The 1,119,009-nt window shown below is 39.9% G+C and overlaps 7 protein-coding genes across 19 annotated transcripts; 2 read left to right on the top strand and 5 right to left on the bottom strand.

Moving 5' to 3' along the window:
- Window positions 1–1,095: 1,095 nt before the first annotated feature.
- On the bottom strand, window positions 1,096–15,285 carry SEC61A2 (SEC61 translocon subunit alpha 2). Its single transcript, XM_036401655.2, has 12 exons — window positions 15,083–15,285; window positions 13,500–13,567; window positions 9,687–9,752; window positions 8,139–8,217; window positions 6,375–6,506; window positions 6,127–6,236; window positions 5,341–5,494; window positions 4,257–4,417; window positions 3,072–3,269; window positions 2,666–2,857; window positions 2,448–2,524; window positions 1,096–2,154 (listed from the first exon to the last, which is right to left on the bottom strand). Exons 1-12 carry the CDS (start codon window positions 15,087–15,089, stop codon window positions 1,968–1,970), a joined length of 1,431 nt encoding a protein of 476 aa, XP_036257548.1. The 5' UTR covers window positions 15,090–15,285; the 3' UTR covers window positions 1,096–1,967.
- Window positions 15,286–20,034: 4,749 nt separating this feature from the next.
- DHTKD1 (dehydrogenase E1 and transketolase domain containing 1) lies at window positions 20,035–39,604 on the bottom strand. The gene is made up of 17 exons (XM_036401446.1): window positions 39,445–39,604; window positions 37,591–37,746; window positions 36,939–37,150; window positions 35,109–35,303; window positions 33,873–34,142; window positions 30,544–30,715; window positions 28,811–29,009; window positions 27,632–27,944; window positions 26,500–26,584; window positions 25,773–25,912; window positions 25,251–25,401; window positions 24,234–24,340; window positions 23,799–23,963; window positions 23,335–23,417; window positions 21,624–21,793; window positions 21,030–21,115; window positions 20,035–20,575 (listed from the first exon to the last, which is right to left on the bottom strand). The coding sequence occupies exons 1-17, from the start codon at window positions 39,602–39,604 to the stop codon at window positions 20,474–20,476; spliced, it is 2,766 nt and encodes a 921-aa protein (XP_036257339.1). The 3' UTR covers window positions 20,035–20,473.
- Window positions 39,605–45,586: 5,982 nt separating this feature from the next.
- UPF2 (UPF2 regulator of nonsense mediated mRNA decay) lies at window positions 45,587–99,401 on the top strand. Its single transcript, XM_036401014.2, has 22 exons — window positions 45,587–45,851; window positions 50,587–50,966; window positions 52,541–53,320; window positions 57,151–57,311; window positions 58,317–58,514; window positions 59,756–59,905; window positions 60,312–60,415; window positions 60,736–60,821; window positions 67,080–67,188; window positions 68,392–68,505; window positions 69,772–69,888; window positions 74,789–74,974; window positions 75,511–75,714; window positions 76,325–76,600; window positions 77,985–78,168; window positions 80,233–80,372; window positions 81,362–81,466; window positions 82,382–82,480; window positions 83,168–83,335; window positions 87,767–87,908; window positions 91,489–91,609; window positions 98,178–99,401. The coding sequence occupies exons 2-22, from the start codon at window positions 50,605–50,607 to the stop codon at window positions 98,185–98,187; spliced, it is 3,816 nt and encodes a 1,271-aa protein (XP_036256907.1). The 5' UTR covers window positions 45,587–45,851; window positions 50,587–50,604; the 3' UTR covers window positions 98,188–99,401.
- Window positions 99,402–108,357: 8,956 nt separating this feature from the next.
- PROSER2 (proline and serine rich 2) lies at window positions 108,358–133,010 on the bottom strand. Its single transcript, XM_036401597.1, has 4 exons — window positions 132,922–133,010; window positions 123,015–123,230; window positions 112,965–113,217; window positions 108,358–112,100 (listed from the first exon to the last, which is right to left on the bottom strand). Exons 2-4 carry the CDS (start codon window positions 123,192–123,194, stop codon window positions 111,109–111,111), a joined length of 1,425 nt encoding a protein of 474 aa, XP_036257490.1. The 5' UTR covers window positions 123,195–123,230; window positions 132,922–133,010; the 3' UTR covers window positions 108,358–111,108.
- An 18,613-nt stretch (window positions 133,011–151,623) lies between these two features.
- On the bottom strand, window positions 151,624–157,191 carry ECHDC3 (enoyl-CoA hydratase domain containing 3). The gene is given in 6 exon segments (XM_036401621.1): window positions 151,624–152,118; window positions 153,588–153,788; window positions 154,631–154,728; window positions 156,861–156,982; window positions 157,069–157,169; window positions 157,171–157,191. Coding segments are annotated over 6 exon segments (873 nt in total). The 3' UTR covers window positions 151,624–151,788.
- A 19,655-nt stretch (window positions 157,192–176,846) lies between these two features.
- USP6NL (USP6 N-terminal like) lies at window positions 176,847–291,236 on the top strand. 3 transcript variants are annotated; one of them, XM_036401067.2, is made up of 15 exons: window positions 176,847–176,931; window positions 182,085–182,174; window positions 229,887–229,960; window positions 232,388–232,470; window positions 249,759–249,798; window positions 254,566–254,646; window positions 263,280–263,387; window positions 265,295–265,404; window positions 267,612–267,660; window positions 269,313–269,433; window positions 272,503–272,597; window positions 274,264–274,329; window positions 274,417–274,516; window positions 276,646–276,798; window positions 287,641–291,236. In XM_036401067.2, the coding sequence occupies exons 2-15, from the start codon at window positions 182,171–182,173 to the stop codon at window positions 289,107–289,109; spliced, it is 2,553 nt and encodes an 850-aa protein (XP_036256960.1). In that variant the 5' UTR covers window positions 176,847–176,931; window positions 182,085–182,170; the 3' UTR covers window positions 289,110–291,236. The 3 variants fall into 3 exon arrangements, with proteins under 3 accessions (XP_036256960.1, XP_036256958.1, XP_036256959.1); XM_036401065.2 differs by lacking the exons at window positions 176,847–176,931; window positions 182,085–182,174 and adding an exon at window positions 199,581–200,244; XM_036401066.2 differs by lacking the exons at window positions 176,847–176,931; window positions 182,085–182,174 and adding an exon at window positions 223,157–223,254.
- A 55,365-nt stretch (window positions 291,237–346,601) lies between these two features.
- CELF2 (CUGBP Elav-like family member 2) lies at window positions 346,602–895,465 on the bottom strand. 11 transcript variants are annotated; one of them, XM_054515016.1, is made up of 15 exons: window positions 895,336–895,465; window positions 798,933–798,968; window positions 654,865–654,900; window positions 479,245–479,441; window positions 448,463–448,545; window positions 425,579–425,627; window positions 416,930–417,064; window positions 406,419–406,498; window positions 401,346–401,504; window positions 399,152–399,215; window positions 389,172–389,306; window positions 370,519–370,650; window positions 363,475–363,672; window positions 359,943–360,086; window positions 346,602–355,112 (listed from the first exon to the last, which is right to left on the bottom strand). In XM_054515016.1, the coding sequence occupies exons 4-15, from the start codon at window positions 479,420–479,422 to the stop codon at window positions 354,985–354,987; spliced, it is 1,485 nt and encodes a 494-aa protein (XP_054370991.1). In that variant the 5' UTR covers window positions 479,423–479,441; window positions 654,865–654,900; window positions 798,933–798,968; window positions 895,336–895,465; the 3' UTR covers window positions 346,602–354,984. The 11 variants fall into 11 exon arrangements, with proteins under 11 accessions (XP_054370991.1, XP_054370987.1, XP_054370986.1 ...); XM_054515012.1 differs by lacking the exons at window positions 798,933–798,968; window positions 895,336–895,465 and adding an exon at window positions 723,009–723,190; XM_054515011.1 differs by lacking the exons at window positions 654,865–654,900; window positions 798,933–798,968; window positions 895,336–895,465 and adding an exon at window positions 604,889–605,199.
- Between the last annotated feature and the right edge of the window lie 223,544 nt (window positions 895,466–1,119,009).

Raw genomic sequence — 1,119,009 nt, 5'->3', positions numbered from 1 at the left:
GCTGCACCTTCATTCAGTCAAATCACTTCTTGGTACATCTTATCCCAAATAAACCTTCAGCATCTGCACACAGTGGGCTGCTACTAATTATGTAAACAGCCACCACAGCTGAAAGGTCAGGATCTCAGAGTAATAAACACACATCAAAATTAGTCCTGCCTCTGAAATAGATGAGAATGAGTGTGTATAATTAGGGAAACTTTCTGAAACAGAAAATTGCTTAAGAGTTTCTTACGTTCACAAACAACACAAAGTTTCTTTCAAACTAAGAGTGAGAGAAGACAGAAGAAATGTGACATCAAAGGGAAAAAGTGATTACAGCAGAGCAGATAAACTCAATGACTTTAAGGGGAGGAATCTTGGGATTTTTTTAAATTGTGGCTGCTAAAAATTAATCAGAATTATGTTCTAGAAAGAAAAAAATAAACAGGAAGAAAGGGAGCCTTCTAGACCTATCTCCCTGTGGAAACCCAGAGCACTGGGAATATTTCTCTGTCTGCTCTGGGGTGCCCTGACCCCCAGGGGAGCACTGGCTTTGACCCTCATCCATGGAGAAAGTTTCCTAGACTTCAAGATAGACTGGAATCCACAGAAGTTTGAAATAGATTATAGAGAGTAGTGTAGGTGTATCACTTGGTGAGAAACTTAGGTTTTGGGATTTTTAGTCTGTTGTGGATGGAAGCAAGATGGAGGGCACAGGGTGTCATCCTGGGTTTCTTCTTCATGCTTCTTCTTCCTCCTCCTTCATGGGTTTGGGTGGCATTTTGTAATTGGGCAGGAAAGTCAGCACTGCAGCTCTTTGGGATCAGTTATTGGGTTAAAAGGGAAAATAATCCAGGTGTCAGTTCTTAATTGGAGAGTTTAGTCTTAAAAGACCTTGGAACAAGATTGTTGGCCATTTTGTGCCTTCTAATGAAAAGCTGCCAAACTCACAGTAGTGAGACTTTTACTGATAAGAAACAATAAACAGCTGAGTCCCAACATGAACTGCCATCTCAAGTGCCTTCAATCCAGACCCAGAGAAACCCACCACTGGAACTGCCACACCTCCCTATCAAGACATTGTAGAAATCACCAAAGACTGCACAAGAAGGAGAGAGTTTAATTAAATAAGTTTATTGTCTAACGCTTACATTTGTTACATCGCCGCTGTAAAGTGCGACAAATTTTCAGCAGGAACTCCCCATTCCCCCTTTTCCCTCCTATGAACTGCTTCAGGAACCAGGCCTCGTTCTTTAGACTCACAAAAGCGAAGTGGACATGAAGTTTCAGTGGCACAGTTTTCACAAGTACATGGTTGAACAGAACTGCTGGGCAGGGCTGTGGCTGCCAGGCTGCCCCACAGCAGATCAGCCCTGGGCACAGCAGATGCCCACAGCCAGAGCCAGCTCACAGGTGAGACAGTATCAGCCGCCAGGAAAGGTTTGCTTGCCACCCTCAGAGCTCAGAGCAAGGTGCCTGGGTGGAGGCACGGCAAAGGAATAAGGAGTGCTGAGTTCAGTGGTGGGGAAATGCGGTTTAAAAAAGTATAAAAAATTAATGTAAAATACAGATACAAATAAATTTTGTCAGGAATACTGGCACGTGGCACTCTGAACTCAGGGGTTTGGTTTTTTTCTGTTAGGGACAGGGGAATTAATTTAACACTTTACTGCTCTGTGCAAAGACTTTTACCGGCTCTCAAACTGATACATTTTACAATCTCACTGTAGTGTCTGAACAGCAAGGTAGATGAATTGTTTCCAGCATTACAGGCAACACTAGATAATACTTAAACAAGATAATGTAAACTTTATTCTTAAGGCAGCTGGTACTAATGCTGCACACAGGCATTGCTCAATGCCCATTACAGTAATGGGACACGTAGCACTTGAAAACAAGTAAAAAGAAAATAGCATTATTGGACTAAATGACGCATGTTGTCAAAATACCTTCCCTTTCACACAAACCATGAAATATTTGGACATCTAGAAAAATAATGCACCTACTCCTCCAACTTCAGCTTGTTCTTTTACAAATATTTCAAAATACTGATAAATAATAGTGACTGCAAGCAGAATGCCAGTGCCAGAGCCAATGGCTCCTAGAAAGTCAGCCAGTACTGAAAGGGCACCGATGCACAAACCACCAAATGCAGCTGCTGTAGGGATGTATCTGTAAGAAAGGAAAAAATCAGAGAAGAAGGAGGTAATAACCAAGGTATCTTTCTTTGACAAACATGGAAGAGATTCAGAATCCCTTATTATGTCACTTAAAAAAAAAAGTACAGGTTAATCTCTAATTGCTGCTGTAACTTCTTTTACATAACTAAGAAAGGCAACAGCTGAATGGGAAGAATCTTCCCTTCTGCAGTGGAAACAGGTAGGAGATTTTTCCAGCAATCCCTGCTCTAGTTGACACTTCCCCAGCACTCTTCACCACCCAGCTGGAAGTCAGCACTTCCTTACCTGTTAAGCTCATGAACCATTGATGTATCCCTGTGGCCTCTCATCACCATTTGCTGTTCTTTGAGTTGCTTGGCAACCTGCAGAAAACATTATTTTATGAAACTACTGCAGTGTTTCACAGTTACTTGATGTTTACTGGGATAAACTGATCAGTCAGTAGCTGGGGTCAGTTCTAAACCAGAAGCACTGTTTGAAAACCATTAAGGTAGAACACCTACATCTTTTGCTGATGAGCCAGACACCTCGATCCAAGTCTTGGAGAAGAATGCACAGGATCCCAACATAAATATTATATAAACTATTACATGGACAGGATCCTCAAATATTGCACCCATGGATTCTGGAGGAGACAAGTAGTAGCACAGGCCACCAACAGGGTAAGAGCGAGCAGGGCCACCTCCACTGACATCCTGAGAGGGGAAGAAAAAGGCAATAAATTATTTTTCACAGACTTCCCACATTTGTATGCTGTAATAGTAGAGGAATTCCTCTTTGATGTTTGAAACAGCTTCTATATACAAATGTAAAAAAAAGTAAGTATTCCAGTTGGTTAAATACCAAGGATTCACATCAAAGTAAAAATGCAAATAATTCTACACAGCTAAAATGTGATCAAATACTCACTGCCCACTGTCCCAGTAAGTTCACCAAGAAGTTGCCACTGAAACGAACAGACAACATCTGGGAAATGACATAGAGGTTTGACACCAAGGCAGACTGCAGAATGATGGGAATGTTGGAGGTGTAGAACAGCTTGATGGGATAGCTGCTGTACTGCCCACGGTACCGTGCAGACTTGATGGGCAAATCCACTCGGAACCCCTGGGAAAAGAACACAAATGCACCAGGGCTCACCTCTGAGACACAAGGTACTCCCACAATGCCCCAAAGCTATTCCTGACCATGCAGCTCTTAGTAGATAAACAAGGACTGCAAGGTCTGAGACAGTAAAGCCCAAAGGCTTTCTGCTACAGTCTGGATTACAGATTTTAAGGATTTAAAAGTGTTACTGCTTGGTTGTATTACATTCTTTTCACATAAACATGGTTTCTCATCTGCTAACTGGTACTCCTGTAAAATACATTTTATAGCTTAGGGGTTGATAAAAGCCTGTCACGCTTCCAACTGAACTAGCCAGTTACCAGCAGGCTCTTGGGTAGTTTTTTGGGGCAGGACCTTTTCTGAGTAGACCCAAGAAAAGCCACATGAACTTGAAAACCTGGTTTTGGGGGTTTTTTTTGGTTGGTTTTTTTTCCCCCCAAAACTCAAACTCAACAACTTAAAAAAAAAAAAAATCTTAAAAATTACATTTTAGCTGCCCTCGTCCCCATTATCTCCACACTGATCCTCCTTTAGTGTCCACTTTGGCAGATACTTAGATTTAAAAAGAAACACTAATTAAATGTTTCAAGAAAATTACGGAAAATGTGATAAACTACACACCCCAAAGAAGCAAAATTCTCCAGCTCTGTCCAAAAGTATCCTTTTCAGTCAATGATGAATATTAAGAATATTATTAGTGTGATGCAACTACTGTACTGCAGTACCAGAATCCATTTTATTAAAAATATTCCCATAGTGTGTATGGCATTTAATGGAATGTGAGGTTACACTGAGTGCAACTAGGCCTGGGTGTAGAATTTTACAGCTTTACTGTCACAGAGGTAATTGTTAATGAAATAAAAAGAGTTCATTTCTCAAAGCTAAGATACTTCAGTTACTCTGGCTTAAACCTTCCCATCTTTTCCCAATGACTGCAGTGTCCAGGGTGCACTTCCACCTGTGCAGAGCTGCTGTGAGGAGTTTTACCTGGAAATAGATGACTACAGCAAACACAAACACTGTAGCAATCAGGTTCATGAGATTGGGCAGATTCTGTCGGTAAAAAGCCTCCCGCAAAGCCCGGACCTTGTCAGTTCGTGTGGCCAGGAGATGGAACAAGGCAATCACAGCACCCTCAAACTCTGTTCCTGCATGAGGCAAGAAAGGGAAAGAAAGGTTAATCTGCAAATTAAAAACTTTTTTTTTAAGTACCTTTCTTTTTGAAATACTAATTATGGCACACAGAAAATCTGATACAATAGGACATGGATCCTGTCATAACAAATATGTCACAACATAGGACTCTTTTCTAGGTTATGAAATGTGGAATGATCTAAAAAACCATTATTCTTGGTTAGAAAAACAAAACAAAATGAAACAAAATGATCAAAGACACACTTGAAAGAATACTCTCTTCCCTTCTTTTCTGGGAGTAGGAGGATGTTCAGAAGGAGGAAATAATATACAAGGTGAAAAATAGCTTTTAGAACTAGTAAAACAGAACTACTAAAATCATGGCTCAGGATTTCAAATGAATGCAGTAAATGAGTTAATTTCCTGATGCTGTGTCTTAAGGTGCTATTTCAGGGGTCTCAGAACAACCAGATGTTGTCAAAGACTGGCTGTGGAATGAAGAGACTGCAGCCTCTGAAGAATCAAACCAGCTTAAAGGAATTCAGAGGCACCAACTACAAAAGCATCCTATAGCCACAAACAACAGCTGGATCACAAACAGCTCCTCTGAGTGTACAGCATTTCCTATCTTCTCTATTTCCATGGACTAAGTGATGCTAAAACAAGATGACTTCAGTTTGGAAATCCAAAAATTTTCCTTCAAGGGGCCTGAAGTCCCATTTCAATTGCTGCACTTCAAATCAGCAAAGGCAAACTTGTATTAATCTCCATGTAAATTAGACATTTTCATCTTCAGTGTTAATTGGACAACTGACTTCAGAAGCCAATCACCCCACATGAGAACTTTTTAAAAATGCCATCCAATAAAAATCTGATAGTTTATATGTAGTATACACCCACTGAAGCATGTTGTGACTGACTGTAACAGCACACATACCTCTGCCAGTGTTGATGGTAGTGGGACTGAAAGCTTTCCAGACAATGGTTTCACAGATGTTGGTAGCAATAAACAGGGAAATACCAGACCCCAATCCATAACCTTTCTGTAGCAACTCATCTAGCAGCAACACAATCAAACCAGCCACAAACAGCTGTGAGAAAAGAAACAAAACTGAGCAGAAAGAAGAATAAATCAAGTCAAGAGTTGTGTACTAATTCCCTGCTTCAGTATTTTCATCATGTTGGAGAGTGATCATTAAGTCTTTTATCTAAATGTCCTTCATGCACTGTTTCTAACCAATGCCTGCACATCTCACCTGGCAATGACCTCTGTGCCTTTTTTCAAGGCAGACACAGCAAACAGATTACTCAGTAATAACTTTTTTTCTAAAAAAAGTTAAAGTTTGTGCCTTTACTGTTCTGTTCTGCAGGAGAATGTCTCAAAGCTGCAGCTGTGCCATTTAGTCAGAATTCCTCCACAGCACTGAAGAGCAGCCACTGGAATTCCTGTAGTTTTTATAGCCACCAATTCCTGTATTTTCAATTAAGCACCACTCCTACCTGAAATACATCTGATACTTACTATCCCAGCATTCTCCTCCTTTATGGAATATTTAGAATTTCTCATATATTATTTTCTCATATCTCTCACAGATACAAGTAATGATGCTTTGCAGCATTAAAAATGAATAAACTGAAGTCACCCAGACACAGAAAGATTTTTCCTTCCAGCTATACTGTCTCTAACCAGTCTCAGTTACACACAAAATAGCTCTTTACAAACCTGAATTATAATAAGAAGACAAATTCCAGCACCCATTTCAGCAGGATCTCCATACATTCCAGTCATAACATACACAATGGCTTGCCCAATGGTAATAATCATCCCAAATACTAAAACAGAGAGAAAGCAAATCCTTTAAAAAAATCTGAAGTCACCTACCAAAGAAATCTCATATCTATTATCATTTAGGCAGGCTGCTTTCCCAAGATTAAAATACACTCAGTAATTTCAGTTGGAACAGTGCTTACATTTCTGAGCTCCATTGAACAAGGCTCTGTCTTTTGGAGTATCACCAACTTCAATGATCTTTGCTCCTGCCAGCAGCTGCATGATCAAACCTGATGTCACAATGGGTGAGATACCCAGTTCCATCAAAGTACCTAGAAAAGAAGAAAAATGAAAACATCTGCCATTCCAGCACCTCTCCTGAAGCATTAGGCCTCTTCAAAGGTTCCTGACCTATAACAAATATTTCTAATAATGCTTCCAATATGTATGTTCCTGTACAGGTATGACAAAACAAAGACAGTTATGGCCTCACAAAGGCCGCTGTGTTAGAACCTGTAATTTTGAAGGCAGCATGGAAAACCCAGGTAGTTTTTAATTACAAATATTTTTGTGAAACTGTGCTAACACTGAAGGCCAATGCACACTGAAGCTCAGCTTTGTTGGCACATCCTCAAGGAACCTTTCCCTGGACAGCATCTTGTCCCTGGTTGGTTACTCTGTCAGTGCTTCAATGTCACATTTTCCAACAGTTTAATTTTGCAGACCACAAAAATATGCTGCAGATCCACAGTTTCTGAGAACACTGCCCTTTGAATCACTGGCTCCAGCTGAGAGTTTAGGATTAGTTCTTAACAAAACAAAGACCATCATTAAGCTGCTCTTAACTCTGCCAACTCACTGGCACTGTGCCACTGAGGTACCAACTCCCAAATGTATACAATTCAAAGAGGGAAAGCATTAAATTAATATGATAATTTGGTTCTTTCATACTTGTATCCTGGAGTTTCCGTGTAAAATATTACATCATCTGTCATGGAAATCTCTATTCCTCCAGCAGCCAGAAAATTAGATGTCAAAAACTTTAAGATTCACCTCCCATCCTCCAATGACTTCTAGTCAGTTGACTGAAGTGAAAACTCCATTTCCCACTCCTGTTTTTTATTGCTTTCAATCTCTCTAGCCTTTTCTTGGCCGCTGTTCCCATTCTGTTTGGGTAGTAGACAGCATATTTAGTATCACACACTGCTAGGGACACACAAATTCTGCAAACTCTGCAGGAGAATTTGAAGTAGAGAATTTCTTTACCTTACTATCCTCACTGGTAACAAAATTTACTATTCCTAAGTAAGCACTACCTTCACATTAGAGGGTTCCAGTGATTTTCTTCCTTCCAGCCAATTTTCCAAGCTACAGATGAGATCAGTGTCCTCATTTAGAGTCAGGCATGACTGGTCACCCATCTTAAGTTTCAGACTTCTAGCATTGGTTTGAATCTTATACATTTGGTTGTGTTCCACTTTACTCTTCCTAAAGGTGTTAGTTTAGTTTTGCTAAAGTTTATGCCTGATCATCTCTGCCTTCAGCTTTCCCATCTAGAAAACTACTCACCCATAATACTGCCAAACTATTAGGAAGTGTAACTGACTTGCAAAGGTGAGGCAGTTCCTAAACAACACTCCTGCACTGCACATTAGTGCAGCTCCTAACTGGTAAGTCAGGAGATTGATTCCCAGTCCCACATATTAGTTAGAAAGAGAAAGCTCTAAAATCCTGAATGGAATCATCCCAAAACTTGTGAATCAATATTAATCTCATCTGCATCAAAAAGAAATCCCATTCCTAACAAGAAGCGCTGCTCAAGTACCAATTTTGATTCTATCTGTGTTAAGAACTTTACAAAGTGTTCCAACCTGACATCTGGGTGCTGTGGAATTTAACAGCCAGCTGTTTTCCTCCTGGGCTGTTTATCCCAACAGAAAACAGAGAAAGGAGTGAGTACCAACCTCTGTTTGATGCAAGAATGACTCTCATCCAATAGAAGGGGTCTGCAGAATCTGATGACATGATTCCAAACAAAGGGATCTATCAAAGTGCACAACAGCATTAAACAGATACACACAATTAGCATGCATTCATACAAAACCTTAACATGTAATGATTCAACTGTTACATTGGTTAATTTTTTTTTTAATTAAACCAGAAGTATTGACACCATCTCTTTTAATCCTCCAACTGGGGCATAACTCAGAGGACTAAACTAAGACCCTTCCACAGGAAAAAGCAGAAACCCCTAAAAGGAAGAAGTTTAGATATGTTTTGAAATATCCTACATGGAACTGTCAATACTAAACATGTTCATACAAATCTTCCAATATTCTGTATGTCAATACTGAGGGATTTTGAGCTCTTTAAAACTCTTGCTAATCACCAAACAGTAGAGTAACAACCAGGCAATCTTAGGGATCATTTTCTGAAAACTCTAGTCTGAACTATCTGTTTTCCTTATTCAACTACTGTGAATATACTTCTCTCACACAGATGCAAAACTCTAGTTATGCATACATCCAGCTGCTAGTAAACCCAGAAAAACTACAGGTTGTTCTAGCTCTGCTATCTCCCCACTTCCTCCCAAAAACCAGATAGGTACAAGAGCTGGGTTTTAGCCTTTAAACAGTCCTTCAGAGCTGAAAACAAAAACTATTAAACTACTGCTCTGTAGTCTGGAATGGCTGCATTAATAAACACAAGCTAATTCTGAAATGTACAGTTTGTTTTGAATCTTCCAAGACATAGATCTGTAAGTCCCTAAAAATGTATATCAAGTAATGCATGGATTCTCATTTTCTTCATTATCCAGGTTTTTTTAAAAAAAACATTTTTAAAGAACAACAACAAAAGCCTCCCCTGTTTACAAGCCAAGCACGGGTTTTAGGAATGCCAACAACTAAAAAAGATCACATAAATGTTTACAAAGACAGGCTTTAGCTCACAACTTTACTTTAGCTCACATTTTGAAAGGGCTTTAGCTCACAACTTTACCAGGATATTCACAAAAAACAAGTTTTACGTTTCAACTTCAAACACTTCACAAAAACATTTTCCTCCAGTCTTTACAATCCATCAGCTTGTTGAAGAGGAATTTGGTAAAAAGTCACTTTGATTTAGTTTTCACCTTTGTGAGTGCTAGAATTTAAATGAACAGAGGGCAAACAATGCATTGAATTGCTTGGCTTGTTTAGGCTGCTCAATAAATAATTACCTTGACTCTTTACCCTGCAGCCACTATCATCATTTGATAGGACTTCGTAACAAGAAAAAAACATTATGTATTTCTGACTAAATATAAAGCTTTAGTTTCTAAAAACATCTATGATCAACACTAAACACTATTTCAGAGAAACAGGTTTTTTGAACTGAACTTTAAATACTTTAATATAAAAACAAAAGCTGAAACTGGTAGGTCAACATAAAACAAGAACATCTCATGCTTTCAGGGTACTTTTTATGTACAGAACACACATTTTCTGACCACAGATGGTATCAATACCTACCTGGCAGCACACTAGGAAAATGAAGAGTGTGATGGCTGTCCATAGTACCTTCTCTCTGAACTGGATCTACAGGACAGAGTGGAGACACAAACATGTTCACTGTAGGCAGAACTTCCACTGCACTCTCACAACAGTACTAAATGCTGTCATCACTCAGAATTCAATGCAAAGATTTTGAACCAGAAAGTATCACCCCTCATTGGAATGTATTTTTAATATGATTTCAGATTTTAGAGAGAGAGACAAAGGTAACTTATGTGGGACTGGCAGGCATTCAGTCACTAGAATATATTTAATCTACAGTATTCTAATATAGTGGGTATTTACAGAAGAGCAACAGCATGGCAGAAATCATGGACTTACCAGAGCAAACATGAAAGATTAATGCAAAAAACTTATCTTCAGTACCTAGTGCTCTAGGCTTCAACAGAAGTTTTGTAAGGCTGGGAATTATTAAACTAAAGCAATATGAAGTTTATAGAGGGGTTGAACTGTTGTGAAGACATAGGATTGAAACCAGAAGAACTGTGAGTTTTCAACAGCAATTCAAAATATTTAGAATTAAGTTTTTCAAAGGCTGTTAAAGAAAGCTTTAAATTCATCATTATGTTCATGGACATACACCAGAAAATGATTTTTAAATATTCTTTGTTTTCCTCCAAAATCTTTTTATTGATGTACTTTAAAAAGAATGCCAGATCAATGATCACTAGTGATTAATTCACTGAAGAGTATCTCAGAGTCACAACATTTGAGGTGCCTGTAATTAGTGGCAGGTGCAAGAAGAGAAGAACCACAAGATTTAGGTTTGAGTCAGAGGATTACTCAAAGCATGAGGCAGAAAGAAATGCACTTGAGAGCAGAGGGAGCTGGGATGCAGGGTTGTGTTCAAGTTCCCACCTCTCCTCCAGGGAGTGCAAACCTGAGGGTTAGGTGTGTTCACTGTAGACAAGTGCAGAGCAGCTACTAAAACATGACATGAACTAACACATAAGAGAGATACAGCAGAAATGGTTGGAGCTCTCTGCCTCCAACCACCGAATCTGCCTGTGAAGTAACAAGAAAAAGGATTAGTGCCTGGTTTAATGGCTACAGAACACCCACAAATGAGAAACCACAAACCAGTGCAGCAGCAGCACAGGTCATCAAGCAAAGAAAACCCAGAATGTAGTCTACATCTTTATGAGTGAAACCATGCACTTGGAAGCAAAATAATCAGGTAATTTAATTTATTTCCTGCTACTGCCTCACTCTTAAAAGAGGACAGATGCTAAAAATACTTACAGCACAGAGTTATAAAAAGAAAAATAGTGACAGCAGCAAATAAATCCAAACAATACCTTGTGTTACCCTATGCAGTGCTGACCCATTTTACCAAGTCTGAACTCCACAATCCAGACTTTAAGCACAGACTTCTAGAACCAAAAATGCTCAGCCAAATTATCCCTACAGCCTCACAGTTAAACTTGGCTTCAGAGGCATCAGTGAAGGTCTAGAACTGCTCTGGTTCTGTCTCTTAAGTGTGGTGAATATGAGCATTAGAGGAATTCTGCATCACCCAAATCGCAGTTATTCACAAGGAAAACAGTCTCTGTGAGTCAAGATGACAAAAAGAAAAAGGAGTCATCCAAACCCATATGTCAGGAATGGCAAAATACAGAGTGGTACCAAAATATTCCAGCCACAAATGCTAACAAGCACAGGGACAGTAAATTTTTCACCATCTGATCTGATTCAATTGGACATTTTCTTCCTCTGACATTTTTCTTAAATCATGTGAAAATGAAGGGACTTGAGCATTATCATCTTGGTGCTCTGAACAGTGTGTTCTACTTAGCAAATCTGTGCATGAGGGAAATACGAGCCCATTCTACTAACTACAACAGCAGCAATCACTTTTGTTAATCAAGTTGGCCAAAACACAAAAGCAACACTCCCTAGAGACAGAAGAAACCACTTTCCTCATCAACAAGAACAGCAAAGTGATTCAGTGAGAGCCCAACTGAATCAAAACATCATCTTCATTTAACAATCAATACATGTTTAATGAAAATTAATCTCTTTTTCTATTTATCTGAATTTCTTGTCCTGGCCTTAAACCACTCCACTAAAACCATTACTGGTCATATCTGCCTGTGACAGCTTGCAAGAAAACACTGAATTACAGAGAACTAGAGTTACATGGAATGACCTAAATCTGTTGATAAACTACACAGAATCAAGGAACACGACTGAAATGTTCCCAATTACATTTTCACTTTAAATTTGTACAAAGCTGGCAACTGGCAGCCATTGTCTAGACAGTGACCAAAATAGCAGTAAAGACAAAGTGACCCAAATAGACAGGACAGCAATCTTGGCACCTCTCTGGCCATCCTTCATCTGATGATGGGCAACAAGGAGAGATCAAGCCCCTCTGCCTCTCTGGCAAATAACATCTGCCAGTGAGCTTTACAGAAACATCAGTGCCTGTAGGTTTGTGTCAGCCTTCTCTTCTCACTCATCTCACAAGACAAAAATGGGATGGCTGTGACCAACTAATCACAGATGTGCCATAAATCAGCACCAAAGATTGCACCAAGGTTCCCCACCGCAGAAACAAAGATGGGCACCAGCTAAGCAGACCTGGTGTATCCAAACCTGAGCATGGGGGGTCTGGCTCTGGAGACTCCTGCTCTGAAAAAGCCTTTGTCTGGCCTAAATAATTTGTTTAGAAACCTGCCCCAAAGCTGAAGGATGCTGGAAAGCAACTAGATGGAGCAAAGACTCAGGGGGTAAATCCCAGTTTTTTGAAAAAATCAATTCCAGAGGGCCATAATCATAATTTTTTACTGTATCTTCTCCATTCAACTCAGCAGGCTCAGCTGTAGTCACTGGCACAAACACCTCTACATCCAGGTCCAACCTTTGGGAACCTCTCATTAACCAAAGAGGATTCTCTGAGATGGTGCCATGTTCCCAGTTAAGCTTTCCCTTTTAAGAATATAAACCCCAACATTTAGCTCTTAAGGAATTTTCATGGAAGTCATGACAATAGCCATGACAAGTCAATTTGTTACTTTAATTAGATTGTCACGTGGGCAATATGTGCTTGCTTGTTTTGAAAGCAAAAATGGTGTTTGGTTGGGTTTTTTTTTTTTTTTTGGACAAGGCAGGTCTCTTTCTGATCTGTAGAAATTACCTATTTTTAATCTAGAAAATGTGTCAAGAAGTGGGAGGGGTTTCAAGGGCTAGAGGATGAGAGAGATCAGCTGTAAATGAGTGGAGTTCATTGACGTCAGATCAAAGAGAAATGTCACATCCAGAAGGTGAACAGGGCAATTACCTGAACTGTACCACAGATCACTCTCCCACCTCAGCAAGGTCAATCACAGCTATGGCTGTAAGAAATACTTTGTGGGAAGGGGAGAATTAAATTTGTGCTTCCTGATCTACAGAACAATCCTTTTACAAGTAATATACAGCCCAGCTCAAAGCCAACAGTGGGATCCACAGGAAAACAGAGCTTGAAGACTCTGTCCTTGTATGTTAAAATAGATCACATGAAGCTGAAACTAAATAAACTTAGTCTAGAATTGAGATATTTTTAAAAAATGAGTTAGCATCATTACCAAAGGGAACTACTTACCAGAAAGGTGGTCAGAATTCATCATCACAGTAATGTTTTACCTCACTATGTGTCTCCCCCTGCTCCAAAGAATATGTTCTACTTTGGGGCCCCCTGTCTGTATCTATATTGGAGCCTGGACTAAAATATCATAATATTCCCTCCCCTGTGAACTAATAAAAGTAAGAACATAATGTGGCACTCACTTTTCTTTCCGGTTTCTGGATTTCAGGTAACACTGCACAGAATGGCTTAATGACTTCTAAAAATTTTACTGTTCAGAAAAACAAACACACGCACAAAAGAAGACAGAAAAATATATTAATGAACACTTAATGAACTTATAAAACTTCACAGAACTTTATTTAGCTTCCAAAACTGTCTGAAAACTAATACCCTCTTCTTAAAACAGCTGAAAACAGGGCAAAAATGTGAAACAGAATTCGTGTTCTAACCAGATCTGGCTCATTCTTTTTTCCAAAGCTGGAATAATTTTAGAGGATTGGTGTTGTATGTATCACCAGAAGTGAACTGAATTGTATTCCATCTAAAAATAAATGACCTAGTATCAGCCTGTGCTAGTTAAACACAGAAAGAGACTGACATCAAAAGGTATCCATGCAGAGATTAGAATTTTGGATTTATTCAAGTATTTAGCTGAAAAAATAGTTCAATCATTAAAAAATATTTAGAAATTGTAATTTAAATAAGTGCAACACTTTTTCTGATTGGAACTTCTGGAGGTTTTATTTTAGTTTTAGTACATCTCTCTTCACAGTTTCCCCTTCAGAAACACAGAAAAGCTCAACAGTTTGAGCTCTTTTTCTGGGCAAAAAATGAAGTCAATTTAGGGGCAGAAAAAATCAAATATGTGCTTGGTAGGGAATTTGCCTTCAAAACTTGAACATTATTTCCAGCCCCAACACACTGGGGCAGACATAAAAAAACCACCATTGGCTCCTTTTCAAAGAGGATGCATTTATTACATTGCAGAATGCATTTATGACGCTGTAAGTAACATTTTGGCTGTAGGGCCACGTTTACATGTACACTCTGATGTGACATATGTCTCCTCTATGTATCCCAAGCCTCACACAGCTGGTTGGAAGGTGCACCTCAGTCCACAGAGGGTGGCAAAGCTCCACCATGAAGAAGCTATCAGAGCATCATGGAATGGGTCAGGCAGGAAGGGAGCACAGGGCTCATCTGCTCTGACCTCGCTGCTCAGGCAGGGCCATGCCAGAGCACAGGGCACAGGGATGTGCTCAGACACTTCTGGAGTATCTCCGGTGAGGGAGACTCCACAGCCTCTCTGCACAATCTGCTCCAGTGCTTGGGCACTGCAAAGGACAGAAATTCCTCCTCGTGTTCAGGTGGAACTTCCTGGGCATCACTTTGTGCCCTTTGCCTCTTGTCTTACTGGGTGGCATCACTGAGCAGAGCCTGATCCATCCTCTTGACACCCGCCCTTTAGACACTTATACACACATATGCATGTGTACATAGGGTATATATGCTCTATAGTGTATATAGTGCATATATATACATATATATATAGCAGGGCTAGAGTGGAACACGTCACCCCACCACGAAGCAGTGCCCGGCCTCACGCCGTGCCCAGCAGCACCGACCCTGTGCGGGGAGCGGCTGCTCGGCACCGCCGGCCCTGCCTGCGGCGGCGCCCGGAGCATGGGGCCGCATCACCGGCCACGTCCTCCCCGCGCTGCCCGGGGCCGCTGTTCCCCGCCCCGGTCCCGGCCCGCTCCCTCCCGGCTCTGTCCGCACTCACTGCCCATGGCGGTGGCGGCCCGGCCGCGGTCCCAGCGCTGTCACCGTCGCTGTCGCCGCCGTCACGTGACGCGCGCTGCGGACGGGCCGTCCCTCCCCGCCCGGGGGGGGACACGGCGGTACCGCCCTCACGGAGCGCCCCCCGCGCCCTTCCCCAGGCGAGGGGAGCCGGAGCGGCGGGACGGGCGCGGAGCGGGGGCCGCCGCGGCGGGATCAGGCTGAGGGCGGGCAGCCGCGGCGGCGAAGGACCGACCGCGCTCCCGGAGTGCTCCGCGCGGCGCGGGGGGCGGGCGCGGCCCCTCAGGCACGGCTCAGCCCTGCCGGGCGCGGGAACCTGCCCGCACCTCACTCGGGGCTTCGGCGTTTCTGAGGCGGTGTTGGTACAGCAGTAGCAGGTTGTGAAAAATGAGTATTTTATGATTGGCTTTTCGCAAATGTCAGGACCCAGGACATCCCTCTGGCTGTCCTGAGCAGCTAAGACCCCTGTCAGGGGTCTCAGAGACACTGACACAGAGCCCAAGATGCCTGTGGTTTTGATTATGACCCGTGGAGCAAGTTACCAACCTTAGATGAAGATCTGCAAGCCATGACAAATTAAGTAGAATGATAGTGAATTTATCACAAGGTGAAAAAGTAGATTTTGGGGTTTTTAGAATGGGGATTCAGGGGGACAAGATAGAGGAATCTGGGCATGTCCAGCCTTTCTCCTTCTTCTTCTTCTTGGCCTCCATCTTCTGCTGCGATGTTGGCACTTCTTGATTGGTTTAGAGTAGAAGCTCACTGTCTAACATAGGTGATAGGTATTGGAAAGTAATTGTAAACATTGTACACGTAGTTTTAGTATAAAGACATAACACTGCCCCGGGGGCAGGCAGAGTGCCTGGAACTGTCCTGCTGGACGGACCTCGGCAGGGCAGGAGAAAAATTTTTATAGATAAGATGCATTAAACAACCTTGACACCAAGAAATGAACAGCACTGACTCCTTCAAGCACCGGGCTGGGAAAAGAGACTTTCTAACTTTTCTTGGGGTCACTCTGACAAGCTAAAGATCCCGACAGCAAATATTAAAATGAATATTATATGTGCTGTGTTAGAAAGTTATGCTGTATTCATTCTCTTAAGTAGTGTGTTAAATATAGTTTTAGGTTATAACAAAATGTTAAAATAGAAACTATTATATGTAGGATACTTTTTTTAAGAAAGGACTCGCAGTGAGATAGCAGCCACAGGACACCTCAATCTTTCAGAGAAAAAGAATTTATTGCCTCATTATCAGAAGAAACGACTTCTTCCCGCCTCGAAGCTGCTGTTAGGATTCAGAGGAAGAAGCTGACACTGACCAGACAGAATCCTGTGTTTCAATGGAATTTATGCATCATGTATGAAGTGTATGAATACTCAACAGGTTATTGTTTTTAAGGGTTAATCCTTTGTAACGTGTGTCCTTTTTCGGGCTGGTGCTGCCCAGAAAAAGGTACCCTGACATCCGTAACTCTTTGTCTCTATTGTCTCATATTGTCCTAATTCAAATTGTCCAAATTATTATTACTCTAATTGTATTCCTATTTTTATAACCATTTTATTACTATTAAACTTTTAAAATTAAAAAAAAAAAAAAGTGATTGGCGTTTTTCACACAGGTGGAAAGCACAGGCTGAGCAGTTTGGTGCCACAGTGTTTGGTTAACAGCTCAATCCACCCATATTGAAAGAGGGATGTGATAATTTCACGGGGTGAAAGGACATAGGGACATTGGAGCATGTCCAAAGAAGGGCAACAGAGCTGGGAAAGGGTCTGAAGCACAAGTCCCCTGAGGATCAGCTGAGGGAGTTGGGATTGTTCATCCTGGAGAAAAGGAGGCTTGAGCTGCCTTATCAATACTGTCTGCAGCTGCCTGACAGGAGTGTGCAGCCATGTGTGGGTCAGGCTCTGCTCCTGGCTAACCTGCCACAGGGTGAGAGGACATGGCTTCAGGGTGCACCAGGGGAGGTTTAGGTCAGGCATTGGTAGGACTTTCTCCACAGAAGGGGTGATTAGACCCTAGATTAGATTAGAATGGGCTGCCCAGGGAGCTGGTGGAGTCACTGTCCTTGTGGGTGTTTAAGGAAAGCCTGGATGTGGCACTCAGTGCCATGCTCTGGTTGACATGGTGCTGATCAGTCATAGGTTGGACTCAATGTTTTGAAGGTCTTTTCCAATCTAATTGATTTTGTGATTCTGTGATTCTCTGAAGTGAACCTGAAAACCTATTCCAATACCATCCCACAATCACCAAAACAGGTATAACACCTACAGAGCTCTCAGTTACAACAGCCAGTGGCATATAAAATTAGGATCATCAGAATTTACTGCAAGATTTAAATATGACCATTAAAAATAGTATTTATTCTTTCTGAATAACTGATCTGACCCACAAGCTTGAATTCTTCCTGTATTAGGCTAAGTTACCAAAAGAGAACACAAACTGTGTGAAGCATTAGGGCTCCTCCAAAACTTTGAGTCTGTATTTTGGATTGCATTCTGCATTCCTTAAGAAATCCTCTTAACTAAGACCTTGCTACAATACCTAAACAACTTTGTTCAAGAGCTTCCCTCATCTGAAATCACTTAGAAAAGTTTTTTCTTCCAGTTTTATATATTCATAACAAATACTAATGAGCAACTCCATAGAAATTACTTTCACCTAGTTCTTGTACAGTGTGACAAATGCCCATGATTAACATGCCTGGCAGTGAACTTGTAGATCATAATCTCCAAATAATAGCTGGGTTAGTAGCTAAGCTTCAGGAAGTTTCTTGTAATCACCCTTCATTCAGATTTTTAGCCATACTTATTTGAGAAGTTCATTAAATTACAGGTTTTGTTAGCAAACCTTCTTCACTCTAAGTCACTGGCCACTGTTTTGGTGATTGATAAAAGGTCCAGGAGGTTTCCTCAGTCCATACTGACACAGATACACCACTTCAGGTGAGCTGAACAAATGTTTCTATGTCACCTTCTTCACTGACAGAAGCAAAAAAATAAAAAAGCAGTATTGTTTTCTTGGCTTATTCAAAATACCACTGTGTTCAGAACTTTTCATCTTCAAAGTTCAGACTGTATTTTTTAAATCTAACATCACTGGTACTAAAATACTTGTTTTAATATGTTTTCCTGGTGTGTTTTCTTTCTGAGAGCTTTTCCTGCCTATAATGAACTGCTCAACAGCTCATTCCTTCCATGTCTTTACTTTTTTCCTTCTAGTCTTGCACTTCTCTCTGAAAATCCTGACACACCACATGAACAAATGCTGTAACTCTCTCTCTCTAGTTAGCTCCTTGCTCTCCAACAGCAGATAAAGGCTCACTTCACCTTGTGTTAATGACCCACAGAACTTCCTGACAAAGGCCTGGGAGCTGCTCTGTTACCCACTCACTCAGCCTGTGCAGCAGCTCAGGCACAGGCTGTGACTCTTGGGGTGTCCTGTGCAGGGCCAGGAGCTGGACTCAATCCTTGTGAGTCCCTTCTATTCTAATTTCTGCTTCTCTTTTCCCCAAAGCACAAGCAATCCAGCAGTGTGCAGGATGTTCCCAGCCAGCATGCAGAGAGGAGCAAGGCACACAGATGGAATGTGTGCATCCAGAATTGCTGGGAGAAACAGTGTCAGCCCTCAGGCAGCTTTGCTGTGCTCCTGGGAGCTGTTATCCATCACACAGGAGCAGTGCTCTGCAGGCAGTGTGTGTCAGCTGACTGAGGAAATGCTCAAGCTCTCCCTTCCTGCCCCAGGATCCCTGGGGAGCTCCGTGGCACACCGATGGGGCTGGGGGCATGGAGAAGCACTACAGAAATAGCTTTGTGTCCCACCAGGAGGATCAAACAGGGTCAGAACACTTGAGCATCCTTTACTTGGTTGGATAACCAGACCTGAACAGCCTGTGAGGGAATAGTGTGTAACAAGGTCAGGTTTGGGCATCGTGAAACTCACAACTGAAAAAAAAAATCTGTTCTTCCCTTGTGTGCACTAAAACTGTGGCTTTGTGTAATCATCAGTGTGCAGTCAAGGCTGGTGATTGGGCTCTACAACTTCCTTGGCTACAGCTGCAGCAAAGCAATGCTACTCTTCAGCCTCCTTTTCCTAGTTATCAGCAGAAATTTAAAGCAGAATATGCCTTGATTAGATAAAGCTGCTCAGGATGTGCAGGAGGTTGTGTAGTTTGCTAGAGCAAAGCAGGATGTGATGTGATGGATGTGCTAAAGCAGTGATGTGAAACATCACAGAACAGAGGTAACTTCTGGGTCGTATGGAGTTAATGAATGAATATGTCAATTCACTAGGATGAAATACTAAAGCAGGCTTCAGAGATGAATTTGGGAGCTGTCTCCCCAAGTGAATGCACACCCTACCTGGGATCTGTTTTTTCTCACCTACCATGACTTTCCATCTGCAAGTGCTGGGTCTGGTTAAAGCCCACTTGTTTCTTTTCAGAAATGTCTCTGGCTCACAGGGAGCTTGGATTACTTAAGCATTGCTTGCACAGGTAACTGAGAAGAGCAAGGAGGTGCCAACTGCACCCTGAAACCAGGAAAGGAAAAATGCTGGGAGAAATCCTGTGGTGGCAGGAATGCTGCTGTGGGGCAGTCAACACTGGGGTCAGCCTGGGATGCCTGTCTTCCGTTTGGTTTCATTAGTCTCCCACTTAACCTCAATGTTTTGGTCCTTTATCCTTTGTTTCTCAATAAAGACTGATTTCTTTCCTTTCTCCAGATGACAGCTGAGCTGAAACCATTCCTTGGGATTTCTCACCCTCTGGGTGAGAAAAACAGTGGTGCCTGAAGCCTTCAGGAGCCATCCTGCATGGTCCCTCCAATGGAAATCCTGCTTTAACAACTCATACACTGAGAACACCAACAGCCAGAACAGATTGCATTCCTGGTCCTCAAGGAAAGAAAAAAGAGATAATCCACAACACTCTGCTATGGAAATGGCTCATTCCCAGGCATGGGGAAGCATTTATTTGATCAAGCAGTACTAACATTTCTGTAGAAAGAGAAGAAACAGAACCTGTTTCCACACACGCACCATCCCAGGAAAATGTCAAGTGCAAATAAGCAACATGATTGAAGGTATTCCACAGTCACCTCACCAATCTGTCCTCTGGACTGGATTTTTAACTTTATAAAGACATTTTGTAGAAAATTGTATAAGAGAAAAAGAAGTATCAAGAGTAACAGGCACTTCTCGTTGTTAGGTATTCCCCAACATGAAAAAATTGCTTCATCATTACCAAACTTATTCCACCTTCTTTTTTTCCATTTTGGAGAACTAAGACTCTTCAGGGTCTGGCGTTTGTTCTTCACAGGAGGAGGCACTAAACATGACTGACATCAGGAGCAGTGCATCCATTGAAAACTTAGCTAAATGTGTGGGTCAGAACATCTTCCTGCTGCTTGTTGTGGAGGGTTCCAATGCCAACTGCTGGGGCTGGTAGAGGAGGTCTGCTCACGAGACGGAGCTGAAATTTGAGTTGTGGGGAAATGATTAATGGAGGACAGACTCACATCTCCAGGTCCTGATGCCACAGTGATTTCTGCTGTCAGATAACTGGGCAGTCCCAGCTGGAAGGAATGCAGGAAGTTATCCCCCCTCTCCTAAAGACCAAGGCTCCAAGGACTTTATAGTGCAGCATCTGCCAGAGCAAATGGCACCTTTGCATTCTCCTTCTACTCCCCTACTTGGGATTTTTCATTATCCTGTCTACTTTGACTGAACACCATCTAAAATAAAGCTCCAGTCCTGCTCTTCACCAATGGTGCTATAAAGAGCAGAAGTAGCTGAAATTAGAAGACACATTTGGTTTAGCAATCAAGATTAGGTTTTTTGTTAAGCACCATAAAATTTTGCATTCAAGGAGAATTTCAAACTTCATTTTAAAGACTAAAACCGGGGACACGGTGGGGACATCTTACCTTAAGCCCCAGCTGCTTTTCAAACCGTGGAGACACAAAGGACCATGGACCCATGTTCTGTGGTTCTTCCTGACTCCAGATGAAGACTAAAGGAAGGATAAGGGTACATAACAAACATATACATATTGATATTTTCAGCAGAGAAAGAAAAACAGTTTTTTTGGTTTTGTAGTACCTCTAGTTTTTTTTGTCTTGGTGCTGCCTTTGAAATGCCAGTCTTAATTCCCTTGCAGCTCAGAATTGAATTCAAACCCAAAATATGTCCACCATTAGGGTATACTGTGTGTATATTCTGCTTTTCTACTGCTGTTTTCAAAAGCTACTAAAAGGACTGGACTGCAAACACCAATGCAAAAAATATCTCAAATGGTTTGCTCTGATTTTCAGTGCTGCTTCTTGGAAGCTAACAATAGCAGAGAGTTCTTTTAACACAAGTGATGAACATTTCTGAAACATCCCCCTCCAGAAACACTTGGATGTATGAGGGGGAGAACAAAGAAGAAAAAGCCACTACAGCTCTTCATCTTAAAAGGCAACAGATTTAGTTCAGTACTTCAAAGAGACTAGAAACATGAAGGTAGAAGCTTGGCTGACCTTTTGCATGGCTGTACTTGCTCAGCTCTTGCTGTAGAGCTTCCAGGGGGAAAGGACAGAGCTCTTCAAGTCTCAGAATAGCTGTGCTGTGCTGCTTCTCTCCCAGTGTTTCTCTTTGCTTCACCAGAGCATAGTAATGCTTTCCAGAACACAGCACCACTTGGGTGGCACTAAAAAAAAATAAAAAAGAATGTTTCCAAGTTTAGTGTTTTACAGAAACTTGATGCAGAACAGCTTGGAAGAACACTTCCAACCAAAAAAACCAGTCAAACTTCAAAGACAACTTCATAGAGCTAAATTGCTTCCCTAGACCATCTTTTCTCTTCCTTGCCTTCCTTTCCCTCCCACTCCCTCCAACAGTTGGCAAACTAACCTTTGAGCACAGTATGCCAGAGGTCCTGTTTCTTCAGTAATTCTGGGAAAGTTACCTTACAATGGGATTGATCACTCTTAGCTCTGACTACTAAAAATTAAACACCCAGTCAAAGCTGGTCATCTCTGCACTCTCTGTAGAAAATAAACCAGAGGGAGAGAAGTCCCTGCAGAGGACAATTCTCTGCCATGCCAAAGCAGGACTGCCTGCTGGGAGACACCACACCCTCCTGCAGTCACAGAGGTCCTGGCTGCCTAATCTTACTGGAAAAAGAACAAGATAAACTACATCCTTTGGGCCTCACCATCCCACTGAAAAAACCCAGATGCTAAGGTACTTCCAGCCTTTTGACTGGGGGCCAGGAAGCAAAGAGGAAGGAGGCTCAGACTTGGGTACTGCTGGGGCAAGCAGCAGATCAGGGGAAAAAATATTAAGGCTGAATTGGTTGTTGTGAATAGGATTCACTGTAACATCTGAAAGTGGAGAGATGTACACACACTTTGTTATTGCTCCACCTCATCAGCTCAGGCATCCCAGCCCCAGAACAAAAATTCTGGATTCAGTTTTGGGCCAATCATGACAAGAAAGACATTGAGGAGCTGGAGCCCATCCAGAGAAGGGAACAGAGATGGTGAAGGGTCTGGAGCACAAACCCTGTGAGAAGCAGCTGAGGGGCCTCAGCCTGGGGAAAAGGACGCTTAGGAGGTGACTTTTCATTCTCTGCAACTCCCTGACAGGTCATAGCCAGGTGGAGTTTGTCTCTTCTCTCAGGTAACACACAAGTTGCATCAGAGGAGGTTTAGATTGGATGTCAGGAAAAATTTCTTCACTGAAAGGGTCAAGCACTCGAACAGGCCTCCCACAGCAGTGGTGGAGTCACCATCTTGGAAGTATTTAAATGTCCAGATGTGACACTTGGGACATGGTTTAGTGGTGGACTTGGCAGTGTTGGGCTAAGATTGGACTTGATGATCTAAAGGGTCTTTTCCAGCTTAACAAATGTATGATTCTATGACTCATGTCACAACTGCTCCAGTGACTGTCAGCTAATGGACATGGTGCAGAGTAGGCCCCATCAGGTTGGTAACTACAGTCACAAACTCCCTGTGAGGCCAAGGGGTGACAGCCTAAACATTTCACTGTTTTGCAGACAGATGTGGTAACTACCAACAGTTACCAGAGGAAAAGAAGAGGAAGTAAAACTAACCACAGGCGCCTACCATAAAACATTTTCCTCTCAAAGTCAGCTCTTTCATACCAACTCAAATTTAAGCTGTTGGGTAGGAGAAAGGGAGAGGACTTCTCTTTTGAGCTTCTCCTCTAAGAAAGCAGAGCTACCTTTTAGGATCTACTGAGGAGTCACCAATGACAGGCTTGAATGTTGTCCCTGGGGCCATTTCTTCAAAACTTGATACAGCAGCCTACATGGGGGAAGAGTTGGAAGTTACCAAATCTTGCTGCTTTTCCCTCAGGCCAGAGTCAGAAAGAATACTGAGACAGGGTTTGGTAAGTACAAAATACACAGTCTTCCCTCTCCCTCATATTCCTTTTCCCAGTGCAAGTGGGATAATAAGCTTCCCAAGAACACCATCAGGCCAGGAATGAACCCTTGAACCCTACTTCTAGTTCACCTCCACCCAGCTTTAATCCTCAATCTGTGTGGCCCCAAACAGGAAAAATTCCATTGATTTGACCCCAAAACAGCAATCAGAGAACACAGAAAGGGAAAGAAAAAAAAAAAAAAGGAAGAGAACACAAAAGAGGATAAAGAGAAAAAAAAAAAAGGACATTTTTCAGCTTACTGGAAGCCTGAGTAACACTTTGGGAGAAGCAACAATGAGAGGTTTCCTGAAGTTTCGGACCATTTGCCTCCGGAGTAAATGGAAATACTGTGCTGGGGTGGTGGGGTGCACAACTGACATGTTGACCTGGTCACCATCAACACCCTCTTCTGAGCTGTCACACATCTGTACAGGGGGAACACAGCAATACCTTGTCAAATGCCAGCAGTGAGGCTATAATGCAAGAAAGAATCCAGGCACATGAAGCACACTGATCTGTACAGGAACAGATTAGTAAATATCCAAATTCAAGAGAGGAACAACTTCAGAGAAGAAAGGAGTTTAGCATTGAACTGGTAAGATTGTGCCTCCTTGGAGCACACTGCAGCCCAGCTCCCAGGGCTCTGACTGCCAGTGCTGTGCTGGGATGGGTGACCCTGGGGGCTGTGGTGGTACCTGTAGGAACCGTTCCATCCGGCAGGATGAGTGCTCAGGGCCTGCACCATCATAGCCATGGGGAAGAAGAATTACTATACCACTCTGCAGAAGCCATTTAGCCTCACCTAGAAACACAGAATGAGGAGGAAGGAAAGGATGATTTCCACAGAACATAAAGCCACAGAACACATTACTTTGCACAAACTGCTCAGGAAAAAGAATAACCAATTTCTATGCCATTAAATACAAGCCTGAAACATGCTGCTGGCACTTTGCCCTGAGGTTCCTTACAGTGAAATAACACATGTTACTGATCTGAAATTTCTGAAATCATCAGGTAGCTCTGGGCTCCCAGAACATTTAAGTCTCCACATAGAACAAATGACTCAGTGAAATTTTAAAACTTCATCTCTGCAGGTGTGATCCCAGCAGCATCCTATGAGCCAGTCCTGGTTAACACAGCAGTGCTCGTTCCCCTGAGCTCTGCCAAACCTCCTGCACTATACAAGAGATTACAATCAAATCCAGAATTTGGGTGGAATTAGAGGGCCTCTGAATTTCCATCTATGACTACTGAGGTTTTATATCTGAGCACTCAGAAAACATGTTAGAGTCAAACTTAGTAAGGTGTTGTGGGGTTTTTTGTTTGTTTGTTTCAAATAATCACTATTTTCCTTCTCTATTGCTTCAAGAATTTTTCAGATGCTTCACAAAGGAAAGGTACAGCCTATAAAGCTACCAACCATATATACACACAGTAAAATACATGTGGGGGAAGAAAGGCTATTAATATAATTAATTGTCCTTTTGTAATGACTGTACTCTGGCCAAGGAATCCTTCATTTTAGATGTGCTGTCTTTAGAGAACAGCTGCACAAAAGTCAGGACCTCACAGGCAAGCTCATAGGACTCCTTGAGAAAACAGAATTCTTTGCACAACATGTTGTCCTTTTACTTGAAAGAGGAAGGATTTTCTAAAAATGTGTATAATACAAATGATTAATTCTTAAATATATTAGTTCCTTGTACACTCACCTCCAGAGATGAAAGTGTCAAATATTATCTGGGCTCCATTAAAGAAGTCTCCAAATTGAGCTTCCCAAATTGGCAGTAACTTAGGGCTCTCAATACTCATTCCATATTCAAAACCAAGCACAGCTTCTTCAGACAAGGGACTGTTACTCACCTAACAAAATGAAATTGTTGGGAGAGGTGGATGAGGAAGAAGACAACCAAGGGTTAAGAAGCATTGGAACCAGACAGAGAGTGCTGACAACACACACTCCTAAAGGCAATTGATAGGCAGTGATTTTTCACTCTTGAATGAAGGCACTGAGAGGAAAAGAATAACATTTGATCTCTCAAGAAAAAGCAAACCCCCTTATAAAAGTTGCAATTTGTAGTGACAAAGAATAGGGATGACCTGACAGTTTTTATGTCCCTGTATCTGGGTTTTGCCAGAACATACACTAGGCCTACATATGTCTCAGCAGCTTTTGAAAATGCATTGTTTCAGCACAATTTGAAGAAGGTTGTCTTGTGGGCTACAGAACCTACCTCTAGGAAACCTTTCTGGTCTGGGGACATGTGATTCAGAGGAATGTAGGTATCATCTGTCTCTTGGCAAACCAACATCGCGTGTCGCTGGCTGAAGGTTCCTCTGCCAACATCTTGTCCACTTAGTCTGATATTGAACCCTTGCCAAGCAATAAACACAACACCAGATCAGCAAGTTATGTAAAAAGAAAACATGCAGGACATAATTCTATCTCTTGTTATCTATCTTTTTGGATTTCCCCTCATCAGCAACATCAAATCTGAGAGCAACAGCTCCAACTGTCAAGCATACAGATGCTCTGACATTATTTTGGGTAAATTGGTTCAATTTACTGAAGCAAACTGCAAAAAAAATGTGCATTCTGTATCATATGTAAATGGAGATTTGAATTCAGGCTAGAGAGGAGGGAGAAGAAATAGTAGCATAAAGCACACAAAGTACTTGGGAGCCACACTGATGTCAGCTGCACTGCTTGTGCTCAGCTCTATGCACAAATGGTTTTGGGGAGTGAGAGAGAGCCACAGTTCTTTGAAGATATTTAAGACTCAGTCTACAAATATTAGTGACACGTAGGATTCAAATTAACGTTCTCTTACACCATGCAAATTGTCAAATTTATAAACCATAGCAATCTTTTTACTTAGAAACACCTAAGAAATCTAATGTTATCCTTTACTGACATTAAAGCAAAAATATTTTACTGTCTCCTGTCTAGTTGCCTCTTACCTTGGCTCAGCAGAGAACCAAATGCTAAAGTTTCAGCTGTTGCCCAGTCCAGCTTTTTTCCTTCCTCCATTTTTTGAATTCTTGACTAAGCAAATAAAGAAGAAGAAAAAATTACTGTTTTGTCCTCTTCCATCTGTAGCTTTTTTGGTGGCACAGACTAATATTAGAAGCTAGGAAAAAAGCAACACACTATGGAGAGAAATGCTATATTCCTGCAGCCAGCTTAAGCTGCATTAGAATACAGAGTCTTATTTCAGCACATCCTAAAGAAGGTTGCCTGAGGACCACAGAACCATAGGTGATCCATGTGTTCACCTCCCAATCAACAAACTGTGGACTGATTAAGTAGTCCTAGTCAGAAAATATTTAAAATCTTAGCACAGCACAGAGTGTAGTCTTGACAGACTTCTGGTCTGTCTGGTCAGCAGTGATGAAAGATACCAGGTGTGAGTATTTCACCCTCCAGAACTCTTCCCTGTTCTGGCCTGCAGAACAAATGATCAAACTGAGCTGTGGAGCTCTTGCCCTGGGCTGTGAAGACAAAAACATCAGTCTTTTGAAATACTCACAGCCTCTCTCTGGCTGCCAAGCAGACACCTGCACACACTCATCATCCATCAAAGGGAAACATTCACAAACCCCAAACTGATCCAAACCAAACACCAACTTAGGAGCTATCAACCCAGACTGTCAAACTAGGCTACAGGTTGTGTAGTGTTTATATATATAAGTTATAAAACACTCACTACTGGCTTTAGAAACTGTGTACACTATTGCCAGGTTCCTGAATCATTCCTTTACAAAGCACTCATTCTAATTACCAGCTATATAAATGTTAGCAACTTATCATAATAGTTTCTTTCTATTTGTAAGAATAATAAACTGTGTTTTCTATAAGCTTTTTCCTTCATTGCAATAAAATATTGTTGAAATAACAAACTAAAGTACATTGGGGAAAAATCTTTCTTCAAAACTGGAGGAAAAATGGCATCATGTCAGACTTGAACCAGAGTGAGCTGTTTTTCCTAGAGAATACCGTGCTATTCTCTAACTGGCAACTCTGCTGTGTTTAGACTTTTTCCTGTAACAGGTCTGAGCCATGGGATCAGAAGTATCATGATGCTCTACTCACCTGAGCATAGGTCTTCAGGAGATGGCTGTGCATCTGGAGCTCCTCAGGCACCTCCACAGACTTGGCGCCAATGAACTGCAGCAGAGGCACAGGCATGCCCGTGTCCCAGGTGGTGATTGAGGCAGAAGGCTCCACAAAGCCTTCCCAGTGAGCCTGCAGGTTGGTAGGGGGTGGGCTGTAGGAAGTCATGTTGGCAAGGTGATCATTCAGCTTGGAGTAGCACGAGGTCTTTATCTCAGCCACTTCGGCCTCAGTCATGAGCCCAGCAGCTGTGAGCTGTTCTGCATATGTGTCTGGGATACTCTTACGGGACCTGCCAGGGAGGGAATCAAACCAAATGGTTTTATTTGGTTTTTATTTGGTTTTTATTTATTTTTTCAAATCACATATTAAGCCTAAAACCGGTGTCACAGGAGAACAAGGAAATACCACCTTACTACAGTCAGGTACCATGGAAAACTCATATAAATGGTGTCCTGGTGCATTATATTTATTTGCATGAAGTTCAATTTCCTGGCATTTTCAAAAAGAGAATAGTTCTCTTAGAGATATGTTTTATAGCCCTTTATTAAAAAAGTGAAAGGGCTATAGTTGGCAGTTACAGGTAAAAACAAGTCAAAACCCCCTCTGTGCTACCATGCATATTTTCTTCAGAGAAATTCAGAGTAGGATTTCTGCATTGGAGAGAATCAAAGCAACCATTCCATAAACTCTTCACCTAAAATATCAGAATTCACTGGCAAGTGAATTTTTGTGTGTTTTTCTTTGGGGATAAGGATGGAATCTGTATACATTTAAATGCTGATAAAGATGATCAGGCAAAGACAAGACAAGCATCACACTGGCTTCCTGCCCATTCTCTCACAACATGCACGCTTCCCCTTGAAACACAGAAGGCAACTTTGCCCTCCGATTACCAGTGAGCACAAATTTGAAATCCAAGACCTACGTCCAAGATTGTTCTCCAAAAAGCACCAAGCCACACATTCAAGAGCCAACAGTAATGATTGCTCATCAACATCTTATTGTCAGACTCACACTGCAGTCAAGGGCTGCTGACAGTCCAGCTGCACCTTACATAAAGACCCGTGGCTATGTCAAAGAATCTCCCACAGACACTTCTGTTGCAGCAGCAAGATTTGAGGTGGTGCAGACATATTTTGGTGGTGCAACCCTTACCTGATGATTTTGTACATGCTGGGGTTGGTGAAGAAGGGCTCATCAAGCTCATTGTGGCCCCACTGCCTGTAGCACAGCAAGTCCACGATGACGTCCCTGCGGAAGTGGCGCTGATACTCCACAGCCAGTCGTGTGGCACGGACAACTTCCTCAGGATCATCCCCGTTCACATGGATAACTGCACATCCCACGATTTTACCTGCCCAGGGATTCAAAACACAGCAGCAATCACACTCAATCTCTTCCAAAGAAAGCACACACTCACCTGCTCTGCCGAAACTACAGACAACTCATGGGAAGGAAGAATATTAAAAACAAATTAAAAAAATATGTTCTTTGTGATGAGAGCTGAGGTAAGGAGAGGAGTCTTGCCTGAGAGAACATGCAATTAGCCCAACCTGTTATATTTGTCAGTTTGAGCACAACTTCTTTACGAGCACTTTGTTCCCAGAGGAGTTTCTATGCACAGTTCCTGCATCATATTAATCTGGTTGTGTACAGGAACTGGGAGAGAACTACTTGATTGCTTCTCTTTCAAACAAAAATTGAGTTTTATTTCCTTCTTATCCTAAGCTGTCTCTACTATGAATTCATACAAGCCAAAAAGCAACTTTCTCCCTTATTAGTAGGGAGTAGCATTCTGTCCACTGCTCCTCCAGGCAGAAAAATCTCTTCATTAAAGAGAACACTGTAAAATTTCAGTATCTTAACACCCTCTCCTGTCTGACAATTTGGCTGCAAGCAACAGTGCTCCTTTTGTACTTTATCTGTCCAAATTCTGGAAACTAAGGTACTTCAGCTATTCCTGGCTCATGCCAAGATTTCCTCTCTAGCAAAATACTAAAGCTCAGCTACATATCAGCCCCTCTTCACTGACAGGTAAGAAGAAAGGAAAACTAAGGATGGAGACAAAAAACAAACTCAAACAAAACCAATCCCTAACACAAAACCTGCCCAGAGAAAACAGTAATAACATATGCTATCTACCTTATCAGATTTAATGAATCTACTTGTCTGGTTTGATGAAACCATAAGACAAACACTTGATATTAAGTCATAAGCATACAAAAGTATATTTTTATTTATAGGAGACCTATACAAGATAACTAACTACTATGTCTCTGATCTTACTGGTAATACCTCTGTTTATCACTAAGAAAGATTCAGTCCAAAACAAAGCTTCTACTTCAGGCATAGAAAGGTCTTGAGTTTCATCTTTAAATTGAAAGCTCAACAGGCTCACATGACAACAAACAAAACAGAAAAAATGGAGGAGTATCTGACATAAAAATCTTGCTCAGAAAACACACAGATGATTTTTATGAAATTTAACAAGAACTATTTAAAGTAGATCTGTTATATACTCCGTTGTAAAACCTTTTCAAAAGCTGCCAATAATATGACAGAAACTGAGTTATAAAGACTTCACAGAAATCCTGCAATTATTTTATCACATCCTGTAAAAATGTGACAAGATTTTCCCTTGATATTTAGTCTTTGCCATAAAGCAGATAGGGGAGGGCATATTTTTAGCATCTGATTTGTTGCTAGTAGGAGAGAATAATAATAATAATAATTTTAATTCCTACTCTACCATGAAACTGGAGTTACAATAATCTCTCCCAAGAGCTGACAGGCAGTTGCTATAAAAAGTCCACTGCACAGCTTACACTGCAGTTAACAATCCTTTCTGACACAACAGGCAATCTTCCTTGTGATTCAACCCTACCTACCAATGTCACTGCAGTACAGAGATGACCTTCCTCGCTCTGGAGGAGTGGTATAGCCCAGCTGGTTATTAACAATCAAGTGGATGCTCCCACCAACTCTGAAATGTGGCAGATTAGAGAGGGTCAGTGTTTCAGGAACAATCCCTTGCCCAGAGAAAGCAGCATCGCCATGAACCTACATCAGGGAAAAAAATGGAAAAGTCTCATTAGGAAACACTGGAGGAACAGCAAAATCAGCACCATAACTCATTAAGTAAGAACTCCTAAATGGGGTACAGGGAACAGACACAGTTCTAGCTGGACCCACTTCTTAATCCCTCTCAGAATACTGTTTCCATGACTGGAGAGTTTATGCAGCCTTATCACTAACACAAGGTCATAGCAGCCACCATATGTACATGAATACCTGATGTAATCCCTACCTGGAACTGACCCATAATCTCTTAAAACTGACCCACCAGTGTCCAGGTGACTGCAAGCTTCCTGGCTATGGCAAAGGTGCAGCAAAACCACTGACCCCTGAACAAAGGGAGCCACTCACCACAGCATTCACTACACTTTTGCTGAAGTTGAATGTTGGTAAACTGGGACTTAGGCCCATTTCCACCTTACCAAACAGACAAGAATAGAAAAACAAGTGGAAAATGAACTGAATGGATGTCACCATCATATTTTCTGGAAAAATCCCCTCACCAGGATTTCTCTCCTGGGAAGCTGAGAAGCCTCAAAGAAAAAGGAAAACAATATTATCTCATTTGCTTCTCCTGTGTTTTGCTGCTTTGGAATGTGGCTGGAGATTGTTTTTCCAACATATGAATTGTTTTGACTTAATGACCAATCATGGTCAGGCTGTGTCAGGACTCTGGAAGAAGTCACAAGTTTTTCATTATTATCTTTTAGCCTTCTGTCTGAATCCTTTCTGTATTCTTTAGTATAGCATAGTATAGCATTCTTTAATATAATACAGATTATAAAATAATAAATTAGCCTTCTGAGAACTTGGAGTCAGATTCATCATTTCCTCCCAGCGATGGGGGACTCAGGAAATACCACAAATGGAAGCACTCAAACCCAAAAACTTTCAAAAGGAAATAAAACCTAAGTTCTTAGTTACATTTCTAAATAGCAATAGCAAATAAATGCTGCAAATAAGAAAATTAGTTCAGAAGGGGAAGGGAATACTGTCATAGCCAAGCCAGGTTTCCAACAAAGGCTAGAGGTACTGGAGTGAGTGTCATCTAACATTTCAATGTTTTGAAATTGGAGACAGTTCTCCTTTGATGAATATGATGGCAGTTTCCTCAGAATGCAGACTCAGCCATTTGCAGATTTAAGTCCCTATGCAGATTGATGTACTTCCTTATTGAAACCAGATGACAGTTCTGCTTTCTAGCTATGGAATAGTGGTTTCAATCCTTAAGAGACATCTGCAAGGACACCAAGATAACAGAGGTGCAATCAACCAGTTATCTGGCAGCACTGGGTTTTTTATACCATTCCAATACAGAATTTTAAGAGGTATAACAGTAAAACAAAGCTAACTACTGCAAGAGAGACAAACCAGCTTCCCCATTCTATCCCTTACTATGCTACACTTGCTCCTGAAGTGCTGGGTTTTCACCTTTCCCTCCTGGTTTGCTGCCTAAGAAGGCTACATATCTCAGTGATAGCATTTGAGTGAAGACCCTAAAACATCTGAGAAAACTTTATGGCCTTTAGCATGTCCCAAAGCATTAAAGCCTAAAGACAGTGTGACTATCTAACTACACAAGACTGTTCATATTCATCTCAAACCCCAGAGGATTCAATTCCTGTGATGCAGGTAGGATTTTACTCATTCTACCGAAAAAAATGGAAACGGTTTTTGCTAGGGCACATTTTTCTCTGGGCTGCATTAGCAAAAAGCTAAAGAAGACCTTCAGACCCTGGACAATGAAGCTCACCACTGACAATGGCACCTTAACTGATCTTTAGGCATTCTCTCCTCAAGCTCTGGTACTGAGGCTTGTGGAAGAAGAGAAAAAATGCTCAATTCAGAGTTCAGAGTGTCTACACTCACATTTCTCAAGAGACAGCACTGTAAAACCAGAAAGTTCAAAGTCAAACTCCCAAACCAAGCTTCTGAAACACAAGGTGCCTGCTTTCATCTCTTTCTTCTCAATTAGCTGAATGAAAGCACTTAAGATCTGGAACTAAAAATTTGCCTGCTTTCAATCTCACTTGTGTACCTCTTAAAGACACTATCACAAGTGATCATGATACATTTTCTTCCTTTTAGGAATACTTTGAATCAGGTGACTAATATGGAGGTGTTTAGCACAGAATCAAATGTCTCTCTTCTCTGCTATGCAATCCTCCCTGTCACTTACCCCCAAAAATCCTAAGTGAAATTTTTCTTAGATAGGGAGGGTCCATTTATCCTGAAGAATTGTTGTTTACAGAGTCATAGTACTTTCATTACTATATGGTGAAGATCTACTATTATGAGAAAGAAACAATAGTATCTTCCCAAAATTGCACTGAAAGATGGAGACATCTTTTTTTTGCTGCACATTGGGCAGCAAAAGTTTGGTACACTTGCAAGCTCCAAAGACTTTTTTAAAATAAAAAACTAAGAGCCCCAATTTATATGCCCTGAATATTTTGTATTCTCATGTCTGCTTTTTCACAATATCCCATCCTTCCAGAAAAAAGCAAAATATTTTTTTTAACTGAAATATGTTTTCACTTCCTCATGTTTGTTATACTTTACAGAACATTTCTGCCCAACTTGTTTTTAACCCTGGCTTTAAAATGTTAAAGAGTTCAATTCACTTGTTTTTCCTAGTTGAAGTCAATGCAAGAGAAGAAAATTTATTAAGGAACTACTTGGGATTGCTTCTACAGCTACACAAGTCAGTTCAAGGAGCAAAAACTAATTCCAGCAGAATCTTCAACAGTACCATGACAAAAATCTAAATCCTCCTGAACATTTTGCAGCCTTGTTGACAGCTCTTCTCCAAACCCATTAATTTGAAAGAAGGCTTCCAGTGGCAGTTTAAATGCAAAAGTGAGAAAGGCACACATGGCTCTCAATACAGAATATTATTAAAATAAAGGGAGGTATCAGAATCAGTATTCAGAAATCTTAGAAGTGCAATTATTTAAATGTCAGCATCATCACAAATGCCACCTGGAAATCTTCCTTGCCCTCCTCCTTCCCCATAAAGAAGATCCCAGATTTTGACATCATACATTAACTCAGTTTTGTTTGATATTTCTATGTACCCTCCTGTTCACATTCTAGTCCAGCAAGTCTTACAAATATAAATTACAATATGTGAGCAAAATACCTGCAGACAAATAACTTTGTCCCCAGGCTGTGCAGAACTCTCTGGGGAGTAATCACCATCGAGCAGAGTCTGCTGCCTGGCTCGTGTCTTGCCCACAGCCACTGGGTTGATGGCTTCTAAGTGTGAGGGGTTGGGGAGCAAGGTGACATGCACAGGTCTGTGGGAGCCAAAGTCCAGATCCACAGAAGATGTCAGGTGGGAGAGAACGTCCCCAATGGCTGCTGAATTCTCTGGAAACTCGCTCAAACCGCGCATCTTGCGGAACATCAGCTGCAGGGAAACAAATTTGGTTCAAATCCTTTTTTGATTCACTGACAGGTTGAAAGAAAAACTCTCTCCTACTCCTGAAATTGCAAGGATGCTTCTAAGCAGCAGCACACAAAACCCTTCATTAGAGTTCTTTTAACAGTCTCCTGCAGACAGTTCACACTGAAGTGTTGATAGGAAGGGAGAACACTCTCACACAGGTAACATTCTATTGCTCCAGCACTTACAACATGGCAAACTTTTGGGGGTTTATTTTACTGCAAATAAACCAGGCAGCTGCCTGTGAGATTATAAATCTCTTACTGTCTTAGGTTGCAAGATGTAGCTGGAGGTGCCTATTCTATTGCCACCTGTTAGAGGTAGGGCAGTTATCTTCTGTTAATTGGGCAGTTTTACCTCTTCCACAACCAATCCTCCCTCCAGGGAGAAATCTTCTGTTAATGGGTTACTGAGTGTCCCTGCATGACTGAATAAATGACATCATCCCACTGGGATGTTCCAGATGCTCCACCCAGGGAGAGGAGCCAAGAGTTCCTACCTGGATATAATCTGGGATTTGGAACACCACAGCAGCCTTTTACCACTGTATTCACAGAGGAAGACTAGGCCCATCTACACCACCACTGGACCTTCAGAGGAAAACTCCACCCTTGTACAGGATCCCGGCTCCAACAGAACCACAGCTGTCACTGTAGGAGGGCTGAGCCACCTTTGAATGGGACTGCTGCCACCACCCTGACCCACAGAGTGCCAGGGCCTATTCTCTCTCAGTGTTGTTTTGTATTACTGCATTTTTATTTTTAATTTTTCTAATAAAAGAACTGTTATTCCTGCTCCCATATCTTTCCCTGAGAGTCCCTTAATTTCAAAATTATAATAATTCCGAGGGAGAGGGTTTACATTTTCCATTTCAAGAGAGGCTCCTGCTTTCCTTAGCAAACAGCTGTGTTTTCAAAGCAAGGCACCCACCTCAGGAGGGAGCTGCAGTAAGCCAGCGAGCAGGTTAAGCCTCCCTCGATGGGGCATTCCAATGATGATATCCGTGACCCCGCTGTACGCGCACAGCTTGAACAGCTCGTGGAAGAAACCCATCATGCTCTCTGCTCCTTCACCACCGTAGCGCTTCACTGTGGCAAACTTGGTGGCCAAGAAGTGATCAAACTCCTGGTAAAAACAGGACAACTTCAGTATTAGGCTGTTTGAAGCAGCAGCCTTTTGTTTATAAAATTGAAATATAATTTATGTTTATAGCCTTGAGGCATATAAATCTAAACATACCCCTGGAAAGTCTCAGCTCACTCTCCACCCACACAGTCTGAGACCAGAAGCTATGATGACTATAAAAAATCAACTCTAAGCAGAAAAATGTTGCATTGAGGACCAAACTTTCTCTGTCTCACATGGAAGGTGCTCCAAGAATTCTAACACCATATTAATTTACAAATTCCTTGGTAGTTTACCTGTTTTAGGTGGAAATTTAGGAATGGTGTTCTTTTACAGTATAAACCATAATGATCTTGAGATACAAAGTTCTAGCAAAGCAGTGTTTCCTTTTGATTTATATTAGGCACAGTCTTTATTACATAGGTAGAATGCTTGGGAGAAGGAAAAGACATTAATCTGTATTTACTTCATTTTCTTCTCACTTCACTCCATTCACCTCCTAGAAAGCTCAAATAAGTGACCAAGTTTTGGAAGCACTGGAAATTTCTTTAGTTTTTGCAACGGAAGACAGAAACTAAATGAAGTCTGTAACTGAGAAGGGAAGACTAAGCCACACCCAAATATCTGAGCCAACTGCTAGTTGAGCAATATTCAGTTCTAAGGAATAATGTGTACAAAACTGGTCACATATAAAAGTTTTTTTCTGTCAGGGTTAAATAATATTATCTTAGTATAGCTCTGGTCATACTGAAGTTAAAGTAGAGCACATCAGGGTCCCAATATCACCCTCCTGTGTCACCATCAAATTCCTCTAACTGCCAAAGAGGACTACAAAAAATACAAAGTGGGCCATATACTTCCGTTCAGTCATTGGTAAATATTACATTTAACACTCCTTCCACTTGGAAAACTGGAAACAGGGACACTTTCACAGATCCTGCTCTTCTACCTTTCCAACCTTCACAGATCCTGCTCTTCTACCTTTCAATCATTCTGGATAACATGGGAAGAAAAGGGGAAAAAATTAAAACTTTTCACAGTACAGAAGTATTGGAATAAATTTTCTCTATACATTTCAAAAGTGCATAAATATTTCACTTCCTTATAGAAGGCATTGAACAAAGGTTCCTTGCTGAAAAGCACCATGTCTGCCAGTGCTATATGATAGAACCTCAGTCCAACTCTGATTTGTTCTTCCAAAACCTTGAGGGGCAGCATACTTTAAGGACAGTAAAACAGATCAGCATGAGGGTGAGAGAAAAACACAGAACAGCTAGCCAGAGCACAAGATTTCACAGAGCTCTGCTCAACCTTGCCTTGTGGTCCCATCAGTAACATTTAATATGATCTGTCAGATCATTAACCTAAGAGTATCTCACTTTTGCAGACTGACTATTCATGGGTTTACAGCATCATTATTTCAGTAATGGCTGGTAAGTTAATTCAGCAATAAACTCCAATGAGATTGCTGCATTGCACTGCTTCAGACAAAGCCTTGTACTTCTTCCTCCTGCACACTGTCAAAGCTTTTCAGGACAGTGATTGTTCTTTTTCTGCATGAATCATGCCCAGAATAGTAATGGGTCCACGGGAGACTCCATGACCATTACAATCCAGTAATAGGGAACAAAGTACCTGGGACTCAAGCATCAGTTTGCACAAGTGCTTTTTCTCTTCAGGTGTAAATGCTTCTTGCTTTAGCTCTTCAAACCTTTTAGCAAACCATTCTCTCTCCTCCAAAGTTGGAAGCTGGCTTGTTTCTATGGAAATATGCCCGCAGTATATATGGTCAAGATAAGCCATCACATCCTCTACAGAAGCCTCCTCTTTTCCCATGTTTATAAGTCCTGGTGGGAAATAAATGCTATTAGTCACTCTGGGGGAGGAGGGGAAGCACTAAGGCCCGTTTTGGAGAAAATAAAGCAATAAGAGAGAGTGACCTTCTTTGTTTAAAGCTGCAGCAAGGCTCTAAAAGAGACAAGAAAAGACAATTCTTGACTTCTGCCCCTGTATTTTCAAACCTTCACTACAGTGTTAAGTATTGTGGTAAATCACAGAATGTTACAGTAACACAAGAAATTAATGTTTAACCTCAGCAGTTTTAAGAACAAGCACAAATTTTCATGATTTCTGAAGATGCTAGAAGGCAGCCTCTCACTGCACTATGATTTTTGCAACAGACATATGGATGCTGAAGTTGACAATTTTCTGACTCTTCCACAGAGGCCACAGCCCCTCAATAAATCCCCCATGAACAGAATTTTCTGTGATGAGGCTGTGGACTCACCTGTAGTAATGAGAGGACCCTGAAGAACTTCAGCCAGCTCTTGGATTTCAGGTACCATGTTCATAACAGCTCGGCCAGCAAACAGTGGGTTTATTTTGGCTGCTTTGTGGCCATGTTCAGCATAGGCAGTTATTAAACGAGCAAGAGCATGGTCAACTAGAACCAAAAAGAAAGCAGAACAGCATCACACACATGCTTAGATGAAATCCACTTACAGCATCAACACAGGAGTATTTTGTCTGCTGGCAACCATCAAGGCTCTGGCTGGAAAGAGAGCTTTTCTATGCAGTTATTTCTACCTTATTATCTCACAACAGCTCCCATCAGCAAACTGCTAAATCTGCTCCCCAAAGCAATTTTCAACCAAGTACACTCTAGATTTCCCCCACAGTTCCCCTCATAGGTTAGGCTCCTGTAAACATATGCAAAGCTACTTCATTTTGCTTTTCTATCTCTCTACAGCAGTAGTGAACCAAAAGCACTACAAACAGGTATGTCCAAGTCAAGATCAGGACATTACCAGTGTATAGTCTTATTTCCTAAGCCAACTCAATCCTATCACTTATGCTTCCTTGTTCCTTGCTGGAATGGCAGGAGGATTAGGGTCTTAACAATAATGCAGGTCCCATGACTTAAAAAAAACCAACAAAGTCTGTAGTAGCCAAGAGCATGTGCTGAGCCAAATGTGGTAAAAATTATTGACATGGGCAGAATTTGACCAGCTGAGAGGTCACACATGTTACTGTCACTGAGCATAGCCAGAGACCAGGCTGATGAACTGCAAACAATAAAACACACTGCAAGCACAACCTGCTACAAATTTATGACATGAACCTGCTTATAAAGTGTGGAGGGGTTTTTCATCCTGGTAAAAACGCAGCACTGACAGTAGTCAGGTCTGAAGGGTTTTGTTTTCCAAAACAATGGAATTCTCAGACCATAGCACAAGGTTATTTCTCTGACACGTGTCAGCCCATTCAAAATAGCCCCTTTTCTCTACTGGGTTCTACAACAGAGGGACAGAACCCAGACATAAGGCTAACAGTGCCCACAATGCTCTCAGCAAGGAGGCCGTTTAAACATATTTTTTAAAATGTTACATAAAAGTATGTTAATCATTAACAAGGAGGCTACTTTGTGACGGGCCTCGCTGTCCAGGAGCTACAAACTGGTTTCACTCCTGCCCCTGGGCAAAGGGTTTAATTCCTACCAGTCGCCAGAGTAAAGTTAATGCAAGGACCACACTCCTACCTAGAAGAGTTTTCTGCTTGACATCACCTTTCTGCACTGTAAAATGGAGCTAAAAGCAGCACAGGATTGCTAGAGGAGAGAGTTACCTTAGTTAATCATGGAATCTTAGAAAGTTAACGGGTTGGAAGGGACCTTACAGACCATCCCGTCCCAACCCCGCTGCCGTGGGCAGGGACATCTCCCGCTACACCAGGCTCCTCAAATCCCATCTGGCTTTGAACACAGTCAGGGCTGGCACATCCGCAACCTCCCTGGACAACCTGTTCAGTGTCTCACCACCCTCAGTTCGGCTGGTTCAAGCCCCATGATACAAAAGGAAAATGACAGGCGCGTAGTAGAGGTATTCTACGAGCAGCAGAACTCTCCGAGAGCCCATCGCTGAGCGAACTTCAGCACTCGGTGCTCTCACAGCCGCTTCAGCCCCTGGAGCGGAGCCAGGCACCGCAGGCTCGCAGAAAGCACAGCCAAGAGCTCTCGGAGCGGGTCCGCCCCGCCGGGAACGGCACACGCCGCGCCTCAGAGCGCCCGCTCCGCGCCCGGGCCCCGCTCCGGGGCAGCCCCCGCCGCGCTCCCTCTGCCCGCCCGGCCCCGGCCGTGTCCGACCTGCTCTGCCGGCGCCGCGCTGCTCCTCCGCCCGCCCGCCCGCCGTCTTCCGCGGTTTGTAGCCGTAGACGCCGCGCTCGGTGCGGTACCAGCGCCTGGGGCCGGCCCGGCAGAGCGCGCAGCACACGGCCCGAGCCCCCGCCGCGGCCGCCATGGCCATGGCCGCGCTGCCCCCGCCGCCGCCACCGCCCCCGGACCCGCCCCGAGCCCCGGGGGCGGCGCCCGCAGCGGGGCCCTCAGGGGCTCCTGCGGTGCCGAACGGAACGAGGGGACACACGGTGTTCTGGGCTCCAGAGAGCCAATCCGGAGTGAGGTGCCCGGTTCTGGGCTCCTCAGCGCAAGAGAGACAAGGAGCCGCTCAGAGGGTCCAGCGCAGCCACAGGGATGAGGAGGCCTCTGGAGCATCTCTCCTGTGAGGAGAGACTGCGGGAGCTGGGCCTGGCCAGTCTGGAGAAGACTGGGAGGAGATTTCATGAAGGCATATAAATGTCTCAAAGGTGGATGCCGAGAAGTTAGTGCCAGACTCTGTGCAGTAGTGCCCAGCAACAGGATAGGAGCAATGGCTATAAAATAAAACAAAAAAAGTTCCACCGTGTTATAAATAAGAAGCTTGACTAGGCCAATATTCAAGCAGCAATCAATTTATTAATTTATGTGCTAAAGTATGAGCAATACAGCGCTGAGTACAGTGGGGGAAGTTTTCTCTCCAACTGCACACCGATAGCTGAGGCTTACAGGTATTTACAGGGGTACTCATAAGCTTTCTCTGCAGTTTCTATTCCAATTTTTACTCATCAGCAGTTTCTATTCCAAATTTTTACATCACAATTCTATACACTATTGTTATTTATTTTTTCTCAGGATGTATCCCAAAAAGGAGTATCCCAGATGGTGCTGGTCCGGTTTCCAAAAGAAGAAAGACGAATCCCATCTGGTGAAGTCCAGCTCTCCAGATGTGGGTCCACCTTTTAATTGCAAAGACTATAAATCTCATAACAGTGATGTCCAGCTTCACTTGGTCAAAACTATAAATCCTTGAGTTGATGTTCATCTTCCTTTCTCAAGCTGCTTTTCTCTGTTTTGTTAAGGCATGAGATAAGCATGTTTCCTTTATATATATTCCAAAGCTATAGTTTCAAGGATACAAGCAATATTCTAAAATTATACTTCAAAAGGTTATTATTGCAGAACTCTTTAAGGCTTAACTACAAGCAAAGAGCAACATCCTAAATGCTTTAATTCAAATGCTCCTAAATCAACTAAGGTTAATTGTGAACAAAAGATAGGTTCAAAGGCCTTCTTCCATGCTTTACTTTCCTCAGTTATTATTAGAATTCGTCTTTACAACTGTCCCATTGTCGGTCTCCACACATACCATGGTCACAAATACACACATTGCCTGTGTGTACCTGACAGAAAACACAGCTTTGTATTTCACAACTGCAACATGAGGGAGAACTTTTCATTGGGGGTGGCAGAGCACTGGGACAGGCTGCTCAGGGATGTTGTGGAGGCTCCCTCTGTGGAGACACCAACAACTCACCTGGATGTGTTCCTGCATCACCTGCTCCAGGTGACCCTGCCTTGGCAAGGGCGTTGGGCTGGATGTCTCCAGGGGTCCCTTCCAACTCTACACAGGTGAGACCCCACCTGCAGGGCTGCATCCAGCTCTGGGGTCCTCAGCACAGGAGGGACACGGCCCTGTTGGAGCGAATCCAGAGGAGGCCACCAAGATGATTAGAGAGGTGGAGCACCATTCCTATGAAGAAAGGCTGAGGGAATTGGGATTATTCAGCCCGCAGAAGAGAAGGCTTCCAGGTGACTTAATTGTACCCTTCTAGTACCTGCAAGAAAAGATGGAGACAGATTTTTTTACAAGAGAATGTAGTGACAGGACAAGGAGGAATGGCTTCAGACCAAGAGAGTTTAGGTTTAGGTTAGGTATTTAGGAGAATGTTCTTTGCTGTGAGCATGGTAAAATACCAGGTTGAGCAGGGAAGTTGTGGATGCCTCACCTGTGGATGTGTCCAAGGACAGGTTGGATGGAGCTCTGATCAACCTGAAATAGTGGAAGGTGTCCCTGCCTGTGGCAGGGGGGTTGCACCAGTTGATCTTTAAATGTCCCTTCCAATCTCAACCTTTCTGTGATTCTGCAAACTTTGTGTGAATGCAGGTCTGAGGTACTGGCAATTGCCTGTCCATTGGCTTGGTTGTGCTCCTGTAGCCTTCACAATGAGGAAATCAAAGAGCATTTTTTGTCCAGATCAAACCATGGTATTTGCCTTGGGAACAAGTGGAACTGGATTTCAGAACTGAATCAGTTCCAGTTGGTCTGGGATTTTATAATAGTCACAGTTCTCGCAGAGGGGCCACTTGTGTTCCTTGAGCCCTGCATGATTGGGTTTATGCATATTTAAATGCATATTTAAAAAAAATGACCTTTAATGCTGCAAGGAGGGCAAAAGGATACAGTGACAGAAGGACAGAGGACATGGGGTCCATACAGTGAAGTGTAGTAGAAATGTGGCTGTGAATATTCATTTTTTTTCAATTAGAATGAAGGAACCTTAAAAATAATGCTGCGAGATTACGTGATTTTTTTGAAGCTGACAGTGGAGAGGGAGAAAACATTGATGTAGTTAAATATTTCCATTCTGTGCTTGGGGAAAAAGACAAATGTTGCAGGCAGATTGCAGGATGATGAAATACTTTTCCACAGTTCTTAAACAAATACCAGTCAAACAGCAGATATCACTGTGGTTTTGCTTTGAATCATATAGGCAGTTAGTTGAATATTTCCCATTTAGCATTGATAGGAATAGGTTTCAACATGAAAAATTTTCCAGTTTCTCCAATGAGATGTTTCAGACACACAATGTGGATCTCAGGGAACTAACTGAATATTTGTATATATAAGTTCACTTAATAGAAGTTTAATAAAGTCTAAGCAGGTGGTTTTGAAATATATATCTCATCAAGTCAACTTGTTAGGGTTTTTATGTGAATCAAAATCCAGTTAATAAAGATTTAAAGTACTTTACAGATTTGCCAACATAGTCATCTTGTGTAGGACATGATTACACGTGACAAAAGCATTGCTGTAGCTTTATCTAGGTCAAGGAAAGGTTTTGTTGACTTTGATTCATGTCTAAATGTGAGAAGGTGGTACCTGTGCCAGCAGAAACACCACTGCTGAGGGCGTGGGCAAAGTGACTCTCCCAGCCTGGCTCTTCTGGCACAAAGCCTGTCCTAGAGAAGGCTCCTGTGAGAGGTTCATTCAGTACTACATGATGCTCTCACTAAAAATCCTAGAAATGCCCAAAACCAAGGCTGTGCATACTAAATAGTAAGAGTCTGGCTACCTGGCAGCATAGAAAATCAGCAGCACTGTGAATATTTCTAAAGGAATTATGCCCCTTGCCACTTCAGTAGTTAGATCAACCCAAAAAAGCTGCCCACACCTTGAGAGCTGATGAAGTTTGTCAGCTGAGGTAAGTGGTGAGGAGAGGTTACCTCGAATCTGAGAGTCAAGACGGAGATAAGCAAACATGATTTATTTTAACAGGATGAAGATGGAGATAAGCAAACATGATTTGTTTTAACAGGATGAGGTGAAAGCTTGCACACATTGAAAGAGTATGTGCACTAAAATGTAGCTCCTTTCCAGGAAACAGTGGCTATAAATAATCTCCAAAAATCGTGAGAAAAAATCAGGTGGGTCTAAAAGAATTATGTGAATATCCACTCACTCAGAAAAGAAGATACTTTGCTGGATTTGGCTGCAAGGAAATCTACAGGACACCTACAGATTCTACATTAGGCCAGTATTTGGCACAATTTGAATACTGTGTGCATGTTTGGTGCCAGTAATTGAGGAAACATATAAAAAAAAAAATTGGAAAGAAGAGCTTCAGGAATAATAATAAAAAAAAGACATGCATTATGTCTGAGATTTAGGAAACATCTACCTGGTTTTGGTTTTGGTAAATCAGTACCAAAGCTGGATTAGTATGTGCACAAATGAAACAGGTACTTTAGAAGGAAAAGTTTTCTGAAGTTTGCTTGCATGGCCTTTACAAGAGAGAGCTCCAACATAATTGTAGATGTGGGAGTGTGGTATAAACACAAAAGGAGATTTTGCTTTCCTTTCAAAACTGTAGTGATTGTGCTTTTTATTCATTTTGGAAAGGGCAGCAGCATTGTGCTTCAGAAGAAAATAAGCCAACATCTCTTGATGTAATGCCAGTGCCACTGACACTTAACCCAAGTATAACCCAATTCTCCCTAAAAAGAGAAATCCAAAGGCACCCCCTGACAGACCAAAGGATTGGTGCCTTTGGAAAATAAAGTGCCAACACTAACATGGATTTTCTCTCCGTTTTTTTAGTATGTTCTGCCATGGATCTTCTCCACTCCATTGATTCAGTTGAATCAACTTAGTAGTTTAAGATATTTTGGCAAGCAAATGAGATCTTTCTGAGCTGGGACATGTGCATGATCTATGCCAGTAACAATCATGACTCCATCCTTTCAAACTTGTCCAGAAAGAGATTTTTAGATATGTCTGCAAAATGAGCAATGAAGTTAAACAGCAGGGAGGAGAGCTCTTCCCTGGGGAAAAAAAAAACCCAAAACAACCTGTCTAGTCCTGTACCAGCTGGCAGAACACACCTAAAGCTCTGCATCAGTAAACAGCATCTTCTGTTGGGGCTGACTCTTGCCTCTGAGTAAAAAGCAACTTTAACAGTTTAATAACCTCATTATGTACACCCAGGCCTGTGCCTGCTGTCGAAGTCCAGTATTGCTGAAGGCTTGATCTAAGCCCAGAGGGGTGCAAAGGCTTTCCCAACCTAAAAGCTTCTGTCAGAACCTGGATTCAAAATCTAAAATAAACACCAGATTCCCACTCTGCAACTCTGGGCCGTGCCAGCTTTTTCCAGCTTAGGCAGCTTTAGAGTTGCCCAAGAGGTGATGGTGTGCCCAGAACTGCAGGCAGAGAGCCTTTCCAACAAATCTGGGAGTTGCACTAAATTCACCACTGTAAAATATCCTCAGATGTCCAGAGGAGACAGTGACAGGGCTAGAGGGCAGAGAGACCAAATTTAGACTAGAAAAGACACCCAATGACAGAACCACAGAATGGGTGTGTGGTGGTGTTCACAGGGCTCCCAGGACCAGGGAAGAGATGAGAATGTTGACTCCATGTTTCAGAAGGCTGGTTTATTATTTCATTATATATATATCATACTAAAACTATACTAAAAGAATAGAGAAGCAATTCATTGGAAGGCTTGAAAGGAAAGGTAGGAATGGAATGATAACAAAAGCTCATGACTCTCCAGACAGTCTGAAACAGCTGGACTGTGATTGGCCATTAATTAGGAACAATCAACATGGACCAAGCACAGATCCACCTGTTGCATTCTACAGCAGCAAATAATCATTATTTACATTTTGTTACTGAGGCCTTTCAGCTTCTCAGGAGAAAAAATCCTAAGGAAAGGATTTTTCATAAAATATCATGGCTACAAGTGTTTTTCTGTCACTTAGCACCACTGAGATGAGCCAGGCACCAGGCTCTTGGCACCTGCCTTGGAGAATTTATGGCATTAATGAAATGCCCTCTCAGTCTTCTCTTCTCCAGACTGGCCAGGGCCCAGCTCCCGCAGTCTCTCCTCACAGAGAGATGCTCCAGAGGCCTCCTCATCCCTGTGGCTCCGCCGGACCCTCTGCAGCGTCTCCCTTGTGCTGAGGAGCCCAGAGCTGGGCGCACTAACGCGCGCCCCCCCCCGTGAAGCCACCCTGAGGCAGTAATTTGGTGTTCGGACACTGTCACCTCAATGTTTTATCACGGTGACACCGGAGGGAGGGAGGGCCCCCCCCCACCCGCCACATGACGGCACAGACGCGTCACCGCCGTGACGTCACGCGGCTCCACAAGCCGAGCCGTGCGCTGAGGCCACCAAGGAAGCGACGTTCAGAGGCTATTTCCCCCTTCCCCGCCGCTGTGAGGGACGCGGGGCCGAACCCTTTCCCTCTTCCCTTCCCATTCCCGTTCCCGTTCCTCTTCCCTTTCCGCCTCCGCACTCCCGGTAACCCGTCCGCCGGCAGGACCCCGCGCGGGGCTGCCCTCCGCGCTGCCTAACCCCCGTCCCTCGGGGAGCGCCGCTCCGCGCCGCCCGCAGCCGCGGCTCCGCCGCCCTGAAGCGGCGCCGCTCCTCCCTTCGCGCCCGGGCGTGGCGGGGCGGGCGCGGAGGGCTCGGTCGGGGCAGCGCCGTGGGTCAGGCAGCGCGGCGGCGGCCCGGTCGCCGTGAGGGGAGAAGCGCTCGGGGGCCTCGGAGGGGCGGAGGAGAAGGAGGAGGCGGCGGCGGCGGCGCCGGGCGGGCCCATGTCGGCACCGGGCACAGGTACCGCGGGCACCGACGGGACGGGAGGGCGGTGCCGGGGCGTGTGTGGGGAAGGGGTCTCGGGGACGGGGGGAGGAGGGCACAGGGGCCTGGCGGGGCTATGGGGAGGGGGGTTCCGGAGGCGGAGGGGCCGTGGGGCTCGGAGTAGGGAAGGCTCGGGTGGCGGTGCCTGGGAGCGCTGGGAGAGGGAGGCCGGGAGAGAAGCGGAAGCTGCTGGTGCCGAGCTGCTGGTGCCATCCGGGAAAGGGCCCGGGCTGCGGGAGAGCTGCGAGCGGGCATTGGGGTGGTAGCCAAGGAGTCTTTCTGTACTTAGTGCCTTGTCTCTAGGCCTCTGTTTCATGGTGGAAAGAGCGTTCCTGCGAGTTTGGCAGCAAAACATTCTCCCCGAGAGGTATAGAAGCGAAAGTAAAAGTGCCCGGCTGTTCGGCAGGCCGGCCAGAAGATGTGTCAGTGGCCTGAAGTTGTGTCAGGGGAGGTTTAGGTGGGATATCAGGAAAAGATTTTTCACCCAGAGGGTGGCTGGGCACTGGAACAGGCTCCCCAGGGAAGAGGTCACAGCACCAAGCATGGCAGAACTCCAGAAGTGTTTGGACAATGTGCTCAGGTACACGGTGTGACTCTTGGGGATGTCCTGTGCAGTGACAGTAGTTGGACTGCGATGATCCTTGTGGGGCCTTTCCGAGTCAGGATATTCTGTGATTCTGTGAACCTTCCCTGCCACCTATGTGGGGACTCCTCTCTCTCTGCACTACGGGTTTTGGGATTTTTTTTTTGTGCTGTGTCTCATTTTCCAAAACCTGTAAGTTTATTTTCTCCTCACCGACCTGGGTATTTTTCTTATGCACCTTCCCTTGCATTAAGAGAACCTTAATTGAATTTCAGTTTTTGAAATTTACAACCTTCTAGTAGTGTGATAACTAGTGATGGAGGAGTTTGTTGCTCTTTGAGATTTTTCAGCCAGAGGTGAGACACCTTGCCTATATTCATTATCTCCCACATCTCTTTTGTAATAAGAGTAGCTGCAGAAAGGACGATTTATGTAATCCATTTAATTTCTAGTGAAAAATTTCATTGTGTTTAGTTTAATAGAGCTGTATTTCCTTCTCTCAGACTTGTGGTTGCAAGGATAGAGATTCTGGATCATATTACTTCAGGGTTTGAGAGTAGACTGTTTTTATTGACCTGAGAGTATTGCTTTGAGGGCCAAGGTGTTGCTGTTAATTTTTTTATTCTGAATTGTGAGTAGATTAATGATGCTGAATACCTTACATTACTCTCTGCTTTCCTCACGAGTAAATAACATAGATGGTTTTTCTTAAATGTTACTTCTATATTTTCAAAACTATTTCCTAAGTCTCTGAGCTCAAGAGTATCAGGAACCCAGTCCCATTCTTTAAAATTTGAAGATTATTGTTTAAAAGATAGAAACTTAAGTATAGTAAAAATTGACTTAACTGTAAATAAGTCACTGTACATCAAATATTGAAAAACTAAGATAAATAGTTCCCTCTACAAACATGTTGTCTGTAGGTGCTGGAACTGAGAAGAAGGAGTGTTAAAGGATGTAAGTGTCACTATGGAAATGGGCTGCCAGGAGTCCAAAGGCACAGGGATGTTTGTCTTGTCTCTGTTTTCTCTGTCCTTCCCAGTTTTCTGGTGTGAGTGCTGGTTTGTCCTGTCTGTTTGCTTATGGAGTTCACATCATTATTATGCCTTTTCATCAGTGCATGAATGTAAATGTGAGATATTAAATAGAATAAATGTTTCCATGCCATCTTCAGCCTTGTTTCCCATGGAGATGAGGCCCAGGTGAGCCAGCCGTTCCCGTTTTTCCCTGCTTCTCACAGCTTTTGGGAGAGTTCCTTGTGGGACAGTCCTAGCCCTGCCAGGGGGGCTCTGTGCCGCTGGGAGCTCCGCCTGGCTGGAGCTGCGCGCTGCCTCAGCCCGGCTGTAGCTGGAGGCAGCGGCAGCACCGCCTCCTGTGCCCTCGGGCCTTTGGTGTCGGCGCGAACGAGCTGGCAGAGCCATCGGAAAGGTTGGGGAGATAAGGAGCTGTACACGTAGTGGGTAGTGAGAAGGATTGCAGCATACCTGTTCTGGGATACAGAACAGAATGCTTCTGTAAAACGAGATTTTTGGGGGTTTTTTTGGACTCCATTGTTCATTGGGAAAAAGTGGACAATACTGCCTTGTGGTTAAAACCATAACGTGCCAAATTATTCTCCCTCCCTTTTCTTTTTATCCCATCTTATCAGGTTTGCTTTTATACAAGGAAGCATCAGATACATCTTTAAAACAGAATTCTGAGTTCCTAAATTTAGTAGGAGTATGAATGACCCTGTTGGTAAATGACCCTGCTGTTAAAAGTTACTTGTGTAGCTGGATATTTTGTTCAGAGTATTGGGATTGTGACATGCTGTTCCAGCATTTCTTTAAACACAGGCAACCCCTTTCCTCTTTGGTTAAGTACTGATTTCATAATAATACTGTTTTAAGATCAGTGTTTTTGGAATTCAAATAGTTCTGAAATTTGAGAGTTGTAGACATGCATTAAGGAGCCAAGTGTGCTTGTTTAAGCAATGCTGATTTGATTTCCATAAGTCCCTGTCAGAGACATTTTCCTGCTGGTGCTGTTGCCAGCTGCTGCCAGAGGCCAAGTCATGAATAGGCTCCCCATTGCTAGGTTGTCACTGCCCAGGTGTGAGTACTCATACTGTAAATTTTTGCACACCGTTTTTCTTCAGAAAAATGGATGAGCACCTTAAATATTCTAATACAGTTTCATCTGGGTGGGATAGGCAGTATATAAATATCTCATTTTATTGTTTGGGAGATGGCAGGGGGAATGTCCAATGCTTATTAAGAAACATCTTTATTGTGAAGATTTATTTATAAATGTATTTATTTATTTATAAACATATTGCAAAATAGTTAACATTAATACCAGAAGCACTCTACATGAGATTGGAATGCAGGTGTCTCATTATCCACTCTGAGTAGATGCAGGGAATTGGTAAATCTAGGATGTTTTCATAATCCAGAGTAAAATGTTAGGCAAAAGTAGGGGTGGCCATTGGGAATCAAACTGGTGTTACTAAGAAAAACAAAGTGATGGCTCTTCAAAGGCATCACATGCAGTGGTGTCCTATCAGTCCCACCTAGGCATGCATTTAACTTGAAGCATGTAAGTATGTGAAAATTATTTTTGGTGTTAAGAAATTAATTTAGCCTGAAGTAAAAGCCTAGGTGGTTGTAATTGCCTCTCATGGTCCTGCCTGGCCCCCCTGCCCCTGGCAGGAGTCAGCAGAATGCCCTTGCATTCCAGGCTGTGGGACAGGAGTTGACAGTAAGGCTGAAGGTGAGTCTCCCCCCTCTGCTCAGCATTTACCACATCCAGGTGTGGGTTCTCTGTTCCCAACAATGGCATTGACACACTGAATAAGATCACCAAGACCATGGGGAGGCTGGAGGACATGATATCTGAAGAGAAACACAGAGAACTGGGTTCTTGATCTGTAAGAAAAGTGGGGGAAATCTTATTCCTGTCTTAAAACAACCTAATGGGAGAGCATAGTGAAGATGAAGCTGGCTTCTCCCCCAAGCTGTGCAGGGATAGGATGAAAAGAAGCAAACACGGTATGGGGCATGGCAATTTCCAGGCTGGTATCAGGAAAAGCTTTTTCTCTGTGAGCCCAGAAGGGACCATTGCTTCTCTATTCCTGGGGATACTAAAGCCTTAGCCAAGCCTCTGATCTGCTTGGATCTGCTTGGAGCAGAGGCCTGAAGTAGGTTCTTGTCTCGCTTTCCTCCTAATCAAAATTGTCCTGTGATTTTACCCTTTTGTGTTCAATATGTATTACCTTTTGTGTCCTTATCCAAATGAAACCAAAGCTTGGAGGACTGGAAACCCCAAAGAGGCTAAAGCTCCTACAAAAATGTTGGTTGAGTAGAAGGAGAGAGAAATTGTAGCCTTTGCTAAGTCTTGATAATCACAGCCTTTGTGCTATTATTTCCGTTTGCTCTGCTGGCAGGGAGGTTGTGCATCCAGCTTAGTCAGCACTGTGCTCTTCAGCTGCTGCTTGTGCTGAGTGCTGGAGATGCTGGGGACATCTGGGAGGGGTGAGGAAACAAGGAAGCAAGTTGATGCCTTTTCACAGTGAGGATAATCCAGCACTGGGGCAGGTTGGCCCGAGGAGTTTCTTTCCTTGATACTTTTCAGGACTGGAACAGTCTTGTCTGATCTCATTACTGACCCTGCTTTGAGCAGGAGGATGAATCACTTAAGGTCCCATCTAACCTGCATTATCCTATGTGTCCTAAGTTGTGGTAGTGGAAGGGGGAGTGTTCTTGGGAGATGTGTAGAAAGGTCAGTGATGAGCAGATGCAAGCTGATGTATCGAGCATGTACTTATTTTTAAGTTTGGGGTACTTTGTTTTCATCAGTCTTGAATTATTTGCTTTCAGATGGACTTGTTTATGTTCAAGATCTTAAATTCCATGGGTTGTAGAAACTTCAAGATGCTTCTATTTCACAATTCATCCTGAAGACAACTTTGCAGAACAACATGCTTACAAAATGATTTGTTTTTACTTGTCAGGTCTATTCTTTAGTGCAAGAAAACCTTTATTTTGATGAGTCACGCATTTGTGAGTTAAGTGAATATGGGTGGGCTGTGAAAAATGACTTAAATATCAACAGCAATTTAAAAGTACTTGTTTTCCTGTGCTTCTGCAGGTTTGCCTGGGTAACACAATGCCAGCTGAGCGCAAAAAGCCAGCAAATATGGAAGAAAAAGAATCTCAGTTAAATAATAAAGAAAAAGAATTTAGTGAAAGGCGACCAGTGAGCACCAGGGAGAAGCCAAAAGAAGATGTGAAGGTTGGTATGAAGAGAGAGACTTTAAAGGTTCCTGAAGATAAAAAGAAAAAAATGGAAGAGGATAAAAGAAAGAAGGAAGACAAGGAGCGGAAGAAAAAAGAGGAGGATAAAGTAAAGGCAGAAGAGGAGCAAAAGAAGAAAGAGGAAGAAGAAAAAAAGAAACTCGAAGAAGAGGAGAAAAAGAAACAAGAGGAGGAAGAAAAAAAGAAACAAGAAGAAGAAGCTGCTCAACTGAAGTAAGTTATCTTTTAAAGGTTTAATTGGGCCAAATGCTGGAGTTCTGTTATCAGGATTGTGGTCAGAGTTAGAAAAGATGAAGTGTTGGAGTTACTTTGAATAAGTTGCATGTAGTGTTATAAATTTTACATGCCTGTCTGATTGGGCTTTGTGCCTTCTAAGAGGTTTTGAGTGTTCACTTGTAACCTCTGTTACTTTGGTCTCTGTTATGGGGGTTTGATAATGTTCTGCATGTGATGACCACGGAGAGCACAATTGTACTTGAGTAAATGTTGTGATTTAACCCCAGCTAGCATCAGCCCCACACAGCCACTCCCTCCCCTCAACAGGATGGGGAAGAGAATCAGAAAAGTGAGAAATCTCGTGGGTTGACATAAAGACAGTTCAATGGGTAAAGCAGGAGCTGTGCAGGCAAGCAAGCCAAAACAAGGAATTCATTCCCCACTTCCCCAGCACTCCCCAGGACAGCAGGGCTCCATCAAATGTTAACAGTGACTTGGGAAGACAAACACCATCACTCCTATCATCCCTCTCCTTCCTTCTTGCCCCAGCTTTATGTATTGGCCATGGTGTCATAGGGACTGGGACATCCCTTGGCTTAGTTGGGGTCAGCTGCTCTGGCTGTGTTCCCTCCCAGCTCCTTGTGCAGTGCCAGACTCCTCCTTGGTAGGGTGGGGTGGGGTGTGGAGCAGAAAAGGCCTTGACCACGTGTAAGCCCATCCCAGAAACAGTGAAAACACCCCTGTGTTATCAGCACTGATTCCAGCACAAATCCAAAGCACAGCCCCATACAGGATACTCTGAAGAAAATTAATTCTGTCCCAGCCCAAACCAGGCAATAAAGAAGCACAGATGCATTTAAGGTGAAGTGTTACTGTCCAAAACTTAACAGGTCTTCAGATCTTACATAACAGGAGCAAATTTGATGTGAGAAATGACTTTTAATCAATCATAGACAACTGATACCTGGATGGCAAACTCAGAATGTAGCCTGGCAGTTTAATGTGTGATATTACCAAGACCATGTTTCTTAGTATGTTATCCAGCCATAGTACAGTGCTGAAGGTGGCATCTTTATAGGTCCGAAATACTTCCCTTTTAAGATTGAGGCAATGTCATAGCCAAATTCTAGCTGGGACACATATATTTCACCTATTCCAAACTTTCTGTGTAATTTCAGTAGTCTGGCAATAAAAGATTTTCCTTGAATGTCTAATACAGTAACCTTTTGAAAGGCTGTTTCCTCTTCTGTGGGAACTTCATCAGTAGTAAATGAAGTTTCTTGTTTATATTTTCCAAGTCTGTTGGGATTAATATGTTCTGCATAGAAATATTTGAGAAATTTTGTTTTGTAACCAGTAGTACTTGCCCTTTGCAACACAAAAATTAAACAGAGTTTCTGAAGCAGATGCTTTAGCTTTCTAGGATTAGCTTAGTAGATATTAAAGAAGAGAGTAAGGTGAAATTGTGTTAGAACTCCTGAAGGTTTTCCAACTGTGACCTTTTTTCCTTTGTACTGATACTCTGAGATGAGGGCTCCATAACAAAAATGACTAATTTTTATGTCTCACAGGGAGAAGGAGGAAGCACATCAGCTCCATCAGGAGGCTTGGGAGCGCCATCAGGCAAGAAAAGAGCTGCGCAGCAAAAACCAGAACGCACCGGAGAGTCGTCCGGAGGAAAACTTCTTCAGCAGACTGGACTCCAGTCTGAAGAAGAACACAGCTTTTGTTAAGAAGCTAAAAACCATTACAGAGCAACAAAGGGACTCCTTGTCCCATGACTTTAATAGCCTGAATTTAAGCAAATACATTGCAGAAGCAGTGGCTTCTATTGTGGAGGCCAAACTGAAAATATCAGACGTGAACTGCGCTGTGCACTTGTGTTCCCTCTTTCACCAGCGATACGCTGATTTTGCTCCTTCGTTACTTCAGGCTTGGAAAAAACATTTTGAAGCGAGGAAAGAAGAGAAGACTCCCAACATTACCAAGTTAAGAACTGATTTGCGTTTCATTGCAGAATTGACAATAGTTGGGATTTTCACTGACAAGGAAGGTTTGTCTTTAATCTATGAGCAGCTTAAAAATATTATTAACGCTGACCGAGAATCCCACACTCACGTTTCTGTGGTTATCAGCTTTTGTCGACACTGTGGAGATGACATTGCTGGTTTGGTACCAAGGAAGGTAAAAACTGTTGCAGAGAAGTTTAACTTGAGCTTTCCTCCTAGTGAGATAATTAGCCCAGAGAAACAGCAGCCCTTCCAGAATTTGTTGAAGGAATACTTTACATCTTTGACCAAACACCTGAAAAGGGACCACAGGGAGCTACAAAATATTGAAAGACAAAACAGGTGACAATTGAATGTTGCTTTTTACTTATGAATAAAAATTAGTTTATTTATGAAATGCCTAGATTTGTTGCAGTATTTATGAACAAAGTCTGTTAGCAGTGTGTAGAAGATAAGTGTGTTCTGCAGTGCTTCTAAAAAAAAGTTCTAAATTTGTTCTGAATACTTAAAAAGCAGAGACCAAACAGACTCTTTGAATATCTTTTAAAGGAAAGGGAGGTTGACCTTTAGCTGTAATTCTCTTTCCTCTGTTTGGTGCTGTTTCCTTATCAGCATGAGAGCAGTGCTGCTTTCCCAGCTGGCACTGTCCTTTTGCAGTTGGCACAATCTGATTTCTCCCTTTCCACCCACATGTATCAAACGAAGCATATGCCACAATTGCTTTGGCTTGTCTACTTATTTTAGTATACTAGGATGAAGGAAAAAATAGGTTAAGTTAAGAAGGTATCTGTTACACTCCAAGGTGGACAAATATATATTAAATAAATGTATTAAAGTGTTGGAGGGCATAGACAATTTAATAAAAGTCCTCCTAAATATTTGTATGTAGTACTAATATTGCAGGGTATGAATATGCAGACTTTGAGATCTTAATAATTTTATTTCTGCCATGTTCACATTTTTTAATAACTGTTTGCTTTAAAACATCCTGAATTCTCATTATTGGAGCCAGCCTAAACCCAAATGCTATTCTTAAAACTGTCATTCTTAATTTCTTCTGGAAGCATTCCAGTCAGATAGAAATGAAAATGTTACTGTTTATAGACACATATTTCAGCTAAAAGGTTGGACATCCATCCAGCACCAAATGTATGCTTGGAATGCATTAAATTTTTATGTTTCCAAAGCAAGACTCCTTTGTGCTGATGGGTTTTGTGCTGCAGTCCTATCTGGTCTCAGCCAAGTGTTGAATTTCACAGGATCATAAACTGACTTTTGAGGTACCATTATTTCTGCAAGTACCTTACTAATTCAAAGTACATTACTGGCTAAGGTGTAATTTTTTCAAAGTGAATGCATATGAACCTTTATGCTTTCACAATTACCATTAGTTCTGGGCACGCTGGTTCTGGCTGGTGTTTCAATAAGTGTGTGTTACAAAGTCTGTGTGATAGAAACTTTTTTCACTTTATTTTCTGAGAGGTATTAAATATGTTAAGAAAGCAAGAAGCATAAAGAATGTAAATGATCTGGGATGTAGAAATATACTTTAATATTTACTTGTACAACTGCATAAAAATGACTGGACAGAGCCTGAGCAGCCTGGTCTGACCTCATCACTGAGCCTGCTTTGGGTGGATCAGACAAGGGCACATGAGGGACCTATTTGAGCACCTTGTCACTGAATTATCCCTCCTTGTCAGCTTGGGTGCAAGGCTTGGTTTTGGGGAAGGCATGTGAAGAGCTGTCCTTTATCACTGCATTAAGAGAACTCCTTTATTTCTCTCTCTGAAGCTTGAGGTGTCTATTTTAACTCCTTAATAAGGAGGAATAAGTTTTGTTAAATAAGGCATAAATAAGGCATCCAAATCTTTCCTTCCAGATTTTATTTGTTTACAAAATCTGTAACAGATTTGTGGCATTTGCTTGCTAGGGAAGTAGAAGGCATCAGGAGGGCAAGACAGAGATGTGCCAAGTAAGAAGTCTATGAGTGTTACAGAAATCTTCCTGAACTGTAGATTCTGGGAAAGTGATAGTGCACTTGATTCTTTGCTTGCTTTGAAATTTGGATTTTTGTGGGTGGTGGTTTTTTGGGGTGTTTTTGTTTGGTTAGGTTAGTTTAGTTTGGTTTTTAAAAAAAAAAAAACAAACAGTAAAAACCCTATTGGATAAAGCAATTCTCTGTGTATTGAAAATCTGATCCATTTTGCTGTAGTTTTTATTCACAGTGTTATTCCACAATCAATGAAGTGAATAGGGAGTGAAGTGTTCCCTTTTGTGCATTAACTGTGTTGTTCCCTTTTGTGCATTAACTGTGTCACATGTTAAGGTTATGATATTTTGTCAGGTAAATAACTCATCAATTTATCTCTGTCAGGAGAATGACTGTGAAATAATTTAAGCTGTACAATTTGGTTGAATTAATTGAAAATTACTATGCTAAATTAAGAGTGCTTTAGTGTTGTGTTACCTGTGGAATCATTTAGGTAAAATTGAAGCAGACTCAAGTGGATGGTTAGGAAAAGTACCTTGAGCTACTCCTTGATTTTAATATAGACATAACCATAGAACCTGGTGGTTGTTTGGTTACACAGCTGAGGGCACAACAAAACTTGTCAGGCTGTGTCATTGGAAGGAAACACCTTGATTATTCCCATATTCTGAAGAGAGTTTTCCAAAAAAAGTGTTAGCTATGGAAGAAACTTCTTTTGTCTAAATTAAGGATGTTTTTAAGATGTGCTGAACTTGCCTTGTGCTTTGAAGAGACATGAAGTGAGACAAGTACTATGTGCTGTATTTGTAATTGTATTCACAGGTGAACCGTGCTTTTAGTTTGCTTCATTTGCTTTAACTGCTTTGAATTTGTTAACACTTGTCTTCTTGAAACTGAAATTGAGAACTGAAATTACAGCACTTTGCTTTTTTTGTTTTTGAATAATAGCAGAGAGCTTCAATGCTGGTGTTTATAAAGCTGCTGGTTTAAAATATGTATGCAATGGACAGCAGTCTCCATGGAAAAGCTGTGAATAGATACTTACTGTGTTTCCTGAATCCAGACTGAACTACTGCACTTCACAAATACTCAGGGGTTATTTAATTTGTTAATTTTTCTTTGCAGGAGCAGGCAATACACGTTAAATAAGTGTGTTTTGTCAGAGAAATAGAACTTTTGCCAGCATTAATGCTTCTTGCTCTCTTGCCAGACACCTGTGTCCACTTGAGGTTCTGAGCAGGGATAGGTGATTTTATTGCTCACCCTGTGAATGTGTACAAAAAGACTTTTGTTTTACAATTAATCTGGAACAAGAGGACTGATAACCCTCAACTTACATTGCCTTAACTATTTCAGAATTCTTCTGCCACAAGATGCTTTGGCAAGGCTGTGCCTGTTTGCCTATTGCATATTAAAAGCCTAATGGTCATGGAGTCCTACAGTGATAATGCAATGATACAACCTGCTTTGGGAATTGTGGCATTTGCACTTTTTTTCAGATTTCTGATGCTTTCATCTCAGTGCAGGGTGCCTGGTCAGTGATGCCAGTAATCACTTGTAAGCAGTGATTAGGTTCCTTCAAGTGCAAGTTACTTTTGACAACAGACTTCAATGTTGAAAATTATTATTTGAAGCAAGTATGCATAGTTTTGTAAAAAAAAATAAAGAGCACCTGAAGAAACAAATATAGCTGCTCATAATTTGGCCTGATAGCCTTGAAATAACTTGTTTTGTTGGAAAGTCAGTGGGCTGCTTGCAAATTTTTTGACCCTCCTGGTGACAGTAGTTCATGTAATCATTTAAACATTGTGGAAATGGATTGTTACAGGTGCAAAGCAACTTTTATCTAGTTTATTGATAAAGTTGAATATTTTATTTTACTATGTAAGTATTTTTAGGACTTTTACAGCCTAATTGTGGCAGAGTAAGTGGGTCTTTGACATGGAACCTGGAGCTTCTGTGACTGGACTGTCTTAAGTAGGATTGAAGTTGGAAGTTCAGTGTGATTTGGAACAATAATAGTGTCACTTAACTGTTTGCTATTTCAGTCTAAGCTAGAATTGTTCCAGTTCCCTCAAGGAGGGCAGGTTGGCTTTGCTCAGAGGAAGTGCTAATGGTTCAGCATAGCTCAGAGGTATTTGAGGGATGGCTGGTCTTACTGGAGGTTTGGTTTTTGTAGACGCATTCTCCACTCCAAAGGAGAGCTGAGTGAAGATCGACACAAGCAGTATGAGGAATTTGCAATGTCCTATCAGAAGCTGTTGGCAAGTTCTCAGTCTCTGGCTGATCTTTTGGATGAGAACATGCCTGACCTCCCCCAAGAGAAGCCAACACCTGAGGGTAAGCCAGATTCTAAAGCAGGTCAGCAGAATCCTGGGACTCTGCTTGGGTGTGGTGGAAAAACTAACCAAACCCTCTTAGCAGTGTGTTCTTTCTGCTGGTTTCATTTCATTCAGCCTTTCCCCCTAAGGGATATCAGCTAGTGAATAATACATTTATTTTTTGAAATTAAAGTAATTATGCCTAATATGTAACCATAACTATTGTATATTGTGTGTATGGAAACCTAAGTAATATCGCTTTAGGTTTGTTTCTGGGGATAGAGTAAGTAATAAATGGAAAATTTAGAAATGTTTTTAACCTGATCCTTTCCTTTAATATTATGCAGATTTTAGTATTTAAAAACTGTGTCAGAGTTTTAAAAGCTGATACTGTTAAAAAATACATTTGAAGTCTATTTTGGGGCATGATGTTGTGGGCAGGAACATATTGATAAGGCAGATAAGTCACTAGGTGTGGCTGTCTGGCCTCCTGAGCAGGAGTGCAGCTTTCAATGCCATTAGATTTAAACTTTGAGATTCGTTGAGATGTTGTTGAAATCAAGAGTATCTTTTGCTTTAAATCATCTTGAACTTTAAAAAGCTGTGTTTTTTTAAATGCCTTTAAGTATTAAATTGTTCTTTTTAAACTTCATTCTTAAAACTCAGTGGGGTTCATACAATTCATCATACTCCAAGTGATTACTTTTAATGCTAATGTTGTTAAAGTCTGGTACAACTTTCTAATACCACATAATGTGCTGCTTAGTTTTTCTTGATTTGACTTCCTCTGATTCTGTCTGAGTTTTTAATCAAAATGAAATTTATGATCTTAAGATAATTTCTTGGTATGTCGAATACTAAGATTGAATTGTTAAAAACACTTTTAAGTATGCATTGAATTATTCAGGTGAAAACAGAAGTAGTAATAAATAGTTTAACACTTTCCTAAAAGGAAAAGATTGTAGAAGAAGAAGATTGTAAATTTTGTGTAAATAACTTTCTTATGATTTCACTACTTTTGCAGAACATGGACCTGGTATTGATATTTTCACACCAGGGAAGCCTGGAGAATATGACCTGGAGGGGGGTATCTGGGAAGATGAAGATGCTAGAAACTTCTATGAGAATCTCATTGACTTGAAGGCTTTTGTGCCAGCAATTTTGTTTAAAGATAATGAAAAATATTCCCAGAACAAGGATTCCAGCAAAGATGAATCAAGAGGTAGGATGCTTAGATAAGTTATTTTCTTCAACATATCTTGTCTAACAGATAAAAAAACTTGATTGATAGAAGTAATTGAGTCTCTAATAAAATAATTTGTGTTATCAGGACACTACACCTGTTTGGATGAATTTTTAGGGAATAAACTAGGTGGGATAGGGATTACATCTGGTTATTAAGGAAGAAGAAAAGTCAATTGATTTTATGTTGTTAGAATTGTAAATTTCTAGAAATTGGAGGTTAACCAGTGTGAGTAAACACCAACTTTTCTGTGAGAAATGGGAAGAGTTTTCCCTTCTTTGCAGATGTTAGTGTTTGGGGGTTTTTTTCACTGTTATTTTCTTATTAAATTATTAATGGTAGGTGTCATTGTCAGGATAAAATTTCACTAGATTAGAAGGCCTGGGTGGTTCCTCACTTGTGACACAGCTCTCAGTTCACAACCAGGCATGTGCAGACTTCAGGTGCAATGGGATAAAAAGTCACCATCCCTGGCTCAGTGTGTAACACAAGATGCATGATTGGAGAATTCTGACATTTCCCTGTAAGGATCTTTAGATATTGGAGCAGCTTGCCCAGGGAGACTGGAATCTCTGTCTTACTATTTTAAAACAACTGGAAAAATACCTGAGAAATGTGGTGTTACTAGTGTTCATCCACCTTGACCAAAAGGTTGAACTGGAGATACCACCAAAGTCCATTTCAGACTCATTTTGTCTGTGATTCTGAACATGTTACTTGTTTGTGAGTCTGTATTTCCATACGGTGTGTGCACTGTTTACAAGTTGTCACATTGGCTTTGAAAAATTTTAGAATTTTAATAAGGTTATCTGCCTTGAAATTTATTTTTTTTTTAATGAAGCAAATGCAATTGGAAGGAGGCCTGGAAAAGCAGTAAAATTCTGTAGATTGCAATCTCTTGGAAAAATGCTCAGTGTTGGACCAGTGTTGTGGTCCAGGAAAAATATTAACTGCTCTTTTCTGAATATTTCTGATTCAGATATTGTGTTCAAGGAAACTAATAATCTTTATTTGACCTTTTCTATAGTATGTTATTTCATCAACACCTTCCTCCTGTTCTGTGTTTTCCTTTTTTTTCCTTCATCTGTGTTAAAGATTTTGCATTAAGACAGTAGAGATGTAGGTTTAACAGCATTAATCTTCCTGTATTCTAATTATAACTGTGTGTATTTAACAGTTTGTTAGTATTTATTTGGTATTTCTACTTAACTTGAAAATAGATTCAAAAGATGCCAAAGATAATAAGGAAGCAGCTGGGAATGAGGATCTGGAATTGGAGCTGGAGAACCTGGATATTAATGATGATGCACTGGAGTTGGACTGTGGAGATGAGGCAGAAGATCTTACAAAGAAGCTTCTTGATGAGCAAGGTAAAAAAGAATTGGTTGTAAGAATTCTTTTTCTTTGTGGTTTGTTTTTTTTTTTTTAACTTGGTTGTTTTGGTTTGTGGATTTGTAGAGTGCATTCAGGGCAATTTATTTATTTATGAAACTAGCAGCTAGAAACTGCTAGGATTGTGATAAATGATTTTGTAGCAAGTCATTCAGATAAAAGTGAGAATTATTTTAAAGATGTTTATGTAGTGAAAGTTACCAGTTCCTTCCCACAACTTTTAAAATAAGCAAATGTAAAGGCAGTTGTCTGAAGAGTGACTACAAAGAGGAATGAACACTTTACAACTAAACATTACAAATGCACCTTTTGGGGAATGTGTTGGTATATGATTATATTTCATAGCTTTAAGATGTCTGCTGCTTGTTTATTTTCCTCTGTTAGAACAAGAAGATGAAGAAGCCAGTACTGGATCTCATTTAAAACTCATAGTAGATGCTTTTCTTCAGCAGCTTCCAAACTGTGTCAACAGAGATCTCATAGACAAGGTACAGTCATAGTTTCAGTTTTTCACACTCTTAAAAGCCTTAATGCTAGATCAGGTAGATAGGAAATAAAGATTTCAATCTTTGGAGTCTGACAGTAGCTGAATTAATTTTTAATCAGTCTGTATTCCTCTCAGTGGACATGTTTTCTGCCTATGCCAGTTCTAGCCAAAACTGAAGATTTGTCTTTATGGTTATTTTTAAAGCAGTTGTATGTAGTAGGAATAACTCTGTAAAAGCTGTGTGTAAACACCATTTTCTGTTGCTTTCTTGAAAACCCACTGCATTAAAGTGAAGCATTGCATTAACTTTGTTCTTTATAGGCAGCAATGGATTTTTGCATGAATATGAATACAAAAGCCAACAGAAGAAAACTGGTACGAGCACTTTTCATAGTTCCTAGACAAAGGTAAGAGCAGAAGGGGGACCAAGCTGGATCCACCCATTTATTATTTAATTTAGCATGTGCATGTATTTTCTAAAACCAGTGTATATTCCATTTGTTTGTTCCTGATCTGCACTTTTGGAGGGGCTTATGCTGAAGCACCAAAGAAATATTTAGAATCAATGATCCACACTATGATAAATTGTAAAAAATTAAGGTTTTTAATAAGGTTTTTTTTTTCCTAATACTTGGTGTTTACAGCAGATCTCTTTTCATTACTTTTTAAAAATTACTTTATTTTTTTGTGAAAATAACAGTAAAGCCTACCTGATACCAAAAAGGGAGGTTTCATGTCATTCAGGACAACTTACACTTTTTTGTGTTAGAGCCTGTGGGCACTTAGAGCACAGTATAGTCTGGAAGGAGGGTTTCCTGTGATGTGTTAATTCTGATGCTGTACATGGCCATTGTTACAGCCTTGTGCCTTCTGGCAGCTCTAGGCCAGGCACTTGGAGCCTGGCCTCTTCTGGCTGTGTACATGTGCCTGTGTAAAGCTCTTGCTGTTTCTCCTTGTCTCTGTGTAAGCAGACTTCCTGCACTTACAGGAAGAGCCCTGCTTCCAAAAATGTTTGCAAATAATCAATTAAAAACACTGAATTCGTTTGAGGAATAATATTTCTCTGTTCTCTGGTAAATTTGAGCCTTAAATAGGTGAAATTATGAAGAAGTGGCTTTTCTTGCTTCATCTTGCTCTGTTTCTCATCATGAGCTGTTTTGATGCTGAATTTAACATAAAGTGAACATGATCATCCTGGAATTCTTGTTAAGAGTTTTAATTCCATTACCTTTTAACACTGGGGGAAAACATAGCTTGAGTATCTGTCTTTTCTAAACACATGTGTAGACTTTGAACAAGCAGAGTTGGTACTTTGTTTTCCTTAAGTTTATTCACTGCTTGTGCTGTGTTTTCAACCCTAATTCAGCCTATTTCTACATCTCATCTGAAATAACCATCTGCTGTGCTAATAACCCTGTTCTCTTGCTGTGTGCAAACCAATGGTTTGTTTGCTGACTGAGGCATTAACCTGACTCCACGGTGAAGCAGTGCACATAATCTTTCATTCTCTTGTGTGTTCTTGCCTCTAAAATTTACAGGTTTGACCTCATTGTTTGGAGATTTTGATAGAGGCCTGATTGTGCCCAACATATTAATTAATGACAGAGGAGGCAGATGTAACAAGTGCTCTTTAGCCCAAATGTAGGTAGCAGGGGAAGTAACATTTCTGTTTATCAGCCTGCTGGTAATCATGAAATGCATCAAAACACAATGTGAGCAGAATTTCTTTTTCACAGCTTAGGACATTTACAGTAAAGAAAATCAGCAGCAGCACTTAGACTTTTGCCTTCAGCTCTGCCATAGTAGAGAATTTTCCATTCTTGTAAAATGGAAGTGGCTTTTTGGCTGGTCTGTGACAAACATTACATTAATGTTTGTACCACTGTCCTGTATTATTTCCTGGTGCTGTAGGTTCCACATTGCTGAATTTGATTATTAACTCTTGGAACCTCTTTGAAAATTCTTTATTTGCTTTGCATAATCTGCTAAATTGTGCTAGGTGACAGTGATTTGGAGGAACTTGTGCATGTGCACAGTGAAAGGAGATACTTTCAAACAGGAACAGCATGATAAGGCTGTTATTCAGCAGTGTGATTTCACAGATGGCATGAAAGCAAAAGTTAAATTCCTGATATATTGCACTGTTAAAAGATGTGTCTGTGATCAGGCTGTACTGTGAGCAGAGTTAATAAACTCCTGGAAGCATACATAGTTTCTTATTGCCATTGATTTGTCATCTTCCCAGTGGTAATTCCATTGCCCTGCAGATTTGTATTAAAAGTAATAATAATTTTTAAAATATTAGCTTTTCTCATAGCCTCAACAGAGCAGGATAGATGGTGGGATAGCCTCAAGGAGCTGCTGCTGTTGTGATGGTTCTGGTCTCCAGTGGTTGGAGCCAACACTGAAATGAATGGCTCAGCTGATCTTCTCACTGCTGGTCTTTGATTATAATTATGAATTATTCCTAATATTAAGATGTACTAACATTTGATGTACCATTCTTTTTTTAATTCCTTTTCCTGCTGTCTCCTCTGGGACCTACTTGACTAATAAATACTCAAGCTACCTTGATTCTTTCAAGACCTTAAGTTCAGTATGTGCCTGCATTGGTGAGCCCATCTCTGGGCTACTCCGCTGAAAAAACAGGATGTTGACTGAGCTGCTTGTTCTGAACACAAGCAGCTGGATTGTAAATACCAGCTGAGCTGCCCATAGATGCAGACAATTTGAAAGGGCAACCTACCCCAATATTTAAGTAAGCTGTATTGCTGCAGTTGGTAAAAGAGCAGTTTTGCTGTGTGTCTTCAAATCAATGTTCATAATCCTTTCTGATGTAGAAATGATAGATATTCTGTTGCACACTGCTTTCAGGCTTTGTGTACTGTGCATTAATGGTGATTTTGCTCAGGGTATCTCTAGTGATATGGCTTTACCTTCCATTATTGTTGTTCCATACTTGTTTTTACAGTCCGAGAATTTTTGCAATATCTCTCTGGGATACTGTGGGAGAGGAGTGCTTGTTATGCTGATGTTTTTGAGGAGGGTTTTTTGTGAAAGCTTCAGAGGAGCAGTGTCCTTGAGGATGCAGATAAAGCAGTATGTTTTCAAAAAGCATTTAGTTTCCAAGCATATCAGTTAATGTTGTTTAAGTTTAGCTGCTTTATTTGCAGCCATAATGAGGTATTTCAATGACAGAATAAGTTCTCTTTCTTCTCCTGAGATCACTTTTGGGAAATGTGAGGCACAACAGTTTCATCAAGAAAGTGTAAAACTGGCTTTTTGTTTGATGTGTAAAACAGACACTGTGAAATCAAAGTCATTATGTAGTGTTGCCAGGGAGCTTTCTTGCTACCACTAGGGTTGGATAGATTGGGACAAATCAGGATTCTTCAGGACAGAAAACTTAATTTGACAAAAGAGGCCATTTCCTCCTCAACTCACTGTAAATCAGTGTTAGAATGCATCTTTGCCCTGCTCTCTTGAATACTGATGAAAGGATCACATTTACATTTTCAGCTGTGATTTGAACCTCCAACCCAACAGAACAGAAGGCCTTTTAAAAAGATTTTTCAATGCCAGTATACGAGTGGCTTTCACATTTGCATTGGAGGATTGATTTAAAACTAAATATTAGCCTGTTAATCCAGGGCTGCAGGCAGTGATTTAACCCATACTGCTCACAGCTTTAGGACCTTTTTGTGTGGTTCTTTGTTGAATTATCTTCCTGTACACAGAATTATTTAGATTTTCCAGAATACTGCAATTCTGTAAATATTTTTCCTTTACTTCAATATGAGAAGTCTGAAATCTTTTCTTAGGCTTTAAGTTCTAAACAATTCCAGATAAATGTTAAGCAGTATATAGGTGCTGTTGTGGCTTATGGTATTTTTTGATGTTCCCATCTATGGAGATCTGTGTTGCAAGTTTACCTGCAGTAAGAGATCTGTTCTCCACATGGAAGTTTTTAGTGTTATTATTGGTTGTTCTTCATTCAGAAGTTAGCTGCTTCTCAAGTGTTAAATTTTAGTTCAAAAGCTGCAAGCCTCCTGTGTATTTCCTGTCAGCTTTTCATCCTGAGACTTCTCTGTATCAAGGTTCTTTTTGTTCAGTTGAACTTGACTTATCAGTGTTTGCATGGCCTGTTTCAGTTGAGGATGAAATTGAGGGATGTGCTCTAGATCAAGGAGTTTTATGTCCTGGCAAAGAAATAAAAGCCAAAAGTGCTTCCCTGGTAACATTCCAATTCCACATCATCCTTCTCTTGCCACTGAGCAGTGTGGGTGGCACTGAGTACCTGTTCAGGCCCTGTGAATGCTCTGCTTTTTCCATTAGCATTGTGCTTGTGACACAGGAGTTCTGGCTCCATTGCTTCGTTCTTTAAGCTGTCCTGTAGAATCACAGAAATTAGGAAATGTACAAAATGCCCCCTTCACTCTTCCTGGGCATAAAATTTTGGATGTATTCATTTTAGAAAGATTGCAGTTAGGATTGAGATAAGTTTTTCTGTAAGTTGGTTTAGGATTGGTTTTGTTTGTTTGGGCTTTTAAAAATAAACTGACACTTGAAATGGTGGAAAAAAGATGTGCTCTTAAATATTTTACTGATGTGTAGCTCATGTGAGCCTGAGATCCAGAGCTGACTGGATTTCAGTCCATGGTATGGGGTCTAAATGACAATGGTCACAAGTGGTGCTTTTTACTGTGGTGCTGAATATTCAGGGGACTTCAGAGAGTGACTGCCCCATCCCTGATGCCAGATCTTGCTTCATAGCCAGAAGAGCAGGAAGAGAAAGCAGTGTGGGGTTTGTGGGGGTTTAGTTAAGTTCTTCCCCCTCTTCTGAAGAAAACGAAATGCTTTTGGAGGGAACAAAGCACTGCATGTACCAGTAGATGGTGCCACTGATACTGGAATGTCTCCACTGCTGAACATGAAATTTTGTCTCTCCTGAGAGGGAACAAATTCCATCTCTGGTTGCCAATTTCAGCATAATTAACCCAAGGCTATTCCTTATTATATTTCACCTATTTAGAAATACCCAGTCTTAGTATGCTTCCTCATGAAGAAACCTTTTGTGTCCTGCAAGGGAATAACAACAATGTGCTCTAAGACTTTAATTTTCCCCTAGGTATACTCAGTTTACAGAGATGAAATTATTGGCTCTCAGCAGGCAGGTACTTGTTGAGACCAGAATAAAACTTTCTGATATTTGTTTTAAAAGAGTTGCCATACAGAAATCCCCTCAGTTAAATGCACCCTCTTAGCTCAGCCACAATCCTCTCTCAGTTTAGCTTTTGTGGGTGTGTGTGAAGTAGTGAGACTTTCACTTCTCTCAAAGTTAATGCCTAAATGCTTAATAACATGGTAGTAATTTGCTGTGGGTAGTCAGCCTTGACTGTGTGTTCCAACAAGCTTGAAAAATGTAAATACTGCTTCAGTTATTGATTAACAGAAGAGATAAAACCTGTTAAATAGGTAACTGAGATACCCACAATGTTTCACCAGGAGTCTTGTGTGTTACCAGGAGGCTGCCTGGTTATGCTTTTTGGGGGGAGTATATTCTGATCCTTCTAACCCACAATTGAAACACATAATTGTCTCTTTTTCTGTAAGTGGGTATTAAATGTCTTGGAAAAGGAGAAAGGAGGCAGTTGTGATGGTTTTGTTTTGGAGTTTTTGTCTTGATTCTTTGTGCCAGGACAAGCTCTGTGTATCAGCTGTGCTTTTGGATTTTTTTTTTTTTTTGTTAGCATATTTTTTCCTTTTGTTTTCCTTTCCTGAGCACTAGGGAAAACCTTAATCCTTCCTAAAGTGCAAACTCAAGATGCATTTTTCCCTTACAGGCAATTTCTCAGTAGAAGCATGCAAATTTAGGATGTTCCTCTCCACTTACTTTGGCTTGTTCTAGAGTTCATCTGTTTACTGCATTAACTTAACATTCTGAAGATAAACTGAAAATACTTCCCTCAGCTTGTTCAATGATATTATGAGGCCTCAGAGTGCAGTTGGTTTCTCTGCATTTAAAACTGATATATACACAGCTGGTTTGCATAAATGTGCAAAGGAAATGTGTGTGAAGGCATGTAATTAAGGCAAGAGAGAAGGAAATAAGGAAATTCTACAGAAACCTTGAAAATATTACCATTTGTGGGAGTTTTTGGGAAAAGAGTGGCCACATCACATCTGCTCAGCTTTGTTTTATGTAATAACTGCTATTCATTTAAGAGTTTTCCACCTTAAAAGTAAAGATATTCTCTACCTTCCTAGTTATGTCTGCTGCTTTTCAGAAAAAAATATTAATACCTTGCCATAACCCATGGTCTTGTCTGTAAGAACCTTTTGTTGCATGTTGAGATGGATCTGAATTTTCTTTCTGTTTGGTAATTGATTGAAGGTCAGATTCTGTATTTGATGGTATTCAGCATTTTACCTATGGCAGGAGTTAAAAAGGAAATGAACTCTGAAATATTCCAACAGGATATGGGGGTTTGCTTTCTTGGATTGTTTTTAAATGATACTGCATTCTGAAGTGAGCCAAAAAAATTGCGTGTATGTAGTTCTGCCAGTGCATTGATTCTTTTCACAAGTAAAATGGTACCATATTTGTACACATAAATACATTTTTGTCTCTAAATTGTCTGTTTTATCCTCTCCTTTGTTTGCAGATTGGATTTGCTACCATTTTATGCAAGACTAGTTGCTACATTGCATCCCTGTATGTCTGATGTAGCAGAGGATCTCTGTTCCATGCTGAAAGGGGATTTCAGGTTCCATGTATGTTTTGGTGATTTATATTTGTATTAAAACCATCAATTAATCTCATAAGTCAACCTTTGGGGAAAAAAAACCCACTTTGTGTTGTGTAAATATTACTTCTAAAATTCAGTGACTATTTTTCTGTCATCTCAGCAGTTCTAGAAAAAAGAAGAGAAAGTTTTGTAACTTTGTCTTTCTAAAATAGAAATTTGTTCAACTTTCCATATATGCTTACATATTTATATAAATGAACTGTACAACAGTTACAACAAAAGTTACAAAAATTAGATACTCTGCTCCATCTGTGTTAAGAGTTTTCTGTAAATAAGTAACTTGCTTTTAAAATGAGACCTGACCTATTCTAACATTTCCCACTACAAAGCTACTATTGGAGGGATCAGTATTACCATAAAATATTTAATTAAAATTAGATTTTGCAATTTTCATCTCTCAAAATTTTCCACACAAATGTATTTTTCAGTCTTGTTTCCATCACTTTCTTTTTAAATATTATAACCAAATGTGTTATGGTGCACAGTGATGATTCCTTCACCATTTTCTGAGCTCTGTGGCACAGATTTCAATTTTTTTTCTAATATTGACATTAAAAATGTGTATAAATTGCTCAGACTTACTTGAATCTTAACAATGTTAACTTTCTCAGAAAAACTTCTTTTTGTTGGGGAAATGCAATTTTCTATTTTATGGGTTATGTTTAGACATAGATATATTTTTGTTTGGTTCCTAAATTTATGCTGAATGTTAGTTATTTTAAAAGTCTGTACATTACTTAATCTGACTTAAAAAAACCATCAATATTTAATGTTTCCTTGAGGACAGTACAAGTGGCCCTATTCACATAGAGACTTCTTATTGATTCTGAAAATGTAGAATGTAGAAAATTCTGAATGTAGAATCTAGAATTCTTTAGCACTGTTTCACTGGGCCAAGGAGGGGAATCTTAGAGTAATTAGGAGTAGGCATGCCTGAGGAATTAATTGTTTTGGGGGGGTAAGGAGATGGGGAAAAGAATTGAGAATGTTCTGAAGAAACAAGGTTGTAGGGAGGGTTTTAGGAAACCCAATGAGAGGTGGAGCTTGAGGACCCAAAGTGATGCCAAACTCTGCTGAATTCCCAAGTGTGTTTTGTGCATGTTGAGATCAAAGTAATTTAGAAGTGGGTATTTTGAGGGCCTACAATCAATTTTTGCTTGTTTTTTAGGTAAGAAAAAAGGACCAGATCAACATTGAAACAAAGAATAAAACTGTGAGGTTTATTGGTGAGCTCACCAAGTTTAAGATGTTCTCCAAAAACGACACTCTGCACTGTTTAAAGGTTGGTGCTGTGGTAGCCCTGTACTCCTGTGTGTGCTGACAGTGTGGCCCCATCCTATTCCCCTTCACTTACCTGCTGCTGATGTTACCTGAATTCATGACATGGGGTGTTTTAAACCCTGCTGTCTGTGCTGCTGTGTATGAGGAGACTTTTATAGCTGCTGTAGAAGTTAGAGGTATAGAATTCCTTCCTCTTCGAATGGGAGGAATATATTAAAATAAACTTCTACATTTGGATATAACCAAACTGCTCATCATTTCCTTTGGAAGTATGGCAGCTATTGCTACTTATTAATCTGCTGTGTACATTGTAAAACTTCCATAATGTTGATTTTAATGAATGTTTTTGTGGAGAAAATAACAATAAGGGAGAGGGACAGGAGGCAAAAAGGATTTCAGTGATGCAAGGAGAGGCTTTTATGCCATTTAGCAGGAGCTTTTGTTTGTTGAGGAGCAAAACACCTCTGGAAAGCATTCATCTCTAGGCACATCATCTCACTTTGCATGCTGATAAACATTCAAACCTTGATGTCAATTCCCAAATTAAAAATAGGTTTTAAAAAATAAAAGTGCCTGTAATAAAAGATGCTTGAGACTCACAGCTTAAAATCACTTTCTATATGAATAGTTTCTATTCATTGACTTGCTAGATAACAAAGCTGTATTCCTAAAGAAATCATAATCACTCATGATTTCACCTCTCTTGTCTATAAAATGCTGTAAAATGCAAAGTTGTGTTAATTATAGTTACTGCTTAACTGAAAACAGTGCAGGTAGGTGTGCTCTGAGGTTACTGTGCCCCTGTGCAGTGTTATTGGGTAGACTGGGGGGAGTTTTTATGCTGGTCTTTCAAAACATCTTGTTCTTCTGAAGCCTAAATTTGGGGTCCATAACCTGTTCTTATAAGAATTTTAAAATGAGATTAATCTTTTGAATATTCATAGAATGGTTTGGGTTGGATGAGACCCTAAAGATCATCTGGTTCCAGCCCCTGTCTTGGACAGGGACTCCTTCCTCCTAGACTTGTTTTCTTCAATTCCATCCAGGTGACCTTGAACACTCCAGGGAGGGGGCATCTACAACTTCTTTGGGCAACCTGTGCCAGGACCTTGCCAATCCTAACATCTGATCAATGAAATCCATTGGCATTTATTCCATACTGAATTTAGTACCCCAGCATAGTGTCCAGTCTGGTAGGCATAACTTCATGTTTTGTGCAGCTGAAAAAGATGTTTAACAAGCTGTGATTTATCTAAATACATTGCAGATGCTTCTGTCAGACTTCTCTCATCACCACATTGAAATGGCATGTACCTTGCTGGAAACCTGTGGAAGATTCCTCTTCAGATCGCCAGAATCTCACCTAAGAACCAGTGTTCTTTTGGTAAGAGAAAACTTGTCTCACGGGAGAGGGTGTCATGTTCTGACTTAAGCAATTAATTTTGAAACTATTCTCAAGAACTCCAGTTGACCTGAAGACAAAAAATTGAAGAAAAGGAATTCAATTTCTGAAGTAAAAAGCTATTGCTGTTGAACTTCTAGTAATTCAGAGACAGAGAAACCCAGAGGATGAGGTTGAAAGAATATTGTAGCTATGCCTGAAATAGTGAAATAGTGTTTGAGGGGAAAAATAGTGGTGAATAGAACCAGACATGATTTCAACTGGAAGTGAAGACATGATTTCAACTGGAAGTGAAGACATTTGTGCAAGAGGTGGTTTCTATGCCCTGTATAATGATTTGGGGTTCTAAATGTAAAATAGTTTATGAAGACACTAAGAGAAGCAGTCCTGGAAATAGAGATTGGGAATTAAGATTAGAATTGGCATCTCTAAGTCTGAAGAAGTACTGACAAAGACTTAAAAATAACAAGAACTGAATAAATAGTAATAACAAGAACTGAAAAATATATTTACTGACTTGGGAGACAATCCTAAAAGTCTCTGTCCAGGGCAAGACACCAAGTCAGACATGGTTGAAGAAGATCTTCAAAGATAGATCCACTTTCCCTTAAACCAGCAGTCTCTCTTCTTGTGCTCTAGTTAATGGAGAAGCTACTGCATACTTGGGTGTATTTGTTGTACAGTTTCTTTTCCACAAAATACTGTTTTTTTCTGAACCTCTTTGAATGTCAGAACATCTGTTGAGGTGGTACAGTCATGAGAGGAAAGAGATGGACAAATTAACTGCCAGTTCCTTGGCTCTTGCTTTTTGTAGCAAGTGTACTTTGTATCTTGAAAGGTTTGAATCTCAATTTTCTAAAGGTTTGCCAGCTGATGTGTTGTATTGTGAAATACATTCCTTTCCATAATCAAGAATTTTTCCCTTGAAAACTGAGTTTCATTATCTTTAAAAGACATTTTACTCATTGCTATCACTTTATGGCAGTTAATAGAAGTTTTAGAAGTCAGGAAAAGCTAAATACTTATACCAGAGCTGGTTTTTGTAACTGACTGCTTTTATTGTTATGCACTATAAAAATGCTGGCTGTTAGCTGGATTGCTGGAATCTGCTGGATGAATGCTAAACATGGCTTAACTGTGAAGTGCAAGACAAACCACAAACACTGTTTGAATTCCTGAGGCTTAAAGCCTCACAAGGTCTTGGATAAGTGGTCTTTTCTTATTCATTGAGGAGCCAGGAGAAGGTGAAAGATGGCAAATAAGTTTGGACTATCTATTTATTAAGATGTAAAATAGGCTAAATAGAATTATATTCTGCATCCATCCTAATAGCTGCATTTTCTAACATTCCCCTAAAAAACCTACAGAGAATAATTGTGACTTAAATAGTCTTAAACAAATTGGATCATAGTCTTATGGCATAAGTTAGGGTGAACTGTGGAAAAGATTTCTCTCAAAGCAAGCTGATAACAATCTTGTGGTAAAAATCTAAGCAATTGTAAAGCTGATCTACTCTTATGGGTGGAATTAAGGCCTGTTGATCCTCTAAATAATTATTGGTCCTAATCTTTACTGCTGATGATGTATTTTGTAATAAGATTCCAAACAGGCTGCATGTCAATGTTGCTTTGTCCTGGTGTAGAAGAAAGTCATAGTTAAGAATGGATTTTAAAAGTAATTAAGGAAAAATTACTTATTGAGAAGTAAAGTGTTCTGTAAGGGCATTGCAAATGTAGTGGCACTAAGTAACTTATTCTAGTGATCCTATCCTGGTTTTGTGGAACTACTTCATGTTTTGCAGATGATTTAGAGATTCTTCTTTTATTAGGACAATGTTTATTTCTCATAATGGTATTCTTGGCAAATCTTTCAAATTCAGTGTCCTTTATGTAATTTCAAATACTAATGTAAAACTAGATTGGCTTTGGGATTGATCAGTTGATAAATGAATTACTTGAATTGGATTATTTGAATTGGAGCTTCAAAAGGAAGATCAGCTTCATCTTGATCTATGTTTCTGTAACATAATTGAGTTTAAATGTCAAATTCTTGTATTATACTGTTGTGGTCTTGCTGAAAGAATATTTGAAATTCTGGTATTAAAAGCTTCCTGATGCATTTTTAATCATTCACCTTAGACAATTGTCTTAAGCTTTAGGGCCAGATCATGCCTTAATAAATACACAGAACTTAAGGTACATGGTGGCTTCCTTCTTGGTGTGGCTGCTTTTACTGGTGCTGTTCAAACTGGGAGATGTTGTTTGTAGAGGAGGAGGCTGTGGCAAAGTAAATGCAGTGCATGGAGAACTGTGTTAATTCACTGTAACAATAACATGCTTCCAGGAAATTAAACATTTCCATTTTGAACTGTCAGAACGAGTAGCAGGGCAGAGCAGTGCAGGTATTAAAGAGAAGCAGGAGCTAAACACTTTCAGTATCTTGCTGTAATCTGATGTTTAAATGTCAGTTATGCTGAAATGCTTTCCAAAATTGGAATTCTCATGATGCTTAGGTTTTGATTAGTTACTTCTTTCTTTTTTTTTTTCCTTAATGATCACCAGATTTTCTTTCGAAATGCTTCTGCAGTATATGCCACATGCAGAAAGATTGTGGTACTCACCAATAAGAAAAACTCAAACAGTTTTAACATTTTAACATGGATACTTTAATGTTGTTTGTGGTCTGTTTTTATCAAAGGAAAAGGAGAAACCTAATTTTCAAATGTAGTGCTTTACCTATGCAATTCTTAATTTTAGCCTAGAAGAATGAGGACCCAAAATAGCTGATGGGCTTAAAGCACTTCGGACCACAGGTCTTGCTTTTTTGCTCTGAATTGCATCAAGGTTTTTATCACTACAAACAGTGTAGTGTTATGATTTCTCTTTCCTGCCTGTCCATCTGATGCCTTAGCTGAAAAAGGACTGAAACATGAAATTGAAATGCTGAAGATTTTTAATAAGTAGAGATTAAGACTAATACAATCCACTCACAGTTAGAACACACACTCAGGACTGCTCAAACCCAATAAATGACAGTGGTGTTGAGACTTCAGGTAGTGCATATTGTCTCTTCTGGGAAGAAACATTTTAATTATAAACTATTATTTACAGTATAATGTACAACTTCTTATAACAGGAAAATACACAACTTGTGCAGGTTTAGGGGGTTTTAAATGTTATTTACAAGCCCTTTTGCCATTTTCTCTGTTCTGCTTCACTTTGACCCACTTCATTTTTCAGTTTATAATACAGCATGATAAATACTTTTAAGGCAGCAAAGGTGTATTTTCTCTTGATCTATCCAGAAAAGGTGAAACATTTTCAAAGGTAACATTAACATGTATGACATGATAAAGTTTGGGAATTTTCTACTCTAAGTGTTTTTCCCCACATAAAACAATTTATGTACTCAGGTTTTAAGTACTGTGCATCTGTTAGGTGCTTGTAGGAAAATGTGCTGCTACTGACAGAAATTTCCCATTTGGAAAGGAACAGTCTCACAGGGAATCAAAGGAAAGACCATTTGTGTTGTGGAAAAGGTTAAGAATGAAATGCCTTAGGGTTGGTGTCAGATGGAGACGTTCCCGGTGATAGATGACTAAATCCAGGAAGAAACTTACATTATTTGTTGGGTTACTATGTTACACAAAGCTACTGTTCCTCATTGAATTAGCAGCTGAAACTCAGGGTTATGGAGCTGTTTGAGTGCATTGACATTTCATTTGAACTGAAATGTCTGCCTTATAAAAGAAATTTTAAATTGTTCAGGTTTAGTGGAAAGGCCACCAGCATGAAAAATAGTGCTTTCTCACCAATAATCAAAGGAGGGTTAAACTCTTGGTTGGTTTATTGGACTGCATGAATGGATGTACTCATATTTGTGTGTGGGAAAGAGCACTTACATGTTAATTTTGTTTATCTATTAGGAGTTATAAATTACTGTGTAGCCAGCCTCTAGCAGCTAATAAAGTTTACACAGGTCCAGTTTCCTGGTGAACCACCACAACCAGAGTGACTTAGAATATATAGAATCACTTACAGAAGTACACCTATATATATATATATAATTACACAGGTACATACTAAAAAGTATTTAATAATGGAATTAAGCTCATCCTCAGCTGTAAAAATCAGAACTGCTTTTTTTGTTCTTTTACAGAATTTTTAGATAAATTTTTAAACCCCACAAAATGAACCTTAACTTACATATCTAATGTGAAGTATGGAGAAAAGATTTTATTAAGTGAGGAAAACAGGACAATCACGACAATTAAGCACAGTAATTAGTACTAAGTCTTACTTGTCTGATTTTTCCTGAAACATTACTTTATGGTAGATACTGGTTTCCTTGCAGTCAATTCTGCTTGGGTAAACAGCAGTAATGGAGCATGGAATAAGGAAAATTCTATTGTCTAAATCTTTGGAAATTAGTATGAAACCATCAGAAATTCTCTGATGCTGATGTAAAAAGTAGATTGCCAGTCTTATGATAATTCACTGTGTTTGTGTCAAGACATCAATATTTCAGCTACTTTAGTTAAATAAAATCTAGTTAAATAATGTTTTAAACAGAGTTCCTAGTAGTCTTATGAGCCATTTATCTGAACAGCAGCATTAAGATTTTCAATTAAGTACTTTTCTGAAACCCTTTTTACCACAGGTGAGCCATTATAAAAATAGGGATCATAAAGAAAAATGACCATGGAAAGAGCAACACAGAACCATATATATGTACTTTGTCTTTTTTTCTCTCTACCCAAGCTTTTAACTTACTTTTCTGCAACCCTTCATATTTACTGTATCCCAAATGTAACTCTAAAAGCCTTTGGCTTGAAAATGTGGCATGTCAGCATCTCTAACAGGCCATTTGCATTTGTTTCCAGGAACAAATGATGAGGAAAAAACAAGCAATGCATCTTGATGCACGCTATGTTACAATGGTAGAAAATGCCTATTACTACTGTAATCCCCCTCCAGCTGAAAAAACTGTGAAGAAAAAGCGTCCTCCTTTGCAGGAATATATCCGTAAGCTTCTTTACAAGGATCTCTCCAAGGTCACCACAGAGAAGGTAAATCCTTTCAAAACCTTTAATACAGTTTTTACTGAAAGTGGTGTGTAGTAGTTACTTTGGAAAAGATTTGGGGAGGGCTATGGTTTTTCAGTTGTAAGGAAGAGGCATAAAATGGTTAAATTTTAATAAATTAATAAAAGGGTTTAATTTCTTTTATTGGAATATGTTGAAGCTCCAGTTGTGGACCTGTGTTCTCAACAGTGTCACATGCTGAACAAAGGGAGAGGGAGATGAGAATCATTGTGTTCTGTGCATTGTGATGGGAGAGTAAGGGACAAAGGGCTTCAGTTAAATCCAGACTGTAAGAGCAAGGAAATTATGGAACAGACTTGGACAGCTTGATCAGTAGCTGGGTCATGTACATAAAGTCTTCCATAGCCACTGCAGGCCTGGAGGATGCCTGGAAGGGAGAAGGAGGTTGTTTGCAGGTGCTTACAGGGATTTCATTCCAGCCAGGAGAGAGGGGGGATGGCAGGGAGCATCTTGATATTTTACCTGCTAAAATGTGAAGCTTGTCTTCAAATTTGGTTTAGGTCCTGAGACAGATGCGCAAGCTGCCTTGGCAGGATGCAGAAGTTAAGGACTATGTTATATGCTGTATGATCAACATCTGGAATGTGAAATATAATAGTATTCACTGTGTAGCCAACCTCTTAGCAGGGTTGGTCCTTTACCAGGAAGATGTGGGAATTCATGTTGTGGATGGAGTGCTGGAGGATATTCGACTAGGAATGGAGGTAAACAATCAGTATCCTTGCTAAGCTGCACTCATCTACTTATGTTGAAAGGAAAACTGAAATAATTGTGCCTAAAGAAAGGAATCCTTGGATTCTCTTTTTTTTTTTTTTGATGACTCTTCTGCCTCAGTTACTTGCTTTGTATAGGTTTATTTAAATTAATAGAATAACTGTACCAAAAAAACCCAGCAAAACCAAACTAACATTACTTGAGACAGTTGTTTTGCCTCCCTTATCAGAGTAAGGCATAAAATTTATTTTTTGACAGTGTAGACAGATTTACACAACTTCCAGTAACTTTTGAGGCAAGTCCATATTTTAAAAGCTCTTATAATGACAAGATTTCTCTGACTGAAAAGTCATCATAGATTTAAGATGGAGTGTATGCTAAATGTATTGGAACTTACTAGCTGACCAGCTTTCATAACTGCATTTTAATGTTTACTTTCATGTAATGTATGTAGCCACAAGTAACCATCTTTTATTATAAGAAATTCTGTCAATGTTTTTATACACTTTATTGCTTTGTAAAAGGTTGGTTGGGTTTGGGTTTTTTAATTTTCTGCTGTGTCTTCATGATAGTGAATTTTCTTGTTCTTTTTTGATAAAGGTTAATCAACCAAAGTTCAACCAACGGCGGATCAGCAGTGCCAAGTTTTTGGGGGAGCTTTACAATTATCGAATGGTGGAGTCAGCTGTAATATTTAGAACTCTGTATTCCTTCACCTCTTTTGGTGTGAATCCTGATGGCAGTCCTAGTCCACTGGACCCTCCAGAACATCTTTTCAGAATCAGACTTGTCTGTACTATCCTCGATACCTGTGGGCAATATTTTGACAGAGGATCCAGCAAGCGGAAACTTGATTGCTTCCTTGTATATTTTCAGGTATTCTAAATTTTATGCAGATCTGTAAAGTTCTTTAACAAGCTAAAATAAGTCAGTGCTAGGGAACAATGAGATAGATAAGTACCAGACTGTAATTTGTAGAATCTTGTCTATCTGGTAGCAGTTTTAGTTTCAAGTGATATCTTATGTTGAGTTATGCCAAAATAATCCGGCGGCACTCAGTGCTCTCATTGGGGTTTGCTGAACTTGAAGAAGAGATTATTTAGGGTGCTGTCCTCAGCTAATGGTTTTGTTGAGAAAGAGGAGTCAGATACTTCTCAGGCATGCACGGTGAAAGGATGAGATGTAATGGGCACAAGTTGCAGCAAAGAAAGTTCTGACTCAATAAATTTAATGAAGTGGGGAAAATATTTCATAATGAATGTTTAAACACTGAAATGAGGAATTCCAGACCATGGAATTCATGCTAAAACTTGCTGGATTTAATTTCTTTTTATTTCTGCTTTTCTCTATAATTTATACTAAAACAAGGGTATTAAAATTAAGGTGATAACTTATTTCAAAGGATACCAATCCATCTGCATGCTAGGTGTAAAATGGTGTTTTGAAGTATAGAACCTCAGAATGGTTTGGGTTGGAAGAGACCTCAAGGATCACCTTGTTCAAACCCCCTGCCATGGGCAGGGACACCTCCCACTGGACCAGGCTGTTCACAGTATGATGTGGTCTAATTTTTAAATGCAAAAATAAATAGTTTGGGGAAGACATCATTATATTCCTGTTACATCTAAAAATTTCAGTTCCTCTTGAGCATGTCATCTTTTAAGTAAGATTCTGTTATTCATACTTCATTTTCACATGCAGTTTTTGCAGCACCTTGGTTCTTAAGTTCTACTGTTAGGTTCATTTAAAATCAGCATTAATTTTTTACAGTGTCACTGTAAGAGGTTTATGTGAATTAATTGAAAAGCAAACTGGATAAGGCAGTTGAAGCTGGCAGCTGGCTGCAGTCTTAAGATTTTTTTTTTATGATGTTTTCTCCCTTTTCCCCATAATATGCCTTTGGGGAAGTTCATTTTCTTGAAAATATTTGGGGGAAGGAATCGAAAGCTGGCTGGTTGTTAAATGGCCATCTCTTGCAGAAAGAGTTTACTGCCATGGGAAGGCACTTTCTTGTCAGGGCCTTTTTGTTCAGTCTTCATACTTATAACAGTAATTACAATTCTTAATGTTTGTGATATGCAGTGTTATCAAACAAGTTTTAGTGCTGTCAAAATATCTAATAGTTGTATGAAACAGGAGAGTTGTGACATGAAAGCTTTTGCATTTTTTACTGTACAAACATAACATTTTAAACTTCATAACTTAAATGATTTATAAACATCAGTGTGCATATAATTGATTTCAATATTTGGTATTCCAGCGCTATGTGTGGTGGAAAAAAAGTTTGGATGTTTGGACAAAAGACCACCCTTTTCCTATAGACATAGACTATATGATCAGTGATACACTGGAACTGCTGAGACCAAAGATAAAGCTCTGCAATTCTCTGGAAGAAGCTGTCAGACAGGTGCAAGACTTGGAACGAGAATTCTTAATAAAATTGGGTAAGAAAATGTGCAAGGGAAGTTAGGTATTTTTGACAATTCCTGTAGTTCTTAAAATTGTCTGTTTATGTTGGTAATAGGTAACTTGTTATTGTTATGATCATTTATTCTCATGCTAGAAACATTTTTGTAGCTTTTTTGCATGTTTCTTTCTAATCATACCATACAGAATCTCCATAACTGTAAAGTAATAGATGTTGTAAAAAATAGTATGAATACTCTTAATATAATAGTATTTGGAGAGCAGAAGTATGTGTATATGTATTTATGGAGTCACATGGTGCAAGATATGAGGAAGAAAATCATTAATTTAATCAGAAGAATGTAGTAATCACACTAATTTCAGGAGAAAACAGTTGGGCTGGCAGCACTGCTCAGTTGAAAATACACTGATTAGTGAGTATTTAAACAGTTATCAACATATTAACCTTTACACCTCCTGTACACATCCCTTCTTAGAAAATGTTGGACACTGCTGTGCTCATTGCTAAATGGAGTTGTTTTCTAATCTTCCATTTTTCTTTGAAAACAAACTTGTTCATTAAAAGATTTTATATGCAAATTTTACACTACACAAGTGTTAATTAGAGCATTTCACCTACTTGGACACATTCTAAGAATAATCCTTTCATTCAGTGAGATGAGTATGTCTAATAGCCACATAAAAGGTTGCAACTTCTGTTTTAGGAGGAACTTTTTTTAAAATAATGCTGTTTATTTAATTGACATGCCTTGAAATTCCCTATGTAGTAACTGAAAAGCAGATTAGAATTCCTCTATGGTGAAATCTAAACTCATGGTTTTCATGCTCTTAAAATGATAACCAAGAAGAAATATCTGAGTTATATGAACTGTAATATTCTTTTGAAAGGCACTCAGCACTTCCTTCCTACAAATACCAGGAGCTTCACAAAACTTTACTCTGATGGCTGGCCCTAAGTGCAGTTGGTCTAATGTCAAAAAAGGAATGACAGCCTGAATAATGACTGTGTTGACTCCTCAGTCAATTCCTAGAGAAACTAGCAGTGTAGAAGTCTGACATGAGCAGTCCTCTGGAGGATTAAGTGGCTTTGTAAATTAGAAAAGAAAAAAAAAAAAAAGAATGTATGAGAACAGTAGTGTATGCTGGAAGTTTGGGGATTTTGCACTGGATAGCTTAAACATTGCAGCAGTCATTCTCTAAAAACAGGTCTTAATTTTTTTCCTGAATCAGAACCGTGCTCAATTCTTAAATACATTCTGATTGAAATTTATATCTAATACTAAACTGGACACTGAAGCAGTGGAAAAAGCTAAGACTAATTTTTTACTTCTGTGGAAATGATACAGATAATGGTATTAGATTGAAGGATACCTTACTGAAAGAAAAGAGATATTTATGTTTGATATTTTACACTCAGAGTAAACTAAAACATCTTGAGGGACAGAAGGCGAGCAGGTCAGCAAGAGAAACTGCAAGATGAACTAAACACACAGTGTAAGAATGTCAGAGCTGTCTGCAAGGAGGATGAGCACACCAGACTGTACTTGTGGAAGAGACTTTGCTGTGCCAGAGATTTCATATAGGCACCCACATCCTCATGGCTTCAAGTACAGCCTCAGAGCATTAGGAGAGGGTCATAAAGGTTTATTATAGGCTGAGAAAATTGTTGTTTCAAAACTGTTAATTAACAGTAGAGGGAAGTACTGCAGCAAAGACTGCAGGGGCTCCATGTCTCTGGTTCTGCTGATTCTGTGCAGTCTCTGTAGTTTGGTGCTCAGATTTTGTTGCGTGTGTCAGTAGGGTCCACATTTAGTTTGAGGATGTATTGAGGCAACTTGCACAGCTTCTTCTGCTCTCTGGGAGATTTTAAACATTCTTTCTAAGATTTTCCTCCTTTTCTGACAGGACATTATTACCCTTTATGTCTAAGCTAAGTATATAGGAAATGTTTCATTCAGAACTCAAATATTTTAAGTTTTAGTGCTCAGTAACAATGGACTTTTGATATGAGTTTCCATATATAATTTGAGTGGTTATATGTGTTCTAATGTTCTAAGTCTTCCTCTTTTACCAAATTTCAGGAATTGTGAATGACAAAGATTCCAAGGATTCCATTACAGAAGGAGAGAATCTGGAAGAGGATGAAGAAGAGGAGGAAGGTGGAGCAGAGACAGAGGAACAATCTGGAAATGAAAGTGAAGTAAATGAACCTGAAGAAGAGGTGAGCTTAATTATTACCTTGCCTCATGTAAAAAGAAGTGATTTTGTTTGCTTGTCACTTTCTGAAGCCCTTCTAAGTCAGAGTTAGGTGAAATCTGGGTGTGCACAGCCCAGTTATTCCCATCCCAGGATATTCCCATTCCAGTTCCATGTTTGTGGAAAACTGAGTGTCTGAGGCTTATTTTGGCAGAAACTTGAACCTGACAGCTTTGCTCAGGGTATGTGCTGCTTCTCAGCAAGAAGATACCTTCAGCTTTTGGCATGAAAAACTCACTTTCACATGACTTTTTTTATCTGTTTTAGAAGCAAATGTATTGACTAAATGTCAAAGCAGTCATTAGGAAAAAATAACAGGTGTTCAGAGTATGTCTATGCAATATGAATAAATAAAAGATTTATGAAGCATAAAGCTTCCTTGTTTACTGTGCTAATAATATTTTCAATCCAAAGTGGTGGAGCCAATAAAAAAACCACAAGTACGTAGAGATTCTGATTTGTCACTATGACACAGCAAAGCTGACGTGATAATGGTATTGTTACAAGAAAATGAGTTCATCAAGGAAATACAGAACAGTTTTTCTCCATATGCTTGGGCTGGTTGATTTGTTAATAAGCTTTCTTTCAATAGATGTCTCTCAGCACTGAAGGTCCTGAAGTTTGTGCCTTCACCCATAAATTAGTATTAATTTGAGGAAGGCACCTCTGGAGAGCTTTGTATTTCCCTTCTTTGAGCTTGATGAGTTCTTGCCAGTCCATTCCTCCAGCTTGTGCAGTTCCCTGAGTGGCAGCATGTATCAGCCACCAGTCCCAGTTTTCTGCTGTGCATTTGTGAAATTAGTAATAAAGCTGAGTTCAGATTGAAACATTGAATAAAAACCAAACAAATTTACAAAGACTAACTGAGCAACATGAAGAGTTTAGGAAAATGTTTGAGGAGCCTAGCTGTCCTTCTTGTTTAAAATAGTCAGCTGTTAACTTTGAATATTTCAGGAGGGCTCTGACAATGAGGAAGAGGAGGGTGAAGAAGAGGAGGAAGAGAACACTGATTATCTTACAGACTCCAATAAGGAAAATGAAACTGATGAGGAGAATACAGTATGTATTGAGCTGGAGATAAGTGAATTGAATTTGCATCTTTGGTTTTCTTTACTCAGTGTTTTTTGCCAGTGCTGCTCATGACATATCTGGAAAAATACAGCAAGGTCACTTCCTGCTGTTCTTTCAAATACATTTTATAGCTTATTTTCATGTATGCATACTTTGGTTATTACCTTTTGAATATTTTTATGCTGTCAAATTTTCTACAACTTGTTTTCTTAAGACTGTGAGCTTTCATAGGTAGCTAGACTGGAAAATATTGTGTAAATGATGGTTTTGCAATGCCAGCAACAGTAGCAAACTGGTAGGATACAACAAGGTAACCAGTTACACTCCACTAGATCTCAAAATAGAAAAGGAGATAAGCCAAGAAGTGTGAAATTCCTACGGTACAAATTTGGGATTGACAGATTATAATATTTGCAGCTAAAGAATCCAATGGTTGAGCCTGAATTGCAGTTACATAGTAAGGAAATAATGAACATTAGAGAACAATGTGTTACAGTACTGACTTCTGACATTTTTGTTGTCATGTGTGCTTTCCAAATAATTGAAGGGTAGGCTTTGTCCTGAAAATATCATCTAACTTCATGGGCTTAGTGGAAAATGGAATTGAAATAGGTGTGTTAAGGACACAGACTTTTTTTATTGTTGCCACATCTTGAATGTGTCCCTGTACCTGCAGACACACACACAGGTCTGTCAGAACGTTATGAGTGACCATAAATCAGCAAATATGCCTTTCAAGAAAATCATCAAGGCTGAAAACTTCTTTCTTGAACAATTTGGTTCTATAAACCTTTGGATTGTGGATGATACAGAAGCAATAAGGATATTTTTCACTTACTTCTAGACTGAATATTCATATTTCTGAAACTAATGTGATGGATGATTTTATTCCCATTGCAATAGGAAGTAATGATTAAAGGAGGGGGACTGAAGCACGTCCCTTGTGCAGAGGATGAGGATTTCATTCAGGCCTTGGATAAAATGATGCTGGAAAATCTTCAGGTATAAATGGTTATTTCCTTAATTTGATGTACAGCTAATTGTAGTTGATTTTTTTCTTAAAGTAAATAAGTGATTAATGCTTATGTTACTATACTAAAGGAATGAAGACCCTTTTTCTTTGTTTTGGCCTCTTCTCTGCAGTTGACTTGTTTGGCTTTTAGTAAAATAGCTGTTACTTGTATTGTTTGCCCAGTGAATACATGATACACTGATACATATTTTACAGAATGAGTAATGAATGCATCAGATACTGTGCAAAACTTCTGACTTAATCTTAGGTTTTAATAGGTTTAAAATGCAGATACATTTAAATTTGCATAAGCTTTTTAGTACTTTGTTTTCTTAGTCACATCTGGTAAATATTTCAGTACTGAGTAAAGCAATCCCTGTATTATAAATGTATTAATAAGATGTACAAAAAAAATAATCTTGACTTAAGAATATATGTTCTGCAGTGTGTCTCATCAGGTCTCTAGATTTCTTTCCCTAAGAGATTGCCCTGTAATTTTCTTCTTCACAAACAAGGAAAACAAAAGGAAAATATAGTAAGCCTAATAAATGTACTAATATATAGCTTAATTTTCCTGGAAGGTTAAACCTTTTCTTAGTTGTGAAAATATGAATGTTACCAGCCTGACTGACTGTGTCAGCATCTGATCATTTATAGAATTCACTTTTTTTCCATAGCAAAGGAGTGGTGAATCTGTTAAAGTGCATCAGTTGGATGTTGCTATTCCTCTGCATCTCAAAAGTCAGCTGAAGAAGGGCCCCCCACTTGGTGGTGGGGAAGGAGAGTCAGAGTCTGGGGACACAATGCCATTTGTCATGTTAACAAGAAAAGGCAACAAACAGCAGGTAAGGTATAGATACTGTTTAAATAAATAAAGACCCTTCACTTCAAAAAAAGTAACACAGAATTTTTTATTTCTCTTTCATTTCTCAAAATCCGATTTTGAGACAGACAACTTCATTTTGACACATGAAAAATACCATATATAATTTCTTGGAATTCTTGGTTGTTAATAGAAATGATGTAGAAAAATTCTGTGGTCAGATTACACCATTGCTATTTACATTTGGTGATTCTACCAGTAGGTCAGTGGTATGTCTTACATGTATTTTAGATATAGTTGTGGAAGATGAAGAGATGTGGTTGGTGGACTGCCCCTGAACATTGAAAGGACTAGGAAAAAAAAAAAAGGATATTCCAGAATCTTTAAGATTCTGCAGCTTTTCCTGAAAACATTTTCAGCTTCAAATCAAGATATATTGTCATTGCTCAATTCAATTTCCTAAGTAACTGCCACTTGGCTGAATTTATTCAAGTTGCAAAAAGAAAAAAAGTCATCCCTCAAGACACTTTTAGGGGATTATTCCAGAATGCATGGAGTGAATCTCTTGGAGAAACTTAAAGGAAAATCAGGTTGATAAAACAAACTAACTCCTTGCTTCATGCAGCTAAGCTGTATGTTAGTCTTGGCTCTTTTCTCCAGTGTATGTTTGAATTTTCCTAGCTCAGCAAATGCACAGTACACAAGTCTCTACCTAACACCTTCCACATGTATTTCTTGTCATGGTTTAGGGCTTTTAAAGAATCTTTTCATTTTGGTTGTATAATTTGATGAAAATAAATTTATTATCTGAATTTATATGGAAAGCATACCTAAGAATTGTTTCATACCATCTATCTGAGCCTTTCAAGTGTTTAGATCCATGTAATTACTTGGTCTTTACATTTGTTAACTAAATTGGGACAGTAGTGTAGCTGTTGGGGTGTATAAACCTGGAGTAGGCTCCATCTCTCCATTCATATGAAACACATTTCAAAAGTCCATGTAGGAAGTGGTTATTCTGTTTTCCTGGAACTTCAATGTGGCATACAAAGTTCTACAAAAGCTCTGAGTGGGAGATGTTTAATTGTGGTCATTGGTCTGAGAAGAGGTTTAAGAGAATTCCATTTTTAAAAAAATGTTGGTTAGCTTTTTCAGGATAATTTATTAGGAGTATCTCTAGTTATAAGGGATTTTTGAATCTTCATATTCCATGTAAAGGGGAAAGTATTGCAGAAATGTGACTTAGAAAAGAAAGCAGAACTTGTTCAGGAGTTTTCCCTGTTCCTCCCCCAATATTTGGTTTTTGGAGTAGGCTCTTCCTGCCAAAACTCCTCTCAGTGTTTCTAGAAATGTAGAAAACAGTTGCTTTATAGACTACTTCAGCTCTTGAATTAATGAAAGCCTTCTTTGTCCATAGTTCTGTATTCAGGAAAAAAATGCGTTTTAGTACAGAGTTTTAATAGAAAAATAAGCAGGAAAGAAGAGGTGGAGTTGAAAAGAAAATAATTATTCCTTCTTACGGTGCTCCATTTTAAATCTGCATGAGCAGAATGTGCAGTGAGTTTTAAAGTGATTCACTGTTAAGTTATAGCTGTAAACTTTCAGATTTTTAAAACAGTCAAAAGGAGTTTGCAGCAGCCTGGGCAGCTGTAAGTAACTTCATCTGCACAGTCACCAGAGTGATAAATGACATCAGCCTACTTGCTTGCTCTGCTAGTCATGATTTCAGTCTCTGTGTTCTTTGTCAGTGGTGCTCCTGAAACAAGAAATGTTAAAAGAATGGAATGTGCTGTGCTTCCTTCCCTAGGGTAATGTTTGCTAGTGGAGGTCCCGTTGCCAAATGCTCAGCTGACATGTCAGTGTCCACCCAGATTTTAGTGCAGCATTGACAAGTAGTTCTTTGGAAGCAATACAAGAGCAACTGATTGGTATTTACCAGCTGCATGTATCCAAACCAATGGTCATTGCAGGCTGATAGTGACAAGACACTGTATTTTATCTTCAGAACTTAGAAAACTAGTGGCAGTAGAACCTAACATGGTTGTTTGAAATTAGGATGATGGCATTGGAATTTATCCATAAGTCATGAGAGAGCAAGGGGAAATTAAGTTGGCATCATAAGGGATCAGAGCTGAGCTGTATCTAATACCATTTGGTGTTTCTGAACCAGAAGTTTTATGCCAGGTAGATATGAACTGAAATGAGATATAGACAGTAAAAAGAAAGTCAAGAAATTTGGTTACTGCCTAAGACAAAAGATTACCTCCCCTTTGAAAGATTTTTAGCAAGGCTTCATAAAAGAATGATAATATCAATGGAATGGTCAAATCTCTCCCTGAATGTGAAATTTTTTATATCATTTATATCTTCATCTTTATTTCATGGCATTTTTATAAAATTTGTGGTCTATTTTCTGAATAATCATTTTTGATCTTCTTTCAGTCCTTCAGTTTGACATCCTTAAAGTGAAATCCTCTGATTTGATGTGAATGCCCCCATGTCACAGGTTTTAGAAGAGATTTTTGATAGGCCTTTTCACTATTTGCAAATTGGAAATGTTTCAGTTGTTCAGTAATCATCATATCCTGTAGTAATTGTCATCAGTGACTGGATTTCAGGTGGCAGCTGATTGCCTTGAGATGGTGACTCAGTGGTGTTTTGTTAATTGCCAGGCTGTTGTTTTTCGGTATCTGTTTCTCTCATTTACACCCTTCTATAGTTCAGTTTTCTTTTTCTACTTTAGGCTTCCCATAGAACAGAGAAAATATAAAGGACACATTAAAATGGATGAGGAGCTTAATGGTGAAGCTGAGGAATGATTTTTATCCTGAAATGCTGCTAATGGATTAGTTATTGGTGTAGTTTACCTAAAGTTCATTTGATGATATCTGGGAACCTGCACAGCCTGCTCAGCAATAAGTAACCAGAGTTTACTCTGCTCTTGGGATTTCAACTTCCATTTCTGTTCTTCCCTGCACACCTTAATAACAAGCTCATATTTATATTCAATATAATATGCTATTACCCTCATCCCAACCCCCAGAAAATCTCATCTAAATACATCTTGTAGTTGGTAGGGTTTAGGGATTTACTGTACCCAAGTTTTTCTCAGATCTTTGCAAAAGTCTGTCTTTACTGTTTCAAAGACAGTTTATTTTCCAGTGCTTCATCTGAGTCTTCTCACACTCATCACTGCTGCTAGTGGGATATTGCTCTCTGAGATACCTCAAGACTGTTTAGTGATTATTGCATTAAATGCTAACTCCAGGTGGTGAGGATTTTGCTTTTACTCTAAACCTTCTCAGCAGAGGTTTTGATAATTTATATCTCTCTGCAGCTTTTGACAGTGTAACAGAAAAGAACACTTAGGAATTTACTTCTGTTTCTTTGGAAGTAGATCTCCCATGATGAGTAACAAGGAGCAGGATTCAGAGTAGTTCATGGAATATTGAGAGTGATTATCCTTCAGTGCATTACCCTTCTTATGGCATAGAAATACTTATTTCTAATGGATGTGAAGTTGAAGGAGGAAGAGAGATTCTTCTATATGTTTGCAAACTTTAGCATTAAGGATTTTCTTAGAACTGTTGTTTCACTTGTGGTTAAGATTAAGAATTATTTCTCTGTTCTGGAACAATTGTAAAAAAAATAGATATGTAGAAGTTACAAAATGGATTTTCTGAGTCTGGGGAAAAAGAAATCACCTTCCCTACACCTTCCTGAAAATATCAGCTGGATTTCCAGAGAGAGGAACTTCTGTGGGAGTGCAAGCTTACCTGGTGTGCCTTATGGCAAATCAGATAATGGGTTTAAATCAGAATGTGTGGTGGGCACATTTGGGTATGGGGGAGGAGGAAGAGATCAGTCTGACACCGTGGCTGTCTCTAGGCTAAGCAGTGGGGAGCCAGAATTACTGTTAAAAAGAAAAGTACTGGCCAGGAAATTCCAGGGAATATCTGAAATGTTTTTCCTCTGTTATCACAAGGGGTAGTGGTAGATACTCAGCTCAGGGGGCTTCATCTCTTTGGAAGGAAGAGACCCAAAGAGGGAGATGCAGCTTTCTGAACCAGCTGTGGTGCTTTTACCTCAAGACCAGGGCAGTTCCCTCTGGGCAAAGCAGCTGGTATGAGAACAAGAAATAAAGCACATGGCTGTGCCTTCCTAGGGAAAGACAGTCAGTTTTGTTCACATGAACACTGTGTGTAATAGGTTTTGAACTTGGCCTTTTTTGTGTGTTCTCTGTCTTTAGCAGGGCTTGCATTTTCTCATGTTCCTTTATATGAAATAGAGGTTCAAAACAAACCAACAACTCACTTCACAGGAGGAACTTGTGTAGAAAGTACCTCATTGAAATAACCTAGAAATAACCATACCATTTCTGTATTTTGGCTTGTTTTCTATTGGTTGGGTTTTTTTCTCTGATGGGTACTTAAAAACTTCTTTTCATTTGCAGTTTAAGATCCTAAATGTACCAATGTCTTCCCAACTTGCTGCAAACCATTGGAACCAGCAGCAAGCAGAACAGGAGGAGAGAATGAGGATGAAAAAGCTCACTTTGGATATCAATGAACGGCAGGAACAAGAGGACTACCAGGGTAAGAAAATCACCAAAGATTTAGTTTTTATTCTCAGGAGAGCCTCTGTGCATCTGCAGAAAGCATTATTTGTGATGACTGGGAGCTGAAGTTCTGAATATTGATTTGCAGTCCTTATGGGAAACCTGTATTTTGGTTTTAGTCATTTCTTGTTTCCTCCCTGGTCTTTATACTTGAAGAAGTTTTTGTAGCTGTTCCATGAATAAGAATTTTCAAGTGGGTCTCAAATTTCAGCATTTTCATTTATTCTGGGAAAGGGGAAGAACTGAGCTTGTTCTTTAAAATTAAGGTAATACAAAATCAATGTGATGTTTACTGCAAGGCAGCTGAGTTGGATCCAAGATGAACGCTGTGCAATTTAAGCTCTGCTTATAAACTATTAATAGGTGTTCTAGATATTACTAATATTTAGGCTCCTTAGTCTTGCAAGTCCTGAGGTAACCTTCACCAGAGAAATCTAAAATATCACCTCAGCTTTGTATTGTAAAGGTTCTAGGAGTCCTCAAATCTGGAGTGTAAGCCTGTATTAACAAAGTGAGAGTTTTGTGCAGATTACATGATTAATTTGTGCTTTGAAGACGTGCAAGTCAGGCCCTTTGGAAGCTGGGCAGATGGAAGCAAACAGTTAATCCAGCAGATCATACAGTCCCCAAACAGGTGCACCTCATGTGTTCAGTTGTTGGGTGGTTTGTTTTGGGTTGTGCTTTTATTCAGATTCAGCTTCCCTCGGCTTACTCAGAGAGTAAACAAAGCCAGACCCATGAAGCTGATGTCTTATGTTACTGTTTCCATTGAACATCTCAGAAGTTTTTGCTCTGCTTCTTTTTGTAAAGGTGTTGTAGTCTGGTGGTAATCACAGTGTAAGTAGTTAATTAGCAGGAAATCTCATTTAAGGCATTTAGTGAAAGGTCATTGTTCATCAAGAAGTGGGAAATTAAAGCAGTTTTAATTTTAAAACACTGTGCAATCCAGTACTTCTTGCAGATCTTCTATAGTACCAGAATTAAACTTGTAATTGTAGAAAGGAGTATCTTCCAAAGTGAGTGTCTGCAGAGCTCTGAAGCGGTAACACAAGATATTCCTAGTGTTAAACATGGTAATTAGCAGAAACTTTCCTGAGACACTGCTCTTATAAAGCCCACTTGTTAAAAAGGTGGAGAGAGACTCTAGAACTAGACATTTTAGTGCTTCTCAGACTTGTTCTGGGTTTTTCCTCATTAGATACTTCTAATATTTCTACTGGTCAAGGCATTTGGGTTTTATACTGTTGTATGACTTTGTTGATATCTAAAATGAACCTGTTTAATCTAGGACTTTATTGTGAGCAATTGTGCTTTATAGCCAAAAAAGGATCACATTGATTTATTTCTGTTGGACAAAATCAGAAAACTGATAAATTGATATCTGAAATAGGCTTTTTTAAAATTTTCTCATAGATTTTTATTTAGCTGCTGTGTATAAAACAATACAGGAAGGAAGTCAACACAAAAGCAAAAGATTTTTCCGTAATTGATATCCCTTTTTAAAACAGCTGTTGATGCATCTTAACCTGGGTAAAATACAGAGTAAAACCAAACTAAGAAGGACCTTTTAATCAGGCTAAATTAAACAGACCAAATTACATTCACCTTTGGAACAATATTTTATTTAGATTTAGTGCAGTTGATTGTTCCTTTTGAAGAATCATCCTGTCTGTGACAAGTTGGTAGCTACTCATTGAATGAAAGTGTTGGGTTTAAATTTCTGTTTCAAGCTTTGAAGTTACTGAGTGAGAAAGAATTCTCAATTTCTGGAAGGATGCCTCAGGGCTGTCCCATTGTTTGCACATGTACTTGTTGTTCTTTTCATCTGCACAGGGTAGCTAATAGATGGAAATTCACCAATGTACTTCAAAGTAGTGTCAGATAAAGATTTAATGTTTCAGCAAGGCTTAGTATATTACAAAGATTTTTTAATTTAAGGAACTATTAGGAATTTGGGTGGTTCTCTGGTTTAAGCTGGTACTTTTCTGTACAGATTATTTTTTTTCTTCACTAAAGAACCAAGGAGCTTTGGTGATGTGCCTTCAGCTTGGAAAACACCCTGTACTCCCCTGCCATCTCTGCCTTCTGTTACATTCTCCAGTTCTGAACTTCCCAGTCCCGTATTTCCTTTCCCCTGCTGTGTGGCAGACAGAAGAGGCAGATGTGCCTGTGCTTGTTCATTCAGTGCTTGCTGCTCCCCCCTGCCTGGCAGGGTGCCCTCATTGCTTTTCCTCCTGAGTCTCCTCAGTGCCCCCAGAGCTCTCTGGGCTGTGTGGAAGGTGATGTTCCACGTTTACCACCATGGGCTGTCAGTGCTCAGTGGCTGCCTTTGCCAGGTGCTGAATTCAGTGTACAGAACATGCATCCAGGGCTCGTTGACTGTTGGCACAGATACTGCATCAGTCACAGTTTCCCAATTTCTCCAGGACTGGGGGGATAACTTCACTGAACATTTCACCTGCATTCTGTAAATGGTGAGGGAACCTCATTAGAGTCTCTGGTTTGGCCCCACTGAGAGCAGTGAGTGTGCAGCAGGTGATGGGTGTGTGTCTCCAATGAGATTACCAGAGACTAGAGAGCCAGACAGAGCAGACTTTCAAACATAATCTGTTTAACAGCTTATTCCACTTTTCCCCTTCATTTATCCCATCTGTTTGCTGAGTAATGTAGATCCCTGCTCAGGTGGACTGTAGGAATACTTTCCATTAGATGTATTAACAGATTGGCAGAGGTTACCTCCTATGATGTATCTGTAATTATATTGGCTACTTAATAAGCATTAACTTTACCCAGTAAAGAAACTTTTTTTTATCATTAAAAAATGAAATAAAGTTTTAGAAATTAAGTTTTACCAAATGTCAAAATACAATACCATCCTGGTTTCAAATGCCCATAAGTTGGCTGTCCAGGCCTAAACTGAGTAGTGTGAGCTGCACTTCTGCACTTTTTTTTTTTATTCCCACTGATGATAAAGTGAAAAACTCCATCCGTGGGACAGCTGGTGCAATGTAGGTCAGCTGAGTCACCTTCTTCAGGTGCCTGTCTTCCCTGGAAAATGATCCAATTATGCCAAGCTTAGGCTTAAATACCTGACTGGCAATGCCTAATTTTAGGACAGGTTTCTTGCTGAGTCTTTAATTGGCAGCAGCATTGTCCAGTTGTTACTATTCCAGGGAGGTTTAATGTGGAGGCCACTCGTGCCTCTGTGAGCCTTTGTTCCCAATCCCTGGTGAGGAAAGTGGTGCCTGATGTGTTTAGAAAGAAAAGGTTGCAGGTCTTTTCTCGAGCATCTGTGATGAAAACCACTGCTGGCAGTTCCTTCTGCAGGAACATCTGGAAGTGCAAGTTCATATTGTGGGGTAGCTTGGGTTTATCAAAGCTGTGCATGCAGTTTGTAACTTTTTGTAATTAACTTATGGGGAATAATTTGAGCGTTAACTCTACAGCAAAGTGTAAACGGCAGTGAGATGTGCATGTGTAAATTCCTATGTAAAAATGATCCATAGAAAATGTATTGAACTTTCTTCTCTTTCCTTTTCTTCTGCCTGAAATCCCAGAAATGTTGCAGTCTCTGGCACAGCGTCCAGCTCCAGCAAATACTAATCGTGAGCGGCGGCCTCGTTACCAGCATCCGAAGGGAGCACCTAATGCAGATCTAATCTTTAAAACTGGTGGGAGGTAGGACAATCTTCTTTAAATGTGGTAATTCTGGTTCTAGGCAAGTAATTATCTTCATAATTGAAAGAGATAATGATCTCTGTAGTGAGTGCTTGGACAGTCGTTTCCATTCTAAAGCATTCTCTTAAAATGCCAAGCAGTGTTTTGTGTTTCTAGCACAGTGTCCTGTACCTCTGTCACAGTTTGGAAGCCAAAAGATTATTTTCCAGTTGTGAAATGACCGCTAGAATGTGAGCCTCTATTTGTAGGGCAAAAGATGCATGTCTGCTTTCTCCATGAGAGGGGGGGAGAGGATTGGTTATTTTTTAGTGTCTGCAGAAATTCTCATGCTCTTTCTGTGGGGTGAATTTGACAGCTATTCCTCTGTATTTGATGCCCTGAATGGAAAGTAAATATAGTAAAGGTGGGGAAGACAATTTATGGCTATTAATCTGTTATCTTCAAGAGCTTGCCAAAACCAGCATTAACATGAAAAGAGTCATTCCCCATTGCTTAATAGTTGTTCTGAGGCTTTAGTGTGTGTCTTTTCTCACTCAGAGTAAGCTGGCAAATAAACATTAAATTAGCCCTGCAGCACACATTTGAATGGACAGAGCTTCGGTGAAATGCAGACTTGCTTTCAAGTTTCTCTTTTCTTTGCAAGTTCATTTTGAAGGTGGATTGATAGGAGCAGCAGCTTTGAAGGGACAGTTTACTTCCTAATGGGTCTGTCTTTGTAAACTGCAAATAAGTTAATGTAATGTACTATTTCTGTGTTCCAGTAGCATTTTCAACTTCTTCATGGTACATATTTATGATCATTTGATAATGTCCTGATGATCACTCCCTCCATTGGGACCTCATACAGACACTGCTTGTACAAAAAAAATTGAAAAAGATTGCAGTTTAAAAGAACTGTTTTTTTTTAAATGAACCAGATGAAACTCAATAAAATGAGCAGTGCTTTCCATTTAGCTTTTTCATATCACTGTGACCTAATGCTGTTGTAGGAATACAAAGTGTTCAGGTACACTGAATTGCCACAATATTTGCAGGTGTTTCATTAACAGCTGCAGCATTCTGCTCTTTCAGGCATGAGCTGCATGCTGCAGTTCTTCTTTAAATACAACAGCCAGACCAGTAGATTTGATATCTGTAGATTTCTTTTAAATTATTTTCTTTAGAAAACTTTTTATATTGTGATGTTGTAGGGAAAATATAATTTAGGACTTGACTCAAGTAGGTCAGATGTTATCCAGCAAACAGTTGGAGCAGTGTTTGCTTATTCAAGTGCCATGCACCTGCAGGTCTGATGTAGTTTTCTATTATGGAATTTCCTCTTAATTGTTCCTTTTAATCCATAAGCTGCTTGGAACAGAGACCAGGAAGTTTGTTTGAGCAGGTATATTTTATTTGTTGAGCAGGTATATTTTATTTGTTGAGCAGGTATATTTTAATTGTTTGTACTGCAGTGCTCTGCCTGGCAGTCATGCATCAGTTGAGCCATCTCAGCCTGCAGTAAGGAACGAGGACTTTTCCTGAGTCCATTTATTTCTTGGAGGCTGTGGGTCCATCAATGGCTTCCCACTGGCACAGGTTGTCTGTTGCCTGCATTCTTAGAGCCTCTGATTTTTAGGATATATTGAAAATTGTCCTCTGACTTTACAGTTGCACTACAGTCTCTGCCCAGACCCCCCTCAAGCTTTGTTAAAAAGTTACCCTGTGATTTCTGAGGGTACTGGAGGGTCTCACTGAGCAGATAGGAGCTGTAAATTTAATATCTGTGTAGAGAGGGTTTCACATTCCTGCCTGGTGGAACCAATGGTGTAACACAGATGTTGTCATTTCCATGAGGACACTGTGTTGTGTTGTTGCTGCTTCTTTGTACATGAACACAACTGAAATGTTATTTTTCTTGCAAAATAACTCAATCTTACTGGCAATAATAGTTTGCTGCTTTCTTTAAGGTATACAACTTATTATTTTAAAATCCTTGAGTTAGGGGTAATCTAAGCAAATAAATCTCCTGGCTGATTCCACTGTAATGTACAATGTGACAGGTTCTGATAGCTGGGGTAGGAATGAGGCCTTTATGGCATTTCAGGGAGTGCTGAGAGTAGGAAAATTGATTTGTTGTTCTTACCTTTGCTTTTGTGTTGTTGAGCATGCCCTAAGCACTGTGTTTCAAACACCTTCTAGGAAGTTAAATCCAAATCTATGTATTGTAGCAGTTCATTTCAGAAATTAATGAAGGGAGCATTGGGTTCTTTCATGTTTTTGGCCTTGAACAACTGGATCTCACTAAGCAATTAGCCCTCTATATGTTTTTTAAAAAAGAGAAATCTTCTGCAGTTTTTACTTCATTTCTCCTCTGTTCATGTCCTTGTTCTGTACTAAAGTAAATGCAGTGAGATTTGCAAGCTTTGTCAGATTTATTATTATTTAGCATGTGCAAAATGCTGGATCAAAAATAGGAGTTTGTTTCTGTTTGTTTGGAATTGCCTGCTTGTATTGCCTCAGGTTTTGAGACTGCTGGTCCTGTAAGGAGGAGATTCTTTCTGGGACTTGTACATTTAAGGCTGACTGGCCTTAAAGATAATTTACTGTGACTCCATTAAAAGTAGTGCTCCTTGATTTGCTTCAGCAGCACTGGGAAGAAAACAATTTTCTCTCTTGCCTCTGGTTCTGTAGCACTTGTGTGGTGAGAGAGGCCTTTGGCTCTCAGGCTACAAAACTACTACCTTCAAGAAACACAAAATTTACTAAAGTAATTTTTTTTGGTGATGGGATTATCATAAAAATTGACTGGTACCATTAGGAGCAGCTTCTACAAACATAAAGTAGTTTTCCTTTGTTTAAGAGGATTGAGATCCATTAAATGGCTTGGTTTTAACAGTGAAATGAAAATAACCACATTATATAAAATAATTTTAAAAACATTGATTACCAAGAAAATCAAATTTCTCCCTGTAATTTTTCTGTTGAGAAGCAGGGCCTTACCAAGGATTTTATCTTGTTAAACCTCTCCTTATTAAAAGAAGTAGCCTCAAAATTTGTTCCTGCTTTAAAAGTATAGTATAGGGGCCTGCCTGTGTCCAAAGTTCCCCATGGGATGCAGGTACATGGTGGCAAACCAAATCATATTCAAGTTAAATGGTGATCTCAGGTCTCCTGTTTACATCTGACTCTTATTTCTCTTTAATCCATTTAATAAAGAAAAATGAAGCATAACAGTAATAACAGGATGCTGGGATTTTATTAGCTAAATATTCTCATCATAAAGAATATTGCATTAATGCTGAAAAATCAGAGTTCAGATAATAAGGAGAAATGTGAATTTAACCTGATTTCCTGTTTCAGCTGCTGGACCAACACAATTCATACATCACCTGTCATGAAGTTGATGCATTGACAATTCTGCTTTATGAAGCTTTGAATTTTCTTCTTACTGAGATGAGCCTTTCAAACACAGCTAAGAAATTCCAAACCCCAAATTTTCAGCTGTTGCATGGGAGGGAAGCAAAGGGAGGAATATGGGAGGGGGGCTCCAAATCCTTCTGGTGGACTGCACTGGGGCTGAGCAAATGAGAATAGAATAGAAAAGCCTCAGGGGCCTGCCTGGGCAGGATGGTGCTTGTTGAGCTCTGCAGGCAGGGTGAGAGTCTAACCCAGACAGCAAAGCTGGAGAGACACCTGATCACAGTTCATTTCAGAGAGATTAGAAGGCAAAATTGTATTTATAAGCCATGCTCGGTTAGAAAGACTCCTATGTTTGAAAAGGTTCTTTCAATATAAATAATAACAACTACCTACCAAAAATCCCTGCAGCTTTATGGCCCTCTGGAAATCAGCTACCAATCCCCAAAAAATGCCCAACCCACTGTGCACACTGACCTTGATTTCACTTTGTCAGAGCATTTTATTTTTGAGGGATAGATAAGAATATAAAATAACTCCCAGAAGTTAAGATTCTCTTACTTAGGGGAGTCCAGCTTGTGTGGTTTATTTGAATTTTGATGTTCACAGTATGGAATGGGATAAGTCAGATGTGATTGGTTTTTAATGGGCACCTTGGTGTTTTCTGTTTCTTGTTTGTGGCTTTGGGTGATTAGGGGAGAGAGAGAACAAAGAGCATGGAAGCTGAGATTAGCTGAGAAAAGCAAAGCAGGGAGAGAACTGGGAGAGGAGGTGTTTGGAGCTGGGAGTTTGTGAGATTTGTGCAGAAATGCAGCACTGCAGAAATGCAGAGTGTTGTGGATTGGAGGACATGAGGGGATTAGGGATCAGTGTGAAATCCAGCTTCAGAGGTCTCACGTGTCAAGAAATAAAGAGATTTTTGTGATCTTGTGATGTCAGCAATGTGCAGAAAGGAGTTGATTATTGATATTCTCCTGGGCACTCCTCAGTTTAAGCTGTAAAGTTGTCCTGCTGACTGAGCTCTCCCAGCTTCACCCATGCCGTGGCTTTGGGATTATTCCATAGCCTGTGGTGTGATGTTTGTGTGTTTTCATGGCTTCCAGCTTTCTGCCCCAGCCGTGGTTGGTGGCAGAGGTTCTGGGTGTTTCCCTGTCACAGCAGGCAGTGCTAATGCTCAGCAGTGGTGTCAGAAGCTGACTGTGAATTTCATACAAATTAACAATGTGGCAGTGGCAGGAAGGGAGAGTGGGAGGAGACTGCCACGGATTGATTCCTTTTACACATGGAGCTCAAGATGGTTTTAATTACATCTGTGTACTGAGTTTGGCCTTGCCAAATACAAGTTTGGATCAAGTTTACTAGGTTGGACACAAATGTGAAATACCTGGTTTGGGAGAAACTCCTACTGCTATTTTTGGCAGCAGCAGGTTGCTGTGATCCCCTGACACAGGGATCTGCCCCCAGCAGATGTGCACTGGTAGCTGCTGGTTTGGGTGAGAGTCATTTTGACCAAGCTGGAGACATGCAGCCAGTCCCAGCCTTTTTCCTTCCCTCCCCATCAGCAATAGAGTTATTTTTTAATTAATAAAATTTAATAAATTTTAAGAGGAGATGGAGAGTTAAAAGCATGATCCTGCAATTCAGTGATGTCTGCCCTCAGTTGTGACCTTCTGCAAGTGAGATGTCAGTCTACTAAATAAATAAAAATTAAAGTTTTCTTCTACTGAAAGCACATAGCCAGTGTTCTGATGTTGGGTGTGCCACAAAGAATTGGAATATTATGTTATGTAACACTAACAGGTGGTTAAAACCAAATAATAGAAGCAGTGCTGTTCTAATGATGCATCAGCTCAGGACTTCCTGGCAAAAACACACAGCATTTTTATAGAAACAAATACTGGATAGTAGAACAAAGCAATGCATGCAAATACAGAATTTGTGTGAAAGCTTCATCTGGTACGAGAGGTGCAGAAGTTGCTATGTCCAGATAAACATTTTTCTTGCAAGATCTTCAGTAAAAACTAGGTTTAGATCAAATGACTGTTCAACAAACACTGGAAGATTATGCACTGATGTAAAGAAACATGAATTGTTGTGGTTACATGGTAAAAATTCTGGGTGTGTAGCCCTGGACCTTTCTTGGAATTGTAAATGTTGAAGTTTTATTTTGATGTCTATTATTAATTTTAATTTGCAACCTAAAATCAGCTAAAAAGGAGCCCAGATGGAATAACTGCATTGTGCTGAAGTGAGTGACACTGGGGTGGCCTTACTGCTGCATTGCCCTGGTCTTGTTGAATCCCCTGCCTACAAACTGGTGTCATTCTTCAATGTCATTCTTGTATTTGTCTGTTCTTAAGAAAATGAAATGTGACTTTTGGTCACGTTTTGGGATGTGTTTCATGAACAAGAGATGGTGGAAGATTTAAATGCACCAATTGACTCTAAGAAAGGTTCTAACCAATTATTTGCCTCTAGAAAGCCCTTTGTAACATTTCTGCAGAACTTCTAAGCATTAAGAAACTGCACAGAAAGATGAAAACTATTTACAATAACTTGTTTTTTCAGCAAATTCACAGCTGTGCTTCAGTAGTTCAACATCTCATCTGCGATGATAAGGTGCATGTGAGAAACAGCTCCTCACTTTTCATAGTTCAGGAAGGTTTAATAAACCTTATCAAAAATACAACAGAAGACTGAAGAGAGAAAAAAAGGAGCAAAAGATTTTCCCTGCCATGTGCTCAGCCCCCTTACAATGGAGGTTTTCCATTTTTAACCCTTTAGCCCCTCCCAAAGTTTTGTCCATCAACCCCTTCTTCGCTGTCCAGTGCTGGAGATCTCTTCCTCAAACCCTGATTGGAGGTCAGGTGTCACCACAGTGACAAGCCAGGTGACCCTTGGTAACCATGTGAGGGGGCACAACATAACTATAAATCTATAAAACTTTTCTTAACCTGTGTCCATGATATTTGTCTATTAATTGTGAGAGTCAATCATTGCATTCCTCATCTGTCACATGCAGATTATCCCCCTGCTTTTGTCTGGTGAAATGGTTGTGCAGAAAAGAGCAATATGTGACTTTGAGGGTAAAAAAGTATCAGAATGAGTGGCAGCTGCTCTTGGGGCCCCTCAGATCAGGCTGATGTGATTCCTCTCTGTGCTCTTCCCTCAGGAGACGCTGATCCAGCCGCCAGTGTCATTTCATTAGGTCCTGTATCTCTGGTGTTGTGGAGTCCTCCAGCGATTAAACGAGAGCAGTGGACACATCTCAGCATGTCAGCCTAGAGCGTTCAGAACCGAAACCTGGGACAGGCTGGGGCCGTGGGGCACGAAGAGCAGCCTCCCCTCTCCCCCCCCACCCCCCCCAAAAAAAGCTTTTTGTTATGGGAACCGCCTTGAGGGTTAATTCTTCTCCCAGGAGCAGAAGCAAACGAGCGAGATGGGGAACTTGACCCGCGAGCAGCTCGGCGAGAGCCGGGAGCAGCTGGGAGTTCGGCCGCTGGCACTGGAAGGGGAAAGGCCTTGGGCAGCTCAGCCTGCAGGGAAATAAAGCTCTGAACTCGCCACAAGTTACGTTGTCTCCGACTCGAGCGCTTGGTGTTGGAAGGATGTTCTTGGGGGGCTGCAAATCTGCGCTAGAAACGCATAGAGCAAACAGCAAAATGCAGAAGAAAACCCTGCCGAGTAGGATAACTTCTCAAACACTCCTCAGCCAGAATGTTCTTGCTTAAGGAAGAGCCTTTTGCTGCCAGATGTGCCAGAAAGGGGGTGGGGAGGGGTGAAAAACTGAAGAGCCAAGGAGGTAAAAATGTCTGTTAAGGTTTAAAATAGCAAGTGAAGTTGATGAACACGGGGTGTTGACTCGTACTGCTTGGAACAGCCTGACACCAGCCTAAGGACAGGGATATAGTTGAGCCCATTGTATGTATCATTGAAAACCAAAACGTGCCAGTCAGCATAACAGGAGGATGTCAAGGAGTGGATCCAAATATTTTGTTGATCTTCATGGGTTGATAAGCCTCTGTGTCTATTGAAACAAACAAAAAGTTAAAAAAAAAAAGATTTAAGTCTGGAAACAAGTAGAATTTTTATTTTTTTCTAAGTAGAAATGAGGTTTCTTGGTCTGTTTCTGACAATCTGTTATTTATTAGCATAGGGTTTCGTTTGCTTTCAGGTAGAGGTAGTTCATTGAGTTCAAGAGCCCATCTGTATGTAACTACTAATTCTTTTTTCTAGCTCTTTTAAAATCCTTTTTACCACTGGTTTTGGTTTCTGCATGTAGGAAGAGAGACTTGTAAAATTGTAACATTTCATACAGAAATGCCGCCCGATCTTCACCAGCTTCAGAAATCTGACCTTTGCCAATGCTGCAATAAAGTGTTGTAATTTAGAGTCAGTGTCTGCCTCTTGACATCCACTTTGTTCTTTGGAAATGATGTTTTGAAGGGTTTGTGGTCTATTGTGGGCTGTAGTTTGGACAGGAATTCCAGGTCTCTGATTCAAGTCTTACGTGATTTTTTCATGTAGTTTTCTTTCCACATGAAATTCATGGGTATGTTCATTAATTAGGTTTGGAACTCTGAGCTCCTGCAGGAACATCTCCTAGCCCAGTATGACCATATCCCCAGTCAGTTTCCACTTCCTCAAACAGCAATGCCTACCAGTTCCTAACACCAAATTAAGCATCTAATTGTGCTTCAGACTAGGGTCAGCTTCCTTTTCTCAACATGTTGCTTACTTTCAAAAGTATTTAATTTATCCAGATTGAGTAACTGCATAAAAATAAAATATTAGCTCTGTTTTCTATGTGTCAATCCAATGCCTTGGATGGCATTGGGATCAATGGAAATGTCTTTATAAAATTGTTTACTAAAGGTAGTTTAGGGTCAGCTGGTGATTTTCCTGACTGCAGACTGAAATTGAAAAACAGTTCAGTGAAACCTTCTGAAGTTTAATTTTAAAATTAATTATTCTAGTGTTGTGCCAAATAAGAACCTTAAAGACCATTGTGAGTGAAATAATCAGGGTTGAATGTACAGGGCCAAACCTTTTAGGAGGGCCTGTTGCAGTAGGACAAGGAGTGATGGTTGCAAACTAAAAGAGGGTTGACCTAAATTAGATATAAAGAAGAAAATTTTTACAGTGAGAGTGATGAGACACTGGCACAGATTTCCCAGAGAGGTGGTGGATCCATCCCTGGAAACAGGCAAGATTTCAACCTGATGTATTTGAAGCTCTCCCTGCTCATGAACTGGGTGACTTTTAGAAGTCCCTTCCCTTCCAACCCAAACCATTCCATGATACACAGAAAATACCCCTTTGCATCCCCTTTATTCTCACCTTCCCTTGTGCTGACCCCACATCTCATGCTGTGGCTGGGTGCTGGTACCACCTGATCCTCGTGCAGTTCTTCCTGCAGGGATTGCATGGCTCCCTCTCGTGTCTTCAGAAAACTTTGCCTTCCTTTGGAGGGTGTTTGATTAAAATTGTTGGGTAAGCAGCCTGGGATTGATACAGAATGGGGAGTTTTGTTTTGCCTCTGTTTTGATCAGTGTCTGTCACCTAGGAATATTGCTGCTTTACCCAGATTACAAGATGTTTATTTGAATTAATGAAATTATGTTTGATGTCATTGCTTCTCTTTCCCTGCAGTGCAGTGACCCACAGGTGTATCTGGTCACTGGGGAAGTCATCCCAAATCCAGACAGTGGCACTGTTGGATGTTCCCTGGGAGCCTTTCTCACAGGATGCTGGTTGAAGGTGCCCTTGCAAAGAGCATTTCTGCAGCAGTGCTCCTGACCCTGCAAGTAAGGAGTTAAGTCTGGGAGAACATATGTAGATGAAGGAGAAACTGTCTCATGGCTTTGATTACGTAAAGATTTCTGTTATCTTATCATTCTGTGGAAGGAATTTGGGTGAAAGTCAGGCCCTGGCATTGGAGTTGTCTTCACTGATGTGAGGCTCCTTGAGCTGACAAAGTGTGCTGTGCAAAGGTTTGTACAAAGTGTGCTTTTGTTTGTGTAGGTTTGTACTCAACAATTGTGCCTCAGTTTTTGATGGTAACTTCTCCTCCCACATTTCCCAAGCCTCCAAAGCTCAAGGCAGGGACTTGGGGGAGTGAAATCCTTCCTGTCACAGGGGACAGGTTTGTGACCACCTGAGGAACCTGAATGTGTCTGAGTCCACGGGACCTGCCAGGGTCTGAGGCCATCCCAGGCTCCTGCGAGGGGGCTCTGAGCAGCCTGGCCTGGTGGAAGGGGTCCCTGCCCATGGCAGGGGCGTGGAACTGGATGAGCTTTAGGGTCCCTTCCAAGCCAAACCATTCCATGATTTATGGTGCATCACTTGGAAGCCTGTTGGAGCAGAGGTGCTGTGTTGGTCCTTGCTCTAGGATGGAGCCAGGATGTCTGGGAAGCCCTGAAACTGGAATTTGACCCAGGAATGCCAGTACTCACAGGCAGCACCTTGAACTCCAGTCGATGGTAGGGGGTATCTTTCTCTACCCACAATGATGTAATGAGTTTAAAAAGCTATAAATCTTTTTTCATGAATTGCTGAGTTTGCAGACTTGCTGTAATCTCAACTTCCCAGGCCTTCAGCATAGAAAGCTCTTGGGCTGTTTCTGTTATGGAGATACAAATATAAAGCACATCCATGCAGTGGGCTGCAGCACACACAATTTTATGTAAATTTAGCTTAGAAGACCACCTCTATTGTGGAGTCTGCCTGCTTTCCTCAAGCTCTCAGCATTTTTCCTTTGGCTGTTCCAGCAGGGCAGGCAGGATGGGCTGTGAGGAGCTCAGGTGCTGTGTATCCTCACCAGGCTGAGTGGATGTTTTCAAAATCAATCCATCCATAATGATGCCACGAGCCAGCTGTTGCCCCCTGATAAATACATCCATTTGTTCCCCAGTTTTTCCTTTCTTTGAACTTCATCACTAATTTGCTCCACACTGAGGTTTTCCTCAGCCATGCACTCTTGTGCCCTGTGGAAAGTGCCCCTCTGAGGTGACACTTCGCTGTCTCTTCTCAGAGGTCCACTATAAATAGGGTTTTTTCCAGCTACTCCTAAGGAAATCCCAGTCTACTGGGAACAGGAAACTATTTGAGCAGGAATCAAACAAATGAGCAAATGTCAAAATATTTACTTGCATTGTTTGAACTATAAACTTTGCTTTTAAGTTATTATTGTTGGGGTGTGATTGTGCCCTTAAAACACTTTGTGTTTATGATCCCTGTTAGAAGAGCAAACAGTGTTCTGCAAAAAGCCTCTCTCCCTCCCTCCTTCCTTCCCTCCATTACCTGGATCCAGGCAAATAAAAAAATGATTGGGACACTTAAAAAGGAGGAAGACATTTAGCTATTGCTAATGTTTATTTGTTCCTTGACATTTACCTGCAGGAAGAAAGTTTCTGTTGTGCAGGGGATAAAGGGGGGTGACGTTTGCTGCTGAGAATGAGTCACTCAACAGCCCAAGAGCTTGAAAACTTTGCTGTATTTACCCCTTAACTGTTTTGGGAGATGGTTTTTTTCCATTTTTAAATTATTTACACTGTATATATTATATACATATGCACACACATCTATCTGTTCATGGTTAACTAAAAATCAGAAGCTCTCCTGGGAAGCAAGACTTGAATGTGTCAGTGAGGCTTGGAGAACCCACCTGGAGGGAGCTCTGGGCTCGCTGCTGTATTCACCCCAAATTGAATTGCTGGGAGTTGCCTCCCTGGGGTGATGGAAGTGAAGATAACCAAGTCATGAGAGGGAGCTCAGAGGCAGCTTTGGCTGTGCTTGTCTCTGCTCTGAGCAGCTTTTCAAGTGGTGGTGGGAGCTTGGCTTCCTCCTTGGGCTCAGGGCAGGAAGAGCCTTTTCCTGGAGGAAGACACAGCTTCAGTCCACTGCTCTCTGGGAATCCAGCTGAGCTGTTCCCAGCAGACACCATTGCTCACCCCTCCTGGGGCAGATCTTCTTTTCCAGTAGGAAGATGGACACAGCAGCAGAACTTCCACAGTCTAACCCTCCCTTTCCTACTGAAATTCCTGAGAGTGGTAAATAAACCAAGTTTATTTTTCAGGTTGGACCCAAATCCCACACCCATGAAAACCAGGAGTTTCTTACTGGCTGTGAGTCTTACCTAATATAAAATCAGACCAGATTTTGGTCCTCACTGTTGCTGCAGGGTGACAAGCTGCAGGGAAAAGTTGGCACTGAGCTGAGGGTTTTGTTACAGGATGCACCAGGAATTGCACACAGTGCCCATTTCCTGGGCTCGAGCTCACTGGCAAACTCATGCCATAAATAAAAATTAAACCTGACCAGGCAAACTAAAATCCATTTAGGAGGCAGGAAATGTTCCACAGTAATGAAGTTTGTGTCGTGAAGCCTGAAGACCCTGTGGATCCTCTGCTCTTGTGCAGGGCTGGATATTGGAAATAGAAATGTGCTGACAACTGTTTCCTAATAGATCTTTAAGTATGAAGAAATAGTCTCCCCTCCTGCCACACCAGCTTGTAGGGATGCTGTTTTCCTTCTGGTGTCATTCCACCCTCTGAGCATCAGTACAATGGGTGACTTATCTTCATTAATCAGAGTATGAACAACTCCTGGCACATGTGAGTCTGAGCTTCCAGGCTGCTGGATTTTCTCCTGGGCTGCCAAGGGAATGCTACCTGCCAAAGGGGCAGGTGTGGTGGTGGGAGAGGAAGGGTGATTCAGGATTACTCCATAAGCCTGGAAACCTGAAGGTCAGGCTGATCTCTGCTCTTTTTCCTTGGCTTTACCTCACTGCCCTTGTTTCCCAGCTGGGAAATGCAGCCCTTGCCCTTCCTTGTGGGAATGGATAAGCATGCAAAGAACAGATAAAAATCTTACACCATATTCTGGTGCTGGCAATAACAGAATCTCAGGCACTTAAGAGCTTCCTTTGAAATTATGGGAAAAAACCCATCATGAACATTTGAGGTGAAGTTGACCTCCCCAGCCCTGTGAGGAAATGAGCAATCCTGTCCTGACAGAGAGCTCTGAGGCTGAATCAGGCAGGGAAGGGACTTGCACGGCAGCCCCAGCCAGCAGTGAGAGGGGGGACTGTGACAGCTGCACGAGTTGGGCTGTGCCCAGCAAGGGCTGGGGCTCCAGGCTCTGGGAGGATGCTCAGGGATGCTGCCACAGCTCCACTGAGCTCCTGAATCCCTCCTGGGCTGAACAAGGACATGGGACCTCCCAAGGGTCTGTGTGGGGACACTGGGAGGGGGGTGTGCATCACTGGGGGAGCAGGGACCTGGTTCTGGGCATCACCTCAGAAGGAGAAATGTGATCAGCAGTCACCACTGGAGCAGCCATGCCCCAGCTCTGGCTGGTGTCTGCATGAAACTTCCCTTGGCTGCCCCAGCCCTGGGCCCAGATGCTTTTCCAGTAACTCCTGTGATCTTCCATTTGCAAAGCAGGAAGGGAGAGGAAGGAAGGATGTCCTGTCCTGCTGGAGTCACTGTTCAGTGTGAGGAAAGGCACTGCTGAGCTGCACTTCCCAGCCCCACCTGCTCCAGGTGCCTCTGAGCTCCAAAGGGGCTGACAGCAAATAAAGCAGGAGGACTCTGCAACAGATAAGGTGAGAGAACCCTTTCCTTGTTCCCAGTACAGGTTCCATGCTCAGGTGGCTGCTGGGGCACAGGGCAGGGGCTGGGTGAGGTTGGAGTGGGACAGGGTGACACTGCTGTGGGATCTCTGACAGACCTGGGGCAGCAGCTCAGCAGAGGCCCTGGCTGGCTGTAGCACAGGATTTTATGTATTTATTTTCTTTTAAATTCAAGCCTTCAACATAGTTTTTGTTGTTGTTGTTGTTGTTTGGTGTGGTTTTTTTTTTTTAATGACGGGGAAAAGCCCCCAAACCCCAAAGAACATTGCCCTTCAGGTGAGGATACTGTAGCAGCTGCATTTCCTTATGATTCAGAGACACCTCTGAGAAGAAAATAATGGTCCTGGGTAAGAGTGCCTCAGCAGCTTTGGGAACCACTCAGAATTAGTTTGTGGTTCCTGGGGCTGTGTGAAACATTCATTAAAGCTCAGGGGCAGGTGCAAAGACCCATGAACAAAGGAGAAAATGAAGTTGAGTCGCTCCTTCAAGCCTGCCAGCTGGTTTATCTACCACTCCTTGTGCCTGCTCAGTTTAATCCCAAACTTACTGAAGCCTCTCCTGGTGTTCTTTTTTTGGCCAGTTGGAAGCAGCAGCAGGTAATTATGGCCCAGTGGAAAATAATCTTTCCTGGCAATTCCCTTGAGGTAAGAACACATCTGAACATTTGGTGATGTAGTCAGGGATGCACCGAGCACTTTTCAGGGAAGGCATTTCCTCATCTGGGAGGAGTCACCTAACATGGGAAGAGAAGCCCCGTTCTGGGGAAGAAAAAAGAGCAAATAAAAACAAAACACACAAGACAAGGGTGTGTTCCCTTGGAAGGTTTGGCTCCATCCAGTCTAAGGACCCTCCTTACTACATAGGAAAAGATATTTATAGTTTGGAAATCAGCACTGGGATGAAGACTTGTCTCCCTTTGCCTCTATGGGATGCAGGAATTAGCTGAAAGCAAGAGCAGGTGGAGGAGGGCTGATGAATTAAAGGCCTCCTCTCATTGAAAAGGTTGTCAGAGTCTCTTGGGAGGCAACACTGGAAGGCCAAGGAGTTCGGGAAGGCTGCATGTGCTTCGAAGAAGGAAATTTTAAAGGCACAGCAGCAGATCCCACATGCTGAAAAAAGGGCCAGCAAGGAAGGAGAGGAGCCTGGCTGAACAGGGAGCTTTGGCTGGAGCTCAGGGGGAAAAGCAGAGCATGACCTTTGGAAGAAGGGGCAGGTAACTCAGAAGGAATCCAAGGGTACCAGGCTTATGCAGGGCTAAAGCTTAACTGGAATTTAATCTGGCTCCTGCTGTAAAAGCCAAAAAAAAAAAGTTTCTATAAATACATCAGCAACAACAGGATGGATGAGAAGGATGCAGGAGGAAGCACAGTGACAAAGGATGAGGAGAAGGCTGAGGCACTTCCTGCCCTCTTTGCCTCTGTAAATGGCAAGGCCAGTTTCTCTGGGTACACAGCTCCTGAGACAGGCATGGGGAGCAGAAAGAAAGCCTCATCACCCAAGGGGAAATGGTCAGCAAGCTGCTACAGCCCTTGGATACACAGCAGTCCATGGGGCAGGTGGGATCCACCACCCACTGCTGTTGTGGGAGCCAGTGAAGTGCTCCCCAAGCCCCCTTCCATCATCCTCTACTCCACCAGTCCTGGCAAGGTCAGGATTGTAAACTGGCAAATGTGACAGCCCTCCACAAGGAGAGCTGGAAGCAAAATCCATGGAAGCACAGGCTGGTCAGTGCCTGTGCCTCAGTGCCAGGGAAGGTCACAGAGCACATCAGCCCCAGTGCCACACACAGCACATGCAGGACAGCCACAGGATCAGGCCCAGCCAGCAGGGCCTTGTGAAGGGCAGGTGCTGCCTGACCAACCTGATCCCTTTCTGTGGCTCACCTGGGGATGAGGGCAAGGCTGTGGACGTGGCTCCCTGCACTCCAGCAAAGCCTTTGCCACCATTTGCACTCTGCTGGAAAAGCTGCCAGCCCAGGGCTTGGGCAGTGGCTCTTGTGGCTGGGTTAATCCTGGCTGGGCAGGGCCCAGGGAGGGGTGGGGAATGCTGCTGCACCCAGCTGGCATCTGGTCACTGTGCTGTCCCCAGGGCTCAGTGCTGGGGCCAGCCCTGCTTAACATCATTACTGATGAACTGGACAGGGGGATCAGGGAGCCTGCTGGGGCCATGGAGTTGGAGTGTTCTTCAGCAGGAGGGCAGGAAGGCTCTGCACAGGGATTGGGACAGGCTGGATCCATAGGGGAATGAGGTTCAACACCACCAAGTGCCAGGTCCTGCCCTTGGGTCACAACAAGCCCATGGATCCCTCCAGGCTGGGGGATGGGTGGCTGGGAAAGTGGCCAGAGGAAAGGGAGCTGGGGGTGCCTGGGGTGGGCCCTGAGCAGTCCCAGCACTGCCTCTCTGCTCCAAGGCCCTCCCTTTGTAGCTGCTCCAGAACAATCCCCCTGGAGCAGGGGCTGCTGTGCCTCAGCTGTGCTTCCCTGGCTCCCTCTCTGCAAGGACACGAGCAGCCAGCTAAGGGAGGGTTGGGATTTTTACCTTGGTGGGTTCAGCTACACAACACTGAGCTCGTTCAGCAGAGCTGGAAGTTGCTCTCTGCTGAGGCACAAACAAGACTGAAAACCTGCCCAAGCTGCTGGGTTAAAACCATCAGCTCCCCTCAGCCTCCTGCCTCCCCTGATCCCTCTGTGGATAACACTTTCTGAAGATGTCTGTTCTAAAGGGAGAAACTAAATTCCATATGTGTGTGTATAAAACAGGAGTCAAAACATCAAAAGCTTCTTCCCCAAGCTGAAGCCACTTGAAAGGCTGCAGGTGCTGGGGCAGCTGAGAGGCTTCACCTCCAGCACAGGTGAGGCACTGGAACCTCCTTTAAGTTTCATGACAGATCCAGCCAAGTTAAATTCTCTGCCTCTGCCTCCAGGCTGGAGCTGGACACAATTACAAAAGGGCACCTGCCCTGCCATGGCTGAGACATGAACTGAGCCCTGAGGCAGCCCTGCAGAGCTTGGAGACAAGGCTGCTGCACCTGCTGCTGCTTTTTGGCTACTACCACCACAACCAGCCTCAGGGATGAAAAAGTAGCTCAAGCAAATGGAAGTATTTATTTTTTCTAGAGTGATTTCTAGCCTCTCTTTTATGACACACAATGTTTGGACAAATGCTCAACAACACCTGAATACTTACATAGAAATCCTCCTTCAAAAGACAGAAAAGCAGCAAACAGATGTAGAAGGGATGGGTAGGACAGGGAACTGTTCTCTGACAGGGAACTTTGACCTGTGCAACAAGGAAGACTTCCACACTCAGCAGGACCACACTCACTCATGGTAACAGCCTTAGAAACAAAGATGTTATTCTTCTTTCCCATATAAAATTTTCCTCTTGGAAAGGTCATTTTAATAATGCAAAACATTGTGAGAGAGAGGCTTTTGTCTAATTCCAGCACTGTTCAGGATGAACTTCATTCTGGCAAGGACACTGATCACAGCTGCTGAAGCCCAGCAGTGAGAATATGCATCTCTTGTCAGACACAGCCTTTTTTTTTTGGTCCCTCCTCCAGCACCTGCCATGACAGGGTTGGGCTCTGGCTCACACACATCCACAGTTGCAAAATGAAAGGTTATTAAATCAGTATTAGCCATTAAGAAAAAGTCACCTCCCTCCTCCAAGAAAGAGTCATGCTACTGGGTGGCAAAGAACACAATGGCACCTCCCATCAGCCATCATTTCATTGGGTTTATTCTAGTTTAATAGATGATTTATCAGATTTGTGCAAGACAGTTACCTCTAGCACAAAGGGAAAGAAAGTAAAATCACAGCAACATATACACACAAAACAAGATACACAAAATAGAGCTAAATTTATATACAGGTTATTAGCAGCTAGACTTAACTTCATTTAGTACATGGCTTTACTCACTACAGTTTTAGGCACAGAGAAGAATTTATCTGCTATGATGAAGGGCCACAATGAATACCTCGTTCCAAGTCCTCCCTGGGCAGAAACTGCTTTACCTAATGAAGAATTTAACTCTCACTTCCCACCAGCTGAGGACAAAGCCCTGCACAAAGGATGAGAGAACATGATCCAGCTAATTCAGCATACAGCAACTTTAGACATTAAATATCTGGGGTATTCTTAAGTAGGGTGACATTACAGAGTTATTGAACTAGACTGAATTTCAATGAAACAGTGTCAGGGTTTTTCCCCCCTCGTTTGCTTAGCAAGGACTCTCAGCTGTAAACAACTCAAAGAAGAGCTGGCAGAAATGATTAGATGTGGAGATTGCTTCGTACGCACTTCACATTCCTAATGAAGAATTTGCTTTACCAGGATTTAAAAGCACAAAGGCCATGAAACATTTAAATTTACTTATCAGGTTATGTTAATAAATTATGATGCATTATCCACATTCCAGCCTGCACTGCAGCACATGCTTGGGTGTATTTTCTGTGCTCCCAGTCTCTCTGATTTAGGACTGCAGACTCAGAGCCCAGCAGAACAAGCCTGTGCTTTACTTGCAGCACACAAGCAGCCTTTTTTTGCTTCAGCAGCACCTCTCACGTTGGATTATGCATGCCCAAGTGCTCTGCCAGCCCAGGAACGGCCACATATTTTAATTACTGATTGCTGATGTATAGCAAGCCTGTCACAATGAGGAACATGATCACTTACCCAGTGAAAACGCTGAAAAGAGTAACTACATAACAGAACCAGCCAGATACCGTAACAGCACAATTAAAAATTTAAGCGGCAAGCAGATAATTTAAAAAAAAAAAAACCAACAAAAAAAACCCCCCAAAAAATCCCTTAACTTATGAGGCAGGTTGAGAATGACACAAAGGTTTTTCCTTCACGACAGCTTCATTTACAGGTACAGCTCAGCAAGTTTGAAATACTTTATCACAAGAACTACAAACTTGTTTATCACAGTTATGTCAGAGCTCCTCGCCAAAGGGTGTGTCAGTTTCTGCTGTAGCCACCCCTCCTCTTCTCCAAGGTTTATTGCTCAGCTACTCTGGAGAAGGAGTGCCTTGGTCGAGGCTTCAGAAAGTGCAGAGAGTAAGTCAGTTTTTCCCTTTAGAAAAAAATCCAAAACACTGAGAAATCAAACATGAAGGAATGACAACAACAAAAAAAAAAGGAGTTTGGCATTTGATTTTAAAGTGGCTATTCTTGATGTTTTCAGGTAATACAAAAAGGGAAGGAATTGCAATGTGGAAGGGCAGCTTTGCCATATCAAAAAAAACCCAAAAACATAATAACACACAAAATATATTTTGGGACCATCTTTACTGGCTTGTCTATTGAACAAAGGCAAAATACCAGCAACTGGACCATTCAGGAAAGATGTGCAGCTCTCCTGAAGCTCCACATAGCCTGCAAGAATTTTGGCTGTAATTTCTGTTATGCATTGGCAGGGCAGAATCAAATAAGGCTGTGAACAGAGGATTATTAGGGCTGTCAAACTACAGGAAGACCAAATGACAGTTTTAGAAGTAACAGAACTTATAATTTGTGTGGTACAGCTACTGCTCAAGAAGTAGCATCTCCTTCCCAGGAACCTCAATGTGAAAGAGAAGACTTTTAACATACAGGTGTTGCTTTTGGTACAAAGTTAACTTGTTCCTATGGCTTCTCTGCTGTGAGATGCTCCCTGGGACAGAGCAGCTGGGGTCACAGATTGTCAGGAGACTCTTTGGCTGTCAGTGCATATCCTTGAGGCTCTCCAGGTGCCTTTCCCTGGACACGCTGGGGCGTGACAGAGGAGCAGGTGGTGGGAGGGGAGGGCAGACTCCAGGTGCAGCAGCAGCAGAGTGAGGCAGTCACCCAGCAAAGCTTGGGCTGCTCTGCCCAGGAGAAGGTCGAGGCAGAAGCCATCCTGGGCACAGTTTTGAGTCAAGGGGAGAGTGAGGGAGGGAGAAGACTCCACTACAGGCAGGGAAAGAAGCCAAGCCAGATAACACAGACAACAAAAAGTCACAGAAGGGTGTCACACTGTCAGAAATTTCAGCTGTGACATTATCTCCGGCTCCCATGGACAGACAGACATGTGGGCAGGACAGACAGAGCTCTTTGTTTTGGCTTCAGAAAGAGCAAAAGCAAGATTTGCCGTTCAGTTTGCTATGTACAACAATACTGCACTGTACACTTCATTAACGAGATGCTGCCTGCTACAGTCCAGCATTAATTAAATAAAATTCCTCTTAGTCACAGAGAGCAACAGATGAGTTTCTCTGTAGGAAGGAGAGCCAAACCCCACTGCTGCACATGGCCCTACGTGGTGCCAGTCCTGGGATAAACACAAGTGGCCATTCCACAGTGTCTAATACCTTCCTGGCTGGTCTGAAGCAGAGAACTTTCCCTTTTCTCTTCCAATCCACTTGATCCCAATCCTGTTGGGACTGTTCCAGCACAAAGCCATGCTACGACTTTCCCCCTACTGCCACAACATTGCCATCCAAGTTAGGCAGTCTCTTTCAGCAGTCCCAATTTCCGGAGTGCCTCTCTCCTCGCTTCTTCAGTGGAGCCACGGCCGGAAAACTTCACCGTTATCCCTTGGGACCGAAACCCTGAAGGTCTGGGCAGAGAACCCGACCTCCTCCTCATGTCCAGGCTTACACCAGCTTGTTTATAATCATTGCAACTTTTTTCTGTGCTCTGCTGTGGGCTGCTCACTTTGTTAGTGGCAAGAGCCACCTCTGGTCTGATTGTTACAGTTTTGCCCATAGGAAGGAAAGGGCTGGGCTCGCTTTTTAAAATCTCATTGATGTTTTGGTATCCATTGGTAACAGCCTCTGACTGCTTGGGCTGCACATCAGGCTGCTGAGTGCTTGGGGCATGGTCCACTTGGTCCCGAGCTGGCTTTCCCTTAACTAGGCCGAGTTTTGTCAGGGCTTCATAGCGAGTTTGCTCAGAGGAGAGATCCCGTAGGGAAGAACTTCTGTTACGTGACAAGAAATCGTTTTTGTGCAGCTTCTCCTCCAGTTCAGCTGCCAGAAGAGCTCCCCCATTGATGTTGGCCAGCACCTGAGCCCGCCGCTCCTGGACGTTCACCGCTGCTTTGGAAATGGTCTCGCTGAATTCCTTGCCACTGACATTTGTTATGTTGATGTTGCTTGGGAACCGGTGCAGTTTGGGGGCGGGGGCAGGAGGGTGCTTGGGTGCTATGGAATAATCACCGTTGGCTACCGGGCCTTTCCTCCTATCGGAATTCCCTTCCTTCAGGGCGCCGGGGAAGCGCGCCCGGCTCTCCCCCTGCTGCTCCGAGATCTTCTGGGCCATGATGAGAGGAGTGGGGACAGAACGGAGCAACTTTGGATGCTGCACTGGAGCAGGGGGTGGAGGAGGAAGAGGAAGGGTCTCAGACACCGTTGGTGGTGGGGCAGGGGGGTGTGGGGGAAGGTCAGCAGGTACAGCTGGCTGAGGGCTCTCGGCTCTCCCAGGGGCATCCAACACTAAAAGGCAAAGCAGCAGAGATGTCATTAACTCTTGACACAGCAGAATGCAAGCAGCATTTCTCCCCTCTCTCTACCTTTCTAACTCAACCTCAGCCCACATAGCCAGAAGAAACCATAAGAAGTCCCAGCAATGGCATCTCTGAGGCAATGCTCTAGCTCAAATCACCACGTTTACAACGTGTCACTATCCCAGCCCTCTCTCTGCCCTTCACTCACAGTCTGCCTGTTGCTTCACTGTGCTTCAATGGCTGCTCTTTCATAAGAGTTTTGCAGTTCTTATTTTTTATTAAAGCAGCCAGGAGAGGACAAATTATGTCCCACTGATAGATTCATTGTCCAAACACAGAGAGAACACACTCTAGGGGTGACAAAAACAACATGCCATATGCTATCTTGTCACAAACTCACTGATAGGATCATATGCCTTTCAGTGCCACACAGAGTAACACTGAAAACAATCTGCTATCTTAAAACTCCTGGGAAAAATCTTAAAAAGTCTTGGGGAAGAGCAGAGCATGAACAGGTTGGTGAATACAGTCTGCTTTGTTGCAATGACTGTGCACAACAGTGACAACTCAGTCTGCAGGCAGAGGATTGAGACAGCAAACCAACAACTTCATCAGATGCACGACACCCGTGAGGGAAAAGGAAAAATTATTAAAAAAAAGTTACAGCAACAGCAAGAATTTCAATAACCCCAAGACAAATGAAAATCACAGTCTTTAGAGCTCCTTATGAGTAACAAATTTATCTTGAGGTAGTAAGGGAGGTACAGAATTTCTTAAACACTTTCTACAGAGAACTGGAATAGGTCAGGGCTGGATCAAAGAGAAAACCCACACTCACAAGAAACCCAACTACCTGGTTCTGTATCTCTGCTGGAAGGGCCTTCATGGTCACTGCTCTCAGGTGTTGACTGCACTAAGTCAATGATATCTTCAGTCTCTGAATGACTGGACACATTTTCTTCTGTTGACCTTGGGGACTGACAGTGGATGCCACTGTCACGTAGGGCCATCTCCTCCAGGTCATCTTCTAAGGCATCTATGGTTTCCTCAAAGAACATGAGAACATCCTGTTCTTCATGAGTTAAGTATTTCAAACTTTCATCATCCTATGGGGAAAAAAAAGAAAAAAAACCTAAAGATTGACACCTTCCCAAAGAGACATTTAGACATTACAATGCTAGAGGACAAAAAAAAATTAAAAACCAAACCAGCAGCAACTGGTATTACATCCTTTAGTTTAGCAAAGAAGTCTTCATTTGAGTTGTACAGAGCAAATTACTGAAGATCATAAAAGCCATAAGAGCAACTAAAAAAAAAAAAAGCACCAAAATAAAAAGCCCTACACACACCTGCACACCTGTGCCTTGGCAGGGGTTAGGATGGCTTCTTCTGATTTCCAAACTGGGGCAAACTGTGTTCTGTATCAAATTCAGGGATGAGGCTTGGGGAACAACATGAGAGGGAAAGGGTGCACTCAGGAGAGCCCCAGAAATGGGTTGATTCCCTTTTTGCTCAAGTCCAAAGGGTGACTGAACTTCTAGAAGCAATGCTGGAGCTGAGAAGTGTCTCTGGCACTACAAACCATAAATTATCCAGAGGTACATAAGAGATTACAAAGAGGTAACAGTAAGGAGGGAGAGGATTTTTAAAGATTTTACCTTTGAGTTACAGAAAGGAAAACCCAAGAACAAATATGAAGACCTGTTCCCTAGCAGTATAGTATTCCCTAGTATTCCCTAGTAGTGCCTTGGGCTATTTTCTTCAGCAGGAAATAATCCTGTAGACCACAGGAGTGATAAATAATCGTTGGATTATCCAATCTTCATTTTCTCTGAGTCACTGCTATTAATTAACTTGATTACCACATTATCACTATGTGAAGCTGGGCAGCAATGCTCTCTTTTCCCTCCACCCTGGGAAACACTCACTTTTCCAGAAGCTTGGAGATGACAAAGAGTGATTAAGAAAGGCACTGCATTAGGACAATGGATACAGGAAAGACATTTCCCAAGAGGCCTGTGTGAGTTCTGGAATGCAAGTATATATTGTTGAAAATCAAGTGAGGTTTTCCCTTTTCTGGATTGAATTTCTCCCCTGCCAAGCATATACTGGAAACTTTGCTGTCAGTAACTCAACAAGAAGTGCCAAGGACACCTCATTGCACGTGCAGACAGGGTAAAAAGGCTACTTCTCAGTGGAGGGCTGGGAGAATTTAGGTAAATACATAAAGGTATGCAGTACAAATATTCAAGAGGTAGCACGTTCTTGCTAGGGCAGCACAACTTGCTTCAAACTCACCGTGCCTGTTCAGATCCTCTTACATTAGATTAGACTAAAAAAACCTGTGTGCAGCTCTACCTGTTAACTCCTTGCACAAACAAAGCTTTTATCCCCATTCTCAGCACTAAAAATAAGAATGACATGGCTCTGTACCAAAATAATGCCTATAGATTAAGAAATATAATGTGCTGCATTGTACCCAGGGGCAGTTGATCTCCAAGCACTCAGAATGTTACAGATGAGAAAATAAATGGTTTGAGGCTCTTAGCCTGTGTGGCCAATAGAACATTTGGTAGGAGGGAAAGATGTACAGAGGTGTGCTTATTTCTAATTTAGTCTTAATATCCACAGTGCACTGTCAGAATAAGTAACTTATTCCAGCTTGCAGCAAAACTGCTAGAAAAGCTAAAATTTGGATGCCATTTGCCAGTGCTGGTTTAAAAGATGAACTTCAAAGGCTGACGTAGTCCACAGCTCACACCCACCACATGTCAGTTTTCAAAGGCCAAGGAAAGTTTTACAGCTGCACTTGAAAAGCAAGAGACAGACAAGCCTTCCTTTTTTTTTTTTTTTTTTTTTTTGTTTTTTTTGTTTTTTTTTGTGTGTGTGGTTTTTTTTTCCTTAATGGATGTTGCAATCTCCTTCCTTCCCCACCCAAATACTCATAGGGCTGCTATGTCTAGTAGGCGAGAGAATGACAGGAAAGGAGCCCTTGTTGGGCAGCCCTGAGCTGGGGCTGAGCAGGACTCCAGGAGCCTTTGTTGAGGGTGAGCTCATTGCAAAAGCCAGACTTACAGGGCAAAGGAGAAGAAGAGGGGGTTGTGTTTAAGAAGTTCATAGTGGCAACAGATCCAGAGTGTGGTACAGGAATTACTGTGTGCACCTAAAAAACTGCTCCCACATGAGCTTCATTTGTTTGATCAAGAGCTGAGCAAGGAATAAAGCAAGGAAGCAAAGACTTCCAAAAGCCCTTCCTTGCATCCTTTTCTGTGCTGCAAGACTGAACATTTTTCCATGACAGGTTAGACTTGCAGGAGAGTTTTGCCTGATTTAACCATCTCTCATGGATCTTGTGGTGTCCCTTTAGGTAAAGGATCTAAATTGAGTAACCATCCCTTTGCAAACACATTTGTAATAAGTAGCATACCAAGATGTGAAAGGCCAATTTCATCTCTGTTAGCACTTCAATCTGTTTCCTCACGCAGTCTCCCTTCAAGATGATCAATGTCACATTCCATCAGAAAAAACAAAACAAAACAAACAACAAAACCAAAGCCAACAGCTCTGGAGAATAGGCAGTGTTAGGTCAGGGCACTGCACTGAGATGCAAGGCATCCAGTCTGGATAGAAACTCCCTCAGGCCAGATACGTTTCAGTTTGCCAGCCAAGGAAACAATCCCATTTCAGACACAAAATCACAGTGGAAAAAAACAAACCTACTCAGGCTGGTCAAACCAAAGGAGCTCAGAGATGTAAAGCAAGCAGTGACTTGCTTTATTCCCACCTGTATTACTTGTATTATAGCAAAGCCTTCAGAAAGATGGGAGGAATTTCTGTAACTTAAAGGGGCCAGTTTTAACTAAGGCTACCAAGTCTATTTGCAATTTTCCATATATTCCAAGTACTGGAACAGTTAATATTCTTTCCAGGCTGGTTTTCCAGGCCTCCTTTTTTCTTAATGAAACTGTGCTTTTTAATAGATGAAAAGTCTTTTCAGCTTCTTGAGTTATTCACCTCATAGTTTCCATCTACTCCTTACTCTTGATACACAAACACACCTCCCTAAACTAAATCTCACATACACCTAACACTGCAACCTTTAAAACTACTGTCAAAAGACAGCCTGAATTTGAAACTTGAATATTGTGCTTCAGCTTTAAATTACATTAAATTAGGAGGATTAAAAAGACTGCTCAGACAGAAGAAATTTGGGATGAAAACAGCTGAAATAGCTGAGTATACTCAGCTGGCATTAATATTTTAGATCTCTCTGCAGCCAAACATTTCCTGCTTACGCCAAACAGGAAAGAGTCTGTTAAAACACTGTTTGGTATAAAAGAGGAAAAATAAAGAAATAAGAGAAAGAAAAGAAGAATAGAATCTATTTCATAGGAAAGATTAATTGATTCCTTTCCTACCTGTTAAATACAATGACTTAATATCCAGAGGCCCACAATTTTTCATACACATCTGAAGAAATGCTGAACATCACAGCCTGATCTAAAACCCTAAGACCAGCACAGCTTTGACAGAAACAGAACACCACAGGAAATCCCAAGACATCTGCAGTGCTTAAAAAAAATCTTCTAAAACCTGCTAAGGAACCACACTTCAATTAGCAAAATACCAGGAGAATGCCAGATTCAACTGATTTATCAATCACTTGACAGCACTGAGGAATTAATAGGCACAATTCCATGAGAAAGAAGTGACTGGGTGCTTCTCAAAAGAACCATGAAGGGAGCAAACTATTCTAAGGTGTAGCACAAAGGCCACTGCAGCACCTCTTGGGCCACAGTCTGTTAGCAACAAGGCAGTTCTACTTTAGAAGGGGTGAAAAGGAAAGCACTGCGTGCAGGACCTGTATCAGAACACACAGAAAAGCTTTAGCACAGAAGAAGTCAAGTACCTCTGACTAGATTTACAGGAAAGGGAAATGGAATGGATTGTACAGCTGCTGCTGAGGCTGGAAGCATGTGAATTACAGCTAAGAACATGAACTGCTACACAGGATCAGACCAAAAGCCCTTTTAGCTCAGTAGCCTCCAGCAGCTATGAAGACACAGGAGTATAGAGGCTGTGGGAGGTGTTGCTGTATATTGGATGGGTGTATTTTTTCCTCCTCCAAATCCTTCCAGTTTCCAGCAACACATGGCTTAAAGATTTCCCAGATGCAGAGGCATCTGTGTGTTTAACAGCCCTTAATGAGCTTTTCTAGCATGAATTTGTCTTATTGTTTGAGCCATGGAAATGACTGGCATGCACAGCATTCTGTGGCAGGGAGTTCCAGAGTGTAATTGTGTGCTGTGTCAAAAAGTGCTTCCTCTACAACCCACTATCTGATGGTTTTGATAATACCATTTCATTTGGTGAAGAAGACTATAATATTGAGTGTTGTTTTCTTCAGTTTACGAGCATAATTGTACTGTGTGCTTCATAAGAGGCAGCAAAGCATATAATCAAAAGGTCCTAAGTGAGGAAACAAATTATCTACAAGTACTTAAAAGATAAATAAGATGAGCTAAAGTCATAAACTGACTAAATTACTCCTAACCTAGTTTTAAAGAAAGCAAGCTGAATATCTACTTAAACTCTGAAGACATCTCTTTGATAAACAAAATTAGGCTGATCAGCCTGTAGAAATTAAAGGGAAAAAGAAATCGTGAGAACAACATTGAGAAAAACAGGGAGACATTTCAGGCAAAAGCCACTAAATAATTTTTATAAAAACATCAGGTAATTTCACACCAAGCTCATTTCTCATGAGAGGGTTCTTGACTTGACCAACAGCTGCAAGCCCAAGATGTCACATACCTTGATTTGAAATCTTTATGACACGGCCCCCAAAAATGAACTCCCAGATGAACAAAAAAATGATGCTGAGATGAAGTTACTGCAAGGTACCTGTGCAATCTGTGATTCTGTCAGTTTAAGTGCCATAAAGAGGGAAAAAAATCTGCTGTTCAGGGATGCAGATCTCATTCTGAGATATATTAACCAGGGTGATGACATGACAGCACATCCTCATTCGGAACACAGAGTTCAGATTCAGTTGCTGAACTTTGGAAAGGATGCAGCCAAGCTGGACAGAGTCCAGAACAAAGCATGAAGTGCTGTGAGTGCAACTGCACAGGAAGGCTCAAATAATGGGGGGGCATGTTACATTCAGAACAGGGGAGAATGGATGGGGGGTGGGCAGATGCAGCCCTGTGTCCCTGAGAGTATTTTAATATATAAAAAGTTGACCACCCATATAACTGCAACAAATCTTCTTTACATTCACTGAAGGTGGGACAAGTAGAAGTCAACTTTCACATTACAGAAACTTTAATCCAAGTATTCTGTAAAGAGTAGCAGAATATACGAAGAAAACACTCTGGAAGTCTAAGAATGTCTATCAGCAAGGTTTAAAAAGCAGATTTGCCCACCTGCTGGAATAATGTCTATCTACCAGATCCTGCTTTGAAGCACAATGATACAGTTTGTGAACAGAGCCCAAACTGCCTTCAGGATCTGTATTCTCCCTGGCACATTTTACAGCAAGATCATTTCTTGCTAGGAGTCAGGCTCTTATTTTCCCAAGACACACTGCTTCCAGGTCATACTAACATCAGCTTAAAGTGGATGAAACACAGCATAGCTCTCTCCACACCCTGTAAGGAATGGCTTCCACCTGCCCCAAGGCAGCCGTAGCCATACAAAGCAAACAGTCAAAAATTCTTCTCATTTTTCATGTGTTGTTATTTGGCAAAGCCCTTGGACACGGTGAAAGGTGTTGTAGTACAGTAAATCCTGTGGAGTATCAATGTCAAGGGGGAAAAACACAATTTTACAACAGGAGTCTTTGTCAGGACTTTCCCTTGAACGTACCCGAAGCGCAGCTCAGCATCACGAGACTCATTCAAATTATGAGGAAAAAAGGTTGGCAGTGGGATAAAGACACATGATCTGTCCTTTTCCAGAACCCCTAAATCCACACTGGATTCCCAGTGGATTCTCTTCAGGAAGGCTGAGATAAAGAGATACAAACATGGTGCACCAGAATGCCAAGTCTGTTGCATCTGGACTATCTGTACCGATCTAAAAAAGGAGAAGGATCATAAAGAATTTTTAGGCTACAAGAGACACCATAACTACAAAACAACCAGGTCAGCCCTGAGTTAAATGGCTGAGTGTGTGAAACAGAACACTGAGCCAGCTCAGACTGCTCACAGCATAGCTGCTCTTCATGCCTAAGTAACCAATGTTCAGAATGTCACCTGTACTATACAAGGGATCCAGGGGGGACAAACCATCTCCAGTGACTGGCTATGAAGTCCTGTTAGAGCCAGAGAGGAAGCTTGTTTGAAGAAATAACAATCAGAACAAGCAAAATCTCTTCAGAAGTCATGGCCTCTCCCAGTTTAAGCCATTTGATTAGTGATCAAATGAAACAGTCACTTGAACAAATTCTAGAGGCCACCACTGCCCCAAAAAGAGTGGTGGTGAACTCTGGCATTAACCAAGGATCTGTCTGATCCAAAGGCAAAAAAAAAAAAAAAAAATAGAACACAGTGTGATCCACCAAGAATAACAAGAACTCACTATTCCTCAAAGCTGTCACTCAGTAAAACATGTTCAATACAGAAGGTGAAGTACTGAAGTTGTAGCAACAGATCTGAGGCATTGACACAGCTTCTTCTTAGTGCAGTTCCAATTAGCACAGCCCACTTCAGGTACAACCAGCACCTCTGCCATGGTTTTCACAGGTAGCACAATTGTCCTAGCACATTATTCACACTTGGAAATTAAAGCAGTTACTCATGGAGAATAGATACCCAGTCCAATTACCAGAGATAAGCACTGAAAGAAGGATTGGCTTTAAGAAGCTGGTCTGTGCCTATTCAGTCAATGGAACAAGGCAAATTGCTTCCAAAAAACCCCAAGACCTAGTTTTATCTTTGAATTAAGTGTCCTTAAATTGCTGCAACTGTATTTCATGGCAAGTTAATTCTTATACCACATGTCTGGCAGTGTCATTACAGACCGGGTTTTGGAAGCTAGAATTGCCAAGAACAGAGTGTTTTGTTTGCCCTCACCCTTGGGTAAGTGCAACTGATTCCATGCACTGAGAGAATACACTTCTCTCAAGCAGGTGTATGGATACCTTTTATAACAAAGAAACCAAAATATGTGTGCAAATTAGTCCTCATATAGAACAGTTTTTTATGGCTACTAAAGTTCATGTGAGATGAAGATATCAAGGCATACATTTCTCCCATCTCAACTCAACCTGCTGTGACAGATTTGGCAGAATAAGTCCAGACCTGAACATCTATAATTTCTGTGGAAATACTCGTGAAATCAAGGCAGCATCTTGCTTTCCATTTAAAAAAATTAATTTGGCTTAGAGGCAATTGTCAAAGATAACTGGAAGCATCACTATATAGGTAAGAGAAGCTGAGAAACCTGGCAAAATGAAACTGAAGTGACAACAGCTGACTGGGAAGGATCCCACATACAGAATTTTAAGACCTTTTTAGCACATGGCAATTGATGTCCATCTCCAAGTCACTCCTAAACTGACAACCAGCTCCCAGCAAGCAGTGCCAGCACAGACACACAGGATGCAGGACCAGCCAGGAGTCAGCCAAACCAGCTGTGAGCAGTCAGCAAAGGCTAAAGCCAGTCCAAGTATTTGTCCCTATTATCACATCCCTGGGTTTATTTGAATTCCACAGATGCAATACAAAGGTTATATTCAGTAACTAATGCAGTCTGACACTGAGAAGATTCAGAGCCTGTTTTTTTTACAATCAAGTAGGAAGAAACCTGCAGCACTATGGGCCTGTCATAGGAAGCACGGTCACTTCTCTCCTTTGCAATGCCATTACAAAAATCCAAAATATCAAAGCCAATCCTGACCTTTCTTGCCATGTCTCTAGGTGAACAGACCCAGGAAAGTGATAAATGAAGAGGCAGTTAGGTATTTAGTTGCTTCTGTTTCAGGATCCAGGGAAGGCCTAGTGTGCCTGAAAATACTTCCCCACTTTTCTCAGAACTGGCATAATAGAAATTCTTTGTCTACACAAAGTTATCTACCCCTTTCTTCTCATTAAGCCATCTTCTAAACTTTCATAGCAAAACTACTGAAGCAAGATAATTTCTCTAGGAGCATGTTCCAGCAATTAAGCAGAATTTCCTTCATGTTCAGTTTAACACAGACCCCTTCTCAAATTCAGAAACTGAAATTATGCCTGTATTGAAGAATTCACATTGTCCAGCCTGTTACTCCACACATGCAAGCTGCCAGCCTTATTGGACACGTCACCTACTTACACTGCTGGAAGAAAAATCAGGAAGAGCATCTGTGGCATCCCAATCAAATTTGTTGGTGCACAATTCACTGTCTTCATGCACAAACTCAAGACAAATGAAAGGCTCTGTGAACTGCTAATTCACAGGTCTGATGGGAATTGCCCAAGCCTACAGGTAACTTTTACTCCATCTATAAATTACTGCATTACAGAGTAGGAAGGGATTCCAATTCTAGCTGATGCATCATCATATGGGTTATCACATGGCAGGATCTAGTTGGACTAAGGGAATTTATGTCATTTTCTGACACAGCAGACCTGCAATGAGACTGTACAGACTGATTTATACATGGCACGATTGACTATTACTTGTAAACCTGAAACTAGAGGTAGAGTAATAAGCAAAATTAACTTGCAATTCTGTGTAAGATTAAGTTGTAATTCTCTAGCAAAGTACTACTTCCACTGTAATTCTCTAAAATTCAACCAGCTTTTATAAAACAAACAACATACACTAACTTCCTGAGTCCAAATGATGTTCTTAACCTCTTCCACCCTGACCCTTCACAACTTTTTTCTAGAACAGATCAGAAACAGTTAAGGAACTAAATTTCATCATACTTGTTTTGTGTTTTAACTAGCAACACAACTGAAGGATACAGTGTCATATTAACAGTAAGTATTTTCAGTAGAAACAAGAAAAAAAGGACCTGCATTTGAATTGCCTCCAGGTGCCAGAAAGCTCACAACGTAGCACAAAACCATGAGTGTGTCTGAGGTATACAGATAAATACAGATTTTGCCACTTTTTCACAGAAAACTATCACATTCAAAGGAAATTATCAGGGAGGGCAGAGGAAAGGAGACAGAAAGCCTAATTCCATATTTAAGGCAAGACAGAGATTTAGATTTCCAAGCAAGCGTGTTTACACATGTGCTCTTTCCTCAATTAAAAATGAATGTTTTTCAAATGGTTGGGATGATAAAAAAATATGGAAGGAACCATACCTGCACTTTCTAGGCTTAGGCTGCCACAGTACGAAGTGTACTGCTGAGTTCACTGCCTGATTCACCCTGCTAATTGGGAAGAATGCAGAAGTGCATCCTACTCCCTCAGTTACTCACTCACAATTGAAATGGCCACACACTCATACTCACTAATGCAAGCACAGCTTTGTTTATGGTGACATATTTGTTACTCATCTAATTAAGGTGGAATGAGCTGAGACCTTTATTCAGGAGTGTCAACAAAGAGATTAAGCAAAGGCAGTGTGTAGAACCAGCACTATCCTTAAGTTTCTTTATGAGCTATTTAAGAAAGCAAGGGCAGAGCAGCCCTTACTGCCATTCCTGGTTCTCTGGGAGGAAGGACTGGAGAGAAGCACTCTCCAAGCTCCCAGAGACAATCAGACCAGAATAACAAGCTGTGATACCAAAGCTGAGAAGTTATTTCTGGCCTTTGAGTTTAAACAACCAAGACAACACCAGCAACCACTTAGGATTAGAAATGGCAGAAATCAATCTTAATAAAACAAAAATCACATGATGTGGGACAGAGCTATTAATGCAATCTCTATCACTAAGCACAAGGCTCATTAAACACTTACCAAGGCAAGATTCCTGCACCTAGCTTGGCTGCCATGGTTCTCCACACTGCCAGCCCTTTCCATGCTCCCATGTGTGTGCTCTGGAGAGATTTCAGATGCCATTTCAGGAGGATCCACCAGGAGATTCCTAGGCATCACACCTTCTTGACCTATTGATCCCGACGCAGCACAGAATGCCATCGGCGTGTTACGTGGGGCTGCTCGCTTTATTCATGTCTGGAAACAAAGAACAACGTGGTATGGGGTTAAACCTGCTGGTTGAAACACTTGAAAAGGAATGGAAAATAAATGTCAAAAAAAGATCCCACACAAGTTCATAAAGGGCATATCTTTAAGTCCTGAAACACATCTACTGCTTTATGGGCACATCTTAAAACACTGGTTTTGTTCAAAAAGATGACTAAAATTCAACATAGAAAGGTTCTGTACTCCATCTCTTGTGCTTCCAAACCAGATGTCTATGGACAGTTGGAAGCAAGGATCCTGCATATATCCTTGTCCTACAAATTCAGTTTGTGTTTTCCATTATGGCACATCATTAACAGTAATAAAATCCCACTGACTGAGATACCAACTGGCACAGCTCGAGTACTTTTATCTTTATTTGGTTTTAAACAAGAATTCTATTTATGGGATCACATGAGGGAGACAGAACTCCATTCTTTTCCTAACACTGCTGCAGTTAACTCGTGCTACTGAAGCAGCTCTATGCCACCTGCTTCTGGTGAAAGATCCAGGAGCAGAACTTGGTGCCATTTTTGCATCAAAGCATTACAAATTGCGTTTTAAAGCTTCAAGAGCTTTTATTTCACTCAGCCATGAAGAAACAGTACTTGTACATTTGGAAGACACTTACTGAAACAGACATATGCACCAGCACTCACTAGAGGAAAAGTCTCCAGTTTTTTAAGCTTTCTCAGTGCCCAGTTCTGTAAAACCTCTGAATTGTTATCATCACCCAAAACACTCTGGCAGAACTTTTTCTTTGATTCTCAAGGACACAAACACAAAAATCATCTTAGTGCACTAACAGCATGAGCAGGGGGGTAGGCAAAACATAGAACCTGGCTCATTTCTCACTGTGATACATTAAAGCAGCCTTTGCAATGAGAAATTGCCTTGCTTGCTAACAGTCCATCTTTGCACCCAGCCTGCCTGTGACCCGTGGCCAGCAGTGCCACATTCCTCAAAACAGCTGGTTCTGAGGTGCCAGGTTAGATGCAGCCAGCTGGGAAATGGACACCATTCCCCTGACACTGCACCAATTAAATGAGATGCTCCTGCTTCCCAAGTGCTTCTCCCTTTATTATGGCTCAAGAGGCGACACGAGAAGCAAAGTCAAGCCTGCATTTCCAATTCAATCGGATTACTTCTCCTTGCTCCCCACAGCTGTGGGCTGAGGGCTGAGAAACCAGAGCCTTCTGGTAAGCTGATTAGTGTTTCATAGCAGTGAGATAACATCTGCCAATAGTGAGCAACAATTCCATCCCGCTGATCCCTCCTCCCAGGAGAGGGCTATGACATTACCAGAGGTGCCTCGCCTGTGCCGCAGCACCAACGTGTCCTGTGGGAAAGCTCCCACACAATGCAGCTAGGCTGGACTCCAGCAAGTCTTGGAAGCACATCCACAATCCACAGCACTGGGCTGCCACAACAAAAACATCTCACAGCCCTTCCTATGAGCATTAGGTCTAACCATCAAATTTAGCCTTACTTCTACACAAAAAGAACGTTCTTTGTGACAGTGGTCACAGGGGCTCTTGGATGAGGCAAGAGATGAGAATGTTGACTCCATGCTCAGAAGGCTTGATTTATTATTTTATGATATATATATTACATTATAACTATTCTAAAAAGAAATAGAAGGAAAGGTTTAGTCTCTCAGAAGGCTAGCTAAGAATAGAATAGCAAAGAATGATACCAAAGGCAGCTGGCTCAGACAGAGTCCAAGCTATCTGGTCTGTGGTTGGCCATTAATTGTAAACATTCAAAATGGCCCGATCACAGACACACCTGATGCATTCCACAGCAGCAGATAACCATTGTTTACATTTTGTCTCTGAGGCCTCAGCTTCTCAGAAGAGAGAAAATCCTAAGAAAAGATTTCACAAAAAGATGTCTGCAACAGTTCTTTTTTTTTTTTTTATTAAGAACTTTAGCTATCAGTGCTACAATGCATCCTCAGGATAATGGGCTTTAAGTGGTGCCCAGAGAGGTAGAAGCATGCTCATGGTCCTGGTTCTCAAACTCTCAGGATAGGCAGGCACAGGAGCACTGAAGCAGCTGCTGCACCTTTGGCTGCTGCAGAAAGCTAAACAGGAAAACAGCAGCAGCTCCATCTACAACAAACCCCGTGGTGCTGAAAAGCCACACACAAACACATCCACACAAGAAAATATATGGAATTTTTGGAAGCCAACATTATCAGTGAAAATCTTGACTCCTCTGAAATCCTACACTTGAACAAACACACACAAACACATATATCATTTTTAGAAGGCAAGACTATCAGAGCATCTTGACACCTCTGAAATTCACAGAAAATTCCCACTGATTTCAGATTCCATCCTATGACTGTCAAGGTGATGTTCAGATGGAAAAGAGAGACCAGCAAGAGGTGACTGCTTCTACTGACATTCAACATATGGCAAATGTTATTCCTCTTCAGCAATTTTAAATGGCAGCATTGAATTTTTTATCCAGGTGTCCCCAATATAAACTGAATATGCCATGTTTGTTCAGTCCCTCAACTGTGAGATTTCTAGAACTACACTCAAAACTATGAGCATCTAATGGACTGTATTATGAGAAGTCACTGCTGCAGATTACAACAGCTATCAAATTACAATTACAGATGACAATAGATATCACAAATAAAACCCACATTTAAAGACTAACCAGGAGAAGATATTAATTGATGTTACCAAGAAACAAATCAAGAGGCCCAGATTTTGAGGGAGAAGTACTTAAGAGTATTTTTCTGCTTTCTGCAACAGCAATACCTCAGTTTAACCAGGACTAAGTTCATGGTAGGCTATCTGCATTCAGGACAGCGGGAACACCCAGATTCAGCAGCAATAAACATTAAAGCCACGAATTATAAATAACAACAAATACCTCTGCTCCCAGCAAGCTCCCATTACTCATTCTGGAGCTGCAGTTCAGAGGTTTCACAAAGCTCCTGAACAATAACTAAAGGCAGTGAGTGCAACTGGTTCAGAGAGCCGCCCACACAAGAGCCAGTATCAAACATTACAGCACTGGTCCTGCTTTTGTGTTAGAAGCTCTGGCTTCTTTGGGAGTTTTACTCATTTCAGAGAAGCTTGAGAGCTGTGCAATGGTCTGTGAGCCTGCAGAAAAGGTGTGGGGGAAGATTTTTTCCCCCTTCTACCTTTTACATCACCTTTACCACATCAAAGGTACATGTCAATAAAATCATAACCACTCATATACGTTATTTCTTCTCCCCTTTGCTGTGTTCTTCATGCTTTGAGAAACTCCTACACCTTTGTAAAGTGTCTAGAGCAGCTAGAGCTGACATGAGGCTGCCCAGCACTGCTGCAATACATACAGCATGTTTTACAGACAAATTCCTCTCCTAACCATGCTTAACACTAAAGTCCCTTCACCCTCTGTATGTCATCTCTATTAAGGGAAAGACTTTATAAGTTTAAGATAGAAATAGTCAAGGATCTAGTGAATTTCCAGACCCACTGTTTCAGTAGGATTGCCAAGGTAACAAGCAGGGTTCAAAATTAAGGTAGGCTTGCTCAGAGAGAAGGAACAGCAGGACCACAGGCAGCTGTTCCTCGTGACCTTCAGAGATGCATTAAATATGAAAGTTGCTCACAATGGGATTTGTTGTTCAGTCATTGTAGCTGAGTATTTTTTAGCTTGGCTTAAGAGATGTGTGCCTGTACCATTAGGGATTAATAATAAAAAATTACCAGATCGTGACACAGGAGCACAGAAGTGTGACAGAAACTGTGCTATTTGGAGAGAGGATCCCAGATAATAAACCAGAAATGCATCTTAGGGCAGATGTGATTCTATCATCTGAAGTGATCACTTCTTGGTTACACTAGAGATAGCTTTCATGAGCTATTTAAAACAATACAAGTTACATATCATGCACATTTTTCAGAGAGTAGAAGGAAGAAATTGAAAGATTCTGAAGTTAGCACTGAATTTCACCTCCAAAGATTTAATTTTGCTTTGACAGAGGCAAATAATTCAGAGAGAATCTATTAAGTTGCCATCAAAGATAAGGTGTGGTCTGTCCTTTCAAAAAGGATATTTTTACAGTTTTGCTGACTAAGGTTACTTCACTGAAGCTCAATGTTAGCATTTACAAGGGACTGTTTCTATAGTAGCAGGAGATTGAAAGAATTTTTTATTAACAATCCTGTTTGAAGACTAGCTTAATAGGCAAAAAGATCAATCCCACAAAAGTGCAAGACATTTAAATGCTAAAAATCAACTGCTACGTAAGCCAGGAGCCAAAAGTCAGCAGACAGCACCAGGCCATTAACTGCACAATATACTTAAGGTGAGTTGACAATTTTTAGAAAATCATCATGCATTTTTAAAAGGGCACAAGATCAGTCTGTCCCTTTCACTATACATACAATTTCTAGAACACTCTCTGCATGAAACATTTCTGGAGATAGATTTCTAAGCCTCATTGCACCCTGAGCATCACACAGACTTTGCCTTTGTTCTTAACCAACTCTTTCTCAGTGATTCAACCGAAACAGAAGAAGTGGCCAGTGAACTTCAAGGCTGGTTTATTCTGTCAGCTGTACACAGACACAGCAATGCACACACTGGCAGTCACCCTGCACTCCATGGTGGCGGTTGAGTTTGGAGAGTTAAGCATCTGGAAAAAAACATCTGCAAACACTCTGTGGTCATTAGAAGTGTTACCATGGGATGGGTTTTATAAAAATGATGGTACAGGAGCAGACTGGAGATCTTCATCAGCCTCTGACAGTTGGCAGCAGAGCAGTAAAACAAGGCAAAGGAGAGCAGGAATTCATTCAGATTCCTGCGTGCTGTGGTCAGGAGACCACAGGGCTTCCCAAAACAGGTCAGGTATTTGTGTCTAATAACCTCATGAATTTTGCCTTGTGTTAAGTGCTCCTGCAACATACCTGTGAACCAGCTGCACCAGACCAGAGCTGAACAAAACCAGCTGGCCCATGACATGTCTTCACTGAGCCACTGCTGTTCCAAACTCCTCCAAACTAACTGATGGTTAGTTATGGTGGGCACATTTCCTCCTTCTGAACAGGGCTATCAGCAACTGAATTCTTCTCACCTCCTTCAGGATGTGAAATACTGAGTAAATCCTTGAGCTTTAGGGGTAACCCCACTCTTGTGACATACAGTAAGAGTGAAGCTTTCTGGTAAAAGAATAGACTATGTAACAGTACTGCCTACAGAGGGCAAACCTCACAGGCAAGTTGACTGATTCCAGGAGCACACAGGATAAACTGATGAGGTTTTGCTGAACACATAAAAATCCCATAGAATCAGACAGTAAATTTATAAGTTGCTCTTACAGAAAGAAACAAAACAAAACTGAAGTAACAACAAACAACAGCTGATGTTTAGGAACCAAGGTAAACCAAAACTGGCCAACATGGTTAAATTCTGACTTTTCTTCTCCATATCATAAGTGTAAAAGCTTGTGATAATACTGAGTATGATTCACAGTCTTGATCTGCTCATGAAAAATCCCATGTGTTCAAAACAGTCATGGCTATTTAACATCCACTAACCTGGAAACATTCCTGCCCTTGTTTAGAGGGGGACTGTCACCACAGTATGGCCAAATAGAAATGCTGACCATTCATGGAAAAAGAACAACAACAACAAAAATACACAGACAGAGAATCCATGATAGCAATGATAGTAATATCTACTAAATGAGAGCCAGGCCAACAGCATTTTTATAGACAATTCCTTGGACATCAATATTGATTTGCAGAACAGGTGACAAGTAGGACTGAACAATATTTAGCCAAGTGTGAACTCAGGGGGCTCTCATGGCAGCCCATGACAGATATGCAACTACATCAAAGTAATTACAGAGTGACAACAACCATGCAAGTCTCCCAGAATCCAATGTATGTAACCCCAATATTTTGTTTTAAACTTCCTGGCTTCTGTGGCACACTTGTGACAATTCAAACTTTCCTTTACAGGCTGGGGAGCTACAAAATCCGTTAGTTTTGGAGCTAAAAACAAAGATTCTCTCAGTCCTCTAAAACTGGAAGTTGAAGCCTCAAGAAACACACTGAATGTCATTCATACAACTCACACCAGAATTTGTGAGAGCTGCCAACAGTGAAATAACTAATCCTGTGTACATACATTTTTGAAAGAACTAGATGGGCAAGGCACCAATTCAGTAAAACTTAAATCTGTCTGACTTCACTAGGACATTCCATCACACGCTGAAATGGTTCAGCGAATTGGATCTCAAATTAAATGTAGCAACCACTTAAAAAAGAAAGGAAACAATCACAAACCAACATTTTCATCACCCAAGTAGTAATTCAATTACTACACTGAATTCTCCAAATCATGCTTTGCTCAGAAACAATGCCTAAGGTCACACCTTTGACCACATTAATCCAAGCCTGATGATACCAGAAAACGTGGAATCCATACTGTGCTTCATTCTTAACTGGTCCTTCTAGATTTTCAAGAGCATCCTTTTTACTGCTTTGAGACCCTACAGTTCAGAGACTTTGTTACACAAAACCAAGCCAGCACAAGAGCACAGCTCATCACTACCTCATACTGCTCTCTGCAGTGTTTGGGAAATGCTCCTTCTTTCAAGGCAGTGGAATACCAGGGCAGGATTTGATGATGCTCAGCACATTGGCCCACCCTCAAGACAGGAAAAGAAGTGCCCACACATCTTTGCTTTTTCCCTTGCAAATAAACTCTGTTCCCAGGTCACTACATCAGCAACAGCATCAGCTGAGTCTTGTTGCCTGAAATGAAGGCCAGTGGCAAAGGCTCCTACACAACATTGTGGATTAAACCACCAAAGATCCCTGAAGTGCTCACATTTCCCACTCATTTAGAGGGAGAGCACTGCTTCCTGCCCCAACTAAAAATAAAGCTACAGCCAGTGACAAGCAGTTACTTTTCTGTAGATTAAGGTCTTACCTAAGGGCAATGATAAGGCTCTCACTGGGACTCTCCAGGTGAGATTTGATGACAAGCAGCTGCTCAGTGGGAGCACTTCATGTGATACCCAGAGCTGCCTCTCCAGCCCTACATGGGGCTTTAAACACATCCAGGTGATGGCTGAGCTCTCCTCTGACTTCAATTTGCCTTATGCAAATGTCAACAAGGAAAGAGTCCCATTCTTTTTAAGTTACTCTTTTTAAATCTCCCCTGTTAACATCAGGGTGGTGCTATCTGTGACAGCCAACACTTTAGAACCATGAAGTGTACATAAACAATTTCAGGCACAGACGCCTCTGTAATTAGTCAACTTCTGTCTTGTTACAGGTGCAGCATTGCTGGGGTTTAGGGTTTCATTATGTAACTGCTGCTACAGTCATAGCAATGGTGAGCCAAATCCTGTTTTACACAGTATTTAGGATAGCAAGACAATTTTCAGCCCCAGTTCAGCTGTGTCACAGTCTCACAACTAGATTTTAGGCTGCTCTCCTATGTTTCTTTTTGTGACTGCCGTGCTGGTGTGGGGAAAAAAGCAGAGGACGTCTGAAGCACAAAGCATGGGTGTTTACTTTAAAAATTAACTAATTTTGGACATTTCATTCCTATGTAAGTACATAAAGGTCTGCCTGCCCAAGGTAAACAAAGCTGAAAACAGCACTGGCAAAAAAAGAGCAGTAGAGTCTTGGCCCTGGACTCTACTTGGTACAAGGATCATCTATACACACCCAATTGAAAAGAATACATTTAAGCAGTTAGTTATACTGGAAATTAAAATCACTTGCTTTTATTATTTAATTAAAAAAAAAAGGAGGAGGGAGGATTTGGTAACAGTAACAGCCTGTCTGGCTGGCTTTGAAAGCCACATTCATATGCTCATTTATTTTCATGCTCCAGTATTTCAGAAGGTCAGTCAGCCTGAGACTTGTCAACTGCTCAGGAGTTAAGTTGTTCCAGTTACTATATCCAACCAGCAATCCGTCTGCCAACATTCTTGGTTAATATTTCTCTCAGAGGCATACAGAGAAAAAGGAGCTATAACTAACACGATGAGAGGACTTTTACTACTGACAAAACAGAGATGCAATATAGAAATCCCCCTGCTCCTTTCTAATGCCAGGTATTACTTGCACTTCTAGTCAGTAAAACTTCATTCTACTCGTTCACTCCCTATAGTAAAACCCCCAAACAAATCCTTGATAAGAAGGACACTGCTGGGAAAATCTACTCCATTTCTGAGAAATAAGTAATATCTTCATTTCTTAGAGACCCAAGTAAGCAACGTTTTTCCTCCCTTTTATTGTTTAAACATCAGCTTCCCTCTTATACAACAGTAATTCCTGCAAAGGAAGGAGAAAAGCCAAATAATAATTTTTTTAAAGTAGTGCCTGTACAAGGAAGGCCATCTACAATGCTGCATTAGTCAAGGATCTGTATCAAAGTCTTAAAATAATACCTTTTTATTAGCATAAGCCAGAAATTGAAAAAGCTTTTAACGCTAAGACTTAGGCTTTAGGGTTTAGAAAGAAGTCTTTTATAAAAAGGGAGGGGAAAGGAAGTAACTGTTACATTTCTGGTACTTGCTACAGCTTAAAATCCTTGGAAAATGTTTAGAAAAATTCGGAAGAGGCTGTCTTAACTCCTTCCTATTTCACCTGCATGCTTGTTACCACAGGATCGTCTCTTGCTACACCCATGCACAGGACCAAGCACAAGAGAGCTCCACTTCCAGCAACCTCCTCTCGCTGCCACTCTAAAACAAAAACTATTCAGGAAACATGCCCTTGAGATCCTGCATTACTGGAAATCCCAAGAGTGTTTTTAAGGCTGTGCTTTCTTTTTACACGCACTAAACCTCACCCGAACCACCTCAGATTAAGATCTTAAGAAGCACCAGCCTTCTCATGCTTACCACCTCGAGAAGGAAAAGGCACCTGACAGGAGGAAGGGGAAAAAAGTGCCCTGAACTAGAATCTGCCAGTATTTGCACAAACAGCTTTTCTAATGGAAACCCTAAATTGCAGACACTCGGAAAGCAAACAGGAGGCACAAGGCAGCTGTTCCTCATCACCCTTTAGTCAGGCAGGAGCAGCACACATCAAAGGTATGAAACCTTTCCTTAACCGTATTTTCTTAAAGTTGCCGATAAGCAGAAGGAAATTTTACGTCATGCTAGGGAAGAACAAGAAACCCAGAGGGATGAAAAAAATTCTTAACAGCTCAGTAGTGGGAAGCCAAGCCTCACACACGGCAGGGCAGCAGTTTGCTGATAGTTTTTCTCCTCTCCGCCCGTGTACCAAAACTAACAACCCAAGCCCAAAGCCGCTCTGCGGGGCTGTCCCCGGTCCCTGTCCCCGGTCCCGCCCGCCGCGCAGAGCCCGCGCAGCGCACGGAGCACCCGGCCGCCGCTGCTCTTGGAACAGGAGGGAAGAATAATTAAAAATCCATTAGTGAGTAATAAGAGCAACGCCGAACCATTGCCGTGGCGGGCTGGCAAGGGCGAGCAGCTCCGCCGCCTCTCCCCGCAGCGAGACCGAGCGGGGGCAGGCGGGCAGGCAGAGCAGAGCGGAGCGGAGCGGGGCGAGCTCGCCCCCTCACGCCAGCGACCCGAGAGCCGGCGGGGACGAGCCCAGGGGAGCGAAGACCCCTCAGCCAGGCGCCCGCACAGGGCCAGGGGAGCCCCCCGAGCAGGGGCGGCACTCACCGGCTCTGGGGTCCGCGCCTCTCCCTGCCCAGGGCGGAACGAGCCCCGGCGGAGGACGGGCAGGTGGTCGGAGCAGCGCCGCGGGCTCCACTGAGCTGCCGCCCCGAACTCATGCGCACTGCGCCGGCCGCCACCCACGGCGGGCGGATAAAGCGGCCGGGCGGTGGCTCAGCCCGGCCCGGCTCCGCCTCGCCCGGGCGGGACCGCCGCCTTTGTCCCGGCGCTCGGGGCAGGCCGTGAGGGAGGGAGCGAGTCTGCCCTGCCGAAAGGCGGCCGCGGTGCGGTCGGGGCTGAGGGGCTGCGCTGTCCCTGGAGCGGAGCCCAGTGTGTTGGAGCTAAAGTTCATCAAGGGTCTGGACAATCTCACTTGTGAGGAAAGAGGGAGATGGGCCTGATCAGCCTCGGGAGAGGTGATTCAGATGGGACCTCATCAATATCTATTAGTATCTAAAGGGAGGCTGTCAGATCAGGCTATGCTCGGTAGTGTTCAGTAGGATAAGAGCACAAAGAGCAGAAACTGATTCCCAGAAACTTCCACCTGAACGTGAGGAAGAATTTCTGTCCTGTGCAGTGGCTGAGCACTGGAACAGGGTGCCCAGAGAGGGTGCAGAGTCTCCCTCACCGGAGATGTTCCAGAACAGTCTGGACAAAATCCTGTGCTTCATCCCTTCTGACCTGACCAGTTCTGTGATTCTGTGTCCCTCCACTGTGTGTGGGGGACATGGGTCTCCACAGCCACCCTGTGAGGGCAGAGAGCCATGGTGGGCACACTGGGAGAGGGGACAGTGACACCTTTGGCTGCCTCAGGGAGCCCTGAGGTGAAACCTGCCCTGATCGTGCCCAGGGAAGTTGTGGATGGCCCATCCCTGGAAGTGTTCAAGGACAGGCTGGATGGGGCTCTGAGCAACCTGGTCTAGTTGAAGGTGTCCCTGCCTGTTGCAGGGAGTTGGAACTGGATGACCTTCAAGGTTTCCTTCCAACCCATTCTATGATTCTGTGAGGCATAAATTGTGTTGGATCCGGTGTATGAGGGGCTTGTCCTTCCACTAAACTACTGGGAAATGGTGAAGGTAAAAGAGAAAATTACTGTCACAACTCCCTGAGTCTGCCTCCTCAGTGGGAAAAGGTTTACATGCCTTGTTAATCTGTGCCACCCATATACTTAAGAGCTCAAGAACCTATTTGTATTCTTATTTATTACTAATATATTGTCACAGTCACAGGTATTTATCAGGTGATTGTGTCCTCTCCCTTCTTCATTGTGCAAGGCCACGGCAGCCAGCAAATTACCAGTTTGACTTATATTACACTGTAAAAATTTCAAGCTGCTTTCAGAAATCATTATTTTTCACCCATGCTGTGGTGGCTGGAATATTCCTAACTCAAGAAGTACCTCAAAGTGTGGAAGATGGAAAGATTTCAAAAAGATGTGGCCCTACCCAAACAAATGGAGTTAGAGAACAGGGAAGGGGGAGCTGTACAATGTGGGTCAGTGAGGGCTGACAAGGTAAGACCATTCCCAGTTGGTAACTTATTTTTTCAAGTGTTCTCCAGGGAGTTCTTCAAGTGTTCTCCCCAGGAGAAGTGTCCAGGAGGAAAGCAAATGATTAAGACTCTAGTGATGTAATTTTTGGTTATGTTAAAGCTGGTGCCTAATCTAAGCTTTTTGGTCATTCTACAGCCGAGAGAGATGGACTTTCCACCAGTTGAAGAGAGGCTGGACAAATCACATTGTGAGGAACGCTGTGTCTAGGGGTTGTAGTGGTGAAGCCTGACCAGAGTCCTGTGTGTCTCTCTTGACTGGAGGCCCAGTTTAGAGCTTGCTGATGTTAGGCTAAATGAATCCTATCTTTCTCTTTTATTCTTGGCTCTGGCAACAGCTTGGTGCAGGATCATATGCCTGTCCTGTGTAACAACTGTTACACAACAGCACAGGAGAGGAAAGCTCCTTATTTCATCAAGGAGCAAAGTGGGAGTGGTGTCTATTGCATACAGCATGGACTCCCCAGCTAAGGAGAGCATCTCTGTTCTGGGAACATTTAATTCAAGAATATACTTAAAGGCAAGCATGTACTTTACAGATTTCCAGTGTGGGAACATCAATACACAGAGGGAGAGTGCTTTGAGAATGTTAGATAACTTCAGTGTATTATTTTTGCAATGTATTATATGCTAATTCAACCTGCCTGAGCTAAAGTTCTCCTTACTAAGTAGGACATTAGTCTGAGGAAGATTTTACAGTTACAGGGCTTTATCAGCTCCACATTGCTATTTTCTTTATTTCTTGTTTTACTCTCATCACCCTGTAATATCAGGTGTAGTCTCACATTAAAAATGTGCCCTGTCAACATTTTTCTACCCCAGGTGAGTCCAAAAGAGTTTTTTTGTTCTTTTGATCATCATTTGTATGCTTTTTTCTCTCTTTCCTCATTCTTCAGCATTACTGATTACTAGTCCTGGCACTGAGTTTATTCTAGGAGACCAGCTGTGTGTTGACACATTCTGTCCTGAAGGTGGGGAAATTTATGGAGCACAGTTCCAAGTACACAGCCCATTACTGTGTATTATAGAGAACTTCCCTCCTCTGCTCGGTTGAAAACTCGTTATACCAGTTCAAAAATATGTCAGGTATGCATCTCCTTCTTCCAGCATTAATCATTAATTAACATGTGATACTGACATTTCTGGTTGCTACTTAATGTAGCAAAACAATATTTTATGTGCGTTTCTAATTTCTTCTATCATCCCGCAGCCTCACTGGAGGGTGACACATGCAGCTGTCAGTGTCACTGCGCTGGTAATGCTGCCCAAAACAGAGCCACAAGAACAAGCCCATGCTCATAAAACTCCTCTTGCCAATCTGACTCCTTTGCCTTGTATTACAGGCCAAAATTCTTGTTTCTTCTCACAGAATGTGCTTATTGTATTTGCTACTGCAAATAAGTGAGAGCAGACACACTGAACTAAGCAACTCTGATCAAAGAGGATCTTATTCACCTGGTTTGGACTTTTTTCACAAACAGTTTTCATTTTGGGTCTGTCTTTTCTTTTTCTCTGTATGTGTCCTGGATTTGATAAGAATTGGTAGAATGGAGCAGTCAGAAAGAAAACATAGACTGATGGGAAGCTATCTGGTTTTTACTTGAATTTCAGTAGGCTTAGAAAGCCCCATGGTTAAAGTTCAGAGCCTCTTGTGTGAGGCAGTGTATGTAAAGTAAAAGAACAGGCAACAGATAGACAAAATAGGGAAATAAATATGTACAGAGATATGAGATAACCATGAAAGAAACAGAGTTTAGCCAAAGTGAAGGTCAGGTTACATTTACAGTCATTATGGTTGACTTCGTGTTGTGATAAACATGGTATTATCATGACTTGTTATTTGCATAAGAGTGGCCATAGGAAACCTCCAGACAAGAGCATGGTTTGTTGTACAAAGTCCTGTACCAACAGCAGGTCACTATTATTGTTTACAATCAGTAATCCCACATGAAATGTGCTCCAGGACTGATTCATACAACTTTTCCCCTCGACTGACCGCTTCCTTTTTTTGGCTTGGCACTTACAGCCAGAGCCAAAGGAAAGCTTCAGTGTCCCAGCAGTGCTTGCTTTGCAGTGCCCAGCTGGCAGAATGCATTTCCAAGCAATGAGATAAACTTACAGTAACCAAAACTTGGGGCTTTGCCTGTGACTCAGTAGCAGTCAAATATCCCAGCCCCGATGTCACTGCTGCCTCCCTCTTGCCAACTCTGTGGCTTTTGTTTTGTGGTCAGGCAGGTTCGTGTAGTGAAACAGCTTAAACCAAACAAGACGAGATTGAAAGCTCCCTCCCCAAGTTTGCTGATGACACTAAACTGGGTAGTGAGATGGAGATGTGAGAAGTGACAGCAGTCTAGCAGAGACACCTGGAAGGGCTGGAAGAGGGGACTAGCAAGAACTGTATGAGGTTTGTTTAACAAGACAGGAGGCAAGGTCCTGCAGCTGGGACAACATAACCCAAGAACCCATTAGAGGCCAGGCCACACCTGGAGTACTGTGTTTGGTCCTGGTCTAGTCAGATTGGAGAGGGTCCAAAGAAGAGACACCAAGATGATCAAAAGGCTGGAGAGCCTGCCCTGTGAAGAAAGACTGAACCGGTTGGGTCTTTTCTGCCTGGAGAAGTCTTTGGGGAGACCTTGTCAGAGTATTCCAGCACTTAAAGGGTGACTACAAAGAGAGTGGAGGCTCTCTCTTCTTAAGGAGCCACATGGAGAAGACAAGTGGCAATAAGTACAAATTGCTCAAGGAGAGGTTTCATCTTTATATGAAAAATATTTTTTATAGTGAGAACAGTCACTGGAACAAACTCCCCAAGGAACCAGGTAGAGCTGGAGGTTTTCAAGATGTGAGTGGACAGGGTGCTGCATAATCTCATCAAGGCTCCCTTCTCCATGAAAGACGGGGCTTGATGATGTTTCAAGGTCACTTGCAGCCTGGGCTGTTCTATGATTCAGTGATTATTTGTACCCAGATGTTTTTGCATTTGTTTGGACTGACTGCTGTGGAACAAAAACTTTAGGATGAGAGAGACAGATCTGAAACCAGATCCACTGCTGTAGGGACAGGAATATCTTTGAGCTGCACAGAGCAACTTCCATCCCTCCCCTGGATGATCAGGGTACATGTGTGGAGAGTGAGAGATGAGTTTGAACAGTCTGGTGGTTCAGAAGAACAGAGTCTTCAGAAGAAAGAGGGCACTTCCTAGACAAGTACTTGAGATACCATCACTTGCTGTGAAAAACAGTCAAGATAGGATCTATGGAGATCAGATACAGTCAGGATTTATTTGGTACTCTTTAGGAACGCCTTTAAGTTTAGCCCTTTAGTTTGTGATTAAGCCAGAAGAATATCTAATTTCCAGGTTATGTTATAAGTTAATTGAGAAATGGCCCTGAGGCAGCTGTGGTTCTTTGCCTGTACAGAAGCAGAGCTGGAGGCATTGTGAGCTGTATTTATTAACATCTCTTCAGCCAAACTTCACAGTCTTCCTTCTGCCCTCTGGATATGCAGATTCCCTGCTGTCCCTTCCCTTTTCAGTACCTGATCTCCTCCCTGCACTGCAGTGGTCAGCTCAGTGTCCCCAGTCCCCTCTGCCTCCTCTGCCAGCACCCCCATCCCACCCATGCCTCAGGACCTACCCTCGTTCCCCATTCTCTATTGCCACTGTGGTTTCTTAGTGCTTCTCTCTCTCCATGAAGCCACGTCCCTCTTCCTTGCCTGATCTCACAGGCATACCAGTGAGTTGTCTAGAAACTCAGTCCTAATTTCTCTCCTCTCCTTGCTTCTGGTGTTAGTGCACCTCACCGGTGAGACAAGATTTGCAGGTACGAGGAGGAGAAGGCTGCAGAGGAAGAGGAAGTTCCCTAATGAGTAGTGCTGCCTTCAGGCTTTGTCTGCAGTTCACCTGGGGGGAGAGAAAGGAGAGCTGGGGTGAATTTTTGGGACTTAGGGTCCCAAACTTTCATTTAAATTCTGGTTGTGGCTCCTAAATCTTCTATTAGATCTAATCTATCATCTTTCCCTTCAGCAGATCCTACTCTGAGAGCAAATACTTCCCTTTTCCTGTGTTTTGTTTAGAGGGGGATGGGACAGCTTTCTCCTGGTGTTGCAGTATCTGGTTAAAGGTGGCCTGATTTTAATAGCTGTTCCTTGGCTTCTGCCATTTAAAACATATGTTTTCTGACATTTAATGATGTTTGTTCTCCCATACATCCCAACAACTATAAACAACTGGTTATTTTCCAGTGTCAGCGAGTTTGAAATTAATGTAACTTATTTTCCTGTGGAGAACAGGGACATATGCCACTGAATTGAATTAAATATTAATTGTATTATTTCCAAAGGGGAGAAGTGCAACTAGAATCAAAGAAATACAGAAAACTCTTTATTCAAGAGAGCACAAAATACATATACTTGGAAATAAACCTGTATTTTTTTAATTGCTGTGGGGTTTTGAGGTTTGTGCTTTTTTCTTTTATTTACCCTTTGTTTTTCCTTTTTTTTTTTAATTTCTGATTTGATTTCTTTTAGAACTGAAAGTTAATTCTTCTAATGGTATTCCATTGGCCCATGCTATGTGCCTGGATGATCTTAATTGCAGTACCCAAGGACAGGGTGTCCTGTGATACAGCAAGCTGTATTTTGCATTTGAGCTGTATTTTCTGTTTCAGCAGGACTGAGAGGTCTATGGAGGAGGAGAGCAGGATGGAGGGGTTCCCTGTAGATCATGTCTGAGGGAAGGACTTGCCACTGTCATTCAGGATATTCTGGAAAGGAATTCTGGTGGGCTTGTGGGCTCTGCCCAGGGTCAACTTCAAGTCAGTGGAACAAATCCCAGTAATTTCATTAGGAGCTGAATCAGGCCTTTACTAGATCAGGAAGGAGGTTTAGACTTCTGTAGCAGAATGTGGATGGACTTTAGACATTTAAATTTCATCTGCAGTCCAAACAGTCCCTGCTTATCAGCCATCAAAACCCCTTCTGCCTTATCTCTTTATGAGCCTCTCAGTTTTCCATGGCAGTCCAGTGTCTGCACGTGCTGTATGATTGAACAGAAGACTTCAGCACAAACTTAACCTTGGCCCACAGAGTGACTCACAGATTTTTCCATCCTCATTATCCCTCAAGCTCAGAGTGTCCACGGTGTGTTTGGGGACACTCAGGGGTATTTACTTGTGAACTTGGGTTCTGTGACTGTACCTCCATAAAATCTGGATTGGAGGATACCCATCATGGTTCAGAAAGTAAAAGCAGAGATAAAAGCTTCTACTCAAGGCACTACAACAAGAAGGTGAAAGGAGGAAATAGGGAAGGAAATCCTCACCTTCAGATTTTCAGGGACAAATCATGTATTTTACATTGCCGTTGATGGATAAAATAACTCCCCATCGTGGCAAGCCCCTAATCCCACAGGACAAGGCTATTAGAGGATAATCCTAACCTAAATTGCAACCCTGTGTTTGAGTACTGGTTCTCCTAATGCTCCAGGATACAATTACAGAACAAAGCCTGGAAACCACAGCCTTTGTTCTGCCTTATTGCTTAATTGTTTAATGAAGTATTCACTTCATCTAAGTGAGTGCTTTGTAATTTTGTACTTGCATGCAGCTGGCAGAGGCAAAGAACTGGCTTTTTTACAGAATAACTTGTTCTTTTGGTGGAAGAAGGTACCATTAAAAATATCAGGCTGCAATAGTAAATAATTTGAGAGATCTCTCCATAAAAAGGAAATCTCACCCTTAAAAGTGAGGAATGAAAGCACATTTTTTACTGCTGGGTTTTTATCCCTTTTCTTCCTTGATGCTGTGCAAAGACAGATGGAAGAGGCAGTGGGACAACCAGTACCAGATCTTTCACTAAAAGGTCTGCACTGCTACCATGTGCACCTCTCAAACTGGAATGGGAGAGGCCTTTCCAAATTAAGAATAAAAAAGAATTCAAATAAGCCTTATATTAAGATAAGAGCAATATTTAGGCCCTTAAGTAAGTGCAAAGTCACTACATATAAGTGCAAATAACATGAAAAAAAAAATCTAAAAATTTTGATGGATTTCAACAATTTCCCTGTTCTACTCTTGAAAATATTCCTATTCTTAGGACAATGTGTCAGGCTCCATCTCCTGAGTAGTTCCCTGATGAAGGTCAAGTGCTGTGAGATATCCATTCCCTACCAGCTGCAGGTAGGCAGATCTGTACCTCCCAGCATTTTGGGGATTTTGATCTTTTGAAGCTTTTCTTCCTCTTTATAACATTAGAAGGAGCTTATACAATTAGCTCTGGGCTTGGATATCATTTTTGGCTGGCAACATGAGCTTCAGACACAGGATATCAGGAGATTTGCAACAGAGTAGGGAGAGAGAATGACCCTGAGAACAGGAGAAAATAATTTGAACGGAGGCTGTTTTGAGTCCCAGCCATGCAGGGGCCTTTGCAAATGCTAAATACCAAAGAAACATTGCCAGTCTGTCATACCAAGTTTTTCTTCAATAGCTATGAAAGTGTTTTATGAATAACATGAGTGCAGACAGAAGAGGTGAGGTCACCTGTGTACCTTCCTCTCCTGCCAGCCCTGCCTCTTGGGAGGCACTGCCTATGGATCCTTTCCTGGGTCTCACAAGGAAGGGTGCTGCTTCACTGGGAGCACCTCCCTAGAGGGGCACAGCAGTGAGAGAGGTGGTTCACAGTGGGTTCACTCGGTGCCTTCCATGCAGACTCTGCTGTGGGTGCTGTTCTTGTCAAGTCTGGAATGCAGAGGATGGGAAGGAAACCATCACACAGTTGCATTTGAGGTACCAACAAAGAGAACAGTATAGGGCACCTGGATGTGTATGGTAGATGCAGATGTATAGAGTTAATATATTGTTCTTGGCCCCCAAAAGTGTCCAAGGGATTTCTTTTAACTGCTATGTTCCATTTAAAAGAAAGTACAGGGCAAACGTTTTGTTTGTCAGGACACTTTGTGACTTGTTTTCATGCAACTACCATTTTCAACATCATTTAACAAGTCATTATAGACCTTTTAATAAATTATAGTCATTAACCTTGCCTAGGGTAACTGAGGGCAAGATTTTAATTCAGGCAGTGAAGAGTCTGTCCTCTAGGCCTGTGTTCAAGATCACAAGAGTGGCAGAGCCAACATCAATTCAAGGACCAACAGGAACACACCTGGCTCACAGCCATCTGTTGTACCTTTGCAGTGCTGCTGCTCCTGCTCGTGCCAGTGCACAGAGGCTTCTCAGGCTGCTGTTATCCACACTCACTCCCAGCTGCCTCTGTGGCCTATTCTTGCAGTTGGAAGTGCTAAAGCTTGAGAAAACCCTGGTTCCTTTGCCTTTAAGGACATACCTGGCAGCTTCCCTGTAGGGAGTTTCCTGCAGAGGCAGGAATCTGACTCATGGCTGCTGGAGACACCTCCTGGAAGAGCTGTCATGGAATAGCCACGGGCAGTTGTGATTCAGTCCCGAGCAGTCTCATTAGCACCTGATTTCTTAATGGCATAAGTATAAACTTAAATTACCAGCTATTTTTGTATCCTCCATGCAACCAACCACCGCCTTAACAGGAACTCTCTGTCCACATGAAAGAGTGCTTTGGTGGAGTTTTTTTTTTGTTGGTTTTTAAAAATTTTTTAATTTATATGGAAATGCTTGCATAAACTTTCATTTAAACCTTTTAAAATTTGTTTTTAATTAAGAAGGAAAAAAACCCCTTTGCTTAAAACTGATATTATGTAAGTTTTTTCTGAAAACCAACACTTTGTTGAAGAAAAGATTCAAAACAGGCTGCAAAAGTATTTATTTAGCACATTTCTGGCTTAAAACACTGTCTTGCCAGGTCCTTGTTATTCCTACTTATCACTCTGAGGTAACATTTGCAATTTCAGTTGTTTGCTTTTAGAGATGTCTCTTGTGGTGGCTCAATATCTGTGGCTACACATGGACATAGTCTGAAATGGCTCCTGCCTGAACCAGCTTCTCCCAGTCAGGGAAAGCTCAGAAGTGGCAGGGAGGAAAACAAAGCCAAGAGCACAGGTCACCCCTGTCCTGGCTGGGTGGGAGCACACCTGCACAGCAGGGCTGAGGCTGTCTGGTGGAAAAGGTGTTGAGTCACAAGTGACTGGGCTGAGTGGAGCCTTTGGAGTGAAATCTGGCAAAGCAGTTAAATTACATCTTCCACTCATCTTGCACTGGTGAGAGTTGTGCAGAAGCTGCTGGGCACAAAGCTGGCATAACCTGTACCCCACTGCCATGGGCTCCTGCAGGTTTGGCTGGGCTGGACCCCACTTGCCACCTTATCAGTGTTCTTGTTGACCTGGCTGGGTTCGCTGCATTCCTGAGCTGCTCGTTCAGTGTTGTTTGTTTGAACTCCTCTGCTGCTCCAGCACAGCCCACTCTACTGGTGTTTGAAGTTATAGATTTCCCTCACTGTGGTGGCTGTCAATAGTGAATGTGCCCCCATCTTTCTTCTACAGTATGGGAGTCTGGGGAGAATTGGCTGATAACAAGTGTTCCCTGAAATTCCAATAACTAAAAGTCCCATGAGAGGTGATCATGCTGTCTTACTTTCCATGAAGCCAGGAGTAAATCCGAGGCTCAGATAGAGACACCTGGCATTTGTATTTGTTCATATTTACAACAGTGTAATGATTACCTTCACAGACTCTTGCAGAGTGCTCACCTGGCCTGAGGGATGGAATGACTCTGTAGGATATCTGCATTGCAATTGGAATATTGTTCCTGCTGGGAGAGGACCTGAGAGAATATTGTTGTTTTTCAACAGCTCCTGCTGTGCCTTGGCATTTACACTCCATCTGGACTAACACCTTCAGCAGTTTTTTCTCTGCCCAGCAGACTCTGGGCCAGCAATGACAAGAACAGTAGTTCATCACTTAGCTGTGAGTTGCACAGCTGATTAATTCTTATCATTCACTGCTTTTAGTGTGTCACACAGAACTTTAGAACTTCCTTTACAGCTGGGGAAACTGAGTCATGGAGAGAAGAGATGGTGCCACTTAGTCGACCTGTTAAGGTGGGTGGAAGAGGCAGCACTGACATTCTGGCTGGAAGGCCCAGCCTCTGGATCCTATTCCTGAAATCCTGAGGTATGGAGGCATGACTGTCACACTTCACTCACCTCTTCTACCTGGCTTGCTGACACAGCCTCCTTGGAAGGTCTTTCTGAATCATTTGTTCCATCCAGAACCTCTTACCACAACACACAGACCCATTTGGATCTAAAATTCAGACTCCCCAAGGAAGCCAGAACAGACAGACTTTCCCAAACTGTGCTCAGCTGAATGGTCCAGCTGCCCAGACGCAGTAATATTGCTGACAGGTGTATTCCTTAAAGCAGAACAGGGTCTCCTCTTGCTTCCAAATGTCTCCCTGGAATTTTTTTACCGAGTTGTCTGTCTTGAATGAGATTGCAACTGGTCCTCCAATGTAATCGGTGAGGATGCAAAGGCAGGAAAAGTGGGAGAAGAAAGCTTAGAGCCCTGACTTGCGGGGCTCCCGGGGTACTTTTTCACACGCGCTGTTCGGAACAAAGCAGGGCTCATTCCCTGGGAGCAGTCCAGTAGCAAAGAGGGCTGGCAGCCCCGGCCTGGCGCACGGCCCGGGAGCCGCTTCAAGCCGTGAGCTGCCATTGCCCTCTGCCGACAGCTCGGGGTACGGTGCCCTCACTGCACAGTGATGTGTTCTGTTCCACGGCAAACAAGGGATATGCGGAGCACTGAAGGATCCTGCCTCAGACAGAGATTTTTGGGGTTTATGGCTTGATTTTTAAAAGTCCTTTCTCACTGTCGTAACTTACATGCTACACATCAATCAATCAAGCAATCACATATCAATCATCCCCCATCAAAGCCAAGGCCAGTGTGAGGGGTTGTGCAAGGCATAGAGTATATGGGGAATGGGAGCCAAATTTCCCTGTAGAGGTTGTGGTGTACAGGGACAACTCAAATAAAACATAGTGAAAAAACCCAGTGATCCAGCCCATTTTACCTCTAAGTCCCTGAGATACTGAAAGGTCTAGCTGAGCCCACAAAAAGGCAGCTCTGGTTCCCTGCTGGAAGTCAGGCTAATTCAAAGCAGGAGTAAACCACAAGTCCTGACTGCAAGGAGAATGGATCACACTGTTGGCATCTTCTTTTTATTTGATTTTCAATTTTTTTTCATCACGAGATTAGATAACTCCTTAGCTCACCCAAAGCTACAATTCAAATGTTCTTTGGGGGTAAAGCAGGCAGAAGCAATGACCTGTGATAAGCAGAAGGTTGGACTGGACAGTCACATTTCTTTTCTGTCTCTGTCAGTTTGCCCAAGGTCATAGTGGAGTTTTGTGAGAAAGCCAGGAAGTGAATCAGTGTTTTTTATTTGTTTTGGTTTTGTTTTGGCTGTTGTTGTTGTTTGTTTTGTCCAGGGCTTTAATTTTTTCCCCCTTTTGTTTATGTTTCAGAATTATCTAACAAATTACATCCAGAAATATATTTAAATATTATAGTGAATGGGTCAGAAAGGTCTAGGACATTTAATTAGGTGGGGTTTTAGCCTATGAACTGCCACTGAGCTCTTTACTGACTTTTCCTGTGGTAAATTCACTGTTTGTGTTTGTTAGGAGCACTGAATAAATTGGTATTGCATTTTGACCATCCAGTACTTCATAAAGATTTCAGGCTGTCAATGGAAATATTCTTGGGCTGCTTGCTCTGAATAAATGCTCATGTGGAAAAAGACTAAAAGCTTACAGGAACATCCAGAGAAAGCAAAGAAAAAGGACTTCTATCTTTGACAACTTCCATTTTACTGTGATGAGTACATAGTAGGGACTAAGTGTTTTTTCATAGGCTCTATAAAAGGATGAAGTCTTCTCTTGCTGCTAGATAAATGTTATTCCCCATTTCAAGCAGCAAAGGCTTCTGATTTCAGCGATTCAGACCACTTTCCAAGCCTATTAGTGGGGAGGAGTTATCAAAACCGAAATTTCTGAACTTTAGTGCTGTCATTTTATTAAATACATTATAGAATGAATGATAGCAACTGTAAAAATAAGTAATAGTATTGATAATTAATAATAGTCTCAGGTAATGAATAAGGGGCTGGTCATCTTTGCATGGTCCCAATGAAAATTGGGTAAATTATGTCAGTTTTTCAATCCTCTGTGTGGGTGCTCTGGAAAGCACCTCAGTGTTTCTCTTGCTGGGCCTTCTTTCAGAGAGCCAAATTCTCTCATTACCCTGCTCTTCCATCTGTTATGTCTCAGACTTGTGGACCTCTGTAAGAATGAGTAGTTCAGTCATGTAAGAATCTTAGCACTCATTAAAACAAAATTGACCCTCAAGGAGGGAGAGAAAAAAACAGAATAAAAGTTCTGACTTCACACTGAGGTCTCAGAACCAAACCAACAAACAAAAAAAGAAAAAGCACACTAGTGAGGTCCTAAAAGAGAAGGGAGATTAACTTAGAATTACTCACAATGTCTCTATATGTACAATATCCTAACCTTCAGAATGGGGATTTTTTAAAATAGGATTAACTCCCTTAAACAACAGATGATAAAAGTTTTATTGGCATGAAGGGTGTATTTCATTAAACAGGTACAAGAAACAAAATATTCATATCTAGACTGAAGACCACATTAGAAGAATGACTTCATTTCCTTTTTCCTTTCCCCTGTGTTCTATATATGATTTACTAATTCTTTATTGTTTCTTTCCAGAAGCATCACTCACTGTCTACACTGAGAATGATTTTGGGCCAGGAAATGGAGACGACCAAAGCAGGTATATATTTCACTTTATCCTTGATGCTGACAGGGCAGAGTGGACAGGGAAAACATCACTCATCTTTCCAAACATGATTTCATCCACTGTAATTGTTTATAGGTGGACAGGTCTGGAATAAAACCTGAGTGCCACTCTGGAAGACCTCATGCCTTCTCTGTCATCAGCAGCTGAGGCAGCCTGAATGTCAACATTCCCTTATAGCAGGGAGTGTGTCCTTAAAAACTCCTTCAGGAAGCAGAGCTGCTTCTGCTCCCTCAGACATGGCCCATTACATCAGAGCTCCTGACAAGTGACAGACTCAGACACTGCCATCCATACCTGTGCTGCATTTCTGGGAGGGGAGGTTCCCTCAGCAGGACTGGTGGATGAGATGGAGACCTAAATCTGTGTTTAGTCCAACAGGTTAATCTGCACTGCCATCAAAGTGAGGTTAAAGAGCTGGTGGGAAAGTTTATTTTTAGTTAGAGTCCACAGCATTACAAGTCTTGGTTTTGGCAGGCTGAAAACACCATCCTGCCTCTAGGAGGGAAAATTAAAGGCTCTCATATTAAATAGCTTATGAACATTAGTCATGAATCAAATGCATTTTAGTGGTAGAAATTCAATTAATTATTTTATCATCTTATTCTGATTTCTTTGTCTATAACAACTATAATAGCCACTATCATGACTCCAGGATACAAATATTTAAAATAAATGTTAATACTTCAAAACTCACAGCATGAAAATTACTGCAGTTGGACACATCAAAGTTGAATGAACTCTTTTCCCCTTTCCAAATACACAGTGGTATTAGGGGTATATTTCTACTATTTTATTTTTAGAAAATCTATGGTTTTTGACAAAAAGAATTCCTAATATTGACCAGACGCAGCCAGGAGGTGGTACATCATACTGTGGAGAGTGAGAAAGGCACAGCTCTGATGGTTTTTTCCTTCCTCTGCAAGTGTAAAGCAGGATGGGAATGCATTATTCAGCAGTGAAATTCAGAATTAGTATAATTGAGGTGCAGTGCCAGTGGAATCAAGACAAATGAATCCTACTGGTTGCAGTATGAAATTTGTCCTATAGCTTTAGGTCTTCATGGAAATTTAACCATTTTTCTAGTCTCCTTATTGCTCAGATACAGCAGCCAGCATTTCCATGAGATTATTTAAATGTAGAATTATTAGAAAAGTTTGCAGCTACAGAGATAGATGGGTTTTACATAAAACCCCTGCTCTTTGTAGCAACACAGTGTGATATTGAGAAAGATAATGGTCAGAAAGTACATTGCCAGGCTTCTAATGAGAAACTGTTGACAGTAGAATTACCCCAACATTCATCAAAAAGCCAATAAATGTCAAGCAAGAGGCCTTTGATGCAGTAGCTCATAATTCCTGTTCAGAAGGCTCTGCAGTCACTTCGGGGCACGCCGTCATCCTGCATTTCTGCTGATTTTCCCAAAAGCTTGGTTGCTGAAGAAATGCAAGGAGCAGGTGTCAGCATTCCGAGTGCCACTGCCACAGTGCCACGGGCTCACCGGGAGACCTCAGGCACAGCACACTTGGCCTCAATTTCCCCATCTGCAATACAGGAATGACAGCACAGGAATTACCCAGAGGCAGTTCTGTGAAGGACACAGTGCTGCCATCCAAATGCTCACAAATCATGAGCTAGGTGGTAAAAAGTCTGCTGCTGACTCCTGCCACTGAGGTAGCCATGTATTTTTAATGTTAACTACATCCAGCTTTTTGGGCCTTTGTAGCACATATTTTCAAAGGTCTCTCCTCCACAGCTACAGGAGATTACTTCAAACTAACCCCAAACTAATTCTTACCCAGGCTGCTGAATTCTGGGTTGGGTGGCCTTAAGGAAACTCCATGAAGTTTATATAAAAGCTTATATAAGCTGTTCTTGGGCTCTGTGGAACAGAGGGTATAAATACCTTGCCCATTACCCATGTCTTCTGTTTAAGTCTACTTCCAGTACATATTCCCCAGGTGAGGTGGTGAGGCAGGCCATTGCCTGGTCCATGAATTAGGAATAATCTTGTGCCTTGTGTTGTCACTGCTCCCTGGATTTTCATTTGCCTTGTTCATGAGGGGAGCCTGAAGCTACATCCCAAGCAAAACAATCATATCCTCTAGATTTTGCCTTTGTATCTTTTCTAAAATTTCCAGGTAAAGGCTCAAAGCCATTCTAAGGCCTTCATGGACTCTGAGGCAGTTCATTCCATTCATGCTGGCAATTCCTTGCTTGCATATCATGATTGGTTTCCATTCCAGCTGTTCCTGTATATATGGATAGAAAATGTGTCCCTGTTGGTCATTTCCAAGGATAAGCTGCATCCTAGAGGCTGTGTGCAGATGGAGTTGCACTTAGTTTCCAGAGCCACATGCTGTTAGGGTGACTTGAAACTGGGCTAATTACCTGGCAGACTTCTCTGCAGAGAGATTCTTTAATAAAAATGGAGAGGGTGACAAGGGATAGCATCCTTGCTATTTTGGGACAAACTCTTCCCTCAGGCAGCAGATAAACATGGTGATAAGGCTCCCAATCTATCATTTGATTTGCTCTTTCTTGGCTGTAGTACTTAATTAACAATTCTGGAACTGCTCTGTTTCCCAGGAATAGCCTGTAAATCCATTAAATTAAACAATAAGGGCAGATGTGGGCAAAAATAAAAAGCCTATGCAAGTCAGAAATGAAAAATTAAGTTGTTTTGTCAGTCTTCAGGGGCCAGTGTAGGAATGTTATAAAACCTTCTGAAGCTTTTCTGTCTAGTGTTCAAGCAAGAGGGAAATGTTCCTGTGGATACCAACATTTTTAGAACTGATGATTGCTAATTACAAAAGCACTACTGACAGGACAAGGCAGAGTGGTTTGAAACTGAAAGAGGGTAGGTTTAGATTGGGTATTAGGAAGAAATTCTTTAATTTGAGGGTGGTGAGGCACTGGAACAGGTTTTCCAGAGAAGCTGTAGGTGCCCCATCCCTGGAAGTGTTCAAGAGAAACCTGGTCTAGTGGAAGGTGTCTCTGCCATGGGGTTGGAATTAGATGGTCCTTAAGGTCCCTTCCAACCCAAACCATTCTAGGGTGATCCTATAATTCTATTATTACATAATTACTTTACTACATGAAATAGTACAAATATTGTGAAAATTGAGTTAAAACAAAATATATTTTCTCTTCAAGATCTGAATGGAGTTAATAATAATGCCAAACCCCGTAGATGGCAATCAACTGTAGAAGAATTTCTGAATTTCTGAAAGAATGTGCTCATCTAAACTGTCACTCATGCTTTAAGATGGCCAGTGAAACCATTTTATTACTGCAGTTAGCTGGAAAGGGCACTGTTCTGCAAAAATCAGATAATGTACTTATTTCTAAAAGCCTGGAACAAAAGAGCCAGTTGAGATTTTCTGAGTAGCTGCAAGATAGCCATTAAATATAAATATTTTTAAAAACAATTTACTCTTTCCTAATGCTTTTAGAGCAGCATGTGGGAACAGAGTCTAAATGCAGCATCTTACTGCATTGGAAAGGACATGATGAAGGTTATTGGGCTCCAGATTTAACTCTTCCATCTCACAATTGCTCATAACAGTTGCTAACCTATATAAACTGGGTGAGTTTGTAAATCTTTCCTGGTGGTAACAATAAAAATTTGTATTTTTAAAACAGCTAGTGCCAACGATGCACATTTTTCACAATCAATGTGAAACAGTGTAATGGTCAATTAAAGTTTCCCTTCTTAAAATTAAAACTTGTAGCAGAAATGAAAATTTTGTTCTTTTGAACCTGTAGGTGGAAAGGGACTTGCTTTGTGGAACTGTATAATTGATATTTCCACACCTGGAGTTTCAGTAGCCATAGGTAGGATTAATTTGATCTAACTTAAGACATCCAAGTCTGCACCAAGCCCTTTAGGCTGCTTCTACTGTCAACAAAGAAAAAAGGCCCAGCCATACTGTGATTCACATGGTCTTGCTTAGATGTCTATTTAAGGATGAGATGGATGAGCCCTCAGGATTTGGCTATGTTGAACTTCAGAAAAAATGTGTTTGCTGGGAGGTCATCCCATGTTGGTCACCATGGATTGATACCAAGGCTCCTTTCATCTACTACTGCCATCAATAACACATCCTCAGCAAATCTGCAGATTCTGCAAGACTGGGACATTGGCTGACACCCCAAATGGCCTGGCTTCAATCCAAACCAGCCACAATCCAAGGAGAAATGCAAGTTTCTTCACCTGGGAAGAATAACCAGCACAGGATACCAGCACAGGTGAGGAGTGGAGAGGCAGAGCACAGTCCTGCTGGAAATGGGCTCCCAGGGGATGCCTGGCTGAATCCAAGCCAGGAGTGCACTCTCATCACAGAGCAGACAGAACACACACTGAGCACAACTCACAGGCCAGCACAGGGGGGCCTATTCTGCTCTCCTCTCCTCCAATCTGGTGAGGCCATATTTAGGATACAGCCCAGTTTTGGCACAACCAGTACAAAAGGGATGTGGAGAAACTGGAACTGGTCTACTGGAGGGTTGCCAAACTGGTTACCCAGAGAAGATGACCTAGAGGGAGGGTGGAGGAAGCAGGGCTTGTCAGTCTAGCACAGAGGAATGAATCTTAAGTGTGGTCTACATGCAGCCTGTGACTGCTTGGAGAGAGTTACACAGATAATGGAGCAAAACTTTCTCAATCATGCCAAATAATGGAACAAGGGGGAATGGCCAGAAAATGCTGCTTCAAGGCTCAGACTGGACATTAAAAAAAATTTCACCTGGAGGGTTGCAACTGACTACCCAGTGGAGCAGCTGAACCCCTTTTTTGGAAGTTGTCAAGTCTTTAAATCCAGGGCTGAACTGCTCCAGTGCTGGTAAAAGCCCAGCTTTGAGCACAAGGATGGACTTCCCAACAAACACACCAGCCTGAAAAGGACAGCTGGGGCAAGACACTGCCTTTCACCCCAACCCATGCTCATCCTCCCTGCAGTCAACAAAACTCCCTAGAGCTGGGAGTTGAATTGATGCTGGAAAATCAGGATTTGTGGGGGACAAACTACTGACACACACAGTTCACGGGAAGATATGAGGAGCAATGGACAACTGTGTTACAGGCTTCTGTCTGCAACACTCTAGCAGTCCTGGAATGCATTATCATACCTACTACCATCATCTCTGGAATGTGTCCAAGCCCTTCAATTCTCTATTAATAACAACAGATAACAATTCTCATCCAGAACTATGGAGGGGAGGTTCTGAACAAGGTGCTCTGAGCTCCCTCTCAGCCCCTGTGACTTCCTATGTAACCAGAGACACGTTAAACTGTTTTTTGCAGCACAGTTAGTTTTAAAACCACAGATTAAATTCACTGCTATCAAAGAAAAGCCATCTTTTTTGATTTTTCTTAACATTTATTACATACTTGGAGTAAATTTATTGCGTCTGGTATTTGTAAGAAGAGAAATTTAACTTTCAGTAAGAATAAAAATATAGTTCCCAAAGGCAACTGCGTGAAGAATCATAAAGCACAGCTAAGGTTTGTTTAGAGACAGGACTCATTTCTTCTCCTCCTGAGAGTGTGACCAGACCGGCTTACGCTTCTGAACAAAGGCTTCAATGCCTTCCTGCCCATCTCTCAAAGTCAAATTATCTACCATGACCTTAGTAGTTATTTTGTAAGCAGTGTCAAGGTCCTGGCTTATCTGTCTGTAAAAAGTGGCCTTCCCCAAGGCCAGGACAGATTTGCTGCTTTCACATATCTTCTGAGAGATTTTCATGGTCTCTTCTTCCAGCTTGTCTTCTGGTACCACCTTGCTGACGAGCCCGTGCATTAACGCTTCGTGGGCAGAGAGAGGTTCACCCGTGAAAAGCATCTCCAGTGCCACCTGAACAAGGACAAATATTGTAGTAAGTCAACCCAACTCAGTGCTTTGCTTTGTTTGGGGAATTTCAGCCTCCTTCTTCAAGTACAAGTTATTCTTTTCACAAATGATTTAGGTCTTTTGGTCTTTTACACTGCCAAGGACCTGTTTAGAGGTCTCAGCAAAGAGAAGGGTCTAAAGCTGGTCTCCTCAAACCTGCCCACTGCTTCCAGCTGTCCTAGGCTGACAGCCCTGGGTTTCTCTTCAAAAGCTCACAATCTCTAGTGATTGCTGTAGGAATTAAAAGAGAAGTGGATCATCTACAAAGTCAAATGACTAAACTTGGTATTTTAAGCTGGGCATATGTGCAGTTTTTGAAAACACCTGTCCTAGTTTTAAGTTTAGTATGAGTGGTTTTAAATATGGACTTTATATAGGCACATTATTTCAGTCTCCTGCTGCTTCCAGCATCTGGTGCTTGAGGTTTGAGACTAAAAATTCCCCCAAATACTCAGTGACTATTCAATGCTATGTATCAATAAAGTTTTCCAAGACTCCTGGAGCAATTGACCAATGCCTGAATCATAAGAGCTGATTATCCTCACTAGCATCTTTGTACTGGTAGCTACGAACAATGGCGACTTCTTTTGTTAAAAGGTAAAAATCACCAATTCTGGGAACTGTAGGGAATGTTCTTATTGCTTTGAAAAGTGGCACAGAGAAAAGCATTTCCCACACATTTTAAAAAGGTAATCCTACAGCCCAGAAATACTAACTGAGAAACAGCTGCAACTGCACATGAGAGCAGCCTTGGAAAAATCCCCCATGGACTCTGTTTGAACAGGATGTCCCTGCAGATGGGAAATTTCAAGCTGAAGCTTTTATCCAGCAATGGGATGTGTGCAGTTCAGTCACTGCATCTCAGCAGAGCCCTGCTGGGCTTGGACCGTCTGCCTGCATGAATCCAATTGGCTTTACAGGTTGTACTATTTTTTATGGAGTGAGAGATGTGCAGCCACAATCAGTAGGACATAAAACAGGAAGACACTATAGGAGGGTTTTAGATGCTATTTAAAGCATCTTGATCTACAGCCAGGCAGATCCTGCTGGCAGTGAAATGTCATTGCCTGGCAAGAATTGATGCCTTGGTGGGATTGTTATCCTGAACTTGCAGGGGTTTCCTCCTCAGGGGAGAACATCATTGGCTAAAGCCCTGAGTGTCTGTTGGAAAGGAAAGGGATTGCTGAGCTGGTGGGCTGCTGGGACGAGCTCGTGCTGGTTGGAGTCACATCAGTAGAAAGCTGCCTTTCCTAAACAAGAGTTCACCCTTTATTATTTTTCCCACTCCAAAGAGTTATGGAGATGCCTTTTGAAATAAAGTATTTTGAATGTTGCACTGCAGGAAAATAAAGTTCAGGCAATGGAACTAGAACTCCTAACACGGGAACCAACTTTATGCAAAATTATGAAGAAGATCTGGAAAGGAAGTTTACCTTTCTTGGAAGAGATCTGCCCAAGGCCACAGCTGGTGTGGAGCAGAAGAGCCCAATGTTTACTCCAGGAGTAGCAAACTGAGATTTCTCACTTGCCACTGCGATGTCACAGCTTGCCACGAGCTGGCAGCCGGCTGCTGTAGCCAAGCCGTTTACTTTGGCAATCACTGGCACTGGAAGTTTCTGGATTAAAGTCATAACCTGCATGCACAAAAGAGTGGCCAGTAAGGAAATTCAGGATGACACAATCCTGTTTTGGAAGCCATCAAAAGTACCTTCCTCTCCATTTACCAAAAAAAGCCCAAACTGTTGGATCTTGGTTCCTTTCTGATGAAAGGATGATGAAGGGCTTGTGGATTTCACACATGGCTTTTACAGCATTCCTTAAATATGGGCTCAGCAATGTCTTAGAGATCATTAGTACTGGAGCAACTAGAACAAAGGTTTCCAAGTACTCACTGTTGTCATACTGAGGAGCATTAGGGGTCAAATTCTAGCTCCTCCACTATTAAAGCGAATTTTGCCATTCCCTCCAAAGGCTCCAGGATTCTCTTTAACCTCCCCACCTCCCTGACCTGTGTCTTTAACAAGACCTTGGACAACCAGAGAGTCAGATCTTACTTTCACATTGTCTACTTGTTGTTTAAGCCAATTCTGAACTTATAACTAAATAAATACTGGGAAAGAACATTTGATCACAAGTGATGTGAAAGTGGTTATCCCTAGACTTCTAGAAAAGACATATTTGCCCAAATACTCAGCAGCAAGGAACACTGGCTAAACCAAGGAACCCACCCTGACTGTGCCCATTGCTGGAGACATGCACATTGCCATTCTAGCCCTTCTATGTACATGTAGAGAAATCCAGAGCAAACATAATTTCACCAGGATCAGGCATTAAAATAGCAGAGCAGCAAAAATCAAGGGAATCTGAAGGAATAATCTGTACTTTAGCAAGCAGATGACCAATGCTGTCCCTCCTTAAAGCAATGCTTGCTTTTAACAGCAGGCAAATGCAGAGACACTCAAGAAGAACTGCTTACCTCTGCACATAGTTCAAATACTTGGGAATGATGCTTCACATCATCTTCACTAGACAGTTCCTTTAAATCATGGCCAGAACAAAATACAGGTCCTTTAGCTGCAAAGAATTTCAGGAAAAGTCAGTCTGAAGTAATAAAGAAATCAGGGGTGGAGCATATCAATGTCCGAGCTAAAGGGATGTCAATGACATGTCAATGTTCAAAAAGGAGTTTGGGGAGGGAGTTTTGAACAGAATTCCAAAACATTTCCTTCTGGGTTTTATGGTAACTTTAAATTGCTGCAGTACAACATTTAAGCACAGTAACACCCATTAGCACTTTTCAAGGTCTCATTTTACTTCCACTACACTTAACTCAGAAAGAATGCACTTCACCTCTGAGCCCAGTTTTGTGTAAGGATGTTCAAAACAGCTCCTCAGTACAACACAAGCTTATCAGCTGGAGTAAGGCTAGAATGCTGTGCTCTCAGACTGATAAATATACTTAGTCCCTATTTATTGTACCCAGAATTAATTATTAACTACTTTTGCTAAATAAGCATCAGTATTTTTTCTGTCACGGTGCTGAAGGTCACAATGGGAAAAGAAAGAAAAAAGGTTATTCTGCTACAGGAGAACCAGAAGGGTAGTTGGAGTGTTTTCTCCACTACTAAACTGTCATCTAGAGAAGCCCCAAAAACATCCTCAGGGTTTGGGCAGCAAAAGAGAAGGTTTTTGTGGAACCAAACTTTGGATTTGCTAAAATTAAAACAATACAGGTCCACAATCTTTACAACAGTTTTCCTTTGTCATGTAACTACCTGTCATTAGAATGAACCAATGTGATGCTTTCCAATCCTTCAGAACTTCTCAGGTATTTGTATGGCTGTGACATTTCCAGCTACATCTATGCAGATCAAACCTTAGCTGCGGATTTGTTTCTTATGAATCAGATTATTGAGACACCGTCTATCCAGAAATAACCAGACAATTGTCAGTCAACTCATGGGGTTGGCAATATATATTTGGAGATTAATTACATTAATTTGAACCTCATTGAAGAATCCACTGCCAAGTCTGTGTTAAAGGCCCAAAGCATTCTCTGAGGAATCTTTTATTTTCTTGCAATTTCTTCTTTTGTGTTTTATTCAGCACCGGAATTAGAAATAAACAGGAACGTGCAATTTCTAAAAAACCTAAAGCAATTGTGCTCACAAACTCCCAGAGCACTGTACTCCCAAAAAAGAGCCTTCAGTGTTTTGCAAAATTTCTAAGTGCTGTTTGAAATGAGGAATATGTATATTTAAACTCACCCCTGTGAAATCAGCTCTCTTCTACTCTTGTGTGTGTGCCCTAATACACAGAGTTTTCCCCTACGTATAGGAAACAGCATGATCCTAAATTAATAAACCAGTTTATCTGAGATGTTTGGAAGGGGGGAAAATGAAGGTTATCTTAAAATAGCAAAAAAAAAGGAAAAAAAGATGGCTTAAGTACATCTCAAGTTTCATTATCTTTAAGAACTCTACAGCTTAATATGTAAATGGAAGGAAACTGTAACAGGCTCTGCCAGAGGCTGTTTTACATCTGTGGGCCATGGGTGTCTGTGGTATTGATATTAGAGTCTCTCTTTCACTGGAGTGTTTTCAAAAATAGTTCTGACAACCAAATGATGAGGCTGATCCTGGCTCAGAGCAGGGAAGCAGAGCACTTGATTTGCAGAAACCTTGTTTTTCACTACAGTCTATACCTGTCAACAGGGCAACAAACACCATCCTACCTTTGCCTGCTCCTGCACAAAACCCCTCTGTGGGGATGTTAATGCTTTACTTTGGTAACTCTTAGAACTTTTTTTTGGTTTGGCTTTTGTTCTGTTTAAAGTATTCCTTCCATACAATCTTAAAACCAATTAACCCTGACCCTAAAATGCCGAGTGTAAACACCCCCATACTCCGACTGAAGTAACATTTTGAAACGTGTTAATGCTTAGACGTGTTGGCTAAAACCGAAAGCGTAACAAAAGCCCAGTCAGTCGTTAGTGCTGAGTTAGAAATGAGGAATTAAGTACAGGAAGGGGAAGCTGGGGTGAGTATGGAGGAAGAGCGTGACAGGGAGGCCTGCCGAGCACTGACAGCCGCGGGAGCATTAGGGAAGCACACAGGTCCCTTCCCGTCCCGTTTCCCGTAATTCCCAGCGAGGTTTGGGTTTCGGCTCCGCTGGGTGCCCCTGCCGCCCGGCCGGTGCCGCGGTACCCGCGATGACGATGACGCGCAGCTCCCGGCTCTTGACGTCGTGCAGGAGGTCCCGCCGCAGGCTCTGCAGCATGGGCAGCGACAGCGCGTTCCGCCGCCGCGGGTTGTTCAGGACGATGGTGCTGCAAAACCCGTGAAACGCGGCGGGGTTACGCTCACCGAGCTCCGAACGCGGCCGCGTCCCGGAGCCCCCGGCGCCCCCGCTCACCGCACGCCCCCCGCCTGCCGCCGCTCCGTCAGCGGCTCCGCCGGCGGGGCCTGCCCGGCTCCCGCGGCGCTGCTGAAGGCGGCCGTGAGGCGCCGCCGCAGCCCGGCACAGCCCGGCCGCCATCGCTGCGGGCTCGGGCCGGGCAGGGGCGGAGCGGGCCGGGCGGGCGGAGCTCCGCGGCACCGGGGCTGGCAGCGCGGCCCCAGCCTGAGCCCGGCCTGGTGCTGCTGCCGGGACACCGCGTCACAGAATCGAGTGGGTTGGAAAAGACCGGTGAGACCATCGAGTCCGACCTGTGATCAGACAGACATTGTCAACCAGACCATGGCACTGAGTGCCACGGCCAGGCTTCCTTATACAGCTCCAGGGACAGTGGCTCCACCACCTCCCCGGGCAGACCCAATGTCCAGACACTCTTTCTATGAAGAAATTCTTCCCAATGTGCAACCCAAGCCTCTCCTGTCACAGCTTAAGATCATATCCCTTCGTCCTGTCGCTGGTTGCCTGGAAGATGAGCCCAACCCCCACCTGGCTCCAGTCAGGGAGGTGCAGAGAGTGAAAAGAGCCCCCCTGAGCCTCCTTTTCTCCAGGCTGAGCCCCCTCAGCTGCTCCTCTTCAGCCTCGTGCTCCAGCCCCTTCCCCAGCTCCACTGCCCTTCCCTGGACACTCTCCAGCACCTCAGTGCCCTTCCTGAGCTCAGGGGCCAGAACTGGGCACAGCACTCGAGCTGTGGCTCACCAGTGTCCCTGGGGCTGCTGGACACATCATTCCTGGAACAGGCCATCCACACAACAGAGCAATCCCTTGATTCTGCTCTCAGACTCCTGCACTGGAAGGCCTGGGTGGGCAGTGGTATCATTAATGAGTAGCTGGGGCATTGGAGAGCACTCAGAAATGTGATAATTTCTTCAGATTCCACTGAGCACTTGCTTCTGTGACTGTGGGATGGAGATTAGGACTGTGCTGAGTGAATTTGTCAGTGGCACTGGCGTGGGATCTGTCATGATAGGACAGCAGTGTCATGCAGAGAAAATGACATGGCTTTGAGGCCCAGAGTAACTGGCATGACATGACATTCAGTTCTGCAGGGCTACTTGGGAGCTAAGAAGATAATCATTTATTCACTGGGAATTCATAACCTAGAAATTGTAATGGGAAATGGCTTGTGTGTTCTAATTGGTTCTACAGAGTCAGTCTGTAGACCATATGATGCATTCAAGAAGAAAAAAAAGGCAAATGAGATTTTAAGAGCTGATTTGGTGATTTTAAACTTCAAATGTTATTTTAAAATTCAGAGTATTTCAGGGACTTACAGGTACATTCATATCTCTTCTTGAATATTGCTTATGCTTCTGGTCACCTGTGTTCCAGAAGTCAAGCTAAAAGAGAGGCAGCTGTGTGGCTGAGGCAGCTGGGGAACAATCTCATCTACCAGGAGATGCTGACAGACCAAAAGACCAAGCAGCCTTTTTCCACATGATACAGGTACCCTAAAATGAAATAGATTTATGTGCAGCATGTGCTCCTTGTAAATGTAAATCTGTGCTCCTGCTTACTGATCTCCCTGTTCTTGTGAGTTGTTGCAAAGTACTTGTAGGTTCCCAGATGTGTCTCCAGTTTTTGTCAGTGTTGAACCCCTGCAGCCTTTTTGACTGTAGTGGCAATTGAGGCTTCTCAATTGTGAGCGTCAGCCTCATAAAAGAACCATTTGAATTTTGTGTTTAGTAATATATTTACTTACACAGATATTAACAGCTTAGTGTGGATATGCACTATTTGCTGACTGCTTTTATGTTGCCTAACACAACAACCCCTCAGATTCCTGAGCTTTGTGGCTCTAAGAGTAAGAGGCACAGTAGATTTATGTATATTTATTTACATTTTTCAGTATATTTTTTTACATTTCACATTTTGAAGGTCACTGTCAGACCTGAGAGCTAATTCTGCTCTGGCCTTTCCCCATATGACCATTTTCTTTTTCTCATGGTTGTTTGCACCTCATGGTCATTCACTGAAAAGTTCTTCCAAAATTTACTTTTAATATGCAGTAGGGATTTGCAGAAAAAAAAATATTACAAATTCCTATTTAGAAGCAAATGAGATCATCTTCTATAGATCTCAGCAGTTTCAAAGCCTGCTTGGTTTGGCAAAGGCCACCACACCAAGAACACAATGTGTGTGCTGCTCTGTGAGGAGTTCCTAATCCCCTGAAACTCTGACCACTGACCTCTTTCAAATTTGTGAATACCACCTGATTTTTTTCTTTCAGTTTCTTCTCTTTCTCCATCTGCTTTTCCCTTTTCTGTCCATTTCCAAGGAAAGAGTATTTTTGTGGTCTTATCCAAAAAGCTTATTTTTTATATAGTGTTTCCAGCTCTCTGGAAATTCAGTTCTTTTAAACTTTGATTGACAACCTCATGTTTCCTTTCACACCCACCCCCATTACAGATTGTTTTTTTGGCTGCAGTTTCCCCAGTGCACTTAGGAGACCTGCTGCTGCCTTCTCTGAGAAAGTAGTGAAAAAACTTTCTGATTTCAGGCAGATTTCCTTTTCACAGCATTTGCCAGCAGCAGTGTGGTTATGGCTGAGCTCACAGTTTCAACTGGAGACAGCCAGAAGCCAGGACTGAAAGTACCAGACAGGGCTTTTCCAACCTTTAGCTGTATAGATCCTCATAAAAAACTAAAAAGGGAGATTACAAAGGACATGACATGACTTCATCCTTAGATAATTCCAGAAACCATCAGGATATCACACTGTGCAGGAAAAGACGTTTTGAGATTCGAGTGTGCTTAGCTCCTCTAAAGCTCTCTGTGCTCTCCATTGTGATGTTTCCAGAGAGCATGCATGGACAATAAAGATACAGGATCCCTTCCTTCATGAAGCACAGGTATTTATTTGGGGGTCTTTATTTCCCTGGCTTTCAGTGAGCCCAGATGGGATGTGAATCTTGCAGGAGCACCTGCTGCTATAAATAGCAGGTCCACCAGGGCAAAGGCAGACCTTGTTGGGAGGCAGCTGAAACGTAAAATACATCCACATATGTAAATTAGTAAATTTATCCAAAAAGACATTTCCATTAATTGGAATGCTATGATGAAAACTTGGTACTATTTTATGGAACATGAGGCAGACATATCCTTAGCAGATTTTCATGCAAATTATTTCTTGTCAAACGTTGGCATTCACAGAGGATCTTCTGACCTGATTTTCAACACTGCTGAAGGCATTCAAATCCCACTGGGATCCAGAGGGGTTTGGCACCTTAAGAACTCAAAGACTGCTTAATTCTGCTCAGGTGTGTAGTAGTTCCAGGATAACAGGGAGAGCAGGGTCCTGTTCTTGCACCCAGGCCAAGGAAAATCATTTATTTCCCTGCTTTGTAAATCCTGCTAGAAAAGAGATAGACTAGTGCATCATGGTTTCTCTGATGTGGAACCCTCCAGGACTGACTAAAGAAAAGATGAAAAAAGGTTTTGCATTTTTGTTTCCCTTTAGCAAGGGTTCTGAGCTGAGTCCCAGCACCACAGGATGGGTGCTGTCTCTGTAACATTTTTATTGTGTCCTTAGACAATTTGTGTTTTCTGTATTGCTGTTAGGATAGAAATAGCACAGAAACTTCAGGAAAATACTTAATTGTGCTGGGATTTTCTAAGGGCATGAAACCCTTTTATTCTGTCTGCACCTCAAATTCCCATGACCCTGCTACCAAACCTCCTTTGAGCCCTATCCCTGGGTTTTTTTCTTTGAAAAGTCTGGGAAAGGTAATTTTTATATCAGCCTTCTCTTTATAGAGGCTCTAATTACTAATTATGAAGTAGTAATTAAAAATAAGTTACAGGATTAATGTATAGGAGACTATCAGAAATTTTAGCATGTACTTTAAGAGAAAGTTAATTTTTTAAAAATGTTGATTATTATGCTAAACGAAAGGATTTAAATCCAGTTTTAACTTTATGACTAAGATTGAGAATTTGCAGCAGTCTGTGAACCAGGCTAATCAGTCAGGCTGCCAGTCAGGCTCAGATCAGGTCCTTCCCTGGCAGCACTGCTGCCTCCTGCCTTTACACTTAGCATTCCTTCAGCAAACAATGCAGTGTCCTGGTTGCTCGTGACATTAAACATAAAGCTCCCAGAGTCACTGCTGCTGCACTGCCTGCAGTTGCTGCTCAGAGCTGTTTCCCAGACGCTGTGTGGCAGCACTGCTCCGTGTAATGGGTGCTTCTTATTTTCCCTTCTGCTTGTGAACCAGGTGATCGACCAAAGCCCTTTTGTCACTAACCCATTCCTGCTCCTCTTCATTTGCTCTCTTTCTCTTATCCTCCCCACACTCCTCTTTTATCCTATATTGTCCTCACTGTTGAAGTGATTTATATTTCCCTGACATTAACATTAGATGATTTTTTTTTTTGTATGTGAGATTCTTAAGATGTGAACAATGACCAGAATTATAAAATATGTGAGGCTATAACAGGCTTGGAAAAAAGGGTGATATCAATTCCTTCTTTCCTTAGGTTTCCAATTTAGATACTTAATCCTGCAAGGCTCCCTACACCACCAGTAGAGACATTCTCTCCCTGCAGGGCTGAGCAGTGTCTAAAGGAGCTGCCTGCTCCCAGAGCTCTCCAGGCTCCTCCTGCTCTCCATTCATTGCACCGGTGTCAGGGTTTGACCCCAGCTGGGGACTCAGCCCCGCGCAGCTGCTCCCTCACCTCCCTTAACAGGATCAGGGAGAGTCACAAGAAAAAATCTGAAGAAATTATCACATAAAACTCACATAAAACCGAGGAAAATCATGGGTTGACATAAAGACAGTTCAATTGGTAAAGCAAACATGGTGCACAAAACCCAAGGAATTCATTCCCCACTTCCCATGGGTAGTTGGGTGTTCAGCAATCCCCAGGACAGCAGGGCCCTGCCAGATGTAACAGTGAATTGGAAAGACAAACACCATCACTCAAAATGTCCCCCTCTTCCTTCCCCCAGTCTTACATGCCAGTCATGACCCCATATGGTCAGGGACATCCCTTGGGTCAGCTGGGGTCAACTGTCCTGGCTGTGTCCCCTGCACCCCTGGCCTCCTCGCTGGTGTGGTGGGACAGGGAGCGCAGGAGGCCTTGGCCGTGTGTAAGCCTTGCCCAACAATAACAAAACCATCCATGCTCTATCAACTGATTCCAACACAAATCCAAAACAGCCCCATGCAGGGTACTCTGAAGAAAACCAGCTCTGTCCCAGCCCAAATCATCAGGAGGGAACTGAGGCAGACTGGTCTCATGCCTCTTGCAGGGCATGTGACTGTCTGTCACCCACATGAAAGGTACAAATACTGACCTAAGCCCAGGGACCTCAAGAAGAAGGAAGTACCAGAATCCTTTCAGCCTGATGATTCTCTAACTGTATCTCAGGATTCACTTCCAGATGTCAGTGCCTCTTTGCTGTGGTTACAGACAAAAACATTGCTGTGAATGAAGAGATAAATTGTAGCTACTGTTTGGGGCCAAGAACAAAAGTTTGCCTAAAGCTGTCAATACTTGGGAACACCCTCTATTGTGGCCTGGTTTTGCTTCAAGCCCCTTCTGCAAATGACAGTTCTCACCACAAAATTGCACCCTCTACCCAGCTTGTCCCTGCCTCTGCTAGTAACTACTTTACTGTAGCAAATACATTGAATTTTCTGCACTCTTCTGGTTCACCTGTTTCCTGCTCCTTGGCCAACTTTCAGCTAGTTTCATTTTCTTTCAATCCTTTTCATATCATTACAACCATCATATAAGAACCAGATAAAATATTATTTTTACAATTAAATTGGATTTTTATCCAATAAGAATACCAGACTCTTACAAATGAGCACGAGAATGACAGAATCCTAATAATTAATGCTTCCTTGGCACCACCAACATCAGAAGCTGCACAGGGATAACACAGACAACATCTACCTTGGGTAGAAAAATTTATGGAGTCCCAAAAAATTAGTTCAGTCAGGAGCTGAACCAGTCGTGCCCACACCACCCTGGGGCAGGAGGAGGAGAAGGGGGAGGTTCTTATTTGCCCTTGCAACATTTCTTGCAAGGGGCTTGACACAGAACGCTGCTCATTACTGGGTCGGTGGTGACTTACATATCTCAATGGTGTGTATTCTGCCTTCTCTTACATCTTATCCTCTGGTGCTATGTCAGACCTGGCAGGACAAGGAGCCACCAGGGAAGCTGCCAACTGCTCATGTGCATTTTCCTTATGGAAGGAAATGCTGTGCTGCAGGTCGGGCTCAGACCATCCAGCTGGCCCTGATACTCTCACCACACACTTCCAGCTTATCAAGGCCACACATGTTAAATTCACAGTGTGTTGGCACAAAGGAAGGGGCGATGGCCTGATCCAACACAGCTGTCTGATATTGTGGAGAAACATCCTGTAACTCTCTGTGTCAAAGTGCTCGTGGTTCCTGTTTCCAAGCAGAGGAAGCAGTAACACATAATGAGCAAAGAAAATGATTCTGTGTTTAGGAAATACCAACCTGCAAATTAAAAGGGGCATTTTTATAATCAAGAATTATTTTAGTTTTGAAGGAAAAAGAAAAAGCTTCAGGAAATTATGTCTGCCAGTCTACTGTAGGATCTGTCAAGGAGATTGGAAGAGATGCTAAAAGTTGCAGGAAAATTATTGCTGAACAGACAGAAATGAATACTTGCCCTGAGGAAAAGGCTGCAGCCCAGGCTCAGTGATGCTCTCTCGGTGTGACCTCCTGACCAGTCCATGGGTGTGCCAGTTGATACACAGCTCTCAGAGCCAGCCCTCCTCTCACCCAGCCAGGAGCTATGGGCTGTGGAAGGGAGCTGGGACATGGGCTGTTTGTGTTTGTGCCACACAGACACACTGGAGAGAGGCTTTAAATATGTGGGGAAATTCAGGTTATTGTAACACTGCATGACAGGACAAAAATTAGCTGTAAACAGTGTTTACTAGTCCTGTAGTTGAAGAAAGAACCTGAGTTGATCGGATAAAAATCCCTGACACTCTGTGTCCCTTGCCTTCCTGCTTCCCCCCTATTCCTTCAGTCCTCCTGACCATTCCCTGAGCAAATGTGCTGTGGTGGGGAAGGTGCAGGCTTTTGGCAGGTCCAACACAGCAGTGAAGCCAATGAAGCCTGTGGCTCTTCTCTAATTTGAGGAGGTAATTGGGGTCTTCAGTCTCTGTCTGTGTGTTCTCTCTCTTCGGTGTTCTTAGGAGAGGTGGATATCTAAGATCACTGAGAACCCCAGCCTGCAGTTAAATGTAGCAGCAGACAGACAGTCTGATCCTATTTCCACAGGAAACCAGGCTAAAATAACCTTCACAATCTTGTTAAACTCCTACATTTAAAATGACGCCGTTGTTTTCATGAACAGCCTCCTGCACAACAGCAACACTACAGTGAACTAGAGATTTTCATCATTATCCATCTGTTTTATTGAGAGCTGAACCAATTAGTACTGGAAAGATTCTTAATATGGCAATGGATTTCTCAATTATCAATGAACATTTTAATGAACTAATCTCATTAGTGATTTTTTAGATTTTCATTTATTTTTAACAGCTGACTGACTAGTTTATCTTTGTTTTTATTTTTACTTTTTCATTCCACTTGTATGAGAAATTTGGGCTTGGGCTTCACAAGACAGCAGGAGAGACATACATGCTGATTTCTCCCTCTCTTCTCATCAGAGGCAAGGAAATCAAATGCTTCCTTGATTTACATCCTGCTTAATCCCACTGACATTAATTTACCTAAATCTGGGTACATGATTTGTTAAATTAGACCTGTACAGTATGCAAAATATGAGGGTTTGGCTAGGTGTCTTTGAAATAATGTAGCTTAATTTATCACTTATTTTTAAATATGGCCACCTGCTTTTCTCCTTCATCAGACTTTATATGCATAGTTCTGGAGGAGGCAAAAGAAGACCATTCCTAAGTAGTAAATTTATTTAAATTTGGACTTCAGTGATCCTTGTGGGTCCCTTTGAACTCAGGATATTCCATGATTTTTTTTTTTTTTAATTTCTTCTTGTTTCAGGAGTACCTTTTGTGCTTGGCATGTTCAGCTCTGGCAACTTGGGTTCCTTAGCTGACACTAGTATTCCTAGCAGGAAACCTTCAGGGAGATGAACAGCACATATTTAGATATCTGAGACAAATGAAATAAGATTATATGAATTAATTGCAGCTGCAAAGATTTTCAAGTTCTTCACGTTTTTCATGAACATAGAGATTTGGCTGTTGACAGTGGCACAAGGTTTCATTTGAATTGCTGAGGATGGAAGAGTTTCTGACTTTGCAAGGCAGCTGAATCCCAGCTCAGTTTGAAGCTGGTGGCTGGATTCTTACAGATTTCACTGTCATCAGGTTTGCTGGACCTGGCACAGCAATTTTCAAGCATTGACACTCATAGCAACTCATGACAGTTCATGTAAAACCTACTTTGAGCTTTGGGATGTGCAGTGCTATCAAACTGGACTGGATCTAGATGATTTTTAAGGTCCTTTCCAACCAACACATTCTGTGATTCTGTGATAAAATCATCAGTGCAGTCTCAGAGCCACAACAGTACAAAAAGGAATTTAGACAGCACCCTGAATCCCCAGTGCTCCCAAAATTACAGAGGTACATAATTGCAGAGCTTTTTGATACTGAAAGACCAACTACTTTCTTCAGTTCACATTAGCACTAATCAGTTGTCTAGATCTGGACCAATCCATAGAAGTGATATTACAGGGACATTAGGGAGGTAGTAAATCATGCTTATTACACCAGTGCCTAAGGCTGAGAAAGTACAAAGCTCTCCCCAGAAGAGAGATTACTGTACTCCCTGCTCCAAAAAAGCTCAGAGCTGGAGAAAAGCAGCTGAATATGTTTATAAAGTGAAGGCTGTAATTTGAGAGCAAGCACGTAGTACCTTGGTGATGTTAGAGTTGGTTTGAGAATACAAACAGAAAGAGGAGAGAAAGGAGAAGAGACACTGAAGAGAGGATTGTTGGAGTAACAGTCCCAGGAGTGGAATGCAGCTGATGTAAGAGATTTTGAGCACAGGGGCTGGAACAAACAACCAGTGAATGTGGGTGAATGTGGAGCCAGCACTGCAGAGTGGCTCTGGGGGTGGCTGTCACTCCTGCCTTGGCAGCTGCTCTCAGGGCTTGCTTCTTCCCCATCTGAGAGCTGGTTCCCCCAGAAATGGGGATTGTTCTCAGTACAGGTGTGTGCCAGAGTATTTATATTTAATTTTTTTTTTCTCCTGAACCTCCTTTTTAAGAAGATTTAAGGAGTGAAACACACAGAGTACACAGAGAGACATTTGCAATATTATGTTGAAAATACTGCTCCAGATCTCAAGTTTAGGAACCAAAGGTGGGTATCCACATGCTAAACTGGAGAAACTCTAATGCTGGTTCGAAATGAGATCTGGCTGCTCACAGCTTCATTGATGAAATGTTTTGATACCCCCTTTTTTCTTCACTATATCAGCTCTAGGCCTCCTCAGGATGTGACCTGTGCTGAGGGAGTTCTGTAACACACTGAGCTCTCTGTCAGTTCTTCCATCTGCTCAAGCAGGGATTAGAATTCATCTTGAGGAATCCCCATTTTCTTTTTATAGCTTCACACTGATTCACCATGGGAAGGGGTTCAGTTATGAGGAATGTTGCAGGCTCTGAACTACATCCTGCTCAGCTGCACACCTACAGCTTCCACTCATTTGTAAAAAAAGACTAACATGCATGGAAGAGGGTAATTTGCTTCTGTTCCTGTTATTAGACCTGCATGACTTGATATTACTCAGAAATAGTTTCTGGCTTTTGGATGCCTGTTATTATCATTAGAAGTCTTTACTACTCTTTGTAGGAAGAGGTGGGCTTTGGATGAAGACTAATTCTCCACATCCTCAAGTTCTACTGTTCCCTTTCCAGTTATGTCCAAACATGACAGCTGGAACAAAAAACAGTCTCCTTTCTTTGTGTGTGCAGGTAATTTGTAGCTGCATTCTGTCCAAGATTACAAATATACCAAAAAATGTGAGGTTTTTTGACCTATTTCTTTGATCCAATTCCCATCCCCCAAAAGGAAATCAAGCAATGGCCAATCCTGCAATAAAAACCATAAGGAACAAAGGATTCTTTTAATGCATTCTTTAAAGGTGTACTTTACTTAAAAACTTTAGTTGTAGTTGATGCAGCTGGGGGTAGGAGAATGCAGTGGATGAGCCCATCTCAGTGCCCCTTCTAGTTCTGTATTCTATGATAATATGATGGGGAAGAGGGTAATTATCAGCAATATCCCGTGTGAACACAGGAGCAGATTTGGAGTGCTGCCTGATTGCAAGGTATGTGTGTGACACTCATTGTCATTGCATGAGAATGCTTTAATAAGCACTGAAAATATTCCATTACATGGACCATCTCTGGCAAAAATACACTGTCTGATGTTTTGTGCTCTGTATAAATGCCAAGTGTTTAACACATGGACATGCAATGCTACCAGCTGAAAACACTAAAACCTGTAAACCCTTGATTCTTATTTGCAACAGAAACACCAAGAATCTTTCAGTTTTAAGATTCTTTAAGAATTTTTAATGTTAACGCTTTCTTTTCAGTATGGATGAACAATGACAAAGGCTGTTTTTTTTCAATTCAGAAATAGAAAATGACCTTATAATCATGAAAAGGACTAATGAGACTGATCTTTTTCTACAAATGCAGATCCTGTTCTGGCATCTGAACAGCTGAGTAGGAGGTAAGAGTATATTTAAAGACTAGATACCACACAGAGCAGATTCCTGTTTGGTTCTTGTACTGGTTTGTACTCAGTTCTCAGCACTTCAGATTATATTTTTCCAACACTTTACTTCTCTCCATTTACTTCATCAAAGTCATTCAAATCTGGATTTTAAACCTGTGTGTCTACCGAGCTGTCTGGAAGCAGATTCATTTACCTAATGTAAAGGTGAGCCTCAGCACACAGATTAAGACACCTAAATTTAGGTGTCTGCACGTAGGTGCTGACCTGGGAGGTGGCAGCAGAAGCTCTGGCAGGGCCAGGAGGCACCAGGGCTGGGGCTCGGGGTTTGAGAGGGCTCCAGACTCACTGGGGATCAGACCTCAGCAAGTGCTAATGGAGCAATTCCCCAGGGTAAGCAATGAACTCCCAGAGAGTGGGGCTTGGGGTGCCACCAATGCAGTCACCTGTAAGGGTTGTATCAGGAGCTGCCTCATGTCCTCAAGCCCTTTGAGTGCCCTCCAGCCCCCAGAATGGGAGCCCTGACACCTGGTTTGCACACAGGCACGTACACTGTGGACATGAGGACCTTAAGCTAAGGTTAAGTGAGATCCATCCCACCCAAGGAAGGGACCCCCTCAGCTGGCTTCATTCAGGAACAGGCTGTGGAACAGAGTTCAGAACTCAGGATAAGCAGTCTCACAGAAGCAGTGGTTAGATTACACCTGTTTGTCTATGGCTTGCCTGGAGCCTCAGCACATACCAAGCTTTTCCCAGCTCTCCCACAAAGTCTAGACAAAAAGAAAAAAATATTTATGGACAATAAGGGTGTGGGGGTGTGGCCAACAATTCCTTCTTCCCTTGGAAAAGACCTGGGGGTGACTGATGCAGGACACAACATGGTTGTCCTTTTCTACCTCAATGCAGCTGTTTCAGAACAAAATTATCAAGAAAAGCTTGATGCAGCTTGTGTGACAGATTTTCCTGACTGTGTGCAAAGTCCAGGATGTATTTTAGGTGATGCATTTTGTGTCATTTAATTAACTGATACTGTAGCTACGTTTGCCCTGCCAGAGGATTTCTAAACTCTTAGTACCAACTAATTTTAGTTGAGAGATAGTATAATGAACTTACTCCATTTTCTGCATTTTCCCAAATTCAGATTTCACCCTTTATCTTAACTGAAGCAGCAGCAGCCCTGTGTATTTTCCATTACCTCCTCCCATGCTTCTAATAAAAATTCAACTATGGGTCAAATCCTTGGCTGGAAAGAGTCTATACAGTCCAGGATCTCCTTTGTATAAAAAAGTTACAAAAACAGGATGTGTTTTATTTGACTAGAGTCAACTTAATGGTCATGGGTCGTTTTCATTTAAGACACGTTTTTTTCCTCATGGTTTTCAAATGTATTTTGTTTCTTAAAGGACAGCAAGAAGAAAATGTATTTTTCTTAGCATTTTTCTTAAGGATCTCAAGGCACTTTACTGGCAGTAATTTGCTAAATATTGCAGTCTCCCTATATAGTGAATATGTCACTACTGGCCTTATCTGCTTTCTCAGCTTTCAGGCTTATTTCCCTCCAGTGGGAGGGAAGACCTGGGTGCTTTCCAATCTAGAATTATTAAGAGGACAGAAACACCATATATTTTTATGTACTTTCCCCCCCTTTTTTATCACTTGTATTTTTCTTCACTTGTCTTCCCAAACTGAAAGCTTGATAATGAATTCTTCTTTTCTTTCACTGGCATACTATTCTTTTCCCTTGTATTTAAGTACTCTCCAGCAAGTCTCCAGTTTGCCCTGTTCCATTCCTTCCTTCTGGAAGGGTTTTCAAGTTTTCAAAGTTCACCTCAGGAAGATTTCATAATAAGAACTCAAGGAAAATAATATAATCTTGCTTTAAAACACTTCCTTCCTCTGTTTTGCTGATGACTTATAACAATTCACAATACCATCTGGCCAGCAAGTGGTACAGAACTTATTTCATTGTTTGAACTGTATTTGTTTCTTTTGGTTATAGAGCCCATAACATGAGGATTCCCCTGCTGCTGTTCTGTGATCAGACCCAGAGTACAACATGAGATCAAGATGTGCCCAAATGTATGGGACTGGGCTAGAAATACCCCTGGCAAAGGATCTGTAGACTTAGATGGAATTAGAACGTGAGTGCTGTGGTGGAGGGCAAAATGCATGTCTGAATTTTCCAGCTTGATCCATTTTCTAGAATCAGAGGAGAATCTGAAGAGAAATCTTTTTCTTCCATAGGGAGATTTTATAGAAACTTCTTAAGCTCATAGACTGAATTGAAAAGGAGAAAGGAGGAACCTGTTCTTTTGAATCCAGCTTTGACATAACTCTGAATAATGAAAATAGAACTGGACAAGACATTTTGAAGAACTTTCTACAATCCCAGTTCTGAGGAATCTCCCAGAACAGTTCATGAAGTTGAGTAGTGCTCAAGCTCAACTCTAGGAAGGACAGTCTCCATCCCAAAAATTAAGCAACAAACTAAACATATTCCAGCTCTAAGTTAGATCACATGTGGATTGGGAGCATTAGTAGTGATACAGAGGGGAATTACCACACCTGAGCCTCCTCCCAGATCACCTGCAGCACTGAGTGCATGAGGGGAATGAGACCTCAGGGTCTCTAGGTCTTCCCTCCAAGCACATTTGGAGCACTCGTGAGTATCAGACTTCCAATACGTAATTTGAGGCCTGATTCAATGTGGATCACAAGGTGGTGCAATTTCAGTGAAACTACTGCTTCTTATCCTACAGCTGTTAATTTAATTCACTTGGGTGATTTTGAAAGACTGTGAAAATGAAGAATTACTCAAAACAATCTCTAGTGACTATGAATGTTCTTACAGCTCTTACCAGAGGTGAATGTTATGGTGTAAAGGTACAGAGCACTCAGCAGCAGGAATTCACTGTCTGTCCCATGAGCAGGTGCCAATCCTCAGGGTCAGTGCTGTTCCACACAACCTTGCTGACAAGTGTCATGCTTGGTGTTGATTGTTTGATAGAGATCTTTTGATCAGCAGCTTTTTCATATAAGCTGTGGCCAGACAATAAAAGGCAAAGGTCAGCGCCACATTAATGACAGAGGGCATAAAGTTCTTAGAATTTATTTTTAGTTCACCAAACCAGTCTAGTCCTGAGGTTTAGATTATTTAAAGCAAACATTGCTGTATACCCAACACATGGTATTTTCTCCCATGTTGCCTCAGTTCCACATGCTCATGTCTCTTCCATGTGATCTACAGCATAATGCAAAGCTGTGTCGTATTCTTTTAATTTTTACACTGAAGGATTTCAAATGGAACCTAACATAATTAGATTACATGTAATCTCTTCCCATTTTGATCCTATTCTCAAGAGTGTTTGCAAAGGAGCTTACTTGAGTCTTAAATGCACAACTTGAAATCACTCTGACGGAGATGAATAAGAGCAGCACGCTCTTAGGAAAACATCCTGATGTGCAGGACAAAGCCTCATGGCTTTATTCAGTGAAAAAGGTGTCCCCAATTGGCAGTGTCCACTTCAAAATGCTCGACACACAATTTTATAAACTCCTGCACAAAACCTAGAGCAAGCTGATTCAGAGTCTTGCCTTATCCATTTGTCTCCTGAATCAACATGGACTCCTATTCATACCTGCTTGTCCCAGGGCTTCCACAGAGCTGAGTGGTTTCTATTCAGGTGTCAGCCATCGAGATAACTGCAGTTCAGAAGGGTTTTCAAAGAGCCATCACCTTCCAGGGAGTACATTACAAGGGATTATGCATTGCCAGACAGCAAGTCTTGTCAGGTCAGGGCAAAACAACATTTTAAGCCGATTGGCTCATATATCTCAAGGTATGTGTGTCCTTGCACAAATTCACTTTCCCCTCAACCCAATATTTAAGAAAATCCACCTTTCATGATGTCGATTGATCTGAAGTGTGGTCAGATTGAATCCTGCTTATTATCTTGAGGTTACCAAAGGACAAATATCTCTGGATGTGATAGTGAATTACTGGATTGTAAGGAAACTTTGAGGAAAACAGCCTGTTATTTGGTAGTTGATGCCTCACCTTTCAGAAAGCTCTTCCTTGCATAAAAAGGATAAAGCATGTTTACACTTCAGAGGTATTTGCTGAAAGTTTGGGCAGCTTCATCCTGCTTTACAGTCTCAAGCTGGCTTTATTTGCCAAAGGTGAGAGGTGCCTTTATTAGCTATGGTGGCTGTGTGCAGGGACCTTGGCTTCCCTACAGGATGAAACAGGGTAGCTGATGTAAACATCAGCCTCAGCCAGATCTGTGAGCACACCTTCTTCACCAGCCAGGAACCTGAGTAACCTCCTGTCCCTGTGTCTGAGCAGCCTGACCCTGGGAAATGCAGCAGTGGCCCTTCCCTGGGGAACAAACTCTGTTCCTTATGGGTGTGAAACAGCTTGGGAGAGCATGCCCACCCTCTCGTTGCCTTGTTTCACTCTATGGTTGCCATATGGGCTTAGTTAGGGAAAAGATAAGTGAGACAGGACTTCCACTTCCCTGGCAAGCTTCTTCTGCAGTTAAGGCTTTGTAGGAAACCTTCACACTGCTTTACCCTGAACAGGAGGCTGACCGAACACAGATGGCTCAAGGCAGAGGGGGAAGAATGTGTTTAAATGCAAAGCCCAACTTGCATCCCCCACTTCACGTTGTGCTACATAAATTCTACACGAAGCAGAGCTGGGAAAAGACTCTAAATATCACATTGCTGGAAAAAAAATTATTTTGATCTTTCACAAGGAGCTTTACCTGAATGAACTGAATATATTTCTGCTCCATCAGTCATTCACATTTGTCTTTCTGCTGGTTTCAGCAGCAAATGGAAAAGGTCATAAAGATGTAACTTTTGCGCTACATTAGACAAGTAATTACACCTTTTTCAGGATCCACTAGCACAGCACAGAGTACCAACACATTTTATTACAGGCTCCTCTTTTCATTCACTTGTAACTTCATGAAAATGATTCCCTTTGAGGCTTTTAGATTTGTTGCTGTCTAAGAAATGATTCTATTTCTGTTAACTTTGAGTTGCTTTTGACATTCTGGTAGTTATGAGTGAGTGATAATAAACTTTAATAGTGACTGTGCTCTGAACGCTGCCTCTATAAATACTGTCATGAGATTCCTGGTTCCTTGTCTTACTGTAACTCTACATCAGATCTGCACTTTACAAGAATATATCTTTCAGCTGCTCTCCTGGAAAATCACAATAAGGCACACAAAAGATGAAGCTGACGTTTTGTTTTGTTGTGCATCATTGCCAATAAGACCTAATCTTCTGTCTTACCTCTTCTTTTTCTTCCTCTGTTTTATGTTCTACTTTTCCTTGATTTGAAAGCTGTATGATTTGATTATAGCTTTCCTCTCTTTTTCATCAAATCCCTTAGCCTTCTGCTGTGGGAGCAGGATGACATCCTCTTAACGAGAATCTAAAACTCAGGTTCAGGCAAATATCCCAATTCATGTTTTAAAGCCCATCCTGTGCTTCAGTTTAGATACAGCCACACGTTTTCTTCAGCCAGGCTTCTGAGTTTTGCATTTGCTGTGCACAGCCAATTGTGCACTGTCTATGCACTCAATGTAGAAAAGGATCTCCGGGAAGTTCTATAACATAGGAGACTCAGGAAAGTGACACGGTTTTGGTGTTGTGATGTTTCTCAGTGCACTGAAAAACTCCTTGGTATTAAGGAGACCTTTAAAAAGGGGGTTTGTAATGTGTAAGTGTATTAAATGTTGTTCTTTGTGTAGTTTTCATAGATAAAGAATATTGAAAGCTAAATCAACATATAAAAGGAGAGATAAAGACATGAGAGAATATTGAAGTAACAGAATAAGACAGAAGGAGGTGAATGGGAAAAGGCAAGAAAATGCTAGAGGAGACAGAAAATTTGGGAAAAAAGGAAAGAGAATTAAGAAAATCTGTCTTGACAGACAGAGGGGACAGAAATAGCCCCTTTCATCAGGCAGCAAGCACTGCACACATTCAAGTCTGATTCCCATGGCAGGAGCTACCAAAAGCAGGAAGAGAGGCCTGAATGGGTGAAACCTGAACCTCAACAAACCAGCAGAGCCTGTGGACAATGGGACCCGCTGAGGGCAAAGGGAACAATCCCAACCAAAAGGAAAACAGTCCTTTAGGCAGCCAGAAATAGTGAAGCAAAGGGCAAACCCTCCTACTCCAAGTCCCACCTGAGTCCTGCTTTTAACACAGCCCCATCTCCGTGTGGGCTGCTGCTCCTGGGTGTGTACAGGCAAAGCTCTGCCTGAATCATCAGTCCTGCAGAGCTCCTGGAAATGGCAAAGACACGATCATGGAGCTGGAAATGACACCTGAAACCCACCACTTTCATTTTGGGGAAAATAAACAACAGCAAACCCAGCAGGTGGTATAGCAGCTGAGTGCATTTAAGCTTATAAATACTGAAGTTCTGGAGCAGCTTTTTTGGGAATAAAGAAGGGGCAGGGCCACTCTCATCTATTAAAAAAAATGGCTTGTGGTCTTCCTGAAGAGATTGATAAAGGATTTAATCACTCTGGATCTGCTGTAAATTGTGCTGAGTTCTATATGATCTGTGTTTCATAAATGAAAATGAGATGAATTTATTACTCATATTGCAAATTTACTCCTGGTTGTAATGTTGATCTCTCATTCTGCACCTTTTGTACAGCTCCAGGGCCTGGAGTTGTTACTCAGAGGCACGTGGCACTAAGTGGGTGCCTTTTCCAGCATATGGGATGCCACCTCAGAGCTCCTGGTACCCCTCAGAACTCTCTGTTCCCCACAGACACCAGGGACTCTCCTCCGCTCAGTTGGCTGCAGGTGTAGCCCTGGAGTTGTGCCCAGCTCCTTCATGTTAAAGTCATGATGTTCTCCTGCTGCGCTGTCCCTAAGACTCCAAAAATAACTTCTCTTGCAGAAAGAAGAACAATTAAATGTTTTCTCTTCCTTTACTTCCCTTGGCTAGGGCATGGAGGGAAGTCAGAGCCTGGGGGAGTCAGAGGGAAAGGGCCTGGCTGGGAACTGTGCTGCTGGGAAGCATTTAGGAAGCCTCTCTCTAGCCTTGGGGAGCACAGACAGAGTTTGGGGTCATCATCTGCCCCCATCCAGGACTGGGATGTCCCCTAATCCAGGAGGAACAGAGAGGTTCTCCACTTCCATTCTATGATGTGAAGCTGTGCTCTATCCATCTCCATTTGTAAATCCTGCTTTTTTTCCAGGTTCCTGACCTTCTTTCACATCGAGCAGCGGGAGCTGTACCTGATTTGCCAGCTACATGAGTGATCCCTGTCCCTCTGGCCTGAGAGGTTTGGACATAGCATCATCCCTGCTGCTGTGCCTAGGGGCTCGCCCAGGGGAAACTGGAGCAGCATTTATCCTCCAAGAGCTTCCTGTGGGAGTCATTCCTCTTCTCAACTCACATACCCCTGCTGCTAGGGCAGAGCTGGGTTTTCCTTCCCAGCTCCTCATGTCTTCTCCATGCAGGTAAAACCACAGGTTACCTGGTGGGCTGTCCCCTCTCTCTCTGCTCCTAATAGCAGAGACTCTGGTCTGGTAGGACATGGAAAACTTCCTCTTTAAGCTCCTCTAAAAGTTTTTGGTGGCCCTCTTTAATTGCCTCTCTTAAATTCCAGAAATCCTCTGTCAGTCTCTCCATGGATGAGATGTAGGCCCATAATGGGAGATAGTTTCTTCATGTATCTGGAGTCTGCCAAACCAGAATGCCCACTTCTTCTTGTCCCTCCTTCCATGCCAACACTCCCAATGACTTGGCACATGACAACATGTTTTGTGTACACTGGATGCTGTCTGGATTATTAGGGAATTGCTTGTTATCTGAAAAGATTATCTCCAGCACAGCTAATTCTCTCAGGCACCAGGTACTTTCCAAGTGTTCCACTGGTCTTGGCACACTGAGAAGTCTTCCTTGCAAAGGTATTTCTCCCTCACACTTAACAAGAGTTGCCTCCAGAGGTTGGGAATTCCTGATCTTTTCCCGATCCTCTGGCCAATATCCACATGCCAGGACAGGAATCCCAGTTCCTTGGCTTCATTGCCATCCAGTGCTGCACTGTTGGTCACAATAAGTCTTGCCAAATATTCAGTGATTTAAGTGGAAATAATCTTAAAAGAAATAATTAAAATCACTTCCAAAGGGAGGCATTGTTGAAAATTATATCACTTTCCTAATTAATTTTTTTACAGTATTGTTTTAATTAATCAAAAGCAGTGTATTAGTCTCAAGCAGTGTAATTTTCCACTTCAGCCAGCATGTTGCTAGGTTTCTTTAGAGAGACTTATTGTTAGATCACTGAAACTTTCAGGTTTGCTAGACTAACCCTGATAAACTTCAATGAAAGCTGAACATCAAGGATCCAAAATTTATGGCTTTCCAAGGACATATTGGAGCAACCAGAAGAGACTAACAAAGACATTACAGCCTAAACTGTGTCAGGGAAAAATTGATAAAAAGGCTGAAAAATGTGGACTAATTAGCACTAGAAGCAAGAAACCAATAACTAATAGACTAGTAATTAATGAAGAGAGTTATGTAATTTAGAACCAATGAACAATAATTTGTTTGCTGAAAATGTGTGAGTGAAAAGTTTTGGAAATGGAGTGCATACGGCTGGAGTTATCTGCTGGGAATAAAGTAACACCTACCCCCCAATACTATAAAATAACGAGTTCGGGAGTTTGATTTATCCCGATGATTTTGGTGTCACACTAAGGAGCCCAGAATTGGACACAGGAGAATGGGTGTCCATACTGAGAGCCCTGACAGCTCATGCAGCACAGCCAAAGAGTTTCTGAGGGCACCCGGCCTGTTTTGTGTTTTTCCCACCTTTTCCCCCAGCAGCTCCCAGCCCCGAGCAGGAGCCTCGTCCCGAGCCCAAGATGGCGGCGGCGGCGGGTCAGCCCTGTGGGAGGGGCGGGGGCGGGGAGGGTTTCCATAGCGGCGGTGTCACATCGGGGCACTTCCTGGTCGGAGGCTGCCGGTCCCGGGGCAGCGAGGAGGGACGCGCCGCTGGGGAAGGCGGCGGAGGGAGGCCCCGGGAAGAGGAGGAAGCCGAGCAAAGGTAGGGACAAGCCGGGGCTTTGCTTCGGCCATTGTGCGGCCCCGGGATGGCCGGCTGGACCCGTCCATTGCGGGGCTGCGGGGTGGGGGGGAAGCCGTGTGTGTGGAGGCGCCGCGCCGGACCCTCCATTGAGTCGGGCGGGTTCCTCCTGGCTGAGGGGAGGCGGGCGCTACCATCCTCCCCCGGGGGGGGGCGCAACCCCCCGCGAGGCCGGGGAGGTGGAAGTGGCGGGAGCCGGCTCCCGCAGGGTACTGGGGTGCTGGGACTGTTCCATTCCCAGCGGAGGGGTGTGTGTGTGTTTGGAGGCTCTTTCTGCTGGGGAGGGGGCGGCGCGTGGGGGGCTGCGGGACGCGGCGGAGCCGGGAGTGCTGGGGGAGCCCGGGGGAAGCCCTGTGGAGATGCCCCTGGTCCCGTTGTGAGGTTGGAGTGAGGTGTGGCGGCGTTAGGGGCCGCAGTCAGAGCGGGGCTGGGGGCTGTGCGTGTAGGTGTGTGCTTGAGGGGGTCATGGCTGTAGGTCCGACACTTGGGGCCTCCTTGAGCCCCCCCTCTTCTGCCCATGTGGGAGGCGACAGTGCCGCCCTTCTCCGGAGTAGGGAGGATTTCTGTGGCTGAACCATTTAATGTGACTTTCTGGCACCGCTGCTCTCTCTGTACCTGCTCCCTCCTCTGCTTGTTGTAATACTTCAGGTATGTGGTGGAAAGTGCCAGGCTGGCAGCGGTGGGCTGGGACAGAGGGCGTCCCTCAGGCTGTGCTCAGCCCTGGGTCTCCATGGCCCTCTCCCAGCCCTCAGTCTCCGCTGGGACTGCCAGCAAAGAGCCAATTATTTATCAGGTGTTTCAGGTTCTTTCTGTGGCGTGCATGGCTGCCTGTAAAAAACCACCGAAGCCACTGAGCTGCCAGCTGAACGAGAGTCAAGTGGTGACTTAAAAGTCACTGTCTCCAAACTCCTGTACCAGTTGTTCACCCGCATATGCTCGAGAATAACTTTCTTTGTGCCGTTTGCTGCTTGGAGAAGGCAGCTGCACTGAAAACTGGCTGTGAGGGAAGCTGCTTTTCAGCTCTCACTGAATTACAGTGGAGTGAAAACAAATCCGCATCTGCCCTGTTCACAACGAATGTATCTTGTGGAGGATCATTTCAGTTAGGATGAGTACATTGAATACTTGTTTTCTATGGTTTTTTAGCTTGCTGCGCGCCCTGCAATCTAGAGCTGCTCTGTGACAGTCGAAACTCCAACTCTACCAGGCGTGTGTGTATTAAACACAGCGGCCAATCAGCAGTGCCTGAAACTAAAGGCGATTTGCCTCAACGCTTTGTAGTGTAAATATTCCTGCTATGGACAAAGGAGGGTGTGTCGTTGGGCTTGTTTCATTTGTACTTCCATGTGCTTCCTCATCTGTGGCCACTCAGTGATTCTGTGTAGGTTCTGAAACAGTAGCAATTGCACTTTGTTGTGAATTGTGCATTTGTGCTCTCTCGGGCATTTTACTGAGCTGGGGTGCTCAGAGGCTTGGTGCTATATTAGGCATTTTTGTTATGTTCTTTTTGATAACTGTGCTCTGAAGTGACTTAGTTTTACTCCTTTTTAACTTTTGTTGTTTCTGATTATAACTTTTAAGTTAGTTCAGCTGAGATGCAGTGTAAAATAAGTATTTAGTAGAACTGCCTTTTAACCAGCTGTTCCTCTGCCCTCTGATTATACAGCACAGGAACCACCAATTTCAGACTTAATGTTTTGCCAGCCAGCTATCTGTGCAACTCTAAAACATAGTGCTTTTGAAATCTGTCTGTTTTCTGTGAGGGGCCATAATGTTTGGTTTAAAGAAGACGGTGAATGACACTAAAATACTTACCTGTGCAAGGCAGGCTCTCTTTAGGCTGTTTAGTCTTTGTGTGTTTCAGCAGGGCAGTTGCATGCTGCTCCTGTGATTGCTGGTTCTTGGGAACTGGGGGAATAAATTCTTAATGTTAACTCCTTAGTATCTAACTTAAACAGATCCTACAGTAACACCTACACAGGCTAGACCTGAATCTTTAATTGCCAACTTTAGGGAAAATCTCCTCTCTGGGTAGAATCACACTGCATAGAAGCACAGTATGCTCTAATTTGCATGCAATCTGGCTTCTGCTAATTATTCTAAAACAGAGTATTGGGTAAAAAAGAGACCTGGCACCAGCTCTGGAAACAGGTAATTGAATGTATTGTGAGTGTTTGTGAATTTGAAGTTGCAAAGAGCTTTGCTCACTGCAGGTATTCCTGTCAAATCTCAGTGCCAGTAGTTTCACAGCCACTGGAGGTGATACTCCCAGGAGTGAGAGAATAGAAGTGTGTCACTGGAGGAAACATGAGGTGGAATACAGGGGTTAGCTCTTGAGGAAAAGACAAAGATCAAGGGTATGTGTGGCTGGGTTGGTGGTTTGTTTTTTTATTTTTTTATTTTTATTATAGCCTTGTTATATTATAGCAAAGGAAAGCGGAAAGAGCGTCAGGCACCGTTTTGAATTAAAAGTTTTTCCAAGATGGTGTCTTCCAGAAAGCCACTGAGCAAGTAATAGTCTTTATTTCTGTTTTGTACTAGTTGGTGGTATTTCTGTACAGGAGAGAACTCTGCAGGCATTGAAATAAATCAGGTTTGCTGAGAAAGCAAAGTGAAAACAGTTTAGTTTCTAACACCCATCCCTAGGTAAAGGTGTTGCTATTGCAATGCAATAGAAAACAAAGCAAAGTGAAAGCAGTTTAGTTTCTAACACGCATCCCTAGGTAAAGGTGTTGCTATTGCAATGAAATGGAAACCAGGGACTGTCTGCTATTTGCTAGTGTTGACTTTCAACATTGCTTGCTATTGCTGGATTCAAAATTCCAGATGAAAGACAAAATTTTCCTTTTTAAAAAAGAAGTTATTTACAAGGGAAATGATATAAAACATATATCATTTCAGAGAGCAACAGCTGAATTTCCCAGAAGTCTGCATTGTGTGCTAAACAGATGCTAGCAATAGCTGTACAAATTATTTAGACACTGGAGGCAGCAGAGGAGCAGCACTTTGTGGCTGGGAGTCGGAGGGCAGGTCGCTCTGGTGCACTGGAGCCTTCACTTTTCACACATTCAGGTAGAACAGAGCTTCTGTATCATCCCCATCTCATTTCCTCAGTGTTGCATGACAAGAGTTTTCTAAGCAATGAGGGTGCATAATTAAGCTATTATTAGCCTGAAGTGGTTTTCAGAGCTGCTGTTTTGTTTTTTCCTAATGAACAGCCTTTTCCTGTACGTACACACAATAAAATGTCAGTACACACAATAAAATGTCATGTAACACCAGGTCTCAGAGGCAAAGTATTGTTAGTTTGTATTTACAAAACTAAGGGGAGATCATGCCTTTGGAAAATCAAGTTGAATGGGAGACTGTGGTCTTTCAGTTGATTATGCATAAAATTCAAGAAGAATTCGGGCCCCAAGCTGGTGTGAAACTGGTCAAAAGTGCTTTGGACCTGGTTTGAGGGATGTCTGATCCATTTGATGTCCTTAACATAACAGGTGTGGTTAGCCCAGTAAATAATTAAATGTCATGGGAGTTCTATTTGCTAATTTTGATGCCAGTAATCAAGAGGAAGCTGACAAGTTCTAATGATATGTTTTAACAGACACTTCACTTTTGATTGGGCTGTGTGTGCTTAAATATTTAATTTAGCAGGCATTCATGGAAAGTTGACAGGGCCTGCAGTCCCAACTGTTCTTCACTGATGTAGCAGCTCATGGCTTTGTGTTCATCTCTGCTTATTTAGAATGTTTGTGTGTGGATTTTTCAGCTGCTGTCTTTCCCTACTGAGTCTCTTCCCTGTGTTACTTTTTCAGTGCAGAAAAGTTGGTTGTAATTTTCAATCTGCAGCTTTACCAAAGGCTTCCTTTTGGCAGCTGGATTTCTTTTTTTTCGTGGTGTGTGTGGCTTTGATGTTTATTTTATTTTTTTAAGTTGTTTTAGCATTTGATAAAGGAACCTTCTTGTGATGTCCTGGTTTTTTTTTAGTAGTAGTTCCTGTACTACTTTGCTGTGTGCTGTAGATCTGTAAGTGTTATGTGAAGTCATAATTTAGGAAAAGTTAAATCTTGTCTTATGTCTTTTTGGTCTTTTTGCATTTTACTTTGCTTTTTTTTTTTTTTTGGAGCATGAAGTGATCAGGAGAGTTGAGACTTGAAATCTGAGTCAGCACAAGATACCTGGCTGGATTAGCACAGGTGGTGAGGTTCAGCAGGTTCTAATTTGTTTTGAAAAGAGGAAATATATCACATAATATTCCTTAATTTACAGATAGTCTGCATTTGTGCAGGTATTAGAAGAAAACTCTGTACAGCTTAGTAGATACTGGATATTGGATTTCTTCTTTTCACCTCAGCTGTGAGTGAAGTTCCTTTCATTTAACTGTTCAATCAGACTTGGATAAACTTGCTTTTAGCAGCAGGAGGGAGATTATATAATAAAATTTTCAAAATGTACTTGCTGTGCTGTCATTGTTGGAGATTAAGTCCTCTATATTTGGCTTCAGGGAGGGCCAGGCTTATTGTTAGTGAATCCATATCTGCCCTACTTGGGTATCTTTTTTTGAAATCAATGAGGAATTGCTGGAACTGAAGCTTTATAGTTGCTAGGAATGGTAACTTTTCAGGTTTTGTTTCTGAGAAGGAAATGTTTGATGTGAGTGCCAAATGTGTTTAGTAATCTTAATTGCATTTCTTCTCTTTTAAAAAGTGGGGTTTTTTTGCATTGTTTTGCTGTCTGAGGTTCCTGAAGGAAAATACCACTTAGGAATTTTCAGTTACTATATCTATGTTGTAGTCTTGTACTTTTAACTTTTTAACTGCTCCCAAGAGATAAGAAATGTTATATTTTATAGCAGTTTTTTTTCAAAGTGCATACACAAGTTTATAATGTGATTTTTAGAGGAACGTGCCCGTTTTGATTCAATAAACAGCCAAATACATCCATAAGCACCAGGGCTCCCCAGTCATAACAAACACATCTCTGTTTTCCTCTTTTTTTTGTTTTTAACAAAGAGGATGAAAAGAGAGTAGGAAAGACGGTTTATATATAAACATATATTCTAGTGATTTGAAGTTGAAAAAATTATTTGTGTTTTTATTTTCCTCCCACTTCAGGACATGTATACCTCTGAGAAACCTTCTCCAACAAAATACCTTGCTTCAAGACCCATCTTGAATTATATACAAAGAAGTTTCCAGTCATGAGTAAGTAGATTTCTTTCTTTCAGAAAAAAAGAAACCCTTAGGTTGTAGTTTAGAAGAACTGTATTTCTGTAGTAGCTTTTGAGAGGTCGTTATTCCTTGAAAATATTCATTCACAACTGAGTTTTGTGTCTTTGGTCCTGTAAAAAGAACCAAATAAACCTGAGAGTTGGCAGATGCCATTTTTAATCTGCAAATTTTTGATCAATGTGTGCTCTGTAAGACTTCTCTGTAGTCTGGTCTCATTTTCAAAAAGTTGAGTTCTGCAACAGGATGATGTTTGTTTTATTCAGTATAAATAAAACATGTAACTCTGAGGGGAAAATGTCTTGGGTTTCCTGAGAATTCCAAAATTTGTGACTGCCTAGTGAATTAAAATAACTGCCAAAAATCCAACATAAAATCAATGGACTTCATTTTATAGGAGAGAAAAAAAAATGTTACTCAAATTCCAGTATAGAGGTTTGATCCCAAAGGAATTCTGGCATGCCTTGGAATGATGTGAGCCACAGAAAACTGACTTAAAGTCTGTTATGGTGGAAAAAACCAGATGAAAGGCACCGGAAGTTTTGCTTTAGGTCATATCTGATGGGTGAGATAACCTCTTTTAGTGAACTCTTTTGAGTATTGAAGGTCTCATAAGCTTTGCAGATGTGAGAATTCTTCCTGCAGCCTCTGTCAGCAATGTTACTTGGCCTTGTCTCATGTAGAAATAAGGATAAAGCTTCATTTGCACAGGAACTATATTTGTAAAGCAGCTCAGCTTCAGCACAACTGTACTGAACGTGCTGAAGGCAAAGCATCTTGTTCATAGGATAATTATATCCTTTCTCAGTAAAATAAGACCATTTGAGTTTCTGGGAGGAAATGAGTAAAGAAAATTGTTGGTTCAATTTCTTGTCAAACTAAATGAAAAATGATTGCTCTTGACATCTGGAAATAAAAAAGAATGATGAAGGAAATGCTTGCTAAATGCAGCAGAGGAAAAATTGCACCAAAAAAAAAGCTCCAAAGAGTTTCTGAACAACCTATAGTTCAGAAAACTCTTTAATTTTTATTTTTTTGGTGTAATTTCTCATGCTGGTGTAGGTAGAGCTATTTTAGTTTTTATACTGATTTATTTTTATTTTCTTTCATATTGCTATTCACACTTGTTTGTTTTCTGATGTTTAAAGTATTGTATAGATGACAGATTTCCAGGCAGTTATTCAAGTACCAGAATATGCTGATTTGTCAGACATTGTATGTGAATATTTATTTGTTTTATGGAGCTTTTCATGTTTTTCATTACCTTATGTGCAGTCTTACACATAACCAATAATGACTCTCAGTTGCTGTGTTAAGTGTGACTCCCAGGGTGCTGCTGTGGTGATTTTTGGTTTGGTACAGCACACACAGACAGTGCTAGAGCAGAGCACCCTTGGTTTTGGTCAGGTTTTGAGCTGATTCCAGGCTGGAGGGCTCAGCTGTTCATCAGGAAGAATGAAGATCCTTATTCAAATGCAAGACAACATTTTGGCAGTACTTTTTGTGGTGGTCAGGAATGATGTTCTTCAGTGCAGGGTGCCACATTCCTGTGGTAGGGTGGATGCTGAAGCCTGTGCTGTGATGGGCTTCAAGGGCACAACACAAAGTGCCACTCTTGAAAAATATGGTTTAGAGAAGAGTAGATGGTTTCTGTTTGGCTGATGTTGAATTTCTTAGTTTATGGTTTACTTGAGAGAAACTATAAGCACAGTCCTTAGTTTTATGCTCCACTTTCTTAAATATCTCAGTCAATAAGGTAAGTACCATCTCTTAGGAAGCTGCATTTATTTGCATAGTTCTCCATATGTGTGCTTATTCTCCAAATCTGTGGGCACCTAGAATAGCTAGATGTATTAAAAAGCATGGGAGTCTCTAGTATTCCTAAACTCTGCATCACCTGGTGTCATTCAAACAAGAAATCTAAAATGAGGTAATCTCAGCCTTCAGAAGGCCACTGAAAACTCCAGAATGCTGTTATGTGCAGGCTGCATGATTGAATCCTACTTCTTTTCTTGTGCTGTATTTGATTCAATTTATATTTCCATTTCTCTTTGTGAAGGGCTGTGCTTGATGCTAAGTCCTAAAATGATTAAATCCTTTTTCTATTATCTGTCCTAAATTTCTTCACAGGCAGATCATATCTGTTTGGGTTTTTTGCCAACTTTATTCACTAGATGAAGTAATTTTTACCATATGATATTTGTTTTGTTGTTTACCATATAAAATTTGTTACATAAAGCTTATTTTATTTAAATGTCTTGTAGAAGTAAATCTGTTAATATCCTGGTACTTATGAAACACACATATACTTATTTTTAAGCTCATGATTAGTTAATTTCTTTTTGAAAGTGAATGAGAAAATTACTTTTTCAAAATTTATTAATAGTTACAATAGCCTGCTTTGGATCCTGTTGTACTGGATCTTTCCCTGTGTTGGGAAGAGCATTGACAGACTTGCAGGGTTCACCATTGATAGTGATATTTTGTTGTTGGACAATACAAAAAAAAATGTGTTTAAACTGAAGCAGTCTCTGTTGAGGCTTTTATTTCTGTGGAATAGCTTTGTAAGTGTCTCTTTTCATAAATAAGGGTAAGACAGATTTGTATTTGAAATTGTGCTTTTCCATTGTATGCCTTAAAGGACATTGAGGTCATATCCTTAAAAGGTTTGCAGTAGTATCAAGTGTAGCTAGGTGAGGTTGATTATTGATTTGTTTTATATTTAAAGATAACTTGTCAGAGAAATCCTGGTGGATGCAACCTGCCTAGAATGTCCCACCACACAAACAGTTGATTTAATCTACATTTTCTCCAGATATTTAGTGGCCAGAAAATGTGTAGTGTCATGATTAATTCTTAATGTTCTAAACCACGCTCTTTATTTTTGGGGGTTTTCCTGTACTTTTCTCCTTTGAGCAAAGGTCAGTACAATGAAATTATTTGAGCTGCTGCAGTGAAAATTAAGATTAGTGCACACTATTGCAACAAGCTGCTGACATCTTCATTTTTTCCCCTTGAATGTATAAGATGCAGTGCCAGCTTACAATACAGAATATTTCTTTCCTGACTTTGTCTTTCTGCTTTTAGTTTTATTTCTGACACACTAAAAACTTGCTGCATGCATTTGGGAAGATCACCTGTTTCTTTGTGCTTCACTCCCATCAACTCAGGTTTTCTTTCTGTGTGACTGAGGGTAGGAACACATTTTGTGTGAGAGAACACATTTTGAGAGCTGCTGTGCAGTGTAATCTTACATTCTGCAAATGCTTGGTGTGGCCTGGTAATGATGGGGGCAGTTTTTGCCTCTCCAGTTCAAATCAAGCCCACAGTGCTGTGATTAAAGGCTGCTTCTGTTTGATGGTTGGTTACATACCTTGACCTCTCATTACAGCTCTGCCTTTCTAGCCTGTGTTCACAGAGGAACCTTGTGGTCTTGGGATTTCTGAAAACATAGATTTTGTTGCCTTTCTTCTATGTTCTCATAGTGTATGTAAAGAAATAGTTTTGGCTGTCAATTTCCCTGTTCATGAGCAATGAACTTGGGAATTAAAACAAATGTCAAGGTCAGCCTTAACATTTGAGGTCAGCCAGGTCAAGATTCAGTGCTGTAGTGAGTCCCTCTAGGCCAGGTTGGCTTGGAGCAGCCTGGTCAGGTGGAAGGGTCCCTGTCTATGGCAGGGCAAAGGAACTGGATGATCTTAAGGTTGCTTCCAGCCCAAAACATTCTACACATGATTATTTCTGTGCTTGCAGCTGAGGAAAGTGTCCTGGGCATCTCTAGAGCTCCCTGTCCTAAGGAAAGTCTGTGAATTAAGGCTGGCTCATTTTCCCAATCTCCCCTCCTGGTGTGCCAAATGAATCTGTAGTGAACTGAGGACCAAGTCAAACTGTTCATCAACAAAATACTGGGAAACAGACTTTTTGTTTGTTTTACCCAAAGTGTAGGTGGCTGTGCATTTTATAAAGTGTTGCAAATAATTTAAAAACTGAATCATTTGGTGGAAGAGGCTCTGTAGTCATGATTTCTTTGCAATGAGCTGAGACTGAATGAAAGAAAGGAAAAAGTGTAGGTTCTGATGCACTGAGACAGCTGCATGCTGGGGAAGGAAAGCTTACAAATAAACTAAAATACTTCAACAATATAATAATAATGAATAGTTAAAGGATGTCAGATGATTATGGTGCATGCTAGGTTTTTGTTTTAGTTTTGAACTATGAGCCCTGAAAGCCTAGTCATAAAATGCAAATTTGACGCTATAGTTAGTGAAGTGTTTTCACAATTGTTGTGGTTTCACAGCACAGTTATCTTCTAATCTTCATAAAAACTGTGACTTGACAAATAGAAGAGAAGCTATTGTGTGTTCTGGGTTATGTTTCCTAAAACTTGAAATAGTAATTCTCTATGAAAAACTGAAGCTGTGAATAATAAAGAATTGTTGGCTACAGGGGACAAAGAGCCATAATGCAGATTTCCAAAAGGTGACTTTGAAGACTTGTGAAATGTTTGTAAAAATTTTTAAGAGTAAAATAATAGTAATCTTCCTTTAACTCAGCTATGTGAAAAAGAAGGAAACCCACAAGACTCTCAAATAGTAAACTACTGTATATTAGTGACCCTCTAAAAATTGCTTCATTGATAATATCAGTGTTTATTTAATTGTTCCTCTTCTTTTATTGAAGCTGTCGAGGGAATTCAGCACTGTAACTGTTGAGACACATGAGAGTTTGCACCAGTAGTAGTACACTATTCACTTTTTGCAGTGGGGTGTTGAAGCATGAAAAAGACAAGTTGTTGTTTGGCTCTGGAATCTCGTAGTAGGAGAACTTGTCACTTGCTCTTGCTTCACTGTTGCTCTTTGTCTTGCCTCAACTTTTCAGATCTCTCTTTTTTTGGGGTACTGCTACTTGCTGCTCCATCTCCTCTTTATAGTGCAGCTGGTACCTGGTGAGACTGTGAGCAACTGGGCTGGAGATCATTTTCTGACTCAAAATACAGATTCAGAGATCAGAATTAATGAGTTACAGAAATCTGTGTGGTGTCAACCAGGAAATTTTGATTGAAGTTTCATTAGAAAGGTTTGGGCTGCAGTAGCCAAGGCTGAACTCAGGGTCTTAACATTTCATGACCTCTTTAAAATGTTGCCCATGCCAGTAATGGGTCAGTGTCCTTTGCCTGCCTGAATTCCTGCATTCTTCCTTGTTACAGGAGCACTCATGAGGCTGCCTGGAATTTTGGGGGGTCCCTAAGCTCTTGCCTGGGTAGCTGCAGCCACGGATGCACTGCTGCCCTGCAGGGAGAGCAGTGCAGGGGTGGGGATCAATAACCTGTGCGTGAGATTCTGGTAAATGCTGGTTTTGCCTTGCTGGAAGTGTGCATGAACTGTAGCTTAACTTGTTCAGGAATGTGGTAGTCTTGGGCTTCCTCTGTGCTAAGCAAGGAGAGGCATCTCCAGAGGGCTAATCAGATCTTGGATGACCCAGTTTCTCACCAATACTGTAATTAAACTGCTCCTCTGAATGCACAGGGTGCATGAGTAGCAATGAAACCCAAATACTCTGCACAAAACTGATGTATCACATGGGGGAAATGCAGGCATGTTAATAGAAACTTACTTGTTGTTTTAATAGTTGCATTTTATTATATTGGGTTTTTATTTATTCAATTGATGTAATGATGCAGCTTCTCAGACCTTGCAGATTTTTTTTTCTCATAGTACAGCTATTTAAATAAATCAGAACACAAAGGAAAGCTTTTTGAAATTTGTCTGTATTTAAATAGATTTAAAATTAATTTTTAAATTTGTTTTCTTAATCCTTTATTTTTGGCCGCATTTTAGGATATTTATGGCTGGTAAGTTCTGGCTTCCCTTGCACTTAAAATTTATTTTTAGGTCAAAGAGGCAGATAAACAGGTTTTGACTTTTATTTTGTCATGTATTTACTTGAAAAAAGTAAGTCTTCAATCTCCATAGTCTGAAATGAAGCTGCATCTTTACAGGAGGTTGCAGTTACCAAAAATGTATTAATCACATCCAGAAGCTGTGTTTGCAGGTGCAGGTTCAAGTTCAGCAATGTCACATTTATAGGGCTTTGCTAACAAAGAGGTATTTTAAAATATTTACTGTTTAATTTAAATTAATCAATGTATAGTAAAGTTAAATTTATAAAGCCCTTTGCATACATTTCAGATACATTGACTGAACATTTTTAAAAGGTGTTACATTTATTTTTAAATTAATTTTTCCATAAAGGGAACTTTAAATCTATCTTCTTTCATTTGGGCTTTTTCCTGGCAGGTTGATGGGGCTTCTCTAAATAAATTAGTGCAACATGATACCTACTATTAAAGAGATGTAATTTCTGTTTGTAAACCAAAATGTGGGCACTGGCAGGAAACTATTGTTAGTTTTGAGCTGACAGGAGAGCTGTGGCAGGAAAATTACCATCATTAATGATGTTGGAATTCCAGTGTTTTCATATACACACAGTGTTCCCCAAATGTGTCCTTTTTAGGCACTTGCACTTCATTTATTCTGCCATGTTTGTACTGGAAATTAAGGTTGGCTTGTTTACAAATTATTTACTTTATGATACTCTAGCTGTGTGTCTCTGAAGCAACAAGGATGATAAATAGATGGTTGTGATAGTAATTTATGTATATTTAAACATTCATTACATGTTTTATTTGTGATACATTTTTATGTAATTATTTTTTCATTACAATGGAAATGTAAAATTATATACCTACATTAGAGATAGTAGAATTCTTCTATTTGTGTCTTTATAAAGGAGAATAATCTTTTAACATTTGTCTGCCTCTGTTTTGATTGATGGCCAGTTAGGAGTACTGAATTGTAAATTATGACTAATTGGCATACACAGGAGTACATGCCTTTGGCATGATAATATTCTGCCATTACATCGTTTTTAATTTAAATCTTAGTCTTTGGGCCTCTCTGTGTGCTCCTTTCTATAGAACATGGCACAATGATGCCTTTATCGTGGGCCTTTGGTGCTCCTGCAGCAGAAGGAATGAGTAGCACAAGAACACTGTAACCTTGTTCTCTGGAGTGAGTATCAAGTATCTGCCACTATGTGAGCAATTCATATTTCTGGGATCCTTTTCATCCTCTGATAAGGTGAGGCTGGTGTTCAAATACATTCCAAAGGGGCAAGGATGCAGAAATTCCCAACTAAAATGCAGATGAAAAGCAGCAGTTATAAATGTAGGTGTTTGGGTGGGCTCCCCTTCTCTGCATAAGCACTGTGTAGTCACAGACCAATGTTGCAGTTACTGCAGGAGCACCTTTAGAGGCTGCAGTTTTAAGCTCCTTAATGGTGGTGTTATTTCCTATTGAATCAAAGGGTTCACAAACCAGCTGAATGGGAGGAAGGATTAGAAATGGACTAAAGAAGAACTTCCCCAACAGCAGTGCTAAATGAGGTGCTCACAGGACTTTCCTTGCCTGTTGTGAGTCATGTTGATTCTCACTTTCCATACAAATGATTGAATAATATGCAGCACTGTGTAGGAAAAGTGAAGTACTGCTGCTCAGTGGTGTAGCTTTATCACAGCTATGAAAAGTAATTGAGCTGCAGTCTCATTTTATGTTGTTATTCGTGCTCATATTCAAGAAACAAAGCACCTGATTTAAAAGATGTGTGGTTATTTTAAGCTAAATTGACTGTGTTTCAAGAAAAACTATTTTGACATACTTTACCCAGCTACTGATAGGAAATAACTTCTTTGATTTGTAACACAGTTGGAAAATATTTGGGGTTGTTGCCAGAAGTGGGGTTATGTAAGTAATGTCAGTGAGATTATTGGCTCCATATTTGTTTAAGATCTTTTCTTGACTTAAACTATCCAGCCTGTTATCCTTGCAGTATTTACAAGGATTGCAGATGTTTGTGGTAACAAAGTAGCTGCACTTCAGTGATAGGATTGATATCCTATCAATCAGCTGATTCTAAGGCTTGTTTAAGCTCTCATTGCAAAGGACCCTCTCCCCTGTAATTAAGGTATTTTAATTCTTAAAGTTATATGGGAGACTGGCAAGATAACACTGGAATTTCTTCAAAGCTGTTAGCAAACCTGTTCCTATCCTGCTCAAAATTTCTGAAGCAAACACAAATCTGTGTAGAACTCCCAAGTTGTTCTGGTTTGGGAAGCTGGTGTGATGTGCTGTTTTCTTTCTTCTCTTCCTTTTTTTCCTCAGTTTTATTTTGTGTGACATAATGGTGTCTAGAATGGAAGGCATACCAACACACTGTAGAACCTCAGTGCTTTGGCCAGGGCAGTCATTAATCTAACAGATCACTAATGTAGAAGGGCACTTTGTTTCAATAAAGCACTTTGGTTTGCCATAGGAGAGGATTCTTGAATGCAGTCTTTCTGTTTTAGCCTTGAAAAGCTCTTTGAAAACCTGCCTAATTCTGTGGTGGAGTGCTGAAAGCCTTACTCAGAGCTCTTTGAGCACCAGTTAGACCTGCCAGAATTTTTAGGGACATAGGGAAGTAAGTCTCTCACCAGAATGTTCTGTTGCATTCAATAGAAAGCTTTTTCCTTTCTTTTTTTCTTTGTAGTAGAATTTTATACAGCATTATATGAGGAGTTTTATTTTGTGGTGCTACTGTGTGTGAGTTGCACAAACAGTACAATGGCCTAACCTTCATTTCCTGCTCTCCCCCACATTTAGCTTTGGAGGTGACACTTGTGGGCTGCAGCTCTGAGTTTTTGGAGTGATGCTGTGCCACAGCCATGCCTGTGGCCTGGCTGCTCTGCAGACCCTGTGTGCCTTGGGAGCTTCAGTGCAGTTACAGCTCAAATTATTTTCTATCTGGCTGCAAAAACTAGACAAGCTTTTAGCTTCCTGTCTTCCCCAGTTGCATCAAATTACTGTAAGAATGTTTGAAGGATGTCATGGTCTTGAAGGACAGGGGAGAAAAAAAAATTGGTCTGTTGCTTGCTGTAAAAAGATGAAATACAAATTGAAAAGTGTCAGTTTTGCTTTTTATTTCCTCCTTGCTTCCTTCCCTGCTCCCCACCTCCCTTTTCTATGTCAGAAGCAGTGACAAAAATATTTGTACATTTTGCTCTAAGTATGTGGTAGGAAAGTTTTCTTTTTAGAGCAAAGGCTAATGAGTCACTTTTAGTGACATTTCAGTATTTATTTATTCCTTGTGCATTAAAACAAACTAAAAGAGATAATATTTATGTGGAACTCTCTGTAAGGCTCTTGAATGTTTTTCCCCCCTCTTCTTAATGCAATCAATCATTAAGTGGAACATCCATTTAGAAGAACTAACAAAATTTTACAAATACAGTGTTTTTGTTTAACATCAGTGGAGGATACAGCAGTACCAGTGGATGATACAGCAAGGCCAGGTTACCTGGATGTCAATCACTGAAGTTTAACAAGGATAAATCCCCTGCAAGGGGGGATGATGGCACTTCTGTTCCTCTAGCACTGGTGTAGTGCCAGTGGGAGTTAAAATACCAGGTTGCAGTGCCTGAATGTAATACTGGGTAGAGTGATAACCCTTCTTGTCTGGACCGTGGCAGTTGTTGGCTGAAACTTGGCATGATTATGAATTCTCTACAGACAGCTGCAGAGAACTTGGAGAACAGTAAATACACTACAGTTTTCCATCTGCCAAAACTGGGACAGTGTTAGTAGGTTCCTGTGTTTTGTTCATGGAATAAGTAGGTAAGACATTTTTCATTTGAATAAATTGATTGTCTTAAGGTGAAGCTGACTAAAGAAGTCTCAGATGCCCAAGTGTTTCTACCAGTTTTCATTGCTGAGGGAATAGGAGAACTGTTCAACAGTGGGAGCATGTAAGTAGTCCCAGTTAACGTGGTTGTCACATTCAAGTGCTAAGCTTGGATTTTTGAAACACATGAGTTACAATCTGCTTTGAAAGCCTGCATTCTGAGTGACCATAGAGGGAGAGCAGGAGGCAGAGTTCTGAAAGTGACAGGTAATGGTGTGTCCCATTAGAACACGGGTGCAGGAAGCAAACAGCGCCAGGTACACTTCCTTTTAAAGGAGGGTGGTTCCCTTCTGCTCTCTGTGACCTTTGGGTTAATTTCCACTGGCTGCTGTTGAAATGTTGAATTTGTTCTTTCTTTGAATGTGTCTCTGTAACAGTTTTTCATGACTAAGGTAGGGAAGGTAGGTTGCATCTGTGGGATTAGATGCCACTTTAAGCGTTAATTAGTCTATTACAGAGTATTCAAAAACTTGTTTTGAAAGGTTGGATTGTTCTTGCAGAGACAGAAATCCACACTGTGTACTATTTGCTGCACAAACTATGGCTGCAAATACTTGGGCTTAATAAAAGTAGTGTGTATTTTGCAGTGGACTAATAAGGTTTGATGTTCTTCCTGGTGCCTCTGTACAGCTGCATTTTATTACTTGGATTAAATATCAGCCTGGAAATGTACATGCAGTGAAGGATTGAATCATGCTAACAAATAGCAGTGCATAGAATTTCCTAGTTTTTCTTTGCCTCAGGGAGGTACAAGATTATTAGTCTCATTTATATCCTCTTCAAAAGGAAACCAAGTAAGGATTTAAATTAAAAGTTTTTATTTTTCTTCTTTCTTTGAATTGAACACACATTCACTTTTATCAGTCTATGCTTGATTAAACTAATGAATGTACTTTGACCTCAGTATTAGCACATGTAAGATAGTACTAGTTTTGATTTTTGTTTAATATAGCAAAACTGAAAAAAGTCTTTAATGACTAGTGTGGCTTCTTTCTGTGTGCTTAGGTTTGACAGAACATTTAATGATATCCTTTAGCTTAACATAAATTTATTGATTAGCACTACAGCCATGACCCAAATCCAGGCAGTGGAAAATTGCTGCATATTCTGTTTGAAATGCTGCATTTTATTGGTGAATATATTTTAAATAGGTTTTGTTATTGTAATTGCAACTTCATTAATGTCTGATTTCTTTTTGAGACTTCTAGTCTGTAACTTTTTTCTTCTCAGAAAAATCTTCATTTGCAGCTAAAGCTATGAAAACTTGCCATCTAATGTGAGGAAGACTGAGAAATCCTGTGGGGTGTGTGCATTCACTGAGATGAGCTCTTGTACTACCATCCTCTTTCTTCCTCCTGTTTAAAAACAACTCAGCAAACATGATTTTATCAGTCATTTAACATGGACTGCTTAGAGACAACCTTTTTTTGGGGGGTGGGGAGTGGTGGTAGAATTCCATTTGCTTTGTTGTTGCTTTCTTGACCATTTCTTGAGCCTTATAAAGTGACCATTTGACCTTTGAAGGGCATGGTGTGAGTGTGAAGAGAAAGAAATTTAATTAATTTGATGATTCACAATAACAATCTGTGGTTCTGTTTGTACTCATCTTCATAATGGTTTGTAGCTTGCTTAACACAATCCTAATCACATAGACCCAAAAGACATGAGTACTTCTGTATCTAAGGAATTCTGCACTGCAGCCTGAGCTCTTCCTTTTGCCAGGTGTTTATGGATTAAATATCTAAGAGCTTTTGGAACTCTTTGAGCTGTTTCTAAATGGTGCAGTTTGGGTGCACTTGTATGTCTAAACCTACAGTTCTACAGAAAATATAGGAGCAAAGAAGAAGCAGTACCCTTTGGTCATGGAGGTGACAGGTATAAAACACATTTATGGGGAAGAAAAAATAAATTGTACATCTATAAATGCTTTTATCCTTTCTGTAATTTTTTTTTTTTTGAAGAATGCATCAAGACGTACATGAGCACAAACTTGTGATACTGATCTCCATGAGTGTCTGGTGTCTGTTATCAGGGAGATAAAAGTGATTTCACAGGCAGTTCCCTTGGCTCTTGTGGCTCTCTGGGACACTCACTGTCTGTCCTGTAATGGTCTAGAGCCACGTGCACAATGTGTTGTAGCAAGAGCTGGGGGGTGAAAACTGTGCAAGAAGGGTGACAGTGAGAGCCCTGAGCAGGGATGGGATTGTGCAATGTGTAATTTTCCTTCACTGTGTGCCCTAAGCTCTGCTGAATGTGGCCCTGTGTTTTTCTGTCTTCTCTTTTTTCCCGGTTACAGCATTTGTTTTTCTGTTTTGGGTTTATAGGGTTTTTTCCTGGAACAGGTAGAATTACTTTCATTGACCATTTATTGAGGTTTTCCATAATTTGAATTTAATGAACAGCTTTCTTGTATGTTTAAAGTGTAAAGAAAAACAGACTTTAAAAATAGCCTTCTCTTGAAATTACTTCTTCTCCAGCCTTTAGATGAAGCCACTTTCCCTTCTTTATTAGATGCCTTCTAAATAAGGCTCCTAGGTCTGCAGCCATAGTTTCATGCTTTAAAATTGGTAGCAAACCTGCTAGAAATGAAGAAAAAAATATTCCTAAATGATGCAAATTCTGTTGGATTAAGCAGTTACTGACTCTGAAGGACCATTGAGATGACTGTGAGGATGTTTATTTATTTTTCTGGATGCTTTGCAAAATGCATAGCCAAAAGCAGTAATTTTTGAAAAATGATCTCCTGTATAATAAATGGAGTTGTCACTGGTGCAAACATTTTTACAATTTCACATAGGAATTCTTGATAGCATTAGGTTTTCTTCTTTTTGCTTCTTTCATGCTTCAAAGAATGATCTGTAGAAAATAATGAAGATTAAGAATTTAAAGTTTCAGAGATTTATGGGGACAGTTAGTTATTGATTTGGAACTCTAGAATTCTTGTCCAACTATGATAGATTATTGAAAACTTAGTAAAAGCTGTAGGCTTCAGTTCAGAGATTGGAAAATTAATTCAAAATTTTAGTGAGAAACAATAGCTAACCTACTTCATAGCAGCTGTAGTAATAATTTTTATTATGATATATTGCCTGTCTTAGAGCTCAATGCCTAATTTTTTTGAGATAATAATTTGAAGACAGGAAATGAGAGGAGTATCATAAAACAAAATGTTTCTGGGGATAGTGGGGATAGTTAAGGTGTATGCCTTAGCTGCTGGATAGACTTTATCTGAATTCATTGTTTTTGAAAGGAATTACCAGGTTTTCTTTTTTTTGTGAAGGGACTATGCAAATGTTCTTATAATATACTCTACCTTTTATTTGATATTTAAAGAATCTTTTCCCTGTTGCTTGACTTGTATTTCCTTAATCCTTTAATCTATTCTTGAAAGCTTTTATCCTGCATATGAGAGAGTGGTTCCTGATGGGAAAATCATTTTCTGAGCTTCTTTGCTAAGATGGGAGGGATGGTGAAGCAGTTGAAGCAGTTGTGCCATGTGTGGTTCCTGAAACTGCAGCTTTGAAAGCAAACATTCCAATGGGTCATTTAGAACAGGTGCTCTCGCTTTCGATGGCGCTGGAGTTTTTACAGCCCCTGTTCCAGACAGCCCTGCTGGGACAGCCCTGCTGCCTGTAGGGTGCTGAAACCTTCTGGGTGTTCCAGCCTAGAGAGGAGGGTCCAAAGAGCAAATGCACCCTTGTAAATCCTCTTCTGCTGCCCCTAAGGTCAGACTTTGCTCCATTGCAGAACTAACGTCACCAGAAGTGCTTGGTGTATTTATTTGCTTTCTACAAGACTTAATGCTTGATCCTGCTGTCAGTGACAGACCTGCCCTGGGCTAGGACCTCCCTGGCATTTTGTTATGGGATCTCCATTCTCTGGGGTGTCAGGCCTGGAAGGTTGGCATTTTAACCATGTGTGCAGTCTAGCAGGTAGGGAAAAGGACACAATTCTGGCTGTGGGGAACACAGGGGAGGATGATGAAGTCAGATCTGCACAGGTTTCTGCAGAGATGTTGGGAGTAACCAATATGCAGAATATCTGAATTCTGGACAGTTCAGGTTGATAAGAGATGGAAAAAGAACAGTGACAGTAACTTTGCATCTCAACTCTAATGTGTGCAGGGCTGTTGTTCCAATGAATGAAAGCCCTTGAGCCACTGCAGTGGGTTGGGTTTTTCTCTGTTAGTAGCTTGTACATCTTTCTGTAAGCGAGGACACAACAAGCAGGCACTTTTTGGGTGGCTGCAATGCTGCCTGGGAAAACCCCAAGGGTTCTTGATGGTTTTTTAATAGCCTAGACAGAATGCTGTGAATATATAAACATTACAGATTAGAATAAGAGAGTGAAAGAGAAAATATTAAGTCTTCCTCAGACTGAAATTCTGATCTTCCCCACCCCCTGTCAAGTACCTTTGACAAATACCCACTGAGCCATCCTTCTGCAGCATCATTTGTGCTGTAAATGTGTTACCTCCTGGCAATATGCTTCATGAGAAAGAGCTGCTTCCAAAGATCAGTTAATTATAATTATGTTAACGGAAGCATTTTATTCTGAATATGATAGCTGACTAAGCCGGATGCAGGTCATTTTTTTATTGTGCTTGGGAGAGATCAAGGACTGTACACATTGATCCATAAAATCCCATCCTGGTTAACTCTCCCTTCCAATACCGATGTATTTTGTCATGTTGTTAACTTATGCATGATTTTTGTATTCCCTGCAATTTTGAAGTCAAGGAAGAAAAGCAAAATCCAAGAACATCATCAAGCACATATTGCTTAGCAAGCTCTCTGTTAAAGAGGAAAAATGCTTGGCAGAGATCAGTGGTCTGTGCACTGAATATGTAGCACTACATTTTTCTCAAACAGAATCTACTGAATTTTTACACTAAATTTATGACATTTTTCTTGTGGTTCACCTTGTGTATCTGTGTCTGAATTGCTGTGAACTTCCATCTGGTGTATCCTTGCCCACGGTGGGTGTTTTATCAGGATGTGTGGTCTGAGAGGTGGCAGTTGTAGTGACAGATTGTATGGAAGTATCAGTTAGTTCAGTATCAGTCAAAGATAAGAGTGAACTATAACCAAGTTGTGACTCACAAGTAACAGATGAAATCATACAATTTAGTGTGGTTTATTTCTACAAGTCTTTTTGGTATTGCCTCTATATTAAAGCAGGTTTAGTGTTGCTGTCTTGGTGTATAAATTGATTTGAGGAAACACAAATACCAGCCACCAAGCTTACTGCGTAATTCTTCAAAGTTTCAGTGATTTTTGAAATTTCTTATTTATCATGCCTGCTTCAGACTTGCACCATTTTCTTTACATTGCATATGGAATGTTGTTTACATTTCCTAAATTATTTTAAGGCTTTCTGAGTCTTTTCAGATTTTTTTCTACATGCCAATTGTCACAATAAAGAAGAGAGGGAAACTGCTGTGCATTCCAACTTTGGAAACTGTTTCACATTGAGGAAGGCAGGTGTGATGTGAAAATGACTTGCAGTCCTGTAGTTCTTGTGTGTCTCTTTAAAAGGGAGGACAAGGACCTGTACCAGCAAGGTAAGGGACAGTTTGGAAGAAAAAGGAATTACTTCCTTTTTGCAGTTGGGAATAGGTACTGAAGTGCTTAATTTCTTCCTTTTAAAATAATTTCTCACAAAAGTAGGTACAAGTCATGCCTTCTTAGCTCTTTCTTCCTCTGCTCTCCCTTCCCAACTGTTAATCTTTGTCCATCCACCATCCTCTCCTTGTTCCAGCACTTGAGAATGTTGTTGTAGCAATGAGATAATCAAATTCATTTGAAAATCAACTGTAGGATCTGCAACGTGTATTCTTGCTTTTGGAAGGCCAAGTGGTTGTTATTACTGAATATTTTATTTAACCTTTATCTCTTTTTTTCTTCCTTTCTCCTCCTATCCATAATATGTTAATATAAGGATCATCAAAAGTTTAGTAGTTCTGTACTAGTTGTGTTTTGTGCACCAGGAACTTAGAAATCAGTTTTTTAGAGAAAATTTGCAATGTAATATAGTTGCAAATAATGATATTCCTTTGGTTTTATATCTTTGACTTGAAGATAAGTTGTTTGATTACCCAACTAAATAAAGAACAAACACCTCATGGTAAGGTAACTGTGGAAAAAAATTCTTCCAATAGCAGTTTTGAGCACTGGATTATTAAATAACAGACCTCCATGTAAACCTTACTGCACAACCCTGCATTTTATATCTAACTTAAATGTTCTGAAATTATACTCATTCTAGAGGGGTCTGCTTGTAGTGATCTTCTCCAAACCTCTCTAGGTATAAAGTCATTGGTCTTAAACCTGGAATTGAACTTCAGGTCTAGGAGTTAGAAATTATTCTTAAGGTAGAAAAGTTGAGGATTGTGGCTGTAACATTTTGAAGAATGTTTCTTCAAGCTTCTCTTGGGTGGACACTTGAATGCTTGCAGAGTGGGAGAAGAAATCGGACAGCCTGGCAGGGAGAAGGATTTTACTTGTCTTTGTTTTAACTAACCAAATAGGATAGAACTTTGGGTTGCTCTTCCTTCTGGCAGAGATTAATGGGCAGGCTGTGAATGAGACTGACATAACAGACATAGTTTGTTGTTCCTGTGCTCTCTGTGATTCAAGAGACTGACATGGACAAGGATAAATATGCCAGTAAATCTTAAAATCTGAAATGCTTGTGATGAGCAGCTGGAAATGGAAGAATGGAAAGAGATGACCTCTTCTCCTCCCCATCTAACACTTAAGCAATGGGAACAGAAGGTCTAAAGGCCAGAGAATGTGTCCTGTGGTTTGTTTTCATGTTATGATTTTCAGAACATGTAACTGGCTTCCTAAATTGATCTCTGTGTGTGCAAGGCCTCGCAGTGCTGCGTAGGAATTCAGTTTTCTGAAGTGTTCACAGAGCCTCTTCAGGCCTGACAGTTATTTAAAGTGATCGCATAAAACACGATTCTTCAGGATTTTTTTTTTTTGGGTTTGCTCTGCAGAGGCTTTGACAAAAGGCACTTCTGAAGGGCCTTTGTACATTTTCCAAATGTCATTAAAAATGTTGTGGGGCACATACAGCAATCGATCTGCATGAAATTACCTGACAGAAGTAATGACAATACCTTTGCTGAAATGTTGGCAATGGAGAGAGATGGGGAGACTGACATGGTATCAGAATCCGATTTTATTGTGGGATACAAATGCTTATATAATATTTCAGGGAGACTAGTAATGTGTGCTGCAATGATTAGGTTAAAAATCACATGCACAAACTTATGCATATAACAACAGCTCTTGCTTGCAGAGTTTAATGAGATTTTTCTTTTTCCGGTAAACCCGTTTGATTTAATCTTCTTGCAATCTAGGTCTAATTTTCAAAGTTCTGTTTGTTTTTGCCAAGGCATCCTGTTATCAAATCTCTTTTGTTAACCAGGTCCAAAGTCCATCATCTGTCTTGTGCCCCCCAATATTCCAACACTGAAATAGTTCTCTGGGCCTCTGGTGGTGGGTGAGAGAATGGCTGACATCCTCCCAGGATTTCCAGCGTGCCTCCCGGTGTGTGAGAATTCCTGTCACGTACGAGGGTGTCAGAGGTTTCTGTTCGAGGGGGGAGAAGAGGAGCCCACTGAATGTCTTTAGCAGGAGCTTGCTTGTGCCTGATGGAGTTTTTGCAGGCTGGGTTTAATTTTAGTTCTGTTGGTGGGTCTGATGCTGGTTCTGCACTGCACCGGAGTCTTTCTTTAAGCATTACGTGAAATTTCATGAACTGAGACTGACTTGAAAAGAGGACGCAGCCGCACTTGTTCCTTACTGAGCCTAGGGGAGCACGCTGCATCTGTCAGCACTCCTTTCAAGGGGTTTTTTTTTTCTTTAGCTACTTTGTGAAGGTTTCCTTTAAACTTTATTTAGAGAAATCAGTATGTGCTCTCTGCAGTAAACAATTCTAAAATGTTCTGTAGAAATACATTCAGGACTGGTTGCAGTTTTTTGTCTCCTTGTGCTGAAGTCACTCTAAATCCATCACCCCAGCCTGTAGAGTCGTCAGGCAGAAATGTTGCTGGGAAGGTAGATGAGTTCTTCCTGCTGCAGTTTTGCTTGAGCATACTGAAGAGAGCCATGTAATAAGATGTAGTAATGAAACCTGTTGGAATTTTAGAGGAGCACCTCGTTCCTTTGATCTTGCTAAGGAGCAATGATTCAGGTGCTACAGATTGTAAAGGATCTGGTGTCGCCAGCAAGACGGAGAACAGATGCTGCCAGGAAAGGTAAGAGCAGCTCTGGGATATGCTCAGGGTTCTCAGTAACTTGCTATGAATCAGAAATATTTTGGGAGTTTGTTTGTAGTTAAATAGCATACTTGATACTTAAAAATGCTCTTTGTTGTGGCATGTACAGCTGCCATAATTTGCCTTGGAACTATATTAAGCCTAATTATTATCATTTTTGCAACTGCTGCTTTCCCAAAGAGAATCCCAGTGACGTTTATGATACTGAAAATTGAGTTTGTCAGCATCTGTAACTGTTACTGTTGTACTAAAGATTTTCCTTTTTTTTTTTTTTTTTATGGTAAAAACATTTTTGTTGTCAGGAAGCTCAGGATGTGAAAGTAGCAGTCGTATTTTGTGTAATCCCATCGATATAGTTTTTAGAATCTTAATGCTCTAAATAAGAATAAGAGCAAAACCAGGCTTCTTTAGTGCTTATGGAAATGAGAGACTGGAAGTACAGAGCTGCACTTCTGGCTAGGTTTTACAGTTAGATTATTTCTAGATTACAACTAACTTCAAAATCCAAAATGCCTCTTGCAAGTGTATGAAAAACTACTTGAAATAACCAATGATTGTTTGAATTCAATTGATGTTAAATGCTGTTCTTGTTTACTTCAGTGTGTTGAACATTTGTTTTTTCTTTGCTAAAGTAGTGGCATCTTTTGTGGTATCTGTCAGACATCTAATAAGAAACTGATTAAACACTTCTTTTGTCTTTTACATCTTAATTATTTCCAACTGCTAAATATTTGGTTTGTAGAGGAACTAAATAATTTGTAGGGATAACTTAAAAATTTCATTCTTACTAGAATTAATTTGCTAGGACTGGTTTATTTTATATTGAATAGGTTGTGAATAATTTAGGATTTACAGCATCTGCCTGTTACTGTGTCATTTTTCTGTTCTGCCCTTAAGTGTAATGTGTGCTGTAGGCAAGTATCTCTATTTCAAACCAAATGACATCAGGCTGCTCTAACTGTAACAAGTCAGGTAATGAAACACCTCTGTAAGTAAACAGAAGGAGTGAAGGTAGAGCTGGGCTCAGCTGTTACCCTCTTATTCTGAAAGAAAAAAAGGTAAGCTGCCTAATGATTTCCTTAGGTTTTGCAGTGATTGGTTGAACATCCCCCCAAGAGTTGTGTAGTTTCATCCCAGTGAATTACTTGGCTTCAGCACTGTTCATGTTTGATTTGTGCTGTTTCCAGAGAAGGACGAAGGGACAGAAGCTCTACTTGTCTGTTCTGCACGTACCTCACTAGGCAGGATTTTTATAGAACTTCTGGAAGAACTGCTTAGAAAGATTTAACACCAAAAGCCATAAAAATACTGATTTATAAGGACACACTCAATGGAATTGAAAGGGAAAGCTTTGCAAAACACAAGGAAATGCTCTTTCTCAGTTCTAAAACTTCCAGGTTTTTTTTTTCTGTTTGTTTTACTCCCTTAGTGAAAGACATTAATTTTGGTCATTGTTTGGGTGGTACTAACTGAGCTAATTAGGTGTTAGCTCCTACAGAAGCTGATGATGCATTTTGATGAGCAATATTAAGATCTTAATATTAAAAAACATTCAAAAACATTTACACAAGATGTAAAATGCTGACAGGTTTTGGTGATCAATACAGTAATTTGAGTAGACATTAGGTTTTGTTCTTCACAGTGTGCAACATTAAGCATCTGGTGTACATGAAGGGCTGTATTCTGCAGAAATGACTCATTCTCAGTATTGTTCTCAGTAAATGGAAAAATGGACTTGTAAAGAAAGAGTTGCTAGGAAGCCTCCTGTGAATGTGAGGTGAATCAATTGAGACGTGGGGGATGATGTGTGAAGTGTTTACCAAAATGCTTTCAAATTGGTGTTACTAAACTGTAAAGATTGTAAATCCCACTCCTCAGGTCCATCCTCTCTTTCCTTTTAAAAAGTGTTTTTATTAGAATATAATTTCTTGGGAGGTAAATGTTACAAAGGAGCACAGTGTGTTAATTGCATATTTCATATGTGGTATCAAGTTAAAAACTTCTTTAGGACTGAAGTTCATAACCAAGTAACTGTTTTTATAAATAGTACATAAAGTTGGAGGAGGGAAAGGATTCCTCTGCCTTCCAATTTTCCCAAGATGTATTTTCAGACTGAGGCTTAGAAGCACAGTTAATAGCCAAGAGTGTCTTTTTGCATCCATCATTCAACATCAGAAGCTTGTTACAAGGTCTGCAGTAAGCACAGCTACTGTGGAGATGAAAATTCAATCCCTGCAGAAGAAATTCCTGCAGAATGCCATTTTAAAAACCTTATTACTAATGCTTCATGAGTTGAAATGTGGATTAATGGGGTAGCTGAAGAGCCTGACAGAGTTGTGGAGTCTAATTTTGGTTTTTTATGGATCAGTCTATTTTCATTGTGGCCGTGACCTATGCCACAGGTTAAATTAAATTTAATTTTTTGTATCATAAGAGGTTGATAAATAGGTGGTTTACAGGACTAAATCCCACAAAGAGTCAGGCAGTGTGAGCATGAGTGTCCATCTTCTCTCCCAGTGCAAGACCTGTGGTTCTGGTTTTGTCTCCAGTCTTTGGCTGCTGAGGCTGACATCAGAACATCCTTCAGTGGGCCTGTGTGTTTTCCTTAGTGAATGCACAAAGTGAGCTAAACAGTTGGTTTTGATTTATAATGTCTCACATTTCCATACTTTTTTAAATCTTGTGCTGTTTAAAAATTGAATTACTCAATATTTTTAGGGGAAAAAAAGTCCTATAATTGTTTTCCATAGTCTTGCAATTGCAGTGAGGCTGAGTGTGTAGAGTTTGTTGTTTGGTTTTTATGGTTTTAGTTTTTGGGAAACTCCAGACCCTTACCATGTTCAGATAATATCAGATTTGTTAGAGGAAAAAATTGCCACTGGTCATTTATTGTCAGAGGTGTAACACTTTACATGCCCTGTAAATCTGAAGGTGAACATGAAGTTGTAAAGAAATTTAAGAGGTTGCCATTATTTTATTTATGAAATCGAAAGTCTGCTTTGAACAAAATGATAAGTCATGGCAGTATAAAATTCTCTTGACAAGTGTTCTGATTTGAAGCCAAACCTTTTATGAGATCTGAAACCTTTCTGAATTTAACAAATAGTTCAAATGTTATTTGTCCTAGAGAAATCCATGTAGAGTATAAATCTACTAATTATTGTCTTCTTTTCCATCACTAAAATCTTGGTTGAAATCCAGGTTGTATAAAATTACTGAAGAAATACTCATGTTTACTTCTTTGCTCCCTTCCTCCTCTTACAGATGGCTACAGCAGAACTTAATTGGCAACATCACCTTGATGTTAGGATATAAAAAGAGACCTTGTATTAAAACACTTCTAGCAGATGGGAAAACTGAATTGAAATCACAGAATTAAAAAGGGATGCAATATTTCAGTGTGAGACAGAGAAACTTGAGAGAAAAGTTCAGTTTAATACTATTTTTTTTTAAGAATGCAAGAGGAGGCATATGTTTGGTCACTGCACTGTTGGGCCTATGGGATATGTAAATGTTGGGCCAGCCAAGGATAACTGGGTTTAAATTTTCCAGCAATGAATTGGGAAGTTACTGCCTGGATTCAGTGCAGACAGTGCTGTGCTGGTACCTTGTATTTCACTCTTAGACTTGACAAGAAATAAGCAGTGTTTGTTTGGTTTGTTTCTCTGGGCATGGACTAAGTTGATTAGTTGCAAGATGGAGAAAATAAAATCAAGGTCCCACATCAAGTAGTCATGGTGTTTACCTTTGGTGATAATAGAGGAAAAGTGTGCTCAAATCAAATGCATTCCATTGAGGCATCTACTAAAATATGAGAAACTTTCTTCAATCCCTTGATTTTTCTGTTTCTTGTAGCATCTTTGCAAGGAAGGCTGAGAGTTTTGCCTCTTATGGGAAGTTCCAGGGTTACCTGAATTTCTTATTCTATTTTTTCATTTAATACTGTTATAATCCATGTTGAGTATTTGAACTGATAAATGCTGAAGTAGAAGTAAAGGTTTCTCTAGTCTCACATACCTATCCTTGAATAGTTAATAAAAATTAATGAGCTCTTTAGTGAGCTGCAAGCAGGGAGTTAATTTTTTTTTTTTTTGGTCATTAAAATATGAAATTCTGTCCACAGGAGCCAAGATAATTTATTGTAGTTTGCAGCTCATCATTACAGGTACACAGCTTCAATTCACAATTTACTGTGGCAAAGTTTCTAGCAGTGTGACAGAATTTAACTGCATTTCAACAGTTCTGCCATTATTTGTGCTGAAGTTTCAGCTGTGGCTTCACAAATAATTAATGCTGGCAGAAATGACTCCTCCTGCTTTGCCTCTGCTGCTCACTTGGCCTTTCCATCCCAGTTCAGATCCCCACAGTGCTTCACCTGTGTGTGTGTGTGTGTGTGTGTGCCCATGCAGTGGTTTGGAGAGGGACACTGAGCTTCTCATTCTTGTTGAGCTGCTGTGACCTTGATCAGTTTAACTCATCCACCTGCTAATGCAACTAATCCACTGCTGCTGCAGTTCCAAGGAGGAGCCAGCAGTGGGATGTGAGAGAATCCATGGGGACAGCTTTCCTTCAGTGGTGCCACTGGCTGAGGCTGATGGGAAATGCTGGTGGGATTTCCTTCTGCTGGAGTGAGAGGAATTCACCTCAGGATGATACAGACACAAGCAAGTAATAACACAGTTGGGTCACTGCACAGCTGGACACACAATGTGTATCCAGAGTGTTTTTAGCTAATATACTCTCCTTCTGTGGCTGGCATTTGCTATGTCTCACCTTTAATAATAGTAACTTTCATGGGCTACACATACATCATGGCTTTTCTACTGAATTTCTTATCCTGAAATTTTATTGCCTTTTTACTTTGTTTGAATTTTTATTCTTCTTCTTTGTTTGATGCCAGCTGCAGTGATTAAGAAAGGTCCTGGTGCTGCTTCACCATATGTAGCTGTTAATGGCTTACTTTAGTGTCTGTGTATTTGGTTATTAGGTAGGTAGCATCATTAAACAGAGTCTGTAGATGTTGTATCTTGGGAATTGGTCTGTGGCATAACAAAATTAGCACAGACAGCTAGAATTCATTTAGCTGTGGAGGAACTACAGAGAAAAGAAGCACTCACTACTTGTTCTGTCCTTCTGCAGTAATGTTAGTTACCTGAAATGAGCTAATTTACAAGCAGGTAAGCCCAGCAAAGGCAGCTCATCCCCAGCTTCCTACTGTGATTTGTTATTCTAGTATGTCTTGGGGTTATTTTTGGGAAGGTGTGACCCTAAACCTATGAACTGTCAACTGTAATATTCTCAATAATCCTGAAATACAATTTTAGGGTTCTTATTTGTAGCATGTGGTAAATGTGGGAGCTTAACATAAAATATTCCTATACAAGTAGGCTTGAACAAGAAAGAAGAGTAGGGAATGGTGCTGTAGTGTAATAGGGAAGAGCACAAATAGGGTTTGCAGTGATGTTTTTGCTAGATGGGACAGAAAATCAGTTCTGTGTGCATCAGCACAGCTGTTTTGGCATCACTGAAGCTGATCTGACTTGCTGTGTGTGAGGATCTGCAAACCCTGTCCCGATCTCACTGCAGCAGGAGGCACCTGGCAGCTTGGTGAAAAGACCAACTGAAAACAAGGTGGATTTGTTGGGTTCCTTGAAAAAAGAGGACAACTAATGATCCATTCAAGTTTTTGATTAACATTTGGGAAGATTAAAGAGTAACATGGTTTTGAGCTCGAGCTGGTGGGATGGGTGTATTTGGCTTTCTGGTTTCAGTGATGCTCCAGCTGACACAGAGATTCTGCATTGCCTGAGGCATTTGTCCACTGTGTTTGCAGTAGAGCCAAGATCTCAAGCCTGGATCTCTGAACATGGCCAAAAGCTGTTTGTATCCTGTGCCTTGCTTCTCTATTGGCTCTTGTGCTTCTATCAGTGTGGGAATTTTACAACTAAGACATTTTAGTTGTGGTTTGGAGACTTTGAGAAAAGGCTGGGAAGCTCTGCCTGAAGGACCTAGAAAAACAAGCCTTATCCTCAGTCTTGCATTTTCATAGCTCAGGTGAACATATTTTTCTGATCTTGATTTTGGTGGGATGGCAGTTGTGCTGATGCTGTTTTCAAGCATGCAGAACTTTTTTCTTCGTGCTGACTGTCAAAGGGTAATGCTGAAGTTATTTTATATGAGCAAGTGTATTTCTTTCCTTGAAGAAATACTTGTGCTCTTGTGATGTGCACACTTCAAGCAATGAGGGATCATCTAATTTGTTTTAATGTGTTCTTAAGTTTTCAGTATTTTATCCTCATACTTATAGAATTTGCAATTCAGTGTTAAATATGAATGTTGATGTCCATCTTTTTCAATTGAGAGGCTGGTACAGAATTTATTTGAAAAGCTTGAAAAGGTGACAGTTTTTCTGTTAAATTGCAGTGGATACGATCAAGCAGTGGTGCAGAGATAAATGCTAATATGTTTGCTTGTTTGTTTTCAATAATTTAAAATGTGGTGAGTATTCCAAAGTGACAGGGTCCCAGGACATTTTCTACAACAGGTAATTATAGCAGTTGGGTGGCTTAGCCAGTGCTTTTCACAACTTCCCTGGACATCTTATCTGGCTTCTTCAAAGTATTTTTGTCCTGTTGAACTTCTAGATCTTTTGGTGCAACTTGTAAGGAAAACATCCAGACCTGTCCAATCAGCTATCAAAGCAATTTTTAATTATTTTTTTTTTAGTTAATCCTGTCTAACAGCAAATAAAAATACTGTTTTTTCCAGTGGATTAGCTTACACTGTTTCGTCCTACTGGTTGCAAATCCAAGCAGTTTCTTTTAAAGGAAATTATCTGTCAGCATTAGTATTAAACTATTCATAAAAATGTTAATTTGAACTGAATTTCCAGATCAAACAGAAAATGTAATTAATGTCAGTTAATTAAATTCTTGGTGGAAATGAGAAAATAAGTACACAGATGCCCAAGACTGCTGTTGTCTCCTTGCTAATAAAGCAGCTAACGAAGCATTTTTAGCAGTACCTGGAGGGGGCAGGTCCTTGCTGAAAATCATTTCCTCAAGGAACAGATTCTGCTCCCTTCTGCTTCATGTCCCAGGTGATGTAGGTTTTTCCCCCTAATGTTATTTTCTGTAGCATTATTACATGTCATCACAAACAAATAAAAGGAAATAGATGTGCAGGCCCTTGATTACACACTCTTCTCTCCAGGAGGAGAGCACGAGCCCGTGTCAGGTGTCATGGTCCCTTAACTCTGCACCCCAAATCAGGTTATAAATCTTGGGACCTGCCACAAGGGCTCCATGTGTACACGTGGGCTTTGGTGTAAGATGAGTCTGGGCTGGCTGGCCACAGCAGCCATGAGCAGATTCTGGCCACGTGGAGAAGCTCATGGATATTCAGCTTGTGGACTTTGGATACTCTTGTTTGCCTGATCCCACTGCTGGGTTGAAGGTGTTCTCTGCTGCCACTGGGAACAGCTCAGGTGCACGCTGCTCATGGACTGGTGGTCAGAACAATAACTCTGCACGACAGGATTGACCTGTTCCTTTAGTCTCAGGGTGTTGTGAAGACCTCAGGGGTTTTGTAGCTTTTAAGCCAGGTATCACCCTGATTCACTCAGTTGAAACTGTACATCCTTGGGGAGTGAAAGTTAGGTGCTGCAGTTGATATTTTTCCCTCCCTTCCCACTGTGTGTGTGCTAGTTGCTTTTGTTGTTTGTTTGGTGTGTTGGTTTTTCTTTGTTTAATAGTAATTTTTTGTCTGGCACTGTTGTGCTTTCTGAACAGTATCACAATCTGGATGCTCCACTCCTAGGGCACATGAGCCACAGGACTGTTATAGTCTAATGCAGGTATTAATGACAAGTAAGTGTAATGCTAGGAAAAACAGACTCCTTATTTCCCTGTGGTTTAATTCATCATTGGAAAATAGGTTTCTATTAAAGGATCTAAAAAATCAAATGTCTTTTTCTTAGCATTCATGTTATAGTGGTGTAAGTGATGGCTGCACCTTCCTTCCTTGCAGGCCTTAGTTATATCTGAACATGGAGTGGACAAATGTAACCTTTCTGCCTGGTATTTTTTAAAAAGAAAATAGCAAAATCCTGTAAATTTTGTGGGCAAATCAGATCGCACAAAACTTTCTGATTTATTGACTGGAAAATATTTTTATTCCCTGAAAGCTGAAGGGCAAATTGGTTGTTTTTTCTTTTCCTTGTTTTTAGATGAGATGTTTTTCTTTTGAGATGTTACTTAATATACCAAGCAAGATTAATATGTAACATTTGGAGAGGAACATGAGTGTGAACAGGCAAGTTTCACCGTATTGCTCTGTGCTAATCTTCCCCCCCAGATATTTTGACTACAGGCACTCTTCAAACCCTTTTTTGTCTCTGCTTAGTCAGAAGTATCTTACAGAGGTTAAGGCTGAGTTTCAGGCTTCCTTTTGAGAAATAAATCCTTCAAAGTTTTAATTAATAATTTTGGTTTACTGATTCCTGTCCCAGTTAGAATGGAAGTGAAGCTTTTGTTGCTAAACCTCGTTTCTGAGTGGGAAATAGCAGGAGTCTGAAGGACATGGGTATAATGCAGTTCACAGGTCTCAACTGGAATGTGAGAAGTTCCCTTGATCTGAAACTTCCTCTTGCTGATAGAAAAGGAAATTCTCTTTGTGCTAATGAAGGGACTTTGGTAACTTGAATATGCTGTGATCTCTCCTAGAGAAATATTTTCTGTTTCATTTAAAGTCACATTGTTTGGATTGGTGGAACAATTCCTCATCACTTTGAAGTGTTGGGTGTTCCTGGGATGTTTCCAGGGCTCCCCAGTGTGCAATCTACTGCTGATTTCAGGTGTTGCACTTTGCTGTGTGATGTATAAATGGCTGCACCATTGCTCTGTGTCCTAATTTTTCTCCTTCTATAAAGAAAAAACCTGACTAATCCTTTCCTTTTTCTGATGCCAGCTGTACATTGAAAAGACTTTTAAAATGTTTTGAAAAATTTCCCCATCTATGCTGCAGCTGCATCAAGTCTTGAAGCCACCATGTCACATCAGTGAGTAAAAGAAAATGTTGTGTTCACAGACTGTAGTGTGGATCACACATTGCACAAATCAAAGATATGTTTTTGTCAATTCTGTGCCGTGAATTAGTACTCTGGCTAGGATTTGAAAAACGTGGGATGAATGCTAGTCTGGAGCTTGCCAAATCTATAGATGAAAAAGAAAATAAGCTACACAGACTCCAATTCCCACTACTATTTAGTTTATAGGCATTGGAATGACCTTCTAATCTGTGCAGTGATAATTGCCTGTTTTACATAATGTGTAAAGCTTTGCAGAGGAGTATTTGTAGTGATGGAACATGTATTAAAAATCATTGTCTGGCAACTAATAAGAATGTAAAGCCATTCTATAAATAGTGCTGATAAGTTCTAAAAGGAGGAATGAGCAAATATACTTAGGCAAATCAAAAGACAGCTGTGCTGGGCCTGGGCTGGGCATTTAACATAACAGTGGCTCATGAACTGTGTCCATGCTGGCAGAGATGGACAGAGGAAGGCTGGGAGTTCAACATTCCTCTATTTCAGCAGTTTTTTCCAGGCTAGATCAAACCTTGGGTAGAACATAACTTGGAGGTAGGAGTGCATCTCCCAGATAGTTGAACCTGGAAGGAATCCAGCTGTGCATTCTTCCAAGTCTCTTCCCAGCACAAAGTGGAGAGCAGTAAATAGAGATGATCTGGAGCTTTGCTCCAAAGCGCTCTTCCAATTTAGACTAAAATGTTATTTATAGAATTGTGTGGAACATCAGTAGTCTTTTATCTCAGATTTGTGATCTTGGCATTGGAACGAATAGCCTAATGAGGTTTTTCTTGGAAATAAATGGAATTTCTGGTAGGCTTGATATTCAGGGGCAGAGGGGGATCGAGGGATTATGCACTAAAGCATTGAAGACTGACATTTATAACTTGGGTTTTTATATATTCTGCATTTTGAGATTAAGTGTTAACTTAGTGGCAGAGTTTCTGTACTGGGCTTACATGGCAAGGTTTTGGTAGCTGGGGCTGCATAGGTGGCCAGTGTGAGAAGAGGCCAGGGTCTGCCCCTGGGCTGGACACAGCCAGACACAGATTGCTCCACAACAGGCCCATCTTGGGCCAAAGCTGAGCTCACCAGTGAAGCTGGTGACACCTCTGAGATAAGATAGTTCAGAAATGTGCAGCAGTTGTGAGAGAGGAGAGAGATAAAAGTATAGTGGGAATTAACTCTCAGACCCTAAAGCCAGTGAAGGAACAGGAGAAGGTGTTTAAGCACCAGAGCAGAGAGTCACTGGCGGCTCTGGAGAAGACCATGGTGAGGCAGCTGAGCTCCTGCAGCCCATGGAGGTCCATGGAGGGAGCAGAGATCCACCTGCAGCCCCTGGAGAGGCCATGCTGAAGCAGGATCCTGGCAGAAACTGTGGCCCTGGAAGAGCAGCCCATATCAGGAACAGGTTTTCTGGTAGGGGCAGCAGCTGGTGGGAAAGGCCCCTGCTGGAACAGTTTGTGAAGGACTGTATCCCTTTGGAGGGACCCCGTGCTGGAGCATGGGAAGAGTGTCAGGATTAAGGAGCAGCAAAACCCAAGTGTTATGGGCTGACCTGTACTATTTTTAATTGCTAGTAAGTTAGATTTCCCAAGCCAAGTAGGTTTTTCTCATGAGTGTAATTGGTGAGTGGCCTCCCTGTTTATCTTGATCCATGAGCTTTTTCTTCTTTTCCTCTCCCCCAGTTAAGTAGGAGGAGTGAGAGCAGGTCAGTGGGCACTGGGCAGCCAGCCAAGGGTCAACCCACTACAGCAATGCTGAGGATGTGCACAACCTTAAACTTTGCAGCTCTGTTCCTGTGAGTCCTCCCCAGTCCATGTTCCCTGGAGCTGCCAGTGATGGCAGCATGAGCAAATTCAGCAGCTGGGCTTTTCTGTCACTGCACTCACATGATTCTGTTTACCAGCTCTGCCCAGAGCAGTAACTTCCAGCAGAGCAGGAGACAAAGAGCAGTGATGTGGTCAACAAGCAAACAAGCACTGGGTGTCTGAATGATGTCCTCCTGTCTTTTCCTTTCTGCTCTCTTAATGTACTCCTAGGTCAAATCTCTCAGTGTTAAAAAAAAGAAAAAAAAGAAAAAAAAAGAAATGAATAAGCTTTGTAACATTTCCAGCTGCTGGTGTGTAGTAACTTGTTTTGAAACAGTATTAACTGGTATGCCAGTTTTGGAGCAATTTTGGCTGGTAAGTGTTAGAAATTCTGAAGTCATTGCTACCATTAGGAAATGTCAACAAATTATCTCTTGTATCCTAACTCTGATATAATTTCATGATATGAGGAGTTTGCAGAAGAGGTAATCAAAGGCTAATGAGAATGCACTTGAATGTGAGGTGATTGCAGGTGGACAAGGGGACACAAAATTTATTTGACATATCTGAATCATTCCTGCTGCTATTGAATTGCTATTTAATAGTTTGGTCTGGGCTTTGTTTATTTGACTAAGCTACCTTGGAAATTTCTGATTCCTTTTTCATTTAAACCAACTTTTCTGTGGTATTTTTTATTTTTTTCCTCTCAAACCTATTTTTACCTGCCCTTTATCTGTCATGCAGCTTTCATCAGTTGAGTTCATAGATTTCTGATTAGTGGAAAAATGTTTGTTTCCAATTAAAAACTAAAATAAAACCAACGTAGCGTGTCTTATTTGGGAATAATTTATTTTAATACAAAGACATTAAAAATGGCTCTAACATGAAAACTATTGCAGCTCTTTTATAATTTTAAATTTTTTTTTTTTCTTCCACAGTTAAAAAAAACCCTGCAGATGAGCTTGTTTCCCAAGCATTCTTTTTCATTCTGAGCCAAATGTGAAAAGTCCTTCAATTAAAATTTGGCTAAATCCTACAGTCCCATGTGAAAGGCTGTAAATATTTGGTGCTCTATTTATATGAGCTAAGAAGCTTGAACTTAAAATGCTGATGGCTGAATGATGTATCAGGGAACTGTTGATATTGGACCAGTAAGGACATACCAGTTTCACTGAGGAATAGTTACCTCTGAGGTGTAAGATTAGGAAATTTGCCCTGCTTGTCCTGAAGTGGCCACAAAGCAGATGTATCTGATGGTCACATCATTACAGTGGCTTATAAATATGGCAGTTCCCTGTGTCATATCCTTATAGCTTTAAAACTTGGAGTTACCTAAAAGGTGGCTATAAAGTTTTTAAAAAGAAACTAATTTATACCTTGTTTGTATTATTTTTGTGCTGGTGAGTCTTGGTTGTGTGCTGGAGAAAACTTTGCTTTTCAAAGTTACTGTTCATGGACCCTTCACACTAACTTGTGCCATAGCCTGATCTTCTCCATTTTTTTTCCTATTTTTTCTTCATCCATTTAAGGATGTGCAGTTGTTTTGCATCCATATTTTGCCTCTATGGCAAAAACTCTTAACACAGAGTTTTCCCTTAGGCTTTTGATTTTTTTACTCTTTTTTTTCTTTCATTTCAGCTTTGCTTGTGTAAGCACAGAGCTACCAAATAGTGCTGATGTAATATACAGGTGTGAAGGAGGAAAACAGGTGCAAAGTGGTGGGAAGATTGGTACTCAGATTTGATGCAATGTTGTAATCTCATACCCCTTACTGATGATGGCTTCTGCATGCTTTAGCTTGACAGCTACTTCTATTCTAGCAGTTTGGTACATCATGCTCTTAAAATATCATGGCTTAGCTAAAACATCACACTTCCTCCTCCCCCTGCTTTCTGTATCCTCTTATTGTTTGCATTTATTCTGTCATTAGGTGTGACTTGTGAATTCTCACCCCCTGCTTCTCAAGTCTCAGAAGGTGTTACATCACCAGAAGCAGTGCCACAGGGCACTGCCTCACTGTGGGCTGTGTCAGGGTGAAGGTTGCACTGTCCAAGCTGAGCAGCAGTGCTTGGGCTGCACTTCCATCAGCCCTGGAGCTCTGGGTGCTGCAGCCTTCACTGCATCCACAGCATCAGAATACATCTGTACCTCTCAAACAGGGAGAGAGCCTCTCATTGCATTCCCACCAAAGGTTTTTTTAATTAGTAAAGCCAGAGCTGAGTTTCAAATCCATGTATTTGTTTTGTGCCTTTGCTTAAAACCCTGTTTATCTGAGAAAAAGTGACTGAGTCTTTGTTGGAGCTGGTGATTCAGTGAAACACCATCTGGGCTCAGTAGCACCTGAAGAATAATGGCTGTTTGTGATACTGTTTTAATTGTGAGAGAACCTCCCCAGGGTGTGCTGCTGACTCATTTTTCAGAGAAACCTGTCATCAGTGTGTCTGAGGTGGCCTGACTGTTGCCCTGGGATTGAGCAGCCTTTTGTACCTCAGGTACAATGTACTCTCTGATGCTTTTGTTTTTCTACATTTATAGCACATGATATCACAATAATGTGAACCACTGGTTCCTGTTGTCAGTGCTTAGGTTTTGTGTGCTCTTCCAAAACAGTGGGTGGTGGCAAATAGAGTAAGTGTGAGTAATTTTATAGTGTTTAATAGTTACACCCCTGGATTTTTCTCTGCCAAGGAATAAAGTGAGCTAGAGAAGGAGAAAGTGTAGAAATTCTGCTCATTATTTAAGCAGAGTAAGGTTTATACTGATGACTAAAGCACCCTAAAAGCTGTTTTGTCTTTAGTGTGGCTTATAGTAAAACAAATTGCTGTTGAAAATGATATTTCTTCATTTCCCCCAGCCTTAAGAGAGATTGAGTTGTTTGTAAATTCTTTCAAGAACTTGCTGTCACAACAAGAAGTTTGTTGGTAAATTGAACGGTTTCAGAAAACTCTAAAAACAGGAGAAATATTTGGTAGTTTTCATTCACTTTCAGACTTGTGTGATAGATGACAACTGTACATCTGCTGAAGAGGGAAGAGTTGATGAAAGGCTGTTGGATTTTCATCCAGTTTGAAGCCCTTGGAGTGATAGTTCCTAATCCTTCCAAAATGTTGTAACTGAAGGAACATTCATTAAGTTCATCCTCTTTGTTTCCCATCCTTTGCTAGACCTTTCAGGAATATGTGTACAGAGATGGTTTTGGTTTGCTGCATTACAGTTCCTTGCTTCAAGAACAGGCTTTGGCTTTGGTTGTAGTAACATCAGAAATGCAAAGCTGACATTTTAACATGTATTGAAGAAATGTTTTCAGTTGTAAGAGGGGACCACAATTCATAACCAAAATAAATTTTTTCCTTGCAAGTAATTTTGGGTTTAACTTCACTGCTGAAAACTTCACTGATGAATTTGCAGAATTTCCATGTGAGGTCAGTAGATTTCAAAATGAGTGTTGCCCCTCCCTCATGGGAAGGTTTCTTGCCTGACTACTCTGTCTACCTTTCCAAGTCAAAAAAAAGTATTTAAAGACCATATAGCCTCATGTAGAGCTTTGACCTCTAAAGTTTTTTTTCTCTGCAGCTCAGGTTTTAGAGCTCAAAGCTGTTGTCTTGTGGAGGTTGGTTGTTTGGTTCATGCCTGGGTAACCAGTCAGCCCTGTTGCTCCTGGTCCATCTGAGCTGCACAAATGAGAACTTGAACCCTCCCCAAAGTGCTGAATATCTTAATTGTATGTCTAGAGGCACAGCAGACAGTGGGTGGATGTGTGTTTAAATCCCAGCTGGTGCTGTTCCTCCTTCTCTCTGGTGGAGAGAGCAGCTCATGTCTGCCCTAGGGGAGGCTCTGCAGTGGGTCTGCTTTTCCCAGGGAACAGGATCCTGTTTGCCAGGTGCAGCTCCACAGGCTCTACCAAGTTGTGGCTCTTCCTGTGGATTTTGATTCTGTGGGGGATGTGAAATTCACATGGGTTGAGAGGGATCTATTGGGAATGAAATAGGTTATATGGGCTGGACTGGAATCCATGAAAGGCTTTATTTGTTTATTATCCTAGAGCTAATGCTGGTAAATTGGAATAGGGATTTCCAAAGTACTGCATCAGTGTTTGTATTAGATGATGTAGACTTTCTCAGTTCAGTGAGTTTAAAACTGCCTTCTTAAAATTTCAGGTAATTTTCTGGTGAGATATGAGAATCTGTGACAAACAGATTTTTCTGGGTTATGGGTGGATTTCTTTGGTTTGGCTTTTTTCTTTAACACAGTGTAGTGGTTTTAAAGCAGATCATCATTAGTAGGTTCAGTGCATTATTGACTTCAGCATAAACAAATGGATTTTTTTCTTGATGGCTGTGTATAAGGCTTAAACTAGAATTAACATCATGTTTGTTTTGCAGTAGGAACTTGTTAAGGTGTTCACAGCATGTGTTTGTAGTTCATTTTGTGTCAGTACTGTAATAAAAGTACTGATTTTAGGAGAAGTAGCATTGAAAGCTTCATGGTGGGTTTCTCTTACTGAAGTACCTCGGTGGTTATCTTGTTCTGAGCCAATAAAAAGAAAGTGTTACTGATATGCCTGCCTGTTAATGCACTGATTATTGAAGTTATTGTTTCTGTGCAACAGCAGTATAAATTAGTAATTATCATCTTGCATCAACACTGGATATTTGTAAAATATTTTCAGAATATCCAAAGAATGAGCCAAATGCTGCCTCTTGCTGTGATCTCTTACTTGAAAGAGATTTATAACCTCTTTGGAAAATTCTGTTCTGACTCTGTACTGTCCTTTAAAATCAAAGATTCAAACAAATGTCTTCATTTTCATTTTGTGGTCTTTTCCTACTACAGCTTTGTGCCTGACTCTCAGTGGTGCTGACATTACAGTGTTGTCTGTAATTAACTGGAGTCAAAGGTTTGGGAAAAAGACCAAGACCTTTTTTTGGCACACTCTCCTAAGTTTTAGGGATACACTACATCTAAAATCTGTACATTACATCTAAAATTTGGTGCTTCCTCTAGCAAAATAATAAAGGTGATGGATCTAATGTAGGCAGAAGGTTTTTCTTACTGGTACAGTGTTCTGTAGATACACAACCAGCAAGTTTGTGATCTTTTTTCTTCCCCCTTTCTCCCTACCTTTGGGTTGTTTTATCCAAACTCTGAAGTTGTTCTATATTGACAAAGGTTTTAACTGATGCAAACTAGGTGGAGGCAAACAAATTCATACTGGTATTGCTGATTAGCGGTATGAATGCAACCTGATTGTGGTTTGGGGGTATGGCACTGGGATTTATTGCAGCTGCTCTGCTGGGGGCTGGGACCAGGCACACAGGACAGCCTTGGGGGCCCTAATTCCTGTTTTGCATGGGAAATGCCATGGCTGTTTACTTTGTTTTGTTTACCAGTCCTCAGCCAGTGAAACTGAAAACAACAGAACCTTCTTGTCTACCATTAACTTCCTTTTCTCATGGCAAAGATGAAGAAACTTCCCCTGTTTCTGCTGCCATTTGACAAACTTGTTAACCTTTCAGCTGGTTGTCTCTTACTCCTCCAGCCTTTCCTATAACCACTTTATAAACATAAAAAATATGGATCTACTGCTGCCTGACACTTAAAATGATTTCAGATGTTCAGAGGGGATTTCAGCATTTCTTTCCCTCTCTTAAATGTCATTTTAATTTTTAAGTTAATGACAGATACTGTAAGCAGCCAGTTATTCAGCTCCATGCTGTGTAGACATGACTGATACAAGAGGGCAGGTATCTAAATTTGCCTTGATGTCTTCCTGTGGACTTACTCAAGCTTATCACAGAGCTACCAAGAAAAGGTTTAGTGTCATAAGAGCTTCTTGGTGCCATTCAGACTTTTCAGAGATTCCCTTAGACGATCCTATTTGTACTTAAGGTATTATTACTGCAGTTAAAATGTTTATCTGCTCTAAGATGAATAGCTCAGAGACAGAGTAATTGAAGAAAGCTGTTCAGCAACGGTGAACTGAGCTCTAGCATGTAACTCTGTATTTTTATTTTTTGTGAAATGCCTAAAGTATGTTAGGATTATATTGAAAGTTGAACAGAAGGGCCTTGCAGCTCCTCTCACTGTTACTGTGCTTTGTGGTGGTTCCTTCAGTGTATCCCAATGGTAGATGGAGGGATGCCTGAGATCCACACTGTGTGGTGTGGATCACAGCAGTCTGTCTAGCAGCCTCTGATAACTGGTGTAACTTGTGTAACATGCTCTTGCTGGATGTCTTGGTTTGAAAAGACAGGTGTTTGTTAAGGCAGGCAGGAGGCTTCCTTGACATGGAAAATGACAGAATTAGAATATGACCTGGCACTCTGTGGGTCAGGGTGGTGGCACAGTGCCATTCCATGGTGGCTCAGCCCTCCTGCAGTGACAGCTGTGGTTCTGTTGGAGCAGGGGTCCTGCAGAAGGGTGGAGTTTTCCTCTGAAGGTCCAGTGATGGTGTAGAGGTGGACCTGGTCTTCCTCTGGGAATCCAGTGGAGAAGAAAGCTGCTCCCCTGGGAATGCAATGGAAAAAGGCTGCTTCCCTGTTCCAAATGTCAGATTGTATCCAGGTAGGAATGCTTGGCTCCTCCCCCTGGGCAGAGCATCTCCCAGTGGGATGATGGAATTTTATCAGCCATGCAGGGACGCTCAATGGCCCATGGACAGCAGATGTCTCCCCAGAGGGAGGATAGGATGTGGAAGAGATAAAGAAAACTGCCCAACTAACAGAAGATAACTGCCCCCCCTCTAACAGATTGCAAATAGAATACTCACATCTTACAACCCAGGACACTGGAATAAAGCGAGAAATAGTTTTTCATCCTGCCACAACTTTCACAAGATTTAAGATTTTATTTTCCTGTTGTATATTGGGCTGAAATTGATTTTAAAACTTGAAAATGAATGCCAAGGCTTCCCCATGCTGTATCCACACAGGCAGAGCAGCAGCTCAGCCCCTGGGAGGCTCAAGTTGAGGTGTGAGCAGGGGCTGCAGGGAGGTTCTCTCACACTTTTGGGCAAGGACTCGTCCCTGTGTGTTTCACATTGTCTCTTCCAGGAGAAGGCAGAAAAGTCAAAGGCTGGTAGGACGTGAGCAGCTGGGGAGCAAAATCTGGTGATTTCAGGAGCTGCTCATCTGTTGCTTGTTTGTGAACACTTCCTTTCCCAAAGTTTCATGTGGGGCCAGCAAGGTTTGGGCAGTGCCTGAGCTGAGCAGCAGCTCAGTGCCAGCCCTGGGCAGGTCTGGGGAGCTGCTGCTGCTGCTGCTGCATCCCCATGAGGCTGTTCAGGTTCTACTCCTGCCACCTTCAGTCAGAGCTGGTGTTTTTCTGAGCTGGCTTGGGGCTCTTTAGTCTTGCTAAGTGGCAGAATAGCATGTATTACAAAAACAAACCCTCCTTTTCTTCCTGTTGTAATCAGTTAAATCGGCTGTGTAATTAAATGATGAGCTGGACTGTGGGTATGTCTGTGTTCACAGCTCATCCGTGTAGAACAATTCTCTTTATTTGAGCCAGTATAAAATGATACCAATATCAATGAAATTTTGTAACTAGAAACCTGTAGCTTCTCTAGCCCTAGAGAAGAAATAAACCAGCTTCCTCAAAAATTAAGAACTGCCCTCTTTTAAAAAACTTCATCCAGAGTCTGTATGAGTCTTGGTGATGTTTTAAACTGGGAATAGACTTCACATCATTAACACTGAATTTTAAAATATAATTATTGTTTGCTTCATTAATTTTGACTAATGCAGAGAGAAAAATGATTAATCAGGAGACTTAACATAATTAGTGCAGTGTGGCAACTGACTACTTAAATATAAGTCTGTTAACGTGGGAAGCATAGCTCTTGTTATGAAATGTTCTACTTTGTGTCAGAATTGAAAATATTAGAACCATTTTACTCTTTAAATTGATGTGGCAAATCTTAGTGCTGTGAAAACATTCATATTCTACCACTAATTATGATGTTCAAAACAGGAAATCTGAAATGATGTTGTAAATAATGTCAGCATTTTGGAGAAATTTTTAATGTTATTTTGATTTATGTTGCTGGAAAAAAAAATCTTATATGTCATCCTGATATATGGCATTGGGAAAGCAAAGAAGAAATTTATTGCAGAGAACTGCTATGTTCAGCCTTGCTGAAAGATGGTTTTGCTTGTGTGTTTAGTAGCCTGTCTTGGTTAAAAGAAGTATGAGCAGTGTCAGTGTACAGAAGGGATACTTTAGTTCTCAAAAGCCTCTGGGAACTGCAGGTATAATATACTTTAAAAGTACAAGGAATTAAAAAAAAAGGCATTTTCAACTAAATTTGCTTATAAAATCAAACCAGTACCTGAAAAGCCACTGGTGTAAAAGGATGCCTTGACTTATATTAGGTTGAGGGTAAAATTCCTGAAATATTTCTGCTTTTCATCTGTCAATACTGCTTCTGAGGTCAAGTGTCTGATCTTCCCATAAATGCAGCAGATGATTTGCAGCATATTTTATTAAGACATAATTGTAAAGGCTAGGGCTAGTGCTGGGAAAGGTCATGAATTTCAGGAGGAGTGTGGGAGTAATACTCATGAGCTGTAGATGAAACAGATTTTATGTTACAGTGGGATCAGTTCTAGCCACAGCAGGAGTTCTAAGAAATGTAATCTTTTCATGGAAGACCATAAAGTGATTTGCAGTAGTAGAAAACCTCCAGTGTTTTTCCATGAAGGCTGTGTCTCTGTTGTTCCATGGCTGCTGGGTTGGAACATGTGTCACACTCTGGGCTCTCTGTGTCCCCTGGACCTGCAGATCTGCCCCCATGGCCACTGCAGCAGCTGCTGGGAGGGCTGAGCTCAGCAGGGTTTGCATCTCCTGACAGACAAACGTGTGGGTGAGTGACCTCTTCTGTGTGGCCACAATGCTGCTCTGTCATGGCACTGAGGAAAGAGAAAAATGGTGATGAAAAGGCCAGATACCAACTACACCCTTGGGAAGAGAAGAACAAAGGATGACTTAAGCTTAGACATAAGACATGAGTTAGTTGTGGCACAAGTCAGACCAGTCTTTGCATATTGGCAAGCCCCAAATTATACCCAGCCTGAGTTTTTACATTGAAGTTTATTAAGAGCTGACATAAATGTTTCAGGTTGTGTTGACAGAGGTTTGGGCAGGAGGGTGGTTTGTGCATTGCTTTTGTCCTCTTTTTCTTTCAAGAAAGGAGCATTGTTCAAAATTGGGTTTACTCTTTTCAGTATAGCTTGTTGAAAATTGGCAATTATGGTTTCTTCTGGCTTTGCAACTGATTATGTTAACCTTCAGCAAATTAATTATCTTCTGGCTCATGACTGCACACAACACTTTGTGAAATGGAATTACAGTAGAGCCCTGCCAGATCTTGTCACTCCACTTTGTAAACCTTGTGGGAACTTTCATAAGGCTCATAAGTAGTGAGGTGATGACATGAGCATTCCAACTCAGCTTCCAGCTGGTTAGGTGTAGGTATTGCTGATGGAGTGATCTAATTTTAAGGTTTAATTATTTACATGAAACACACAGAAAAACAAATTGCAAATTAGTACTAAATGGCCGAGTTGTATTTTATTAGAGAATATTCTTTTTTCTGTTTTATTCTGAGTTTTGTGCTTTCTTGCTCCATTAACTAGAAATGGTAGTAGGCTATGTTATTGAAAATAAAATGATAGGCATATTGCAGTAATTGATTAATATTGGTGGTATTTCTGTAAGCCCTTAAAAGCAAGATAGAATTTAAATCAAATACTCTATGCGATACATAGACTCCTAAATTCTCATTTCATATTTTGATGGACTCTGTGGAATATTGCTTAGCAAGGCTGCCTTGATTTCCCTGCTCTTGCTTTAAGTCCTTTGGAGATCACTTTAAAATTGATTTGAGAGGGTTTTTAGTAGCAGTTAATTCTACTAATTTCCAAAGTGACCACTTTCCATTGGTGAACGTGCAGTGTCTCATAGGGAATGTTGCAAAACTGCAAGAGTTCTACCACAGTGAAACTTAATTTTTCATTAAGATGAGAGTTCAGTCATGTTTCTTCAGGGAAGTGAAATCTTTCATATTTTTTCACTCATTACTCCTCATGCTGTAGAACTACAATAGTGTCTATTCTGAATGCTGATTATTAAGAGGGGGAGGGTACATGTGTTTTGCTGTTGCAGTGGGCTTTTTTTAGTGCAGAGCATAATGCAATATATTGATTTTCCAAAAAGTTTTACTCTATCTTTTTGCTTTTTTCTTTTCTTTGGAATAGAGAAAATTTTCAGTTAAGCCAAAATCTCACTTTTTCTGTCTGTAAGTCTGTTGAAAAACACTCACAAAATCAGACATGCTAAACTTGAGACTTAAGAGAAGTATCAGTACAGATATCTCTTGTATAGCTATAGTACATATATATATATATATATGTTTGTGTGTGTGTGTGAGTAATATGGTTTATTGCTGTCTGGGATTAGAAGACCAGCAGTGATGTTAAAAAGCAAATTGTTTTCAAGTGGTGAGGGGGTGAGAGAGTTAACCTGGGACAAATGCTTGTGTTCATTGTGTGTGAGTTCTTGTCATCCTCACCATAAATATGCTCACAAATAAGGAAACAGAAAGGAGCTGGTTTCAGTTCAGTAGTCCTGTTATGAGCAAAGTGGAAGATGATTTCTGTGTATCAAGAGGATTGCTGTTGTGTGTGTCAGCAGTAAGAAAATGCTGCTTTTGAGGGAAATGTGCCTGGTAGTGGACATGGCACTGCCTTAGTCTAAACTCATAGTGGTTCCAGAGACTAAACTATTGACACCTGGGCTTGGGTGGGATCCATGAGCAATAATCACTGGTAAAGACAAAGGAGCTGCTGCTCGTTTCCAGGCTCGGTGCTCTGCCACACGATATGGGGAGGAAGGTTAAAACAATTGAAGGAACTGTTCTTTTTTCAGTCTCTGGGGAAAAGAAAATACTCCAACACACTTGTTCAGATCTCTTGTTCCTGGCATTTTAACACTTCTCTGAGTGCAAGAAAACCACAAAAGGGTTGAGGCTGGAAGAGACCTCTGGAAGTCATCTGGTGCAACCCCGTGCTCAGGCAGGGCTGTACAGAGCTGCTTGCCCAGGACACCTCACGAACATCTCCAAGGATGGAGAGAGATTCCACAGCCTCCCTGGGTAACCTGTGCCAGTGCCACTGATCATCTTTCAGCTGGCTTCACAAAGTGTCTGGTGGTGTGTATGTGCCCTGACTTGCTTGGGTTAGGATATGGAATTGGCTGGTTCCTGGCTGCAGGCATCACATAGCAGCAGAATGGCAGGGTGAGAGAGCGTGTGAGGGCTAAAGTCTGTGCAGGAGAATGGCTTTGTGTGTTTGTTCTGGGATATTTGGTACAGAAATCTGTTTTTCAGGTTTTACTCCTGGATTTTTGTACTTTTATCAACAAAAATGTTGTTGTCAACTTCTGACGTCCTAGGTGTTCCAAGTTCCCAAGATATCTTGAACAGTAAAGGAATTTTGATCAGAAAATATGTAAAATCTCCATCCTTTAAGTAGGGAATGCCAGTTACAGAAATCTAAACTGTATTTTTTACAGGTTACCTAATTTTGTGGTTTCTTAGGTAATAAGCCAGGAAAAGGGTACTTCAAGCCCCATTTCAAGTAAGTCCTTTGAGTAAAACGCTTTTCCTGCAGCACTTGGAAAACACCAGTAAGAATTCTTGCCCAAGAGTAGAACAGTGATGTGTTACAGGAGCCCTGGCCTCTGAGGCTGTTTGTTCAAATCCTTTTGTTTATTATGAGCTGGAATGCAGGGCTGTGGGCTGGGCTGGAGAACACCAGCGTGGTGCCTTCGTGACACTCGGCATTAACAAATGGCATCTTTGTTCCCGCCTCTGCAGCTCCTGCAGCTCTAGAGGGGCTGTGTCTGGAAAAAGGAGCACGTGTCAAGTGGCTCAGCTGTGTGGAGCAAATGCAGCAATTGGAGGAGGAGAACTTTCCCCCCAGTCATTTTTGATAAACTGGTTTAGAATATGGTGTAGAAGCAAACAGATTTACTTCATGAAGACTAAAACAGAGCTCTACAAGGACTGGGAAGAAAATGACAGTCTAAAGACTGGTAAAGTGTTGTGTAAAATTTTATGTACTGGTCTTTAATTGTTTTCATTGTGCTGTTATTATCTCTCATTTCAAATTAGTGATAACTGAGTTTTAACTCAATATTTAGGAATATAATTATGTTTAATGGTGGAAGAAATGTATCTCAGTTAACTTCTGGAAATAGATGTTTCAGAGAAAGTTTTGCTATGCAAAAGGGATTGTTTTTCTAACTAACCAGTTCATTTTATGTTAAAAGCTCTTCTCTGTTTTAGAAATTCTCTTTTCATGAGGAGAAAGTATAATAAATGATGCTTAATCCCTTTTGTTCAGAGCAGTTTCAGTACTGATGTGCAGGTATTTACCAAGATTCTTCCTTTTGAACATGGTGTACCCACAGCAAAATACTATTAAGTGTACGTCATGGCTTTATTTCATTGTTTATGGGAATGAACTGGAAGGAAAATAAACAGCCTGAGTATTTAAGGGACTCTGTGCTATGACCAGAGAGTTTGTTTATTGCTCTGATATGTGCTTTGAATGTGTAGATGCATAGCAGCTGGTGGTGGTGCCTGCAGACAGGAATTTGTGCCAGTGCAGCTCTTTGAGCAGTGGGATGTGTAATGTGCCAACAAGCAAGAATTTTAGTAAAGTAATGGGAAACAAATTAACATTTCCAATTCTTTTGGGGTTTTCAGAGTGCTCTGCAGTTGGTGAGACAATGATGGTAGGTTAAAGGACAAAAAAGGAAGAAATAACTTTTCAGAATTTGGGATAAGGTTGCACAAGATGCTCTTGGTATATTGAGCCCCATGGAAAGAGGCATCACTTCTGAGGGTGCTGGTCTACAGTGGGTGAGCCTGAGCCAGTGTTTGCCCAGGTGGCCAGAAGGCCAGTGGCATCCTGGCCTGTACCAGCAATGGTGTGGCCACAGGACCAGGGCTGTGATTGTCCCCTGTACTCAGCACTGGTGAGGCCACACCTCGAATCCTGGGGTCAGCTTTGGCCCCCTTGTGACAAGAAGGACATTGAGGTGCTGGAGTGTGTCTGGAGAAGGGCATGGAGCAGTGCTAGGGTCTGGAGCACAGCTCCTGTGCAGAGTGACTGAGGGAGCTGGGGGTGTTTATCCTGGAGAAAAGGAGGCTCCAGGGGGAAACTTAACTGCTCTCTACAACTCCCTACCAGGAGGGTGTAGCCAGGTGGGTACTGGAAAGCAAGGAAACCCCCACAAGGGGGAGAAAGACAAGGAGGACTCCATAATATCAGAAGGCTCATTAATTACTTTATTATACTATTCTGTATTATATTACAGGATATTACATTGCATCTAAACTGAATCTGCCAAGCACTCAACTGCACTTAATTGCACAGAATCTCTGACTGTCAGCCCACAGTCCCCACACACACACACACACGGCCCTGACAGGCCAAGGAAACAAAACACCATCACTCTGGGTAAACAGTCTCCATTTTGCATTCTACTTTGGCACAAACACAGGCACAGCAAATGAGATAAGAATTGTTTTGATCATTGTTTTCTCTGCTTCTCTTACTGCTTCTCTCAGGTTCAGAGAATGTGAATCCCACAGGTGGGGATTGGGCTCTTCCTGCAGTAACAAATGACAGAATGAGATGAAACGAGTTCAAGATGCATTAAGGTAGTTTAGATTGGATATTAGGAACAGTTTTGTTCCCAAATGGGTTCTCAAGCACTGGAAAAAGGCTGTCTAGGGAAGTGGTGGAGTCACCATCCCTTGGGGTATTTGAAGGCACTTGGTGCTTGGGGGCATGATTTAATGGTGGGCTGGCAGTGATGGGTTAATGGTTGGACTCAATGATCTTACAAGTCTTTTCCAACCTAAACAAATCTGTGATTCTTCTTAAATGTATGGCTCACCTGTAAGAGGCAGTTTCCTGTACTGCTGCTGATGCATGAGCACTGCAATGTACCTGTACCTGCTGCTCCTTCAGTGTAAGGAACTCCCCGAGGCTCTCAGTGGTACTGATTTCATACTACCTTCAGGAGGGAGCTACTCCATGGTTGTTACCTTTGGCAGGTGAGGTACAGCTTAGTCATTTTTAGGCTGTTTCAGAGAGAACAGCTCTAGGAGTTACAGTTACCCCAAAGACCATTCCTATAAATTGTATGGCTACTTTTGTAGGGACTAGAGATGTGTGCTCAGTGGATTGCACATGGAGATCACTTTAAAAATGCTGTGCCTTATTAGTTTGCAGTTCTTTTCAGTTTGCAGGATTAGAAGCCATGCAGGATTAGACAAACAATTCAAAATACAGGTACTTAGTAAACCTTGTAGAGCAGCAGCTTTTCTTTTTGTGGGAAAGAACAGTATTTTAGTGTCTTCTGGCCATTCCTCCCTCAGCAGCAGCTGAGTTCTGCCAGGCTGTGGTGAAAGCCAGGTGTACCTATGGGATGTGTGTTAGTCACCCCAACCAGGAGCAGCTGAGCTGCTGCCAGGCTGTTCAGCTCCTTCTTGACTGCTGGAAACATAAGGGATAGTCCTGCCCAGTTCCTCCTCCTTTATTCTGGAAAAATGAGTTACTGCAGGGAGTGCAAGATGGATCCTCAGTGTTTAGCTCAGTGATTTAAATGAATACAAAATCACATTGTTGTAAATTTTTCCCCCTACCTTCTCCCTATCCCCACCTTAAAATACCCATTTAAGTGGATTATAGGGAGCCCTTAGGTCAAGATTCTCTGGTGTCTGTAGGTGACTCCATCCACAGCTACTCTTCATCCACATGGAACAGAAGAGAGAAGATGCCATGAAAGCAAGAGTAAAGCAGGATTTTTTTTTTTTTAGTTTCATCAGATCATGAAACCACATCTCTGTTTCTTGCAAAAATCTCTATACTTGAGAAGTTTCAGTAAAATTCAGGATTTAATTTTTACATCTATGTGTAGGCTACAACCTTTTTTTTTTTCTACTAGTGTTTATTTTTACTTGGCTTTGTTGTTTTGCTGTTAAATGTCACTTATGTCAGTTAGTGTCTTCCAGGTAGTTTAGCATTCATTAATACAGCATAATGTTATATATTTTTAGTTTGCATTATGTCTGTTACTCCTGAGGAGATGCAGGACACTTGGAAATTTTCACAATGAAAACAGACATTGGAATAATCTCTCCAGGGCAGTGGTAGATTCCCAAGACTGGACAGCTCTAAGATTCAGCTGAACTGGGTGTTGGACAGTCTTGTCTAGACTGTGCTTTGGCCAAGAAAGCTTGGACCAGATGGTCCTTGAGGTCCCTTCCAACCTGTCATGCTATGATTGATGCTGGGCAGGAATTTAGCTGCTTGTACCTTGTAAGCCTGTCTGATTTTAGGAGGCACTTGAAAGTGCTGTTTAGCATGCCACTGTTGACAGAATTTACCATCAGGTCATTGCTAATATATTTTGCCATTTTTTAGTTCAAATCAGTTCTCTGTACTAATTAATTGACTATATATTAATGTTGACCTCATTTGAGATGGCATTGTTTCCTGTATAATCTGTAATGCTAACTTTTAATTAGTAAATTTAATCAGACTTGTATCATATCTTTAACTGCTTTCACTGAGATAACACTGAACAAAACTGATAACACTTTAGAATACCAGTTATTTGTCTTCAATTTCATAGAGATGCATTTTTGTGCCAAAGAATTTTTCTTGTTCCCATATTTAGCTTTTACTTTATCAGGAATCAATGTGTAATTTCTAAGTTGGAGGTATTTAAAATTTCCTCTTATAAGAAAAATCATGTTTAATGCTTATCTCCCAAAATAAAAGCTCTTGCCCCCATCTCAAGCTGTTTTCTGGGTTTTCAGAATGGATGGATTAAAGAAACATTGAACTATCTCAGTGCAGCTGGAAGGTTAAGATGATTCTGGCAGAAAGCAAAGAGGATTACTTTAAAGGCAATGAATATGATAATTTACACACTAAATGTAATTGAATTGTCATGAGACACAGAACATGCCAAACTTTGATTCACACATTGCTTATGCAGAGGAAGGCATGGGAAGCCATGGCCACATTTTCAGCATAAATCAGGAACTTGCTTTCTGGTGCAAATACAGTTTGGCATTCTCTTAAGCAAAGGTTTAAACTTTTTTCAGCTTACACTGTTACTCTGTCTGTGTTTTTGAAGATCTATGTGTGTCCTTTTGAGCACATTTTAAAATAAAAATAGAAACCATTTTTAGTTCTGTTTAAAAAATGTATCAGCTACATACTATGTGAATGTATTGACTACTGTGTATTACAATATTGTCTGCTTATATTCAGCCACACTCTTTCACTCTTTCTCAAATCTAATCTCTTCTGCTTGGAAATGATTGATAGGATCCTTTTGATCTATTTCTTGAAGCTCAGCAGCAGGTGAGCTTTAAAGTTTAAACAAGGGAACTTTTCTCCACAGCTGTTCATTGGAGAAGTGGAGATTTGGGTCAATCAGTACTTGAAGTTCCTGAAGGAATGTCAGGTTTCTAAGGAAGCTAAAAGTTTATTTTTTAAAAACTCATAATTAGTCTTCTGTAAAGACTTGCTGTAAGCACAGATCTGTTTTACAGAAGGAAACACAATTTAATTTTGGTTACAATTCCTTTATCTTCTTACTTTGAAAGTAAACCCAGGGTTCATCTACTGCTTTTTGTCAGTGTTGTTTTGGTAGCTTTAGTGGGCATTGTCAGTTCAGCAGACGCTCTATGTCCACTAGTAAAGATTAGGAACCAGATTGTTGTAACTGTGCTGGGGAGTGCTGGAATGCCCTGGCAGTGGTGTCAAGTTGTGTCTGTGCCCCTGGCTGTGACAGGGCTGGGGAGGGGCTCTGGGAGCTCTGTCTTGCTCAGAGCTCCCATGGGCAGCCAGGTAGCAGAGCCCTGCAGTGGCTGTAAAGCTGTGTCAGAGAAAAGCAAACCTGAGACCCAACTGCTTTGTGTCTTGAGTCCCCTTTCAGCTTGGGAATAAAGGATCCAGCACCAAAGCACAGGAGGAGCAGTGCCCTGCTTGGACACACCAAAGTATGAGCAATATGAAATTATTCTACTCACCCCTTATCTTACAGGGAGGAAATGATTTGTCAGTCTTGTAGCTTAGAGATGTGAAGCTTCCAAATATAGCAGATTCAATTATTTTTTTTTCTCCCTCAAATAACTGTAAATACACGTGTCCTGCTTCTGCTGCACACTGGAGAAAATGAGAGAGCTCTGTGTATTCTTAATAAACAGGAATAATGTGATTGGCCAGTGATGGTGACAAAGGGGGGCAGGTGAGGGTAACCAAGTGTGACTTCTGGGGATCATAAATGAAAGCTTTGAAGAAGCAGCCAGACCTTCCCTTAGGAAGCTTGGGACAGGCAGTGCTGTTGTCTAAATGCTGGTGCTTGTGTCTGTGGTGGGTCATACTGAGGTTCTCTTAGTGTTCCCCTGGGGAAAGGTGGAGTAAAACAAGCAGAGACCATGGTAAATCTCTAACAGATGGCTTAAAAGGCCTCTTTGGCACAACTTCTTGTCTAAATGTTGAGGAATATGTAGGTAACATTTATTAAAGAAACACTAGGTTTGAACAAATAATTGTGTTAATGTCATACGATAGAAAACTGTAAGACGTAATCTGTTTTTCTATTTCATGGCCCAGATGGTTGGTACGTACAATTCCTAAAGTTCATTATGTTGCCATGAACTAGATAGTGAAAAAACCCCACATGCTTGGAGTTATTTTCATAAGTGTTAGATTGAAATATATTTTAAATCTTTTCAAGCCTTGTTTTATCTGAAGTTCATCGCTTTTTAATAATCAAAAAAATTGAATGCTTAAATCTTTCACAAACTTATTAATTAAAGCTGATTTACCTCATGGGTTTGATATACTTATATTTGGGATACTGAAGTGCATTCTGTTGTTGGATATTCAGAATAACAACTTTTCCTTTCTTGGTGCTCTCTGTTCCTGTCCATGTCCTAGAGATGGTTTCTGCTCAGGGAACAGGACTGAGCAAAACTTGAACTCCACTCATGTGTAAATGCTGCATCTGCAGTGTCCTCATGTCCAGTGCTTACTCTCACACTGTTTTTTTGTTTCTGCCTGTCAACCTTCCTGTTGTCATATCCTTACACTTATTCCAGCTCTGGGTTGCTCAAGTTGCAGTTCTGACACTGTAATGACATCCTTCCCTGTTTTCTGAGAAATAAGTTGTAGGCTATTTCTAAGAAGCCATGCAGTATTTCTTCAGTATTCCAAGATCTCTACAAATCCTGTAAATACTTCACAATTTTGTTTTAAGCCAATAGTGAATGTTTCAGCTTTCTTTGACTATTAGAATGTTTGGGGAACTGCCAGTTAGTGGCCTTTAGTACTTCCTTCAGGTTTTCAGTTTGTGGGTTGCACAGCATTATTTTTTTACTGTGTTTAATATCTACATTGGTGGAAAATCAGAAATACTCTAAACTTAGCAATTAAGATACTGTGCAGTACCTGTACTTTGCTTTGAGCAGTATTCAAGACATATACCAAGGTCATATTTTGCTTTGACACAATAGTTTTGGCATTTCTCTATTGAAGTAGTCTCCCTGAAGTTGATTTTCCAAGTATTTTGCTGCAGTTCTTTTTTCAGAAGGGAGAAAATCTGAACAACATGATTTTAATTCTCTACAGGTGCAGATGCTGAGCAGGATGCTGCTATCAAACTTGCCCAGGAACGAGCAGAGATAGTTGCCAAGTATGACAGAGTAAGTGAACTTTTTAGTCATTTAAAAGACATTTTATAATGAATCTTCATAATATGTCTGTTTAAAAAGTGAATCATGATTCCAGCTAGCTGTTGTTTAAAATATTCTGTTGAGTACTAATCTGGTGTTTAATGATACACTGGCCTCTGTGGGTGAATTAAACTCTTTCTCTATGGGGGATATTCTGGATAATGACTCAATCAACTCATTTTTCAGGTGCATAGCAAGTTCCTTTGGGACTATTTCAGGGAGTGTATTGTATTAGAAGTAGTGAAAGTGGGGTGTTTGAGGATGCTCAGTGTATCTGTGAGATTAGGAGGACTCTCATTTTACTTTTTATTTATTTAATCTTTTGTTATGGTAGTACAAACACTGAAATCATAGCAGAAGAAGTAAAAGATGAGTGAGCTGTATTGTTTTTCCTCTTGTAGTGGGGAGCTAAAGAAATGCCCTGGTCATACCCTCTTTGTTCTTGGACCCCTTGTCAGGAAAAGCCTGGCACAGACTGTGCCTAGAATGCTTACATAGTAGTCAGGTATTTTTGTACCACTTATGGACTTTCTAAGTGTCACTGGAGTACAGAGCAGTAGCCTTGTTTGTGGAGTTCATGGAATGTTTTATGTGCTGGTGATCTGCACAGTGTGCAGTAAATGAGTGGCTCACCTTGGACTGAGGAAAACCTGCTTGTGTGTGGCAGGCTGACACCAGCTGCTGCTCAAAGCTGCTCAGTCACTGCCACCTCAGCTGGGCAGGGGAGAGAAAATGGAACAGAAGGCTCATGAGTTGAGATAAAGGCAGGAACAGATCCTTCACCAGTGACTGTCATGGGCAAAGCAGACCTGAGTTGAGGAAATCAGTTTAATTTATTACCGATCAAATCAGAGCAGGACAATAATAAAATAAACACTGGATCAAAAACATTTTCTCCCCAACCCTCCATTCTTCCTGGGCTTAGCTTTGCTCCCGGTTTTCTCTACCTCCTCCATCTGAGCAGTGCAGGAGGGTGGGGAATGGGGGCTGTGGTCAGTTCATCCCATGTTGTTTCTGTGACTCCTCCTGTGATGGTGTTCACAGGGGTCCCAGGATGAGGGAAGAGATGAGAATGTTGACTCCATGTTTCAGAAGGCTTGATTTGTTATTTTATGATATATATTACATAAAAACTATACTAAAAGAATAGAAGAAAGGATTTCATCAGAAGGCTAGCTAAGAATAGAAAAAGAATGATAACAAAGGCTTGTGACTGACTGAGACGGTCCAGACAGCTGGACTGTGATTGGCCATTAATTAGAAACAACCACATGAGACCAATCCCAGATGCACCTGTTGCATTCCACAGCAGCAGATAACCATTGTTTTCATTTTGTTCCTGAGGCCTCTCAGCTTCTCAGGAGAAAAAAATCTTAAGGAAAGGATTTTTCATAAAACATGTCTGTGACATCCTTCCTGCTTGAGGGTTTGACTCCTTAAACTCTTCCCTTTCTCCAGTGGGAATATCCCTCCCATAGGCTGAAGTTCTCCATGAACTCTTCAGGATGGGTCCTTCCCAAGGGGCTGCAGTTCTTCATGAGCTGCTCCAGCATTGGTCCCTCCATCAGGGTCAGTCCTTGAGGCACAGGAGCTCCAGCATGGGTCCCCCATGGGGTCACAGGTCCTGCCACCACACCTGCTCCAGTGTGGCCTGGGCCATGGCCAGTGGCAGGTCCATACTGGAGCTGGCTTTCTCTGTTGGCTGTGGAGGAGGCTTCCAGCAGCTTCTCAGAATAGCTACCCCTGGAGCTCCCTGCTACTAAACCCAGGCCACACAAACCCAATTCTGTTTGTGTTCTGAGTGGGAGCCTGATTTCACAGCAGTAACCTGTGCATAGCCCACACCAGAAGCAGGTAGAGCTGAAATGTGGTTAAACTTCTGCAAGCCTTTGCAAGATTGGCAGTTGGAGAGCAGGAATGGGACATGTATGAATGCATAATTGAGGGGAAACTCAGTGCTGCATTGACAGCTGCTGCAAGTCAGCATGGACTGTGTCTGCAGGATGTGCTCTTGCAGGGGATTGTTCTGGAAAAATGGACTTGGGAAATGAGTAGAGGGCACTCTGGAGACCTTGATGCATTATTGTGGAGTTTAACAACAGGTGTGGGATTAGTGTGACTCTGGTTGAAATGTATTTTGTGTATAGCAGTGACCAAGAGAGATTTCTTGTGATGAAAACACTGTTTGTAAGGGCTGGGATGGGTGTTCTGCTCTCTTTCTTCTTGATTGGTAGGTTAGGACTGGTGTTCTCCTCCTCCTCCTCCTCTAACCTCCTGCCACCATGTCCCAAAGTGTCCCAAAGGTTATGCTTTCAGTGGGTGAATGCTCCCTTATGTGTCTTTATTAATTGTGTCATAAAATAGAATTTGGCTTTTTGTTTTTTCCTTTCCCCTTAGGGACGTGAGGGTGCTCAGATTGAGCCGTGGGAAGATGCTGACTACCATCTTTACAAAGTCACGGATAGATTTGGCTTTCTACAGTAAGTAGCAAGATTGTAAAGAAAATAAGATTAAAAGTTTGCTACTATGAGTGTTCAGGCTCTTTATTGCATTATCTATTTGGTGAAAGTATTATTATGCCTTTAATAGATATTTTGGAAACTGCTGTGTAAGTGTTACTGCTGGATAATCTTTCACTGTGCTTTTCAATTCAGTTTCTATCTGGGTTTTTATTTCTGTAATTTGATCTTGCATAGGGAGTGAAATGTTTTAAAATATTTTATTAGGGAATGAAAATTGATAGTTTACAAAAAACATATTCCAAGCTGAATTGAAGATAAATTTTGGTTGTGAATAACTTAGTTGGATGTAAACAAACTTGAAGTTCTTGGAAGGATTTATAAAAATATTGTTAAAATGTTTAATTTTAAAAAGATTCCAACACATTAAGGTTACTCAATGGTTGTATATGAGCAAAAGTGTATCTCAGTCCATAAAAGATTAGTATCCTTTGGCTTCATGTATTTTTTTTCTCCTTACTGAAATCTCTGCTGATTTGGGACCTAATACTGAATCAGCTTTTAGTCAGAAAATGCCAGAGGCCACGTGCAGTTCCCCTACAGGTGCCTCCTTTGTAACATAATCTGTTCCTTTTTGGCAAATAGAAGATTAGAGTATTACATTGTATTAGGGCTTTTTGTGGTTGGCAGATGTCAATATCCAGCTTGCACAAACTGAACACAAGCTGACTTGCTACTTTTGATGATACTAGGACTCTCTAAGGTTCTTGGTGTTTGGCATTTTTGTTTGAATACATGAAATGCAGTTCAAATCCAGAAAAATCAGTGATAAGTGGAAAACTTAGTAATACCTATGCAATTCATAGTATTGGGAAGGGGGATGTTTATGTTCTGTTTTTTGGGGGACATTTTTTGCTTCTGTTTCCTTTTTGCAATATTATTGTTTTTACAAGCTATGTGAGCTAAAAGTCATCTTTACCTGCAGACTGCTTGTGCTTCACTGGGGTGAGTTATTTGCTGTGTGACATTACCAGAGATGTGTTTCACACAAAGGGGTCCTTGTGTTGGGAAAGCCCAGCTGCAGCACCACGTGCCTGCAGTTGTAGCATTCCTAATGGATGTCAGAGTTATTTTATTTCTGGGGCAGAGGTCATGGAAGCCACTGCAGGGTTCACCTCTGCCTCCTGAACTTTTCCTGTTACCTGCATTGTGATATTTCCATTTTGATGTGTTAGGTGTAGAAGGTTATTCCTCAAGTCCTCTCCACTTGCTGCTGCTGTTCAGTCATTACCCCAGATGTTCCTCTTGCCCAGGAACATCTTTACTCACCAACACAGAATTAATTCTCTATATAGTCAGCTTCAAGGGATGAAAGCAGAAAGATTTAAATTACATAAAGACTGTACAGGTTAACAGTGTATGCTGATAATCTCTTCACTAATTGTGCCTATTTGTAGCTTATCCATGTCTTGTTACAGGGCAGATTTCACCAGGGAGTGCTCTCAAGGCTGCTTTGTGATTGCTTAAGAGAAATTCAATGTGTTGCAAATGATGTTTTTATTTTCCTGTGAAGAAAAAATCTCTTCTAATAGAAGAAATATAATTAGGATAAACAAATCAACTGTCTGTCCCTGAAATGGCAATTTATATTGCACTATTGATTTTAACTATGGTCTGGGTCATGTGTGCTGTCATACTGGGCCTGCTGTGACAGAAAGGAACTCCTGTTCTATGAGATTTGAAATGCAGCAGGATGTACCAAAACCCTCAAAAGTTTGTCATCCCTGAGAGCCATAATTCCCTACAGTCTCTCAGGTGTTTACAGTGTAAATTAGCAGGCTGATGCACACTGAAAACAAAATCTGGGGCAGTACCAAACTTAAAGTGTCATTGTTAAGGTCTACAGGGATTTGTAATCTTGTTTATATTGACATCTTAAAATACTAAGAGAGGTGTCTTTTGTGTCAGGAGGGTGCTGGGTGTGAGGAACCTGATACAAAATAAGGGCTTGTTTTCTCAAGTACAATAGGCTTTGATTACTATCAGTGGTTTTCTATTTTTCCTGGTCTGTGTCCTGTTTGCAGCTTTCCTTGGCTCTGTGAAGGGGCCATTCAAAGTTCAGCTGATTGTTGGTAGGGCAGAAAAGATAATTTTGAGGGAATGAAGCACTCAGTCTTCATGTGTAACTTGCCACTGGGTAGAACATGGGAGAATGTAAAGAGACATTTCAAGAGTAAATTTGGTCTATGTGGTGTCCCAGCGTCCTTCTTTGTGTGTTAAACTGGGAATTTGTAAACTTAACCCTGCTATTGTCTTCTTGCCATACCAGTAGAAGTGGGCTCAGGTTTTCCTCAGAGAGGACTGAGAGGGAAGGTGACTTTTTATTTACCAGAGGAGAAATTGGATTGTGATTGGAAACAGATAAAACATTTCCCTTCAAGTAAAATATGTCACTTAAACCTGTGTCTAAGACCCTCAGTTGAGGTATCTGGCATCTTTGTTCAATTCTAAGTGATGTAGTATTTACTGTTTACAGGAGTTAGGTCCATCTTTACCCAATATTGTCCTAAATTTTTAGTAGCTGCTGCCTTCAGAACACAATTTAATTTGTTTGCTGCAGTACTTTATTTTTCAGTTCTGCAAATGAATGTGAATGTTCTAGTTAAATTTGGATATTAAAAGGAAAGTGGTGTGGACAGGTTATTAATATTGCTATTTAAAACAAAAAAATAGCTGAGTTAATGCTTAATGAATTTAGGGAACAAGAAAGTGTATTCAGTGAGAAGTAGCAGAGCATTATAATAATGAGACTTATTTGAAATGAATAAAGGGAAGTTTTAGGGGGAAGTTGGATGTAGGAAGAAGGTTTCCAGCAAAGCTAAAGCTGTGAAATAACCTGTGGGGAGGCCCAGGGGACTGTCTCTTGAGATGCTTAACAGCAGAGTGTGCAAAACAAAATGCAGCTAGGAGGAGTTTGTTCAGTGGCACTGACTAAACTGTAGCAGTTTTGAGCTACTCTACTGCAAACATAAATTGTACAGTAGAGGCATGCAGGAACCAGGAAGAGAAGAGTGAAGCTCTCCTTATTAGCTAAATTACAGAAAATTTGGCCTTTACCAGCTACTGTTGTTGCAAGGCTATAGGGAAGTGGTGGCTTGTGGTTTATTTAAGCCATGGGGTGTTGCAGGCAAACCAGACACAACTTGAAGAATTTCTCATAATTTACTGCCAGGTAACATGACATTCTGACTGCTGACTTGGGTGCTGGGTAGGAACACTCCAAACCATAGCCCTGTGTTAGGTGTTTCCTCTAGGGGCCTGTCTCCCCTGTGCCTCCAGGACAAGCTTCCCTTGCTTTTTGTCCTGGCTTAGCCTTGGATCACCCCAGTTCCTTTGGTGGGGTGGCAGGCAGTGCAGGAGCTCCTGCACATGATGACTTCTTTCTGCTGCTCCTGGTTTCTTACTTATTTTCTCCTTCTGCTCCTTGTGTCTTACATGTCTTCCCCACCCTGACATGGTGTTTCTCCCACTCCAGCCACGTTCTCAACATCCCCTTCCATGAGTCTCTTCTCTTAATTAATACAGATATACATGGTATACATGGTTTGTGTGTCACCTGATACACATGGTATATATGGAGTAGTATATTGAATTAATACATCAATTAAATAAATATTCATATAACATGGAATAGCCTATTAAAGAAAGAAACCCTTCACTTTTGTAATGTTTCTTTCAGAGAATCCCACGTCTCAGAGCTTGTCTTAGTCATGACCATGAGAATTGACAGAGCAGACCAGTATATTTTATACAAGCCCAATGTGGTTACCAATAAACCTAAAAATATTTAAAAAAAAAAAAAAGAGGGCAGGAATATCCCTTCCCAGAAAACCTCAGGCATGGTCCTTATTCAGTGCAATTTGTTTTCCAGTAAAGATCCTGCTGCTGATTCCACATGACAGTGCAGGACTGCTGAGCAGTCAGGCTGATGTGAAAAGTGCCATTCAATTTGAAAATGAACATTTTTCCCTCTGAAGTCCAGCACCATTGTCTGTATATACAGTGTGCCAGTGTTTTGATAAGATGGGATGGTTTTTTCTAGAAAGTGCAGGAGATGGAGGCTTTGAGCTGTGCCTGCAGCTGATGGAAGCCCAGCCCCTCTCTGGGGACTCCCACAGGGCTCAAAGAAGGCTTAGCCTGTAATAGATGATTCTGCAATCAAGTATTTTAGGAATGGGAGAAATGCCTAAGATCTCTTCACAGATAGTCATAACAAAAACTGTTGAAGCTGATTTTGGAAATGAAAAAGGCGGAATGTGTTTGGTATTCCTAAAAAATCAGGGGTTTGTTTGCTCAACTTTTCCTTTTTCCTTTTTTTTCCCCCCTCTTGTTGGATATGTTGTATCTTTTTGGTCAGCATTGTATGAACGTTGACCCTGCACCCCACAAAAAAGCAGTTCCTCTCTATCCTATCTTGGAACCTGGCTAAGTTTAAATTAAAATGTCCTCAGTATTTTCAGTGTGGACTGTTCTTTCACCAGCCCTTTTCTTTACCTTGTAGATAAGTTCTATTTGCATTTTTTCTATCAGCAGTCATTGATAAGGGAGTAAATTCAGGGAAAAAGAAAACCTGGAGGAGTTTCTGAGTGTCTTGAAGCTCATAGCAGGCATTCCAGTAATGCCTCAGGATCTGGGAATTCCCCCTTCCCCCTCCTGGAATTACTTAGTTGATTTGGTGCTGCTTTGGAATTGATAAAAAAGTTACTAAAATAAATACCTTATTCCTTGGGTGATAACAAGTTCCCTACTACAGCTAGGAATGTTTTAAAAGGTGTTTTATTTCTTTAAACTGACAGTTTATGTAATGTCCATATTGATTTGTCTATTTAGAAATGACAATTTTATGAGTTATTTTTATAGCTAAAAATTATTGGAGGTCTTAAGACAGTAAAAGAAAGCAAGAAATTCAAATGACAGTGTTTTTACAAGTAAATAAGTATTTTAGCTCTGACTGTCGTTGAAGCACATACCTAAAAATGTATTTTTCATTAATACATCCTTGTCTTTATTTTTTTTAAACTCTCCAGTTAACTACAAGGACAAAATAACTTGATTCCCTGCCCCACATAATGTTAAGGTTGAATGGTCTCAAGAGCATTGGCTGACTGAAGTTTGCAAAACAGCCCAAAGTTTGTCTGTGATCCTGAAGTAGGGGAGAAGCTGAGAACAGCATTTTGCAACTGTAAAGGTCAACACCAGTTGAAAGAGCTGATCCTCTTTGGGCCCTTTCAACACCAGGCCAAAAGTCAGAGCAGGATAAGCCAAATGGCCTCAGTGTTTTCCTAGAATGGCACAGAAAGCGAAAATTTGAGCAAATCTGAGCAGCATCACCAACACAGCCCTGCTCAATGCACTCCAGGTCCTGAGGGGCTCTGTACTGAAATTTGAAAAGCATTGAACAGCATCCCTCTGAAGAAGAAACATCAGCCAGGTTAATTTGTTTTGGTACCTGTTGGAACTATAGATTTCAGTCTTTCAGTCATTTGGGGACCGATCAAAAATAATTTTAAAAAATAAAATGTCCCACACTTTTCATTTTTAGCTGTAAATTAGGATTTATATTATGTGGTCTTTTAAAGCATCCTTGTGTGTGTATATTCTGGATGATTCTTTTATATTTCTCTCTCTGTGTACCACCCAACTGAGAAGGAGGTGTTCTCTTTTCTTTTACAAGAAAACAGTTCAAGATCAGTTTTGCTTTTCTAAGAAAAAGAATATTGGTTTTTGGAATTTGGGGCAGGTACAGCTCAAGTCCAAATTTTACTACTCTTCATTGGGAAATACAGATTCTGACCTAAATACTTGTGGGAAATAGTAAAGCTAAGAAGATTTTCAGAAAGTAGAAAGTGTTTTAGTGTAGAAAGTGTTTTAAATTTTCAGGCATTAATAGTTATGAAATAGAAATAACAGAAGAAACTGCTATTTACTTACTGCAACTTTCCAAAAACTTTCTTCTTTCCATTGTTCCCCAATGAATGCCAGCAACAGAATTGTTCTGGTAACTTTTGGTGATGAGCTGTGAAAATCATGGCAGACATGACATCATTCAAAAAATCAGAGTACTTTTATTTCTTCAGCCTGCACCATATCAGTTCTTTGCAGACCTTGTTATTATTAAGGTTTGTGTTAACTTCTATTAATATTTGTTATCTTATAGCAATAACTTACATTGTTACAATTTATGATCTGACTTGGATGATTCACTTTACACATGTTTTTCCTTTTATTACCTGCTCAGTAAATGGAAACTGGGATATATATTTAGTGTGGCAGATGCTGTTATGGTGATAAATGTTCCAGGATCAGCATAGTGAGACTGGGCAGATTGGAGGTTTATTTTGCAAGGTTGTTCAAGTGGGTTTTTATCCCCTGAACACTTGAGTGGTACAGTAGAGGTAGTAGTGGTAGAAAATACAGATGTGGTCTGCCCCTCACCCCATTCATGAGATTCTCTCCAAAATTTGGGTTAGATTCTTGTGTTACACTTACAGTAGCTCTGTGCTGATTCTGGTGGAATTGTACTAATTCACAGCAGCTGAGAATGTGACTCATACCCTTGGTCTTTATCCCACGAGCCTGTTAAAGCAGAGACCAGGCTTTGAGAATAGTTTGCTAATGATGGAGATTATCACATTGCCAGAGGCACTTTTCAAATAGCAGAATTCATTCTTTCTTTTGCTGACATGAGACCTACCTGCTCTTTTCCATCAAACTTCACTCTTTAGAAAACATAGTGCGTTTTTATTAGCTCCAATGCATTCCTACAGCATGCTCCAAAAATGAGTTAGGGGAGCAAAGAAACTGGGAGCTCAGTCAAGGAATGAGACACTCCATTAAATATCTCCAAATGAAGCTATTGATTTTTTTTTTTCCCTTCAGTATTATTATTTTACCCTGAACTTTTTAACAGGGTGAGCAACCAGTTATCCCCTCTTGGATTCTATTTCTTGGTAATTTGTATGTAGCCTTGCTGGAAAATAGTCCTTGTCTCTGAAGTATTCTCTGTGCATTCCTTAGTGTTTTCTCCTGTGTGCCTGTTGAACCACATGGCCAAGAGCAATAATTCTTGCACAGCTCTCCCTGCTGATTTGGGTGGGTACATGAGTGAATTCTCTCCTGATAAAACTGTGAGGACAGGTCTCTGAGGGTTCTTGGCAGCAAAAGAAGTTATGCTGAGATTCTGGGTAATAGACAGAAAGAAGCATGGTTGATGTAATTTGGTAATAATAAAGTGGCATTCAAAAAAAAATAGGGATTTTATATAATTGTAATTTCCAAGTTTTAGTAGGAGAGTCATGGAATCAAGGTTGAAAGAGACAAGCAGTTGACCCAGCACCATCACTGTAACCCCATAACCACTAAACCAACCCAGTGCCAGATCCAGAAGCCTCTTAAACACCTCCAGGGATGGTGACTCCACCACCTCCCTGAGCAACCTGTTACAGTGCCTGACTGTGGGAACTCAGCACATCACTCTGGACGTCCAGAGTTACCCAGAGAACCCTTGGGGGGCTTGGAAACCCTGGAATGTTGCCAGGAGCGTCTGGTGGCTTGACTTCGATCCCTCTAGGGATGTGCCACCTGTTTGAGGACATGAGAGTCACTTGGGAGTGAATGGTGCAAGAAGGATATATTTATAGGGTGAAATAGAGATTTTAGGGTTTTGGTACAGGGGGGTTATGGAGCCAAGATGGAGGGATCAGGGCGTGTCTCGTCCTTCTTCTTTCTTCTTGTCATCCATTTTCTGTGGTGATGTTGGCACTTGGGGATTGGTCCATGGTGAAGGTGCCTTGCTAATATGGGTGAAAGGTATTGGGAAATAAAGGTAAATATGATGTACGTAGTTTTTAGTACAAAAGGACATGACCACCCTGTGGGTGGTCAGAGTGCCCTTGGCTGCCTTGCTGGTCAGACCTCTGCTGAGCAGACAGAAAATTCTGTAGATAACAAATAATAAACAATCTGAAGACCAAAAAACTGAAGAGTCCAGACTTGTCCTTTGAAGCTGGGCCGCCCCAGAACCACCCTACGTGTGTCTGGGCAGAGACAGACAGCCAAACTGGACACCTGACCACCCTAAAAGTGAATTTTTTTGTTCTAATATCTAATCTAATCTCTTTTGTCTCAGTTTAAAGCCATTTCCTTTTAAGGCCATGAAATATGTGCATCAGAGTTCAAGGAAAGAGCTCCAAGGCTATGAGAAGAGTTGCAAAGTTACTGTTTATGATGACATGGAGCCATGATTCTTAATTTTCTAGGCACAGTAAATATTGCCAAACATGTTAAGTGATGTGGTGATGTGCTGAAATAGCAATGAAGCATTTATTCTTAACAGTGCAATTATAAATGTCAGTCTTATTGCATTTTATTTATGCTGGTCATTCAGCAGGGACTTGCTGTCATTTTCTTCTCAGTGCTTTGTCAGACAGGGTCAGACCCTCTTGTCAGGAGAGTGGCTAAACTCTTCCCTCCCTTGGGAAGAACTGTGCCAAGCTCGGCCTCTTTCAGCTGCCAAAGTCAAATCTTTCTTTTAAAAAAAGTTCAGATCTCTCTTATTAGAGAAAACTTGTGTTTCTCTTTCTCCTCAATATACAAATATGCCTCATTTTGATAGTTTAGAATTTTTCATGAGGCATTATAAAGATTTACCATGGGAACTGCTGAATTCTCTTCTCTCCATTGGAATCTTGTATTATGTGCCATGGATTCTGCCTTCTAATATGTGATACATTTGCCTTGACTGATTTTGCTGCAGAATATTCATTGCTAATCATATTGAGGAACTGCTGTTAAAAAAAAAAAAACAAAAACCACACACGCAAATTTCAGCTCTACTTAACATTCTTTCCTTTTGCCCTAATACACTATGAAGATATTGTCTTTATTTTTGGAGAGAAGTGGCAGTTTTCTTGGGCTGGTTATTGAGATTCAAAATGTTTTTTTTTTAGGTCCATCTTTCTAGCATTAGACAAATCCTTTTTTTTTTTTTTTCTTTCTTTGTATGCTTTCATGGGGAACTGCTTTTACAATATTTTACTTGCATTTCTGTATGACAAAACCTGTTTTGAAAACACAGCAAACACATGATTTATCAGTTAAGGAATTCCTGATAAGTTGAAATGAATCCTTGCTTACTATGCAGTTGTGAAGTGGTGAGGCTGGTTCACAGACCAGGATAAATAGGTAATTTTATTTAAACATCCTTGACAGTGGAAGAATACATTGGACCTGCTGTAAAATTTGCTTAGTTCTGTCCATTCTGACTGAGTTTACTCAGCTCTGCTACCATGGTGAAAGTGAACACTGTTCTGTGAATTTGTCTGCACTCTTGGTGGTGGTTGTGTTGTGAATATTTTTGCATGCATGCATTTGAGCTTGTGTCCAAAAGCATGAGCTGTCTGTGGCAGTTTGCAGTATTTGCTTCCTTAAAGTGAGGTCTTATTTTTGCAAGAGCATGTGGTCAGAAGTGTTGCTTTAGAAGGTGTTTTGGTCACTACAAGGAAGTCTTCAGTGCCTTTGTTGTTCACTTTTTCTCACACTTGGTGTTTTAACAAGTATTCTTTGTCAGTCTGATGGGGAATAGTGATTGTTTTTTCAAAGCTGTTTCATGAAAATTGTCCAAACCAGATGTAGCAAAGGGAGAGGAGCCAGACCTTCTCTCTGCTGGTCACCTGTGAGCTTTGCAATTGTATATATTTGCACATCACTTGTGTATGTAGTGGTGGGACCACCAGAAGGAGGAAGTGCCTAGAAGTTACTTGTCTAGAAGTTACCAGTGAATTTTTCTGTGACTTGGACTGCATATTTCATTTCTTTTGTAACAGTATTTAAGATGTTCTTCTCTTGAGTTTTTTTGTCTTTCCTTTGCCCTTGTGTTACTGTGATGATCTAGTGTGTGGGTTCTTCTCTCACTTTCATTTCATGCATGGTCATCATGTGGAAGGAGGAAATGTTCTGTTGTTTATTTGCTGTAATTCAGAATGGTCTTTTTTTCTTTCCTAAATCTCTGTCACAGTGTTACCCCTTTCTTTAGCTTAGGTTTATTCTAAGCTTATTCTTAGGACTAGAGTTGAAATTTGAATTTTAAATCCATTCTTTCAGCTGAGTTAGTCCAGGCTGTCACTTCAGCAATCCCCTGCAGATATAGAAGGAAATGAGGTGAATGCAATCCTGCAGATTTGATGGCAAACACAAAAATAAGCTGCAGGATAATTCTGCCAACTAAGGACAAATAATGTGTTTTTTTGTTAACAGCTGCTGCTGCTTGATTTCAGTAAAAGATTATCCAGTGTGTACTAGGAATTCATAAAGTACTTCCTTGTATGAAAAGAGCTATTAGGTAGCAGAACTGAAAAAAATGATTGACTATATTAATATGGTTTAATTTATACAACATTCATAAAGAGATATGCAATGGTTTTGAGTTACTGCTTAAGCTCTAAAACATCAGTATGTAACATAATCATTATTACCTCATTTATTTCCTGCTAAATTTAGCATTTCCAGAAGATGAAAGTAGCTGAATGTAGGGAATGGCCGGAGTGTGTTTCACTGGCACAGGTTGTGAAGGATGCTAAAAGGGGGGCAGTTTTTAGAAGTGCAAAGATGCTGCTTCTCATGACCCAGTGAAGGACCCACCAGAATGGGATTGGAGACCACTGAAGGTTATTTCCTCAAAGAAGCAAGTGTAGGTACAGAATGCTTTGAACTTCAGCAGTGAGCAAGTATGTAGTGCTGGAACAATACCATCTTAGGGAATTAATGTTCAAATATGCTTTGCATAGCACAAATTTTAATGCAGATGAAGCTGCCAACATGCAAACCATGGATCGCTGTTAATTTATGGTGGAAGTGATCTGCACAGGAAGGAACCTTTGAGCAGTACTTCAAAACAGGAGCTGTGTGTTTAAGGAGAAAATCCTAGGTGTTTTAGACATTTATCAAATGTAAATTAGAAGCAAGGCATTCTCTTTCATTTGCCTTTTAGACTCTTGGGAGTTTTAAGGTAGCTTAGGCTAATTTTTATCTTTCTATAAAAACTTGATTCTGAGAAGACATTTTTAACCTCAATGTTCATTTATGTGCAATTAAAATGACATCAAAAATCACTAGAAATGGTGATGTGCTCAGTTCAGCAGATTATAAATTTTCTCAAAGGTGTTCTGATTCCATGCTGGGGAAACTTTCATGTTTTCATGTAGAACACACCTTTCCACTAAAAAGAGAGGACAGCACATATTTTTAGCATTTGGCAGTGAAAATACAGTTCTATGTTTTTTGCTATGAATTTTGTGATAATTTTTCATATTGGCAATAAAAACTTAACAGAGTCATCTTTCAAGCAGCCAAGTACTTTACCAAAAAGTCACCATTTTGAGATTTAGTTGAGTTTGATAAAACTTGAATTTTATTTTGTCTCATCTCTTACAGTTCACATTGCTTGAGAGTTTCTGGACAGGAGCTACATGTTCATGGCACTGGGCTGTGCAAATTGGCAGCAACATCCACAGAATCCACAAATAATAATTGCAAATAAAACCTAGTCACAAAATCACATGTGGTCCAACCTTTTGCCAGCATTAAATTCTTTCTTGCAGCATGTTTCCTGATAATTATATTGTGGAATGTCACACTGGCTTATCCCATATGTTAATTAATTGCTTTGGCTTGCTTATTTTAACAAAACTTCTGAAAGCTGTTTTTTAATCTGCTGTAGTCACTACCCTCATACTGTGCAGAGGTTGTTCAGTGAAAATTCCAAGTGAATGATTACAGTAGCAGAGCTCCAATTATTTTGAGAGACAGACTCAGTCAAAATTGTGAGTTTGTAAGTACATTGTGAGATAGAAAGAAGGAAGTGAGCCATAGAATTTTATCTGTGAAAAACAACAGCTTTCTTACCTTCTCCTTAATATTTTCAGAAATCTTTTCCATACATTATTGATTTTGAAGCTAACACTTTTGCTTTAATTTCCTTTGAAGAGCAGGAAGATTAAAGCAGTATTCATAGTCAGGATTCCTCTGCAAATTACCTTGAAGGTGATTCTGTTGCCAAGCCCTGTTGTACATATCCATAATACCCCATGTTGCCTTGACAGCTTTATGTGCCATGCATCAGACACTGAGGGGGAGGCAGCCCTAGTAGAGCACCTTGTTAGTGTGTTTATTGCTGTAGAATTGGTTTCCCAGTGTGAATATACTCATTTTTTTTGTGTCTAGTAAAGCCATAGACTCCTACAACTCACTCCTGACAAATCACACAATTTAAAACTGTACCTGTTTGGGAAGATTTACTTTTTCCTGATCTATCTGGATACTGTAATGGTGCAAGTTGTTACTTCAGCAATCTGAGTTTCATATTTTATAGCAAGACAACTCCATTTGTACTAAAGCTCTTTGTGTTCAGACACCTGTCAAGTGAATTCTTCCCTTCTCATACCTTACCTGTGTATGATCACTCTTACAAATTCATTTCACAACACTTGTAGTTTTGAGTTTTATACCTTACTGATGGTTTTTGTGGATGTTTCCTCACATTTATTGATCATGAAGGTTTCAAAATGATACAAATGACTGTTTTGAAAAAATTTTTAAAATATTTCCTTCAAAACAAGTCTCCTGGGTAATAGCAAGTATGTTTTCCTCATGGATTTAAACATTTAGAAGTGTCACAAATGACAAGCTGAATGCACACAGCATTTGTTTCTTCATGATTAACTCAATGAGGCCATAAAGATCAGTGTTCTGCAAGAAACTTCTCTCAGATTATATTGAAAATGTGACACCAAATATGATTTTGAAATACTTTTCATTTAAAATGAAACTCTGTACAGTGCTATAAGGTGATGCTCTTGCACTTAGAGGAGAGCATGAGAAAATAATTTAGTAGTAGTTTGAGAAAACCTTTTGCATAGGTACTGCTTTGCAGGCGTTGTGAAGATTAAACCTTTTTAATGTCTGTGTTACACTGGGTCCAGTAATATAGAAATATTGAATGTAATTGACTTTTTAATTAGATGACTTGTGTGTATCACAGTTATTCCCACAAATATTTCATGATAACAAGCCCCAAAGTTCATCACAGTGCCCTGGCCAGTTCTGAAATAGAAATTGAGAAATAAAAATATAACATACCAAAATATTTTGAACATTACAATTCTTCAGGCAATTAAGCTTTGTAGTATTTTTGGTCTTATTGTGGTCAAATTTTGCCCCTTTTTTTTTCCCCCCAATGAAAATTTTGTTGTCAGGCCTTGTCCAGCTTGTAACTGTGAAGTAATGAATTAATCCTCTGGAATTTGGAGTTCTAGGGTGACTGGTGTACCAAGTTTGATTATTGCAATAAATATCTTCCTCAACTGAAGCTGCAAAGGACAGAGGAGGCTTTACATTTCTTAAACTTAAGCCAAACTAGAAACAGGAAAATTCTGTGATTTGAGTCAGCAGGGAACATACTTGGGATTCAAATACAAGTGAAGGAAAAGAATAAATCTGTTGAGTGTCTAATATAAGAAAGTCTTTCCTTGTGTTTGTATTGAACAAATACATCAAAGTACTCTTTAAAGATTACTGATTTAAACAGCAGTGGTGGGTAGGGGATTGTAAGCTTGTTAAGTCTTAGACTTTTCAATTTATTTCAACTACCACTGTTGCTCAAGGAGGCTAATTCCAACACATGCTGTAATGGTCAAAACCATAGATCTGCATATTTGATGTTCTGAAGTGACAGATGATTATGCATTTGACATCATTTTTAAAAAAAGTGTTCTTGAAACATTCATGAAAGCCTGAGTTAGCCAGTGTGGTGGAGTTAAAGATGTAAGATCCATTCATCTCTTACAACATAATAAAAAAAGGCACTTTCAATCAGGTTTAATAAATGAAGTCTTGTCTTTGACCTTAGAGACTCAGCAGAAGGTGGAAGTAGTCCAGACTGAAAGATGGGAGGCTGGCTTTGGGCTGGTGCTGCAGATCACCACCAGTGAGGGCCATGGGTAGAGATCCTGAATTCCAGTCAGACCTTGGAATCCAGCATTTGCTTGGAATCCAGCATTTGCTTGGAATCCAGCATTTGCTTGGAATCCAGCATTTGCTTGGAATCCAGAATTTACTTTCTTCCAGTGAGACGTCTTTGAGGAACCTGGTAGTAGGGTGACCATCAGGCACCTCACTATATTTGGGATTTGATCTTGCAGCTCCCAGACCTGGAGAGGAGATCTTCAGCCTTTTTTTTTTAGTGCTGTGGCTGCAGAGCTGCTTGGCAGTGACAGGCAGAGAGCCCTGAGCTGCTGTTGGGGTCCCACCTGGCTGCAGTTGGGAGCTCTTGTCTTCATAGACCAGGTGTAATGATTGTTAATTCCTGGCTCATTCAACAGCTGACTTTACCTATTCAGATTTTATTTAGTGGGGACAGCAGTGTTAAGATCTCATTTCTGCTGAGTGAGACCTTACTTTCATGGCTTCAGTTAAAAGTATCCCTCTGACTCCTCTCTTGGATATCCTGGATTGTATGGTTCCCAGCTAATTATGTTAATCAGTTCTGTTCTCACTGGATCCCCTTGTTCTCACTGGATCCCCTAAATGAATATTACTTCAGCTATTAAAGAAAAAGTCATCTTAGGGCAGGATATAGCAATATTATGTGAATACTGTTCACTATTTCCCTTTATTGTTTGGTGAAGTATGCAGATAAAAACCATGGAGAAATGCAAGTTTAAACAGACTGGGAATGGTTGGAGAAGATTCATTTTTTTAAGAAATAATTAAGGTGTAACAATATTAGATTGGCTTGGCTGGGGAAGGAAGGAAATGATGCATCATTATAAAGGAAAAAGAGAAAGTACAGTAAAATAACAGATTCATAGACATTAATTGATTTTGTGTCTGATTCTACCTAATAAAAGAAAATCTCTAAGGTTTCTGCACAGAAAACACACTAAATGGAAATATATTTATTTAAAGTACTACCTTTAGGGGCTTTGAGAGAGTATGTGTGCCTGCACTGCTTTCCCTTCAGTCCTTGCAGGGTAGATTTTAATGTTTTTATATGTGAGGATAGGGGCATAGTTGATGCTATGCTGTTCATGGAGAGGGAGATTGCCAGGAGCTCCTGCCTGTCCAGTGAGTTACAGAGCAGCCCCTGGCCATTCATTTGGCTTCTGTGCTGTTTGCCAGGGCCTCAGCAGCATCTTGGGGAATAAAAACAGGGGGCTGCCTTAATGTGCTGCTGTGGAATGTCAGTGTAGCAGCTCAAAAAAATAATGAGCAGGACAGGAGATGAGGGCAGCCTTTTCCTGCTCGGGAGTTCAGCCACGCCTTTTCTCTGTAACATTGATGATAACTCGCAAAATTAGCAGAGAGCAAGTCCTTAATAAATCACTCGAACTCATTCTCCCTTTGTGAAAAATAAGATTTGATTCATCTTTCATGTGATCAGCTTCCATGCCAGGGTGAGGAGAAGCTGTCAAGTGGTACCAGTTCAGCAGAGGAGCTGCTGTGGCCACTGTGAGTCCACGGGGATGCGGAGCTGGCAGATCCTTGCCTTGCAGGCAGCACTGGAAGAAAAAGAAAAAGAGATTGTTGTGTGTCCAGCCAGCTGCTGGTGTGACCTCGTAGGGCTGGGAGAACCAGGCTGCTGTGGGAGGCTCATGGAGGGTGGGCAGGGCCTGCAACTGTCACTGAGGAACTGGAAATTTTAAGTGATGTGGAAGGCCTAGCAGTCTTTGTGCATCAAAGCAAACAACAACCACCCCAGGTGGATGGTATTAAATTGAATTTTTTCTTCCCCTTTGCTTTTTCTTTCCACTTCAAATAAACTTTCTAGAATTTCTAGGTGACACTTGGCATACAAAGGGCCTGCTTTCAGCTGATTTAGAGGTTGTTTCTAGTGTGTTAGATGTTGATCAAGAGTTTTTTTTGATTATGTTGTTATTCAGCAAGAAAACTTTGATATTTGTTAAGTGCTTCTAAATGAAGGAATTCTGCTTTTTGCAATGCTGCTCAAAAGCAGCAGTCTTGGTTTTAAAATTAGTTTCTGAGCTGTGGACTGGAAAATTTGACTTGTCTGTGGTGTGTGTGTGTTGACTTGTGTGTGTTGTTTGACTTGTCTGTGAAGGTGTTGATGGGAGCAAGTTTTTCCATTAGATGAACTGGTTCAAATGTATTTCTTCATTCTGCATTTCTTTATTCAAATACAACTTCTGAATCTGAAACAGCATCTTATAAATGCAATGAGATTGAATTCAATTCAAGTGTTTTGCATCAGAGTGTTCTTACACTGACTGCAGCCTTCACCAAGGTCACCCTTGCTCAGAGTGCATACAGGTCTCAAACACTGGTGGTTAATAGCTTCTCTGTAGAAAGCTATAATGATCTGGATATGAGGTTTTTTTTCATAATATCAAGACTCAGTAGGAACTTTTAAAAGTATTTAACGTGTTTCCTGTGTTTTAGTCCCTTTTAACCATGGTTTTGTTGGGTGTGTTATTTATCTGACCTCAAGAGCAGAAGGGAGTTGCTTGTTACAATTGAGCTGCTGTGTTTTCAGAAGCTGCAGGGGAAGGCAGGCTCTCTTGGCATCTAGGTGCTCCAGTTGCTTTTGAGAGGAAAAGCACAAATTTCTTTGCTAAGAAAAACAGAAGTCAGAGGCCTCAGAATGAAATGAAAGGAATGGAAAGTCTGAAGATTTATCAGGTCAAAGCTTTCAATCCCTAAGCTGCCTTTTTAGGCTTAGGGTAAGAAGTGAGAAGACTTAAATTTTAGTATTAATTAGGTACCTAGTAACAAAACTAATTTTTTCCTGCTACTTCCTGCTTGTTACTTAGAGTGAGATTTGTAGTTTTGAGAACCTGTGAGTTAACTCTCCTAAGTCAAGCAAAGTCTCAGTGCCTTTCATTGAGCACAGTAGTAAAGGAGGAAGCTTTTTTTATTTTGTTGGTAAATCAGCTAACAATAGTATGATCAAAGAAAACAAAACTAATTTGGGTTTCAGTGCAGAAGTACAACACAGAGTGCTTTTATAGAAGAAAAAAAGTTTTCTTAAGCTATGCAATGTTTTTCTTAAGTTATACAACTATTTTGATTTAAAATCCTAGTTCTGTACTTAAAATATTAGTTCTTTACAGTTTAGAATTCTTGTTCACTTGTTACTACAAATTGCTGGTGTAAGTGCTGACTTGTAAGATCCTATACAGAAATGATTTTGTGCCAAGAACAATCAAGACTGATCTAAACTTTTTCTTTGTTTTCAGTCCAGAGGAGCTTCCTGTCCATGATGCAGTGATAGAAAAGGTAAGTCCACTGTCCTCCAGGTTTTACTAGTAAGTAAACATTTACAGATTTACAGCTTTTAAAAATATAAATCATTGCGAAATGAATTGATGAAGCATTTTAGTGATTTGCATTTCCAGAGAAGCACATTCTAAGTCCCTTAAGAGCTGTGTCCTTGAGGCCACATTAACTCACCCACAGATCCCTGGGGGCCCACTTGTTTTTACATTTGCTCCTGTCAGTGAGAGTGAATATTCCTCTCCCATTATGTGAAGGAAATGGAGCTACTCAAGAGCTCACAGTCAGCTCTGCCCTGCAAGAGTGAAAGCTGTCCTCCTGTGCCTGGAGCTGCCATCAGCTGTGCAGGGGGATGGATGATGTGAGTGAGGTGGTGGCACTGACACCCAGGTGTGTCCTGAGGAGCCTGGGCTGCTCTGCTGCTTTGGGAAATGGTGACAAATATCCTGCTGCCACCGTGGTGTGGTGGCTCCCTTGTAATGCTGAGTTGCTGGGCTGGATGTATTTCAGATGTGCAGGTCCTGTTGGCAGCTGCTGCAGGTCCTGGTCCAAAATTCCTTCTGCTGCTGGAGGGTTCTGGAGAAGAAGTAGTTTAACAACTGATGTGTTGAGAATGTGAAAAAGATAATGGGGAACTGAGTTTCTGCTTGTCTGGGCCTAGTTACTGTTGGTATTTCCCCTTGGCCAGGTCTGTTGTTACCTCCAAGACCAAATGAAATCAGAAAAGTCAAGATTAAGTATTTAAAGTTGTAAGTTTAAGTTAGCCCTCTTGGCTGCACAAATCACTAGAATACATGGAAAAAGGATGGAATGACTTATTTCAAGGCAGCTCAGCTCTTTAAGTGTTAAGAACAGCAGTACTTCTGAAAATTAATTATTTTGTGCTTCAATTATATACTGAAGCTAGTAAGAGATGCTTACTGTGAAAGTCTAGAACTTGTAAGTCTCTTTTGTTTTGCCTTGGTTCATGTGTGGTTTTGCATACACAGCCTGAAATAGTTGCCTTTTCCTGCCATGTTTCATTACATTTAATAACACAGTGAGTGTATGTATAATTTCATTTCCATCAGAAGGACACAGCAGGGGAGGTGAGTCTCTGAGCAGAAGTACTAGGCAGCTTGCAGCTACTGTGCTAGATGTGTTTTGAATTCTGATTCACTGTGGCTTTGTAGTTAGCCTTAAATTATTTGAGGGAAATAGTGTCTTAGTTTTCTGTCCTAAATTCTGTTTGTACTGTCTCTAAGTGTCAGCAAAGAAACTGTATTTATGGAGTCAGCGTTGGATTGCAAGTCTAGTGTGTTCTAATAATCATCCAGTGATGCTCCTGCATTAGACTCCTGGTTGCACTCCTTATGGTATCCTGACCTCTGCTGGTCTGAGCTTTATCTGGCTCCTGTCAGAATCTGCAATTTTCAAGACACCATCCATAAGGATTACTGTGTTACGTTATTGCAGGCTAAGATTAAAACCTTTCTGCACAATGTCTTTTTAAGTTACTCAGCAGAACTCTTTAGGCTTTCCTCTTGCCTTGTAAATTTTAAAAAATATTCCTAACTTAAGTTTTCATATAATTGGCAACTTATGTAAAAGGTTGATACCCTTGTGAATTTGGAATCTGTTCTTCAGATACCAAAAACCTCTTAGGCTGAGATTTCTGTGTATTTGTGTGTGTGTATTTTTGGTCATAATACCTTTACTCTGCATTAACAGTAATCATTGCTCATTTTGGTGCTTCATTACTTTGCTGCACATTTGATGCCTCAAATGCATCAAATCATTGTCCTACATTGTGAACTACTTAACCTTGACATGAATAATCCAGCACATCTGAGATAAGACAAGGGGAGGAGAGATTTTCTGGAGGAGGAAAGGAGACAGAGAACTGACCTCAGAAAATCTGGAGTCTGGGTTTGACTCTGATTTTGAAGTTCTGTGAAATGTTTTGTAATTAATTTTCAGTTAGGTTTTGTCATTGGTTTACTTGATTATAAATTCCCTGCGGAGCAGTTCAGCAGGTTCTGGGGAGGTTTCTGCTGAAGCTTTGCTTTAAGCTCAGCCCCTGGCACGTGTGCTCTCCAGGAAGGTGGGGTGCTGCACACGGGAGGGATGCTTGGCACTTCCATTATTTTGTACTTTCACCAGTGCATTGTTTACTGACATGAGAGTAGAAACCAGCTCTGCTTCAATTAGGGATTCTGTTACTCCCAATGGCAAAAATGCTTCAAAGTGTAAAATGTACTCAGAAGACAGATAAATGGATTTTTTTTCTTTTTTTTTGGTGACAACTACATGGAACTTGTCTGAAAGAGCAGTAGCAGCATCCCTCTGCTCTGCAATGAGCTGCCTCAGATCTGTCTGTGTTTTCAGTGTTGTACCTGTTAGACATAAAAGTGAACATAATTCAGACAGGGAAAGAAATAGCTAAAAGTTTTCAAGAACTGAACACCAAAATAATTGCTATTTTGACTACAGTAGCATCACTTGAGAATGGGTAAATTGACACAAAGACATAAAAGCTTGAACAAACATACACTTGAAGTGAGCTTCTGGCTCAAAAGACCAAAAATCTTGAAAGGAGATCAAACATACAAACAAAAAGACTGTGGAAGCAGATAGGGTTTTATTTTTCTTACCAATTACATGAACAACCTGTTGAGGGCAGAGACCTTTCCTGACTTCCTGTTATTCCTGCAGGAATAAAAACTATGCCTAAAGAACAGCTGCTTTAAGAGATGTTGAAAATGCTGATTCCTTAAAGGGGTTGCAAGTGTGAAGGAGAAACAGAAACAGTGTTGTGACATCTTGGAAACAATAGTTTTTCTAGCCTTCCCCTCTAAAAAGTCTTAAGAAATGTCTTTTTGAAACAATATAAAAGGCTTTTATTTGAGATATTTAATTTGAGATATTGCCCAATACAGCCAGAACCTGAAGAGGAATGTGGGCAGTTGATTGCAACATGAGTACTTAGGTAAGGTTGAGAGAGTAGAGGCACTTCTTTTCCCCGTCACATTTTTATACTTGTGTCAGGCTTACAGAATTTGAATTCAAACAAAAAATAATTTAAAAATCCAAACCAACTTCTTTCCAGGACATTTTGTGGACCTATCATACATAGTTAGGGTGGACCTAAACCTCATCAAGTTATACTTCTACAAATGCAAGGCTTTGGGCTCCTGGATTAAAGAAGTTCAGCAAGTTAAAGAAGCCCATTGTATTGCATTGGTAGCCAAGAAAGAATGTACAAATTCTGATGGGTAAAAGCTAGAAGTAAAATTAGGATTCTATTGGGACTATAAGTAGTAATTTTCTTTTATATTCCCCCCCAACATTTTGGATGCAATTGACTTTATAAATACTTAATGAAAATATTTATAACTTTTCAGTATCCTGTGGAGCTTTAAAATGAAACTTTTACATTGTTACCAGATTGAATCACTAACCATATGAATATCCTTCCTGTCTTTATTAATCCCGGAGTTTGAAGTTGGAGGTAGAGGGGCTGTCCTTTGCAATAAAACTAAATACTTTTTTTATATTCAACTCTGAAGAGAAAGCAGTAGTCAAACACATTCATTTTTTTTGCTTTTCAGTCTGCATCTTCTGCTCCAAAGCTTTATGAGAGTTGAAACAGTGTCATTAAAAACATGTAACAACACACAGCTAACTATTAACTTTGTAGTATAATCAGAGATACTTTGCAAAATGTAAAACTGAGCTGTAAAAATAAGTGCTACAAGTCTTATCAGTGGAGCTAACAAAATACAGATTTTTGGTAGTGTGGTGCCAAAGTGCCTTGAAATTCCTGGGCTAAGATGGCTGATTCCAAGTGCTTGTTTGGTCCCCAAATTTGAGAAGCTGATATCAGCTCTAGCAATATTTTCAGAGACAGAAGGGCACTCTCTAAGGTAGTAGGGCTTTATTTGCTAGACTACTCAATGTAACTATTTATTTTGAGAAAATGGGCTTTGTTTCTATTTGGATTCTCATTCTGTCACCTTGTTACTGAAATATTCTTGTCAGTAATAAAATTTAAGATAATTGATCTTCAGAAGAAATCCTTGATGTTAAGTTACAGGGTAATTCAGGTGAAGATGTGCCTGAATTCTTCAGGAGGAAAATTATGACTAGGATTTCTAGCTTTTAATATCTAAAAATTAAAGCTTTATTCCCAGTTCTGCTCCTGCACTGTCACTCTTGCATGCATTTGCTTTTGTTCATTTTAACTGTGTGCCTTTTAAGAAAGGATGGTTTGTGTGATCACTTGCAAACAGAAGCTAATGATGTTTAGGGCAAGTCTGGGGAAAGAAGATCCTTTCAGAGACAACTAACTTTTAAGTAGCTTGCAGCAGAAATTATTTGCCTGAAAACTGAGTATAAAGACAAATGGAAGTTTTATTTGTTGTTGGTTTTTTTTGGTTTTTTTTTTGTAACTTACCAAATATGTAAAAAAGAAACTTCTAGAAATCTTGTACTTAACCTCTTCTTATAAAATAAGAAGAGGTTAACTTAACCTCTTATAAGAAGAGCTTAACCTCTTCTTATAAAATACAACTCATCCATAGTGCTGAAAATACGAGTTTCTGCTTGGTTTTTGGTTGGCTGTCTTTTTGGATGTTTTAAATGAACTGATGAAATGAACTCTTTGCTGTTCTCAGGTGACTGAATAAAAAAATCATAATGCTCTGTTAAACTTGTTCTTTTTAAAAAAAACATAGATAACTTTAAATGGATTTGTTTTGGAGATACTAAAAATTTCTGATTTCTTTTCAGCAAAAGAACCTTGAAATTGAAAGAACTACAAAATGGCTTAAGATGCTGAAAAGCTGGGAAAAATACAAGAATAGTGAAAAGGTAAAATTCTGCATGCTTTTGTCATTGGCTGTCATTTCAGAAAGAATGCATACCCTGAAATTAGATTGCCTGTGTTTGATACCTGAAAAAAAACCAAACCCCACACTGAAAGAATAAGTTTTTTGTTCTTCCAAAATGCAGTAATACTTAATAACCCAACAGTAATTACCCATCAGAATTGGTGATCAAATGGAAGGAATTATGTTCACGTGTGCAGAATAATCTGTGGACAGAGTGGGTCATGTCAGGTGTGCCCTTAGGTGCTAAATACTTCTACTTGATTTAAAAGCTAGGTGGGGATTTCATGTGAGCATTTTATTTGCTGCAATTGTAGTCTTGGTCATCTTAAAATCATGGAAGAATTTCAGCTGGAAAAAAATTTGCTGGAGAGGCTGTATTCCCAGCACTGGGCTCTGGGAGGGTTTTCATAGCTGCTCTTCTGGCTGTACGGTGGATAATGACACAGAATCCCAAATTCAGATTCCTTCTACTCTTCAACACAGCTTAAGACTTGTGTTAAGCTGTTTTAACACAAGACAGATTAACACAAGCTGTCTTTGCCTTTTCTGTTGGGGCTTCTGTTGGTATAGGTCAGAATCTAGAAAGTCCATTTCCTTAAAATATGATGTGAATGCATTAAAAATAATTACTTGTTCCCAAAGTTTTTCTTACAATCCTACCTTTTGTCCTGCCATTTTCTCTGGGAGAAGAAATTAGGGGTCTTAACTGTTGTGACTTTGTTTCTTTGTTTTGTTAATGTAGCAGTAAGGAGATTTTAAGATCAAGTATGTTCCCAAGTCAAAGGGACAATAAAAAAATTCCATAACAGCTGCTTTATTTGCAAAGAGAATGTTAAATATGACCTTTCAGGTAACCCAATAACCACGTGTCATGTAAGCAGCAGTGGTTGTGCTCTTCAGCCATTGGTGACATCAGTCCACGAGACAGTGACTTAAATAAATAATCCTCTCTTCACCAGGCATGCAGAAGGTCTGGCAGATCAGCTGAGCAGAAAGAGTTTCAGTTCATGTAACAAATTATAGGCTGAACTATAAATAGAGGCCGAAATAATTCAATATGTTCATAAAGGGATGGACTTCCCTTGAGGCTAGGAAAAATTTTCACTCATTGTGGAACTCTAGTGAAGCACATGAGGTTTAAAAAACAAGGGTGTTTTCTTTGTGCTATCTCACCTCTTATGTGTTGAGTGAACCAGAAGATAGATACACATTAAAGAATCAGCTGACTCCTTCTCCTGAGCATCCAGTGGAAAGTCAGACATTATTTGTCACTGCTCTTTATGGAAGGCCTGGCCATGTTCTCAGAGCTGTGCAAAACTCACAATTAAAGGCAATTGTTATCTGGAAGTGTGTTGGAAGAATGCACCAGCTTTCCAAGCTCACATTCTTGAAGCATGGAAGGAGTAGTTGCAGGAACAGTTCCTGAGTCTTGTTTTCTGTCTTTACTTGACTGGATAAAGTGGTTAATGTTAGAGGAACAAATTGCTAAAGAAAATGAACAGCCTGTGTGTTACAAGACTCACATCACCTGACACTGCCATGGTTTCTGTGCAGTCAGGCTGCTCCTGAAATGAGTGTTCTTTAGAAACAGCACTGAAGGGAACATTGCAGCAACAGTAACAGTGTTATAGGATTATAGATTATAATTGTACTGATGGCTTGGTTTTGGAAAATGGCACATTTGAGACATGATTGTGCTCTTAAGTAGGTAGGAATGGAGACTCAGAGCAAGTGATGATCCCAGGTATACAGCAGGTATGTACAAAATACAGGACTTTAGACAGCCTGTTTGTGATGAGCCTTCATAATATACAGCTAAGAGAGCTTTGCCTTGAAGGAATCTGTTCATACTGTACACATACTGTAAATGAATCCATATATTTGATTCCATTATCCCAAACTGTCATATGCTTAATTGCAAACTACAGTTCTCATTCAGTGCTCTTGCAGAGCTGCCTATAGCTGTTTCTCAGCTTTATTTTTTTTCTTTTGTCATAACTTCACAAAGAGAATTAATGAGAAAACATTCACACGGTGGTGAGTGTGTGTGTGCATTTGAGATGCTTCACTTGACATCTTCTCCTGGTCTTGACTGCTGAAGAATATATATATATATATATTTTATTTATATATATATATATGTCTATATATATATATAAGAATACATAGATAGAAGAAATAGATGAGGCATCTGGAAACTTGACACTGTTTTCCCATTAGAACTCTCGTGCTAAACCTTGTAAAAAAGATGGTGTGGGGAACAGAGATTAGGAATGAATGCCCATGAGGAACTGGAAAAAGATGGAAGAATTGTCATATTGAGACCAGAAATGTGCCAGGCTCTACCGTGTTTGGGTAATAGTTGAGAAGTAGTGGAGTATGATGTAATAAAGTGAGCCCATGTACAGCTCCATAACAGTGTAGAGTCACAGAGTCATGGAATGGCCTGGGGTGGAGGGGACCTTATTGATCATCAAATTCCAGTCCCCTGCCATGAGCAGGGCCACCTTCCTCTTCCTCAGAGCCCTGTCCAACCTGGCCTTGGACCCTTGCTGGGATGGGGCAGCCACAGCTTCTTTGGGAACCTGTGCCATGGTCTCACCACCCTCACAGAGAAGAATTTCTTCCTTGTGTAGGAGGTTTTCTTGCCTTAATGTCCTTGGCCAGATTTGATCTCCCCAGGGCTTCAGTTCTCTAACTGATCCCTGGCTGCTTGGACAGTCTCTCTGTATTCCTGCAAACTGCCTTTCCTTCTGTCTTCCCCATAGGCTTCCTTTTTCTGTTTGAGATTGTCCAGGCACTCCTGTTCATTCATAAAGGCCTCCTGGTGATTTTGTCTGACTTGCTCTTTGTGTATAAAACTCCTTGATTCCTGTGTGGTTATTTAGGCATCTCTTTCAGTGGAGTTGTCATGGTCCTTACAGATACCACTGTGAAGTGTGTAACTGCCCTTGTGTCTTTGCTTGATTGATATTTGTCAAAATAAAGCTTTCATCTCCCCATCAGTCATTTCTTATGCAGGAAGTGTCACAGAGCAGCAAAGTTTGTGTTTCAGCATGGTCCTTCTCTGTTTGTGCTTTTATTTCCTATTTGTATTCTGCTGCTTAGTAGTTCAGGGTACAATCAACCACCCACAGATAGTAAATCCTTCCTGGCTTAGTATGATCATAACTTTCAGGAAAGATTAAATAAAACTGTTATATGTTGTATTCCCATTTGAGTATTTCCACCAAAGTATTGCTGCCTTTCCCTGTCTGCCTTCATCTGTCTGTGATTGAAGTTGCCTAAATTGAAGGGGAAAGGAAGAAGAGAAACAATCAGGGTAGCTGCCATTTCCAGCTGTTCTGGCATTCACACACAGTGCAATAATCAGGTCTCCAGTTCGTTTGGAGTCTGAACACAGAGCCTTAATGAAGAACCTTCTTTGCATTCCTGAGATTTTTGAATGAGATGGGGCAAATCTTCTGTTTGCACTTTTTCTTCCTTTTTTGCAACCCACAGAAGCTGAAGAACCTCTAAAGGCAGCAGCCTTTATAAATATATTTTCTTTTCATTATAAATATACTTTCTTCTGAGACTTGAGATTTTAATTCTTACGCTTCTCATCATAGATTCTTTTTGAGGTGGCAGAGTCCCTTTGCTACTTGTGCAGCTCTGCCTGACAGCTGAGAAAGTTTTATTTTCAAGAAAACCAACTTTATATCTTGCAGGAGCAATGAGGCCAGTTGCCACTCTTCAGGCCAGTGCTGTGTGACAGTGGCCTCATTTCTCTTTCCAGAAACCAGTTGGGTTCGTGACCTGCAGAGATGGGGGCCAGGCAAGGAAGGGGAGGTTGTTTGTTTTCCAGGTTTTTTTGCATGTTGGACTTTATGGCCTTCATTGAGATCATAGCTAATTATTTTTTTTTTTGTGTTCTTGCTTTATAAGGATTTTAGTTCATTCTGTATTTTGAGTGTATTTATAGTCCAGTTTGTTTTTGCATGAGAAGCTCCTTTGAATTCCCATGTGATGGGGCCTCATTTAGTGTCAGTTTCTCCTACCTACTTCAGGATCAACAATCTTATTAATAATTGCAGGAGTTTGCTGTCCTTGTCTGAATAGCTTAGATGTGCTACAGATTTTAAACCTGTATTTTTATGTATTCTGTGTTTATATAATTATATGCATTGAGGATCACTTTCTTTTTTCTATGTCCTGTGCTGATGGGAACATCCCAGATCCCATAACCCCATTCTTTGAATGATGAATGTTTTCATAGATGTGTCTTTTTATCTGAACTCTGAGTTTATGTATTTGTGCTTTATTTTGAATGATTATCTTAAGAAAGCCTTAATCTGCACAAATTATTTAAAATTACTCAGTATTTCATCTTCCCAGAAGCAGAAGAAAAAAGTAACTTCCTGAATTTTCTACTTTCTGTTTTAATTAGTAATTCAGAGGGAGCAGGAAAGTAGATGAGAGTTCTGCAAGTATACAGATACAAGCAGCATTTCTCAGCAGATGTTTTACCTGGTATTACATAAGGACATAAAAGACAGCAGAGGGCACTAGCATGGTGCTTATGGTAAAGACATTCAGCTAGCTAATAATCAGTGTGCTCATTTATATTTTCTTTAACTGTTTGGTGATTGAATGATTATCAGAAATTATTCTGCAGTAAAGTGTGTGTGAGTTCCCCCCCCCACTCCCCAAGATGCAGCACAGCTGTGTCATTTTCACAAAACTGCAGCATTGCACAGGGTCACAGAAAGCTTGGGCTTGGAAGGGGCCTCTGGAGGTCACCTGGTCCTGCACCTGCTCAAGCTGCCCAGAACAATGTCCTGATGGCTTTTGAGGTTTCCAGGGCTGGAGACACCACAACCTGACCTATGCCAGTGCTCTGTCACCCTCACAGTGAAAAAATGTTTCCTGATGTTCAAAGGGAATCTCCAGTGTTTCAGTTTGTGCCCATTGCCTCTGGTTGTGTGAGTGGGCACCACTGAACAGAGCCTGGCTCTGTCCTTTTTGCACTCTCCCTTCAGGGTGGTGCTACAGAGAAATTGATAAGATCCCCCTGAGCCTTCTTTGCTCCTGGCTAAACAGTCCCAGCCCTCTCAGCCTCTCCTCATGGCAGAGGTGGTGAAGTTTCATCATCTCTGTAGCCCTTTGCAATGTGTCCACGTCTGTGTTGTGTTGAGAACTGGTATTGTATCTGCAGGGATCCCTGTGGCAGGAAGGAATGATGAATCTGACTCCATGTTCTCAGAAGGCTAATTGATTATTTTACAGTACTATATTATATTAAAGAATACTATATTATATTAAAGTACTATATTATATTAAAGAATACTATACTATACTATAGTATATACTATAGTATTAAAGAATACTATACTATACTAAAGAATACAGAAAGGATACTTGCAGAAGGCTAAAAAGATAATAATGAAAACTCCTGACTCTTTCCAGAGTCCCAACACAGCTTGGCCCTGATTGGCCAAAGAGTCAAAACAGCTCACAGCAGAATCCAGTGAAACAATCACCTGTGGGTAAACAATCTCCAAACACATTCCACATGTGAGCACAACACAGGAGAAGCAAATGAGATAAGAATTGTTTTCCTTTTTCTCTGAGGCTTCTTGGCTTCCCAGGAGAAAAATCCTGGGTGAAGGGAATTTTCAGAGACTGTGAATATGACAAACTGGACTCACTGTGCTGAGCAGAGGGAAAGGATCCCCTCCCTCAGCCTGCTGGGAATGCTTTTGTCTGGTGCAGCCCAGGATTACCACTGGTCATCTTTGCTTCAAGGGCACTGCCCCAGCTCCTGCTCAGCTTGGTGTCCACCAGGGCCCCCAGGTCCTTTTCTTCTGAGCTGTTTTCTGCCTGGTGACCCCTGCAATGTTCTGGTGCCTGGGGTTGTTCCTTCCCAGGTGCAGGACTTTGCACCTCTCCTTGTTGAACTCTGGGAGGTTCCTGGCAGCCCATTTCTCCAGCTTGTTACCATCACTCTGGGTGGCAGCACAACCCTCTTGGTGTATCAGCCACTCCTCTCAGTTTTCCATTGGATGTGAAATTTTCACACTCGTTTCCATGTTCCTGTTTGTCACTCATGTCCTGGAGCCCATGCCAGACTGAGTGACATTTCTCTCCTCTGTATCAGGTGGTGAAGGTCTTTGGTCTTGTGTTCTGCTGAGTCTGTAGGCAGCATCTGGTAATGACTTGGGATGACTGAGAGCTTTTTCTCTGCCTCAACAAAGAATAGATGGAGCAGCAGAGTCAGTTGAACACAGATCTAAAATGGTTTGCAGGAAACTGTAAATGTTATTTGGGTTTATTCTGCTTGGTAGTGCAACAATTCAGAACTTAGCTACTAAAAATGTTTGCTTTCCTCCTGTTTTGTTTTTTGGGTTTTTTTTGGCATAGCTGTAGTTGGCTGATGAAACTGTTCACCTCTCTGTCCTTTCTGCTCTTTATAAAGTTATGTTTGCAACTCACTTTTCAAACTTCTCTGTGAAAAGTGCTTCCACTGTTCTCTCTTGTCAGTTTTTACTTACTGCTTTAAGGGCTCTTCTGGCATTTGGCTGTTTCAATCTAGGCAGTGCAGAAGATGGGAAAATTGTAAATGCCATGGACTCCTCTGAAACTAGAGATTCTTCTCTTTCAGTTTTATTTTCCAGAAAACCCTGACCAGCTCCTCAGTTTGGATGGATGGTTTGAATTGTTTTACTTCTCTTTGGATAAGGAGCTAGCTATTATAAAGGCTTATTTCTGGCCTTTTACATCTACCTGACCTTATCCCAAAATACTAATTTATGCAACAACAGTAGTCTTGAGAATTTATTTTTCAACCAGTTGTCTTCATTAATAACCTTTTGTTCTTGGAGACATTTGAAAATTAGTTAAAAAATGATAATTAGCTGACAAAAATATTTGTTGTGAAGGTACTCTGTTGCTGCACATGGGTCTGAGGAGCAAAACTACCTGTCACTGAGGACATAAATCACTGCATGTTTTTTCCATAGTTTTCTTCCAAATTTCCAGAGAAGATATTGCAAATTTGGCTCATTCTGCTTTCCAGTAGACAGGCTAATCTCTTCCTATGATGACTCCTCTGCAGTTGGGGGTTTGGCTTTCAAAAGATTGAATTTTCTTCTCTCTCACAAGCAGTTACCTTTGTGTCTGGGTTGGCACACACTGAAATCCTGTGTGACCTGAGCTCAGGGTATCCATCTGTAGAGAAGGCTGCTTTGGAGCTCTGTATGTTGTTCTTCATCTTTTCAGAAAAAACTCTACTGGCACAGCTGTGCTCACACTGCAAGTGTTGCTGCTTTAGCATTCTTTGTATTAATGCAGCAAAGTTTTCTTCATGAAGCACAACATTTTTTTTTGTGGGCAGCCTCCAGGATGGCTGTTGTATCTTATACAAGTTTGTTTTTCATTTGAAAAAGGAACAAGGAAAGAAACTCATAACCTTACTTGTGCAAGAGTTAGAAATTCTGCAATCCAGACACAAATCCTTGCTGGCATTAAAGACACCTTTAAAGAGCTGATATACTCCAAATGGCAGCAGGGTTGGAAATACACTGCAGTGAGGGGTTCATTAATTTCCCAAAACTGGAGATGTGAAATATGTGAAAAGAAAAACAGTCCTGTCTTTGAGGAGGACATTGCTTTTAAAATATTTCTTACTGCAGACATAACTTTTATAAAAATGTTTAAAGGAAGTAGTAGTTTTGTCAACTGAAATTTTTAAGGTCTAACTTCCATTGTGGGATAAACATGAAGAAAAAATTGGAGAGTGGTTGTGTGTGGTTTGTTCTCTTTTGAACCTAATTGTCTCCCTGTGTAATCATTAAAATAATGGTAAAACATAATTTCAGAAAGGTTCATTTTCTGTGTCAGAGTTGCTTTTTAATTTTCCTTGTCTTAGATATGTCTTCAAAAGAGGATAACACCTTTTTGTGTTCTTTTGTTGTTGCTTTGGCAAATGTTTTAATATGCATGTAGGAGATGGATTATTAGTTTAGAAATAGAATTTGAGATCTGTTAGCTTTAGAAATGGCACATTCTGGTTTTTTGTGATCTCACAAAAGGTTTGTTTCCTTGCACACATACATTTGAGCATACTGTCACAGTTTTAGAAGAATTCAGAAATCAGTTCTGTTTTTGGGTTTTTACTGATAATTTTTAGAGCTTTGTGATTTTGCTGCTTGCTTTTTTGCTATTTCTATTTATAGACTGTAATTACAGTGAGCTATTTGTAGCTTATCCTGAAATAGTGTTGCTAAGAATCTGATTTTTGGGATCTAAATTACAAAATTTGCTGAGCAAAGGTGATAAAATTTGGATATACCTTCCTATATGCAAGAGTCCTGGCTTGAAAGCATCACCTGGGATGGTTTGGCCCATGTGTCTGTTTTGTCCCTGTGCCTCTGGATTCTGGCAAGAGGTCCCAAATGGTACTGCTGGTTGTTCAAAATACACTGGAGCCCTTTGTCCCCAGCAGGTCATCCCTTTACTAGGATGCTTGGTGTAATTCCATTTTTCTCTTCAGCATGTTGTGCATACTATTCCTTTTATTCAGAGCATTGTAAATTGGGCTGCATTTTTACCTTCTTTTCTTTTTTTTTGCAGTTTCATAGGAGAATTTATAAAGGGATCCCACTGCAGTTGAGAGGGCAAGTCTGGTCTTTGTTGCTTGATGTTCCGAAGATGAAAGAAGAAATGAAAGACTTTTATAATGTGAGTTTGTAGAATTTCTACTAAATATTAATTTAAAAAAATATCAGATACTAAAGCTAGAGGCTTTATTAAGCCTTTGCTGTTATGCAATGTTAAAAAAAAATTAATTAGAAATTACAGTGCACCCTATTGCTTGTTTTAGCTAGGAAAAAGGCTGTGTATCCAAGAGCTGAGCTGAGGTTGAGTCTCAGTAGATGAGGATTCTTATGAAAGAAGATGGGTGTTGGTATTGATGTTATCTAAATTTTGGTGTCTGTTACCTTCCTCATATTTCCTGCTCTTGAGTCTAACAGGCTGCTTTTTCTGACTATTATATTTTAAATCCTCAATAAGACCAATGAGAGATCCAAAGGAGGTAAAACAGGTTATGCTGAATAATGTAGTTGAGAGAAAGGATGCCAAGTAAAGTTAGAAGCATTTAAAAATAGGTGAAATAATCTTCAGGAATTATTAATGTCATCTAATGCTCAATGCAAAACAAAGAAATGTTTGTAGTTCAGATACAGAAGTAGAAAGAGTTTCTTCCATCATTATCTGATTTGTTTGTGATATACTCATCTTGCTGCTCTCTATTTTCCTATTTCCTGAAGTGACACTAACACTGCTCACTGCAAGTGTCACTTACAAACTGCACACCTTAAAGTCAGAAGGATAATAAACATTTATTGTAGGTCAAATAACTTCTTTCAGTTCTCTTTGCAGGGGAAATTTCAGTTCTTAACCTTCTGTCCTTCCTGTTTCTCAAACTTTTGGTACCTTTCTATTCTTTCACATATGAGAGATTGCAAGGGCTTAGGGTGCTTCTTTTCCTGTATTCCATCATATCACAGGTGTTTAAAACTAGAAATTTTCCCTTTGCTGCTTTTCTGTCTGTCTGGGGGACAAATCATTCTGGGTGTTCAGTTTAAGTTGTACTGAAAGGTGCACATAGCTGAGATTGTGGTTAGTGCTGTGTTGGTTCAAAGACTTACAATCCCTCATGTGCCTAAAGCTTCTGGTTGTGTTCAACAGACTTGATGCATGTTATTGTTCCCTGTTTGATTCCTTTGTTATTATCATTTTTTACTTTATTCTTCTATTCTTGCAACCAGAGTCTGTAGAGTTTTGCCTTTTGCTTGTCTGTGGTATTCTCTAATAGTCAGAAGTAATATTCTAAAAATAGCATTTTGAATCCAGGGTCTTGCAAACTCAGATTTACTGACAGAAGTGAGAGTGAAAATGAATGAAAGTCAAGAGAAAATTATTGTAAGTGCAAAAAATAAGGTGTCAGTCTAAACCTGTGCAGGTTTCATAAGTACTCAATTACAAAAATGGATTTAATTATAAAACACTAAAGCAAGTGCTAAAGTAGACATATTGTACAGCTAAATTAGAGTAGAACAGAAAGACAGAGGAAATTACTAGAGAAATGTCCATTATCTATATTTAGATAATAACTGGCAGCTATGTAGCTATTACTTCTGCTAGAGAAAAAGACAGGAGAAGTATGAAAACCACACTAAATCATTTCCTTAAAGCCTAGTCTAGAGCATTTGCATCTCAGGTTCTTGTTTCTGAGTAGCAAAATTAATTTTCTTTCTCTAGTGCTGTGCCTGCCTCAGATATGACAATAAGAAATTTAAAATGCTGAAGCACTCTGAAATATGAGTTGTGAAAGATGTGTCAAAAAAATGTGTATTATGGGATGGGCCTTTCTGCATCTTTACTCTGTGGCTGTTTCTGACTCCTAGAATTTGTGCATGTACGTGCTTATTTTGGAAGTTGAAAGTGTTACTCTTGTGAGTTGCTATTCTGTCTTGTTTTAAATCCCATGATGGCAGTTAATTCAACTCAGCTGTACAGTCAAGCAGGTTTCTGCTCTTTTAGAGCTCACAATTTTAAACCTCTGTTCTTTACTGTACTCCCAGAAATTGAAGTGTCGAGCACGAGGGTGTTCACCAGATATTCGGCAAATTGACCTCGATGTGAACCGCACGTACAGAGACAACATCATGTTCCGGGACAGATACGGTGTCAAGTAAGTCAGCTTCCCTCTCCCCAGAGATTTTAGCCTTCCTTTGGATTTTGTATTCTCCCATTATCTAATTCAGTACCAAATAAAACAGTATTTTTGTAAGTGAGCATTTATTTACAACTATAGGCCATAATGCTTTTGGATTTCTTCACAATGTTTTGTTTTGTTATATTTTTTTGCTGCCACTAGAGGAGGAATATTAGGCAGCTGTCATCTTTAAAAATGCTTAATAGTGAAAAAAGTGGGGATGCAAACATCAGTATTGTTGCTTGCTTGCAGCATCAGCACCCTGCTGAGAAGAAGAGGGTATTTTTCCCCTTCTGTCTCTGTATTAGTTCAGTTTTTAATCTCCTTTTCTTGCCAAGGCAGATTTTATGGTAGTCTGCTGTTCTCAAAAAGTGGTACTCAGAGCTGTGGGCTTTAATGTGATAATAAAAGAAATATTTTCTTACATTATTATTCTGGATATTTTGTGGAAAAATCCTGAGTCAGGGGAATTTCTTTGAAGGCAGTAAGGAAGGAGCACAGAGCAGGGACTCCCAGGCTGAGATGGCTCCATGCAGCCTGTGCAGTTCTGATCCAGGGCTGGCAGTGACTGTGCTGCTCGGGCCTCTCTGTGTTCTGTGCACACATTTTAGATGTCAACAGGAGCTCGTTGCCTCTTCAGTTTGGGGTTAACACAAGCAGAGCCAGCTCCAGTCCCTGTGGCTGTTGTAACCATGCCCTCAGAGTCCACAGGAAAGCCTTTGGCTGCCTAAAGCAATTTCACACTTGGAACAGATCTCAGAATTACTGTACATATATTATGCATTTCCAGCAATGCCTCGATGAAAAATTCAGAAATCATTTCACATAGCAATGAAATAAAGTCCCCTGGGTGAGTCAATTGCTTGTTTGGCTTTTAAGAACACTGTATGTCTTTGAAGGTTCATTCTTTTACAGGTCTTCAGTGCTACCATCTAGTGTAAATAATGCTGAAATCACTGTTATTCTGTGTAGGGAACTGTGAATGAGATTGAGCTCCTATGCTCAGTTCATGTGGTCAGCTGAGGATACAGGAGGTTCCTGTGCTCACTGGGGACCTGTCAGTTTGTCATTGTAAAATGAGGCTCCAGATTAATGGCTAGTACCTTGTTACACTTTTCTTTGGTTACTGAAGAATGGCTAAACTTCAGTGCTGCAAGAGGCTGAAGCAAAATGCCACCCATGCAGGTGTTTTGATAAAATTCTCCAAGTATAACTCCTCTTCCTAAATGAAAATAAGCACCTTCTGGCTTATACTGTCTTTTATTTAGCCTGCTAATATCTCTTTCCATTCATTGATTAGTAATGGAGAGAATTTCACTGGACAGAAAAAGGACAATATGCAAAACTCTGTTGTTAAATCTTAGCAGTTTTACTTGTAGATGAAAGTAAGCATTCAGGTATCCAGATTCTCTCCTGAACAGGTGACAAAAAGTAGCTGTGAGTTTAAAAGTTGATTATGAGAGCCCTGCACCATTGTTTCATACACACCTTGGAAAGAGCAGAGTGGTGCTGGCTGGTTTGGGGCTTTTTGTCTGGCTACCTTCACAAGTTAGACTGTTTTGCAGAGAGCAAGGGGCTTCTACAAAGCTTTTTGTACTTCTAGCTCTGAAGTACCCAGAGATCAACAGAGGGCTGAGCACAGGCTGCTGAGCCAGAGTTAATATTGTTTTTCTTCAGTTTGACAGTAGCAGTCACTAGAGCAGACTTTAATTTCAGTGCCAAGATTAAGACACCTTTGTGGCTGCTTTGTGTATTTCACATCTTCACTTCTACATCTCTGTTTGGAATCACTAACAGCTGTTAGTGTTCTGCAAGCACAGAAAACAAGTTTGGGGAGTTTATATTTTGGCATTCAGAATAAATCAGTGTTTGAAATGTCACCCGTGCAATGTTTCACTTTACCTGTCTGTAAAAGTGATGATGTGTCACTGCTCTCTTTTAAAGTATATTGATACTTTTTGAAACATTTCAATGTGTAAAACTTCATAAAGGTGCTAATTACAAAATAGGCTTGAAATCAGAATCACTTATTGTTGTCAAATGTGGTTTATCCTGTTCTTTAGTGCTAGACAAGTTAAATTGGGAAAACTTGTTTCCAAAATGCAGTTCACTACTTCTATGTTTTTCTGTTTTTACAAAAGATAATGCTATAGTTTTTTCATTTTCTGCTCTTATTTCTCCAGGCAACAATCTTTGTTCCATATTTTAGCTGCATATTCCATATATAATACGGTAAGCTGTGTTCCTTCACACTTCAATCTGGTTTCTCTAAATGTGCTGTAGGATAATAACTTGCATCTCTTTCTCCCTAAAAAAACCAACAAACATTTCAGAGACCTTTAGAAGTACATAGAAAAAAAATTACTTGTTGACATATTTTGAGCTGAAGTTAAAATAAAGCATCTGAATGATGAGTTTTATAGGACAGACTGAACTATGCTTACAATTTGTAATAATAATGAATTTGTGCTGTGCTGGAGTTTTATGTGATTGATATTTCCCCCATTATGTTATCTGCCTCCCTTTCATTTGAATGATGGGGAGGAAAATACTGCAGAAAGATGCATGTTGGAGTCCACAGGTGTATTTCATAACCTGAAAGGTTAAAAAAAAATTGGAATTAGTTTAAAAGGTTGCATCTTTACATAAGTGCTTGGTCTTGGCTGCGGTCCTGAATGGGATTTATTAGAGTGGGGTTCCCAGACTGTATCATAAGGGTTAGAAGCTTATGTATTTGGTAATGTCTTTTGACTGTGCTAAAAATAGAAGAAAAAGAAATGCCTTCATATCCACATTTAACTGTGGTTTAACTGTTCCCTCATCCCTTGGGCCCATTTTGAGGATTTCTGTACATCTTCCATTTTATATCCATCAGCAACTCCCCATAAGTCAATATAAAATATGTTAACTTTAGAAGAGGAAAGAGAAATTAAAGCAGTTACTTGAATTAAATACTGGTTGGTTTGGATTTTTTCAAAGTTCTAGGAAATGTAACCTTTCTGTCTGACCTTTTCTACCTCATATAAAATATTGGACTGGTATATTCAAGTTGCATGAATAATTATGTTTAAAATCAATCATCAAAGTGTAATGATGTGAATATTATGATGAAGTTTTTATTTTGCACTTCTTGTTGTATTTTTGAAGTTTTTATTTTGCACTTCTTGTTGTATTTTTTCTCTTAATGTGTAGCAGTTCTTATGCTTTGGTTTTATCTCTAGAACAAAGTTGTGCTAAGAACTTGTAAACCTGAAAAAATTTACTCTACAATTAAGTAATTGTCCTTACACATACTTTATTGATGCGGTTATCTTTGCAGCTGAATGATAGTGCCAGCTGGTTCCTGCCATAAAATCCTAAATTAATAGCAGAGGAAGTACTCAAGTTCAGTTTTGGAACAATAAATTTTTTCTTTGTGTTTATTACAATTGCTTGCTATTGGGCTGCTAAACTTGAGCAAGCTACAGGTCACTGTTAAAAAATCCTGTGTTTATCAGATGGTGCCCTGACTGTAAACAAGAATAAAGCCAGATACTCTCACCCTCCATAAAACCCCCCAAATTACAACTAAATGAGAAATGCATCCATTGGACAAAAAGATGATACAGTAACTAGAAAATAGTACTGACCAAGGATTTTGTTCATCAGTAGTGAATTCTAATGAGCAATCAATACTTCCAAGTTACTTTTCAGTTGGAGGGTTGTGTATCATCCCTTCAATCTATCAATATTTTTAATGTTTAAATATGAAGTGGTTTTGGTGGGAAGCTTTGCTGTCAGGACAGGCATCATCTTTCCTCCACTAACTCAAGGAAAAGCTAAAAGCTCATGGCTGTGAGGCTTCTTTTTCCAGCATTTTAATTTTTCCACTGTATGATTTCCAGGAAGTTGGATACTGTCAGGGAATGAGCCAGATCACAGCTTTGCTCCTGATGTTCATGAATGAAGAAGATGCCTTCTGGGCCTTGGTGAAGCTTCTCTCTGGTCCAAAGCATGCTATGCATGGTATGGAGTTTCCTGTCAGTGTATTTAGGTTTCAACCTGTCCTATTTAAGCTGTAAATTATTTGAAAATGAAACTGTTCTGTTTGCATTGGTCAAAAATAAAACATAATGAGAGCCTTATACTTGGGGGGAGGTATTGGATGGAGCTCTCATCCATAAGAGAGAGTAATGGTTTTTATATGTGATATCTTTCAAATAGTTCTTAATGAAAATCAGATGGTTTCCTCTTCTCTTATTCTCTCAGGGAATGTAACCAATTGAAAACTAGTTATGTAGACATCTATATAGTAATAAAATAGTAGTGGAAGCCTAATACAGAATGTGTAAAGTAATATTGCAGCTGTGCTATCGTTTGGCAGGACAGGAATCTGCAGTAAAAAAATGGACTTGTGTCTAGGCATGAACTTCAGGCTTCTCAGTTTTATCTGTACCTCACACAGAATTTTCTGCTCTCATGCTCTTGTGTTATTGGTGGTTCTCTCTTTCCATGCCAGATTTACTATGATCTATGCATATGCCATGCCTATTGGTATGGAACAAGTCCAGAAATTCCAAAACATTTGTGATGTTGCAGTTCTGGTGATTTAGAAAAGCTGTGCTTCTTGGAAGCCTGCAAAAGTAAATGTCATCCAGAACTTGGGCTTTTTAGCAAATTTCCAACAAGTTCTAGCTGCTTTTCCCTGCTGAAGAATTTCTCATTCTGTGTTATCTTCCTTCCCATGCTTTTCATTGTTCCTGGATGTTCTCCACCCCCAAAACAAAGGCATAGTTTTTTATTTTGCTGTTTACAGTTCTGCAGAGCTATCGACTTAGGGGGAGGGAAAAAGTGTGATCTGATGTCAGTGTCATAAATGAAATTTTGAGTTCATCAAATGTGAAAAGATTTTCTTGGAGCCTTACACAATGATAACACAGACTAAAAGCATCTTACAAAAAAAAAATCTACAGATTTCATAATAATCCAAAACTGTGTAACTGAAGCCATATAGAATATTGAGCTCAAAGCTCACAGAAAATTCTTACTTTGGGGCAAGTCAAAATCAGGTCCTTATTTACCAAATCATGTGCATGATAAACTAGAGGATTAAACACAGGCAGATGAGTTGCTTGCTCCCTCCTTCCCTCCTTTATTCCTGTCACACACCTGTCAAGTGATGGGGGAGAAAAGAGGGAGATTTGAGTAGCCCAAGGCTTGATGAGCTTCTCCACAGAGCATATGAAGCATTGTATCACAGCTTTATTATACACACTGAAACTGTTTTGGAGTGCCTGTTAGGCAGGTGTGCATTTATATTCATTGATAAAACTTTAATTAAAACTCATATGTTCCCAATTTATCATTTATTAAATGTTGCCAACTAGTCTAAGGTTCTGCTTTCAGCAGGTTGGACCACATAATCTCCAGAAGTCCTGTCCAACCTGGATTTCCTGTGATTCCTTGAGTTTATCTGTTTTAATTGTCACTGTGCATCTGCAAATATCACTGTAGATTCTGGAAAGGAAACTTTAAACTGGGAGAGGGAACTTTAAACTCAGGAAACTGACTTAACTGATGTTATATTACAGTTTGCACTTTCTGTGTTCTTCTTTGGGGAAAGTAGCTTAAAGCACTGTCTTTAAAGCTTAAGGAATTTCAATTCCAAATTGAGAAAATCCATGAAGAAAAACTTGTATAGTTGCACTTGATGGCACTGATCATCAGATAGTTCTCTGAAATGGGCACCTGCCTGTGGAAATCATGGGGGTGGGCAAAGAAATTCAATTAGAACCCTATTGGCAGGATTAGGATGGTTAAAAGCTCCTCCCCACAGACAAGGTTTTTCATGGTTTTTTTTCAGTTTTACCTGTGATACAGCAACCTGGAATACTTTTTGGGTGCAGCCCTTTAGGCAGACTAATTTTTAGTATAAAAGTACTTGAAATCAGGAGATAAATTTGTCCTTTCTGGTATTTCATATTGTATGGAAGATGTAAAGTCTCTAGATGATAAAATGCAGACATCAGACCCTGAAAATAATCTGCTTTTTTGGAAGCTCTTTCCATTGATCTTTCTATAGTCCTAAAAATTCAGGATAATGAGTTGGTGTATGTAAATGTAAAAGAGCAACCTTTCTTGGAAAAAGAACCTTTATTGTTATTGTTGATGGCTAATTAGCTCTGATGTAGTCACTGTTTACAGTAAGGAAAAAACCAAATGCCTTGCCTGTGTTCTTGAAATTTCCTAATATGCAACCTGACATTTAAGTATTGTAGAATTTGCATTTGTATCCATGAAATACTAAACTTGTGTGAATTTGAGGTTTCAAGTCTTGTGTCTTAGTGACTGTGCACTGAATTGCACAATTGGAACTAGAAAGACTTTGCTTTTTGATTTGGGACTTCAGTCACTCTATTTTTTTTTTAAGTTGCATGGCTGCTATGGGTCTGTACTTTTCTTCCAGTTTTCATACTGCTTAGAATATATTGGAGGTTTTTTTAACTTCAACTCTGCTGATACCTCAGCTGGAAGGGGGACTTAAGAGTTTTCCATGTGTAATCACTAAAACAATTCGATGGGTTTTTTGATGCTCTCTGTTTCAGTTGTGTGAGCTCACAGTCTTTGCTTATAGGATATAATCACGGTATTTGTCTTGTTAGAATATCCCTCTTGTCTTTTTTAGGGTCTTTTCTTCAATGCAGACAGTTCTAGTAGATAGCTATGCTGTTTGCCCTTCCTTCATGGGCTATAATTTCAATTTTAGTGGGTGAGGGTTGTGATTCTTTGTTTTGGTTTTCTTTTAAAGAATAATTATAAATGTGGTTTCCACATGGTCTTATATTGGTTTGACTAACGTAGGACTGATGGATCTGCTGTCATTTGTCATCCTGATGTAATATTTGTCACTAAGGGAATGTATTGATTGTAGCTATTTAGGCCGGAGTATGTGCATAGAGACATCAAAATATTGTTATGAATATCTGTTCAGATCCAGTGGTCTTATAGAAGGATAATGTTCTTGGAGCCTTAATGGCTTTTTTAATATCATTTTATAGTACAAACACCTGTTAAGTGGCCAACTTCTTTTCTTAGGTTTTTTTATTCCTGGTTTTCCAAAACTGATGAGGTTTCAGGAACATCATGACAAAATTCTGAAGAAATTTTTGTCCAAACTTAAGGAGCATTTGGTAAGTATTTATTTCACTATGCAAGCCATGCAAATTTACAGCTTTCAATTTACCTTGTTTCAGTTCAGGTGAACCCACTAGATCAAGAATAAGCAAACTTATTCCCAAACTTGTTTAGGAGAAAATGTGAAGTTTTAAAAGGCAGAAGTGTTGTTGTTTTTGCTATAGACAAAGTTATGGTGCATCTTGACAAAGTTATGATAAAATTGGATCCTAAGAATGATTAATTTGGGTGTCTGTCTTACTTTGGACCTCTGAGTTAAGGACAATGTGTGGTTCTTCTATTTGGCCTTGTGTGAGCTTCTGTAAACAAACTGATGCTAGAACATTTTATCAGGGGCTTTTTGTATGTTTAGCTTGTGATTGGTTCATCTATGGACAGAGTTGACTTTAGGACCAACCAGTTTAAATTTCTATTGAAAAAATAGAATATTTAGAGTAGAATATTTATACTATTATAAATAGATATATAGAATAGCTATAGATATAGATATAGAATAGATATTTTAAAAACCCTTTATAAGAGGTGTTAATGGTCCATTTAAAATACTTCCATTTTCATGAAGCTACATGTTGAGTTTTATTTATTTTATTGCTTTTAAATAGAAAATAATATGCCTTTTCTTAAATATTGGCGAAATATTTTATATTTATTCTAAGATGTAACCTATTTTTCTAATGGGAGAAAAATGCCCTTCCAGTAGGCATCAAGAATTTCATTTTACAGTACATTGGTGCTGCCAGAATCCATCTCCAGTTCTTAAAAGGTAGTGGAAGAGATGCTCACTTGCAGCAACAACGTTTTCCTCATCTCTTCCTGTGAGTGTGTCACTAAAATGAGCCAATGTTACCCCCTGAAAGACAAAAGTAAAGCCTGCACATAAACCAAAGGGACTTGGCCCAATGTTTATTCAGTGTTTGTATAACAAAGTTCTCAGATTTGGTGCTTAATTTTTGGCAAAGCTGAATCTGATAAGCATAGAATCTGATGTTATCCCACAGTTAAAAGTCAAGATTTCTTAGCTTTTCTGCTTTTACTTTGGCTTTTCTTCTTACTTTGCAAAGGACTTTGAAGAGCTCCACAAAGCTGCAGAGAAGCTTTAACAATCTTTGCATGGGTGTCATACCTGATGGAGTATCTGTGCTCTAGGGGAAATCAGGCCCCTTAATCAAGAAATAAAATTCCTTATCAACCTACATCCTGTTCGAGGCCCACTGGTCAAAGAATTTGATTGTTTTCCAATAATTTCTGGTGGATATGTATTTTTGTAAGGAAGTCCTTTCAGCCTTGCTACAGAGGCATGAAAGACTTAATGGACCCAGTGCCTGAACGTGGGTTGCTCCAGAGTACTGATTGATTTTTTTTTGAGAGAGGATTTTATCCTCTGCTACCTCTGTCCCAAGAACATGATAAAAGTCTAGGATGCATTAATACTTCAGCACCTCCAAGTGCATGTTCTTCAGGTGGTGAAATTAATGAAGAAAAGCTATAAAAACCAGAATTTGCCTCTGTTGGATTGAAGTAACAGTGTCTTATATAGTAAAATTAATTATTTATGGTGACTATTGAGTACATTAGCCTCAAGGGGAAAATGTTTTTTCATGGAGAGTGCAAGGCATTACTTGGATTTTTGAAAGTATTTTTCAACTTCTGTGTTGTTTGCAGGACTCCCAGGATATGCCCACCAGCTTTTACACAACCAAGTGGTTTTTCCAGTGTTTTCTTGATCGTGTGAGTATGTTTTTCTTTCTGTTGCTGTTTTTAATTGTGACTTGGGGCAGACTGTTTTCACAGCATTGCCTGATTCTGTCATTGCAGACTCCCTTTACATTAAGCCTCAGGATATGGGATATCTACATACTTGAAGGAGAGAGGATTCTCACTGCTATGTCTTACACAATTCTGAAACTGCACAGAAGTAAGAAAGAAATCTGTCAAACCTTTGAAACCTGAAGAGAGGTTCAGCTAGTTTTGTTCTCATTTTGTGTAGTTTGACCTTAATGTGTAAAAATCTTAGTTTCCCACGTGCCTTATGCTGCTTCTGACAGATATTTTAAGTTCCTTATGCACAGAAAGTTAAAAATCTTTGCTTTATAATTGTGTGTTGTGGGTTGATCATGGCTGGATCCTGGTGCCCACCAAGCTGCCCTATCCTTCTCTTGTTCAGCAGGGCTGGGGGAAGGAGAAAACAAGATGGACTTTTCTAAACACCAGGGCACCTGTGGGGAAAATTAACTCCATCTCAGCTGGGCCCAGTGCAGTGTGATTGTCAAACAGAAGTATTTATTAGAGTAAGAAAGTTATTTGGACCTGAAGTCAGTTGTATTACTGACTAAACAATGGGGATAAGTGTGGTAGTTTCATGATCTGGAAATGGCTTCTTTAGCCACAGGATTTAAATTAATGAAAAAACACACAAAGAATCAAGACTGTGCTACTAAATGCTGAAAATCTACCAGCAAATACCTCAGCAATGAGGAATCACCAGTCTGTGTCACTTTATACCATTGTTTGTCCAAGAATGTAATTAAAATCCAGAAATTCTCTAGTCTGCCTGTGTGACATTCTCCTTCATCTCTTGACTTTGGGTGGAGTAAAATGTGAGATTTTGAACAGAACTGTCTAAAGCATCTATGCTGGGTTCCCCAATGTGACTTTGCATCTATGTTCCAGGAACCCAAAAAGCTTTTGAGGGTGGAAGCTTCTAAATAGATGTGAGCATTTCTAAGGATGATGCTTTGTAGCTCAACTTTGAGACACCTCCTCCTGTGGGACTTGGGCTTTCTGAGTGAAGTCATTTGACTCTGTGTAAATGCAGAGGTCTGGATGGGGCTCATCAAATCAATGTTTTAATTTCCTTGCTAGTTTATCCTTCTTGAACTGTGGGGATGCTGCCTCACTGTCTCACTGGGATGTTTTAATCAGTTTGTTCATAAACAACTTGGAAAAATGGAACAGGTTACCTTCTACATTTTTGCATTTGAGAAAGCCAAACATTTAGAGGCAAATCATTAGGCTTAATATTTTGGTTTCTCTTCTTTATTTGCAAATAGATATCTACTTGATTTTTTTTTTTTATTCACCACTCTGTTAATGGAAAGACCTGAGGAAAAAGTCTCAGTGTGGATTTGCTTGCTTAGCAAGTACACAGCAACTTCCTCCATGATCAAACACTGAGAGAACCTCACGGCAGCAGAGGAGATGAGAGGGCTGGCAGAGAAGCTGGCAGAAGACAGAGTCTGATTTGTTTTCCAATTTCTTGTCTACCCTCAAAAACATAGATGGTGTAGCTGTTCAGTCAGAGTCATTGTGGAACACATGCCGAGAGCGTTTTTATTACAGCACCAAACCAGCTTTTTTTAATGGTTTCCATATTGAAATTATACATCTGAAACTTTTGATGATGTACCAATGATGAAAAAAGAGACAGGTATGCAGTTACAGCCTTGCAATCCACATGGCCTTACTGCTGTGTAAAAAGGGAAACGAAAAAAATCTGATAATTATAAAATGACTTTCAAAATATGACCTGAATTTTCAGAGAGCCTGAAGCAATGGTTCTGAAGTGTGAACTGCCATCATCATTTCATTGGGAGTTAATTCAGTTGTGAATGAGGGTGCTGTAAATAGGGATTTTTAAAATGTTTATCTGCTTTTCAGAGCTCCTGATAAGAGAGATGATGTCTGTTGTACAGATCCACAGCAGTGGTTGTAAGTTGAGGATGCAGGCTGACCAATAAAAGCCTGAAGCTGTTGGACATGAGAAGGCTGAAGGAGGGTGACTTGGAGTTGGTTTTCTGAAGGTGCCCCTTTTTGAAAAACACCATCCTAAGTAAAGAATAATGTTTAGAAAGGATTTCCATGGTGACTTGCAAGTGAATTTTTAATGTGTTTTTACATCTAGTTGTAGAAATCTGTTATCTGCCTAATTAACAAGTGTTTTTCATTCTACTTTGAAAACAAAAGCACCTCATGACTAAAGTACATTTTTGAGTGTTCATTATCACGATGTCTTAATATATAATGTAATATTTTCTCCTTATATAGAGCATCTGATGAAATTACAAATGGAAGAGCTTGTAGAATTTCTGCAGGAGTCTTTAGCCAAGGATTTCTTCTATGAAGATGACTTTGTAATAGAGCAGCTCCAAAATTCTATATCAGAATTGAAACGAGCAAAACTGGATTTACCAGTAGCTGGTAAGAAACTTGCAAATATGCAGAGTTAGATATTTGGAGTCATTCACACATTGGTAATTTTTTAAATGTTAATTAATGCTGTTGAAAACTGTGCAAATATTTTCCTCTTCATCACTGCATAGATTTGGGGAATTTTTACCCAAAAATATTTTTCAGTGTAAAATCACCACTTCTCCTTTCATGAAATTTCCTCTTCTTTTGGTGTTTTGTTTGCTGTTTTTAAGGTAATGGCAAAGCACTGTGAAAAGTACAACGTTCTGGTAATTTTATGACCTTGAATTTATAAAACCTTTCAGACAGAGGATCAAATATCAAGGTTTTAAAGTGTCTGAAACACTACATTGTCTGGGAATCCAGACTGTTTTGTAGATTGATTAGATGTGGACCAAACTTCAGGTCAAATAGCTTCTTCTGTTTGTCAAATCCAGATTTTTAATTTTTTGCAAATGATAGACTTGCTGGGTCTTTAATGGAATAGTTTTCATTATTTCTTTTTAGCCTTTGTGCTTTTTAGTTGCAGATGAGAGATGGTTGTTTCATGTGACCTTACTTAGGAAATGTATAGGATCTCTTCAAGATTCTATTCTTTTTTCTATCCCTATCTCCATAGTCTTTAATTAGAATTTTTCTTGTGATTACTCAGAGTCCTTTTACTTTATCTTTGCTAATTGTAGAAAAGTATGTGAGAATATGTTTTTTAAAAAATTCCAAGCATGGCAGAATTTACCTTGAAGTAACTTTATTAAGTTGCTGTGGTTAGCTTTCAGAAGTTCAAAAGTGTCAGAATAAAGGTTGCCTCTGTAGCATTCTTGTGATAATTTGTTCTTTCATTAATGAACTTAATTTTTTCTGTTTCTGTTGACATTATTTATTGCATGTAGTATTGGGCTGTGTCAGAACTCCTCATCACAGGTAAATACCTGTTCTACCTGATTCTTCAGATCTGTTCCTGTGGAGTACAAACACTTTCTGTGTATTTGTTTCTTATTTTGCTTCTTCTCAGAGTTCCCATTTCTCTTGCTCCCTATTCCTTTGTTTTCCCCAGTTCCTGAATTTCTGTACAATCTCTCCAGCAGAATTTCTTCCACCCACAACAGGTCTAATTCTACTTTCTGCCTTTTCATCTGTTGCTTCCCCTTTCTCACCACAGCATTCCCATTCTGCCATCTCTCCATCCTTTTTCCCCAAGCTGAGTTTCAGTTTTGACTTTCTCTTCAGAAGAAGTTGCTCTTTATCCCTACACTTCAGCCAGGTGCTGTCTCAGGGGTCTGGTGCAGTGGGTGACCAATCTGAGCAGCTGTGTCCCTCAGCATCAGTGCCACACCACCATGGTACAAGGAGATAGATCACAGGAGTCCTGTCTGTTCAGTCCTAAATATGAACTCTCCATGGTTATGTTTGAACTGTGAGGGGGTTATCTCAACAGCTTCACTTGACTGCAGACACAGAGATTTTTTTATGGATGTGGTAAAGTAAATTTCACCAGTGAAAAGTTCCACTTGAAACTGTGGTAGGGGAAGAGTTGGGGAAGATTTTTGTATTTTGCTACTTGATGGAGGGTAGTGTATCTTCCAGCCTAGAAAATCATGTGCGTGTAAGTCATACTGAGATTTTCTGTGGAAAATACAGAATTTACTGGAAATTTTCTTGATGCAGAAGGTAGAAAATCTGTTCTTAACTTGTTTAAGGCCTTTCTTTTGGTAGAACACAAAATGTCTTCAAGGGATTTTTGAGAATACTCTGGATTTTCATAGAAAATTCAAGGAGGATTTAGGTGACATAAGAGTCACCCCCTTGTGACAGGGAGGTGAAGATGTGAGACTCACTGAGTCTCCTTGTGGATACCAACAGCAAGGAATGGTGGCTGTGTCTTCTTCCTGAGACACTTTGGCAGTGGGGTGCAGTTGTTTGGTTTCACACCATGAACACTCAGGTGTAACCTCTGATACAGTGTTTTGGGCCACATTGGTTCTTAATTTTGGTAGCTAAATTAAAATCAGTAACAAAATGTCTTTTGTGTATTGTTTTTTTCCCCTGAACATGAATGAGAAGGTTTAATTTTAAAACAGGAAGAGCAAAGGCAAAGTGAAGTGGATTTTGGTGCTGGAATTGAGCTTTTTCCTTTTTGATTTCAGCTTAACCTGGGCAAGCCTTTCTATGTGGTATGTTTTTCCTAGGGGTAGAAGGGAACATTATTTAACCTTCCACAAACTAAAAATAAGATGCCTTCAGCCTAACCCTTGGGAATCTAGCTGATTTGTCTGCTTTTATTACTTGAGTGAGGCTGCCTCATTTGTTCTTGCTATGAATTTCATAAGCCTTTGGTTTTATTTTTTAAAGTTTTCTGCACTCTCCTAATTTTGGTTTTATTGATCACTGTCTCAAGCAGTATTCTTTTTCAGGTTTTGAACATTCTCTAGACATTCAGCTTTGCTCATGTGTTGTGATAGGATACCAGGTGCCCTCTTCAGCTGGGCAGAGGAGAGAAAACAAAACAAGATTTCTGGATCAATATAAGGACAGGGAGAGATCACTCAGCAATTGCCATCATGGGGAGAACAGACTTGACTTGAGGAAATTAACTGAATTCATTATCAATTAAATCAGAGTAGGATAGTGAGAAATAAAACCTTAATAAAAACCTTCCCCCACTCTTCCCTTCTTCGTGGGTTCAACTTCAATCCCCTTTTTTTCCACCTCCTCCTTCCCAGCAGCACAGGGGGCAGGGAATGAGGGCTGTGGTCAGCTCATCATGGTTTCTGCTGCTTCTTCCTCCCAAGGTGAGGACTCCTCACACTCTTCCCTTTCTCCAGGATGGGGTCCCTGCCAAAAGCTGGCCATGGAACCTCCATGCAAATGTCTGTCTGGCTCTGCTCTCTTTATTGCCTTGAATTTCACTGTTCTTCTTCTCATTTCATCTAAAACATATGAAACTATTAGAGGTGATACAGCCACAAAAAATACCAGCCTGCTCATTTAAGTATTCACTGTAGCCTGAGAAAATAATGTTTATTTTAGTTTTCTCATCTGAAATCAAAGCACTGCTTCCTGTCATGTACTTTTTTTTTTCACTGAGCAAAAATTACACCTTTAAGAGCTAAAGAAAAAATGCATGTTAGGATCAAGAAAAAAAAAAATCTTCATCTTGCAGTTGCATCAGTATCAGTCATCCAGGAATAGCAGTGAGCTAATTAAGCTCAGTGGAATTTTCCATCTGGCATCCTTTGTTAGGCTGTATAGATTTTCCTGCCCTAGTAGGGTAAGCTGCAGTAGGATATTAAAAGAGGTAATAACTTTTGTGTTACTTTAAAGTGCATGTCTATTTATGTCTGATGTAGCTTTCCCTGGCTCACTTCCTCCATGGCTTCTCTCCCTGAATTAAGGAGCTCCTTGTTCCCTTCAGGGCCCAGAAGGAAGGGACTTGTTTAATATTTTCTCACTTGTTTAATATTTTTCTCACATTTTAAGGACAAAGCCCTTAAAATGCTCAGCCAGAATAGATGGGTGTTCAGGGGATCTTGCTAATTTTGGGTGCCACTGATTGGCACTGTTTTTACCATGGCTGATTTGCATAAAGAAGGCCATGGATTTTTCTTCCTTTCTGTGCTGATTCTAGTTTTGTGCTGACCAGTTCAGGGTAGCCCATAACAAGTCCAACCTGCAGAGTTTGGAACTCTGATGCTGTTCCTGCACCCCAAGGTGAGCATCCCTCTGTTCCCATGGCTATGGAGACAGGGCTGTGTGCTAAGCACACCTCTGACTGGGGAGCTGGGGATTTTAGACCTTGGAACAGGGAGGCTGTGGCAGCTATACATAAAAACTGTCCTTGGAGGTCTCTGACACAGCCTCAAAAAGAAGAAAAGGCATTTGGTATTTTCTGGATTGCCTGGAACATGGTGAAGGATGTCCACACCATGGCTGGTTCTTGAAGAGCACTCTCACCTAAATCTCTGTGAATTTACATATTCTCCTGGAGTCAGATCCAATGTAAATTCAACCATCTCTTCCTTAATTCAAGGGTGATATTAAGACCATAATGTGAAAATTTTTCTTGGTATACACCATTGATTTCCAAAATACCTTGATGCAAATTCTTTCCTTGTCTGTTACTTAAAACAGCAGCTAAATTCTATAAATGCTCACAAGATATGGATAGAATTTCTAGCTTTGCTGTATTTTTTTCCTGTAGGACTACATGAATAATGCAATGCTCAGTAAACAATATTTATATATGGATAGATTTTTATAGTGTCTGACTTTAATAAACAGAAGTGCTTACCAGTGAAAGTTCCATATTAAAAATATGTTGCTGAAAAGAGTTTATTAATCCAGTGTTTTATAAACAAGACCACTTTCCAGGTGTGAAGCCCCTCATGTCTCTTCTTGAGACAGTTTCTCACCTGTGTTTTAATATAAGGGTCCTGAAGAGGGTGGGCAGGGGGCTCCTGGGTTGCTTTTTAATGACTGAAAGTTAAATAGACTTTGCAGCAGCTGAAGGCCATAAATCAAAGACAAAGATCTTGTAGCTTAATTTTAAAGCAATATTGGCAAATTTGGAATCTTACTGTGTCCTTGTGATTAACACCAGCTTTAAACTGCTGTTCTTTTAGTTTTCCCAATCATTTCTGTATTTGGGGAAAACTAGCAAAGTTTGAATTTTGTATTTGCCGTAAATTTAAAAATGTTTATCTGATATTTATCTTTGAAGTGAATAAATCTAATATCAGTATCTTTTATTCAATGATCTATTTTACAGTCATAGTGCAGAAATGTATACTACCTCAGTAATCTATTAAATAATGTCTGTCCTCTCCTGTTAATGAGCCTTCTGGCAGCCAAAGCAATAGAAATATGTAAATCAGCTTGACTTTCCTGTTTCTGATGGTGTCTTTCTTTTGGTTGTGTTTTGTTTCAGAGGAATTTTGGATTTTTCTCTTACACTTCAAGAATACACAAGTAGCTATTTCAGACAATGCACTTCATGCTTTAATAAACTAAACTGTTTTTTCTGCCTTGTTTTTTGAGTGATGCAACTACTTTACAATACTATGAACTCAATAATATGTGGAGTTATACTAATACAGTTAGTATATGTCCTTAGCAGTTTTAGACTTTGGCTTTGCATCATTTAAAAATATTTACTGTCTAAAACTTGCATGGTCTTTAAACACATGATCCAAATAGTTGTGTTGATCATTGCTCACATTGCTGTTTGAAACTGACTTTTCAAGGAAGTATATTTTCTGGAAGAAATGTGGAATTAGGAATGTAAAGCAGTGGTTAATTTCAGATATTTCTTTTTTGCAAGGGCACCTTACAGATGTGCAGCTGATCACCTGTATCTTCTGGCTAATAGCCAAACCTGTTAAGATTTCTGTTGTTTATCTGAATGCAGATGTTTATAAAATAAATTTTCTTTACTGTCAGTACCAAAGAAGTGACACAGCTGCAAGAGAGGCACACAGTGCTTTTAGTTCTCCCTTCAAGTTTTCCAGCATTATTTGATTTAGCAGTTCCTTTGCCAATGATGGCATATAAAGGAAGGAGGAGCAGAGGTTGACTTTCAGACAGCAGCTAGAGCTTCTAGTGCAGGCACTCAAGTTTCTTTAAAATTCTCTTGGTCTTGTAAACTGAAGAAGATGGGATGTCACTGGTCGAAAATAAACACAAAATTTCAAGTTGTCATTTTAAGAGGGTTTTTTTTATGACCATTACTATCCTTGAAAATTGTGTTAGAACAGTCAAAGTGCATGTATTCTGGTGCTGAAATTAAGGACTAGACTGTTATTCACCGGAGAGAGCACTTAAAGCACTTTACTCCAATTATATGTCTGCTGCTCGATGCATGAGGCTGTTAGTGCCTCCTGAAGCAATTATCTGTAAAAGTCTTGTAGTGCAGATCGACTTCCACTGGGTGGTGGCCAAGGCTTTGTTTGAGCAGGAGGAAGTAAAGAGAGGCAAACTTTCTTTATTGTGGCTTGTCTAATCTTTTGGGGAACAGTCAGATCTGCTCATATTGGCTTTGCTCCTTTTCGTGTCAGGGAGTATGTTTGCCAACAACAAACAAGCACCTGATTGTTCTTGTTTTGCTCAAGTTGTCTCCCTCTACTTCAATTGCTCTCCTTCCTCACCCATTTTTCACCACATTTCCTTTGCTGTTTGCTTATTTTATGCTATATTGCATAGAAGCCAACTAAATCACTAGCTTTCTTTTCAAGGAAAAATAGAAAATCTATAGTTGCTGCTCTGTAAACTCTGATACAAGCTATATTATAGTGCTTGTTTTTGGGAAAAGCCAGTAACTAAGCTGTCTAGAAATCTATTCTGTTGAAGGAAGGAAGGAGAGAAGGATGAAAGTAGAGACATCCATATCTCACAGGAATATTGGCAACTTGGGAAAAACCTCATTGCCCTAATTGCTTCAGAAGACAAAGGGACATTCTGATTATTGTACAGGTCAGAACAGTCATAGCTGAACTAGACAGCTTTGTCTTCACCTCTGGTTTTAAAATGCTTTCAATTCTTGTATGTAAGCATCACAGATTGTACAGAAAAGCACTAGTCCCAAAAGTACTTGTTTCAGAATTTGGCAGTTTCTCCATTTCTCAGTCAGACAGATATGTCCAGACAGTGAATTAACTCAGATCTTGAATCAGCAACACGAGCAGATACTCAATTGAATTTCCTTTAAAACATCCAACTAAAATTTCTTCCTGCTCAAATCTGAGGAGTTTGAACAGTGAGTGTGGCTGAAGTGCTACAGGAGATGGTTGAGAGCTGTGTGTGAGGCTTTAGGCAGATTTGGAGTGGAAAAATGATAGATAAAAGAAATGGGGCTTGAAGGAATTGGTGCTTTTGCATGCTTGTCTGGTGAGCTGTTTGTGTACCTCTTCAGGTAGAGATGTTTGTTGTGCCTTGGTTTCTTTTGTTTGCTTTTGCATTATGGTTTCTTATCCTCAGCTTTTTGCCTTTATTACCTTTTTTCTTTCTTTCTTGCTGGCATGCAGCATCATAGATTTCTTGCTGTTATTGCTGATACTGGACTGCTTAAAGCATTCCCAAACACAGTTGGCATGCTCTTTGTGCTTTTGAAGTGTCCCATTGCAGTCATGTGCATGCTGGTAATTTGGTTATCCTCTACTTGTTTATTTTATGAACTTTTCTGGAACCTCAGGAGTTTTTGTTTGTTTGTTTGTTTTTGTTTGTTTGTTTTTTTAATTCTTGTTTCACTAGAAGTGGCAACTCTGTGTGTGTATAGTGTGTATAGGTATTTCTGTTTGATCTCTATACTTCAATTAGAATTAAGTAGCCATTTTGCAGTTTCAAAAAATTTCCTTTAGAAGGTGATTGGTTTGCAAGATGTCTTTTTGCTGCAACATCATAGTTCTTTACACAATTCTTTCCTCTCAGTGCTTTTTATGGCTGTAGGTGATCAGTGCTGCAGCACCTTTGAACCAAAGCAAGCTCTGTTCTGGTAGCCTTGATTTGGTACCTCCAGCAAGGTGGCCTTGCTTAGTTCCACAGGCAGATGTGGGTGACTGAGCAACCAGTGCCCCTTGCTGGCATCCAAGGTCAAGTTAAACCAAGTTTTGTGGAAGTCCTGTGGCTGAGGTTTAACCTGTATTTCTTCTTTTCCCCACTGAGCCTTTTTCCAATGTTCTGTATTTTGTTTTCCCTGACAGCACTGAGCTCTGCTGTTACCAGCCTATAAACCCAGGATTGTGCTGTTAAAATGCAGAGGTTTTCTTCTAGGTGAATTATTCTTATTCTCTTGCAACATTTTCCTTGTTACTCAGGATGTGAATTAATGTTGAATTCTAACAATTTCACTACAGACATGGCAAGATTTCTCTGCTAGTCATGTTACAGCTGTGATTCATGTTACAGGCTACATCATCTAGACCATGCAGCCCACATATGCCTGGCTGTAGAATGTTCCTTTACCCTGAAATGAAAAGTAAAGGTGACACAAAGCAGCCTTGATAGAATTCAATAAAAATGTCTGCAGTATTCTCACTTGGGTTTATTAGAGCTTAATGGTAATTAGGAAACCTTAAGTGTGTGAAATTAAAAACCAAAACCTCACACAAACCCCACCTTTATAGTGCAACCTGGTATATTTAAGGATCTCCTATTGCTCTGTAGACATTTCTTAGAGTAAAAGCTGGGAGAAAATAAATGAGTTCATGTTTTTGATGACCCTGGGCAAATGAAGGAAGCATTGCAGCTACCAGAGGAACTGGTCTTCAGGTTTTTATATATATGATTAGAATATTTTAACTTGAAGTGTGGAAGAAAGTAAACACTTTTTCTAAAACATGTTTTCTGTACAAGGACAGAAATTAAATAATTTAGCAATGCTGCAGAGCCATTTTCTTGTGCTATTGCATAGCTACTTTGGATCTCCAATAAATGGATTAGCAGCCCCTAAAGATCATTTCTGTATGATTTAGATGGCAAGTTTTTGGTATGTGTTTTGCATGTACCAAAGTATTGTTTCTTAATGCAGACTTCATGCTATTTTCACATTCAAGATTAGTAGGACTGAAAGCACTGCAATCTGTGGTTTAAGTAGCAGGAATATTTATTATTTGCAAAATTCACTTTTATTTAGGAGACAAGATCTTCAGCTTTGACTAACAGTGTATTTGAGGATGCAGATGGAATTAAATAATACAAATGCCTCTTGCCAAACCAGAAGCAAGTTCAGAAAGTGAACTCCTATTCATAAAGACTAAAGGACAATTTTGGAGAGGCTGGTGCAGCAGTCAGTGTATTGCAGAGCTGTTAAATCACCTCTTTTACAGCATCCATGCAACTCCTTCCTTTGTCCCCTCATCTGTTCTTCCAGTGGTGGAACACTCCCTTGCTGGGGGTGTAGGTCTGAGAGCCCTGTTCCAGATTTTATTTGGGAATAGTGGGGGCCCATATGGAAAGAGACCAAACATCAGACTTGGAATTCCACGTGCCACTCACTGGAATCTAGTGCTGAGGCCTGGCCCCACTGTTTGCTGTATGTGAAGTGAGGTTTCTGAAGTTATTTCTGAAGCAAAGGGTAGGTTTTAGGTTTCCATATGACTTTTGGCCCTTACAAAGAAAGCTCAAGAAAACACTCCTTTCATTGTTTGGCAAATCTAAGCTGTTTCTATTGAGTGATTTATTTAGTTATCTTGTTGTGATGGCACCATTGTGTTCTTCTCCGCTCTCCTCCTGGCTGGCTCAAACTCAGTTTTCCTTTGTTTATACAGCCCCTGATCCGTGCTGGTAGTTTGTTACACTCTTAGAACAAATAACAGTCACCTTGGCTGCTGGCTTTCCTCAGAGTGTCTGTGTCAGGTACCACTCATCAAAGACTGAGCTCCTGCTCATGCCTGTGTAAATGAACATAGCTCACCTGTGACTACAGCCCTTGTCAGGGAGAGGCAGTTGTGTGTATTCACTCCTGTGAACCCTTACAGACAAACAAAAAGAAATTACAAATAGCTAGAAAGTGAGGTGCTAACTCTCTGATCTCTGGTGGGAAGGGATTCTGCAGTCCTTGCCTTAGGAAGAAGCAGGGACTGGATAAAATTATTTTACCAACAGTCATTTTATATCATTTATTTTGCATAGCATTTAAGCAAGGGTAGCCATTTCTTTTTTCCTCCTTACAACAAAGCTTCTGTTTATAAATAGATACACAGTGAATAGGTCTTGTTTGGTAATGCTGACTTTAAAACTTTTTTTTTTTTTTAATGCTGAACATCAAATGAATTAAATCTAGATTAATACATTTAATGAGAAGTGCATGACCTTTTCTTCTTATAATGGGAAAGTAATGGATTACACAATTAAATAAGTTATATGCAAGTAGATATGATAAAATACTTGAGCTGTGATTATGGAGGGTGTTGACTGCTAAGGAGAAGGATTGCAGTAGAAGATTTGATGTGAATTGTTCTGTGAGCAGCATTGAGCCATGAAACACTTCTTCATTGTTTCTGTATGTCACTGTGGGTTGCTCTGGCTCCCCACACTGTTGATGTTTACCACTGGCTGTTGCAATGCGTTGAGCTCCAGTCTGGGAGAACTTTCCATTCGTGTCCTTGTTCTGTAAATGATGTCCTTGTGTCCTGCAAAACCCACCCATGGAACACTCAATTGAAACCATGACGTAGCCAGGATTGATGTCAGCTGTTCAGTTGTTCTGTATTGATAAAAAGCTGAACTGAAAGAAAGATTCTGTGTATAGAGCCTTTTACTGGAGGTTTTTCATACTGAGGATGAAATTTCTAGGCAGGAAAGGGTTTAAGGGGAACAAAGTCCTAATTGTCTAGATGTTAATGAGGAGCTTCACCCAAAAACTGAAGTGAGAGACAATTCAAAGATGTCATCTGGGAACTTTGTGCATGTGAGGGAGGAGCTGATGGTGTGGCTTGCTAGAGGTGAACATTAAAGGATGAATGAATGGAAAACAATCCAATGGGAGAGTGATATTGGGAAAGATTTTTAAAGTGGACAAAGCAGTTTGCTTAATGTAACAATGTGAGGAGGGTTCCATACAGAGTAGGTACTGTAACCAACATGCCATCTAGGAAAATGGGGTTTTTTCAGCAGTGTCGTGATAGAGCAAAAGCTTGGTAAGATTGCATCAGCTGTAGGAAGGAAGAACTGGTTGGGATGAGAGGCTAAGGAAAATCTGTGTTTGATGTCAGTGTACAGAAGAACCTTTGAGGTGTTCAGCAGAATGGTGACCCACAGAGAAGCCCAGTTAATTTCTAGCTATTTGTGCTTGCATGACAAACAGATCAAAGAAGGCTTCTGCACAAATGTGAATTTATGTTATTCCTGTTCTTGTTTTAGGTAAAGAAGATGAATTTCCAAAGAAGCCATTGGGGCAGATTCCATCAGGACCTCTGCCTTCTGTGCTTAACTCCACTCCAGTGCTTAATGGACAGAACAGTACTGGGACACAAGCAGCAAGACAAAGGACAGAGAGAAGACCATCCACAGAAGAAGAATCAGAAAGTTCACCAAACAACCGAAAAAGAATTAATTCTGTGGAAAAGAAACCTTCCTTAAAACAGCTAAAGATTCGACCAGTAGAGACACCAAACAGTTTGCCTAAGAATGAGGTGGATACCAGAAAAAAGCCTCAGCCAGCAGAGCAAGACAACTCAAGTCTATACAATAATGCAGCTGCTAATCAGAATTCCAATGCTACTTCCAACACAAGAAGGGAATTTGTACCTAAGTGGAATAAACCGTCTGATATCAAAATAATGGAAAAGACAATGAAACTCACTGCAGAGGTGAAAGGGAGGCCAGTAAACCATTCTGGTTTGGGCCCACCACCAAGTCCTGGAGAAATGCAGCCTTTGAATGTAAAGCAAAAGGTGAGGGTTTTGGATGCTGATGAAGGTAAGCGAGGGTCTAATGCATCTCAGTATGACAATGTTTCAGAGGATGAAACTGAGAACGAGAATGTTGTTGAAGAGATGCTTGAGAGAGCTCATCCACAAAGTCCTAGGCATGTAGCATTTTGTAATAGTCCAAGAAAGCAAATGGAAAAAACACCAGCTCCATTAAAAATACCCAATAATTACACCTTCACTTCACAACCCAGATCTCCAAAATACACATCTCAGTCTGATGGTCCATCTCATGGACTGAATGTAAAGCAGCAACTGCCAGGTTATAGTAATCCCCCTACTTACTATGGGAATTCTCCAAAGCATGTTTCCAGTATAGGCAATGCAAGTTCTGCACCTCTGCATTACCACGGGAATCGAGCCAGCCCCTCTGGAAGGCCATACGCTCCTTTTATGCCGGTAGATTATTCCCCAAATAAACTGCAAATGAATTCCTATCCTGCCAGTCGCCAAAATGCTCTTCCAGCAGCCCCTGCTCAGACAGAAGTCGCTCCTGTTGATGCATACACCAGCAACTCGAGGTCCTCCCCAGGTGTCAAGTTCATCATCCCTCCAGCAGATTATTTACCAGAGGAGAGAAAGTGGCCGGACGCCGCCTACGCCTACAGACACGAACCCTACAGGCAGCCCTGGAGCCAAGACCTCAACAAAGGCCACTTGGATCATTTCCAGAAATACCAGCATTTTCAGGCAACACCTTTACATGAGCACAGTCTTCCTGCTGTTTCTGTGGATAGTCCAGTGAGATACAGGACTTCCCCAGCCTTGGAAGAGAACGGCTCCCCACAGTACCAATACGCCAGCCCGTCAGCTCAAGGCCAACACTATCGGAACAGAACTGATGGATTGTCTGTGCATCTGACTGTGCATGAGTCTGTGCATGAGTCTGTGCTTCTCTGAGACCCTGGCTGTGCTTAGAAAAGTGGCAAGAACCAAAACCAGTTGAACAGTACTGTGTTAGTAGTAGTCCTCCTCAGTTCTCTGAAATGTGGATGGTTTGTGTGAGTTCAAAAATAACAACACTTTTTCAGAGATGTTTCAGACTTTGGTTGAAAGCTGGTGGAGTTCTTGGACTTGCATGGAAGCTACTGGAAGTGATCTAATGCACATAGACATAGCAATAAGCTCAAATACATCACGTAGTTCATGCTGTCGTCGCTCCTTACATTTTAAATAACTCATGTTACAATCCTTCTGCCTAAAACCTGTAACACACTGAAAAGTTTTGACTGACATTGTTAATGCACTGTACAGATGTGTGCGTGTGTGCCTGTGTGAGTGTGCACTTACAGTACACAAACTCATATGGAAAAGAGCTAAAGAGTTTAAATTTAAATGCATTTAACTTTGGGCAAAGCTTGTGAAGTACTTTTATTTCATATTAATTTTTTCTTTGTAATTTATTTGAGAAGCCATTCATTTTGAATGGGAATTTTTGTCATTTTTATACAGCTGCCTCAGCATCCCAGTATCTGTTCTGGGCAGGAGAGATGCTTTGGGATTATTAATTTAATCATATGTGAGAGTTAATTTCCTCTCCTTTGACTACTGTTTGTAATTTTCCTCAGCAGGAAGGAGCAGGCAGGAAAAAGCAGGTAGCCAAAAATGTCTCTCTAATCTGGCTAAGAAATGGTGCTTAAATTCAGGGCAGTGTTTAGGAGTTTTTTAAGTGCATCAAAAATGGAGAATCTGTACCTTCTCACCCAAATCTACCTTCAGAATGTCATTCTATATGCAAAAGACTGGAGCACAGTGAGCCTAATGCCAGATACAGAAATGGTGCTGCACCCTTCACTTTTTGCCACGCTGTGCTGTCAGACTCAAACTGGTTGCAGGGCCAAATCTCACAGGTATCAGAGGATCGCACAGCTCGTTGACACCTCTGTGAAGTGCACACAGGAATTTGAGCTTTGCTCCAAGCTTGACGTTCCCTGAGCTGTGTGAGTATGCAGTGTCCCTTGTTGAGTGGATTTTGTTGTTGTGTTTTGCCCTTTTTCCCCCAAATTGCTGGTGGGTTCCTGTCTGAGGTGGGGCGTGTGCTGCTGTGCTGTCGGGCTCACGCTGCACGGTGTTCTACACTAAAATGACCCTGACTGTTGTTAACAGGAACCTTAAACTCCTGCTGATGTAAGTAATTCTAAATAGTCTTTGCAGCCTTTTCCCCTTCGTGTTTTCCTTTCTGCTTTGACTGTGAATTGGGGTGGAATTAAAAGCAGGTGAAGTGGCACATGGAGGATGGAGTCCTGTGAGCTGCAGGACGTGCTGACCTCTCCCCAGGAGCTGAGGCAGAGGAGGTCTCACCAGGAGAGGTCCTTGGAGTGCTGAACAGAGAGATTTCTCTAATTTTGAAGTACTAAACATTGGTATCAACACCAGTTTGGAAGGTTGTCGTGTTCCCTCTTGTTTTGTGAGGTTTGTTAACTGAAGATATAGAGATGGATATTATTTTTTTTTTTCCTTTAAAGAATGAGCTTTAGTGCCTATTACTGCTGCAGGTTGGCTCTGTAAGTTTTAAGGTACAGAAGTAAAACAATTTTTACAAATGGAAGTAACATTTACTTAGTATGTTTCAAAACATTTTTTTTTGTGTATATAACGTGTCTGATGTAATTTTTAATAACTGGGCAATTTTATACTTTAAAAATTGCAAACTGCAGCGAAGTAACTGTAGCCAAGCACTACACTGAAATCCTAAACTAAAATTGTGAAGATAAATATGACTTGGGCTTATTTTAGTTCTGATTGCTTACAGCAGCTTAGAAATGTATGTATATAATATTGTGGCTAAGTGTAATAATCTCAGTGTTTAATGATGGTTCTGTAATTCATAACAAAGCTGTACAATTTATTTGTGCAAACAACTTGAGGCTCCAAAATATGTATCAGCATTAGTAAATACTGTAGATTTTTATATATAAAATATATACACACTATTTTCTTATTTCATCTGCAACAGTTTTATAACTGTGTACCCTATTTTGATGTGACTGTATTTTTAACATGTTAAAATAATAATAATTAAGCTTATGTTGTTTTGTCTTCCTTCTTAATTATTTGGTTAGCTCCAAACTGGACTTTAGCTATTCTCAGCACAAATAATTGCTTTTCATAAATGAATCATGTGTATATATATGATGTATCCTATCTAATTTGTACATGTTTATTTTTAGACTAAGCAATGTGGATAAAATCTATATAGTCCTTTTGCATTATTGCAGAAGTGGCAAGGTTATTGATTATAGTTTATTACACAAGCTAAACCTTAGCCTGTCATTTGCAAAAACTAGGAGCATAAACTGTGATCATTATTTTCTGGTTTTGTTCTAATAATCTCACCCAATACCAGTTTAAAAGAGAATTGTTGGCATAAGGAATTTGCAAAATTGCATTGATCAAAGTGCAGAATAATAGTCTGACTGTGGCTTCTGTCTCTCACATGTTTGGAGGATGCTATTGAGTTGTTTTTTTTAAAAGAAAAGCAACCCAGCCTTGTGTCATCTAATTGTAGTACAAAACACATTTTTATTTTCATTTAACTGGACAAACCAGACTCAGGGTACAGGCAGATTTGAGTCTGTCATTCATACCAGCAGCAAAACCCGTTTGATGCTGCAGAGGGAAGGGAGACACAGCTGTGCCAGTGCCTTGCTGATGGAGGGGCTCATCTGAGTGTCTTGGATTAGATATCCTCACAAGAGCTTTGCTGTCACTGTTTTCTTTGATCTGAAAACAGTGGAATGGTAAGTATCAACATAAAATATTTGAGACCTTTTTTTTCTTCCTATGGTTTAATAATTTTCCAAGATCTCTGCTTTGAGCTGGATAAACTGTAAGTTTCTTGTCCAGGTTTGTTGTCATGGCTTTCCTTGTGTGAGACAAATTCAGCGTAGGGATTTGGAGAATTAACACAGAGGAACACAAAGGACTAAGTAAGGAGACATGTCTAACTTCTGTATGGCAAAAATTTAGTGAAATTAAACTAATTAGGATTTAAAGGGAAAAGAAAGGGCCTTGAGTATATGCTGTGGTTGCTTTTCCTTTCACTTGGATGCTCTGCTAGATTAGATCTAATGACTTCAGTGTGGTACTGAAGCATTTGGTCTAATGCAGTACAAATGGTTGTGGCCATGGAAGAAAGATGGGGAGGATGGTATCACTGGTACTCTTAACCCTTTTGGTGAGTGGGATCCAGGTGCTTGCTTGTCTGTATAACCAAGTTATGTTATGCACTGCAGGTGAAGACAGAAGCCATCCCTGCTCCTCCTTCCAGGGGAAGATTCTGGCATCAGATTTGGTGATGAATCTGAATCTAAACATCCACTTGCTTGGGCAGCTAAGGAAGAGAATCTGACCTCAGGAAAATTCTTTCCCCTTCTCCAGATCCAGCTGTTCCCAGCCTGTAATGCTTTAGGGAATGCAACACAGAGGAAAGAGAAAACCTGTTTAGCCAGAAGTCTGTTAAAAGAGAGTATTCCCTGCTACACCTGCTGATCACTACCTAAAGCCTTAAAGCATGGTATTGTTTGCAATTGTTGCAAAATTACCAGACTGGAGTGGACAATTCTGTTTTTCTCATGGCCAGGATGTGTAAATGCCAGTTACCTCTGTAGTATCTGTCAGCAGGATGAATCCCTTGTTGTAAAAGTAATTGTTCTACCCCCACTATCAGTAAACTTTCAAGGCAAAAAGCCAGAGAGTTTTAGAAATCATGGAGGATGCAGAACAGAAGTATCTTATTGCTAGTCAAAGATACAACATTGTAATAAACAGAATAATTACAAAATTAGATGCAAACAGTAAACAACGTTGAAATGTCAAAAGACAGAACAGCCTTCCAGTGTGGGGAAGCAAATCCAAAGCTTCCCTGAGGTACACAGACATTTTCCAGGGAGATTCTTCTCAAGAATCCTATCCTGAATTTCACATCATCCTCAATATGACTTTGAAATGGACTTGCAAATTGCAGACTTTTTTTTTAATCTCCCCCTTGGGTGGCATTACACTGCATGCACAAAGAAGAATACTATTTAAAATATGCCATCAAACGCCCACCGTTTCACTTCCAGCAGAGAACATTCCCCTTTCCATACTTCAGTGAGAGGAAAATATAATCTTTTTTGTAGTCCTTTAAATACTGCATTTTTGTAAAGTTCTGTAAATGTAGCATAGTTACAGTTTAACAGCTACTTAACCAAGTATCATTCAGATGCTTGCTTAGCCATCCTCTTTAGAGGATCTTTAGATGGCATGAAGCTGCTGCATAATTTGCTGCAGTTTCTTTTTTTCTTTTGGGCAATATTAAGACAATCCAAATGCTTTTAGTGGCAGAGTTGCAATGAGGAGATGACTAGGCCCACAGCTGAAATTGGAAATATAATTGCAGTTATTTTGGAATAGCCTTTAAATAAATGGTTGCCAAATCCTGGGAAGGACACCATTTTCTGGGTTCTTTGTGCCAAGAGAACTCCTTACTGCAGCAGGGAACACGTAGGTCCCTCTCCTGAGTGATTTGATTCTCTCTGCTCACACCAACTGCTTTTCTTTGTGCTTATGGAGTTAATATGTTAGTAGAAAATCAATGGAACTTTTAGAATGAATGATGAGAAAATAAAGCTATCTTGTTCTGCCTTTTCTTCCTTCCTTTTTTTGTTTGTTTGTTTTACTGATTTTATTGTCAACCTTGTCAAGGTGAGCTGTGTGTGATGTGATTCTTTTGTCTTCTTTCTCTAGTAATGTGCCAACATGTTTTACAGAGGCTTTGTGATGCCTTTTTGCTGCTGTTTCTGCTGTGTATCAGAGGTTATTGTTTGCCTCTTCAGCTTTTCCTTTCTAGATTATGTGCAAATTAAGGGAACAAAAATTATATTCTCACTATTGCAGTTGGTCAGAAATTCTCCAAGAAGGGTAATTCCTAACAGAAAACAATTTAATTTGGCAGTTGGTGAAGGACATTGTAAGGTGGAGATTTTTGTACAAGTCTGTGGAATCCAAAGTCTAAGGTTGCTTCTGACGCCAGCAATTTATTTACAGATGTGAACAGGATGGGGCTGCTATGGAAAGGGTCTCGAGCTGTTTATTTTTTCAGCATCAGTCTCATTACATGATTATGATAATGGAAAGATGCTAACAGCTCACTGTCCAGGCAGCAGGCTGGAAAACTTAATGTTACAGCATACTTTATAACCTCCTAGACCAATCACATGAAGCAAAAGCATATTGACAGTAGTTCTGTCCAAGCACCAGAAGCACACGTACCTTTAGTTAAAACAATGTTTGCTTATTTTGAATACAATACCTGTTTGTGAGGCACAACACACAGAGCTCCATTCATGAGCTTAACCTTCCTAATATCTTGCTAGATAAACTTTCTTCAACTTAGGAAGCCATTCAGACAAGCACTAATACATGGCTTTATTGTTCTATTCCCATGTCTTTTCTATAGCTTAAGTAATTTTTGTGGTGACTTATCTCATGACTGTTGCTTTTAGCTCTACTAACAATTCTGCTGCATCTGAGGCCTGTCTTCTGCAGTTTTCCTAAAACCCTCTGATTTTATGGATTCCCACAGCTTCTGCTTGGGGTCAAGGACCAAAAACCATATTAGACACAGGCCAAGGAAGAACTTTTTGCAAAATGCTGTGTCCTGCCACAGAAACATGCCAGCTTGGATCTACAGCTGCCCTGCCAGTCCAATATGTTTGATTTGGTTAAGTAAATCACCTGTTCCCTGGTAATGCATTTCTTCTGTCAAATTTTTCTGCTGGAAATGAGGTAAAAAATTGAGGCCTGGGAACTCAGGGTGCCTGAGCTCCTCTCTTTAATTAGAAGAACTGAAGTTGGCTTTTGGTTCAAACCATCCACTTCAATCATTGTATTTGTAAGTTCAGGAGTATCTTCTAGAATAACTTGTGGTATTGTCCCTTAGGACTTGGGTTTCTTCAATAACAGAAGGTCTTGTTAGATTACTTTGTCTAATCTGTGCCTTCTTTTTAAACTTCCCTGTTCCCATATTTCCCTAAAGAGAGCTCAGATCTGAGAATGACTCCACAGGTAGTAAAGTGATCTTAGTGGTTGATCTCCAGTGCTACCATCAGGTGGGTTGGATGGGATTTTCAGGCACGTTAGCACTCAGCATGAAAACTGGGCTTTTGCAATACAGGGAACTGGAAAAGCTCTACTGGTGCCAGGCTCCCCTTGAACCCAGCAGCAATGTGTGGTTTATAGTAAAACTCTCACAGCTTTGAAGCAGAAGGGCTGGTGATGCTTAAACATGGTGATGCTTAACTGCCTTAACCTTTGGGAGCACAGTTCAGTGCTGTGGTGTGGTAGAGCTTGTAAAGCTTGTTTCCAGGAACATTGGGGTTTTGTTCCTCAGAAATTTCACAGGGAAGGAAACCACAAGGAGTATCAAGTCCAACTCCTGGCCCTGCACAGGCCACCCCAAGAGTCACACTGTGTCCCTGAGAGCATTGTCCACACTTCTTGAACTCTGCCATGCTTGGTGCTGTGACCACTGCCCTGGGGACCCTGGTGCAGTGCCCAACCACCCTCTGGGTGAAAAACCTCTTCTAGTATCCAACCTAAACCTCCCCTGCCACAACTTCAGGCCATTGCCTGTCACTGTCACCACAGAGCAGAGATCAGTGCCTGCCCCTCCTCTTCCTCTCGTGAGGAAGCTGTAACTGCAATGAGGTCTCTGTTCAGTTTCCTCCAGGCTGAACTGACCAAGTGCCCTCAGCTGCTCCTCATGTGGCCTCCAGACCCTTCACCATCCTGCTACTCTCCTTTGGACACTCTGTAATAGTTTAATATCTCCCTTACACTGTGGTGGCCAAATCTGCACACAGCCCTCAAGGTCAGCAGTATCCTGGCTGAACCATCATGGAGAACCTGTGCTCTCAGAGGAGGAGGAGGAGTTGGGTCCATTCTGGGAGTCAGCAGTCTCAAATTCCTGGACACAAGCCCCATGAAGGTAACCTAGAACAAACTGGGTATCCTGTTTATATTAAAGTGGTTTTAGAATGGTCCTCTTGGCCTCAGTGTTCCTTAGAGACAGCTCACCCAATCAACCTTTCAGTCTCCAAGGAAAGTGACTGTGTTGGAAGATCTTTCTTTGATGTCATTTGTTTGGACTTTGTGTCTGGAGCTCCTGAAACCCTTCAGAGTGCTCTCCCTTTTTGTTCCCCAGGTTTTACTGTGTCGGGTTTTTTCCATCTGAGTTTTTTCAATTCCAGTAGAGATGTCCACCTGTTTGCTTCTCCAGTGAATGAATTTTCTTTCAATTCCTGTGTCAGCCTGTCATGAGCTTCATGCTTGGTGTCAATTCATTGCATTCTCCAATCCTTCTCAAAGTCTGTCTTCAATTTGCAGTGCTGTCACTTTGCTTTGGAGAAAACACTGAAAAAGGGACAAAGTACATGATTTGGAGATCATAAAACAGAAATTATGAGTGTAAAAGCCAATCCTAAGCACTTTAGAAAGGTCTGTCTGGTGGTTGTGCTGTGACCAGCACCTGTATCATCATAAATGATAGAGGTGCTTATCTATGACCCTGTTAATTGGAAGGGCTGGGATGATCACTGGCTTTGCTGAGCTCTTTTCCCCAGTGATACCTGCCTTGTGTGGGAGGTTGTGTCCATGATTTGACAATTTGATGCTGGTCAGCACAAAGGAGCAAGTCAGCCTTTGCTGGATGGCTGAGCACAGAATTCTCTGTAAATATTTCATCACATATAGTGAATAAAGAAGGAATAGTCTCTCCTTGCCATGGAATGAGTACTCTTACAGCTACAGAAAGCAATTTGCAGCTGCTGGAGTCATATGGAGCTGTACCCCAACTTTTTTGTTGCTGTATATTGTGATTTTGCTGTGAAATGTGTAAAAGTGCAGCACTTACCTCTGGTGTGCTTTTTGCCATGCAGTTGTGCATCCAGGTGGGCAGTGTCCATCCTGCCTGCTCCCATTGCTTTCCTGGTGATCTCTGTTTCTGTTGAGCACACCAAGTCTGAGAGGGACAGAAATTAACCCCTTGTCTGCTCTAAGTATTCATGGCTCCTCCTGGGTGCTGGTTATGGGGTTTATTTATTTTGAGACAAAGCTTTAGAACATATTCAGTTTCCACATCTCCTGGTCTTCCCTGCTCTGTCCAAATTTTGCCAAATACTAAAGGAGAGGGGAAAATCATGAATTCTGGAGTTAAGCATCTGTGGACTTGACCTGCTGGAAATTGTGCAGCTCTGTCTGCTCCCCACAGAGAAAAGTTCTGGTAGCCGAACTTCAGAAAGGAACAAAATAGTTTTGCTCTTTAAATGCCATTATAAAACCCCATGATTTCAGTGACTGGGTGGGGTGTCACGCTGGGCACACATTTATCATTGTAAATGTTATGTCTGAAAGGCTTTGAAATGCTTTCAGAACGTGTGATTTTGGGCACATAAGCAGATCACTTTTATTATAACCTTCAGGTTGCACTCAATAGGGTTGGTCAGGTGATGTTTTTCCCTGTTCATTTAAGTGGTTTCTTACAGAGGCCTTTGAGTTCCAGAATAATGGTCTGTGCAACCCTGATAATTACTTTCTTATTAACTGGAAGGCCAGACTGCCTTGTCTACCACCCCTTTTAGAAGTGAATCATGTTCTGATATTAAAATGACCCTAAGCTGAGATCTCAAGTTTCCTTTCCAGCTGGACTAATGGGGCTTGTAGGAGGGAAGGAAAACTTCCATGACTGCTAATTATCCTTGGTTTGGATTAATAAAGGAAAATTACTGAACCACCCATCCAAAGATTGAGAGTTATCTTACCTTTGAAAAGACTTGCCAGCTGCTAACAGGTAGCTGCACTGGATTTGCCTTTTTTAAAGATACCTTGGGTGTATCCCCTGAGCACTGGAGGCAGAAGGATTCATCCTTGTGTGCACTGTTTGCTGGAAGGGCTCAGCACAATCTTGGCTGACACGTTGGCCACCTCAGTGGATGCCCTGGGAGCTAAACCAAGGACTGTGTTTCCATCTGCGAGCCTGACCATGACTTGTGGAGGCCATTGGGGGTTTATAAGTAATTTTTAAGGGGTTTATCTTCAGAAAAGGAAGGTGAGCTATCTGAACTCCTCTCTTGTAATTCTTTTCTCTTTAAGCAATACAGTAGGAGTGAATTGCTGTGGGGTTGGAATTCTTTCCAGCCATAAGAGCAAGCAGTGCTCAGAGAGTGCTGAAGGAGCCCTTTCCATGATGGTGTTCCTATAAGGGAATTGCATTCAATTATTTTAAATTATTGAAGCAGGCCAAAGAGTTGTGTCCAACCTTTCAAGTGACTTAGTACCCACCATTCTTCATGTAATTTGAGGAGCCAATGTCCATGTCACTTAGGAAGGCAGGTAAGAACTGCCTTTATATCCTTGGCATCTAAGAGATGATCAGTTTTACCATTAGCATAGCTGAGCTACTTTATAAAACCTCCCCAGCCTGCATTTTCTGTCTGACACTTCGTTGATAGTGTTGTTTATACAAAAAACCTGCAGCCCTTTTATTTTTAACTCCTGTGTTAATGATGGGAATGCTTAGGGAGAAAGTCCCTCTTTGCTTTTTTGCCTTTGCTGTGAAAAAATAATAAATGCTTGTCAGCCTAACAAGATGTAAAGTGCCTCCCCTGCTCTGCAACATTTAATTCCTGAGGTGTCTTTGTAACTGCACTTTGTTTTGCTGAACAGAATTTCTCAAATACTTCCTATCACATCAACTTGTGATAAGTCTAGTCTGGCCTTTTGGACTTATTTTTGGCTCAGGGCATTGTTTTTCAGTCACTGCCTGCTTCCTTTCTCTCCCAGCTAGGAGCTGAATAGACCTAGAGGATGCTGGTGGTGCTTTGAGGTGGGTATACCTGAACCTCTCACTGCAGAGAGCTAACAAAAGAAAATTAAAATGGCTCTTTGAATTCAAAAAGCTTTATTAGAATGTCAGCTAGAATACTTAATTATCTTTATTAGAATTCAAAGCTATGAAGAACATTCTTAAATATTTAAGCGCTCTCTGCCCTTGTCCATTAAGTGCAGATCTTTTCTTTTCTGCCCTTGTCCTGTGCAGATATTTTCTTCCAATTCTTAAGTCAACCCAGCCATGGTTTTGGGGGCTGTTGCAAGCTCTGAGCTGCCCCTCTCATCCACAGAGAGTTGTCCCTACGGGATGTTCACTCCCTGCCCCTCTCAGCAGGTTTTAAACCTCTCTGATGAGTCTTTCATGGTCAAGTTTCTGCTCTTGGCCCTTTCTGCTGCCAGATGACCTTCTGCTCCTGGAGCTCTGTCCTGTGCAGGCTCAGGAACCTTCATCAGCCAGCCCAGGAACCCTCCTCCTCTGCTGACTGAGCCCTGCCCACCCCCATCTCTGTCTCCTTGACCATGGGAACTGAGAAACCACCTGGCACAGAACCACAGCAAAGGCTGGGGCAGATTTGGATGGGTCTTGCCTGGTACCTGCCCAACCTTCCCTGCTTCTTGTTTGCAGCTGGAGAGCCCCTTCTGTCCTCAAGGGGAAAGCCTTCCACGGCAGATCAGTCCTCCAAGACTGGAAATACAGAGTGCACGAGCCCACTGGGCTCAGCAGAGCTGGGATATTTATGTGTGAGAGACTTTTCCATAACAAAGTGAAAAACCCATCAGTCTTTGCATGTTTGGTGCCTGAGATTAAAAATTTTGGGCAGGTCTTCATAACTGTTATTGATACATTTCATACAGTGCAGTGCAGGGTTGGCACTGTACAAACAGCTCCTCCTGTGTCTGATTTCCATTTTTCTTTTAAATTACATTTCTTTAATCTTTAATTTCCCTATTTGTTTGTTTGGGGTTTTTTTTTTGCATACACAGATGTGGGATGATGCTTTTATCTCTTCTCAGTAGTACTGAACTAAGTTGGTTCTCTCTGAGTTTCTCTGTAGGATACCAAATATTTTCCTCTCTTCAGTATAGATGAACCTGTTGCTCTGGAATACATTTATTAATTCACATTGAAAAACTCCTTTTTTGTTATTTTAATGGGAGTCTTTTCTGTAAAGATGTTGTTTAAAAGCTTGTATTTGAAATGAGATTTTTATTGTAACTGCTCCAAGAGGACCCTCATAGCCCTGACATCTGAAATCTTCCAGAAGAAGCTAAGTGGGCTCTGTGTTTGAAGTGGCAGCACAATGCAAAGATGTAGCAGGAGGGAAATGTATTGTATTAATTCTAACAAACCTCAAGAAACTTATAATATCTATGAAAGTTCTTCACATCTTTTGTTCAGAGGTGTCAGATATAAAGAATGTTGAAATCAAGGACAAAGATGCCACAAAGGCTTGTGAGAGATGGAGGATCCAGACCTCTTTATGAGAGTGAGACAATTTCTCTTGGGCTTCTTTCAGAGAAATAACAATAATAACAATAATAAAAAGCCACTCAGCAACATCTCTGAGCACAAAGGCTGAACAAGTCTCTGTCCTGTGAGACTGAAATGATTATTTAATAGGTAATTAAACCTAGTCAAGGACAGTTGTCATACGAGGTACAATCTGTGTTTGTGACTTTGGTTGCCAGCTCAGGTCGTCACTTGCCCCTAGACAGGCAGGATCAGGCTGTGAGTGCCCATTGTATTTAGGGAGAAATTATTGACCTGCCTTGCCTGTGAGTTTGGGGATTTTTAGCAGTATTTGATGTGGGTTTTATGAGTTTCAGAAACTTTCAAGAATACATCTATTATTTGGCTGTAAAAATGGGAACAAATCAAGGGAACTTAGACATCTTCCTGTTCTCTGCTTCTAGCTGACTCATTTTAAAACTTAGAGCTGAGGAGCCTAAATATTGTCTGGAAAAATAAATTTCCAAAGTAGAAAGTGGATTTACAAAGGCAGTGACTTCCAAAGAGCATTTGCTGTCTTGTCTCTGCAAACTGTTGAGAATTTAACTGATGCTATTTGATTGGTGACTGTGCTACATATCACAGGTCTTTACAGGTTTTTAAATTATTTTTTAATGCCATATGCAAATACTTTGGCTCAGTAAGTGTGTTAATATGAAGCACCCATGAAACGAAGCTTTTGTTCCCAAGCAAAGATCAGCTGAATTGAGACCACTATGACAGACAAGAATTCATAATGCTTTGGCTTCCAATTCTTTGTTGAAATCTTCCTGGTTCCCAGAAGGATTTATTTGTGTTTAGTTATGTTTGAATCAATTTGCCTGTATTGTGATCCTTCAGAAAACACCCAAACCTCAAAGTTAAAACAACAACAACAAAAAACCCCACCCCAAACCCAGCTTCTTTTGTAAAACTAATTTCTGATCATCTACTGCTATCTTATCTGTTTGTCATCTACAAAAATTTTTACATGAGCATCTAGAACATTGATAAAATATTAAATAATATTGAGCCAAGAGTTATTCCCTGGGGAAATCTGCTGGGAAAAGCCCCACCAATTTCTGTCTCCCACTAATGCGATTACATGAAGTCGCCTTTTGATATCAGTGTTTACAATTTTAACATAATTGTCCAACAATAAAGCTGTACCTGACACTTGGGATTTCTTTGTTTCAAGTTGCCTTTTTTATTATGCTGAATTCTTGAAGTTTATAAAGTTTTCATTGAATTTTGTACTCTCCATTATTACTTGTCTGTATTTTCAACCCGAATGAAACTCTTTGCCATTTCCTGCTCTGCTTTTCAATCTTTTTTTTCCTTTTTTTTGAAGTAGTTGTACTTTAACTATATGTATTTTTTGCAGATCACAACTTTTAATGTGTCTGCTGGGTTTGGGTTTGTTTTTTTTTTTTTTTGCTGTCAGGTGAAAGAGCTTTATTTTTTCCCTAGAAACTCTGTATTTTGTTAGGTAGCCACAGGCCATGTCCAGCACTGCTTGTTCCTGACAGATTAGCTTTCCTTTCTCTACATTATACAGTGATTTTTGTAGAATAGTTCACTCTGTTTTCTCACCACATGTGGTTGTGTGCTCAGATGTCAGTGTTTTACCGATCATAACCCTGAGTATTCAAAGACCTCAGAGTCTGGGTCAGAATATCTTGGAGGACTGAGCCATAGGGTGAGCACTTGCCCATGAGGGCTGAATTAAAACCTGATAATGATTTTGAGAGGGAAAGAGCATTAAATACATTTCCCGTGCACCTGGTGTCTTTTCTGGCTGGTAGAGATATATAGAGATATTATAGATGAAATATAAGAAAAAAAAAATCTATTTCTTTACCTATTCCAGGTGTAAATATTTTAAAGACAGTAGTCAGGTGTATGGCTCAGCTAGCATTTATCTGGAAGGAATATTTTGCATAATAATTATTTACACCCTTCTCCAGAGCTGGGAATCCAGCTGCACTTGCAATTGGAATGCACAGACAGTGTTAACAATACTTGTGCCAGGGAGATTTTGTTACCCTCCTCATATTGCCAGAGGATTTATTATCCTTTACAGCCAATACTTCATGGACTTGTGTTATGAATGTTTGTTGTTTAGAATTTGTCACTGAGGAAAGGCCAATTCCAGACGTGGTGCTCTAGATTTGTGACGCCGTGCAAAGCCCAAGCTATTTTTCATAATTATTAATATTGCTTTGGTGACAGTCCAAAGGTGAGTTGTATCTGCTCATCTCCAAATGACCCTGTGAAGATGAGCAACATTTGTAATGATTTTGGTCAGTGGCTTTTTAGCTGCTCTAAGTAATTTCAGAGCCCAGCCAAGGGATTTACGTTTCCATAAACAGATCTCACCCGCAGCAACTGTCTGAGCTTGAGGGGTCTGGAAGAACTGGCTGTTCCATCAGCATGTCCAGAGTTTCCAGCACAGGAATCAGTACAGCTTGTCTGTGAACTGGGAAGACACCCCAGGTGGTGACATATAAAAAGGACACAGAGCATTCCCTTTCTTTCAGAACATCTCTCTCTCCTGCTGGTTCTGGGTGATGCATTTTAAAGAGGTTGGGCGATTTTGGTCAGAAGTTTTTCTGAAATAATTCTGTTGAATATATTTCACTGGATGAATTAAAACAAAAGCCCCAAAAACAACCAGAAAAAGCAAACCAGATGCTTTTCTCATTTTTTAATATGAACTTTTAAAATTTCTTTTGTTCAGAGTTACTGAAGGCTTTGGATTTGCTTTTTTTGGCGAGGGAGGGGTCAGAGGACATGGACACAGACACATGAAGGGAGGATTTTAATTTTTAACACTAACCTTAAATATTACCAAGCTCAATCAAACCTTCTCAATGGGGATTGCAGAATTGAAATAGGGTTTTTAGACCTGCAGCTGAGCAGGCTTCACCTTTGCCGGTGGGAACAGCTGTGATATGCTCCTGCTCCTAAATGAGCTCTGAAAAGTAAATATTTCCATGGGGCAGTCCAAACAAAGGAGTTTTTTTGGGAGGGGAAGAGAAATTGTTTAGATGCTCTTTTAGGAAGGCTGGGAGATGATTTAGCTACTGGGATACAAAACCTTTAAGAACTGATAGCACCCACCTCTGCACCTCTGGGGAACAGACTGTGTTGGCTGACTTGACCTCTGCACACACATCACCTGCTCACTGTGGGACTCCTCTGGGAGTAGCTGATAGCACCATTCCCAGAGCTCCTGAAGATTGGAGCAGATGGAGAATCTGTGGCATTTGTGGCATAAGAAGAAAAGCAGGTGTTGCTGTAGGTCTAACAGTGGGAAACATACCTGGAGTACTTCCAGTATCCCAGGGATGTCCTGTATGAATTAATGGGAGCTTGAAGGAATACCACGTGGGTGAGGAAGAATTGGCTGCTTTGGAGGTTACAAAAAAATTAAAGCTTCATCCTACCTCAAACTCTTGGAATTTGCTGTCGTGCAGGAGAAAGAATATGCTTGAATACTGCCAAGGTAGGGGAAGCCACCTGGGCAGTTTCTTCAGGATCCATCCCTGGGGACCAGGCACACAGTCAGGGCAGCAATGTGAGCCAGCAAGAACAATGGAGGAAGAGGAAAAAGACTCTTCTGGCTTTCCAGTGGGGAGGAGTAGGAGTGTTTGTAGTGTGTGTGCTGAGGCACACAGCAAACCTGGGATGGCTCAGTGGAGCTGTGCTGGGAGCCACAAGCTGCTCCCAAGGCTGGCTGCTTTGGGAAAACATCTTCCCAGCAAGCACAACCACTCAACGCTCCATCGGGAGCTAGAGGAAAGCTGGAGGACATGCAGCATCCAAACCACCTGCCCAACCAACAGAAGGAGGAATCTTGCACCAGATGTGATGGACAGCCCAGGAAAGGGAGAAGCTGTGATTGCCCTGACCCATTTGGGTTATTTTCAGAGCTTTGAGAGGATTTTCCTTTGAAGACATTCACCCTAATGTTTATATTTACTGTCATCTCATGTTTCTGCTTATGATTATTCACAGCAGCTCAAGGGTGACTTCAGCAAGACCCCTGGGTCTGTGGTCACTTCCCTGAGGAGCTGTTCCTGCTCCTGGAGGCAGTTTTATGGCTCTTGGGGAGCTCAGCTCTCTCCTCTAGAGCAGCCCACTGGGGGCCCAGGTGCTCTCTGCTCCTGCTCTGTCAGCAGGGATTTGAGGAGATGGGATTTTTCCCTGGTGAAATAGATCGACTACGTTTGACATTTAAATTGTCATGCAGAATTAACCTGCCACTGAGATAACAGGAGGAGGACAGAGCAGCTTTCTCTTCCAGCTATTCCCCCCTCACTGGATTTTCCTCCAGAGACTTCAGTTTCTCCTCTGTATCCTTCTCCCTGTCCAACATTGCATCAAGCCAGACCAAAGAGCAGCAATTCCTATATGAACATTCAATTAGTCCCATATTTAAATCTTGTCACTGTGACCTAGTGAATTATGCAAGGGGCTGGATACCAGAAATCAATTGAGCTCTAATTCCCAGCCCTGGCACCGGATCTCTCAGCATATTGCTACAGGCAAGTTATTTCAGCACATTTTCTCTCTCCATTTCTTCCCCATAAATTGCACATGTTAACATTAGGTGATGCAGCAGCATCACAGATGTACTGAGATATTTGGGTAGAGGAATTACAGCAGCACATCCCACTCTTACATTGTGTGCCCAGGTCTTTGCAGGTGTTTATTTAAAAATGCAAAACATTTGCCAAACAAAGGATGATTCAGGCTTTGTCTAACTTCTATTAAAGACACAAGGTCTGGGGAAAATCTTTCAAATTATTATCATATGAAAGACAGTTTAAGATGAAGAGGAGGTTAAAAGAGAGTAAAATACTCAGTGTTTTCTATCCCAAAATGCTAAGTTATCACTTACATGCAGTCCAGCACGATGGCAATTCTGAACCACGGGGGTCCTTATCTCCCATGGCTCATGCAGAAATTATTGCATATGTTGTTATCAAGAACAGACTGAATCCAGTGGGAGAGGCTGCCTCAGTGAGAAGGGTGCCATCACAGGCAGGGCCTTAGGGGTTTTTTAAAGTTTTTTTCCACCTTGATGAAATGTTTTTAAGAATGTCTTTGTAAAAAGCCAGCACCAAGTCTACAGTGCTCTTCAGTGAAGAATTTGTAATGCAAAGGAAATGTAAGTATGATAGAGAAAAAGAAAGTATTATAGCAGCTTACAAGCCTTTCATGTTGGTTTCTTAGAAATATTAGGTGAGAGTACTTTGTCTCCTATTTGCTCTCCGTTGCTCCCAGCCTGGTTCTTCCCATCACACTGCACTCACAAGTTAATCTCTGCACTTTGCAGTTATCCACTAATGGAGGAACACAAGTGACTTGTGGCAGAAACCTAAATGTTATTTATATAAAAAAATACTGTAAAATATCTACTTGTGATCAGCGTTTCCTGAATGGTTTAAAATGTCATCTGAGACAAAGTTGTGTTCAGCTGTTCTCCAGTGTGGTATTTTCATGGCGCAGAATTTCCGAGGCGTGGGAGAGCCAAAATGTGAACTCATGGAAGGCAAAGACTTTAAGCTGCTTAGGTGGCTGCATGAAATATCTTGAAAAAAGCACAGGGCAAGGAGGGAGGAATAAATTATGTGGTTTAACCGTCCTTAATTTCAATTAAATATGGTAGCAGTGAAATTGGAAATGTATTTAGCCTGGTAACTTCCCTCTAAAAAAGCATCCTTGGTGTGGCTTCCAGGGATCCAAGTTCACTGTCCACATTGCTGAAACCTCTCAGTGTCACACAGGCCTTATCTGAAATCAGCAGCTTATTTGTGGCTTCAACAACTTTGGGCCACTTTTTGCCATCTTAATGCTGCCTTGGTGAAGTCAAGCTGTTTGCACATCCTTTCCCTCCAGCCCTTAGAGGAAACTTTAATATGAATGTAAAATCCTTTGCTGTGAGGTGATTCATTGGGTAGGATATGTAATGGTCTCCTTGGTCTCTGAATGTTTCAGCCAACTGATAAATAATCAAGAACCTTGAATATTCCTTTCTGTCTGTCTGTCTGTCTCCTCAGAGTGCTTTGTTTGACTCACAGTATTTATGGTGAGTGAACTAAAGCCAATCACTCTAATGTCACAGACATGAATTACCGCAGTACATTCTGTCACTTGGGGGCTTTTTTCAATGCCAGGCAACAGACTTGTCCCAGGGCAGGGTGTGTTTGGGCTTGTTGCTGTTGTTGTCATTTTCCTCCTCTGCATTTTTAAGTGTTCTAATTAAACAGTGAGACTGAAAAAAAAAAACCCAAAGTTTTACACATTCTTCCTAAATCCAAATGCCATTCCCAATGAGGGCTTTTTGGGTTACTGTTGGGTGGCTATAGCCCCTTTTTTCTTTCCCAACCTTATAATCTCAAGTCCAAACTTTTTGACCTTGATACTTCTGTTATTGTTTTCTGATTGCCCAGGTGAAAGCAATGAATGTCTGTGGAGCCAGGTCCTTGAAGAAGAGCTCTGCAAATTGGGATTTTCTCCTGGAAGGTCAGTCACAGAGCCTCAGCCTAGGTTGGCCTCCCCTCCTTTTGCCTCCTGGCAGTGCTTGCATGTCAAATGATTGCACTCTCCAACCGTGAACTCCAAGGCCTGTGCTCCCACGGCTGCTTGGCAGGAAGGAGAAATCTTCTGTATGGAATTAAAGAGCCTCCTCTCTTCCTCTGATTTAAAAAACCATTTTAAAAAGGCTTTTCCACCCCACATCTTCTGAAGTTAGCGCTACGCCCTGCGAGGCTGGCAGCCTCTGAAAACAATTAGAAAGAGACCCTTGAAGGCAGGATCTGGACAATCTTGCAAGAGACATAATTTTAATCTCATAGAATGTCTTGGCACACTGGGTGAAAACAGGCTTTGTCCCTGGGATGAGAAATGATTAAAGCCAAATTCTGTCTTGCGGTGATTATGGAACAGGCTGAAGTACAACATGAGGCATGGCTAAATTGGTTGTCTTAATCCATGGTCTAATAGACTTTAAAATGTCTCTCTGAATGGGGAGAGATCATCTGTTTGGGTGTCATCTGCATGCATGTCCTGACCACCCTGACCTGACTTCTATCCCCAGGAGCCTCTTCTTCCTCGGGCTTGACTTCAGCCCACTGCCCTTCCTGGCATCTGTGGCCGTCCAGCACCTGCTCCTGCCTCCCCCCACACACACAAACTCTTCACTGCCCACTGGCTTCTCTGGTGCAGCCTCTCCCTTTGCAGGCAGATGGCTTTGGGCAGGACATGCCACCCTCCTGTCTCCCCACAGGATGCTGCTTTATACTCTGGCTACACACCTACACACTGCTGCCGCTTTTGGCAACCTTTCAAAGAGCTCTTCAAGGACAAAACCCCCAAAATACAAGAGATAATCCTAAAAAGGAAAGTCCCCTTTCCTCTCATTTAATCTCATCCTAATACATTAGGGTGAATACAAACGATTGTAATTTTAACCTCTGTTTAATCTCTGCCAAGCTTCATTGGTTTGAGCTGGCCAGCCCTCAGAGATGGGCTGCTGGGACCCCACCAGCCCTGAGAAGAGCAGGAGGTTTCACACAGGGATCACACTTTGTTTCTGAGGCAGCAGCAAAGCATGTTGCTCCTGGTTTTCATCAGAATCATTAGCCAAAAACTTTGGAATTTTGCAAAGCTGACTGAGGAGAGAAAGCCCAGGAGATTGTTGGCACAGTATGAATTTACATATTGAGTGTACAGGGTCAGTTCCTAGGAACCCAAGCAGAACCAAAGACATGAAATGTTCCTGATTAAAACTCCAGACCTTTCTTGTTAGCTCTGCACCCCCAAGCCCATCACATTAGGGTCCCTTCCACACCTGAGAGTTGAGTGATGAAGGATTTGGGCTCCTTTAGCTGCCAGGCTCAGGTTTTGTCCACCTTGTCCAGCAAAAATACTTCCCAGACACCCAGAAAACACCTTCATCTGCTGTTCTTCAACCTGGAGAAGACTCAAGCGTGCTTTGATTTCAGGTGAGGATGTGCCTTTGTGTTGGCTGCAGGTTTGTTTGGACATCAGTAATGAGTGCATGCAAATCTGGGCACTGAGGGCATTCAGTGTGCTTTATAAAACCATAAATCACTTTAAAATGGGAAAAGGGAGCTGTTTTCATAGCAGAGGGCTCGACTGGCCCTTCTAGGTGGTGCTCTGTGCTTGCAGTCTGTGGTTCAGCCCAAAGCCATCTCTGCTGCACAGCTCACTCTGCAAAAGTGGAGGTGAAATAAGGAGCAGAGGTGTCACCAGACATTTGATCTAATGCAAGCCTATGTCCAAATCTTGCATGTGTGGATTCTTCTTTTTTTAGTTGTTAGAGTTTTTGTTTGGTTTTAATGTTCATTGATTTTTGTTAATTTGTTTGTTGTTTTCTGTGTGTTTTTGTTGTTGTTTTGTGAGGTTTTATTTTGGTTTTTTGTTTGTTTTGTTTGTTGTGTTTTTGTTGTTTGGTTGGTTTGTTTTGGTTTTTTTTAAAGATAAGCTCACACACAAATCTTGATCACTGAGATCTGTAGCTGTAACTACATGTGGACAAACACAGTCTGGAGCTTTGCTGTTGTGGCTGTACCAGTTTAATGTGGTCTGGCACCCTGATTAAGGAGCTGTGGTGTTTAGAAGTCACTTGGCAATCAGTGGGTTAGTTTTCATCATCTTTGTGCCTGACAAGGGTGTGAGGGAGGAGGAGATGAGGCACTGAGATAAGGAGAAGCTTTTAATTCATTTCCTAGGTGACCTAAATTCAGCCCCTGTGGCCATCATGTCAATCCCACAGTCTTGCCTGCTAGATTACTGATGTAAGTCATGGTGACACGTGTATTTATCGAATGTCCTTCTCTGTGGCTTCAGGAAGGACATCTCAGGGGGAAAAAAAACTTGCTTGGAGATGTAATGATACTTGTCATCAGTTCTGTTTTCCATGAACTCTGCTTTATCCTAGCACTGAGAGAGCATCTGACAGTGTGTGCCACAGAAATGTAGTGCATTTATCCTGTGAGGGTGGCTTGTGCTGTGGGAGATCAGACATCTCCTCTGCTGCTGAGACAGCAAAAGTGCAGAACTGGTACGTGACTTACTGAAAATAATGCAAAATGCAGATGTGGTGCCTGTACAGAGACTGGAGATCCCAAGCCTTTGTGCAGGGTCTGAGCTTTTATCAGGGCTGTACAATCATTCAATCTCTCTCTCTCCAGCTTTAGACTTCCTCCTGTGCTGCAGCAGTTTTGGGAGGGGAGGTGATGTGTCCCATCTCCTGCTCTGAAAGAGGTGTCTGAGCTCCTGGGTCATGAGAGAAAAATCTGTGCAAAGCATCCTCCCCTGTGCTTCATACCCAAGGAAAAGCTGAGACTGCTCAGGGAACTTAAGCACAGAAAGACCTAATTTGCAGATCCCAACAGGCATGTACATGACATAGATGCAAACCTGCACAGTCCTGCTGAGATGACAACATTTCTGAGTTGCAGCAGCAAAACTCCAGATAGCTGGGTAATTACAGTGGCAAAAAGTATGTGTTTATGGCCCTTCAGGAGCCTCAGGTGATAAATGTTCTGTGGATTGCACTCCCACATTTGAGTGCCCACACTCTGTGGCTCCTCCTGCCATCAGTGACACTTTGGGCATGGTGCGTGCAGGCTGCTCTAGCTCTGAATTAACTTCTCCAGTTAATGCCAGTTTTCCTGTCTCCTTTGCACAGGTCAGCCCAAGCTCAGCAGTGACTCAGCAGCACACCTGCCCTTGCACACGTGACTGAACATCTCCTGCTGTGTGTTTCATCTCCAGCACTGCTACTTCCCAAAGTTAGAAGCAAATAAAAGTCATGCTTCATGGAAAAGAAATCTTTATAATTTAGGTCTCCAGCACCACCTGGTCTTCCATCCTCTCCCCTAACCTCTTCCTGGATAACATTTCCTGAGCTGATTGTATTAGTGTAGCATGGAGTGAAGTGCAGTCAAAGGCTAATCTTTTTGTGATTGAATATTAGATTCCTCATTTCAAGAGGCTCTCACAAAAAGCTTTTTGTCAGACTGATGGAAGATGGCAAGGATGGAAGAGAACTTGAGGGAAAAGTACATGTCTCTTCCCAAGGGCTTTATTCTCTTTTCCTTCATAGCTTTTACATTATGGCAAATAGTATAATTTAGAGTTGTAATTTCAAAAAAGATGTTCATTACTGAGAAGGCAGCCTGACCAAATTTTTCTCAGAAGACACTTAATTGACAGTGTTTAGGACTGACAACACACATGAGATGGATTACCAGCAATTCATCCTTGAAGAAGAAGGAAAGGAAGAGAAAGACAAAACAGACAGAAAGAAAAAACCTGGAGCTGCAGGATCTAAAATGGAGTAAACATGCAGCTGAATAATACTGATCCTGTGCTTCCTGAACCCTCTTTAGAAGTGTATAAATTGCATATTAAAACCCATTAATTGCTACTTTTTGCAGGATGAAGATCCAGCACTAACACTGCTGCTCCTCAGGCAAAGCCAGTCCTTTACCCCTTATGCAGGAGGTGGGACCTGTCCTAGGGACTGGTCCTCTCAGGACTTTCCATTCCTATCTTAAAACAAACCCCTGCTCTTTCTTCTTTTAATCACTTTTACTAGCTCTATGAATTTCTCTCCCTACTCCCAAAAGAAAATACTTGCATGCAGGTTAGAAAGGGTGGTGTCCAGAAGGGACCTGGCAGTTAAAGCAAAATATACACATGATACAAGTAAAATATAATATAACCATACATAATACCTGTCTCCAACCACCACCCAGTTCTGGAGGGTCTGACTTGGATTATGTCTCTCTTTGCACTTTATGAGTCCTTTATATTTACATGTTTGCTGCTGCTCAGCCTCAACAGTTGTACTTTCTATGTTAGGTGAAAGCAGGAAAAGATACACTCTGAATCCTGGTTATTTTTGTTTTCTGTGGGAGAGAGCATTAAAGATAAAGTTTCAGAACTGTCCTCTCCCAGAAAAGTAACTTGGTTTTGCTTGTGCTGCTGTCTAGAAAATAATGTGGGATTTGGGATGTTCATGAGAATCCTGGGCCAAAGAGTCAGCATGGCAAAGGGTCTCTGCTTTGTCACCTCACAGTTAGAGCTCTTGCTGTGAATTTGGCAGGTGAAGGGGGAGGGACCAAAAAGTCTTCCTCTGCTGTTTGTGTGCCAAATTCTGTTTGTGTTTATTATAGGTTTTAACACTGATACCCAGGAGGAAAGGAGGATTCTGTCCAAAGACCCTGAGGAGATGGAGCTGCTTCCCTGCAAGCCTGGGTGAGGAGCCTCCAGGAGAGGTGAGCAGGCAGATGTGTCCCTGTGTGCAGCATCCCCTGTGAGCTTGCACTGACCTGGCTTTCTGCTCTGGGAATGTTTTTTTTGTGGGGGTGCCCTGATCTCTCCTTGTCAGCTGGAGGCAAGGCAGCTTCTGGATTCACTCCCTGCAGTACAAAAGTCTCAAAACAAAACACTATGTCACCTAATTGCAAGAGCTGAAATTATTTATGGACTTGGCCTTTGGAGTCAGAGTCTCAAACTTCTTTAATTACCTTTGGGGATCTGTGCACAGGATACCATGGTGATGAGAATAATATTTGGAATTCAAGTCTTGTCTAGTGTGCTTTAGCAGCTGGAATGGGCAAGCAGCTGATTATGACCATAACAGAAATAATGCCAGAAACCTACATGCCCAGAGTTTGGAGTGTTGGCTTTTTAATCAGATGCATAAACTCTGGTTATCTTTCTTAAGCCCTTCTGGAAACAAAAATTGGAAGGAAAGCTCCTGTTCAATATTCAATGTCCTTGTGCAGTGTGAATCTTTACCTATAAAGCTCCTCACCAAAGGAGGAAAGACTAGAATGTAAATTGTTGTCCTGATACTGCTATCTGGAGCATTCATATATATCCACTAAAACCCAAAAACTGAGCACGCAAATTATTCCCATTACAGGTCCATACTAACATTGCTGAAATTAGTCTGAATCTATCATTGCTTGATTCAAACTTTTTTATAAAATCTCTGGGGACAACTTAAATGTTTAAGGTGATTTGTTTCTCCAGGGAAGCCATCCAGCCTCATTAGCAGACCATGGCAATTGTCAGAACTGATGATATCTGGAGGCAGCTGCTGTTTTCCAACTCACCTCTAAGGATCCACTGAGGCACAGGACTCTCCATGGGATGATGTAAGGCTTGGAAGCACAGGCAGCCCACATTCAGCCAGACCATAGCACAAATCTATCAGCCTCAGCCACGTGGGATTCATCTGAGCAAACAAACTGGTTGTCTAGTCTTGCTTTGGCACCACGGGGAAATTGGCACATTCAAGGCATGATTCATCTTGCCCTAAAGCTGATATCTAAAATAAGTCAGCTGAGCACGCTGTAAAAGTGCCTGTTTCCCTTCATGGCTACAAAGGATGGGAGGCTCAGTGAGGCACAGATGTCTCTAGCATGGATGTTTTGAATTAGGCAAGATGAATCCTGTCTATGCTGTATTTTTTTAAAAATGCCTTTTGTGATGAATGCTCAGGTCTGAAATTGGAAGTACAAGTTCAATTATAAAGTACAGTGTCCTCAAGGGCCCTCGAAGAAATGTGTTTGCTCTGAGTTCAACCCTGACCCAAAGCCCTGATGCATCTTTTCCCAGAATTTAGTAACTATAACTCTACAGACACTTCACTGTTTAGTCCTCTCTATCACTTTCATTTAGCAACTGAATTCAAAGATTTAATGGATATTTTTAGAGTTTACTCACATTAAAATTGTTTGGTCCAGGTAGCACAGACATTTCCCCCTTCTTCCACAAAGAGCTCTAGGATTTGTAAAAATGAAAACATGACTTTGCCCCAAATGGCTGCTTCCCTATTTTTCCCCCCTTTGTCTTGTGTCATCCGTAACATTTTGATTGTGCCACAGCTCAGAGGAGAAGTTTTTTTTTGGTTTTTTTTTTTGAGTAGTTTGGAACATCTTGAGCTTTGATTTCTAATCAATTTGCACTAACAGCTATGGAAACCAGTATAACAAGCCAGGCCTTTTCTGTCTCTTTCTCTTTCTTACATTTGGAAAAATAAATCTGAGCAGCGACGTGAGTCTTGTATAATTACTCTTCCATTTGTATTTCCAGACTTGTCAATCTGGCAAGCGCCATAGAGAGGGATTAAAAGCTTTCACCTTCTCTCTCAATCAGAGATTTCATTTGCTTCTGTGTTTTACAGTAAATATAATCAGTTCAGCAGGAGATGGTTTTGTTCTCTGCAGTGATGTCTTCCTAGTCCAGGGAGTTCTTATTAGCAGCCTGGATGTGAAGTCAAGTGACAGGAGCCCCCCACACCGAGTGCCATCACAGCTGCAGGCAGAGTGATCAGGGCTGGAGTCCCTGTGGGACACCTGCAAATGTGTGTCCCCAGCAGGAAACCCAAAGATCTCCACTCCTCCATTTCTGGCTGGGGTTTAGGGGCTCCAAATGAAAGTTGGAGTCAGACTCAGCCACGTTCCAGGTGATGCCATTAATTGGTTGCCAAAAACAGACTGTGCAGATTAATCTTAATTTCTGTTTAGTCCCAAACATGGGGTCTCTGGGAAGCTCCTCCAACCAGCCACAGTCCACAGCCAGGGGCACAGGGAGCTTTGCTCTTTTGCCCTGGAATTGGCCCCAGTTTAGTGAGAAGGGGAGGTGCTGGATTGTCGCCACATTTCTCTTCACAGAGAAAAGCAAGGCACAATTCTTCCAAAGAATATTTCTGGGTTTCACATTCGCTGAACCTCAGAGAAAGGAAAAACAATTCTTATAATTTGCTGTGCCTGTGTGCAAAAGTAGAATGCAATATGGAGATTGCTTACTCAGAGTGATGGTGTTTTGTTTCCTTGGCCTGTCAGGGCCAGGTGTGTGTGTGTGTCAGGACTGTGGGCTGACAGTCACGAGATTCTGTGCAGGTGTGTGCAGAGTTGAGTGCTTGGCAGATTCAGTTTAGATGTAATGTAATACAGTATAGAAAAAAAAATATATATACACACATAATATATATATAATATATTATATATATTATATAATATATTATTATATAAAAGTAATTAATTAGCCTTCTGATAAGATGGAATCAGATGCATCATTTCTCTCCTCCTCGTCATTCCTTCCTTTGTCCTTCCCTGTTTCCATACTGGATCATGGCAAGGCTTGGCTGTGGGATGGAGGAGCTTGGACTGAGGGCCATCAGTGTGGATTGCAAATTATTCAATTTACTGTAGAGGAGAAAATAAAGATACTTTTGATTAGTGAAGAATTGCATGGTAGGCATTTAGATATCTCTAAGTTTAGACAGCAGCAGAGAGTTTAAATATTGCTTTCTGTGCATTTAAGCACCTGAATTCCACTGGCACCTCACTTAATTTGTCTTTGTCCTTTTTTTCACTCTGACTTGCAGGCTCTGTGCCTTGATTTCCAACACATAAACACAACACAAAATATAATAAAAAGAAATTGGAAACACTTTGGTTAAGCCTTGATGACAGCTGGTATGTAAATGCAAAGACTTCAGAGTGTCTCTCAGTACACAGCAACCCTTAGCACTTAGTTGTTTGTAACTTTTGCATGGTCAGACCCATGGATACACCAGTGCTTCAGTACTTTTCCTGACTGCTTCATTTCTCAGATCTGAATTTGAGAGCAATGTCTGGTTTCATGCAGTGTAAGTCCTTTGCCAATCCTTCATTAAACAAAAAGCAAACCTACCCCCTAAGCCCTAAGGATTTGTTTTTTTCCCCCTGTATCTTTTCCAACAAGTTTGACCCCTTTATGAGGACAAAACGGTATATTTTTTTACTTACTGACTTTGCAAAAGTCAACCTCAGAGTTGATATTTCTATTCTTTCCCGTTGTCACCACTAATAAATATTCTGTGGTGGGGCCTGAGCTGACAGTTGTGATGAAGAGACGGGGTGGCACAGAATTATCTGATCCTCTGTGGCTGTGCTGACAGCTGGTGTGGACTGGCACGGCTCCAGTGGAGATCTGGCCCCTGGTCCTGGATTCATACAGGGAATCCATCTGCAAAGGCAGGAGCCATTTTACGGGCTGCATTTCCCCTTCAGCTGACAGGTTTTAACAGCTGATATCAGGGTGCTGTTGCACCATAAAAGGTGCTGTAGAAACTCATAATTAAGAGCAACCTCGCTTCGTAAAGCTCTTAATTTAAGCACAGAACAAACGGACATCAGAGGACACAAGCGAAAAGCAGCCTGCGAAGTGAGGCTTCCAGCGCTGCGCTACCCTGAGGGGAACGCTCGAAGTGAGGAGCTCGGGATCGCTCCTCTCCTGACGAGGGAGGCGAGGAGCTGCTGCAGCCGGGCAGGCAGCATCGCACCCCGCCCAACGAGGCCGCAAGCTGGTGCCCAGCCCTCGCCAGCCGGGAGAGCAGCGAGCCAAGGATCGGCCCGGGAAGCCAAGGATCGGCCCGGGAAGCCAAGGATCGGCCCGGGGAGCCAAGGGCGGCCCGGGAGCCAAGGGCGGCCCGGGAGCCAAGGGCGGCCCGGGAGCCAAGCGTGCCGCTGCCGCCGCTGCCGTGAGGGCCCGGCCCGGCCGCGCTTGGCAGCGGAGCCCGGCAGCCCCGGCCAAGCCGGGCCCCCGGAGGGAGCGGCCGCCGGCAGCGCTGCTGAGGCTCGCAGATAAAGAGGCTGTGCCGGGACCGCTTTGCACACAGCAATTAACAGGGAGAGACGGCAGCGAGCGAATATTCCAATGGCAGATCCAGGAGGTGCCAATATGTTTCGCCGTTCCGCGGTTGTGTTCTGGAGGCGGCAGCACTGAAGGGTCTGTTCAAGTTGGCGTTTCTGCTATAAACCTAATTTTTGAAAGGGGTTATAATTCGGCCGTTTTTAATTAACGAGGGGATTAAAGTTGGCACATGGGCACTGAAGGGCTGTTTGTTGCCGGTTTCATTTTTTTTTTTTTTTTTAATCCAATCTGTTAGGCCCATCTCAAATAATATTCTTTGTTTCCACTTGCCGGGATTGACTTTAAAGACCTTTAAAAATCTCTTTGCATATGTGTGTGCTTATATTTATGTGTAAGAGAAAAGAGTTTTATCAAGGTGAAGAACCACATCAGAGTAGGTGAGCAGGTTGCTGAAAGATCCCACATTCCCCAAGCTACCATAACTCATTGCAGCTCTGGGCTGGAACAGGGAATGCAGAAAGCAGTTGCAAATTTTTTTTGCTGAATTTTGCAGAATGTTGTCCACTTGGGACTTGCAAAAACTTTTTCCCAAACTTAGGCATCATTTTTATGTGCTATACTTCGATAAATATTGCACAGCTTCAAAAAGAATCAGGCAGCTGCTGGTAAGTCACTATTAGAATATGTAAAACCATGTAAATGCAATGATACTGTAAGTAGTGTAAATAGACTATATTATTTTAAATCCCAAAAGTTATAGGGCCATAAACCTCTCAACATCAGAAAAATTTATTCCAGTTCTCTATTATCCCAGCCACTGGAAAGTTTTTCCCCTCATGTTTAAACTGAATCTTCCTCTTCTTAACTTAATCCTATGAATTGTCCTATATGCCCTGGACCTGGAGAACAGACTGCCCCTTGCCTTTTCCAGCACACTTTTCATGTACCAGAAGGCCATTGCCTCTTAGCAGTTCTGCCTTCTTTGGGCTTTCCAGCTTTCCCAACACAGCCTCTGAAAATATGTCTATCCTTTAAAAAAAAAAGGTGTCTCACCTCTTTCTAGCTGGTCCAGCCTTCCCAGTGATGAGTGATGAAGATTTTGGGTGAAGTTTCAGCAGAATCCTTGCTGCTGTCCTTTGAGCTCAGCAATATTGCACCTCTCAGCCCTCTGCTCTTTCACTGATGTTTTCTCAAGCATCATCCACAGATGACCATGATACATGGGGTGTGCAACTGGACTCGTCAGGAGGAATGGTGGGATCTCTGCTTTTGTAGAGATGAACCAACACCCAGGGGGAAGGGTCTGGAGCTGGCTGCATTGGAACTCTCCAGCTGGTGGCTGGTGGGTCCTTTGCTGCTCACAAGACCAGAGCTCTGTGGTGAGTAGAGGGAAAAGAGTGAAGTGTAAATCCCCCAGGCTCTGCACTGCTCTAGCAAAAACCCTGCTGGCCATATGAACCATTTACACAGATGATAGAGCTTGTTCTTCACAACACAGACACCCTCTGCTCTCACCAAAAGTCACATCCCAGATCAGCAAGTCTGCAGGTTTGGCCCAGCTTTGGCCACAGTCTCTGGGCAGCTCCAGGAGTTGCTGGGCTGGTTTGGTAACCAGCATGAGCTACTTCCCTCTGTCTGGGATGCCTGTCAGTTTGTTGGACAGTGGCCTTCCCAGCTGATGGGATGTAAAAAGGACTACACCCTAAGGCTTATACAATCAACCATCTTCACCCTGTGGCTGCTCTCCCATCTTTGCAGGTAGACAAATGGAAATTCTCCATTAAAGCAGATGGGTAAAAACGTGTGGGTTGTCCTTTTAGTTCTAGAACTCAGGCTTTCAGCCTGAAGTGACACCTACATTAAATTTCTCTGTAAATGCTCTTTAGCCTTTAGCTCCCATTATTTTCAGTGGAGATGAAGCTGATCTAGGGAGCAGCACAGTCAGGGAAGAGCAGACAGTCAGGGCTTCATTTGTTTGACCCAATGCAGGTGTCAGTCCAGAAAAAAAGTCTTGTTTAGGTCTCCTGTCATACCTGCCAGCCCCATGCCCTAAGCTTAACTTCCAGTGGAGCTGCCTTGTGGGATCTGTTGGGAACCCAGGCACCAAAACCCCACAGTGTTATTTAAATCTGGTGCCTCAGAGCTGAGGTCTCACATTGACACACCACCTCATTTGTTTTTCAAATAAAATGCTCCAAATGGATGGGCTTTGGAGGATGCTTTGATTAAATCTGCAGAGAAAATATTTCAGATGCTACATGGATTTCCAGTGATTTTTATAACTCTGCTCTCCCTCTACCTTGATGTGCATCCAGGTGTGTTTCCAGACTCAGTTTTTGGACAGAAGAGCAAGTCAAAAGCCATGGAAGTTGTTGAAGAAATCCATGTGCTTTGCTCAAGTCCCTGCCCCATCCATGGCAGCCCTTGTGGGCAGTGCTGAGGGCTCAGCTGAACTGACCATTCCCAAAGTGAGAAAGGGGTTCTGTGTGAGCAGTGACCTCACCTCAGGGATTACTTTGGCCAAACTCCCCCTGGGCTGATTTCACTCCATTCAGAGGTGACACAACACCCAGGAGTCCAGAGCACTGTTCAAGAAATGTTGCTGCCTTCTGCTCTCTGGATGGGAAAGTTCCTTGCAAAGCTTTGGTTCCTCTCTCCGTTCCTCTTTCCTTGTGGCATCTGGGTGGGAGGGGAAGGGCAAGAACAGAGTTTTCCTTTCCTGTGAGGGCTATTTCTGATTTGGGGATTTGAGGAAGGGTGTTTTTGCAGGAAGTGTGGCAGTTTGCATGGCCTGGGGCTCGTTGGTCTCCTGTGGATGCTCTGGCCCCGAGCGATGAGGCCGCAGTTTGGAGGGGTGCAGCAATCACTGCTCCCCAGTGTGATGGGTTTGGCACCCAGGGTGGTGCTGCTCCTGGGGGGGGTGTGTGTTTGTCAGTTGAAATTTGTCTGCAATTTCCTTGATGGGAGTGTTGGGTGACATGCATTCCCTCAGGAGATATTTCCACGTTTTTATTATTCTTCAGGCTCCTGTGACATTTCCTAAGTCCAGTTGTTGGAGCCTCAGGTTCAATCATCTGCTCAAGGTGCCAGCAGGGATAATTTTGCCCTGTGTTGGCTTCTGCAGCTCCTGGTATGCACAGTTTGGGAGTGTGTTTCTCATGTAAAACCTCAAAACCCACAGTGGAAACCTCTGTCACTGGGTGCTCAGTGATACAAGGTCCAGAATAACTTTTCACCCCCGTGAATTCCAACAATGGCTTGAAAATGAAGATTAAAAAGAGAACTAAAACTGCTTTTGCTTTCTTTTTAGGTGGAGGTACACACAAGACTGAAATTTTCAAGCTTTCAATAACACATGAAGTACAAATACAATTTCAGGAATGCTGGCCAGAAGGAAAAAGTACCAGTTACTGTGAGTTTCTTGGTAAAATCATGACAGTTGACAACACCAGGCAGCAAACAAAAGCTACATAAAACAGTGTTTTTCTGAGTGTGTTATCACTGCTTGCACTTCTCTGGCCTGAATATTGACATTAGATCAATTAATAATATTGATTTAAAAATAATTTATTGATTTGATTAATTAATTAATATTGATTTAAAAAATCTGTGGTTGGCTGTGAAAGTTTATTTGTCCCTGGAGTTCAGACATCTCTGATGACCCTGGTTGAGAGTGAAGGGTTGTTGATGGATAGATCATGGAGTTGTTCCATCTTTATCACAGTGAAAGGAGACAATGTCATGGTTTAACCCCAGCTGGCAGCTAAGTACCTCACAGCTACTCATTCACTCCCACCCCCTGCCCCAATGGGGAGGAAAATTGGAAAAAAAGTAAAACTCACTGATCGTAATAAGAAGAGGTTAATAATTGAAACAAAGCAAAATATAATAATGATAATAATAGTAATGGAAAGGAGAGAGAGAGAGAGAGAGGAATAAAATAGTAAAAAAGAAAAGTGATGCAGAACACAATTGCTCACCACTCCCTGGCTGATGTCCAGCTGTCCCCACACAGCAGTCAGAGCCCCTGGCCAACTCTCCCCCTGTTTCTGCACTGAGCATGATGTCCTGTGGGGTGGAATATCCCTTTGGCCAGCCTGGGTCAGCTGTCCTGGCAAGCACCTCCTCCCTGGCAGAGCCTGGGAAACTGAAAAGTCTTTGACTTAGATAAACTCTTCTTAGCAACAACTGAAATGGCAGTGTGTTACCAACATTATCCTCATCCTGAATCCCAAACACAGCACGGTACCAGCTATGAGGAAGAAAATTAACTCTATCCCAGTTGAAACCAGGAGAAGACTCCTTTTTTTTTTTTTTTTGTGTTGTTTCTTTTCAGGATTTTTTTTTCAGCCTGAAAGTGCATCTACTCCAATGGTTTGATTTTCAGCTTGCCCTGGGCCGTCTGTGCTGTGCCCAGAGGTGCAGGTTAATTTGTGTAGGTTCATTCCCCAGCTTGTTCTCCCCAACATGCAGCTCTGAGAGTAGCTTGCTCCAGGAACCTCTTCTCACTTCTTTTGACTCCACCAAGATTGGTCCTCTCTGTCCTTGCATCCCTCTATAATGGACCCTGAGGTAGATTTCAAATATTTTCAGTAAACTGGGATGGGATTGAATTAATCTCTTTGTATTCCTGGCCAGAGAAGAAAGACTGATACAGGTACCTGGGATGTGCCACCAACCACTGTGGAAAAAGATAAAACCTATCTTATCTACTATTGTTGCTTTTGTTATTGATATTATTATTATGAGAACCCACTGAGGCCCTCTTATTATGTTGTTAAAGTCAACGTTTTCCCTGTGCACTTCATGTTCCAACTTGGGAAAAATACCGAATTTTTGATAAAGTTATGCTGATAATGCTGCTAATTAGTTTCTCATCTTTAAAAATTATGACTGCAGGCAATTGGAGCAATCTCTTTGTTGCAGGACATTGTGGGCTGAAATATCTGGTTGCTTGATATCCTCTGCAGGGCTCTCACCACATGCTAATTTGTCCTTGCAGCAGAGTTCATTTTTATAGGTCTTTGCCACCCTATTTTACAAATCATTATGTCAAAATAGGATCAGTCATATGTGCACAAGATGCAGGCCTCCACCAACACATATAGAGATGTGTGTGTGCACATTCACCCATAAATACCTTAAAAAAATTAATCCATAGATATGTGTGTGTGCATATATTTATGTACACACACTGATGTATTTATATTATTTAACAAAATAAAATGTTTAATAAAATTAAATGTTATTTTTTAAAATAATTATCCATAATATGTGCATGCACATGAAATTTGACATCTATTTAGGAACTCAGCATGTGAATGGCTAATTTAACTTGTAGGGCTCAGCTCTTCTAGGGAACATTTCACTCTCATTTCACTTAAAATATATAGTTTACAGCCTCCATTCAACACATACAAATTGCAAGCTTAAGTTGTATGCTTGCCTATGCATTTTCTAACACTTCCATCTGAACACTCATTATCATTTACTTTCAATAACTATCATCTGTCATTTTTAAAAGTTGCATAATAATGTGGTTGGTTCATATGAAAAGTGATGTTTGCTCTAAATTTGGCTATGATTTTGACATTGCTGTTAGTTTTTTTCTGTAAGCTTGACACCCACAAGCTGAAAAGACAGGTGGTAAGTTTATTTTTTTAAACTTCCCTTTCAACACCTCCCCCCACAATTAAAAAACCAAAAAGTCACATAGAACATTTTCAACACATTTGCTGGAATTTCTATATTCCTTTCCAGCAAAATTTTCACTGAGAAAAATGAGAAAGGCTGAGTTTTTTTACCTCTTTGGATTAAAAAAATTGTACTTTTCAGTTGCTGAGGATTCAAATTATTCCTTATCCAATGAAAACTGTCAGTTGAAAGAATATTTCTTCCTTGGTCCTGATGTATATCCTGGCTCCTCCTTTGTGCTGAGCCTGTGCATCATTATACAAAATCAGGTTTTTCCCTCTCTCCTTCTCCAGATGCTGGAGCAAAGTAACAGAAGGGGCTCATGGTGTTGCATCTTCACACAGCTGAGAAATGGGAATATCTTGTTCTGAGCAGCACCTTGTGTCTCCCAGAGCTGCCAGGAGCTACAAGCTAAATGTTCCAGAGTCTTGTGGCAACTGTCCCAAACATGGAGTTCTGTTCTGCCAAAAAAAATCCTCTTGAAATGGCTGAACTGGGTGGTTTTCTCCTCCACGATTTTGCATTTTGAAAATAGTACATGGAAAATAAGTAGTTTCCAGTGATTGAAAATTTGGGTTTAGAGAATTTTCAAGAACAGACTTTAGAAAAGGAGCCATGACATCTTTTATTGAGAACAACTCCAACAGGGATTTGAAATTTTTTTTAAATTCCATTTTTTTTCTTCCTGTGTTCTGCCTTTGCCTTGGTTACTCTGCTGAGGAGCCAGCTGTGGCAGAAGGAAAAGTTTTGCATATCTTTTCCTTCTTGTTCTCCAAGAAACTTACAAGCTGGTTGTGAATCCGACTGAAAACGATTCTGTTTTCATTGATGGGGCCAAAGCAAACAACAATTCTAAATTATGTTCTTTCTAGGACTGTCCTGACCAAGAAGAAGCAAGATTTCCTAACTAGTTCTGTCCCTGCTCAAAAGTAGTTTGAGGTTATGTGGGACCTTTTTTACCATTCTGATGGTATTTCTTCTGTTTGGAGTCTTCAAATTTTGTATGACAGCTGAAAATTAGTAAATCTTGGAGAAGGAAAAATTAAATACTTGGGAGATTTGGGGGAGCTCTTTTTCTTTCTTCTTTTTTTTTTTCCTCTCCTTCTGATTCCAAGCTCTTTACTGGATTCCACTCAAAATTGTGATTTCTTTGTCCTTTTCAGGGTGCAAACTGTTCCCTTCTCCAAGCTCATGGTCATGTGGTGGGAAAGGTGTGGGACTGTGCGGGCAGGAATTTGGGGCCAGAGGAGTTAATTTCTGTGGGGCCAGCCTGAGTTCAGCAAAGGTTGGCTGTGACCTGGAGCAGTTGCCAGCTGCTTTGTCACAGATGCATAGAGAGCTGGTTGTGACATTTTTCAGCTGTCAGGGCATACGTTATCCCAAATACCACAGGTAATTGCTTTTGGGTTTTGTTGTTTCTTTTTTCCCCCAGCAGTTTTCTGTTGTAACAGGTGGGGATAAGGAAGTTCTGGTGCTGTACCCACATTGCCCTGGACCCAAGATGAACTATGAGGGTCATGCATGTTGCTTTTTCCCAGAGCCTGAGGCTCCCTGAACATGTGGGACCTGCAGGAATGTGCCTTATTCAGGGCACATCTGCACAGCTGCTTGGTGATGTGATGAGTGGTGTCACAGCAGTGAAAAACACGGGAGCATGTTGAGTTTTAGGAGCACTGGGCTGGCTTTGGATGAGATGGGGCATGAACATTTGAATGCTGTGAGTGGGTAGTGATGGGAAGGATGACTTTAGGGAGGGCTGCGTTAGGTAATAAACAGTGAGGCTGCCAGTAGCAGAGACAAAAGGGGTTTTTGGATGAAAAGGCAATTATTTAATCAAAGGGGAGGTGGAGGGGAATAAATACCAGAGGAATGACAGATTGATGCTCAGGTGTTGCCTCCCTCTGACCGCCTGCCCTGTCTGTCAGCTACTGTCTCACACTGCCTGCCCTGCTGCCTCCACTGCTCCATTGCTCCTGCCTTTATTTCACCCAGTGGATTCTTGTCTTTAGATTGTCTGTTTGGTTGTCTGTTCTTCAGATCACCTTCTCCATCAGTTCCCACCCTCCAGCTTGTCATCACATTCGTTATTTTCAGCCCCCACCGCCCCTGCTGCTTTTCTCCTGAGATGTTTCACTGGCCCTGGTTAGCCCTGAATTGCCAAATCCTGACTCAGCTTTCACCAGACAGTCACATTTTATGCCTTTATGGGCTAATTGTGTCCCATCCTTACATCCACTATGGCTGAGGATGGGTGGGCAGGCACTGAAGGTCACCCTGGTTCCTGACAGGCGTGGGAGGCTGGTTTGTGCTGAGACCCATCCCAGCTGTTCATCTTGGCCTTTCATTTTTACTCTGATACAGCTTCAAGGACAAACCAACATCTCCTGGCCTCCACCAGTTGGGATGGCCTCTCCTCTGAGATCCTTAAGAGCCAGTCTTTATACCTCAAGGCCAACTTGATTTGAAAGATTTAGACAACTAAATCCATAATTAGACTTTAACTTAGCTCCACTCTTCCCTGCTCTCCCAGCCTTGCTGAACCCACCTCTCTTCCAGGACAAAGGAAATGGGCAACACCACAATGAGGGGAAGTCTGCTGCAAATAATGAAAAACCTCTATTGTATTTGCTGGGAAATGTCCCAGCGAAGGCAGGAATGATGCATCTGACTCAATGTTCTCAGAAGTCTGATTTATTACTTTATGATACTATATTATAGTAAAGAATACTATACTATACTAAAGGATGCAGAAAAAATACTTTCTAAATGTGAAAAAGATAATAATGAAAACTTGTGACTCTGAAAAGAGTCTTGACACAGCCTGGCCCTGATTGGCCAAAGAGTCAAAACATCTCACAGCAGAATCCAATGGAACAATCACCTGTGGGTAAACAATCTCCAAACACATTCCACTTGGGAAAAACACAGGAGAAGCAAATGATATAAGAATTGTTTTTCTTTTCTCTGAGGCTTCTCAGCTTCCCAGGAGAAAAATTCTGGGTGAAGGGATTTTTTTCAGGGAATGTGAATGCTACAAACCTCTTCTAACAATCATTTGAATTTTTTCCAGGCAGGAACCCACCACCTTGGGCTCACAGGGGGCCCCACAGCCTGTTCCATCTGTCTTGCTGTCTATGGTCCTTGCAGCACTGTGGGGCTGATTCCTGTGCCAAGCTGGGTGCCCCGGTGTGCCTGCACAACTTCTTGGGCTCAGCTGGAGAGGGAGATGGGAATGTTATTTTTGCCTTGTGTCGAGGAGTCTCTTCCACCTCTGACTAGTTCCCTTTTCCAGGAGATTTTGTACGTGAGGCTTCATCAGAGGATAAAAATTGATGCTTCCCAGCATGTCTCCCACTCATGTACTCCACAGCTGAGAGCTCCATTGCTGGGTGACATGGCAGAGAGCCTGGAAAGGGCAGAGCATCCCTTCCCAGTGATGGGGGCCACCCTGGGCAGCCCACAGCCACCACCAGCAGCTCGAGGTCTTGTGTTCACAGAGGAGGACATGCCCTCCAGACAACTACTGCTTGTTGGTTATGCAGAGCAGGTAATTTTTGCATATCTATTAACAGCTAGAGGAAGGGCAGGAGATGCTTTTATCACTGAAGAGTGATGTGCTGTTTCTCCAGAGGGTTCCCTTGTGCAACACACAGAGGCTCAGGGTTGCTCAGCTCCTTGTGAGCCCAGAGCAGGATGTTCAAAGATCCAGGAAATCCTGGCTGAAGGGCTCAAGCTGTGATGTTTGGTTGTGTTCAGAGGGAACTTAACATATTTAAACTGATCCTGCCATGCGCTTTTTCACAGATAAGAGGTCTCTTCCCTGGGCAATGAGTGCATGGGATGGCTGGGTATTGCCTGGGTCACTAAAGGTGTTTCTTCCCAACTGCTTTCAGGCAGCAGGAGCTCTGCTGTGCAGGCTGAAAGCTGCCTAGCAAAGGATGTCTTTAATCTGTGTCACATTAACCATGGCTGTGGGGCTTTGCTTTGTCAGGGCATGAATGGGATGCTATCAGGGCAGCCCACAGAGCCATGCACTCAGTGGAGCTGGCTCTATCTGCAAGGCTGAGGGAGAAACAAGTCCTGAGGCTCCCAGATTTGCATAATGGCTTTTACTTCTCTAAAGAAAATAGGCTGCATTTGCCAGGAAACTCACCTGAGCTACCCTTTAGGCGAGAGAATGAATGCCAAACACATTAAATAGAAATCATTTGCTCATCCCTGGAAGTGCTCAAAGCCAGGCTGGATGAAGCTTGAAGCAACCTGGTCTAGTGGAAGGTGTCTCTGCCTGTGGCAGGGGGTTGGAACTGGATCATCTTTAAGGTCCCTTCCAACCCAAATCATTCTGTGATTCTATTTTCATTCTAAGCCTGAGCCAATTATAATCATACAAAAGAATTAAACATCAGGAATTAAAGCCTAACCTTCAGGCCTGGCCAAAGTACCAGCTGAGAGTCCTTTGCAACTGAAAGCAAAGAAAAAAACATCAGAAAGTGGGATTCTATAAAAGACATCTGAATGGGATTTGTAGGACCTGGACTAGCTGGTTGGTCTTTGCCATCTCTCTCCAGTCTTTGCCTGACTCATCTCTTTGGGCTCCAAGTTTTTTGGTACATGTGATATCTCTTCCCATCCATCTGCAGAGTGTCTTGGGGCTCATCTCTGGGCTGTTGGTGTTATAAGTAGTATTTCCACTGCACTGAAAATACTGCAAGTCCAAGAGTGTTTTCAAAAATGGATAGACTCTAAAAACAAATTACATTTCCCAATATTTAATCTGAACTTGGTGAAAACATTTTGCTTTGAACTGTTCCTAACTAAAAGATGTCAGTCCTTTAAAAATGTTTATTTTATATTTTATTTTAAAATTTTATGTAAAATAATTTTCAGGCTAGGGAAGCTGCTTCTGTTGAAGGTCAGTTTCCATTTCTGTTGCACTGTGACCCTGACACTGCCATCTCCAAGCTGCTTTTCTCTGTGGCTGCAGATGGCTGGGTGGCAGATGTGTTCTCATCTGACAAGTGGCTGGATTTTAGTAGTGGAATGAGCCATCCCCAGTAGCCATTAAAGTCAATGTTCATCACCAGTTACTTTATTCTAGTGGCTTAGAGAGTGCAATTTTCATTTCTTGAAGAAGAAACTGCTGTAATCCTGTGGCTCCTCTGTCATGTGAGAGTGTGCTGGAGCTTCCATTAATCACTGTAAGTTGCTGAGAGATCTTAAGCAGGAAAGTGCATGAAAAAGCAAAATGATCTGAACATTACAAACTTCAACAAGAAAAACTCAACTGTAAAAATCAACCTCAGAATTGAAAGTTGTAATTATTTTAAACTACTGCTAACTGGGACATTATGGATGGAAAAGAAGAGCAGATTCAGCCTCTGAGGGCTCACTGCATTTGATTGATTGCTCTCTTAGCTCAAGCCAATGTCATCCAAAATGTACCATCAAAAAGACATCAAAAGTATCATTCTGGTCAAAAGTGACCAAATCTAAATCAAAATTCACATCTCAATTCACACTTTAGCTCTAAGCAGCAATACTCTAAAACACCATGGTGATGGGACCTAGAAGATCCCTCCTGATGCTCATTTTTGTCTGGAAAAGAACTTTTAGAAGTTTCACTTCCATATTGAAGAGAAGAGATGGGAGTAGAAATACGAGTTTGCCTAAATTGCCTAAGAATCCTTTCTTCTCCTTCAGGATGTGGTTTCTAGCTTCAGAAGAGCAACAGATGGTGAGGAAAAAAGATCAGCAATAGGAGAATGCGAAACAGCACTACAGAAATGTTGCCTTTTATAACACCCATAAAGACACCCTTTATGCTGCAAGCCCCTGGCAGAGGGACATGTCATGCCTGTTATTTATCTACTTGACCAGGACATTACTGCAGGAGTCATTTTCAGATTGTTCCTAAGAAATCAGGAGGTTATGGGCAGCACCAGAACTCCTGATCTGAGGGGTCTTGTTCCAGAAGAAGACTAAGGATAATATTTGGAATCTCTCCATTCAAGACCCTGGGGCCGATATTTATGACCCAGTTGTCAATATTTGCAAAATCCCAATGGGAGAAGTTGGGCAATATTTTTCTGTTGCCTTTTTTTTTTTTTTAATTTTAATTTTATTGCCTCTTGCTTATGGGCTGAGCCTCATTTAAACATGTTTGCTATTCAGAAGAATCTGCTAAATGGGCTTGTGTAAAACCCCCCCCCTTGGATTCAGCTCCCGTGGTGCTGCTGAGTGCCAGGCACCAAGCACAAAGTGCACCATTTGTGCTGTGTCATCAGCTTCCTCTCTTGCTGGGGATTATTGCTTTTCCATGGCTGGATGCTTCTATCTTTTAAAGCAGAACAATCAGGAATAAAGAATGTCAAATGAGAAATGAACTATGAAGGACAAATATTTCAATTCCTGCACAAATAACCTGTCCTTGCTAGCCCTGGATGATGGTCTGCGAGCAAAAAAATAAAAACATTTTCCAAGTACCTGGATAAGCACACTGATTTCATGTTTATTTATGAAAAATAAAGGCAACTCCTGGCCTTCAATCCTCAAAAGGATCATTGTCTTATCTAATTTGGTGTCCTCTGTAGGAAGCCTATTGTTTCCACCCTGTTTCCTGCTTGAAGTTTTGTCAGGTTTCCACTTCCCGTCATGGCTGGTTCAACCATGCAAATGAATTCCTACAACTCTGCATGACATGTCAGTTATTAAAGATTACACTGGCAGGTCAGAAACAGAACTTAGAAGTTCATGTTTGTGGCAGAGTGTAAGCCTGAGCACAGGTTTTGTGCTTGGTGGAGGTGGCCTGTCCTGCAAAGATTGAAGCTTTTCAAAGGCTGCAGGTCAGTCAGCCCTGATCACCCAAAACTTTGAAAGTCTTTGTCTCCTTGCTTTGGAGTGACTGATGACAGGTTGGTAGAGGAGATAAAAAAGATCTGTCTGGGGCTCTGGCTGATTAAGAAGTTACTGCTGCACCTCATACACTAAGTGCCAACAAGGGCAAACACAACATGTGGTTAGTTTATGACATATTGGTTTTCTTTGTCATATATGAATACCCAGAAAATAGCTTAAAAAAAGAGGAAGCAGAAATGCTAGAAATAATTAAATCACACTGAACTAGAGGCTGGTAGCTATGTGACACTGCTTCTGTTGAACTGAGTTTGGTCAATTATAATTTGTAAATGCAAATATTGCTGACTCTGGTAGTCCTTTGTAAAGAGGTCTGTTGCTTTGGTTTTTTTTTTTTGGTTTTTTTTTTTGTTTTTTTTTTTGTTTTTTTTTGTTTTTTTGTTTTTGTTTTTTTTTTTTTTTTTTTTTTTTTTGTCACTAAAAGAATAATACAGATAGATTTAGAACAGCTGGACTAAAACAGTTTTACCTGGCTCCCAGGCACAGGACAATGCTACTGAAAGCTGCACTGCAGGCTCACATTTGAATGAGGCTCTATTTTGGGAACAGAACAAACTAATTTCTCATTTTGCCATTTATTAGCCAGTTGTGTGAAACCATTTTTCATGTTTTAATTCACTCTGCATTAGCAGGGTGTTCATCTTTCTAACCCTCAGGCCACATTGTGCCTTACTACTTTCACCTCTTCAAAGAAAGAATTGCAAGGAAAATCTACCTCTGAAAATGAGGGACACAGAAAAGGCAAGCTCCCACCTTGGTGAGCCTGGATGCTTTGTGTGTGTTGGGAGCTGTGTTTTCTGGGGAAGCACATGCCATTTTTCCTGCCCTCAGCCCCGGTGTACTAACAGAACTCAGGAACTGGAGCCTTTTCTCTCTTCTGCATTATCTGAAAGGAGTGATCATTAATTTCTAATTGTAGTACACACGGTGTAATCCCACTGCTGTCAGGCTGTGCTCCTGCTTACCCATGTGTAACCTCCAGGAGACACTTTATTACTCTTGATGGATGACCCTGGAAGAGCTCATCTTGACTTTCAGATCCTAAGCTGCACTTACAGCCCTGGAAGATGAGAATCTGGAGGAGAAACATTTTGCTAGTAAACAGAGCAAATGAACATACAATAAACCTCTGAGACACAGTAATCCCAGAAACCCATGACACTATTAATAATGGGTCCCTTTCAAAGTGAAGCCACACTTCATGCCCCAAAGCCTCCAGAATTATGTTTGGGTAAACTGCAGACATCACATTCCTTGGAGGGCAATAGCTTGTATCATCCATTTCTCTGATGCAACCTATTTTTTTTTTCACTTTATCAGAGATGGATATGGTTCCCTTAAGAATCCTCATTTAAGTAGCTTCAATCTTTTTTCCACTTTACACTTATTGATCTTCTGGGCAGAATGGGCACTCTGGTTAGTGGAAAATTTTAGGGTTTTGCAGTGAGTTTTTACCCTCAGGAAGGATTGTAGAATCACAGAATGGTTTGGGTTGGAAGGGACTTTAAATATCAGTGAGTTCTAACCCTCCTGCCACAGTCAGGGACACCTTTCATTAGATCAAGTTGCTTCAAGCCCTGATGGAGGTTTGTGTGCTTGGGTTCCTGGCTTTAATGGCCAATGCAGGTTTTGGGCTGGTCTGTAGCATCCCTGGAAACTGCTGCAACAGCACTGGGGAGCTGCTCATCTGCACTGAGTTCTCTCAAACTCAGTTTGAGGTTAGAAACCAAATCCCAGCTCAACCACCATGGCTCAGGTGCACAAAGTATGAGGGAGTCCCTTCCCCATCCAGGCAGGGCTGTGCCCAGGAGCTGCCAGCATTGCAGGATCCCTCCCAGTGACTGGGGCAGCAGTGTCCACATCTCATTTGAGGGAGTGGGGTGGGATCTTCTCCTGCTGCTGTCTCCTTCCTGGAGTTTACAGCTGTGACATTGAGCCACTGTTGTAATTGTCAGTTTAGCAGTTTTCAGGGCTTTAATAGACTGTATTTCTGAAAATTTGCCTTCCTGCTCTACGAGTGTTATTGATTATAATGTGTATTGGATTGCAGCTGGAACAGTAATATACTCATAATGGATTTAATTTTTTTTATTTTTTATTTTTTAACCAGAGTTGGGGGTTAAGTGGATACTACATTATTCCATTATTATAACTACAATATTATTTTTTTTAACCAGGATTGTTTATTATGCATGCACTGAAGCACAAATGTGGAACAAATGAATCTGATATCAAATTAATGCTGCGATCAGGTTTCCCCCCCCCTTCCCTCTTTAGTTGCCATAACAATCTGTGATCTTGAAGCAACAATAAAATTAGAATTGCATTAAAGGTGTTTACATCATGTACACTCTGTATCCCATTATTGTTTTTCACTGTAATAAAAGCATGGAGTGTTTGCTTTGGAATAGAACACCGTTAACATCTCTTGCCTTGCCACGTCTCACATTGCTTTTTGGAGCCAAAACTTGTTTGTTTTTTTTTTGTTTTGAGAACAGAGATGGTTATTCTGGGCTGGAACTTCTGGAGGAGGGATGATTGTGTTTTTTAAGATAATGTTTGTCTTTTACTTGTAGGATGCAATTCTGGGTGTGCTACCTTGGGATTTCAGAACTTCAAAGAATTGCATCTCTGCTTTTAAATGTGTGGCAAATCTCCACCCTGATGCTTGTGGAAAGTATGTCTTCTAGTGGAAAGTACATCTTCTAGCTCTTTGCCTTACTGACAAAAAGCAAATTAAAGGAAGAAGATTTTGTCAGCATGTACGTGTGCGCGGCTCACATGCGTGCGCACCAATGTGTACAAATTAACTTCCCCTCCTCACAACTGCTCAAGCTTCTGCCCCTGGGGAGAGGATGAAAGGAAAAACATGACAGATGTTAGTCATATTGCCTGGTGCATGACTTTAAAGTGCTCTGGTAGTTCAGCTATGAGCGTTATGGAAAAACATTTATGGAATAAAGAGGCGGTTATCGCAGGATCTCGGCTGTGCTGGGCATCACGGAGCCCCTTTACTGCTGCTCCTATCCAGTCTGGCACATTATTCCTTGCTGTGACTTCTTTCTGTGTAGCCTTTGTAGATAATCCTTGTGAAAAAGCTTCCTTCAGAAAAATGGAAGTTTTTAATTTTTAAATACATAACGTGATCACCTTGTGCTGAGGCTGGACTTGAACAGAAATACCATGAGAAGATTTTCCTTCTCCACTCTTTAAGCCTGCTGTTCTCAGATGCAAACCACCCTTTGATTTTTTTTTTTTTTTGCAAGTTTAGCCTTTGTTAGGAACACAGGATCCATCTATTTATGAGCATTGTATGTGATTATTTCCCTGATTATTCTGAATATAAGATATTCAGCAGCCAGCTAATTCTAAAGCCTTTCCTGGTGGCACTAACACACCTTTGAATTCTTTATTTCAGATTCTGTACAACACTGAGGAGAATTCCTACACTGGGCACAGGGATTTGAGGGGGGAAGGGGGCAGATAAAAGAAAATAAAATGCCATGTAGGCTGAGAGATGAATGTAGTTAGCTGTCATAAATCTCTGGAGACAAGATCCCTCCAGAGCTGGATTCATCTAGTGATCCCCTCACTGTCTCCAGCCCTAAAGATCAAAGAGTGGTGGATTAAGTAACATGTATTCTGCAGTGATGTGCTGCTGTTTGCAGTGATGTGCTGCTGGGGATTAGCGAGGCAGGAATCACCTAAATAAAAGATCACAGCTCCACAGAGCAATTCTGACTGGAAAGGACCTTGTGAGGTCCTAGTTCAACGTGCTGCTCAAGGCTGGGCCGACTTCCCTGTTAGCTCAGGTTGCTGCAGGGCCATCCTAGTTGAATTTTGAATGTCTCCAAGGTCAGGGATCTCACATCCTCTCATGACTCCCATTCCAGAGTTTAACTCCTTTCATGGTGAACTTTTCCTTCCCTGTATCTAATTGGAAGCGCCCTTCCTGCAAATTCTCGTGCCTGTCCTGTCCACGTAGCTTTTTGTCCTTTTGTTGTAGGCTCCTGAGGAACATCTGTCTCTCACTTTGGGTTGTTGAACACAACTGTAAGATCCCATCCTCCCCCACTCCCCCTGAAGCTGTGTCTCCTCCAGGATGAACAAACTCTCTGTCTCAGTATCACGCACATCATGTGCTCCAGCTCCCTCAGCATCTTGGACAATGACCAAACTGGACTCACTCCAACCAGCTGACCACTCTCTTGGAGCCCAGGGCTCCAGATGTGATCTCACAAGTACCAAATAAAAGTGAGTAATCAATTCCCCTGACCCACTTCTGGAGCAAAGGAGATGCTCTGGGATACCATGGCTACTGATACTGCAGAGTCTTTTGAAACTGCTGCCAGCTCTCAGTGCCAGTGACCTGTATAAATTATGGCCTTAGGCCTGTTCTCACTGTATAAAGCTCACACTGCTCTGGGAAAAAATCATTAATTGTTTCAAAAGAATCCAAAGACTAAGTGATGCTGTGCAAGGGCTTTTACTCTTCACTGTGGCCTGTCAGGATGGGGGCTAAGGTTTTCCCAGGTGGTTGGGAGTCTCTAGCTGCCAGTAACATTTCTTAGTCTGTTTTGTGATGGTCCCTATGACCATACTCCTTGGCTGTAGGGTTTGCTGCCAGAGTAACTCAGCAGAGTCACTTGGCTGCCCTGGTGACTCACTGGAGGTTCTGGAAATAGTATTGGACCAGTTCTCCCACATGTTCCTAACCAGGCTTTGCACCCTCTGGCATCTTCTCATCCCTTGGCCTGGGGCTCTGCCCTCACCCTCAGCATCATGTTGTAAAGAGAGAACAGAAACAGTCTGAAATAGGAATGGGGGTCCTTGCCCCACTAATGTTTAAGGGCATGAAGCATCCCATAGGAAACCTAGGTCAAGTTGCTGATCAGTGTTCACACTGGCTGCTGTGCTCAGGCAGGATATGGAGCAGTCTGCCTCGGCTGCTTTTGGCAAGGGGAAGGGAAATGGGTGGGCTTTGCTGTGGGCACTGGTGTAGAAGTGTGGCCAAGAGAGCTCCTTTGAATTTTCATTAAAGTGGCTGCTCAAATGTCTTTACAGATGTTGTCCTCAGGCCTTTCTTGGTATTGGTACCAGTGACTAGGAGGAGCCAGCTGGGGCTGGGGAAGGAGAGAGGAGAGCAGGTGCTGGCCCTTGGTTTGTGTCCACACAGAGAATGATCTCATGCTGTGTCACACAACAGAGGCACTTCCATGGTACCTCCAATTGTGACATGGTGTAGCCCTGCCAGTGTCACTCTGTGCCCAAGAAGAATCTCATTGGCTTTACTTTGGAGAATGGAGATTCTTGCAGATGTGCCTATATTGTCTCCAAGACCTCAAGTTTTGTTCTTGTATGAAGATCCAGCTCCTTGGAGGTGGTGTGCTGGGCCACCTTGCCATCTCCCAGGCAAGATGTGCGTGACTACCAAACCTTTGAGCTTCTGCATTTTAGAGCAAATGCTTTATATCATGAGCATTTACTCTTTTGAGAAGTCACACAAAGCCCTCACTGACTACTTCATTACTTTGTTCTTCTGATGACCCAATCCACAAGGTTTGATGCAACATTTTGACATTCTCAGAGCTATATTTGTGCCTTCCTTTGGGTGACCTAGAGCTACATAAAGCAGCTCAGAGGGTGCTCCAGTGATTTGTAACATGCTTTCTAGTTGAGGGCATGTATTTATTATGGTACAACAAATGAATGATTAATAGTTGCCATAGTGATAATGAGAACTTGAAGTCTTTGAGCATTACAGAGTCAAATGCAAGCCTTGGCACATCTTTGCTGCAAAGCATTCATGGCAGGGTCTTGAAAATGTAAGACTCAGGAGCCAGCATCACTTAGTAACACTAACACCCTATGGAGAAAAACATTAAAAAATAAAATATGCTTATTGAGAAATGAAAAAAAAATGGGAAAGACTCAGTTCAGGTTTTTCACTGTAAGAAGACATTAGATATTTGCACAGAATCTTCTTTTTCTATTTTTTAAAAATGCAATTGAAAGCTGCTGCTTTTTACTATTAACCTTTCCTATCTTTTTTCTCCTGGCACAACTTTGCTCACTGAAATGTTACATGGACAAAATCTCTGCTTTCCAAGATCCTGCCAAAGCTTCTCTTTAATTCTAGGCATACAATAATTTCTCCAAAAATTTACTCACAAGCCACCAATAAGAAGTTTCTTCAGGGATGCAGATTTTCTCCTATTATTATCTCTTGATATTCTGTGCAGGAAAATGGCATTCAGACATCCATGGGACACCGAGGGATGTGAGGAGCTGCTGAAGATTACAGCTGTTTGTTCAAGCTTGGCCACAAAGCCCCTCTATACTGAACAGCTTGTGCTGCACAGTGCAGTGGCCAAAGAGGAGCTTGTTAGTGATGGCAGCTCGTGAAGTTAACCTGGGTGATGTGTCCTGGCAGTCTCAAAGTGCTTCTCCAAAAATGGCAGTGCAGGAGGAGCTTTGGCTTGGTTACCCTCCACTGGATCCTGTCACTTTGCTGCAACATTCAGCCTGGAAGTGAAGGATCACCAAAAGTATAAATAAAATTTTGAGGGTCAGTGTGGCAAAGCCCTCTGCTTCTACAGGATGTCTTCTGAAATCATCTCCAAATCAGACTTCCATAACCCACAGGGAAAAATAGAGAGCAGACTTGGTGGCCATTAGCTACTACAATAATTAATTAAATGAGAGGGAAGGAATTTGAAACCACTACAAGAACTAATTAAATGAGAGGAAAGGATTCTGAAACCACTGAGACACACAGAAGGTTTGTTTGGCTTCTGGTACACTGAAGAATTCCAGCTGAGGATCTGGAAGATGAGTCAACTGATATATCCAGGAGATCAGACAAAGAGCAAGGCAGGAGTTATTGTGCCAAGCTAAAGAATGTGCACAATTTTATTTGGCATCAATATGCAGACATTACCCTCTGAGACAAAGTGGTGAGAAACCTTCTCCTTGTGTCACTTCTGCGTCCCCCCACTCTCTTTGGGGCTTTTCCAGCTCTGAAGCATCAGGATTCTGTACTGTAAAATTAAGGTAAAATTGTTTTCCTTGTTTCCTCAGCCTATGGTTGTGGGAATGTGAAGGTGCTGTCAGCTCTTTGGAGTTTTGGTGTTTTGAAGACACATTCTGTGCCTGGGGATACCAGCCAGTCCTCACCTCAAGAGCAGTAAATTAGAGAAAAAAGAAGAACATGCAATGTGATAATTGAGGGACAACAAAGAGAAGTAATTTTGGTGTTACCAGCAAGTAGCAAAGCATTAATTATTAGCCAGTACTGCTCTGCATGCCAATGCAGAGTGAAGATTCAGTGCCAGCAGGTATCTCCCATCAACTGACACAGGCATCAGGCACCCAGACAGCTTCAAGATCCATGAGTCTCTGTCACCAGGTATTGCCATACACCTGCCTTTACCTGACCAAAAGTCTGAGGGCTGCTACACTGTTGGCACAGCCTTGGTCAGTGTGACCTCATGAGACCCACATGTGTCGAAACCAGATCCACAGCCCCCGTGTGCTCCACAGGTGGATTGGGTTGGGATGTTGGCTTTGCCGCATGAGATGATCTTTCTAGTTAGCCCCTCAGACAGGCAGGAATGGATGCTTGTAGTGGTAAAATGTTGCATGTGAGACAATTGTCCTCTAAGGATGGGTTTCACCCAAACCAACATTTGGTCCCTCACAGTTCCCTTGGGTTGCCCACAGCATGCAGCCCAACCTGCTATAGGGACAACTTCATCTGCAGCCACAGTGGGCCAAGGTTGGATATTAGGGAAAATGTCTTCACTGAAAGAGTAGTTAAACATAGAACAGGTTTTCTGGGAAGTGGTGAAATCACCATCGCTGGAAGTGTTAAAAAACTGAGTAGTTGTGTCCCTTCACAATATGTTTTGGTGAGCATGGTGGTATTCAAGGTTGGACTTGATGATCTTGGAGGTCTTTTCCCACCTTAATGATTGTATGAAATAGTCCTAACACACATACATAATATGTTTGCATGCTATTCCTGAGCTGTAAAATTTTTCAAAAAAGGGCAAAATGACCACTTCAGTGAGAAGGTTTTTGTACAAATTTTTGTTCAATTAGCACAACTTGATGTATTGCTGGCTGAACCCCCAAAAAGCGTGTAATTACAGACCCACAACTGCAAAGTAGGAAGATTATGATGGTTAAACATATCAAGTCTTTGCATGAGAAGGAAGTGATCAATGAGAAAAAAGAAAGGAGAGTTAATGAGAGATAAAAGGATTCAGGAGTGTGGCAGATCAGTTTGTGCTAGGACACTCTGTAATGAAAGAAGACAGCTCAGCAAATGAAAGCAGAAAAGCTTGATTTTGCTCAGAGTGCCATTCGAAACTTAGATGTAGTCTTCACAAATAAATCTCATTTTAAGGGCTACTGCTCTTTCTTTTGTTTCCCAAATTTACGTGCTGTGTTAATGCAGTGTCCTCTCACATTTGTTGAAAATTAATTACTTGAGTAATAAGGAGATACAGAAAACCTCTTCAAACAGGTTATAAAAGGCGTTGTTTGTGCTGAAGGGAAGTTGCCCACTGCATTTTAAGTTTGCAGCATGAATAAATCTCTTTGTGTTCTCGTTTCAGTGCTTTCTCACACACTGTGTCCCACCGTTGTGCCTAGAAGGGATAGACAAATGTAGTCTTTTGGGCTGGCTAGCCTTGTCCCAGAAGGATTCCTCTTAAAGACCATTTTCTGCTCTTTGCAATCCTAAATCCCATGGGAAGAGAAACTTCCCGTGCTGCCTCAGAGGCAGGCTTGCCCTCTGTTACATTTCACTTTAAGGAAATATTTTCCTGATCTTCAGCCTTTATGTCTCACTTGCTTAATTCCTTCCCAGTGCACCTAGTTAGATTCCATTGAACAATTCTAAATAATTAATCACCTCCTTCACTCATTTCAACCACTTGTTGAATACAGAGCAGAGACCAAGAATTCCTCATAGAAAGAAAAGGAATGGGAGCTAGATGAGAGAGGACCAGTTGTGAGTCAAGGAATGGAGAAAGAACAGTGCTCCAAGCATAAAATCCAAGCTGCTGGAAAGAGTAAAAGGGATACAGGAGAGCTGCAGTGCCCCTGTATGTGGGGACATATCAGTGGCTGATTCATGCTGCTTACTTTTGCATATTAATTTGGGAAGGCATAACACAGTTCCTCTTGGGGTCTGCTCAGAAGAAGGTGCTTTTGATGCCTGTCTGTCTGAAAGAACAGCAGTGCACAGGCAGCTCCCCAGGCATGGCTGGGTGAGAGAACATGAAATATGGGCAGTCTTGAGTGCACCACGAACAAAAACCCTGCAGCCATCTGGGTGCCCAAAAAGCCTTCAGCAGGTGAGAGCTGCCCAGGTGAAGGCAGTCCTGCATATGTGCAGAGGCAGAACTCAGGAGAACTTCCAGCACACTGATGGCAATGCTCCTCACAAACTTGCTTTCCCAAGGACATGAGTGGATTTTGCAGTACAAAATCCAGCTTGAAGGGTTGTGTTTTGGTGGTAGTTTTATCTTGTTGTTGCTGTTGTTGGGTTTTTTGTTTGTTTGTTTTATTATTTCCCTATACCTTGAAAGCTGAAGACCGCAAATTTCTAGGCAAGAACTGAACTGCATTCCTAGGGCACACAGGCTCCTTATCTGCAGAAGAAATGTCCCAGAGCACTGTGTCCATCCCAGTCAGGATGCCAAGGCTGGGTCTCTGCACCAGGATCCCTTCCTTACCCTCCTTCAGCAGAGAATGAGCATTTTCTTCCAGTGCCCGGAGAGGTGGTGGAGTCACCATCCCTGGATGTGTTTAAAAAAAGATTGGATGTGGCACTTGGTGCCATGGTTGAGGTGCTGGGGCATGGGTTGGACTTGATGATCTTGAAGGTCTCTTCCAACCTAGTGATTCTGTGAATTCTCTGAATTTGGTGAATTCTGTACTTGATAGAGCTGAGGTCTACCCTGCATGTGGTGATACCTCTCCACCATTCCCAGTGTACAGGGATGCTCAAACAGCCAAGAACCTCAGTTAACTGAACCCAAGGGCTGGCCCCACTAAAGCTCTAATGTCTCAGCAGGCATTTTGGCACTAATCCCCTGGGCTGAACTCCACAGGAGGACTGTAGGAATATTTCTGTAGGTAAATATTAGGTGAGAATATTTCTGTACTTTGACAAAGAAGTGAAGAGCAAGCAGGGAGGTGGCCAACTGTAAACAGAACACAGTAAGGCTAAAAGAGCTGAAGAAAATGAGTCTGGAGGAGAAGGGGGGCACTCTGAACCCTCCTATTAATCCTGTTTGCCCTCCATGCAAATCCAGGTTGGTGATGTTTCTGTGTTGTTTCTCTGAGTTGTGAACTTTTCATTTATTCACACCTGGGAACACGACCTCTCATCCAGGAGCTCTGTTCCACCAGGAGTGAATTTATGGCTGCCATATGTTCCTGCAGGAGGTGCAGGAGGTGATTGATGGCAAAGAAATTACATTCTGACCCAGTGACAAGCCATTTTGCTGAGATGTTGAAGATATAAACAGCCAGGCTGTGGCACAATCGTGGATCCAATTCCAGTAGTTGTGGTAGCACTTACACTGCCCATCCCACCCCCAGCCCCACTGCTGGTGTTCAGAAGTTGGCTGCAGCTGTAACTCTTTTACAGGAAGCAGGAACACGAGAAGGGAGGTACATGGGCTGGGATGGGACTGTGCTAGGGTTTTCTTTTTATTGGAAAGTGTCTTTTGGCATAAAGGAAAGCTGTCTAGTAAGCAAGCATTCCCAGTCATGCAGAAGGTAAGCACAGGGGAAGGGGCCAGGCAAGAGGGATATCTCACTTGGGAATTTGTGATGGTATTAACTGTGTAAGGCCCATGAAGATGTCCCAGTGGGATCCACTGGCTTGGCAAATGGTGTTTGCAAAAACAGAAAATTAACTGACAGTACATCTGCCTACACCACCCAATTTTCTAGGCTTGTATGACCATTGTTTGGGACAGGAACCTGGGATGTGGGAAGGGGAGGAGAAAGAGTCCTGCATGACTTCTCTGTCTCTCTCTGCACATGCTGGCCAAGGACTTTGCACCTTTCTAGCCAGCATGTTCTCAGTCCCTGGCTGAGTGGTGCTGTTACTATTTCCCCTTTCCCCACCCACATGTTTGCTAGAAACCTGAGGTTTGCTGAGGTTGTGTGGTGAATTGCAAAAAAAATCTAGGGTCAGGACCGGAGAGTAGGAGGTCCAAAACCTTGTGCCACAAGTTGTGTTCATGCCTGCAGAAGGAAAGAATGTTTTTTAGCTGACTGCAGCAGATTGACTCTGGCTGCAAGGGAATGGGGTGGGTGGATTCCTGTCACTTGCAAGTGACAGGATCCTTGACAAGAATCTTGGCCATCCTGGCAGTGCTGCAGCTACAGCTCTGTAGCTGTTGTGGACATCCACAAGCACTGGTAGGTGTTTGGACCAGTGAAGCATTGCCTGAGTGTGCTTCACAGTAGAGTGGTGAGCAGATATCCCAGTTCTGATGCCCAGGGGTGCTCAGAATGGGCTGTGTGACTAGTTACACGTGCCTGCTAGAGAACTACCTGTTTCCTTTATTGGCACCTCCTGGAATTTCCTTGTTTTTATTTTAGTTTCATTTTAAAGTAAAGAGAGAGGGGAATGGTATCATAATGTGCTGCCTGTCTCCTCAGCCTCCACTTGCCTTAGATTCACCCACATGTAGGAGAAATGCAACCAAAGGCAAGTTCAACATTCATATTTCACACCACTACATATCCTATCCTGTGCAATTTGCAGATGACACAAAATTTATGAGAGATGACCAAGGATGGGGCTGTCATTCAGAGCAAGCTGAGCAGGCTGGAGGAGAGGGCCAGCAGGAAATGTGTGAAATTCAAGGACAAATGCAGAGTCCCACACCCAGGAGGGAAGAGGAGCTTGCAGAGGCTGTGAATAGGCAGGCTAGGGAGGAACCCTGCTGGAAGGGACATGGGGTGGGTGTGTGTGTCCTGATGGAAGGTCACCATGAGCCAGCAGTGAGCCCTGGCAGCAAAACAAGCCAACATCCTGGGCTGCATGGAGAGCAGCAGAGCCAGGACAGTGTGGGAAGTTATTATCACCCTCCCATCCCTAAAAAACTACCTACTAGGACATGTGCTATACCACATCTGGGTACTGCACCCACTTTCTGGTGCCTCCAGTACATACCAGTAATGGGCAAACTGGAGGGAGTTGAGGGGAGGGCTGCCAGCTGTCACCTGTCAGCAGAAGCTGAGGGAGCTGGGATGGTTCAGCCTGGAGCAGGGACAGCTTGGGGGCACCTGAGAGTGGCACACTGCCCTGGAGTCTTTGGGGAACTTCTCAAGAAGTTTTAGCAAGGTTTTTTGCAATGGCATCTGGCAGGTGTGAGAGGAAAGGGCATGAGTTGCAACACTAGAGGAATCAGGAGAGGCATCTTTGCCATGAGGATGGTCAAGTAGAGCAACAAATGCCCAATGAATCTGTGAAGTTTTCTGCTTTTTATTTTATTATTCTTTTGAACAGGAGGAATACATGGTCTGGGGATATGGAATGCTAAAGTGTGTGGCATGATTACACCAGGATCAGAGACTCAAGTATCACTAATTATGTGATACTTTTGCCACATCCACAAGAAATGTAAGCAATCATTTCCTGGGGATCCTCAAGGCCAAAAGATGAATAGGATGAAACTAATGCCAGAGGTGCTCTATAGATCACATAAGTACAAGTCCTCAGGGGTCTGGCTTTCCTGTCAGAGGGATATTCTGCATACATCTATCCCCTAAAAAGCAGTTCCAGTGCAGCTGGTGTTTTTATTGGTATGGTCCAATTCCCACTTAGGGCCTGTGGGACATCACCTGGGGCTCATTTGTTAACAATAGGATTCACTGAATTTCACCTTCAGCTGTCTACAAATTAGACCCCTAGAGCTCAATTTTTCTTTAATAAATGCAGGAATCAATGCCATTTGAGTTGCCCTGGAGTATCTAACATGGCCCAGGTTTAGGAAAGTGAATATAGGCCTTAAAGTGGGATTCAGCTCACAGATTCATTCTTCTAAGCTTAGGGATCCTTAGCTGAGTATCTGGATGCACCAGACTCCTACACTTGTAGTGTTTAGAGCCCTTGAAATGGCCTAGGAGAGCTGGAGGTCATAAATGCCCTGTTCATCCTGCATTGTGTCTGCAGGAATCACAGAATTGTTTTGGTTGGAAAAGAACTTTAAGATCATTGAGTACAGCCATCAACCCACCACTGCCCTTCTTTACAGGGGCTGCAGTTAAGCAGTCAGCAGGGTATCCTAGGGCATGGGGCACTACTTGAGAAAACTCCCTTTTGCTCCTGTTTTCTCTTTTAGTCACTGGAAAGTCAGCAACACCTCCAGACAGGTCCCCTCACTGCCTGGTCTTTAGCACACTGCTTCATGTGGGAAAAATGCAGGATGCATTTTGTTACCCTGACTAGGGGGGATGGCTGCAGGGTAAAGCAGCAGCTTGTGTCTGCTGGGCTGAGGTTGAGGTTCCTGAGCAGATGCATTGGTATCTCAATAATCTCAATAACTGATATCTCAACAGCTCTGTGGCCTGTGTCAAAGACACCTCTGTGCGATCACCATGGCCTGAAACAGCCCCTGTGCTGTTGCACTGAACACTGCAGCAGCTTCCTCTGTTACTGCTGCTGCAGTATCAGCTCTCTTTGGTTAAAGTTTCTTCTGATTTTGAAATCACCTCTCTTCTCTAATAGCCCCCAGGTATCCTCAGGTGACACTGACTGGGGGTCGGTCTCTTTCTCTGGGCAAGAACAGACAGAGCAAGAGGACACAGTCTCAAGCTGTGCCAAGGGAGATACAGGCTAGAATTAAGGAGGAAGTTTTACACAGAAAGAGTGGTCAAATACTGGAATCATCTACCCAGGGAGGTGGTGGAGTCACTATCCCTCGATGTGTTTAAAAAAAGACTGGATGTGGCACTTGGTGCCATGATCTAGTTGAGGTGTTAGAACATGGGTTGGACTCAATGATCTTAAAGGTCTCTTCCAACCTAGAAATTCTGTGATTCTGTGACTCTTCTCTGCTGCCTCCTTCAAAACCATGGGGCTTGAACTCAAGTGTGCACCAATGAAAGCAGCTGTGTCTATTCAGAGGAGGACGGGAACGAAAGGGTATTTTACCTTCACACATGCTGCCTATTGATCTTTAAATAATATATCACATATAAACAAACATTCACTGCCCTGTGCTCCCACCCTAAATGGATAGCTCTACCTGGGTGAGGAGGCAGGACTCAACTACCAAAATTTCTTTAGGTGTGTTTATTTTATTGTTGAACCTAGGCTTTTGGAGGTGGGAAAACTTCTAGTTATGCTGCAGAAAGAGAGGTAATGTCTAAAATTCTCCTCTTTCACATACCTACATGCCAGGAGAAGAATAAAAGGGTTTCTGGTGTAACTCTAAGAGTCTGCTTTGCTACCATTTTGTTAAAGATGTGGTAGCCCCAGGTGGCTGGGGCTGAGAGTAGGACAGAGAACTCTGATCCATTGACATGGACCCTTAGGCATATTTGAGCACACCAGCAGAATCCCAGATGGGATGGGAAATGTGACATTCCCATGTACTGATAAAAGACAGGAAGGATGGCCCAGCCCATGGTTGGCTAGTTTGACATTAATTTGGCAAAAGAATGGACTTATTGATATGGGTATAAACACATTAAAGATGAGGTAAACAATTAATGCCAATCAACATGTTTTTTAAGGGAGGAAGGGTTGTCAAACTGGATTTCATTCTTTGATGTGATTGTAGGTTTTGGCCGATAAAAGTAATTGCAAAGATGGAATATATTCTGACTTTTGTATGTTTGACAGCACAACAGATTCTGATTTAAAAATTAGCATTCTACCCTATCAATACAAGGCACATAAAATGGATTAAGAATGGGCTGACATGTCAACAAAGAAGCTGTCAAAGGAGACTCACTGTAGGAGAGTATTTTGGTTTTTTTTAGAGGGGGTCTGAATGCTATTGAATATTTTCAATAATGACTTGGAAGTAAATATCAAAACTGCTGATAAAACTGGAAAATGTTGGAGGGGACTAGGAGTTACACAGAAATGCTCTCAGGGTGATTGTAAGGAAGCTTTCAAGTGGAAGAACAGGCAAGCAGACCACACACACAGGAACCTGGAGCTCAGTGCATCCCAGAGGGATTTCAGCATCCTAAAGGAGCAGCCCCAAATAATTCTGCTAATTTGGTGTTTTGTGGCTTTTGCATGTTATTTTTGGAGGGGCTGATGCTATCCCTGGCTGTGTCATTCAGAGGAGTAATGTAGGGATGAAATTTTTAATTTCTGCATGTTGCACCACTTGATGTTGAAATGACATATCTGGCTCTGGTAACCCAAATTTAGAAAGAATGTTGGGGAAAAAAGAAAAAGTCTCAGAAATAAAGCACACAAATTATTCAGGGACTAAAAAGCCACTACTGAGTATGGATGCTTCCAGAGCATGATGTATTTGTTTTATGAACAAGGGATGAAAAGCAACTTGAGACTTGCTTATGAGTGCCTTTGGGGGGGAAATGGCAGATGCAGAAGAGCTCTTTAATGTAGCAGAACTGAGCAAAGCCAAAACCTACAGAGAAAACATCTGCAGAAGCACGGGCAGGGATTCAGTAGATCATGCACCTCTGAGGAGTGGTGGACTTTTGCCCCAGCTCCCAGTGACTTTGGATTAAGACTGAAATATTTTGATTGTGTATTTGTTGATCAGACATGGGGTGAGGGAGAAGATGTTGACCTGCATGTGAAAGCTGAGACGTGATGGTTTACTGGTCCCCTCTGGCTCTCTGCTGAAAGCCCTGGTGCTGTGAGGCTGACAGTTGAAGGAGCTGATGGACTCACCAGTTTCTTTCCTACAGGGCTTCATCTCTGCTCTTCCTCCTGCCTCCTTCCAAATTCCCTCCCTCCCTCCCCTCTGTGCTCTCCATCCTGAGGCACTACAAAACGCTCAGAGTGAAATTTCTCAAGCTGTTGGTCGGAGAGACGGGAGATAATGCTGAAAATTTCGCTTGGTGTGTTCTCAGGCAGGTGTTCAGAAGGGAAAGCGCCAGCAAAACTTTGTGCCAGAAATCAGCCAACTTTCCAAACTGACACTGTCTCCTTTTGCTGGCAACTCAGGAATTTATGCGTGTCCTGTGAGTGAGATGTCCCCAGAGCAGCCGGGGAGGCTGGGACATCACTCCCTGAAGTGCTGTCTTGAGGAAACCAGTCTCAAAGATTCAAATGCTCCTTTGTTTATGAAATAAAGTCCACCAGACCTATTGCCAATTGTTTATGCTAAAGAGCACACTCCCATTAATGCTAATGGTGCTTTGGAGCATAAATCCTTGCTAATTGATATAGGAATGTATCCCAGAAGAGTTTACTTTACTGCTGATTTAGCTGATAGATATAAATGTGTGAGAGGGAAATATTAGCATTCATGTAAAACAATTAGGTTATCAACAGGGGCAAATGATTCAGAAAATGACTGCAACTTTCCAGTTCCCTTTAATGGAAAAAAAGAGAAAGTCTGCTAATGAGGAAAATCAGAGGGAATACAAATATGAGCTAATAATTGAGATTATTTAATATTTTTGTTACATCAGCAGCCTCTGAAAAGCAGGGCAGGGTTCCCACCTGAGCTCTGTGCTGATGTGGGATGGTCAGGACCATCCTGCTGCCCACCAAGGCAAATCTTCCCTGTGGCCTCTCTGGTGGAACAGTGTTTTTGCCTTACAAAGCTGATGCACCTGGCCACTGGATGTTGAGCTCAGTAACATGTACTAATATGCATGAATAGAAGGATACAAGCAGCAGATAGATTTCCACAATTTAATTTTTTTTTTCAGATAATATAATGGCATATGAAAAGTGAGGCAGTAATGCAGTTCAAAAGAAAAAAAGAAAGCAACCCCTCTCCCTCCCCTCCCCTCATTCTCCTGGATCTTTCTGCCAAAGGCTGACATTATTGAAAGCTTGATAAATACAAGAATTATGGCCATTTCCATAAAAATCAAGTTTGTTTAAAATCTACAATTTTGTGGCAAATATACAGCCATTGAAGGAATAATTTTTTTCAGTGTACTCAACAGTTTTACCTATTCGATTGCCATTTAATTCATGGGTTTTGATGTGAAAATATTTTTTTAAGAGAAGGCTCAATACAGGAAACGTACAGTAAGCCATGGATCTTCCCCAAAAAGATGCCTTGACCTCCAGGGTGGAATCTGTGGAATTTTGAGCATATGGGTTTTCATTTTTTAACTCTAAACCTATCTAGAATCAGGAGGAAAAAAAGTCATATACCAAAAAGTACAGTATTGTATTGCTTTATAGCATTTTCTCATTCACATATTTTAGCCATTTTTTGATTTTAGTGCAAAACCAAACATGTTTTGGTTTCAAATACAGAAAGAGATCAAAATTTCTGCATCTTAGAATCTTTTGCTGCAAGTCACTGAATGGCAAGACTTTTTCTCCCCACAGATTTCAGTAAGCCTAATTTTCAAAGTCTCCATTATTAATGAAATATCAAGTGAATTAGTTAACATTTGCCTGGGCATGGTTAAAGACCTTATACCCAGGAAGATTTCATATAACAAAAAGCGCCCAATCCTAGAAACATTTTTTTGTTCCATTTAATGCTCATAAAATTTTACAGACAACAGAATCCTTTCTTAAGCTTTATTTAAGAAATCGAATACTATTATAGTTCAATATATATAAGACACATCCAGTATTGTGTTCCTGATAGCAAGTGCATAGATTTTGTTAAGATATCATTTTTATATTTAATTTTTTTTTATTTGTTACTCAGTAGCACGTTTCATGATCACACGAAGGGATATTCCCAGTGATTTTACTAAGAGCATGAGAGAAAAAACAGAACACAGCAAAGTAGTGAAACTACAACAGAGATGAGGAACAAAAACGATCAGGCAAACTATCAGTACAGTCGATTCCTGATAAGTGAATAATCTGATTGCTTGGTCACAATGCTTTATTCACTTATCAGGAATGATTCACACTACATTTTGTTAAACTGTTTTCCTTAGCCTAATACCTAAGAGTCACACTGGGCAAAGGCACACACACTCTGGCAGGCTATTCTTTAATCAGCGAGTCTTGTGACAGTTTGGTAATTTCCCATGGCGATACACATATAGCTAACAAAGAGACATTTTGCTAACACTGCAAGGTGCCTTACATAATTGAAATTAAAAGCATGTGTTTAAGCAGGACAAACTGTTCAGCTGCATTGCTTTAAGGAACTCATTTTTCCCCCATTGTTGAAATGAAAAAAAAAAGAAAGAAAGAAAGAAAGAAAACCCTGTATCTTTCAGCCCTGAGTATTTAAAAGAAACCTAACTGCAGTATAAGTCTTTTTTTTTTCAGTTGTATTTTTGGAAGAAAAGACCCTTCACAAAGCTCTAGTTTCTTTCCTAAGACCAAGTTTGGAGGAAAAAAAGAGAAAAGAAAATAAAGAAAACATCCACAGCAAGCTAAAAAAACCCAGAGAGCAATTCTGATTTATCCATCATGCAAGTCAAGACTTACTTAACTGAATCCACTCGTGTCAACATTTTCCAAATCAAGATCATAAACTCTAGAGGTGTCAAAGACCCAGGATATATTCTGACCATCAGGTTCTGCTTTCCTGCCTGGGCTGTCTGCTACAGGCTCCTGTGGTTTTAGGTTAAACCAGGAGCTCTTGGATCCCTGACCTCTGATAACAGACCCTGTGGGATGGCACTGGAGCTCACTGGGGGCTCCAGATTCATCACTTGTTTGCTTCTCATGGAAACAGAAAAGTGAAAAAAAGGAAAAAAAAAATTCAGAAAAATAGATTGAGCAGTAACAACCAGGCCAACTCACAAGCCACCAGAAAATTTCAAAAGTCTTCCAAAGGCAGGAACCAACGTTGCTGCTGACACCACACGGATACACCCAGTGCGCCAGGACCTTGTTGGACGGTATTGATGGGGCTGTGTGTGTGTGTGAGCCAAAGCCAGAGCGCCAGAAAGACCAGGGGAGAGGAGACAAGAGGGACAAGTGTCGTTTGGGTCTCATAAGAGCACTTTTAAGTGGTCTTCGATTCCTGAGCATCACAGAAAGTGGGACAAAGGAAAGGGATGGGGGCGTATGGCTTGAATTCCAGAGAGCACTCACCAGTGCTTCTCTCTCCTCCTTGGGTTTGGTTTGGTTGGTTTTGTTTTGTTTTTTTTTTCCCCCCCCCCTCTCCAAATTGTAAGGTTTGTATCTGCGATCAGAGGAGAGAAGAGACTTTCTGTAAACCAGAACAACATAGATTTTTCTTGATTTTTCTTTTGCAGCTTTTATTTCATCGTGGTAGACACCGGTTGGGGGAGAGCAGAGAGATTCTTGTGAGGAGGAAAAAATTATAGGAAAGGAAAGAATAAAAAAGCTAAGAGCTGAGTGTAAAAAATAATGAGAAAAAAGGTGCTATGGTATTTCTTTAGTCCCCTTTGAGATTTGTGTAATACTATCAGCCAATGCTGAGAATGATCTGCTTTGTAAGCCCACAGCAAAAATATCACCCATTGGAACAACGGGGGATCTTTTTTCCATAATTTATTTATCTTTTTTTTTTAAATTTTTTTTTCTTCCATTGGCTTTAGTAAGAAAGTCTTCCTGTGCTCACTTGGATTTTACTATATTTTTTAAAGTATTATATGTACAACTGCACACAACAAGCTTGATCACCTGGTAAGATTTTGCAGGCTCTCCCAGCCCTAGTTAAGACATGATTAGTTTCTAGGGAGAGTTTGACTAACGCCATATGCTGTCAGATTACTGTGCAGTTTGGAAAAAATCCCAAGGCTATATCCTCCTTTTCTTGAATGTTTCATATGCTTCATATAACATAGTGGCAGAGTATTATTATTATTTTTTTAACAACTAGGAAGAAATGATATCCATAATCCATATTTTCCAGACTGACTGAAATGCCACAGCAAAAAAAAAAAAAAGAAATCTTTTCAGGTGTCTTCTGTGTGTTTGTGTGCAGAAGGTTTTGAAGTTTGAAGGCTAATAAAAGCTACCTTCAATAGGACTTTGCAGGAAACTCATTTAAAATGCTTCCTGCTCCAAGAGATTATCCAAGTGATAAGGCATGACTAGGGGGAGGAAGAGAGGAAAAAAAAAAAAGAATCAAAGAAACCAGAATATGTCTAAAATGTACAAATCCTCTTTTGCCCCCCAATCAGCTATTCACTTAGGTGGAATCGACTGTATCTTTTGTACACAACCAACAAATAGAGAAAAAAAAAAAAAAAACAGGCACGTGAAACAGTGAGGTGTGCAGATGTATTACCAACACAGAATGACCACCAACAATACAACACACAAAGTAGAGAGACAAGTATTAGGAAAATGGTTTAATATTGGAGACAGAAGCAAAAAACTGCATCACACAATAACATACGTTACAAAAATAAGTCTGACTGTTTCAACTACACGGTTATGTTCACAATGAGGACAGAAGAATCAGAAAAAACTCTGATCTAAACAGCAAAAAAGCAAACCCCTAACGTTTTAACTAATACATTTATCCACGCAAAGTGACCGAGTACTCCTAATTCTAATTACCTTATTGTGTAACTGCACGATACAGAATAAAAAGTGAAACTTACCGCTTTTGTTAAGACAAAATTCTAAACACTAGATATAAGCAAAGGGAAAAAAAGAAATCAAGCCAAAGTTTTGGATTCTCGAAACAAAACCAACTCTCTTTCTACCATCCAGAAATCAAACTTGAAAATCAGTCATGATCGAGGGGGCCCACGAGAGTAAGCCACAAAAATTTCCATTTGTTTTTTAATCTCCAGTATAAAAAGTTCCACTGGTACAAAATGCATAAGTACAATCAAGTTGTAGAAATAGGAAAGCCTGCTTTTTTTTTGCCTTTTTTTTTGTTCTTTTTTTTTTTTTTTTGGCTCAAATTCCATCAAACAACAAAATCCAAATGCATCAATAAAACAGAAACAATACTCAAATGGTCTTACAGTTTCCACTAGATTGCATTAACTTTGGCTTTTCTCAGACAATACTTAAAAACTAGTTTGTAATTCTAAACAAAATGATAGTATTATTAATCTACAAACAACAATTCCCACAGCACGAAAAAAACACAAATACATAGGTTTGTTTTTTTTTTTTTCTTTTTGTATGACATTATCCAAAAAGGTAATGAAACTACAGGATATTTTTTCCTTTTGTTAATTAGCACTTAAGATAATAAAAACAGAAACAGTAAAATGATTCCAGAGTAGCACAAGCCAAGGAACTGTAACCCCTATGGTGAAAGAAAGATGAACTTGTTACTCCTTTGAGGACTGCCATTTCATTGCAATTAGCTAATTTGTTTGATAAAACAACTAGTCTAGTCTTTTGATTAGAATTTTGTAAAGCAATTTCCCTTGTTTTACTTCCTCTCTTATTAGGCCCTTGCACCCTTGCAGCTTTTCCCTTTCATTATTTTGAAAGAGAACTGGTAGATAATTTGCCTCCCAGGAGGTGTACGTTTGGGTTTTTGGTTTTGTATTTGAATTTTATTTTTTATTTTTGAATTTTTAAATTTTTTTTTTTTTTTTAGAGATGGACACTTTCTAAGCAATGACTCATCTCAGTTGCCTGGAAGTACAGAAACATTCCTTGTCTCCCACTGCTAAGCCAATGTCCTGTGGAGTAATTCAGGGCAGCCTGGTGCCGAGTTACACTGCCCAAGGACCAGAGGCATCACCGCTCTAACTGGACTGGAAAACCCACAGGACACACCAGGGCATCTACAAAAGCTTTGGAAATTTAGACGGTGGGTACAATGAGAAAAATTAGTGAAACAGTCTCTAAACAATCCAAATGATGATCTCATATTATATATATATATATGTACATATATATAATATAACGTACGTGAGATGATACTTCGAATACGCACAATTGCTGCAAGTAGTACAAAATAGCCCTCAAAGGGTGTAGGAAGGCCCCAGCAGTAGTAAAAACGTGAGAAAAGTATAGATCATTTATTTATAAGTGCATGTGCTATAAGAAGGAAACTTTTTTTGCATCACTAGAGGCTAGTCCTTTCCATCCCAGGGCTCTACATAAAGAAGCATTTAAGTTGGGGATGAGAGACAAGAGTGCACCAGCTGATGTTACTCATATAGGGCTTTGTTTTTAATTTTAGGTGGCTTCAGATATAACCAGATAGAACTAGGAGGTGGAAGAAGTTATGGCACTTTATGACCTGTAGCAGGTACTGCTGCTCACACACATTGGATTGGCAATGAATTTGCTGAACCGGTGGCAAAGAACCGAATTTGGTTGTTGGTCACTGTTTGTGCGGTAGGAACGCAACCCAATCAGACTTACAAGGCAGTGAAAAGGGCTACCAGCATCTCTTTTCTGGCTCCTTACAAAGAGCTTCCTCCAGCAAACACCCCCATCAGTCACACAGATATTCCCATGGACCACGGGCACGAGTAAAGTTACTCCTCTCTGAACGAGTGTCTGCAGGAGTAAGCCAGGATATTGCCGTGACAAATAATGGCAAATAACACCAAACATTACAGTGTATGTAAACTTTATCCATAAAAAGTAGTTTAACTGCAGTGCACACTGAATTTTCACCCAGGAAGATCTAGTGCATCTGATTTAAGCAAAAGTTCATTTATTTAAATTACAAAAATATTATTATTCTTTTTTTTTTTCTCCTCAAGGTTTTCAAATGGTGGATTGACCGCTCCTGGTTGGGAGTGGCTCACACAATAGATAATTAAAGAATTGTTTTCTTTTTCTTTTATTTTATTAATACTGAATAGCATATTCCAGCAGCATATTAAAAGCTCTTTAAGAAAAGACAAAATCCCCAAAATCTAAAAAGGAAAACCACAAGTTAATTACGGTTTTAAATAATTTTAGTTATAGATACAGAAGAAATTTAGACAGCAGTAAAATATTTTTGTCCTTCAGATCTGCCCTGTGCATTGTTCTGATTTCAACCATGTATTAAATAAACCACAAAAAACTAAGTATATATATATTTATAGATATAGATATATATATAAAAATAAACAGCAAAATGGTGAATGTATAAAAGGTATTAACACTCAAGACAGCTCTGGGTGGAAAGGGTTAAAAGTTCAAAACTTTCTCACCTTAGAGGTTTCCATACAATATGAAGAAAATACATAGTGAGGTTTGCTTTCACAGCATTGATGTGTGCAGAGTGGTTAAAAAAGTGAAACATGGGCACTTATACAATGTTTTACAAAAAACATCAAAGAGAAATAACAAACAATAACAATTTCAGGCAACAAGACCACAGGATAGCAAGTTAACAAACTTTTTAACCTCTTTTTTTCTTTAAATATTAGGGATTTATACAAAACACATAATAAAATACCCATGTTATCAAATTACTTCACACAAGAAACACACTGAAGCTCTAGGAAGAAAGTACCTTTGGAATTTGGCACTATAGTTTCACTGATTTTTTTTTCTTTAAAAGAAAAACTGATCACATTTTGCTGAACACAAACACACCTAAATTGTTCACAATAAAAAAATGACATCAATGCGTCACAAGCCAACACAAACTTATTCTGGAATATTTTTTCATTTTCACATGAAATTATTTTTTTTTTTTAAGCAAACAACTTTTTTTTTGTGTTTTTTTTTGAATCTTCTTTTTGTTCTTGTTGTTCAAGTAAACCAATTTTAAACTTGTCTTTTTATAAACATAGAACACTTAAGACCATAAGACTCATGATGAAACCACAACTTAATTCACAGAAGCACCAACGTAACACATTTTACAGTAACCTTTCTTCTGTACATTGAAACAGTATAAAATATAGGTAATTTCATGTGCATTAAACCATGGATTGTCTAACTGTGAGTCAGTTCAGCAAAAGGTGACACAAGTAGGTAGCATTTGCCCTAAAACAGGGTAAATATTTTCTTATACTAATCTACAAAAAGTGGTTCTATATATATACTTTAATGAGAAAGTGAGCCACCTAAAATGGCCTTATCAAAAAACTTTACACTGCCTGAAAAATGTAAAAACTATTACAGACCTCTAGAGACTTAAAATCAGACAGTTTTATTTCTCAAACTGTTTTGGAAGTAGTCTGTTAGAAACCAACATTCTGTGCCTCTGGACACATATTGCTATTGTCACCAGTGACCAGGCAGAATGCCAATCCCTGTATAATACTTTCAAGTCTGGTTTTTTTTTTATTTTTTTTTTTACGAAATGAAAAAAAAAAACCAAAACCAAAAATCAACCAAGAAAAATACCCAAACAAAAAAACCCAAACAAAACGAAACAAAAACTCCAAGGAAAGAAGAAAACCAGAAACCAAAACTGAAAACAAAAAAGGAAAGAAAGAAAAAACATTTTGCCACAGGTTGTTTTTAAATCCTATCATTAATTTATCTAGTAATAAATTTCAGTCTTGCATGAATGCAGCAATGTTTTTTCACATTGACTTCCCAGAATTCATAGCTAGATGAGGTCACATGCAAATTTCAAAGGTCAAACTAGGTCAGTAGGAGAACCAAATATGATGTGAGGTCAGAAAGACATCAGAAACAATGACGGGACGATGAAACTTTTTTTTTTTTTTGAGACGCCACAGGGACATGCTAGGCAAACGATGGGCTAACGGGCATGGAGATGTCTAGGGAAAAAACAAGGAAGAGGAAAAAAAGTTACACAGAATCTATGCAGCACAAACAAAATCACTTTTATGGGTGCAGGAGAAAACTAATGCAAATCTTTTATCAGTAGAGCCTACGAGCTGTTCACATAATTTGCATTAACTTACAATACTTGTCAACAAGAACACAATGGAACCCCAAAAGGATCCATCTGAAAGGAGTCAGAGAGAATGGATTCCTCTTTGGGGAGAAAAAGAGAGGAAAGAACCAGTTTCTACAAATGTAACAGAAAGGTACAGGGGGGGCAGGGGGAGGGAAAGGGTCAGACAACTGAACTTTAAACTAGGTAATGGAAACTACGAACAAAATAACCAGACAAATACAAACAAGAGGATAAAAGCATGAACTGCAAAGGGTGGAGGGTTCAACAGTGAAAAAGCGCCCATTCTTGGCACAATTACTCTAGAGACTACTTCAAAGGATCTAGCTAGCATAGAGAGCTGCTCTTTAGGTATCCAATAAGTTAACAATAGGCAATAAATAAATTCCATTATTTCTGAGGCAGTAAAAATTTTGTATAAAAATAGAAATGCTTTTTACAAATAAAATTTACAGGCCTGTGGCTTTCTTTTTTTTATTATTATTAAATTTATCTCTCAAGAAACATCAAGTATTGTCACTCATTTTATTTTATTTTTTTTTATTTTAAACCCTGTAGCTTTAGAAACAGATCTCTAAATCTTTTTTACATTAATCCTTTCCAAAAAAACAAGAACTTAAAAAAAATGAAATATAAAGACGACCAGTGTAAAATCAGACTAATATATAACAATACGTTGATTTGAACCGAAAAAAAATCAGATCTTCTCAAAAAACAAGTTGATGTAGTGGAAAGACTTATTTCAATTTTTGTTGCAAAATAAGTGCTTCAACTGGCATGAGGCCATTTTGTTTAACCTATAAACTGCTGGTGCCCCCCTGGTAAAATACGATCCATCCATAGAAAACAACTTTTATTGTGTGCTAATGGCACCAGGGTTCACAGAGTTAAATTGCACATTTTTTTTTTGTGTCTGTGTGTGTGTGCTATTTGGAATTTCAAGACGTTTATTTTTGTTTCGAAAAGGAGATAAATTATGCTGCAAAACAAAATACAGTAACACAACTCAGTAATTACTTGGCAAGGAAATGGGAGCCAAGTGCAGTAAGGACAAGTGGGGAGATGGAAGTGGTAACTGTAAAAATAACTGTCCCTTGGTGAAGGTTGGCTCTATGTTCTTTCTTAACCCCCCTGCAGAGGACAGGTTTGCTCATGGGACTTACCCTAAGAAAGCTAAAATAAGAGCAGTAAGCATCTGGGGTTAAGATCAGTAAGGTTTGCTGTCATTTTTGGAGCGTTTCAGCTGAACCTTCAAGCGTTTCATGCCAATCTGAAAGCCGTTCATAGCCTGGATAGCAGCTTGTGCAGAGACCGGATTGTCATAGCTAACAAAACCTGCAAGACACAGAACACAGGCGGGAGAGAGAGTCAGCTCTGGGTTACAACAAATGTCAGAAGGCACTTTGTAAGAATTTTATGATTGCTATTTATTTGACACATTCACCTGGCTTTCAATTAGTCCTTTGATCACATTTCATATCCCATTTCCTCTCCTGTTTCCTTTTGCCTTCCTCTTTACCTACATAATGTTTCTTTACTAGCTGGGATGCAGTTGGCCAATTTTGGTGCAATGCAGTTTCCATTTTGTTATTTATATACCTACCTTAGAGACTGAAGATATTTATTACTGTAACACTTTTCAGTGCAGTATCTACATACCTCCCAGTCTATTAGGAAGTGCTATTTAGGCCAGTCTGCAAAAGGGAAGCTGAAACAGCGAGCCTGGTTACAGAATCAAACCCCCAAACTGCCTAAACCCACTGGCACACCTGGGTGTGAGTTCATGTGTGCTATGGAACATTCAGCTCCTTGGGCTCGGCCTAGGACAGTTGCAATATTAATATTTTGTAATTTTACAGCTCCTTCCAGTTCAAGATCTCAGGGTACCTTAATGTTAGTTAATTCAGTCTCTTGGTCCCCAAAGGGGTAGACAAACATCAGAATTAAGCAGCATCATAAAGACAATGGTAGGTTTGATGAGAACTCCAAGATCTGCTCCTCGCATGTGAGCACTAACTAGGAGGATAATGCTTGCTTGGGTAATTCAGAATGGCTGGCCTGGCTCAGATTTCTTTTCCCTGGGAGACTGAAAATGTTCTGTTCTTAATATATTCAAATCTCCCTGATTCTGGAGGCTCAAAGTTCATTTTCATATCTGGGCCTCCCACTTGTAATTGCAAAGCTCACCTAACTGCTGCTCTGCCTCAGCTTGGGCTAATTATTACTGCACTCAGCCTGCTGCTGTGCATCTGCTGTGAAATGCTCCCTCTTCTTTCCACTTGAATTTGCCTTAACATATATCCCTTCATTCCTCTAAAGCATGGATGCCACACTTTGTCTTCAGTCCTAACACATAGGCTTCTCAGGGCCTCTCTTTCCTCAACCAGTTTCATTCATTTGTGCTTAGTGTCTCTTCTTGGATTCATAACCTCTTTTTAACAATACTTTAACCTATCCTTTCATGGCTCTTGCACAGCTGCCCTCTTCCAGTTGCAGAGTCAGGGTGTTATTATGCTTTCCCCACTGCATAAAATCTTCCCTCCTTATCAAGGTATCCTTGTCCAGCTGTTCCCCTTCATAGATCATCCCTGCGGCTTCACCTTAAATCAGCTTCACCAAACTATTTAAGTTAAGACTCTTGTCTGACAACTCAGGCTAACTTCTGTTCCTTCCACTCTAAACCACCTCTCATTTAAATCTCTGCCAACCTTCTCCCGGCCAAAGCCAATATGCTCTATCCATATTGTCCTGTGGTTGATTATTTGTTACTTTCTTAAGGGATAATAAATGTTCCTCCATGCCTTCCTTGGTTTTAGTAACTCTTGCCACTTCCTCACTTTCTCCCTGAGATCATTCTCTCCTAAATTTTTTGCCAAATCATGAGGAGCTTCATCACTCCCTTTCTTCCTTTCCCCTATTTGGTTCTAGGAGATCATGTCTGTTCACATGACTCCAATCATTATCTTAGCTCTACATCCTGTGTCTCCCTCCATGAGCTCTAGGATTGCCTCAGGGATAGCAAAGGGAACTAGCATGAGTTGGGGGGCAGCTGTAGCACTGTCCAGGCAGATGCTCCACAGCTGAGGTGTAGCTACTCCTGCCTACTTTCCAATTCAGCATTTCCCTCTACAGCTTTCCTGACCTTCACTTTATTCTCTTAAGTGCATGTTACTGCTATGAACTTATCATCACTCTAGTTCCTTTCCTCCATACCTAGTTTTATCTACCTGGAAAGTGAGCAAGTGATCTAAACTAGTCACTTGGCATCTGTGGATGGTGAATGAAGACAAGGAAGCTCACTGCTGGCCTCAGCCCTTATCATTCAGTTCTTATTTGGATTCACAATTTGTCTCTCTATACAGAATGCAATACCTGCATTCGCTTGTTACATTCTCATCTTCTTCCTTATTGAGAACCTTCATTTATAAATCTTACTGAGGAATCTAGAATTCCTTCCCTTTATTTGTATTTTTCTGATTGCACCCATTCATCATTTTTTGTCTGAATTTTAAACCACAGGTTACATGAAGCCAGAATGATGTTTCTTAATTCTCAAAGACCCTGTCATGACAATTTTGATTTTTGTTTTAGATCTTTGGGTAGCTCTATAATCAGCATAAATAATTTTCATCATTCAAGTAACAATTTTGCTATAAGGCTTGACTGCATTTCTGCATTGATGTAACTGAGTTCCCCCTCCTCTGCCTTACTTACATATCTCATTTTTCTTATTGTAAAGTTTATGAAAGGCAAGAGATAAGCTGGAATAGAGAAACCCTTTGTCTGCTGAATCAATTAAAGCCCGTGGAGCATGTGAGAACTCATGGGAGAGCACTTCCAGGTGTAAACACACTGTTCTGTCATTCTCATCACCATTTATTCCTTTGAGCATTCATTTTGGGTTGGACAAGAAAAGAAAATATGCCTACGTCCTTTTTCTGCACAGAAAAGAAAATTTTCATTTTGTGAAGCAGTTTTACATAAAGATTCATCACTGTCTATCACTCACTCAGAATAAACCTTCCCATTTCTGCCAGGCAGACTTAGACAATCTTTACACCTTTTGGATGTTTAACCTGTTCTCATCTGTAATTTGACTTCCTCCTCCTTTGGGCAGGAGACTGGAAACTCCAGAGCTTCCTACTCTGGAGTTTCCAGTCTCCTGCCTAAGCATGTGCAAATTATTACAATTACTATTACAAGGGGCAAAAAGACCAACCCAAACCAACAAATAAAAAACCCAAACCCAAACTGTACCAAGTGCAACGAGCATAAATGATTCAGCAGAGAAATGGGTTCTTCAGCAGCATTATTGTCATAGTTTTTGGATGGGAGGACAGAAAAAGAAAAAAAAAAAAGCTTTTTGAAACACAAATGTAGGACCAAAATATAAATTAGACCATTCTTGCTAATAAAGCTGAGGAGGTGCATGCAGACTATGCCAGTATATTAAGCTAGCAGGACTAATTCTGGCATTGCCTGTGATTTGCAGCATCACCACATGGTCACCCACTAATCAGAAAACTCAGCTTCATCTGCCACTTCTACTTTTTGTTTTTAAAGCAGAGCTCCCTCCCTGGTGGCAGAGTAGCTGGGAAGGAAGAATGAGAAATGGAAATATCAGTGAAAGCTGCCTAAAACCAAAAAGACAGAGGATTCCTCCATCCATTGGGGCTTGACATCTCCATTTTCCCTTAAAGCAGATAACTTTGGTGCATCACTAAGTTAGGCAATTGTGTCGCACCAACCCAGACAAATGTGTAAGAAGGTAATCAAAGAGTAAAAGAAAATGCACAAAAAGCAAGTGGGGGAAACGATCTGATCAATTGAGCCACCTGCCCAAACTGATTTACATTCTTTCAGCAGTCACCACAATTGCTGCATTTTGATTAACATAGCTTGATTTGTCTTTTCATCAAGATTCCTGGAGATCTCAACAACAATTTTGTAACCCCCAACATGCTAACAGAACTGGCTCCAGATCAATGGGGAGTCCATTTCAATTCCACTTTTCTAATTTGCAAGAGCCTCAGGGACTGCTTTAACCCATTGCAGACACAGGCTGGACTATACTGGTGTAGATATGAATAATTTTTTGTAAAGCCTAAACAGGTGAATGCTTCAAAAATGAACTGAATGACTGTGGGAAAATGCAGAAAGAATGTCACACTCTTTCTGTGAACTGAATCAACTTTCCAAGTGTACTGTCCATCCCTCTTTTGTCATATATACAGGTGCATTCCTTTACTCTGGGAAAGAATTGCCACTTTAAAGAAAATTCCAGTATTTTATATCAACCCCTACAAAACTCATGTTTTGAGAGATTCCTTCCACCTCCTAAATCCTCGCTGTGTCTTGTATAAGACCATAATTATTAGACCAATGCTCCAGAAGTTTACCACACACTGACATTCTCTGCTCCATTCCATCAAAGCACTGAACTGGTGCATCTCTGCTATTCCAAAGAGATCAGCCCTCCTAATCAACCCTAAAACTATTTTTATACCAACATATCATCTCCTTCTCTGCTGTGATCTAATTTTCTGACAGCTCAAAGTATTCTCTGGGAAACTTGACACTGATCTTGTGAGGCTCTCTTCATCCCTGCCCTAAGGTGAGGGAGATGCCACCTTCCATAACACACTGGAACCCACCCACAACAGCTAGAGCTGCACAGCTAAACATCAACTGTCTGCAGCATATTCTGAACTAAATGTACACACCATTCAGTCACTAATTGCAAAATCTTGCACTTAATTCAGAAGAAAGAAATTCCTGTAATGTAGAAGCAATGGGTTAAACATAGAGCTTTTTTAAGTGGCTCAGCTATACAATAGAGAATAATTAGGTATCCATAATAAGGCAATTTAATAGTATACTAAATGACATTCCCCAACATAGGGTGTAATTAGTTTCATGTACTTGACACATTCATGCGAGATGTCAGACTGGAAGATTATTATTGGTTTTTTTTTCCATATCCAATTTTTACTTAGAAATAGTTTGTCTTTGCATCTTCCTGCTCATTTGAGGATTAACAGTCTATTATTTTTGGAATGATTTTCCAGTATGACATTTCTCACACTGCTGTTAATTTGCTTTCCTGGCCCCTTTTCAGGATCGTGCATGCGGCTTTTACTGTTCGATTTATTAAATTTGACATACCAAAGCACTTGCTCAAATTGGTCTGTTTGTCAATGAAGACTTTAGCAGAGATAACATTTCCAAAAGGCATGAACATCTGCAGAATGTCCTGGTCTCCAAACTCCTGGGGGAGGTGGTAAATAAAGAGGTTTGCCCCTTCTGGACCTTTAGGAAAATAAAATAGATTAAAAAAAAAGAAGTATGAAAGCAGCTATTACAAGTGCTACATTTAATCTGTTTTTCCATAATACTTACTGAAGCTGGTGGTCAGAAAGCATTTCACTTTCCAACTCTGAAGGAACAAAAGCAAGTGGATCATCAAAAGAGCAGAGCTGAAATGCAGCTCTTGAGAGCATCCCATCTTGAAAAGTGTTTACTTTGAAAAGTGTTTATTTCATAACTCTACTACAGAAGTAGTTAAATTCATCCTCTTTCTTCAATTTACATGAATGTCTTTCAGTGTAATTAAGGTTAGGAAAACAGGTACAGAATGTATTGGCTCTCAAAATGCCCCGAGAACTGCACAAGGATTCTTCTGCTGCTTCCAACACCTGCATGGGTTTGTCAGTTTAATTCCAGTTGCAGGAACTTAAGGAAACGGAAGCAGGTGAGCTCAGATTTGAGTACCACAGATTTAAACTCAAAGGGCAAGAAAATGCTGCAGATAGGAATAAAAATAGTAAGAAGAAGCACACCTTGTGACTTAAAAGTCAGTGAAGTCAGTGACAAAAAGACATTCAGAATTAAATTTGCACTGACTCATTTCAAAATGAGCTTTTTTTTAAATATAAATCCCCCATACAAAGATCTGTCTCCTGGAAGAAGCCTTGTAAAACAAGTATTTTAAAGAAGTTCAAAATTAAGTAGTTGGGTTGCAAATAAGTGGCTTTAGACTTAGTTCAGTTTGCAAACAAAGGTGTAAACTCAAAAGTGCTTTGAATATTTTCCTTACAGACAAGATTTGAGATATGTATTATTTAAGGTGTAGGTTAAAACACCCATCTTAGTGCTGATAGGTTATTTTTTTCCCCCTAGCTCAATGGCAGCACACTGGAAATGAGCAATGGATGCCAGGAAGAGTGTGATACATGATGGAGCCAGATGTGGCCTCCATGCAGGCACCAGCAGTGTAGGTGGTACACAAAGGGAACAAACATTTATGCTAAAACCATACCTAGAATAGCCTGATTACATATTCCCTTGCTTAATGGAACCTAAATGTGCCTCAGATGTGATGTCCTTGTTTTTCTGGAGAGGAAGAGGAAAAGGCTCATGAGATTTACAGAGTTCCTTCTGCAACAGAGCCACGGAGCCTCACTCCTCCCACACAGAATCAGGCTGGCTGCTCTCTCTCAGCCTGAAGGAAAAGGTAGCAAAGTTTGCCCAAAAGGAGGAGATAAATGAATTAGATTAAAAAAAAAAATCTGGGGAGGCAGGGAAAAAAAAAATGAAATAAACTTGTCACTTGGAACTTTTTTCTTCTTGTCATAAGTAAACCATCATTCCTAGCAAATAATGTTCTTTAAAATAGTAGGGAAAAAAATTTGCTAAATAATATTTAGGAGCATATGCACAAGGCAGTTCACTGTGCTTCAGCATTTCATATCTATATAGCATTTTTCTCTGGTACTTGTTTATCCTCAACCACTCCAGACTCTTCCATCAGAAATCATGGTGAGAGACAAAACATTGTCAGTATTCAGTACTGGAATTCACTCACTTGAACTTAACCACCTACTAACAGATACAAGATATATAACAAAAACATTGTGTTTTAAAAAGGATGCTGGCAATTCATAAAAATAAAAAATAAACCTAAGTTGATTTGAATGTTTCTAAACGGAGAAAAATTAAAATAGCTAGAAAAAAATCAAGATGTCCTTCACTATGTATCTTGCAATGACACCAAATAAACAATTTTTTTTCTGGTGTCAAATAGTCTATTGTCACTGACCAAAGTGCCTGAGGTGAAAGATAAATGCAGAAAACAAAAAATGTGGAAAAAAATATTTGAAAAAAAATCCCCTTTCATTTTAAATAATTCAAGCTTTTAGCAGCAAATGAGAGAAAAGACTTGAGAGAAAATATACATTTGAACTCCAGTGTCCCTATACAATAACCAGCTGGGGGAATGCCAAATTTGTCTTCCTAGGAAACACATCCCATAACAGTACAAAATACTATTTCAAAAGAGGATAAAAAAGATTTCTCTTGAGGATATTATACTAGGTTTCTTTCCAAAGCTTATTCTTGGCAAGAGCAGTAGTGACAACATAGATACAGTCTTAGAAAGCATGCAGTATTTTCCTGTCTTTGTAGAATTAGCTGGAAATTAGGACAGGAGAAAGCAATGAAAACAGAAACAACCCCCCTGAAAATGCCTGGGAAGCATGAAGGGGAACGGAAGAGGGGAAAAGGGTAGCCTCATTTTCCTAAACACCTTTTAATTAGTATTCATTTATTCTTAGCAATAACTTCCTGAGGTTTATTTGCTGTTGGTGTGGGGAGAGGGGCGCAATCATTCACTTAGCTGCTTCCTCATAAGACCCACAATTAAGCAAAGAACCACTCAAAGTGAAAACGGATCTTGTCATTAGCTCAAAACCTCAATCAGATTAACTCCACTATGACAGAAAATGGAAACCAGAAGACAAAATTGCATCCACAGAGGGAAGATTTTTGTTAGTGGTTTTTATATGGTAGGTGGTAAATGCTTTTATATAAGGAAGGGATGGGTGGCAAAGCATAACTTGACGACTGAAAAGTGAAACACATTAGACATCAAAGAAGGTGACAGTGGCAAGCAGAAAGAAACTGGAGGAAGAAGAAATCACAGATTAGATGGCCTGAGGCCTTCCACAAAGCCTCCAGGAGGAAACAGCTGCGTAGCACAGCTTGGGCTGGGTCTGCTGGCGCGGACACTTACTGTCGGAACTCAGTGCATCCCTCTGGGTGTCCAGAGTTGCCAGGACCCCTGCCAGAGGGCTCAGAGACCCTGGCACGCAGCCCAGAACACCTGTGGGTTTGATTATGACCCGTGGAGCAAGGTACCAGCTTTGTATGGAGACCTGAAAGCCACAGCAGTTTAAGTAGTGTAATAATAAAATTATCACAGGGTGAAAATGTAGATTTTGGGGTTTTTAGAATAGGGGTTTTGGGGACAAGATGGAGGGACTTGGGCGTGTCCAGCCTTTCTTCTTCTCCTTCTCTACCTCCATCTTCTGCTGTGATGTTGGCACTTTGGGATTGGTTTAGAGTAGAAACTCAATGTCTAATATAGGTGATAGGTATTGGAAAATAATTGTAAACATGTTATATGTAGTTCGTAGTATAAAGAGAAAACACCGCCCCGGGGGCAGTCAGAGTGCCTCTGTCTGTCCTGCTGGACGGACCTCGGCTGGACAGGAGAAAAATTTTTATAGATAAGATACAATAAACAACCCTGAGACCGAGAGCTGAAGAACTCCGACTCATTCTTCAGACGCGCGGGCCGAAACAGAGACTTTTCATGTGTCTCGGGGCTGCAACAAACTGCAAACTCCCGAGGACTTACCTTCCTTCTGGCTGCCCGCGGCGCTCTGCTGCTGCAGCAGGCTCTGGCTGTAGAGGGTGGGCAGCGCGGCGGCCGCGTACTGCTGGATTCCTGAGTAGGCCTGGGTGAGCGCGTCCATGGTGCCGGCCGTGCCGTTCGTCAGGCCTGTGGCGCCGAGTCCTCCGTTCAGGGCCGCCATACCTGAGAGCATTTGAGCAACTTTACAAAAAACCCAACAATAGAGAAAAGAAATTGCACTTGTTCATTAGTGCTTTCCGAAAGTCGTTGGTATTATACGACACTGAGGACGACAGCAGTGCATGCAGCTCGGCACGTCACCAAAAATGGGACTGAGGACAAAGAAACACGACTTTGGCATCAGGGTCACTTCAGCACAAGGGTTGCACAGTCAAATGGACTCGCATGCAGCCTGCTACTGGCAAGTACTACAGCTCTGTGCTCCTGAGAGCCTCTCTGCTCGTCCTCCTTGACACTCGTGCTTCTGCTGTGGGTGTCTGAGGCTGGCAGTGTGGGACCTGTTTGACCTGTGTCCTTGTCTCTGGAAAAAGCAGTCTGTGAGGAAACCCGCTCTCTCTGACCAGGGTCTTCAGCAACAGCCATGACAATATCAGATCAGAAGTGTTTTGCTTATACAGAGTAAGCAGAGTAAGTTAGGGTAACTGTCGCCCTGATTTTTTGAGATTTTCTAAGCCTTCTGATGTTTACATTCTTGTAATGAACTTTCTCACACACCTGTGAATAACTTTTTGTTTTGCATTCTTTTATGGAGAAGGAGAAATTTGATGGACTGTTGGTTTGTCCAGTGTCATTAGAGAGGTGGCACTTTCAACCCTCCAATCCACCATCACTTTTGGAAATCTATAAATGTTGGAGTCAGAAAATAAACTTCCCTTTTTTGCCTTGAGAAACAGCAGTGTGTGCGCGTCGTGTTATTTCGTGTCCCGTAGTGACACCTAATTAACTGCATTTAAAACAGGCCTTTTTCAACCTAAATGCTTCTATTATAACCCTCTACACAATTACAGACTTTGTCTCCTAGGCTTGTGGTAGAAAGATGTACTGTGATGCTCTTTGCTTCCACCTTCCTCCTCCAGTTACTCCAGCCATTCCACAAGAGATGAGTAACAGCACACCCAGAGTGACTAAAAATACTTCACCCAGACTAGGCATCTTTCATGAAGAAACAAAAGCATTTATTTCTAGCAATGTTTTTCTTCACAAGGGAAGCCGAGTCACTTTTTTTTTAACTTTCAGCAATTCTCCATCCTGATAAGTAACAGAGTAATTTAACTGGGATGGCTGCTAAAGAGGAAATTTCAGATGGGATTGCTAGCTGTGCAGAAAATGACATCCCTCATCCGTGCAAACAGTGTGGGCTGCATAAGGAGTTGTACTGCTCTGATTTGATGGTGGACAAACTCCTGAGCTACAGCTTCCCTCCTCTGCTTCTATCGCTCAGCATGACTCCAAAATGAGTTATGTTGGAGTTAACATTGCTAGCAGGTCTTTCAGAAATTCCAGAAAAAGTGAATTTGCTGTGGGAAGTTGAAAGCATGGCGGGGTTCAGTGCTCTGCTCAACTTCCACACACCCAGCCTATGTCAGCCTGAGAACTAAGACCCCACCAGGACTGAGAGGCAGAGCATGTTTTCTGCACAATTAGCCATCCCAGCTCCCCAGTTTCTAGGTGAACAGCTCACAAACAACCTAAAGGGCTTAACAGGCCTGTAGAGGTACAGAGGATCAGTCCCTAGAAAAATGGGGGGGGGGGGCACCTAAAATCATCAGCAATCATTTCTTAGACAATGTCTAATGTTTTGATTGGTAAAATGGTGGGTGAAGATGTGACTGGTGGTGTCATATTAAGATCCCAAAGAAAGGAACAGTAAAGAGAAGGAAATGGCTTAATTTCAGGGCAATAATAAGGGTTGGTATGTAAATTGGGCAAAAGTGCGGAAATTAAGCAGAGGACACTTTATAGTAAATTAATAATTAAATCTATTAGACTGGGAAACATTCTTCAAGGAAGATGGCAGAAATCTTATCACATGTGTAATTTAGATACAGGAAGAATACTGCAGGGAATTATCCACCATTGACAGAGGAGGATAAAGATGCTGACCCCAGTATCCTTCTGCCTCTTATGTAGATTTGAAAAGCATATTCCTTTGAGTCTCCAATAATCAGGACAATTGCTCAAGTGGCACCTTTTTGGCTCCACCAGACTCTGTGCCAATTAAGAGAATTGTACTGCATAAATTATACCTTTTGATCTTACTATAATTTGTGTGACTAAACACTTGACAGAGATGTGATATTCTTAGCCTTTCCTTAATAAAATGTCTCACTTTGAAGACTTCTCTTTCCCCTCCACCCCACTTCAGAGCATCACTGTACCCTGATGGGAGGTACTGGCTGCCACTGCTTCGAACAAAAACTCCTGTCAGAGCTCAACAGACCTGGGTATTTCTTGTATAATGGTTCCAGTTATAAAACTGTATTGAGTTTGGGTGGTGGTGGTGGGGATAAAGGGATGGTTTCTCTGAGAAGCTGCTGGAAGCCTCTCCTATGTCCTACAGAGCCAATTCCAGATGGCTCCAAGAAGGACCTGCTGCTGGCCAAGGCCCATCAGTGACACCTCTGAGGTAACTTGGTAAAAGGAGGAGAAAAAACCCTGAGCAATGGTAACTGCAGCTAGAGAAGAGAGGAGTGAGAGTGTGTGAAACAGCTCTTCAAGGTCGATGGAGAAGGAGGGGCAGGGGCTGAGATTCCCCTGCAGCCCCTGGTGCAGCCCAGGGTGAGGCAGCTCTGCCCTGCAGCACCTGGGGGTCCATGGGGGAGCAGGGATCCACCTGCAGCCCATGGAGGAGCCCACACCAGAGCAGGTGGATGCCCAAAGAAGGCTGTGACCCCACAGGAAGGCAGTGCTCCTGGCAGCACCTGTGGAGAGAGGATTGCACTGGAGTAGGTTTGCTGTGTGACCCCGTGGGGGACCCAGTCTGGAACAGCCTGTTCCTGAAGGGAAATGCCACGGAACACACCCACACTGGAGCAATTTGTGGAGTGCTTCTCTGGAAAGCGACCCACATTGAAGGAGCAGGTGAAGAACTCTCTCCTGTGGGAGGGACCCCATGCTGGAGCAGAGGAGCAATGTGAGGAGTCCAACCCTGAGGAGGAAGGAGCTGCAGGAACGATGTGTGATGAACTGACTGCAGCCCCCATTCCCTGTCCTCCTGCACCACTGGGGACAGTGGGTAGAGAATTCAGGAATAAAGTTAATCCTGGGAGGAATATAGGAGTGGGGAGAAGGTGTTTTTAAGATTTGGCTTCATTTCTCATTATTCTATTCTGAATTGATTGGTAATAAATTAAACTAATTTCTCTATGTCAGGAGTGTTCTGCCTGTGATGGTACCTGGTAAGTGATCTCTCCCTGCACTTATCTCAACTCACAAACCTTTTGTTACTTCTCTCCCCTATACAGTTCAGGAGTGGGAGTGATAGAGTGGCATTCAAAATATAATAATAAAAAATTAATAAAATAAAATAATAACTATATTATATATTAAATATTACTACTATTAATAATTTGATCCTGAGGCTGACTGCTGCCTGCTCTGCTGTTCTGTACTTAGGTTTGTGTCACTGCTTGCATGGACTGTTTAAACTAAAGGCTCCCGATAAAGCAGCTTGTGTCTCTCCTTTTATTCCAGTGTTGAAATAACTTGGTAACAGAGGTAGCATTAGGATACCATGTTATCTTTCGTGAGTCATTGGCCTATTAGATAAAGATGCTCTGTGTTGCAGTGGGCAGCATCCTCCCCCTCCTTTCCCCTGGAATCAATAGCACTTCCCACCCTGTGGCTCCAGATCAGCCATCAGCCAGACAACCCAGCCCACAGCTCCTGGGAAGGGCACAGCTCCTGTGCCACAGCCCCCGTGTGGCAAACACCTCCCTCCTGAGCAAAGCACAGCTGCAGAAAGCACCCAACGCTTTCTGTTCTTACATTTTTATGAAATCTGCGAGGCCCAGCTGCTGTTACGCATCTCTGCCATCTCTTTATTATCTCTACCAGAGCACCTCAGTCACACACTGAACTCTGGTCCCTTCCTCCCTTCTGTGAAATAACCTTTTGGAGCCTCTCATCTACGGCCTTCTACTTTTCTGAGTTTCTCTACGTAGTACAAAAGCAACAAAGCTTGGCAAGTCCAAAGGTCTCTCAAAGTGCTTTTCAAGCACCTTCAAATCTGTCATGAATAGTTTTATCTCTGTTTTACAGATGTAAATAAGGGGGCAAAAAGGCTAAGTGACTGCCCTGGGGTCACACACAAATACTGTGCCATAGCTGTCCAGTATTCTGAAGGTATGGTCTTTTTTCTTAATTGCAAAGAATCACATCCTCCCTCTTTAGTAATTTTTCCTCATAATTCATAATTCTTTTTGGTACTTAGAATTCTTAAATTTACATGCTCAAAGCAGGCAGTCTAGTGTTTTGCCATTTAAGGCTTTAGGTGCTTCAAGAATAACTGAGGAAAGACTAAATCCCCACACTTAGGTAGAACTGCTGCCAAAACATTGGAGACACCTAAATTTACCATACTCCACTTTATTTAAGGCCTCCAGTCATCTTTTTAAAATGCTTCTCTCTACAATGACAGCACTATCAACTTCCATAGCACAGCTTCTTTTCACAGACCCAGACAGGACCAAGAAAACAGACAAAAGTCTTCTGGTGAGCTCAGTGTGGAAGACATTCTCCATGTGATTCTCATGTGCAGGACTTAGTTTAGGCAGAAGAACATCTCTTCAAATCTCTCTATAAATCAATGCCCAAGCCCAGTGCCACCTTCTGATAAATTTTTGGGTTAAGCTCTGCTTGATTGTGTTTTGGATTTTCTAATTCCCCGGCTAGAAGCACGTCACTCAATTCCCAGTTTGCTGCACAGTTACTTCAGGAATGTCCATGGCCAGTGAATATTTCTTATGGGCTTGCTTGTGACCATGGTATAAGCCATGTCAGTGTGGAGTACCAGACTTACTGAATATGAGCTTTCCCAAAGGCAATCTCCCAAGTTTTGAGTGTGCATGACTGAGCCAGACATGGTGATCAGGAAAAGCCCCAAATTGTCATTAAAATAGACAGGGGAGGTTATTATAATTTGAGCAATGCTTCACTATCATCATGAGTACCAGATGTGATAATCAAGTTCCCTTTTGAAGGAAACAGTGCCCTAATGCTGGGCTGTGTCATGGGGAAGCAGTTTCCCCTCTTTAACTCTCTCTCTCAAGTATGTATATACATAGACAGACATACCCACATACATTTGGTAAGCACCATACACATATCCATAAAAACATCCATGAAGAGGATTTGGGACTGCAGTCACTGTCAGTACAAGTCCATGGAAGCAATGGTGACTTGAAACAAACTGAAATTTGGTACCAGGTTGTGAATACATCATTAATACTTCAAATGACACATGCAGGTAAGTTTGCACACACATCACCTCAAAATAGTTGCTGAGAAAATGTAAACTCTTTGCTTGCAGCCTAGCAAGGAGTGCTAAAAGGAGTGCAACAGAAGGGTTCCCACACAATGAGCTCACAGGATTCACTCCTGCTTGGTTTTTATGAAGGGGTACATTATGTTGGAGTGCTCCAGTACTTCCTTGTACTTGCTGAGGGAAAGGAGTGGGATGGCATATTTTGCTCTTGATATTGTGATTTGTTTTTATACACCAAGTGAAGCACAATGGCTGGTAATCAGAAAGGACATTTAATGGTGTCTTGCTAATGACAGGGTAGCTCTCTCACTACAAGAGCTGACAAGAGGAGAGGAGGTAAGTTAGCCTTCTGTGCATGCCATTTCCAGTGGCCTGCTTTGACACTAATGGAATAAGAAGAAAGGAAACTAACATCTGCCATTTTGGGACCTAATACCAATTTTTTTGAAGTTGTCCTTGAGTTGCATTTACAAAGAGGTTGTTTTGTGTGAAATGCACATGTCCTTGCCAGAAGCAAGTCCTGTTTTACACGAGACCCCATGCAACCATTCAACATTGCTACATGGACATCCATCAGCCCCCTTCCTTCCCAGCTCCCAACAATGCCAACCAGAGATCACAGAACAAAAAGATTGGGTGAGCAGCCAAGTAACAGTGACAGAAAGGACATCATGCAGAGCATCAGAGTGAGCAAGAGATACTGAGGAGGACATCCATTCCTGAGGGGACATTATGATGGGTCATGGACTGGCAATGACCAAATAGATTCCTTGCATTGCAAAAGGAAATGCAAGGAGCAACAGCAGCTAAAGAAAAAAAAGAGGGAGGGGAGAAAAATGCAGCTGGGCAAATCTCTTCTGTTACAGGCAAAGGTGAAATCATCATAGCAGAAACAATAATAAAAAAAAAAATCCTCCTTCTTCAAGAAAATCTTGACCAGGGCTAAGAACAAAGAATGTTCTAACAACTACTGGCATCTTCTTAGCTGGAGATGCCAGGGTTTCTTAAGATGTCATAGGATAGGTGTGTGTGCTCTGGCATTTCAGGTGACTGACTGCATGTTCTCCCATACTTGCCAATTAAAAGCCAAAGACTTGCCCTCATTTTTAAAGCATGTTGCTCTCAATTAGATAATTCTTACAGATGTTTTAAAGGACTGCCTCTGTGGCACTACATTTCTCAGTGAGGTTTTGTACATTGGGGTGACACACCTGTTGTCAGACTCCCCCAGTGAAAAAGGAGCCTCTTGTATAACCCTGACAACCCAAATCCCCAGTGACAATTCTTTTACCTTCCACATTTACTGCAAGAAGAGGAGTCTTTCTGCATGCACACAAGGAAATTCACTTTGCAGAACAAACTGTGTGAAACTAAAAGACTCCAGAGAACTATATATGCAGTACTAGTAGTAGTATGGAACTGAATCAACTTGACCGCCTTATTTGGTGTAGAGATTAAAAATCATATTATCACTTTGCAATTGATAGTTTTTGTGGCATGATTATTGGGGAAGGCTGTCCACCACAGCAATAAATACTCACTGTTTACGGTACCTGCTAGTGCATTAATATTATTCAGTCCAACAGTGGCTCCAGCCAGTCCTTGGAGAGTACCCAGAGAAGTCAAAGAATTCATGGCCGCACCAGCTGTGGAATTAGCAGTTGATGCAGCCACTGAAAGGAGAAAAAAACAAAGCAAAATTAAGGCAATCAACTTTGTTTATTTTGTTTGATCACAGAGCAGCTTACAATCACACACAGGAGCACAACAGGGCTACTTGCAAGGAGAAGAAAAAAGAAAATGAGATCAACGAGACCAATCTTGTTCAAGACATTAACAGTGTGATTGTTCATGGGAAGTGTTGATGAGCCTAGAACTGCAAATACTAGATCGCAAAATTCAGTGCTATTATTTGCAAATATAATACCAAACCAGTATGTCTGGGATCAGACACTTTCTCAGAAATTTGTCAGTCAATCTAACAAACCAGGATGATCAGCTAACCAGGCTTTTGAGATTTTGCCACATGCCTCAGAGTCCATCATTACACAAACAAGAATTACTCAGTAATTTTGTCATGCAACAGATTACTATTCTGGGCCCCAAATGTTCTAAGGGTAAGTTAAATTATTCTAAGTCAAGACACCATGCTCTTGGACACTGTATAAACTTCATTTAAATACCTGAAGATTAGAACAAGAAGAATGACCAGGTAAATACAAAATGTATTTTATTGCAGGCATTTATCCAGGCCTTTGTATATAGATAGTCATGTATATGCACCCCTATGGTATTGTATGTATCCCCAAAACTCTGCCAGAGAAAAAGGTGCAAAAATGTCCTTGATGCTACAATGTCAAGGGAATGATGAAGGTAGTGAGATAAATCCATCTAAATTATGTGTTTAGGGAGAGAAAGAGACTCACTTGCCATAGAAAGTAGTAAAAAGTCATCACTTGGGATAGGTTGGGTGAACTACAAATACCTGTCTGTCTCACAGAAGTGACTTGAATAACCAGTGTAGATTAAACACTTAACTCACAGCTAGGTAAAGGTGCACCAGATGAATCACACTCATAAAAGCTGCAGAAGCAATTAAGTTTTTAGTGCATCTCCTGAGCCCTACTTTCATAAAGAATTCCTTTTTTTTTTTTTTTTCCTGTTATAACATTGCATTTTCTTAGGAAAAGCAAATGTTTAAAGTCAGAGTTTTGTTGATGATGTACTGGAGGCACATCATGTCTATAGCCAGGCTTTTTTTGCTCCTATTCATGACCTAGCTGTGAAATAGTTAAGACCACTTTTATGTGATGCTTTTTTGGGCTGTCAAACACATCAGATTACTCAGTGAACCCTCAAGAAAGTGAAGTCTCTAGAGCTGACAGGATCCAGTAAGGAAAGTAGGAAGTAACTTTTTTCACTCTGTGGGTAAACCTTGAAGCCCTAACCTACAAATAACCTGCCTTTGCAACATTAAGACCCACCAAAGACAAGTTTTCACACTCTTGGGGCCTCAAAGTACAAAGAACATTCTTGCTGTGGGGGAAGAGAGATTTCAAGACTCTGTTATGCAGTCCTTGTCTCTTAGCATCTGCAACATTAACTCAAATAATTTTGTATGTTGCAAACAGAAGCAGCTTTGATTATTCAATCTGTCCCCACAAAGCAATAAGAAACCAATAATGTCTTTGATTAAAAAAAGTAATAAAAAACAAGTTAAAAACCCCACTTTTTTCAGATAATGTGGGCACCAGCAGAGAAAAGAGGAAAAAACAAAGTGAATTCCCTGTGACCAACACTGGTCTGTGTTTCTGTCAATGCTCATTAGCAAAAGATTTAAATGAAGTATATAAAACTCAAATCTGAAGGATCTGATTAGTTTTGACTGGACTAAATTCCATCCATTTTCTGCTTTAGAGGATTATTACCATTTTCTCTTGAGTAAACACATATAGTTAAGAAATGAGAGAAATGGGGACTGGGAAACTGCCTGTAAATTACAATAAAGCTGGGGGCAAATAGCTCCTGTGAACAAGAGCCATATGCTTATGGATTGTCAACACATCTGTTGGAGAAGGCAAAAAAAATCCGCTTAAAACCTTCCCTCTTGTGCAGCCCACAGTGAAATATTGGGGTTTTATTCCTGGCTGCTCAAAGACGTGCTCCAGGGAGGGTCAGTTTTGGGGCCAACATCTCTTTTCTTTTTTTTTTTTTTTTGGTATCAAGTTTTTCTATTCCATCAGGCAAATAAAGAGCAGGTGCCTCAGTGCTTCTCCCACTTGAAGCTGCAATGCAGATTATCTAGTTTGCCCGAATAAAGACTTGGCACATACTCACTGTACAATACTGGGTGAAGCCCTAAAACTCCTCAGGAATGAGCCCCCAGTGCCTAAAGGGAGGCCATCCACTAGACAGAGCACCAGCACATGCAGGGAAGATGAGAAGTACATTGAAACAAGGGAGGTGCCGTTCAGATGTAATTAAAAACACACTCATTATGTTGTTGTGGTGTTTCTTCTGACTGCCTCACAGATGCAATGGGACAATGCATATTAACCCTCTTTGGCTTAATATTTCTTTGAGAAGAAAGAAACTGAACACATTGTGTGGTTTCCACCATCTTACTGAACAGGGGGTGAATAGAAATGAAGGGAACTCCTTTTTTTAGGGTGCTTGGAGAGATCAAGCAACCTCTGGATGAGGATTCCTGAGAGACCCCACACTAACTGAGACCTGTAACTAACTGATTGAGACCTACATGTACGAAATGAAGATGAAGACAGCGGTGAGCTAAAATATTACCATAAAGGGGCTATAAAAGGTACAAAATATTAACAGAGGTGAACATTTCTAACAAAATGCTGTATAAATCCAAAAGATGAAGCAATGGCATGTCTTGTATCTCAGAAATCTAAAGGAAGGTGAAACAAAAGTTAAAAGGGCCTACAAGACAAGTATGAAGGCTTATACCAGCTGAAAGTTTTTACTTTGTGTGCTCCCAGATAAAATCCATCTAGAGACAAGGACTATGCTTCTCCTGTCCTTTGCCATTTTCTAGTTTCTTTCAACTAAAAAATTGTAACATATATTAAACTGAAGGGAAAGAAGAAAAATCACATGCCTTGTGGTAACAGCAAATGACTGCACTACTTTGGGGGAACCTGTATAACTCTCTTGTGTCAGCAAAACTCTTGGGCTCCACAAATGCTCAGAGTAATGGCAAAGGAAGAATAATTCACTGTCAGAATACTTTCTATATTTATGTCTTTCAGTTGTCCAGAAGACAAAAATAGCTTGGCTACCTACATAATTTATAAATTGGGTTTTACCAGGCTCCTCTGAAATCAAATAAATGAAAAAAAAAAGAAAAATAAAAAAAAATATCACAACTCCCTTCAGCCTCCACACCAGAACATTCACAGAATCACAGAATATGCTGAGTTTGAAGGGACCCACGAGGATTATCAAGTCCAGCTCCTGGCCCTGCACAGGACACCCCAGGAGTCACACCCTGTGCCTGAGAGCATTGTCCAAACACTTCTTGAGCTCTGCCAGGCTCAGTGCTGTGCCCTGGGCAGCCTCTCTCAGTGCCAGCCACCCTCTGGGTGAAGAACCTTTTCCTGATATCCAACCTAAGCCTCCCCTGACTCAGCTTCAGGCCATTCCCTCAGGTCCTGCCCCTGGGCACCACAGAGAAGGGTTCAGTGCCTGCCCCTCCTCTTATTGTGCTTCCTCCATTTAACTGAGGACATTTTTGCTATCAGCTTCAAGCTTCAAGCCAAGAAACTTGGCCTTTGGTTAATATATTCATTGACATATTTCTCTTTGACACAGAGAACATGTTTTTACTTGGAGTGGTTGTTCTACACAATACAGATATTTGTGTTTAACTGGTAATGCTGCACTCATGGAGGTCTTTAAGGCTGGAAGGAGCTGGCATTTTCAAATGTTCTCAAAACATACTCTTCTGCCTATAAATGGTTATAACACCTTTTAGGTCAGTAATATATTTTTTTTTTAACTGCAATGAGCCATTTCTCTTTTAAATTCTAATTTAAATAACACTTCAACACAATTCTTAAAAACTATGCCAACCTAGAAAAACAACAGGAATTAGCCCAGAAACTTTTGGCCATTCTTTTGGCTAGCTTATGTCAATAGAGTCATAATGATTTACATCATCTGGATTTGCCTCAGCTGGAGAACTAGATTCAGGATAACAGCATCTAGGAAAGGCAATGATGTGTAAATATTTCTTTGGCTTTGCTACACACACTGTGGATGGAATTAATTTCCCCACCTTTGGCAGCTCGTTGTTAGTTTAAGCTAGTCTAGTCAAAACTAGACTGTTTCTGAGATTTAATGACCTTCAATTCAGACACCCTACCTTTAGATTTCTATTTCAGTTTGGGCTGAATTGCCCTAAAGACCATGTGGATGATCTCAACTACCAGATGCTACTGATGCCTTTCCCAGTTTTCCCTCAAACTTCTTGTGAAAGCAATTCCCATGATTTTTGTTGCAAGACCTTCTGCTCCTTCACAGTTTCTGCCTGTCTCTTAGAATGCTGTATCTTGGAGGCACAGGCACATTTTTTGTCATGCCTGTTTCCCTCCTGCACCTCAGACCAAGGAGTGCCCTCGGTAGAGCTTCTTGCTATACTGAAACCACAGACCTGTGCTTGTCTGTAGCACAGCCTTGGGCAAATCCCACCCCTCTCATGTGTCAGGCCAGTTTATAAAAGTGAATCAGAGAATGGTTTAAGTTGGAAGGCATTTTTAAAGATCAGCAATGATTGATCTCCAACTAGAACAGGTTGCTCAAAGCCCCATCCAACCTGACTGTGACTGTTTCCAGGGATGGGGCATCCACCACCTCCCTGGGCAACTTGTGCCAGTGTCTCACCACTCTCATAATAAAAAAATTTCTTGTATCTATTCTAAATGTACCCTCTTCTAGTTTAAAAGCATTGCTCCTTGCCCTATTTCTACAGACTCTGTTAAAAGGCTTGTCCTGATCTTTCTTGCAGGCTCACTTTAAGCACTGAAAGGCTGCAATGAGCTTTCTCCAGGCTGAACAACCCCAACTCCCTCGGCCTTTCCCCATAGGAGAGGTGCTCCATCTCTCTGAGCATCTTCAGGAATCCTTTTCCCACAGTGGAGGTCAGGGTGCAGGAAGGCTGCTGAAGACAAAGAACTAAATAACCCACCTCTGACTGTGGCACTGAAGGAAAGGGCCTATTCCAATCACACATGTGCCACCATGTTTTAGCAGAGAAATGGCTTGCAGTGTGTAGTCAGGCTCATTCTTTCCTTTTTTAATTTTTTTTTTCTTTTTTGGTAAATGTCTAAGTGAAAAAAAATAAATCCAATGACTTCTCAGCAAAGTCCTATACCACAAAAACCCCTGGATCTCTTGGAGACTCCCTGCTATATTGCCAAGTTATATGCCTATATATATGCCTGTAACTTGGCACTATGCATGGACAGTGTAAACTGTGCACTTCTCCATTTCTCTCCACCTTGTCCTGTTCCCTTCCTCCTTTTCCAACATGGGCATCTTGTCTAGAAATGATCCACAAACTGCAAGTCTTGGAGTAAGATACTAAGCACATGAGGCATTATAAACATTTTAAGAGATGTTTCTTATTGGAAACATTATTTTGGTTTTAGGGCAGGACTGGTGGAGAGAATGGGCAAAGAAAAGCAAGAGCAGCTTCAGCTCTTTCTGGGCATGGAGAGCTGCTCTACACCCTGCCAGCCCCATCCATGTGAAGAGCAGCTATAATGTTTCTGGAGCAGAACCAGGTTTCTGGTGCTGCAGGGCTTCAGGGCAGCTCCAAGACTGGCTTAACTATGCTGGGACTTTCCACACAGAGATCCACCACGGTAAGTAACTGTGTCAGCCCTGCTGACAGCTTTCCTTTAGGCAGCCCTTGGTTACACTCCACAATTCTCTGTCACTACAAATGCATGGCACAACAGGAAGCTCAGTGTTTAGTCTGATATCAGCCACTTGCTTATCACCACTCACTTATGAACCACAACTTTGTTCTTATTGTTTTACTTAATGGAGAATTTAAAGAACTCAGTGTTCAAAGTACTTCTTTTGCTGAAGTTAAGATGATGTAGTAGTGCACCAGGGATCAATATTGCCCACAAACTTTAGGTTCAGCATCTCTGTGGCTAAGCATGAGAAGTTGCAGAGAAAATATTCTCTTTTGGGAGACACTCCTGGCAGATCTGTATTGGCAGTTGTCTAAGTCCAGAATCCTCTTTCTCATACTGAATTTGGGTGTATTTCTGGTTTTCTGCTGCCTTCCTAAGCTCACTGGCTCCAAGGTCCAGATAAAATGGATCTGACACTGGTGCTGACTAAATGGCTGACATTTAGAGGAATTCAGATGGGCAGAACTGGCCAACATGAACCTTATGAAATTTAACAAGGATCGATGCAAAGTCCTGCACCTGGGGAGGAATAATCCCCTTCAGTAACACAGCAGGGGATGGATGGGGCTGGGGAGAAGCTTTGCTGAAAAGGACCTGTGGGGGTCTTGGTGGGAGGTGACCATGAGCCAGCAGCATGCACTGGCAGCAAAGAAACCAAACAGCACCCTGGACTGTGGAAGAGGAGACAGGACATCCATGTTTCCTCTTTACTCAGTGCTTGTTGGATCATATCTGAATATTACATGCAGATTTGGGCTCCTCATTGCAAGGAGAACATTGATCAGGTGGAGGGAGTTCAGTGGAAGGTCAGCAAGTTGGTCAGGGGCTCCAGCACTCATCCTGTAATGAGCTGGGCTTGTTCAGGCTGGAGAAGATACAGCTCCAGGTGAACCTAAAGCAGCCCCCAGTGCCTAAAAGGAGGCCATGCAAGATAGAGCAACAGCACATGCAGGGAAGATGAGAAGTACATTGAAACAAGGGAGGTTCTGTTCAGATGTAATTAAAAACATTTGTACAAGCACTGGAACAGATGATCCAGATTGCTCCATCCATGTCCTTGGAGGTTTTTAAGACTTGTTTGGATCAACCTGATCTCACATGAGCAGGGAGTTGGGTCACAGACCCAGCTGGTCTTCCAACCTCAATTATTCTATGGGAATTAGAGCAGCGTAGGAGAAAAGCAGAGAAAGTCAGCTCACACTAAGGCAGAATGAAAGAAGGCTGAAGAATGAAGATGTGTTGAAAACTGAACAGTAGAACCAGTTTCTGTTCTTGGGTCTGTTTACAGAAGCAGAGGTTGACATTGAATATGCCACTTAACTCTCATCTGTGGTTTTGGTTCTAGGCTGCCACAACTACACTGTGTGGGTGAGGTTTCTAGGGCCCAACCTATAACAATCTAACCAAAGAAGTTCTGACCTTGGATCTTTCCTTGAGTTTTTGGATTCCTCTTAGATTCAGCAATGTGCAACAGAAAATAAAACCACAGTAGAATAATGTAAAGAAAGCATATAAAGAAATCATACAAAGAGAAAAAAGGCCATAAAAACAAAATAAAAAATTATATTTCTAACAGCTCCTCAGTCAGCAACAGAATAAAATTGTTAGAGTTTATAAGAGAATTATAAGGACAAAAGAAAAAGAAATATTAACCCCAAAGTAGAAATCTCTAATTTTAGCCAGATGAATTTAAAATCTCTGTTTACTACACAAAATCTCTTGGGTAAACAAAATATGCCTTTGTCCCTTGTTTAGTCCAAGAGGGAAAATAAAGCAAAGAGACAACACTGGATTTAAGGATAATCAGATTAAGGCTGTGTTCTCTGTCTTCTTTCTAATCTTTAATTGCAATAACCAATGATGTTTGGAACTGTGTCTTGAAAACTCTATCTAAACATGAGGAACACCCACTGGACTGACTGAAAAATAAAAGATATTGGACAAAGTTTTGTTGTGTTGGACAAAGTCTATGCAAAGCTTCTGACTTTGGTTTATATTATCTTAGTTTTGTGGTGGCACTCTCTTAAACAGAGAATAGCACCCAGCTGTAGGAGGCTCTTATGTAGATGGGAGTCTGGACCACTGACCTGGAGTTAGGAGGGATTCTGCACAGATCTGATCTTATATATTTAAGGTCAATCAATTTAGATGTGTTATCTTTATGTAGCACTAACCCAACTGGTTGTTTTGAAGAGATGGAGGCCACAGAGTTTTCTCCTAAACACACAAATGCAATGTCTTATGGAAAAGGAGAATGATTTAAATATAGTAATGCTGGAGTTTATGAAATGAGGATTATAAACACAGTGTGGGGGAGAAGTGGGCAAGTCAATCATGGTGCCTGTGTGACATTGCTCTCAGGAATTTGCAGTGGTGTTTCTGGCTAAAATGAGCTCATCCTACGGGCTCTGACTGCAGAAGGTACATTTTAAAGGGGAAGAATAATTAAGCAATGACAGAGGCATCATCATTATTAGATAATCACAACCCAGGGGCATTAGCAAACGTTGAGTGTCTCTAATCCCATGGGGTCTAATTATTCTGTGATAATAACCACACCTCCAAGTTCTAATTTATTCTTGTGGAGAATCTGGAGGGGGAGGGGGAGAAATGGGGGCATTTTAATATTTTTGCTAAAAGAAGATGCAGTTGGCCTTTCACTAGGGCTCATCAGTATTCTGATCTAACTAGCATGTGTGAGTGGCATTAAATTGTCTGCCCTTTACTGTGATCTCCAGCCAATCTGAATATCCAGCCTTGCACAAACTGGTGGCCTCCCTGCTGCTAACAGTACCAGCAGGCCCTGGTTCTATTTCTCAGGGCAGATTTTGGCAAAAGTGAGGTAGATTTTCCTGGTCTGGAGAGGTGTATTTTCCATAAGGTCCTCTGACAAACACATTGCCATTGGTATGAAGAAAGAAGTAAAAACTTGCACATTTTTTGGTGTCTCGGAAGTGCTGTCTGACATGTCAAAGAGGAAGATTCTAGGAAGTTTAAGTGCTCTGCTTGTGCTTGGATAGGATAAAATTAAAGTGACAGATGCACTCCAGGGAAAGAGCACCAGAAAAGCAAGAGAGCAAGAAAGAGTCAGGGGAAACAAGAATGACAATATAGAAAGACATATACCAATATCACAGCTTTTCTCCAGTAAGTCAGTGCCCCTCTGCTTCTTCATTACTCACAGGTGAACTGTGCCCATGAAATACTGTCCATTTCTTCCCAAGGAACAGGGAAAGAGAAGCAGCAGTGAGCAAAGGGGAAGGGAGAACACCATGCACTCAGCATCTGGTCTCTTTTTTGTATCTGTGTGCATGCATGTGCAAATGAGAGAAAGCATGACAGAGAGGGAGAGGAGAGGAAGGAGTCTTTCCCCATGGTGATCCTTCTGGTTCTGGCGTTCTGAAAACAGGTTTATATTTTATTAAATCCTTTGTGAGCACTGGCTTTTACAAGAATAAAAAAAAACCAAACAGAAAACATAAAGAGGTGAACCAATTCATTCAAATTCTTTGCAAATTCAGAAGCCAAGGCCTTCAACAGTGGGAGAAAAACTTTAGGCTCATAAATCCATACTATTCAGCACTGTGTGGGCTTTTGAGAGCTAAGAAAGCTTGAGAGAAGTGAAAATCGGGGACGCTCATTTTAATCACTTGTTTATGTTAACACCTAACTTGATATTTGTGATTGTCATGAAATTACAGTGCCTACACCATGGATCTTCCACAGCAGTGCAAAGAAGGAGGAGAAAACAGAGCATACAAAGGTACCACAGGTATGGCAGACAAACTTATTAGTTGGTTATTTTTGTAGTTTTCTGGTCCCCTGTTCCATAATTTTCCTCCAAATCTATCTATCTAGCAGAAGGTATGTTAACAAGCAAGGGTTTATTGATTGGGCATGTCTTTGTGAATCTAGGCTGGTTTTGTGAATCTTGGTGTTTAAAGGCACATTTTCCTATGAGATTTTGAAGACAAAGAAAGAGAGAGTAAAAAGCAAGTCAATAATCTTGGCCAATTCCACCCTGATGCTTCTGTTTTGTTGAAATGCATTTCCCAGTGAAGACCTCTAGCATAAACTAAATAATCCACCTCTAGCATAAACTACAAGCTGTACCTCAGTACTATGCCTGCAAATGTTGTGCATTCTCCCCAGCACACCACAATGGTAAATCACCTTTGGTTTTGGGTGGGAAGTACTTTAGAGTGGCTTGGGAACAGAATTACAATGCACAGTGAACTGGCTTGAGTTCAGCTTCATAGCTGACCATCATATATATTTATATATATGATATATATTTCCAGCTGTAACTTTAAATGAAATCAAACCAAATTGAATCACCACAATATGAGGAAAACAAAGAAGAATTGCTGAGCACTCAGGACTCAGTGGGGCCAAGGGCTGTGGCTGTGCTCGTTGAAGCACCGCTGAGTTCACATCAAAGCCATTTCTACAGGGAACTTCCAGCTGTGCTCTCATGTTTATTACAGCTATCTCACACAATCTGGAGCAGGCTATTGTTCTGAGATGCATGCCCTGATGCTGAAATGACCTCCATGTGGAGCTGCATCAGAATACAGCCACTTATAAATTACTTTCCGGAGAACTCCTGATCTAAAATCAAGAAGGCTCTACTGGAGGCCAGGATCTCCGGCCTGGAGCACAGGTTCCTTCACATGGCCCCCGGTGTGCCTGCAACATCTTTGACACACTTTCAGCACTAAGCATTGACAAACAACATGCAGCAGCATCTCTCCATTAAAAAAAAAAAAAAAGAAAAAAGGAAAAAGAAAAAAAGAAAGAAGAGTGTCAGCAGAGTCCAAGGCTATCATTCAAGGTAAGCAATGTTTTTGTTCTACAAGTGCTTACCACATACATATATGCCAATTCAAATTCTAGTACATGGGAAAGGTTGGCCTGATTTATCTTCTTTTTCACCTCTCTCATATATCTGTCTTAAGATAATGTAAACAGTCCTTGGGAGGTGTTTGTCTTTCCATTGCAACAAGATGTTTCTAAAAGACTTGTTTCCTTCAGACACTTAGGAGTCCTCTCCATGGTATTTTAGAATAGAGATGAGCTAAACCATATATTGAAAATTTGAGTTTCTTGTTAAAGGAGTTATGAACCCAGAAGGTGCCTGCAATTATTTCCATGGCAGATGGGTTTCTGAGTGGGTTGTGCAAGCACAGCCTTATTGCAATAGCACATCCACAAAATGCACTTGTTCACCCCTGGGAGCTGCAGAACTTGAGGATTATCTTGCCTCATGTAAAATTACTCAGCCAGGTCCTTTGCAGACCATTTGTAAAGTCATACTGAGTTCACTGTGACACTGGTTCTTTTCATCCATATTACACATTTTTGTGCTGCAAACAGCAAAGGCAGTTGAGGGTTTACTTGGTTTTAAACGCATGCAGTTGTTGGAGATATTTTTGTTTGGCCATTGCATAAAATAATTCAGTAGCCCCATATCCAAACAACTAGTTATTCTGAGAGAATGTTAAAACAATTAAGACATTAGTCATAATAAAAAATGGAATTAAATTAAGATTTAAAAATTATTATTTTTTACCATTAATTATAATTTTTCTGCCTTGAGTAAACAGACCAGGAGTATCCATGGACAGAAGCACAATCCAGCAGGATTGAAGGAACAGTGTTGGCAGTAGTTGAAAGCTCCTTCAAATGCATGAGTTTTTCTAAGATTTACATTATTTCCTGGGTATTATGAACTGCAGCATTTTCTGGGCTTGTAACTTCTTGTAAGATATATTACATATAAGCTCACATATCTACCTGTGTGGCCAAGCTGATATTATCATCTTTCTTTAGTAGAAAGCAACCCTGAATGAACTCAAATAGTGCTTCCAACAGAAAGAAAAAAAAGCTTTTCTTTACAAACTGGGATTCCTGTAGCTTGAAATAGAGATTAAGAGTGGGATAGAGAGACACTTACAAAATATAATGTGTTATACGTGTTATTTGTATACTGCAAGCAAAGTAAATCCTGAAATGTGCTAAGGCAATGGATTTAATACTTTAGGAAGATGATAATGTAATAATGTTTAAAAAACAAACATGTCTCCTGTTGAATTAGATCCTACTAATCCATGGTTTAGTACTGTATGCTGCTTCCTGAAAGAAAAAAACAAACCTAAAAAAATTAACTAGCACAATGCTTGACTGAAAATATGCACGTGTTTCTGTCCTTTGGTATTAATGGAATTCTGAGGAAACAGCTGGAGATTTCTGTGCCAAAAAATCATAAATTGATAATGTTGATTCTAAAACTGATAAGGAGCTTTGCCAAAATGACCCCCACAGTTGTCAGGCAGCTTCACAAAGCAGTTCTGCCACCCTGAGCCCATTCAGTGCCTGAACATCCCTGGAACCCTTCAGACTGCACCAATGCACCTGCTCAGAAACCCTTTTGAGAGGAGAATGTACAGAGACCTGTTACATTTTAAGGGACAAATATGGAACAGGTCATCCCAGTGAACTGATGTCCTGTCTGCTGCCATCAGCATCCCTCAGGTTATCACTGGCTCATTTTCCCAATGAGGACACCAGGGAGAGACAGTGCTGTTCCAGGGAGGCTCCACATGAACCCATCACCTCTCCTTCTACTGTTCTGGGACTCAGGGAAGTTCTTCGCCACAATTCCCATGCTTTTCTTCTCTAGTCATTTAGGACATATTGAAGCATTATTAAAAATACAAATATAGGTCAAAAATGCATGCCCAGTTTCCTATTTTTGGCTCCAGGTTGTGCTTTCATGCCTCCTTAAGAGTGGCCTAATAATCAGATGGGCTTAGTACCAATATATCTCCAAGAAGCAGCATAATCTGTGGGCACTAAGAGCAGTCAAAATCAATTCACTGATTGAGGAGCCTAACCACAGACTGAGAAATCGGACACCAGTGTGTTAGACCAGCTGTGTAAGACCAGCTGACACACAATAGTTCAGAAATATACCTGTCCTGCCACAAACCTCCTTGAACTGTGCAGTCCATTAACAGGCACTGGGATGTGAGCATGCTAAGGCAAGGTTTTCTTCCACAGCTTCCTTGAAAACATATTCTTTTAAAATATTGGTGCTGAGATCAGAGTTAAGCATTGAAATACTCTGTCCTCCAAGCACTAAGGTAACAATGCTATTTATGTAACTAGACTTAAATATAAAATTTAAAAACATACACTTGGGTTAAGTGTGTGCACAGTACATACACTGTATTTTAAAACCTTTATTTAAGCTAAGTCTTACATTTATCAACTGTATCTTTATCCTGAAAATAATGAAAATTATACTAGGGAAGTTTTCTATGTTCTTCAAAACTAATAAAGCTTATTTAAAATGATTTTACAATAATGGAACATGCATTAATTCCACATGAAATGGCACCAAAATAATCAATTTGTACTACAGCACAAGTGCCATTCTGCATTTTAAACCAATCTTTTTCAACATGAAAAATCTACTTCAATTAATTCTTTAGCAAACTGTCAGACCTTCCTACACACCTACTGGTAGGGTTATTTTTGAATCATCCTGGAAAATATCACAACTATCTCAGTGGGTGCACTGGCCTCTAACAAAATGTCATGGTGGCAGCCTTGCACCACTGGTCGGAGAAAAATGTTTTGTATTGAAGTGAACAAAAAGCAAATCCTCTAAGAATGGTTATTTGAACATTCTTCACTGCTTCTCAGCTGAAGCATCTTGTATATTCTATAAAATCTCTACCATTTCAACAATTGTGCTCACAACATGAACACCTTCAACTAACAAAGATGATCTTCATACTAGATTAGGGGGTAGAGAAAATAATGAGCCACGGATGATAGCTATAAGTTATAATTCTCTGCTTTGACCAGAGGGAGAGAACGAATTAATTCTTACAGGAAAGGCAGTGTAATTTTTTTCTTTTTCAGTTTATTCTATACTTCACAGTCTTCCTTTTTTGGGGACTGTTATTATTCAATGTCAGCATCTGTCTGAAAATGAGTATTTTTAGACCTTTGTGCTGAGGAGAATTTTTTTTTTTTTTTCAGTGTAAGAGTTAATGGCAGAATACTGACATAATATGACAAAAGCTGTGCTGGATTTTAAGAGATCGTTAAAGGAAAAAAGTATCACTTTCTCACTTTCTACCCTATCAGTATTTTCCCCCCCAAATATTTTCTCTTAGGTTTACACAGCAGATAAACCTAAAGAGTTTTTTACTGAAGCATGAATAGCTAGTTCAGCTGTGTGAATAAATAATAGTTTAGAGAATCAAATAATCATGAAAATGTCATGGAAAAAGAAGGCTTCTAGGTCTGAAACTGAATTAGCTTCTGGTTTAGCAATTCTATCCCCCCACAGTTCAGAAATGATATTGTGTATGTTCATGCAGATAAATTTGGATACATAATTAGATGTTTTGTCTCTTCATTTACACATAGTAGGGCTTTTCTACTGGTTACTGAAACAAACATTTATGTGTGAATTTGAAGAATCAGAATTGAAATGATCTCACAGAGGCTGTGGAATCTCCATCCTTGGAGATACACAGACCTTGAGTGGGCATGGCTTTCACCAACCTGCTCTTTGTGGTCCACACTTTACAGCGCTGTATGAGTCCTGTACCACCCAGGACTGTCAGAACACACATTATTACCCTTGGGAAAATTAGGGTAGTGGGTCAACCGAGGGAAATTAATGTCAGACAGTGTTAGAGACAGATACTTTGATTCTGAGCTCATATGTCCCTCCTTCACATGCACCTCCAGGCATTCCCACCACCCTCTGAATGATCCCTGCATCTCTGCAGGCTCTGGAGCAGCATCCTCCCTGCGAGCTCTCTGCTCCATGATCCATTTACAGGATGTGTCAAGGACAGTCTCTGGAGGAGAGAATAAAGTTCCTGACACTCAGCTGGGATTCATCCTGTCCAAATTGGGATATTTACAGTGTGGATACCTACAGTTGAGGCAGTCCCTCCAAAATCCCTTCCCACTTAACAAGAAATGGAAACTTCCAGATTCCCACCCAAAGGGAACTGAGACAAACTGGATGAGGCAAACCTGGAGTCAGGTAAAAGCTACTCCAGCCCAAATCCTTGTGTTATGAAATACTACAGGTACCTGCCTTTAAAACACTATGAAATAGTACTGGTACCTGTCTTTAAAACAGAAAAAGTATCCTAAGCAAGTGAAATGAAAATAAAGTGAAGAATTAATTAACTAAATAGAGGTGATTAAAGTAAATAAAGGAAACAATTATCATATCAAAATAAAAGACAAGAAAGATGATTAAATGAGTCTTCAAAAGACCCATGAGAAACTCATGAAAGACATAATATGCCTTTACCTGGTTTTTAGTCTTTCATGATTTCATTTTAATTTTTATTCACTACCATCTGATAATTGCAAGAAACAGTTACTTTAACCATAGGCAATTTAAACCATTTTAATTTTTTTCCAGGGCCAAGAGACAAAAGAACCTATTTATTGCCTGAGGGGATTTTTACTAAAATGAAAGCTTAATCTTTCATGTTTTTTTAAGCAATGGCTTTTAAAAAATCATTTCTAACAATGCTGTAGGGAGACACTTCCATGGGTATGCAAAATTGAAATTATAAATTTACAATTATAAAAAAATTAATAGTTTGGGGGATTGTATTGTCTCTGTTCTTTCTGAATGAATACTCTTTCAAGCTTAAGAGAAAGTATTTAGCACACGGAGGAGAACGAGTGTCCTCAGACTCTCTTGCGGTCAAAGCTGTTTAGTCAGAACGGATGGGGGAAAGATCATTGGAGTTTAATTTGCTTGGAAATACTCAAATATCAGATGACCCACTGGCTCCTCACTTCCTGGCCCAGTTTTCTGTGTTGCCAGTGCACTGAAGTTGGCCTGACCACTGTCTCCTCTGTACTAGTGTGGTGCACTGATGGCTGCTAAATCTTATTGGTGTAAAATTAAGCTTCAAGGTGAATTTTAGCTGAAACAACCATCTTTTGGGGCTTTTAACACACATGTTTACAAAGAACAGAGCAAGAGGTCTTGGTCAAAGATTGATTCAGGGGGGATTTTCAGGGGAGATGAATCTAGATAGAAACATGGACATGATTTATGTGTCTGCCATGGTTCAAAAAATACTGGAAGAAGACTCTTATGCCCATCTCCATTCTGTGAAGTATTTTGCCTTTAAGAACATCAAGAAAAGGATTAAATTTAAGCATCTACCTTTGCACTGCCACAATTGTGGGCTGTTTTCTCAACTAAAAAATATTAATTTAATGCATTATCTGGAGAGATGCAAACATTTCTTCCTGGGCTTAGTGCAGGCTTTGAAATCAGACAAAATAGTTTACACTTATGAAACACAACAAGCTGAAGTGTTCTATTAAAGGAAAACTAGACCAAAAAAAATACCCTTAAGGCCTCCAAACATCCACATATTGAAAGGCAGATTTAAATGTTTTCTGTCAACATATTTTGAGTTTTAGTGGAAACACTTTGAGCTACTATGAAAAGCTTTATCAAACTAAATTCATTTTCCATGGAGCAGAGAAGAATCATTGAAAATATTATTCAGGTTTACAAAATATGTAATAAGGTGGAGAATGTGGAACCAGATAAGGAAGGTTAAACTGAAGAACACTTTAACAAGGCTTGATTTTAGGTTGCTTGTGCAACATAAATAGGTCAGTGGACCTATTAGAGATTTTTCAAGCTGTCTAATATTAGAAACACCTCTGTACAGGTGCCATCTATAAGACTTTCAAAGGCAACTGGCATTCTGAAGACATTATTTGAAAGCCTCAATACCCAGAATTTTTTGAAAATAACACAAGTTCAATGTGCTAGCCAAAATCATTAACCCCTTTGGAAAAACCCTTGGTATCTGCTCTCCCATGCCAGTCAGAGCAATAGGAAGCTCCAGTTACCCCAAAGATATATCTGCCCAGCCCAAAGGAAGCACCTGCCTGCCGTGGGCCTCTGCAGACCTGGACATCAGATAAAACAACCTCCCAGGTACTCGGGGAGCCTCAGGATCAGGTTAAAAGGGAACAGCAAGTCAGAGAGCATGGATAAGAAGACTGTGTTGGATAGGGAAGGAGAGAAATGTGGCCCTTAAGGTTGAATCCAAGTTCTGTGTGTACATGGCAAAACAAAGCGCACAATGGGAATGTTCTGGTGCCACTGTGCTGCAGAGCAGCAAAGAGAAAGGGAGATAATTTCCAGTCCCTCTACACTACAGTGCAGTCATTGAGTTGCCCTGGGAACTCTTGTCAGTGTGGGTCAAGATCTATTGTGTGTGTCTTGGGAGGACAAGGTTGCTCAGACATTTATCAGCTAAAGTGCAGAGATATCACAGAGCGTGCATGAAATGCAACATTTCTGCTTCTATAGATGGGTGGCATTTAGACAGGTGTAACATGGAAACACTGACACTGGGAGAAGCCTTTTGCAAAGTGCTAAGTCCCAGCTCCAGGACAGAGGGAAGAGATTGCTCAGGTTTAAAAAAAAAACACAGCAGCAAGCAAAAATTATTTTCACCCAACCTGCTTCTCAGAGATGTTGCTAATGAATATTATTTTTAGGTCAAGATGAGGCTCATGTCAGAAACAGAAAAATATACACAGACTTAGTACTAGCCAAGCTTCTCTAAATTTAACCTCTGTCCCAAACAATAAAACTGTAATATAATGGGAGCCCTGGCCAGCACTAAGACCCAACACCACACTCAGTCCCAGTTCTTTTTTGCAATGAAGACTGTTTTCCTTACTGATGAGCTCAGTCTGCCATGAATTACTTTTTCATGGGGGATAAATACACACTTAAACAAGATTAAACACAAATGTTCTTTAGTGGTGTCTAAAATAATATGAATGTTTTTTAGAACAGCAATAAACACACTTCATGATGCAAATAATTACACCCTGCAGCCTTTATGTAACAATAAGTGGCCGAATTCTCTACTCAGCTACATCACTGTAAACCCAGCGTAACTACACTGAATCAACATCTCTCTCTGTGGATTCTGGATATTCTGAAGTGTTACCTAGGCCTGAATTTACCCCAGTTTCTCTCTAGGGCTTTGGAGACATCAGACATGCATGTCTGGAAATCCACATGGTGGTCATGGAGGCATTTCTACCTCTTTTGCCCCTTTTTCCCCCATAATGAAGTCAGAATCTGGCTGTGTATTCCTTGTGCATCTGAAAGCACTTCTGTAACTGTGTACTCAGAAAGTAAAGAAGAAAGCTCAACTGAGATCCAGCAACAGAAAGGGAAAAAAAATAAAAGGACTTGACAAAAATTCATAAGGGTAAAGGCAATACTTGTGTGTGATGGGAAACAAAGATCAGTACCTTGGGGATTAAAAAGAACCACCTCAGCTGATTTTCCTTTGGATGGGAAGAATTTGGTCATGTTCTGAATTCTTTGTGAAAAGTTAATTTTATCTTAGGTTTCCCATGCAATTGTAATTTTCACGCAGAATTTTTTAAGATGGGTCTGTTAGGCTTTAATGGCCCCTGAAATGAACATGGAAAGGCAAACATGCCCACACTGGACCACTTGAAAAAGCAGTTACTTGCTTGGAAATAACAGCAACAAAAATGTATTCAGCTGTTAAGGGCTCTTCACAATTTACATGAGCATGGAACTCATGACACAACATGGAACCAGCATTTTTACTCCCACCTTGCCCTCAACTGCCATGTTTGTGTGTTGGAAGCAGGCACTTTGCTCTTACCAGGACTTGTGAGGGCTCCCAGAGCACCAGTCGTTGTGGAGAGAGGGTTTGCATTGGTGGTGGTAGCTGAGGTCTGGGCGGCGGCTGCTGCGGCTGCTAAAGTTGCCAAATTCTGTAATTGTAAAGCGTTCATGCCTATGTGGAGAAGCAATAGGGTTAATTAAAACAGGTAATCATCATCATCATAATCATCAAAAAGTGATGTTTTCAATGGTCATGGAGCTTGGGGTGTACCTTGCCAATAAACTCGATTCTTTTCATTCCTAAAACATTTATAATCTCAAACCACATCTTAGAGATCCTGAGGAATATTTCTCATCTCTCTACCTTGGAGTTGAGAGAATGCACCAAAGACACCAGCCTGTACTTGAGGAAAATTAAACCTGGTTTGTGCCTCTTCTAAGGGAAGTGTAGAATTAAAAGTCATTTAAACTCTGCATGAAGCCCAGGCACAATATTATTTCCTGACACAACAGGGGATATAAAGAAGATAACTAGCATTTAAAACACATTCAGGACAGGGTCATATAATTGGGATTAATAAAGTTTCCCAGTTTGAATGCCTAGAAACTTGTCTGATTTTTTATGAATGTTAGTTTGCCTACAAGAGATATTATTTCTCCTTGCACACTTTGTATTTCAAACAGAGGAGCTTAACAACAACTTGGACAGAATGAAAAAAGAGTTTAAATAAAATATTTGGGAAGAAATATAAGAAATGTTTAAGAAGAAAAAAATGCAGTGAAGAAGAGGTACTTTCTAGGAATTCAGAACTCCTGCAATAATGGAGAGTGATACTACTTTCAAACAAGTATTGCAGACTCAGATTAGTACAATCAATAATCTCCATAAAGAGAAATTCTTACTGTCACAGCATTTGGGACTGTGAAATGAACCTTTATATAAACATCTGTTTCTGAATAAAGCCCCAAATTTAAATACAACATGTTACAACAGGCAGGTCAGGCCTCAGGTGAGCACCTAATTTGATTGAGGTTCTAATGTTGGTGTCTCAGTCAATTCCCAAATTCAGTTCAGGTTCTGAAAATGTGACACAGTTGCAATGGTGGGAATCAAGATTTTAGTTGATGCAAGATACACCAACTAATAGTCTGGAACTGGAATGAGACACGTGGAGAAATTACATGACCAAACCTCTTTAACGTTTCTTTTGGAGGCTAAAGACCATCTTAAAAGATAAGGCTTTTCTCAAATATTACTAATTCAAACTATTTTGCAAGACACAGTTCACATGAATGCAAACAATATGGTTTTTATTTTTTATAATTACTCATCTGACTTACTGGCTTGCCTTGGGTGTATTTTTTTTTCCCCACTGAAGAATTATCTTGCATTGATAATAAGACTGCAGACTATTTCAAACAAGATTTTGGGGATGGAAAAGACTGGAACCCAAATCTTTGCAGACAAAGCAGTCAGTAACCCTCAAAATGAGATATGGAATTCATTTTCATCCTGAGCTGATATTGGTCCTTAATTATAATTTCCCTTCTTATTTCCTAAGGAGAATAAGTAATTCAGCAAGAATATCCAGCAAACATTGCTGATCTTCACTGAGGCTGTATTTTTGTGCCATCCTGCAACAAGGATTTGGGAAAGCAGTGGGTTGCTCTCCTCCAGAGGAATGGCTTTCTTTCACCCACTGTTTAGTTATTCATCAAAAGGATCAGTCATAACCAGCTTCTATTTCTTCTGTGTGAGAAAAGTCTATCCTTTGGACTTTTAAATGTTATACATGGTAGGATTAAATAATTGTGATGAACACAGAATGATTCCAGAGGTCAGCCTAGGCCAGACAAGGTCAACAGGCAGCAGAGCAAACAACTGCTGTCTCTGCACTCATGAATCACCCTTGCACCTCTGTGGATGCAAAACAAATACCATCACTGCCCCATTCCACAAAAACTTTTTTTTTTTTTTTAAACAAGCACAGGAGGAACCCATCAATTTGGCAAATGAGTTTCAATGCCCAAAGAAGATGAATGAACAAGATCTTGGTGGTGATGAAGTTGTCTCCTTACCCAATTTGTTTTACTGTAGCAGTGACAGTAAGACACTGGCCACAAAACAACCTGCAGGTGTTATAGGGTGTCAGCTTGGGTGTCTGCAGGAGAAAAACCTGCTGGCTGTTGTAACACCTGAGTAAGAGAAGGACAGCAAAGACCCCCACTGAACTGAGCACCCAAACGTGAGTGTCAGCAAGGGCCCATGGCACACACTGTCACCCAGTGAGCTCCAGAGCCCATTTTGTCAACAGTTTTAGTGCAATTAATATGCATCTTTAGGATCCTCTGTCTGCTCAAACATCTGAAAAATAAATCCTGTCATCACTGTTTCACATTCCCCAGGCATTTTACCATCTCTGCTCCCTCTTTATTGGTTTCTCCCATCAGCTTGTCAGGAGTGTCAGCATCCCATTTGCTTGGGCAAATTTGGAGGAGGGAAACCAAATGCTCTCAAGTCTCAGACCCCAAAAGTACTTTGCTTTCAAATGGGGATTTTTGGTTCAATTGAACCTCAGCTAAGGTACAGTTCTGCAGTTCTGTGGGATGAATCTGCTCTCTCAATCTCTCTCCTTTCACACACACTCATCACACATTTTACATCGTACAGTTTTTTTTCAAAACAGTCCCAAATCCCGCAACAGAGCTGGACAGCAAATGAGTAGATGGATTTTATTTGAAAGTGCTGCTCACTCAGCAAATGCACCTCTCTCTGAAGAAATGCAAATTGCTTAACACTGAGGAACAGCCTCATAGGCAGAGCTGCACATGAAAAATGAATATCTTCCTGTAGAGGAAAAAAAAAACCCTTCTGGGTAAGGAATAACTCTTGATCTTCATGATGGAGACAATGTTGGGAATTAAAGGGAAATGATTAAAAAACCCAGATTCACAATACAGTTTGATTCCATTTTTAATAACATGTATTTACCAATGTGCTATCAGCTTGGCAAATATTCAAGATCGCAAAGAAATTCAACTTTCATTTTGTTATTTGGCAGATTAAAAAAACAATTAAATTATGTACAAAACAGATGCACAGTATGCCTTGCTTGAAACTTAAGATTTTAAAAAAAAATTATTTATAAGGATAGGGGCATGAAAATTTAATTTAATGTTCACCTTAGGTAATTTTGTGTCTTATTGTTCACAGCAATTACCATAAATCTACATATCAATAAGCGAGAACAGATGTCAGTTGTTACAAGTGCTTGCCAATCAGGCCTGTTAAAAAGTGACAGATGGATGGTGATAGAACATTCTCATAAGGCCTATTAGCACATTCACAGGAAATTTTTGTAGTGCTGCACAGTCACAGATGCAGTTCTGTGAAAACACGGGAAAATTTGAGAGCACGAGATTTACATTTTACAACTTCTTGTGCTGCCTCTGACACAAACTTTCATACAATGAAGTAATTTGCCTCGTTTCAGTCACTGCAGCTTTTCTCCTGTGATAACTGTAAATTTGGAATTATTGGGTATTTGTAGGGGAGGGAACAGAGTCACAAGCCGTTCCTCAAGACTTCTTAGGCCTCATCAGCTCTTGGGTTTCTAAAACCATAATAAAATCACATTAGAAAATAGCTGAGATTTGCTTACTGCACAAATTCCAAAAAAAGGAAGGCACCAGCTACATTGAGTGGCACAGTATGCATGGAGAGTTTGAAAGTCAGTGGTGATTATCAGAACCAAATCTGATCGCTCATAAGCACTTCCCACTGACTTGACTTCCTTTGCTTTGGAAATTTTATCCTTCTCAATTATTAGGATTTATTCCACCTGAATTAAATCCTGGCTGCAGCTTAAAAAATGCGGATTAAGGTAAAATTTATCATCTTCAGGCTAAAAAGCAACTATTTGCTAACACTGACATCAGCCATTTTGGATGCTGATGGTAAAATGTGTATAAAGGTGTGGAGGGAGAGGCTATTCCAGCAATATTCTAAGAATTAAAATAGACAGGAAATCTAAGTGCCACCTCCATCAAACCACATATATTCTGTGACTACTTTAAGAAAAGCTGCTTATCTGAAAAGTGCTTGAGGTAGCCTGACCAGTTACTGTTTGATTGAGCAAAGCCCTTAAAACAACTTTTAAGTGCACAATTGATTCTGCCCTGTATTTTAACAGTACATGCTTAAATCTGACTGCATATTCACAGAATCATTGAATGCTTTGAGTTGGAAGGGACCTTAAAGATCACCTAGAACACTCCTAGAGCCATTTGTTGACTTATGTAGGATTTCAGCCTATTTTCAGGTAATATATGCTATAAATACATTCTGGTAAGAAGAGTGGTTTTTGTCAATTAAAACTTCTTCAGCCCTAGTGGGAAGGATTCATCTGATCTAACTTTGTCCAGAAAAAAAGTTACTCACTCAGGCTATTGCTATAGTCAAAGAAGAGAGAGGGGGTAATGAAATATTCTGATCCTAAAAAAGAATCATAGAACCATTGACTCGTGGAACATTTGGGTTGGAAGGGACCATAAAGGCCATCTAGTTCCAACCTCCCTGCTATGGGCAGGGCCACTTTCCATTAGTCCAGGTTGCTCCAAGCCCAAAGCCCACCTTTCAAGGGACAACTTTCACTAGACCAGGGTGCTCCAAGCCCTGTCCCACCTGGCCTTGAACACTTCCAGGGTTGGAGCATTCCAGCTCTCTGGGCAACCTGTGCCTCATCTCCCTCAGTGAAAAATTTCTTCCTAATAGATGTAGTATTTTCCTAATATCCATAAAATAGATTAACCCCAGCCTTGGTAGGATGAATCATTGCCTGGGAGTGACTCCCTCTTCACTGACATTGCAGGGAGATGGGATGCCTACTTTCCAAACTACTGAGGCTCAAGTTGGATGAATTCCATCCACAGAGGGGCTAAGGCAATAAAAATCCCCCTCACCCTCCATTTGCTGGTTATGGAAAGCCCACACAGAGCTACAGATATTGTGCCCAGACTTGGCCAAACTTGCACATCAGGCACTTTTACCACCTGAATAAGCACATCCTAACTGCTGAGCACTTCTTTTTCCTCTCAAGGTGCCTCTCCTTCTCCTCTGAGAAGGAGCAATGTGTGGATTGGGAACAGGCTCACTTGCTGCAAACTCTGTCTCTCCAAAAATGCTAAACAGAGTTGTTTAATTTATTAGTTAAAAGAAGAAAAAAAAAAAAAAGAAAAGCTAATTTTATGTGTTAAAATAACTAGGACTTGCAGTGGAATTAGTGTTACAAAAGCTGAATGTTTTTGGTCCCTGAGGTCAACATTTTGAAAACTGGTAGTTATCTTTAAGAAACAGCTATCTCCCTTGAGCTGGAAACAGTTTCTCAGTGACCTTTACTTTTAATATGATATCCCTAAAGAGGTCATAGCAGGAGAAATCCTCCTTCTGTATGGCTTTGCTGGAATGAAGCCATGGAAGAGTCAGAGGATATAAAGGATCCTTTGGCCAATGCAAAAGTGTAGAGCTTCTGTGCAGATGGTCCTGGCTTCCAACTGGTCCCTCCAGATCCACTGAGCCAATCCAACAATTAGAGGAAAATATTCAGAAAGCAGAACCTCACAGACTTTCTCTCACCCATCTGCTCCTACAGACTCTGCAACAGGAGGAAATCTGGCTTGGGTAGTGGAAGAAGGGTGGAATGGATGGAGCAGGGCTCAGAAAGGGCCAGAAGTTCAACCCAGAATGCAACCAAACTGTGAGAGAACCTGGACAGCACTGGGAAAAAATATATACATTGGAAAAATATAAAAAGTCCCAGCTGCAGAGGGCTTAGGGACTGGAAGGAAAAAGAAAAATCCATGGTTTCTCCTCCTGTATAACTCCAGAAAGCAAAATACACTGTCTATTCAATGAAATTAAGAGAAGCCCTTTGTTTTTTTTTTATGAGTACTGTACATTTTTTTATGTCTTGAATGGTCACACATACAAAAATATTGCTGTATGAACCAATATTTGTTCCTGCCAAAACATTTGACGTTATTGGATTGTAGAAAATTTTCCTAGACTGTACATTGTTTAAATATTGAAAACATTGAAATATTTTCTACACTTATCCTAGCAATAGTAAACTTCCTCTTACAGTATCTGTATTGTAATTCCCAAGCTCTTAAACAGGCAGGTTGGTTTAAATAACTGCAGCTTTTAGGACCTGCTCCAGTGCCAGCCAAATTCGATTCAAACATTCAAGCAACATCAATCTCCTTTGAACTAAGCTTCCCATGCAATTTGTATGTATTTAAAGGAGGAATTTTTGCTTGCTTGAAAGGTTGCTAGTGTTTAATGCAGCTTACATTGTCTTTTAAAGTAAGACAATCAAACCACATAATGTAATTTATCTGTATTATTAGCCTTCCCCAAAGACAAAGTGTAGGCTAGACATCGAGGCTGGAGAGGAAACACATGAGAGGAAAAACATGAGAGGAAACACTGCCTTTAAATTAGTATTAGGATTAGAAGGTATCAGAGAAGGGGAGGGAAAGTGAGGAAGTGCTCACTATGAAATACACTCATAAGGATGCATGTCCTTGCATGTTTTATACAGGACAATGAAGCAGACTTTGGCAAGGTAGAATTAGTGCCTGTAATCAAGACCAGGGGATTACTGTAATACCAAAGGCACCACTGCCAGCTCTCCCAACTTTATTGCCAGTCTCAAAATATTACATTGTTTTCTTTGGCTTGACTCATGAAGTAGCATGATTTCATGAAAATCTCGTTTCTCTATAGAAATGAGATAAAACTAAAGTGCAGAATTAGGCATGGAACCTTAAAGCTTGGAAAGCTAAATGGCAAGCTACAGCTTTTTGTCTCTCAAATTTCAGGGTCTCAAATTTTTGTTAAACTAGTTTCCTTATTTGCTTGGACTTCACACAATGCTGAATGTATAGCAGGGTCAGTTGGCTGCTACAGCAAGAACAGTGCTCACTTTTACACTTGGTGCTGAGTGATTAATATCTGTATGTTAGAGAGTTCTTGAGAAAAATCCCCATTTTTTCTTTGGACTGTATTCCCAGCTTACAAACAAACAAACAAACAAACAAATATACAAACAAACAAGCCAACTCCAATACTCTTCAATCACAAACACCTAAAAATCCCACTCCCTTCACCAAAATCAAAGAACCACACTGCTTTTGAAATGTAAGAACTACTTTAACCAGTCTGAGGCATGGTATTAGGGGAAGGGAATTCAAAACTGCACACTGAAGAGCAGTGTCTTAGCTCTGCTAGCAAAGAAAATTGCTTTGATTTAAGAAATAATATACTGAGCATAGCAAATAACTCTTCACATGTGCAGTGGGGTGTGTGTTGTGCCACTTCTGTTCTGTGCAGAGACGGCACAAGCTTGAGCAGCACAAATAAACACTTGCAGATGCAAAGGGCCCTAATTTTGTACAAGGGGGTAGCTGTATCAGAAGTCCTAATGTAGCAAACTGTGACTTCATCAAGATTTAAGCGCAAAAGAGATGTTAGAGCCCTGACATGGAAGTAAGGGTGGAATTTCAATGGCTCATGTGGCTTTTGATCAAAGTTTTAGTGTCTGAATTACGTGGTAAGCACACCCATCGACTTCAAGGATAAAAGTTGCACCCCTCAAACACAAAGTTCAAAGAACTTGAAAGCTGCAGTGATGGATCTTCTTTAGCACCTCACTCAATTGTGTCTGGATTTTATTCCTCACTTTGAAATGTTATATTAATAGGCAAACTACATGCAATATGGAATTACATATTAGATTCTTTTTTTGTGAAATGAACCTGTACAGCTTAAGTTAAAAAACTCTAGGCCTTCACAAATGTTCAAAGATAGCTTCAGCTGGTAATGCAAGCTCTTGCTGCAGGCACAGGAATACTTTCTATTCCTTTCACGAAACATAATATACAAATTGTTAATACCAGATGCACTGCATGACATGGTACTGCCTGATTTCCAAGGAGAGGACATGAACTCTCAGTTCTAACAGTGCTTAGTCTTTGGCATTTTCATGTGGAGATGCAGCTTGGAGAACAATTTTGTATCACTAATTTTTACCTTGAACATAAAGATTTACGAGTCACATGTTTTGGGGAAAGGAGTAAACTTCAAGCTGTTTTGATAACATGAAAATAAGATATAAAATACACTTTTTTCCAAGAGAGGCAGTCAGTCATCAAATTATCCCATAGATGAGTGCATTAGCAATCTAATTTGCAGTTGAAAAAAGCAGATCCCTCAAGTAACAATGATGTGCCACTATGATTTCTTAAGATGACTTTCTTTCAGTCTCAAGACCATATAATTTTCAGAGAATAAATCACATCCTGGATTGAAAGCCCATCCTGGAAATACTTGACTAAAATCCTTAGTTTCAACAGTTCTTGAAAACAAAACTGAATCTACACTAACAGTGAGAAATAGGCAACAAAAACTTCTAAGGTGCACATAAAGAAATGGATACCACATTATTTTTCCTCAGTGTCCCAATTCTTTCATTTTTGTAGACCTAACCAAATATGAAAACATTAAAACACAATCTTTGAGCTCAAAACCACTTCCAAAATTCCCAAGTATAAAACTGTTGCCGAACCGCTCTGTTCTGTTTATCATATTAAGACACATTATTTTGATGGAAAAAACGCTAGATTGCAAGAGTAATAGATAATAGAACCAGCAAGCACTGCCAGCAGGTCTGAGGAAGAGAGAATAATTCAGAGATATTGTCATCTGTAGGCCAATTTATATTGTCAGACAGCAGGTTCACATTATTCTCTGATGTCACTGCAATAATGGCATAATATAACGATTGAGCAAAGAATACCTGTGGGGTATAGCTATACAGTGTGGTATATATATAATTGTTAAAGTATTTCAGGCTTCCTTCAAAGCAGAACCAGAAGCAGCAAAAGATCAGGATTAAAAAAAGAATGAGAAATGGGGCTCATAAAGACTTCTGAATATTTTAGCCCTTGTTTTGTGATGATGAAGCAAGCATAATGTTGTATTTCATTGATTCAGCGGGCTCATGATTAAAATAAACTAATGTAGCAATTTAGGGGTTTTGTGATTCTTTCTTTTTTTTTTTCCCTGTAACAAGGAAAAAAAAAAAGCTTTTTAACAGTTCCTCACGGCAGGCATAATGTGCATCTGTGCTCTGATTTACTGCACATGCTGCCTTCTCTAGCATCATGTTAAGTTAGGATATCAGCATGGTAGGTCACACAGTGGGAATGACCTTTTGCTAATCACTACACATCAGTTACTACTGGCACACAGCTCATTACTAAGAAACCCTCCAACTAGCTGGCTTTCAAATCCGCTCACACTTTGATTCTTTTTTTCCCCTTTTCTTTCTTTCTTTTTTTTTCCTCCAGACTGAAGATTATACTTTTTACATAAAATCTCTGTTGTGTAATTTTGCCAACTAGGTTTCCAAAGTCAGAAAGGCACCCAGTTAATTTTCTGTGATTATAAAAGGAGCCTGAAAATTCATACTGAAGGTAGGCCTGTAATCTTGGGTTTCATTAAAAAGGTCAGAACATTTTTCCTCACCACATATTATTAAAATGTTTGAGGGCTGCCATTAATTTGATTTTTCAGGACACAGAAATCTCACTGGAAATTAGAATGTAATCCTGCTGTTGCTTTCCTGACACTTTTCATAGGGCAGGATACGGCTGCAGGGACTAAGAGCTCTCCTGCAATTTACAATTGGTTACTTTGGCCAAATGGCAGGTGACTAATGCAAGACAAACTGTTTGCACAACCTGGGAGCACTGGGTTTAATTTCAGTTCTGAAAGAGGGGTGAAAGTGTTTCTATTGACACTGAACCGTGAGCTGTCCCCTGCCAATACATCTGCCGCATTTAATACACAACACGCCCCCCACCCCCTGACAATGTGATTATTAGAGCTACAGAATTCAATAGCTTAAGAACACAAAACATAGCAGGAGCAAAATGAAAGGGTTTTTAACTCACCGGCCATTTGCTGAATGCCGCTGAAGGCACCCAAGTTACTGGAGGAAGTTGCTTGCTGCAGGAGCTGCAAATGAACAACACAACACAGCAATCTATCTGACAGTAATGTAACAAATGAAGATAAAACTAAAATGAGCTATCATTTCACATTTGGAATATTTCTGCTTTCCTTTACATTTATACAGTCTCTTGCTTCTGTCTGCTGTTGGAATGAACATCCCTAGAGTCAATGCTGTAAATCCATATTAATGTCTAATCTCTATTAAGAAACACAGAGACACAAGGGAAACTCAATAACATGGCTGCTTTAAAACAATTAATCAATTTATTCTTTTTAACAACCAGGTGTTAAATCTATTTAAACCAACATAGTGTGACTAATTACAACCCTCTGTAGTCTAGTAGCTACCATAACTCATCTCTGTCAATCATGGTCCATTCTTCCCCACCCCTGTGAATTCAGTTTTTTCTTCATTATCTTTATGAATCAAGCACACAGATATTCATTAGACTGGTATTTGTATATATAGCAATTTAGCCTATCTCAGCATTAATTAGCCAACCTCAGCACTAATATATATTTTTAATTGCTGGGTAAATTGCTGTTCATATCACTATATCAAAACATTGCATGCACACAAATGATGTATTTATATATACACAATACTATATATGGGCACATCCATTTCACAGAATCATAGAATGGTTTGGTTTGGAAGGGACCTCAAAGTTCCTCCATTCCTCCACTTTCAACTGCCCTGTCACAGGCAGGGACACCTTCCACTGGATCAGGTTGCTGAGAGCCCCATCCAGCCTGGCCTTGAACACTTCCAGGATTGGGGCAGCCTCAGCTTCTCAGGATAACCTGTGCCACTCTCTCACCACCCTCACAGGCAAGAATTTCTTCTGAGTATCTTATCTAAAGCTGCCCTCTCTCAATTTAAAATCATCACTCCTTGTCCTATCACTAAATGCCCCTGTGAAAAGGCCCTCTCTAGCTTTGTTGGAGGCCCCCTTCAGGCATGGAAAACTCAAAGGACCCAGAGGCTTCTCTTCTCCAGGCTGACCAGCCCCAACTCTTTCTTTGGAGCCCTCTCTCCACAGCAGAAGTGCTTCAACCCTCTGATCACCTTTAATTGCTGGGTAAATTGCATCCCCAGAGCTGGATGCAGCACTGCAGGTGGGGTCCCACCAGAGCAGAGCAGAGGGGCAGAACCCCTGCCTTGACCTGCTGCCCACAGTGCTGGGGATGCAGCCCAGGACACGTTTGGCTTTCTGGGCTGGAAGTGCACATTGACAAGTCGTGTTGAGCTTCTCATCCACCAACACTTCCAAGTTCTCCTCAGGGCTGCTCTTGACCCACGCTTTTGTGCTTGGGATTGCCCCGATCCAGGGTCAGGACCTTGTACTTGGCCTTGTACTTGATGAGGTTATATTTGTCTTACTTGGAACCATGAGGAACCCCCAAGTTATCCAAAAGCTCCTCAACCAGACCTCCCAACTCCAAAGCCACAAAAGGCAGAGGCTCCCCCTCAGCTATGATGAAGGGGGGCCTCTCTTGGCCATCCAGGACCAAAGACACGTGGCTGAAGATTTCAGATTTTCCAGCAGGGACAGCAGCTACCACCTGTTTCTCATCTTATAAATGGACTAAGGAAAAGGCCATTTTAAATTTATGGCTTTTCCTGGCCACATTCACTTTCTGTGTGAGGGGATATGAACCATGCATGTTTAGCATTGGCAGGACCATGCATTATAGCAAAAGCCATTTCCAAATGAAAATATGGAAATTTGATGATTGAACCACAACATTCTAGTTTAGAGGCTGCACCATATGGATATGGCCTTCTAGTTCTAGTTCAGCTGCCTATCTGTCCTCCCCTAAGGAAGAACTTAAATTTTATTCCAGTTACAAAAAACAGACTCTAGCATTCAAAGCCCCCAATAAAACTAATGGAATAAAATTTTATTTACAGTGGAGGGGTTGGAATTAGGTGATCTTTAAGGTCCTTTCCAACCCAAACCTTTCTATGACTCTGTGAATTGTTTTGCAGATAAACACACCCAGAAGAAAACACACTGTGTATCCTGGACAATTTAGCAATTTACTGCAGGGAGTTTAGTAGAACCGATTTACCATGGTCCTAAAATAAATAGAGCATAAATACAGCCACCACCTCTGAAGTGAACTTACAGCTAGATATTGTGGTGTGAGTCCTCCAAGACCTGTGAGGTTTCCCCAAGTGGCAGTATTGAGCTGTTGCATCTGCTGAGCCAACTGCTGCTGCAAACGCCGCTGCTCCTTGTCCTTTTGGGTGTCAGCAAACTTCACCACGATTGGCGAAGAGCAGCCCTGTGGTTGGACAGATTGGGAGAGACAGAAGGGTTAAATCATACCAGGCCACCCTTGCCTCGTGAGCTCAGCCATGTCCTGTAGGGCCTCTGGCATTGGCACAACCAGATTGTTCACCCTCTCTTTGTGACTGGCATGTGTAGGTCTGCAAGGACTAAGATTTTTCAGGTTCTTATGAAAAGAGGCTATGGAGAAATTATTGATTCCCCGCTCTTTTTATAAAGCACCTTTCCTCAGGCTCTCTTTTCCTTCCAGCTATCAAAATTGCAGCCAGAGACAGCAAAGTGTACCAGTCCTCTTTAATTAAGCTTCACAGCTGATGAGATGGACGCGATGCTTTGTCTGCAGTCTGTTTTCGAGGCAGCGCCAAAGGGAGAGGTGTCCAACCTCCGTGCTGCCAGGGACCACACAGCCAACCACAGTCTGGCTGTGCCATCAGGCTCAGTGCAGCTGGTGTGTGCACCCTAAAGAGACTGGGAGCAGCAGATTTACCTCAGCACCCATTTACATCAGCGAGGCGCCGGCCCTGTTCACAGCAAGGAGCCCCGGTCAATTCACCCACCTGCGGTCCGCGCCCGGGCACGTTTTGTACCAAGCACCCTTGAGATGTGAACAAAGGGCAGGATGCAGACCAAAAGGGACTAGTTCTGGTGATAGCAGCCCATTTCTGATTGACACCACTTCTTCTATTGTTTCTATCAGCCTCTTGTTACATGGTATGGCAAGACTGCAAGATGCCTTAGGAAATAGGGAAGCTGTAAGAAAGAGCTAGAGGTCTGGTCTGCAGCCTATTCCTCACCCATGGCTGAGGGACCCTTGGGAAGAAGTTGGAGGTCACAGACCAAATGGACTTTTGAGGTAAACTGGAATTTCCCTTGGACTTCGAATTGGGCATTCCTGGGCAAAGACACTAAAACAATGAGATGTGATTATGAAAGATGTCTCTGTTGATTTCTCTCTGTTTTTTTCCTTGCTAAGAAACGTTTCATATTTTAACCTTTCAAGTCTTAATTTTTTTTCAGATCAAGAAAGCAAGTTATATACTGCAGTGATTCAGTTCTTCAAATTAATTCAATCATTTTATGAGTCATCGAAACTGTCAATCCATTTCATACTGCTTTTCAACTTCACAGCATCCAATGAATAACTTCCCTTGCCATGCTTTGTTATACTAATCTCTTGTCTAACTTCAATGTGAACACAATGGCAGGAGTGATAAGTGACTCAAGTCCAAGAAACACAGCAGTGCTTGAGCCAAAGTGTATAGTGTGGGATGCAGAGCAGGGTTCTACTTCACCTACTCTTCCCATGGCTGCTCTCACAACACTGTGAACATCTTAAGAAAAGTTCCTGTGCTCAATTAATTACAAAAAGCAGCCATGTACTTTTTCTCTGAAAAACCTCACACCAGGACAAGTGATAAAAATATTCACAATCATCAGATAAAATGATGAAATAAACTGCAATAATAATAATAATAATAATAATAATAATAATAATAATAATAATAATAATATCCCCCATCAACTCTATTCCTTTGGAATTATCTTAGAAAATCATTGCTTGTGGTTTATTATTCCACCTCCAATTCTTTTCCTGTGTGTTTCATTGTAAAAATGTCTTTTAGTGTTTCAGTGAGGAAAAAAGGAGATCCATAACACTCCAGCAATCAAATAAAGATTATGAAGGAGTCGGCTTGTTACACAATTACCTCTCTCTAGTGATTTTTATACTAATATTAAAAATAAGATCATTTAGAAAAAAAGAAGAAGGAAAAAGGAGCCAGGGGGTAGAGGATGTGAGAGAGATTTTTCTGGTTTTGCTAATAAAAAAAAGCAAGCTGTTTCTATCTGATACGAGCTACAAATAACATTATTGGTAACATTGGGCTAAGAACAACTGGAATGTACTGCCTTCTGCCTGGATGTACAGGAGAATCAAGTATATTTCCAAAGAAATAGAAATGAGTATCAAAGGAAGAAATATATGGTTATTTCGGTTTTCAGTTTGGTAGTTCAGCATTCAACACTACAGCTGACATATTTATGAATGCTTAAATGTCAGTAAATTGTATAAAAACAATATCTCTGCAATTTATGAATCTATAATTCATTTTTTCACTGTCTGCTCTATATTTCATCACTTCATCATTTTCAAGAAAGCAAACGTTCTGAAGATTGAGATTATATCTAGCAAGTGGCTCTATATGAGAAAAGGGTTGTTATTGTTGTATCAAATTTACTCCATGATAACAAATTAGTGTCTTCTACTGGTGCTGCATTTGAATGACTTAAACAAACAAACAACAACATACAAAAAAAAAAACTCCACAGAAAAGAAATAGAAGAACACTTTAAAGCAGCAATTATGTTTAAAAAATCAGTTGATTTAACCAGGTCAGTAAGTTAGGTGGAAAGAGCAGTAAGAGAATGCATTATTCTATGAGACGTGTTCATCTGGACTTAACAACCCCATTGTTCTTTCTTAGCCCTCTTTGAAAATTCATCTTGGTCAATGATGCACGCTAAAGAACTGAAAATAATAAAAAAAGGGGAAAAATCTGTAGTAATTGGGTTGAAATGCAATTGTGTACTATGTATCTTCCCCTAAGCCCGCTTTTATTTGCAAAATAACATGAAACCAAAGTGTCCAAGATGACTGTTTCAGGCTGAGGTTTGACATGTAACACTAGTCAACCCACTTTAACTTTTCACTAGAAGAGTATTGGCAAAAGTGAGGATTTTCTTTCTTTTTTTTTTTCTTGCCTACGGGGTGATTCTTGTTTTATGCACTTCTATTTCCTAGCTTGAGGGGAAGCTTCCAGCACAAACACAAGGTGCATCTCCCTTCCTCATTCAATGGCTTCACATTTCCATGCCATTCAGCGCCATTTTCTTCCCAACAGCTGCTGCTGCCTTCATATTTTTCTGTTGTCAGGTTGAATCCCTCCTCCACGGGGAGGGAGGGTGCACAGCTTCTTTCCAAGAAGGGACTCAGCCTAAGCTCAACTGATGCAAAGACCCTGATGTTCAAAGGGCAAAATATCTGGAATTGCCTCGCCAATTTGGGGATCTCATTGATGATGTCTCTAAAGGTGTTGAGAGGGATTTTGATCCAAGAGTAACTATTCTACAGAACTAATCTCATTAAGAGTATCCTGCCAAAATGCAGCCCTATTGGAGTGCTGCATACAACAGATGACAGGGAGAATTTGTCTGGGAGGTGTTATGTCTTTATTTTACCATCTTCAGAAGTAGAGCTGTGTAAAATTCATTTTGCTAGATGGAAAAATGCATTCAAACACATGGAAAATATAGGTAAAACACAGTATTACCAGTAAACATTTCCTTTTTACTTGGAATCAAACCCAGCAAAACATACAGATCTGAATTAATGGAGCAGTGCACGGCAGACAAATTACTACAGGTATTATTGCAGAGACCCAAAGTGGCAGTTTTTTTACAATATACTATCAGACTGCATAGACTGTATAACAGCAGCTTTCTAGTAAAGATAATTTCATCTGTTCTCATCTCATTGGCAGATTCTCAACTAAAACTGTATACCCAGGGTCTAAAAATGCATTGCACTGAAAAGAAAACACATTGATTATAAAAGAAGCTCAACCAAATTCAAACGTGATGTTTGGAAAGACAACAGCTTTGCAATGCTGATATCATTACTTGTACTATACAGGAAACAGTTAGTGACATTTTCATGCACTGGCTTGAATTTTATCTTCTCCTCCTCCTTGTCCTCTGTCCACCCTCCCACCCCTGGTGTCCCCCCTTGGCTCGTTACACAAAGCAGCTCAACGACATGACGCAATAATGATTGTTTAGCACCCAGCATGCTTTGGGAGACTAGAGCATTGCAAAGGAAAATCACTGAGAGAAAAAAAAAAAAAAAAAAAAAAAATTGAAAGGTCCTGGTGGAAAAAGAAATAAAATAAAAAAATAAAGAAAAAAAGAAACAAGTGCACATAACATCAATGCCACCTCTGAGAAAAATCATCACTACACGAAGATACAGTATACATAATACAGTATAACATGCACTCTCCAATGATAAGCTAGAAGATCCAGAGTAAGTAAAGATTTCATACTTGTGCGGTTTTTTGTGCAAAATTCTGAAAGACCATGACAAAAATCACAGACTGAAAAAAGTTTTGAGATTGCCAGACAAGCTGTGGCATTCAATGACCACTCCAGTGACCAGATCGTTAGCCAGCAGCTGAAGTCACATTGAGTGAACCGGTTTAAAGTTTTGAGCTGCTCATCATGATAAAATACGAGGCCATAGAGGCAGTTTGGAAGGGAATGAAGAGTGTTGCTTGTGAGGGGCCAGCCACGATGGTGCTCTGCAGGAAGTACCACACTCCAATATGCTCTGTCATCATTAGCATTTTTATTGGCTACATGAAGGAGGCGAAATAATATTAACTTAAAAAGAGATTCTATTTGCAGAAAAACACATGCACTAGTAACTCAGTGTGGCCATGTTAAATCTCTTGAGCTTTTTCTCAGAGCACTGCAAACCACAACACTTAGAAATCTATTTAAAAGAAGCTAAGATTTTTCTTAGGGGGAACGTGTGTTAAAAATAGAGGTAATTTACTCATCAGAGATACTCTGAGTATGACTGAGGAGTGGTATTCACAGCATTTTTATTTTCTGCTGAATGCCACTGAAAACAGGATTGAGAGCTGTGTTTGGACACCACACAGCAGTCTTATTGTGCTCTTTTAGGTGATTGAGAAAAATAAAGCTTCACGAAGACAGGTAGAGTGAGCTGGTAAAAAATTTAAATCTGTGATTGTCATGTGTCTGATCTGATCCAGGAGAGCATGGCTTTACCATTCGCAATCATTTGCACAAAGAAAACAAAGAAAGGGCAAATGATACAGTACTGTACCTCCATGGTCTGAGACTGGTGCATGGCTTTGATTGCATTCTGTGCCATTGCCCTTGTAGAAAATGTGACAAACGCACAGCCTGTGGGAACAAGGGGACAGGGAGCAGGAAAGACAAAAAACAACAAGACAAAAGGGTTGGACGCTTGTTAAACCAACACAGTCTACGAGAACGGCCACAAGACGACACTGTTCTCAGTAGTACATAAAAATAAACAACTTCTCTAGTTTATTTATTGACAGTGCTGACTTGCTAATCTGACCATAGATGAAAGAAAAAAAATTAGGTGGAGATGGGTGACAAGAAGGGTTTTTATTTAATTTTTTGTTTGCTTTGTTTTTTTTTTCTTTTCTTTTTTTAAAAATTTGTTTGTTTGTTCTGTTTTGTTACTGTTTTTGTTCTTTAGCCACAGGGTTTGAAATAAATAAGGCTTTTATGTAGCCTTTGGATTGCATAGTTAAATCTATTCAAACCATGCATTAACAATTGCTTGCTCTGGCTTTTGTGTAGGTAAACTGTGGATAGTGAATAAATGTCGGCATCACTAACAGCTGAACTGAGAATTTAATAAAGGGGTCTATAACATCACAAATTACTGTGATGCACCAAGAAGTATCATTCAAATAAGAATGAGAAGAACACCACTGTGTATCCTGTGACTATTTGTGCAAAGACTCAGACAAAATTCAGTAATGTAGGTGGAATCTCAACATTTAAGAAAATAACATTTTAAAAATAAAAATCCTTATGGTATTTGTTTCTCTGAGTTCTAGGTACAAGTATAATTCTTTGATCCATGAAAGCTAATGCCAGCCTGAACAATTCTGAAGCTATATGCATGAATAACTGAAAAAAATTACTCTTTTTTTTTTCCCTCTTCAGCCTTTAAAATCATAATGAAAAGCCAGTAGGGTAATGCCTGGGCGATTTTTCCACCTTTTTACTATTGTCAGCCATACCTACACTGGGCATGGTGCAGGTCAACGTTTTCAGTGCATGACTCACCACCCTTTTGGCTAATAAAAACATTGCCTCCTGAGGTTTACATTTTATTCTTCATGCACCCTTGGGCATCTTAAAGAAAAAGACTGTGAAATTAATGCAGATTCAGGCTGATTTTGTAATAATACCATGGCACACTAAAAGCTTAGCTAAGGCAACATAGACTTATTTCACTTGTGATCTCTAATGACTTTAAAAGTGCATTGATTTTCAGCTCCCTTAGCCTTGCACAGTTTGAACTTAGGTTTCAGAGAATAATTTAGTGTTCCACTCAATTTCCTCAAAACATTATTATTATTACTACTTAAAAGATTTCCAAATGAAGCAGATCTAAGCACTGAGAGGCTAAAGCATATTGTCATTTTAGAGCTAATGCATGAAAGCTACATTCTGGCATCAAAAATACAATATTGTTGCCCCTGTGGCCAATGGGCAAAATAAACCATTTTGCAATCCAGCAAGCAACAGATTGTTTGGTTTATGCAAATCAATTTGAGGCGTAGAATACCTTTTCTTTTTAGCTCTGTGTGTACCTGGTAAGATTATCAAGTCAAGACTGTATTCACATTTTAATCAAACAACAGTAAGAGAAAGCAATGCCTGATCATTACCCAAAAGCACTACATCTAGTCATGAAAATAAAGTCAATGCATTTTTGCATCATGCGGTATTTTTTTTCTCTTTAACGTAAAGGCCCTTGATTCAAAAGAACCTAAACTGGCTTGTGTAGCTCTGACTGATAGATGAGCATCATAAAATCAAAAATCAAAATTCTTTTACCCAAACTTCACCACAGCATTGTGACCTTCTGTATTTCTTAGGTAACAAAACAGCTGATGATGTCTCACTACTCTTTAGCCACACTACACAATGCTGTACTAGTCTTGTTCAGCAACATATTTCTGTCAAAGGATATGATGTAACAAGCCAGCTTTCTGTACAGCAATCTAGACAAAATATGCAGTAGAAGGGTAAATAATCTACAGTACTTCTCCTAGATTCCATATTGCTGCTGTGCACTAAAATTAAAGAGGCCTAAATTTACCATCAGTCTCAAAGTAATCTCTCTTAATACCATTTCTGTTATTAGTGTTATTCATTTCTTGTCTTGCAAATTCAGTGGGGTTTGAGCACAAATAGAGATATACTGGAGGGCAGGCAAGGAACCCCATGCACAGCCTTGAATAATATTGTTGATAATGGTCAAGAAACCGCTTCATTCACTTTGGTTCTCACTATCCAGGAGTGGGTACTATAGTAACAATTACTGAATGGAGGTTTCAAATGCATGAGAAGCATGTAAAATGTCAACAAAAATCAGTAAGACACAGTTTATGCATTTATCACAATTTCTCCCCAGCAGTTCTGCTGTAAGTAACTTACTGAGAGATGTTGCAATTAGCAGGTCTCAAAAGAAATGTGAATCAGCAGAGAAATAAGGCTGCATTCCTCTCAAGATAAAGCAGACTGCCCCTTCCCTCCCCTGAGCTTTCTCTCTCTTTAACCACAGGGCTCAGCTGTTGGGCACTTTCAGTGCCCAACACCACTGCAAAGCCTTCCTCCTCACTCCTCAGCCCAAAACCATTTGCATGGGTCTCGTTGCCTTTGTCATGGAGCAAAAAGACCTTTGTAGCAGATCTCTGTACCAATTTGAAAGAAACTTGTTCTTTGGGCAAGGGGAATGCCTGATGAATGAGGTTATGCAGCTTGAATATGAGCATTTGGAAGCAGCATTCCACAGAGAGGATGGGGCTGCATTTTAATTAGGGTTTGCCAGCCAGAGGCTACAAGGTTAAGTCCCCTTGTTATCTCCATTCAGCAGGCCATTTCCCACCAATAGACAGTGGCCATTTCCACAGTAAATTTCCAATTTACCTCAATAACATGGCAAAAATTCAGTAGACAATGTTATTTCTGAATTATTTGAAAATCCAGACTTTAAGAGGTTGCCATCAAGTGCCCCAATTAAACATTTGTTAATTTAACCATCCTTCCAGATGTATATGAATATACATCCTATGTATATTCATATTCAAGGGTTATTTTTCAGCTAACAAGCCTGGACACTCACACACATTTGTATATTTATTATGTGTGCATATATATTTTATTGTGAGTGGAATATGGGATCATATCTAATTTATTATGTGTGAACTATGGACTCCTTTCCTTCATGACCAGACTGCCACACTGGATGGGAGCTTAGCCTATGTCATAGAACTTGGTCTATTTAACTCAATCCCTTTGCTTTTTTATTTCAGGTGTTCAGAAAAAGCTGTTCTGAAATGCTTGTATTTGCTGCCATGGTCAATGGCAGGACTTTGATTTTCTTCTGTGGGGCACATATGCATTGGAGGAAGATGGGTTTAGTTGGGCACCTAGAATTTAATCAGAAGTAATCCAAGGACACTGGATTTCATTTCTTTATGTTTCTGAAGGGTTGGGAAAAGCTTTTCGAGCACTCTCTCACTCACTGTGTCACACGGGTGCAGGTGGTCTTTTGGGAGCACACTGCCAGCTTCAGGACCGTAAATCACAATTAGAAGAGGACAGGACTAATCAGATTTCATGCCTTGTGGTGCAAGGAAACAAGAAAGATTTCCATGGCCTCTTACCTCACCCTATGAAACGTGGCATTGATTGGCATGCCGTGGAATGAGGTCTTCCCAACCCACTGCTACGAGCAAACTATTTCTGTTCTACCCCACCGAGTCCTGATATTCAATTATTCCCTTCTTACTGGAGCTGTGGAATTTATGAAAGGGAGGGAAAATATGGAGAGGGGGATGTTTCTATAGCTAATGGCCTGAAATAACTTCAGTTTGTACAGCCAGCTACCTAGCTACACCAAAAAATAGATAGTTTTGTAAAAACAGCCAACCTACAAGACACCTCGCACTTATTTATCAGCTCTGGTTTCAAAATGTCAGGAATCACTGACAGAAGGAAAAGGGGAGGGAGAGAGAAGATCTAAGAATTTTAGCTGCTTCTTCAAGGCTGCCTTCTCACCCCCTACAGCAGATAAATGAGTGACTGGGGAAAGGCTGCAGGGAGTAATTTCCTTCTGCAGGAAGAATTGGAGTAAGGCACCCAGCCCTGGCATGGGAGAAATTTTATCACATCTGCCACGTTGGCTGAGAGAACATCTAAACTCACAGGGTTACTCCTTACCCCTCTCCCACTACAAACTGAATGAGAATTCTGAAAAAGCAGTCAAATGTGATAGGCCTCCTCCTTGATCCTGGCCATCCCTAACCTAGGGCTCGCTGCTTGAGTGACTGAATACTTGAAATATTTAAAAAGCTCAGCTCTGACCATTTCAGCTCCTCCTTCATGTGATTCTTCTCATCTCAGGTTTTTCTAGAAGTGTTGAGAAACATTCAGTCAGGAGTTCTTGCACAGTCTAACACAACATCAACTCCTGCAATGAAGGAGTGCACTTCTATGTATGGAAGCTTCAGGTAAGGTTCACACCTACACAAGAAACCTCCCTCATGAAACCACCGTGGTCTACCAGAGGATTTAAAGTGAAGCCAAAGGGAGATGCAAAATGCAGAGATATGGTTTGGAAGTCTAAAACCAGGGTTTTGACACAGAAGGAGACCCAAGAGATTTTCAAAGCCACCCAAGCAAGCGCAGTGTTGCGAGTGCTGGCTGCGCAGCTGGTGCTGTAATGGTTGCACCACAGCTTCCCAGTACACTGTAAACAAGTTTTTCTTCAATTTCTGTAAAGAAACAAAAGTGAAAAGCTGCCAAATACTCCTGCAAGGAGTAGTTGGGATCCTGTGAGATGAAAGCTTCTATTTAAAGAAAAGAAGCTTGAATAAAAAGCTATGGAAATTGAAGTGTGATAAAAATAAGCTCTAGTTGGGTTAAAATGTTTCTAGCTGAGATTGCAAAGTAGACCTTTCCTTTTCCTTCCTGTGCTAATACAGCCCAGTCTGAAGGAAGGAGCATCCTGGAAAACAGCCTTCTAATGAAGACATCACACAAAAATCTGTCTTGGTGGCTTAAAAACATTTAATCTACAAACTAAATCGTAAATCAAATTGTTTACTGTAGCGATATCTGGTTGCTAAGTATTACCTAAGACACACAATGACAGGTCTGAGACCAAGTGCAACAATTCAGTCTAAAGAAAATAATTTGAAAAAGCCACAGTGAAGCTCTTCAGTTTATGCATATCAGGCACATAAAGGTAACAAGAGGCACATCCTGTAACTGTGTCTCAGCTCTTCAGCTCTACTGATTTGACTATTGACTGGATGACAGGTTGTAGATTTTAAATTTCCTGAAGTTCATGGTTCCCTCGAAGCATTTCTAATTGGACATTCAATTACCCATCCTGCAAAGCACAGACTTCAGGAAGTGGAATTTACACCAAGCCAGAATTAAATGGGTACCAAAGACCATGTTCTCTAACTGTGCCTCGATGATCTTCTTGTTGGAATAAAGCCTCTTGCAAATTATTTCATTTCAGGATTGCCTCTTGGGAAGGATTGCTGCAAAACTGCAGTAATGGAAATCTGAGATGTAGTCACTGGCCAAAGGCCAGCAGAGACATTGGTCAATTGGATGTGTTACTTCCCTCCCAGCTGCAAAAGAGTTTCAGCAAGGGAAAACAAAATTAAATGTGCCATAATGATTGGAAAAAATGAAAATGTTACCACATTGCAGCAAAAGGAAAATAAGGCACGGAGGTGCTTCTGAAGAGCTATTGAAAACACAGCACTTCCATGTCCTTGCTTCCCATCACTTACTGATACACAATTCAGAAAGTAACCCCTAATCTAAGGTGTTCCCACAGCTGGCATTTCATGTTACTTTAGCTCAGAAAGGAGCAGTAAATATCCAGAGGAAAGAAAACCCCAGCATAAAAGTCCCTCACCTATCCTTCCCTGCAATTAATTGTGATGCAAATACTAATTTTCTTTTACTAATTCATCCAGAAAATCCTTGAATCTGAAAGTTCTGAATGGATTTTCAAGAAATTAAATTGCCTCACCATGGTGTATCTCGCTATTCCATTTCTAACCTGCTCTTAAAGCAAAGAAAGAATGAAAAAAACAATCCTTGTAATCAATGTCTGCAGAAATGTTCACTTGTCCCATGTGCCTGGTGATGTTTTGTTAAAAAAATCATACAATTAGGAGCCTAGAAGATGCAGAAAAACGCATTTTGAACTTTCTCACAATTTTCATGGTATATCCAACTCTCTGTACATGTTATTAGCAGGTTTTTTCAGTGCATGCTATTAACCCAGTTGATTTCTTTCTGGTATGTGATATATAAATCTGCACTTAACAATACAGCAGAATAATTTGCTATGTGGTGCTCCTGTGATAAGGATAAGAGGATTTTTTTTATCATCATTACGGATGGTAATAATTCCTAGAGTGATACAGAGATATTGATCCACTGATCTAAAAAAAGCATTTTACAAAGGCAGAGGAGCATCACTACCCTTATTTTAAACAACAGGATAACAGAGATGATGAGTGACCAACTCACCTATGGTCAGTACAGCACATCAGTGGCACAGCTACACAGCTACAAATCAAACTTGGGGAATTCTGCTATTTTTGCACACTCCAGCTCTCATTGCCTGGCTGTCTGTGTTGGCACCTGTGGTCATGTAGACATTACATAGTGCTGGGAGTCAGGAGGTCTGAAAGTTTCCTTAAGCCATTTACAATAAGTGATTTAAAATCTTAATCATCTGAGGCAGTTCACTTCTACTTTTTCATGATAATGAAGCTTAGCACATGATATCACAATCATGAATTTTTGTAAAGCATATTTAGCTCTTCAGAAAAAGTGCTGGATTAAACAACCCTGCAGGCTGAATCCTTCTCTCTGAATAATGAATATTGTACAGGAAGTGGCAAGCTTCTTTAGATAGTCCCATGAACCCTGCTCAAGAGGCAGCCAGCCTCCGTGGCTGTTGGGTCCCTGGGTTCTTTATCTCTACAGCCAACAGGGTATTTTTATTTTTTAATACCTTTCACAGCTAGGAATTACTCGCTGCCAGCCAGCTAATTTCACAGGGACTATCCCAGAGCAGAGCCTTTGGAAGGCAATGCCTTATGGTTGCTGACTATTCTTGTAGTTGATTGAAATATAGCAAGTTACAGGTATAAACAATGCTTATTTCTTAGATGTAGGAGTGAGTAACAATGGGGGAAAACATGACTCAGCCAAAAAAAAAATCTCAGTTTCTTTAAAATACACTGCTCCACCACTGGAGTTCTGTGACATTACTTTAGCCTCATTTTAGAGCTGAGTTTCAAACAGCTGACAATAGGAATTTGGAGTGGAAAAAGGGATGGTCCATTATTAGTAGTGACAGCAATGGGTGTGACTTTAATATTAAAGTTCTGTCAACTCTTGGTTAGGAACTACAATAAGAAACAATGAGCTCCATCTCTCTCCCCTTCTCCCTTTATCTCAGCACTTATATCACACTCATCACAAAGTGTTACATTTTCCCTTGATGCCACAGGATGGGATTTCTCCTTGCTACTGGAGCCCATGTGGTGCAATACAACCCTAAATCCTGCCTATGAGTTGATAGCAGACTGTTACCCTCCCAGTGGTAAAGTGCTGATGTAGTGTAGATGGGCTAAAATAAAAGTCAACAAAACCTTTTTAGTCTTTACTAAGGAAAAAAACTCAACCCCAAACCCAGTCCAAACCAAAACTGTTTTACTGAGCCATGTAACCTGGAGCTATTCCTTGCAACTATCTGCTGGTAATGCAGATTATTTGCCTGAACCCTTTAAGAAAGCTTGAAAGCTGGCATAGATACGAAGGAAGATACTGTTCAGGCTTTTTTCATCTGAGATACCATGAGGTGTACCTGCTAGGCAATTAAAAAGAGATACCAAACAGAGTTTACTGGGCCATATTTCCATCTCACTGCTGTGAGCACTGAACTGAGCTCCCAGAGGCTCTGGCATGGCAAAGTCAGGGTTTTCCTCAGACAGTGACTATTTTTCATTCACCCCTCTGTGTCTAGGAAGGGAGCACATCTGGATGGGTGATGAGAAAATAAATTATGTTTGTGGCAAAGGGAATTAACATCTTGGAAATGGTAACATGATTAAAACTCATTGAGGATTGGAATTCTTTACAAAGATTTAACAGTGTAAATTCTCCCTCCTGAAGCAGTTTTTCACCTTGTGCTTTTTCAGTCAAGCTCCCTCCTCTGCAGATGTCCCTCAGTACTTTTCATTTCAACTGCAATACCAGCCATTTTCACAACACTTTGCCTTCTCTCATGGAGCGGTGGTTCTGTGAAGCTGATAAAAATCTGCCTGAAAACCTGGTTGGCGCAGCTGAACCCATTTTGAAGTGTGAACATGGGTGTGTAGAAAGCAATTCGAGTTTAACAAGGCATGAGGCATGAGGGCATGATAGAATATCAGTCGTGATTGTGACCGAAATGAACCCGAGCGGCACAGAGGATGCAGCTCTGCTGTGCTCACTGGTGTGTGACCTACCTGGACTGAGATCTTCAGCCTCCAGCAGGAGAGAACAGCACTTTAACTGTACAGCTGTGCTGGCCAGCACACAGCACTGCCCTGCCTGATACATTGGAGACGTGGCTTAGGAATTTCAGCTCCTGATTGTTGTGAGATTGCTGTTCACAGCAGAACAAAACCACCCCACCAACCTCACTTACTCTGCTGGATTTCATAATTAGCTTTTCTATGCTCCTACTATACTGAGTCTGTTGAATTAAAGCAAGTATGCAGTGGGATTTTTATGGATCCCAGGAAAGATCCATTTCTTTGTTGGGTGATGCTGACAAGTCAATTAAATCTTTTTTTGGGGCTCAAAACATCTGATGCGCAGATCTTGTTATTTCAGCAGTTAATTAGCTCCTTTCCCACTTGTGTCTTCTGTCATCCCTTCCTTGTGCTGCTCACACAATGAAATCAGCGAAAATCAGAAATACTTATTTTGCCTCAGTGTTGGGTCTAGAAAGATAATGGCAACACGCTACTCCATCAGTAAACATTCCTTATTGAGCTATTGATTAAACCAATTTTTGTCCTGTGCCCTAATCTTCCCCAGGGCAAAAGCCATAATTGCCTGAAGGGACTGCTGCATCCAAGCCCCAAAAATTTGGGGATCACAAAGCATAAATGTAAGTGCATAATTTCCTTGGGGCTCCCTATTTATTGTAAGAGTGGCTTTTCAATAATTCCTTATTGTTCAGAAGTAGTACAGTACGTGCTTCCAAGCAGTGCCATGATATATAGGAATACCTGCACTTCCATTGCTGAAATTTATAGGTGTTTTATAGAAACTGGAAACCCACATGCACAAATTATTGCATAAAATTTTGTGGATCCTATTGCCTACTAGAAACAAGTAGATCCAAAAGTAAAGAGAAAACAAATCTAAATCTATACTCATATCTATATGCAAAGTGGTAATAGATATACATATCACCTTTTTCTGTGCCTTTTGAAAATGTAATAAAATGCATAAACTGTGTACTTTCTATGTATTTGTTTTTTCTATAGATGTGATGTTTTTCACAGCTCCACAATTAAAATTACTTTACTCCCTGTGCCATTAAATGGCTGTGGCAGGTTACAACAGCATAATCCTGCACTGAGAGATGGGACTATCCTTATTTCCTTTTCTACTCAGGAACCCCTGGCACTGATGTTTTGAGAAGGTTCATGCTCTGAGAATAAATTCAGGTCCACATACCATGGAGTTAAGATGCAGTCTGTATCATCAATATACATTTATCTTTCTTTTCAATAGGTTTTCAGAAGGCCTTTCCCTAAAAGGTACTTTTGCACTCAAAAGAGATCACTGGTTATTGAAATCTGTGCAGCATTTCATTTCCAAGTTCAGGTTGGCCACTTGACCACTCTTGATGGTGATGCTTAACACCTCTGCCCTGGTTTTTGGGTTGTGGTAGAGGCGCAAGATTTAAAAACTCTCTTTACAAACTTTTGTCCAGGCAAAGCTCTCAGGTCCAGGGTAACCTCTTTGTTTCTCACTTACAGCAGACCTATGTTTTGCATAGAGTTACAGAAAACACAGGAATGGAGGAGATAGTGCTACAATGAGGGCCTGTTCCCATCACCCTTCATGCCCTCAAGCAGTCATTTACAGTCCTGTCCTTTTGGTTGTTTTTTTTTTTTTTTTGGCCTTGTGCTACAAAGCAGAAATGGGGTCAGGGGAGCAACTTTGATTTTGTGAGAGCAGAAAACTGAGGGTGTTTTCTCAGGGTGCAAAGGAACCTTTCCAGCTGACAAACAGGTGATAACACAAGTTAATATGTTGGCACCGAGACCTTTCTGACACTGGAAATAAAAGGTGATAATTTCAGTCACTGTGAAAAGTTCATGTGGATACCTTCATCACGTGGGATGTATTACAGAGTAACCTCTCGCTGCAGACAGCAGCTCTGCCTACCTTGGCTGTGACATAAAGCTCCCAATTAGCACTTAAGGAAAGAGACTTTACAGGCTGCACACTCACCTCGGCTCAGCCCATCTGGTCCCCGAAGGATTCGGCATTCTTCTATCTGGCCGAACGGAGAAAACATCACCCTGATATCATTCTCATTACACTTCTTCGAAACCATTCCTATGAACAATTTTCTGTCTTCCACAGCTAGAAGATAAAAATAATGAATGAGCAAAGGCCATTTCATCTTTTTGCTGTGATCAATGCTTCATTACCACATCAAACCAAGCTCCAGTCATGTGAGTCTGGCTCTGTAACTGAAGACAAGTCCTAAGGCAAACACTTTATACTTACAACCTCCCTTCCCCCTTCCTTCCCCACCCCAAATATCTCATTTTTCTCTCTCTCTCTCTCTCTCCTTCTTTTTAGTGGTGCCTGCTGTTTATATAACATATTAATTGGCTGTCTTAGTCACTCTGCATACACCTCCCCTTCACGGCTTCTAAAAGGAAAGTATCCTCCCTTACAGACACTTTTAAAGATATCTTTGCATAGATTCTAATTCAGATAAATTCCCTCATCCCCCTCATGTGTGAAAGAAATCATGATGGGGTGAGGGTGAAGAAGGGATTGTGCACATAATGATATAAGCTAATGAAAAATATTCCTGAGAATTGTTTTGAGAGCAGCTCCTATCTGAGCTTTCAATTTCAGCCAACTTAATGCACGGCACTGGAAAGGCAGATGTGCAATGACTGCTCTGGAAAAAGAATGCATTAAATTTTTCTGCTCTTTTGGTTTTTTTTTTTTTCAGTGCCACAGCCCTCTGCCCTTCAGGAGGACACAAGACATATTTCAGGACATCACCTGAACACCTTCTGATGCGTAATGATGCTGAGTTTGCAAAAAACCACCATGAGAAACATGCTTTACCTGAATTATTGGTAGAGTATTTTCTGCCTGCACTGTCACCAACACCAGCACAAGCTGGACTGCTGCAGCAGGATGCACACAGTCCTATTAATCAAACCCAAATTTACAGGTCTAATGCTGGGGACTCTTGTCAAAAATGAAAGAGGTCATCAAAACTTAATCCACTCTGGAAAAACTTAAAAATGTTGAGGCACCCACTCATCTATATTAAACCAAAAATCTAAGTGCTTATTATACAGTACGTACACTAGTGCTTTCTTCTTCTCTAGAAATGGCATGTAAATCCAATTCCTTGTTAATGAGCAGACTGTCAGGGTTTGTGGGGAAGCAAAGAGGGAAGGAAAGCTTTACTCCAGAGAGTCTGCAGTGCACTTACTTATTTCTATTATTGTGCAAATTATTTTTGTAATGAAGTATTTTCATTTCTGGGCTTACAATAAAAAAAAAGAATCCTCCCTTGCTCTCTAACTCTGTCTCCTGTATTAGTACGAGTTTGTCATATGGAAAAAATTGCAGCTGAGGAAGAAGGAACTGCATTCATTTTTTCTAGGATTTTATTTCTGTTATACTTCAACATTTTCAGTGCATTTAATAATTTCAAGAATAACAGGAAGAGGTTCATGTTTATTGATCACAAGAAGCATTTGAAGTAATTTTCTCCTTAAATCGCTGACTTTAAAAAGTATTTGTAGCTTTTATATAAGAAAGCACCAAACCCATGCATTTTTCAGAGCCCAAAACAGAGACCAGCCCCTGCAATCCCAGCTTCTCACTCTACAAGCTTGCAAGAAAATTGGTGTGAATTTAACACCCAGGGGAAGATGTTTTCTTCAGCAGAGATTCCTCAAGACTGAACATTTTCATTCACACTTTATATTGAGGTTCCACACGCAGGTGAACCCTCCAGAAAGGGTTAAGAAATGCTGAATGCATGGGATGAGCCAGTTATATACAGATCAGGAGCTGAATATGCGTGATTGCAAATAAGACCTGCAAGTTGAGATATATATATATATGTTCGTGTGTGTGTGTGTGTCTGTGTGTGTGTGTCTTATTATGAAGCTTTACATCTCATTCATAATATATAGCTGACCTTGATGCTGCTAAATATTATTTTAAGGGTGGGAAAGCTGAATTACCTTGCTCACAGCGACAAGAGGAGTACAGGCAGACGCTTCTGCTGGTGGAAGGATACCTGTAACCTGGCTGCAGACAATTCCTATATTGCCTTGAGCAATCTCTTTGAGGAAGTTCCCTGGCAGCCTGTCCCCTCAACAACAGCCACAGACTACAGCCATAGTGCAGGAAAGATTTTGAGACAAGGGACCCAGCTGGGCTGCCAGGCCTGGATTTCTCCACACCACAGACTGAGGTCAGGCTGGGTGAAGCCTTGGTGCCAAGCACATTTCCAAGCATTGCCTTCTGCTCAGTGTTATGAACCTCTTATTTTGTGTCTCTGTGTCAGCCAGTACCAACCAGTTTAAATTTGATCTTAGGCTTGAAATAGTGTGCAGGTCTACCTTAAGGGTGGCTAGGCTCCAACTCTCTTTTAAAAATAGCTGCTGGCTAAGTTGGACAAATGCCTGCCACAGCATCCCAAAGGAGGTCCCTTGGGTCCTGCTTCGGTGCCAGGACAAAGCCTCAAACCAAAGAGATTCACATGGAGACTCAAAAGAAATGAGATGTGAACAGAAGGCTTTGTTTTAATTTTCCAAAGAGTAGCAGGCGACAAACTCCCCATCGGCCTCTTTTGGTTTTGGTAGTAAACCTATAAATATGCCATTTAACTAACATGATTTGCAGGTTTGCAGCTTGAGGGTGATTTTATAGTAAATTAAACATCCAGCTCCTGTGTACTGTACATCTTAAAAATGCAGATTTCATGAACAATGCTCAGAGTACAGAAAACATATTGATATGATGACGTGCTCTGCATTCAGTGCCATTAGTCAGTGCTGATCAGTGTTGAAGCTTAAGAAAATTGCTATTCTTTTTCTGGCTAGAGGTCCAGCATAAAAAACATTTAAAGTGACAATTGTCAAGATCAAAATGACATGTTTTCACTCCATCTGATAGAACATCTGATATTATTAGGCTGAAAGAGTTTTTCCCACACAGAGAAAGGAACACTTTTCCACCTCAATAAGACTAATTTTCAAGAGTTATTTCTGCATTTTTGGTCAGCCACTTCTTTCTTTCTAAAATGAATTCTTACCAGCCACACAGGCAAGGTGTGAGAATCAGACAACAGAGTGCAAGAAGTGTGGGTCAAATGCTTTTAGAGGTGAGCAACCTTCCCTCTGGATCTGCCAAGCCTGTGGATTTTCCTGTGTGTTTTGGATTTCTCCCATGGACTGTACAATAAGGATTAAATGCACCTGACCCAGATAAGCACTGAGGCTGGGACAGGTGCTCCTGCTTAGGGGAAGCATGGCAGCCTAAACCCATCTGGCCTAACTTCAGTGACCTACAGGTTTGGCCTCAGCTCAACTGGTTGTTGGCAATGCCAAGAGATCAGCTCCTTCAAAGAGTGACAGGTCCCACCTCTCCCAGCAAGGTGGCAAGGTGCATGACAAGGCATTTCTCCCTTTGTCATGGAAGTCTCTCCCCTGCTACTGAGAGTAGATTACAGATTTTTTTTACACTGACTGAGTGCATTGACAGATGCTGTTACCTTCCAGCCAACTCCCAGATCTTGGGCATCATGACAACATGTAGATGTCCTGAGCTCCAGCTGCAGGGACATCAGGAATGAGTGAGCTCTGAGGGGCTGGACAAAGCTTGGGAGCTGCCAGTGCTTTGGGCAATGAGAGCAGGCAAAGCAAAAGGCTGGGGGAAGGATAACAGTGTGCAAGGGCCAGCACATGTACACATATCTCAAAAGCATTTCACTGATGCTTGATAATTCTCTCTCCCACCCTTGGGGTAGGTTTCAACAATTCAAAATCCAGAAAAATCAAAACTTTTTTAGCCTGCATTTGACATCATTATTTCTGAACCCCCCCTTATGGACTTAGCTGAACTTTCTGACTATTTTACACCACTCTGGGGGAATGAAGGAGATGCAACTGTTTGGAAGCAGCAGGTAGGATGGGGTGGCTGAGTGCCCCTCCTTGATGGAGCAGAAGGAGCCAGAAGGTCACAGTAAACAAGGCCTGAAGTTCTATTTATAGGAAGGAAAGTGTGAAACCACACAGTTTCTTGATTAACACATTATGGGGTTCACCTTTAATCCATCTCAACACATTACAAATGCAGGCTGGCTGTGCTGCCAGGGCAGTTCAAGTGACACATCCAGTGCTGAGCCTGCTGGATTTGGGCTGGGGTTTGCCAGAATGCAGGAGCACTGCTTGGAGAGGTACAGACACCTGTTTTCAAATGAGCAGAGCTGCTCTTTTAACCCCATCAAGGCTAGCACTGCCATCACTAGCACACGTGCCTGGGCATTGTGTTTGAACCCAGAACTCTGCCTTAGCCATCAAAGGTTATCTGAGATGAAATCTGTCTCTGCTGGGAGGGGAACTTTTCAAACTGAGCCTCCTGTCTTCTGACAGCACTACATCCAGCTTGCAGAATAACATCCTGAAGGGTCTAATTTTTTAGCTTTACTCAATTCGCTTCAGTAATGAGCATTTCTTGCAGGCTGTATTAGATTGCTTGTGCTAACCCAGGAGGATAAAGGAGTAGAGATTATTTTCTGAATGCTACAAAAGAATTAAACCCTGTAATAATTGTGGGAAATCTCCCTGAAGATTCAACATAACTTTTATTTTCACTCTTCCAAACCCCCAAAATTCTGAAAGATCAAAATTATAACCCTTTATTGTACATTTCTGAGGAGTCCAGTCAGATAAAGAGTGCATTTTCTCCCCAGAAGATGCCTTTTCTTTTGAGCAACTAGATAAATGGTTAATTATGAATAAATGGTGTGGAGGTTTTGGGGTTTTTTTGGTTTGGTTTTGGTTTTTTACTCCCATATAGAAGGGAAAAGGTGAAATTAGACTTTTTATCCCTAACTGTAAGCCTGTGAAAACCCCTTGCATACAATCTGTCAAAGTCACACCTGAATCCGGAGCTGCCTGCATTAATTATCAACTTTTCTATGTGTTAGTGCTAACATATGGCATCTAATTACTACCTCCAATTCGGCAAAGTTGTGCCACATAGAATTTCAAAATTATTTTTTATATTTTCCACTAAAGAAATCAATAAAAATAAATTTTAAGATTACTCAGCTACCCTCCTCCCTCCTTTATTTTTTAAATGGAGAATTTTGTCGTTTTCCCTGAAGCAGTGATGCTTTGATCCATTTAAGAGCATGCTGTCTGCAGGATATGTGCCTGAAAGTATTGACTGTGTTCAAATCCAGATCAAGACATTTAGGCATTTGCAAATTGTAGGATGTTAATTGCCATAGACAACTTAGAGTCAAGCAGGTGTTTGTAAATTTTTCAGCATTAGACTGGAGGAACCCCCTTTGTTTGAAAAAGGGAAATGTCCTTAAAAGGATAAATACTGTGAGTGATGAATCTAGTAATGGTAGAGCCTTCAAAGTAAAACATGCTTCTTTGGCAGAAAATCCTTAACCAAAACTTTCTAGACAGGTTAAAACAACCTGCACAAAGGTGATCAGACCAGGACATACTACAAAATTCAGCACCTGCAAATCTTCAAGAGATGTTAAGTTTTTCAAGAGTTAAGAAGCTTTTCAGAATCCCTCTGGGTAGACAAATTAATTAAATCTGAGGGCAAGTCTTGCCCCATCAACTCTAGGTGCTAAAAACTTGGTGGAAGAGATCAAGATTTGCTTCATCTGCATGAGCAGAGAAATGACTTAGACACATTGTAGGCAGGGAATGAGCCACTGGAATGGGTTGCCCAGAGGAGCTGTGGATGCCCCAGCCCTGGAAGTGTTCATGGCCAGGTTGGAGGGGGCTCTGAGCAGCCTGGTCCAGCTGTGCTGGAGCTGTCCCTTCCATACCCATCTCCCAGTTTCCATGAGGTGAGCTTGGCCTCTGGTGTCAAGGGACAGATTCCTCAGGTGACCCAGATATCTAAGGGCAGGAACAGTGATGGAAAGGGAGGAGCATTTCATCCTGGGAGGCGCTGGCTTGGATGGTCATTCAAAGCTTTTTCACAAGGGACTCAATATGGGGAGGGGGCATTTAATCACACAGAAAATACTGTTCTTTGAAAACCTCTGTAAACTGAATGAGAGGACCTGTCCTTCCTCCCTATGGAACTTGAACAGGTCTATCAATTCACAAACATGTACAAGCTCAGAAGAATTGTAGTGTGTTCAACTTGTCCTACACGTCTTTCCATAAAAAATTTTTGACCAAGAAAATTTCTTAAACCTCTTTGCAATCTGAGAAACACCACTTTACCCATAAAATCCACTGGGATCCTCCCATGACTCAGAAATCAGAGACTTGAGCATTCCTCAAAAGCTCAACCAGCACGGATCATGAAAACCAAGATGCCTTGGCATGTCTTTTTTCTTTTCCCCTTTGAATTTACCAATCTGGTTGAAGAGGTACAGTTTGCTGTTGGCATGGATAATATACCTCCTCAGATGGATAGCCTGGAGCATATGGGAAACATGTGCCAAACAAACCTCCACATCCCCCGCGCTGTTGTTTTTTTCTCTTTCTTGATCTCCCAGCTGCTGGCAAACTGTCACCCACTCCATGAACCCCATGCCTACGCCCTGCCTTTCTGAGGAGCTGTACCATTATTATCATCATTGTGGTATTAGTTTGCCTTTTGCTTCTCCAGTTGATTAAAAAAAAATAAAAATAGTTCACCACCCCTTGAACATGCCTATCAAAAGTTCCCACACCCTTCAGGAATCTAAATTTTAAAAAGTGTTTAATTTGACAGTTGGAACCCCTGAACTGACAATTTGTTTTTTCCCCAAAAATACAAAGAAAGGCAAGGAAAAAAAAAAGTGAAAAACCCAAGCCCTAGTAATTTTTATGCTTGGAATAGATGCCAGAAAATAAGAGAGTATTCCCACAGTGCAAACAGGAGTTTCATGCAGATAACCCTAGACTAACAGCAGCAGCCAGGAGCCAACCTACCCTGCTTTCCAAGCAGGCAGTACTTGCAGAGAAGGACAGAATTTGCACAATTCCCCACAGTGTTTTTCCAATATGTTCAATCTCCTTTAGAAAGAAACACTTCAGGCAACGAACAAGTAACTCACTGGGAGTCAATTTTGGCCCATTGCCTCTTATTTTTCTAATTTGCCAAGGAAATTGAGGTGAAATTTGTCTTTGAAAGAAGAATCCATGGAGGCCATACTTAGTTCAGGCCAGCGTTCCTGTGCCTAAGGGATAATTGTGCCCACTGCTAGCAGTAAATACTAGGGACTGGAGTCTGGATTCCAACAGCAACGCTCTCCTTGACCACAGTGGGGCCTGAAAACTTCAGTCCTTCTGCCCATCCAGGTGCCTTGGCCAGGTGCCTCTATTCTGAGCACTCAAAGACAGCAAGAAACTACTGCTAAAAATCTTTGGGAAAATATTCTTCACCCAGAGGGTGTCTGGGCACTGGAACAAGCTCCCCAGAGCAGTGGTCACAGCACCAGACTGACAGAGGTCAAGGAGCATTTCGAGCACATGGTGGGATTTTTGGGATTGTCCTGTGGAGGGCCAGGAGCTGGACTTTGAGAATCCTCATGGATTGGAAAGTTGTCATAATGGGAAACCTAGCATCATGTGAAATTTTAATTTCCTTCTAAACTTCATAATCCTTGGAGAAGCCTGAAAAAGGGATGCACTACAATTAGCAAAAAAAAGAAGCCTTAAAAAAGCCTTGCGGAGAGATTTAGAGCCCAATCATAATTTACATTTGCAGGTATGTAGATCTCTAAGTGCACGGCTTCTGCCCTGATTACTAATTAATGAGGTGCAAAGATGCCTGTTGGAGGAACCAGCTCTGATTATGTGGGCCTTAAGGGAAAATGAAGCTCTTGCAATCTAAGAAGGCAGATGATATCTTTAACATATATTTTAGAAAATTACAGGAACAAATCAAGGGGCAAAATATACACGTATATATTTTTAAAGAATCACATGCTGCCAAGTTGCACTACCATTCGATTATCTTATTTTCCTGAATATATAAACCTGGCATGTTTAATAGATTTACCTTGCCATCTATTTTGCATGTCATATACATCCACTTAGGCAGTACCCTAGTATTCCAAATGGATATTACTGTCTTTATAGCATTCATTTTTCAATCGTTTTGAGGAATAAGTATACAGAGAGCTCCAAAGTGGGCTTCCCAGCCCATAATGAGGCATATGATTAAAACCTAAATTTGGCTCAGATTCAGAATGGCATCATTGTGTAAAAAGGTACTTTTGGCAAATGTTTAAGGCTGATCATGTACTTACATAATTTGTTAACACAGGTATGCCTTTTTGTTTCTTTTATTTTAAATTTTCAGCATCAACATTTTATCTCCATCTTATCAATCTCAGGTGCTCCCACAATACCTCACTGTTAGAAGAACCCAAGGGAAGGATGTATGCAGTGAGGTAGGTCATGACATACAGCAGGTACAAGGAAGACCCTTTTTTGAGGACATTTCCTTCCTTCTTTAAAGCAGAAGATAAAAGGGAGTTCAGAGCAGCTCAACACCTTCCCAGCATGTCAGGTGTAGGGAAACTGCCTATTATTTTCACCACAAAAGGAGTAAAGCAAAAATCGTCACAATGTTGTGCTTACTTTAGTTTAGAGAAAGATACAATCAAGTAAAAGTAAATTGAACACATACCATTTGACTTTTCACTATCTGCAGGTTTCATCTGAATAGGATGATGCATCTAAAAACAAAAATGAAAGAGAGTAAGGCAGGTTGGATAGTCATAAAAAATCAAGAGTGATGTTTTTAATGAAGGGCTAAAAAGAGACACAATTTAATATTAAACATGTTGAAATTATATCAATTCAGAATAACACTGTATTATATGCTTATAAGAAAAAATTAAATGGTAAAGGAGTATTTTATAATGAGGAAGTTTAAAAAAAAAAGATCATTGGGCCCATAGGACTCATATAAATCTTTAATTTGCTGTATCTAGTTTCAGAAGACCTCTAAAGTTACAGCCCTCATTAGTTTATGGCATGCTTGGTTTCTGTTTTACCAACTTTTTTTTCTTGAGCTCAACCACTGCCAAAACCAAGATGTAATTTTCAAGTAATTTAAGAACTAGCAAGCATTTCAAATGTTCCCAGAGGAGTTGAGTTTGACAAATGAACTTTGCTTGTAATTAAAAAAACTGTGCTCATTCTTTTAGGACTGAAAAAGAAGAGATCTTGATTCCTAAAATAGCTTCCTATAATTGTTTAGTATCTCATATTTTTGTTTTGAAATCCATTACACATTCATTCATAAAGCTTCCACCACAACACATAACAATTCTGGCTTCCATAAAAATTCCAAATCCTTTTTCCTTTTTAACCTCTTCCTCCATCCATGTCCCTCTTACTGCAAAGGAAACCAATTCCTGTCTGCAGCGTTATTGCAGAACATCCCACCTTGGCACACTTGGGCTGCTGCGTCCTCAGCTTTCCCTACTAAATGATACTGCTCCCACACTAAATTGTTGATAGCTCCAATAAAATTCCTACAAATGCTGGTTTTGTTCTTACAGGAATAATAACACCACAGCAGTTGAGCTCCCTCATGATCAGAGTTTTCTGCAGGACATTGGTGATAGCCAGCCCTGTGGCCATTGTGGTGTGCTCAGGGAAATTTTATTACAGCTTCTCAAAAGCCTCCAGAAGTGACCTCACATTGAGATTCAATGTAGGAGATGTTTAAGCCTGCAAAAAACCCCCCATTTTTATTTTCTTTCTTGGACTCTGCATAGTTACTGGGATTTGATTGCACAAACCTTCCAGCAGCAGCAGGGCCACTGCCTTTTCTCTCCTCAGCAATTCCTTACCAATTCAGGTGAACAGGTGAAAAAATGTATGCTTTTTCTACTTTTCTATAATTTTTCAGTGCAGCACAGCTGTGTATTGCCTGAAAATGTCAGAGGCAATTCCATTTTCCTAATAAAAGATTGTTATGACAAACTCTGGGAAACAAAAACAGCTGAGCAGTAAAGAACATCCATGCCCTCATATCAAATATGCTTTCAAAGCTGCACAGAAACCCACATCTGCATTGCTTTTGGTGAAGTAACTTAACCACCAGGGAAAAAGTTGCTGGATTCTTCAGAAAATATGAAATATTGCTGTGAATGTTTCTGTTAGATTTATTCAAAGTCCAGAACGCTCCCTGGCCTTGCAAATCAATGTGTTCCCTGTGCTGCTTGCACAACTCCCCAGTGTGTCCTAAGGAAAGGCAAAGCCACAAGGTAGATGTAGTTGTCAGGATGCATAAATTTTCTTCAGTTTTAACAATTCTGCTCTCTTTAAATCATTTGTTTCCTAAATGGACTTTAATAGCCCAGCACTTGCCTGCTACCACTCTTATTAGATCAGTTTTATAGAAAAAAGGGAACTTCTATGGTTCTCTGTCTTCTTTAGTGCTTAAGGTATTTCCTGACATCAACAATACACTGGGCACTGCAGGAGACTTAAAATTTGTGGGAATGTGAGGCAGCATGTCCACTCAGCAAGCAAAAACAGAAAGAAGAAAAAAGGTGTAACTTGCGCCACAAGGCTGTTGCAGGTTACTGAGGTCTCTGAGGAGCAATGGAGTGGTGAGAAAATAGAGGAAAGAAAGGCAAATATTGAAAATCCAGGAATATGCAGGATATAAGAGAAAAACCCAGCCCAATTTCAGGCCTTTTGTAGACAGGGAATCAATCAATTGCTCTTTACAAATGTGTTTATGTGCCCCTAAGAGGAGATACTTTGAATAAAGGCTATTCTAACAACATAGAAAAACCTCTCAGTTTTCAAACTCTCCAAACCAGAGAAGTCAACTTTAGACCAAATTCACGTGAAGAAGTTATTTTTGCAGCCCATGGTCACAACATAAAGATCAGTGTCACCTGATAAGCACATTTACTGCATATCTAAAGTCATCCTCTTCAGTCACACATCATTACCCCAAGTTCATTTACTCAGTAATCTGGTACATTCACAAACAAAGAGGCAAGATTTAACATGATGCTTCAAATAGGTTTTGACTTGATTTCAAAAGTTCCTGCTAAAAACTCATGGTCCTCTTCACACCATCAGGCTGAATTTGGGAGTGATGCCATTGTGCTTAAAACCAATAAAAGATCCAGCTCAGGCCTGGAGAGTTTAAACTGCAGAACACCCCCAGAAAAAATGGAGGTGATACACAAACCTGGCTTCAGTGAAGAGGAAAGTGGAAAAATACCTTACTGACAGTTTCCTAACATGAGAGGGCTCATGTTGAAGCTTGTTTAACCCTGACCATCACCAATTGATACGTTACCAACCTTTAACACTAGATTCAATAAAACATGCCATTTATAACCTGAAATGGGTTTTACAGAGTCACTGGTTCGCATCTCATTATTAAACTCATTGCTGACCTCTAGAGACAACTGCCGTGACAATACATATTATAAGCTCTCTACCCATAAAATATTTAAAGGTAGGTGTAAAAAAGAAAAGAAAAGAAAAGAATGACTCTCAAAGAAGTGTGTAGTGAATAAGAAAATTAAAGGGGCAGAGACAAAAGTTAAATAGGTACTATCCTTTCACTCTACAATGAGCAAAAGACAAAATAATCTGTACATTTTCTATCTCCCTTGTATAACTGCAGGCTATAAAACAATAAAATAGCTGTGCTTTCCCAGGCCCTCCAAAAGATTACAGATGATATAAAACTGTTTCAAATTAGATGCCACTCACTAGAATCATGTCATCTACAGAAATGAAGGATTTCCCGTCTTATCAGGAAGCTGTTATTGTAACTATACATCACTTACGGATCTCAAGGTAAGTGATTTCTCAGTATGTCATGTTGTCACACAGAACAACAGGAAACATTTCCTTCTTTTCCTGGAGAAAGCTTTGCTTATGAAAATACAGTATTTATGAATGCACACTTACAATTAATAAAGAGGCAAGAACAAGAAAAATAACCTCAGCAAGTAATTTATTACCTTGAACATCATCCCGTGCTCAGCACACACAGTAAAAGAGAACAACACAGCACTCAGGCAAGTTCTTTCTGAGCGTGGCCAGCTTCCCCTGGCAAGCACTGTGCATGGGGATATCAAACCCAGGCTGGGGTATGGGCTGTGAGGGGCAACCTCTCCTCATCAGTATTACAGAGTTCTACTGAGCACACTTGTGCAGCAAGAAGGGCATGACCTGCCTTTCCTACAGGTGCTCTGTGTCCATCCCAGAACACACCATGCCATTGTTTTACAGCTGAGAGCAAGCAAATGCCTGTTGCCCAAGGTTGCCAGTGCCTTGTGGCAGTGCTGGCAGCAACCTGGGGGCTTCACTGCTGCTTGTGCTGTCACAGAGGCCACCCAAAGCCTGGGGCCAGGAACGTCACTGCCTCTCCTTGGGCGCATCCCAAGCAGGGGTGCTGAGGCAGTCCACGGGAATCAAAAAGGCAAAGAAACAGTTGTCAAACATGCAACCCTGAAAATCCCCCTGAAATTAATGAGAATCTGGCTGCTGGCTGTGTCCAGGGCAGCAGCAGGACCACGCCAAGGCCTCGAATTACAATGGAATAGTTACATCTTTTTTTCCCCCCTCTTTTTCCTGAGTACATCTTGCTGTATGTAAACATGTCATCAGAGAAAAAAAACACAGCAAAGCAACCCAATGCATCTCAAAGGCATGCCACCTCTCCAGCTTTAGAGCCTCAAAGTCATCTTTTCAACAAAAATAGCAGTACCTATTTACATTCTTGTCAAAGCCATGTGACATCTGCATGGGAGAAAACAAGCCGGCTAAGAGTCTATTTCTGGCAAAAATATTGCAAGGAAATTAGATTAACCTGGGTGGAATTCTATCTGGGAATTTGGAGTCTGTCGTGGTGATTAAGTCATCATTTCTGTCAGATTACTCTAATCGGCTGTCAAATACGATTCCACAACCCCATCTGTAACTTGGCATCCTCGTTATTCAGTCGATGTTACCTTCTGTATACAAAACAAACACCAAAAAAGGAGGTGTGTGCAGTCTAGCATTTAGCAGAGTCATTAGCTGTGATTACTATTGTGTGGTTGCATGTTGCACAAGGAGATCAGCTCATGGTTTGTTTTGTTTAGTCAGGGGATGCTTCAAATCAGGTGTAATCTTAAGCCTGAGGTGTCAGGGGTGAACGGGTAAGAATGTCTCCAGGCATGGGTGAGCATGGGCTTGGCACATTCCAAGTCACCACTGCATCAACAGCAACTGCTTAAATCACATTTCAGAGCTGTCAATATATTTGCTGGAAAGGCTTTTGGACACCTGCTTTCCATCAGTTTTCTGAAGAGAAATGGGCATTCAGATATTCTGGGTAGGCTAAAGACTTCCTGCGAGCAGGAATTTCTGTGAGTGAAGCAAGGTTTGTAGGAGGAGGCAGTTGGCACTGGAAATGGTCTGTATTGGCTGCTTTAAGATGTTACACATCAGTATGTCAGTCTTACACAGGACTTTGGTGATTAAAAGCAGAAGATGCCTTTCAGTGAAGATGAAGGAGCTGATGGGCTCATTTTGCTGCAGCTGTGTTGAGTCTGTGAAATTTGGATATCCTCAGCATCTCTGAAATTCTGGCCACCTAGACTGAAACTTTTCTTTTTTTTATGGTCTATTGCAAAAGCACCTTTACACATAATTACTACATCAGTTAGCAGCTTTTATTATCCATTCCTGCCACTGTGGATGCACATGCCTTGCCCCTGCTACTTCTCATGCCTTGAGGAAGGAAAACCTCTTGGCAAAAAAGGACTCTGAATGCACATCAGACCTGCCTGCACCTTCACCCAGCTCAGTATGGCAGTCAAAGACCACATCCTGCAAGTCCTCTAATGTTAAGCAGAATGTGACTTTTCACCATCAGAGTTAAGGAATTGTGTGTGGAGAATGTTATCCATGAGTCCTCACTCCTTACCACTCCTGTATTTATCTTTCTATAATCTTTTAAAGCCACCAGCAGACTTCTAGAGCTGTTATCCCTTTTCAGACATGTCCCCTTCCTCCCTTCCCTGTCATCTGGCCCTGGCTAGAAGTGTCTAGCCATGACCCAACTCAGTTTGTCCCTTACCTGTCACCCTCACAGACCACATCACAGAGAAACACCACACAAAATGGAGCTAAACTCCCCCCAGGCAAAGGGTAAATTTGAAGAACTTAGGTTACTTTGGTAACAACCAAACCAAACAAAAAGCAATAGGATTAAATGATGATAGCTTGCATGTATCTTGTCATTTCTAGCACTCTGGGACTTGCTTCTTGCTAGCATTAATCACTGTAGAAGCCAAATGGGACTTGAGTATTTTCTACATCTCAGAACTGTAAAATGTCAAGAGGGAATGTGGGATAGAGAAGAAGAGACATTAGACCTTAATTAAACCCTAATTTTCTTTTTGGGTGAAGGATTATAAATTCTGAGACTTTGGGGATCAATAGGAAAACCAAAGAGGAAGAAAATATTAAAAGGAGGAGCAGAGACATGCTAAGGGCTCAGAAGAAAAGCACCTAAGGAGGAAACCAGTGGGAAAAAATTATATTTTTTGCCTAACTCTGGTCTGGAAATTAATTCAAAGCTTTCTCCAAACTTCTCATCCAATTAGTGAGTGCAGTTTAATCAGACCAGTAGTCCAAGGAAAAACAAGGCCAACCAGGTTTCTGAGAGCCTCTGCTGAGTCTGGAAGTCAGGAGGGAATGTATTGACCTACCAGAAGATTGGGGGAAGAAGAGAAAATACTCCATAAGCACCAGAGAATTAAATTATATTCAGTGTTCTTTAGAGACCATTGTTTTTCTGGACTATTATACGCAGATACCTCTATACCCCCCTCCCCAACCCTCATTTCAACTTTTAGCTCCCCAGTTTTTCCATAGGATCTTTCAGAGGAGCTCTTGAATGCTCATTTCTCACATCATTTTATTGCCAGCTGGTTTTGCTTTTTTAAACCCTTGTGACTCACAAGTAATATGAGTTTCCCAGAAGTGAAGGAGGTGTATTTTCCTATCAAAAAGAACTGTTTAGAATGACTCCTCTAGGGTCAAACTAACTTGAATTACGCAGTCAATATCTGGCTAGCGCTTTGGGAACTTCTCTGGGAACTGGGGATAATCTCCAAGGCCAAATAAATACTAGTGAATAAAAGAGGCAAAGGACTGCTCTCTGGATCTTAAAATAAGTGGTGTGGCATGGCACAGCTTGCATTTCCACAGCTACACTCCTCCTTCCACTCCAAACAGGATATCCTTGTCCATACTGTCCAGTGGGAGCAGTAGCCCATGTTATTCCCCCAAAATATGCCTACACACCAGGCAGGGAAGTGCTAACCAGCACCATGCTCCTGCTGGCTTCACCAGCACAGGCAGAGCTTTGGATTCCCAGTATTGGTTGAAGTCATTCATCTTTGCTTATTCACGGATAAAAGGAGGAAAAACGTGCATTTATCACTTAGATTCTCACAAATAAATGTAAAGCAGTTGCTGTAACTGCCTGAGAGATGGCATAGCTAGAAGATTGTTTGCTGTCATCCTTTCATAAATCCCAATTTAAGGGATTTAAGCTGTGTTAGGCATTCATACAATTTTAGTAGTATAAGAATGTGATCTGTTACTTGGCCTCCTAGATTACTGTCAGACATATATACATGCTTTTTTTGCAGAGACAGAGAGGGAGAGGGAGGGAAGGAAGAAGGAAGAGAGAGAAGCAAGAGAAAATGAATATTGCTGGTGGGTGCCAAATATAGTTCATGCGGTAATGCATAACATCATTATTTTCTATTTAGAGCACAGAAACAAGCATATAGCTTGCTTAAAAGAAATTGTTTTACCGGAGAGCACTAAAACCACTGAAATTCAATGGCTTTTGGAAGCTTTCCAACTCAGTTATTTGTAATCCACTACACTCTGTGGTTTAAATTCAAGTTAAATTAAACATTAGTTAGGGAGACTAAAAACAATGCTGTGCTTTAAAATAATAACAAAATATCAATATTATTATTATTATCAATAATTCTTCATCTAGTGATCCCTTGCACAATCACCCCCACATCCTGCTGTTCCTCCCATACATTTACTAATTAGGCTGCAGAACTCAGTCTCTTTTAAATGCTGTACCCTCATATAGGAATTAAAAAGTTGGCTATCTTAGAAGTGACCACTTCCTAGTGTACAAACAGCTACTGTTGCTCTTTTAGCAGTTCTCCTCCATTTATTTAATTCCTTAATTTCTTACCTCCCACACTAATGGCAACAACTCCAAGGCATAGGCAAGCCAAATGAAGTGGAGATAAAGAAGGGGAAGTATGGCCAAAAATTGTCTCTTCAAAATCACATGGAAAGAAAAGTTATTAACTATCTTTTCTTCAAACAAATGAGGCTTTACAGAACCTATTCAGTCCTAAAAATAGACATTAAGTGGGATTCTATAACTTGTTGGGAATAATGCCTTGGGGATATTTTGCATCATCCATGCTTAAAAAGCAAACCCATTAGACATCTGAGCAAAACATCAGATATTATTCTAACAGCAAGAGCTATCCATCTCATCGGCAGCAGCAATAACTTCTGTTGACATTTTGCCAATTGAAGTTTGCGTGTCAACGGGGTGGGGAGATAACTGAAGTCTCCCTGTGACATTAATTGGTTGGGTTTTACCTCCCAAGGATTGCCCTGAAATCCAAGGTGATTGCAGGGGGCAAAAACCTCTGCCCGGGTTTGTGGGTGGAAAACGGAGTGCGGCTCGGCGGCGCCTTGCCCACCGCCACGCAGGGAAGCTCGGCATGGCCTGGAACGAGGATCCAGGGGGAGGGAGCTGAGCTGTCCGCACTGCACCAGAGCCCGAGCTCCTCACGCTCTAATTGATTCCTCTCCCAACACCCCTGCCAGGTACTCACTGCTGCTGGCCTCTGCAGCAGAAAGGAAGAAGGTGGGAAAAAGGCAGAGAGGCTCCATGTGATGCACCTGGAGTTATTCCATGATTGAAGCCAAGTCTATCAAGCCAAAATCTTGTCATTTTATCATCAGGTGTAGGTAAGGCATTATTTAGCAGGTGTACTCCACACAAGCAGGGTTATTTTTACAATATTACTCCCTGGCTACCCTATTTGAGAGGTGACATAAGAACCTGAAGCAGTGATCCAGGGCTGCTGGAGGAACCAAATGCTATCCAAGCTGTTGTGGCTTTGGGATGTCAGCTCATAACTAATGCAGCCTCGTTGTGCATTGGGTGGATTTGGCCAGCATGACCTAAGATGGCAGGACTCAATTCCCAGCATGACACAAGCCTTCCAGTCAGTGTCCCACTGGACATGACTCAAGTGTTCTGAAGATGTACTTTCTTCCATCTCCCCAGTTGGGCGTTTGTTTCCAGAAGTCAACAGGAGGTTGAGACATTAAAGGCAGTACTTTCCCTTCAAATCTAAGAACACCTCCTCCTCCCATATTAGTATTTGGAAAACAGGGCCAGAGCAAAGCCAAAACATGCTACCTATTAAGTCATCTTCTACGTAAAGTCTTCCCATGGGAATGACAGAGGTCCCTCAACCATCTTAAAAGGGGAAGGCAGCAAAGCAAAGATGTTCTTTCTTGAGTGGTCTGCAAAGGCAGATTTCATTTTTCTCCCAGATTCCCCACTTAGGGAGCACAGACTCCTGAGAGCATATTCAGGGAATTTTGCCCTTTGCAGAATCTGTGAATGTTAGAGAAGAAGTCCCCATTTTAAAAAAGACCTTTTCTGCTGCCAAATGAAAATATTCAAGTAGCTCAGTCTGTGGTCACCCTTTTAGGGTGCTAATGCTCAAGCCTGGTCCACAGGAAACCCCTCCCTTTCTACATAAATCCCTCTGATTCCACATCAACTTCTAGGATAATTTTTAGATATTTGTTAAGAAAACAAAGCAATTCTCTACCCTGTCCTTCTTCTTCCCTAAAAACCCAGCCCCAACCTAAAAAAAATAACTTTTCTTTCAGGCTACCAATGACTGTGAAGAAATTCAGTTTCAATCATAGGTTTTTAAAAACATGCAATGGCTTTTGTAATGCACAACACAAGCTCGGTTCTGAGCGAGGCCAAAGTGACCAGGATATAAAATGCTTGTTTTGCAGGAGTTTTATTTAAAGACTTTGTTCTGTGCTTGCTTGTTCTCTGTGAACTATGCTCTGGGAAAACACCATGTGATTATGCTCATCAATATCCTCTACCTTTGCCAAGCTGGAATTCAGGAGATAACCCTTTAAAAGGAATGACTAGCGACAGCAACATTTCAGAAAGACAAGAAAGCATAGTCAGGGGATCCTCTGTTTCTTGCACAGTGTTATCTCATCTCCACTTATCTTCTTAATTTTTTACTTTCACTCAATAAGAGTGAAACCAGCCTCAGCCACTCCCCCAGTTTCACATCACAGATTTTTCTGTTCATTTGCTAAGTGGATCTTCTGCCTGGTTCTTTCTGCAGCATGGAAGGTCACCTTGATTCAACAACGCTCTTGGGCTCCTCTTCTGACAGAAACTAGAGTCTATTATTTTGTACAAAACTCAAATTCTAGGCTATGGGATTTTTTTTTAATGTAAAGCTTTTTTAAAGTTCTGTTGGAAAGCTCTCCTATTTGCATTACAATGTACCAGCAAGAACATCTTATAGCTAAAAAGTGTGATTGAGGTAAGTCTAAAATAAGCCCCAAAAGCATCAAAATTATAAAATCTATTGAAATTCTACCTTTTAAATTAGAGCAAAGGGTACAATATATAGAAAAAGTTGGCCCTGATGATGTGGGGCCGCTGCAATTTTCACTTTTCATTTAGCAAAGGTACAGAGAAGTTCTGAGTCCAGAATACATGTCTTGATTCACAATTCCCTCCTCGCCAGAAGGCAGACAGGCAGTCAAATTCCTGTTACCAGACACAGACCGATCCAGATTTCTTCAAAGGTGAGATGTGAGCCCCAAACTACTTGTCAACATGCATGCCTCTAAATATTGCAGGGAATAGCCAAAGCATTCAGGTAGAATGCTGAAGAAAACTTCAAGAAGTTTTGAATTAAGATGTCAAAAATCCTGCTCTCCTGACTGAGATCAGCTGGGGTAAGTAGTACAGTTTTATTGTTGAACCAGAGGAGCCATAATATTTTACGCCAAATGAGGATATGGCTCATAAATTCTATTTAAGCTCTCCATGAGCTGAAGTTACAGGAATTTTCCACGACTATCCAGTATCAGCATCCAAACTCTCAGTGTTATGCCAATAGTCTGCCCTGGCAAAATAATCTGGCTGTGGAGAGAGAATGAAAAAGATAGCTTGATATTCCATCCATCTATGAAAACAGAACAATACTGCCACAAGTCTCCAGCCACAAGGACACACAAACACACACTGTCCACACAAAAATATCAATGTCTGGTTGTGTATACATACAGTTGCAAACACCAGTAAGAGTCACGTTGAGCAACCATGCTATTTTTAACCACCCTTCGTATGAACTCATTCTCTTTAATTTTTTAGCATCTCTGTAGCTAATGTTCTCTGCCAGTGCTTTCTTTGGGGTAAGGAAAGTGGTTTGTATTCAAACTAAACAAGCACTATATATTTATAATGCTAACCTTCAGGAGTTTTAATGCATTTGAATATTTCTGTCAATAGGTGTTTTAGAAAGTGAAACAAACAAAAAATAAATGGACAACATTAGCAGAAACATGTATTTTTGAAGAATGAGTCCAGTTCCAGCTGGCTGTGGTGTGATTAAGCTGTGATTAAAATTTCATTAGTAAAAGGGACAGTGCTAGGAAGAGTAAAGCCAAAATCAACCTGCCTCCACCCATCTGCAGAGCTCCAAACCAGCATCTGATCCCAAGCATGAACCTTAATGCCTGTGTCCAGAGACTGGGCCCCTTGATTCCTTTGGAAAAAAAGCAACAATGCTTCATTTAGTGTCTGTAAGCATCAATATGTGAAAACTTGTGTTCTTTTACTTATTCTTTACTGCTACTGTACTCAATTAGAAATTTTCTCTGTCTATGCCCCGTGAGCAACATCTTTATGTTCAACTCACCTAAAGGTCAAGGAAATCTCTTTGCAGGGATGGCTTCAGGTGGAACAGCTGGAGGCCACAGAGAACTACCAGGAAGGTCCTCTGATAAAACCAACTGAGCTAAAAACTCTTACATCTTTCATCCTACCTGCTCCAAAGATAGCATTTAGAGCTACTGGGAAGTCTTGAACTCCTGGTTTCTTGGCATATGCTACTTTTTCTGAGAGGGGCTAATGCAGCCTGAGGGCTGTTGCAGTGTCAGTGAAGCTATAGCAGAAGGCAAGGAAAGCACAGGGAAGGAGGAATGGGTGCAGAAAAGAAATTTTCCCCATGTCACACCCTCTATTTTTGGCTCTCTTGTCAACAGGGAGGAAGACAAGTGGCAGACAATGAGGGCTGTCAGCTATCAGGCCACTTCTAAACTGGGATAAATCCATGTCATTCTTTGCAAAATGACCAGGGTCACAACAGACAAGGGACGCGTCTGCCTGAGCAACCCCAGAGCCCTCCAGACACAAGGGTGTAAGCACAGCACTTAGACTGACTGCAGCTCTCACTTAGCAGGATTTTTCTTTTTGGTTAATCATATATTTTTGTACAAATACGAGGATTCTATATTTACCCAGCATAGCAATTTCTTTCACTTCTTAGCAGTTGGAGAAGTGAGAGATGAAAAAATCCAGCACCTCATCTCAAATGACTTAATGCCAATACAGGATTACTGCCTATCCCATATTTTCTAATACTTTCCTACCCCAAACACCGGTAAGGACTGGGATTTAACTTTGTATCCTTTAGAAGATTATTCTAATTGAGCTTGGTATTTTTTTGTGATACTCTAAGCTTTATTTCACCTCTTAAGATGGTAAATCCTTGGTTCTGTGTACAACCAAAATAATTCCTATTTGTCACTGGCATTTGGGCAGTGGAGGAAATAAATGCACCATCTTCATGGATGCTGCTGTGGATGCTGGGTGAGGTGCTCCCACAACAGCACTTATCCTCCTCTGTATTCTCTGCAATATTTGAAATAAATATACTGTATAATAACACAGCACATTTTCCTCTAAGGTATTGTCAAGAATTTGCCACAAAATAGTGTTAGTTACTGTCTGGTGGATACTTGCTCAAGTGATGGTCTAGAAAAAAAACTCCCTTCAATCATTTGAGCCATTCACAGCTGAATGGAAAGATAAAGGTGTCATATCCCTCACATTTCTGCATGAGGCTGCAATCCCTCTGAGTGATCCTGGCAGCAGTAAGGAACACTGAGTGTTGTGTTCTCATGGTGGAATCAGGAGCTTCAGTTGTGGAGGTACCAGATTTTCAGTTCATAGGATCATAAAATGGTTTGGGTTGGAAGGGACCTTAACACTCATCTCATTCCCTGCCACAGGCAGAGGCACCTTCCACTATACCAGGTTGCTCAAATTTTTTAGTTTAAAACTAATCTTATCCTCCGATTAGTGTCTTATTTTCCCACAGTCTTACTTTCTTCAACTCACAATCCTGTGTTCTCTATCTTGAAATCAGTGAGAAGCCTCTATTCATACTTTCTTACAGATCATTACAGACTTCTAATTATTCCATTTAGACACAAGCTTCTTTTTTAGTTTCTTTCTCTGCTTTTTCCCTGTGTCTCTCCTTCAGAAGAGAAAATTTCCACTCACTGCAACTTGTAATGGTTGCAAGTGGGAATGGGTCAGCATTCCGAGGATGAATGACTGAGGCAGTGTATTAATGTGATTCCCTGATACATTGTAAATTCCATTTGCAAAGCAAAGTTCCTTATTTTAAGCCCTGCTTGCATATCCCCCACCCCTGATGGCAGATAGACCATCTCTGAGTTACAATGGGGCGAGAGCTGGGATTGACTGCAGACTGCTTTAATGCCACTCTTAATGACAACTTGTGAAGATTAGGAAGTTGTCAGAATCAGATATCAGCAAAAGCTCCAGCTTGCTTTGTGAAGTCAGTCTGAATTAATTAATGGGTAGCTTTCCTTTGATATCGCTTTGATATTTGGCTGCAGCTGGATAAAAATCAACCACAAAGGAAGCTACATTTTGTTTACCACAGCTTAAGACTCTGTTTAGCTCAATGTGATTTTTTTTCTTTCTTTTGCAGTTTTTGCTTTTTTAATTTCCCTGGCACAAGGCAATAGATACAGGCTTTTGTTAATAAATGGAGTTATGGTGGCATCTTTTTCAATGGCTGCTTCTGTCTGCTCCTGCAGATAGTCAGGCTACTACTGTCTGGTAGCAAAGCTATTACTAATTTCAGCTAAGCTGATGGAAAAAAGATGGACCATTCCAAAACTGAGAAAAACATTAGCTTTCCCCCTCTGTTAGTGCTTTTCCTGTTAAAAGGTATTTGACACACTAAATGTAGACTCATAAAATCATAAAATCATTGAATAATAGAAAGGTTTAGGTTGGAGGAGACATTAAGGACCATTTAATTTCAACCTCCTACCAAGGGCAGGGACACCTTCCACTAGACCAGGTCTGTCCAAGACTTGTTCAACCTGGCCTTGAACACTTCCAGGGATGGGGCACCCACAACTTCTCTGGGCAATCATTGCCAGTGCCTCCCCACCCACACAGCAAAGAATTTCTTCCTCAAGTCTAATCTAAACCTACTCTCTTCCAGTTTGAACCTATTCCCCTGTGTCTTGTCAATAATACTTGCTCTCTGCTTTAGAGGGTGCTGACCACTTGCTTCACACACTGACAGCCTAAAATATGAGCTCTGCAACTACATGTCCTCCATGTCTCTCCAGGGTGGGCATTCACAGCCCATTTGAGCGTCTCTAAAGGTTTTGGATGTCTACCAAGGCAATCAGATGAACATGCCTGTACCCTAGACTGGTGCTTGCACCCAAATGAATCTCCATGTACTTCTGGCAGCCCCAGTGGCCCCACTGGCCAGAGGAGGAAGGATTTCTCTGCACAGCACAGGGGAAAGAGCAGACAAAAAAGTAGCTCTTCCAACTAAGCTGATGGAGATGATAATTTCTTCAAGAGAATGAGCAAAAAATAAACTATCCCTCTGGGTCTGCAAAGAGTGTTTTTAGGCAGAATATGATTGTCCACAGAGTGCTATTAGAGCAGGAGACTCAATCAATCAGGCCACCCAGTTTCACCTGTTTTTTGTAGTATTATGGGGTTTTTGAGCACAACAGAGAAGACAGTACTTCTGTTTTCTCACTGTCCCATTGCAGCACAGTGCACCTGCCCAGTGTGATCATAGGGGAAATCTGGCTGGGGCTACCTCAGCTTCCTGCACCACCACAGGAGTGCAAACACACCATGAGCCAGCACTGCATCCCTTCAACAGCAATGGACCACAGAGCAGAGGTGTTTGAAGGAAGCAGCACAGCTCACAGGGCTGGACACAATGGCAGGAGGATGCTGAACAAACATTCTCTCTGATATAAACATGCCACGAGGCCCAGGCTCCTTAGTCATAACATAACTCAGATCCATGGGTGCCAAACATTGCTATCAAGGGAGGCAAATGGCATCCAAGGGCACCTCTAATGATGTTGCTTCCTGATGCCTGCATCTCTGTTTATGATTTGCCTTTCTAATTTCACTATTGTAGGAGTAGTCAGACAGCTAGGAAGGCTCCCTGAGCTAGTTTTTCATTAGGAAGACAATTTTAATAGCTCGTGTTGTGGTGCTAATGAGGCTGACTGAAGCACCTGTACTTTCTGTTCCAGATAACAGAAAACAGCTAACACCAGCAGGAGGATAAATAGCTGTTTAGGAGAGTGTCTGGGCTATTGTCCTTAGCTAAGCACCCCACCTAAATCTTGGTGAGCTTTGCAATACCCTGGAGTACTCCAGTGATGGCTTCTTGATTTTCTTCAGAGATTTCCATTCTGAAGTGCACAGCAAAACGTTCTCCAAGTCAGCGATTTTTGGGCACCCAGCTTAAAAGTGATATCCTGTGAACTGATCCTCCACCCTCACTGAGTAAGATTTCTAAGTTGGACAAGAAGGTCTGGAGGGATTTTGCAAAGTGATGACCTCAACTGGTCAGAGTTATGGAAACCAGAGGTAAATCCCAGTGTCACGCGCCAGAATGGGGATGAGCTTCACATTAGTGAATTTTTCTGAGGTCAAGCCATTATTATGCATTACTTACTTTCCATCCCAATATTATTATACTGCAAAGCTGTGCAAAAAAAAAAAAAAAAAAAAATCCTGAACTACTCCAAGAGCTCTCTAAAAAAGCTATTGTGCATCTAACTGCTTTTGCAGCTGGGCCAATGTGCTCTTGCTTCCTAAACATCCTGATGTGGATGTTTAGGATCTAAAACTAAATGCCCATGCCCTGTGCAGCTCTGCACTCCTGACACACCACAGGTCATCACATCCCCCAAGTAAGGCTGGTCAAGGTTTAGCCACCTTCTCTCAGTGCCTCAGCAATGGATCTTCCTGCACTTCCCTGCTCTTGGAGAGTCTCTGCCAAATGTTTGAAGCTTTTCCAAAGACCAAAATACTTACTAGAGCATGCACTCATATCCAGATATCACAGTACTTGAGTCACTGCCCTCAGTACCAAGAAACCAAGTTTTGTTCCTTGCTGTCTCTCACTCCCACCAGAATTTGATACCTTCATACAGCTGGAGCAGCTTCAAGAGGAGAAACAGTGACCCTAATCTTAGCTAAGTCCAGTGGTGAAGGCACTGTTAGGTCAATCCAAGCTAAATCCTTTCAGTAAACAAGGCAGAGAGGATATGAACTGCATTCTCCTTGCATGCCAGAAAGTTATCCTAATGATGAGGCTGTGAATTTGATGAAGGCAAATTTGACCCTCCATCCCTCAATAAGAAAAAGGGACAATATAAATATGAACTACATGTTTTGCTCAATTTAGAGAAGTCATTTTCACTTGGTCAATATCCCCCTCTCCCTACACCTGCACAACACTCACTATTCTCCCTTTAAGCTGCAAGTTCAGCTACTTACAGAGATTCATGGATTCTAAGTCACTTTTTTCCATTTTATAAATCTGGCCTGTGTTTCACAGCAATGGTAGGTGTAAACCCAACTTTTCTGCTAAGGTATCTGAAATTAGTGCAAATATTCATTTTCAGTGAAGTGGCAGTCAGTGCAACTTTTTTTTTTTTTTGAGGGCCATGGGTAGAAGTGGCATTTTTGAATAAAAAAATATACCCACATGTCTTCTGAGCTGGGCAAAGTGTATCATTAAGTAGGTTCCTTTGCATAGCATTTTAAAGGAAGGAATGGGCCAGATTAACTTTCTCAACATCATTGAGTGTCTTATAGCTCACCTCCTAGGAACAGCTGCTCCCCAGGAATTCTCTTCTTTCCCATCTGGTATTTTTATCATTTAAGCAGTTCTATACTCTTTGGATCCTTCATTAAACAGCATTTGGCCATACTATATGGGTACTGAATTAGTTTAATTTGTCATCATAAATCCATCACTGCAAAGCCTTAACTAAGTTAATTGCTCTTTGAATTTCCTTTCTGTTTGTCAAAATCTCTCACAGTCACTGCTATATCATATTCAGGCTATTATTCAAATCATATTGGATGATTACCTTTTTTATTACAGGTAATTTTTACATAATGTTCATATAGTACTGAGAAACCATAAGGCTTAAAACAGAGAAGGGAACTGGATATTAAAACACTGCTCTAGAAAGGAGAGTGTCAGGATAGTCATTAGAAAGGAGCTCATGATGTAAAACAAGAACCAGAAATACATTTGTGGTTTTTTGCTTCTTGTTGGACAAATGGTATTTTATCAGAAAATGAATGAGGTTTCATACTAAGTCGTCATGGGTGCCTGCATTTTGGACTAGATTATTCTGATTATTATTTTTCATGTTCTACACCTCTAAATGGACTTTGAGGTGTCCTTACAGCCAGTACACAACCTGTGGGCAAAGTTCCCTCTAAGCCAGTCCTGCTTCCCTATGATGTAAAAAACATTAAATAAAACCAGATGTGATGCTTACAACTTAAAGATTAAAAATGTTTTCCCTGACAACATCTGCCAAAAAAGAAAGCCATGAATATTTTACAAATACAGTTCCTACAAACTCCACCTTGCTGTTAAAATATTAAGAGGTTTCTCAAAATGGTATTTCTTCCTTTAAACCCTTAATCAAATCAATTCATACAGCTAATGTCCTAATTTTATGCCAGAACTTCAACACAAAAGGTTTGCTGCTACTTGGAATATATATGTATATCCCACTTGAAATAAGAACCACATAAACCATGACTCTGTTAAAAGCATGGGAGTGCAGACTGTGGGCTGTTAATTATTTTTGTGATAACCTTAGGTAGGAGGATATATAAAAAAATGTTCATAAAGACAACAAATGACCCCTACCATGTCCAATAAATCTAACTTCAAATAAAGAACAAAGACTCCAAAGAGTTTTAGGCGTAGATTTTACAAATGGATGCCCATTGATTTCTGACTTCAAATAGCCTCTGCATGACATTAAAAGTGCATTTATTCAGCTATTTGGCTCCAAGAATCCAACCAACATATAGTGCTCTTGTGTTACCTCTCTGCACTTAACCCTTGCCAGGAAATCCTACCAGGTTCACTTGTCAGCAAAACAGAGCACATTCTGTTTTTAAAATAAAGCGTGTTAAAACTAAAACAATGAACGAATGTCAGTGCCATAAAGGCAGTTAAAGCAGTCCCTGAATGCAGCTCTTTGAGGTTTGCCCTCTATACAGAAGCCAATTTTCACTAAGCAGCAAATTAGAGCATGGGGGAAGCAAGATTATTACATCTAACTGAAGGTACAGAATAAATTTAGATGGGTGGAATTTATTGAATTACTCTGTTTAGGGAATAGAAGTTAAACACCTCTAACGAAGCCATGAGATTCTTAATGAAGATGAGACTAGTTAAGGCCTCAGTTCTACATCTCATCCCAAAGAAGCCCATTTCCAAGATCATTATTACATTCAAATCGAGATTTTCCCTTTTCTCCCTTCTGCCTTTTAAAACAAAATCCAAATGAACACTCCAAGAAAGCCTGACTCTAAGCTGAATAATATAAACCACATCCCTATGAGCTTCGAGGGTATCAGCAACCTGCTCTCATGCTATGTTTGAAAAGACACATCTGAAAATTTAAGTTGTTCATTTGCAAGACATAAAAGCTACTTGTGATGCCAGCACCAAGTAAACAGAAGAGAACTGTCCCTGTTTTGTTGATCTGTATCATATATCATAACAATGTGCCTGTATTTCTCAAACACTGCATATCTGCTTCTCTGCCTAGTAGCAATCGTACATAACGAGTGATATCTAAATACATATTTTGGGAAAGATAAAAGCTCCAATATATGACAAGGAATATTATGACTAACAGAGAGATTATATTAATCATGAATAAAAAGATGATGTTTGATCCTACTTGTGCAGAAAGTTTTAAATTTTTTTTTAAAAAATCTTTTAAATGAATTTCTATCCTCAGGAAAATGATTAAAACCAGAAAAGCCTTGAGATGTCAGCTGGTGACATGTTTTTCTTCTTTATCTTTCTTTTTTGTTGTTGTTGCTGTGAAAAAAAAAAAATCTGAGCGAATACAGCAAAGTGCATCATTAACTTCTTATTAATTTTATAATACAAAGGCAATTCAGTTAAAATAGTAGTGCTGCAACTTTAAATTACAGAACTAGCTTGGTATTTAATGAGAGATTTAGCACAGCGGGGTTTCTGTTAAATTAAGTTGTGCCTTCACATCACAGTGGGAAAACAGGTGTATATTGGTTTAGAATTATGGAAATGTTGACTAATTCCAAGGCTTGTAATCAAACAGCAAGGCACCCTGCAATATTTTCTTCCAAGATTCTGCATTAATCATTTATGTCTGGTCTTATTTTCTTCATGTCCACTAAAAGGGTGCAGCTCAAAGGAGCAGATCAAGCGTTGGTGTTTTCATGTCTCTGTTAAGGATGAGGTCCAGGCAAAACGCAGAGATTGAGACATAGCACTGCAGGCTTTGCTCAAAAACCTACTTAAACTAAACTGAACATGCAGCCTTGGAAGGGGGATAAATTTCACACTAAACCCCCACTTTTTTGGCTTCACCGGTGCTGATCCAAAACCTGCTTACAGAGCTACCTGGAGCAAGCCTGCATTTAAGAAATGAAGAGACTAAACCCAGAAATAATGCAGGCTCTAACAATAATGAACACAGAGCTATTCTCCTCCACAACTCTGCAGCAGTGCAGGCTACACCTGAGTGCAGGTAAAACGCAGATGAGTTCCAACAGCCAGAGCATCCCTGCAGCCCCCTGTTCCTGCCTCTGCCAGCTTTCCTTACCTTACACTAATAAATCACCAGCCTTTGCCTGGGATTTTCCTCCTGGGCTCTTTAAGGATGCCTTTTTTGATGCATGGTGATATTACAGCAAAAGGGGAAGGCATGGATTCTTTTGTTTCCAGGAGACACCTTATTACTGAACCTCCTACTGACCATGCCTTGCTTACTGGAAGCAAGCTGACACTCGATGCCCAAATGAACCTGATCCAAATTCATCCCTTGTTGTAGCCCTGACAGAAGATTGCTTCCATTTGCTCTGAGACCATTTCTCACACATGGAACTATCCACTACTGATTCGTGCTTGTTTGGTAAAAGCTGCTTAGCAGGCAAGAGGAACAATACAGAAATTGCTAAAATTCATATAAGGAGAACCCTGCTAACATGAAGTGTTTCCAGCATGTGTGCCACAACTTTAAAGAGTGCTTAAATGAAGTTATTTTGGGAATACACAGATGCAGCATAACAGCATCCCCATATATGCTGAATGGCAGCATACTGCACGTGCAAAATATAGAATCTGTTATATAACATATGCTGAATCATTCTAAAAGACAAGTAGTAAAAATGTATTCAAGTTGCTTCTCTTTATTAGAGACTTCCCTTTAAAAAAGTAGGTATAACAACTTCTCTCATAGTAAAATCTAAACATCTCTGGCTGTATCAGGAGTATTTTTGAAGGCAAGGTCTCAGAGTCATGGGAATTCAGAATCTATATTTCCTTAAAAGAAAACTTTGTAACCTCACAGTCAGGACAGGAAAAAACAGCTTAGAAAGATAATTTTAAAATGACAAAGAGCTGAGAGGGCTCTAGGGAAAAAAATTATATTTTTCAACCTTATTTTAAAATAACATCAAAAGATACACTAGCATCTTTAACTGCTGCCTGCTCATTAGCTGTGCAAAAGCTGGAGAGAAAATGATGCTCTGCTCAACTAAGATGCAATGCAGAGCTGAGCCAGCTTTGCTACCTGTATGTGAGGAAGGCAGAGAGTGAAAACTGCCCCTCTGAGTCACCTACTGGGATAAATAACATCTCTCAAAACACAGCAAGCAGCTTGGGGGACCCAGGGAAGAACAAAGAAAAGTAAAGGCAGCTGAGGGAACTTGGTTTGTTTAGCCCGAAGAAAAGGAGGCTCAAGGGGGACCTTTTCAGGCTCCACAACTCCCTGACAGGAGGGTGTAGCCAGATGGGGGTCAGGCTCTGCCCCCAGGCAACAGGATGAGAAGACTGTCCTCAAGCTGCACCAGGGGAGCTTCAGGCTGGACATCAGGATGAACTTCACTAAAAAGGTGGTCAAGCTTTGGCTGCCCAGGGAAGTGGTGGAGTCATCACGCTTAGAAGTGTTCAAAAAAAAAACAAAAACAACGGGATGTGGCATTTAGTGCTGTGATTTAATTGACATTGTAGTTTTTAGTCAAATGTTGTAGGTCTTTTCCAAATGTTGTAGGTCTTTTCCACCCCTTATGACTCTGTGATTGTATGGTTCTAAACAGATCCTCTCTACTTCTAAGGGGGGTGATGAGTAGATCTTGTGGTAGAGCTTGAGGGATGCTATCTAGGCAGGGTGCTGCTCCAGCAGCTTGGGATCACCTCCATCCCACCCAGCCAGTGCACACAGCCATTTGACTCCAAGCATGATGGAGAGCAATCACTCAGTGAGTGGTTTAGGTGCAACATTGAATGGGGTTGGAGAGCTCTCATCCAAGGGCTTGGCAGTGGGGATGGGAAGCAACAACGGGGGCTGCAGAGACAGAGGGTGCTGAGGTTCAGCTGAGCTCCAAAGGGGTCTCAAAGGGAATTGTCCCTCAGAGCCTTCCTTTCTCTCTCAAGGATGGCACACCCATCCTCCACACCCTAAAGGGCTGAGACTCCCTCTGGGAGCTTGTAAGGTCTTGGTACTGTCCCTTGCAAGGGCCAATTGCTGGAAAACATCACTTCAAGTGCCACAGCTTTTCTCCTGTTTTCCCACCTTTGCAGATTTCCTACCACCATTCCCAGGATTTTCACTGCAAATGACAGAGGACTCCCATTTTACCTTTAGCAGGGCTCACAGGTAACTGTCCCACGACAGCACCTCTCTGTGCTGGCCATTTCTGTGACACATGAGGTGGCTTCCCTACCAGGAAATCACCTGCATAAAGTGAACTGGCCAGGTATAATTTTTCAAACACAGAGTGTCCAATTTTACACACAACATATAGGAACTAAAGGAGATATTGGCCATATAACTGGTCAGTCCAGGCAATGCTCTTTTTATTTACACTGTTTATTTATTTATTTTCATGTCTGTAACCAGACATTACAAACATATACTTGAACACTTCTCCTACATCAAGAGGGAATATACCTCCATCCTTTATATTTTTTCACTTCCATCCTCAAAGAATACAGCAGAAAAAATGAAAATGGTGGTACAAGAAGATTTCAGAGTTTAGACATGCAATTACCAGTGATATACTTCTCTCTAGCCCTGTAATTTAAATATAAAATACCATAGGAAAATGCAAGATACATTTTGCACAACACAACTGTTCTGAATGCTGGTGCCAGAGGGAGCAGGTGGTAAGGAGAGGTGGTGTCAGGAGAGAGGATCACCCTGTGCAAGCAGCTATGGGGTACAACACTCCACAACACCCTGAAGTGTGCAGCCAGTGCATTCAGGTTGTTTAGAAACCATGTGGATAAAGGCTGTATTTAACAAACTTTGGCTGTGTTTTGTCTTTTCTCTCCCTTTTCAAACATGAAGACCCAGTGGTGCAGTGTTTTTCTGCCATATGTTTTCTCTCCTCCCTCCCTCCCTCCCTCCCTCCCTCCCTCCCTCCCTCCCTCCCTCCCTCCCTCCCTCCCTCCCTCCCTCCCTCCCTCCCTCCCTCCCTCCCTCCCTCCCTCCCTCTTAAATAAATTTTAAAAAAGATCCACATCGCACTTTGGCCACTGTCTCTACTCAGCAGGAATCAGTTCCCATTTCCAGCCAAAGGACTTTCTAGAGAACAGCAGCTGCCTTTGGACATGATGCCATTGCTCCAGGACTGGCACCAACACAGGACAGACCATCAGCTTAGCCACCCTCCTTGCAGAGATCAAGATCATTTGGGGCACCAAGCAGCATCAAGAGCAAAAGGGCTATTCTTCTGGCAATAAAATAATTAGGCTCAAAAAGTAAATGTACTCACCCCAGGTAAAGTTTTAATATTGTGCAGTGCATTCTGTGCCTCAAGAGCAGCTTTTCTTGTATAAAATGTTACGAAACAACAACCTATAGAGAGAAATGAAAAGCTTTCAGAAATTAGTGAGTATGATTTGTGAGAGTACAATAGGGAGGGAGAAAAAACAGTGGTTGAACAACACATTATGAAAGCTGGAAATGTGAATTATCCTGAGGCGCCTGAATGACATGAATAAAAGAAAGCTTGTATGATTTAAAATAAAAAGTCCCCCCCTGTGCATTGCATCTATAGCACACCTGCATTTTCAGTGAACTGTAATCACTTAGAAATTGTTAACCAAAATCCAATTGGCTTTGTACATTGTAAATAAGGTTATATTTTTCTGAAGGCTCCCCATTATACTTTGAATATAAGCAACATGGCAGGCTCAAGCAGCAGGAATTCATTGTTACATCCCAAGCAGAAAATCAGGCTAAAGCAGGACCTTATTTAAAGGGCCTTATACAAAAGAGCTAAGGTTGGTTCCCCTATTTCTTTGAAACCAGGCAGGACTGGAGGTGGAACACTCATCTCAGTTTCAAGAATGAAAAACAAGCTATGGGTGAACTCACCACTGCTGGGATAGTGGAGGCTGCTGATGGCTGACAGCATTAAGGGAGGCTCTGCCCTCCTTGCATCTGCTCAATTTTCAGTAAAGCAGGTGGTTTTAGTTGCCTTAATCCTGTGGTTTCCCTTTTGACAGCATGGTCCAGCCAGGTGGTGTGTGGGACCAAACATGGGTTGCTGTCCCTTTGTCCACTGCAAACATGTAAAGCAGCTTTTGCTCAGCACACACAACCCAGGCAGCTCAACCAGCCCCAGGGTGAGGTCAGGGCTCACAGGCACATCCTCAGGGAAGAGCTATAATGTCACAGGCAGGGGACAAAAAGCAAGGACCGGGGTTTGCCTGTAATGCTCCACAGCAATGAAGTCTGCTCCTTGACAGATGAGATGTTTGCTGCAGATGGGGTGTTTGGTGCTATGGGGAGAGGGAAAACATCCTGGGCAATGCTGGCTGGGTAAAAAGTAAAGATCTACTTCACATGAACCAGGATGATGCAGGTCTTACTGATGAATCAGAAAACAATCCTGTTCTCTTAATCACAGTCAGAGATTTGTTACAACTCCAGAGAAATGTCAAAACCAATCAGTAAACAAAAGAAACCCCGGCTCATGAGTCTTGGTGCTCCCTTGGAGCGTGACACAGATAAAATAATCCGTGCTTCAGGCAGTGAGCAAAGCTTGTATCAGCTCCCTAATGCTGGCCAAGGTGAAACATCCCAGCCCACCTGACATTCCTGCTTGTGTTCAACCCTGCAGCATCCCTGTAGTGGCAAAGGACACAAGGAGAAGGTGTGCACAGCAGCCCACAGCAAACACTGAAAGCAGCAAAGTGGAGGTGGCCCATTTGGAAGGAAGGGCTGAATCCAGAATAGCCCCTCCACTGCCCCTTGCTTGGCTCAAGCTGTGCATGGCATTGGAATGCTCCCTCTGGCTCAGCAGCCAGGCCAGTGACAACCATTACCTCGGTAACAAGCAAAGGTGACCATGTATTGCCAGCTGGAACACAGCAAGTTTATCCCTAATACACAAAATCACTTGCAGCCACAGCAAAACATGGGCAGGCAGGTAATGCAGACTTAACACGACTGAGAGAAACATTTTTCATACTGCCAACAGGTTCTTTAAAATTTCACACTTTACGATGGAGATGGTTTAATAATTATTTCAGTAAGCAGGACATCGTTTGCAGGGATGTGTGCTAGAGACAGGCACAGCCTGTTAAGGTTTGTGTTTCCTGTAGTGTTTCTAAACCTTCTGTTTCACTGGAAAATCTTGAAAATCTGAATTATTTTACCCTAGATGAAAATGAGAAAAAAAATATCCAAGTTTGTGACATTTAAGAGTGTGATTTTGAGACAATATTGCAATATTTTTCTATCCTGTCATCCAGGTCCAAGTCTATCTCCTATTGTTTCTTTGTTTGGTTTGTTAGCTTTTTAATATAAGACTTTTTAATCAGGAGAGAGGATTCAGAGGGGAAAATATCAAGCTGTAATCACAACTTTGCAATTGCCATGTCCTTTTCCATGGGCCCAAAGAGTTTCATTTTAGATTTCAGCTCAGGGGGTTCATTCTGATAAGGAGAAATTTGAAATCTATTGGTTTATCATTCTTGGCACTACTTGAAAGAACTGCACTTGAAAGATGAATATGCTGTGAAATACCCTTTAACTGGTCATTTTGGGGAAGTAATAGCTCAGGAGAGAAAAATGTTTCTGTGAATGAGGGCTGGAAGAAACAGTAGCTCAATGAGAAACGTTTCAGGCAGGTCATCGGACCCTGACAAAAATAAAGACTTCTGAGCTCACAGACTGACACATCTGAAAATGCAAATGGATATAATTTTTCTCAGGACACATTTGGCTCATATCTTCTTAAATAAAACAAACCCCACAACAACAGCTGGTTTGCTGTGGTTTGAGGGGGGCATGGACTCCCACTTGTGGACATCTGAATTTGAGGGTATCTGCTACAGAGGTCAGGGCTGGACTCAAAAAAGAAAGTAAGACAAGAAAAGGCAATAGTCCATGTTTCCCCAAGGAAATAATGTAGCTCAGCCTATGGATTTTCCAGAGGTGCTGCAGCCATGTTACGCAAACTGCATTGAAGATGCCTCCAGTGCAAAATCCTTTTGGGTCAGTACATAGAAAAAGTACCTAATTCAGTTTTTTATGGAGGAATATTGGAGGGGAAGATGCCTGTGTAATAGGACAGGGCTAATCTGTGCTTTAGGACTGGTAGCTGTCCCCTGCTGAAAGGCAAAGAGGCAACGACCTTCCTTCCTCCATTTTACTAAAGAAAATGTAATATTGCCAAAGACAAACAAGTGGCCCAGCTGGAACAGAAAAAGTATGTTTCCTACTGAAAGAAAATGAAAAAATACAACCCTTCCCTTCAGGCCCCATGCACATATAATCTTTGTTTCATCACCAACAAACTCGACAGCAGCTTGAACCACAACTAGACTTTTCTGACATCCAAATAACTCAGGGCCTGGCAGTGATAACCTTCCCCTGTCCTAGTCAGGACAACTTAAAAGGTGAATTGGTTTGTGGACATGGTTCTGCCAGTCCTCAACAGCCTGAAATAGAGCCCATTTTAGCTCCACATGGGTTAGTGTATTCTTGCCCACAGGCAGAGGAGCTCATCCTGCCAGTCAGTGCCTCCAGAGCAGCAAATCTCCCACGCTCTGCTAAGCTGGTTGTGCTCTACTTGGAACAGTATTTACTACAGCGTAAGGCATTTCTTCTTTGTACCTTGAAAAAAATACTGAATGAATCATGCAGATCCCTACAGTCCCTTAAGGACATCGGCAACAACTTCATGGCTATCCTGCCAGATGCTTGAACAGACTGAATAAAACCTGCCACTCCATGCTGCTCAGAGTTTCATGGCAACAAATGGAATCCCTGAGAAACAACAGCAGAAAACAGCCCTACTTAAGGCATCTGATGAGCAAACGCTGCAGTGTGGACACTACAATGTTCAACTTCAACACCTCATTAAAAAAAGGGAAAAGATCTCTTACTTCAGCTTGTTTTCACTCTCTCTCTCTCTTCCCGCCTTCCCCCCCCTCCCTTCCCCTTTTTTTCTTTTTTCAAAAGAAATTTAGTGCCAGAGAAAGACCTCAAGGTCCCAGCCATTGGGAGAGAGTTGACACATTCAATTCTCCATGACACATTCAATTCACAAGCCCTTGCTCAGGCTGCCAAAGGCACCAATTAGCACTACTGGTAGAGATTTTATTTATTTAATTTCCACAGAAACCTGTTTAGCAAGACAGTGACAGGGACAACCAGCCTCGTGTATGGCTAGAAACAGCTCTACGTGAGTCACTGTCAAAGATGGCAGCAATGGATTACAGGGGAATCAAGCCATGGGTTCACTGAAGGCATCATTTAGAAGTGAAGAATGGGAAAAAGATCCAGTGGTGAGGACTTTCACGCCACAGTAGCCATGGTTTTCTCCTGGCAGTGAACGTGGGTTTGTGGAGGACTTTGTGGAACTATGACAAATTGCAGTTTTCACCATGAAACTTCAAGACATGCCATTCCTCCTGTAAGCAAGAGAATTTTTTCAAAGAGCTGTTAGTGACCCCATGCAATGGGGCTTCTCCTCCTGTGTGACTTCTGCCTCTATGACCCAAATTTCCCTCCTAGCAGAGCAGTCATGGCTTTGTTAGGCTGCAAGATCCAGCTCTGTGACATCTCCAGGAGCTCTGCCATGCCATTATTTTTGTCACTTTCTCCCAATTCAAACACAGGCTAATTATGCCGCGAGAGCTGTTTACATTCCTAATTTTGAATAACTAACAAAGGGAAGCTCTCCTCCACTTGAAGATGTGGCTTACACAGTCCTTGTTGGCATTTAATGGTGCTGGGATCTGTGTAAGAGGCTTAATCTCTCAGCCAGGATTTCATGCCTGAGTGAATACGGACACCTCCATCTTGCTTCGGGTGAGAAAAAGTCCTTTACAGCTCCCTAAACTGAATAGACAATTCCTGTGTTAAAGTTACCAGGAATTACACACGTGCATCTATATGAGAAAATAACCCTATGGACGTGGACAGGAATTAAAACACTCTGCACAAGATGCTCTGAGGTTTTGATTTGCTTGAAGAAAAATATTCAGCAATCTCCCAGGCCTGAAAATTTAACTTTTGGGAATTAAAAGAGAAAAGATACAGAAGGAGAAAAAAAAAAGCCCAAACCATATTTATTGGTCTGATATATTAGTTTCTTTAGTTTTCAACTGTCAAAATTTGTCAGTTTGGATCTCTCCTGTGTTGTGCATATTATCACTTGCTGCCAGTACCTGAACCCTAACCATGGGGTGTAGAAATACAAGAGCTTATCAGGGTGCCTGCAAAGCCTGCAACAACTTAAAAGTATGAAATTTGCTTTACCTTCTAGACTAATAAAATAAACACTTCAAAACAGCTATAATGATTATCTGATGATTGAACTCTGTATTCTTTTAGTGAGTAATGGAATACTGGCAGACAAATTCAATTCAAAATACATTCACATTCAGGACATCAACAAAGTCATCATGTTGTGAATTGAAAATTCCTTTAAAGGCTGCGTTTGAATTCTAAGGGGCTGACAGATCAAGGGACTGAAGGCCCTGGAAGGCTAAATGAGTGAAGTCCTGCTATGTTTCTTTCTTTCTGTGAATGAAGCTCACTTTTGTGTGTGCATTTGCAAGCAGAACAGGTGCTGGCTTCATACAAGCCTGGAATCTCAATGGGGACAGTAGCTTCTTGTCAATCCAGCACAGTTCAAGCTAGTTTAAGTTCAGGAGGATTTCTTTTTCTTGTTTTTTTCCCCACTCCAAATGTTTCTCTCCTGATTTTCACATTCACTCATCCACCACCAAAATTTAAATACTACACTAATACAGGGCAGTCTTTAACAAGGTCTCCTGCATTCCAGCCATCCACCTGAACTCTGGAATATCTGCTCTGTACATCACAAAAAGCTGCCTGAACAGCACGATTTCCTACCTAACACACCATGACCTGTAATGTCATTTTCCAAAAGTCAATGAAGACATTAAAATCTCTTTTCCACTAAAGCCACTGAGAAGACCTATTGCTATGAGGTGTTCAGGTGTGTGGTTGGGAGACTTTTCACTTTGCTTACATTTTATGTAGTGCAATGGGAGCCTTGCCTGGCATTTCTTCTGTGCTACAGATGTTAGTGCAATTAGCTAACCTGCACTGAAGATGCTGGTCTAGTATTAGGAGAGGTGTTTCAAGTCTTAGAGATTTTGATTGGGTGGTTCCATACAAAATCAGAGAAAACCATGAACTGTCTGAATAGCAAATACAGACATTCCTGACAAAGATACCCAGAGATAAAAATCCTACTATTTTTGAAACTCTGCTTATCAGAAGAAGGTGGCTAAAGCAGGGATGTGATTTGATTCCTACCTACACCAGTCTCATGCTCTATAGCCTATGGAGTCATGGGAGAGTAAGGTGGAAAGGATTCATTCCCAAAGCCATCCCTGCTAGAATTGCTGAATACAGCAGAAACCAACCTCTAATGATGCCGCCTCCCAATTAGCTCAGGTTTGCTAATAGTTTGATATAATTGGCACCCTGATGGAAACCGTATTACCAGTCCTGTCACCAGCCAGGAAATCGCACTGCCACTCTAATGACAGCACATATTATAGCAATGCCACTTCTAATATTAATACATTAGCTGAATGTAGGCAAGGCCTCACATGTGAGAAGGATTCACAGCTGGGACGTGCCAAATTCCACTCTGTGCTCTATTTTTCCTCCTGGTTGCAGCATCCAGGGTGGCAGTGCCCCAGCCCCAGAGTGCCCCGCACCGCTCGCATTAAAGCACAAATGCTCCAGACTGGGAATAGCCCCGTAAATGGCCACTGAAAAATGATCCCATGGAGCTCAATTTTTTCTCTCCATGCCTTGCAAGTTATGACGGCCTTTCTGTAAATTGGCCACAAGTCCTGGTTTGCTGTCAGCCTTCAGCTGCACCGGGGAGCTCTTTTGGAAGAGTCGCACTCTGTCATTCCTGTACCCTTGTGAATACAAATGCTCTCTATAAATGTCCTCTGCCTACAAAATGGAAGTGTTTTGTTTTTTGGGTTTTTTCTTGGCTTTTTTTCTTTTTTTTTTCTTTTTTTTCGACCTAGATTAAATTTGCTGCATTTTCAAGCCTTTTGGGAAAGCAACTAAGAACTAATATGCACTGGTTCATGTCCCACAACACTTCCCTACCCATTATTATGTAAATTTTGACTAAAGTGCGACACAGATAGAAAAGATATCAAGGGCAAAATTGCCAGAATCTACTTTTCTTGCTCTCTGAAATAAGCCACTTACATTAAACAGTTTTAAATGGCTAAACGCTGTACGAGTATCTGAAGAATTTCAATGTACAATTTTTCATACAGGACAGTGACAGCTTTTGCAAATTCCTGAACTCTCCTGCTGCCAGTCTAATGACTGGGAAGTGAATGGCCAGCATGCTGGAACTCTCTGTTTTACTTCTGAAGGAAGGGGCCAACTTCCACACCTGCAGCTTGGCAACAATCATGTGATATCTCACTAGATGGTGATAAAGGAGTAAAAACAAAAAGCAGTTGCAGAATTATATTCTATACAAGGTGGCAGGGTAAATAAATACACACAAGTCAGGTTCATAGCGTCAAGGCAATTTTATGTCATTACAAACTAATCTGTCTCTAAAGAAACCATCCCTGAGTGCTGGGATGGAAGCTGAGCTTCATTGGTCTGGGCTGAGCAGTGGATGAGAGTCATTGGAACACAAACTCAGGAAGTGCTGTGAGGACAGAGCTGAGCTGTCAGTGGCACTGAACCTGCACATCAGCACTGCATTAACATCCTGATCTGCAGGTGGCCTGGCCTGGAATGTTCCTCCTTTGGCAGCCGATCCAAGCACCCACCCAGTGTAAATCCCTAGGGAATGCCATGGAGATGGATGGCAGTCAGGCAACCAGCATCAGTGGGAAAATCAAAGCAGCAGCTCAGTGCCTCCTGTTGAGACCGTGTCTGGTCTGTTCACATTTCTAGATCTCAGGGATGGAGAGTAATTGGGATCTTACACATCAGCCCACATGGGTTACAATAAAAACTGCTTGTCAGAGCTTTTGGACAAGAAATTCTCAAGTAAGTAGGACAGCAGTGGGAGAGGGTGGGGAAATGGCATTCCAGACTCTAGCTCTGTGAGGGGGTGTCCCATGGGAAGTTACTGCACTTCCCACTTGTAAAGTATAGGAAAGAATATAGACAAAATACAAGATTTTTTTTTAAAACTTGAAATAGTTGAAGAGTCACTTGAATAGTTGAACAGTTAAATAGCCACTATGTATATATATTGTAGCAACAAAGAAATCTTGAAACTGGGGAGACAGCAAAATGAAACAACAAAAAAATGAAAGTACAAATAATTATGTATTTCTTTTACTGCCTTCTTGTAATTTCCCCTTTACCTTTTCTTTCTTCTTTTCCTTTTTATTCTTGCAATAATGCTCCTTAATCTTTAATTCACTTTCTTCTTCCCTCAAATAAATTCTTATTCTTTTCTTCATAGCAGACGGTTATTGTTTCCTTTTTCTTTGGCCAGGTAACAATTACTGACTTGAATTTACTGGCTTTAAAATGAACTAACATGTCCTTTGTACAAGTTAACCCTTAAGTCTGACCATCTGCTAAATACATCTTCGGATGCAGTAGAGAGAGAGGGTTCAGAGAACAGATGCGTAACAAAATGGAAACACAAAATTAAGATTTAATCCCTTATTGCAGCAGAAAAGTGCTGTGACACTGTATCTCAGTTCAAAAAGACTCTACAAAGATCATGTTTACATAAATTTACATAGGCAGGGACATATCTTTCCCTGATGTCATTTCAAAAGCTCCGTTGTCTCCAACCCTGGCACTCACTAGTAGCAAATCAAACTTCGCAGCACACATGTCTTATAGTCCTGGATTTCCTTCTATTTTTTCTTTCACTTGACTGCTTGAGAAAGATCACTGAAAACTGGCTTTTCCTGATAAGACTTCCAGATCACTGCTCTGATGAAACCTCTAATTGCACTGTGACTCCTGAGAAGCCACTTGAGTCCTAGCTCAACTAGGAGGCAACTCTGTAGGGAAAAATACTCAGAATAGAAGAGCTTTCCCATAAAACTATCCCTTCAAAAGAATAAAATCTTTGAGAGTCATTTGCAATTTATAAACTTTCCCTATGAAAAACCTATGTTCTGTGCTGGAAATTATCTTTACTGGTTAAATGCCAAAGGCATCCTGGCACAGCAGGTCAGTGGAGGTGATCCTTGCCCTCTGCTCAGCCCTGCTGAGACATTTATGGGGTTCTGGATCTTCTTCTTTTTCCCCAGTAAAAAGATGTGGACATACTGGAGGCTGTCTTGTGAAGGACCATGAAGATGAGGAAGGGTCTGGAGCATCTCTCATATGAAAAGCAACTGAGAGAGCTGGGACTGCTCAGCCTGGAGAAGAAAACATTGGAGAAAGATAGAAGCCTTCTAAGTGGTCCAATGGTAGGACAAGAGGCCATGGCCACCAATTAAAATACAGGAAATTCCATTTAAAAATAAGGAGCAACACTTTTATTCTAAAGGTGATCAAACACTGGCATGGTTTGTCCAAACAGGTTGTGGACTCTCTCCATCCCTGGAGATATTAAAATCCTGCCTGGACACAGCTCTGAGAAACCTCCTGTAGATGACCCTGCTTTGAGCTGGGCTTGGATAAGATGAATCCCAGAGGTTTTCTAACCTCTGCCAGCTTGTGATTCTGTGAAATGGCAATGAAGGAATTTAGCAGGCTTCTGACAACATCCCTCCTAACACAGCTTAACTTCCCCAGAAATATACTGCAAGCTTATTTAACTCTAGCAGACAACATCAGTTAAATTACTGTTTTATTGTTGTACCCATCAGTTGGGAACCAGCTCTCACTCACTGGCAAATTTCACACACTAGATGAGTTTTTTCATAGCAAGACCACAGGGATTAGGTTTTTTTTCTTTCTTTTTTTTTAGAGAAACAGAATCACAGACCTTATAGCACCTTCTAGCACCCAAAGAGGACCAAGATATGGCTGGAGAGGGGCTTTGACAAGAGCATGTAGTGATAGGACAAGGGAGAATGGCTTCAAACTGAAAGAGGGCAGGTTTTAGTAGGGTATAAGGAAGAAATTCTTTACTGTGTGGGCAGTGAGACACAGGAACAGCTTGCTCAGAGAAACTGTGGATCCCTGGAAGTGTTCAAGGCCAGGCTGGATGGAGTTTTGAGCAACCTGGTCTACTGGAAGTTGTGCCTGCCCATGACAGGGTGGTTGGAACAAGATGATCTTTAGGGTCCCTTCCAACCCAAACCACTTTATGTTTCTGTGGTGAGTCTATGAGCATCCCAGTATGGCAGGTATTGCCAATAAAAATGCCTTGTGTCATACCCTGTTTTTAGAAATATATCAATACATTTATGAATTAATGATAACACAATGCATTTTTTAAAGTTGCAGTTTATCCAGTCCTGTTGTATCTGACCTGAGGTTTTTTTTAAACCCCACTGGCAGCTCTAAACCTGTCAGCTTGTGGCTTCTAAGGACAGCATAGGAAAAGCCAGAACTAGCAGTACAAAGAGAAAAAAAGAGAAAAAGGCCCAGGGAGAAGGAGTTATAAAAGAAGGTACATAGTGGAAGATTGCTATTGCTGACACTTCACTCATTTACAAAATAACAAAACCAACAACAAAACCTCAACCCTACCCAGAAACCTGGCAAGAATGTTGTGCATGGGGTGTTTTCAACATTTAGTTGGATTTGGAAGAGTTGGACACCATTTTTGCAAGAGAATCTAAAATCTGACCTTGGATAACTCATTTCTAGGAATGGGGTGTTTAAGTTCTTCTGCAAATAACATTCAATGCCCATCTGAATCTTACGATACCTAAATGCTTTTGAACAATCTGGCCTTTCATCTCCCTGTGCTCTAGCTTTTCCTTGTTAAATAGAAAGAATAAAATGTTCTGAACTCAAAGGAGTACTCTGAAGAAACCATGAAAAAAATAAAAATTGAGGTAAAAAGACACAGCCATTGTAGTGACAATGAGTAGCAGCAGAGCACTACGTGCCAGCGCTGCACCCATCTGACTCACTGCAGTCTGTCACACTTCCCCTGAAAGATACCTTAGAGGAAGGGGAAGAAATCAATACAAGACATTTGAGATGGCTTAAGGGATGCTTGAGTAGCATGGGAAGAAATTCTAGGATAAATATTGCCTCTAAGTGCCCTGAACTTGAATCAACAAATAACTTTTTCCTCCAACACTTCCCCTGCCCCATAATTTGCTGCTTTTGGCCAAGTCACCAAGTTGTGGGCTCCATTCTCTGCTGGTGGAAGAACTGGCAAAGCCTCCACTTTGAATCATGGCTGGCTACAATATACACACTATTTTAATGCAGATAATTTTCAACTATTTTAATTTTTTTTCCCCCTTACAAATACATTTCCCCATCTTTAAAACCCGTGTCTAAATCCATTGTCTGAATGTGTTACACTCCCTGCTCCCTCTGCCCAAGAAGCAGTCAAAGACTTTCAACTCTTTCTCGACTTCAACATCATGAACCCTTGCACATCTCGTATTGATTTCTAGGCATCCACAGCTTCACTCTCACAGGGTCACAGCACATGTCAAATCTTTCCTGCATTGCACCTTCAAGCAGTGTTTCATCTAAGGAGCTTCGCTTTGCCTGAACTTGTTAGCAGTGACACATTTGTTCCCCAATTAGGCTTTCTTTATAAGAATAATAAAAATGAAATAGAAGCAATTCCTGGCAACTTTTCTATCTTTCTAGTCAATTGAAACAATTTTATGCAGATGAAGATGCAGCTCCACAGAGCCTTTGAACTTTAAGCATCATCTTTACTTGGCTTTGAACTCTCAACAGGGCCCATGATCTTTCAAAGCAATGTACTCTGCTGTGGAAACTTCAAAAAAGAGGGAAAATGGCATGGTTAGAAAGAAAAATGCAAAAGATGGGTTTTTTTAATGCTTGATGCTCCTGGAAGTAAATAAAAAATCCAACTGAGTGGTATCTGAAGAAGTGTATTCGGCACTCAAGTGTTTCCCTAATTAATTGTTTAGATGAGTGCTAAAATAAATGCAGCAGCAGCAAAGATAAACAAACCACTTTAGTAATAAAGCCATATATTTGTGCAGGCACACAAAAATAAATGGCAGCACTTAATGAGCACAAGCAATGAGAAGGAAGAACACACTTCATATGTGGGGGATCTATGCTCAGAAAGCTCAAGCTCAAAGGTATTTGAGAGCTATCTCACAATCACTTCCCAAGCTGCCTCTCATTTGCCTCTTGCACAGAATCTCGTTTTGCACAGACTAACGGTGTAAAAATGCAAAGTGTCCTGATAAAGAATCACAGCTCATGTTTCACCTTACCTGGGCAGCCTCACCGGGCAAGGAAAAGCTTCTGGGGAGAGATTGCTATCCTAGTTAATTATTATTCCTCTTTATTTTTGTCTGATGATTAACTAATGTAAAATCAATGAAGGGAGATATGGAAGAGATGTGTAACACATGTACTTTCAAAATGAGAAAGAAAAGCCAAGATGATTCACACAGTCTTTTCCTTCTGTCTGGAAAACGAGCTAGCAGAGTATTAATACTGGGGGAAAGTGTTATCTTGTATATCTAGGAAAGCAGTTTTAATAGAATTATATAACTGTTAGAGGCAGGAAAATTCAGCTAAGCTCCTCTCTCAGAGAGGACAGCATTACACTTCCACATGTAATTCTTCCAAAGTTTTATCTTGTTCTATCTGTAGATTTCCCAGAACCAGACTTTCCATAATTTCCCCACAAAAAGCTATTTCAAAATTTCACAGGAAGCATTTAAAATAAGCTTTTCACTGTAAACACTTTCAGTTTTTCTTAATTTCCCACTTCTATTTATGTCTTGAAGACCTTATGAAATAGTGCTACTACTTATCTTTGTATAAAAGATTTGACAAGCAGACCAAAACATAAAACCCCGCATGCCATAAAAATAAATATGTTTTTCTCCCCAGAAGCCTTCATACAACTGAGTATTTCTTGCAACTATCACCATGGAAAACTGATGAAAAAAACCTAGTCACAAATATTTAATATCTATTAAGGGAAGGGAATATTGAGACTGTGTTGGATGACCCATAGGACATGTAAGTCTGTTAGTTAATACCAGTTCAAAGAAGTTCAAACAAGAGTACCATGATCTATAGGTTCTATGGCTCTCCAAAGATCAAGATGTGGCATTTAATCAGACCAAGATTTAAAATAAATCTCCAGCAGCCTGTTTTCAAGTTATGACAAGAGAAATACTTGGCTCTAGAGGTACAGGCTGTATGACATGATTGGCAACTTATCAGGACAAGAAGAGAAAGAAGCTGGATGATTGGCAACTTAATCAGAAGGAGAGGGAAAAATAGAGAAAAGGAACAAAACGAGTGCCTAAACAGTGATGTGTTGGCTCCTGCGGCTGTCAAAGGTGGCCTTGAGCAGGCAGTGGCAGGAGGGCTTACACTGAAGCTTGTCTGCAAAGTAGATGAAACTATTCAGTGTTCCTTGGCATCAATAGCATGTGGCTGCTGAATGTACCTAATCACATTTGGAGAAGCAGGATTCTGCATGGTGCTCTCTGCAGGTCACCATGGCAGCCACAGGAACACATCCAACAAAATATCACGGACGCGAAGCTTCGCTACTGAAAAACTCTGAGAGCTTTAGAACAAAGTCCCCAGTCTTAAATGCAAGCGAAAAAAAATTACATATATATATATATAAAATAAAACCTCTGAGCAATCATATTTTGATATCAGAGGTCCTTTAGTTAACTTTACAAAGTGACCTCGTCATTTATGCAGCATGTTGTTATTCTCTAAAATATTTCTGTTGAGCAAATCCAATGCAAAGTTTTCCTGGATAGGAGCTGAGAAATGGTGGGTTACAGATTAGATTGCCAAACAAGCCTTGCAACCACCAGTTCTTATTGGAAACGAGCATTACTTGGTCTTTTCACAAAAAGCCCTACCCATAGATTACTTGTATTTATTCATGGTGTACAGTGGATCTACAGAGAAACTGCAAAATAATGCCCTAAAAATGTGAAGTTTCTTTTCCCACATGAAATGGGATGTGGGGAAATAAGAATGTGCTTGGAGGGCAGATCTGTTAATATTGGAGCCCCTGTCTTGCACAATATTTTGTCTCTTGCTAAGACTTCCTAGGCAAAACTTAAAGATAATTCCAAGCAATTTGAAATCATCTATCAGACTCACTCTTGCATTCTGTATGCCAGAAAGATAAACCATAATATAGAGCAAAATTATTTCTGGAACTGCACATTGCACATTTTCACTGTAAAGCGTATCATAAGCTTTGACACAGAGATAACTAAGTGATCACTTGTCAACCTCCTCTCATTCCATCAGTCTTAAAAATTAGGATAAAAAAAGCTTTCATGTGCAACAACAGGCTACATATTAGTCCTGCAGAGTTATAAAAAATGTGGAACTAAATATCAGACAAGCCCAATTTAAAATGATGAAACACTTCTGAATTCTAAAACAATTAGGCTAATTTACAACACATGGCCTGATACACTGGAAGTTTTAATCCTTTTATTTTCCTTTTTAAAAGAGGGGATATTTTTTCATGCTAGTCATAAATTAGTACAATCAAGACTTATTTCTTTTTTTCCCTGAATAGTCCTCAAGAGCAATTCTTACACCTCCTAAATAGGTTTGTGGAAGATTCATATTTTACCTGGGAAGAGATACACAGAAGTAAATTACAGAGTTAGGAAAGGCAAACCACAACTATAACTGGAGAAGAGCATCATCTCCATTTTCTGTGCCTTTTCAGTGATGCTGTGCTGCAAATTTACTCAGTTTTCACTGCTAGGTCCCTCATTTCTGCTTGTAAATCAGGGATCCTGGGGTGCTCTGAAGATTAATCAGATGAAGGTTGCAGTTTTCTCCTCTGCTCTTTATGATGGTTCCTCCCAGAAAACACATGCATCCTGAATATTTCTGATCCCTCTGGGGATGGGATTTAAACAAACACTGACATTGGCAATGCAGCCCTGCTTGATCATGGTACTAAAAAGTCATTAAGTGTGTCTCAATATCCACTCAGTTATTACCAGTCTTTCAAGACAAAGAGAAAACTGGAGAAACCCTTTCCTTTACCACAAGACAATGTTAGTGATGGCAGCAACATTGCTCAAAACCGACTCTGAAGAATATTTTCGCTCTTTTCTTACAGAATACTGACATTTAAAGGATAAAACAAAAAACAAAAGATACAGGGAATTCACAACACTTTCAAGGCTTTCCCTTTTGCAACACATATGGACAATGGATTTTAAATCAAAGTTCTGTTTCTCTACACTTAAGGGTATTAATATTTTAGTATGACTGCATCTGTGAATGAAGACATTCAAAAAGCCATTATGTTTTCAACTTAGGTTAATAATAAGCCTATTTTTCCACCCACTCTCTGGCACAGCTGTAATGTTCTTGGCCTCAAGTGGGAGGCAATGTGGAACAAGGATTAGCAAGATGGATGATATACAACATACAGTGCCAGTTCATATAAAATATTACTAGATTGGAAATGACTGTTTACTGTCTCGGTGATTATACGACCACTTTTTTTCCTTCCAAAGAACATACAGGATGTGGCGCTCTTCTATGCCAATAAAGCTTAGTGCATAGCACCTGGGTAATGACAAATTAATTTTTGAGTTAAGCCTGATGAAGGGGTCAGCCAAAATCCCAGGCAGAGTTTATCCCCAGTACTATTTTACATGACAGAAAATGCATCCCTCCAATTCATCAATATTAGCACAGAAGAGAGATTATACAACAAAAAATAAATAAAATGGGGGGAGAGAAACAGACAAAAAAAGTTAGGACTGTGTGCGTTTACATTACAATAATAAAACATTTAATCTTTGGGTTGTAGGGGGGAGTTGGAAAGAGTGTCCCGTGGTCCACTTCCAAATAAAATTGGACAAAACATTTAGGAATGCACTAAACAGAACAAGCATAGATTTGGCAGAAAACAGGCTGGATGAACCAGCAGGATTTTTCTTCATTCAAGTTAGGTTTCCAAACCTGAGACCTTTGCATCCTGGAACTCAAAATCTCTCACCTGGTCTAGAGACCAATCCCTTTTGACTAAGGCCACAGTGGCTCAGCCATGAGCAGTCAGGGATGCTGAGCTCTGGATCTTGGCATGTTCCTGAACAGTCTTACCTCAGACCAGAAACCACGTGGGCCAAGTGTTATGTCTGATCCAGTCATAAAACTTTAACCACAAAGTCAACACCAGTTGTTTAAATACCAAGTGCTCAGCAGTTCCCATCCCTTGGACTACTGGCCACAGCCACTGCCAAAATATCAGCAATAATTCAGAGTTGAAAAATGTTTTCTTTAATAATTTTACTGAGAGAGCACTTTCACATGAAAGAGAAGAAAGTGTGTTTCTAAATGGCAAAATCATTTCTTGTCCCTAAGCAAAGATCCTCTGTGTGCACAACCCAAACCACCCCACCTCCTTTTTCATGTGGTTTATTGATTAAATAAAGCATATAAACAGGCTTATGTCGTTATTCTACCAGCTGCAGATGATCTAGATTCACTGAACAAACTATTCCCACAAAATATTTTCATTGAAATTAATCCTAATTTTCACTCCTCCTTCCCCCACAAGCCAACACTGAGGCACTTTGAAATGCACATTAGCTACTTCAATAAATAAGTGAGCAATTCTTGGTTTTCTTAACCATGCAGAACATAAGTGGATGAACTCTTTACATGCCCTGGATGATGAAAAAGACATTAAGTATTAGGATTTTTCCTGTTTGGGTAGCCCTGTGAAAGCCAGCCAAGTTTGCAGGCTCGCTCTCCCTGTAATTTCCAAAGCGTCAGAGTTTCCATGAGCAGTGCCCCTCCCAGCCAGGTCACCAAAGCCTCAGCCCTGCATGCCCCAGCCTTTTTATTCCAATGCTGGGAGCAACCACCCAAAGTTTGAAAGTCTGCTCCTTTGACACACTCGATCTGGCAAGTGTAGAAGAAATGCTGTTAGATGAGAAGAAGAAGAAAAAAAGCAAGAAGTAGGCACATTCCCTTCTCCTACTCACTCTCTAATGATCTTTGTGCTTTCTTCTTTTAATTCTTATTTAAAATTTCAGCCCTCTACAGTAAGATCAGCAAGAACAGACCGTTGCTTCACCAAAAATGCACAAAGCCCTTTTGTTGAGGACATGGGTCCAAAACTGTGGCATCTGGGCTGTGCAGCTCTCAGTGCAGGCACACTGTCAATCCTTCTTGCTCAGCTCTGCTGCCAGTGTTTCAGGACAAAGATCATTCTACCAATCTGTTTGTACAGCATATTGTACAATCTGTTACGTGCATCTGCAATACAAAGAGTAAATGATAATAAGGGCACGTGGACAAGGCTGGAGCCCCAGATTTTGGGTGCCTTTGTTATCTGTGGCTCATGGACCCTGGTCTGCAGCTGCACTTTTGACTTGCTGCATGCACGCAACGTACCACCGGGCACTCGCCATGAAATCTAAATACTGCCTATTCCCTATTAAAAATACCCAAATGGTGGTTTTCCCCTCTTCCTCCTATTTCAAGGGAGTAATTCAAAAGCTAAAACCATGACCACACCAATGGGAATGAGACACCAAATTACCTTTCGTAATATCCTTCTCAAATACAAAACAAAGCCATGAAACTTAGGGAGAAAGAGGAACAGTTCGTGCCAGATGTTACCTAACAAATGTTCAATCATGAACATACAAATGTATGAGGAAAAAATGCCTACTCTTAAACAGATTGTTCCCCAAAATCACATCTGATTGCAACAGTAATAATTCTTATCCTTACTAAATATTTGTCTTTTCTTTTTAAGACAGCCAGCTCTGCTGACATTTCTGCACAGAACGTGACACTCTGCTCCTTGCAGCACAGATTGCCAGACTGCTGCTTTACATGCTGATTTCTCTTTTGTGAACTGAGACCTTGAATACTTTCACGGGGGAAAAGCAGATCAATGATTTTTTAAGAGAGCTGAACAATTCTCTGTAAGGAACATCAGTTAACACGGGCAATTACTCTTTCTTTTTCTCCCCCAAAACAACACCAGAAAAACAAAGAGGAGATTGTAACTCCTTTGAATGGCATATGCCTCACTGACTGTACCAGAATGCCACCCTCATGCAGAAATACGGGTGGGTGAAGTTCAGGAGTGACATGTGGCTTGTTAAAATATAAGATGCGTAGGTGAATAAAAACTTTTGCATTTGATTCAGCCAACAATAAAGAAAGTTGTTGTAGAAACTATTCTGCTGTTTCCCAATTTTCATAAAAGATTGGTTCAAACCTTCTTTCTTTGTTGCTTTTGTTGCTGAATGAATGGAGAATAAAAGGTTGTTTTTTTCTTTTCTAGATTTCATGGGTTTTTTTGCTTTTTAAAGAATGCACGTGAAAGGAAAATAAAATGATATCAAACATAAAGGAGACGCAGGCTTTAATGGGAATTTTGACATTCAAATATATTCTACAAAAACATTCAATATATCACATTTTCTCCTTAATGGTTAAAACATAAGTGTTGGAAAATTATGGCTCTCTTTATCCCTGGTTTGAAGCATGTCTCTGGCTATGTCCCTGTGTCTCCACGCCTCTGAGTTTTCTGTTTATATCATGTGAATATGTAAATGCAGCTCATTTGCATTTCTGCTTTTATGTAGGAAGTCACACAAAATACCTCTCTGGATCTCATTGTGGCACATCCGTATAATGCGAGAGTGAGAGCCCTGCATTAATAACAGCATTAAAAATACCACCAGGATTATTCAATGAAATCCCTCTGCCATCACTGCTGGTATTTGTGGAGGGCTTCCAGACCACAGCGTGGATCACCCCCAGTCCCTCTTGAACACCCAGACAATGCTTGGTTCCATCACTGGTGCAGCCATGACCCAAGCCAGGTACACCCAAGCTGGGAAGGACACTCATGCCAAAATCACATCTCCTTTAGACACTTAGAAAGGCACTGGTAAGAGGAATCTCCATAAAAAGCCTTGTTAAAGGGCTCACTGATTCCATGCTCTTTACACACACCAGTGCCTGTTCCCAGCTTCCAGGCTGCTCCTGCTCAGCAAAGCAGTGAAGGAAATGCTTTCATTTTAATCACTTGCTGAAGTCATCAGGACTGTGTGCTTAGTTGAGCAGGGGTCTTTATGAGCCAAATATTATTCTTAGTAATAAGGAGACCCGGCAATACACTAGATGGAGCTTTTGATAGTAAGTAACATTAATTCAATTAAATCCTCTTACAGCACACACTCTCCAGCTAATGCAGTTTACAGTGAAATTTTCTCTGGCACTCATTTAAATATAATTGCTGCACTTATCTTGTCATGAGGAAATTTCTGAAGGTTACTTGTACTGTGCATGTGTAAACCTACAAGCTACACTGACCTTTAGTTTTGAGATTTTTTTAAACTACTTAAACTGCAGCATCTAAATGATGATGATAATAATAATAATAATAATAATAGTCATAGTAATAGTAATAATTCCCTACTTCCACACAGCACCTTTTAACTCAATATATGCCCAAGTGAGAACTAGCAAGTAACACAGCAGAGAAAGGCATCACATGTTAACTGGGAAGGAAAGCTAAAACTGTTGGAAATGAAAATGCTGGGAGATGACACATGTGAAAACCTGAATTTTCATAGAGTGTTTTGCACTGTTCTTCTGAAAAACATGAAGGTGTTTTCCATGGAGACAATATCATATTTACCTTTCATACACGAGCTGGCATTAATAACAACTATGGGGCACTTGAACACCACACTTTGGCATAATTTTCTGTCTGAATCAGAAAAGAGGTTCACATCCATTGATCCAGTAGACTGGTTTTGGTGACAGTCCCAGCTGGTTTCCTAAGGGTAGCCCAGTGATATACTGGAATCACTTGCAAAACTGGAAAAAGAGAGGTGTGAGCCAAAAAATCCTAGCAAACAATTCAAAAGCCACCGAAACACAAAGCAAAACTACAGTGTGTGTGCACAGCTACCCAAAAATTGAAAGTATTGAGATTTTAATGAAATATGGGAAGGACAAGGGTAGAGACAGGAAAACTGCTGAACATGATGGAAAAGAGCATTTTGAAATGCCCTACCTATCCACAGTAGACATTTCAGGCCCTTGTCTTGGGTAAACCTTTCTTGAGAGTTCCATCATAAGCTCTTTTTCTTGCCTTCTCTTTCTCACAATGAGAAGCATCCTCAAGTTAAAGATCTACCCAATTTTACCCTTTGAAATAGAGAAGAGATAGTAATTTTGGTTCACTCTGCACCAAGCAGAGAATAACCAAGCAATGTGCACTGAAGTGCTGGCAGCCGTGGGAGGAGGGAAATACCAAATCTAAAGGTAAAAAAACCAACTTCTGAAACCACTCAACCTCTGTCCTGAGCTCAGCACTGCAAAAGGAAACCCTGCTGCCTAGTTTTGACTTCTCTTTATGCATGGGTGGGTGTTAGGAAGGGTGGGAAAGATTTGAAATAAAGTTTATTTGGCCACCAAGGCTCATCAAGACTTTTTTTTTCCTTTTTACTAAATTTTAATATTAAGTATTAAATAAAAAGAGGGACCAAGGACCCTGCTTTACCCATTTCCTTCCTCCTGCTCAGGCTCAGATGCCTGTCACATTAAGAAACACCAAGTGATTTTGTTCAGCTCTTATGGCACACAATAGCAGACGTTCAAGGGAGAACGTGGGACTGCAAAGCATTTTAAAACTCTTAAATAAAATGTGGGCTACAGGAGGCTCTCATTCAGAAGCAACATTTTCCCTTCCACTGAGAGTTCCCCCACACTCTGATGAAGCGAATTAAAATTGACACTGAGAAAAATCTAATTGAGCCAGAGACAACACAACACTTTTCACTATAGAAACTCAAGTCCTGGTGGAATTGCTTGGGTTAATATAGTCCATTTTAAATCTACAATGATTTTTATATCCCATGATCTACAAATAATAAAGGAAGATTGTTGTTTAAGACTCATTGTATTAATTAGGGGGAGCATAGGAAGAGTGAGAGCTGGTGCCTTTGGGTCTGCTCCACATTTGTTTTGTAACTGCAGTTCTCATCAGATCCGATTATTATGTGAATGTGAATAAGATATCACCTGGGCAGTGTTAACATAACAAAACTTTTGTGTTAACCAGCTCAGGGATTCATGCACTGAAAATAAAGGGAGCAGATTTGATTTAGGCAAAACGACACCAGTACAGAGAGGACATCATTCTCTGCCTACTCAAAGTGACAAAAAATTTGGGAAAAGTCTCCCCAGGCCTCTGTATCTCAATTCTTCCAGCTGGTAAAAATGGAGTGATGCTATTTTTCTCCCTTTGCAAAACACTTGGAGATGTCTGGCTGAAGCAGCAGCCCTGCTCCTTACGGTGCCACACTCATCCTTGCAGCAAAAAGTTTCCTGCAGTACATTATATTAATCTACTCCCTATTGTGGTACAGCTCCCTAAAATTGCAGTTGAAGGCATGACATCTTGAGCTACAAGGAGAGTTTAATTACTGTTTGAAACATAAATTTTCCCAATTCAGTTGGGTGAATAAGAGACACGCTTTATTAGAAAACATCTTCCACCTCTTTACAGCTCTTCTTAGTCCTCTAAAAGAATGCCTGAATTGGATGCAGTAGTTATTTTAAATTAAAACCACAAGGTAGTAGACACTGAAGTTTTCTCTTACACAAATAATAATGAATTTATGCACCACAGAGTTTAATCTGCAGAGTGAAAGTCTAACGTCCCACTTAAAACTGCATACTCATGGGCATAGATTAGACAGTAATTAGGTTCAGTGAGAAACTGAAAAGATCCACTGGAAACATTCGAATTTAATTTATTCACTGGCTTGTCTCAGAGTGTTTTTATAAGCAATTAGAAAGACAGAGATTCCTGAAAATGCATTCTTTCCCAAGACAGATGGACCAGGAGATTTATATGGCATAGACAGCCTTCCACCCACAGCTCACTGGCTTGAGTTAAGCTCAAACCAGGCTTAGAAGCCACTACTAGACTTTATCCTTGGGGAGTTATTTGCTATTCTTTTGAAATATGCTGATGGTTACAGTGCACTATGAAACCAATGTCTTAAAAAAAGAGCAATACTGTAACTGGCACAGCACATCCTTTTATAGCATCTGTATCACTGAAGTCTGACACTGAGGATGTTGTGGGTCTTGCCAGACCCAAAACAAGTCCAAATCTGCCCTCTTGCTACCCTGATCCCAAAAAAAAAATACAGGCTGACAAGGTCTGGAGCAGGGAAGATGGAAGTAATGAAATAGTAATTAATTTACACTGCTATGCATGCTATACATATCTGCTTTTAATGCATTTCAAAATTATAAAGAATAGCAGACATCCTTTCAAGGCCCTCCTGGGGTTTAAATATCATGTTAAGAACTAGCAAAAATGATGACATATTTATGCTAAAATGTTTTATGTGGTCTTTAGCTTTTTATTTTGACCCTTCATTGTAATATTTATGTCTCTCACATCATCTCAGCAGTGACAGAAATTCTTAGTGCCTTGGACTCTCTCCTTCTATCTTTTAATGAGGAAATCTTCCTGCAGTGTGGTTTTAATTTTAGGCTATTATTTATTTGTGCATATATGTGCACAGGCACCTGTGACCGATTTTAGTGGGGTGAAAGGAACAGAAGATAAAAGCAATAAACCGCTGTGTTTGTGGTGGAAATGAGAAATTTGGAAGCTGCAGTACACTCAAAATCCATGCTCATAAGGATGCTTCCCAATTACACTTCATTTTTGACACTGCTCAGCTGTCAAATGTTTTCTTGCTTTGAGATCCTTGCCAAAGTGTGTGAAGATTTCAGACCAGTCCCCACATCCTTTGCAAAATCTCCTCATGTGTTAGGAGCAAATGATCTTGATATTAGAACTGAACAAAATAAGAAACACTACATAAAATAGAAGGGTTGTGTGGTTTGTTTTGAAGCCTTTATCTTTTAACAAAACTCACATAATTTTTTATGTGATGAGTAGATAAATAGTGTGTTTATTCATGTAATAGAAAATTGGAGGAGGAAAGAATTTCAGTGCCACAACGTCATAAAATGGTTGAATCTCATTGATGCAAGCTTTCATATGCAACTAAAGACACTGGATACCATAAATACCAAACTGACACTATCTGGCACTTTTATAGATGTATATATTTTAAATGTAGGCAGCAATCTTGAAAATACTTAAAACATGCCTGTGTTTTATGTCTGAGTATTATATCTATTGATTAATTCCTGCGTGCAAGTGTGTGCATGACTTGACTCAGATTTTTCCATGCATTACAGTTTTTTTTCCTTTGAGATTATATATTTGAGAAACTGAGGTTTGGCATACTATTCACATTCAACAAAGCAATTTTCAATTTTACTGAAAGTTCAGGCTGTTTTAACTGCCTGCCTACGTGGGTTTTTATCCCAATGAAGTGATGTCATTACAAACAACAGATTACACATTAATATTTTATGAACATTTGGGACTCTTTTTTAAAGGTGTTCTAAAATATTCTATAAGCAAATGCTGGAGGATGTACTGAAGTTGTCAACAGTATAGCATGTCTGAACTGAAGTTCAAAAATTCCTTTTCAAACACCCCTTTACTGAACTTGCCTTCCCCCCAAGTGTTTATCAGATATGAACATTAGAAAGAACCACAATTGGAATATGAAGTCCTGCTCCTCTCATGGCTGGTCTATACATGATTTTTTCTATCAATTTAACTAAAAAGATTCATGTAGTTAAATTTTAGGCCTTTTTTTTCATCACAGATGTAATTAATAATGTGCTTATATGGTCTTAGCTTACTTTTTAAAATTCATATGCAATTGTAAATCATAGTTAAGCTGCTACAAAACTGCAGCCAATGAGCCCCAAAGTGATCTACTTTAATCCCTCAGAGATGTGTTATTTTTATTAACTTCTTACAGCAATACCTAGAGTCCTCATTTCTGGACCAAGCTCCCACTGTGATGAATACCATAAAAATAGGGAGGGAAAAGATGCCTTAAAGTAAAAATAGCTTCATTCTGCTCCAGTCATTCACACACTGCACAGAGGAACTTTAGAAACAAGGCTGAAGAAAGGTTTCTGTGCTACCTCTATATTTAAATAACACAACTGAAAAATCCTCCACCCAACTCCCCCCACCATCCTCTAGTCTTCCCATTCTGCAACCACAGCCCCCTGCTGCTGTTACAGGGTTTTCACAAATATCTTCCATTACTTCTGCTCTGTCTGACTGGGTTGGGTTTGCTGTGATAATTTTTGCTATCACAGGGTCTGACTTTCTTGCCATTGTCAATGAAGGGAGTATACAGTGAGACCGATTTAAGTGGGCAACAGGTTTGTAGTCAAGTATGCAATGGGATATTACCCTGATCTGCTCCCTGTCTTCAAAGCAATACAAAAATATCAGGGGACACCAATCTCAGCCCCTCTTGGTGCTGGACATGGCTAAGTCACTGACAGCTTGGCACCTTGTCCTGTTTATGGGCTGAAACTGCTCTTGGACAAGGGGAGCAGTCATGTCACATCCTGTTCCAGAAGCATTCTTTCAAAACACTAAATGGAAGCAAGCAAAAGGAAAGTTTCTTTTGGAACTCTTGTCTCTGCTTCTTCTGGAAGCCATTCTCTGCTCGGCAAGTGGAGGAAGAAAGTTTGACTTGAGAAGTTGAATTTTTTTTCTGTTGGCCTGCTGTTCCTCAGTCTTAAGTCTGTGCTGTGCAGTCCCTGGGTTTAATATTAATTGAAAGAGCTTATCTATTCCTGCCTTTGGTATGCACTTTAACATACTGCAGAAACTTCAATTGTATCCCCTTACAACTTTTTCTTTCCAAACCAAGGTACAGTTCTGTATTCTTCCTCAGCTTTCCCCCTTTTAGCTTTCTTGTAAGTCAATGTTTGAAGCCCTTTACAAGTTAACCTCTGTAGACCTTTCACTATGGCTCAACCCTTTCTGACTTCATACAAAATCATGCTGCTCTTCCCTGGACCTCTGCCCTTTTCTATAGAATGGTACTAAATATTGGTAACTGTAGTTTAAACATGATTTAAAAAAATCCTTCTTTAAGTGGTGCAGTATTTCCTTGAAGGCTCTATTCAATGCTTCTATTTATACAGCTCACATTTTCTGTGCCTTTTTGACCACACAGATACAAAACATCATCTCAGTCCTTTTATGATATGTGCACTCTTCAAATCCTCTCCTGCTCTCAAATCTTTGAAAAATGCACTCATTCAACACATGTGTTCACTCAAAATAAAATTTACTCTTCTTGCTCACGGTTCGTTTTACCCAGCAGAATTTCTTTGTTTGATTGTTTTCTCCAGGTTATCAGGTGGCTTCTCCCCCATTTAGTCCCTTCTGCATGATCCAAAAAGTTGGATAACAAGTTGGTGGTTCATTCTGTCAAAGCCATTTACATAGAGAGTGAAAAAGTATTGATCTCCAATAACAGTCCCTGTTGCTCTCCAATCATCATCCCCTCTCTTCCCCTGGCCTGTAACCTTTCCCCATTCTAATCTGCCCTCCATCATCTACCCAGCTCCTTTCCCCATTTGGAAATGGGTCCTTCTCTGCTTCACCAGCAACTGCATGGATTAGTCTCCTGTGTGACACACTGTGAAATGCCCCTGGGAAATCAGCTTGATTATATTTCACACCTGTCCACTTTCAGAGAAACTTCTTGAAAAACTCCATCAGATTTGTCGGGTAAGAATTACCTTTTCTAAAAATCAGCTCACATCTGGAATATATTCTATAATGCTATTTACAACCTTTTTAAAATTATAGATTTAAGATTCCTTAAGGTTTAAATTTAAACACCCTAGAATCAGAAACTTCAAGTTAAAACCTCAACTTTATGATTCACTCTTCTTCCCAATTGTGGTAATATTTACTGACATCTGGCTTTTGCCAGTTTTTGTTGTCTGAAACTTCGTATAGTGAACAATGCACCTGATAAAAAATAACATGCAAGGCACTTTTTAATACAGTGCAGGAAAAGGTTTCAAGTCTGCATAGTAACAAAATACCTGTCAGGCACCATGACCAAAGTTTAGTCTAACACACACATGAACAATGCCTGTGGGCACATGTCCTGCCATTTCAACAGCAAATGTGCTCATGGTGCAACTCAACTGATCTCAAAAGCCAAACAGTGTTCATGTGGGCCTCTGAGAGCATTCAAAACACAGAATAAGATGTGAAGTGTAGAGAAACCCTGGCTCCTGGAGTGCTGGCTGAAGGGAGCTTTTAAAGAGCATCTAAAACAGTTTTACCAAACACAATGTATTGAAACTGAAGGAGCAGAGGGTGCAATTGGCTGTGTGGTGTCACAGGGACAGCCAAGGAACAAGGAACGGCTGCTCTTAGCTGCAGGTTAGGACACTGAGGATGGCAATGTGTGACAAAGTGAGTGCCACAGCTCTGCTGCTGTGCAGGACTGCCCGAGCTCCCTTTGCTCCTACTGTACAGGCACTGTGAGAGGGACCTGCTGGAGGAGAGGGATCACCCCCCTTCCTGCACCAGACTATTTTGGAAGAGCTAAACTGAGGCTGAAATGATTCTCAAGCAAGCCAGGTAACTTCTGCCTCCTATATGCATCTCTCTATACATATATATATGTGTAACTATATATACCTGTACACCTCCTTGCCCACTTGGTCTCTCCTGCATGCAGCAGATGAATGCCTCATTATCAGATTCCTCTGCTCACTTCCCAGTAGACTTAAATTACCATGTTAAATAGGATAATAATAAACACTGGCCTTTAACTACAGCACATCCCTGTTCACTCAGCAGCCTCCCTCTAATCTGATAAAGGGTCTGTAAAAGGCTGCAAGCAAACACCGAGTCAGTTGTTACACAGGTGCCTCTCCCTGCTTTCTGCAGTGTGATTCCTACGGCAGCACAAAGAGATTCAGGCTCACAAAGCTGCTCTAGGGGACCTTGATCCCTCCAAGAATTATCAGGTATTGAAGCAGAGGCAAGGTGCCAAAAGGACATAGTGGATCTGGCCCAAGACTCTCCTGCTGCATTTCAAAAGACAAAAGTAGCCCTGTGCCATCTGCTTGCTTCAGCACTTGGACTTCAAAACCAAAGTAGCCAAGGAAATCTTTCCGGCTTAGGAAAACAGCGGGGAGGAAGAGAGATCTTGGTGGCAGTGTGTGCTGCCTTCACACAGAGCTTGCTGCATTTGAGGTATTAGAAAAAATCTTTTTAACAACCACCCTGGAAAAAAGTCATTTATTCACCCAGAATAAATTATAGAAAGGGAGCAAGCTGGATTGGGAACAGAGAGGGCTGATCTGCCCAGACTTTGAATCCCCTTAGCCCCCAGAAGCCAAAAGTGCCATTTTATTTCAGTGGTACAGAATTTCCTACCCTGTTGTTTTGGTTTTTTGGTTTTAGTTTTTTGTGGGTTTTTTTGCATTTAGTTTACCTAATCCCCTGGATTTCTTTTGTTGCAGAAAGAGGAAAAAGCCTTACAAAACAACAGGAGATAAAAACAAAGTCAAATTACTTTGCTGAGCTCTTTCACACATCCAAAAGACGCAGAGAAATGCAAGCTCTGGAAAGGATAAGAAATTTCCTAGAATGCAGCCATTCCTGAAGTTCCCAATTAATAAAGCCAAGCCTCAAGGTTTGCAGTAGTATCAATATATCTGTGGAATTAAGATGGCTTTCCTCTGGTTTTCCAGAGTGAGGTAAACTTGGCTTTCTACCTGTCTTCCTCCAGCCTCAGCTTTGCAGAGCTGGCAAGCAATACAAAAGAGGAGGAAAGACATGAACTAGGCCGTCTGTCGTTGGAGGGTATGAAAGACAGTCTGAATAACAGCAGGAGAGAGAGAAGCAGCCTATGGTTATTTTTGACAGGATTGGGAGAGACTCAGATTGCAGCTTCATAAACAGCTCATCAGAGAAAAACTCGGTCCAAATTAGAGGAGCCCCTTTGGCCAAGCTCATAGAAATACACAACCCTTGTCTGAGAAGAGAGAAATCTTTCAAAAATCAAAATGCTTTTCTTTAAAGAGCAAAACCTAACTGCTTCCCCCTGTGTGGTGTAGTAACACCAACTTGCATTCCTGTCATTACAACTCATGGCTTGCAGCATATTCAGAAAAAAATTTCTGTGTGACACCAGGCTGTGAATGTTCTGCCTTACACACAGCTACAACCATGCAATGAAATGAAAAATTTACTTTTTTTTCTACCTCACCCAACCACAAGGTCCCTTTGATGGACTGTTCTACAAAACTGGAGGTGATTCAAAGGGTCAGCAAGCAGAAAAACTCCTGGCACAACCCAAATCCACCCAGCTCAAATTAAATAAAAATGGTGGTTTTGTGTGAGTATTTAAACACAAGAGGAGCATGGAATTTCACTCCACATGACACGTGATTTTTAGTGTTGTCCTGTACAGAGCCAGGAGTTGGACTCTGTGATCCTTGTGGGTCCCTTCCAGCTCAGGATATTCCATGATTCTATGACCTCCAAACAAAAAATGAAAATTCAGTTTCTTTTTAAAATGCCTACTGGATAGTATAGGTGAAGAATTGTCATGCATTGTGATGAAAAGAAGACTGTAGGATGTTTGTCAGGGCAATTTTTCTGTTCGCTTGTTTCTAACATTCTGAACAATCTCTCACACCGAATCCTTTGTGCAACTGGATTAAGAAAATAAAGATCATTCCTAGTCAAGAGACATCCACAAGAAACTCAAGAGGTTTCTAGCAACCTTGCTGGCAGATTCAACCAGAAGGAAGGATAGCAAGCATGGAGATACACTCCTCCAAAGCTTCCAAGGGAAAAGCTGACCACCAGAGGAGCTTGCTGCTGGTGCCAGAGAAAAGTAAGTCTGAAGGTTATTCTGCCTATCTTCAGGATTAATTTCATTTACTCATTAATTAACACATAATGCCTGAAGTGACAAGCATAATCTCTGCATTGCTGAAAAGAGTCCAAGCAAAAAGCATCCCCAAAACCCAGCAACCTTTCAAAAAGGATATTGTTTATGGGGACTACAAACATTGATAATTAGTCTATAATGATTTGCATGATCTATGCTTCATCCTTATGCCTTCCAGCTGCCTGATGGACAGGTACAGTGATTCCCAGAAATGGGTATCAATGGTTTTCTTCTGTCTAACCACAACATCATTCTCACTTCATTTACTGCTTAGTGGGAAGGCATTGCTGTGACCCAGGAATCAGCTCCTTCCAGATGGACGAGTCTCAAAGTTCAGCATTTTAGTGCTTTAAACTAAGGAGGAGTTTGCTCATCCATAGCAGCCTGGACTGCAGAAAATCCAGTTGTTTGACCTCTTAATGCTCTCCTATCCAGCATTACAAGAAAAAGACATTTGGTGAGGGCTCTGTGCTAACACAGTAGGGGGGTACATGCTACAATACATCAATCCTGGGAAATGAGGTGGGGGGTGGGCTGGAAGCAGGACTACACTGAAACACAACAAGAAATACCTTCTGCTTCTGAATCACAGAATCATGGAATGCTTTGGGTTGGAATGGACCTAAAAGAGCACCTAACTCCAGCCCTCTTGACATGGACAGGAGGCAGGCTGCTCACTTTTCATTAGAGCAGGTTGTTCACACAACATAGCCTTGAACACTTCCAGGGATGGGGAAGGGGGAAGAGTGATCTAGTGCAGACATTTGATTAGCAGGAAGGTACAGTGAGCTGGACCCCCTCCCTGGCACTGGTGTGAGACCAATGCACCAAGTCCTTTAACCAGAACTGAGAGATGCAAGCAACCCAAAATAAACCATAGTCACTCAAAGCACCTGACTGCTTAAACTGGGCAGCAAAAAGAAGGCACTGAGAGGATCCTCTGCCCAGTACCAGGAAAAATGGAGATAGACTAAGCCTTGGCAGTGCTTTGCCCAAAAGCACAGGAGCACCCAAAGCTATGCTGTGTGCCTCCCACAACCGCAGGCACCTCTCATCTCCAGCAAGGGCTGTTTTGCACTGTTAACTTTGCTGGGAGCCCACAAAATCATTCTGTGATATTCTCCATAGCATGTGTGCTCTGAAGGTTTTTAGAGTCAGTGCCAGGAGTGCAGTTAAGAAGGAATAAGTGTCTAGCAGCCCTACAGCCAGGCACACACATGCACATCCAGTTCTGCCTCTGAGCTACGCTAATTATTTCTAACGGTAGCAATGCTCTCATGTACCAAAGCTGAATGAAAATATACAGCTAGGTAGGGAGGAAAATGCATTCTGTGAACCAAAATACTCACTTTCAGTTTACATCTAAGCACGTGTCACACTTAAACAGCTGTAATGCACAAAACTCTCATGTGCCTAAATAAGCACAGATATACGTAGTGAAAGGAAGGAATATAGTTAGGGATAAATACTTTACATGTGTATAGAAAAAATGCAGGAAGGAAAACTAACCTTTTCATTTAGAATAATATCAGTGCCAAAAAACAATTCTTTTACATGACTGCAGAAAAAAAAAATCAGATTATGGAAAAAGGGTGACTATTTGTAATTTTTATTGCTGCTGGAGCAATGATGTGGCAAGAACCCACAACCATCACTTTTCCCTTCTGCATCCTTAAAATATTTCCCACCTGGGGTGCAAAGAGAGGAAATGAAAGGAAATAGAAAATTATATTTTTCATGAGCTAATCCTGGGAAGCAACCTCTCAGGTTTCCACATTTTTGGCAATGATAATTTAAACAAGGAGACCAATATTTTCTCTTTTTTTGCACAGTTGGAATGCATGCTTCCAGATGAAACACAATTAAACTTCAGTTTAAGAAGAGGAGGAAGGCAGTATTTGTGAGTCCTCTCCTCTTAGGACTGCTGCATAGCTCAACACAGCATATTACAAAACTGAGAGCTCAGCTGCAAACCTCTTTGGAAATGCTGAAGGCAAGCAAAATCGTTGGGAAAACAAGCAAACTGAAAGCAAAGAGAGCATAACTACTGTACCTTTACTTTGGGGAGGGTTCTGACTTCTGTCTCGGAGAACATTAATCTGGTAGACAGCTCCATAAGGCTCAAAAAGTTCTTTTAATTCTTTTTCTGACCACGAACGGGGAATCTGTCCAACAAACATCTTAATGGCATCTGGGTCTGGTTGGTCTGAATGATCCAAAGCTCCATTCATCTTGTTAGCTGTGCCGTTACTAGAAAGTGGAAAAGGAGATTAAAAAGAAAAGACAAGTTAGGAGACTACACAGTTTTCGTGTGCACTAGATGCAGAAGATGATGTCAATTGGCACAAAGCAGAAAAAAAAAATCAGTGTTTAATTAATAGCATAAGTATTACGAACAAAAAACAATGCTATTACATTTTTCATTGAGTCTGGTTCTCTCTGCAGGCTGCTGCTTAATGTCATTATATAAGATGAGAGCGGCACAACACAACCCAGGACTTCTGCATTTTAAAGTAGAGGATAGTGGCAAATAAGTGCAGATTTCTCTCCATGGCTGTTGTAAACAGAACTGCAGTGAATTCTCACTAAACTGGCTACTGGCAGAAAGCAGGCAGTGCGTGTGTCTATGAGTGTGTGTTTTGTAATAAAGTCACATGAAAGGAGTATGAAACACTTGGCAATCTGTCAGATGACTAATGCAAGATGCCAGCAATGAATCTGCAGATTGTGTGAAGCATCCATGTGTGCATCAAATTAGTCTGATATTGCCTAGAATGGAAAACACTCCAGCTATGTGGCTGGTTGCTGCCGATTAGTTGCCTACGCTCTTTAAAAAGGAAAAGCAGTCTGGAGAGACCCAGTTTAAAGCATATTGTTTATTTCTGCCTTAAAAAAAAAAAAAAAAAGCACAAATCAAAGAGACGACAGTGGCAAAACTGCCTACATTGTTGTGGAAATGAAAATGCTGCTTCAGAAAGTTTTTTTTGCCCTGCAAAAGGAGATCAAATTTTTGAACACTTTCACCCCCTGTAAATTCTCGGCCTATCTGATCTCCAGATGTACGTCCTAAATCCAAGTTCAAAACAACCACATTTTTGCAGGGAAAAAGAACTTTGGAACAAAAAATAATCTGATCTGGGAAACAAATGACAGATCATGGTTTAGGAGAATTCATACTCTTACACAGAAAATAAATAATTTTAAATACAAAAGTAAAAATACATCACTTCCTCCTCCCTCCCCCCTCACCCCCCTTGCATTATTGATAATTAAGGACAGTAGTTTCAACTAATTAGTTGGCTAGAAATTCCAAAAGTGCTGATGATTTTTGGATGTTTCAGTTTCAAGAAAGAACACTAATGATGCATGAATTTTCAAGCATCCCCCCTATCTTTCCACCAGGGAGAGGGGGCAAATGGCCTGTATGCAGCAATGTCAGAAGCTGATCATGGCAGAATTCAGGCATTTCAGAGCCACCTGCCACTTTCAAAAAACTTGGCTTTAATTAGAATTTCTCTGTTTGATGATTGTTCAGGAGTGAATGCCCACCGGAGGACTTGGAAGAGCTCAGAATCTGCACAACCAGATGAAAATCATATTTTACATGTGAAAAAAAAAATCTAAGAGTGGCAAGAAGAAAACAACGCTGTGCAATTCCCCTGTCTCAGAGCTATAACCTGTGTGAAGACAAATTATTTCGTTTCATCTGTTTCATCTCCTTAAAAGCATAATTCGCATTAATATGCCCGTATTAACTTTAGCACTTTCCCCGCTTACAGGCAGGAAGGAGAAAGTTATATTAAAGGCACATTTTACACCACCAGCAAGAAGTTTGATCATCCCTTGTGAAGTGCTTTCAACACGGATCAGCAGACAACAGCATTTATCACTCTCATAAATGGCTAAAATTCCTATCTACTCTAGCAGGAATCTTTCCTGAGTAAGGGACTCCAAGATTTGGTCCAAACTTTTACACTACATTTCAGGTACAAATGTCTTGTCTTGTAAATGCTCTTTGTTTTGAATAAGTTCTGCAGGTCACAAGTTCACCTGCAGGAATCGTGACTTCTCTAGGCCTTAGAAACTGCACTTCCATACAAAGACAACGCTTAAGCCAAACCAAGCCAACCATCCAAACAACCACCCCCTTAAAATTGTCAAGAAACAGAAAAACCATGATTGACTCACTTGAGTGATACTTCATGGGAACAACTTTCAAGACTTTCATGGAGCAGTAGGCACCTATGTGACACTTAAACCTCTAAAAAATCACTCAATTATTTCTTTTCAATTCCTATTCCTCTACATAAAACCCAATCTGTCAAACAACCTCCCTACCAGAGAGGTTGAAAAATCCCTGACCCATAGCTTAAAATAACTGTAGATATACTTACATGTTATTTTGAAAGAAAAGGTAGAAGTTTAGTTAAGCTCCCAGCTCTGCCCTGGGCTTGGTCAACTATTTTCTTTCATAAATTGGCTTGACTTTTCACTTCATTTATTCTCTGTGTTGTTTGTATTGAGTTCAGTTTTAAATTATGCCCTTCATCTGTTCTCTCTGTTGGATCCCTTCTTTAAGAAATCCATACACAATTGCTACTTAGCCCAGAATTACAGCTAGGGTCATGTTTAATAAAGAATAACAAGTTTATTCCTCTGCTTTTTCCTTTACCAAAACCACCTTTACCACCAAGAGCCCCACAATTTCCATTGCTAATCAGCCAATTTTTGGGAAAGCACAAAGCCAAACACTAACACCTGTTTTCTCAGGTTAATGGCCCTATTAGCATCAAGTTCTTGCTTTGAGCTAAAGGTTTAGGCACAGGCCAAGCACTCTTCTAATTGCACAAAACGTTTAAGCCCTTTCTTTATTTTGTTGGGACCAAAGTTGAATTACATTGGTCATATTCTTTAAATGCTTTATTGGCTGAAGGTGGTTAAAAGCTCTGACTCAAGGCATCAGTACCATACACTATGATGCCAAGCTCCAGGGGACAGGTTTTGTCACTCACTGCCTGCATTAACTTGAGTAAGTCATTAAAACTTCTCCAAACTAAATTCCACCATCCATTGACAGCTCTGTCAATCCACTAACTCCTGCAGAGTTAGGGAGAAAACCAAGCATAATTTAGGCTTTTCTTTAAAATACTTTTCTACCACAAGGTAGGGACTCGACTGAGCTGCCAACATTTTGGTGGTTTGACAGACAAGCTCAGGCCACAGAGAGGGCACTCATTTTTACAAACACAGCTGGGCTCCTTCCTAAACTGCACTGCCTTTGATGTCAGTGCAAACCAAGGCTCTCAGACATCCCAGAGTGGGAATCCAAGTCTCACTGTTGGGATTTTGAGGAGCTCATGAACACTGTTGGAGCAATGACACTTGCAGTGGAATCCTCACTCAGCTTTGGCAGCTGGTATAGGACTAGAGCCAAAGCAGACAAAATGAACAAGTGAATAAATCACCAGAGAGATAACATTGGGAAAAATACACCTATTTTACAGATTCTATAGGTTGGATCCCTGCAGTGCACTGGAAGGCTCCACTGAGGAAGAAAATTATACACCACACCTGCCTGACGGTTCATTTTGTCACAGAACTTGTTGGGTCCACACAAAATCCAGCCAAATATGCTTGATCCTTTGCAAATGATCTCTTCTAAGATGAATTCCCTTATCTTCTCCCAGCTTTCATCTTCACCAAATGGACATTACAGCTCTGCACTAAGACCACTTGGCTGCTAACAGCTGTAGGGCTTTTCCTTCTTTCTCTTTGCCAACACAGTGGCTCTCAGAGGAAGTGGCTTCTTCCTTCCCCCATCTCCCCTTCTCCTGTACCCAAGAAGTAATAAGACAAAAGAGAAACTACATGTAAAACTTTCCAGAAGGAAGCAAAGCAAGCCTTGTGAAAGCTTAGGACTATTTCTTGAAAGCACAAGTGTACAGAGATAGGGGACACTAATGAGAATGGGATCCCTTGGCACTTACTGTCAGTACCCAAATGATGACATACATTAAAAAAAAATAAAAAAGAAGGAAAGAAAGAAAGAAAAATTAGATTATGTGGCTCTATGCTGTAGCAATCCTTCCCTCCATGGCAAATTTAGCCCATTGGACTCAGGGGTGACCCAGCACATCATCTTCACTGACAAGGTGTCATCTGTATCATAGAGAGCAGCCTGAGGGCAGAGATTAAGACACTGAGTCGCTGGCTGCTTGTGGTTGCTGCCAGAGCATCCTCTCTCTCAATTTGTGCCAATTTTTCTTCTAATAACCTAACTACCATTCCATCATTTCAGCAAGCTGACAGGGCCACTCTTGAGGAGCTAGAGATTGTTTTAATATCCCTGCTGCTTCAGCAGGAGCACCAGAAAAATCCAGTAGATGCCCTCTTGGTCTCTCCCATTCATATCTTTAATTACTGCAGGACTGCTAAAAGTGAACTGCCCACTAAGGACAGAGAGGTAGCCTTCAGAAGCAATGTCTGAATCAAAACAGACTCTCTTAAATTCATCACTGTTAAGAGCTTTGGCATTAATCCACATTCATTTCCATTAATGATCCCAGTGTCAAGTCAGGTGCTGAAAAACAGCTGTTAACGGGGACCAAACGGATTTACATGACACCTGTTTGCCAAATCTGTTTTTAACCCTACCCAGTACCTTCCTACTGTTCTTTTTTGGTTAATTCATATTGCAACCCTCACCCTATTATTGTGGTTTTACCGTTTTGCTGGGGATTTGCCTTTTTCATGTCCCATGGTATAAGATATTTGAATTCCCTCTAAGAGCCAACAGAACATGATAACAAACGAGTTCCAGGTGTAATGACAACTAAATCCAACCCAGTGCAGAGGTATTTACAGGCACCAAGGTTTTACAGTAACAAAGCATTTACATCTGAGCTGTGGCATCACTGCCAGGATATCACACAAACTGACAAAAGGGACAACACCCGTTTGAAGGCTTCTGACTGCTGTCAAGAGAGACAGCCAAGCATCACCTTAATGTACTCCAAAGATCATAATTGCTGGTTTACGAGCAAATTTTGTCTGGAAGGACCCAAAAGGGCTTTATAAACTCATTGTTTAGAGAGGAATGACTTCATCGTAAGGTGACAGACGGCAGCTGTTTAATGACATGGAGCATTATCACACAACAGTTCCAGCCAGGAAGGGTAGAACAATACCCTACCCAATTGAAAACTGCAGGGGGCTGCAATTTATAGACACAGAAGGTAATTACCTACATTGGATTTTGGCCAGCAAAATAAGGGCCAGAACCTCTGACAAACAGAAAAAGAAGCTGTGCAACATTTTTAAGCTGTGAACGACCAGGTCTCTGTGTTTTGTGGGGGGAAAAGTCATCTCCAGATGCCTTGTAGCCCATCAGTATTTTTGCAGCACTCTTGCTCAAAAGCAGCTCAAAGGAAAGATGATGTTTCAAAAATCATTAACTGCTTCTGCTGTAGTGTGTTGTAGTTTTTGGCAGAACTATTAGAGTCTAATAACACTTATAATTATTATTAAGTAACGCATATCCTAAACAGCAATTTCTAAATGACCCTGACATCATGCCCAATGGAAAAAAGCCTCCTATGGCAGGATGTTCAGTCCTACATAGGCAGTAAAATCTACAAAATAATTATCTCCAGGCTTTCCTGCACCCATCAGCAGGGCTAACAACGGAGCAGCTGTAAGACTTGCAATCCATCTTACAGCCCCATAAAGACTTTAACAAAGAGATGAGCAATTCTTCATCCACCCAGCAGAGAGCAACCGCACTTACACTCTCACACACATATGAATTACAGGAAAATCCTGATGGCTTTTAATACCTGACATACAATGCTCAGATTTCATTCTTCTCGATAAGTAATAATACTCAAGTGCTTGTGTAAGCACTCAGTGGTAAATGCAAAGATGTTTTAAGTTGTGTTGCCTCCACATTGGCAGAAATTATCTCTAGAAGTGTAATTTTTCTTAAGACAATGAGTTACTTTTTCCTGCCCTGATAATTTAAAATCCACACTAATATTTCTGGTGAAATCAGAGATTTCTTGTAGCTCATCTTTATTAGCTCTCTCCACATAGTAGATCATACAAACCATCGCAAACCACTGTTAGTATAGGGAATACTTTTTTTCTGATCAATTCCAAATTTAGTACATGTAATCAGTTTAATGCCTCAGTTGCAAATTTTAGGTAAGGTATAAAGGTATTTTATCCCAGAGGAAAAAATACTTGAAAATATGGCGGGGGGGGGGGGGAGCCATTCCTACCTGAAAATGTTTTGATGGGTAATAAATTTGGGCTGGGAGAAGGAGCAGCAGAAGGAAGTTGCCTTTCAAGCAGATAAGTCAGCCTGCACGATACTAAGGGCAATATGAATTGGAAAATGTACCGAACAAAATACAGGCTAGAGAAACATCAGAAGAGAGCTGATCCCACCTGAGATAAAACTTGTTATTTCTCAAAGGTATAGATGCAGATTCCTCACCAGTATCACAGAAAGAAATCAAGGATACAAAAGGAAATCATAGTAAGAGCTACATTAAAATGCAGTTCCCTTTTTGGCTGGAGGTGCATATTGGAGAACATACACTTCTTTGTGCTTTAAGGCTTCTCACCTTCCTAAAATTAGCCCTCAGAGTTCTGCTCACCAAAGTTAAATATTCAGCTCCAGATGGGGGTAGCTCTTCAGGTGTTCAGCCTCTGCATTCCTGCACCACTTCTATTAAAAACCAGTTTGATTTAAGGTAGGGGTTTCAACTTAAACCCTGGATACTCCTTGTGTACATGTTTAAACCTACCAAAAGATGTCATTCTAGTGTTGTGCTGTGGGTAATGCTTCCTGGAACCATAGACTCAAGCTTTGCAAAAGCTATGTACATCTGCTACATCTGCTTCAAAAAAATACTCTTACATGCAAACACATCTTAAAAAAAAAAAAAAAGTCCTTCATGTTTCAGACAATCTCAACTCTTACTGCTGCTGTATGGACCATTTTAAATTTTTTTATTAAGCAAATTATTTTTTAGAACATGCAGTAGCGCTTAATGATGTGCATGTGCTGTGAGTGGAGCAACTCACACAAGTGAAAATACACATAAACAAGAGTGAATGAGTGGAGAAGAGAAAGCAAACAGGGATGGGAAGAGGCTTGTCTTTTTTAGAGTCTTCTATTTTGGAAACCAAAATATCACTGTTAGTTCATCTAATAGCAGAAGCAAACAATTAAACACCCCATCTATACAAGTCTGAACTGGGCAGCATCTTTTGGTTTACGCTGATAAAACTTACAGTGGCCTATTTTCAGTATTTTTAAGGATTTGCCTACAGTAGCCTACTGATTTTACTCAACTGAAACTAGTAGAAGCTCAATAGCCAGTGACAGATGCCTGCCCTTCAATGGCTGAAGAAAGTCAAAGCCACTCCACCCTGACTGCTTTGAATTCATTTCCCCTCTTATACAAGTACAGATGAGAATCATAAATTTCTGGGATACTTGTGAAGAATGAAAATAAGTCCTTGAAGATATAAACTAAGAGCCTATGCAAGCCCAAACCCTTGTTCTTCCAGGCTGCTGTAGGCTTTGGGATATAATTAGTTCAAGGTTTGATGAGGTCTGCTAAACAATAATGTTCTGCAACATAAAGCTCAGCTTAGGCAACCACCCAATAATTCATTTTTGCTTTCTGGGCAGAATTTTTCTCTGCATTAAACACTTGAACAAGATTGGGTATGTCTTCATCAGGTGTAAGGTAGGTGCATTTCTAAGAAAAGTCTCATGAGAGTTAAGACAGAGAATCACAGAATGGTTTGGGTTGGAAGGGACCTTAAGGACTATCCATTCCAACTCCCCTACCAAGGGTCTAGCCTTTAACTAGACCAGGTTGCTCTAAGCTCCATCCTTGTCTTGAACCCCTTCAGGGATGGGGCAGACACAGCCTCTCTGGGCAACCTGTGCCAGTGCCTCAACACCCTCACAATAAAGGATTAATTCCTTACACCTAACTAAACCTGCCCTCTTCCAGCTTAAGACCATTTGCCCTTGTTCTATCACTATATGCTCCATGAAAGGTTCAACAGATATTACATCATGACTTTTAAATGTCTGTTTTCTGTTGACCAGCATCTGCAAATCTCATTTTGACCTGGGATGTTAAGAAATAACAAAGGCTTCTAATTTATAATTTTTCATATGTCTAAACTAACCTCTGTTATGGCAACTACTACAACTTACTACTACACTCTTGTTGTGCTCCTCAGTAACTTTTTTGGGGCATGAAGATCTGTGCTCTGTCTTCAAGGGACTAGTTGAAGAGTGCTTTTTCCTCTCTGTATCACTGTAAGCTGGACAGTAACATGAGAGTGAGCTTGAACAATTACATTATAGTTTTGGAGCACGGATTGATGGACTTTTTCACATGAAGTTGAACCTGGAGCAGCTGACTGCTCAGTATTAATGGTGTGGATTATTAATGCCTTGCCTTGCTGATTACACACATTTGCAATGAAGCACACTTCTTTCTGTGTGGCAGGAAACATTTATCAGTATTATTTTTTTTTAAAGCACTACGGTATTTGATTACACCCAAATGCTTATGTATTTGTGACATGTCAACAACTGAATTAGAATAGTACCAGGCTTTTAAAATGCAGGACACGTAGGACCATCTGTTTTCTTGTCAACAACCTTGGTCTCTCTCTCCCCATTTCAAACACTTACTGCTCCAAATTTCCAAAGTTGTTACTCAATTCCCTTCTTCCTTTGCCCTCCAAAAAACTTCAAAGACAGCAATGAAGGCTTCAAATTTTTTTTCTTTTACTTCATAATTACTGACATGACTATTTCAGCAAGTTTTGTAGCCAGGCTGGCAAATATCTACAAGTTCTTATGAGGTTTGCAAGGTCCTATCTAGTTTGTGGCAAACTCTGTCCTGGAGTTGAGATGGAGGGCACAGGAAAGGTGTTCTCCAAACATTTGTTTTGAAATGCAGCCATTTCTGTGTGCTAAAATCAACTGATTTGATTTTAGCAAGAAGTAATTTAGAGTCCAGAGTTTTTCAAGACTGGCACCCATGAGTGTACATACACATATGCTCAGGCCTGGTCCCAGTCGAGCTCCACAAAGTGCAGGGAATCATTTTCGTGGGCCCAAAAGCCCAAAGAGAAGGAGGCCAAGAGCACCTGCCTGACATGGCTGCTTAACCTAAATAGCATCCTTTAAAAGGGAATGGAAGATCGCAGCCCTGCTCGTTTTAAGGGTGCAGCCAATTTTGTTTAGCCAGTTTTGGTTAGATCTCAAATAGACCATTCGAGGAAGCTGTGACATTCAATTTTGTTACTTAAAACAAAAAATCCTATCAGGCTCAGCCAGGCTCTCTCCTTCTACAAATCTGAGTATAAGAGAAGATCATTGTCCAAAGTGTGATGCAATTGTGATTTCAACAAGTTAAGCATCATTATAGCAAAATCCCCCTCAGCTGATTCCTTTTCTAAAACCATTTCTTCATTTTTTTGACACCACATCTGGCATATAGAATACAGATGATCATTTGTTTATATATCTGTCTAAATGCCTTTTCCAAACACAGCCAGATGGAGCCTTTCAAAATCAAATTAATTTCAGATTAATTCACTCTGGACCCACTCCAGTTTCACGACTCTTTGCTTTGAGGCACCATCTAAATTGATTTAGAGTCACGAACTTAAGAGGGCTCAAGTCCTTAGGTACAGAAAAAAAGAGATCCTTCTTGCATACTGAAAGAGTCAGCATATCAAAAGACTCCATGATCCTAAGTTTAGGCTCCTAAAATAACCTCCACCAAATCAACATGAGAATGCCTTAGCCTACATAGCGCCAAATTCATATATAAAAATCTTCATATTTCATTCCAGAAAAATCACTTTAGAATTTACATCTTCAATGCCTCCCTTGCTGAGTCCAATAAAATTTATTGCTCTAATTAAAAAGCAAAATAAAAAAAAGCGTTGCTCTAAACCTTGCAATAAGCAGTAGTCATGGAAAGATAGGGGACAGGTAATAAAAATCTCCACTGCAAGGGATTTATCTAAGGAACTATAAACAAATGTAGCCTGCAAACACTGTGGGCTTGCATACTGTCAATCCTCTGTGGATGCCTTTATTATCTCACTTGTTTCAATTGCAATTTGGGTTTCCATGGAGATGTAACAGTCAACTCTGGAAAATTATAAGATAAATGTCAGGCAGTGATAACGGTGTTAATGAAGCTTCATTGACAAGCAGAACTATGCTTCAAATAATAGGCATATTTCTATTAGCATATGTATAACCTGTCCAAAAAAAGAGAGAAAAAAAATCCCAACAACAGGGAAAGACAATATTAAAAAAATTAAAATGAAATTCTGTATATAGATGATACAAGACACACCATGGAACATCGCATCCATGTGAAAGGACGAATCCCTAACAAACAGAAGAGACGTGGATTCAAAACTTAATTTCCCGATTCCTCTCGAAATTTTTGCACTCAGCTCCCAGGCTGAAAAGGCACTTTGCTGACACACGCAGCCACATTCCTGCATGGTGTGACTCTTGTTTCCTTGCAGCACGGGGCTGGAAGGATCTGCTTCACCAGGCACTTTGAAGCGGCGGTTTCATAATGCGCCAATACAGCTGCAGCGGGCTGTTAGAAAGATGCCGACCTCAGTGGAAACACGAATAGCGCACACACCAGCACGGCCCCCGGAGCTCTCGGGTGTCATTCGTGCTCACATCGGGGTGGCTGCTCCACCACATCTTGATACATGATGAGTTTAACGTGATACTGCCGGGGTAACAGCCCTGAGCGCTTCAGATGACAGCACGGTGTGGTCTTGACCTGCTTCTGTGTTAACCAAGCCTGTGAAAGCTGGAGAAGCTGCCACTCATCTGTGAGGGGCTGTGGCCGACTTTTTTCTTCCCACAGATGGAATGGTTTTGGTGAACTGGAGGTCAAAGAGGTGATCAAAGAGGATTTCTGCAGAACAGAGGGAAATGAAGCTCACACTGCTTTGTTTCAAGGAGTCAAGCTCTTCATTTGGCCAGGGTGGAGTTCCACCCTGCCAGGGGAAGGGGAAAGAGTTTGCCTACACCTGTACCTGAGGGTTCATTTTGGCAGTTTCCCAGAAATACCAGAAATCAGTTAATCAGAAGTATGCCTGTTATTTGAAGCATAGTTCTGCTTGTCAATGAAGCTTCATTAGTACCATTATCACTGCCTGACATTTACCTTATAATTTTCCACAAGCCAGGAGTAGGGCAGGAGTGGGGCAATCCTACCCCAGAGAACAACATAGAAATTTTTGTAGGTGGGTAAAATAAGCTAAGATTTTCACTGCCTATTCATGAGGCAGTACTGCCTCTGTCTGGACAACCAAGAGGTTCTAGAGGTTGGTTCTATCTCTTCTCATCCCACTATTTGGCGCCGTGGAAATTTCAGTCCCTTGCCTGAATAACTCTTTCAGGTAGTGTCAATCCTTGCATCTCCTCCTCTGTCTTTGAAAAAAGGGTTCTGGTATTAGAAGAGTGTTAGAGGTGCTACAGATTAAATGATGAGATGGAAAACCAGGATCAGGCTTGGTTCAGCAACAGAGGAAGGTGAATTCTTAAACATACAAGCAAACAAAGAAGAATAACTTTATCCCTCCAAAGGCTTGATATTAAAGCATGTGGGCAGGGAAAATTTCAGGAATTGTGGGGAAAAACTCAAATGTTACTGGGAAGTATAATCTTATGAAGCTGTAGCTGAACAAAACGTCTCCATGCAGGACAGGAAACAAGAGGACTTTGCTATTTCAGTGAAAAATATAACTGGCGAGTGGGGTTGGGGGCAGAGATTTTTTGCTCTTTTCCCCTCTTCTCTTCAAAACACTCTGTTCCTCCTAATTTGTATAAATTCTGTTTGTTTAGTAAAGGCAAACATGAATGTTGTTTGGAAAACACTTCCCAGTTCTCCAGGGAGAAATCATCTTTGTCCAGACAGGTTTTAGGGGGTAGAAAAAGGAGTCAAAAAGTGCCCAAGTCTTTCTGTAGAGCAGACCTCAGCTCTGATCAGATTGCTGGACAACAACAACAAAATCAATAAAGGGTTTTGTCCTTAAGCTGTATTACAAGGAAGCTTAAAAAAATTCCAAAAGTTTCCCTTTTTCTGATTATTTTCTAACTGCTCCTCAATATAACAAATGAGAAAAATCTAAGTAGCTCATTAGATTTCTACTAAAATGTCAATAGTTAGAAAGTGATTTTCCCCAGTGAGTTTTCCACACACTTATAACTCACTCTAGTGCTTTTTAGAAGAGTGGGAAAACCTCTAAAACCTAATATTAGTGGTAGTTGATTCTATGTAGAAGGACAGGTACTCCTGCAAGCTTTGTGGAAGACAGAATAATGAGTAAAACTTGAGGCTGGCTTCAACTTCAGATGGGCAAGACATACATGCTCCTGCCAGGGTCAAATGGTGGGAGAACCAGGTCCCACCAGATATGCAACCATGATTTGTAGATTAAAGAAAAGAAACTGGATGTGAAGGCAGAATACTGAGCAATTTTTTTTAATGAAAAAAAACCCCACGCATGCTGTGTGGAACACATTGTCTGCACTACAAAACAGGCCAAGTTGTCTTCATTTCTCACTTATTGAAATCTCCAAATTCCATTGCAATGTGTTTTCTAGCATCTACAAAGGATTAATTTTCCTTTGTATCTTGGATTACCAACAGTTTTACTTTTATGTCCAAAGAGAGACCTGCTATACAAAAGGTCAGAAGTAGCACTGGCAGACAAGTAGTCAACAGCAACTCTGAGTTTTTAAAGTAAACCCTCATTATAGCTTAAGATTTTACTTAGTCCCTTATTTTTTCTTGGTTATTGCAAATAAGATATTTTGCTCTGTCGGCTGTGCTGTTCTTTTGAAGCTCACAAGAAAATAAACAACTACACATAATTAGGGAAGGAGCAACTTGCCCTTTAAAGCATCATTCAAACAAACAAAATGAGAAAAACTGGTTTAAATTTTCCTAATAATCATACCCTGAAAAATCCTAACAAAAATATGCCCTAGCACACACACATGCACACACACTTCCCAAGTCATATGGCAGTCATTCATGAGGATGCTTCTGACTTCAAAGAACTTTTAATTGTGAGTTTGAAGGACACTTTGTGCAAATGCAGTATTGGGAAAACAAAAGAGGGGTGCCATTCAGAACTGTTTTGCCAAACGGAAAGGAAAATACAGCTTGAAAAGTTGCCAAAACTCCATACTTTTAAGGTCATCATAAATAATTGCAGTAAGAAAAATTTAAATTTATGAGACAACTTCTAAAATGTACTTTTTGGACATAATCTTATCCTAGTGGATATTTATTTGCTCTGGAGATTTAATTCACAAGCAAAACGAACCCAGGTCTTAGGGACTTGCTGACACTTTTACAAAAGAAATGGGAAAAGAGGAGATGGGGAAAAAAACAGGAATACCATCCACATAATTTTGACCACTCCATAATTTACAAAGACTCTTAACTCCAGTACCCTTGTGCAAGAGAAAAGGTAGTTAAACAGTTGTGGATGTATTTTTAAGCTCCCTGTGACATACTCGACCTGTGGAAACTTGGCCAGCTCAGGTTTGGCTGGCTGTCAGCAGCAGTGTGAAACGCAGTGTGATTTATAGAAATCTCTGTCATCACACCACAGGGTTAATGTCTTTCCTTCTTTTTTCTCTTTCCCTCCTGCTCCTGAAAGTGGAAAACTCTTATTTGTGATGACAAGTCTTTGGAAAGCTGGAGGATTAGTAACACCATGTGGTTCCCTAAGATCTCTAGCCCTTTTCCAACTGTTTTTCCATATAACTCTTCTCTGTATGGTCATTGACACCTTCGCTCAACAGATGGAAAAAGGGAAGAACCTGCCCCAGGGCAGGTGGAGGGACCAGGATGCTGGCAGTGGAAGAACACAGAATTCAAGCTCACACGTCTCAGCTGCCTGATACAAGAAACCGAGGGGAATCCAAGCATCAAATATGGGATTTTAATAATATGAGCATTTATTTTAATGATTTGAAGGCTGAACCTGCTGGGCTTGTCACTGTAAGTAAGAGATACGGAGAAAGAAATGATGAAGCCTGAATTTTCATTCTGACTGCCACCACTGGAGAGCTGTGGATTTGTGCTCATTCTGGTCTAAGGCAGGGAAGGATATCTGTGCCCTGTGCCCACACAATCGCTCAGAATAGGCAGCCACCAGCTGGGCAGCAGGTCAGCTCTGAACACCGAGCTTCACTCCAGCAATTTCAAATTCATTGAGAGGGGTATTACTCACAGATTATTTTAAGGCACATCAGTTTCTTGCTATAACCATCCTTCAGAGAAGACTAAGAGAAGAACAAAGCTGGGAAGTGTGTCTAACGGTAAAGAGCAGAGAACTATGCAACAAAAAAACCTGTTTCTCAGCCACACTCTTTCGTAAGTCTTTTGCCTTTGCTGTGCTTATCTCCCTCACCTTCGAATTATGATCCCATCCCAACAAAGAATTCTGAAACACTCAGAGAAAACCACTACATAAATGCTGAACCATTATGTTATTAAAGAAAAAAAAAAAAAAAACAAAAACTACCCTTTCCTAATATATTTTTTTCTTTTAACTTGATGCAATTCTAATTTTTCTTTTAAAGGCAGTGTTTGAATATTATGAAATACAGCAAAAGTACTTTCCAAAGCCACTATTATTATTTGGATTGCAAGAGCATCTTTGAGGCCCCAAACAATGCTGCCTGGTTTCTAAGTAGAAATAATTTTATTATTAAGCCCTAGTAAGCCCCATAATTTTATTAGTTTTCCTACTATTTTCATAGGTTAGGAAACATGACACACTCAATCACAGACTATTTTAATAGACAGTTAAGAAACAAAGGGGAGAAGGGGACACAGCAGGTTTGAGTTCACTAGCCTACAAAGTCAGGAATTTTTAATTGATGTTTTCTACTGAGCACCTTCATTAATTAAAGCCCAAGATCTTTAATGCTTCTTTAATTGTCTATGCTTCCATCTTTCCATGATTGGGCTGAATATCAATACAGTTGGCTGAAACAGTTGCTGCTCTTCTAAGAAGGTCAGAGAATCTGGGGGATTTCCTGGGCAGAATGGGAATGTATTCCCTGAAGTTTCAAGGTAGAAGGGAATGCAACTCTAATGTGCCAGCTCACATCTCATTACTCTATATTTTCTAGGCATTTATCCAGTAGACGCCTTGCTATCCTTTCTTATTTAATTCAATGATGCATTCTTCCATAGAGTTGCACTAGGCTGACACATTAATTAAAACTACCTTGAAATATTAGCAGCTACATAGCATTTGATTGGTAGGAGAAAAATAGTTGGGTATGAAAATTAGTATTAGCTTTTACATAAAATAAATTATTATTCAATAAATTTTAATTGCCTGGGGCATTTTTATGAACAACAGGGATTAGCGAATATAATGTATACAATACATTGTATATGTAACAGACAGAATAATCAAGCCTGACAGAGTACTATTGCTTGTTTCAGAGCACATGCACAGCTCACATGGAGAAGGAACAGATTACAAGGAGCTTCCCTGTAGCCACACGCAGCTGTAAAAGCTCGGAGTCAGCAACGGCGGCGCACTGACAGTTAAATCAAAACTATACATCCTTGAGGAGCCATTTCGTCTAAATCACGGCTTCTGATTCCTCATCTTATGTGGTCAATGAGCCTGCATTTCTTAAAAATGGCAGCACTGGTGGAGGTAGGAGTGAGGCTTCAGGAGAGCTGTTTTTGTGAGCCCTGTTCCACGAGTGCAGCAGAAATGTACACAAAGCTTTACAAATGACCTCATTTTTACTAGGAAAGGACAGCTCAGATCTGTTCTACATTTTCCTGAACTGAAAGAAAGGCCCCACAGCCAAACTGTCATGTCTAATCATTGTGTTGCTAGAGAGTGTTTAAAACAAACAACTTTTTTCTTTTTTTCCTCTCTCTTTTAATACAAAGCCGTGGAGCAATTGTTGTGTTTTCAGAGAGTGGGAGCTGCGTTTTTTATCACATAGCCAAGACACCAGAACAGCAATTTTTCCCAGTGCAATGAACAAGCTTTATAAGGATAAATTTTCACCTCATTAATGATCTGAGCTGATTATTCCCTTCCCCCCACTCTTCCTTTTAGGTCATGGATCAAATGTGACCCACTTTCCTTGAATGCTTTCCCACCATCTATTTTTCCCATTAGAGTAGAAAGCCAGTTGCTAAGGACACATTACAAAGCAGCCACACAACCACTAAATATCTGCCCCTCAAACACACACACACACTTTTTTTCTCCCCTGCCTTTATGATATTTCCCCCCTCTCATCATCCACTCTCAACAAGATCCCGCTTTACATTCAGGAAAGCCAACAACAGAACTGCTTATAAGGACAGGCTTAGCACGAGAATAGGATTTTCTAATGACTACAGAGACTCCTGGGGCCCTTCATATTTAAAAAAATATAAAGGCAGCAGCCTTGGTTTTTAATTACTCCTAATTCTAAATCTCATGGCCTTAAACACAATAGCTCTTTCAACTCTGAGAAAAAATGACACTAATCAGTAACAGAGTCCCCTGCGCAACCTGCTAGTCCTCTGCTGGCATTGCAATGCTTGCACTGCTATGATTTTTCAAGGTTGACCAATGAGTCAGCAAAGCCAAGACAAACTTAAAAGCATTAAATCATGCAACTGAAATATTTCTTTCCAATACACCACTGGATGGATTGCAATTAGCAAGGGGAATCACTACAAGGCAAATATTGTAAGAGGAGAGAGAGAAAGAAATAGGGAATTAAAGGAGATGGTGTTCATTTTGCAACAAATGAGCCCCAGATGTTAAGGTATTTGTGGTTTAATATAGTCCCTCTCACCAGCCAGGTAAGGAATGTAATTAAAAAGCATTAAAGTTCTGTTGCTGAAGCTCAACAGAAACTAAATGAAAATTTAATTCATCTGCTCTACTTCCCTCTGAGTAGCCAACTAATATTCTTACTTGGTGCAAAGTCCTGTAAAATGGATGACTTGTGTTGTTCTACAGTGCTTTCCATGAAAATCCTTCTCCTTGGCATTTATAAAAGAAAAGATGTCATTCTAAGTGTCTCACTGAAAAATTAAACAGAAGTATGTAACACTGCAGGTATTTGAATTTGTGTGTTTCAGCTTTCCATGTCATTTATTACACTTCCCAGAAGGATTGTGCAACACTTTGGTGTTTCTCTAACCAATACCTCAATCCTTTACAAAGAGAGGTACACTATATGATTAAATGTTTCACATATATAGATTCACATCTAAATTACAGTTACACAGTGAAGAAGATTGAGGATTTGGTCACAACCTGTATTTCTACTTCATACCACCCACTCTTTTTCCACAGAACATCCACAGCATCCTTTCTCCTAACTCTCATAGAGATGACAGAAATCATAACTGCAATGGGATTTTCCATTTAGCAGGACGATGAACACATACATCAGAGCTGAATTGTGCCACAGACACTGTGGAAAGATTAGAGTCACGAGCATCCAAGCAAAATGAACCGTAAATACAATTACTGTTGAACTATCAATGAGCAAACTAAGCATGGATTTCAAGCAGTGGCAGTCTAACAGCCTCCTGAAAAGAAGAATAAAATCCTGTTGATTGCAGGAGTCCCTGAATTCAGACAAAAACCTCCAGTTTGGATTGCAGGAATAATTGAACAACAGGCTTTTACTCTCAATACCAAGCGAGCTGCCCACAAGAAAGATGACCCTGACACATGGCCGAGGCTTCCAGGCACCTCAAAGAGGAAGTCCATCAAGCTCCTTAGATGTGCACTGAAAGCATGGAAAGCTTCCATTCCCTGGAGGGAACTGAAGGGAAAAGCCATCATTTTTCCATCTGAAGCAAGCAACCGGTAAAACTATTTTACTGGACATTCAAAGGACTTTCTGTAAGTTTGACCAGATTTTCTTCTTTACGCTACCCCCTATTCCTCTACTTTGTATTCACAGGGTTTTTTCTTATCACTTCTCTTCTGAATTGTCCTTAACACACCTTTTATTTGCATTTAATGCATTTGTTCACCATTAAACTGATGATTCCACTAAAAATACACCAATAAGTAAAGCAACCATGGCAGCTGGCCCTTATTACTGCATCATTTCTGGGCAGAATTCCGAAATCAGATTAAGTGACAGCAACTTCAAAGCATTTGAACATCAGGTTCCTAGCACCATGTTTTATCATTTCTGCTTGAACACTGCTTGAATTCCCAAGAGCTCCCTTCCAGTCTGAATAACTATTACCCAAAAATAAATATGCTGTAAACTGTTGATCTCTTTTCTCTTGACTATTTTGTCAAATTGCTTTTAAGCACCTGTGATAGTCTCCAGCTGCCACGGCATGTTGCTCCTTTGCTTAACTTCATAAGAAGAAACACACGAGTCATAGGCAGGAAAAAGTCATCTTATCCTTGAATCCTTCCAGTAGCCAGGGCAGAACTGTCCTCTGGAGTGAGCTGGTTATCTGTTTACTTGATGAATTCTGAAAGACACTCAGCTTCCATGTCCCCCAGCTGCCAGCAGCGGCTGAGCTCCCACCAGAGCTCCTGTGCAAATCAAAGCAAGGACAGCGAGGCATCAATTTTTGCCACTCACTTCTATTCTGGAAGAGATGCCAGGAAGCAGCATTCAGCTGCTCTGTTTTGTTGTTTAGTGCCTTGCATCATCATTCCACTGGTATATACAAGCAGTGACTGCTTTCCAAAGGGAGACATGGGGAGCCAGGTTACAATGCAGAGAAGGACACTCATTACTGTAAATGAAAATCCTTAAACAAATCACCAACAGTGAAACAATCTCTGCTTCGATTACACTCTTAGCTAGCACCAGGCTTTTCTTGCTTTGGCCAGAAATACTGAAGCCATGAGTGATCTAATCTGTAATCATGTTGTTTATTTCAAATTAGAGATAATATAAAAAGCATAACAGTGAGTATATGTATATTCATAGCACCACTGCAGACATCCAAAAGGAACTCTATTTTATCCCTGCTGCTTTGCATTTTAGCCTCATTTCTTCCCCTTTTACAGTCTATGGTAAATACAATATTTGCTTTTAGAGTTCTGACTCTCTGGGGATTATAAAGGAAAAGTACTTAACACAGAGATTATCTTTCTGGTGTTGCACTGTACAAATGAAAATTGTTACATTAATGGCACTATACAGTCATGTTCAAACACCATTAAGTACCTCTCCAGAAAACCAAAGGAAAGGGAATGATGAGCTCCAGCATAGTTCTCCCTTGACTTGCAAGTATATTTGTGTTTCTCCCTCCCTCACCATGCAAATGACTCTCTCTGGAAAGAATCTTCAGACTTTCTTTTTCCTTTCATTAACACTTTATAGCCCACAATAAGAGTAACAGGAAATATTAATATCTAGGAAGCACAGACAGCAAATTCTCTGAAGAATACAAGGTCTGTTAAACTGTTACAAAACCTGCCATTGAAATTCTGCCCAAATATGGATTTACACCAGCAGCTCAAATTGAGACCCACTTTCACATCTAAACATCCCAAGCCTGGGTGTCTGCTCTGGATTTAAAAGCATGTAACAAACTGCCTTCAAACACACCAAGACTCACTACTTTGTTCTGCTGTACATTCCTCTTCCTCCACGGGTTTAAGACTCATTTTTAGCTGCTTTAAATCCGAATGGATCAGATGTATATCTGCTAATGAGTATTGGTAATTAAGGTTTCAAACCACACAGCAGCAATCCAACACTTTCATGTTGCTGATATCTCTCTATATTTGTGTATATTTTCAGAGCAATGTCTGAAAGTCCTATTTGATTTAATTTCATTAAATTCTTCAAGGCTAAAGTTACTTGTGAAAGCGCAAAATATAACTAAGTGTAGATTTTTGTTCTTTTATTCTTAACAAACCTTTTCAACTGTTCTATATATTACACTTTCACTTAGCACAAAAATTTAGAGATTTGTATCTCAAAACTATAAATTCCAGTTATATATTTTGTATTTTGCCATGCAATATAGTGAAAAACATAAAAGATTATTATTGAGATTATAATTAATATTATTTATGTATTCCATGCTTAGAAATACTACAGCAAGAACATTTACATGTGATGAAGAAGCTTGATTATAAAGCTTGGCTAAACTTATTGGAAAAGCTGCAATCATAGCGCAGTTACATCCGAGAAAACATTTTGGAAAAACTCAGCATATTTCATTCTCCCCTCATAATTCCCTTCATAATATCTGTCTAGCTTTATCAAGTGCTTTGAAAGAGCATCTGAGAAAACTGGGAGTTTTACAGGTGCAAAATATGTCAAGGAATGTAAAAAGAAATGCTCTCCTTTCCCACAGATTTCAATTTCAGTTGTTCACAAGAATTGGCCAGGTCTCTGTGAGGTCTGCTCAAACATAATTTCATTTGTATGTGTCTGCTACCCCCTGCACAGTGTAGGAAATAAAGAAGAAATGAAAGAAAGCCTCAGCATGTTCCTGAAATTAATTTTCATGATAGGAGCAATTGAGTCCATCTACTAAGGTACTTATAATTACATTACATTGCTACTTGGAAGAAAAATGGCTGGCTATATTCTAAGAAAATATTAACCCCATCAGCCCAATCACAAATCACTACATTTAATGTATTCTTCCTTTTATTAACACCCACAAGGTGCCCATTAGAGGCACCATCACTGCTGTCCTAAATCATTTCTAATTATCAGACGAGCGAAAACACGACGGAAATGTTATTTCACATCTTCCAATAAAAGGCTCTTTGCTTCCAAAAGACATGTCAGCACTGGATGATTTACTCCATGATTTTGTTTACTGCCTTCAACTTTCATTAGTGTTAAAAGAGCTAAGATTGTTTTCCTGACTGCTGAGATTTCCTAGGAGAGAAGAACCACACAATTACTGAACTCTGTGGGCCAGGGAAGAGAAAAGGTGAAAGGCAGGGTGCCACCTCCCATGGCTTTGCTGTTTTGGGTTGTTTTGTCACAGTTCTGGCTTTCTAGGGAAGGGGAGGGAAAAGGGCAGGAGCTGTGCCACGTTTTCCCATGCCTCATTTCACTCCTGCCTTGCCGTCTCGTCCCTCTCCTGCATCAGGTTTGGTTCAGACTCAAGGATTTTCATCTGCCCCACTTTCCTGCCATCCCAAAACAAAATAAGCAGGAATTTTAAACACATAAAGCAGGTGTCCTAGCATATTCCTAGCAGGTGTCTCATTGAGGGTTTTGTGTTCTTCTAAAGAGTGACTGAAATTAATGCTTAATAGATTTTTTATTAGCAAAATATATTTCGTTACCTAATTTTAACTCTAAGGTTTTGACTAAACTTTCAAAAAATATTAGGAGCATTTTTCAGGATTAAAACTTTCTAGCTGAAGAAAACAACTATTTCCTAAATCATCAGTCACTGCAAGATTTATGCATGTTTAATCCCATTCAGACACACATTAATACCCTCTCAAACTAAAACAAAGAAGCAAAGCATAACAACAACATATTATTAACAAGAGGGAATTAAAAGAGTTAATCTGGTGTTTTGCTCCTGGAATTTTTGTGCATGATAGCATGACAAGTCCCTGAGCATCTTGATCTCACTGGATCTGCTTTGATTTAGGGTTTGGAGCAGATGACCCCAGAGTTCCCAACTTACATTATTCAATGGTCTCGATATCAGCACCTTGCAGAAAAATTCCTGGAGAAGGAGGAGATAATTTAGGAAATAAACTGTGCTTCCTTGGAGGAAACAGAATTTTTTTTAAAATCAGACTTGACATAAATTTTTGTTTGTAATATTATTTATTCCCTGGTGGTGCCATCATGCATAAGTGAAGCCTGACTCTCCCACACAGAAAAGGTGGTGCAGACACTGGTCCCTCCAACCTCCAAAATGCTTCAAACTTCCAACTCTTTTCACTTCAGCTCTGTGCCTGCTGCTTGCTCCATACACACATATTGCAAAATGTGATCAGGAAGCCTGTGATACCCATTCATTCAATCATGGGAAGCAAGAGCTGGAATTTCTGGGGATAGCACTAATTTTCTCAGGCATTGGATGAATCATAACCCTTCAATATCTAGAAGAGTTATGATTTTATCTATCCATATCACAGATGTAACATACACCTTCTATTTAGAAGCTCTGTACATGATTCATTGCCATGACACAGATAAATAAGAGAATCTATGGCTTTATTATCCAGGAATTGTACTGTGGAACGATATTTTACTAGAGGAAATGCAAACATTATTCTGCTAAACCTTCCCTGTGCCATTCTGCAATGTTGTTATTAACATTCACATGCAACAATAAAAACTTATGGGTATTCACAAGCAGTTGTTATATAATTTATAAGACAATGATAAAGCTGAACACTATAATAGTAATTTGTCAAAATAGAAAAAAGGGTACAAATAGAAACCAAAATCAATTATTTAAACCATGATGAGGTACCAGAAAAAAGAACTGGTTTTCCATTAAAATTATGCAACTGGTGTGCATGGATACTCTGAAATCAAAAAGCCAAACACTAAAGCCAAGACCCTTGATCTGCATCTCCTCAGCATATGTTGGAGTGAATGATTGAAAACTTCTATTTGATGTGACTCATTGCAAACAAATTATATGAAAAAATACTGTAGTGCTTCCCACTGTCACTACCCTCCATATTAATGGGTCAAAAAAAGAAGCAAGCAAGATTCCCCCAAGCATCTCATTTTGGTTGCAAACTAAAAACAACTTTCACAACCTTCTTTTAGCTTTCAGCCACTTGTCAATACTTTGCCAGAAATGGTAAATGATTTCTAGGCTGAAATCATCCATTGAAGACAGCAAGCAACAAGCTATGAAATTTAGTAACTCTCTTTCACCTCTCTTTCTCCAGGGCTGGCCTTGAGCAGGAAAAAAAGCATGTTACTAGGGAATCAACTCTTCTGAAGCCTGTGTACTACATGCAATTCAAGGGCCAGACCATGCCTCAGTCCAGGAATCTCAGTGAAGTAATACATTCCCTGGTCTTATCTTCTATTTGAGCAGCTTGGGAGCCAGAAAAATCATCATACTGTCTGTATTCCTTCTGCACACAAACAGAATGGACACCTCTTATGTATGTGTAAACAAAAGAAGGGTCTATAAATCGTGTTTTCTAAATATAATTTTGTAATCTATTTCCACTCAGAATACATAAGTGAAAAGATATACCTCATTTTTCAAAAATGAAAGGCAGTGATAACTTATTTGTATATAATCTGTTGCTTACATTTTAAAAACATTGCGAACATTATATCCAAATAAATATTTATCACTGTAGTAGCCCTTCCTCTTGTTGTTGGTTTGACTGTAAACCCAAACCGTGCCTTAGAAAGATCTTAACTACAAACAAGCACCTCAGCAGTTCACTACGCATGGAAGCAAGTCAAGCAAAAACTAAATCAAGTGTCTCCCATCTGAACAAAAATCTGGTGCAATTCACTTCAAACAAGCTTCTCTCTTGGCTTCTGAAACACCACTTTGCTGCTCTCTTCCTGGTCCCCAGTTGCCTCTTTGCCAAATGTAACACATATTTATAAGAGGTTAAAATAGAAACAAAACACTACCAACAACCAACCAAACAACCCAACACTGCATAAGGGGGAGGGCAAACAGTGGAGCCAGACGTAGCAGCTTGCTTTTACTGTCTCATAGCTCTTGGGAAAATGCAATAGTGGCTTCTGAATATTAATTGAATAAGGAGCCGTGCAAATTCCAGCTGTTGCCCGTGCACTGGGGTCTGGAAGACGGGTGTTTTCTCAGCCCCTGGTTTCACTCCTGGACTCCCAGAAACTCTGCACATATGTAGCCCTGCAAGTTGCACAATTTAATTCTGTCATCCATCTGTGAAACTCAGACTCCAGTGGCATATCAGCCTTGTGGAAGCTGTAACTGGGATGAAAACCATATTTGGGGAGGGTCTCCCCTATAAGCTGTGGGTAGATATGGCAATAAAGGGACCAGGTTGTTACAGAAGATCATATCATGCAACCCCCAACTCTTGGGGGCATATGTTTGACCAAACTGAAAGGCCTTTGGGCAAGTTTGATGGACAAGAATTGCCTCCCCTGATTTTCATGGGTTTGCTACTGAGTTACTCACACTCAGGGAGCTCCAACACAAGTCATGACCTTAGATGGCTGTTCTGGAGTGCAGTGATGTCCAACATACAGGATCATCTCAAAGGACAGGGACATCACACCAGGGGACCACTTACACCCAGACTCAGCTTGCAGCCATCAAACCTGAGGGAGCACAAATCTGTAAGAAGTGCTCACCACCAGCTTTATGGAAAGAAGGAAGGGGAAAGAAAAAGAAAAAGGGAGTTGTTTTAGGTCCCAGGGCAAGTCCTTGCATCCCTGACCAGTTTGAACTTTAAAGGACATGTGGAAGTACCAGTAAGTGAAATCAGGAAGGTCTTTAAAAAGATTTTTTAAATGGCTGGGGTCTTTATCATGTCACATTTTCTGGGTACTAGTACAATTTAATTTGATTTTAAACTGTACTGTTTGATGAAATGTCCTGTTCTTTAGTTCAGTGAAGTCAAGACACAATAAATGGATTTTTAATGGATGAAAGTTCAATTTCTCTGGCAGCAGAGGCGCATGAGGAAAAGAGACACAATGTACAAATGATGCACTCTGTGCTGACTTCCGACCCCAACCATTTCATGACAGGTATAAAAATGAAATACTGGGGGTGAGAGGAGAGGGAAGAAAAAGCAGAGAGCTTTAAAAGGCAGCAATGCTAATAGCCAAACAGCATAAAAATTGTTTAGAAACAGAGGTTGATTTTTGGTTATAAAAGCAGTACACCTGAAAAAGAGCTAGGAGTGTTATTTTTCTTTTCTTAATCTTCTTTTTATATGTCAGCTACTATTTCTGTTCAGTGTTTGGCTTTCTACTTCAGAGTGTGTGGCTTAGTAAAGTCAAGTAAGGTGTTTGGAAGGGGGAGAAATGTAATGATATTATTAATCTCTGTATTATGTGGTAGAATCCTTAGTAGAATATATGCAGATAATTCTCTTCCTTGTTTCTATTCAGCAGGAAATTAGTTCACCATTAGAAACATGGTTCAAGGCCATGTTTCCTCAGTCCTGTTGGAGAAATGAATCAGGAAACAAAAATAGCTCTGATGGTGCTCGTATTTATCAGGACTTGACTGAGCTGCATTAATTAAATAATGAATCTTTAACTGGAAATATGATGCTCTATATCTAAAGCTCTGAAAGACCATTACAAATTATTCGAAAGCTCCAAAAATACTTCAAAAATCAATTAAATGTTATTAAAACTGAATACAAATTAAAGACCAAAGCACCCATTCCTGCCTATTTACCTCAGTTAGTTCAACTCCAACTTTAAAACCTCTGCTTGCTTGCCAGATACAGATTGTGGCTTTTAACATACAATGTCAACAGATTGCAATTGCTTACTCCTGCTCAGTGGCTCTGGGCTAGAAAATGCTATTTTCAGTGTTTTCCCAGAGAGGAGGAAAGCATCAGCATTTAAAGGTATCCCCACAAATGTTTATTTTGAAGCACTGTCATTAGATCTGCCAGGGGGGACTTCCTACGACCTCACTTACTCATCATGAGGCAATATTTAATCTTCCAGCTTAAACAGGAGGAGATACTCTACTGTTTCTGCCTTTGGACACCACTTGTCATGGCAATTAATGAATTTCCTTTCACCCATTGCTCCTGCCTTCTGCTCTGCCAGATGCCCCTGACCCTGCTGCTCCTCCTGACTCTGGCAGTTGTGGGGCTTTGGGGTTGGGCTTTTCCATCTCTGCCATTTTTGCCCCTCAAACAGAGCTAATTTATTTCAGCAGACAAGAACTAGGCACACCCTCCCCTGGAAAAGCTGACAAGAGGGGCTGGCATTGGCCTTTGGCTGGCCACATGAAAGGCTGTGGTGTCTCTTGCCCTCTCCCATGAATGCCCATGGCTTTTGAGACACCTTCTTATCCAAACTCCCTGATGAGGGAGAAAATTTGCTGCTCTGAGAGTGTTGAGCATGTCAGATCTGGAATGAAATGGGACTTTCTACAGTGAACATCAACAGCACAAACCCAGTTATGGGGGGCTCTTCTCATTGCCTTAGAACCCCCTGATTACTCAAGATCTTGTGGTCTCACATATCCCCAAGGACTACTCTGAGGTTCTTATTTGTTTAAGAACCTGTTTTCACTAGTTGATTAAAACATTTTTGAGCTTTTGAGCAGAATAGTCATATTTAGCCTTAAACCTTCATTTCCCTAACAATTCCTTTAAATACATACTGTGTTCATTTTCAGTAAACCCACAAACATTAAGTTCCCTTTTCAGATGCATTCATTTGCATTGTACATTAAATGGTTTATAACAGAGCCACATCATTCAAATGTTAACTGAAAATTATCATTCTTAATTCTCTCACACCTTTATAAAATTTTCAGCTCATCTGTCTTCTATTATGAAATGCGATCTGGGTACCTTTATTTTATTTATAACCAACAAAGTGCAGAAAAACTATGCATAAGCTCTGTCAATATTTTTATGAGGTTTGGTGCCTTCCCTTAGAGAAATTACTGAAGCTTTTATCATGTTCACAACTAACTTCTTCACAGAAACAGTAATGTCTTTTCCCCTGCAGTCACAGGAAACAGCAACCTTTAAATTGCTGAGGGAAAGACATTTTGAGGTTTGAGAAACACTGTACAGAAGGCACAAATCACTGCCATCCTTAGAATATCTTTGTATATCCTAACCACAGGGAGTTGAATCCTGAATTACTGCAAAAAATATTATGCCAGGGACTCCCTGTGGGCCTCTAGTCCAAAAATAAGTATTGATGTAATGTGCACCTAAGAGTTCACAAAAACAGGTGCTAGAAGTGTCTGGAGCAGTGGTGATTCTTAGAGATGCTCTGGAGCATTGCACTATCTCTGTTTCCAGGTAGAAAGAGAGGGCTGCACAACAGAAGATTAATCATTAGGCTAAATTATGCAGCAAATTCTAAGCCTGTTGTAGACAGTATTGTGCAGCCCAGTGGTGTTTTATGTTACTAAGAAGTGTGGACAGAGTCAATGAATCCACATGGTCAGCAAATGCTAAAGGAATGGGGAGACAGAGTGCTCTGGTGAGCTGCTACACCAGTGAGGGAGGAAAACCCCCATTTTTGCTTCAGTGCAGCACTACTAAGCGTTCTGATATCTTTTAATTCTAGACAGATGAAACTCATGGACATCAGAGGAGACCACAGTTTTACAGAAGACAGCCAGTCTGTTGTCATCCTTGATGAGAGGATCAGCTGGGAGAAACATCAAGTTTCCTCCTCAAAATCCAAACATTCACAAATTTTTGGTCTAGAAAAAGTTTATAGTGGACTTGCTCCTTTATTACTCTCATGTGCCATTTCAGTTTAAAGATCATGGGCATCCAGCACACTTAATCTAGAAGTGTAACACAGTGTACTAAATATTTCACCACCTTTAAAAATAAAGAGACGAAAGAAAACCTGCATACCATAATTTTGGACTTAAATGAAAACCAATTCCTTAAGAGATTTAAAAATTCTTTGTAATTATATGTTTTGCTTTATATCTTAAACTTTCTAACTCTGAGATGAAGGTGGGAATTGCATGTCCAGGAAAAAGTAAAAGGCATAATATACACAGAATCCACAAATGGATTCAGTCCTTCCCTTTTCTTTTAAGTAGGCAAGTGTTACTCTTAACATTAGAAAAGCCAGCAATTTCTACCAAAATTCAGCCAATCAGTACATTCCCCACTTCAAGGAAAAAAAAAAAGGGAAATATTGATGAACTTAAAGTGCTTTCTCTCCTAGTTAAAGGTTGCACATGTTCAGATCTTCAATATCTGCATTTCCCAAAAGGACTCATTTTCTTTGGACTGCCAGATTTTGGTTCTATGTTGTGCCATCTAAAACATGCAGTGCACAGCACTGTGTATATTCCATGACTGGGTTTTCCAGGCAATCAGGTGCAGTTCTGGCTTATATTCTCCCAGTTTTAAATGAGTGTGCTTAACCAAACAGTACTGATGTGTCTAACCACTGGAAACATAAGCTCAGATCCCAATCCCACTAGACTTTAGATCAAGTAAGAAACAGGTTAAACTAGCATCCTTGCCATGGACCAGACAGTGATAAAATTAGTCTCAGGATTTCTGTTCAGATTCATTCTAAACTCTGCCAGACATAGCTGTCTATTAAAATACATATCCAAGAAAGTGAATTAAATACAGTGACCTGCTTCCAAGCTGGTGTGCAATGCCTATCCTAAATCACACCTCTATCTCAATTTTGCCCACTTGCCTTACTTGTGACTCTCACACTAAATCCTGGAAAGCAGCTGAGTTGGTCTCCTCCCTGCCCAAACACTACAGCTCAGAACACAAGCTGACAGTCATTCATGCATGAAAAATATTAAACTTTTTAGCTCAGGAGATGATGTATGGAGCTCCTCAGAGGCAGTGAGAACTGGCTCTGGGGCTGCTACCAGGAAGATGATGGAACCTTGACAAAACCATACAAACCAAACCCATTAAATGTGGGATGCCATGAATCCCAGTCTCCCTCTCTTCCTTCTGCAATGCAAGGTAGGACAGGGTAGTATAAAGTCAGCACCTAACACGTGGTACACCTGCACACAGAACCCTTTAAACCTTTAAAAAGCCAAGTGTCTACAGGCCAGTGCCTACTTGGAATTACAATAGTGAAGATTGAGGACATATTCCCCCAGCATAACTTCTGCCAAGAACTTACTGAGATTACAAAGTTGTTGGAAAGAAATTTATGGAGGAATTGCTTTTTGGAGTCATCTTGAATTAATAAATAATAGGTACCTTTCTGAGATAGCTGTTTTAGGGCTGCATACAGCTGGATGAAAACCAGCACTATGGTTCAATTTATTTACCATTAGTTTCTTTTTCTCTCTCTCTCTTTAAAGTCTAACACACAATTTCAGAATACTGTGAAAGCCTCCTTAATTTGCTTCTGTATTGTGTAAAGCAGATGTCCTGCCTTTGCAAACTGATTAGTAAGTGGTTTATATTATTCCAGTGGTTGTTATCATTATTGCAGAAATGTTGAGCGAGGCTGCTGTCTGCTGCTTTTAAAAACATCTAGAATGACAGACTGCCTCTTTCAGAAGTGATACAGGTGTACAAAGCCACACTTTTCTGGAGAAAACAGACAAAATAAAATTATACGAAGCAGCCCATCATGTTTCAGATAGAGGGGTATCTTCAGGATCACAGCAGATAGAGTATAAAATCACCACAGACTCTGGACTGTGACTCAATACCTGGGTCTTACTCCAGGCCCTTTTACACTACTAGAAATTTGGTCTTTGACAAATCCTTTTCCTGGCAAAAAATCTCAGATATATTATCCTAATAGCACCTAAAATATTTGAGGCAGCCTTCTGTAGTGCCCACTCTTCTTCCATCACCTTTGAAAGGCCCTCCATGGATGAACATTTAAGGCAGCTAAAACTGCCTACAAAGTCCACCTGGGGTGGGTCTTATCAGGAGTTGCACAGGCAGCTTAATATTCAAATTGTTTTTGTTGAAGAGGGTGAAACAAAGTCTGGGTCTCTTACATGTTTGTTCATCAAGCGACTGAAATTGATTGAGCACTCTGAATACTACTGCACCAGAAATTAATACTAATTAGAGCTTTAAAAGGTTAGATATGTTAAATCTGCTTCTACACGTCCTGACAGTCTGAAAAGCAAAAAGGTGGGCATTTAGTTGGTTCTGAAGATTTACTTCACCACTGGCTCATCCCATAGAAACCAAGAAGTTCTTCCTGTTGCATGTCCAAACATGGAGTGCAATAGGGGTGGCTACAAATAACTCATATGCTGCAAGAACCACATATTACTACTGCAATCATTGCAAAATACAGCTATGTGGTTTTTGCTTCTTCAGGATGTGACAAAAAATTCTAACTTGCTCACTTTGGGTCCCAAGTTGTGCAAACCTCAAAACAAGGGCATTTCGTTTGGGGTTTTTTGGTTTAACTTCACACAAATGGTTCTTGAAGCAGGAGGAACTGACCTCTTCTCTTTGGTCGGCATTCAAATTTCCTGACTGCATTGTTAAACAGAGAGAGCCTGTGTCAGCACACACGGACAGGGTAATTTTGGTTGGAAGGGACATCTTGAGGTCACCTGGTCAAGCCACCCTCAGAGCAGGGCCAACCAGATCGGGCTGCTCAGGGCTGAGCAGATATTTCAGTATCTCCAAGGACAGTCCCTCTGGGTTCCTGTTAAGGTGTTTGACCACACCGTGGTGAAAATTTTTTCTTTTATCACCATTTGCCTTTCCATGCTAACACCTTGTGCTTGTGGCCCCCTGACCTAGGAATTCTGTGCACCTCTGTGAAAAGAAAGTGTCTTGCTCTGTTGTATTTGTAACCTGTCAGAACACCTTCAGGACTTCCCTTTCCCCTTCTCTGCCACGATAAGACATGTCTTTGAGCCACTCCTTCTACATCATGTATTTCAGATCCCTAACTATCTTGGTGTACCTCCACCAAACTCCCCACCAGCAGGTCTTGTACAGTGTCTTGTCCTGGGGAGCTCAAAACTGGACACAATGTATAGATGTGGACTCAGGTATCAGATGGAGAAACAATCTCTTTTCCTGAGACATTGCCTACCCTTTTAGGATACCCTAAAAATTGTCCTTCTGTGCTGCAAGGGTGCAAAACTGACTCCTGTGCCACTTTCTGTCCATCAGACCCTCCCCCAGGGCTTTCCTTGCAAGGAAGATGATATTTAAGTCCCATGGAAAGACATACACCTACAAAAAGTTAGACTGCTTGCAGTCATTGTTAGAATCAAAATAAACCCAAAAGCACAATATTAATGCCTGTATGATGAGATCAAGGGCAGAAGATCATAGAATCATTTAGGTTGGAAAGGACCTTTAAAAATCACCTTGTTTCAACATCCCTGCCACGGACAGGGACACCTTCCCCTACACCAGGCTGCTCAGAGCTCCATCCAACCTGGCCTTGGACACTTCCAGAGAATGGGTAGTCAACAATTTGTTTGGGCAACAAGCTGCCAAGCCAAAGTGTGGCAACTTGTACACAGCTCTAGATAATTAAATAGCATAAAATTTGGATACAATTTTCCACCAAATACACACAAATGTTACAATTCAATTAGCCTCTAATTTGACCCAGAAATACACAGACTACTATTGCAAAGTCACTTTAGGACAATAACATCAAGACAAATTATTCTTCTTAAGACAAAGCAGAAGACACTCTCTCTCCCTTACTCAGAAGTGAATCAAAGGCCCAGATTCTGACACACTCTCCATCTCTGCACATTTTCAAAGTACACACACAGAGCCAAGCTTGGATTTTAAAATGAGTCACTCATAACCAGCAGTTCACAGAATTTTCATCTTGAAGCCTTTTAGAAGTATCTTAAAAAAAAAAAAGAAAAAGCCTTTTATAAAATACTTCAACAGAATTTTTATCTTGGGGCTCCAAGAAAGCATTAGGAGGTAAAATCTCAATTTTTCTACCACTACAAATGTCCTCCCCATTTTAAAGACAAATAAGATTTCCAGTTACGTACAAACCCAAGAATAACTCAAGCTGCGAAATCAAATTTCTGATATATAAGAAAATAATCTTCAAAATGTATCAGAGAAAGACACATGAATGCAGTCCTGTCTGCAGAGGACTAGAAAAATTCAAGAGCACTGTTGTTTACCTCAGATTACCAATTTTCTTTAGAAAACCAATTTCTCAGTGAGGGTGCAAACTTGTCCATCTACTGAGGTAGATTCAATAAGGGTAAATATATATTTTCAAGCATCCCTTAATCAATTAAAATTATGGCAGTTTTTGAGGGTTTTTTTTTGTACTTTGATGCATGTTACAAAATTATATCCATGAACCCTTTTTGCTCTTCCCTTCTGTTAGCAGCTAACTTGAGTGAAGTTGCAGGACTGACACTGAAATCTGCCTCCTAATATTTTCCTAATCTAACTTGTTCCAAGATCAGCCTCTCTGCAGATGCACATACACATGTGCCTATATGTGGTATAAAATACACTCAAACAACCACTTCCACACAGAGCATACACCTTCTTGGCTGACAAAATTCTGACTCTTTTCATTTAGGACTAGGAGTAAGAAGCTTTTCTCTAGACATTCTTCTACTTGTAAACAACATACCTTTAATAAAAAAAAAAGTCCTGAAATTTAAAGGCTACTATAAAAAATGTCAACATTTTCACTACCTTTTTGTTTCAAAAGCACAAGTAGCCAGCCCAGACATTTCAGTGCAGCCATTAAATCCGAATGCCTTTTGAGGCAGAATTCTGTGAATGCACTCTGGCTTATAAAAAATGTATTAGATGATAGCTCTGAAAAAGGCTCTGAGGCGTAACATGGTCTATCATGTTGTGCATGCATGAGTTAGCTTTTACAAGATCAGAACCAGAAGCGAAGATGAATGCTATTCATTGTAAGCCCAAAGCTTTGGAAGTTCAGTATCGCAGCACTCGGGGGTGAGTACTACAGCTATTCAAAAAGAAGGACATTCTTTAAAGAATAGTCCAGCTTTTAAATGTTTGGCACAAGTACCCACCCTCGTTTCTTGGTGGCGTGAAGCTGGGGCTGCAGCAGAACAGGCAGAAGGCCACTGCCTGCTGACCACTTCTCCCTGCTCCCCACAGCCCCACTGAGCTGAACTTGATATGAGAAGGTCAGCAGTGTTCTTGTTAGTAGGTTTTAGAAAGTCAAATATCACTTGACAGAAGAAAAGCAATGACTTCACACTGGGTGTAAAGAGGAACAATTCTGGCAAGGACTCATCCACTTACTGTCAAAGAAAATTACATACAATTTAGTATTTTGACATTCTGGAGTGTGTTCGACACATTATTAGGATTTTGAGGTCTTAAAGAGAAGCAATTCAAATGAGCATTAAACTAAATGGATTTTCTTTGATGAAATAATGATAAATAATAATACAGATGACTTTGGTTGTTTGCAAAATAGCTTGTTCATAGTCAGCTGCCCACACTATTTTGAAAATATCCCAAAGCTCAGGACAAACCTTTTTCAGCTGCTGGATGCTTTAAGGAGCTAACAATGAGTTAGTATTCTTATTACTCAAACATGTATTATGTGACAGCATACCTGGATAAAATTGCACAGAACCCTGAGAAATTGCACATTTCAAAAATTATCTTTGCATTTTGCTGCTGACTCCAAGTAGCAGAGGACCGCAGCTGATGAAAGCCTCAACGTGGCAATGTCCCCACAAATGCACCCTCCTCAGACATCTCCTCTGTGTTTTCCCTTGTGAGCCAATCGCTCCTCTTTGCCACCAAGCTGATGTGTCAGCTGTGACTTTCCGAGTAGCTCTGAGTAATGGGATCAGCTAATGTTCGGCACACGGAGAAATTCCATATCATTCTCCTCTCTAAAAATACCGCTGGCTGCCGCTAGAGCTACTCAGCAGTGATGAATAGCTGAAGGGACAAGCAGGTCTCTAAATTTGCTTCATATCTGACAGACCTTCATCAGATATGGGTAATGGATCCTACTTACTCCAGACTACTGTATACTGCAAGGCACTTTCCCACCGTGAGAGTACATACATGCGGTATGGGCTTCCTAATGATCGCGATTTTTTCCTTCCCCATTAAGTCAAGCTGATTACACATTAAAAAGCTGTTAGTAAATTTTGAAATGTTACTAATTCAGGCAAAAAAAAAAAAAGGGCATGTTTGGTCTTCAAATGCACCTCCACGACTCTATCAGAGAAGGTCTCAATTGACTTCTAGGGATTTGCCTTGAGTGTTGCAAGTGTGCACATCTTATAAATGCACACAGTTAATTATCTTCAATGACTTTAGCAGATTCACTCACTTAATACATGGGTATGTCTTTCCTGGGTATACAGGATTACAGAATTTTATTTCCTGAAGGTCATTTGATGACTCTATGTGATTTTTTTTGTGTTTGTGTGTGTGCATTTTTAATAAGGTCCCATTTCTGAATCAGGAAAAAGAGCATTCAGTGAGACAAAGCATATTTACTGCATATCTAGGGATCTCCAGATTGGCAATTATATCATAATTGTTTTTAAATTCTAAAAAAGGGGGTGGAGTGGGGAGGTAAGAGATAATTAAGTCACATGAACAGGACCCAAATTGCATTTGCTCTCATTTTTGTTGTGAACAATATCAGTTTAATTGAATCATCTGTAATTCTTCTTACTTTTTTTTTTTTTTTCAGCCTGCAGGAATGCACACAAGACATTATGAGAGGCTGGCTGGCAAATGTCTTGAGAGCAGAGATTGCAAGTATGCATAGGATTTTCAAGAAATCAGCAGACAAGAGATGTCCGTGTGTGTGTGTGTGCGTGTGTGCGTGTGTGCACAAACGTGCCAGGGAGGCTGGAGAGGAGGGATGGCCTCTGGCAAATTGGTGTCTGTCAGCTAGCAAACCTTGATTTCACTATTAATGTCATGGTTCACCACACAAAAGCTTTCAGCAAGCATCAGCTGTGCTATACACACTCTATATATATTTTTGTATATATGTACACACTGGCTGCCTTCAGTTAAGCTGGCCTGTCATATTCAATGCATCAGTGAAACAATGGAATGGGCAGAGTCTCTCCTAACTTGATTAGCAAAGCATTTTTCGGTAATAATTGATTTGATTAACATGAGTTTCTGTGTTTTTAATAAAGAGAAAATAGTCATGATTTAAATGGTTTTGGTTAATGGAAGAGACCCTCATTGATCTCAAATCAAATCATGTTGTCTGCTGTCAACACTAGAACTACAGAAAAAGATAAGGAAATAATAATAGCACCTAATCCATAATCTTTCTAGCGCAAAATGAAGGATTGCAGCATATGTGGGGGCTTCATCAACTTCAATGCCATCCTTAAAAAACTGCATTGCTGAATAAGGGCAGAGCAACTGATGAAATCTACCTGGAGCTGTGCAAAGCATTTGGCACTGTCCCACACAACATCCTTGTCTCTAAACTGGATTAGATGGATGGGCCACTCAGTGGATAAGGAATGGGCTGGATGGTTGCACTCAGACTTGCAGTCAATACCTTGACATCTGAACAGGGACCAGCGACGAGTGGAGTTTCTCAGGTGTCAGAATTGTGACAACCATCTTGTTTGGTGACACAGACACTGGATTGAGTGCAGCCTCAGCAACACAGAGTTCTGTGGTGGGACATCCTGGAGGGAAGGGGGATCATCCAGAGGGACCTGGACACATTGGCCCATGCAAACCTCATAAAGTTCAACAAGGCCAAGTGCAAGGTCCTGCACGTGAGTCAGGGCAGTCCCAGTCCCAGGCACAGGCTGGGCAGAGAATGCCCTGGGGAGATGTGGGGGTGCTGGTGTACAAAAAGCTCAATGTGACCTGTCAATGTGCACTCACAGCCCTGAAAGCCAAGCTCAGTGTCCTGAGCTGCACTGTAAGGACAAGGATCTGCTGGAGCAAGTCAAGAGGAGGCCACAAAGATGCTTAGAGGCCTGGAGCATCTCTGCTGTGAGAAAGGCTGAGAGAGTTTGGGTTCTTCAGACTGGAGAAGAGAAGGCTCTGGGGAGACCTTAAGGCAACTTCCAGTACTTAAAGGCAGCCCACAGTAAAGCTAGAGAGAGACTTCTGACAAAGGCTTCTAGCGATAGAACAAGGCGTAATGGCTTTAAACTGAATAAAGTAGGTGTGGATTGGACATCTGGAAGAAATTCTTTACTATGAGGGTGGTGAGGGACTGTAATATATTGCCCAGACAACGTTTGGGTTCCCTATACCTGGGGGTGTTCAAGGCCAGGTGGGATGGGGCTTGAATCAGCCTGGTCTAGTGGAAGGTGTCTGTTTATGTTTGAAATTAGACCACATTTAAGGTAAGCATATTTCTTTTAACCCAAACCATTCTACGACACTCTTACAGACAGCCATGCATAATTCACCTTTTACAGAGTAACCTGACCAAGGTAATAACCTAGGTCTGAGGCAAAGAACCGAAATTAATCTGGGTCTGCTGAGTCTCTTAATAGCCCTGTAACCACCAAACACTCTGTCCCTGTATCTTTTCATTACAACTCATTTAAAGCAGAAGTTTTCAGCATTGGGCTGTGGCATTCTTGGTTCCCAAGACAGTAAGCAGCAACCCAGTGAAATCTTAAAAATAAAAAGTGCATTTTGTTCCTTTCCCTTGAAGAGCACTAAAGATTTTGGGAGTATTTTTACTTCCCTATCTAAAACACTTTTATGAAAATTTTGCTAGCCATTTGATAGTTTTGTTTCTTATTTAGTCATAAAATATGAGGCCGGATTTTGCTCTCCTTTACACCAAAATGAATTTATAATAATGCAAAGGAGAAGAGGAATCGCTACCAGCTCTGCCAGCCTCACTGCCCAGGTAGGTAAACATTGCTTCTGGCAGTCCTAGAGAAGTGTGCAGAGCCAAAGTCCACACCATAAATAGCTTTTGTGACAAAGCCGTTTTGTAAGTGACGCCTTTAATGATCTGGCTATTTATAAGTTTCAAACCAGGACAATTGATGGATTCCTTTCAGCCCCTTATCCTTACCCTTGCTAAGTGTATGAGGAGGGATGAGGAGAAGGTCTAAGCAGATTTTTTCATCTTTAGTCTCTGCTATTTGCTACTAAGCAAGGACTACTTGCTGAGTGAACTGATGGTGAGCAGGATGACATGCAAAGCCTCAGAGCATGCCAGGAGCACTGACATGTGTACCAACAAAGTGCACTTGGAAAACAAGAGATCCTGGAATGGGTTTTCAGTGGTGTTAAGCACACAGAGCCCAAGCTAGATCCAGTGTGCTCAGCTCCCTATCAGCCATCCCGAAGATGCAGTCAAGTATCAGAAGTGTTCAACATAAATAATCCCAACAAAGTCAATTGAGTCTGCTGTATGTCAAATGACCTGCAACACTAGGTTGCTCATTTAGGTGTCTAAATGCAAACCAACAAATGACAGGCTCTTTCGAAGTCAAGTCCTTTGACTGTCGTTCCCCAAACCTTAAAGAAATTATTTGACATCTCTTTAGTTGCAACAAGGGAGCTCGAGATGCAAGGAGTAAACTCATGAATGCTTCTGTGCTCTGAACACCTTGAGGGCTGATTTGTACAGATACTCCAGCCTATCAAACCCCAATGTAAAACTGCTGCCAGAAGATATTCCTCAGCTTTCTACACTAGGAACTATCCAGTTGTTTCATTAGGCTGATCACAGGCTAGAAAAACCTCAGAGGACATCACTGTAAACATTCCTGAACAAACCTGTAGGATGGACAAAACTGGTTCTTGCAGAAGAAATACTGGAGTGAGTAGTAGTTAGAGAACAGCTGCAGAACAGGGCATTAAGTCAGCTCCACTGCAGTCAGAATGAACAAAGGCTTTTTGCTACACTCTAATACACACACATAATATGACTCGCTTTATCAGTCTTTAGAAATCAGACCCTTCTAGTATGAGGCAGAGTGGCTTGGTAAGCAACATGGACAAGAGCCCAAAAGTCAAAGAGGCACGCTTCCATATACTCCAGTAATTTGCCATTTTAGTTAGCTTAATGAATTTTACAGTGCCTATGAGAATAGAAATGATGGGTTATGAACTCAACGATCTATTCTCAGATGCCACTTGGAAAGGCAGACATGGAGCACTCTGTGCTTTCCTGTGCTTATTGATGTGCATAAATATGTGTATATATACACACAAACACGTATGTTAGATATGTACGTATGTCCATATAGATTTACATAAGAAGCTGGGTTCTAAATGATGAAATAAAAGGTCATTAGACACGTTTACAGTACAAGTTTGATCTAAGATACTGCAAACAACTCTCAAAACACTCCCAACCCTGAATAGCATTGCCCTTTTTAGTGCAATATATAATGCAGTTTAAATGGAGCTGATAAGATAATGGTGCTACAGTGAATAGTAATAGTGAACAGGATACACAGAATATCAAAATAAAGTGAAATCAGAAAATAAGTCAGCCTATAACAAGCTATGCTAACATTTGCTTCTGCTTTTTTTCTGTAGGCAGATGAAGATGGTGATACAGATCATTAATGCTCTTAAATTGTCATCATGCTAAGGTCAGTAGTAGTGTATGAGATTGTTTGATCATATCAACATAAAATGCTTCTGAAGTGTGCTGTACCTTTTTTCTTTTTTAATGTCTGGTTTCATTAATCCTTGACCACCTTTTTTTCTATTCTAAATCATGACAGAGATGGATTGAGGAAAAATGAAACCAAGTCCAAGACACACCTGCTGCATCAGATCCTTGAAAAGAATTGAAGAGAACGTTTGCAGAAGGCCCTTAACTGCAAAAACCAACAGATACACCAATACATACCCCATATATTCCATTCCCCCTTGTTCCTCTTTTCTGTCTCTGAAAACAGAACTTGCTTCCTGAAAAAACTTTTTAATCTGTGGTAATGGGGTTCCAAAAATTCATGGGCTTTGCAGACTGCAAATCTCACCCAAGAAGAGACGGAAGGGAGTGAAGTCCAAAGGTGATCACTGGCTGCACAGAACCCTGGGGCCTGCACTGGGGCTGGAACAGAAACCCCTGATATGTTCAGGGAACCAAGGAGGCCAATTCCCAGAAAATGAGAGGGGCAATGTCTAAAACAGGCAACATGTGTGCTCTGAGGCTGCTCCTGTAAACAGGAAGACATGCCCTGGGTGGAAGGGCACACTCAGGAGAGATGCTTCTAAGCCATGGTGGCAAGAATGTGACAGCCACAGCAAGGGACCAGAGGGACAGCAGAGGAGCACTGCTAAGAGCAAGCTGCAGACACGAATGGAAGGACATTCTAAGAACCCAAAGGGTTTTTGTCAATTTTCCAGGAACTCAGCCCTCAAAACTCATTGTGAGAAACGGAAAACAGGTTTTTTGAATGTAAAATTCAAATTTTAGGGAAAGCTTGCTTTAAACAGACAACCATCAGATCCTGATTGACTTGGGCCCACAACAATTAGCTCAGTACTGAACTTACTATGTGTCATGGGCTGCCAGCAGCAGATGTATTTTACAGGTGTTTGGTTTTGCTTACTCACATCTAAGCAATTTCATGATTTAAAAATCAAAGCTGAAACAAAAAGTTTGGAAAAGTCCCATTTTTCAAGCTTATTGCAGAAAAACACCTTGTCTTCTAGGAAGCTACTAATGGTATGCATAAATGATTTTCCCATTTCAGGAAAAACATGAAATCTCATAGTGCTAAGAATTGCTTCTGATGGTCCAGAAGGCATCCCTTCTCACCCTATAATCATTTGTAACTGTAAAAGCCTTAATGAGTAAAGCATCATAATTTCCAATTTTAACCTTCTTATTCTCTTCCCTGAGGTAAGAATGCAAAAATAACATCAGCTGGCATCACCCAATCCCTAGAATTGCTGCTTCTCTACATAATGCTGTATTACATTCACAACAATAATAATTCACCATATTTGAGCTAAAAGGTGGTCACAGCACCCTCAGGAACACTAGGAAAATCCACAGAAAGATAAACCTCCACTACAATCCAACCTGAGAAGGATCTGTCCAGTAATATCATACATCTGTATTTCAGTGGTTCCTCACTCTGCTTAATTAAAATGCTCATTACCTATGCTTTTAGAACTTTCAGCATCTCTAGAATAGCTCTCTACAGTATAACCTTGGGTTTCAAAGAAGATGAAGGACTGTCATAACTTCAAATACCCCATCAGAGAAACCTCCAGTCGTAACCCAAACCACAAGGAGTCTTTGCATCCAGTGCAGAGAGACAACTTCAGCATCAAATGTACCACCAGTGATGGCACTATCTGGTACTCAGCTCACAACTTCACTGGGTGTATAAAACAAAATCTGAAGCAAAGACAGGTAAAAACCACATTGAATTTGTATTTTCAAATTAAATGTTCCTTCTAATTTGACATTGGCTGGCTGGCAGTTCCCAGTGGTTTAACCACAGCTTCATTACTAGAATTGGAAGACAGAATTTTTGGATTAAGCTATTTCCAGTGTTACTTAGCTCTGCTACAGAACTTTGCATGCAAATACACTGTCTTAGCTGTTATGTTCTTAAACTACTGTTGTGATGAACTCTCATTCTTAAAACTTTATGCAATTTCCCAGTTTGCTCCTGACACTGCTGCCATGTCTCCAAGCCTCTAAGTTCATTACTCATTCTTGTGATGTTTCTTCTGCTGGTTGGGATTATCCCAGAGAGTTATTTGGGTATAAGGAAGCAAATGAACTTGAATAAAAGGTCAAAGGCTAAGACTGGCATAAGTTGTCTTGGAAAAATGACATAACTTTACCTAGCCAACTGTTTCTCCACAAAAATGCAGTCACAGCATAGACAGAGCCACCTCTTCCCCTCCAGTCTAGCCTAGAACAGGCACACCAGACCCTCTCAGCAGTCAGGGAATCCATTGCTTGGGCTCTGCTTCCTTTCCTTAACTTTCCTTCTCTTGAAGTTCAAGGTTTGCCAGGCTACAATAAAAACCAGCCTGGGTCTGCTCCCTATGATAAGCGTAGGGAATCCTGCAGGTGTGACCAAACACAAGAAAAATTAACCAGAAGTTACAAATCTGTGGATGATGCTCTGAGAAAAGCAGAAAAATTGTTTGATTTAGGTTGTGCTTCTCTTTGCTAGAGGAACCCTTCTGTCTCTTTGAAGCAGCCAGCAAATAACTCATGACATGCAAAATCTTCAGATGGCAGTAGAGGAAGAGCTCGAGCCTTAGTCCAGCCAAGGTGGCTCAGCTTTGCTTAAGCTCAGCTTTGCTTGAGCCACATTGGAAGCAAGCACAGAATCATCTCAGCCTTTCTGACTCAAGCTCAAAAGGTTCATTTTAAAAGAACAGAAGCAAAGAACTTGTTCACAGATGATTTTCAGCTGGAGCCAGCAGAAAAAGGTAAAGGAAAATAAAATGTCAAAACTTTTGATTCATGTCCCTCAGTAAACATGTTTTGCAGTAATATCACAATTATTTTCAAAAGCCCTGAATTTAACTCTTCCAGCTCCCCCAAACTCACACAAGAAATAAGGGTTTTCCTCCTAAAGATTTGTTCTTTAATCACTTTGGTTGCTATTTTCTGCACACTCAGGAATGGAGTTCCCAGCATTGATAGTCAAAGAACAATGTAATTGTTGTTTACAAAATACTGTTTCTCAGCAGAGGAATGGAAAATCTCTGGATTTATAGAATCTGTGTGGGTTACAGCATTTTATCTGTCTTCTGCCTGATTGGCAAGTTTGTAATGTCTTGTGGCATTGTGAAACACCAAATAAAAGAGGGAGGGTGCTTGAATTAACTCCTTATATACCTTGCTTTTAGAAATCATTCATAAAACTGAACACAACATTATCTGAACATAAATACAGCCTCAGTATACTTTGTTGGCAGTGACAGCCAAGATCAATATTGGAGACCAAATGCCAACAGTAAAAGGGTATGTCAGTCAGTATTTCACTGACTAACTGCCCTTATCTGAAGCTCTCATGCTTCACTGGGTGAAAATACAGCCATTGATCTTAGTGTCACAACTCAAATTCTTCATATATCAACTAGTTTCCCTCCCATCCCCCTTCTCAGCTGAATTTCTAGGCCACTACTTATTTTTATGATCAATATTTCTATCACTCTCACATGAACTACACTTTTATTATATTAACCTTTAAGTACAATTTTTAACATATCTGTTTGGTGTAGTGTCACATGTTTTAACTCAACATCTCTTTCACAATTGCCAGAGATACAGATGAAGTTCAGGTTTCTTTAAGCACTTGTGGCAGAACTACTCTGATTAGTAGATAAATCTACCCTGTGCAGAGCCCGAGGAGCTCTCTGTGGCTGTGCAGGTATGCTTTCAAGGATTCAGCTCCCCTTTCCAGGAATTCACAGCTAGCTGTAAGAATTTTTCTCTGAAGAGTTTTTCTTAGCAATTGATCTGACTGCTTTACCTTAAAGCGTTAAAGTGTTGGAAATTAGCATGACAAAAATCCAGCCATGCAAACAGTCCTGAAGGAGATTGAGTGTTCTGCTAAACAATCCCAGTACCGGGAGAGGGTTTAATGTATGTAGTGTATATGGATCAGATCTCTGGCTTGCTTTATGGTCTCTGGATTTCACTTTTCCTGTTTACAAACTGCAAATATGAAGTACAGCCTACTTTGGTTAATTACTTTGTATTTAAAAATCAATGAAACCATATTCCAGAACTAGTAAATGTAATTGTCTGATCTACATTAAATGCTCTGTGAGATTACTCATTAATAACGTAATTGAAGTTAAATGCTCTGAGATCTTTAACTAAAAAAGCATTAGATGGATGATAAAAAATATACAGACATTGTAAAATATATTACTGTTTTAGGGAATAAGTTTTAAACTAAAAATTTGAGTGAAATTATTAAAAACCACAATAAGACTCCCTCCTTCTCTGTTACTGTAATATAACACTTCTCACTAGCTCATTCACTCAACTTAGTGAAAATTACAGCAAAGTATTACTCCTGTCTATCTTGGAACTAATACAGACAGGGTAATTCCTTGATTATTTGATTATCAGAGAGAGAATCCTTGAGCTTTGTGGGTTTTACTGCTTCAGAGACCTTTTCAATCTTACTTTAAGAACTACCAAAAACTAAAATCAGTGAGATACACTAAGCAATGCAAAGACTATTTTATTTTTTTTTAAATTATTATTATTTAAAGTTTCAGTGTATTATGTTAGGACTACAATTTTAATGCAGAAGTTGATGTCTCCCAAAGGAAATCATTCTACCCCAAAATGTTTCATCAATTATTGCGTTGTTCCATCATTATCCAAATTGTCAAAGCAATTTCATTATAAATCCCACATAAAGTAGCACTAAGGGGTAATGGCAAAATGGCTTCGGTCCCTGTAGGACCATCTAAAGAAAAAGAAATTTCAGGCAGAGAGGAAACAGTGCTTTGTTCTTGTGCTGTGGGGGGAAGTTTTTCTTTCTTGGCTACACCTCCATGACAAAAAATCCCCACAAACGGGGACTGCTCTATCAAGAAGCAGGGAAAACTGCACACTACACACAAGTTGGCTCATTTAGGGATCCCACAGCAAAGGTTTAATGAACAACGGGACTGATTGGAGCTGGATATGTAAAGAGGTTTAATTTCTCAGCTGCAGAGAGCTCTCCAAGGGAAGAATGTGGTGGGAGGATGGGAGGGGAAAGAGCGTGTGCTCACGGGCATGCATAGACGGGTGGGATGGAGACATCTGTTTGTACATAAAATACCCCTCACTTAAAGTCAAAATCCTCCTTTATCTGTCCAAAGTTGTGTATTTAGCATTAGCACACAGACTTCAGAAAGTAAGATGTCTGGGCTGCTTTCTCTAATGGAAGATTAAAAGGTTTAAGGTGAGGATTTCCTTCAGAGCAGGGAGAAGTCATGAAAATACTTATTTTTTCAAATTAATTCTGCGAAATTAAAATATTAATTGCACGGCATCCTTGTACATAGGTCAGGAGGACAAAATACATTAACCTTTTTTATGGTTAGAAACATCTTTTGGGTGAAGGAGTGACAGAAAAGGTGCAAAGTCAAAAGGAAATATAAATAAATAAAAGGGTAAGGAGAACTCTACAGACCATGAAATACCCACTCATGCACCAGATAAAACAGAAGACTGAAAACAGTTCAGAAGAAACATGAATATACAAAGAAAACATGAATATACAAAGAAAACGATCCTGTTTTAACTGATGAACACAAAGAGAGGCAATAAAGTGGTTGCTGGTTGGGGGAATTTTCATTCTATTTCTGGCTTTTAAAGAAGGAAAATCACTTCTCTGTGCCACAACAGAAGAATATGAAAAATTACTACAGAACTGCACAAGGGAATTTTTGAGGCTTACTTAACATTTAATGAAGGGTTTGAGGTTCTTGTGTGAACACCACCACAACAGCAACTAATATTAAAGACCAATTTTTATATGGCTGAAATATGACCTTCATCCAACTATCCTTACTGTAGTTTATTCCAAAGATATCTACTGCCAAGCTTACAAGTCACTCAGGTTCACTCCTTTAAAATATACTTTTACTAAAACGCACTAATTAAACTTGCCAGATTTTTAGGCCTTTATTACCAGTTATAAATGAAAATTCCTTTTATTTCAAGGTTCCATGCTGCAGAAAGCCTCAGGGTAACATAAAATTTTAAGTGACTGGATCAATGAATACTAGATTCTTAAATGCTTTCTGCAATTCTGAAATTTCTGTGCCTCACCAACTCAGTCTCTCTGTCCTTTTGCTGTACTCATATCCCATGATGGAGACAGGATTTAAACCTCATATTAGGGATAGACAGCACTGTATCCTGGACATAAAATACATCATCAGTGGCCACATCAGTATATCAGCCCATGTCATCAGCAAATATTCAAATAAATAGTAAAAATTAATTATGTAAATGGAGTAGTGACAAAAATTAGTCTGCTTGTCCTTCTTCCCTTTCTAGACAAAAAATATCCAATATGGAGTATTGGGTATTTAATAAATACCCAATATAAATAAAAATACCCAATATAAATAAAAAACTGCTGTATCTAAGAAGAAAACTCTTATATTTGCTTTTCTAACCTGTTGTCCATCTTTGGATGCCAGTAGAGGAAACATCAATGTCTTGGTCATAGTGTCCCTGAGCCTGTTGTCTCTGCCAGAGGCAGTGCCACCCCAACCCTGAGAATAACACAAAAGCTCCTGAGGTGTTGAGTACAGTGTGGCTGGACCTTCAAGAGGACGGAAATAAACTTTTCTGCCTTCGACCTTACGATACAGGCATTTCATTTTGGCACACAGATACAGATTAAAAAAAAACAAAGAGAAAAAAAAGAAAGAATGAAAAAGAAAAGAAAAAAAGAAACAAAAAGACCAAACCCTTTCTTTTCCCCAGTTAAGCACAAGTCCTACGTGCCACTGTGCACACAGACCAACCTCCCTTTGCTTTCAAGTTACTCTTCCTGTTTACAGAGAGAGAACAAGTATGAAACCAAACCCCAGAGTAGGATGTTAGAACCACACTCAACATTTTGCAAATCAATTTCAGATCAGCTCTTGCTTTTTTGAGTCATTACGGTTTCCCCCTTACTGTGCTCAAGGTTTTGGAGCTTGTTATCACTGACCGCCATGAAGAAAAACATGTTTAAAAAAATAATAAAAAAAATATATACACAGATTGTAGCTATGGGTCCCATAATCCAGGAGCAGATTCCTTTTTGGATATTAAGGGTTCATCATAGACCTGGCACCATCCTCTCAGCTGGGCCACTCCAGCCCACCATGACTTCTACGTGTCTATGGATGCATTTCCAAATCTCTCCAAAATGTCCACTGCTCTGGAGCAGCTGAAAGCATCAACCTATTGGTGATTTTTCACCATTTACAGCAGCCAAAGAGCACTCTGATGAGTACAGTTTAAATATGGGATCTGCTGAGGGAGAGAGAGAAGAAAATAATTTATATTGAACCAAATGGCACTGTCCATCAAGATGCTTCATGTGATCCCTAAAAGCACAACTTTAAATGAAACAAGAATTACATGCAGCAATTAGATACCAGCAGGGTGTGACAGGTCACTAACCAAGAGCAGATTGCAGTGAACCAGGGAGAGAAAGGAAAGACAGATTGCAAAATATCAATAAAACTAATGTGACTGTCATTGATGGGATTAACTCTCTCAGACCAGAAGCTGAAGCAAAAGGCAAAGTTGATATTGTATTTATTGTCAATTCCCCATCTGTACTTGTCACATGAAATGGTCCTTTTGCCAATCTTTTTTTGCTGGAAAAAATATTTTCAAGAACTACGAAACAATACTTCAAAGGGAAAAAAATCAATTCTGACAGTGGCGAGACAGGCCTCTGTCATGGGTGATAAGAAAAAGGACATTAAAAAAATGTAGATATTTATATCACATGACACAAAGCACTTTTCTACAGACATGTCCAATTTGAGTTACTTTATTGCACAGTTAAGATGATGGCATACGTTATCGTTTTTCCCCAAGAGCAGAAAGAGATACTTATATTTCAGCATGTGAAATATGCTATCACCAGGCAGGTTGGAAGGAACTGTATTCAATTTCTACAACCACATTTTTGTGAGCTGGCATTTCATGCACCCTAAGCAAAGGGTGAGCACACTGAATTTGAAGGATTTCACTTCTCTGGTTACACGTTTTCAAATCTGTTTTAAAGAGGCACATAATGTTGGTGATAACTTTTGCTACCCTCATGCTTATATCTAAGAATACTGGAATGCTGGAATGTGGAGAATATACTTTATAAATCTATTTCTAAATGCAAAGCATGGAGAGGAAAACAGAAATCCTTTTAATTAGTTCTTTACTTGCTTTTTGAGTAACACATATGCAGGGGCTTCAATTGTATTTTCTCTTATTGTTAGTACTTGTGAACACTTGTGGTTCATTGACTGAGCCTCATTACCCCTGGAGATTGTTTGTTCATCTGTTTGTCAGAATTTAATTACTGGAGCACAACCACTGGTATAAGGATGTTCATGCAAGAGCCTAGTATTTTTCTCTTCTCCATCTAATGTAGGTCAATTTTCTCTCTAAAAAATCGCTCTTAATCAGCTTGTCACTGTGCAGAACAGCACATTTCATATGAGAAGGAGGAGCCTACCAGAGGCAGAAATGCTGTTCTGCAGCCATCTCTGAAAATCTACTTTCTCAATCAAATGGACAAAGAACTCAGCAACTCCTGACTTTTTACTCAGAAGCACAAAGTCAATGGCTCTGCTGCACTCCCTGGTCACAAACTCTGCTTTCCAGCTGCGTTGCTGAAACAGAACTCCCCTGAAAAATGCAAGGGCAGCACTTCAGGTGACAGAAAAGAACCACAGCTGACTTCTTGGAGGCAGCAGCAGTGTGCTGTACTGCCCACTTGCCCTTCACCAGTAATCTCTGCCCACAGTGACCCCCAAAAAGACTCCTTACAAGTTTAGCTCAGAAGACACTGCAAATCTCACAAATCTCTACAGTCACAAAGATGTAGCTCTGAATAATGCACCTGCATCTGTACATTCACACAGATAAGAAACCAAACTTCACAGCTTCACCTTTTTTTTTTTTTAAGGAGAAAACCACATGTTCGCATTTCACTGGGCTGTCACCCAGCTTGAGTTATTACCTGCAAATATGTACCACAAAAATGAGGGCAAAATAAGTAAGAATCTGCATACCATGTTTCAACTACTGGAATGGCTTTAAGGCTTGAATTTCCAAAACCAAAACAAAGTATAATTTTTTATCAAATCCCTTGAAAAAAACATTTTCAAATAATTTCAAAGCCTTTCGTAATAAGCATGCAATAAAAATATTGTACTAACTTTTCCCTCTTGAACATCCTCAACTATTGAAACACACTAAATCTTCAAAGAAATCAACCCACAGAAACTTAATGGTATTTCAGCAAGACATAACTATTCTTCTGCCACAGTTCTGCCTGTTTTCTAGGTAGGAAGATCAATTTTTACTGTTTGCAAACAAACATTCAAACTCTATACATAAGAAAGTCACAGAGAGTATTAACACGCATCCACAAGGCAAAGTGAACCATTTGATATCCACAGAGAGTATAGTTTAATTCTACATTTTCTTTTGCATTTATTGTGGAAACATATGTCTCAAACTGAATCGAAACCAGTGTCTGGCCCCTATTTTACAATCACCATAAATGAGAAGGGTCTTATAGTATTGCTATTTTAATGGCACTACTTAGCAGCATTCAAGGGTATAGAGTAGGACTCAAGAGGCTGAGAATCCTATTTGAATGCATAATAAAGAAGCATTTGAAGTTTTACTAGGTTTATTAAATTGTTTATGGCTATTTTGATAGTAGCTGTTAAATTAATCATACTAAAAAAAAGTTAAAAGGAGAAAGAAAAGAATAGGTAACACTGGCTATTAGTACAATTTTTATATGAGTCTAATAATAATGCTACACTTTATTTTAAAAGCCATGATTCTTGGAGTCTTATTTATATGGGTATCTTGGCTTTCATTTTCATATAAAACAGCCACTGAATAAAGCTCAGAGTGACATGAATTGTTAAGGTTCAGATATCAATCGGCAACTAAAAAGGATGCAACTATTTAAAAAATTTCTCAGTTTTTTAAGCCTCTGAAAATCTTGTGACATCTGATTCATGAATTTCAGAGTGGCTACACTGACATCTCCACTTCAAAGCTTTCTTTTTTCACCATGTATCTAGACTGCAAAAATTAATTTCCTGAATCTTCTGAGTCATTTCATTTAACAATTTAAGCAGACAAACAATGCAGGCGGCCCTTCCACTGCCCACTGCGGCGAGTCAAATTGTGCAGATAAACAAAATGATTACCAGGGCATGCAGGAGGGAGAGAGTCAAAGAGCTGCCTTTACTGGTTGGTTAAAAACACAATCTAATTAATTGCCAAGCAGCTGTCTGCACTGTCTGGTCTCAGGGCAATTTGGAAATAAAAGGATACCTGGGGCACAGAACATACACACACCTGTATGGGCATGGGAGGAGAGGGAGCAGGAAGGGGACAGCTCAAGTTTATTTTCCATCCCAGAGCCAGTAAAGCCATGGACCTGCAAAGGTTCATTGCAGCAGCACAGATACACCTATCCACTCCTTAAGAGGTTTGGTTTTTTTTGTTGTTCTTTTCAGGCTTGTTTGTTTTCTTAATAATTCAACCCACATATTTGTGTTTCTTCCAAAACAAAATGATATAAACTGGAAACATTTTTAAAAATTCTCCTCCACAGCTAATTACTGATGCTGAGGATTAACATTCTGTGGCACTTCAGCTTTAGTTACTTTCCCTAATTAATGTCATATTTGCAAAGATCTATAAAAACACTGTTTAGGTAAATTATGTGCATTCATTAACTATTTAAAGCCTGTGTCTATTTTTTTTTTTTTTAAGTATTTGGAATGCCTCTTGAAATTACTACAAATAACCTTTAAAGCCTCAAGGGATCTGTAAGGGCTTTAAATAAACGCCAAAATTTCATTAATTGTTCAGACAAAAGGTGCTTCTGTCAGGCATGTTGTGAGCCCTTCAAAAATGCACACATGCATTTATTTCTAAATACTTACATGAGGAAGATTTGATCCAGGCATGCAAAATAAAACTTCTGTGACAATATCTAAGAGTCACCACACAGTAACAGCATCTAAGCTGTTATTAAGAGACGTGTGGTGGGGAAGGGTGAATTCATTGCTCTGGGTGGGCAGACAAACCATCTCTGGCATTCCTTTCCTGGAGCACAGCCCACAAGGTGAAGGCACCTTTTCTGTGGATCTTTGTGCTAACTGTGAAATGTGGAGCAGCTTATTTGGTGACAGAGGATCTTCTGAAAGCTGAGACATACAGATATTGCCACTGCAATGGAGTAAGATGTGTTTTTGAAGACTACCTGCCTATTTACAGCCCTGCTGTGGGCTTGGCTGTTACAGTTTGAGCACTTGTCAGCAAGCCAGATGAACCACAGGAAACCCTCAGCACTTGTCCGGGCCTGTTCAGCTTAAAATAAATGTTGACATTTCAGTAAATGCTTTTCTTGAGAGGGTTAACAACCAGCATCACTATGGTCCCCTCAAGGCTTGGGGGACCATCACTTGGTCCCCCCAGTCCCCTTGGGATTTTTATGGCAAATGTATCTTTTTGACCCTGTATCTTTTTTGGTTTTTTTTTTTTTCAAAAGCATTTTTACCATTGTGACAAAGACAGTGCTGCAAAGGGAGAAAACTGTACTGGGCATGAGGAAGGAGATGACAAACCCCATCCAGGCCAGATGGTGTAAAGCAGGATGGTTTTGAAGGCTGTGATGATGCCTTTGGGTCCTGGAGCCAGACAATGGCCACAGGTGCTGATGCACACATGAGCATTACAGACCTGTGTGAGGCTTGTGTGGGGCACGTGCTCAACCCTGCACAAGTGAAATACCAGGCTGTACAACAAATTTCTTCTGGTTTTTCAAGTTTTCTGGAGGAAAAACTGTGTGCAGTCCTGACCTCTGCCTGGGCCAGGGGATATAGACAGAGGGAGGAAAGTCACTGTAGACAGGTCCCTGTGCCCTCTCTACTACCTTCAGCTTCCTTGCAATGGTAAACAAAACCTGTTACTGTTTGGCATAGAAGAGGATGTTCTAAAGACAAAATTTTAGGACCAAGTTCTCAGACTGTAAATCTGACAGTAAACCCACAGCACTACCACCATGACATTAAACACCATCACAGTCCATCTCCTGGAGATTCGAAATACCTTTTGTGATAACTCGTAAAATCAGCATCACAGCAGGACAGCTGTGGAAACAGGAGTTGTGTCCCCCTCTTTTCTTCCCCTCCAATTCAGTGCAACTCACTGTGCTCAGCTGAGGCCCCACCACCACAGCTGGTTTCCGTGGGGGAACTCAGCCTGTACAAGCCAGTTACACACCAGTCAACATCAGGGGGCTGCAAGGAGTTTCTCCTCACACCCTATTCTGACTGCACACCACGATTTGTGCCACAAGTGCATGCTGCTGTATGTGGTACATTCTGCAAAGCAGGTCCTCTGAGGACTGCAAAAAGCAATGGCAACAAAAAAAATTCTGGTGAGAAAAATCAATCACATGCATATTTGTAGGACTCAGTCTACAAGCTGTAGCTAAAAATAAAAGAAAATTAGTGAAAAATATTAATTTATATAAGTGTGTATAATTCAAAAAAAGCAGACTCTTAATTTTCAACCTTTGGAATATGTATAAAATATTCTGTAAAGAATGGGACAATTTAGCACATCATTTACAATCTTAAATGCTTTCTTCAATAGAAACAAAGGACCTGTAATCACACTGGAAGGTATTTTAAAAGACAGCAGAGCTTGTGTCTGACCCAAGAAAGTAGGTAGACCTCCACTGCCTTTTAATCAAAGAGAACTAAATGAGAAAAGATTAACTTCAGAAATAAGGGATAGATACAATGAATAGCCTGAAAGATTAAAAGCAGATCGAATTCAGTTATTACTTTTGCAGAAATATCAAAGCTTAATTATGCTGTTTTCACACAAAGTTATTTGACTTACTGTGGAATTAAAATGAACACAATTAATAAATACAAAGTATTCAGTTAAAACAGAAGCATGGGGAACCTTTCTACAACTGCAGCTAAATTGTTGCAGTGCTTTTTCCACCCTCCTATATCATTTGTATCTTGAATATATTGGCTTTGAGTTAGGCATAAAGAATTTCATTATTATCAGTCACATTATAAAAGCAGGCTCTGTACAAACATGTAGGATTGCTCTGGCAGATACATCTAAGATAGGCTGCAAAAATTCAAGAACAGGAACAGCACAGAGCACTCTCCATAAAACATTCCCCTCTTGATCGCCATTTAATTATAGTGTCTGCTTGGATTCCTTCTCAATTTCTCTCCTTCTTCCACGTCTTCCAGTAAAACCCTCAGTGCCACAAATGGCTGTGATGGCTTTAGTGGCACTTTACTGGGCTGGGACCGTTTTTAAGTACTCAGCACTCCAAGGGACAGCCTCGTCACACCCAGGAGTTGATTTTCACCTGCTTCAACAAACTGACACCATCACCACAGCATCACACCGCCTTCACAGCACTATAAATAATGAACTGCACAGAAATGATCCCTCTAATCTTCTGCTTGTACTCTCTCCTTCCACTGGAAAAAGCAAACATCACATCTGACTGCTAAGCAAGACAGTTACAAACCAAAACCAGCATTTAAAATATCTAAAAATTCAATTTTACTACAGTCACTTGAAACACAAAGACATTTTCCAGTACAATAATTGCTGTTTTATTTAAAATCATTGAAAGGTCAATCTGACAACTGCAAATATAGTTTTGTTTTTCAAAATGACTCACAGAGAGGCAGGGGGAGTGGGCGGAAAGGTTGAGGAAGAGAAAAAAGTTGAACCAACTCCACCTAAACTCCTTGCAAATCTCCAAATACATTTTCCTCTGCTCGACTTTCAAAAATCCCATTCTACTTTCTACATTACAACAATACTCTCTTCTTGCCATTAATATTGTGTTCAGTGAAATGCTAATATTTTTCAGTTCACTGTCAGACAGAACTAAATCTACAGCAAGCTAATCTGCCATAAAGTCATGTTTTATACACATGACTACAAATTGAGTTTTACACTCCATGGAAAGCAATCTTCCATCTTTAAGGGTATCATGAGACAGAGAATTAGATCTGTTCTTCTGACATTACTAAATCATAAGATGAAATATAATTTGACGTGCAAATGATATTGTAAACCCAAGGCAATGAAGCACCGAGAATATTTTTTGGTACTAAACTTACTTGTTTGCTCACTATTAAGAGTATTTTTGAGAAAATTAGCCTCCATTTATAATGAAAGCAGCATTATATAAACTTTTTTCCATAACACAGGTCCTAGTCTAGAGACTGAGAGCCTGTATAAATTTATTTCTAAATTGGGCATCTGAGTTTAAACATGTGTTTCTTATCTTTTAAGGTCCTGAGATGTGAGCACTGGGAGTCTGTCACAACTACAACTTCTATTTCAGTTACTCAGGGTAACATGTTTTGAATCTGGATGCATTTAGAGCTGCTTTCACTTGTCAAGTTTCCAAACAACTTAAAAATAACCAGCTAATGTATTTTTTGGTTTACATTTGGAACAGGGTTTTGGTCACTTAATCCCACTGAAGAAAGCACGGGACAAAGTGGTTGTGGAGATGATTTTTCAGGTAAAAGGAAATACCACTGGAAGGACTGTTAAGTGCTGCCTCCCTACAATAGTACATGTTATCTTGAAAGATGGAAATGATCCCTCCAGAAGCAACCTTGCCACTTACTTAGTTGTATTTATAACTCCATTTCAGCAAGCTCTGGAGGGGGACCAGTTTCTCCTTGTAACCCTTTGGGTACTTGAACTTAAAATGCTTTAATACAGTGCTGTCCTCTCCATCATCAGTCAGAGATGCCAAGATGTCCCAATATTCATATTTTGGCCTTGTTTAACTATATTCTTTGCCAGTTTAAGCCCATTAATCCTAGTTTAAACCAGAAGGGTCAGTATCCTCTTTTGTACCGCTATATCTGCATTACAAAGAAAGTAAAGGTTTTCTAATGACTTTTCAAGATAAGAAAAAAAAAAGGAAAAGACAATAGTATCAGACTAAGACTGTTTAAACAAAACAAACATTGTCCATCAGGAATCATGTTAAACATGGTTCCTGTTACTTGTGGTGTTCATTCCTTTTCAACCCAGACAAGGGGCAGGTTACATCAAGTCCACCTTCTATTCTCCTGTGTTGACCTTCTTGCCTGTTGGTGTTCTCTTCCATACTTCCAGAAGAAGCAAGTGGTCAACAAGTGTCAATTCTCACCTGAAGAAGTGGCCTCTTGCATTAACTTCTAAAGAAACAACCCCTATATTTTGATGATCTCCTTCCACATAGGACAAAGACACTCCCACTTTTGGAGGTGATTGCAAGCGGCACAACCTGAACTGCAAAGCTCCAGCTGCCCTCCAGCACTGACTCCTGGCTCTGTGGGGAAATCAGCCAGGCAGGGCAGTGGAAGGAGAATGATTATAAGTGACTCCAGATCACTTTGCATCCATTGCTTCACTTTACATCCATTGCTATGCTAACTTGTGTACAGAATAGGAAATTATGGCCAATGTCAAACACTGCATTTAGTTTGCTGCACATATTGACATTGATGGAATTGTATCACACGGCATCCACACCACCAAACACATTCCTTTTCATGGAAGAATGGATGAGAAAATATTGCTAATTGAGACACAGGAGCACCTTATGGCAGATTAAACACTTGGTACAAAGTGTATACAAACTCTTTGATGTTTATATAAAGTATTTTTTCAAGAATAAACAAGATCACTCTTTCACCAAGAGCAACACTTTGAACTTAAAATAATTCCTTTCATCAGAGGACTGTGGAACCTTTTAGAAAGATGATGGAGCATTATAAGTATAGTTTTATACAGGGAGAAACTGAGGCCAAGAGACATTAATGGAGTTATTTGAATTTTTCTCAGACAGTTAAGAATACAACCCATTTAGCCTGATTCAAAACTGTATTTCAAACGAGACTGTGCTGATATAAAAGAAAAAATTCAAGCCAAAATGCACTTCTCTTTGAAAGAGAAGTGTCTTGGAAAGTTCTTTGCAGAAGTCTGAAGAAAGAAATGTCTAAACTCAAAAGTCAAATATACAGGATCCTTTGTCCACTTAAACTTAGATGATTGTGAATGTTTTCACTTTTTTTTCCTCCACTTTTTAAAACTTCTTAGAGGCAAGACCCATTCTTCACCTCTTTGCTAGAAGTCATTTTCCCTGTGGATATGATTAACACATACGTATTTAGAACAGAGACACAACATGCAGTGTAGGCTATTAAAAGACTGTGATACTTTATAGATGGGTATTATGCATTCATATGCAAAAGAATGACAGAAATAGAATTGCACAAACAAAGTGTACAGCAGAAAAAAGAAACATCCAAATTTCAGGTTGTTCTGCTTTCAGCTCTGAAAGATGATGCATATGTTCTCTTTTCCAATAAATTTTAAGGAAATGAATCCTGAGTATTTGATACAAAAGGTGGAGGAGGAACAGTGAACAAGAATAAGAAATATACCCTAAAGCTGTTCAGTTGCTACTGTGTAAAATCCTTTCCACTCACACAAAACTGCTATTTTGGTGCTCCAGGTCACAGAACAAAATCCTGGGGTTTTGAGAGCATTTGGACACATGGAGGGAGAAGGGAGAAGAAAGGTGGCCAAATGGGTATGTGGGCAAAGATGAGGGCAATCAAATCTCCTGCTTTATACTGTGTAAGAGCAAGGCTCAGCTGTGAATAGAGCTTTACACTTCTGAAACTTCAATCAGCAGAACCTACTCTTAAGCATGAGGTAAAGGTCACTACAATTACAAAGATATAAAAAATACTGGTCCTCTTCTGGGGAAAAAAAAATCTTTTATTTTCCTCCTCACTTGCTTATGTTTTATCCTTTAAAACTGATTGCATTTAAACGATAATATTTTGCATATTTTTTTCAAAATTTAATATGGCTCCTTTATTTTCTGTTGTTTGAACAATCAGTTTTAAGGTAATCAAGGCATCTGTAAGCTGAAGGACAGCCTGCAACTCTGCATATTAGAGCACCTCTGCCATTCTTACTGAAAGGATCATACACAGTCTTTCTCTAAATATGATGTTTTTCACAGATCTCTTATGCTGGCAAATTTCAGTTGTATTTGAGAAAAGTTGGTAAACAGGTGAAGACCATGTCAAATCAGAACTAGGGTTTTCTTTGATAACTCTGTTTTCAAAGGAAGGCTTAGGGAAGATACAAGAAACAGAAGGAATCAGCAGTATAAATTATAAATATTAAATTGTTTGGAATTCAGGGTATTTCTTAGCTGCTTCTATTTTCCCCTCGTCTACATTCCTTAAGGAGCATGCATAAAGGTTGCAGCTGCAGACTGCTCTATCTCCCAGGCCAAAATTCTCAGCAAGGAAATCCCATCTACTTCAGGCTATAAATAAATAAATGAATTTCTTGATTCAAATAGAGACATCATAAAGTAAAGGGAACCCCCTCCCCCCATACAAACCCAAACCCCAGCTTTTCACAACAGTCACTGCTCTACTTATTTCAGTCCAGTTCATTGCTATTCGTACCCATCCTTTTCCATAAATATTTGTCTTGCATTTGTCAAGACTTATATTTAAAAAATGAAATTCTATTTGGGGTTTTACAGTATGGGAGGCTATTACATATACATTATCCTTATGTGCACGATTGGGGAGAATAGATGATTTGTGAAGTTATCTATTATGGGGAATAATCAAGATTAATGAGCCCTATGGCACTTGCTGAATGCCTCCAGAGATTTATTACTCAGGTTGTTCGTTTTTCTTGTTATGTTGGTGCTGTCAAGAGTCCTATAACAAATGCAAACACAGACGTGTATTAATTGCAAATGTGAAACAAGGCTACTGTGATGTTGCTAAATACTCACAGCTCTGCTGTTTGTACAGCATCTCCACTGGCTGTAGGATTTCTTATCTGCCAGGTTTCTGATTAACTTTCCATTATGGTATAAAATGCAACATTTTTAAATGCCTAAAAGGATAAAGGGCGGGGGGGGGGGATTAAAGAGGAGAGGGAATTCTGTTTCCATCTTGCCCTTAGTAATGCAAACTTTGGGCAGAACTGAGAGACAGAGGTGTGCGCTTTTCCTGAAAGGCTCTGCAGACAACTCTGGAAGACCTGATCTTATCATAGGTACCTTTCAATACAAGACTGTTCAAATTCAAGTTATTGTGGAAAAAACCAACTTCCTTGAGAAGCACGTGAGCTCTGTCTAAAGATGCTGTTACAACACGCATCTGTCAAGATGTTAATGCTGCTTTCTTCTCCTGACATTCCTGTTTTTCCATGGAAAACTCCCTAGTATCAACAGGAGGACCACTGTGGCCCCTGAGCCTATTAAGATATTTAGTAAAAGCTCAGTGTGTCCTGGGAAATTTAAGTAGATGCACTTCTCTGAATATAAAAATGCTCAAGAATTGCTCCTTGTTTATTTTAAACAATTTTTTTCCTGTACTGTATCTCTTCATCAATGCCATGGAGTTGTACAGCCATCAGGAGCTGCCACGCTTAACAGACCCTATCCATGCTGAATGGAGAAAATTAGAATATTTAAAAAAAATTAGAAAAAAAGGCCATTGTAAAAAAAAATAAATAAAAGGGGTGGATCAGCATTACCTTAAATATTCCCAGCACTGCATTTAAGTTCAAGCAACAGAACACATACTTAAATGAGTGACAAAGCAGTTCATGAATGCTGAGGAAGTGACAGCAAGTGTATCCCAGAGTTACAACATCCCTAGCTTTACTCCCAGAGGAAGCAGTGGCTCTGCCACATTTCTTCTTCATTAACACGGATGTGGACAGACACCTTATCCCTTCCACCTCCTCCCACTGGATTTACACAAGGGCCAGTTCCCAACTGCAGAAATTCACAGGTCTCTCCTGTGCTCTCTGGTGTGAGTTCAAAGCAGAAGGTGTAGAATTTTCATGTTTATGCATTCATATATAAAAACACGTTTCTACCTCCCAGGCAGATGTTTTTCTTATTCACCCCTGCTGGCATCAACACAGAATGTGTGGGATGATGCTAATAACTCAGCACTATTAATGTACAGGAGGGTGAAATAACGTAGCAGCAAATAGTGCTATCAAGAAAATATATCTAGTTCTCTCTCAAAATAGCCCAGTATATGAGGATCTAAAAAAACCTGCCAAATTCTTCCCTAGTGGAAAAGAAATGCAACAAAATCTATTTAAAACAAATGTGTAGGTGCTACTTCAAGTTTGGAAGTCACCATGTTTCAGTTTGAAAACATTTGGCAGGGCTACAGGAAGAAAAGAATGAGCTCCTTAAACACTCACTATTATTTTATTTATTGTCACTTTTACATTTTCACTGGGTTTTGTGGAATCAAGCTACTAGGCTAGGTCAACATTCATTTTGGTGTAGTAAATCTATTCACATACTTTTACACAGCTTGTGCTGTAATTTAAATAGCTGTTAAAAAAGATTTAGTCCTCTTTTTTAGTCATATCTTAAGTTAAAATGCATCATAATCTAGCTACTAAGCATTGCTCCAGGAAGGGAAGCACTCTGTCTATCACTTAGAGAATAATTTGCCGTAAAATCTCAAATCCTCCTCTTTCTGTACTTTCTACTCCTTACTTTCATGACCCTCCAGATTCAGAGGTAAATGTTGTTGGTGAAGAGGTTGTTATGCTTTTGTGAAACCTGCAGGGTGCTTTGGATGCAGCACAAGATGCATCAGCAGTAGAAACATATACCTAAAAATGTAGAAAATCCTTTAAAAGGACTGGAAAGGATATTCTTTTCATTAAAGCACAAGTTTTAATTCAGATCAGAAGCAAAATACAGCAGAGGTTTGTTTAATTTAGGTCTGAATTTGGTACCTAAGTAATTTGCCATGCTGGGGGAACAGGGTCTTGAAAGATTTAGAAATGCAAATCAGAGAGTCAGCCCTGATTTGTAATCTGCTTTCATTTCTCTTTTAAGATTATGAAAAAAGTGCAAAAGCCTTTTGTGATATAACAAGGAAATAATAGCATAATCCCACTTTGTTTTTTCAAAAATTAGCTGAAATAGATGTGCATTTATTGGCAGATTAAAACCAAACAAAACAAGAAACAAAAGAACCAAACAAGCAAACCCCATGTTATTAAATAGCTCAAGAACACCAACATAGTTCTTTGCCTTTGGGTGCTACTCTGTCTTAGTGAAACAAGTCTTTGTGTACTTGCTCCCAGACTGATAGGTACTGTCTGAACAGCAATTTCCCCATCTCCTTAAGTGTTAACCATTTGCAGCAGTAATTTGTATAACTTCAGGCAGTAAGTTAACATGAGACAGCTCCTGCAGAGAAAATTCAGAAATATGCAAAAATGGAGACAACCACTCCTGCTTTGGTGCATGCAGTTAGCAAATCCAGGGGAAAACCCTTCTATCCTTTGGAAAACCAGGAGCAGAAGAAGCCTCAGTGCATGTATCAGCAGGCTGGGGATGCCCAAAGGACTCAGTGGCAGGCAGATTCTGTCATCAGCCAGGCAAGATGTCATGCAGTGCAGATTGGATTCCCTGAGTCAAAGATGAGAAGAAGGGACAGAATCCTTCCTTAAATTCACACACATTGCCAACTGGCAGAAACGAGATCACTTCTCTTTAAAGCATCTTCTTTCAAAGACTTCTCAAAGTGTGAACAGCTCCAGAGCAACCTTCACTGATAGTTGTTATGGGAATATCTACCAATTTGAGATATTGTCCCTGTCTTCTCCATATCCTCCCATAAATACCTGGAGGTTCCTCTGAACCCTTCTCCTCTCCACGCTGAACAAGACCAGGTCCCTTGCATGGCATGACAGGAAGACAAGAAGCAACATATTCAAGTTAAAAGGAGAGTATCCTCCTGAATAGAAGTAAAAACATTTTCCCCATGAGGACAGTCAGCCTTTGGAACAGGCTGCCCAGAGACACTGAGCAGTCTCCATCTGGGGAGGTTTTAAGACACAGGTGTGTCACACGCTGAGAAACATGAGCTGATTTCACAGCTCTGAGCAGGAGGTTGGGCTGGAGATCTCCTGAGGGACCTTCACACCTCAGCCACCAGGTCATCCTACCACTACTACCAACAGCAGGAGCAATACCTTATGAAAATGAGAAGTGACAAGAGAAAGCCATCAGATCATGGAGGGATGAAAGTGAAATATCAGAAAGTATGAAACAAGTGCATTCTTATTCCAGGGGCAGCACAACCATACCTCGTGCACCCCAGCAGCAGCTCAGTCTTACATGACAGGATAGGAAGCATCAAAGTATTTTAGTGTTAATAAATGACATGCTATTTACTAGCAAAGAACAATTGTCTTGCAGAGGCTGAAGATCACCAGACCATCTCAGATTTCATTAAAAAAATCTGTCCCACTTTGCTGCAAATGGATATTTGCAGCAATTAGGGATTGTGACTTTTTGTTGTCTGAAAATGCCATACTAGATGTAGGAATGAGTGATGGATATTTTATAGTGCCTGATAACCTAGGCATCCTAAGAAGATACAAGATTTCTCTGCACGTAGAAACAGAGGAGAAGCCTCAATGTAGGTTACATCAAATTGCAAACTCAGCTCATACTTTAAATATGGTAAAGTTATTCTGGAAGAGCTGATATTACATATGCATGGCAAAACCATAAAAGAGAAAACTAAAACAAGGTAACATACATTTGAAGGGAGAAGTTCTTCTACAGTAGCACCCTCCACTCTTTAAGATATACAATTAAATATGCAGTTATAAAAGTAGGAGTCATCCTGAACATCACATCACAGTGGTTGAAGCTACAGAAATCTTTTAGCAGCCCCCAAGGAAGTGCAGTTAGAGTAATTTCATATTCAGTATAGCATCTGCTAACACCAATGAGGTCAAATTTTTGCAGACCCTTTAGTTCTGCTTCCATAGGAGAAGCCACTGCAGACAGAGAAAGGAAAACCCCATGAGTGAATGCTAAATGTGTGCTGTGGAACCACTTCCTGTTCAAATGACTTGCAAGACAGAGACTAAATTATAAACAGCCTGAGACAAGAGATTCTAACTTATAGCTGTTGGCCAGCTTGATTCCCAGGTTCAACTCCACATTTTAAACCCCTTAAAAACCAGATAAGCTGGTCAGACACCACCAGAGTATCTTTACTCTGATGTGCTTCATGTCCATGGACCATCAATGAATATCTCAAACTTATGAATCATATCCAAGGTACATAAATCAGAATAAAAAAGAAATATTTTTTTTACATCCTCAATGAGGTTTTCCCAAAATCCAATCACTGTGTTGCTCTCAATCATTTTAACTATGTCAATGCTTTCACTACAATTCAAACCCTCTGATGGGGTCACACAGCTGGCAAGACAGACCAAGGAAAACATGAACTGTGTGGCACTGAAGTGCAAAAGACTCACACATGCCAGAAGGGAGCTTTGTGTGATTACAGAGAAAGGAAAATGGATGACAGGAAGATGTGGCTTATTCAGCCAGGTTTCATTTGATAAAAAATCTTGGAAATTCAGAAATTTTACAACATTTGTTAGAATGTTCGTAAGAACATTTCTGCAGGCTGCCAGACTGATATTTCTTTCTCTTTAACAATGCATAACAGAGCCATATTTAATATATATGTATTTTCAATTGAGAAGTTGATGCAATTATCAAAAGTGAGTGACTAAAAATAAGAAATAGCAAGCCAGCAGATGCAGAGGGACTCTGCACAGAGCCCTGACTGCTTGCAAGTATTCAAATCATAAACACAAGGTCCCTCCACCTTTGCTGTGCACATTAAAATGGATATTTCCAAGAGTGACTGGAAATATTCAACTCCTTTCCTGAGATACCTAACAACACCACCTAAAAGCACCATTGCACGAAGAAATATGGCTTATAAGGCATCTAATGCTAATTTATTTTTCAGTGCTGTGCTTTTCATTCAGTGTATGTCCAGTACAGTGCCTGTGCTGTACTTTCAGACTGTGTATTGCAGTTCTTAGAGCAAGCACCACCCTGATCAGAATATACCACCTTGCCTTTTAACTCTGCCTTCTTTCTCCAGGCATTCTGAACACTGGAGCAGTAAGGATCACGATTCCACTGCAAGACACAACCCATGTTTCACATGGGAAAATTAAGGCACTAATGCTCAGATGGGTTTCACTGAGCTGCAGAAGCCTCAGTAAATACCACATTAGTAACCCAGACACTTCCCCTTCTTTCTACAGTCAATAACAAGAAACAAGGGGACCAGACAGCCCTGCCAAAGATTTTTAGGTAAATGGACTTCTCTTTCAGGTTCTGTGAGGTGTGGAGAGTATTAACCCTGTTTTACATACTTTCTGCACAGAAATGTCTCTAGGGAGAGTGGTAGCATCAACCAGACACTTTTTCAACCTACCTAAAAATCTGACTTAGCCCCTGCAGGACTTTCCTCACTGCCATGCAGTAGGACAAAAAAAAGTTTTAAATCTGTAAACACACCCCATTAGAGAAGAAGTGCTAGGTCACCAGAAGATAAAGGAATAAAAGCAGGACTCAACTCCCAGACTCCACTTTCAAATGCCAGATCATGTATTTTTTAAATCCTCTTTAGCTTCTATATTCATCTTCATGCCAAATGGTACAGTCTGACTGACATTGACCTTTCATGTATAGGAAGCTACACAGAGAGAAATGATGTGGTCATTAAATTCCTAGTTTCTAAAATTTTGGCCGGAATTAAGATCCAATATTAAGTCAGTTAAATAAGATTGTCAAAAAGAATGAAAAACTGACTAATATATATTAAATATCTGGCCTTTTCTTCTACTTTTTTTCTCCCCAAGTTTTCCCATCTATTCTTGGCCATTAGAAAAAGGTGGTAAACATAATTCACTATTTTCTCAGCAAAATCTATGTTCTCTGTCACAATGTGAACAAAGGACATTTTTTTCTTTCTTTCAGTGGTTGGAGGGACTAAAGAAGAAAAAGTCTTAGAAAATGTCTGCCTCTGCCTCTTCCTCTGATGGAAGAAAAAAATTGTGGGCAATCCAAAGAGAAAGAATATAGTGAAAGTGCTGGAGAGTCTTTAAATGGGAGCAAGAGCTTTAAGCCTGGTGCACACAGGTCAGTCAGCACTTTCAGAACTTAAAAAAAGTATTTTGAGAGAGATGAAATAACTGTACAATGATTCTGTGCCAGGCACTATCTGTTTCATTAGAAAAAGAGATGAAAAATGCTTTGATCAAAGTTGTTTCGTCTTTCTATGCCTGCTAGAACCACCAAAACACAGAACAGAAGTGGATGTAGCCCTGGCTTGCAGCACTAAAAAACTGGCTGGAGGCATCAGTAAATTTGGATGATTTGGGGTGCTTTTCTGTTATTTTGTTTTTCTGCCTTTAAGTATCAAATACTACCTACACCTACAGACTGCATTCAGCTGGAATACAATTCTGCTAAATCTCATGGGGTGTTCAACATTTGGATCTTACATGTCTTAAAAGTACCACAAACCATGCAAAATCCCCCCACAAACAACAACTAAATAATTCTCAGAGGATCACTGGGGCTTTTACCACTGCCCATCAGTAAACTGAGGCACAGACACACAAAGAAGTCCTCCCTAAAGGCTTGTGAGCTCTGCAGATGGAGCTGCAGCTACAACTCACCAGGGACCTTTCCTGTTCCTTACCCTGCAGGCCTCACCTTGTAGGCTGTTTCCCAAAAATCAATCCTCCAAAGCACAAATTTTCATAGTTTTTAATAATTTTTAGGCCTGGATTCTTTATAAACAACAACTGAGGCAAAAGATAGGTTGTCAGCCTCCCATACTGAGCATTCACTGAAACAATGACAGGAGTGTTTGGGTGTGGGGCCACTGGGAGATGCAGACCTGGGATGCAGCATCAACCCCAGTGCCCAAACTGATGGAGATGCTGGGCCTGGTTTCAGTGCTGCACAAGGAATGGTTATCATACAACACAGTCACAGAATGGGCTGGGCTGGAAGGAACCTTAAAAATCACCTTGTTCCAAACCCCCTGCCATGGGCAGGGACACCTTCCATGAGACCAAGTTGCTCCAAGCCTGGTCTAACCTGGCCTTCAACACTTCCAAGGATGGGGAATCCACAACTTCACTGGGCAACCTGTTCCTGTGTCTCACTGCCCTTACAGGAAATGATTTCTTCCTAATATCTAATCTAAACCTGTCTTCTTTGAGCTTAAAGCCATTTCCCATTTTCATATCACTACATGTCCCAGTCAAAGTCCCTCCCCAGCTCTCTCCAGGCCCCCTTCAGGTACTGGAAGGTGCAATTAGGTCTCCCCAGAGCCTTCTGTTCTCAGGATGAAAATGCCCCAACTCTCTCTGCCTTTCCTCATAGGAAAATCCCTCTAATCATCTTGGCTCTCCTCTGGAATCCCTCCAAGAGGTCTCTGTATCATGGTCCTTCCCCTCATCCTATCCTTTAAATACATGTAGTTCCATTTATTTACTATTCCAAACCCTGTGACTTAATTCCTTTTTGTCAGTGCTGCCCAACACAACAGGACCTTGATCCCTTGTCTGAGCCCAAGAACTGTCATAAAACAACAGTTTTAATCTGTTTTATCCAGTCCTAGTAAATGAAGTTTTAGCAGGTATTTTTTTCTCCTGCTCTGCCAACTAGATACTTCATAAAGTGAAACAGAATCTCTGCTTCCTTCAGGGCACCTGCTTTCAATTACAGGAAACATACGGCACCTTCAGATTTTTCAGCTTTCAACATCTGTGCTTTGCAGGTACGATTTGTTGCATTCAAATTACTGCTAAAGCTGCAGAATGGTGTTGAGCTTCCAGGGACATGCTTGAGAAACACTAGAGATGGACAGAAAGTAATGGTTATTTGCAATTGCTTTTTTAATGACTGATTAATGCCTGTTCTGAACCAAATCCTTTAAATTGTTTAGAAATCTCACCTTGTTCCTCTTGGAAAGTCCATTCAGCCTCAGCTTGATTAGAAACATCACCTCTACCCTGCAGCAGATGAACATACTGGCATTGCTATCCAGCCAAATCCACCAGTCTCACACCTTACTCCAAAAGATAACACTATAAATAATACCTCTAAAAGGGAAAACAGCCTGTTGTATCAGTCAGGCACAGCTGGTCACCACGCTGGGATGAGACAGTGACAGCCGCAGGTTCAATTCTGCACCAGGTTAAATCTGTCAGTCAGGGACACACACTGCACACAGATTTATACACTCCCACCTTTTCCAAGCAGGACTGGTGCATACAAACCAAACCAGCTCATCTGAGCAACCCCTCAAGACTCCTCCAGGCTGGTGCAGTGTGACACAAACCTGAGTGTCTGTGCCTAGACACATCCAGGTGCACTGATGGCAAGAATCAGATAAACCAGCACCGTGGTGCTCCCTGCTCCTGCTGCCAGCCCGGCCTGCTGGCTCCTTATTTCAGGTATTATCACATCACAGCCACTGCTTGCCAAATCACACAAGCTAAAATAGAACTTCATTACTGCTTCTACTGGGCCTAGCTGACGAAAAACTTGCTGGTTCTATGGAACACCAGCCAGCACCCCAAGGTCTAACCACGAGACAGAAGGAGGTAAGGAGAAGCAGCAGAGGGAATGATGAACACCACAGTTACAAGGAAAAGACAGGGGGGAGCATTTTCTAATCTAGACCTGAAGGAATAGGTTTTCATGGATGGATGGATGACAGATCTGTGGCAGAGCAGGACTCATGGGAATACAGTGTGGAATAAACTCTCCAGGATCAAATCCAGTTGCTTTGCTATATAATAAAGGCTACTGGAGTATTTAGGTATTTACACTAATTATTATTATTATTATTATTATTATTATTATTATTATTATTATTATTATTTGTTCTTTTATTATTTTTAACTACATTATATGATTTCATATTTATTTACAAGGATCATCCTTCTGCTTAAGGTGAATTTAGATCCAGTGAGCTTAAAATTTCACTGAGCTTAAAATCACAGATTATTATGGAGGTATCTGTGCTGAAGGAGTGCCCCTCCTTCACCTCTTCACTGTGTAAGCAGCTGATAGGGCTGTGTACGTCCGAGAAATCAGGAACAGAGAAGAAATCAATTATTATGCTTACAGAAATAATAGCTTAAGAGGATGATTTTAGACTTGAAAAAACTTAGAAAAGGAAACTAGAAAACAACTTGGGTTTAGTTATGTAAGGCAAATCTCCCAAATTAACGCACACCAAACCTTCCAGTCTATAAGTCTTTTCTCTTAGATCAGCTACTTTTGTCTGAGTTTGTATCACAATAATGAGCAGAACATTGTGGCACCTACTAGTTTGCTTTACACCTTTTAACTTGGATTCAGCTCTGGACTCCTCTTTCCCCCAGTTCTACTTCAGGAGACTGAAGCAGTAGGATGGGATCCAAGTTCGTCTTTGCATTCCAGTCAGGCTACACCTCCTACATTTGGTTCAGGACTTTTTCTAATTTAATTATGTTTGCACTTGGATGTAAGTTAAGTCACAGCTCAACCATTAACTGTGCTCTGCTGTGGCATCCACCCTCTATATTTGACTTCACTAACTGCCTAATGTTTTGCAGTGAGTTTCTGATAAGTATGTGTTTGCAGATTTTCATGACAGACTAATAACACCAAAGGAGGCTCCAGGAATGTTTTAAATAAATATTATGTGTATATTTTCTCAACAGTGTCTGCCTACCAGCACCTTTGGAGCTATATAATCTTATCTAGAGTATGTTTGCATTCTGTTTGCACTAACCAATGTGGTCCATTGCTACTGAGCAAACTGTTATTTGATTAAAACATTATGCACAGTGTAGTTCCAGGACAGACAATCATGTGGTTCTGAAGAGGCAGCAGTTTCTATTTCTGTCTTGCAAATTTCTGCTTGCCATCAGTAGGTATTTCTTCATTAATCATAATGAATAATGAGTAGATGAAGGCCTTTACCTGGGCCAGGGACTTCTTAAGGTATTGTGAGGAACTATGTGCTCTCCTGCCTTTGTCTCTTCCCTTCTCTATTGCTATTCCCTATTTAGGCCCAGGATGGATGCCTGGAATGTAGGTCCAGCTGCAAATGATTGGAATTTGCAACAGCTTCAGAGCAGGAATCTTCCCTGACTGTGTCAGGAGATGACAGAACATCAATTCAGGGAAGATGCTCGAGCTTGGTGGAGAGCAGATGTTAGGCATCTTAACTTTTTCTGGTAATTTATTATATTGTCATCTTTTCGGCTGCTATCAGCAGATGGTTGAACAGTTTGGAGTGGTAGCCAAACTGAAAAGAATTGAGTAGTGCCACTGAGCACATTAGACAGACAAGACCTGATTAGGGCATTATCTTCTCATTCGAAATATGAAAATTGAATTCCACGCTTGGCCATTTGGACATGTCTCATTTGATGTATAACAACAGTACAGTCTAAACCATAGCAGTCACCTATATATTCCATATATGAAATAAATTTAAGCTAAGCTAGTTACTAGTAACAGCTGTGAAAGCACAGGCTCTGAAACTCATCTGCTGCAGACAAATCTCTAATCTCTTTGGCTCAGATTTATTAAATTTATGTGTGTGGGATTTCCTGTTTAGTCCATGAAGAGAAATAATCATTTTAGAGGGCAATTCAGACTTCAGGTGGACTAAAATGGAGGTAGAAATGTTTTTCCATTGACTACAGAGGCATCCTAGGCCAACTGTAAGATAAATACCCTATCTGTAAAGGAGGAAACCAGCTTTGTCACAGCAATATCATGAAGATGAATAGAATACATATGGCTTAGAATAATGATAGCAATTATCTACCTCAGTTAGATAAAATTTCTTGTTTTCTCTTCAACTTGCCTGCTAATACTACACCAATATACACCTGCTCTGTAAAGGCAAAGTACTCCCTTTCAACTGTTTAAGGTGTTGCTACAAACCCAAGACCAGAAAGGACATCCTGTGTCACCCAGCCAGTAAGGGCCCACCCAAAGAGTGATCTCATTCATGTCCTGTAGCCCAGTGATACCAGTAATAGGATACAGGCTTTGTGCTGAGCCTGCACATCCTCAGCCCCAGGCATGTCAGTCTTGCCTACACTGGTATTGCCCAACTTGGAGCTTCATTTTAGCTGCTTCAGCTGCAGCAGCAATTTTCTTAATGGCCAGGTGGCTATTGCCTCATATATTTTGCTTTTGCTTGTCTTTGCATAATGATGTGGTTCATGTGCACTTTTTATACAGACAGCAGTAACTTGCAGTTACTCTGCACAGGATGAAATATTTATGATCCCAAGGTAACAACAGAGTGCAGAGGAACACAGACCTGGTATCATAATGGAGAGCTCTGAAGAGGCTACACAAGGTACAGTGCAGAGGAGTGGAGGCACGAGCAGATATTAGGGCACAGCCTGACACTCAAGACCCCAGGGCTACAGAAATTCACCTACAGCTGCCAACAAAATGCAAATCTGTGGTTTTAGGGTAAGACAGAAACAGTAGAAAGATATGTAAGACATTACATACATATTGAATGGGTGGTATTGCAATCCAAGGGAGAATAAGCAAGGCGCAAAAGAATGTTAGAAAACATTAAAAAAACCAACCAAACAAACAACAACAAAAAAAACCCCAAAAATAACCCCACCAACAAAAAAAAACCCCAAAAAACCACCCACCAAACCATTAAAACAGAAGAAGAGCCCAGAATGAGGATTAGGAAACCATCAATATCATGCTCATAAAGGCAAAAAGGAAGAAGAAACCCCCATTATCAAGGTAACCCTCCCAATGATGCCCTTGGTATCTGACTACTTGCCCTCAGCACTTCTCAGCTCCAAAAATTAAAGCTTTTTGAGTAAGGATAAGAAAAACACCTTGGATAGGAGTAGACACTCAGAAATGTCTATATCCATCTCAAATGTGTTCTTGAAGCTTTCCTCCCTCATAACAGTGTTCCTTCTTCTCTCTTAATAATTAGATCTGGATTAATAATAATAATAATAATAATAACAATCTTTGATTGTTGATTTGAGACCATTAAGATTTCAATTATACTAACAAAAAATTTTTGCCTCTTACACAGGCAGCACATTTCACTTGCCTGTAAGAAGATTTTGAATCTGAAAATGGTCAATATTAAAGCTAGCCTGATGCCTTCATTCCTCTTCCAAGACAGCCATACCAGAAACTCATAGCTCTGACCAAGAAAAGAAAAAAAGCAAAAATCCTACTAATTTTTTTAGCATGAATGTGACCATTTTCTATCTATTACTGTCCTGTTCTCCACTGTAGATATTTACTCTTTCCATATTACTTGCACAGTGATCACACTCCTGTTAGGCACTGCAGAGCCTAATCAAGACAAAATATTTCTCAACTTGTAGGAGTCATGGCCTCTCATATCTTTTTTTTTTCACAGAGGAAACCCCAGCACATAAACAGAGCTTATTCAGGAAGTTTACAGTGAGACCTGATGTGACATTTAAGAGGAAAAGAGCAGCCATGACAATTTTATGCTGATTTCAAACATTTGGGTTTGCTGCAGTAGTTGTTGAGTAGTAACAAAGCAAATTGCAAATACCATAACAATCACGATAATATGTTAATAGTTTTAATTGAAGTAATTTCTGCAGACAATAAGAATTATACCCTAATGTGTTAATTAATATGATTAGGAAATGTTGTGAAAATGAGTATGTAAAATGATATCACATGGTATCTGGAAAGGCATGTATAGGGCTGGCTGCTCGGAGCTCTCCTCGAGGTGAGATTTATGGACATTAGCACACAAGGCTTCAGCAAGGTAAACAGCTGTTTCGATTTTAGTTATAATGAACATTAACTCCACATCCCCATTTCTGCTTAATTAAACCTCTGTCTCTGCAACCGATCAAGAGCAAACAGCAAAGGTAACAGGCACTAATTGGGCCCTGTGCAATTTCAGCCTCAGCTTGGAGCCCAAGTGGTCTGTCTGAACCAAAAAACTCCTGCAAAATAGAAAAGTTTCTCTGCTGCTTCTCTCTCCAGCATTCCAAACAATTTATTCACACAAAGCCAAATAATGTGTATGCATCATAAAAAAAAATAAAATAAAATGGATCATACAAAAGCACTGCAAAATGTACGATGTGAAAGAATAAATTAAATGCCTTTTTACTGCTGTGCAGGTTGCCACTTCCTTATTATTTCTTATAGAACGTCAAGTAGTAAAAAAAAACCCTGAACCCCTAAGGAATTCAAAAAAAGACTCTCAGGAAACCTCCTGCTGGACATCTGACATCTGCCTCCTGGGCATTTTGATTAATCTTCACCCTCCCCAAGAGAGGATCACCACTGTGCCAGCACAGAGTTAACCACAGAACCATGGAAGAGACAGAGAAGGAGGCAGCAAGCAATTTGCTCTTTAAGAGCATGTAAAACCCCCACGAGATGCATCTACTAAAAGAGAAAGCCTCAGGAACCCTGGTGCTGTGTCCCAAATGTGTTTTGAAGAGCCCACAGCCTCCCTGTACAAAATGTCCTTGTGACATGCATCAGTCAGCACCAGAGCAGCTCCATCTGAGAGAAACTGGACATGACAGAGCACAGACTGCTCCTACCACACTTACTGAGGGAAAAAATAAAAATAGAAGGACTTACACCCCAGAGGACACCAGATAATTTCACATTATTCTGTTAACAAATCTTTAAGACAAGATAGAGTAAGAAAATGGTTGAAATACCTCACAGCCCCCTCAGATGTGGAAGTGACAGCTGCAGCCTTTCTTCAAGTGCCTCACTTCACGAGCATGCTCCTCAAGGTTTCTTTCCGACCTACAACCTTTATCTGAGCTTCCTTTGTGGCTTAGCAATACAAGAACTGTCGCTCAGTCGTTACGCTGAAACCACTCGCTCCCTGGTTAACTTTTTTTTCCCCTCGCAGCTGAAAGCTGCAAGTTCACAAATGTAGAAGGCAAAAGCTAAGGAAAACACCCTGTGGTTCTCTACAAACACACAATAACCTTGAGTAAAAAAATGCATTTTAACTTGCAGTGCAGTAATAGGCAGTTGGGATTTACATGCACAACGAGGTTCATCTTCAAAAAGCACCATTTTGTAGCTCTCTGAAGGAAGTGGTAAATGCTGTGCGCTCTCTCGCCCTTTCAAGGGAGGCTGGCTACCTATGCCCTGAACTGAGACCAGACCTCAAGCATAAATCACTTAATTGCCCATTTTATTTGATACCCAAGTACCTCATGCTAATAAAGTTAAGCATTAAAGAATTACAATGTGACAAATTATACGCCCATCTCATAAAAAAAATATTACCGAAACAGAGCCGGGTCTGAAAGGCTCTCAACAACGTACAGTGCAGGGCTAATTTTAGATGATTCCTCAATCACTGGACAGTTTGCAGTGTACACAGCCAAGCCAGCTCAATCAACTGGCTTCTATCTCCATGACTCCAGGTCACATTATCTCATGAATGAACTGTTATGTAGGTCAGTCAAGAGTCATCTAATTGGATGCACGTTTCAGCCTTGGCATTTATGCTCTAGATATCAAAGCTGTAGATAACTGGGTAAGTCGAAAGAAAATATGAAGGAAGGGGCTGTGATAATTAGGCTTTGTTTCAGACAACAGGCATGGGAACAGATGCTAGCAGAAACTTGCATTTAGCCACTTTTGTTCTAACTGCATATAATGCAGGTGGAAAGTGCAGGAGCAACAGGAGCTTTGCTGGGTCACAGGTTGGAATTTAGTCACAAATCAAGCTCTGTCCTGCTGAAGTCCCTCAGCTTGGCAGGGAGGCACATTGGTCTCTGCTGAGGCATGTGCCAAATCTGTGTCTGCTTACTTGCAGTAACTGATACCGCCGAGTCTCCTCGCAGAGGCCCCCGAGCGGTCATCAGGAAGGAATATTTTTGGTTGTTCCCAAATCAAGGTGGATTCTAGACAACAACAGAACTGAAAGTTTCCATTCTCCATCACCAATCTGAGTCACACTTGTACTTAAATGTTTTAAAGAGCAAGGTCTTTGGGGAGACTTCCCAGCAAGGCTCATGAACTGTTTGTTTAGCTTTGCAAGCAGAAAGCTGATATAAAATACACTGGAGTAGTAATCCTGGTAATATTTGGGTAAAATGAAGAATATCAGACTGGAGATGCATGATGAAACTAAAGTGAAAGAGTTCTTGCTTCACAGAAATGCTTTGACAGACATTTCTTTTCACTTCCCCTTCAATCCAAGCTATTCTAATTTAGACGCAAAAACAAAATTGCAACTGATTAAAATTGGGCTGGCGGTAGTTCCCGTATGAGGAAACACACAGCTCACAATCAGACAAAAGCCAAGCTGTCTAAAGGCAGCCCTGCCTGTACTTTATAGCAGTGACCCAGCAGATATTTACTAGTTATTTGTGTATTTTCATTTTTCAGAAACCGCTCACAAAGGATTTTCTCCTCCTTTGTGCTCCTCCAACTTTAAAAATAAATTTCTGTAGTACAAAGGGTTAAAACTACTGAAGTGAAAGCAAAATGCCCAAGGCCAAGTTTTCCTGCAGCCTGTGTACTTGGTTGCATTTTCATCTCCTGTGTCCTGACAGCTGTTATCTTCAAGTGTGCTTCGACATGCCCACTGCTGTTCCAGCAGTCTTTTTGTTTACCTCAGAGCTTGCTTTTAAGAGCTATAAAACCTTGATGCATGTAGCTTGCAGAAGGGGGATGCAAGAAATAACACTTATTTATAAGGTAGGTATCTTTTGCTGTCTTGTCTCCACCTGCTTCATAACAGGGATTTTTAAAAAGATTCCAAAGTATGTTAAAAATATAAACAAAGTAACCCCCCCATGCAGCCCTTTTTAAACTGCTCCCCATCTCCAAAAAAGCCTTTGCTTCAATGTTCTTATGTCCCAGCAACAACTGCTTTGCACTCACATAGTGTGACTCCTAGGAGGATGAGAAAGAAGGTACAAACACCTGTTAATTAAGTCTCAATTTGCACATGAGATGAGTAATACACGAATTTTAGAACTGGATATGTTGGAGCACACAGCAGTGAATAAAGCTGGCCAACTTGAGTATGAGATAGAAGGAGGGAGACCAAGTTTCCTTGTTCTGGCTACTATTCTTGCAAATAAAATAAAAATAAAGGCTATATAAGTGCACCTCATATGTTGTTAACTTCTACTTTGCAAAAGACAAAGTCAGAATAATTTTCCAGAAAATAAACACAGATATCCATACAAACAAAAACCCCCAGAAACTAGTTATTGATGAATAAAATTGCATCAGGTCCAATTTGCAAGACAGAGTATTAATGTGTTTTTAATAGCTGAACCAAGGGAAGGTCATTATACAAAGTTTTAATTCTAGTACATTAGTGCTGCATTTATACATTAGCAGTTAATGTGATAATGTCAAACTCTCCACTTGTTGTGACATCATAAAAAATACAGGATGTTTTATATTCTTTTGGACAAAAAAATAATCACAGCTATTATTAAGCTTTCCTTCTCCAGTCATTGAGAGATTGTTTATGCTGCTGTATCAATTTTACATGCAAGATGAAAACTATAATGGAAGGGCAACAGATGCTAAAAATGTAAATCTTTGGTAAATTGCACAATCAACAAAGGCAGAGAGGGTTTTGCTGCTGTTTTTCAGTTGTGGTTGTTGTTGTTTGGGTTTTGGCTTTTTTTTTTTTTTTGCAAATGAAATCATTTTAATGCTCCTTGACCTGTCAATGCCATTTTTAATGGAATGCAGGAAATAAATTAATAGCAGTGAAAAAAACAAAAGTGAATGTGAAAGTCAGCTCGAGGAAACAGCCTCTTCAGCAGAGGTGTTTTTTGGATTCTTGAAAAGCCACATGCAAAGTTCTGACACTCAGCACTGTTACAATAGGCTAATACTGTTCAATGCTGATTTTGGGTAGTTCAGGATCAAAATTCAGTGTGTTGAGCCCAGTATGCAGACACTGTGTATATTCACCAAAGGCAAAATATCCTCCCAGGATTAGCACTTACAGCACAGACTATTCCCCTGAAGATCACACCTAGATCTTCCTATACGTAGCTTCTAAATCAAGATGGTTGTGTATTATACTACAAAATTTTTAGCTTCCTTCCTCCAGCCTGTCTTCCTCATTCACTTTCTATAGATTATCATTTAGCAACATGAAAATTTCCTGAAGGTAATTACCTGGCTGCAATTCAAGCCATGCATAAAAATTGCAGTTTCCTTTGGCAAGTGGCTGTGCCTGGGAGGGCTGGAGGCACGAACACAGGGCAGGTGAACCTGTGCAGGCTCTGCCACGGCCCTTGCTCTGCTTTTGACTTGCCTCTTGCTTCCTACAAGTGCTTTTGCCCCACTTGGGGTTTTGGCAGGGGCCCTGTGTTTCTCAGGAGTTATCTGCTGCCTCTTGGATTGTTTTTTTTGCCCCTAGAGCTCTAGATGATCTGCTGTGGGGATGATGCTGGGCTCTGCATGGCTTGGCTGTTGGGGTGTGGCTGGGGCTCATCACCTCTGCAAGCACACGGTGGCAATTTTGCTAAACCACATCCTAATGAAAAAAGGGAAACCAGGTCACTGTCTTTGCTTTCACTAGTAAGCAGGTGGGGGTTTTGTCCTTTTCCTGACATTTTGTCTTTCCTGCAACTCTGTCACCTTTTCCCAGGGTTGGCCTGATTCACCATTGCAAACTTTCCCCCCTGAAGGCAGGTTTAGCTTTGCTGTAGTCAGACTAAGAATATCAGAGAATTTTGACCACTGTGATCAGGGCAGCATGGAGCTGATTAGAGCAGAAATCCTCAAACGTTCCTGAGTCATTGGTGACAAAGATGCCACCAAAAATTGGACCAAAGCAATGTTGGATCACATCTGGGTTTTTTCATCTTCAGATGACTGCATCTGTGGCCCTGACTACCACTGATACCTGTCTTTATTATTTTATTCTATTATGAAATGGCTTTTTCCCCAAACCCTCCTAAAAGCTATTAATTGGAAACCACATAAGTTTTCATTAGTTTACATTATCTTTCCCATGATTTTCCTGCCCCATTTATTTTATCCACACTGTTAAAAAACTGCCATACCTTCAGTACAGTAACTGTTTATAGTTGCTTTACCTTTCAAATACTTTCTCTTTTCTCACACTTTGTTTTTTTGTTTGTTTGTTTTGGAGGCAGGTGCTTATAGACTTACAGACACAGTAAAGTTGCATCAATGTTTTGAAGACTGTTTGAATCTCTAGTCACTTTAAATGCATAGGTGAAGGAATATTTCAAAGATTTCTTCCTTTTTAACAGATATCCAGTGCTATCATCCCTTCTTGTTAGGCACTGAACTCATGCCACTATCACTCTGAAAGAGATTACACTAATTCTCTTGTATGAAAAAGTATGTAGGCTTATGCAAAATAAAGTAAAATTTATCAGTAAAGAAGCAGCTGACATCTTCATGGTGCCCACTAAACTATTAACTAAGCATGCAAATGGACAGCATATAATAAAAGACCTTCTTTTGGGACAATTTATGCAATTATGAATATGCAAGTTGTATTTTCATGTTCTGGTTTGACCTCTGCTTACTGAAATGTTGACAAGGACACATATTCTGACTGCAAGTCATGTTTTTGATGCATCCAAAAATACTCAGTACAAATCAAAATCTAAACTGGAAGGACACAACCAGTTATATTGCACAGGAGACTTGGGTTTCCCTTCTAAAAATTGGAAAAATTAAGTTTTCAGTCTATGTGGCTTCAAAGAAAAAAAATTAAAACATGGAAGAAAGTTCCTAAGACAAAGAAATATGTGTGGTTAGATTTTTAAGTTCCTTTGTGTCGCAGAAATCTGGTATTTCTCCATCAATTTAAAGACTCATAAAGGCATGACATTATTTCTAATCACCTGAACTTAGCAGCATCTTCCCATTTTGCAACTTGCTTTAAGTTTCTCTAAGCTCTTTGATAGTTTTAATTTGCAGGGGCACATGAATGGAAGCCTCCTTTGCTAAACACATTCTAAGCTCCATCCAACACAAAGATCAGTGCTAAGAGCTGCTTTATGTCAAAGTCTGACAAGGAAGGTGTCTTGGTGGGACTGACTATGGAAGAACTGTGCCAATTTTGGTTTATTTAGCTTTTAAACACACAGCTTCACGGAAATGCAAAATTGCCCTCTGCATTCCCCCAGAAGGCAGCCTGAAGTGGCTGCAGCTGGGTTCCCAAGGCACTTGCAGGCAGATCAGGAAAACATGCAGACAACAGTATATGCCACAGAATGGTGCATCTCACAGCTCATGTCTCCAGCACTCCAGCAGTGGGGTAAGCAAGGTGATTAATATCATGGAAAGAAATCAGAAAGCGGAGACTAAAAGGGAATAGAATAAAATGAACAAAAAAAAACAAAAAACCCAACCACATACATCTGTCTAAGTTCCATCAAAACCCAACCTGCACAAATTCTCTCCTGGCTCCTTTTACTGTGGAAGTTTTACGCCAGAGCTATTTGTTGCACTGGGGAAAATGCAGCTGGAAAAGAGATAAGAAAGGCATGAAAATGGAAGGCCTTATGACAACCAAGCTTGGCTTTGTATAAGGATCACGTTACACTGGATAAATCAAGTGTAATGGTATGTGATTGGGGCAGGTAAAGACAGGAGCACTAAGGAGTACAGCTGTGGTTTAATGCTTTCCTCAGCACGCTGGCAGCGGGGTTTCCTTATCAGCCCAGGCTCTCTGACTATCACAAACCTGAGCCAACCAGGAAAAATTTCCATTACAGAATATTTAGAGGGCAAAAGGTTAACTAATACAGAAAAGTGGGGCTGAACTCGCTGCAGAACGCAGTCAGCGAAAGAAACCTGGAAATGTTGAAAAGGCTGAATTTTGGTACAGAACAAATGCTAGGAACAAGTATATGAAAAAAATAAATCACTTGGACTTGAAATTCAAACTGAAAGCAGGAGGTCACATGAAAACTTCTAGGAAAAAACCAGAATTTCTAGTGAAAATGAGATTATTGAATGTCCAACTATGGCCAGCAGAACTAGGTATTTTAAAAGGGCCTGAGTCTGAGCACTGGTTACTTGCTGGATGAAAACTGAAAAAAAATGTATCTTTTAAAGATGGTATTATTAAGCTCTGAATTATTTTGGGAAGGGCAGAAATAATAATGGTGGTTGTCGAGAATTATATTGGTAATTCTTCCCCATAACTAACAACTTAGATATAGGACCCAATGATTAACTAACATAAAAGGAAAAGATTCACACAACTTTACAGAACTAGGACACTTGGGATTGGAAACCTTTTGGAAATTAGTAAATTGATTTTAAAAATTACTTTAAGCTTTTGAAAGCAGAATTTGAACACAGTGCACTGAAGGCTATAAAGTTTTCCAGTTTTTAGCCCAAGACCTTTGACAAGTTAATAATAAGAAGGGGAAAATATAACATTTTTTTTCTTTAAGCTGCTTATGCAGTTGAAATAAACACACAGCACATATCAAACTTCCTTTTCCCTTGAGTGTCTCAATGGTTTTTTTTTTAAGCCTATGATCTTGCAGTGAAATTAGTAAGCAAAAAACTCATCATTAGATTTACCAAAAGATAAGTTTTAACTGATGAGACCCAGATGGGAAGCATTATGTTCATACTGTAGTTTGAATCTAAATGTTAAAAACAGGAAACCAACTGAAAATTCAGTTTGGTCATGTTTTTAACACCTTCTTGCTAAGCTTAATTGTTTTGCATTGTGCAATAGGAATTACTGGGCAACAACTGCTACACCACTGCCTGAATTCTGACAGATGGAACAAAGTTCCAACCGCAGTATTTAAATTTCTGAATTTTCAAATACTTTAACATTGTCTCAAAGCTACTATAGAAAACTGAGAATTAGGCTCATGTGTGAGTGAAAAATCATAGAATTGTAATTGGAGATAGGTGTATTCATAGGTATCACACAGAATTTATGTGAAAATAAAATACTTCTGGAAAGTTGAAGAAGGACAAACTGTTTACAAGCTATTAGATTCATGAGGTTTTGACACAGCATTTGTCATTTTGCAGGGGTTCTGTGAGGCCTTCCCACCACACCAGCACAGTAACACTCTCTTGTCCTCTTCACCCTCTGCAGACCCTAAAGCTCAAAATGAGCACAGGTACCAAGAAAGGCACATGCTCATGGTAGCAAGCACTTGTGGTGTGGTGCATTCTGTCTTCATGCTGGAACAGAGCTTCACATGAGAAAGTGAAGAGCACATTAGCACGAGACTCTGGTGAGTCACCAGCACAACAGCACTCTCCTTTCTTCGCCCCCAAAACATTTGGATTATGGGAAAAAAGCAGTTCCCAGTGTATTGCACCCCACAGACCTGCTCTGTAAGCTGATCCAACATGCTTTGAACAAGGTTTTATACAGGAAAATGCCCATGAGCTGAAACCTAAATTTTCCTGGAAGCGTGCACCAGGTCTTCCCTTCATCTGCCAAGAAGTCAGGAAGGTTTTGTAAGATGGGATAATGCAGGTGTTTTCTAGTTCTTGATATTTTCCTGTTCCTTCAGCACGATTTTGAAAAAGACAGTGCCTTTTGCTAGCTGCAAGAGCAAGAAAGTCTCTGGACAATTCTTTAGGGAAGAGAAGGTTTGCCATTCACCAAAGAGTCAGCAAGAGCAAGGCTGCCTCTCCCAGCCACACTGCTGCCTCTCCCTGGACTCTCTCCCCTCTGCATACTGCTCACACACACAGAAGAGCAGAAAACTTCCATCTCTCCCATTGCACAGCACCATCTGCTTTCCCAAAAAACATGGAGGAAAAAAAAACCCTGAAAGTGCAGCGATAAGAAATGGAAAGAAGCTGAAGGTATTTATTTCAAAACTTGAGTATTTAAAGCATCACTCACTTTTGTCCCCTCCAGTTAATGAAGGGACAGGCAGGGTGAGATGCCTCTGCCAGAAGATGGAAACCTGGCAGGTCCCTGGACTGTCCTTTCACCTGCAGGGCCAGAGACAGCAGAGACAACCCTGAGCTCAGGGCCTGATCCAGCAGCTAATATTGCCTCATCTTACCAAAAAACACCCAACAACTGATGGACATGAACTTTTTTCTGACATGCATCCCTCCCACAAACCAACCAGATGCCTACTATGACTCCAGTTATCTGCTCTGAGCAGCGAGGTTTTGTACAAGTCCATTCTAATGCCTCAGAAAGCAACAATTTTTAGCACAAGAGCAAAGCTCCTCACCAAATCTGGTCCTTCTTAAGACTATTTCCTCCTACAACCAAACCAACTCGTACACCCGTCATGTGGTTACAACCTCCCAACACAACTTGAATGCTACTGCAGAAAGTTTGGCTGACTCCACAGATCACCTATGACACTTGTGGTAATTGGTAAATAAGAATGGCCTGCACATGGCCCAACAACAAATCCAGAGATCCTGAGGAAGAACAGCAGATGCAGTGTGGAAAGCAGAAAAAAAATAGCAAGTTTTATATTGAAGTTAAAATTTAAAATGTCTGCTTTAGAGAGGCTGCATTAGGTTTATGCTGCAAAGCAAGTGCCTGATGTTAGTACACTGGCTTTTCAAGAACTATATGTAAAAATAAATTATGTGATTCAGTTTAACTGAAAAAAAAAAACCAACCAAAACCAAGATCCAAGCACAGAGCCACAAAGGGACACAGTCAACAAGTAAATAAAATATTCCTTGGTGAGGTAAACACAGAATGTAAAACAAAGCCACCACCCCAAAGAGGCCCAAGGAACTCTTATCTAAGTGGACCCAGACTGCAGCATCTGTCTCCATCAGGAGCTATCAGGAAATCTGGCTTGCCCTGGTCCCTACCTGGTGGCAGCAGAGCAGGCACATGCAAGGCATGGCAGACAAGAACTCAAGAAATCATACTCTATACTACTCACAGCCAGCCTTCCAAAACCTCCCACCCCTTCTCCATAGGAAACCAGAAGTACGACACTCACTTCTCTAATTTTTTTTTCCCAATAACGAAGTTTAGCACTTCTGAGAAACACCCAGGATAATGTTGCTTCAGAAAGTGCAAGTAAATAACAAGCAGTATCTTCCAGCCCTCAGGGTAATAAGTTACACCCACAATCCTATTTAGCACTTTACATAATTCACAGTTTCTCTGGTTACATATACTTCATCAAATATGACATCCAGCTGGGAAAGTTGGTCCACTTTATTGTCATATGGCAGTTGCTTGCTTTATATCATCCAAATATCAATTAAAAAGCAAAAACAGAACTGTAAGGCAGCTCTCTTCGTATTTTCATGTCACACTTGCATACATGCACACAAACACTTGCTGTCATTCAAAGAGGAAAAATAACCCTGCCTGAAATGTAAACCAACCTTACACTGTTAGGCAGCAAGTGTAATTTCCAAAAACCTTGAAAAAGAGAACAATGAACACACATACTTAAATTCTGCATCAGCTATTTTAATGGTGCAGTTTTTCAGATAACAGAAATTAAATCATAATATGCTGTCAAATAACAGATCTAGCTCCCAGAAGTCAACATGCCAGCTTTTTAAAAATACAGCATATGGATATAAAGCCTTTGTGGATACATATGCACTTAGCAAATATTAGGAAAATCAATCAGAATCAAAATGCAAACTCGCTGAAATGACTAGATGCCTTGTGTTATTAATTTCTAATTCTAATTGCTTGATTTCATTCATCAGCATTTATATATGCACCAGTACACTACTGAGGCAGTTAAAATTAAACAAATCCCATTCTTTTCCCCAGAAAAGTAATGGATTCTAACAGTTGTTTTATTGCAATGAGAGATATTAACATGTAATTCTACTCCTAACTCCAGGTTATAATCTAAGTGGATCCATTGATCACTTGCAAAAGGCAACAAAAAGAAAGTTTTGCTTGATGCTGATGGCAAGTAAAATCCTGACCAGATGTCCATTAGTGTCACTAGAAATCCATCCAGTACCCAAGTACTACACAAATATTTTGCCACTGGCTAAATCACAATCATGGCACACAAAAAGTAAAAAAAATACCAGGAAAGGCCAGATAACGAATGTACAACAAACCCATATCGCTTTATACGAATGTAGCAAATTCATTATGAAGGATTTTACCTCCCACAAAATAAAACAAGCATAAAAAAATCCAGAGGAAAAGACTAGTATCCGAGGAGTTACCTGAGGTTTCTATACTATTTTTCATGCCTAGCTCTCACAGCAGGTTACAAGTGCAAGTGGAATCATCTGTAACCTACAGATGGATGGAATAAGGTTAACTAGGGCAACAGAGAAAGTCAGCAACGTATTCCACAGAAAAAACTGCCTCTAACATGCACTGCATTAACAAACAGCCTTTGGAAAAGTAAATTTGACACCCATGGGGGGAAAAAAAAGTTTAATTGATTAGTGGGGTATACCACTATCCATTTAATGCATGCAGATCCCTATGGTTTAAATCTGAAGTTACAGATGTGTATTGCATACACACAGAGTGAGGCAGTTTAGAGGGGAAAAATGGAAATTAGATGAGGAAAAAAAATTGTGCTCCTTAACTCAAGCACTAAAATCACTACAAAAGAGTAACAGCTATGAAATATTTAAGAGTCAACATTAATATCATTAGACTTCAAAGGATATCACCTTCTCAGCGCCAGCTTCTCGCATTGATCATCTGCAGAATGAGCAGCTTCACATCAGTTTGTTTGCAGAAGCTTCTTCCAAACCACATCAGCCAGAAATGAAACACTGGAATCCTCTAAAAGCCACAAAATGCCCTTGCAGAGATCGGCTCTGCACCTTCTCAAGCCCACCCCTGTATTTCTCAGGAACTTTGTAAATAATTTAATATTTCCATGGGGAGAATAGGAACGCTCTTTAAGGACGAGAAGATATTAAACGCTAACAAGAAGATAAGAGGCTTTTGAACATGAAAAGTTATATATTTGCAAAGCCTTCTTCCAGTTTTCACATATCTTTGCTCCATATGTAACTGCAGTGGGTAGAACAGCAGTAAACATTTAAACTGCATTGCATTATTGTGCATAATAAGAGCTTGACATTTTTATTTTCTCCAAGGAGAAGCACTGCCTATATGCTCTCTAGTGGATGAACAGGGTTTTTACAAGGTCCCTCCTTCCCCCTCCTTTAAATGTGATCATGTATGAATTGAAAGGCTTTTATTCTGCCAGAATCCCAGTCCAAGGTTTTGTGTTTCTCTAGCAACGATGACACACTAACAACTGAAGAAGGGCACAGAGCAGCTTCTCCTCCATCTCTCTACAGCTTCAGGTGCCATCTGTGTCAGAGGAGTGGGAACACCAGGTAACTTTTGACCTGGACATTGTCAAGGACCAAGGGTAAATGGATTAGTATTAAATTCTTTTAAGACATGTTTTGAAGTGTGTGTTTGCCATGGGTATCCATACAGGAAGTCCTTCAGAGGCAATTCCAGACCAGCACAAGTAACTGCATTCATCCAGAAATTAAATACCAAGTTACTGTGGTATGAATTCACCATGGAGGGGTTCTTCCCATGCTCCCTGCCTTGCATCCCTTCTGCACCACACTTCTCCAGGGCTCAGAAGTCCCAGCTGGAAGGAAGGAGGCTGTTAACAAATTGTTTCCTAGAAAGAGTTTGTTTCTGACACTGAAAGCATGTTGGGGAGGGATGCAAGGAGAAGGGACCCAGGTGTGACCTAAATAAAGGCCACCACAGTTTCACAAAAAACTGCTCCCTCACACAAAATAGCCAGCAGTTGGGAAGTTTGTATGATGATTCACTGCCTCAAAAATAGGTATCTGGGCTTTAACAATTTCTGAGTAAACTGAAGGCTTTAGGCTTCAGGAGCAATGGCCTTTCATCAGTCTGTTAAAACAAGCTACCCTAAAGATGATCAGAGTTTTCCCATTTTAGCAGAGGAATTCTGCAAGAAATCCTCTCCCCTCCCAGACAGCAGGTGCACAGGCTGCAAGAGCCCATTTTCCTTTAGATTAGCTGTATGCATCACCTCTTAAAAATTTATAAATCACTTAGCTTTCCAAGAGCCAAATTCCCAATAGAGTAACTGGAATTACAACCATGCTAGCAGTAAAGGAGGGGAGAGTTTGTTAGAGTTGGCATAATACAGTGACCAGTACTATAAATTACTTTAGGAAATGGCTGCTAATGCCTTTTCTGAGCAGTCTTGAGGGATACTATTCTCTCTGCAGTCCACTTCTGTGGAAATTAAGGAATTTAAGTCATCTGAATGGAGAATATAGGCTTCTGCTCATCTGAAAGCATTTTTTTCCACCTAGAGGGCATAATCACCAATTACATCTAGAGATTATAAATTTAATTATTTTTATAAGCTAAAATAGTTTCTATCAGCAAGGAAAGAAAATACACTCTCAGAACTGTGATCAGAAATTAGCATCTTCACAACAAACAGCTAATCCTTGCTAGAGGAGGCACTTCTTGGGACAGGTCCTCAGAGCCGGCTGATGAAGAGGTCCTGAAGGAGGCTTTGATGAGCAGTGAAAAAAACAAAACTGCAACAACAAAGAAAACCCTGAAACCCTTCTTCATTCCTTCTCATCTCACCTTTTCTTTTCTTCCTGACTCTGATTTCTGAATTTTAAAAGTCTTCAAAAATATATTTTTATATTTTCTGCATTCTGCACACTGAAAGCCATGCATCTCCCCCTTTTTGGCTTTTGAAGTCTGGCATTTTTTTGTAGACTGCCTTACTCTGGGACTTCAATTTTTTTTTGCTTTGAAAATATTCATTAAAACAGCACATTTTTAAAATGCCTCCCTTTCTTGGTTTCTACCCACATCCCTAGGTCTTTCCACATGTCATCTTGCCCCATCTCAGATGCCTGAGGCTCTGTGAGTCACCCCGTTGGCTCCTTCTCTATTCAGGGACAGAAACTGGCCCTCCAAGGCCATTTTTCCATCTGCTGCACACCAATGGCTCAGGAAGGGATGAACATCCAGCCCTGGGATGCCCTTTCTTCCTCGACCAAGGGGCACAGAAGAACCCCAGATTACAGACTCAGATTTCTGAGTTGGCTGCTTGAGCCAAGGCCAATAATTCCTGTTTTAAGCCCTAAGTGTCCGTGAGCCACTGTGATACAGGGATACATATGTAGGAAACCACCTCTGTAGCACAACCAAATACAGCATGGGGTGAATACCTACAGCACTGTTGCGAGGTGGTGCTGCAGCTGGGCAAGACGGAGTTCTGCTAATTATAACCTAAATATCACCTGGGGCAGCAAAGAGACATCAGTGCTGGTATTCTGCAGTAGGCACAGCTCTGCTGGGGCCTGGCACTTGGGTGGTTCACTCCACAACCTCTGCCATTGTGTCTTTTGTCAGCACGACCCGTGGCAGCCAGGATGAAAGCCTGCTGAAGGTGAACCTCTGAAAGCAGCACAGACACAACCCTGGGTCTATTAAGTGCCAGGAACCACCTGCTTTGCATTGCATTCTCTTGAAAGTACAACCATCCATCAGGTTTGTCTTTTCCTTGCAAGCATCTCTAGGGGAGAGGTAGAAACATGAGTGCTGCAGTGTGACCTTCCTCCAGCTCCAACTTTTTCCTCTCTCTTTACTTCTCCCTCGCTCTGCTCCACAGAGGTGCTGCCTGATTCGAGAGCTGCAACAAAAACTGTGCTGCAGCACCTGTGTGCAGGGTGAATCAGCACCTTTCCCCCCAAAAAAAAGGCTGCTAGGGGAGCTGGGGCACTTACATAAGGCTGCAGCAGCTCAGGATAGTTGATGTCAGAGAGATGAGGGAAGAGCAGCACGGGCAAAACTCATCAGGTGCCTCTCATAGAGACCTTGCCAGGTAACCCTTTATGGTGCAGTGCACAGGCCACGCTGAGCAGTAACTCACATTTCTCATCTCTTTACAGCAAAGGCCAGTGACTTCCAGCCCTGTGTGAGGTGGTGGAGTTGGAGCTCCCTTTCCACTCCTGGCGATGTGCATGAAGCAGCCACTAATTGTTGAACAGCTCTGGAGTGGTGAGGAGGGGGCTGACAATCCCTTCGAGGCATGTCCTGGCTCCTCCACACACCACTGAGGCTGAGACTAAGGGAACCAGGCTGCACCCTGCTATGGGAGCCCTGTTACTCCTTAAGCAGCCCTGAAGGCATCATTATATCCACTGTCATTAGGGCTCTCTCTGCTCGATGGGAAGGGAAAAGGTGACTAACGACTGCCATAGGAGAACATCCAGCTAAGCACCTTCCCCACTGCACTCCCAGCTACAGCTGGATCATTTGAAAACACCCAAACTGTCAACCCTCTATCACATATTATTTTAATTGACTGCCATTTCGGAAACATCTCCCAACCTGGGAGTTTGCATCCTACTTCCAGGCTGCAAAGTCATCACAAATCCTCCCGAGCATTTTCCACTTTCCATATTCCTTCTTGGTTTTTAGGTTTTGCATTTATATTTATTTCCAAAACCTCTCACAAAGCTCCCCTCAAAGGGGGCTGGAATTTGCTGCTCAGAAGCATGGCATGCATATTTGTATAGCAATGCTGACCACATTCACAAGGGACTGCTTGTGATCACTACCACACGAGACAGGAGGATTTTCCATGTGACTTCTTTTTTCTGGTTGGTTTGTTTTTGGGTGGTTTTTTTTTTTTTTGGTCCTGTATTGGTTTTGAGTGGTTTTATATTTTGTTGGGATTTTTTTTAATCACAATGTAGTAATCACAAATCCTGGGAGGAGATTTACTATCTGCATTACTGTCTCTGAGGCTGCCCTTTTTTACACCTTTAAACACATCCAGAAAACCTGTTCTTCACTCCCTGCCAGGATCTTTCTGCTTCACCACTCCCAACATGTTCCTTTTTCATCACTCCCTCCCCCTTCCTGCTCATTTGTTTTAGTAGCTCTTCCCCAGGATTCTGCAATTCTTCAAACAGTTCCTTTTGGAGGGCAGCACCTCCTTGACTACACTGAAATCCCTCCTGAAAACACATCTGCTGAAATGCTAGTAAGAAATTAGCCCTGAAAATTGTGTCTCTCTTTATATGCACCCGTGTGCCAGTTTTCCAAGCCCAGATTCACCTACCCAGGTGCACCCTAGACTTCAGCTGGGAACAACGGATTAAGAATGGGGCGAGAAACACCTCTGGTGGATCATTCTGAACACCTAAGATTTAATGTAATAGAACTATTAATAATACATAAGAAAAGAATTATCCAGAGCTTCTTAGTCAGAAAAATCTACAGCTCAAGTCCCATCTGAATCGAAGAAAGGTTTTTTTTTCCCTGTTCACTGGGACATGAATTAATACCAAGTACATAACCTACATTTCCAGTTGAACGTGCAGCATTGCATACAGCCCTCGCTTTATATTTTAGCTCCATCTTCCAAGTATAATCGTCTTAAACTTGCACTGAAATGCACTTGTCATTTGCTGCCCATTGTGACAACCGTCAAGGCTTTTTTTTTTTTAAATCCTGTTCCCTGTTCTGTTGTTCTGAATCATTAACCCCATCTCCAATTTTAGTATTTACAGCCCTAAATTGGATGGATGGCTTGTTTTCAGCACAGGAGCCCAGATTGCAATTGCTGGTGTCTCTCTTTCTCTTAATTTTCAGCACGATGTGCACAGGGTTGAATTCTCCAAGTGGTGGGAGGCAAAGTGCTTAATGTACAAACCGGACCACATCCTCAGCCCTGGGCTCAGTGGGGCCCTACATCATTAAAATTAGGCACTTAGTTAAACGCTTTGCTGAATCAGTGCCAACAGCCCAGAGCCTAAAAGCCCTGAGCACCTTCTTTAAAAGCAGATCTTCTCCCCACTCCACTCCAGTGCAAGCAAAAAGTTTCCAGAATACACACAAACTTATCTTTGCTCTCTCAAACGGTGTCTAATTCAAGCTTCTAATCTTGTGGCTTTTTATCTTATTCATTGCTCCCTGAATGTGGAATTCACTATCTATTTTCAAAAGGGAAGTAAGTACAACCACTGTTTCCTAGACAACAGAAGAGCAAAATTAACTCTTCCCTCACCCCTCCCAAAACATAGACAGAAATATTAAGTTTTGCTATGAACCACAGTAAAGAGGAGCTACCTCTGAAATAACTGAGGTTGTAAAGCAGTGCATGGGGGGAAAGGAGAGTGCCATGCTGCTACATCACCTTGCCTTTCCCTCCACAGACCTTCACAAGCAAAACACAATTAACCTGGGCTACAGAATCTACAGACTCATCTTGACTTATGGTAATTAGAGCAGAGAAAAGAAATTCCAAAAATTTTATTCATCTAGCATGGATAAAAATTCCTGCTTTTGCAGCATGGCACACAAATAGAAAATTACAGTTTGATTGTCTTCGCATGACATTTCTGTGCACACCAGCAGTGATCTCTTCTCTGAGGTCACCGGTGACACTGGGAATAGCCTGAAGTTGTGTCAGGGGAGGTTTAGGCTGGATATGAGGAAAAGTTTCTTCACCAAGAAGGTGGTTGGGCACTGGAAGAGGCTCCCCAGGGCAGTGGTCACAGCACTGAGCCTGACAGAGTTCAAGAAGTGTTTGGACAATGCTCTCAGGGACAGGGTGTGACTCCTGGAGTGTCCTGTGCAGGGACAGGAGTTGGACTCAATGTTCCTTAAGGGCCCCTTCCAACTCAACATATTCTGTGATTCTGAGGTGTAAATCACAGAGCTGCAAAGAAACAAAGTTCAAATTAAGCTGAATCTACCATCTTGATAACTCTGTGATGGGTGATCATCCAGCAGGATTACTGGTCTGGCTAAAACTTCTCTGCCTTTATAACCTGGAATCCAGTGATGCCTCATGCTGGGGAACCTGTACCTGCTTTTATATTATGTCCTTGTGAAACTGCTGGTCTGCACCACTCTGAGGTGACACTAAAAGGGAATAAGCATTTTTAGACACCAATAAAATGAAACTGTTTCAATTTGTTTTATATTGTAGTGGTTTGCAGTTAGTTTTACGAGCCTTGAGAATCCTGAAGTCTTTTCATGGTTGTGTTCTGTAGACATTTGCTTGGGTTGTGCCCATGGGCCTTACAGCCCAGACCAGAGTGAGCCTGAGACAAGCCACAATCAAATAAAAGAGATTAGGGGGAATGTTTATAAGATATGTGAAAAAGAGATTAATTTTCTGTGTCAGGGAAAACTCTGAAGACACCATACAAGTCCTCTGCAGGTGTGTATTGTGCAATAGCACAGTCTGCAAGCCTGATACATGATCATAGCATGGTTCATGTCATTCATGGATGTTTTCAAGGAAAACATCTACAAGATAAGAGCATTTGCAGAATGACTGGAACAGGAAACATGAGAACACTATTATAGATGTGTACAGTTGAGAACTTGGTAATATCAGCATCTCCTCAGTTTCCCAGGAGTCAGTACCACATGGTGTCTGGTGTGAAGAAGGGAGATAACAAATCTCTTCCTCCAATACAGACATGTTTGGGGTTTTTTGCTCCCTTCCCCTAGCCCCAGTGTACAGCACAGAAATCCATCATGCTTCCCAGCCTCTTTCCCTTTACCAAAAACATTGATGCTTGTGTAGAGCTGCATTGGTAAATGAGGAGGAAAAAAAAAAAACCAACAAAGGAAAAAGAAAAAAAAATACAAGTGTATGTTGTAAAGGAGGGAAGAAACAGGTTACTTAGTAGTGCTTAAATACAGGCTTGGACACAACATATTAATATAAACTGTATTAGAGCACTTGTACATATATATAATATTCAGTCACATTTTCCTCCTTTCCAGGCCATGCAGATCTGCAAGCTGCTCTGAATGTCAGAGACATCCAGGGAGGGCTGCAGATAAGAATTTCAGACTTAAAAGTACAACTCACAAAATGCATTATTTGGCTGTCAAACCAGGACTTGCTAAATTAATGAAGCATTTTAATTCCCAGATCAACAGAAGCAAAGTTAATTTTGTGAAAGTGTGCTAGATTCCAAACCTATTACTATTAAGACTAACTTAAACCTCATCTACATTCTTCAGGGAACAGGAGAGGAGAATAAACAGAGGTGAAATTAAGCACAAATGTGAAGTGGTATTTTTTTTTTGACTGCAGTAATTTTGAGGAAAGAAACTTAGAGGCCTGTTAGCACTAATTCCTAATAGACTGGTCCATTTTCCTGCAGCCTACCAAATGCCATTTTCTTTATCCACAGTCCTTTTTTTTCCCTTTTCACCCTACAACAACCAGCAAATGCATTTGGTTTTGCAGAGGTTAAGCCTATATCTCCCAAATTATTATTTGAGTTGTAGGAGCTATTCAGACCTTTCATGGGTCAGGGTCCCCAGAATTAGGTTTAGTATAAACACAGTACAAGGAAATGGTCTTTTCTCTAAAGATCTTGCACAGCCTCAGGTCTCAAATGAGTCTGAAATGAGAAACAAATCTACTGAACAAAAAGAAGAAATGCAGAACTGAATGTATAGCCTTCCTTTAAATGAACAATTTTACTTTCTATTTAGAAAAGGTGTGATGAATTTGATGTTCTAAGACAGAAAGTTTTGGGATAGGGGGGCAGTGATGAGATGAGACAAGACATATGATCTCTACAGGCCAGGGAAGATTTAATTCTGAAGATTTGTCTTGCACTGTCCTAGTGAGTCCTGAGCTCATTGGCTTTGAGACAGAGGGATGGAAAGGCTCTACTCTTTCCAGCACTGCACAGGAAATCACCAAACAATCTGGCAAGCAGGTGAGTTGGTTGACATGGAGACACCAAGGTTCAGGTTTCTCTCTCAAATCAGGCCAGTCCAGTGACCCACTTGGTAGCTTGCTAGCTCACCTAGATCCATATTTCACCTGCTTCCACCCCTGAGCAAAGCACTGCTCCTTGACAGAAAGCTGGTGGACTTCTACAAAACCAGCTGGATAAGACAGACATTTTGCAATGAGAATATTTTCACAAGTTCCCAAACCACATAAACCCTAAGTCTCCATCCTCACTTCCAGTATTTGACAAAGAGCTTCTGAGACAAGCCTGCATTTGGGATGCTCCTTTTGCTTTTCTTGAGCCTTCTGCTTTCTAGTTGGCTCTAGGGCTCAGCCCAGACAAATGGGTCAAATGGGAGCAGCCAATTAACACCACATTCTTCACCTAACTTGACTACAATCAAGATGGATTACATAAAGACAAACCTGACACAAAAACCTGGTCTCATTTCTGTGCAACACACGGGTGTCCCACCAGGCCCTTCAAAGGGAAAGGCCTGAGTAAATATTTGACAAATCCAAGATTTATCAGCCCCACTCCAGCATTTTGATCAATGGATGTCTCTAGGATAAGAAAAAGTGGGGCCTGAAGGGACAAATGCCCTTCATGTGGCAACCATGGAAGAATTGTCATCTTTTCATACTGCATTAATCCCAAAAAGAAGGTACTCACAAAGATACTTTTAGGGATAGGAATCCAGATCTGGGTTCCCTCTACAGACACCAGACAAAAGCCAGAATGCAGAGTAACAACATTTGGCTCCAATAAGACATTTCGGAACTGGAGCCTCTCATTTTCCAGTGATTATGGAGGATGCCAAGAAATAAAATCCTCCTTGAAAAATACCTCCAAGGGCTCCAGGCTGCATTGAAAGGACAGTTTTATATTAAGATGAGAGCACAGATTCAACTTTTCTGGGCTTCAATATCAAATTTTCTTTACCGAGACATTGACACACTTCATAAAACTGCTCAGGGCTCCTCAGAGAAAAAGCACTAAGTTAAAACTAAACCATCACTACTTCCATAGAAAATGAATATGAGATTTAACAATGTATTTCAGTGCTTGCAAAAATGGGTAGGAAGACTAAAATAATTGTCCTGATTTTCAGTGTCTAAGTTTAGACACCCAAATTTGAAAATTTAGGTCATGTGACAGTCTATACTATTTAAATCTCATCCTCTGGATTACTGCAACATGAAGCCACCTTTTAGTGTTCCTGTGGTTGGGATTTTAAAATGAAAACTGTTCAGGGCAAGAAGTTTTTCCCTGTATTAAAATGTTCTGAAAACTCCATCCATGTATTCATCAGCACTAGGAATGACAGCAGCTTCAAACTCGGTGCATTTTATTTTGGAGAATTAACCATTAAGAAAGGCCTCTGTGTGCCTGGAAATGCAGCACCTTTGCCAAGTTTATCAATAGACAGAGGCAAAATTGCTGTCAACCTGACCTGGACAATTGCAAAGGGTTCATTATTCATGCTCATTCAATTTCTGGCCATTTTGCTGAGACAAGGATGATACTCAGTGCCAATTGAGATGGTGGTTTGGACATGGACACTTTCCCACTATAAACTGGACCACATCCACTGGCTTATTTCATGCACTGAACAGCTGTTGCAAGAAAAAAAAAATCCTGATCCAAGCCAGTGTCCCAGAGGTAAGGGATCCTGTAAAAAGAAATGGCATTCAGATGTAATGTTCATAAAATTATGTTTCAATTTAAATGGCCATTTGGGAATAGAGAAATACAAAGATTCCTTTTAACTCTTTGCTTTCTAGCTTTGAAAATAGCCAAGCTGATAGAATTTTGACTCTTAAAGCCCAAGAACCTGTTCTCTCATGCAGTTTGCTACATGAAGTTTCAAAGGAGGGACAGACTTTCATGAGTGTGTAACTAAGACACAAAGGTCAGGAGGAGAAACTATTAAAAACATCCCTTTTTGTTTGGGGGGTTTGAATGGTACTCTTAAATTGCATTTATGGTGAACACCAATATTTTAAAGGTGTGCCACTACTATGTGACCATAATCCCAACTCTTTGGTATTGATCACATAATAAAGATATGTGACAGCTTCTTGCAAACATATGCATTCATTATTTCCCACTATTATTCAGGTCAAGTATCTTTATCACTAAAGCTGTAGAATAAACCTTATTTATTTTGGTTCATCTGTTTGCTCCCTAGAGAGAAAACGGCACACACAATTAGAAATTTAAAAAAACCTATTTTGCTTGCATTTTCTATGCATATTTAAAGACCCTTCCAAGAATACAACAGTCGGAAAATGGGAGAAATTGCATTTCCTTTGAATCATTCATGTAGTTCTACGCCTTGAATGTAAACAATTTCTTCTTTAGCTGTTCTTATTTATATAATAGACCACCTGTCATACTGCAACAGCATCACAGTAGTTTCCAGAAGTCCAGTAATGTTAGAAACACAGGAATACAACAATCCTCAGCTTGCCTATTTTCCTTGATTTCAGAAAGCTGAGTACACATGATGGTGGTGGGAAACACCTGAAGTGAATATTGTCATGCTGGAAATGGCCTCCCCTGTTGTGCACATCCTTCTCACCACTCTGGTTTTCACACACTTGCCTGGTCACTCATGTACACCTGCTCTAAAGCAATACCCAGGGTTTTCTCTTTCTCTGTGAACTTTTAGGCTAAAGAACTCTTGAGCAGCTGAACTGCAGAAGGACTTCTTTGAAAACATCTCAGTGATGTCCTTGCAGATGTCCTGGGGCTCAGAAGCCATGAAGTGCCTTCTGAAGATGGGATTGGGTCTCCCACATGGTTTCTGAGCTCCAGAAAACACAACCTTTATCTAACTGCAGTCACATATGGTAGTAAGTGTCTGTACACCCATAAAGCCTGCTTTAATTACCCATGCAGCATATTGCATGCTTATATTAATGACGCCTTTACATCTGTAATGCAAAAATAGGAGGCACAAAGAGGTTTAGAAATGCTGTAAGATTTCATATCCAGCATCAACCACGATGTGGCTTCTGAACAGACCAGTCTCCAGCTCCTCAAAAAACCCACTGCATGGGGTTCTATCTTAGTGGTATCCAAAACTCAACTGAAAGGCTCCTATTCCTTCTACATCCAAAGACTTGTATAGGACATAATTTTGAAATAGACAGGGAAGAAAACCCAAACTGAAAAGATGTTTCCTCCCCCAGCATCTGCTAATTTGTTTATATGCCTCTGCTTGAGCTTCTTGGCAAAATACAAAGCATATCATGCTGTCAAAAATCAAAATCCAAGTCCACTGAGATGGCAAAGGACCAAGAGGCTGGGAACCAGGCACCTCCTGGCCTCTGCCAGTGCCATCCAATGAGTCTGGATGCACTTCCTGTCATTCAGGTGTGCTTTACATATAATGGTCACATTCCAACAATTTTTTTTGCTTGTTGTTAAGACTGTATACTTGCTAAGACAGGGACTTGTAGGTCTTTGTAGTATGCTTAGATATGGTGAAGAGGAAAATGAGCCCAAAGGCATCAAAATGCAAAATATTAAGTTTCCAATAATCCAGTCCACCTTCACCAAGTAAAGACAAATATCAGAAAATTAGGAGAGAAAGAAAACTCCTGCACTTGGTTGCTCTAAAGCAACCACTGAAGATCAAATCAAACACATAAGGTCCTGGTTTTGCTCAGACAGGGTTAATTTTCCTCCCAGTATCTGGTACAGTGCTTGCTTTGGATTTAGGATGAGAATAATGTTGATAACTCAGTGCTGTTCTGGTTGTGCTTAAGCAGGGTTTACACCATCTCACAAAGACTTTTCAGTTTCTCACACCTCCCCTCCTGCAGCGTGGCTGGGGGACACAGGGAGCTGGGAGGGGACACAGCAGGGACAGCCCATCCCAAGTGGCCAAAGGGATATTCCACACTGTGTGGTGTTATAAACTGGGGGCAAAGCTGTTTGGGGGCTGCTGTTCAGGAACTTTGGTCAGGTGGTGGTGAGAAATTGCATTGTGCATCGTTTGTTTTCTGTATTCTTTTATTATTGTAATTCTTTTGGCCCTGTTAAACTACTTCAATCTACGAATTTTACTTCCAGCTTCTCCATTCTCTCCCCCATTCCACTGGGGGCAGAGGGGGAATGAGCAAGTGGGTTAAACCACATGCTCTAATTTGTTCCTTCTTAGATTTGCAAATTGACAGGTATTATTAAACAGGAAGAGGAAGAGGAAGAGGAAGAGGAAGAGGAAGAGGAAGAGGAAGAGGAAGAGGAAGAGGAAGAGGAAGAGGAAGAGGAAGAGGAAGAGGAAGAGGAAGAGGAGAGCTAGCACACCCCACAGTAAGAGATACACAGGAACAGTTGCCATGCACATGCTATTGGATAGATTATCTTCAGGTCTCATATATAGTAAACTCAAAAGGAATACATCTTCCACAAATGTAAACATTCTCTTCCAGGGTTGTACTTTTTCAACATCCACTGCTGAATATTAGCTGCTCCCCACGTATTGCAATGACACAGTGCAGTTAAGCAAACACCACTACTGCACAAGAGGGTCGGTTTTAATACAGGCAAATGAATTAAACTAGACATAAGCAGGTTATGAAATAATGAGAGAGTTGCTAAGAATCAAAGAAGAGATTGAATTCAACCATTATTAAAATGACAAAACTTGGGATCACCAACTGTAAACAATTTTCATCACCTAATTAAACAGCCCATTAGTGTTTTCAAAAGAGATGGCTGGCGGTGGCCACTCAGAAAAACTGTTGACTTTGCAATGGTTTGTGCTCTCAGTTATGGAGTTGATTTCAAACAAGCACTTCCCCTCTGCAATTCATTACAATCACATCAAATCCTCTGTGTAGTGCTGGAATCCAACCTGAGCCTGGAGTACCCAGCACTGGAGCTGCATCTGCCTGTGCAGCACCAACCACCCCAGAGATGCACGGAGCACAGGAGGAGGTGAGAGCACTGCCCATCACTCAGCAACCTTGAGGACTTAAGATTACTTAGTGTGCAGAGTAATTATTATTATATATATATACACACACACATAGGAAGCTGGGTTTAGAGGCAGGGAAGAAACACTACACATCTAATTTTGATTTCATTCTTACATTGAGTTAAACAACATGAAATGACCAAGCAGAATCCAAAGTGTGTGCTGTGAAGATACCCAGCAAATGAAAACCCCTAGAGAAAATTTAATTTCTATAAAAATTTTGAAGTATGCTGAGTCCCCACTGACAAGGAACGTTGCAGTTGTGAAGAATGCTTCTGTCCAAAGTTTATTAGAGGTCTCTAACCTCCCATTGGCATAAATTTAGAAACGATCACAGAATGGTTTTGGCATGAAAGGACCTTAAAGATCATCAAGTCCAACCTCACTGCCAAGGGGCAGGGACATTTTCTACCAGACCAGGTTGCTGAGAGCCCCATCCACTCTGGCCCTGAAAATTTCTAGGGATGGGACATCCACAGCTTCTCTGGGCAGCTTGTTCCAGTGCCTCAACACTCTCCCAGTAAAGAATTTCTTTCCAATATCTCATAGAAACCTGCACTCTCTCAGTTTAAAGCCATTTTCCTTTGTAGCCCCTTGTTCAAAGTCCTGCTCCAAGCTCTCTTGTAGCCTCTTCCCTGGTAGTGGAAGGTGCTACAAGGCCTCCCAAAAGCCTTCCCTTCTCCAGGCTGAACAACTTTCTCAACTTTTCTTCTAGTGAAGAGCTTAACCAAGTTTCCCTGGGTATGTATGCAATCAGACACCTGCTGATGTGATTTGCCAAATGCTTCAGTGTGATCTGTGGCAGAAAACTCAAACACTGCAATTCCCTTCTGTACCACCACCCATGCCAGGAAAGATGAGCAGAGCAAGATCTGCCATGGCATGAACAAGGTATTGTAAAAGTTCCCTGGCTATCCATGGAGAACAAAAATTAAAAGAGGGCAAAGATTTGCTGAACTGTTCCAAATTATTGTGAGCCATTGTTTGGAACAAGCGTTTTCCTGTCTTTATCTCTCTTAAATAGAACTGTATCTGAAAATATATTTGTTTATGCAAATTGGACATCCCTCTCCTATTTGAATTAGCACCATAAGTACATTGTGTATCAGTGCAGACATACTCGATGTATTTAATGTCAACACTACTAGCAATGATGGAGATTGGAAACACTGCTCTGCTTGTTGGCCATGGAATAAATTTGCCAAACAGAATCACTGTAGCTCTAGAGTTTAAATTAATGCAAGCAACACTGTTATCAGTCGTCTTTAGCCTGCCACTCTTAGCTTCTAACAGAAACATTTAGGAATAGGAAGCATTACATCTGGCTACAGCTGCATATTACATGGTCCATTGAGACTTAGATGCTGATGGCTGAACTGAATAACAAACAGCTGGGTATAAATGCAAAGATCAGGGAATCATAAGAAAATGCTTGTATGGTATCTTTGAAGCCTCAGACACAATGATATTGTATTAGTGCTATTAGCATCACAGAATGGAATAGCCCGAGGATCAGCATTCAGCTCCTCAGTGTGGGGAAACAGAAACTTTAAGGCAGGTAGCAGCAGACTCCTTTCTGACTGCTGTAATATTTATATTCAAACAGTGTATTTTATTAAAAAGTTGGTTTTGAAACTAACATCAATCCTGCCTGCAGTGCCAGGCAAAAGTCAGCCTTCCTCAGGAGTTATGGGACATAATTCCTCTCATCCTTGGGAAAGTCCTGAGAATCTTTTAAAATTAGGAAGCATGATTTCAGTGCCGTTGGAAATGTACAATACAAATATCTGAAAGGGGACAAGCTTGATTCAATGCAGGCACAAGCCAATTCATTGAAAATTATGTTCCACTCCCCCATAGGTCTAAGAATTGCTAAGAAGGAAAACCAAGTAGCAGAGCTTTGGTGCGGCCACAGTGATGGGTCTTCCCAGCTGTCCTCCAGGTGTTCCCAGAAGCAGGAGCTGCTGTGTAATCCTTGCAACTCAGCAGCTTCCACTGGAAGAGGATTTTATTTTCGAGATAAAGAACAAATGAGTGTTATTCTATTAAATTTACTATACACACTGCACGTTGTCAGGCGTGACACTTGACGCGACTGTCTGGCCTACAAAGCAACAGCACAGAAAGCATCAAAAGACCTCTCGAAGGCAACTGAAGAACAAAGACAAAAGAAACCAGAGTGTGGCAGAAGACCTAAAAATTGTCACTAATTGGCATAAGGGAAGAAAAAATAGCTTGTAGGCCCTTTTATAAATAGACTGCTTGTTCAGTAAGCGAATGTGAGTAGTCTGGACTTGTAAAACCTAGAAACCTGTTTTCCTGCCTAATGGGACATCCTACAGCTCAAAGGGCACTTTGTTAACTCTTGTCCAACTCTACCAGAATTAGCAGGGAGGGCAATGCCTGGGGAAGGGGATAAGTACCCAAGATGAGTGAATATAGATGTATTATAACAAAAAAATGAAGAGCACCACTCCTTGTAGCTCCTCTCATACAACACGTTTCCCTGTACACTGAAGGTGTTTAGTGAATGTTCCCATCTCAGGAATAGGGCCACTCACATTTCTGAAGTAGTTTAAATATCAAAGAGATCCCCCCAAAGACTTTGTGAAAGCCCAAGGAGACATGGTTTTGATTCCTCAGACAAGACTGAACAGGCTTGCAACTGCATTTTGGATTCCAACGGAGAAACAAATATTCAGGAGGATAGTGGAGATGATGGAGATGATTTGTTGAGCAAATGTAATGCTGAGTGGTGTTGCAAGCAGAAAAAGAAAATACATTTCCATCCTGCCAGAATTAAGATGGCAGACTTATGGTAAAGAAGAAAGAGAGAAAAAATGATTCTTGAAAGGGAAATTGAAAATTATAGAAACACACCATAGTTCTTGGCCCTCAGGAGATGACAGAAAAGGTGTGAGGTGACACGGTGCAGAAGAACACCACACATAAGAAGCAGGCAGAAACACAGAACTTTGTACCTTGACAGAAATCCATAAAAATAATAAACAATCATAAAAATAAGAAATAAAAAAAAACCCAATAAGAAACCATAAAAATAAAAGCCAAGTGAGTTATTTTCACTAATTGGAATACAGCACCCTTTGGTCTGTCTGGGTCTTGATATTATTATGCAAGAAGAAATTCCCACCACGATGCCAAAGTGGATTTAACTTCAGCAAAGAAAGTTGCTTCAGCTTCTCTACTGGAAACAGCCTCTGCCAATGTTGAAGACAGCTCTGAGAATTCAGGAGCATTAAAGAGGCTAATGTACTTGAGCTTTGTTCTAATTACTTTTCTTAATAAGTTTTGCTGGACCACTAAGAATAGATGCTGTCCTGGGAACTCCAGCACTCAATCACTACAGTGTTCCTGGGCATAACTTGCAGCAATCAGGGAGCAGAACTTGGAGGCCAAATTACCAACTTGGGCAGCAACTGTGTAAAGTATGTGTCTCTAGCTGTCCTTATTGTCACCTGACTGCAACATGATGTTTCCAAGAGCCCTTCCCATATAATGTTAGATGGTCGTAAACAGATACCTAATAAGACTTACACTGTTTCATCTAAATTATTTTTAGAATTGATTTTTAACAATAACTGTGAACCTAGGAAGGGCAACCAAATTATTACTTCCTTTAGAATAATAAAAACCAACCAGCTTGAAAGAAATGAATACACACTAATTTTAGTCCAGACTATTTGTGTTTCTAACAAAAAATTCCTACATTCCTGCATCTATTCTCATGGATTCAGGACCATCCCTTATTTATCTATTTATTAGCATTGATGTGATCATTCAACACCTTTATGTACACTCCTCAATGCAGTAAGTAACAGAACCAGTAACAGCATGTGCCTTTCTATCCAAAGACATTTATCTCCCTTGTATTGGAGAAAATTCCACTATCAGAGAACATTCAAATGCCCCCCTTATTGGAGGGAAAACCCTACTCAGAACTGAAGCTCATAACAGAAAAATGAAGTATTATGAGAACTTATGAACACCCAAAAATGTGTGTTATGAACACAGGTGATTGATACACTGTGATTTCATTAATTTGTACTCTAAAAAGCATGCTACAGGATATCAGGATTAGCTGTCTCCACCTAGAAACTTTTATTTAAGTTTCCAGTGCTTGTTTTACACAGAAAATCAAGGATATGTATTCTCCTTTCTACTTTTGGTTCTTCAGCTACTGGAATAAAGATGGTAACAGTGATTTAAGGAAGAGAGGTTTTATTGAGATGTGGAGTTTGAGCAGCAGCACTAAAACTCCTCGGCGTCCAGGACAACATCATGAAAACATCATTTTCAGTATTGCTGTTTCCCTCCTGGAAAACATGGCTGCTCCACAGCATGGTGTGGTAGGATGTTTCTACACCCATGTTATGATCTGTCTAATAAATCTTCTAATGTTGCCAGTTGTGAATTAAATCTCAAACCCATTAAAATATTGTAAATAAGCAAACAGAGTAATTACTCCAACTTTATTTATACTGATCTGAATTACAAATTTTAGTTTGACTAGTTTCAATGGCAAGCTAGTAGATATAAAAGCACTAGCTTGATTATCAAAAGGCCTTAATTTTCAGTGAAAATGCTCTACTGCAGGCTAACAGTGCTGGTTTCCTGTATCTGAAAGCTATGGTACTGGGCCTTATAGTTTGATTTTTAGAAGCCTTATAATGAGGGTGGAGAGGATATACATTCCATTCTTCAGCTGCATTTTTGTTCCACAAAGACTGCAATTTTCAGTCTCTTGAAAATGTAATTATAGATAATGTTTGCATCAGTGGCAAGAACACAATGAGCACATGGGGCATGAAAACTCCACTCAAATCACATCCTCTTAGGTTACGAAGCTTGTCTTTTGCCAAGAGTGGAGGCATTTCAACAAGCTCATGTTCAGTAGGAAAAGGATTGAGGTTTATACTAACCCCTACATACATTCTGCTTTTACTATTCCCATTATTCTACTCTTTGCATGGGGAACCTAAATAAACCAGAACAAAGATTAATTGGAGCTACTTGGAAAATTTGAGATCTATAAAAGAATTTGAAACACAGTAGCTAAAAGTGTAGAGGTGTACACCTCAGTACACTTTGTTCAAATGATCATGCCTTTTGCAGTTGCAAAAGTAAATCTGGATCAGAACAAAAAGATAGGAAGTGAAAAGGTATCAAGGTTGCATGAGGGGAAGTAATTTGGAGACAAATCAACCAGCTTCAGTTTGGAAATGAGACTGAAGGCTGCTTCAAAGCTAACATGATCAAGAATTTTAAAAAGAGAAATCAAGCATTTGATTTGTACAGAAGACGCAGAAGAGTAAACTATTTTAGGGTAAAATAAGATATACGTATCTGATATTAAAAGAAATAAATTTTTATCAGAGTTCTACTTCATGCAAGTTAATTATATCGTAAGGAAAAAATATTTATGCTTCTCTATTCAGCATCTACCTCAGTAGTAAACCAGAAGCAGTCTGAGACACAAGTGACCTTGATTCTACTGTTGTGCTACTTTCAACATATCCATCCCTTGGAGGGCCTTGATCTCCTTGACTAAGAAAATAAACCCACTTTCTAAACAAGGTTTTACACACAGAAAGAAGAACCTACACAATGCCCACAAGTCCCAGAGCAGTCCCAAGGCAGACCCAGAGCTTGATGCCACAGAATATTCCAACCAGCACAAGGGGTGAGAGCAGAGGGCATTCAGCCAGCAGAGAACCTCTTCTCCACGGCCCACAATTTAACTGCAAGTGCTTTGATGCCATTAATCAGATCAAGACGACTTTTTAAAAATAACTAAGAAAAATAAAAATAGGAGGATAAATTAATACCTTTAAAGCCCTGAAGGCAAATCAGGATAACCCCACAAGGCATTGTTATCAGCCATAACCTTCTCTCCCTTTCCATAACTTTCTCTCCATTTCATAGAGCACTGTGAAGCTAGGAGCCAGCACTTGCACTAATTGGGAGTCCTAGCATGCAGCTACCAAAATACTTGTCTTCCAGCAACCCCGGGGAGAAGCTCACAGTTGTGTTTCATAAGCAAAGAGGAGAATCAGACTTAAGCTCTTGTCACACTGAATATGTCCAATCAACATAAATTCTTTGTCTTTATTTGTTCGCGGTGCGTTTGGATCACAGATACAGAGTGCTCTGAAATCAAAGGGAGCCTGCCCATCGACTCAACGAGCTTTGGATTCAGTCCTTAATTTATTTATAACAGCCAGTCTTTCTGGGACCTGAATATTGGAGCTGATTCTAAACCACTCATTTTCATTGAGTTTTACCATCAGTTTCATTGCATAAAAAGTCAAGTGCTTTGAGAAAAGGTTGCGATCTACTGAGGTCCCTGTGTCTTCCTGCAGCATCACCTACCTTGGTGCTGTATATATTTACTGTAAAGGGGAATGATGAAAGTCTCACTTAAAGAACAAACTGCTCACACAGAAGGTCTGTCAAAGTTATAATTTGGGAGGATTGCTTCAAATGTAAATCCTACTGAGTCTAACCAGGTCTTCTTTCAGTGCTCGACATTCCTGGCTGAAACTCCCCAGCCTGTCACATGGAATTAACAGATGCCCTTGAGAAAGGCATGTTGTGTAGATCCACAGTGATTTGCATTGGGTAAGTAGGGCAGCTTGTGGTTGTGGGAAAAAAGAAAACAACGTGATAGTATTGTATTTGGTTCACAACTTGTAGACAAGACTGTTTAAAAAACAGAGCTGAGAGAACCTACTAAAACATCCATTACGAAAAAAAAAAAAGAGCAAGAAAAACTATACTTTGTCAAGCAACAGATCCCCAGAAGACCTAGAAAATCACAGTCAGGGCTGATAATTCCAGTCTGCTGGGTCAAAGAACACAGACCAGAAAGGCTGGTCAAGCTTTCAGGGACTTCTGAAATTTGAATCACTATCTAAATGGTAAGAATATAAAATCATTAAGCACTTCAGATCTAAATTCTAGGTGGTTCTCTCCCAAGTTCAATACACTTCTCTTACTTATCAAAGAAGGAAGAAAACAAAGTAAATGTTTTGCAGGTATTTGTAAGAACCTCATCTACCAGAGAAGCAGGGAAGGAATCACAGTGGTGTTTTTGTGGATATTGAAAGGATGGTGAAAAGGGAGAAAAAGGCAGGATGGTTTTTAATTCACAAGGTAGAAAAGAGCAGGGAAGGCTTCCTGCTTGAAACATGGATGGATCAGAGCAGGCTGAAGGCTTCCAGCATTTTAAACAAACATAAGCTGGGCAAATTGCATATTTCAGGGACAGAGAAAAATATGGCATGAAGTGGTAAGAGACTGGAAAAAGAGTTTTAGCTATGTTGATGGATTTTTAAAGTGCTACATGCTATGCTTCTTCACTGATAAAAAAAATCCAGCTAGATCTATAAGGGTTTTCATTATTTACAGCACATTATAGAATTGAATAAAAAGGCTGTTTGCTGTTCTTGGCAATGTGATTATTTGCTGTTAAATATTTACACCTTTTTTTTTTTTTCACCAAGAGTTTTGGGAAAGAAGAGGGAAGTTGATTTATTTATTTTTAAGTTTCTATAAAGCCTTTCAGGTTCATGTCCAGAAATTTTCAGCAGCATTTTTGCATGTTCTGGGATCTGGGGCTTTGCTGAGCTTAAAAATAAAACCTTCATTCCTGTTAACACAAATGATGCTCCATTTTTTAAATATAAAATTAATTTTAAATGATCATTTTCTCTGCTAAGTAATCCTGAATTTGCATCTTATATGAAAGCCTTGCCTAAATACATACCTTTTCCTGCTCCACAATATTCATTTTACCCAGAGGCCTGGCATCTCTTATCTCCAAATTCACTCTGGATATGTGGCTCCAAACCAAACAGGAAAATCAGAGGCCTGAGTGGTTGAAGTCAGCAGCAGTCCTCCCTGCTGCCTTTCCCCACTTGAGAAGAAATGGAGAGCCAAGGGGTGCTCAGAGACCTTCAAATCCTCTGAAGGCCAGCAAAGTAAAGGATAAGCATCCCCTGATGCAGAGGTGAGGACAGAGAGAGCAAAGAGGCACAGAATCAGCCAAATAGTCTCCAGCTCCTGCAGAGATTCCAGGCAGCAATATGGGCATCTGAGCAAGCTGAAAATTGCTCCTTTCTGAATTCCAGAGTGTATCTCTTGCTACAATTGGCCTGCTGTTCATCAACACAGAAAAACTGAGGCTGCTGCAGGGACCTCTTCCCAAATCCGATAATCTGTGCATGTGGGGGAAGAAGAAGTGACCTGAAGGAGCCTGTAACAATACTTTGAAAACACAGAAATCAGCCAGGGCTCTTGAAGACTCTTTAGGCCACATTAAGCCTTGTAAGCTTGCTGGAAACAGGTCTCATTCCTCTATGAATGCTGGTTTCAAAGGAAGGGTTTGCATTGAAGAATTGCTGCTGTCTTACTTTCCAATGACAATGAGAAAGAACTCTTTGTCAACATCTATGTGGCCACATTGAAATAGTCACTGCAGGAAGAAAAAAGGCTCAAAAATAGCCAGAATCAGACCCTGAATCATTACATTGTGCAATACATACTAAAGCCTATACAAAGCTTCTTCCTATTCCAGTGAAACACCCTAGGAACAGCAAAGACATGGGAATGGTAAGAAGAAGATATTGGAACCCAGAGCTTTTCCTATTCTACACAGCCTTGTCTTGAAGATAAATAAATGTGGTCCACAAAGTGAGATACTAGGCTGCACTTAGGGGACAATGAAATCAGGCAAACCCAATTGTTTTAAAAATCTGTAATATAGTGCTGGACTTTCTTCAGCTATATCCGAGCACAGTTATGAAGCTGCTGCATTTACTCTCTTCTCCACAGACAACAAACCAACTTAAAAGGGGAAGTTGTACTCTATCTTCTGCAGCCAAACAATAAAGATATCTGTGAAAGCTGAGAGCCCTCAGGCACTGAGATGAATCCTTCTCTCTGGCAAAGGGAAAAAGATTTGACAACAGGAGTAGAACCCCCCCTGCCCCTACCTGAGATGTGTGAACATGCCTCAAAAGAATACCTGCCCAACTCAAACTGACTTATCTTCCACTTCATCATCAAGACAGGCACTCTGCTAGCAAGGTAGAACAGTGTCTGAAAAGTTATTTGCCTCATGTTTCCATGCTGAAGTTCACTCTGAGGCGAGCAATGAGAAAAAAGCTGCAAAACCCACGTACATGACTGCAATTCATGGCTCAGAGCTGGGCAGCCTGGCACAGGATGCAAAGCCCAGCATTATGCATTCCTCATTCAAGCCAAGCTCCTGGAAGCCCAGCGGAAGTTTGGCTTGAACAGGGACTACAGGCTATAGCTGGTAATAAAACATCAGATAATAGTGCTCTACGCGTCCAGAGAGGTGATCTTTTTTCTAAGAATTGCTTCACTTGTCATTGATTTTTTCACATCCTGCAAAATTAAATGCTAATTTTATTCCTTCCTCTTCCCCCTGGTCCCCTCCCACTCAATACTGATCTCCAGGAGGAGCTGGCAACACTGAACCTGCCAGAAAAAGCCAGTGCTCACCTGGCAATCCTAAAAATTCAGTGCTTCGAGGAAGAAGTTGAATGATGTGGGTCAGACTAGGACAAAGGCAATGACTTCTGCATTTTTTTTTTTGCCTGGAGAATTCATCTAGATTATCTGTGGTTATTCCTTAATTCAGTATTTCTGGCTTTGTGGTCAAATCTTTGAATATCTTCCCAATCAAGATATTTTCTGGAATCAATTTTAAAGACTAAATGCATACCTAAATAGTCACTGGGATTTCATGAATTCTTTTTTTGTATCTCTGTTGGGGTTTTTTTCTTGTTTGTTTGCTTGGTTTTTGTTTTGGACAGCAGGGGTTTAATATAGTTTGGATAGGGCCATTAGAATATGAGAAACTGGTTTCTAAGCAAGAAGATCTTGGAAGAAAAAAATGAAACTAAATTAAGAAAAAAATTGAAAGTTCATTCACTGACTAATCAAATTATCAGCTTTTCTATATGTAATAGAGAGACATTTCAGATAAAATGAAAGAGTATTTTATTTCCCTGGAAGACACAACAAGGGGATCAAGTTCACTAAAACTCATGGTGAAATGAAGACAAACTCCAACTATGTAAATTGCAATTTCTAGAGCATCTTGTATGAGAACAAGGTGTAGAACAGGGTTTTCTCTAAGCAATAGCCACCGGGCATGGAGTATGTTTGACAACATTTCAAACTCCTAATGCTTGTTCTACATTCCATCTGTGTTGAAATATAAAAAATATATAAAAGCATTTATTGATAAAGGGCAGAACCAGATTTCTCTCTCACTAGCAATAAATTGCAGGCAAAGGCTGACAGAGCCAAGCAATTGAATGAGCCAGGAAAAAAAAAAAAAAGAGAAGAAGGGAAAGGATCACTTGATTTTGTAGATTTTCAAATGCAGTTGTCCTCTTCCAGAAGCTAATAATTTTCAACTACTGGGCCTGTTTCAGGCAAATGAAGTGCACTTATCTCACACTAGGCCAGAAACCATCACTGGACCAAGTGCCCCTGGAGTCAACAACAAGTGGTGGGTCAAGCAAGCTGCGGATGTTTGGGTTTGTTTTTTGGTTTTTTTTTTGCATTTCTGAGCAATTCAGTGGTGCAAAGCTTTTGAGGAGCAAGAAATGGGAAGAGCACTTACATATTAAGCAAGAAGACATTGTCACGCCTTTGGAATAAGAGGATGATGGATTTTCATTATTTTTCAGGGTTATGAAACAAAAGATTTCTCTTGTCAGCTGTGACTTGCAATCAGACTGGAGCTGCTTCAAAGCACATGGGAGGTAGGAAGAGAGTACAAGGGAAAGCACAGTAAAACCTGGGACTGAAAGGGTCATAGTTCTCCTGTCACAGAGATACCCAGCTCCACACACCAGCTACAGGGTGCTTGTGTCTGGATATTCCTCTCAAAATCTCCACTGCTGTTGAGGAGTGAGTAAATTTTAGTGGACAGTTACTGAAAAAGTTGTAAATTAATATGGCAATGAATTACTACCTATGACTGCTGGGACAGTGTTAAGCATTTCTGCCAGGACTACATTTTCCTTGTCACACTAACCCACATGGAAAAAAGGAAACAATAATAATAATAATAATAATGAAAAAAAAAATCAGTAGATCACTAACTCCATTTTCCAGAAAGAGCAATAGCTACATCTCTGGAATAACCATGGTTGTAAACTCTAAAACCCCAGGGTAAGATCCACACAACAATTTAAGAAATAAACAGGGATGTGAAAATCATAAAGCAAAATTCTCAGGTTGCTGCTGCTGCTGTTTCCCTGGCAAACCTGAAGTGGCTCACTATGCACGGGCTGAGGGGAAATCAAGGACATAAATTCCCTGCATGCTCCTCCACAGGGGATGAGTCCATGCCTGATGCAGTGGGGAGCAGGGCACAGCTGGGCACAGCTGGGCATGGTGTCTCCTTCCAGGGTAACCTGGACACAGCTCCCTGCTTCCAGAATAAGCTGAGCAGAAGTGGGCAGGAGCACATCCCTTCCACCCTAACCACAGGCATGGACTAAGTCTCTCCACAGTACTAAGCCCCAAGTCCTGCCCTCAGCTGTGACAACATGCTGCCCCTGATAGTAAGCCATGGGTAAAGTCACAAAATATGGCCCAGGAGGCTGGTGCAGGATCTTCCTCACAGCTCTTACACCAATGCTTCTTTCAGAGCATCGCTTTTGAACTTGACTTCAAGTGTTGCCACCATTTGGCAGGCAAGGGAGAATCCATCCCAGGGCAGAGAACACACTCAAGATACTCAGCCTTCTTCAGCTGAATCGTAAGAGGCAAGAGAACACAGCTGTTCTCATCCATAGAAACTATTTTTTTATATTTGTGGAAATGGAAAGAAAAAAAAAATCACCAAACAGGCACTATTGGTACAGTAGGCAACTCCTTTGTGAATTGGCTCATTTAGGCATTCATTTAAACACAGTAATTAAGATTTAGCAAAACAGAAGCTGCTTTCAGATGTCATTTTGAAGGCCAGATGATCTCCTCTTTATTAATATTATAATTTTAAACTATTGTCAGCTGAATTTTCAAGAATCAAGCTGTGAGCAAAGACAACACACTACTGAAGTGTGTCCTATTTACGTAACCCAGTCTCAATGAAAATGAGAGATTGGTTATAAATCTGTGATACAGAGGATGGAGAACTGCACCACTAAATCTCAAGGTGCTTTATCTGGATGTTAGGAGGGAATTTATACCTTCAGCATCTGCCATTCACCTTTTCTGTTTAACACCATATGGAAGAGCACAACAGCATTTAATGCAACATATTTCTGAAAACCTTTATGAGAAAGCCAGCAGCTTACTGCAAATGAAAAATGAAATCCTGAAGGGAACACAAGCCTTCTCCTCCTCTCCACAGCCACAGAGAACGCAGGAACGCGTTGGAAAGCAATTAAAGTATGATGATTCTAAAGGGGAATAATTATTTCACAATTACTTGAGAACATTACATTTATTGCTCCAATTAGTTTTTATTTTCCAAATAGGCATTCTTGTTCCTGCATTTTTCTTGTACCTATGAAGGTTTTTCTTGTTCTCCCACTTCTTTGCTAAGGAAAACTGAGCCTTGCTTTCTACGTATATTCCCTTTTTTGTGACTTTAGCCTCTGGTTAACCTTGCCCTGCCACCAGTTTGTTTTAATCAAAGGAAATCATGTAGGAGATGCAACATACTTTGCACCTATATGAACACAGAAAAAAATAATGCCCTATAGGAAACAGTGTGTGGAAATGAAGAAAAAAGAAAGAAAACCAACATGTTGCCTTTCCACTTTAGAAGGAAAAAAGTTTTTATTTGCTTAAAGTATAAAACAATGATTTCTCTGCAGAATATTGTCTTGCCCAAGTGTACTCTATGTATTCCAGGTGCTTTTAAAAATGAAAATATTTTGTACACCTTTCCCTGTATCGATTTGGTCAAACATTTTTATATTAATCCATGAATTAATCATGAAATTTGAATAGTCCAAATGCTCATAAGATATCAAACATCCTAAAATGCCAATGAAATATTTAGAGTTATCAAAGTTGTTAGAGCAATCATAACTGATGATTAATTTGGATGATGAATACGTGTGGGGGAGGCTTAAAACTTGTGAGATCGTATCATAGGAAGTGAAAGATATATTTAAATATTGATGTGCTGAGAGTTATCGTAGGTTAACTTCTGAATGAGATTCTAGAAAAGATGATGGGGAGAAGGACACCATGAAATTGTAATTGCTTAATAGACATGCAAAGATTTATTTTCCTTTCTGAAGCTCCTTGGCACTTCTCAAAAATTTTCTTCTTTTTTTGCTTTGCTTTTCCTCAGTAGTGGCCCAAGGAATATGTCACACAAGTAATTTAAGTAAAAGTCATATTACTTAAAATAAAGCTATTACTGAATCAAAGATAGAATAAAGTGCCAGTATAAGGATGAGACAGTGGTCTTAAAAATGCCTGTCTATTTTCAGTTAGGAAATCATGATTTGATATTCTAGATATAAAAAAGACCAGAGAGTGGAAAAATTATTTTCGACAGGATGTTGAGTTTCCCTGCAGTTCAGTTTAAAAACATAAATTTGTTATGTCCAGGTTTTGCTTAAAAAAAGTCCTATATTGCAGGTTTACTGCAGAAAATGAAGTTCTGGATTTTAAAATGCAAGCATGTCCTGTGAATGATGACATTTCTTATTTATTAAAGAGCAAGTACAAACAAAAATATCAAAAATTGATCTTCACTGGCTTTTTAATCAGCATATTGCACGTATATCGGATTTTGACTCATTTTTGATTAGAAGAGAAAGAAATTCAAAGGCTTCATATTTTTTCACATTATTGCCTGTAACCCGTGCAGTTGCACGCACACTGTTGAAGCATAATGTATCTTATTGGCATTAGATCCAGCTACCAAAAATTAAAGTAAAATTTGAGTTGGTTTCAGTAGTAACAAACACATGAAAGGTAATCCCAGGCACTGAAATGTGGAACATGGAATGGAAAAATCTTCTGTGGTATTGCGGAAATCAACATGAGGAGGGGTTACAACAATGAGTATTTAATCCTCAAAGCAACCACTTCACAATCATCCAGTTGGCATGTACATGTGAGCCAGTGAAATCAGCAAATTACACTGAACTCAGATTTTATAACCTCACTTAGTAACCATTAACCCTCTCCTACCCTGTCCAGATACACACACATTTCATCTGTATGTTTCACCTACGTGTGTCTGAGTATTTTCCTCAGAAATGCCTCTTCCCCACAGTGCACAACAGCGGTCAAACAATTCCTGATCCTTCCCAGAGCACTCACCAAGCAGGGCTCTTTGCAGGCATTTACCATGGTTAGAGCATCCAGCTTGCCATCTGTCCTCAAAAACAGAAGTTCATGCATTTTTATGCTTCATATCCTAGAGTATCTATTTTCCAATGACATGTCATTAATTAATTTTTACTAGTAAATTGCCATTCAGTCACTAACCAGGTACACTGATGCCATGCATACAGTTTAATTACACACAGTCATGCTCAATGTATCTGATGTTCTATTTTATTCCTGTTTAGCTATATAGTAACAGCAGCAAAATTTGAAAGCAAGCAGCATTTAAGAGTTATTAACATTCTCACAGAGGTAAGAGCATTTTAACTTTGCAATTATCAGGCTGGCAGTTGACTTTCACACTAGGTATGCACTGAAAGTTATTCCTTGAAAAATCCCCTTTTTCTCTCACATTGAAATAATGGATGATTCTGAGAATAAATCCCTTTACAAACATTCTTTTAATGGGCAAAGAAGAAGTGTAAGTGATATTGTATGCTACCAATTTCCCAAAACATCTGATAAGCCGCCGGCGTATTAAAAAAAAAATCTAGTTTTGCCAATTTGTGCTGTGAAAGAAATGTTACACGTATATTTTGCTAATTGCCTTGCTCTAAAATAAGCAATTCCTTTCTGCTAAAGAGTGAACTGAGCTGCACGGAATGGCTGGAGCAGATGGCGAGGTTAAAAGTTTTGTGCAGCGTGGTAACTCGGAGCGTGCTCTCGGATGCTCCGCGCCACCCCGCTAACGCTGCTGGCGGCTCGCCGCTCGCCTGGGGGGGCAGCTCAAGGGGAAGGTGCTCGTGTGCCCCTGACCCCTGATGCGTAATCAAACTGCATCCTCGTCAGCACTGATTAGCCCAGAGAGTTGGGGACTTGCAAATAAATATATGTCACCACTTGGCTAAGAAGGACGAGGTAAAGATGGTTTTAAACAGCGGAATGGCAAGAGTGTTAGAAAGGCAGTGCAGCAAAGCTCTCAAACACAGCATTTAGTTTCAAGACTATTTTTGTTAGAAGCTCCCTGAGTTCATGGCAATTTAGTGTCAATATTAATTTGCATGCACGACACAGGATCCCTTGAAATCATACCATCTCCACAATTAGATCAGCAGCAAAGCAAGGTTTGGTTCATACAAGGAAGCACATCACATCATGACCACTGATGATACAGGAGGTAAAGTTTTTTTCCTTCAAGAGATTACTTAGTCACCCCTCCCCCTCAAAAATGCCAACCCCTACAAGTGCATTTAACAACTCCATTATCAAACTTCTGCATTTCAAGATCCACTTAGGTGCTGACATTTCTCTAGACTAATTTTTGTATCTTTGGACACACATTAAGCTCTGCATCTAATGAACACTGACTGTGTTTCAAGCTGTGTTAAGATATATTATGGATGCTTCACAGAGAAAAGGAGTACGAAGAGAGCAATGCAGAAGAAAGAGTTTGACGTGGTACTCCCCCACCTCGAGGGGCAAATTGGAGATAAAGTTATATAAGCTTGAGTGACAACAGGGCATCATCAGCCACAGTTAATAGTGCCTTTGAGCTTGGAGATGTTTGTTAGCAGGATCTTTTCTGACTGCCTGGAAGGACAGCGGGTAGAAAGTCTAATCAAAGCTGAGATGATGAAAACAGGGGGAAGTTTGGCTGTGGCAGGTGCCTACAGAGGGCTGCAGAGCAAGAGATACCAATGTTCAGCTGCTACTTTGTACCCTAATGAGCAAACCTCTGCGACTTCTCTGCAAAACAGAAGAAATTGACAGCACCTGTACCAAAACCAACTAATGCCAATAAAATCTGTGATTTTACAATGGGAAGAGCAAAACGCAGCACAGAACACTTTTGAATCTAAGATCACAAATTTAAGACAAGAGGCAGCATTTACACACTTCGCTGTCCTTCAAGGACTGTAAAAATAGTGTAAGTCACCAAGTAGCTTCCCCCCTGACTCTTGCCCCTCTCCCACACACTCACTAAACCTCAGCTGTCTGAACAACTGGCCACTACTGAATGACTCCATGCAGAACACTGCTGGTGCAAGGGAAAGACATTCCACCTCAGAGAAAGTTTGGTTACCAGTAAAAAAGGCAATAAAAGTCTGAATAGCCTTAGATGGGGGCACAGTATGCAACCTGATTTGTGCAAATTGCAGGTGACACTCTCTGCTGCACATACGGGTTTATTTACACTTGTAACTTAAGTGCTGCCTCAACCAGAACAGCTTCAGTGCAGAGTCAATGCCAAAGCCTCTCGCTTTATTCTAATGTAACTCAAACCACGCTTGCCATCCCGATGAAAGAAGAAAAAGCAACAAAATAAAAGATACTTTGGATACTGTAAAACAATGCAGCACAGTCCTTACACTTCGTATCTTTCAGCAGATGTCTATTTCATCATTTCTAGTTTTTACTTTTTCATACAAAGCTTAGGTTACCTGAAAATACCTGCCAATTCGCAATGCCCAAGAGGATGATAATAGAAACTTTCAAACCGAGATTAACAGAGCAGAGCCGGGCTAGGGGAATACTTCTCCTTCTGAAATTCCAGCATTCAGCTCCTTCCAATACATCTCATCCCCACTTCAACTGCATGTAAAACAACCATCCTCACCCTAATTAACACTCTCCGTACCAGGCAGCTGTCGGGGACGGTATGGGGGGGGGGGGGAACAACAAACCGCCAAATCCTTGCGTTCTGCCAGGTACTCCCAGTGGATGCTTAGCATTTCATCTGAATTTGAAAACTGATGAAAATTTGCGGGGGGTGGGGGGGTAGGGCATTTTTATTCTGCCGGGAAGGGGTGATAAGGCACGGGTGGGTCCGGGCTGGCTGCAGGGGACAGGTGTCTGTGGAGGGCTCCGCTGAGCACGGAGGGGAGAGCGCTCAGCTACGCGCGACCGACGCGCGTTTCTCCACGTTGCATCATCATCATCATCAGCGGCAGCCGAAAGCCCCCCGCGCCCGCCGGCACCGACCTGCGGGACGCTGAGCACCCCGGGAGGGGGCACGGCACGGAGACCACCAAGAGACTTGGGAAAAGGGGGGGGGGGGGGTGGCTCGGGCTACGAGCCCCCCTTGCCCTCCCCGGGAAGGGCGGGCGGTGCGGGAGGGAGCCGGCCGGAGCCGGGGGCTCGGTGCCGGGCGGTACCCGGAGCCGGGGCGGGGTGGGGTGGGGGGACACGGCGGCAGCCCCGCCGCCACTTACATTCTGTCAGAGACCAGCAAGCGGCCGTCGACCATCATCTCCGGAAGGAAATCCAGCTTGAACGAAGAAGTCATGCTGGGCTCCGGGGGCGCCGCGGCGGTCGGCGGGAGGATGCGGCGGGGCGCGGCGGATCCCACAACTGCGCCGGGCGGCGGAGCGGCAGGCACAGGTGCGGAGGCCTCCCCGCGGCAGCCGCCAGCCCCGGCAGTTGTCACATTTCTCTCCCCCTCTCGGTTTTTTCCGCCAATCCCCTCCGAAATCGACTGCTGAGGCAACTGTCGGTGGAGCGCCAGGTGCTGAGCGGGGAGGCGGAGCCATCTCCCCGCTGCGGCTCCCCGTTAACCCCTGCGCCCCCGCCGCCCCGGGAGAGGCCTATCGCCGCCGCCGGGCCGGGGGCTGCCCTCCCGGGGCTCCGCCGCTCCGCCCGGCCCGGCTCCGGGGGCGGCCCGACCCGCCCGGCGCCTCCGCAGCGCTGCCCGGCCCCGCGGCCGAGCGGGGTGAGCCGAGCCCGGCGGGGCAGCGGCCCCGGGGCGGGCACTGCCCCCTCACACGCCGGGCACGGCTCCCCCCGGCGCGGCCGGAGCCAGCCCGGGGGCACTGGGGATGTTTGGTCAGGGGCTGGGTGCAGGCTCGCTCTCCACTCAAACTCCTGCCATTCAGACCTTGGCAGTGTTTTAAATGCTCAGAGTGATGTTACTGGCTGGCGAGAGAGTGGTAGTAACTCTGTCCTCGCTGATCAGAAAGAGGGATTTGAATAACTAATGACGGCAAATCCTTTCTCGTGGCTGTAACCTCCCAAAAACCCGCTCCCAACCTCGCTGCTCTCAGAGTTGGCCGCACTCGGAAGTGTCACCACCAAGACGCGCACAAAATTCCACACATACAAATAGCTGGAGGCCCCCCCACTCCACGCCACCGCCCCCTGAAAATCTGTATAAATTTTCCTTTCCATCTCCGAGACCTGCTTGCTTCAATACAAAGCCGCTCCAGGCGAAAGAATATTAACATATTTACGAAGATTACTAGGTGATCTGAGCAGTCTAGACAGACAGAACGTTCCTCAACATTGTGTGTGCTTCTCCATCTGAATCTCTCCCTACGTTTTATAATTTGATTTGTTATGGATAATCAACGCTTGCAAAAAGTAGCAAATGCAAATTAAAACCTACTATGCTTAAACTTTTCAAAGAGCATTCTAATATAAAAACTAAATTGACATATAAAAAATGTGTTATCAGTCAGGCCAAGTTTTATTTAAATTTTGACCATTGTTGATTTCATAGGGAAAAAAAAAAATACAGAATGAGCAAGTTTTTAGAGTCCGGTTTCTTGCACTAGGAGACTTTCTAATTTTAAATAGTTAAAAAGGAAGAAAACCCCCTCAGGCTGCTAAAATTTTTGCCTACTTTGCAAGACTAAAGAAAGAAAAGGTTCACTTGGCCCTCAGCATAATCCCCGTAGGACAGCTGCAATCCTGAACAGATATCTATAGTGTTATTAATCTGCTCTGCTCTATATGTTCACATACTGTCCTCGTCACCATGGCACCTAAACATCCCCCTAGAAAGGCACAAAGCAAAGCTATGGCTCCTCTTTACTGAATTCATGGTGATTCCTTTACGCCACCCATCCATCACAGTGCAGGACTGACTACACAGTGGATAAAAAAATTAAGTGCAAAGTCCAAATGAAAGGAGAAACCAGCACAACTTTCTCCAGCTGGATGCAGCCACCTGGTCTTTGATCTGAGGCCTCCATGGTGGTTAATCCGGCCCAGAGCAGAGTTGGATTAACTTTCAATTTTAAAATCTTGCCACTGCAGAAGGGACAGGTTTTAGCTCAGAAGAAATACGGGCAGCTCAGTGAGGATGAGGATATTCTTTTAACTAAGAAGTCTCCACCCCCACTTCGCCCTGTGCGGCTGGATCTGCACCTCTTCATCACGAGTTTTTTTGGTACATGCTAAATCTAAGGGACTTCAGTCTCACCAGCCTGTCACTTCTAAGGACCACAGTCCCACTGCTGCTGACTGAAAAGTAAATCCACGCTTCGCACAGGATGCAAAGAGGGAGGAGGAGAGAATCACAAATAATTTTGCTTAAAATCTGCATATGGAATAGAGAGATCCTTATAAATTTGCCCCATTATGCAAGGTGTAAGTGCTTAAAAATGCTTCATTAAAACGTATGTTCTTTTGAAATATTTATTTTCCTTTTAATTACATGTGAATTAGCTGGAAGAAGCTGTAGGGAAGCCCTCTTACTGACTTAAGCCTTCTCAGCAGTTTGTTAAATTCTAGCCTCAAATCCCTTGAGGGAATAGTGGATTCAAAGCAGCTTTTAATCATACTATAAGGAGGGTGAAGTAGTATGTAAGTAGGTCATAGAGAAAGCATTACAAGTGCATAGGTTATTGCTTTATTTAACAACTACAGTGTAACACACTTTTCAAAGCACATTTGCTTTTGCCATTTAAAAGTTAGAAGCAGGAACAGGGTCAAATGCAAAAAGGAACCCTTTCCATAAAAGATACTGAGATACGACTCAAGGAGAGCTTAGAGGGAAAAACTGCATTCGAATAATTTGGTTCTCAAACATAAATTATGTAGTGTCTGTGTATGAATTAACTCTCGATGGCAGAGGGTAAGTGGTAAGAAACTAAAAATCCTGATTGTTTCACACACTGTTACAGGCTCAGCTCTGTTATTTGTAACATTTATGTCAGATTCTTGACTAGCACATGTGTGCAAAATAGCAAGTTTTATTAAAAATTAAGGGAAAAGTGGAAGCTCTGATGTGTTGCTACAGTACAGAGAGAAATGGGGAGTGAGAGTGGCAAGTGAAACTGCATTTATTTTCACAGCATAAATCAGACAATGGCTCTAAACACTGGCTTAGAGTAGCTGCATTGTTGCTGCCCGCCAATATTAAGCTTTTTCAACGGGTGGAGCATATGGCAGTTTTGAGGGAGGAACCTAGAATTTGGAATCATCAATTCTTGGGCTTTAATCCTATTCCAGCTACAAATGCTGCCTCCTATCCCTCCTCCCCTCATTTCAGAGGCCCAGACCCTGTTTGGCTCGTTTACTCTGTGTCCCTCAGTTTCTCCATCCGTCTGAGTGGGGCAGATAAAGCAGTTCCACCTCACCTTTGCAGATTAGTCACTGTTCAAGAAGCTTTTCAAACACAGAGCTACATACAATTTCTCCAAACAACTCAACCTTTGAAAATTGCACACCCCTTCAGAGAAAAAAATCCAAAAAGAAACTACAAAAAGTTCAGCTGCAGAAGGCCAGGATTGAGCGGGTGACTTGGGTGTATGAGCTCACTCTGACATCACTGCCTGTGGCTTCTTCAGTGAGTGACAAAGAGAGCAGACATCCCCTTCCTTTCCAGACCCAAATCCAATGTGTAACTCACATCACATCCCCCCTCCAGACCCCCTCCTCACCCTATAATTAATTGCCATTCTTCTAATCAATTTGCCCCCAAGTTTTGGGCCAAGGAAATGCTACCGTTGGAAGCACTTCAAGGGAAAGTTTCTGAATGACTTCACTCTCTCCCAAGCCTGCAAGGCAGTATGAAGAGAGTTCAAATCCTCTGCTTTATTCTCCCCTAAGCCAATGAACATGCTTGGGATTCAGCTTATCTCTGGCATCAAAGCAAGTTTCTAACAGAGGCAGCAGAAGCAGAGTTCAGTGGCGGGCGGTGTAAATTTGGAGCAGGCTCGAATGACTCCAGTGGAATCACTCAGGATCTTCCACTAATGCGAGGGGGAGAAGGAATCTGGTCCAGCTGGAGTTGGTGAATGCAAACGAGGTGGTTGCTGTCTTCCACAAAGGAATAACCTTCCAGGCAAGCCATGGAAGCCTGGAAGTAGTGGTGTGACTAAGAGCAGGCAGTGCAGCATTTTGGTTTGTGTAATGGGATGTGAGCCTACCTCCCTATAAGGAAGGGAGCCCTTATATCAGCCTAAATCTTAGGAGAAGACTTCTGGAGGGCCAAGAAGGGGAGGGGGCCTGAAGAAACAGCAAAGCAAAGCACACGAGCACTTGGGCAGGACTACAGAATGGTGTAAAAATCATTAACAATTAGAGCAAAAAGTAGTGCATTTCCTTGAAGGGTAAAAAGTAATGGGTGCAATTCTACACCATTTTACCATTTGTGATTACCTGGAACAAAACTGTCTTTGTCAGTTATGTCTAATATTGGAATAAAAATTTGAATTATGGAACCGTAACTTTTCAGTAGGGATTTTGTATTTACAAAACCAAACACAAAACAGTCTTCCACTCATTTGGAGGAATAAAATAACTTGCATAAAACTGCAATCCTTTTAAAAAGAAAATGAAAATATTGGTTAAAGCTGATCAATGAATTTTAAGTATTTAAAATAGTGCTTGTGAGGCTCCCTCCGCTTCCGTAGGCTACTGTAGCTCATCAGTAATCTTCAGAAATAAACGTCATTTAAAATTAGTCCTGTGAAAAGGTCCCTCAAATTAAGCATTTCTAGAGCTTTCACTTGAAGCGCATTGATATTATGTAAACTTGGTTGCTATAGTAAAACTTCCCACTCACTTCTCTTTTTTTTTTCCCTTCCTATTTTATACCAGTGATGAGGTGATTTCATCCCACTGTGGGTAAAGGGCCTTTGTTCCCTTTTGTGGGTAATAACTCAATCTTTCCTAAAACAATTAGGCAACAAATCATGGCACGGGGCAGATACTACATGGAATGGAGGTTTTTTTTGGAAAGGCCTTTAATTTAGAGGGACACCCTCCTTTTTGAACAGCACCAACTACATGGGACAGTCAATCATCATCCTCAGGTCCAATCCAACCTCTGCTCCAGCTGGGCTGTTCCTGAGCTCAGCACTACATTTGGAGAATACTGAAGGAAAGCAGAAACAAGCAAATTTTTGCAAGACCAAGTCTTCCTGTCCTGTTGTTTATTTGCAGTCCTATTGAAGAGCATCACTATTGATCCACAGGTGTTACCCTTGTGTTAGTGCCTTGTGCATATAGACACAAGACCCAAGCTTTTGTCAACCCAGTCTTATCTTGACTTGGTAACAGACATTATTTTTTTCATTTTTCTTTTTTTTTTCTAATGGATTACCTTATCTTCTCACCTGCTAACTATCAACAACTACTGCCCAAAAAGGAGAAAAACTGGGGTACTGCAAGCACTGGGCAGACCTGATTTCTTACTAGAGAGCAGACATGTTATTTATGGTAAAAAAAGACACCTTTCCAAAGAGGGAAGAGGGAACTGAATATTCTTGGATTTGGCTATTATATTATCTTCATGTGAAAACCTATAATTTAGGACAGGAGAAATCACACATCTGGTTCTCTTGTCTGTGTTGCTCCATCCTCACAATATGCAATAGCCTCACCTATTCCTTCAAAGAGCAGAGGAAAAATCCCACTGTAAAAAAACCCTTCCTCCCTGCCATCTACACCCACAGGAGACACAAAAATCTCTCTGATTTTATATAAATTTGAGTTTTCTGGAGAGTTTTGCCATTCTGGAGAGGCTGATTATTGGGAAAGAGGCGGGATGAGGGAAGTAGATGATGAGGATGGCCTGGATCAGGAGGGCATCTCCAACTGCAAACACCATGGGCAAAGTTAAGTGTGAAGTTCTAATGTGGCATCAGCAAAGAAAGAATGTGGGTAAGGGACATCAAAAGAGACAAGAAGCCAAAAGGAGACTTATTTTTATAAACAAAATGTGAAGACCTCTGATCTGAGAGGTTTATTACAATATCTGCATTAACCTACTGCACTCCACTTCTAGCAGCAAGATCCTTATGAGCTTAACCTTCATCCTCACTTCTACCACGTGTCTTTCTTTCTTTCACACTGCAAATGATTGGATTTCACCTTAAACACAAATTGTGGCATCTTTAAGGTAGGAAATTTCACAGGTCTCCTTTTTTCATTTGTTCATGAAGTGCCTAGCATACATGTCAATCCTCAAAAACAACAATCACCCTGAAAATATGCAAAGTAGCTATCTTTGTTTCACAGACAGAAACCATTTAATATCAGACATGAAGGACACAAAGAAAAGGCTCCTGCAGTAACTATAAGGCATTTGGATGGACAGAAAACTGCACCATGCCTGGTTTTAGTAGTTTGGGTGTTTTCCTCCTTAAATTAACGGTGTAAGAATTGCCACATAAGGCAGATCAAAAGGTCCACGTAGCCCATGACCCTGACTCTGATAAGGGATGGAAAGAGAAAAAGCATGAATATGGCAGGTGATCCTTCACACCTTCCAGCAGCTGGTGGCTGAGGGACTTCCTAGAGTCAAGAATGGCATCTGAACCAAGATGTTTAACAAGCTCAAGTCACTGGTTCAGTTTTCCCACTAATTCTCTGTCTGAAAGGAACATTGATGAAGTCACATGTTTATTTTTCCCAGAGATACCTGTTAATTGTGCTGTTCTTAATTTCAGGGATTTGGGGGTCAGCACAACAAAGAAGAACACTGATTTTCTTTTCTGAACCAAATCATTTAACCAAACTTAGTGTTAACATACAGTGTTTCACTTTGAAAGGTCACAATAGTTCATCAGCAACTTTTAAAGAAAAACTCAACCCCTTGAGACAAAAACTTTGGAAGGGAGGAGTGCTGGAACCATGAGGTTCCTGGGGCAGGCATCTAGTTAGGCATTGTTTTGTGAGAAAGGCTCTTTAGGAAAAATTTTGGTCACTTTGGATTGCTTTATTAAGGGGTGGGGGTTAACTGAGTTTAATGTATGTTCATCAGCCGTGCACAGACAAATCTCCATATGATTCATTGGAGCAGCACTGCAGAACACCTGGTGTTGCCAATGCAGTTCTGTTAGTGTTTTGTTATTTTTAAAGGGGGTTATATAACTCTCTCATTAAAATTAAATGTGGGCTGAAATGATGCAGGCAAATTCTCAAGCTTCAGAGTGAGCTTCTTCCTCACAGTTTAGCAGAAGATAAATCTTTTTTAGGCAGAAGAGAAGGAAAATGAAATCAAGAGGTTGTAGCATTGAATTTAGAGTCTCTAAAATTTTAAGTTTTCTGATAACTCTCTGTTTCTTTTCTAGAAGCCCTCAATCCCTCAGATGCTGACCTGCAGCTTCCAGGGAGGGCAGGTGCTGGATTTGAATCTTAATTTCACTCTGTAGCACAGCCATCCTATCATCCACAGATATCTGCATGCGCAAGGTTCAATTTCCAGATGATCTGTGTTTGATTACCATTACTTTTCCCTCCTCTATTTGTAATTTTCCCTGTCCTCTCTCTGATTTTCTAGATTTTTTTTCCCTCTTCCTCAAACTCTCTGCTCTCTCTTGCTCCTGGTGACAGACTGTTGTCTGGCATCCTCAAAGGCTGCTCTTGAGGATGACCTGCTGATTTGCTGCCATGGGAACTCCCGAGCAAGGACAGCATTTACCCCTCACACACCGAAGGGCACAAGCAACAGTTCCCTGTGTTGCCCTTCTCACTGGTTAAAGTTTGCCCTCCTCTCTTTCACAAGGGGCATTGGAAAGCTGTGCCTTAAATAACCAGAGTGTTGCAGCCTCTGCAGTGTCCAGCAGCAGCTGAATTATTTGGAGGAAGGTGGAAAAGTCTAATAACTGATGTTAGTATGCAAACTGCTTTTCAAAACTAGTGGAGAAAAAGCTTGGGCAGCAAAGCATGAGAGTTGAGGAAAAACCCTCTCTCATATAATAGCAAAAAGCATTGTAAGTGCTTTATTATCATATAACTGCTGTTTTAAAACTTCCTGTGCAATTTTATTGGTAATCTTATTTCTTTGAATCAGAGAGAGTTAACTTAAAAATAGGTTGTTTTACCTGAATAAGGGATGCAGGGTAACATCAGCACACTGAGTATGCTACATGGAGAGACAACCAAGTAGTTGTCTCCATTCCCCCACCCCCGAACACAATTTTTGGGTGTTTTAATTGAAATGGAAGGATCATTTTTACTTGGCTGCATTTTACAGGGCAGCTTGTGATCCACGCTGTGTCAGCCTTGTCAGTGCACTGGCAGATTTACAGCCCCACGGTGCTTTCCTGCAAGCACAGGCTCATAGCAGCCTAATCCAGTAACGTGGGCTTAATGCACAATATAATTTCACCAACCACCTAGAAAGTGAGTGCAAATCTGGGAGTCTGTGCTTTCCAGAAATGTCATTTTAGTCATTAGTTTAGAAATGCTGAAGATGGATCTGACTGATATTAGCCCAAGGAATGGTCACTGATCCTTATACTATCAGAGAAAATAAAGTTGTGCGTGAGAAGAGCTGAAATCCTTTTTACATCCTGCTCGAGCTGATTACTAGTTATGCTATCTCAGTCTCAAGACTGAAGTGAGAGATGAGAACATTAGAGTCCAGATCAAGATTTACAGAAAATTTGTGAGAATTCCTGACCATTTCCATCCAATAAAGATAGTTAACCTTCAGTGCATCATTAACTTGCTGAGAACGGTACTAAAGCGACTTTAATTGACACATTTGCTTCTGCTGCAGGGTAAAATAACACAGAAGCAATACAAAACGTAAAAAAATAATAATAAAAAAAAAGCTTTTTGTCACAGCAAGAATGTTAGAGGGGGGAAAACAAAAAAAAAAAAATCCAGTTTTTATTTCCTCTGTGTGGATGCCAGCAGTCTTGTTTCATAAACTCCAGTGATTCATCACCATCCCAGGCAGCCAATCATTCTGCAGGTCAAGTAGAAATGGGCTGTAGAGCCAGCAACTCCTGCTGCCCTGATAATGCATGTCATTCCAGGCATGGCGACATGCTTTCTCAACAACTGCCATTTTCAGTTACCTTTTCTATGGCTGACATACAAGTAAATGTGTTGGAAGCAGTAAAACAGTCATAGGAAAAACAGTTGCAAAGATAAATAGCACTTGCACGTGATAATCTCTAATGTCATTAGAAAGGAAAGAAGGATGTGTTTTGAAATAGGATTTCTCTCCTCTGAAAGCATCATTTGACTTGGGGGGTTTATATGTGTGTGTGAATGAGAGGGGGGGTTTCTGTAAGTTGTTTTTTTTTTTTTTTCTTGAATTAATATCCAGATATTTGTCTTGGTTAAGAGGTACAACTAGAGGAAAAGGAAAAAAAAAAACAAAACCGACAACAAAAAAACCAATGCAAAACCCAAACACCCAGCATTAAATAAAAAATCTTCTTGCAAGTCACTTGTGGAAAAGGTTTTGTACAGCTGGATTTTGTTTGAATTCAGTAATGCTCACTTTAAGAAACACAACTGCTCTAATTGAGGGAAAAGAAAAGGATTTTCTTCAGTCATTTCTTTTCAGTCTTTATTCCTTGTCATCTAACTTAAATTTCATGAACTCCTTTTTCAGTAACTGTCCTCTGAATCATATGTAGTTGAATACTGTTTTGCAGATGGAAACTGAGTGGGAGTTTTAAGGGCACAGGATTATAGAAATACACAACATCAATGAAAAATGTTTAAACTTAAGTGCACACATGTATGCGTGCACACATATATATGTGTATTAGCAACACAGCATGTGTAATTTATGTACATGTACCATGTGAAGTCCCTGTGCCTGAACACAAATGGAGGGAAAAAAAAATGTTCCAAATAACAGTGCTGGAACCAGATTTCAAATGCATAAGATTATCCATATTAATTTATGGTAATCTACAAATGAATGCAGCAGAGACAGTACAGGTTATCCAAAATGGTACTTGCATTTATTGAGAGACGACCACAAAATATCTTCTCGACAGATTTAGTTGCATCTTCTAATACCCCCTGAATTAATATCATGCAAAATACAAAGTACAAGCTATGTTTCCCCTTTGGAATGACTGGCTCTTGAAATGCCAAAGGAAAGCCAAATGTTTCTCTCCACACAAAGTCCTCCTAGACATCTTGCTTTCAGATTTCATCAACTTAGGTGTTTTCAGGGCTGTAAGCAGTGAACTTTCCATCAGCGGCATCTTCAGCTAATTAACCCTCCTGATTACAATAATTAGTATTGATTCACTCCTGAATGACTTCTTAAGTATTCAAGCACAATCTACACTTGCAGTAAAACTTCTAGATATGAATATTAATTGAACACTTGCTTTGTTTTTCAGCCCCAAAGGTATAGTTTGTAATCTTATATAGAATAGAATCATAGAATGGTTTGGGTTGAAAGGGACCTTTAAAGGTCATCTACTTCCAACTCTCATGACACGAACAGGGACAGCTTCAAGTAGATCAGGTTGCTCAGAGCCGTGTCCAGCTTGACTGTGAATGTTTCCAGGGATGGGGCAGTCACCACCTCTCTCTGCAACCTGTTCCAGTGTTTCACCAGCCTCATTGTGAAAAATTTCCCCCTTATGTCTAGCCTGAATCAACACTATTTTCATTTAAAGCCACAATCCCATGTCCCATTGAAACAGGCCCTGCTAAAAAAAATCTTTGCTATAAGCCCCCTTTAGGTACTGAAAGAATGCTCCAATATCTCTCTGGATCCTTCCCTTCTCCAGGCTGGACAACCACAAGTCTTTCAGCCTGTCTCCTTAGAGGAGGTGTTCCAGTCTGACTGTTTTTGTGGCCCTCCTCTGGATCCAATCCAACAGTTCCATGTTGAGGACTTGTTGAGGACTCCAGACTTGGAAAAGATGCTGCAGGTGGAATCTCATGAGGGCGTGGTAGATGGAGGGAATCACCCTCCCTCAACCTGCTGGCCACCCTTCTCCTGCTGCAGCCCAGAACACAATTGGCTTCCTGGGCTGTGAGTGCACATTGCCAGCTCACATCCAGCTTTTCACCCCCAAGTATTTATCTGCAGGCAGATCTCAGTCCCTTCATACTTAAATTTGCTGACAGAACCGTGTCAGTGTCATCTGCTCTTAACAAAGAAAATATTAGCATGTTGATGATTGTGGCTCATGAATGTGAAAGTAATTAAATAAATAAATACACACAAAGACTCCAGGCTAATAAATGAATATAATTCAATTCCATTTCCCTGTGGAAGCATGGAAAGCCACGTCCCAGGCTAAGATCTGCCGTGCTCTTTCTCTAACAGGTAAGACTGAGGGTGTTCATGTTTTGACATTACACCTGGTCATTGCAAGAACAAATAACAACTCATGTAGAGTCTGAATTACCTCTCTTAGCTCTGTGTGGAAACAGATGTTGCCAAGTTTGACAACTGCAAGGCACCACATTGTTTTGTGAATGGGTGAGATTCAAAACAGGCAGCACTGAGGACACCTCCGATGCTCAGGCATAAGATCTCTAAACCTATGCAGTCTTTCAAAAGCCATTACTTTCCTTAAACATGCTAAGAAATTACTTGTGCTACAGCTTTGCTTCACCTTCTTTGATGTTAATAATAATTGTTATGGCTCAGAAAGCAATATTTCAGTAAATATGCATAGAAAGATTTTTTTTAAGTAGGATTCACACAAACTAATTCAAAAATCAGTCTTTGATGTGAATGCAATGTGAGAAAATACCCTTGGAAAAACACAAAGTAATTTTCAATCCAAGACCAAAAAAAAAAAATCATGGTATATGTATTTCATGAAACATTTTATCCGAAAACATAGAAACTACAGTAAGTAAGTTTGGTAGGAACTCACCTGTGAGCAGAGAGCTTAGGAAACAGTTATAGTATTGAATAGTCCTTAAAAGTGGTGGCTGGTTTTTCTGCCCAGGTGTCTGTTGGTGCCTGCTACAGAAGTGGCATTCACGCAGCTCTGGGCTATCCCTGAAGGGGCATTTCCACATAACTGAGAGTGGGGGACTCACGTTATTGCCACTCACAAAGGGCAGTAGCTGCTAGAAAGCTCAGGCTGCTGCAACATGACATGATAGAAAAATAACTTTATAAAAACATGCCACTGTTTCCACCCTGCAGTTCAGGCAGAGCAGAGCGGTTGGGAATGAGTTAATGTTTGTCTTGAAAGAAGTTCTCTCAAGGAAGTGAATTATGTCATGGTCCCATAATATTAAACACTATCCTTGCTTTCTTCATGTTTATGCACAACACACAGCATGCAAGCACCTGATAATCCATAACCTCTTGGCTTCTCAAGAAGTATTTTATGTGATATTACCTTTTTGTTCACATAAACTCTTTGCTATTGGTTTGCACCATCTCAAGACTCGAGGGAAGAAGATACAATGACAAAATAAAAGCAAAACAGCATAGCAAGTATTCAGTCTCCCCACCAAATATTTTTGTGCTGAAATGCATGCTTTAGAGGGCTCTGACTGCTACCAATAAATCCTCAATGTCTTTTTGTTTTAATTAAGGGGTCCAAGAGACCCCTCAACCCATATAAATCATGCACTAGAGTCCAGTTTTTAAAAAAAGAACAAAATCTCTACTATTAATTGATCAAAGCAAAAACCAGAAGCCACTGATAAATAAATCTTTTCTCTTACAAAATCATTAAACTTATTGCTAAAAGCAATACATTTACTTAACATGTAAAGTATTTAAAGACTTGAAACAGTTTAAGAAACTCCACAGAGTAATGGCAATTCATTTTATTTAAGACCTAAGCTGCTGTCCAAGTAGTAACTCAAAATTTTTCAAAAGCTTTGTAACAATTTTTTTCTCACAATGCATAAGGTTCATTTTTCCAAATTCAAACCCAAAATTGTTAACTGTTTTAATGCTAAACGATGGTTCTTGAAACAGAAAGATAATTTAGGAAATGTCATCTGAATAATTTTTTTGATTAGGGGATAGGAATCATTCAGGTAAATTATTCTGTCTGACCTTAAAAATTCTAATGTATAAAATGTAATAAAAATGGAAAGTCGCATGGGCTCCTACTCTGAGATCTGATTTATCATTTTTATTGCATTTTCATTACCTAAACAAAATTAGAAACAGTATTTTCAAAACAGCAGTTAAAGTTGATACGATCGGGCATAAAATCAAGCAAGGGCAGATTTGGCAAGTATGTATTTCCCAGATTGACAGCAGTATTGTAAGCTTTCAGAATCAATAAGTTTTCTCACCACAGTTAAAGGAGAGGTTAGTAATAAATCTGCAACTTAATGCAATAGCCATAATTGTAAGATACAAGCCTCCCCCTCCCTGCACTATTAGCAGCAGATATCAACTGAAATAACCACCACAAAACAGGCAACGCACTTTAAATTCTACTGTAAACACAAAAAGATTATGGGAAATGAAAAAAGGGCTGAGAAAAGGAAAGGAAAAAAACCCCAAAACAACCCAAACCACCCCATCGCCAGACATACATTAAGCTAGTTTGACAACACCATTGTTCAGCTGTCCCATTGTCAGACCAAAAGATGTATTCAATGCTACAATGTCTGCTAGCAAATAAACAAAAGACTACATTTTTCAAAGCGGGGTGCCAATTCCAGCATAATTCTGTGTGTGAGTGTGCGTGTGTGCGTGTCTGCGTGTTGTGTGTCTCTGAAGAGAGTAGTCGATGCTGGCCTCCCGCTAAACCTGGGAGCATTATTAGAGAATAGATGTGTAACCCCACATTACAGGAGTATTTAGGTATTTTTAAAACATCTTTGAGCGGTAGAGACTAGGTAAAGCATTAGAAACTATTTACATAGGCTAAGTGAAAATTAAAGTGGTATTTAGGGCACTAGCTCTAATATGGAGTCTCCCCGAGCTTTTTCCATGCTTATTCCATGCCCAGTGCATAATAATGAAGCAGGCAGAAATATTGCAAAGGAGGTGATAAAAGAAATACCGGCTCTCTTTTAGGAAGGGGGAAAAAAAAGAAAAAAAAAAAGAAAAGATAAATATATTTTTTTTTCCCCTCCCTGCCCTCTCCGTACATTTGTCATTATACATGAAATGTGCGACCCGAACTAGTGGAAAATGCCACTTGCACCCAGCAATGCCTGTCTTTTCCTTTAAATAGGGAAACTACTTAATACACAGCACGGTTATAGTTGCAGCGGGCCCAGGCAACTCGAAAGCACGCGTTAAAACAAAGGAGACAACATACCTTAAAAGCAGCTCCTCATTTCTCATAGTAACAGCGGATTTGGGACAGCGCATGCTTTCTGCACCGATATTCTCAACAAAAGCCAGTTCAGAAGTGCGCTCAAACATCAATGCCACAGTAGCTACTCACTAATGGCTACTCTTTCTCTCTTTCTCTCTCTAGTCAGACGCTGAGTGGTGGAGCAAAGGGGCCCCTGCAGATTCACTAAGCAGAAATAATCCTCTCTGACAAGTTATGTTGTCTGGGCATATTTTACATTAATGCACTGTGCTGCCTATAGGGGTCTTGTTTGCGTTCACTCTAGCCTAGCTGGTGTTAGCTCTCCTAATTACCAGCCAAAAAAAAAAATTAGCAACATTCCCCCCCCCCCACCCCACCCCTCCGCTGTTAAAACAAAAATAATAATATATATATATATGTACACATACAAATCTCTATGTATAAAACTGAAGGAAAAGGGGGGGAAATCTATGGGCAAATGAGGAAAAGCTTTCCCCCTCTGGAAGGATGCATGCTTGGTATGGGTCTTTTGTTTGCCCTGCGAACTCAGTGAATACAGAGGCAAAGAGATGCTGTGGCTCGTGAGGCTTGTGCACTTTAAGGGAATTGGGTTAGAGGCTCTTTCTGGGGCTCTGGAGTCGCAGCTGGAGCTTCTACTCTCTCCCTACTTCCCTTCCCTGTTCAAGGCTGAGTGGCTTTATGGGACCTGCCAGCTCACATCAGAGCGATTGGGGAGTATTAATGCCGGCACCTGGGGATCTTCCTCGAGTTTTCAGTTTTTCTTGGCAATTTTAACCCCAAAAAAACACAAGTCCAAAATCCCTCCAATTTTGACCCCTCCAAAACACAACTCGGTTACCAAGTAACTGAGTTTGCTTTAACCCAGACCCTCACGCCTGGCTTTGGCACAGTTCTCGCAGACGGGGAAGGATGTTGCATTATTCAATGATTTACTCACTTCCTATGCATGAAAGGAACTATAGTGTGACACAGATTTCAGGGAAACAGCCTCTTTGGCCCTGTTTGGGAGATCCGCCATGTGATTTGTAGGAGCAGGTTGTGGTCTTCCAAGTTGCCAAGGTAGTCAAAGAGAGGTTTATTTTCACGTGTTGGTTTCAGCTTTTGCTGGGTAAATCTTTGAACTATTCAGGAGGATGGTTGGCTTTTTTCTTTTTTTTTCTTTTTTTTTTTTCTTTTTTCTTTTTTATTATTTAATTTAATTTTTTTTTTAATGTACATCAGATACTTGAGCAGGTGCTTATTTAGTAGACTGAAAAAGTCAACAAGTCCTTGATGCTCTTTTCAGTCAAAAGCTTTTCTACACCACTGTGGCAGTAAAATGCATCTTAAAAATGACTGTAATTTCCTCTCAGGTCATGTTAACTTAAGGAGGTGCAAAACTCAATAAACACAAATTGTCCAAAATTGACAACTTGTCAAAAAGTCCAGTGTGGCTAAAAATTGATCTGCACTTCAAAATTTGAATTCAACTTTCATGAGCTTTTGGCTGTGTCTGTGGCTGGTCCTAAGCTGTTTTCCTACATTATATACTACGGCCTTAAAATATACTGCTACGAAACTGTGATGCAGTGCTACTGCTGCTAATTCCTTAACAGAAGTTGGTATTTAGGGGCTTGATCTTTAAACCTGAGTCTGGGAATGAAGGCAAAGAGAGAGCAATCACCAGGATAAATACACTGGTAGCAAGATCTTGCCTTTCTGATGGCAGCTGTAAACTTCTATTAAGGTCATAAATTGTTTGCAACAGAAACAATCCTTTTGTTCTACACTTCTCACTGAGCACTGTGAAACCTTGGGATTAGTTTCAGTCACTCTGATATAATATTTGTCAAATGACTAAAAGACAAATTAAAAAACAAACCTGGACATAATCTACTTTTAATGGTGTAGAGAGAAAGACAGCACCTTAGGAAACATGGGTGTCATGAAGGACTGCAAGTTAAGGGAAGACGGGTTTCAATTTGCTTCCCTTTTCATCTGCAAAACATGACTGGGATTCAGTTGCTCTTGCAATAAAAAAATAATAAATCATTTTAATGATTAGCAAGTCAAACCAATTCCATGTTAAAATGTCATGCTCCAAGGTCAACTGAGACAACATAGCTTGTACTTCATGCTAAAAATATCTGAACAGTCATGGAAGGCGGCCAGGAAAATACTCAACCAACATGACAAATCCCATACCTCCTGCCCCAAATACTAAATCCATTACTACCATTTCAGGCGTGGCCACCAGCACTCCAGATTTCAGCTCCTTTACTGTTCACCTCCAAATGACTTGTGGTGCCCAGAGCTCACCGTGGTGCCCAGAGCAGTCTCAGGCTGCTGGGGCTGATGTACGAGCAGCAACAAATACCAGGGTGTGCTAGAGAGTACACAGCTGAACGGGAAGTGTCAAACAGCCTGATGAACTGCTACAGTTTTCAGAAAATATGGCAAGGATCAGCATCTTAAGACACTACCAGCTGAGGGAACAAAGCTTTCTTTTCAGGCTGGAGCAGAATGGCTCACACAGAGCCCTTTGGTGGGGAATCAATGGGCTTCTGTTGGGCGGCTCCATGCAGTTGCAAGTTCTTGATCATTTCTGCACTTGGAAAGAAGGAGAAGCAGCAGCAACAGGAGATAAAGTGAAGTATTATGGAAGGACTCATCTACAGCCAAAGGAATAAATAAAAAAGAAAATAAAAAAAAAGAAAATAAAATCTACAAAGCAGTAACACAGACAGACAAAAAGAACCTACGCTTTCTATCACACGTAATGAAACGTCTGACAGAACAACATCTGTGGAGGGATCACAGCTGCTGAGAATGAGAGGGAATATGAGTATTATTTTTCAATTGTAAGATGTACTAAGCAGGAGTGCCTTTAAAATAATATGGCTGAGGGGAAGATTAAACCAGATGCACAGGGGTATCTGGCTTCTTTCAGGATGAAAGTCCAGGTGTGGGTTTAAATTCAACATTTAATATGAAAACTGATTGTAGATTCATAACTGATATGCATATATTGCAGAATGCTCTACACAAATTACATACAGTGGAAATCTAATGATTTCATCACCCTGTATTTAATGGAAAGCCAATCCTTCCACATATGGCTATGAGTTTGCTAAACTAATTGTGTGACGCTACAAATCCTTGAAAGGCAATTGGAATAACTGTCATTTACACAAGCAAAATGATCAAAACTTCAGAGGCAAACCAGTAACAATGACTAATTTATGCCAATTAAAAGTGTTCCTTCTGCTCTCTACTTCTAGTTGAAATTATTTCTTGACCATTCCATTTGGTCAAGGAATACTGGTTTACAGTATTTTAAAAGTATTCAGAAGCCCAAAATATAGTGGTGTTTTCCTACAAAATAAAAGTCTTTCTACCAGCCAAGAGATGGACTAGATTTCATGACAAAGAAATGGTGGACAAATGTTCAGGACAATGAACCAAAAATCATGACTGCAATCATGAGAGGAATAGAAAGCTTTGATTCATGTCCCCATTTTACCAAGTGTCCCCGTGTCAGATCTCATGCAAACCAATTAACCTCTTGCTCACATCTCCATCTTTAAAATGAAAAAAGCCAATAAACTCCAGAGCAGTGTGACCATAGCACAGAACACTGCAAGATGTATAAATCAGTGCTTTATTGTGGCTTGCACAAACATTTAAAATACCTCTTCTCCTCACAAGAGGCACTTGCAGTCTAAGTCAGTTATCTGCTGTTCTGTGCAGTTATTTAGGCTCAAATCACATTTGCTTTGTATAGGTGTGGAAAGCTGCACTTTAATCTGATAGCATTTTACTGTTTCAGGTGGTTAAATCCCACCTTTGAAGCTGAGCAATTAGTCTAAGCTAGTCATCTAGGGTTTCTCTATTGTCACTGTGGGGAGATTAGTTATACTAAAGAGCATTACCACATCTCTCCATTGACTACAAAGGGATTAGATCCCTAAATTTCAAATGCATATATCAGGCAAGACGAATCCCACCGAAGTGCCTAAAGCAAAGGTGAGAATTCCCATGTTCCTGTTTCAGCATCACCAGCACGTGTCCATCCCTGTGCTCCACAGCACTACCCAGCCCTGGACACCCCGGGTCTGAAACAGACTGGTCCTCAGGAGGGGAATGAAGATGCTCACAGCACAGGATTGGAGCACCTCTCCTGTGAAGTCAGGCTGAGAGATCTGGAGTTATTTCCTTGTGGAGAAGGCTCCAGGAAGATCTTACAGCACCTTCCAGTGCCTAAGGGGGCCCACAAGAAATCCAGAGAGGGACTTTGAGCAGGGCATGTTGTGATAAGACAAGAGGGAATGGCTTTACACTGAGAGAGGGCAGGTTTAGATTAGCTGTTAGGATATTTTTTACTGTGAGAGTGGTGAAGCACTGGAACAGGTTCTCCAGAGAAGCTGTGGCTGCCCCATCCCCTGAACTGTTCAAGGCCAGGTTGGATGTGGGTTTGAAGAACCTGGCCTACTGGAAGGTGTCCTTGTACATGGCAGAGTAGTGGAACACGATGATCTTTAAGGTCCTTTCCAACCCAAACCTTTCTGTGATTTTATTCATATGTTACATCTGTGCAAAGTTTGAAGTAGAAAGGAAATTGGCCTCAGCTTCAGAAGTGGAATCTTTCCAGCATGCTTTCAGAAAGAAGACAGTTCATTTAGGTATCTTCTCCTAAAATCTAGAATAATGAGCAACTCATTGCCTGCAGCTTTTGTGTTATTGGAAATAGTGGAACACAAGCCCAGGTATTACTGTTAGAATCATTTTACTCTGGATCACTTAATTGGTGAATGTGAATAGCAAAGAATTTTCTGTAACTCAAAAGGCTGTATCTCATCACACTTTACCTCTGCTGTAATTGAAATTTTTGTTCATTTTTTACCTAGAACAAATCATCACACTTTTGTCTCTGCTTCCTCTGTTGATTTTGAGTTTTGATTATACAGCCTTTAACATAATTGCAGATGGGAGATCAGTTGTTGTCCTCAGCTCTAGCAATCAGACATCTAGGCTAGTGTTTCTATCAGTTTCTATTTCATCCAGTTGCCATTTCTACCAGGAGGGCAGAAACACTGTGACATTTGCTATTTGTATTATGCACATACATACGGGTGGAGATGTCTCTTTACTGTTCCAGGCTAGGAAGATACAAGTCACAGAGACTCAGATCTTTACCTCTAAGTATCTAAATAAAATTTCATGGTGAAACCATATTGACCAGCTTTAGAGCCATTAATGCAGATGTGGACAGATCTTCAGGACAGATACTACCTCTGTAAACCTTGTGTGTTTTAAACATGCTCACAGTATCTTTGTGCTCCGGAAAAGGAAGATTAGTCTCAAGCTCTTGCAGTGGAGATACAACAAATCACTTTTTTTTTTTTTTTGGCAACAAAACCATTCCAAAATTTGCCCCATCTCCTTTTGTCTGCTTTGGTAGATATTTTAAATTATATGCCTAGATTTTCTGTCTGAGTCATAGGGGTGGCAATTACTGTTGGTCTGCATGCTGCAAAAGGTCTTTTCTAACATTTTTCACTTGGGAGTATCCAAATAGCATCATGAAAATTAAATAGCACGGACAGAAAACACAGGAATACAAAATGTTGTGTAAATGCTGAAGATTAATACTTGGACAGCTGAGGAATAAAAAGTTTTGCATTTAAAGCATATAGCAGGACTGGTACCCACAATAGAAGAGGTGTGTGCTGCCTCCCTCGAGCATTCAGCAGGGCTGACTCTGCATCTCAGCATCTGGGAGACAGAAGGAACAAACCTCTCCTATCTACCTAAAAAAAAAGTGCTCCATTGCTTCCCCCACCTTTGACAGGGAAGGAGGAAAAACTCTCAGCTTGTGCAGTTCACAAATTCTGACAGAGAAATGCACTTTGGTGTGTTTTTTAAAGACAATACATCACTTGAAACAGCTTACAACTGGCCAGGCTGTGGTTTCAGATGTGGCTACTCTACAAAGGAAATAAAGTATTTGGAAAGATCTACATGTCGTAAGAACATCTGGCCTGCAACTAAAGGGAAGGAGGAGAAAGCTGATCAAAAGAGTGAAGAGTAACAGAAGAGGCAACAGAGCACCAGATCTGAGAGAAAGAGAGAGAAAAGGCAGAGAGAGAACAAACACAGCTGGTTACAGAACCATTCATTTTCTGCTTTAATTTAAAATCTATTTAAAGCAGAAGCAGAACCTGCTTTGTCTAAACAGGAATATCTTTATTTTGCACTTTAGTAATGCCAAGATCATGACTCTAATGATGTGGGATATCAAGGACCTTGAGTTCTTGGGAGCACAATCTAAAGAAAGTGAACTTGCACAATATATACAAATGTATGAGTTGTTTGTATTAACACATGTCAATGAACATGAAAAACGTTAATAATTACAGATGAGATTTTAATGGCTACTCGTCCTCTTAAGATAAAATTAGAAATAGAACCACATTTAACATTTTTATTGAACCTATTTTAAAGTGATCTTATGGTGCTCTACACAGAAGGTTCATTTCACACATCCATGAAAGGCATCCAACAAGTAGGGATGAAAGTGGATATTTAAAAACAAGCTCTCACCGCAGAGAGTGATGCTGAACAGAAACTCACAAGCAAGTAAAAAACAGAAAGGAGTCTAATTTCTGGGATCTGGCATCTGGACAAGTGGATGCATCTACCAAGTGAACATTTGGCAATGAATGGGAAGTGGGAATTGGACCTTACACTGTCCTGTGACACATGTCCAACAGGAAGTAAAGACTTATTGGGAAAAATCACCATCCACCAAGTTTCCTAAAAAAGCAGGTAATATAGTATTGTCCTATGTGGAAGGGAAACAAACTGCAAGTTGAATAATTTAAATCAGATGAATTGATCTTTGGTTGTAAATACTGCTTGAGAATGCTTGATTCATTACCTGGTAAAAGTCAGATTTTCTATTTAAAAATGCTCTGAAGGGATGGAAATGTATCACTTCTACAGAGTTGCCATAAAATAAAATTAATAGCTACAACATAATTTTTACTATTTTAAAAATGGATTAGCACGGAGACTTGTTTCCTCAGCTCTTATCATCACTAATCAGTTTTATTTCATTATTGAAAAATAAAATCACCACACTTTTTTAATACCTTAAACTCTCTACCTAACATTTTTTGTACAAAGGATACTCTTCCTTTCTTCCTTTTTTTGGCTTTAAAAATCTATTAACATTGATTAAAATGAAAGAGCTAGGATATAAATCTTCAGTTAGATTTACAACACATTTTTCTTTGACCTTTCTCATGTCATCTGACACTTGACAGTTTTGTGCAAGATGTTAAAAAATGACTAGCGATTTTTCGTGATTCTAAGTGCCCAAACTCAGAGAGTTTTGTAGGGTCTGTAATTCAGAGTTAAGATCCTGGTTTGTGGGAAGGAAGAAATAAATCAGACCCTGTGAAAACACCCAGAAGATGGATGCATTTCAAAACCTTTGATGAAAACTCTGCACAAACCTTGATTCTAAGTCTAAGGAACTCCTTAAAATGTCAGAGCACAAATTTTTGAAGAAGGAGGTATCTTTATTTAAAAAAAAAAGAAGTATCTTTTTCAAAGATCTTCATGAGGGGATTGAATGCACCCTCAGTAAGTTCACAGATGACGCTGAGTTGGATGGGAGAGTTGATCTGCTGGAAGGTAGAAAGGCAGAGCCTGGACACGCTGGGTTGGTGACCCAAGGTCAATTGTATGAAATTTGACCAGGCGAAGTGCAGGGTCCTGTCCTTGGGCCACAACAACCCCACACAGCTCCACAGACCTGGGGAAGAGTGACTGGAAAGCTCCCCAGTGGGAAAGGACCTGGGTTTGCAGGTCAACAGCGGCTGAACATGAGCTGGAATGTGCCCAGGTGGCCAAAAAGTCCAGGGGCATCCTGGCCTGTGTCAGCAATAGTGTGGCCAGCAGGACCATGGAAATGATTGTGCTCATCACTGGTGAGGCCACACCCTGAATCCTGTGATCAGTTTTGGGCCCCTCACCACAATAAAGACACGGAGGGGCTGGAGCGAGTCCAGAGAAGCGAACGGAGCTGGGGATGGGTCTGAGCACAAATCTGGTGAGGAGCAGCTGAGGGAGCTGGTGGTATTTACTGCAGAGGAAAAAGAGGTCCAGGGGTGACTTTCTCACTCCACAACCCCCTGACAGGAGGGTGTAGCCAGGTGGGGTTGGGCTCTTCTCCCAGGCAACAGGGAACAGGAGAGAAAACAGCCTCAGGTTGTACCAGGGGAGGTTTAGATTGGATATTAGGAAAAACTTATTCACAGAAAGGGTTATCAAGCATTGGATCAGGCTCTCCAGGGAAGAAGTAGTCACCGTCCCTGGAGGGATTTAAAAGGCATAGAGATGTGGGATTTGGGGACATGGTTTAGTGGTGGGCTTGGCAGTGCTGGGTAAATGCTTTGATTTGATGATCTTTTCCAACCTATATAACCTATGATTCTAAAGTCAAATTTGCTTTTATTAGTCTGTCATGCAACCAAAAAACTAAACATACTTTTTTTTAATAGTGAGCCAGGTGGGGAATGTTGTTTAAGGATATCGTGCTGGAATGGAGTGTCAAGATACCAAAACCTTGCTAAAGCAATGGAAGCAACACAAGAAGTTGGGTAAGTCCACTCACAAATAGCTTTTGGCCATGGCAGGTAGGCTATGGACAGTAGCTTGAATCTTTCAGTGGATGATGTAAATGCATCCTAAGCCACAGAGTGAGAAAATTCAAGAAAAACTAAGCTCTCTCATAAAGATATGATGCCAGTTTGTGATCAAACTGGATCCTAATTCTGAGTTCCAAAGTGGTGTACTTTGCACGCCAAAAGTCGTTGTATAGCCAGTTCCTTCAGACAAGGTTTGGTCTGATTAATGCCATTTAAGTTTGGGAACTTAACAAAGAAGCCCACAAGCATAAAATCAATCCCCTTGGACTTCCAATCCAATTTCAGTTCAACCCACCATGGATCTCCCTCTGAAGAGGCAAGAAGCATAAGTGAACTGGGGTCAACCTCAGCATCTCAGCTGAGAATAAATGACTGGATGTGAGGCCTCTAGGTCTACTTTTTCTAAAAACTCTGATTCTGGAGTAATATCTAGGCAATGGTTGCATGCATGGCCATGGCATCCTGTCTTAAAAAAAGCTGTGCAGTGATGCCTGTGGTTCTTTCTAACCCTGCTGCAACAAAGATATGTGTGAAGTACAGATGGACAAGTAGCAGCTCCAGAGACCCTTGAGATTACCCTCTGTGAAAAAACAGGAAATACAAGAGACTCTCAGACACCTTGCACACCACACAAAAGCAATGAATGTTTTTCATTCAAAGAAAAAGGTGTAAGATCAGCCACATACATTTTATGTACCACCTCACCATAGCCAAATACCACCAGACTTAGCATCTCATTTCCCATAATCAGATAACATTTGTCAAGAAACCCCAATTTCTGTGTCATCAGCAGTGGGTTCCTCACAACACAAACCATGTTGCTCACATGACAGGCTCATGGAGCCCCAGGAGATTTTGTGAAATGAAATGGCTGCAGAGGGAATGGCTGGAGGCCTGAAGGGACACACAAGAAAATAAATAATTTGCCTAAATTCCTTTCGGTAAGGAAATGCTTTAGAGCCGCAGAGAGATCTGTGCTTTTGGGATATCTGGCTGTGTTCTTGAATCATTTGGCAGAGCCCATGGTCGGTGCACGCAGCCCAGTGGGACCCTGTCCACATTCAGCCCTTCAGTGCTAGCAGAGTGCTCAGTGCTTCAGCAAAACCTGTGCTCTGATCATTACAAGTGCCAAGAAGTCTGTTAAAGTGCTTATATATTGCAACATTAAATGCTTGGTAAATTGCCACATCATTTTGTGCTTTCAATGCTCTCAAATCCACATCATTCATCTTTCTCCTGCAAGGCCAAGCCCTGCCAAACTTGCTGAATGCACTTAGCTCCAAATTAACACCCTGTAAAAACAGTTCCTCCCTTCTTCTCAAATGCTGTTATATGTAAAATCTACACCCGAAGTTAATTTCTTGCTGACCTTCTGCTGATTAATGCAAATTAAATTACATGCTAATTGCCCCAAATGGTTTGCATGCAGCCCAGAAATCAGTTCTTTCTGATGGTGGTAAAAGATATTTGCGATTTTTTACACAATGGTTACATTAAGCCATTGTTAGTCTTACAGCATCTTAAAAAGTCAGATGGTTTTCTGGCACCTTTTAGAAAGCAAGGAAAAAAAACAACCTAGGAAAAAACATTATTAAGTTCTGATCCAGTCTTGTAGAAACCTCACTTGTACCTCATGGGAGGAATTTTATGGCTCGTTCAGAGCTCAGGCTCCAAGATGCATTTTACAAAACCTTGAGCCAGTTTTGTTAAACCCGTCACTCCCTAATCCCCTTGTGCTTGTCAGCAGAGCACACAGGCACTTGATTTTGGACGTCTGATTTGATAACGGGTGGGGGAAGAAGGGAGGGAAACAGGGACTGCTATTTTAGATAGATCCTACAATATTCTGGCAATTTAAGAGAGAACAAGGAATATTTCAAACAGTGATGCTGGGCAGAGAAGCTCTTAGAAAGGGGCTGTGTATTGTGTTCCAGGGTGTCAAGGTTGTTTTGGTACCAAGTCTAAATCCCAGTCATCAGACCTGATGTCTGATGGTTTTCTGGGGCTCTGGTTGGCCTTTGGCGGGGGGATCAAATGCAACAGCAGACAGTGCTTAGACCCTCAGCACTCCCAGGAGTGGCTGACATCTGCATTACAAATGCATTTTGCATTTACATCCAGCAGAGGGGATAAAAAACAAAATTTGGTTGATGCTGCAAGGAAGCTAGGGAAATAAAAGAACCCTAACCATGGTGTTCCCCAAGAGAACAGTGTCTTCTTCACGGGTGCTGCCATGAGTTGTCACACTCTACTCCACAGTTTATCCCAAAATAGCTATACAAGGTTATGCCCATTTTAGAGAGGAAATGGTGAAATGGATTGCCCCCATGCAGAATGAGGCAGGATTGAAAACTGATTTAACTGGGAGAAGATGAAAGCACCCACCTGAGCACTCAAATCTAAGGAGGATTTAAGCCCCCTCTGTCCTATCCATGGGCAATACATGCCCAGACCATAAAAGCACACACCAGCTACTCCAGGTGCTCCCAGCCACACAGAACATCCCTAGCCTGGCAGCAGGACATGAGACCTGACAGTAAACAGCCCAGATTCCACAATACCCAGGCCCTAAACATTAGATCATAGCAAAGACAAGGGAGGTTAAAGATACACACTGTGGTTATTCCTGTTCCACTCATCCAAGGAACGATCAAGTAGGACAAACTGATAAAAGATGACATATACGTGGTAAACCTTAATGGATCTGACATCTAAGAATGTTCATTCACTTGATTTTTTTTTTTTGGTAGTCTTTTCCATTATTGTTCCAATTTTAATACAATTTGTCTCTTTCTTCCCTAATATCCACATCCCTGTTTGACCTGATTTTGGTAGCAAGCCTCCTCCTTTCTTAGATATTCCTGACTTTGACTTCTGTTAGAAGCTGAGGCTGCCAAAATCCCTGCCCCCTGCACTAAAGAGAGTACAATTCACTAGATTTTAACTGTGAGTTCAAAGAAGCTTAATAAGCAATACCTGAGCAATACTCCTCAATTTAGAGATGAAAGTGTGGCCCCCATCACCAAGAGCTCTGCCCCACAGCACCAACCCTGAGGGGGCTGTGCTGTTGAGTAATAAAATATTCCCTCTCCAAAGTGTCTCCTGAGCAGAGATTGTCATGTCACACTGTTAAATTATGTGTGATGGGTCTGTCTCTAGGATTACTCTGTAGAAGAGACAGCGTGGAGGCTGCCAGATTCATTAAACATCTTCAGTGGGACTTCATGGGGGCCTTTCACTTACCCTGAACAAACAACAAACACACCCTTTGTGCTCAAGAACAAAGGGAGTTTTTGCACTTTTGTTTGATGTCAGTCACAACTGGAGATTAAAGCTTCTGCTCTGTGGATTTCAAAGTTGTCTCCCCCCTCCAAAGCTGCTCCTCTCACTTTTTTGCTAGGCACTTCAAAAAGGTTTACAGCTATAAAAACCCAAACAGAACAATATTAATAACAATCAGTTTCAGAAATGCTACGTATTTTTGGCATTTGAATGCATTTCACTCATAGATACAACTGAGAAAACAAAGTGCAGGAACAACATATGCAGGAACTCTGCTATTCCTAATCACATTGCATCAGGGACTGAAAAACTGGATTTGTATAAATGAATTTGTGTGTTAAGACTGAAGCATGGTAGGCTCTGACCCACTGGAAAAAAATCCATCCCTTCTGAATCTGGATTTGGGGAATAACTCTTTCTCTTTTCCTAGCAAAGGATGCTAATAGGAAAACATATGAAGCCCCCACAAAACCCAAGTCATGGCTTCTCTTAAAGCCCCCATGCTCTGATGAGAGTCAGAGATGGATGTTCACTAATATATTCTACAGATGGCTTGATTTTGTATGCCATTTCTGAACTGTGCAGTATGTACCTGCCACTGAACACCCATCTTTCAGAAAAAGCACCCTACACTAAGCAGGCAAGGTTACACTTCTCGTCGTCTCAGGGAGAACCCAACAAACATTCCCATCTAACAGGGGAGCTTCAGCAAGAGTCCACCACCCTCATGTGTCACTTCAGGATATCTAAAGGGAAACAAGGAGAGCTGCTATAAAAGGTGCAGAAAGAAGAGTAGGTATTATCCAGATTGAGAAAGAAAAAAAAAATCACATCAGGAAATCAAAAGAGCCCTTTGGAATGTCACAATGAGCAACCAAAACTAATGCTTTGATTGTACAGGAACCTTTTTCTCACCTCTGGTCTATAATGCTTAATAATTTTGAGGAGGAGTGACAGGAGCTAGTGGAAATGATGGAAATGATGGAAAATGCCTTTCAAAGCAAAGGACTAAGTGTTTATACAGTTTATCTGGGCAAGAAGGTGTGCATTTTAGCTCTCCTGGATCTAAAGCCTCTTTAAGGACTGCACAAGTATGATTTTATGTTTCTTGTAATTCTACCATAATCTGTCAGTAAGGGAAAAATGCCTCTGCTTCCCACCTAAAACAACAGATTTTATGGAACGTGGTTTGTTGTTTTTTTACCCCTTGAGTCATCTTCCCCTACTGCCTTTGAACTAGGTGCCTGTTCAGTCTTCTAGATCTTTCTCACATTGACACCACACTCCCTGTATATTTATTTCTTAGAGAAGTTGAGCCATATGAGTTGTTACATGCTTTTAACCAGCTGCCAGAGCATGGCTGATCAGAAAAAAATATAGAAATGTGTGCAGTGATTTAAAATATGCCAAACCAGAGGTTAATAGGAGCATGTATGGATTTGATTTCTCATTTAAAGCCTTTTATCTTCCAGTCACATTTAGAAGTGTTGAAACTATCAAAAAATTGTGATATTTGGAACTTCTTCTGGGGCCTAACACACTTCTTTCAAGAAATACCATAGGAAACTTTATAATTATAATTATAAAACTTTATATTTATGAGCAATTAGGGGATGATTGAGCAAATCCTATGAGGGCATGATTTTTGCTTGCCAGTTCTTGCACTGGTCCATCTGATGGCACCCAAGTATCTTATGTACAGCATCTGGGTTTTCTGATAATGCTATATAAAGAACAGGCTACAAAACATATTTCAAGTTCTTCATGTTTGATTCTTTAAGAGAAGACTATAAATTTAACAATTGATCAGAGGCCCACCTTACTTCAGTTGCTTAGTAGTTCCAGTACGAAATTATCTAATTATCACAAGCAACAGTAAACATGGTTAAGTCCTTGATTTTGTGTCAGCATACTCTCTTTTGGACATAAATTATGCAGAAAGCCTCACCAAAAGTTATGAGTTGATGTGTATTGGTAGCACTGTGCCTTAATGCACAGCAGCCTTGTCATTAATATTAGGCTTGCTTTAAATAATGAAACAAAAATAAAAATGTTTCCCAGAGGACACAAACCATAAAGATGTAAAGTTGGAGTGTAGGCAACAAAACAAGCTGTGTAGTTCAGAGCATCTTCATAAGCATTAAGCAAGCAGCCAGGGGATGTACTTAAGGGGTTTCTATTCCACAGCAGCTTTCCCATTCACTTCTGTGTAGTTTAATATTGGAGTTGATCATACTGAAGTTCATTGTTACAATCTAAGGCAGTTTTACAATATGCAGATCACTCTCATGCTGGAGGTTTCTTCCTGTACCAGAGTGTCTTAATCTCCTTTTCCAGTTCACAAAGCTGCACTGGGAAGGAGAGAGGGAAAGATTCTACTTAGAAATGGGGACAGCTGTTATAGGTATGGGGTAGGAAATGTGCCTAGACCCAAGTTGCCCACTGATGGCAATTCCGGGAAGGCAGATGGCAAAGGGAAGAAATGAGAACACAGACACAGTGAGGGTGGTATCCTGACCAGTCAGGATGAAGCCAGGGAGGGTAGACAGATCTGCTAGGACAGAAATGCTTGGAGACCCCACCATCTAAATGCTTGCTGAGGTGGAAGTACAGGAGTGCCAGTAGAGACATTTTGCAAGAAGTTTTCCGAGATCACATCTGACTTCTCTCATCAGCTTCGTCAGCTCTCATTGCTTCTACCCCAGTGCACTTCCAACCCATGAGCACAGGAAACTCACACAGAATAGATGAGAGCTGGCACCCCAAGTTCTGTGTATCACCAATGCTTGGGTGGCCTTCAAGGTTGGCCAGGTGACTGTCCCCCTGGGCTGAAATGCCTGTGGCTAGAGGGCATCCTACTGCTCTCTGTTTTATCAGATCTCAGGGCTGGAAAGAAAAACTTGCCAAGTTTGTGTGCTTGGATTGAGGCACAGTGCAAGGAAATAGGCAGACAACAGCACAGCATGGAAAAATCCAATCCTTGGCCTTAGTGCCAGGCAGGATAAAAGACATCCTATGCTTTTCCATACTCTGAAATTCATACACCATAGATCACTTCAACAAGTCAAAGGGTTCTGGCCTCAAGGAAAGGGTTATCTAACATTTCATAATAGGAAAAAGAATCTATTCCATATTCTGCCTAGTGCAGTTCAACTTCACTTTATTGAAAAGTTTTTTACAGCCCTTGACCTCTACTTTCTGAAACAGTAGAAGGGCAGGAAAACATACATTCGAAACAGATTATGATATTCAGCAGCTCCTAGAAAATTCTCTATGCAGCACCAGTAGATCAAATTATTTTCATTATATCATTTGGTCACAAAGAATAGTGACATAATTAGGGAGCTAAATAGCAACAGTTTCCTTCTGGTAAATTTGCTGTAGCTAATTTTGTTAATAAGACTGATAATTGTTTTACGCTCATTCAATATGTTAAGTTTACCTAATACTAAAACCAATCAGAACCTTTAAATTAATTTTTGTTTCATTTCCAAAGGAATCAATGTCATTATTAATCATAAAAGGAGTGCAGAGTCAGAGGATGATAAATCTCCTTTGGGCTTATTTGACTTTCATATTTATGGTTTGGATAAGGTTATTATGAAGGAATTTTCAAGAAATGATTGAGGAGCAAAGGGAGGAGAGTGAGCTAGGAAATACTAGGAAATGCTTGGATGCTGTGCAACTATCAGCTGCAGGAGAATGCATGCAACTAGTCTGATTTCTTTAAGTTCTGCAGAGTTAAGCATGGCAAAGGTGTTCAAAACAAAACCAACTGCTCAGACTGCCATAGCCCTAAGATGTACAATTTCCAAACCAATATGTTCAAGACTGGATTTGCAAGAAAGCAGGAGAGGAGATTTGGGGCACAGAACTGATGGGATTTTGTGTTCCTGGCACTGGTGGGTTTGCTCCTAGAGCATTTGCAAAAACATTCACTCACATTAGTGTTGCCTTTGTTGCATTTCTAGCTTCAGTGCAAAAAGCTGACCACGTAGCAGCTATTTGAGCTGCACTTCTACAAGTGACTCTGTGGTAATGCGGTGAAACGTCCTGGATAAATGTGCCCAGTTTTCACAAAGCCAGTGCTGCCCACATTGCTTTTTACATACTTTGACAGGATAAGGTCAATGCCCATTGGCTCTGCAAGGAGTGGAGGATGTCACCAAAGTTGCTGCTGTCACCGTAACATTCACAAAGCTCGGCTTTGGGAGGTGGCAGTCCTTGGTGCCTGTTCTGAGGAGCTCCATGCTCACTTACTCACCATTGACTCCATCCTTTAAAATCAGCACAAAAAGTGCTCCCAGTTAAGTGCAGTGCTGGATTTTTAGTGTTGTCTTGAAAGGGAAAACACATGGTGTGTTATGCTGAAATGTTGATAATCAGATTTTTTTCCTAGAACTCATCATGCTTTCTGCTGAAGAGGATTTTAATAAAACCTGAAAGCAAACCATGCTTGAATGCAGGTCTGAATTCTGCCTGTATTTGTGTTCTTTGGTTTTTGGAGTAATCTCCCAAACTTTAAGGTCTGTGAAGCGTATAGCAAATTCTCTTCTGCATCCATCCACTTGAACACTGTACCCACAGAAACCAAGCAACAAAACCCAGACACCCCCTGAACAGAGTCTGTTACAAATGCTTAACATCAAACCAGCTTTCAGCAACCTGGTTTGGTTTGGTGGAAGATGTCCTTGCCCATGGCAGGGGGTTGGGAACCAACTAGATGATCTTTAAGATCATCTCTAAGATGATATTTGATCCCCTACAACAACAAACCATTCTATGATTCTACCTTTCTGTGAAGCACCAAATAAATGTTTTCTGAACATATATGATGGAACACATTTCACTGATAAAATAACAAAATGTAGATTATGTTAAAATTGAAAAAAAACTTCATCAGGATTCTTACAAAACCATCCTTTGTCTTTCCTCCTATCTTTTTAAGAGACAAACCTATCAAAGAAAAATGTTATGATAATGTATTACCATGCTGAGTTAATTGTCAGTTGCGAGTTACTTAAGTGTACCTTAATGATATGTTTAAAGCCTTATTTTCAACTCTGATAGCTATTAATGGTAGCAAGAGAAAATGAAACCAATTTTCCCTAACTCAAAGTGGAGCTCTATTAAGCATAAGTGAACAAAATTCTAAATATAACAATTTCTTTAGGTATTTCAGCTAATGGGAACCCACATTGTCCATATTTCAGTCTAGCTACATACTACTTCCTAGGAAGCACTTACATAAAATCAGTATTGAGTATGTCAGTATCACAGAAGTTGGATTCATTACTTCAAATGGTATGAAATCATTCCCAAGGACCAAAACAGCTGAACTGAAGGGAGAATGAAATTCCCAGAGGATTAGTTCAGTGTGAAAACTCAAGGAGACATTGAATCTTGTTTTTAAGGATTTCTTTCTCCACAGACAGAGAACAGCATTTCATAGATGACCTCAAGGGCACAAAGCTAAATATAGCTTAAAAGTTCCTAATAGCATTCAGAACATCTAGAGTTTAGGAATTCATCAAGGAAATATTTTTGGGTGCCACAAATTACATCCCCAAATAATTTCCAATTGTTTCAATTGCTCTACTACAGCCTTCTACCTGCTTCCAGACAAACGAGTGGGTTTTTCCTGTCTTGTGTGATTTAAAAGAATATTGTCTTGAATAATTTTTTGTCCCATAAGTCAAGCAATATGGCCAATTTAAGACAGAAAAATCATCAACCTAGATGACCTTCTGTCCTGGAGAAGCCATGGGTGTGAACAACTAATTGCAAGGTGCTTGCACGTTTTTCTAGAAAAGATGCTCTTTCCTAACTCATAAGTCAAAATAAATAAGATTGAACCTTTTCAATGGGAAATGGCACAGATGACAGCATGACATCTTCCACACTATCCCATGCTGGTCTTTCAAACCTGGTTATTTTATTAAGGTATTTAAGTGTCCAATAATTTCATAATAAAATACACAGAGAAAATTGTTAGTAATGTGAAAATCAGCCCTTGTCAGTCATTACAGGTTCAGCAACTTTCCTTTACATGACAAAAAAAAATTTTGTACTTTCATTACTGATTTGCTTCTTGCATTAGCACTTCTGAAACAGGACTGTGAGACCTAATTCCTCCTATTCCATTTTCATTAAGAAAAAAAATTGCAAGTCATCTTCTGTACCTTGGGAGCAAGGTACTCGTTAGGAAAAGCTGTTTCACTCAATCATCAGGTTTCAATATTCTTAAATTAAGCTACTCCTAAATCTTACAGCTATATACTTCACTTCAGTAAAACCACTCGAAAGAAGGAGATTTTTAATGTCAGAGATGTTGCAGTGTTAAGTCTTCTTTGTGACTATTCCCTTGTGCAAATTCCCAGAAATGGGGTATGAACCTCCCAAATGACAACACATGCTTTTGTTAATGGATTTTTAAGGCTAAATTAAGGTTGGGTTTTGGTTTTTTTTGGTGTTTTTTAATGCATTTAAAATCAACCATCATATAGAACCAGATAAGCTTATAACCAAATATCTCTACGTCTACACATCTGAAAGAACACATGTGTAGTTGTTTGTTGCTGCCTGCTAAACAACCAACACAAACCTCCAAAGAGAAGGTAAACTCCCCTGAACCTGAACAATCCTACCATGTGCACGTAGTAGGAGGCAACACATGCTGGAGGCAATGGTGGCTGGGTGAAAGATTAAATGATGAATGTGATTCCTAGAAGTAGGGGGAATACTTTTTTTAATTTTTTTTCCCCTTGGGAATAGAACTCTGTGCTATTTTTCTCATGTAAAAGAGGGCAATATTCTTGGTGTATGTGCTTCCAGCATTCATTAAGATTAATGAAAGAGATAGTAGTCAAGCAAGACTTCCAGCATTAGCTGCCAAATTGCCCTCCTCTTTGTAAGGAAGGTCTCACCTGGGCAAGGATTTAAAACTTGGATGTTCACATTAAAAAATCTGATGGTTTTGTTAACCAAGCTTATCAGGTCCGTTTGGGGTCTTGCTGGCATTAGGCTGCAAAAGAATGGGTCAAAGTTCAAATGTTCCTTCCTATGGAAGCCTTTAGTAAAAGGACAGTGATTCGTACAATTTCAAGGCAAAACAGCATTCACACTTACTACTGTTATTATCTTTAAACCCTTGCCAAAAAACCTGCGGATTTTCACTCGTGAAGTGAAAGAACAGAAGAGAGGAAGGAGGAAATGTTATGCTGTGTAAACAAATACTCTACCTGAAGGGGAATAAAAAAACCACCAAAAATGCAGTCAAATATTTACACTTGTGAAGATTCAGGCAAAACATCAAATCAAGCTGTACTGTTAAGAGCCCTGTTCTCTTCCTCTCTTTTTTTTTTTTCTTGTTTTGCTTACTTTTGTGTGTCCTTTTCTGCTGCTCCTTTTTTACATTGAGAGCTGCAGCTACAGAGAAAGATCATCTACAAAGCCACAGAGATGGAGCTGGTGACTGGCTGTGGTCAAGGATCAGCCTTGTGGAAGGAGTTACAGCAGCCTGGATGAACCCTTTATAAAATCCTTTCATGTTCCTAAAAACACATCCAAACTTTTTGACATCCTAGATCTTTGGTTTTCTTCTTGTGTATTTTATAAATGGATTAAATTATTTTGGAAGTCTCATCCTTCCTTTAAAGTAAGTAGTTTGTAAGGTCCAATTTTTTTCATTGATTTTTGTTTTGTGTGGAAAATTAAGTCCCAATTCTTTGGAGGTATGTCAGGTTGTATTTCAGGTAGACATTTAGTGCAGAAAAAGTCTAGATTAAAGGTGCCCAAAATACTACAGTCAGGTCATTCCATAAAGTGTCTGTGTGTCTGATAATCACAGTAACACAAACACTCTCCTGCTGGAGTCTGTGTCTACCACCCAACTTCAGAGTAATTGGTCCTCAGCTGGGGGAGAAAATGAAGCAAACAACACAGTATTATTATTATTACTATTATTTTAACAAAAAAGGAAGTAAAATCAATATTTCATAATGGTTTCAAACATTTCTTGACAGAGGGTTATAATTCTCTTGACTAAACCAGCAGCAGTATTTTTAAATGGCCAAAAGAATTGGCTTTGAATATATTTTGGGGGAATAAAAGAATAAAACAATATTTCCAATTGTTTTCTATCACAATCTATTTATTTTCCTTTTCCCTGGTATTTTTTAAAACATCACCAAATAATTAAAACTTTCAAAAGAATATATTTAGAAGACTGTCACATAAGATGACATCTTACAGAAAGGGATTTCTCTGTATATACAGATAATTGATAGTTTCCATACCGCCAAGTCTGTCTGTGTGTTTTACTCTGAAACAAAAACTAATTTCATAATAAGCAGCTAGGGCTAGAAAAAAGTTTCAGTGGGTCACACTTAATCCCCCCTTTCATCTCTCACCGAATCAGGCACTTGCTTCAAAAAATACTTAATTGCCAAAAGAAAACAATTAGTAATATCAAACAAAGCATGGTCTTTCCACACTCTCCCTCTGGTGCATCAACATTCGTCTGCCTGTCTCACAGATTTTCAGATGCTCAGACTGTCCACTCCTCCTAAAGATCAATGAAAGCATCAATCTCTCAGAAGATCTGAAAAATCTGAAGCATTAGGGCTGCAATTGGCAGCCCTAATTAGTGGATACTTCTGAAATATTGGGCATTTCAAAAGTTTCAAAAGGAGCTATGTGCACAGTTGCCACACTTAAAATATTTTTAAATTTTTTTTTAATTTATTTTTTTTACTTTTTATGTTTTAGTAGAGAGAAATAGCAGCTTTAGCAGTGCTAGAGAAGTTAAGGATGACATGGCTATCAGTGCTGCTCTGTGTAGAGGAGCTGCAGACAGACTGATCTATTTCCTTGCAACATAATAGATGGGATTTTCCATAAGGCCTCAAGAGAGCAAACCAGGAGCAGTGACACCAGCTGCCCTACACGGTGCACATAAGTGCTCACAGCAGACATTTTGCTTTATCCACAGTGTCTGGCCTAAAATCTGAATCCTTCCCCCACACCATCCTCAGATGTACCTATGGCAGGAGCAGCTGGCAGCTCAACACCCCAGATTCCTCTTTGCAGAGGAAGGGACGCCACCATCCCCTCTTTGTCTGCAGCAAGGACAAGGTTAGCAGATTTTATTTCATGTTGCCTTGAATAAACCCACTCCTAGAAAGGGTACCAGCACAATTTGGGGGCTTGTCAAAGTCCTGTGCTCAAGCAAAGTCCTGTGCTCAAGCTTCCCTATGAGCACTGCAAAGCAGAAAAACCCATTTGGCACTGAAATATATATATAGGCATTGTTCCCACTCACTCACACACATATCACCTCTATGTTCCAGACATCATGAGCAGAGAGCTGAATATAGGTGTAAATTCTTTCCTACAGCTGCTTTATATTCCAGAGAGACATAAAAAAGACTTTAATGTAGAAGATAATCAACCTTCTCATTCCCACATTTGTGTGTGTATTATGTGAACAAACTCCTGAGAAAAATGTGTTATGGATGCTTTATGTGTTGAGCAGCTTTACTGTTACCCATAAAGCAGCTTTACAGCAGTGTCAGTGATTTTCTTTGGTATATTAGTTTTATTATTGCAGCCCCCATTGTCCCTCCTCATGCACCTTAAAGACCAAAGAGCCTACAATCTTCCTTAATTATATCAGTATAAATAAGATCAGAATTTTGTTCTGTTGCTTCATTTCCCAGAGCACTGTTAGTGTCAGTTTAGGTAATTTTTCAAGTGATTCTTCCACAATGAAATTCGATGGACTTATTTAAGTTCAATATGTTTTAATATTATACTTTCAAGAAAGGAGTGAGACTTTTTCACTGGTATGGCTTACTTTGTAGTGAATGGGCTATCACACATCAATGGGCACACTTTAACATTTTTGTTGGCAGCACAGACAGTGGATTGAGTGCAACCTCAGCAAGTTTGTCACCAACACTGAGCTGCATGTTGCAGTTGACATCCTGGAGGGAAGGGATGTCATCCAGAGGGACCTGGACAAGTTTGAGGGATGGAACTATGAAAACCTCATGAGGTTCAACAAGGCCAAGTGCACCTGGGTTGGGACAATCCCAAGCACAAGCACAGGCTGGGCAGAGAATGGATTGAGAGCAGCCCTGGGGAGAAGAAATTGGGGGTGCTGGGGGACGTGAACCTCAACATGACCCAGCAAGGTGTGCCCACATTCCAGAAAGCCAAATTTGTCCTGGGCTGAATCAAGAGAAACTTGGCCAGCAGGTTGAGGGAGGTGATCCTGCTCCTCTACTCTGGTAGGGTCTGGGCCCTGGAAGGAGGACACATCTCGTGTTCTCAAAAAGGACAAGGTCAGAGGAGGCCATGAAGATGATCACAATGCTGGAGCAACTCTTCTATGAAGAAAGGCTGAGAGAATTGGAATTCTTGAGTCTGGAGAGGAGAAGGCTCTGGAGAGACCTTATAGCACCTTCCAGTACTGAAAAGGGGTTTGAAGAGAGGTGGAGAATGGCTTTTTATAAGGGCATGAAGTGACAGCACGAGGAGCAATGGCTTCAATCTGACAGAGGGCAGGTTTAGATTAGACATTAGGAAGAAATTCTTTACTGGGAGGGTGTTGAGATACTGGCACAAGTTTCCCATGGTATTTGTAAATGCACCATCCTTGGAAGTGTTGAAGGCCAGGTTGGGCAGGGCTTGGAGCTACCTGGGATAGTGGAAAGAGTCCCTGGCCGTGGCAGGGGGGTGGGAACTGGATGAACTTTAGGGTTGCTTCCAACCCAAACTATTCTGTGGTCCTGTGAATTACAGCAATATAATAAATGCAATCCTTTCACTTTCTGTGGTAAACCAACCAAACAAACAACCCAAGCAAACATTCCTTTCCTGAAAGCTCAGCTCCTCAACTCAACCTTCAGAATTTATATTCCCCCAACTATTCAGAGTTTATCCAGGTATCCAGATACTTCACTACCCATGGAACCTAAGGGAAATTATACAGTGATTGGCTTCAGAGTTATTGCAATTTGACATTGTGCTTTTCAACCTCCCGGGTCTCAGTTCTTACCTGAATTACGCAGATTAGGTATAGTGGCACTAATGAAGTCACTGTCAATTTATAGAGATGTAAAACTGTGAACAGATTCTGCCCCAAACCAAACCACTACAGAGACATGACCTATCAGTGGAGGTTGAACCTCTACCTGTACACTATTGTCATTTTGTATACTAAATTGCTTTTAAATTTCAAAAACTCTATTTTTAATTTTATTAAGTTAGATGGATGTAAACATTTAGGCTGTAAAGTGAGACTTGAATCATTAAATATTCTCCATTTGCTTATAATCAGATTGAGAAGGAGCATTAGATCTTTTGAAGCTGCTCTTGAGTGAAATAAGAATTATATATGTAATGCATCATCACATCTGATGGTTTATATAATGCAGCTACTGATTTCTTCAAATTATCATGAAGTTAAAGACGAAAACCCAGTCAGTCTCCACTTTTTACTACCCACCTTAATTGCTTAATACTTTCAATAGTCATTCCCTAGATCTTCTCATTTCTACCTGTAGCAGTGAGGAGCAAAGCAGCCTATATTAATCTCATTCAGGCATCACTTACTGCCACTTATATAATTGCATTCTAGACAAGCAGAAGGGTTTTGGAGTCTGAAAGTCATCAATATCTCATTTTTTATGTGCTCCAGACATGAGGAGCATCACTATGTAAGGCTAAGAATAAAACCAGCATTGGAAATAACAATCTGGCCTTTGGTCTGTTGCAAACTCTTCTTTCTTGCAAGGTCTGATTTTTGCTGTAATTCTATAAGTAGGTCCCTGAAGCATGAAACCCAATTAGATACATTAAAAGAAAAACCCAAAACCAAAACCAACCAACCAAAAAACAAAACCCTAAAAAAACTTAAACAACAACCCAACCCAAACCACAAATAAACCCAGCTCACTAAAGAATAGCTCCTGCCGATTATTGCAGGTACTTCAGGAGTAAATTCAACACCAAGAGAGTGCAATTCCAGCATAATCACAGCAGGATTTTTTACTACATCCCTCTCTTCATTCTGATAAAAATGACATGGTAAAGTTCATAGAACTATCAAAAAACTTTAAAAACTGGAAAGCAAGGGAGCAGTCACAGGGATTGTCACTGACTTGGTAAAGTCTTCCTTTCCTCTGGAGCGTGTTGACTTCACTCACTGTGTCACACTTCCCAGGCTTTGATCCTGACAGCATCTCTCCAAACCAGGCTCCCTAATTTTACCAGGTGTGTGCATACATTCATCTTCAAACTGTTGATAAAGTACATGACTGTCGTCTGGATGTGATCTTAGATCTGCAACTCCTTTGTAGGGCAGGTTCACATTGTAATCATGCAAAGCAGCTTAGAAACAGTGTTTTGAAGAAAGAGATCGTAATAATTAATTCTGTCTGCATAAGTCCCCTACATCACTTGTAAAATCAGTATATTAATTAGTGTTGTTTGTGGCAGTTTTACAGGAACAACAGATTTCTCTCCCTGGTGCACTTGTAGGAAAGCCTTGTGCCTCTGCACGTTCTTCTCTCCTGTGATTGCACCCTGAGAGCAGCTAATAATTTTGTTTTAGAAAACCACAGCATTGGAAAAGCATTTCAATGATGGTTTGGTGCTCAGTAATTGGTAAAGATTCACCAGGGTTTAATCATATTCTTATGCCTACATCTGTATCTCTGCCCAAGACAGTAAGAGTCACCTGAAAGAGACACTTGTTACAGTACAAACTGGTTAGTAGCTAAATCAAAAATACCTTTTATTAACTGTCATTTCAGAAGGATTCCATTTCAGCTGCAAGGACTCTCATGTACCACAAAACCCTGAAACAGATTATGTTTATTTATGTCCATAAGTTGCTACAAATAAAAAAAGTGGTTCTAAGACATAGCAGTACAATTGCTCTTCTCCAACAGCCTTCAAAAATCCCCAGCATTTTAATTGAAGGGGATTTTTTGTTGTTGTTGTTGTTGTTTTTTAAAGCTGTAAAATGCAAGAGAAAGAAGTTGAAGGAAAAATGTTTGCTCAGTTCAAACAGCATCACATGATGGTACGTTCGGGATGGCATGCCTTTGAAAAGGCACAGTCAAAAGTCTGAAGGCTTCAGTATATTCTTCATCTAATATCTGTTTTGGATAGGACTTATAAAAGACACTCTGTGCTTTGATCAGTGAGTTATATTTAGAAGAACTACACGAGCCAAATTATTTTTCCAACAGATTCATGCCGTGTTTTCTGTCCACTGACTACCCAAATAGGTCCCTGGATGGTGATAAATGAAGGCAGTTGCTTTAAAAAGCAGGGAAGAAAAGAAAGCATGGCCCATCACTAATCAGATAAAGCAAGAGATATTATTTATACTGAGGATGCACTGTTTTCACACAGCTTCAGAGGCCTCAGTTTCTCAAAACACTGCGCTCATCTCTAAAGGCAGCGAGACTTAAACAAATGCTGACATGCTTTGCTGAAAGATGGCCTTGAACCAACAGTCAAATTAAAAAAGTGCAGAAGACATGAGGCATCCTTTGAATTTTATTCCTACTTAATGGACAGACAGGCAGAGGAATAGATAAGATACGTGACTGGAATGTGCAAGGAGCTGGGAATACAACACAGAGAATCTGGTTCCAACACCTTTTGCAGTACTACTGGGGTGCGCTCCCCTCCTCCCCCCCCCCCCGCCCCTTAAGATGATTTATAAATCTATTATGGTAAGAAATAAATTTTGTCACATTGCAATGACTAGCAGATGATCCTCATGGAAATCAAAGAGCTATGTCTTGTATTTTTAATCCAATGGTAAAAGGCCAAGTTACCATGTTACCCTGTTCTCCATGGCCTGAAAATTTTGCAAAATGTCAGGACTGCTGGAGTCTTTACAGTCTGCTGTCACATTACTGGCTGTTGCAGCATATTTTGACATGACAGGGAGTCATCTCAGATAGGGTCTTCAGAGACCTCATTGTTGGTTTCTAATAAACAGAACGTTAAAATTTCCTATCTACCTCTATGCAAACAGAACCTCATCTTAAAACAGGAGACCTCTTTCAGCCCATGAATCTTTGTCTATATTTGTACTTTGTTGTCTTTCTTTAGTCTTCTAAGTCCATGGATTCCTATAAAGACAGCTTTAAAAGATTTGAGAATTTTTTTAATTTAATTTTTTTATAACCACACTTAGTAAAATGAACAGGCTCCTAGAAACTTATCTGAGTGACACATTGAACCATAGCTCAGAAATATAAAAGATAAGTACAAATAACATAAAAAATTTTCAAAGTCTGAGTTGCAAGAAAAATTGACAGCCATTTCATACCATATCTAACCCTGAAATATGGTAGTGATTAATATAAAAAAAAACTAACCAAACTTTCAATAACTCTGAAAATCAAATTATTTTTAAAATAATTTCTAACATTTACTTGAATTTCTTGGCACAGAGAAATCACCTGAACTATTTATTTTAGTGGAGCAACAACATTTTATAGCAGCCTGAGGATGTGACAGGTACGAGGTCTATTATTACACTTGGATTTAACCAGATAGAACAGCTTTCAAAGTGCATTACTGATAAGGGATGGTTTGATACGAACAGCCTAACTTTATTAGAGGCTCAGCTGATTCTGAGGCCCAGAAATAAGGAAGCTGAAAATCCTCCCTGTTATCTTTGATAACTTCAGCACTGTATAAGAACAGGAGACTGATGAGATTCTGATAAATAACAACCAGCATTAGAGGAGGGAAATCAGTTATGTACATTGTCATGTGCAGATTTCCCAGTTTTTGAGTCCAAGGATATTCACTTCCTAAACACTTCGAAAGCAAGGAAAACTTAAATATTTAGGATCACTGTAATCCCAATATGGTATTAAAAAAGCAGCAGAACCCCCTGTTTGTCTCAAGCCTTTCCAAGCTTTTATGACAGAGCAGCTGAGGAATTTCTTACCTTGCTGTCTTCACTGCATGTACTTGGAAGAAGCTCAATCGTATATGGTTATTAAACAGTTCTCACCTTCAACAATTAAAACTCCAAAGACCCATTAAACTGATGAAGTTAAAGACGACAACCTCAAGTGTGAAACATTAAAAAAAAAAAAGTTGCACTCTTGACTAAAGCAGGCAGAGTTACTTACAAGGAAGGCTAATCCATTCGACCTGCAAAAGCTATATTTCACATTTGATTAAAAACATGCCACTCTAAGTACACAGAAAAGGCTGGAGCATGACGGAGTTGGGCCACTCCTGCTCTAGCCAATATTTTCTGTGAACTTGCGGGGAACTGGCAGAAACATTAATCTTCTTTCCATCCCCTCTCTCCCCCCGTTAAATCCGCTGCTAGGAAAACACTCTCTCGTGAAGCCCATGGGGAAGATGTCCCCGCTGAGACAGGATAAAAGACTCTTACATGACTCTTACTAGCCTGTATGGGTCCATCAGTGGCTCATATCCAGGAAAACAATCTTATAGTCTGTTGATCTGTGAAAGAGCCCTCCACAGATTGCAAGCGATGAGCCAGCCCCATCTAGCTCCCACTATAAACACACCTTTGCAAAATAAACGTGTGACTGGCTCTTTGTGGTAATGGTTTACTGGATTCTGCTATCACTGTGATTACAGAGAGGTAAAAAGATAGAAAGGACTGTTGAAAAATAGATCTTTTTGTTTTTTTAATGCCCTGTATATTCTTAATTGTCTTTTAAATTCCCTGGTGTTGTAGGATGCTAAATGCACTGGAAATTCAAATTGGCATCTAGCATACAAATCACTGAAAGAAGAAATGCAGCAGACTAGAAAATGAAAGAAGAAGCCAAAAGGCAAAAAGTCTAAGCACAGCTGCTGGCATATTTCCCCCTTCTCTCTCCTGTTTTGCAAGTCACACTATTTTCTAATTTGCAAGGAAAGAAATTAACCTGTAACAGAATGTCACAGTCTCTGCCACACAACAGGGGTTTATTGCATTTAAGCTTCAGAAAAAATTAATCGTAACTTGCAAATAAGAAGTGTTTTCTCTTAATGATTTAATGGTGCCAGCCCCTTTTCTTGTATTGAGTCTGTTGAACAATTTTATGACAACTAAAGAAACTTTTCCAAACACTTGAAATATGTTTGGGTTTTTTTCTTTAATTAATGGGGTGTATCTGGGTCACTCCATAATTTAGCCTCTTGTTAAATTACCTCTTGTTGCATTTCAAGGTTTCACATCCTTTAATCTGGTGTGCTAATAGATGAATTTATTACTGGATAGTGCTGTCTTGAATAGAGAATGACAGTCATTGAAGCATTTTTGGGATCATAGGATCACAGAAAATTTTGAGTTAGAAGGGATCTTAAAGATCATCTTGTTCCAATCCCCTTCCACGGGCAGGGACACCTGTTCAACACGCCATCCAACCTGGCTTTGAGCACAGGGGTTGAAGTGATGTATCTCAAAATCAAGTTTTACATTTATTTGGCCTACGTCATCAATCTTAAAAAAAAAAAAGAAGAAGATCTCAGCAGGCTGTTGAGATTGCCTGGGAGAGAATATACCTGTTTTGAAATGGAGCTGATAAGACTTTGAAACCATGAATAGCCTATAGACCTGGTTACCTTGAATACCTTTGGTCAGATATGTCTCTGAAGGGGTAAGATTCTACTATTAGATGTGTGTTAATTTCTTAACAATGATGCTGGGAATTTGTAAGACTAGGTAAAAGCCCCAAAGCAACAACAAAAAAAGAAAACCCAAATCCTGGCACAAGAGGTTAAGATTCCATTTAAAGGATCTCATGGTCACCCTGTACTACTTTAGGACAACTCTAAGTTTTTGCAGGTTCTTAGAGCTGGAATAAACTAGACTAAGACAGAATAATCCCCAACATCATCCCAGTATTTAATTATGCAAACATTAACAATGGGACCAAAGAAAGCAGTGTATGAGGAACCTCAGATATGCAAACCTTATCAGAAGTGCAAACATCTCTTTTGTAGGGCTCCACAGTACAATCAGAAAAACAACATGTCTCTATGTAACCATCCTGAGCAAAGCCAGCCTATGAGAACTTCCTTTGTGCATGTCTCTGATGTTTCATAGTTATTTATTATGAGGTAAAGTTCTCATCTGTCCAAGGGATCAGGTGGTACTGAAATGGGGCAAAGCTAATTAATGAAACAGTTAAGATATCTAGTTCTTTTGGATTTGTATGCTTTTGTCTCCACTATCCACTATAAAGGATGGTCTTCATTCCAAATGTAGCCCTCAATAAAGTTATGACCTCCCCTTACTTCTGTAAAAGAATTAAATGCTTTTGACTCAGCTATAAGTGCCTGTGAACAAAAGATAGATTTTTCAGGAGTACTTAAGTTGCTAAATCTTCTGGGAGCCAGAAATTTATTGGTAGTGACTAGGATACGAGCCCCTAAATGCTTAAATGTTTTTTCTGCTATAAACACAAGTTGTTTTGAAAACTGTACTAAATCCAGTGCTTCCCTTTCTGTCTGTGAAATGTAATTGCTACAGGCTCACTGGAGGGAGGATATTTACTGGGCCACAGTTTAGTAAAGCTTATCTGCACAAACACACAGGTAAATTAAGGTGGTTTGACTTAGAAAAGCAACACCACATTTTGGTTTTGTCATTACACTTTCAAATAGAAGGTGGACTAATGCTGTGGGATGAAGCCAGTATGTGGCTTATTTTGAAGGTAAAGCAAACTAACAAAAGAATGTGAAAAGGAGCTAAGGAAAATGGTGGAGGGGAAAATTATGCATTTTGATTTGTGGAAGTTCTGATGGGATAAATTCAGTCCACCGCATCTTATTCTTATATATTTTAATTTTACAAAGATGAGTAAAGAGTGAAGCTTTCTATCAGGGCATGCTGACAAATTATAACCCTGTGTATCACTCAACCTGATTTAACTGCATTTCCAAAATTCCTAGTGTCATCATTTACCCAAACAGACTATATTGCAATACCTGAGATATTGCTGGGTCTTTTTTATAGCTTTAGTTGCTCAATGATCATTTTCCTCTAGCTTGTAAAGATTATCTATGCATTCATATTCCATAATTCTACCTTTCAGAGCTATGAAGAGTTTAATTTTGATTTCTTTGAAACCAACTTCATGAAAACTGTTTGACCATAAAAACTAATTAGCAAAGACTCTCGGTGTTAATCTTGTGCAATAGACTATAGCTGGAGGATGCAAAAAGACCTTTTCTTCCATAATAACTGCAGCATTTCATCATCTTAAGCTACACAGCAATGCAAAGGTAATGACATTTTTATTTTATCTTTTTATGATGGGACTCATCAATACCACTATCCATTTTCTTTTTTTTTTTTTCTGACATCTGCTTGCAATATCCAAGCAAAGTCTCTAGAGGATCATACAATCATTTTCAGATGCTAGTACATTGAAAATGAGGATTTTGAGAACCCAAGAAGCATTGATGCCATGCAGTCTAATAATACAAATGTTAGCTCTGCCTTTGAATTATTTGCATTACAGGCAGTTAAGAAAGACCTCCTAAGAATGGTGCAAGACAAAGGAGATGGCTCCATTCTCTGAGGCAAGGGAACTTCTGTATTTAACAATGGGGTAGTCTTTGAGCTGAAAAGAAATGTAGAATGCCTTAGGTTGGAAGGGATCTAAAACCTAAAATCATCTAGTTCCAGACTCCCTTTTGAGGGGAGTTTGCTCCATTTGTGCCAAGTTGATGAACCAACTTTCAAGGAACTTTCTAGAAAGAAAATCTTGGATGAAAAATCTGATACAACACACATCCTGGGGGACAAACAATTTTCAGCAAATAACAGCAACATGATTCCTGGCTGACTTATCCTCTAGGAAAAAACAAAGAATAATGCTGTATCAATCACAATCCTTCTGTGGCTTGTATCCCCCTTGGAGACTTAAGGAACTAAAATTTTTTAACAGCAGTTACCTAAAACTGCCTTGTTCGTAAAGACCAGAGAAGCTCAGATCTGCAAACTTTGGTGGCTGCATCAGTACTTCTTAGGGAAAATCCTGAGAAGCTTCACTAGCCATCATGCAAGTCCTACGTTGCTTGCAATCAATTCTTTTTATTGTTTGATTTTGCAAAGTACCAACAGTGTTCTGCACCAGCAGGTAAAGGCATGCAGAGAAATTCCTTGTCACAGAGAGATTGCCATTTAGATACACAGTGTACTGACAAAGGAGGGTGTAATGGGAAGCAAAGAGTGAGTAGAGTAATTGAATGATGCATTTAAGCATACATTTTGTTATCTCTGTGGGGTTTTATGTTTGTTTTCTTTTTGACTTATTGAATTCGGTGTTCATACTTTTCAATCATTCATTAGCTAAACAGTTCTCTTGTGGTTTGAGTAGATTAGGAAATGAGAACTGGGACAAGCTAAAACTGGGGAAAGGGTGGGTATTTTGTTAAGCAGAGGCAGCTCACATCACTTCTGGAATACCTCTTGCTGCTTACCCATCAGAATTTACCAGGGATCTGCCTGATGGAGGCTCTGCTCTGCAGAATTGGTTTGTTCTTAATGCCAGGCAGTGCAGCCTTTGCAGACCAGGTGGTTTCCTGCAGGCTCTGCAAGTTGCCCTGCCAAAACCCAGCCAACCAAATCACTGAGATTTGGAACATAAAATGAACATAGGCAGAATCTGTCTAATTAACTTGACAAATCATGGAAAATGGGTGATTTTTTTAGCATGTGTCAGTCTATTAGATATTATTCTGTGAGACAGCATAATGGAAAGGGTTTAAGGAATTATTTGGTTTTTTACCTTCTCATAAAGAGTCAAGATGCAAGTTGCTTCACATGACTTTAGACCTTTTCTCCATTGTGCAAGAAACAATCCATGTAACCTATTTTAAATGTCTTCCTTGGAAAAAGTTTTGGGAAAATGCCTTCTTTTCTCTAATAACCATAAAAGAAGCACTGAACAGCTATTCCAGATGAGCACATCTGCAGAACTGGTGTCAAATATGCAGATACAACATGGTGTTCAGATTTATGGAATGTCTCAATCAATACTCTATGGGAACCATGGGTCAGCAAATATTTCAAGTCCGAAACAATGTCAAACCAACACAGACCTATTTCAGCAGGTCTATTTAATAAATATTCATTAGCAATCTGGAGACGAGATGGTATTTGAAATATGCAACATTAAGGGAAAAAAGTAAAATTTAACATGCATTAATAATTTAGAAAATTCCAAGTGTTGAAAGTGGGTAAATTAACAGGTAGACTTTGTAATATGGTGCCCTAATTTAAAGAAAGTTAGCATTAAAATGAAGAGGTTGACTATGCCAAGCTACAATGACCTGTCTCACAAGTAGAACAAGCAAATATCTACAAGAATGATTTTATCCCATTTTTTAGCATCTATATAAGTAAAACTTCTCCCAGGCAAAGTAAGTTAAGTTTGGCCATTTCTTCATTATAAAATGCAGAAAAAAAATCTATTTGGAAACCATACATGGAGAATCTTAATTAGCCAATCAAGTTGTACTTGTAATTACATATTACAGTCTCTTGGGACATAAATCACTTTTGCCTGTGTGCTTGTCCCTCACTGGAAAAAAATCTCCCAACCCAACCTGACTCTTGTAAGTTTTCACCATCCCACTATTAGAATATTGCAATGAAAATAAAATCTTCATGCTAAAAATATAAGCACAGTGTACATTCAGGGTCTCCAAAAGCAGGCTGAAATCTTGTTAGTCAATATTATTCCTTCCTGCTGGGGCAGAATTCTGTGTAAGTCTTGCATCCTCAGAAATGTCAGCTCAGGTTCAGCTCTGACTTTTAAACACCAGCGATGCCCGATCACCTCTCTGCATTGCATTCACAAAGAAAAAAAAAGTTTCAGGACACTACAGGTGATTTAGATACAGCTGAAAATGGAAGACACTGAAGTCACCTCCATTTATAGTCGATGCTGATGTAAACCACAGCATGTAACATTTCCATTTCCTACACACAAATCTGTCTGGACATTTGGTGGACTCTCCTGTCCATGCCTTGTTTTAGGGGCCAATTATCCCCAGCAAGGTGATTGTCATTATGTGCCAAGAGGTCCTCAACTGGTGCATGAGACTGTATAAGTGGGAAAGCATCCTCATATTTAGGATAACTCTGTCATTTCAACTATTTTTGCAACATTTTTTTTCTTTTCAGACACACCCAGAAGTAAATCAGTAACCTCAGAACATGCCTATCCTACAGGTTTGGGACTTCTTCTCAAAGGATCAGTTTAATTAAGTGTGGGGGATTTTTTTTTTAATCTCATTTCATAACACAGGGGTTTTTTGGGTTTTCTTGGTTTTGTTGTTTTTTTTTTTTTTTATGAAGAGCAAAAAAATAACTTCCAAAACAAGTATCTCACATTCTGAAAGCTCTTTTTGGAACATATGGTCTTATCCTTCAGAAATTATGTGTTCTCTTGACACAGGCTGTGACAATCAAGTTGCACATGAAGTACTGCTATATTATAATTACTCGGTTATGCCAGGCTTCTCAACAAAACTTTCCCAGAAGTTCCTGTCACTCAATTTTTAAAGTGCATTCAGAGATTTGAAGCTTTAATGAGCCTTGATAGAGTTAAGTAAAGGTCCCACCCAGCCTGTGAAGGCAATCTCTGCTCCATGCTGAATGCCTTGGCAACAGAGAGCCCCAGGCAACAAATACCAAGTCTCAGGCAACTTCCAGAGAATTCAGAAAGCTCCAAGCTAGAAACAAAGTAGCCCATGAAAATGGCATCAACTCACACCCATCTCCCGGGAACAGATGGATCTGTGACATAAAGCTTTGTGAACCGAGAATCGAGCCAGGCTGGAAGCGTGGTACCATGTTACAAACTCTGCTTGCATTTCCTCAACACCTTCCTATAAAAAGACTCATTATTGACATTATGTTAATACATTTCATGAGGGTCACCTCATAGCCTCTTAACTTAATAATGGAGTGAATTTGGCTGGTGTATTAGCTGGTGCCCATGTGAGTAGCATTTTAAATCTAAATCTGAATTTAGTCCATATGGAATTTGCATCTCTTCCAGATCAATTTTGTACAACTGCAAACCCTGTGTTTTAAAGAGCTGTGCCCAGTCACTTCTCAGTGAGGTGCAGAGTTTCTGATTTTCTCAGCTCTCTCTTTGCCATTCTCTTTCCAAAATCCAATGACTCCTCTCCTGCTTAGGAAAAAAAAATAAAAATTGCAGGGCTAAGCTCTGACAGCTCACTTCAGCACAGCAAACAAAGCTACATTAATCATATACATCACCCTAATGAAAAGTAAATACAGTTCAGGGCTGGACATATTCTGAATAAGCCTCTGATCAGAGGTGCTGCCCTGGCCCATGGGCTGGAGCTGCAGAAAACACTCAATCTACAGCCTGGCATCGCTGCAGACTGGATCCACAGATGGGAGCTCTTCATGGGTCAGCAGCCTCCAAACCTCCCACTTCTCAAGATGCAAATAGATCCTCTGAACACACCAAGGAGATTAGCAGAGAAATAATTCCAGCCTGTGGCCAGATATTCATCCTGGGGACCTGCCAGACTTTCTACTCAGCCAATCCATTTTTAAAGACAGCGTCTTATTAGCGCCTTACAGTTCTTGAATTACTTTGTCGAGTCTTTCTAATGAGACAGCAATCTGTCCAAGGGTATTAAGAGAAGTAAATGATAGACCTTTACTTTCTGATTTGATTACACAGGTGTATTCAAAGGTTAGAGGAATGACAGCAGACTGGAAGAGGGGAAATCTTACTCGGAGCAGTTGTTGGCTACATTATTTGAGGGAGCAGTCTTGCAAATACCAGAATTTTGGCTTTAAAGAGAAAGATAATCTTTTCTTCTATCTCCCCTAACAGGAAATACCTACAATATATGCACCTTCCTCTTCCAGTAAACCCCAGTACAACCTTCAGTCTTACATTAAACAACTTTCTGTATTCATATGCAATCTAAAAAAATTCAAACCACCTGCATCATCTTTTTTCTCCTATTTGCATTTTACTGACCTTTAATTAAACCAGTTCAGCAAGGTGCAATTCTTAAACACATTTTTCTGGTTCTGCTTCCTAACATACAAACAGTATGATAAATACTCCAAGAAAGGTAATTATGTATTTTATTAATAACAAATGCTCAAAACGGCACGACACACTCTCATACTACCATAGCCTTCAATTCATATGCCTTGCTTTTGCCAAATGGTTTGCCAAATGTTACCACACAATGGGTCATGTTCATCACTTCACTGATGTATTGTTTCAAGAAAATGAAAACTGTAATCTCAGTGTCACTGAAACAATGGCAAAGACAAAAGTGAAACTTTTCTCCTTAACTCCACTTGGCTCCAACATGGACCCTGATGCATAAGTTCCCTTTGAGTCAGCAGTGAAGACAGACAGGAATGATTCATATCTCTCCAATATGGAACTGTGGGATGAATCCCTTCACCTGAGAAGGTGGAGAGCTCAAGCTTGGCTTGCTTCAAAGCCAAGTAGGCATAACATAAACACCCGTTATGAATCATGCAAGTGGGGAACCACACAGAAACTCAACGTTTCCAACGGAAATGAGGCTGTTTGCATTTTCACTTCCATACCAGAAAGTTTAGAATTTATATTTAAATTTTTTATTACATGTATTTCCCATCCTTTTTAGGTGTTTTTTTTTTTGTGTGTATACCTCCCATAGAAAAACTCAGTCAGAAACCTCCATTCGTAGTTAAATTGCAAAGCAAAAAACATCTTCAAAGCAACCATTTTATGTAAAGCACAACAGAAAAGATATACTGAAAATGAGAAACTTCTACCAGAAAAGCATGATGAGGACTTTAGTTTTAACTCCTAATTTATGATTTGGGTCCTGACCTTCAAGAACAAGGTCCTTTCTGCATGGATTTTGCATTTGGGTCATAACCACGAGGCATCATGGTAAAAGCAGCACACCCTGTCCAGGCTGATGCTGCAGGAGCATCCCAGTGTCCTCCAGCAGCCTCCCTAAGACACAGCAGGCTGGGTTCCTTTGGTCTGTGGATGTGGGGATGTGTGAAAATAGACTGCAAAATCATTCCCAGCTGGCAATTTTTCTCTAGCATCAGAAGTGCATCCAACATGCAAGGATTAGATGCGCTTTATTTCTATTTCTTTTTTTTCTTTCAGTGTAGAATTCTGTTTCCTGAACTTGAGCTCTTCCCCAGCAAACTCCCATCAGCTGAGCAGTGTCATGTGGCTGCCCTTCTCCCCAGCTCCCTGGTCATGGGAGCACAAGTCACAGGTTATAACAGTAATCTGTGAAGCCTCTGCCTAAACCTACAAGATTCACACAAGCCCTGGAAGAAAGAAACCAAGCCAAAGCAGAGAAATCTCTCTGTGCCACATCCCTTTGATGCCCTCCACCAATCCAGCAACATTTCAGTAATAACATATTGTGTGCAGACACAAAAACCCACACTTTAAATAATAGTCTTGTTACAAATTTGTAAACATAGCTAAAGAGCAATAATACCTCCCTTCACTGCTTGTTTTTGGAACAGCTGCTGTCACTGTTGCAGACCATCTGCAGACAGGAAGGTTACTTAGCAAATACTTCCAAAATCCTTCTGCTTAATGAGCAGGTAAGGAATGACAATCAAAAGCAGAGCTGCAGCAAGAGATGCTCGTGCTTGTGTTCCCACACTTTTAGCTCTTAGGGCTTTAATTTAAAGCTTTTGTTGATGAATTTGACCTGAGCTGGTTAAAGCCAACACAGCTCAACTGCCCTGCTGCTTGTACAAGCATTTCCATGAGCACCAGAGGGATGCAGTCTAACTCAATCCCTCTCTCTTCAGCCTTTAAAATAAGTGGTTTTATTTTTAAATATGAAGATCAGTCATTTGCTCCATCTGATGATCCCTCTCAGAAGATCTAAATTCACCGCTTGGCTTACTACCGAGCTCTCCTGAGTTCACCCTCCAGATTCTGATGCAGGGCAAGACATCCTGATGGTTTTGCAAGGAATGAGACACAGACAAGCTCAAGGAAAGGAAAAGGGCTGGGATGTGTAGAAAAGTGCTTGTTGTATGGGCAGCAGGAGGCAGCTCCAGGCGTGGGAGGTGAGAGAAGGCAGCACGCTGGGAGTGGGAGAAGGCTACAAAGAAAGTCAGCTTTGAGAGAGGAGAGTGAGGAACATAAGGAATATCACAGTGTGTGGGATGAGATGAGAACAGGGATGTAGGTTTTTGGAGAACTTTAAAACAATTATAGGTTTTTACCATGGGAGGTTCTGTTTGACTAGATCAGAGCACTTGCTTCCTTGTTATGTGCCTTGAATTGAAGCTTTCTTTGAAAGAGCTTGCTAACACTATTCCATACTTTCAATTAACATTTTATTTAAATGCTTTAAGATACTTTCTAGATATATTAAAGGCTTACTGATGAAATCTTGAATGTAATTTACATATCTAAGTCATATTTGCATTCAATAACAAGACAGCTTTCCAGTGTGGAGCATGCCATCAATAGCCCCCTTTGCTAGCATCTTGCTGAATTTCCCTAGCTGCAGCCTTCATTTCAAATTCAAAAGGTTACAGATTTAACTGGGAAAAAAAAAAAAAAAAGAGATAGTGATATCATCAATGATAGTCATCTTTTCCAAATATCAGGGGAATGGATTGTAGAGTACCATTTTAGCATGTATGTAGCTCTTCCACCACTTGGACATATCCTCAGGAGTTCCACAAGAGACACAAGCCTATTTTTTATTTTAATATTCTTTGCCATTAAAAAGAAGAGGAGAAAGTGTTCATACCTTTCCTACAAATAAAGCACACAGTGTCAGTATCTTTCCACAGTACATCTGCATACTTCCTTGGGGGATTTTTCATTGTAAAATCATATCTTAGTTATCAAGTCTCAGCACCATAAAGAACATATGGGATGTGTGATAAAAGCCCTTTTTTCTTTTCTTTTAATTTTTTTTTCAATCAGGAAACACTGGTAAAAGAGATGGGTGATGAAGCAGATTTTTTTAGGAAAGCACATTTTGAGAATTTCTACATGCAATGAGGTCTAAAAATCCTGGTGTGAGAAGCAAGTGATGACTGATGCATTGATGCTGAGAGCAGCAGCCCACTGGTGAGTGTTGCACTGGCAGTACTGGACAGAGGAAAACCCTGTGCAAGTGTCTCTAGTTACTCAGAGATGTTCTCACACAGCAGAATATTATCAAAGATGGCTTTGATGGAGGTTTAGGGCTTTTTGTTTTGTCTTGTGTGTCTTTTTCTCATATTAGAGTGATTTTTCTCATCTTAGACTTGATGTTTCACCATAAGATTTATAGAGACCATAAATCCTATAAGCCTCTAGAAGGTCAGAAGAGACCAGCTTTGATGAATGCAGAATATGGGGCAGGGGGGAGAATTTGTGGCCTTTCCTTATTTATTGGTAGTCCTTATTTCCTTATTTATTGCTTTTGTGGACTCTAGACACAATTCTAAATCTGTGCTTTGTCTTACAGAATTAAATTAATACAAAACTACATTTATGAAAGGAAATATGTTTTTTGATTTTTCAATTAATCCAAAGAAAGCATCACAGCTGAAAGTCAGAAAAAAACTGGACATTCCTATCTCTTGAAAAGGTAGAATAGAAGGAGTTATAAAGACCATAAAATCACAGAAAACAAGGATAGAAAGTATTGCCTTATTCTCTGAAAAGAGGTTTGGGATGGCGTTAGGAATGTTTTCTTCAGATATTTCTTTCCAAGACTGCTTTTCTCAACTTTGCTAGCCTGTTTTATGCTGCAGATGCCAGATAACTCCAGATGAAGAGACAAACCACTGCCTTTCTCCTGAACAACACCTCTTACACTGCTGTAAAGATAACCAGCTCCTGCCCCATGTTTTCTGTTATCCAGAACCATTAACAAAGCCCCACAGCACAAGCTAATAAAATATCACCTACTTCAGATAAAAAATTGAAAACCTCCTAGAGAGCAGCAACCAAATTCTCATGCCAGACTTTCAACATCTGCCTGAGCTTAGAATTCTTTTTCAAATGAATAACTAAAAATGTCTGCTATGTCCCTGGCACAGAAAGATGAATTCAGGGTGGGAATTTTTTTCCCATTTATGTCACATTACCTGATGGAGCTGCTGAAGGAAGTCAATCACTCACAAGACAAAATGGAAGGCAGAAGAAATGAGGTTGCGTCTCTGGCTGCCTTGCTCTAACTATACAGCACTACAAGGAAGTACAGCTGACAAAGGTTTGCTCAGTTCTTTAAAGAAACTTTTAATTCTTTTTTTTTAATCTCCTCAAGTCCTTGCCATTCATCAGACATGGGTTTTTTTTACAGAAAGACTTCAAGCAATCAGTCTAAAACCCCTGCATTAATTCTGAGAGGTTCAGAGACTGGAGAAGTACTGGGGTTGTGGCACGAGTTCATGCATAGCTCCACCAAATCAATATCCCCTTTAAACCACATTGCTCTTTTTCACCTTGCAAGTTTTGAAAGAGAAGACATAAGTTGCTGCTTTAACTGAATGTTTTTCTCATATGATTTCTTTTCCTATTTCTGCATGTGCTGCATTATCCCAAGGGATTCTCTGGGTTTTTTTTCCTGCTCCAGCTACAGAACTGTTATTTCCAGAGGCATTCTCCATAACACAGAGGGAAAGCATCAGCACTACATCATTTCTATAGGAGAAAGCTAACAAGAAACGCCAATTAAAAGTTTCTGCTGCTGTACATTCCATTCATAGTGGAATGAATACTGTCTTTGGAAATAGGAGGCAGCTGTCAAACACAGCTCTGGACATAATAGTTCAGCTCCTCTGAAGAATAGGTCATGGGGGAAAATCAATAAATAAAGTACCTTCATCATTAATCATTTTCTGAACTTTTAAATCAGCCAGAACATTTACAAGTTATCCACCAAGTTTCTTTTATTTTCTAGTGCTCAGCTTGCAGCCCATGCTTTGGTTGCACAAGTTTCTGCTGATAGCAGGACTGGCTGCAGCACTGAGCCCAGGGCTTCTCTGGGGTCACAGGGGCAATATCTGTTCTGTTATTAGAGAAATTACTCATGGCAATTTCACAGTTCAGCAAAACAGACTTATTGCTCATATGCACTGTGTGAGCATGCCTTAACAAGCACTTAAAGTTTTTCTACCTTTGTTCCTTTGTGCAAACATTCATCTTTAGCAGCATTAGAAATGTTAGTGAGTGTGGTTTCTTTTCCTACTTTAACAAGGAATTACTACCTTTTATATAATAAGGTTTCTAAGGAGTTTGACTTCCCATCTCTGCTATAAATTCAGAGACAAAAAAGTAAACTGTATGCTTTAGAGAAAAACAAGAAAAAAAGTAACAGGTGGCTTTTTAGTAACCCGATTACTTTTATTATTACATTCTGAATATTCAGTGTTAGCAGCAACCATCTCTTCTTGCAGACATCTTTCCAAATTCAATTGCTCTGTCCCTGTTATCTCTGCAGAAATAAACAGGGGCAGGACCAGGGAAGAGCAATGCTATTTCTGTGATATTTTATTTTACTTATTCTCAATGAAAATGAGAAGGTCTTTTTTACAGCTGCACAGCCTGTAATGTCAGATCCAAGCAATCAGCTAAAAAAAAAAAACAACAAACCCACAGTTACTCTGCAGGTTTGAAATAAAAAAAAAAAGGGAAAAAAATAAAAGAAAAAAGAGAAAGAAATCAATTCATGTTGTCACAGCCTATCTAGAGTCATATTGTCTCCAGCCATTGATAGAAAATGAGAACATCTGGGGATTCAATTACTCATGACATGAATAATAATATTTCATTTTTGTTAAATGAAACTTTATAGTTGCAGGAACTTCTGCTTACTGCTCCAAGCAATCCTGGAATGAAATCTGCCAGCAACAAGCCACAGTTCCTTTGGCATCCATGAGCACATCAGCGCAGGTGCATCTGTATCCCCCAACAAAAAAGCTTAAAAAAGAAATGAAATTTTGAACACCTAGTTAAAAGATGAGCTCCTGAGCTTCAAGCACAGAAAGTTTTCTAAATGTCACAGACACCTTTTAAGATCTTGAGTGAATAGCCTTGTTCAGAAAAGAACATTTATCCTTTGAACCAAAGTCAGTGGCACCTGCAATTGTCCAGCATTTTCAATTAGCCAAAACTATGCCTCTAAATAGTATTGGAGCCATTTAGGGCCTTCTTTTAAGTTTCCAGTTTATGATTCTCAGCTCATGTTTCAAGAGGATGCTACCAAAACTGAGTTGTTATGTGTTTATTCTTCTTTCTTGATCAAGTAGAGCTGTCTACAGTCTTAGTGGCAATGCTGGGATCAAATCAGAGGATATTCATCTCACAGCAATGAGTAAGCAGCAATACTCATGCTGAAATTGCACTGACTTGTGCAATCACTTTGATATCAGCAGGACTGTTCTCCAAAATTAAGCATGTGAGCCATTGTGGCATTTGTATCTAAAAGTTCAGAAGCAAAATATACAGAAGGGGCTGAAAGATCTCTGCTTTTAGGGTTGGGTTTTTTTTTTTTTTGTGTCAGGTAAAGCTTAGTCTTGTTTTCCCTCTTTCTTTCTCCATGGGCATTCATTAAGGTTAGGTTACAGCAAAAAGCCATTATTTGCACCCAGTTTACATCACAGCTTCGCAGAGCCTTAAACATTCCCTGCAAAAAACTGTGCAGGAGCTCTAAAAGTTCCAAAGGGTCTGGATGAAAAATATTTTCCATTACAGCCTGGAGATGAGAAGCACCACTCTGGCACTTTGCTGCTGTAGAAATGCTGTGTAGGGCACAACTTGCAAAATGCTCTGGGAGGATGTACACAGGAAAGTGGGGTAGGTCCTCTGAGGCTCCAAACTGGCAAAGCCTCCCCGCCAGTAAGAGAATTACCGCGGTGAGACACTGCTCCCAACATGGGAGTTTGGGGCTCAGGGTCTCCTGCTGACCACAGGAAAACTTTAGGGGCTGCCTGCTTCCAATGACAAGATATAACCAGAAAAATGGGTATCTCATTTGCTTCTGACCTCACAGAAGCAATCTCAAGTCAGCACCCTCAACAAATAAAAAAACAACAGGCAGCACTTACTGCTTGCAGGTCTCGTGTCTGGCTTTATGCAACATTTCTATTCCCGCTGCGCTCGTTGCCTTTTAAAAATGTGTAACATTTATGGACTCCAGTAAAAATGTTTTTAATATAATGTAGATGAAGTATAAAGTGTTAACCTTGAACACCAGGGAATATGTTAGGATTATTTTTTTTTAAGCTCTTTCAATAATTTACCGAGAATTGTCTAAGATTTGCTTTTAGTATATAGCAAATCTTTTGGAAACATTCAAATAGTCGCAATTTTTGTAAATGCTACAATAGCGGTGATTTCATAAATAAAAGCAATGCTCAGAAGGCAGAGAATGTTGAAGAGAGCTTTAAACCAGAGTCTCTACAGTCTTAGGGAGAGCAGTGTGGGTTTCCTGACGTTGCTCCATCCATGTCTCTTGCTGCTGCTCTTCTGGGACCAATGGCAAGGATGGTGCTGAGAATTCTGCATATGAGTTCACTCCTAACTATTTATAAAACACATGATATAATACTCTCTATTATATAATGTATGACACATGCCTTGTTCATGCTACAGCAAAGGTACTAAGATAGAGCTTCTCTGTCATGTTAACAAATCTCCACTTCCGTTGCTGGTTTGCTTCTGCAGAACCTGATGTGTGAACGCTTCTCCCTTCCCCAGAAATGCATATTTATGTCTGGAGTTATTCCCACAAGTTTCATCTTTTGCACTGAATTTCTAAATAACATTATTTTGATGGTTTTGAGGGCCAAAGACACACTTAAGCAAAGGATACGTACAAAGCACTAACTTGGAACACAAGTATTTTGATTGAGCTAGGAAATGAAGTGAAGAGGGGAAATCAGGTTTAGTATTTTAAGTTGGTTTCATTTGGTACTTCTTGCACAGGACTGGCATCTCAAATCCACCTGCAATGTTGTCTTTCTCTCTCTTCATTCAAACTCCTTTTGAAAGGCTTATTTTTTGATCAAACCCAAGAAATACCATTCTTGTGTCAGTCAAATGTTCTCCACACGACGATGTAAATTTAACTTAAACCAGCAGTTCTATTAAGTGGGACTGATTATGAACCTAAATAACTGCTCAATCCTGTTAGTGTGGCCCTCATACACCTCCTGTGTTTCTTCAAGCCCTGCTGCTTAGCATTCATGCTGCCTGATTTGAGACTAAAATTAGATTATAGGAATGCGTGCTTTTTACAAGAGGTCTTCTATTTGTTCCATAAAGTATTTAGGAACTCTTTAGGCACTGTATAAATAAAAATAATTGTGATCTTGGAATTCACCTTCAGGAATGGAAATTAAGAGATCTAAGGCCTTTCACTTCTACTGCACGTTATCCTCATTGGACACGTTTAGCAATGCTTTGTAAAACAAGTTAAAAATGTGCTTGGAAGTCTGGTTAAGGTGAAGAGCAGAAGAAAAAAAAAAAAGAGAAGGGAATATGTCTCTAGTTTTAGATCTTCACAATAGGGAATAAAAACAAAAGCTCTACCAGACTTTTAAGATAAAAATCTCCTGTCAAATTCATTAACGTTTTTGAGAGATGCCTACAGTTGCTGGGGAAGAATGGTTGTGGGTTCCAAACCAGGACTCTGAGTAAAATCACTTACACTCAGTTTTAAGATTCAAAGGCTATGTGTAATTGTGAACCCTTTCAGGGCTGCTGTGATTTCTGAGGGCTCTGCACTGTGAGAAGAGTTCCTGCATTCTGGGTCAGAGCTGTATCAAGTCCAACAATGATTTCTGTCTGACTTTCCCCCCTCCTTCCCAGGATCTATATTTAGGACTTAAGTACAAAATATTGAAAGTTTTTTTGAGGTTAAGCTTGCCAATGTCCTCAAAACTCCAGCAGGCATCAGCTTACATCACTTGCACTTTAACACTTATGAAAGTCTGGCTGCTCACCTTAAATTAAAACTATCATCAGGTGAAACATTTAGTCTGTGCTTATTCCCCCAGGCTCCATTTTCAGGCAATGAAGAAAGAAAAACAATTCCCAAGGTTATTCACCTTGCCCTGAGATGAGGCACCCATTTTTCTCCATTCCTCCCCTGGTTCTTTTGACAGAGGACTTTTGTGATAGCTAAATTTAGGCAATATGAATCCTGCCACTGGTATCTTCCTAATTTTTGAATGAGAGTCATCAGTAAGCACATATGGATAATCACCTCTATGCTCCTTAGGCTCCTCTTAAGATTTTAAAAATATCTCTTAGAAAGGGATCAGATTGCACATAAGTGTGTTTTAAGATTATCATTAGCTGTAAAAAACATATTTCAAAATGGCTGTAAAACAACAACAAAAAGAGATATGCTGACAGCTACTACAAGGAATAGCTCCATGTTGCATTTTTAGGATACTGAAGCTTTACTTAGGAAAAATAAAAATCAGAGTAGTGAGGAGACCTCATGTATTATTTCCTCAAAACCTCCAGATTTGCTTATAATAGCATCAAACTTGTTACCATCTCAAAGTAATTTATATTCCAGTGCCTCAAAACCAAGCACCATCAGGGCATTCCTCTACAGCAGATAAAATGGGGTACAGGCAGTCCTGCTGCCAGTACAAAAAAGCAGCTCAAAGGTTAGATGAAAGATGTAACTCTTCAAAATGAGCATCTGAGGCAAAGGGAGAGGTCAAACATCAGATTCTTTTACTTTTTTTTTTTTTTTAATAAAGGAGTGATTAGTTAAATTCAAGTCTCATTTTGAAATGAGTAGTTTCTGTAGAAAATAGCAGGCATCCAAATTATGGAAAATCTGCTCTTTAAGACAGTTGACTTGAGAACATTTAAATATCGAGGGCTGGAATCTTCTTCTTTTCTTTTTAATGATGAGGTTTAGGAAAAGATAGAAGATGATATAATTTCCAAAAACCAGCTCTGGATTGCTGCATATAGTTTGACATTCAAGATATTTTAATATTATCAGCTAGCACTGCCTGCCATCCGGGATGAGCAACGTTTTCTTGACCAATTATTTATATGCCTCTAAAACAAGGCTGAGTTTTGAGAAAGGATTTATTCGAAGGTGGAAAGCAAAAGTTCTCCATTAGAAGAGAGGATCACAAATGGACTATGCCAAATACCTGCTTTATTTAGGGGAGAAAAATGCTTCAGTAAATGTTATGTGAGGGTATGGAAAATTCTGTCACAGTTTGGCAGAGACATGCCTGGCGTAGGCGGGTGGGCATTCAAGCCTGACATAACTGGCAAAGCAGCAGTGGTGACATGAGAGGACATGAAAACATGAGGGGTGAAAGGTATGACCTGGTGTTCTCAGAGGGAGAGAAGTTGCTTGCCAGAATATCTCAGCTGGGAGGGAACCAAAAGTGCAAACACAGAAGGCAACCCCAGCTCCCACCGTCTGTGCAAAGCCAGTGAAGACAGCAGCTGAGATGTCAGGTTGGTCTTTAGACCATGCCCCTATTACTGTCAGGAAAAAATCCTTTTCATTTCATAGTAATTAAAATGCTCATAGATGTTTTATTAACTCACTCTACAGAGCCACATAGATTTTATAATTCATCCAAGCACTTACAAGTAGTTACTTGTGTTAGGCTGTCAAGACAGAAATGATTCAAAACCTTGTGTACTGAGCTTCTTGGAAGACATATCATTCCCTAACACAATGGTATTAGAAAGACTGCTGACAGATAGTGATCAAGAGATTTCATTTTGCTTGTCATATGGTGGGTTGTCAATTCTTCTTTTTGCTTTAGATAAAAGCTTAGTTGCATTAGGTTTCAATAATGGTGAAGCTGCAGGTTAACATTTTTCAAAAGCACCAAAGTGACTTCAGTACTTAAATTCTATTTTCAAAATGCTGTAGATACCTGAGAACAGAAGTCTCTGCAGTAAATGGAACTGAGACATTATCAAAGAAATTTATGGAATGGTGGGGAATAAAACCCCAACTCAAGAGGACCAAAGTTTGTGCCCTACTCCAGACCACAGGTTTAAAATTTAAGTTTGTTGATGACTAAAATTCAAGAACAAGCCAAAGATTTACATTTCCATTTTGAACATGATTGTTTTAACACCAATGTATCCACTGCAGATTTCCTCCCACAGTTCTAAAGAAATTTCTAAATGACAATTTTAAGATGGCCTTCACCTCAAAATATAAGATTCCCTGAGTTTTGCTCAAGATTTAAGCAGGTGATTCAGTGATATTTCTACAAAGTTTTCCATTAAAAATATAAATGCAAATTATTAGCTTGACTTTTCCCCCTTATTTTAACAGCTTAGAGGAAGAAGTGGCCGTTTAAACTTTACTCCCCCCTTGAGTGAAATGAAAAATTGAACCAGTACATAAAAGTGGAAAAGTAGCCCAGATTTTCTTTCTGTTAATACTAACCTAGTATTAAGCAAATAAATAATCCATGCAGTTAGCGTATATTTAAAATATTTGTTCTTCTTTAAATATAAAGTAACTTTCACAGAAACAAACAGAAGTGGCTAGAGACTGAAATCATTCCTTTGAAACTGAAGCTGAGTGTTTTCTTCTTTAAGCTCCAAACATCATCTCCCTCGTGCCCATAGGGCTTCACGCTGTGCTCCAGGACTCCATTCATTCCCTGCTCCCCTCCACTGCTCAGCTCAGGGGCTGGCCCACGAAAGGCTGGTTACAAGCTTAGCTTCCCCAAGATTTCAGAAGTTTATCTCCATTCATTAATTGCTTTTTTTTTATTTTATAAATGGTGAATTTCTCAAGTTAAACTGTATTTTTTGTAATACTTTTAGTTTGCTCAGTTATTGCAGGTACTGACTATGTAATGTTGAGAGCAAACACATTTGAAACACAGCTGCCATAGCAGCTATAGAGCATCTAAAAGGGAAAAAAAAATAGGCCAGACCTTTATTAAATTTTAAAAGTATGCCTTCGCTACACTCTTGTAAAGATCTAAATAGGGTATTCAAATCTCTAGAGATCACCAGTATAATTTCTTTATCATGTTCCATTTAAAATTTAATTATGTAGTCTACAACAAGAAGTATCTGAGTACTTTAAATAGGTCATGCAATGAACAACTTAATATTATTGTAAAGTTTTCCTTGTGAAGATCTCTTCTTTGATGTGCTGTTGCACACAGAAAGCCTTTCTTCGAAAAAACAATATACATTCATAGCTATAATAATGTCATTTAATATAAAAATTGTAAAGCTTCTTTATCACATTTAAAGTCTGAATTTTCAATTCATTCTCTAGTCTGAGCTTCCTGAAATCATCAGAAATAACTGGTAAATTGGAACTGACACAATATAATTGTGCTGAATATTTTTATATCTTTCTACAGGCAAAGTTAATCTATTATCTTTCCTACTAAATGATGTCCTCCAACTCACATTTTTCTATTTTTGCCTATCAGTGATACACATACTTCAGTGGCAAGGAGAAGGGTGATTTCTTCTTCCTTTAAATGTAATCATTAGAGAACCATCAGCAGTATTTAATGGAAAATGAATATATTAAAAAGCCACATTTACCAAGACACTTTGTTATATTGGTTTTTTTCAAAAAAATGCACATATGTAACCTCTCTTGGTTACTACTGAGATGAGAAAATATTCAAAATACACTCCTCTGTACTTCTGACTAATTACAGGGCTTTATGGGAGTGAATCCCTAATTCCACCTCTTTAATTTAACTATGAAAAAATCAGAAGGGGCTTTTGAGCCTTTTTTTAAATGACAACAACAACAATAATAAATAATTAAGGCCACCAGTGCCTAAACTTTCTTGACAGCCAGACAAAATATTCCAAGTACAGAAACATCTGTTCACACTTACTCCACTTGCAGTGAAAACCCTTTCACCAGGTTTGCAAGTGCATGAAAATGATTTGATCAATCCTGGCCACAAATATATCCAAGAGTAATCAGTGCTGTGGGAAAAGGCATTGTGTTTGCCTGGACAAAGGAGAGTTGGGTTTCTGGTGTTACAGGGGACTTGCTGTGCCCCACTGGCCAAAATACAGCAATGGGAATCCCAGCAATGATGGGAAAGTGGTTATGAATTTTGTCATTTCAAGGTGCAACACCTGAAATTTTATACGTTGTAAAGTGGTTTCAGGGTGAAGGTGGAAGAAGATGTGGGGAAATTAGACTATTTCACTCATATGAATTAATAATAGCAAAATGAGCCACTTGACGTTTGAAAGAAGAACAAAAAATATTAGATTACTACATCACAACATAAGATTAAAAACCCCAAGGAGCTGTTTGCTTAGAGAAATTCAGGAACAGGTGAATCCTGGAGAAGACTGGAGGACAGGCCAACCTGTGCCTAGCTGGAAACATTTGTTTTAAACCATGACAAGATCATTTGGTTTAATATTTATAACACAATTACAATGCCTTGTGCACATTGCTGTTATAATCTGATTTTACTTGTGACATCTTACCGCAGTTGAAATTAAAGCCTTGTGGTAATAATTCAAAAAGCACATTTAGACAATCATTAATGGCAAGTACGAAACGGGATGTTTATTCAAGCACTTACGTGTCTCATTTTAACTTTAATTTGAAGTGGAATTCATTTCTGCAGTGTAAGGACTCCATGTTTCCAGTATATTAGTCCTATAATACCTCACCATGTGCAGTGAAACAGGATTTTTTTTTTTTTCTTTTTTTGGTATGTGTGTGTGTATGAAGAAATGCAATTATTTTGCAAGGAAGATGAACAAAATCTTTGGTGTCTGGTAGGCCTGATCACTGGTCAGCTCTTCAAACACATGCCAAAATTTCACAAGAATATTTGCTTGCACAACCACGGAGGCCAAGTGACAGTAAGCCATAAAAAGATATGCATCTATTAAATGAACAAATCATATAAATCGCATAAATTTGTACACACAGAACAAAGGGGTACACTGCACAGGGAAAACTCACCATATGTAGTGAAAATATACTTTTTTACAGCTTATCAATATAAAAAAGTGAACAAATATACACCACACACCCTCTAAAGAAAGGTGGATATTTTTTCTCTGCCTTAGAATCAGAAGCATCTTGCACATATTATCATGCTTAAAGAAAACTGTCCTTCCTGTTGAAATATTCCTTTTAAATTATGTGTTGTTTGAACCACAACACTGCTTTAATCAGAGGATAGCAAAAACGCCCAAAAACATAACCCCACTAAAACCCCTTGCACTTCAGAGAGCAAAACCAGTGGCAGAAGGTACAAGAGGACTGAGAGCATCTTTTTTTAACTCACCAGGCATCGCTGACAGATTACCATATCAGATTTTTTTGTTTCCCTTCTCTCCACCCTTTTCTCTATCTGCATGATTACAGCATTTTATTGCATTCTCTAACAATATGTAGACAAGTCTCTTTTCAAAAACCTCTGTCACAGCCTGGGAGTCTTGTCTACTTCTATTATTTTATGAAAAGGTTTCTCAGCATAGAAGAATTTGGTCTAAGCTGCTTTCCTGCTTTCCAAATGAAAATGCCTTAACATAACACTTTTTTTTTCCTCCTACCTCCAAGTTTCCCTCCTCTCATCCCTCAGGTGAGATGTAAAGCAAAAGCCAGACCACCTGCCATGGGTATAATTGCACAGCTGGAAGGAAGCCACAGCTGGGATTTTTCTCATCAGGTGCACAACTGTGCTGAGCCTCAAAGCAACTTCAACCCGTCGCTTTAAGCTGTGTGGGCTTGGCTGTGCCAGTATTTCAGTGTCATTTGTCTGTCTGTGGCATGCAGGGAGCGTTCTCCTCTCTGCACCCCCAGTTCTCAGTATCCCAGCAGTTTTCCCTAGGAAAAGGATCATGTTCTGCCTCCAAAGGTCGTGCTTCTTTCAGCACCTTCCAGACATTGACACACAGATGCGGTTTAGAGCAACTTGCTTACCTTGGTAATGTTCCAGATAACTCTGTGGCAGTCTCTCTGAAAGACACAAGGGGAGGAAAACTTAGTTTGTGTTTTAAAAAGCTATAAAATTTTTAAGATGCCTTTGTAGTGCTTGTGTTTTATAGGAGTGCAGACACACATCCACAGCTCCATACGCAAGCGCATCGCTGGCGGATGCGGTGCTCCCCTGATCACACACAAAAGAATGTGAAAAAGCAGACGATGGAGTGTGAGCTAAGGATCTATCAGAATCGAGTTCTCCGTGGTACAATTACTCATTTTTTTAGGCATAAAATTATCACCATTTCAAATGCCAGCACTGCATGATCTTACATAGACAAAACGTAGCACTGGGCCAATTTTCCAGTGGAAAATGTTCCCTTTTATTTCAGTGCTGCAGCAAAAGCAAGGCTTTAGACAGTTCTACAAGCTGGTTATGCACTGAGAAAATACCATGTTAATATTAAATCTTCTTGTGCTGGTCCTAAACAACAGCTATTTTCCAAATATGTGGCTTTTCGTCCAATTTACTTGTCTGAAACCCTTTTGTGGGTGTGCAATTTGTTTGAGAGAAGCTGAGTGCGAGAGAGTGAGAGTGGGCTAATGTAGTGGTACGTCACATTAAAGTACAATTAAATACATTACCATTACCTATGTACACAGACCTTAAAATACATGCCAGATTTGTCCTTGTTTCCCTCCCCAGCAAATTGGCCTAGACCTTATCCAAGAATCAGGAAAACAGCTGGATAACTCCATTTCTCATTTCTCTCCCATATGTAAGACCTTCAAAACCAGCAAGAAGCCTTAAGAGGCTTCATTGTCTTAGACTTGACCAGATGCCCGTCTTATTCCACAGTCTTCTTGTCCAGTTATAAAATTTATATCCAATATACAAATTTTCTGCATGAAATGTAACTGGTTAGTTCATACCCTGTTTGCTTCAGCTGAGACAGAAACTGCAAAATTTCTCATCTGTAGATGGAACTTATGGTATGGAACAATTCTCAACATAATATTTTATTATTTACAGCAGAGAAAATAATTCCATCCACTTTTACAGTTGGAGGGGAATCTTTTTTTGTAAGGGGAGATGGTAGTAATTAAGATAGGTCCCAAAATCTTCCTTGCCTAAGCAATTTGCAAAACTATAGATCTAGTGATCTCTTTGTAGTGAAACAGCCCAATATATTTTTGTTGCAAGAGTATAAACCTTATATATACATATTGAACCCCCAAGGCTAATTTAGTTATGAATCCAAAGGAAAAACAGTAAAGAAATAAATTTTTGAAGGCTCTTCTAGAGTTTCCCCATGTTCTGAAGTCACTTTTCTTGATGGGGCAACTACAGAGTTAATATATTAAAACCACAATAATTCAGAGCTCCTCTTCAGGAGATCTTTCTAGATCTTTCTAGTGCTCTTTAGCACTACATGAAATGTGAGCAGCTATAAGGGTCTAATTTTTTTTAATTACAATTTTTTATATTTATTGGACATCCCACAGTGACACCAGGCTTTTCTCTTAATGGTTACAATGACAGTTGCAGTCTCCATTACAATGTCAGAGGAAATGAAATGGTCCCTCTAAATGTGCATGGCTTTGCACTTTCACAGTCTCTATCTCCAAGCTGTGCAGTTTACTGGGCACAGAAGGTTGCCTTAAACCTCCCAGTGCTTTGCTTCAAAAGGCACAGATCAGAACTGTGTTCAGTGGTTGCAAAGAAGATTAAGCAAGAAATAAAAAAATGGCTCACACCCTTTTCTTGCATGCACCATTCAGCAGCAGTCCAGCAGATATTTAAGCTCCCTCAGAAAAAAACAGTTCCCACCCCAGCTAAGGCGGACAGGTAGATATTTAGCAGGTGTCTGTGATGAACAAAGTCCATGATATAAATGACATCAAAGGTGAGAGCCAGGAAAAAGAGCAAGTGAATGCAAAGAGATAAGAAAAAAAATTAGAGTACAGCAATACAGACTCCATTTCTATGGGGTTATTTGATACAGCTGTAAATTTTAGATATTTTATTTTCATTAAACTCCTGCACGTTGGTATCACACCATCTTATTTTCCAAGCCCTACTCGTGACTTATACACTTCAAAGAATTAGTGTGATATTTTTTGTAACCTATCAAAGAACCAAATCACTAAATGGTTCCAACAGTCAAGACATTCCCCCCTTCCACTGTTAATCCCAGACATCATCTCTTTTCATTGAAATGCCTTTTTTTTTTTTTTTGAAGGAAAGAACCTGGATCTGGGCATCTCTTTGTTTCTTCTTCTAAAGGGTCTCTGTAGCCTTTAGCTACCCATTACTGTTCCAATAACAGAATGGCACAAACCTTATTGCTTTAGGGTATGGCAGCACATTTTATAAAATAGCAGTTGCTCATCCAGCTTAAAGAGACAACCAGGCACATCATGGGTGGGTGCTGCAGGAAGCATCAAGAAGCAGAATCGTGTAGGTTTAAAAGAGGATGTTAAACTGCAACCACACTCTCAGTTTCTGAGCAGAGCAGTGAGTGATTGGTGCATCTAAATTTCTAAAGATTTTCATTCTTGTTAAATAACTCTCTCTACAAGGGATGTTAGCATTGTGGAAACAATTATTAAATAGTCGATGCAGTGGTAAAAAAATCTGAATGTGATCAGAATATTAAACAAAGACACTGCAGGTCTTTAACATGCATTTTTAATGTAATTAATTTTGGTGCAAATTTCACATTTGGTCAGATCAAATTCCATTTTTGAGCAAAAATATGTAAGGTAATGGTTTTTGAAGTACAGATCCAACTCAAATAAAACTCAAAGTCACAAGTAAAAGTCTGATTAGTTCCTAACTATCTAAAGATTTTACTGCTTCTCATCAACTCAGTAAACACTTCTACCATAAAAACAAATTAACCCCACATTAGTCTATGAAACTAAAAATATTATTTCCCAGAAAACAAACACAATTATCCCCACCATGCCATTGAAAATAAATGATACATGGACTGCTGAAGATGGTTAATGTCCATGGTAAGTGCTCCTATAAATATCAGGAATTGAAACACCACTCTATAAATATATTTCATGGGAGTTTAAAAAAGAAAATCTGTTGGAGCAAATTACTCATCAAGAAAACCCTTAAAGTTTGTTTAAAGATAATAGATACTCATTTTGTAGTCATTCAAGAAACTGAAACTAGACTTACACAACCAATTTTCAGACCCCTAGTACTCCCCAATGACACACACAATAAATATAACTCACAATTTACTGTATCTACAGGAAGCAAAAAATTCTTGGATGAAAACAAGAAGATAATACTCAAAGGGAGAATGAATATAAGATCATGTATTTTTACATCCTGCCAGAGATATGAAAGGATGACCTTGAAAAAGAGTGAGGATGGAAACTTGAATGCTTTGTCAGAGCTGCCCTGAATTCCACTGAAATCGGCTCCAATGCAAATGGTTTGAGCTGATGCTCAACAGTGCTAAGGCAAGGAGAGGACCTGGCTGAAAACCCTGGAAAAGCTGTGATGAGGAAGGTGGCATTATGGAAGAGCAGGGCAGCATTTCCAGGAAGGTCATTTACAATTTCTAAACATTTTGTATTCAGCTGCAAAGGAGAGATTTGGGACAACATGATCTGTACACATGGAAGAGGTAGGTGCTGCTGAAACGAGGAGGGTGCTGGGTGGGAGGTCTGCACCCCAAAATATTGCACCCTCCCATGGGGTCTTGCTAAAAAGCAAAGTTACAAATTGCTTCTGAGACCTGTGAGGAGCTTTGTCCTACTGCAGGATCTCTGCACTCTCGAGAGGACCATGCAGCTCTTCTCAAAGCCCAGAGAGCCAGTGTGGGTGAACCAAGCACCACACACGCATTTTGTCATTTCTCTCTACAGGCTGAGAAAACCTGCCCGTAGGATTGGAGTAGGATGTATACCAAAGCAGAAAAGTATAAATATTTTAGTCAAAACCTTACAGTGAAGTGGAAGTGGGAAGATCTGCATAAAGATCAGCAAACAGACTTTACTGCCTAATAGTTCTGTTTAAAAAGAGTTGTTCAGAAAAACTCTTCATAATATCTGGAAAGTGTTGTGTTTATATTAAATGTTTTGTTCACTGAGAAATCATATGGTGCTCTGCTCTCTGAGGCTGACTGGCAGCTGTTGTTACCCACCTACATGCAGGATTTGGCACAAAACAGCTCTGAAGTTCGAAACTGCAACATTTTGCAGTTTGCGCAGAGAAGATGTGGCTGCCCCATCCCTGGAAGTGATGACAGGGCCAGACTGGATGGGGCTTGGAGCAACCTGGTCTAATGGAAGGTGTCCTTACCCATGGCAGGAGGTTTGGAATGAGATGATCTTTTAGGTCCCTCCCAACCCAAACCATTTGATGATTTTTGCTGTGTTTGTGCAGTGATGTAAACTGAGGCACAGGAGACAGGGCAGGTTTAAAGGGCAGCTGAGGTCATCTGGGCTAAATGCACTCCAGTAGCCTGAGAAACTACTGAGTTCAAACCATACAAGTCAAAACTACACTTTGAAATCTTCTTTTAGTTCTGCAGGATCATGACCCTTAGTGATTCGGAAGCTTTGGGTCTCCACCGAGAACAATTTTTGTTCTGCAAGGGAAAGCATATGGATTCTAGCTAGGCAATCTGTCAGGGTGCTGGGAAAGATGCAAAAAAAGGCAGCAACACTTTCCTGCAATCGTGTTACCGTTCTTCCTTTTCCCATCTCACACTTTGGGGAGAGGATAAAGCCCGCCTACGGCACACAAGGCACATGAGGATAAGGGCGAAGCTGGAGAAGGGATCTGCAGGGTGTGCTAACACAAATGCAGCTCAAATGCAAGCAGAAAAGCCCCAGGATGCAGAATAGTTTGGAAAGAGAGGTGCCCTAACCCTGAGGTCTTGGTTTTAGGCATCAGAACCAGCAGTCAGCATTTCAAGAAAGAGGGTTAAAAAGTCCTGTCCTCTCCAGGACAGGTGTACATGACCCCTTTGATTCCCTGGGATGTACAGGAACAGTAACTCCCATTACTTGTACTCATTTTCCTTAAAGCACAAAAAACTCCAATAGGTTAAACTGGTATTTCTGATTTGGATGAAACATTCAACCCTTCACTAAAGAGTCCTACCACTGACACAAGCATTGATCTTACTGGATGGGATATATTTGTAAACAGAAAAAAGCACACATTGAAGAAAAATGACGTATTTTGGATGATCACTTGAAAAGTTATAGGTTTTTTTTCCAGGAATATCCATTAGGCTTAACTGGATAATGCCAGGATTGCTGATGTAGATAACACATTGCAATACTGTTGATAACTAGGAAGTTCTACCTTGAAATATTTCTAAATATTTCATAACCATAAGTTGTTCTTTGCTTTGCCCCAGGGGAAAATTGGACTTGCCAGAACAAACAACTCACCTGATGCTTTTGACCACTTTTTCCTGGCTCTGCCTATTCACTGACACTGCACCACTGATTGAGCAACACAAGAAAATTGGGGTGGAGAAGGCTCCAAAGTTTGTTGTTGAACAACACCCCTCAACCAGACCACCAATAAAGCTTTTTTAATTGTAGGGTCCACAATTGCAGATGCATTCTCTGCTCCTAGACATGCATCAGCAATGTGAAAAAGACAGCCACTAATTGTCAGTATAAAGCAGAACTAAAGAAAAGTTTACAAAGGGATAAGAAGGATTTTCCACTCAAAGCAGGGGAGAACAGCTGAAGAGGAACTTTAAATTAGCTTTAAAAGAAGGTTGTATCAGGAAGAATATAATTACTTTCTTGGAGTTTCACCAAGACTTGGGAGTCAATGCCTCTACTCTTGCAGAATGGTGCAGTGGGATTTTTAATGACCGCAAATGGTCAGGACATTGATTTTACATTCCAGGTGAAAAACGGCACTTCCAAAGACACATTGTTGTCTCTGCTCTTCCTAAAATCACATTGGGGACTGCATCTGCCTTGACTTGGAAGAATTAATAGTGTGTACTGAAATACCATTGTGAGACACAAGATATTTCACTGGTCTTAAATTGGGTAGTTTCTCAGATTTGTTAGTGTGCAGCAACATTAACTGGCTACATTTGGATAAAATATAGGGTTTAAATTCTGGATTCAGTTTTGCTATGATTAATTTAATAGATTTCAGTGAAGACTCTTTTTTTTCTGTATCACATGCCCTTTACATATCTTTTTTGGTAGAATTGTTCTCTATGTCAACTAAACATCAAAATGGTCAAAAGCAATTTAATCTTTTAAGACCCTTAAACTATTAAAATATATCAAGATTTCAAACTGATACTTCTGTAAGCATTTTATCTTTCACACAGCAAATAAATACAATGCCATGTTATATCTTCACCCTGAGCTTAGCTACCTAACAAGGATCACACATTTGCAGCAGAAATTCTGCATAAACAGTCTCTGAATGTGCTATTTAAGTACAAGCTAAATACTCTTTTTTTAGGAAGTGATGTAACAAGTTCATATGTAAAAATCTATTTCTATGCAATGTGACATTCTGCAAGATTAGCTGACTGAGATAAAGGACATGAACAAACATGCTTGTTGTTTTCTCCCATGATTATTTTTAAAAGCCGCATTTTTCAGTATTCTAAATTTGCTACTTCTGACTTTTTTTTATTCCTCCTTAGGTATGAGGAAAGAAATCTCTATGTAGTCAGTGATAACCACCTGCCATGAAAACTGTTCAAGTCCAGTGTACATACTGTGTACAAATGATACCCCAAATAAAACCTGCCCTCATCATTGTGACTACTTTATATATTTCATAAAAACTTGAGTTTTGATTTACCCTTCACCCAACATCTTTGAAGACAGCAATATTATAACTTACAAGTCAAAGCATCATTCAGGCCAAATTCTCACTCCTTTCAGTTTAACTACCCCTCCCAGCTAAGATTTTGGCCCCTTGTCTAACTACTCACCAAGGACATCACATGAAATATCTCTCATACATATTTGCTCTGCTAGAAATTAATTAAGTGGGAGAAACACAGCAGTGTCCATTTGAGAGACTGGTAATAGGGGCATGGATGGGGTGCAATTCAGCTGGGGTCATTAGGGAGAAATGCCAGGGCATGGAGAGGAAATGGAGATCCCATTCTGGTGCTTTGCTCCAAGGTCAGACCCGGCCTTTGTGGATGTGGCTGTTGCTATGTGTTTTCTCAGGCAAGTGGAGCATTTTGAAAGTTAAGAAAGCTTGGAAAGCTTGGATGTGAAGAAAGAAAGCACTGTGGGTACAGGATTTGTCTCTCCAGGACACAGCAAGCAGCAGGAAGAACATGGGGAGAATCCACCATGATACTAACTCCAACACCCTCACCCTGTTAGTACAGGAAGAGAAAGAAGTGATGCACAGGGAACTGCCTCAGGGAGCTCAGCAGGAGGAACATACCCTCTGTCTCTCTCCAAAATGCGAAGAAAGATCATCCAAAACAGAGCAGATGTTCCTCCCCATGTGCTCACTGAACCTGCTGTAGTCTCCCAGGGTAGAAAATCTTACACGTTTGGTATTTGCCTGACCTGTAGCTCGTGCTGCCCTGCCACTGGTGCAGTGTTACTTTACCACCATCTCTTCTCACTGTGCCAAGGAAAGGAGGGGAATCACACCCAAAGTCTCAGCAGGGACTTCGGGTCAAACTTAGTTGTACAAATATAGAACTGCAGAAGCATTCTGGGCCATGTGCTAATTGTACAGAAGAATTATGGAGCCATAAAATAGTTTGGGCTGGAAGATCATCCCATAGGTAGGGAACCTTCTACTAGACCAGGCTGCTCAAAGCCCCATTTAACCTGGCCTTGGACACTTCCAGGAATGGGGCAGCCACAGCTTCTCTGGGCAGCCTGTGCCAGGTCCTCACCACCCTCACAGGGAAGAATTTCTACCTAATACCTGATATAAATCTACCCTCCTCAGTTTAAATCTGTTAACTCTTCTGTCGCAGCACTCCCCAATGAAGAGTCCCTCCTTCTCTTTCTTGTAGATCCTTTCTGGTACTGGAAGATGCTATAGGGCAGCAGGGAACCTTCTCTTCTCAGGCTGAGCAACCCCAAGAAGTCATACATTCACAAGGTTGTATGAGATATATGCAAAAAAGACATAGAAATTACTCAAGTTCTATAGATGGTAATAGCCTAGATTAATTCCTTAGTTTCTGACATGTGGTACAGGGCTTCAGTAAGTTTCTTCAGATATTTAAGACTTTGTCATACTTGTGTAGGGTGAGAGGCCCACTTATGTGTACAATTCACACAAATGTCTTTATGATGAGCCATTGGTTGGGTCAAATGTTGATGTCTTCAGTGATGAATGCCACAAAGAAAAAGCCACCCTAACAACTGTTTTCTGTTAAATGCCCGCACCTCACTCTTCCTGCCCATATTTCCCTCACAAATATCACAATGTCAACAGTTCAAAATTCTGGCGTTCCCTGATGTCAGATGTTTTCCCTAATATACACAAACTTCAAGCCACTCAAGAAGTTTGGAAGCTTTATTTAAACTTATTTCAGAGAAGTAACTTGATTCTCTGCCAAGAAATGCCAAGCTTGGAAATGACATCTCATCCTGGTCTCAAAATACTTCACTGGAGCTAAACAACTTGGATACTTCAGCTATTATGCATTCAAATAGTTACTGATTTTCTTAGCCAATGCAGGCTGGGCTGAGATGGGCATTGGGGGTCTCTGAAGTTTTGTGACTTCTAGAACAAAGTGAGATGCTAAGTATAGGTACCTTGGGAGAACCAGTGTAAGTTAGGAAGGGGATGGTCTTGTTTGCCCAGTTCAGTATGCAGAAATATAGGAATGGCATTGGCAACTACCAGGGGAAAAAACCACAAACAAAACCAAACAAATTTTAAACAAACCCCACGACCAATAAAAACCTCCCCAAAAACAACAACCCCACTGAAAATCCCACAAACCTCTTTTCATGCACCTGCTGAAATGGTTAGTTCCTTTTTGTAGTTAATCAAGGGTAAATTTGCTTCTTAGCTCCTTTCTGTCCTAACATCTCCTCCTTGTAATATGAAATACAATGACAGCAGGTTGAAACATGGGATGGAATAGGAAAAATGCAGAAAGGACTCTGAAGAGGCCTGCCAGCTAGGAGTCTGTGTCCCATTAGCTGCAGTTCAAAACAGTCCTCTTACTATTTCCATAAATACTGTGGTATCTTCTGGAGTATCTCAGCACAAACTGCAACAGATGTTGGATGCTATTATTTCTTCATTCTTGCTCATTTGTTGTTCATCTGTTATTTTTTGCCACTTTTTTTTTCCCTCTTGCCACCTGTCCTCCCACAAATCAGAAACGTTAAAAACAACAGAGTTAACTTTTGTTCTTATTGGTGCATCAACCACTGCCCAAAATTAATGGGAGAGGGAAAGAAAAGAGATTAAGATCTAACTCCCTGTCTTATTTCTGACCTTAAAAGGATGGGTAGAGTTTATTTTTGACAACCCTAACCAGAGAGAATAAATCTGCTGAGCTGTCCACCTCAGGAAATGGAAGTACACAAGTGCCATTGTTCTCTAACAAGTTCATAAATAATATTACTGAACAATATAGTGATGAGGTTGTGAAATTATGATATAAAGTGTTTTAAAGTGTGAGTTACCCATGATATAAATCTACAAGCAAGCCCTTTTCTCCCCAGCCATATCCAACCCCAAAGATGTTAAGATAGGTTTCTTTAATGGCAAAAACTATTAGACTGCAATATGTAGCAGGTTCATCTATTAATCATCAGACCATTTATGTTCTGTAATTCTACCACAGTTAAATAACATGGACTACTAAGTACCTGAATCGGCTATTAGCAACCATTCCTGCTCATTAAAACTCACTTATTTAGACTTTAGCAATGGTAAATGTAACCAGCCCTGGAGGAGTGTCACAGTGCTTGGAAATGGCACATTAAGCTTCATTTACCCAGCTACACTGGAAGGCAGAGGGGGAAGGGAAAAATACAGTGACGGTCCATAACAAAGCTCAGAAGCTTTTTGAAGCTGCATTAAGAAAATGACAAATCTCACAAAGAGAGCCATAAAGATTCCTCAAGTACAACAGTTCGGCAAGGAGATATTTATCATGGTTTGTTGAAAAGACTCCTACGTTTGATACTATTGGACTGTGAGAGATGATTATTAACTGTAATTACAGAAATAGCACAGAAATAATAGTTTATTGCAGAGCATAAGCAACACTGTATTAACAAAGAGTAGTGAGGAACATGTTCAGCATTTGCAATGGTATCATTAGCTTTTCTGGGAACACATACACAAGTGTATACACATTTGATTCCATGTTGGCTTCTCCTAACCAGAATTATCCTTCAAGAATTTCTGATCTGGGTCAATGAATCTGTCTATCTGTGGAGTGAGGAAACAGGAGCCAAAGTGGATTTCTATTTGGGTGTCAGCTTTTATTCTTTTCCTACTTAACACAGATTTATTAAAAAACAATCACAGCCTGCTGTCAAGAAATACTGCTTGCATTTGCTTATTAGCAGCCCCGTAATAGATACATTTTTGCTACAGTGCTGCCATTTGAAGTGAATGATTTATTTAGAACATGCCAGTTATCACGAGATTCTCCACGCAGTAAAACAAGTTTTGATTTCTTATTGCTACCTGCAGGAATGAGTTTAATTTCTATTACACTTATACCTCAGCATGTTTGCTTGTGTACCCAGCCATCAATTTTACCTTTTCTTTTTGCTGTGAAGTGATTCGACCCAACTTCTTTTCACTCTTGAATATATCTGCCACTCACTTCTTGCGCATTATTGTCCATCTTGGTGAAGCCTCTTTTATTAAAACCATACAGTTCTTTCAGAGAGCTTATTTGGGGTAGGTATCCACACTTTTCCCAAATTACAAAGACAAACAAACTTAGAAGCACAGCTTCTTACAACTGGGACTGTGGTTTGTGCCAGCAAGGAGGGCCAAAAAAACAACCCTATCTCAGCAGTTCGAAAGCTCCCTTCTGGTCCACCAAGTTTTAGGCTAAATTAACTCTGCTACTGGCCAAGACTGAAATATTTTGCAAAACTCTGTTTTGGAAAGAAGGCATTCAGTGACAGATGGGCTTTATTTATTTTTGGGTAAAAGGAACAGCTTAACACAGGTTGGGAACATGGGAGAGCATCCTGGCACATCAAGACAAAGGCTGAAAGCATGTGACGTACTAAGGAGATGCAGAAATGATCATCACAAGACCGTGCACACGTTCATCGATAACGTGGTGCACACTGACCCCTGCTCCTCCTTCAGCAATGATCTGTTTTGGAGCAGGAAATGCAGCCAGTAGTTTTGAAGCTCAGCAGCTTCCTTTAAGCATCTGTACTCCCTCTTTAGTTCGCTGTATAATGACAGCTTAATGTTTTACAGGCGAGGCTGCGCTCAAAGACAGGAGCTGCGTGCACTCAGCTGAAAGAAGGAGGTGAGGCTGTAAATCAGGGCTAAGAGAAGAAATCAGAGTCTACCTTTAGGCATTCTCATTTCTGGATTTTGTTCAAAGCAGCGTTTTCACATTTTCTAAAGAGTCATAGGTTACATTTTCAAGGATTTTTAAACCTAAAAAACTTATGGATAGGTTGTTAACAAAGATTTCCAACCATGCTGCAGAATCCTTGGGAGTTTGGTATTGCTTATACTGAGATGCTTAAGAAAAAAATTCCCTCTAATCATCTATCTGCATCAGGAGATACACAAGGGCATTTGGGAAAGTCTCCCCCGGTCCCACCACATCACTGGTGTAAAAGAAAACAAGTTTTCCTTTTGAAGGTTTTTGACTCCTTTGTAACAGACAAATCATTGCTGCAGCACTTTCCAGCTGACAATTATCTTGCCATAATAGCTGTAAAAAATAAAATAAAATCAACATGGATGGAATTCGAAGTAGGAGACCTAAATTATACTTAACTATATTCATAAAACTGCACCTCTGCTCAAAGTTGTTCTGCACACTACACATATGCCAGGATCTCTTAATCTGCTGCTGATGTGCTGCATATTGCAGTCGTGTGCAATTACAGTTAGCTATAATTAAGAACAATTACTACTTTTATTTCTCCACTTGTTCTTTAAAAAGCACAGTTGTAATAAAACTTCCCCCCCCCTTTTTTTTTTAAAGGTGAATATAATTATGCATCCCTATAACATCTCAAATAATTAGTTTTTTCTGGAACAATTTTCATTCTAACTGTCAGATCTGCCATCTATAGTCAATAGAACACATTGTAAAAAAATTCTATTATTAACCTTTTTTCACCCCATAAATCTGCAAAAGAATTCGAAGAAATTGAGGAATTCATTGCTTAAACATTGAAAGACCAAATGCAACTAACTCCCCTTCCCCAGCAATACCTTCTTAATCATGCTGAAACATTATTATTATTATTATTATTATTGTGCTAGCTAACTATAATAATAATAAATTAAAGCTGGATATAAAAGGTATTTGGCACCTCTCTATATTTTATAGGCTACTTTCCGGCCCTATTCTCATAAAAGAATTTCTCTACTGTATCTTTGTTTAGAATCTTCCTGTGATTACTACCATGCAGACTGCAGGGAAAAGCAATTAAGTTTAATAGAAGCCACCCTCATTTTTGAAGCTGCCCTCAATTTAAGCCATAGAAGGAGAGTAATTAAATTTAATGCGTGCCACAGCTTTTAAATGAAGATATGGCATGTAAAATTCTCTCACTCTGTAAGATGTCTTTTCCGAACACTGCAAAATAAGTGTTGTGATGCAAAGATAGCAAACTACAACCACCAAGTGATGTTAAGCTTTCTTTTCCTACTGGCCATCTCTTCCAAAGGGGGAGAGGCCTTTGTGTAGATTAAGAACAATGTAATCTAAATCACTGGAATTGGGAAGCCTGCAGCGGTTTACCCATCCTTTGCCCACATTATCTGCTTTGATTAACTTTAGATTAAACTTGCAGCAAGGCCCACCTTTTACACATTTTTAACAGATGTAAAAGGTTTCCAGCTACAGCACAGACCTCTGTACAGACATTGTTTACCAAGATCCTCCACCAAAGTAGCTGCAGTAGAAGCAGAAACTAATGACAATAATTTCCAGACACAGCCACAGATCTCCCATGTATGACTCTAGTCTTAAGTCACCAGAAGAAAAAAAAATTAATTTAGATGAGGCTCAGTTATTTTCCCAAAAATTGGCATACAACTTTCACATAAAAATTCAAATTGCAAGCCAGGACTGGTGAAAATATTTCACCCTTGCAAAGAGGAATTTACTGAATGAGGAACTCTGAGACTGAAAGAGAGTCATTTCCCTTCCCCAGCACTGCAGGTTCCCTCTGTATGTATAAACAAATGCTTCCTTGCAGAGAATCACAGAAGTTTCATCAACTGATTTAATATAAGCAGAGAATTTAAAGGCTTGAATTACTGCGCAAAAGGGAATGTAGATGCCTGACAGTCTTTGTTCAGAAGGTTAGACCAAGATACTAAATTTATAATTAGTTCACAAAAGAACTCCCAAACTTCTTCCATGCAGCCTCGTCTCCTGAGCACATATTAGTGCCTATTACTGGGCTTGAACAAAACTTCTGTGCTGAAATTGAGACTAGACTTGGAAAGACATACCCTGAGACAGATTTTCAAAGGTCTTTGGGTGCAAAGGCTCCCCCAAAAATCAAGGGAGTGGAAAGAAATGAGAAAGAAAAGTAAGGGAAATAAAAGAAGCTAGAATAAATATATAGATTCTCTGTTTCAGTTTTAAAACCCACCACAAATCTGCCACGTACTTTCTCAAGAGAGGGGTTGAATACTGGATTTTAGCAGTGTAGAGAACTGCCACCTCTATCCCTAATGCACACCCAGCATTGCAGGAACCTCTCTGTGCACAGGTGAGACACACACATTTCATCTGGCATTCATTTCTTTACCAGATTATAAAAAGTGAACTCCCATCATAGTAAACAAGAGGCAACCAGGGTTTCATGCCTGTCTCCCTGACAAAACCCATGATCCTCTATCCATTAATCCACGGACTGTTCAATAGGCAGATCCACCCTTCAAATCTTGAAGCCACTGCTAATATAAATTGCAAGCAATTTGAGAAAAAGAGACTGAATTTGTAGCTATTTTTAGTTTGAGAGAAAGAAGATATTTGTTTATCCATATCATGACTAAAAAAAAAATTTGGATTCTTTTGGTTTTAATGTAACAAAATAGGGACAAAATTGCTGTTTAAATTCTAATTTTTACTCAATTATATATTAAAGTGATCCTACCAGATGCTGGAACTAAAGCGATATGATTTCGCTATATTTATATCTAAGCTGCAAAACATTTCAACATTTACAAAGAGAAGAAAGTTCTCTGCTAATGCCAGGAGAAGAATAAACTCAAATGCCATTGCACATGATGGCTCTTAATAGCTGGCACGGGGAGAGGAGAAATATCTCTATAACAACAGTTTTAAAGAAACGTGTAGCAGATATCACACCACAACAAGAAAATTTTAAAAAAGGGTTTGTGGAGAGTGTTAACATGAGGACATAACATCCACATGCTCTCAAATGCTCGAGATGGATGCAAACCAAGGCAAGCAGTGGTCTATTTCCTCCTCTCCCCTAATCTGAAATGCCTCTTCCCATCCAAACCACCTGCTGTTCATGCCTTCTGCTTTTCTCACACATTTCCCAATCAATACTTAGGCCCTTCTGCTGCTGGCTACCAAAAAGACAACTCCCACTCTCCTCTAATACGCCCTCAGGAGCTTCGGCACAAATCTGGGTTCTGGACTGGCTGGCCAGAAGATTAGGGAGAAAAAATTAAACCAAACACAAAATCAAATCTTCAGGATCTCTCTCCTCAATTCCCACCCACAGTGAATGCTGGGCTAAAATACAGCCCCCATCCCTCATCTCATCCTCTCTTTGAAGGCTCTGGGTCTCGTGGGGTCCTGCTGCAATTGGCAAGTGCTCCAAATGCTGGTGGGATGCAGCTCAGCCTGTGATGCCAGAGCAGCAAGGCTACCCCAGGGCACCAGCATGCGCCGCTCAACTGGTTAAAAATTGAAACAGAGCAAATGGGAAATTTTCTGACAAATGCTTGGAGATTATGGAGCACACATTACAGCTGTAACCACCCACAGTTCCCTCCTACAGAACAGAAACACTGACAGCAAAAGCCATTCACTGCAGAAGCTGAAAAATAACAAAAAAATGCAGCAGTGAGGATGAAATTGAAGCCTGTAGGTATTTTCTGCAAGAACTTCTAAAAGAAAGAGGGGAAGTTTGCAAGATACAACAGAAGAAAAAGCACAATCTTGGTTTGCAAGTTCACAAGATATGCCAGGACTGGTGTGCAGACCTGCACTAGTTATGGTGTTCATCACCCATTTCTTACTCAAGAAGGAAATTATATTTCTGTAATTTATATAAAATTATGTACTGTAAAGTGGTGCAATAGTGGGTGGGAAGGGAAGGACAGCCTCTTCTTTTTGTTATTAAAAATAGCTAAACTAGACAAAACCTCAGATAACCTTAGTTAAAAAATTTTCCAGGTCTCCGAGGACAATGGAGCAAAGAGCAGGGATTCAGTGTGGCATTCAGCAGGGAGAAGGGCTCAACCTTCTGAAATGATCTTGAAAAAGGAAAAATCAAAGATAAAATAAAAGCAAAAGTGTATGCTTTCCACCATGGAACTAATTTTTTGTGTTCACTACTTGCAGCGATCATTCAGCTCTATGGATCAAAAAAATCCTACTGCTACCAATGTGCGTGGTCAATCAGCAGGATATTCTGTTTCAAATATGAGATCTGAAGTTGTTTCTTTGATTCTTTTTCAAAAGTGCGACATCATTTTCCCCTTCTCCCAGTGCCAATCGTGTTCAGGTAAATGTTACAGCTTCTGCAAGTGCAAATTAAAGACAATTATAACCTGGCTAACCTACTCCATCATTAAAATTCCTGGCACAACTCATTTGCCCATGGAGTGGAGATTGCTGCTATGATATTCACTTGAGTAGGGAAATGCTCATCTTTAGATGCTGTGGACATGCTGATTGTTCTGATCAAAGAAGGCAAAAATGGAAGTGCTTATTTGCCCCTGTAGGAAGGAGCACTGCAGTGTAAGTGGAAGAATTTATTGTCACCTTAGTCACTAATGCTATTCGAGGGAATAGCTTCCATCTGTTCCAAAAATAGCATCACAACACGTGTGTGTTTAGGAAAATTAAAGATTTATCTTTCTGGTACAGGTCCTTGCAGTGGCCACACCAGCTGAATGAGGGAAAAATAGGACCAGTGAGTTAAGGGCCTTAACAGAAACACCTTAGAGGTACTGTACTTCCAACTGATATTAGGGGCTCCTTACGTATGAGATCCAATTTAAGTCATTGCACCTCCCTGGCAGGTGGAAATTGGGTGCAACTCCCAGAGCTTTAAACAAATCAATGCCAAAGAGAAAAGTAGTGAGAAGCAGGAAAAATAACAATCAGCAGAAGGCCTTTAAAAGCAATCTCAAATGCAGAGAACAGAAACCTCCAGCCCAACCCTCCTGTCCACAGCAGACAGCTGAACAAGAGCTTATTTCCAGATGGGGAGTCTGTATTAGTGAGAACTCCCTACAGTTGCTTTGTATTATATATAAATTATAGCCTCTTTGTACCAGAAGCAACTCTTTTTGTTGCATTTACAGACAGCACAGAGCACAGCTACGGCTTTGAGGTGATGCTGTAAGTGTTTCAATAGGAAAAAAAAACCCAGAACCAAACAAGGAATGTTTCAATAGGAGCAAAAATTTCCTTATTGAAGTATTACCCTATTTAAAGTCTTTACTTGTTTAGGTTTAAAATTTTATAGTAGACACAAATGGACAGGGACATTTTTCCTCGGCTCAATTTTTCAAGAAGGAGAGGAATCAGAGCAGTTCTGCCATCCTGCTGAGAGGTGCAAAGCTTTCTTAGATATTATTAGTTTATGAAGCCATAGGCAAAGCTCCTCATAGAAAAAGGGTGTGGGAGGTGTGGAGTGCACTGGCCTATTTGAGCAAGGGGACATGTCAGATGAATGAGTTGCAGCCACCTGAAATCCTTAACAAAGCCCTGGTATCCAAGGGCTGGCTGCTTTCACTTATGTTTGTGGGCCAGATTGCCATCAGTGAAATCTGAGCCGGAAGACAAATCCCACAAACAAAACCCCCACTCCTTTTCCATTGAAACATGACCTTTTCATTTCACAAAATGTGTGTCAACTTAAATCTTGTCAGCCCGACCCCAATCTGTCCTCTTCCCCCATTCTGGGGAGCTCTTTGCAGAAGCCATTCCCACCCCAGGCTACGATCTCGTCAGATCTCATAAGCGAAACAGGGCCAGGTCTTTCCAGGACTGCAGGAGACACCTCTGAGGGAACCCCAGGAAGTTCTTGGTGGTGACTTTTACACGTAACATGCCTTGAATTAACACCAAATCCACGCCCCACAGCAACATGAAGGCCACAAGGCTTCTAAACCTTGTATTTTAAATAGGGAGGACTAGAAATTAGAATCACTTTTATAAACTTCAGAGACATCTCCCCACATGCACAACAGTGACAGTTACATTATCATCTGTCAGCTATTGAAATTCTCCCCTCATACTTTGATATTATCAACATCCATGAGATTTTGCTCATATTTTTTAATAAAAAAGAAAAAAAAAAGTCAAACCCACAAAATCCCCTGAGCCCAGCAAGTGGACTGTTCTTGCTTTTTCCCTTCCACTGCTGAGGTTTACTTCCATACTTCCACATCTTTTCCTGACAGAAGTCTCACTGGCCCTTCCTTGTTGTACTCCAAAAATGTGCCTTTTAAATTTTCTTCTATTTTTAGAGCTTTGTTAGTCTGGTTTACTCCCAGTACTCAGTTCACAATCACCTCCTCTTTCTTTTTCACTCGCCTTTTACATCATGTTCCTCTCCCCCAGCTTGCTTTATTCTGGCAATTCTGATCTGTCTTCATACACTTGCCTCCAGAAATACAGTTTCCTATTTCACCTCCCCTACCATCAATCAATAAAATTCAAACACAAGTATTTCATCTATCTCACAAAAGTTTTTCAGTACATCAGGGCTGCTTCATAAAGCCCAGTTTTCCCCCAAACCATGTCTGCAGTGAACCTGGAATACACATAACAAGCTAGTGCACGGAGTATATTTTAATACATATGCACAATATCATACAATGCATATATAATAAATATTATGCACAATATATCACAATATTCAGCTGTAACAAATTGGTGCTTCAATTACTTCTTACTTCATGTCTGTGTGCCACAGACTGCTCAGCTCAGATAGAAGATCTTTTGACGTAGACTGCACCCTCATTTCTATTCAGCAAGTGACAAACACAAAATACCCCAGAAGATAAGACCAAGGATGAAGTTAGTACATAAGGAACAGGCAGTAATTTTATGTTTGACTCTTTTATAAGGACTCAGCATGGGTATTAGCCATGCTGTTAATGGTTTTAATCTTTCAGTGCTGTTTATTGGAAAGGTTCCCCCATCACTGACTTAGGGTAGAGGAAAAAACATTAAACTAGCAAGTATAACAGAGCTTGAGCCTTCAAAAAAGAACTTTCACCAGAAGAAAGAAAAGCATTGGAAAAAGATCAATTTTCAAAGTGAGACATGGAAATCATAAATTCCTGTACTCTGTTTTAAAGTGTTTTTTACACCAACAAAAGCCCAGATCTGTCTTGTTGAGCTGTATAAAGCAAGCCAGCACATGTGAATTGTAGCTTTTTTAGCTATCACTAAATAAGCTCTTCTTGTTAGGTTTCTAATCACAGGCTTTCCACTGTTTTCTTTGGTTATTATGTGAGATGCATTCACAGGGATCTCAAAGAACAGTTGGAGCACTACAGATATAGTGCGTGTGTTCTCTGAAATTTCATTATGTATAGATTAACACCTCCAAACAGGCACCATCCCACACAATGGCAGCCACAAGTGGAGCACAACAACAAAAAAAGCAAAGCCATAGACTTCAGACTAAAATATTTCCTTGGCTTAGGCTTGTTTTTCGAGTTGAGTTTACGTACATGAAGAATTAATACCTTTACACTTCTTATTTTTTTAACAAGTTGCATATCCTTCTTTTCCCTGTTATTTTCCTGAAAACAAACAAAGATTTTTATCCAGTGATTAGGAACTGAAGAAACAAACAAAACCAGATCATGCCTTCACCAGCCTCCTGTGTTTTCACTAGGAAAAAAAAATCCCTGAGAACTTCACAAAACTTCTACTCTGCCAGGCGCTTGCAAGAGCTGAGAAATAACTTGTCCAATCAGAATATTAGCATTCACAGGAAGCTCCAGAAATTACATATACACACAGAGGGTTATTTAACTGCACGTTCTTTCATTTCCCCTGGATGAAATCGCTACCACACTACAAAGAGATGTAATTAATTGGCACTGCAAACACACAGAGACACACAGGCAGCTCCAGCCTGCCTGACCTGCTCCTGTGCTCAACCACTTTAGGCACACAGACCATTTAAGTGGGGGCATTTCCTTGCCCTCCCCATCTCCCTAGTCCATCCAGAAATAATAAGTGACTCTGAATTTAGTTTTCCAACTGCATTTTGTGTTCAAGGTAGCACTGCTCCAGCTCACACTCATTTTATATTGTAGAATTGCTGATGTTGGAAAAGAACATTAAGATTATTAAGTCCAGCCATTAGCACAGCACTGCCAAGCCCACCACTAATCCATGTCCCCAAGTGCCATATGTCTTTTAAATCCCTCCAGGGATGGTGACTCCACCACTGCCCTGGGCAGCCTGTTCCAGTGCTTCACAACCCTTGCAGTGAAGAAATTTTTCCTAAGGTTGAAGCTAAACCTCCCCTGGTGCAAGTTAAGGCCATTTTCCCTTGTTCTATCACTTGTAACTTGGGAGAACAGACCAACCCTCACCTGGCTGCACCTCCTGTCAGGCACTGCTAGAGAGGGATTAAGTCACCCCATGAGCCTCTTCCTCTCCAGGCTGAGCTCCCTCAGCTGCTCCCCAGAGAATCTGTGTTCCAGACCCTTCCCCACTCCATTCCCTGCTCTGGACATGCTCCAGCCCCTCAGTGTCTTTCTTGCAGAGAGGGGGCCCAAAACTGAACCCAGGATTTGAGGTGTGGCCTCACCAGGGCTGAGTACAGGGGGACAAATGTTACTATTAAAGTTTGAGGCAAAGAAGGCAGTGAATACCTCTGTCTGTTCCTCATCCTTCATCACTATATTTTCCCCTGCATCCAATGGAGGTTGCTGATGGATGTTCTCCTCAGCCCTTTTGTTGTTGCTGATGTATTTATAGAAACGTTTTTATTGTCTATTATGGCAGTAGCCAGATTAATTTCTAACTGGGTTTTGGCCCTTCTGATTTTTCTCCCTGTGTAACCTCTCAACAACCTTTTCCTCCTCCTGCATTGCTTGTCTCTTCTTCCAAAGGTCACAAACTCTCCTTTTTTATCTCTGAGTTCCAGGTAAAGCTCTCTGTTCAGCCAGGCTGGTCTTCCCCCAGCTTCTCTTTTGATATATAGGGACATCCTGTTCCTGTGCATTTAGGATTTCCTCCTTGAAGAATGTCCAGCCTTTCCTGGTCAACTTTGCTCTTCAGGGCTGCCTTCCAAGGGAGTCTCTCAGCCAGTATCCCAAACAGGCCAAAGCCTGCCCTCCAGAACAGTTTCCTTGCTCCAAGAATCCAAAACAATCATTTTGTGATCACTGTGCCCAAGACAGCCTTAGACCATCACATCACCCACCAGTCATTCTCTGTTCTCAAACAACAGAGAGGTGTTTGAGAGGGACACCTTTCCTCACCAACTGTGTCAGGAAGTTCTTCCACACATCAGGGACCTCCTAGACTGCTTCCTCTATGCTGTACTTTATTTCTGCTGTACACCTGGGTAAGCTGCAGTCCCTCATGAGAACATGGGCTAGCAATTGTGAGACTTTTCCCAGCTCCTTATTAAATGCTTTGTCTCTTCATCCTGGTTAGGTGGCCTAGAACAGAAATCCACAAGGGTATCTGCCTAATGGACCTTTCTCCTGATTCTTACCCATAAACACTCAACCCTGTCATCACCAAGATCCAGACAATCAAAACACTTCCTAACCTACCCCACCACCTCTCCTTGCCTGTCCTTTCTGGACACTTTATTGCCATGCATTGCAGCACTCCAGTTGTGTCATCCCAGCACATTTCTGTGATGGCAATTATGTCATTCCTGCTGCTCCCTGGCTTCCAGCTCCTCCTGTGCGCTGTAGGCATCAGCGTAGATGCTGTTGCTTTGTGCTGGTCCCAAAGGAAATCTGATCCCACAAGATTTGTGGACAGAAACCGCAATTGCTCTGTGACCATTCTCAGGCACTTCCATGGTTTCTACGTGGTTTCTTCCATGGTTAATAAATCAATTGTGTTTTTGCTACCACCTGGATTTCCATCCCCTTAGAAGGCAGAACAGAGCCTCACTAACACACTGCCCCTCAAGCATTGGTGTGCTACCCCCAGCTTATGTCTTGTGAGATTGGTTTTATCCCCTTCCCTCTTCAAATCTGGTTTAAGCTTTATTTAGTGAGCCTTGCTGACTCCTGTGCAAAGTTCCTTTCCCTGCTGGGAGACAGGTGTAACCACACTGTTTCCATCAGCCTTGTGTAACATAAACAGATCCATGATCAAAACCTCCAAATTCTGCCAGAAACACGAGGCTCAGAGCCAGGTATTGATATGCTGGCTCTTCCTGCATCTTCCCTCATCATTCCCTGTGAGTGGAAGGACATGGGAGAGCACTACTTGTGCTCCTAGTTTCTTACTCATTTATTCCAAGGCCCTGAAGTCTCTCTCAGCCACCCTTGGACTTCTCAACTTTTATATTTTTTTTTGTTACCTACATGAAAAATCAGGATTGAATAGTAACCACATCCTGGCTTGTACCAGACCCCAGCCAGAATAGGGAATTGTTCATCCCTCTGTGCTTGGACCCTACAGGGTGCTCAGACAAAGGATTGTGGCATATCTGCTCCTATGATCCAGCTAAACACAAAAGTGGGAGAAAGACAAGGGGTTTGGTGAGTGGCAGAACCAAAGGGGCCTTGTTACCCTTTGATTTATGTGTCAAAGTTGCCCTCCCATGCAAATTTTTGAATACCTAATAAAGGTTGATATCCTGACTTTACCTTGTAGAGGCCACTTTTTCTCCTCTGCAGTGCCTGTTATCTTCAGGAAATGGCAGAAATTAAATATATCTGAGACATCTGTGCCTGTCAAATTTGGTTAAACTGTATTAACAAGTGTAAAAAACCACAGAGACAAGAGATGGAAAAATAGGGGCTGACAGACAATTCAACTATATAATCCCTGCATGTGCAGTGAATGGAAGGGGGAAAAATAAGAAAAGATAGGTAAAGAAAAAAAAAAAGAAAAGATAAGAGGAGCAGTAAACTAAAACCTGGCTCCCACAGCATGTCGGGAATAACCACACACCAGATTTTTCCTGTGGTCAGTCATTTACGTGCAAACCCTTCACTGCAACATCAAAGGATGCAGAGTATCTTGTACTGAAGGAGGACAATAAAATGACCCGAAATATGAGAAGAAGGGCCAAAACAAAGCAAAGCCAGATCTCAAATACCACAGGAAAACCCAAAACTCTTCCCAGACTGACGGCTGACAAGCTTTGGATCAAGCTGACAACCAATCAGCATGCGATCAATGCTTTGGGCAGACTATGCTGAATATATCATCAAATAAGAAAAATTTAAAGCAGTTACCACAGATTAAGGGTGAGCTCTGCACACCAAATAAGGCCCAGCAATTTTACCTGGGGAGCCCTGAACAATAGTGGCTACCAAAACTCCATGCATGTGCTTGATTTCTCTTTGCTTGTGCTACAAGATTTCACCTCTGATCCAACAAAGCTCTTAAGCATGTGGTTAACTTTGGTCCTCAGCAACTGCAAGTGAAGGAGAAAAAAATAAAAAAGCTTTTGCACTTAAGAGCTCGTGATTTGTTAATCTTGCTGCTGCCTCTGGGCCTTTGTGAAGAGAAAAAAAATCTGAAAGGAAAGGAAGCCCACCAATTTTAATTCTGAGCTTCTCTATGAATATAAAGTTGGTTGCTTTGAATTCTGTCATAAACTGTTACATTTAAGTGTATAAAATTGTACACCAGGTGATCAGGCCTCTTTATTCCCTCCCCTTGCTGTGGATGTGAGCAGAGCATCCAGCCTGTGCACAGAGCTTCTGTGTGAAACCTGCCAGCAGCAGCAAGGCTCCAGCACCATTTTTTGATCACAGTGGATCAGCAGGATGGCTAAAAATCTTTGCTGATGCTATAGAATAAAAGAAAAAAAAAGGGGAAAAAAACCCCCCAGTATTTGAAATCCAGGCCTGATCACACAAAGCTGCCAGAATTCACTCCAGTTTCAGGAGGATTTGCTGAACAGGAGGCTCGTGCCTTGGTTCAGCCTCGCACGCCTCGGCTGGGCCAAGAGACACCATCTGCCTCCCAGCAGCACTTGCTGAAAGTCTGTGGGAGTTCTGCCTCCAAAAGTGACAACGTGATGTGGCCCATTGTCCTCCACAAAGAGAGCGCCTACACTCTTAATGGATGTCATTTCAGGCAGGCATTTTGGGTAAAAGAGAGAAGGAAAAAAAAATTTAAAAATACTGCTAAGTGATTATGGTAGCTGAGGATTTGATCTGCATTCATTAGTCATCAGCATTCCCAGAGATAAAAGAAGATCCTGATTAACCTGCAGGAATTTTGACCTACCCCCACATGAGCCTTGCATTGCTGTCTCTTATTTCTGCTTCATCTTGGTACTATGTTCTCCCCCATTCACTGAGAGAGGAGAAAGGTCCATTCAGGTACATTAGTAGAGACAGAGATTTAAGATGTGCAGCTAAATCATCGTGCTGCAAACTTAAAAAAGAATCTACAAATACTTCACCTGGCTGCAAAATTTCCAGACAATGTTTTTTGTAATTCATTATTTCCAAGTAAATATCTCAGAAAGAGAAGGTTAGCCCCTAGAAACATATGTTGTGCTGATACAAATACATATTCTGTTCTCCTATTGGATCGATTTCTAAGTCAATTTGAACAGTGTAAATTATTTTGGTGAAGTATACATCGTTGCAAAACATATTATGGGATTTCCTGTGCACCTGAAGCCAGACAAAATGCCCTAAATGATCTTGATTAGACAGTTTGAAGTTAAACTCTCTTTTTTTCTTTTTTCTTCCCTTTTTTCGTTTCTTTGGGTTTTTTTTAAATTTATGCTTTGCCATATTCATTATTGCTTCCCATCAGTGCAGCTGACATGGGTTATTGCATTAAATATGCCAGCAGACAGACTCCTACCTCTTATAGACTGCTGACTATATACTACAAATGTTTATTATTCTCAATGCACCAAGTGCCAGCTAAATCAATAGTTCAAAAGCCTTGTTCAATTCAAATGGACTTTACAAAGTACTGCACTGTAATAAACACACACAGGCAGAATGTTTCCCCAATTGCTTACATGACACAACTCTTATCACATAAAGTAATACAACCACCACGTTTTTCTGACTATGCAGAGTCCCAGTTAGGTCAAGAATGAAATTATCCTATTAATCACAGATGAATGGGGTGCATTGGCAATGGCATATGGTAAATAAAGTGATAAAAGAGAAATATAGTGACAAAAATTCTCGCAGAGATCACTCCTAATGTGTTGGGCACTGTAATGATTTGGACTGGTCTCTATTTCCTACTCACCAAAATCTCCTCACATTAGTGGTTTTAGATTCCAGAGAGTTTAAAGAACCATCAAGACAAAAAATGTCTACTACATTCCAATGAAAGCAATTAACTTTCTTCTCCTGTGCCTAGATCCCCTCCACATCCCCACTAATGGTCCTGCTTCACAAACCGTGTCCTTAGTTTGCAGGAAGTTTTCCTGAACCAAGATCAGGACCAAGAGATATTCAGCACCAGCATCCATTCTCTCATGAATGGACTGAAGAGCCAGGCTAAAGGGTAAGACTCCCAACACAACCTGCAATTAAGTCAGTCTGGCTTATTTATACAAAGATGATGGAAGATCTTAAACTTTTGCCCTAAATCATTTTACATCATTGAGCTCAATCCAAGTCCAGGCCCAGCTGAATGTTTAAAGTAAAATGGATCACAAAGATCCTTAAAACTCAAGGACTTGCTCAAATTTATTCGGGCTTTATTAAAATTCCATGCAAAATAAGAATAATAATTACCACAGGGCAGTTCACCGTTTCTTATTCCTGTTCTGTTAGCTGATTTCAGTCAAAACAGAGCAACGACTCCAGCTCTCTTAAAAAAGTTGGCAAAAGAGTTATCAGCCAGGGATGGCATTGTAAGTACCAGCCTGCCCACTTTCTATCAATCAGATACTACTGGCAGAGCAATAAAGAAAGAGTGAGATAAGAGGAAACATCTGTCAAGCAACATCCTGGACAGGCGAGAAAGAAGGAAAGCTGTCTGGAAAAAGAACAGGATAACAACAAAAAATTACCAGCAAGTAATTTTCCCAGAGTTGTACATTCCTTTTTCCCTCACTCTATGAATAGAAATTGGTCAGATTAGCCCCAGTAGTGAGTTTGCTATTTGAGGCAACTTGTGGCTGAAAGGATTTTCCAGTGACAGATCATGTCTGAGGAGCCACACTTTGGCTGGTTTGACAGCTTTCAAGGCAGTTTCCCAGCACTCGAGCCACTTGAAGGAGGCATGACACTTCACATTTACAAGGTACATGTTAGATAGCAGCAGCCAAGCTGATGTGCACAAAACACAGCAGTCCTTACCCCCAAGGAAAAAAAACGACCTCAAGGTTTTGGTCACTTCTGTGGGCACTTGAAGCACAAGAATGATTGCATTCTTTTTACAAAACTAAAGGCAGAAAAGGTGATGTCTGGAGGCATCTCTAACAGCTGCATGGGAAAAAAGAAAATCTTATTTTCTTGAGGTTGTTTTGAATAGCCACAGGATGAGCAGGCTTGGTTGAGTGCCTGGTGCTTTTCACAAAACATTTTAGGTGGTAGTAGGAGAAAGAGCTTGAGTTGTCCACCAATAGAGATTAAAATGTTGAGAGATCAAGAAAAAGAGGTAAACTTCATTCTGATGTATGTAAAAAAGATAGGTGTGACAGCTATACAAGTTTCCAATATTCTGTGAATTCTCAAGCTCATTTTATTCAAGTTTATTCGTTTGCATAAGAAGAAATTTAAGGCTGAACTTGCCACAGCAGAGGAAAGGTGGATCTGATAAATACAGGGAACTGTGTTTGTTGCCTTTTTTCTTTTTTTATATTAGTTCTTGACATATTTTATTTTAAAACTGGTGATTCCTAAATAAAGTAAAAAGAAAAAAATGCATTACGTAATTGTCTGCTGAACTGAGAATAACATTAAATTCATGTCCCTTGAACTGTCTTCCCTCTATCACTGGTCCTGCCTTATAATATAATTAAGATATTATGGAAATTTTATAATGTAATATAATAAGAAAAAAAAATTCACCCCAAACTAAACAAAACTCCACCCTCTACATTGCTGAGTTTTCTCCAAATTTGCTTTGAGTTAGGACATAGACTGGAATCTCTTATGAGTCTCACTCTGGCTGCTTTCACATATAAATAGACTAAATGAGAATATACTAGAGAGGGTTTTTTATACCTTTCAGTTTATAAGGAAACAGTTTGTAAACACTATAATGCAAAGCATTTTAATTTAAAGATGATAAAAACAAGACATGAAGTATACCTAAATTTGAACTGTCAGCTCACCCACACTGCAAAGGAGATACTGCAAGAATTTCAGGCTGGGGTTGAATAAAATTTCATGCTTACCCAGGTCAAAGTCATAAAATTTTTAAATGTTTGGAAAGACAGGATACAGGATTATCAGCTCCTTCACTTTTATTGCAAGTCCCATGGTAGCACTTAGCAGGATGCCTTTTTCTTTTTTTGTTTGCTTTACAAATAAATTTCTAAGATTCCCTTTAACTGAGAGGGAAAAAAAAAAAAAAACAGCCCTCAAACCAAATTAGCAACTTAACATCTTTAAATACCTCCAAGCATTTTTATGAGCATCTTCCTAGTTTCTTTTGAGGAGCCATTCCATAATGCTTTGATGAGAATCTCCAGCTTCATTACCTGCACTGGAATGGATGGATTGCAGTCCTCATCCAGATAATGCCTGCTTTGCTCAGCACATTTTTGGCTTTGCCATCACTTGGAAGAAAGGAGGTATTTTTCTTGGACACTGGAGGACAGACAGCAGCTGTTTTTCAGAGTGACAATATCTCAGGGTGCAACCATGGCTGTGACCCTGGATCTCAGTCATGAGGGACCTGGACTTTGGCTCACTGCAGAATGGGAGCTACTTCCAGGAGTTCAACAGCTTCCAGCATCTATTTACTCCTTGTTTAAGAGTCTGGGATTGCAGTAAACCGTGAGTGTCCCTTAAGACAGTCATTCCTCAGAGTTTACTGGGTTTGGATTGCTCCGGTGTTTTCTACCTCAGGGATTTTCCTGTTTTTAAATATTTCCCACAAAAGGCCACAGTTGGGAGTTAAAATAGCCATTCAGGGCTCCTCCCTGCCTCACTCCAACTCCTTTCCTCTCCCCTCTTGAAGGGGAACTAAAAGCAACAAGGCAGCTGAAAAAGTCCTGCATCCATGGGTCCTTCTTCGGCTGCATTATGGAAGTGACAGTGTTTATTTTCCATTAGGAGGAAGTGCATTGCTGTGCATGGAAGGAATTAATTACTTTCCTTTGATTACCTAAAGGCTGACCACCTGTGGGTACAATCAGCATTGTTTTCGTCTCTTGATGTAAACAAGAAAGTAATTGAAAGCCTGATGTGCACCCAGCAGTAAAACAAACTAGGAAGGAGCAGGTCTGTAGCAGCACTTTGGCCTGTCTTTGGCCCCCAGTTGCTACAGATAAAGGATTCAGTATTTAAAAGAAAGGAGATTTTTTTTTCTTACAAATTGGGGTGATCTCAGTGTACCAAACTGACATTATGTTCTTGAAGCTGTCTGAAGAAGCCCATTGCTCTCAGAGCCACAGAGCCATGTTCAACCACAGGTAGGTGTCAAAAAAATATCTCAAAACTCAACCCAGACTCTTGCTCACTTGCAGCTCAGGCAACGTGGGACTTGCAGCTACTGGGACCTTTGCCTGCACCTGATATTAGGTAAGTTCTCAAACTTTTCAGAAGTTTTCACTAGTTTTTACAAAGTAAATTACATGAGGACCGTGGAGAATTGTAAATTATACAGAAGTTGCTGTGGAACATTAGCCCTGAAACTGACACTGAAACATGCTCACAGCAATAAAAAGAGCAAGATTGAATAGGTGGTAAGGTAAGAAACCCAGCTCTGTTTTCTTCCTGGCTCCAGTCATGTGTCCTATGGTCCAATCAAGCTAAATGGCAAATTCAAGTGGCTACTTCACATCATAATCTAAGAGAAAGAAACTAAATTATTGAAAAAAATACAGGTTTTGCACAAAGAAGTATTTACTGATGAGTGTTATTTGCTCAGTCAAGGATCTTATTGCCTGCAGATACAGTATCTCAGTCCTGCCATCCCATCTACTGGACAACACATTTTCAGTGCATTGAGAGAACTGAAAAAAATCCTCACATGGAAATTTCTTAAGAGGAAGTCAGTCTATCTGGATGTGCAGAAAATGTCTGAGCACAGATTGGGTAACAGCAAAAAACCAAACAACTCTTCTTTTATTGTTTCATCAGTCAGCCAGATGGATGGGTTCTCTCAACATATTCCATTCTGGATGCTTTCCTTGAGCCTTTCCTGCATCAGCAGGGGCAATTTCCCAAACATAGGCTACAGGCACATGACTCCGAGTTTTGCAATACAACAAATTCGATGAGAAAACATGGAAGATAAATTATCATCCATGTGGATAATATTTATTTGTTTTTGTTGCAGCTCAGAGTAGCCAGACTAAAAGAGTTCTCTCTGCAGGTGAGTCCTAATACAGCACTTCAGTCTGGGCATGGTAGGAAGATGCTGTTTTGTCTTGAAAGACACATACAGAGGTGTGAAGGGCAAGGCGGGAAGAGCACTCTGAATCACAGGAACATAAACACAGATCCCCCATGTCACAGACATGTTTTATGAAAAATCTTTTCCTTAGGATTTTTTCTCCTGAGAAGCTGAGAGGCCTCAGGAATGAAATGTAAACAATGGTTATCTGCTGCTGTGGAATGCAACAGGTGCATCTGTGATTGGTCTCATGTGGTTGTTTCTAATTAATGGCCAATCACAGTCCAGCTGGCTCAGACAGAGTCCGAACAACAAGCCTTTGTTATCATTCTTTCCTGTTCTATTCTTAGCTAGCCTTCTGATGAAATCCTTTCTTCTATTCTTTTAGTATCATTTTAATATAATATATATCACAAAATAATAAATCAAGCCTTCTGAAACATGGAGTCAGATCCTCATCTCTTCCCTCATCCTAAGACCCCTGTGAACACCGTCATACCCCGATATTTACAAAGCCCAGTGGGAAATGGGATTTTTCCTTCCACAAAAGTAACTTTCAGCACAACACTGTCTACCCAGAACTGGTGAAGTTTCAGGCACCAAGTTACCACAAAGTTATGAGACAATTAGAGAGAGCCCAGAAGACATCAGAGAAATGGTCCAAGTTTCAAATGCTGTCACGTACAGGTAGCAAAAAATGAAAGAGCTGGAGGTGCTGTGATGATCTGGAGAGGAGATGGGCAAGGGAACCTTCAGCATCTTCAAAAGCTACAGGTATGCTTCTTATGCTTCTGTATCTTTCAAATATAGGAAAGGCTGCTAAAAAGAGGAGAAAAACATGTTCTCTGTGTCCAGGTGACAGGAATGCAGAACCCACATAACTAGACATATTTAGTGGCAAATGTCCAGCTTGCATGTTACCAAGGTCATAGGCAAGCATAAAGGTTAGATCCCAGTAAACACTGACTTTCCTTGTGGTCTGTGTGCCCTGGACCTTTACTTCACATGCATGAAGTCAAACCCTACAGTCCAAGGACAGGCTGCTGTCCTATAAAAGAGGACTGGCAGCATCAGAAGTGCTTAGGCTTGGCAGCTTAGCAGACACAGGGAGGCATCTATGATGCAGGCAGACTGCAAGGGGAAGGGAAGAAGTAATTAATCAACCGCAGCTCCAAGATTTTCATGTTATATATAGGACAAGATTCAGAATGAGGTGAAAAGTTACATGATGGCAGAGGCATTTTTTTTACATTGGAAAACCATGATACATGGGAGCTGAATTTCTACAAAGCTGCAAAAAAACCTCTCTGCAAATTTCATAGAATAAAATATAGATTTAGGGAAGTAGTAGGAAGAAAGCACAGTACCCAAATGATGAAAGAGATCTTTACATGGTGCCACACACACAGAAGACAAAAAAATCACAGCCCAACAGTAAATAAGATTTTATTCTTTCACAATTATTAAGGTCGTCTGGATATCAATTTTTAACACAGATTAATATAGATTCTGATCTGAAAATCTTTTCATGGCTGCTGAAGCAGTAACCATGGACAGGACAGCTGTGTTATTGCTCATCCAATGGCAAGCACATACATCATATTTCACCTAGCATCATTGTTCACTGTTCTGTCCAATACTGCTCTCCTGCCAACACTGAATTTTTGCCAGGTTTTTTTTTTTCCTCAGCTGATTTATTCACCCCAAAGCCAGATCTTTTAGCTAAAACAAAATCAAAGTGAAATCATCTGCTTCTCCAATTTCAACAGCTGTACATTCCAGTTTTGCAGGGAAGGAGAAGAGAAAAAAGTATCCTGCTGTTATCTACTAAAGGCAGGACAACTTACAGATAAGAAGCACCTTCAACAAGCATGGGTGAGTCCCTTATACCTTCTGGAAAACAATCTAGTGACAGGTCAGTGAATCAATGTTTTCCTTGCTGGGGTCAATACTGAGCAGTGTAGGATTTGTATAGGCAGTCAGGTAGTTGATTAGATGCAGTGGTGATCACTAATGCTTAAGCTATTTACCTTTGAGTGACTGTTCAGGGGATGTTGCAAATGCTCTCTTGTTGGAGGGAATCACAGGGTGAATTTTCTATAAAATGTCCTTCTGACACCCTACGCTTAGAGCTTTGACTAAAAATATTTTATGTATTTTATCTTTGAAATACCGAGATGAAACAGATTTTAATTCCTTCCTGGACTAGGAATTCAGAGAGAGGTCATAATAGATTGATGTGATTAGAAAAAGAAATGGGCAAACTCTGAAGCAAAAGCTTTATGAATATATTATAGATTTACCTCCCTGACATCCCTCTACAAAGCAATAAGATTTTGGGCATCCCAGTTCATCAAGCTGAGCTACTGCTTAGGTGCAAGTAGCAGCCCCTGAAACAGGTCTCTGTTGCAGCTGCATTCAAAAAAAAAAAAAAAATCGACAAACTGAGGCCCAGGAAATTAAATTATTCTGCACAGATCACAGACACCGTTTGTGACATTTGACATGGAAACCTGACCCCAGTGCCAGCCTAGGAACACGAGCCAAGAACTCGTGGAAGGTTTGGTAAGACTCTCAGCATGCAGGCACTCACACGCAGGGACCTCTTCACCTCTGCAGGAGAATTACGGTTTTAGGTAATGCCTGTGTCCAATTTCTGCTGAAGTCAGTTACACACAAATAAATGACCCCTTTAGTTCCACAGAGAGGGGAGAAAAAGAAAAGGAATGAAAAGGAAAGAAAAGGAAAAAGCATGTGGATGGAAGGAAAGAGACAAAGGCCATCTTGCAGCACAAGGAAACAGAACAATTAAGTTTTACAGGCTCTCTTTTCCCCTGCACCCCCCATGATTAATGACCATGCTTTACTTGCCTTAAGGAGTGGGCCCAAGGCTTGTGTATCAGTTTTTACAATCTGTTTTTAATGTGGAAAGATAATAACTGTGCAAAATGGAGCAGGCTGTATAAAAATTCTCTCTGCAAATGTGATTACACATAAAACCCATAAAAATTGTACAAAGCGATGGATGAACCAAAACTGAACAGCTGTAGTTTTTCATTATTTTGGAACTGAGCAGAAAGAGTGTATGTATAGAGAATGACTTCAATTTTTTTAATCTTCTGGACTTAATTGAATTATACATCTGCTGGGAATTTAAAATTTCAGGAGGAATATCACATTTCTGCTAAATTGAATTCTATATTGCTGAAATGAAGAACCGTCTGTGAAATATTAGCAATAAGGTTAACATATTTCAATAAACCCCTAGCAGTATAGTTCAAAATAATGTGGCACAGTTATACAGAGATACACACATATAAAACTTACTACAACTAATATCACTGGTAACCTCAAGACAATTTTAGCCCAGAGGACATATTGAATAAAGTGTCATGGCTTTTATGTTTATTTTGGGCATCAGACAAATAAATTAATGACTTAACCACTTTGTGGGTGCTGCAGAACCTGTTCTTGCATGTCTCTGCTCTATTTTGCAAAACATTTTTATTTCTGAAGAGGAGGAAAAAACCCCAATACCAAGACCCAAACCATGAAGTGCTCCAATTCTAATGCAGCTAAGGAGTTCAATATTGTTTAGGGAAAAAAAATAGAAAGAAAATGTGCTTGGACATTTCTCAGTCAGTGCAGCACACAGATGAAAATGCACAGGAAGACTTTGCAGACAACACAGAATTTTGGATGTGGCATTAAGCACTACCACAAAAGCATTTTTTTGAAAGATATATTAAGCTATTTTATAGTGTGAAGAAGTCATCTTAAAACTGCTTAGTTTTATTTAAGAGAGAAATAACATGGAGGAAAATGGAGAAGACAGGTAAAAACGACAGTGATTATTAACCATGTACTTCAGGTGACAGAAATAACCTCCTGGGTTCAGCTGAATGCTGTACCTGCTGCTGAGACAGGCTCTGTCCTTGTAGGCTCTCCATCACAACCAGCCCCTTTAGCACTACAATGGCAAATGATCTGCACACAGTCTTGAGGAGCCAGAACAATTCCAGCTGGGGCAGGGTTACTTAAAATCCTCCTGCTGACCAGTTAATCCCTGCAAGAACATTGGCTTGGGGTATTCCCTCTCTCCTGTGATTTCAAAGAAAACACTCTAAGGTGGTGTAAGCTCCAAGGGGAACATCACCAATATGGGAACATCTGTGGCTGGGGCCAAAATGCCACATTTTGGGTCATTCAGTGCATGGCCTGATTGAGCAGGTGCAGTGAGGTCTGATCTAACAGGTCCCAGGGGAATAAATTCCACTTTTACCCTGCATAGTGCTGTCTGCAAGCCCCATAAACATTGTAGGGTTAAAACAAAGAAAACAACCCCTCAAATGCTGGGTTATCTGCAGTGCGTCAATATGGCTGCTACAGACAGCCCAAATTGCAACACATCTTATTAAACAGCCTGGCCAAAACCCAGTTCTCTTATCACGTGGTGTGGTTTAAATAGAAGGTGTCACCAAAAGAGTTGTGTTTACTTGCTGAAGAAAAAGCAAATGAGTAATGTAAGACATTGCCAACACTATTGTTAAACATGCCAATTTTTCTTTTTTTTTGGGAAAGGGTCAAGAAAGCTTGCAAAATTCTCCCTGAAGATACACATACACCAAAAAAAAAAAAAAAAAAGAAATTGCTATTGCAACAGAACAACTTAATTAATAAACATTGATTGTGCTCATTGACTGCTGCAAATTGTATTAAATATTAACAACAACATTTTGTATATTTTATATTACTCATGAAAGTTTTATACCTTTGCCCTACAGCAGCCATAGATTTTACATAAACTTGCAATGCAAGTGACAAACTATTAAGTAGTGCTGGGCACTTCTATAAATATTATCTGCACATTATTATAAACGGATGTGATGCCTTTACTTATATCTGTTTGCACTGTGAGGGTGGTGAGGCCCTGGCACAGGTTGCCCATAGAAGAGCGGATGTCCCATCCCTGGAAGTGTCTGAGACCAGGGCAGGTGAGCTTTCAGCAACCTGGTCTAGGGGAAGCAAGACTAGTGGAAGCAAGGCCCCATGGCAGAGGTTGCTGGAATTAGTTGGCCTTTAAGGTCCTTCCCAATCCAAACTGTTCCATGATTCTATGATAAGAAGGTCATTTTCAAAGCCAACACACTTCAAACCTGAAATTGCGGCCTTGGAACTTGATAGCAACGTTGGAAAGTCCCAGGCTGTGCAGTGGTGAAGTCACTGGGCACTGAGGCTGCTACTGGGCACATCACTGCTGTGACACCAGCCCTGGCTTCACTCTGTCTTGCCTGGAACAGTTATGTCTTTACTGATCAGGGTTATGGCAAACACAAGTAATGGCTGCAGATCTGGGAACACACTGGGGACACACCGGGGACAGTGGCCATGCTGTCACTTGGCAGCAAGGCACCACACTGTCCTTGGGTGGAGGGCAAGCACAAACAGGGCAGACAATCTGCTGAAAGACTGTGGACATGTTCACTGACCTTCAAAGAGACAAAATTTCTAAGAAAATATCATCATTTTTCACAGTGGCTCACCACCTCTGTGCTTTTCATTAAAAATCCCTGAAAGAACTCCTGCAACCAGCCCAGCTTAAAGCACCCATCCCTGCAGAGGACAGCAGTGGAACAGCACACAGCCATACCATACAGAAAGAGTTTACCACAGCAACAAAAATGCTGTGTCTAATCCAAACTGTGAGGGACAGGGAAATCATTATCTTTTCTGGAACACTTCCAGGACATGGCCAGCATGTGTGAGTGTGTCACACACCCACCATCTTACCAAAATAAAGTGGAGTTCTACTGATTATGTGTGACCAAGCTCTAAAGCATTCAGATCCTGGAGAATGATAGCTCAATGGAGTGTTCTTCTTTCTATTATCTTAGCTTTTTTTTAATGTCAGCAATTGGAAAAATTGTGCTGCTAACATGTTTTTTCCAAAGGGATAGTGTTAATGGAGAAATAGTGGCATCCAGGTTTTATTAATTAGTCTGGAAAAGTAATTTAGATGATGGGACATCTGCAGATGACAATAGCTCATTTCAGTCTGTTTTCATATATGGAAGGTTTCTCTTTTCTCTACCCTCCAATACATCTCACCCTTCAATTATTTTTCTCTTCGTCTTTCTTTTTTTTTTTTTTAAACAAAATAAAGACCAAAGAATTAATAGCACACTAACCTGAAGTGAAAATTATATCAGTTAAAGTTTTTTGTAACGAGTAGAGATCAGAGTCAAAAGCATTTTCTTTTTCTTTAAGCAATATAAAAACTTTGAGACATGAAAGATTTTGAAAGGTTCAGGTAACCATTCAAGGGATGTCACTGACTTTGGATTTCAGCTCTAAGCAAAATACAAGTTAGTTTATTTTTTGAGGCACATTCCTGTTCATGGCACTAATTCTACAGAAAACATTTTTAAGGTGATCTCCTCAATACAGATGGGACAAACCCACACCCTGGTGATGGGGGGATTTTTGTAGTGTCTAGTTTGCTTTTTGATTTTCCTGTGCTTCATTTCACAATCTGAATGCCCCATTAAGGAATATTTCAGCCCTATTGTCTACTACTGTCCAAATTTAGGCAGAGACAATTACACATACCTTTTGTAATTAGTTTATTTAATTTCTGAGGAGCACAGAAATTTAAAAAGAACCATACCATGCCTGAAATCATACCCCCCTGAAAAAAACCCAAGCAATAAATCACCAAATAACCCCAGAAAGTCAGACTCTGTGCCCATTCCTGCTACTATGTGATTCATTACGTCTTTTACCTATTTCCAGAAAAATATTGGAAAATATATTACCCCTTCCTGCTTGAGAACTGAAGGGGAAGTGTTTCATATAAGCACATGTAGCAGACCAGAGGGCATGCTCATTCCTGCCAGAGAATTTGACAGGTTCAGTAAACTATTTATGTACCTGTACACAACACCTCCAGACACAGACAGTGAACCGAGTGGATTCAACCATCTTTACTACTGGCCTGTAAGTAAATTAAATCTGCATCTTGACCATGTTGCCTGGAAGAGGTTATTCAATTATTTACAGGGCAATAACAGGTAACTGCACTTTACAGCAGTTTGTAGACAGCTACAGTACAGTTTTGAAGTAGAAAATATGAACTGTGGCAGCCAGGATACATTAGAAAAGAGTAAAAAAATTACCCTGCAAACTCAGAAGTGTTTCTCACAGTGCTTTTCTCCAAGTCCCTGTGTCATAGCTATCCTTGTCATACAGTCAGCAGAACATGTAGCGACTGAAAACAGGATATTGCTGGAATACCATCTGATCTAAGAATTTGAAGGTTGCCCTGTTTCATCATTAAAGCCCATTTTCAGGGGCTCAGGTTACCTCTGTTTCTCCTTCTCAAGCTTCTGAGTACATTCTCAGTTTTAAGTGTCAAGAAGAATTGGAATATGAGCAGCAAGAAACTGAAATCCTGACCAGGTCGGGAATTTAGAGTCTAAAAGAATTTGGCAGCAATGTCACTTTAAATAGACTTTTAGCCACCTGGACGAATCTCCTTGGATGCTTTTGCTTTTTGAAGTTGCCATTTTCCTTAGAGAACAGTAAAAAAAACCCCACAGTTATTTCCCTGGGCCTTCCACACTCTACCACACCTGCTCTGCTCCAGACAGGTATTTACCATCAGAAGATACTTTGGGACAGTTTTTGCACGAAATTTCAAGTCAAGCTGTGCTGTAGCATTGCTTAGGTAGGTGGGTGTCCACATGTCTGCGTGCAAATCCACGTGCTCCACAGCAGCCAGCTGGAACAGGCCACACAGGGATTTACAGAGTTCTTGGGGAATTAACACGCTGGTACAGGATGCAGGAATTATCAGGGTGATGGAAATTCTGAGTGCCCAAAGCCACAGGAGGAACTGAAGGTCCCTGCTGGCTTTATGCCCAGGATTCAGGGCAGGGAGTGGGATCACATTAAACACAGCCAGCGCAGCTCTGGCTCACAAGCATGGGCTCCTTTTACTTACCGAGGGTTGCTGACGAACAAACAAATCAGGGTTTCACATTTGGATTCCATTAATCAGATGTAGCCCTTGCTGTATGTGGCCACACCTCTCTGCACCCCAGCTCAGAGCCCAGCCATGCTTGGCTCCCACCAGCTCATTCTATAGTGAGCCATTATCAGCTTTGGCTTCCTTACCTTCAATTTTGCAGCTTTATATTCCTAAAAGTGTCCCTGGCAGGCATGAACTGTGGCTCTCCTTCTGATCACAGCAGAATCCCAACCCTGCATGTCAAGTCACCTGCCATCTCTGCACAGTGCGTTTAATTAAGGGGCATTGTGTGAAAGTGGGAGCTGGGAGAAAAAAAGCTGAATTTGCCCTAATTGCACATCAAAATAAAAAATTATGCTTATTGAGAGAAATCAATATAAAAGCCCTTTCTCTGAAGAGTGAACATAGGGCTAAATCCTTGGGCTCATTTATTTCAATCAGGAAGAGAAATGATTGTTAAACAAAGTTCCCAAAGTTCAATTTTTTCACTTCCAGATAATAACATTTTCCCACTGCTAGCTGAAGCGATGCAGAAGGCTGGTGTTTTTCCATTTTACATTTCTTGGAAAGTTTATTTGCTTTTCAGAGAAAATTTTTGCTGGCAAGAAACTATTAGTTTACTGTTTGAGGAAATTTTTCAGGAGTTTCCATGGTGGGTTGATTCCTTACTCTGGCTGACCACAGAGGAAGCATCACCTTTTTTTGCAGCACATGTTTGCATACCTAAATTCTCATGTGCTTTGTTTTGTCAGATATATTGGTGACATACAAGGTGCTTGGGGTTTTTTTTCAGGATTTGAAGGGCTAGAAATAGGACACATTTCCCTTTCCTATAGAAAATATGCACCATCCCCTTAGATCATATAAACCTTCCCCTCCCATCAGTAAAAAAGCTCCCACCATGACCAATGGATTGCCACTTTGCCCAAGTGCAGCTGTTCCAGTTTGAGGCAACACTCCCTGGTTTAACACTCCTTGCTCTCTTCAGAGCAAGCCAGAGAGTTATAAAAACAAATTTTGCAGTTCTGGAAAAGGAAAATGGAAGAAATTTTACTTAATGTGCTATGCACCCTAATCACAAAGACAGGCAAAGTTAAAGATGTGGTGAATGTTTCAATGCAAAACTCACACTTCTGCCCATTCACCTTTCCTAAAACTTTTAGTATCTAAAGAGCTTGAAGGGTTTTATTTGGAAAAATCAGAAAAATCATGCAACAGTTAGTGAAATCAATAATTAAAATCAGGTATCAGTATACCTTTTCATTGGTATATAAGCACAAGTATTTAAGAAACACACTACACTGATTAAAACTATGTTTAATTAATAACACATTCCTACTTCTCAGGCAGGGTCCTCTATAGTGAGACACATCTCAATTCTCAGTTTAAACTATTTGGGCATGATATTGGAAATAAGTGCTGAAAACACAGTAATGGATTGAGCATGGAAGATAAAAGACTATGCACAGCCATGAGAATTGAGCTTACTCTCTTTGCAATAAGATTGCTTTATCTGCCTGGATTCACAGGACTAGGTTAAGAGCCGGGTGGGCTTACAGGTGTTAAACTAGCCATTGGCAGGCTATCATGGCTTCTCCAAACACAGAGGAAATATTTTTCTACTTCACAGCAGGAGCTGCATGCATGAAAAATCTCAGGCAAATTGGATTTATCTGACTTTACTTTTCTTCTTCAGTGAAGATGTGGAAAGATGATGATTAAGCAAGCAGTTTGCTCCTACATTTTCATTCCAAATTGTTTCCACAGGCTCAAGTCTCAAATGACATGTGCCTTTTTTGGCTTGTCTAATGCTGGAGTAAGTAGATCTGTGCATCCCTCTCCACTCTCTGAAAGACTAAAATTAGGTTTCAGGGCCTGAGATTGCCTGGATGACTTAGATTCCGCTTCAGCTTCTCTTTTGCATAGATAACAGCAGCAATGTTCTTTCCTAGGGCAGACTTGCTGCTTGGAGTTTCTAAGACTCATCACAGGACTAAAAACAAACCTTTACAGTGGGTCCAAGACAGAGAAATTCATAGGAAAAGAACAAAACAGCACTTGTCTTTAGATTGTTTGGGCCTGACTGCTACAACTCCATTTAGAAAGAGGACAAAAAAGAAACAGCCTCTCAAATTGCAACACAGTTTAAACTATTTGCCCTTTGGCCTGTTGGTGGATGCTGGATGTTATAAATGCAGCCACACAGGACAGCCCTGGTAAACACAGGCTGCAAGCCTGCTGATGTCTGTCTCTGCAAGACACTTAAATAGCTCTGGCTTTGCTTTTCCAAAGCATTAGCATTGATAAAAGCAGATCTAAAAAGTAAAAAAAAAAAAAAAAAAAAAAAAAACCCAAAAAAACAGAAAACAAAATCAAACAAAACAACAGAAAAACCCCCAACAAGCCACTCTCCCCCAATCCCAATCCAACAGGGAATTTAATTTTCTCTTTTAGACATAAATAGCTTTGAATCTCTCTCTAAAGCAAAAACAAGCTGTAGGTAAAGAGTATGAAAAAGGATTCACCATTAATGAATACTGCATGAACATACTCTCCTTTTTAAAATCGTCTCCTCCTGCCATGAGCAAGATTTTGTATTTAAAACACCCTTATCCAGAAAAACACAAACAACACAATATTATGAATGAGTGGATTTTTACAACTGAACTGTGAGCACTTCAGCTCAGGAAATGAGATATTATTTAATATTAAGACCCTTGTGCTGCTTAATGACTTAAGCCCAAACCTACACATTAAAGCACCATGTGGAGTCCTCCACTCTGTCAGAAGTCGTGTTCATCACTCATTCATGTGCTTCATTTATAGGTGTTGAACTATCTTGCTTCTTCAAAACTGAGTACTTGGTTCAAATTACTCCTCCAGGAAGGGAAAAGACCACCTGTAGCAGGCTAACTGGACTCCTTCCTATACCCAGCTCACATTCCCAGGAAACACATTCCAGCTACAAAAAATCCCTTCTGGAAAAACATCTTCTGATACAGAACCTATCACTTCTTAATAGGAAGATGTTAGCAGCTTCATCACCTACATATATTATCTTATTTTAAAGACATGAAACGCCCTACTTGTGCTGAAATTGCTTCTAAGTGACAAATATGAATAATCTCTAAGGACTTTTGCCTTTTGCTTTTCAATGATTTCCTTATACTCATTGCAGTTTATTTTAATTAAATTGTAATATGCTCTGAATTTAGGTGCTTTTTTACAGAGCCCAGCACAGTGGCAGACAAGTCTGTCTGGGTTTTCTGAGCCTAGCAGTTTACAGGAGAATTTATAGATGGAGGCACCCCATTTATATATCTCTCCACAATTTTCCTGAAGTACCCTTGAGCAAAAAAAGAAGAAAATTACAAAGTAAAGATCTAATTTTAAAAAAGGGTTTGGCAGAATACGCAACGACCAAATCAGCCTCTTTGTATTAAGCTGTCTTCAGGGAGTGATTTTTCTTTTTGGGACTGTGAATTACTGTTTTTAATATAAAACCATAATCGTGTTAGTTGTTTGCACAAAGTAATGGAGCTGGTGTGAGACACTGTTCCATCCAATCCAAGGACAGCATCCCCCATGTCCAGAAGCCTTTTGCTCCTACCTTGCATTTGGAACTGGAATAACCAACCATGGAAACAGCCCAAAGCACAGCACAGCCCATACCTGTTCTGTTCTGTTCTTAAAGCACAAGGAGAACTGGACTCATTCACATTTTGGAGGATAAATTGGATTCTGACTAAATCTACCCTGCCCATGAAGTTGAGAGCACATCAGGAAAGCACTTTTATAACCCCATCCAAACGCTATTGAGTTATGTCTTCATAATTCTTCATTACTATCATCCTGATTTTCTAATACAGAACAGAGGCCCCCAAGACACTAAATAATTTCTTCAGGGTCACACAAGATGCCTTTTGCCACCTTGGAATGGGAACCCTGATTCATAAGGATTCCAAGTGCTATGCCTTGACCTAGTTTGATCTATTGATTAACCACGTAGCTTTGTCTCTTTATCAGTCAGATGAGCAATTAAACTCTGGTCCTTGCAATGAAAGGAGCTGAATACTGTTTAAAGGCAATCAAATAATCCAAAGCTATTTGGTTATTGCTTCTGATATTTGTTCTGGAGGAGTAATGAAAGCTGGAAACTCTAAAAGGAAGGTTTGAGACATTCTCACTTTAGACACTGCGTCTGGCCACACATTAACACATCCAGGACTCCTGGGCACTTTTACAATAAGCAGTTGTATGGCATTGCCAGATTTTCACTAAGAAGAAAAAACATAAACAAAAGAGCCAGAAAGTATGCTGCATGACAAAAATTTGGACAAACAGGCTTGATTTCTTCTTGACTAGGGCATTTGGGAGAGCTCTCTGTGATGAACAGGTTTCTTTTATTTATCTGTGCTTGTTCTGCATCGAGTAAAATGCTAAAGCCAAACAACACTATTGGCAGTGATTAATATTAATTTTATTTTTATACTGATAGCCTTGCAGTCTCAGTGGCTAAAGAAAGTCTTACCTGTGTACTTTGTTTCCTCTGTATTGTTTCACAAAGCTATACAATTTCTCCATTGATGGACTTTAGACGGAATGTTTTAGTCGTTGTCAGGTTTTTTGTTTATTTATTTATTAAACTTAAGAGCCATTGCTGCCAGCAATCTAAAGAATGAGAAAACCTCTCAGATTTTGGAAGCCCCAGGCTAATAGCTTCTACAGAAGAAGAAGCAGCAGACAAGTTGGCTTTCACTGTGCAAAAATTAGATATGTCCTTTCTAATTATTTTTCTTTGGCTTTTCCCATCTGATACAGAACAGACCAAGGCCCTTGCAGAGAACAAGCTGAGTTCACCTAGTACTTCCATGTCTAACTCAGGGCAATAAGAGGCATCCAAGAAAGAGTTATTGATTTACTCTGTTTTTCAAATTCTTTCCCAAGTAGCACAGACTATTCACTGCTTTTGGTTGCCATCTAACAATAACCAAAATGACATGTTAGCCACAAGGCTAAGCAAATGTGAAGTGATGTGAATAGCTTTTCAATTGTTCATTGTCTGAATAACTGCTTGATACAGCAGAACTGCAATTACAGCTGGAATTTTGCTCCATGTCCTTTGCCTACATTTTTGTCACCATGCCCCGTTTGATCTGAACGCTTTGAGCTCTCACACTCTGGGATTTCTGGATCCCTACTCTTAATCACTTATGACTTCATGGAAGTCAGAAAGAATTGTGTTTGGTGGAGGGAGGGTAACTTCTGAAAGGGGGCAGGCAAGTCCACTAAAATGCGATCTGGTTGTGACCCCTCTTTGTTTTCTACTTCCATGTAACTCACAAAGCTTTGTCCCAACCACTGAAAACCAGCACAGACACCTGCCTATTTCTCAGCTATTCTCAAAGCCATCAAAAATAGCCTGCATAGCCATGGAGAAGTCCTGGCTCTATTTTAAAGCTGAATTTGAACTAGTGGAAGACTGACAGCTTTACAGCTGGAAATTACTGATGGAGTCCACCACTGAGACAGGCAGCAAAGAAATGCAGCTAAAAGCCCTGACTTTTGGAGTACCCATCCCTGGTCTCTCTTCCGAGGCAGGGAAACTATTTTTTGTGAAGTATCAACCTATGTGACAGGACTGAGAAAGGCCTCATCCCTGGAAATATTCAAGGACAGGTTGGACGGGGTCCTGAGCAACCTGGCCTAGTGGGTGGCATTCCTCCCAGCAGAGGGATTGGAAATAGATGATTTTTAGGGTCACTTCCAACTCAAACAAGATATGATTCTGTGAGACATCATGTTTTTCACAAGGCCATTACATTCAGCCTGAGTTCTTACCACCTGGCCTCTGGGAAATTGTCAGATCCATCAGCTTGTGAAAGCTCTGATGGCTAAACCTCTCCAGCTGGTTTAGCTTGTGAAAAGGAAGATGGTTATATTAAAATACCTTCCACTGTTCACAGAATTCACAGAATGACTAGGTTGGAAGAACAGACCTTAAAGATCATCGAGTCCAACCTCAACTTAACCATGGCACTGAGTGCTGCATCCAGTCTTTTCTTCTGTTGGGTCTCCTCCAACGCCAAAATAACAATACTGTAACTATTTTTCAAAATTAGTTTTACTGTTAGTGGTTTGAAACCAAACGTTTCATAGTTCCTACTGACCAAATAGTGTTTTCATATATCAGATAATTTCTTCCACCAGAATTTAGCACTGGTACTGCTTTTTCACCTGCTGAGAAGGCCAGCACAACATACGGTACTTGTTGCAGTTAAGTCACCCAGCATTTTGTGAAGTTCATCTATAACCAAGACTTCCCTTCAGTGGAGTTTCCCAGCATCCTGAAATGCAGCAGTCTCATTAAATTACTTGCAGGATCTCCTCTACCAGGATGAATTCCTGGCAGTGACCAATAAAGAAACAATGTCTTGTTGCCTGCAGATTTTGACGCTGACAGTGGAAATTGAGTCCCCTCTGTTGGAATCACTCCCAAACCGCTCCAAAACATGAGCAGGATGAGGGGCAGTGCCCACGTGGGGAAGAGGGAAAGCAAAGAAATCACTGAGCAGTGGCTCTGCAGAAGCAGGGTCAGAAACACAAACGTTTACCCAAAGTCAGGAATGTTCCCTCCGTGTCAGAGAACAGGTTCTCCATGGGTGTGGGGCCATTGCGACGGTGGGAAGCCCATTCTGTGTGACAGCCACGCCACTTTGGTGCCGCATGCCTCTTTACACCTGGTCACACTTGTTGGCATACGTGCAGAGCCAGAGGATTTGAACAGGTGAGGAAAGGGAAGGGGCCAAAGGTTGGTATAAACAAGGCTGCCAAGTTGACATGCTGCACTGCAGCAGGGGCTTGAGGAGTCTTTCGCTGTGTCCCAAGGATAAATGGAAAATGCATATATGCACTGCAACTGCTGACATGGGCTGCATTCACACGCCTGACTCAGGCTGGCACTGGCTGTCAAGGGTAGAGGTCATCTGGCACCAAAAAAGAAGTGAGGAGCCAAAAGCAGCCAGACCTTATGAAGCCTATTTGCTTTCATACTAATGTCTAAAGAAAAGCACCCAAAAATGGGTAACAATTCCCTCAAGACATCCTTCTCCATGTATTACCTGCAGTGGGTGACAGACAACTCTGCTACAGCTGGTAATTGGATCTCTAAGAGCGTCCTGCATATTTACTAATATTTATTATTTGTAGGACAGCAGCTTCCCACAGTTCTTATTCTTTGTTAACAGTGAACAACACAGCAGCAGTGCCACTTAGACAGAGGTCATCACTACGGATTCACCAGTTCTGCCCATTTGGGCAAACTTGAAGAAACATGACTGCCTGCAAAGTTTTTCCCCAAAACGCATCATACAAGTATTTTTATTTTTTTTTTAATTAATTCTTCAAGCCCTAGAAGTATGTGCCCCTTTAAAAATGGACAAGACAGCTATGGGATTGGTATTAACAAATACATTCAACTTGGTTTTTCACTGTGTGGTAAATTCCTCCATTTCTTCAAGTATCAAATTTCTCCATAAAAAATGGAAACAAAAGGAAACAATTCCAAATATGATCTAAAAATCTGTGGGCCTAGCATACTCAAGTTGTAACAGACAAATATTTGAACCAACAATATGTCATTTACTCTCTTCTCCCTCTGAGCCTGGCAAAAGGCTGTGCCACCCAAAGGACTGGAAACATTAAACTAAATTAAAGCAACTTTTCTTCCTTTCTCCCCCTGGATAAACATGTTTTCATAAACTGAGCTTTCAAACGTTGCTAGCCCTCACCTAATAGTAGTCCTACAGATAGGATTTAATCTGTAGATAGATTTTGCTAACGTTAGGGGAAAAAGCAAAACAAAACCCAAAGCCACAGCCTTTCAGTGCACAGGCAAAAATCTACTTCTATGCCACAGATTTTGTTATAATGTACAATTTTGTTATATATGATGCTCTCTTTATAGTTACATAATATATCATTAAATAGAATAATCACTCAATTATTAAAGCAGAAATTTTGGACTAGAATGCCCACTTGACCAAAGAAGTGTATTCTGCACAGTAGCTCTATGTTATTCACCCTTGTGGGTCGAGTCTGGGACTGAGCTATAAAAATCCACATATTAAAAAAATAATATCAGTAGTAAGCAAGAATATATTTGAGATGCCAATGTCTAGAGGCCTAAAATGAGAAGCAGGTCTGATTGTGTTGAATGCTGCATAAAACACATTGCAGGAGAAACTCCATCTTTTGCAATTTTATTGGAAAAGAAGAAAAAACCTGAAAGGCAAACAGCCAGGAAAAAAAAAAGGTGAAGACAGTCACAATGTGACATACCGGAGAGAGGCTAAACCACGACTAGATGGAATAAAGGCAGCTGGGATTTTAAATTATCTATATTTATTAGATCATATATTGCTAAGATTACTGTCTCATGGGAAAAAAAGGTGAGAGACATAATAACGCCAGTGATGATTAAAAAAAAATCCAACTTGACATTCAGAGTCCAGGCTGAACATGCAGTTAAAATAGGAAGCTGATGTTCCCTTTCATACTCAAATTCCTGCAACAGCACACTAAGAAGTTTGAGCCATCTACTCCACAGCTCCCAAAACCTCAACTTACTGTATTTTCCAGACACTAACACTGTACCACTACAGAAATTTTAGTGCCTGTGCAAACTAAAAGGTGTTCCTGCAGTGCAGCTCATCTTAAAAGCAAGATATGTGATTTGACCATCCTTCAAGAGGCAATTTCTTCACATCCTGAAGCACAAATAGTCTAATTAAGCCTGTAATTTGGGACACCCCTCTGTTGATCAGAAATGTATCCCTTCTATGAATCAAAAATGAAAATCTGAAAGGTAAACTATGGGATCCCCTCCCAGCAAAATAAAAACTGCAGACAGAAAGAAAATTCACAATTTTCCTAATTTTCTCATACTGTTGTCCTTGCTGTGGTGCAGGTATCAATTAGAGACAACCCCAGGCATTTAACTTTAAAAGAGATATAATTTAAACCTCTGCCTCTAGAAAAAACCCTAAACCTTCTGAGCCTATTTTCAGTACAACAAAATAGGTGGATAAATCAAATAAAGAGGGCTTTTTACCTGTGTGATTTTATACAGAAAGAAAACTAGTTTTACTTGCAAGGATTTATCCAAACACACATTCGCAATGTATAGCAGGAAAATTCAGTCTTCTGATATCTGATAGCACATGCATGTACAATGTTATAACATTGTGACATATGTAACATTTAATGCAACAATGTGTCCAGAAAGCTCAGAATATTTACATTAAAATACTTATAATTGGCTAAAAAGTTCATTTTTAAAAGATGCTACCAAAAAGCCACAAAGATAACAACACAGCTTGGTATTACTTTAATTTTGATTTAACAATCTGTAGCTCAGCACAAAATCTCATTCTGATTTCACTTCAATAGTGCAGAACTTGTCATTTAATCTTACTTCAATAAAATATGCCTGACATCAAGATCCATATACATTGCTTTCAATACTGCCTATAAACACATCTCTCTGCTTTGTTTTAAATGGAACCTCAGGGTACAAAGCAATACAACACAGAAATAATTGTGCCATTTTATGGTTGTGAAAGCCATGCAACGTTAAAAGCCCAGCTCAACAAATTGGAATGATACAAGCATCTTTATTACACACAACTTTAAGAGATATATATATATTTTTAAATTCATGTGCTCATGATGAAAGAGCTAATGAAGAGATGAAAGGAAAACAGAGGTTATTTTCAGAGAATTAAAATGCTCAGCACGGCCCAGAGACAGCAATAATATAAAAATGTACGTCTAGGGACTTAGTAAATTCACCTAAACAGGCTGGCATCTGCATGAATGGAAACACAATTGCTTTTAATATCAAGCCGTCAGCCTGTTGTGTTTCATAACGACAAAGGGAATTCAAACAAGACGCGAGAATCGCTCGGTAATTGCAGGGGAAGCACAGGCAAATCTGCCTCCATTTTATTCCCTGCAAAATTACCGGAGTTCGCGTTGCGCGGGAGCCTTTCCCGTTCTGACAAAATTCAAATAATAATTACAAAATTAATGGTAAAACCAGCCCAAAAAGCCCCCTCACAACCCAAGATGGACCTTTGACCTGTCGGTAAGAGGCATTTGTTCTACACACTGCCCGTGGTCGGGAGCTTAGAGTTACTAATCCTTTTTGCCCGAGCACCTTTTCTTTGAATCATTATGTTCCTAGAGGTAAGACCAATGCCCACAGCCCTGGAGGAAAGGGCTTAGCTGGAAAGCAGCAGCTAGAAGAGGAAGGATAACTTTGTGTGTATTGCAGCGGGCTTTTCTCCACAAGACCTGGATTACCATTTTCATTTTTGACGGAGGATTTCCATGTCACCTTGGGCAAGGTACCTAATTACAGCCATTCATAACATGGTAACAACTGTTCCCTTTCTCTTTTGCCTCCCCCGGCCGAACTCTCGCACAGAAGAGCACGTGTTGGATAATGCACATCCACTGCCAAGCACCACAAATCCCTTTGCCTACTTCCAACCCTAAGCATCATGTCTTCAGTCATCAACTCACTTGTGTGTTCACTCAGGGCCCATCAGGACAACTGCTGAAATATGTGCTAGAGAAACTTTTTCACTTCTCCCTCTGTTTCTGTTGATTTTGTCAGATTTATTTTTAGTTTTAAATTTTTTCTTAATTTTTCATTTTTTAAAAAGTTAGCTTGGTGGAATGAGGAACGATTTAAAAAAACCAACAAAAAACCAACCAACCAACCAACCAAAAAAAAAACCAAAACCAAAAACCACCACCACTACCAAAACCCAAAAAAACCAACCAAACAAAAAAACCCCAAAGAGGTGAAATTACAAAGAACAAATTACTCTTATGAAAATTTCTGGTGGAAAGTGGACCCTCACCACAAAACAGGCACTGGAGCATGTCCAGAGAAGTGCAATGGAGCTGAGGAAGGGTGTGGAGCACATTTCTGATAAGGAGCAGCTGAGGGTATAAGAGTTGTTTATCCTGGAGAAAAGGAGGCTCAGGGGGGACCTTTTCACTCTCCACAACTCCCTGACAGGAGGGTGTAGCCAGGTGGGGATTGGGCTCTGCCCCCAGGCAACCAGTGACAGGAGCAGAGGACATGGCCTCAAGCTGCACCAGGGGAGGTTCAGCATGGATTTTAGGAAAAATTTCATCACTGAAAGTGTGCTGAAGCCCTGGGACAGGAGTTCCAGGGAAATGGTGGATTCACCATTCCTGGAAGTGTTCCACATCATGACTGGACCTGGCACTTTGCAATGTGGTTTGGTGGGCATGGAGGTAGCCCTGTTAAAGGTATTTTTGTGTAAGCTTGGAGGCCTTTTCCAGCCTGAATGATTCTGTGATTCAGCCTCAATGTCCAGTCCCCAGTCTCAGTCTGGGCTCCATTTATTGGGTAGAAAATGGCAATCCTCCCAATCCTGCTCACCTCTCCTGGGGTGATATGGATACACACATATCCAGCACCATGGAGCACTGTGGAGTCCTGCTTTTCTCAATACCCATCACACACCTTCCAAGGCAAATGCTTTCCTCCCAGTGAGAGATGTTTTCCCTCATTCACTTCCTCCAGAGTATGAGCTTCATATGTATATAGTCAATTCCACTATAAAAGAGAACTACAACTTCGAAAAAAATGGATCAGACACTGGTTTGATGTAAGATGACGTGCAGTCCCTCCCTGCCTTGGACTACACTTTTCTCAGACAGAAGCAAATTCCAGACCCTATCATCTTTCCTTTTCACAGCCCACTCAAGTCCAACAGATATAATTATGTGCAAAGCGTCTGTGATTTTTAAATTTCTGACTATGCCATCATTCTTTGAAGCAAAACTGAGCTGCGTTTGCATCCAGCATCCCCCACAGCTCTCATGAGTCAGTGGAACAACTCGCCCTGCATCCTCACAGATCAGATCCCATTTATCAATAATTTGTAGCCAGATACACAGAAGATCCCTTTTTCCATTATCTCACTTGGGATAAAACTGTTCAAGAGGCATTGATCAAATGTAGATGTGATAAAAGAAGTGACACTGTCTCTTTTACCACAATCCTCCATACTGTTTAAATTGAAATAACTCAGATTTTCCATCTTAGATTTTTTTTTCCAAGAGAAAGCAGCAAGAGAATCATTGTTTTGGCCTCAAGGCATTCATCAAGCCCTCTCATTTCTTTCTGGAGTTCAGCAGAGTAGCCACTTTATCTGCTGTGTGATTGGATAGATTTTTTTTTTCCCCAGGAAGATACTTCATTTTAGTGTATATGGAAGGTATATTGCACATAGAAACCAGGGGAATAGAGTAGCAAGGCACTAAATCTAGCTGCTAAAGAACATTTATTCAAAGACAACCACAAGGCTCAATCTAATTGACAATTTCTGCTTGGGGCCCATGATTAAAATACGAAGGTTGCTGCAGGTAAGAACAGGAAAGAGCCAGCGCTGCCATTGGCAAGAGCTTGCATAAGAGCTGTCATGACCAGCAGTTATCACCAATTTGCTTTTAGCACCTCGTATTAATCAAGATGTGATGAAAAAAGGCTTCGGACTCGGCAGCAGGGTGGAACCCAGGGGACAAAGGTGTTCGGGAGTGCAGGGGCAGGGGTTTTGTTACAAGCATTCTCTGGAATGTACCGTGGGTATACTAAATTTGCACGCGTAAATTGTTGGGTTTTACAAAACACTTTAGGCACATAAAGCCACACACTGCTTGCTACTGCTCTGCATAAGCTCATCAATTCAATGAGATTCTGCATAAAGATTTTCTTCCCTTTGTGTCATCTCTGTGAAAAGAAGAAACAGTAGGCAGAGGAGTTAAGAGTCTATTTCTGTTTCTGAAGAGTTCTCTGTCAATTAACCCCAACAGATGCTAACTATGCCATGCATTTGCTGTGACTCACCGAGTGAAGCATTTTCTGAACCCAACGGTTGAGGCAGCAAATATTTAATACGTTTTAAAGCCAGCAATCAGTGGAAAGGAGATGTGGTTCACTGACCACATTCATCTGAGAAAATTCAAACACTTCACACCTGCACCGATTTCTTACACTGCTGGAAGAGATCCTTGTGTGCCACACCTACTTTCTCACACCACCTTGGTGCGAATGGTGGTGCCCCCTCCCAGTTTAATGATGCATTTTCCTGGATGTTATTCCTGTCAAACTCCTTTTACAGGTAAATACCTGCAGCACAGGCACTAAAGATACTAAAAATACAGTCAGTCCTTCACTCCTTCATGAGTTGAATCTAGCTCACTTAAATGTTGATATCCAGCCTAAGTGAAAATTAATAACAGTATATATTTACCTTTTTTCTTTTCTTTTTAAAGAAGTGAAAAACTGAGCCTTCACCAGCTGCTTAAATATTTGCCAGAGTTTATGGATTTTGAAAATCACACTGAACGTAATGGGGCCACTGTCTGCTCAGACACCTCTCTAAAAATCACTGTAAATCACACAAACACAAAAAAACCCATGTAAATTAAGCCCTTCTTGTGTTTATGTCTTCATTTGACAGAAAGAAATTGCAGTCAGGCATTTGGCAAATAATTACATGAATACAAATCTCTAATACAGAGACTCATAAAGAAAAAACAACCTGAACTAATATTGCACTGGAGCCACGATTGTGGTTACAGAGTAGTTTCACTTGACCTAATTTAAAAGGTTTTTTTTGTTAGACAGACATATTTATGTGCTTTAAAGCCTACCCTAGTTTAGTGGGCTCAGAGCTGATGCTGGTCTGCTTTTAATGGCAGTTTTGCTTTGAAGTTCAGTGTCTCAGGCACCACTGAGATTTGATGACCTGAAGCTGTAACAATTTGTGACTTTTATATTTTAGCTTGAGAGCTCCACACGTATGACTGGAGACCAAATGGTTCTGCTCAGTGCCTAAAGTGTCTTTACAAGGCTGTTTTCCCCTGCTTGCTGGGCTAATGCAGCTCCTAGATGTCCCAGCTATCCTAAAGGACAATACTTATGGGTCTGTCATGTGCATTCTGCTCAGATTTGTGATTTAAAATTAATTTCAATTAATATTTGGAGAAGAAGATGGACTAAGGACAGTGAGAAGATGGGGGAAGGAGAAGAGAGACTTCCAGTCTAACTTCCCAAATGATCAGTGATGAAGGCTATAGGGAGAACCTGCTGGAGGACAAGGACCTATGCCAGGAGGAGTTTCAAAGCCCTGAGAAGATCAGATGGAAGATTATTTATTACCTTTATGTAGAAACTTCTCTGCACTCATCATCCTTTATTCCAGCTTCAGGCTACAGACCAGTGTTTTACCTACTTTTCCATGTCTTTCACATCAAGCAATGTAAGAAAGTTTATAATTTTCTTTACTTTTTATGAGTTTACTTTTTAGGAAGTAGAGATATCCAATTTATTGGAGTTTTTTTCTATTAAAATGGGTTAGCTGCAAAACACATACACAAATACTTATCAAAAGACTTAAAGCATGGAAAGTTTATCTCTGTGCTCACTAACAGCTGCAACTATCTTCATTCATACACATTTTTGAGAGGAAACCAATTATGTCACAGGCTTGCTTCTCTGAGGACTCTCTACAGCTAACAACTCTTGATGGATTATTTGAGGGGAAAAAGGGGGGTTTAGTTTCAACCCAAGAGTACCCAAGAAAGCTGGAAGATGATTAGAGTCAGGTTTGAGAGTTCAAAACATGTTATTAAATATCACATAAAATAATTTCTGTTCTAAGACCTAATTAGGAACATGTGTAACGAATCCTACCTACTCTTCACAGAGCACCATTTAATTCCAAGTATTTCCATCTTATTTGTGCTTTTTGGAAGTGGACTGGCATAGAAAACACAGCCATCTCCTCTGGAAAATACATATGATTACATTGCTGCTTAGAGTCCCACAGCATTTATGGAGCTACTGTCATCCCACACCATCTCTGAGCCTGTACATCATGTGCATGCATGTCTATCCATGACATGTTTAAATCTGGGAACCGGGATTCATTTGTGCTTTGGCAAGTGCTGCTGACCCCCCACCTAAGGAGTGACCTTATACTAAATAATATAAATATAAATGGGCTTGGATATCTGCTCATGTTTCAGCAGACTCTTTCCAGAGAGGAGAGGAGTTATTGAGAAAGGAAGGAGATTCAGTTTTACCTTCCTTTGCACCTCACATACTACATTCACATGTTCTCCACACCCCTGGCATGGGTCAGAGGTTAGGCTGGTCCATCCTGTGCCACTGCTCACAGTTGCACATCTTGAGCATCACCAGCTGAGGTCTCCGGGCAGTTCCCAACATTTATCTCTGCTTATCTTCCTCAGGAAGTCCTCCATAACTTGTTTCAACTCCCAGATCTTTTCTCTTCATCTTCTTCTTCTTTCTAAGCCTTATTTTCCTCCTCCTTTTCTCCAGGACAATTTCTTTCCAGAAACACATCATTTCAGACTCCCTTTTGAAAGCCACAAATGTCTGGTTTTTCAGTGGATCTTTGAGTAACCTGGTAGCGTGGAAGGTGTCCCTGCTCACAACAAGGGGGATGGAACTGGGTAAGTTTTAAGGTCCCTTCCAACCCAAATCATTCTGTGACTCTGTGAAAACAGTTTCTGTGCAGAAGGACAAGAAGTGATCAGCTTGCTAATTGATGCATCAGTGCTATCTCTATTAATTGGAAGATTTAGCACATTCCGCTTTTTCCTTAAGTCTGGGTGTTCACAAAAAAATTACAAGCAGCCCGTAGCAGTTGCTGAGAGGAAGCAACAGGCTTTAATGCTTGGCAGTTCAAAAGTTCAAATCTGGACATTCACTCCCCCACAAATCCCAATTATCTTGCTCATGTTAGCATTAGTGACTTTTTTTTTTGGCTGCAACTGTTGTCAAACATGTATTAACTCATCTCCTGCAAGTACTCCACTGCAAAATCACATGGTTTGAAGCAGGATAATGATAAAAATCTGTTTGTATTTGACTACAACCCTTGTTTACAGATTACATGTATGTTGATAAGATTGTTGTTGTCTGCTGTTTTATTAAGAGGTGTAAGGCAGGCATTAATCTCCTGATTTATGAGTATCAGCACTTTGCATTAACTCTCCCTCTGCTAGATAACCTGTTGAGCTGCAGCTACATTTCATAAGAATCCCCACAAGGCAGCAAGCATAACTCATAAGCTAGATACATCCCTCCCCTCCAAAATACCAAACACATTTAATCATGCCCACAAATATTAGCTTTAGCTTTATGTAAGCCTCAAATGAGCACACAAATCTTACTATCACTGTTTGAAGTCTAAAACACTGGCAAGATTCCCAAGTAAGTCACTGTGATTTTGGAGAACACTACGAAACTCAAGCACAGCAGTAAAACACAGCCTGCCCCAAACAAGCAAATACATTCCTCTGCCAAACCAAAGTTCGCAGGAAAGTTAAACACAGGATTAGGAACAATTGAGCCTCATGGAGAAGAAATATCAGGAGAGGTTCACAACCCAATGAAAGTGTACCTCCCCAGGCTGAGGGCTGTTTCTGGTATGATATGCTTGTGTGAAACTCAATCATCAACACACTTTGAAGTCAAGAACGGTTAAAGGTGGCCAACATCTTGAGGGAGATGCTTAGGAAAAAAAAGTCTTAAAAACTTCCCAACCAATGTTGTAATTTTGGACTGTGCAGATCGTAAAAAATCCCCACAAAACCAGTGCTTCAGCTAATCTCAGGATGCAGGAAAAAGGCCAGACATTCTTAGGAGCTCAAATGCCAAAAAATGAGAGCATGAAGGATTTTTAAATCACTAGCCATCACTTTTCCTGTCTCAGCGACTGCCAGTGAGCAAGAGGATCATTTGAAAACTTGGCTATAGACCCTCATTTTCATTTTGTTTCTTTTAAACAAATACTTCAGCCTAACAATCTCCAGGACAAACACAGCTAAACAAAAAAAAATCCCCACCCAAGCACTGCCTGGTTATTAAGACCTTGGTTTGGCATAGAGCTTTCTTCGACAAATAAAAGCATAAATATATTGTCTTCATACATAATCTGGGGACATGCAGCTAGAATTGATTAACACTGGTATGGAGTCTTAAAAATAACAGGTCTTTAAAACAGCAAGCCGTGAGCAGGAGAATACAAAAGAACTGGAGTTAAACTATTTTAAATTATATAAAATCTTTCCATGGAGCACACTGTCAGAAACCTTTGCAAGATAATTTCTTCTGTGGGTGTTGGGCAGGAGTTTTATTTGGTTTCTATAGTACACATTTGAAAGGGTCAGAATTGGCCCAGAAATGGGACTGATGCTTCCCCTTTGGAGCCAGGAAACATTTATAATAGTCATAGCCCAGAGTGAGGGAAAAACATCACGGCTGAAGCAGAAGTGAAAGTTTGGTCAGAAACTGATGCAGATTTTAGAATAGTTCCTATATCACTGGGAAGTTGGAAATCTTTGTGTGGTTCCTCTTTCAAAAACATGGAGTGACAACCACAAATGAAGGCCTCAATGCAAGTTCTAAGATTGTGCAATAATCTTAAAGTAAAGAAAGTTCCACAATATGGTTTTGTATACATTTTAAAAGAGCATATTAGCAAATTTATGCAGTTTTACCTCTTTGACTGAAAAAAGCTTATTGACCTTAAGTGTCTGTGTGCACACGATCATCTGTGCCTTTTCCCTGAGTATTTACAGACCAGAAATCCCCATTCACATAATCATTTTCCTTGGAGCCAAGGAAATTTTTAACGATGAAAACTGACAGCACTAGATTATCTGTACTCCTAAAGATTTCCCAACACCAGGATAATGGGCAGCACCATATTGCCTTGTGACACAAATATCAAACACATAATGTAGGACCTTAGGCTATTACTGCTGTTTCCCACCTCCTACCACTGACAACACTGCACAGAAAATTAAAGTTCACAATTTGTATTGTTGCTCTCTCAAACAAACGAGAATCATAATAATGAATGAAGACTTGAGGGGAAGAAAAAAAATAGTAAACCCCGATTTTTTCTAAACTTTACCAACCATGTTTATGTAAAATGTTTTGATTCTGTTTGAAGTTAAAAGTTGTACTTTTTCCACGGGAGGGAAAGAGGAGTGCTGAAAACCATCTATTTGCAAAGAAGGAAGGCAAAGCTGCAAATCAGCAGGAGTTTAAAAGGGACAATTGAATTAAGAACAATTCCTGCAATTTGATTCAGTTCACCACAAGTTTAAGAGCCACTCAAAGTTCAACTCAGGTTTTGATTTGACCCCTCAAATTTGACATTTATGGACTTAGGTTGACTATTCCTGATTTCAAAATAAAATGAATATTGTAGTCCCTTTCCACCCTGTTCAGGAATCAGATGTGTAAATATAGTCACATACGAATGCCAGCTTAATCCCTCCCACCTTTTTTGAACTTCTTGCTCAGCTTCTGAGATGCTTGGCAAGGAGGTGATAATCTCAAAAGTACTAAATTGTCTTAAGCTCCTGAAAATAGGCAGTCAGGTAAAGACAGAAACCTCTCAGGCACGATGCTTCAACAAGGACACCTTTAATCCTCTATAACATCAACACCCTATCCCCCCCCCAACTCTCCTCCAAAAAAGCCCTAAAGGAGACCCTCCTCCCCCAGAAAAATCCCAAAATAAAAGTCATGACAAAGCAAATGAAATAATCAAAAAGATAAAGAAAATAATAATAATAATGAAAAGAAAAAGAAAAAAAAGCTCCACTAAACAGCTCTAACACTGAAACCACCAGAAACAGCAAAAAAATCCCAAAGCAGGACCCCCCTGGCCCCACCAAGTACGAATCTGCATCTGATTCAGCATGACACAATCCAACCAAGATACACACACTACCCCCAGAAAAAGAAAGCAGATTTCAAGGACTCCAGCTCTTGTAGAATAAATTTTTCACTCTTAATGTGTAAAAATAATGTGGAGAAAAAAATAAATTGCAATGAATAAACCTTGGTTGAACATAAGGTCCTTCCACACAAAAATGGAAGTAAATTAAAACCAAAACTATACCCAAATTATATCAAGGCTCTCTGTGAACATAATTCACCATATTTTAAGTGCACTATCCAACTTCAGAAAATTTGAATTACAATCTACAAAAGATTGTGGTCTTGAAATCTTCAGGACCCTGTATTTTCTGGTCAGCCTGATCTAATCCTCAGAGAGAGGTCTGCATTTAGCTTTGATCACCATCGCATCAAGCTCCCAGGAATTAAATGAGAATCTTGTTACATTAAAATAAAGTTGTTTATAATCAACCATGCACAAGCTGTTGGTATGGCTAGCTGCCACACAAATCAAGGTTAAAACAGACCAGGCATAAAGCTAAAATATAACTAATATGACATTATTCCTTCAGACATTTGGTTAGGCTGACAAATTTGTAACTCTGTAATTTACACAATGTCCCCATGACATGTGGCAGTACAGCTACAGAGATTTTTATCATGGGAAGGGGGAGGGAGGGAAATCTACATTTTCCTTATGCAAATCTTTCCCATAACAATGTCAGAATACATGGTGACCTGCTAAAGTGTGCAATTTACACCTCTGAGAGTACACAAAGCTGAAATGGTGATGGATAATTATTTTAATTCAATGCAAAGTTACCCAGTGAAACTCATTGGTCCAAAAAGTGGTTAAGAACCTGTATACAATGCTGTTAAAAAAAATAAGTATATTCTTCAGCACATAAGTCTTGAAAGGTTTGCTCTTTCTTTTTTTTTTACACATTGCATCAATAAAGTAAATGTTGTTAGAATTCAGTAGTAGGAAGGGAAATTCAATGAGTAGGATTTTAACGCTATTGTATAACAACAATTGTCTCATTGGATCAGACAGGAGTTTGTTTTATGTGACCTTCCATCCCTAAGAGGTACAAAAAACCTCCATGGATAGTGATATGTTGCCAAATAAGGAAAGATTCTCCTTGACCTCAGACAGTAATTGGTCAAAACATGAGGACTATATCTTTCCCCATCTATTTTAATCCTATCCGATTGTAGATGTTCTCCTAATCCATAAAAATGTATTTTTTTTCCCAATTCTCAGGATTTGGCCTTCAGAGTATGTACTGGCACAGTATCCTGTGAGCTAATTGCCATGTGGGTTATTGGTTTTAAATCTATCAAAAGATTTTTGTTTCTCCTTTGTGCTATGAAAAAATTCAAACAGCAGAAGCCTCAAGTCACCATTTCTGAGAAGCGCTGGCTATTCTGTGCAACTCTTTGCTTCTGTAATTAAACTCTCCTCAGAAGGGAGCCCTTCTGGGTCTGAAACTTTCAGCTAACTCCTGCTGGAACCCCTCTGCTCAAGCACATTTTTTACCATCTTCCTGAAGGAATTCAAAATTGGCAGCTCCTACTGAGGCGATACAAAGATACCATATATAGGTAACTGCTCTGTTCCAGATCATCACATCTTAAGGGCCTGTCATACATACTGAATATGCAGCTTCCTCCCTGCAAAGCTGATTTTATTCCAGTGCCACACGAAGCTTCCAGCTGCTGAAGAAATAAAACATGCCCAACTCTTTGCTGAGGAGCTTGTTCTTCTTCCCCATCCCACTTTCACCACCAAGATTTGTGCAACCTTCCTGTGTGATCTGACAGCTGGTGTGTATTATAAGAAAAAATGGAGGGCGGGGGGAGGAAAAAAATAAATGCAGAACTTGTTCTTTCCTCCAGATTGTCACATTTTATGGTGTTGCAACCTGGAGCCTAATGTTGTTTCATGTCCAAATCCCAGGCTCAATGTATACATGGCTCACTGTATACATGGCTCACCTGCATCAACACAGCTTATTTTCCCCCTGTTGTTATTGTATTTTCATAATAACTGCTTAAATTTAATCCATGACATGAATTGCCCATACAGGATGTACAATCAACCTTGTAATAGCTTGCAGAGTTTTTAATGGGAAAACGAGGCAAAAATTAGTACAGTCAGATTAATACAGGTACACAATACATTCAAGCTGGGTTACTGTACTTTAAAGGGCATTTTTGTTTTAAGGTGCTTAATTTTTCTTGAAGAGTGGCTATGATGTTTTACGGATTTTTTGCTTTTTGTTTGTTTTGTTGGGGTTTTTCCCCCCTCTGGAAATTAACTGTGGTCTTCTCCTAGGAATTTTGTGCAGTGATGCATGCCCAGCAAACATCTGTAATTGCAACAAAAATAATTCTGGCCAAGATAATTTCTCATGTGCATGAATAGGACAGAGTCATGCCTCCTGGAATTGAACCTGCAGCTTCTTCCATGCTCATTCTTCTTTTTACCTTTATTCAACCACAAATATCTGAACAAAATTTTCTTTGCAGCAGGATCAGATTTTTTTTTTGGGCTATTTTGTCACGGCAAGAATAATTGCCTATTTCTGTTGCTGGACACTCTGCTGTGCCTGGTTGTACATTATCTGCAGATAAGATGCAGAAAAAAGGATGTAAACTACAATAACTGCATCCCAGGCTGAGATAGAAAAATTCAGATTGTTGTTTACTATAGAAACTATTGCTACAGAAGGTGCTTTTAAGTTAGGGGACATCTGAGTGAACAACTTGCTTTTTCTTGTGGGTGTGAAGTGCTGAAACTGCTTTTAAATTCTTCTTATGAAAAAAATTGAGAGCAAAGATGAGGAGACCACAAAGTCCACATAAAATAGTGATCTAGCCAGTTGTAGGGCATCATGTACCAAGACTCTGCAGTTACACTTAGAATAACTGTGTGCACGATGTAAGCTCTCACTAACCACAGATTTTAATTAATCTCATGCTAAACAGAGCAACTTGCTTCCTACAGATGTAGCTGTGACTCTCAGTGAACAGCAGGGAGATCTAAACTCAGTTAGGAGCAATCCCAGAGCTAGATGTACAGAATCATGTTCTTCTGGTTTAAAAATACAAACAGCTTATGCAGGAAGGACAAAAAACCCCAAAAAACAACAACCAAACCCCTCCCCCCCCAAAATAACCCCAAACCCAGCCCTCTGCCCCCACCATATTTATAAAAATCAGGAAGGTTTCAGCTCAAATATGTAGCAAAAAAATACTTTGCAATAAAGCAAATTTGGTTTCTCCTATCACTGCTTCCCAAAAATTTAAAGTTCATGTGCAACTTATGTAGTTAGTTTATTCAGCTTGTCTGCAGCCTACAATGTCATTGGTTTAAGTTTGTTCATAGATTATAGTAAATTTATTAGTCTACTTGAAGGCTAACTAAAGAGCAAAGAGTTGGGTCATCTGTTTCTTTTAAGCACAAGAAAAAATAGCTAGAAAATTAAAACTTAATGTAACTTTATTCTCAAGAGGTTTTTAGAGTCCAGACTTCAGATAGAGTAAAACTGGTCATCAAAAACACAGGCTGGAATTAATTAATACAGTAAGTACTTTGACCGAGATATTTTTTTCTTCTATTAGATCCAGGAATTTTATGTATAAGAGAAGGATGTTAAGTCTTCTGCAAAACACATGGGCTTCAACTCCCAGTTACTCTAAGTCTAGATCTTGCTCAATGGAGCTTTGTCTGTTTGAGTCAGCAGGAAATCTAACTCCAAAAGTCACATAAAAGGCCCTGCCAATTAATTCCTCTTGGAGTCAATAAAAGTTTACATCAGTATTTAAACACTTTTCTCCCCATCACCCCATTTGAGACCTTTAATACCTCTCTCCCCCTTCCAAGCTCGTAATTCCTCCCAGGCTGCATAAATCCTTTATTTTGGCGTCTCCAGCCGAAACCTGACCCCAGTCAACAACATTTCACAACTCTTGGCAAGGTCAGTTTTTCCAACAAGGGGGAAGTCCAAGGGCTACAGAGACCCCCCTGAGTCTCTGCAGTGCCAGAAACACCAAAGTTCTTCCCCAAGACCACACCAGGGCAGAAAGGATGCCCAGTTAGGATGTACCAAGTGAGCCAACATTCCCCGCACCTCTAATAAAAGGGCACATAGAAATTAAGGTTCAAATACCTAACAGGGATCATGGACCCAGAACTTCTTCAAGTATGTTGCATGGAAATCTATGCAAACCTCACAGTAACTAGAAACCACCTCTGATTAATATGCAGTAACCCCTTGCCTGCTTTCTTAGAACAAAGATTAATTGCATCCTAAGAGATTGAGATATTAAATTCATCGCAAAAATGCTTGAAGGTGATTTTAGTTACTATTTGCAGAATTAGGTAGCCTCAGCTTGAGATCTGCCAGTGCCTCCTAGTTCAGGATTAGTAAAAGAGGTAGAGTCATGCTCGGATGACACATGGAGATTAATTAAATTGTGGATTTATAGCCTATTCTTTGTGGAGAACAGTTATTAAGACTACATATTTTTCAGAACTGAAATGTCCACTGCTTCAAAGGCTCATTTTAGTCCTTTCTATAAGATTACTGTTTTCTTTGGGACCTGGAATATAAAACTTGGAATCTTAAAACTAAAGGAAAAAAAACCCCTAACCTCTCCCCCCTTGAAAGCTTTTCATAGTATCTTACAAATCCTTGGGTGGACTATCCTTAATCAAATCACTCAAAAGTCATACCAAGATTTTCAACCCCAAGAAAGCTCTGGTTCCATTCATCTACTAATTTAATACATAAATGTACTCAGCCATTCAGGTATGTTAAAGCGAATATCAGTCTACTACTGAAGAGTACTGCAAAATTACCTGAACAAGTACATTAATTCTTTAACAGATAAAAATTATCTATACAACATGTTTCTAGAAGATAACTGGCTACAGGCAGTTTAACTTGGTAACTGAAGAAAAAAACCAAAATCCAGCACAACTGACATGACAAGTTTTTCCAATAATCTGAAATCCATCCATTCCACGAAAGAGAGAGAACAACCGTGGTAATCACTGAGCCTCCCAATATTCCTACCTTTAGAAAAATCTTCGCTTTTAAAACTCAGTTGTAAAAAGCAAATGAACTGCAACAGAAAAGTCAGTGTCTGCAGGTCAACAGGTTTTCAGTAACAAAGCGGTCCACTAATACCAGCTTGGGATCAACTCAAAAACAAGTGTCCTCTAGTGAATGATGACAACATGCCTCTATATTCAAGGAATGCTTGGACTTTCCCAGATGAGGAAAAAAAAAGAGGAATTTCTATCACTTGTGATGAAACATGAGGAAACACATGCAATCAAAGAAATAAAAAATCTGAGAAAGTGATATAAAAATGCAATTAATATGAGATTAGGTTTGGTTTTTTTTTTAATTAAGGAAAATTAGAGTATAATCAGTAGAAGCACTTTCAGCTGCTCATATAAAAAAGGTTGGATGGTAAAACTTAGGTTATTGTAAGGGTTTTTTTTACTACCACAGAGTATTTTTCAGGAGTATTAGAGCTCCTGAAGTCTGAAAGGTTTGTTGGGAGACAATGATACCCATCAGACAACATCCAAAGGGAATAGTTATTTTCCTAAGAGATAAGAAATTCATCTCTTGCACAGGTCAAGCAATGGAAAATCTTAGCAACAAAGACTACAAATCTCTCTGGTTTCCCCTTCCTTTTCTCCCTCCCTGGTACAGCATCTTGGGACTAGCAGAGTTGCAAGACATCTTTAATGAAGCTCTCTTCAAAAAACCCAAAGCCTAACAACTGCTTGGAAAAAAAAGCTGGTGAGTGCAAGGAATTTGTGTACCTGGTCCTTGGTGCTATCTTGCAAAGGCAGAAAAATAACAAAGAAGGGGTTTTAGTAAACAAGGAAGGAATTATTTACCCTCAAAAGAATTAAATTCTAGTTTCAGTTAAATCATTGTTATGAGGGCAGGTGATGAAAAGCCCAGCCCAAGGCTGAGCCCCCAGTGCTGGGGGGTTTTATAGGACAGAGCTGTACATCTGTATAGCCATGAAACTCTTATAGCCAAAGTAAATAAGAGAGATATTAACAGAGATATTATCCATTTTATCTCTGGGAACTGGGGCACACAGAGCTTAGCTAACACTTCCAAAGTAACACAGAAAGCCTGGGAAAAGCATGAAATTATAACCTCACCTCTCAAGGACAATGCCAGGCTGCCACTGCCCAGGTACCTTTCCTCTGTACAGGCAACTTCCTCCTTATTTCAGTTCCAGTGAGTGCAGACAAAGCCTAAAATTTGAGTGGATGGGTTAGGAAAGACCTGCAGGAGTACATTAGGACTGCCACCGATTTAAGAAATTTGAGAAAATGGTAGAGGAAAGCATCATTAAGTAACGCGTGATGGAAAGGACGATCCTGCTTTTTCCTGCTTCCTGCAACATGGATGCTGCACATCTTACCTGTGGAACTGGGTGAGAAATCACCAGTCAGGAATGAAATTCTGGGGTATAATAGACGAAGAAACAGCACAACCTCCACCTCCCCTCAAGAGGAGGGAACCTGAAATCCGTGGCTCAAGGCCTTAGCAGGGAATCCACTCCAAACACTTTCCACATGTCCCAAAACATGGATACAAGACAAATTTACATGCAGAAGAGCCTTTCCAGTACACTGCTTTGTTAACAACTGCCATCAGTGTGCCAAACCACAGAATTTCTTTGCTGACAGATGTTCTGGACTCAAAGTTAAAGCTGCAAAACCAGTCAGATCAATTCATGGAGGAAGGAACCATCAAGGAAAAGCCATAGCTGCTGGCACAAGTCCCTGAACTGCAGATCACTGGCAGAGTGTTCCTGCACCTCACTGTCACAGACTCTGGCTAGACAGCTGTGCTGCTGGTGCAGTCAGTTCATATCATGTTTTAGGGGTTAGGGCAATTCAAATAATTAGGCAAAGGAACATGGCAGCAGCAGTAAGCAAACCTCTTTGTGAGAGATCATTCATTTGAATTGGATGTTTAAATCCCCCATAAAGCACCTGGAAGATTTAACAACTCATGTCCAAATGAACAAGATGTAATGAGTTTGTACACAAACCTGATATGAAAAATGGATTGTTTTTAGCAAAACGGTGGAGAATAACCTCTTATTGAAAGGAGTGATGGTGAATTTTAATCAGGGGAAAATGAAGATGCAAGAATAAATCTGCACAGGCTTAGAGGAGGACTGGATGACTTGCTCACCCATCAGCAATGAATGCAGGAATGTGTTACATCCTAATCTGCTGTTTTTTGTTGTCTTTACTGCTTGCATCATCCCATAGATCCTACCTTTTTAAGAGGAAAAGAAACCCCAAAAAACTAAAAAAAAAAACCAAACTGAGAAAAGCTGCCCATATTGTCCTCTACAAAGTGCAAAAGAAGCACAAATAAGAAATAAAATTAAAAATTTTTAAAATTCATACTTCAATGCAGCTGGCCTTAATTTTTCATCCCAGTATTATTCACTTGAGTGACTGTAGAGTTAGACATTCAGACTGAAAGCAGAAGAATCCACAGCGTGTTTTGCTGCTCATGTTTAGCTTATCAGAGCTTGGCAACAGCCACCATCCCCCTGGTGATTCTCATCTGTGTCACAACTTGGGACATGTGTAACCCTCACTAACACCCCTTTCAGTGCCATCTCTGACACCATCTGCATTTTTTGGATTGGTAAACTGGAAAGCCATTTCTAAAATGTGTTTTTAGTTATTACAAGATACACACACCCTCTTTCCACACTTATTTATTTTTTTAACCAAGCATATTGTGGCAGTTATGAGGGAATTTGTATTCTCCACTGACATCTGAAATTCCATTTTCTGTATTTCATGGTGACGATGGAGTCCAGCATTGTGTCCCTGGGCCAAACTTTCAGGGCTTGTTTTCTTTTGTTTCTTGAATACTGGATGAAGAGAACATTGTCCAGGTCCTCAGAGTAAAGCACAAGTGAAATATTTTCTTTTTTTAGTCCTTATTCCAAGCATTTGTGTGTTGGGAGTCCATGCATGAACTGGTTTGTTCAGATACTGAATACAATACAGAATGCCTCATCTTAAACTTTGCTCAATTTATCATTCTGTGGCCACAGCCAAATTTTAGCTGTTGTGTCTGCTTTCCTCCCCCCTCCCCAGTTTGAACATTTTGAAGCTATTTAACCCACCACAACTCCCAAGCAGTAACAGGGGTGGATGTAGGGACAGGACTATTTGCCCAAAACAGGTCATAATGCATATACCAACACGGCTGAAATTGCTCCTCCTGGGCTGATTTGCCAAGCATGAAAAACACTTTTTTTTTTTTTCCTGAAAAACCAAACCATTAACAGGATGTTTGGATGGTGTGTGTGGTGGAAAAAAAAAAAAGACATTTTGGAGAGAACATTTGAATTGGTACATCCGCCTGACACATGATGTGTGAAACAAGATGTTCCCAGCTCCACCTGCCAAGTTGGACCGGCCGGTTCAACAGGACTCGTGGAGTTCCAATCATCTGCATGCAGAGCAGACACCAAGATTTCCCTGCTTCCCAGGCTGGGGAGCTGACCACTCCTCTGAGTAAAAACTCCTAGTCTTTTTCCTTGGATTTCACCTTGAGGTTACAAAGCCAAGTTAAAACCGACTTTTAATTTTTTTTTCCCTAGCAATGTGCCGTGGAAAGGTCACATATTTCTTCAGACAGGAATGCAAAGGGGTACAAGGTCTTCCCTGCATAGGTAACTCACGTGATTTATAGTGCTGAATTTAGCCTTGCTGGAGCCAAATTAAGGCAGAAAAGCAACAGAAGAGATGTGGCCTTGAGGAATTATTTTTCCCCTCCTTTTTGTGCCTCCTTGCCAGGCTACAGCTTTGCTTTTGCTGCTGTAGGGGCCCAGAGCACAGGTTGCTTCAGAAACCATTGTCCAGTCATATATGAGGAACAAAACTGCATGCCAGAAGTTCTAAGAGGGATAAGAGACTTTTCTGGAATCAAGACAGCTGATTTTGGTCTCTCTTATTCACTAGGGGTCTCCATCCCAGCTCCCATCTCATTTTGAAGATGGTAAATGAGATTTCTGTCTGCAGAGGGCTGGGCCAGCACACTGTGTTTGCTGGGAAGGCTCTAAAGGATTTTTCTTTTTTTTTTTTTGAAGGCTTGAAGTTTTGCCAATCTCTCCTGGCTGCAAGGAATAGAACAGGACATGGTGTTTATTGCAGCCCCACTATGAACAGGGAGATCAGGCAGTGGTGTGCTCATGTCACAGCACAGATCTTATGCTGGGAGCTTACCCCAAAGGAGACAACAGGAGGGAAAAAAAGAATCTATGCATTCTCTTCCCAGTAACTTTGGTGCTCGGACCACTCTGAATAAATCCAGTGAAAGAAAATGCACATTAAACTGTGTTTAGGGCTCTTGCACCTAGAGGAAGGTGAGACTTAGCAGAAATTATTGCAGCTCTCACTGTCCCACTCCAGACAGACACAACCAAAGAGGGAGGCCTGATGTAATATTATATATACACACACATCGTATTGCCATTTATTTTACACCTCTGCTAGCTGTCCCAGCTTAGCTGGGTGAAGTCCAGCAAAATCCCCTCTCATGCTCCAACACAACCTCTCCCTCCTTTTGGGCTTCACCACCAGCCACGGCCTCGTTTGTTGCTATATTGTACCTTTCCCTTCATTATTACCTTTATTCAGAGGCCAAGGGAAATGCTTCCAGAAGGTTTGGGGAGCAGGAGCTGTGCTCAGCTGACATGGGGGTAACCAGCACCAAGGCTGCTCTGAGCCCCTGGGGCATTTTGAAGTCCCAATGTAAATATTCCCACCTGCTGCCTCCACAGGATCTGCATCCTCAGGCCCCAAACTATGGTGGAGTCACAGAATAAATTATGGGGGTGCAAAAAGTAAACAAAATTGAGAATTTACCAGTGTAGGACAGCGGTTTAGAGCTGGTGGTGGCATTTGCTACATCAACTCATTTGAGCCTGAAAGAATTGGTTTGTGCACCTAAAATAAACACACAAACATTCCTCTACTTCTTATAAATATTAGCTACAGGCTTCTTTGGGGGGCACACTAAAACCAGGAACTTCAGAGGCCTCAAACAGGTTGGAAATTGGCCCACAGAAGAGGAACTGAAATATATAAGAAAAGTAGAAGTGGTATTGCAGTTCAATAAGTCACAAGCCATATGAGCTATGTGATGACTTCTAGCTCTTTTTCTTTTTCCTTCCAGTGATCATTCTGCTCACATTACTACTCATATTACCTATTGCCACCTCTTAACCTTCTGCATCCTGCAGTGGTGCTGCACAATGTCACATCTGTGCAGAGCTGCTGCTCTCATCGCACACAGAAACCACACAGAAATGTCCAGACCTAATCACACCTTTGACCTGCTCTGTGCCCGTACAGCTGCAGTCTCCATATTCACACACAAAGTTGGGAAACTTCAGGCATGCTGTAGGGGAAAAGTGCCTGGGAGATATTCCTTTTACAGGTATGGAAAACGGGTTTTTAAAAAAGAAAACAGGATTCTTTGAGAGGGCCACATTGTCTCTTCCTTAAATCTTCTTGACTTTCATGTCCTCTGTGCCATCCTCCAACTCTGACCAAGCCTGACATCACCTGACTTGTCTCGCAGAGCAATCAGAAATAATCTCATAGAGCTCGATAAAACTTAAAGTAATTCCTAGGACAGCTCTCCTGGAGCACACGTGCTGTCAGGCAGCACAGGAGGGGCTCTGCAGAAGCCCCTCAGTGGCATTCAGGGGCTGGTGGTGAGTCCCAGGAGCCAGCCCGGCTCCGGTCCCTGCCCCACTGCTGGTCCCCAGCCCCGCGCTCCTCATCCCTGCCTTTGAGTCCTCATGGAACTTTTGGAGTCAAATCCAAACTCATCATCCTGTGCTAACAGTCCCAAACCCCTTGAAAAGTAAAATAAAATAAGCCTGCAGCAAGCCCCCTGTGCCAAGTCTCACACCACGGGCAAGGACAGAGGGTCTCAGTGCCCAGTCCTGCACAGAGGCTCAGAAAATGGTCAGGGAATTTTAAACTCCTAAAATAGAAAGTTCAGTGAGGGAAAAAACCTTAGTCATGTAAGTAGACTTTATACTTTGACTCTGAAGTGTTGTTTTTCTTCTTTCAGTTTAGAACACAGTAAGTTCTTTAAAAAATTGTATTTTGAATCTAAAGTATACTTTAAAATATTATTATTACATATATAGCATAATAATATCACAATTCATAGCCCCAATCCCCGTAATTTACTCAAAAAATATTCAGTACAGGCAGCTTCAAGTTTTGCAAAAAAAGCTGAGGGGTATCTATGCAACTTTACATTTAAATGATTTTATCATTTTGCCATCGACACTCCCAGATGTTTCCAATGTCTTAGAGAAGTTTCTGCAAACCATCTGCAAACTTTTATACGTCTGCATTCTCAATAAGGCAAAACCAGGCACTTACAGCAGCCTTAAACACAGACATTTAACACTGTGGATCTTCAATATCTGCAGCAAATATTAATGGGGATTTTTCTCCTCTCCCTTACCGTTTTTAGCAGTTCAAATGGCAATTTTTCACTATGCAAATTAAAAAAAAAAACACCCAAGTGCTGAAGGTAAAAAAGTAGCAACTTTTAAATGCCAAACACATGCCTTAAGAGAGACAACAAAGTGTGGAAGTTTCAACAGCATGAAATAAGCACTTCAGTCCCCCTTCCTTCCCCCAAAACTATTTTCCACTTCTTGATCAACTTTCATGCTGTTTATTTTTGCTTCTCTAGAGTTTCCCATTCATTTCCATGCGGAGCACAGCAAGGAAAGCAGAGAGTTAATGCTGCAGTTGCAACTGGTGTGAGCCTTTACTATTAGCTTGAATTTACAGAGCAATCTCTCCTTAAAAAGAAATAAGGAAAAAAAAAAAAGAATTCCTCACTGCACTGTAGCACTGAGAAGTATATTTAAAAATTCTCTCTCGGGTCTCTCTAAACATCTGCTCAAAGGTTTTGCTGTATCTTAAAAGGGCTCTAACTACCAGAAACTCCTTTCTTACTTAAGCCCAGGGCTCGCATTTCGATTATAACTCAAGCTCCAGTTAATTTAGGGCTAACCCCAAAATGCCTGTACCAAACAGAAGAAAACATAGGCCTACCTTAAAACTTTCCAGCTTTTCAGAGGATCCAAGTCAGAGATTATAGACACCATTGTAGGAATAACAATAATAAAATATGTATATTAAAAACGAAAAAAAAAATAAAAAAGAAGAAAAACCACGGCAGGGAAGGCTAACCACAAAAGCAGCAAGTACTCTACTCAGTGTGGGAATGACAACAAACCCAGCACAGCTCTTCCTCCTTCTCAAGCTGATAAGCACTTGTCCCAGCTTCTCTCCACCCCCAAAATCAATCTTGTGCTATATTGCTTCACAGTCCCAGTTTCATTTCTTCACCACTACCTTTTAAAGCCCTTGTAATCTGCTCCAACTGATCAAATTTGACCTTTTTGTAGTCCACTTTATTCCAAGCACAGCCCTCAGTTAAATCTCTCTTTATTAACACCGTCCTTCTTGGCTTTCTTTTGGAGCAAACACAGCTCAAGCTCGAAGCCTCCAGTCTTTGCCAGCAATCATTTACAGATTACTGCAAGCTGCAGTCTTCTCCTTTTGGGTATTTTCTTCTACCTTTGAGGTTTGTTTTTATATTATTTTCTGAGGGTCGGTGGTGGTCTCCCTTTCCCTGTTCTGTGCAGGTTGGAGTTTGACACTTTTAAAGGAGGGACTTTCTAATGCAACTCCTCTCCCACCCTTCCCTCCTCCCCTTGTCCCTCACCCCCATATGGAGAGACAGACACACGCATTAAAAGCAGTTCACAACCTTTAGAATACAGAATAATCTTTCTCCCCCCCCCCTCTGTTCTTTAAATCTATTAGGATTGATAGACTTAAACACAGAAGCTGTGCTTGAAATGCACTGATCTAAAGCAAGGCTGCTATTATGGGGGAATAATAAAAAGTCTAATCATGCAAAGCCAGATGTAACCCTTTGGATGTTTGAAAGGGGAGAAGGTGTCTATATAGTTCCATTAAATCAATTTTTTTTTTTCTACTTAAAAAATAAATGGTAAAGCATCCTCCAGATTACTATCGTGATATGAAAAGTTCTGTGACTGCTGATAGTGTGTATTTACTTAGGAAAATTGACTTTATTGGCTTCTTTTGTGTTTCTGTAATACTTTTTGACATTGATTTTCCTCTATTTAAATATTTCTTTTGCATTTTTTTCCCTCCTAAATGTTTTCCATTCCTACTGCAAATGATTGTAACCTCTCCTTGAGCTCCACCAATTCATTAGGATTTCTGGAAATTCCCGAATTAAAATTCTTTGGGAGAAAAAAGCAAAACAGTACCTTATGAAGTGTTCAGTCAGAACCAAACTACCCCAATTGGTAGATACTTCCCACTTTGATATTTATATCACAGGCATATGCTCCTAGTTTCCCTCTGCTGCCAGCTCTCTCTCTCTCAAAAAAAAGAAAAAAAAAAGAAAAAAAAAGAAGGTAAGATCAGCCCTTGTATGTTAAAAGAAGCAGTAATATGGTGGTCACAAAGAGATTTGGGAGATCTGGTAGTGTGAGACACACTCATGGAAACATAATAAGGAGTATTATAAGACATAATAAACTTTTAAATCTTCCACTAGCTCCTTCTTTGGTGAGATAAAAACTTGAGCTGTGCCTAAACCATTTCGGGCTCCCTGGTCTGCTGGGGGCTGGGTTTGAGCAGCCTGAGCCCCCCTGGCCGGCGGCACCAAGGCAGCTCAGCCTTGCCCCGGCCAGAAGGTGACACTGAGGGCTCCCACCGCCCAAAAAAAGAGAACGCGACCATTTTGCCTGCCAGACAGCAGCCAGCTGATAGTGGTCAAACAGAAACAACCAGTTTTAAACGACCTTCATACGAAATGCCTTCTTTGCTCCAAGGCCAGAGCATCGCTCTGAGTCATCTCCCGCCTCCTCCCTGCCCCGCCAGGTGAAGCTCAGCCCGTGGGGCCCTATCTGCTGATCAGCCCAGCGAGTCAGGCCTCAAGTTCAGACTTTGGGATCTTACATCCTCCCCTAGGCAATGCTTCCAACAGTTTTGCTTTGTCTCAGAGGGGTGCAGTGAGGAAAAACACATCAGGGACAGCTGATGGTGGGGTTGCAGGTGCAGATGGAGGACAGCTGGGGGTTACAAATGTTCCACCTCTCCTAAAACCTGCGGGGCAGAGGGTGTTTCTCACCTGATACATGCATATCTCTGAGCAGTTCTGCAGAGATAAGGCTTCTATCCTGCTCTGGAAACTCTGGGCACTATATTTGTTTAACTACAGGAGGTGGGCAAGATGCTTGTAATGGAAAATTAAATTCAGTTGTGTCTTTGTGGAATGGAGGAAATTTCTTTTTTTAAAAAAATTTTTTTTAGCATGGAAAGCAAATAAAAACAGATTGGCCAATGTCTCTTTTATTCCTCCCAATAGTTTGTAAACCACTGAAACCACTGTTATAGGTGTTAATCCCTCGTTTGAGGCTGGGGAGGACATCAGTGGTAGCAGCACTTTGCCTTTTCTCTTTCCTCTCTACCCTATTGCCACATTTGATGGTTTTAGAGCTACACTCACCTATTCTCCCATGCAAACTTCTCACTTAATATTTCATATCGTGCAAACATATTGATGGCCAGGCTCGAATTAAGAAAGGCTTCAAAGAAAACAAAAATCAGAATACCCTGACCTCTCCTGAAACATTGACAAGCCAAGTTTGTGTCCTTGTCACATCCTGTTGCAGGTCAAGGTCAGAAGGGGGCAGATGTTCTGTCTTTGTACCCCACTGCACCAATATGCTCAGTGTCTTATTCTGTTCATCCCAAACTTCCACAAACTATGTCTATTTCAAGGATTTTATCTCTAACAAGTACATCTTATACTTTCCATAGATACATTTTTCACTGTCTTCCCACAGAAAGTGCTCCATTATTTCTGCCAACATATCCACATGAAAACTCTACTGCAGGAGTAAATATACTTATTCCTTTGCCTTTTGCACTTCTTGTGGTTATTTCTATTTTTTAATCTCAGATTCTTGTGTCTGGAAGGAAAGCCATGTCTCCATTTTGCAGGACCTTGCTGGCATTTTGCCAGCTTTTCCTACAACACTGAGGACAGCAACTATGAGCCTTCTAAAAATAAAACTACGAGATCAAGTTTAGCACAGAGGAACTTGCAACAGGCAATGGATTTTCCAAAACAGCCTCACGTGTTTCATACAGCATGTAGCTATAGTAGGAGAAAACAAATAAAACAGAAACAGAAACTCACTGTAAAATTATTTTAACTCTTGTGCTAAGCTTGTGGACTCCTGCTCAGCTTTTAGCCAATTGTTTCTTCTGTTAGGGCTGAGGGTTTTGTATTCAAAACTTTTATTTTTATGCTTTGAGTAAAGAAATTTCCTATGATCTTCAGCTTGTTTGCCAGGAAACCACCAGCACATCTGTGAAATATTACTAAAGCAAATTTATTACTGCTAGCCAGAAGGCAACAACCCCAAAAATTTTCTCTACCTGCTGAAATCCAGCCTATTGTGGAATTTGTGTCTTTCATGCCATGACACGTTCCCCCACTGAGAACTTACTGGTTCTCAGTTAATATGATAAAGAAGTAGAAGCTCTCCAAGATTTTGAGTCATGCTAAAATAAATATATATATATACTTTTGAAAACAGCATTCCTGTATACACACATACACAAAAGGATCTCTAAGCAATGTCATCATCCTTAGTTTAGACAGCTGTGGAGTCAAAAAAGTTCCAGATCAGCTAGCTACAAACATTTGAAGGTCAAGTACAGGACAAAGCATTTAAAAAAAGCAAAAGCAGTTATGGCTACTGAGCAATAGAAAGATGATTTTATGTCATGAGATTTTTTTTCCCCCCAGCTCTTTCTTTACCAGAGTCCTATTGGACTGAGAACTTCATAGTGTTGGGCAGGATAATAAACTAAGTATAGTAAGCAGTTTGGGTTTGTTATTTAATCTCCTTTCAAGGGTGTTATCTCACTCAAAATATTTTAGGAGCCAAGGTAGGTCTGCCAGAGCACAGCCTTTTAGTCAGGGTGCCCAGCAGCCTGGTTATCAGGCAATAATAGAGAAATAAATAACCTTCTAGCATCTTCCCAATACATATTTTCTGTTGCTGTTTCATACAAAGCAATTTTAAGTTATTTGAAAGAAATCTTGGTCTTTTACCAGGAAAACCTCACTCTCCCTGGGGAGCCTGTTGTTAAACAAAAGCTCAGCTATTAAAGAGTGGCCTCCAACTTCAGGGCTGCTGTTGGGGGCTGATAAAGGCTCCTCTCCAGACTGTCTCATGCTGTCCCTCCCCATCAGCCTTGCCACCCCCCTGCCTCTCCTCCTAGTCCCTAATGCCTCGCCTTTTAAGCAATGGAGTGACTAATTGAAAATGCATTCCAGTGCTTTACAAGCAGCTTTTTCTTTCCTGCTGACCAGCCAAATGTTTTAAAGTTGGCAAGATGATGCTTTAACTTGGGAACTTGAGCACTTGTTCACGGCCTGGATGTGTGAAAAAAATCTGGCTGAATTTAATAATTTTGATGGAAAAAAAAATAATTAAAGATCTTACTCCTAGAAGTGGTGTGTAAGTAAGTCCAAGTATTATTATGAATATTTAAAGCTAGTCCATTCTTTCTTTGTGAAATACACAATTTGGGAGACAAGAAATTTTAAGTCCCAAGTCTAAGAAATTCCCAGAGTCATGCACTGGTGCTTGTACAGAACCAGAGGAAAAGCAGTCACAAGCAGGCATAAATCCAGCTGACAATTACTCTTTGGGAATTGGGAACTGCAACCAAAACACCCCGGAGACAGCAATCGCTGTTTCACTGCAGGTCAATGGCCAACTGGGCTGGGATTCAGCACATCTTATCACACACTGTAACTTAGAAGTTGGCTTCATCCAGCAGCTGCAGAGATAGAAGGGTTTTGTTTCCTTGCTGATTGTACAAAGCCTGCACTTTAACAGTTAATCATTAATCTTAAATTGCATAAATGTGTCTCATACTTATCGACTTCTCACTTTTACAGTCTGCAGAGACAAACTTTCAAGAGATGGTATTTTTTTTTATTCCTGATTGTGTTTTTAATGGATTTTCAAGTACTTTCAGGTTTTGCTCATGACAACTGCTGCAATAAAAAGCCTCACGAACAAAGATGTGTTTTGTGTCTATTCACCTAGCAGAAAATCACTATTACGACGTACTTCATTATGGGAGAAATGCTTTCCAGCCTCTCTGAAGAGACAGTGATGCCCAAGCTCCCATCAGCCTAATTGTTTTTAAGGTGTTTGTAGTTCACTTTAAACACCATATGAGCCAAACATTTACGTCCTTGTGCTGAATTTCTCTTTCCTGGCCAGCGGGAAGGTTTCTCCGCTCTGCAGCACTGGCGGAGCGAGAGCACTTCTGTAGTCGGAGGCAGGGCTTGCCCTTCCTCACCCAACAGAAAGAATGAAAGAGAAGAAAAGCTCCTTGTATTTGCCAGGCATGTTCAAAAAGAGCTCCTTGCACACCCCAATCTGCTTCTTTCATTCCATTTGGCAGAGTCAGGGGTCAGATTTGGTGGAGAGGAGAAAAGCAGCCGTTAACTGTTCCAGCGCCACAGCAGACTGAGAAGCCTAAGCTGGCACTGTCTGTCTTTTCATTTCCATTCTTTTGGTGTCAGGTCATACAGTGAACACCAAGAGGTCCTTATGAGGCCTTATGAAAAGGTTATTGTTCAGGATGCCTTCATAACACAGCCCAGAAAATAAAAACTTTGGTGATGACCTTAATAAGTGCTTTGTTGTGAGGGCCATGTTTTCACATGGACCACAGCTGCAGTTGTACAGCCCCAGTGCCATCTCATGCAGCATTGGAGAGTAAACCTAAGGGTAATTAATTTATGCTGCATGCATGCTGTAAAATGTTTAGGAAACCATTTCCAAATGGTTTAAGAAGAAAAGTTTAAAAGAACTGGTTTTAAAAGAAAATTAGTGGCATCACATCCATATCTGTCTTTTAATAGACTCCTCAAATATTTACCTCTGGTTTTCTATCCATCACAGAAATTCAAGGAATAGGATAATTATTGGTAAGGGACTAGGTGGAGATGTTCAGTTAATTCCTCTCTCTGTCTTCTTGACATTGAGAAAACTGGTTTTTTATCTGTGCCCCACTTTTCCATCTGGGAGGGACAGACACCACCCTAGCAATCTACAGAGCAGAACACTAGGAACTTAATAGAAGACACAGAAATTGGCAGCTTTATGAAATTCCCTCCTTTCCAAGACTGTTTTAAGTATAAATCAACTGAAATACTGGTTCGTCATTCAGTGTAAAAGAACATGATCTGTTGAGACAGATGGCTTCTACCACTTCAAAAATTAAAGAGTTGCTGTAGCAAAGTAAGGAACCCCTGAAGCTTTAAATAAGTGATCTATACCATACCCTTTAGAAAGAAAATGATTTAAAGCTCCAAACTCCTAGAGGGAAATAAGGGGGAAAAAAGCAGCAAAAGGGAATAAAGATTCAATTAAGAAAGTGGTGAAATAAATGGCCCATTTCTGATATTCATATTTATTAATGTACATTCAGGCACATGATTTTGAAGTGTCAACCACAAACACCTATTTTATGCACTGAGCTTAGATCTGTTAAAGAGAGAGAGAGGTACAAGGTCCCTTGTGTGCTTTGCTATTGACCTAAAGATGATGACATGTGAGTAGGGAAGGAGAAAATGCTTCAGATGCCAGAGCAGTCCCATACATATTTCATGTAAAGGCATGGAGGAGCACCCTTTTAGCCTGAGTTTACCCTGGTGCTGGTCAGGATTCTGGATTTTCTGTACTCACTAGGAATAAAACTGTTTCATTTTTCCTTCCCATTACAAAGGCTGGGAAGAGCTGACAAAACAGGAAGGCAACTTTTTGCTGTAACAGCTGGCAGGAGATTTTTATAAACACAAAAACCAATTAAGTGTCCTGATTCTGGGCATGTAACTCCCCTGGAGCCTTTGTTTAGAAGTGCTTATCTGCTTGCATAGGCACAGGCATCCAAAAATCCATGTACAGGTGTGTGTGTGTGTGTGTGTGTGTGTATCCAAACAAAGCACCACAGAGTGCACTGAAATGAGCTGTTGCTCTCCTGAGGAAAAACCCAACACGTTATCCCTGTGAAAACAGTACTGGAGAGAGTTCATAACAGTATTACTTCATCAATAGAAGGCTGGCATTAAATTCAGTTCTAAAGGACAGCTTGTCCATAGAAAAAGTTCACTCTAAAGGTCCTAATTCAGGGAAAGGCAGAGAAAGCTTTTTTTCCTTAGGTTTATTACCTAAAGGAACTTTAATTTCTGAAAAAGCAGTACCACATTTTTTTCTTTTTTCTGAGGACCACTCATTTTAAAAAGAAGCATCACCTAAATATACATATATTCATTCATTCATTCATTCATTCATTCATTCATTCATTCATTCATTCATTCCCATGTTGATGATTCCATTACTTCCTAGATCTGTTCATAAAAGTCTTGTACCTTTCAAAGCACGAATGGCTATTGTAGCCCAGGTTAAATTATCTATATACAATGGGCCACAGTCACACACATAATTTGTTTACAGGAAATGCTTTCTTTCCATTCAAAAATACTCAAAGTCTCCTGCCACACTTCTCTCTCTTGCTGACCTCATTTACACAAGCCCAAGCACGTTGGTGATTTTTCTCCCAGACAGGGCCTAGGCTGTGATTCCAATAAAGAGAAGCACAGGTCCCCATGTTGAAAATAAAACATTTTTATTGCTTTCTAAACCTGGGGCATAAACATTCATTGCTTCATCTGACAAAATACAACCAATAAAGACTGCAAAAAGAGTGAGATTAATAGAAGCAGCTTTCTAGAACATTGCACTACCCTCTAGACACTGGAAGTCTTGAAAATTGCACATCATAAAGTTTGGCTTGTAGAAAAACAAGGAAAACACCCTTTCCTCATTTGGGTGTTCAAACTAAGCAAATCCAGACTTCTCTGGAAGCTGTAGGACCTAATACAGGCTGAGTCCCACAAGTCTGGACTGGATTTGTTGCTAATAATTCGTGGGGTGTCCTTGGGAAGCTTCCTGCATTTCAGAGGTTCCTGTTATATCAGGCAAGCAGAGGTCAGTGGATCATAAAATCACAAAATGCCTTGGGTTGGAAAAGACCCTAAAGATCAACTTATCCCTGCCATGGGCAGGGAACCTTCCACCAGAACAGGTTACTCAGAGCCCCATCCAACCTGGCCTTGGACACTTCCAGGGATGGGGCAGCCACAGCTTCTCTGCTCACCCTGTGCCAGGGCCTCATCACCCTTTATAGTAAAAAATTTCTACCTAATACCCAATCTAATTCTACCTCTTTCAGCTTCCCATCTTACACTTCACTGCTCCCCCATCTGACAGAAATGGAGAGGACTGAATTACAAATTGTCTCTGTTGCTCAACAGCTGGAAGGAGTTCAGTCTCTGCCTGAGGAAACCAGGAGGGGAAGATAGTGCTGCTTTTCATGGTAGATTCTTCAGATAATTTATATTTCTCTTTTACTTTGTAGCTTGTAGCTTGTCTGCAAATGAGAAATTCCAGCTGTTGCTGATTATTCCTTACCCAGTAGTTTGAGAAAGCTTTTTCCTCTTGCAGAAGGAGATGTCTAGTCACTAACCAGGCTGCTTTGAATACCCCCAAGACTTTTTTTTTTCTTTTACTTTTAGAAACCATCTCCTTAAGAAGTAAGCAGCCTTTACAGATTATGGATGCTGAATCTAAAATTCATGTTCATTTCATGATGTCAGTTGTGAATTCAGGCTTCGTGTTGTCATTTATAGATATTACAGCCTGGCACAACACTGGGCCTAACACTTCTCCCAAAACACAATCATCTAGCTGGGGCCTGCTTGGGATATTAATTGGCTGGTGTTCAACCCAGTTAACCTGTGCTCTGTTGGTCGAGAACAGATACAAGCTTCCCTAGACTGCCAAGGGATGAAAAATGCAAAGCCTTGAGTGCCATTTTCCCACTGAAATTCCATAAAGGAATGGTATTTTTAAAGGAACTCCTGGGTTACTTTTGTTCCATTCTTATTAGTCAAATATTTTTTGGCCAGAATTTTGTATCTTTTCTTATATTTCCCCTTTTGCTAACAGATTGAGCAGCCTGTGCATATGTGGGGCAGCCCAGCTGCCTTTTTTTGAACTGGCATAACCTTAACCATGGCCATGGCAGGGCAAATAAAAATTCCTCCTCAGGGCAGATTAACCCAATCTACATATTTAAGACAATCCATTCCCAATAAATGTTTCTAGATATCTAAATTTCTATGAATTTGAAACAAATTTCATTATCCCTGTGTGATATGAGCAAATAATTCTGCTATGTTTCAAATACAAATCTAAAATATCTGTCACCCAGGATCTAGAGAAACCCATTGCCCACCTTCATCTCTCCTGATGTGCTATTGAAAACTTTCCCTCTGGATAGGGATGACCTATGCCAAGAGTTCATGTACAGAAGGAAGCATGAAACTACTTCAAAAGAAACTGTTTTAACAGAGTGTTCAGCCCAGTGTGGAGAAGCAGTGCCATTTTTGATCCTCACCTGTACATGCTGAATATTTTTCAGGTCTTGCTGAAACAAAAGCCCACTCCCTATCTCCCATCTAGCCCCTCTCCCTCACCATCAGAGGTAAAAATAATTTTTATGAACTGCTCAAACTGATATTCCAAAGTCTTGTCTGAGCAAAATTGTCATGAGAAGCCATCCTGACCTTGGTGTCTGGACAGTTTTTGGACACCTGGAATGGAAAAGCAGCACTTGAACATTAATGTAGCACAGAACCTTTACTTTCTGCTGTAAAACCTGGCACAAGACTGGAGGAGTAGTAGCTGCAACTTCATCAGACACTGAGTTTGGCAGAAATGAGAGCTTTACCAAGATCAATGAAGTGTTTTGGATCAGGGTTTATTCTGTAGGTCTGCTCAGAGGAGAGAAAAGGTGCTCTCCCCTCTGCAAGCACTGCATGTGAATTTTTGAGAGCTATCATCTAAAGCTGAGGGACTAAATTCAGTGTGTACGGACACTCTGAAAGACTGCCAAAGGCTTCAGAAATAGGAACATAAATTGAAGGTGAACAAAACTGCAATTGAATCTATCTCCAGCAAATATAATTAAGAAAATAACCTAGTGAATGAAAAATACATTGGACTTTTAGAAATCATGTCATTTTCAATAATACAAGAAAAGGGATCCTAAAGGCAGAAATTCCCAAATTAAATAGTGATAGAAGAACCACTTTGAAGTAAATAGGCTATCCCAGAGCCAAAGACTATTCCTGCCTTACCAGCAACAATACCAGTATGTGGCAATAATGTTCACAGTCCCCTGAGCTAGAGCACTGCTGTTTGCTCCTGGCACACCTTCAGCTTTTCCCACTTGGTTGTAGTCCTGACAGCCACCCCCTGCTCTGCCTCTGGCTTCTCTACTACAACCTGATATATTTCATAAATTTTCATTTTTGCCTATTCCTCCTTTTCTCCCCCCTCATTTTCTCTTGCTCTATCTCTATTTATCTAAAATTTCTGTCCATACTACTGGGACAGCATAAGCTTCCAGCCAAGAGTATCCCTCTTTCCTCACTGTGGAATTATGATAATCTAATAAACCACGAATGAAGAACTGTCTATTTTCCAATCAGTTTCATTCAGAATTCTTCTCCTTTGGAAAATTATCTCTTTGAAATCACCAGTATGTGAATGACTAGCAGGTGTGCATCAGTTTGCAGTACTGAATGTAATCTTGTCATGATCATTCATCCTTAGGCAACACAGTCCAGGGACAAATCCATCTTTATCCAACGTAATGAAGTCCAGGAGAGACTTTGTTTGCATCGAGCACAAGATCATTTATGTTTGAAACTTAAAGACCCCAAACAAATCATCATCTATTATTTGCTACCAAGGGCATGGATACAGTAGCCTTGACTCAGAAAATGGAATAATTGAATCCTAGAAGGAGATGGGTTGGAAGGGACCTTAAAGACCATCATGTACCAACCCTGCCACCCTGGACAGGGACACCTTTCAGCAGAGTGCTCAGTCTCCAGTCCCACCTCCCTTGAATACCTCCAGGGACAGGGCCATCTCCCATCACACCTAGATTCTCCTCCATGTGTTACTGGCTGGAATAACACATCCTGGGGTTTGATTTGTGTCTCCTGCTTGGAATGGTTGAGTGGAGTGTGCTGGTTTTGGCTAAAATCAGCACAGGGGAGACATCTTTGTGCCACCACCTCACATCCCTGAGGGGTGTGCACTCTCAGTCCTGCCAGTGCAGATGCAGGCCGTGGGCTTAGTGCTTCTCCTGCCATCCATGGACCTTACTGACCTGCACAGATCTTCACACCACCAGCTTCTGGGCACTTCCTATCCCACTCATTCAATAATTCCACAAATTATCTCCATTTTAAGTACCCTTTATGGCAAGTATATTTTATGTGTTGCAGAGACCCATTTTTCAGATTTGTCTTTTTGAGCAACCTGATGTGACCTCATGGCTGTCCCAGCTTTGACCAGAGACCTTCTGAGGTCCTTTCCTGTAGGGGGATACAGTAAGGGTAAATGAAGGTGGTATAGAATGTAATCTTATCCCCTAAAGAGTTGCAGCTGAACCAATTACTAAAGATTAGGAGCAGGCCTGATGTTAACCTGTAGCCAGTAAGAAGAGTGTTATAAAAGAGTGGATTGGTTGGTTGAGAGGAACTGGAGTCAGTTTGCTGCTGTGAGGACAAGGAAGAGTCAGTGCCTGGAGGAGCTGCCTACAAGAAAACATCAAGGAGGTATGAAACTAGCAATATGGAACCATTACAATGTAATGGCAAAAGAGCTCTTGCAATATATATGACAACACTTTCCCACCCCAGTCATCCTATGATCTAAAAATCCTCTCTACTCCTTTTATTTTTTTCCCCACTCCAGCTATTTTCAACTGTTTAGGAGTACAGATACCAAATCTGTTTATTCTAATCAGCAATCTTTCAACAAGATACCTGTATCAGATTTTTAAAATATAAATTCCCAGTTCCCTTGATTTTAATTCATGGTACAGAAAGGAATTACCTCATAATATATTTTGTTGATAAGCAGGTAAAATGTTGAGTTTAGATTGCCTGGACCTTCACCTATCCTTCTAAACAAGCTAGTTTAAAATCCTCCTGGCTGTTCCAGCTATGATTTGACTGAAATATGAGCACTGTGTGCATGGTTTACCAGCTAAGGATCAGTCTGTCAGTGGGGAATGGGGGGAGACTGAGCTCCAATACATCTCAGCCAGGTAACATCTTTCACAAACCTGTAAATCAGGCCTTTTCCCAACATTGCTCAATCCCTGAAATGTCTGCTGTGCTGTGCCTGTAGCCTGCCAGAGCCATCCTGACATGTCCTGCCTGTCAGTCTCCAGCTTGCCACACTACTGAGATAACAGGGGGGGCAACATCTGCTCCCCTGCATCCTTCTGGGGCTCAAGGAGCAAGATGTGGCAGTGAGATTATTAAAAACTAGGAAGGAAAAAAAGGAAAACAACGGTGTAAGGCACACGTTGGGATCTTTTGAGGATTGTGCAGCAGCTGAGGCCGGGGGGATCTGGGGGATGAGTCATTTCAGGCAGACACAAACTTTCCCCAGCACTTCCCCACCTTACATGAAAGGAAAGGCAGTCGGAGCCAGACCATCTGGACAGCTCAGTGGGAGCAGAGCCTGCAGAGAGGATGGGGCCGCCCGCGATGCTGAGCTGGAAACAAAGCAAAACAACTTTGCTCTGCAGACCTTCCCCAGCTCACTCATCGGCAGCCATCAGCTGATTTACATCAACGAGCACTTGCAGCAATTAACCCTTATTATCGCTCTCCAAATGGAAAAGGAGGTCAAACCAAAGAAGAACAAAATATTATCAGAAGGGTGACATTAAATTAAACCTGTGATAGAGTTTCAGAGCCACTGCCATTGAAATCAAGGGAAATTTGCCACAGAGCACACAGCATAGGTTGCAAAGTGCTGTAAGGATTCGTAGTGTCCTACTGCTGTCACAGCACTATACTATATGCACAAAGGGTCTAGAAGTTAAATTTGAAATAGAAATTCATAGGAGAGGCAACTAAACAAGCAGGCTAATGTCACCAGAAAAAGTAGATGTGCAGAGCTTGACAATTTGTATGAAAATCCCAAGACAACTTCTTCATTGATCAGATTTCTATTGCTACACAAATCTTCCTCTGTGCAGATTACTGTGAAGCAGTCAAAATTAACATTTGTTCTTTTATTATTAGACTACAAAATTTCCAACTTTCATAGCTTCCTCAATTATCACTTTCCATTAGCCCCATTACCCAATCTAACTATTCTTTTTCCTACAATGATTTTGGTTCTGAATTACCCTGCAGTAAAACATACAATGGAAAGAAACTGGCAATTGTTGTATAGAGCTATGCTATTTATTGAGGAATAGGATATTGAGGATAGGAACCTATCTCATACTAAATAGAGGCTAAAAAGAGGAAAAATGGCTTAAAATTTCTGTAAATGTTACCAAATATTTGACCATACCTGTTCCCACATGAAATATATTCTCTCCCACACCCCAATATTTATTGCCTGTGAAGACTATTAAGGAAAGATTTATTCTAGTTGAATAAACTAGGCAGCAGCTAAGATAAAAACTGTTGGCTAAAACAATAAATTACTCTTTCTAAAATGACAAAGGACCTTTCCACGCAGCTTAATAAATTGTAGAATTTCTGATAAATAATTCCTGTATTCAGTTATTTCAAACTTTACATGTAAGGAAAGGACTGTTGGTTTCATCAAAACCATGATGTGTACTTGATGACACCAGGTCTGGTAATTTTAACTTTTGACATTCAGGCTTTATGGATTATATCTGTATAATTTTGGAAATTGCAATGGAATGTGACAACCATCACAGTTTCCCTCTTATGGATTGCTGCAGAAAGTGGCTGTGTCCACCTATACCCTTCCAAGTAGATTTGGAATCTTTTAAGTTAAAAATTAATGGTGGGAAAATTGCTATATTAAAAAAAAAAATAGTTACCTCTGTAATGATCAGTACTTAAAGGGTTTTCAGGTACTAGAAAGTTTTGGAGCTTTAAAACAAAGAGAATGAAGGGGTCATAAAAAACATTAGAAATAATCTTTAGATTAAATGAATGTCATAGAAATGTATTTCTCAGAGACAAGAGAAAATATTAGTGGCTTCATTTAAATTATCTTTCCTTCTAACTGACATGTTAAGTTCTGATGTAGAGTGGATCTCTGCTGTTCAATATGCCAATAAATAAAAGTTCAGGTATGTGCCATGACAGAGGCAAATTTCTGTTGTCCCTAATTTGGCAGAAATATAGGAAATGTAGATTTAGCATAAAAGCCTCACTGTGAAGCTGGGCACGAGTACACCTCAAATCCTAATTAGTTTATTGATTAGGTCTATAAAGATGGTGTCCTGTTAACAAAAAGGATGTGTTATCCATCCTTGGCCTGTTGTAGTGCTGTAGCAGTTCCAGCAAGTTTAGCATATAGATTTATACTCTTGTCTCTACAGTCCATTTATAAACAAGTAGCTCAGAGGATTTAGCTAACCCCCATCTGGTGACTTGAAAAGCAGAAGTGCAAAAAATATCAAAGGAACAGAAATAAATATCATTTTAACTGGTCTCCATCTGTCAATTTTAATAATGGAAATGCAAAGTTGTAAAATATGCCAGCTATCCAGGCTTTGTGGAAAAAAAAAAAAGTGCTTAAAAACATTTTGCAAGTCAAGACAGGTTAGATAAGAGTTTAGCTGAGGGTCGACTAACTTCAATATCACCGAAATCTGGGTCACAGTTTACCCTAGCACAGAAAAAGCATATCTCCTCTTAAGTAATGGGACTTGCAGCACTTTCTTCTGGGTTGGAAACAGAGGCTGAACAAGGAGATTTCTAAAATGCTTCCTTCTGCAGCTGAAGAGGTGAGATTAATTTGAAATTTTTAAACTCTTTTATATTCTCAAAAAGGTTTTCTTTTAGTGTTTGGTAGCTGAAAGGGTTAAGATTGCTCAGGAAGGGCCAGATCTTGGGCTCATTTGAAAGAATAAAAGAAAACAAACCCTCACTGACTACTTTTAGTTGAATCCTACAAACCAGTATTGCATACTCCATTAGGAAACTTGGATGCTGGAATCATCAGTGCTCCAACATTTAATGGGATCTATATTCAAAGTTAGTCTAAAACCTTTGCACAGCAGGTTTGGAATGATCATGGTTTGCATTTTTCTTCTTTCTTTTCCTTCTTCCCACTTCTCACTTTTGTTTTGTTTCACTTTGAATACTTCACAGTGTTTGTATTTTGAAAGCTGGCCTATTTTCCCTCACAAAGCAGATTCAGTTTGTGGTGTAAATGCTAAATCAGCATGTGTCAAACTTGTTAAACCTTTTTTATGCTAGGCCTTGAAGGACCTGATAAAATAAAGCTGTAAAGATATACATGTTAATAAAACATTATTCATGCACTGTTAGTCCACAAAATATTCTCGTGTACTATATAGAAATGAAAAGCAGCATTTCTCTGGCCTAAAGCTAACTTTTTATTACTCCCTTGGTAATTTTTCCTCCTTCAATACTACTTTATTTATTTATTTTACAATAAGCCTTCAGAAGGGGGGGGGCATTTTTCTCAACACTTTTGCATGTGTTTTTTTTTTTTTTCCCCTGACCTTTTGCATCATCTATAGAATAATTTAATAGGGATGTGGAAACCAGGCAGAGTAACTGCTGGAAGCAATATATGCTGATCAAAACCCAGAGAGAGCAGCTCTGTTGAGTGTGCTTGTGTGGTTTAGACACTGGCTTGGGAGTCACGAGATCTGGGTTTTCTTCCTTAATCTGCCTGACCTCTCTGAGTGATACCAGCTCTCTGTTTGCTCAGCAGGAATGATAATATTTACATTCTGTCATTCTTTTGTCTATTAAAATGATAGGTGACTTGAGAATCCTACTGTCTTTTGTAGTGCTTTGACACAGTGCAGTTATTCCAAGCGTTTTCAGGTATTAACATCAGGTAAAAATGCACAAGAGGGACCCAAGCATTCTGCCCTCATGTGTGACTGCACCCCTGCAAGTCTGAGGAAAAAGGCCTGAGAAAAGAGAGCTCCAGTGCTGGCCTGTAGGCAAAGCCAAACCTTTGTGTGCTAAAAATTCTGGCCCATGAGGTTGTGATAGATGAGTAATGTGATGATTGCCTCTCACAATTAAGAGACAAACATCATGTTCACAGGTTGAGAAAAGTTTTATAGGTTTATCGTTATGTTTTAGCTCCTCACATGGTTATCAAGGGACACCTGGGAGGGCTGGCTTGTCACTGTGGTGACATCTGACCTCCAATCAGGGTTTGAGGAAGAGATCTCCACCACTGGACAGCGAAGGAGTTGATGGACAGAACTTTGGGAGGGGCTAAAGGGTTAAAAAGGGAAAATCTCCATTGTGAGGGGCTGAGCTCATGATGGGGAAAATCTTTTGCTCCCAGTGCTGTAACCTGTTTTCTTTATTCAGTCTTCTGTTGTATTTTTGATAAAGTTTGTAAACCTTCCTAAACTGTGAAAAGTAAGTAGCTGTTTCTCACAAGGTTTTACATTTCATAAAATCATAGAATTAATTGGGTTAAGAGGGATCTTAAATACCACCTGTGTTCAACCTTTCACCAGGCCAGGTTGCTCAAGGCCCCATCCAAGATGGCCTTGAACATCTCCAGGGATAAGAAATCCCCAACATTTCACAATCTGCAAGTTCTTTAAAGCACTGGAATGTCTGTACTGGCAGCCTAGGGGAGGCTTTCCTAAGACACTCCCTGGAAGGCACACTGTATATTCAGTGATGTAGAGTTATCTCTTGTTCTTATTCAAATCATCTCTTTCCTTGGTTTGGTTTTCTTCTCTTTGACCATTTTCACAGTTGTGATTCACATTTTTCTGCCAGCCATTCATTCAACTCTATCAGTGAACATGGACTCTGTGGTACTCTCAAGGACACCATCAGATTTCCAGGCTTTGGGAATCTTTACAGACCTACAGGACTTCCAAAATTTGATCCCCTGGATGTCTCCTTCATTCAGTGACTGGTTTTCCTATAAAGGGGTCCTCTGTTAGAAGAGCAGCTACCATAGAGAATTCCAGCCCCACTAGACCTAAACTTCTTTCCACACTCACTGCTTTGTGGAAATCAGTGCAACTTCTATGGATATTTGCTTCCTTTTGTCCTTTCAGACCATGCTGCTGCTAACTAACAGGATTACTAATAGTCAAGATTAACATCTGGGTTGATGAAGACTTCTTCAGGAAGAAGCAAAGAATTTCTTTTCTGAAGCAGTAACAACCAGTTGCTGTGCAAATATCAAGGAGTGTAACTGGGTTGACTACAAAACCATAGAAAGCCACAGAAAACCACAAGGACTGAAGGAGATAATTATCTTTAATACAGCATGACAAAGTATAATTTTCTCTTATTATGCAAAAAATGAGGTGCATGGAGTAAAAGGCAGAACTGCTGTTGGTAATGTAGTTAATCTCCTCCACTGTAGGCACTGGTAGCACAGAGCAGCTTATTCTTTCTTTTTCTCCCCATGCCTGAGAGTATTTTTTCCTGTCTTGAAGGAGTCCCACTGTTCTTCCCTGCCTTCCACACCTGCTCTCTTCTTCTTTGCTGAGCTACAAAGTAAAACAATAAACATTCAAGGCACAAAAATTCGCATTGTTTGGCTCCCAATACTCAGAAACCGATGAACTGAGAAGGAAGGGAAGAACTTTTTCTAACTGAGACTCCAGTTCCTCCTTCAGCAGATGAACTGCTCAAATATAAAAGTTAAATCCACATTCTGCCATATTTAGAGGTAATTTGGGCTGAGGATTTCAGTGGGATTCTTGCCAAAAGAGCAGGCAAGCAAGGAGTGCTGGCTGGTTGTGCAAAAGTGAGTAGGAAACAGTCCCAGGGTTTGGGAGGTGGGTTTTGCTGCCCTGGCATGCTGGGAGATTAATGCAAGCCACTTAGCATCTCCTTCCTCCCCCCTTGCTGTGCCCTGGGTTCAGGAGGAACAATGACATTTTTCTCCTTTGTGCTGATTTGAAAGCTGCTGATGAAAACTGCTACTTAAGGATTAGTTAGAAATGTACAGAGGAAATTCTTGGGAGGAAAAAAAAGAAGAACAGTAAATATGCCTTTCAGTCCAAATGTATATGGCTTTTTTTAAGGCAGAAAAAAAAAGTGCCTTTCTCAGAAAAATGACATTTCCAAGAAAAAAAATCATTTTCACTTCACTATTTTTTTTTCCTCTTATGACTGCAAGAACATGTATGGAAAATTCCTGGCAAGTTCTGAAAACAAATTAATTCATTGTTTTGCTAAACATATATTTATACAATGGCTACACAATTCACAAGCAAAGATGTTCTTAAAAGGAAAGACGGGGTTGATTTACCATATCCCTGGCAGTGGAGCTGTTATTACCTTTGCTGCTGCTCAGAGAAATCTCAACAGGTCATAATGTTCCACTGTGTGTCTTAGACCTGAAGGAGCAGGGGAATTCTCATTCATTTAAAGATACTGCAGTACTGCCTCCATAAATCCACTCAATGGGCAAGATGTAGGCCCAGCTCGATGAGGCAAAGATAGTGTTTTATACCAAGTTTTCAAGCTCCATTCTAAATAGTCATTGATTTTGTGGGTATACATCAGATTTTTATGTTCTTCTGGATATCATTGTCTACGATTTCATCCTTTACTTTACAAAGAGCACCAATTGACTGGCACCCAGATTACATCCTACGACATCCATCTACTGTGGTTTAGGATCTTGCTATAGAGCAATAAAGCACTTTTATTTCGTATAAAGAATGATTTATACTGAAGTAAATGCCTTAAGTGTAACACATCCACACTGGGTAATGTTATCACAGCATATATTTCTTCCCTAAGAGTTAACCTACAATCCAACTTGCTTTTGCAATGAATGTTTGCATAATGTAAAACAGCCACTTTGATACTAATAGAAATAAATGGCTGAAAGAACACAAAAAATGGAGAGCTTTTGCTTACTATTTCAATGCTTTCAAATATCAGTGCTGTGTGAAATTCTAATACACTCTCTGCAACAGTCAGACAGTAAAATGGTTCAAAGATTAGAAAATCACTTAAAAATGTAATTAATACAGGAGCACAATTCTCTGTGGTTTGTAAGATATGATGCATTTAGTGTAGCAAATAAAACATAGCATAGGACAGTCATCCACATGCATTATACTTCTAATCCATTAAAATATGTACATAGATTTACTGTATTTGCCTTACAAACTTTGTATTTTCTGCTCTGGATTTTGAAGAGTGGCGTTTAATTTAATTTTACAGCTTCTTTGCTGTCATTGAGGTTTTTTTAGTTAATTTCTTCAGAAAATTCATAGTTTTAAGCTGACAGGAATAAACCTGGAAATTAAATATGTAAGAATATGTCCTAAAAATGTTTATCTTCTTCATGATTTCTAGTATAACAAGTGGAAAGGGACTAGAGGATGTTGTTTAGTTCAACCTTCTACTCAGTCAAGGTCAAGTTTACTTTTCCGTGGACAGTGCTTGGTTTTGGTGCCTAAATCTTCGTACTGATAGTTGATTAAAGGTTCAAGACTAGAATGATGCTCTTGCTTTCAGCAGTCAGCTGTATCCTCAGCAAATCTGTGCATTGATGCTTTGAAATGATGGAGTGTTTCCTCAGGGATCTCAGCTTCTGAAGCCATTATTATGTTTCTGTCTTCTTCATGAAAGTTTTGTCAGGAGACAGTGTTGTTTTGCTCATTTCAGAGGAACTCGATTTTTAAGGATTTCAAAATTGTCAGCACTTCTGAAAGTTTGACAGTTGCCTGAAGTTACTCTGCATAAACACTAAGATGCTCCCACAGTTAATACTCTAAAAACTTCAGGTCAAGGCAAAAAATCTTTTGTGAGAAATCTAGAGCAATCTGGAACACATTTTATAAAACTTGTATTTCTAGTTTTCAGTTCTGTGTGGTGGTCTTAATATTTTCCATACCTTTATATCCTATAATCCAATTTCTGAGTCCAGTAAGGAAAAGAAGAATCAAAATTCTGAAAATGGTAGTTTCTACAGTTCTCCTAACTCTTGCACAAGAGTATTGTTACGAGACCAAGGAAGATGTTAGGCCACAAAGTTAAAAAAAAATCACACTGCAGGCTTTCACAATATCAATAAAGATGAAAGCCTCCATAAACTTTATTGGATCTGAGTCTTCAGACTTTGAAGATACTTATTCAGGCCAAATAATTCTCCTAAAGAGAGTGCCTGGCTGGAGTGATGAACAATATGAAGTAGATAATTGCAAGATTAAGTCTGAAAGCACACTCAGAAGCCTAATTCCTTTTCATTGGACACCATGGAGACTTAAAAGGATAATATTTAAGACAACTGATAAGTCAGCAAAGAGGAAGAAAATTAATGATGGGAAAGAAATTAGAAAATAGATGGTGTTTGGGAAACCACAAATAATTATATATTTAGAGCTGCACTCTGGGACTTAATATATCAGTGTTATGAGCATGGTGACAAAGTGCTGGGCTGTTAGTAAGGAGGGGAGTTAAAAGGGAGCAAACACAGACTCTGCATGGCAGAGCTAGCCCTACATAGGGAAGAGGTGCCTGTGGCACTCAGTGATCAGCAGGACCGAGGCAGATGGGAGGCTTTGTATTCACAGCTCTGTGCTGCTTCTGCTGCCCAAAACTGTGAAAACCCTGAGGAGCTGAAGCTGCTGTGAGCAGGACCTTGGGTGGATGAGGTCCCTTCTAGCCTGAATTAACACAGGAACCTATCCATGGTCCTGGGATGCCAAGGGAAAACTGCCTTGGACATCACCATTTGACATGAAGTTGGGACACACATATGTGAACTAAAAGCCTACCTAGAGCTGCACCTGAAAGAGGAACAGGAGAGAGGGCCTAAGGCAGACCAAAAGTGGCCACTTTTCTTCTTCCTAACCATTTATGTGCTTTCAGACCTTAATTATAACATGCTCAATCTGGTGCTAATTCCATGTGAGCTGCTGTGGAGTGGGTGAACAATACTTTCCATTAAGGTGTCGGGGTCAATGATATGGATAATTAGCTAGCTCTGTGGTTCAATACATTAATTTTCTCTGAAATAGTAGTAAAACATATGTTGACTCTTGGTAACCTCGGTGTAGGTGTTGCAACCTTGTAATGGATGTGGATGCAATAACCTGCTTGAGCTTGTCTACTTGAGACGAGGTGTTTTCTTAAGTGATGATGATGAATGCTGCTCTGCTAGGGAGCCAGGGAATGTCATTAAACCAGCTAATATTTTGCTGCCCTCCCGTGCAGAGCTAGTATTGCTAAAGGGCAGCAGTGCTGTCAAATCCATATAGGCTTGAGCAGGGAATAAAGCAGAGAGAAAACAGGATGAAAAAAGTAGATAAAGGGCCTAAGGTGAATTCAAGCCTAATACACAGTACGTTGAGTTGTTTTGTTTGCTTGCTTTTTTCCCTTTCTCAGTAAAAGTAGTTCAATAGTTATGGGGTTTTTTTCAGCAGCAGAACCCCCCTCAACTCTCCCCACACTCCTCAGTCACTAACAGAGTTCATTGTCTATCAATAAAAGCATTTCAGATCTCTCTAGACCTGGAGACACCAGGCAGAGTTATTAGTTCTTCTCCAGCTTATTCCAAGGTGCCAGAGTTCAAAATGAAAATGTACAGATTGCTGATAGCCATGCCAGAGCCAGGGAACTGCACAGATCCATCCCTGCATCAGTTTCTGCAACTACATAAACACAAACCAGCACATCCAAGGATATAAAATTGAGAACAAATGCCTTTGCAAAGCATTTTTGTCTGTGACAGGCCCTTAGAAACTAGAGGGCAAATTCTCTGCTGATGTAATTAGCACAGTGTTGTTAAACTCCATGGACCTGTACCAGTTTAGAGACACATGAGATTTGACCCCATTACTTTATTTAGTGACACTTACAGTAATTTCAAATTGTCAAGTCTGCACTGCTATATTCCAACAAGTAACACCTTTAAACTCTGTTAATAACTTTTCCTCATCTAAAAGTTCTGCAAGCAATTGTCTTTCTTTTATGATAAAACTTGAACCTTGAAAGAAGATGATCTTTGAATTTTCTGTGCAGTAGTTTATATCCCAAAGAACATCAACACAGTTTAGAGACTCTGAGGCACAATTATCCACTTTGTGAGGGTGACTGCTGGTGGGAGAAATACAACAATCATTTTATTGAGATACGAGACAAATACATTTAGATAGGAAACACAAACAGTGAGGTTTCTCTCCTTGACACTCTTGGCAGGTGGGAAGATGGTTCTTCATCTTACAAATTCAGCAAAACCCAGCCGTGCTGTGTTATATTTTGTGACTGTAGGAGAATTGCTTTCTTCTCTGATAACTTGGAAGACAGCTGTTATGGGGCATCACTGGAGTCTTGATTCATGAAAGTGTCTTTTTGGCTTGTCCTGCAGCTAACACCTTAGCTGTTTCAAAAGACACAGAAAGCTCACTTCTGATGCTGCATAGGCTCATTTGTAAACTCATCTCCTGGGCTGCATCAAAAGAAGTGTGACCAGCAGGGAAAGGAAGGGAATTCTCCCCCTCTGCTCTGCTCTCATGAGACCCCACCTGCAGTGCTGCATGCAGCTGTCAGACTTACAACATAGGAAGGGCGTGGACCCCTTAGAATGAGACCAGAGAAGGGCACAGAGATGATCATATGGGTGGAGCACCTCTCCTATGAAGATGGGATGAGAGAGTTGGGGCTGTTCACCCTGGAGAAGGAAAGTCTCCATGGAGACCCCACGGCAGCATTTTTGTACATGGGCACAGAGTGAGAGGACAAGGTGGGTGTCTGTCCCATCCCTTGGAGAGTTCAAGGCCAGGTTGGACAGGGCTTGGAGCAAACTGATTCAATGGAAGTCGTCCCTGCCCATGGCAGGGGGCTTGGAACTGGATGATGTTTAAGGTTCCTTACAACCCAAACCATTCTTTAATTCTGTGAATCTATGCATTTCCCTGAGCAGGGGAATGTGCTGCTGTTAGGTAAAACCTCTTTCTCCAAAAGAGAGTTGCTAATTAAAAAAGAGCAAAGTGGAACAGATCACGTGTCTGCAAGGGAGGAATGGCCCAGTGTAGACTCTGCTGGCTAATAATGGTACTGAGGAGATGAAAACCCTTTAACAGAATACAAACCTCTATTCTACAGAGATCTGAAGCAGTCTTATGGACTTAAAAACCTACTGCCTATTTGTGAGTGCTGCTGTATTGCCCTTCTGATGTACACAGTCCTGTCTCCAAGCCAAACTTCTCTAAATGGCAGGTAACCTAAAAAAAATTCCAATTAGAGATATTCTGGGGTTTAATTTCCCCTATTGCTTTGACTGGCACAAACGGTGTTCTGTGCTTATGTGATCTTCAACTGTAAGATGAAATATACTCAGATGTAATAATGAAATATCATTATTTTTGAAAGCTTTTTAATATTCCCCACTCATCTCCAACCAGTCTGGTCATTCAGTTCCTCTGTAATAAGGAAACAATACAAATTTAGGCTTCCGTACTTCTGCTGAAGCATGACCCAAATTCATATAATAACACAAGTTAAAACCCAATAAAATCCTTTGACTTTACCTAAAAGCATTTTAAAATGTTAATGTGGACTCCTTTCTTTCATGCTCAGTTTCACCACTGGGCAAGGCTGAAGAAGCCCTTCCTGTGTCCTGTGCACAGTGACCTAAAACTTGCAATCATAAAATCTTAGAATATGTTGAGTCGGAAGGAACCCATCAGGATAATCAAGCCCAACTGCTGACCCTGTGCAGAGCACCCCAAGAATCACACCCTTATTAAACTTCATGTGGTTGGGGATTGCTCATCTCTCTCATTTGTCAAGGTCTCCTAGTTTGCTAGCTAGCCTAGCCAGCACTGTGAATAAGTATTTCAAGATATCCTTGCTATCATTTTTCTCACAAAGTGCTAGCAGAAATTCCTCTGAATAATCTTTAACTGGAGAAAACATTTCTGTCGTCTGCCAATGTCCTGCTTATCCATTGTACACATCATTAGCAAATGCATTCAGTTATGACTGAATGGTGAACCTTTGTGCTCTATTGTGTTAATGTATTGGAGAAATAGGGGAAAAAATGTATGGAAGGTCATCCTTTCTCCCAAGGCAGGATTAGCTCTCTCTGAACTCATCTTAACATATGTTTATCTAAACTGCTCTTAAGGTTTTTGGTGGAAGAGCTTCAGAATCTTCTCAGGCAACCTGTTTAAGTCCTTAATAATTTTTACCACTAAAGAGTTCTTCCAATGTCTCTCCTTCTACAATTTAGAGCACATTATTTCTTGTCACATAGAAAATGGGTACCAGCAACAATTCAATCTTCTCCCCTTTTCAGTCACTTTTTATGTATTTGAAGACTACTAATATTGTCTCTACTTGATCTTTTCTCTTGAGGGAGCAATCTTAACTCTTTGATTTCTAATAGGTCAAGTTTCTACACCCCTAATCACTCTGCTCTTCCTTTACCTGATGCAAATATTTCTTGAAATGCAAACTGCAGAGGAAACACCACGCTTCAGCTACGACCACATTCATGCCAAATAGAGCAGAAAGATTATGTCATGTATCTTACAGAGATTATTTTTGCTTGTACATCCCCTAATAGTATTTGGCTTTTCTGCAAAAGTGTCACTTTGCTGATAGTATTAATTTCAGAGATCCTCTCTTGTATTATTCCCCATCACTGCTCTTTTTCTGCAGAGCTGCTGATTAGCCAGTTGTTCCCTGAAGTCATCTTAGGTGTTTCAAACTGAATGTGCAAATTGTTGAACTCATTTGGAATTCTCACCCTCCCAAGTGGTGGAGCCTCTTTTCAGTGACTTGGCATATTCTCTCCTAATAAACACCCTTTATTTTCTTCCATAGGGCTTGAGTACAAATTTCCAACCATTTCCTTGTCCATTTTTTAGTAGTTTAATCCAGCCAATATTTTCTTTCTTATTGCGATGGTGTCAGGTGAAACATTGTCAGACACCTCACTGAAGTGGAGACATACAGCATCTACTGCTTCTGCCCTATCTACAGACCTGGTACCCTCTCAAAGGAGGGAGTTGGTGTGTCAGGAGATCTTTCTGACTGTGTTGGGGCTGGAGTTCATCTCCCCCCAGCTGCCCTCACAGTGCTCTGGTGCCCAGCAAGGTGCTGATAATGTCCCAGTGTTTGGGAACTGCTAGGCAGAGCTCCAACATTCTCCCTTCACCTGCAGCCTGGGGGTGGACAAGGTCCTGTGAGGGGACACATCCTGACCCAAACTGTCCAAAGGGACATTCCATACGGTGTCTGCTCAGCAGTAAAATCTCAGACAAATGGAGGAGGTGGGAATTCATTATTATGATGTTTGTCTCCTAAATGGACTTCCTAGGAAATGGCTGGGCTGATGGGATTTGGAGAATAAATCTTTTGGTTTCCTTTGCTTCCACACACAGCCTTTGATTTTTCTTTATTAAACTACCTTTATCTTGACCTGTGAGGGGTCTTTTTCCATCTTATTCCCCCTCCCCCCTTGCATCCTGCAGGGGAGGGGGGTGACAGGGAAGTTTGGTGGGCACCTGCATCCAGCCAAGGTCAACACACCACACTGACAAATCCATGTTGGCTGTCACTCATCTTTTTGTTATCTCCTAGGGGCTTACGAATTGTTTGCTTGATTATTTGCTCCTGGATTTTTCTAGGAATTGAAGTTAAGCTGACAAATCCATCCTCTTTCCTCCTTTTTAAAAAATAGTCTCAATAATTACACTTTTCCAGTATTCTGGACACCCCCTCCCATCAGCTCTCTCAGATAACCAGTGACAGCTCTGAGATTGTCCCAACAGCTCTTTTTCTCTGATAGTGCTCACCTTGGGGTGTATTTCCTGAGGCTCAGTGGCCATGAAAATACATAACTAATATGAGCACTTATCTTACTTAGTATCTGTTTTTCTCATTTGTTCATGCTTTTAATTGCCTTGTATATTTCATTATATCAATCTCTTTAATGAAAGCAGAAGCAGAAGTGGCAGTAGACACTGTGCTTGTTTGGGTGTTTCTGTCCATAGATTTCCCACTCAGATTGGCAGCAAAATAATCTATTTTTACTCTTCTTGGGTTCTCCAAATTTCGAACAGTTTACTCTCATGTTGGATTCTGTCTTTGACCTGGATATTTCTCATTTAGCCCATGATTACTTTGTGCTGTTTTTTTAATAGCCTCCCATGAGGTCTCTGACAAAAGCTTTTGAAAAAACCGAATGGGTTGTGTCAGTTGTGTTTTTAGTAATCTGGCGCGACGATGTTATAAACACTCATCTGCCACATTTAAATAAAGAGTTAAGGCATTTCAGGCACTGATATATTTCCATCTGATATCAAAAGGCATTTCTGATCACAGAGATCTTCAAACATTTATTTATATTTACTTTTAATAAGCACCATAAAACCTGTTTCAACAAGAAGCAATTTAATTGCATCATTGCATTTGATCAGATGAGCATCCTGTTCATTATAAAGCCTACCCTATAAATAAACATAGAAAATACAAATTAAACTTCCTCGTTAAAATGCACCCAACTAAACGTCTCAATTCTTTCTTTACATGTTGTGAACTGAATTTTTCTCTGGCATAATGTACATGCTGAAATGTTGTGATGCATATTTACATAAAAACCCTGCTAATACATTGCCTGACTTGGAATGTGCCCCCATTTCAGCCATCAGCATTACTACACTGATGTAAACCATTTGCACTCCAGCAAAGCTGATGAGACAGCTGAGAACTGGAAGAAAACTTAAAACAAGAGTTGAATTTTGCTTATAAAATAGACATTTTCATTCAGTCCAAGTTTGCCAGGAATATGTCAGTCCAAATTTGCAAATTTTGAGTTATTGACATTTGTATACCCAAAGGACTAAATAATTTTTAGCATTCTGGTGCACTTAGACCTTATCAGTTGTAAGAGTTACTATTAAAACATTTTGCATTTCCTTCTCTCTAAACTGTGTGGATTGTGTAGGAGAGCCCAAACAGCACAAATCTACTCTTTCCAGGAGCTGTTAATGATGTGGAGTGAATACAGGAGTGGGACACTAAACTAATCAGCGGTATTGGACATTGGTGAGTAGAAACCACTGTATTAGTGCCTAAACTGAGCAGTGATCCATGTCTTCTAATTCTGGGAGATAGTTATGTTAAATTGATTTGAAAATAAGTGGATAGAATCATTATGCCTACATTTATAGCTAAGCTGATGGAAATCATATGGATTTTAGTTTTGCAATGCACCTCATGAATTGATGCTGAAAATCCCAGTAGAGACTTCACTGCCTGCTTTCTGTCCACCCAATAAACTGTGATTATTGGATCATGATGACATTTGTTCTGAGATATATTAAAAAGAATTGACATAAACCTACACAAAAAAAGCATGCTGAAGCAACTTGGAGATGCAGGAAGCTGTAGAGCTTACCATCAGCTGATGCATGTGCTCCAAGGAAGGATTGCCATGGAGCTATGGACATATGCTGAAAAACATGGTTTCTCAAAAAACAAACTCAAAGCCATGCAGGATTGCCTAGGATTAATTCTGGAAAATGCATTCCTTTTATAAAAATAACTTCCAGAACAGAATAAAGCACTCAGAGACTTCATGAGACAAGCAACAAAACAGGACAGAGTAAAGCATGAGGGTGTGCCCTTATGGCAAACACAGGGCTGGTTTATTTGTGAGATATCAAGAGACACTCAGAAAGTGGAGGCACTGGGAATACCTTACTACAAACTCCTAGGCAAGGAATTAAGGGGTTCATTAGGTAATTTCACCTAAATTTCCTGTCATGGAAAAGCCCACGTGGTAAAAATAATAATGACAATAGGTGTAAATAATAAGAAGTAATTCATTACAACATGTAAGTTTTTCCTTAAAAGTCAGTGCTAAATTTTTACTGCTTGTATCAACTTCCAATACAGGCCTATGCAATATCCAACTCACAAATGAAGAAACAATGATTTAGTAAATAATAGAAATGAGGCTACAGATCCACAGAAATGCAAGGGAGCCTTAAACCCCTGAAATAATAAATGTCCTACTGGCATCAATGTGACTTAGGAACTCAGTGCCCTTGAGAAAAGAAATGGCTTTGATGGAATTTTTTTTTAATCTCAAGAAATATTTTCCCAAATAATACTTTGAAGCTTTCCCTCAATATGGATGGCCAGAAAAGAAGAATTTATTGAATTTTAGAACTTCTAATTTAAGCTTTGACTTACTTTTAATATAAACAATAATTAAAAATAAAAGTCTTTCAGGCAAACAATTTTTCTGTTACTTCTAGGCAGTCAGCATTCAAGTATTGTGATTGTCAAAGCAAGAGAGAAATCAATCTATATCTCTGATAGAGGTTTCCTTTAATATAAATAGCTATTAAAATTGTCTACACTTCCTGCCCCTATATCCATCTCCTTCTTCTGGAATGTGTGATGCCTGTGGATGATTTAGCAGCTGCACCCTTGTCCAAATTCCTGCATTTGCTTGGGCTGACACCTGGCAATTCCTGGGTCCATGCAAAGAGCATCTTCTTGGCCCAGACATCTTCCTGCTACTCCACATCTCCAGAAACTCCTCATATTCTTTTGGCACCATTCATATTGAAATTGTTGGGATTCTGTGATTTTGATTCCTGTGACACCTACAGTGCTAGTGCCACATAATATATGTCAATTCATTAAGCCTGGCAAGACAATAAATTTCCAGCTCTGGAGCTACTGAATGACAACAGGGCTGTCCAGCTGCTTATGGTGAGGAACCCCTGAAGTAGTGTGCATACCAGAAACAGCATCAGTATCAACCAACTGTTTTCCAAATTAGCTGAAATGCTGAGCTAATCTGCCCTCCAATCCAATAAAAATATGTATTTTCAATAAGAGGACACCAAGAAACTCTTATTAGTTTAACCACATGCATCAGACAGCATCTCCCTCATTAACAGTTTGGTATAACAGACGTAAAGTCACTGGAACAGAACATGTTTACAGAATAAATATCTCCCACTTTGAAAATAAATATCTTGGCTTTGGCTCAGCATTTATTTAGCAGTGGGAAACTGCTGTCCTGTGACAGTGTTCCATTTCATTGACATTATCTCCTAATGATGTTATAAGTGGGGATAAGTTAACCTCAGAAGTTTCAGAGGTTCAATTTTCATTAGGATAAGCATCTAAAAACTTAAAAAACTTATGGACTGTTATTTCAACTCTGATTGTTTCTCCTGTTCTCTGGTAAGTGCTTGTCTTTCTTGGTCCTAACCTCCTAAAAATCTCCCCCAGGTAATTTCTCTGTCCCTGTCATGCACCAGAAGATATGACTGGTGTGGCTCTGTGAGATCCTGCACAGGTTTTCTCTGCTGAGGGCACTACATTTCCTTGACTTTTTCAGTGAAATAAATAAGATCACAAAAGTACTTTCTCTCAATAACCTTCAGTCTGAGGCCACAGCACAGCCATTTCCTGCAGCACACATGGCTGGTGACACACACAGATGGCCCAGGGTTGATGCCTTGGTTTCAGGCACTCAGCATAAACACATCATTTATGTTCCCTTTGCAGCCACAGGAGGAGTCAGCTGATGCTGGAAGGGACTCGAATTTACCTGACCTTGATGGAGTTTGTCTGGAAAGGTTTTGTCCTTGTTCTCACACTTTCTTTACAGTTAAGTTCATCTGCCCCTGGTGTTCTCCATGAATCATTTCCTTTCCTGTGAGCCTACCTAAGAAGAATCACTTTTTAAAAAAATTTGTGGGGTTTTTTGTTAGAGTCAAGGAAAATAGCCTTGAAACTACCTGCTAGTCTGATACCTATAAACAGTGGATTTCTCCTCCTTCCTCTAACTGATGACTTAACCTGTGTTTTTCCCCCATCATGATACCCTTACAGTATATACTTACAGTGTATGCTTTTGTTTTGAAGCAAATTTCAGAAGTTATATCCCAGCTGCTGTTTTTCCTCTTATTTTAAGCCTTATTCTTTCAAACTGCCCATTTCAAGTGTCTACGTCCTAGCTAAGTTTAATCATTGTTATTTTTGTTATGAATTGGAAGTAAATTATTTTTAAGCAAGACTGGTAAGTTAGAGTGTCTCAGTTCTTATGGTCTCAACTTGTGAAATCTTACAATTGATCAGCACTTCTTATCCTGAGCAGCAAACCTATCAAAGAGTCTCAAACTGGATACCCCAGCCAGGGGAGGGGGGAAGCATTAAAAGCACAGGAAAATTAGTCTACAAAACTGCTCCTTTATTTCTCCTAAAAGTTTCTGTCTCACACGGACATTTCACTCATCTGGATGCATGCATTAATCAAAATAAACAGCTTCTGGATGGGGCACCCTGACATAATAGATGTACTTAACTCCAATTAAACCGAGCAGTGGGCACTGTAACCTCTCTCTGCTGGTGCTGCAGCAGCGCATACAAATTATGTGAGGCAGGTTTGCTGCTGACCATTCAGTACAAACTGGGCACTTAACTCCACTTCAGGGACCAGGATCCCTGGGCTTTACCATTTGATAGGGAAAATCTTAAAGGAAATGAAGGAAAAGGGTTATAACTTAATGTTTAAGGTCCTCAAATAAGAGTGTGTACCTTGAAAGTCAAAGACATAAGTGTTACCTTCCAATCTTTCTGATGCCTATAGATTTATGATGCTATTGCCTAGTCCTGTGATTTAATGTGAGTCATGTAAAAACAGAAAAAAATTGTCTTTTATTAAAACTATGAATTTTTAAGTCCGTAAAACCTTGAAGAAAAGCAGGAAAATATGATTTGAGTGTGCACTATGAATTCAAAAAACAATGAAAAAGTGAATCTTATATTTTCTCTTTAAGTCTTAGGTTCAATAAGACGCAACAAAAAGAATAATATTATGTCTGTATATAATATAATAGATGTCCATAAGAATGAGACATTATTGGTCTGGTATATGATCTGAGCTTTGTCAGACACTGAGACCTTGCCACAGACTGATAACATCCTATTATTTTTATTGAAACAGTTATTTTTTCTATCATCTCACCTCCACCTCTCATGTTTACTGTGAAATGTGGTCTTCCTCAGCAATAAAGATTCATATACCTGTGGTTGTTTTGTCATTTATATGCAGTTCTATCATCCCTTGTTTTAATCTCTGTTTTAGGGGCTGTTCTGTTTACTACATGGCATTGATTTTTGAATTAAGCTCAGCAAAAAGTGTTAGTACATCAACTATATCTTTGAATATTTGAATATATTTGTTTGCTTAAACATTTGCTTAGTCATACAGCTCTGAGGATTTGTTTTAAGTACAATGCTTGCAATTGACAGATGACTTTTCTCTTGGTGGATTCTAATTGCTTGTAGCCCAGTTGGAAAATGTTTTTGTATATATTGATTTTTCTTTTTAAACTAAGAGCCAGTATTTTAAAAAATAAACCAGGAATTAATACTTCATAAACCAGTGTTCAATCTGCAAGCCCAGTTGGAGGTAATGGAACTATAAATTTAAAACTATGCCTGTAAGAGTCAGAATTTTTTGATGTGGTGTACCTCTTACCTGTAATACTTCAAATCTGGTGTTATAGCTATAATGAAATTCTTAGTTGCAATGCCCTGAAGAGCATATTGAAATAGTAATGAAAACAATAAGAACAGTAACAATATGGCCAATACTCTTTTCAATATGGAAAGAATACCAGGGGGTTTCCTGTATCTGCAGATTTAAACCTGTCCCTTTGGTCCCATCTCACTCTCCATATGATCTTTAATAATTTGAGTGTGGTGATTGTGAAAAATATTAAAAAATTATTGTTACACAGGACAAATTATAGTGTAAAAATAAGGTGATAAGGTGCTTGCAACAGCATGCAGCTCTTTGCTGAGAAACCTTTGCTATTTCTCATGTTGATATTGCCTTTACAGAGGTCAGCATAACAATAGTTGCTTTGATTTTTTTAATACACACACACTGTTCTGTGTATGTACATATTGATTTCAACAATACTAGAAAATTCTGATCTTAATCAAGAGAATGCAACAGAAACAGTACAAATGACCCAGCAGTAACTAAATAAATAAACCTTATTGCTCTTTGCTATCTCAAAAATCTACATAAACGTTTTAGTCCCCAGTTTCAGAAACAGAGAAAATACAGAAAGTTCCAAACAAAATTTGCATCAAATAACAACACAGAACACATTTAGATTCTATGTGAAAACACGCAGGAGAAAACAAACACTGTTGTGTCTGTTTCAAAACCCAACAGCTTGATTTTCCTATAAACACTAATCACATACATATTAGGTTATTATATTGGAAGCAGAGACTCCTGGAATAGTTTATCTTGGTTGCACATTTCCTTACTTAAATAGGAACCATTCCTTTAGGCTAACCAGAGTTGGAAATGTCAGATTCCTTTTGAGTTTTAAGAGCTTTTATGGGGTAGTGGGAAGGTATGAGAAATGTACTGAAAGCTCACTAGGAAATCTTGGGAGCTATATCACACAGACAAACTGTATTCTTAATCCCTCTCTGTTCCATAAAATGAAGGACAAACATTTAGTTTCTCCTCAATTTTTTTTTTTAGCTACTGCAGAAAATATACTTGAGATTGCTACAGGTATGCAGAGAAAGGATATCTGTCATTTCTTGAGGTTTCAGTGCCAGCCTGCAGTTTTTAACAAAGGGATATGGCACCTTTCATAGACCCTGAGTCTAAATAGGAATAGAAAGGGATTTAGTGGCTCTGGGACCCATAGCAACCAATGCTGAACAGCATGCTGCTATATCAGGCAGCACACATGACACCTTCACCAATTCTAACCCAGCTAATGATGGATGAAGAGACAGGCAGGTGACAGTGCCATCCTCTTCCACTCTGTCACAGGGGCTACAAAGAGACTGTCATGCACAGGCAAACCTTCTGACTAATGCTCCCATTGCCTATTTGCATTTCTGATCCACACTGCTCAGATGGGTTTTACTGCATCAAAGTTACTCTGATTTCATGTTCTGCTGAAGAAACAGCAGCTGTTTCAGATCTGAAGTAATTAAAGGTGCAAAGACTTCAAGTGGAACTGTCCACTGGAGGAATGAAAGCTGAACCTAGCAGGAAAAAATCACTTCAATTTGAAATTATCATGAGTGATTGTCACTTTCAATGACTATATTTGCTCTGTTTACATTTTATCCAAATTCTTAGCTTCATCTTTTAAGGCACTGAGCACCACTAAAATCAATGAGACTGAAGGTGTTGGAGAGATATTTTTACAGGGCATGTAGTAATAGAACAAGGCAGAATGGCTTCAAACTGAAAGAAGGAATGTTTAGATTAGATTAATTAGATTAGATTAGATTAGATTAGGAAGGAATTATTCATCATGAGGGTGGTGAAGCACTGAAAGAGCTTGCTCATAGAAGTGGTGGATGCACCATCCCTGGGAGTGTTCAAGGTCAGGCTGGATGGGGCTCTGAGAATCCTGGTTTAGTGGAAGGTGTCCCTGCCCATCACAGGGGAGTTGGAACTGGGTGATTTGAAGGTCCCTTCCTACCCAAACCATTCTAGGATAATTCTATGATGATGGTGACATTAGAGACGTTATTAACTTCCTGCAGGATCAGCTCTTAGGGCTGAGATAATAGCAAAGGAAAAATGCTTTTAGCTTTATCACAATGCTGACACTGTACAGGAGGTGCAGATACCATTAATTTCTCCCTGAAATACTCCCCTGTTTCCTCCTCTACCAGTGGGATTTTTTATCTTTATCTGAGCCAGCTAAAAGAGATAAAAGATAAAATCTGGTGAGAGCCAAAGACTCATCCTGGATCACTGTAGTACAAGTCATAATCACCTATGATGCCTTGAGCAGAACATTTTGCATTTGCAGGTGAGTCATTACTGCATTATGTTCACATCCAAAAGTGCTGCCCATGATTAAAAATCCCTTGTGCCAGGCACAAACACTAAAATAAAGCCCTTTCATTTAAATTTACAACTTGTGTGGGTAAGACAAATCAGACCTAGGAGAAAAATAGGTATATTTAATATTGGATGAATTCCAATATTTTTCATCTAAGGTGGATGAATTCCACCTTGTGCTGATGGTAGATTTTTGGATAGGGATTGTCTTCTTCAATGCAGAGAGGCCATCCTCTGTTTCGTATCGTAATATGGCTCGAGAAAATCTTGAACATTATCCTAAGTAACTAAACTACACAGAAGGAGGATGTGTTGCTCTTGCAATGACAATTAAACTCTTTCTGTAAGCATATTTTTCCCTGTCCAATGTTAAACAAGTTTTAGGTTTCTTGAAATCCACAGTCCCTTTTTTCATTGACTTTCCCCTCCATTTTAATGCCATTCTATTCAAAGTCTACTGTATCAAACCAGCTTCACTTAACATATTACAATACAGATAAATAACTTAGATTTTTTTGTTCCAGAACCAACAGAAATTTTTTAATTTGAAGCTGCCTTCATTAAATACCTTTATAAACTCATGGAAAATAGAGTTGCTAAATCTCCAAGCCTGTCTCTAAAATCTCACTGCCAGCTGCATTAACTTAAACCCAGCAACATCAGCTTTTAGATTTTTTTCCACTTCCAAATCAACTTTCAGAAATTAAAGCTTCCACCCTTTGACAGTTCATTCAAAGACCTTTAAAGGCGATCTCTAAAAATGACTTCCAGTTTGACCTGAACAGAGATACTGGGATTTAGAGAGTGCAATTGATAGGATTAATACTTCTCTCTAGTAATCCATGTTAAGACAATTAAAACAGGACAAAAGTGAAAATAGAGTAAGGTAGAAGATCCAGGGAATAACCTCTTAGGCTTAGCTATAAACTATCTAACATTTTGTCTGCTATGTGTTTTCCTATCCACTTCCTTTCTGAACAATAGGCTAGACATAACCAACAGGCAGTTCAGTAATTTGTACCCTAAGCTGCAACACATCACAGAGAGTGCAAATGGCACTCTTAGGGTACAAGAAGTGTGTGCAAGTCACAGGAAAGCAAAATTAAATGAGAGTCTTGCTGACTGGAAGGTGAGATCTGTTAGAGTCTCAAGAGCTTCCTCAGGGAGCTGGTGGGAGCTCTGTAGCTTTGGTCATTTAAATCAGAAAGAACATTTTAACAGAGAATATACTTCAGGGAGCCATCAGTGATATTTAAGGCATCATTTGCAATACATCTAATGCGTCAGGATTTTGTAAAGCCAATATAAAGTAGTGTATGAGAGAAAAAAACACCTGGAAACAAGATTATACAGGTCCCATTTCAGCACTGGAAAATCATGCCCCCCTCTTCCCTCCAATAAATTTATTAGGCTGTCCTATAACTATAAGGCCACTTTAGCCCTTGGGGATGTCCCTGCAAGTCTTTGTACTGTCCCAGACCTCACCATTGAAGGGCCCTGGTACAGCAGCCGCAAAGCTTCCATGTACTCTGGCAAAAATATAAACTAGTTACATATTTGACTATAAAGGCTGTCATGGGGTAATACAGAGAGTTGTAAATATGATCATTTCTTTCATGCTTTCTTCCTTGTTGTAGTAAAATGTGCTGAAATGTGTTCTGTGTCTTACACCTCCAGAGAGGCTCTGATATTCCTTTGGGACGAAAAAGGACACAAATTTTGGAGGTGAACAAATCTGAGTAACTGCAGCCTCTGGGAAAATCACATTTAGAGTCCACAAGGTTTGGGTTTTTCTTTTTCACTGAAAGCTGAACTTTAGCTGCAAAGTTGTTTTTTTTTTCCCAAACACATAACCTTCTCTAAAAGAGAACAAGAGAATCTCCAAAGCGTGGGTAGGATGCCATTGAGGTAAATTTGTGTACAGTTTAATTTGCTTTTAAAATAACCCAGTTAAGCATATTCCACGTATGGAACTTCACACGTCAGGAGCAGTCCTACTGGAGCCAACAACACAGCTCCCAGCATCCTGTGCCATTGGCAGCTCCTCTAGGAAGGGGACTGGCAATGGGATCTCTGTTTCCTTGGAGATCATATGCTTTGAAACTGCTCAAGCAGTATCAGAATCTTCAGCCTGTAATACCTTAATCGTTTCCATAGAAAACACTTAATATATGTTAAGATATCACATGAAGATGAAGCCTTTAGATAACCAGTAAATAACAGGGAGTTAATAGCTCCTGCCATTCTGGTTTCATGGGACTAAGGCTGAAGGAGAGAAAAAATGGACCAAGAAGCTATTATCAGATTTTTCATATTTTATGCTTGAAAACCTTTTAATTTCAGATTTCAAAAAAGTGTAGCATTTATGATTACAATCAGCAGAATATGCAGAAGATACACTATTCAAAAGAAGAAATAAAATATGTTCCTTTGAGAAACATGTCATCATTACTCTAAGGCAAATTAATTTTATTAATATCAGATGAGAGCAAGGTTACAATTTCTTGGTTTTCTTCGGGCACTGTCATGTTGTTAAAACACCACAGAGAAACCTCTGGTGTGGAAGGAGCTTATTTTGGCTTTCCAGATTCACATCCCTGACAGAAGTTAGGTGACTCAGAGGCTCTAATCAATCAGTGTGAGCTTTCTCACGCTTCCCATGGTTGTGGGATATGGGAACCACCACGGAGTTCAAGCACTTCCTACTCATGAGAATTCCAACTCAGGCATGGCTACAAACCCAACAGCTGCCCAAGGACTGCCTGTGAAATCCAAACGCCCTCTCACAAAAGGCTGCAGATGAAATTGGAGCCCAGTGTGAAAAGGGTGACTTATTCACCGCTGCCTTTTGTCTGCAGTGTTTGGAGTCACAGGCATGACCAAGGAAGATGTCCCACGGAGGCCAGCTGTCTGGAGCCATGCCAAAAATTTACATTTGCTTGTGTTGCTTATGGGAGAAAGGGCTGATATAACCTGTTGTGCAAAATTCACAGCACAAAGAGAGCTCGTCTGAAAACAATTTATCCTGCCTTGAGGGAAAAAAAGTATAATAGCAATTATTATTTATGAAGTATTAATAAATATTTTTGAAAGGTTTCTATATTTTCCAGGTTATGATTGCAAAGCTTTAAAATCTATTGTCTGATTATTTTCCCTTCAGCCCAAACCTGCAAATTTTACCTAATAGGGACATTCCATTTCACAGGAAGGAGCTTTCCATCAAAAGAGAGTCTGAAAAAACTGCTCTAATTAAACTCCACCAGGAATTATTCTAAATGTCTTATAGCTGCAGAAAATTACATTAATGAACTCTTGGATGCTGTAGTCCTTCTCAAACACCCTCAGACACCCTCAGTGAAATAAGACAAAGTTTTTGTTCTGTCACTTATGCCTATGAATGTCTACAAAACTGATTCTCTGATGGTGAAAAACATGCCATGAAAATGCAATTTAAAATTGCTGCTAGTTGCTGGACTTCTTTGGTCAGATGTCAAAAACATTCTGTCTCCAAGTAAAGGACAAACTGGTCTCCATTATCCAGTGACCAGTACATGGAGTTAAAAATGGAGACAATACCAGAACAGCACCCAGACTCCCATGTTTAGTGTTTCACTGAGCCAAATGTGGTGTCTGGTATTTTATATGTGTTGGAAAATATACTTTGCCTCTAATTAGATGACACTATAGCAGATATAGAAACAAAGAATGGTTGAAGTTGGGAGGGACTTCTGGGGGTGAGGAGATGCTTGGTTCCACACTTGGTTCTTTTTTATCTTTGAGTTTGGCCAGGAACAGCTCCGTGCAGGGCTCCTGACATTTTTGTCTGCTTTTGCATTTGATGACATGGAACCCTCTTTAACTTGGATGAGGAGTTCCTTCAATATGAAACAGATTTCTTGGGCTCTCCTTCCCTCCAAGGCCTCATCTCCTGAGACTTTTTTGAGCAGATCTCTGAAGTCTGTTCTCAGAAAATCCATCATTGTGAGCTTGCTTTTCGCCTTCCTTTCTGCTCCCAGGTTCCTGAACTCCAGCCAAGGCTGCCTTTGACTTTCAGACTCATTGTTGGTGCTTATGAGGTCCATCAGAGCTCAGCTTCTTGCTTGGAGGATTTTATCATCACTGTAATCCAGGAACCTCCTGCATTGCTTATACCTGTTGTGCTGTCCCTCCAGGAGATAACTTCTCAATTTACATTTTCTCTAAATTAAGACTATCAGACTCTGTCAATTTTGAGGGTATTTCCCTGCTAAGCAGAATCTCTTTGCAGGAGAGCTGTCAGAATGGGAACCATGGCCCTTGCAGAAGTTTTTTTGTCTCAGTTTTGTAAAAGCAGTATACTGACAGTTTGGGAAAGGGCACAGCAAAACCAACCTCAATTAACAGGTACAAAAAGTAGTCTAATCTGGGTAACACAGGAGGGATGCTATTTTTGGTCAATTCAGTAAACAAGGTAATTTTACCATCATCTAAAGAACTGTCCAAAGATTTTCTATTTGTGCAGATAAACAGAACAATTGGAAAGTTCAAGGTGAATACCCAACACTTTTTTTCTTTTGAGACATCTAAAAGAAAAAGTGAATGTCTCTAATTATGTCCAGAGAAGAGCAAAAGCAATTAAATATAACTCCAGCATGGTTCCAGGCACGAAGTTATGTCAAACTCACAAATAGCCCTGCTAGAAGTAAGCAGGGATCCCTAGGCAAGCCCAGGTTAAATCAGAGTGTGATTCAGGTTAAAAAAATTGTCACCTCTACTGCAACTCTCTGGTGGTTGAAATAACTAATTAGGGAGGGGAAAGAAGAGTAACGATTTTCAGAAAGTAGGTGTTTCTCAGCAGTCCTGATTTCCAGCCTGTTGGACTTGCGTGTAGAAAAACAAGACATTCAGTCAAGTGCTGTTATGTAAGTGCAGCTCTTAGACAGCACTCCATATACAGTAGAAATTCTGCAGGCAGAGTGTTTTAAGCACTTGGAAACTGCAGAAGATGGATATGGACTCTTTCTAAATCCATATACCTTTGGAAACAGAAATAAAAAGAAGTTTCAGTGTAAGTAACGTTAAGAGGTGAGAGGCAAGGTTTATAGGGAGAGGTAATATCTATTATTAGAATAACTGATAGTGTCAGAAAAAAACAATCTTTCCAGAACAAAAGCCCCTTAAAGCTTGTCTATTTCTTTTCACTTCCATTAGTTTGTTTCAGAAAAGACATTTCTTTTTCCTACAAGTCCCATCTCTCTTCTGTTCTCAGGCAATCACTTAAAAGAAGGTATTTCACTTTGTTTAAATGTTTCTGAATACTCAAAGCTGTTTCCTGTTTGGTGAATAAGTGTTTACACCTAGAGAAGTTGGTACATGAATAGGCTGAGATCTGCCCTTTAAAGGGCAATGGAGAAAAAAAGGGATGAAAACGAATTTTAAAAAATTCATTTTTTTAACACTGGTTTTTCTGCCTCCAGGCAAACAATGACTTCCACATAGGTTTACTCATCTTTGGAATCTTTGGATTGTTAAGGTTAGAAAAGACCTCTAAGATCACCAAGTCCAACCCTTGATGCAGCTCTGCCTAGCCCACCACTAAACCATGGCCAAGTGCCACATCTGCATGCTTTATAAGGGTCTTCAGGGATGATGATGCCACCACTTCACTGGGCAGCCACTGCCAGAGCTTGGCAACCCTTGCGGTGAAGAAATTTGTCCTAATATTCGATTTAAACCTTCCCTGGCACAGCCTGAGGGCATTTCTTCTTTTACTATGGCTTGCTGCTTGAGTGCAGAGCTCAGTCCCCACCTGGCTGCACCCCCATTCAGGGAGTTCTAGAGGGCAACAAGGTCCCCCCTGAGCCTCCTTTTCTCCAGGCTGAGCCCCCTCAGCTGCTCCTCTTCAGCCTTGTGCTCCATCCAGCCCCTTCCCCAGCTCCATTGCCCTTCTCTGGACCTCTCCAGCCCCCTGATGTCTCATAGGGAGGGGTCAGAACTGCACATGGGATTCGAGGTGTGGCTCCTCAACACTGAGGACAGGAACCCAAGCACTGCCCTGGTCCTGCTGGCCACACCTGTCTTTGATACAAAGCGGGTACAGGGAGGTGCTGCTCCTCATGAGGGAAGACCCAACAAACTAATGGTATCTTCCACCCAATGACACTCAAAGCATGTTGTAGAGATTAATTAATCAAATTCTGATGCCTGTTGCAGGTTTACAAAATTGTTTTGCACCATGGTAACAGAAGTGCTGAAACCCATATTTCAGAGAATGTTGTGCAGGAGAAACAGAGGACACCAGAGCATATTCTCCTCCTCATATGGGTGGATCCATTCTCCTAAGTTGTGGGAAACATAAAATCAAGTTTCTCATAAGAAATGGGACATGTTCATGTTAGTACTTTTCATGAATTCATTTGAGTTAACCTTTTAACTGACTGTAATATTTCTTAAGGTTGGGTTACAGTGTCAAGGCAGGCTGAAAAGCTACCAATTGATGGCCACTGTGGTTGGCACACATTTCATTGGCCTTTTCATATTTATCTAGCAGATGTCCACATCTGAGCCATCACCATGGCCTCTCTCCAGACCTAATGGTGAAGAACAGGTATTTTTAGGCTGCAGCTAAAATGAATCCATCTTAAAGATTCATTTTTAAGGAGGAGTTAAACTGTGGCTGAGGAGCATATTTTTCTTTGTATTCTATAAGAGTGGCAAAGAGTGGGGATGAACAGCTGAGATGCTTTCTATACACTGTAGATGCCTACACTGATCAGATGAAACCCATATTCTACTGCCAAGCTACATCAGCCCATCAAGGAATGATTTCTTCTTTAGAGCTCAATCCCTTTTCATCTGCTCTGTCTGTGGTATTCAAATGTTTTATGCACACTATGTCATCCCTCTGAAAACCTCATGAATGTTATCTTTTATTTATGCCTTCAGAATTGCTGTTGATTATATTATGGCAATGTCTCGAAGGCTTAAACAAGATCAGGGCCATCTCTGCTTGTCACTGTCCAAGCAGAGTGGCTGCATGAAAGGCAGGCACCCATTTCATACTCTGGCAAGATCTAAATTTTAATGGAAACTCCTCCCCAGAGCTGCCGCCCTGGGTTCTGTAGGAAGGAGAGTTTGTGGCACAGCATGGCCTGGCCAGGACCCCAGGGTATGAAATTGCAGATAACAACCTTGGTCTGCCACAACACAGCAGCTCTAATGTGGCTGGGAATGAGACTCTGCCCAAGAGGGAAAATGAGCTAAAAGATTGGATTATGTCACCCTGGTGCTTATGAATAGGAGGAGATGAGGCACAGAGAGATTGATCACCCCACAAAGTTGTTGGAAGGGTCTAAAGCAGAAGTCATCTTTTAACCTGCAAGACATTCTTCTTTGATCATGCACACATTTTATTGTTTAGTCTTAAACACCTTGCCCACAACCACAGAGCAGCTGTGAGACAAAGCTATAACCCAGGAATTATGACACAGAGTTTTAGCTGAGACTCGAGTTATAAAATCTGCAAACCTGTGGGAAAAGGATCTAAAACATATTGAATGCATTCAATTCCTGCATTTGCTTTGGGAGGTCTAAATGGGAAAGAAATAATCCAGTGAGTTTCTTTACAAAAATAATGGGGAAAGCCTATTCATTTAATACGTGTTCAGAACTGTTGCATGATGTACAGAGCACAGACATGAATGGCTCTTGATATTTGATTGTTTTATTACTTCCATCTGAGCTAACCTTCATTACTTGGTTTTTACAAATTTAAGGACTTGCCAGTATGCTTGCCAGTTAAATAAAGGGCACATCTAAGGTCTCTGAACATCTGGTCCAAATACTTAATCATCTTGTTGCATGAAGGCTGGTATTTTTATCTCGTACCCTGATAGGGTCTGCATAATTTTTTTTCACAAATTGGTATTTAAACCTCAAAACCTTTAGCTAACTACATCTGTCATTGATATTTTATTGTTTAATTTCTTTTTATAGAGCCAAATTACATCTCACCCACATACAGCTTGCACTTTACATGTCTAATTTGTCGACATGTTCTATAATGATAATTTCATTGATTTAGAAAGTGACATTATGAGCAACATATGTTCAGTTTAGCAGTAAACCTTGTTAAAGCAATAATGTTCCATTCTTCCCCCCACTCTCCCCAAATTCAAATATAACCCACATTAGGAGGCAGCTGAGTCATTTAACTGCTTTGATTCTTGTAAATATAGAAACCTGCTAGCTGTTTAGCTTTACACTTTGGCTGCATATATTTCCTACTTTGGGTTGCTAGGAAAGGACAGTGCAGAGATTAATTGTGCTACAGTACTTGGTCTAAAAGCACAATATGTGTTCATTTCCTCTGGAAAAGACACTTGGAAGGCAAAATTGCTCCCTTGGAAGAAAACAAAAACAAAAACCAAAAAAAACCACCCCAAAATCAAGCAGGACATGCCCATAAAAAGGATATAATTGAGGAACATCAATTCATAGACAATAAAAGGAAGATGCCCTATTACTTTCTCCCAATTATCCTTAATATAATCATCAAGAAACAGACCTATTTTCATATTAGTTGTGAAACTGCTTCGTAATAAAAAGGAATTATTTTTATAGACTCTAGAGCTAGTTGAATGCTTTGCCATCTGTACTGGTGTAGGGTCTTTCCCCAAAGTGTTTAAAACCTGACTACATTTTGATGTGTTAAAACAGAGTTTAGTGATTTCAGGGTTAGTCTGAAACTTCACACTGGAATCTCAGCTTAGTTTTTGAGAAGTATTTTACAAATACTTTACAAATCACTGCAGAACCCACTGAAGCCTATAATTCAATTAGCTAAAAAAGGCACAATCTCTTCTGAGGAATAGAAAGGGAATAATAATACACAGGAAGTCACATCTTGTTTCAATTTTGAAAAGGGAATCCACATTAAAAATAGCCAGAGAAAACAATTATTACAGTGTGGTGGCCCAAGAAGAGGTCTGAGTCAGGAGATTTGTCAACAGAGATGTTATCTCCATGTTGTGAGCACACTTGACTTCAGCAGATCACTTTTACCCAGGGGTCAAGTGTCAAGAACAGATGATGAGAGCCCTTTTCCTCTCTTGACTGTCCCACTCTCTCTGTCTCAGGTACAAAAAAAAAGTCACAACAAAAAAATGTCTCTGTTCGTTTTCTATACACAAATTCCCTTCAAGGGATTTTGTAAGGATCAATTTCAGAATATACTTTAGAGGTGAAAATCTCTTTACTTATTTATGAAAGCTTTTGCTGTGTGACTGTATTTTTCACTCTAAGTGGGTTGTTATTAAGTGAAAAAGGCATGACTATGCTTCATTCACCATCTGGACTAACATTATAAGTTCTCTTCTAAGATTTTCAAATCTTTTCACATCACATTTGAATGGATTAATAACACATGCATTGGGGGGAATATTTCCCTAGATGTAGTTTTTGAAACTTTATTCTTGCTACTGAATTTTCCAATACATGAGATCATTGCAACTTGATGTTTCTTTTTGTTTTCCTTTTTAATTCATTGTCTTTCTGTTTTTTCTGTCTTTTTGCTTCTCTCTCTCTCCCTCCCTCTCATTGAATAGAAGGTTTCTAAAGAAATGTGGGGGTTTTTTTTCCCCTCTAGAGAAAGGAGTACCAACTGAAATGTATGCAATACCTGTTTCTATCAAGAGCAATCTACAAATTCTAGAATAAGTCACACATTTCCTTTCACAATTTCTCTGAAAAGAAGTATTTTGTCAGAAGATTTTTGTCAGAATGAAGGTAATAAAGCCTTTCTCCATGATGAAAAGAAGTTTCATTATTTTAATATTAGGGGAAAAAGGTGTTTTTGCTTTATGGTACTTAACACAATGCCAAAATCTCAGAGGAGATAAGGCAGCCAGCGATTTTCACACTGAATATGTCAGGTTGCTAACTTGCATGGAGATGGATGAACAGCCTTGCCCTTCATAAATTAATCTCAAATTAGTTGTCACATGCTAGCAGCTCTGAGTAAGGCATCTCTCTTTTTCCTGCATAAAAGTGAAGCCTTTGAGAGCAGAGCATCTTCCTCTCAGTTTACTTAATCCAGGAAAAAAGAATGAAGTGACTTCTTTGAAAGAGAAAGCAGTTTCCATCTCTCTGCATTCCTATGTGTTTTAAATATTAGTCCCCAATAAGCAGGGTTAAGTCTTGCCCTGAGGCACAGCATGCTACAGGATTAGCAGCATGTTTACATCTGAAATGCTTGTAACTTTTGGGATGCATTGTTCTTTTTTATCACTGCTCTTGGCATTTTTCTCACACCCTATCACACAAGTCACATTGGCTTCCTTATGTTAGCATTTATATTCTCCCATTAACATAGACGCAATAAAGTGATGGAATACAAAATTTATACCTGGTTAAAAACCTGATGATTTAATTAACCAGATGTATCTGAAGAGTCAAAGTTAAACACAAGACAAATATTTATTTGTTATCATATATGATGATGGATATTACAGAGTGATGACACTGGTTTCATACATGCATGGAATGACCTGAGTTGGAAATGACCCACAAGGATCATCAGCTCAGCTCCTGTCCTGCACAGGACACCCCAAGAGTCACACCCTGTGCCTGTGAGTGTTGTCCAAATGTTTCTTGAACTCTGTCAGGCTCAGTGCTGTGACCACTGCCCTGGGGAACTGTTCCAGTGCCCAGCCACCCTCTGGGTGAAGAACTTTTTCCTGATATCCAGCCTAAACCTCCCCTGACACAACTTCAGGCCATTCCCTTGGGCCATTTCCCTGGTCAGCACAGAGCAGAGATCAGTGCCTGGCCATCCTCTTCCCCTCAGGAAGAAGTTGTACCTGCACTAAGGTCTATCCACAGTCCCCTCTCCTCCAGGCTGAACAAACCAAGGAGCCTCAGCCTCTCCTCCTCTGACTTCTCCTCAAGGCCCTTCACCACCTTCTTGGCCTTCCTTTGGACACTTTTGGTACCGCTATATCCCACTTATATTTGTTTAATGGAGAGAAATCTACAGTGATGCAGAAAACCAAACTTAAGGAGTCAGAGTGGGAAAATTGGTAGAATTTTTTTTTTAAATTTTGAATCCTATACTGTACCTTTTAACAATGCTTTGGGATTTGGGGGCATTCTTCTGCAGGACTCTCTTTAACCAGAGTTCTGCAAGTCTCCCATGTAATCTCACATGCTGGCTCATATTGCTTGTTTAAGGCAAATGAAAAATCCTCTCCTCTGGTTTCAGCTTGAAGATCAAAAAAACTGCGAAAGCACGTTATTTTAAGAGCATGTCATTTTTTGAAGGCATTGTGTCAAGCACCGTAATCCATCTGGGGTGCACAAAAACCTCCTGGAAAATCCCAGGTTTGTACAGCAGACCAAACACTGCAGTGGGAGACAGATTAACACTGGCTGTAACAAAGCCTTTCACCCTGAGCCAACAGATTAAAACCTTGGCTTGATAATGAACAGGATACATTTCCGCCTGAAACCTGTCAATGGGTTCTGTGTGAAATAAGTTGAATGCACTCAACAGGAGTTTTAGCAGTTTGTCTCATTTCAAAAGTGTCTAAATCTAAACTTCAATTTAAAGAGGAAAGCAAATGGATCTTGATTCTGAGTTGTTTTCCATACAGAGGTGTGATCTGGTAGTTCGGACTTGAAGAAAACACTTTGAGACAACAGCTCAGCACCCAGCTCTAAATGTGTGCGGGCACTTTGTGAATTATCAGGAACTTTTTACAGCCATAAGGATCTGGAGACATAAATGAGACAAGGCATATGGAGAGTGCAATCTTTGTTTTGGTCAATTGGTGTATTTCTGCTCCCCTTTTGCTTTAACAACTTTCTGGAGTAACTTTACCATTGTAAATACACTAAATCTTCTCACAGATTTATGTTTTATCAAGCATAAGGGCAGCTTTATACATAAAAGTGCACATTCAAATAAAATTCACAGTTTGGTTTTTTTTTCTGATGGGGTGTGTTACTGAATACTCAGGTTTTTCCAGAATGTTATGGTCACTGCTTCTCTAATCCTCAGGACATAATAGCACTTCCTCTTTTTCAAGTGGTAGATTTCAAATTCACAATCCCCATTGTCAGTCAGTGGAACCTCTTGTTTAAAACTCTTCCATGAAATACAGGAAAAATATTTAACTGGCTTACCCTTTATTTGCTGAAGTTGTCTAATAACAACAAAATATCTAGTCATTGCCCTTTGAAGAATATAGCTCCAGCTCTCCATCACAGATCTTCAAAGTGCTCATAATGATGGAGTGCTAGAGGGGGCTCTTGGGAGCCCCATCTTAAGAAATCCTCCTCCACCTCAAGAGTAGGTGTGAATTTTTTCTGTCTCTGATGGAGTCCACCCCCTCTTTGTCTACGGATAACTCTTTACCAGAGAAGACTTATCCTTGGGGTTTTGAAAAATGCTTCTGAAAAGCAAATTGTTTTCGCCTTTGGAATAGCCACACCACAAAGAAGGATTTTACTTCCCACCTTGTTTCAAAGAGCATAACTTATTTAAGCAACATGTTTAACTGATAGGCAAAATAGTTGAAGTGCGTGGATTTCATCTGTTTGGCCAGAGGTGTATTTGAATCATGGGTCTATCTCAGTTGTGAGGCTTTCTCTGTGTGCTCAAGTGTGTAGAAGACCTTTAAAAGCCTTGGCAGGACACTGGCCATAAATCTCCACCACCTTGCACTGTCCAAAAGTTTCGTGTGATAGAACTGTAGTTCTAGTTCAAAGATTCGTCCAGGAACTTTGCCAATTTCTCGTATGTTATATAATGAAATTACTAAAGGCTGATATCTGTACACATAACTTACATCCAAAGGTCTTGTGGCATGGAGGTTACACTGTCAGCAAAACGTGTATTGGTCAGGAGTTTTTGAAGAGACTCAACATCTGTGACAGTGGTCACAGGGGTCTTTGGATGAGGGAAGAGACGAGGATTTGACTCTATATTTCAGAAGGCTTGATTTATTATTTTATGATATATATATTACATTATAACTATAGTAAAATAGAAGGAAAAGCTTAATCTCAGAAGGCTAGCTAAGCTAAGAATAGAAAGGAATGATAACAAAAGCAGCTGGCTCAGACAGAGAGAGAGAGCCTGCTCTGCCGTGACTGGTCACTAAATCCAAACATCTACACGAGATGCACCTGTTGCATTCCACAGCAGCAGATAATCATTGTTTACAGTTTGTTTCTGATGCCTCTCAGCTTCTCAGAAGGAAAAATCCTAAGAAAGGATTTTTCATAAAAAGATGTCTGCGACAAATATCCTTGAAATATTTCTGACAAAGCAGTTTTTTATCAAAAATGTTACTAAACAAATAAAACTTTTCCTTGAGATTTTAGCCAAATTTTTGTGCCGTGGTTAGCTCAAATAATCGAATCTGAATGCTTTTAACTGAAAATTTGAAGTCAGATCAACTTGAAATTTGATTTACCAAGTCTTTTCCATGTTCATTTGAGAACAGATCCCATTTAGATAAGAGACTGCTCAGCAAAAACGAAGCAATTGAAGAAATGTGTAGATGTGTGAGTATTTGCTGCTTTTGCTTTCACCCCTTACCCACCCCTTGCTGGTGGGAAGAATCACAATATGAGATGAGGATGTCTGAGTCCTTCTGCTGCAGGGCTGAGTCCACCATCCTCATGTGGAATTTTTCCATAGGTCACTTAAAGTAACAAAAGGAATTTCAACACACAGCTGATGTTTCAGTATCATAACTAAAGGCGGTGCCTGGTCCTGCAGTTAGGGGCACATATTAAGTTGCAAGATCGTACATATGAGCTTTTATTTAAAAATCCATAAGGATCATTTGATGCAAAGCATCTGTTTGCTTTTCAGCAATGCATAACTGCAAAAAGGGATCTAAAAATGGTTTTTCACTTGTCAAATCCTTTGGTTTCTTCATCCTTTTATGTCATTTGCAGCAGTTTCTCAGCTGCTCTAACTTGTCTCTTGCTGCAACAGGACTCTCATGGTACCAGAAAACTTCCAATAATTTATCTACACATCCAAATCCATATAATCCTTTGTCTTCCTAAGATGGGACAGTTTCTTTTTCAGCCATCAAAAAGCCCTGAATGAGAAGCAGGTTATCTAATATGTGTGCTTAAGAGGAGAAGAAAAAAATCTTTATGAGGTATGGGTTTAGTTTCAAAACTTGGCACAAAAGGATTGGTCAAAGCCTAGAAATAGCAGCTCTGAGATATATTTATCTATATCTATCTATATCAATCTATCTATATCTGTATATCTATATCATCTATCTATATCATCTATCTATATTATATCTATCTATATCTACACATACATATATTTTTGTCTTTAAGCAGTTACTGAGTATTTAACTGACTCTATACATAGAGTAGTTTCAACTTCCCAGTTATTTTGCTGTCAGTTAACACAGATAAATTATATCAGCTGCAAGCAAACACATAATTAATATTTTAATTGTCTACATTTGAGACTGGCCTAGGCCTGCCTCAGTCCTTCTGAATGGAAGTTTTATTTTACATCATTTTCAAGTGAAATATGTCAGTTTTCAGGTGATGTGGGTTACTTATCAAATTTTCCTGTTTTCTCTCTGAGAAACTACAAAAGGCTTAAAATTCAGATACAGCAGGGTGCCCTTAACAGATTAATGTCCAGCTATTCCACTAGAAGTGTGCAAGGCCAAGTTGGATGGGGCTTGGAGCAACCTGGGACAGTGGAAAGTGTCCCTGCCCATGGCAGAGGGATTGGAAATAGATAAAGTTTAAGGTTTCTTTCAACAAAAACCATTTTGTGATTCTGTGATCCTAAGAAGTGTCCCATCTCCCACTTTAACAGTAGCATAATTGATTTGTTTGTTTTGCATTAATTGGTGCATTATCTGCACTTAAATAGTTTCTAGGAAAACAGTCCTTAGAGATGTCTCAATTCTTACCAGCTATGAGAGAAATAGCACCTTTACCTCTTCCTCATGCAGTGAAAGGCTCTTTCACCCTGGAGTTTTTGAAGCATGACCCTACAGCTTGATTTTCCCAGCTAGGGAAGAAATAGCAATGAAGAAATCTGCTGCCTCTTATGGGAGGGAAGCTTTGTCAGCAGATGAACCACAGTGAAAGGAACTGCAGAAATCAACGCTGAGATGAAAAGGAAGTTGGCTGTGTCAGCCCCTGGGCTCACCACACCACTGTCAGGATTTTGCTGAAGAGCAGAGCAGAGCACGATGCCTGCAGGAGAGTGTGAGCAGAAGCCACACCTACACCTGCAGGGGAAATCATCCTGGTATTTCTGTCTTTCCAGCTGCGCTCTTCCTCAGGGATGAGTGAGCAGAAGGTCCCCACCCCAGCACTGCAAAAGGGGGAAGCTGCATATGAATTGTGTAGGGGTTCCCCAAATTCATCCAATGCAAATGGGTTTCCCTTAATAGGGCTGCAAAGACATCCCCCTGGAAGTTAGTAATATGGAGCCTTCAATTCCATGGAAATTGTTGTCAAATTTGGGAGAGGATGTTTCTGTGCAGAGAACATCTCATAGAATCACAGAATTATGAAACAGTTTGGGTTAAAACTGACCTTAAAGATCATCCTGTTCCAACCTCTGCCATGGACAGGAGCACCTTCCACTATCCCAGGTTGCTCCAAGCCTTGTCCAACCTGGCCTGGGACAATTCTAGGGATGGGGCAGCCACAGCTTCTCTGGGCACCCTGTGCCAGGGCCTAGCCACCCTTACAGGGAAGAATTTATTTCTAATAGCTCATTAAAATCTACCATATTTCCATTTGAAGCTCTCACCTACCCATCTCCTGAGCTGGGCATGTTTTCCCTTGCCCACCCAGCTGTCTTCTAGGCTGAATCCACGTGGAAGAGCTGAAGAAGATGTGAGGACATATTGTCCTGCTTTCATCAGCTTCTGCTTAGATGCTACCCAATGCTTTTTCATCCTGTTTTCCTCCTGTTTGCTGTCCATTGAAGCACTCAGTGAATTTGTTTTCTATGGACAAAAGTACCCATTTACTATATGAATTGAATTCCTGAATTTTAAAGTAAACTGAAATGATGCCTTGAACATCAAGATGGATTTGTACTTGCAGGAGATGCTAAGAAACCTAGTGTTACTTTTTTGTAATACTGAAATCCCTGTAGATACCAGGTCCTCCTGCTCAAAATATGGATATACTTATATTCCTCATACATATTGTATATATCTGCAGCCATCTAAATCCTTGGATGTCTCTTGAATTAAACAGCCGTTTTGCATTATAATTCATGTACATTATACTTCTTATTTGCTGTGCAAATTAAACTCTCAAACCACTGTGAGGCTCATGCCTACCAGGATATCAATGTTTTCTACATATCCCTGTGGAATGTGTTGCAAAATATTCCTCCATCTTCCAAATGAATAGGAAGAAACACATCATAAATGATATATTTACCTGCATATCCATAAGATAGAAAGACACCATGGTGTGAATTTTATCTGTGTGTGCTGTACAGCCCATAATGAAAATTGGCTACAGGCCTGCTGAAAATGGACACAGACTTAAAAGTGATTTTTTAGACCAATTTATTCATAAGTTGTAGACACTCTTTCATCAAAACTTGTCAGATACATTTTTACATTCTTCCATCTTCAGTTCTTCCTCTAATAATTCCTGCTGATTTTATGAAGATCTCCCCAGAATTTCCCTGGTATTGTGCAGCCAGGGAGAGAAAGAACTTCTCCACACTGCAGTGTTTGCACAGCACATTTGCTGCAATCCAGTCTTGTTTATATATTCAACATGAAGTTTAGCACCCAAACAGTCTGAAATACAGTGACAAGCCTATATGCAGATCTCCCAGGATCCTGCAAATGCTCAGACATGGGGAAGCTTTGAAGATTTACTTTGATCAGCACTTTAATACTAATGCTCATTAAAAAAAAAAGTACTTCTAGCATCTGGATTAAGCAACTTCATGCATCAGAGGAGGGAGTGGTTTACAGCATTTACAGATTATGCTCTATGAAGCTAATGTAGATATTAAGAAGTATTTATGGATTTTATTTTCATAGATGGTAGATATTATTGAGTTATGACTTGGCAGGCACAGCCTGATTTTGGCATTTTTATTTTCTGCACTGCAATTTACATTTGCAGAGTGCCTAAGGTCTGAGACTGAGACCTTAATAAGTCAGGGAAAAATCAATGTGAAATGAACAGAGGCCATAAAAAGTAATGTATGAACAAGATAGATCATTAATGATATAAAATCCTGTCTAAGTAGCAAAAGGTAACTTCAAAGCACTGCAGAAACATATTTTGAAAGGCAATGTTTTGTATGTTTGACTACAATTTTCAGGAGTGATGTGCTTTTGATAAATTTCCTGACCATAATTTGATTATGTTCCCTCCTTCTGTCCCTCCAGCATGGATAAAGAAAGATTGGGCTTTTCATCCCAAACTCAATGGAGTTATAAAACCCAAAGAGGAACAGCAGCCTGTTATGATATTTGCATCACCCAGTTATGAGCCCAGAGTGTCGAATTTATTTTAAGGGGTTGAAACCTCATCAGTGCCCACTTTGAATAATAGAGGATAAGAATAAATAAATACAAAATATTTCATTTCTCTTAAGATGTAAAGCAAAGAATAATTATCTGAATATCATATTTGTGCTTACATTTCTATTTACATCTTGCATATGAGCTCCAAACCATGCAGTGTTGTTTAGGATGTGATTTTTGCCATGTATCCAGAAATGCTGAGGGCTGCAAATGGGGACAGTCCATCTCTTCCTCCCATTGCCAACCCAACCCGTGTATTCCCATCACTGACTGGGTGAGCAAGGTCATTGGATGAATTTTAAACAAAACTGATCTTGAAAACAGAGTTAGCATTGAATCCCCACTCAATATAAGCTTTATTCAATGAAGAGTTAGGAAATTTACTAATGCTGGGACAAGAGAAAATGTTCTCAAGCTGCACCAGGGGAAGTTCAGGTTGGACATCAGTAAAAGAATATTCACTGAAAGGGTTGCCAAACACTGGAAAGGGCTGCCTTGAGAAATGGTGGAGTCACCATCCCTGGAAGTATTCCAGAAGCAACTCCATATGGAATTTAGTGTTATGGTTTAGTAGATATGGTGGTGCTCAGCCAAAGGCTGGACTCGGTCGTCTTGGAGGTTTTTTTCCACCCTAAATGAATCTTTGATTCTGTGACTCTATGAATGCATGGGGAAAGGGGAACGATCCCTTTTGGTGACAAACCCAACTTAGTTATTATATCAAGTTACACCCAAAGTTATCAGCGGACAAATGCCTCAATTGCCTCTTAGCTCTGCAGCAGGGCAGCTGTAGCTAAGATACAGAAATACAGTCATAGGCAGTTTCCAGTGATATGCATGAATGTAGGAGGGGACATAATTTCCATTGCTGTTGATTTAAAAATATGAGCCAAAATAGTTTTCAATTTTGCCTCTGCTGTTTGATGCATAATCATGATAACCCTGTTAAAAAAGATGAAACTTGTCCTTTCCTCTCCTGCAAGTCAACTGCATAAACAAAACAGAAGGCGAAGAAATTTGTCTCATCATTTTAGCTGCTAAAATATTTGGTGTTTCTTTAGAGGTTATTGCCTTGGCTTCCTCTGTAGTCAGCAGACAGAGATAACTTCAGAAGAAAATAATTCCATGTGTATCAGACGTGTGTCCTAGTGAGGGATCAGCTGTCCCTGCAGAAAGCTCATTTACTCCCCGCAGTAACTTCTAGATGGTTGAAGTTACAGTAAACGAATCCAAGCTGAGTGACTGTACAGGTGAGTTAATGAAGGTGTGTAAGCACAAAGTTCTGACAAATTCTCAGAGAAATACTGAAAGATTAAAGAGGCAGGTTTAAAAAATACATTAATCCTTCAGTTACAGGAGTCTTAGGTGCTATTCGTAGCAAAAGCTGTGAGAAATGTAAGAAATGTTTTATAAAGTTGATGGTGCATTTTAACAAGCTGATATCATCTGCAGATCATCAGTGTTGACAAGGTTCCTAAAAAGTGTTTTCAGCTCTGTTTTTTTTTCTTTTTTACTGAACAATTTTTTTTTTAATGGCTATAAAAAGTTAGTAAATACCTTGTAAAGAATTAGACACCTGCTGTTTTTACTAACAAAATTCAACAATTTGGTAACTAAGGTAAAGGAAATTATCCTAGAAATCAGGTACTTAAATTCAAATCAGACTTCTTACAAACTTCATGTTTTCTGTATCTTTGCTTTCTAACAGATAGAAACAACATTATCCTTTAAGGGCTGATGCAGAACAGGAATTCTATTAAGCACTATATTTAAGCAAAGAAATATAATTATTTAGAGTTCATATAGACTTAGTGCACAAATATCATTGATGTTATCTCACCTAGATTTTTTAAAAAATCCCAGTTTTTCATCTCAAGTAGCAAGAATTACTCATTTTATTAATATCTAGACAATCTGATGAAAATAAGACTGGTTATCTTGCTGATATAGTAGATGCCAGGAAAAGAAACCATCGTGATACAAAACATAGATTTTGAGCAAGTTTCATCAATTTCAATGAAATAAGGGAATTGTCATGAGAAGCAGAGACTCAGGCTGAGAATATGCTGTTCCTTGCTTAGGAATGCTCTGCCTGCAATTACAAAGAAGCACAAAGGTTTTTTGGTATCCACTCTGACATGCTCATTTGTATGGAAAGTGATCAAAGGCATGACAATAAATGAATCAAACACAGCAACTAATGAACTGTGCTGGTCTAGAAGCCAAAATATCCTTCAGGGGAAAAAAGTCAACATTTAATTATAAATTAATATATCATGCCAGTTGGATGTGGTGGTGATTCTCAGCAAAGATCCTGACACTCAGATTTCTTCTCTCATTTCCACTCAGTATCATCCCACCACACGCGGCCACTCAGCCTCAGGAGTTATCTCTTCAGATCTTCCAGGATTAGTGGGATATGTGGGATATGAAGCTTGGAGAGTGTGTGCTCAGCATCCCTCTCTGTGAGACAAAGCACCAGAGTGGATGAATTCACTAGGCAGTCTGATCCTCTGTGTCAAGCCTGAGGTAATGTCTATGTTATCACAAGACAAGAGGCTGCTGAAAATGTCTTTAATCAGGAAGTGCAGCGGAAAGTTGGCGACATGTTGTTCTTAAAAATCTGCATCATTTGATACGGAATGCTATATCTATATTAGATACGGGATCCTGGCTGATTTCCAAAAGGATAATTAGATCTCTACCACTGAGACAGAAGTCGCCTTCCCTTCCCATCCTAAATGGTGTGGTTTAAGCAGCTCCCAAGTACTCTGAGTCAGTGGATGGAAAAAATTCCTTAAATATAGAACCCTTTCTGATGCATGGGTTCTGTGAAGATGCTTCACAGTTTCTTGATCCTGTCCAATTTTAAGGTGTTTTTGCTTGTCACAGTGTCAAATAGGTATGAAAATCTTTCCTGCATATGCCCCTGGATCTACCTACACGTAAACAACATGCACATAGTTAAAGGTGGTGCTCTGGCACTGTGGTTCTGCAGCACAATATCCACAATAGTGGTGACAGGGTTTTCTATGAATGTAGCACTTAGTAGGGCAAATGATTCAGAAAGAAAAGCTGTTAAAATCTGAGTGACCAAGGAATACATGGCAATTTTACCCCATTAAAGAAATGGCTTTCACTTTCTATGGGAATGATGGGCTCTTCCAGACATATGTGGGTTAGTATAACTACAGACTGACCAAAATCCATCAAAACTAGAAAAGTGGACTACTTTTTAAGCTTAGTTCCCATCAGATTAGAAAAAGAAGCAAGAGTAATGAAAGGAATACCTGAAGTGTTAGGACCTTTTTAGCCGAAGAATACAGGACCAGCAATGGGCATATGTGGAAAATGCCCTATTTACAAATTTGAATGGATAAATTGAGGAATAATGTTTGTGGAAGCAAATGGGCCAACTCTATTTCTGTTTCAAAGCTCAGAAAATTACTGTGCTGCTCCCTGTATGAACAGAGGGCACGCCTTGCCCCAGGAAGGGTGGTTCCTATATAGCAACGCTCAGTGACTATCACAGAAGATATTTCTTCTTTGCTGTGTCTATTTATTGCACCAAGCACAAATCAGCAGAGATGACTCCATGTGGAATCACATGTAGAAACAGCAGAAAAGGAAGCTTCCATCAGGGATCTAAGTGCTTTGGGCTTGGCTCGGCTTTTTTCTTTTTTCTAGGCTTTTTCATAGATAGCTGCTACTTGCTGACTGTCACCTCCTCATTATGCCTCATGACAAGCAGCAATCAGAAAAGTTTGTTCAAAGCTCTACCCTACATCTGCACTGGGCTCCAACAAAGGGCAGCTCAAGGGGAGGGGCAGCATTCTTGCTGATATCTGTCCAAATACTCAGCCTGCCTGTGGCAGTCCCATCACATCCCATCGGCTGCATTTTTCTACACCAAAAGGTCATTGATAATTACAGAGCAGGGCCCTGTAATTTTTCATTCAGGAATTAAGTAACAATAATTGCTAAATATCACTTGGGAGAAAAAAAGGGTAGATTGAGTACATAAAGGCCATGCTCAAGAAACAGAACATATCTATCAAAGGAAATAATTCTCTGAAGTTATAACTGTAGGCAGTGAAAACTTAAATGCTAGGTCTGACATGAATTGGTTTCCATGAGAGTGCAGAAGGAAGAAAACACCCAGGAAATGTTCTATCTTCTGCTAAAGACAACTTTTAGACCTGGGTTGTATAGAGAGCATTTTTAACAACACCCATATGAGTGTTTGAAGAGCTGGTGGCTCACTGTGGGTCGAAGGTAATTGAGCATCTGACTCTGTCTGGAATGTCCATGTATGGACAATTTAAGGATCCTATTAGAATTACTGAATTCCCAATATGTGCAATATCTTAATGATAGAGTCAGATTTTCAGACTCAAGTTTGTCTGAGGTTTTCTAGGCTGCTTTTGCACACCAGTTTTTTTCCCCTGAGACAAGAATTTTAGCTTGCTTGTGTCCAATTGAAATGGCATCTCAAACTTCGCTTTCTCTTTGTTACCATTTTGGTACTACTTTGTTTTTCTTGCTTGCTGCATTCCCATACATTCAGTGCAATTCCCTTCAATTTCATACCTCCTGCAGCCTTGCCTATCACCTCTCTTCACACCTTCATTTTCTCTGCTACCCTGCATCCACCTTCTTCTGCTCTCCCACTTTCACTGCCATACAAACTTTAAAGCAAATTCACGAAAATATCATCATCCCATTTTCCTCCTCAAAATTCACCTTTGACATATTTACAAAAAGCTTGCCACATGCTAACACAGCTACTCAGCATGTTGACCGAAGAGCCTCATTATTTCATTATTTCTTCATATTTCCCTGCTGAGTATTTGTGTTTGTAAAACGCACATTTTCTTGGGGGCATAAAGTGTCTTTTTGTTCTCTTTGTGATTTGTTTTGTCCAGCTAACAACCTGCTTTAAATGTTCCATTTGTTTCCATTTTCTGGTGTCTTTTTACCTTCAGGTTCACAAAAAATACACCAGAAAAGCAAATTATTGGTTCTGGTTTAGGGCTGTCAGGGAGGACTCACCTGTTTGTATCACTACCCACTCGAACAGGACACCCATGAGTAAAGAGTTGGATATAATGCATTGGAATCAGTCTAACTGGAATATCTGCTTATAAAATAGGAAACAGTCCACTGGGCCACTGAATCCAATCTGCTCATCACAGGCACCCACACCATATAATCCCTTTCAAAAACTATTTAATACCCCTTCTTAAAACCTACTAGATTCCCCATTTCCTTTATTATTCTTTCTGAAAGACTGTTTCAGAATCTCACCCACCAGAGGATTAGAAAACTTATCTAATTTCCAGCCTAAATTTATTCATGGGCAATTTATAACTATTTGTTCTTGGACCAACATTGTTCTTTAGTTTAAGCAGTTTTTCTCCCTGGTGTTTACCCACTTGATAAGTTTATAGAGAGCAATCGCATCCTGTCTCTTTCTGTGTTTTGCAAGGCTAAACAAGCCAAACTCTCTTTGTGTCCTTCTGCAAGGAAATGCTCTCTCCTGTGCTCATCCTGACAGCTGCTGGGGCCTGCCCATGGCTGAGAGCACCTTCCTCACACAGCAGTGATCAGAGCTGCATTCTCTTTTCCTAGAGAGGCCTAAACCGCATGGAAAATTGCAATAAGAGCAGAAATAATTCTCCTCACAACCTTTTCCACACACGTATCCAACCACCCCAATAACACCGGGATCCCTCTATAACTTTTTTCCAATCCCATAGTTCTTTCACTATTTTACTCACTTAGCTGACCTTCCTTACAGTTTCTGTATTAATTCCACCTTTTTTCAACAGAATAATGATTTTCCATCTGCAAGGAAATGCTCTCTCCTGTGCTCATTCTGACAGCTGCTGGGGCCTGCCCATGGCTGAGAGCACCTTCCTCACACAGCAGTGATCAGAGCTGCATTCTCTTTTCCTAGAGAGGCCTAACGTCCATGGAAAGTGGCAAGAATAGCAGAAATAATTCTCCTCACAGCCTTTTCCACACTTTTATCCGACCATCCCAATAACACCAGGATCCCTCTCTAACTTTTTTCATAGTTCTCATCTCACTATGAGATGAGAACTATGAAAAAGTTCATAGTTCTTTCACTATTTTACCCACTTTGTCTCTTTTTAGCTGACCTTCCTTATAATTTCTGTATTAATTCCACCTTTTCCCAACAGAATAATGATTTTCCATCTATTACCAGAGGAAGCAGTTCAGTAAATTTCAAATTCCGCTTAACTAGACAGGTATCTTGCCACTGACAATACTATATTTGTGTAGTATTTTTATTTTCCTTTTTTTTTTTCAGAGTTTTTTTGCTATTTTCTATGAAATAGTTTCTCAACTATGAACCTGTTTCAAATTTATGGTTTTCCAAAATCCATTTCTTAATTATAGAATTAACTATCACTATTTCCTACATGTATAGTACTTAACTGGCTTAACAGGTTCCTCATGTGTGATTGTACATGTTGCTGCTATTAGAGTTGTGTGTTTGTAATTATAACAAAATGGGGGCCTCTCAGATGGGGATTTGTTTCTCACCTTTTCCAGCTGCAACTTTTAATTTTAAGATCATAATTTTTATTAAGGAGTCTTTCTTTGCTTCTGTATTCTGTGCCTGGGATCCAAACAGGTCTCAAGATCTTGGGCATTTTGTGCTAAGTAGGAGCTTTTATAAGGAGTTTTGTCAGATTTGTTTGTCACTTGCTCAAAATCATCAATTCAAAATCCAGCATGTAATTTCAAACCTTTTCCCTTTTTAACCTTTACAACGGACAGTGTCAAAATTTGACAGATGTTTAATCTGATTCACTCTTAGGAAGTGTATCTGGCACAGTCAGAATGAAGGGAAGACCCACAGATGATTAAAAAGTGCAAAAATATATCTGCTTTTTATTTATTTTATAGCACTGCATTACTAAGTCAATACAAGAGGGACCTAATTTCTCCAGTAACCTTGTCTAATGAAGATTGAAATTTAATAAACATGTAAGAAAGCTGCATCACCATGAACTAAGAGACTTCAAAATATGACATTTAGTTCATTATTTATTAACCTATCCCCCAGGAACATGACAGAGGGAATGCAGACTATCCATATTAGAAGCTGTTTCATCTCTAAGAGATAATGGAGGTCCTATTTCCTTTGCACAAGATTTATATACTAAAGAGGAAATGAGATGCAAAATTTATACCACTCGTGATTCCTTTTTTCCCATAGAAGGTAGAAAGAATATTCCCTTACAGACTGAATGTGGATAGAGTTGTAGGCTTTAAAAGCACATGTTTATAAAAATCAGAATTTCCTATCCAGGAACAAATTAACAAATGTACATGTGGCAAAACAAAAGCAATAGAGAAATATCCCTTTAGACATCAAAATACTTCAGAAAATACACAATTAAAAGAATGTGCCTAAACCATTTGACCATATTTGATACCTAAATGGTGTCAAACCAACTCCATTTACCAACATTTAGAGAATATCTAAGCTATAAAAATCTCCTCCAGCCAGACATAGAAATTACACTTCTGATGCAGTATGGCTACTCCTATTTCTCTTCAATGTATTTAGTTTTTGTTTCCTGGTTTAAAAGTAATTCAAGACTCACTCTGATGAGAATCACAACTTACTGAGAGCAACCATAAAGCAGAATAATTTTTACTCATTCTGGAATGACTGAATTTCAGCAGTGTGACCAGGGTCAGAGCCTGACACACCCTATTAACTTCCATATCTGCAATTTCCAAATTACTGACTCTGTCCTGCAAACTGAGCCCAAATAGCAAACTCTGTGCCTAATGGCAGTACCCCCAAAATCTGCAGAGTTTCAGCGAAGAGGAGAAAAGCATTTGCTGACATGCATTAGCTGCAGAGAACGGTTCACAGTGCTAACATTTTTGGAAGCAATTCTGTGCTGAGTTGTTGCTAAGCAGACCTGGCATCTCAAACAAAATACATCTTGCATCATTAAAAGACAAGTTTTAAAATGGATTTGAGACATTAGAAATGAGTTCATGTGTCCATGTGTGCTAGACTTCCTTCTTGTTACAGGGAATCATCTACAAAATAAAAACTCAATCCACTAAACTGCTTTGATTCTGAGGTCTGTGAATGTACCTGGCTTACTTTTTCTCATTGTCAATGAAAATGAGACAGCAAATTAAAGGTACAATTTTAAGAAAAAGTTACAAAGGCAGGACACAAATTACTTTAATACCTTACCAACTGAGCCACTGTACTTCACAATTCATGAACAAATTTCCTATTACTACAGAGTCATGCTTTTATTGACTGGTATAAATACACCATTTGTATCTTTTTTCATCCTGCTGTGTTTCTATTTTATTGGAAGTGTCCTGTAACAGGTATAACATCAGCTCAGATTACCAAGAAATCTATAAAATAGCTTCCTGCTACTACCTTTGGTGCAGATTGAAAGAATACATTATGATCCCACTGAGTAAATGATAAAAGCTGTTATTCACAGGCAAACATGATTTATCCTCACCTGTTCAAGATTCTGAATGTACCCACTTTATTATTAAATTATGAAAACATTTCACTCACATTGATTAGGAACACAGATACATTATTAAACAGAGGCTATTAGGAAGCATGTGTTTCAAATTTAAGTCCTGAGGTTTGTGACTCATGGCAGGACCACAAATATTTCATGCAAATGGGAGTGGACAGATACAGCTTCATAAATGTTCCATTGTGGCACCAGAAATACATGATAACATTTTTTTATTATTGATTATAAATTGGAAAATGACATTGCCTGGTTCAAATTAAGTTTTCACTCAGTGCAGCTTGTACATTAAATACAGGGAAAATTGTAAAAGAAAATTGGATTTTAAAAAATGATGATTTCTATTTCTTTAATAGAGAAGAGCCTTTTTTTTCCCCTCCTCTGGTACACTCTTGGGTTATAAGACATCCCTTTTAAGACATCATTCTCTTATGACTAGTTGCAGAAGTAATTCCTCTGTAAAGTTGCTGAGTATTTTTTCAACATGTAGGATAATTAATTAGAACCATGAAAGGTATGAACACAAATGGGGTCTATTGATCTTAGTACAATATATGATGGCTAAAATTGTGAATAACATTAAATTCTAAACAAATCATGTTCTTAACAAAAGCAACAGGTCAAAACCTGAGAGGTTTGGAAACCTTACCATGGGAACCTCTTAGTCAACACCAGACTTAGCATATTTGTCCCTCTACTCATCAAATACAAAAGATACAATAATGTCATTATGAAAACAATTGGACAAGCATTTGGATTAAATCTGAGTGATATTATCTCAGAGAGGCTCAGAATTGAAGGGTTGATAGAAAATGTCTGTAACTGTGGGTGTGTGTGTATGTGTGTGCACATTTATTTTTTATATTAAAAAGGGAAGCATATGGAAAAATATTATGCTGAATGCTGTGTGCTGAATAATTTATGTCCTCCCTGTCTTCTTCTGGTTCCCTTCACACTAATGACTGGTTTAACGCTGATGTACATCAATTTACAACATAACAATGTAGCTTTGGATTGCTTTCAAGTCCAGATTGCTTTAAAAAGCAATAAGAATACATGGAGGCATAAGAGCTTTGCAACTAGCAGTGACAGGACTCATACCAGGCCTTGGACAAACTCTGCATTATTAGTTGTGAGTTCTTTCTGGTTTTATTGAAGTTATCTTTTTAATATTGCATTAGTTTTGAAGGGTAAAATGTGAAAAATATTTTTTGTATTTCCTTTTTGCAGAAAAGCTGCTCAGAAGCTGCCTGTATTCACCTTAACTCCTTGCCTCCTACCTGGTTTGTATCTAATATCATCAAAATATTTTGTGTTCTTTCATCTAAATGCTGACTATTAAAATCCTTGCTGGGCATTTAAAGTAGATAAAATGATGATGTTTGCAATGCTCAGTGGTGAAATTTACCAATACCCAAGCTATCTCTGTAATTTTTACAATTATCTGATGAAGTCTAGTGACCCTTTGCCTCTCTTGCTTTTTTGATATGGAATCTTCTAAATCCATTTGATGAGAACCCTGGAAGTTATGTCTTAACTGTCTCTTCACAAATGCAAGATAAAAATCTCCAGTTCAACCAATAAAACAGTGAAATACTGCTCATAATTTAAAGGCTCATCTTTGTTATAGAAAATCCTAACAAAGTTGATTTGTATCAACAGAGATGTATTATATTTACAATGATTTTATGGACTGTAGTAACAATTTATTGTTCCTTTGCTACAGTATGAAGAGAACACTAAAAGTCACACATAATGCTTGGAACTAACCTTAATCTCTGAAAGTGGCTGGAAGTATAATCTTGTTCATTTCAATGATGATAGGGTAGAGAATATAGTTTATTGCTTTTAAGCTCATTTAATTCTCCTGGCTTTTGGCAAAGGGGTCTTGCAAGGTGTCACAGCAAAACCACAAAAGATGTGTGTTATTTCCAGATTGGTGAATGCCACAATCCTGCAGCAATCCTGCGCAAGACTGCCACAAAACAGGTGGTGTAGTGGATGCAAGCCATCTTTAGCAGAGTAACATTTTTACTCCATTTAACCTATTTTCTTCTCACACAGAAAGATGAATGTCAGATTGTGAACCTGCCACTGAAAGGGAAAAAAGTGCACAGGCTTGGACAGGGCACCGTGTGTTGGTTTAAAAAGTGTTCAATCCACTAAACACATCCTAGAGCTGAAGGCAAGGTGAAATATCCTCCCTCTTTCCCCCTTTTGCTGTGTCCATCGTGGTTGTGTGATGCACATCTCACTCCACCACAGCCCAACCCCTGAGGACCTGGGGCAAGAGTCATTAAAGTCACTCGAGTTTTTGTTGTGCTCTGCATGGCAGGAGGTCGGTGATGGAGGACTGGTAGAGGCACAAGGTACCTGAATTGTTCTATGTAAAGAAAGGTTAAGTGGAAGAGAAGACAGGTAACTGTCTCCTCAGAGTAATGAACTGGCAATTCACACCTAAGGTCGATACCAAGCAGGGTGCAGAACTACAGTATTGCCTTGTTGTCATTCTGGTATTTTTATATGACAGGAAAATTACACTATTTAGGCTGGGGAAGTGCAGGAGAAAATCAAGCTATCCTTACCAGTCTTGAGTTTTTTATTATCCTTGGACTTGTGTGGGAGAGCAAAAATGCTCTTTCTGTGGGCTGAAAATTATTTACAGCGTGATCATTCTTTCATCATTATTTTTCCTCATGCTGGAGCACAGTAGTTTAAACTGTATACTTTAAAAAACTATAATACCCTTTTGGTAAGGAAAATTCTTGTCTCTGTTCTACCTAAAAAGTTGCATCAGGAGTGCAATTTTTCACATTCCACAGGAATGGCAATAAGGACTTCACTCACTTCAAAAGGAGCTTTTGGAGCCAAATATTCAGCCAATGCAAGTCTGGCAGGACACACTTAATGAAACAGGGTGGTTTATCCTAAACAAGGATCTTGCCTTTCTCAAAAGTGAATCTTTCTAGGGTTATGTAAATTGGTAAATCCAGTCATGTGTATTGCCAATGGCAAAACCAAAGTATCTCTACACTACTCTACCTAAAGATCTGAACAGCAAAGGGTGACTAAGGGCAGATTTGGATACTTGAAAGAGACAGAAATCAGGATAAATGTAGAATAAGTAGAAAAGATAAGTGAAGCACCCCAAGGGTTTATGTTGAGACCAGTGATGTGTAGCAGCTTAATTAATGGCCTGGTTAATGAGACAAAGTGCACACTGGACGAATTTACAGGTATTATAGAACTGGGAGGAATGATGGATGCACCAGTTGGTTGTGGTGCCATTCAGAAAAACCTCAGCAGGCTGGAGAGATAGAACAGCCTGGGCCTCATGAAGACACTGAAGAGAAACACAGAGCCATGCACACAGAGAGGAACATTTCCAGACACCAACACATGCTGGGGTCCAAACAGTTGGAAAACAGCTTGGAAAAGAAGGACCTGTGGGTGCTGTGGACCACCAAGCTGACCATGAGCCAATGGTGCACTCTGGTGGCAAACCAAGCTGTCGGTTTCCCCAGCTGCAGTGGGCAGAACGTGTCCAGCAGGTCCACAGAGGAGATCCTGCCCCTCTGCTCAGCAGTGGGGACACCTCTGGAGCGCTGTGCACAGCTCTGTGCTTCCCAGAGCAAGACAGACATTGACATTGACACTGGAGGCAGTCCAGCAAAAGGCCATTGAGATGCTTAAGGAATTGGAACATCTCCTGAACAGAGAGAGGCTGAGAGAGCTGAGGTTATCCAGCCAGGAGAAAAGAAGGATCAGGTGGCTGAACAAGAAGCCACAGACCCATATTGAAGTATAGGAGATTCCATTTAAACTCTTACTGTGAGTGTCATGAAAATGGAAGAGGTTGCCCAGAAAGGTTGTGGAGTCAAAAACATTTCTGGGCATAATCTTGGATCATCTACAATAACTGACTCTGTTTTGAGCAGGGGATTTAATAGAATAGAATCATAGCATAGTTTTGGATGGAAGGGGCCTTGAAGGTTATTTTTGTTCCAACCTCTCTGCCATGGGCAGAGACAACTTCCACTAGACCAGGTTGCTCAGAGCCCCATCTAACCTGGACTTGAACAATTCCAAGTCAACTAAGAGGTGTCCAGATCTCTTTCAACTTCAACTATCCAGTGATTCTGCAACACAAAATCTTTAATGTGAGGAAAATATGATGTAATTTTATCATCTCAGGTTTAATTCTGTCCTTCTAATGTTTTATTATCCCAAAGACATTTGCATTCCAGAATGTCCAAAGCAGAATCTTCATGAGTCGTTCCAGGTTTCAAAATCCCATATGCTGAAATATGGCAACATTTCTCTTTAAAAGAAGGGAGAACATAGACCTGTAAAAATCTACTCCAATGATAGACAACATCAATGACAATTTTAAAGAATTTAATGAAGTTTAGGGTGACAATATCAGTTAATGTATAATTACAAACTGTAGAAAGCAGAATACTTGATACAAGCATAATTTGTTAGAACATTTTTGCAGCCATAGAAAATTTACTAGATATATAGTCAAATTTGGTTGAAGTTAAATTAGGCATGCATCTTGATTCTTGGTTAAATTTTTTCTGCTGCATCCTCCTAAACGCGTATAAGTAATAATAATAAAAAAGCTGGTACAAGCTGAAGCCTGCAGCTTATATCCCATTATAAATTGCACTTCAGATTTTCTAAACTAATTGTTAAATTTAGAACTAGCAATTAGCACTGCACAACATTTACCAACAGAATTAACTGTATCGCTTGCTATCAAGCTCAATTACATTTTCAAATGTCCCAGACTGGTAGCTCTGATGCGTTCTAAGAAAATAAAACCTAGAAATGGGCCAACAGCAAATTGTTGTGACAAGATTCACAATAGGAAATGTTTTTTTTTCTGTTTCTGCTTTGGGTAAAAGTGCTGTTGTATGGGTTAAAAATGAAATCCTACCTGAGCAGTGTGAAATTTTAAGGCACGTTGGAAATAAAATGTAAATAGTTACTTTATGACAGTTCCACCACTTGAGAATTCTATGTAGCAACTTGATAGGTTTGAGGAGTCCTTATTAGCAAGTACTTGAACATTGCCAGGAGATGCTACCTGGTGTTGCTTTTTAGTGTGATAGGGTATGAATCTGAGAACTTCAAAAGATATTCTCAACAAACAGCCAAGCCTACAGAGCAACTCACAGCTGGATTTCCTGCTGTGTTTACTTATGAGAGCCAACCCTTAGGAAGCTTTTGCTCTGAAACTGTATCAAGACTAAAATTCAAAGCCACTTACTCCTGATAAACCATTCAGAAGCACAGAGTTGAACTAAATTCACTTGCTTCCAAGGCAGAAGGAGTGAAAGGCATCAAAGTTGCATTAAGATGAGCCAGTCATACTTTTGATGCAATCATATCTGCTTGATTAACAGGTTCTCAGTGGGAAAGAGCTCTCTAAAGATGCTGCTGAGGTGTGGATCCCAATAGTCATCACAGATATGATACCACCCTCACCTGCCAGATCATGGTCAGCTTGTCACCCACCGAGACTCCCAGGTCTCTTCTGCAGAGCTGCTCTCTGCCACATCAGCCCCCAACCTATCCTGGTACTTGGGGTTATTCCTCTCCAGGTGCATGACACTACACTTGCCCTTGCAGAACATCATTAGGTTTCTCTACACCCAATTCTCCAACCCCCAATCAAGGTCCTGCTGAATGGCAGCACAGCCTTCAGGTGTATCAAGCCATTCCCCCCCATTTCATGTCACCAGCAAACTTGCTGAGGGTGTGTTCTATCCCTTCATCCAGGCCATAGGTAAACAAGTAAAATAGGACTGGAAAATAGAAGCTAAATAAGTATTGATCCCTGGGGAATGCCACTGATTGCAGGCCTCCAGCTGGATTCTGCTCTGCTGGTCACAACCCTCTGAGCTCTGCCATTCAGCCTCACTGTCCATTCATCATCCCACCCTCAATTCCTGAGCTTACCTATGAGGATGTTATGGCAGACAGTGTCCAAAATCTTGCTTAAGTTGAGGCAGACAACATGCACTGCCCTCCATTGGCCCACCCTGCCATGCCATCAGAGAAGACTGTCTGATGGGTCAATCATGATTTCCCCTTGGTGAACCCATGCTGACTACTCCTGATGACCTTCTTTTCTTCTGCACGCTTGGTGATGACCTCCAGAACGAGATGTTCTATCACCTTTCCAGGGATGGAGGTGAGGCTGACTGGATGGTTGTTTCCTGGCTCCTCCTTGCACTTTTTGAAGATGGGAGTAGCATTGGCCTTTCTCCAGGCATCTGCCACCTCTCGTGTTTGCCATGACTTTTACTGATATTTGCAAGTGGCCTGAGCAACAACCTCTGCCAGCTCCTTCCACACCTGTGGGTGCACCCCACCAGGGCCATGGATTTGTGGGTGTTAAATCTGCCTAGCTGTCCTCTAACCCAACCCTTCATGACCAAGGGGAAATCTTCCTTTCTCCAGACTTCTTCCCTTATCTCTGATGTCTGAGATTACCAAGGGATAAGCTCATTTTCATTTTAATGTCTTTTAATGTAAAGGACCAACCTTGTCCCAGGACTTATGTTTCCTTTTCCTCTTGTACCATCCTTCTCCTTCTCTTGGTCATATTGGATAGTCCCAATGCCTGTGCCTTTACACATGGCACTCTTCAATACCTCCATTTTCCTCCACTCCAAATCCCTATGGAAAAAGAAATCTCTACCTTCAAAGCTTTGATATTCTCTTCCAAATCTTCTCCTGACTTTAAAAACCTATTCTCTCAAAATGAAAAGAAGCCTTATGACCTTATGGGTAATGTCTTTTCCCTTTCTCCTCATCTCTTTGTCCTTATACCCATGACCCAGGACTTTTCCAGGATATGAGCTCTGGGAGCAGATTTTCAAAAAGAGGGATGTGATGTAGTTTCCTAACATTCAATCACTTATAAGTACTCGAATGTCATGTGTACACTCCAAAGCATCATAACCCTGTTCTGAGTCCCAGAAATACTGATGGAACCTCACATATGATATGATATGCCATTTTCATATTAAAGATTTATTCAGAAGAAAAATTCTCTGCAATGTGTTTAAAATGTATTTCCATTATTTTTTTACCATTGTGTAACACAGGATTTCTCTCCTGTATTAAAATAGTCAATGAATGATGCATGCAATGCTGTAAAAAACTCATTTACTGTTATTCCAAGATATATTGATTTACATGTGGATCTGTTCAACCCTTTTTAATTTGACCAGATGAAGTTTGGCATGACAACCTTTGGAAGAACATGTGATCTAACTTCAGATGTCTCCCGTGTCAATATCTAAACCCTAACTAATTTACATAACCTGACTTAGTGGTTACAGGGAAAAAGACATTATTAGAATGCAGTTCTTATCTAGCAGTACATTACAGGATGTGAATCATGCCCTGAAAACAATTTTTTTTTTTGAATGTAAAGTGAATTGAGGATAATTGTCCCAAGAAACCTACAATTAGCCTGACAAATCCCTCCAAAATTTTTTAAAAGAAAAAGCTTACCTAAGAGGACTGTGAGTTCAAAGACAAAAAGAGAAGGTCTGTCAAGTGTTGCATCTAGACAGCACTCACAATTATTTAGGGAGCAAAATGCAAATGGAAGTTGCAATTTTTGAAGGTTGTCAGAGGTCTACTTATGCGTTTTCCTGAAATCCTAAGTAGCTACTGAAGTTAGAGGTTTAATCTCTCAGAACCATTATACAGATAAAGAAGAGAAACAGGCTGTTTCAGAAAGTGGTTTTGGCCCAGAACTCTGGTAAAAACCCTAAACTTTTACATGCAGGACCTGCCTCTGGAAGCCCTTTTCTGTTGACTCTCTGAAGGATATTTTGGCATAACTTGACAATTGGCTCAAATTAGATTTCTAATCAGTAGACCTGAATCCCACTCCTAAAGCGTGTAGGGTGAACATGTGTTTTTTCTTGGGTAAAGACTGATTTTAATAGGACTTTTCCACCAGGAAATCAAATCCCCATTCATAGTCTTATTTTAATCTCTTGGAGTATGGACCATGCTTTGTCAAACTCAGGCTGTTAAGGAGAAGGCACCTGTGTCTCCATAGTGCATAATGGGTTTATATTAGGGGTTATTATATATTTTAAATGACTATTTAAAAAAATAATAATCACAACTGGTATTTATTATTCCTCCTGTATAATTTTCACCAGAAACCAGAACTTCAATGGGGCATTCTGCTATAAACATGGGTGAAACCCAATAAGGCTTGCAAAGCTACTTTCCTGCACTTATGCACAATATACATCAGGAATCTCAGCCTATCATCATCACAACCAGGCAGTAAATTGAATTTGAATACTGAGATTTTGTCAGAATACTTTTAAGACTTCAAAACTGCAGGCAGCAAAGAGTCTAACACATCTGTAGGGAAGATGTGACGGTTAATTACACTCTGAGTATCTTATTTCTACCTCTGAATTTGTCAAGCTTCATCTCCATTGCCTGGATCTTGTTATATACTTTTCTGCTAAATTAAAGAGTCAATGAATATCAGAAATTCTTCCCTCTGCAAGTATTAGACTCTGATCAAGTCGGTTAACTTCCCCTTATTAAGTTAAATAGCTTGAGATTCTCTCACTTTAATTACTGTACAAGCTCAGACTTTGCACTAAGTACCTGTTACAGCAATTCAAATCAATGAAAACCACTGGAAAAATATGAACTTACACCCTACAAAAATAATACAGAATAAGAATAAAATAAATCTTTCCTGACCATCCATCTTCTCTTTTCTGAATAGAGGAAAGACAAAATGTGTGTCACACAAGAGAAATGACAATGGTGACAATAAATGACATAAGGAAGTTTACTGTGTACCCAAACTAAGGAAAGGATTATCAAAAACTAAGGAGAAGAAAGTGAAAAACTAAGGAAGAGATGGTCAAAATGACAGGAAAACAACATAGAAAAAATAATAGTGTTTTCTGTTCATGAATATTCTCCTCCAACTTATGACACAATTCTATACCAATGAGTAAAATTTCCTGAGAAGTGTGTGTTTTGTAGAAGTAACATAACAAGGTACGGGTGTGAAAAAAGGAAAAACGCAACCCTGAGAGAAATTTTAATAAATGAGATATTTTTTTCATTCTATCTAATAAATACATTTAAAAAAGCTGAAAATAGTGGGATGATTCAATGAAACTCAAGTTTGGTACACCTTCAAGATCTTCTGATGGATAGATAGATAGATGAAACTTAGGTCAACAAACCTAAAATCAGTGCATTAATTGTAGTGAAATGGAACACATCTCTGAGTTATTCAAGCTAGAATAGAAAAACAGATATGATTGCTTAGCTACTGTTGTCTTGGTACCTTTAGTCAGCTTTGGTTTACAAAGCAGCAATATATTTTCATGAAATCCTAAAATCAGTCCAAATACTTTTGATTTATAATCAGTCAAACCTTGCTATGGGATAAATATTTGAATTGCATGGTTTAATTTGAGTTTCAGGAGTGCTTTTCTTTCAATTTGTGCCCATTATTGTTGGAATGGATAAAGAAGGAGGGTGCCTGGACTACCAGGAGATACTGCAAATCAGAGACAAACAATTATGCCTGAAGAGCACATCGTCACAGGGTGACAACCTTGGTGAATCCTAGTAGGGCAATGGATGTCAGGTGTTGGTTTTCCAATAGCTGCATCCATAGTCCGCAGAAATTAGTGGGAAATTTTGAGAAGTTCTGGTTTGGGGGTTTAGCTATTGGAAATTGCCAAAAAAGCCCAAACATCTAGATTCATTTAATGTCTGATACCTCACAAACCAGAATTTACAACACAGTGAGCTAGGGCAGAGCAAGCGACTCAAAATCCCTCAAAATTCAGAGCCAGCTGAATTTTGGCACCCATGAGCAGCATAGCAGTCCTTGATGGAGTTTTTCAGTGGCTTTAGTGTGTGTTTGGAGCAAGAGCAAACCCCACATTTGAACCTGGATAACATTGGCATTATGGTAATGAGGCTTGAAGAGCATCTGGGCAGCGATTTGGCTCATGGAAAAGGAAGGTTGGTAGTGAGCAGCCTCAAATGGCTGACCTCCTTTTGACATGCACATTACAAGCCATCATCAAATTTGACTGTAACTAAGTGCCAGGGGCTTCCAACAAGCTGTTCTGAGGTTGTTCATTTGGAGTTCAGAATGAATAACTTTGATATGGCTCATTCCTGCAGTACCACATGTTTTCAAAGCACTAACATGATTTGTAGGAAATTTAAAACTGTGCACAGTTGATCACACAGACTGGACTTCCTCCACTCTGTCAAGTAGAGTGATTTGTCCAGAGAGAAGATGTTGGACAAGGTTTGAAGGGAAGCTGCTGGTGTTCAAAAGACAGGCTTACAGGGTTTCATTGGCTGATTCTCTTCCAGTATTTGATTTAAGACCTTCCTACATCAAACACTGATCAGCAAAAATTGTAACATCTGGATTTAATAGTTAACTATATATTCAAGACTGCTCTTTATTTTCCATCCCTGAGACCCTTTGGTATTGTCCCTAGGTAGGAAGAGAAGCAAGATTAACACATAATGTGACGCCTAGAAATTGCTGTTGGAAAACAACAGAGGAATAATCTAGATAATGCACCCAGAAGATATTTCTATATGTTTTGTGACTGGAGAAAACACACAGAAGTGTGATGTTACTTCTATAGAAAAACAAGACCATGTTTTTACATAAACTTTGAAGAAGATTGGAGGATATCTGACACACAATAAACTGGCTTTAAAAAGAGTCAGTATTCACCACATTGCATTGCATTTAGAAGTGCAAGGTAAATTATGTTCAGTTTAAACTACATGAAGCTGCTTCTTCATTTTGAGCTGGGATAGTAGACACTAATTCCAGGGGCTGCTGTAAGAAGGTGGCATAAATTCTTTTATTATATGAGTACATGACACTAGGCTTCCTAAATAGTACTAGATGTGAATATATGGGCAAATGAATAAAATTTTGGCTTCAGATTTAGACTTTATATATTGAAAGTATAGAAGTAATTCTATTAAATGTGTTCCCATCCCAGCCAAGGGAGAAGCATTTGGTAAGGTCAGTTCATCTTATGTGGGTACAATGGCCTTTTAGATACCCATAGTGGGGTGAGAAATGCATACCTAAGAGTGGAATCTTCATCTTACATTGAATCCTTACCAAAAATTTGCCATAAACCAGAATACATCATTTACATTAGTGCTTTCACTGTGCACAGACAATAATCACAATAATAATAATAATAATAATGGCAGCAATAGCAATAAAAATTCTTATACACATTGTTAAATTGGGGAACAGATTTGTCCACCACATAATGGTTATTTGTAGGCTGTTTTCAAACAAGTTTAGCTCTGACACAGTTATAAGTTCAGTTTTTCTGTGCAAAACACTGTCTGGACTGTCATGTTTCCTTTGCAGCAAGGCTGAGCCCAAAGGATGCAGATATTAAATCTCTCTTTGCTGCTAATTTGGTTTTCCACTTTGCGTCCATCCTACCCACATCTCTTACTTCTACCCTATGTCCATGACCCCAAGTACAAAAGATCTGCAGTAATAAAATTTATTATTAATAACAGTAGGCAGAGGAGAGGTTAACATCAAGGGAGATTTTGGTCAGAAACTGTGCAGCGCTGGTTTCAGCTTAAAAGAGAATAAACCTCCCATATAATAAGCTATATTAGCAACAAAAAAAAAATCAAGTAAACATTCATAGATCATGGCTGAACTATGATGATGTAGAGTTGAGAAAATATGGTCTAGTCTGCTTAAAAATCTGGCCATGCTGCTGTGCACTCGCAAGTTTCTCAAGCAGGAAATGATGGAAAGCTCCACTGATCTCAAATAACTCAATTGTTTTTCTTTTCTAATCAAATATCTTCATAGTGAGGGACCAGAAATGCATCATTCAGCATGTATTGTGGCTGTGAAAGCATGAAATATGGCACTTCACTGTTAATGTAATATTAAAGATTAAAAATGTTTATTACCTGTTATTCTTCTCTTAATTGTTTTGTGTGGAGAAAAATAGAAGTTGCTGCTTTAATGCATAAAAACCCCACAATGTGCATTCATAGCAGAGAGCAAAGTGTTGGGGCTATGAAAATTATGTAAATGATGAATTCCAGTGAAAGAACTTTCAAACCCTTAGGGTCTTCAAACAGCATTAATTCAAGAAATTAGATACAAAATTTAACTTTTTCATGCTAATAATGATTTCATAAGGAAAAACTCGTTAGTAAAGGTGACAAATATGAAGTTCTATTCAACATTTAAATTCAGGAATCTTAGTATGCGCCCCTGGGATATATTTACTCAGCCAATGACTCTGATGTTATTAAGTAATTTATTTGAGAAAGTCTCCATTCATGAGTTTACATAAGAACAATATCAGGTTTACAAAGGCTTGTGTTGTCAGTTTAGCAAATACCTAATTCACAATGACTTTTGCTTAAGATTTTCATTAGGTTGTTCAAAATTGTTTGATCATTTAATGCCAGCTTCATAAGATCATAATTTTCCCTATATGAAAAGAGGAAATTAAAAGGAGAAATAAATTAAAAAGTGTGAACTAAACTTAAATTTAAATCAGCTTTGCCACAAAAGAGAGAGGAGAAGAGTGTCAGCCCTTGTGATTGTACTTTGCTTGGGTATAAACTATCCACACTTAGCAATTTAATATTTTGCTGTGGTATATTTCTATGCCAGCAATACCAAAAAATATATTGAAACATTTGAAATGTTGCGTTATGGTTCAATTTTTGAGGCTTGATCAGTCATGTGACAGTATCAATTTCTGGCAGCATTAGTCAGGGGGCAGCATTAATTAGATAGGAAACAAAAACCATCCTAAATCTCTCAATTTTTATGGCTAATCATGCTGTAATCTATGGCCTCCAGCCAGTGTTGGGGCAATGTGCAAATGTAACTAAAAATGACAATTCCTGCAAGTCAAGCCCAAGATATGAAAATTAGGATGGTCAAAATAATCAACAGAATATTTGTCTTCCTACAGAAAATGCTGGTTCATCAAAGCAGAACAATTTCCCAGAAATGAGCTGATTTTACTCAACTTTCTAATGAAATACAGGCAAGCCTTGAAGTCTTCATTGTCTCCTGGCTAGATCATTCACCATCACTCCTCAGAGAGCTCCCTGGTCCCCAGGGCCCCTCGCAGTGGGGAGCAGTTTTGATACAATAATTGTTTGAAATCACTGCTGGTTCCTGTTACAATCTGCCTCCATCACTTCTTCTCCTCAGAATGGCTCTTGCTCTCCCATCACCCTGGTTCCTGCATTCAGGTGTCTTTCAGCCCTTGTGTCTCCAGCTTATTCAGGATAAACTAGGAACACATCAGCCTTGGTGTTTCCATGTGAGAGATTCAATTTGAACTCTATCCCTTCATTGCACATCCTAAGACAGCTGAATCTTAAAGCTCAACCTGCCTGTGTGCTAAATCTTTTACTCTGCAGCAGCACCAAACCCTGGCCTACATCTGGCCAGGAAGAAAATAATATCCAAATAGAAGCCCACATTACAGCAATCACTAAATTATGTCACATTTGACTGGAGTATGAAGCACCTGGATGTTCTGATGGAGACATGGGAAGGCAAAAGTCTTTTTCTGGCAACAGATCCCATGAGAAATGAAAATATGATGTACAAATAAAACATGTGATGACTGTCTTGTCTGTGACCACCTTTCCACTAACCTAGATGACTCTTAAATCTTCAGCTTTTGTTCTTAACTGAATACCTATAGAATGAGAGGGAGCAGGCAGGCCAAGTTAGATTTGGTCATGTTTATTAACACTAGTCATTGAGTTGTAACTACATTTGTGTGTTCTCTGGCAGAGTGGTTCTCTGACATTTTAAGGACTTTTAAAAGGCAGAAGGGCTCTAATCTATATAAAAATAATCTCCACTGGTAAATTGGATAGTCACAGGACAGGAGTGGGTACTCCAAGAGAAATCACAAGGCCTGAAAGGTAATGATCTTGGAAAGGACTTTCTTGCAAGGTAGGAACTCTCAAGAGGAAATCAAAAGTCCTTATTGGAAAACTGTGAATAGAGGAAATGAGAAATGATACAGAATTAGGCAAATATTCATAAGTAAAGTAGTATGTTGAAACTGTGAAATTATTTTACTGGATCAGTACTAAGGTTCAATTTGTGTAAGGGAGAGAAGGCAGTTTGAGATGATTTCATATACAGACAGGAGAGACAAGAGGGATTTGGCACCAAAATCTCTGAAAGAAAGTTAATAAGGGGAAATATCTGGAAGCAAAAAAAAAAATCACTATATGCTGTGCTTACAGATAGGTTACCATTCACCAAGAGATATTACCATCCATGTGATTAGTGCTGAAAAATAAAAGCAGGAAGCAGTAAACACAGATGGAATGGGTTAATACTTTTGTAATAAAACCCATTCACACATTTAGGATGATTGGTTTTATTTCTCCAGAAACACCACCACCAGAAGTTTTTGTTATTAAAGCATTAAGTAAAACTGAAGTTTGCAACACAAACAGGAGTAGAAGGACTGGTTTCATAGAGGTTATAAGAGCACAGGAAAACAATGTAATCTTCATAATGTGGCTACCTACAGGGATTGCAGGAAGAGGTAAAGACTCATGATTCCCTTCCCTTCTTCAAGGCTAAAGATTAACTGTTCATGGTGCTGGCGGTTTTTTCTACCTTTCTGCTAATATCTTTAATAGCACACATTTAAAATGAAGTCTTTTTGGTGGCTCTCAAACATGAGTTGGATGCAATGCTAGTAAGGGAAGATGTTTTTTCATATTTATAAGTGATCTCATCCTTATCCTATTCCAACTGGACTGTAAAGAGCTGATACTCAGATTCAAGGAGGTAGGATTTATTCAAGTGCAGGAAATTGAGGAACAAGGCCTGCCACACCTCTTTTCACAACAAACCCAATAATAAGTGCTACTTTAGCAAAAAACTTGAAACAGAATCAGCTCCAGCAAGTAATCACCCTCAGTCTGTAACTCATTAAAAAACCCAAACTAGAAGAAATAATATTTATCCACTGGACAAAATTACCAAGTATTTCCCAGCAAAATTAATCCCAAACATTGTTAGACCAGTTTCCCTTACTGGATCAATCAATTGATCTGTCTATATTTATATCTATGTATTTATAAATATATCCATGCCCTCCTAAAAAGGGTGCTGAGGTTTCCAGTAAAGAACACAGCAGTTATTTACAGAAATATGATGTAACCTGGGTGGTTAGAGCACATTATTTAAGGAAACTAGCTATGATTTATAGCAGCAAATAAATAAGACAAAATTTGGTTAACATACCTCAGCATTAAGTATCTCATGCATTAATTGTCTCCAAAGTCTGTTCCATTTGTTATCTAACAAGGTATGCTCCATTATTATTTCTATCCAGTTCATTGCTTCATTCTATCTGTTCTTTCAAAATTAGCTTGTCTAATCAGAAACTGCTTTGGCTGGTAGTTCATTTCACATAAAAAGGAGGAATTCTTGTTTACTGAGAAAGTAATTGGATTATAATTTTGAAAAGAAAGAAATATAGATTGTAATAAATTATTTCATAAAAAAATACATGGGAGTGTGAAAACTAGCAAACCCAAGACAAATTAAAAGCTCTAATGATTGAAAAGGCTATAAATAGAACATGCAACTGGAAAGAATAATTCATCATTGTAACTTACCTGCTCCTTGTTATTCTGTTGAAAAGAGCTGAATATCTAGGGAAAGAATAAAAAATGTATTTATCAAATGATGATCAAGAAAATATTTATATTAGCTGTCACTTTTCTTGTAGCTCTTTAGCTCTTGTAAATGTTATTAAACTTTTATTACAGAAAGAAAAAGTAAAATTTAACCACATTTGGGAGTATACAATTCCATTTCAGTTATTTATTAAATTCTGTTGATAAGTTTGCATGATCATAGGTAGACTAAACTAAAGTTGCATGCAGGATTTTGTTGCCTGCATCAGTATATATTTAAGTGAAAACAAGAAAATGCAGAAATTATATTCAAAACACTGACCAATATATTGGGGCTGTTTATAGAGCTGGTCCATCATGTATATTTTATTGCTTATCAACATTTCTATTCATATCAAACTGTAGAACTTTTTTTCTTTTTTTTTTCCTTACTACCTAACAATATTTTGTTGCTAATCCTGCTCTTTTTATGTGTGTATGTTTTAAATTGTTTTTACCTAAAAAAGGTAAAACAATGAGTATTAAAGATATGAGAAGTAATGGACACGAGCTAGGAAAATTGTGTAAAAGAAAATAAAACATACAAAAAAGAATGTGTGAAATTGTAGCAAATAAGATTTAGAAGTTAGAATACATATTATATTATATGATATTATATGATATTAATTATATTTTATTGTTGCATACAGTAGAAAAATCGAGTGATGTAAAATTGTGAAGTACTAGGAAAAACTTGTACTCTCAGCTCTCACCTCTTCAGCTGATTAACACCTTGAGTTCTTTGTGTTTGTAGATCTAAGAAAAACCCCACAAAATTAAATTAAATTTACTAAATTATGTGAACTAAATTGTTATAGATTTTCATTTATTTAGCCTCATTTTATTTATCTGAAAATCATTCAGGTTTTCCTTTTATTTGAATTGCATTTATGACACCAATTCAAGCTTTGATCTTAAATTACACTTTTGGGGCCTGAAGTAATAACAATTTTGGATTACAAGGATCCAGTTCTTATCTACATACCAAACAGGTTGTTTATAGTGCAGTTTGTTCAGTGAATATACTCAAATTTAGCACAGGGAGATTGATAAAGGTAATCAGCAAATACCACATTGGCTTAGAATAAAGATGAAAGCAAAATGCACCTGACTCAGTGAAGATAGGAGTTAAATGCCAGATTATCCACATAAGTGTGTCAGTAAGAGGAATTTCATGCATGACAGATGCTAGAATGGGCATTAAAATGCTCAGGACAAAAATCATTAAGTGCCCCAATAATGCACATTAGCCATTAATTGGGCAAATTTAGGATGTCACAGGCAAGTTCCCACCAACTTCAAAAATTTATTTGCATGCTCAAAGTTGGGCTTATATGTGAATGAGATAAAAACATTAGGCAGGTTATTAATACTCACTTGAGATGTCTACTCTATGTTTAGAAAGCAAAACCTTATCATGCTACCAACACCATGAAACTCAAAAGCTGTCGTGAAATGACTGGATGGAATTTTATTTCTTTCAAAGAAAAACGTAGCTACAAAGGATGATAGCCATAACCCAGGGTCCTTCACGGGCCTTGGCCATCACAGCTGCAAGGAAAGAAAATTATTGATGTACTGAGAGGTAGGTGCTGTTACTATTCCTTTGGTGACTGATGTGGAGCTTCATTGAAGAAAATGATATTATAGAATCACAGAATGGTTTGAAGTGGAAAGGACTTTTAAAATTTTTCTTCTCCAACTCCTTTGCAATGAGCAGGACACCTTCAACTGGATCAGGTTGCTCAGAGCCCAGAGCAACCTGGCCTTGAATGTTTCCAGGGATGGCATTATCCCACTTGAGAAAAGAAGTTTTGGTACCTGAGCCGATGGCTACTTAGGAGAACATAGGGATTGAATAGCATCTGGATATGAGCAACACAGAAAAATCACTGTTGTTCAGTCAATATGAAATATTTAAAGCAGAGAATTTCCATTCATTAATCTAAATACAGAGAAGCTTTGTACCTGCTCTCCAGATTCAGATCATATGGGGAAGAAGTTTGACAGTGATGTAGAGACTCTCAGGCTTCCCCAGTCACCAGCTTTAGGTTTCTGATTTAGGACAGGGAAAGCATAATCCTACTTGAATATGCAGTCCATGAAAATCCTCAGCTAAACATTGGTGATAGGAAGTCCCAAAATGCAGGCAAACTATGACAAGCGTCACAAATGTTTGGAATTTTGCAGTTTGTGTTAAAGTGATCCAAGCTGAGCATGCCAAAAACAAGGGTGAAACTACCAAGGATTTTATTACTGAAAAAGTAATATAAACCTCAGAATTATAGGCATATGTTTTCTAGACTGGTGTTTTCTTATATTTTCATGTTTGGGTGTGCATTGTTGTGGCTTGAAAATCTCCCAAAATTAAATCTTCTGGTGTGATGCCTGTGTGTTGTTGCTTTGATTAATTAAGTGAGCCATGAACCAAAAGTCCTTTTTCCACCCCAGTGGCTGTTCACTTCATGTGTATCCATTTCTTGTCTTTCCCATTTCCCTCCTGTCTGTCTGCTGTGCCTTTTCAAATCCTGCAGGGTCCATCCCCTTCCTTGCCTGCCCACACAGAACCAGGCTCTCAAAAGTGCCCTTCAATACCACCATAATGGAGGTTAAACCAAGATAAATAAAAACCCCCACAAACCATCTGTGAACTGATTCCTGTGGTGCAGTCCCACTCTTTGATCGACTCACATCAGAAATCAGATGAGAGCATAATTTACATATTTAAAAAATTTAAATTGGATCAATTTTTTTTAAAACCTGGATAATATGAGACTTTGAGGATTCCTTGAACAACAGCTCTACAACAAATTGATCTGTCTGCCTACTACATTCAAAAAATTGATTTTCTTTTCCTGAATGGAAACATTTCTTTGAAAAGAATGAATTCAATTTGTGACACACTCTGTGAGTGTTCTGCATCTGATTCTGAGGTTTTAGAATCTTTTAAATCAATAATAAAACCATTTTAATTTGGCTTAACTTTGTAGGGCATGTGTACTTGTAATTTTCAAAGATTATGAGATAAGGAAATGGTCCAGGACTAAGTCCTCTGAGTCATCTGACTTCTCATTTGTCTGTTTTGGGCTTCTCAGTCTGTCTGATCAGAAAATTCCTGAGTTTGAATCAGGAATTCTTAGTTCAGACAAACAGAGTCAGACTTTTGCTCTGAACTCTCTGAGACCACCAGTCTGTGAAGAAAAATCATCATGTTATTATAAGATAAGAGATACAGTCCAATAACAAATATGGAGATTTAAACCTATAAAGCTTGGGGCTATAACTACTACCTCACCAGTGAGCTCTGTAATATCCCCATTCCCATATCTCCTTCCTCAACAATTTATTCCTGCTCCAGGTGAGCTTTAAGAAACTCTTCAGCAGCACTAAAAGCTTCATGCAGTTCAGGGACATAACAGGTTAGCTAGTCTGGGCTGCAGGTATTTCAAGATAACCCCTTTGAGCTGGCACCATAGTTATTTATTGGTGCCCAAAATCCCTTTCCCTTCAAGAGTTCCTTCACAAGAACTCCATGCAGCACCAGTGATACAAGAGGACTCAAACTGCACCTGGGGAGGTTCAGGTTGGACATCAGGAAGAATTTCTTCACCGGAAAGGATTGCCCAGGGAAGTGGTGGATTCACTATCTCCCTGGGACTGTCCAAGAAATGACTCAATATGGCACTAAGTGCTATGGTTTAGTTGACACAGTGATGTTTGCTCAAAGGTTGGGTTTGATGATCTCAGAGATATTTCCCAAACTTTAGTCTATGACTCGAAGATCTACTGTAACATCAGCATAGTGATGATAACTCCAGCTGAGATAGTCTGGTTACTTTTGGCTATCAGAGTTCACTGATTGAGAAGCTTTGATTCTTAGTCACTCAATTATATAATTCTTATAATTGCAGGGAAAAAAAATAGGGTGGAAGGAACTTCTCGAAAACATCTGGATCAATGCTCATGTGTTGCTGCCTGTAAATGAAGCTTCTTTGATAAACTTCCACAGAATTTGACTCTAAGCACAGTTGTCACCTCTTGTAAATGCAAATTAAAATGTGTTAAGCTATCCCGATGGTGATTTAAGAGTATTTGCCTCCCTTCACAAGAGTGCAGCATGCAGAAGGTCAGATTACATGGGTGAGCTGGCCAGAAGTGTGTCAGCCACGTGCAGTCCCCTGGGCACAGGCAGTCACATCAGCATGTCCACAGCCAGCACCCAGGGAGCCCAGGGATGAGTTCTCAGGCTGCACAAAAGACATTTCATACTGCTAATAATCCATAGCTAGAGGTAAAGGTTAAATGCTGAGCGTTATTGGGATACAGTCCTTTATACTTCACTTAACTAATTGAATTTGTTTAATTAACAATTTACACACCTGGAGAGAAATATAAAATCTATTGTGCTGTTTGGCATTCTGCCTAAATTGGAAATTAACTATACATCCTCTAGTCCATATTAAATGGGATTTACTTTAGATACAATTGCTGTTAACAATTAGATAGGGATTTTTTTTTTTTTTGAGATCCATTTTCTAGACTCTGATAAATTTCTCCATTTTCTAGACTCTGATAAATAAACTCTGGTAAATTTTTTTATCCTTACAAACACCCTGAAAATAAATGAAATCTAGAAAAGTTAGATGAAAGTGTTTTTACTATTGATTTTAAACTGTGCTTCTCTGTGCATAACGTAAATTTTCATCCAGATACAAAAATGAGAGACAGAAACTTGCCAGCCTATTTCACATTCGAAGCAGACACACCAGAGTCACAAAACCAGATTGTTTTGCCCGTAACTGGAAGGCTGAAGAGCAAAATCTCATTAAGATTGGTATATGGAAGGAGGTTTACAAGCCATGCATATCCATGAACAGGTTAGTTTAAATGCCTGAGAAATAGATGGCTTTTCAAATATGTGGCTGACAGTCATGGGTTTAGAAATACAAACTAAGATGAACTAAAAACTTGATACTCAGAAATAGATCTGTCTGGGAAATGGTGTTATGGAGAAATGAATCTGCATTCCGGGAAGACTGCTTCTTAAAACCAGTTCTGATCTTCCCATGGTTTGGTAACATGGGTTTATCCCTGGCATCCCAGTGGATTTGGGTGTGATGCATGTGTTCTCACACAGCACCTCTGAAAATCTGATTTGCATGAAGTAATGCTTGCCTAAGGTATTTAAAAGATTTGTCAACAGGAGGAATATTTCTGCTGAAGGAATATTCAAAAGGCTTAGGCTTTCATGCGGTGCACTCTGTAAAATCACACTTGCTCACGAAAGTAAAGCACATCTTTGCAGTGGTTATTTCCAACAGCAAATGGTTGGTGCCATTTTCTGATTTTGATGGTTACAATGGCCTGCTATAGATATTATTTGCCCCTCTTGCTTGCTAAATCTTCTCAATGCCAGGTAATTGCATACAGGCAGAGGAGAGGGTGGAAACAGAATTTACTCTTGATGTTTGCTGCCAGCCCTTAGGCTTCTCCTGAAAGCCAGGAGGAAAAAAACCCCAAGACTAGGTTCTAACAGCCTTGGTTTTATAGTTTGGACTGGTATCTCATGGATATTTACTCGATAATTCATCTGAAAAATGAAGAATTACCTTCTTGAATGAATCTCTAAGAAGGTAATTGTTGGTCTGTATCCTCTGATAAGACCACATTGGCCTTGACTGGATACTGAAAATAGCATGGATGTATGAAGTCATTTATTTAATTATTAATTCAAGGTTAGAACACTAATAGAAAAATCAACACAAGCTATTGCTATGAAGATATTAAGCAATCAAAATATTCTGGTTTTATACTGAATAAGTTCCTAATAAACACCACACAGACCAAATATAGAAGAACAAAAGACACAAAATCATTGCAAATTAAGTTCATTTTTCATTAACATTGTCACATATGAACTCAGATATGTTTGAATTTCACAGTCATTGTAGTGCATTAAAAAAATAATACTGCAAAAATTTCCATGACTTCAGTAGAATCTCTATTGTATTAGTAAGTGAACTCTCCAGTGGCCAAAATAATATCTGTAAATACCCATGAATTTTAACCCAAAACGTGGCAACCTGGCATGATTAAAAGCTTTAGATTCTCAAAGAGCAACATGACTAAAGCAGGACTGTAGCTTTGAGTGGCACCTCACTGGTTTCATTTGCCAGTATTGTTATTTTCCAAGGTAATATTTGATTTACAAGAAAAATGCTTTTAAGTCCCACTGAAAGTCCTACAATGTATCCACAAGTATAAAACCCTCAAATTGCCATCATTTGTCAAATGCTAAAGCCGTACCTGAGACTGTTCAGTGGCAAAGTAGGAATCTAATGATGTCAGTAGGAAGGAGGGAGGTTAGATTTATAGAGGCTTTAGAGGCGATACCTCTTGTCTCTCCTCCCTTGTCCCCCTTCTGACTCCCTTTAATTCAGCACTTTGACCACAGTAATGCAGTTAAGCTTCAGTTTATGGCACGGATGCCTCATAAGTCCAGTCTCCATGATTTCATTGGAAGCTCTCACGTTAGTAATTTGAATAGATTTTAAATTCCAAGTTATTGTGAAGATGTTGAAATGCAGAGCTTTAATGTTAACCCAACTCTCTCCTTATGCTACTCTTTCCCTCCCAAACTGTCATGGTTTTTCCCTAGCTTACACAATAGTTGCCTTGATTTTTTTTTCCTGGCTGTGGCTAAGGATCAAACACTGAAGGAAGGCATTTTTAGATGGAAATAATAATGAATGCAACTTGGATTTGAAATAAATTAAACATGAATTTGAACAACACTTTATGGATAGGTGATTATCCCAAATGAATGTTTTCCTTTTCTTTTGTTTATTTCCAAGTTATAAAAAAAAAGTAAAAAAAACCTTAGGTGGTCATTCACAGACTGTGGTCATGGGAGTATCCTAGCACAGAACTGTTTTAGTCAGTGTTGTCCAAGAGCTGTGGAGTGCCAGGTGCAAAAATCTGATTGTCCTCAATAAGCTAACCGTTGTTTTTAGCAGTTAACTTCATTTTGTAAAGATCCTAGCTCAAGTGCAGTCAAGGTTTTGTCTACCATTTGTTTCAAGAGTCTGGATCAGATCCTTAAATCAGAGCCAAATGTGAATAAAAGCAGTAAATTCTTTGGCAATAAATCCTCAGTAATCTGCATTACTCAAAGATGGGACCTGCTGGAACATCTTCATAACATTCTTTTGCCTTCCTTCCCCTCATGTGCAGCATATTGCAGTAATCAATTAACATGATGGAATATTCCTGTGCTGAGACCTTCTCGTAACTCCCATATGGTCAGAATTTAATCTGAATAGCACAGGTTTTTGTTTTTTGTGTTTTTTTTTTTTTTTTTTTTTAAGAAGCTGAATTCATCCTGTGCATTAGTGATAATGGAAAACTAAAATTTCAGAGTGATATTGTTGTTTTCAACCTGTTGGTGTTGAATATTTGGAGAAGCTAGGTACTCGGACAGGACTGCGCATTGTTCATCTGCATGTAAACCACCAAAGTGGGCAAGCAGAAATGGAGGTGTCCAGTTCCAACTTTTGCACTTGAAAATGGCCTTGCTGTACCTCTTTAGAGCACTGATCAAGCAAAGCTGTTGATCTCTTGATCTTGTTTAAATAATTTACTCTTGCCCATCTCAACACACCCTTTGTTTGCCTTTGTGACTCAAAAGACCGATTCCATTGTAACAAAGTAGGAAATTCTGGCTTATAACCTGATAGACCTTGGTTCATACAAAGAAAGGACAGTAGGTTATCTTGTGTCTCTTTCTGATTGTAAGGGTTCTCTAGAAGAGTTTAAATGTGTTGCAGGAAGTCATAACTGGAGGTTTGTCTGAGTGCATTCACCATGATTATAAAGTTGAATCCCTAGAGGATCACTACTCTGCAACCAGTAACATCAAAGCTCCCTGACCAAATTCCTCTGTAGAAGTTGTAGAAATTGAATTTAATGTACTTAGTATACAATAGTCTTGGAATAAAACTTATAACAAACAAATTCTGATTTTTTTTTTAAGCTTAATAATAAATTGGCCTTTCATGTTCTTTAGGTTTTTTCTATATTGAGCAAGAAAATACAACACAATCCCTACTGTTCTTTCTGAATAGATATGGGGAGGTGGAGAAATTGCTTGGTCCACGTGTATTCCAGCAGAGGGTGGCAGTACACTACCACACTCCCACAGTGAAGGAAAAGTTGTGCAGTAATATTTATGCCTTCTGTCTTCAAGGGAAGAATACATCCTGCAGATGAATATGTTTTGGGAGATGGGAGATGGGAATTGGACTGGGAAAGTAATCCCCAAATCGCTTCAGTGACCTTGCTCAATCCACTCAATCTCCATCTCTCTTTCATCTGAAATATTTTTCTTCCGTAATTACCATCAGCTGATGACTACAAACCGTGATAAAGCTCCCGAGAATAATCGCCTACGAGAATGAATATGGATATCTGAAAATGGGAATCTCTCCTGATTAACTGATGATACCACAACCATTAACTTCATCACTAACAGCAGAACAGTCACCAACAGTGTTAAGCAGGATAAACTCCGGAAGGCAAAAAGGGGCACTCTGTGGCAGGAAGGATTTCCATGGCACTATGGCCATGCTAATGGTCTCCTGCCTTTTGTCAGTCCAGTTTTGCTACTTTATTGGTAGAGTATTCTTCAAAATTGGAAATAACTTGTCATCTCCTCAGCAGAATGTGGATTTCTCTGTTACTGTCTCAGACTTCCCTTCAGTTTTTATTTTCTTAAATCCTTTTTATTATTATTATTATATATTTTTTAATAGAAAGCAGTTGGGAAATTGTTCACAGGCCAGCAAAAGAGGCAGGGTGTATTTTTTTCCTTTTGGAAAAATCTGGTTGACAGAAAAAGTGGCAACTGGTGCAGCCTACTTTAAATTACTGCAGTAAAAATACTTTAACACATTGTCAAACTTCAGACCTTGGTGACTCAAGTTTCTATATTTTTTGGATGTGAAGAAATTTCAGTGTAAGAAGAAATCAGTGCATAATAGGAAGGAATACTCCTTCATTATGCAAATAATGAAAAATTATTTGTATACAGAGCATGATTTCTTTAATGCGCTTTTATTTCCCCTCAAGAATTTAAACCAAAGGATTATGCAGGTCAAGAAGAACTTGAAGAACAAAAGCCATTCATGATCAAGCTCTCAATGTGGACTTACATTAGTAAAAACATTTGAACAACATTTTTATAATAGTAATCTAAGTAGCTTATGTTAACTTCTCTAGTAACCAAAGCCAAGTATAATTTTTGTGCATTCTTTCAGTAGACATTCATTATTTAAATATGTAAATACGGAGGCAGTGTTCTGGAACTTCTTTTTATTAAGAGGAAAGAAGCTGGAAATGATGCCAGGAAATTTAGGGGAGGAATGACATGCTCCTTCTCAAAAATAAGAGATTTTTTTCAGATAATTAAGGGAATTAAATATTTTCAGTCAAAATGTTTGTCAATAATAATTCCTTACCTCGATCTACCTTAGTAGATTTCAAAGTATTTGAGACACTTAAGAGTAACCTTGTCACCTGTGAGTGGCTTCCTCTATAACTTCTTGTAACACCCCCAGCTCTTCCTAAAGGAGGTGACATGATTTTCAGCAAGTTTTTAACTAGCAATTAACGAGCATAAAGTGATGAAATATGAAAAAAACCAAACCAGGGTGATCAGAAGCTCAAAAACATTGTCTGGTTATCATTAAGATTACTTTATGTATCAGTTTAAGGTTCTTTGAAGGAGGGGGAAACAGTGTGTGCACTGCTGGAGTCCTCAATGGCTCCTCTACACTATTGAACCCTACTTGGTTCAACAGAAATAATAGAAAACCTTGTAGCAAAATTTCATTGAAGAATAAACAGGACTATAGGAGAAAAAGGAATTTTTTAGAACATTCATTTCAATGAAATAAAAAATAGCTGGGAAAGAGTGAGAGTTTCTTGAGAAGAACCAGCTTGTCTCATAGCAGAATAGATTAAAAATCTGTTTCACTCATATAACTCTGAAAACTCATGATTGAAAACTCTAGCCTTGAGAATGTTACAATACATCATGAGAAAAAGGTGAGTCAACGTGTAATGTTTCAATTATAGGGTTCTCAGGAGTACACAGCTGGTATAATAAATAAGGTCATGGTCTTTCCATCAGCAGTATCCCTGGTATGTCTGCAGTTGCCTTGAATGGGAAGCAATAATATTTTTGATTGTTAAAAGTCCAAAGTTCAGAGGAGATCAATCTAATATTCTGAAAGGTAAATAAAGATTTGTTGTGTAATGAGTTCTTATGGTATTTATATGATCTGGTCTGTGTGGTGGTCATCTGGACCATGGGGGTGATCAATATATGCAATATATTTAAAAAATATCCTCCCCCTATCCAATAGCATTATTATTTCAAACAAGTGGTTCTAAACATAGATTTTTTTTTCCCATTCTTGACCTTCTTGCGATAGATCAACAAATTGAATAGGTTCCCAGTAGGGCTGCACACCAAACCTGCTAGATTTTACCCTGACCTGAGAGTTTGTGGAGTTGATTCTATTCCCAGCTTTGCCATCATCTTTACTTGTTAGGTTATTCCCCTCATCTTTCCACATCTGCATTCTGCCTCCACAGCTTTTATTCCCCACTTTGCTTTATCTGTTTAGACAAGAGCTCCTACAAGCTCTTGTCTTTTGCTGGTGTTGAGGCTTTGGCCTGAGCCAAAACGAATATTCAGAGCCTTGAAAGGAAATTTCCATTAGGAACTACAAATGATTGTAAGTTCAGGTGATTCCTTGATTTCTTCAGCTTATGTGCATCCATTACTAATGACATGTTGACCAACACAATATAGTAACAAATGTGAAATGTGTTACTGATGTGACAGAACATCTGCTGGCACAAAATATATTCAAGAGTGGACTGTTCTCCAAAGGAATAGGAATGTGACTTTTAAGGGCCCTACAATTAAAGAATCACCTTGAGAAAACCTCTGCTTGACTAGAAAGGTAGAAACAGACTGAGGAAGGAAGTGCTAGAGAACCTTCATTTTCCATTCCTATCTCAGATTTTTTTATTTCCTAGGCACTGAGCAAATTCCAAAAGGAAAATCACCCATACTAGGGGAGTAGCAAAACTGGCACTGAAGGAGCACAAGCTCACTTTAGACATAAACAGCCTAACAAGGAGTTCTGCACTGGTGGTTTGATCAAAGAGTCGGCAGGTCATTTATCCAAGGGATTCCACGCAGGAGGGGCTCAGTGTCCATGGCTATCCATGCACTGTGGTGATCTATTTAATCTTCCTTTTCTGGTGTCTTCTGCCTCTGTTAAATCTGAACTTAAACTTGAAAATTCCTTGAAGTACCACCCTCACTTTCTTATTGGTAGTTCTGTAGCAAACCTCTGGAACATGACTGCTCCTGTTCTTTAGTGGACATTACACATAGATGAACTCCTGCCAGAAGGTTTGTAGTAGGACATGCAACAATTTCAAGGCAAAACAACAGTGTCATTTCAATTCTTTAACTTTCAAAATGGTAAATACAAGATAGATAGGATTTTCAACCTCCCCATACCTAATCAATTCCTAGCAAATGTAGTTGGCACATTATTTTGAGGATATTTTCAATGTATTCAGATACATTTATCTCTCAGGTTACTCATTGAATACACACACCTGATACAGATTATTATTGAGGGAGCCTTATTATCTTTTTCATTTCCTGATCTTGTGCAATAAAATTCCTTACCCTAATGTTGTATTAATGCTTTTTTTCATTTTAAAATGTTATCCTAATTTAAAATGCAGTTAAAGAAGTTTTTTGGATTTATTTATTTAATCTAATAGTATTGACAGATCCAGTGTCCTTTTACCTCTAAGGCTCTTCTCTTCTGAGTTAGCAAATGAGAGGGTGCTCTTAATCACCTATTTAAAGCAAGGAGAGTATCCTGAGAGCTAATTGCTATTATATCATCATTCAGGACAAAGGAAAAACAACATTATTTTGTAATCATTGATCTTCTATATCATTAAATCCAAAATATTCTTAATTAGGCAGAGAACTAGACATGGTTAATACAACTGTGTGGCACTATCAGATTTTGCAGCTACTCTTCCCCTGCCTTGCCTGCTGCAGAGGGGGAGCAAGCTCTTTTGTTCAATGAAAAATGCCCATCAAAACTCAGAGAAAGCCAATAGAGATGGTGTTGTCCAACTTTATCTACCTGTCATTAAGATTTTTGAAAAGAGACAAAAATGTTGCATTCCCTTTGACATAGTCTAAATCATTACAGATTTGTTGACACTCACATGGTTGCTTTGGTGGCAATAGAGGAAAGTTTTCAAAGTGGCTGTCAGACAAGAGGAAGATATATTTGTGAGTGGAAAAGACAAAAGGGAAAATAGATTTACAGAATATACAGAAAGTTGCTTTCATTTATTTTTTCCCCTTTGTGTGTTTTTTTTTAAACTAAGAAATGCCACATGCTCTAAAGAAACGTATGAGACAAATACAAGCAAACTGCTCATACAATTCCATTTTTTAAAATTTCTGATCCAGGAACACCTTCCTCATCACAGGGGCATTAATTTCATCTGGTTGACAGCTGTGGAAAATAACCCATGTATTTAAGCAGCAAAAACAGAGATAGGAGCATTCACATAATGAAATCTATTTTCTATTTGAATCTAAAGTCTAAGTGCTGTCCCTTTAAAGGAGACCTTGCTATCTTGATAAAGAAAACTAATGACGTGGCCTTTCTGGGGCTAGTCACATAATAGCCATGGTGACAAGGACCTCTATCACAGAATAAAGCAGAAGATAAATGAGATTTTTCTAATATCCATTTCACCCATTGTTCACAAGTGTCATGCGATACAGCTTCTATTTATCATGAGATAGTAGATACTGGGCACTATTTTGTAAAGGAAACCTAAATTACAACATTGTGTTATTAAAAGCCTGTAAATACTCTTTGGTCCTTCCCGCTCATTGTGTAACTGTGCCAAAACAAGTGAGTTTTGTTTTATTATTATTATGTTTTATTTATTTAAATAAAACCTAAGGGACGTTTCTTATATTTATTCTGGATGTCCACACAGCTTTTAGTAAAAAAATGAAAATACATGTTTCAGTCAGCTTGCCTGAAAACTAGTCCCACCTGCCCCAAAAAGAAGGGTATTTCACCTGGACTTCTTCCTCTCAGCTCTCTAGATCTCTTTAGGGAATCACAGAATCACAGAATGGGTCAGGTTGGAAGGGGCCACAGTGGCTTCTCTGGCTCAGCCTCCTTGCCCATGCAAGATCATCCCAGAGCACAGGGATGTGTCCAGACAGTTCTGGAATATCTCCAGGAGGGGAGACTCCACAGCCTCTCTGGACAATCTGTTCCAGTGCTCGGTCACTGCTCAGGACTGAAGTTCTTCCTCATGTTCAGGTGGAGCTTCCTGGGCATCAGTTTCTTCCTGGGCATTGAGTTTTGCCCTTTGCATCTTGTCCAATTGCTCAGCACCACCAAGCAGAGCCTGGATCCCTCCTCTGACACTGCAGATACTGAGAGATATGGATGAGGTCCCCTCTCAGCTGCCTCTTCTTGAACTTGAGCAGTCCAAGCTCCTTCAGCCTTTCCTTATCAGAGAGATGCTCCCGTCCCTTCATCACCTTTGTCACTCTCCACTGGACTGTTCCTGGAGCTCCATGTCTCTCTTGTCCTGAGAAGCCCAGAACTGGACAGAGTACTCCAGGTGTGCCTCACCAGGGCTGAGCAGAGGGGCAGGGTCACCTCCCTCAGCCTGCTGGCAATGCTCTTCCTAATGCACCTCAAGATACCATTGGCCTTCTTGGCCACAAGGGCTCCTGAACAGCTTGCTGCCACCAGGACCCCCAGGTCATCCCCCAGCCTGTACTGGCACCCACCTGGAGTTCCTGGCTGAGATCCACTTACTTACTATATTTATCTCACCTCCAAGACCTAAGCCTTCAAAGATTTTGTCAACTTGCATGCAAATAAAGCATATGGTGATATTCAGTCTGTTGGAATTCACAAACATCAACAGCCTAAAGCAGTGAGCCAGAAATCTGAGCCCCCCAGTTTTAGCTTAATCTGTGGGAGGAGCTATACTGATGCTTCAGTATCAATGCTATTATTCAGACATTGATTATTATTCTTGTGAGCAGAATGGGGCTTGGGCCACTACATTTCAAAGGGAGAACAGCACTGGGGAATGAAATGTGGAAGAAAAGAAGTTCAGAAACAAAGGATATAGGAAGAAAAAGGTGGTGAGGTGAAAGAGCAGCCAAGAGGAAAGGTGTGTAATGTGGTTATAAACAGCAGCTAAATGTAACAATTTACACTGTGCCAGATTTGCCCCTTGGTCAGAGTGACAATGAAAAGAAGCTTCTGTACAAAACAGGGATGGTTTATACTCCAGTCTATTGACCCAGTTTCAAAATTTGATGCTCCCTCTCATCTGAATGACCATGCTTTGTCCCTGGGGCTTTTCTAAACGCCTGGCACCTTGCAGCAGGTGCTGAATTTCTTTCTTGTGCACTTTCCGTTCAAATAAATGGTTGGAAAAGCTGTGTAAGATTTTGATTGCTGTTTCCAAGCATGAAAGGGTCTGTGTAATTTACAACCTGTGCAGCTTTACTCCTCTACGGTCACCTCTGGGGTGCGAGGCAGGCCAGCAAACTATCAGCAAACAGTTTTCTGCACAAGTTGAGAGGAAGGGAAAAATTCTAGTCATGGATATTGGCACAAATCCACTCTCATGAAAACTCCCACTAAATCTTTAATGTCCAGGGAGAACACCTGAAAAAGCCTATGCTTAAAACACTGACTTGCAAATTGGATCCTCAATTTAGCTACAAATTTCCATTGTGACCAAAGGAATTGTGCTTGATTTGTCTGTCTCTGTTTCTCTAGAAAAGAGTATAAAGCTTTCTGCTTCCTATTTGAAGCTACAAGCTCTTGGCAGTTAGGGGTGGAAATATATTTTGCCCAAATAAAATATCTATAAAGATAATAGCAATAGCTGTCTCTTAGGCAATGCTTTTCATCTGCAGATATTAATGCAGTCTGCAAAGTATAATTATCTTAATTTATAAAAGCAGAAACTGAGGCACAGGAAGGGAAAATTACATGTCCAAGGTCGTGACAGGAACATCAGTCTGATCTCCCAAGTCCCTCATTTCTGTGCTTTACTATGTCCCACAACGATGTCTTCCTGGGACACATGGAGTAATAGTGATGATAATGAGCACACAGATATCTCCTTTGAAAGGTCTCATCATATATCTGCCTGCATGCAACTCAATTTATACACCTTGGAAGGATGAAGGCTGAGTCAATATAGCATTAATGCAATACCCTGATGGCTGTTAGCTTCAAAGACATCTTTTTCATGAGAAACAAGACTTTGAAAGGAGAGCAGTCACGATACACATAAGTGCCACCTTTTAAATTATGATCAAAGTTGAAAAGTGGTGTAAAGTTGTCAAGAGACCTATATATTGGTTTATAGACTGTATTTACTAGATCTGTTGTTTCATGCATGGTGTTTCCAGCCTGCACATTCTAGCGATAGGTTAGAAGAGGAATTGTCTGTTTTTACTCTTGGGACATGAAATGGAACAAAGGACAGTGATGCAGTTCAGATGTTATAATGAACAGAAGAGACTTAAATAAGTTCCTTGTACTGACCTAGACTTGCAGAGGGTCACCACTCTGTCAGTGGTGTGAGATTCCTGACTAGCTTTTGGATCTGGGCCATAATATTGTAAGCCTGAGGTGCCTTTTTCTGTCCACTGCATCATCTTCTGTGTCTAATAGCCTTTATACCTTTAAAACTTCCCATACCCCCTTAGAATTCTTGGGTTTAGGTTAAATAAACCTGGAAAAATTTATACATTGCCATCATTACTCTTTGGGATCTTTCCAGAAGAACTAAAACTATTCAAAGAACTGCAACTGAGATTTTTGTACGTATTATATTGTCCTTCAGAGTGGTTTGTGTCCCTCTGGGAGCTGTGGTTTCAGTGGACAGCCTTTACTCCTTTGCTGAGGTTTTAATGGAGACTCCCAATACAATTTAAAGAAGAGCAGAACTCCCTGTTTTAAAACTCTGCTTGTTATCTCACTCTAATTTGATAACAAGTCGCTGTTGATTAGCAACTCAAATGATTTTGCCCCTTCCCTCTCCTAATTTTCCTTGTGAGAACATCACATAAAGCAATGTCAAAAACAGTACAAAAAGTCAAAAGATCTGCTTTCAACTGTTTTCCCTTTGTCCCCAAACCTTCCTATCCCTGGTGGGTGGCATCTAGATTTTCTTTATACAATTTCTGCTTGGTGAATTCATGCTAACATTTGTAAGTACCTAGATGAGTGTGTTTCCACTAAATAGTTCCTAGAGAAACAAGGTGGGAGATATTGTAGGGGCTGTCTTCAGCAGCTGGGCCTTGGAGCTCCTTAAAACTGTCCAGAAGGAGAAACAAATAGGAACGATGAGGTCAGAGCACTGCAGAGTTACAGGGAAAAGCAGGATTTGCCACTTGGCCTGTCATAAGCTGGGTAAGGAAAGAGGATGATGGAAAGCACATCTGGGACTCAGGAGAATAAATTAGGAGCTGTTTAGCTTTTTTGAGGATCATTATTTAAAATGAACAACAGAAGGTGCTACAAGAAAGACTGTGATTACTAATGATGCTCCATCATCAGTAAGTCTGAAAAGCTACAGCTGGGGGATGCCTTAATTAGATGGACATTCATTAATGTTTAATATCTGAATCATAATCCCACAGGAGCAAGAACCATCCCATGTGCAGTGTATGTTTCCTTGAACTTGCCCCAATAACAAATATATCATATAAATAACTTTTCCTGTACGTGCACACTGCAAAGTGTTCAGAAAACAGAAAAAGTTAGTTGTATTACTGCATGCTTGAAGGCTCTCAGATACTGTGTTAGATGTGGTGTAACAGATGAATGGAATGGGAGTTTTCCAAGAAAAACTTCCCTGGGAAAAAAAATCACAACTAAAATTTTCTGCAACTTTTATCTAAGTTTGGAGGACCTTGCCATAGTCAAAAATACAACACCATGAATTGAAAATTATATTTGCCTTTAAAAGAAAATCAAGATGTTTAGGTGTTATATTTTGTTACCCAGTGAGACTTTCATATCTTTCATGCCAATCACTAAGATACAATACAAAGAAAATAATATTTGCTTCTAGACAATACATATTTTAGTGGTTTATGACTAATTATAAACCTGGAAAGGTGCTGTATGTGACACTGCTGAAGCTTATTCATCACAACAATGTCAGAGAAAGCAATTTCTGGAAATGTAGTTTGTTGTTTGGCTTGTCTTGAGTTATAAAGTGGAATAGAGAACAATTTCAGACCCCCTTCAGTTTGCATCGATTCCTGCTGAACACAGAAGAAATATCATTATGATTTGCATGTGCAATGCAGCCTGAAGAAGTTTCTTGGCAGGCTATGATCTCTAGGCTACTGCTTTGGGGCTGTTATGGCATCCAAATGATTGATTTTAGAGCTACTTCTTGTACTCTCTACTCTACACTGGGAGAACATTGTGCAGTTTCCTCTGTGGTCACAAGGTAGACAGGAGTTATTGGTCTTTTAGAGTGCACTATCGGTGTTATAAAACATTGTACATTGATATTTCAAGGCAAAGAAACTAGAAGGTTGCCTGGAGAATATTTAGTGTTATCTGCATGTGATACTTGTCTCCATAGGTGACTTACTGGGATCTGAACTGTGAAAAATGCCAATCAGTTGTTTTTAAAATTTTAAAAGTTTAATAGTAATAAAATGGTTATAAAAATAGTAATACAATTAGAGTAATAAAAATTAGGATTTTGGACAACACAAGACAATCAGAAGAAAGAATTATGGGTACCTTTTCTGGGCAAAATAAGCCTGAAAAAGGACACACATTAACAGAGGATTAACCCTTAAAAGCAATAACCTGTTGCATATTCATGCACCTCATACATGATGCATAAATTCCATTCAAACACAGGATTCTGTCTGGTCATTGTCAACTTCTTCTGAATCCTAACAGTGTCTTCAGAACTTGATAAGGGAGCAATAAATTCTTTTTCTCTGAAAGATTTGGGTGTCCTGTGGCTGCTATATTTGTGCGAGTCCTCTCTTAAAAAAAGTATCTTACATAGCATGGTTTCTATTTTAACATTATGTAATAACCTAAAACTATATTTAACACACTACTTAAGAAAATTAATACAGCCTAACTCTCTAACATGACACATATAATATTATTTTTAATATTTGTGAAAAGCCAATCACAAAATACACATTTTTCACATGAACACAGGATGATGAGAGCTGAGAACAAAAATTGCCCTGACAGGGGGTGACGAGGCACAGCTCTGTGTGTGCTGCAGCCACAGAATCTCAGCATGGATGGGGCTGAAAGGGACCTTAAAGTTCCTCTGGTTCCACCTTCCCTGCTGTGGACACTCCTGCGTCTCCATGGGGCATAGTGCAGGGCTTGTTTCCACACACTCAGTAAATTAAAGAAATGTGCACAGGAAGGGGGAAGAAATGACACCAGAATTCAGATGGAATTTTGTTTGAGATCATCACAGGTAAATTCAAAGACACATTGCAAGATGCTTATTAGAGTGCAGTAAGAGAGAAAGAGCTCTTTCTGCACAGGTTTTGAGCCTGAATGTCTTTTCAGAACTGACAAGAGAAAATAATGTTGTGTTAAAGAGGTAAACAAGCAACTCTGTTAACTCTCGTGGTTTTATATCAGGTATTGCAATATTTGATTTTTTTTCTCCTAGCTTAATGACTCCAGTGACTTGAAAAGAATATCTGTTTTCATTTCTTTATGGTTGTGGGAAAAATCTTTTCTCACCTCAAGAAACTTTCAAACTGTAATATCTCAAGAACTGGGAAGGGAGCAAAAAGCCTGCAGACAAAAAGACTATTAAAATAACTTTTTGGAGTGAACTCATGATTTTTTATTGCTTGGAGTCAGCAACATGGGGAGGTATTGTGTGCTTTTTCACTTCTAAGGAGTGATTTCTCTCTGTACTGACCTGAGTGTTTTTTTTGAAGCTGCTGTGTCTGAAGCTGCTAATAAAACATTACTCTCAGAAAACAAGTTAACATGCTTTAAAACTCCCCTGCAATTACAGTCTTGGGGTTCAGCTTCTCTGAAAAATTCCTCTCAATTTGTTTTGGAGGAGTTGGGTGGGAAGCACAGTGCCAGTCTGGGTTGGCAGAGCAGTGGCTGGGATGGATCTCGTGCCTGTGGAGCACCCGGAGCAGCAGAGTCAGGGAGCCACTGTGGTCACAGGGAGAGCCCAGCAACCTGGAATCTGCTATGCATGGCTACAGGGATGTTGTGAGCATTTAATTAACACTTGGAAAGCGTTCTGAGGTCCTCAGATGACAAGGTTTACAGAACTCCAAATGACTGTTATTATATCCCCTCTGTGTTTGTGGTGGCAGATAGCCAGCAAGAAGAAACCTTCAACCAAAACCAGGCATTTTTCCCAAAACCTTTGTTATTCTAGGCTACTGTTGGAAAAAAGGTGGATCTGTATCCAATTTAGTGAGTGTAAATTACAAGTGGCTTTGTTGGGATCCCTGTGTACTTTTGAGCATGATTCACATAGCCAGCAGCAAGCTGTCTTGCTGCCTGAGTATACACTTGTTACCCAGCTAAATCAGAGAACTGGGTGAAAACTCTAATATTTGAGTAAAACCCGTCTATCTGTGACACTTCTTAGATAGACAATACCACAAAAAAATCATTTCCTCCATCTGCAACTTGGCTATTTTTGAAAACAGCGTTCATCTTGTCAGATCGCAGCATATATGCTGAAAACAAAATCCAAACCAAAAAAAGCCTTCTCAAAGCAATACCTTGCATGTCACACTGGATTCTTCCCTAGGAGAAGTTGGACAATAAAGAGCAGATCTTAACCAAGTTTGATATGAAACTACTCAGATATTGTGATAATAATATTAGAAGATATCTATAATAGATTCTTCTATTCCAGATGCATCTCCATGTATTTAATCCATGTGGATCTCTTGCAGCTCAGGATGTTCTGTGATTCTTTGAGTCTATTATACCTGCACAAAGAATGGACACAAAGACTATTCTAGCAAAAGAGCCAGCAATAAAACTGACTTCATTTCAAGTGGCACAACTGCATTCACTAACCAGTGAGTTCCATAGGTAGCAGCTATTTTCAGTCCTGCCTTTTTGCAGAGTCTCAGGAGAGGGACTCAGTTAATGCATAAATATACACGTATGTGGAGAGCATTAAATCCTCCTTTCCAGCAAACTTCCTCTCACAATTTATCCAGCTTAAGTGATATTGATGTGACTCATATGTTTCTATTGTGTTTTTATGCTAAAAACATTTCTACAGTGTAAACACATACAATTATATTGCAGATGACTGATTCATTGCTTTTTCCAAATTGATCTATACCACCATGCAAGGCTATTAACACAACCAAACTCTGGATCTGATTTTATTGCAGAACTCAAAGCTGCTTAAAAAAAGTAGATACAGAAATGTTAATATATTCAGCAGAAGGTATTTTAAATAAATATCTGTCAGATAGTTAAATCTGGTGTCTCTCTAGTGTTAATTATGGAGCAATCAGAAGAGGACAGGGAAAAGAATATTTATTGCAGGTTGAAAAGCCAGTTATTAGGTCTGTATCACAGCAAGCCATGTGGACTTACCTTTAGAAACTGTCTTTCTGGTGATAGATTGAGTTCTTTATAAACATTTTTCAATCCATATTTGAATTAAGGATAGTGATAAGTGGAAGGGAGCTATTCAAAAGCAATTAAAAGCCATGGACAGACGAAATACTCATCTAGAGCAAAGAATGCAAGCATTTGCCCAGCTTCAAAGAGAAAAATAAAATCTTTCACAGTCAATGAGAGCTCAATAACCTGAAAACTATATTTTCATGCAGCCCAAACACATGAGGCGTTTTGACAGCTAGTTCCCATGAGCTTCCATGGAACTTATAATTCCAAAGACATGTATGGATCCTGGCTTGATGCCTTCCAGGATCTAAAGTTACAAATGTGTTGGTTAGAACCAAAATTTCCATCCGTGCCTAGGGAATTTTGGAGCAAATATGTCTGACTTATCTCAGTTTAGACCTACAGCTCACACCTGCATGACCAGAAGGAGATGTTGGAAATTAGCAAAATTAGCAAAGTGGCAAAGTTGTGATTCTTGTGTGGGGTTTGCAATGAACAAAACCAATAAAACTTCTCACCTGCTTAAACTGAACTGAAATTTTTTCTTATCAAAGGGAAGTTGTGTGCAAAGGAAGGTTCAGCATTTGCTGTCCCCAAAAGTCCTGTATGCTGCCTACTTCTTGTGTAAGCTTGTTACCAATTGTCCTGAACTAAGTAAGAAATCTGTGGATCAAACCAGGTAAGACACAAAAAAATAAACATTTCTGTCAGAAATTGCAGAAAAAAACCCCCAAAGTTGGATTTCATTTTTCATTTTTGTGTGATTTGCAAGAAATCAAATATTAAAAATGAAGTTAATATAATTACTGTCTTCCTAGTGCAGTCCTGGCTACCATGAAAAGCAAAGTGCCACGTTCCTGCATGGTTGGAAAACCCACTGATATTAACAGGAAATGAAAAGCTGTCTTTGCATCCCAATTCTCACCAGGGTGAAAGATGTGGCTACAGTGACAAATCCAGCCTCCCCCTCCTTGCCCATACATGTTTTTAAGACCAAAGGCATGCAGTGAAAAAGACCTCTTTTTGCTTTCCCATTTCCATTACAGAAAAGTATCATTCTTGAGTATTCTGCAGCACAAAAGTCACAAAATCCAAAAGTACTGTATCCAAAACCATGAATATAATGCATAGTGATTTCACAGTGCATCCACACTCCAAAATGCAGTCTACTGATGCAGACAGAAAATACTACACATATAGAAATGGACCAGACTGTAGGGTGCCTGATAGCAGCAACATTTGATGATTTTGGTCTTTCTGAGCACAACTTATCCCAGCTGATACAGTGGTAAGAGCTTTTCACATTGGTAATGGCAGTGTCTCTGTATTTCCTGCATAATTCCCTCTTCTCCAAGGTACAGGTCACATTAAAATAGACGTACAGATTACTATCCAGGCTTGCCGTTCTTTTCATGTGATTTTTCTCCATATATATCACAAGCCACACTTCTCCCATCCTGAGCTAGTGCTGAAGTTCATTGCTGATGGACTTTAGAACTTTAGGACTAGCAAAGCTCATTGTTTTAAAAACTCTTTTAAATCTGATTTTCCAGCTGTCCATTAGACAACTGGCACGAGCATGCTCCCATGAAAAGTTCAATTCTCTCTCTTGGACAGAAAAGCAACTGCTAAGAAGATGCTTAGCCACTTACATTTTAAAGGACATCTCATCTGATGCGTAATTCTTCTGTGGTTAGTTGAGTCTTTGTTATCCTTTTTGTCCCACTGAAGACTCTTAGGAAATTCGGTTTTACATGAGCATATCTTACATATTGCTTGAAATCAGCAGGATTATGGATTTTAAAACCATAGGAGACCATTATGATTAACTAGCTCAAGCTCTGCCTAGTCTGAGCTCCTGCACAGCACAGGTCATACTTCATCCAGGGATTTCTGTCTGAAGCCCAGCTCCGTGTTGTTAAACTAAGATGTATGTTTTATAAGCACATCTGATCTTGATTTAAGGACTACAATAACACTTAGTAATTTGCCCCAGTAACATATCTCATTATACAGTTAAAGAATAAATGAGTTTCCCTTTATGCCTAGTTTGAACTTTTTGATTTCAGTGTGCAATTACTAGACCTTTCCCTGCCTCTGCCTGCTAGATTAAAGGCCCCTTCAAACTCAGCATAAGTACTTGTACAAATAGATAGTGTGATTTAAGTTACTTGCAAATCTGGTCATTTGAGCAGGTAAACAGAAAATCCCTTTGCTACCAGTATTTAACTGGTTTCTTTAGTGCTGTTGTTTTTTTTTTTTTTGGTCTTTTTTTTTTCTGATTTTTTTTTCACAGAAAGTACTATTTTATGGGATACAATATTGTTAATTAATTAATTAATTAATTTTTTAAGAGCAGTCAGGTCAGTCAGCTTTCAGCAGAAGTGTCACAGCCACAGACAACCAAAATAGGAATCCCTAAATTGCCTTATTCTCCCTTCTAACACTGATGATGGATGATGGTTCCAGCCATAGGCAGGGACACCTGTCAGTAGGCCAGGCTGCTCCAAACCCCACCCAGCCTGTCCCTAATCTGAATTAAAAGATCTGCTGTAGGCTCTGCGCCATCCCTGCCATCCCAAGGACACCAAAGGACATCTCAAGGGACCCTGAGTATCTTTCTGAGCAACAGAATCCTGCCTGCTCTATCTGAAAGGTGAATTGTAGAGATCTGAGCTAGACAATATGGGCTCTTTCTGGAGTCACTAGGGAGAAACGGGCTTCTTCACAAGATAATCCCTTTGACATAAAAAATTTGACAGTTTTGCAAAAAATTACTGGCTCTTAAGTAGTGTCCTTTCTTTCTGTGGACTATGCAGGGACCCTGCATGATTTTTAGAGAAGCAATTGTTGGATACCTGATTTAAGGAACATGAACTTTGTCCCCTGTGACCCTCATTTGTGCTCTTTGAGATAAAATGATGCTTGGGAGTAGCCCTAAGCCATTTACACAAGGTTTCTGTCCTTCCATGAAAGAAGTGGTCATGACATTAAAAGACAAACACCAGAACTGATTACCATCCATATTTGACATACATTAAAAATTAACTGGATATTAATTTACAAAACAAAGCATGCCATAATGGGCTGTCAATATATTCAATTTAACATGTACAACATATGATCAAATAAAGCCACCCAGGGGATTGTGCTGTCTGAATTCCTCAATAAAATGGCAACCTTTAGATGTATTAAATATACATTCTGGGGGGAAAAAAAGAGGTAAGAATGAAAATCTAGAGCTGAGAGAAACACAAGCCCAGAGGGAAAATTCAAGATCTGTTTATGTGTAATTGGGTTTTGCTTTGTGAAAATCTTGACAGCTAGAGGAGCTGCCTCATTGCATGAGACTGTTAATCACATTCAGGGATCTACATGCTGCTAACTGCATACAAAATTCTTGGAGATTTACAGCCTTTGCTCTGGTTTTACCTCATTTACACCACACATCACCCTATAGAAGTATCTCAGCACACATGTGGGATTTAAATTTGAGAATTATCTCAGTATCTTAATGACTAATCCTGAATGATGAAACTGTGAGTCCAAGCACTGTTGCACACCCTGAAGTAATTTGACTTGTGACAGTCTGTAATTCATACTGTAAATCAATGAAGCTAGAGACACTTTTTTCTAATTTGGCTTAGGTCCATATGTATGCTGGATTAATAAAAATCAGTACAGACAGATAAAATTTTACATTAACATGTTAGTTATAGCACAGCATAGTTTCATAATCAGTAGTTTACAAGTGAAGTTACAGCACATTTGTAAAGAGAAGGCTGCAGCCTGAGCAGGGAATCAGCAGCACTCTGAAATATCAGCATATCATGATCCTTCTGACTTCGACAGCAAAAAAAATAAGAGAACATCAGTGAGATATGGATTGGATACCAGTGAGCTTCATCCTTTCAGAGTCTGTCTGAGCTTCAAATTCAGTGCTGTTTACATCTCTGTTGTCCTTTCCTGTTAGTATTTCCTTGCTCTGCCTTAAAGACCTTGCTTTCTCACCCAGTCTGACATTTTGCTCCTTAGAATGCTCCAAACCTGAATAATTAGGGAGTTCTGTGGTGCAGGTTTGAAATCTCTCAGGCTGAGGATGTTTAACCACATTGTCCCCTTCAAAATTCCTACCCAAAGCTCATCCTTAAAAGCAGCTATTCCAAATCATTAAATCAAGAGGTGTCAGCAGATAGCCCCAAAAAATAACAGATGACAGGACATGAGATGTGAGGGATACTTATTGGAGGATTTCAATGTCAAATGTTAACATTGCCTTATGGAACATTTGGGAATGGGAACCTTGGGAAAAAAGAAGCTGGAGAAGATGGGAAAGGAAATCCACCTTAGTTTGTGCCCAATAAGTATGATTGATGGGGAGAGAGTGATGCCTCTTAAAATATAGAGCCAAGTTCAACTTTAAATGCAAAATTCTTAGAGTTTGGAGTGTTCTGAATGAGAATATCTTGAAGATGAAGCAATTTATGCCTGTTACTGCAAGTCATGGGCCAGAAATCAGAGTTTATGAGGAAAGCCAGTGGAGAGTGGTTGGCCAAGGGATTTCCACCTTGCCTTGAGAGCTTTTGTTCTTCCCTTTTGTTCTTTTGGTAATGTAAATGGAGCAATGGAAAGGCATTCTCATCCAAAATGCTTCAGGCCTGACATCATGCAAAGCTGTGAGGCACCCAGGTTATCCATTCCCATCCTTGGGGTCTCTGCACATCAGCACAGTGCAAAAATGGAAGTTACAGCAAAGGATGTCCTCCAACACTGCAGAGCAAGCATTTCTGAGCATATTTGGGCAATTAAGGTCAGGTACTGAGTAAGGGGATACCTGATGAATGTGGCCTTCTTTTCTGGTAGATCCCTGGAAATAAGGAAGACTGGATCGTTGAGTGGGATTTGGGTTTTTGAAGGCTCAGCTCCATTTTAGGTGGAACTGGGATTTAGGCATTCCAGTTCACACTGTCTGCTTAGACAGTGAGCTCCTCACAAGAGTGACCTTCAGACATCTGACAGCATTTAACAATTAAATAGGAAGGTCTTGGTTAGAACAGAAGGGTAAGAAAAAATCCAGGATTCCATTCCAGATGAGAAGGAGACTTATGGGATGCTGGATGTGTATTCTGCCACACATCATCTGGCCAGCTTTAGAAATGTCACTTATTTCTCAGCTTCTCTGTATGGACCAAAGGAAAATTTTCATTCTTGCAAGCGTTGTGTGTGTAATATATGTATTATTCTTTAGAAATACCGACACACTAGAGAGAAGCAGCTAATATAAAACCTTGGATGAAAAGCTTTTATGCTAAACAGAACTTCAGATTAGCCTCTATGCTTAAATTTCCAAGTGTAAAAAATTGAGATAATACTCTTGCTTATAGTCTACAAAGGTTTCTGAGGCCTGAAGGGGATGGCAGCTTATATAAGTATGATATACATAATGATATATGTAACATAAAGAGAGCCTACGTTAGATTTCATGAAATACTTAGAACTACAAACTACAGTAGGTAGACAGTGTCGTAATTTCCTTTTTTGAATTTCACACCAAACTTTACAATTGGTACCAGTGCAGATAAAATTACTGTTTTGCCAAAATCCATTAAAAAATAATTAAAACCTGGAAAATACTTAGGCTGGACAACCCTTTAGTGCAGTGAGTTACTAAAATAAATCAGAAAGCTGTTATTATGATCAAGGTTTTCAGCAATCCCTTAGCTGTGTCTGGAATACTTTCATTACTTTCATACAGTATTTGCTTTTTATCTCTGTTTAAAAAGTGGGCCCTGACATTAAAGCCTGTTGCACACAGGGTCTAAAGTGGAATCCAGTCCACTGCCTAACAAGACTAAGAAGAAAAACAGTGTTGGTTTCATAGTTACAAGATGATATTAAAAAAAAAAAGCAAACAAAGCCAACAAAACCAATAATAATGAAAAAAAAAAAAGAAAAAATCAAACAAACTAAATTTTTATGGAATTCAGTGTTTTGAGCTTATGAAAATAGTAAAACAAAGAAAGAAGTCATAACAACTTGTTTGTATCATGAAACAAGAGCAGCAGTTTCTACCTGAATTATTATAGTGGGAGGAAAACCATCTCTGGTTTGGGGGATTTAGTCAGTTCTAGAGAGAATGGTGGGATGCAAATATCTAATGAATATATAAATAGTGTACATTTGCTGTTAGCTCTTTAACTCAATATAAACTTAACATTCAAGATGATTATATGTAGCTTTTTCTCCAAATGAATGCATTGTAATTGTATGGAAAAATACCCCAAAATATAAATGGTTAGGAAACATGAAAAAAAAGAGAAGAAATGTGTGTGATGTGTGAAGAATCTTGCTGATATTTTAGGACAGTGTTTGGGAAGACTGTCTTCAAAAGGTATCTGCTGAAGGTTAATCCCATCTCCATATAAGAGTTTAAATGAATTATTTTGTTGAGGTGCTTGTTGCTGTCCATTGCATTCAAAGGGAGCCCTACAGTAACATCTCTGTAAGTTTTAAAGTTTATGTGCACACCTGAAAGCCTCACAGTCCTCCTCCATCTGCTCTGTTGTGTTGGATGTTTGATAAAGACACACAGGGCACTGAGCACATCTTGGCTTCATCACAGAGCTTGGAGGATGGAGCCACAGTAACTTGGGAGACATCCAGCTTCGAAACTGAAAGCTGCAGAGTTGGTCAGGAATCGACCGAAAAGTTTCCCAAGGAAACAAGAATTCCTGAAACACACAACAGATTTGACAGGAAATATGTTCTCACAAAACCAGTAAAAGCAAATGTCACTCCAAAACTGTTAATAACTGGGTGGCTAAGGAATGAATCTGAGTTATGAAAATTAAAGTTCAGACTTCTGATTTGAATTATGTACAGAGAAAAATTCCTTTTAACACCCTACTGGAATACCCTATTACTGTCCTATGAGGACTGCCTTTCTGTCTTTAAAAATCTTTACAGTCTTAGTTTAATTTTTGTTTGGAACACATAAATTTCTGGAATCTCATAACTTTTTTTCCCCGAGCACAACTCCTGCTTGCTGTAACCATAACTTATCAAGCAGCCAACAAGGAAAAAAGAACCCAAACCAGTATTAAATTCTGCTGCATCTAGACAAGAAATACATACTGGGGCTGATCCAAAAGCCACTTAAAAGCATGAAACATTTTATGGGGTTGGATTGTGCACAGATAAATTTCACCTATATGCATACAGCGCTTATAGATATACAATATGAAAGCCACACCAATTTTTCCTAAATGTTCAACTATACATCAGTCTAACTGAACAGTTCAGAATAGAAATAATGTCTTTTTTTATATTTAAATATCTCTGCACACCTAAATGCCATTCTAACAAGCAGAGATGGCATGTTTATGTACAACTATTAATGAAAAGTAGGTGTCATTTGTTTATGCCAATGAAAGACAGGGAGAAGTACATATATGAACAGGTATATAAATTCATTAAATTGCTTTTTATGTGCACATCCTCAAACGTAAATTTGCAATTTGCCAATCCATCTTCCTCCAGACTCCTTCCAATATTGCAGCAGCGGTGAGAAATCCAGAAATCATTATCCAGCCTTCAATCAGTATCTCACAGGCTGGGCTAACTTGCTTTATCTTAATAGTAAGATAGTGACTGGCAAGAGCAATAACACTGAGATAAGACTGGATTCATATCGCTCCTTGTCAACATTCTTGGCACACTGCTCGTTTTTTATTCTTGAATAGAGACCCAATCAATCCTAACTCATAAAATTACTGGTGGCAATTCCTGGAATGTTGTAGAAGCTTTAATGATATCTCAGTTTTAGAGACGTTTGGCTCTCATAACTTTTTATAGAACAGTTTGCTAAAGGATAAGCTTATTTAATTCAGACAGAGAAATATATTTCATGAGGTGTTCTCACATCACTGAAGACATGTGTGAAAGGCTGTTTGTCACTGCTGTCTTTGCTCAGTCCATTGCTAGGGTGGCACATCTGCCCTCTCTGAGATTCTGGTCTGGCAGGGAGCGAAGCACTTGTTAGCAGCAGCTAAAGTGGGTCTAAGTAGATGAGAACATTTGGCTCTCATCCACTCCAGCACCCAGATCTTTAAGGATATAAAACATCTTCAGTAAACCATTTTCCAGTCTTGCAGCATTCCAGGGCTCTACCTGAAAGCCACAAGAAGTCCCAGCTCTGCCATGTTCCCTGCACCAGGCTCTGCTGCAGCTGGCTGTGGATGTCAGGGATTGTATTTACACCCTTAGGTCATGCAGCAAGCCCAGTCTGTGGGTGCTGGATGTGAACATCATTCAGGAACTTTTTTTTTTCTTCTTTTTTTCTTTTTTTGGTTTTTTTTTTGTTTTTCTTTTTCTGAAGTACACATTACAGCCAACCTGATAGTGGACATGTTAACATGCCACCCATTAATGGCAGTGGACACTAACTTGGCCAAATGCAAGGAAAAGAATAATTTCACTCATTAAATAAGTGACTCAAGGGGTAGTAAAAATAGGGGCAAGAAATTACTCCCCCAAAATACAGTCCTCATGCCTAGCTTGTTTTTTGCTAAAAATAAAAGATATGCTCAGTTCAGTTTACTTCAACATCTTACACTCCTTTGGCATGTTGGAAATACAGGGTACTAACCTGTAAATAACAAATACACTTCTCACAAGGATTTTGGGGAGGGAGACTGCCCTGGAAATTTTTAGGATGATGTTTTGTTTTAGAAATTCCCCTTGTATTTGTTAATTAAACTTTTTTGCTTTTGAAAGAAAAAAGTCTTAATGACTCTGATAGAATTCAGTATTAGTCTTTTATCATTTGAAAGTCGGGTAAAAGTACCTAGAAAAAAAATAAAAATGGATACAAGACTGTTTTCCTAATTAAGCACTAAGACTGCAGTATAGAGTCTCACACCACACTGTAAATATGAAATTAGGGATCCTAGATGAAATGTCAGAAGCTTTTACTTATGAGTTTATATCAGCAACTTGATTATCATATTGATTCTGCATATCAATGAGATAACATCCCACAGTGTTTATTCTTCACCCAATTGCTTTCTTGAACATAATAAAATTAAATCCAATATGATATTAAATGTAAACATACAGTGATATTATATGTAAATATCCATTTAAATATCTCTCTGCTTATTGATATTCAAATTCTCTCTGCAAGTGTAACATTGCTAACTACAATAATATATTTTTCAACCTTCATCCAGAGACTGGAACTAAAAAAGGATAATCTATTTCTATTCCTTTCCATAATAACATTGCATTATTTATGTAGAAGGAAATGAAAATAGTAAGTCTATTCTGCCTGAACTACACTTCTTAGCTGATCCCTCCTGATTGGTCTTGGAAAGCAGAATGGAAAAAAGAATGTGATGCACATATTAAGCTGGTGCTGGCCAGACTGGGCAGAGAATTTTTACCCTGCCCTCCACAAATCAAGAGCTATATTTAGACTGTAAACTCCTGACCCAGGCAACCTCTTTGTTCTGTGTTTGTACTGAGACCAATACTATGGGGTCCCGTCCTTGTCACTGGACTCTTGTGTAACACAGTAAAACAACTAAAAACAACATATTTTCTGTTTTGTAGAACTGGAGGCCTTGGTGTTGTGGGTTGCTTTTGTGCAGTGACATTGTGTGTTCTTGGGTTGTTCAGCAGTGACTCAGAATATCATCCTGTGCTGTTACAACACCATCATTACTTGTGCTACTTGTACCCACAGGTGGGAGCCTGAATTCCATTTTTTTGGTGAACTGGTACATTTGTCCTGTTATTTCTCTGTGATGTTAAGCATTTGCAGTCACCAGCCTATGCCAGCTCCCTGCAAAACTTTGTCTTTTTTCTTTCTATGCTGATTTCTATACCCAGATATTTGAATCAATTTTTGAAGGTTTTTACTTTTATTTTACTAGAATAAAGGTAAAAAATTTCATAGGCTGACTGAATGGTTACAGTTGGAAGGGACCTTAAAGGTCATCTGTTTCCAAGCCCCTGCCATGGGCAAGGACACCTTCCTCTAGATCACGTTGCTCCAACCTGTCCTTGAACACTTCCAGCCACAACTTAATGTTTTTAATAATATATATATATATAAGCAATTGCAATTACCAAAATAATATTTTTTTTCCAGGTAGTAAATAAAGGACAGATTTGACATTGTATTACTCCACTACCAAGTCAACAGGTGTCAGACAACTTTTATTTTGAAGCTTTCTTATTCAACAATGCAAAGAGAATAAGGAACATTAAAATCTCTAAAAAGCTTTCACTTAATTAATGATAACAGGAATGTATCTGTTTAGCCAAAATACTCAAAAGAGCACTGGAAAATTGTTCCAAATAAGGCAACTTATATCCCACTTGAAAGGGCTGAATCTTCCTTACTTGAATTTCTTTCTGTGTTTTTTTTTTTTGCTTCTTGCATGGACAAGGGGAAATCTGAATCAATCCACCAAAACTTCACAGTTAAAACTAAGCAACAGATCATTTGAGCAAATTTTTATTCCATTCAGAATTGAACCCAAAGAAAATTGGTGATTTAACAAGAACTAATCACAGAGCTGGAAAAACAAAAGGTTTCTTTTTTGTGTTGTATTACAGCTTTGTGTAATTACACATCTGAAATAAAAATTATGGCTATGGACTCATGTTTGGTACTTTGCCTCTTAATGCATGATATTACACTTGACTTCTCCTTTTGCAGTTGTCAGTAGATAAGAACATAATTGCTTTCTTTGTCTAATCTTGCCTTTGTGCTCCAAGCTCTCCATTTTACATAAGACTATTTTCCATGTTGTAGTGGTTGATGTGTTGTTACTTTAACAGTCCTCACAGTTTACTATCACTTTCTACTTCATGACTACTGAAAACAATTTCTCTCAAATGCTTGATTTGATTGGTTATCTTAATTAAATTCTGTGAAATTGATATGTAATCTGGATATTGTTGTTAGCCCTAACACAGAGATTTTTTAGCCTGAGAACAGCTATTTTCTAAGAAAAATTTCCCTATTAGAGACACTTCTTTTGTTAGAAACTGCTCCTTACAAATACTTGTTTTAAGAGATACCAACCTATTTGTAAGTTCATGGAAAATTATAATGAGAACTTATCTACAGTTAATTTCCCAGCTCACGTATTATATAATACAGAAACTGCTATAAAGGATCATTATTTAATGTTACAGATTATGTAGTAAAAGTTTGGCTGCTTTTTGATGTCTATCAGAAGAATTTGAGTGGCAGAGGCAAATGTGTTTGCCCAACATATAATTGACAAAATGGGTGCTGTTTGTTAAACATCAGACCTCTGAAGCTTAAAAAAACCCCAACAAAACAAAAACCCCCAAAGCAAAAACACCAAAACAAACAAACAAAAACAAAACAAAAAAACCCCACCCACAAACACCTCCCCCCTAAAACTTCTAAGTAGTAGAATTTATTTTGTTTACTAATTTTCTATATAATTATGGGTCAGTCATGATTACCCAGACGAAAATGTATAATCCCTTAGAGTGATGAGAGGGCAGCAAGAAAAAAATATATCAGTATTGTATTGTGAACCATACAGGCTTAAAATTAAAAAATGTCATCTTCTATGTGCTGAATTTGTGCTCTCATATACCTATCAAAGGGAATTTCTAGCAAAGAATTGATCCTAAATACTTTGTCTATAAAGAAGCAGTGCAAAGGGATTTAGTTCATGGAAAGGTTTGGCTTCACATTTTGATTTCAGCAAACCAAATAACCTCAGCTTATCCCTCCACTTTCTCTGAAGAAGTCCTGACTTCCCATGAAATTGTGAGCATTATTGAAGGATTGAAACTTGATAAGGTGTGGGGCTGGGGGCATGGAATGTTTGTCTGAGGAATATTATGTGCTTAGAGATTCAGCTCAGGGTGTCTGTGAGATGAGGATTGCTCTAGAAAACAGCCAGAAGTTTTGCCTTCAAATCTCAACTCTTTGGACTTCTGAAAGGCTGTGAACTTTTATTTTCTCCAATTCTGTCTCCAAAGCAGAATATTTCCTGTGTTTTAGAACAGATTTGAATATGCTGCTAGGACTGGCTAGACATTGATTGTGAAAGGTGTAACAAAAATTAAACCTGATTTGTATTGCACCCTTCCAGTTATAGGAGTAGTGATTAAAAATGTATTGAATTATTTTGAGATCCAACAAGCACAATTAAAAAAAAAACCAAAAAAAAAAAAAACCCCAAAAACTTGTGAATGTAGTAAGGCCATTCAGGTGCTTAGGAATGTACATCTTAAAGAAAAATATGAGAGATACCTTGTGAAAGAAAAACCATCAGGCAAATTTTTCAGGTTGGGAATCCAGATCACAGTAATTCCAGCACAAGGCAGGAATGTTATGAATGGTTATTGATTGCTGATAATTCCTTCTGTCCCTAGTGTCTCTTTGGTGACTTCTCTACTGGTAGCTCAAGACAGCCTGAACACAGATAGCACTGCATGGCTCATTTCCATGAAGATGGACTCTATCACCTTCCAAAAACATCATGGCTGTAATGCCTTGTGAAGGCTGACCTAGAACAGACACTGGACAGAGTTAAAGAATAAAGCAGGGATTTATTAAAAGGCCTCAATGGATCTATCTTGGGCAGCACAAGAGCCCAGCCAGGGCTGCACCCAAGATGAACCAAAATGGCCCCAAAATGCACCAGTGCTCCCGGGGTCTCTCCCTTGGATCAGTTCTGCTCCATTTGCATCTTGCAGTTCATTGTCCCATTCCAGCTTCAGCCCCTGCAGTCCCACCCTGCTTGTTTTTCTCTCTCCAGCCCACGGTGTTTGTGCTCCTGGGCTGAGATTTGGGTCATTTGTCCTTGGTGCCCAGCTGGAGCAGGAATTGTTTTGTCTCCCTGCTCTGTGCACAGAGCTCACCATCCCCTCATGTGAAGCTCAGAACTGCACACTAAAGCAGCACAGAATGTGAAAAATATAAAAGCTAAAACCTCAGGCATCAGCTGCACCTCAGACTACCCCAGCACAAGTGAGTGCCAGATTTGTGTGGGAGAAGTGATGTTGACAGCACAAAACTGTTTCAAAACCATCTCGTATCTGAACTCAGGTGCTCTTGTGCTTCACTGGTCCCTGGAAGGAATTGGACTCTTGGAGGAAAAATCCTCTCTCACTCTTACTCTGACTGTCCAGGCTTAGCTCTCCATCATTCAGTTCCTCCTTCATGGGAACAGCTTTTCTTGGAAAACAGAGGAGTCACCTGAGAAAAGATACTTGTGGCACCTCAGAAAACTTGGCATCTAGAGACAGGAAGCGTGACATCCACACAAAGTCTTTGCTTGCAACTGGACTGAAAAACCTTCTGAGCAGAGAGATTAAGCCAAAGGGCCAGCTTTGAAAGCTAATACAGGTACTCATTAGGCACAGCTTAGTGGCACAGGGCACAAATGGGGTATGAAACACCACCAGACAGCTCTTACACTATGGCTTTCACCAAGGAAAGCCCAGGTAGTTTAAGGAGGTCAAGCAGATTCAGTTGATGGGAAATCTGAGGTTAGGACTGAGCTATGTGTTACTAACTGAAGTGGTCATTTAAATGAAAGCCTTTGCTTAGATTAAAAAAAAGCCAAACAACCACATAGAAAGTAATTCTCCCTGCATTTTGTTGTCCTCTTTGTTCATTTTTCACCTTTTGAAGCTGTACAAAAGCATCTTGGCATTTTCAACATGATTAACACAGCCACAGAATGGATTTGAAGTCAGAGGGTAGCTTGTCCTAAGATTGCTTTTAAAGAATAACATGTATTGTTTTAGGGTGTCAGCAGTGTTGTGCATCATGCACTAAGCTCTCCCCTGTCTTCCTGTGTTTAAGGGATTTCAGAACAGATCTTTTAACTCCAGGTGCGCGAGTCAGAGTTCACATGTACAGCAAAGCAATAACTTGTTGCAGGCTGGAAGGAGGCAAAATTTCCGGGTAGATAGTGCCAAAGAGGTTGTACTGGATCTTTACTGTTTCAGTGGCTTTAATAGGTGAGTGTAGAGCAGACATTCTTGGTTTAGGAGTTTAGTCTGGTTCAGGAGCCCTTGGATTTGAACTCTGTTTCTACTCTGTAGCCTAGACTCCAGTCACCTTGACTTTATGCACATTCTCACCCCATGCCTTAAAATACCAGCTGAGTGTTTTTCATCATGATATTTTGAGAAAGATGATAAAATGCTTGCTATTACATGCATTTCAGAGTGAAATTCCTGACCAGTTCTGCAGAATGATTTTGGATTATGCAATTTTTATGCCTTCCTTGGGTTTTATGGCAGGTCCCAGATGAAAGCCCTGGAAGTAATGCTTTCTATTGTTACATCTCTATTATAAGTAGCATTGATAACTCCACTTTCGGACTGAGAAAACACAAATAAAAACTGAGAGAGGAAAAAGATATGTGGCTTTGCACTACAGACCATATAACACCAATAAATTAATGATTTTACGTGTGATCTGTAGAACCCTTTTCACTCACCAGTAATAAAGGTTATAGATTTGTTTTCATATTTCTAAAAATTGATTTGCAAACATTTTATACAGAATTCCTTGGACATTAAGAGGTATGAATTTCCCCATCATCTGAAAAAACCCAAGAAAAACTATTTTGTTGACATTAGAGTCAATCAAGGAACCAAACGGTGAATTTATTATTATTATTACAAATATAATATTTCCTTTCTTTTGTTTTTATTGAAATAACCTTTTGTGACTATTAATAGCTTTCACATAACATCAGTTTCAGCTGCCTGACCTGACTCTAGACACAAAGTTAAATGTAAACTAATGAGCACTTAACTTTCCATTACATAAATGGACATTTATCAGATGACAAATTAAAACCAATAAGACACCAAGACAAATGTGCTGTCAACAGCATTAAGATGGGTCATTTTCACTACTTCCCTCAACTGTACATTAATAAGCATTCCCTATTGCAGTGTATCCAGGGCTTTGATATTGATTTTTACAGAAGTCCAACAGAAGTCAAAGTTTGCAGCATGGTGTTGAGTCCCACAAGAAATATGGTAACTGACTGTGATTTTGAAGCTATGATGACTAGAGAAGTCAAATATGTATAAAAGATATTTAAGGAGAGCATTCAAGAAATACAGGGTTTTTTATTTTGTACTTAGGCTCATTTTTAGAAATGTGTCTCCAGATATTTCAGCATTGTGAATGCACTAAATATTCAGGCAGCACAGAAGTGAAAAGGTTAGTCTTGTGGTCTATTTAAAAAAAATGAATAAAAGAAAGAGTTTAAGGCAGTTTGCTTTAGCTCACTTTACAGCTAATTGATTTAATGCATGTAGTTTAACTGCAAAACTTAGGAAGTTTTCATTTTTATTTGACAAAGCCTTTAATTTCTTCAAGAAGCAAATTTCTAACAGGAGATGATCAGTTTAGTCATGCCTCTGAAGAACATTTTTTACAGAATGAGGATGCAACTCTTACTGCTGTTAACCCTTGCCTGAATCCTGGGAATAACATCTCAGCCTTAATGAGCAAATGCCACATGTGATAAAAAGCCTCTGATGATGAGCTGCAAAATATAGGTTATAATTGAGCAATGAGATGTAGCCAAGTGAAAGACATTTGTGGAGTGGATTGTGGATGCAGTTAATGATTCTTAGTGCTCACTGCCTGTGTTCATCATGCCATGAAGAGGCAGAGTTCACTGGCTGTCAGAAGCAGAGGATGGAGAATGGAGAGATGTGGGATTTCTGCCACTGACTCTCTAAGTGAACATGTGAAATCACTTAACCCAGGATTAACAAGGCACCTGTGTGAACAGCCATTGAAATTTGGTAAATTAGTGTCATAATTTAATGCAGGGAATCACACATGAATTTACATATCTGGGCTAGGAAAAGGGAGAAAAGAAGGCTGAAATCAGCCTGTGTGATACTGAGGGATAGGGGCAATTTTAGTGTGTGGATGAAACACAGACACTGAATAGATGAGACCTTAGAACACATGAGGACTGGTGTATCCACAACCAGCTGCTATTGGCAGCATGAAGAATTCCCTGTGAAGGTGGGAAGGTTGAACTCTTTTTCCTTAGGACTGGAAAACCCTAACAGTGGGGAAACAGCATAAATTTTAATTTCTGGGGGGAAAAAAAACAATGTTTATTTTTAATTTTAAAGATTAGAAATATGTTAATTTGTAGCATCAGAAACTTGAAGTGGGATTGATCTGACAAAAGGTGAGTGTTTGTTTGAGCTTGTGTTTGGAGCTTTGCGAACCTGGGCTCCATGAGAGTCAGTGGAGATTAGGGGCAGGACTTGTCTAATGAAATGTAGCTGTCTAAAATAGGATGAGACACTTGGATGTATTGACTGTCTCTCTCTACTAAGGGAGTTTGGAGTTACTTGGTGAAATGCTGAAACCAATTTGTCTGTGTACATCCAGAAACCCTTGTGTGGTTGGATGAATTCCAGCTTGTGCAACACACATATAGTAAAAAAAATGCCCAATGTTTTACATTTCTTTTCTCTTACAGATAACCCTGAAAACACTTTCAGGAGCAGCTTGCACTTTTCAATTAATATTTACTGTATTTAGTCTGAGATACTTCAGTGGGGTCCAATCACCAGTGGGTGGTCTGCCAAAAAAACAAGTTTATTTTAGGCAGATAGATGAAGACAGTCCAGATTCTACAAGTGCATTGTAGTCTTGCATGTAGACCCAGTTAAGAACATAAATACGCCCTGGAATGAATTGCTGGAGTTTGAAACTACTCCCAGCTTTGTGCAGCTATCTGTATGAAAATCTTCCCTGTAATTTCAGTTTCACAAAATCAAAAAAGCCTTCTATTTGAACTTTCATAGCAAAAGATTGGTTTAATCTTAAAAATAACTCCATGGCCATTCATAGAAAATGATTCCATCCCTTGCAATGCATTTTTAAGGACTCAGGGTCTGTGTTTGACATGTGTGGATAGTGGAGAAGTTTTGACCTTTTCTTTCTTAACCAGCCCATGATAGGGAATGTAGGAAATATTTCTTGCCATCACCTCAATTCCTGTCAAACTTTAGCCTCTCCCTGGAACTGTTTAAGAAATTTTGTGTAATTAGCCCTTGTTTGATGGCATGTTGATGGTTAATGTGACATGGCAGGTTCCTGTGTGGCTGCAGGACAGTGGAAGCAGTGAGCATTATTTTCAGCACCAGGACTTTGTGTTTGCCATTGCAACTCACTTCACACTTTAATGTTAGCTAGTTCTTTAAGTGAAAAGATTTAAAAGGAACATAAGAATGAAACATGGGTTTTTTTTTCCTCCAAATTTTCTCATTTGTAGAAATGTAAGAACTTGCTGATTGATGCCTTCTCTGCTTGGTCACTCCAGAAAAAAATATGTGAGGATGCTGACTGGCTGAAATGTAACACATTAAAGTGAGTACTTTTTTATTTTACTTTAGTTTGGAAATTTGCACAGTCTGCCTAAGTGTTCAGTTTGGAAAAGGAGTCAAATGTTTCTTTAAGGAAAACCTCAAGGTATGGAAGTTCTTGTCTCTGTTTTACATTAGAGACTGATAAAGCTTTCTACCCTTTAACTCTTCTTTAACTGTTTGGTTCCATCCTTTAAAGGAGGCTGCTGCTGTCCTGCCTGTTGTGACTCACCAGACTGGTTTGATGTGCTGCTGAGTGTTCTTGGAAAGATCTTGTAATATATCTATTTTCCAGCCAAATCAAAAGCAGTGCTACTGGCCTTGCCAGGGATGACATTCAACTCTGGGAAACATGAAAAACCTTTCTGAGGACCAAATATTTATCTTCCAGATAGGCTAGACAGTACTAGGAATCAGGTGTTTCTAAAGCTTCCCCGAGGGAAGTTTTTTGGGTGTTGTGACATTGCAGAGCATTTCCATTTCAATGGACACACTGCATCCACATTTGTGACCAGGAGAAACATAGAAATGTCTCTGGGGAAGGCTGTGATCTCATGAGGGGATATCTCAGGGAGGATTTCTGCATCTGCAGAGAAGGTCAAAAGCATGGAGGCTCTGGATGGCTTTGCACATTCCCAGGAATGCCTGGCATGTCTCTCTTTGCCTCTGGGAGGCCTGGGAAAACAAATACTTCTACTTCTTCCTTTGCCAGGATAAACAAACCATGGAGCTCATTGGAGGTCAAAGGAAATTGGGCAGCTTTTTGCTTCGATTTTGGCAGAGCACTCTTGAGGGCAAGGATTTCCTGTAATGAAGTGAGAAAATTCCCCAAGTCCCAGGTCCTGCACCGGGCTCTGTACAAGCTGGCAATGCTTGGGATGTGCTGCACAAGGAACTCAAAACCTCCACTTTTTGCTCTTTCAGTAGCTTTTCCCTGAACTGTTTGAAATGTACACGAGCTTTTCCTCGAAGGACACTTCAATTCCTCAGTTGACTCAGACAGACTTGGGAATGAGCAGATGACCTTGCAGTCCTCTCAGCTTTCAGAGTTTTCTGCTCCTCTCTTCCTTTGGTCCATTTTTGCCCTCAGGGAAATGTATCTGCTTTTTCCTACACTGTGTCACAGTCAAAAGGATAACCAGTACCAAAACCCCCCTTTTCTAGGAACATCTCCATGACTGCAGAAATGTGATGCTACATTTTAGATCTCACAGGCACATCCTCAGGGGTTATTTTGAGAGGTGATGGTGGCAATGCCTTGTCTTGTCTCCACCATGAATCCACTCAGGACAGGATAATTGTCCCTTCCCACCTGGCCATAACTGAGCAGGATTTGAGGTTATGGACCAGCTGCTGCCCTGCTTTGGTTGTCTGGCTCACTGAACTGCTCCTCTGGATGGCTGTTTTAGCTGAAAGGCTAATTTTGGTGTTCTGAAGATCATCTCCATTCAGACACAAGTGATTCCAAAAACCAGTTGAACAGGCAGCACAGCATCTTAATGAACCAGTAAATATCAGCATGAATCATCATGAATTCTCATTAGTCACAAACTGTTAATTAGCTGTGACCTCTGTGGCACACGTACAAATATCTCTTTTCCAGACCTCTCTCCTAATAGTCACAGAATCACGGGATCACAGAATGGTTTGGGTTAGAAGGGACCTTAAAGTTCACCCAATTCCAACCCCCCTGACATGGACAGGAACACTTCCACTCTCTCAGGCTGCTTAGAGCCCCATCCAACCTGGCCTTGAACACTTCCAGGGATGGGGCAGCCACAGCTTCTCTGGACAGCTTGTTCTCTAGAATTCCAGTGTCTCACCCATTTCTGAGTAAATAATTTCTTCATGATATCTAACCTAAATGTCTCCTGAATTTTAGTGTAAACTCGTTCCCCCTTGTCCTATCACTCCATGTCCTGCTGACATTGCTTTTTGAAGGAGCACCATTGATTTGTGAGGTGTCCAAATCTCTCTCCAGGTTGGCCATGAACAGTGTGTAAAAACCAGAAGGATAACTTGTCATAATGACATATTTAGATGACCCTAAGTCTTCACCAGTTATCTGGCTGTTTGTTCCTATTAGCCAAGAAAATCTTCCTAAGACAAGTGTGTCTGAAGGCAAGGTAGGAAAAGGGAACAAAAGTCTTCATGGTTTGGGCTTAAATCTGTATAATTTCACAGATGTTCTGAACTGCCACCAAAATGACATCATCTAGTATCTTGTCTTACCAAGACCAGCCCTTGACAGCTCCTGGCAGCACAGAAACAACCTCAGAGAGAAATGGAAAATGGAGAGTAATTTCTTTTCTCCCGTACTCATTAATTTGCAAGCAGATCTCCATTAGACAATCCCAAAGCTTAAGATCTCCTCAGCTCTCCCAAATACTGCTTACATTTATTATTATTACTACCCTAGTTATTCTTGTTAGTTTAACACCATATCTAAACATCCCAAGTTGATTTTGAAGGGAATGTGGATGGAAATGTGAGGGGTTTATTTATTTTTAATAAGGATAAGCTCAGGCATTAGGAACCCACTCTGTTTTCCCAGTTTTCGTATCGGTCCCCAAGCATGCTTCTACCACCATCTTACAAACTCAGGCTGACACCGAGCTGATAAATTGACAGAAAGTATCAAATGTCAGCTAGGGCTCTGATTCCCTCTGGAGGCTCTTGGGAACAAAGTATGAACAGATTGTTCATGCCAGAATACCTCATTATTTTAAGCAAATTGACTTTATATTGACTACATTGAAAGGTTGTACACTACTTATAATTACCAGTTCTACTTAATTTTCTTTTGTAAAAAGGTCTGTACTCTCTACTTGACAGTATTATTTTGATTAACCTACTTTTTGCCCCAAGAGGCCATTTAATATTTAAAAAAGAAAGGCTTGATTGTACAGATGTATAGCACGTGCACACGATTATTGTTATAATCACCCATATCTAATCTGAATGGTGAAGTGCATTACACTACATTTTGCAATGAACTATGAGATTTTGTAGTGCTGGTGAGGTTAACAGCAGTATACACATTAAAAAAAAAAAAAAAAAAAAGTCCTGCAACTGCAGGAACACAAAGTGCAATCTACCAGAAAATACAACGGTGTGATGTGAAGCAAGAAGATTAGAGGATGTGTTTCACACCCCTTGATTCCTTGATTTCAGTTTGTGACTATTTTATGATCACTGTATTTGGCTGATGTTTTATTGCTAATAATAATATGATATATTAATTTTTACATTCTCTCTGCTACTGCTCTCAAATCCAACTTTCTCCCACCTCTGGTTTCAAAATGACAGAGTAATATGAACTGATTACAGTTTGGCCTGGTCAGATATGGTCAAGGTAATTGCTGGAAACAGCTTCTTGGCTTTTTGAGATATGAGAGAGGCATTGAAAAGAACCTGCTGATGCAGAAACATCTACCTGGAATGAGGGCCAGTGAAATGTCACTTGCAATCCCATTAGAGTGATCCTGGTTGACTACCTCACACTGCCCTAAAGGAAGCATTTTCTCTCCACACTAGTTCATTGAAAAATAGGGGAAAAAATTATGAGTGGTTCAATAAAAATGAGGCTGTCAAGGGTCTAAAGCCAAACATTGCACTCTCTTGTGTTCATAACTTTTTTTTCTTCTAGATTTTTTTTCCTTGTGTTCTCACAAAGCAGTGTGACTCCCTGCTGGCATTAGAGTCCAGTTCTGATGCTATTTCAAATTGATATTTCAAGCCAAGAAATTCAAACCCAAACTTTAATATCTTCCACATATCAATTTTCTCTTGACACATTAACAAGTCTCTGTAAAATGCTATTACACTTTGACACATGGCTTCATAAAAGTGACCTCTTCCTTTTCAGATATTGGCCCTTACTATGTTTATCCTGTTGACAGGAAAAAGTCTTGATATGATTAGAGGAATAAAGTCAAAATTGAACACCAAATTAGAATGTATTTTCATTATTAGAAAGGTAAAACTCTGCTTGCAGGATCTTTATTGCTGGTAATGAGGCAAGAAGTAAGAAGAACCCTGCTTGGTTTTCAGATTGCAGTCTGTGTTGGCGAGAGGGAGAAGAGAAAATAAGACTCTTTTCACTCATGAACGGAGAAAATTGGATCTGGAATCCATTGGGAAAAGATATATAGGAACCTACAACGTCATTTTACTGTCACTTTTCAGACAACAAGCACTTTTGGGGAGCGCCAGTCAGAGTTTGAAGGAATGATCCAATAAACCACATGCACTCCTAGGGCTGTTGTGCTAGGGAGTGAGTGACTGCAATTAAAATGACCCTCAGATGCTTCAGAATAAGATTTCACAGGTTTATAGTGAGAACACTTAAAAATGTTCAGCTGCTTTTCCTGCTGCAGAATGATCAGCTATCTCTGGAGAAATGAAACAAGACAGGCACAGGGCTCTCATTGAGGAGCCAGAGATCTGTAGTCATTGCACTGGGACAGACTTAAGAAAGTCATTATTTTTCTGTAACTGTTTTGTCACAAATTTCTAACAGCAAAACTTGGGGAAATAATTGGCTCCTAGTAATTTTTCATGAAAATGACATAAAATGGTAAGTATTGCACTTTCACACACTTTTATGTGTTTGATTTAACTTATGCAATCAAAAAATAGAAAATCTGTGGAGGTGATGCAAATATTCTGGTATTTAGTTGTAACACCATAAACATGGGGATTATATGGGCAAGCAGGGCAAGATTCAAACCAAACTGTAGAAAACTAAGTTGAGTTTTGGGTAAAATTTATATTCTGGATGCTGCACTTCGGTGACTGTCTAAATGCCATTCTTAGTCGAAAGTCATTTTGCTGAGGTGATTTCTGAACAACTTGTATTTCTCCTTTTTGACCAGACCAGAAATACCATGCACAGTTATTTGTGGGCTATCTGCTGCCTAAATTCCAAGTAAACTAATGGGAAAATTTCTCAATTTCTCAGCTGCTTGAGTTGCCCAGGTTGGTAGGTCCAAGAAGAGTGTATTTAACTCACTTTGCCAAAAGGGAATTCCTTATTAGAAAAAAAAAAAAAAGAAATGCCATATATATATGTAGATAATTTTTTAAACTTGTAGAGTTTATTTTATGATTTTTTTTTTTACAATTTTGTGATCCCTTAGACAACACAGTTGAAAGAATCTGGGGAGAAATTCAGCTCACCTGGAAGTAGACAAAGACTAAGTTCCTTAAAAGTAGGTTTCTAGTGCCACCTGATGCATTCTTGAGGATCTGAGTTGCACCAGGAGACTGGCATATATAACACATATATGATCCCTGGAGCTTTCTGGAAGAGTGTCTGGAGGATATGCTGGATGCCTGAGTCAAAAAGTTCCCTATTTGTGGGCACTGAGGTTGGATCCCACATCTCCAAGAAGCTGGAAGCTGAGGCACCCAGATACACTCTTACTTGTAGATTTTAACATTTAGAAGTCTTGATCTGAGCTGAGTTCTGCTTGCCTTCCCAGGGTTGTGAAGCCCTGCAATTCCAAATGAAACAAGATGCTTATCTGCCTCTTTTAAATATTGGGGTTTTTTTTGCAAGGGGGAAGAGCTCAGTCACATCCATTTGGCTATGGCAGGTCAGGTAGGAGCCTGGAATGTACCTAGTGGGAATTGTAAGCCTGGGAGCAGGCAGCAAAATGCAGTGCATGGAAAAGTCTGTGCTGAAAATGTCCAAAATCCTACCTGTTACTCTGAGTTTTATAGTGTAACTACAAAATGTCACTTTACTAATGCTAAAATATATTCTGCAATTGCAGTTATGTTCTAAAAATATATAAGTATATAAAGTAAGTATATAAAAGCAAGTGTTCCTTATTGAATGTACAAGAATTTATTGTCATCTAGGGTGCCATACCACTTAGATCTTGTAGAAATCTCTGTGCTGACCTATATATGAATATACAGGGGTGTGACTATCTACCTAAAAACACAGAGGTGCATGTGCATATCTGCCTAAAAACACAGAGGTGCATGTGTAGTAGGCTTAACTGTACACAAGAATTATTATAAGTTATGAAAAACTAATGTAAAAAGAAGCATCTCTGCAAAGGCATAATGGAGCAGTAATAAATCAGCTCAGTGCATCTTGCTGTGCTTGTGTGTTGTTTTTTCAGGGAGGCAGCTCTGCTCTTTGCGCTTAAAATGTTAACGGGGGAGCGAAGCTTTTACTACATCTGTGCTCCAAAAACGTGTGATGGAGAGGCAGTTACATAACTCAGCAGCTCCAGGAGGGTCTGTGCATTCAGGCTCTAACAGATCTGTCTCTGCTTTCCTATCCTTGTGCCTGTGTTATGCCCACACCCGCTACTTTCAGAGAGGTGGAGTCATCGTGTCAGAAAGCAGAGAGGAAGAAACATCAAGTTAGCAAAAAAAACCTGTTGAAAAGGTTTATTAACCTACTCGTACAAGAAGGACGGGGGGAGACTTTTTGGGAGGGCATAGGACCAGGGGGAATGGGTTTAAACAGAAAGAGAGCAGGTTTAGGTTGGATATCAGGAAGAAAAACTTTACTGTGAGGGTGGTGAGGCCCTGGAACGGATTGCCCAGAGAAGCGGTGGATGCCCCGTCCCTGGAAGTGTTCAAGGCCAGGCTGATTTGGGCTTTGAGCAGCCTGGGATAGTGGAAAATGTCCCTGCCCATCTCAGGGGGCTGGAATTCAGTGGTCTTTAAGGTTTTGTCCAACTCAAACCATTCTATGATTCTATGAGTCCATAATTCATAATTCTATGAGTCATAATTCACAGAATCTCTTTCATGAACGTCCAGCTGTACATAAATGCACTGCACATCCAGAAAATGGGATTCTGTTGTTTTGTCTGACATTGCTGATGGTAGAAGCAGGCATGCTGCTGGCTTTGGGTGTGTCAAATCCTTGCTGTGCTCTTCAAGCCACGTGTGTCTCACCAAGTTATCCATGCTGGCTTGTCATAGCAGCTCAGTCTGCATAGAAAGACATGGCCTCAGTGGAAGAAAATTAAGGTCATTTCCATCACTGAGCATTGAGAGTGGTAGCAGGAATAACAGCAGAGTGTATACCTTGGTTCCCTGGATGTTGTTCTGCCCACAGGGATGTGGAGTATTTAACTTGCTTTCCAAAATGGCCAATAGACAGTAACAACTTGTGACTGACTCATAGCTCTTGAGGTCCAAGTATCAATTTATCGAGTAGTCTGGTTCCTCAGGCATTCATAAAAATGGTATATGATAAGTGACTATAAAATACCTTAAATATATATATATATATATATATATATATATTTCTCCCCTTCCAATGGCATCTGTATCTTTTCAGAGACAGCAAATCTGGGGATATTCCAGGATTTGGAAATGCAGCAACACCCATTGCATTGAAAGCACTTCACAGTACACAAAAAGCCCACTATGCCATAATGGCATTTTATTATATGTACAAAAATTGTCTGGAGGACTGCCTTTGTACACATATTTTTGTCATATGCAACACTGTGACCGTGCTTTCTGACCAGCTCAGGAGGTGGACTGGGACAGTTGAATAAAATGTAGTCCACCAAAAGGAAATATATGGTAGAAAAATTCTCTTCAGGACCTGTGTAACTGGGAGTTCTGTGAGATGGTCAGAGAAAATTAGGCTTAGGAGCAGTGTATTTCTGGTAGGAAACAATGCACTTCCACACTCTAATAAACTTTTCTAACTTGGGTTTTGTTGTCTCCTCCTTTCCACCTCAGTAACTGAGGCATCTGGTTTTCAGTTTGAAAGTAAAAATTCCTAGATTCAAATTTCAGATGAGCTGTCCCCATCACAGCTGTCTTGGAGGCATTTAAACACCACAAAGAGAAGTGCACTTTAAAATCCAGATGCTCCCTCTGTGTATTTGCAGGAGGTGCTTATGTCCCTCACGATCCCCAGAGCAACATTCCACCAGAACCACAGAGTATCTGACCAGGGCAGCTCCTGTCCTACACACCAAATATTTGTAATTAAGAGTTAATCATATTCTCTGCCCCAGCCATTCCCTGCCTCTGCTTCAGTTCTTGGGCTTGAGAAATATCCAGTATGGATTCTGAACTTGTTGTTTCACTCCTCCTTCTTTTTGTCATTTTATGCCATTCATCTGCTGGCTCAATCGCAGATAAACTAGCACAAATCAATGAAAAAGATTTCAATCTTAATTGCCACTAATTCGTAATGGACTAATTAACTGAACATACTGTATCCTGCAAAGCTTCTGTCCTTTGTTCTGCAGTTTTACTGTGCCATGTTTAATTGATTCTGGTAGCAGCCTATAATGGACTGCAAGAGCTCTCTTCATAAAATAATAAAATAGAAAGAAATTGTAAAGAGGACTGATTGAATTGCATATGAAAAAAGGCACGTTTCCAGCAGCTGGATGGAAATGTATCCTGTATATTTTGCCTTGGCTCCTAAAGCAAACACCTTTTTACAACAATCTGCTCTACCACCCCCTCCTCTACAAAGCCAGCAGATAAGATTTATTGGGGAGATGTAAGAAAGAGAGAAGGATGCATTTAAATTGCTCTGAACTAAACTATGATCCTAATAGCAGTGGTATAAAGGCAGACAATTGCCTGAAAGATGTCCCAGCATCATCAAAGGTGCATAATGTTGCTGCCTGAGCACATGCCTGCTCCTGTTACAGAAAAAATTGAGGAATTATTCATTCTTCTGAACATTACATCAGTAGAAGGATAAATGATATTTTATTAGGGCACTGTGATTTATTAGACCATTCAGACTCTTTCATTGCTTTTTTTACAGATTTTAGACAGCTCACTAAACTCTGCCTACAACTGGGTAAAGTTAGTTGTCACTCAACACTGCTTTTTCTTTTGCCATTTGGTTGACACTTCACCCTCCTTAGCTGAGGTTTCACAAGATCTGGAAGATATTTTTCTTTTTTTCTCCAGTTTACATGAAATGCTGTCCTCCAAGCTCCTTGTTCATTCCTATGTGTCACATTCTGTGTAATTAAAAAAAAAAAATTAAAACTCAGCTCAATACAGAAATCTGAGATATGGTGCAAAAGCAGCATTGGTAGAGCTGAAGTATTGGATTATTCTGGTGAGACATGGGCTGGAGGTGCCCATGATGGGATAAGAAAATTTTATACAGGTTTTTCAGCTGGAGAAAATGTACCATGGAAAGACACAAATGAATCAGACAGAAAAAAAAAAAGATAATGAGCTATTAGGGCTGTTGAAAGGGAAATCCAATTGACTGTCATCTTTATACAAATTGTGAGAGTCAGGCTTGAAGTTACAGTGAAGAGGTCTGAGAGAGCAGAGATAATACTGCTAAAGTGCAGGGGTTTTTTTTGGTGCTTTTCAGCAGAGCCTTGTCCCATGTGTTAAATTACAGCCCTGTCCTACTTTCCCATTGAACAGCACCACAGAGATGCATTTTCATTTACTTGTTCCTTTGTGGCATGTAGCATCCACTTTGTACAGAGATGCAAATAAATATAAAAAGTGCAGGGAAATAGTGAACCTGAACCTTTGTGCCTTGTTTTGAGCTGAGACCCTCTCCTTTCAAGCTCTGCTCCCCTTCTCTGCATGCCTTCTACCTTGTCATATTCAGATCATGCCTCATTTAGCTGAATTACTCAGGTCACCTTAGATTAATTATGCAATTTGGCACTGATGCTGCTGATCTACTCTTATCTGAGTGCTGTGTCAAAGAAGTCATAATATAAGCAGGATTTAAGAAGATATCTGCTACCAAACAAGAACACAGCCTAGGAAATCTGGTATTTGCTATCACCTTGTTTTTTTATGATGAATTAGTGGATGTACTGAAATAATAATCCTGTGCATCTGTAATTTTGCTCTACATTTTCCAAACCTCATCCCTTCAATTCAAACTCCCATCCTCATTAATTTTCAGTGTGTGGTGCTGAGATTCAACTGAAAAGAGATCCCAAATATTTGCATAGAAACCTCTGCTGTCATAAAAAGTCTTTGAATAAGAGAAATCAATGTTATTTAAAATATTATCTTCTTTTGTAGGCATTGCAAGTTAACCTGTCCCCAGAAATCCTAATCCAGCAACACATTTAAGCATCTACTTGCTTTAATCAGCTGCAGCAGTGAATGGGATCCTTGAAATGCTTAAATTTCAGCATATACTTAAGTTTCATGCTCAGTTAAATTCCTGGTGTATTATGTCAATGCTAAAGAGTGTCACAGCTTAGAAAATCACAATCACATTAAAGCTGGATTCTTTCCTTTGCTTGCCTTTTTATTGTATGTTTAATATGTAACATTAATATTTATAAGCATATGGAAGGCATATTTACAAGCACTTCCCTGTAAATAAGATACTTGGAATTATTATAGCGTTTCTTGGTTTTATTTTTCTTCATCACTTTATGGAGTCTTTTTCTGTGTTCAATTTTTTTTTTCCTGAACTTTTCCACTTTAGGTTTACCGTTCCTTAAATACACTGAAAGAAGCAGCATCCTTATTTCTTTTCTTGTTTTGAGAGCTTCTCTCTCTTTATTTCCATTGACTTATTTCACTTTTTTCTTTAGTATTTTCAATTCAGTGCTTTCTACACCTTTGGCTTTTATTCAGGTTTTCTTTTACTTTCTCTTTTTCATATCTATCAGAATTTTTTTTCTAGTTCTATTGCCTTGCTGGATTCTCATGTGCATCAATAGTGGCAAATAATTAGCAAACAATGTGGCATTTTCTTTGGCAGAGACCACCAGTAGAGAGTCCATTCCTTCAACATTTCTGACAGGGAGGGCTTAGAAGGTGGAATGCAAACAACACTGTACCCAAAAGATATTTTTCAATGTCAGACCTGTAAACGTCTGCATATCTAGACGAGTAAGGACTTTAATTCCAAAGCAGAATCTTTACCCAAAAAGAAACAGGAATTACCTAGCAGTACATTTAATTTCTGGGGAATGCTTTGGAAGCATTAGAAACCAGCATTGGTTTTACCCTTTGCTGCTTGGAGCTGAAGCTAGGAATGTTAAAATTCTTGGAGTATCAATGATACAAAGAGAGCCTAAAAAACCCCCAGTGTGGTGAAGTTTATTGTCTCATTTAAACCTCTAACACCTGAAGGCTATTTTACTAGGCTCTGAGGGAACAAGAACCATTTTAAGGTTGTTTAATAAATGTTTTTGATGCTTATTCAGTTGTCCTCTTAAAAGCAAGAGGAGGAAGAGGATTTTTACTACGCTTCACGAGAGCAGTGATTGGAAATATTTTGGACAAAGTTAAAAAAAAAAAGAAATTAGATGTGTCAGTCCAGATGCAGCCCCCTGTGAGACTCCTCTGGTGCTGGTTTGGCTGTGAGGCAGGATAGCACTTAAAGCCAGACACTGTGGAGATATGGGGCCCTCGCTCCTGGGCGAGTCTTCCTGGGTGATTTGCCCTAAAACCAGGGACTTTATGAAATCTCTGCTGCAGTCCTCTAAATCCCATATCCTTGTAGAAATGCATGTAGCCAGGCTGCCAATTTCAATGCCTCTTGAGAGATTCTACTCTGCAGAAAATTCTGGCATAAAACATTTTCAGACAGATTCAGTCTATTTTTTTTTTTTCCAAAAGAACAAGGATTTTCCCACAAATTGGAAGCATTGACTTTTGTCCAAATTGTCCTTAACACCACCCATTTGGAATCATATTAAAAAAATAATAGGAGCAGCAGGTTGTTCTCATGCTATTATTAAGTATAAGATGATAATTATGTATATTCCCAGGATAAAAAAAAAGCAAACCTCTTATGTTCCAGTCCTGACCCTCCCTTTAATATGTCACATTACCCAGATTAAATTGTATAACCTCTCTGTCCCTTAGATTAGCCTTCTGGAAGACTATGGAATACCATGCTTTGAAATATTTTCATTAGTATTTAATGATGAAAGTATGATTCTAATGCTTAAAATTTATCTTCTTTTTTTAACAAGAAAATGTGAGTAAGGTGGGGGAGGGATTTTTTTTTTTTAATTGGTATGGCAAGCCTTTCAGTGGAATCCTAACCTGAAATGCTAGCTCTCTAAAGGGATCACTAGCTGCTGCAGCAAGCCTAATTAAAGCAAATATTGAATCAGACAAGTTTTACATGGATGTATAGTATATTGGCTTTTGATTATTCAATGTGAAGTTCGACTAACCTTGTTTTCACTGACCTGTTAGAAAAAAAATTATTCCCTTTAGGCTTACTATAGTGAAATCTCATAATTCCTAATTTCTACACACAAATACCCTCCTCTTCCCTGAGAAATCCTTGTAATTTGTGTAGAAAAAGGTGCCTTTCAAAGTTTGTGTTGAAAAAAGAAATACAAGAAATAAGTAAAAAAATCCCTCTTCCTTGAAAAATATCTTCAGTTCTATTTATGATTCTGCATATGCCCAGGACAGCTATAAATGTTTTGACCACAAATTCTATGTAAACTATGTCTTGAGTTAAAGTCTGTCTTGTGATAGTACCTGGGGCTTAGTCTGCCTGGCAGCTGAGGATAATCAAAGCCTTGCTTTGGATAGAATCAGAGAAACAATCTATATTTTGTCACTGATGCTTCAGTGCAAATAAGCAAGCAGGACATGGAGGCATTGCTATCTTTTCATTTTAGAGGGTCTGCTTTAGAGCTGCCTGACACATGGTTTAACGTCCTCTGCCTAACACTGAACGTTCATTTCTGCCTGAATCCAGCTGAATTCTTCCTTCAGCCAGAGACTAACTTGTATCCTATGGTACTGGGCAAATTTGGAGTGCAGGTGTCTCTCCTGAATCCTTCAGAGCCTTATGCACCACCAAACAAAATAATCCGTGTCAGAGGTACAAGGCAATCATTTTATCTAAAGCCACCCACTCCTCTTTTGTTTTCTTGAGAACATTGTGTGCTTTATATTTTACATCCTCCTCTTCAGATCTGCAGATGTGAAACTTTAAATGTAGGGTATTAAAAAAAAAAAAACCAACATGAAAATTACAGAGCTTTGCAGTCAAGCGCTATGTGTCTGCAATTCTACAAGAGAAGAGCAGAGATAATTTTACATTTTACTTACAGACATCCATGTGATAAAAAGAAAAATAATAACCTTTTCCACAAAAAAACGTCAAAGATTGCTATCTGCGTTTAATACCAAATACTAGAAAATGAAAAGTGCATTAGTCTCTATGAAATAGATAAGCCTTTAAAATGAAGCTCTAAAGGGACATTTCTATGAATAAAGCAAACTGTAAACAGAAGATCAGAAAATGCTTCTGAGCTGCTAGATCCAGCAAAGGTAGACACAAGAAATGATACAATGTGAACTCTAAACTTGTCAGAAATGGGTACTGTATTGGAAAACCAGCCAGAGGAACAATCCATAAGAAAATCTCTAAAACCTAAGAGTCCCCTCCGTGTCTAATTCTACAGTTATCTGATAAAAAACCTGGTACATTGCACCCTGCCGTCACACCTTGCTCTTTTTGGGTTTAATAATGGATTGCAGTTAAAACTGTGCCTGCAAAAACTCACTTTTTCTTCAATGGGCCAGAAATTCTCCCTCTGATACAAAAGTATTCCTTGTATAGGATATATTTGGCCTTGTATCTAACGTACTCAGAAATAAAAATTAGTAGCTTTACTTTCTGTAAATGTCAGGTTTATTATAAGCTTAATATATTATTATTATTAATTGGTTTCAATAGCACTCAGAAATCCCAGCAGAGACTGAAACACAAAGAAAGAGATATTCTTTGTCCCAGAGATCTGAAAGGGTAGTGATGAAAAGGGAAACAAAGAAAGAGATTTGTCTAAGACTGAAATCAGTGAATGGTCTTGGCTGGGTCCTTAGGTGTCCTGATCCCCATGGATTTTCTGCAAACCACCACTTTTTTTGTAGAAGTGTTTTATGGCACCAAACTGTGAAGCACAGACACTGGAGTGAGGCCTGGAGTTCTGAAGAATAAATGTATTCAGAGCCCAGGGAAGATAAGAGTTACATTTATATGCATGCAAAGGCAGATGGACCAGAAGTACATTTATTTAGACTTAATTTAGATTGACATAAAAATGTGGAATATGCAACACCTCAGGAATAATTGACATCTTTACCTGTATGTTTAGTACAAAGAATGGCTGATTGTGTAGCTTTTGCATGGAAAATAAACTGATTTACTGTCTCTCAAAATGGGCCAGTGCTACAGTGGCTGATGAGGCACAGGTTTTCCAGAGGAGCTGTGGATGCCCCATCCCTGGAATTGTTCAAGGTCAGGTTGGATGGGGCTCTGAAACCATTTGTGCCTGGACTGCTGCTGATTTTCAGGAGGTGATGAGCTCTCTGGGGGTATAAAAGGAGCCTATGGTGACTTTGCTGTAGACAGCCACTTCACAGAGACTGGAATGAAATTCCACTGAAGATGAAATATCACATTTCGTGCATGGGGCTGAGTCAAGCTAGAGAACCTTTGGAAGAATAAGGAAATATGGCTGATGACAAATGAATGAAAGAAATTAATAACCTGTTGTGGGAGCAGTAGTGGTCTTCAGATACCAAAATTACTGCTCTAGTGTGAAGGTGAGGATTCGATTCCTCAGGCCAGTGCTGGAAGGGATTAGAAATGAGTTTCAATCAAAGCAAAGACACTAGGGGATAAAAAACCTAAACAAACCCTCTTTTGAGCTGTGGGTAGGGAAACACTGAGCAGACTGTCTGGGACACTGTGATGACTCCATCTCTGCAAATCTATGAGAAGACCTTAAACAAGCATCTGTCAGGACTAATACATCTGCTGTTGATGCCTCTTAGGGCAGGGGATAGATGGCATAGCCTCTGAGATCCCTCCCAACCATATGAGGCTGTGACACAGAAATGAATAATTCACCTTTTATATTTGCAGAGATGTGAAAATAAATAATAACTGAAAGTCTAATCTTAGCAAAACTCAGAAGACTAGGGAAAACACATATAAATCATTGGTACTAAAATAATTTACACTGCATTGCAAAGGTGCTCAGCACCTAGACAGTTAGGCAGATTTTCATAATACCTCAACTGCAATTCAAATGTCAAGTGAAAACAGACTTGCCAAGTCTACCAACCAACAATTCTGAGATTTTCTAGGTGGATTGCCATATGAATTTTGAAAAATAGAGCAAGCAAGGAGGAGAAATAGTCCCTCCTATCTTGTAAGGTGTCAGATTTTTGACTGTACATGATCCATCATTGTGACAAAGACAACATTCGATTAATTTTCAGTCGGTTTTATTGCTGAATCTACTTACTGCATAGGCTGTGCTACAATTTAGCATAGCCAGGCACCCACACATAGGGAAGAGATGGATATTTGAAGTATCTCTCCCCCAAAATAGCCCCACGATAGTTACCAGCATCAGTACTATTTACTCTGGGAGCATGCACTTGAACAAAACAAGGACTGCCTACAGCAGATTAAAAACAGATTAAAAACATTTGTTTTAAAAAGGTTAAACTGCATATGAATAATTTATTCAAAATGCTCCATGTAATTAGCAATACAGGAATTATTTGGTAATAACTAAACCATTACTGTGCACTTTCTGCATGAGCATAACAGCCTCTGCTGCCTGTCTGTGAAAGTGGTATAAGAACTCAGCAGCAGTTTCTCAGATAACTGCTTTTGCACAAGCACTTTTGGTGCTGCTGAAGCTATTTTGGCTCGATTAACAGCACCAGGTGCCCTATAAAAGAATATTATTTTTAATTGGTTTTAATGCTTCTTTCACTGATTGTATGAGTTCAAACCCTGTCCTGAAGGGTTTGAGCTACAATTCTTGTGCCTAAAGCTTTACATTTACCTTTCTTGGAGTGATGCCTAAATAATGCTTCTCTTTTGCTATCATATCCACATTTATCTCAGGTTCTGAAATGCTTTTAGTCATCATTTAAAAGTTTCTTTCTGTGATGGCCATCACCCTTAAGTTTATAAGGCTTTTATTGTGGCACCCCATTAGAGCTATTGTTTGTTCTTTTATTCACCTTCATTCAGTGCATATGTGGGCGAAGGGGCTGACACAGACATTTGGCTTGTTTTGAGTGCTCCCATCTGTGATTCACAGGGTGTACAGAAGATCAAGGAGGTGAGGGAAGAGTAAGGACAAGGAATGGTCTGAAATCTTGGACAGAAATTTCTCAAGAAACAGCAAGTGGCAAAAGCTGAACTTAGGTACAAGACAAATTCTTCCTTAAACATTTTCAAATAAGCTTCTGATTTCAGAAGCACAGACCATTTTGGGCTCCTCAAATGTCACTGGATGATGAAGACAGAAATTTACCGATTTTTTTCCATCTCCAGTTTAGGCTTTATCAAACTTGACTGAACCTGTTTGTCTCAACACCATCGCCATCCTTTATTATTTGGGTGCATATGGTGGGGTCTCAGGGGAAGTCTCCAGGAGTCTAAATCTCAGATCTGTGGACATACATCAATGCCTAACTCGGATATTTTACTTCAAAGGAACCTTGTCTGGTGTAGTCTGTGGTTTGGAGATGTCAGAACAATGTCCAACAAGGCATTTAAAGCTCTCTGCTTTTTGGTGTAGAGGTCTAGACCCTAACATTGATCTGCCAAAGGGAGAAATCTGATTTAAGGGAGTGTGTGGGTGAAAGGGGAAGGCAGGAAGGGGATGATGCACCATGCAGCATATAAAGAAGTGAGAGGTGCAGGGCAAACCCCAGCCAGCTGAACACTGGACTTATGGCTGGACACGAGCATAGGACAGAGAAGACAACAGGGTTTTACTGTCTAACTGTGGTAAAGCTGCCCTGATGGCACAGGCCAGGTTCTTAACAGCTTCTCTGATTTTGATGTAATGTAGCATAGAGGATTAGGCATTGTTAGGAGATGAAGAAAAACCCCCTTCTGGATCAGTACAAATGGAGACCAAAGCTTGACTTTTCATTTAAGAATCATGGAATGGCCTGGATTGGAAAGGATGTTAAGTGTTGTCTAGTTCCCCCTGTCATGGACAACTTCCACTAGACCAGGTTGCTCCAAGCCCCATCCAACCAGACCTTGAACATCTCCAGGGATGGGGCAGCCACAGCTTCTCTGGGAAACCTGTGCCAGGGTCTCACCACTCTCAGAAAGAAGGATTTTTTCATATTATCCAACCTAAACCTATTCTCTTTCAGTTTGAATCCATTCTCCCTTGTCCTGTCACTCCATGCCGTTGTAAATAGTCTTCCCCTTTCTTGCAGGTTGCCTTCAGGTTAAGTCTCTTTCCCAGGCTCAACAACCTTTCCAGCCCTTTAACACAGATGTGATGACAGCAACACAAGGATCAGTTCTCTATAAGGTGCCATACACTAAAAGTGTCCATATAGGCATTTGTGAGCAGCATAAGCTGTACTTTACTCTTCCATTGTCTGTAACCTGAACAGTTTTGGTCCTTTCTGATTGCTTATTTTTAACTCCTCCTAAAACTTAATGAAAAAATTATGTATATATCTCTGTGAAAGTTCAGGATCAGTTAGACTGTGCATTTTGTCAAACATTGTCAAAAAATTCTAAGCAAACTTCTTTATGAACTTCTTTGCTGTGACCCATTACTCACTGCTGAGAAATCCTGAAGAACACTTTGCAGATATCTCAGTTTTACTGTTTGCCTGCTAAGCTGAAACCATGGACCAAATTTTCAAAAGTAATGAGTACACAAGTCCTGCTGATTCCAGAGGGTGGAAGAACTTTGTTGGTCTATGAAAGTGTAGGATATAATAACCCATAGAACATCCCAAAAAGAGACACTGATGAACATTACTGGAATTACCCTTGTTTTTCTCCTTCTTTCTAAAATTCATGCCCATGCTGTTCCTCTTGAAGGGACATGTATTGATGAACCTAAATTTGGAAATGTAAAGAACTACAGACAACTCTAATAAAGGAGGAGCAGGGAAGACACCTCCCTTGGAAAAGTGCAGTGCTGCTCTGCATTGTATCTTGCTGTCAGCTTTACATTTCCGAACTGAGCATGACACCTCAAGCATGCCCACTAAACCAAATATGAGTCAAAATTCATATTACAGTAGTTCTGCTACCGGGAAATCTCTATTAAGGATGCCCAATTTTGCTCCAAAGTACATCCCCCATGCTTTAGTGTGTTGCAGTCTGTGTTATTTCCCTCTGTGTGGCTGTAGGTCTGCTAAGATTTATAATGTTTAACCATTCCATTGACACCACATTGGAAAAGAAAGCTCTGCAAACACAATGAATGTACATGAAAACCTCTCCTGTAAGGAAGCAGAGGAATCTTCTTTTTTTGCAATATATTGTAGGTAAAGCAGATCCTGATGCTGCTTTGAATGTTTCATAGGGTTTTTGATAGCCTTTAATTTGCCTGTATTATGTACAGCATCAATAAAAAATGTTCTTCAATTTACAAATGAAAAAATATCAGAGAACTAAGTCATATGTTTGACATAGTGATGAATTCTGTAAGTTCAGTCCCTTTGGTACTTTCAGGGAGATGCAATGAGAAAAAAAACTTTAAAAAACAAATGTCATGTTCACAAACTACTTGTCATCACCTCTTCAGATAATCTTAGCTTTTTGGCTTGTGAGGTAAACTTAATTTATTATGTGGGAAGGAGACTTTTGGAAAGAACTTAGGCCTTATTTCCTCCCTGTGGCCACTACTGTCTGGGTTTGAGCACTTTTCTGTCTTGAGGGAATTCTGTCATGTGCTGAGGGAATGAAAAACACATTCATAGCCCTTTGCAAAATTAGGTTCTTTGCATTGGTTTAATCTACATTAGAAATAGATTTCAGGGCCATGTCATAAATATAATGGTGTACACATTACATGTCTCTCTTAAAATGCCTCAATGTATGTCTCACCTCAGCACACCTCAGCTGGAATCACTTTCTGAATTCTGTGCTAAAAAGAGGTTTTGTCAGATCATATACTCATGGTTTCATGAATAAAAATTATAAAGGTAGATTTTAGAGAATTACTACATGTAGTCTGTGGTTAAAATATTAGCTATTAATATTAAAAAAAATCTATCCTTCCTGCTAAGTATTCAGTATAAGAAAAATGAAGACTTCTCTCATACACATCATATATCAGTGATGTTAAAAGTTTCCCTACTGAGAAGCTGATCATAAGTGCTAAGTGAAACTGTAGTTTTTTCCACTTTAATTAACTTGATTTTCCAACAGGATGTCCTCGTACAATAGAAGGGAAGCAGTCATTCCATTGTACTTCATCTAAGAAACTCATGTTTCCCAACTTTTGGCACATTATATAGATATGAAGGCACATTGTAAATATTTTTGTTTAAGAAGCAGCATATTTGTCCAGCAAAAATTAATAAAATAATCTCTAGTTCAAGACTCATAACAAGATTTCAGCATCTAAGATCCACCTTTTCACTCAGAGCACAAAACTCCAAACCTAAGTGATAATTAATTGACTTCTAACTAGCATCCATTAATTACTCCACTCTCAATATTAAAGCAGTCACAGTGACAAACCCCCCAGACTACAATGCTTCATCATGCAAGAACACCTCACTCTTTGCTTACAACTCCCCCTCCTACCGTTCCTTTCCCTACTGTTCCACCAGAAACTCTGTTTTGGTAACAGCTTGTTGAGAGAACTCCATGTTTTCCCTGTATGTACTTGAAGAAGATTAATGAGTCTTACTAACATGCCAAGTCAATCTGTTCCCTGCTGTCAATCACCTCCCATAGAACAAGGATGTCTGTCTCACTGGCTATATTTTCATGCAGATACCCTGCAAAAGTTTAATTAAAACACTAACCACAACCGATTGTGAAATACACTCCAGAACACTATTTAAGAAATAATTGGATGTGTATTAGATAAGCCTTTTTATGAAGAAGTTTTCCTCTAAAGAGTAAGTGAAGACAAAGGGAAGAATGCACAATACGAACAGTTTGACAGTGATTCTTATGATTTAATTTTGATTTCTGCTGTTGGAAGGTTCAGCCTGTTTTAAAAAAGTGGTATCTGCTTGCAACATCCTGCTTGACTATTGTCCAAGAATAAATAATTTACATTGAAAAAGAAATACAGTATTGCTCTTAGCCTGGCAGCTGGAAGAGGGGGATGGAGGAGAAGAAATTTTGTAAATAGGGAAAGCAGATGACTCGTTTTGCAAGACTGACTTTTCATGGCAGCAGGCAATAGGATATCAGTCTATATACTACAATATCCATTTTTCAATAAAGAAATTAGGAAGCAGTGTGGGAATTTCTTATTCTCTTGTATTCTGTGGAGTTCCAGTGTGTGCAATCACTGGTGCAAGTTAAAAGTTGTGGAGGGGTATAGTGCTACCTACCCTACATTACATAAAATCTGAAAAAGTGTAGCATTCAAGTCTGAAAGAGCTAAATTTGCCATATTCCAGATTAACTATGGATGATGCAGAGCATGGAATAATTAACCAGCACAATCAGAGCTGACACAGTGGAAGGAATTGTCCTTTGGCAGTTATGGGAGCCAGGGGAAGCCCAAGGGGATGTCAGTAATGTTTGGGGAAAAAAAGGTGAAGGAGTGGAGCAGAAGCAAAGAGAAAAAAGAAGATGGAAGCTCATTTGTGGAAGACTGAGGACCATTTAACCCTGAAAGTCTAAAACCTCTTTCTGCTTTCATTACTCAAGTTTTGCAGTGATTAAGTGCTATCCTCATAACATAAAATTAAAAAAAATGATGTAAGATGGAAAAATATCTAGAGAGATATGTGTAAATTTCTAGAACATATAACAGATAGCAACAGTAATTTCTCTTAGTCACTGGAGTAGGTCAGCTTCTAATCTATTTTCTAGTTAGCAAAGAGGTTCAAATGGTATGAAAATTCAGAAGGGCCCAGAAAAACATGAAGAATTAAGGAACCGGACACACTTTTAACACTGAAACACATTTATTTTTTTTAGTAAACAGTAATGTTAGTGAATGGCCTAATATGAGGATATTAAGAACAAGGAATGATTAAAATTGTGGAGGTATTACATCACTGAGGAAAAAAAGCAGCAGTCACATGGCTTGTTGCAGGGAAGTACACATTTTCCCCACACATCACAATCATTGGAAGAGGAGATGACTATTCCCATCTTTTGTGGTGGTTGGAGGCACCTCTTACATACTGTTCCAAAATATTGGAAAATATTTCAGTGGACAAAATTCCTGCAGGCTCATGGAACTCTGTCCCCTGCCACTATGGCTTCTGGTAGTATCTCTGGGACTGTCCAGCACTTATAAATTTATTTTCTGGCTTTTTTTGGACCTACAGATGTAGGCCAAGAACTTCTGATAAATCCAGGCTGTTGTCAGCAGTCTTTTTAGGTTGATTTCCAAAGTCCTTTTGGATGCAGTCTCTTATTTCAGTCCTCTAGTTGTCTTGAAGTTTCTCTGCTAAATCATCTGCTTTTGGTCCACTTGAACAAGTCAAATTTTTTGGAATTTGCATGATGAAAGTGTCCTGTATCAATGCCTCTCCTTTCTATATATCTGTAGAAAAAGAAAAAACAAAACAAAACAAAACAAAACCAACCATGCAATTCATTTGCATGATTAGGAGGGCAGAAGATAATACACCACATCAGTATGCAAACAGGGACTACTGAGGTTTTACGTAGTTAATGGTCCCAAGCAAGCTGGGTGGGGGCATCAGTTCCTGAAATGGTCATGGGAAGTTTTAGGACAAAAGGGAACATGCTGTTGTTGCACTTGTCATGCCCAGAGTGCCACATACATCTGGTCCGTTGGCAAAATCCATGTGCCCCTCATTCTTGTTAACTTGACCAGAATGTACTCACCAAAGCCATCTCTTGGGCTTTGGAAGAGGCCTGGCTGTGCCTGGAGAGCTCTGGGAGGATTATGTCTTGGGTGAAGCCACCAGGTCTTTGTTTGGAAGTGGGATGAGCCAGAGGTGTGTTGAGAATCCCTTGATGAGGTGGCCCCAGGACTTCTGTAGGAAACTCAGCTCTGCCTTGCAGGCAGTAGTCGGTGAACACTGAAGCATTTTGTGGTCATCAGCCATCCAAGCATCTTCTGGAAATCATCTTAAAAAGCAAAAGTGTATCTCACAGCCCTAGCTGGCTGAGTCCTGCTCTCTAAAGGTAAATATTTCTTCACCTTCTCTTTTTGAATTAAGCAATGTTCTGTTGATAGAAGCCTCAGACTCAGTCTGGCTTCTCAAAGTCATGTTTAGGTTTCCACAGAGTTTTTCCATTGGTCTTCTCAGACAGAAACCCAGTCCATGGTTCCATGCAAGGGCCAACTTCAGTCCTTCCCCATGACCTGCTGCTGCTGCAACAGTGAGTGCAGAGTTTCTTCACAAGGGGTCTGCTGAAAGAAAATATTCTTGGGACTGACAGAGCAAGAGAAGTTTCTATAATGCTGCTCCATCTACAGGGCAGGTGAAGACAGAACCTGAGTGTAACCACCCCACTATGAAGAAATTTTCCTCCCAATTTGCCTACCTGGGACACTGTGGGCTCATGATGGAAAATAAGCAACTTGGGAATCTGGACTGCAGTGCAAACTGAAACCCAAGTGTCTGTGATGGCTTTGACATGATTTGTGTCACTTGAGAGCCTGGTGGCATGTGGGCATGGGGAATAACTGAGGGTTGTGTCCATGGGGAATAAGAAAGAGTTGTCTCGTCTGATGTTCCATGCATCAGGGATGCAGAGCAGGGGGCTACTGAGGGAAACCTTGGAAGGAGCTGCAGAGTCCAGAATGCTCTGCTGAATCCAGCAAGGGAGCAGTTTGTTTCCTCTGAGGTTCCCAGGAGTTACTGGACTTCTCTCCAAGGTTATAGTTCCCCTTTTCCATTTAATATTAGCAGTAAAAATTTCTCTTATTGAGTGTAGAGTGACATTCCAAGAGTTTATTGAGTAAGTCTACATATGCGTTTCTTCCCTGAAATTTCCAGTGGGATATCATGAGAAAAGATTTACAAATCACATATTCACAAATTCACAGAATATTCTGAGTTGGTCTTTTTTTCCCCCTCATTTCTGATGCTTTGAACTGGGGTTTTTACCGTCAAAACCAAAAAATGTTCTTATTGATAACAGTGCCTGAGGCACAGACCATTGGAAGTACCATATACATTAATAAGGACTTTGATAATTTAATTTTAGTGTTGAATAACTGCAGATGCCCAACACATGCCTACACACGATACATGTTTGTGTTGAACAGTGTGGTTAGGATATGGTCTGGATATCTGGTATCTGAGTTTTATGTATAAACTGCTCTTTAAATTGTTGATTATAACCTTAGGCAAGTTCTAGTGAATTAATAGGACTTGTTAATTGGTAAAAAATAATCATAAATCCAAGTTTGCATGGTGCTGTCAAGAATAAAGATTTACCTTAAAGGTGGCAAGTTTTATGTGAGTAAGTTAAAACACATAAAATATAAAGTATAATATGAAAAAAAAAAGCAAATCTAAATTATCATGAAACCACTCCTCAGGTAATTAATCCACTTTTATGGTCACACTATTCAAAAACATCAAGGGAAGGCCAGATATTTCCCAGCCATACATATTATAAGAGGAAATATCCACCTCTCATTCCCAAACTGGTTCTCATTCCTCCTGGAAGACACTTTTTTTTATATTCAAGAGAGATCAGTGCCTTGATTTATCTGAATAACACATTTAAGCAAGTCAAAAACCTCTGCAATAGAAGTTAATGAGGACTGGCTGTCCAGGGGATTTTTAACAATTCATTTTTCTTTAGTGAAGTGAGAGAGGTTCTGCTTAATTCTAGCTTTTCACTCTCTGTCCTGTAACAGAACAAGCATATTAAATTGACCCAGAATTACCTGTTCTACTTAAAGATTAAAAAAAAGGGACAGGAAAAAAGCCAGATATGTTCTCTATTTGCTTTACTGCCTGATAAACAAGAGAAAAACAACTCAGATGTGCCAGGTGCAAACTTGCTGCTGCTTTTCTGAGAAATTTAAAGACGAGACTTCAGCAAAGGCCATTCAATAAATATCTGCTGTAGCTAATCAGAGCAATCTGAATGCTGGAACTAGCTTTACATGTCTGCAATGGGACAAATCAGATACCTGCTTATAGCACTCCAGAGTTCCCAACACTTGGGCTCTAAAAGGCGTAATCAAAATGTTTCATGAGGTGTAACTTGCACAACTTCATAATTAAAGAAACGTCTCAGACTCTGTGCACGTGCTCCAGCAGGAATGGTGCCACTCAGAAATAAATTGCATGTCTGCTTAAGATGCTTCCCCAGCAGTATTAGAATCTGTCCAGTAAAATGATACGAACTTAATTTGCCATAGTACTAATTTACATTGCCATTAATGAGAACACAAGTTTTAAATCACAGACATGGAAGTACTATTGTGCATCCAGCTTATTTCGACTCCACTCAGGATGATAAGGCATTCTCTAGACAATTGTAATTATGAGTAATTTGTAAAAGTAATAAGAACCGCTTTTTATTACAGGCAATAAAAATCAATTCTTCATTCAATTATCTTTCCTGGCTATGATATGATAGCTGCCCTGAGTGAGTGCAACAGGAAAAAAAAAGCTGAGCTAAGTCCTAAGGAAAATAACTATTAAAGAAAAAGACAGTAACACTGTTAAAAAAACCCAAAAAACTAAGAATATTTCATCTCCATTTCTCCATGTCTTGTCACAAAGACATGATAATAAATACCTGACAATATTGCTATAATCCTTTTTCCTTAAGACACCAAATTCACATATATTGACATTATTTTAAACATACGACCAATTTCATTGATTCAGTAGGATAATTCTTGTAGTTAAGAGGCAGCAAAAGTATAAGTCTTCATAGAATCAGAATGGTGGTGAAGAAAAGCATTTTAGTCTTCAAGCAGTAAAACTTGTTGAATTAGAAGTGAAACATCAACTCCAATTTTAGGAGGAATTAGAGCTTAAAATCACAGATACCTTCTATTTAATAATACACAAGGTTTTAGGCAGGAATGTTTTTCACACAGGAATGTATCTGGGGAAAGGTCCCTCTTTTTGATTTGTATTTTTCCTTTTCATTTCAAACTTTTCAATAAGATGTGTCTGGAAACAAAACCAAACAAGTGCTTTTGCATAAAAAGCCAATTTAATAAAATAATTTTGTATATTTTGAATCAGTTTTTCATACATTTTTGGTTTCAGGGCAATTGAAACTGAGGAAAAAGAGTGTCAGATTTCCTTTTGAAGCTGGGATCTGATTTTGTATATTGCAGTTTCCTCATCTGCTAGAAGTTTGGGATTTTCGTGGAAGTGATTAACTGAGCCTCCAGTGCAGGAAGATTTGAGGATGGGTCACTTACCCCAATAACTTTGCTCTTCCTTCTTAATAAGGAAAAGACAAGGTACATTTGTTTGAGCTCTTATCTGGAATATTAGAAATGAACAAAGGCTGTTTAATGGGCAAACTATTCCAGAATTTTATGAATCAAAAATTTTTGGGGATAATCATTTTTTACCACTTCTCTAACATAACACATCTCTACTCAGACAGCAGTGAATGTCAGCTTTAGTCAGCAGCCATTTCTGGAGCACTTCATTAAAACAAATCCATATAAAATACATGGTCTGGGTCATCTTTTCCTCAGCCTTTCTCAAATCTTCAGCTGCTTACTTGTAGTGCATCTCCTTCTTCTTTTAAATTGTATTTTTAAAAATTGCTTCCTTCTCTTTAGTTCTGTATGCCACTTACATAGAGGGGATCAGGAAGAAATTTCCTGATTAATATTTATGAAAAATCTTGTTTGTGAATATTTGGGAAGAGTGAGTTTTATGATGTCATGGTAACCTGAAGTTTGTAGTAAAATGTTTAGATCCTTCTCTGAAAAGACCTCTGTTAATTGGCAACCTGTACCTATAGCAACAGAAATACACCTCCTTCAGTTTCATTTTTCAACCAAGTTTTTTTAGGGAAATCTTCTCAAAACATTGCTTTTAGAGGAGCATTCAGTTCATAAGGAAAGAAGAAACTGGAGTAAACTGGAGTACAAATTTGCTGCCATCAGTAGATTGATCTTGGGCCCCTTTAATTGTTCCCAAAATTCTGATTTTAATCAGACAAATTTGGAGCAAGAAACACACACATGATGTGACAAGACATCAACATGAACTATTTTGAAAAAAAGTCAGGGTAAAATGCTATAGTGAATACAGTGTTTTCAAAGCACGATGTGTCCAGCTCTGGTGTCAACAGCAAACCAAGCTCTCCTGCCTTCAGAAGTGATTCTGAAGAGAACACTGACATAACCTGACCCCAAAATGTCTCCAGTGCAAATTTGCTGCCATAAAAATGGGTGCTCATTATACTGGCAAGATCCAGTTTTAATATTGGCAGGTGTAATGAAACCTCCCTGTGCATCGCAGTTCCTGAGCTATGCCATCCTTGTTATTGCACTCCTGAAACTCTCTTAAGTAGAGAACTCAGCATTTGCATAAATTCCCTGAAGATCTATGAAGAAAATGTTCCAAGGCCCTCGGGGGCTAAGTCTGTCTGGTGGAGTATATGAATAAATCTGTCAATTTTGAATCATTAGGAATGGATGGCTTTAGGGTTGATTTTAAATGGGTGCCAGTATATCTCAGGGTTTTCCTAAAGACAGAGGATGGGCAGGAGAAGCTTATATTATTCTCCTTGTTTGGATGGTGTTAATGAGAGTGTTACCAGGAATTGTGTGGGAGTTATGGAATCAGAAAACCACAGAATCATTTAGGTTGAAAAAGACCTTTAAGATCATCAAGTCCAGCCCTTAACCCAACGCCTCCAAGTCACCACTAAACCCTAAGCATCACATCTCCAAAGTAAGTAATTTGTAAATACAAGGTAACCATATTAACACAGAAAAATAGACACCCAAGCAGCATCTGCTGAATGTCATACCATTTTTTCCTATGTTGTTGCAAGCAGGCTAGGTGGCATAAATCATTCCTGACTATGTTTGCATTTCTATTTTTTCCCTATAAATTAAAGACAAATTATATAGGTGGATAGAAGCATTTTTAAGCACTGAATTTAGAGGCATATATTTTCTCAAATGTATGTGTTTTGGTGTTGCTATTGGGAATATGGAATATTGGTAAAATTCTCATGGAAGTATTCTCTTAGAATCCTGAACTTTCAGACTGAATTACATAGATTATGGCCAAAAGACCTCTCAGTCCCTAAGGTAAGGAAAGATAGTCTTGTACCATCAGTCACAGATTTGAATGTGCTGTGTCTGGCTTTTCCTAAGACTCTGTGTGTGATCTTATGTACATTTAGGTGAACAGCCTCAAAAAAGTCCACAAGACCCATTCATTACTAATTTAGGTCTGAAAAGGTGACACACTGAGCACTTCAGTCTATACATTATTTGACCTGGAATTAAAGTGAGAAACATTTCTGAAAGTCAAAGTTGCTTGACTGCTGTAGGGTTCACAAAACAAAAGTAGCAAAAGGTCCCTCATGTGTGCTAACTTAGCTGCCCCTAGATGCTTAAACCAGCAGAGCTAAGCACAGAAATACAATTACAGTGTGATCTGAAAGGCAAAAGACTGGGGGCAAGGAAAAATCCTTTGTCTTCCCTGGCTTTCACTGACACTGAGGAAGACCTTGCTGCTCCTTGCCATCAAAATCTTTGTCTCAGACTCAATTTATTGGGGCAGTGATACATAAATGAGGCTTTCCAGGCAGTCATCTCCAGGATGTCCTCTCCAGGCTGCCCCAGAAGGACTGGTTTGCCCCTGAGCTGTGCAGGGAGGTGAGGAAGTCGCCAGTGTGATACCCCAGGGGATGTATTGTGAAACTGGATTCTACAATGGTGGGCTCCTTGGATATGATACATACCCAAACACATCTGTAATTAAAAAAAAGCCAGCCAAAGAACCCCAACAACAACAACAAAAACCCAAAAACCCAAGAAACAAAAAACCCAAAAAAACCAGCAAAGCCCAGCAAAACCCAAACAAGTTCTGAGCTTTAGAAACAAGGGAGAGCACATAGATTGCCTGTGAAACTGTGCATTCATATTTTGTATGAGCAAAGAGCATTGAGACCTTATCCAAGAGTAAGTGTGTAGATCCTCTGTTGTCTAATAAGATGGTCAGATATTCTAGATTTTCTAGAATATTCCCCATCTTCATACATGCAGCAGTCAAACTCATGGACATGACCTACCTTGGCTTCTAAGACAAATCCCATCCTGCTGCACACAATCAGCTCTTACAGTGATGTGTCCATTAAAAATGCTTCAAGGTGCTAATCCAGAGCAATCTTTTCCCTTTTGACAATTGTTAAGAAAGAAAAAGTACAACTCCTTGGTAACTACACAGATCTGCTGAAATCAGATATTTCCCTTTCCCATTACTGCCACACTGAAGATTCCATTTTCTTTAGGGAAACCTCAAGAGGCAGCAATCTAGTTTTGAACTATTGCCATCACCTCTCTCAGCTGCCTAGATAACACTGCAAACTGGGATATCTTTGTTGTTTAAAATACATAAAAATAAAAAAAAAATAACAGGAGCAGGAAAACCAAGAACAATTTAGAGATGACTGCAGTAATTTTAAGAACTCTGGGCTCATCCAGATTTTCCTGAGGAACCCAAATAGACACAAATGTGATAAGACCTTTTAAAAGTATATTTTATGTATATTCTGTAATCTGTTTATTATATGTCTCATTTTGAATAAACTAATTAATAATTTAATACATAATTTAATGGTTTTTCTGGTTTTAATAGTTTCTGGGTCATTTTTTTTTTTTGCTACCTCATTAAATGGAGATTTCTATTAGACAGATAGACTGCTAATTGTGTCCTGACATTTTGTTTCATCCAGTTTTTCAAGTAGTTCTATACAGCTACGAATTTCTAGGAAAAGCAGGCTCCGGTGGAAAAATGCCAGTTCTTCTTAAATATGGCATTCTGAAAAAAAAAAAAATCTCCTTTTCTTTCTTTTCCTTGAAATTATACTAATGCAGGTTTCCATCAGAAACGAGCCTGGCCTCCTGCCAGAGTATGTGAGAGAAGCTCACATCATCTGTGGCTCTGGGAAACCTCAGCTCATTGGACTCTTGGCATCCCCTGCTTCAGCGCAGTTCGGGCACGTGGGCTGCTTCAGCAACAGGGAATGTGGAGTAACTCCAGGTTTAACAAGGTTATGCACTTCCCAGGAAATGGGATACAACCTAGAAATACTCCCCAAGCAGCATAAGGACTGTGGGATAGAAGATGAGAAGAAGGAAGGTAGTAAAGGATTGAGGAGGGTAAGAGATTCCATCTGACCCAGACAAGACAGCATTCATGGACTTGTCTCATTCTCAGCTGGAAAGATCTGAATTTTCCCTATTCTTTTGTCAATTACAACACTGAGTGGTACCTTTCAGCTTTTCTGGAGTTCTGGAAATACCAAAGTGTGCCTCAAGGCCCACAGCTCTGGGCTATCTCAGGCTCCCTCAGATTTTCCATATGGTTGTGCAAGAAGGCCTGGACTGCCTTATTTCTAGTCCATTGCTTCATTTTAGGCAAATATATACAGAGCTTACCTTCAGTTTTTAAGGATATTTCTCCTTCAATTAATGAGGGGAAAAAAGAAAGGAAAAAAAAAGGAAAAGGGAAATGGAAAAACAAGCCAGGCACTGGTGACTGATTAATTTTCTTTTGACACATTGTTTGCCTAATGCTTTATTGGAATAGGATAACATTTGCATGAACAAGAAATCCACGAACATGGGCTTTTAATAATCAAACTGCTAACTTAAGTGTCATAGCAGTGTTTGGGTGATTAATGAAAGGTGTTTATAGCACCACTTATTCTGTTTCATTTCAGCAACTGTGCAAAACTCCTTACAGAGTGTATGACATGTTGCTCCCTTTATAGAGCAGTCTCCATATGTTCATTAAGGTGGAAAAAAATACAGAAGCTAAATGCAGGTGTCAGCTGAAACCTGCAGAGGATCACTGCTTCATTGGTTTGTGCTTTCTTCTTTGATTTGCAATTAACATATTTCAGGACTTCAGACATGTTTTGCCTGTTGTCCCTGGGGTGCTATTGTTCCCTTTGTGTGGTTTGATTTCTTTCTTCCTTTTTATTTCTGCTTTTTAAGTATTACATTTTTACTGACACAAAGAAAGATATCAGAGGGCAGAAAATATTCTTGTGCATCTACCTGCCACGGGATTGCTTATTAGGATATTTGCTTCTTCCCTACTTTTTTTTTTTTTCTTTTTAAATCACACAGTTGTCTTAATGCTGAGGACCTTGAAATCCCATGGGAAGACCATCTTAAATAAGGAATCAAAACAATTCAGGCTTCTCATCACAGCTGTGAATTGAAAAATAAGCACACACCATGTTCGCTCCCCTAACTGAGACACTTTCTGGAGCCTGTATTTAATGATGAAATGCAGCAGGTTTTTACATTTGTTTGGGAACTAATGAGCTGCATTACATGAGACTGAACTACTGCAGCCATCCTGAGAGAATCCAGCATGAAAAGTTTCAGAAAATCTCTGACTGCACTTCCTCCCTCTTGCCTCCTGCCTTCTGTTGCCTCCGCTCCTCTCCTGGCCACCTTTGCTGTGTTGCAACAAAGGAGTGAGCAATATTAATTTGGTGGGGCTTCCTCCCTGACTTGCAAGGTTAAGAACCAGAGAAAACAGCTTAAAAACCACCTTCTGTGGAGAACTCCAATGTCTTATGCTCATGAGAGTGGGTGGTGGGAAAGGCTGATGTCTGGGCAGAGCTATCACAGGTCATTCCTTCTGTCCTCAAGCTGGCCAGAAATCCAGATGAGAAACTGCTTTTGCATATTGGCAACCCTTGTGCTGGTATTTGAAAGGAGGTAGTTGTCATGCTTAGCATTTGCATGTTCAGAAGCTAGTGCTCCTACTCAGAGGGGGAAGTTAGTCATCCAAAATCCTGGGGAGAGGGGGAAAACTGGTAATATTTACAGGAGCCAATGTACTAACCAAAAAAACATGGAAACAGAGAGATAGGGATAGGTGCCATGGGTGAGTGAAGACATTTTTTCAGGATTCAGTGTTATCTCACAGACTTTCTACATCCCATGCTGTTTATGCCAGTATAAATGTCAGTACAGTAAAAGGATGCATCATCCATTTCTTGGACATGATAATATCAGCAGGGCTCATTTCTGTGCTCTTCACATGGCTTCCTTTTGAAGGTGCCTGCCTCAGATTTTTAATATCAGTTTCATCTATAAATATGGGTCTGCATTACACACTCTCTGGTGTATACATGTCCTTTAATTCTTTTACCATTCAGCTGAATTAATTGTTATGATCAAGCAAGGGAATCATAAGAATTGTCTTCCTGTTTTCACTCTCAGGTTATTTCCTTATCCAGTATAATCCTAGATCTTCCTTAAAATATTAAAGAAACTGATACTTATTAAAGAAATTATGAGCTACCCCTTTCTGAAACACTCCTTTTCTATCTCCTAACTGTAAGCTGATTTAAGTGCTGAAGCTTCTAAGGTGTTAAATTTGCCTCTACCATTATTGTTACTGCTGAGGAGGTAAGAACGTTTGAAAACATTCAAAGAGAGGAAAATTTTAACACTTTTTTTAATAGAGAAACTTGCTATATTTTAGGTTGCATGCAAATTGAACAAGGCATGGGTGAGCCAGAGATGTTAGAATTCAGTATTCTTATGTTGAACCTGATTTGTGTTTTTATGGGGCAACATTTTGCAGAAGTCCCATATTGTAAAAAACTGCTGTTGCTGCCATGACATGGACATATAAGTGGGAGGATACTCATTATTCCAGTTGTTTTTTACACCTGATGGATAAGATCCTCCCCAATAAAATTATTAGGCTCCTTATCATAGTTCAGGTAAGAAATCTGCATGTTAAACAGATTTGACATTGCATTGGACTGGTGTATCTGTGCAGAGTTGCTTGTGGTCAAAAGGGCCTAGGTAGAAATTTTGGGAATTTTTGTTCATCCAGAGAGAGTCCAGCCCATGAAATAAAAGATGTCTGAGCCTGGGTATTCTCTTCTTCTCAGCTTATCAGCAACAAACTTTGGAAATGATAGATGCATATATGATATAAAATGCTAAAGAATGAACTGAGCTAATTTGCCTCTCGAGGATCTTTCAAATCAGGAACTTTGAGAATAGCCTGATAAAAATGTAAAGATTCTTTATTGGATCTCTAATGAGTTGCTGTCCCTCTAATTGTTGTTTATGCTTATTTTCATCTAATATCCATTTGAAAACATTTGAATGATTCTGTGCTCAAATCTTTCATTTTCTTCTGTCTGGCTAGGTAAGGAAAGTGGGAATGGAAACAGAGATAGAAAACCCTGCAAGTTTGTTTTTAGGCTATCTTTACTTTGGGACAGACCTTGTTGGTGAATGACAGCTGCTGTTACAACAGCTCAAAAATACAGAACATCACTTTACATAACAATGTCTTTAACAGAATTCAGAAATGTTATTTTCAGGGAATAGTGTAAGCCTGGGTGTGCTCAGCTGTCTGTATTACACTTTTCCTCTTTAAAAGCAGTATTAAACACACTGTGGCCAGAGTAATTTATGGAGTAAACCTTGAAAAATTCTAAATCAGGATTAGTGTCTATTAACTCTATTAAGTTCTATTTGGCAGTCAACCAAAGTGTCAACTGAGCGCACATTCCTCTTTATCCAGTAACTAATACTGGAAAAGCCACATGTACAATACTAAGTGAAAAAAGGTGTCCAGGGTAATGCTGCAACTATCAGGCCAAATTCTCTGCTGGCATAACTCACTGTATTTCCAAGCCAGATCTTTCAGAATAACCCGCCTGTCTCAAATTAATTTTTTGTATTCACTTTTTAATAAGCAACTTTCCAAGCAACAAGGGTTTTTAGCTGCATGACTCCTATTAAAGTCAATAGGAGTCATGTGGCTAAAACCCTATGTGATGCTTGAATTTATTGGAAATTGGCATCTGCTGCTGAGAGCACTTCCATTGTTTGGCCTTCCTGCCCAATCATCACTTTTCTGCCTGGCCATGTAGCTCCTTGCGCTCCTACTTGCTGGAATCTCCATGCCTAACCTTTCTATTCCTTCCCCAATATCCTTTCACACTGAACATACAAGTGCCTCCTCTGTGGAATCATTAGTGCCTCACGCCCTTTTGTTTGGATTTTCTGTGCACGGCCTCTTTGTTTGGCCTTGGCTGTTGCTGAACTTTGCTGTTGGCTGCTCTGAATCGTTGCATTGTTCGTGCAATCACTGACGTTTGCATGATCCTGCAGCATCTGGGTGGATGAAAGGTGCTCTGAACACAAAAGCCTGGCTCCTTTCAATCTCATTCTGAAATGATAGGGGTTAAAATACCTTCAAGTGGGTCTGACAGTGTCGCTTTACTGAAATGGGCTTCTAGCAGGTGTTACCAATTATTACCTAGGAATTTCTTGCTTCCCCAAAATGATGTTATTCAGCTGGAAATATGTTTCACTGCAGTTTCTCTGAGAAGTTTTAATCAGTGTGAATGTGGGCTGCAAAACCAACCCTTAGAGCATTGTTGTAGGATTTACTCACCAATAACTGAAAGCAGTGTATACTTTGTTAAAAATACCAAACCAACTTTTTGCTTGGTTCCCTATACATTTTATATGGACATGCAGATGGTCAGTATTCTAATTTCTATATTTGTCATAGAATCATAGAATAATTTGGGTTAGAAAGGACCCTAGAGATCATTGAGTTCCAACTCCCTTGCCATGGGCAGGGACACCTTCTACCAGACCCAAACCCAAACCATTCTGTGATTCTGTTCAATGGTTCAGTAATGAATATTCTTCTCCAAAAAGTGTCTCTGAACATCTGAGTTTAAAAAAAAAATTATATATATATATATTTAATGGCAATCAGCTAGAGTTTACAAACAGTTTTAAGAAGACTGTAAGACTTTAGGAAGACTGTATGGGAAAATTGCTAATGATTGAATCTGAGTGTTGTACAGCTGTACAATAAAGTGTAGAAGCTGTCCAGTATTCTAAAGAGAAAGTGTGATTCAGATTCCTTCAGGTACTATATTAAAATAAATAAAAATCTTATGATTGAAGGCAGCATTACTCAAGCAACTTGCCAGCCAGTTGACTAAAGTAAGATGTAGATTATCTTCAAAAAAGATCTTGAAAAGCAATGGAGCACTGAATGAATATAGAACTCTTTTTGGGACAGTTCTTGCTGAAAATATCATATTTTTACATGGATGTACTACATGAGAAAACCTGCAGTGTTTCCCTGTAAGAAAATTTTGTGTTTTTTCAGGCTATTATAGACTGAAAAATCTTTAAAAATATATTATTTTTATTCATTGAGTGGCTTTAATGCTTATCTAGGGATCCTAGATCTTCAGAAGCTTATTTGTCTATCAGAGGTGCATCACTTGTGGTGCAAATGTCAGTCCTTCTTTGCCCTCATTATTTGGGAGTGTGCTAAGATAAAAGGAGTACTTTTCTCTTATGCCTCTTTCCTTCCCAGTCTTGCTTCTCTTACAGCCAGAATAATGTGAGTTAGTGGCAAGTGCTGTGACCATCTTTCAGGGTTTACCCTGAAAAAAATAGATTCGTGTTCTTAATACATTTTCTTGGTAAGGCTGCTGCTGGCCAAGTGAAATTGCAAGTGTGTTTCCATTTGACAGGGTTTGGAATGACCTTTGCTCATTTTCCACAGGATTTTCTGTGGAACATTTACCGTAGCCATGTTTATCAGAGTAGTTTTTTTCAGATTTTCCAGTTTTTTGAAGTCCAGTGTTTGGCCTGAGAAATACTTTGTTCCTAAACAAAAGACACCAGAAATTATCCAACATAAATGTGTGAGATAAACACACGCAGAAAAAGTGCTGATAGTAATATTAACATTTTGTAAAGGAAGAGTGTATCAGAGATGTGTTTTTGAAGAAAAATTAAGAAACTTTTCATTAAGAAAATTATTTTATCTGATGCAAATATGACCTGAGATAAATTTGAACTGCCCTGGAGAAAGCAAAAATCTGTGCCACACTGTGGGACATCCAAACTAAGCAATCCCCCAGATAAAAGATTTAGCACAAAGTTACTTTTAAACTAAAGAAGACCAGCACTTTAATCTTTTTGCTTGATTTCCCTTTCAAACACAGTCATCCATTTAGTTCCCTGCTGTCCTCATGAAGAATTTCCTCACGATGAAATCAGGGTTCGGAGATTTATTATGCAACGAGCAGAGCAGGTTCAAGCTGATAAAGGCTTCCTGGGTGAGTGAAGGATGCTTAATGCCAGGAAAGATACTCTTTTAATGTGAGGTTCTTGACCATTTATTACATAAAAATGTTAATCTGATAGTGTTTTTAATCTGCTTGTTATCAGCAGTGGCTGCTTGGTGTTAAAGACAAGATAAAAGGCAGAGCCGAAGAAGCAGATTTGGGGAGCACTCTCTCAGTTAACATGCTGGATGCAACACACCTGCCTCCCATTTATCTGCTCTTCCAGAGTGAGGAGGAGAGGGATTAGGGCTGAGATAAGGCACAGCTTGGTGGGCTGATTGGGCAGCGGAGTGCGCGCGCTGAAAGGACACGGCGCCACAGATAAGCCGCGATAAACGCCGGGACAGTCATTTCCCAGGAAGCTCTGCAGAGCAGAGGATTTGCTCTACATGCCATTTCGAGGGGTTCTCCGAAAGCAGAATATTTAATCCTTCCTCACCCCCTCCACATCTCCCTCCCGCCTCACAACGACCTGCAGGATTTATGAAGCCAAACTTCCTGCAGATTTTCCGTCCATGGTGTGCCCTGGGCTTGTTCCAGCTAATGGATGGGCTGGTCCTCACCGTGAAATCTTGGCAGGGAAGAGACACTGTGGTTAGTCCTGCCTTTTGTGTGTGCAAAACCAATTGCTGGTGTAAAATAGAGAGTGGCTGTCAAACTGGGCTGAAGTCTCTCATGGACTCAGGAGTTATTGGTGGCCTGAAGGACAAGCACTGTAATAATATGAACTTTGTATTCTGAGAAGACCAAGATAAAAGTTATCTCTGCCTACAAGACAAAAATACAAACTTCTTGCAGGATTTGGCTCAGCAGTAAAGTTTTCATATTTGAGTTGACACAAATATTTGCAATCAGTCAAGTAGCTGGATAGCAAAGAGCTTGCCCATTTCAGAAAATGTGGGGGATTAAAATCATTGACCCCAGGATGAAGCTATGACCAGTCCAAGGTTTTCTTGCCTGAGGAAACATGACCTCATTTCCAGCAGTGAATCCCACATATTTCCCACAATCTAGTAGACTACCATAGCAACCAGCCACATTTTTATGTTGGGATGATCTGCTTTTTACCCAAAAGAGATATTTACAGTTATCATTTCTGTTGAAATCAATAAAAAAAGTCTTCCTTGGAAATGCAAACTCAAACTGCTGAGAAACTTCCAGCAATGTCGTGGGCTGATGGTAAATTCACACAGCATTTGGTCTGAATGGGTACAGCCTGTGCAGGCAAAAGCACACTGTGTTACTGTGACTTCAGGAGGAGCCATGGATGCACAAGCTGGGTGCATCCAGGAGCAACCTACACTTTAGGCAAATAAAGCATTTGAAATTACTTTAAAGTGAACAGGCTGAAGTCTGCACATGCTTTGGTGTAGCATGGATGTGAACTGGTCAGCCACAGGAGGATGGATAGAGCTGGATGGATGCTGTACATGTGCTGCCCAACATCTCCTACTCAATAGATTACCAGAAATCCTGAATCACTCCCTGTAGTCAAGTGGGATTTCTCTATCTTTGAGCTGTCTCGTGTAGTGGCAGTTGTCCCTGCCCATGGCAGGTGGGTTGGAACAAGATGACATTTGAAATCCCTTCCAAACCAAACTGTTCTAGGATTCTATCCACATATGCTAAACCCAAGGGAGACACATATTAACAATCCTACATCATAGGCATCTATGTTTATGAGGGAAACAATGGTTAGAGTGAACAGAACTCCCAAAGAACAAAACAAATGAAAAATCAAGTGTTTGTTGTTGCTTAGTCAGACATTCACTTGCTGATCCACTCAACTGCATTTAAAAATGAGTGTGTGCTGGGGAGCTGTGTAGCTAGTATCCAGAGCATCCAAAATTCTACATTTGCCCCAAAAGCAATATTAGCAGAAGGGTTCACCAAAGGAGCTGGGCAATACCTTGGTGTAAAGACTGTTTATATTAAGGTTTTCTCTTGAATTCAAATCTGGAAGCTCCTTGCTCAAGCACCAGATAGAGAAGCCTCCATTGATGCTGCTTTTAGGTTGAGAATTTCAATCTTTTCTCCTAACCAGCTGAGTAACCATGTGTCTAGACAGGATGTGATCACTGCTAAACTGATCTCTAGTTGATCTGAAGACTTAAAGTCCTGCCATATTAATTTAATCTTGGGAAACCAAAAAGTTTCTAATGATCACAGCACAGAGTTTCCCAGGCACGTGGTGTGATTCTTGGGCTTGTCCTGTGCAGGGCCAGGAGCTGGACTGATGATCCTCATGAGTCCCTTTCAACTCAGGATATCCTATGATTCTGTGATTCTACTATGGGTACAAACCTCTGGTCTCAGGCAAAGGACGAACAAGATTGATAATTACAAAATAAACCGGAAAATGTCCAATACTGACCTCCTACAGATGATCTCAGCTAAGCCTATATTCCCTCCCCAGGCAGTCATCTGAATAAAATACTACCAGGCGCTAAATGGGTTAAAATTGCTGGGGCAGCAGAAGTACTTTGTATGACAGAAGCTTTGATCCCTCTGAGTCAATGGAGGCTGTTAGCAGATGGGTCCCAACTGATCTCTAGTGGTAGGACCCAGGGAGGAGAGAAGAAGCAGAAAAGCAGTCACAGCCACAAAGTCCATGGCTTAATACATCAAGTTCTACATCCAAAAGCAAATTGGAAGTCTGTGCAAGCTGCGGTGAATTGGAGTAACGTGCGTTGTTCGCCAGTTCTGCTAAGTAAGCAATCAATATATTTACTCCCTGGATAGAATACAATTTTGCTGTTGTGACAGTGCTACTTCTACTACTCTGTGAAGAAAAATGACTCCATGGAGTCTGTGATCCCTATCTGGTCAGAGCCTCCACTCTCTGGAAGATGTTTTTAAAGATTACTGAAAATCATAAAGAGCACTTGCGCTGCACCAAAGCCAAGAAATTCAGGCACACAATAGAATTCAATGGCGAGTGATTAGCCCAACCTATTTCACTGAGATACTGCCAAGTCATCTGGATGGTTTCAGCAGCCATGCATCGCTTCTGCAACCCTTACATGTAGCAGACAGTTCCCAGTGGATTCAGATGAAATTCAGCTTTTTGATGAATTTTGCTTCATATTGTTTTTAAAGGAAAATCTTATCTTGTCAGGTTGTTGTTGCTGCTTGTTTGTAGTTTTGTTTTCATTTTTGCTGTTCATGCTTATTCAGGTATCTGGCTGTATTTGAATGTTCTGATTGCAAATTTATCTACTCACAGATCTCAGGCTCAGGCAAATCAGCAGATAGCAGTCACAAGGTACTCTTCTATCTCATTAGCAATGGAGAAGGGAAAGAGGAAAGGAAGGTGGGAGTCATGAGGAATGGACTTAGAGCTTGAATTGAAAAGAAATCATGGTGATGAGACATGTTTTTGCAAACCTACATCTTGGATAGGAATTTTCTGCATCCACTGTAGGACAATATGGGAAGATGAGAGAAACAGAACAGGAGAATCTCTTTGCTGGGAATCTCTTTAAGGACTTTGTAAAATCATGGCAAAACCAGCCTAAAGGAATAGTATACTTTTTTGACCATTTCAGTTTGTTATTTGGAGATTAATGAGAAGACTTTGAAGCAGAAGATTAATGTGGTCTATTCTTATAAGCTGCTCCCCTCCTCATAAATCTCCCATTATTTTGTACACACTAAGCAGCATGTTGCTTCACCTTCTCTGAGACACAAGTCCACCAACAGATCTCTTTCATTTGTTCCCTTGCACTTCCCAGAAGTCAATACCCTACCTAAATAATACCTACACCCCTCCCAACTGATATCCTCTTCTCCTTTGGCAATGCCTCACCACTACTAATGAACAAAGAGACCAAGAAAAGAAAAAAAAATTACACTAATGAAAGTATCAGGATCAACTCCTGAGAGTACAGATATTTAAATACAGTGTGGACATCAATCGAAATGGTACAAAATTAATAAGTTTAATTTTTGCTTCTTTCTCACTGGTAAGTTTTGTACTTAATTTTCTCCTTTTTGTCTTGAGAGGGATAGATTCACTGTTCTTTCATTCTCGATCTCTTGCTCTAAAGGAGTCCACGAGGTAATGTCACAGATGGTCACCACCACCTCAGCTGTCAAAGGGAAAGTTCCCATGAGAGGAAGACCTGACAGCCCAGGTGGACTCTCCTGTGCTTGAACTTCAGCACCTGCAATTATAGCCCAAATACAGAGGAGAGCAGACACATTTCTCTAAACACCTCATCACTGCATTCCCACAGCGTGCCTGGAAGAAGAAATCATAGCTGCATTTTGATGTTATACAAAGATAAAGAACCAGCTAGATGAAGTGATTTATTTAGGGTCACTCAGAACATCTCTAGTTGAATCAGAAACAGAGCTTTAGTACCTGGAGCCCTGTTCCAGTTAACAGTTGTATCTGCCCAGGTGACAGACTACACTTTCACTCCACAGAATAACAAAATCAACTCTCCTGAATACACCCTGTTAGAAATGTTGTCCCCTGTAGCAAGATTGCAAGAGATTCACAAGCCTCCTACGTGCACAGAGAGCAGAACAACCCTGCCAAATGCTGTCCTAAATTATTCTTGTGTAAAATTCATTGGGTACAAAACAGGAATAGTAGAAAAGGCGGAAGGAGATGAGCTGTTCTTGAAAGTTTTTTCTTATTATGCAAACACAGAGTCCAAAGATTTTCCAGGGAATTGTTGTGTTAAATAGCCACAGTTGTAAATGGTGAATTCATAAATGAATACAAATGTGTAGCTGTCATAACTGGCAGATGACACTTCCTGAAGGATAAGCTTGTACTCTTCCCCAGCGAAGGCGGCATGCAAGAGTTTCATCTCCTGAGACTTCTAATGTACAAATTCTTTGGCAATTCTTCCTAAGGCGGAACTGTTTTTAATTTAGAAGACGTCAACCTACTTGTACTACTGGGAGAAATTAATAAGCCAAGGATGCAGGTTGGCTGTACTGTAATACTGAGCAGATATGTCTCCATTAATTGCAGGATTGCCTGTGCTCAGTTAAAAGCTGCTCTGTCTCAGAGCTTGATCGTGTTGTCTGTGCTCAGATAAAATTCCCTCGAGCTTCTAACACCTTTCCTGCTGCTGACCCCTCAGGGGTGGGTTTGTTTCATGTCTGCATGCTTCTTCACATGCTGAACTATATATTTCTTCTTTCTGTATGGCACAGATATGAATATAGATGTCCATATGTCCTCTAATACTAAGCTGTGTTTCTCTAATCAGTCTGAGACATTTAGAAAGGCAATTAAAGCAAAGAGAATCTAAAAGCCATATTCAAGTGACCTGGGTTATAAACAGGTCTTTGGATTTATATTTTCACCTGGTTGTTATAACCAGGCTCTACATGGGGCATCACTAAAACCAACTTTCTACCTTGAGCAGACATGGGCACTTCATGTTCCTTGAATTCAGCCTTGATAAATGGGGCAGAGTAAGTCTGTGACAAACAAACAAACAAACAAACAAACTAACTAACTAACTAACCCCCCAAAAAAAAACCCAGCCCGGAAAACCCCACAGAAAAGAAAAGAAAAGAAAAGAAAAGAAAAGAAAAGAAAAGAAAAGAAAAGAAAAGAAAAGAAAAGAAAAGAAAAGAAAAGAAAAGAAAAGAAAAGAAAAGAAAAGAAAAGAAAAGAAAAGAAAAGAAAAGAAAAGAAAAGAAAAGAAAAGAAAAGAAAAGAAAAGAAAAGAAAAGAAAAGGAGATGTTTAAATTCACATTTCACCTCTCAGCTTGGTACTTTTTTACCAGCTTATGACCCTTCTCCACCTGAACTCTTCCAAAAGCCCTGTGCGGGAGAGAGGGGGCATTTACTGGAGTTATCAACTCATCCTTCAAGTTGGAGGAAAACCCTGGTCTAAAGGACTGAATGCAGTGTTTAAGCTTGAAGATACTCTGGCAGATTTACAATGTGTGCATGTACATGAGGATAACCAAAGTCCTTCAGTTTTCCCTATCCAGTTCTCTGCATGATTATTCCAGCCCAGTAAGCAATCCATTATCTGCTGGGCTGACTTATTCCCCACATTTAGTAGCTCTATTCCTGCTACTAAGTGAATGACGCTCTCTAAATACCAAACATATATTATGTACAATTAACTTCCTAAATCTGTTAGGGTAACAAGAACTTGCCAGAATTAATGCTGTGCTCACCATACATAACCTATGTAAATTTTTCTAAATGAAATAAAATAAATAAAAAAAAAGATAAAAAGATGTTTTCATTCTTCAGTGAAATTTTGTACAGTTCAACACACTCTCAGGCTATGGGTAGTTTTTTCATTGATTTATTTTCTTTTCTGAATAGGGATGAAGTCTTCCCTTGTGCACAAAAGGAGAAGATATTAAAATTTTGGATGGTGCTGTATTTAAGAACAGAATTCAGAAGGTGCACTAAACCAGAAAATCACCAAGAGTTTAGTTTAGAAGGTGATCTTCTGCTAACCTAAGTATTTTAAAGAATAGTTTAAGCAAATGGAAAACACATTATATTAAGTTGCAATCAGCTTATTTAGTATTATTTGAATATTTGTTTTTACTGAGGTTGATTTGAGATTTCTATTCAGGTTTTGACCCTAGGTAGCTTAAAATGCTGTCAGTGAAACTACCCCAGATTCCCACTGACATCAATAAAATGAATTTTCACGTTTGCTTGATTTTTTTCTGGCCATTGGAAAACTCTGCAGAAATGTTGGCAGCTTTTCCTGGGGAACAGTGTTATAACACAACCTTTTCACATATTACAAAAAAATCCAAAAAAAACGCCTTTATAGAATTTCTTTCTTTATGGTATAAGTTGTCTAAAGGATGTGCAATCAATACATTGCAAAAATGAACTCTCTTTACAAAAAAAGGACCAACCTTTCAGGTCTGTAATTATTTGAATAACAGAGGAAATTTCACACCCCTAAGCAGGAGCTTGCCATTGACTTACAATTATATCCTTTTAGAGTGTGGTCTAGTATTTGAGATGACACCAGACCAAGACTCAGATGTTTCACTGAATTATTTATGACCTGGGACAGATACACCTGCTCTCCCTGCCTTTCTCACTTCTCACTCTTTGTATGTCACTCTTTTTCAATGGGACCTGTTTAGGTAGAGATTTCTTTCTTTATGTGCAAGACCAAGCATCAAGAAGCCCTGGCTTTAAGCAGGAATTCTAAAAAAGGAATATCAACAATAAACAACATCCACTACACAGTACAAATGGCTGCAAAATGGTACATAGAAAAACAATGTGGAAAAAATTAATTTGAGATATTTAAGGTTCAGAGAATTTGATGATTCAGTCTAATTGGGTGCATTAAACAAACTATATTCAGGGGATATGCTCCTGGCATGCTGTAAAAGCCTTTTTCCCCCCTTTTTTAAAATGAGAAATCTGGTTAATTAAATTTACTTACTAAACAGCTTGTATTACAACAGTAGAAAATGACAGATGTCTTTCATAAAATTAGTCATATTGTGGTAATTTTCCCCTCTCCCCCAAACATTGTGTGATTATGGGCATATTTTCTCCTGTTAAAAAGCTATCTGTCATAATTGGTAACGAGTACCATGCAAAAATGTTCTGAAAGAAAAGGTGTTCTACGTGAAATGTAGAAAAGTTTTCCTGTGACAGATTTTCTCATTGCCACTTTATTCTGTGGGCTGCTAGCTGCTTGCAGAAAACTGCATAATTTTAAAGGCTTATACTTATAAAGGCCAATCATGTATTAATTCATTTGGTATTCATTGAGAGACCTTTAATCATGATGGATTAATTTATTATAAATGCGGATATAATATGTTATTTCATAATATCACTACTGTAATTTAGCAATTAAACAGTCTGTTATTATTTCAATCACTGCCCAGATCTGTATCATGATACAGTGTTTTGCTCCATGGTGAATTATTTTATATTACATATAGGACAATGGATTTTTTGGAGAGTAAACCTTTGGGAAAGCAGAAATATATAAGGTAATACTTGGCTGTGATATCCTGCTTTGTCTCTGAGATGATTAATCTGAAATACTTGGAGCCAGCAAGTCAGAAGCTTGCAGTGATTACAGGTCTGATCCAAAGCTGGCTGAAGTCAATGATGCACTCAGCACCTTGGACCCTTTTGTGAGTGAGTGGGGTGTAAATACTTATCAGGAAAAGGATCTGGAGAGGCCAAAAATCAGACAGGTGCACCAATTAAATGCAATCTGAGCTAACAAGCAGAAATGGTCAGACACTAGAAAATTTAACTTGTTGTTATTTTGAAAGCTGAGCAAGTGCTGACCTGTATTCCTGTTCCACTAGACAGACAAATACAGAGCTTCCCAAAGGACCTGGGATGAGGCCATTTTACCTCCATTCTTAAACTGCATTCTTTCACAGTTCTTATGCCTTCTGATGCTTTCAACACAGAAGAAGAATCAGTGCACATTTTTGCTGATCCAATTTTACCAGTGTCAGATGTTCAAATGTTACTGTGACCCATATGGAACGGCCCTGGGGAGAATCTGGATCAGAAGAATAATTTCCTTATTACAGATGTGCAAACTGTGGTGCTTGGAAAAGAGATACCTTGCTTTGGTTCCTATAATACAAGTGGAAGGATAAGAGGTAGAGTTTCTGGAAAATGTTTCTCAACCATTTCCCTTTGTTCTAACCATTTGGCCTCATTTCTTTGTCCAGTATGTGCTGTTTTCATGTTGGAATTGACATCATAGTTGGTGCAGTTGTATCATAAAACTGATACAACTGCACCAACTGCCAAAAACTCTAAAGCTTTTCTTTTCTTTTCTTTTCTTTTCTTTTCTTTTCTTTTCTTTTCTTTTCTTTTCTTTTCTTTTCTTTTCTTTTCTTTTCTTTTCTTTTCTTTTCTTTTCTTTTCTTTTCTTTTCTTTTCTTTTCTTTTCTTTTCTTTTCTTTTCTTTTCTTTTCTTTTCTTTTCTCCTTCTCTTCTCTTCTCTTCTCTTCTCTTCTCTTCTCTTCTCTTCTCTTCTCTTCTCTTCTCTTCTCGTCTCGTCTCGTCTCGTCTCGTCTCGTCTCGTCTCGTCTCGTCTCGTCTCGTCTCGTCTCTTTTTTCCTTTCCTTTTCCTTTTCCTTTTCCTTTTCCTTTTCCTTTTCCTTTCCCTTTCCCTTTCCCTTTCCCTTTTTTTTCCCTTTTCATTTTCTTGTGGTAGAAGTTGCCAAGTCTGTACCTCTGGCTGGACACTGGAGAACAAATTGATCTGTTACTTTGAGCTTATTTTTTAACCTCCCTCTATTGACATTTAAGTAACTGATTCTTTTCCATCATTGTTAGCTGTCTTTTCTCCTGCCTGTCAAGAGCTTGCTAAATTAAGATTCACAGCCCAGGATAGTTTTCATATGAAACCAAAAGAAGTCAATATGTTTACTTAGATAAATGGTTATTTTACAAGGTAGTGTAAAATGCATAATTTTCTGTGGTATATAAATCCATGAACCACAATCCATCATGAGTGACTCATTTAATCTCTGATGTATCAATGGCTGCCTTCTTCAAAGAGCAATCTGGAATAAGTGGCTCACATTAGGAGATCTGGAAAAAAGCTGCACAGGGGGCAAGTGAGGAGACCAGAATCAAAATGATGGTAATGCATCCTTGGTCATAAGACAGAGATCACAAAATCCTGTTAAAGCCTCCAGTGTATCACTCTCCCTTTCTAGGATTCACGCCCTCAAAAGCATTTTCAGCTGCTTTTCCTTCTCACATTTGGACTGGATTACAGAGCTATCTGCAACCGGAGATGAGGAGCATTTTTACAGGCTAACAAATCTACTAGAACCAATGGTTTTAATCTCTCCTTGGCTACAGAATCAAAGCTAAGTTCTTTGCAGGTGCAAATGGGATCTGCTCCACTGCCTTAGGTGGAGTTTCACTCATTTACACCATTAAAGAATTTGGCACTGAGGATGTTGAGATCAAAAGGTTCCAGTTGGCAAGGAGTTGTGCAGAAGAGAATCTGTCTGGGGAAATATTCTGAGAAGACCTATCTATTCTGTGAAAAGAGAATTTACCTCTCCCCAGAGAGATAAATTCAAATTATTCTAAATTTTGGGACATCTCCTCTGACCCTGCTAATTCTAAACTGGGCACTTTGGAAAGTCTCCCAAAACCCTGCAGAAGGAAAGCACATTGGTGTGCTCCTCTGTGTGCATGTTCACATCATCCTATCATATGCATATTTTATGCTTTTATTTTCCCCTGACATAACAATTACTGGTGGTCTGTATTGTTCATTTAATAAAATGAGGTTTGGAACATATCCTGCCATAGCTGCACAACACACAGAAAAAGAAGTATCATTATTAGTAGATGTGTCTGCATGGTGCCACAACTCCATTGCCAGAAGCAAATTTCACCTAATTTGGAGTTCTTGCACATGCAACAAAGCCTTTGCCATTATTGTTTCAGAGAGAACTAAGAAAGATCTGTTCATTTGTTAATAATAATTTTGGGAAATACAGGGAGCAGTGAAATATAAAGACTCATTTAGAAAAAATTATCAAAACTAACATTTAAAGTGAGTAGAATAACACAATGCCCAGTCCTTCACCCCCTCTTGCTCTGGTAAATATATGCAGCTTTTCCAAAAGGACAGCATCACTATATTTACACTTCTATATCTTTGGATGCTTGTTCAGAATCCAATTTGCTCCTGGACAAGGGCATATTGATGAGTACCTGGAGTGTTTATTTGGATGGACGTGCTTGCTCTGAAAGCCAGCTCCACTCCAGCAGCCCTTATCATTTCTCAATAGTTCTGTACCAGGAGCCAGCCTTCTTTCCTCTAAGGAAGGCACAACACTTGCCTCAGCCTACACTCTTTCAAGTAGCAGGAGGATTCTGCACCAGGCTGGATCAGGTGTTTGTCCAAGTCCTCTGTCCATCAGTAAAACTTAGTGGATGCCTAGAGCAGGCTGTAAGAGCAAGCCAAGCTTCCAGTACTTTCCCATCTTCCCAAACTTCCTGGCTGAGGGATGCTCTGTAGATATAGCAACACACTGAGTTTTTATTACACAGGTTAGGATACGCCTTTACAGCTGAAAGCATCCTACTTAATCTGTACAGACACCTGCCAGCAATTATTCCCACCTCTTTTCAGGTTCCCTCCAACAGGGTGGGTAAATCTGAAACTGCACCTGGCTGAAGTTCAAATCAGGGTCTGTGAGTGTTCTGGGGAGGACTTTCCCTTTGATCTGTGTTTCTGCTAGTTGTGTCTACACTGATACGAAGATCCAGACCAGGAACATGGCCTAAGGACCATTTCCTGACCATGCACAGACCTTTAGTCAGCAGCCTGCTCCCCTGCAGAGCTTTGGGTTGAGCCAAATGTCACTCTCTAAAGCATTCCAGGTTTTGGGCTGGGGGAGAGCAGGTACCACAGACAGGGTGGATGCTGGCAGCTCTGCCTGGGCCTGGGGGAGTGTGTGGGGATGGACTTGAGCTGCACCAACTCAATAACATGTGGCACTACAGGATGGTCCTTGGCTGTTTTCTTCCTAGGACTGACAGAACCCTGGAGATTTGTCCACAACATATTCACCAGCAGCAACATGGACCACTAGTACCACCAGGACTTTCAAAATAAATTTTATCACCTTCCTAAGAACAAGTTTTCTTGCTCTGGCAAATTAATTTTAAGACAATGAATAAAGCTGCATAAAGAAAAGTGGAGGCATGGAGGATCTTTCAAGATGGTCCCCAAACTAGTTTTGCAGCATGTGAAAATTAGTTCCTTTTGAAATATTTCCTGTCCTGCTCCAATGTCATTTATTCTGTGCTAATGTATTTTGTGAAAGTCAAGCAGAGAAATACATTTATATAAGACAAACCACTAGTAAGGGTCATAGACTTCCATTTTTATTTTAATAAAATCTTTGAAGACTAACTCATACAATTTGTGAATCACACTTCATGAGAAAGACTTCCCAGAGGTTTTTAATAATTTGAGGTATGAAGCTGACTGGAAATACCAGAACAAAGAACTGCTTCTGTGTGCTCACTCTTGTATTCAACCAAAGATAAGTAGCTATATGACAAAAGTATATTCTTATACTGATGGGAGAGAAGAACATAAAGAAATTTAAACTATGACAGTGTTTTTCTGTTTAATGGTGCTCAGATTGTCTTTGTATACAGAAGAGGTTGATTATCCTTGTCTAAAATATACAGATTTTTCTTAGATAAACACACCAGCTGATGATATTTCTATCTTTTTCCAAAATAAGGTATCTGTGCATTAAATTAGGAAATGTTGTGAAAGGCAAGAAAAATGTAGCTGAAGGAGTACAAGTATTGCCTTCCAGAGCATCACTTTATTGGCTTATTTGGAGTCAGAGTTCTCAATTCTGCTGCAAAGAAGCAGCAGCTGGATCGTTGCATGTCAGCAGCTGGACCTGGGGATTGTCTCATACAGGGGCACAGTATAGAACATTAGAGATGCCTAAATGCTCATATTCTTTATTATATCTGTTACTACCTGTCTGCACAAAACTTTGAACTGCTGCATCCTTGTAAGCAGGTTTTAAACCTTTTAAACCAAAACAGGGTGCTTTGCTGCAAGAAGAATGCAGTTAACCTCTACTACCTCCTTATGGAATATGGTTATCCCTAGTCTAGGAATTCCTGCCTGAAATGATTTTGTCTGTGTGGTGTTAAAAAGTTGTACATGTTGAATCAGTAACTTCTATCATCCTCAATGATTAGTGGGGCTCTAGAGGCTATTATTTGCCATTCTGGGGCAGATGCTCACCAGACTTCAAGGGATCACCCTGATTTATATCAGCAGAAGTTTTGGCATGTTTATGTGAGTGGAACTGAAGTGGTTCTCAAGAAAACTGAAAATGACCACTAATGTAAAAAACCTCTACATTTTAACATAGTTCTGTTGTGGGTATAAATACACTTGTGTGCCCAAAACAAGATAGCTGCTGGGTTGATTAAAGTGTGCCTATTTTTCCAGTGTTTATTCATAATTAATTTGCTAATAAAGATTTCAGCTGTGGTGGAGTCTTTATCCTACCATAACAGGAGCTCCTGGCTTCATAACTTCACTGGAGCAACCCACATGATGAATATGAGCTGAAGAATAGAAGCCAAATCCTTCTAGGCTCTGCATATTTGTGCTTGCCAGAAAAATTATGGCCAGTTGAAGGAGCAGGAGATGGAAAGTAGCCACCTCTGCTTTGGCACTTCTCAGAGCCCACTGAGGCCACTGTGCAAGCCTTTATACTTGGACCTACATAAGTACCTTCTGAAGCTGGATACTGGAATTGGGGGGCAGCAGGGACTGCTTATTTATGAGTTACTTAGCAGTCCCTGATGCAGCAGTTGCCATAAGGCATAGCCTCACTGCAGCTTATTCATACTCCTGGCAAAAGTTTTCCTCCTGGGAAGTGGTGTTGCTGGCCAGAAAACAAGAATACTTTAGTGCTTCTCTCACAGAGTGTGAGTATATTCACTCTGGGGGCAGTTTTAGCATTTGGCCCTGTGCCTGGACATCATTACTATTGGGCACTGGCACTGCACACAGCCAAGCTGACCAGAGCCTGTGCTGAAAAGATTACATTCTCCCAAACCAATATTTTCAATTTGGCCCTCATGCTTCTTGACAGCAGGAAACTTTTGGAAACACCACAGGCTGTGTTTGCTGTAAGCACCATTACCTGAAAAAATCCTGGTGAATATCAAGAGGTTTCATGAAAACAAGGGGATGCAGAAATGCAGTCCCCTCTAGTGAGGTGGGATGAGCTGAAGTGAAGCAGTTAAACAATATGTGCTCCACATGGCACAAAAGCTCAAACTGCAGTCAAGCAGCTCTTCTAAAAAAGCACCTGGTTAAAGAGTTTGGGGTAAATCACCAGAACTTACTTTAAATACAGGGGAGAATATTTTCCTACTCATACTGCAGCTTTACCTTTTATAAATTTAAAAACATCATCCTACCTGGAATTGGGACTGACAACAGACAGCAGCACCACGTGTGAGCATACCCCGAATCTAAAAGGGGAGGGAGCTTTGAGTTTCAAGATGCAAGTACTCCTATTCATGTCACAACTGCAGTTAAGTGCTTTGCTATGTCTGGGCATAAAGGAATATAAAGCAGCTAAAAAAAGCGTAAAATTCTGAATATCACTGCATCTATGGCATCTCATGTTGTTGGATTTCTAGAAACTGTATTTGTTAGTTTTCTTGGCAGAGGCCACTGACTGGAAAAAAATGTGATGATACTCCAAGAACAAAACATTTTCTTACTTGCTGAGCTTAAAACATTTCTGTGGTTGCAGTGGCTTCTGTGGGACTATTCCCATACCATAATCTTAAGCACATAATTAAGGGCTTTACTGGATCAGTGCCTGAAAAACCAATGCTGATTTCTATTGAATGCACATTATGTTAGGGACCATTTGTAAGCTCATTAAAATGAACAGAAAGGATCCAGCAGATGCTGGGCCAAGCCTGGTCTCAGGACTTTCATCAGAGAAACAACGTTGTCTCTTGTTTACACTTCCACGGGTCACTGAGTTCCCAGACTTTGAGCCATTGATTACCTCGTATTATCAATTAAGTTAGAGATGTGCCATCAGCTTAAATGGGCACAGGGTAGAACATAAGGAAATAAACAGCAGAATCATGTTCAGTTTGTGAGTCTGGGTATACTTAAAAACAAACAAAAAAATCAGGCATGCTCATGAATTCATGGACACAGAATAGCCTCTGCTTTAGTGCACTCTGTGTGCTATGCAATGTGTTTGGGAATGGACATTGCATTTCTGGGGAACAACATTGGACTTTCACCCTTCCTCCCCTTCCCTCAATCCCCAGACTCATAAATCCTCCATTTGTCTCACCTGTAGCTACAATAAAGCCATTCTCACTGGTATTAACATCTGCCGTGGTCATTCTTCTGGGGTGAGAAAGGCAGAACATTTTCATTGCTCCTTCATTTGTGAACACTAGTTAAGTAAAGCTGTCACTTGTGTCCAATTATGGGTGAGTATTTTATAGCACAGTCTCCTTCCTAAAGCTAAACTGACACGGCCAAGCCCCATTTTATAGGCATCCTTAAATTCTTCCAAGCCATATTTAAAATCCTTATGCTCAGAGATGGCAGGTGCCATGTGTTTTCACAGCTACATTAACAAATGCAATTTTGTGGCAACTTGACCACGCCAGTGAAGCAGTAAATTTCTGTAATCTCTGTGGTTAAGAATTTCACACAGGACTTTGCTGGGAATGTGTAAAGCCCATTAGTACAGGAGCATGATGAAGATAAAATTAAAATACCTTTACAGTAAAAGCCAAAAAAAAAAAAAAAAGAGTGAAGTCTGGGGATTTTTTTTTTCCTGCTAGAGCAATGAAACGTGTCAGAGGAAAATGCTGAAAGAGAAAAAAGTAGCTTCACTGAGCTCACCCAGCATACTCTCCTCTCATATGACTGCCACCAATTTAGGTGAGAAGAGGTAATTTGGCTTACACAAATGCTAACACAGGCTTATCCTAAAGCATAACTAGGATGCAAAACTTTATAAACATCTTTTCCAAACCCTTGCTCCTTGTTACAGCACACATATTGTCCTCACAAATGTTTCTGCAGGCTTAGGGAGATGATAGCCAAAACCTCCCTAGTCCTGAGCTCGTGCAGGGTGCATTGGTGCATCTGCACACCAGTGCAGCTGTTTCACTCACAGGATCTGCATTTTCCAGCATGAACTCTGTTACTGGAGCTGAGACACCTTGGTGCTACTCAGGACAGCCCAGGACCCCCTGGCTCCACTACCTCAGCCACTGTGAGGCTTGGGAGCATAATTTACCACCCCCAGAGCAGAGGGTCTGTGCAGCATCATTGGATCATTGACTTAACCTGCTTTGGAGAGGGATCTGTGTTGAAAAATGGGGCTGATACCACTTTCCATCCTCCTGAACATTTCACCCAACTCCTCAGGACTCCAGAGTGTGTCTGAGGGATACCACTGCCAGAGGAGAGTTTTATACACCCAGACCCAGGACTGAGTTTCTGATCTCCAACAGATCCTGAGGCGGATGTTAGATTTTGCAAGAAGGTATCTCAATTACCAGCAGAAAGCAGATGAAAACCAGCAGTTGTTTTGTGTACAAATTCATACACTTTTTTTTTTTTTTGACCTGTAAGTCATTTCAGGAGATATTTCCCAGATTTCCTATAAAATCATGTGAGCTATAGATTTTTTTTCTTTAAAAAAGAAAGATGTGATTCCAGCATAATCACCTCACTCCAGGGATTGGATCTCTTGGAAAGTAAAGAAAACAAACTGCTCAGAATGCAATACTAGCCAGGGAGGGAATTGCATTATGGATTGCTCACAGACTCCTTCAGCAGGTTTTACCACAGGGTTTGGGCAAAACTCGTAAAGAGCACAGATCAAACAAGAAAACATCTTTGAATGCCTATAGTTTGTTGTGAGACAGAAGCGCTCTGAAAGATACACTTAGCAGCTCGCTCAGTCTCTTAAGACTTCACACAAGCACCCAGGGTTGGGGAGATCAGCTCACACGCTTCTGCACGCTGTGTGGCTGCACTGAAACCAAAAAGGCTATTCACAGAGTGGCCCTTTGAAGTCAGTGGACTTTTGTCATTGATTTTGAGAGGCCCAGGATTTCATTCGCAGTGTGTAAGGTTAAGCATGTGTATAAGTCCTTGCAGGATCAAGGCTTAAATGTGTAAACCTGTTCAGCAAGAGTACCCAGCCTTTAATGTCCTGTGAATGTGGTCTCTTACTTTGTGACACTGGATAGGCAGCCTTTTCTCTTGAGTGGAAAAGCTTCATTTAGTATGCACATGTCCTTCATAATTCAGGGACTTAGAGTGCAGGGAAAGAAAGGTGTTGGTAGAGCTGCTCATTAATGGAGAGCCTATGGAAAACATCAACTGCATCAGATTGATTAAGAGCCACTATTAATTGATAATTCTGTCTCTGGTTATCCAAAATGCAGTCCACGGGCCCTCTGGACTGCTCACTGTGTTAGTAGTTGGTACAGAGTTTATACATAAATCATTGGGAACAGCAAATGTGTCAGACCTCCAATCCTGTGTTCAGAGCTCTGTCATTACGTGAGCAGTTCAAGTGCACCATAACATATTTTCTGCTGGCTTCAAAATCTGACCACTCCATTGTCTGAATAAAGAGTACTTCTGCAAAGCATTTCAGAGCTCAGGTTCAGAATAGAGCTATCTCAACCATGTGTGATGATGATAGGATCATTAAGGTTGGAAAACACGTCTATGATAATCAAGCCTAACCGCCTAACCTACCTTGACTGAATACCACCATATTGAGAAGTGGATCAACAACTGAGTGGATAATCAAACACTTTATGCTCAAATGAGTGGCAAAATCCAGTTTCTCTGATTTAAACCAAGCCTTAATCTTTAAGATGCTGAAGGTTACCTAAGTGAAGAGAGGAATGAATCCTAAAGGGAGACCACGTTTGTCTGATGGGAGAATGTGTCCCTGTTGCTGAATGTCTCACCTGTCTAGTGGGGTTTTATGTATCCAATACCCATACTATGAGTTTGTATCACAGAATCACAGAATATTCTGAGTTGGACGGGACCCACAAGTATCATCAAGTTCAACTCATAAGTTTATGGCCCATACAGGGATTGAACCCAGTACCTTGGCATTGCTAACACCATGCTCTGATATACATATTAATATACACTTATGTGCTGACACATTTGCCTTTTAAATTAACAAGATTTTCCTTGAATATAAACCTGACTGATGCTGGTCATGGTGATCCTTGGCTATAATTTCCTCTAGGCTTTTCAAGCAAGGCTGCTCTGATGCTGCCTCCCTCAGACCCTTTAACCCTCTGCTCAAGTGGGCTATGACCCATCAGCATCACCCACAGCCCTTCATGTCACAGGACCAAGAGGACACAAAAAGCCCCTCCAGAGATGGCCAGGTGGGTTGAAGGTGTGAGGTACCTTCGGGAAATGGGGGCTGCTCTGCAGAACACATTTTTTGCACTCTTAACAGAGCTTTAGCTGCAAAAATGTAGGAAGACAAAGTATCAGTCTGAAAGCTTTCAAATGCACAAAGTGTCCTCTGGATAAGAAAATTTACATCAGGAACATCAACTCATTATAATACTGGTGCCTAAAATAGGTAGACTTCATTACACTCATGGAGTTTCCTGAATTTGGGATTTTTTTATAGCTTTGCAGCATGACTTTTAAATGCCACTGGCCTACTAAGTAGAACAAATAAACCAATCACAGCACCTCCTTTCACTAGATCAGCTCAGCCTAATAAAATTAACCACAAGGAACACGATTAATTAGACGTTAAACACATTGCCTGGGATGCACTTGTGACAGCTTCCCTCCAGCAGCCCTGGAGGACTAATGATATATATGAGTGACATTTTGTCAGTGATGTATGGGTGTGCCTATGCAATACAGACCTAACTGCACTAGGATCAGCCTTGTTTGAAGCCCACTGCCAGGTATATGAGGCTTGATAAGTCAATGGTTTTTCCATGTATGTAATTTACGGAGTTTTGAGTCCTTTGTTTTCATGAAGTAGTTACAGGAGATGTCTAAAGTAAGGCAACAGTTGAGAAAATTTGAGGAGGAGAGAAAATTAAATGGTTTGAGTTTTGAATATGATGTCTTTCCATGGGATTGTAAGAAAATAGATGTCAGAAAAGCACCTGGTTGTTTTCTCTGACTATAAGGAGAGCCAGAGGTGGCTCACCCACATATAGGTGTCTACCTCATTGGTGCCTAAATTTGGATGAGATGAATCCTATCTCTGGTGCCAAAATGTCATGGACAGAGAGCAATCACCTCTATGGATAACACAGAGGCAGTTGGAGGTTCCAGGTTGAGAAGGAAAATTAAAACCCAAAAATATACGTGCAGAGCTTTTGGGTTGCTCCCACTTTGTTGCCATCCCCAAGGAAGATGACAATATGTGTCTTTAACAATGTGAGCAGGAAAGATGTGGCTTCAAGAACTCAGAGCACATGAGGGCAGGAACTGAGTTTCAGGCCATGGGACATGCAAAGCAACCCAAGAAGGCTTTGGGTGATGACAATTATGGTCTAGAAATGAGCTCTCTGGGCTTCTAGTTCTCTTTTCGCTCTGTTCCCTTCTTGCTATTATTTTACTGTTTACCTTAATAGCTAAAATACTCATTTATATTCTTAATTCCTATCTAGTGATCTGATAAATACTGTGAGCTCTATTGCCTTGGGGGTGATGAGAGTCATGAGGAGGTTTTAGATTATTTTTAGGGTTCTCTACACAGGGCTAGGATCCCCAAGGACTCTGCAGTGAGCCATGTGCACATCACAAGGAGATGAAGGGCATGTGACTGGCTGCCAGACTTGTGGGAGAAGTGTGTTTAGGCAAGTGGTAGCCCAGTATGTTATCAATCAGGTAGTGGGGGAGGATCAGAGACTTGGGGTCACTCTGGGCCTGTGTACAGGGTTCTTGCAAGAGTGATTCTTGCTGAAAGAAGACCATGGCTAATACGTTAAATCAAATGGAAACAGAGCAAGCCCCTTACAATGACATAAATCATTTGCAGAGAGAAGAGAAATCTAAGAGTCTTTTACCCCTAGAATGAAATGGAATAATCTGCAGTGGTTAAAATCTAAGAATTTTGACAAGATTCTATCAAACTTGCATTGAGCTGACCAGAAATGCAATGCAGAAATGCAATCACGTTCAGGGAAGGAGGTGCTATGACATTCTTCAGAGTCCTGAGAAAAATCTGTGAATTTGGCTTCTCCCAGGAGAAAGTAACTGATGAAATCCCATCATTATTGCCCATGGCAAGTCTGTGATTTACCTTAATTTTACCTGCTGTGTGCAACTCAGACTTGCAGTGACTTTATATGGAACGTTAGAGATGTAGAAGAAATACAGAATTATGCTTGCTTTTTGCTGCAAATGAAATTCACAGTTATGTTATCAAAGTTTCTAATTATAAAATTTCTTTAATATTTTATTAGTAGGAGGGAAGGGAAGATGCTAAAACTTATGGTATTTCACAAGTAAGATTATGGGTTGATTTCTGATTGGTTGACAGGACCCTAATAATAAACCTCATAATTTTATACTACATTCCTCTAGTGATGATAGAAATTCTTTGTGCATAATAGCACCATTTCTATTCAGGAATCTTGTTAACAGTTGTAAACTCAGATTATCATTTTTATTAGCCTAGTGTTTTCTTATTTCTCTGTTACTGACAGGAAATTACAGCAAGTTTTCTGGCTTACTTTTCTTTTTTTGTTACAATGAAAGCAGTTGCATTCAACTAGAAATTTCCAGGCACTGAATAGAGGACAGTATTGCTAGAAGCCAACAGCAATTTAAAGTGCACAGATTAATTAAAAAATAAATATATTTAATGACTAAATTCAAAGAGGATGTAGACTGGTAGATTGGGTTCGGGTGGTTGTTTTTTTAGTTAAATGTACAGATATCAGCTTAAGAATTTAGTAAGATTTTTTAGGAATTTAGTAATCCATTCTTGCCACATAACTCAGCATTTTAAGAATTTAGTAATCCATTCTTGCTACAAAACTCAGCATCTAACCTCAGCTGTACTGTGTTTTCATATTGCCTCATAACAGTAATATTGACACCACTTGTGTGACCAAAGACCCCTGGCTAACCTCAGGCTCTCCTCCCTGCAGCCTCACCCATGGCTGAGATGCCCACCATGGTCAGTGGGAACCAACCACCATGGACTTCTCATGACTTTGGCTGATTAGGAGGCTCAGATGAGAGTATTGGCAGTTGTTTCACCCCATTAGGCCACTTGAGCATTGTAAAGGCAGTGTTTCTAGGAGAATGTGAGACTATAAATGCATAATTTACTGACAACAGCCTACAGTTTATTCATATTACATCAGATACGCTTCTAACTGTCAGTTGATACTGAGTGAATAAAAACTTATTTCCATAACAAGAACACTGAATTCAACCCTTTTCTTCTCTGGTTATAAATGGATGGGAGTTTAGGATTACAAGGGACAAAGCCTAATTTGCTGGGCCTTGCAGACCTTGGTGGTGGTGTGGGGGAAGGCAAGTTTTCAGGGCAAAAGCAAGATGTGGGAGCTCCAACGCCCTCATTTCACAAGCCAACAGTATTTTCTGCACAAGCAAAGTAAACCTTCAGTAAAGTACTGCAGTGCTTGAAACTGAGACTGAGATAGGGAGTGATGAACTTCTGCAAGTGCAGCACCCTTAACCCTCTGCCCTAACAAAGTTTCTGTGAGAGGATGTGATTTTCCATATGGCACTGGCACATCCTCTCCCCCTCTCCACTGACATGGAAAGGACTCTGTTCAATCCCACTGCTCCTCTTCTCCACCCTCCTTGCACAACTTCTCTCATGATATCACATTATGCATTTGGCAAAAAAGACCTTTGAGTCTGGAAAGTGTAATGTATCAATGTGCAGATTATTAGTTTCAGGATACCTCTTTAAATAAAATTAAGGAAAAGAGCTTTCAAGGAGATAAAGGACTAAATCACACTGGTTTCCTAACTCTATTCAATTTCTCTTAAAATCCCCATCCTATGTTCAAAAAGTTTTCATCAGCACAACCAGAAAACAGCAACTAAGTGTAAGAATAGTGCTTATTCTGAATACTACAATAAAGCTACAGGATCCAGCCTAAAGTGCACCAAAGATTAATTGCAGTTGAGAAAACAGAGATAGTTCAGCAATCATAAGATCCAGTCCTGCCAGTACTTAGCAATTTTCTCTTAAATACAGGACAAGCTCAGCCTTCCTGTTGATTTCAGTAGATGTAGCATTCAATACCTGGCAGAACTACATTCATAAATCCTGAGAAAAACACACCACTTTTTAAGTTTTGTAAGCTTAAACACAAAGCAAAACACATCTCATTTGCTAAAAAAATAAAATGAAAATTTTATTTTTATCTTCTGCTAGTACCAGAAGACGACTAGAAAGGAGACCTTGGAAATCAGTGTACTTGCAAGTCAGGAATGTAACATGCATAATATAGATCTGATTGTATCTGGTAGGCTGGTATTCACAGGAGCTGATCCACAGCATCGAACTCATTCCTCACAAAAGCGACGCCTGGTATTTCATCGCAAAGTTTGTCAGCTTCTTGCAATTAGCTACTACAATGGTGTGACAAGGTATGGAGTGGAACACCCCTTCCCCCCTTCTCCAGAGGGAAAATGCAAGGGACAGCACAACTTTACCCAGCACTGGACAACAATAAATCCTGGATACACTGACCCCACTTGATGAAAGCAGAAAAAAAATATTTATTTATTTTTAAAAAAAGTTTCAGTGTTGCACTTCCCTACCTAGTAAACAGCTGAACAGGCAGGATGATACCCAAGACCGTCTCCTCCACCCCCATCTCCACCCCCCTGTCGTATCAGTGCTTCAGGCAACGTTCAGAGGGAAAAAAAAAAATCACAAACACAACCCCCCCAACTCAAGTATCTGTTCTGATAGGAGCATGGAACAGTAACCAAAAAACAATCAAGTCCTCATTGTCATAGTGCGACAATCACAGCATCTCTTCTGTTGAGCAAATAGTCAATTCATAGAGAGAAAAGCATCATGAGGACAGGCATGAAAGCTGTTATTCCCCATTTTAAGTAATAGGAGAAGGTCACATATCAAGCCGTTGCACCTTTTCATTACCTCCTAACCCTCCACAGCAGGGGAACCACACTTATGACTGCGTTAGATATACAAAAGCTTTTCAGCTCCAAAAAAGGAAAAGAAAAGATGAGGAAAGGAAAAAAAAATAAATTAAATTCATCTTACCAGCACGTTACAGCACCAACTTGCTTGAAGGAACGTTGCCTTTACAGGTTTCTCTTTTAATTATCCTGGAAGCAGAAGGGGAAAAAAGAAGACGACGAAGCAGGGCTGTTAAATTAGTGTGTGCTCGAATCTTTTCAGTTTGTCGCAGAGTAGAAAAATACCAAAAAAAAAAAAAAAGAAAAGAGAAAAAAAAAAGGAAAGGGCACTCAAAGAAAGAAAAAAAGCAAAAGAAAGCTCAGTAATTTAAATTTGCTGTCAGTTCAGGCAGCATCGCTCTGTCCCGCCCCTCTTCCCACTGGGTTCTACTACCTGCAGGGCTGCAACTGACAGCTACTGTGCAAACAAAAAAAAAGGCAAAAAGCATGCTGGGACCATGCTGTCTGCTGTCTGAGTCTCTCTCCACTTCTGATGACTGAAAATCATTAGTGAAAAGGTTCTGTTGTTGTTTGCTGAGATTTTTAAGTTAGGTTCTTTGCATGAAATGTAATTTATTTTTAATTGATGCGGCGCAGCACGTGACAGAAACTGGTGGTTGTGTTTCTCAGCACTCCTCAGAATGGAAACTAACCTGAACAGATTGATTTTAATAGTATGGTATACGGAGAACATACACAGACATTTACTGTGCTGCACTTTGCAGGGATGCAGACAGCCCTCCCCGTAACACCTTGCACAAAAATTCTTATCTGAACAGAAAGTCAGGAAAATATTTCAACAGAAAGCAGTAAAAACTCTGGCACTCAAAAAAGTTGCCAGCATTGTTTTTGCTCTGCTTTTAAGTTTCCCTTCTAAACTTTTTCAAATCGTTTTTGAGAACAAAAAGTAAGAGAAGTCAGAGGCATAATGAGCAACCAGCACAACACTTGTGTGAAAAGGATGAACTAATAATCCTAGAACATAAAAAGCTGACTTTAACCAGATATTTGAAACCATTTTTGGCAGTCTGTGCTCCTGACTATTAGCAGACTGCATACATCATATGAGTGTGAACTATTTGATGAAGCTAACAAGAAAAACAAGTACAAAGCTATAAGTGTACAAAAGCTAAAATAACTTTTAATAGCTATTTTAATTGTTATTAACAGGCTTATAATAACAGGGCTAAAATCATCCTCTCAAAACAAAGATAAACATAATACATAACTTCTAAATATAAATGTATTCACCAAAATACGGTTCCCACCTAATTACAGAATAAAATTAAAAGAGTGAAATAATGATTTTCCTTAATACTTTAGTAGTAATTGCTTGGATCACGCCACAGTAAATATGCAACATTTGTATTCAGTTATTGCTCTACTTATGTGTGTAACCATAAAATAAAAAGCTGAAATGTTTAAACTTAATTGAATTAATCTCAGTTTTTACTCAAAGTTTGCACTGGAAGAGGCACATGCCTGCTGAACATGCCTACCAGAGACAATTGGCTCCTAAGCAGATTTTTAAAATCCCTGTAGAAACAGCCTTTACCAGTCAAAGTGGATCCCATAAGGTGATTCCTATTACCTGGTCTTACACAATAGGGCTCAAGACGTAGGGCCTGCCCTACAGTCTTCTAAGGCTGCTGCTCATTAACATCCAGCAATGAAAAACAGGTACCACCGCAGTCAAATTTAAAATTATTTTTCTTCTCTTTTAAAGCCTCCAGACCCTTTTAACAAGAGATGACCTGAAGCCATTTCTCCTGTTGGTAGAAATCTCCGGCCATTCCAGACATGAGGAATAAATTGCCATGGCCAAGAACCAGCTATTTGCAAAGTCCACCAGGATCTCATAGCAGATTTGGGTTGTCTGCAAAAAACTTTTGCCATCCACTGTGAATTCAGTACCAGCACAGAGGAAAAAGACAGCACAGAGAGTTATCTTCAAAATTTAAATAAAAATAAATAAGGATAGTGAATGTAATTTAGAAGAGGGGTAACAGTAGATTCACCAAGTAGTAAGAGCAGAAATGCAGCTTTTTTCCACTATAATTTGATCTCCTTTACATCTGTGTGGCTTTAAAGACCTATTTCTGTGCTTGTAAACAATGTTAGTATAAGTTTTCATCCAAGTTTAGTGTCTCCTGCCGCCCTGTCCTTTGTTTCAACTGGAAATCTTTCCTTCTTTTGTTCCTTGTTAAGAAATAAAAATGGCAAAAGGTTAAAAAACCAAGTGTCTTGATGATTTGACAGCATTTAAACCTCATTTTAGTGTCATCATGCACGTGTACACGTAGACATGATCAATTCCAAAATTCCATTAAATCCAACTAACTTATTATCCTTCTATATCTCCCTGCAAAAGGCAAGGGGGAACTGTTTTTAATACACTTGGCATTTTAGGCAAGGCCCTCAGACCTTCAAAAGAGAAATAATTGAACTTCGCCTTTAAAGGAATACAGTAGTGCACTAAATAACAAAGAACCAAAAAAGCTGGATTTAGCAAGGAGATGCCTTCAAGGCAGAAATTTGAATAATTGGTTGAGAAAACTCACAAAAGCTCATAAATTCAAACATTTATAGAAACACCTCATTTATGGTATGAAGTTGAAATAAAAACAGTGGTAAAATAAACCATTAATATCAACCTTTTCTCCTGTAATGTAGGACATGAGAAAACACAGGAACAAATGCTCAGGTGTTTAGAAGTTGGTGGAAGTTTCATTCATTTTAGGGTTTCAGTAATGCTGTATGTTAAAATTTACAATTCAGTGTCTCTATTAATATCTAATTTTGATAAAAGGTCATAGGCTTTGGACTGCAGAAATAAATTAGGTATTATGCAGAAAAATAGGCACCCAGAGGGCACAGCACTTAGAACCTGGAATAGTTTGTGCTGGAATGGGAGAGAATTTTTTTTTTTATTTGTGGTTCCACAGTCGGTTTTTAACGAATCAGTCATGTTAGAGAAGCAGTAATTAACAGAGGTTTCCTGCTATATAATGCAATGGAAAGTATCTAATTAACCTTTGTATCCTCTATAAAACGCCATCAAATGAAGCATTTTCTGGTGTTGTTTTAGTAAGGAACATTTTTGCCTTTAACTTCAGTGGAGTTATTTGATGGTTTGTTTTTGTTTTGTTGTTGTTTGTTTTATTATTTTTTCCCCACATGTTTTTGATGTCATTGATCATCAAAGATTAGCTCCTAAAAACACAGAAACCATTTTGTAAATTTCAATTATTTAAAAAAACCCAACATCCAAAACCAAAAAATCCACCAAACCTTTGAACCCCTTTTTGCACTATGACTAAAAGGACTGTGCTATACTGTGATAGGAAAAGGGTTGAGGAAGAAGTTTTAGTATGAGATTAGTTCCAGTATTAAAAAAAAGACTTGTAAATTAAAAATACCAAATGAGACCAAAAAGATCCCTTTCCTCCTCTAAAGTTTTTCTTTGTAGCCAGATCTATGCAAGTGGCCTCATTTAAATAAATAAACCCCTATTCTCCTGCTCACTCAGCTCTACTGAAACCCTTCACCTCTGTAAAGGGAATTTTGAGAAAGTGTGAACTGTACAGCTGAGAGAGATAAATGTAATTTTGAGTAAACTTAGTTTTTAGAGGGAGACTTGGGAATAAACATGGGCCATACAGCCAGCTAGAACTTTCAACTTGGGGTAGTTGCACATCTTAAAATTTCCAACTTGTATTAATTATGCCAAAGTAATGCCCAGCCTCCACTGACTTCACATACCGTATTTCTTTGTGTTCCAGGCTAAGCCCACCTTTACAATAATTGATTTCTCCTGCAGTTTTAAATTGAGGGTGGTTTTCTCATACATTTAATGGCTTTCTTCTTCAGCTTGCAAGGAAAAGATAGTTGAAGGTGCCTTCTAAACAAAGATATACTGTAATTAAAAGCTCTTTTAAAGAGAGCTTTTCTGTACAGCACCTGCTGTTAATGGAGTGCTTTGTGTACAGTTCTGTGGGGTCCTTGGATGCAGTGCATTATTTCAGAAGTAGTGTGTGTTGCAGGATTTCTACATCTGATGTGGTGACCTATATATGTTAATCACTGATGCTGGGGAAAGAACAGGAAACTCCTCCCTTCCCCAGACAAATCCAGCCCATAAAAATGGTTTGGTAAAGTGGAAAGTATGGTTTTAAACTTCTGATTGCCTTGTGGATAACAATCACTCAATTTTATTTTTTTCCCAGCTGAAAAAAACACATTGCTACAATTTCCATTAAGAGATCATGATTTTATAGCACTTAGTTTTGCTTACCAAAATTTCTTCTCCAGGAAGAAAAGATTCTGCAGTTTATGTGATTTAATAAATGACAGTTACACATCTTAGTCCTTCCCTGTTGCCTTGCCTTGGGTTGAATCCATTTTTCATACCCGTGTTTCTGTCCCCTTGGTACATCCTGTTGTCTTGCAATCAATGGCAGCTGACTTAAAAAAGAAATCTCTGTGGAGTTTAATGCTTTGATAAATTAATCCATCCTTGTGTGTTAGCCTTCCAAATGTTCATTTCTTTAGAATAGTTTGTGGTGTGAAAGTAAAGCTCTAAGACAAGAAAGACAGACAGATGCTGTGTATAAATTCCTGCTGTTTTCACAGAAGAAATAATGTGGAAAATAAGGGTGCCAACTCATTCAGAATGTGTTTTGGGGTTTGCTTTGATGTTTGGTTTCAATCAATGGGTGGTAACTGATGATTCAATGGAAATAATAGCTAAGCAGAGAAAGAAAATTGCTCAGCAATTTTGTAATGTTGCAATAACAGCCTTGGCTCCAAGGTGAAAGGGGATGTTTTCCACGGTGGTGTAAATAGGAAAAGGAGAAGAGATAACCACACTCTCATTACCAACATTAAGTTCAGGTGTTCATAACTGACTCCTGTATTTTCTTCTTTACAGCCTCTGAGCAGAAAGGGACTCTTTAAAGGGCTCAGGAGTTATTTGGGTATTTCTCATTGCTATAGACTGGGTAAAAAAAAATGATGGAAAAGGCATGTGCCAGGGCCATACTGAGGTGGTCAACACCAAAACTCTACAGGAGCTGCTTATTTTGTGTTTAGGAAATGCCACAATAAATCAGACAGCAATGGGCCCTAAATATTTTACCGGAGGTCACCATAAATGCATATTTTAAATTTTTTTCTGATATATATCTCCATATACCTCCAGCAAGTTCTCCCCAGAACAACAGCTTCTGGGGAGACTCATCCAGGTGAATTTTCACAATAGACGCTGATTAATAATTCATTCTTGCACCAGCACTGACTTATTGTTATATACTGAGACTGCATAGAATGGCTCCCAATGTTCCGAGTCCAGAGTTCAGATTGGCCTTCTGATGCCCATCCATCTATAACTCCTCCAACTGAAAGAACTTGTCAGTTCAGGCACTACATGTTGCCTAAATACACTTTTCTCCAAGGTTCAAGCAACCTGTTAACAAAGCAGCTGCACCTGCTTTACCCACACCTTTACTAGGCTGTAATCTTGGGGTCTCTAGGATCCCTCTTCATCCTTTAGGATTATGAAGCTTATTCCCTGGCAAGCATCACTCCATCCTCTCAGACACTAAATTAACGTCCAAGAATGTGATCACTTTGATGGGACCAGCTGTTTTTTCTGCTGCCAAAGCACTCCAAAGGCTTTGGCAGCTGCCCTAAATGTGCTCAGCAGATCCTGACATGTGCCGTCGGAGCGGCTGCTCCGCAGAAAGGCGCCGCGTGTGCAGCTGACCCTCACATCTGACTCGTGAGTATGCACCTTATTGAAAGGCCCTGGGAGCAATCCAAGAAAAGTTGGGAAGGGAAGGTTGTCAGCTCCTGAATGAACACCTTTTAGATTTTGAGTTTAGAACTTAAGAGGTGAGAAATATGCAAATATGCAGGCAAAGACAAGATTTTGCTATTTGTTGAGCCTGCCTGTAAAATCTTCTTTATCTTTTGCAATCTTTACAAGCGGATTAAGGAATATCAGACCAGTCAAAGAGGTATTATTTGCAGGGCTAGGAACAGTGCTTGTCAAAGTTTCATGATGTTTTCTTTTATATAGCTCAGTTTTCAACTGCTTATGACTTTTTATTACACTACATTCTGGGATTAAATTTTTCTCTGCTTTTCTTTTGCCTTTGATTACTGGAAATCTTCAGTCAAATCAGCCCAGTTTTAGTGAACAACCAAGCCAGCAAATGCATCCTGAGATGACGGTTGCATTTTCTTTCAGGAAGTCTGTAAAGACTGTGTTTCTGACAAGATTTAAGCAGGGAGTTGAAATTTGCCCAGGGGGTGGCAAATATGCCAGAGACAACAAAAAAATACATCCATAAAATTTTAAAAATGAGGGCTCTTCAGAAGAAAGTAGTAACAGGATGGACAAGCTATATCCCACATGATTTAGGTGATGTTACAGCATGACTGGAATTACTGGATGTCCCCTAATTCCGACTGGAATTCCACACTAATTCCACACTTCCTCAATGGAAGTGTTCAAGGCCAAGCTGGATGAGGCTTTGAGCAATGAGGTCTAGTGGAAGATGTCCCTGTCCCTGTCCCTACAACCCTGTAGCAGGAGGGTTGGAATTGGATGATTTTTAAGGTCACTTCCAATCCAAACTGTTCTATGATTCTCTGATATGGATCTTTGCAATGCCCCTTGGTCTCAAGACTGATACCCACTTCATTCATCACCATGCATATGGCCATGAGCACTTAAACTGTTCTTAGAAAAGCTCTGAAACTAAAACCAAGAGAAGCAAGGATGGAATGGAGGCAATATATTAGGAGAGCAAAACTGGAAGTGTATTCAGGTGGGCAGAAGGAGATAGGTGTAAAAAATGCCAGGAAAAAGAGAACTAAAACTGAGATGCCTCTGCAGAGGAGAATGGGTTGGTTACGTGGGGCTTCTTGCCTGGAAGTAAGGCATGAGCAGTCAGTCTCAGCAGAGGACTGGTTCAGAAATGGAGCTGCACTGTCAGAAATAGGCTGGATGGATAAAGAGAAGTTGTGCAGTGAAGCACACGTGATTATGTATCACTGGACACCACAGAGGATGGAATGAATCACTGCAGTGATCTTAACTCTAGTTTCCCCTAACTTTTTGAAGTGCTCAGTTTCTATAAGCAGTTATGTTCTTGGATAGCATTCTTCTCTGCTAGGAACTTCACAGATTCTTAATGTTCTCCCTAGTTTGAGATCCTTGGTGTTATTGAAAATACGAGTTAATGATAATAAAAGAAAACATAATAATCAGCCAAATCCCATTAAACTCTTAACTAGTTTCTGTGCCCGCTACTTACTTGGTCCTCTCTGCCTCTTCTGACAGCAGAGCTTTGCCTTGAAGGGCAAGAACATTCCATCTGTTGAGCTCTGAGGGTGTAAATGCTCCTAAAAAAGAAAATATTTGTCTCTTTGGTGTATATGAGAGGCTGGAAGACCCAGCATTGCCTGAACTGGAAATGGATAATCTCCATCTCCCTCATGGCTAGCTGTGCACAAATTGTGTCATCTCGTACACAAAGGGCAGATCTGATTGGGGCATATGTTATCATATAGCTGCAGTCACACAGAGGCCCTCAACATGAATACCATTAAAATGTGAAACGCTCATAGATTATTTTAGGCTTCACAGAGAGCCATCACAGCCTATGCAATAAATTAGAGCAGTTGCCAGGCACTTGTGTATCAGTGCACCCTAGCTGTCACTTCACAGGCTGCAGTGTCTCTGCTGTGCTGCCGTGCCACCGGCTCCTTCCCGGGGCCAGAGCTCTCAACAGTGGTTCCCTGCAGGAATTGTCTTCCAGAGATGCTCCCGTGGTCTCCCGCTCAGGGCTGGGCAGACACAGGGAGAGGCAAAATATGTGCCAAACCCCAAGTGCCTGTCTGAACAAGGCTATATTTTTAAACCTCACAAGGTTCCAGCCTAACTCCCATCCCAGATCGCTTCGCTGTCTGATGAGGCAGAGGCAGAACGGGATTTTCCTGATTTTCCAGAGGATCAGTGATCAATTTGCCTCATGCCTGTACCATCAGAAATGTCTGCCCCTTTTATGCAACATTTGATGACCTTTTGCCATGAAGCAGAAAGGACAAAGACCTTCAGTACAGACATTTCCAGATGCAACTGAACTACTGGTCTGTAGTTCATTTTTTACGTTGCCTGTGCAAGATTAGAGAGTTCGATGTTGCATTTAACATAAGGAATGAAACACATGGATTTTGGTTTTAACCAAACCTGCTTCGGTTTTAAAAGCAGCAAGTGATTTCTGTTTTCACTGTATTTGTTTCAATTCAATTGTTGAGTTTAGACTATTCAATTAGTTATTACAACACTGAGGATAGATTTTATTTTTTTTAAGATTTGGCCTTACAAATGAAAGCCAGTAATCATGCCTAAGTGTTGTACATAAAATAGGAATCTCTCACTGAAATGCTAGAATCTGGATTTGTCAGAGGGGAAAAAAAACAGTATGTAAATTAGGTGAAAATTTTGATCAATCTGAAATTTTTTATTTACTGGAAAATTCTTCTGGACTGTGAAATATTTAATAAAAATTATTAATTCAGAATTAAGATAATTTGGAAACAAATATCACTTGTTTAACTACAAAAAAAAAGTTAAAATGCAATGCCAGTATGTATATAATATTTAATTGCATAAAATCTCTTTTGGATACAGAAGATGTTGCACATTGTCAACAGTTTTTAAAAATGTATAGTATTATATCCATATTATCAACATGTAAGGAAAGTCTTAATGATATTAACTTTTCTATAGAGGCAAAGAAAGTCAAGGACAGGAAAAAGGATGGATCTCTGAACACAAAGCACATTTCCTTGGAATGCACTACTACTGTAGAGATGGAGCTGTAAATATCAGTCATCAATGAGGTCTGATCTTCAGTCATATGCAGTAATCACTAATATTAATTAGACTAATGTGACTTGACCCAAAAAGTCCCTACATGAATGAATTGGAGGGAACCCCTTCAATGGGGTTCCCATGGATGAGTTTGAAACAAAACTTTCCTAGAAATCATGTTTTATCTAACAGGAAAGCTCCAGTCAGTAGGAAATAGCACAAGAGACAAGTGAGGAAGATTTGCTGTACTATGTAGTTTTCTTTCCAATTTTACCGAAGTTTATTACTGCACAGGTCTAAAATTGCCTGCTTCTTCCTTCAAATGCTAAAGATAATGTTTTCCCTACATGTGGCTGCTGCACTGACGACTAGATCTTGATTCTGATCTCTCTAAATTCATCTTATTCTCTTTGGCCAACTACAATGGAAGTACTAGTAAAAGAGGAAAATATTTGTTTCTGGAGGGACATGACCACTCTCACATCATTTATTCAAGCCCTCTTTTACAAGACTTATTCAACAACTTCTTTACTGTGCCCTTAGAAAACAATTATCCCTGAAGGGCAGGGGAAAGAAAAAAGTCTTTTCTCCTTGTACTTTGCCCTCTGGTTCTGAGCTGCTTTCATTTAGAGATGCTCTGCCAGGTATTGCCACGCACAGAACTCCAGCGTTTCATCTTGTTTTATGACACTTGTGAATTTTGCCTAAGTCTTTAACTCAACAATATTTTTTTTCTTTCTGCTTCACACTGCAAATTTATCTCTAACTTAAAAGTTTTCTCTCACCTCAGATCTCTTTCAAAACTCTGCATTTCAGGCTCTTTTTACCTTCCTCCCTTTGCTACTCAACATTAATTATTTTTTCTCTGGTGGGATTAGCTTGCAATTTTCTAGGCTAAACACAATTTTGCTTTAAGCCAAGATTCCTAACCTATTCAGGTCCTCTTGCATTATTTCACTGGGATTGATAACCTTTACTGATTCTAGTACCATCTGCAACTTTCATTAGTATTCTGTTAGCTCTTTTCCCCTGGACCAAAATGAAGACATAAGGGCCTGACCTGACTCCTGCAGTATCTGCTAGACACCTCCCAGCAACTTTCAACTTTGTTTTTCACTACCAATCCTTTAGAACACTGTAGACAGATTTCAATGTAAGTGACAAGAAAAAGAAGAGTGAGTAGAGAAACAGCGAAGGCCTTGACTCCGTGTAAGCTCTGCCCAGCAATAACAAAGACACCCTTGAGTTGTCAACACTATTTCCATCACAAATCCAAATCATATCCCCATTCCAGCTACTATGAAGAAACTAATTCTACCCCAGCCAAACTCAGCACAGTTCTTATTAAATTCCTCTGAAATGTCATATACTCGTACTTATTTACAGTATCTGTAAATATTGTTTTAGTGGATAACAATAGGTGAAGGCTCATTTGCCTTTTTCTGTTGGAGAATGAGGTCTGGGAGTACCTGGGCTTCCATCCTTGAAAGAACTTCACTTAGAAGGGGGTTGCTGAATGCTTCTTTAGGAGCTGGGCCTTCTTCCAGGAGGCAAGGTAAGAAACTGCCAGTGGTCCATGCTCTATTGCCCTTTGGCTGCCCATGCAAAGTCTCAATTGCCCTGACAGGAGAAGGAGTGAGGCATGAAGGGAGTCACTGAGCTATGGTACACTATAATGTGAAATCCTCAAAGGAATCCCCAGCATTTCCATATGTCTTTTCAGTGGTCTTGTGCTCCCGTGGATCTGTGCATTCCCCAAAATTACTGGGAGGTCCAACTCTTCCATTTTAGGGAGTTTATAGATGCTCACACACCAAGGGTATGCACACATTTCCCTCACACCAGGGGAAAATCCCAGGCAAGGTGGATTACCTAAGCTCTAGATGAGGCCAGCATGTTCTGGAAGCTTGTTGCTGCTGAAGGTGACCTTCCATCTTTCCAGAAATCTCTTTCTTCTCAGCACATCCTCATGTTGCACTTTCAGGACACCGCAGCAAGATGGAATGGCTCAGGGATGCTTTCAGTCCTTGTGTCCCACATAGAAAACTACTTTGGAAATGGTACAAGGTCATCTGTATTGGCTTGGGCTGGAATGTTCAGGTTTCTGTCCACTGAGAAGATGAAAGCTTAGCCTCAGTCTTTACCACAGCCTATTCTGGCTTTATGGTTTTAGATGCTTACGTCAGTGTGAAACAAGAAGTTTACCTCTCAAAACAGAGCTCTGATCTGAAAGGTTGTTTTGGTGCTCTGGTTGGGTACAGGGAGGGCTGATAGAGCATGGCATCAGCCTCCAGCTGAGAGCTCCTCCTCATGCTCCTCACGACACCAGACCAGTTGGACCATGCTGCTGACCCCTTCAAGAGCAGCTTTAGTGGAAGAGAGATAATAAATGCTAAACCCACTGATGTTATCTCACTGATCCCTGGGCAGGAATACAAGCTCAGAATCACGGTAGCATCAACTTCAGCCTTGTTATGTGCAAAAAGTCAGAGTGCAGGTGGCTCTTGCAGAGATGGAGAAAGCAGATAATCTACTTAGAAACTTCCCTCTGTTACAGGCTGCTTGGCTAATTAGTAGTCAGGATTGCTTTTTAATGTCACTTTTTAATTTTGGGATGTGTGTGGCTGTACAGACTAAAGAAATAGAGTAGTCTCTACATGGCTGTAGATGCTGCAGTAGGAGAGGCTTTTTCTCCTGTCTCATGCAGGGACATCATTGATCCATGGTTTGGCTTGATGGACTTGTGAGGCACCTGCTCACTGAGCCACGTGGAGAAGGTCAGTGCTCTGGTATCCCAAACGTGGAGTCTCTGTGTTTCAGAGCCATCCTGGATAACTGAGGAAAGTGTCTGCAGCAGGAGGAGCCTTGGGAGGCTTCTAGGTGACCCAAGGGTGTAAGTGTGGAGCTGCTGTTCTCTGAGTGCTGGCTGAGGAGCAAGTTCAGTGTTCACAGCCTCTGTGAGTGAGGTGAGCAATGGTGCTCCTCCTCCTAGAAAATGGAAATATTTTCTTATGTGTGTAAGAAATACTGTATGGGACACACAATGAAGCACGTGCTTTCTCCTGCTCAGAACAGGCTCACATCCTAAATCCCACCTCTCCTCTTTCAAAGGAAAAATCAGAAGGAATTTCCCTATTCATACTATGAACTTCATAGTCCTGTTTCCCTGGCTACAAGTGAACTTCAAGTCAAAGGCTTGTAGGGTATGCTTGTCTTGGGTTGGCCCCTTTAGAGACTGCCATCCAAAATGAAGTCAAATCAAGCCTTACACTAATAGCTTAGAGACTTTGTACCAAGAGAAAAACCAAAATGCAAAAAATCCCTCTGCAATATTAGCTAACCATAGCATTGATGGATCTCTCTCAGCGAAATATAGAATTGTTACCTATACTATCAGTAGTTTTGCAGATATTAATTAGAAAAAGGTGGTGAAGTCCACAAGTAAAATTTACTTAAATTATAACAGTAAGTGGTTTGTTTAAAACAGAACTTATAATAAGGTGCTGAGCAATCTGTCATTAATATACCATTTAACCTATTTATTGTATTACCTATTTTCTAAATTAAATTAAAACACATTCACAATTTCCACTTTTAAATTTCTCACTTTAAACTCTCACTTTGACTTATTTCTGGATGTAAAACTAAGTCTCTTCTGAAGACTCAAGGATACTGAGAACAAATGTGTTTTAGCAACAAGTTCTTCACCACCAAAAAGCAATACAAGAATCTGCAACATTTGTGGTGAGAGCAGCTTGGTTGGTGCAGGAGCAGAGGAGGGACACAACAATCATCTGGCTGGAGCATGTCTCCTGTGAGGAAAAGCTGAAAAAGCTGGGATTGTTCATCCAGAAGACTTTGTTGCAGCCTTTCAGCATTTCAAGGGGGCGTGTAAGAGAGATGGTGACAAATCTTTTAGCAAGGCCTGTAGTGAAAAGAGAAGGGATAATGAAATTAAATGAAAAGAAGTTAGATTCAGGCTAGACATAAGGAAGAAATTGTTGATAATGAGGGGGTAACACAGGCACAGGTCACGCAGAGAAGCTTCCCCATCTCTGGAAGTGTCCAAGGCCAGGTTGGACAGGGCTCTGAGCAACCTGGGACAGTGGAAGGTGTCCCTTTAATGGCCACTTCCAAACCCCAATTATTCTGTGATTCTATGATAATATACTCCATTACCTCAAAAATGGAGCTCTTACAGTAATGTGGGTTTTCTTTTGTAAATAATCAATTCGATCAGTTCCCAAAAATCCAGTTTTAAGAGACTCTACTAGTTCTTTTCCCAGGTATCTATTCCTAAACATGTCAAAGTTGAATTTATCACCATTGTAACCCACTGTGACTGGGAGAATCACACTGGAGGGTGATCAGGGTTCTATGCATTTAACAGCATTTCAGGAAACAGCACTTTGGAGAGGCAGCCCTGGATTTTTTTTTATTTTTTTCATGTCAGTCTTTTTTTTAATTCTCTCTCTTCTTTACATTGTGAAAATGATGAGGAAATTGCTTCTGTGCTATTATGCAAAACCTTATTTGTCAATCTCTTCAAAAAATCAGGAAATATTTGAGAAAGCTGGGGAGGAAGTTCATACCAGCTTTAGCTAATCTGCAGAAAATCCGGCCTACATGACTCCTGTGTCACTGCTGCTCCTTTCATCTATTCTTTACAAGGAATCTATTGAACTTTAATTAATATGAAAAATTCAGGTTTTCATCTGATTTAAATATGACTGACTTCATGCTGCTACTAAAAGTGGAACAAAGTCCAAGCGTGGTGAAAACAATGCTGAATATCTGGATTCAAGAGAGAATCTCAGAGCCCACAGAAAGTGTAATCTTACAGATCTGTAATGCTGTGTAACAGATAAGTAGAGGAATGCCAGAAAGTCATTTATATAGATCTCTGTGATAAGGATAAGAGAGTGACACATGAAATATCTATATTATCCTTAGTCTGGAAAGTTTTCTGAAAGCTAATCTTACTCTTTCTAGTCAGGTTGCAGCTTGTTGGAGGCCAGGATATGAATTAATGCTGTCTGAGTTCAAAATAGAGAAGAGACATTCCATGGAATACAATGAAATACCTCTATCCTCTTTTGAGGATGAGCAGCATGGGAACTCTTTAGGGCGTGAGATGTAGGAAGAATAAAATGCTGGTGCCTGCATTTCAAAGTGCTGCAGAATCTATATTTTGATTTAACCCTCTTGCAAAGCAAACCCCAAAATCTGGAGTTAGATACATAAGCCATGTAACAATCAGACTGATCTGAAAATAGAAAATACTGAGGAATAGAATGAAAATACTGAACAATAGAATGATCTCTTTAGAAATTAGATATTTTAATCAGGCCTGCAGTTATGTGTCTGTGCCTCCACAGAGATCTGCTTGAAAATCAGACCTGATAAATGCTGTCCTGTTTTTCTTTCCTCCAGATGGATAAGCACCTCAGATTTTATTCCCTCTCCAACCTTAAGGATGATTTGAATTGCCATTTAAAAGTGATGTCTTTCAAAAGTGTTCAACAACAGAAAAAATACACCCAAAACTCTCACAAGGATGACATCTCCAAGTGAGATTTAATGTGGAGCTCAGGAGACACAGCTCCCCCAGCTTTCACACCCCATGTGGGGCAGGACTGTCACCTCACAGGAAGTCCTGGCTGCTATGGAGACCCAGCTGGAATGATGTTAATTTGGATGCATCCAGCCAGGAGAGCCACCCACCTCCAGATTGCAATGGAGAGAGAAACACCTGCATCCAAAGGCAGAATTATTTGCTTGGATACCTGTTGGTTTCTTCCTGTATTAAGTTCCACATATCTGTTTCTTCAAGGCTAGCTGCTGTTATGGTTGGCTGAAGCCAGGGAGAAATGTGTGGAAAAATAAGTGTAAAAGCAATGAATAAAGACTGGTGCCTAGAGTAAATAAAATCTACCTCTAAGCATTCCTTAAACTCCACAGGTGTGTATAATTTTGGTGGAAAGAGAGAAGTGCTAAGATCAGATGAACTGAATCCTCAGAGTGTGTTTCTCTCTATTGACTGTATGAACCTCTGGAGTGATTTCCATGGCTTAGTGGTGGACTTGGCCGTGCTGGGTCAATGCTTGGACTTAATGACCTTCAAAGTTGTATCCAACCTAAAAATTCAATGATTCTAATTTGTCTTGTGTTACTAGCGGTGGAGAACTGTGATAGTTCCTTCTTGAACTGCAGGATCTGTTTCCTTGAAATAGAGCAGGGGATAAAAAAAAAGGAAAAAAGGTTTATTTTCTTGATCTTCTTGTTAAATTCTTCAGTCATATTAGGAGTCATTAAAGCAACATCTTCAGCTTATTTACAATACAAAGAGCTAATTATTGATGTACATTTTTGGGTCCACCATTAATATTTTCTAGACAAACAATATCACTTCAGTAGGGTCTGAGCATATTTTAAGCAAAGTACCTTTTAGTATCTGCAAAGTGCTTTCCTAGACCTTTACTGATTGAAACAAGGCTGAAACCTTCTCTCAGAGCCCTCAGATTTCAGCAGGGAGGGAAAGGTTAATAATGCTCACCTAAAGCTAATGCTCAGCTTTAGTCCTGTATCATGCTAAAGCCAAGAGATTTTTGGACTCAGAAACTCATCCTGTGATTGCCCACGTGGAGCAAAATGTTATGAGGCATTGGCCTTATATTTTGTAGCAAAATAAACATTAAAGCTCCCTCATATTTGAACTTGAGTTTCACCAAGAATTCTAAAAATATAACCTCATGCTAAATTAAAACTATAGGCATATATATATATATTATAATTGCAGCACCTTACAGGATGGCAAGTAGAATAATGGAAACCTTGGTGTTACTGATCAGTGTCAGTTAAAGTTTTCTGCACACAAAGGTTTTAAGTCTAAAAATTTGATAAGAAAGCATCAGTGTCTCAGGGTTTAACACACTTGATTTATCCCTGCCATTTTTTCAAATATTATTTTACATATTTTAAATATTGTCCTGTCCATATTTTGAAATAATTCTCATTATTTTGCAACTCTTATGCCTCAAATTCTGCCAATAGAGCAAGAAGCATCCTAAAAGTTCTTTCTCTCCAAAACCTGACATAAACCCCATGTGTTTACATAGTGGCTGACATGGTGGAAACAGATTTAGAAGTTTTGAAAGTTTTGTGTGGGTTTTTTTTCTCCCACACCAAAAAGGGAAATTTCAAGGTGGAGCTACTGACAAATTAATTTGCAATACTTATCATATACATTCCCAGAATTGACCAAAGCTAACATTTTGTTACTCTCATGAAGGCATTAAAAAAAATCTTTAAAACTATTATTGGAATTAAATAAGACATTCAGTCACAAGATATTTGTTTCATGTGTCCCACAAAAACTCTCAGCATAAAGAAAATCCAAACAAACATACAAACAAACATTGAAGTCTTAACTAAGATCTCCCCTCTAAGCCTTTTCATTGTGGATGGGAAATACCTATTCCAGTTTAAACAATTTTAAAAGCTGTTGTGAAGATTCTTCTCTCTTATAGTGTCATGCAGCAAAATTTGTCTATTTACAACAGTTTAAACACAGTATTATAAAATATTTTACAACCAATGGAACTACATTGTGTTTGACTAGGCTAAAGAAAATCACTGTTCTACTTGAAACTGAAACCAAGCAGGCAAAATCAGACAAAGATTTTCTCACACAGGTGTTGCTTTTAGGTGATTTTTGTTGAATTAGGATTTTATTCATGCAGCTTTTATAAGAGAAGACACAAGAGACTTCTTTCCAGATTTTCCTGCTGGAGCAAAAGGAACAGGCATTTTGGAGTTATGTTAGTGTAAAGGGGAAGGCAGGATGGGCAAGTGAAATGGGCTGAAACTCTGGGAGAGGTGAGAAATGGTTGTGGGTGTTATGACAGAAGGTGACAGTGGCAGGGATGATTCTTTGCAGCCTTGTAAATGATGATTCCATGGAAAAGCTCTCCTGGATAAATGGCGTTTGGGTTATCTGTGGTGTGTACCAGGTTTGGGTACACAACAACTCAAAGGATAAATCCAAAGGCATCCTGTGGATAATGTAGGGAGGCAGATCCAGTTCTTCAGGGCGTCACTATGGTTCTCCTGAAAAACAATGCAAAGTGAGATAAATGGTCCTGTTAGTCCACGTCTAAAGACATAAACCTGCCCTTCTCTCTGTTTGGAAATTCAAGGAGCTGCAGGTCTCCTTAAAGAATCAGAGGTTATGTGTGACAGACCCTACAGTGCAGAGAGGGTGGTGGTTTACTGGCAGGAGCAGGATGCCTTCACATTGTCTAAGAGCCATAGGTGGGAAATGAGTGCTAGCTGAGGATTTGGAAAGTATTTGAGACAAATCTTCATTGCATTTGCATTGCATTGCAGATATGTATGATCTTATTTCTATGCTGTGTGTTGCTGGTCACACAGCACTCAACACAGTGCCTCCAGCTTCATCAAGGATGTGAAAAACTGTGTCTGGTTTTCTGGTGTCAGATTGTTGTACACCTCAGTGTTACACTGAAGGGCTCTTGCCAAAGGTGATGCCCCACACTAAGCAAAGAGAGATCTCAGCCTAAATTCACAAGATGTTTTGGAAGGTACAATACTGCCTGCCACGCCAGCAGGAGGGCAAGGATTATAACCAGCAGCTCTGTTCCCCCACTTATGAGAGTATTTTTTTTTCCCTGAGTGTGCAACAGAATGAGATATCTGCAAGTACAGCACAAGGCTGGCTGTTGTCTTGCCATGTCCTTTAGGATTATTTCTCTTATTTGACAACTACTCCTACATACATTGCAAATGATGGATGCCCATGAATGCTATGTTTTGTAAACTTATTTAATTCACCTCTTGTTACTGAAAGCATAGAAGTGCTTCAGCAATAACAAAACATCTGTGGTCCTTGACAGAGTGACTTAAAGAGAAAGATTAAAGCTTTAAAGGGATGAAACTTGTAAGAGAATTAATTGAAACAGGTGGTTGCAGCTAAATGGTACTGTTTAAACTTTAGCATTTCATGGATCAGTAGGAAATTTTACCTGACTACAGTTTTAGACATGCTTCAGAAGGCACAACCAGAGGCTTTAGTTGTAAGTCTTTGCTGAAATTTAGAAACCTGTTCATACTCTGATGATATTTGAGCTGGCAATAAAGGGAAGAGTCAGACCACACTGTTTAGAAATGGAAATTGCACAAAACCTCCTTGCACTATATAATTGTGTTCAGTGCCATATACTTTTGCTAATTTATCTCTGTAATTGCTCTGAATTTTGTATTTCTTCATCCATCTTGCTGCCTAAACAATGAGGTATTTGCTTGCATGCTCCAAAGGCACAGAGCAAGACCTGATTTTTGCTGTTTATAGCAACAGGTTTGAAAATGGAGTTTAATAGATTTATGAATGGCATCATTCTACAGGGTCACCTAAATCCATAAGGGACTGTTTTCAATGATGAACTTTTCTGTTCTCTTTCTATTACTGCAAGGACAGTGCACAGGATACAGATCCTGTTCATTTGCCTTCCAGCATCACTCAATGTCTGAGCACTTGAACAATCAGAAAGGATACATTAACCAAGTTGCAAGTTATAAAGTCATCAATTATGATATATAAAGTAGACTTAAAAAATAGAACAAGACAAGCTATTTAAAAATGTTTAATGTTGTTGGTTACTGTGAGGTGTATCTTCCTTTTGTGTGTCTACCTTGATTTACTAAGAGCAAATATTTATTATTACAGATCTCTCCAGAGCTGGAAAATTAGGAACAAGCAATCAAAGCTGAATGGTCATTTTGTAGTCTTACCTGGACCTCCAGGTGTCCATAGAATTGTAGAAGGGCTTGGGTTGGAAGGCATCTTAAAAATCCTCTAGTTCCAACCCCCTTCCATGGGCAAGGACACCTTACACTAGACCAGGTTGTTCAGAGTCCCATCCAGCCTGGCCTGGAACATTTCCATGGATGGGGCACCCACAGATTCAACCTGTGCCAGGGCCTCAGGATCCTTTGAGTAAAAGGTTTTCTCTTAATGTCCAATCTAAATATCTTTTATTTTAAAACCGCTGCCCCTTTTCCTATCACTATCTGTCTTTGCAAATTATGACTACTAAAGACAGACACATCCAGTCCTGCAAATATAACTGTGTGTGACAAAATATTAATGGCAACAACAAGAAGAAAAAGCAAATATTCAACCTTTAAAAGCTGTGTTCCAAGCTAAGTCTCCCACCCTGGATGCCTTTGAACATAGATGAGCTTTTCAGCATCCTCTGTTATCCCCAGGCTGGGGTGAGGGCCAGGCACCAAGGGAGGTTCTCAGGCTGCAGAAGCTTGATCAGATCCCTCATTTCTGCTGGGGAGGAGCAGTGCTTGGGAGTAGGCTTTAAAAGGTCAAGCCAACAGCGAAGGTTAAGTCCAGTGTCTTTCTGACAATCTGAGAAGCAAAAGCCTGTGTGAGCAGATAGGCCTCAGCATTCCCTGGAAAGCTGGCTCCTTAGCCAACATAAATCTGCCGAGTTGGGCTGGTGTCAGTGGGGTTATTTGTCAGCTGAGTGCTGGTCCCCTCTGAGCAGCAAACTGCTTTGCTGGGCAGGAGGAAAAAAGGAGTTCACTGTCTGAATTGTGCTAAAAATACACCAGATTTAACCCCTTCCCACCAAAGCCCAGAGGCAGCTGGATCAGGCTGAGCAAATCTCCAGCAAGCACAATGCACACAGGGAGGCACTGAAAGGAGATTGGGATCCAAGCCACAGCAGGACTCACACAGCTGTGCAAAACTTGAACGGGACCAGGAAGGAACTGGGAGCAGCTGTGAGGAGAGGCTGAAAAGGCTCCCTGGAAGATGTATGGATGTGTCAGCAGGCAGGATCAGGTAACAGATGTGGTTTGCAGGGTGCTCTGCTGCAGCGCTGATCAAGCCCACACACTTAGAGCAGCTGAGTGGGACGGGTCTTTGGAGTCAACCTGAAAAGGAGCCGCTGCTGAGCAGAGGCTGCTGTGCCAGACAGGTGCTGAACAAGGAGACTTTGTGTGCTTTGCCAACAGGCACAAGGAGAGGGCTTCTCCTGGAATCACAGCAGTCATTTGCAGGAGGGCGAAGTTCAAATTCAATCGCAGCACTTTCTGAATTTTAAATACGCCGACACTGGTCTGATGCTGTTTCAGCACCTATAATGATATAAGAATTATTTATAAGGTAACAGGATGGACAACGCAAAATCCAGCTGAAAACATAAACTAGGCCAAGGGTTTTGACTTTCTCAGTGGTCATACTGATAAATAAGCCCTTAAAAATAACTGAACCAGCAGCTGTCTGCCCAGTTATTAATTGGCACCCATACAGCTGATGGCCTTGCATAAGATCTTTTTTTCAAAGAGAATGCAAAATTCAATGGAAAATGATATTTTGGGTGCACTTAAGGTGTTCTTTCATGGTGTATAAGGTTATTTTAATATATTTGAGGAGCTGGCTAACTTTAAAAGTACTATTAAAGGAGGACCAACATATAATACAATGAGTTAATTCCAAAATTTGCTGATCCAACCAAAACCTATTGTTACTAGATCTACAAAAGGCAAATTAACCACAAAATGCAAATTAATCCAAGGAAAGAAAACTGTACCTAATTTGGCTCTGTATTTTTTTAAGCTAATTCAGGGATGTGCCCCAAGCTTGTAAGGAAATACTCAAAATGTCATTTTAGAAAATGCAAACTGTGTAATTGAATAATGTGGAATTCATCATGCTTGTGCTCATGGAGACACCTAGAAAAAGCACGTGCTCCCTATGTGCTGAACAGAACAGAAATACATTATTTTCTAAGAAAACTCTCAAGGATTGACAGCAAACTTTTGTGGTGCCGAATACACAATGTACATTACTGGCCCCATGAGATATAAAAGTGTAAGTTATCCCCAGAATACATCCAGTCGCTCCAGCTGGTCTTATTCTGCCCTGAATACTCCCCTTCAAGGATTTCACAGTGACAGCAACATGAAAAGTATTTTTGGAACTTGTCTTTTGTTATTTTATTAAAATACTCAGAAATATGTTTGATTCTTCTAAGAGGTTTTCACTTCATTGATCTTCAACGAGAAACAAATTAAATCTACAAAATTAGATAGTGTAATTTTTTTTTATTGGATACAACAAGATCATGTAGTGGTTCTAGAGCCCTACAAAACGAAACAAAAAAAGATATCTCTATTGTTTGCAAGGGAAGTTGGGTCATGTTCTTATCAATTTCCATTTCTTGATGGTGCACTGTGAATTAGATAAAGGTGGCCCAGTCCTGCAAAGTGCTTGTGAGACTGAATGTCAAGTGATTATATTTTTGATAGGTGGTTTTCAAATATGAATTGCCTGCTTTTGCTTTTGCTTTTGCCTGTGTGAGTTGTGTTCAAGATTAAAGTAGAGAAGAACAAAACCAAACCAACAAGTGAGACGGGTGGTAGAGATATAGGACATAAAAGTATATAAGCTTGAGATCTTCCAAAGACTATAACACCACAAATCTATAGATAGTGACTTAGTGAAAATCCATGACTCTTTAAAAAGTTATCAATTTTTTTCCCCCTCCTGAGATCCTCAGTTTGGGAAATACCCAACACAGGGCACTTAAAAGTCAGAATTCAAAAATTTTCTTACATCAGCTGAGAAGACACCTGGGAGCTAGGGACTGAGATGCTGAAAATAAATTACAACCTGTCTCCCCTAAATAGTGGGAGTCCCAGAGACTGCCCAGTCTCTCCTAGGACATTTCTGATGGACTTCTGAGCTCCGTGCTAACACAAATTGTCACTTCTGCTCATAATCCTAATTAATTCCAAGGGGGAATACTTGGTTGTTGGCAAGACTGAGTCTTCCTCCTCAAATCCACCATGGATGAATTACATGCAAGAGAGAGCTCCCATCCTGCACAGATACCTCTATTTCAATTGACACTGAACTGCTTCCTCAGGCAGGAATTCCTGGAATTAAGGTACAATATGTGCATGCACCATCGCATTCATCCGCACAAATATGTGGTTACACCTTGCTTGACAACAACTTACATTTCCAAGCTTTATGATTGCAAGCCTTGTTCAGGAATGAAGTTTTTTTTTATGGCTATCCAGACTGCAGCTTATGTTAACAAGGATGTGAGGTAATAATTATAAAACTTATTCTACCTTTATATCTTTAGTTTCAAAGCAACACAGAAATATGTGATTCAAAGCGCTGTGTTTAAAGGATGTCTGTTGGTATTCCTTGTACCTATTCCTTGTGCTTTCTTAATGCTTCAATTGTCACATTGCAGTGGTAATCAGGTTCATTAGTGTGGGATTCACCCTAATTAGGGTGAAATTCTACTTGCATGATATTGGCTCTCAAAATTAGCATCACTCTTAGTAAGTTCCTTGGTTACCCCCACTGTTGGTGGAGAGAGGCACCTCCAGGAGCTTCTCCAGTTAATCCTGGTGTCTTGGATGGTGACATGTTTCAAAGATAAATTCTCTGTGTTCTCTGAGCAGAATTAGAAGGTGTTAGAGGTGAGAGAATGTCTTTGCTTCCTCCAAGCAAGAGTCTCTGCCCTACCCAACCTGTGATTTGCTTGGCATTATAAAGGCCAAAATAATCAAGTTCTTGCATCAAAGACCTTTTGAGTCAAAAGCTCTGTGCTTATGAGTCATTAGAGCCCTAGGATCAATGGCAAGTGTGGTTTTACAGAGAATAAGGTATCACAATAACCAGATTTAGGGCCCTATGCCTAAAATCCTGTTTTGAAAATGTTGGTTTTAGCCTCTAGTTTCCAGTTTAATCACCTACTTAATACTTCACATGCCTACGTCAAAGAAGTGCTGTGAGATTTAATTAATTTTTATAAGGATCTTTGAGATCTTCGGATAAGAGGTACTAAACTATGTAAGTGCCAAGTATTACTACCTTACTGAAGAGACTTATCACAGAAAAGGTTAAGGTCAATTAACATTTTCTTGCCATTTATGCATATATTTTCAGATCACAAAAAGAAACTGGCGTCAATTTAGTTAATTTCTCTTGTATTCATTTTCAAATGAGTTATTTATAATTGATATAAGTTGAAGACTTAGAGATCATCAAAATGGCAATAAATTATACCTTCCTTATAAGCTTCTAACACCCTATGGTTTTAGCCTGCTTTGTTTTAATTGAAATGTGAGTGTTTCAATTAGGCATTATAATTAAAAAGTTTCAGGATCAAATTATGCATCTTTTAAAAAATGGCTCAGGCAAGCACCAAAAAACCCAACACAAAACCTCTCTGTGAGTCCTTGGAAAAGTCTGTATAGGCAATGCATCCATGGGATTTTGAGTATCAAATCTACAGTTAAATTGAAGCAGCAAAAAAGTTTGGGGTTCTTTTCACAAAGACTGTTGCTTTACTAGATATCTGAAAAAGGGACATTTAATTGATGAAATTTAAAGCAATCTCTTCTGAAAATCATATTTAATTACTTTCTTAAGCACACAAATATTCTCACATGCATTACTCCAGTCTTAAATGATTTACATTAAAGTTTTTCAGATAACGTCAAGACCCTCAAATCCTAAAAAAATTGTCAGGATTTGGGTAATTTTTAGAGAAAAATTCTGTGAGAATCAAGTTGAGAGACATGAGATCAAACTAACTACACTGTAAATCCCTTCCATTATACATGGAATATTACAATTAAAACTATTCCATCTTGCCATCATGTTAAGATCTTGGTTTACATTCTGTCCATTAAGGCTGCTTAAGTTAAAAAATAGAAAAAAAAAAAGATAAAGCTTAGTCAAGAACATGTTCATAAATAAACAATAAACACAGTTAATCACTGTGCTGCTTCTAGAGGGGTCGTGTTATTGGAGTATTCAATAAGCCAGGTGTTTTTCAAAATATTTTTGAATCCTCAAAGTATTGAGCATAAATGTTTAAACAGATATATATATTTGCTGTTCTCTAATTTAGTACTATACTATTCATTCACTCCATTTGCAAAAATATTTTGGGAAACTCTCATACGAATTAGGTGACTATTCACACCTGTATTTTCTTTAAATCATTCTCTTTCTTCTTAAATTGTATTATAATCTCAGAGGGTGCAAATATTAGTTTTGTTACTGATTTTGTGAGAACAGGTGCTAATATTTTGTTGCTATTAGAAAGATGATTGAAGTTGTGATTTACTTATGCAACTCACAGAGTCACAGAATCACAAAATAAGCTGGGTTGGAAGGGACCCACAAAGATCCCCGAGTCGTGCACAGGACACCCCAATAGTCACACCCTGTGCCTGGGAGCATTGTCCAAACACTTCTTGAGCTCTGCCAGGCTCAGTGCTGTGCCCTGGGGAGCCTCTTCCAGTGCCCAGCCACCCTCTGGGTGAAGAACCTTTTCCTGATATCCAACCTAAACCTCCCCCGACTCAGCTTCAGGCCATTCCCTGTTGCTGATCATCACAGGACAGAGATCAGTGTCTGTCCCTCCTCTTCCCCACACAAGGAATTTGTAACTGGGTCTCCCCTCAGTTTCCTCTTTTCCAGGCTGAACACACCAAGTGCCCTCAGCCTCTCCTCCTTTGGCTTGTTCTCAAGGCTCTTCACCATCTTGGTGCCCTCCTTTGGATGCTCTCTAATAGTTTAATAGCTTTCTTTTATTGTAGTGACCCAGACCTGCACACAGGACTCATGGTGAGGCCTCCCCAGCACAGAGTAGGGTGGGAGAGAAGAGGTAAGGCTTAAGCAGGTGGGGTTTACTCATAGAATAGAGGAGCTAGAAAAAAAAATTAAAATCTTTAAATATCTTTAAAAAGCTGAGGAGGAATGTCAAGAACTAAGAGATAAGTCATACAGAGAAGTAAAAGTCATTTAGTCCTGTAAAATGCTGAGATTCTCATATCTTCATTAGCCTCACAAGAGAAAACAAGTTAAATGAAGCTTCAAGTAAAAAACCCTGAATTTTATATACCAGTACTTAATCAGCTCCAGAATAATTGATGTGATAAATAATGTTAAAATTACTCGTATAATAATTCCTTAATGTTGTTCTTTTGCTGACAGCCATGCAGATGGAGGCAGATGAAACCTTCAGCTCATGCACACTGACCCTTTGTACATCAGGAAACATTTTATTGTGCCTAAATTGAACCCAACTGCAATTTGTTTGACTACCACAAAGACATCTGAGCTTGACATGAAGACACCAGGGACAGAGGAACCAACACTTCCACTGGTAATTTGTTCCACTGTTTAATCCCTTTCTCTGTTTACAGGAGGTACCCACTTTGCACTTGGAATTTGGCTTGGTTCAGCATTGCTCTGTTACAGCTCTCTCTGCCAGATGAAATAGACATTCAAAACCTCTGGTTTCCTGCTCCTGGATGTACCTATCACATCACCTCTCAAGCTCCCTTCAAGCCAGGGCTGTGCATGTGGAGTTGCTCCAAGGGAAGAGGATGGAGTTAATTGACAGAGGAAAGCCATTCTCAAACGAATCTGGGAAGCTGTCCTAGGGAAAAAACATCTCACCTCTAGAAGAAATTACCTTCAATGGGAAATCAAGTAATATTGTACTGGTGAAAGCAGATTTCCCTGGGTTTGAGGAGCTGTGTCCTGCAGCCACAACCTTTTTCTCAGGGCAAGCAAATTCATACAGGATGCATGCATGTGTGGACTTCAACCAAAAAAATCCTGCAACCCCTTTAATTAAGGAAATGAAAGCCATTGCTTTCTAGCATTTAAATAATTTTTGTAAATTCACCTTCTTAAAAAAAAATTATAAGCCCAAAAAGAGCAAGCAAGATTATTTGCTACAAATGCCACATAAATATTTGGCATTAATATTTTGCTTCTTCTCAAAGATTTACAATTGTCCTTCTGGCCTAATAACTCACTGTGACTTTATATTGAACTCCTGTTACACTGCAGTACTATAAAATTTTAGGGTTAGTGGTTTACCAGGATGCAATCCCCAATTCTGTAATGTTCCTCACATTACCATGTTCATCTAAATGTACAGATGAAAATGTTTGCTTTTCTTTGAATAGACCCTGCTTGTCAGATTGCTCTGCAGGAAATCCTTGTCACTATCATTATCTATCTTTCTGCCAATAATTACCTATTTTTTGGCAGCTGTATCATGTTTACTTCTCCATCACTATTGAAACACTGAATTTTCTCAGCCCTAATATAGATTCCTGCAGAATCCTACTAGAAATGCTTTCACAAAGTGAAATGATTTCTGTAAGCATTTTTTCTGATGTCCATTTAATCTTCAATGTTTAAAGGATTTCCTGTGAAGCTATTCTTTTATCACAGTATTACTTGGTACTTTTCAAAAGAATAAGCCTATGGGGATTCATATACTCATATATTATGGACTTTGTCAGAGTTTGGGCACCAGAGTGCAAAAGAGCTGCTCAGACTCTTATTCAGGATTGTGGCATACAAACAAACACGTTCCTTTTTTTTTAGCTCTGGGAAATTTTTTTCTTTTCTAAAATAGGATGTGGAATTTAAATACCTCTTTTCTTCTTAATCACAATAGAGAACCAAACTGCTCAAACTGAGATCTTTCTTTGGAGACATTTCTGTTGATGTTCCAAATTCCAGAACTCTTCCAACTCAGTATGTTCTTTGAAATCTACTTCAGCTCAGGTGCTTTGTTGAAGATGTTTTAGTTTAGGCATCAAATGAAATTTCCATTCTAAATGCATGGCCAGGGCTGACTCAGCAGCTCTCACTTTTCCAAAAGAAGGAATTCTCACTTTTCTCATTTTTCCACCTCCCAGCCACATGCTCCAGCTGTTTTTCACACACCAGCTCTGACATTTGTCTGAGTTCTTGATGAGTCATTTCACCCGTTAAAGCAGAAGAAAATGAACCCAGCAAAAGAGTGAATAAATTCAAGTTAGGTTTTTGCAAGCTAAATTAGCTCACCAAAGGGTCAGATAAGCTCTGCAGATAGAAAGAAATGGCTTGAAATGGAAGGAGTTGGGAAAGGGGAGGAGAAGCTAAGGGAGGAAGGATCAATACTGTCTTTTCAAGCAACAGAAATATGTTGGGTTGAGTTGGAGGACCTGTCTGCCTGCAGCCCTTGACAGCAACTTCCACAACTCTTTTGGCCCAAGGATTTACACACTGCCCAAACCCATCTGAAGAATTATATGAAGCAGGTGTTGTAAATCTCCTTGTCAGGTCATTTTAAGCATTGTAAAACCTAACTTGCATAACAAAAGTAATATGTTTCATCTCTTAATTAGCTATACCAAACTCACAGTCTCATCAAAGATGACATCCAAATTTGCAAAAGTTGTTTATTTGCATCAATTAATGCTGGCTGATATTTCATTGTTTGGATTTACATCCACTTAATTCCTATTTATTTTTGAAACATTTTCCATAACTTCATGTCACTCTGGCAACCCTGAAGTTTACCAGATGATTCCTTGTGTCCTTTCTGAATATATCACATTACTATTTTTTTCAGTCTTCAGGTTTTTTCTGATATTAAGATACATTAAGAATACGTTGTTAACTGAAATGCAATGCAATTAATATTTCATTGAATGAATGTAATGTGGGAGTTATCTGTTGATTAAAAAAGTAATATATATTTGGTGTTGTGTTATGCACTCTTCGGTTATAAATGAATTATGAAATGTTTCATCTTCCTCAAACTGAATCTCCTATTCTATTATAATATATCTCATTTCCCTAAACGAGGGCCTATTCTGAGTGAATTTCAGCCTGTTTTTAAGACCTTGAAAACTTTATCCTGGGGGAGAACATAAAAAAACCTTCAAAACCTTCTCACAACTGAGAGGGAATGGCATTTCTCTTGGGTTTCCATGGGATGAAAAGAGTAGTGCTGGGAAATCAGAATATCTCTGATTATTACTGTATATCTTACAGAAATTGTTGTACTTTCAAGGAAGAGTTATGCTGTCTTAGTTCTATAAAGAACTAAGAAAACTCTTACAACAAGTGAAAAACTGAGGTAGGATTAAACCATGAGTATTACTGTATTGCACAATATTTCCAAATTAAGTCATATAACAGCGCGATGAACTTTTCAGGTCATTGATTTCCTGTACATTCTTGTTAGGATACTGTAATAGGTGGTCAGAAAGACTCAAAACAGAAAAAAAAAAAAAAGAAAAAAAGAAAACAACAGCAATAACTGAAAAGTGTTGTAATTATTGCAGCAAACAGTGGCCCAATGAGCTACAGAACACTTTAATCTTCCTGCTTCTTTCAGAGATTCATTACTTTAGACTATTAGTAAAAGATGGGTGCAAACAAGAGTGAATTTTTTTTTTTTAAAGATCATATAGCATAATTTTGAATGACCAGCAGCAGGAAAGCTGGTTATCACAATTTGCAAGCCATAATTCTCTGCAAAAGAACAGCTATATTTAAATTCAGTGACTTAACCAAGAATATCAGTTTCAAAGGCAAGAAAGTAGAAAGAGTATCCTTATAGTCCTTGGAGGACTTCAAGCATCACTTCTAAGCCCTCTCTCCCTTTCTACATTCTATCATAGTGTAGGAATTCCACAATGATTTACAAAAGGAAGATTTTCAAAGGCACAAATGGGAGTCAGGTGTCCGATTTCCATCGACTCAGGCACCCAACTCCCATTTGTATTTTAAGAAAATCCTCCCTTAGAGACGTGAAATATAAAGTAGTAAAGTAACTTGTGTTCTAAGGCCAGGAACATTTGCCTTAATTTTTTACATAGACTTCCTTTTTGGTTTCTTTTGATTTGATATCAAAGCCAGTAGAATTCTGCATTTTAAAAAAGAAAGACTGGGTGATCTAATATCTTTGACATTGCTGGTTTCTGTGGTTCTGTCATGCACACAGTGGGATGTTAAATATGAAACTAAGTAATTTAAAGACAATTTCCCCCTTTCAGTCTGTCCTTTTATTTTTGCTTTTTAAAAACAAATGTATAGTTTTAAAAGGAATATAAAACAAACCAGCTGACACACTTTGGAGTCAACAGAAGGAAACAATGGGCAGTAGGAGAATAGGTAAATTGGCCAAAAAATTAAGTGTAAAGAACACTCTTACCCAATGTATTTTTAAAATTTGATTTGTTCTTGCTGGATTTTATTTTTATAAGAAGGAAAATGTGCTAAAATTACTTTGACTTGAATTAAATAACAATTTTTTAATTAAAAAATTCTAATTTACATTGCCTATTTTTAGCAAAACACATGTACTTCAGAATATTTTAAAAAATGGATAACGAAAAATTCCAATGAAGTATTTTTACCAGTTCCCTTCCTCTTTTTAAGGAATTCTGCTTAATAGAGTCAACTGTAAATGTAGGTTCAGAGATGGATTTCAGCAGTTCTTCTACAAAGTCAAAGGAGGTGCAAAAATTATACTTTTTGTCTGAGATGTGTCTTCATTAGCAAGTAACACATCAAAAATCCACTAAAAATACTATTTTCAGGCTAGGTCTCATCTTCACCTCTGTTTTGTAATATATTTTCTCCTGTAAAACTATTGAACAGGATGTCAAAACAAAAAGTATGCAAAGTATTGGTGCCCTTCTTATTTCTATATAGCAGAGTGATTTTATGCCCACATTTCTCTCTCCCAGTCATTCTGCATCCATTCATAGGATCAGGTGGAAAGGACTTCTGGAGGATGTCTAGTTCCCCCCTGTGGTTCAAGAAGGGTCACAAGAATGTTGCCTGAGACAACACCCAGATTCTCCCAAAATATCCCCGAAGATGGAGATTTCATCACTTCTTTGGTCACCCCTCTTGCCTGATCAGATTCATTCATGTCCCCCACTTTGAAAGAAACCAGAGGCCTCCTTGTTAGGTGACACAGGACACAATTCAGGTGATAAATCTTTCCAAAGGTCATGCCATGTAGGAGATATGGATGAAATCACACCTTTTTTGTCCTCTCCCTGCACAGTCCTTCCATAGTATCCCAGCAAGTTTATACCTCCCTCATGGCTCTGTGCATGTTCAAAGCTTACAGCTCACACCCATAACACTCTCTGGTGCTCTGTCACATGTTTGCTTCCTTATTTCAGGTGTTCAGAACTGAAAAAAACCCAAACATCTCAAGCCTTTCACAAATGAATGAATAGTAAATCTTAAGGGCACAGATCTGCCACTTTTCCCAGAATGACAGCCAGACAAAGAAGGTTGTAGAGGTGGGGAGGCTTCTGGTCCATGTGGCTGTGGGACACTGGGGTGAGGGCCAGAAATTGCTCCCAGGACAAGGTTAATTAACCATATCCATACAGAAAGCAGAAGGTTTACGATCTAACTGAACTCACTGGCGGGTGTAATTCTCCACCCTAAAAATCCCTGATCTTTGCTTGACCAAACTTACTGCATAATCATTCATTCTGTTTTCTTTTCCTTCAGTCAAAGAATGCAGGAAGGACACTTTTGACAATACAGCAACCTGAGTCATCCCTACAATGAAGGAGATTCAAGTGGAGGAAGCAGGTGCAAGAAGTTTTTGCTGGGTGAATCAATTGTATCTTCAGTTCAAACAACTGTGATTAATTTGTGTGGGTCTAAAAAAGGAAGGGAACCCACTCAGGGAGTGAGGAAGTGTCAAGATAATGCACATATCTGCCTTCAGAGTACTCTTGATGCTTAGAAATGCTGCATAGACATGCAGTTATCTCTTCTCCTTGGTTTCTCAAAGGGATGCAGAGTCTACATTTCATCAATATTAAGTCATTTCCATAAAAGAAGACTCTAAACAAAATGCAGCTGCTGTGTTTGACAAAGGTGTGGTTTAGCTTTGAAATATTAGAGAAACAATTTTATTTGTCATCCAGAAGCCCACTGAGTTTGAAAGGAGGCTGAGCACCAAATAGTATGTCTTACTGCCTCTTTTGTATGGAATAAAAGTGCCAATGGGTTAGAAACTTGCTTTAATTCAGGGAGAGAGAGGCATCAACAAGAACAAGATCAAGATAACAAATCCCAGTGCAAAGGTCAAAAGCCCTGAACATGAGGGAATAAACCATTACATTCAGAAGTACATTTTAAAAGGACGCTAACAATCTGCCCCAAAACAATTTGAAATCAATAATTGTGTCAGACCAAGGATAGAATAGAAGCCATGCTGTTTTATATATTACATTAAAACAGCAACAAAATCTTAAATTTTGATCCTTTTATAAAACAATACAGAAATTGATTTTTTTTGTAAGGAAAGAAATAAAAGAGAAAAAGAAAAAAATGAAAGAAAAATACCCCACCAGCTGTTTCCTGGCCAAGGAAACCACAGGGGCTCTTGCTCTGTACTTCAGGAAATGGCCAGCTTCCCAGGGTAGTTTAAGTCCCCTGCAGCCTGCAGTGTCAGCAGAGTTGGTCATTTACAAATCAGTAGGGTTTTGTTAGAAGTTTGTTTGTCTTTAAATGAACCCACTCGACTTGTGGCTGGATTTTTTGAGTTATAAATAGAGAAGTGCATCAAATTCCTTCAGAATGAAACAGAAAAATATGGGTGGTGGGAAGGGTGAGAAAGAAGGTTCAGGTCAGCTTTTTGACACTGAGAGATGAAGACTGGGAAACACGCTGTTTATTTTTTTATGCTATAGAATGTGGAGTGAGCGTACCTCCAAAAAAAGCATTCCTCACCACCCTGTAAGGCCATGTTCAGATGATGGGAACTCTACAGAACCTGACCTCCTTCCTTTGCTGCCCTTCCTCCTTCCATATTAATGAGTTTGTACCCCTAAAGGGTAATTTTGTTGAGTCAGTTGAAAATACAGGTATTTGAATTCTTACCAAATGAGTATGTTACCATCTATATGCCCAACAGAGTTTAAATGCTACCAAAAAATTTCTTTGTTTTTTACCAAGACAATGAGTCCTGCTGGCCAATCCTGCTCTTTCTGCTTGTTTATTTAAACCAGAGTGCTCCTTTCTGTTCATTTCACACTGCTTGTCTTTCAATTTCACAGTGCCTTCTAGTTGAGTTTGTAAAGTCACTTTCTTTGCCACTAAGAGCCCTGCTCTAAGTCTTTCCATGGAAAGACAACAGGAATTGTTCACAGTATTCACACTCTTTTTCCACTGCAACATACCCTGGCAGATGTGTTAGTCACCACAGCAACAATTAAGACTAGTTTTTTCCTTCTCTTTTAATAATAAGAACAATCAGTAGCTCCTGAAACATTTTCAGATAAATTTGTGTCTCAGATTTAAATTACACAATGTAAAGATCTTGATGATATGCTCTTGCTAATATTTAAAGGGGTAGAAGATAAGGTGTTGGGTGATTTGGATGATCTGTACTTTTTTGTTCTCCCTCAGATTGGGGCTTACATGACATTGGCCTGTTTCTGTTGATGTAAAGTAGGAGAGCTGGAAAGAGAGCAGACTAGTCCTATATCCATAAATAAGAAAAAATAATTAGCCCTTCAGTGTAATTACTGAGAGAATTTAGATGAGAGTCCGAAACTCTGGGTTGGAAAGGCGAGTATAACAATATAGGGAACATTAAATGTATCCCAAACTTCATCTCTCCCTGCAACCATCTTTAGAAGTCTTCCTGCTGTAAAGTGCTTGGACCACACATCAGTGACAGCAAATGAAAATTTGGATCATTGCATTGGTCTCTGTGAAGTTACCATACCACTGCAAGTAGGAGAATTGAAAGGTAGTTGTAGTAAAATTATTGTTCTGGAAAGAAACAATGGTGATCCATTAAGAAGGAATAATTGAAAAAGGAAAGACTGGGAGCTGAATCAAGAAACCAGGCATGGATGAAAGACTTCTACAGGAGTGCAAATACTGAGCAACTCCACTCAGGTCACAGATCATGAGCTCAAGTGTTCAAAAAATGTGTCAGAGTGGTGCTTAGGGACATGGTTTAGTGCTGGATCTAGCAGTGTTTGGCTAATGTTTGGACTTGACAATCTTAGAGGTTTTTCTGACCTAAATGGTTCTGACTCAGACTGGATGCAAGGGAAGCAGGGAAAGCTCCAGTCCTACAATGTCCCAGCTACCCCAGCAGTGCTTGCAGCCACATCTGCAGCCTGGTTCCTCCTGCCTGTTCCTCTGGTTGCTTTACACTGTGTACAGGCACTCCAGGTGTTCTGTTTTGACAGGGTTTACCTCATTAATTTCAGCCAAAATTAAAGTTTATGTCCATCCCTCCCATCCCCATTTTAAGACACTCCCCAGCAGTTTGGCAAAACACTGTGGGAAATGTGAAAATAGGTCCTGTCTTTTGCCAGCACTCCTCATCTTTCAAAGAAGTAGTTCAGGCATTGCACCTAAAGAAAAATTTGTTTTATATTCCTCATTCTGCTGTTTTGCTTAGAAAGAAAGAGTGGCTTGGTAAAACTCTTTCTTGCCTTGCATCAACAACCACCAAGCAATTGTATATAGACAATCCTGTGAGTGCCTGCACAAATGGAAATATGAATCTGTATTGGGATTGTGATGGAGAAGTATAGCCATTAATTAGATGCCACAATTCTTTAGTGCCAGGAAGAACAAGCCATTACTGAATTTGAAGTGGTCCTTGTATTTCCTACAATAACACCGAGTGGCTGGAAAACTCAGCTTGTATCCAACTAATAGTTCCTGAAAAAAGAGACTACATATTTTTTAACCTTTCCAAAACACACTTGCTAACATACTCATAATGCTTGAGAGTATTTAAGGTCACCTGAAACAGCAGCCTTTACATTTAAAACAGATGTGCTCATATACATCTGTGAAGGAATGCACTGCTTTGGGTTTTGTGTAACAAGCACCAGCACTTTCCAGCTCTTTGCCATTTTGACACTTAGAGCTTACACACAGGACTGCTTTGGAGTGGGATATTTAGTGTGTATTCACAGAGATGATTAAAAAATTACTTTATGCACAGCTGTCTGCAAAGGCTGGTGCATAAACACTCTAACTAAACACGTTATCCTTTGCAGTATCAGTTCCTCCCATTTCCTTGCTTATTTGCACTGGATCAGGTTATTTACCAAGATTGAACACCAATGGCACCCTTGGCTTGCCAGTTCATCACTACTGGATCTGCAGTGAGAGGTGGAGAGAATTACTCCACAGCCTTTTCTTGTCCATGTGCTGTGCTAAGCTGAGGTTAAGCAGGCACTTGGCCTCTTCTTTGTGTGTGCCTGAACTCAGTTTTTGAGTAGCCACAGCAGAGACATACAGAGGAAAACCAAGTTATAATCCAAGCCTTCACAGAATCATAGAAACATAGAATATTCTGATTTGGAAGGGACCTCCAAGGACCATTTAGTCCAACCCCTGGCCCTGCACAGGACAATCCAAGAGTCACACTGTGTCTCTGAGAGCATTGTCCAAACTCTCCTTAGGTTCTGTCAGGCTTGTGCTGTGGCCACTGCCCTGGGGAGCCTGTTCAGTGCCTAAACACCCTCTGGGAAAAGAATGTTTTTCTAATATCCAACCTAGACCTCCCCTGAAACAGTTTCATGCCATTGCATTGGTTCCTGTCACTGGTCACTAGAATGAAAAGATCAGTGCCTGACCCTCTTCTTCCCCACATGAGGAAGCCTCTTGGAATTATAATCCACCACATACTGACATTTCCCAACCATAGTAAAGAGTCCTGGTCTTCTACTTCTTTAACATCACTAGAGGATATTCAAAAATCTTTCCAAAATAATGCTGACACCACAATTTTATACAGTGTTGATGAAAGATCAATCCTGCCCATTCCAGGTGTGCTTTGTGGAGGAAAGGAGCAACGTGTGGGCCTTGGGAGGCCTGAGATTGGTAGAGCTGTATTGCCATGAAGGCAGTCTCTGAACAGGCACAAATATCCCTTCCCTTTCTGGTTAAAACTGACATCATAAATCAGAGAACAAGAACAGAGCTCAGAGAAGAGTTGTAGTACAGTGCTGGTGGAATTGGGAGTATTGGCGCAGACATCTTTTATGAAAAATCCTTTCCTTAGGATTTTTCCTCCTGAGAAGCTGAGAGGCCTCAGGAACAAAATGTAAGCATTGATTATCTGCTGCTGTGGAATGCAACAGGTGGATCTCTGATTGGCCCATGTTGGATGTTTTTAATTAATGGCCAATCACAGCCCAGCTGGCTCGGACAGAGAGTCTGAACCACAAACCTTTGTTATGATTCCTTCTTTTTCTATTCTTAGCCAGCCTTCTGAGGAAATCCTTTCTTCTATTCTTTTGGTATAATTTTAATGTAATATATATCATAAAATAATAAATCAAGCCTTCTGAAACATGGAGTCAGATCCTCATCTCTTCCCTCAACCTGAGACCCCTGTGAACACGGTGGCAGAGGATGCTGGTTTTCTCTGTCTATAGTAGAAAAGAGTTTGGTCTCTTGAAGAACAGGATGATTTAAAATCTGATCAATGAACCAGGCTCAGCTCCACGTGCTGGTGAAGTGCACACCCCTAACCAGGTCAGAAGGTCAGAGTGGTTTCTCAAAACATCTTCCTGGCCACAAGAACCAGACACCCATTGAGCAATGGAGTTGTTTCCTCATGCAGTGGATTTTAGAGAGGCTGCTCCTCCCACCTGAACATCTGTGAGTCCATCCAGCTCCTGGGGTGGGTGTGTGTGTGTGATGATACCAACCCAGAAATTCACACTGCTACTCAGAGGGATGGAATCTTCTCTGGAAACACATAGAAAAGTTCAGGATGGCTCTTTGGAGACTCAAAAGGAAAGAAGATATCCACACTAAAAACTTAGGAAGAATTATTCTTCAAGGCACTTTACACTGCAAAATATAGCAAAGTCCTGTGAGAGTCGCCTGGGGTGCCAAGTCTGCCTAAGACAAAAGGTCAGTCATGAAAACTGGAAAATTCATGACTTTCTCACAACCTCTGGCATCCAATTGAGCTATATATCCAAAATCTACAGTTTGAACAGATCTTTAATGTCTTGGATAGGATATTCTGGCTCTTTGGATCAGTTCTCTTTCTGTTAGATGCCCTGGAAGCAGTTGCTAAAATTTGCAACATCAAAACTTGGTTTTGGTTGCTTTATAAATGTGAAATGTTTCATTTAAAGTTAACTAAATCCCTTTGGACTTCTGTGTGCACAGATTTTGGGCTCAACCCATGGAAATAAAGATAAGAAAAATAGCAGAAAAAGAAAACCAGATTAAATAGGCTGGGATAGACGGACGAAGAAAATGAAATGAAATATTTGTTAATTGGTTCTTAAAAGCTCTTAAGGAAAGTTAGGTGAAATCTTAAGAAAGAAACAGCAAAGGCAGTACATCAAATCAAGGAAAGCAAAGCAGCAGGAGAAACAGAGGCTAGGTATCACTTTTTCTTTGCCAAGCTATTACTGTCTCTCTGTGGCAGAAGGACTGGAGAAATAAAAGTAAATGTCAGATCAGTTATGCTGATTTCTGTCTATTGCAGGTATTTTTCTGGACTTCATTATCATAGTATCATAACACTTTCCCATCTAACTATTTATCCTCACAACATCTCTCTGAGGTAGGGCACTGCCATTATTCCTATTATACAGCTGGAGTGAGCTTGGGTAATGGAGCAGATTCTTAGCTGGCATAAATTGTCACAGCTCCATTAACTCTGGTGTGAGAGGACTTCATGGAGTTTAGGATCTGCCACTAAATGAATCTCCCTTCCCCTGGAAACCAGGGGAAGAGAGAGGCAGCAAGCCCTCAGGTTTTCCAAGCCCTTAACGACCTCTCTGCCCAGAAGACCATCCTGCCTGTGTTTGGATAATCTGTGATCTTTGGGCCAAGCCCTGCTGGCTTTATTCTTGCAAGAAAAGTCAATGAAGTCTACGTGGAATTATTCACATAAAGCCTGCAGGACAGAGCTCGTTAGGTGTCAAGGACTGTGCACCACAGAAGGCTGAAACTGTAGGAGCACCCCACAGCCCTGATGTGTCTGACTTTGGAGAATTACAGGAATGAAACACAGAGCTGACAAGTGACAGTCAGTGCAGGGTGGAAAACAGAAGGAGCACAGAGAAGTGTGCAAACACACAGGGATTCTGATACGGAATTAAACCCCAATGTAGCAAGAAAGTTTGAATAAAAGCCACACAAATTATTTACTTTCCTCAAGCCTAATTCAAACAAATCAACAAGACAAGAAAATTGTAAGGGGAAAGACAGTGAGCTGTGCTTCTCACAATACAGGTGTCTCGACTCTAATGAGTCTACAGGATTTGAGCTGGTATCATGAATATCACCAGGGGTGATTATAGCTTGTAAAAGTAGACCAGAGAGAGAGAGACGTGCCTGTGTGTGTCTTGGGCTGTAATTAAAGCCATAAGCCATCAGCAGCAAAGAGGCCAGCTGCAGCTTTTCAAACCTTTCCTACCCTAGCATTAAAAATAGATTGTGGCACAATAATAATAAAAAAGTGCCTACTCAAAATAATTCCAATAAAAAAAAAATTTGCACATCTGATTACTGTAATTGATTTCTCTTCTAGATATGAATAAATGACCCAGGCTAAATGCCAGTTCCTTGCAAAGAATTTCATTTAAGCTTCAGTGAATTGAAAGGCTCAACCAGACTCAACATTTCCAACTTCCTAGCAAGTAGCAGAAAATCTACCTGACAGTTACCATGGAAACACGAACAGGAAGAGCTAACCACCAGCCTATAAATCCACAGAGAAACCTTTCTTAATTGGAAGGCCTTTAACCCACACATTTTTCTCATAGCTGCAGAGCTTATTTCTAAAGAGATTATTAAATTCCTCAATTGACTTATGAAGGATGCTTCCCACTATATTACTGTGCTCTGGGTTGCTCATTCTTTATATCTGTTTCCAAAATTACAAAGCAGAGCTAGGATGATAAAAGTTAACACAGATGTTTCAATGAAAAATCCATATGATGTTCTGAAAATAACTTCAGTGGTAATGTTCTACTAAAAAAAAAATAAATAACCAACCAACCAAAAAACCCCAACAAACAACACACCAGAAAACCCACCATAAAAATAATAAGTTAAAGAATGACATGGCATTAAAGAGATGAGACATCCCAACATTCTCTGCTTTGGGTTAGGAAAGGTTTTTTTAAATGGAAGAATTTCAGTGGGAAATGTCACTGAAATTATGTGAGGATTCATTGCTTAAGTCTTTGAATGTTAATTATACAAATGCCCACACACAAGCACACATGTTATCACACTATCAAATACATGAGAAAATAATCTAATTTTAAAGAATATATGAACAGAGTTGCTCATGCCTAAGTCATTTCCTTCAGCATTTTGAAGATTTCATCAATATTTTGGCAAAGAAATCACACATTAGGTAGTTTCTGTGCCTTGGGTTTCTGCAATGCCATTCTCCTGTCCAGGGGTGGCTGAACTTTTTGAAAGCTTGGCAGCTACTTTGGGGCTGAGACTGTTGCCTCATTTCTAAGAAATTCAGCAGCCCCATGTAGTTAAATGCATTTCTCTTCTCCCATCTCTTCTAGCCAGGGAGAGAATAATCAGATACAGTCTCAGAAAGTCTTATTTGGTAGGGCTTTTTCAGATAGTCAAATATTTGTTTTGTTTGGTTAAGTGGAAAGATTCCTCTTTTCCCCTGCATTATGCCACATTTCAATATTTTTATTCCTCATCTCCAGATTCTAAGGACAATAGGAAAAAAGTGTATTATGCATCAAGAACCTATTCCTAGTTCAGTCAATTGGAGTACAATTGGTTCCTGCTGATTTCAATGGAATTAGGATTCTGCTCAGTTTGTACTTGGAAATAGGTAGAAAGAGTGGAGAAGAGAGATGGAGAAAGGCCTTTTTTGCCATATATTTTTTTTTAAAGCCTGCCTGGATTTTGGATGAAATATTTAGCCCTTGTTCCTCCAGTACCATGCATCTCTCTGAGAAACTGAAGCCCTCTAGGGCAGGTGGAGCAGCAGCCAAAGATGCTCTTCCAAGGTAACGGATACCAAAAATACTGGTGTAGCAGTGTGTAATGGCATCCAGCACTATGCCAGGGGTGTGAGCCCCCTGCTCATCACCCCCACCATGCTCTGGCTCCTTCTGGAAGCAGAACTACACTTTGAAGCCTGAAATTCTGGAAGGTCCCACTGCTGGGAGCAGCAGAAGAAGGAAGTGAGGCCAGGGCTGGAGTAAAGCTATTGCCATTTACCAGCTGGGTGGAACCAACTTTCAATGGGATTTACTCACTCTGAGTGGCCCCCATGTCACTCCTACATTCCACCTGCAACATCTGGTACCAACGTCCTTGTGCAAACCCCCAATTTTGAGGAGACCCTTTATCCAAGGATGTTTATACCCTTATGTTGTTGAGCCTTTACATGACATGTCAGCAACTGCACAGGGGAGAAACCTGGGTATTTCAAATGAGTTTAAAACAACAGTGGGCTCTCCCTTCCTATGCCCTCGATAGTAGTTTCAGAAAAAAATCTGAGTTATCCAAAAATCACCCAGGGAATTCCGAGGCTGGTGGTTACTGGGCAGAAAAGATTCTCCCACAATGAGGATCAGATAAGAGATACACCAATTAATTAACAGTCAGAGGGCACTACCACTAAAGTGCTTCCACTCCTCCTTATCAAATCACCTCAGTTTTAACTTGACTTGTCTTCCTCCTTGTACCATTTTCTAGCCCTGAGCCTCTCTTGAATGCATACAGCCACAATATTTGCCAGCTGTGTGCATAGTAAGCAAATGGCCAAATGGGTCTGCTTCATGGAAAAAAAAAGCCACATATTTTCAGGCATGCAAGGTTTCAAATGCATTTTTTATGTTACAAAGGATTGAAATGTGACTCTCTTTCCCCACCTGCCCTAAATGAAACTGAACATTCACACAATGTTACCACACTCCTTGCATGAATGGGACTGACTGAATTTCATTTCTTAGTGCCAAGTAACACTGTGTAAATACTTTGGAGTAAATTAACATAATGAACACTGTATTCTGCTGCCTGAATGATTGTTTTCCTCCCCTCCCCATACCGTTGTTATTATTAGAATTGTTGTATGACTGAGAGAATCTCTTGAGGGACAAGCTAGCTTTGCTTAACAACTGCTTCTCCAAGTCCATCAGGCTGGCAACTGCAAGCCTATGATTAGCTTAATAAAAGTTAAGGGAAAATTATAAAGTGAATGGAAAATACTAAAGGTGCTGTGAAACAAAACCATAATTGGGTAGCAATACTCCAGTGATGACAGCTAGAAAGCATCTGCTCCCTGCAGCATCCTAAAGTGTTTGCAAAGTCTGCAGAATTCTACAGAAAAATCCACAGCCATGTAGTCTCCATGCCTACAGGGATTTGCAGTACCCTGGAGAGTTTTTAAGGGATTTTTTAAAGTGACTTAACTTTTATTTTTATCCATTTTTTTCCCTAGCTGTCTGTCTTGTTTTCAAATGTGGGTGGTGTGTTCAGCAGATTGCTGTTTTCTATTGCTCTCTGTGCACCCGTCTTCTACCAAGGAGGATACAGGGACTCCATAAAGAAGACAAGATTTCTGTTCCAAAGAACTTGTTCTCAAAGGCCCAGACTCTCAGGCCATGTGATACCCTGGGAGTGTTTTTTCCTTTCTGTGCAAGCAACAGGACTTGAGGGAGCTGCATGAAGCTCTGTCAGGGGAGGTTTAGATTGGGTATTAGAGAAAGGGTTTTTCACCCAGATGGTGTTTGGGCACTGGAACAGCCTCCCCAGAGCAGTGGTCACAGCACCAAGCCTGACAGAGCTCAGGAATTGTGATGCCAACACTCTCAGGTACATGGTGTGATTTTTGGGGTTGACCTTTTGCAGGCCCAGACTTTGATGATCCTTGTGGGTCCCTTCCATCTGAGGATATTCTATGATTCTATTCTATTTCCTGGCTATTTCCCAGCCAGAAACTCCAATTAATTCTTTATCTTGCAGATGTTATTGAAAGAAAATTATGTCCATACACTTCTTTGGACCACATATGGTTACTTGGCTTATATCCACATCTGCAGCACTTGTGCTGTCAAGATCTCTAGATTGTTTTAAAAACTTTCAGCTCACCAGCCAACATATGGTGGTAATCTTCATTTTGGCCCAGATTAGTAAGGAAGTCCAGGCAGCTTCATTTTTTTTTTCTGTCAATCTGAGAAATAAAAATCCTGGATGTTGTTTCATGGCAGGGAATGAGATTTCAGTGTTTGCTTTCCTTTTCTTCATCAACACCGAGCTGCTAGCAGAAATCCCATCAAAGCAAAGGAACATGATGCACATAAAAACAAAGGAAACCATAGCCTTGGAGGTCTCTAAACTCATCTCAGAACCCATCACTGAATTATCTGAGAGAGGAATTCCATTCATTCTCAGAATTGGGCAGTTTTTGAGTTCTGGATTGGAGGTTCATTGGTTCATTGGCCATTAGCACTCAGGAAGTGATGGGAATGGGTCAGGCTACAATGGCTGAGCTGTGTAAGTGGATTATTAACTCTCCTTGACTCTTCACCTGGCAGGAATTATTTCAGTCCTACAATATTTCTGCTGGAAAGAGAAGCAGAGGAGTACCTCCTGCCCCTCCTTCTTCACTGCCCTGGGTGTCTGCAGACTTGTTCCTCACACATATTGTCACTTCTCTCTGCTGATGGGTGGCTGATGTGCTGAACAGGTTTTTCCCCTGTCTTATCACAGAGTCACTGCCACCATCACTGATGGGCTCAGCCTTGGCCAATGTTGAGTTCAACTGATATTGGCTCTATCACACACAAGGTAGACTTTAGCAGTTTCTCAAAATCCACCCATTTAATCCCTCTGCTACCAAAACTATCCCAAACAAACCTAATACAACTGTCTAGACTTTCATCCTGCCCTCCAGGAAAAAAAGCTTCAACAGGAAGGCAATTTTCCCTGTTATTTCAAGCTGAGATTCATATGTATTCATATATTTCAAAAGCACCAAGTAGATGGACTAGAGTTTATAATTTTTCCTATAAATAAGACCATGGGAAATATTTAAAGTAGCAATTGTTAAAAAAATCATAAATAAGAAGATGAAAAAGTAATGTGATATGCATAGAAGCAATTGTTTATGATACTTATGTTTTGTTTACTGCTATTAAATATTTGGCTGAATCTCTATCACTTCTTGCACAGAAGAGGTTGTTATCTACTAGCACTAATTATAGTATTTTTTTCCAGACTAATGTTTGAATTGGAATCTCAGATATTCACTTTTTTATTACCTGACAGGCGACTTCCACAATAAGTTTACATTTCTCTCTCTTGTCCTCAAATACAGTTCAGCTGTGTTTGATATTTTCAGTGCCATTTAAAACCTTCTGCTGCTAATTCCTACAAAATGTGTAAAAAACTTCCAGACTCTGTCTTTAAATATTTCTCTTCCATAAACAAGGTCAGGCACAAGGCTCTGGGAAAGAAGGAGCAAGGAAGCAGAGTGAGTTTTCAAGGCTGAAATTTTTATAATCACAGAATAATTGGGGTTGAAAGGAACCTTTAAAGGTCACCCAGTTCAACCCCTCTGTAATGAGCAGGGACATCTGCTGGATCAGGTTGTCCAGAGTCCCACCCAACCTGACCTTGAATGTGTCCAGAGGAGGGGAATCCACCACCTCTCTGGGTGACTTTTCACCATCATTATAATGAAAAACTTCTTCCTTATGCCTAGTCTGAATTGACCCTGTTTTGGTTTAAAACCATGTTCTGCCACTACAGACTCTGCTAAAAGTTTTGTCCCAGTTTTTTCTTTTTTGTCCCCTTGAAGCCCTGAAAGGCTGCTCTAAGGTCTCACTGGAAGTTTCTCTTCTCCAGGCTGGAAAATCCCAGTTATCCCATTTTTTCCTTATAGCAGAGGTGTTCCAGACCTCTGATCACTGTTGTGTCTCTCCTCTGGACCTGCTTAGGTTCAGAGTAAAGAGTAGGATAGTTTGGTTCACAAAAGGATCATTTAAGAGCTGATACTATAAAGCAACTTTAGATACTAATGAGAATATAGTCACTCAAGAGAGGGCAGAGGGACTATGAGAAGATAAATTTTGGAGATTAGTAATCATTTCATGTGAGAACATTTACTCAGTCTTTTTAAAATTTAATGAAATGCACTAAAACCAGCATGTACAGGAGAATCAGAGGAATGCTGAACATTTTCTTATAAATATACAAAATATGCTCCTGGCCTGTAAGATGCCACAATGTGTAAATTTATACCTTGGAGGAAAAGATGGAAAACTGCAATTTGCTCCTGTTGGAGCTCTGTAGCATTCCTCCATTTTACTCCCAGCTTTCTGAATGCTTTCAAGTGATCTGTCTAAGGAAATCAATGCCTATTGACAAGTTCTGTAATTACATTTACAAGCCAAGATTCTTAGCCCTTCTGACATTTCTTTAAGCGATTACATACCTTCTAACCTCTTTTGCTAATGATCACCAATGTATGGACCTGAGCCAAAAATCAAATTGTGTCCCAAAACACCCACTTGCATTCTGTACAACAGTGCTGTGGCTTGGGATCCTTGCACTGTCACAGCAGCAGAAGAGCTGATGGGTGGAAAATGCAGCAGATTGCCACAAATCTTTCTTCCAAATTCATGCTAAATTTGCCATGTGGGTTTGGCAGGGATGGTAGAGTTTGACTTGGGTTCACAGGTCAGTCCTAAAAAGGGATGGCCAGACTTTTTGTCTGATAGATCTCTCCATGGCTGGAATAAATACTGATAAGGAAGGAAAACAATGTACAGACTAAATATTTCACACATTTCCTGCCACTTAGAACGTAGCCTGAAGCACCAGAGCTGTGTTCCTTTGGCATTGCTACCTCAGCTGTCCTCAGTGGAGCCATTTATGTTGTATGAAACACTTAAATATTTTCTTAAACAATGAAAAATAGGACATTTGCTGCATAATTAGGACACTGAACCACGACTTGGGACAAAGGTCCCAGTGTTTATTTCATTAAATGTTTAAGTTTCAGAGATGAAATGAAACCTTTCAGTAGTCCTTTTACTACCTGAAGGGAGCCTACAAGAGAGCTGTAGAGGGACTTTTTACAAGGACTTTTTACTTGTAGTATTGTCAAGATGAGTGGGTTTAGATCAGATATTGGGAGGAAATTATTCTCTGTGAGGGAAGTGAGGCCCTGGCACAGATTGCCCAGAGAAGCTGTGAATGCCCCATCCCTAAAAATGTCCAAGGCCACGTTGGACAAGGCTTGGAGTAACCTGGGATAGTGGAAGGTGTCCCTGCCTGTGACTAGAGGACAGGATGATCTTTAAGGTCTGTTCCAACACAAACCATTCTATGATTCTATAAATCTATGTTTCCATGAAAAAAACTCAGCAGATCCATGCCCAGTACATCAGAGGCAATGGCTGGGTTACACTCTGCTGGTGATGTTGGAGTGAAAGCCCATATGGAGAATTGGGAATGGATACCCTGACAGCTGCCAAAAGCTCTGGCCCCTCTGCCTTTGGGTAGCAGAATCGTTGTACAACAGTTGTCTGCTTTTTCAATTTAGTTTGTCAAATTAGATTATATAATTTACTGGGAAGAAAGAATCTGAAAAAATAATTTGGGAGCCCATTAACTTTAAAAAACAGTCAGTATTCTGGTAAACTTTATATTCATTCATAGAAAAAAAATATGATCACAATATCAATTCATATTTTATTGACAAGTCTTCCAAAAAGTCTTTCAAAATATGTAAACAAAAATTCTATTCCTGCATGGTCCTCGGGTGAAGTGACTTTTCTACTGATCACTGTCCTTCTGAAACTCATTACCTTCACCTAAATCCAACAGAAATACACTAAACTGCAAATGCCTGAGCTCTGAGTCAGTGGAAAGAGTGAAGCCTGTGCAACAGATGATCAGAGAAGTCCAGACATCCTGAGTACCTGGTAGCATCTGCTACCAAAAACAGTTCCTGCACCACTAACAACTGCTACTAAAGCCCTTTCTGCTTAGTAAGTCTCACTACCTGACAGTGTCTCTTGCTCAGTGTGCAGACTGCTGATTTCACTTGCCATAAAATGAAGATATTGTGTAGGAGGAAAAATAAATTGTTACATGCTTTTGGGTTTCATTAGGTTTTCTTTTCTCTCCTATGTGAAGGTTTTTGTAAAATTCCGAAAGAAGTGCTTAGTTTTTTTTTTTTTTAATATTGTTTAAAACATCAACTGTTGCTTCAAACAGATACTGAATATTCAAAATAGAATCCAAAGAAGCTGGAGGATTACTAAGCTAATTCCTGCGTTGGAAACTTCCTCCACAGCAACCAGCATGTGCTGCCAATAAATCACAGGTGTCCAGAGTCCATAAACAGGTGAAAGAAATATAATGTGACATGTTTGATAGCTTTGAGGTGTGCCAACCCAAGTGTGTGTGCCTGTACACTCAGCAAGGCTACTTGTGTTTTCAGAGATGTGCAAGGCAGAAACAAAATCCACCCCTGCCATAAAGCTGAAAAGAACCTCAGTGCTGTAAAGGAGGCTCTGTGGACTCTGCAACTAAGCCCTCAGTCTTTCACAAGTGGGTATTTTGTGCTCTCTTTTCCTTCAGTTGGTGAGTGCCACAAGGGAAAAGTGATAAAGAGATAAGGGGGTTAGCAGCCTGCTCTGAGACTTGACAACACAGGGGGTGGAGGGAGATGCAAAAGGGGAAGAATTTGGGCTAAAACTATTCTCCATTTATGTGAAAAAATTATATTGCCTGAGTACTTGAAATGTCACTATTTCAATAAAGTTGTTTTCATCTTATGCTATCTGATCAAAGGTGAAGACCACCTCAAGTGCAAGTTAAATGTTAATGCTTTTTCTTTTCATACCCTGGCTTTTTGAACACTTACAGAGCAGCTGTGTTTCTTTGCATTTCAATGATATTTTGAGCCATTTCAAAAGAAAACAAAATCAATTAAGAACTTCACATTCTGGTCTAGATTGCTCTATTTTAAATGCTGCACACTGTGGCCAGGGTGAAGAGCAGATGGGTCATAGTTCCTGTGAGCCTATAATTTTCTGTCTTATCTCCAGAGTAGGGCACGTACTTTTTTCCTTGAAAACTCCAATTTGTCTCTGTTTTGGTGGAACTCCTTTTTTGCAGACTGGATGTGAGGCTTTGTGTCATCTTGTTCTCCTTTAGATGTATTACCTCTGATGAAAATTTTCAATTCTGTTCACCTCTTGTATTTACTTTCACACTTTCCTGTTGCATCCCCCATTAAGAGTTAGTTAAGAGTTTTAGCTAACACTAAAGTGTTAGCTCAGAGTTAATCTCAGGTTTATCTTGAGATTAACTCCCAGTTCCTCAGACATGATTTTTTTCATGGATTAGACTCACACAGCCTCCACCTTGAGTTGCTTTTTTACTTACTAACATATCCTCCTGGTCAAGTATATTTTACTTGACAAAATAGACATGGCAAAACAAACAAACAAACAAACAAACACACACAAATTCTTTGAAACAACTTAAAGATACTGTTTTTTTCACTGCTTCTTAAAGGCTCTTTCACATGCCCTTTGAATAACTTTGGCCCACGACCCTGCTGGATTTAACACAGATGCACAGACTAGCTGACAATGGGAGATTAACACTCAGCTTGGGGAAAACTCTAACACAGATCTGAGTTCCTAAGGCTTATTTTCCTCACTGAACACCCTTCTGTTTCAGTGCAGGTGTAAATCTGGGATAGCCAACATCACATGCTGACCCTTCTCTATGAGAGGCATCAAGTCACACCACCCTTTTGTCTATCTGGACCCTACTGGGTCCAGAGTTTCTCAAGAAGTTTATGCAAATTGAACAACAAAACATACACATTTTACTTTTTTATTTTTTCTGGTTTTGCGTTACTTTATTTTATTTTGTTTTATTTATTTATTCCGACAATATTGCATAATATTTTCCATTACTCTTGTTGCAGGGCTGTGTAATGAGCCAACATGCAGCACACACAGAAAGGCCTTTGCCAGATTTCCAAGACACATCTGTTGGGAGCTTTGTTTTTTGCTGTGTACATGGACAGTAAATATGCCTGCTCCTTTGGTATGGAAATCATCTTCAGGCTGTACCATCAATATTCATTCCATATCACACCAATTAACAAACTGTGAATAATTGGGAACTGAACATGAATGCATGAAGGACCATGATCACCCAGGTAGTGACTAATAGGAACTTGTTTGAAGTAATCACACACAGATTTAATTTTAATATGGTTGATTTGGTTTTTTTTATTTTCCGGAAAGTTGTCTCAATGTTAATTAAACAATTTAGCTCATATTAAATTTTTCAGCAAAGTGCAATTGTTTTAAAAGCTGCCTTTAACTTTAATCACAAGAATTGGTTATTTAATCAATAATGAAATGTTTGATTTTGCTAGCATTTTCTAGCATTTTGCTCTCTATGTAAAATGATGTTCTAAATACCTTTTAATACATTTCAATATAATCAAAATGATGTATATGGTATTTCAGAGTTACTCATCTGCTTGGATAACACTGTAAAAAGAAAAAGCATGAAAATTACTAAACAAATGTAAACCCCTCCAAAAATTCTTTAACTGCACTATTTCTTTGTATTTTAATTTCACATCAGCATCTTCCTTGAAATTACAAAGTGAAAGAAGGTAAAGAGCATGAAAAGCATGAAAAGTCTCTTGTGGCTTTTTTAGAACTTTGAGGAGAGTCCAGATCTAAATTGGACCCAAGAATCACCAATTTTGATACAAGAAAGTCGACCAGCCTCAAATGATGTCATGATTTTTAGGAGTCCCAGCTGATGCTCAGCACAGTTCAGAGTGTAACAAGGTTAAATGAGGCAGTTTTGTGGTTTTTGTTTGATTGCTTCCTCCAGCATTACCTGCAAAAAATGACATCTGATATGCTGGGAATCTTTCTCTAAATAAATACTCAGATGTAGAAATGATTTATCATATTTATTTAACTAATCAGTATTTCCTATTCTTACTGCCTTGACATTTAAGCAAAGCACAAGTCTCAGTTGTGGCCCTAAAGAATCACTATGGCTCACATTTTTACCGTGAGTCATTCAAATTATTTTTAATGGCACAAGAGTTTGAAATAAGAAGCCTTGTGAGCTGCAGTCTATGGGAAGGGCTGCTTTTTCCCCCTCTTTTTTCCTTTTTTTTTTTAAGTGATGGTTTCTAATTTACAACTTCAGAATAGGTGCTTTTATTTTTTGTTTATATTTTTATATATTATATTTTACATTTTATATTTTATATAATTTTATATATTGTACTTTCAATATTTTTATGTTTTTATCATTTTTATTTTAGTATTATGTCCTGTATTCTATATCTCATTTTTTATCTAATCAATAATTAATTTCAATAATTTTTTTTATTTTTTCAATAAAAAATAATTAATTTCAACCCTTAATTTAATTTAATTTAATTATCTTAGTTTGGATTTTGGGATGGGTTTTTTTCTTTGTTTGTTTTCCAACTCAGGGATTCAAAGAAGTTCCCCTGAAAAGACAGAGTTCTTCCAGTCATAACATGGTCAAATAATGACATTTTCTGCGTTCCACTTTGGAAAGTAGGAATATAGAAGTGCCTGCTTTTCTAAAATATCATAATATTTGATTTCTTTCAAATGAGCTTTGCAATAGCTCCCAACAATCATTTTTCAACAGTGTCAGTTGCTAAAACTTTGAGGTCAGAGATATATAGCTGATACTGAAATAAATCCAGAGCATTCACCTGGAGCTTGTCATGCACCTCCCTATCAGCACTGGCTTTATTAGTACCTAATTAAGCCAGAACAAATGGCCAAACTTCATAAATTTGGGGAATATTGCCTTCCCAAGAAAAAGAAAGCCTTGAGATGAGATTTGAAACTGAATATAGAAGAATCCCTTTGAAGTTCTTGTTTTCTTATCCTAATCCAATGAGTCAGATGTGTAGTTTTACTTCATCAGGCCACATTTGAATTATCAGGTCGTGTCCAGCAGCACATGTCCAGAGCTGCAAGGAAGGACTCCTGGAAGATGTAGATCCAGACTTGGGGAAGATGCTGGCAGGATGTGCCAAGCTGCAGAAATTATCAAGGCAGGATGAAAATGTTAAATGGGAAAACAAATTGCAAATTCTCCTGACAGATTCACCAGCAGGAGAGGACGCTGGGAAGCAGGAGGTCACAGCAAAGTGAGGGGTTTGGAAGAGATGCTGTAGAATAAACAGTGAGAAAATGTCAAAGAAAAGCAGCTGCTTGAGGAATGGGGACATGTACAGACCCAGACAACAGGCAGCATTTAGAAATGAATACTGTTTTGCAGGAGTTTTCAGCCCTGAGTAGCAGGGACAAGAACATCTCACGACTCAGTGCCCAGGAGAGCAGGCAGTGACAGGGTTTGCAGGGACAGGCAGCACCTTTCAACAGGCCAGCACAGACAGCCACAAAAACAGACAAGTTCTTGTACTCCCAGACCTTCTTCCAGGGGCCAGAGCTGGCAGTGACATGGAGGAGTTCTGCATGGGGCTTGGATGAAGAATGCTGAAGCGAAGAAATTATTTTTTCATTAAAAAATAATGAAATGCTTATAAATTATAGACAAAACATAGATCGCTTAGGAAAAAAATGTGAATGGGAAATGTAAATACATAGAGGAAAGACAAATATAATTGAGGTTGCATAGCATGAAACTAATTCTGAGTAAAGAATTACGTGATCTGAAGTTTATCTTGAACTGGAACTGATCGAGTCTGCTATAGTTACAGGAATAAAATGGCAATATTTGGTTTAAAAACATGTTTAGCCCAGGTTTGATTCAGAGAGTGTACGGACTGAAGAAACTTAGAAAATGTAATAATGCAAATATAAGAAACAATTATCCAGTCTCAGAAATAATAGAGAATAAATTTGCAGGGACTGCAGCAAAGTATGAGGCATTGCAGGAAACCTTCAAGGCTATCAGTGTAAGATGGGATGGGAATTACAAAATATCTCCACTGCATCTTTTTCATTTAAATGAGAACTTTGTGTAGCTGATGATGTAGTGCTTAGAGGTACTGGCTCCCAGACTGCAAATTATGACAACCTGAAGTGATTCATGATTGCAGAGAGGTGTAGGAGAAAAAAATGATTTGTTGAGCTCTGGATTGCTGAGGTTAGTGATTGATGGCTCAGCCCCACAAACATGAAGGAGTCCAGGGGCAGCAGGGCAGGGGGAGGAAAGCCAGTGCTTCACTCAGAGAAAGGATGTCCTGCTTTGGCTCCTCCTGGGGCTGGCCCCAGAGGAAATCACCCCCATGGACTGGAGAGGACACCCAGCATGGGCCAACAGCTTCTGGATCACCTTGCAGACTGGCAGGATCATGGAACTCATGATCCAAGTCAAGGGAAGGGACACTTGGACTCATGCAGGATGGAAAATAGCATTTAAATAATCAATTACTATTCCCACTAAGATGAGTTTGCACTATTGAGGAGTTTAACATGAAATTAAGTCACAGGCAGAATTAGAGACATATTTAACCAACAAGGTATTACAGAAGGGATGGTCCACAGCTCATAGAACTTGAAAGCATGAGAGAATTATGCATCCCAAAGTGAAATAAGCCATCCAAATATACTTATTAAATTGTCTGTCAAAAAAGAAAAAAGTTATATTTAGAGTGTTTCTAATTAAAGTTTTGATATCTCAAAGAGACCCAAAATTTGTCCTTACAAACTTAGCCTTTAAAAACTGCGGTGAGAAGTTATTTTGTTAAAAAGGAAAAAAAAAAAGGAAAGAAACATAGTTCTTCCTGCAGCAGAAGTCTGAGCAGATCTTTTAAATGCACTCAAACCCACTGGTAAAAGAGTACACTGAACCTGTACTGTTGCCAGCTGTGATGCCTTTGGGATGCATCTGGCATGCAGAATGGTGTTGCCAGGTTTTGGCAGGGCAATTTCTCCTCACTCTCACAAAATACTTGAGCCATCAGCCCTCCCTCTCCTGCCCTGAAGGAAAGTGCCAGGACATGAGCCAAGTCCAGGTTATGGGAGGGGGAACCTGCAGAGAGAAAAAAGAACTATTGTGAAGAGCCACTAAATATCAAGGAGCAATGATGGAGAGAGAGGCAGAGTTGATTCTCGGGAGCCTGGCCAGAGCCATTCCTGACAGCCTTAGTGGCAACTGCTTGGTCTGTGTTACAATAAACTGGAACCCTGAATTATAACTTGCCCAGAGAAGCTGTGGCTGCCCCATCCCTGGAAATGTCCAAGGCCATGTTGGATGGGGCTTGGAGCAACCTGGTCTAGTGGAAGGTGTCCCTGCCCATGGCAAAGGGGGCTGGAAGGAGATGACCTTAAAGGTCCCTTCCAATCCAAACCATTCTATGATTCCATGAAGAACAATGGAAGAAGAAGACAGAAGAAATAGAGAACAGATGTGAGGTGGTAACACAAGGAAAACTAATAAATAAACAAGCAAAAAACTTATGGTGTTATAAATATCTGCTAATGTCACAATCCTAAGAAACCTTTATCACATGCAGGCCATTTTTTTTTTTACCCTGAAGGTGATATGAGTTACTTCTTGCTAGGAATAATGGGGTTTAACATAATTTGAAAACAGATCTCCTAAATAGGAAAAATTTATAATCTAAGTGCCTTGGAAAACAGGGCTTGGTCACCAGTTTGGCAAGCTGGTGGCTCTCCTGAGCCAGAGTTCATTTTGGCATTTTCAAAGGAAAGAAATGTGAAAGGCTATGACAAAAACATCTTAAGGCCAGGGTGGTGGAAATTTTTTAACAGTGGGGTAGAAATGGCAACATTCAAAGCAAGGCACTTATGAGCAGATGGATGAGGGGAGAGGAATTCTGAAACAGTAAATGAGCAAAGATAGGCACTAAAATGGACAAAATCAGTGCTCTGCTCATTTTTTTTTCAGTGTGAAGGTGAAACAAAGCTGCTATAAAGTAGTTGAACAGGCCACTGACCCTTGGCTGCTCTGTGCTTCACATAAAATAGAGAGAAAACAGTGACAGGACTTGGCTTCTTAGATGTTGTAATAGCTCAGATTTTTCCAAGCTGCAGAAGACCAAGCATTCATTAGTCCTATTTTCATTCCTTCAAGTCCTTCCTTTGGTGTCTTTTCCCCCTCACAGAGATTAAATACACCAGAAACCAGAACAGCCATCCAAGCCCTGCTCTTACCCCACTCTTAAGTGGCCAAACCACAACTACTCTCTGGATCTTCTCCTGAGGTGAAACCTTGCAGACCTAAATTGTCACATCAAAACTGCAGCTATTTTCCCTCTCTGGCCACCCTCTCATGCTCCTGCCACTCAGCTCCACCCTCTCCCCCTAAAAGGCTCAAAAAGAGGGGTGGAAGAATCTGTCATTTCTAGAAAACCTGGCAGAAATGTTAGAAGAGAGGAGGGGGGATTCTGGCAGCTCCAATGCCTACCATTTCCTTCCCTCCCACTTTTCTGTTGCCTCTCCCAGCCTGTCAGATCACACAGGAGACAACAATAAAGGAGAAGGAGTTTTCCACCCTCCATGGCACCTTCCCTGTCACCATTGCAGGAAGAGGTTATTAGAGTGCTAAATCATGCAAACCCAAATCAGCCAAACAAAGCTATAAAAAGCCAGCAGAGACAACAGAATGGGGAGGGGAAAGTGCAGGGAGAAGTTAAATAACCTATTGTCCAGAGGAGAAAAGAAAACAGATAAAATCACAACATAGAACAAAAAAAGATTCAAGCAGGGAGGTGCTTACAAACCAGAGGCTTCACGAACAATGAAATCTATAAAGGAATATAAAAATACACTCTGCATTTCTAGTCCTGTTTTATTTCACCCTGCTTTGAGGACTGCAACTAATTTAGTGAGCTACTGAGCACCTCTGCCTTCACTTTTTTCCACTGCAAAGTAGGAATTAGTGGTGGAGGGAGGAAAGATAATGAACTCATCTAAATGGATATTGTGATACTGTGCCTTGATTTCAATGGATGCAGACATGTTAATGAATAAAATGACCTAAAATCTTGCATGTGGGTGGATCACATGGAACCATAGAATCATTAGGGTTGGAAAAGACTTTTAGGATAATCAAGTCTAAGCATTAACCCAACACTGCCAAGTCCAGCACTAAACTATGTCCCCAGGTGCCACATCTACACATCTTTTAAATCCCTCTGGGGATGCTGGCTCCACCACCTCCCTGGGCAGCCTGTTTCACTGCTAACAGCCCTTGTGGTGAGCAAATTTTTCCTAATATCCAATCTAAACCTACCCTGGCACAACCTGAGGGCATTTCCTCTTGTCCTGCCATTGTTACCTGTGAGAAGAGGTTGACCCCCATCTCACTACAACCTTCAGGGAGTTGTAGAGCAATAAGGTCCCTCTGGAGCTTCTTTCCTCCTTTTCTCTCCAGGCTAAAATCCATCAGCTTCCTCAGCTTCTTCTTATCAGACTACTTCTCCTAATCATTGATAGGATTAAACTCTCCACACCCCCCAAGCAGGAAGGTCACATCCAGATTTTGTATTTGGATCTGTCCCTGAGCTGGGCATGGGCATTGTGTCAGTACCACTTGGCATGACTCAGAAGCTGGTCACTTGTACCTGTACAGTGGCAGGGATGGTTATTCATCAGCCTTGGAGCTTGTGCCATGGCCTTGCTTTATTTACTAGTGCTCAGGTGGCTGATATGGACAGCAATGAGAGCACAGTAGCAAATGTTGACCAATACACACCAAGATATGGAAATGGAAATTAGCAAGAAGCAAAAATTCAGAGGGTTTAAGAGAAGTCACAGTGGCCTGATGTGTCTGAATTACAAAACAATAAGTTGCAGAGCCAGTAGTACAAAATCCCTAAGGCATAGGTAGTTGAAGATGTAGGGATCCTTTCAGAAAGTAGCAATAAAAATGGTTCAACTCACTACAAACTTGTAAGTTCTGTCTGAGCAGTAATAAAAATTGAAACAAATCTCAAAGAAAAAAAAAAGCAGAAAAAAATTATATGGACTAAATTTAAATTTGGGGTGCCAAATGTAGTTCTTGCTGGAATAACCTGATTGTTTTTCATTTATTAAAAAACCTCAAACTACTCTGGTTCCCTCAGCAAAGGAACCATATAAAAGTTAAAGCTGAAGGATAAACCAGGGAGCTGCTAGTGAAGAAGAACTGTGGGGTTGCCCAGAGACCATTTAGCAACAAGTACTCCTGAGACTGGAAATATTCAGCCTGAAGGAAGGCTCAGAGAGGAGCCTTAAGAGCAATACTAATTAATACTTTTACTAGCAATCCTGGCACAGAAAGTGAGTACATCAATAAAGCTCACTGATGACACAGAGAGGTTCAGAGCCTCTGCAAGGAGCAACTGGGTGAGCATGAAAACCCAAGTAATAGCAATTTAATGAAATTCAGTAGTGCAGAGGGCAAGGATCTGGGGACCAACAGCAAAAATTCAGAAATACCATGTTCAGTTGGAAATGACCAATGGAAGTTGATGTGGGCATGCAAATAAATACTACTCAAATATAATGGAACAAGGCCCTGCTGAGACAGGAGTCACTGCTCTTATATCTCAAAAGGAAATAAATCCAGTCTCCCAGTTAGAGGAGCAGTGTGGACACCTGAGGAACTTAGGTCTGGGAAAAAGCTTCCTGAGTAACCATAACCTGTCACTAATCATCCTGGAACTAGCTATGTTCGCCCTCAAACTATTTTAATTGGAGTCAATATTGTAAAAATGCTTCAGAAACAACATAAGTATCTAACTGAAATCTAACCATGGTTTGTTTTTGGGAATCTCTGTTCCCTGCAGCATAGAACACCCAACAGGTCTGAGAGGCTCAAGTCTGAGCCCTGTCCCACTTGTAGTTGTGCTGGGCTGCTTTGGGTAAGTTGGTCATGGTTTTGCATTTCTGAAGAGAGGATGATGGTATTTTTTATCTATATATTTAGAGATTCACTGCTAAAGACTGGCCTCGTAGATATTACTTTTGTCAGAACTGCAAGTATCTCAGTTATCTGTAGGGAATGTGCTGTACCATTTAAAAAGATTTATTTCTTGAACTTATTCCTCACCTGGCAGTCAAGGCACTTCCCCGGAACTTTTCCATATATATCCAAGCAAATAAAACAGGGTTAAAAATGGGAGGTTCAGTCCTCATGTAACCTACAAAATTCTCCATCTTGTGGTTTTGGTCCTGAGCTAATTAACCCTCTCCCATTGAACTTTCCCAGCAGTGGAAGGGACTTTTTATGGAAGGAACCCAGCCCTGTGGGCAGTTTTGGTAACAATCATTCCATGTGGTGGGCTGAAAAATAAGTGTGGTAAGAGTGTGAGGCATATAAAAGGTCTTGGCAGCAAAAAATGTTCCTGGAGCTGTTATATTGAGCTATATAGATACCACTACAGTGTCCAGGGGTTGGCACTGCAGATGTCCTGGCTGTCCTGAGGATGAACCTGAAATCCTCCTCACCTGTGGTTTCCCCAAACCACCCTGGGCTGGAGGGGCAGTGGATGCAAGATCAGGTGTTAGATCCATAGGAATCTAAATATATTGCCTGCATTATCACATGCAAGAGATGTCAAAAGAAACCTTTAAAAAGTAGTGAAAACCAGGAAAAATGAGAGTGACAGATATCAAAAGACTCCACTATTCTTTAAGCAGGAGGGGTAGATTTTAATTCCAGGCCTCAAGCAAGAGCCTGCTTGCCTAATTACCAGAGAAAGTGAAAGCAGCTGCTGCTAAAGACTCCAAGTTAGAGGCAAATGGTGAACTGAGGCATGGAGAAGTTAAGTGGTTTGCCTTAGGCCATGGAGGGAAGTGGTGTCGGACCCAAGATTAAAAATCACAATTTTTTCTCATCCGTCTCCAAGCTCAGATCACTAAAGTGAACCATCTGGACATGCGTAGATAAGTATTTGGGTCTGTCTATCATTCCATTCCATCTTTAAAATAAACTTATATCCTCTAACAGTTTCATATAATTCCCAGGAAAATGCTATTTTATTTGAATGTAGTTTCTTGCACAGCTAATATTTCAGAAAAATAATTCAGGATTAATGTGGTGCCACAGCCACTGGAAAAAATTATGTTCCAGCAAGTAAGGATTTGGGGTTTTTTTTGAACCATAAACCAAAAGCTTTTTAGTGCAAATTGATAGAGAAATAGATACAACAAGTTACCTTCAGCTTGTTACTGAAGTAGTATTTTTTGAAAGATGGGGAAGAAGTGAAGTAAGATAGGAAATTTTTGTACTGCAGTAATTTAGCAAAGAGCAGCAACAAAAACAACCTCTACAAACACAGCAGAGAAGAGCAGCACAAAATAAACTCCAAGTAATGCTACCTCAAAATGCTCTCCATAGTTACATAACATTTTTATTTCTATTACCAATATCGAGGACTTTGTGGTTCCAAACCAATCTAAACTCACATGAAAAAGATATAAAGCTATCTTTGGACCCAACTTCCCAACATTTTTGTTTTAGTTTTGCTTGGGAGTGACATGTGCTGACCTCTTGGACCCCTTGGCAGCCTTTTGCTTTTCAACATTTATGAGAACTCTTTCTTTGCCAAAACCTGCTGAAATGATTTCTCCCTTATATTTAAAGGTCTTTCTTTATGGCTTACATTCTATTAGGGCATGGCAAAAGCCTTTGAACACAAAACCATTCTTATGGAAGGGGAGATGTTGAGATATTCCATTTAGATTAGCAAGGGACAAGATCTGTTCACTTCCTCCATGAAACTTTGGGGTCCAAAGGAAATCAAATCAAGTTTTAAAAACAGCAAGTTACCATCAAAATAATTTGATTCTTGTAATTCAGGTTATCTCATTATGTAAATCTGCTACAGACCCATTCTCATCTAAAGGTTCTGTGCCAGTTTTGGCTGGGGTAGAGCTAATTTCCTTCACAGTGGCTGGTATGGGGCTACATTTTGCATTTGTGCTGAGCACAGGATTGATACTACAGAGATGTTTTTGTTATTGCTGAGCAGGGCTTTCAATTGGCTGCATGGGGCTTGGCTGCTGGCTGGGGTTAAGCCACGGCAGGTTCTCATGCAGAACACACAACTGTAGGGCTTGAAAATTGTCTGTGAGTGTTAAACACAGCATCACTTAGATGTGACATATTGATGGCTGATGTCAGGATCTCCCTACACTGGAGAAACAGCCAGTGACAGCCTGGCAAATGCAACAACAAAACCATCTCCCTGAAAAGGAGGGGAGGGTGCAGCTGGCAAAACCAGTGAGTTTTTGCAGCTCCCCATTATTTTATGTGACAGGTGGATTTTTGGCTATTTGCTCTGGGTAATAAAGGCACAGTAGCTCTATGTGGATTGCTCATTTGGGCACATGTACACACACCTGCAAGCGCACAGGCACACCACCTTTGATAAATGCAGGTACATAAACACCAGTTCCAGGATGAAATCTCAGTGCAGCAAAACATTTCAGCATTTACTCAAATCCCATTGCAGTATAAAGCTGTTGCTTAAGAAAATTCCAAAATTGTGGCTAGTACCATTATCACTGCAGTCAGTCTTCCTATTGATTTCAATAAGCTTTAGGTTGGTCCCTTGATATCAATATTCTGGATCCACATCCAGAGATGGCATTGCAAAAACAAAGCCTAAGAATTTCTTCTCTCCCATAGCCCTCAAGAGATAAGTTCAGCTAATCACTGGATCAGAAACAGCAACACACAATTTTTCCCTTAATAAATTCAATGAACTGAAGCATTTTGTGAGTCAGAAAAGTGATGTGAGAAAAAAACCAAAGCACCATCCCCATATATTTATATATACACAAACACACACACATATATACATACATATATACTCTTCATCCTCCAAGCAGAACATCCTTCAAACTGTTAAAATAATTCATCAAATTGCCCTCATTGTTCCAGCATTTTACTGCCTTGCAAATTATTATTTTCTGTGTTGGGGAAAATATGAGAAGGCAAAAACAAGACAAACATTTTACCGTTTATATTTTAACTGGCTTGGTTTAAAATGGATTTACTTTGTACATTGTTTGAGCACTTAGAATATTTGTAATGCTGTAAAGGTGCTCAGTGACAGAAAAATGATGCATAGATGCCTGCCTGTGACAACATTTTAGTAATTCTTTGAGGCATCAAAACAGGTTTTAAGTCTACATCCTGCAGCAACAGTCCCTGAGAGGGTATTTACAGTGTAGATACCTAAATTAGGAGATTTGTATACTGTGGCTTTCTTTATACTGTCTGGGGTGAGAAAACCTCCTCCAGAGAGGAGTTCTGAGGAGAAGCAGAGTTTAAGTGCCCTGAATGTGCTAGAAAAATCATTTCCAGCAAAATCATTCCCAGCAAAAGAATTAGAGAATATTCCAAATTGCAGTACTTATTTAAAGGTTTGGAGTTTGGAATTGAAGGACACAAAGTGAGAACAAACTTTGTCCTTATTTCTGCACTGAATCTCTTCTTCTCTTGTGAATGTCACATAGTCTTTGCTGACTGTGTGGAACACCAACATTCTTAGTCTTTAAGCAAGTTCTTTTAAGGGCTAAATATTTTCTGTGAAGTGTTTTGTAAAGTTAAAGTGCTGAAGCATAGTTAGTCTGAAAAGCTTTGTGTTTCAAGTGAAATGCCTCAATCTTGGAGCATCCACTCCAAAATGACAAAGGACAGAACTGAAGTTGCCTGGCTCTCATTTGAACCTCCAGCTGCAACATGTGATGTGACGCTGCTGCTTTGTCTGAGGTTTCATCTTTCCTCAGATAAAATGCTTGTCCATTGCCTACTGCCAACAGCCTACCAATACATTTTGAGGATCATGACCCCTTTTTTACAAGGGAAAAAATATGCTTTTGTCCAACAGCATGTGTTTGGGAGTGGTAGAAATGTTGTTAGCTTCGAAATTCAGAAAATCTTGCTGCAGCACGCACAGATATCAAGATATTTCCTAAAAGAGCATCTCAGGAGTGTAAGCTCATTTGCAGCTTATACAGAGCTCTATAAATAAAAAATAAACTTAGCACATTTTTTTCTACTAATATCTACATAAAGAAAATTAGAAATTTATGAATGACAAGAAGAAAAGTAGTGAGCATGTGAAGATGGTTATGAATCAATGTTAGTTGACCAATGTCCCACCAAGAGATCCCACCAAAATCTGAATTCCGAAGTTATAAGCATTTGCAATTTAGTCCATATCTCTACAAATTGACTAATTTTACTTTGTATGTGGAGCTTGACATGTGGTAATAATTTACATGTGTAAATGTTTCTGGTACATAAATGTGCAGAAAAGAGTGAAGTTGGGAGAAAAGTTTTAAGAACAGTCTCAATAAAGAGAACCACCCATAAATCACACATTTAAGTAAAAAAAAAACAACCCAAACAACCCAATACAGAAAAACCCACCTGACAAACATACACAATAGAAGGAATGACTGAATATATTACTAAATGAAAAGCGTGTCAAAATGCATTAGAATGTATTGCAAAATCAAGTACTCATCCCTTTGAACCATATTTCAGCATCTGCAAGCGTGTAATATGGTAAATGACATATATCACCTGCTGATTGAAACACATCACCTGGTGAAATAACAATCAATCTGTGCATCTGAAACGCAGCTCTTCTCCTAATAAATTAAATGCAGAGCAAGCTAAAGCTGATGCAGCAGTTACCGAATTATGCACGGTGAGAACTGAACTCATTTTACCAGCTACTGAATCTGAAACCTAAAGAGCTGAAACTGATACAGCCCATCAGACACATCAGCTTTCTGGGAAGTGTCAGTCATAGGGGCAGGTTGAAGCTGCTGTCAGAAAATGTTTAGGTCAACAATGCTCTCTGTAACAGCCATTTGCTTCAGCTGATGGCAAAGGTGCAGGATCAGGGCATGACTGCCAAGATCCCAAACATCTGGAGTTTGATATTCAAGCCTGTGTGAGTGTTAACTGTAGAGGGAGAGGTGTTGAAAGGCTCATTTTAACTCACTTTAGTTTAATGGAGCAGGGGAGAGCAGCCTATTGTATTTTTTAACTGGGTGAGTTGAAAAGTGGTGGGATGGACAGGAGTGTGGTTTTCATTAAAAAAAAAAATAGAGGATCACTCAGCAGTGCAAATAACATTTGTGTCAGTCACATGCAAACTTCTTTCCACATCTTGTGGAAAGATACAAATATATACATGAATATGTATATGTACGGAAATATACATGTATATAAAGGAGAGCAAAAAGCCTCAAATTTGGTTTTGTGTTCTCCAAATATCATGGAAAACTGTGATGCTTCACAACATCAAAATGAATTCAAACCAGCTTTCCACTTGGGTTTCACACCTTTTCAGGCAACCTGGTCCAGCGTCACCACCCACACAGTGAAGAATTTCTTCCTATTATCCAATCTAAATTTGCCCTATTTCAGTTTAGAGCCATTTCCCCTTGTCCTATCACCACATGCCCTTGTGAACAGTCCCTCTCCAGCTTTCTTGCAAAGCCCCTTCAGGTACTGAAAAGCTACAACAAGGTTACCCCAGAGCCTCCTCTTCTCCAGGCTGAGCAATTCCAGTTCTCTCAGCCTTTCTGTATAAAATTCTGTGGACAGATTCATTCTTGATGCCACTCAGTGGCCAGTTTTGTTGAACTTTTAGTTAATAGTTCATTTTTACTTGTTGAAAGTACTTATTTTTATGTGTGTCCAAATAAGTTGGTTATTTGAGCCAATTGACTCAGGGTGATTTTCCTCCCTCTGACAACAAACGCTGATTTAAGGAGCAAGCTGAGTGTAAGTCAGAATCTATCAGGAAAATTCTCTGAAGTCATTGATGACTTAACTGATCAATAGGGTTGAAAAATATCAGAGCTATCATTTGCTGAAAGACAAATTCCTGGATCCCAAATGACATAGAAATGAAGCTCCAACAAAAGTCCAAGGTGTCTGTGTCATGAGTCTATACAGGTCTGTCTCCAAGGCTTTTAATTAAGATTAATATGGTACGTTTCATTAAATTAAGACTAATTCCAGCGAAGTGGGGGATGCTGAAGGGAAGTAATAACCTTGAATTAATTTACCTTTAAGAAAACACCTGAGGAGGGAAGCAAAGTTTCTTGGTTCCATTGAGTGAGTATGGCATGTTTTAAAGAAGTTTTGTTTTTCTGGAATTCACATGAGAGTCTAATCAGACTTCTGGTTTCTGTCACATTACCCTAAAATTCATAGGATAAAAACCACCTTGTCCTGTCTATACGTCTGATGAAACACAACTTGGAAAGAAGTTGATCCTTTTAGAAGCATGGAGATGATTCCTTTACAGGTCACGGCTCCAGCTGCGGATAATGGCAAAGTGTTTCCCCCCTTTCAAATCCTCAGCACCAGCCTGGGAATGTTCAGGACTGGCAAAACCCCTACGAGGCTCTGTGTGACAGCAGGAGGCCTTCAGCATTTCCAACAGCTTGGCAAATAAAGCATGAGTCACATTCCCCTTGTGACTTTGCTCTGGTTTAATTATTTCTCTATTTCCGCAGTAAAAATTTGAAGGGACAAATAATGGCAGGTTCCAGATGCTACCAATTTTCAGGAATGGTTTTTGGGTTTTGAAGTAGCTAGTCATCAAAGTCCCACAGCGATATCTGATAGAATGTCTCCGAAATACTGGATTTCAGGCTCATTTCAGGTCCACCCCACCCACTGGCCTGGTGGCTGGGAGAGAAGAAGCTGTGGAAGAGTCTGTGATCCTCCAAGTCTCAATCTGCCTCATGGTCTTCTTCTCACCCACAGAAAATGCACCATGCACACCACCCTCAGCTTCTCCCACGGCTTCTTCAGCTCTGCTGCTCCAGGGGTGGAGGGAGGTGGGAGAATGGAAAACAGGCCTGACCCATTTCTCTGTTCCCTTATCAAGGATGTAGAAAATGGGCAGGAGGAGAGAAGGAATGGCTTTTGTTCAGCACCGTGAAATACCACCCAGGCTAGGAGGAAGGTCTGATTTTGGTTCTGTCTTCCTGGCTGGGGACTATCCAGCACCTTCCAGGGCTGAGCCCAGAGACAGAACCACGATTTAAGAAAATCAAATGAGTGAGAAGGATTATATATTTCCATTTAGCTGGGAGCTAGACACATCCTCGGCAACACAGAAAGGGATTTACAACTTTTAACGAGCAGCACTCTGTAAAAATAAAATTACTTCAAGCACAGCATTAAAGCTTTTCTCAGAAAAGCTCTAATGTAAATTTTATATGGAGCGCACTACTGTACTTGCATTTGTTATTTGAATTTGTTATTTTATTGAAAAGCAGAGTCTAATCAGGATTGCCTAGTTTCAGGGAGAAAGGGAATGGGATTAAATATGAAATAACAGTTGATTCAGGATTCCTACCCACTCAGGAGGCTTCAGAAATGTTCTGTCATTTTCTAGAGATTTATATATTAAAAGCGTCTGCCCCATCATAATCACTTAACATGCTTTAAAAAGCACATAAACACACGGGGGGTTTCATTATGGCATATGGGAGAGAGATTTTTCTCAGCATTGGTCCAATTTTACTCACATTATTGTCAAATGCTAAATGTCCCATGGACATCAGGGGGAGCCGAGCCTTTTGAAAAAAGCTGTGCTTTATAAAAAGCATCAAGCAAGCAATCTGCAGGAAATATAGATTTCCAGTAAGCTAGGAACCAGGTCTAGACTCAAACAAATAATATCAGAAGGTATCTCCAGTTAGGAGAATCTTTTTTTCAGTGGCAAAAAGGAGACAAAGTTCAGATGGAGAGTTTGCAGTCCCAAGACAGATCCAGGGAAATTTTTCCTTTCAATGGCCATAATTTTGAAGAGATTGTGTCTGTTCTTTATCTCCTCTCTTATTCTTCCTTCAATTTCTCTCTTCTCACACCCACACAGAGGACTTCTAAATCTCAGCACGAGTCTGATAATATCTTCTCCTCTTTAATGTATGTTTCTGTGGAAGGGAGAATCAGCAGCTATTAGCAGCTTGTGACTGAATGCTGCATGAGGCTCTCTTTGTAGTATCCAATTGCACAGGAAAACACAATTTACAGACAATCATTGCAGCAGCCATGCTGAATGTACAGGAGAGGCATCATCCCAGTCAGTGGTGGGTGAGAGTGTCAGGTTCAAGGCTCAAGGTTTCCTCAGTGGCAGAGGCAGCTGGGAGCAGAGCCAAACACTGGGTCCATGGCTTAGGTATGTAAAATCATTTTTTTTTGGCTGAAATTAGATTTCAGTCCCATGTCACATCCATTGACTTAAACATAAGGGTTTAGTATGTTTCATCAAGCTTTTGGCACCACCATAGTGAAATTCCATTTTATGGCCTGAAAAACCCATTGTCTCCTCTGACCACCTGCATAAAGGTCCCATGGAGGCTCTGGAGCACAAGTCCTGTGAGGAACAGCTGAGTGAACTGGGGGTGCTCGCCCTGGAGAAAAAGAGGCTCAGGGGTGACCTTATTGCCTTCTGCAGCTCCCTGACAGGAGGCTGTGGCCAGGTGGGGATCAAGCCTTTTCCCCTCGTAACAAAGGACAGGGCAAGAGGAAATGGACTCAAATTGCATGAGGGTAGGTTTAGATTGGATATTAGGAAAAATTTCTTCCTAGAAAGGGTTGTCAAGCACTGGAATAGGCTACTCAGGGAGGTAGTGGAGTCACCATCCCCTGAGGTATTTAAGAGATCTGTAGGTGTGGCACTTGGGGACATGTTTTAGGGGTGGATTTAATACTACTGGGTTAATGGTTGCACTCAATGATCTTAGCAGTCTTTTCCAACTTAAATGATTTTGTGATCCTATAGCACAAAATGAGGCACAGTAATTCCTGTGTTAAGCCTGACAGATGACTTCTGGCTTTAGAGTTAGATGTCTTTCAAGAAAGATTGTGATGTCTGATTTCAAAGTCTTCAAAGGGAGGGAAAAACAGCACTTTTCATATGAAGTAATTCTGATGGCTTACAGTTATTATTGTTAAAATCCTACCCTGTCTCATATGAATTTGCCTTGCTTCCATTCCCTAGTTTTGGAATTTTGTTGTGCCTTTAGTGTTAGATTAAGACTGTACTTACAGAAAGCCATGCAGTCAGAGCTCTCACTACAGCACTCGTGTTTGAATCACCTTTTGCTGCCTTCTCTGCAATTACAAAACTTTTTATCTGGAGCTTGGACAACACTTAGTTCTCCCATTGTAACCCAAACCTTCCTGTCAATAACAAGCCTTTCAAAAATGAAGTGTTTGGTCCTTTTCTGTTCTTCACTGAATGCCAAAAAACAGATACAGCATGAGGGGGGTTCTGCTTCAACTCACACAGAAAGCATTCAGGCTCAGAAAGGAAACCCATAGTTGCATACAAATAGAATGCAATTTATGTTGGGAATCTGAAATCTGATTGGATAAGGAACTAAAGGAAAATGCCTGGTTCCTTAATTTTTCTAAAAATTACTAAAAGCAATTAAAATGTGCCCTGGTTGTGCATTTAACATTTAGACGCAAATTATTTCATTCCTGCTTCTTAAAGTGAGCATAAATAAGACAAAAAACTTACTGGAGGTAAGCACACCAGTGGAAAAATATGGGCATTACCCTGGTGCAAATAATTTGGGTGCTCCTGGGTTTAGGTACAGATGCAGGGGAAATAAGGATGATACTGGCATTGGTTTGATCCATAACATATTTCAAAGTGAAATCCAGACCATCAAGAGTTAGATTATAAATTTACTGACAGAAATGGACTATTTCAGTTTGACTCAAGGGGTTTTACACCTAACCTACAATGTCTAATGAAATAGTGAATGGTAATTATTGGTTAAAAACCTATTTTGAAAACCCAGCTTATTTTGAAAACCCAACTTGTTTTGAAATCATTGACTTTCCTTCAGTACAACAGTTCCACTAATGGTTTTATTGTATTTAAGAATAATAAAAGTGGCTTGTTTGCATTTGGTGATATTTTCAGATACAAGAACCTGGAAATTCACTACTTTTTGAGACCCTTTCTCATTTGTAGGAAAATAAAATATATTTCTTCCTCAGGCAGGCACTACATGGATGCTTTTGAGATGCTGAGATATTACAGTGGCCACAGTCTTGGAAGTGAGAGAGAATATGGAGTCATCCAGCACAGAAATTCTTGGAAATGAAATAAATTCTGTCATTTATTATGTTTTTCCCAATAACATCTGGACGTGGTGATAAGGGATCCAGTATATGATGAGCTGTAGGCAGTGTAATGGAAAAACTGCCCACCCCTCTATGAGTCTTGTTTCCTGGATGTAGAGATGAAAGACAACTGATGGATTTGGAAAATGTGGAAAAGTAGAAAAACAACAAAATGTTCATGCAAACACAGTAAGCAGGGATCACAGCCAAAGCTGCAGAAAGCTATTTTGGAGCTCATTTGGGACACTTCTTACGCTCAGTGCCTCCCACATCCCTGTGGTCCTTTTGGTGCAGTGTCTACAACAGAAACAGGAGCATGATGGCCAGGTGAGGAGTGTGTTGGCCTGGTGTGCTAAATGGCATGCAGGTTTGGGCAGGTGTTTGCAGAGGGCTTTGCAGGCCCACCACACATTTACAAGTCTGAATTGAGGAGGCTGCTGTGCTGACTTGATGTATCCCACCAGATGTGCCACAGGCCTGGTGTGCTAACGAGGTTAAGAAGATTTTATATGAAACCTTTTTTATTTGCCTGTGGGCCATGGAGCAGCAGTGGCTGTGTTTGCAAAAGAATGTGTGGCCTTACCATGTCAGCAAATATTCCTTGTAGATATGAGTTTGTTCAGGCCAGTTCAGAAAGCAAAACATCATGGAAAAAGAAAAAAAAAAGTTGAGAGTCATGAAGGCTGTTACTTGTGGAATATAGATGACTTGAAAAGTTTTGTTTTGTTGGGGAAAAAATAAGAAAAATCACACAAAAACCCCATTCCACAATAACAGTACAGATTGTTTTCATCTAATTTCCAAGTGGGTATTGTTTTAAATTCAGTGGAGCTATAGACCAAGAGGCTTTGACATGCGATTGAAATGCACCATGCACAGAGGTTAAAGGACCCTTCCTGGAGAAATGCTCAAGAGCCCTTCAAGTGCTGCTTCCTTGACTTGTATTTCCTACTTAATATACCCTGTCTTACTACTGCTTACTCTGTATTCATCTGAACTTGGCATCATGCACGTTCTTTTCCTGCCCTTTTACGTGGCTCTGCTTGATAAATCCTCAGAACCAGCAGGCTGGGAGAGTGAAAGTGCAACCACGAGCTGCTGAGAGTAAATGGCAGTGGGTAGCACTTTGGGCTGGGGCAGCCAGAGTTCACTGTAACAGAGCATAAATTGACAGAAAGGTGTTGGCAGTTTACCATTGCTATGATAGCTGCTATAAAAGTATGTTTCTGGGTGCAAGAAACACTTAATGAAATGCCCTGACCTGTGTTATGTGGGAGGTTGGATTAGATAAATGTAACAATGCTCTAAGAATTAGTCTATGAACTATGGATATTGCCATGAAAAAGCCTTATGAGCAAAAATGGAGAATGCTAACATCCCCCAGAATGAGCAATAAAAAGCAGACTATAAATCTCTTTAGCACTCTGTTCTATTATCTAACTTAACCACCATCTGTTGCATTCAATATATTTCTTAGCTTCAGGTTTCTGCAATCAGTCTTGGATTTGTGATGCGTTTCCCAAATTGGTGAAATAAAAATGGATTGGCCCAAATGAGAAACAACATATAAGACTACTAATTATCAACAATCTATATTTCAGCATCAGATTTGCTGGGGCAATTTCTTCTCTCTACTGCTCTCATTCATGGCAGCAATGCAGAGAGAAATTATATTTAAGGAGTTTATCTTTACCAGTAACAAAATTTTCTTGATTGTAATGAAGATACTTGTTGAATATTGATATAAAAGAGCACTCTATTTTTCTTCAGTGCAATTATGGAAATGACTAAATTTAGGGAGAAAGTAGAGTCTCTCTGAAGGTTTCATTAATGTCTGAATATTATACAAAAAAGTTTGTATCTCTTCTAAAAGAAACCTTCAATACCTGGAATACAGAGGATGGTGGTGAAATTAAATTAATTCCTCTGCTAACCCAGCGAGTGTATTGATAATGTACTGCATGATTATTTAAAATGTCATTATTAAAAAGAATTTTATTAAGGTTTTATACTGCCATCTAGTATCTAAGCACCTCCCTCATATATTAAAGGTTAATAGAGAAATGCCTTTTTGGGATTTTTGGAGTATCAGTCTCTTGGTTTCTGGAGAGAGGAATGACTCAATTTAATTCAAGTGAATAAGATAGAACATGAGAACTTTTCTTACCACTTTCTTAGCACTGCAATCTGCATTGACACTCTTTTGCTATAAGACTTTTAAAACCAGGGGCCACATCCTTCCATGTGCTATGCAAGAGAATTTTTTTCATCTTTAAGGATCAAGCCCTAATATGATTTGATTAAACTCCTGGTGATTCTTATTGGGGTTGAAAGACTCCTTGATATCACCAGCCTGGGAAAAACTAAATGACAAATGACCTTTTTCCAAGGAATGGGTGTTAAAGTGGGTAAAATCAGTAAAGTGAAGGGAGTCCACTCCAAACAGTGCAATTTCTTAATCCTTCCCTGTGATAATAAGAAAGAAAAGCCTTCATTTTATTCCTAGTTTACATCCAGGCCTCCTGAACTTAAAGCAGTGAGTGGTGAAACTTTTCTGGCCGTATTAGGAGGCTGGCTAGTCAGTGCCTATTCTATTGTAAAAGGCTCTGCTGATGTGCCTCTCAGTTCTACCCAGTAACACACCTACCATCTGACACTGTGCAATTAGCCTGCTCTTCTAGGGCCTGCCAGAAACAGCAATAACACTGCATCAGAGGAAATCATTATCCAAGGCACCTCACAGACACTAAATATGCACGGTTCTGCTGTATTTGCAGCCCACGAAGGATGAAGGCACCAATAACTGTGAGGTGTTCAGCCATTCATTTGCATAGTTTCTGGGAAAGCCTGGCCTGTAAGGACTTCCCACTAGCAGGCATGAAAGAAAGAATAAAAATAAAAATTCATCAATGTTTTAGGATTTTTTTTTTTTACCCTGTCTCCACAGAAGTAGTGAATTAGTTCATTTGTTTGGGCCAAGTGAAACATTCAGTATCAGCAGAGCGTGGCTGGGTTCCCTCAGTGTGAGTCAGTATTATTCAGACCCTGGGCTGTGTTTTTAATGCCTGTCCTCACATAAAGACACAAAACTTCCTTTAGTGCTCACTTTGCCAGGAATACTGCAGGTGAGGAATGGGAGCCCTGGGAGCAGGATGTGCCCCTGGATGCTGCAGGATGAGCAGGGCTGGTGCCCAGCTCCCAAACCTGTTTATAGGAGGCTCCTGTGGTGGCTCAGAGGGCTTTGCCCCCATGTTCAGTGCAGTGCAAATAGCAGCCTGGAGCTTCTGTTTCCCATTTTTTACAATATTCCTTTGCCAGACTGCTCAGACTCAAAGATTACCAGCTTGGGGATCTCAACACTGCAGAAAAAAAATCCTCTTTGTGCTTCCAGACCCCTGTATACTCTGCAGTGGTGTGTTATCTTTGATTTCCGTGATCGCAGAACACAAAATGAGGACAAAAAAATCCCTGCAAAAATTGCTGCAGACTAAAATACCAACACAATTCCCCACTTGTTTAGCAAGGACCATGGGCTGCTTTACCTGAGAAAATCCTTGCTGCAGTCAGCCCTGGGATATTCCCTGGGGGTCCTTGCTACCCCTGCAATGGAAACTGGAGTCTCTTAAGAACATTTCTTTGCTGTGCTGAGGATAAAACAAAGCCAGAATCTTCTTACATCTTACAGCAATTGTTAATCTAACTTTCATTAACAGTTAAAAATCATGCAGGGGGAATATATGAAAATTACTGCTTTCCAAGTAGATCTGTTAATTATTATTAGTCAGCATACTTATTAGGTACCGATGGAAACTTGGCACTCAATAGGTACCTATTAAACTATGTTAGAGAACATCATATTAATGTTTAATATTAAAACTGCATGAATCATCTGTTCTTTTAACACTGGGCCATATCTTCAGCGGGCATGAATCAGTCCAACACCAGCAAGAGAGCTGGTCAGTTTGTACAGCCTAGGATCTGGTTCAACATTTTGCTACATGAAAAACAGGATGACATTTCTTTTAACTTTTTACAGAAATTTGGAGTTTGCTCCCATTTTTTTTTTGCCCATCTGGCAGAATTGTAATTAACAGAATTCAGAGCCACAACACTGAATCTGTTAGACAGTCACACAATCAGGAGAATTTGCAGTGTAATTAATAGATGCAGGGGACATGATCTGTTTAAGATCACAAGGTTTTAGATGCAGTAGCAACTCAGATAATTCAGGCTGTGCTGCCTTGTTTCTAAATAACACCCTGTTTTAAATAAGACATCCTCCCATGTGTTCTTTACACTTAAATCCGTGGCTGTGTCAGGGCAAAAAATTCAATGTGATCAGCATCCTTCAGCCTGTACTTATGACCAAACTTAGCATCCTGGTTCATGACAATGTAGAAAAGCTCTTGCAGGTAAAACAGGAATAGCCTGAGAAGTTATTGCCCCTTAGTTCCCACTCTTCAGCTGGAATTTGCTCTTGCACATCCAGTTTGCTCTGTGTAAATGTGTGAGGCCCTGCCATGAATTGCCCAGGGAAGCTGTGGCTGCCCCATCACTGGAAGTGTTCAAAGCCAGGTTGGATGGGGGTCTGAGCAACCTGGTCTAGTGGAAGGTGTCCCTGCCCATGGCAGGGGATTGGATTTAGATCATCTTTAAGGTCTGTTCCAATCCAAGCCATTCTACTATAAATCATCCTCCATTTCTGCACTTCACTTGGAAGTGCAGTAATTACCACCTGCTGAGAGCTAGTTTTGTTAATAGAAACAATGTTGCCAAAAATCACTTCACATCAAATTTAAGAGCTTGTCTTCCTGCCCTAAACTGCTGAAATTCTGACTCCAAAGTCAAGCTGTTTTCCTTTAAGAATTTAGGCCATATTAACTCAATGAGAGGTAAATACCCATAATTTTGCAGCTCAGTTCAGGCTTTCTGACCTTGCCAGCTGTGAGCCGAAGATATTTGTCAGAATTTTAGGGCTATGTATTTTTCATCACTTGCAGTAATTTAACAATTGCACAAATCAGTTCAGTATTTTAGCCCTAGCTCATTTATTTATGACAATTCTGAAGGGAAAGCATTAGGTACTGTCCCTGAGATCTCAAATACAATCACATGGAGATTAAGCTGTGCACAAATACATTCATCCAAATGCAAATATATGCCTTTTTTCATAGGGCCCAATCCTAATTTGTGCATAATATATTACTTTGAATAACAATTTTCATTAGGAGAGAAGTTGCACAGCCCAGCTTGTAATGAGGGATGGTGTATAGGCTTTGTGAGAAAAGCAAACAAAGCTAAAAACTTGATCTACGTGTTCTGCAGGACACTAGTGTAAAAAAAAAAAAAAGTAGTCTTTCTGACTTATTCAGTTTAATTTAAGGACTACAATTGAGGGATCTAATTCAAGTTTAGCAGGTTTAGACTTTCTGTAAGATTCATGTAGAGAAAGGCTCTTCCAAGGTCTGATTTGGGCCCTATGAAATCTGGATAATTCTCTAATGAAGAATATCTCCTGACTTTGAAAAAAAGAGGGCTATTTAATGGCTAAATTCATGACATATGGATACCTCCATTTAATGCTTAAAGTAAACATATGAACTCATGATCAGTTGCAAAGCTTAAGAGAGATTTTTCTGAGCACTTTAGTGAATCTTGGTTAACATCTATGGAACACAAGAAGCTCCAGGTGTGACCTCACCAGTGCTAAGGAAAAGGGAAGGATTACTGCTCTGAACCTGCTGGAAATAATTTATCAAATGCAGCCCAGGATACCATTAATCTTTGCTGCAAGGTCACCTTTCTGGCTCCTGTTCAACTTGGTTTCCACCAGGATCCACATGTCCTTTTCTGTCAATCTGCTTTCCAGCAGAGCAGCCCCAGCAGGTACTGGAGCCTGGGGTTGTTCCTTCCCAGGTGCAGCATTTTACACTTGTTGAACTCCATGAGGTTCCTATTTCTCCAGCATTCAAGGTCCCTCTGTATGGCAGCACATTCCTCTGGCAGATCAGCAGCTCCTCCTGGTTCTTGATCACCTGCACACTTGCTGAGGAGATGCTCTACATCCACATCAGTAATGAAAGTGTTAAGCAGGACCCTGTGTTGACCCAGGGTACACTGGTGCCCAACTTGACTTTGTGCCACTGATTCCCCTTCCATTCCCCTTCCCTGGACCTACCTTTCAGCCACTTTTCAACCCACCTCACTCCTCATCCAGCCACATATCAACAGTTTAGAAAAGTAACATAGTTTAGGCTGCAAAAGACCTTCAAATTTTTGTACATTTGTAAATGGGGAGTTCTAGTGTCAAGACAGGGAGAAAGAGATTGAAATAAAATGCCTTTTAACAGAAATATTGACTTTGGGAAACAATCAAATATGCATTGCCAGCCTCTCTGATTGGCTCCGAATGTTATGGAACTACCTTGTTTATATATTTCATGTGATGAATTTCTAAATGATTAGCTACAGAGACACTGCTATGTAATGAACAGATGTGTAAGAGGATGCTATGATTCCATCAGCATAGCATAATTACAGAAAACCTCTCAACCCTCTTAAAAATAATCATCGTATAAGTGGTTTCCTCTTAAAATCAAACGTTTTGAGAATATATACATGTACTAGATATATGAATATATATATATATATGAAAAGACTATAGACACACCAAATTTTTTCTCTACCCAGAGTGTCAACTTCAATTTCAAATCCTTCCTTGCTCAAGTGTTCACTTTTTGCTTTGCTAGTAGCTGAATGTCAGTTTGAGTTGGTCAAATAGCAGGTGCAGGACAAGAAGGAAATTGTTTTAGGAAGGCTGGGCTTGAATCCTGCTCTCTCCTGAGCTTCCCATCTCCCTGAGTCTGGAAGCAGAGTGCTTCCTGCACAGGATGGCACAGCACCAGGCTTAAGCCTTACACAGGGAGCATGGACAGTAATCTGTAAGAAAATCAGGTACTTGACAGACTCATTTTGACAGCACTGTGGCAGAAATGGTAAAAGCAAGGAAGGTTCATTCTTTGACTTAAATAAAAGAGCTTTCAAAATATTTGTTCTATGAAAGAAAATAATTGTTTAAATATTATGCTGGTGCAACAATTGTAAATGATCCTTGGCTTCTTTAAACCATTTTAACACTTGTAGATCAACTCAGGATGTTTTCAGAATGATGCTCAGTTTGAGAGTTGTGTTTTGGAAGATACAGTCTTCCTTATCCCTTCAGTGGGCAGCTGTTATTATATGCTGAACTCATGTTGCCTCTAGCTTTGTCCTCAGGAGGTTGTAATTCCACTGAGAAGGAAATTCAGCCATGTTCTTACAGGAAAAATTCAGAAGAGCAAGAAGGCAAAGCAGCCATGTGTCAACTTTAAACCCCACAATTAAAATGCAACTGTGCTTTGGGAAGACCAAGCATTTATTTCTGTAAGGAAAGGATTATTTTCTCTAAATCAGTAAATTAAAAAATCACCATGGATGATTCCATCAGTTAAAAACTGTACACAGAAAAACCACATCCAGTGTAAAACTGTATGAAAGGTGCTTTTTATGAGCAGCATTAAAACATTCAGTTTTCACCAAAGAAAATCTTATGGGCTCTTTGAGGAACAACCTCCCTTATCTCAGCCTCCCAAGATGGACTGGACTAGCAGAACTAAGAGTCACTTTGTGGCTGTGCATGATGGACTGTGTCTGGGTTACACATCTGCTTGCATCCTGTTGGGCATCTGATGTTACACTCACAAATGGCTGAGGCGAAGCAGAAAGGGGAAAGCTGCCTCTTGGCTTAGTTCTGGCTCCAAACTCATGGGGGAGTTGGGCTCTTCAAGGAAAATAAGAGCTCAGAAGGTGGTGAGAAAGGCTTATTAATACAGGGAGAAGGCACAGACTGAGAGGCTGTATCAGTGTTGCCTACTGGGAAAAAGAAGGTGCCACACCATCACATCAAGACTTTTGTAGGGAAGGGAGAAAAGACTTCTTGGGGATCCAGAAGGAACAGGCTGGGATCTGCAGCAGCTCAGCTGCTAAAGAGCCTGAAACCAAGAACCTCTTCCACAGGGAGAGTTTCCTTTACAGGAGAGGGAAAAGAAATCACACGGCTTAGTTTCTGTTGTAAGAGAAACGTTTCAGAGCTTACAGAACTTTCTGGCACTTGTGGGAAAGCACTCTTAAGGAAAGAGTCAAGCCTCAAACCTCTGTCTGAATCAATGTCCTGGCACAGTGGAAATTCTTTGCCACTTTTATGCCTTAGCACTTCCATCTGCAGGAAGGGAATTTATCAGCTGCACAAGACTGTTGCAAATAGAATTAATTGATGTTTGTACAGTGTTTTGCAAGGGCAGCGTTTTACTGTTGCTTATTTGTTTATCCATCAACCTATGTTAATCTTTCATCTCAGTAATAATACTCTGCAAATAGTAGATTTTTTCAAATAGCATAAAATCGGGGCATTGAGCATAAAAACACACTACTTACATGAATTGACCATGGGAGGAATGTTTCCAGACATTTCCATAAAAATATTAGGGAAAAGAAAAAAAAAAAAGAAAACAAAACACTATGAAACACAGTTTGGATCTTGGTCATATTAACATCTTTTATTTCACTTAAATTCCTCTTAATTTAAAAAAATGACAAAAAAATTAATAAAGATTAAAATTATGGGAAAGAACAGAGTAGTTGCCTCCTGAAGGAAAAGGAAATGGCACTGGTCACTGTCAGTGGGGTTTATTTCCCCTGACTATACTGTCTGCAGTGCCCAACCAGCATTAACTGCACCAATGGAGGCAACCACTGAGCCCATTTCCTTTAGACATGTTTTGTTTTGGGAGGTCCTGGAGACAGAGCTCTGGATCAAAAGGATAAAGTGTTCCTAGTATTTAGTAATAAAATTGCATTTGAGCCACACAGATCTGAATCTGTAGGCAAACTCAAAGGGGAAATGTTGCTCCCTCTCCCAGTGTTGTGTTGGACAGCAGCAACCTGAATTCAGCCTAAATTGCCAGCATATTTAATAACACATGTCATTATTAATGCCAGTGTTTAATAACACATATAATTTTGTCTCAGGAGCACAGGAGCCTGCAGACTGCTTCTGGAGTCAGCCAGCCTAAAAGCCATGCAAGGGTCAATATAGAAATTTGCTTTCTTGTTATTTTTTTCATACTTTTCTTTATACCTTTAGGGTTTTTTAAAACCTTCTACAATTTTTAAAGGGTTTTTGTTGCTCTTTTTTTGCCTGCTTGGTTTTGGGGTTTTTTGGTTGTTTTGGTCTCTTTTACTCTGTGGTTTCTAGAACGGATCAGCATGTTCCAGTGGAGTTTGCAACTGTCCAATAGAAGAAATGCCTCTCTATACATGTTCTGTATTTCACAGAGGCATGTAATCCATGGATTGTACTAAGATTTAACTACACCCAGGGTTTCTGCATAGATGACAGTCTGCTGTGCTCCCAGCTTCCAGCTATTGGATAGTGTAGGAGCTTTATTTTCTTTGTCACACATCTGTGTCCTTGCTGCCTGCACTGTTTGCTTCTGACCGACCAATCAAGCAATCAAGGTCGCTCTGTTTTCTGTGTACCCCTTCCCCACCATTAAATGGTTTGCAATTCAATTATTGTGTATTAAAACTGGTAATGTATTGTATCAATAACTGTAATACAATTACAGTTCTGAGTCAAAGTCAATTAATGCCTATGTGACTGTCAGTGGTTCTCCTGCACTATGAGTGTAAGAATTGAGATCCAGATCCTTAAAGGGTCTGGTAAGAAGGACATGCCTTTTATGGGTTTTATCTGTTTATTTTTGCTGCTTACAGCAGCCTTCTAGTACCTAAAATGGGCCTACAAGAATGCTGGAGAGGGACTTTTTGCAGGATCATTTAGTGATAGAACAAGGGAAATGGCTTTAAACTCAAAGAAAGGAGACTAATTTAAGATATTAAGAATAAAGTCTTTACTGTGAGGGTGGTGAGGCACTGGCACATGTTGCCCAGAGAAGTTGTGGATGCCCCAACCCTGGAATAGCTCAAGTCCAGGCTGGATGGGACTTGGAGCAAGCTGTTCTAGTGGAAGTTTTCCCTGCCCATGGCAGGAGGTTGGAACCAGCTATCTTTGAGAACCCTTCCAACCCAAGCCATTCTGCACTTCCATGGTTGATGGGATTAAGATTATTGAATATAGCCCTGAAAAAGTAATTTCAGCTTCTTCATTCAAACTTCAGTTCATGGTGCCCAAACAGATTTTAATTATTTCATAGTTTAAAAAACTGGATTATTCATTTTAGACTCAACCTCTTCTGATGGCACATAGAAACTTCCAAACACCACCAGTTTGTAAATCATAATGGGAAAGGGCTGCTGTTAGACTGTGGATCTGTCTATTTTTCTTATTTCTAATAATTAGCATGGCATTTAATCCTGTGTCACTATCAAACTATACTATCAAACTATCAAACTTCCTGCCAGTGATGTCAGGTCCTTGAAGCTGTTTCATAACCCACAGTTCAAGGAGCACCAGCAACTGGGCATCATTTTTGTCCCTCAGAAACAGCTGAAAAAAAATGTGCAGATAATCTTTGGCAGTAGATTCAGAACCTGTATTTTGTTCCCCACTGATAATACAGGATCAAAATCAACAATGTCACCTGTTACTTTTAAAATTGACTTCACACATGGTACTTACACTTAAAAACCAACATTGCTCCTTCTTTATTCTTGTGTTGAGGATTCCCCCTGAAATACCAAACTCTTTGTTTGGAAGATACAGCCACAAGATCTGACAGAAGCACTACGGAGGACAATAGAGTGGCTCTTTTCCTTTTAGATTTGATCTTAGGAAAACAATGCATATTACAACAATGCAAAAATATAATTCTTCTGAGAACATTATTGGGTTTATTTTTCCCTGAAAATGCAGAAGTGTACCAGAATTTTCTAGGTTTTCACATTTCAGCATACAGGTCATAATGTATACAGTAGAGATAAAATTGCAGGAGGAAATCAATTCTGTTATCATTTTAAACGTATGGTTCACTACAAGTAAACATATGTTTCTCTTTCTCCTTTTTTGTGCACTGTAATGAAGTTTTGGGTAATAAAATGTGTTGCCTGAAGATAAGAAGTATTATCTAAACCACATTTCTGTCAATTAAATTGTCTTCTATTACTTCCATTGAACCACTGGCGGACTTCTGATTCAGCTGATTTTTAAGAATACTGAAGAACACAAGTCATTTGAATTGGAATGCTCATTGCTAATTTATGGTGTTTCACCATAACGGAGATAGAACATAATACTTGGGAAATTGCTTTTTATTATGAATGAGTTCTTAGCATTTAACTTTTGCTTTTTATAAAGCTATATCTGCCAGAGAGCCTTCAATTTTAACTTGTACTGTTTGTCTTCTTATTTAGTGTTTTGTCCCAGTAATTAACTATAAAATTTGCAATGAAATAAGGCTGAGGAACTATCCTCCCATACATTCAACTCTCTTAACGACCCCATTGAGATAATCCAATACTTAAACGTCAATGAAGCTGAGATGCTTTAAAGGTTATAATGAACTAGAACTTATTTCAATGCACACTGTGGTGAACAAGTGTCCTTTCAAATGTGTTGCTCATATAGTATTTTTGCCATAAGAGAAATAGCCTGTGGGAATTAAGTGCCGTGGACATTTGAAGTTGTGCAATATGAACATTCCAAGGCAGTACAAGTAACATAAACACATTTTTACTCCAGGTTTAAATTTTCCTCTGTCCCCAGTCAATAACTGTCTGAAGCCTCAAAGGATTTGTTGTATCTTTACATTGGTGTGCTAGAGGAAGGAGTGATTTCTGTCTTTGGCTCTCTGCATGCTGCTCTGGAGAGCACATGAAAACCTTCAGATCCCAAAACCTGGAAGTGCTAGAGTGGGTGAATGGCTGTCTGGCAAAGAGGACTTTCTTTTGAAGGTGGTGGCACTTCTCACATGATTTCTAGTTGTGTGAGACAGTTGGTAAAACCCAGATTACCCTCATTAACTTTTAGTTTTCTGGAAGTTACACAATTTATCTCTTCTAACTGCATAATTCTGTTTAAAAAGAGTCTAGATACAAGCTTATCACTGTCATCAGTGAAGAGAAATACTTTCCATATTTCAGTCTTTCTGTGTCTGAGAGAGGCTGTGGACTCCCCATCCCTGGAAGTGTTCAAGGCCAGGTTGGAGGGGACTCTGAGTAACCTGGTCTAGAGGAAGGTGTCCCTGCACATGGCAGGAGATTTGAAATGGATGAGCTTCAAGTTCCCTTCCACCCAAGACATTCTATGACTTCATGATGTACAATAAGAAGAAAGGAATCAAAAGTTCCTGTCCTTTCTATTGGCTTGTATAAAGGAAATCCACAGAGTCACCTCAGGTAAGGCACCTGCATTGGAGCTGTGTGTTTTCTCAGGCAAAGCCCATCCTTAGTGTCTGCTCCAAATTGGAGCCTGAGCTCTTTTTATATCAGAAAGGAGAATTGAATTTACACAGGGCTTGTTTGGGGATTAATACCAATTGAAGTTGAGGATGAATCACCTTTGGAACTTCCTTTTTTTTTAATCATCTAAAGGAGGAGCCTAGATAGCTGCCTTAGACTGGGAACTTTACAGATAACTATAATTAAATGAAATGAATCTCAGCCTAGAGGACATCACCTACAGACTCAGAATACAATGTGCACTTCATGTTTCTGTTGGTGGCAGCAGGTCGCCTAAAGATCAGAAATATACAATTCCTTCCCTGCCCTGATTTTGCCCGTTACAGTAAAAAAATGGGCAGAGGAGGAAGGAAGAGAGGTGGCAGCAGGTGGGGAATAAGCAGTAAAGATATAAAATTGCTCAGGTCTACTGTGACCACCCCCAGTTGCAGTACAATTGCAGCCTGAGGACTGCAACAAAAGCTGTGAATAGTTGCTCTGTCTCTGTGGTAGCAGATGGTGGGGATTGTGGTTCTCTCAAGTGCTGATGGCTTCCCTTGAGCAACACCTTTTTAATTTTTTTTTTTTATGTTACAGAAATCAGACATGTATTTTAAGTGTGCAAAAATGTAACCTTCCTTTCAGCTTCGAAGGAAAGGGGCAGTGGGATCACCTCATTATCTTGGGTGAATATGACTGGAGGAGATATTTGCTAAAATATATATATATATATATATATATATATATATATATATATATATAAAGTGAACATTTGCTTATATATTCTTCCTCTCTTCTGCTCCCCCTCATTATTCTCCTGTGCTTTAAAAATAAAGAAGAATGCAGAAAGAAAGTTCCTCATGCGTTACTCAGGCTTGCATCATAGATACACACAGGAAAAAAAAAGTGAAATTAAGTTTATTTGAGATGCGATATTAAAACTGAAATCTTTACAAATCGTTACTGGTACATATAGAAGAAGGGGGATTTTTTTTAAACCTTATTAAAAAATAGAATAGTGCATGCTTAGATTTTATGTATCTCTAAATAAACAGACATCTTAGAGATGTCTAGTTTTCAGAAGACAGAGGACTCTCTGTTTTCCATTGGAAAAAGAAACTGAGATGCTTAAGGCATCTCAGTTTAGCCCCCTTAGGGCTTCTCTATTAGTATATGTAAAAATCAAAACAGTAGAACTCACTAGGAAAAATCAGGAATGTCTAGAGAAAATGTTAATATTAGAGATTCAACTAATCTAAAATGTTAGCAGCCCACAGGATGTGACAGCTTATGTAAGCTGGGAGTCTTTCCTTTAATCTTTGTGAAGCCAACACTTTGAAGGCAGTTTAATCAAGATATTGCAAGAGCACTGTTTCAGGAGTGAATATAAATTAAAATTTTTCCAAAAAGAAAAAATATGAAAAGAACTTGTTGCAAGCTTAGATTGTAGACAACTATTAAGCTATTAAAAATTATCACTCAAGCTATAAAAGTTTATATCTATTTTTTCAGGAGTCATTAACCGAAGAGTAGTAACGCTGAATTTAAAAAAATTGCTGAAGGCAACATGAAGGAATAAAATAGGATGCAAAAGAGAAACTTTTCTGTTCTCTCTGCTGCTGATAGATTTATATAACAGATGACATAGTATTATTTCACTTCCACAAGTTTATGCACTCTTCCCTATGAAATACACTAACAGGGATGAGAGGATGTAGCATCGAGACAGGCACTGTGTGATCATATCTGCTTCCTCTTCTCATCCCTCAATATCTGTTTCCTTCCCTTTTTTCCCAATGAAATCCTCAAGGAACTTGTTGCAAGGGCACAGTCCCAAGAGATAATGGTCTTGCTATGATGGATGACTCCTTTTATCTAACAATAATGTAACCTGCTTGTTTCCTCCCATTGCAAACCCCACCTTTCTAAGAGCAGTGAGAGCTCAAAGAGAGAGACATTGAGGCATCCAAACTGGTGGTGACTTCAGGCTCTTCCTCTGTTTTCAATGCTATAGCTGGAATGAGAGTCTGAATAAAGGTGGCAAGGAATCAGAAAAACTGCTAGGTTAATCTCCCAAGGGCTGACAAGACCCTGAAAGTTGTGGCAGGAAGAGTGGACCTTGAGTTTTTGGCAGTGCAACTGTGACTTCTGCAGTACTCAAGCTTTTGTCTTTCCTTCAATTCATGGGCAACTGTGAGTCTAGAAATCTGCAGGATAGAAAGCCTGGAATCCCAGCTTTCTAGAATGAATTGTAGGAGAGAGATATTTTCACAGCAAGCTACTAAATCAACATTTTCTGGAGAAAAGTTGCTGTTTTCAGCCGTCAACATTCATGAGTAGGAATAAGGAGAGAAGCGATGGAGGACCATTGGAGGATGCAGCTGTTTAGAACTCTCCTTGAACCCTTCTTGGAACTCAAAAGATTTTCACACACTTTTAGCCTAAAAGTTTGAGTTCTACAATGTGTGTGGAATAAAGATAAAAGTTTTCACTGTTATTAGATTGGCTGTACCAAAAATGATGGCTAATGTATGCTAGCATGTAACATGAAGGCCAGATAGGCTTTAGTCACCCTTTCTTTGTGTACATACAACATTCTCTGTCTCCTTCTGAAATTTTAAATGCTGTCAGTAAATCTGAAACTATCTTCCTACTGCTTACCTCAAGTACACAGCAAGGAGTTTTCACTGGCCTAGATTGCATTACCATTTTGAGATGCTCTTTATCACTTCCTTTGTGTTTACTCTGTTTACTCTTGCTCCTTTGAGCTACTTTTAATTAATTATATTGAATCCAGAAGTAATAATATAGTTTGGTGAAAATGCAATCTTAAAACAATCTTGTACTTTTTTCTGGTTTATTCAGAATTTAGTCAATAAATAACCATGTGCCCTTTGGGTCACAAAGTTATATACGATCACAGTACTTTACTCTCACAGATTCTACAGCTCACAACAGACTCCAAATTCTTAATTTAAAACAAAATCATGCTTACATAGCTTGGGGAAATATTCTTTCTAACAGTGAAAATGGAGGATATTAAAATATTGATTAGATTATAGCTCAGAGATATATATTGCACAAACAATTCAAAGGGTGTCTATGTGGAAACATCAGTCATCACTGTAAATTCAGAATGTCAAGCTCATCTCAGTGTGTGTAGCCATCCAACTGTCTGCATGTCTAGATCTGAACTCTATGGTCCAGTATGCACCTGATCTTCTTTTATAATCATAGAGAGAACAGGAACTTAAAATACATGTTTCATCTGTTTTATTATGGATGGCTACCTCAGGAGGAGTTAAGTGCCCATTTCTCTCCCAGGTCTCTGAGAGTCAAAAAAACCTCCACCTAGTTCAGGTACAGACAATTACTTTGTAGACAGTTAAAATTAGGTGAGTGAAAACCTGCTTGAGGTGTCTAAAAGCATGAATGAATTTTTCTTTACAGCCATTGTTCTTCAGGAGAAAAATTGTTATCTCTGGCATGGAATAATATTAAGTTTCCTGCATGGAGAACACAGATATAAAGAATTAAAGGTTCAGTTCCAGAGGTACTGAGGTTCTGATAATCCTAGTTTGTGTGAAGGAAAATCCCATGAGAAAGTGCTTCACAGAGATCTCTGGGACATCTAAGATCTGAATGCCCAGACACAGATAACTCAACTAAAGCCTTGCCTCGACCTCTTGCTCCACAGCTCAGTACATTTCAGCAATATGATGTACAAGGCAGGATGATCAGAAGGGAACTAAAACTGAGTGGAAGTAAATGTTAAAGGAAAACATGAAAAACTAATCTTAACTTTTCCATATTCAGTGCTGAAGCTAGTTTTTGCCATTGAGGAATGTGATCTTGAAATTGCAATGAATAGTTCCATGGAAAAAAATAGTGGTTAATGATAGTCAAAAAGTTAATTGCAAAAGTGATTAAGAATTATTAGGAAAAAAATTTAAAAGCAATAAAAAAGCAATAGAATAAAATCCCACCATGAAGCACAGTGGAGTCACCCCTCAGACAACATGCAGTAAATGGTTTCACTGTGTGTGCTCGATTCATAAATTTGAAATGGTTCACAAATTTTGATTGGATACCTCAGGGACAAAGTATTCTTTCTTTCTTTGATGAAAAAAGCTTAAGGGATGAAGATTGCCACATGAAAATGCATGATGTTACATGGAAAATTAACCTAATTATATTAATATAATCTAAAAATGCTTGCTAGTCCTACTCTAAATTTCTTCTAGAACATCAAGACAATAATGGTGAAAGTAATAATTATTAGCAGACACTGTTCAGTGTTGCATTTAACCAATATTCTGAGAACCATTCACTTGCATGTGTATTAATACTGGGTGTAATTTTTTAAGTCTTCCAGTGTTGGGGTTCATCATTCTCTTTTCTTTTTTTTTCTTTTTTTTTTTTTTTTTTTTTTTTGATTTTGGATTATTCTAAGGAAAGAGTGCAAGATTTTCAGATATTGTAAATTTATATGGCTTTGTAGGATTAATTTGCCATGTGACCACTGACACTACTGAGAATCTGACTAGACATTTATATCAATTTTCATTATTTTTTCAAACTTTTTTTTTATGCTTGCCTGTAAACAAGACGTTTTTGTAAAGAAAATGATCTAACTTTGTTCCTTGTCCAGTTTCAAAAGACTGTTTTATCTTACAGTGTTCTTTTACTAAGAGGAGAGAATCATGTACCAGATCATAGGGATGCTCTACGTGGTTTTTATGTCAGCCACAGCTGTAGCTTTACTGTGCTGCTGTTTGGGTACCCCAAATGAGAACGAAGAACACAGTTCCCAAAATCAATAAAGAGGGAGCAATCACTTCTGGTTACTGACTCTTTAAAACCCATGAATTCTCAGCTGAACTCTGAAGAATTTTTCTCAGCAGAGAATGAGATAATAGATCTAGACACTGCTTTGGTGGGTCTTCTCCTTTATGCAGGCTGAAGATATTTCAGATCTTTTTCATTTTTGAGCCTCTTTCCTGTTGGTGAATGCTTTTCTGGCCCCAGGGCCATGTCAGAATGTGGGGTTTGCTCCAAAGCAGATGCATAGCAATGTTTCCTCCAGCAACAACCAGGCTGAAGGAGCAGGATGGAAACTGAAATATTTGCTAAAATATACTCACATTGAGCTACTCACATGAACCCAAATATGAGTTACTGCAGTGGTGCATGTTTTCATCTGAACAAGGATCTTCTGTGGCCAGGATGTGCATAACACATGGAACAGTGAAAGGCTCACTGCACTCATTTGAGGAAAAGCTCAGCACTGAATCCTTTTATTTCTATTAAGTGTTCAGAGTTAAACCTAATAATTTTGGTACCATTTCATTTTATGCAGTAGCCATAAAAATTTCATCATTTCATACTTACGTGCTAATGGTTGGTAATACTGCATATAGCTGTAAAAATAAAATGAAATAACACCTAATCCACAAATTGGATGAACGATAATCATATTTTAATATTACAAAATACCTCAGCACAGGGAAGATGTTAGGTATTTGTCCAGGTTTAAGTAGGTTTTTACAATTTATGAAAAATATACAGATATATGAGTGAATTAGAGAGATTAGAATAAAAAAAGGACAAAAATATCTATATTTATTTAAAAAAACCTACAATGAATAAGTAAATTTAAACCACAAATTTAAATGGGAATTTAAGTGCTTTGCTGAGCTGGATTTTAATAATTCTGTCTTCTTGGTGTCCTCATTATAGGTATGGGCAGGATGCTGTTACCTCCTCCTGAAGTTGTTTGTTCTCCTGGCCAAACAAGCCCAGCTCCCCCAGCATCTTCCGAAGGTCAATCACCCCCTTGATCCTGCTCTCCCCCACTCAGTGGTGACCTACCACTGAATTCATGCCAATTTTTACCAATGCCTTTCTATTTTGGTGTCCCAGGACAAGATGCACAATTGTAGCTGTGGGCTAGTGGCTGCTGATTAGGGAGGAATATAACTTTTCTCCAGCTCCTGGCCCTGCTGCTGCACCAGCAATCCAGAACACTTTGCTGGCAGGGTGTGTTGATATTTCTTATTAAACTATTTGTCCAGTAGCACCTCCAAGTCCTTTCAGCAGTGCTGCTCCCCAGCTGTCCAGTGATAATTCACATAACACGCAGAATTTTGCATTTTACCCCCTATTAAAAGTCATTAAGTTCCTGTTGGTCCTGTCCTACAACCTCACGAGATCCCTCTGAGTGGCACCACTGCCCTGGAGCCCAATGACTGGTCCCCAGTGGTGCCTCAGAATGTTTGTGAAATAGACTGAGCAAAAACAAAATAGCTAATAGAATTTCACATCTTTCCACACAAAGTGGCAGTTTTTTACTGTAGTAAAAAGTCCTTAGGAAAGATGCTACAGATTCCCTGGGTTTGAGACATTTTGCATTTTGGTTCAAGCCCTCTCAGCTCACTAGCTGAGCTTGCCAAAGAAGCAGTATGTAGTGACTCAGTTTAACTCAAGAAATATATCTTTCACTGCACCAAAAAAAGGAAAAAAAAAGTTCCAAGAAAAAACACTTGGATCCTCTCCTGCAGCCACTGCTGAAGCGAACAGTGAATAAAAGAGAAGAAAACAAAGCATCACAAAGGAAAAATCAGCTCCTCTTATGTCTTCATCGTAGCTGACTAAAGTTGGATTTCAAAGTACTTTTCAAGCTGTTTGGATACACATCAACTTGTAAGGGTAAAGGGAAGAAAAAAGGAAAGGAAAGCTCACTAGCTTTTCAGCCCTGAGCACCAATGAATTATATTTTTTCCCCATGTTTCCTTGCATGCCTGCTCTCTCTTTTTTGTGCAGTTTTATTTATGTGGCAAAGTATTAGCTCAGCAGTAAGCTAACAGCCACATGGAGTTATGAGAGGACACATTTGACTTTTTCTGCTGAAACACAATATTCTCCATGAAGCAATAGTTTGTACAGGAGAAATAATGGTTCCTGGGAGACCAAATGTCTCGGGGGGCTGGAATGTGCAAGTGGGCTTTCATTTTCTACCTCAGCACTTTGCATGTCAACCAGATTAATAATGACCTGAAATTCCCATCTGACACTGCAGCAGTTCCTTGTGCTTTGCTGTTTTTAAGGGAGCACTGGGAATGGGCTGCTGCTTCTCATTTAGGGAACAGAAGGAGACATCAAACCATTTCCTCTCTTGTATAATATAAGATCATAGAGTTATAAAACCGTAGAATTGCTTAGGTGGGAGAAGTCCTTTCAGTTCATTGAGTCTGCCACTCCTTGGACTTGCCTATCCAGCCATTTTTTTTACTTTGTGAAGAGTACACTCATCCAAAAGGTTCTGCTACAGCACAAATAAAAGCTTTGCTTAAACTCTTAGTCTAAACCCTTGAGTCCCTGAGGAGAATGTCTGAATGCCCCCATGAGGCCATTTGGGCTGTTCTCCTGCAGGACCATGTCCTGACCACGGCATAAGCAGATGCTTCACCAACCAGTTTCCTAATTCTCTGTCATGTGCTAGACCAGGCCACAAAATAACAATTTGAAAAAGGAAGCCTAAGGTCATTCAGTGAAGTTAACAGCTGAACATGATGTCTTTTATCACCAGAGTTGAATGAAGTGATAACTCCTGAGTCCTGCAAAGAGCTTTTACTAAAATTCCTGTATAAATTTAACAGCAACTGGACCATTCAAAGCCATCCATCTGTCTGGACTGTCCATGTCTGGCTTGTGGTGGTTAGAGCTGTTTTACAGAGTATACAAAGAAAATTGCTTTAAAAAAATGTTGAGAGGAAGTGTCTGTAACCTCCCTGTCAGGTGGCCTGTTTATCAGCTGTACTACAGAGAGGGATTTTAGGCTTAGTCTAACAGTGTTCTTGTTATATTTAGCTGCAACATGATCTTAAATTTAGTTATCCAATGGGAAATATTTGGTCTAAGGTCCTTTTGTAATCCATGGAGGGACAGAGAAGTATTCCAGAGCATGTGTCTTAATCTAAGTGTTCACAATGAGAGGTTCATTTGCCCTTTGGAAGCAGTTAGTCCTTTCCATTTCCTAAAGAAAGACGACAGACAACTGGCACAGACAAAACAAAAACTTTTTAGGTAGTTTATATGGGATGAAATTAGTTGAAACACCCATAGCTTCTCAAAACTTGCATTGTGTTACTGAGGTCTCTTTTGATTTACAGAACCATCTCAAAAAAAATTCAAGGCAAACTGGTGTTTCACAGACAGTGTTAACCCTGTCTCAATGGTAACATTTTTGCACCTCTGTAATGGAAAGGAAATCCATTAAACAAATGGAATTCATAGGGACAAAAAAAAAAAAAAAAAAAAAAAATCAAAGGTTTGCAAAGCAGGATGGAATAGTTTCAGGCAAGAGTCATGGAACCTAAGGTGATTTTCAGTACCTTTGAATATCCAGAACTCATTGCTACAGCATTGATTTTTTGAGTGTAAGGCACGCCTACCTCCCTGCTACACACCTCTCTGCATAACAGCCTTTTGCTCCAAGACCCGTGTGTCCAAGTCACAGAACAGGCAGCTGCACTTTTGGTTGAGGAGCCTAAACCTTACTGAGTGTGTCTTGAGTTTCCCAAACTTTTGGGAATAAAACAACACCAGTAACAGTGTGAGAATCTGGAATATCCCTGCATTAATTGGCAGCCTGGAGCAATTTCTAAGTAGGTGTTTATTCCCCTGTGCTGTAGGAAAAACACAATCCTTGTAAAGGTAAGGTGCCCCACAAAACAGTGTTTCAGTTAAATCTTGCTAAGCAAAAATCAAACTTTCTCATAGCCTCCTCAATGTCTTTCTAAACTTTTATGTTCACAGGTTTTCTTTTTATGCCATGCACTTCTTTCTCTAGCCTCAGTAGAAATGTTTCTCAATATAAAATTTGCCTGGTAGATATAGAGGATACCTTTCAGAAAAGGATTTTGAAATGGGGGTGAAGAAGAGTTGTAAAGATTTTATGCTCTTCCCATCTCTCAGGACCTTTTCCTGTGAGACCTCACAGAGAGAACCACCCCTTGGCCTGATGGTGAAATACCCCTGATGTCTTCTGTTTGATAAACAGCCAGGGAGTTGGAGAACAGCTTAAAGCAAGCACGGCAGAAATAGCAGCAGACAGATCCAATTTCTCTGAGAATGCTTGAATACCTGGTTATAATAGAGCTAAATTTTATCTGTTGTAGTGTCCTGATGTGTGTATTGACTTGTTTTCCTTTGTGCCAAAAACTTTCATGGTGTCTTCATTATCAGAGCTTGTGGAACAGGGCAACAGTTGTTTGAACTCAATCTGTGTCTTTGAATTTGACAGGCACAAGAGGACAATTGTGTGATGCTGTTCTTCAATTTTAAGTGACAGTAGGTATGTTCAGACTGTCTGTGAGATCTGGATCAGAACCAGGGGCTTTGTGATTTTCTGTCCAAAGTTGTCACTGCATTTAGAGAAATCTAAATGTGTCTCAAAGACATTCAAAGTGATTAACAATACCCACAAGTAAGTGATAAAAGTCATTCCACTCGGGCTTCCTATCTGCTCCTGAGGTAATAGCTGCAGGAACAGGCTGCTGACTGAGTTGAAAAGGCAGTAGATTCTCAGCTTATTCTGGCAGCGAGGCAGAAGGAGCAAAATTCCTCACTGTCTCCTTGTTCCTCGATTTTCTACCATTATAAAGAGTCATTTTCAGCAGGATCACAAAGTCCTCCTTCCTGATGGTGTCCCATATCCTATTATGATCTTTTTGATGTGGGAAATAAGAGCTCTTCACCCTCCAGGTGGACATATATATATATATATATATATATATATATATATATATATATATATATATATCTTCCAATGTTTGGTTATTTACCTTTGCTGGGGAGTCAGGTGTCATTTTGGCTGCTGTTTTCTTCCTTACCAAGATTCAGATCTGCTCTTCCTTAGAAAGGGTGTATCTGGCCTGCATCCCAGCCTGAAAAATCCTGTGTATTCTATACGCCAATAAAGAGATTTAATCTAGATGGTTTGAATTGTCCTTTAGAAATTCTTGCCCTCCTGAGGCAGTCACTAGAAGTAGATATTTGACATAATCAATCCTGTGGCCACCTGCTCCTCTTCATAGATCATCCATAGAGCATCCATAGATCTGAAAATAAGGTCTTGGACTGCTGCCTTTAGGACTATGCACCTAAAATTCCACTGCCTGTCAATCCCAGGTAATTGACAGCAAAAATATTAGGTCTTACTCTATGTCATATCCTACAGCCTTAGATTTTGAGGCTGGAAGGACACCCATGAACTTCATCCCAAACCAACAGGAACCTTGTCAAAATAATACGCAATTCCCCATGTTTCACGGTGATAACTTGTCTCTTTCAAAAAGCTGTAATTTCATTATTTCCTGTAAAAGAGAGGGCACTGGAGGTTTTCAACATTTAAGATTTGCCTGCCTCCCTAGTTTGTCTTGTCATTGTTAAATCTTATCTCCACTTCTTTGTTTCCACTATTCTTTTTAAAGAATCATAATTGGTACAATTATCCTTGCTATGAGAATAATTAGCTAAAGCTTTTTGACACATTAAATGGGGAACATTGCATTTTAAGCAGCAGACACTGAAACACTGAAACAATACTGCTTTGAATAGGACCACAGAGAAGAGGCTCAGGTGAAACAATTGCTAATTTTAGCAATATGAACTTTGTACCTTTATAGAAGAAAATTATTCTCACAGTAGTTTTTGGCTGTGAAATAGAAAAAGCACTTTGGCCTCCTTTTAAAATAAACCTTTGATATTTTCAGTGATGGGAGATGGTTGCAGAGTGAATCACCCCATGATGTGTCCAAAAGAGCCTTGCTCTTTAAAGAAGAGGGTGTTTGATTCCTCTCCTGTGTGGCTGAGTAAGTAAAATACCACCTGATGCAAATAACATTTTCCAGCAACACTTGAATAGAGGAATCTCTCAACAGAGAACTGGGCAAAACCACTTCTCAAAAAAAAAAAAAAAAAACCAAAAAAATCAAAACCACAACAAACCAACAAAAAACCAACCAACCAACCAACCAACCAACCAACCAACCAACCAACCAAAATGCTCAAAAAAACTAACCAAACAAGAAAAGAGATTGAATTTTGAGTACTCCAGCATTGAAAACTCTGTTCCACGTTTAGCAAAACTGATTATAAGGAACAGGTACACAAAGGTGCCTTTATGATATCTGAGTGCTGTTGGGTAAGCCTTTGGTACCTGCTTAAACATCCCTTTCCTACTGAATGTTGTGAGAATTTACATTACCCGTGGCAAGACTGTTTTGAGACAGGCACTTGTTCACCTCCCTGAAGTATTTCAGTTTTCCAGAAAGGCTACCAGAAAATCTGTAGGCGTGACAAGGTTCCTTGGAGTGAGTGGATTATGGTGATGAGCTGGTTTAGAAATCATCCTGTTAACAACATGGCTGTGATGAGCCTTTTTCTTAGTTCAAAAAGAGATTGAAAATGTGATAATTCTATTTAAAAAGGAGGTTTTAATTCTTTGCTAGAACTGATTTAGGCCAGCCGTGAGTTGTAATGTTGTTATATAACTCAGTGGTTGACCACAGTAAGTAAACAATGATGTAAGTTTGATGGAACTGATTACTATCAACTTACACAACTGTCACTTTAATAAATTGGAAAATAACATTAAGAAATTATTAAACCCCAGCATTTTTATGTAAAAAAAATAAACTTAAAGTGGCTTAATTACAGAGTTATTACCTTTGCAGGTTTTCCAAAATTGTTGTTTCTTTCAGGAAATGTTGTGCTAAAGAAAACAGAAAAATAACTTTGATTTTAACAACAAAGAACACTGGGTTAATTTCTACTTAAATAATTCTCTGATTTCTATACTGACATGTGAAGCAAACTAAGTAAAGCTAAGAGGAGTTATTCAGACACTCATTAAACAGAAAACTAATATAGGCTTAAATATAGATTGTGGGATTTGAATTCCCAAAATGTGCTTAAAACATCTTCAGCCATGGGTTAGGACTTAAAAAACCCGTATTCACTGCTTGCCATCCTGGTTTATTCAGGTATGCATTGTGGTACCTCTGCAGTCCAGGCAGGAAACATGTCCTTGGGGAATAAGAGTCTCAGGGCTGCTTTTTTCATCTAAATGTTAGCAGAAAAGAAATCCAGCTTCTTGCCCTGAACTATTCATATAGTTAATAAAAGAAGAAATGTCAGTCGGTTTGAGATGCATTATAGGACTGAGAAATATTTGATCAGTTCCTGGAATTGCTGCATCTGTTCTGCAAACTTGAGCTGATTATTTCATTCTTTGTGTTGTAATGGCTGTAAGTGTAACTGGGGGCAAATCTTGTTTTAGTCCCAAGTAAGATTACATATCCCCAAAGCAAGTCTTCAATTCTTCACTCATCACAGCTAATTGCGTTGTAAATTCTGTAGTGCAAGGATTAATTATTATGATGTGCTTTTCATCTGGCATGTTGGGTCATAACTGTGCTACCAGAGTATAAACAAAGTACAGCAAAATTGCAATGCTTTTGATCCCCAGAAGAAGACTAAAATTTTAGCAAATGTTCTTGGTTCTTGATTCATAATTCTACTTCACTCGGCCAGATACTTAATTCTGTTTTGTTTTGCCAGGATATTTGCTACTTCCATAGCTCTCTTCAATTTTGCATAAATTTTATAAATGTCAGTTATCTCAGATATTTTGCACCCAATGATGATTTGTCCACAAAGAAATGTGCAGTTTACTTCTGACTGAATGCCCAGTTGATTGCCCTTCTAAAGTAGAGATTACCAGAACCCGTGCTGTATCATTAAGAGGACACTCAGTTTCAGAATATGACTGAACTGCCTTGCCTTTTTCTTTCTTTGGAAGGTGTGTTCAGGTTCTCCCCTGTTAGAGATGCTTTTCAACTTCTGTCACTATTTTGACATTTTGATGCATCGCTGGGGAATGCTGAAATAGTTGGTTTGACACCGGTGTCACAACCCTCCATCTTTGCGTGAAAGCATCTATTACTGTACTTCCACATCTAACCACAATCTAGACACTCCTGACAAACCACAATAGTCATGTTAGCCCAAGTGAAGGAGAGAAAAAGAAAACCTTCACAGCTCACTGGAAAATCACCTTCACTCTGCTAAAGCAAGATGTGAGTGCTGATGTTTCACAGAGTCCCTTGGAACAGAAGGAACTCTCCATGCTAAAGGAGAGTGGCACATGATGGGAAAAAAAAAATAAAAATAAGAGTGACATTTTTGGGTACATGGGGAAAAAGAATTGTGGGAAGAATTGCTGTGAACTACAACAGGTTGGATGGGTTTATGGGATCTTCATTCTTGGAAATTTTCATAACTCATCTGGAAAACATTCCAGTCAACTTTATCTAGTGTCAAAATGAACTGTCTCCATTGGGCAACGGGGTTGGAGTAAATGAGGCACAGTCTGCCTAAAGTATTGTATGATTTGTTTTTGCTTGATTTGTTCTGCCTGCCTCTCTCTTTCAGGACAGAAGCCACTTCCATCATTGGCTTTGACTGAGTGTCTAACTTTTAGATGATTAGACTACATGAGATAAATCCCATTCTAAGGCTGAGGGAACTTGGATGTAAGGGAAATATGAGAATTGATCCTAGAAAACAGACACAGTTCAACCACCATGACAGGAACCTACGTGCTCACCCATGGCAGAGGGCACCAGGAAAGACAAAAATCAGAAATTACATGTGGAGAATATGCACTGTGATCTCTGCCACCAACAACACTGGAATTAAGTAACAGGAAAAAGTGTGATGAAAAATTATTGTCCTTGGTATCAGAAGGCTTGTATCAAAGCCAGCTTCTATAGCAGGTGAGATGCAACCCACCCTCTTGGCAGAATTGAGTCTTCCTGGTGAAAAAAATAATTTATTCCGATCTTAAGGGTGTTTCTTTCAAGTCAGTTCAGTTTATTTTCTCCCTATAAAAGCAGCAGAGAGACAAAACCATTTCAACAGCACAGTACAGTCCATTTCACATCTGCCTCTCCTTCTGGACATGTTTCTTTCTACTCCTTCACCGAAAGGGGGAATTAAGACAGCCATGATTCTAATTTAATTCCCTTGGGAACATGAAGGGAGATGTAGCAAAGGCCACTGTCTGCATTAAGTATTGGTGTGGAGTTGCTATTCAATGTAACTTCCTATCCTTACTTAGTGAGCATTGATTTCTCCTTGTAGGTCCCCCCTGAGCTTTCCATGTTTCAACACTTTGTGAATACCCTTGTGTGTTATCTTCAAGAGAAATTAATTGCATTTACCAGATGAAATGTAAAGGAAAGAAGCTAAAAATATGGTGTACTGCTATTACTTTAAATTGCTCCTTAATTTTTAAATAATCTAAAAAATTCAGAGTTTTTTTTCTCTTCTCAGTAGTTATTTACGGACTTTTATTTGACTGTTTTACACCCAGCAATGTTTCTATGGTTTCCTTCTGGTAGTTTTTTTTTTTGAATATATTTTGAAAACTTGGCATCCATACAGCATTTCTTCATATCGTGCATGAAAACTATCAGATTTTTAATGAGATAGCTATGAAAATCTCAGAACCAAAGGCATAGAAACACCACTGTTCAGAATTCTGCCTTGTCTCATAAAAAGCAAAAAGGGGACACATCCTGCACATCACTCAGTTTATAAACTCAGACTGGATAATCACAGAAAAATTTTAAGGCTGAAGCTCAGCCCTCTCTTTCTCTACTACTGTAACTTGCTGTCACTTGTTACATCACCCATAAAATTATTAGGCAAGATCCTTGGGCCACTAATTATTTATTTGCTCTGCAAAATGCCCAGCTCATTGAAGCAGCTAAATTGAGTAATAATGTTGGTGAGACAGTGGGTGGCTTTGATAGAATCAGTTTTCTGTCAGAGGGAAGTGTTTGCAAAACATACTTAGATTTAACATAACGCCATGGAGTGTCTTATTGCCCTGCTTTTCAGAAGAGGGGAGATAAATTTGTGATATTGAACACTATTTTATATGTGGATGTTTTCCCAGCTCTTAAAAATCACATTTAATTTAGGATTTTCCTAATCAGGCTTTTAACTGGTAACATCCACTTCAGGTATAGGCAGCAACAGGAGAGTCTGATTATTCTACCTATAGGCATAGATGCTCTAGCTTTACTTCAGATTCTCTTGCTAAAAATAAAACTCTGTGCACTACAGTTATTCCTTCATTTTTCTACCTGTAGAATGCATGTGGTGATATGGTGGCAATCCACCACTGGGGGTTCATCTTCATTACTGATTTTACTGAGATGTCTTTAAAATTTGGCATATTTGAGTCAATATATTGCAAGAGCCTACCTCTTTTTCCCACACGACAGTAGTGTTTACCATTGCCTGTTCCATCTAAGTGTGACTCCAATCAGGCATCTGTCCAAAAGTGGGAAAGATTTAGATTCATACCCTTCAAAAAATAACTAGCATTTTGAATTTTCTTTGTGTGGTTCTTCTGAAATAACCTTTCCTAGTGGAATCCACGAGATTATGAGGTTTGTTGGGTACTAGTTTAGTATCTTTGGCATTTAACTGCAGCGATTCTGAATTCAGATGCACAGATTTGCAATTATAGTCATTGTAGGAGATAAAATATTGATCTTTCTGCATATTGGTGTGCATGCTGATACTTGATTTTGGGAATATGTTAACGTGACAGATCTCAAAATGATACAGTCAATTGCAGAGGTAACCATTGGTGTACTCAGTTTTCTAATTTTGTATTTCTTTGTGAATAGTCTGTGATTACAAAGGAAGATATCAATTCCTTCCTTTCAGATGTAACTCTGTATGTTGCTTAAAACAGTTGTCAATATTAAAAAGAAATGGTTCATGTAATCCTTGCTGTGCATTTCAATATCTGCTCACCATTTAAATTCCTACTGGTCAAATTTCCCTTTGGTGTATTGGCTAAAACATTTGTTAGACTGACAGATATGGATATAATTTATAGATTTCTAAGTAAGAAAACAGGGAACATGCATAAATATAGATCTCTACAGTAAGAGTCAAGAGTGTGAGCCAATGAATGGATGCACTTGGATGTACTCTGCAAAGTTCTGGTGTCTTAGCCACAATTATTTGATGAAGGTTTTTAGCTTTTTAAATGAATATTTCTCATTGAATGCAAAACCAACAGCAGGCTGGGAAAGGAAAGCAAAACAATAAACAGCACCTGTTTTACAGAACAATTTGCTGGAATTAAACTCTTGCTAATGTACAAGACAATCAACTGTAAATGTATCCAACAATAACAACAAAAAAGTGTTGAAAGATGATTAATGTTAGAAGTCTGTTGCACTAGCACTGGATCTCAAAGGAGAAAAGCTTCATATTGACATTTGACAAAGCTAATTTTAGTAACTGATAATTGATGGATGTTTTTCTAGCCTAATCTGGTTTCTTGATCTCTTGATCTCTGCTCTGTCTCCAAATAAGGTCCATTTATTTAATTTTACCCAGCAGCCTGATTATGCACCATAAGAGTATTTCCATTAAAATTTGAAATATCTAATGCTTTCTGTGTCATTTTGCTAGAGATATAAATGCAAAAGAACCAAAGATAGGCACAGTACCAAAAGGGTTCACAAAACCACCCAGAAATACAGAGATAAAATAAGGCACCTGAATTCTCTCATTAACTATAACTCTCTAGGTGGAACCTCTACATCTGAGAGCAGAGGTTGTGGAGTTGAGAATAGGACTGCACCCAATATCAAGAGATCTGCTGTAAAAACCCAGAGAAGGTTTTTACAAACAAAAGAGGGAAGAATTACTAGACAGAGCAACAGGGAGATTGGGGCCAGGCAATGAAACTTATAAAATAAATGTAGGTGTGACACTTAGGAACGTGGATCAGTGGTAGCCTTGGCAGTTTGGCAAGGTGAGCCTTGGCAAGCTGAGTTTGTGATTTGAGTTAATGATTTTAAAGGTCTTTTCCAAAATAATCATCCTAGATCCTCCTCACTGGTACCTGCCCCAACCCTTGGCACTCAGAGCCTTCAGGAGCTCTGCGGGCACAAGCAGATTTCAGGTTTTCCTGTTCTCGGTGAGGCAGTTTTCTGGACAGGACCACTCTGGGATTTGGGTCAATGGGGAATCATTCCTCCCCTGCCCCACAGTTTCCTTGGATCCTGCTTGGCTCTGACTCACAAACAAACCACAAGTTTTGCACTTCAGCCTCCCAGGTGGGAGATGTACATCATGTCCTGCTCTCCCTGTGAAGTTATCAAAAGGTTTTATGCAGAGCTCACTTGACTCTATGAAAGCAGAGAGATTTTCTTTAATCAGAGCTAAGTATCCCTTTTCTCTGCTGGTTTGAAGTGGGAGCTCTTTGGAAGATGATTTTTACTGTGTTGCTATCGTTGCCTAAGTAGGGCACGGTCATTAGTACTAGAAAGTAAACACTCTTAAAAGGGGAGTGGAGGGGGCAACCACTGTAAGCAGACCAACCTTCAAGTAGCAATTTTAATGAAAAAATTGTGAATAACAAAGGACTAAGTATCTGAACCCACACAAATAACAGAAAATATTTGCAATGATGGATAGAGGAAGGAATTTTAATGTTTGAGTAAGCCATTCTGCTAACATCAAGCTAGAGCTGGTCGATGTTTTTCCATTGACAGGGAAATTAAATGGACAAAATTTGTTTACTGCAGGGACTAGTCAATTTTCTAGTTTCCACTGAAATTACCCCTTTGCCCTATATACTATGGTGGTTTGAATGATATTTTGGATGAAACCTTGTGATTTGACTCACAGATTGCTTCAGAGTTTTGTTAATGTGTGTTAATAAATTGCCCCCACAGCACTGATGAGGTAAAAAAACCCAAACGTATTGGAAGTTGCAATGCAGGGGTCTCTCAAAAATCTCTTTTACTTGTGTCTGTGCAGGATCCTGGCCCCACACACAAAAAACATCATTACCTGAATACCTGTGTCCCAGCCAGGGGCCTGAGTGTTTTAGCCAATGTTTAAAGGTACTCAAAATTTTAATTATAGTGAAAACATTAGAAATAACAGTCTTGTTATATCTACAAATTATTAAAAATCAAAAGAAAAAGAAAAACAACCCCCCCCCCCCCAAACAATCCAGAAATAATTTCAATTTTCTAAATATAATTTAGGAGTGGAGCATTTTTCACATTCCTTTTTTCTTTATTTTTTCCCTTCTTCTTTCTCTGTCTTTCCTCCTCTTTTTCTGTTATTTCCTCTGTGGGGAAAACAAAAATTCTAAAAAAAGAGTTCTTTAAAAAATTCCTTGACATTTACCAAGGATTTTCAGTAAGAAAATAACTGACAAAACATAAATAAATGGGGGAAAATGACATCCATAATCTAAAAATTCCAAGCAGCCAAAATATTGCTGTTTCAATTTTATGCACAATGACAGTTGGGATGCTGATGAAATTTTTCAGTTCCAACCCAGAATAAACTAACTTTTGTGGTGGGAACATTAATTAATTTCAATTTGAAGAGTGGTTTTTTTTTTTTTACTAAAACATTGGATTTTTATTGAGATGACATCATAGCATTATCTTTTTGATGGAAACTGGAATAAAAAATAATAACTGAAATAGCTGACTTATTTTTCATACTGCAACAGCTTCTTTTTTTTTATAATTGAGTTGATGTTGAATTTTGGGATACTTTTCTGAATCTATCATTTTACTCTTAAAAAGATATTGAGAAATTTAATAAAGACATTTTACAGCAACAGACTAGTATATAGGTAAATGAATTTATTTTGTTTTAGAAAATATGCAAAAAATTATCTTCTTGAATGATAAAGGACATCTCATAATGGTCAATATTTGAGGTGGTTTGGTTGCTAAGAAACCATCACTAAAGGTGGTCAGGATAGCAAATGTTTTATTTCAAATAAGACCATTAATTAATGTGTAGGTACTTTAAAATATATCAGGTATCTGTTGATGTAAGAGTATATATAGAAAAGACTAGGATTCAGTTAAATTTTTTTAGTGGAATTCAAATAGCCTCAACAGGTACATGGAGTTCTCTTCATTGGTTAAAATGTATCTATAAATGCAAAAAAAAATTAATTAAAATTAATTAATGATGAAAAATGCATTTTGCTTGTTGTTGCATTCATTAATTGTATAGCATAAAGAACACAAAATAAAAGACTTCATAAAAACCACAGCTGCAGACTTTGTCACGAGCGTGAAGACTAGAACTATTCAAAATGACTCTGGAAATGAAAGAAATTATGTTATCAGAAAAAAAAAAAAAAGAGTAAATTTTCATGTAGGGTGACTGCACAGTGAGAGAAATTTGGGCAGATACAAGAAAAACTCAGCGGGGTTACAAATCTAATCCGGGGCTTGGACTTCTCCGTGGGCTGGGGATACAACCCCACGCTAAGGGCACAATTTCTCCTTTGTCAATGTACAAAACCTCAGCAAAGCCCCCAGTGCAGCCTCGTTCCTCAGCTGTTGACAGCAGCAGCACCTGCACAGGGTAATTAGGATGTCACCAAAGGCTGGGGAGGGACTGAGATCCCAGGGGTGGCACCCTGGGGTGGTGGGGGCTCCAGGGACACAGTGACACCTGAAGTGCATCTCATGTTCCAGCTGGGAGAGAAGGCAGAACGGGGAGGAAAGGAATCCAAGTGCACATCTTTCAAACCTGACACTGATGAATGATTTGAGTCCCTGCCTGTCCTTCAAACAGTAAATGCTTATGGTGAATTTTTAAAAGTGCTTCGTGCCAAACCAGAGTAGGGTCTGTGGCTCCTAGCAGCCTTCATAAATGACATTCAAGCTTTACTCAATTATAATATTTCCATGTTTATTTACTAGATATCATGTCGCATGCTCATTGTTAAATTCAGAAAAAATGTGATTTATAAATGTTTTCTGGGGCAGAGTTGTTAAATATTTAATCCTTATTGCTGACAATACTCTTTCCAGGGTATGAAATAAACTGTTCACAAATCTCAACACAAATCTAGCAAAACTATTAAAAAAAACCCCCAATATCTACACTGTTTAAAGATTTCCATTTTAATAAATATACTTTTGAAAAGATTCCCGTTTTCTTCCAGATTCTGCACTGTTTAAAGCATTTCATTTTAATAAACATACTTTTGAAAAGATTCCCCTGTTTTCTTCCAAAATCTGAAGACTGTGAGCTTTATTAAAATCTTCTTAAGGCTTTAGAAATCTGCATAGAATTTAATAGTGCAAATGAATGGAAGCTCGCAATATTTGTATCACAAAGATTTCTGTCAAAAACCCACAGTTGGAAATAACATGCTGTTTGTCGTGTAATTGTTACTATTCACTAAAGCAGAAAAAGCAAGTGCAGAGAGCTAAAGAACTGACAGCCTAGTCATTTAAAACTACAGGTTGTCTCCTGGATGACAATAGTTTTCCAAGTAGAGCCTAACCCATGCCGAGAAGTTGCTTGCTGGAAGTGTATAGAGGGTAATATTTTAACACTTTAGTTGAACAGAGATTTTTTTTCCCTTAAAAAATAAGGAAATGTTACTCAGAAAATGTGGAGAAGGCAAGAATGATGTATTATCTTCTTTGTCTTTAACTTCACAAACGTTGTTTATGCCCAAGTTCTGAATTCTAGAATAATTAGGTAAATTGTGGAAGTTGATATAAACCCAAGCTGTGAAGCAGTATAGATGAATTTAAAAGAGACCAGTTTTCTGTACTGGAAAACCTCTGTAACTTAAGTTTTCTGGGCAAAAATCTCCCACCTAAAAAACAAATATAATAATTCCTGCTTGTCTGTTAGGTAGCATTTGAATTGGGGAAAAAATATTTTTTTAGTAAGGTTGTGGAAATGGGTAAATGGCAGATGAAATTACTATTTTTTGAACATAGGTACGAAGAAATATGTGTATGTTTCATCAAAATGCTAGGCAGATGGCCCTTATTTTTTCATTTGATAATATTGAAATAACAATAAAATTAGTAAAAATAACAGTAAAATCAGATACTTTGTCTGGCAATATTATGACCTATGGCTTTTTATTAGCATAAGCACACCCTCCTACTGAATTTGCAGGCAAGTGTTTTTGTCTGACTCAGAGTGATTCTATTTAAATTGTTAAGGATTAGATCTAGTTGATCAGCGGTGACTGAGTGGAATTAACATTTTATATTGTAATTGGATGATTAATGGTTGAAGCAGGGATCTACACAACGACAGGCAGATCTCCCACTGAAACCCAAACAAAGAAAGGGTGACTTGGTGTACCTCAAAGAGATTTTGAAGAGGTTTAACAAAACCTCAAAAAAACAGACCAGAACTTTGGAAAATGCTATTCCTAGCATTGCAATGAAATAAAAAAACCCCAAAACCAACAAACCACCTTCTTTGAATGGATGGGTTTTCTTTGCTTTGTGCTAACAAAGCACGTTGTGTTAACAAATCCCTGGAGACGCTGTAGTAACTCCAGCTCGATTTGAAGGTAAGAAATAAAGCACATTAGATTTCAAGAGGATTTGCAAAGCCCTCAGCAGTTTTGTCCCAACTGCTACTACTATTTATTTTGTGTATTTTCTCTTCCTGCTTCATCCCATCTAGCTTTAGGCACCTAAATCAAACTCCTGGTCATGGGGCAGGTTCTTGTCTCAGGAGCATTCGATTGTCCTCTAAAGTTGTTAATTTCTTTTTCTTTTTGAGCAGAGAGAAAGGTGAAGCTCCTACCTCAGGTGTGTCATTTGAAGTGAGAGATCCAATCTTTAGTGGTTTGCTCATGGTTATGCAGGTCATAGGTTCTTGGAGAACCTCTGTTTTAATGTTGCATCACCTGTCTATATTTTTCATTGGATGTTGCTGTAAATGTAATTCTTGCTTCAAGTTCTGTTGGTGTCATCTGTAGTAACTTCAGTATTTTATGTGTCTTTGAATTTAGACTTCTGAAATTAATAGATATTTTTGCACTGATTTCAAGGGCAGCTGAGTGAGATCCTATCAATCCTTTGAACTTTCAAGCCCTTTGAAAATTAAACAATTAACAGCATAAAAATAATGAAGGATAATTTTTCTGACCATAAGCAAGAGATTTTAATAAAGCTGGATTTGATGATAACTGCATTTTCCTGTCTGCATTTGTGCAAACATTGTAATAACAGACACAGGGAATTTAGAGGGTACATGAGCAATTATGGTTTTGTGTCTTCTTGGGAGATGCCCAAGGATGCTCTTGCCCTTCTTGGCTAGGTGTTATTCACAGACATAAATTTGGATTTCATCAATAAAAAAATGGAATCTCCATAATATAGCTCTCTTCTGTGTGAATAGTGCAAACTGAATACTGTTTGTAACTTAATTATGAAATATTTTACATACCAAATGCTGTTTTTAAAAGCCCTTTAAAGCCCCACATGTGTGTGTCTAACTGACCAAAGAATAGAACAAACTGGCTAGCAAATTATTTTTTCTGTATGACATCAGATCCTACAGCAGAGTAAAAAGAAATGACTGGCATGTCTTCACTTATTACAAGTACAGAAAAAGTATTTCTATATAATTAATTCTGAAAGTAAGGTTTATATGTGTTACTAAAGACAAGACATTCATTCCCTACTTTATTCTATATATTTCTTTGCTTTCAGCTAGTAATCTTTCTTTGAAATACCATGGAAACAAGAAAATATGCCTCATTAAATTTTCCTTGCAGGGAAGAAGAGGGAAAAAAAATACCAAAACAGAAAAAGCAGAGAATTTTTAAATCATGAAGCAGGAGAGAATAACATGGAAGGGGTGATTAAATTGCCCTTCTTAATTCTTTCAGGCATAGTAGGATAATTTGCTGGGAAAAAAAACCACTGCAACAACTTATTTCTTGAATCACCTCACTTGTAGTTGGACTGCTTTCCAGCTGAATACTGCAGTATTACTTCACATTTTACAGTATTGCTCATCACTGTGAGATATGAATCACAGCTGATAACCAACAGTCCCTTACTGTAGCTAAAATAATGCTTTCAAAATTATTTTTAAAGAATTTTTAAATTATTCCTATAAAATAATATTTTAAAATGCAAGCTTTGCATGAATTTTTATCTATCTGACATTTTATACACAGATATGTTTAGAACTTGCTTTCAGAAACAGGGAGAGATTTCCAAAGAGACACCACTAAATTCAGTAAAACTGTGCTGATATACAGCAGTTGAGGACTCAGATAAGGAAAAGTTATTAAACCAGAATTTGAAAGTATATTCTTTAATAAGGGATTCAAAACTGCTTTGTACTTAGAAGCAATTTCAATTTTCAGCAATATACCTTGCTCTGCCTTCACATGTCATTGAGATCCCAATGAACTGGTTGTGGAAGATCCACACACCACCTTTAGAACCCCCCTCCCTGTTTGCTCCCTGTTTGTGCCCTGTAGCGTTAACTAAGGTGATGTCTGAGCAACACGTCTTGAAATTAAACTCCAGTCTTCAAAATATCCCCACAATCTTAAAGTCAGCTTGGTAGTGAAAGGGATATTGATTTAGCTGAGTTAGTATTTTGCACCCTGAAATCACTTTAACAGAAGAAAGATCAATAAATTACTTTCTCAGATCAGCCAGTGTTTTTATTTAGCTGGCAGGAGGTGTAATTCATTTCCCAATGTGTTAATTTCTAGCAGTGCCAAGACAAAGGCCCTCAAGACCCCTTTGCACTGGGATAACTCAGAGGCACAGGGAGAAATGATGCCAGCTGCCCACCAGTGTGAGCCTGGAGAGAGCCAGGGAATGTCCAGAGACAGAGAATGCCCAAACACCATAAGGACTGCAGGAACCAGCACATCCTACTGCTCCTTCAGCTCCTGTATCTGGGCTGTGTCCTCATTTAGGACAGCCCAGGAGCATCCAGACCCCACAGCTGGTTTCACCACCCCTCAGAAAAAAGCTGGGAAGGCCTAAATTGGTGAATTAGCTGGGTGAGGAAGAGCCAGACTTCATCCATGCATGGCCTTCCTTGGAATGGTGTCCACCTTCCCACATCCAGAGAGCTCCAGTTAAACTTTATCCCAAGAGTTTTTCCCACTGAATTCCCGATTCCTGTCTATCTGAACCAGATTTATGCAAGCAGCTCTGTGATCCAGGTCCTCTATTAATCCCGGGCCATTTTCAGAGGAATACAGTTTTTGAGGGGTAGGTAACAGATTAAGCAAAAAAATACTGATGAACTAAATCTAGAAATTGGTTTCCAATGAAAGGCTTAAAGAAACCTAAGAAAAAATCCCTCCAGAGGATCAGAAATGTAACAGCATTAACCCTGTGCTGGGAAAAATGATAGATCTATTCAAGCAAAGAAATAAGTCATGTCAAAAAAATATCCACATGTTGAAAATAATTTGGTAAAGCATCTCAAGCCGTTCAGCCCTGCTGCAGCCACATTGCTGAAGGGTGGAAAGGCAATAATTGTCTTGGGGTTCCTGACGTGTCACTGCCTTCTTGCTGATCCACTGAATCTAAAATGCCATTGTCTCTGGGAGGGAAACAAGTGCCTAAAACAACATCCTCAAGTGCCTGTAGACCAGCAGAACATTGGGGGTACACCACAGCCCAACAGGTCTTTAAATAATTGGTCAAAAATATTGTGTGGGATTTTTTTATTCAGAAAATTATTCAGGCTTTATAATTCTATTCTGATGACTGAAAATTACAGTTCTCAGAGGCAGAAAGAAAACTCATCTGTACCTTCAATGAAGGTTGTTCTTTTTGAAAGGCAAAGGTGTTAGTCTGAAGATTTTAATGGTAAAATGTGTTACTCTGGTTATCTGACTTCCTACATGACAAAAATCCCTTTATAACCCATGCATTTAAGCTTGATATTTTTGGTTGAAGTAGAGCACATCCTAGTGCTAAGGAGAGATTAGTGGAGAGACCTTCATTCTTGATGGCAAAATTTGAAGTGATGCAAATGAAGGGAGAATGAGAGGGCTTCAGCTGGAAAGAGAAGGTTTAGAGGCATCTTACCAACGTGTACAAATACCTGATGTGGGAGCAGGGAAGACAGAGCTGGACCTTTCTCAGTGGTGCTCAGGACAAGAGACAAAGAGCACAAATTCAAAGAGAGAAAATTCCATGAAAATTTAAGAATATCAGGTTTCTTGTATGGGTGGTCAAATGCCTAACAGATTTCCCATGTTTCAAGTTCCCTGTCCTTGGGGTTATTCAAGTCCCATCTGGATTTAGCCCTGAACAAACTGCTGCAAAAACTCTTTTGAGCAGGGGTGTTGGACAAGATGCTCTCCAAAGGCCCTTTCCAAATTCAGCAGTCTTGTATTCCTGTACCAAACACTTCTTCCTGTAATCTAATAACCCACAGCAAATAACAGCTAATTACCCTCCAGAATAAAAATGGGCATTTATTTCCTATTTCATTTTATCTTCAATTTCTAGCTGTTGGATCTTGGCTCGTGTCTGGCCACTTGATTAAAGAGCTCTCTTCTAGCTGCTCTTTGGGTACTCTCAGATCAAGCCACCTGTTAACCTTCTTTCTGATAAGCCAAAGGGTATTTCCACAAATAAATACTCCATGTTCTTGGTTAAAATGAAATTGAGCCCTTAATCTAGTCAATTTGCTGGAACAGGTACTTTACTGTCCAAGTGCAATCTGAACAGATTCTGACTGTTGAACTCACGTCCCTCTCTGTCTCTTCCAACTTCCAATGAGTCAAGATAATAACATGCAAAAAAAAAAAAAAATCCCCAAAGCAACAAAACCATGTCTCCCACCTAAAAATTATCCCTACTTCCAAAACCAGCAAGAGATAATAAGCATGATATTAAGTATATTGAAAACTTTTAAGGTTCTGACATGATATAGAGATGACCTGGAAAAGAGTCAGCCCTGAAAAGGTCAGTTTTAGGGGCTAAGTTGTAGAATCTTCCTGGTCCATCTTTGGATTTTTATTTTTTTTCTGATTTTTGGCAAGAAGTATATTTACCTTATTACTGGCTGTCTAAGGTACTATAAACAGACAGCAATAATTGAAGATATACCTAGTTTGAGGGGTAAAGAAGAATATGCAACTAATGCATATTGAATAGGCAAATTGATTTGCCATTTTACACTAGAAACACACTGCAGTAAAGCTTCTGAAATCAGTGGTGTTATGCAGCTTAAATAGTTGAAAAATTCAGCAGTGCATCAAGCCCAGCAGACAACTACAGCAAACATCCAGAAACAGAGAGATTCCTTTAGGCTGTATAATTAGTTTTTCTCCTTATTTCCATCAGATATATTCTTTTGTTTAGAGAGCTCTGGGTGCTATAGAAAAAAAAAAAGTGATTTGAAAATATATTTCATTTTAGCTGTAAACAGTGTTCAATTAGTGTTCATAGCAATGGGCTTTGTGGCAAATCTTGAGTGTGCTGTTGACTAATGTCAGCTGTGAGATGGTGCAGGATCCTGAATGTCAGACTTTTCTCTGAGTTCATTCCACAGTCTAAGTCCATCTTAAATTTAGACTGAAATTTGAGGACTCCTGCCATGAACAATATACAATACTTACCAAACCAACATTTCATTACTTTCTTCCATCCAATATTTTATATTGATTATATTTTGCTCTTTATTTTTTCTACTTTTACTTAATCTTCACATAATCTCTACATAACAAGAATTACAATGAATAATTTAATGATTAATCACAGCCTTGCTCCCTGTGCCAGGATCAGGTTTTTTTTTGTTACTCCTTACCATTCCAATATGGTGGAAAAGAGTTTTGTTTATGTATTTGCTGTTGTCTGTTGTTCCTGCACCTGTCTACTCCTCTCTGAAAATGAAGTCTATTGTTTTCTTAGTTTCTTTGTAAAAATCCCAGATCAATTAGATTACCTTTTTAGAAAGGATGGAAGATATAAAAGTACAGCTGCTTAAGCAATTAACAGAGCAGCATGATGTGAGCAAGCCTAGAGCTATTGTAAACTCACCTGGCTTCAGATGCCATTATAAACTCAGAGTTTGGTCACTGGGAGGGACAGGACACGTTGGAGCAGAACCAGATTTGCTGGTGAGCTCCTCTCTATGACAGGAGCCATTTTTAATCCTTTCATACTTGAAATACATCTATTCCAACATTTGGGGTGAAATGCATCTCCAGGTTAATGCAAGTGTCTACATGTTGCTCTCTAAATGTTGCTGGGTCTGTTTGCACCACTTTTGGAGCAGATCAAGCCAATATGACAGCCTAGAGAATTAGATATTCATTTGACTGGCCTTTGTGTGTCTAGTTTTAGGTGAGTTGAACTGCACGGTGTATTTAGGAGGTGACAGCTGGAGACTAAACTGAATTACCTTAGGGCATCTTAAATGGCATCAAACCTCCATATTGGGGAAGAGCTGAACACCCTTTTTGTTTGTTTTTTCTGTTTTTCATTCTTTCTCTGTTCCACTTGCATGGAACCTTTCTACATATTTGGCATTAGCCTTAATCCAATTTTACGTTACACGTCAGCAAGATCAGAATTATTCAATGCTGAGAATCATGGATAATCTAATACAAATTCTGCTATAGTAGATTCCCAAAGCCTCCTCAGGTTAAATAAACACATTCACGTGATTAAGATTATGATCTTCCCCAGCTACTTTGTTTCCTTTACTGGGGACTTTAACTTGCCTACCTAATTCCAGGAGGGATAATAAACAATGTCCACAACTGAAAAGATAATAAATCTCATCATAATAATCTCATCATAAAACAATAAAGAAACTTTTGGGAGGAAGGACATTCCCCTGTTTTCATTTTACAGAGAGTGAAAAGGACAGAGAACAATTAATGAGCAGTGACACTTAGGAGATTTCCAGTTAGCCAGAAACTCAATTGCGTCCCTTGAAACCTATTTTCCTGCCTCAGCCACCAGCCCATGTACTTCCTCAGACCTCTGCTCAGTTTCTCAGCAATAACAACAATTAGAAAAAGCACAGAAATCACTTAATTAATCTCCACAGAATTTTTTGTTGTTCAGTAGGATGTGGGAGAGAAGAAATGAGAAAAGAGCAAGTAGAAGTGAAGGAAGGAAAAACACAGTAACTGAGAGTTTCAGGCAGTCGTCTAAGCTCTGGGGAACAAAGATTAAGTCACTGCTTGGCATAATTTTCAGTAACTTGAGGTGAAAAACTCTTCAGGCAAAGTGAATATCCATGAATCTGACCTCCTCTGCTTTTGGGATAGACAGACTTGTATTTAGGGATAATCTCCTGCAAAAATGTGGTTCTTATCACAGTGCAGAGCAAAAAGAAAAAAAAAAGAAAAAAAAAAAAGAAAAGGAAGTGACAAGGGACTTAAAATAGTTTCTATAACATGAAATTGGTGTCCTCCATTCTCATCATCAGTGCTGAGCTCCACTTCCAGAGAAAGGATGAGTTTGCAGCAGCTCCCACATGTACTTGTTCTGAAGCTGTGCTAGGTCATCTGCTGCTCTCAGCTACAGATATATTTTGCAATGGCAGCCAAAAAAAGGTCATTTGTCAGAGCACAGTGAGAATGGGGCGATTACTGGGCCTTGATTACTGCTATAATACAAATAAAGAATATTAATAAGCTAAATTACATTCTGAGTCCTTTTACTGTAGCTTTGCAAGAAAAAAAAAAGAAGCCAACTCGATTGTGAAGGCATTTCACTAATGGTTAATGACTATTTATTACTTTGAAGAAGAAGAAGAAGAAGAAGAAGACTGTGTCAGGGTGCTGCATAGCCCTATGCATCAATGGTTTATCCTTGCATTTTTCTTCCCATCAAGTGCCTTCATCAAGGTCTGAAAGAAACAGTCTTTTCATTTCAGGCTGCACAGATAATATACATTCTGTTTGAAAAATCCTGGAAGGAAGAACAACCTCTCCAAATCCTGTGATAAAGCTGGTGGAAAATCCCAAAGGTTCCAATCTGTGTTTGGGCCATTAGAGACTGAGGACACTGGAAGGGAAAGTGACATTCCCAGTGTTTCATTAGATCTAGGGATAAGTAGGGACTGTGCTGCTTTTGGCTGATGTACAGTTAATTTTCTTCACAGCAGCCAGTCTGGGGCTGTGGTTTGGATTTGGGCTGGCATGGTATTGACAATGTAGTGGTGCTTCCATTATTACTGGGCAGAGCTTACGCAGAGTCATGGCCTTTCCTGCTCCTCACCCTTTCCAGCGAGGGGGTTGGGGGTCCATGAGGAGCTGGGAGGGGACACATCTGGAACAGCTGGCCCCAACTGATCCCAGGGACACCCCAGACCATATGGGGTTGTGTGCAGTTCATAATTATTGGGAGAGAAGAAGGAAAGGGCCGAGGAAGAAGAGGGGCAGGGGGGCATTTTTACAGATGGCTTTTGCCTTCCCAAGTAACTGCTCCATTGGGTAGAGCCCTGTTTTCCCAGGGATGGCTGAACACCCACTACCCGTGGGAAATGGGCAATGAATTCCTCGTTTTGCTTTGCTTGTGCACAGCTTTTTCTTTGCCTATTAAACTCTCAAACCCTCAAACCACGGGTTTTCTCACTTTCACCCTTGAAATTCTCTCCCCCACATCCGTGTTGAGGGACTTGAGTGAGCAGCTTTGTGGGGGTGGGCTGGCTGGGGTTAAACCACGACAGGGCAAAAAGGTCCTTTGCCATAGACACCTTCAGGAATAATCCAAAAACTTATCATATGAGCACATCTCTCTAGAACTCTCTCTTATAAATATTTTAGCAGAACAGGAAGAGTTGGTGACCCTTGATACCTTTTCATGGAACTAATAAACTGTCAAAAGGCTTTCCCCCCCCCTCCCCCCCCCTTTTAGAATTAGTTTTCCAAGTTGTAGTGACTCAATCCTTCCAGAGAGAAGTCTTTTCTTAATGTGTCTGGATTGTCTCCTTGCATTCAATGTAAGGTACAATGTTTTTGGGGGAAAAAAAAAGTAAGAAAAATACCAATAAAAAGGAGGGGCTATAGTGGTGAAAGAAGCACTTTTTAAGTTAAATTCCATTTTCAGGTTTAGAAAAGACTAGCTTGGAGTCAGATGCTTTGCTTTAATCTTCCATGGCCTAAGTGGAAGAAAAATACAGCCCATAATATTTTTGTTCATGCTTGTGTACTCATTAAAGTGCCTTTGTGATAAAGGCAGAAGCGATGCAAGACTCACAGATGACCCTTTTTGTTATTGATCACATATTTTTTAATCTTTCCCTTTTTAAGACTTCATAAAAGGTTAGTGGCTTTTACTTTAAAGTTGTCTGTAGGAAATGTTGATTTTTTTCCCTGCTTGGGATTTCCAGGGACAGATTGAAATTTCTTTAATTAAAATACTACAGGAAAGAAACAGAATTAAATTTCTTGAGTTTTAACTTTAATAAACACCAGTTTATTAGATACTGCAAAACAACCCCCCTTTGGTATCTCTTTTAACATTTTACTTTTCTGCATAACTGTCTGGTGCAGTGTCTAAACAGCAGAAGTTTCCCTTTGCACATAACCTTTCATATAAATGAGATCACTCAACATTATAAACCCAAGTAGTGAAAAAAGCAAGATTCAAAGCCCAAAGAACTTAAACTCCTGTAGTGAATAAGCAAAGTGACCACTGGAATATCATATAAAGATGTAAATGTGGATCTGCAGCATGCACAGGTTCCAGGGAAGGTTCAAAGTTCTCTTCAGCAGAAGTGATGCAATAGAAACACAATTTAAGCATCAGTGTTTTCCACTGGAGCACCTATTTTTGATGTGTTGGATAGTCAGAATGGATATCCAATTGTCCAAGGACTGAGTGTACCCAGTTCCCACTCTGATGGTGCATCTGTGTGAGTCTTGGGAACCTACAGTTTTGGCCCTGACATCTACTATGTAATAATTATGCATCCGTACTTCCTGATTTTTCTACAAAGAGATACATGACCAGGTAAATGCTGGCTGAAAAAAACAAACTGGGACAGGTAAGATCACAGCAAAAGAGATTTTAAGGATTATACCTTTACCATCTAGTTAGATGGCTTTTAATGCACTTAAGGGAATTTTATTTAAAAAATCAGCCTATGTTGTATTGTACGTAACAGCATCCAGCTCCCAGTGTTCTATTACACATTTACCCTGTCAGGCCCTCCTCCAAAGATTTACTCAGGCTGACAGTTTGTATTCTGCCCTCTAAGATCCCTGGGCATGTTATATGGGCACAGATCCAAATATCGGTTCCAGAATACTCCAGTGTGTATTTTTTTAAGAGATAGAGTTCTCATGTAAAAATAAGATGTTTCTGCAGTTTAGAAACTTTCCTACTGGCCCACTTACAGCTGTGACCTTCTCAGTTTCTATGAACACTGTAAGACACTCTCTAGTTTTTAATTAAAAGTTTTTATGATACTGTATCAACTTCAATTATCCTCTACTTCTTGCCTTCATCCTTACTTCCCAAAACCACCAAACAAATGCTCTCTTCCCATGACAGTTGGATATTGAGGGCATTTGTTGAGAGTAGGTCTAAAGCCTCTCTGCAGTCCACGGAACTTTAGCACATGTTTAACTGCTGTACTAAATTGCATTGTACTGATCTGATCCAAAGCCTATTGATGTCAAAGGAAGAAAAGCTCCCATTGACTTCAGTTAGATTTCGATCGGGCTTTTTTTAAGGGAAAATGATTATGCACTTTTCCTTTTAAACATTTATGATGAAAAGCATCAGCAAATAAAAATTTGTGAATAGACTCCCACAAAACAAAAGTGTCAGGAGCTGAAATACTGGGGCAGATGGGCTTTCAAGATCTGTCACTCCACCAGCATTGTACAGTTTAAAGGCACTGCATGCACTCAGTTTTCTGAGGGGGTGTGTGGACAAGAAACTGTTCTCATTCATTACTTTTTTAGTGAAAGAGATTTGATCTTGGAGCCAGATGTTGACTAGGACCTTTTGCACAATGTTTTGTGTTCGTCATTCATTGCATTGATATAATCCTAATAAACGTTCTGAAAGAAGATTTTAGGCCTTTAATATGCCATGCATTTCTGTTTAAAACCAAGAATTTCCTATTCAAGATTCCACCACATTTGAAGTTTAAAATAATATATATGCAAATAATGTATCATTCTCATATACAGCTTTAGGTTTTTTATTTAATTAAATAAATTTAAATGAATTTTAAGATAGAGATCCTTATTTGTATGAATGGCATAGAACTGTAATGGCAGGAAGCCCTGTCAGAAGAGAGTTAGTTTAGCTATTGGTAAAGGTTTTTCACCCAGAGGGCTTTGGGCGCTGGAAAAGGCTTCCCAGGGCAGTGGTCACAGCACTGAGCCTGAGAGCGTTCAAGAAGTGTTTGGACAATGCTCTCAGGCACAGGGTGTGACTCTTGGGGTGTGCTGCACAGGCCCAAGGACTGGATCAATGATCCTTGTAGGTCCCTTCCAGTGCAGGGCATTCTATGGTTCTGTTTTTCCAAATCAGAAGGAGACAACACTGGCCAATAGAAGAATTGGGAATGGAAGATTCTTATCTTGAGCTTCATGCCCCAACTTCCTGAGAACATTGCTTCCTTTCTGTATTTAGCACAGCAATGCCTGCCTGCTTCTCATCTGATTTTAGCTAGAACTGAAATGCCCAATTTTGGAGTGTAAGCAGTTAAGGTTGTTTCTGTGGGCAGCTCATTCATACCTGGTTATCTTTCTCCAACCATAAATATGATTGCACTCTTGGGGAATTAGCTAAACACTAAAAAGCACACAGGATGGATATGGGGCAAAGTCTTTGCAGCATGTACTTTTAGGATAAGAATGCCTGTAAGTAAAAAAGGGATCAGTTGCACCATTACCAACAAATCAAGGTCAAAATCAAGAAAAAAGTTCTGGGGAAGGACAAAACCCATAGGCCGGGAAGCCAATTTCACTGATGGAAGATATCTATAGCTGTGGAGATAGTGAGAAATTTTCTAAACATTGGCAAAAAATTTCTTTTCCAATTGTACCAGATAAAGAATTTTATTTGACTTGTATTTCCATTGAAATAAACATTTTCATACACCTAGAGATGTGCACTATCACCTTACAAAAAATCTAGATTGTGAAGAGTTTATCACCTATGCTTTTTACAATATTAACTTTGGCTTATTTTTGTTTGTTTTCTTTTGGAAACTTTCTTTTTAGAATAATTTTAGCATAACTCTGATGAATTGTAGGAAGTTAAAGATGATACAGGATAGTCTTATTTTTATAGAGCAGAAATATTAAAATAGTTGCATCTTAATGATAAATGTATTAATTCAATTCCTATGCAATGTGCTAATTCAAAAGGCAGTATTGGAACTGTGTGTGCACAGGCCCTCTAAGAATTTATCAAAGTGATGACATTTATAGCCACAACTATTGCAGACAAAGTTGAAAGAAGTTAATAATGCTTGAAAACAATATTTAAGCCTTTTAAGTAATTTTACATACCTAAAAATTGGAAAACCATGTTGACCAGAGTTAATATTTCTATAGAATTTTTGATACTCATCTGCATTTAGTAGTAGAGGGTATATGAACTATAATATAGTTCATATACCTATGATGTCCTCATCTGCTCATCATTTTGATGCTATTTTTTCAAATTTATTTAATCTAACTTCATTTTGGTATTCTTTCCCTTAATTGTCTGTGCCATGTTATTTTACTCATCATTTAAATTAGTCAAAGGAGCTGTTTCTATCTAAATACACATATATATGGATCACTTCCCACTCTAAAAGACAAAGTAAGTTTTTAATTTCACTACAACACAAAACATTATTTTCACTGCATATAATAAACCACTCCCTGGAATATAACATAATCTTGAATTCCCTTTAGCAGTTTTCAACATCCACATCAATCTTGTATAAGAGAAAATATGACAGAATCAATATTGTGATGATAAACTGTAAAAAATTGCTTTTGTCTGGATTCAGTAGAAATCACAAGTGGTCTGATTCAGCATGGGAACATTGGAACCAACTTCTTAAAATGAACAGTCTCTTGCAAAATAAAACTAAGTTTGTGTGAGGTGGAAGTGAGTTTATTTCATTCTTTGTTGTTAACCAACCTTTTAATTCTCTTTTCCTTACTGGATTAAGATAGTTTTTTCCTGATATGTGGGTTAATTTGGGATTGTAATTGATATACTGCAGCTAATCTCCATCATAACACAAAATGTCCCAGCAGTATTCCATATGCAAATCCTCTATATGGGCTTTGGAACATTCTGACAAATATTGACATACATGTGGCTAAAATACAGGTTTGGGGTTCTCCTCTCTAAAACTAATAAAAACCACTTTATATGGAATATGGAGATATGACTCTTCCATAACTGATCTGCTGGAAAATTGTTACTAAGCAAAATTACCTGTTATCCATACAAAAAAGAGACAAAATAAATAGCAGTTTCAGGAACTTTCCAGCTTTGCTGCCCCTCTCTGGAGAGGCTCCAGCCCCTCAATGTCTCCCTTGTCATGAAGGACCCAAATCTGACCCCAGGATTTGAGGTGCAACACCATGTTCAAGGTGCTGGGCTATCACAAATCAAGTGGTGGCAATGTAGATAGATTATCCACAACAGATTAAATGCAGAAGATGTATTTTGTAGTTAGATATTTACCTTTTGCTGACTGAGATCCCTCAAATGAAAAAAAGGTTTTTATCCTGCCATGGAATCAATCAAAAATTTTGGTTGCAAAAGTGGAAGTGCAGTATCCACAGCTCAGTGTAAGGAAAGGCAAAGCTGAGAAATGATATTGCTGAGCACAAGTCCCTGTTCTGGTGTCTCCAGATGGCTCTCTCAGATGATGCTGAAGTGGCTTTGATCCCAGCTCTGTGCTGAGCTGTCAGGACAAAGACAATGTGCAGAATTAGGGCTGTTCTAACGATCCAGTCACTTGCACATGCAGTGGAACCTGGGTTTTTCAACATTGTGTTGTCCACGTGCTCTTAAAAGTGTCAGTCAGAGATATAGATCTAGCCAGACTACACACTGCCTGACAGCACAAGCCTGATTTGGGGAAAAAATAAATCCACAGAGCAAACAGATAGGGTAGAATTAATCTCTTTTACTTCTAGCTTTCAAAAAGTGATCTGTCTAGTGTACACTAGTCCTCTAATTGCCTTCTAAAGTTAATGGAGAGAGAAAACATATTGACATTTCCGATGTGACTCGGGATACATTATGCAATATGAGCTTGTTGAAATTGCTAGTTCAGGTATTTTCTGTTCAAATGACATTAGGTTATCTCCATTCACACAGAGATGATATGTAGCAAAGCCTTCTGTTTATTCTCTGAATGATTTGCAAGACTTGATTTGTGCTGCTCCTGTTTTGCTTCTAAGTTACTTAAGGTGAATCAATCTTCCCTAATTTAGGTGCCTCATACCTACAACTGAACTAGAAGCCCAGGCTCCATTTAATATTCACAAACAAATCTTCATTTTTGGAACATTTTTGGATTATTACAAAACATGTTTTAAGATTAAAATAAACTTCTGAAAACCAGCAGTTTCTCCTTACTCATTAGAAATGAGAATAAATGTATAGCTCAGGTTGATATAAGTGTCTGAAGTCCGATGAGATTAAGCCCTCCCTTAAGCTTGCCCTTTGCCATGGTCTAACCATTGCACTTCATGAGCTGCTGACTTGGCTCATAACCTGTGTGACCAGCAAAAAGTTGGAAAGTAGGGAAAATGAAAACGTCACTGAAGTTGCTAAAAGATGACAGAAGAAAATTATATTACTTTCTTTTTAATAAAGAGTGACATTACGTACTGACTCTTACCAGCTCTTTTTTAGGAATCGCTACAGCATAATTTTTTCCTCTCTTCTTTCATATCACAGTTAACCTATGTGCAAATAGGGAATAATCGAAAACTCTGCAGAGACCCTGTGGTTATTTCACTGCTTGCATAGTCATGACAGCTTGTGCTCTGGGACTTGCATATTAGCAAGGTTAAGAAAGTCTTTTCTTCCAAGGGTAAATGTGGATGCCAGCAGCATGGAATCTCAGAAGATTCAAAAGAAGTCTGCAATGATGACAAAATGAAGGCACCTTGGACTACTCTATTCCAGATCATTAGCACTATTTAGAGACCAGAGGAAATTATTGTGCTGATCTTAGATGGGCCAGTGGAGCTACAAATCTTGGAAAGGGTAGAAAAGGTTTGAGAACTTAGTTAAAGGGTGAACAGGGAGTATTTAATCTACAATTCTGAGTTAAGTTTACTATGAAATGTAAATTGACATAAGAAAACCCCTTTAGAGGTACAAAAAAATATTTTCCCATACCTAAGAAGTTGCTTAAATTAGAGTCATAGAATATCGTGAGTTGGAAGAGATCCACAAGGGTCAGGGAAGTTCAGCTCCTGGCCCTGGACAGGACAGCCCCTAGATGAGGTTAGATTAATAGATTAATTGACTGTAGAAGGATTCTAGATAATTGAATGTGATGTTAAGTCCTAGAAGGATATGTCTGACAAGTCAGTAACACCCATGTTTTTAATTAAGATATATGAGAAGGTTTTATCAGTAATTCTTGGAGACCACAGTTGCTACATAGACACAACCCAGTTGAAATTCATGTTCTGACACTGGGTTATTTACTTTTACAGTCCCACACACAGCCTTAAGTTTACATTCTAGGAGCCACCAGGAAACCAAGTGTGCTGATCCATTTGGGGAATCTTCACAATGCAGTTAAACCCCTAGAGAAAGCTTTATAACAGGTCAGGATTTGGAACTGTGATTTGTTATTCATGTGCGTAGTGTGACTGGGCTGATCCATGACAGGTGACACTTTTTTATTCAGGCAAGGGAATATGTGGTCCCTGCTTCCTCTTACATTAAGTGGATCCCACAGATCCCATATCAATCTCCCACTTGTGTTTAGCTGCTTCAGAGAGAGCTGCATCCCACAGAGCTTCTCCCTGTGGATTTGTTGCAGCATTGGGGAAGAAAGACTAATGAGCCAACAATGTGGTAAAAAAAAACACGTTTCCTGTGGAAATGTATGGCTCCTCCAACAGGGCATGCACACATCTCTGTGCTCAGTAATCTAAAAAGTACAAGCTCAGTTTTATGGAAGTGTTGAGGTGACTTCAATTTGCTTTTGGGTGTGAAAGGATGGATTAATTCCACAAGGTTTATATGCTGCACCAGTTAATGAAATAGCTCTCACAAACACAGATGGTCAGTAAAGAAAAAGCTTGTAAAAAAAAAATCCTTTCAAATCCAGAGAGCATGAGAAATAAAGACTCATGACAAAAGGAGAAAAACATAAAGTTTATCTGTAAGTGAAATACATGCAGGCACTACTGCAAAGGAATTTAAATGTGTATATAATGAGCAGCTACACATGCACAAAAGTAGCTGTCACACACTATATAGTATGCATAAAAGCCCCAACAAGTTGCACAGTGTGAGGAGTGGTTGCTTCTGGATCAGCGCACAGTCATTTAGCGGTTCTCTCAAGCTGACAGCGAGCGTAGCGGCCCCGCCACACATGACTGCCCAAGAAGAGTGTCTCTGGATGTCAGCCTGGTGAACGTCAGTGAAACAAGAGTAGAGCAGAATCAAAACAAGTTAACAAACCAGCAGCGAGCTTGTTTCTGCTGCAATAACACAACCATGGGCTAACCCAGGCTTTCTTTTTAAAACTTGTAAGGCTCTGTCAGTGACCTCAGAACCACTGACCCACGGATGCTGGATACAGTGAGGATGAAAGGGTTGGTTTTCTTTATCTAAATTCTTTTTTTTTTTCTTTCCTTCTGAATTTCTAGGTGTCTTGTGCTCTGTTCTGAGGCGACTGAAATGCTGGGTATTGTTCTCCCTCAACCTTCACAATAAATCCTCCTTTGTTTGCTTATGTTGGTTAAACACCATTCAAGATCTGGGCTAACAAGCAGTGTTGGGTAGTCACTTCTCATCATTTTAATGATCTTTTTGAAGGCTTGGATTTATTTTGTGGTTTTACTATTCTGTGTCTATCACAAGATCAATTGTCTGCAACGACCTGGTTGTTTAATATGTATCAGGTACTACCACAGCAACCAGAAATCTTGACTGGACCATTTTCATGGACACTCTGTAGAGGGAGGATATAGTTTAGTTTGATTAGCAGATAAAATTCTTTCAAATAAGGAATAAGAATAGGTCACTTCAAGGAAAATGGGCTATGAGTTTCCTTTTTTTGGTAGTTAACACTATGCACATCCTACTACCACAGCAAGATAAGAATCAAAGTTGGAACCTGGTAGGGCTATTTGGCTGGAAGGAACTTTCCTTCATTAATTGACATTTGGGAATTTTTTTTTCCTATATTATTTTATAAACACACAATTTAATTTTCAGGGTGGACTACTGTAATTATGTCTGGAGAAAAGGCACCTGAACCAGCTGTAAATTAAAATTAGTTTAAGATCAAGTTCATCATGGACTAACAGACTGGACTTTGTAGGAATTGCAGCCAGCCCATTACAAGCTCTCCAACAAACCAGAACTGCTGTAAACATCCATTTGGTCGATTCAAAGCTATGTCAAGGATTAAATTGCAGTGCCACAGTGACCTCTAATTCAATTGATGTATATTTCTAATATTTTCCCCACTTGAGAATGTGCATTCCCTCTTCTCACTGCCAAAATACTCCCTGACCTGCCAGAAGCTCATTGAAAAAGTCACTATTGTTCAAATCAAGCTCTGATTTTGAATCTGAATTACTTAAATGTTTGGAAATTTACAGTGAATAGTCCTCAACACCCAAAGTTCTAACAATACAGCCAGTGGAGCATGCTGTCATATCCAGCTTCAATGAATTTCAGAAGGGACAAACTAATTAAAAAATAATGTGCTGCACACGTATAATTTTAATGTTGAAAGCAGAAAATGCACAGGGCACCTTGATCATATGGAAAACACTTTGTTTTAAAGTCTATTAAAGAGTTTAAGATTAAAATGATTCATATAAGTTCAGACTGATAGACACAATCACAAATACATCTCCACATCTGCTCCATTTTCACAACTGAATTAAGGAACATTTTCCCCCCAATGAGTTTAATTAACTTTAAGAACAAGCTAAATTAGTTTAAAATGCAATTAGAATGCAAGCGTATAAATTGTAATTAAAACTGCATGCTGTTTATAGATATTTTTTTCTAAATATTTAAAGAAGATATTTTCCAAATGAAAAAACAGAAGTTCTGCAGTCAGTAAATAATTCAGTTCAGAAAAGTAAAAAAAAAAAAAAGTCTTACATATGTAGATTTAAAAAATAAATCTAATTTGTTAGAAATTAATATTGTAGAATATTGTATCGGCGTCCCACTGGAAAATAATGAGCATTTGCTTTTCAGATTTTTTTTTTATGGTGAATTGAGATTGGTTCACCATTTTATTGAGTTTGGGGATATCAGATTTATTGGGATGTGTTAAGTATTTCTGAGTCAGTTTTGCCTGAACTTTACTGCTGGCACTGCTGGGTTAATGTTTTGACTTCATTATCTTAGAGGCCTTTTATAGCCCCAATGATTCTCTGATTCTTGATGCATTTGATGTGGCCAATGTCTCACACTGGGCACTGCTCTTCTTCCTTGATATCTGCTTTCCCTCTATCTATATTCATCATCTTGAGGGCATCTCCTTATTGGTGTCCTCAAATCTGTATAGTTAAGCCAACCAACTTTTAAGAGGTGTTTTTTCCTCTCTCCTAGTCCCTTTAAACAATGCAGCTGATGTGAATGGAGCACACATTGGCCCTGTCCTCCAAAAGGGGGATCAGGGTTCCCTTTCCAGCAGTCCCACACTCCTGTGCCCACAGGGGAATCACTTCAGCTCTCTGTGTTCATCCTCTCTGCTGGCCAAACATATTTTGGTGGATTGGCAGCTGCCTCTCAGTTTGGGGCATTCCTGGGAAAGTCGGGATTTTGGCTCAGTCACGTTCAGGTACTGCAGACAGAAATTACTACAAGTGGCAAAAATACCGTGAGTGAGAACACATCTGACAGAACATGAATAATTGCATGAATATCCATTATAAAAATATGACACTCTGGGGATTTCTAAACATTTTCCTCAGATATCACATAACCTGGGGGGTTGTCTTTGAGTGAGTAATGGTGATCACAGACTGTTGCAAACTAAAACACTGTGTTGTTTGTTCCCTTGCAGCTTAATGTTATCAGAAGGAAAATTCCTACTGAATGTATGGCAGACAGGATACAAACATCACAGGAAAGGGCTCCACAAGTTGTTGATCTTCAGCTGTAGAACCAAACCACATGTTTAAAAACTACTATATAAAAATCTGAGTTGGAATTTCAATGATTAATGAAGTCTAGGTTTGGTTTTGATTTTGTTTCCATGTTTCAAAATTAAAAATCTTATTAAGTAGTCTCACCTAAATTTTGTGAAACTACTGAGAGAGATTTCTGACTGCTATAAGCTATATTCAGCCAAAGTAATTTTCATCTGAGAATAAGGACTTTTATTGAAAATCAGGAATTCAGGTTGCAAGAGTACACTTAAAATATCTGTCACAGTTCCCAATTTTTACAGCTTAGAGTGACTGAAGTTCTTGAAAGTATAGGAGTTCTAAAGGATTTGAGACAGTTTAAAAATCTGTCATTTGTTAGCTTTCTAAAAGAAAGATACATGAATATAAAGAATGAGATAACAGCACAAAAGGGCTTTGTAACAGCCAATGAAACAAACCTGCATATTTCACTAGAGATATAAATGTTACAGTTTTAAATAAAAAATAGATAGAAAATGAACGACTTGTTCTTTCACTCTTCAAATTGGTGGATTTGAAGGGGTTAGTCTTGTTTCTAAATCCAGACAATCTTTCTTGTTTGTCTTATATGATCAAAAAAGATAAGAGCATTCAGGTGGAAAGATGTCTACTGTGTATAATAGGAATAGTTTGACTTTTCAGCACAACCCTTATTCATAGCAGGGATACTCCATAAGAAGCTTATGAATTTCTATTTTAATCCACCAGCCAATTTCCATTTTCAACTGTTTGCAAAACAACACAAGAATTTCACTTGAGAACTGGTTCAAAAAGATCCCTAAATATACCAAATTAATTGTGGCTGGATTCTGATTTGAGTTGACCTGCAGGTTGTGGCACTTGTCTCCAGGAAGAATGTTAAATCTGGTCCATCTTTAAATAAAACCAATCACTCAGGGCACACACACGGACCATCAGGAAGGAAAATCCTAATTGCATCAGCTTGTTGACAAGTTACAGGACGCGTAAAGAGAATCAAACATGTCTCAGTTGCTGTGCCCCAGGGAAAACCCAACGTAGATTCAAGAAATAATGAAGCAGTGCCATTAATATCATTTATGCCACCACAAAGGAGGAAAGAGGTTTCATGCTTTTATGTTTTTATGTACTATAGGGACAGAATTATATTCCTACTTTATATCCAATTTATTTTTGTTACCTGGATATTTGGATGGAAGGATTATTGAAGACATAATTGACATTTTGTGAAGCATCAGATATTGTGTATTGTCCAGCATAACTGATCAACTAAATCACTTGCAACATTTCCTATCAACAGTGTATCTCAGAGTATTAATTGCTGTAATTAAATTAACAATAACACATTGCATTTGTTTATCATTATATCTCAGATCTAATGGATATATCAGATATGAATGGCCTTGGGGAAGGCCTTTGGATAGCTCCTAAATATCATATCAGAAAGTTTGCTACCACTGAAATGTTGTTTCCCTGTGGTTTACTGAAATAGGTATTTTTGCTTAAAAATTAAGCTGTGAAGTCTAGGGAATAAAAGAGAAAAAGGAAAACTAGTGAGAAAAATTTTTCAGAAAATTATAAAAATTTTGTAGCTGCAATTAATACAAAAAAAGGTCAATTTTTTTTTTAACAGCTTCAGCCTAATTTTTTTTTCTTTTCTCCAATAATTTCTTGTGTCCTTTTATTAACTTCATCCATTTATTTAAGATCTATTAGGAAACCAGGGATGGAGTAATGGTTCCATATTTCCAAGAGGGTGAAAATGTCAAATGTTCTAAAGTTGTCTCCTCTGGTTGCTGGAATATCTTTGCTTGGGGATTGGATTTTTTATTAGGGACCTTTTTTTCACAGTGAGCTTGTAATTGTGAAAATAAAAATGTCCCCTCGACCTTCATCTGACAAAGGGAAAGTTTTGACAAAGACCTCAGAAAAGTGACATGAGAACACCTCTATAATAGTAAGCATGTATCCATTCATAATTGAGAGAAAACCTTCATTTATTCAGAGCCTTATTTAGAATCTCATTATCTTCTTCTAGCCTTTGATAATAGGGTCATGGGTTGCTAGAATACACTTTGAGTTTTAAAGTAAAATGCAAATTAACAGTGTGCTTTCTCTCACCATTTATACGAACTTTATTCCTACAAGCACACCACAGCTTCCTAATGACTGCTGCTCAATGACCATAGAAGTTTTCATCCTGTGTGAGTATAGAGAATTGAACCAAAAGGCCTAAATGAAAGTCATTTAGTGGAAACAATCCCATTGATTCCCTCCAACTTCAGGAGTGTGATCTTAAATCATCACATTTATGTACGGAATTTGCTGAGTACACACTGGAAAGAGACTCCTGGTAATAGAAGACAAATTGGCTCACTATTGTGGTGGTGCTTTTTGTAAAATTAAAACCTTAGAGTGCCAATTATGTGTAAGAAGTGCTTCTTCCCTTGCAAAGCTTTAATTTGTCAAGTTAAATGGTTTTTCAAAAATGAAAATAAATTTGCTTTTCATAGAGAAGCTTTGAACTCGGTGAGACCTAAAGAAGAGCTTATATGCCCAGAAACCTGTCTATTTTTTTCCGGCTGTGTCAGTTGAGGTGATAAGAAAGATTATCTCTCAAGGCTTATTTGAAGAGCAACCACAATGTCATATAGTGGGAAACCAGGAATCTCCATCTATTCAGTTCTTTGAAGAGTAGATTATTTGCACTCTTCATGCACGGAGAGAAGATATTTTTTACAGTAAATAACTCACTAATCTAGCATGTCAGGATCCAGTGGCTGGGAGCTGAAGCTAGACAGATTCAGATTGGAAATAAGACATCCATTTATAACAGATAGGAAAAATTGCATCAGCTTCCAGCATGAGATAGGTGTTTAAGACAGGAGGGATGAATCATGCTCTCCTAATGTGTCTCTCTCCTTTGGTTGTTGAGAGACCCCAGATAACCAGGGCAGATGTCTAACTTTCAGATGGATAAAGCTTGGTGAGATAAATCTGAGTTTCTTAAACTGAGCTAATATTCAGTGTGTTTCCTTGTTGTGTAACAGCCACAGTAAACAACAGTTTAGCTGTAGAACTTTGGGAAATTGCTCTGGAATATAGCTGTGATTTTAATAAATGGGGTAAGTTTAGCAAGAATTAAATGTCCCAAAGTATTTGACTGCATCTGCGTGATGAAATGCATTCAGTTAGAAATGGGGATTACAGTCCTTATGATTTTTAAATCACTCTTCAGTTTACCTCTAGAACAGAACAGATCAGATTTGCTAAATCGAATCATCTGAATGTTATTTGCATGACTGATTTCTAAAAGCATAGAATTGACAGAGAAGGGAGCATGAGTTATGCATTTAATAGAGATTTGCTAATGATAATGATGGTCGCACGACCATCAGATTATGTACCACAGACATTGTTCATGATCTCACTGTAATGATTTTTTTTTGTTGTTTTTCTTTCCATGTTTATTTTTCAGGGCATGAAGATGGAGAATATCACCGGCGCTCAGCAAATAGATGACTCTGAATCACTGTGTAAGACAGAGGGTACGTTCTCTCAAGGTATGGAGGACTTCTGGCAAGGAATTTTGAGTGAGACCTAAGAAGTTCCCTGTTTGTTTCCTAAAAAAGGAAGGAAATGCAAACACATCAGCTTTATAATTCTTCTTACATAAGGAACCTAAACCACTTAGGTAGAAGAACTTTTTATCTTCAGTCTTACATGAAAGTGTGAAAGTTTTCCACATGAGAAGGTTATAACACAGAAATTATTTAATTATCAAGGGGTAAAATTCAGTTCCCTCTCTTCTAGAAAGCATTTCTTAACAACCATGTTAAAAATCAGGCTCCACACTATGTGCTGACTTCATGATTCTTGTTTTTTTAGGCACCTGTATCCCAAATTTATGGCCTTGTGGTAAGAAAAGTACCTTAGGAAATGGAAAATGTAGGTAGGAGATTTTCTAAGTCTAGGAGAATTGAAACTCCCAATTTTGGCAGGAAACAAGGTGGGCTGCATATGTTTAAGGCCACTGAGAAAAGATCTCTCCCTTTCTATTTTGCCATGTGCCTAAACTCCAGAAAGGAATGGGAAGTCAGGTAAGTATGCAATTAAGTGATTGCATACAGCCTTTTCTCTAGGCTTATCTGGCTCCTTACAGACAGCAAATTTTCTGTATTTATTGTATTGGGACATCTTGGATGATTGCAAAAACTATGATTTTATTCACATATAAATATGACTATATATGAAAAATCTCTAAATTATTTTATTTATTTATTTATTTATTTATTTATTTATTTATTTATTTAATTGCAGATCTTTTGGTATTTTCTACTTTGTCACCTGAAATCACCTTTTGTGTCTGGTTCCCTGATACTACAAACTGCAAACCCAAGGCAACTCTGAGCTTTCACTTGTCTCCATTCTGCAGTCATGGAATAAAAGTATTAATCTGGTCATTTGGGGCTAGGTATTCTTCTAATAAACTGTTTAGAAAATATGTCTCTAAGGTGGTTCTGGTTACAATGGTCTACAATGCAATTAGAGAGGAGATTGTTTAAAAATTATTATAAATTTGCATTCTCTAAAAAAAGATGCTGGGACATATCCTGCTTTTCAGAGCAGAGGACTTCACAGCCTTCTCAAAATGGTAGACATCTAAAATCAACAGTCTTCTTTTAATATTTAGGCTTGCATTACCAAAAAAAACCAACCAAAACCAACCTTATGAACAACAATGTGTCCTAAAATAAATATTCAAAGCCTGCTAAAATACTCAGAATGACTTATCCTTCAGCCACTTAATTGATGTAGCCAAAGCCACAGCAGTCAGCTGATGTAAGATTTGGAAGAGTTTATTTCTATATGAATTTGCAAACAGCCCTAACATTGACATTGAAGGTCTGATTATCAAAAGTCTGCAAGATGTGGAAGGATCCTTGTAGGAGACTTTTACCATCTCTGTGGTGAGGACCTGGGATGGATATGAAGATGCTCCCTCAGTGAGCCACTTGCACAAATGGCAAGTCCCTTCTTGAGCTAAATGTTGGGATAGGAATGGTTTCCCTCTGATGGAAATGCTCTTTGGAGCATCTTTTATGTATTTAAATAATATTCTTAATGTATAAGATAACAGTACCCCCACAGTGGCACATGGAAAAAAAAAAGCTTTTTTTTTTCCTAACAAAATGAACGTTTTATGAAAGTGTATTAAAATTGACTTTCAATGGGCTGAACAAGGTACAAATCACAGAGAACATCAGGATGTAATTACACACTTATAGAGAAGTCTACCATGAAAAGAAGAGGTTCTGTTGTAGTTTTTCCCCCCTGAAAAATGAAAATGACAAGCTCAAATTATGAAGTCTACTGTGCACAATCAAGTGTGAGGAAGTATCAGCTTACGAATCATTAACAGCCCCAGTTTCATGAGCAGAGCATTATCAGCTCTGTGAGTCTGAACAAAGCAATTGTCAGCTGCCACCCTCTCTCAACTAGACAATTAAAAATTTCATGTCGTGCAAAGTGAAAAAGTGAGATTAAACTCAGCAATGCTCTTCCCCAGCAGATGCAGGAAGCTCTGTCACCCTGCCCAAGTGCAGCCCCTGCCATGGGACGTGCTGGAAGAGCAGCATTAACATTCAGGGGATGGGCTGAGCACAGGCCTGAGCATGGCCATGAGGACACCTGGGTGCTCTCCACGGGCTTGGGGAAGGTTATTCTGGGCAAACCGTGCCAGTTTAACCCCACGGGCTTGGGGAAGGTTATTCTGGGCAAACCCTGCCCTGCTGGTGAGGTGAGGGTGAAAGGAGTGGAGCAGAGGCAACATCTGCCTTGAACTCACGCCAGCTTGGAGAACATGGAAAGGTTTTGAGGCAGATGGGACTCATTTCACTGCTGTTAAAAAAAAAAAAAAAAGTAAGCAGCTTGTCAGGAAAATATTCATTGGTATCTTTGTTACCTGTGAAGCTCAGCAGAGAAGAGGAGCCCTCCAGCTGGTGAGCCACCCTCTTCCATGTGCAGGTTGTGTGTGTAAAGGCATTTGCAGCTGCACTCCGATTGTATTTCCTTGTATGGATTGCCTTTCAGCTTTCCTGCTAGGGAAGAAAAGTCTCTCTGTGCTGTTTAATCCCCTAAAATATCAAAGCACAGCACCAAACAGGATCTAGGCCTTACCTTACTGCGTTCAAGTTTATCCATCTGTGAAATTAGTATAATAGCATTGTTCTGCCTCTCAGGGATATTGTGCTGTGCTTCTTTCTAAAGTGATGCTCCAGGCATGTTTTGAAATGCTTTCAGTTTCCAGAGTGCTTCGTTGGCCTTGGACAATAAGAAGAATGTGTTAACTTTGATTGTCAAAGACAATGGATTCCTGCACTGGGCTGTGAGTCAAGGGCTGAGTGGGACCTGAGAAAACTTCTTTTGGCTGCTGACATGGAATCAAAGAACGATTTGGATTGAAAGAGACCTCAGAGATTATCCAGTTCCACCCCTGCCATGGGCAGGGACACCTTCCACTATCCCAGGTTTCTCCAAACCCCATCCAACCTGTCCTGGAATGCTTCCAGGGATGGGGCAGCCACAGCTGCTTTGGACAAATGGTAGCGGTGCTTCATCACCCTCACCAGAAAAAAATTCTTGCTAATATCTAATTTGACCCAGTCCTATGGCATTTTAAAGCCATTGTGGCCCCACTGCTGCTCCCATCTCGCATTCTGTGCAGCAACATGGGCCCCTGCAGCAGAACTCACAGGGGTTTGTAGACCTTCCCTTCTCTTGTGCAAAAACACTTTGAAGACCTTTAAGAGACAGGATCATTAAGCTGAATGGAGAATTACAAGCATTTTGGCTGCCATCTCTGCAGGAGGATGTGTTAAAAAACAACCAGCCTCTGAGGCACCCCAAGATCAACAAAAAGAACATTTTTTTTTCAACTGAAAAAATAGGTTGGAACCCACCTGTCACACAGTGAGTTGATTTTATGAGTCAGCCTCATTTCCTGATAAGTGTTTTATGTTACTAACATTCAATTACACTGGAAGTTATTTAGGGCAGAATAGATGTTTATGCCTGTGAAAGTTTAGTGCAGCAAGATGTTTGTTCTGAAGCTACTGGAAGATGAGTAATGGTGCTAATAACAATAACATATTTAAATCAGAATGTGCATTTGTTCATTTGTATTCTTAGATCTCTGATCATCGCCTCTCAAGAGCTTCTTGCTCTGTATTTTTACTTAATGGAACTGTATTCCTCAGAAAAGCTGCTCTGAAGGCTGTTTACTTAATAAGTGAGTTCCCTGACTGAGTCAGAGCTAAGAGAGAAAAGGAGAGAGAAAACACCAGCCAGCTGAAAAGCCAGGAGAAAGCAGCAGGGAAAGATGGTTTTGTAACCCATATCTCCCTTCAGGCTATTCATGCAATACTGTTCATTTCACATCTGCAAAACTGGGCCTCCCTTTTTCGGAATGACATTTCTCCTGATTTCTAGGTATTTATAGCATGCAGACATTCTGTTTGATTCACTCTGTATTCCTTATTGACACAATAATGCTGATCCCCTTGGTATTCGATGTAAGAACAACCTGTGGGTTCCTCTTTGAACGTTGGGGAGCTCAGTATCAATAACCTCAACTTTTGATAAGTGATGAGTCTCTCCCCTTCTTGAAAGGTCCAGGGTAAAAATAATCAGATTTTCAAAATTACAGAACTAATTCTATTTGTTTTCCATCTTGCTTTGTTTTGCATTTTCATACTTTTTTTTTTTTTGTGGATGGCAAGAAGCAGAAGCTAATCTTTTACTAAATAAAAATTGATTCTTGCATAACAGGACTCCTGGAGCTAGGCGTGTTGGAATAAAAAGAAAAGCAAATTTTGAGCCTCATGAACAACAGTGGCATCATATCATTAAATTCATGTCAGCTGAGAGTTTGAAGTAATATTTCAAAGGAACTGAAAGTTTCTAAGAGATCAAGTCCTATTAATGAAAACAATTAGATATTTATGTATCATTTGTCTCTAGAAGAAAATTAGGGACACAAGCAATTTCCTAGCAGATATGAGCTGTGGGGTTTTTAAAGATTTTTAGCTTAGAGTATTATGCTGCTTTAGCTATATAACCACCTCTGAAAACCAGACCCTGTGTTATTTTAAAATGGAAGTTTAATGTTTTTTATGATTTATCCTTCAAACCTTGGATTTTTAGCTTAAGCATAATTTTATTTTAATTCTAGTCTGTTCCAAAGACTGCAAGAAAACCCTCATCCTAGGGAGTCAGTCCCACCAAGTAGGACCCACTGAGTACACAGCATTTAATTGGTTAAAACAATTTTTGGAGTGACTTGCATCTGTTTTCCAAGCCTATTTTCCCCTATATACATTTTGGTTTTTTTATGGTACCAAGCAAAACAAAGAAACAATAGAATTTTAAATTGTGCTGTCAGCTTGAAAGTCAATCCCTTAATTTGGGGTGTTTTATTAAATTAGAGGTTAAGATATAAATGCAATTCACAGCAAATACTCCATACAGCACATATCTAACCTGTGTACAGGGAGTAAAAGAAAAACATGGTATGAATAGTCAGAGCAATTTAAACTATTCAAATGACTAATAATTGTCCTTTTGTTCCAGGGTCATGTGAATTTTCAGTTTTTTACTTTAGGTTTCATTGACATTTTATCTGTTTTATGTGAATTTTTCCATATTCTGTTTTATCCTCAAAAATCTGAAGACAACCATCTTAGACTGTAGATTAATAATTTAATATGTTGCTTTTATTTTACCTGGATTAGTGGTAAAGCCATATTTGCTGAACTGAAGTGTATTAATCAGATCTCAGAGAACATTTCTTTCTGCCTGTAGGATCTGCATATTTAAATTTCATTTGCTCTCTGAGAAACCTGTCAAAGTCTTTTATTATATCTTTAACATCCTTTCACTCAAATTAAATATATTCCATTATATCTTCAGTGAAGTAGAAACACTCTGAGACTTGCACAAGTTTTAATTGAACATTTTTAACAGTATATCTAATGCCAAAAAATGGTTTAAGTAACAGATTTTTTTCTCTTTTTAGTAGTAAAAATAGCTACTGGAATGATAAATTCTTGATTGTCCAAAAGGTTTAATTTAAAAGTTTTCTTCTCACAGCATGAGTCCTAGACGTCTGAAAATAATTTCAAACTTAGATCCCAAATTCCTGAACACTGGGACAGAGCAGCAGAAGATAAAAATTAAAACTTTGATGTTTAAATGTTTTGTTTAAATGAGGTTGCAAATATGCTGCTACTGCATTTAAAAATGAGCAGCTGGAGAATGCACCAGGCTTTTTTTATTGCTTACATGTTTCAATTTTTATAACCTGATACATGTCTCTCACAGCTGATCAGAAGTATTAGGGATCACCAAAAAAAGGATTTTTGAAAAGCTGAAAAAGCTCTGCTCTTCTCTATCTTATACCTTTTGTGAAATTCTTTAATTAAAATATTTACCAGCAAAGCAACCAAAATCAATATGAAATTATAAATATTTCATACACTCCACACGGGCTTTGAAAAATGTTATTTTCCTTAATATTCTGGGAATATTCATTAGTTTTGAGATAAATATTAATTTCACAAGACATTCTTGATGTAAGAGAGAGAAAATTATCCAGATAACTGACATATTCCCTTTGTAAAGAAAATAACCCTCTCAAGATATTTGTTTCAGCACTATATTTGCCATTTGGTGCCCAGTCACAGGACAAACCACAGGTTTTGCAACAGGTGCAAAACGAAACCACATGTTTGAGGATGTTCCCTCTGGATGTTAAGGAAATAATTTTTAACTGAGAAGGGGACCAAGCACTGGCAGAGGTTGCCCAGAGGGTTTTTGTAATCTCTTACCCTGGAGATATTCAAAAGTCATCTGGACATGGTCCTGGGCCACTGGCTCCAAGTGGCCCTGCCTGAGCAGGAGGATTGGACCACTTGTCCTCCCAAGGTCCCTTCTAAATGGAGCCACTCTGTGATTCCTTTGGTATGGGATTACACAAAAAAGTCACATTCTGTGCCTCCATTCGAATAGTGCAGAGCAAAATGATCAGAAGTGTCCATTGATCCTGTGTGCAGCCATAGATGAGAAAGTTGAAGAATCACAGAAGGGTTTCAATTGGAAGGCACTTAAAAAATTATCTAGTTCCAAGACAAGTCAAGGATGCCACCCACTGTCCCAGGTTCTCCAAGCCCCATCCAATGTGGCCTTGAGCACTTCCAGGGATGGGGCAGCCAGGGCTTCTCTGGGCAGCCTGTGTTAGTCTCACCACCCTCACAGTAAAGATTTCTTGCTAATTTCACACTATATCCAATCTAAACATACTGTGTTTCCATTCAAAGCCAAAGCTTTTTTTGCCTTTTGGAAGCTTTCTCTGAATCTTCAGTGTTGAAGAAGATAAATAAAAATTACATTGAATGAAGGTTCTATTCTGGTTTATGCTCTATAAGCAAAGAGTGCCTGACTTTTCCAAGAGTTTTCTTTGCCCTGCTGAGGAACACAAAGGTATTTTGTGGCAGATCCAACTAAAACATAGAAAGACCTGCTTCAAAATTCACTATATGCCTAAATTGCACTTTATTGTAGTAATTTTGTAATGCTACTGCTTCAACTTCACTTTGTCCTTCAATGGAACTCCTCAGCATTTTACACTGGGTCGTTTTATTTATGACCTCTGCCTTCATACCTTCTTACATTCCTGCAAGCAACTTCCATATGGTGGGATGAGACAGTCCTGCCCCAAGAACCCAGGGATGCTGTGGGCTGGAGGCACAGTGATGTCTCCTGAGCTGCCAAAATGATGAGATTTTAGGGACCTCTCTGTGGGGCATTGAAAGGTCTCTCCAAGAGACAGTCCGTTGGCAGCATGGATATGTTATCCATCTACCTGAGGCAGGGAGGAAAAAAAAGCCAGGAGAGTTGTGATGTAAATCCTCAGCCTGTCTGGTCTCTAGACCTTTGTCAGCTAACTGTCTGGCAGGAAGGAATTGATGTGGATTCCAAATTTCATGAGTGGGATTCATCTCACCTAACTTTAGGCGTGGAAGTGTGAATTATCAAAGCCTGTTAGTCACTGAGAAATAGCAGGATGAGTTTTTCTTAAAATAAAGAAATAAAAAGCAATTCCATAAGACAATTCAGACTAGTGCTTGGGACAGCTGGAATGAATCACACACTGGAAATACCCATTTCTCTCCATTCAGAAAAGGAGGCAGCTGAATGACTGCTCCTGAAGTCTCCATGTGAGCTGGGCACCCCTGACTCCCTTCAAAGACAATGGAGCAAAGAGGCCCCTTTTAAATGCAATTCATCCAGCCAAATGCATGCAGATGATTCTCAGCCTACACGAGGCTTTTCCTCAATGACTGCTCAGGAGCCTGGGGAGACTCAAAGATCTCTGTGCTGCAATGTTTCATTCACTTAATGAATCCCACCAGGACTCTTGCCTTGAATTGGGCCCAGAGTTATTATTTTTTTTTCCCCTTCTTTTTCCAATCACATAGGAAGATTGTGCTTCAGCTAAATATGATATTCAGAGTTCCTGCATCCTAAAGGAGCATCTCAGCACATTCTGTGTTGTCTTCACTTTGCTTTACTCCTCCTCAAGTCCTGCTGCTGCCATCTGACAGGATTCATTCCTTCCCATTCTGTGACCTTAGGAATCACACACTTTGAGCATCCATACCCTTTTCTAATATAATATAATATAATATAATATAATATAATATAATATAATATAATATAATATAATATAATATATTATATATATATTTATATATACACACACACATATATACACTTAATCCTGTGATTCTGCATGTCCTGACTCTCCTTCCAGCTCCATTGTTCAACCACTCTATGTCTCACTGGCTTAGATTCACTCAGATTTTCTGGCCTATTCCACTTTGACCCTGTTGCTGGTCTAAGCAAATTCTTATCTGTGCTTCTCTCCTATTTCCTTCTGTCCTCTTGCACCAGTTGCCATTAAATCACTGCCTGTATCTCAGAGCTCATAGTATTTCTAGATTATAATCTAGAAATACTATGTTGATACAGGAGCTTGAAATTACCCTTGCTTTTATGTGCATGCACCATCCAAATCAGAATTTCTTTATCTTGGTCCACAGAACACCCAAATTTTGGCTTCAGTTAGGAAAAGATAGTAGAACTACTGGAATAAGTCGCAAAATGTATGCTATGAATAAAATTAAATAAATTAACAAACACTAAATATGTTGTAAAATGTCTTATTTCCTCCAGAAACAAATTACTGTAGTTAGTTTAGCCTCGGACATATAATATGTATGTCTGGAAATATTTGAACAACAACTGTCACATCTCTTTCCTCTGTTATTCACAGAAGAATAATTTGTAGTTCTACATTTTCACTCATAGGTGGCGATAGAAAATTGATATATTATTTACCATGCTTTTGCTTAAAGATGTTCCACAGAGACTAGAGAAACCATAATGAACTTTTCCAGACATTTAAAATGATTATTTTTTTCTTGTTTTGTGCACTAGGACATTTGTAGAAGGTCATTTTAAATTTTCTCAGCTCATCACATATACCATATGTACCTCTCCAGACAAATATGTAGAAGTCAGCCTTTGTCTCCTTAGCTCGCTTTCTTTCTTTCTTTCTTTCTTTCTTTCTTTCTTTCTTTCTTTCTTTCTTTCTTTCTTTCTTTCTTTCTTTCTTTCTTTCTTTCTTTCTTTCTTTCTTCTTCTTCTTTCTTCTTCCTTTCCTTCCTTCCTTCCTTCCTTCCTTCCTTCCTTCCTTCCTTCCTTCCTTCCTTCCTTCCTTCCTTCCTTCCTTCCTTCCTTCCTTCCTTCCTTCCTTCCTTCCTTCCTTCCTTCCTTCCTTCCTTCCTTCCTTCCTTCCTTCCTTCCTTCCTTCCTTCCTTCCTTCCTTCCTTCCTTCCTTCCTTCCTTCCTTCCTTCCTTCCTTCCTTCCTTCCTTCCTTCCTTCCTTCCTTCCTTCCTTTGTTTTTTGCTCCATTTTGCTTTCACTCTTTCATTTTATTAACCTTGTATACAATTCTCCCTATTTGTCTCTCTTTTCTGAATACTCACCTGCCAGCTTGCCTACTTCCTTCCCTTCCTTCCTCTCTCTCTCTCTCACCCTGAATTCCTCCTTTTCTTCTCCCAACTTCATTCCTTCCATTTTTTCCCTTTTAGAAAAAGAATCAGCAGTTGTTTCAGCTGTTTTGTCCCTCTTGAATTCCAAAGGAAATGGATCCAAGGGAGCACTCTGGATCTATGTCCTCTGCATGTGCTCACAGATGCTGGTACCTTTCCCTTTCCCTCATGTATCCAAAAATGTAAATGGTAGTTCCCAGTGACAATACCAATATGTTCACTTTCCAATTCACAGCTGTCAGAATGATGCAATAAAAAAAACACCCTGAACTTTATGGTAAATGCCTCAGGGTAAATGTAGCTCACATAGCTTACAGCATCTCTTTGTTTTGTTCCTTGGAATATAAATGCCTTCATCTTGAAATACCTTCAGATTATCTTCAACTCAGAAAAGAAAAGGTAAAAAATATCCTTTAAAACAAAATACCTTCAATCTGTGTGTTCTACCTAACAGGTGATCACACTGGAAAGTATTCACAGTGCTAAATTAGAAAATTTCACCCAGGCTGGAAATCACACCGTGAACTTCCTTATGGTCAGAATCCTATTTGGTGACTGAACTTGACCTCTGGAATAGCCATGTGACCACTAGGAAAAATCTGCCTACCACAGTGAAATTAAAATTACTTATTTGTGTATATATATATATATATATATATATATATATATCTTCATCATTTTAGAATACTAGTTAGAATATTAGATGGACACAGTTCTCTTGGCACTTAACTAAGGCATAAAAGTTAGGGCAGTAGTTGTACAAAATCTCCTTTTTATAGATGATGGATTGAGATTTTAAGAGAGCAAGTCAGACCTGAGCTGGGCTAACTCAAGTTTCCAGCTGATCCAGCAATTACATATGTCCAAATAAAGCAAAAATGCATCAAGATTTACATTTCACAAGCATAAACTTGTAATAGGCAAAGCATCTTTTAGCCATTCCTACATTAATTTTAAGAATCAATCTTCCTGTTGCTAAACCAGAACAAATCTGACAGACAAGTTACTTTGGAATCATGTTTCCTACTGTGAAGAACACTGGAAGTTTTATAATGAGGAGGCCCTAATAGACTCAATCAAAACCTTGAAGAAAATTTCCTTCCTGTCTTGGCACCGAGGGCTGAGTTGATCTTATTAATTTTGTCCTCAAATGTACACTAAAACCATTTTGTGGAAGGTTTTGTTTTGGTTTTGTTTCTTTCTTCCTGTAAAAAATATTGCGTGATTCAATTTTCAGAGCATGAACGAGATGATAAGAAAATATTCCGAGGGTGGGCTTTTGCTCTCCTGTGTCTCCTGGAAACAATCCCAGGCTCCAGTAAGGGAGTTCTCTCAGCCCTTGGTGGCTACCTCTTGCCCACTCCAGCTGTTCTTTGCTCCTCAACCAGTTCTCAGACCAATTTTAGGGCAGCTTAGTAATTTTGTGACTGTTTTGATATGATCTGCTATCACTTTTTTTGCAAGAGCTCATGGGAAGTCTATTTACATGTATCTTGGTGTGGAGTATCAACTCCAAGACAAAACAAAACTCTGCTGGAGAAGCAGACAATACACAAATGCCTACCTACAAAAAAAAATGTGCATAAACTCTGCTCTCACTGGAGCTCATCAACACAGTCCAGCTGCTTCTTGTTTACAGTGAGGGCAGCTTTTTCCCTTACTGGAATAAATATGTCCAGTCTTTTGTAACAAACATGAGAGCTCCCAAGAGCTCTTTCAACAAATATTGAGAAAGTTATGGCATGATGAGAAGTAAAGCTAGGATGAAGAAATGAGTCTGAGGTGGGGCTTCAGCTCCACTCTTAAGTCCAAGGCTGATATTTTGATTTCTGGTTTTAGTGCATCTCTAGGAAAAGCTGTGCTGTTCTGGAGATTGAGCTGAGACCATAATTAGCAATATTTTTTGCTCAGCTATCATATTCATCTTTCAAACTTATGAATGTACAGATAATGAAAGTCTTAAGTGAACTCATTATTCACTTATTAATATCAATGTATTTCTTCAGCAAACAACTCTTATCAGTATTTTGTCAAAATAAGGAATGGTGAATATTAATATAATATAAATGATCTATAATTTTGGCCATGCTACTTTCCAGCTATGAGTAGAAGGAAAAAATGTCTGAAAAGGGGAGGACAAAACTAGAATTAAATGGGTTCAGTATAGAAATTATGAAATTTTAAGCACCGTTTTCTAATTCCTCCCCCACTTCCAATCCTTTGTTCTTTTTTGTGTTTCCTCAATTCTCTAGTTTAGACTTAGGAAAAATCTGGGAAAAAAAAAAAAGTTCACTTTTCTCAGAAGTTTTATAATTTTTTCCCAAATTCTCAGGAAAAGTAACATTCTTCAGCAACAAGTAAAAATAAACTGTCCTCAAAGAATGTAAATTCTTGACTAAAAAATATCCCTTGGTAGAGAAATTTTGGTTTCCTTTCACAATTACAGGCTTCAGATCACTGGAATATCTAAATAAAACGAATATGTTACAGATATGAAGGTGCAAAAATTTAAATTTTCATTCATACATTGCCTAGTATTGAGGAAGTAATTTGAGGACTTTTCAACTTTTTATTTAGTTCTGAAGAAATCGCTTCTTTTTGTTTAAATTACACATTTTCTTCAGAATCTCCTTCATGGCAGTATTATTCTTTTTTAAGACATAGTTTTAAAGGAACAGCATAAATGTCACCTTTCAAGGTCTGCAGAAATTTCACTGGAGGTGAAAGAATCCTATTGGTAAGCTTCTTCCAGTTTTTTATTTTGTGACACTATCTTACTATCTTCTCTCAGAGATCTTCAGTCCTTGTTCTGAGATAAAGGAGATGAGACCATTCCTCTGCAGCTGTGATCACAAAGGTCCAGATCACAATATTGTCACGCCTCAAGATTTCATCCTCAGTGCCAGAACATTTTTCTGTTTTCTTTGGGGGTTTTTTTGTTTGTGCTTTTTTGTTGTTTGTTTGTTTGTTTTTTTACATAAGCTTCTGGTCCTCAATTTTATTTCAAGAAAGCTAAGTTTCTCGGCCCTTTGGAATACAATTTCCTCTTGGAAAATATGAGTTATTGAAGCCTCAACATGTTAAAAATGAGCTAAAATGTCCCGCACAAGTTATGTTTAAGTTATTTTTAATCTTTAAGCAATCTTTCAGTGATCCTGAGCTTCTGACCTTCCTTTAGATGTGAACAGGTGCTCAAGGAGGTTATGTTTTTAATATCAATAAGTCCAACATTTCTCTTCAATAAAAACCCTTTAATAGAATTTTGATAATGTGAATAACCTTCTGTTAAGATAAGAGGAAAAAAATAAAGAACCAGCCCAAAGATCTGTTTATCTCATGTTCAATTAGAAAATACCTTTTCAAGGAAGAATTTTCTTACCTCAGCTATAAAATAAGTCCAGATTTACCACTAGAAAAGTACCCTTTGGGATTTTCTTTGCTTCTTTTTCACCCTGCAAATTGCTTTCAGATTTTTTGCTTTGCTTTGAAAAGATGTATGTCCAAAAATCTATACATTTTAAGATGCAGACTGTCAGAGAAATTAAAAAAAAAGGAAAGAAAAAAGAAAAAAAAAAAGAAGAAAGGTTGATCTGTGAAAATAACTCATGGAAATGTTTGAATTTTATGTTAGCTTCCTGTCTGTGTGGGAAACTAGATGACTAAATGATTCTTGGGTTTCTAAAGAATCAGCAGTTAATTGGATGTCAATGCCTTGATGCCTCTGTGATTTCGAACCCACAGCAGCTTGTTCTGCTTTTTAAAGTCCCTGCCAGCATTCACTGTTTATTGGAATCTGATGGAAGCCAATGGAAAAGCCATAAGGGGGCTTTTTATGCTAAACATGGGCACCTCTACCCTGCTCAAAGGGTGTTGGGCTTGTCAAGGATCTTGATTGTATCCTACTCAAACACTGTAAAGTGACCATTAGTCATCTAAAAAGAAATCTCAAGCTGTGCCTGCTCCTGAAGACAGAGATCCCCTGCTTTTGCTTTAGGAATTGGTCAATGATTGAATTTATCATGAAGCATTAGAGGAAGGGCTCCTCTAATAAAAGGCAGACATTTAGCAACAATCTCGAGGTCTGCATCTTGTTTTTCCCTTGGTAGCACATTTATTGAAACACAAAACTCTGCAGGGTGGAGAGTGCACTTTTGCAAATGTGCTGGCCTTTCCAAATTGAGTAAAAGTGTGCAAATTTTCGAAGTGATTAAGCACCTGCAATAGCCACTACAACCAAAGGAACCTCTGGGTGTTCAGCATTGGTTTTAAAACTTCACTTCCATTTAAGTTTCGATGGTGTAAGAGCTATTTGAGGCACAAAGAAGGAGACTTTTAAATGCACCTTTACTGTATGTAGGAACAGAACACCACCAGAGAAGCTGGTGTGATCTGTGTTTCTAAGTCTCTTGCTACATTACACTAAAACTTAAAAAAAATCTCTGTTAAAACCAATCGCCCAAAACACCTGTAAGCTTTACTTAGAGTTAATCAAAGAAAGGTGGTGATTAGATCCAGAAAATGCAGAGAATGAGGGGGCTGCTAAAAAAATTATGGCAAAAAAACAGAAAAAGAGAAGATTTCGTCTCTTCAGCAAGAAGTCAGTGCACCATTTTGCTAAAGGGGCAGAGAGACAAAGGGAGCTGAAAGTGCGAGCAGCATGAGGAAAAGAGAAATCAAAGAGAAAAGGAAAAGATACCTTCATAAAAGGTGTCACAATTAGAGATCAGCAAATGTAAATGATGACTTAATTTCTGGGTTGCAGCAGAGATTTCACCTGATCATGTTCAGTGCAGTTCCCAGTCCTGTGTATTCTAATTAAAAGACCCTAATTTTAATACATCATAGTTGATTTGCACCAGATAGGGTCAATCACAGCTGCTAAAACCATTTTTTTGCAATTTAGCCTACAGCAAAATGTTAGCATTCATGCCCCCAGCATTCCTGCAGTCAGGGATATCTTGGGTTGCTATTATGTCAACATGTTGGAAGTGTTACAGATTTGTATTTAATACTAAAAAGTAGCTCTAAAAAGAAAATGATTTATCAGGAGGGGATACATTCATACAGTGACAAAATGGTTAAGAAGCAAGACATGCAACATAAGGAGCAAACATTACATTTTCTCAAAGAACACAAGAATTTTAAAAAAGTTCCAAGCTCTGGGACCTAGTCAAACTGAATTAGAGTCAATAAACCTTTCTTTCCTAACAAAGGGAAACATAAGAAAGCAGAAATTGTGAAAATAGTTTTAAAAATAAAGGTTTTTAGCTTGAGCTAGAAAAGCTGAAAAGTAGCTGAAAAGCTGCTCTGAAGGATGGAGTTGGATATGAAATGGTGTCAAAGACACTCTGGAAAGACACCACTGGAAACCAATGCATGGTAATCCCAGGAGACTATAGCTGTGACCCAGACTGTTAAAATGAGAAGGGAATTAGGCACAGATATTCTGCTGAAATTCAATTTTATCTGAGCTTACATTCTTTTCATTAGGGGTCTGCTAGTTATTACTTTTTCTGTTTACCTCTTTTCAGAAAAACCCACAATGTTTGAGTTGATCTGAACTGAGATACTTTTTTTTCCCTGTGTTAAAAGTCAAATAAAGGTTTGCCTCATCTAGAAGCACAGCTTTTTCCTTTTAAAATAAAGTTGTGAGTTACAAATGTGAGAGTATTTGAGTCTTGTCTTTCACTTGCAAGCACAGTGTATTAGATGCTAAAATTCACTTTTCTTCTTTCCTGATTTGAATCATCCTGTCCATCCAGTTAGGGGAAGGTCCATCCAAGCAGCTGAGTGTGCTGAAATCACCTCTTCTCAAGTGCTTGCTGCTTTCCTCCACTTGCATGGATGGCATTTTCAATGGGCTACAGAAAAACAAACAGAGACCTCCATCACACTACTGACTGGAGAGTACAAGAGGAAGTCAAACCTATGTCACACATGTCATACTAATTCATGTTTAACTGTTTTATACACAGAAAATCAATATCACCATTTAAATATCAGCCCTCCTGGTCAAAATAAGTGGTCATTCCAAGCAATCTTATTAATCTGAGGAAGATTTCAGAGTCCCTGATTCTCTGGATCAATGTCTTCCATCAAGATGAGGTGGGACTGCACCCTCCACTGTGCAGTGTTCTAAGGTAACTAATTTTGGGGTTTACAAAGAGCAGAGAATTAGGAAATAGAAATGAAAAGGAGAGTCTTAGCCACCTCAGAGGAAAGTAGGAGATCACCTGAGTTGTGGGGAACTTGGTTTGAAGGCCAGTGTAGGCTTGTGGATCCATAATTTTTGGATCATAAGCTGTGCCAGGAAAGGTTTTAGCTGCGCATTAGGAAGAATTTCCTCACAGAAAGGATGATAAAGCACTGGAATGGGCTGCCCAGGGAGGTGGTGGAGTCACCAGCCCTGGAGTTACTTAAGGAAACACGGAGTCCCTGGATGTGGCATTCTCTCTTGGTAACAAGGTGCTGATCAATCATAGGTTGGACTCCATTATCTCAGAGGTCTCTTCCAACCTAATTGATTCTGTGTGAAAAAAACCACTTCTTGTTGCCAATCTGATCCTAAGGTACACCAGATGGAGTATTCTGAGCAATCTCATACATCAACATGATAAAATATGGAAGTCCTAAATAGTTTTCCTACAGATGTCTACACATCTAAGTTCCTGTCACAGTCAAAGAACATGTATTGAGAATTCAATGGATCTAAGGACTTAGTTAATTTGCCTCAATGAATGTGTCAATTGCCATTTGAGGTTCCTTTAAGGACCCCTCTTGGCTTTCCCCTGCAGAGGGTTTATGTCTCCTACAAGGATTGTGTCATGTTTGTCCAAGCTATGTACAGGTTACAAATCCTCTAGGATGTCTCCACAACTGGAAACAGTGATATTTGTGGTGTTCAGATTATCAGCTCACCCTGAATCAGTTATCTAGGACAGCATCCAGTTGCCTAAATTCAGTCTTGTATAATTTTAGATTCTCAGAAGTATCTTGCTTGCCTCTAGCTTCTGCTTCACAGTGATGTCACCTCCCATAAATCCTATTTTATATTTTCCAGTCCAGTAGAAATGCCTTAGGCATAATGCCCCAGATATTTAAGTTTCAGAAAGCCTAACCAGTTGAATTCTGCTCTTCATGAACAGTTTTCTGGATACAATGATTGTCAGTTGTACCTATCAGGAGATTAATTACTCAGCTCACATATGGATACTTAAATATATATTATTTAATCTTGAATGAGATCGCACTGTAGGAATCACTTGTGGATCATTAGAATTCCATATGTTAACCTCAAGCATGATGGCTACCAGAAAAAAGTCACTTTCATTCCCATTTCCAGCAAAGCTCTTGTTAGAGACATCTTGTTCTCAGTGCAGAATGCAGAAATTGAAGTATAATGACTAAAACAGGTTTATATAGACTATATAATTAATTTTTTAGCAACAGAACTGGGTGTATATTGCAGACCAAGAGAAACTTGTAGATGAAGTGTCTCTGAAGCTCATTCCTGGAGATGGAAAACCAATCTTTGGTAGCAAACTGTTTATCAGGACTACATGTTTTCCACTTATCTTAGTGCAAAGCTTCTTGTTAATAACATATAAATAAAGTAAAACATACTTGAAGGAGAAAATGTGCACTTGCTGTAGAATGTCAAATAGTGAGATTTTGCTCATCACCCAATTTTAATGGGAAGCTCCTTTGCCTTTTTCAATTTCCATTACATTGAGATTGTTAGAAATGTTCAATTAAAGCAGTGGACTTGATTTCTCCTGAGCCAGTACCACTGACATCCAATGCATCTAAAACATCCACTGCATCATTCTCAGGTGGATGTTTTCCCTCTCCTTTCAATATTCTCAGCAAAAAGTGAAGAAAATCTTTTTGGATCTGTTGGTGGTTCTATCCAGCCATTCATCAGTGTTAAATGTTCCATTAGAGTTCAAGCTGATGGAGAAACCAGCCAAAGTCCACTCTAAAATTGCAAATCAAAGTCATCATCTTGAGGTCAGGTCAGGTCACAACACTGGAAGCATTGACCAGCTCAGGTACCTGTGTCCCCCTCCTCGTTAGAGAACTAAGGGCAAACAACTGTACTCCTCATTCAGAAACTTTAAACTTGAGGCAATATCACACAAAAGATCAGGGCCAACAACTTTGCATTGATTTTTTTTGGCCTAAAGACTATTGTTATAGTCAATCTAAAATTAGATCCTAGTCACTCAAAGAACAGGACATCTTTCTTTAAAAGAACCTTTTTAAAATCAGATATTTGACATTTAGTAGCAGGAGCAAAACTGGGAAAATGAAACATTTCTCTGCATATGCTTTCTTTTCTCTATAGGAGATAAGAAGACAAAAGCACCCTGATCCTAAACAAAAGAAAATCAGATGTAGACTTGGATGGAATAGAATATATTCTATTTGGGCTTGGATTGAAATAGGTAACAGAGTTTGAATATGAAGGAAGATGTGGTCTTGGAACAAATTAAGAAAGAGGACATTATTGGAAGAAAGATGTAAGTATCTTTCAAAGGGAGCTTTGTAATATTTGGAAGAATAAAAGAATCATTCAATACTTAACTAAAATGGATTGAGATTCCAGTCCTTTTGGGGCTTGACTATCTCTAGCCTTAGTTACTGTGAAATTCCTTGACAACAGTAATAAAGCATTTATACTGCGAGTCTTGACTTCTGCCCACCTGAAAGATTCTTCTTCTATTGACTTAGAAAGCTTTGGGGGCAAAAATTGTGTGAAGCAATGAGGCCATTCAATATTAGACAAAGGGATAAAGCATACAATACTGGAGACATATTTTCCCTTTCCCTATGAAATGTTTCACGTGAAAACTGCTTCTTTCAACACAGCAGACCTTGTGGGAAATGACCTGTACACTGGATAAGTTGACAGGCACAGTAGGGGATTTCATTACACCTCAGAATCTGACTGGCACAACCAGCTCTCTCTGGCTCTCTGTAACCCCTGGCAAGTGCTTGGAATTGAATCTGTAAATGTTAATCAATATTTCAGGCCTATTAAATAAAAAAAGGCATTGTGGAAATCAAAGCGCTAACGGCTAGCATGATGCCCTACGCTGACTTCCAGGCCATCAAAAACCTTGTAGGGAGCAAAAGAGCAAATATTTTAATAAAACAATTACCTCTACAATTTCAAACCTGCAGAAGAATGTTACATCTCCAACCCTATTGCACTAACTTGATTTTCATTTCAAACAGATCAGTGAACAGGAGCAACTCAATACAGATATTTAATGAGCCTTTAAAGTGCTATCCTAAATCTTGGGAAAGTAAAAGCCCACCATGTGTTTAAAACATCTGCAAGCACATCCATTTCTTCTCCAAGATGAAATGGGGCAGAACTGTACCCAAAGCCTAAAGGAGTTTCATCATGGATTTCAGTGGATGGAGGCCCTGAGTGAAATTCATGGGTGGGACTGATTTAACACAGCTGCAGACAGCCACACCACAGGCAGCTGGTGGGGGAGTGCTGGTCGCCTGAGGCTCTCTTGGGAGAGAAATGAGAACTTCTGGAGTGCAATTTATTTCATGCTAATGCCAGTGTCTAAAATAGGTCAAATGAATTGTACCTTGAAGCCCTCTGGTCTCTAAAGCGATTATGAAGAGAGCCACAGGTAGCCAAAGCAACTGAGCAGTAGGATCTAAAGTCAGAGGAGATGAATCACCACATTCCTGTGTATCTTGGGGTACATGGACAAAACCAGACTGCAAAAGGCAAGTGAAATTGTGCTACCCTCAGGCAAGGGTGTAAAAGGGTAACAATGGAAAAAAAAAAAGGTTAAATAATTTCAGGATTTTAAAGTACTTCCCTGTGGTGAACTTTGAAATGGGTCAATAGGAGTATATGTATGTGTCGGAAAGACCCACCGAGTGAAAAATTAACTCTAATTTCTTCTTCCCTCCACAAAATAAAACAAAAAATCAGGCACAAAGTGGTAACTTGCTGCAGAATGAAGTAGCAAGTCTTGGTTTCTTCAGAGTCCTGGTAGATGTGGTAGCTGAACACTGATATGAACAAGACTAAATAATGCTTGTCAACTCTGCAATCATATCCTGCCTCTCAGATGAGAAGCAACCTCCAGTCCTTTCCTTTGCCTTCAAGAATTTCAGGAGAACCAGGTACTATGGCCAATTAGCAAGGCCAGATATAACTAATTGCAAGTCTGCCAGTTACCGAACAAAGTGTTTCCTGCAAAAGTTAATTCCCACTTCTTGTCAAGGCAATCTCCATGCAGTGTTAAAAAACAAGTAGAGATATTTTCAAATTCTTTCCGATTTAGCTTGAAATATAAAAAAATGCCACTGGCAAATTTAAGATGGTGATGTATCCATCTCATTCTGACCAATGAAGACAAGAGAACTTTAACATTCCTTTACTACTGCTGTATCGAAAGGAAAAAAGTTAAAAAATAAAAAAGTGGGAAAAAAAAGAAAAGACTGCTACTCATTTATATAAGATACCATGAGAAAAGTAAAGAAACTGGTGATGGATGAACAAATGGTGTAATTGCTGGATACCTGTGCTATTCTGTGTCTGTAAACAATCCCTTTGTAAACTGGGTAAGGATTTTATTGGTTCATTACATAGAGCTAAAATCCTCATAGGCAGGTCCTACTTTTCAAAAAGCAAATATTTATCTTGATGGAAGGTTGTGGTTCCTGGGAGTGAACTCACTCATTTTGGTGAATGAGTTTTGTGGATGTTTTTGGAAGGTGAAGAAGAAATATCAGAACTTCCTCAGAGAGTCACAAAAACTACAGTTGTGGGAAAACCTAGTTCTTTGCCAGAATGAGCAGAACTCTGCAGGGTGGCTGGTGTTCACAGCACAACTTTTGAGCTCCTGCCCATGAGCCTACAGACATCCAAAGGCACAGAAGGAGGCAGAGCACCATTCCTCCCTGTCAGAGCCTCAGCCTCTGATAATCCTGGTGAAATTTTAGCCCTAATAATTTTTTTTTTCATTTCATTTTCATGTTCTCTCTCCCTTGTTCAATAAAGCACCTGTTATTTAGAGCTCTCATCAGCCTGCTCCCAATCTAATGAGACTGCAGAAAGTTTGCCTGCAAACTCCCACTCCTTCTGTCAACTGGATTGTCTGGGGATGCCTTGTGAAGCTATTCATGCTCTATCACCACCTCCTGCTTCCTCACCTTCTTTCCTCTCTCCTTAGCTGAGGCATGTGCTTGCCTGTCATCTCTCCTCATGTCATTCCTGCTGGGTTGTGTAAGATACAAAAGCTACAAAAGTACATTTAATTTACTAGTGTTGTAACATGGGCCTTCCTCCACAGCGCTTCAACTATCCCCACTGTAATTTGAGGATCTGTCAAATTTTCACAATGACAGAGCAAGTTTTCCCAGTGGTGCTCTGGTTTTCCTTTCTCTTCAGGTCTGGCTGAAAAATAGGAAGTCTGGAAAAGGTAGCTTTAAACCCCAATAAACAAGGAAGGGTTTTGAAGCTGTGCAATCAGGATGGATCACACAGCTTAGAGAATTAAGAGAATATTCCTTCAAGAGGACTGAGCCACTGACGGTGCCATATGTGAAACTGCTTCATGGGGATCAACATAATAAAATGTTCTCTCAGGAAAGCTGTTGCTGAAAGTGCCACGAGAATGGTAACTGAAAAGTTAACTCTGTGAAAGGTGACTGATGCAGTGACAAGCATGTAGCAAGTTGTAGAATCACAGGATGATTTGGGTTGGAAGAACCTTAAAGATCACTTTGTTCCAACCCCCTCCCATTGGCTGTGGAACCTTCCAGCTCTGACCAGGCTGCTCAGAGCTCTCTCCAAGCTGGTCTTCAACATTTCCAGGAGTGGGGCATCCACAATGTCTCAGGGCAACATGTTCAGTGTCATGGGCGATGTCATTGATTTTGGGGACCAAGCTTAGAGCCTGGGAATGGTGTCTGTGAACTACCAGGAACATCCTGTGAGGGGAGTCCAGCACTGGCATGCTGGCTGTGGGGAAGATCTTACTTATTGACCTCCCTCAAATCCACAAGGCCACAAACACTCTCATTGGCACATTGTTCCTCATGGAATTTGGAAAGATCTGCCATGTGAATGCCAGCACCATTATAAATGAGAGGAGGCAGCAAAGTTTTCATGGATTTGAGATGAACATTTTTAGAGAAAACTTAGTAAATGACTGGTAGTTTTGTCATCAAAGCATTAAGGCTTGAAGAACCCACTATTAAAGCCATAAAAATGATAATTAACTCATGTTATTAAGCCATCAAATGCTGTTGCAGCCCAAAAAACCCATTCTTTCAGCATGCTGCACACAACAACAACATTCCTCTGTAAATCATTCCTAGCTCTGATCACTCAGCTCTCCCTGCCTTCCTAGAATCTTGCTTCCTGCTTCTTCCACCTAGGCCTTCTTGCTTGTCCCAAGCTTACCTTCAATCTGGTGCCTGACCTAAATTAAGACACTGGCATGCAAATCTGTCTTTCTTCTCTCTCCTCTTACTGTCTACTGCAACACTGAGAATGTGTTATTTCTCTTAAACTGGAAGTTCACAAATTTCTAATTTGAATTACTCAGGGAGGTCTAACATGGTCTGAGTACTCCTACAGGAGCAGAATTGTCTGGCTCAAGTGAGACTTCAAGAGAGATTGGAGTACCTAACCTAAGGTTCATGGCCTGAAGAGCAGACTGGATGGAGAAATGCTCTTTACAGAATATGGGTTCTACTCTTCTTGGATCATTTGTCTTCAAGCACACGGAAAGATAAGCAGAGCTGTAAAATGGATGAAGTGGTAAATAATGCAGAAATGCTGCCAAATTCCATGGGATATACTGGGTCTGGCAGTCTCCATCCCTCCTGAGTTTCAATTGTGCACAAGGGGAACGTCCTCCTCTCTTCATGACTCACAGCTGTTGAAAGAAGGACTTTGAGATACAATTACCACACTCATGGGTGCCAGGGATGGCTGTGGCACACAAACTGTAAGATTAAAATGTGCATGCAGCATTTAACTGGAGGTCTGTGTATACAAGCATTTGGTTTTAAATTCTGATTCTTTCATACCAACAAGGAATAAGACTTCAAAGGTGAGAGTAACAGCCAAGTGACACTGAGATGAGTTTAGATGAAGAACAGGTTTGTGTGAAGGCTGAGGTTATGCCTGAAAAAAATCTGAATTTTATTTTGGAAGCTGTAGAATGTTTACACAATGCAATGTTTATGGAGAAGGTCTGATACTGCATCCATTCCTGATTTCTCCATAACTCTGTCGTGTTTGATCTTTGGATGGATCTTGGTACAAAGTCCCTGTTACCTGTGCAACAGAGTGACTGCATAAAAGGCTTCCTCTATATTTAGAATTTGTAGAACTATCTGCTGTTTTCAGAAGGGTGGTCTATAAAAATGAAGGCTGGAAGGAAGAGGGAGGCAAATTAGGCAGCACTGTTCATGTTTCAGCAAGGAACATGGAGAGATGGTAAAAGGAACTCTCTGAATCTGTTTCACATTACACGTTCCAAAAATATTTCCAAGGATTTAGTGGTCATATTTGTCCTCTAATTCTACATTGGCATATATGACTCTAAATGATAGATATTCTTTTTGTATTTACATATCTAGAATCATTTGGGTTTGTTGATCAATTATTATTTTCTTGGCTTCTCCTCATAGGTCTCACACAGACCTCACCAAAAACAAACAAACAAAAAATATGCCTACATTTTTTAGCATTTTGAATCCTACCATTTTCAGATCAACTAAATCACATGTTGGAGACCAAAATTTCAGCAGGAAATGAATCATCTAATTGATACTTGGAGTACCTCCTTTTCCGAGACCCTCCAAAAATTGCTCCAAGGTCTGTTCTTGGCTACCCCCAGGCCTTTCTCTGTTATTTGGCTTTGTAAAAAAACTTCATAAAAGTGGTAATTTGGGACAGGTCCCCATCCTATTGATAGCCACTGAGAGGCAACGAAATTTAAAGTGTCAAGTAAGTAATTGTAAGATGTTTCCCTATTTGTAATTTTATAAAAATATAAGGGAGAGTATATAACCACAAAATACAATTCTATTGCTACAAAAGATCCATTAAAAAAAGCAGAAATATGAGACTCAGAATAGTTACATGTAATCCACTTTAAAATGCTGACTACTGGGACATGAACTAGGACTTTATGGATTTAGAGCAGGTCATTAAGAAGTTATTTCATCATTAAAGCCATAAGCTTCCTTTCCTTAGGAAAACAGGTTTTAAAATTATTTTTTGCTTCAGAAGGCTGCTGAGTGAAACTCATATAATGACATCAACTGTCAAACTTATCATATATCAATTATATTAACACCTTCTTTTGAAGTTTTGAACATGTAAAATGCAATTTACTAGAAAAGATTTCAACACCTACTGAAAAGAATTCAAGAGTGGAGAAATGCTGCATTTCAGCATGAGCTTTGGAGAATTCAGGCAGTTTCTCTGCTCCTGGCAACTTGAGTGCTGGGGAAATTGGAGGTATTCTTCAAGATTAATAACAGAAAAGCGAGGGAAAATATCTCTGTTTATTCAGGAGGTTTGGAAATGTTCAAATGTAACATGGATGATGATCTGAGAGATCAGCAAAGCAGGTCATTTAGCACAAAACCAGCCTCAAATAAAATTTAGTAAAAACTCCTTGTTTATATGTGGTTCTAATTCAGTTCCACTGTGTGAATGATGACCCTTCTCTTCCTTTTCCTCACCCCAAACACCAAAAAAAAAAATTCTGCCGAATGGAAATATGTCTTGCAAAACTTGCACATGCTGGGGGAATAGAATTTAGGGTTTTTTCCTGGTTTTTGAAAGTGAAACCTTTTCGAATAATTTTCCTCTCTGTCTGGAACTAATATGTGAGGTCTTGTAAACACAAAAAATTCTTCATTTCAACTATGATGTTGCTATATCATTGAGCATCATATTTGAAATGGTTGCACTCACAGGATGTCTGGTTGCCCCATCCTTGGAAATGTTCAAGGTCAGGTTGGATGAGCCTTGGAGTAACCTGATCTGGTGGAAGGTGTCCCTGTCCATGGCAGGGGTTTGGAACAAGATGTTCTTAAATGTCCCTTCCAATCCAAACCCAATGATGCTATGTAGTTTTGTGGTTGAAGCTTATTCATATATATGGAAAAAGCTGTATCAGTGTTTTAGTTTCATACCAATATATCTGATATCAAACACAGTCATAGCAGTGTCATCATAAACATGGCAAATTTTCTGATTTTCGTGTTTTAATAGTTAGGTCCTTATCTTAAATCAGCTTCTGAGCACAAAATCAATAATGATAATAGGTCAAAAATTGTTCTTGCATAGTTCAAATGATACATATCAAGATTTCTTTTCTTTACCTCCATTGTATTTCAAAGGCTTAAATTATCCCACATGAATATGCTTCTCCATCTGCAGCTGCCACTCATTTTCTCTTAAGCAAGAATTTTGTGTTCCTCCATTTCTAGATGGTTGACAGAGATGTCTGGTTTTCAGGGAGCTGGAAATGTTTAGTATTATAAGGACTCCTTTCAGATTAATTCCAAGTGGGACACCTAAAACTCACAAAGGTATTCAAATCCCAGAGCAATTTTGGAGATCTTAACAATGTGCTTTCAACAACAAATGGCGTGAATCTTGTTTTAGAGAGCCTTCTTCCAATTGCTTCTACCTGGAAGTCATGATTTTAAAGTGAAAGCTCTTTGAAAGCTATTCTTCTCCTCCCCAGGTACAAATGAGCTATTTATTTATGACTGAAGAAGTGTTTTCCTGTTCAGCTATCTTTTTTTTTTTTTTATAGTTAAGTTATAAATGACTATTGCAACAAAGCCTTAGGCTTCTGAGCTCCAGATAAGGCTGAATGCACTTTATGAGAAGCAGAACATCTTTGGACAAAATGCCTAGAATGAGAACAACAAAGGCAAGTGGATTATGTAATGTGAACACAAACAAGCCTCTCCCCCCTTCAAATTGCTGTCCATTGAATTCTGCACCACACACAAAGCACAGCGTGCATTCAAACGAAGCTCCAACGTGTCATTGTCACTACCTTGTGCTGCATTATTTACTGTGCAAGATTTCTGCGGGGAGAATTTCACAGCTGAGCAGGATCTTGCTCCATTGTGAGTAAATGTAAAGTAATTTTTGTTTCCAAAGAGCAAGGATAATAAAATCAAGAGGCAAACATTTTCCCTGTCTAATTATGCTCTTGTTTTTCCCACCCTTTTGTGCACCCTTTTCCACAATTTTTCAAATAAGGAGATCAAGATTAGGACTGCTGAACTGATAAAGGTAAAGTTTGCCTCTATGTAAAGCCATGATTTTACACTTCTAAAAAAGCATTCAATTCTTTATGAATATTAGATACACTTGAGCTTTCAACATAATTCTGGGGTCTGGGAACTTGAAGTAATTCATACGGAAAAACAAATCAACCCCCTCTATCTTTAAAATCTGTCTTTTATTGTAAATGTGTTCCCATAAATTGGAAGAGTTTCTCTAAATAACAAGTTCTAACCATATTTCTGTATATTTGACTCCAAATTTATCAAATAAGTGTGTATTTAGGCCTTCAATAAGTGATAGATCATCTCAGAAGTTGCATGAGTACAGTGGCTGGTAGAAAGAAGCATGAAACAGTATTTGTTACTTTGAAATTAGCAGAAAAGGATAAATTATTTTGCCTTTGGTTTCACTGAGCCTTGACACAAAGAGCTTTAGATAATTGATGAACTAACCACTTGCAAGAGCTTTTGCCACCCTCAGATGACCACATAAATTAGGGAATGCAATAGATACAGTTATCCTTTTAAATAGATGACAAACAGGAAAGTCAGGAATTACTGTGATTTCTCATAGAGACTTTCTCTGTTATGATCCTTCCTGGCTTTGTTGCCTCTCCTAATCTGCATTGCAGTGGTATTTTCATTAGAAAACACCTTTTTCTCTAAAATATTGTGCCTTATTTTTGGCATCCAGAAAAATCTCAATAGAAAATGCATAGTGAATTTAGAGGCACGCAGTTCTGGGAAGGAGATATGATGAGTTCGTGTTACAGGCAGATAAATTCCTATCTAAGATCATTACAGAGGGCTTGATCCTTTCCTGTACATATGTGCCATTTAGTCTGTATGGAAAACTAATAATTTACTAAGGTTAAGACTTTGGAGAATGAGTACAGTGGATACCTTTAACAACAGTTATAAGGGACCTTCTGAACCCCCAAAGTGTCTGCAATGTGTGGCTGACTCATTCAGAGCTCAGGAAGATGCTCAGGACAGGGAACATTTAGCAGCATGGTCAGAGCTGAGAGAAGTATATTACAAACTCCAGCTACCAGGAGGATGTTCTGGGACATGATCCAGGCACAATTACAACTTCTGGGAGGGAAAGTAAGATCTGTCAGGTATATACCTTTAGCTCAAAAGTTCAATAACTTGATCATTACCTTCCTATGCTTTGGGGCTGGCTTTGCACTGGCTGCTGAGGCCTGTGTTGTTGCACTTTTGCTGAACCTGAGCAGGCTAAATGACAAAAATCTCTTTAACCTAAAATCACGAGAGCAATAACCTGTACTGGTATCATAATACTATGATATAAATGCACTTTTTAAAAGGTTGTAGTCTCAGGTGATTTAATCTCTGGCTTTTCTTTTTCCCATCTAGGATGGTTTGTAGGGCATCCACGATTGTGTTTTCCAGGCTTTTTCACCAGGGAAATAAAAGACAGAATTCTGACAGCCCATACTCAAAGCACTGTGCAGGCATTAATTAACAAGCAAGAGAAAGTGGTGAAAAGTTTCAATGCTTCTGTCTTGCCTTGAAAACCTGAGCAGAATGGCCCAAGCTTCGATGGAGTAGCCAACTATAAATGCCAACCGGGAACAGCATGACAGTGCTCAGACTCCAAGTCTGCAGTCAAACTGTCAGTGGCATCTAATTTGCAGAGTTCTAGATCAAGAATAAAATGTGTTTGACTCTTTATAAATATGATGTGTAAAAATGTTACATAATGACATGCTGCTGCTCTACATCCCCCTTAATGTTTTGACAAGGGGCGTCAAGTAGTGAAAAACTGCAAAGTGCCAAAGTATTTCAGCTACTGCGTGTTAGTGGCTGAATTCTCCATTTCAATTTCTTACGTGCCAGGGTCCAGAAATGGGCCAGGCTCTGGGGATAAGTGAAGGTTGTTCAGTTTAATGAGCTGTTAGATTTTTTATTTTTTTAACAGAAATTGGAATATGTATAACATGTTAGAGAGTAGACTTCAACTGACAGAGGCAGTTGAAATGTATCTGCGGGGGACTCAAGCCCAGAGCTACTTCTGCAGAATGCCTTCTTTATTCCTAGGCACATTGTTTAAACCAAAATTCCTACTGTTGGCTGTTAAAAGTGTGTTTCATGCTTTCTGGATGCTTGGCATAGGATCTGCAGGTCCTCTGCTTTGGGAAACTCAAAGACCTTATAAGCAATATTGATTATCAGAATCATTCCTTCAAGAAAACAATAAAGTTAAGGAACCAGATGCACTTTATAAGTGGCCTTTTTTCTTATTCCCAGGAGAAATTAAGCTTTGCATAACTCACTGGTAAACGGGAGTTTCAATATATCCCAATCTACTGTGAATTTTTGGCATTGTAAGAGTTAGAATCATAGTTCTGTTCTGCTCCTTTAGTAGCTGAAACAAAGAGGCACTCATTTAAAATCTGTGCTGTTCTTCAAAGATCCTTCTTCTTTTAACTAACAATAGATCCAATCTGAAATTAATAAACTGTTGTCTTAGGTACCAAAGTTATGCAACTAAAATAAGTAAGGTAAAACCAGGTCAACCATTGCCTCACCTTGTCCTTCTCTAAGTACTGTAATCTCTTTGTCTAATAGAAATGCTATGCACAAAAACTCAATGGATGAAACCCATGGATCCATGGATGATACAAAGAAGCACTGTGGAAATGCTGGGAAGAAATCAATCACTGTCTTTAGAGCAAAAAGTCTGAATATTGCACAGTGAATTAAGCTTGAGAAAATTGAATGAAATAAGAAACCCAAAGTATTGTCTTGCTGTTCATCAGTAACTGACTTTCCAGTGTGTTCTCTAAACAAACCTGGGACCTTGTAGAAAAACAGTCATGTAGTTAAAATAAAAGAAACAGGAGGGGCAAGTAGATGTTTTGTGGCTTCCTTCCTAAGGTTTAAAGAATTATGTTTATAAATGTGAATTTAGTTAAAATAATTTTTTTACAGCTATTCAGTACATGCAATATATAAAGGTATTTTTCCTATGATTATATTTATACATCATGAAATACTTTCTGGTGAATTGCTGGAAAATCTAACTGATGCAAGAATATTAGTACATTAGTAATTTAGGTATTGAAGAGGCTGAGATGCAGGTGGCTATGTCCATGGAATATAAATGCCAGCTAATACAGCACAAAAGTGCAGAGTGACTAACTAAAATTACCTAACTGTTACAAACTGGTCTCCACAGATATAAAGCAAAGATCTGGATCTTTGCTCATTTGTGTGAGTTTTATGCTTTGGGAGCTGCTAATTTACACAGATGTCAGAGAAAGGAGAATCAGCCCAATTATAGTCTGAATTTATTGTGCCATCACATTAGCCAATTTAGCTATTTCAGTGATGACCACATCATTAACATCTTTTCAGGACAGCAATAACGGAGTCATTTTTATTGCTGTAATTAATATTGATGGGAGCGAAACAAGCAATATAGGTACTTGACTCATATATATTGCAGAAAAGTATTGCAAATGTAAGTAACTTCCTGGTAATTTTTCCTTGTTATTGCTAGTTATGCAAACTCATACTTGTCAAAGTTATTTCAGGTAATTCCATATAATTTATGCTGAAATATAAAAAAAAATTCCTCAACATAAATTTCAGCCGTTGCACAAAAATCTTTCACGAGTCACAGAGAAGTAACCCTGTCATCTGCCTTAGATAAAACATCTAACTATTAGAGTTTCAGGGTTCCCTAAGGAAACTTATGACAGAAAATAAAACTATAAAGAAGGAAAAATATCCCAAACATTCATTTTGGGGTAATCCCCAAAGAAGAAAAGTCCTTCACCTGCAAAATATTATCGAGCAGGAAAACAGAGTGAGTGAAGGTTATGTTTTTGTATTACTCTAAAAAGTAAAGGAAGTTGGGAAAAGACTTTGGTCATAATTTACTTTTATAATGTTGCATCATAGATCATCTGTACCTTACTACTTTTGTCTCCCACAAAAAAGAAGAGAGAAACTTTTTAGAATTAATTTTAAATTCTATAATTTCTCTTATAAATTTCAAGTGAATTTGCAGTTGCCTGATGTAAAATATGATAGAAAATCCATGATTTACACAACAAGAGATTTTTTTTTTTCAATAGGCTCATTCTGTATTTCCATGGCACTACAAAATTGCCCAATGAAGGCTATAAGACTGACTTTGTCCAAGTCAGAATTAGCCCAAATTCTAACTTGCCAACACACATGTACATTCATAGAAATATAGAAATTATCAGTTTGTAACCCATTCAAATTACTTTCCATTTGGATTCTGTGCTTAATACAATTGCCATTTCTTTCCCTCTAAGAGCTTCTTTCATATCCTTGTATTGGTAACTGGCATCTATTTGAAAATATTGTCAAAAATTTCAGAGAGTACATTTAAAAATATTTTTAAAAATTGGATTGATCCACAGCTTGTTCATGGCTACATGAAAATACAGCTTGTTCCACCATTTTGTATCAGTCAAGGCTCAGAAACCAAACCTCAGTTTTTGCGAGAGTCTTTGAGAGAGGAAGATCTTTTTAAACATAAAGGGCCATGGCCTAACTTGCTGAAAAAGAGAAATCAATTTTTGTAGGGAAATTACTCCCCTATAAATCCTGAAAGCTGCTTATAAGACAGCTTCTATGTGTTTTTCCTTGTATATGTTTATTTCCCTTCTCAAATACAGTGGCAACTGGCTATTTAAAGTGGAAATTCAAGTATTTTGAAGAGAAAATTTACAAATCCCTCTGCATTTTCTGCTGTACTTTCCTTTTAAAAAAACACTAAGTGAAAAAAGTAAAAATATTTGGAACTGCAATTCGCCAGGAAAGAAAGTAGACATTATCAATGATTTAACCAGGACTGAGCTATTAAACTGGATTCTGTAAGGAAGGAAGCAAATTCACCATCCTTATTTATAGGAAAATTCCACTATAAATGTCTTTTACACTTTAAAAAAATTTCTGTATTTTTCAGACTTTTATTTTCCTGGACTAACTTTTGCAATAGAGGACAATTTATTCACATAATTTCCAGTGGAACAGAAACCATCTGGGCATGGTTTAAAATTTTTTAGGATGCCCACAAATAGGATAGGAATAGCAATTCCAGTTTAATGTAAAAACTTTCCCCTGGTTTGGACTGAAGTAGATGTCCTGCTCTCCAATGATCTAGGCTGTCAAAAATTTTTCTTTTTTTCCCTCCATTTCTTATTGGCTTTGTTTTCTTCTTAAGTTATAAATTGTGAGACAAATAAAACTGGTGGGGAAAGAATCAGATAGAGCAAGATCTTATTACAAAGCCAATGGCAAAATCAGTATCAAAAGTTTTAAACTAAACTGGAGTAAAGTAGATAATACTAGAGAGATGATTAAAATTGGGAAAAAATTGCATTAAAAAAGGCTAAAAAGATATTAAAGTTTTAGGTGCCAAGTTTCAGAATTCATGTATTTTTCAGCTAAGATTATTCTTACTGCTTGCTTTATTTCCATCCTACAGGACTGTCTCCCCAAGTGGTTCAAAATGGCATAATGCTTTAAAATGTACATAATGTTTTATCTATATGTGATTTAAATAAAATTATGACCATTACAAATGATCCTGGTAGCTGCTATAACTGGGTTTTATGTTTGTCATAAATTTTTAACACATAAGAAAATGAATCAAAATGTATCTCCCCTATGGTCATTAAATAATAAGTCTGCATTGCCTATCATACTTAGGTATCCTATTTTAAAACCTTGTGAAGAAAAGGGATGTAATTAGGCTGATGGATATTTTTGATAAGGGAATAGTAATGTCTTTTTCAATGATAATGCAAAAGGGTGAAATTCCATCATTCTGCTGACTTTTATTACTCAGGCATTACACAAATGCAATTTGGGGAAATGAACTGAAGGAGGCTCAAGTGAATATTTGGAGAAAATTAGGTGATCAATGTGGTGACAAGAGGTAAAGACATGGTTGATGGCTCAAATGCTTTCCCATGCTGAGGTGAAGACAATGCAAACAGAGCCTGAAAAAATGGCATGGAGGACCACATGGTCTCTCTCTTTCCTCACTATCCACACTGAAGACCTCTTTATGTGCCAATTTCAATAAATAATTTGAGTGCAGTATGAGTTTCACCACTTTCTTAATATCTTTTAAGTTCTGTAAAAATCCCTGGAGCAAGGTGGAATTTATTTATGTTGACATCTACAAGTTTCAGTGATTTGGGTGGACACAGTTCACTACATCTCTTTAAAGACCGTTGTAATTTCTATGGCACTTAAATCCAATTTTTAAAAAGGAAAATACCCACCTATTTACAGTAGCATAACATTAGCTGCCTCTGTGGTGTTCAAATCTGACATTGTGGGACCTCACCTGAAAATGCATCTTGAGTTTTGGTGCTGGCAGGGCTGGATAAGTGAGGCAAGTGCAGTACCACCACCTTTAAAACTGTGGATTTTTCAAAATATTTACAGTGGAACATCCTCATCTGACAAAAGTCACAAGAATTCATAGAGTTATAGAATCACAGAATGGTTTGATTTAGAAGAGACAATAAAAAGATCATCTACTCCAACCCCCTTGCCAGAAACAGGGGCACCTTTCCATATTTCACTAAATCAGGTTGCCCAAAGACCCACACAGTCTGGCCATGACCACTGAGGAATAATGCACAACTCAGCAACCTGTTCCATTGTTTTCTTACCCTTACTGTGAAGTATTCCCACTTTACAATCCATTTAAATGGTGACCTTCTTTCACTTTAATGCACTCCTTCTGTTCAAAAGCATTTTATACATGGGTTAGGTTACAAAAATGACTGCTGAGAAATGGAGGATCCAGCCAGATAAGTGTTCACTGAGTTCTGATAACACCTAAGCTCTTGCTCAGGCTTGTTTTCATCTGTAGAAGCTGGAATTAACAATTGAGTCAAGAAACAAACATTAGGTTTTACAATGTTTTAATGCTTTAACTAACTCAATTAGTTTTCACAAATTGCTCCAAATTAAATAGAAAGAAAAAAAAATGCACATGAGTTGTGTGCAGACAAATGCATAAATTGCTTGGTTTAAAAAATAATCTTGTCCAGACATTTCTCTGCTGAATTTAGCAGGAGATTTACTACTTCCACCATTGTGAAGTCAGGTAGAATTTTAAAATTCCCACACTGAAAGATGGAGAAGCTGGGCCAGGGAGGTAATTTTTTAAATGCATGCCTAGGACATGAAACATAGCTGTGATTCTTTAAAAAGAATGAATTCTCTTAGCACACCAGTGGAGAGAAACAGCCATTCAAGAAACATTTCAGCCTAAAACAGGTAACTCAGGTCAGATGAATCACCCTTTGAAGCATCTTTTTCTTTCATTCACAATGAATGAACATCCAGCCTACGCTGAGTAGTTCAGAAGTCAGTGCCTAATTTTTAAATACCTAAAATTTAGTGCAATGAATTCCACCCTCGTGGCCAAAGATTGATTAAAAAAACCCAACCAAAAACTCTTAATGTCTTCTTAAGCTATATATATTTGTAAATGGAACAAAGAAGGATTTGAAAATTGCTCTTGGTTTCTCAGAATCAAAATAAGTGAAAAGATTCACTCAAACCTATCAGTCTTTTTTGGTGATTTATTCATTTAGATAACAGGAGAAACTGTTCTAAAGAAACATGAAATGCAATTTAAGAAAATAATGTCTTAAAATGCAATGAGACTCTGGGCAAATTTTTGCTCTCAGAGGCAGAAAAATGTAAAATAAGAAAACGTGTGTCTTCAATAAACACTTATGCAGCAAGTGGATACCCTGAAATTACTAAATTAAGAGATATGTGCTGGAATTAGATAGAGGATACCAAACCTCATAGAATTGTTACTATTCTAGCTTTGAAAAACAAGGTTAATTTATATTTTGTACACTTGTAGAGGTAACGTTGTTTGTTATACAAATCAAGGAGTTGTTTTCCAGAGATTCCTCATTTGAGGTTAATACACTGTTAAACAAAAAAATGAACACATTTGAAAGTCTTGTAAAAATTACTAGAAAATAATACTATTACCAAAATAATGCCTATAGTGGTTTCTGCTGAGAGAAAATTTAATATTCAATAATTACAATTTTTTTTTCTCAGAAAAACCATAGAACTTAGTACCTGGACAGAAATTTTTTCCACACTCGACTTTTCTAAATTTCAAATATTTTCTGTGATTCTCAATGAATGAATGGTTGAGTTGATAATGAGGGATGTAGCACCCAGGGACAGCAGCATGAACTGTCCTTGGCTGGAGGGGTAGTGGAGGATTTGGGGTCCATGGGCACCTTGGTGGTACTGCAGGAAAGAACTTAGAGTGCAATGGCTCCACATCATAGTCTGAAATGGAGATGTGGGGCAATGCAGGAGCTCAAATTGCAGGGCAGAAGCTCTCATTAGTCCCCCTCATGCAGAGAACAGCAGGTTTTACATCCAGAGTTATTAGGAAAAGACCTTGGGCTTTGTAACATGGGGTTATTAGCAGTGGACTAACATGTAGGACCAATTTTATATTCATTTCCACTCATGTGCTTAGAGTGCTTCTAATTTGCAGCAGAATAACTAATATTTGACTCTGAGCTTCTTTGAGATCATAAGAAAAAGGACAGTAATTTTTTCCTGCATTACCCTTATTCAGTAGATTCTAATTATGACTCTTGACTACCTTGTAATGAAGCTCATGCAATTCTGTAGAACAAACCCATCAGTGGAAAATTAGAGCTTTAATTTGTGTATACTTTCTTTGAGATGTAGAGTTACTTTGGGATTCTTTTACTTTCTCCTATTAAGTCTTTATACATAAAACCTACATTAAAAATTTGAAAGCCTTTTGGAATTCATCCTTTTAATGACAAACAGCTGAAAATGAGAAAAACTACAATGATTTGCTTTGGACACATTTCTGACACTGGTTTTTGACAAAATTTTCTCTAGTTTTAATATCTCAGATGGGAATAGTGGGGACACATAAGAAGGCATTTTTCCATTGAAATAATTTATTGTATTAACAAAAAGGAAGCTGATATCAGACCTGCTCTTCCTTTCATTGTCCCTCTTTCAGTGGCAATTTCAACAACATTAAAATATTTATTTTAAACCCAAAGGATGTTAAAAAATAAGCAGATAAAGATAATTTGTTTTTTTATAATTTCATGAAGTAATTTTTCATTTATTTGTTCAAGACAGATATTTGCTCACTATTTTTTAGACTTTTAACTGATTTATTTTTACTTGGGGATTCCAAATGTTCTTCTCTGCTTTCAGCTGTACTCTCCCTGACTCTGACAATAGAGGGATGACTATAACCAGTGCCTCAGAAACATTTTTATTCCCAACATCCAGTGAAACAAATTGGAAAGAAACTGAAAATTAGCGTCAAATGTAAGAACACACACTCAAGATGAGCATCACTCTGATTCCTCACGTGCATTTTTTTTATTAGACATGTGTCAAGTTAAAAGAGTGGAGACTTGCAATTTGGCAATGCAAGTGCAAGCCTGAAGTCCCACTTGATCTGTGAGAGTACCTGTGATTAAGCACTAAATTGGATGCTCAGAATACCCTGGTGTGACTCCAGGTCATTAGTTTTCAGTCATTCACTGGATCACTTTGTTCTCAGGTCACCTGCATGGAATAAGTAAGTCTATAAATATTTAGATTTTGAAAATCTGCTCGCACCTCTGTCTCCACTAAATAATTCCCAGCATGCCTGGCAGTCTCTGAGCTGTCTCCAAAGCTGCCACCACTTTGGCAGGGCTCAGTGTTTGACTGCCAGGTCTGCCCAGGACACATCAGCAGAGCTTTCCTCCACCGTGCATCTCTTTGGGGGGGGGGCACTGTGATGAGCACACTCAGAAAGAGAGCACTGACTTTTTTTCAGAGCTGATGATAGGCATTTTTCTGAAAAATATCAGGAGAAAGAGGAGGAGGCAGAAGAGGAGGAGGAGGAGGCGGTGACACCAACATTTATAGAGGGTGCAGAAAGACGTGCAAGACTTTTGAAAGCAGAAGGCTGGGGTGAGTCAGAATCTCTTGGGGTGGCATCCTGGAATTGAGACCCCTCTGTTTCAGCTTCAGGGGCTGTTGATGCAATTTATCCAGTGCTTACTGTAAAATGAATAGACAGGGAGGTTACAGAATCATAGAAGCATAGAAAATGCTGATTTGGAAGGGGCCCATCAGGATTATTGTCTCCAGCTCCTGGCCCTGCACAGGACACCCCAAGGGTCACACCCTGTGCCTGAAGGTATTGCCCAAATGCTCCTTGACCTCTCTCATGCTTGGTGCTGTGACCACTTCCCTGGGGAGCTGTTCCAGTGTCCAACCAAAATATTTTCTTGATATTCAACCTAAATCTCTCCTGACTCAGCTTCAGGCCATTCCTTTGTCCTGTCACTGGTCACTAGAGTGTAAAGATTGGTGCCTGCCAGACATCCTGTAGGACATCACTGTGCTGAAGGCACCAGGACACTGTGTCACATTTTGTTCTTGCATCTGTGGGTCTGTGATGGGAGTTACATTTGGTTTAACTGTGCTTTACCTTTATGCACCTTTAGCAGGAGTTTTATGTAGGTTGTGGTCCTCTGAAATTGCAGAAAGTTTTTCCCCATCGAGGAAAAATTTTCATTATCCTGCCATCATTACCTAAAATAATTAAGAGGAGAAAAAAAAAGCTTGTCTTACTCCTTCTTCACAACAACTTTGATGCTGAAGAAGGGTTTTCTTGAGAATACCTAATTAAAAATAGCAGAAAAGGGCAATGAATGAATTATCCCTCTAGTTTTATGAAGTCAAAAAATAATCAGTGCCAAATTAAGAAGTTATCTTTTGTATAATTTTATAATTATAGGGGAGACTTTCAGCAGCCTGCCCCTGGCATCAACTTTGTCTGCTATTTCATCACTTAGACTTTAACACTCTTCCTTCCTATGCTAAACAGTCAGGGATGTTTCTCATTTTGGAAGACAATCAGCAAAGCTGGTAAGAGGGAAGCTGCAAATTTTTCAGAAATAATGAGTAGAGAATTTATGGATTGCCTAGGCCCTACAGTGCATGAATGAGACTTTCAATCTCCTTGCTTTTGCATGATATTTTTTGTTTGGTTTCACTAAACAACTCAACCCAAATGACAAAGATTACTCCAGAGGTGATCTGAGCTCTGCTGCATATGCAAGTTCATGAACACACATGAAAAGCATATGTGTGAGATTTTAAATCTTCTTTTATCACCTTTGACCAGATTTAGTCCATTTTTTATGGACTTCTCATCCTGGGATCCTTATCTTCTGATCATAGTCTCCAGCATTTGGACTCCAAACACACCTTCCACTCACACCTCTGCTCACACTCAGTGCAGAAACTGCTGCTTTTCTCCAGCACCAGTGCCAAGCTCATCACATCTTGGATTTGTTTCTGCATCTGGAACAGAAAGCCTAAATTTCAGCTCTGTCTGGGCTGTTGTGAGCAGTGCTGGCTGCACAAGTGAGATCTGATGCTAAAAACAGAGGCAAATCAGAGAGAACTGGTTTTGTGGTGCTCACTGCACAAAGGCTTAACATGAGATGAGGGAAGGAAGTTGCTACAGAAAGCTTGGAGTTATTTTCTGTATGAAACTGAAGTGTTTTATACACCACTGGTCTTTGCTTGGAAATTTTTGAATTATAGTCAAGTGATTTATGAGATCTTACTAATATGCAGAGCCAAATAGCTCAAACAAAACCATTGTGGTAAAATCAAACATTTAACTTCGTTTACCAAGATTCTATGCACCAAACTCTAGAAATGTCTTTTGAAAGGATGTAGTTGGGTGTGTTGCCAGTATTACTATGTCAAATCTTTTTATGGATCTCTTGAATTTTTACACTCCTATGGACAAAATATTGAACCACACTACACTGACCACACCAGGCTGTGTGCCACTGCAGCACATGATAAATATTTTGGAAACTGACACCAGATGCATTAGTCTGATTTCAAAACAATTCTGTTTTGTAAATGAAGCTCACTTTTTATCATTAGGTGACTATAAAATGGATGGAAATCAGCAGCTGAAAACAATTCAGAAGACAGCTCTCATTTTCAAAATGTGCTCACCAAATGAGATGCTTTGCCCATACACAAAACCAGGTTAAGCAGGGGCAAAATAAATGAGATCAATTTTATTTGAATTTTTGAATCATGGTGAATCCTGGAGTTCCTTTGAGATCAAGACCCCTTTCTGTGCATAACAAGACATTCTCCACTATGGACAATTTACCGATTAAGCAGAAAAGACTTCCAAAAAACCCAAACACCTAAAAAGAGAAATTGTTTTGGACCTGGGAAAATAGCTGGAACAACCTTTGAAGGCTTCACAGTTATCTGGCAGGAAAGCTTGGAAGCCAATTCCAATGCTCCTAAATTTCCAAACCACTGTCCTGTCATCCAGAACATAAATATTAATATTATTACCATACCAGCCATGTACCAATGCCATTTGCTGGCTGCCATGCACACGATGACAAAGAAATTAATGGAGTGGAATTTTTGTGCCAGAGCTAAAAATTCTGTGTCTGCCTCACCCCCACAGCTCCTTCACCAATTTTTCTCCATAGATGCTATGTGAGTAGATGGAAAGAGAGTAAAGTAGTTTATCAAAAACTCAAATAATTCCCTAGACTGCCAGTTCAAATGTTAAGAAGCTCCCAATTAGATATTTTGGTTTTAAAATTGCTGAGTGTAAGGTTTGGCATTGTTTGGGGTTTTTTGTTTGTTTGTTTTCATGTCATCTTTTACCTGTTATTGCTTTTGGGGTTTTTTGGTTTGAGTTTTTTTGGGTTTTTTTGTTGTTTTTTTCTGTAGATTTTTTGGTTTTGTGATTCTGTGAATTTTTGCGTATTTTTTGCTTGGGTTTTTTGTGGTTTTTTAATGTTGTTGTTAGGTTTTTTTGTTTGGTTGGTTGTTTTTTGTTTTGTATTTGTTTTTGTGGCTTTTTTGTTTTGTTCCATTTTGGTTTTTGTTTGTTTGTTTCTTTGTTTTGGGGTTTGTTGCTTTTTGTTTTTGTTTTTGTTTTTGAGGGGTTTTTGGAGTTTTTTTGTTTTTGTTTTTGTTCTTTGTTTGAGGTTTTTCTTCTTCCTGGACATATCTTAATTACGTTAGTTTATTTTGATATTCATGCTCAGCAATGAATTTTTTGTGTTTTCATGCTTTTCATCCTTGAAGCGCAGAAAAGAATTATAGCAACCAAAGCAAAATTCAGATTCAAGAAACAAAGGATTTACGAAAGATAAGACATTATTCCTGATATTACCATGTGCTTGTGGGGAAAAAAAAAATATGAGGATGGTAAAGCACTGGAAATGGATGCCAAGAGAAGCTGTGGATGTTCCATCCCTGGAAGTGTTCAAGGCCAGGCTGGATGGGGCTCTGAGCAACACAAAATAGTGGAAAGTGTCTCTGTCCATGGCAGAGAGTTGGAACTACCTGACTGGGGTGAAGTTAATTTCTAGACTTCACCCAATGCATTGGGTAGACCTCTGTTGGAGTAGGAGATGGGACTCCTAGGAAATGCACAGACACATCAGTATATGAACACATAAAACACATATATAATTCTCACTTTCTCAACAATGAGAAATGATAAACAGATAACAATGGTTGATTGAGGCTTTCAGAGGTGATCACAACAGCCTAAATGCTTTGCAATATGAAATCACAAGTAGATTCTCCCTATGAGTAACAACTGGCTCCTCTTCTGGCTCCTGATGTCACCGAGGGATGACTGTAGCAATGAAGGATGTGCTGTGTTCAGTCTGCTTTGAGCTTTATCTACAGTAGGCTTAATTAAGATCCAGTGACAGAACCTCTCACTGGAGGCAATACAGCAGTCAGGGTGAACACAGCTTGGCACTCCTGAATGGATGTGTCAATCTGGCATCTCCCTGTGCATAACACACACACATTTATCCCAGAGATAACTCAGTGGTAATAAAAAATGATCCCAATAAGCTTTTAAGGTTACTTTCCCTAGTCAAATCATATTTGTTTTATTAGTATTTGTAAAGAACTGTGAAAGATCTGCAAAAATGATGCGGAAGATATGCAAAAATATCTATGCAATTTTGTGTGGATTAATGATTAATTTTGAACTTCTTGGCTCTTCTCTGTCAAGCGTCACTTTAAACATACATTTAGGTATGATTAATTAATTACCATAATCTCATCATTCCTGAATCATTTTCATATGCAGTGTTCTGATCAATTTTATGCTATGAAGTAAATTACACCTGTTCCTAAATAACACTTTTAATACATATTAAGACCAAGGGGCTGACACAATTCTAGTTTTTAGTTCTATGCACTAATTAAATTTGTTCAGCTCAAACTTAAACATCTGTGTCTGACTAGAAGATTATTTCTTTCCAGGTAATTTTTTAAGGGGGAAGGAGTTGGAATGGGAATGAAGGGGAAGTTATGAAAAGGGAATCTGATGATTAAAAGTAACAAAATTAGCCGTGTTTTTTTCTGTAGGGTTAACCCAGGAGGTGTCACTGTGGACTAGAATAGCTGAGCTGGTGTGATTTATTCCTGTATGGTGCAGGAGGAAGGGAAAGTTTGATCTGGTGCCGCTGTGGAGACAGGAGGAGCAGCACCAGCCACAGAGTAATGACACCAGTGGATGAATTCAACAAGCAGAGAAAATGTGTCTGCTTATGAGTGACAGGGCAGACACAGCTCCTTTCTCACAGTTAATGTTGCTGTTACCCAGCATTTCCATCTCTGCAGCTGACTGAGCAGAGATGTGACTGAATTTCCTTCCCAGTGCCCGAATGCTTTCCTTATGAGCTGTGTGTGAATATCCTCTGAGAAACTCTGGCCCTGCATGGCTGGCTGGTGGCTCTCTGCTAGCAGAGGGTCCTGAGCCTGCCCCTCACCCCTTTTATATCTGCACCCTTCTCAATTTATTATACCCAGCATTCCCAGGACTGAGATTCCAACAGAGTTTTAAACTCTCAGTAGTAGAAAGATTTCTGAATACAAAACACAAAACACACAGGTCAGTCTTGACCCTACATTTGATGTCAAGAGCATCCCAAAGCACAAGAGACTTAGAGACTGTGTCTCAGCCAGGGAACTAAAATAGTGGCTGATTTTATATGGGTTACAGCTCCAGCAATGGTTTCCTATAAATAACTCACAGATGTCATTTGAATTACAGTCTTCAGCAAATAAGGGGGCTGCAGGCATACCCAGGAGCCTGTTAACAAGGAGATGACAAGCTTCAGGCATCTAATTGCTTTAGCTCATCACCAGTAAGACACTTGCAGTCCTACAGCTAATCTGACCAGCAATTGACTGAAAATTGAATCTAAACCAGGAGAGTTATTTAACTGACTTCAAAGGCCTGCCCACTTCCAAAAAGAAACCCCAACCCTCTATCTGTTCAGCCAGCTGCTCTGCAAGGGAGCCAAAAGCTTTTGTGAATTTTCTTAGCACTTCTTCCTTAGCACCTGATGTCTGCACAGAACAGTCCAAATATATGAAGCTAATTGCATTTCCAAATGCGATGCAGACAGATTACTAAAATATCTTCCAAAAAAACAAAGCAAACCACCACCAGACCTTGTCCTCCTCCACTTCTAAGAAGCAGAATAAGGGGACAGGACCAAACATGTATAATCCAGCATTTTGTTATATTATAGTGGCTTGAATTACTTGCATTGATGTAGAAGCCTTAACTGTATCAAGCAGGATTGACATTTCAGCAATGTGTGCTCTTTTTCTCTAGAAAATAACACTAAAATATTATCCTGAAACCATGAATAAAGAACTGAGTGTACTTTTCTTCTTGCACAGATGTGACAGAGATGCTTTGAAGCCAAAGCCATACAGATATGGGGCAGTGAGGAAAGGCAAATAAGCTTCCTATTTCCATATATTACTGGAGGAGGCTCAAGTCTGCAACTTCAGCCCTGTCCTATTACCACTGATCTCATGGGAATTTCTCCCCATCAGTGGGATCACTCAGGGAAGAGGAAACAGCCCAGCTCCTTCCCAGTATTTTAAAATAAGAATAAATTCACATAATGTGCTGCTGAAAATACTGTATGTTTTGAAACTTTTAAGGATAAATGTAGCAATTTAGTTTTTCCCCATTAGAGTAGGAATTTCCTGCAGTCTAATCCCTTTGTCCTGGGAATTGCTTCTCTTCAGGATAATCAAATGCATTCCTCATTTCCACTGAAAACACCAGGTTAGGCCTGCCAGCCCAGCAGAATGCCAAGTGTGCATCCAATTTAAACACTTGAGAGGTCCAACTGAAGTGAATTGGACTTTTCAAGCACCTCATGCTTATGTGTTAAGGGAATAAGAACTACTTACAAGTACAAGCATTTGCAGGATCCTTCTCTTAGCCCACATCTTCCTAGCTCCAGCTCTGTCACAAAAAGCAGCTCATCAGATGTGCTCTTTTCATATGGCTGCCCTATTATTAAAGCTTGAGGAAATTATCCTACAAACTCATTGAAATCCTTTGTTGCTTTCAGTGACCATGCAAACCCTGTTCTCCATTCACAGTGAGGAGCTAAAATGGTAAACATTCTGCCTCAAAGAAATTAAGATATGTAAACACATTCATTCCCCATCAGCAGGCTTAGCCTGTGAACCCAGAGAACATTTCTATATCCATAGAATTGCACAATTGTGTGCTTTCCTTTCCAGCAGTGCAAACTTAGGTTCTCTCATTTTCATCCTTCTCAGACACACACAGATATTCAGTACAATGCCTTTGGTACACTGTGCTGCTCTGAGCCTCATTGTCACCTTCCACATTGAGCAGCTGACACTCTTTAGAAAAAGGAAAGGACACAGAAGAAGCTGTAAAATGTTTATAAAGAATGGGTATGGTCAAAATTCTTTGATATAAAAAATAAACCATTATATTTAGCAAATGTTTCACTTGCTGGTAGAAAAGTCTCTTCAGGGCAAGAAGAAAGCAAGAGCCTTTCTCTCATTCTTGTAGACTTCAATGGAAAAAAAGAAAGAAAGCTTCCTTCAGGTTTTTAAAGTTCCTAATAAGAAGTGTTTGAATGTCTATTGTAATTTGAACAAATGTCTTATTGTCTAAATAAAACAGACTCCACTAGAAACACTTCCTCTATTATGGATTTTTCAAATGCTGAAGGTGATTTTTTCCCCCTCTTGGCTGTATCTGTTGTCCTTCCTTCAATATTAATACTGACACTTCTCTATTAACTCATTAAGCACTTGTGACACTGGATACAAAGACTCCATAATTACTATCCTTGCAATTCCACTTGAAGATTTCCACCAAGGCTGAAGTGTCTTGTTTTAGACACCGTACAGACAAAGGAAAAAACAGTCCTTGTCCCAGAGAGCATTGTATTCAAAAGGACAAAGCTGACAAAGCCAACAAAGCAAACAAAGCCAACAAAGAAAGAAAAAAAAGCTTAAATAGATTTTTCCAAGATCATGCAACAGGGTGGGGTGTTTTGTTTGGGTTTTTTTGGGGGGGGGGGGGGGTTTGGGGTGATTTTTTTTTTTTGGTTGGTTTTTCTTTTCAGAACAGAGGTCAAACCCAGTTCTGTTGACTTTCCATTAGCTTCTCATCTGCCTCTTCATAATCCTATATAATTAATCTCCATCTATTTCAGAGTGTTTGCACTCTTAGGTCACATTCTTCCAAATGGCTTCTAATGGTCAGGTTATACCTTAGGGAACTGTGACCTACAAGGGCTGGAAAAAACTAGGGAAGAAAAAATAATTCAAGGAAGTATTAAACTTTGACAATGTCCACCCCTAAATAATACACTATTGTCTAATTATTTTACAGGAAAGAAAGAGTCCATCTCTTAAAGAATAAAAAATCCTAAAAATCCTAAACTTCTATAAACTTCTATATTTAGCAAAGTGTTCTGCTGCTGTGCTGCTCATCAGTATCACAGTGCTTTGCCATGGGCAGGGGCACAGAGGGAGCTCCATCCTCCAAGGATGTGAGATCAGCCCTAAAAAAATGTGGAGGTTTTGGAACTAGTATGGTAGGACTAGGAGTTTTTGTTCAGCTATATGTAAAGTACAACTTTAACTGTGCCCACTGTTTCTGAGCAGATGGGCTGCAGGTTGTAGGTGGCTTTATGGAGATCCCTGTATTTCTGACTCTTCATCCACCATCATTTGTCAAAGAAACTCAGGATAACACTTGTCAAACAAACACCTCTCAGCAACTGGACAATTAACATTCTTTCCTCACAGCCGGGATCTTGCAACTTGAGATGCTCATGACATCACTTTCTCCCAGTCTGTGAGGTGAGAGGTACCTGAAACGTGCAGTCAAGCCCTGGGGAATGCTTGGCCATGAGGGAAACAGCAGGATGCTTACCTGTGCCAGAGCATTCAGAGTTAGACCCTCCTTATGTAATTTCAAAATAGGGAAACCAAACAGAAATTATTAAATTATTATTATTATTATTATTATTATTATTATTATTAGTAATAATAATAAAAGTTTCTTTAAAATAGCAGTCCTCTTTCAGCATGAAAGGCTGAGGGCTGAGGTCTGTGCCCCTGATCTAACAAAGATTTTAAGCACAAGTTCTTCATCAGCATTTCAGAAAGTCACAAGTTGATGTGACTTGCTGAGTGGGGGTGCCCAACTCCTGAAGGTACTGAGCTGGTTGTCTCTTGGACCTTTCTCTTTGAACTACTTTTACTCTTTTCACCCTTTTTTACCTATAGTGGCTCTCCCTTAACATTATCATGATTCAAAAAATGAAACTAAAAAAAAAACCAAAAAGCAATTGAGCAATCGGATTAATGGGACTGGTTGGTTTCCACTTGTTTCCCAAAAGAAAGGAAAGAAAAAAGTATAATTTTGGCTTGGCATCTTTCTTTCCTATTTTCTTGAGACTTTTGCTACAAAATAATACCATTGCATATTTTACCATCTGGGGAATGGTAAATCAGTGCTTTATGAAGTCCAAAAGTATTATTATTCAATTTTAGAAAATAGAATTATAAAATAAAATAAAAATCCTTCCCAAGCAAAAGAGCACTGGAATAATTTCTAGAACTCAGTGTAAGTAATACAAGACTTCATTTTGATATACAGGGAAAGGATATTTATAACAGCCTGGCCAGATTGCAAACAGATGTTGGTAGAAACTCAATCTATTATTAAATTAATTTACCTTTTTACCCTCAAGAGACTGTAGAACACAAAACAGATATATTTAATAATAATAAAGTTTTCCAAAAAGGTTCAGCACTGGAGTACATACAGTATGACAGTGCCAGAACCATCTTCTACTCACAGCTCTGGATATAATTGATTAAATATCCCAGCCCTAAGAGATTCTAGTCACAGATGGTTTCAGGAGCAAGAGATTGCCTGGGGAGGAACTATGGGAAGTTTATAAGGAGGAAGGAGATGAACCAGCAAAGCTGATGTTGCCCTATTCATGCCAATGTCCCAGCTGATGGACAGGGGCAATGACTAGCCAGTATGGATTGTGATATCCAGGGTTAAAAAAGAGGTTTCAAAGGGATGCCTTGCCTGTTGGCACAGGAAAAGATTTGTCTTTGGTCGTGGAGTGGGAATAGTGCATGATTCTGTTGAGAATTTCTGTGTGTTTGGGTAAAAATCGCTTCTGGTGAGAAACTGAGCTGCAATTTGTCACTTTTACTGTTGTTTAGGATGAAGTGGAAGAAATCAGGGAAAATTCAAAGGTGTTTAAGGATTGATTTTATGTCTACCAGAATGTGATTGTCAGGTTATAGCAACATTCTTATTGCAGGTGTTCAAGCAATGCTGAAAGAAAATGTAAATATAATGTTTAGTGAACACCCAGCTTATAGAATTAGACAAGAAACTAGCAAATAATGGTGCATAAGCCTGTTTGCTCAGCTGGCACAAGCCTGGTTTGAGCTGGGCAGCAGAATAAAGCAAAGAATGTAGGATCATTTAGGTTGGAAAAGACCTAAAAGATCATCAAGATGAACCATAAAAGAGACCCTTAATTTAGCAGTAGGGACAGAAATATCTGTTAATGTGTTGGAGCTACAGGTGCCCTGCCTGGGTCATTATGAAACTTAGTAAATTACCCAATAAGGTAGAAGTTCCTCTGAATGCTGAGTATTTTCTGACATGCTGGTGTAGCCAGTACAGGGTGGGGTTCCCACTTTGGGCTCTGCTTGAAGTCTGCATAAATTAAAAAGTCTGGATGCCAGGTGCCCACCAAGCCTCTCTATCACTCCACTCCCCCTTCTGAGGTGGACAGGGCAGAGAACATAAGATGGGAGACAGCTTGTAGGTTGAGACATGTTTGCTAAAATTCAGATAAATTTACTAAAGCAAAAATGAAAGGTTGTGCATGCACAGGAAAACCAGGGGGGACAAAAGCATCAGCAAGTGATGTCTGGCCACATCCTGTAAAGCAGGGCTTTATCATGTGGAGATGCTCCAGAAGGCAAACATTGCAAATAATAATTTACAATTCCTTTTCCTAGATTTTATGTCAGAGCAGTTGTGACATGGAATGTCCCTTGGGTCACTTTGTGTCCCCTCACAGGACCTTGTCCACCCCAGGCTCAGGTGAAGGGGGAATGTTGGCGCTCTGCCCAGCAGTTCCCAAACACTGGGACATTATCAGCACCTTGCTGGGCACCAGAGCACTGTGGGGGCAGCTGGGGGAGATGAACTCCAGCTCAGCCAGGCCCAAAGCAGCTCTGAAAAGCAAAACTCAACTTGGAGTTATTCTTGCACTGGGGAGTGCTGCTTCCTAAGCAGATGCCTGTCGCAGACATCATTTATGAAAAATCCTTTCCTTAGGATTTTTCCTCCTGAGAAGCTGAGAGGCCTCAGGGACAAAATGTAAACATTGATTATCTGCTGCTGTAGAATGCAACAGGTGCATCTGTGATTGGCCCATGTTGGATGTGTGTAATTAATGGCCAATCACAGCCCAGCTGGCTCAAACAGAGAGCCTGAACCACAAGCCTTTGTTATCATTCTTTCTATTCTATTCTTAGCTAGCCTTCTGATGAAATCCTTTCTTCTATTCTTTTAGTATAGATTTAATGTAATATAAATCATAAAATAATAAATCAAACCTTCTGAAACATGGAGTCAGATCCTCATCTCTTCTCTCAACCTGAGACCCCTGTGAACACGGTCACAGATGCCTAAGGGGAATGGACGCTTAACCCCAAAATGCCAGTGGGATGGGAGCTCATTTACAGTTTCACTCAGCTGCATCTTTCAAAACTATTTGATTGATCCCTTGGATTGTGCTAGTTTACAAAGAAACATGAATGTAAATACCATAATTGGGGTATCCATGCTGCTCTCTGTGGTTTTGTACTTGTAATCTCTTTTTGCCAGGAGTCCCTTTAAGACCTGGAGATTTAATATGAACTGAATTCTTGAAAAGTGATACAATGTTTCTGAAGGGCTGTATAAGGCAATGCTGCAGGGATTAAAAAAAAGAGAAAATAAATTGTTTAAATGTTCTTGGCCAGGAATAGGACAAAAGTGCATTCTGACAAGTAATAAGATTTTAAAGATAACATTTGGGCTGTCAGGAAGGGTTTTATTTTAATGAAGTGATGACTAGGGGCCAAGCTCATTATTTCTATCTTTCTTACAAGTCTGAGAAAAATCCTTAAGGAAGATAGAAGTGGGAAACTCTTTCCCCTCTTTTCTTCCTGCCAAACAGGGAAGGAGAACTGAGCCTTGAACCAGCGCCCTCCAACCTCTGAGCTCGCTCCAAGAGCCCAGGCCATCAGCATCATGAAAACCTGGGAGCACCTCTGGAGCTGAAACCTGGTGCTCCCATATCCTCCTGCCTAGCCAGAGCACAGAGGGCTTGGAACCCTGTGGAAGCAGCTTTTCCAGAGAGCCATCACCACCCTTGGCTCCATTTGGACTGGATTAATGTGACATCAGCCACCTGGTTACACCTCTCTCTCTGTCCCAATGTCTTTCCAGTAGTTGCTTATGTTTTTGTCTTTCTTTCTTTCTTTCTTTCTTTCTTTCTTTCTTTCTTTCTTTCTTTCTTTCTTTCTTTCTTTCTTTCTTTCTTTCTTTCTTTCTTTCTTTCTTTCTTTCTTTCTTTCTTTCTTTCTTTCTTTCCTTTCTTTCTTTCTTTCTTTCTTTCTTTCTTTCTTTCTTTCTTTCTTTCTTTCTTTCTTTCTTTCTTTCTTTCTTTCTTTCTTTCTTTCTTTCTTTCTTTCTTTCTTTCTTTCTTTCTTTCTTTCTTTCTTTCTTTCTTTCTTTCTTTCTTTCTTTCTTTCTTTCCCTTCCTTCCTTCCTTCCTTCCTTCCTTCCTTCCTTCCTTCCTTCCTTCCTTCCTTCCTTCCTTCCTTCCTTCCTTCCTTCCTTCCTTCCTTCCTTCCTTCCTTCCTTCCTTCCTTCCTTCCTTCCTTCCTTCCTTCCTTCCTTCCTTCCTTCCTTCCTTCCTTCCTTCCTTTCTATTTCTGTGTGCCTGAACTCCGTGAACAGAGCTCCCACTTCCAGCACTGACTGGATTTTGGCATTTTTCATTCCAGCCCTGTGCTCCCAGGACTGGTGAGCAGAGCCTGTGGGGTGTTGCAGTTTGACTTGCACTCATCTGGAGAGAGCTGCTGCTGCCCAGGAGCTGCTTCTTGCACAGATGCCATCCTGGCAGCCCAGAAACACTTTAGACAGTATTGATTATGATAATCAGGTGTAACAATGGGCAGTTCACGGGACTGGGAATGATCTTTATATTTTGAAAATGCTAATTCCTTCTCGCTGCCATTGATTAGTGCAGTTTATCAGCTCACTAAGACCTAAAATCTGAATAATCCTCACACAATTTTAGAAGAGAAAACAATAATAAAAGCTTCATTTTTTCTTCAGAATTGTGGGGTTTTATTTTAATAATGTAATGAGCCCAGAAAGACTTATGTTTCTATTAGAATATAAAATAAACCAAATTGAACCATTTGTAATCAGGATTTTATCTGAGCAATGTTCTGTCTGTATCACCCACTGCCTGTAAGATTGTGTTCCATTATATTGCAGCAGTAATAGGAAAGAAACTGAACTATTTGCATCAACAATAATGCAACCAATTTTCAAGACTTGCATGTCAAAAATCCATTATTCCAGACATGATTACCTGGAACTGCCAATAACAATTGTCACCAATTACACTTTTTTACAATGTAGCAAGATTTTAATTTCTTTTTCCCCACCCCATCTCTTCTTCCTCTTTCTTTTTGTCTTTTTTTTTTTTTTTGTCTCCATCACTTAGATGAGAACATCACATTTAGTACAAGAGGCAGATGCTAATATGGAAAGACAGAACATCTCAATTTTCGCACTGTTAATTCAGCTTACTGAGCCAATTTCACAATTCTCACATTCCTCTAGTCCTAAGAGAAAATGCTAATTTAGATTGTTAAAACTGACACAGGTTAGGGTATAAAGGATAATTAGCATAAGATCCTACACAAAGTGTTTTTAGCACCATTAATCAGCTCCCACCTATGCATACACATTTTTAGACAAAAGTGGTGTTGAATAGTTCTGAAAAAATAAAGCCCCTAAAATATTCTGTAATCCTTAAAATAAAAACCCTTAACCCCCCCCGTAAAATTTGGTTGGAAGCAGTTTCCAGTGAAAGTACCTAGCATGCAGATAAAACAGATCTTTTATTTTACACATGAGAATTATTAAAACTCATAAAAGCATTCTAGAAAAGAACACCTGCATGATTTTTAAGATTGCAGGGGATGTGCTAAAATGCAGGAATATGACAAAGTGGTTTAGCTAGTTTTTCCACTTTCTCATCCCAGAAAAACTTGGTCAGAGTTACACAAAAGAATGTAATTCTGCATTTCACTCCATTTCATTTATACACATAAATTTCAAGTAAATTAGGTTTTCATTCATACAGACTGGTTTCATTTTCCTTGAAAATACTACTTTGGATGGAAAAATCCAATATAATTTTAGAAAGCTTCATCAAGAAGTATATTCTACATAAAATTTATGTTACAGTTCATATTAATTTTTTTAAGTAATATATTATATAATATAATCACCAAAATTATTATATGAACTACACTAGAAAGAATTCATAAAATTAATAAATGAAATCAGGATGCTAGGAATATTAGCTTAGGAGAGTGTAGTTTTACAATTTGGGTGACTGTCTTGATCATTATATCAAATTCCATAAAAAACCAGTGTCTTTCTTAGTCAGAAAAGCACAGAAGTAAAAATTCCAGCTGTCAAGGACAGAGAATTTTAGGCATTTTAATGCTAAAGCAGACAAGTCAAATAATTATTGTCTCTAATTGGCACTTCCACAAGATGTAACAATTTTTACAGTACCCACATACAAGTGGCACTTAAAAAGGTGAGAAATTATTTCCTAGCTTGAGAAAATGAAAAAAAAAAAAAGGAAAAAAGAAAATCACATGCTTTTCTAATCTGGGCTTTGCAGAGGGAGAGACTGGCCAAGCACTTCAAGGTCTGAATCAGCAAATCACTTGAGCACACACTGCATTTTAAGCATGTGCATATTAACACTTGACTAAAAGGCTATTTTTATTCTCTGGCTGGCACTCTTAACTGCTTTGTTGGTTCTGTGTGTGCCCAGTTTAGGTGAACATCCAGTTTTGGAAGGGATTCAGCTTCAGATTTTGGTGATTAATTTTGATTTTGCAGGGGCTTCTGTGGGAGCAGGAAGGATTTACTGCTGTTTCACCATGTAGCGCAGACACAGGGCTGATTCAGCTGCCTACCACACATCTAATGGCACTGCAGGTAACTCAGGTCATCTTGACATCTAATTCCTGCTAAAGAGGGGCCTGAGCCCTGTGTCACATCTGCCAGCCCTACAGATCTCAAGGGGTTGTCGTGTTAAGTGTTGGTAGTACCAAATTTAGCAATTCTAAGTTGTTTTCCAGTACAGTCAGAAGGGTTTGAATGGGTTTGTCCTTATTCTGACATGTGCAGCCAGTTCAGAGACCCACTTGGAGCTGCTCCTTCAGGAGGCAGAGGTCTCTGCATGTCATGTGTCATTTCTGTAAGCACCACAAGAATGTCTTAAAGACACTTGAGCATCTCAAATAATGCTAAATGCCTGTGTGGTCAACAAAAGAGCTCAGTGGAGATGAGAGTTATCCAGCTGGTCCCTCAGTTGACAATCTGAAGGGCTTTACAGGCTCTGTAGACAAATGTCAGAGTTCAGGACATCCTTCTGGCTGTCCTGGATTGCCAGGACCCCTGCCAGGGGGCTCAGAGACCCTGGCACAGAGCCCAAGGTGCCTGTGGTTTTGATTATGACCCATGGAAAAAGTTCCCAACCTTATATGAGGATCTGCAAGCCATGAAAGTATAAGTAGAATAATAATTAGTTTGCCACGAGGTGGAAAAATAGATTTTTTTGGGGTTTTTAGAATGGGGGTTCAGGGGGCAAGATGGAGGAATCTGAGCATGTCAAGCCTTTCTCCTTCTTCTTCTTGGCCTCCATCTTCTGCTGTGATGTTGGCACTTTTGGATTGGTTTAGAGTAGCAGCTCACTGTCTGACATAGGTGATAGGTACTGGGAAATTATTGGAAATATAGTACATGTAGCTTTTAGTCTAAAAAGATAACACCACCCCGAGGGCATCAGTGTGCCACTGTCTAACCTGCTGAACAGACCTCAGCAGGCCAGAGAAAGAATTTTATAGATAAGAAACAATAAACCACCTTGAGAACGAGAACTGAAGAGTTCTGACTCCTTCTTTGACCACCAGGCTGGGAAAAAGAGACTTTCTAACATATCTCAGGGTCACTGTGACCAGCTAAAGCCCCGAGAGACAAAAATGAACCTGTTCAGTTGTGAGCACTACACCTCATCTGAGGCTGGAGCTGCATCCAGTCCTCAGAGGTAAATCCTCCCACCTGTGAGCAGACATCTGGTGCCATTTCGGGTGCCAGGGGCTGTGCAAGGCAGCTGTACAGACCTGGCAAATGTGATGCAGAACCTGAGGGAAACCTGTGACCTTTAGGAATGGGAACTGGAGGCCAGCACACAAGTTCAAGAAAGGAATTGAGCTGAATGCCATGTTAACAGGTTTATACTGCAGCATTCATTAATGCACCGTGGTAAATCAGACCTGAGCAATCAATAGCATCACTTTCACCAGAGGTGCAAAATCAGAGAAGGACTCTAGGAGGGGAAAATGTACAAATCAGAGTTCACAAAGTACCATTCACCTCTCCTGCTGTTTGTAGGGTAGGATAGATTTTCATTAGATAAATGTTTCTGAGGAAGTAAACATAGATATTGCTGAAATGATTGAGGAGTTTTTCACTCTTTTTTACTGTTCACCAAAAGAAACAGATCTCATCTCCCAAACCCAGAAATCTTTATTTATCAAAAGTAATCTATGCTCCAAGAGACTTTTAAAATGCCATGCAACTACTTTGTTCATTATAAAGAAGCTCTTATTGACCACAAGTTCAGCTTCACAATGGACAGTGCACAAAGAAAAGATACTTTATACTCGAACCTTAATAAATATAATTATGAGGTCTGTGCTGAAAGAAAGAACAAATCATCAAGCTAATTTACACATTGAAGCTGTTAGTGTGACAAATAAAGCCAAAGGAGGAAATTCTCAATGTATGCAATGGACTCTAGACTAGCTGACCCACACAAAGAGATCAAACCTAAATGTATTTCAGTTGCCATGTACATTTGTCCATGATGGAATTAAAAATGAGTACTGTCCAGTCTGTTTGTTTTTTGTTTGGGTGTTCGTTTTTTTTTCCTAACAAACAGTGAATTTAGTGATTTACTGAAAAATAAAGCTTAGAAAAAGAAAAAAAAATTCTCTGGAAATGGAGGCAAAATTATTAATTATTTTCAGCCATGAAGACAATGAAAAAGAACATGGGCTCTTTGAGAATGTCATATTATTTTATTTTACTATTTAAAAATGCATGGTTTTACTTTCACCAGAATGAACAGACTTCATGTTTTGGAAGATTATCTTGTACTTAAGCAAATCATCTACACTGACAGAAAAAGATCAAGTAATGACATCAACTAACCTTAGAAAGAAAATAAGTAAATTTATGCATTTGTATTGATGAAACACTTGAGCAGAAAAAATTGTGCACTTTTTTTTAGTTTTGCTGAGACATTTTGCTGTAGTAAATTCCCCCACCTTTTTTGTGTGGTTTGGCTACCAAACAGAAAAGAAACTGAATTATTCACCCAGCTCCAGTGCCAACAAGTATGTCGATTAGTGTTAAGTATTGTAGTTTTTTTTCATTCTGCCATATGTCCACTTTGGCTAGAATTGAGGCCAGCTGCTAATTTTATACAAGACATAAACAGATGCTGGGTAGGAAATCTTGATGTCTCCTTGCCTAAGATTAAAACTACCCATTTACATGGAAAATTCTTCCTTTAGTGATTGTTGCAGGTCAGCCATGTCTATGGTAATGACCATTTCAGATAAAACCACCTTTCTAGACCTGCTTTCATGGAAGTTCTTCTTTTGACTTCTTGACTTTTGACATGGCTCACAGAGGAGGTAAATATCCACAGGCACATACCTGAGAAACAAGATTTTTTTTCATAGACTTTTCACAAGCAACTCCCTGGATTCTGTTTCCAGATGGAATATGAAGGCACTCAGATGCCTTGAATAGATTTTCATATGTGCTGGTCCTTTGCCAACAGAAAGACCTGGAAACAGAGGAGTTCCTAAGTGGATGCAGCATCCAGAAATATTAAGCCATTAGGTAGATCAATTTCCTTCTCAGCCACCTGCCTTGGGGATTTTGTACAAACATTGCCCCCTGCACACTGTGGTACACAGACCATTTGTTGTCTTGAAAAACTCATCACAAAACTATTTATCCTTGTTTATGTAGACCATAAAACTCTCAAATTCTACTTTCTTCTAGTGCAGGACTATCCTGGGGCTAATTTCCCATTCTCTCTGTTTGAAATCACCTTGTAAAAAAGTCCTATTTTTTTTCCCTGAAAAAGCTTAATGCTCAGGCTTCCAGAAGAAACAAGCTATATAATGGTGTTTGACTTGCATATCTCCTAGCTAAATGCTAATTTAAACAAATGCAAAAAACACCCCTAGAGGTGTGGTTTTGGGTTTTTTTTTTTTGGTTTTGTTTGTTTGGGTTTGTTTGTGGGGTTTTTTTGGGTTTTGTTTGGGTTTTTATTATTAAAAAAGAGCTACTCTGCTCTGGAGCTGACACTTTTAGGACTACACTGATGTGTTAATTTCTCTGGAGCTGACACTTTTGGGACTACACTGATGTGCTAATTTCTCATAAGTATGGATTTGGTGCTTATCTCTGTAAAGAATATATAGAATGATAATGTGATTGCACTTCACTGTATGTTCAGCCTCATGCAAAAGTCAAATCCACTGCCTTTTTCTAAATTACTTCCTCTCTTGATATATGGACCTTATTTACAGCCTCCCTTTGTGCAACCATAACGCCATCACACAGGGCTTAGGTTCTGAAAACCGTAGCAATTGCCTGAAAATTGATTTGATGTCTTTTGCCCATCCCTCCCTCAGGTCCCTCAAGACATTTTAATATGAGCCATGACATTATGATGGATGAAATCTGGCATTTTACTGTAGCAATGCTACTCCCATGTGGAAAATAACAGCTTGTTCAAAGCCCATCTTCCAGCCAGATTTAGGATATACACTAAGCCACATCTTCAGTCTCCCCCTTCTCTCTACTCTTTCACAGTATCCTTTGCAAACAGCTTCATTTTGTACATCAGCCTGTCTCAGCAGCAGATTCTTGCTAATCCTTTACACCCTCTGTAGCTACCTCAGAGCTACAGCTACACCCTTTCCCTCCCCAGACTCTCTTGGACAAGCAACACACACAACTAATTCAGCTAATTCACTGGTAATTACCTGCACAGAAAAGGAATCAGGTTAATATGTGGAATTAATTCACTGTAAATCATCTCTGACAGTGTGAAGCTCCTGGTGAACTGTAAGTGCAGTGATAACAGGTTACACACAGACTGAAGCAATGAGCCACTTCTTGTGCTTCATTTACCCAGCTGAAGTCCAGGCAAAGCAAAGAGGATTTTGACTTCTGGGTTCTGAGGAAAAGTGAATTCATTTTAGATAACTAGAACATTTAGGAATATCTAGTGTTCACCTGAGAAAACCTATTCTGTCATCAACTGCTGTAATTGCTTTTGTTCATAAATAAAGTTGAAATCGCACTTATTCAAACTTAAATTCCTGTAAGCCCAAAGTGGCCATCTATTTTTGTTCATTAAAAATTATGGTATAAATAAGCTGAACCCTGAGTTTTCTCCACTGACAGTGATGGGAATGCAGCATGACTAATTCAGATGTGGATGTCTCTAATGAAAAGGAAGCAGCAATACCAACCACAGCTGCCTTCTAAAACCAGCTAGGAAACCTCAGCAGGAAACAACATTTTTTGCTGCAACACAAGAATAGTGTAGGAGGCATTGCTCCATTTCTATTTTCACTGGACTTTACATGGTTTTTGTTGATTTGAACTGTTCTCACTCACTCCTGTCTACTGGGAAATGCTGTTAATTTTTAAATAGGAGGAGTGTACTGCAAAACTATTAGAGATTCATTTTAAACTGTTGATGTATAAAACACGCAGGTAAGTATCAAGGAAATTTTGTAAACATTTCTCTGTAGGTTGGTGCGTAGTTGGCCATGGGATTTTGGCACCTAAAATGTCAGGATCTGCCTTTTCTCAGTAATCACAGAGGTGGTCTTCAGGGCAAAAATGGGTTGTGTCAGGATTTTGAGGGCAAGATCAGCCCTTTGCACCCCTAAAGGGGTCTCTGTCCACCCCTGCCTCTATCCTGTGACCTGGGGCCATCACATCCCAGTGACCCAGGCTGGGTCACACAGCCCTACCCCACACACCAAATTCCTGCTTTCTTTTCACTTCCAGCAAGGATTTGTATCCCCTGCCTCGTGTGCACATCCCAAATCTCTCACTGAAGAAATTATGGAGGAAAAAAATGGAGCACAGAGTGGCTGAGGAATCGGAGTCAATTAATCCTTTAATTATGAAGAGGAGAAGAATTGCACCCACTTTTCTATTTCTGCTGCACATTGCACTCTGAGTAGGCAATTTCCACAAGCAATCTTTTTGAACCCTAAACATTTGTACACAGATTTAAAGTGCAAATGAAATGAATATATTTGTATGTGAAGCAGATATTTATGACTCCAACACTGAAAAATTGGGTTTTCTTGTCTCTTCTGCCTTGTAATGTACACACACTGTGAGCCCAAATATTTCATCATCATATGTTACCTTAACTGACAGTGTCTGTATAGTTCATGGAACATTATTGAACTATGTGTTGATGGTTTATTTGATATTAAAAAAAAAGGCAAAAAAAAAGCAAAAAAAAGCCTAAAGGCTTTTGCCATTTGTTGCATTCCATTTTCCCTCCTCCCTTGCCCTTTAGCAAATTTTTTATTTAGTTTAGTTTTTCTCTTCTCTTCTCTTCTCTTCTCTTCTCTTCTCTTCTCTTCTCTTCTCTTCTCTTCTCTTCTCTTCTCTTCTCTTCTCTTCTCTTCTCTTCTCTTTTCTCTCTTCTCTCTTTTCTTCTTCCTTTGACAACCTGAGAAAGTCTTGCAGCTGAATGCAGTATTAATTATATTTCAAAGCAAACCTTTTATTCATTTGGGGACAATCTGTGAAACAGAAATCTGTGACTGAAGCTGCTGCCAAGCCAATTACTGCAAAATAACTCAAATATGTCTTGACAGATTGCAATTTTTCCTATTGTAAGATTGTTTACTTTTTAGATCAAAAGGTTATGCTCACTTAAATTAGACTTACATTTAAATATTCCATAACTTTGTGCATGATGGATCTGTAGGTGCATGTAGAGAATAAACTCTGAACCCCAAAAATTGCATTCAACTAAAAATGAATGTTATTGATCTATTTCCACTTCTTTTTTAGAAATCTTCTACAAATATACTGTAAGTATCATAGATTCATAAATTCTAGGACTAGAATGAAAATCACAGTCTAACTTCTTTCATAAGCAGAGGAAATCAAAAAGAGCTTTTTACTCAGTCATTTTTGCATCAAACATTTTTACAATATATAAAAAATGTGATTTAACATCTTTCAGGGCTGGAAAATACACTGCTTTCCCAGGTAATTTTTTCTATGCATTATTATCAAAAGGAAATTTCTACTCTATTTATTTATGCAATTGCCTACTCTTAAAAAAGAACAAAATCCTCTCAGGCCAGACTGTGAATCTTTGCTCAAATGTGAGAATTCCTTAGGATGCCAATGGAATTGATACTTCCAGCAGTGCTTGGTGTAAGCAAAGTGGGTACAACATGCTTTATGAATTTGTTCAGTTTCAAGTTATCTGATGAATATTTTATAGAAATATATGACAACCTATTGATTGCTCATGACATATTTGCTGCCACAGTTACTCTATTCATAAACATCCAATTGCAAAGCAAAGTAAGAGAGTTAAATCACATAGCTATTTTTGTTTCCAGAAGAAATAAAGCTTCTGCAGTGGGAAAAGGCATACATACATCTGTGCAAATACACAAACATTTTTGATCTGACTCCTATGCTAAATAAGAAACTGCATTATTACTTGTGAGATCTTTCTTCACAGTAAAATTCATCCCTAAAAAGTCCTTATTCAGACTAACATTTGTTGAGTTTGACAGCATTGCCTGAATTCTTTTATTCTTTCTAGTTACAGCTTTATCTGTATTTTGGACTTGCTCTTTGACACCACATTTCTTCAACCCTTAACAAGCTGAGAAATTTCTGGTCAGCAGAGCAGAAAACAAAGAGATTGCTTCATGCACAGATTGCAACACTGCTCCAAATAATCATCCTGATTGAGCTTTCAGATGTGGTTATTGATTATTGAACACGTGTTAATTGCATATGGACCTTCCAAAAATACAGAGTGCTCCACATTTGCCTCAAAATTCCCTGACCAGAAATGGAAGAATTCTGACATTAGTCTTTTTATCCAACCTACAAAAAAAAAGAATATAGAGTTTGGCTTGTTTTGTATTCTGGCAAAGAATTAAACATTACTCCTGCTCCTGCATAAATTAATTTAGAGCTGAAGGCAAAAGTTTCAGAACTGGTGGACATCCTTAAATGTCTCTGACTTCACTGCATTCAGAGCTGAAAATTTCATCTCTGTAGCTCTGCAGAGTCCAAATGGAAGTGACAATTGGTTATGTCAGTAATAAGCAAACCTCTAGCCTCCCCAAATCCTTTTTTTTAATAGTTTTTCCCCTACTGAGGAACCTTATAGATATTAATTTGTCAAAAAGAGGGAAAGAACAATGAATAGCAAAGAAGGAATTAAAAAGAATGGTAAAGAAGTTTCTATATTCTCCAACTGTGTATTTTTTTCATTTTGTTCTTTTTGGATGAGCTTGAGCAATGCACAACATCTAAATCAGATCTCATCTTGCATGGCCTCAGCTCTTTGAGAGGCTGATGAATTCATTTTAATTTTTCTTTGAGATATTCCTTGTAAAAAACCTCATCTCACTGAATTTGATGTCAATACTGAGCTGTCACATCCTTCATGGTAAAACCCCTTTACACCCCAGCCCACAACCTGAAGGACAATGTACACCAGGAACTCTGACACTGTTTCAAAGAGGAACCATGGTTTGGTTTTGGGGTGTTTTTGTTGTTGTGTTGTGGTTGTGTTGTGGTTTTTGTTTGTTTGTTTGTTTGTTTGTTTGTTTTGTTTGGTTTTCTTGTTTGGTTTTTTTTTTTTGTTTTGGGTTTTTTTGGGTTTTGTTTTGTTTTTTTTTTGGGGGGTTTTTATTGTTTTTTTTGTTTGTTTGGTTTTTTTTTTGTTTTTTTTCCCAAAGGGCATGAAGCAGAACCTAGTTTATTCTTTCCCTGGAATAACTGATTTATAGTGGATCTCGTTCAAGGGAAATCTCAGAAAGTATTATAGAGGAGACTATGACTATATTTGTTTGCATTTTGTGGGCTGTGATTACTGCCTCTGACTGGTGGAAAAGTTGACAGCTTTACATCATTCTGTTAGCCCCACTTCCCACTTCAGCCACCTGGCATGTTTTTTGTTCTTTTACACTTTGGATTATTTGTAGTAGGATGCAGAAATGATAATCTGTCTCAACGACTGCAGAGGGGCTTAGGTGGGTGGTCTTCAAGGCACTCTATCATCTTAAAAAAGTTACATAAAATCATCATCAACTCATCTTGGTAAGAATACTTTGAAAACATGATCCTGAAGGTGAGAGAATCTAATTCTCTCCAGGTGAAATGAAGAGGGAGAAACTGGAGGTCTACAGAATGGGCTTAACTCATCAACAGGTTAACTCACCCTATTTAAAGGCAATTTTGTAGTTGCTGCATGGTCCAAGAGATGGACACACTCAGAGAGCTTGCTACAAAAACTCTTGCAAGCCCTTGAATGTTGCAATCCAGCATCTGTGTTCTAAACCTGCCAAGTATAACCTCGGAATGGTCACCAGGCTATTGGCTCCAATAGTAAAACATATTGAGGAGGAGTGGAAGAGGGAAGGCAATCCAGGAATGGGATTGCGCCAAGAAAGTGTCACACAGATATATAGGAGCCAATTACCTTTGTAATTGTGTTTTACCAATAAAAGCCAACATTGTGTCCAGATTCCTGTAAGATCTGCTTGCTTCACTGACAGTTTACAAGTGCAGTTAATGAGTTAATGGGAAGATACAAACTCTCATTGAAGGAGAATGACTATATTACACAAAGAGGAAGAAAAATGCTGTGGATGTAAGGAGAAGGCATCAAACTTCTCCAGAATTCCTGTTAAGAATTCTTAACTAAGAATTCTAACTCCTTCTAAGACAATTGGATACAGAGCACATACCAGGATAAATCCTTTATTAGCATCTGTCTATAGGATGATCATTAGGTGGAAATGCAGTTTGCTGTGGAAAGGGGCACCCGTTTCAAGGTGATTTTTTATTAATTATATCCTTGATACCCACAGGCTAGTCTTTGTAAGTAGAGTTTCAGAGTTCTTATCAGCAGAACAAATAAACTTAAATAAAGCTCTGATAGAAATGGTTCAGATCTGTTGGTTTAAAGAACCACTGTCACACATACAACTTCAAACTAAAATGCCACACCTGTAGTTAAAATGTTCACATGCAGTGCAAGTTGCTGGAACAAAAAGAGAAACCTAAGGTTATTAAAGTCAATAATAATAAAAGTAGTGGAGAGATTAACCATTTCTAATCCTAAAAGGCAAACCCAGGGGATATTTCCACCAAACTACATTTTGAGTACATTACTGATCCAAGTTACTTTTGCAACCTGCATTATCATGCTACTCAGATGCCTCCATCTTGTCATGCATTTATGTCCAAAGCAAAGATTTTACTAGTATTATAAATATTATTATTTCCTTTAGAGACAGGGAATGGGGGATGGAATCTTAGCTATTTTTCTCAAGATTATGTAGCAAAAGACAGAATTAAAATAGAATTTTAAGTCTGATTTTGTGTCTTGAGCAGGGCACATTCTTTTATTCTGAATTGCCCTCATGGTTTGACTTCAGGCTGTTGCAGAGTCCAGCCCTTCCCCATCCTGGCTCTTCCTTCCTCAGCATTTCAAATGGGCAGTAAGGAAAGGGAGTAAACAAAAATCAAAGAGCATTTCTGAAGTAGTGCAGTAATAGTATTTACCCTAAAAGTTACTTATTGTTACATGGAGAAGGCAGAAAAGATATTGTGAAAAAAAAAAATGAACAACTTGAGAAGAATTAATGCTGAAGAACCTGGAATTTTGTGGACATGAAGAGCAATCATAAAGAAAATTTTTACTAGGCACATGCCTTACAGTCTTGGTCTGTGGATGCACAAGAAGCAGGGGACACATCCAGGACTGATGACCCAGACTGGCCAAAGGAATACCCCACACCCTATGATGTCATGCTCATATATATAAACATACATAGACGTACCTCTATAAACTGAGGGAAATCTGAGTGGTGAGCAATTAAATTGTGCATAACTAATTTTGTATATTCCAGTTCTGTTATTATTATTGTTGTTGTTGTTGTTGTTAATAATTATTCACTTCCTTTTATATTTTGTTAAACTGTCTTTATGCCAACCCACAAATTTTACTTTATTTTCCCCCATTCTTTCCCCCATCCCACTGCAGTGTGGGAAGTGAGCAAAAGGCTGTGTGGTGTTTAGCAGCCTGCCATCTTAAACCACAACACTTACTAAATGTAAATCATCTTTAATTATGCTTATATGCTCAGTCAGGGAAGAGAGACAACTCTTTCTGAAACATGACATGGAGCTAATCTTTAAAGATTATTTTCAGCATATTTCTAATAACCTTTCAGACAAAACCCTTTTGAACTAGAGTCCTAGAAACTTCACCTGTTTTAGATTTCAGGTATATATTTGCTTTCATTAGGTATGGGTTTGCAGGGAGGAACTGCCTTTGATCTTACCAACATTACAACACTGAATGTGCAAATTTTCAGGCATGGAGACCCATGCAAGGATAACCTCATCCCTCGAGTTCCTATTTGTGATGACCGAGCCAGATGCTGCAGTAGAAGAGGCCTTTCATGAAAAGAAGCAAAAGCAAGAGAAATCTCTGGAAATCCAAAGATTAAATTTTGTTTTGCCATGTATGTATGGCCCTGGGAAGAGATTGTATGTTCCAGTAATTGCTTCTTGCTAGGGCTTTTTGGAGAAAGGGTTTTCCCTGGCTTTGTACATGTATTCTTGGTCTCAGTGCAGGCCTTCATTCTATTTTATTCACTTGTGTCAATCCTGAGGTCCAGATGTGCATTTATTTTGCATCCAGGGATTGAAACCCTGTATAGAACATCTCATCACCTGTTTGTGTGGGGAAAGAACATCTTGTAAAGCCAAACTAGAAAATAGCTGTAATATTCTACCTATCATCCAGATCAAGGGCCACAGGTGTGGCACCTGCTACAGACTGCATCTGTTCCAGGAGATATTTGGTTACTGAAAGTCAGGGATTAATAAAATAATATCTCTACATGTTGTGTTCTGGATTTTATAAATATATAGGCACAAAAATGTAAGTAGCAAGTTACTTTGTGTATTGAAGAGTTTCAATGTGTTCTCTGCATCAGTAACACATATGAAAATTTATCAGAGAAGAAAGAGAATAAAGACTGAGAATAGTCTAAAACACATCTGATCAGGGCAAACACTATAAGTCTTCAAACTGATGATATTCATGATCTGTTTAACTTTAGTTTTCCACTGTACATGATACCACACCTCCCCGGGAGATGTGAGAAAATATGAAAAGCTGTCTTAAATTAATAATAAGTCTATAAATATATAAATAAATGTTATGTGTGTATATATATGGAACTCAGATAACTGTTAAAGTAACTGATAACTGATGAAGTAACTGAGAAATAGAATTAAAAGGATTTTGTTCAAACTGTATTAGATCCTTGGTCTAAATATTGAAACTTCCCAAATTTAAAAAGCAATTTCTTCCCCCATTCTGCCAAATAAAAATCTATATCCTCAGCAGCTGAGACAGAGTACCTGTCTGTACTTGGAGTTAAATTTGCATACATAAACTTATTGAAGCAGTGTTGGGAATATTTCTTACCTAGTGACTTGCAGGCGTTCTATAAGACAGGATTTACTTCGTTTGCTGGATCAGCTCACAGACATTAAATTCCTTGAAAGTTAGTTTTAGTGTGAGCACTTAGCAAATATAAGGAGACACTGGTCAAGTGGCCCTAAAACTTCTTCTTCTTTCTTTGGCTGTCCTATGAAATGGGATTGCCTGGGAGAAATCCTGGTGCTTGGAGTTTAATGAAACCAAGTGTGTGGGGTTTTATACACTTGATGCTTCATTTCCACCACTCCCATTGACTTAACATTATCCTGCATTTTGTGTTCTGCAATTTCATAGGTTTAATAATTTGATAGAGCTTATGGCCAGAAGGTACCTTTAGATCATCTAGCCTGGCTGCTTGCATATCACAACCCATTATATTTCACATGCATGAGGCGTTTTAAGCTCCAAGACTACATTTAAGTGGAAGCTTTCCAGTCTTCAGAAGAATGACTCCTGTGCTGCAGATGGAGAACAGGAGGGAACACAGGTAACAGCTGTGTCCAGGTGGCTGCAAACACAGAGGATGGATTATCTGATACTTCAGAAAAGAAGAAAAAGAACTATAAACACTGCAAGCTGATTGTGTGTGAGGACCAAACTTTCTGAGTCATGATAGACTAGCTGGAATCTTGAAGTATGAGGATTAATTTTGTCCAGTTTTAATCACTGAATTTAGGTTGAAAGCTTAAAATTAAATCCTGGACAAATTCATGGCTGCATTGCCACCGAGCAGTTGTAGAAAGGGAGCAAGTTCAACAATCCCAACATTCACCTCCCTTCTGCTTGCCAGGCTGGAAAATAGGGATAAAGCAACAGAATTCCTGTATAAAGCTCCTAAGTCAGAGCTAAAGATTTTGAATATTGATATTGTTATTCAAAACTGCTCAAAATCTGTGACATCTCATCTCTGTGTAGCTGGGTTCTGTCCTTTGCAGTCAGCTTGAGCAAAGGCTGTTCAATGAACATTTTGCCATAGCATTTGAAGTTTCAACATAAGCTCTAATTAAAAGACATAAAAATCCTCTCACCTATCCAAGGTTTCATTTTCGTGGTTCCACAGGAGTGATTTAGAATAATTCTACTTTATAGACTGTATAATAAATAAGGCCAATCTCAAAATCTCAAAACAAACTGAAGTGAAGTAAGTAGGTTATAAATCTGGAGAATCTAGTCTGCAAAAGAGATGGAATTTTCATGGGTTTAATGTGTGATTAAATTATTTTTAGCTGAAGGAAAAAATAATCGTACAAGACAAATATCGAGATGCATAATTAATTTACTAAGGAGTGTACCATTCCAGAGGTATGTCATAAACCACAAAATCTGCAGCCATCCCTGCTGTGGATGACACAGGCAGGGGAGAGGGTTGCTGAAATGATTGACATCCTTGGAAGTTTTAACCCCTCCATCTTCCACCAATAATTTTTAAAATTATCACTGGAGGGGTATTAGCACTGGAGTGCCAAGGATAATTTTGAATGTATAAACCTATTCCCAAATAAAATGGCATCTTCCAATGTGGTTTTCATTTAGTGAATGAAATCTTCCAGGCTTGAATATGACAGTGATAAAGGATAATAATGTGCAGCCATATCTTGAAATTCAATCCATTTCAGTATTCAACAAGCTATTGCCACCTGCTAGAAGAGGAAAATTCATCATTTTTCCTTACCCAATAAAATAAAATCAATAATTGTGGTGTGTTTTTGTTGCTCACCAGTGTTTCTTCTAAGGTATTCTAAACTGCATCTGCAATACTTTATTTTCTGTATATATAATTTTTATAATTATTTCTACTCTCATAAGCACACCTGCAAAATAACATTATTTGAGAAGCTCGACTACCTCCTCTTGCCTTCATAAATGTCTGACTGAATGCACAGGGAATTTGGGGAGTGCAAAGAACTAAGAAACGCAACTTTACCAAGAATTAAAAAACCCTGAAACTTTACACCTGCCTGCAGTAATTGCACATTATAAAAGAGCTGTGATTTCCAGGAGGACAGAACAATCTTTCAACACAACAGGTAAGTGCTAACTGTGGAGTGGATGAGGTGGTGATTAAGGGCGCAGCCCTGCCCTCCCAGGTCCTGCGTGGGTCATGCAGATTTTGAGCCAAAGAGGAACAGGTTGAGTGCAGGTGTTTGGGGAATGAGGAGGCAGCAGATGGAAGGGCTGACTTTGCTAGTATTCCTAGTCAAATTTAGCAAAATAATTCTGGTGACTTTTATATTTATTGTAAACTTTGTAAACGCTCAAATTTGCATCAAATGGAGTGGAGGTTTTCTCTTAGGGGAATGCTTTTAAAAGTATTCAAGTGGTTTTCTCCAGAGTTTCTGGAAATTATTAAAGTGGGAGGTGGTGTCATCTTTATGCAGGAGAAGGTGCTTGGGAAAGGCCTTTTCACTTGGATCTGTGTGATAAACTGGAGTGGAGACCACGTCAACAAGGACTTTGCAATAGTATTTTTACAGGGCTTTTGAGATTATTTTCTTTCCACTGCTGATGTGGAAATCATAGAATCATGGAAACATTAAGGACTAAAAAGACTTGTAAGTTCATCAAGTCCCATCATTAATCCACATTATATAATCCACTGTTAAACAGGTCTCCAAGTGCCAAATTGACACATTTTTTAAACATATCCAAGGACGGTGATTGCACCACTTCCCTGGGCAGCCTATTCCAACGATTGGCCACCTTCTCAGTGAAGAAATTATTCTCCTGTGAAAATATTTAGTGGACATGGATCATAGAGTGAACCCAAAATTTGCCATCAAACTGCAGGTAGGTGACCTCTCGAGAAGGACTGAGGACTTACCACTACTTTTAAGTAAGATACAGTTTCCAGAAGGGACTGGGATTTTAATATTAACTATGCTGTCATTTTACCCAAATGCAGCAACACCCATATTTTTCAAGCAAGCGACTCAATTTCATATTGCTGCTCTGAATCAGGCAGAAATGGGCAAGAATTGGAGTTACAAGTAGCTGCAGATGGTTTGTGAGAGATCAAACTGTTCCACAATGCGTCCACTTAGAGATATCTTTTAAGGCTTTAGCCTTGATTGGCACATTTGCTATTGAAAAATAGCTTCGAAAAGCTATTTCTTTCAAAAACATTTCATATGATTCAAAACAAAGTATGATCATAAGCAAAAGAGCAACAGCAACAATTTGGTCAATCTGAAACAATTTACTATGATCAGAATTAATATGAGGCATGTGGCTCTAAATGTGAAGCTCCAGCATTTTACGAGGAAAATACTTCTGCTGGTAACAAAATTTGTACACACACAAACTGCCAGATCTTTTCTTAAAGTCAAAGCCAAGATCAATCTTTTCTTATCTACTTGTTAATGACATGTACACTGTGGGTAAATATCACTCACAGTTCAGAGACCTTTGATATTTAGTCTCTGCACCGTATGTGGAAATCCTGGGGATGGAATCTCGTGCAATCACACTCTGTTAGGAAATTTGGATTTAGAAATTGAAAGCTTATCAACAAGGAGATACCTAATCTAAGCATTGCTGGTTCTTCTTATGGTGTCTCTAGTTAATTTTCTGTCCAGCTTCCTTACTCTAATAATGATATATTGACAGCTGGATTGATCTCAGCTAACAGTCTAACACATCTGAAAATTTTCAGGGAGAGAGCAGGAGTCATCCTGACAAGTATTGAAATGTCTGCACTGCAATGCTGTTGGCTAAAGAAGCTGATAGGAATCATGATGATGTAAAACATCCCTACTCTTAATCATCATTTTTAATTACATATCAGCCTCTGACCTTTCTGGACATCATTTTGGTAATTACTTCAAGGCAACCTGCAGATCATGAAATTTCCCATAAGTAGGAAAAAAAAATAGGAAAAAATTCATTGCTTTAGGAAAAAACATACATGCCTTTTCCAAAAAAAATAGATTTTGGTTAAAGTTTCTTTCTGAAATTGTCTTTATAAATGAAAAAACTACAGAAAAACATGGACTTTCAGCTGAATCTGGAAAAGACTTCTAGGCAGACTTAGGAGTTTCACTGGGTGGTTTTTTAACTTTTTTTGATTGAACTGTTTTACTGAAAAAAAGTTAATGCATCAAAAGGACAAATAAGAAATCAGAAAAAATATTAATATTTTTTTACAAAGTAGAATATATGCAGAATTTTTAATCATTGAATTATAAATAAAGATAGCAACTTTTTATTTGAATAATGTAGACAAAGAGGTAAGCCTATTTTTGAACACAAAGAAGTGGATTTTAAAGCTGAATTCAAACTAAAACCAAAATAGTAGCTTAGTTAAATAAGTATCAGGTCACAAGTCCAGAAAAGGTGATTGCTACTAAGGAATGGAAGGAATTTTGTCAATGAATGCCCAGATATTGATGGCCAAAGGGAGAAATATTATAGTGTATCACAAAGTCATGGCAGATATAAGCCAGGTTTTTAGTAATCAATCAGGACTTGAGTTTTAATTCTCAGACTGATCTTAAGAAGGGTTTTTAAGTATTTTTTCTTCTCACACCTGAATCAGTAGGGATTAGCTGTTTTGTAGGAGATAGAATCTCCCCAACCCGATGTGGTTTTGTTCATTATTTATTGTCTACATTGTCCATTCCTGTGTTTTCATTTCACAAGTAAGACAACTGGTGAAATTCATGAAGTGCAATATGTTCTGCAAAAAGACAAATGAAAGATCAAAGGCTTTGTGAGTCCACTGTGGAAATATTTACTGTGGTTGTAGTGGATATGTTTTAGTACAGTTTAAACTTCTTCCTCGGCTATGATCTAAATCCCTTTGTCATGTTTGCGGCCTACAGGGAGATTTTTTTCTGATGAGTTTAGAGACTTCCAGACTGTGAATGGTTGGAAGAGCTCTGAGCAGATATGATCTCCCCATATAAGTTTAATGTATAATTAAACAAGTCACTTAATCATATTGTTCATCAATCTCCCCCCCCCAGTTTCCAGGCAGAATGGTCTGTAACACATTGTGCCTGTGATGTGTGGAAGTAATTCTTCTGATGTATCTGAATGTTTCTTTCACAAGAATCTATTCCCTGGAAAAGTGCCTTGTTGGATAAAATTCCCCTTTTAATTATTTAGGTAGGCATCATGCGTGTTCTCCTCAAAGTAAAAATATTGGTGTCCAAGGACATGGCTGGATAACAAAATTTTTCATGATGTGTTTTGGATGTGTTCATGGAAACAGATGTGATGGTTTGCAGGTTTTTCATAGATTTCAGTTGGTGGGTTGTTGATTTTGTTTCTGTCTTTAGCGTTTAAAAAATGAGAATCATACTAAAGGGTTCCTGACAAATGTAATGATGTTTGTTACTGAAGCAACAATGGAAGTCAATAAAAAATCCAGATTTCTATAACAGATGGTAAATTTATAATCTTTTTATCTTAGATACAACACGAACTTCATGGTATGGTAGCTAAAGAAAAAAATCTGCATTAACTTTGATATAAACAACTTATTTCAGATTAGAGATACACACTAAAAATAGAAACTGATATGATGATCCTTATTAAAAAAAAAAAGAGAGCAAATCTGTAGACAACTATCAAGTATGGAATTTAAAGAAATATTCCATGATTACTCAAAATTGCACTCCTTATAATTTCTACTTCAACATATTTCTATGCAATACAGAGCAGTGTAATTATTTTTATTTCATAATGACAAAAAGTGATCTGGCCCAGATTTAAATGTTACATCCTAGTGGGGAAGATTCATTGCAGGCATGGAAAACCAGCACCAGCATCACCTGGCAAACTGTGACCAAGCCTGAATGTGAACCCATGGAAAATTCCCTCACTGATGCTCTACCCACTCTTCAGAATGAGACTTTCCTGGGATCATTTCTGTGCTTTTATATGTAAGTTAAATAGTGTGACATTCAAATAGGAATAACCAAACAGGCAGAGACGTGTTCTGGAAGAGCCTGGGCTCTGCAAGCAGGCTGGCTGCAAAAATTAATATTCTTGTAGGCAGTTTGGAAAATTTAACTTCAAATCAAATTCATTTCTCCAAACATATGGATAAATCCTGTTCAGACAAAACAAAAAATAAAGGGGGGGAAAAGAAAGGTAGCAAATGAAAAACTGAATGCTTAAAGAGAAAAATGAATCTATTTTCTTTCCTGTCCTTTCTAGTTGAAAACTAGCCCTAGATAAACAGTTTATGATAACTCCTGCTTTTACTTCTGTTTGCTTCATTTTGTTTAGCTACTTTAGAAAAAGAGGGTTGTGTAGACTTTTGTGGGAACAGTATGATTCAGGGATATTGTGAGCATCACCCAGGGCCATGTGAGCTCCCAGCATCAACAAAGGTACAAATGGGTTCAGATCTGCTCAGACACAGGGATGTCTGGCAGCCAGGGTTAAATGTGCTAAATTCTAAAGGTACTGAGGAAACAATTGTTGATGTTGTTGCTCTGGTGATTTTATTTTTTTTTCCTTTACAAGTGTCCATAAGAGACCTTTTCATTTTGGGTTGAGCAAAATGACACATTTTATTTCAGCAAAAAAAACATTCCCTCTCTTCTCCACCCCCTATGCCCCCACCTCAAGTTTTACACTTAGCTCAAATTTTATTGTTGTTTTTGTTGTTCTTTGCTACCATCATTGTTTTTTTTTACCAATTTGGCAGCTAACACTAAAAAAAAGATCAATTTTTCACACAGCTTGACTCAGGAATATAAGTTGTTGCTGGGCTTCAACCAAACACGAGGCTCTCAATGTTCCCTTCTTGGGGCAGGATCTCTCCTCCACCAGCCTGTGCATCCTTTATTGCTGCTGCAACAAGGGTGACAACGTGTGTCAAGCCAGGCAGCAGCCACACACTCAGCTACAGCCTGCTGTCAATTTTACCTGCCCACAACTCCTCCTGGAGGCCTGAGCCTGCCAGAGTTCACAAAAAACAGGACAAACAGTGCTGCTTCCTTTTTTTTTTATTTTTTTTTTTCTTATTGTTATTATTTTTTCATAAGGCAATTCAGGTGCTCACAAAACAGGTTGAGCTGGGAGAGAATACAAATGACAAGTGATAAGGGGCCACCTGTGAAAAGAGATTTTTTTGTCTTGCCATTTGCACATACAAGTGGAATCCGTAGTTAAACGGAACACAACAAGGAGGAAATAAATTCTCTCTGGTTTATACTTTGTGTAGGACAATTTTTGAATCTCAGATGTCAGGTGCTAAACTGGGTTTGCAAGCTATTAGGAGGACAACATTCACACACATCCTTGTGCCTGTGGGAGTGGCACACCTGGTTATTGGGAAATGCAAAGATTTTTCCTGCCTTTTGCAACCCAACCCTGTTCAGAAGGGAGATATTGGCTATCAGAAATCAGGCCCTTTGGACCTGGTGAATGTTATGTCCCTCTTGAAGATAACAAGCAAGGTGTCTCTGCACAAAATGTCCTTAGTCATTGGTAATTTTCTGTGCCTTTGACTCTGCAGTGTGTTGATGAGAAGTTTGACATCATCTCTGGGGGAAAAATTCTAACTGATATCCTGTTCCAAGAAGCCTTAAAAAAAAAAAAAAGAAAAAAGAAGAAATAAAAAAAGATGATTTCCTGTACAAAACATGCCTTAGCACCTTAGGCATTGCAAGGATCCCAAGCCAATGTGCTGAGGCATAGCATAGCAACCGTCACCAGGGAAAATGTCAAAACTCTGTGACATGCAAAAAAAGAAAAGAAAGCAGGCAACTGGGGAAAGTTCCAGCTTCCCTTACATCTCCCAGAAATTATTTAATTCCCACCTCTGGCAGATAAAATGCAGCTATACTACACTGAATCTAACATGACAGAAAAGGGGAAAAAAAAAATCATGTGTTTGAAAATATATGAAGTCATTGAAAATATTTGTAGAGGGGGATGTAAATTTTGAAAAAGCAAAAAAATGAAAACCCATATTTCAGTAGTATAATGCAAAAAAATATGCTAGTTGTCTTCCATTATACATTTGCTCCCTAAATAATAAGTCTTCTTTTTTGCACCTCAGATCTCTAAAGAGCAAGAACCATTTGTTCTCCTTTAATAGCTACAAAGCTTAAGGCATGTATTGTTTAAAACAGATATTGGAGAGGGATTTTGTCAAACTTGCAATATTTGGTGTTCTTTTAGTCCTTGCTTAGGGGATGATGTGGAAAATCTCATATTTTACTTGTAAGATTGTATTTAAACAATGATGTACCATGACAGAATCCCATGGCAGGAATCAGCCCATATGCAGATCACATGTAAAAATATGAGGACATGCATCAACTGCTTAACTATGTGTCCAGTTTTCTTCTGAGATTTTTTTTTTCCTTTCTTTTACCCATGATCAAGGAATTTGACTGCACTGCAACCTTTTTTGATTTAGAGGTACCATTTCATTTTAAATGAAGAAATGAAAGAATGAAATCTTTATACCACTGCCTAAAGAGGGCCTACAGGAAAGCTGGAGAGGGACTCTTTACAAGGGCATGGATGAATAGCACAATAGTGAATGGCTTTAAACTTAAAGAGTGAAGATGTAGATTAGAAATCATGAAAAAATTCTTTAATATGAGGATTGTGAGGCATTGGAACAGGTTGCCCAGAGAAGCTGTCGCTGCCCCATCCCTGGCAATGTTTAAGGCCAGGCTGGATGGGGTTTGGAGCAGCCTGGGACAGTGGAAGGTGTCCCTGCCCATGGCAGAGAAGTTGAAATGAGATAACTTTTTGAGTTCCTTCCAACCCAAACCATTCTGTGACTCAATGCTGTTTCTTCTTGGCAAGACCAGTTCATTTACCCATTGGGAACCTTGCATTATTATTTTCTAAGCAGTAATTAACAATATGACAAGCTGGGGCCAGCTTTTTACTTGGGCATTAAGGTATCCAAAGTAGAGGTTTTGACCCTTTCCATTCCTCCAACACTAAAAGATTTAAAATTTCTGAGCAATTTTCATTTCTCAACCCAGAGAATATTTTCCATTAACTCTGCCAAAGAAAATTGTGAACATATTCAAACACTGTTTTGCATTTTTTTCTTTATTTAGTCCTTATCTCATAATTATGTACTTTTCTCTTGAATCATTGTCTACAGAACTTTGACACTGCTGTTAATTAGAATAAAAATCTTGAGGTAAAGTACTCAGAACAGAGAAGAGAACTGAATGGGAAATTTTAAACTCTAGTTTTGAAAACAAGGTTGATCTGCTGAAAACAAAGTATAAGGAAAATCTCACTTTTTAAAATCTGTAAATTTAGACTATGATTAGTTAAATAGAAGGCGAAAAGAGGTGTTTATTTAGAGAATATCGTCTAACGATAGAGTTAAAATAATAAATGCCACATCCCTTTTTAATACAGCTCTTTTTAATGAAAACCCTACTATTTCTCCTAATGTATTTTTTTAACTTTTGCATCCTCCAGACTCACAGGAGACATTGTATGAAATAGTTACATTTACCAAAGTTTATCTTCTGTACGTGTGTACAGTCATTAATATTTTATAAGATTTTGTCCAATTCAGAATTGAGAAAACCTGTTAAAACATCTTTACTTACAGTACTCATCAATCTCTAAACGTGAGACCATTTTAAAATAAACATAGAGATTATAGTAGGGAGAAGATAAGTAAACAAGCAATTTTGCTGTGAGCTGTTCAAAATTCTCATGTTACAGCAAATTTTCTGTCTTCTTGTTACAGTACTGATGAATGAATGGTCCTGGGAAGGCAAAAGAGAGCATGTTTGGAACACACCAAGAAGCATATCTGGATAATTTCCTGCAATTGGAAATCATTGAGACAAATTCTGTGACTACGTTTAATCAGAAACTCAATGATTTTATGGCTATTAGCACCACAAACTAAATCTGTAAGGAATGGTAATCAAATATCACAAATCAAGGCATAAACTAATTGTCCAGCAGGTCAGGAAATTTATCTGTTGCTTCTATGTTGCACAAATGCTCAGATGCCCTCTGAGTTTTCATCTTTTTTCCTGAAAATAAAAGGCAAAAGCTGAGAACTGAATGAACACCCATTGTTGGATGGAGTAATAGAAGAAATCCAGCTTTGTAAGGGATGAGATAAATGGTGTATTAATGTAAATCTCCTTGTCCTGGATAAGTCCACTACTTAATACATAACACCTTTCCACTGTATCATATTCCTAAATACCTTAAATTAGAGCTGTGCCCGAGAGAAATTAAAAGAGATATGAAGAATCAAGGATTATTATTTCAGGAATGCTGGCAGAAATTTTCCTATAAAAGAGACTTTTTTTCCTATTCATTTCCCTTGGTGGGTAAAATCAGAGATGATGATGTGACCCCAGCTTTCCAGGGTGAAACTGTTTTGACAATTAATCGGGAAAAGAGGAGGACATGTCAGGACAGATCCCCATCTCTATACAGGAACATATATTGGGGGCTATATCCAATTTTTCTTTCTTAAAAGGCACAGAAAGAAGAAGAGAAAGGAGAAAGCATCTTGCCTTAACATTAGGATGCCTCTATTTCATTGTTTGCCTACAGGGCTGCCCTGAATCTTTGATCCCGTTCCATCATAATACAAGCAGCAATCATTTTTTCTTCAAAGGACAAAGTGTGGCCACTTATTGGGGAGAAAAAAAAAAAGAAAAAAAGAAAGGAAAAGATATGCCTCTCCTAGCTCAGAAGGTCTTTACTAGGAAAAGCCACCATTTGTGGGAGATTTGCAAGGACACATCTAAGTAGTGGTTATCAGGAGCTGGGAGGGTCTGTGAGAGAAAGGTCAAGTCTATACATATCCTAAGCATTTGCTACTTGCTGTTGCCAGGCAAAGGTTAGCAGGCTAAATGAACCTTATGTCTAACCCCATGTGGTATTTTTTGTGTTCTTATCTGAACTCCTGTCATGCTGAGCAGAGCAGCTCACACCTGACATTTTTCCCTTTATGGCCTTTTAAGCTACTAAGTCTGATTGGTACAGCATCCTTAGGGAGTGGGAAGATGCAGGGCAGGGGGGAGAAGGGGGCAGGTACTTTTAAGTCAGGAAAAGGATATCTCTCCCCCATAGGCTTTCAGTCATCTGCACAGCTGTTCCTCTCTGTCCCTTCCCTCAGTGACTAAAATCTGAGGTGGCACTCTGATCCTCAGTCTTCAGGATCAGTGGTGTTGGTGGATGCCCATAAAAAGTAAAAAAAAAAATGCAAAAAACAATGAGAATCTCTCTTTGTTAATGAAACATTTAAATCTTAGATTTTAATCACATGTCAGGACGCTCAAAGTTGAGGTTGCCACAGCAACACTACAATAAAGCTCTTTGTGCAGAGCAGTTAGTGAAATGCATAGTTTAATTAAAAATTGTCTCAATTAACTGACAGTTTTCATCCCCCCAAATCCTGCTCTCTTCTCCCTCTCTGAAATGTCATTGAAATGGGGGGAAGGACAGGAACTGTGGTGGCAGAGCCAGGCAGGCAGGGCCTGAGTTTGGGTCATGGTATCAGAGGCCAGTGCAATGCACACAAAATTTGCTTTCCACCTGTGCAGATCTCTAAATTCATCATGAGTTGGCAGAAACAAAATATTTGCTACAGTCTATGTAGGAAAAAAATGCCAAATTCTGTCCTGCTTTCTGCCTCTGTGGAGGGTCTCCTGCTGATGTTGAGGTGTTTTGGGGACACAAAACATAGAAAAGTGCAAAGAGAAAGTGGGAATAACTTCTGGAGTAGCAGCATTGTCCAGTGTTTAGATGATCATAAATGGCAAGCACTCACTGACCATGAGTGACATCAGTCAACTGATCTGTCTCAAAAGAGAAAAGAAATTGGGATGATACTGCTACTTCCTGCAAAATGATACCACAGTGCTCAGTTTTTACAGCAGAAGGGTCCTGGGATCCTCAAAGAGCAATTATTAGAGAAATGTCTCGTTAGCATGACAAGGTGATTTTGCCTTGTGCTTTGTGGTGGTGTCGCTTCATGTCCTCCCACACCTCCCTGTTTGGTTCCTGCTGTGCTTTGCTGCCCCTCAGTGAATCACTGGTGTCCACCATGCCAGCAGCAGCAGGTCACACCTGGCTCAGCCCTGATGCTGAGCAGGACATGGAGAGTTCTGGGCCATTCAGCATCCACCTTCCCCCTTCCACTTCCCAGGCTGAGGTCAGAGCCTCCTGCTCCGGAGGCAGCAGCCATGGCAGAGCAGCCCTTTAAAAGACCGCAAGAGAAGCAGATTTGACGTGGACTCATGGGGAAGGAGCCGACAGAAATGAGAGGAGGCAGCCAAAGGTCACTCTGGCCTGCCAGCTGTAAAAACAATCCAAGTGACACGGCAATAAAATCCAGGCTTGGGAGCAACCTCCTCAAGCTCCTAATGGTGCACTCGCTTAGCCCTGTGTGCTCCCGCCTGCTGCCTGCAGAATGCCAACACGGAGAGTAAGGGAAGCAGCAGGAGGTATGAGGCAGGGAGCAAGGGCTGCACAGAGGGAGAGGAAACTCTGTCTGGCAAAAGCCAGGGATGATGTGGGGGTGCAGCCACTGCAAGATGCAGAGATCCAGCTTTTTAAGTACATTTCAGCAGAGCACGTTTGCTCCTAAGAAATCTAATATCCTTTGGGTCACTGCAGGCCAACTGTTAGATATAAAGAATTCATAGCACTTGCAATCCCCAGATGAACCATTTTCAATTCTTCACGTTTCTGCAAAGCTGTTGTGTCGATCTATCAGCAGTGGCTGTGCTCCATAACGAGGGCCAGCTCCTGCCTTAATGCCAAAGTGTAAATATTGCATTGCATCAAGCAGCAGTAGATAATGCATAATAATAAGCTGGGTTTGTTAGATGATGTTCTAACCAGAGCTCTTGGAAACAATGCATCAGGTTTAAAAAAAACAAAACCAAAACCAAAGATAGAGACAGAAAAAAACCAAATTTTCCAGAAAAATAAAAATAGCCTTTGTGGTGGATGTAGAAGTGAAGTAATCACTTACAATTTGGAAAAATTGGTAACATGGTCAGAAACATGAAGACAAGGATAAAATACCAATTCTGATCTGATAAGCCATTGGAGACATCAGTATAAATTCACTTAGACACCAGCAGAGCTCTAAACAGAGTCGAATTTTCATGCTGGATAAACGTGTGTTTTTGTGTAGTCTCTCTTAAATAATGAGGCAGGAATTCTAACACATGATTACACATGATGAAAAGAAATATTGTTTGAGCCAATAGTAATCAAGTGTGAGTTTCATGATTTTCATAGCTAATTTTTCCAATTCCCATCAGTAACACATTTTTTCTCCTTCAAAAGGCAAGGTACAGCACTGCAATGCCTGTCAATCTTCTTGCTTTGTAACCCACAAATGCTTCAGAAACCACTGAACCACCGCTTGGCAGAGGCCAACAAAATCACATGAATGCAGTGTGAGTTATCTGGTTCATGGATCTCCATCCAAGAATTTTAACAATGTGGGCCAAAACTGAGGGCAGTTTGCTCTCTTCTTCATGCATGATATGCTAAAGTGTCTGTGGCAGGAAACAAGCCAGTGGCCAGCGTTCCAGTTTCCCACTGCCGAGGGGATGCGATGTTTGCAGGCGCCCACATGGATCCCACCTGGCCCCCTGGATGCTCCCTTGTGCAGCTCTCAGAACTCAGATGGGATCAGGGACTGACAAGTTGCTAAATACCATCAGTTTTCTATGGCAAGCAGTGGGAGCTGGTGGAGTTGTGCATCTCCCAGGATTCAGCTCCGAAGGTGCCAGTAGTTTTACAATTCCATCCGCTAAGAACCAGGCTGAGGAAACATTTTGTACAGATCAGCACACAGGCTAGGCAGCAACATCTCTTACTCATAGCAGGATAAGGATCTATAATGCCAGAGGCTCTGCAGGATGCATTTCCTCACAGGCTGTCATAGTGCTGTTTCCAGGTGTTTATTCCTTCCTGAGGTGTCCAGGAGAACAAGTATTTGGCAGGCAGTCTGTTATTTAAAGGTTTTTCATAATTAACTTGGCACTGAAGAAAGTGGTTTGTACAAACCCAGTTCAGTACTGGGAAAACCCAGAAAGCCCAATATATCTAAATCTTTGAAATATCTGTGCTAAGTCTGGGATTTATCTTATCCAAATTTGACCATCTAAGATTAGGCACCTTTACCAATCATCTAGTGCTTAAAGGAATAATATATCAAAGGCAAGGGACTAACTCTTACTTTTCACTACTTTTGGCCAATAATAAATTTCCTAAACACACTACAAAATTCTTCTCCACTCCATTTTAAAATCTTCTACACAGATTTTTTTTCCCCAGCACAAATGAAATAGGAATACAATGGAGTATGAACACCTAGGGGGTTATTTAGCATTAGCAATGAGATGAGCCCCTGTGGTAAATCATATTCCCCAGGAATTCAGTTGAGAAAAAGTTTACTTCAGAAAACAATGCAGTGCAAGCCATGACTTCAAAAGTATAACAACAAATGGGCAACATTTAATGTGAAGTGCTTTAAAAGGATTAAAACAGGGAATAAACTGATAGTGTGTTATCAGGAAGCCTGACAATAGAATCTAGGGTCTTCCTGGGTATATGGATTCAATTTTATCTAGACAAAGCACTAAAGAAACAGGAGTGATTAAAAAAAGAATAAAATCCAAGTCCTAAAAAAAGAACAAAAGAAATCCACAAGTAACTGAACATCATATTTGCCATTTTTCATTTGCCATTTTAAGGGGAAATTCTTTTAAGGACATGTGATGGGGAAAGAAAAAAGGCTCCTTGAGCTTGGCTACTACCACTAACCACTATGCAAGAACCCTAAAGCTTATCAGACACAACTTAAACCAGATTACTTTTATTTTTTTAATGGTGCTTTTCTTATACATTAAGAATGGACAGCTAAAAACAAGAAGAACATTGAAAATCAAGACTAAATGCAATTTATAACTGGTATTATGGACATAAAATACTACAAAATGCTTCAATTTCTATTCCCACATGAAATTGGTGTATTTTACATACTGGACTGGAAACTAACTGATTACTATTATCCTGCCTATTGCTATTTGGTAGTATGACCTACTAGCAGAGAAAAAAAGCCCCTTAACTGATTCTGTGCAATGTCTTCAGCTGTAAGAGTGTACAAACACTTGAATTTAGAATATCTTTTACCCGTGAGTGGCAGAGCTATTCTGTCACTGCTTTTGTCACCCTGTTTATTTTTTACAATATGAATCTTCAAATAACAGAGAAGAACAACTTAGAGGTTATATCTTTATCTGGACATTCCTTTGAGCTAAAAGAGAATAGAGTTCACCCATCCTCCTGCATCCTAAGTCAGCAGTTCACCAGCTTTGAGAGTTTAGTTACTATCTTTGCTTTGCTAGGCAAGACACCCTTTAGGAATTTAGTTCCATTTTTGTTCCAGAATGCTTCATCAGTTAAAAACACAGAGAGATTTCACATACAATGTGATTATGGAAAACAGTTCTTTAAATCTACTAAGAGTAATCAAACATTTTATTTTCCAATGTTCTTTTTGTATAGGTTGTGTAAAATACCAAATCTCCCTAGAGCCTGAGAGTGCTTTATTTGATAGAAAACAAGATTTTTGTCTTAATCATTGTGTCTGAAATAGAGATATCTGATGTCACAGATATAGATTTTTAAATTATCCATGAGTACTCTTAAGTATTTCCAAATTATTATTTGTATGCCTTAAAGGAATTTAAGTTTCAATTTTAATGCCAGAAAAAATCTTATATAAAATAGTCTTCTGTGATTTCCACTGGTCAAAATGTAGATACTAGTAAATTTTTAGCCTTTTCAACTTATCTAAAAACTTATTTAGGCTTTTAGTTTTGTATTTAAACTACTCTGGAGTCTGTCCAGTGGCTGCTGCTGTGAGTGGAAGTCTTACATAAATTCACATATGTCTTTAAAGGGAAAAAATTTGCTTTGGGAATGCTAAACATCCATAGAAATTAATGAGTTCTGTTTAAAATACTGTCAAAGGTTCATCTGGGAAAATACACATCACTTGGATAACTTAAGATCAGCTCCTGTATTAAAACAGAAGACATTTCACTGCTGGATTCTAAGAAAATAATGAAGCTTTGTGCTCAAAACATGTGTGTAGAAGCCAAGAAATTTTCAGTTTTATTATCAGATCAGCTAATGACTCCCAAGGTGGCCACAGGAGCTGAATACATCTCTCTCTGTCTTTGTTTGTATATATATTTTTGTAGTACATCACTAGCTTGAAAAAGAATTAAAATGCACAGTCCATTTGTTTTCTCTCGCAAATTTCTCAGGGAAAAAATATCCCAATCCAAACCAAAAATTCCTCTTTTCTCAAAACCAAAATAAAAAGATTAAAAAATAAAAGCAACAGTAAAATGTTTTATGTGAGGAATAGCTTAACTTACATTTTGAGCTTTTCACAAGAATGTCCATGATATCTGTATTTGAAGGATACAATGATCAGAATGAACCATTTCATGACAAAAAATATTCAATTAAAGCAAGAACTTTCCAGTTAATGGGTATTAGTATTTAAATCCCAGAACCACTTCTAGCAGGTATTAATTTCTGAAATTCACCAAATTATTTTGTTACTGCAAACTGCTTTTACCATTCATTATTGCTCTGCCTGGGAGGAATGAAAGAAACATTACTGCACAAATAGTCTATTAAAAAGTTATGTTTACATGATCATAAAACAACGTATGTTTTATGAGTATATTTAGTATATTTAAAACATAAAACTGTGTGTGCTAGTTAAAAGTTTTGGGTGGCAGTGCTGTTTAATATTTAGTATCTGCAGACACAAAACTTGTTGCTGACAGTATGACACACATGAAATTAATCATATTTATAAAACAAGTGGAGAAACCATTGTCCTCAGAACACCTTCTGTCAGAAAACACCCAGGTGTATAACTGAGACAACCATTAATACTGGCTTGGAGCTTATATTTCTAGAAAAGCTGAGCACAGCTCTGTATCAAGCTGCTTTTGTTGTCAATAGACCCTGGAAGCATCATGTGTTTTCCAGCCTCTGCAGCAGGAAGGCTAATAGAGAAAGAAAAAGATGTTCCTTTGCTGTCAGAGTGCATCACGCTTCTTCTCCATCCTGCAAAGTGGAACCTGGGGCTTGAGGAGCTCTGATTGTCACATTGGCCAATTGGGCAATTGGTGGTGGCTTCACAAGGCATTTGTGTGGGTGTCTCCAGTGAGCTGTGAGATAGCAGGAGTTCATCCGTGGGCTGCTAGAGCAATTCTAGGCATCAGTGGAGGGCAGAGAGTATAAAATATTTAAATTGCCTTTTTCATCTCTGGAATATCAAGGAAAGTAGCTGCACACTCTGGAGAATGAGTACTCAGTATCTGCTGCTACCACCTGATGAACCTCTGGTATCACTAAATCTTTTACATTTACTGAAATTGTTGCTTACACAGTGTGATATCCTTTCCCACCCTCTAACAAAGAGCATTTTATTAACAGTTTGTGGATTTGCCGGTGTACCAGGATCTCAATATTTCATATCCGTGTTTTATGATATTATGTCTTGCATAAGAAAAGTTCCCAAGGTGAATATTAAAATATGTAATGATACATGGGAAAAGTAAAGAAAACTGAATGCCAATGCACTCTTCTTATTCATTTCAATATTCAGACAATCTGCTTCTATCTCCTCAAGAAATGCAGAACAAATTTGAAAGTTGGTTGGGCAGTAGGCCTTTAAAAGGCAATGTTGGACATTTTGTTCAGAAGTGCCCATCTTGGCATTCAGAATTCCAGCTGAAGTGTTCACTACTCCTTTAGGGTCACACAAGATGTCAAAGTAGTGTCAGACTCACTACAGTGTTATATTGATATCAGAACAAATATTTTGAAAATCAAGGTGGTTTAGTGATGATGTAGAAACTTCTGTCAATGACACATTCTTTCCTTTTGTTGAGCTGTACATTGGTTGTGTCTCTACCTGAATGATAATTGTTCTGACTTCCATACATGAAATTGTTTGTAGGTCTGACCTGATCTGGAATCATTTTTTTCCAGGAGGAAACAGCTGATGGTTGGATCTTTTTGTGTTGTTCTGAACTGTCCATTATGGAGAAAGGATCAAAGCAGAAGAAAACATTCATAGGTGAGAAACATGGAGGCTATGACCTGACCAGAGTGCCTGATTGTTGTGGTTTAATTCCACCTGGCAGCTCAGACCCACACAGAGCCTCACCCTGGTGAGATGGGGAGAGAATCTGAAGTATAAAAGTGAGAAAATCCATGGATGCAGATAGAGAAAGCTTCATAGGTAATGCAAAAGTCACACACAAGCAAAGCTAAAAATCCTGGAGAGTTGCTGTAGGTTTCCTGCATCCTGTTCTGAGCCTCTGATCACAAAACTCTAGTACCTCTCAAAAATATATATTTCATTGGTATATCTAGAGCTGGACAACACAGGAAAAGTAACACTTAAGAATCTGAGCAAGGTCTGGGTAAAATGTGTGTGAAGAAAGGATATTGCCCAATGATTTACAATTCATGTATTATGATAGAACAACATGATCACTCAACAAAGCAAGAAAAAAACAGATTTTTATAGCCAAAACAGCACTGCCCATAAAATTCTGACATATCAATTTAACATTGTTATTTGCTTCTGCTCTGGATTTTGGGACTGATGCTGTTTATGCATTTCCAAAAACATCTTGAATTAATATTCAGTGTTTACTGAGCCCATTGCATTTCCTGACATAATTTGCATTCATTCATAGCAGCAGAGGCCTTGAGAGAGCCAGTACCAAAGAATTAAACAGTAAAACAAATGCTTTGATCTGTTAAAAAATAGGGTCTCCTTCAGCTTTACTATATGATCATCTGTGAAAAGAAGCAAAAACAAATTAGTCACAATCTTTCTTTATTTTGTTAATAAATAAAACAATGTAACTCCACTTAAGAGGATATATTAATGGCAGCACATTTGAATACCAGTGCTTACTGATTATTTGACAATTTTCCATGATGAAATCTTCAGCCTCACCATGCTCATTACTAAGGGCTTCTGGAGCCAAATATCCAGCAAAAAAGGATGCACTTGTAATATTAAAAGGTGCATTGGGAGATCTGAGATCCGTGCCTGTCTCAGAAAGAAACTTTTTGGGTAATCTTTTTTTATAACTTTGGAGAAGTCATTTAATTTGCTTGTGCCTGTTTTTTGTCTAGTAAATGTCTTGTTTGTTTACAAATGAGATTGTAGCAGGAAAGATTGGGAGCTGTTATATAAACTCATATCTATACAGCAGATGTTAGAATTGGCCAATTCTGCCTGTTAGGGTCTTTTTCTTTCACAAATAAATAGTGAACCTTGATCTAGCAGCCTTCACCCTAGAATTCCAACAGAAAAGAAATTCATAAACATTTATATGTAATACTTCACATTGCCCCTGTTTGTGCTGCCTTCCATCTGAGGTAGGACCAGGGTTACAAACCTTACATGGTCAGAGAGAGGTTCCAGAAATCCTCACACAATGAAGCTGTATGCTAACATCCCACACCAAATTTCTCTGTGATGGACCAGAGTGAATTTTCAATATCAGCAATATCTGAATATTAATGAGGCCATGTAATCACCTCACTGTGTGCACTGAAGTCATTGAAAGCCATAACCTGATTAGGATGAACTGAGGGCTGCCTTGTAAGAGCACAGTTTCCATCACCAGAATGATGGAGATATCTCATACTCCTATTTTGGAATCTCTAAATTATATCCTGGACTAGGTCTTGGACAAAAGTCTTCACCCCCAAAAAAATTTACATAGCTATAGTAGTTTGTATCCCTTAATATAAAGTTGGAATAAGTGTTTCACATTCTCTGAACACTTTTCCTGGTTAAGTGACAGCTGTTCTCTGGATGTGCTGCTATTAGATGGCATTGCAAAGCAACTTCTTATTTTTTCTTCAGTGAAAATAAACTCTTTGTAAGGTAAGCAGCTTTTGCATCCATGAGATAATAGTTTAACAGTGGTGCAAAAGTTAGGTAAATAATGAAAGACATTGTCAAATGTAGCATAAAATATTGAGAAATTCATCAAATAAATTATTCATCCAATATTATGGTACCTATCTCTGCAGGGATTTGTACCACAGAAGTATCAGACAGCCTCTAGAGTAACCATATTTTTACTGTTAAATTATTTATGGTACTTTTATGCCTGAAGCCTTATGGAATACACTTTACCTTTTATCTAAGGATCTCATAATGATTCACAAAAGTTAAACTTGAGAATATCCTATAAAGAAACAACCTGTACAGTATCATTGTACTGTATACAACTATAGACATAAACCCTTCACTCACTCAAATTAACTTGATTTTTTACTCTTTGTCTTTGACTTAAATCTTAAATTCTCAGTTCCTGTAATTTGTGGAGGAACCTCTAGGAAAAAAACAAATCTCAGAATCTCAGTGTCCAGATAATTTCCAATTGACTGTTCCATCACCTGGCATCTTTTCCTTAGGACCTGAGAAGTTAATCAACAACTCCCCTTTTCCAGCTCTGTACCAAGTTGGAAAATCATTGAAGCAGGTCCTCTCCTGAGATGTCTTGTGTTTAAACACATGGACATTGTTTTTGATATAAACTCCTAAATAGATGGGAAACCTGCGCTATATTTTAAATCATGATGCAGTTTTTGATTACTAGGTCACTGGTACCAGAAACTTCAAGTAGCATTCATAGGAGATTTATGAGTTACCCTCAATCTCTGTTAAAAATGAGACATGCAATATGTCCCAGAATGGAGCAGAAACCCAAAGTTTTAGTTTACAGAAGTGAGCCTGGCCATCCCACTCTTTGGAGATGCATGAAACCACCCATTCTCTCAAGTCCTCAGTAAATTTGTGCCAACTTTTGGGAGCAGCTCATGTCACTTGCCCATAGCAACCCTCTCATTGGTGATTGCAATGAGACTTTCTGGCTTAAAATAAGCAGATATCCATTTTATTAAAGGCTTAAACTGAAGTGAGGATTTTAAATAACTTTTCTGAGCTACTAGGAGTCTGTAGCAGAAACATTCCCAATATGTTTCAGCTACCAGGTTGGTTTTGCTGTTTCCCTTTCTGTTTCTGTTTGAGAAGCACAAATGAAAGTGCCACCAGCCTGCCAATGCTGTCTGAGCAGACCTAGGGAAGAAGAACATCAGTTTTATATGCATATGTTCCAGGCTTACCAGCATCTTGCCCTCAGCATTTTCTCTTGTACAGCAAGCACAACCAAAAATACAGAAACCAAGAAAAACAAAAACCCACAAAGCCTTGCCACACAGCTTTGTGGAAAGAACCTTTCTGAACAGAAGAAAATGGAGATGCAGCATCTCTGCTGCTTTTCAACAGAGAGGCTTCACTTCTGATCTGGACGGCTGAATTGGGAATTGCATCTGTGATAATTATAGCATCAGGTAGAGTGGAGCTATTTTTAAAAGAACTGCCTGCAGGCCAAAGGGTAGCCCCTAAGAGGAAAAAAAATCAGCTCTGCCCTCTTTACATTTAAGCCTGTATAGCACTTTCATGGCATGTTAGTACCAGGCAGCACTCATTGAACATAAGCAAAGGGAAGTGAAAAATAAATACAAGGAAAAGATAGGAACGCATCAATACGACATATTTCCCTGGTTCTAGAGTTAAACTTGGCATGGTTGAAGCAAAACCCACCATAAAAAAGATGGATGCAAAGCTTCTCTCCATTGGCATACCTGGAAAATTAGAAAACATGAATTCCAAAGACAAACCTTTCTATGAAGGTTTTAGTTTGAATACAAAAGAAAGAGCCTGTTGCCTAATTTTTCAGCTGGCAACCCAGTCCCCAATAATACTTCTTATTTTGAAAATCTCCAAAAGATGCAAAAGTTACAAAAATATAGGAAGCATCTCAGAGATCTAAGATTTGGATTTCTGCATCATGGATGTCGAAATAAAGAAAAAAATTAATCTTACCTCCAATGCCTAGTTCGTGGTCTAGGTGCAGAGGTCAGAGCAGAAAGAAGCAGGGATTCTGTGGTAGCATCTGTGCTTGTCCAAAGGAAAAGGAAAACAACATCCTAGGGAAAGGATTCACATGATCTATGATCACAGTTTGGTAGGTGAAAAAAAGATGCAGCAAGATCCCCTAACTTTGAAATCATCCCAACCTTTGAAGCATCCCAAACTTTCTGTGTAAGCACAGACACATTGTTAACATGAGTATTAGCGAACACTTGCAGTTTGCATTGTACTTCTTTAAAGGATGATTTGAAACGATTACAAAGTTCATCCTGAATAGATTAAATAGATTTTTTTAAAGATATGTGGAAATCCTGAACCCATTCCCACTGGCAATCTCAGATGACAATAAAGCAATTTCTTTGTGTAAGTGGTCCATTACAGTTGTATGCTTAATATAAAATTCTAGTCGTTGCCCCGCTATGTTGCTTTATTTTCACAGCTTGGCATTTTGCATTGGTTAACTGCTGCAAAGAAAGGACCGTGTGTTTTGAATAGACATAAAGAACTAATACATGCTTGCTTCCAAACTATTTTCTACAGCTACAAAATAATATTGACTGCAGACTCACAATTACTCATAATTCCTTTGAACTTGCCAGACAAAATGCTATTTCATATACTGATAATTTACAGGGATTGGACTAGAAAGGGACAGAGTAGACTCCTGATGTTAAATATTGAAACTTTTATTCTTCTACTGCCTTTACAGTGGCTGCAGGAACTGACAGATCCCTTAAAGAAAATTTGTCACTTAAATAGTTAAAGGAATAAATGCAACCTCAAAGAATTACGAAGGTAGCAAGCCAAAAGTGAGTTCCAAAACACCAACTGTAAGGAGAAGAAAAAGGGGATAATTTCTTAGCCAATTAATATCTACTTAGCAGCTTATGCCCTGGTGTGCACATGTAACTCTATTTAATGCTAATGAAAGTTATGTGCATGCTACAGAGAAGGCTAAACCCTTTAAAAGGGATTGTTCAAATGCTTCCAACAGATACAGGTCAAAGATTAATCATTCAATTTGGCTTTCTCTGCATTACAAAAAAAAAAAAAAAATTATATTCACAACAATACACAGTACTGAACTGCAAAAGCTAGCTACAATATTGTTCTTACTATATTTTTTTTCAAATTTTCAAGCTGTCAATGAACATTTCACTTCCTGAGTAAGAGGAAAAAATGCCAGATTACTGAAATGAAGTGTTTGAGGTTACTTGCGCAAGTGTAAAGAGAGCTCAGAGTCAGCTATTCAGCTGTCATTACACATGATTTTGATTTTTGCACTGGTTAAATAAACAGAAAAAAAGCAAAGCTGGAACAGAGGGTCCAAAGACTTCAGTGATGCATAAGCAATAACAGATTTGTTCTGTTTTGCTGAATTTGAGTACCTCTACCAGGCTGATAGAGTTAAATAAATGGAAATAGTGCTTATATTTGAACATCAATGGCCTAATCACCACAACAGGCACCAACATAAACCCATTAAAGCACACTTCACTAGATTTCATTTCCACTCACGAATGTAAATCTTATTTTTGTTGCAATATGACACGAAATGAATGACACTCACACGCTGAGATGTCCAAGGCAAAAAAGGCACGTTTATTTCTGGACTTCAATATTTATAAAATTCCAAAAGTGACTATGTGTTGGAGGATGAAATTGCCACTTCTCTAACTACACTGGTCAAACTAATAGTTTATCAATTCTCTCCTCCTCCAGTAAGGAATGCAAAACAATCATAATTCACATGAAAAGTGTGTGAGAAACTCCATTACAAAAATGTAAACATCGGAAGGCTTAGAAGTAAATGTAAACATCGGAAGGCTTAGAAGAACTTTAGAAAAACAGGGCTACATATTTTCTCCATTCAGATGTAACCAGAAACTGTACAAGTGACAGGAATAAAGGCCTCACTTTTCTGTTGGTCTTTTGTCACAGGGTCTTGTATGGACTTGATGTTGAAATGCCACCCAATTGTAGATAACCAAGGCTGAAGTCATTCAAGGCCTTGTATTTCTACTTTCACTAGGCATAAATGTGTTTGGCAAAATTCAAGGAAGAAACAATAGTATTTATTAATCATATTCTAATGGAAATTCCTTCTTTTGGTCAGATGAATTATGCTTTGTGTTTATTGTGTTGAGAATAATGAAAGTCAAATTATTGTGTTAAGGATAATGAAAGTCCAGCTAGATACTTGAAATGATGGGGAAACATACAGACTTAAGATTTGATTTAGCTGCCTAAAACCAGTCATTCAAGATTATTGAAATGCCCTGGGGTATCCAAAATATCTGTTTAGGCCTGGAAGGTACAATGAAGGACCTATGGGAGAACCCCACCTGTTCAGAAGGATGTCAGATTCCATGAAAGCTGAAGTGGCACCAGGTATCTGTGTTTGAGAAACCAAGGAGAACCCCCAGACATTTTGGAGGGTGCACTTGCTATACACAGCTGTCTGCACAGCTGTTGTAAGTCTAAGAGCTTTTAAAGTCACTGAAGGTCTATGGCCTGACCTGTCTACTCACACATGGACACCAAGTGAGGTTTGAAATGCCCAAATTATTCTTGTGTATCTCCAGCTGGACGTGGCTCTTCCTTGTGTTTATGGCATAGCTGCCAAGACTAAGCTAATGTTCTGGAGTTTGTAGCAAATTCCTTTAGGACTGGCATTAAGAGTTTGGAGTATCTCCATGGGTGGAATCTGTAGTCAACACAACTAAGGATGGCTTTGAACATCAGTAATTTCAGTCAACCTATATTTCGTCATTTATAATAAACCATTCCCCTGTCCATCCCCCAACAAAAACCCCCAACAAAACAAAAAAAAACCCCAAAATTCCCCATCAAAGCTGAAACCCCAAAATACCCTAAACACTAGAATACCTTTAAACATCCAACATAACATTTTTTTCCTCTCACTCAAATTAAATTAAACAAATTAAATTAAGGGCATCCCTCTCCTGGGCACACAAGTGATGCCCCTCTAAAGACCCACAAGTCTTTATTTCCTGCTTCTCGATTTTTGTGGCTTACTTTTGCCAATTACTCACCCATCAAAGACATCATGTCAAAACCCAGATTACATTATCTGAGGACCTCAAAAAACAGCCCAAAATCGATAATAACTCTGGCCTGGTAACATTAAGAACTTTACAGCACTGTAGCAATTACTCTTCCTTGCTCACTTGCTGTGGTCTATAGATAGCTAGAGCTGGAATGGACATGGGGGTAAAACTGGACTTTTGGTTGGTAGGATGGATGATTGTTTTGGGATTTTTGTTTTCCTGAGAGAAAAAATGGCAATCTTAAAAAATAACTTTTGAGATAAATTTCATATTGATTTAATGATAGGATTTAGGAGGTCTTTACCTTCAGAAATTTTTGACAAATGTTACCTAAATGAAAATATTTTGCCAAGCAACAAGGTTTGATATTGTAATTATTCTGCTATTAGAAAAAAAGACACCTACTTGTCAGCCAAATCTTCAAGGACAGTATTTTTCTGTATTTTGTCTCCATACAAACCCATATTTACAGCTAGAAAGTACAGGTTTGTTCTTAATGAAAAACAATTACATTGAAAAAAAAGGGAAATGTTAGGATACAAAAGCAGTCCTAAAATCTACCACATCATCACAGTGGTTTGCTTAAAGTCATTTGGTATTTGGATGCAAAGTATTTTTATTCCAATTCCTTAAAACCTGCATCATATTTCTGTCTGCTCTTCACTCCTAATGTAGAATTAACTCCAGCTCGACTGCTGAGCTTCTGACTAATACTCTCATATCAGCTCCAGTGTAACATTTCAGAATCTCCATCAGCTGTGCAAAACGCTGTCTCCTGAGGGAAGGCAACAGTTGGCATTTTTAAAGCCCAGAAGCAAGTGTTTGAGTTTGATGGGGCCATAAACTCCCTGACTGATGTTCTGTGCTCAGCAGGAGAACGGGGATGAGGAACAAAAGAGTCTCCAAGGAAAGGGTCTGCTCTGTGTCCAGACCCTCTAAATCCTTGGCTGCTTCCTGAGGGTGCAAACAAGGCTGCTGATTACAGGCAGTTTTATCCCAAGGTCTTTATTACTCTTCCTGACAGTTTGAGATAATTTATCAGCGAGCTCTAATACCTTAAACATTTTTGGCAAGTTCTGTTCTTGAAAACACTGCAAGAAAGAGTTGAGGCTGACAACACAGTATTCCACAAGGGCAAGCAACCCTTTAATAAATCTAATATTTCTCTATAGAATATCCCATCAGTGATATTTTGGTAATGAAGCATTATTTGGCAGATTCAGAGGACTGCAGGATAACATAGCATGGCTCTGGAAACAAGCTTTCAAGCCTCAGGAGGTCAAAATGACTACATCTTTTTAATGGGTAGGCATGGAGCAAGGCAATGACCCAAGTGCTGTGAGAAATAAAGAAACATTCTGTCATTGCTGCCTTTCTGATTAACTCCCTGGCTTTCTCTTGTGATTACTGGAGATTTTCCAGTAAAGGAACACCTTCTGCCTGACACTGATACATGCTGCTTATGTGACATGAGAGAATGTAGGAAGTTGTCATCTGCTCTCCAAGTGTAAAAAAAGTGGGGAATGCTTTTTTCTTCAAATTCATAACACAAATGTTGCTATATAGGACTAGATTTATGCTAGCAAGAGGAAAATAGGGAAAAAGAAATTTTGCTGCTGTTTGTAGTGGTTAAGAATTTATTGTGAAGTGCAGTTTAATGAAAGTATTTGTACTTTCATACAATTCTCAAGTTCTTTGTCAGTCTACATAAAAATGAATTCTTTCAGTGAGACTTTCGGGATTGCACAACATTGTAAAATGAGAGAAATGTGTCCAAGGGTGTCAGTTTCCAGAGACTGCAGCTATCCTCACCAAAGCCACCTGATGCTTTCCAAGGAAAAGCAGTATAAAGTATTTATTCATTCTGTTAAAATTTCTATTTTAATAGGCCATTTCACCTGTGCTGTGCCACATTTGTTTCCTTAAATGCAATTTAAGGAATTAAGTGCAATTTTAAATAAGCCAACATTAATTGACACTGTGTGAGAGGGTTCACACCTGAGTTGCACTCAGGTCACTTGGAAACACATTTTGAGACGGGGGGTTAAAAATTCTCTTTTTTTGAAATGTAGTTGACATCTTTTTAGCAGAAGTGTCAGACAGTGGAGAGCTTCATGTAATCTCTTTGGTGAGTGAGTGCCTGAGGTTTCCTCTGTGCTTGTCTGAGGTGAGTGTGATTCATCAGTGTACCATGGAGTTACTCAGACTTTTAGCTCAGGAGGTCTTGGGTCAGGCATCAGGTTGGTGTGTCAGAACAGCTGAGCTCACTTTCAGCCCTGGTGCTGGAATCAGGAAAGGTGACAATTGGCAAAAATACTCCAGGTCTTATTCAGACAGTGTAGAATCCCAGAAGAATTGAACCTCTTTCTCTCCGCCCTTTCACCTTATCCAAAACCCACTCTTGTGTGCTTATAACCAGTTTCCATTCCAAGTGTGTCATTTGCTAATAAAACTTGGTGATTTTTTGTGAACACTCTGACTTTTGCTGTTCTTTTTTAACTTGAGCATTTCTGAATCTTTGATACTACCTTCCCCTTAAGGGTGGGATATCACAGACAGACACGGGTTGCACTCCTGGATTGTCTTTAGTCTGGTCTGTACAGCCAGCCCATCAGCTTTCTTGTTTGGCATAAGCTGGAAGTGAACTAGAAATGTCTTAACAAAACTGTTCTGGGCAGGCTAACACCAGGGCTAACCACAGTTTCCACCAAAAATCCAGGATGGACATGAGTTTCCTCCTTATGCATGATGAAACAGAGGGCAGAGCTATTTCTGTCTCACCATCAGGAGGGAGTAGATTGTTGATATTGGAATCATCTGATTTAACATATAACCAAGCTCAAATAATCACCCATCTCCTGAAGGATATGAGTCTTATGACAGAGGGGATATAGAGCATGGAAGGAGACACATCATGACCATATTATATTTTTATTTTCTTTTTTACCTCACAGAAGCAGCAGTTACAAAGTCTGACTATGCTGGAGGAACAATTTAGCCAGGACTAAAACATAATGGTGAGAATGTAAGAACAGCCACACAGAGGCAGAGGGACCGTATAACTCCCTGAATCCTGTCTCTGACAACATCACAGAGCACATGTTTAGGGAGGCATATGCACAGAATCTAGATGCAGTGACCCATTGTGGAAATTTCAGATCAGGAACTTCTGGGGAAAAAGAGGGTATTTTTGTAGTCAGATTCCATGGATTTTTATTCTATGGTCAGTATTCGAATCTGTGCATATTCATTTACCATCTCCAGTGCCCAGAAATGTGGAGTTCACAGATTTGCTCAAAAACCTTTCACACACTGTGTAAAGAAGGATCTGTTTCTGTTTTTTGTGACTGCTTCACAGTGTCAGTATGATCACTGCTTCACTGGAGGAGACACCTAGCAGTCAATCCTTATTCACTTTTAACAGTCCATCCCCTGGCATACAGGGGAGATTTGTATCATACCACTTTCAGTCTTGCTCTGTTTTTTTCAACATTCAGTCCTTTTTAAATATTTTTCAACCTTAAAGGTTCTTAGTCTATTTAGCTGTTCCTCATGCAGAAACAGCATCACATCTTTGATTCAACCTTTGTCAATATTTTCTGGTCCCATTTTACTTCTGGTATGTCTTATCTGAAAAGAAGAATTGTGCTCATCAAGGTATTGGCATATGATAGTTTAGTAAAGAATAACAAAATTGTCTACATTGTTGTCTACTTTTTTCTAATAATTTTCCAAAATACCTTTTCTTTTTAACCTCTCCTAAACACTGATCAGATGTTTTCAGCTAAGTATTGATTATGAACTCAGAATCCAAACTCTGTGAGCGCAAGTCAGTTTATCATTGTATGTGTAAAGTTCACTGCTTTGTCTCTCTAGTGAATTCCTTTGTGTTTATCAAGACTGAATTTAATTTTCATTCATCATTTATCCCTGGTTATTCTGTAGTTTCCAATCATCCTCGTTAACCTGAAGATCCTGAATAACACAGGTGATCAACTACCTCGACTGTCACATGCAGTCTTATCAAGAACATGTCTGTTGAATAGAGGCAGTCCCAGTGCAGCCTTGGTGAGACATTTCTAATTCTTTTCTTACCTATTCTGAAAGAACAAAACATGAGAAACAATGCTGTCTGTCAAGCAGCTCTTCATACTTCCTACAGCTAAATTGGGATAGATTTGTTTTGTAAACTCTATGACACACTTGGAAAGTTCTATTGACATTTAAAGGCCCAAACAATTTCTTTTGCTATTAAATGGTTTGATTTCTTTGAGTATCCAGACAGGTGCTGACTAAACTGCCTTTCCAAAACTGCCTCCAAAGTACTTACAGAGCAATCACTCTAGCAAGGAAGGGACAATAGTCTGGGAACAAGATTACATGCTTCATGTCTGTGTCTGGCCATTTTATGGCAAAAGTAACAGGAACAACACAATTAAGAGGTAATTAACCCAGTTATTGTCACAAAAGTGTATGGAAAGTTGGCAATCTGAGAAAGGCCAAGGTAGTCTCTAGAAATGAATATATAATTTGCCTATTTAGATCACAAGCTCTTCTGGGCTCACAGAAGGTGAAGTACAATCACCTCTTTGGGGGCCTTGGAGTGCTAAAGTAAAAAAATACAAACATATTTAATGATAAATATAATGACAAAGGTGATCCCCGGAGAGGAATCTGAGCTAAGTGAGGAGGATATTTTCTTTCAGGGGCCATGAACTTAGTGCAGACATAATAGACTAAGTTTCAGGAGCTCATAATCCCTTTAAATGAACATTTGATTATGAATTATAAGGTTTGGCCTTGTTTAAAAACAGCAGCAGTCTTTATCCCTTGGGCACAATTTGTAGGTATATACACTTGCATTTACTCCTAAACTGTTAGGTTAACTGGACAGCAGAAGATATGAAAGCTCTGCTCTTTTATATTCCAAGTTTGGCATCTTGACCTTGGGTATTGAGCTTGGCTTTTTCCTGTCCCATGACAGTGTCTAGAGGTAGTGTAAGCCCTAATCTCTGGGAATAACCATCCTCAGATTGTGGGGAGAGGGGCAGTTAATCATGGACAGAAAGCCCACATTTCAGTGCACCTTTGAACACAGACAGCTCTATCCCCCCAGATTTCTTGGAACTCCTCAAACTGGGCAACTTTGTGTTTGTTGTTCGTCTATTCTTTTGCTTCTTTTCTGCCAAGGTGGGGATTGAATCGCAAGATGATATTCCTTGTTCAGACTCAGATGTTTATTAGTTCTTATCTATGTCAGAGTCTCACAAAGTGTGATAATAATATATAATAATGATAATGATAATAATATATACTAATAATATAAATAATAATAAATAATAATAATAATATATAATAATATGTTAATGTTAATAGAGCACTGCACTCTAAAAAAAGGAAAAATTGAGATTTATCTCTCTTTCTCTACAAGACCTCTTAAGGGTAAATTGTCCAATTAGGAAATGATACCTAAATTATTTTTACTTTTAACCCAATAACCAACGACCCATGCCCCACAATGTGGACTTTTTATCCGATTACACAAAACCATCCAAACCCATGGAGAAGAAGGTGAAGAAGAAGGTGAAGAAGAAGGACCAGCCTCTACCTTAAAACCTCCACCTTGCCTTACTCTTCCATAAATATATTCGTATATTCTAATATACCCAAACCCATGGAGAAGAAGGTGGAGAAGAAGGTGAAGAAGAAGGACCAGCCTTCACCCTAAAACCTCCATCTTGCCTTACCATCTTCCATATATATTACTATATTCTAAACCCTTAAACTCTAAGTTTTCCACCATGTGATATTACACACTTCTATTCAAACTCCACATCCACAATCCCAGTTCTATCATTCCATTTTGGAAGCCTTCCCCACGGCCTCAGGTCAAATGCAGCGTTCTCTTGGGGGTCACTGCCTGTCAGCACAGAAAGTCTGAAATTCTCAGTAACCAGGGTCCAAGAGTAATCCATGGGATCAGTGGGGTGAGAATGGCCCAGGTCCTGTGGCAGCACTGACTTCTCACATCATCCCTTGCCCTCAGAGGATTCAGAGTGGAAAAAAAGGCTGCTGAAAGCTGCATCTCCTTCAAAACTCTACACCTGCAATGAAGACAAGCAGCTCTGCACCAGGCTAATAGCAATAACCTCAGGGAGCAGTTATGCTCTCATTTCAAACACTTGAAAGAGGAACAAAAAAGCTATGAAGTTGCTGTTGAAGTACAATTAAGATGGTGTTTTTCAAGTGCAGGGTAACCTTAAGCTGGAGAAGCAAGAGTGTTAAAATGGAAGCACTTATAAAGCAGTAACAGCTCCTCTGCATGAGGCACTCTGCGTGCACAAAATTATAGGATTAGAAACCTTTCAACCAATCCAGTGCCTCCCTAGACAGAGGTTTGTAAAGGACTTTTAAAATGTTTTTCTATGAAAAAGGAGAATGTGTGTAAGTGGTCAGAAGGATGGTTTGACTCAAGGTAGCAAAAATCCAGATCACTGCATTTTGAAGTTTTACTTGAACTCGTTTAAACTTACATAAAAATCATTGAAGCTTGTGGTTCCAGCATATAATGAATTTTTTCTTAGACCAGATAAATCTTGAGAACTGCTTGCAAGCAATTTATATCTCAAATCCATTTATTGCCACCAGAAAAACTGGGAAAAAAAATTCTCTTTTGGTGAAAAAGTCAATTCCAAAACAGAAACTTCATGTGTTCTCACTTTCAAGCCCTGGGCTCCACTGAGGGAAACTAGTCCTCAGTGAACCTTCAGGATCATGTTTTAAATTCCTGTACAGTGCTGGGGGAGGAATACATTTCTATGCAAATATAAACTACAATGGAGTTTGACTTTAGGAGAGGGTTTGGTAGCATAGTATATTTTTTGAGTTTAAATCTGAAAAGTCCCAGGTTATTTTTGGTAAATGATTTAAGAAATATAAAGCTCTTCCCATAGCTTTAATTCATTACACTCAACAGAGCTGTCTATTACTCTTCATTAACTAATAAGGAATCCTTGAATGACTTCCTTTATTTGCAATAGCTAAATTTTAGACAATTTTAGGTAGGTCAGATTAATCCCTCTGGAAATAATACATGTCATTTTATGAATACATAGCATATGTAAATTAAATAAATATTCTCATTCTATTATTTTAGGATATTGAGCATGGAAAATATTGAAAATTTTTTTGTTTGCTTTTTTTTTTCCCTCTGCAACAAATAAGAAATGCACATACCAAGCAGGATCAAAATACATAAGTGGTTTGGACCAATTACTAGATGGAGTTAGGAAAACTGTTAATAGCACTGTACTGAAATGAATAATACTTCTTACATATAACTATTTTCCTTTCTGAGGTGTTCTCAGTCCAGTAATGTCTAAGGAAGACATGAAATAACATCCACTTGCATATGAACATTTTTAAATGTACAGAGTCATGCACAAGTTTTGTCCAATGTAACCTGTAAGTTTTAAATAATTACTAGACTGATATAGATATTCCAGGTGGTTTGAAAAATTTTAATTGCTTAAGTATCTAAAGTATCAATCCCTAACTGAAAGTACAGCAATGTCAGATTTGACAGAATTATGGTTAATTCAGACTAAGAAGTAACTGTGAGAAACACTTTGCCAAAATGGTATGAATTCATGCATTTGTGATTATAGATGTGAGGTTGTAAATAATATACATAACAAAAGATAACGTGGGAATCTAATAAATCTTGTGAAGTGTGTTCAGTGGGGAATTATCATCACATTTGAGAATACAGTGCTGTGTTCTGCATGCTGACACTGAAAAATTAAACCGCTAGAGCCACTGTAGAATCCTGGAAAAGCTCTGGAAAAGGAAACTCTTTTTATCTCATGAGCTACAGGAATGGCAAGTGATTTCATGACAATGTGATCAGGAAAGAAAAGGCTGGGTAGCATTGGAATAAGAAACTCAAAACACAGCAGCAACAATTTACAGTCAAATCTATTATTACATCTTAGAGCTCTGTGTTCAGTTATTGCAACTTTCTTTGCAGATGCTCTAACTTACACCAATGCAATTTATTATCCTCAGTATGGAAGTAAACTGGTGAAACGTGATTTATGTGGTATAAAGATATCAGACCAAATGATCCAGTAGAATCATAGAATCACAGAATGTGTTGAGCTGGAAGGGAGCCAGGGATCATTGAGTCCAGCTCCTGGACCTCCCACAAATCACTCCATGGGCCTGAGAACATTGTCCAAAAGGTTCTTGAACTCTGTCGGGCTTGGTTGTGACAGCTTCCCTGGGGAGCCTGCTCCCACTCATCCAGACGTGATGAATCTGTGAATGAATTGTGTCTAATGGCTGAGATTAAAGCCATATTTAATGGGGAATCCAGACTTGAATAGCAGAGGAAACCCTGCAGAGATTCTCAGTGAGATACACATGCTTGTCTGAGACTCGAGACAAACATTTTCACTCAGGCTGTTTCTTGGTTGTGGAGGAGTTTGTGAGGATGGATACAGTAGAGAAAAAAAAAAATCCAAAACCTGTAAATTAAACTCATCAGTGATGTTGGATCTCAAAAGCTCAAAGGCTTCCAGAGAGTTTCATAGATCACTTCTCGTTTATTTTGTTGTCCTCAATGTTCCCTGCAAAGCTTGAGTTCTGAAGTGTTGAGATTTTTGAAGCTGGCCTCAAAAATGAGACTTTGGTGTTGGGGCCAGAGAAAAATCCACAAAAGTCAATCAGGCCAGAAAATCTGGAGGTTAGATAAGTTGACATGTTATTTGGACAGGAAACATCTTGCAGTAAGGAGCTCCTGGTTGCTTTATATTTTCAGAGTTATCATCAGAATCAAAACATCTTGAAGCAGCACTTATGACTCATTTTCAGTGTGGAACAAAGCCATAAGTTAAGCACCACATGCTATGAGTGTAACAAATAACAGGCCCCTGAACTACATGGAAAAGTTTTACCCAGTTTTCAAGTGTCAATCTAGTTTTCCTTGTGCCTAAGGCTCTGTGACATCTTGACATCAGGTTCATTTCTACCCTTACCAACCATTACAAGCTGTCACTCTTCAGCTTCTCCACTTACTATTCCACTACTATGGATTTAATCTGCAGTTTTCTATGCACTAAATTTAAGACCTAGCAGTTTTCATGTATTATTCACTTCCACTTGCTATACTTGCTAAACAGTATATGTTCATTTGAGTTAATAAATCACCATTCACTTTCTCCTTGCATTTCCCAGAACAGAGTTATTACTCAATCTACCTCCACTGACAGAGGCTTCAGAGCTTTCACAGATTTCTCTGTATTCATGAACCTATTTATCATCTACCTGTCTTAAATATTATCAAAGTAAGCTTGCTGGAAAGGCTTAAATGTAATCTGTTGGAGGTGTATGTGAAGGCCTACATATATCTGACTCAAAAACCAGGTGAAATCTCTCCCTGTTGGTTATGTGACACCCACCCCACTTTGGATAATCTGGAAGTTATTAATATGCTCATCAAAGAACCAAAAAAAAGTAAATTATTTTGTGTGTCCCTTACAGATAAAGAGAGACCAAAGTCTGAAGTCTTTGTCAATGTTGAAGATCCATTTTTGCTCTCATGTCCCAGGAAGACATTGCTGGAGTTGGTGACTGGGGTTTTGCCCTTTCTGTGCCTCTGAAAGGATGTGCTTGACTCCTTCAATTCCACTTAGCATTGGCATGGGGCGTGGGTTGGTGTTGGGAGGTCACAGGGGATGCAGCCAGGTCCCAGTGCCTGTTCCCTGTGGCTTCAGTCAGCAAAAAGTTGCTGTTTCTGGAGTCAAATCTGAGCTTCCAGTACCAAAGGGAACAAATCCATTCCACCAGAGTTTTGCTATGTGATTCACTTCTTCAGGTCTGACCCTCATGCCCATTTCCCATGTCAAGTATTTTCCTTTTGTGTCTATTAAAACATGTCCTGTCCTGTTGCAACCGTGTAGCTGCATCACACAGTTTATTTGGCACAATGTGACTTTTTAAAATTTATTAATGTAATCACCCTTGTGTCAGAAAAATAAATACTATCAGTGTCACATGAATCTTTGCAGAAAGGCATTGGACACAACACCATTCATGACTGTTTCCTCATTATCCTAATCAAACTGAGGCTTTGAAAAACCAAAGAACTAATCAGAAAGTTTCAACTCCTTCTTTAGATGAAGAATTTACAGTTGATTGACAATTCAAACAGTTGACCTTTCATTCCTAAAAATCTGTTTCATTAGTGTGACAAAACCCCCTGAATAGAACCCTTTTAAGCAACAGGAAGAAAATAATTCTTCTAATTCTCAGTTTGAAAGGAAACAGAGGCAATTTTGTGGCCAGTGACATTAATATGAAAACACATTTTCAAGCACAGCTTGTTGGAACAATCAAGTTATTTAGGTCCAGTTCATCAAAGTGCCTCCTGTGCTCCCTGGATTAGAGACATTCAGATGACTAAATTGTTTGAGAAACGAGAAAGCATTCTCTTAGAGGGGGAGATCATAATAGTTACCTTTGTCTAAGGAAGGACATCATCTGGACAACTTTTGGGACTATTTTCCAAATCTTTTGGACCTTTTGGTATCGTGTTCCTTCAGGAACTATGAAATCAGGTAGTTTTGCTAAGGCAGTTGTTTTGGATAAACCCTCAGAGTCCCCAGTTTACACCTGTGAAGTGGGGATAATAACATTGCCCTCCTTCACAATGGCATCATGATACACATTGTCAAGCTGTGAGATCTGTGCCACTCTTGAGGAATTTGGGACCTAAGCCAGATGCGCAGCTTCATTGACTTCCAAAATAATAATGATAAAAGCAGAAGCACATTTTGAATTAAGCTGATGCAGAGCACTCAAGGAACGCTGCCCTGTCATGATTCTGCGCTGTCAGAGTTTGGAGCAATTGAATGTGTGCAGTCCATCAGTCATGGGGGAGATGTGGCGACTATTAACAGCACCTAGTGATAAGAAAACATGGTGTCATAGAATTCAGCAAGACTTCAGGAATTTAGAAATGGAATTTTCTCACTTAAAAAAAAAATCAATATAAGCCTTTTGCTTTGAAGAACATGACTTTAGGGATATCCAGCATAACATAACAGTACTTTATGCAGTAATGAACAAAAAAACTTATATTTATCTTTATTTTTTACCCTTCCAAATGCCAAAACTTGCAAAGTGGTAAAACTATGAAAAGTAGATATTAATTTATGACTTTATATCTGCTAATGCATAATTAGGCAACTACAGGAAAAGGAGGACTAATTAACCTATTTTCATCATCTAAAAGAAAGACACAGGTTTTAGGTTTCATGTGACTACTGGAAAAGGTGGACACCTTTAGAGAATAGTCCATCTAACCTGATAATATATATTCAAAGTGGTTGGCACAGTCACATCATCCTTACACAGCTAAAATAGGGCATGAGTCCCATCTGAGGAGGTTACACAGAAATAAGGTTACACAGAAATGTCTACAGATATGAATCCAAAATAAAGAACAGTGACATTCTAAAGGTGCCATCAGCCAAAAATTTCTACTGTTAAAAGACCTTGTTGCTTCTTTCTAAGGACTGATGATAAATGCTGACCAAAGACTGAAGCAAACTCCCTTTTTTCTTTGGACATTAGTTTTGTTAATCAAGAATAACAGGATTGTGGGAAATGGATTTGTAAGAAGACTTCCCACACAGGACCAAGACCCCACCACCAATATATGTTCAATGCAAATCCTGTGTGTTCACACTCCAAGCCTAAAGAACCCACACTCAGCTGCAGAAGCAGAATCAAACAGCTGTGTGTCAGTTCTAGCACAAAACTGAGGACAAGATATGGGTGTCTACTTGCAATGGATTGACAAAGATACGAGAAAATTCTCTTTTTCACATTATTGCTACAAAACTTACGTATATGTATATGTGTACATATGTATTTATGTATATATGTATTTATATTCAATAACGGGTAGGCTGCAACTACTCTTTTACCAGCCTGGGTTATTTTCATCTTTTAATTGCAATCCTGCAAGTAAAATTTAAGCACAACCTAAATGAATTCTCTAAGCAATGGTGAACCTGGTGAGTCCAAGTGGGGACTTGTGAACTGTCCAAACCAGACTTATCAAGGAAAGCTAAGAGAAAGGGGGCAAAAATGGAATGTACCATGTGTAAGGACTCAACAGAACCAATCTTTCATGGCCTACCAGCACTGTTGACATTTGCAGTGAAGCTCCCTGATATGTTCTGGAGCATTTCTGAGTGGTGACAGAATTTGACATCTGTGCCTATTTATTATTATGCAGTTTCTTTGTGTTCAACTTCAGCCCTTGCAGCAAGGTGACATTTTGGAACCAGTGCTTCCATTAACTCAAATCAAGTAGCACCTTATTTCTGAAGTACCCATATCTATTTTAATAGAGATATTTAATGGCACAGCACCCTCCTCAGTAAAAATGACAGTGACAGAGTAAAATCTTCTTTTTGCACTATATAACTTAGAAAAGAAGACAAGAATAGGCCATAAAAGCAGGATTCATGTGAAGCTTTATCTAGTTTATCACCAAAGAAGGTGGCAGGAGTGAGCCATCATATGTTTCCAAAGAATATTTTAAAACAGGACTGAAATAGCAGTTATTGGTAAAAAAATAGGTAAGCTTTTCAGCCTTGCTAAATATTAAGCCATAAATATTAATACTTAAAAAAACATCTAGGAAGGCAATAAAGAGTTCCTTCAAAGTAAGTAAAAAGGGGAACTGTTTGATTTTTTAACCAATCCTTATTCTTTATAATATAAGCAAAAAATGCAGCATTTGCTGAAACCTTAATAGAATGAATCTTAATGTTTCATTTTTTAGGGAATAAAAGAAATCATGCCTCAATATTAGGAAACAAAAGCCCAAACCAGCAGAACACACAACATTTTCTGGCTGAATTTCTGAAAACTGCATTACATCTACAGCTTGTGGATGGATATTCTACCATCACATAAACTTTTTTTAAGTTTGTTGTGGGGCTAGGGCTTCCATGATTTGTTTTAGACCTTCCTATGTGAATTCTCCAGTGTCTGATTAGAAGTTATATTGCTGTCAGTTGGTGCTCCTTTGTCAGTCTCTGATTTCCTGATGTCAGACCTTCATTACCTGGTGACCACTGTCCCATCTTTAAATTTAGCTGAAATGGGCCAAAAAAAAAAAAAAACAAAAAACAACAAAAACAAACAAGGTGGAGTGGGGGGAAGAGAGGCAGATAGAAAAATACAGACTTTTACATAAATACTGAGCAGTGTTCTCTTTCTCTTCAGAGCCTAAGTGAGTTATGTGCTTGAAAGAAAGATTTAGAGCACTGATGCTGAAGAATGATCAGCTCCCTTATTTACTTGGTGGTCCCAGAAGCCTGAATCTCTTCTAGAGATAACAGACAGAAGTAGGATGGCACTGAACAGAAATTCAGGGTATTTGCATCAATTATCCAAAAGAAGAAGGAAAAATACTATCCCTTCTGTACTCATTCTTCTGCATATGTGGCACTCACTGTCACAAAGGCTTCAAACCTCGTCCTCTGTATATCTTGCAGCTTTTTCATCCAATAAAGTATGAGTCTTAAACTACAACCTGTTTAGTAGACAGCCATAATGAATTTCTTGATTAACATCCAACATTTACAGAATTTCAAGGAGAGTTACTTCAAAGAAACCAGTATCTGATGAAGTAGTTAGCACAAAGTCACTCTTCTGGAGGAGCTAAATCTTTAATTGTCTGGAGGTTGAAGTGTGCATTCATTTATAGGTTAATCTAGAAACACTAAAGCTAGCATTGCCTCATTTCCCACTTTATTTATTTTTTTTTTTACCATAGGTAAAACTAAATATAATGGCCAAGACCTCTGTGGTAACATTAACCATAAGGTTTTAAACCCAGGACCTCTGTAAATTTACCTTTAAAAATGAAAGACTGATGAAAAGGTATCCAGTAGAAATGAGAATCTGGCTGATGTAGATCAGACCAATGTGATTTGACACATTGAATCAATATAGACTTACATCAGGAGATTTTTTTTAAAAATAATTTTTACTTTTCCTGACTTGTGATTTTAATCTTTTCTTAGTCCATAATTTATTAGATTAAGCAGGGGAAGTAGTATCTCTTCCAAGAGATCAAAAAACAATTATTCAAAAATGTCCAGAGAAAACTGCTAGTTAAAAATTGGGTACTGATTATTTAAAGAAAAACTCACTGTGCAAGGGTACCGGTACCTTGCATACAAATCATGTATGAACCCTCAGAGTTGTGAAAAAATCTTGACAGACAATTGCTCATTAAAATCTGATAATTGTAATCAGGGTTCTTTGACTCCCTCTAATTGGTAACAGCAGAATTAAAATAATCTGTGATTTTGGCATTCTGTTGGTCTAATGCATCTCATAAGAATTAGAAAGCAGTATCTAGAAAAAAACCCTGCTTTATTGGTTATAGGATTTAAAAGACATCAATTAACTTCTTTACTCCCCCCTTCTTTCCTATAAAAGACAAGGCAATTTGTTTCCTTGATGTGTGAGCCGTCATCAAATCTAAATTCACAGCAAGAACACTTCTGAGATAGCCCAAACTTATCATAAGGTTAATGAACCATTGCACCAGTCCAACCTAAGCCATTTGTCAATGAATAAAATTGCTCATCTGCTATTGTGCAACACAATTTGTAATAAAACTGCCAAAATAAGAACTTATTTATGTTTCTCTTTAGCACAGATTGCTCCTTCAGATTGTAAAATGTGTGTATAATAGGTTGGTAATGTAAGGAGGGTTTATTATTTTCCAGCAGAAG

This window comes from Molothrus ater, chromosome 5 (genome assembly GCF_012460135.2).
Source record: "Molothrus ater isolate BHLD 08-10-18 breed brown headed cowbird chromosome 5, BPBGC_Mater_1.1, whole genome shotgun sequence".
NCBI lineage: Eukaryota > Metazoa > Chordata > Aves > Passeriformes > Icteridae > Molothrus > Molothrus ater.
The sequence above is the reverse complement of the archived record's forward strand: the minus strand, read 5'-3'. Positions and strand labels throughout refer to the sequence as shown.

Bases quoted from the DNA above. Each gene is read 5' to 3' on its own strand.
- SEC61A2 (XM_036401655.2), bottom strand. The intron at 5,495-6,126 runs GTTTGTAAAGAG...CTTTTCTCACAG, and splicing joins GTCTTCTTATTATAATTCAG to CTGTTTGTGGCTGGTTTGAT. The intron at 2,155-2,447 runs GTAAGGAAGTGC...CCTTTCTTACAG, and splicing joins ATGGTTCATGAGCTTAACAG to ATACATCCCTACAGCAGCTG.
- DHTKD1 (XM_036401446.1), bottom strand. From the start codon at position 39,604: ATGGCCATGGCGGCCGCGGCGGGGGCTCGGGCCGTGTGCTGCGCGCTC. The intron at 37,747-39,444 runs GTCGGACACGGC...TTTTGGTTCTAG, and splicing joins GCGCGGCGCCGGCAGAGCAG to TTGACCATGCTCTTGCTCGT. The intron at 35,304-36,938 runs GTACTTTGTTCC...TGTTTTTACCAG, and splicing joins AACTGATGCTTGAGTCCCAG to GAGTTTGATCACTTCTTGGC.
- UPF2 (XM_036401014.2), top strand. From the start codon at position 50,605: ATGCCAGCTGAGCGCAAAAAGCCAGCAAATATGGAAGAAAAAGAATCT. The intron at 80,373-81,361 runs GTGAGCTTAATT...TGAATATTTCAG, and splicing joins TAAATGAACCTGAAGAAGAG to GAGGGCTCTGACAATGAGGA. The intron at 83,336-87,766 runs GTAAGGTATAGA...TTTCATTTGCAG, and splicing joins GAAAAGGCAACAAACAGCAG to TTTAAGATCCTAAATGTACC.
- PROSER2 (XM_036401597.1), bottom strand. From the start codon at position 123,194: ATGGCATTCTGTGCTGCGTCGGGATCAATAGGTCAAGAAGGTGTGATG. The intron at 113,218-123,014 runs GTAAGTGTTTAA...TTTTCCCCATAG, and splicing joins GGTGCAGGAATCTTGCCTTG to GATGATGAAAGTTTGAAATA. The intron at 112,101-112,964 runs GTAGTTGGGTTT...TTTGCCTTTTAG, and splicing joins CAGCAGAGATACAGAACCAG to TGTTGGATGCCCCTGGGAGA.
- USP6NL (XM_036401065.2), top strand. From the start codon at position 200,172: ATGATTCAGGTGCTACAGATTGTAAAGGATCTGGTGTCGCCAGCAAGA. The intron at 265,405-267,611 runs GTAAGTCAGCTT...TTATTTCTCCAG, and splicing joins CGGGACAGATACGGTGTCAA to GCAACAATCTTTGTTCCATA. The intron at 274,517-276,645 runs GTAAGAAAGAAA...CTCCTTATATAG, and splicing joins AATTCTGAAACTGCACAGAA to AGCATCTGATGAAATTACAA.
- CELF2 (XM_054515011.1), bottom strand. From the start codon at position 604,995: ATGTTTGAGCGCACTTCTGAACTGGCTTTTGTTGAGAATATCGGTGCA. The intron at 406,499-416,929 runs GTGAGTGTGCAG...TTGTTCCCACAG, and splicing joins ACCAGATGGGCTGAGCCGAG to GCTGTGCGTTTGTCACATTT. The intron at 370,651-389,171 runs GTAAGAGCAAAG...TTCTCCTTTCAG, and splicing joins GGGAGCCCTCACAAGTCCTG to TGGCTGCATCAACTGCTAAT.